Source organism: Carcharodon carcharias, chromosome 26 (genome assembly GCF_017639515.1).
Source record: "Carcharodon carcharias isolate sCarCar2 chromosome 26, sCarCar2.pri, whole genome shotgun sequence".
Lineage (NCBI taxonomy): Eukaryota > Metazoa > Chordata > Chondrichthyes > Lamniformes > Lamnidae > Carcharodon > Carcharodon carcharias.
In genome coordinates, this window is record NC_054492.1 from 22,262,749 (window position 1) to 23,331,684 (window position 1,068,936).

Sequence of the window (1,068,936 nt, forward strand, 5' to 3'; positions counted from 1 at the left end):
GTGGTGGGGTTATATTGTACAGTGTGTGGGTTGTATTGTACTGTGTGTGTGTTATATTGTACAGTGGGCTGGTTATATTGTACAAAGTGCGGGTTATATTGTACAGTGTGCAGGTTATATTGTACAGTGTGCATGTTATATTGTACAGTGTGTTGGTTATATTGTACAGTGTGTGGGTTATATTGCACAGTGGGATGGTTATATTGTACAGTGTGTGGCTTATATTGAACATGAGGTGTTTATATTGTACAGTGTGCGGATTGAATTGTACAGTGTGCGTGTTATATTGTACAGTGGGGGTGGTTATATCGTACAGTGTGCGAGTTATATTGTTCAGTGGAGGGGTTATATTGTTCAGTGTGCGGGTTATATTGTACAGTAGGGTTGTTTATATTGTACAGTGTGTAGGTTGTATTATACTGTGTGTGTTATATTGTACAGTGTGTGGGTTATATTGTACAGTGTGCGTGTTATATTTTACAGGGTGCGGGTTATATTGTACAGCGTGAGGATTATATTGTACAGTGTGCGGGTTATATTGTACAGGGGAGAGATTATAATGTGCAGGATGGGGTTATATTGTTGAGTGTGCGGGTCATATTGCAGAGAATGCGCATTATATTATACAGTGTGGGGATTATATTGTACAGGGTGCGGGTCATATTGTAGAATGTGGGGCTTAATTTTTATAGTGTGCGTGTTATATTGTACAGTGTGCGTGTTTTATTGTACAGTGTGCGGGTTATATTATACAGCGTGGGGGTGGTATTGTACAGTGTGCAGGTTATATTGTACAGGGTGGAGATTATAGTGTACAGGATGGGGGTTATATTGTAGAGTGTGCGGGTCATATTGTAGAGAGTGCGGGTTATATTATACAGTGTGGGGATTATATTGTACAGGTTGCGGGTGATATAGTAGAATGTGGGGCTTAATTCTTACAGTGTGCGTGTTATATTGTACAGTGTCCGTGTTATATTGTACAGTGTGTGAGTTATATTGTACAGAGTTGGGATTATATTGTACAGTGTGCGGGTTATATTGTACAGTGGGAGGGTTATATTGTAGCATGTGCCTGTTATATTGTACAGTGTGTGAGTTATATGGTACAGTTGGGGTGTTATATTGTACAGTGGGGGGTTATATTGTGCAGTGTGCGGGTTATATTGTACAGTGTGCGGGTTATATTGTACAGTGAGGGGTTATATTGTACAGTGTACGGGTTATATTCTACAGTGTGCGAGTTTTAATGTACAGCGTTGGGTTTATATTGTACGGTGTGCGGGTTATATTGTACAGGGTGGAGATTATAGTGTACAGGATGGGGGTTATATTGTAGAGTGTGTGGGTCATATTGTAGAGAGTGCGGGTTATATTATACAGTGGGGTGGATATAATGTACAGTGGTGGGGTTATATTGTACAGTGTGCGGGATATATTGTACAGTGGTGGGGTTATATTGTACAGTGTGCGGGTTATATTGTACAGTGGTGGGGTCATATTGTACAGTGTGCAGGTTATATTGTACAGTGTGGGGTTTATATTGTACAGTGTGCGGGTTATATTGTACAGTGGTGGGGTTATATTGTACATTGTGCGGTTTATATTGAACAGTGGGGGGGTTATATTGTACAGTGTGCGGGTTATATTGTATAGTGTGGGGCTTATATTGTACAGTGTGTGGGTTATATTGTACAGTGGGCGGTTATATTGCACTGTGTGCGGGTTATATTGTTCAGTGGGGGGGTTATATTGTACAGTTTGTGGTTTATATTGTACAGTGGTGGCATTATATTGTACAGTGTGTGGGTTTTATTGTACTGTGTGTGTGTTACATTGTACAGTGGGCTGTTTATATTGTACAAAGTGCGCATTATATTGTACAGTGTGCATGTTATATTGAACAGTGTGCGTGTTATATTGTACAGTGTGTGGGTTATATTGTACAGTGCGGGTTATATTGTACAGTGGGGTAGTTATATTGTACAGTGTGTGGCTTATACTGAACATGGGGTGTTTATATTGTACAGTGTGCGGTTTATATTGTACAGTCTGCATGTTATATTGTACAGGGTGCGGGTTATATTGTACAGTGTGTGAGTTATGTTGTACAGCGTGAGGGTTATATTGTACAGCGTGTGGGTTATATTGTACAGTATGCGGGTTATATTGTACTGAGGGGTGGTTATATTGTACAGTGTGTGGGATACATTGTACAGTGGGGCGGTTATTTTGCACAGTGTGCGGGTTATGTTGTACAGTGGGGCTTATATTGTACCGTGTGCATGTTATTTTGTACAGGGTGCGGGTTATATTGTACAGTCTGCGGCTTTTATTGTACATCGCGGGGTTTATATTGTACGGTGTGCGGGTTATATTGTACAGGGTGGACATTATAGTGTACAGGATGGGGGTTATATTGTAGAATGTGCGGGTTATATTGTACAGTGGTGGGGTTATATTGTACAGTGTGTGGGTTATATTGAACAGTGGTGGGTTTATATTGTACAGTGTGCGGGTTATATTGTACAGTGGTGGGGTTATATTGCACAGTGTGCGGGGTATATTGTACAGTGTTGGGATTATATTGTACAGTGTGCAGGTTATTTTGTACAGTGGGGGAGTTATATTGTACAGTTTGCGGTTTATCTTGTACAGTGGGGGGGTTATATTGTACAGTGGTGTTTTAAATTGTACCGTGTGCGGGTTCTATTGTACAGTGTGCAGTTTATATTGTACAGTGGTGGGGTAATATTATACAGTGTGCGGGTTATATTGTACAGTGGGGGGATTATATTGTACCGTGGGCAGGTTATATTGTATACTGTGTGAGTTATATCGTACAGTTGGGTGGTTATCCTATACAGTGAGGGGGGTAATATTGTACAGTGTGCGGGTTATATTGTACAGTGGTGGGGTTATATTGTACAGTGTGTGGGTTATATTGTACTGTGTATTGGCTATATTGTATAGTGGGGTAGTTATATTGTACAGTGTGTGGGTTATATTGTACAGTGTGCGGGTTATATTGTACATTGGGGTGGTTATATTGTACAGTGTGTGGGTTACATTGTACAGTGGGGTGGTTATTTTGTACAGTGTGCGGGTTATATTGTACAGTGGGGGCTTATATTGTACAGTGTGCATGTTATATTGTACAGGGTGCGCGTTATATTGTACAGTGTGGGGGTTATATTATATTGTACAGTGGGTGTTTTAAATTGTACCGTGTGCGGGTTCTATGGTACAGTGTGCAGGTTATATTGTACAGTGGTGGGGTTATATTGTACAGTGTGTGGGTTATATTGTACAGTGGGGTTTTTAAATTGTACCGTGTGCGGGTTATATTGTACAGTGTGCAGGTTATATTGTACAGTGGTGGGTTATATTGTACAGTGTGCGGGTTATATTGTACAGTGGGGGGGTTATAATGTACCGTGGGCAGGTTATATTGTATAGTGTGTGAGTTATATCGTACAGTTGGTGGGTTATATTGTACAGTGGGGGGTTTATATTGTACAATGTGCGGGTTATCTGGTACAGTGGGGTTGTTATATTGTACAGTGTGCGGGTTATATTGTACAGTGGTGGAGTTATCTTGTACAGTGTGTAGGTTGTATTGTACAGTGGAGGGGTTATATTGTACAGTGTGCCGTTTATATTGTACAGTGCGTGAGTTATATTGTACAGTTGGGGGGTTATATTGTACAGTGGGGGGGTTATATTGTACAGTGTGCTGGTTATATCGTACAGGGTGGAGATTATAGTGTACAGGATGGGGGTTATATTGTAGAGTGTGCGGATCATATTGTAGAGAGTGAGGGTTATACTATACAGTGTGGGGATTATATTGTACAGGGTGCGGGGGATATTGTAGAATGTGGGGCTTAATTTTTACAGCGTGTGTGTTATATTGTACAGTGTGTGTGTTATGTTGTACAGTGTGCGGGTTATATTGTACAGTGGTTGGATTATATTGTACAGTGAGTGGGTTATATTGTACAGTAGTGGGGTTATATTGTACAGTGTGCGGTTTATATTGTACAGTCTGCATGTTATATTGTACAGGGTGCGGGTTATATTGTACAGTGTGTGAGTTATGTTGTACAGCGTGAGGGTTATATTGTACCGTGTGCGTGTTATATTGTGCAGGGTGGAGATTATAGTGTACAGGATGGGGTTTATATTGTAGAGTGTTCGGGTTATATTGTACAATGTGCGGGTCATATTGTAGAGTGTGCGGGTCATATTGTAGAGTGTGCGGGTTATATTGTACAGTGTGCAGGTTATATTGTACAATGGGGGGGGTTATATTGTACGGTGTGAGGGTTATATTGTACAGTTTGTTAGTTATATTGTACAGTGTGCGGGTTATATTGTACCGTGGTGGGGTTATATTGTACAGTGTCTGGGTTGTATTGTACTGTGTGTGGGTTATATTGTACAGTGGGCTGGTTATATTGTACTGTGTGCTAGTTATATTGTACATTGTGGTGGTTATATTGTACAATGTATGGGTTATATTGTACAGTGGGGGGGTTATATTGTACAGTGTGTGGGTTTTATTGTACAGTGTGTGAGTTATATTGTACAGTTGGGGCGTTATATTGTACAGTGGTGGGGTTATATTGTACAGTGTGCGAGTTATATTGTACAGGGTTGGGGTTATATTGTACAGTGTGCGGGTTGTATTGTACAGTGTGTTGGTTTTATTTTACAGTAGGGTGGTTATATTGTACAGTGTGTGGGTTATATTGTACAGTGTGCGGGTTATATTGTACAGTGTGCGGGTTATATTGTACAGTGTGTGGGTTATATTGTACTGTGTGTTGGTTATATTGTACAATGGGGTGGTTATATTGTACAGTGTGTGGGTTATCTTGTACAGTGGGGGTGTTTTATTGTACAGTGTGCGGGTTATATTGTACAGTGTGTGAGTTATATTGTACAGTTGGGGGGTTATATTGTACAGTGGTGGGATTATATTGTCCAGTGTACCAGTAATATTGTTCAGTGGGGGGGGGGGGGGGTGGTTATATTGTACAGTGTGTGGGTTATATTGTACTGGGTTGGGGTTATATTGTACAGTGTGCGGGTTGTATTGTACTGTGTGTTGGTTATATTGTACAGTGGGATGGTTATATTGTACAGTGTGTGGGTTATATTGTACAGTGTGCGGGTTATATTGTACAGTGGGGTGGTTATATTGTACAGTGTGTGGGTTACATTGTACAGTGGTGTGGTTATTTTGTACATTGTGTGGTTTATATTGTACAGTGGGGGGTTATATTGTACAGTGTGCCTGTTATATTGTGCATTGTGTGGGTTATATTGTACAGTGTGTGGTTTATATTGTACAGTGGGGTGGTTATATTGTACAGTGTGTGGGTTACATTGTACAGTGGGGTGTTTATTTTGTACAGCGTGCGGGTTATATTTTACAGTGCGGGGTTATATTGTACAGTGTGCGTGTTATTTTGTACCGGGTGCGGGTTATATTGTACTTTGTGCGGGTTTTAATGTACAGCGTGGGGGTTATATTATACGGTGTGCGGGTTATATTGTACAGGTTGGAGATTATAGTGTACAGGATGGGGGTTATATTGTAGAGTGTGCGGGTTATATTATACAGTGTGCGGGTCATGTTGTAGAGAGTGCGGGTTATATTGTACAGTGGTGGGGTTATATTGTACAGTGTGCGGGTTATATTGTACAGGGTGGAGATTATAGTGTACAGGATGGGGGTTATATTGTAGAGTGTGCGGGTCATATTGTAGAGAGTGCGGGTTATATTATACAGGGTGGGGATTATATTGTACAGGGTGCGGGTAATATTGTAGAATGTGGTGCTTAATTTTTACACTGTGCGTGTTATATTGTACAGTGTGCGTGTTATATTGTACAGTGGTTGGATTATATTGTACAGTGTGGGGGTTATATTGTTCAGTGGTGGGGTTATATTGTAGCGTGTGCGGGTTATATTGTACAGTCTGTGTGTTATATTGTACAGGGTGCGGGTTATATTGTACAGTGTGCGGGTCATGTTGTACAGCGTGAGGATTATATTGTACCATGTGCGGGTTATATTGTACAGATTGGAGATTATAGTGTACAGGATGGGGGTTATATTGTAGAGTGTGCGGGTTATATTATACAGTGCGTGGGTCATATTGTAGAGTGTGCGGGTCATATTGTAGAGAGTGCGGGTTATATTATAAGTGTGGGGATTATATTGTACAGGGTGCGGGTGATATTGTAGAATGTGGTGCTTTATTTTTACTCTGTGCGTGTTATATTGTACAGTGTGCGTATTATATTGTACAGTGTGTGATTTATATTGTACAGTGGTAGGGTTATATTGTACAGTGGTGGGGTTATATTGTACAGTGTGCGGGTTATATTGTACAGTGGGGGCGTTATACTGTAGCGTGTGCTGGTTATATTGTGTAGTGTGTGATTTATATTGTACCGTTGGGTGGTTATATTGTACAGTGGGGGCGTTATATTGTACAGTGTGCTGGTTATATTGTACAGTTGGGGGGGGTTATATTGTACAGTGTGCGGGTATATTGTACAGTGGTGGGGTTATATTGTACAGTGGGCTGGTTATATTGTACAGTGTGTGGGTTATATTGTACAGTGTGTGAGTTGTATTGATCATGGGGTGTTTATATTGTACAGTGTGCAGATTATATTGTACATTGGGGGGTTTATATTGTACCGTGTGCGGGTTATATTGTACAGTGTGCCGGGTATATTGTACAGTGGGGGGGTTATATTGTACCGTGTGCGGGTTATATTGTACAGGTTGGAGATTATTGTGTACAGGATGGGGGTTATATTGTAGAGTGTGCAGGTAATATTGTACAGTGGTGGGGTTATACTGTACAGTGTGCCGGTTGTATTGTACAGGGTGCGGGTTATATTGTACAGTGTGCAGGTTTTATTGTACAGCGTGGGGGTTATATTGTACAGTGTGCGGGTTATATTGTACAGGGTGGAGATTATAGTGTTCAGGATGGGGGTTATATTGTAGAGTGTGCGGGTTATATTGTACAGTGGTGGGGTTATATTGTACAGTGTGCGGTTTATATTGTACAGTGAGGGAGTTATATTGTACAGTGTGCGGGTTATCTTGTACAGTGCGGGGGTTATATTGTACAGTGGGTGTTTTAAATTGTACCGTGTGCGGGTTCTCTTGTACAGTGTGCAGTTTATATTGTACAATGGTGGGGATATATTGTACAGTGTGCGGGTTATATTGTACAGTGGGGTGGTTATATTGTACAGTGTGTGGGTTATATTGAACATGGGGTGTTTATATTGTACATTGTTCGGATTATATTGTATAGTGTGCAGGTTTGTTGTACAGTGGGGGTTTTCAATTGTACCGTGTGCGGGTTATATTGTACAGTGTGCAGGTTATATTGTACAGTAGGGGGTTATATTTTACAGTGTGTGGGTTATATTGTACACTGTGCGGGTTTTATTGTATAGCGTGGGGGTTATAGTGTACGGTGTGCGCGTTATATTGTACAGGCTGGAGATTATAGTGTTCAGGATTGGGGTTATATTGTAGATTGTGCGGGTTATATTATACAGTGTGTGGGTCATATTGTAGAGAGTGCGGGTTATATTATACAGTGTGGGGATTATATTGTACAGGGAGCGGGTGATATTGTAGAATGTGGTGCTTAATTTTTACACAGTGCGTGTTATATTGTACAGTGTGCGTGTTATATTGTACAGTGTGTGATTTATATTGTACAGTGGTGGGGTTATATTGTACAGTGGTGGGGTTATATTGTACAGTGTGCGGGTTATATTGTACAGTCGGGGGGTTATATTGTAGCATGTGCGGGTTATATTGTACAGTGTGTGAGTTATATTGTACCGTTGGGTGGTTATATTGTACAGTGGGGGCGTTATATTGTACAGTGTGCTGGTTAAATTGTACAGTTGGGGTTTTATATTGTACAGTGCACGGGTTATATTGTACAGTGGTGGGGTTATATTGTACAGTGGGCTGGTTATATTGTACAGTCTGTGGTTTATATTGTACCATGGTGGGGTTATATTGTACAGTGTCTGAGTTGTATTGTACTGTGTGTGGCTTGTATTGTACAGTGGGCTGCTTATATTGTACAGTTTGTGGCTTGTATTGTACAGTGGGCTGCTTATATTGTACAGTGTGTGGCTTGTATTGTACAGTGGGCTGCTTATATTGTACAGTGTGTGGCTTGTATTGTACAGTGGGCTGCTTATATTGCACAGTGTGTGAGTTATATTGTACAGTTGGGGGGTTATATTGTACAGTGGGGGGGGTTATATTGTACAGTGTGCGGGTTATATCGTACAGGGTGGAGATTATAGTGTACAGGATGGGGGTTATATTGTAGAGTGTGCGGGTCATATTGTAGAGAGTGAGGGTTATACTATACAGTGTGGGGATTATATTGTACAGGTGTGGGGGATATTGTAGAATGTGGGGCTTAATTTTTACAGCGTGTGTGTTATGTTGTACAGTGTGCGTGTTATGTTGTACAGTGTGCGGGTTATATTGTACAGTTGTTGGATTATATTGTACAGTGTGTGGGTTATATTGTACAGTAGTGGGGTTATATTGTACAGTGTGCGGGTTGTATTGTACTGTGTATGGGTTATATTGTACAGTGGGGGTGTTATATTGTACAGTGTGCGGTTTATATTGTACCATGGTGGGGTTATATTGTACAGTGTCTGGGTTGTATTGTACTGTGTGTGGGTTATAGTTTTACAGTGCACGGGTTGTATTGTACAGTGTGTGGGTTATATTGTACAGTGCATGGGTTATATTGTACAGTGTGTGGGTTATATTGTACAGTGTGTGGCTTACATTGTACAGTGGGGTGGTTATTTTGCACAGTGTGCGGGTTAGGTTGTACAGTGGGGCTTATATTGTACAGTGAGCGTGTTATTTTGTACAGGGTGCAGGTTATATTGTACAGTCTGCAGGTTTTATTGTACATCGTGGCGGTTATATTGTACGGTGTGCGGGTGATATTGTACAGGGCGGAGATTATAGTGCACAGGATGGGGGTTATATTGTAGAGTGTGTGGGTTATATTGTACAGTGGTGGGGTTATATTGTACAGTGTGCGGGTTATATTGTACAGTGGTGGGGTTATATAGTGCAGTGTGCGGGTTATATTGTACAGTGGTGGGGTTATATTGTACAGTGTGTGGGTTATTTTGTACAGTGGGGGAGTTATATTGTACAGTGTGCGGGTTACCTTGTACAGTGGGGGGGTTATATTGTACAGTGGGGGGTTTAAATTGTACCGAGTGCGGGTTATATTGTGCAGTGTGCAGGTTATATTGTACAGTGGGGGGTTTATATTGTACCGTGGGCAGGTTATATTGTATACTGTGTGATTTATATCGTACAGTTGGTGGGTTATATTGTACAGTGGGGGGTTTATATTGTACAATGTGCGGGTTATCTGGTACAGTGGAGGGGTTATATTGTACAGTGTGCGGGTTATATTGTACAGTGGTGGAGTTATCTTGTACAGTGTGTAGGTTGTATTGTACAGTGGAGGGGTTATATTGTACAGTGTGCCATTTATATTGTACAGTGTGTGAGTTATATTGTACAGTTGGGGGGTTAAATTGTACAGTGGGGGGGTTATATTGTACAGTGTGCGGGTTATATCATACAGGGTGGAGATTATAGTGTACAGGATGGGGGTTATATTGTAGAGTGTGCGGGTCATATTGTAGAGAGTGAGGGTTATACTATACAGTGTGGGGATTATATTGTACAGGGTGCGGGGGATATTGTAGAATGTGGGGCTTAATTTTTACAGCGTGTGTGTTATATTGTACAGTGTGCGTGTTATGTTGTACAGTGTGCGGGTTATATTGTACAGTGGTTGGATTATATTGTACAATGTGTGGGTTATATTGTACAGTAGTGTGGTTATATTGTACAGTGTGCGGTTTATATTGTACAGTCTGCATGTTATATTGTACAGGGTGCGGGTTATATTGTACAGTGTGGGAGTTATGTTGTCCAGCGTGAGGGTTATATTGTACCGTGTGCGTGTTGTATTGTGCATGGTGGAGATTATAGTGTACAGGATGGGGTTTATATTGTAGAGTGTTCGGGTTATATTGTACAATGTGTGGGTCATATTGTAGAGTGTGCGGGTCATATTGTAGAGAGTGCGGGTTATATTATACAGCTTGGGGAATATATTGTGCAGGGTGCGGGTGATATTGTAGAATGTGGTGCTAAATTTTTACACTATGCGTGTTATATTGTACAGTGTGCGTGTTATATTCTACACCGTGTGATTTATATTGTACAGTGGTGGGGTTATATTGTACAGTGGTGGAGTTATATTGTACAGTGTGCGGGTTATATGGTACAGTGGTTGGATTATATTGTACAGTGTGGGGGTTATATTGTTCAGTGGTGGGGTTATATTGTAGCGTGTGCGGGTTATATTGTACAGTCTGTGTGTTATATTGTACAGGGTGCGGGTTATATTGTACAGTGTGCGGGTCATGTTGTACAGCGTGAGGATTATATTGTACCGTGTGCGGGTTATATTGTACAGATTGGAGATTATAGTGTACAGGATGGGGGTTATATTGTAGAGTGTGCGGGTTATATTGTAGAGTGTGCGGGTTATATTATAAGTGTGGGGATTATATTGTACAGGGTGCGGGTGATATTGTAGAATGTGGTGCTTTATTTTTACTCTTTGCTTGTTATATTGTACAGTGTGCGTATTATATTGTACAGTGTGTGATTTATATTGTACAGTGGTGGGGTTATGTTGTACAGTGTGCGGGTTATATTGTACAGTGGGGGGCGTTATACTGTAGCGTGTGCTGGTTATATTGTGTAGTGTGTGATTTATATTGTACCGTTGGGTGGTTATATTGTACAGTGGGGGCGTTATATTGTACAGTGTGCTGGTTATATTGTACAGTTGGGGGGGGGTTATATTGTACAGTGTGCGGGTATATTGTACAGTGGTGGGGTTATATTGTACAGTGGGCTGGTTATATTGTACAGGGTGTGGGTTATATTGTACAGTGTGTGGATTGTATTGATCATGGGGTGTTTATATTGTACAGTGTGCAGATTATATTGTACATTGGGGGTTTTATATTGTACCGTGTGCGGGTTATATTGTACAGTGTGCCGGTTATATTGTGCAGTGGGGGATTATATTGTACCGTGTGCGGGTTATATTGTACAGGTTGGAGATTATTGTGTACAGGATGGGGGTTATATTGTAGAGTGTGCAGGTAATATTGTACAGTGGTGGGGTTATATTGTACAGTGTGTGCTTTATATTGTACCATGGTGGGGTTATATTGTACAGTGTCTGGGTTGTATTGTACTGTGTGTGGCTTGTATTGTACAGTGGGCTGCTTATATTGTACAGTGTGTGGCTTGTATTGTACAGTGGGATGCTTATATTGTACAGTGTGTGGCTTGCATTGTACAGTGGGCTGCTTATATTGTACAGTGTGTGGCTTGTATTGTACAGTGGGCTGCTTATATTGTACAGTGTGTGGCTTGTATTGTACAGTGGGCTGCTTATATTGTACAGTGTGTGGCTTGTATTGTACAGTGCACGGGTTATATTGTACAATGTGCGGGTTATATTGTACAGTGTGCGGGTTATATTGTACAGTGTGTGGGTTATATTGTACTGTGTGTTGGTTATATTGTACAGTGTGGTGGTTATATTGTACAGTGTGTGGTCTTTATTGTACAGGGTGCGGGTTATATTGTACAGTGTGTGGGTTATTTTGTACAGTGGTGGGGTTATATTGTACAGTGTGCGGGTTATATTGTACAGTGGGGGAGTTATATTGTACAGTATGCGGGTTATCTGGTACAGTGGGTTAGTTATATTGTACAGTGGGGGGTTTAAATTGTACCGTGTGCGGGTTCTATTGTACAGTGTGCAGGCTATATTGTACAATGGTGGGGTTATATTGTACAGTGTGCGGTTTATATTGTACAGTGCGGTGGTTATATTGTACAGTGTGTGGGTTATATTGAACATGGTGTGTTTATATTGTACATTGTGCGGATTATATTGTACAGTATGCGGGTTATATTGTACAGTGTGCGGGTTTTATTGTACAGCGTGGGGGTTATATTGTACGGTGTGTGGGTTATTTTTTACAGGGTGCAGACTATAGTGTACAGGATGGGGGTTATATTGTCGAGTGTGCGGGTTATATTATACAGTGTGCGGGTCATATTGTAGAGAGTGCGGGTTACATTATACAGTGGTGGTGTTATATTGTACAGTGTGCGAGTTATATTGTACAGTGTGCGGGTTATCTTGTACAGTGCGGGGGTTATATTGTACAGTGATGGGTTTTAAATTGTACCGTGTGCGGTTTCTATTGTACAGTGTGCAGGTTATATTGTACAATGGTGGGGTTATATTCTGCAGTGTGCGGGTTAGATTGTACAGTGTGGTGGTTATATTGTACAGTGTGTGGATTATATTGAACATGGGTGTTTATATTGTACATTGTGCGGATTATATTGTACAGTGTGCGGGTTATATTGTACAGTGGGGTGGTTATATTGTACAGTGTGTGGCTTACATTGTACAGTGGGGTGGTTATTTTGCACAGTGTTCGGGTTAGGTTGTACAGTGTGGCTTATATTGTACAGTGTGCATGTTATTTTGTACAGGGTGCAGGTTATATTGTACATTCTGCGGTTTTTTTTGTACATCGTGGTGGTTATATTGTACGGTGTGCGGGTGATATTGTACAGGGTGGAGATTATAGTGTACAGGATGGGGGTTATATTGTAGAGTGTGCGGGTTATATTGTACAGTGGTGGGGTTATATTGTACAGTGTGCGGGTTATATTGTACAGTGGTGGGGTTATATTGTACAGTGTGCGGGTTATATTGTACAGTGGTGGGGTTATATTGTACAGTGTGCGGGTTATATTGTACAGTGGTGGGGTTATATTGTACAGTGTGTGGGTTATTTTGTACAGTGGGGGGTTATATTGTACAGTGGTGTTTTAAATTGTACCATGTGCGGGTACTATTGTACAGTGTGCAGTTTATATTGTACACTGGTGGGGTAATATTATACAGTGTGCGGGTTATATTGTACAGTGGGGTGTTTAAATTGTTCCGATTGCGGGTTATATTGTGCAGTGTGCAGGTTATATTGTACAGTGGGGGGTTATATTGTACAGTGTGCGGCTTATATTGTACAGTGGGGGATTATATTGTACCGTGGGCAGGTTATATTGTATACTGTGTGAGTTGTATCGTACAGTTGGCGGGTTATCTTATAAAGTGTGGGGGTTATATTGTACAGTGAGCGGGTTATATTGTACAGTGGTGGGGTTATATTGTACAGTGCGTGGGTTATATGGTACAGTGGAGGGGTTATATTGTACAGCGAACTGTTTATATTGTACAGTGTGTGAGTTATATTGTACAGTTGGGGGGTTATATTGTACAGTGGGGGCGTTATATTGTACAGTGTGCAGGTTATATCGTACAGGGTGGAGATTATAGTGTACAGGATGGGGGTTAAATTTTAGAGTGTGTGGGTTATATTATACATGTGCGGGTCATATTGTACAGTGGGGTGGTTATATTGTACAGAGTGTGGGTTATATTGGACATGGGGTATTTATATTGTACAGTGTGCAGATTATATTGTACATTGGGAGTTTTATATTGTACAGGGTGCGTGTTATATTGTACAGTGTGCAGGTTATATTGTACAGTGGGGTAGTTATATTGTACCGTGTGTGGGTTATATTGTACAGTGTGTGAGTTATATTGTACATTTGAGGTGTTATATTGTACAGTGGGGGGGTATGTTGTACAGTGTGCTGGTTATATTGTACAGTGGGGGGGTTATATTGTACAGTGTGCGGGTTATATTGTACAGGTTTGGGGTTATAATGTACAGTGTGCGGGTTGTATTGTCCTGTGTGTTGGTTATATTGTACAGTGGGGTGGTTATATTGTACAGTGTGTGGTTATATTGTACAGTGTGCGTGTTATATTGTACAGTGTGTGGGTTATATTGTACAGTGTGTGTGTTACATTGTACAGTGGGGTTGTCATTTTGTACAGTGTGCGGGTTATATTGTACAGTGGGGGGTTATATCGTACAGTGTGCGTGTTATATTGTACAGGGTGCGGGTTATATTGTACAGTGTGCGGGTTTTAATGTACAGCGTGGGGGTTATATTGTACGTTTTGCGTGTTATAATGTATAGGGTTAAGATTATAGTGTACAGGATGGGGGTTATATTGTAGAGTGTGCAGGTTATATTGTACAGTGGTGGGGTTATATTGTACAGTGTGCGGGTTATATTGCACAGTGTTCGGGTTAGGTTGTACAGTGGGGCTTATATTGTACAGTGTGCGTGTTATTTTGTACAGGGTGCAGGTTATATTGTACATTCTGCGGGTTTTTTTGTACATCGTGGTGGTTATATTGTACGGTGTGCGGGTGATATTGTACAGGGTGGAGATTATAGTGTACAGGATGGGGGTTATATTGTAGAGTGTGCGGGTTATATTGTACAGTGGTGGGGTTATATTGCACAGTGTGCAGGTTATTTTGTACAGTGGGGGAATTATATTGTACAGTGTGCGGGTTATCTTGTACAGTGGGGGGGTTATATTGTACAGTGGTGTTTTAAATTGTACCATGTGCGGGTACTATTGTACAGTGTGCAGTTTATATGGTACACTGGTGGGGTAATATTATACAGTGTGCGGGTTATTTTGTACAGTGGGGGAGTTATATTGTACAGTGTGCGGGTTATCTTGTACAGTGGGGGGGTTATATTGTACAGTGGTGTTTTAAATTGTACCATGTGCGGGTACTATTGTACAGTGTGCAGTTTATATTGTACACTGGTGGGGTAATATTATACAGTGTGCGGGTTATATTGTACAGTGGGGGGTTTAAATTGTTCCGATTGCGGGTTATATTGTGCAGTGTGCAGGTTATATTGTACAGTGGGGGGTTATATTGTACAGTGTGCGTGTTATATTGTACAGCGTGTGATTTATATTCTACAGTGCTGGGGTTATATTGTACAGTGGTGGGGTTATATTGTACAGTGTGCGGGTTATATTGTACAGTGGGGGGGTTATATTGTAGCGTGTGCGGGTAAAATAGTACAGTGTGTGAGTTATATTGTACCGTTGGGTGGTTATATTGTGCAGTGGGGGCATTATATTGTACAGTGTGCGGGTTATCTAGTACAGTTGGGGGAGTCATATTGTACAGTGTACGGGTTATATTGTACAGTGGTGGGGTTATATTGTACAGTGTGCAGGTTGTATTGTACTGTGTGTGGGTTATATTGTACAGTGGGCAGGTTATATTGTACAGTGTGTGGGTTATATTGTACAGTGTGTGGGTTATATTGAACATGGGGTGTTTATATTGTACAGTGTGCAGATTATATTGTACATTGGGGGTTTTATATTGTACCGTGTGCGGGTTATATTGTACAGTGTGCAGGTTATATTGTACAGTGGGGAGGGGTTATATTGTACCGTGTGCGGGTTATATTATACAGTGTGCGGCTCATATTGTACAGTGAGTTGGTTATATTGTACAGTGTGTGGGTTATATTGAACATGGGGTGTTTATATTGTACAGTGTGCAGATTATATTGTACATTGGGGGTTTTATATTGTACCGTGTGCGGGTTATATTGTACAGTGTGCAGGTTATATTGTACAGTGGGGAGGGGTTATATTGTACCGTGTGCGGGTTATATTGTACTGTTGGGGGGTTATATTGTACAGTGTGCGGGTTATATTGTACAGTGGGTGTGTTATATTGTACCGTGTGCGGTTTATATTGTACCGTGGTGGGGTTATATTGTACAGTGTCTGAGTTGTATTGTACTTTGTGTGGGTTATATTGTACAGTGGGCTGGTTATATTGTACTGTGTGCTGGTTATATTGTACAGTGTGGTGGTTATATTGTACAATGTGTGGGTTATATTGTTCCGTCGGGAGGTTATATTGTACAGTGTGCGGGTTTTATTGTACAGTGTGTGAGTTATATTGTACAGTTGGGGGGTTATATTGTACAGTGGGGGGGTTATATTGTATAGTGTGCTGGTTATATTGTACAGTGGGGGGGTTATATTGTACAGTGTGCGCGTTATATTGTACAGGGTTGGGGTTATATTGTACAGTGTGCAGGTTGTATTGTACTGTGTGTTGGTTATATTGTACAGTGGGGTGGTTATATTATACAGCGTGTGGGTTATATTGTACAGTGTGCGGGTTATATTGTACAGTGTGTGGGTTATATTGTACTGTGTGTTGGTTATATTGTACAGTTTGGTGGTTATATTGTACAGTGTGTGGTCTTTATTGTACAGGGTGCGGGTTATATTGTACAGTGTGTGGGTTATTTTGTACAGTGGTGGGGTTATATTGTACAGTGTGCGGGTTATATTGTACAGTGGGGGAGTTATATTGTACAGTATGCGGGTTATCTGGTACAGTGGGTTAGTTATATTGTACAGTGGGGGGTTTAAATTGTACCGTGTGAGGGTTCTATTGTACAGTGTGCAGGCTATATTGTACAATGGTGGGGTTATATTGTACAGTGTGCGGTTTATGTTGTACAGTGGGGTGGTTATATTGTACAGTGTGTGGGTTATATTGAACATGGTGTGTTTATATTGTACATTGTGCGGATTATATTGTACAGTGTGCGGGTTATATTGTAATTTGGGGGTTTTTAGTTGTACCGTGTGCGGGTTATATTGTACAGTATGCAGGTTATATTGTACAGTGGGGGGTTATATTGTACAGTATGCGGGTTATATTGTACAATGTGCGGGTTTTATTGTACAGCGTGGGGGTTATATTGTACAGTGTGTGGGTTATTTTGTACAGGGTGCAGACTATAGTGTACAGGATGGGGGTTATATTGTCAAGTGTGCGGGTTATATTATACAGTGTGCGGGTCATATTGTAGAGAGTGCGGGTTACATTATACAGTGGTGGTGTTATATTGTACAGTGTGCGAGTTATATTGTACAGTGTGCGGATTATCTTGTACAGTGCGGAGGTTATATTGTACAGTGGGGGTTTTAAATTGTACCGTGTGCAGTTTCTATTGTACAGTGTGCAGGTTATATTGTACAATGGTGGGGTTATATTCTACAGTATGCGGGTTAGATTGTACAGTGCGGTGGTTATATTGTACAGCGTGTGGATTATATTGAACATGGGTGTTTATATTGTACATTGTTCGGATTATATTGTACAGTGTGCGGGTTATATTGTACAGTGGGGGTTTTAAATTGTACCGTGTGCGGATTATATTGTACATTGTGCAAGTTATATTGAACAGTGGGGGCTTATATTGTACAGTGTGTGGGTTATATTGTACAGTGTGCGGATTTTATTGTATAGCGTGGGGGTTATATAGTACGGTGTGCGGGTTATATTGTGCATGGTGGAGATTATAGTGTACAGGATGGGGGTTATATTGTACAGTGTGCGGGTTATATTGTGCAGGGTGGAGATTATAGTGTACAGGATGGGGGTTATATTGTAGAGAGTGCGGGTTATATTATACAGTGTGGGGATTATATTGTACAGGGTGCGGGTGATGTTGTAGAATGTGGGGCTTAATTTTTACAGTGTGTGTGTTATATTGTACAGTGTGCGTGTTATATTGTACAGTGGTTGGATTATATTGTACAGTGTGGGCGTTATATTGTACAGTGGGGTTGTTATTTTGTACAGTGTGTGGGTTATATTGTACAGTGGGGGGTTATATTGTACAGTGTGCGTGTTATATTGTGCAGGGTGCGGGTTATATTGTACAGTGTGTGGGTTTTAATGTACAGCGTGGGGGTTATATTGTACGTTGTGCGTGTTATATTGTATAGGGTGGAGATTATAGTGTGCAGGATGGGGGTTATATTGTAGAGTGTGCAGGTTATATTGTACAGTGGTGGGGTTATATTGTACAGTGTGCGGGTTATATTGCACAGGGTGCGGGTTATATTGTACAGTGTGCGGGTTTTATTGTACAGCATGGGGGTTATATTGTACAGTGTGCGGGTTATATTGTACAGGGTGGAGATTATAGTGTACAGGATGGGGGTTATATTGTAGAGTGTGCGGGTTATATTGTCCAGTGGTGGGGTTATATTGTACAGTGTGCCGTTTATATTGTACAGTGGGCGAGTTATATTGTACAGTGTGCGGGTTATCTTGTACAGTGCGGAGGTTATATTGTACAGTGGGGGTTTTAAATTGTACCGTGTGCAGTTTCTATTGTACAGTGTGCAGGTTATATTGTACAATGGTGGGGTTATATTCTACAGTGTGCGGGTTAGATTGTACAGTGAGGTGGTTATATTGTACAGTGTGTGGATTATATTGAACATGGGGTGTTTATATTGTACATTGTGCGGCTTATATTGTACAGTGTGCGGATTATATTGTACAGTGGGGGTTTTAAATTGTGCCGTGTGCGGATTATATTGTACAGTGTGCAGGTTATATTGTACAGTGGGGGGTTATATTGTACAGTGTGTGGGTTATATTGTACAGTGTGCGGATTTTATTGTATAACGTGGGGGTTATATTGTACGGTGTGCGGGTTATATTGTACATGGTGGAGATTATAGTGTACAGGATGGGGGTTATATTGTAGAGTGTGCGGGTTATATTATACAGTGTGCGGGTCATATTGTAGAGAGTGCGGGTTATATTGTACAGTGGTGGGGTTATATTGTACAGTGTGCGGGTTATATTGTACAGTGTGGTGGTTATATTGTACAGTGTGTGGGTTATATTGTACAGTGGGGGGGTTATATTGTACAATGTGCGGGTTATATTGTACAGTGGGTGAGTTATATTGTACAGTTTGGGGGTTATATTGTACAGTGGGGGGGTTATATTGTCCAGTGTGCCAGCTATATTGTTCAGTGGGGGGGTTATATTGTACAGTGTGAGGGTTATATTGTACCGGGTTGGGGTTATATTGTACAGTGTGCGGGTTTTATGGTACAGCGTGGGGGTTATATTGTACGGTGTGCGGGTTATATTGTACAGGGTGGAGATTATTGTGCACAGGATGGGGATTATATTGTAGAGTGTGCGGGTTATATTGTACAGTGGTGGGGTTATATTGTTCCGTGTGCGGGTTATATTGTACAGTGGTGGGGTTAAATTGTATAGTGTGTGGGTTATATTGTACAGTGGTGGGGTTATATTGTACAGTGTGCGGGTTATATTGTACAGTTGGGGTGTTATATTGTACAGTGTGCGGGTTGTCCTGTACAGTGGGGGGGTTATATTGTACAGTGGGGGTTTTAAATTGTACCGTGTCCGGTTACTATTGTACAGTGCGCAGGTTAACTTGTACAATGGTGGGGTTATATTGTACAGTGTGCGGGTTATATTGTACAGTGGGGTGGTTATATTGTGCGGATTATTTCTACAGTGTGCGGGTTATATTGTGCAGTGGGGGTTTTAAATTGTACCGTGTGCAGGTTATATTGTACATTGTGCAGATTATATTGTAAAGTGGGGGGTTATATTGTACAGTGTGCGGGTTATTTTGTACAGTGTGCAGATTTTATTGTATAGCGTGGGGGTTATATTGTACGGTGTGCGGGTTATATTGTACATGGTGGAGATTATAGTGTACAGGATGGGGGTTATATTGTAGAGTGTGCGGGTTGTATTATATAGTGTGCGGGTCATATCGTAGAGAGTGCGGGGTTTTAAATTGTACCGTGTGCGGGTTATATTGTACATTGTGCAGATTATATTGTAAAGTGGGGGGTTATATTGTACAGTGTGCGGGTTATTTTGTACAGTGTGCGGGTTTTATGGTGCAGCGTGGGGGTTATATTGTACAGTGTGCGGGTTATATTGTACAGGGTGGAGATTATAGTGTACAGGATGGGGGTTATATTGTAGAGTGTGCGGGTCATATTGTAGAGAGTGCGGGTTATATTATACAGTGTGGTGATTATATTGTACAGGGTGAGGGTGATATTGTAGAATGTGGGGCTTAATTTTTAGTTTGTGTGTTATATTGTACAGTGTGCGTGTTATATTGTACAGTGTGAGGGTTATATTGTACAGTGGTTGGATTATATTGTACAGTGTGGGGGTTATATTGTACAGTGGTGGGGTTATATTGTAGCGTGTGCGGGTTATATTTTACAGTGGTGGGGTTATATTGTACAGTGTTCGTGTTATAATGTGCAGTCTGCGTGTTATATTGTACAGGGAGCGGGTTATATTGTACAGTGTGCGGGTTATGTTGCACAGCGTGAGGGTTATATTGTACCGTGTGTGGGTTATATTGTACAATGTGCGGGTTATATTGTACGGTGTGTGGGTTATATTGTACAGGGTGGAGACTATAGTGTACAGAATGGTGGTTATATTGTCGAGTGTGCAGATTATATTATACAGTGTGCGGGTCATATTGTAGAGAGTGCGGGTTACATTGTACAGTGGTGGTGTTATATTGTACAGTGTGCGGGTTATATTGTACAGGGTGGAGATTATAGTGTACAGGATGGGGTTTATATTGTAGAGTGTGCGGGTCATATTGTAGAGATTGCGGGTTATATTATACAGAGTGGGGATTATGTTGTACAGGGTGCGGGTGATATTGTAGAATGTGGGGCTTAATTTTTACAGTGTGTGTGTTATATTGTTCAGTGTGCGTGTTATATTGTACAGTGTGCGGGTTATATTGTACAGTGGTGGGGTTATATTGTAGCGTGTGCGGGTTATATTGTACAGTGGTGGGGTTATATTGTACAATGTGCAGATTATATTGTACAGTCTGCGTGTTTTATTGTACAGGGTGCGGGTTATATTGTACAGTGTACGGGTTATGTTGTACAGCGTGAGGGTTATATTGTACAGTGGTGGGGTTATATTGTACAGTGTGCAGATTATATTGTACAGTCTGCGTGTTATATTGTACAGGGTGCGGGTTATATTGTGCAGTCTGCGTGTTATATTGTACAGGGTGCGGGTTATATTGTACAGTGTGCGGGTTATGTTGCACAGCGTGAGGGTTATATTGTACCGTGTGTGGGTTATATTGTACAATGTGCGGGTTATATTGTACGGTGTGTGGGTTATATTGTACAGGGTGGAGACTATAGTGTACAGAATGGTGGTTATATTGTCGAGTGTGCAGATTATATTATACAGTGTGCGGGTCATATTGTAGAGAGTGCGGGTTACATTGTACAGTGGTGGTGTTATATTGTACAGTGTGCGGGTTATATTGTACAGGGTGGAGATTATAGTGTACAGGATGGGGTTTATATTGTAGAGTGTGTGGGTCATATTGTAGAGATTGCGGGTTATATTATACAGAGTGGGGATTATGTTGTACAGGGTGCGGGTGATATTGTAGAATGTGGGGCTTAATTTTTACAGTGTGTGTGTTATATTGTTCAGTGTGCGTGTTATATTGTACAGTGTGCGGGTTATATTGTACAGTGGTGGGGTTATATTGTAGCGTGTGCGGGTTATATTGTACAGTGGTGGGGTTATATTGTACAGTGTGCAGATTATATTGTACAGTCTGCGTGTTTTATTGTACAGGGTGCGGGTTATATTGTACAGTGTACGGGTTATGTTGTACAGCGTGAGGGTTATATTGTACAGTGGTGGGGTTATATTGTACAGTGTGCAGATTATATTGTACAGTCTGCGTGTTATATTGTACAGGGTGCGGGTTATATTGTACAGTGTGCGGGTTATGTTGTACAGCGTGAGGGTTATATTGTACCGTGTGCGGGTTATATTGTACCGGGTGGAGCTTATAGTGTACAGGATAGGGGTTATATTGTAGAGTGTGCGGGTGATATTATACAGTGTGCGTGTCATATTGTAGAGTGTGCGGGTCATATTGTAGAGAGTGCGGGTTATATAATACAGTTTGGGGATTATATTGTACAGGGTGCGGGTGATATTGTAGAATGTGGTGCTTAATTTTAACACTGTGCGTATTATATTGTACAGTGTGCGTGTTTTATTGTACAGGTGTGATTTATATTGTACAGTGGTGGGGTTATATTGTACAGTGGTGGGGTTATATTGTACAGTGTGCGGGTTATATTGTACAGTGGGGGGGTTATATTGTAGCGTGTGCGGGTTATATTGTACAGTGTGTGAGTTATATTGTACCATTGGGTGGTTATATTGTACAGTTGGGGCTTTATATTGTACAGTGTGCGGGTTATATTGTATAGTTGGGGGGCTTATATTGTACAGTGTGAGGATTATATTGTACAGGGTGCGGGTGATATTGTAGAATGTGGGGCTTAATTTTTAGTTTGTGTGTTATATTGTACAGTGTGCGTGTTATATTGTACAGTGTGAGGGTTATATTGTACAGTGGTTGGATTATATTGTACAGTGTGGGGGTTATATTGTACAGTGGTGGGGTTATATTGTAGCGTGTGCGGGTTATATTTTACAGTGGTGGGGTTATATTGTCCAGTGTTCGGGTTATATTGTGCAGTCTGCGTGTTATATTGTACAGGGTGCGGGTTATATTGTACAGTGTGCGGGTTATGTTGCACAGCGTGAGGGTTATATTGTACCGTGTGTGGGTTATATTGTACAATGTGCGGGTTATATTGTATGGTGTGTGGGTTATATTGTACAGGGTGGAGACTATAGTGTAGAGAATGGTGGTTATATTGTCGAGTGTGCAGGTTATATTATACAGTGTGCGGGTCATATTGTAGAGAGTGCGGGTTACATTGTACAGTGGTGGTGTTATATTGTACAGTGTGTGGGTTATATTGTACAGGGTGGAGATTATAGTGTGCAGGATGGGGTTTATATTGTAGAGTGTGCGGGTCAGATTGTAGAGATTGTGGGTTATATTATACAGAGTGGGGATTATGTTGTACAGGGTGCGGGTGATATTGTAGAATGTGGGGCTTAATTTTTACAGTGTGTGTGTTATATTGTTCAGTGTGCGTGTTATATTGTACAGTGTGCAGGTTATATTGTACAGTGGTGGGGTTATATTGTAGCGTGTGCGGGTTGTATTGTACAGTGGTGGGGTTATATTGTACAGTGTGCAGATTATATTGTACAGTCTGCGTGTTATATTGTACAGGGTGCGGGTTATATTGTACAGTGTGCGGGTTATGTTGTACAGCGTGAGGGTTACATTGTACAGTGGTGGGGTTATATTGTAGCGTGTGCGGGTTATATTGTACAGTGGTGGGGTTATATTGTACAGTGTGCAGATTATATTGTACAGTCTGCGTGTTATATTGTACAGGGTGCGGGTTATATTGTACAGTGTGCGGGTTATGTTGTACAGCGTGAGGATTATATTGTACCGTGTGCGGGTTATATTGTACAGGGTGTAGCTTATAGCGTACAGGATAGGGGTTATATTGTAGAGTGTGCGGGTTATATTATACAGTGTGCGTGTCATATTGTAGAGTGTGCGGGTTATATTGCACAGTGTTCGGGTTAGGTTGTACAGTGGGGCTTATATTGTACAGTGTGCGTGTTATTTTGTACAGGGTGCAGGTTATATTGTAAATTCTGCGGGTTTTTTTGTACATCGTGGTGGTTATATTGTACGGTGTGCGGGTGATATTGTACAGGGTGGAGATTATAGTGTACAGGATGGGGGTTATATTGTAGAGTGTGCGGGTTATATTGTACAGTGGTGGGGTTATATTGTACAGTGTGCAGGTTATTTTGTACAGTGGGGGAGTTATATTGTACAGTGTGCGGGTTATCTTGTACAGTGGGGGGGTTATAATGTACAGTGGTGTTTTAAATTGTACCATGTGCGGGTACTATTGTACAGTGTGCAGTTTATATTGTACACTGGTGGGGTAATATTATACAGTGTGCGGGCTATTTTGCACAGTGTTCGGGTTAGGTTGTACAGTGGGGCTTATATTGTACAGTGTGCGTGTTATTTTGTACAGGGTGCAGGTTATATTGTACATTCTGCGGGTTTTTTTGTACATCGTGGTGGTTATATTGTACGGTGTGCGGGTGATATTGTACAGGGTGGAGATTATAGTGTACAGGATGGGGGTTATATTGTAGAGTGTGCGGGTTATATTGTACAGTGGTGGGGTTATATTGTACAGTGTGTGGGTTATTTTGTACAGTGGGGGAGTTATATTGTACAGTGTGCGGGTTATCTTATACAGTGGGGGGGTTATATTGTGCAGTGTGTTTTAAATTGTACCATGTGCGGGTACTATTGTACAGTGTGCAGTTTATATTGTACACTGGTGGGGTAATATTATACAGTGTGCGGGTTATATTGTACAGTGGGGGGTTTAAATTGTTCCGATTGCGGGTTATATTGTGCAGTGTGCAGGTTATATTGTACAGTGGGGGGTTATATTGTACAGTGTGCGGGTTATATTGTACAGTGGGGGGATTATATTGTACCGTGGGCAGGTTATATTGTATACTGTGTGAGTTGTATCGTACAGTTGGCGGGTTATCTTATAAAGTGTGGGGGTTATATTGTACAGTGAGCGGGTTATATTGTACAGTGGTGGGGTTATATTGTACAGTGCGTGGGTTATATGGTACAGTGGAGGGGTTATATTGTACAGCGCGCTGTTTATATTGTACAGTGTGTGAGTTATATTGTACAGTTGGGGGGTTATATTGTACATTGGGGGCGTTATATTGTACAGTGTGCGGGTGATATCGTACAGGGTGGAGATTATAGTGTACAGGATGGGGGTTAAATTTTAGAGTGTGCGGGTTATATTATACATGTGCGGGTCATATTGTACAGTGGGGTGGTTATATTGTACAGAGTGTGGGTTATATTGAACATGGGGTGTTTATATTGTACAGTGTGCAGATTATATTGTACATTGGGAGTTTTATATTGTACCGGGTGCGTGTTATATTGTACAGTGTGCAGGTTATATTGTACAGTGGGGTAGTTATATTGTACCGTGTGTGGGTTATATTGTACAGTGTGTGAGTTATATTGTACTGTTGGGGGGTTATATTGTACAATGTGCTCGTTATATTGTACAGTGTGCGGGTTATATTGTACCGTGGTGGGGTTATTTTGTACAGTGTCTGGGTTGTATTGTGCTGTGTGTGGGTTATATTGTACAGTGGGCTGGTTATATTGTACAGTGTGCTGGTTATATTGTACAGTGGGGTGGTAATATTGTACAATGTGTAGGTTATATTGTACAGTGGGGGGGTGATATTTTACAGTGTGTGGGTTATATTGTACAGTGTGTGAGTTATATTGTACATTTGAGGTGTTATATTGTACAGTGGGGGGGTATATTGTACAGTGTGCTGGTTATATTGTACAGTGGGGGGGTTATATTGTACAGTGTGCGGATTATATTGTACAGGTTTGGGGTTATAATGTACAGTGTGCGGGTTGTATTGTCCTGTGTGTTGGTTATATTGTACAGTGGGGTGGTTATATTGTACAGTGTGTGGTTATATTGTACAGTGTGCGTGTTATATTGTACAGTGTGTGGGTTATATTGTACAGTGTGTGGGTTACATTGTACAGTGGGGTTGTTATTTTGTACAGTGTGCGGGTTATATTGTACAGTGGGGGGTTATATTTTACAGTGTGCGTGTTATATTGTACAGGGTGCGGGTTATATTGTACAGTGTGCGGGTTTTAATGTACAGCGTGGGGGTTATATTGTACGTTTTGCGTGTTATAATGTATAGGGTTAAGATTATAGTGTACAGGATGGGGGTTATATTGTAGAGTGTGCAGGTTATATTGTACAGTGGTGGGGTTATATTGTACAGTGTGCGGGTTATATTGCACAGTGTTCGGGTTAGGTTGTACAGTGGGGCTTATATTGTACAGTGTGCGTGTTATTTTGTACAGGGTGCAGGTTATATTGTACATTCTGCGGGTTTTTTTGTACATCGTGGTGGTTATATTGTACGGTGTGCGGGTGATATTGTACAGGGTGGAGATTATAGTGTACAGGATGGGGGTTATATTGTAGAGTGTGCGGGTTATATTGTACAGTGGTGGGGTTATATTGTACAGTGTGCAGGTTATTTTGTACAGTGGGGGAGTTATATTGTACAGTGTGCGGGTTATCTTGTACAGTGGGGGGGTTATATTGTACAGTGGAGTTTTAAATTGTACCATGTGCGGGTACTATTGTACAGTGTGCAGTTTATATTGTACACTGGTGGGGTAATATTATACAGTGTGTGGGTTATATTGTACAGTGTGTGAGTTATATTGTACATTTGAGGTGTTATATTGTACAGTGGGGGGGTATGTTGTACAGTGTGCTGGTTATATTGTACAGTGGGGGGTATATTGTACAGTGTGCGGGTTATATTGTACAGGTTTGGGGTTATAATGTACAGTGTGCGGGTTGTATTGTCCTGTGTGTTGGTTATATTGTACAGTGGGGTGGTTATATTGTACAGTGTGTGGTTATATTGTACAGTGTGCGTGTTATATTGTACAGTGTGTGGGTTATATTGTACAGTGTGTGGGTTACATTGTACAGTGGGGTTGTTATTTTGTACAGTGTGCGGGTTATATTGTACAGTGGGGGGTTATGTCGTACAGTGTGCGTGTTATATTGTACAGGGTGCGGGTTATATTGTACAGTGTGCGGGTTTTAATGTACAGCGTGGGGGTTATATTGTACGTTTTGCGTGTTATAATGTATAGGGTTAAGGTTATAGTGTACAGGATGGGGGTTATATTGTAGAGTGTGCAGGTTATATTGTACAGTGGTGGGGTTATATTGTACAGTGTGCGGGTTATATTGCACAGTGTTCGGGTTAGGTTGTACAGTGGGGCTTATATTGTACAGTGTGCGTGTTATTTTGTACAGGGTGCAGGTTATATTGTACATTCTGCGGGTTTTTTTGTACATCGTGGTGGTTATATTGTACGGTGTGCGGGTGATATTGTACAGGGTGGAGATTATAGTGTACAGGATGGGGGTTATATTGTAGAGTGTGCGGGTTATATTGTACAGTGGTGGGGTTATATTGTACAGTGTGCAGGTTATTTTGTACAGTGGGGCAGTTATATTGTACAGTGTGCGGGTTATCTTGTACAGTGGGGGGGTTATATTGTACAGTGGTGTTTTAAATTGTACCATGTGCGGGTACTATTGTACAGTGTGCAGTTTATATTGTACACTGGTGGGGTAATATTATACAGTGTGCGGGTTATTTTGTACAGTGGGGGAGTTATATTGTACAGTGTGCGGGTTATCTTGTACAGTGGGGGGGTTATATTGTACAGTGGTGTTTTAAATTGTACCATGTGCGGGTACTATTGTACAGTGTGCAGTTTATATTGTACACTGGTGGGGTAATATTATACAGTGTGCGGGTTATATTGTACAGTGGGGGGTTTAAATTGTTCCGATTGCGGGTTATATTGTGCAGTGTGCAGGTTATATTGTACAGTGGGGGGTTATATTGTACAGTGTGCGGGTTATATTTACAGTGGGGGGATTATATTGTACCATGGGCAGGTTATATTGTATACTGTGTGAGTTATATCGTACAGTGTGCGGGTTATCTTATAAAGTGTGGGGGTTATATTGTACAGTGAGCGGGTTATATTGTACAGTGGTGATGTTATATTGTACAGTGCGTGGGTTATATTGTACAGTGGAGGGGTTATATTGTACAGCGCGCTGTTTATATTGTACAGTGTGTGAGTTATATTGTACAGTTGGGGGGGTTATATTGTACAGTGGAGGCGTTATATTGTACAGTGTGCAGGTTATATCGTACAGGGTGGCGATTATAGTGTACAGGATGGGGGTTAAATTTTAGAGTGTGCGGGTTATATTATACATGTGCGGGTCATATTGTACAGTGGGGTGGTTATATTGTACAGAGTGTGGGTAATATTGAACATGGGGTGTTTATATTGTACAGTGTGCAGATTATATTGTACATTGGGAGTTTTATATTGTACCGGGTGCGTGTTATATTGTACAGTGTGCAGGTTATATTGTACAGTGGGGTAGTTATATTGTACCGTGTGTGGGTTATATTGTACAGTGTGTGAGTTATATTGTACTGTTGGGGGGTTATATTGTACAATGTGCTCGTTATATTGTACAGTGTGCGGGTTATATTGTACCGTGGTGGGGTTATATTGTACAGTGTCTGGGTTGTATTGTGCTGTGTGTGGGTTATATTGTACAGTGGGCTGGTTATATTGTACAGTGTGCTGGTTATATTGTACAGTGGGGTGGTAATATTGTACAATGTGTAGGTTATATTGTACAGTGGGGGGTGATATTTTACAGTGTGCGGGTTATATTGTACAGTGTGTGAGTTATATTGTACATTTGAGGTGTTATATTGTACAGTGGGGGGGTATATTGTACAGTGTGCTGGTTATATTGTACAGTGGGGGGGTTATATTGTACAGTGTGTGGGTTATATTGTACAGGGTTGGGGTTATAATCTACAGTGTGTGGGTTAGATTGTCCTGTGTGTTGGTTATATTGTACAGTGGGGTGGTTATATTGTACAGTGTGTGGTTATATTGTACAGTGTGCGTGTTATATTGTACAGTGTGTGGGTTATATTGTACAGTGTGTGGGTTACATTGTACAGTGGGGTTGTTATTTTGTACAGTGTGTGGGTTATATTGTACAGTGGGGGGTTATATTGTACAGTGTGCGTGTTATATTGTACAGGGTGCGGGTTATATTGTACAGTGTGCGGGTTTTAATGTACAGCATGGGGGTTATATTGTACGTTTTGCATGTTATAATGTATAGGGTGGAGATTATAGTGTACAGGATGGGGTTATATTGTAGAGTGTGCAGGTTATATTGTACAGTGGTGGGGTTATATTGTACAGTGTGCGGGTTATATTGTACAGCATGGGGGTTATATTGTACAGTGTGCGGGTTATATTGTACAGGGTGGAGATTATAGTGGACAGGATGGGGGTTATATTGTAGAGTGTGCGGGTTTTATTGTTCAGTGGTGGGGTTATATTGTACAGTGTGCCGTTTATATTGTACAGTGGGCGAGTTATATTGTACAGTGTGCGGGTTATCTTGTACAGTGCGGGCGTTATATTGTACAGTGGGGGTTTTAAATTGTACCGTGTGCGGTTTCTATTGTACAGTGTGCAGGTTATATTGTACAATGGTGGGGTTATATTCTACAGTGTGCGGGTTATATTGTACAGTGCGGTGGTTATATTGTACAGTGTGTGGGTTATATTGAACATGGGGTGTTTATATTGTACATTGTGCGGATTATATTTTACAGTGTGCGGGTTATATTGTACAGTGGGGGTTTTAAATTGTACCGTGTGCGGGTTATATTGTACAGTGTGCTGGTTATATTGTACAGTGTACTGGTTATATTGTACAGTGTGTGGGTTATATTGTACATGGTGGAGATTATGGTGTACAGGATGGAGGTTATATTGTAGTGTGTGCGGGTTATATTGTAGAGAGTGCGGGTTATATTATACAGTGTGGGGATTATATTGTACAGGATGCGGTTGATATTGTAGAATGTGGTGCTTAATTTTTATAGTGTGTGTATTATATTGTACAGTGTGCATGTTATATTGTAGAGTGTGCGGGTTATATTATACAGTGTGCGGGTCATATTGTAGAGAGTGCGGGTTACATTATAGAGTGGTGGTGTTATATTGTACAGTGTGCGAGTTATATTGTACAGTGTGCGGGTTATATTGTACTGTGTGTTGGTTATATTGTACAGTGTGGTGGTTATATTGTACAGTGTGTGGGTTATATTGTACAGTGGGGGGGTTATATTGTACAATGTGCGGGTTATATTGTACAGTGGGTGAGTTATATTGTACAGTTTGGGGGTTATATTGTACAGTGGGGGGGTTATATTGTCCAGTGTGCCAGCTATATTGTTCAGTGGGGGGGTTATATTGTACAGTGTGAGGGTTATATTGTACCGGGTTGGGGTTATATTGTACAGTGTGCGGGTTTTATGGTACAGCGTGGGGGTTATATTGTACGGTGTGCGGGTTATATTGTACAGGGTGGAGATTATTGTGCACAGGATGGGGATTATATTGTAGAGTGTGCGGGTTATATTGTACAGTGGTGGGGTTATATTGTTCCGTGTGCGGGTTATATTGTACAGTGGTGGGGTTAAATTGTATAGTGTGTGGGTTATATTGTACAGTGGTGGGGTTATATTGTACAGTGTGCGGGTTATATTGTACAGTTGGGGTGTTATATTGTACAGTGTGCGGGTTGTCCTGTACAGTGGGGGGGTTATATTGTACAGTGGGGGTTTTAAATTGTACCGTGTCCGGTTACTATTGTACAGTGCGCAGGTTAACTTGTACAATGGTGGGGTTATATCGTACAGTGTGCGGGTTATATTGTACAGTGGGGTGGTTATATTGTGCGGATTATTTGTACAGTGTGCGGGTTATATTGTGCAGTGGGGGTTTTAAATTGTACCGTGTGCGGGTTATATTGTACATTGTGCAGATTATATTGTAAAGTGGGGGGTTATATTGTACAGTGTGCGGGTTATTTTGTACAGTGTGCAGATTTTATTGTATAGCGTGGGGGTTATATTGTACGGTGTGCGGGTTATATTGTACATGGTGGAGATTATAGTGTACAGGATGGGGGTTATATTGTAGAGTGCGGGTTGTATTATATAGTGTGCGGGTCATATCGTAGAGAGTGCGGGGTTTTAAATTGTACCGTGTGCGGGTTATATTGTACATTGTGCAGATTATATTGTAAAGTGGGGGGTTATATTGTACAGTGTGCGGGTTATTTTGTACAGTGTGCGGGTTTTATGGTGCAGCGTGGGGGTTATATTGTACAGTGTGCGGGTTATATTGTACAGGGTGGAGATTATAGTGTACAGGATGGGGGTTATATTGTAGAGTGTGCGGGTCATATTGTAGAGAGTGCGGGTTATATTATACAGTGTGGTGATTATATTGTACAGGGTGAGGGTGATATTGTAGAATGTGGGGCTTAATTTTTAGTTTGTGTGTTATATTGTACAGTGTGCGTGTTATATTGTACAGTGTGAGGGTTATATTGTACAGTGGTTGGATTATATTGTACAGTGTGGGGGTTATATTGTACAGTGGTGGGGTTATATTGTAGCGTGTGCGGGTTATATTTTACAGTGGTGGGGTTATATTGTACAGTGTTCGTGTTATAATGTGCAGTCTGCATGTTATATTGTACAGGGAGCGGGTTATATTGTACAGTGTGCGGGTTATGTTGCACAGCGTGAGGGTTATATTGTACCGTGTGTGGGTTATATTGTACAATGTGCGGGTTATATTGTACGGTGTGTGGGTTATATTGTACAGGGTGGAGACTATAGTGTACAGAATGGTGGTTATATTGTCGAGTGTGCAGATTATATTATACAGTGTGCGGGTCATATTGTAGAGAGTGCGGGTTACATTGTACAGTGGTGGTGTTATATTGTACAGTGTGCGGGTTATATTGTACAGGGTGGAGATTATAGTGTACAGGATGGGGTTTATATTGTAGAGTGTGCGGGTCATATTGTAGAGATTGCGGGTTATATTATACAGAGTGGGGATTATGTTGTACAGGGTGCGGGTGATATTGTAGAATGTGGGGCTTAATTTTTACAGTGTGTGTGTTATATTGTTCAGTGTGCGTGTTATATTGTACAGTGTGCAGGTTATATTGTACAGTGGTGGGGTTATATTGTAGCGTGTGCGGGTTATATTGTACAGTGGTGGGGTTATATTGTACAGTGTGCAGATTATATTGTACAGTCTGCGTGTTTTATTGTACAGGGTGCGGGTTATATTGTACAGTGTACGGGTTATGTTGTACAGCGTGAGGGTTATATTGTACAGTGGTGGGGTTATATTGTACAGTGTGCAGATTATATTGTACAGTCTGCGTGTTATATTGTACAGGGTGCGGGTTATATTGTACAGTGTGCGGGTTATGTTGTACAGCGTGAGGGTTATATTGTACCGTGTGCGGGTTATATTGTACCGGGTGGAGCTTATAGTGTACAGGATAGGGGTTATATTGTAGAGTGTGCGGGTGATATTATACAGTGTGCGTGTCATATTGTAGAGTGTGCGGGTCATATTGTAGAGAGTGCGGGTTATATAATACAGTTTGGGGATTATATTGTACAGGGTGCGGGTGATATTGTAGAATGTGGTGCTTAATTTTAACACTGTGCGTATTATATTGTACAGTGTGCGTGTCTTATTGTACAGGTGTGATTTATATTGTACAGTGGTGGGGTTATATTGTACAGTGGTGGGGTTATATTGTACAGTGGTGGGGTTATATTGTACAGTGTGCGGGTTATATTGTACAGTGGGGGGGTTATATTGTAGCGTGTGCGGGTTATATTGTACAGTGTGTGAGTTATATTGTACCATTGGGTGGTTATATTGTACAGTGGGGGCTTTATATTGTACAGTGTGCGGGTTATATTGTATAGTTGGGGGGCTTATATTGTACAGTGTGAGGATTATATTGTACAGGGTGCGGGTGATATTGTAGAATGTGGGGCTTAATTTTTAGTTTGTGTGTTATATTGTACAGTGTGCGTGTTATATTGTACAGTGTGAGGGTTATATTGTACAGTGGTTGGATTATATTGTACAGTGTGGGGGTTATATTGTACAGTGGTGGGGTTATATTGTAGCGTGTGCGGGTTATATTTTACAGTGGTGGGGTTATATTGTCCAGTGTTCGGGTTATATTGTGCAGTCTGCGTGTTATATTGTACAGGGTGCGGGTTATATTGTACAGTGTGCGGGTTATGTTGTACAGCGTGAGGGTTACATTGTACAGTGGTGGGGTTATATTGTAGCGTGTGCGGGTTATATTGTACAGTGGTGGGCTTATATTGTACAGTGTGCAGATTATATTGTACAGTCTGCGTGTTATATTGTACAGGGTGCGGGTTATATTGTACGGTGTGCGGGTTATGTTGTACAGCGTGAGGATTATATTGTACCGTGTGCGGGTTATATTGTACAGGGTGGAGCTTATAGTGTACATGATAGGGGTTATATTGTAGAGTGTGCGTGTTATATTATACAGTGTGCGTGTCATATTGTAGAGTGTGCGGTTCATATTGTAGAGAGTGCGGGTTATATAATACAGTTTGGGGATTATATTGTACAGGGTGTGGGTGATATTGTAGAATGTGGTGCTTAATTTTAACACTGTGCGTATTATATTGTACAGTGTGTGTGTTATATTGTACAGGTGTGATTTATATTGTACAGTGGTGGGGTTATATTGTACAGTGGTGGGGTTATATTGTAGCGTGTGCGGGTTATGTTGTACAGTGTGTGAGTTATATTGTACCATTGGGTGGTTATATTGTACAGTGGGGGCGTTATATTGTACAGTGTGCGGGTTATATTGTATAGTTGGGGGGCTTATATTGTACACTGTGAGGATTATATTGTACAGGGTGCGGGTGATATTGTAGAATGTGGGGCTTAATTTTTACAGTGTGTGGGTTATATTGTACAGTGGTTGGATTATATTGTACAGTGTGGGTGTAATATTGTACTGTGGTGGGGTAAAATTGTAGCGTATGCGGGTTGTATTGTACAGTGGTGGGGTTATATTGTACAGTGTTCGTGTTATTTTGTACAGTCTGCGTGTTATATTGTACAGGGTGCGGGCTATATTGTACAGTGTGCGGGTTACGTTGTACAGCGTGAGGGTTATATTGTAGCGTGTGCGGGTTATATTATACAGGGTGGAGATTATAGTGTGGAGGATCGGCGTTATATTTTAGAGTGTGCGGGTTATATTACAGAGTGTGCGGGTCACATTGTAGAGTGTGCGGGTCATATTGTAGAGAGTGCGGGTTATATTATATAGTGTGGGGATTATAGTGTACAGGGTGCGGGTGATATTGTAGAATGTGGTGCTTAATTTTTACACTGTGCGTGTTATATTGTACAGTGTTCGTGTTATATTGTACAGTGTGTGATTTATATTGTACAGTGGTGGGGTTATATTGTACAGTGTGTGGGTTATATTGTACAGTTTGTGAGTTATATTGTACAGTGTGCGGGTTATATTGTACAGTTGGGGGGTTATATTGTACAGTGAGCGGGTTATATTGTGCAGTGGTGGGGTTATATTGTACAGTGGGCGGGTTATATTGTACAGTGTGTGGGTTATATTGTACAGTGTGTGGGTTATATTGAACATGGGTTGTTTATATTGTACAGTGTGCAGATTATATTGTACATTGTGGGTTTTATATTGTACCGTGTGAGGGTTATATTGTACAGTGTGCAGGTTATATTGTACAGTGGGAGGGTTATATTGTACCATGTGCGGGTTATATTGTAGAGTGTGTGAGTTATATTGTACTGTTGGGGGGTTATATTGTACAGTGTGCGAGTTATATTGTACAGTGAGGGTGTTATATTGTACAGTGTGCGGGTTATATTGTACCGTGGTGTGGTTGTATTGTACAGTGTCTGGGTTGTATTGTACTGTGTGTGGGTTATGTTGTACAGTGGGCTGGTTATATTGTACAGTGTGGTGGTTATATTGTACAATGTGTGGGTTATATTGTACAGAGTTGTGGTTATATTGTACAGTGTGCGGGTTGTATTGTGCTGTGTGTTGGTTATATTGTACAGTGGGGTGCTTATATTGTACAGTGTGTGGGTTATATTGTACAATGTGCGGGTTATATTGTACAGTGTGTGGGTTATATTGTACAGTGTGCGGGTTATATTGTACAGTGAGGTGGGTATATTGTACAGTGTGTGGATTACAATGTACATTGGGGTGGTTATTTTGTACAGTGTGCGGGTTATGTTGTACAGTGTGGGGTTATATTGTACAGTGTGCGTGTTATATTGTACAGGGTGCGGGTTATATTGTACATTGTGCAGGTTATATTGTACAGTGGGTGGTTATATTGTACAGTGGTGGGGTTATATTGTACAGTGTGTGTGTTATGTTATACAGCTTGAGGGTTATATTGTACCTTGTGCGGGTTATATTGTACAGGGTGGAGATTATATTGTACAGGATGGGGGTTATATTGTAGAGTGTGCGGGTTATATTATACAGTGTGCGTGTCATATTGTAGAGTGTGCGGGTCATATTGTTGAGAGTGCGGGTTATATAATACAGTTTGGGGATTATGTTGTACAGGGTGTGGGTGATATTGTAGAATGTGGTGCTTAATTTTAACACTGTGTGTGTTATATTGTACAGTCTGCGTGTTATATTGTACAGTGTGTGATTTATATTGTACAGTGGCAGGGTTATATTGTACAGTGGTGGGGTTATATTGTACAGTGTGGGGATTATATTGTACAGGGTGCGGGTGATATTGTAGAATGTGGGGCTTAATTTTTACAGTGTGTGTGTTATATTGTACAGAGTGCATGTTATATTGTACAGTGTGCAGGTTATATTGTACAGTGGTTGGATTATATTGTACAGTGTGGGTGTTATATTGTACTGTGGTGGGGTAAAATTGTAGCGTGTGCTGGTTGTATTGTACAGTGGTGGGGTTATATTGTACGGTGTGCGTGTTATATTGTACAGTCTGCGTGTTATATTGTACAGGGTGCGGGCTATATTGTACAGTGTGCGGGTTATATCATACAGGGTGGAGATTATAGTGTAGAGGATGGGCGTTATATTGTAGAGTGTGCGGGTTATATTATAGAGTGTGCAGGTCATATTGTAGAGTGTGCGGGTCATATTGTAGAGAGTGCGGGTTATATTATACAGTGTGGGGATTATATTGTACAGGGTGCGGGTGATATTGTAGAATGTGGTGCTTAATTTTTACACTGTGCGTGTTATATTGTACAGTGTTCGTGTTATATTGTACAGTGTGTGATTTATATTGTACAGTGGTGGGGTTATACTGTACTGTGGTGGATATATATTGTACAGTTTGTGAGTTATATTGTACAGTGTGCGGGTTATATTGTACAGTTGGGGGGCTATATTGTACAGTGTGCGGGTTATATTGTACAGTGGTGGGGTTATATTGTACAGTGGGCTGGTAATATAGTGCAGTGTGTGGGTTATATTGTACAGTGTGTGGGTTATATTGAATATGATTTGTTTATATCGTACAGTGTGCAGATTATATTGTACATTGGGGGTTTTATATTGTACCGTGTGCGGGTTATATTGTACAGTGTGCAGGTTATATTGTACAGTGGGAGTGTTATATTGTACTGTGTACGGGTTATATTGTAGAGTGTGAGAGTTATATTGTACTGTTGGGGGGTTATATTATACAGTGTGTGGGTTATATTGTACAGTGAGGGTGTTATATTGTACAGTGTGTGGGTTATTTTGTACCGTGGTGGGGTTATATTGTACAGTGTCTGGGTTTTATTGTACAGTGTGTGGGTTATATTGTACAGTGGGCTGGTTATATTGTACAGTGGGCTGGTTATATTGTACAGTGTGGTGGTTATATTGTACAATGTGTGGTTTATATTGTAACGTGGGCGGGTTATATTGTACAGTGTGCGGGTTTTATTGTACAGTGTGTGAGTTATATTGTACAGTTGGGGGTTATATTGTACAGTGGGGGGGTTATATTGTACAGTGCGCCGGTGATATTGTACAGTGGGGTGGTTAATATTGTACAGTGTGAGGGTCATATTGTACAGTGTTGGGGTTATATTGTACAGTGTGTGGGTTGTATTGTACTGCGTATTGGTTATATTGTGCAGTGGGGTGGTTATACCTTACAGTGTGTGGGTTATATTGTACATTGTGCAAGTTATATTGTACAGTGTGTGGGTTATATTGTACCGTGTGCGGGTTATATTGTACAGTTGGGTGGTTATATTGGACAATGTGTGGGATACATTGTACAGTGGGTGGTTATTTTGTACAGTGTGCGGGTTATATTGTACAGTGGTGGGGTTATATTTTACAGTGTGCGGGTTATATTGTACAGTGGGGGGGTTATATTGTAGCGTGTGCGGGTTATATTGTATAGTTGGGGGGGTTATATTGTACAGTGTGGGGATTATATTGTACAGGGTGCGGGTGATATTGTAGAATGTGGGGCTTAATTTTTACAGTGTGTGTGTTATATTGTACAGAGTGCATGTTATATTGTACAGTGTGCAGGTTATATTGTACAGTGGTTGGATTATATTGTACAGTGTGGGTGTTATATTGTACTGTGGTGGGGTAAAATTGTAGCGTATGCGGGTTGTATTGTACAGTGGTGGGGTTATATTGTACAGTGTGCGTGTTATATTGTACAGTGTGCGTGTTATATTGTATAGGGTGCGGGTTATATTGTACAGTGTGCGGGTTTTATTGTACAGCGTGGGGGTTATATTGTATGGTGTGCGGGTTATATTGTACAGGGTAGAGATTATAGTGTACGGGATGGGGGTTATATTGTAGAGTGTGCGTGTTATATTGTGCAGTGGTGGGGTTATATTGTACAGTGTGCGGGTTATATTGTACAGTGGTGGGGTTATATTGTACAGTGTGTGGGTTATATTGTACAGTGGTGGGGTTATATTGTACAGTGTGCGGGTTATATTGCACAGTGGGGGAGTTATATTGTACAGTGTGCGGGTTGTGTTGTACAGTGGGGGGCTATATTGTACAGTGGTGTTTTAAACTGTACCATGTGCGGGTTCTATTGTACAGTGTGCAGGTTATATTGTACAATGGTGGGTTTATATTGTACAGTGGGCGCGTTATATTGTACAGTGGGGGTTTTAAATTGTACCTTGTGCGGTTTATATTGTACAGTGTGCAGGTTATATTGTACAGTGGGGGGTTATATTGTACAGTGTGCGCGTTATATTGTACAGTGGGGTGGTTATATTGTACCGTGGGCAGGTTATTTTGTATAGTGTGTGAGTTATATCGTACAGTTGGTGGGTTATATTGTACAGTGTGGAGGTTATATTGTACAATGTGTGGGTTATATGGTACAGTGGGGTGGTTATATTGTACAGGGTGCGGGTTATATTGTACAGTGGTGGGTTTATATTGTACAGTGTGTGGGTAGTATTGTACAGTGGAGGGGTTATATTGAACAGTGTGCCGTTTATATTGTACAGTGTGTGAGATACATTGTACAAATGGGGGGTTATATTGTACAGTGGGGGGGGGGTTATATTGTAGAGTGTGCGGGTTATATTGTACAGTGTGCGGGTCATATTGTACAGTGGGGTGTTTATATTGTACAGTGTGTGGGTTATATTGAACATGTGTTGTTAATATTGTACAGTGTGCTGATTATATTGTACATTGGGGGTTTTATATTGTACCATGTGCGGGTTATATTGTACAGTGTGTGAGTTATATTGTACTGTTGGGCAGTTATATTGTACAGTGTACGGGTTATATTATACAGTGGGGTGTTATATTGTACAGTGTGCGGGTTTTATTGTACCATGGTGGGGTTATATTGTACAGTGTCTGGGTTAAATTGTACAGTGGGAGGGTTATATTGTACAGTGTGCGGGTTATATTGTATAGTGTGTGAGTTATATTATACAGTTGGGGGGTTATATTGTACAGTGTGGGGGTTATATTGTACATTGTGCCGGTTATATTGTACAGTGGGGGTGTTATATTGTACAGTGTGTGGGTTATATTGTACAGGGTTGGGGTTATATTGTACAGTGTGCGGGTTGTATTGTACTTTGTGTTGGCTTTATTGTACAGTGGGGTGGTTATATTGTACAGTGTGTGTATTATATTGTACAGTGGGGGTTTTAAATTGTACCATGTGCGGGTTATATTGTACAGTGTGCAGGTTATATTGTACAGTGGGGGGTTATATTGTACAGTATGCGGGTTATATTGTACAGTGTGCGGGTTTTATTGTATAGCGTGGGGGTTATATTGTACGGTGTGCGGGTTATATTGTACATGGTGGAGATTATAGTGTACAGGATGGGGGTTATATTGTAGAGTGTGCGGGTTATATTATACAGTGTGTGGGTCATATTGTAGAGAGTGCGGGTTATATTGTACGGTGGTGGGGTTATATTGTACAGTGTGCGTGTTATATTGTAGGTAGTGCGGGTTATATTATACAGTGTGGGGATTATTTTGTGCAGGGTGCGGGTCATATTGTAGAATGTGGGGCTTAATTTTTACAGTGTGTGTGTTATATTGTACAGTGTGCGTGTTATATTGTACAGTATGCGGGTTATATTGTACAGTTGTTGGATTATATTCTACAGTGTGGGGTTTATATTGTACAGTGGTGGGGTTATATTGTAGCGTGTGCGGGTTATATTGTACAGTGTGTGAGTTATATTGTACCGTTGGGTGGTTATCTTGTACAATGAGGGGGGTCATATTGTACAGTGTGCGGGTTATATTTTACAGTTGGGGATTTATATTGTACAGTGTGCGGGTTATATTGTACAGTGGTGGGGTTATATTGTACAGTGTGCAGGTTGTATTGTACTGTGTGTGGGTTATATTTTTCAGTGGGCTGGTTATATCGTACAGTGTGTGGGTTATATTGTACATTGTACGGGTTATATTTTACAGTGGGGTGGTTATATTCTACAGTTTGTGGTTTATATTGAACATAATGTGTTTATATTGTACAGAGTGCAGATTATATTGTACTTTGGGCGGTTTATATTGTACCGTGTGCGGGTTATATTGTACTGTGTGCAGGTAATATTGTACAGTGGGGTAGTTATATTGTACCATGTGCGGGTTATTTTGTACAGTGGTGTGGTTGTATTGTACAATGTGTGGGTTATATTGTACAGTGGGGGGTTATATTGTACAGTGTGCGGGTTATATTGTACAGTGTGCGGGTTTTATTGTACAGCGTGGGGGTTATATTGTATGGTGTGCGGGTTATATTGTACAGGGTAGAGATTATAGTGTACGGGATGGGGGTTATATTGTAGAGTGTGCGTGTTATATTGTGCAGTGGTGGGGTTATATTGTACAGTGTGCGGGTTATATTGTACAGTGGTGGGGTTATATTGTACAGTGTGTGGGTTATATTGTACAGTGGTGGGGTTATATTGTACAGTGTGCGGGTTATATTGCACAGTGGGGGAGTTATATTGTACAGTGTGCGGGTTGTGTTGTACAGTGGGGGGCTATATTGTACAGTGGTGTTTTAAACTGTACCATGTGCGGGTTCTATTGTACAGTGTGCAGGTTATATTGTACAATGGTGGGTTTATATTGTACAGTGGGCGCGTTATATTGTACAGTGGGGGTTTTAAATTGTACCTTGTGCGGTTTATATTGTACAGTGTGCAGGTTATATTGTACAGTGGGGGGTTATATTGTACAGTGTGCGCGTTATATTGTACAGTGGGGTGGTTATATTGTACCGTGGGCAGGTTATTTTGTATAGTGTGTGAGTTATATCGTACAGTTGGTGGGTTATATTGTACAGTGTGGAGGTTATATTGTACAATGTGTGGGTTATATGGTACAGTGGGGTGGTTATATTGTACAGGGTGCGGGTTATATTGTACAGTGGTGGGTTTATATTGTACAGTGTGTGGGTAGTATTGTACAGTGGAGGGGTTATATTGAACAGTGTGCCGTTTATATTGTACAGTGTGTGAGATACATTGTACAAATGGGGGGTTATATTGTACAGTGGGGGGGGGGTTATATTGTAGAGTGTGCGGGTTATATTGTACAGTGTGCGGGTCATATTGTACAGTGGGGTGTTTATATTGTACAGTGTGTGGGTTATATTGAACATGTGTTGTTAATATTGTACAGTGTGCTGATTATATTGTACATTGGGGGTTTTATATTGTACCATGTGCGGGTTATATTGTACAGTGTGTGAGTTATATTGTACTGTTGGGCAGTTATATTGTACAGTGTACGGGTTATATTATACAGTGGGGTGTTATATTGTACAGTGTGCGGGTTTTATTGTACCATGGTGGGGTTATATTGTACAGTGTCTGGGTTAAATTGTACAGTGGGAGGGTTATATTGTACAGTGTGCGGGTTATATTGTATAGTGTGTGAGTTATATTATACAGTTGGGGGGTTATATTGTACAGTGTGGGGGTTATATTGTACATTGTGCCGGTTATATTGTACAGTGGGGGTGTTATATTGTACAGTGTGTGGGTTATATTGTACAGGGTTGGGGTTATATTGTACAGTGTGCGGGTTGTATTGTACTTTGTGTTGGCTTTATTGTACAGTGGGGTGGTTATATTGTACAGTGTGTGTATTATATTGTACAGTGGGGGTTTTAAATTGTACCATGTGCGGGTTATATTGTACAGTGTGCAGGTTATATTGTACAGTGGGGGGTTATATTGTACAGTATGCGGGTTATATTGTACAGTGTGCGGGTTTTATTGTATAGCGTGGGGGTTATATTGTACGGTGTGCGGGTTATATTGTACATGGTGGAGATTATAGTGTACAGGATGGGGGTTATATTGTAGAGTGTGCGGGTTATATTATACAGTGTGTGGGTCATATTGTAGAGAGTGCGGGTTATATTGTACGGTGGTGGGGTTATATTGTACAGTGTGCGTGTTATATTGTAGGTAGTGCGGGTTATATTATACAGTGTGGGGATTATTTTGTGCAGGGTGCGGGTCATATTGTAGAATGTGGGGCTTAATTTTTACAGTGTGTGTGTTATATTGTACAGTGTGCGTGTTATATTGTACAGTATGCGGGTTATATTGTACAGTTGTTGGATTATATTCTACAGTGTGGGGTTTATATTGTACAGTGGTGGGGTTATATTGTAGCGTGTGCGGGTTATATTGTACAGTGTGTGAGTTATATTGTACCGTTGGGTGGTTATCTTGTACAATGAGGGGGGTCATATTGTACAGTGTGCGGGTTATATTTTACAGTTGGGGATTTATATTGTACAGTGTGCGGGTTATATTGTACAGTGGTGGGGTTATATTGTACAGTGTGCAGGTTGTATTGTACTGTGTGTGGGTTATATTTTTCAGTGGGCTGGTTATATCGTACAGTGTGTGGGTTATATTGTACATTGTACGGGTTATATTTTACAGTGGGGTGGTTATATTCTACAGTTTGTGGTTTATATTGAACATAATGTGTTTATATTGTACAGAGTGCAGATTATATTGTACTTTGGGCGGTTTATATTGTACCGTGTGCGGGTTATATTGTACTGTGTGCAGGTAATATTGTACAGTGGGGTAGTTATATTGTACCATGTGCGGGTTATTTTGTACAGTGGTGTGGTTGTATTGTACAATGTGTGGGTTATATTGTACAGTGGGGGGTTATATTGTACAGTGTGCGGGTTATATTGTACAGTGTGTGAGTTATATTGTACAGTTTGGTGGTTATATTGTACAGTGTGCCGTTCATATTGTACATTGTGTGAGATATATTGTACAGTTGGGCGGTTATAATGTACAGTGGGGTGTTATATTGTACAGTGTGCGGGTTATATCATACAGGGTGGAGATTATAGTGTACAGGATGGGGGTTATATTGTAGAGTGTGCGGGGTATATTATAGAGTGTGCGGGTCATATTGTAGAGTGTGCGGGTCATATTGTAGAGAGTGTGGGTTATATTATACATTGTGGGGATTATATTGTACAGGGTGCGGGTGATATTGTAGAATGTGGTGCTTAATTTTTACACTGTGCGTGTTATATTGTACAGTGTTCGTGTTATATTGTACAGTGTGTGATTTATATTGTACAGTGGTGGGGTTATATTGTACAGTGGTGTGGTAGTGGGGTAGTTATATTGTACCATGTGCGGGTTATTTTGTACAGTGGTGTGGTTGTATTGTACAATGTGTGGGTTATATTGTACAGTGGGGGGTTATATTGTACAGTGTGCGGGTTATATTGTACAGTGTGTGAGTTATATTGTACAGTTTGGTGGTTATATTGTACAGTGTGCCGTTCATATTGTACATTGTGTGAGATATATTGTACAGTTGGGCGGTTATAATGTACAGTGGGGTGTTATATTGTACAGTGTGCGGGTTATATCATACAGGGTGGAGATTATAGTGTACAGGATGGGGGTTATATTGTAGAGTGTGCGGGGTATATTATAGAGTGTGCGGGTCATATTGTAGAGTGTGCGGGTCATATTGTAGAGAGTGTGGGTTATATTATACATTGTGGGGATTATATTGTACAGGGTGCGGGTGATATTGTAGAATGTGGTGCTTAATTTTTACACTGTGCGTGTTATATTGTACAGTGTTCGTGTTATATTGTACAGTGTGTGATTTATATTGTACAGTGGTGGGGTTATATTGTACAGTGGTGTGGTTATATTGTACAGTGAGCGGGTTATATTGTACAGTGTGTGAGTTATATTGTACCGTTGGGTGGTTATATTGTACAGTGTGTGGGTTATATTGTACAGTGTGCGAGTTATATTGTACAGTTGGGGGGTTATATTGTACAGAGTGCGTGTTATATTGTACAGTGGTGGGGTTATATTGTACAGTGGGCTGGTAATATTGTACAGTGTGTGGGTTATATTGTACCATGTGTGGGTTATACTGAACATGGAGGGTTTATATTGTACAGTGTGCAGATTATATTGTACATTGGGGGTTTTATATTGTACCGTGTGCGGGTTATATTGTAGAGTGTGAGAGTTATATTGTACTGTTGGGGGGTTATATTGTACAGTGTGCGGGTTATATTGTACAGTGAGGGTGTTATATTGTACAGTGTGCGGGTTTTATTGTACCATGGTGGGGTTATATTGTACAGTGTGGGTTATATTGTACAGTGGGAGGGTTATATTGTACAGTGAGGGTGTTATATTGTACAGTGTGCGGGTTTTATTGTACCATGGTGGGGTTATATTGTACAGTGTCTGGGTTAAATTGTACAGTGGGAGGGTTATATTGTACAGTGTGCGGGTTATATTGTATAGTGTGTGAGTTATATTGTACTGTTGGGGGGTTATATTGTACAGTGTGAGGGTTATATTGTACATTGTGCCGGTTATATTGTACAGTGGGGGTGTTATATTGTACAGCGTGTGGGTTATATTGTACAGGGTTGGGGTTATATTGTACAGTGTGCGGGTTGTATTGTACTTTGTGTTGGCTTTATTGTACAGTGGGGTGGTTATATTGTACAGTGTGCGTATTATATTGTACAGTGGGGGTTTTAAATTGTACCGTGTGCGGGTTATATTGTACAGTGTGCAGGTTATATTGTACAGTGGGGGGTTATATTGTACAGTATGCGGATTATATTGTACAGTGTGCGGGTTTTATTGTATAGCGTGGGGGTTATATTGTACAGTGTGCGGGTTATATTGTATATGGTGGAGATTATAGTGTACAGGATGGGGGTTATATTGTAGAATGTGCGGGTTATATTATACAGTGTGTGGGTCATATTGTAGAGAGTGCGGGTTATATTGTACGGTGGTGGGGTTATATTGTACAGTTTGCGTGTTATATTGTAGGTAGTGCGGGTTATATTATACAGTGTGGGGATTATTTTGTACAGGGTGCGGGTCATATTGTAGAATTTGGGGCTTAATTTTTACAGTGTGTGTGTTATCTTGTAGTGTGCATGTTATATTGTACAGTGTGCGGGTTATATTGTACAGTTGTTGGATTATATTCTACAGTGTGGGGTTTATATTGTACAGTGGTGGGGTTATATTGTAGCGTGTGCGGGTTATATTGTACAGTGTGTGAGTTATTTTGTACCGTGGGGTGGTTATCTTGTACAATGAGGGGGGTCATATTGTACAGTGTGCGGGTTATATTGTACAGTTGGGGATTTATATTGTACAGTGTGCGGGTTATATTGTACAGTGGTGGGGTTATATTGTACAGTGTGCAGGTTGTATTGTACTGTGTGTGGGTTATATTTTTCAGTGGGCTGGTTATATTGTACAGTGTGTGGGTTATATTGTACATTGTACGGGTTATATTTTACAGTGGGGTGGTTGTATTCTACAGTTTGTGGTTTATATTGAACATAATGTGTTTATATTGTACAGAGTGCAGATTATATTGTACTTTGGGCGGTTTATATTGTACCGTGTGCGGGTTATATTGTACAGTGTGCAGGTAATATTGTACAGTGGGGTAGTTATAGTGTACCATGTGCGGGTTATTTTGTACAGTGGTGTGGTTGTATTGTACAATGTGTGGGTTATATTGTACAGTGGGGGGGGGGTTATATTGTACAGTGTGCGGGTTATATTGTACAGTGTGTGAGTTATATTGTACAGTTTGGTGGTTATATTGTACAGTGTGCCGTTCATATTGTACATTGTGTGAGATATATTGTACAGTTGGGGGGTTATAATGTACAGTGTGGTGTTATATTGTACAGTGTGCGGGTTATATCATACAGGGTGGAGATTATTGTGTACAGAATGGGCGTTATATTGTAGAGTGTGCGGGTTATATTATAGATTGTGCAGGTCATATTGTAGAGTGTGCGGGTCATATTGTAGAGAGTGCGGGTTATATTATACAGTGTGGGGATTATATTGTACAGGGTGCGGGTGATATTGTAGAATGTGGTGCTTAATTTTTACACTGTGCGTGTTATATTGTACAGTGTTCGTGTTATATTGTATAGTGTGTGATTTATATTGTACAGTGGTGGGGTTATACTGTACTGTGGTGGGGATATATTGTACAGTTTGTGAGTTATATTGTACAGTGTGCGGGTTATATTGTACAGTTGGGGGGCTATATTGTACAGTGTGCGGGTTATATTGTACAGTGGTGGGATTATATTGTACAATGGGCTGGTAATATAGTGCAGTGTGTGGGTTATATTGTACAGTGTGTGGGTTATATTGTACAGTGTGTGGGTTATGTTGTACAGTGTGTGGGTTATATTGAACATGGTTTGTTTATATTGTACAGTGTGCAGTTTATATTGTACATTGGGGGTTTTATATTGTACCGTGGAGTGGTTATATTGTACAGTGGGGGGGGGGGGGGTTATATTGTACAGTGTGCGTGTTATATTGTACAGGGTGCAGGTTATATTGTACAGTGTGCGGGTTATATTGTACAGCGTGGGTGTTATATTGTACAGTGTGCGGGTTATATTGTACAGGGTGGAGATTATAGTGTACAGGATGGGGGTTATATTGTAGAGTGTGCGGGTTATATTATACAGTGTGCGGGTCATATTGTAGAGAGTGCGGGTTATATTGTACAGTGGTGGGGTTATATTGTACAGTGTGCGGGTCATATTGTACAGTGGTGGGGTTATATTGTACAGTGGGCTGGTAAAATTGTACAGTGTGTGGGTTATATTGTACCGTGTGTGGGTTATACTGAACATGGAGGGTTTATATTGTACAGTGTGCAGATTATATTGTACATTGGGAGTTTTATATTGTACCGTGTGCGGGTTATATTGTAGAGTGTGAGAGTTATATTGTACTGTTGGGGGGTTATATTGTACAGTGTGCGGGTTATATTGTACAGTGAGGGTGTTATATTGTACAGTGTGCGGGTTATTTTGTACCGTGATGGGGTTATATTGTACAGTATCTGGGTTGTATTGTACTGTGTGTGGGTTATATTGTACAGTGGGCTGGTTATATTGTACAGTGTGGTGGTTATATTGTACAATGTGTGGTTTATATTGTACCGTGGGCGGGTTATATTGTACAGTGTGCGGGTTGTATTGTACAGTGTGTGAGTTATATTGTACAGTTGGGGGGTTATATTGTACAGTGGGGGGGTTATATTGTACAGTGCGCCGGTGCTATTGTACTGTGGGGTGGTTAATATTGTACAGTGTGAGGGTCATATTGTACAGGGTTGGGGTTATATTGTACAGTGTGCGGGTTGTATTGTACTGCGTGTTGGTTATATTGTACAGTGGGGTGGTTATACTGTACAGTGTGTGGGTTATATTGTACAGTGTGCAGGTTATATTGTACAGTGTGTGGGTTATATTGTACCGTGTGCGGGTTATATTGTACAGTTGGGTGGTTATATTGTACAATGTGTGGGATACATTGTACAGTGGGGTGGTTATTTTGTACAGTGTGCGGGTTATATTGTACAGTGGTGGGGTTATATTTTACAGTGTGCGGGTTATATTGTACAGTGGGGTGTTATATTGTAGCGTGTGCGGGTTATATTGTATAGTTGGGGGGGTTATATTGTATCGTGTGGGGATTACATTGTACAGGGTGCGGGTGATATTGTAGAATGTGGGGCTTAATTTTTACAGTGTGTGTGTTATATTGTACAGAGTGCATGTTATATTGTACAGTGTGCGGGTTATATTGTACAGTGGTTGGATTATATTGTACAGTGTGGGTGTATATTGTACTGTGGTGGGGTAAAATTGTAGCGTATGCGGATTGTATTGTACAGTGGTGGGGTTATATTGTACAGTGTGCGTGTTATATTGTACAATGTGCGTGTTATATTGTATAGGTGCGGGTTATATTGTACAGTGTGCGGGTTTTATTGTACAGCGTGGGGGTTATATTGTACGGTGTGCGGGTTATATTGTACAGGGTGGAGATTATAGTGTACAGGATGGGGGTTATATTGTATAGTGTGCGTGTTATATTGTACAGTGGTGGGGTTATATTGTACAGTGTGCGGGTTATATTGTACAGTGGTGGGGTTATATTGTACAGTGTGTGGGTTATATTGTACAGTGGTGGGGTTATATTGTACAGTGTGCGGGTTATATTGTACAGTGGGGGAGTTATATTGTACAGTGTGCGGGTTGTGTTGTACAGTGGGGGGGCTATATTGTACAGTGGTGTTTTAAATTGTACCATGTGCAGGTTCTATTGTACCGTGTGCGGTTTATATTGTACAATGGTGGGTTTATATTGTACAGTGGGCGCGTTATATTGTACAGTGGGGGTTTTAAATTGTACCTTGTGTGGGTTATATTGTACAGTGTGCAGGTTATATTGTACAGTGGGGTGTTATATTGTACAGTGTGCGCGTTATATTGTGCAGTGGGGTGGTTATATTGTACCGTGGGCAGGTTATATTGTATAGTGTGTGAGTTATATCGTACAGTTGGTGGGTTATATTGTACAGTGGGGGGGTTATATTGTACAATGTGCGGGTTATATGGTACAGTGGGGTGGTTATATTGTACAGGGTGCGGGTTATATTGTACAGTGGTGGGTTTATATTGTACAGTGTGTGGGTAGTATTGTACAGTGGAGGGGTTATATTGTACAGTGTGCCATTTATATTGTACAGTGTGTGAGATACATTGTACAAATAGGGGGTTATATTGTACAGTGGGGGGGGGGGTTATATTGTAGAGTGTGCGGGTTATATTGTACAGTGTGCGGGTCATATTGTACAGTGGGGTGTTAATATTGTACAGTGTGCTGATTATATTGTACATTGGGGGTTTTATATTGTACCATGTGCGGGTTATATTGTACAGTGTGTGAGTTATATTGTACTGTTGGGCGGTTATATTGTACAGTGTACGGGTTATATTGTACAGTGGGGGTGTTATATTGTACAGTGTGCGGGTTTTATTGTACCATGGTGGGGTTATATTGTACAGTGTCTGGGTTAAATTGTACAGTGGGAGGGTTATATTGTACAGTGTGCGGGTTATATTGTATAGTGTGTGAGTTATATTATACAGTTGGGGGGTTATATTGTACAGTGTGGGGGTTATATTGTACATTGTGCCGGTTATATTGTACAGTGGGGGTGTTATATTGTACAGTGTGTGGGTTATATTGTACAGGGTTGGGGTTATATTGTACAGTGTGCGGGTTGTATTGTACTTTGTGTTGGCTTTATTGTACAGTGGGGTCGTTATATTGTACAGTGTGCGTATTATATTGTACAGTGGGGGTTTTAAATTGTACCGTGTGCGGGTTATATTGTACAGTGTGCAGGTTATATTGTACAGTGGGGGGTTATATTGTACAGTATGCGGGTTATATTGTACAGTGTGGGGATTATATTGTACAGGGTGCGGGTGATATTGTAGAATGTGGTGCTTAATTTTTACACTGTGCGTGTTATATTGTACAGTGTTCGTGTTATATTGTACAGTGTGTGATTTATATTGTACAGTGGTGGGGTTATATTGTACAGTGGTGTGGTTATATTGTACAGTGAGCGGGTTATATTGTACAGTGTGTGAGTTATATTGTACCGTTGGGTGGTTATATTGTACAGTGGGGGGGGTTATATTGTACAGTGTGCGAGTTATATTGTACAGTTGGGGGGTTATATTGTACAGTGTGCGGGTCATATTGTACAGTGGTGGGGTTATATTGTACAGTGGGCTGGTAAAATTGTACAGTGTGTGGGTTATATTGTACCGTGTGTGGGCTATACTGAACATGGAGGGTTTATATTGTACAGTGTGCAGATTATATTGTACATTGGGAGTTTTATATTGTACCGTGTAGAGTGTGAGAGTTATATTGTACTGTTGGGGGGTTATATTGTTCAGTGTGGGGGTTATATTGTACAGTGAGGGTGTTATATTGTACAGTGTGCGGGTTTTATTGTACCATGGTGGGGTTATATTGTACAGTGTCTGGGTTAAATTGTACAGTGGGAGGGTTATATTGTACAGTGTGCGGGTTATATTGTATAGTGTGTGAGTTATATTATACAGTTTGGGGGGTTATATTGTACAGTGTGGGAGTTATACTGTACATTGTGCCGGTTATATTGTACAGTGGGGGTTTAATATTGTACAGTGTGTGGGTTATATTGTACAGGGTTGGGGTTATATTGTACAGTGTGCGGGTTGTATTGTACTTTGTGTTGGCTTTATTGTACAGTGGGGTGGTTATATTGTACAGTGTGCATATTATATTGTACAGTGGGGGTTTTAAATTGTACCGTGTGCGGGTTATATTGTACAGTGTGCAGGTTATATTGTACAGTGGGGGGTTATATTGTACAGTATGCGGGTTATATTGTACAGTGTGCGGGTTTTATTGTATAGCGTGGGGGTTATATTGTACGGTGTGCGGGTTATATTGTACATGGTGGAGATTATAGTGTACAGGATGGGGGTGATATTGTAGAATGTGTGGGTTATATTATACAGTGTGTGGGTCATATTGTAGAGAGTGCGGGTTATATTGTACGGTGGTGGGGCTATATTGTAGTGTGCGTGTTATATTGTAGGTAGTGCGGGTTATATTATACAGTGTGGGGATTATTTTGTACAGGGTGCGGGTCATATTGTAGAATATGGGGCTTAATTTTTACAGTGTGTGTGTTATATTGTACAGTGTGCGTGTTATATTGTACAGTGTGCGGGTTATATTGTACAGTTGCTGGATTATATTCTACAGTGTGGGGTTTATATTGTACAGTGGTGGGGTTATATTGTAGCGTGCGCGGGTTATATTGTACAGTGTGTGAGTTATATTGTACCGTTGGGTGGTTATCTTGTACAATGAGGGGGGTCACATTGTACAGTGTGCGGGTTATATTGTACAGTTGGGGATTTATATTGTACAGTGTGCGGGTTATATTGTACAGTGGTGGGGTTATATTGTACAGTGTGCAGGTTGTATTGTACTGTGTGTGGGTTATATTTTTCAGTGAGCTGGTTATATTGTACAGTGTGTGGGTTATATTGTACATTGTACGGGTTATATTTTACAGTGGGGTGGTTATATTCTACAGTTTGTGGTTTATATTGAACATAATGTGTTTATATTGTACAGAGTGCAGATTATATTGTACTTTGGGCGGTTTATATTGTACCGTGTGTGGGTTATATTGTACAGTGTGCAGGTAATATTGTACAGTGGGGTAGTTATATTGTACCATGTGCGGGTTATTTTGTACAGTGGTGTGGTTGTATTGTACAATGTGTGGGTTATATTGTACAGTGGGGGGGGGTTATATTGTACAGTGTGCGGGTTATATTGTACAGTGTGTGAGTTATATTGTACAGTTTGGTGGTTATATTGTGCAGTGTGCCTTTCATATTGTACATTGTGTGAGATATATTGTACAGTTGGGGGGTTATAATGTACAGTGTGGTATTATATTGTACAGTGTGCGGGTTATATCATACAGGGTGGAGATTATAGTGTACAGGATGGGGGTTATATTGTAGAGTGTGCGGGTTATATTATAGATTGTGCGGGTCATATTGTAGAGTGTGCGGGTCATATTGTAGAGAGTGCGGGTTATATTATACAGTGTGGGGATTATATTGTACAGGGTGCGGGTGATATTGTAGAATGTGGTGCTTAAGTTTTACACTGTACGTGTTATATTGTACAGTGTTCGTGTTATATTGTACAGTGTGTGATTTATATTGTACAGTGGTGGGGTTATATTGTACAGTGGGGTGGTTATATTGTACAGTGAGCGGGTTATATTGTACAGTGTGTGAGTTATATTGTACACTTGGGTGGTTATATTGTACAGTGGGGGGGTTATATTGTACAGTTGGGGGGTTATATTGTACAGTGTGCGGGTTATATTGTACAGTGGTGGGGTTATATTGTACAGTGGGCTGGTAATATTGTACAGTGTGTGGGTTATATTGTACCGTGTGTGGGTTATACTGAACATGGAGGGTTTGTATTGTACAGTGTGCAGATTATATTGTACATTGGGGGTTTTATATTGTACCGTGTGCAGGTTATACTGTAGAGTGTGAGAGTTATATTGTACTGTTGGGGGGTTATATTGTACAGTGTGCGGGTTATATTGTACAGTGATGGTGTTATATTGTACAGTGTGCGGGTTATTTTGTACCGTCGTGGTGTTATATTGTACAGTGTCTAGGTTGTATTGTCCTGTGTGTGGGTTATATTGTACAGTGGGCTGGTTATATTGTACAGTGTGGTGGTTATATTGTACAATGTGTGGTTTATATTGTACCGTGGGCGGGTTATATTGTACAGTGTGCGGGTTTTATTGTACAGTGTGTGAGTTATATTGTACAGTTGGGGGGTTATATTGTACAGTGGGGGGGGTTATATTGTACAGTGCGCCGGTGCTATTGTACTGTGGGGTGGTTAATATTGTACAGTGTGAGGGTCATATTGTACAGGGTTGGGGTTATATTGTACAGTGTGCGGGTTGTATTGTACTGTGTGTTGGTTATATTGTACAGTGGGGTGGTTATACTGTACAGTGTGTGGGTTATCTTGTACAGTGTGCGGGTTATATTGTACAGTGTGTGGGTTATATTGTACCGTGTGCGGGTTATATTGTACAGTTGGGTGGTTATATAGTACAGTGTGTAGGATACATTGTACAGTGGGGTGGTTATTTTGTACAGTGTGCGGGTTATATTGTACAGTGGGGGTTATATTGTACAGTGTGCGTGTTATATTGTATAGGGTGCGGGTTATATTGTACAGTGTGCGGGTTTTATTGTACAGCGCGGGGGTTATATTGTACGGTGTGCGGGTTATATTGTACAGGGTGGAGATTATAGTGTACAGGATGGGGGTTATATTGTAGACTGTGCGTGTTATATTGTACAGTGGTGGGGTTATATTGTATAGTGTGCGGGTTATATTGTACAGTGGTGGGGTTATATTGTACAGTGTGCGGGTTATATTGTACAGTGGGGGAGTTATATTGTACAGTGTGCGGGTTATATTCTACAGTGGGGGAGTTATATTGTACAGTGTGCGGGTTGTGTTGTACAGTGGGGGGGCTATATTGTACAGTGGTGTTTTAAATTGTACCATGTGCGGGTTCTATTGTACAGTGTGCAGGTTATATTGTTCAATGGTGGGTTTATATTGTACAGTGGGCGCGTTATATTGTACAGTGGGGGTTTTAAATTGTACCTTGTGCGGGTTATATTGTACAGTGTGCAGGTTATATTGTACAGTGGGGGGTTATATTGTACAGTGTGCGCGTTATATTGTACTGTGGGGTGGTTATATTGTACCGTGGGCAGGTTATATTGTATAGTGTGTGAGTTATATCGTACAGTTGGTGGGTTATATTGTACAGTGGGGGGGTTATATTGTACAATGTGCGGGTTATATGGTACAGTGGGGTGGTTATATTGTACAGTGTGCGGGTTATATTGTACAGTGGTGGGTTTATATTGTACGGTGTGTGGGTAGTATTGTACAGTGGAGGGGTTATATTGTACAGTGTGCCGTTTATATTGTACAGTGTGTGAGTTACATTGTACAAATGGGGGGTTATACTGTACAGTGGGGGGGGTTATATTGTAGAGTGTGCGGGTTATATTGTACAGTGTGCGGGTCATATTGTACAGTGGGGTGTTTATATTGTACAGTGTGTGGGTTATATTGAACATGTGTTGTTAATATTGTACAGTGTGCTGATTATATTGTACCGTGTGTGGGTTATATTGTACAGTGTGCAGGTTATATTGTACAGTGGGGAGTTATATTGTACCATGTGCGGGTTATATTGTACAGTGTGTGAGTTATATTGTACTGTTGGGCGGTTATATTGTACAGTGTGCGGGTTATATTGTACAGTGGGGGTGTTATATTGTACAGTGTGCGGGTTTTATTGTACCGTGGTGGGGTTATATTGTACAGTGTCTGGGTTGTATTGTACTGTGTGTGGGTTATGTTGTACAGTGGGCTGGTTATATTGTACAGTGTGCTGGTTATATTGTACAGTGGGGTGGTTATATTGTACAATGTGTGGGTTAAATTGTACAGTGGGAGGGTTATATTGTACAGTGTGCGGGTTATATTGTATAGTGTGTGAGTTATATTATACAGTTGGGAGGTTATATTGTACAGTGTGGGGGTTATATTGTACATTGTGCCGGTTATATTGTACAGTGGGGGTGTTATATCGTACAGTGTGTGGGTTATATTGTACAGGGTTGGGGTTATACTGTACAGTGTGCGGGTTGTATTGTACTTTGTGTTGGCTTTATTGTACAGTGGGGGGGTTATATTGTACAGTGTGCGTATTATATTGTACAGTGGGGGTTTTAAATTGTACCGTGTGCGGGTTATATTGTACAGTGTGCAGGTTATATTGTATAGTGGGGGGTTATATTGTACAGTATGTGGGTTATATTGTACAGTGTGCGGGTTTTATTGTATAGCTTGGGGGTTATATTGTACGGTGTGCAGGTTATATTGTACATGGTGGAGATTATAGTGTACAGGATGGGGGTTATATTGTAGAGTGTGCGGGTTATATTATACAGTGTGTGGGTCATATTGTAGAGAGTGCGGGTTATATTGTACGGTGGTGGGGTTATATTGTACAGTGTGCGTGTTATATTGTAGGTAGTGCGGGTTATATTATACAGTGTGGGGATTATTTTGTACAGGGTGCGGGTCATATTGTAGAATGTGGGGCTTAATTTTTACAGTGTGTGTGTTATATTGTACAGTGTGCGTGTTATATTGCACAGTGTGCGGGTTATATTGTACAGTTGTTGGATTATATTCTACAGTGTGGGGTTTATATTGTACAGTGGCGGGGTTATATTGTAGCGTGCGCGGGTTATATTGTACAATGTGTGAGTTATATTGTACCGTTGGATGGTTATCTTGTACAATTGGGGGGTCATATTGTACAGTGTGCGGGTTATATTGTACAGTTAGGGATTTATATTGTACAGTGTGCGGGTTATATTGTACAGTGGTGGGGTTATATTGTACAGTGTGCAGGTTGTATTGTACTGTGTGTGGATTATATTTTTGAGTGAGCTGGTTATATTGTACAGTGTGTGGGTTATATTGTACATTGTACGGGTTATATTTTACAGTGGGGTGGTTATATTCTACAGTTTGTGGTTTATATTGAACATAATGTGTTTATATTGTACAGAGTGCAGATTATATTGTACTTTGGGCGGTTTATATTGTACCGTGTGCGGGTTATATTGTACAGTGTGCAGGTAATATTGTACAGTGATGTAGTTATATTGTACCATGTGCGGGTTATTTTGTACAGTGGGGTGGTTGTATTGTACAATGTGTGGGTTATATTGTACAGTGGGGGGGTTATATTGTACAGTGTGCGGGTTATATTGTACAGTGTGTGAGTTATATTGTACAGTTTGGTGGTTATATTGTACAGTGTGCCATTCATATTGTACATTGTGTGAGATATATTGTACAGTTGGGGGGTTATAATGTACAGTGGGGTGTTATATTGTACAGTGTGCGGGTTATATCATACAGGGTGGAGATTATAGTGTACAGGATGGGGGTTATATTGTAGAGTTTGCGGGTCATATTGTAGAGTGTGCGGGTCATATTGTAGAGAGTGAGGGTTATATTATACAGTGTGGGGATTATATTGTACAGGGTGCGGGTGATATTGTAGAATGTTGTGCTTAATTTTTACACTGTGCGTGTTATATTGTACAGTGTTCGTGTTATATTGTACAGTGTGTGATTTATATTGTACAGTGGTGGGGTTATATGGTACAGTGGTGTGGTTATATTGTACAGTGAGCGGGTTATATTGTACAGTGTGTGAGTTATATTGTACCGTTGGGTGGTTATATTGTACAGTGGGGGGGTTATATTGTACAGTGTGTGGGTTATATTGTACAGTGGGCTGGTAAAATTGTACAGTGTGTGGGTTATATTGTACCGTGTGTGGGTTATACTGAACATGGAGGGTTTATATTATACAGTGTGCAGATTATATTGTACATTTGGGGTTTTATATTGTACTGTGTGCGGGTTATATTGTAGAGTGTGAGAGTTATATTGTACTGTTGGGGGGTTATATTGTACAGTGTGCGGGTTATATTGTACAGTGAGGGTGTTATATTGTACAGTGTGCGGGTTATTTTGTACCGTCGTGGTGTTATATTGTACAGTGTCTAGGTTGTATTGTACTGTGTGTGGGTTATATTGTACAGTGGGCTGGTTATATTGTACAGTGTGGTGGTTATATTGTACAATGTGTGGTTTATATTGTACCGTGGGCGGGTTATATTGTACAGTGTGCAGGTTTTATTGTACAGTGTGTGAGTTATATTGTACAGTTGGGGGGTTATATTGTGCAGTGGGGGGGTTATATTGTACAGTGCGCCGGTGATATTGTACAGTGGGGTGGTTAATATTGTACAGTGTGAGGGTCATATTGTACAGGGTTGGGGTTATATTGTACAGTGTGCGGGTTGTATTGTACTGTGTGTTGGTTATATTGTACAGTGGGGTGGTTATACTGTACAGTGTGTGGGTTATATTGTACAGTGTGCGGGTCATATTGTACAGCGGGGGTTATATTTTACAGTGTGCGTGTTATATTGTATAGGGTGCGGGTTATATTGTACAGTGTGTGGGTTTTATTGTACAGCGTGGGTGTTATATTGTACGGTGTGCGGGTTATATTGTACTGGCTGGAGATTATAGTGTACAGGATGGGGGTTATATTGTAGACTGTGCGTGTTATATTGTACAGTGGTGGGGTTATATTGTACAGTGTGCGGGTTATATTGTACAGTGGTGGGGTTATATTGTACAGTGTGCGGGTTATATTGTACAGTGGTGGGGATATATTGTACAGTGTGCGTGTTTTATTGTACAGTGGGGGAGTTATATTGTACAGTGTGCGGGTTGTGTTGTACAGTGGGGGGGCTATATTGTACAGTGGTGTTTTAAATTGTACCATGTGCGGGATCTATTGTACAGTGTGCAGGTTATATTGTACAATGGTGGGTTTATATTGTACAGTGGGCGTCTTATATTGTACAGTGGGGGTTTTAAATTTTACCTTGTGCGGGTTATATTGTACAGTGTGCAGGTTATATTGTACAGTGGGGGGTTATATTGTACAGTGTGCGCGTTATATTGTACAGTGGGGTGGTTATATTGTACCATGGGCAGGTTATATTGTATAGTGTGTGAGTTATATCGTACAGTTGGTGGGTTATATTGTACAGTGGGGGGTTTATATTGTACAATGTGCGGGTTATATGGTACAGTGGGGTGGTTATATTGTACAGTGTGCGGGTTATATTGTACAGTGGTGGGTTTATATTGTACAGTGTGTGGGTAGTATTGTACAGTGGAGGGGTTATATTGTACAGTGTGCCGTTTATATTGTACAGTGTGTGAGATACATTGTACACATGGGGGGTTATATTGTACAGTGGGGGGGGGTTATACTGTAGAGTGTGCGGGTTATATTGTACAGTGTGCGGGTCATATTGTACAGTGGGGTGTTTATATTGTACAGTGTGTGGGTTATATTGAAGATGTGTTGTTAATATTGTACAGTGTGCTGATTATATTGTACATTGGGGGTTTTATATTGTACCGTGTGTGGGTTATATTGTACAGTGTGCAGGTTATATTGTACAGTCGGGAGTTATATTGTACCATGTGCGGGTTATATTGTACAGTGTGTGAGTTATATTGTACTGTTGGGCGGTTACATTGTACAGTGTGCGGGTTATATTGTACAGTGGGGGTGTTATATTGTACAGTGTGTGGGTTTTATTGTACCGTGGTGGGGTTATATTGTACAGTGTCTGTGTTGTATTGTACTGTGTGTGGGTTATGTTGTACAGTGGGCTGGTTATATTGTACAGTGTGCTGGTTATATTGTACAGTGGGGTGGTTATATTGTACAATGTGTGGGTTAAATTGTACAGTGGGAGGGTTATATTGTACAGTGTGCGTGTTATATTGTATAGTGTGTGAGTTATATTATACAGTTGGGAGGTTATATTGTACAGTGTGGGGGTTATATTGTACATTGTGCCGGTTATATTGTACAGTGGGGGTGTTATATTGTACAGTGTGTGGGTTATATTGTACAGGGTTGGGGTTATATTGTACAGTGTGCGGGTTGTATTGTACATTGTGTTGGCTTTATTGTACAGTGGGGTGGTTATATTGTACAGTGTGTGGGTTATATTGTACAGGGTTGGGGTTATATTGTACAGTGTGCGGGTTATATTGTACAGTGAGGGTGTTATATTGTACAGTGTGCTGGTTATTTTGTACCGTGGTGGTGTTATATTGTACAGTGTCTAGGTTGTATTGTACAGTGTGTGGGTTATATTGTACAGTGGGCTGGTTATATTGTACAGTGTGGTGGTTATATTGTACAATGTGTGGTCTATATTTTAGAGTGGGGTGGTTATATTGTACAGTGTGTGTATTATATTGTACAGTGGGGGTTTTAAATTGTACCGTGTGCGGGTTATATTGTACAGTGTGCAGGTTATATTGTACAGTGGGGGGTTATATTGTACAGTATGTGGGTTATATTGTACAGTGTGCGGGTTTTATTGTATAGCGTGGGGGTTATATTGTGCGGTGTGCGGGTTATATTGTACATGGTGGAGATTATAGTGTACAGGATGGGGGTTATATTGTAGAGTGTGCGGGTTATATTATACAGTGTGTGGGTCATATTGTAGAGAGTGCGGGTTATATTGTGCGGTGGTGGGGTTATATTGTACAGTGTGCGTGTTATATTGTAGGTAGTTGGGTTATATTATACAGTGTGGGGATTATTTTGTACAGGGTGCGGGTCATATTGTTGAATGTGGGGCTTAATTTTTACAGTGTGTGTGTTATATTGTACAGTGTGCGTGTTATATTGTACAGTGTGCGGGTTATATTGTACTGTTGTTGGATTATATTCTACAGTGTGGGTTTATATTGTACAGTGGTGGGGTTATATTGTAGCGTGCGCGGGTTATATTGTACAATGTGTGAGTTATATTGTACCGTTGGGTGGTTATCTTGTACAATGGGGGGGGTCATATTGTACAGAGTGCGGGTTATATTGTACAGTTGGGGATTTATATTGTACAGTGTGCGGATTATATTGTACAGTGGTGGGGTTATATTGTACAGTGTGCAGGTTGTATTGTACTGTGTGTGGGTTATATTTTTCAGTGAGCTGGTTATATTGAACAGTGTGTGGGTTATATTGTACATTGTACGGGTTATATTTTACAGTGGGGTGGTTATATTCTACAGTTTGTGGTTTATATTGAACATAATGTGTTTATATTGTACAGAGTGCAGATTATATTGTACTTTGGGCGGTTTATATTGTACCGTGTGCGGGTTATATTGTACAGTGTGCAGGTAATATTGTACAGTGATGTAGTTATATTGTACCATGTGCGGGTTATTTTGTACAGTGGGGTGGTTGTATTGTACAATGTGTGGGTTATATTGTACAGTGGGGGGGGGGGTTATATTGTACAGTGTGTGGGTTATATTGTACAGTGTGTGAGTTATATTGTACAGTTTGGTGGTTATATTGTACAGTGTGCCGTTCATATTGTACATTGTGTGAGATATATTGTACAGTTGGGGGGTTATAATGTACAGTGGGGTGTTATATTGTACAGTGTGCGGGTTATATCATACAGGGTGGAGATTATAGTGTACAGGATGGGGGTTATATTGTAGAGTGTGCGGCTTATATTATAGAGTGTGCGGGTCATATTGTAGAGTGTGCGGTTCATATTGTAGAGAGTGCGGGTTATATTATATAGTGTGGGGATTATATTGTACAGGGTGCGGGTGATATTGTAGAATGTGGTGCTTAATTTTTACACTGTGCGTGTCATATTGTTCAGTGTTCGTGTTATATTGTACAGTGTGTGATTTATATTGTACAGTGGTTGGGTTATATTGTACAGTGGTGTGGTTATATTGTACAGTCAGCGGGTTATATTGTACAGTGTGTGAGTTATATTGTACCGTTGGGTGGTTATATTGTACAGTGGGGGGGTTATATTGTACAGTGTGCGGGTTATATTGTACAGTTTGGGGGTTATATTGTACAGAGTGTGGGTTATATTGTACAGTGGTGGGGTTATATTGTACAGTGGGCTGGTAATATTGTACAGTGTGTGGGTTATATTGTACCATGTGTGGGTTATACTGAACATGGAGGGTTTATATTGTACAGTGTGCAGATTATATTGTACATTGGGGGTTTTATATTGTACCGTGTGCGGGTTATATTGTACAGTGTGCAGGTTATATTGTACAGTGGGGGGGTTATATTGTACCGTGTGCGGGTTATATTGTACAGTGGGGGTGTTATATTGTACAGTGTGCGGGTTATATTGTACCGTGGTGGGGTTTTATTGTACAGTGTCTGGGTTGTATTCTACTGTGTGTGGGTTATATTGTACAGTGCACTGGTTATATTGTACAGTGCACTGGTTATATTGTACAATGTGTGGTTTATATTGTACCGTGGGCGGGTTATATTGTACAGTGTGCGGGTTTTATTGTACAGTGTGTGAGTTATATTGTACAGTTGGGGCGTTATATTGTACAGTGTGCCGGTTATATTGAACATGTGGTGTTAATATTCTACAGTGTGCAGATTATATTGTACATTGGGGGATTTATATTGTACCGTGTGTGGGTTATATTGTACAGTGTGCAGGTTATATTGTACAGTCGGGAGTTATATTGTACCATGTGCGGGTTATATTGTACAGTGTGTGAGTTATATTGTACTGTTGGGCGGTTATATTGTACAGTGTGCGGGTTATATTGTACAGTGGGGGTGTTATATTGTACAGTGTGCGGGTTTTATTGTACCGTGGTGGGGTTATATTGTACAGTGTCTGTGTTGTATTGTACTGTGTGTGGGTTATGTTGTACAGTGGGCTGGTTATATTGTACAGTGTGCTGGTTATATTGTACAGTGGGGTGGTTATATTGTACAATGTGTGGGTTAAATTGTACAGTGGGAGGGTTATATTGTACAGTGTGCGTGTTATATTGTATAGTGTGTGAGTTATATTATACAGTTGGGAGGTTATATTGTACAGTGTGGGGGTTATATTGTACATTGTGCCGGTTATATTGTACAGTGGGGGTGTTATATTGTACAGTGTGTGGGTTATATTGTACAGGGTTGGGGTTATATTGTACAGTGTGCGGGTTGTATTGTACATTGTGTTGGCTTTATTGTACAGTGGGGTGGTTATATTGTACAGTGTGTGTATTATATTGTACCGTGTGTGGGTTATACTGAACATGGAGGGTTTATATTGTACAGTGTGCAGATTATATTGTACATTGGGGGTTTTATATTGTACCGTGTGCGGGTTATATTGTAGAGTGTGAGAGTTATATTGTACTGTTGGGGGGTTATATTGTACAGTGTGCGGGTTATATTGTACAGTGAGGGTGTTATATTGTACAGTGTGCGGGTTAGTTTGTACCGTAGTGGTGTTATATTGTACAGTGTCTAGGTTGTATTGTACTGTGTGTGGGTTATATTGTACAGTGGGCTGGTTATATTGTACAGTGTGGTGGTTATATTGTACAATGTGTGGTTTATATTGTACCGTGGGCGGGTTATATTGTACAGTGTGCGGGTTTTATTGTACAGTGTGTGAGTTATATTTTACAGTGGGGTGGTTATATTGTACAGTGTGCGTATTATATTGTACAGTGGGGGTTTTAAATTGTACCGTGTGCGGGTTATATTGTACAGTGTGCAGGTTATATTGTACAGTGGGGGGTTATATTGTACAGTATGTGGGTTATATTGTACAGTGTGCGGGTTTTATTGTATAGCGTGAGGGTTATATTGTACGGTGTGCGGGTTATATTGTACATGGTGGAGATTATAGTGTACAGTATGGGGGTTATATTGTAGAGTGTGCGGGTTATATTATACAGTGTGTGGGTCATATTGTAGAGAGTGCGGGTTATATTGTACGGTGGTGGGGTTATATTGTACAGTGTGCGTGTTATATTGTAGGTAGTGCGGGTTATATTATACAGTATGGGGATTATTTTGTACAGGGTGCGGGTCATATTGTAGAATATGGGGCTTAATTTTTACAGTGTGTGTGTTATATTGTACAGTGTGCGTGTTATATTGTACAGTGTGCGGGTTATATTGTACAGTTGTTGGATTATATTCTACAGTGTGGGGTTTATATTGTACAGTGGTGGGGTTATATTGTAGCGTGCGCGGGTTATATTGTACAATGTGTGAGTTATATTGTACCGTTGGGTGGTTATCTTGTACAATGGGGGTGGTCATATTGTACAGTGTGCGGGTTATATTGTACAGTTGGGGATTTATATTGTACAGTGTGCGGATTATATTGTACAGTGGTGGGGTTATATTGTACAGTGTGCAGGTTGTATTGTACTGTGTGTGGGTTATATTTTTCAGTGAGCTGGTTATATTGTACAGTGTGTGGGTTATATTGTACATTGTACGGGTTATATTTTACAGTGGGGTGGTTATATTCTACAGTTTGTGGTTTATATTGAACATAATGTGTTTATATTGTACAGAATGCAGATTATATTGTACTTTGGGCGGTTTATATTGTACCGTGTGCGGGTTATATTGTACAGTGTGCAGGTAATATTGTACAGTGATGTAGTTATATTGTACCATGTGCGGGTTATTTTGTACAGTGGGGTGGTTGTATTGTACAATGTGTGGGTTATATTGTACAGTGGGGGGGTTATATTGTACAGTGTGCGGGTTATATTGTACAGTGTGTGAGTTATATTGTACAGTTTGGTGGTTATATTGTACAGTATGCCGTTCATATTGTACATTGTGTGAGATATATTGTACAGTTGGGGGGTTATAATGTACAGTGGGGTGTTATATTGTACAGTGTGCGGGTTATATCATACAGGGTGGAGATTATAGTGTACAGGATGGGGGTTATAGTGTAGAGTGTGCGGCTTATATTATAGAGTGTGCGGGTCATATTGTAGAGAGTGCGGGTTATATTATATAGTGTGGGGATTATATTGTACAGGGTGCGGGTGATATTGTAGAATGTGGTGCTTAATTTTTACACTGTGCGTGTCATATTGTACAGTGTTTGTGTTATATTGTACAGTGTGTGATTTATATTGTACAGTGGTTGGGTTATATTGTACAGTGGTGTGGTTATATTGTACAGTCAGCGGGTTATATTGTACAGTGTGTGAGTTATATTGTACCGTTGGGTGGTTATATTGTACAGTGGGGGGGTTATATTGTACAGTGTGCGGGTTATATTGTACAGTTTGGGGGTTATATTGTACAGAGTGTGGGTTATATTGTACAGTGGTGGGGTTATATTGTACAGTGGGCTGGTAATATTGTACAGTGTGTGGGTTATATTGTACCGTGTGTGGGTTATACTGAACATGGAGGGTTTATATTGTACAGTGTGCAGATTATATTGTACATTGGGGGTTTTATATTGTACCGTGTGCGGGTTATATTGTACAGTGTGCAGGCTATATTGTACAGTGGTGGGGTTATATTGTACCGTGTGCGGGTTATATTGTACAGTGGGGGTGTTATATTGTACAGTATGCGGGTTATATTGTACCGTGGTGGGTTTTTATTGTACAGTGTCTGGGTTGTATTCTACTGTGTGTGGGTTATATTGTACAGTGCGCTGGTTATATTGTACAGTGTGGTGGTTATATTGTACAATGTGTGGTTTATATTGTACCGTGGGCGGGTTATATTGTACAGTGTGCGGGTTTTATTGTACAGTGTGTGAGTTATATTGTACAGTTGGGGCGTTATATTGTACAGTGTGCCGGTTATATTGAACATGTGGTGTTAATATTGTACAGTGTGCAGATTATATTGTACATTGGGGGTTTTATATTGTACCGTGTGTGGGTTATATTGTACAGTGTGCAGGTTATATTGTACAGTCGGGAGTTATATTGTACCATGTGCGGGTTATATTGTACAGTGTGTGAGTTATATTGTACTGTTGGGCGGTTATATTGTACAGTGTGCGGGTTATATTGTACGGGGGGTGTTATATTGTACAGCGTGCGGGTTTTATTGTACCGTGGTGGGGTTATATTGTACAGTGTCTGTGTTGTATTGTACTGTGTGTGGGTTATGTTGTACAGTGGGCTGGTTACATTGTACAGTGTGCTGGTTATATTGTACAGTGGGGTGGTTATATTGTACAATGTGTGGGTGAAATTGTACAGTGGGAGGGTTATATTGTACAGTGTGCGGGTTATATTGTATAGTGTGTGAGTTATATTATACAGTTGGGGGGTTATATTGTACAGTGTGGGGGTTATATTGTACATTGTGCCGGTTATATTTTACAGTGGGGGTGTTATATTGTGCAGTGTGTGGGTTATATTGTACAGGGTTGGGGTTATATTGTACAGTGTGCGGGTTGTATTGTACTGTGTGTTGGTTATATTGTACCGTGGGGTGGTTATATTGTACAGTATGCGTGTTATATTGTACAGTGGGGGTTTTAAATTGTACCGTGTGCGGGTTCTATTGCACAGTGTGCATGTTATATTGTACAGTGTGGAGTTATATTGTACAGTGTGCGGGTTATATTGTACAGTGTGCAGGTTTTATTGTATAGCTTGGGGGTTATATTGTACTGTGTGCGGGTTATATTGTACAGGGTGGAGATTATAGTGTACAGGATGGGGGTAATATTGTAGAGTGTGCGGGTTATATTATACAGTGTGTGGGTTATATTGTAGAGAGTGCGGGTTATATTGTACGGTGGTGGGTTATATTGTACAGTGTGCGGGTTATTTTGTAGGTAGTGCGAGTTATATTATACAGTGTGGGGATTATATTGTACACGGTGCGTGTCATATTGTAGAATGTGGGGCTTAATTTTTAAAGTGTGTGTGTTATATTGTACAGTGTGCGTGTTATATTGTACAGTGTGTGGGTTATATTGTACAGTTGTTGGATTATATTCTACAGTGTGGGGTTTATATTGTACAGTGGTGGGGTTATATTGTCGCCTGTGCGGGTTATATTGTACAGTGGTGGGGTTATATTGTACAGGGTGCGGGTTATATTGTACAGTGTGCGGGTTATGTTGTACAGTGTGAGGGTTATATTGCACCGTTTGCGGGTTATATTGTACAGGGTGGAGATTATAGTGTACAGGATGGGGTTTATATTGTAGAGTGTGCGGGTTATATTATGCAGTGTGCGGGTCATATTGTAGAGTGTGCGGGTCATTTTGTAGAGAGTGCGGGTTATATTATACAGTGTGGGGATTATATTGTACAGGTTGCGGGTGATATTGTAGAATGTGGTGCTTAATTTTTTCACTGTGCGTGTTATATTGTACAGTGTGCGTGTTATATTGTACAGTGTGTGATTTATATTGTACAGTGGTGGGGTTATTTTGTACAGTGGTGGGGTTATATTGTACAGTGTGCGGGTTATATTGTACAGTGGGGGGTTTTTATTGTAGCGTGTGCAGGTTATATTGTACAGTGTGTGAGTTATATTGTACCGTTGGGTGGTTATCTTGTACAATGGGGGGGTCATATTGTACAGTGTGCGGGTTATATTGTACAGTTGGGGGTTTATATTGTACAGTGTGCGGGTTATATTGTACAGTGGTGGGGTTATATTGTTCTGTGTGCAGGTTGTATTGTACTGTGTGTGGGTTATATTTTTCAGTGGGCTGGTTATATTGTACAGTGTGTGGGTTATATTGTACATTGTACGGGTTATATTGTACAGTGGGGTGGTTATATTGTACAGTTTGTGGTTTATATTGAACATAATGTCTTTATATTGTACAGAGTGCAGATTATATTGTACTTTGGGCGGTTTATATTGTACCATGTGCGGGTTATATTGTACAGTGTGCAGGTAATATTGTACAGTGGGGTAGTTATATTGTACAGTGGGGTGGTTGTATTGTACAATGTGTGGGTTATATTGTACAGTGGGGGTTATATTGTACAGTGTGCGGGTTATATTGTACAGTGTGTGAGTTATATTGTACAGTTTGGGGGTTATATTCTACAGTGTGCCATTTATATTGTACATTGTGTGAGATATATTGTACAGTTGGGGGGTTATAATGTACAGTGGGGTGTTATATTGTACAGTGTGCGGGTTATATCGTACAGGGTGGAGATTATAGTGTACAGGATGGGGGTGATATTGTAGAGTGTGCGGGTTATATTATAGAGTGTGCGGGTCATATTGTAGAGTGTGCGGGTCATATTGTAGAGAGTGCGGGTTATATTATACAGTGTGGGGATTATATTGTACAGGGTGCGGGTGATATTGTAGAATGTGGTGCTTAATTTTTACACTGTGCATGTTATATTGTACAGTGTTCGTGTTATATTGTACAGTGTGTGATTTATATTGTATAGTGGTGGGGTTATATTGTACAGTGGGGGGGGTATATTTTACAGTGTGAGGGTTATATTGTACAGGGTTGGGGTTATATTGTACAGTGTGCGGGTTCTATTGTACTGTGTGTTGGTTATATTGTACAGTGGGGTGGTTATACTGTACAGTGTGTGGGTTATATTGTACAGTGTGCGGGTTATATTGTACAGTGTGTGGGTTATATTGTACCGTGTGCTGGTTATATTGTACAGTTGGGTGGTTATATTGTACAGTGTGTGGGTTACGTTCTACAGTGGGGTGTGTATTTTGTACAGTGTGCGGGTTATATTGTACAGTGGGGGTTATATTGTACAGTGTGCGGGTTTTATTGTACAGCGTGGGGGTTATAATGAACGGTGTGTGGGTTATATTGTACAGGGTGGAGATTATAGTGTACAGGATGGGAGTTATATTGTAGAGTGTGCGTGTTATATTGTACAGTGGTGGGGTTGTATTGTACAGTGTGCGGGTTATATTGTACAGTGGTGGGGTTATATTGTACAGTGTGCGGGTTATATTGTACAGTGGGGGAGTTATATTGTACAGTGTGCGGGTTGTGTTGTACAGTGGGGGGGCTATATTGTACAGTGGTGTTTTAAATTGTACCATGTGCGGGTTCTATTGTACAGTGTGCAGGTTATATTGTACAATGGTGGGTTTATATTGTACAGTGGGCACGTTATATTGTACAGTGGGGGTTTTAAATTGTACCTTGTGCGGGTTATATTGTACAGTGTGCAGGTTATATTGTACAGTGGGGGGTTATATTGTACAGTGTGCACGTTATATTGTACAGTGGGGGGGTTATATTGTACCGTGGGCAGGTTATATTGTATAGTGTGTGAGTTATATCGTACAGTTGGTGGGTTATATTGTACAGTGGGGGTGTTATATTGTACAATGTGCGGGTTATATGGTACAGTGGGGTGGTTATATTGTACAGTGTGCTGGTTATATTGTACAGTGGGGTGGTTATATTGTACAATGTGTGGGTTGTATTGTACAGTGGGAGGGTTATATTGTACAGTGTGCGGGTTATATTGTATAGTGTGTGAGTTATATTATACAGTTGAGGGGTTATATTGTACAGTGTGGGGGTTATATTGTACATTGTGCCGGTTATATTGTACAGTGGGGGTGTTATATTGTACAGTGTGCGGGCTATATTGTACAGGGTTGGGGTTATATTGTACAGTGTGCGGGTTGTATTGTACTTTGTGTTGGTTTTATTGTACAGTGGGGTGGTTATATTGTACAGTGTGCGTGTTATATTGTATAGTGGGGGTTTTAAATTGTACCGTGTGAGGGTTATATTGTACAGTGTGCAGGTTATATTGTACAGTATGCGGGTTATATTGTACAGTATGCGGGTTATATTGTACAGAGTGCGGGTTTTATTGTATAGCGTGGGGGTTATATTGTACGGTGTGCGGGTTATATTGTACAGGGTGGAGATTATAGTGTACAGGATGGGGGTTATATTGTAGAGTGTGCGGCTTATATTATACAGTGTGTGGGTCATATTGTAGAGAGTGTGGTTTATATTGTACGGTGGTGGGGTTATATTGTACAGTGTGCGTGTTATATTGTAGGTAGTGCGGGTTATATTATACAGTGTGGGGATTATTTTGTACAGGGTGCGGGTCATATTGTAGAATGTGGGGCTTAAATTTTACAGTGTGTGTGTTATATTGTACAGTGTGCGTGTTATATTGTACAGTGTGCGGGTTATATTGTACAGTTGTTGGATTATATTCTACAGTGTGGGGTTTATATTGTACAGTGGTGGGGTTATATTGTAGCGTGCGCGGGTTATATTGTACAATGTGTGAGTTATATTGTACCGTTGGGTGGTTATCTTGTACAATGGGGGGGGGTCATATTGTACAGTGTGCGGTTATATTGTACAGTTGGGGATTTATATTGTACAGTGTGCAGATTATATTGTACAGTAGTGGGGTTATATTGTACAGTGTGCGGGTTGTATTGTACTGTGTGTGGGTTATATTTTTCAGTGAGCTGGTTATATTGTACAGTGTGTGGGTTATATTGTACATTGTACGGGTTATATTTTACAGTGGGGTGGTTATATTCTACAGTTTGTGGTTTATATTGAACATAATGTGTTTATATTGTACAGAGTGCAGATTATATTGTACTTTGGGCGGTTTATATTGTACCGTGTGCGGGTTATATTGTACAGTGGTGGGGTTATTTTGTACAGTGTGCAGGTTGTATTGTACTGTGTGTGGGTTATATTTTTCAGTGAGCTGGTTATATTGTACAGTGTGTGGGTTATATTGTACATTGTACGGGTTATATTTTACAGTGGGGTGGTTATATTCTACAGTTTGTGGTTTATATTGAACATAATGTGTTTATATTGTACAGAGTGCAGATTATATTGTACTTTGGGCGGTTTATATTGTACCGTGTGCGGGTTATATTGTACAGTGTGCAGGTAATATTGTACAGTGATGTAGTTATATTGTACCATGTGCGGGTTATTTTGTACAGTGGGGTGGTTGTATTGTACAATGTGTGGGTTATATTGTACAGTGGGGGGTTATATTGTACAGTGTGTGGGTTATATTGTACAGTTTGGTGGTTATATTGTACAGTGTGCCATTCATATTGTACATTGTGTGAGATATATTGTACAGTTGGGGGGTTATAATGTACAGTGGGGTGTTATATTGTACAGTGTGCGGGTTATATCATACAGGGTGGAGATTATAGTTTACAGGAAAAGGGTTATATTGTAGAGTGTGTGGGTTATATTATAGAGTGTGCGGGTCATATTGTAGAGTGTGCGGGTCAGATTGTAGAGAGTGCGGGTTATATTATACAGTGTGGGGATTATATTGTACAGGGTGCGGGTGATATTGTAGAATGTGGTGCTTAATTTTTACACTGTGCGTGTCATATTGTACAGTGTTCGTGTTATATTGTACAGTGTGTGATTTATATTGTACAGTGGTTGGGTTATATTGTACAGTGGTGTGGTTATATTGTACAGTGAGCGGGTTATATTGTACAGTGTGTGAGTTATATTGTACCGTTGGGTGGTTATATTGTACAGTGAGCGGGTTATATTGTACAGTGTGTGAGTTATATTGTACCGTTGGGTGGTTATATTGTACAGTTGGGGGGTTATATTGTACAGAGTGCGAGTTATATTGTACAGTGGTGGGGTTATATTGTACAGTGGGCTGGTTATATTGTACAGTGTGTGGGTTATATTGTACCGTGTGTGGGTTATACTGAACATGGAGGGTTTATATTGTACAGTGTGCAGATTATATTGTACATTGGGGGTTTTATATTGTACCGTGTGCGGGTTATATTTTACAGCGTGCAGGTTATATTGTACAGTGGGGGGGTTATATTGTACCGTGTGCGGGTTATATTGTACAGTGGGGGTGTTATATTGTACAGTGTGCGGGTTATATTGTACCGTGGTGGGGTTTTATTGTACAGTGTCTGGGTTGTATTCTACTGTGTGTGGGTTATATTGTACAGTGCGCTGGTTATATTGTACAGTGTGGTGGTTATATTGTACAATGTGTGGGTTATATTGTACCGTGGGCGGGTTATATTGTACAGTGTGCGTGTTTTATTGTACAGTGTGTGAGCTATATTGTACAGTTGGGGCGTTATATTGTACAGTGTGCCGGTTATATTGAACATGTGGTGTTAATATTGTACAGTGTGCAGATTATATTGTACATTGGGGGTTTTATATTGTACCGTGTGTGGGTTATATTGTACAGTGTGCAGGTTATATTGTACAGTCGGGAGTTATATTGTACCATGTTTGGGTTATATTGTACAGTGTGTGAGTTATATTGTACTGTTGGGTGGTTATATTGTACAGTGTGCGGGTTATATTGTACAGTGGGGGTGTTATATTGTACAGTGTGCGGGTTTTATTGTACCGTGGTGGGGTTATATTGTACAGTGTGCGGGTTGTATTGTACTGTGTGTTGGTTATATTGTACAGTGGGGTGTTTATATTGTACAGTATGCGTGTTATATTGTACATTGGGGGTTTTAAATTGTACCGTGTGCGGGTTATATTGTACAGTGTGCAAGTTATATTGTACAGTGGGGAGTTATATTGTACAGTGTGCGGGTTATATTGTACAGTGTGCGGGTTTTATTGTATAGCGTGGGGGTTATATTGTACGGTGTGCGGGTTATATTGTACAGGTTGGAGATTATAGTGTACAGGATGGGCGTAATATTGTAGAGTGTGCGGGTTATATTATACAGTGTGTGGGTCATATTGTAGAGAGTGCGGGTTATATTGTACGGTGGTGGGGTTATATTGTACAGTGTGCGGGTTATATTGTAGGTAGTGCGAATTATATTATACAGTGTGGGGATTATATTGTACAGGGTGCGGGTCATATTGTAGAATGTGGGGCTTAATTTTTACAGTGTGTGTGTTATATAGTACAGTGTGCGTGTTATATTGTACAGTGTGCGAGTTATATTGTACAGTTGCTGGATTATATTCTACAGTGTGGGGTTTATATTGTACAGTGGTGTGGTTATATTGTAGCGTGTGCGGTTTATATTGTACAGTGGTGGGGTTATATTGTACAGGGTGCGGGTTATATTGTACAGTGTGCGGGCTATGTTGTACAGCGTGAGGGTTATATTGCACCGTGTGCGGGTTATATTGTACAGGGTGGAGATTATAGTGTACAGGATGGGGTTTATATTGTAGAGTGTGTGGGTTATATTATACAGTGTGCGGGTCATATTGTAGCGTGTGCGGGTCATATTGTAGAGGGTGCGGGTTATATTATACAGTGTGGGGATTATATTGTACAGGTTGCGGGTGATATTGTAGAATGTGGTGCTTAATTTTTTCACTGTGCATGTTATATTGTACAGTGTTCGTGTTATATTGTACAGTGTGTGATTTATATTGTACAGTGGTGGGGTTATTTTGTACAGTGATGGGGTTATATTGTACAGTGTGCGGATTATATTGTACAGTGGGGGTTTTTATTGTAGCTTATGCAGGTTATATTGTACAGTGTCTAAGTTATATTGTACCGTTGGGTGGTTATCTTGTACAATGCGGGGGTCATATTGTACAGTGTGCGGGTTATATTGTACAGTTGGGGGTTTATATTGTACAGTGTGCGGGTTATATTGTACAGTGGTGGGGTTATATTGTACTGTGTGCAGGTTGTTTTGTACTGTGTATGGGTTATATTTTTCAGTGGGCTGGTTATATTGTACAGTGTGTGGGTTATATTGTACGGGTTATATTGTACAGTGGGCTGGTTATATTGTACAGTTTGTGGTTTATATTGAACATAATGTCTTTATATTGTACAGAGTGCAGATTATATTGTACTTTGGGCGGTTTATATTGTACCATGTGCGGGTTATATTGTACAGTGTGCAGGTAATATTGTACAGTGGGGTAGTTATATTGTACCGTGTGCGGTTTATATTGTACAGTGGGCTGTTTGTATTGTACAATGTGTGGGTTATATTGTACAGTGGGGGGTTATATTGTACAGTGTGAGGGTTATATTGTACAGTGTGTGTAAGTTATATTGTACAGTTTGGGGGTTATATTGTACAGTGTGCCGTTTATATTGTACATTGTGTGAGATATATTGTACAGTTGGGGGGTTATAATGTACAGTGGGGTGTTATATTGTACAGTGTGCAGGTTATATCGTACAGGGTGGAGATTATAGTGTACAGGATGGGGGTGATATTGTAGAGTGTGCGGGTTATATTATAGAGTGTGCGGGTCATATTGTAGAGTGTGCGGGTCATATTGTAGAGAGTGCGGGTTATATTATACAGTGTGGGGATTATATTGTACAGGGTGCGGGTGATATTGTAGAATGTGGTGCTTAATTTTTACACTGTGCGTGTTATATTGTACAGTGTTCGTGTTATATTGTACAGTGTGTGATTTATATTGTACAGTGGTGGGGTTATATTGTACAGTGGGGTGGTTATATTGTACAGTGTGTGGGTTATATTGTACAGGGTTGGGGTTATATTGTACAGTGTGCGGGTTGTATTGTACTGTGTGTTGGTTATATTGTACAGTGGGGTGGTTATACTGTACAGTGTGTGGGTTATATTGTACAGTGGGGGAGTTATATTGTACAGTGTGCGGGTTGTGTTGTACAGTGGGGTGGCTATATTGTACAGTGGTGTTTTAAATTGTACCATTTGCGGGTTCTATTGTACAGTGTGCAGGTTATATTGTACAATGGTGGGTTTATATTGTACAGTGGGCGCGTTATATTGTACAGTGGGGGTTTTAAATTGTACCTTGTGCGGGTTATATTGTACAGTGTGCAGGTTATATTGTACAGTGGGGGTGTTATATTGTACAGTGTGCGCGTTATATTGTACAGTGGGGTGGTTATATTGTACCATGGGCAGGTTATATTGTATAGTGTGTGAGTTATATCGTACAGTTGGTGGGCTATATTGTACAGTGGGGGGGTTATATTGTACAATGTGCGGGTTATATGGTACAGTGGGGTGGTTATATTGTACAGTGTGCGGGTTATATTGTACAATGGTGGGTTTATATTTTACGGTGTGTGGGTAGTATTGTACAGTGGAGGGGTTATATTGTACAGTGTGCCGTTTATATTGTACAGTGTGTGAGTTACATTGTACAAATGGGGGGTTATACTGTACAGTGGGGGGGTTATATTGTAAAGTGTGCGGGTTATATTGTACAGTGTGCGGGTCATATTGTACAGTGGGGTGTTTATATTGTACAGTGTGTGGGTTATATTGAACATGTGTTGTTAATATTGTACAGTGTGCTGATTATATTGTACATTGGGGGTTTTATATTGTACCGTGTGTGGGTTATATTGTACAGTGTGCAGGTTATATTGTACAGTCGGGAGTTATATTGTACCATGTGCGGGTTATATTGTACAGTGTGTGAGTTATATTGTACTGTTGGGCGGTTATATTGTACAGTGTGCGGGTTATATTATAGAGTGTGCGGGTCATATTGTAGAGTGTGCAGTTCATATTGTAGAGAGTGCGGGTTATATTATACAGTGTGGGGATTATATTGTACAGGGTGCGGGTGATATTGTAGAATGTGGTGCTTAATTTTTACACTGTGCGTGTCATATTGTACAGTGTTCGTGTTATATTGTACAGTGTGTGATTTATATTGTACGGTGGTGGGGTTATATTGTACAGTGGTGTGGTTATATTGTACAGTGAGCGGGTTATATTGTACAGTGTGTGAGTTATATTGTACCGTTGTGTGGTTATATTGTACAGTGGGGGGGTTATATTGTACAGTGTGCGGGTTATATTGTACAGTTGGGGGGTTATATTGTACAGAGTGCGGGTTATATTGTACAGTGGTGGGGTTATATTGTACAGTGGGCTGGTAATATTGTACAGTGTGTGGGTTATATTGTACCGTGTGTGGGTTATACTGAACATGGAGGGTTTATATTGTACAGTGTGCAAATTATATTGTACATTGGGGGTTTTATATTGTACCGTGTGCGGGTTATATTGTACAGTGTGCAGGTTATATTGTACAGTGGGGGGGTTATATTGTACCGTGTGTGGGTTATATTGTACAGTGGGGGTGTTATATTGTACAGTGTGCGGGTTTTATTGTACCGTGGTGGGGTTTTATTGTACAGTGTCTGGGTTGTATTCTACTGTGTGTGGGTTATATTGTACAGTGCGCTGGTTATATTGTACAGTGTGGTGGTTATATTGTACAATGTGTGGTTTATATTGTACCGTGGGCGGGTTATATTGTACAGTGTGCGGGTTTTATTGTACAGTGTGTGAGTTATATTGTACAGTTGGGGCGTTATATTGTACAGTGTGCCGGTTATATTGAACATGTGATGTTAATATTGTACAGTGTGCAGATTATATTGTACATTGGGGGTTTTATATTGTACCGTGTGTGGGTTATATTGTACAGTGTGCAGGTTATATTGTACAGTCGGGAGTTATATTGTACCATGTGCGGGTTATATTGTACAGTGTGTGAGTTATATTGTACTGTTGGGTGGTTATATTTACAGTGTGCGGGTTATATTGTATAGAGTGCGGGTTATATTATACAGTGTAGGGATTATATTGCACAGGGTGCAGGTGATATTGTAGAATGTGGTGCTAACTTTTACACTGTGCGTGTTATATTGTACAGTGTTCGTGTTATATTGTACAGTGTGTGATTTCTATTGTACAGCGGTGGGGTTATATTGTACAGTGGTGGGGTTATATTGTAGCGTGCGCGGGTTATATTGTACAATGTGTGAGTTATATTGTACCGTTGGATGGTTATCTTGTACAATGGGGGGGTCATATTGTACAGTGTGCGGGTTATATTGTACAGTTAGGGATTTATATTGTGCAGTGTGCGGGTTATATTGTACAGTGGTGGGGTTATATTGTACAGCGTGCAGGTTGTATTGTACTGTGTGTGGGTTATATTTTTCAGTGAGCTGGTTATATTGTACAGTGTGTGGGTTATATTGTACATTGTACGGGTTATATTTTACAGTGGGGTGGTTATATTCTACAGTTTGTGGTTTATATTGAACATAATGTGTTTATATTGTACAGAGTGCAGATTATATTGTACTTTGGGCGGTTTATATTGTACCGTGTGCGGGTTATATTGTACAGTGTGCAGGTAATATTGTACAATGATGTAGTTATATTGTACCATGTGCGGGTTATTTTGTACAGTGGGGTGGTTGTATTGTACAATGTGTGGGTTATATTGTACAGTGGGGGGGTTATATTGTACAGTGTGCGGGTTATATTGTACAGTGTGTGAGTTATATTGTACAGTTTGGTGGTTATATTGTACAGTGTGCCATTCATATTGTACATTGTGTGAGATATATTGTACAGTTGGGGGGTTATAATGTACAGTGGGGTGTTATATTGTACAGTGTGCGGGTTATATCATACAGGGTGGAGATTATAGTGTACAGGATGGGGGTTATATTGTAGAGTGTGCGGGTCATATTGTAGAGTGTGCGGGTCATATTGTAGAGAGTGAGGGTTATATTATACAGTGTGGGGATTATATTGTACAGGGTGCGGGTGATATTGTAGAATGTTGTGCTTAATTTTTACACTGTTCGTGTTATATTGTACAGTGTTCGTGTTATATTGTACAGTGTGTGATTTATATTGTACAGTGGTGGGGTTATATTGTACAGTGGTGTGGTTATATTGTAAAGTGAGCGGGTTATATTGTACAGTGTGTGAGTTATATTGTACCGTTGGGTGGTTATATTGTACAGTGGGGGGGGTTATATTGTACAGTGTGCAGGTTATATTGTACAGTGGTGGGGTTATATTGTACAGTGGGCTGGTAATATTGTACAGTGTGTGGGTTATATTGTACCGTGTGTGGGTTATACTGAACATGGAGGGTTTATATTGTACAGTGTGCAAATTATATTGTACATTGGGGGTTTTATATTGTACCGTGTGCGGGTTATATTGTAGAGTGTGAGAGTTATATTGTACTGTTGGGGGGTTATATTGTACAGTGTGCGGGTTATATTGTACAGTGAGGGTGTTATATTGTACAGTGTGCGGGTTATTTTGTACCGTGGTGGTGTTATATTGTACAGTGTCTAGGTTGTATTGTACTGTGTGTGGGTTATATTGTACAGTGGGCTGGTTATATTGTACAGTGTGGTGGTTATATTGTACAATGTGTGGTTTATATTGTACCGTGGGCGGGTTATATTGTACAGTGTGCGGGTTTTATTGTACAGTGTGTGAGTTATATTGTACAGTTTGGGGGTTATATTGTACAGTGGGGTGGTTAATATTGTACAGTGTGAGGGTCATATTGTACAGGGTTGGGGTTATATTGTACAGTGTGCGGGTTGTATTGTACTGTGTATTGGTTATATTGTACAGTGGGGTGGTTATACTGTACAGTGTGTGGGTTATATTGTACAGTGTGCGGGTTATATTGTACAGTGGGGGTTATATTTTACAGTGTGCGTGTTATATTGTATAGGGTGCGGGTTATATTGTACAGTGTGTGGGTTTTATTGTACAGCGTGGGGGTTATATTGTACGGTGTGCGGATTATATTGTACAGGCTGGAGATTATAGTGTACAGGATGGGGGTTATATTGTAGACTGTGCGTGTTATATTGTACAGTGGTGGGGTTATATTGTACAGTGTGCGGTTATATTGTACAGTGGTGGGGATATATTGTACAGTGTGCGGGTTTTATTGTACAGTGGGGGAGTTATATTGTACAGTGTGCGGGTTGTGTTGTACAGTGGGGGGGCTATATTGTACAGTGGTGTTTTAAATTGTACCATGTGCGGGATCTATTGTACAGTGTGCAGGTTATATTGTACAATGGTGGGTTTATATTGTACAGTGGGCGCGTTATATTGTACAGTGGGAGTTTTAAATTGTACCTTGTGCGGGTTATATTGTACAATGTGCGGGTTATATGGTACAGTGGGGTGGTTATATTGTACAGTGTGCGGGTTATATTGTACAGTGGTGGGTTTATATTGTACAGTGTGTGGGTAGTATTGTACAGTGGAGGGGTTATATTGTACAGTGTGCCGTTTATATTGTACAGTGTGTGAGTTACATTGTACAAATGGGGGGTTATATTGTACAGTGGGGGGGGGGGGTTATATTGTAGAGTGTGCGGGTTATATTGTACAGTGTGCGGGTCATATTGTACAGTGGGGTGTTTATATTGTACAGTGTGTGGGTTATATTGAACATGTGTTGTCAATAATGTACAGTGTGCTGATTATATTGTACATTGGGGGTTTTATATTGTACCGTGTGTGGGTTATATTGTACAGTGTGCAGGTTATATTGTACAGTCGGGTGTTATATTGTAGCATGTGCGGGTTATATTGTACAGTGTGTGAGTTATATTGTACTGTTGGGCAGTTATATTGTACAGTGTGCGGGTTATATTGTACAGTGGGGGTGTTATATTGTACAGTGTGCGGGTTTTATTGTACCGTGGTGGGGTTATATTGTACAGTGTCTGTGTTGTATTGTACTGTGTGTGGGTTATGTTGTGCAGTGGGCTGGTTATATTGTAAAGTGTGCTGGTTATATTGTACAGTCGAGTGGTTATATTGTACAATGTGTGGGTTAAATTGTACAGTGGGAGGGTTATATTGTACAGTGTGCGGGTTATATTGTATAGTGTGTGAGTTATATTATACAGTTGGAAGGTTATATTGTACAGTGTGGGGGTTATATTGTACATTGTGCCGGTTATATTGTACAGTGGGGGTGTTATATTGTACAGTGTGTGGGTTATATTGTACAGGGTTGGGGTTATATTGTACAGTGTGCGGGTTGTATTGTACATTGTGTTGGCTTTATTGTACAGTGGGGTGGTTATATTGTACAGTGTGTGTATTATATTGTACCGTGTGTGGGTTATACTGAACATGGAGGGTTTATATTGTACAGTGTGCAGATTATATTGTACATTGGGGGTTTTATATTGTACCGTGTGTGGGTTATATTGTAGAGTGTGAGAGTTATATTGTACTGTTGGGGGGTTATATTGTACAGTGTGCGTGTTATATTGTACAGTGAGGGTGTTATATTGTACAGTGTGCGGGTTATTTTGTACCGTGGTGGTGTTATATTGTACAGTGTCTAGGTTGTATTGTACTGTGTGTGGGTTATATTGTACAGTGGGCTGGTTATATTGTACAGTGTGGTGGTTATATTGTACAATGTGTGGTTTATATTGTACCGTGGGCGGGTTATATTGTACAGTGTGCGGGTTTTATTGTACAGTGTGTGAGTTATATTGTACAGTTGGGGGGTTATATTGTACAGTGCGGGAGTTATATTGTACAGTGCGCCGGTGATATTGTACAGTGGGGTGGTTAATATTGTACAGTGTGAGGGTCATATTGTACAGGGTTGGGGTTATATTGTACAGTGTGCGGGTTGTATTGTACTGTGTGTTGGTTATATTGTACAGTGGGGTGGTTATACTGTACAGTGTGTGGGTTATATTGTACAGTGTGTGGGTTTTATTGTACAGCGTGTGGGTTATATTGTATGGTGTGCGGGTTATATTTTACAGGCTGGAGATTATAGTGTACCGGATGGGGGTTATATTGTAGAGTGTGCGTGTTATATTGTACAGTGGTGGGGTTATATTGTACAGTGTGCGGATTATATTGTACAGTGGGGGAGTTATATTGTATAGTGTGTGGGTTGTGTTGTACAGTGGGGGGGCTATATTGTACAGTGGTGTTTTAAATTGTACCATGTGCGGGATCTATTGTACAGTGTGCAGGTTATATTGTACAATGGTTCGTTTATATTGTACAGTGGGCGCGTTATATTGTACAGTGGGGGTTTTAAATTGTACCTTGTGCGGGTTATATTGTACAGTGTGCAGGTTATATTGTACAGTAGGGGGTTTTATTGTACAGTGTGCGCGTTATATTGTACAGTGTGGTGGTTATATTGTACCATGGGCAGGTTATATTGTATAGTGTGTGAGTTATATCGTACAGTTGGTGGGTTATATTGTACAGTGGGGGGGTTATATTGTACAATGTGCGGGTTATATGGTACAGTGGGGTGGTTATATTGTACAGTGTGTGGGTTATATTGTACAGTGGTGGGTTTATATTGTACAGTGTGTGGGTAGTATTGTACAGTGGTGGGGATATATTGTACAGTGTGCGGGTTTTATTGTACAGTGGGGGAGTTATATTGTACAGTGTGCGGGTTGTGTTGTACAGTGGGGGGGCTATATTGTACAGTGGTGTTTTAAATTGTACCATGTGCGGGATCTATTGTACAGTGTGCAGGTTATATTGTACAATGGTGGGTTTATATTGTACAGTGGGCGCGTTATATTGTACAGTGGGAGTTTTAAATTGTACCTTGTGCGGGTTATATTGTACAATGTGCGGGTTATATGGTACAGTGGGGTGGTTATATTGTACAGTGTGCGGGTTATATTGTACAGTGGTGGGTTTATATTGTACAGTGTGTGGGTAGTATTGTACAGTGGAGGGGTTATATTGTACAGTGTGCCGTTTATATTGTACAGTGTGTGAGTTACATTGTACAAATGGGGGGTTATATTGTACAGTGGGGGGGGGGGGTTATATTGTAGAGTGTGCGGGTTATATTGTACAGTGTGCGGGTCATATTGTACAGTGGGGTGTTTATATTGTACAGTGTGTGGGTTATATTGAACATGTGTTGTCAATAATGTACAGTGTGCTGATTATATTGTACATTGGGGGTTTTATATTGTACCGTGTGTGGGTTATATTGTACAGTGTGCAGGTTATATTGTACAGTCGGGTGTTATATTGTAGCATGTGCGGGTTATATTGTACAGTGTGTGAGTTATATTGTACTGTTGGGCAGTTATATTGTACAGTGTGCGGGTTATATTGTACAGTGGGGGTGTTATATTGTACAGTGTGCGGGTTTTATTGTACCGTGGTGGGGTTATATTGTACAGTGTCTGTGTTGTATTGTACTGTGTGTGGGTTTTGTTGTGCAGTGGGCTGGTTATATTGTAAAGTGTGCTGGTTATATTGTACAGTCGAGTGGTTATATTGTACAATGTGTGGGTTAAATTGTACAGTGGGAGGGTTATATTGTACAGTGTGCGGGTTATATTGTATAGTGTGTGAGTTATATTATACAGTTGGAAGGTTATATTGTACAGTGTGGGGGTTATATTGTACATTGTGCCGGTTATATTGTACAGTGGGGGTGTTATATTGTACAGTGTGTGGGTTATATTGTACAGGGTTGGGGTTATATTGTACAGTGTGCGGGTTGTATTGTACATTGTGTTGGCTTTATTGTACAGTGGGGTGGTTATATTGTACAGTGTGTGTATTATATTGTACCGTGTGTGGGTTATACTGAACATGGAGGGTTTATATTGTACAGTGTGCAGATTATATTGTACATTGGGGGTTTTATATTGTACCGTGTGTGGGTTATATTGTAGAGTGTGAGAGTTATATTGTACTGTTGGGGGGTTATATTGTACAGTGTGCGTGTTATATTGTACAGTGAGGGTGTTATATTGTACAGTGTGCGGGTTATTTTGTACCGTGGTGGTGTTATATTGTACAGTGTCTAGGTTGTATTGTACTGTGTGTGGGTTATATTGTACAGTGGGCTGGTTATATTGTACAGTGTGGTGGTTATATTGTACAATGTGTGGTTTATATTGTACCGTGGGCGGGTTATATTGTACAGTGTGCGGGTTTTATTGTACAGTGTGTGAGTTATATTGTACAGTTGGGGGGTTATATTGTACAGTGCGGGAGTTATATTGTACAGTGCGCCGGTGATATTGTACAGTGGGGTGGTTAATATTGTACAGTGTGAGGGTCATATTGTACAGGGTTGGGGTTATATTGTACAGTGTGCGGGTTGTATTGTACTGTGTGTTGGTTATATTGTACAGTGGGGTGGTTATACTGTACAGTGTGTGGGTTATATTGTACAGTGTGTGGGTTTTATTGTACAGCGTGTGGGTTATATTGTATGGTGTGCGGGTTATATTTTACAGGCTGGAGATTATAGTGTACCGGATGGGGGTTATATTGTAGAGTGTGCGTGTTATATTGTACAGTGGTGGGGTTATATTGTACAGTGTGCGGATTATATTGTACAGTGGGGGAGTTATATTGTATAGTGTGTGGGTTGTGTTGTACAGTGGGGGGGCTATATTGTACAGTGGTGTTTTAAATTGTACCATGTGCGGGATCTATTGTACAGTGTGCAGGTTATATTGTACAATGGTTCGTTTATATTGTACAGTGGGCGCGTTATATTGTACAGTGGGGGTTTTAAATTGTACCTTGTGCGGGTTATATTGTACAGTGTGCAGGTTATATTGTACAGTAGGGGGTTTTATTGTACAGTGTGCGCGTTATATTGTACAGTGTGGTGGTTATATTGTACCATGGGCAGGTTATATTGTATAGTGTGTGAGTTATATCGTACAGTTGGTGGGTTTTATTGTACAGTGGGGGGGTTATATTGTACAATGTGCGGGTTATATGGTACAGTGGGGTGGTTATATTGTACAGTGTGTGGGTTATATTGTACAGTGGTGGGTTTATATTGTACAGTGTGTTTGGTAGTATTGTACAGTGGAGGGGTTATATTGTACAGTGTGCCGTTTATATTGTACAGTGTGTGAGTTACATTGTACAAATGGGGGGTTATATTGTACAGTGGGGGGGGGGTTATATTGTAGAGTGTGCGGGTAATATTGTACAGTGTGCGGGTCATATTGTACAATGGGGTGTTTATATTGTACAGTGTGCAGGTTATATTGAACATGTGTTGTTAATATTGTACAGTGTGCTGATTATATTGTACATTAGGGGGTTTATATTGTACCGTGTGTGGGTTATATTGTACAGTGTGCAGGTTATATTGTACAGTGGGGAGTTATATTGTACCATGTGCGGGTTATATTGTACAGTGTGTGAGTTATATTGTACTGTTGGGCGGTTATATTGTACAGTGTGCGGGTTATATTGTACAGTGGTGGTGTTATATTGTACAGTGTCTGTGTTGTATTGTACTGTGTGTGGGTTATGTTGTACAGTGGGCTGGTTATATTGTACAGTGTGCTGGTCATATTGTACAGTCGGGTGGTTATATTGTACAATGTGTGGGTTAAATTGTACAGTGGGAGGGTTATATTGTACAGTGTGCGGGTTATATTGTATAGTGTGTGAGTTATATTATACAGTTGGGGGGTTATATTGTACAGTGTGGGGGTTATATTGTACATTGTGCCGGTTATATTGTACAGTGGGGGTGTTATATTTTACAGTGTGTGGGTTATATTGTACAGGGTTGGGGTTATATTGTACACTGTGCGGGTTGTATTGTACATTGTGTTGGCTTTATTGTACAGTGGGGTGGTTATATTGTATAGTGTGTGTATTATATTGTACAGTGGGGGTTTTAAATTGTACCGTGTGCGGGTTATATTGTACAGTGTGCGGGTTATATTGTACAGTGGTGGGGTTATATTGTACAGTGTGCAGGTTGTATTGTACTGTGTGTGGGTTATATTTTTCAGTGGGTTGGTTATATTGTACAGTGTGTGGGTTATATTGTACATTGTATGGGTTATATTTTACAGTGGGGTGGTTATATTCTACAGTTTGTGGTTTATATTGAACATAATGTGTTTATATTGTACAGAGTGCAGATTATATTGTACATTGGGGGTTTTATATTGTACCGTGTGTGGGTTATATTGTAGAGTGTGAGAGTTATATTGTACTGTTGGGGGGTTATATTGTACAGTGTGCGTGTTATATTGTACAGTGAGGGTGTTATATTGTACAGTGTGCGGGTTATTTTGTACCGTGGTGGTGTTATATTGTACAGTGTCTAGGTTGTATTGTACTGTGTGTGGGTTATATTGTACAGTGGGCTGGTTATATTGTACAGTGTGGTGGTTATATTGTACAATGTGTGGTTTATATTGTACCGTGGGCGGGTTATATTGTACAGTGTGCGGGTTTTATTGTACAGTGTGTGAGTTATATTGTACAGTTGGGGGGTTATATTGTACAGTGCGGGAGTTATATTGTACAGTGCGCCGGTGATATTGTACAGTGGGGTGGTTAATATTGTACAGTGTGAGGGTCATATTGTACAGGGTTGGGGTTATATTGTACAGTGTGCGGGTTGTATTGTACTGTGTGTTGGTTATATTGTACAGTGGGGTGGTTATACTGTACAGTGTGTGGGTTATATTGTACAGTGTGTGGGTTTTATTGTACAGCGTGTGGGTTATATTGTATGGTGTGCGGGTTATATTTTACAGGCTGGAGATTATAGTGTACCGGATGGGGGTTATATTGTAGAGTGTGCGTGTTATATTGTACAGTGGTGGGGTTATATTGTACAGTGTGCGGATTATATTGTACAGTGGGGGAGTTATATTGTATAGTGTGTGGGTTGTGTTGTACAGTGGGGGGGCTATATTGTACAGTGGTGTTTTAAATTGTACCATGTGCGGGATCTATTGTACAGTGTGCAGGTTATATTGTACAATGGTTCGTTTATATTGTACAGTGGGCGCGTTATATTGTACAGTGGGGGTTTTAAATTGTACCTTGTGCGGGTTATATTGTACAGTGTGCAGGTTATATTGTACAGTAGGGGGTTTTATTGTACAGTGTGCGCGTTATATTGTACAGTGTGGTGGTTATATTGTACCATGGGCAGGTTATATTGTATAGTGTGTGAGTTATATCGTACAGTTGGTGGGTTATATTGTACAGTGGGGGGGTTATATTGTACAATGTGCGGGTTATATGGTACAGTGGGGTGGTTATATTGTACAGTGTGTGGGTTATATTGTACAGTGGTGGGTTTATATTGTACAGTGTGTGGGTAGTATTGTACAGTGGAGGGGTTATATTGTACAGTGTGCCGTTTATATTGTACAGTGTGTGAGTTACATTGTACAAATGGGGGGTTATATTGTACAGTGGGGGGGGGTTATATTGTAGAGTGTGCGGGTTATATTGTACAGTGTGCGGGTCATATTGTACAATGGGGTGTTTATATTGTACAGTGTGCAGGTTATATTGAACATGTGTTGTTAATATTGTACAGTGTGCTGATTATATTGTACATTAGGGGGTTTATATTGTACCGTGTGTGGGTTATATTGTACAGTGTGCAGGTTATATTGTACAGTGGGGAGTTATATTGTACCATGTGCGGGTTATATTGTACAGTGTGTGAGTTATATTGTACTGTTGGGCGGTTATATTGTACAGTGTGCGGGTTATATTGTACAGTGGTGGTGTTATATTGTAAAGTGTCTGTGTTGTATTGTACTGTGTGTGGGTTATGTTGTACAGTGGGCTGGTTATATTGTACAGTGTGCTGGTCATATTGTACAGTCGGGTGGTTATATTGTACAATGTGTGGGTTAAATTGTACAGTGGGAGGGTTATATTGTACAGTGTGCGGGTTATATTGTATAGTGTGTGAGTTATATTATACAGTTGGGGGGTTATATTGTACAGTGTGGGGGTTATATTGTACATTGTGCCGGTTATATTGTACAGTGGGGGTGTTATATTTTACAGTGTGTGGGTTATATTGTACAGGGTTGGGGTTATATTGTACACTGTGCGGGTTGTATTGTACATTGTGTTGGCTTTATTGTACAGTGGGGTGGTTATATTGTATAGTGTGTGTATTATATTGTACAGTGGGGGTTTTAAATTGTACCGTGTGCGGGTTATATTGTACAGTGTGCGGGTTATATTGTACAGTGGTGGGGTTATATTGTACAGTGTGCAGGTTGTATTGTACTGTGTGTGGGTTATATTTTTCAGTGGGTTGGTTATATTGTACAGTGTGTGGGTTATATTGTACATTGTATGGGTTATATTTTACAGTGGGGTGGTTATATTCTACAGTTTGTGGTTTATATTGAACATAATGTGTTTATATTGTACAGAGTGCAGATTATATTGTACTTTGGGCGGTTTATATTGTACCGTGTGCGCGTTATATTGTACAGTGTGCAGGTAATATTGTACAGTGGGGTAGTTATATTGTACCATGTGCGGGTTATTTTGTACAGTGGTGTGGTTGTATTGTACAATGTGTGGGTTATATTGTACAGTGGGGGGGTTATATTGTACAGTGTGCGGGTTATATTGTACAGTGTGTGAGTTATATTGTACAGTTTGGTGGTTATATTGTACAGTGTGCCGTTCATATTGTACATTGTGTGAGATATATTGTACAGTTGGGCGGTTATAATGTACAGTGGGGTTTTATATTGTACAGTGTGAGGGTTATATCATACAGGGTGGAGATTATAGTGTACAGGATGGGGGTTATATTGTAGAGTGTGCGGGTTATATTATAGAGTGTGTGGGTCATATTGTAGAGTGTGCGGGTCATATTGTAGAGAGTGCGGGTTATATTATACAGTGTGGGGATTATATTGTACAGGGTGCGGGTGATATTGTAGAATGTGGTGCTTAATTTTTACACTGTGCGTGTTATATTGTACAGTGTTCGTGTTATATTGTACAGTGTGTGATTTATATTGTACAGTGGTGGGGTTATATTGTACAGTGGTGTGGTTATATTGTACAGTTGTGGAGTTATATTGTACAGTGTGCGGGTTTTATTGTACCGTGGTGGGGTTATATTGTACAGTGTCTGTGTTGTATTGTACTGTGTGTGGGTTATGTTGTACAGTGGGCTGGTTATATTGTACAGTGTGCTGGTTATATTGTACAGTGGGGTGGTTATATTGTACAATGTGTGGGTTAAATTGTACAGTGGGAGGGTTATATTGTACAGTGTGCGGGTTATATTGTATAGTGTGTGAGTTATATTATACAGTTGGGGGGTTATATTGTACAGTGTGGGTGTTATATTGTACATTGTGCCGGTTATATTGTACAGTGGGGGTGTTATATTGTACAGTGTGTGGGTTATATTGTACAGGATTGGGGTTATATTGTACAGTGTGCGGGTTGTATTGTACTTTGTGTTGGCTTTATTGTACAGTGGGGTGGTTATATTGTACAGTGTGCGTATTATATTGTACAGTGGGGGTTTTAAATTGTACCGTGTGCGGGTTATATTGTACAGTGTGCATGTTATATTGTACAGTGGGGGGTTATATTGTACAGTATGTGGGTTATATTGTACAGTGTGCGGGTTTTATTGTATAGCGTGGGGGTTATATTGTACGGTGTGCGGGTTATATTGTACATGGTGGAGATTATAGTGTACAGGATGGGGGTTATATTGTAGAGTGTGCGGGTTATATTATACAGTGTGTGGGTCATATTGTAGAGAGTGCGGGTTATATTGTACGGTGGTGGGGTTATATTGTACAGTTTGCGTGTTATATTGTAGGTAGTGTGGGTTATATTATACAGTGTGGGGATTATTTTGTACAGGGTGCGGGTCATATTGTAGAATGTGGGGCTTAATTTTTACAGTGTGTGTGTTATATTGTACAGTGTGCGTGTTATATTGTACAGTGTGCGGGTTATATTGTACAGTGTGAGTGTTATATTGTACAGGGTGCGGGTTATATTCTACAGTGTGCGGGTTTTATTGTATAGCGTGGGGGTTATATTGTACGGTGTGCGGGTTATATTGTACAGGGTGGAGATTATAGTGTACAGGATTGGGGTTATATTGTAGAGTGTGCGGGATATATTATACAGTGTGCGGGTCATATTGTAGACAGTGCGGGTTATATTGTACGGTGGTGGGGTTATATTGTACAGTGTGCGGGTTATATTGTACAGGGTGCGGATTATATTGTACAGGATGGGGGTTACATTATAGAGTGTGCGGGTCATATTGTAGGGAGTGCGGGTTATATTATACAGTGTGGGGATTATATTGTACAGGGTGCGGGTGATATTGTAGAATGTGGGGCTTAATTTTTACAGTGTTTGTGTTATATTGTACAGTGTGCGTGTTATATTGTACAGTGTGTTGGTTATATTGTACAGTGGTTGGATTATATTGTACAGTGTGGGGTTATATTGTACAGTGGTGGGGTTGTATTGTAGCGGGTGTGGGTTATAGTGTACAGTGGTGGGGTTATATTGTACAGTCTGCGGGTTATAATGTACAGTCTGCGTGTTATATTGTACTGGGTGCGGGTTATATTGTACAGCGTGAGGGTTTTATTTTACCGTGTGCGGGTTATATTGTACAGGGTGGAGATTATAGTGTACAGGATGGGTGTTATATTGTCGAGTGTGCAGGTTATATTATACAGTGTGTGGGTCATATTGTAGAGAGTGCGGGTTATATTATGCAGTGTGGGTATTATATTGTACAGGGTGCGGGTGATATTGTAGAATGTGGTGCTTAATTTTTTCACTGTGCGTGTTATATTGTACAGTGTGCGTGTGATATTGTACAGTGTGTGATTTATATTGTACAATGGTTGGGTTATATTGTACAGTGGTGGGGTTATATTGTACAGTGTGTGAGTTATATGGTACCGTTGGGTGGTTATATTGTACAGTGGGGGGGTTATATTCTACAGTGTGCAGGTTATATTGTACAATTGGGGGGGTTATATTTTACAGTGTGCGGGTTATATTGTACAGTGGTGGGGTTATATTGTACAGTGTGCAGGTTGTATTGTACTGTGTGTGGGTTATATTGTACAGTGGGCTGGTTATATTGTACAGTGTGTGGGTTATATTGTACAGTGTGCGGGTTATATTGTACAGTGGGGTGGTTATATTGTACAGTGTGTTGGTTACATTGAACATGGGGTGTTTATATTGTACAGTGTGCAGATTATATTGTACTTTGGGTGTTTTATATTGTACCGTGTGCGGGTTATATTGTACATTGTGCACGTTATATTGTACAGTGGGGGAGTTATATTGTACAGTGTGCGGGTTATATTGCACAGTGTGTGAGTTATATTGTACTGTTGGGGGGTTATATTGTACAGTGTATGGGTTATATTATACAGTGGGGGTGTTATATTGTACATTGTGCGGGTTATATTGTACCGTGGTGGGGTTATATTGTACAGTGTCTGGGTTGTATTGTACTGTGTGTGGGTTATATTGTACAGTGGGCTGGTTATATTGTACAGTGGTGGGGTTATATTGTACAGTGTCTGAGTTATATTGTACTGTAGGGTGGTTATATTGTACAGTGGGGGGGGTTATATTCTACAGTGTGCAGGTTATATTGTACAGTTGGGGGGGTTATATTGTACAGTGTGCAGGTTGTATTGTACTGTGTGTGGGTTATATTGTACAGTGGGCTGGTTATATTGTACAGTGTGTGGGTTATATTGTACAGTGTGCGGGTTATATTGTACAGTGGGGTGGTTATATTGTACAGTGTGTTGGTTACATTGAACATGGGGTGTTTATATTGTACAGTGTGCAGATTATATTGTACTTTGGGTGTTTTATAATGTTCCGTGTGCGGGTTATATTGTACATTGTGCACGTTATATTGTACAGTGGGGGAGTTATAGTGTACAGTGTGCGTGTTATATTGCACAGTGTGTGAGTTATATTGTACTGTTGGGGGGGTTATATTGTACAGTGTATGGGTTATATTATACAGTGGGGGTGTTATATTGTACATCGTGCGGGTTATATTGTACCGTGGTGGGGTTATATTGTACAGTGTCTGGGTTGTATTGTACTGTGTGTGGGTTATATTGTACAGTGGGCTGGTTATATTGTACAGTGTGCTGGTTATATTGTACAGTGGCGTGGTTATATTGTACGATGTGTGGGTTATATTATACAGTGGGGGTGGTATATTGTACAGTATGCGAGTTATATTGTACAGTGTGTGAGTTATATTGTACAGTTGGCGGGTTATATTGTGCAGTGGGGGGGTTACATTGTACAGTGTGCCGGTTATATTGTACAGTGGGGGTGTTATATTGTACAGTGTGCGGGTTATATTGTACAGTGGGGGGTTATATTGTAGCGTGTGCAGGTTATATTGTACAGTGTGTGAGTTATATTGTACCGTTGGGTGGTTATATTGTACAGTGGGGGCATTATATTGTACAGTGTGCAGGTTATATTGTATAGTTGTGGGGGTTATATTGTACAGTGTGCGGGTTATATTGTACAGTGGTGGGGTTATATTGTACAGTGTGCAAGTTGTATTGTACTGTGTGTGGGTTATATTGTACAGTGGGCTGGTTATATTGTACAGTGTGTGGGTTGTATTGTACAGTGTGTGGGTTATATTGAGCATGGGGTGTTTATATTGTAAAGTGTGCAGATTATATTGTACATTGGGCGTTTTATATTGTACCGTGTGCGGGTTATATTGTACGGTGTGCAGGTTTTATTGTACAGTGGGGGGGATTATATTGTACCGTGTGCGGGTAATATTGTACAGTGTGTGAGTTATATTGTACTGTTGGGGGGTTATATTGTACAATGTGAAGATTATATTGTACAGTGGGGGTGTTATATTGTACAGTTTGCGGGTTATATTGTTCCGTGTTGGGGTTATATTGTACAGTGTCTGGGTTGTATTGTACTGTGTGTGGGTTATATTGTACAGTGGGCTGGTTATATTGTGCAGTGGTGGGGTTATATTCTACAGTGTGCGGGTTATATTGTACAGTGGCGGGGATGTATTGTACAGTGTGCGGGTTAAATTGTACAGTGGTGGGGATATATTTTACAATGTGTGGGTTATATTTTACAGTGGGGGAGTTATATTTTACAGTGTGTGCGTTATCTTGTACAGTGGGATTGTTATATTGTACAGTGTGTTTGTTATATTGTACAGTGTGCGGGTTATATTGTACAGTGGTAGGATTATATTGTACAGTGTGGGGCTTATATTGTACAGTGGTGTGGTTATATTGTAGCGTGTGCGGGGTATATTGTACAGTCTGCGTGTTATATTGTACAGGGTGCGGGTTATATTGTACAGTGTGTGGGTTATGTTGTACAGCGTGAGGGTTATATTGTACCGTGTGCGGAGTATATTGTACAGGGTGGAGATTATAGTGTACAGGATGGGGGTTATATTTTAGAGTGTGCGGGTTATATTATACAGTGTGCTGGTCATATTGTAGAGTGTGCGGGTCATATTGTAGAGAGTGCGGGTTATATTATGCAGTGTGGGGATTATATTGTACAGGGTGCGGGTCATATTGTAGAATGTGGTGCTTAATTTTTTCACTGTGCGTGTTATATTGTACAGTGTGCGTGTTATATTGTACAGTGTGTGATTTATATTGTACAGTGGTGAGTTTATATTGTACAGTGTGCCTTTTATATTGTACAGTGTGCAGGTTATATTGTACAGTGGGGGGTTATATTGTAGTGTGTGTGGGTTATATTGTACAGTGTGTGAGTTATATTGTACCGTTGGGTGGTTATATTGTACAGTGGTGGCGTTATGTTGTACAGTGTGCGGGTTATATTGTATAGTTATGGGGGTTATATTGTACAGTGTGCGGGTTATATTGTACAGTGTGTGAGTTATATTGTACTGTTGGGGGGTTATATTGTACAATGTGAAGATTATATTGTACAGTGGGGGTGTTATATTGTACAGTTTGTGGGTTATATTGTTCCGTGTTGGGGTTATATTGTACAGTGTCTGGGTTGTATTGTACTGTGTGTGGGTTATATTGTACAGTGGGCTGGTTATATTGTGCAGTGTGCTGGTTATATTGTACTGTGTGGTGGTTATATTTTACAATGTGTGGGTTATATTGTACAGTGGGGGAGTTATATTGTACAGTGTGAGGGTTATATTGTACAGGTTTGGGGTTATATTGTACAGTGTGCCTGTGGTATTGTATTGTGCGTTGGTTGTATTGTACAGTGGGGTGGTTATATTGTACAGTGTGTGGGTTATATTGTACAGTGTGCGGGTTATATTGTACTTTGGGTGTTTTATATTGTACCGTGTGCGGGTTATATTGTACATTGTGCACGTTATATTGTACAGTGGGGGAGTTATATTGTACAGTGTGCGGGTTATATTGCACAGTGTGTGAGTTATATTGTACTGTTGGGGGGTTATATTGTACAGTGTATGGGTTATATTATACAGTGGGGGTGTTATATTGTACATTGTGCGGGTTATATTGTACCGTGGTGGGGTTATATTGTACAGTGTCTGGGTTGTATTGTACTGTGTGTGGGTTATATTGTACAGTGGGCTGGTTATATTGTACAGTGGCGTGGTTATATTGTACGATGTGTGGGTTATATTGTACAGTGGGGGGGTATATTGTACAGTATGCGAGTTCTATTGTACAGTGTGTGAGTTATATTGTACAGTTGGGGGGTTATATTGTGCAGTGGGGGGTTATATTGTACAGTGTGCCGGTTATATTGTACAGTGGGGGGGTTATATTGTACAGTGTGCGGGTTATATTGTACAATGGGGGGTTATATTGTAGCATGTGCAGGTTATATTGTATAGTGTGTGAGTTATATTGTACCGTTGGGTGGTTATATTGTACAGTGTGGGCGTTATATTGTACAGTGTGCGGGTTATATTGTACAGTGTGTGAGTTATATTGTACTGTTGGGGGGTTATATTGTACAATGTGAAGATTATATTGTACAGTGGGGGTGTTATATTGTACAGTTTGCGGGTTATATTGTTCCGTGTTGGGGTTATATTGTACAGTGTCTGGGTTGTATTGTACTGTGTGTGGGTTATATTGTACAGTGGGCTGGTTATATTGTGCAGTGTGCTGGTTATATTGTACAGTGTGGTGGTTATATTTTACAATGTGTGGGTTATATTGTACAGTGGGGGAGTTATATTGTACAGTGTGAGGGTTATATTGTACAGGTTTGGGGTTATATTGTACAGTGTGCCTGTGGTATTGTATTGTGCGTTGGTTGTATTGTACAGTGGGGTGGTTATATTGTACAGTGTGTGGGTTATATTGTACAGTGTGCGGGTTATATTGTACAGTGTGTGGGTTATATTGTACTGTGTGCTGGTTTCTATTGTACAGTGGGGTGGTTATATTGTACAGTGCGGGCATTATATTGTACAGTGTGTGGGTTTTATTGTACAGTGTGTGAGTTATATTGTACAGTTGGGGGGTTATATTGTACAGTGGGGGGGTTATATTGTACAGTGTGCCAGTTATATTGTACAGTGGGGGGGTTATATTGTACAGTGTGCGGGTTATATTATACAGGGTCGGGGTTATATTGTACAGTGTGCGGCTTGTATTGTATTGTGTGTTGGTTATATTGTACAGTGGGCTGGTTATATTCTACAGTGTGTGGGTTATATTGTACAGTGTGCGGGTTATGTTGTACAGTGTGTGGGTTATATTGTACATTGTGCGGGTTATATTGTACATTGGAGTGGTTATATTGTACAGTGTGTGGGTTACATTGTACAGTGGGGTGGTTATTTTGTAGATTGTGGGTTATATTGTACAGTGGGAGGTTATATTGTACATTGTGCCTGTTATATTGTACAGGGTGAGGGTTATATTGTACAGTGTGTGGGTTATCTTGTACTGTGTGTTGGTAAAATTGTACAATGGGGTGGTTATATTGTACAGTGTGTGGGTTACATTGTACAGGGTTGGGGTTATATTGTACAGTGTGCGGCTTGTATTGTATTGTGTGTTGGTTATATTGTACAGTGGGGTGGTTATATTGTACAGTGTGCAGGTTGTATTGTACTGTGTGTGGGTTATATTATACAGTGTGTGGGTTATATTGTACAGTGTGCGTGTTATATTGTATAGGGTGCAGGTTATATTGTACAGTGTGTGGGTTATATTGTACAGCGTGGGGGTTATATTGTACGGTGTGCGGGTTATATTGTACAGTGGGGGGTTATATTGTAGTGTGTGTGGGTTATATTGTACAGTGTGTGAGTTATATTGTACCATTGGGTGGTTATATTGTACAGTGGTGGCGTTATGTTGTACAGTGTGCGTGTTATATTGTACAGTGGGGTGGTTATATTGTACAGTGTGAGGGTTATATTGTACAGTGGGGCGTTATATTGTACATTGTGCGTGTTATATTGTACAGGGTGCGGGTTTTAATGTACAGCGTGGGGGTTATATTGTACGGTGTGCGGGTTATATAGTACAGGGTAGAGATTATAGTGTGCAGGATGGGAGTTATATTGTAGAGTGTGCAGGTTATATTGTACAGTGGTGGGGTTATATTCTACAGTGTGCGGGTTATATTGTACAGTGGTGGGGATGTATTGTACAGTGTGCGGGTTATATTGTACAGTGGTGGGGATATATTTTACAATGTGTGGGTTATATTTTACAGTGGGGGAGTTATATTTTACAGTGTGTGCGTTATCTTGTACAGTGGGATTGTTATATTGTACAGTGTGTTTGTTATATTTTACAGTGTGCGGGTTATATTGTACAGTGGTAGGATTATATTGTACAGTGTGGGGCTTATATTGTACAGTGGTGGGGTTATATTGTAGCATTTGCGGGTTATATTGTACAGTGGTGTGGTTATATTGTAGCGTGTGCGGGGTATATTGTACAGTCTGCGTGTTATATTGTACAGGGTGCGGGTTATATTGTACAGTGTGTGGGTTATGTTGTACAGCGTGAGGGTTATATTGTACCGTGTGCGGAGTATATTGTACAGGGTGGAGATTATAGTGTACAGGATGGGGGTTATATTTTAGAGTGTGCGGGTTATATTATACAGTGTGCTGGTCATATTGTAGAGTGTGCGGGTCATATTGTAGAGAGTGCGGGTTATATTATGCAGTGTGGGGATTATATTGTACAGGGTGCGGGTCATATTGTAGAATGTGGTGCTTAATTTTTTCACTGTGCGTGTTATATTGTACAGTGTGCGTGTTATATTGTACAGTGTGTGATTTATATTGTACAGTGGTGAGTTTATATTGTACAGTGTGCCTTTTATATTGTACAGTGTGCAGGTTATATTGTACAGTGGGGGGTTATATTGTAGTGTGTGTGGGTTATATTGTACAGTGTGTGAGTTATATTGTACCGTTGGGTGGTTATATTGTACAGTGGTGGCGTTATGTTGTACAGTGTGCGGGTTATATTGTATAGTTATGGGGGTTATATTGTACAGTGTGCAGGTTATATTGTACAGTGGTGGGGTTATATTGTACAGTGTGCAGGTTGTATTGTACTGTGTGTGGGTTATATTGTACAGTGGGCTGGTTATATTGTACAGTGTGTGGGTTATATTGTACAGTGTGTGGGTTATATTGAACATGGGGTGTTTATATTGTACAGTGTGCAGATTATATTGTACATTGGGGGTTTTATATTGTACCGTGTGCGGGTTATATTGTACAGTGTGCAGGTTTTATTGTACAGTGGGTGGGGTTATATTGTACCGTGTGCGGGTAATATTGTACAGTGTGTGAGTTATATTGTACTGTTGGGGGGTTATATTGTACAATGTGAAGATTATATTGTACAGTGGTTGTGTTATATTGTACAGTTTGCGGGTTATATTGTTCCGTGTTGGGGTTATATTGTACAGTGTCTGGGTTGTATTGTACTGTGTGTGGGTTATATTGTACAGTGGGCTGGTTATATTGTGCAGTGTGCTGGTTATATTGTACAGTGTGGTGGTTATATTTTACAATGTGTGGGTTATATTGTACAGTGGGGGAGTTATATTGTACAGTGTGAGGGTTATATTGTACAGGTTTGGGGTTATATTGTACAGTGTGCCTGTGGTATTGTACTGTGCGTTGGTTGTATTGTACAGTGGGGTGGTTATATTGTACAGTGTGTGGGTTATATTGTACAGTGTGCGGGTTATATTGTACAGTGTGTAGGTTATATTGTACTGTGTGCTGGTTTCTATTGTACAGTGGGGTGGTTATATTGTACAGTGTGGGCGTTATATTGTACAGTGTGTGGGTTTTATTGTACAGTGTGTGAGTTATTTTGTACAGTTGGGGGGTTATATTGTACAGTGGGGGGGGTTATATTGTACAGTGTGCCAGTTATATTGTACAGTGGGGGGGTTATATTGTACAGTGTGCGGGTTATATTATACAGGGTTGGGGTTATATTGTACAGTGTGCGGCTTGTATTGTATTGTGTGTTGGTTATATTGTACAGTGGGCTGGTTATATTCTACAGTGTGTGGGTTATATTGTACAGTGTGCGGCTAATATTGTACAGTGTGTGGGTTATATTGTACATTGTGCGGGTTATATTGTACATTGGAGTGGTTATATTGTACAGTGTGTGGGTTGCATTGTACAGTGGGGTGGTTATTTTGTAGATTGTGGGTTATATTGTACAGTGGGAGGTTATATTGTACAGTGTGCGTGTTATATTGTACAGGGTGAGGGTTATATTGTACAGTGTGTGGGTTATCTTGTACTGTGTGTTGGTAAAATTGTACAATGGGGTGGTTATATTGTACAGTATGTGGGTTACATTGTACAGGGTTGGGGTTATATTGTACAGTGTGCGGCTTGTATTGTATTGTGTGTTGGTTATATTGTACAGTGGGGTGGTTATATTGTACAGTGTGCAGGTTGTATTGTACTGTGTGTGGGTTATATTATACAGTGTGTGGGTTATATTGTACAGTGTGCGTGTTATATTGTATAGGGTGCAGGTTATATTGTACAGTGTGTGGGTTATATTGTACAGCGTGGGGGTTATATTGTAGAGTGTGCGGGTTATATTGTACAGTGGTGGGGTTATATTGTACAGTGTGCTGGTTATATTGTGCAGTGGGGGAGTTATATTGTACAGTGTGGGGTTATCTTGTACAGTGGGGGGTTATATTGTACAGTGGGTGTTTTAAATTGTACCGTGTCCGGGTTCTATTGTACAGTGTGCAGGTTATATTGTACAGTGGTGGGGTTATATTGTACAGTGTGCGGGTTATATTGTACAGTGGTGGGGTTATATTGTACAGTGTGCGGGTTATATTGTGCAGTGGGGGTGTTATATTGTACAGTGTGGGGTTATCTTGTACAGTGGGGGGTTATATTGTACAGTGATTGTTTTAAATTGTACCGTGTGCGGGTTCTATTGTACAGTGTGCAGGTTATATTGTACAGTGTGCGGGTTATATTGTACAGTGGGTTTTTAAATTGTGCCGTGGGCAGTTTATATTGAACAATGTGCCGGTTATATTGTACAGTGGGGGGGTTATATTGTACCGTGGGCATGTTATATTGTATAGGGTGTGAGTTATATCGTACAGTTGGTGGGTTATATTGTACTGTGGGGGGGTTATATTGTACAATGTGCGGGTTATATGGTACATTTGGGGGGTTATGTTCTACAGTGTGCCGGTTATATTGTACAGTGTTGGGGTTATATTGTACAGTGTGTGGGTTGTGTTGTACAGTGGAGGGGTTATATTGTGCAGTGTGCGGGGTATATAATACAGTGTGCGGGTTATATGGTACAGTCAGGGTGTTTATATTGTACATTGTGTGGGTTATATTGTACAGTGTGCGGGTTATATTGTACAGTGTGTGGGTTATATTGTACAGTGTGCGGGTTATATTGTACAGTGGGGTGGTTATATTGTACAGTGTGTGGGTTACATTGTACAGTGGGGTGTTTATTTTGTACAGTGTGTGGGTTATATTGTACAGTGGGGGGTTATATTGTACAGTTTGCGTGTTATATTGTACAGGGTGAGGGTTATATTGTACAGTGTGCGGGTTTTATGGTACAGCGTGGGGGTTATATTGTACAATGTGTGGTTTATATTGTACAGGGTGGAGATTATAGTGTACAGGTTGGGAGTTATATTGTAGAGTGTGCAGGTTATATTATACCGTGTGCGATTCATATTGTAGTGAGTGCGGGTTATATTGTACAGTGGTGGGGTTATATTGTACAGTGTGGGGATTATATTGTACAGGGTGCGAGTTATATTGTAGAATATGGGGCTTAATTTTTACAGTGTATGTGTTATATTGTATAGTGTGCATGTTATATTGTTCAGTGTGCGGGTTATATTGTACAGTGGTTGGATTATATTGTACAGTGTGGGGGTTATATTGTACAGTGGTGGGGTTATATTGTAGCGTGTGCGGGTTATATTGTACAATGGTGGGGTTATATTGTACAGTGTGCGGGTTATATTGTACAGTCTGCGTGTTATATTGTACAGGGTGCGGGTTATATTGTACAGTGTGCGGGTTATGTTGTACAGCGTGAGGGTTATATTGTACCGTGTGTGAGTTATATTGTACAGTGCTGGGGTCACAGTACGTGAGTTATATTGTACATTTGGGGGTTTATATTGTACAGGGGGGGTTAAATTGTACAGTGTGTGGGTTATATTGTACATTGGGGGGGTTATATTGTACAGTGTGCGGGTTATATTGTACAGTGGGCTGGTTATATTGTACACTGTGTGGGTTATATTGTACAGTGTGCGGGTTATATTGTACAGTGGGGTGGTTATATTGTACAGTGTGTGGGTTATATTGCACATGGGGTGTTTATATTGTACAGTGTGTGGATTATATTGTACAGTGTGTGGGTTATATTGTACTGTGGGGGATTTATATTGTACCTTGTGCGGGTTATATTGCACCGTGTCCGGGTTATATTGTACAGTGGGTGGGTTATATTGTACCGTGTGTGGGTTATATTGTACAGTTGGGGGGTTATATTGTACAGTGGGTGGGTTATATTGTACCGTGTGTGGGTTATATTGTACAGTTGGGGGGTTATATTGTACAGTGGGGGGTTATATTGTACAGTGTGCGGGTTATATTGTACAGTGGATGGGTTATATTGTACAGTTGGGGGGTTAAATTGTACAGTGCGGGGGTTACATTGTACAGTGTGCGGGTTATATTGTACAGTGGTGGGGTTATATTGTATAGTGTGTGGGTTGTATTGTACTGTGTGTTTTATATTGTACAGTGGGCTGGTTATATTGTACAGTGTGCAGGTTATATTGTACAGTGTGTGAGTTATATTGTACATTTGGGGGGTTATATTTTACAGTGTGTGAGTTGTATTGTACAGTGGGGGGATTATATTGTACAGTGTGTGGGTTATAATGTACAGTATGTGAGTTATATTGTACAGTTGGGGGGTTATATTGTGCAGTGGGGTGGTTATATTGTGCAGTGTCCGAGTTATATTGTACAGTGGTGGGGTTATATTGTACAGTGTGCCTGTTACATTGTACAGGGTGGGGATTATATTGTACAGTGTGCGGGTTATATTGTCCAGCGTGGGGGTTATATTATACAGGTTGCGGGTTATATTGTACAGGGTTGAGATTATAATGTACAGGATGGGGGTTATATTGTAGAGTGTGCGGGTTATATTATACAGTGTGCGGTTCATATTGTAGAGAGTGCGGGTCATATTATACAGTGTGGGGATTATATTGTACAGGGTGCGGGTGATATTGTAGAATATGGGGCTTAATTTTTACAGTGTCCGTGTTATATTGTATAGTGTGCGTGATATATTATACACTGGTGGGTTTATATTTTACAGTGTGCAGGTTATATTGTACAGTGGTGGGGTTATATTGTACAGTGTGCGGGTTATATTGTAGAGTAGGGGAGTTTATATTGTACAGTGTGAAGGTTGTATTGTACTGTGTGTGGGTTATATTGTACAGTGTGTGAGTTATATTGTACAGTGTGCGTGTTATATTCTACAGGGTGCGGGTTATATTGTACAGTGTGCGGGTTATATTGTACAGCGTGGGGGTTATATTGTACGGTGTGCGGGTTATATTGTACAGGGTGGAGATTAAAGACTACAGGACGGGGGTTATATTGTAGAGTGTGTGGGTTATATTATACCGTGTGCGGGTCATATCTTAGAGAGTGCAGGTTATATTGTACAGTGGTGGGTTCATATTGTACAGCGTGCGGGTTATATTGTACAGTGGTGGGGTTATATTGTACAGTGTGCGGGTTATATTGTACAGTGGGGGGGTTATATTGTACAGTGTGGGTATTATATTGTACAGTGGTGGTGTTATATTGTACAGTGTGCAGGTTATATTGTACAGTGGTGGGGTTATATTGTACAGGGTGCGGGTTATATTGTACAGGGTGAAGATTATAGTGTACAGGATGGGGGTTACATTGTAGAGTGTGCGGGTTATATTATACAGTGTGCGGGTCATTATGTAGAGAGTGCGGGTTATATTATACAGTGCGGGGATTATATTGTACAGGTGCGGGTGATATTGTAGAATGTGGGGCTTTATTTTTACAGTATGCATGTTATATTGTACAGTGTGCGTGTTATATTGTACAGTGGTGGTGATATATTGTACAGTGTGCGGATTATATTGTACAGTGGTGGGGTTATATTGTACCGTGGTGGGGTTATATTGTACAGTGTGTGGGTTATATTGTACAGCGTGGGGGTTATATTGTACACTGTTCGGGTTATATTGTACAGGGTGGAGACTATAGTGTACCGGATTGGGGTTATATTGTACAGTGTGTGGGTCATATTGTAGAGAGTGCGGGTTATATTATACAGTGTGGGGATTATATTGTACAGGGTGCGGGTGTTATTGTAGAATGTGGGGCTTAATTTTAACAGTGGGCGTGTTTTATTGTACAGTGGGCGTGTTATATTGTACAGTGTGCGGGTTATATTGTACAGTGGGGGGATTATATTGTACAGTGGGGGGTTATATTGTAGCGTGTGCGGTTTATATTGTACAGTGTGTGGGTTATATTGTACAGTGCTGGGGTTATATTGTACAGTGTGCGGGTTATATTGTACAGTGGGCGTGTTATATTGTACAGTGTGCGGGTTATATTGTACAGTGCTGGGGTTATATTGTACATTTTCCGGTTATATTGTACAGTGGGGGAGTTATATTGTACAGTGTGCGGGTTATCTTGTACAGTGGGGGGGTTATATTGTACCGTGGGCAGGTTATATTGTATAGTGTGTGAGTTATATCATATAGTTGGCGGGTTATATTTTACAGTGGGGGGGTTATATTGTACAATGTGCGGGTTATATGGTACGGTGGGGGGGTTATATTGTACAGTGTGCGGGTTATATTGTACAGTGGTGGGGTTATATTGTACAGTGTGTGGGTTGTATTGTACAGTGGAGGTGTTATATTGTACCGTGTGCTGTTTATATTGTACAGTGTGTGAGTTATATTGTACAGTTGGGGTGTTATATTGTACAGTGGGGGGGTTATATTGTACATTGTGCGGGTTATATCGTACAGGGTGGAGATTAGACTGTACAGGATGGAGGTTATATTGTAGAGTGTGCGGGTCATATTGTACAGTGGGGTGTTTATATTGTACAGTGTGTGGGTTATATTGAACATGGGGTGTTTAAATTGTACAGTGTGCAATTATATTGTACATTGGGGGTTTTATATTGTACAGTTTGCGGGTTATATTGCACAGTGGGGGTGTTATATTGTACAGTGTGCGGGTTCTATTGTACCGTGGTTGGGTTTTATTGTACAGTGTATGGGTTGTATTGCAATGTGTTTGGGTTATACTGTACAGTGAGCTGGTTATATTGTACAGTGTGCTGGTTATATTGTACAGTGGGGTGGTTATATTATACAATGTGTGGGTTATGTTGTAAAGTAGGGGGGTTATATTGTACAGTGTGCGGGTTATATTGTACAGTGGGGGTGTTATATTGTACAGTGTGTGGGTTATTTTGTACAGGGTTGGGTTATATTGTACAGTGTGCGGGTTGTATTGTACTGTGTGTTGGTTATATTGTACAGTAGGGTGGTTATATTGTACAGTGTGCGGGTTATATTGTACAGTGGTGGGGTTATATTGTACAGTTTGCGGGTTATATTGTACAGTGGTGGGGTTATATTGTACAGTGGGTGGGTTGTATTGTACAGTGGAGGGGTTATATTATACAGTGTGCCGTTTATATTGTACAGTGGGGAGTTATATTGTACAGTGTGCGTGTTATATTGTTCAGTGTGCGTGTTATATTGTACGGTGTGCAGGTTATATTGTACAGGGTGGAGATTATAGTGTACAGGATGGGAGGTATATTGTAGAGTGTGCAGGTTATATTGTACAGTGGTGGTGTTATATTGTACAGTGTGCGGGTTATCTTGTACAGTGGTGGGGTTATATTGTACAGTGTGCGGCTTATATTGTACAGTTTTGCAGGTTATATTGTACAATGGTGGGGTTATATTGTACAGTGTGCGGGATATATTGTACAGTGGGGTCGTTATATTGTACAGTGTGTGGGTTATATTGAACATGGGGTATTTATATTGTACCTTGTGCAGCTTATATTGTACAGTATGCGGGTTATATTGTACAGTGGGGGTTTTAAATTGTACCGTGTGCGGGTTATGGTGTACCTTGTCCGGGTTATATTGTAGAGTTGGGGGGGGTTGTATTGTACAGTCTGCGGGTTATATCGTATAGTTGTGGGGTTATACTGTACATTGTGCAGGTTGTATTGTACTGTGTGTGGGTTATATTGTACAGTGGGCTGGCTATATTGTACAGTGTGAGGGTTATATTGTACAGTGTGCGGTTATATTGTACAGTGGGGTGGTTATATTGTACAGTGTGTGGGTTATATTGAACACGGGGTGTTTATATTGTACAGTGTGCAGATTATATTGTACATTGGGGGTTTTATATTGTACCGTGTGCGGGTGACATTGTACAGTGTGCTGGTTATATTATACAGTGGGGGTTTTAAATTGTACCGTGTGCGGGTTATATTGTGCAGTGCGTGAGTTATATTGTACTGTTGGGGTGTTATATTGTACTGTGTGCGGGTTATATTGTACCGTGGTGGGGTTATATTGTACAGTGTCTGGGTTGTATTGTACTGTGTGTGGGTTATATTGTACAGTGGGCTGGTTATATTGTACAGTGTGCTGGTTATATTGTACAGTGGGGTGGTTATATTGTACAATGTGTGGGTTATATTGTACAGTAGGAGGGTTATATTGTACAGTGTTCGGGTTATATTGTACAGTGTGTGCGTTATATTGTACAGTTGGGGGGTTATATTGTACAGTGGGGGGGGTTACATTGTACAGTGTGTGGGTTACATTGTAAAGTGGGGTGGTTGTTTTGTACAGTGTGCGGGTAATATTGTACAGTGGGGGTGTTATATTGTACAGTGTGCGTGTTATATTGTACAGGGTGCGGGATATATTCTACAGTGTACAGGTTTTATTGTATAGCGTGGGGGTTATATTGTACGGTGTGCGGGTTATATTGTACAGGGTGGAGATTATACTGTACAGGATGGGGGTTTTATTGTAGAGTGTTCGGGTTATATTATACAGTGTGCGGGTCATATTGTAGAGAATGCGGGTTATTTTGTTCGGTGGTGGAGTTATATTGTACAGTGAGCGGGTTATATTGTACAGGGTGGAGATTATAGTGTACAGGATGGGGGTTATATTGTAGAGTATGCGGTTCATATTGTAGGGAGTGCGGGTTATATTATACAGTGTGGGGATTATATTGTACAGGGTGCTGGTGATATTGTAGAATGTGGGGCTTAATTTTTAAAGTGTGTGTGTTATATTGTACAGTGGGGGTGTTATATTGTACAGTGTGCGGATTCTATTGTACCGTGGTGGGGTTTTATTGTACAGTGTCTGTGTTGTATTGAACTGAGTGTGGGTTATATTATACAGTGAGCTGGTTATATTGTACAGTGGGGTGGTTATATTATACAATGTGTGGGTTATATTGTACAGTGGGGGGGTTATATGGTACTGTTTGCGGGTTATATTGTACAGTGTGTGAGTTATATTGTACAGTTGGGGGGTTATATTGTACAGTGGGGCGGTTATATTGTACAGTGTGCCGTTTATATTGTACAGTGGGGTGGTTATTTTGTACAGTGTGCGGGTTATATTGTACATTGGGGGTGTTATATTGTACCGTGTGCGTGTTATATTGTACAGGGTGCGGGTTATATTGTACAGTGTGCGGGTTTTATTGTATAGCGTGGGGGTTATATTGTACGGTGTGCGGGTTATATTGTACAGGGTGGAGATTATACTGTACAGGATGGGGGTTATATTGTAGATTGTGTGGGTTATATTAATAAGTGTGCGGGTCATATTGCAGAGAGTGCGGGTTATGTTGTACGGTGGTGCGATTATATTGTACAGTGTGCGCTTATATTGTACAGGGTGGAGATTATAGTGTACAGGATGGGGGTTATATTGTAGAGTGTGCGGGTGATATTGTAGGGAGTGCGGGTTATATTATCCAGTGTGGGGATTATATTGTACAGGGTGCGGGTGATATTGTAGAATGTGGGGCTTAATTTTTACAGTGTTTGTGTTATATTGTACAGTGTGCGTGTTATATTGTACAGTGTGTGGGTTATATTGTACAGTGGTTGGATTATGTTGTACAGCGTGAGGGTTATATTGTACAGGGTGGAGATTATAGTGAACAGGATGGGGGTTATATTGTAGAGAGTGCGGGTTATATTATACAGTTTGGGGATTATATTGTACAGAGTGCGGGTGATATTGCAGAATGTGGTGCTTAATTTTTTCACTGTGCGTGTTATATTGTACAGTGTGCGTGTTATATTGTACAGTGTGTGATTTATATTGTAGAGTGGTGGGGTTATATTGTACAGTGGTGGGGTTATATTGTACAGTGTGCTGGTTTTATTGTACAGTGGGGGGGTTAAATTGTACAGTGTGTGAATTATATTGTACCGTTGGGTGGTTATATTGTACAGTGGGGGGGTTATATTGTACAGTGTGCGTGTTATATCGTACAGGGTGGAGATTATAGTGTACAGGATGGGGGTTATATTGTAGAGTGTGCGGGTTATATTATACAGTGTGCGGGTCATATTGTACAGTGGGGTGGTTATATTGTACAGTGTGTGGGAGTTATATTGAACACGGGGTGTTTATATTGTACAATGTGCAGATTATATTGGACATTGGGGGTTTTATATTGTACCGTATGTGGGTTATATTGTACAGTGTGCAGGTTATATTGTACTGTTGGGGGGTTATAATGTACAGTGTGCGGGTTATATTGTACAGTGGGGGTGTTATATTGTACAGTGTGCGGGTTATATTGTACCGTGGTGGGGTTATATTGTGCAGTGTCTGGGTTGTATTGTACTGTGTGTGGGTTATATTGTACAGAGGGCTGATTATATTGTGCAGTGTGCTGGTTATATTGTACAGTGGGGTGGTTATATTGTACAATGTGTGGGTTATATTGTACAGGGTTGGGGTTATATTGTACAGTGTGTGGGTTGTATTGTACTGTGTGTTTGTTATATTGTGCAGTGGGGTGGTTATATTCTACAGTGTGCAGGTTATATTGTACAGTGGTGGGGTTATATGGTACAGTGTGCAGGTTATATTGTACAGTGGTGGCGTTATATTGTACAGTGTGTGGGTTATATTGTACAGCGTGGGGGTTATATTGTACACTGTTCGGGTTATATTGTACAGGGTGGAGACTATAGTGTACCGGATTGGGGTTATATTGTACAGTGTGTGGGTCATATTGTAGAGAGTGCGGGTTATATTATACAGTGTGGGGATTATATTGTACAGGGTGCGGGTGTTATTGTAGAATGTGGGGCTTAATTTTAACAGTGGGCGTGTTTTATTGTACAGTGGGCGTGTTATATTGTACAGTGTGCGGGTTATATTGTACAGTGGGGGGATTATATTGTACAGTGGGGGGTTATATTGTAGCGTGTGCGGTTTATATTGTACAGTGTGTGGGTTATATTGTACAGTGCTGGGGTTATATTGTACAGTGTGCGGGTTATATTGTACAGTGGGCGTGTTATATTGTACAGTGTGCGGGTTATATTGTACAGTGCTGGGGTTATATTGTACATTTTCCGGTTATATTGTACAGTGGGGGAGTTATATTGTACAGTGTGCGGGTTATCTTGTACAGTGGGGGGGTTATATTGTACCGTGGGCAGGTTATATTGTATAGTGTGTGAGTTATATCATATAGTTGGCGGGTTATATTTTACAGTGGGGGGGTTATATTGTACAATGTGCGGGTTATATGGTACGGTGGGGGGGTTATATTGTACAGTGTGCGGGTTATATTGTACAGTGGTGGGGTTATATTGTACAGTGTGTGGGTTGTATTGTACAGTGGAGGTGTTATATTGTACCGTGTGCTGTTTATATTGTACAGTGTGTGAGTTATATTGTACAGTTGGGGTGTTATATTGTACAGTGGGGGGGTTATATTGTACATTGTGCGGGTTATATCGTACAGGGTGGAGATTAGACTGTACAGGATGGAGGTTATATTGTAGAGTGTGCGGGTCATATTGTACAGTGGGGTGTTTATATTGTACAGTGTGTGGGTTATATTGAACATGGGGTGTTTAAATTGTACAGTGTGCAATTATATTGTACATTGGGGGTTTTATATTGTACAGTTTGCGGGTTATATTGCACAGTGGGGGTGTTATATTGTACAGTGTGCGGGTTCTATTGTACCGTGGTTGGGTTTTATTGTACAGTGTATGGGTTGTATTGCAATGTGTTTGGGTTATACTGTACAGTGAGCTGGTTATATTGTACAGTGTGCTGGTTATATTGTACAGTGGGGTGGTTATATTATACAATGTGTGGGTTATGTTGTAAAGTAGGGGGGTTATATTGTACAGTGTGCGGGTTATATTGTACAGTGGGGGTGTTATATTGTACAGTGTGTGGGTTATTTTGTACAGGGTTGGGGTTATATTGTACAGTGTGCGGGTTGTATTGTACTGTGTGTTGGTTATATTGTACAGTAGGGTGGTTATATTGTACAGTGTGCGGGTTATATTGTACAGTGGTGGGGTTATATTGTACAGTTTGCGGGTTATATTGTACAGTGGTGGGGTTATATTGTACAGTGGGTGGGTTGTATTGTACAGTGGAGGGGTTATATTATACAGTGTGCCGTTTATATTGTACAGTGGGGAGTTATATTGTACAGTGTGCATGTTATATTGTTCAGTGTGCGTGTTATATTGTACGGTGTGCAGGTTATATTGTACAGGGTGGAGATTATAGTGTACAGGATGGGAGGTATATTGTAGAGTGTGCAGGTTATATTGTACAGTGGTGGTGTTATATTGTACAGTGTGCGGGTTATCTTGTACAGTGGTGGGGTTATATTGTACAGTGTGCGGCTTATATTGTACAGTTTTGCAGGTTATATTGTACAATGGTGGGGTTATATTGTACAGTGTGCGGGATATATTGTACAGTGGGGTCGTTATATTGTACAGTGTGTGGGTTATATTGAACATGGGGTATTTATATTGTACCTTGTGCAGCTTATATTGTACAGTGTGCGGGTTATATTGTACAGTGGGGGTTTTAAATTGTACCGTGTGCGGGTTATGGTGTACCTTGTCCGGGTTATATTGTAGAGTTGGGGGGGGTTGTATTGTACAGTCTGCGGGTTATATCGTATAGTTGTGGGGTTATACTGTACATTGTGCAGGTTGTATTGTACTGTGTGTGGGTTATATTGTACAGTGGGCTGGCTATATTGTACAGTGTGAGGGTTATATTGTACAGTGTGCGGTTATATTGTACAGTGGGGTGGTTATATTGTACAGTGTGTGGGTTATATTGAACACGGGGTGTTTATATTGTACAGTGTGCAGATTATATTGTACATTGGGGGTTTTATATTGTACCGTGTGCGGGTGACATTGTACAGTGTGCTGGTTATATTATACAGTGGGGGTTTTAAATTGTACCGTGTGCGGGTTATATTGTGCAGTGCGTGAGTTATATTGTACTGTTGGGGTGTTATATTGTACTGTGTGCGGGTTATATTGTACCGTGGTGGGGTTATATTGTACAGTGTCTGGGTTGTATTGTACTGTGTGTGGGTTATATTGTACAGTGGGCTGGTTATATTGTACAGTGTGCTGGTTATATTGTACAGTGGGGTGGTTATATTGTACAATGTGTGGGTTATATTGTACAGTAGGAGGGTTATATTGTACAGTGTTCGGGTTATATTGTACAGTGTGTGCGTTATATTGTACAGTTGGGGGGTTATATTGTACAGTGGGGGGGGTTACATTGTACAGTGTGTGGGTTACATTGTAAAGTGGGGTGGTTGTTTTGTACAGTGTGCGGGTAATATTGTACAGTGGGGGTGTTATATTGTACAGTGTGCGTGTTATATTGTACAGGGTGCGGGATATATTCTACAGTGTACAGGTTTTATTGTATAGCGTGGGGGTTATATTGTACGGTGTGCGGGTTATATTGTACAGGGTGGAGATTATACTGTACAGGATGGGGGTTTTATTGTAGAGTGTTCGGGTTATATTATACAGTGTGCGGGTCATATTGTAGAGAATGCGGGTTATTTTGTTCGGTGGTGGAGTTATATTGTACAGTGAGCGGGTTATATTGTACAGGGTGGAGATTATAGTGTACAGGATGGGGGTTATATTGTAGAGTATGCGGTTCATATTGTAGGGAGTGCGGGTTATATTATACAGTGTGGGGATTATATTGTACAGGGTGCTGGTGATATTGTAGAATGTGGGGCTTAATTTTTAAAGTGTGTGTGTTATATTGTACAGTGGGGGTGTTATATTGTACAGTGTGCGGATTCTATTGTACCGTGGTGGGGTTTTATTGTACAGTGTCTGTGTTGTATTGAACTGAGTGTGGGTTATATTATACAGTGAGCTGGTTATATTGTACAGTGGGGTGGTTATATTATACAATGTGTGGGTTATATTGTACAGTGGGGGGGTTATATGGTACTGTTTGCGGGTTATATTGTACAGTGTGTGAGTTATATTGTACAGTTGGGGGGTTATATTGTACAGTGGGGCGGTTATATTGTACAGTGTGCCGTTTATATTGTACAGTGGGGTGGTTATTTTGTACAGTGTGCGGGTTATATTGTACATTGGGGGTGTTATATTGTACCGTGTGCGTGTTATATTGTACAGGGTGCGGGTTATATTGTACAGTGTGCGGGTTTTATTGTATAGCGTGGGGGTTATATTGTACGGTGTGCGGGTTATATTGTACAGGGTGGAGATTATACTGTACAGGATGGGGGTTATATTGTAGATTGTGTGGGTTATATTAATAAGTGTGCGGGTCATATTGCAGAGAGTGCGGGTTATGTTGTACGGTGGTGCGATTATATTGTACAGTGTGCGCTTATATTGTACAGGGTGGAGATTATAGTGTACAGGATGGGGGTTATATTGTAGAGTGTGCGGGTGATATTGTAGGGAGTGCGGGTTATATTATCCAGTGTGGGGATTATATTGTACAGGGTGCGGGTGATATTGTAGAATGTGGGGCTTAATTTTTACAGTGTTTGTGTTATATTGTACAGTGTGCGTGTTATATTGTACAGTGTGTGGGTTATATTGTACAGTGGTTGGATTATGTTGTACAGCGTGAGGGTTATATTGTACAGGGTGGAGATTATAGTGAACAGGATGGGGGTTATATTGTAGAGAGTGCGGGTTATATTATACAGTTTGGGGATTATATTGTACAGAGTGCGGGTGATATTGCAGAATGTGGTGCTTAATTTTTTCACTGTGCGTGTTATATTGTACAGTGTGCGTGTTATATTGTACAGTGTGTGATTTATATTGTAGAGTGGTGGGGTTATATTGTACAGTGGTGGGGTTATATTGTACAGTGTGCTGGTTTTATTGTACAGTGGGGGGGTTAAATTGTACAGTGTGTGAATTATATTGTACCGTTGGGTGGTTATATTGTACAGTGGGGGGGTTATATTGTACAGTGTGCGTGTTATATCGTACAGGGTGGAGATTATAGTGTACAGGATGGGGGTTATATTGTAGAGTGTGCGGGTTATATTATACAGTGTGCGGGTCATATTGTACAGTGGGGTGGTTATATTGTACAGTGTGTGGGAGTTATATTGAACACGGGGTGTTTATATTGTACAATGTGCAGATTATATTGGACATTGGGGGTTTTATATTGTACCGTATGTGGGTTATATTGTACAGTGTGCAGGTTATATTGTACTGTTGGGGGGTTATAATGTACAGTGTGCGGGTTATATTGTACAGTGGGGGTGTTATATTGTACAGTGTGCGGGTTATATTGTACCGTGGTGGGGTTATATTGTGCAGTGTCTGGGTTGTATTGTACTGTGTGTGGGTTATATTGTACAGAGGGCTGATTATATTGTGCAGTGTGCTGGTTATATTGTACAGTGGGGTGGTTATATTGTACAATGTGTGGGTTATATTGTACAGGGTTGGGGTTATATTGTACAGTGTGTGGGTTGTATTGTACTGTGTGTTTGTTATATTGTGCAGTGGGGTGGTTATATTCTACAGTGTGCAGGTTATATTGTACAGTGGTGGGGTTATATGGTACAGTGTGCAGGTTATATTGTACAGTGGTGGCGTTATATTGTACAGTGTGTGGGTTGTATTGTACAGTGGAGGTTTTATATAGTACAGTGTGCCGTTTATATTGTACAGTGGGAGTTTATATTGTACAGTGTGCGTGTTATATTGTACAGGGTGCGGGATATATTGTACAGTGTGCAGGTTTTATTGTACAGCATGGGGGTTATATTGTACGGTGTGCGGGTTATATTGTACAGGGTGGAGATTATATTGTACAGGATGGGGGTTATATTGTAGAGTGTGCGGGTTATATTGTACAGCAGTGGGGCTATATTGTACAATGAGCTGGTTTTATTGTACAGTGGTGGGGTTATATTGTACAGGATGGGGGTTATATTGTACAGTGATGGGGTTATATTGTACAGTTTTCGGGTTATATTGTACAGTGGAGGAGTTATATTGTACAGTGTGCAGGTTATCTTGTACAATGGGGGGGTTATATTGTACAGTGCGGGTTTTAAATTGTACCGTGTGCGGGTTCTATTGTACCGTGTGCAGGTTATATTGTAGAGTTGGGTGGTTATATTGTACAGTGTGTGGGTTATATTGAACATGGGGTGTTTATATTGTACATTGTGCGGATTATATTGTACAGTGTGCGGGTTATATTGTACAGTGGGTGTTTTAAATTGTACCGTGTGCGGGTTATGTTGTAGAGTTTGCGGGTTATATTGTAGAGTTGGGGTGTTATATTGTACAGTGTGCGGGTTATATTGTACAGTAGTGGGGTTATATTGTACAGTGTGCAGGTTGTATTGTACTGTGTTTCGGTTACATTGTACAGTGGGCTGGTTATATTATACAGTGTGTGGGTTATATTGTACAGTGTGTGGGGTATATTGTACAGTGGGGGTATTATATTGTACTGTGTGCGGGTTATATTGTACAGTGTGCAGGTTATATTGAACAGTGGGGGGGTTATATTGTACCGTGTGCGGGTTATATTGTACAGTGTCTGAGTAATATTGTACTGTTATGGTGTTATATTGTACTGTGTGCGGGTTATATTGTACAGTGGTGGGGTTATTTTGTACACTGTCTGGGTTGTATTGTACTGTGTGTGGGTTATATTGTACAGTGTGCGGGTTATATTGTACAGTGTGTGAGTTATATTGTACAGCTGGGGGGTTATATTGTACAGTGGGGGGGTTATATTGTACAGTATGCCGGTTATATTGTACAATGGGGGGGTTATATTGTACAGTGTGCGGGTTATATTGTACAGGGTTGGTGTTATATTGTACAGTGTGCGGGTTGTATTGTACTGTGTTTTGGTTATATTGTACAGTGGGGTGGTTATATTGTACAGTGTGTGGGTTATACTGTACAGTGTGCGGGTTATATTGTACAGTGGGGTGGTTATTTTGTACAGTATGTGTGTTACATTGTACAGTGGGGGTGTTATATTGTACAGTGTGCGTGTTATATTGTACAGGGTGCGATTTATATTGTACAGTGTGCGGGTTTTATCGTATCGCGTTGGGGTTATATTGTACGGTGTGCGGGTTATATTGTGCAGGGTGGAGATTATAGTGTACAGGATGGGGGTTATATTGTAGAGTGTGCAGGTTATATGATACAGTGTGCGGGTCATATTGTAGAGAGTGCGGGATATATTGTACGGTGGTGGGGTTATATTGTACAGTGTGCGTGTTATATTGTACAGGGTGGAGATTATAGTGTACAGGATGGGGGTTATATTGTAGAGTGTGCGGGTCATATTGTAGGGAGTGCGGTTATATTATACAGTGTTGGGATTATATTGTACAGGGTGCGGGTGATATTGTAGAATGTGGGGCTTAATTTTTACAGTGTTTGTGTTATATTGTACAGTGTGCGTGTTGTATTGTACAGTGTGCGGATTATACTGTACAGTGGTTGGATTATATTGTACAGTGGTGGGGTTATATTGTACAGGATGGGGGTTATATTGTACAGTGATGGGGTTATATTGTACAGTTTTCGGGTTATATTGTACAGTGGAGGAGTTATATTGTACAGTATGCAGTTTATCTTGTACAATGGGGGGGTTATATTGTACAGTGCGGGTTTTAAATTGTACCGTGTGCGGGTTCTATTGTACAGTGTGCAGGTTATATTGTAGAGTTGGGTAGTTATATTGTACAGTGTGTGGGTTATATTGAACATGGGGTGTTTATATTGTACATTGTGCGGATTATATTGTACAGTGTGCGGGTTATATTGTACAGTGGGTGTTTTAAATTGTACCGTGTGCGGGTTATGTTGTAGAGTTTGCGGGTTATATTGTAGAGTTAGGATGTTATATTGTACAGTGTGCGGGTTATATTGTACAGTAGTGGGGTTATATTGTACAGTGTGCAGGTTGTATTGTACTGTGTTTCGGTTACATTGTACAGTGGGCTGGTTATATTATACAGTGTGTGGGTTATATTGTACAGTGTGTGGGGTATATTGTACAGTGGGGCTTTTATATTGTACTGTGTGCGGGTTATATTGTACAGTGTGCAGGTTATATTGAACAGTGGGGGGGTTATATTGTACCGTGTGCGGGTTATATTGTACAGTGTCTGAGTAATATTGTACTGTTGTGGTGTTATATTGTACTGTGTGTGGGTTATATTGTACAGTGGTGGGGTTATTTTGTACACTGTCTGGGTTGTATTGTACTGTGTGTGGGTTATATTGTACAGTGGGCTGGTTATATTGTACAGTGTGCTGGTTATATTGTACAGTGGGGTGGTTATATTGTACAATGTGTGGATTATATTGTATAGTGGGGGGGTTATATTGTACAGTGTGCGGGTTATATTGTACAGTGTGTGAGTTATATTGTACAGTTGGGGGGTTATATTGTACAGTGTGGGGGGTTTATATTGTACAGTATGCCAGATATATTGTACAGTGGGGGGGTTATATTGTACAGTGTGTGGGTTATATTGTACAGGGTTGGTGTTATATTGCACAGTGTGCGGGTTGTATTGTACTGTGTTTTGGTTATATTGTACAGTGGGGTGGTTATATTGTACAGTGTGTGGGTTATATTGTACAGTGTGCATGTTATATTGTACAGTGGGGTGGTTATTTTGTACAGTATGTGTGTTACATTGTACAGTGGGGGTGTTATATTGTACAGTGTGCGTGTTATATTGTACAGGGTGCGATTTATATTGTACAGTGTGCGGGTTTTATTGTATAGCGTTGGGGTTATATTGTACGGTGTGCGGGTTATATTGTGCAGGGTGGAGATTATAGTGTACAGGATGGGGGTTATATTGTAGAGTGTGCGGGTCATATTGTAGGGAGTGCGGGTTATATTATACAGTGTTGGGATTATATTGTACAGGGTGCGGGTGATATTGTAGAATGTGGGGCTTAATTTTTACAGTGTTTGTGTTATATTGTACAGTGTGCGTGTTGTATTGTACAGTGTGCAGATTATACTGTACAGTGGTTGGATTATATTGTACAGTGTGGGGTTTATATTGTACAGTGGTGGGGTTATATTGTACAGTGTGCGGGTTATATTGTACAGAGTTGAGATTATAGTGTATAGGATGGGGGTTATATTGTACAGTGTGCTGGTTATATTGTACAGTGTGGTGGTTATATTGTACAATAAGGGGGTTGTATTGTACAGTGTGCGGATTTAATTGTACAGTGTGTGAGTTATATTGTACAGTTGGGGGGTTATATTGTACAGTGGGGGGGTTATATTGTACAGTGTGCCAGTTATATTGTACAGTGTGGGGTTATATTGTACAGTGTGCGGGTTATATTGTATAGGGTTGGGGTTATATTGTACAGTGTGCGGGTTGTATTGTACTGTGTGTTGGTTATATTGTACAGTGGTCGGGTTATATTGTACAGTGTGCGGGTTATATTGTACAGTGTGTGGGTTATATTGTACAGTGGGGTGGTTATATTGTACAGTGTCTGGGTTACATTGTACAGTGTGGTGGTTATATTGTACAGTGTGTGTTTTATATTGTACAGTGGGGGGGTTATATTGGACAGTGTGCGGGTTATATTGTACAGTGTGTGAGTTATATTGTACAGTTGGGGGGTTATATTGTACAGTGGGGTGGGTTATATTGTACAGTATGCCGGTTATATTGTACAGTGGGGGGGGTTATATTGTACAATGTGCGGGTTATATCGTACAGGGTTGGTGTTATATTGTACAGTGTGCGGGTTGTATTGTACTGTGTGTTGGTTATATTGTACAGTGGGTTGGTTACATTGTACAGTGTGTGGGTTATATTGTACAGTGTGCGGGTTATATTGTACAGTGGGGTGGTTATATTGTACAGTGTGTGGGTTACATTGTAAAGTGGGGCGTTATATTGTACAGAGTGCGTGTTATATTGTACCGGTTGCGGGTGATATTGTACAGTGTGCGGGTTTTATTGTACAGCGTGGGGGTTATATTGTACGGTGTGCGGGTTATATTGTACAGGGTGGAGATTATAGTGTACAGGATGGGGGTTATATTGTAGAGTGTGCGGGTTATATTTTACCGTGGTGCAGTTATATTGTACGGTGTGCGGGTTATATTGTACCGTGGTGGGGTTATATTGTACATTGTGCGGGATATATTGTACAGTGGGGGAGTAATATTGTACAGTGTGCGGGTTATCTTGTACAGTGGGGGGGTTATATTGTACAGTGGTGTTTTAAATTATACGGCGTGCAGGTTCTATTGTACAGTGTGCAGGTTATATTGTGCAGTGGTGGTGTTATATTGTACAGTGTGTGGGTTATATTGTACCGTGGTGGGGTTATATTGTACAGTGTCTGGGTTGTATTGTACTGTGTGTGGGTTATGTTGTACAGTGGGCTGGTTATATTGTACAGTGTGCTGGTTATATTGTACAGTGGGGTGGTTATATTGTACAATGTGTGGTTATATTGTACAGTGGGGTGGTTATATTGTACAGTGTGTGGGTTATATTGTACAGGGTTGGGGTTATATTGTACAGAGTGTGGGTTGTATTGTACTGTGTGTTGGTTATATTGTACAGTGGGGTGGTTATATTGTACAGTGTGCAGCTTATATTGTACAGTGGGGGGGTTATATTGTACAGTGTGCGGGTTATATTGTACAGTGGTGGGGTTATATTGTACAGTGTGTGGGTTGTATTGCACAGTGGAGGGGTTATATTGTACAGTGTGCGGGTTTTATTGTACAGCATGGTGGTTATATTGTACGGTGTGCGGGTTCTATTGTACAGGGTGGAGATTATATTGTACAGGATGGGGGTTATATTGTAGAGTGTGCGGGTTATATTGTACAGTGGTGGGGTTATATTGTACAGTGTGCTGGTTTTATTGTACAGTGGTGGGATTATATTGTACAGTGTGCGGGTTATATTGTACAGTGGTGGGGTTATATTGTACAGTGTGCGGGTTATATTGTACAGTGTGCGGATTATATTGTACAGTGTGCGGGTTATATTGTACAGTGGGTGTTTTAAATTGTACAGTGTGCGGGTTATGTTGTACAGAGTGCGGGTTATATTGTAGAGTTGGGGTGTTATATTATACAGTGTGCGGGTTATATTGTACAGTGGTGGGGTTATATTGTACAGTGTGCAGGTTGTATTGTACTGTGTATGGGTTATATTGTACAGTGGGCTGGTTATATTATACAGTGTGGGGGTTATAATGTACTGTGTGCGGGTTATATTGTACAGTGTGCAGCTTATATTGAACAGTGGAGGGGTTATATTGTACATTGTGCGGGTTACATTGTACAGTGGGGGGGTTATATTGTACAGTGCTGGGGTTATATTGTACAGTGTGTTGGTTGTATTGTACAGTGGAGGGGTTATATTGTACAGTGTGCCGTTTATATTGTACAGTGTGTGAGTTATATTGTACAGTGGGGCATTATATTGTACAGTGGGGGGGCTTATATTATGCAGTGTGCGGGTTATATTGTACAGTGTGTGAGTTATATGGTACAGTTGGGGGGTTATATTGTACAGTGGGGGGGTTATATTGTACAGTGTGCCGGTTACATTGTACAGTGGGGGTGTTATATTGTACAGTGTGCGGGATATATTGTACAGTGGTGGGGTTATATTGTACAGTGTGCAGGTTGTATTGTACTGTGTATGGGTTATATTGCACAGTGGGCTGGTTATATTATACAGTGTGTGGGTTATAATGTACTGTGTGCGGGTTATATTGTACAGTGGGGTGGTTATATTGTACTGTTGGGGGGTTATATTGTACTGTGTGCGGGTTATATTGTATGTTGGGGGTTTTATATTGTACCGTGTGCGGGTTATATTGTACAGTGTGCAGCTTATATTGAACAGTGGGGGGGTTATATTGTACATTGTGCGGGTTACATTGTACAGTGGGGGTGTTATATTGTACAGTATGCGTGTTATATTGTACAGGGTGCGAGTTATATTCTACAGTGTGCGGGTTTTATTGTATAGCGTGGGGGTAATATTGTACGGTGTGCGGGTTATATTGTACAGGGTGGAGATTATAGTGTACAGGATGGGGGTTATATTGTGGAGTGTGCGGGTCATATTGTAGGGAGTGCGGTTTATATTATACAGTGTGTGGGGATTATATTGTACAGGGTGCGGGTGATATTGTAGAATGTGGGGCTTAATTTTTACAGCGTTTGTGTTATATTGTATAGTGTGCGTGTTATATTGTACAGTGTGCGGGTTATATTGTACAGTGGTGGGGTTATATTGTACAGTGTGCGGGTTATATTGTACAGTCTGCGTGTTATATTGTACAGGTTGTGGGTTATTTTGTACAGTGTGCGGGTTATGTTGTACAGCGTGAGCGTTATATTGTACCGTGAGCGGGTTATATTGTACAGGGTGGAGATTATAGTGTATAGGATGGGGGTTATATTGTAGTGTGTGCGGGTTATATTATACAGTGTGCGGGTCATATTGCAGAGTGTGCGGGTCATATTGTAGAGAGTGCGGGTTATATTATACAGTGTGGGGATAATATTGTGCAGGGTGAGGGTGATATTGTAGAATGTGGTGCTTAATTTTTTCACTGTGCGTGTTATATTGTACAGTGTGCGTGTTATATTGTACAGTGTGTGATTTATATTGTACAGTGGTGGGGTTACATTGTACAGTATGCGGGTTATATTGTACAGTGGGGGGATTATATTGTGCAGTGGGGGCGTTATATTGTACAGTGTGCGGGTCATATTGTACGGTTGGGGGGGTTATATTGTAGAGTGTGCGGGTTATATTGTACAGTGGTGGGGTTATATTGTACAGTGGTGGGGTTATATTGTACAGTGTGCAGGTTGTGTTGTACTGTGTGTGGGTTATATTGTACAGTGGGCTTGTTATATTGTACAATGTGCGGGTTATATTGTACAGTGGGGTGGTTATATTGTACAGTGTGTGGGTTATATTGAACATGGGGTGATTATATTGTATAGTGTGATGATTATATTGTACTTTGGGGGTTTTATATTGTACCGTGTACGGGTTATATTGTACAGTGTGCAGGTTATATTGTACAGTGGGGGAGTTATATTGTACCGTGTGCGGGTTATATTGCGCTGTGTGTGAGTTATATTGTACAGTGTGCGGGTTACATTGCACCGTGGTGGGCTTATATTGTACAGTGTCTGGGATATATTGTACCGTGTGTGGGTTATATTGTACGGTGGGCTGGCTATATTGTACAGTGTGCTGGTTATATTGTACATTGGAGTGGTTATATTGTACAATGTGTGGGTTATATTGTACAGTGGGGGCGGTTATATTGTACAGTGTGCGAGTTATATTGTACAGGGTGTGAGTTATATTGTACAGTTGGGGGGTTATATTGTACAGTGGGGGGGTTATATCGTACAGTGTGCCGGTTATATTGTACAGTGGGGGTGTTATATTGTACAGTTTGTGGGTTATATTGTACAGGGTTGGGGTTATATTGTACAGTGTGCGGGTTGTATTGTCCTGTGTGTTGGTTATATTGTACAGTGGGCTGGTTATATTGTACAGTGTGTGGGTTATATTGTACAGTGTGCGGGTTATATTGTACAGTGTGTGGGTTATATTGTACAGTGTGCGGGTTATATTGTACAGTGGGGTGGTTATTTTGCACAGTGTGGGAGTTATATTGTACAGTGGAGGTTTATATTGTACAGTGTGCGTGTTATATTGTACAGGGTGTGGGTTATATTGTACAGTGTGCGCGTTTTAATGTACTGTGGTAGTGTTATATTGTACAGTGTGCGGGTTATATTGTACCGTGGTGGGGTTATATTGTACAGTGTCTGGGTTGTATTGTACTGTGTGTGGTTATATTGTACAGTGGGCTGGTTATATTGAACAGTGTGCTGGTTATATTGTACAGTGTGATGGTTATATTGTACAATGTGTGGGTTATATTGTACAGTGGGGGTGTTATATTGTACAGTGTGCTGGTTAAATTGTACAGTGTGGTGGTTATATTGTACAATGTGTGGGTTATATTGTAAAGTGTGCGGGTTTTATTGTACAGTGTGTGAGTTACATTGTACAGTTGGGGGGTTATATTGTACAGTGGGGGGTTTATTTTGTACAGTGTGCTGGTTATATTGTACAGTGTCTGGGTTATATTGTACAGTGTGCGGGTTATATTGTACAGGGTTGGGGTTATATTGTACAGTGTGTGGGTTGTATTGCACAGTTGAGGGGTTATATTGTACAGTGTGCCGTTTATATTGTACAGTGGGGGGTTATATTGTACAATGTGCGTGTTATATTGTACAGGGTGCGGGTTTTATTGTACAGCGTGGGGGTTATATTGTACGGTGTGCGGTTTATATTGTACAGGGTGGAAATTATATTGTACAGGATGGGGGTTGTATTGTAGAGTGTGTGGGGTATATTGTACAGTGGTGGGGTTATATTGTACAGTGTGCTGGTTTTATTGTACAGTGGTGGGGTTATATTGTACAGTGTGTGGGTTATATTTTACAGTGGGGGAGTTATATTGTACAGTGTGCGGGTTATCTTGTACAGTGGGGGGGTTATATTGTACATTGGGGGTTTTAAATTGTACCGTGTGCGGGTTCTATTGTACCGTGTGCAGGTTATATTGTACAGTGTGTGAGTTATATTGTACTGTTGGGGGGTTATATTGTACTGTGTGTGGGTTATATTTTACAGTGGGCTGGTTATATTGTACAGTGTGCTGGTTATATCGTACAGTGGGGTGGTTATATTGTACAATGTGCGGGTTATACTGTACAGTGTGTGAGTTATATTGTACAGTTGGGGGGGTTATATTGTACAGTGGGGGCGTTATATTGTACTGTATGCCGGTTATATTGTACAGTGGGGGGGTTATATTGTACAGTGTGCGGGTTATATTGTACAGTGTTGATGTTATATTGTACAGTATGCGGGTTGTATTGTGCTGTGTGTTGGTTATATTGTACAGTGGGGTGGTTATATTGTACAGTGTGTGGGTTATATTGTACAGTATGCGGGTTACATTGTACAGTGGGGTGGTACCAATGTACAGTGTGTGGGTTACATTGTACAGTGGGGTGGTTATTTTGTACAGTGTGCGGGTTACATTGTACAGTGGGGGTGTTATATTGTACAGTGTGCGTGTTATATTGTGCAGGGTGCGAGTTATATTCTACAGTGTGCGGGTTTTATTGTATAGCGTGGGGGGTTATATTGTACGGTGTGCGTGTTATAGTGTACAGGTTGGAGATTATAGTGTACAGGATGTGGGTTATATTGTAGAGTGTGCAGGTTATATTATACAGTGTGCGGGTCATATTGTAGAGAGTGTGCGTTAGATTGTGCAGTGGTGGGGTTATATTGTACAGTGTGTGGGTTATATTGTACAGGGTGGAGATTATAGTGTACAGGATGGGGGTTATATTGTAGAGTGTGCGGGTCATATTGTAGGGAGTGCGTGTTATATTATACAGTGTGGGGATTATATTGTACAGGGTGCGGGTGATATTGTAGAATGTGGGGCTTAATTTTTACAGTGTTTGTGTTATATTGTACAGTGTGCGTGTTATATTGTACAGTGTGCGGGTTATATTGTACAGTGGTGGGGTTATATTGTACAGTGTGCGGGTTAAATTGTACAGTCTGCGTGTTATATTGTACAGGGTGTGGCTTATATTGTACAGTGTGCGGGTTATGTTGTACAACGTGAGGTTTATATTGTACCGTGTGCGGGTTATATTGTACAGGGTGGAGATTATAGTGTATAGGATGGGGTTTATATTGTAGTGTGTGCGGGTTATATTTTACAGTGTGCGGGTCATATTGCAGAGTGTGCGGGTCATATTGTAGAGAGTGCAGGTTATATTATACAGTGTGTGGATGATATTGTACAGGGTGCGGGTGATATCGTAGAATGTGGTGCTTAATGTTTACACTGTGCGTGTTATATTGTACAGTGTGCGTGTTGTATTGTACAGTGTGTGACTTATATTGTACAGTGGTGGGGTTATATTGTACAGTGTGCGGGTTATATTGTACAGTGGGGGGGTTATATTGTAGCATGTGCGGGTTATATTGTACAGTGTGCGGGTCATATTGTACAGCTGGGGGGGTTATATTGTAGAGTGTGCGGGTTATATTGTACAGTGGTGGGGTTATATTGTACAGTGTGCAGGTTGTGTTGTACTGTGTGTGGGTTATATTGTACAGTGGGCTTGTTATATTGTACAGTGTGTGGGTTATATTGTACAGTGTGCGGGTTATATTGTACAGTGGGGTGGTTATATTGTACAGTGTGTGGGTTATATTGAGCATGGGGTGGTTATTTTGTACAGTGTGCGGGTTATATTGTACAGTGGGGGGTTATATAGTACAGTGTTCGTGTTATATTGTACAGGGTGCGGGTTATATTGTACAGTGTGCGGGTTTTAATGTACAGTGGTACTCTTATATTGTATAGTGTGCGGGTTATATTGTACCGTGGTGGGGTTATATTGTACAGTGTCTGGGTTGTATTGTACTGTGTGTGGGTTATATTGTACAGTGGGCTGGTTATATTGAACAGTGTGCTGGTTATATTGTACTGTGTGGTGGTTATATTGCACAGTGTGTGAGTTATATTGTACTGTTGGGGGGTTATGTTGTACAGGGTGCGGGTTATATTGTACAGTGGGGGTGTTATATTGTACAGTGTGCGGGTTACATTGAACCGTGGTGGGCTTATATTGTACAGTGTCTGGGTTGTATTGCACTGTGTTTGGGTTATATTGTATGGAGGGCTGGTTATATTGTACAGTGTGCTGGTTATATTGTACAGTGGAGTGGTTATATTGTACAATGTGTGGGTTATATTGTACAGTGGGGGGTTATACTGTACAGTGGGCGAGTTATATTGTACAGTGTGTGAGTTACATTGTACAGTTGGGGGTTATATTGTACAGTGGGTGGGTTATATTGTACAGTGTGTTGGTTATATTGTACAGTGGTGTGGTTATATTGTACAGTGTGTGGGTTATATTGTACAGGGTTGGGGTTGTAATGTACCATGTGTGTGGGTTATATTGTACAGTGTGCGGGTTATATTGTACAGTGGGGTGGTTATATTGTGCAGTGTGTGTTTTACATTGTACAGTGGGGTGGTTATTTTGTACAGTGTGCGGGTTATATTGTACAGTGGGGGGTTCTATAGTACAGTGTTCGTGTTATATTGTACAGGGTGCGGGTTATATTGTACAGTGTGCGGGTTTTAATGTACAGTGGTAGTTTTATATTGTACAGTGTGCGGGTTATATTGTACCGTGGTGGGGTTATATTGTACAGTGTCTGGGTTGTATTGTACTGTGTGTGGGTTATATTGTACAGTGGGCTGGTTATATTGAACAGTGTGCTGGTTATATTGTACAGTGCGGTGGCTATATTGTACAATGTGTGGGTTATATTGTACAGTGGGGGTGTTATATTGTACAGTGTGCTGGTTATATTGTACAGTGTGGTGGTTATATTGTACAATGTGTGGGTTATATTGTACAGTGTGAGGGTTTTATTGTACAGTGTGTGAGTTATATTGTACAGTGGGGTGGTTATATTGTACAGTGTGTGGGTTATATTGTACAGTGGGGTGGTTATATTGTACAGTGTCTGGGTTATATTGTACAGTGGGGGTGTTATATTGTACAGTGTGCGGGTTATATTGTACAGTGTGTGAGTCATATTGTATAGTTGGGGGGTTATATTGTACAGTGGTCGGGTTATATTGTACATTGTGCGGGTTTTATTGTACAGCGTGGGTGTTATATTGTACGGTGTGCGGGTTATATTGTACAGGGTGGAGATTATAGTGTACAGGATGTGGGTTATATTGTAGAGTGTGCGGGTTATATTGTACAGTGGTGGGGATATATTGTACAGTGTGCCGGTTATATTGTACAGTGATGAGCTTATATTGTACAGTGTGCGGGTTATAATGTGCAGTGGTGGGGTTATATTGTACAGTGTGCGGGTTATATTGTACAGTGGGGGAGTTATATTGTACAGTGTGCGGGTTATCTTGTACAGTGTGTTGGTTATATTGTACTGTGTGTTTGTTATATTGTACAGTGGGGTGGTTATATTGTTCAGTGTGTGGGTTATATTGTACAGTGGGGGGGTTATATTGTACAGTGTGTGGGTTATATTATACAGTGTGTGAGTTATATTGTACAGTTGGGGGGTTATATTGTACAGTGGGGTGGTTATGTTGTACAGTGTGTGGGTTACATTCTACAGTGGGGTGGTTATTTTGTACAGTGTGCGGGTTATATTGTACAGTGGGGTGGTTATATTGTACAGTGTGTGGGTTACATTGTACAGTGGGGTGGTTATTTTGTACGGTGAGAGGGTTATATTGTACAGTGGGGGTTTTCAATTGTACCGTGTGTGGGTTATATTGTACAGTGTGCAGGTTATATTGTACAGTGGGGGCTTATATTTTACAGTGTGCGGGTTATATTGTACAGTATGCGGGTTTTATTGTATAGCGTGGGGATGGTATTGTACGGTGTGTGGGTTATATTGTACAGGGTGGAGATTATAGTGTACAGGATGGGGGTTATATTGTAGAGAGTGCGGGTTATATTGTACAGTGGTGGGGTTATATTGTACAGTGTGCGGGTTATATTGCACAGGGTGGAGATTATAGTGTACAGGATGGGACATATATTGTAGAGTGTGCGGGTCATATTGTAGAGAGTGTGGGTTATATAATACAGTGTGGGGATTATATTGTACAGGTTGCGGGTGATATTGTAGAATGTGGGGCTTAATTTTTACAGTGTGTGTGTTATATTGTACAGTGTGCGTGTTATATTGTACAGTGTGCGGGTTATATTGTACAGTGGTTAGATTATATTGTTAAGTCTGGGGGTTATATTGTACAGTGGTGGGGTTATATTGTAGCGTGTGCGGGTTATATTGTACAGTGGTGGGGTTATATTGTACAGTGTGCGTGTTATATTGTACAGTCTGCGTGTTATATTGTACAGGGTGCGGGTTATATTGTACAGTGTGCGGGTTATGTTGTACAGCGTGAGGGTAATATTGTACCATGTGCTGGTTATATTGTACAGGGTGGAGATTATAGTGTACAGGATCGGGCTTATATTGTAGAGTGTGCGGGTTCTATTGTACAGTGTCCAGGTTTTATTGTACAATGGTGGGGTTATATTGTGCAGTGTGCGGGTTATATTGTACAGTGGGGTGGTTATATTGTACAGTGGTAGGGTTATAATGTACAGTGTGCGGGTTATGTTGTACAGTCTACGTGTTATATTGTACAGGGTGCGGGTTATATTGTACAGTGGTGGGGTTATGTTGTACAGTGTGCGGGTTATATTGTACAGTCTGCGTGTTATATTGTACAGGGTGTGGCTTATATTGTACAGTGTGCAGGTTATGTTGTACAACGTGAGGTTTATATTGTACCGTGTGCGGGTTATATTGTACAGGGTGGAGATTATAGTGTATAGGATGGGGTTTATATTGTAGTGTGTGCGGGTTATATTTTACAGTGTGCGGGTCATATTGCAGAGTGTGCGGGTCATATTGTAGAGAGTGCAGGTTATATTATACAGTGTGTGGATGATATTGTACAGGGTGCGGGTGATATTGTAGAATGTGGTGCTTAATGTTTACACTGTGCGTGTTATATTGTACAGTGTGCGTGTTGTATTGTACAGTGTGTGACTTATATTGTACAGTGGTGGGGTTATATTGTACAGTGTGCGGGTTATATTGTACAGTGGGGGGGTTATATTGTAGCATGTGCGGGTTATATTGTACAGTGTGCGGGTCATATTGTACAGCTGGGGGGGTTATATTGTAGAGTGTGCGGGTTATATTGTACAGTGGTGGGGTTATATTGTACAGTGTGCAGGTTGTGTTGTACTGTGTGTGGGTTATATTGTACAGTGTGCGGGTTATATTGTACAGTGGGGTGGTTATATTGTACAGTGTGTGGGTTATATTGAACATGGGGTGGTTATTTTGTACAGTGTGCGGGTTATATTGTACAGTGGGGGGTTATATAGTACAGTGTTCGTGTTATATTGTACAGGGTGCGGGTTATATTGTACAGTGTGCGGGTTTTAATGTACAGTGGTACTTTTATATTGTACCGTGTGCGGGTTATGTTGTACCGTGGTGGGGTTATATTGTACAGTGTCTGGGTTGTATTGTACTGTGTGTGGGTTATATTGTACAGTGGGCTGGTTATATTGAACAGTGTGCTGGTTATATTGTACAGTGTGGTGGTTATATTGCACAGTGTGTGAGTTATATTGTACTGTTGGGGGGTTATGTTGTACAGGGTGCGGGTTATATTGTACAGTGGGGGTGTTATATTGTACAGTGTGCGGGTTACATTGAACCGTGGTGGGCTTATATTGTACAGTGTCTGGGTTGTATTGCACTGTGTTTGGGTTATATTGTATGGAGGGCTGGTTATATTGTACAGTGTGCTGGTTATATTGTACAGTGGAGTGGTTATATTGTACAATGTGTGGGTTATATTGTACAGTGGGGGGTTATACTGTACAGTGGGCGAGTTATATTGTACAGTGTGTGAGTTATATTGTACAGTTGGGGGGTTATATTGTACAGTGGGTGGGTTATATTGTACAGTGTGCTGGTTATATTGTACAGTGGGGGGGTTATATTGTACAGTGTGTGGGTTATATTGTACAGGGTTGGGGTTGTAATGTACCATGTGCGGGTTATATTGTTCTGTGTGTTGGTTATATTGTACAGTGGTGTGGTTATATTGTACAGTGTGTGGGTTATATTGTACAGTGTGCGGGTTATATTGTACAGTGTGTGGGTTATATTGTACAGTGTGCGGGTTATATTGTACAGTGGGGTGGTTATATTGTGCAGTGTGTGTTTTACATTGTACAGTGGGGTGGTTATTTTGTACAGTGTGCGGGTTATATTGTACAGTGGGGGGTTCTATAGTACAGTGTTCGTGTTATATTGTACAGGGTGCGGGTTATATTGTACAGTGTGCGGGTTTTAATGTACAGTGGTAGTTTTATATTGTACAGTGTGCGGGTTATATTGTACCGTGGTGGGGTTATATTGTACAGTGTCTGGGTTGTATTGTACTGTGTGTGGGTTATATTGTACAGTGGGCTGGTTATATTGAACAGTGTGCTGGTTATATTGTACAGTGTGGTGGCTATATTGTACAATGTGTGGGTTATATTGTACAGTGGGGGTGTTATATTGTACAGTGCGCTGGTTATATTGTACAGTGTGGTGGTTATATTGTACAATGTGTGGGTTATATTGTACAGTGTGAGGGTTTTATTGTACAGTGTGTGAGTTATATTGTACAGTGGGGTGGTTATATTGTACAGTGTGTGGGTTATATTGTACAGTGGGGTGGTTATATTGTACAGTGTCTGGTTATATTGTACAGTGGGGGTGTTATATTGTACAGTGTGCGGGTTATATTGTACAGTGTGTGAGTCATATTGTATAGTTGGGGGGTTATATTGTACAGTGGTCGGGTTATATTGTACAGTGTGCGGGTTTTATTGTACAGCGTGGGTGTTATATTGTACGGTGTGCAGGTTATATTGTACAGGGTGGAGATTATAGTGTACAGGATGTGGGTTATATTGTAGAGTGTGCGGGTTATATTGTACAGTGGTGGGGATATATTGTACAGTGTGCCGGTTATATTGTACAGTGATGAGCTTATATTGTACAGTGCGCGGGTTATAATGTGCAGTGGTGGGGTTATATTGTACAGTGTGCGGGTTATATTGTACAGTGGGGGAGTTATATTGTACAGTGTGCGGGTTATCTTGTACAGTGTGTTGGTTATATTGTACTGTGTGTTTGTTATATTGTACAGTGGGGTGGTTATATTGTTCAGTGTGTGGGTTATATTGTACAGTGGGGGGGTTATATTGTACAGTGTGTGGGTTATATTATACAGTATGTGAGTTATATTGTACAGTTGGGGGGTTATATTGTACAGTGGGGTGGTTATATTGTACAGTGTGTGGGTTACATTCTACAGTGGGGTGGTTATTTTGTACAGTGTGCGGGTTACATTGTACAGTGGGGTGGTTATTTTGTACGGTGAGCGGGTTATATTGTACAGTGGGGGTTTTCAATTGTACCGTGTGTGGGTTATATTGTACAGTGTGCAGGTTATATTGTACAGTGGGGGCTTATATTTTACAGTGTGCGGGTTATATTGTACAGTGTGCGGGTTTTATTGTATAGCGTGGGGATGGTATTGTACGGTGTGTGGGTTATATTGTACAGGGTGGAGATTATAGTGTACAGGATGGGAGTTATATTGTAGACAGTGCGGGTTATATTGTACAGTGGTGCGGTTATATTGTACAGTGTGCGGGTTATATTGCACAGGGTGGAGATTATAGTGTACAGGGTGGGACATATATTGTAGAGTGTGCGGGTCATATTGTAGAGAGTGCGGGTTATATTATACAGTGTGGGGATTATATTGTACAGGTTGCGGGTGATATTGTAGAATGTGGGGCTTAATTTTTACAGTGTGTGTGTTATATTGTACAGTGTGCGTGTTATTTTGTACAGTGTGCGGGTTATATTGTACAGTGGTTAGATTATATTGTAAAGTCTGGGGGTTATATTGTACAGTGGTGGGGTTATATTGTAGCGTGTGCGGGTTATATTGTACAGTGGTGGGGTTATATTGTACAGTGTGCGGGTTATATTGTACAGTGGTGGGGTTATATTGTACAGTGTGCCGGTTATATTGTACAGTGGTGGAGTTTTATTGTACAGTGTGTGGGTTATCTTTTACAGTGGGAGGGTTATATTGTACAGTGGTGTTTTAAATTGCACCGTGTGCGGGTTCTATTGTACAGTGTGCAGGTTATATTGTACAGTGGTGGGGTTATATTGTACAGTGTGCGGGTTATATTGTACAGTGTGCGGGTTATATTGTACAGTGGTGGGGTTATATTGTAGCGTGTGCGGGTTATATGGTACAGTATGTGAGTTATATTGTACCGTTGGGTGGTTATATTGTACAGTGTTGGGTTTATATTGTACAGTGTGCAGGTTGTATTGTACTGTGTGTGGCTTATATTGTACAGTGGGCTGGTTATATTGTACAGTGTGTGGGTTATATTGTACAGTGTGTGGGTTATATTGAACATGGGGTGTTTATATTGTACAGAGTGCAGATTATATTGTACATTGGGTGTTTTATATTGTACCGTGTGCGGGTTATATTGTACAGTGTGTGAGTTATATTGTACAGTTGGGGGGTTATATTGTGCAGTGGGGGGGTTATATTGTACAGTGTGCGGGTTATATCGTACAAGGTGGAGATTATAGTTTAGAGGATGGGTGTTATATTGTACAGTGTTTGCAGTCATATTGTAGAGAGTGCGGGTTATATTATACAGTCTGGGGATTATACAGGGTGCCTGTGATATTGTAGAATGTGGGGCTTAATTTTTACAGTGTGTGTGTTATATTGTACAGTGTGCGTGTTATGTTGTACAGTTTGCGGGTTATATTGTACAGTGGTTGGATTATATTATACAGTGTGGGGGTTATATTGTACTGTGTGTTGGTTAAATTGTACAGTGGGGTGGTTATATTGTACAGTGTGTGGGTTATATTGTACAGTGGTGGGGTTATATTGTACAGTGTGTGGTTTATATTTTACAGTGTGTGGGTTATATTGTACTGTGTGTTGGTTAAATTGTACAGTGGGGTGGTTATATTGTACAGTGTGTGGGTTATATTGTACAGTGTGCGGGTTATATTGTACAGTGTGCGGGATATATTGTACAGTGGCGTGGTTATATTGTACAGTGTGTGGGTTACGTTGTACAGTGGGGTGGTTATTTTGTACAGTGTGCGGGTTAAATTGTACAGGGTGCGGGTTATATTGTACAGTGTGCGGGTTTTATTGTACAGCTTGGGGGTTATATTGTACGGTGTGCGGGTTATATTGTACAGGGTGGAGATTATAGTGTACAGGATGGGGGTTATATTGTAGAGTTTGCGGGTTATATTGTACAGTGGTGTGGTTATATTGTACAGTGTGTGGGTTATATTGTACAGTGTGTGGGTTATATTGTACAGTGTGCGGGATATATTGTACAGTGGCGTGGTTATATTGTACAGTGTGTGGGTTACATTGTACAGTGGGGTGGTTATTTTGTACAGTGTGTGGGTTATATTGTACAGTGTGCGGGTTATATTGTACAGTGTGCGGGATATATTGTACAGTGGCGTGGTTATATTGTACAGTGTGTGGGTTACATTGTACAGTGGGGTGGTTATTTTGTACAGTGTGCGGGTTAAATTGTACAGGGTGCGGGTTATATTGTACAGTGTGCGGGTTTTATTGTACAGCTTGGGGGTTATATTGTACGGTGTGCGGGTTATATTGTACAGGGTGGAGATTATAGTGTACAGGATGGGGGTTATATTGTAGAGTTTGCGGGTTATATTGTACAGTGGTGGGGTTATGTTGTACAGTGTGCGGGTTATATTGTACAGTGGTGGGGTTTTATTGTACAGTGTGCGGGTTATATTGTACAGTGGTGGGGTTATATTGTACAGTGTGCGGGTTATATTGTACAGTGTGCCGGTTATATTGTACAGTGGGGGAGTTTTATTGTACAGTGTGCGGGTTATCTTTTACAGTGGGAGGGTTATATTGTACAGTTTTAAATTGCACCGTGTGCAGGTTCAATTGTACAGTGTGCAGGTTATATTGTTTAGTGGTGGGGTTATATTGTACAGTGTGCGGGTTATATTGTACAGTGCAGGGGTTATATTGTACAGTGTGCCATTTATATTGTACAGTGTGTGAGTTATATTGTACAGTTGGGAGGTTATATTGTACAGTGGGGGGGTTATATTGTACAGTGTGCGGGATATATCGTACAGGGTGAAGATTATAGTTTACAGGATGGGTGTTATATTGTACAGTGTTTGCAGTCATATTGTAGAGAGTGCGGGTTATTTTATACAGTCTGGGGATTATACAGGGTGCCTGTGATATTGTAGAATGTGGGGCTTAATTTTTACAGTGTGTGTGTTATATTGTACAGTGTGCGTGTTATGTTGTACAGTTTGCGGGTTATATTGTACAGTGGTTGGATTATATTATACAGTGTGGGGGTTATATTGTACACTGGTGGGGTTATATTGTAGCGTGTGCGGGTTATATTGTACTGTGTGCGGGTTATATTGTACAGTCTGCGTGTTATATTGTACAGGTGGCGGGTTATGTTGTACAGCGTGAGGGTTATATTGTACCGTGTGCAGGTTATATTGTACAGGGTGGAGATTATAGTGTACAGGATGGGGGTTATATTGTAGAGTGCGCGGGTTATATTATACAGTTTGCGGGTCATAATGTAGAGTGTGCGGGTCATATTGTAGAGAGTGCGGGTTATATTATACAGTGTGGGGAATATATTGTACAGGGTGCGGGTGATATTGTAGAATATGGTGCTTAATTTTTACACTGTGCGTGCTATATTGTACAGTGTGCGGGTTATATTGTACAGTGTGTGAGTTATATTGTACAGTTGGGGGTTTACATTGTACAGTGGGGGGGGGTATATTGTACAGTGTGCCAGTTATATTGTTCAGTGGGGGGGGTTATATTGTACAGTGTGTGGGTTATATTGTACAGGGTTGGGGTTATATTGTATAGTGTGCGGGTTGTATTGTACTGTGTGTTGGTTATATTGTACAGTGGGGTGGTTATATTGTACAGTGTGTGGGTTATATTGTACAGTCTATGGGTTATATTGTACAGTGTGTGGGTTATAATGTGCAGTGTGCGCATTATATTGTACAGTGGGGTGGTTATATTGTACAGTGTGTGGGTTACATTGTACACTGGGGTGGTTATTTTGTACAGTGTGCGAGTTATATTGTACAGTGGGGGTTATATTGTACAGTGTGCGTATTATATTGTACAGGGTGCGGGTTATATTGTACATTGTGCAGGTTATATTGTACAGTGGGTGGTTATATTGTACAGTGTGGGGGTTATATTGTACAGTGTGCTGGTTATATTGTACAGTGTGTGGGTTATATTGTGCAGTGTGCGGGTTATATTGTGCAGTGGGGTGGTTATATTGTACAGTGTATGGGTTACATTGTACAGTGGGGTGGTTATTTTGTACAGTGTGCGGGTTATATTGTACAGTGGGTGGTTATATTGTACAGCGTGCGTGTTATATTGTACAGGGTGCGGGTTATAATGTACAGTGTGCGGGTTTTGTTGTACAGCGTTGGGGTTATATTGTACGTTATGCGGGTTACATTGTACAGGCTGGAGATTATAGTGTACAGGATGGGGGTTATATTGTATAGTGTGCGGGTTATATTGTACAGTGGTGGGGTTATATTGTACAGTGGTGGGGTTATATTGGACAGTGTGCGGGTCATATTGTACAGTGGTGGGGTTATATTGTACAGTGTGCGGGTTATATTGTACAGTGTGCGGGTTATATTGTACAGTGGGGGAGATATATTGTACAGTGTGCAGTTTATCTTGTACAGTGGGGGGGTTATATTGTGCAGTGGGGGTATTAAATTGTACCGTGTGCGGGTTCTATTGTACAGTGTGCAGGTTATATTGTACAATGGTGGGTTAATATTGTACAGTGTGCGGGTAAAATTGTAAAGTGGGGTGGTTATATTGTACGGTGTGTGGGTTATATTGAACATGGGGTGTTTATATTGTACATTGTGCGGATTATATTGTACAGTGTGCGGGTTATATTGTACAGTGGGGGGTTATATTGTACAGCGTGCGCGTTATATTGTACAGTGTGCGGGTTTTATTGTATAGCGTGGGGGTTATATTGTACAGGGTGGAGATTATAGTGTACAGGATGGGGGTTATATTGTAGAGTGTGTGGGTTATATTATACAGTGTGCGGGTCATATTGTAGAGAGTGCGGGTTATATTGTACAGTGGTGGGGTTATATTGTACAGTGTGCGGGTTATATTGTACAGGGTGGAGATTATAGTGTACAGGATGGGGGTTATATTGTAGAGTGTGCAAGGTCATATTGTAGAGAGTGCGGGTTATATTATACTGTGTGGGGATTATATTGTAAAGGGTGATATTGTAGAATGTGGGGCTTCATTTTTACAGTGTGTGTGTTATATTGTACAGTGTGCGTGTTATATTGTACAGTGTGCGGGTTATATTGTACAGTGGTTGGATTATATTGTACAGTGTGGGTGTTATATTGTACAGTGGTGGGGTTATATTGTAGCGTCTGCGATGTATATTGTACAGTGATGGGGTTATATTGTACAGTGTGCGGGTTATACTGTGCAGTCTGCGTGTTATATTGTACAGGGTGTGGGTTATATTGTACAGTGTGCGGGTTATGTTGTACAGCGTGAGGATTATATTGTACCGTGTGCGGGTTATATTGTACAGGGTGGAGATTATAATGTACAGGATGGGGGTTATATTGTAGAATGTGCAGGTTATATTGTACAGTGGTGGTGTTATATTGTACAGTGTGCGGGTTATATTGTACAGTGTGTGAGTTATATTGTACCGTTGGGTGGTTATATTGTACAGTGGGGGCGTTATATTGTACAGTGTGCTGGTTATATTGTACAGTTGGGGGGGTTATATTGTACAGTGTGCGGGTTATATTGTACAGTGGGGGTTTTAAATTGTACCGTGTGCGGGTTATATTGTACAGTGGTGGGGTTATATTGTACTGTGTGCGGGTTATATTGTACAGGGTGGAGATTATAGTGTACAGGATGGGGGTTATATTGTAGAGTGTGCAAGGTCATAATGTAGAGAGTGCGGGTTATATTATACTGTGTGGGGATTATATTGTACAGGGTGCGGGTGATATTGTAGAATGTGGGGCCTCATTTTTACAGTGTGTGTGTTATATTGTACAGTGTGCGTGTTATATTGTACAGTGTGCGGGTTATATTGTACAGTGGTTGGATTATATTGTACAGTGTGGGTGTTATATTGTACAGTGGTGGGGTTATATTGTAGCGTCTGCGATGTATATTGTACAGTGGTGGGGTTATATTGTAGAGTGTGCGGGTTATATTATACAGTTTGCAGGTCATAATGTAAAGTGTGTGGGTCATATTGTAGAGAGTGCGGGTTATATTATACAGTGTGGGGATTATATTGTACAGGGTGCGGGTGATATTGTAGAATATGGTGCTTAATTTTTACACTGTGCGTGCTATATTGTACAGTGTGCGGGTTATATTGTACAGTGTGTGAGTTATATTGTACAGTTGGGGGTTTACATTGTACAGTGGGGTGGTTATATTGTACAGTGAGTGGGTTATATTGTACAGTGTACGGGTTATATTGTACAGTGTGTGGGTTATAATGTGCAGTGTGCGCGTTATATTGTACAGTGGTGTGGTTATATTGTACAGTGTGTGGGTTACATTGTACAGTGGGGTGTTTATTTTGTACAGTGTGCGAGTTATATTGTACAGTGGGGGTTATATTGTACAGTGTGCGTGTTATATTGTACAGGGTGCGGGTTATATTGTACATTGTGCAGGTTATATTGTACAGTGGGTGGTTATATTGTACAGTGGTGGGGTTATATTGTACAGTGTGCGGGTCATATTGTACAGTGGTGGGGTTATATTGTACAGTGTGCGGGTTATATTGTACAGTGTGTGGGTTATATTGTACAGTGGGGGAGATATATTGTACAGTGTGCAGTTTATCTTGTACAGTGGGGGGGTTATATTGTGCAGTGGGGGTATTAAATTGTACCGTGTGCGGGTTCTATTGTACAGTGTGCAGGTTATATTGTACAATGGTGGGTTAATATTGTACAGTGTGTGGGTAAAATTGTAAAGTGGGGTGGTTATATTGTACATTGTGAGGATTATATTGTACAGTGAGTGGGTTATATTGTACAGTGGGGGTTTTAAATTGTACCGTGTGCGGGTTATATTGTACAGTGGGGGGTTATATTGTACAGCGTGCGCGTTATATTGTACAGTGTGCGGGTTTTATTGTATAGCGTGGGGGTTATATTGTACAGGGTGGAGATTATAGTGTACAGGTTGGGGGTTATATTGTAGAGTGTGCGGGTTATATTATACAGTGTGCGGGTCATATTGTAGAGAGTGCGGGTTATATTGTACAGTGGTGGGGTTATATTGTACAGTGTGTGGGTTATATTGTACAGGGTGGAGATTATAGTGTACAGGATGAGGGTTATATTGTAGAGTGTGCAAGGTCATATTGCAGAGAGTGCGGGTTATATTAAACTGTGTGGGGATTATATTGTACAGGGTGCGGGTGATATTGTAGAATGTGGGGCTTCATTTTTACAGTGTGTGTGTTATATTGTACAGTGTGCGTGTTATATTGTACAGTGATGGGGTTATATTGTACAGTGAGCGGGTTATATTGTGCCGTCTGCGTGTTATATTGTACAGGGTGCGGGTTATATTGTACAGTGTGCGGATTATGTTGTACAGCGTGAGGGTTATATTGTACCGTGTGCGGGTTATATTGTACAGGGTGGAGATTATAATGTACAGGATGGGGGTTATATTATAGAATGTGCGGGTTATATTGTATAGTGGTGGGGTTATATTGTACAGTGTGCGGGTTATATTGTACAGTGTGTGAGTTATATTGTACCGTTGGGTGGTTATATTGTACAGTGGGGGCGTTATATTGTACAGTGTGCTGGTTATATTGTACCGTTGGGGGGGGGGTTATATTGTACAGTTTGCGGGTTATCTTGTACAGTGGGGGTTTTAAATTGTACCGTGTGCAGGTTATATTGTACAGTGGTGGGGTTATATTGTACAGGGTGGAGATTATAGTGTACAGGATGGGGGTTATATTGTAGAGTGTGCAAGGTCATAATGTAGAGAGTGCGGGTTATATTATACTGTGTGGGGATTATATTGTACAGGGTGCGGGTGATTTTGTAGAATGTGGGGCCTCATTTTTACAGTGTGCGTGTTATATTGTACAGTGTGCGGGTTATATTGTACAGTGGTTGAATTATATTGTACAGTGTGGGTGTTATATTGTACAGTGGTGGGGTTATATTGTAGCATCTGCGATGTATATTGTACAGTGATGGGGTTATATTGTAGAGTGTGCGGGTTATATTATACAGTTTGCGGGTCATAATGTAGAGTGTGCGGGTCATATTGTAGAGAGTGCGGGTTATATTATACAGTGTGGGGATTATATTGTACAGGGTGCGGGTGATATTGTAGAATATGGTGCTTAATTTTTACACTGTGCGTGCTATATTGTACAGTGTGCGGGTTATATTGTACAGTGTGTGAGTTATATTGTACAGTTGGGGGTTTACATTGTACAGGATTGGGGTTATATTGTACAGTGTGCGGGTTGTATTATACTGTGTGTTGGTTATATTGTACAGTGGGGTGGTTATATTGTACAGTGTGTGGGTTATATTGTACAGTGTACGGGTTATATTGTACAGTGTGTGGGTTATAATGTGCAGTGTGCGCGTTATATTGTACAGTGGGGTGGTTATATTGTACAGTGTGCGAGTTATATTGTACAGTGGGGGTTATATTGTACAGTGTGCGTGTTATATTGTACAGGGTGCGGGTTATATTGTACATTGTGCATGTTATATTGTACAGTGGGTGGTTATATTGTACAGTGGTGGGGTTATATTGTACAGTGGTGGGGTTATATTGTACAGTGTGCGGGTCATATTGTACAGTGGTGGGGTTATATTGTACAGTGTGCGGGTTATATTGTACAGGGTGGAGATTATAATGTACAGGATGGGGGTTATATTGTAGATAAAAACAAAAAAACTGCGGATGCTGGAAATCCAAAACAAAAACAGAATTACCTGGAAAAACTCAGCAGGTCTGGCAGCATCGGCGGAGAAGAAAAGAGTTGACGTTTCGAGTCCTCATGACCCTTCGACAGAACTTGAGTTCGAGTCCAGGAAAGAGCTGAAATATAAGCTGGTTTAAGGTGTGTGTGTGGGGGGCGGAGAGATAGAGAGACAGAGAGGTGGAGGGGGTTGGTGTGGTTGTAGCGACAAACAAGCAGTGATAGAAGCAGAATATCAAAAGATGTCAACAACAATAGTACAATAGAACACATAGGTGTTAAAGATAAAGTTGGTGATATTATCTAAACGAATGTGCTAATTAAGAATGGATGGTAGGGCACTCAAGGTATAGCTCTAGTGGGTTTTTTTTTTTATTTTATATAATGGAAATAGGTGGGAAAAGGAAAATCTTTATAATTTATTGGGAAAAAAAAAGAGAAGGGGGAAACAGAAAGGGGGTGGGGATGGGGGAGGGGACTCACGACCTAAAGTTGTTGAATTCAATATTCAGTCCGGAAGGCTGTAAAGTCCCTAGTCGGAAGATGAGGTGTTGTTCCTCCAGTTTGCGTTGGGCTTCACTGGAACAATGCAGCAAGCCAAGGACAGACATGTGGGCAAGAGAGCAGGGTGGAGTGTTAAAATGGCAAGCGACAGGGAGGTTTGGGTCATTCTTGCGGACAGACCGCAGGTGTTCTGCAAAGCGGTCGCCCAGTTTACGTTTGGTCTCTCCAATGTAGAGGAGACCACATTGGGAGCAACGAATGCAGTAGACTAAGTTGGGGGAAATGCAAGTGAAATGCTGCTTCACTTGAAAGGAGTGTTTGGGTCCTTGGACGGTGAGGAGAGAGGAAGTGAAGGGGCAGGTGTTGCATCTTTTGCGTGGGCAAGGGGTTGTGCCATAGGAGGGGGTTGAGGAGTAGGGGGTGATGGAGGAGTGGACCAGGGTGTCCCGGAGGGAGCGATCCCTACGGAATGCCGATAAGGGGGGTGAAGGGAAGATGTGTTTGGTAGTGGCATCATGCTGGTTATATTGTACAGTGTGTGGGTTATATTGAACATGGGGTGTTTATATTGTACAGTGTGCCGATTATATTGTACATTGGGGGTTTTATATTGTACCGTGTGCGGGTTATATTGTACAGTGGTGGGGTTATATTGTCCAGTGTGCAGGTTATATTGTACAGTGTGTGAGTTATATTGTAGAATGTGCGGGTTATATTGTACAGTGGTGGGGTTATATTGTCCAGTGTGCAGGTTATATTGTACAGTGTGTGAGTTATATTGTACCGTTGGGTGGTTATATTGTACAGTGGGGGCGTTATATTGTACAGTGTGCTGGTTATATTGTACAGTTGGGGGAGTTATATTGTACAGTGTGTGGGTTATATTGTACAGTGGTGGGGTAATATTGTACGGTGTGCAGGTTGTATTGTACTGTGTGTGGGTTATATTGTACAGTGGGCTGGTTATATTGTACAGTGTGTGGGTTATATTGAACATGGGGTGTTTATATTGTACAGTGTGCCGATTATATTGTACATTGGGGGTTTTATATTGTACCGTGTGCGGGTTATATTGTACAGTGTGCAGTTTATATTGTACAGTGGGGGGGGTTATTTTGTACCGTGTGCGGGTTATATTGTACAGTGTGTGAGTTATATTGTACTGTTGGGGGGTTATATTGTACAATGTGCGGGTTATATTGTACAGTGGGGGTGTTATATTGTACAGTGTGCGGGTTATATTGTACCATGGTGGGGTGATATTGTACAGTGTCTGGGTTGTATTGTACTGTGTGTGGGTTATATTGTACAGTGGGCTGGTTATATCGTACAATGTGCTGGTTATATTGTACAGTGTGGTGGTTATATTGTACAATGTGTGGGTTATATTGTACATTGGGGGGTTTATATTGTACAGTGTGCGGGTTTTATTGTACAGTGTGTGAGTTATATTGTACAGTTGGGGGGTTATATTGTACAGTGGGGGGGTTATATTGTACATTGTGCCCATTATATTGTACAGTGGGGGATTATATTGTACAGTGTGCACGTTATATTGTACAGTGTGCGGGTTTTATTGTATAGCGTGGGAGTTATATTGTACAGGGTGGAGATTATAGTGTACAGGATGGGGGTTATATTGTAGAGTGTGCGGGTTATATTATACAGTGTGCGGGTCATATTGTAGAGAGTGCGGGTTATATTGTACAGTGGTGGGGTTATATTGTACAGTGTGCGGGTTATATTGTACAGGGTGGAGAATATAGTGTACAGGATGGGGGTTATATTGTAGAGTGTGCAAGGTCATATTGTAGAGAGTGCGGGTTATATTATACAGTGTGGGGATTATATTGTACAGGGTGCGGGTGATATTGTAGAATGTTGGGCTTCATTTTTACAGTGTGTGTGTTATATTGTACAGTGTGCGTGTTATATTGTACAGTGTGCGGGTTATATTGTACAGTGGTTGGATTATATTGTACAGTGTGGGTGTTATATTGTACAGTGGTGGGGTTATATTGTAGCGTATGCGATGTATATTGTACAGTGATGGGGTTATATTGTACAGTGTGCAGGTTATATTGTGCAGTCTGCGTGTTATATTGTACAGGGTGCGGGTTATATTGTACAGTGTGCAGGTTATGTTGTACAGCATGAGGGTTATATTGTACCGTGTGCGGGTTATATTGTACAGGGTGGAGATTATAGTGTACAGGGTGGGGGTTATATTGTAGAGTGTGCGGGTTATATTGTACAGTGGTGGGGTTATATTGTACAGTGTGCGGGTTATATTGTACAGTGGGGGCGTTATATTGTACAGTGTGCTGGTTATATTGTACAGTTGGGGGGGTTATATTGTACAGTGTGTGGGTTATATTGAACATGGGGTGTTTATATTGTACAGTGTGCAGATTATATTGTACATTGGGGGTTTTATATTGTACCGCGTGCGGGTTATATTGTACAGTGTGCAGGTTATATTGTGCAGTGGGGGGGGTTATTTTGTACCGTATGCGGGTTATATTGTACAGTGTGTGAGTTATATTGTACTGTTGGGGGGTTATATTGTACAGTGTGTGGGTTATATTGTACAGTGGGGGTGTTATATTGTACAGTGTGCGGGTTATATTGTACCATGGTGGGGTGATATTGTACAGTGTCTGGGTTGTATTGTACTGTGTGAGGGTTATATTATACTGTGGGCTGGTTATATCGTACAGTGTGCTGGTTATGTTGTACAGTGTGGTGGTTATATTGTACAATGTGTGGGTTATATTGTACAGTGGGGAGTTTATATTGTACAGTGTGTGGGTTTTATTGTACAGTGTGTGAGTTATATTGTACAGTGGGGGGGGTTATATTGTACAGTGTGCGGGTTAAATTGTACAGGTTTGGGGTTATATTGAACAGTGTGCGGGTTGTATTGTACTGTGTGTTGGTTTAATTGTACAATGGGGTGGTTATTTTGTACAGTGTGTGGGTTATATTGTACAGTGTGCAGGTTATATTGTACAGTGTGTTGGTTATATTGTACTTTGTGTTGGTTATATTGTACAGTGGGGTGGTTATATTGTACAGTGTGTGGGTAATATTGTACAGTGTGCAGGTTATATTGTACAGTGTGTCGGTTATATTGTACAGTGTGCGGGATATATTGTACAGTGGGGTGGTTATATTGTACAGTGTGTGGGTTAAATTGTGCAGTGGGGTGGTTATTTTGTACAGTGTGCAGGTTATATTGTACAGTGGGGGGTTATATTGTGCAGTCTACGTGTTATATTGTACAGGGTGCGGGTTATATTGTACAGTGTGCGGGTTTTATTGTACAGCGTGGGGTTATATTGTACAGTGGTTGGATTATATTGTACAGTGTGGGTGTTATATTGTACAGTGGTGGGGTTATATTGTAGCGTATGCGATGTATATTGTACAGTGATGGGGTTATATTGTACAGTGTGCAGGTTATATTGTGCAGTCTGCGTGTTATATTGTACAGGGTGCGGGTTATATTGTACAGTGTGCGGGTTATGTTGTACAGCGTGAGGGTTATATTGTACCGTGTGCGGGTTATATTGTACAGGGTGGAGATTATAGTGTACAGGGTGGGGGTTATATTGTAGAGTGTGCGGGTTATATTGTACAGTGGTGGGGTTATATTGTACAGTGTGCGGGTTATATTATACAGTGGGGGCGTTATATTGTACAGTGTGCTGGTTATATTGTACAGTTGGGGGGGTTATATTGTACAGTGTGTGGGTTATATTGAACATGGAGTGTTTATATTGTACAGTGTGCAGATTATATTGTACATTGGGGGTTTTATATTGTACCGCGTGCAGGTTATATTGTACAGTGTGCAGGTTATATTGTGCAGTGGGGGGGGGGTTATTTTGTACCGTATGCGGTTATATTGTACAGTGTGTGAGTTATATTGTACTGTTGGGGGGTTATATTGTACAGTGTGTGGGTTATATTGTACAGTGGGGGTGTTATATTGTACAGTGTGTGGGTTATATTGTACCATGGTGGGGTGATATTGTACAGTGTCTGGGTTGTATTGTACTGTGTGAGGGTTATATTATACAGTGGGCTGGTTATATCGTACAGTGTGCTGGTTATGTTGTACAGTGTGGTGGTTATATTGTACAATGTGTGGGTTATATTGTACAGTGGGGAGTTTATATTGTACAGTGTGTGGGTTTTATTGTACAGTGTGTGAGTTATATTGTACAGTGGGGGGGTTATATTGTACAGTGTGCGGGTTAAATTGTACAGGTTTGGGGTTATATTGAACAGTGTGCGGGTTGTATTGTACTGTGTGTTGGTTTAATTGTACAATGGGGTGGTTATTTTGTACAGTGTGTGGGTTATATTGTACAGTGTGCAGGTTATATTGTACAGTGTGTTGGTTATATTGTACTTTGTGTTGATTATATTGTACAGTGGGGTGGTTATATTGTACAGTGTGTGGGTAATATTGTACAGTGTGCAGGTTATATTGTACAGTGTGTTGGTTATATTGTACAGTGTGCGGGATATATTGTACAGTGGGGTGGTTATATTGTACAGTGTGTGGGTTAAATTGTGCAGTGGGGTGGTTATTTTGTACAGTGTGCAGGTTATATTGTACAGTGGTGGGGTTATATTGTGCAGTCTACGTGTTATATTGTACAGGGTGCGGGTTATATTGTACAGTGTGCGGGTTTTATTGTACAGCGTGGGGGTTATATTGTACGGTGTGCGGGTTATATTGTACTGGGTGGAGATTATAGTGTACAGGATAGGGGTTATATTGTAGATTGTGCGGGTTATATTGTACAGTGTTGGGGTTATATTGTACAGTGTGTGGGTTATATTGTACAGTGGTTGGGTTATATTGTACAGTGTGCGGGTTATATTTTACAGTGGGGGAGTTATATTGTACAGTGTGCTGGTTATCTTGTACAGTGGTGGGTTATATTGTACAGTGGGTGTTTTAAATTGTACCGTGTGCGGGTTCTATTGTACAGTGTGCAGGCAATATTGCACAGTGGTGGGGTTATATTGTACAGTGTGTGGGTTATATTGTACAGTGGGGGTTTTAAATTGTACCGTGTGCGGGTTATATTGTACAGTGTGCAGGTTATATTGTATAGTGTGTGAGTTATATCGTACAGTTGGCGGGTTATATTGTACAGTGGGGGGGTTATATTGTACAATGTGCGGGTTAAATGGTACAGTTGGGGGGTTATATTGTACAGTGTGCGGGTTATATTGTACAGTGGTGGGGTTATATTGTACAGTGTGTGGGTTGTATTGTACAGTGGAGGGGTTATGTTGTACAGTGTGCCGTTTATGTTGTACATTGTGCGGGTTATATTGTACCATGGTGGGGTGATATTGTACAGTGTCTGGGTTGTATTGTACTGTGTGTGGGTTATATTGTACAGTGGGCTGGTTATATCGTACAGTGTGCTGGTTATATTGTACAGTGTGGTGGTTATATTGTACAATGTGTGAGTTATATTGTACAATGGGGGGGTTATATTGTACCGTGTGCGGGTTTTATTGTACAGTGTGTGAGTTATATTGTACAGTTGGGGGGTTATATTGTACAGTGGGGGGATTATATTGTACATTGTGCCCGTTATATTGTACAGTTTGGGGGTTGTATTGTACAGTGTGCGGGTTAAATTGTACAGGGTTGGGGTTATATTGAACAGTGTGTGGGTTGTATTGTACTGTGTGTTCGTTATGTTGTACAATGGGGTGGTTATATTGTACAGTGTGTGGGTTATATTGTACAGTGTGCAGGTTATATTGTACAGTGTGTTGGTTATATTGTACTTTGTGTTGGTTATATTGTACAGTGGGGTGGTTATATTGTACAGTGTGTGGGTTATATTGTACAGTGTGCGGGTTATATTGTACAGTGTGTCAGTTATATTGTACAGTGCGCGGGTTATATTGTACATTGGGGTGGTTATATTGTACAGTGTGTGGGTTAAATTGTACAGTGGGGTGGTTATTTTGTACAGTGTGCAGGTTATATTGTACAGTGGGGGGTTATATTGTACAGTGTGCCATTTATATTGTACAGTGTGTGAGTTATATTGTACAGTTGGGGGGTTATATTGTACAGTGGGGTGGTTATATTGTACAGTGTGTGGGTTCCATTGTACAGTGGGGTGGTTATTTTGTACAGTGTGCGTGTTATGTTGTACAGTGGGGGGTTATATTGTACAGTGTGTGTGTTATGTTGTACAGTGTGCGGGTTATATTGTACAGTGTGCGAGTTTTATTGTACAGCGTGGGGTTATATTGTACAGTGTGCGGGTTATATTGTAGAGGGTGGAGATTATAGTGTACAGGATGGGGTTTGTATTGTAGATTGTGCGGGTTATTTTTTACAGTGTTGGGGTTATATTGTACAGTGTGCGGGTTATATTGTACAGTGTGCGGGTTATATTGTACAGTGGGGGAGTTATATTGTACAGTGTGCGGGTTATCTTGTACAGTGGGGGGGTTATATTGTGCAGTGTGCGGGTTATATTGTACAGTGGGGGAGTTATATTGTGCAGTGTGCAGGTTATATTGTACAGTGGGGGGTTATATTGTACAGTGTGCGGGTTATATTGTGCATTGGGGGGTTTATATTGTACCGTGGGCAGGTTATATTGTATAGTGTGTGAGTTATATCGTACAGTTGGCGTGTTATATTGTACAGTGGGGGGGGTTATATTATACAATGTGCGGTTCATATGGTACCGTGGGGGTGTTATATTGTACAGTGTGCTGGTTATATTGTACAGTGGAGGGGTTATATTGTACAGTGTGCCGTTTATATTGTACAGTATGTGAGTTATATTGTACAGTTAGGGGGTTATATTGTACAGTCGGGGGGTTATATTGTACAGTGTGCGGGTTATAACGTACAGGGTGGAGATTATAGTGTACAGGATGGGGCTTATATTGTAGAGTATGCGGGTTATATTATACAGTGTGCGGGTCATATTGTACAGTGGGGTGGTTATATTGTACAGTGTGTGGGTTATATTGAACATGGGGTGTTTATGTTGTACAGTGTGCAGATTATATTGTACATTGGGGGTTTTATATTGTACCGTGTGCGGGTTATATTGTACAGTGTGCAGGTTATATTGTACAGTGGGGGAGTTATATTGTATCGTGTGCCGGTTATATTGTACAGTGTGTGAATTATATTGTACTGTTGGGGGGTTATATTGTACAGTGTGCGGGTTATATTGTACAGTGGGGCTCTTATATTGTACAGTGTGTGGGTTATATTGTACCGTGGTGGGGTTATCTTGTACAGTGTCTGGGTTGTATTGTACTGTGTGTGGGTTATATTGTACAGTGGCCTGGTTATATTGTACAGTGTGCTGGTTATATTGTACAGTGGGATGGTTATATTGTACAATGTGTGGGTTATATTGTACAGTGTGCTGGTTATATTGTACAGTGGGGTGGTTATATTGTACAATGTGTGGATTAAATTGTACAGTGGGAGGATTATATTGTACAGTGTGCGGATTATATTGTATAGTGTGTGAGTTATATTATACAGTTGGGGGGTTATATTGTACAGTGTGGGGGTTATATTGTACATTGTGCTGGTTATATTGTACAGTGGGGGTGTTATATTGTACAGTGTGTGGGTTATATTGTACAGGGTTGGGGTTATACTGTACAGTGTGCGGGTTGTATTGTACTGTGTGTGGGTTATATTGTACAGTGGGCTGGTTATATCGTACAGTGTGCTGGTTATATTGTACAGTGTGGTGGTTATATTGTACAATGTGAGAGTTATATTGTACAGTGGGGGGGTTATATTGTACCGTGTGCGGGTTTTATTGTACAGTGTGTGAGTTATATTGTACAGTTGGGGGGTTATATTGTACAGTGGGGGGTTTATATTGTACATTGTGCCTGTTATATTTTACAGTGTGGGGGTTATATTGTACAGTGTGCGGGTTAAATTGTACAGGGTTGGGGTTATATTGAACAGTGTGTGGGTTGTATTGTACTGTGTGTTCGTTATGTTGTACAATGGGGTGGTTATATTGTACCGTGTGTGGGTTATATTGTACAGTGTGCAGGTTATATTGTACAGTGTGTTGGTTATATTGTACTTTGTGTTGGTTATATTGTACAGTGGGGTGGTTATATTGTACAGTGTGTGGGTTATATTGTACAGTGTGCGGGTTATATTGTACAGTGTGTCGGTTATATTGTACAGTGTGCGGGCTATATTGTACATTGGGGTGGTTATATTGTACAGTGTGTGGGTTAAATTGTACAGTGGGGTGGTTATTTTGTACAGTGTGCTGGTTATATTGTACAGTGGGGGGTTATATTGTACAGTGTGCGGGTTATATTGTACAGTGGGGTGTTATATTGTACAGTGTGCCACTTATATTGTACAGTGTGTGAGTTATATTGTACAGTTGGGGGGTTATATTGTACAGTGGGGGTTATATTGTACAATGTGCGTGTTATATGGTACAGTTGGGGGGTTATATTGTACAGTCTGCGGGTTATATTGTACAGTGGTGGGGTTATATTGTACAGTGTGTGGGTTGTATTGTACAGTGGAGGGGTTATGTTGTACAGTATGCCGTTTATATTGTACAGTGTGTGAGTTATATTGTACAGTTGGGGGGTTATATTGTACAGTGGGGGGGTTATATTGTACAGTGTTCGGGTTATATCGTACAGGGTGGAGATTATAGTGTACAGGATGGGGGTTATATTGTAGAGTGTGCGGGATATATTATATAGTGTGCGGGTTATATGGTAGAGTCGGGGTGTTTATAATGTACAGTGTGTGAGTTATATTGTACAGTGTGCGGGTTATATTGTACAGTGTGTGGGTTATATTGTACAGTTTGCGGATTAGATTGTAAAGTGGGGTGGTTATATTGTACAGTGTGTGGGTTCCATTGTACAGTGGGGTGGTTATTTTGTACAGTGTGCGTGTTATATTGTACAGTGGGGGGTTATATTGTACAGTGTGCGTGTTATGTTGTACAGTGTGCGGGTTATATTGTACAGTGTGCGGGTTTTATTGTACAGCGTGGGGTTATATTGTACAGTGTGCGGGTTATATTGTAGAGGGTGGAGATTATAGTGTACAGGATGGGGTTTATATTGTAGATTGTGCGGGTTATATTTTACAGTGTTGGGTTTATATTGTACAGTGTGCGGGTTATATTGTACAGTGTGCGGGTTATATTGTACAGTGGGGGAGTTATATTGTACAGTGTGCGGGTTATCTTGTACAGTGGGGGGGTTATATTGTACAGTGTGCGGGTTATATTGTACAGTGGGGGAGTTATATTGTACAGTGTGCAGGTTATATTGTACAGTGGTGGGGTTATATTGTACAGTGAGCGGGTTATATTGTACCGTGGGGGTTTTAAATTGTACGGTGTGCGGGTTATATTGTACAGTGGGGGGTTATATTGTACAGTGTGCGGGTTATATTGTGCATTGGGGGGTTTATATTGTACCGTGGGCAGGTTATATTGTATAGTGTGTGAGTTATATCGTACAGTTGGCGTGTTATATTGTACAGTGGGGGGGTTATATTGTACAATGTGCGGTTCATATGGTACAGTGGGGGTGTTATATTGTACAGTGTGCTGGTTATATTGTACAGTGGTGGGGTTATATTGTACACTGTGTGGGTTGTATTGTACAGTGGAGGGGTTATATTGTACAGTGTGCCGTTTATATTGTACAGTGTGTGAGTTATATTGTACAGTTGGGGGGTTATATTGTACAGTCGGGGGGTTATATTGTACAGTGTGCGGGTTATATCGTACAGGGTGGAGATTATAGTGTACAGGGTGGGGCTTATATTGTAGAGTATGCGGGTTATATTATACAGTGTGCGGGTCATATTGTACAGTGGGGTGGTTATATTGTACAGTGTGTGGGTTATATTGAACATGGGGTGTTTATGTTGTACAGTGTGCAGATTATATTGTACATTGGGGGTTTTATATTGTACCGTGTGCGGGTTATATTGTACAGTGTGCAGGTTATATTGTACAGTGGGGGAGTTATATTGTATCGTGTGCCGGTTATATTGTACAGTGTGTGAATTATATTGTACTGTTGGGGGGTTATATTGTACAGTGTGCGGGTTATATTGTACAGTGGGGCTCTTATATTGTACAGTGTGCGTGTTATATTGTACCGTGGTGGGGTTATCTTGTACAGTGTCTGGGTTGTATTGTACTGTGTGTGGGTTATATTGTACAGTGGCCTGGTTATATTGTACAGTGTGCTGGTTATATTGTACAGTGGGATGGTTATATTGTACAATGTGTGGGTTATATTGTACAATGTGCTGGTTATATTGTACAGTGGGGTGGTTATATTGTACAATGTGTGGGTTAAATTGTACAGTGGGAGGATTATATTGTACAGTGTGCGGATTATATTGTATAGTGTGTGAGTTATATTATACAGTTGGGGGGTTATATTGTACAGTGTGGGGGTTATATTGTACATTGTGCTGGTTATATTGTACAATGGGGGTGTTATATTGTACAGTGTGTGGGTTATATTGTACAGGGTTGGGGTTATACTGTACAGTGTGCGGGTTGTATTGTACTGTGTGTGGGTTATATTGTACAGTGGGCTGGTTATATCGTACAGTGTACTGGTTATATTGTACAGTGTGGTGGTTATATTGTACAATGTGAGAGTTATATTGTACAGTGGGGGGGTTATATTGTACCGTGTGCGGGTTTTATTGTACAGTGTGTGAGTTATATTGTACAGTTGGGGGGTTATATTGTACAGTGGGGGGGTTATATTGTACATTGTGCCTGTTATATTTTACAGTGTGGGGGTTATATTGTACAGTGTGCGGGTTAAATTGTACAGGGTTGGGGTTATATTGAACAGTGTGTGGGTTGTATTGTACTGTGTGTTCGTTATGTTGTACAATGGGGTGGTTATATTGTACAGTGTGTGGGTTATATTGTACAGTGTGCAGGTTATATTGTACAGTGTGTTGGTTATATTGTACTTTGTGTTGGTTATATTGTACAGTGGGGTGGTTATATTGTACAGTGTGTGGGTTATATTATACAGTGTGCGGGTTATATTGTACAGTGTGTCGGTTATATTGTACAGTGTGCGGGCTATATTGTACATTGGGGTGGTTATATTGTACAGTGTGTGGGTTAAATTGTACAGTGGGGTGGTTATTTTGTACAGTGTGCAGGTTATATTGTACAGTGGGGGGTTATATTGTACAGTGTGCGGGTTATATTGTACAGTGGGGTGTTATATTGTACAGTGTGCCGCTTATATTGTACAGTGTGTGAGTTATATTGTACAGTTGGGGGGTTATATTGTACAGTGGGGGGTTATATTGTACAATGTGCGGGTTATATGGTACAGTTGGGGGGTTATATTGTACAGTGTGCGGGTTATATTGTACAGTGGTGGGGTTATATTGTACAGTGTGTGGGTTGTATTGTACAGTGGAGGGGTTATGTTGTACAGTGTGCCGTTTATATTGTACAGTGTGTGAGTTATATTGTACAGTTGGGGGGTTATATTGTACAGTGGGGGGGTTATATTGTACAGTGTTCGGGTTATATCGTACAGGGTGGAGATTATAGTGTACAGGATGGGGGTTATATTGTAGAGTGTGCGGGATATATTATATAGTGTGCGGGTTATATGGTAGAGTCGGGGTGTTTATAATGTACAGTGTGTGAGTTATATTGTACAGTGTGCGGGTTATATTGTACAGTGTGTGGGTTATATTGTACAGTTTGCGGATTAGATTGTAAAGTGGGGTGGTTATATTGTACAGTGTGTGGGTTCCATTGTACAGTGGGGTGGTTATTTTGTACAGTGTGCGTGTTATATTGTACAGTGGGGGGTTATATTGTACAGTGTGCGTGTTATGTTGTACAGTGTGCGGGTTATATTGTACAGTGTGCGGGTTTTATTGTACAGCGTGGGGTTATATTGTACAGTGTGCGGGTTATATTGTAGAGGGTGGAGATTATAGTGTACAGGATGGGGTTTATATTGTAGATTGTGCGGGTTATATTTTACAGTGTTGGGTTTATATTGTACAGTGTGCGGGTTATATTGTACAGTGTGCGGGTTATATTGTACAGTGGGGGAGTTATATTGTACAGTGTGCGGGTTATCTTGTACAGTGGGGGGTTATATTGTACAGTGTGCGGGTTATATTGTACAGTGGGGGAGTTATATTGTACAGTGTGCAGGTTATATTGTACAATGGTGGGGTTATATTGTACAGTGAGCGGGTTATATTGTACCGTGGGGGTTTTAAATTGTACGGTGTGCGGGTTATATTGTACAGTGGGGGGTTATATTGTACAGTGTGCGGGTTATATTGTGCATTGGGGGGTTTATATTGTACCGTGGGCAGGTTATATTGTATAGTGTGTGAGTTATATCGTACAGTTGGCGTGTTATATTGTACAGTGGGGGGGTTATATTGTACAATGTGCGGTTCATATGGTACAGTGGGGGTGTTATATTGTACAGTGTACTGGTTATATTGTACAGTGGTGGGGTTATATTGTACACTGTGTGGGTTGTATTGTACAGTGGAGGGGTTATATTGTACAGTGTGCCGTTTATATTGTACAGTGTGTGAGTTATATTGTACAGTTGGGGGGTTATATTGTACAGTCGGGGGGTTATATTGTACAGTGTGCGGGTTATATCGTACAGGGTGGAGATTATAGTGTACAGGGTGGGGCTTATATTGTAGAGTATGCGGGTTATATTATACAGTGTGCGGGTCATATTGTACAGTGGGGTGGTTATATTGTACAGTGTGTGGGTTATATTGAACATGGGGTGTTTATGTTGTACAGTGTGCAGATTATATTGTACATTGGGGGTTTTATATTGTACCGTGTGCGGGTTATATTGTACAGTGTGCAGGTTATATTGTACAGTGGGGGAGTTATATTGTATCGTGTGCCGGTTATATTGTACAGTGTGTGAGTTATATTGTACTGTTGGGGGGTTATATTGTACAGTGTGCGGGTTATATTGTACCGTGGTGGGGTTATATTGTACAGTGTCTGGGTTGTATTGTACTGTGTGTGGGTTATATTGTACGGTGGCCTGGTTATATTGTACAGTGTGCTGGTTATATTGTACAGTGGGATGGTTATATTGTACAATGTGTGGGTTATATTGTACAGTGTGCTGGTTATATTGTACAGTGGGGTGGTTATATTGTACAATGTGTGGGTTAAATTGTACAGTGGGAGGGTTATATTGTACAGTGTGCGGGTTATATTGTATAGTGTGTGAGTTATATTATACAGTTGGGGGGTTATATTGGACAGTGTGGGGGTTATATTGTACATTGTGCCGGTTATATTGTACAGTGGGGGTGTTATATTGTACAGTGTGTGGGTTACATTGTACAGTGTGCGGGTTGTATTGTACTGTGTGTTGGTTATATTGTACAGTGGGGTGGTTATATTTCACAGTATGTGGGTTATATTGTACAGTGTGCGGGTTATATTGTACAGTGTGCGGGTTATATTGTACAGTGGGGGTTATATTGTACAGTGTGTGTGTTATATTGTTCAGGATGCGGGTTATATTGTACAGTGTGTGGGTTTTAATGTACAGCGTGGGGGTTATATTGTACGGTGTGCGGGTTATATTGTACAGGGTGGAGATTATAGTGTATAGGATGGGGGTTATATTGTAGAGTGTGGGTGTTATATTGTACAGTGGTGGGGTTATATTGTTCAGTGTGCAGGTTATATTGTACAGGGTGCAGGTTATATTGTACAGCGTGGGCGTTATATTGTACGGTGTGCAGGTTATATTATACAGGGTGGTGATTATAGTGTACAGGATGGGGGTTATATTGTAGAGTGTGCGGTTTATATTGTACAGTGATGGGGTTATATTGTACAGTGTGCGGGTTATATAGTACAGTGGGGGAGTTATATTGTACAGTGTGCGGGTTATCTTGTACAGTGTCGGGGTTATATTGTACAGTGGGAGTTTTAAGTTGTACCTTGTGCGGCTTCTATTGTACAGTGTGCAGGTTATATTGTACAATGTTGGGGTTATATTGTACAGTGTGTGGGTTATATTGAACATGGGGTGTTTATATTGTACATTGTGCGGATTATATTTTACGGTGTGCAGGTTATATTGTACAGTGGGGGGTTATATTGTACAGTGTGCGGGTTATATTGTACAGTGTGCGGGTTTTATTGTATAGCGTGGGGGTTATATTGTAGAGTGTGCGGGTTATATTATACAGTGTGTGGGTCATATTGTAGAGAGTGCGGGTTATATTGTACAGTGCTGGGGTTATATTGTACAGTGTGCGGGTTATATTGTACAGGGTGGAGATTATAGTGTACAGGATGTGGGTTATATTGTACAGTGTGCGGGTCATATTGTAGAGAGTTCGGGTTATATTATACAGTGTGTGTGTTATATTGTACAGTGTGCGTGTTATGTTGTACAGTGTGCGGGTTATATTGTACAGTGGTTGGATAATATTGTACAGTATGGGGGTTATATTGTACAGTGGTGGGGATATATTGTAGCGTGTGCGGGTTATTTTGTACAGTGATGGGGTTATATTGTACAGTTTGCGGGTTATATTGTACAGTCTGCGTGTTATATTGTACAGGGTGCGGGTTATATTCTACAGTGTGCGGGTTATGTTGTACAGCGTGAGGGTTATATTGTACCGTGTGCGGGTTATATTGTACAGGGTGTAGATTATAGTGTACAGGATCGGGGTTATATTGTAGAGTGTGCGGGTTATATTATACAGTGTGCGGGTCATGTTGTAGAGAGTGCACGTTATATTACACAGTGTGGGGATTATATTGGACAGGGTGCGGGTGATATTGTAGAATGTGGTGCTTAATTTTTACACTGTGCGTGTTATATTGTACAGTGTGCGTGTTATATTGTACAGTGGTGGGGTTATATTGTACAGTGTGCAGGTTGTATTGTACTGTGTGTGGGTTATATTGTACAGTGGGCTGGTTATATTGTACGGTGTGTGGGTTATATTGTACAGTGTGTGTGTTATAGTGAACATGGGGTGTTTATATAGTACAGTGTGCAGATTATATTGTACATTGGGGGTTTTATATTGTACAGTATGCGGGTCATATTGTACAGTGTCCAGGTTATATTGTACAGTGTGGGGGTTATATTGTACCGTGTGCGGGTTATATTGTACAGTTTGTGAGTTATATTGTACAGTTTGGGGATTATATTCTACTGTGTGTGGGTTATATTGAACAGTGGGTGTGTTATATTGTACAGTGTGCGGGTTATATTGTACCATGGTGGGGTTATATTGTACTGTGTCTGGGTTGTATTGTACTGTGTGCTGGTTATATTGTACAGTGTGGTGGTTATATTGTACAATGTGTGGGTTATATTGTACAGTGGGGGGGTTATATTGTACAGTATGTGGGTTTTATTGTACAGTGTGTGAGTTATATTGTAGAGTTGGGGAGTTATATTGTACAGTGGGGGGATTATATTGTACAGTGTGCCGGTTATATTGTACAGTGGGGGGGGTTATATTGTACAGTGTGCGGGTTATATTGTACAGGGTTGGGGTTATATTGTACAGTGTGCGGGTTGTACTGTACTGTGTATTGGTTATATTGTACAGTGGGGTGGTTATATTGTACAGTGTGCCGATTATATTGTACAGTGGGGGGGTTATATTGTACAGTGTGTGGGTTATATTGTACTGTGTGTTGGTTATATTATACAGTGGGGTGGTTATATTGTACAGTGTGTGGGTTATATTGTACAGTGTGCGGGTTATATTGTACAGTGTGTGAGTTAGATTGTACAGTTGGGGGGTTATATTGTACAGTGTGCAGGTTATAATGTACTGTTGGGGGGTTATATTGTACAGTGTGCGGGTTATATTGTACAGTGGTTGTGTTATATTGTACAGTGTGCTGGTTATATTGTACCGTGGTGGGGTTATATTGTACAGTGTCTGGGTTGTATTGTACTGTGTGTGGGTTATATTGTACAGTGGGCTGGTTATATTGTATAGTGTGCTGGTTATATTGTACAGTGTGGTGGTTATATTGTACAATGTGTGGGTTATATTGTACAGTGGGGGGCTATATTGTACAGTGTGCGGGTTTTATTGTACAGTGTGTGAGTTATATTGTACAGTTGGGGGGTTATATTGTACAGTGGGGGGTGGTTATATTGTACAGTGTGCCGGTTATATTGTACAGTGAGGGGGGTTATACTGTACAGTGTGCGGGTTATATTGTACAGGGTTGGGGTTATATTGTACAGTGTGCGGGTTGTATTGTACTGTGTATTGGTTATATTGTACAGTGGGGTGGTTATATTGTACAGTGTGTGGGTTATATTGTACAGTGTGCGGGTTATATTGTACAGTGTGTGGGTTATATTGTACTGGGTGTTGGTTATATTGTACAGTGGGGTGGTTATATTGTACAGTGTGTGGGTTATATTGTACAGTGGGGTGGTTATATTGTACAGTGTGCGGGTTATATTGTACAGTTTGTGAGTTATATTGTACAGTTTGGGGATTATATTCTACTGTGTGTGGGTTATATTGAACAGTGGGTGTGTTATATTGTACAGTGTGCGGGTTATATTGTACCATGGTGGGGTTATATTGTACTGTGTCTGGGTTGTATTGTACTGTGTGCTGGTTATATTGTACAGTGTGGTGGTTATATTGTACAATGTGTGGGTTATATTGTACAGTGGGGGGGTTATATTGTACAGTATGTGGGTTTTATTGTACAGTGTGTGAGTTATATTGTAGAGTTGGGGAGTTATATTGTACAGTGGGGGGATTATATTGTACAGTGTGCCGGTTATATTGTACAGTGGGGGGTGTTATATTGTACAGTGTGCGGGTTATATTGTACAGGGTTGGGGTTATATTGTACAGTGTGCGGGTTGTACTGTACTGTGTATTGGTTATATTGTACAGTGGGGTGGTTATATTGTACAGTGTGCCGATTATATTGTACAGTGGGGGGGTTATATTGTACAGTGTGTGGGTTATATTGTACTGTGTGTTGGTTATATTATACAGTGGGGTGGTTATATTGTACAGTGTGTGGGTTATATTGTACAGTGTGCGGGTTATATTGTACAGTGTGTGAGTTAGATTGTACAGTTGGGGGGTTATATTGTACAGTGTGCAGGTTATAATGTACTGTTGGGGGGTTATATTGTACAGTGTGCGGGTTATATTGTACAGTGGTTGTGTTATATTGTACAGTGTGCTGGTTATATTGTACCGTGGTGGGGTTATATTGTACAGTGTCTGGGTTGTATTGTACTGTGTGTGGGTTATATTGTACAGTGGGCTGGTTATATTGTATAGTGTGCTGGTTATATTGTACAGTGTGGTGGTTATATTGTACAATGTGTGGGTTATATTGTACAGTGGGGGGCTATATTGTACAGTGTGCGGGTTTTATTGTACAGTGTGTGAGTTATATTGTACAGTTGGGGGGTTATATTGTACAGTGGGGGGTGGTTATATTGTACAGTGTGCCGGTTATATTGTACAGTGAGGGGGGTTATACTGTACAGTGTGCGGGTTATATTGTACAGGGTTGGGGTTATATTGTACAGTGTGCGGGTTGTATTGTACTGTGTATTGGTTATATTGTACAGTGGGGTGGTTATATTGTACAGTGTGTGGGTTATATTGTACAGTGTGCGGGTTATATTGTACAGTGTGTGGGTTATATTGTACTGGGTGTTGGTTATATTGTACAGTGGGGTGGTTATATTGTACAGTGTGTGGGTTATATTGTACAGTGGGGTGGTTATATTGTACAGTGTGCGGGTTATATTGTACAGTGTGTGAGTTATATTGTACAGTTGGGGGGTTATATTGTACAGTGGGGGAGTTATATTGTACAGTGTGCCGTTTATATTGTTCAGTGGGGGGGTTATATTGTACAGTGTGTGGGTTACTTTGTACAGTGGGGTGGTTATTTTGTACAGTGTGCGGGTTATATTGTACAGTGGGGGGTTATATTGTACAGTGTGCGTGTTATATTGTACAGGGTGCGGGTTATATTGTACAGTGTGCGGGTTTTATTGTACAGCGTGGGGGTTATAATGTACGGTGTGCGGGTTATATTGTACAGGGTGGAGATTATAGTGTACAGGATGGGGGTTATATTGTAGAGTGTGGGTGTTATATTGTACAGTGGTGGGGTTATATTGTACAGTGTGCGGGTTATATTGTACAGTGGTGGGTTTATATTGTACAGTGTGCGGGTTATATTGTACAGTGGTGAGGTTATATTGTACAGTGTGTGGGTTATATTCTACCGTGGTGGAGTTATATTGTACAGTGTGCGGGTTATCTTGTACAGTGGGGGGGTTATATTGTACAGTGGGCGTTTTAAATTGTACCGTGTGCGGGTTCTATTGTACATTGTGCAGGTTATATTGTATAATGGTGGAGTTATATTGTACAGTGTGCAGGTTATATTGTACAGTGGGGTGGTTATATTGTACAGTGTGTGGGTTATATTGAACATGGGGTGTTTATATTGTACATTGTGGGGATTATATTGAACAGTGTGCTGGTTATATTGTACAGTGTGCAGGTTATAATGTACTGTTGGGGGGTTATATTGTACAGTGTGCGGGTTATATTGTACAGTGGGGGTGTTATATTGTACAGTGTGCTGGTTATATTGTACCGTGGTGTGGTTATTTTGTACAGTGTCTGGGTTGTATTGTACTGTGTGTGGGTTATATTGTACAGTGGGCTGGTTATATTGTACAGTGTGCTGGTTTTATTGTACAGTGTGTGAGTTATATTGTACAGTTGGGGGGTTATATTGTACAGTGGGGGGGTTATATTGTACAGTGTGCCGGTTATATTGTACAGTTGGGGGGTTATTTGGAAGGTGTGCGGGTTATATTGTACAGGGTTGGGGTTATATTGTACAGTGTGCAGGTTGTATTGTACTGTGTATTGGTTATATTGTACAGTGGGGTGGTTATATTGTACAGTGTGTGGGTTATATTGTACTGTGTGTTGGTTATATTGTACAGTGGGGTGGTTATATTGTACAGTGTGCTGGTTATATTGTACAGTGGGGTGGTTATATTGTACAATGTGTGGGTTATATTGTACAGTGGGGGTGTTATATTGTACAGTGTGTGGGTTATATTGTACAGTGTGCGTGTTATATTGTATAGGGTGCGGGTTATATTGTACAGTGTGCGGGTTTTATTGTACAGCGTGGGGGTTATATTGCAGAGTGTGCGTGTTATATTGTACAGTGGTGGGGTTATATTGTACAGTGTGCGGGTTATATTGTACAGTGGTGGGGTTATATTGTACAGTGTGTGGTTTATATTGTACAGTGGGGGGGTTATATTGTACAGTGTGCGGGTTATATTGTACAGTGTGTGAGTTATATTGTACAGTTGGGGGGTTATATTGTACAGTGGGGGGGGTTATATTGTACAGTGTGCCGGTTATATTGTACAGTTGGGGGGTTATATTGTACGGTGTGCGGGTTATATTGTACAGGGTTGGGGTTATATTGTACAGTGTGCAGGTTGTATTGTACTGTGTATTGGTTATATTGTACAGTGGGGTGGTTATATTGTACAGTGTGTGGTTTATATTGTACAGTGTGCGGGTTATATTGTACAGTGTGTGGGTTATATTGTACTGTGTGTTGGTTATATTGTACAGTGGGGTGGTTATATTGTACAGTGTGTGGTTTATATTGTACAGTGGGGGGGTTATATTGTACAGTGTGCGGGTTATATTGTACAGTGTGTGAGTTATATTGTACAGTGGGGTGGTTATATTGTACAGTGTGTGGTTTATATTGTACAGTGGTGGGGTTATATTGTACTGAGTGCGGGTTATATTGTACAGTGGTGGGGTTATATTGTACAGTGTGTGGGTTATATTCTACCGTGGTGGAGTTATATTGTACAGTGTGCGGGTTATCTTGTACAGTGTGGGGGTTATATTGTACAGTGGGTGTTTTAAATTGTACCGTGTGCAGGTTCTATTGTACAGTGTGCAGGTTATATTGTATAATGGTGGAGTTATATTGTACAGTGTGCAGGTTATATTCTACAGTGGGGTGGTTATATTGTACAGTGGGAGTTTTAAATTGTACCTTGTGCGGCTTCTATTGTACAGTGTGCAGGTTATATTGTACAATGGTGGGGTTATATTGTACAGTGTGCGGGTTATATTGTACAGTGGGGTGTTATATTGTACAGTGTGTGGGTTATATTGAACATGGGGTGTTTATATTGTACATTGTGCGGATTATATTTTGCGGTGTGCAGGTTATATTGTACAGTGTGCGGGTTATATTGTACAGTGTGTGGGCTTTATTGTATAGCGTGGGGGTTATATTGTAGAGTGTGCGGGTTATATTATACAGTGTGCGGGTCATATTGTAGAGAGTGCGGGTTATATTGTACAGTGCTGGGGTTATATTGTACAGTGGGGGGGTTATATTGTACAGGGTGGAGATTATAGTGTACAGGATGTGGGTTATATTGTACAGTGTGCGGGTTATATTGTACAGTGGGGGGGTTATATTGTACAGTGTGCGGGTTATATCGTACAGTGTATTGGTTATATTGTACAGTGGGGTGGTTATATTGTACAGTGTGCCGGTTATATTGTACAGTGGGGGGGTTATATTGTACAGTGTGTGGGTTATATTGTACTGTGTGTTGGTTATATTGTACAGTGGGGTGGTTATATTGTACAGTGTGTGGGTTATATTGTACAGTGGGGGGGTTATATTGTACAGTGTGCGTGTTATATTGTACAGTGTGCGGGTTCTATTGTACCGTGTGCGGGTTTTATTGTACAGCGTGGGGGTTATATTGTACGGTGTGCGGGTTATATTGTACAGGGTGGAGATTATAGTGTACAGGATGGGGGTTATATTGTAGAGTGTGGGTGTTATATTGTACAGTGGTGGGGTTATATTGTACAGTGTGCGGGTTATATTGTACAGTGGTGGGGTTATATGGTACAGTGTGCGGGTTATATTGTACAGTGGTGGGGTTATATTGTACAGTGTGTGGGTTATATTCTACCGTGGTGGCGTTATATTGTACAGTGTGTGGGTTATCTTGTACAGTGGGGGGGTTATATTGTACAGTGTGTGGGTTATATTGTACAGTGGGGTGGTTATATTGTACAGTGTGTGGGTTATATTGAACATGGGGTGTTTATATTGTACATTGTGGGGATTATATTGTACAGTGTGCGGGTTATATTGTACAGTGGGGGTTTTAAATTGTACCGTGTGCGGGTTATATTGTACAGTGTGCTGGTTATAATGTACTGTTGGGGGGTTATATTGTACAGTGTGCGGGTTATATTGTACAGTGGGGGTGTTATATTGTACAGTGTGCTGGTTATATTGTACCGTGGTGAGGTTATATTGTACAGTGTGCTGGTTATATTGTACCGTGGTGGGGTTATTTTGTACAGTGTCTGGGTTGTATTGTACAGTGGGCTGGTTATATTGTACAGTGTGCTGGTTATATTGTACAGTGTGGTGGTTATATTGTACAATGTGTGGGTTATATTGTACAGTGGGGGGCTATATTGTACAGTGTGCGGGTTTTATTGTACAGTGTGTGAGTTATATTGTACAGTTGGGGGGTTATATTGTACAGTGGGGGGGGTTATATTGTACAGTGTGCCGGTTATATTGTACAGTTGGGGGGTTATATTGTACGGTGTGCGGGTTATATTGTACAGGGTTGGGGTTATATTGTACAGTGTGCAGGTTGTATTGTACTGTGTATTGGTTATATTGTACAGTGGGGTGGTTATATTGTACAGTGTGTGGGTTATATTGTACAGTGTGCGGGTTATATTGTACAGTGTGTGGGTTATATTGTACTGTGTGTTGGTTATATTGTACAGTGGGGTGGTTATATTGTACAGTGTGTGGTTTATATTGTACAGTGGGGGGGTTATATTGTACAGTGTGTGAGTTATATTGTACAGTGGGGTGGTTATATTGTACAGTGTGTGGTTTATATTGTACAGTGGTGGGGTTATATTATACTGAGTGCGGGTTATATTGTACAGTGGTGGGGTTATATTGTACAGTGTGTGGGTTATATTCTACCGTGGTGGAGTTATATTGTACAGTGTGCGGGTTATATTGTACAGTGGGTGTTTTAAATTGTACCGTGTGCGGGTTCTATTGTACAGTGTGCAGGTTATATTGTATAATGGTGGAGTTATATTGTACAGTGTGCAGGTTATATTGTAAAGTGGGGTGGTTATATTGTACAGTGGGAGTTTTAAATTGTACCTTGTGCGCCTTCTATTGTACAATGTGCAGGTTATATTGTACAGTGTGCGGGTTATATTGTACAGTGGGGTGGTTATATTGTACAGTGTGTGGGTTATATTGAACATGGGGTGTTTATATTGTACATTGTGCGGATTATATTTTACGGTGTGCAGGTTATATTGTACAGTGTGCGGGTTATATTGTACAGTGTGCGGGCTTTATTGTATAGCGTGGGAGTTATATTGTAGAGTGTGAGGGTTATATTATACAGTGTGCGGGTCATATTGTAGAGAGTGCGGGTTATATTGTACAGTGCTGGGGTTATATTGTACAGTGTGCGGGTTATATTGTACAGGGTGGAGATTATAGTGTACAGGATGTGGGTTATATTGTACAGTGTGCGGGTTATATTGTACAGTGGTTGGATAATATTGTACAGTGTGGGGGTTATATTGTACAGTGGTGGGGTTATATTGTAGCGTGTGCGGGTTATTTTGTACAGTGATGGGGTTATATTGTACAGTGTGCGGGTTATATTGTACAGTCTGCGTGTTATATTGTACAGGGTGCGGGTTATATTGTACAGTGTGCTGGTTATGTTGTACAGCGTGAGGGTTATATTGTACCGTGTGCGGGTTATATTGTACAGGGTGTAGATTATAGTGTACAGGATCGGGGTTATATTGTAGCGTGTGCGGGTTATATTATACAGTGTGCAGGTCATATTGTAGAGAGTGCGGGTTATATTACACAGTGTGGGGATTATATTGGACAGGGTGCGGGTGATATTGTAGAATGTGGTGCTTAATTTTTACACTGTGCGTGTTATATTGTACAGTGTGCGTGTTATATTGTACAGTGTGTGATTTATATTGTACAGTGTTGGGTTTATATTGTACAGTGGTGGGGTTATATTGTACAGTGTGCGGGTTATGTTGTACAGTCTACGTGTTATATTGTACAGGGTGCGGGTTATATCGTACAGGGTGGAGATTATAGTGTGCAGGATGGTGGTTATATTGTAGAGTGTGCGGGTTATATTATACAGTGTGCGGGTTATATGGTACAGTCGGGGTGTTTATATTGTACAGTGTGCAGGTTGTATTGTACTGTGTGTGGGTTATATTGTACAGTGTGTGGGTTATATTGTACAGTTTGCGAGTTATATTGTACAGCGTGGCGGTTATATTGTACAGTGTGCGGGTTCTATTGTACAGGGTGGAGATTATAGTGTACGGGATGGGGGTTATATTGTAGAGTGTGTGAGTTATGTTATATAGTGTGCAGGTCATATTGTAGAGAGTGCGGGTTATATTACACAGTGTGGGGATTATATTGGACAGGGTGCGGGTGATATTGTAGAATGTGGTGCTTAATTTTTACACTGTGCGTGTTATATTGTACAGTGTGCGTGTTATATTGTACAGTGTGTGATTTATATTGTACAGTGTTGGGTTTATATTGTACAGTGGTGGGGTTATATTGTACAGTGTGCGGGTTATGTTGTACAGTCTACGTGTTATATTGTACAGGGTGCGGGTTATATCGTACAGGGTGGAGATTATAGTGTGCAGGATGGTGGTTATATTGTAGAGTGTGCGGGTTATATTATACAGTGTGCGGGTTATATGGTACAGTCGGGGTGTTTATATTGTACAGTGTGCAGGTTGTATTGTACTGTGTGTGGGTTATATTGTACAGTGTGTGGGTTATATTGTACAGTTTGCGAGTTATATTGTACAGCGTGGCGGTTATATTGTACAGTGTGCGGGTTCTATTGTACAGGGTGGAGATTATAGTGTACGGGATGGGGGTTATATTGTAGAGTGTGTGAGTTATGTTATATAGTGTGCAGGTCATATTGTAGAGAGTGCGGGTTATATTATACAGTGTGAGGATTATATTGTACAGGGTGCGGGTGATATTGTAGAAAGTGGGGCTTAATTTTTACAGTGTGCGTGTTATATTGTACAGTGTGCTTGTTATCTTGTAAAGTGTGTGAGTCATATTGTACAGTAATGGGGTTATATTGTACATTGTGCGGGTTATATTGTACAGTGTCCGTGTTATATTGTACAGGGTGCGGGTTATATTGTACAGTGTGCGGGTTATATTGTACAGCGTGGGGGTTATGTTGTACAGCGTGAGCCTTATATTGTACAGGGTGGAGATTATAGTGTACAGAATGGGGGTTATATTGTAGAGTGTGCAGGTTATATTATGCAGTGTGCGGGTCATATTGTTCATGGTGTGGTGATATTGTAGAATGTGGGGCTTAATTTTTACAGTGTGCGTGTTATATTGTACAGTGTGAATGTTATATTATACAGTGGTGGAGTTATATTGTACAGTGTGCGGGTTATATTGTACAGTGGTGGGGTTGTATTGTACAGTGTGCGTTATATTGTACAGTGTGCGTGTTATATTGTGCAGGGTGCGGGTTATATTGTACAGTGTGTGCGTTATATTGTAAAGCGTGAGGATTATATTGTACGGTATGTGGGCTATATTGTACAGTGGGGTCATTATATTGTACAGTGGGGGGTTTATATTGTACTGTGTGTGAGTTATTTTGTACGGTGTGCGGGTTATACTGTACAGTGTGTGGGTTATTTTGTACAGTGTGCAGGTTATATTGTACTGTGGGGGGGTTATATTGTACAGTGGGACGTTTATATTGTACAGTGTGATTTTTATTGTACAGTGTGTGGGTTATATTGTACATTGGGGGGTTATATTGTATAGTGTGTGGGTTATTTTGAACATGGGGTGTTTATATTGTACAGTGTGCGGATTATATTGTACAGTGTGTGGGTTATATTGTACAGTGTGCAGGTTATATTGTACAGTGGGGGGTTTACATTGTACAGTGGGGGCTTACATTGTACAGTGTGTGGCTTATATTGTACAGTGGGGAGGTTATATTGTACAGTGTGTGGGTTATATTGTACAGTGGGGGGTTATATTGTACAGTGGGGGGGTTACATTGTTCAGTGGGGGGGTTACTTTGTACAGTGTGCGGGTTATATCATACAGTGTGTGGGTTATATTGAACATGGAGGGGGTGCGCTTATACTGAGTGGAAGAAGTGGGATCAAATAGATCACGTAGCAAAAGCACAAAGTCCACCAATCTCCATGGGTATCCCCTGTCCCAACTCACTTATCCTCTCATATTCTGTTATCTGTACCTATGGCCCATTTCAGTTGTTGGTTTAATTCATGTTCAAGTGTTTCTATGAACTTAGGTCCAAACCTCAGTGGGTTAACTCCCAATGACACACAAACCAGATTGTGATTGTGATTAGTTCATGCAGTAGTGATTGTAAGAAAGAACATTATATTATTGGAAATGGTTTACTATCAGTTTAAGGTGGTAACTCCGGTTATCAGTCCTCACACACTGAGGTTGAATGAGGAGGGTGGTTAGATGATTGGTCCTCTGTCCATCGTCTCTCACCCCATGATGAGCTTCCAACCACATATTCATGTCATCACTAAGATGCCTATTTCTGTCTTTGTGATATCACCTGACTTGCATCTGTCTCAGCTCATCTGTTGCTGAATCCTTCATCCATGCCTCTCTTACCTCCAGACTCAACTATTCCAATACATTTCTGGCTGCTCTCCCACATTCTTCCCTTCGTATCATCAGCTTGTCCAAAATTCTGCTGCACATGTCCTAATTCACATTAACTCCCATCCCCCTCTTTCTCTGTCCTGGGCAGTCCCTCGGGATCGAGGCGGACTTGCTCCCACTCCCGTACAATGGGCTGTGAGATGGCCGATAAGTCCAATGCGTGGTCTGCAGACTCTGTAACACACTTGAAGGGTTTGGTTGTTTGAAAGTTTGTGCGCTCCTTCTGATACCTCAAATCATCTCTGCATGTGCTCAACAAAGTCTCTCGATGTGTTTGGTGCATTCCCAAATGGACCTTGTCCATTTTGGTTGGTCACAAGTTAGGGAACCCCTGGAGTCGGTGGGGGTGTTTGACCTCTTCAGGGATGTTTTGAGGACATCGCTAAAGTGTTCCTGCTGTCCTCCAGGGAGTCTCCTACTGTGACCGAGTTCCAGGTAGAGAAGGTGTTAAGGAAATCTGGTGTCTGACAGACGAACGACACAGCCTGCCCAGCGGAGCTGGTTTTGATTGATTTGCGCCTCGATATGGGGCATGATGAGTCGGGGAGAGGATGCTGCTGTTGGATTTCCTTTCTTGCCACCGGGTTTGGAAGGTCTTGCGAAGTGACCGCTGGTGGTAGTTCTCCAGTTGCCGACTGTGGGTCGTCAAAGTCTCCGAAGCAGATAGGAGTGTGAGGATTGCACTAGTCTCACTCACTCCTGTTTCCCTATTGCCCCTCACTGATCTACATTGACATCTGGTTAAGCAATGCATCAAATTTAAAATTCACATCCTTGTTTTCAAATCCCTCCATAACTGTGGCCCTCCCTATCCCTGAAATCTCCTCCAGCCCTACAACTGTCCGCAATCTCTGCGCTCAACAAGTTCTGGCCTCGAGCATCCCTCAGTTGATTCCTTTGTGTCTGTGGGGCGTGGGTGGTTCCAATGGGGCTGTTACAGGAAAATAATATCCAGTATTTCCTGGGTTTGCCCATTTGTTACTGGGAACATTCAGTGAATCATTTGTGCAGTGAGTCACCGGGGAAGCTGAGCACCTCCACATTCTGAATTAAAATTCACAGCTTCCTCAGCTGTGCTGCCACTGCTTTCTCATAAAGAATCAAGAGTGTCCCAGCCACTCTACATTTAACTGAATGCTTTTTAAAAAAAAATTTAACTAATTAATGTCGGGATTCAGCACAGGAACAAGAGCAAGAATATAATCCAAAACCTGTAGATACTCAGCCCAATCCCCAACAGAGACCCATCTCATCACAAATCACACCATCACTCACACACTCTCACACACACACACTCTCTCACACACACACATACTCTCTCTCACACACACCCACACAGTCAAACAGGCACACACACATTCACACTCTCACACACACACACACTCTCTCTCACACACACACACACACGCTCTCACATACACACACACTCTCACACACACTCACCCACACAGTCACACAGACGCACACTCATACACACTCTCACACATACTCACACTCACATGCACACACACACTCACATGCACACTCACCTGCGCACGCTCACTCGCACTGTCATATACATACACTCACACGTGTGCACACACACACACACACACACACACTGTCATACACACACACACTCTCACACGCACACACACACTCACACACACACACACACACACATGCACACTGACACACACGTTCTCACACGGCACACACACATACACATTCTCACACATTCACACACACACATGCACAGTCACACGCACTCACACACATTCAAACACAAACTCAAACACACTTTCACTCACACACACTCATTCACAATCTCATACACACATTCGCACTCTCACACACACTCACACACACACAAACACACACACACACTCTCATGCACACACACACAATCACATACACTCACACACATATGCACTCATATGCACTCACACTCTCACGCGCACACACACATGCACACTGACACACACACACTCACACACGCACACTCACTCACACTGTCATACACACATTCACACGTACGCGCACACACACAATCATACACTCACACACACACTCTCTCTCACACACACACTGTCATATACACACACACACTCATACATACACACACACACTCACATGCACACTCACACACACTAACCCACACACACACACTCACTCACACTCTCATACACACATTCACATGTACACTCACACGTACACACACACCCTCACTCTCACTCACACACATTCAAACACAAACTCAAACACTCTCACTCACACACACACACTCACTCACACTCTCATGTACACACACACACACTCACTCACACACACACTCAAACACACACACACTCAAACACACACACCTTCACTCACACACACTCTCACTCACACGCGCACTCTCACTCACACACACTCTCCCTCACACACACTCTCCCTCAAACACACTCTTATTCACACACACTCACACACACACACTCTCATGCACACGCACTCACATACACTCTCTCACACAATTACCCACATGCACACTCACATGTACACTCACACACACACATAAACACACACACATATGCACTCACACGCACTCACTCTCACGCATTCGCACACATACGCACTCACATGCACTCATTTACACTCTCACACACACACACACATGTACACACATGCTTGCACACACACATGCACACTCATACACACACACACATGCACACTCACACATGCTCTCTCTCTCACACACACACTCACTCTCACTCACACATTCCCATATACACTCACACACACACTCTCACGCACACTCATACACACACACGCATGCACACTCATACACACTCACATGCACACTCACACATGCTCTCTCTCTCACACACACACTCACTCACACACTCATATATACACTCACACACACACTCTCACGCACACACACACATGCATGCACACTCATACACACACACACATGCACACTCATACACACACTCACTCACATGCACTCACACACACGCACTTACACACACGCACTTACACACACACACACTGACACACATACGCAATCACAAGCATTCACTCACTCTCACGCACACTCATATGCATGCACACTCATACACACATGCATGCACACTCATATACACACACACACTCACGTACACAGACATACACACTCTCACGCGCACACACACACACACACACTCATACGCACACTCACACTCGCTCACATGTACTCACTCGCTCACACGCACTCACTCACACACACACACTGACACACATACACAATCACATGCACTCACTCACACTCTCACACATAGACACACACACACACACACACACACAGGCACACACAGAGCGATAAAACATCGGCTAATTAGGCTGTTAAAATATAATGTTAACATTTATTCCTTTCAATAAGAAACCATCAGTAAAAATCCACTAAAACCTAGACATCATTTATCTTTTCTCCAGAACTCTCCAAATAAACTTGAGTCTTGTTTTGACCCATCATTGTACAATCGGAAATGAAAGCTTCCCCTCCCAGCTGATTCCACAAACTGGGAATTCCAAATCTTCACCTTCACTCGGATTGCCAATCCTGCAGGAATTAAAGATTAATCTCCCAAATGAGCAGAACCCAGGAAAAAAAAATCATAAAATTATGTTTCCCTTCATTTTCTTAGAATATTAATTTATTATTTATAAAAACATTAGCATAGGACAAAAAGACAGTTTGATCATGTGATCAAAGCTCCAGGAATATGTCCAACCAGAATTGGCAAGATGATAATTTCCAAATCAGTCACTTGTTATTCTTGTACACAGACACTTATTTCATTCCTTTGTTTATTATATGGTTTATATCGGACAGAATAAAGGAAACGCTTATGAAAATCAGAGTTTAAAGTGACCTTGCCTGAATTTCCAGCAAATTCAATCTTGTCTCCAGCCATTAACCTGCTCCTCAGGATTAAAATTCACTTCAGTTTGTGGCTCGGGGGTGGGGTTAGGGTCAGGATACTGGTCACTCCACTCATTCCCACGGCCGCCAGGAAATAATTCCCATTAACCGTTTGTCTGGAAGCAGCATGGAGCCCAATCCCACTCCCCACCCCATCAGATACCCCCATCCTCCATTCACCCAATCAGGCCTCTCCTCATCTCCCCAAAACCACCAGTCACAGTCACCACCATGCCACCACACCCCCCCCCAACCCACCCCACCCCCGAACACTCCACCCCAGCCCCAAGCCTCCCCACTCTCAGCCCTCAGCCCCCCCTGCCCTCAGAAGTCAGGACAATCCTGTGAAAAGACAACAGCAAGGTTCAGTCAGGTGACTCTCTGACTCTTGGGTACAGGTGAGCAGCAGCCACACGTGGAACACTTTGGATGTCAGTCCCTGTTGAACCCCTCCCCCGCCCCCTGCAACATCCCCCACCCCAGCCTCAGTTATCCATCCCCAATTTGGCCAGTCCTTGTCGGAAGCCGTGTAGCTCATCAATTTTTCCATCGAGAACTTCCAGAAACGACGTTAGTTCTTTCTTCAGATTGCCCTGTTTATGTCGACTTTCTTCAATGTTTGATTTTAATGATTTTGTTTTGTTTTCCAGCTCCTTGTTTGTATTTTCAGCAGCCTGAGAACAGAGAGAGAGAGTATGGTCAGAGAGTCAGAGATGGCAGTGATACATGGACATAGGCTCTGCCTATCCCTAGTGTAGGGGCCAGGGATTCAGGTCGTCTCATTTTGTAGTGTCTTAAATAGTGGTTTCCTCTGGAGATGGTTGTGACTATGAGAAAGGTCTCAGATCACAGCCTTGATAAAGCTGACAAAGCCTTTCAGAATAATCACATGAGAATTTAAAACAAATTCACCTCCAGGGTTTGCTTACACTCTTAGTCGGCTTTGTCCCACATGTGATTCGAAAATTGATTGTGTTCATTATTACCTTGAACACACAATAGTGAAGAGAGAGGCATCCATCAGAAACCAGATCTGAAACCAGAATACCCAGCTCTAATGTAACCAAGTTCCATGTTGAGGAGCACAAATACACTGCTCAGCCTAAACACTCACTTCAGAGCAGAGCATGTGAGAAAGAGAGTGAGAGAGAGCAGCAGAGTGAGAAAGAGAGAGAGAGGCGCATCAAGAGAGTGTGAGAGCAACACACAGAGACAGAGAATTTATGGAGTGCGTCAGTCATGCTGCATGTTTCAGATTAGTCGCTGACACCAGTCCAGGACCTGACTTGATGCTGTCTCTTGACAATCAGAAAGATGGGACAAGTTTATTTTACTATAGAAACTTACATGAGCTCAGGACACCTCAAAGCACTTCCCAGCAATAAACAACTTTCAAAGTGTAATCGCTATTATAATGTAGGAAACACGGCAGCAAATTTGCCCACAGCAAGCTCCCACAAATAGTAAATATGATAATGCCCAGATAATCTGTTTTAGTGATTTCTTATCCCCACCCCAGTTCACTCTGTACCTGTAGTCGTTTCTGTAAATCCTCACACTGCTCCATTAGCTGAGGGATAAGCTGCACGTCTTCCCTCAGCCTCTCCAACTCCTGTGGGAAAAAACCAAAATGAGTTTCCACAAACAACACATCTCAACGGTAACCACTCACTCGCCAGGCTGCACAGAAAAGTCCAGAATATAAACAGGATGGGATTATTCTCTGTGAGATTAGCAGTCATTAAACATTACATTTTAGCCAAGTATCCCAGCAATCCTCTTTAATAAAGCAAAATCCTGCAGATGCCGGAAATCTCAAATAAAAACAGAAAATGCTGGAAAGGTCCAGCAGGACCAGCAGCGTCTGTGGAGAGAGGAACAGAGTTAACGTTTCGGGTCAGTGACCTTTCACCACAGCTCGGGTTAGTTAAAGATGTAGCTGCTTTTAAACAAGTACAAAATAAGGGGGTGGGGGGGTGGGGGGAGGGGTAAGAACAGAAGGGAAACTCTGAAAGGGAGGAGAGGTGGAGAGGTTAAATGGGATGATGGGCAATAATAACAGAAACAAGGTGGGTCTGGAGAAGCAGAAAAGGACAAGAGCAGAATCATTATCAACAGCAGCTCTCTGAACAAATGGGAACAGTAGTTATGATGTGAAATGGTTGAGTTCAGTGTTGAGTCCAGAAGGCTGTAAAATGGCTAAGCAACGTGATGTTCCTCAAGCTTCAGTAGAACAGTGTTAGAAGGGGGTGGAGTGGGGGGTGGGTGGGGGGGTGCATGGGGGGTTGGTGGGGGGTGGGGGGGCGCAATTAAAATGAAATCAGTCACAGTTGCCAATCAAACACAAACACAGGTTCAACTCAATAATTTACATCGCAACACAACACCCAGTGGCAAGTTAGAACCAGATTAGACCTGGATTAGACCCAGATTAGACCAGGATTAGACCCAGATTAGACCAGGATTAGACCCAGATTAGACCCAGATTCCTGTGGAAACAGTTCAAATCCATTTGGATCTGGAAACTCACCCATATCTAAAAATAGCTTTTTCTTTTTTTTAATTACATCCAACCAGGAGACTTTGCAGAAAGAGTGAGGGTCTTAATCCACAAACTCCTTCAATTCTCACAGCGCCCCCAAAATTCACAAAGCTAAATATTTTCCCGCAATAATATTCAGCAGATTCATTTAATTTGAATCCATTCTGCATGTACTGCCAAAGCTGCTGTAAACTGGCTTCTCCTGTTGGCTGATACCACACACAACACATTCCACGCCCCCCCCCCGCCCCCCCACCCCCAACACTGGCTGAGGACAGAGAAACTCCACCAATGTTCAGCCAGTTTTAATACAGCCCATCCTCCCTCCCCCTGAGGCAGGCAGTTTGTTGCAGGGGCAACGCGATAATGCCCCATCTATCCCTGGCCCAGTCAAATCAGGGGCAACTCCCATTCCGGGGGAGTTATGGAACGGTTTTGTGCTGTGTTCCCACACCAGTGGCTGAGACTGAGATTCTCCAGCCACACGGGAACCTTCATCCTGTTCCGGCTCTTTAATGAAAATATTCCCTATAAACAAGTTTATCGGCTAAGATAATAAAAACACAAGCCTGCTCCTTTTCATTAATGTCAGCCTCCAGCTCCTTCACAATCCGACTCAGACGTGTGTTTCGCTCTTTCTCTTCAGTGAAGTCAGCGCATTGACCCTCTAGCTCCACAATCTGAGGGGCAGACAAATAAAGAGATAAAGAGCAGGAAGGAAATCCACTTGTTCCACCTCCACATGCAGACCTTTACATGACCTATTTAAATGATGGCCTGTTTTCTGTATGAGATTCTGGACCTAATTTAAACTTTGTGTTTTCAGTTTGTTAAAATATTGTGTTGCAGGAACAACTGAGGTGACCTGAATTCCTCAAACATTTAATTGCAGCCACTGACATCCAACAATGGGGGAATATGGTACAGAGTCATCAAGCTACCAGGAATTAAAGATCTACCTCCTGAGCACAGCTATGAGCTCCGAACCTAGAGTTAAATCACTGGGACATTAAAATAATTGTGTGTTTTCTTTAAACACTTTTATCAGTTATAAAAACACTGGAAAAAAGCAAAATGGTGGAAATCTCAATGCTAGAAATACTCAGCAGCTCAGGCAGTATCTATGGAGAGAGAAACAGAGTTAATGTTTCAGGTCAATGACCTCTCATTAGATAAAAATATTGGAGATGGGAAAAAGCTGTTGGACTGACAGTGGGAATTATTGAATCAGATGAGGAGGAGTCTGCTTGTGTATCAGGTGACCAATGGCAGAAGTGGGTGCAGGGTGTGGGAGGGTGGTGGGGTTGGGGGGGTTGTGTGGGGGGGTGGCGGGAGGTTGTGGGGTGAGTGGTGGAATAAAAGGTCACGTTATCAGCCCTCCAGGAAAGCGCCAGTCACAGTTGGGATCCCGCGTGTGGTGAGAATTCTGTCTGAGGTTTCTGATGGAGCAGCTGCTATCAGCTCCCCATCATCCTCACATTCTCCCTGCCCCTCTGTTTATGAACATCAACCTCACCACCAGATGTCTCCTCTTGACTCAGCATTAAAAAAATCGCAGAAGGTTCTGGAACAGTTTGGTTGGTATTTGTAAGTCTCCTCTGGTTGGTGCTCCCTACCCAGGAGGGTTAGGAAATTCCAAATGGAATTCAACGTGTCTATTTCCAGCTCGAACCTTGGGAAGGCTTTGTACATATTTCCATTGAACAATTTGAAACTGTAGAGAGTTCTGGATTCTTCCTCCAGTTCCTATGGCTCTGGCCCTTTCTTCCTTAACAAAATGCGATCATTTCTGGAAATACTGATTTCTCCCGATTGAGGAACCTTTGGGAATCTGAAGGAATATCTTTCTGGAAGTGTTGTTGATCCTACAATCTGATGCTCCAGTGTACATGGGTAACTGGGATTATTTATTCCAAAAATGTGCGCTGACCATTATACACCCTTGAATTTCAGAGTCAACCACAGAGGTTAGAATCCATCCAGGATTTGACCAAGTGAGATTCCTGACCTGTTATTCCAGATCAAGTGGTGTTACATAGAAACATAGAAACTGGGAGCAGGAGTAGGCCATTCGGCCCTTCTAGCTTGCTCCGCCATTCATTATGATCATGGCTGATCATCCAACTCAATAGCCTGCTCCTGTTTTCTCCCCATATCCTTTGATCCCTTTCACCCCAAGAGCTATATCTAACTCCTTCTTGAAAGCATACAATGTTTTGGCCTCAACTACTTTCTGTGGTAATGAATTCCACAGGCTCACCACTCTCTGGGTGAAGAAATTTCTCCTCATCTCAGTCCTAAATGGTCTACCCCATATCCTCAGACTGTGAGCCCTGGTTCTGGACTCCCCCACCATCGGGAACATCCTTCCTGCATCTATCCTGTCCAGTCCTGTTAGAATTTTATAGGTTTCTATGAGATCCCCCCTTTTTCTTCTGAACTCCAGTGAATATAATCCTAACCGACTCAATCTCTCCTCATATGTCAGTCCCGCCATCCCAGGAATCAGTCTGGTAAACCTTCGCTACACTCCCTCTATAGCAAGAACATCCTTCCTCAGATAAGGAGACCAAAACTGCACACAATATTCCAGGTGTGGTCTCACCAAGGCCCTGTATAATTACAGCAAGACATCCCTGCTCCTGTACTCGAATCCTCTGGCTATGAAGGCCAACATACCATTTGCCTTCTTTACTGCCTGCTGCACCTGCATGCTTACCATCAGTGACTGGTGTACGAGGACACCCAGGTCCTCCTTTTGGCAGGAGGAATACCACCTCAGCTGATTCTGATCTTGCCCTCATTCTGTGAGGCAGGTGAGAACTGCGAGTTCTCCCTCACCCAAGACACTAAGGTGAATCGTGAATGTTCCCACAGTCAGAGTCAGTAAAAGTTGCTGACCTGTGACATTCAACCCAATCTTCAACTCACACACCCCATTGTGATGCAGCGACAGTGCCGTCACTAACCTTCTGCCGGAGTCTATCTCCTTCTTCCTTACACTCCAACAGTTGTTTTTTCCAATGTTCTACATTATTTGTTGACTCCTGTAACGCGATGCTGAGTCGAGCATTGTTCTCTCCCAAGCTCTGGAGTTCCTGTTCCCACTTGTTGGTAGCAGTGGATCTAAACGGAGAAAAAACATGTCCAGCCTCATACCCTCAACCTCACATTCACTCACTCCCTGTTTGTGTTTGTTATAGGTACACTCGAGACTCAGCCTGTGAGCTACAAAAGTGTTTGAAAGAACAAGCAAAGGAATTGCCCAGTGCTTTAAACTTTAGCCATTATAATCGCACGGCTTCATTTCTCTCCTCCTTTCAAATCGTTCTCCTCCAGGACTCTGCCCAACTTTCCGCTCTGTTTACTCGAGAGAAAGAGAAGCCGCAAAGCAGCAAGCCCGTGTGCAGATTGCATTCTCTTTATCCTGTATCTGCACCTTTGGTGTGGTAACATCAGCTGATGTCCAAGTGAGACTGTTCAAAGAGTCAGATCAACAGTTGAAAATCAGCCAGCTCCCTCTCCAGCTCCGAATCAGGCTGCACAATGTAAACAGGATTCATTATCCAACAGGGAAAAGAGTCTGAGGGCTCTCGAATGACCCAGTCAGAGTCTGGTGGCTACAATGGTCAAGTTGGACAATTGATGTGGAAATCCAAATTGTGGAGTCAGCAGTCACAATGGTCAGAGACTCAGTAAGGAGGCTGGAGCTGCTTCAAGTTGGCTACTATGCTAAAGTATGAAATATTCAGTACCATTGACCTTAAAATGTTGAATTCTCGACTTGGACAGTCTGACTGGACACAATGCCAGAGTGACCTACAACCAAGGCAAAAGTGGAAGGAATGGGAAAATGGTTCAGTTAACAAGAGTTCCAACCAACCGAGTAGGGCTAAGGGTGATAACGAAAACCTGACAGACGAAGCAATTTGCTGATGAATCAGGGACAATTTGTGCAAAAGCTTTAGGCAGAATGAGCTGGTTTTCAGGAGAAATAAAAACAGAAAATGCTGGAACTCATGGAAGGTCATTCACCTGAAACATTAACATTGTTTCTCTCTCCACAGATGCTGCCAGAACCCCCTGAGTATTTCCAGCATTTTCTGGTTTTGTTTCAGATTTCCAGCATCCGCAGTATTCTGCTCTTTGGTTTCTCACAAGCCCAGGCAATTTACTGTGAGGTGATTGAGTACAAAAATATTGAAGCAAAATTCACAATGGGTTTGTCAATGATTCTTGCATTTCACAGGTGAACCCATGAATCAGTCACTGAAGCCCAGCCATGATAGTCAAGATAAATCAGCAACATATCACCTCTGAGATCAGAGTGGGAACCGATCCCCAGAGGAGATTCACAGAATGAAGCAGAGGATCAGAGATCTACCCAAAAGAGAGCAAGCAATCTTCACCATTACAGTCTCAGCCCAGCCACATGCATCCCTCTGGAAGGCCCAGTACTGTGTCTCATGCTCCAGACACTCTGAGGGCTGGCTGCACTCCCAGGGTTTACTCTCCCAGCTTATGGGGGGATTATTCTCACCCTTGAGCTGAGACTAGTTTGATGCGGTCATTGTCATTCTTCAGGAGGGTTTCGATGGCAGCAGGACGAGTTGCCTTTTCATCATCAGTTCCGTTTACACTCGATGCTTGTGGAGAAGTTGGAATTTCATGGCTGGACTCCTAGAACAATTCAAGCATCAGTTAGAGTGAGGAATTCAGAAAACTGGTGGAGCCCTGAAACTTAGGGCCTTACAAAAAGGTCACAACACATTTATCCAACTGCACTGTACCACGGTTTATAATCCACATGAGACTCCTCCCATCCTACTTCATCAGTATATCCAGCAACCTGTCTTCCTTCCAAGCCCACTTAGCCTACACCCTATCTACCACCAACGCACAGTAGCAGCAGTGTGTGTACCATCTACAAGATGCACTGCAGGAACTCACCGAGGCTCCTTACACAGCACCTTCCAAACCCACAACCACTACCATCTAGAAGGACAAGGGCAGCAGACACATGGGAACACCACCACCTGCAAGTTTCCCTCCAAGACACACACCGTCCTGACTTGGCAATATATCGCCGTTCTTTCACTGTTGCTGGAACTCCCTCCCTAACAGCACTGTGGGTGTACCTACAGCACTGAGGATGGTGAGAAGGAGCTGGGTCTCAGGGATGAAGAGATGATCAATTGGGAGTGGGGGGTGGGATGACTGAGTCTGCTCCTAGAACCCAGCAGCATCTGAAAACTCTGTCCTCACCCCAACTCTCCAGGGGGAGATGAGAGTAGGAGAAAGTTACCTTTACAGTATCTCTAGAAGCTTCTCTCTTTTCCGTTTTTCTCTCTCTTCCCACATCCTTGCCTGAACATTACAAGGTCCCAGTGTGCTCGGCGCCCACGCAGAGCCAATAACTCTAATTAAATGTCTTTTGTGTAAGCTATCCAAGACACAAAAGAAATCAATTGAAATAATGATGGAATTCACTGAAACATAGAGGACAGGGAAAAAAGTGGTGACATTCCTGGACTGATAAACCAGAGATTGGGGGCTGAAATCCTACCAAGGCTGTTTCAGGAGTTTAATTCAGTTTCTGTAAAATAAATCCGAAATAAAACTCTGAGGTCAATAAAAGTGATTCTAAAATGTTCATATTGTCCGTGAAAAAAAAAAGCTGGTTTCTTAGGTCCTTTAGGGAAGGGAATCTGCCATCCTCACCTGGTCTGGACTACATGTGACTCCAGGCCCACAGAAACATGGTTGATTTTTAAAAATAGTATATTTATATATTCACGGGATGTGGTCTTCACTGGCTGGGCCAGTCTTTATTGCCCATCTCTAATTATCCTTGAGAAGGTGGTGATGAGCTCCTTTGTTGAACAGCTGCAGTCCATGTGGTATAGGTACACTCACAGTGCTGTTAGGGAGGGAGTTCCAGGATTTTGACCCAGCGACAGTGAAGCAACAGTGATATATTTCCAAGTCAGGACGGTGTGTGACTTGGAAGGGAACTTGCAGGTGGCAATGTTCCCATGTATCTTCTGCCCTTGTCCTTCTAGATGGTAGTGGTTGTGGGTTTGGAAGGTGCTGTGTAAGGAGCCTTGGTGAGTTCCTGCAGTGCATCTTGTAGATGGTACACACTGCTGCTACTGTGCGTCGGTGGTGGAGGGAGTGAATGTTTGTGGATGGGGTGTTAATCAAGCGGACTGCTTTGTCCTGGACGGTGTCAAGTTTCTTGAGTGTTGTGGGAGCTGTACTCATCCAGGCAAGTGGAGAGTATTCCATCACACTCCTGACTTGTGCCTTGTGGACAGGCTTTGGGGGGGTCTGGCATGAGTTACCCTCCATAGACTTCCCAACCTCTGACCTGCTCTTGTAACCACAGTATTTATATGGCTAGTCCAGTTCAGTTTCTGGTCAATGGTAACCCTCAGGATGTTGATGGTGGGGGATTCAGTGATGGTAATGCCATTAAGCATCAAGGGGCGATTGTTAGATTCCCTCGTGCTGCAGACAGTCATTGCCTGGCACTTATGTGGAGTGAATGTTACTTGCCACTTGTCAGCCCAAGCCTGAATATTGTCCAGGTCTCACTGCATTTGGACATGGACTGCTTCAGTATCTGAGGAGTCACGAATGGTGCTGAACATTGTGCAATCATCAGCGAACATCCCCACTTCTGACCTTATGATGGAAGGAGGGTCATTGATGAAGCAGCTGAAGGTGGTTGGGCCGAGCACACTACCCTGAGGAACTCCTGCAGTGATGTCCTGGAGCTGGGATGACTGACCTCCAACAACCACAACCATCTTCCTTTGTGCTAGGTATGACTCCAACCAGCGGAGAGTTTTCCCCCTGATTCCCATTGACTCCAGTTTTGCTAGGGCTCCTTGATGCCACACTCTGTCAAATACTGCCTTGATGATGTCAAGGGCAGTCACTCTCACTTCACCTCGGTAGTTCAGCTCTTTTGTCCATGTTTGAACCAAGGCTGTAATGAGGTCAGGAGCTGAGTGGCCCTGGCGGAACCCAAACTGGGCATCATTGAGCAGGTTACTTCTAAGCAAGCGCCGCTTGACAGCACTGTTAAGGGCCTCTTCCATCACCTTACTGGTGATCGAGAGTGGACTGATTGGGCAGTAATTGGCCGGGTTGGATTCGTCCTTTTTGTGAACAGGACAAACCTGTAAATTTTCCACATAGCCAGGTAGATGCCAGTGTTGTAGCTGTACTGGAACAGCTTGGCTAGGGGCGCGGCAAGTTCTGGAGCACAAGTCTTCAGTACTATTGCCGGAATATTGTCAGGGCCCATAGCCTTTGCAGTTTCCAGTGCCTTCAGCCATTTCTTGATATCATATGGAGTGAATCAAATTGGCTGAAGACTGGCATCTGTGATGCTGGGGACCTCCGGAGGAGGCCGAGATGGATCATCCACTCAACACTTCTGGCTGAAGATTGTTGCAAATGCTCCAGCCTTATCTTTTGCACTGATGTGCTGGGGTCCCTCATCATTGATGATGGGGATACTTGTGGAGCCTCCTCCTCCGTCCACCACCATTCACGACTGAATGTGGCAGGACTGCAGAACTTACCTGATCTGTTGGGTGTGGGATTGCTTAGCTCTGTCTATCACTTGCTGCTTATGCAGTTTGGCACACAAGTAGCCCTATGTTTTGGTTCACCAGGTTGACACCTCATTTTTAGGTGTACCTGGTGCTGCTCCTGGCATGCCCTCCTGCACTCTTCATTGAACCAGGGTGGATCCCCTGGCTTGATGGTCATGGTAGAGTGGGGGATACGTCAGGCCATGAGTTACAGAATGTGGTTTAGTACAATTCTGCTGCTGCTGATGGCCCACAGCACCTCATGGATGTCCAGTTTTGAGTTACTAGATCTGTTTGAAATCTATCCTATTTAGCACGAGGGTAGTGCCACACAACACGATGGAGGGTATCCTCAGTGTGAAGATGGGACTTTATTTCCAAAAGGACTGTGTGGTGGTCACTCCTACTGACATGGACAGATACGCCTGCGGTAGGCAGGTTGGTGAGGATGAGGTCAAGTATGTTTTTCCCTCTTGTTGGTTCCCTCACCACCTGCCGCAGACCCAATCTAGCAGCTATGTCATTTAGGACTTGGCCAGCTCAGTCAGTAGTGGTGCTACTAAGCCACTCTTGGTGATGGACATTGAAGTCCCCCACCCAGAGTACACTGTGCACCCTTGTCACCCTCAGTGCTTCCTCCAATTGGTGTCCAACATGGAGGAGCACTGATTCATCAGCTGAGGGAGGGTGGTACGTGGTAATCAGCAGGAGGTTTTCTTGCCCACGTTTGACCTGATGCCATGAGATGAGATTGGCATTGTCAGTGCTGGATCAATGCCAGTGGTTGTCCAATTTCATTCCTTTTTGTAGGTTCATAGCAGCTTGATACAACCAAGTGGCTTGTAGGCCAGACCAGGTGAAGACAGCAGATTTCCTAAAGGGCATTAGTGAAATAGATGGGTTTTTTTTTACAACAATTGACAATGGTTTCACAGTTACTATTGCCAAGCTCCAGATTTATGAATTTAATTTAAATTCCACCAGCTGCCCTGGTAGGATTTGAACCCGTGTTCCCCATTAACCTGGGCCTCTGGTTTAATAATCCAGTGACATAACCACTACGTCATCATCTCCCCCAGGCTCTTCACCACCCTCTGAAATGACTGTCCATCAGGGTGCTCAGGGATGGAAATAAATTCAGCCTTTGCCATCGGCAGAAACCAGCACCTGCCTTTGCAAAGTGACATCCCTGGATTGGCAGCACGGGCTGAGTTTCAGAGCAGGCTGAAGAGTTTCATTCCTTTTTTGAATTTTAAAACGGTCTTCAATCTTGAAAAGATCATCACGGGATTTCTGACACACTCCTTTCACCATGTAATCCTTACCATAAGTTGCTGCACTAAATGGAGTGAGATAGAAGCTGCTGAGAACTCTGTCTCTATAACTGGGCAGAGAGAAGCATATAAAGAAAAGTACTGGTGGCAGTTGTAGGGACTGAGAGGGTGAGGCCTCCAAATTTGCATCAGAACCAGACTGTAAATCTAACAGCTCATCAGTAACTAAACTCCCCATCAGCCTGAGCACTAGCCACACATCACTGGGTCTCAAATCCTCAAATAACTTTCTTGGGATGTGGGCATCGCTGGCAAGACCATTTATTGCCCATCTCCCTAACTGCCCTTGAGAAGGTGGTGGTGATCCGCCTTAAACTGCGGCAGCCACGTGGCATTTGTACATGTGGCGCTGTTAGGGAGGGAGTTCCAGGGTTATTAACACAGTGATGACCTCACCCTCCCAGGACAGGTTTACTTACACGGGAATGATTACTCGATGTTTCAGTTTTCTCCTGTGAACGATCTCTCGCCAGTTTCGCTGCCTCTTTAACTTCCTGAAACTTCTCTGCAAACTGCAATATATTAAATTTGTGTTATGGGGTGTTTGGAATTGAGTCGTGTTACAGTGACAGAGAGTTACAGCAACTAAATCTAGCAAAGGCTTCAGGCTGTCTCACAAGACAGCCCCTGTCAGACATTGTCTTCACAAATGTACCTGATCCCAATTATTCTGTAACTCGGGGATTTGCAATCTTTGACAACATTGATTGATCACCTGAAACTCCCTCTTTTCCAAAAATAATCCCCCAATTCTTCACTGCTAGAAATCCCTTGCCTCCTGCTGCTCTCTCTGGGCCCACTCAAAGGGGTAATAGCTGTTCCATGATCACAACTGCCCAACGTCTTATCAGTTCCAATTCCCACTCTCTCATCCACTTTACTGATGCCTTATTGCAAAGGTTGAGAGTGCAGAGTTTAACAGCTACACTTACCCACCCCCGCACCACACTCGTGACCCTCTGCTGTGTACACCATTCTCTGTGTAAAGACATCAATAGCATGGTCCCTGGTGCCAGTGTTAGTATCCCTAACATGAACCCACCCGGTGCAGTCCAGAAATAAACTCCCATTGGGAAAGTCGCCTGGAGCCGTGTTTTCCAATTTTGCAGTTCCGGTCACTCTCAAGGCCTGTGTTCCTCATGATATTTTGATGCTAAATTACAGGCGGATCACTGTGAAGAATATTTTCCCAATAAGAGCAGTTCAGACGGTTTACTCGAGAAGGAATTGAGGGCTGGGAGCATTGAGTCTGCGCTGGTCAAACATGTACCTAACTATTCTAATCCCATGTTCCAGCACTGGGCCCATAGCTTTGTATGCCAAATACTTCTTAAATGTTATGAGGGTTTCTGCCTCTACCACCCTTTCAGGCAGAGAGTTCCAGATTCCCACCACCCTCTGGGTGACAGAATTCTTCCTCACATCCCCTCAAAGCCTCCTGTCCCTTACCTTAAATCTATGCCCCTGGTTATCGATCCCTCCACCAAGGGGAGAAGTTCCTTCCTGTCTACTCTAACTATGCCCCTTATACGTTTATACACCTCAATCATGTCCCCCCCTCAATCTTCTCTGCTCCAGAGAAAATAACCCCAGTCTATCCAATCTCTCCTCATAACTAAAACTCTCCAGTCCAGGCAACATCCTGGTAAATCTCCCCTGCGCTCTCTCTAGTGCAATCACATCCTTCATATAATGTTGATTCCATAACTGCACACAATACTCTAGCTGTGGCCTAACCAGTGTTTTACACAGTTCCAGCAAAACCTCCCTGCTCCTGTGACCTATGCCTCAGATAACAAAGGGCAACTATCCCTGTGAGAATTTCTGACAAAACACAGCAGGTTCACTGTTCATAGAGAAATAATCCAAACTAACCGGAGTATCTTTACACTCACCCCTTAACCCTCACTCCCACACCCTCACTCCTACACCCTCACTCCCTCGCTTACACACCCTCACCCCCACAGCCTCGCTCCCACCGCCTCACTCCCACACCCTCACACCCTCACACCCACTCCCTTACTCCCACCCCCTCACACCCACACACTCGCTCCCACCGCCTCACTCCCACACCCTCACTCCTACACCCTCACTCCCTCTCTTACACACCCTCACCCCCACAGCCTCGCTCCCACCGCCTCACTCCCACACCCTCACACCCTCACACCCACTCCCTTACTCCCACCCCCTCACACCCACACACTCGCTCCCACCGCCTCACTCCAACACCCTCACTCCTACACCCTCACACCCTCACTCCCACTCCCTCACGCCCACCCCCTCACACCAACACACTCGCTCCTACCCCCTCACTCCTACACCCTCACTCCCTCACTTACACACCCTCACCCCCACAGCCTCGCTCCCACCCCCTCACTCCCACACCCTCACTCTGGCGCTCCCACACCCTCATTACCACACCATCGCTCCCACACCTTCAATCCCTCGCTCCCACCCCCTCATTCCGTCACTCCCACACCCTCACTCCCACACCCTCGCTCCCACACCCTCGCTCCCACACCCTCGCTCCCACACCCTCACTCCCACACCCTCACTCCCATACCCTCGCGCCCCCACTCCCACACCCTCGCTCCCACACCCTCGCTCCCACACCCTCGCTCCCACACCCTCGCTCCCACACCCTCACTCCCACACCCTCACTCCCACACCCTCACTCCCACACCCTCACTCCCACACCCACACCCTCCCTCCCACACCCTCACTCCCACACCCTCACTTCCACACCCTCACTCCCACACCCTCACTCCCACATCCTCACTCCCACACCCACACCCTCACTCCCACACCCTCACTTCCACACCCTCACTCCCACACCCACACCCTTACTCCCACACCCTCACACCATCACCCTCACACCCTCACTCCCACAACCTCGGTCCCACACCCTCGCTCCCACACACACCCTCACTCCCACACACACCCTCACTCCCACACACACCCTCACTCCCACACCCTCACTCCCACACCCTCACACCCTGACACCCTCACACCCTGACACCCTCACTCCCTCGCTCCCACAACCTCACCCCCACACCCTCACACCCTCACATCCTCACACCCTCACCCTCACACCCTCACCCTCACTCCCACACCCTCACTCCCACACCCTCACTCCCACACCCTCACTCCCACACCCTCACTCCCTCACCCTCACACCCTCACTCCCACAACCACACATTCACTCCCACACCCTCCCTCCCACACTCTCCCTCCCACACCCTCCCTCCCACACCCTCACTTCCACACCCTCACTCCCACACCCTCAATCCCACATCCTCACTCCCACACCCACACCCTCACTCCCACATCCTCACTTCCACACCCTCACTCCCACACCCACACCCTTACTCCCACACCCTCACACCATCACCCTCACACCCTCACTCCCACACCCTCGCTCCCACACCCTCGCTCCCACACCCTCACTCCCACACCCACACCCTTACTCCCACACCCTCACACCGTCACCCTCACACCCTCACTCCCACACCCTCGGTCCCACACCCTCGCTCCCACACACACCCTCACTCCCACACACACCCTCACTCCCACACCCTCACTCCCACACCCTCACTCCCACACCCTCACATCCTCACACCCTGACACCCTCACTCCCTCGCTCCCACAACCTCACCCCCACACCCTCACACCCTCACATCCTCACACCCTCACCCTCACTCCCACACCCTCACTCCCACACCCTCACTCCCTCACCCTCACACCCTCACCCTCACACCCTCACCTTCACACCCTCCTCCTCATACCCTTACCCTCACACCCTTACCCTCACACCCTCACTCCCACACCCTCACTCCCACACCCTCACACCCTCACCCTAACACCCTCACCCTCACACGATCACCCTCACACCCTCACCCTCACTCCCACTCCCTCACTCCCACACTCAAATCCACAACCTCACCCTCACACCCTCACCCTCACATCCTCACCCTCACACCCTCACCCTCACACCCTCACCCTCACACCCTTACCCTCACACCCTCAAACCCTCACCCTCACACCCTCACTCCCACCCCCTCACTCCCACCCCCTCACTCCCACAACCTCACTCCCACAACCTCACTCCCACAACCTCACACCCTCACTCCCACCCCCTCACTCCCACAACCTCACTCCCACAACCTCACACCCTTACTCCCACCCCCTCACTCCCACACCCTCACTCCCACCCCCTCACTCCCACACCCTCACTCCCACACCCTCACTCCCACAACCTCACACCCTCACTCCCACCCCCTCACTCCCACAACCTCACACTCTCACTCCCACCCCCTCACTCCCACAACCTCACACCTTCACTCCCACACCCTCACTCCTACACCCTCACTCCCACACCCTCACTCCCACACCCTCACTCCCACATTCTTGCTCTCACTCTCACTCTCATGCCCTCAGTCTCACTCCCACACCCTCACTCTCACACCCTCATTATCTCACCCTCAATTTTGCACCCTCACTCACACCCTCACACCCTCAATCCGACACCATCACTTAATCACCCTCACCTTCACTCACATCCTCACTCCCACACCCTGACTCTCTCACCTTGACTGACACTCCCTCACTCTCATTCCCATACCCTCACTCTCACACCCTCACACCCTCAGTCTCACTCTCTCACCCTAACCCTCACTCCCACACCCTCACACTCTCACCCTCACTTTCTCACCCCCACTTTCTCACCCTCACTTTCTTGCCCTCACTCTGATGCTCACTCTCACACCCTCACTCCCACCCTCAATTACTCACCATCATTCTCACTCTCACACTCTCAATCTCACGCCCTCACTCTCACTCCTACACTTTCTCACCCTTACTCATGCCCTGATTCTCACCTTACTCTCACCCTCACTCCCACATCCTCACTCCGACACCCTCACTCCCACACCCTCACCCTCACTCACATCCTCACTCCCACACCCTCAATCCAACTCCCACACCCTCATACCTTCACCCTCACTCCCACACCCTCACACCCTCTCTTCCTTACACTCACTCCCACACCCACCCATACCCTCTCCCCATTCTCTCTCTCCCCCCCCTCCCTTCCCAACCACCCCCCACCCCCCAACCCCCGCCGCACTCAGTTTCTTACCTTGGTTAAGTGTTGCTCCGATGAGAAGCCCAGGCCGAAGACAGTGTTTGCCCGGCTGTCTGCCCACTGTCCGAACTTCTGAGACGTTTTTGTGAAGGTCATGTTTGGGGTGACCGTGCTGTTTATAATCACCTGCAAGACACATATGGAAGAATCCTATCAGGAAAGGAAAACATCAAACTACATTGACAAAAACTGCTCCTTTTCACTCCTCTGTGTTCCATTTCTCTCCTCAGTGCCAGGTTCCCAACTCCCCAGGTTACTAGGTTACTCAGTTACTTGGTTACTAGGTTACTGGATTCCCGGGTTACCAAGCTGTGCCAGCATCACTCTCAGCCGTGATTATTGTGCACCTCTCGGGCTCAAAGTGCCTATTCTGCTGTCCTGGCACTGCTTGGTGCATCACTTTGACTTTAGTCCTGGGATTGATGAAGCTTCTGTGATCCACTCACTCACCCTCACAGAGCGAGGGAGCACCCTCACTCACTCACCCTCACAGATTGGATCATTTTATTGATTAGGTTTTGAGGAAAGGTGTCACAGTGTAACACAACACTTCCTCATCAAACCCTCTCCTCATCGCTAACTCCTGTGGCAGGCAGCACTGAAACAATAACACTTTAAACAGACAACACACAGCAACAGATCAAACAACGTCTCAATCTCATCACTGCTCCAACTCTTCATCCGGACTCTGCTCAGAATATCACAAAATTACAGCAACTAACAGGACTTTCCAAGATAAATCCCAGGCAAATTACAGGGAATGAGAGAAGGAGAGAGAGAGGGAGATGGGGAGAGACAGAGACAGACAGACTGACAGAGAGAGAGAGAGAGAGAGAGAAGAGGGCAGGGACACTGAAAGAGGGGGACAGAGGGAGAGGGAGGCAGAGAGAAAGACTTGCATTTATATAAACCCTTTGAAGATGTTCCAAAGTACTTCACAGCCAATGAAATATTTTTGAAGTGTAGTTGCTTTTGTGATGTGGCAGCTAATTTATGCACAGCAAGATTCCGCAAACAGCAATTGAGAAAAGTAACTGGATGATCTGTTCTCATGATATTGATTGAGGGAGAAACATTGACCAGGACGCTGGGTGTGGGAGATGCATTTTACTGCTGGATAATCTGAGATTCTGTAGAAACAATGTTGGAACGGAAATGAATGTTCCAGAGTGAGGGAACACCCTCACTCACTCACCCTCACAGAGCGAGGGAGCACCCTCACTCACTCACCCTCACAGAGCGAGGGAGCACCCTCACTCACTCACCCTCACAGAGCGAGGGAGCACCCTCACTCACACCCTCACAGAGTGAGGGACCACACTCACTCACTCACCCTCACAGAGCAAGGGACCACCCTCACTCACTCACCCTCACAGAGTGAGGGACCACCCCCACTCACTCACCCTCACAGAGTGAGGGAGCACCCTCACTCACTCACCCTCACAGAGCGAGGGACCACCCCCACTCACTCACCCTCACAGAGCGAGGGACCACCCCCACTCACTCACCCTCACAGAGTGAGGGACCACCCTCACTCACTCACCCTCACAGAGCGAGGGACCACCCTCACTCACACCCTCACAGCATGAGGGAGCACCCTCACTCACTCACCCTCACAGAGCGAGGGAGCACCCTCACTCAATCACCCTCACAGAGCGAGGAGCACCCTCACTCACTCACCCTCACAGAGCGAGGGAGCACCCTCACTCACCCTCACTCACTCACCCTCACAGAGCGAGGGAGCACCCTCACTTACCCTCACAGAGCAAGGGACCACACTCACTCACTCACCCTCACAGAGTGAGGGAGCACCCTCACTCACTCACCCTCACTCACTCACCCTCACAGAGCGAGGGAGCACCCTCACTCACACCCTCACAGAGTGAGGGACCACACTCACTCACTCACCCTCACAGAGCAAGGGACCACCCTCACTCACCCTCACAGAGTGAGGGAGCACCCTCACTCACTCACCCTCACAGAGCGAGGGACCACCCCCACTCACTCACCCTCACAGAGCGAGGGACCACCCTCACTCACTCACCCTCACAGAGCGAGGGACCACCCTCACTCACACCCTCACAGCATGAGGGAGCACCCTCACTCACTCACCCTCACAGAGCGAGGGAGCACCCTCACTCAATCACCCTCACAGAGCGAGGAGCACCCTCACTCACACCCTCACAGAGTGAGGGAGCACCCTCACTCACCCTCACTCACTCACCCTCACAGAGCGAGGGAGCACCCTCACTTACCCTCACAGAGCAAGGGACCACACTCACACTCACCCTCACAGAGTGAGGGAGCACCCTCACTCACTCACCCTCACTCACTCACCCTCACAGAGCGAGGGAGCACCCTCACTCACTCACCCTCACAGAGCGAGGGAGCACCCTCACTCACTCACCCTCACAGAGCGAGGGAGCACCCTCACTCACTCACCCTCACAGAGCGAGGGAGCACCCTCACTCACACCCTCACAGAGTGAGGGACCACACTCACTCACTCACCCTCACAGAGCGAGGGACCACCCTCACTCACCCTCACAGAGTGAGGGAGCACCCTCACTCACTCACCCTCACAGAGCGAGGGACCACCCCCACTCACTCACCCTCACAGAGCGAGGGACCACCCTCACTCACTCACCCTCACAGAGCGAGGGACCACCCTCACTCACACCCTCACAGCATGAGGGAGCACCCTCACTCACTCACCCTCACAGAGCGAGGGAGCACCCTCACTCAATCACCCTCACAGAGCGAGGAGCACCCTCACTCACTCACCCTCACAGAGCGAGGGAGCACCCTCACTCACCCTCACTCACTCACCCTCACAGAGCGAGGGAGCACCCTCACTTACCCTCACAGAGCAAGGAACCACACTCACTCACTCACCCTCACAGAGTGAGGGAGCACCCTCACTCACTCACCCTCACTCACTCACCCTCACAGAGCGAGGGAGCACCCTCACTCACACCCTCACAGAGTGAGGGACCACACTCACTCACTCACCCTCACAGAGCAAGGGACCACCCTCACTCACCCTCACAGAGTGAGGGAGCACCCTCACTCACTCACCCTCACAGAGCGAGGGACCACCCCCACTCACTCACCCTCACAGAGCGAGGGACCACCCTCACTCACTCACCCTCACAGAGCGAGGGACCACCCTCACTCACTCACCCTCACAGAGCGAGGGACCACCCCCACTCACTCACCCTCACAGAGCGAGGGACCACCCTCACTCACTCACCCTCACAGAGCGAGGGACCACCCTCACTCACTCACCCTCACAGAGCGAGGAGCACCCTCACTCACACCCTCACAGCATGAGGGAGCACCCTCACTCACTCACCCTCACAGAGCGAGGGAGCACCCTCACTCACTCACCCTCACAGAGCGAGGAGCACCCTCACTCACACCCTCACAGAGCGAGGGAGCACCCTCACTCACCCTCACTCACTCACCCTCACAGAGCGAGGGAGCACCCTCACTTACCCTCACAGAGCAAGGGACCACACTCACACTCACCCTCACAGAGTGAGGGAGCACCCTCACTCACTCACCCTCACTCACTCACCCTCACAGAGCGAGGGAGCACCCTCACTCACACCCTCACAGAGTGAGGGACCACACTCACTCACTCACCCTCACAGAGCAAGGGACCACCCTCACTCACCCTCACAGAGTGAGGGACCACCCCCACTCACTCACCCTCACAGAGTGAGGGAGCACCCTCACTCACTCACCCTCACAGAGCGAGGGACCACCCCCACTCACTCACCCTCACAGAGCGAGGGACCACCCCCACTCACTCACCCTCACAGAGTGAGGGACCACCCTCACTCACTCACCCTCACAGAGCGAGGGACCACCCTCACTCACACCCTCACAGCATGAGGGAGCACCCTCACTCACTCACCCTCACAGAGCGAGGGAGCACCCTCACTCAATCACCCTCACAGAGCGAGGAGCACCCTCACTCACTCACCCTCACAGAGCGAGGGAGCACCCTCACTCACCCTCACTCACTCACCCTCACAGAGCGAGGGAGCACCCTCACTTACCCTCACAGAGCAAGGGACCACACTCACTCACTCACCCTCACAGAGTGAGGGAGCACCCTCACTCACTCACCCTCACTCACTCACCCTCACAGAGCGAGGGAGCACCCTCACTCACACCCTCACAGAGTGAGGGACCACACTCACTCACTCACCCTCACAGAGCAAGGGACCACCCTCACTCACCCTCACAGAGTGAGGGAGCACCCTCACTCACTCACCCTCACAGAGCGAGGGACCACCCCCACTCACTCACCCTCACAGAGCGAGGGACCACCCTCACTCACTCACCCTCACAGAGCGAGGGACCACCCTCACTCACACCCTCACAGCATGAGGGAGCACCCTCACTCACTCACCCTCACAGAGCGAGGGAGCACCCTCACTCAATCACCCTCACAGAGCGAGGAGCACCCTCACTCACACCCTCACAGAGTGAGGGAGCACCCTCACTCACCCTCACTCACTCACCCTCACAGAGCGAGGGAGCACCCTCACTTACCCTCACAGAGCAAGGGACCACACTCACACTCACCCTCACAGAGTGAGGGAGCACCCTCACTCACTCACCCTCACTCACTCACCCTCACAGAGCGAGGGAGCACCCTCACTCACTCACCCTCACAGAGCGAGGGAGCACCCTCACTCACTCACCCTCACAGAGCGAGGGAGCACCCTCACTCACTCACCCTCACAGAGCGAGGGAGCACCCTCACTCACACCCTCACAGAGTGAGGGACCACACTCACTCACTCACCCTCACAGAGCGAGGGACCACCCTCACTCACCCTCACAGAGTGAGGGAGCACCCTCACTCACTCACCCTCACAGAGCGAGGGACCACCCCCACTCACTCACCCTCACAGAGCGAGGGACCACCCTCACTCACTCACCCTCACAGAGCGAGGGACCACCCTCACTCACACCCTCACAGCATGAGGGAGCACCCTCACTCACTCACCCTCACAGAGCGAGGGAGCACCCTCACTCAATCACCCTCACAGAGCGAGGAGCACCCTCACTCACTCACCCTCACAGAGCAAGGGAGCACCCTCACTCACCCTCACTCACTCACCCTCACAGAGCGAGGGAGCACCCTCACTTACCCTCACAGAGCAAGGAACCACACTCACTCACTCACCCTCACAGAGTGAGGGAGCACCCTCACTCACTCACCCTCACTCACTCACCCTCACAGAGCGAGGGAGCACCCTCACTCACACCCTCACAGAGTGAGGGACCACACTCACTCACTCACCCTCACAGAGCAAGGGACCACCCTCACTCACCCTCACAGAGTGAGGGAGCACCCTCACTCACTCACCCTCACAGAGCGAGGGACCACCCCCACTCACTCACCCTCACAGAGCGAGGGACCACCCTCACTCACTCACCCTCACAGAGCGAGGGACCACCCTCACTCACTCACCCTCACAGAGCGAGGGACCACCCCCACTCACTCACCCTCACAGAGCGAGGGACCACCCTCACTCACTCACCCTCACAGAGCGAGGGACCACCCTCACTCACTCACCCTCACAGAGCGAGGAGCACCCTCACTCACACCCTCACAGCATGAGGGAGCACCCTCACTCACTCACCCTCACAGAGCGAGGGAGCACCCTCACTCAATCACCCTCACAGAGCGAGGAGCACCCTCACTCACACCCTCACAGAGCGAGGGAGCACCCTCACTCACCCTCACTCACTCACCCTCACAGAGCGAGGGAGCACCCTCACTTACCCTCACAGAGCAAGGGACCACACTCACACTCACCCTCACAGAGTGAGGGAGCACCCTCACTCACTCACCCTCACTCACTCACCCTCACAGAGCGAGGGAGCACCCTCACTCACTCACCTTCACTCACTCACCTTCACAGAGCGAGGGAGCACCCTCACTCACCCTCACAGAGCGAGGGACCACCCTCACTCACTCACCCTCACAGAGCGAGGGACCACCCTCACTCACTCCCCTCACAGAACGAGGGACCACCCACACTCACTCACCCTCACAGAGCGAGGGACCACACTCACTCACTCACCCTCACAGAGTGAGGGAGCACCCTCACTCACTCACCCTCACTCACTCACCCTCACAGAGCGAGGGAGCACCCTCACTCACACCCTCACAGAGTGAGGGACCACACTCACTCACTCACCCTCACAGAGCAAGGGACCACCCTCACTCACCCTCACAGAGTGAGGGAGCACCCTCACTCACTCACCCTCACAGAGCGAGGGACCACCCCCACTCACTCACCCTCACAGAGCGAGGGACCACCCTCACTCACTCACCCTCACAGAGCGAGGGACCACCCTCACTCACACCCTCACAGCATGAGGGAGCACCCTCACTCACTCACCCTCACAGAGCGAGGGAGCACCCTCACTCAATCACCCTCACAGAGCGAGGAGCACCCTCACTCACTCACCCTCACAGAGCGAGGGAGCACCCTCACTCACCCTCACTCACTCACCCTCACAGAGCGAGGGAGCACCCTCACTTACCCTCACAGAGCAAGGGACCACACTCACTCACTCACCCTCACAGAGTGAGGGAGCACCCTCACTCACTCACCCTCACTCACTCACCCTCACAGAGCGAGGGAGCACCCTCACTCACTCACCTTCACTCACTCACCTTCACAGAGCGAGGGAGCACCCTCACTCACCCTCACAGAGCGAGGGACCACCCTCACTCACTCACCCTCACAGAGCGAGGGACCACCCTCACTCACTCCCCTCACAGAACGAGGGACCACCCACACTCACTCACCCTCACAGAGCGAGGGACCACATTCACTCACTCACCCTCACTGGAATTAATAAATGTCAGTTATTTTTAGCCGTTCTCTTCTCTGCTTTGAGCCCTTGGTAATGGGAGGGGAAATATTCAGCTGCTACCTGCACCAGTCCGGTCAGTGAAACGCTGCTGGACTCACCCCAATAAATTTCAGAGCGAAAAGTAACACAAGTAACACTCGAGACAGTGTCAGAGTGACGACATTATTCTGCCAGGAGAATTGGGTCCTCAGCCCTACTAACTCCAAACAGAACAAGTTAAACTAAACAAAAGCATCTTAAAATGGGCTCTGATTTCCTCTGTTTAAAATCTGACTATCTCCGCCATCTCCCCCCAGCTCTATCCTTTCTGACTCTCAACTACATCCTTCACACACTGAACACATTTCAAAATTACTTCACTGGGTTTAAAATGCTTCGGGATGTCCTGAGGATGTGAAAGGTGCTACATAAATGCAAGTTTTATCTTTCTCCTCAGCACAGGCTTGTATAAATGTATATAATTTTTTATCTTCATTGTTAAAGACTCACAGCGCTCTGAAATACACAAATCATATCTTTAAATCTGCTCAAACTGCCCCCTGAGCCATCAAATATTTCCTTTATTGTCAGTCACAGTGCTTGCACCTAACTGCAATTCTCTCAGGAGGCATCTTCCTGAACATCACAGGAACTATCTTCAGCAACCACATCTCTGAGGAAGCAAAGCAACTGAGTGTGAGACGTAGAGGAAGAAGCTTCAAAAACGGCGAGAGTCTGTGCTGCCTGAAGTGAAATTATCTTCTCTAAATTAATACGTCCTGCAGGAGGTGTGCAGGCAATTAAACTGGCCAATTAATACTGGAATCAGATTTCTGAGGAAGCAATAAACAGTATTAACAACGAGAGAAAGGAGTCACAGGAGAGGTTCCTCAGAGATACAAAGCCTCAAAGTGTGATTGTAGTGGTTTAGGAAGGCCACTGTTCACCCCCATGTTCTCAGTGTAAGGAGTGACCATTACCCCCACATTCTCAGTGTAAGGAGTGGCCGTTCACTCCCACATTCTCAGTGTAAGGGGTGACCGTTACTCCCACATTCTCAGTGTAAGGAGTGACCGTTTACCCCCACATTCTCAGTGTAAGGAGTGACCGTTACCCCCACATTCTCAGTGTAAGGAGTGACCGTTACCCCCACATTCTCAGTGTAAGGAGTGGCCGTTCACCCCCACATTCTCAGTGTAAGGGGTGACCGTTACCCCCACTTTCTCAGTGTAAGGAGTGGCCGTTCACTCCCACATTCTCAGTGTAAGGGGTGACTGTTACTCCCACATTCTCAGTGTAAGGAGTGACCGTTTACCCCCACATTCTCAGTGTAAGGAGTGACCATTACCCCCACATTCTCAGTGTAAGGAGTGACCGTTACACCCACATTCCCAGTGTAAGGAGTGACCGTTACCCCCACATTCTCAGTATAAGGAGTGACCGTTACCCTCACATTCCCAGTGTAAGGAGTGACCGTTACTCCCACATTCTCAGCATAAGGAGTGACCGTTACCCCCACATTCTCAGTGTAAGGAGTGACCATTACTCCCACATTCTCAACGTAAGGAGTGACTGTTCACCCCCACATTCTCAATGTAAGGAGTGACCGTTACTCCCACATTCTCAGTGTAAGGAGTGACCATTCACTCCCACATTCTCAATGTAAGGGGTGACCGTCACCCCCACATTCTCAATTAAAGAGTGTCAGTCACCCCCACATTCTCAGTGTAAGGAGTGACCGTTACTCCCACATTCTCAATGTAAGGAGTGACCATTCACCCCCACATTCTCAGTGTAAGGAGTGACCATCACCCCCACATTCTCAGTGTAAGGAGTTACCGTTACTCCCACATTCTCAATGTAAGGAGTGACCATTCACCCACACATTCTCAGTGTAAGGAGTGACCGTTCACCCCCATATTCTCAATGTAAGGAGTGACAATTCACTCCCACATTCTCAGTGTAAGGAGTGACCGTTTACCCCCACATGCTCAATGTAATGAGTGACCATTCACTCCCACATTCTCAGTGTAAGGAGTGACCGTTCACCCCCACATTCTCAATGTAAGGAGTGACCGTTCACCCCCACATTCTCAATGTAAGGAGTGACCTTTCACCCCCAAATTCTCAATGTAAGGAGTGGCCGTTCACCCCCACATTCTCAGTGTAAGGAGTGACCGTTCACCCCCACATTCTCAATGTAAGGAGTGACCGTTCACCCCCACATTCTCAATGTAAGGAGTGACCGTTCACCCCCACATTCTCAATGTAAGGAGTGACCATTCACCCCCACATTCTCAGTGTAATGAGTGACCGTTCACCCCCACATTCTCAGTGTAAAGAGTGACTGTTCACCCCCACATTCTCAGTGTAAGGAGTGACCGTTCACCCCCACATTCTCAGTGTAAGGAGTGACCGTTCACCCCCACATTCTCAGTGTAAAGAGTGACCGTTCACCCCCACATTCTCAGTGTAAAGAGTGACTGTTCACCCCCACATTCTCAATGTAAGGAGTGACCATTCACCCCCACATTCTCAGTGTAAGGAGTGACCTTTCACCCCCACATTCTCAGTGTAAGGAGTGACCATTAGCCCCACATTCTCAGTGTAAGGAGTGACCGTTACCCCCACATTCTCAGTGTAAGGAGTGACCATTACCCCCACATTCTCGGTGTGAGGAGTGACCGTTCACTCCCACATTCTCAGTGTAAGGAGTGACCGTTCACTCCCACATTCTCAGTGTAAGGAGTGACTGTTCACCCCCACATTCTCAATGTAAGGAGTGACCGTTCACTCCCACATTCTCAGTGTAAGGAGTGACTGTTCACTTCCACATTCTCAGTGTAAGGAGTGACCGTTACTCCCACATTCCCAGTGTAAGGAGTGACCGTTCTCCCCCACATTCTCAGTGTAAGGAGTGACTGTTCACCCCCACATTCTCAGTGTAAGGAGTGACCGTTCACTCCCACATTCTCAGTGTAAGGAGTGACTGTTCACTTCCACATTCTCAGTGTAAGGAGTGACCGTTACTCCCACATTCCCAGTGTAAGGAGTGACCATTTACCCACACATTCTCAATGTAAGGGGTGACCGTTCACTCCCACATTCTCAGTGTAAGGGGTGACCATTACTCCCACATTCTCAGTGTAAGGGGTAACCGTTCACCCCCACATTCTCAGTGTAAGGGGTGACCGTTCACCCCCACATTCACAGTGTAAGGGGTGACCGTTCACCCCCACATTCTCAGTGTAAGGGGTGACCATTACTCCCACATTCTCAGTGTAAGGTGTGACCGTTCACTCCCACATTCTCAGTGTAAGGGGTGACCGTTCACCCCCACATTCTCAGTGTAAGGGGTGACCATTACTCCCACATTCTCAGTGTAAGGAGTGGCCGTTCACTCCCACATTCTCAGTGTAAGGGGTGACCGTTATTCCCACATTCTCAGTGTAAGGAGTGACCGTTTACCCCCACATTCTCAGTGTAAGGAGTGACCGTTACCCCCACATTCTCAATGTAACGAGTGACCGTTACTCCCACATTCTCAGTGTAAGGAGTGACCATTCACTCCCACATTCTCAATGTAAGGGGTGACCGTCACCCCCACATTCTCAATTAAAGAGTGTCAGTCACCCCCACATTCTCAGTGTAAGGAGTGACCGTTACTCCCACATTCTCAATGTAAGGAGTGACCATTCACCCCCACATTCTCAGTATAAGGAGTGACCATCACCCCCACATTCTCAGTGTAAGGAGTGGCCATCACCCCCACATTCTCAGTGTAAGGAGTTACCATTACTCCCACATTCTCAATGTAAGGAGTGACCATTCACCCACACATTCTCAGTGTAAGGAGTGACCGTTCACCCCCATATTCTCAATGTAAGGAGTGACCATTCACTCCCACATTCTCAGTGTAAGGAGTGACCGTTTACCCCCACATTCTCAATGTAATGAGTGACCATTCACTCCCACATTCTCAGTGTAAGGAGTGACCGTTCACCCCCACATTCTCCATGTAAGGAGTGACCATTCACCCCCACATTCTCAATGTAAGGAGTGACCGTTCACCCCCACATTCTCAATGTAAGGAGTGGCCGTTCACCCCCACATTCTCAGTGTAAGGAGTGACCGTTCACCCCCACATTCTCAATGTAAGGAGTGACCGTTCACCCCCACATTCTCAATGTAAGGAGTGACCGTTCACCCCCACATTCTCAGTGTAATGAGTGACCGTTCACCCCCACATTCTCAGTGTAAAGATTGACTGTTCACCCCCACATTCTCAATGTAAGGAGTGACCGTTACCCCCACATTCTCAGTGTAAGGAGTGACCATTACCCCCACATTCTCGGTGTAAGGAGTGACCGTTCACTCCCACATTCTCAGTGTAAGGAGTGACCGTTCACTCCCACATTCTCAGTGTAAGGAGTGACCGTTACTCCCACATTCCCAGTGTAAGGAGTGACCATTTACCCACACATTCTCAGTGTAAGGGGTGACCGTTCACTCCCACATTCTCAGTGTAAGGGGTGACCATTACTCCCACATTCTCAGTGTAAGGGGTAACCGTTCACCCCCACATTCTCAGTGTAAGGGGTGACCGTTCACTCCCACATTCTCAGTGTAAGGAGTGACCATTCACTCCCACATTCTCAATGTAAGGAGTGACCGTTCACTCCCACATTCTCAATGTAAGGAGTGACCGTTCACTCCCACATTCTCAGTGTAAGGAGTGACCATTACTCCCACATTCTCAGTGTAAGGGGTGACCATTACTCCCACATTCTCAGTATAAGGGGTGACCGTTCACTCCCACATTCTCAGTGTAAGGGGTGACCATTACTCCCACATTCTCAGTGTAAGGGGTGACCGTTCACCCCCACATTCTCAGTGTAAGGAGTGACCGTTCACTCCCACATTCTCAGTGTAAGGAGTGACCGTTCACTCCCACATTCTCAATGTAAGGAGTGACCGTTCACTCCCACATTCTCAGTGTAAGGAGTGACCATTCACTCACACATTCTCAGTATAAGGGTTGACCATTACTCCCACATTCTCAGTGTAAGGAGTGACCGTTCACTCCCACATTCTTAGTGTAAGGGGTGACCGTTCACCCCCACATTCTCAGTGTAAGGTGTGACCGTTCACCCCCACATTCTCAGTGTAAGGTGTAACCGTTCACTCCCACATTCTCAGTGTAAGCGGTGACCATTACTCCCACATTCTCAGTGTAAGGGGTGACCATTACACCCACATTCTCAGTGTAAGGGGTGACCATTACTCCCACATTCTCAGTGAAAGGTGTAACCGTTCACCCCCATATTCTCAGTGTAAGGAGTGACCGTTACCCCCACATTCTCAGTGTAAGGAGTGACTGTTACCCCCACATTCTCAGTGTAAGGAGTGACCGTTCACCCCCACATTTTCAGTCTAAGGAGTGACCGTTCACTCCCACATTCTCAGTGTAAGGAGTGACCGTTCACTCCCACATTCTCAATGTAAGGAGTGACCGTTCACTCCCATATTCTCAGTGTAAGGAGTGACCGTTCTCCCCCACATTCTCAGTGTAAGGAGTGACCATTTATTCTCACATTCTCAATGTAAGGAGTGACCGTTCACTCCCACATTCTCAGTGTAAGGAGTGACCGTTACTCCAACATTCTCAATGTAAGGAGTGACCGTTCATCCCCACATTCTCAGTGTAGGGAGTGACCATTCACCCCCACATTCTCAGTGTAAGGGGTGACCGTTCACTCCCACATTCTCAGTGTAAGGGGTGACCATTACTCCCACATTCTCAGTGTAAGGAGTGACCGTTCACTCCCACATTCTCAGTGTAAGGTGTGACCGTTCACTCCAACATTCTCAATGTAAGGAGTGACCGTTCACTCCCACATTCTCAGTGTAAGGTGTGACCGTTCACCCCCATATTCTCAGTGTAAGGAGTGACCGTTACCCCCACATTCTCAGTGTAAGGAGTGACTGTTACCCCCACATTCTCAGTGTAAGGAGTGACCGTTCACCCCCACATTTTCAGTCTAAGGAGTGACCGTTCACTCCCACATTCTCAGTGTAAGGAGTGACCGTTCACTCCCACATTCTCAATGTAAGGAGTGACCGTTCACTCCCATATTCTCAGTGTAAGGAGTGACCGTTCTCCCCCACATTCTCAGTGTAAGGAGTGACCATTCATTCTCACATTCTCAATGTAAGGAGTGACCGTTCACTCCCACATTCTCAGTGTAAGGAGTGACCGTTACTCCCACATTCTCAATGTAAGGAGTGACCGTTCATCCCCACATTCTCAGTGTAGGGAGTGACCATTCACCCCCACATTCTCAGTGTAAGGGGTGACCGTTCACTCCCACTTTCTCAGTGTAAGGGGTGACCATTACTCCCACATTCTCAGTGTAAGGGGTGACCATTACTCCCACATTCTCAGTGTAAGGTGTGACCGTTCACTCCCACATTCTCAGTGTAAGGGGTGACGGTTCACTCCCACATTCTCAATGTAAGGGGTGACCATTACTCCCACATTCTCAGTGTAAGGTGTGACCGTTCACTCCCACATTCTCAGTGTAAGGGGTGACCGTTCACTCCCACATTCTCAATGTAAGGAGTGACCATTACTCCCACATTCTCAGTGTAAGGAGTGCCCCAGCCCTGAAAAGTTTTTTTCAAAAAGATGGAACCACGGGCAGAGGGAGACCCACAATATGTTGGAGGATATCTTACTTTGTATGCAGCATGTTGGAAGGTTTGTTAGTTTATATTCACCAGAATGTGAAACCCTATGACACTGAATGTATTATTTTGCTGCTAACACCACAAAGATTGACCCTGCAACTCATCACAGCCTGAGTATAGTCAGAGACTAATTGCTACAGCAGATTACAGAGAGATACAAATGAAGGTGACTGTTTGATTCATTTTAATTCATCCAACCAGAAGCTCCAGTCCAACTGCTTCATCCATGATGCCAGGATTTCAGGCTGTGTTTCAGACCAAGTCTCTGTTTCATGTCTTGGTCACTCATATATTGAGTATCTCCAGACCTGAGTCCTGATTTTACCTTTCCCCAGAGTGATCATGGTTCAGTCGGCATTGACCTATCGCATCCCACTGACTCTTACATCCCTCAAGAAAATTCCCTCTCCCTCTGCTTTCAAAGCTGAAAAGACCAGGGCCTGAATTTTCAGGTCGGTGGGTGGGCACAATGGGTGGGGTGGGCACAGTCAGAGGTGGGCACAGTCAGTGGTGGGCACGGTCGATGGTGGGCACAGTCAGTGAGGTGGGCACGGTCAGTGAGGTGGGAACGGTTGGTGAGGTTGGCATGGTCAGTGGTGGGCAGTCGATGGTGGGCACGGTCAGTGGTGGGCACGGTCGGTGGTGGGAACGGTTGGTGAGGTGGGCATGGTCAGTGGTGGGCACGGTCAGTGGTGGGCAAGGTCGGTGGTGGGCACGGTCGGGGTGGGCACAATCGGTGGGGTGGGCACGGTTGGTGGGGTGGGCACTGTCAGTGGTAGGCATGGTCAGTGGTGGGCACAGTCAGGTGGGCATGGTCAGGGTGGGCATGGTCGGTGGGGTGGGCACGGTCGGTGGGGTGGGCACGGTCAGTGGGGTGGGCACAGTTGGTGGGGTGGGCACAGTCGGTGGTGGGCATGGTCGGTGGTGGGCACGGTCGGTAGTGAGCACGGTCGGTGGGGTGGGCTTGGTCGGTGGGGTGGGCACGGTCGGTGTGGTAGGCATGGTCAGTGGTGGGCACGGTCGGTGGTGGGCACGGTCGGTGGTGAGCACGGTCGGTGGTGAGCACGGTCGGTGGTGGGCATGGTCAGTGGGATGAGCACATTCGATGGGGTGAGCACGGTTGGTGGGGTGGGCACAGTCAGGGTGGACAGGGTCGATGGGATGGGCACGGACAGGGTGGGCACAGTCAGGGTGGGCACAGTCAGGGTGGGCACGGTCGATGGGGTGGGCACGTTCAGTGGGATGGGCACGGTCAATGGGATGGGCACGGTCAGTGGTGGGTACAGTCAGTGGGGTGGGCACAGTCAGTGGGATGGGAACAGTCGGTGGTGGGCATGGTCAGTGGGTGTCCATGGTCAGTGGGGTGGGCACGGTCCGTGGTGGGCACGTTTGGTGGTGGGCACAGTCGGTGGTGGGCACGGTCGGTGGTGGGCATGGTTGGTGGGGTGGGAATGTCCGGTGGGTGTGCATGGTCAATGGGGTGGGCACGGTCAGTGGGGTGGGCACAGTCAATGGGGTGGGCATGGCCAGTGGGTGTGCACGGTCGGTGGGGTGGACACGGTCAGTGGGTGTGCACGGTCAGTGGGTGGTCACGGTCAGTGGGGTGGGCACGGTCCGTGGTTGGCACGTTTGGTGGTGGGCACGGTCGGTGGTGAGCACGGTCGGTGGTGGGCACGGTTGGTGGGATGGGAACGGCCGGTGGGTGTGCACGGTCAATGGGGTGGGCACGGTCAGTGGGTGTGCACGGTCAGTGGGGTGGGCACGGCCAGTGGGTGTGCACGGTCAGTGGGGTGGGCATGGTCGGTGGTGGGAACGGTCGGTGGTGGGAACGGTTGGTGAGGTTGGCATGGTCAGTGGTGGGCAGTCGATGGTGGGCACGGTCAGTGGTGAGCACAGTCGGTGGTGGGCACGGTTGGTGGGGTGGGAACGGCTGGTGGGTGTGCACGGTCAATGGGGTGGGCACGGTCAGTGGGTGTGCATGGTCATTGGGGTGGGCACGGCCAGTGGGTGTGCACGGTCAGTGGGGTGGGCACGGTCGGTGGTGGGCACGGTCTGTGGGGTGGGCATGGTCAGTAGGTGTGCACAGTCAGTGGGGGGAGCACGGTCCGTGGTGGGCACGTTTGGTGGTGGGCACAGTCGGTGGTGGGCACGGTCGGTGGGGTGGGCATGGTTAGTGGTAGGCACGGTCATTGGTGGGCACGGTCAGTGGGGTGGGCACGGTCGGTGGGATGAGCACGGTCGATGGGGTGGGCACAGTCAGGGTGGACACAGTCGAGGGGGTGGGCATGGACAGGGTGGGCACAGTCAGGGTGGGCACAGTCAGGGTGGGCATGGTCAGGGTGGGCACAGTCATTGGGATGGGCACGGTCAGTGGGATGGGCATGGTCGGTGGTGGGCATGGTCAGTGGGGTGGGCACGGTCAGTGGGGTGGGAACGGTCGGTGGTGGGCACGGTCAGTGGGGTGGGCACGGTCAGTGGGTGTGCACGGTCGGTGGGGTGGGCACGGTCAGTGGGGTGGGCACGGTCCATGGTGGGCACGTTTGGTGGTGGGCACAGTCGGTGGTGGGCACAGTCGGTGGGGTGGGAACGGCCAGTGGGTGTGCACGGTCAATGGGGTGGGCACGGTCAGTGGGTGTGCATGGTCAGTGGGTTTGCACGGTCAATAGGGTGGGCACAGTCGATGGGTGGGAAAAGTCGATGGGTGTGCACGGTCAATGGGTGGTCACGGTCAGTGAGGTAGGTGTGGTTAGTGCAGTGGGCACAGTCGGTGGTGGGCATGGTCAGTGGGGTGGGCACTGTCGATGGGGTGAGCATGGTCAACAGGGTGGGCACGGTCGGTGAGGTAGGTATGGTTAGTGTGGTGGGCACAGTCGGTGGTGGGCACGGTCAGTGGGGTGGGCACGGTCGATGGGGTGAGGTGGGCACAGTCGGAGAGGTGGGCATGGTTGGGATGGGCACAGTCAGTGTGGGCATGGTGGGTGAGGTGGGCACAGTCAGTGAGGTGGGCACGATCAGTAGGGTGGGCACGGTCAGTAGGGTGGGCACGGTCAGTAGAGTGGGCACAGTTGGTGAGGTGGGCATGGTCGGTGAGGTGCTCACGGTCAGTAGGGTTGACACAGTCACTGGGGTAGGCATGATCAGTAGGGTGGGCACAGTCAGTAGGGTGGGCATGGTCACTGGAGTGGGCATGGTCGGTGGGTTGCGCATGGTCAGTGGGGTGGGCATGGTCAATGGGGTGGGCACGGTCGGTGGGGTGGGCACGGTCGATGGGGTGGGCAAGATCAGTAGGGTGGGCACGGTCGGTGAGATGGGCACAGTCAGTAGGGTGGACAGTCAGTAGGGTGGGCACAATCAGTAGGGGGCACAATCAGTAGGGTGGGCATGATCAGTAGGGTGGGCAGTCAGTAGGGTGGACACAGTCACTGGGGTGGGCATGATCAGTAGGGTGGGCACAGTCAGTAGGGTGGGCATGGTCACTGGAGTGGGCACGATCAGTGGGTTGCGCATGGTCAGTGGGGTGGGCACAGTCACTGGGGTGGGCACAGTCGCTGGGGTGGGCACAGTCACTGGGGTGGGCATGCTCGGTGAGGTGGGCACCGTCAGTGGGGTGGGCACAGTCTGTGGGTGTGCACGGTCAGTGGGGTGGGCACGGTCGGTGGGTGTGCATGGTTGGTGGGGTGGGCACGGTCGGTGGGTGGGCACGGTCGGTGGAGTGGGCACAGTCAGTAGGGTGGGCACGGTTGGTGGGGTGGGCACGGTCGGTGGAGTGGGCACAGTCAGTGGGGTGGGAACGGTCGGTGGGTGTGCACGGTTGGTGGGGTGGGCACGGTCGGTGGGTTGGGCACAGTCGATGGGTGGGAACAGTCAATGGGTGTGCACGGTCAGTAGGGTGGGCACAGTCGATGGATGGGAATGGTCGGTGGGTGTGCATGGTCAATAGGGTGGGCACAGTCGATGGGTGGGAACGGTCGGTGGGTGTGCACGGTCAATGGGGTGGGCACAGTCGGTGAGGTGGCACGGTTGGTGCAGTGGGCACAGTCAGTGGTGGGCACGGTCAGTGGGGTGGGCACAGTCGATGGGGTGGGCACAGTCGATGGGGTGGGCACAGTCGGTGTGGGCACAGTCAGTGAGGTGGGCACGATCAGTAGGGTGGGCACGGTCAGTAGGGTGGGCACGGTCAGTAGAGTGGGCACAGTTGGTGAGGTGGGCATGGTCGGTGAGGTGCTCACGGTCAGTAGGGTTGACACAGTCACTGGGGTAGGCATGATCAGTAGGGTGGGCACAGTCAGTAGGGTGGGCATGGTCACTGGAGTGGGCATGGTCGGTGGGTTGCGCATGGTCAGTGGGGTGGGCATGGTCAATGGGGTGGGCACGGTCGGTGGGGTGGGCACGGTCGATGGGGTGGGCAAGATCAGTAGGGTGGGCACGGTCGGTGAGATGGGCACAGTCAGTAGGGTGGACAGTCAGTAGGGTGGGCACAATCAGTAGGGGGCACAATCAGTAGGGTGGGCACGATCAGTAGGGTGGGCAGTCAGTAGGGTGGACACAGTCACTGGGGTGGGCATGATCAGTAGGGTGGGCACAGTCAGTAGGGTGGGCATGGTCACTGGAGTGGGCACGATCAGTGGGTTGCGCATGGTCAGTGGGGTGGGCACAGTCACTGGGGTGGGCACAGTCGCTGGGGTGGCCACAGTCACTGGGGTGGGCATGCTCGGTGAGGTGGGCACCGTCAGTGGGGTGGGCACAGTCTGTGGGTGTGCACGGTCAGTGGGGTGGGCACGGTCGGTGGGTGTGCATGGTTGGTGGGGTGGGCACGGTCGGTGGGTGGGCACGGTCGGTGGAGTGGGCACAGTCAGTAGGGTGGGCACGGTTGGTGGGGTGGGCACGGTCGGTGGAGTGGGCACAGTCAGTGGGGTGGGAACGGTCGGTGGGTGTGCACGGTTGGTGGGGTGGGCACGGTCGGTGGGTTGGGCACAGTCGATGGGTGGGAACAGTCAATGGGTGTGCACGGTCAGTAGGGTGGGCACAGTCGATGGATGGGAATGGTCGGTGGGTGTGCATGGTCAATAGGGTGGGCACAGTCGATGGGTGGGAACGGTCGGTGGGTGTGCACGGTCAATGGGGTGGGCACAGTCGGTGAGGTGGCACGGTTGGTGCAGTGGGCACAGTCAGTGGTGGGCACGGTCAGTGGGGTGGGCACAGTCGATGGGGTGGGCACAGTCGATGGGGTGGGCACAGTCGGTGTGGGCACAGTCAGTGAGGTGGGCACGGTCGATGGGGTGGGCACAGTCGGTGTGGGCACAGTCAGTGAGGTGGGCACGGTCGGTGAGGTGGGCACGTTCAGTAGGGTGGGCACGTTCAGTAGGGTGGGCACGGTCGGTGGGTGTGCATGGTCAGTGGGGTGGGCACGGTCGGTGAGGTGGGCATGGTCAATGGGGTGGGCACGGTCGATGGGGTGGGCACAGTCGATGGGGTGAGGTGGGCATGGTCGGTGAGGTGGGCACGATTGGGATGGGCACAGTCAATGTGGGCACAGTCAGTGAGGTGGGCACGATCAGTAGGGTGAGCACGGTCGGTGAGGTGGGCATGGTCAGTGAGGTGCGCATGGTCAGTGAGGTGGGCATGGTCAATGGGGTGGGCACGGTCGGTGGGGTGGGCACGGTCGATGGGGTGGGCAAGATCAGTAGGGTGGGCACGGTCGGTGAGATGGGCACAGTCAGTAGGGTGGACAGTCAGTAGGGTGGGCACAATCAGTAGGGTGGGCACGATCAGTAGAGTGGGCAGTCAGTAGGGTGGACACGGTCACTGGGGTGGGCACGATCAGTAGGGTGGGCACAGTCAGTAGGGTGGGCATGGTCACTGGAGTGGGCACGATCAGTGGGTTGCGCATGGTCAGTGGGGTGGGCATGGTCAGTAGGGTGGGCACAGTCACTGGGGTGGGCACAGTCACTGGGGTGGGCATGGTCGGTGAGGTGGGCAAGGTCGGTGGTGGGCACAGTCAGTGGGGTGGAAACGGTCGTTGAGTGTGCATGGTCAATGGGGTGGGCACAGTCTGTGGGTGTGCACGGTCAGTGGGCTGGGCACGGTCGGTGGGTGTGCACGGTTGGTGGGGTGGGCACAGTCGAAGGGTTGGGCACGGTCGGTGGTGGGCACAGTCGGTGGTTGGGCACAGTCGATGGGTGGGCACAGTCGGGTGGGAACAGTCAATGGGTGTGTATGGTCAATGGGGTGGGCACAGTCGATGGGTGGGAACAGTCGGTGGGTGTGCATGGTCAATAGGGTGGGCACAGTCGATGGATGGGAATGGTCGGTGGGTGTGCATGGTCAATAGGGTGGGCACAGTCGATGGGTGGGAACGGTCGGTGGGTGTGCACGGTCAATGGGGTGGGCACGGTCGGTGAGGTGGCACGGTTGGTGCGGTGGGCACAGTCAGTGGTGGGCACGGTCAGTGAGGTGGGCACAGTCGATGGGGTGGGCACAGTCGTTGGGGTGGGCACAGTCGATGGGGTGGGCACAGTCGGTGTGGGCACAGTCAGTGAGGTGGGCACGGTCGATGGGGTGGGCACAGTCGATGGGGTGGGCACAGTCGGTGTGGGCACAGTCAGTGAGGTGGGCACGATTGGGATGGGCACAGTCGGTGTGGGCACAGTCAGTGAGGTGGGCACGGTCGGTGAGGTGGGCACGGTCAGTGGGGTGGGCACGATCAGTAGGGTGGGCACGGTCGGTGGGTGTGCATGGTCAGTAGGGTGGGCACGGTCGGTGAGGTGGGCATGGTCAATGGGGTGGGCACGGTCGGTGGGTGGGAACGGTCGGTGGGTGTGCATGGTCAATGGGGTGGGCACAGTCGATGGGTGGGAACTGTCAGTGGGTGTGCACGGTCAGTAGGGTAGGCACAGTCGATGGGTGGGAACAGTCGGTGGGTGTGCATGGTCAGTAGGGTAGGCACAGTCGATGGGTGGGAATGGTCGGTGGGTGTGCACGGTCAATGGGGTGGGCACAGTCGATGGGTGGGAACGGTCGGTGGCTGTGCACGGTCAATGGGGTGGGCACGGTCGGTGAGGTGGCATGGTTGGTGCGGTGGGCACAGTCAGTGGTGGGCACGGTCAGTGGGGTGGGCACAGTCGATGGGGTGGGCACAATCAGTGGGTGGGCATGGTCAGTGGGGTGGACACGGTCGATGGGGTGGGCACAGTCGATGGGGTGAGGTGGGCATGGTCGGTGAGGTGGGCACGATTGGGATGGGCACAGTCAGTGTGGGCACAGTCAGTGAGGTGGGCACAGTCAGTGAGGTGGGCATGGTCAATGGGGTGGGCACGGTCGGTGGGGTGGGCACGGTCAGTGGGGTGGGCAAGATCAGTAGGGTGGGCACGGTCGGTGAGATGGGCACAGTCAGTAGGGTGGACAGTCAGTAGGGTGGGCACAATCAGTAGGGTGGGCACAATCAGTAGGGTGGGCAGTCAGTAGGGTGGACACGGTCACTGGGGTGGGCACGATCAGTAGGGTGGGCACAGTCAGTATGGTAGGCAGTCAGTAGGGTGGACACGGTCACTGGGGTGGGCACGATCAGTGGGGTGGGCATGGTCAGTAGGGTGGGCATGGTCAGTAGGGTGGGCATGGCCACTGGGGTGGTCACGATCAGTGAGGTGGGCACGGTCGGTGAGGTGGGCACGGTCAGGGTGGGCACGGTCAGGGTGGGCACGGTCAGTAGGGTGGACACGATCAGTAGGGTGGGCACGGCCACTGGGGTGGGCATGGCCACTGGGGTGGGCACGATCAGTGGGGTGGACACGGTCAGTAGGGTGGACATGGTCAGTGGGCTCCGGAGCAGTCAGGAAACGGGCTGCTCTCCGCGATCGGCGCCCGGCCGTGAAGCGTGTGCTGAAATGCTCAGCGCTGCCAGGATGGGGGCAGGAAGAGGACGAGGGCGATGATGTCAATGTGGGCAGGGGGCCAGCGCTGACAGAAAGCCCCATGAAGGCCGAAAGCCTCCTCAGGGAGCTGAGGATTCAAAACCCAGGAAATAACGTCTTTAAAATCAGGGGAAAAAATGTCCAAAGCTTCACAATCAAGCGCCGGAACATATAAATGATAAAAATACTGTCCGCAGTTTCCATTTTTATTTTATTTAATGGCGGAAACCTCATCCCGGCTTTGGACGAGGTTTGCTGAAGATTGTAAAGGCCACTTGGCCGATTCACCCGTCTGCCAACCGGAACATTGGACGGTCCATGAAACATAACAGGCAATTGCCCCATGAATGGGCTGAATTGCCCTCTTCATTGTGGGTGGGCGTGTGCAAAGGTCGGAAGCGCGCCTGCCGAGCGGAATATCGCACCAGCGCGGGATGGCGAGGGATCGTCTGCCTGATGACATCTCGCGCGATGTCACGGACGGTCCGAGCTGGTCCAGTCCGCTCCGGTCAAGTTCGCTCCGGTCCGAGCCGGTCCAGTCCGGTCCGGTGCAGTCCGGGCCAGTCGGCCGCGGGCCAGCCTGATCCACGTAACATTCAGCCCCAGATCTGGGAACGGATAAAGGATTAAACAAAAATAATTTAAAAAATAAAAACCCGTGATTCATTAATCAGGTCCGGTCGGGGGTGGGATGGGGAGGTGGGGGGGTGGGGGCTGGTGCAGAGCGAACGTGACATGTTGGATAAAAGCAAAATACTGCGGATGCTGGAAATCTGAAACCAGACCAAAAAATTACCTGGAAAATCTCAGCAGGTCTGACAGCATCTGCGGAGAGGGAGACAGTTAAAGTTTCCAGTCTGTGCGACTCTGCCTCAGTTCTGGTGAAGGCTCATAAGGACTCAAAACTTTAACTGTCTCCCTCTCCGCAGATGCTGTCAGACCTGCTGAGATTTTTCCAGGTTATTTTTGTTTCTGTAACATGACATATTACCGTGACAAACTGCGCATTCAAGGAGAGCACAGCCACAGAATTACACTGACAGAATGTGGCATCTCAAGCCGGATCACTCAAGCAGGGGGGGGGGTCAGAAAGGCTCATTTGGTGTTTGACACCCAAGAGAACTTAATGATCATTTTCTTATCCTAATGGCCTGGTACACACAACCCAAAACTGACAAAACCAGTACCCCTCGCCCTCACTCCCTCCTCCCTCACTTCCTCCTCCCTCACTCCCAACCCCTCCACCGGGGGCAGAAGCTTCCCAGATATTGGGAGGGAGCCTCACAGTGAGCAGGATAACCCCAATCCAAGGTATTCCTGCACAGATGCATCCTGTGATTCCCCTATTTAAACCACACACCGTTCACCAGGATTCCGCAGTTTAAAATCTTTTTTAGCTTGAAGATATTGCACGCCTGTGTTTGGATGTTGGCATCTAATGTGATGTAGCCATGGCAACCCAGCAAGAATCAAATTATTTCCATGCACCCAGCTTTGGCTGAGTTTCAGTGCAGGAAAGATCCAAACTCACCGCCTAGTGATGGGGGCAGGACCTGAGGGTTGTTCAGGGCCGGTCAAAACCAGGTCTACCGGCTGTACACAAACTGCCTGATTATTAAACTGAAGCAAAAACGCCCGAGTCTCAGGATCACTATTCACTCACACAGCGTACTCGCTCTCAACCCTCTGGCTCACCCTCATCCATGCCCTGTCCATTGCCCTCACCCTCACCCTCCCAGGCCCTGTGCCCCCTTATCTCCACTTCCTGCATCCCCCCCAATTTCTATTGGCCGCTGCTGTTCTGGACATCAAGGCAGGAATTTTCCAAACTTTGAGGGACGGGGAGTTCCTGCCCGTTGCAGTGGAGCCAGGGTCATGGAGCAGAGGCCAGGGACTGGGAACAGGATCCAGGATCTGGAATCACCAACTAACAGTTTGCTTTCCTGTGAAATCAATTAAGAAATGGGAGGGAAACCGCCAGAAACTAGAGTTAGAATAGATTCAACATCATCTTCTCAAAGGCAATAAGGAACAGGGAGAAATTCTGATCTGGCAGTGACACTTTCATCCCCTGAACAGACAGGAACAATGTAAGGGTGATGTGTTTGATAGGACTGAGGGTTATGGGTCGGTGAGGTCAGGGGGTCCCCAGGTTATGGGTCGGTGGGGTCAGGGGGTTGGGCTTATGGGTTGTGGGGATCAGGGTGGGAGCAGAAACCAAGAGGGAGCTGAAGGGACTTCAGTGTCACTATGCAACCACATCAACAATTTCATGCTCTAATTTTAGCACCAGAGTGGTTCTATCTCCACAATGATCCCGGAGTTTGACAGGTTTAATCCCACTCCACCAGTGATGTCACAGTGTGTGTTTGACTAACTTCTTTGTTGCTGTGTTACACTCACACCCTCTGTTCCCAGAAACTCTTTAAAGAGCTGCACCAGTTTTTTCTGAAGCTCTCAGTCAGTTTCTGAGAGTTATCTGATGGTGCAAATGGAATCAGAGCTTCACAAGTTCCAAAGCAGACAGAATGAAATCGAGCAACATCCATAGGGTTCATCACATAGCAACATCACTGGGCTAATGGCTGTGATTATAGTCTAACCTCTCCTGATGGGATGGTGCAGTCAGGATATTAGTCCCCAGCACATGCCCCCCACCCCTTCCTTCATTGTCTGTTTAAGAATGTGTGAACGTGTTACTTTTGGCTGGACTGGGGAGACAGTGATGTAGTGATAATGTCACTGGACTAGTTATCGAGAAGCCCAGGCTAATGCTCTGGGGTCAGGGTTTAAAAAACTCATCACAGCAAAAGGTGAAATTTAAATTTAATTAAACAGTGAAACTGGGATTTTCCACCGTCTACAAGGCACATGTCAGGAGTGTGATGGAATACTCCCCACTTGCCTGGATGAGTGCAGCTCTCACAGCACTCAAGAAGCTTGACACCATCCAGGACAAAGCAGCCCACTTGACTGGCACCACATCCACAAATATTTACTCCTTCACCAACGATGCAGTGTGTGTACCATCTACAAGATGCACTGCAGGAATTCACCAAAGCTCCTTTGACAGCACCTTCCAAACCCACAACCACTACCACCTGGAAGAACAAGGGCAGCAGATAAATGGGAACACCTCCACTTGGAAGTTCCCCTCCAAGTCACTCACCATCCTGACTTGGAAATATATTGCCGTTCCTTCACTGTCACTGGGTCAAAGTCCTGGAACTCCCTTCCTAACAGCACTGTGGATGTACCTATGCCACATGGGCTGCAGCGGTTCAAGAAGGCAGCTCACCACCACCTTCTCAAGGGCAACTAGGGATGGCCAATAAATGCTGACCCAGCCATAGACACCCACATCTTGTGAAAAGAAAATTTAAAAATCTCCAACTCTGTGGTTGCAACTCGCAGCTATTCCATTCTCCCTCAGCTTCTTCCAACCCCAATTCCATTTGTATCTCACACCCCACATCCCATTGATTCGGACAGTCCGGCTGGTGTCTGGAGATCACAGACCCCAAACCGCTGCTGACAGGCATGCATTTGCCCAGCAGCTCCCATTCTATAGCCCCTCAGCATGGTCAATATAATCCCCTCACCACAGGCAGTGCCAAGCCCCTCACCACAGACAGTGCCAAGCCCCTCATCACAGACAGTGCCAAGCCCCTCACCACAGGCAGTGCCAGCCCCCATACCACAGGCAGTGCCAAGCCCCTCACCACAGACAGTGCCAGCCCCCGTACCACAGTCCTCACCTTGGCTCCATCCACACTGATGATGCGATAACTGTTCCTCGTCCCATCATAGAAATAGGAAATGCTGAGAGCTTGTTTTCCAGCCGGGACCCAGTTCTTCTTGGTGGCTGGGTCAATCTGGAAGACATGTGCCCGGCTGGTGAAGATTGGCTGCTCTCTGGAATGAAGGAGAGGGAGAGAAGCAGCCATTGAGTTAACGTTAGTCAAGATGCTGCAGAATCTGAGTGATTATTGAGCATACTTCACATAATCAGCCTTTGCCCTGGGGATTCTGGTCAGTTTATTCCAAGGTTCAGACTAGAAGTGCTTTCCAACTCAGCATTTAGCTGCAACCTTACACTCTGCACCATGTAAACTGAGACACGACCTCAGAGTGAGCTCTGGCCCCATAAGTGCTCTCATTGCCCATCACACCACAGCAACTTGACACCATTAACCCAGAGGCCTCTGAAAGTGGTCTGGAGTTGGATAGAGTCAAATAGGACCTCCACTGGACATTATGTGACTCATCACTTTCACACAAACACAACGCTCGCTGCTTCCAACTACTGTGCATCCAATAATCCGAAACAGATAAGTGAATAATTCAGATAACAAGTCAGATTATTTTCAATTCTGTACTCAATTAAATATTAATACAGAAGGAAACAGAGAGAGAGCCAGAGAGCAAGAGAGTGAGGGAGAGAGAGACAGGGAGAGAGAGAGACAGAAACAGAGAGAGACTGAGAGCGAGACAGAGACAGAGACAGAGAGAGAGACAGACAGCGAGAATAGAGAGAGAGAGACAGAGAGAGAGAGAAACAGAGAGAGACTGAGAGCAAGACAGAGACAGAGAGAGAGACAGACAGAGAACAGAGGGAGAATGATAGAGAGAGATGGAGGAAGAGAGAGAGAGAAAGAGGGAGAACAAGGCAGGGAGAGAGACAGAGAGACAGGTGGGGGGAGAAAGAGACAGGGAGCAAGAGAGAGACGGGTGGAGGGAGAGAGAGACAGGGAGAGAGAGACAGGTGGGGAAGAGAGTGAGACAGGGAGAGAGAGATGGGTGGGGGGACAGAGAGAGGGATTGATGCTCTATATATGAATGCACTGGGAGATGCAATGGGTTCCAATGAGTAGCTGCTTCTTGCAAAATTGTTCCTCACTGAGAGGGTCTCAGGGAATCTTCTCTGTAATTAAAAAGTGCTTGCCTGGGTTTCCAATCCTACCCCCAGAAACTAAGAGGATCAAACAGAAAGCGAAAGAACCACCAGTTTGGAGGGCGATGAGGCATCTTTAAATGAGCTGCTCTGAGCAAGTTCAGAATTACACCTGACACCAGTCCCCTGGCCTGAGAGGGCTGAAATCTTTCACAACATCACAAACAGGAATTCCAATATTAACGGCTGCATTGAGAATCAGAAAATAATTTTGGGAACACTCCCCAGAGAAATAGAACAGGGCAGCAGGCAGGGAATTGGAGGAAGAGGGAGTGTAGGACCACCAAGTGAGGAGTGCAGAAACATGGTGGGTACAGGGACCTGGGGGACAATGAGCACAGAGGTGGGGTACAAGGTGGCAGGAGACAGGGGCTGAAGTACATTCCTGCTAGCACAGTCTGAATCAGCACCTGAAACCCATGCTGGGACCTCAGTCAGGTGTGAAGACAATGTTGTTCATGGTATCCATTGGGTCGACAGCCTTTTGGGAGGAATAGAATTTGGGCATCTCTGACATCAGTTAAAGCAGTCAGCAACTCTTAAAGGGGTACTGCAGTTTTGACAAGGCAGAAACATTGCAAGTAAAGATATCTCCAGAGGTCCCGTGATGTGCATTGGAGGGAACAGGTAGCCTTCTGTTGTCACTGGGAAGAGGTAATAGATGAAGTCAATAACAGGAGCTTAGCTGCTAGGGGCAGTGATTGAAGAAGTTCAACGCTCTCACCAGAGCCGTTTCTGGTTGCTCCTGTCTTGTGCCCAATGAAGACTTGGTTTGGGATCTGGTCCAAACTCTCAGATCAAGGAGCAGCTTTTTACTCCATTGTTCTATTAAACTCATGAGTTTCTAGGACTGAAAGCAGAGTTTGCTAATCTCAGGGCAAAACCTAACTGTGTATAACTCTGTGTATAAACTGTGCATAACTCTGTGTATAACTTTGTGTATAACCCCTGTGTATAACCTCTGAATATAACTCTGTGTATAATCTCTATGCATAACTCTGTGTATAATCTCTGTGTATAACTTTGTGTACAACTGGACCACAGTATTTGCACCCCACCCCCCATTGAATTGCTGGACAATTGGCCTCAGTTGCTCCAAGGGGTGCCCTGTGGTCTGGTTAAGGTTCTCTTTCTGGTTAAAGTTCTGTTTCCTCCTACAGTGAATGGTTGGTCCATACTCACCAGGTTCACACATGAAGAATGGGAATAGGTAGGGTCCTGTAAGGTGACAATTGGTGTGAAACTTTGACAGGTCGGGGGTGCTGGACAAATCCAGAACAAGTAAAATCCTCAGCATGCCAGGAAGGCCAGAAGATTTATAAACCCAGCAGACAATGGCTCCTTGCCTTCATTATCAATACTCCCTATTTATATTAAATTGTATTTTAGCCCAGAGAGAAACTGGTTTCTGCAGCAGTTACTGATTGAACCAGGAAACATACACTTCAAACATTTCCAGCAATCCCCAGAGCTACTGATTCCAACATGTTGCCCTTTCACACTTACTGTCACTGCAAGTACAAACTTTCTAGCCTCTTCAGCAACTGGGGGAAGAATTGGAAATATATCGCCGTTCCTTCACTGTCGCTGGGTCAAAAGCCTGGAACTCCCTCCCTAACAGCACTGTGGGTGTACCTACAGCACATGGACTGCAGTGATCCAAGAAGGCAGCTCACCACCACCTTCTCAAGGACATGGGATGGGCATTAAATGCTGGCCCAGCCAACGATGCCCACACCCAGTGAAAGAATATTTAAAAAGTGCTCACTTCAGCCTGACCCTGTTTGATTGACAGTGCTGGCTTCTCATCACTTTGGTAGATTGTTAACAAATTGGTTTTAACTGATCCTTGGCAATGAGCCAATTCCAGACACTGGTCAACCATATGATGCTCAAGAACTGAAAATTATTTTACAAAAAACTCAAGTACTTTAACATCTCAATTCTATGGTGGGCTCAGCAGAAAGGGGTTACAGTGGGGTTAGGGACCAGGGGCAGTGCCAGGGATACAGGGCAAAGTGTCAGGGGTACAAGGGTAGTATTAGAGTCACAATGGGGTGCCGGAGTACAGGGACAGTTCTTCTCAGGGCCACTGACACTGTTAACACTGGGGTGTGAATGAATGAGGAGATGGACAGAAACGTATGTAGCCCAGACTGAGAGCTTTGGGTCTCACATATTCACCATGTTCCCTAATTGAACTGAGCCACTTCAGTATTTCAAAAAATCTGTTCAAAAGCTGAAGTCTCACCAGGTGAATGTCTAAGCAAGCTTCCATTTGATGGAATTGCTTTGTGGTAGATCTGGTCCCTAGGTCTCACTCCCTTACCCCCTCCAGGTTCTCTCACGTTCTTTGGCCTATCAGGTTGCCTGCTCCAAGATGGGCTCTGAAGGATGAAGATGCGTTTAATTAATTAATGCTCCTTTGGGTTACTTGAGCTGCACTCAGTGTGGATACTAAAGTGTGAGAGGTCACACTGACTGTTTCTCTGCAGGGTCTGAGTTTGTGAATGGACCACATTTTGAGACTGGGAGGATTTGCTGAAGCAGTTCTGTTTGTTCACTGAATAGTTTCAAGGTCAGATTAGATGTAGAATGATTTGAGTTGGCACTATGTGGAGAGGCTAGGCTGGACAGTATGTCCGAGGACCAAACACGTCTGTCATTTATTGCCCAACAAGTGTCACTGGTGATGAGAACTGGCAGTGCAGTTTGAAATGTTTTCTATAAATAAAACTGACTTTCTCCTGATCTGTCCTGGGATGTTTAAATCTGATCTGTTTAAATGTGAACAAGGACAACCAACAAGTTCAAAGGACTGACCCATTGCAGCACAATGGAGATGAAAGTGTTGATATTCAGGCTGATAGAGGCAGTGTGTGTTTATGAGAGAGGGAAAGACACAGAGGGAGAGAGAGAGAGGGTGAGCGAGAGGGAGGAAGGGAGAGAAAAAGAGAGGGGAGGGAGAGAAAGGGAAGGAATGTTTGTGAGAGACAGACACAGATAGACAGTGTGAGTGTGAGTATGAGAGGAAGTGGGAGGGAGAGAGATGGTGGGAGAGGGAGAGACAGTGTGTGCCTGAGAGAGACACATACAGACAGAGGGAGAGAGAGAGAGGGGGAGAGAGAGTTTGTGTGAGACATACAGAGAGAGAAAGAGGGAGGGTGAGAGGGAAAGAAAGAGTGTGTGTGAGACAGACAGACAGGGGGAGAGAGTGTGTGGCTCTGGGTGTGGGTGAGGAGGTGGATGGGGATGTTCCAGGGCTAAAAGTATTTCCATTCTGGGTCGGGAATTAACAGCAACATTTGTGATGAAAAGGCTGTGGAGAATTGGCTGTCTGGGCCCTCTGGGAGTGCAAGGATGCAGTTTCGGATTAGAGGGAGACTGAATTAGAATCCACTCGCTTCAAACTCCTTGCGACATGAGACCAAACCCGAACGAGAATAAAAATGTTTTCCACGTAACAATCACTTACATCGAATTATTTTCCCGGATTTTCAACAATGATTATTTACATTTCGCATTCTTTTCGTTATAAACTTATTCAGAAAGTCGCAAAAAATGTGCTGCCCTGTGGATCTGTTAACATTTTGGACGATCAGTGTGAACGTCCAGAAACAGCAGAGCGTTGGAGAGAACTGGGTCCCTTCCGCACTCACGGAGAGACTGTGGCCCGGGGGCATCATGTGGATGAGAAACAGAAACCCCCACAATAAACCCTTGAACCTAAACACGGATACACATTTGCTTCAGATCGGCAGGGGTCTGAAGCAGTTGCCATACTTAGCGCGCTGGCTAGATGTACTTTCGTCAAATTCTTTCATGCAGGTAAATGATTTCGGTTAAAGAAATTTTACACCAGTCTTTTCACCGTTAGATTAAAAATAGCGAAGAGAGAGATGCCCCTCCAATCGCGAGTTAATAACGGAACCTCGGTAAGTCCAGGTGCTTGGTGTCATTAACTCAATTAACTCAGTGTCACAAAAACAAGAATAGCTGGAAAAACTCAGCAGGTCTGGCAGCATCTGCGGAGAGGGTCACAGTTAACGTTTCGAGTCCGTATGACTCTTCAACAGAACTAAGGAAAAATAGAAGAGAGGTGAAATATAAACTGTATTAATATAAATTAATATTACCTGTGTTCCTATCCGCAGATGCTGTCAGACCTGCTGAGTTTTTCCAGCTATTTTTGTTTTTGTTTTGGATTTCCAGCATCCGCAGTTTTTTGCTTTTATTTTTTTCCCCCTCAGTGTCACTAAGCCACTACTTCAAATATTCCCAGGGACAGTGAGTGGTTTAATAACCTCTCCAACAGTCCTAGTCAGGGCAGCAACATGAACGTCCAGATTCTGCATTAAGAAGTGTATATTCTGGGGCTGCGGTATTGCTGTGGTTAATTGATTCGGCCTTTTTTCACTGGATTGTGCAGTTTAAAATGCTTTGATAATTTCATCCAATAGAAAAGTATCTTTGAAGATTGGAAATGTTAACATTTGATGGGGGTAGGAAAGGAAAGGTCAGATCTCCAGGCTCCTCAGAAATCAAACCCTTCGCAGAACTCTGATCAACTTTGGAATTGTTTAAATATCTGAAGAGTGAGTGAGTTCCAGTAATAAGCAGAGGACGGACTGGATTATTGTTATGCTGGCTGTTATATAATAGCGCTGGATTCATATTTACACCCACCGGAAGCTGCCGGTAATATGGAAACTGGGTACTTTCCTCAATAGCATCAACACAAATCGATTCAATAAATGCTTGATTTTTTTTCCCAAAGGGACACTAACAGCCCTTTAAAAATCAATTTAGAATTGTATTATGTTTCATGAATAAATGATAAATTGTATAGTCAATCTAATCAGGAATAGCCTGCTACCCAGCAATCAATGCCCATTGACGGGAGTTAAAGGGTTAACTCTTCCAATTGCCTTCACAAAGTCCCTGGGCTCAGCCAAGGCAAGCGTCGGAAAGAGAAGGGAGAGGTTAGAGCGCCTCACAGCCTGGGGGGATAATGAACAAATATATTAATCCAACAACTAGACTCATGCCCACTTACAGCAGCAACAGATCACCCACTCGTCACTCACCCTGATCCACTCTCACTTAAACCTGCGTCGAAAATGAGTGAGAAATGTTTTTTTAAAAAAAAAACAAAACTCTGACCCAGGAAAGAGGGGGAGGATCTGAAAATGCTGGAAAAACTCAGCGGGTCTGACAGCTTCCGTGGAGAGAGCAAAAGAGGGTTAACGTTTTCGGTCTGCATGAGCCCGGCTGTGAGGGGGACTCATAACGGACTCGAAACGTTAACTGTGTCCCTCTCCACAGATGCTGTCAGACCTGCTGAGTTTTTCCAGCATTTTCTATTATTGTTTCAGATTTCCAGCGTCCGCAGTATTTTGCTTTTATCTGAAGAGTGGGAGGATTCTGTTTTTGTGATGAAATGAATAATGAGGAATTCGTTTGAAATCTATTAGTCACTATTTTGTGACCTTCCAGATAAGAATTTAAATTTCATCGTGTTTAATATGAACTGATAGCTCCCTCAGAACAAAGGACAGAAATTATACACACTCCTACTGCTTAATATTCTTATTATTTTAAATTAAAGGAGGGGATAGAGAGAATCCAGGAGCAGGTGCGGGATGTCGTCATTCCGGGTGCCTGAACGGTTTAGGATTGGGTTTGCCTCACTCCTAGTGATGGAGAGATGAATCCGGAGAGACAGTCCGAGAAATTCAGACTCACATATGGGGACAGTTTGCCGATGGAACTCGCGCTGGGATCCAGGTTTCAAATTGACCATTACAGGATGAGGTGCAAGCACAGGTTGATGTCATTTATTTATGTCCTGCAAAACCATTTTAAAATCAAATTCAGTGAGATGAGAAAAGCCGCCCCTTCACCGAGGGACCGAGACCTGGAATTCCCCACTTTCATGGTTCGGGCCCTGAAGTTAACTGAACCAGAAATAATCATCAAAAATAAACTAGAGACACATTCTGGTCAGGGCAGCGAATAAAGTAGCTTTGTGAATTTTGCAAACTTTTTTGCTCTGTCTCAGTCTGAAAATTCTCAATGTGCCTGATAGAATCTTCAGAGGAACTGTACAACCTTAAAAAGCAGGATAGGAGAGAATTCTAAAAAGACTGGACTCTGACTGTGGGACAGAGCGAGGAACTGAAACATCATTGCAAAATGGAAAACAAACAAGAGACCAATAGGTTGTCAAATGGAAGTGTAAAATAAAATATTAGAGAGAAAACATACATTTATATAATGCCTTTCACAGCCTCCGAACATCCCGAAGCATATTATAGGGAACACAGCAACCCACTAGCGCACTGGAAGCGCCCACAGGCAGCAAAGTGACAGTTACCAGGTAATCTATTTTAAAAGTTGTTTGAAGGATAAATATTTCTGGAACACCAGGGGTAACTCCACTGTTCTTCTTCAAAATAGAGCTACCGAATATATCACGTCCATCACAGAGAGCACAATAACACATTTTCCAAAAGGCAGTGCGGCGCTCCCTCAGTACTGACCCTCTGACAGTGCAGCACTCCCTCAGTACTGACCCTCCGACAATGCAGCACTCCTTCAGTACTGACCCTCCGACAGTACTGACCCTCCGACAGTGCAGCTCTCCCTCAGTACTGACCCTCCGACAGTGCAGCGCTCTCTCAGTACTGACCCTCCAACAGTGCAGCGCTCACTCAGTACTGACCCTCCAACAGTGCAGCTCTCTCTCAGTAATGACCCTCCGACAGTGCAACGGTCTCTCAGTACTGACTCTCCGACGTGCAGCACTCCCTCAGTACTGACCCTCCGACAGTGCAGCATTCCCTCAGTACTGACCCTCGGAGTTTCTGCCTGGATTTCTTGCTCAAGCCTCTGTAGTTGGACATGTACCATTGACCCAAGGCTGACAGCTGGGATGTTACAGAGTCTGAGAGTTTCTGTATTTCAATCAGGGTGGTCAGTTTCAGTCCGGGATGGTCAGTTTCGGTCCGAGGTGGTCAGTTTCAGTCCCTAGTCTACCCGTTCCCGGTCTTTCCGGCACTCACCCCATTTCCGAACACTCCGCTCCTGGAGTTGTTCCTCTTCTTTCCCGTTTCCTTCAGCCGCTCGGCTCCATCCCGAGTCCGGGATCCGGGGCTGAGGGAGCTCTCGGCGGACAGGAAGCCTCTTCTCCGGCTGATTCCCTCCCCCGGTGGCGGACAGCTCCTGCCGGTTAATCTCACCCCATGCACCGGCCCGGCTCGGGCTGAGGGTGCGCACGGGAGCTGCCGCTTTCCCTGTGAGCGGTCCCGAGCTGCAGCCGCCGCGTCTCCCGGTCTCTCACTGAAAACCGGCAGCTGCAGAGTGACTGGAGCGGCGCCCCCGGGCGGTAGCTCAACTAACTAGTACAACCCAGCTAACTATCACTCTACCTTGCTAACTACTACAACCCACTAACTACCATTACCTCACTAACTAGTACAACCTAGCTAACTATCACTCTTCCTCGTTAACTAGTACAACCCACTAATTACTATTACCTCACTAACTAGTACAACCCAGCTAACTTTCACTCTGCCTTGCTAACTAGTACAACCCACTACCATTACCTCATCAACTAGTATCTTGCTAACTAGCACAACCCACCACCATTACCTCACCAACTGGTACAACCCAGCTAACTATCACACTACCTTGCTAACTAGCACAACCCACTAACTACCATTACCTAACTGGTACAACCCATCTAACTATCACTCCACTTTACTAATTAGTACAACCCAGCTAACTATCACTCCACTTTACTAATTAGTACAACCCAGCTAACTATCACTCCACCTCACTAACTAGTACAATCCACTACACTCCCTTGTTAACTAATACAACCCAGCTTACCCTGAAAAAAACAAAAAAACTGTGGATGCTGGAAATCCAAAACAAAAACAGAACTACCTGGAAAAACTCAGCAGGTCTGGCAGCATCAGCGAAGAAAAGAGTTGACGTTTCAAGTCCTCATGACCCTTCAACAGAACTGAGTAATATTAGGAAAGGGGTGAAATATAAGCTGTTTTAAGGTGGTGGGGTGGGGGGTTACTCTGAACCTTATTAATACATCCAAACTAACTACCACTGCACCTTATTAACAAATGACTCCCAGTTAACTTCCACATCCTAACTAAATACAGCCTAATTAACACTAACTATGCATTCCAAATAACTACCACTCCACCCTACTAACTAATATAGCCCAACTAACACACCACCCTACTAATTCAACACAGCAACTGCCACTGCACCATGCTGACTAATACAATCCAACTAACCACTAGGAACCGTACAAACTAACTTAACCCAGTCAGCTAACACTGCAACTCACCATCTAATAAACCCAGCTAATTAGATCTGCACCTTACTATCTAATACACAGCTAATACTGCATCTCAATAACCGATAAAACCCAGCCAACAATGCACCTCATTAACAACTAAAACCCAGCCAGTTAGGATTTGACCAAGTGTCTAAAAATAACTTATACAGCACCTTTCATGACCTTGGAACGTTGCAAAGTTCTTTATAGCCAATTAAGTATTTTAGAAAGGTTGAGATGCAGGAAATGTGCCAATCGGCACACAGAACACTCCCTCAAACAGCAATGACATAAATAACTAGTACCAGTACTGGGGCACCCTGGTCCACTCCTCCATCACCCTCTACACCTCAACCCTCTCCAACGGCACCTTCCCATGCAACCGCATAAGGTGCAACACCTGCCCCTTTACTTCCCCCCTCCTCACCGTCCAAGAGCCCAAACACCCCTTTCAAGTGAAGCAGCATTTCAATTTAGTCTACTGCATTCGCTGCTCCCAATGCTGTTTCCTCTACATTGGAGAGACCAAACGCAGACTGGGTGACAGCTTTGAGGAACACCTTCGGTCTGTCCGCAAGCATTACCCAGATCTTCCTGTCACTTACCATTTCAACACTCCACCCTGCTCTCATGCCCACATGTCCGTCCTTGGCCTGCTGCAATGTTCCAGTGAAGCTCAACGCAAACTGGAGGAACAGCACCTCATCTTCCGACTAGGCACTTTACAGCCTTCTGGACTTAATATTGAGTTCAACAACTTTAGATCATGAACTCTCTCCTCCATCCTCACCCCCTTTCCGATCCCCCTTTTCCAATAATTTATAATTTTTAAAATATATTTTTCTTTTCCCTCCTATTTTTAAATTTATTTCGATCTATCGTTTTATCTCCACCTTTTAGCCTATTTCGATCCCTTCCCCCCAACCCAGCCCCACTAGGGCTATCTGTCCCTTGCTCGTCCTGCTTTCTACCCTTAATGTCACCATTAGCACATCCTTTAGATAATATCACCACCATCAACACCCCTTTGTCCTTTTGTCTATGACATCTTTGGCAATCTCTTCTTTGCCTCCAACTATCACTGGCCCTCTATCCAGCTCTACCTGTCCCACCCCCCCCAACCAGTTTATATTTCACCACATTTCTCTATTTCCTTAGACCTGAAGAGTCATGCAAACTCGAAACGTTAACTGTATTCCTCTCCACAGATGCTGTCAGACCTGCTGAGTTTTTCCAGCTATTCTTGTTTTTGTTTCAGATTTCTAGCAGTATTTTGCTTTTAATGACATAAATAATCTGGCTGAGCTTTAATAGTTATGGAGGTTCAATGTTATTTAGTTGGCTGATGTGACTTAATGAAGTATAATGCTAGCTGGATGTCAGAATTGGCTCATTGGCTAGAACAGTCACCCTGCAGTCAGAAGGTTATGGTTTCCAGAGATTTAACGCATAAACTAGGCTAACAGTCCTGGCATTGAAGGGAGTGCTGCACTGTCAGAGGTGCTGCCTTTCAGATGAGACATTAAACTCTCTTGGGTGCACAAAGAAGACCCCAAGCCCCTATTTCAAAGAAGAGCTGGGGAGTATTGTCCAGTGTTCTAGAGCCAATATTGATCCCTCAGTCAACATCACTAAAACACATTATCTGGTCAGTATCACATTGCTGTTTGTGGGATCTTGCTGTGTGTAAATTGGCTGCTACATTACAACAGTGATTAACACTTTGGAGCATTGTGAAGTTATGAAAGTGCTATATAAATGCATATTTTCCTTTCTGTTTCATCTCAGTCAGCCCACATTAGAGGCAATGTGTGATGAAGAACCAGAGATTGGATTGCTAATTCAACAGTCGATTGCCATACATTTTTTTTCCAGAATTCTAAGCTGCTTTAAGAGGAAATTGGACAGGTTAGGCTTGTATCTGCTGGAGTTTAGAAGTGTAAGAGGCAACTTGATTGAAACCTTTAAGATCCTGAGGGGTCTTGACAGGGTGGTTGTGGACTGGATGTTTCCTCGTGTGGGAGAATCTAGAGCTAGGGGTGGTCACTGTTTAAAAATAAACAGAGATGAGGAGAAATTATTTCGATCAGAGGGTTGTGAGTCTTTTGGAATCCTCTTCCTTAAAAGGCAGTGGAAGCAGAGTCTTTGAATATTTTTACAGCAGGATAAACAAGGGGGTGAAAGGTTATTTGGGGGGGGGGGGGTAGGTGGGAATGTGGATTTGAGGTTACTACCAGATCAGCCATGATCTTATACAATGTTGGAGCAGGCTCGAGGGGCCGAGTGGCCTACTCCTGATCCTAATTAGTATTTTTGTATGTTCATAAGTTAGTCAGTGCCCTGAATCAGGAACAGGTTCCCCCTCAGCTCCACAGAGGCAGGCACAGTGCAAGGATGAGAACATAAAGAAACAGGAGTAGCAAATGTACGAATCATTGGTTACATACACAGCAAAATCTCCCTGATTCTCATAAACAAAAAACTCCTATCAATTGTGAATAGCTACACAGGATTAACAATCATTATCCCAGTCACTACTGTATCCCCTCCACCCCCAACCCCACGCAGGGTTAACATTATCCCAATCATTCACATATCCCCACTCCCCCCAGCACCCACACAGGGTTAACATTATCCCAGTCACTACCGCATTCCCATCCCCCACACACAGGGTTAACATTATCCCAGTCACTATCGCATTCCCTACCCCCCACACACAGGGTTAACATTATCCTAATCATTAACATATCCCGACCACCACCAACACCGCACCCCCCCCACCCACCCCCTACACCCCACCCCATACCCACATGGGGTTAACATTATCCCAGTCACTACCGCATTCCCTACCCTCTACACATAGGGTTAACATTATCCCAGTCACTACCATAACACCCTCCACCACCCCCCCACCACACACACACACTCCCCTGCTCATTAGCAACAGCTTTCCCCATTTAGATCACGCACCCACTGCCCATCCACCGAAGCATTGTCTCATTTGTTCTTCCTTTTGCACATAAAAAGCACATTGATTCAAGATTCTGTAAGGAGTAACTCAGCCTGAATTAAAACACAATCCTGTGATTTTTTTTTAGTTCCCGTATAATTAACAATAAGTACATTCCCCTTCAAAGGGATTCCCGTCACTCAGAAATTTGCATTTTCAGTCCCTAAGACAATCTCCTGCCCACTCACAAAACCATTGCTTATGATTCAAATCCCTCACAAGGATTAGCTCACACAGAAATACAGTATCTGGTGTTGGTGAAATGCAACTCTCCCCCACATTGCTGAGATCTCAGTCAGATCAGACACATAGCAGAGATAAACAGAACTGCAACAAAAAGATTCCTTTCCAATGTATTTCGTTTAAAGTTCTGGCTGTGATTAATCTCTATCCTTTCAGTTCATCTCTACATGAAACATTGAACAGAAAATTCTAGAAGGCTGAGTTAATGCATTTCCCAAGCGAGGTGGCCACATTTGCTTCGCGAGCACTGCATGATATTTCTCTTTCCAACTGTTCTGATACAAATTCCTCATCAAACTTCTTTGGGTCATTGTGAAGTGTGGAGAACCTTTCAGTCGCACACTCAGTGCTCTCCCCATGGCAAGTCAAGGCCAGGGATAGTCTGCAGGTGAAGTGGAGTTAGTTGGCTGAAGACAATTAGATCAAGGGAGAACTGCACCACCAGATTTCGTATCCGCATCATCCAACAGACTCTGTGATCACTCTGTGATCACCACCCAGCCAGGAAACCAACCTTAGCTCAATGTGGAGTGCGTCAGGAGCAGCAATAGACTTAACCTAGGCTGAGGTAGGAAGCTATTGAAATGGCTACTTGGGGCTAACTGCATGCTTACCACTAAAAGCAGCAGGATATGGAAGGAGTTAAATGGATCCTAAGACAACAGATCAAGGCTCTATCGCTCTATTACACATAATCAAGATTGTTGGAGGACAGGTCATTCAGTATAACTTAAGTATCCAGATCCAGGAAGCAGCTTTGCCTTGTTATCACTGGAATTTCTCAGGAACTGTGTGTATCACATCCACCTAACAGGATGGGGCCTGGTTTCAACATCTCATTGTAAAGGCAACACCTTCAAAGGTGCAGCACTCCCTCAGTACTGACTGTCCGACAGTGCAGCCCTTGCTCAGTACTGAACTTCTGACAGTGCAGCACTCCCTCAGTATTGACCTTCGGACAGTGCAGCGCTCCCTCAGTACTGACCATCCAACAGTGCAGCACTTGCTCAGTACTGAACTTCCGACAGTGCAGCACTCCCCCAGTATTGACCCTCGGACAGTGCAGCGCTCCCTCAGTACTGACCATCCAACAGTGCAGCACTTGCTCAGTACTGAACTTCCGACAGTGCAGCGCTCCCTCAGTACTGGCCCTCGGACAGTGCAGCGCTCCCTCAGTACTGGCCCTCGGACAGTGTGGCGCTCCCTCAGTACTGACCCTGCGACAGTGCGGTGCTCCCTCAGTACTGAGCCTCATGGAATGCAGCGTTCTCTCAGTACTGATCCTCCAACGGTGCAGCACTCCCTCAATACTGATCCTCTGACATTGCAGCACTCCCTCAATACTGACCCTGCAACAGTGCAGCACTCTATCAGTAGTGAACCTCTGACATTGTGGCACTCTCTCAGTACTGAGCCTTATGGAGTGCAGCGTTCCCACAGTACCGATCCTCCAACAGTGTAGTACTCCCTCAATACTGACCCTCTAACAGTGTGGCACTTCCTCAGTAGTGACCCTCTGACATTGCGGCACTCCCTCAATACTGAACCTGCAACAGTGCGGCACTCCCTCAATACTGAGACTCGTGGAGTGCAGTGCTTCCTCAGTACTGACCCTCTGACAGTGTGGTGCTCCATCAGTACTGACCCTCTGACAGTGTGGCACTCCCTCAGTACTGACCTTCTGACAGTGCGGCGCTCCATCAGTACTGACCCTCTGACAGTGCGGCACTCTCTCAGTAGTGACCATGCAACAGTGTGGCGTTTCCTCAGTACTGACCCTCGTGGAACGCAGCGCTTGCTCAGTGCTGACCATCTGACAGTGCAGCATTCCATCAGTAGTGATCCTCCTACAGTATTCATTGAGCCTGCTTCCACCACTCTCTGGGTAAGAGGGTTCCAAAGATTTACAATGCTCTGAGAGAAAAAATTCCTTCTCTTCTCTGTCCTAAATGGAAATCCCTTTTTTTTAAACTGTATCACCTAGCTCTAGTGTCTTCTACAAGGGGAAACATCCTTTCAGCATCCACCCTGTCAAGACCCTTCAGGATCTTGTGTTTCAATAAGATCACCTTTCATTCTTCTAAACTCCAATGGACACAGGCCCAAGCTGTCCATCATAAGATAACCACCACCCCCCACCACCCACCCACCCCCCCCCCCCCCCCCCCAACCCCCCCACCCCCCACCCCCACCCCAGCTATCAGTTAAGAGAACCTTCTCTGAACTGCTTCAAATGCATTTATATCCTTTTTTAATTAAGGAGCCTAAAACTGTATACAGTACTTCAGATGTGATCTCACTAATGCCCAGTACAATTGTAGCAAAACATCCCTACTTTTATATTCCATTCCACTTGTAATAAACAACAACATTCCTTTTGCCTTCCTAATCACTTGCTGTATCTGCATACTAACTTTTCCTGATTCATGTACCAGGACCCTGAGATCCCTCTGTACCTCAGAGTTCTGCAATCTCTCTCCATTTAAATAGCACACTACTTTTCTATTCTTCCTGCCAACGTGGACAAGTTCACATTTTCCCACATTCTACGCCATCTGCCAAATTTTTGCCCACTCACTTGACCTGTCCATATCCCTTTGCAGGCTCCTTATGTCCTCTTCACAACTTACTTTCCTACCTATATTTGTGTCATTGGCAAATTTAGCAACTATACCTTTGGTCTTTTCATCCAAGTCATTAACGTAAATTGTAAATAGTTGAGACCCCAGCACAGACCACAGTTGCACTTTACTTGTTGCAAATTGCCAACCGAAAATGACTCATTTATGTCTAACCTCTGTTTCCTGTTAACTATCCAATCCTCTATCCATGCTAATACCCCCTACACCATGAGCTCTTACATTATGTAGTAACCTTTGATGTGGTACCTTGTCAAATGCCTTCTGGAAATCTAAGTACACCACATCCACAGGTTCCCCTTTATCCACATTGCTTGTTACTTCCTCAAAGAACTTCAGTAAACCAGTCAAATATGATTTCCCTTTCATAGAACCATGTTAACTCTGCCTGACTGCATTGAGATTTTCTAAGTACCTCCCCTCCTTAATAATAGATTCCAGAAATTTCCCTGCTACGGATGTTAAGCTAACTGGCCTGTAGTTGCCTGCTTTCTGTCTCACTCCTTTTGGAATTGACATGTCACATTTGTTATTTTCCAATCTGATGGGACCTTTCCAGAATCTTGGGAATTTTGGAAAATTAAAACTAATGCATCTACTATCTCAGTAGCCACTTTTAAATCCTAGGATGAAGTCCATCAGGACCTGGGACTTGTCAGCTTTTAGTTCTAACAATTTTCTCAGTTCCCTTTCCCTGGTGATTGTGATTGTTTAAATTTCCTCCCTCCCTTTCACCTCCTGATTCACAATTGTTTCTGGGGTGTTATTTGTATCCTCTACAGTGAAGACAGACACAAAATATCTGTTCAATTCATCCATTTCCTTATTTTCCATTATCAGTTCACCATTCTCACTCTCTAGAGGACCAACACTCACTTTACTTACTCTTTTCCTTTTTAAATACTTGTAGAAACTCTTACTATCCATCATTATATTTCTAGCTAGTTTTCTCTCGTGCTCTAATTTCTCCCTCCTTTTTAATATTTTTGTCATTCTTTGCTGTTCTTTATATTCTGTCCAATCTTCTGACCTGGCACCATCTTTAACTTCTTTAGTTAGCCATGGATGGTTCATCCTTCCCCTAAAGTCTTTCCTTCTCACTCTAATGTATCTTTTCTGATTCCAGACTCTAACCACTCCTGTTGCTTTTATTTCTTTTGCCAATCCCTTTAAATCTGTGTCCTCTCGTTCTTGATCCTTCCACAAGTAGGAAGCTTCTCCCTATCTACTCTGTCCAGACCCCTCATGATTTTCAATAAATCAGATATAATCAAATCTCCTCTCAACCTTCTCTTCAAAGTAAACAGTCCAAACTTCTCCATCTATCTTCGCAACTGAAGTTCTTCACCCCTGAAACCATTCTTGAGAATTTTTTCTGCACTCTCTTCACATCCTTCCTAAAGTGCAGTGCCCAGAACTGGACACAATAGTCCAGCTGACAGTGACCTAGCATATTACCTCCTTACTCTTATACTCCAAGCCCTTGTTAATAAACACCACTGCCACCAGTGCTTTTTCAAATTTTGTTTCCATTGTACAGGAATTAATGCAGATTAAATTTCCCATTCCAGAAGTGATTATTCAACCTGCTTTAACACACCTGGAGTTCTCAAATCAAGCAGCTGTAATTCTACTTTCTTTCAGAGATAATCACCTTTTTAATTCAGTAAGTGACAACAAGAATGAACAGCAATTGGTGCTGAGCACCTCAAGAACTGGATTGGCCAGTGCTGTAGATGGAGTTCAGCAGCTGTTGATCCATTGATAGCCTGCCCGGAATTTAGGGGTTAAATCTGGAATATTATATGAATTTTGTCACACAGTTTTGGCAGTCTTTGCAACTTGTGGTAATAAAGTTAGTTCTGAATTTGTTATTCCTACTGTTGGGAAGATTAATTTGCCAAAAGCAGTTACACGTGGATTGGGAATGCAATAAACTGGTGATGAAAATGGTCAATAGAAATATCTTTGTACAACAGTCTAACTGACCAAGCAGTAATTCAATGGGAACAATAACTGGAAATACTGAATTATCACCTGTTTAGAAACAATTAGATTGCAAAATATGCTGTCGTCATGGCTTAAATTTAACCGTGTGTTTGCTCTCTTCGGGATATAGAATTTTAAACTGGTGAGCTTTCTGTCTTTACATCTTAGCATGCTCTCTGTGATTGAACAGTTGTCTCAAGCTCCACACTATAAAAGTCTCCAAACAAGGCTGCTGTGAAACCTACTCAGGTATAGTCTCTTTTCAATTAGGAGTCGCACTGACTCCTCTCAGAGACTTATGAACCTAAGTGTGATGACCAGGGACGGAGAAAGATGTGGAGCAGTTTATCATGGGTGTCACCTTGTCACCAGACCCAATCCACCGAAACGACTACGCAGCACCACTGTTACCAGCTGGACCATGGGAGGATGTAGTAGTTGACTTCTTAGGTCCACTTCCATCAGGAGAGTCGACGGCAGTGGTGATTACTGCAGCTGTTACTATGAGTCTGTTGTGATGAAGTTTACAACAGCAGAGAAAACAGTGTCTGCAGTGACTGAAATATGTGCAAGGCACAGTTTACCTTTTACTCTGTATTCAGACAATGGGCTACAATTCATTTCACAGACTCTTGTAGCCATGTATAGAGCAACTCCACCCACTACAGTGGGAGAGAGCCCAGCTGAGCTGCTATTTGGACACAAAATACGCACCAAAATGCCAGAGCTGAGGGACATCTGTCTTGATCAGGAGGTTCGAGATCATGACGTGAGAGAATGAGTCCTGCAAAGTTTTACACAGACCACAGAAGAGGAGCTAGACTGTCTGATGTGGTGTCAGATGATGAAGAGCTGCTGAGACAGGAGAGCTCGAATAAGATGGATACACCATTTTACTCCAAGCTGAACACTGTCATCACCAAGAAGGGAAACAGTGTGACTGTGCAGTCGCCTGAAGGAGTACTGTACGTCAGGAATTCTTCATGTGTCAAAAAGTATCATGGTGACAAAGTCACGGCAACAGATGAACCAGGTTTAGGGGCTGAGGCAAAGTTGGCATCCAGCAATCCAGACATCCAAGCCAACGATGCTGATGGCAGGCGGACAGCTTTTTACCCATAGGGAGAAACATCGAACCTTATGCGATGGCCAGAGTTCCTGAGGCAGCAGGCAGACCACGGCATAAGAGACCTCCAAACCCAATATCAAGATTTTGTAAGGTTTAGTGAAGGAACATGAAATTGGAAATCAGTTTGGAGCAAGGATTTGTGATTTAAGACAATGTGCTTATAAGTTGAAGAAACAGCAGAACTTGACAAAAAGGCATGGACCTAAATCTGAATCACTGAATCTTTACAGTGCAGGAGGCCATTCAGCCCATTAAGTCTCCACTGGCTCGCTGAAAGAACATTCCACCTAATCCCACTCCCCTGCCTTATCCTTGTAACCTTGTACATTCTTTCTTTTCAGGTAGCAATCCAATTCCCTGTGAATACTTTGATCGAACCTACCTCCACCACCCCCTCAGGGAGTTCGTTCCAGATTCCAACCTCCCTCTGGATGAAAAAATGTTTCCTCACGTCACTTCCACTCCTTTTGCCCATTATTTTGAATCTGTGCCCTCTAGTTCTTGATGCTCCCTCGAGTGGGAACAGTTTCTCACTATTTACCCTGTCCATGCCCCCCAGGTTCTTGAATACATCTATCAAGTCTCCTCTCAGCCTTCCTTTCTCCAGGGAAAACATTCCCAAACTCTCCAGTCGACCCTCATAGCTACAGTTTTTTATCCCGGGAATCATCCTTGTGAATCTCCTCTCTACTCTCTCCAATGCCTTCACATCCTTTCTCAAGTATGGCAGCCAGAACTGGACGCAGTACTCCAGATGAGGCCTAACAAGTGTCTTATACAAGTTCAACATGATGACAATTATTTCGAAGTTTTATGTGTTGTGATAATGTTCAAAACAAAAGGGTGTACGAACGCTGCTCGTGATTTTGAAGTTCTTGTTGTGATGTTTGCAAGTACACGAGATTGTTGAGGAACATTGAATTACATGTCGATGATTATCACAAGGGGTGCCAGTTAAATAGTGAAAGGGAAGTCAGAAGAGTTCAGTTTACGCTGGATGAAGAAACAGAGAAGTTAGCAGTTCCAGAAAGTGAAATGCTGAACAAAAGGCTGAACCTACTTTGGAATGTGATGCACTCAACTTACCTGATATTCCTAATTGAAGAAATTCATTTTCTCAGTGAGTTAAGAAGTTAATGATTTGTTAAGTTTGTTTGTAAATTTTATTGCAGTTTGTTTAATAAGGGGTGGAGTCCAAGCTACATACACCAAGCAGAAAGTAGTGAAGGAAAATCTGACTGACGTGTAAAAATGTCAGACTCAAATTTGGAATGTTGTGAAGGAAGTTTGACTTTAAATGTTATTGTTAGATTTTGAGAACCCATGTGTCCTACATGACAACTTTCCAAACAATTTCAAACTCAGATGATGAAGAAGAAAAAAACACAAACAAAACAAGATGACATGCGTTCGTAAAAGCAAAATACTGCGGATGCTGGAAATCTGAAATAAAAACAGACAATGCTGGAAAAACTCAGCAAGTCTGGCAGCATCTGTGGAAAGAAACAGAATCAATGTTTCGAGTCCAATATGGCTCTTCTTCAGAGCTGACATGCTTTCAATTTGGTAAAGGAGGGATTTCATAATGATAACTGAATGCATTCGGATTCCTGGGTTGTACTGTATCACATTCTGGATTCTGATGAAGGTCTTACAACCAAGGTCAGACAGCAGTGGTACCTAACATGGTGGATTGATGTGACCCCTGCAACTAAATTTGTGACTTTGAGCGCTGTTCTTCCAGCCTGAGATGTGACATCCTCAATCTGCTTGGTTCAGCCACATTAAATTCTGCCACAGGTTCCCAAACGTCTGCCATTGGCTCCCAAGATAGAGGATGAGGCTGGGAAGCCCAACATGACTTCAATTTACCAGGTAGGACAATGAGCACCTGTTTCAGATGAACACAATTTGTTAAAGTAAAGAGCAAACATTAGAGGCAGGAGAAGTGCTCTCGGCTTGAATCCCGAGCACTTAACCGAGACAGATGATCCAGTGCAGTAGTGTGGCACTCCTGCAGGGTTGGAGGGTCAGTACTGAGGGAGTCCTGCGCTGCCAGAGGGTCCGTACTGATGGACTGCAGCACTCTCAGAGGGTCAGTCCTGAGGGACTGCTGTGCTGTCTGTGTGTCTGTACTGAGGGAGTGCTGCAATGTCAGAGGGTCCGTACTGATGGACTGCAGCACTCTCGGAGGGTCAGTCCTGAGGGAGTGCCATGCTGTCTGTGGGTCTGTACTGAGGGAGTGCTGCACTGTCGGAGGGTCAGCACTGGGGGAGCGCTGCACTGTCGGAGGGTCAGCACTGGGGGAGCGCTGCACTGTCGGAGGGTCAGCACTGGGGGAGCGCTGCACTGTCGGAGGGTCAGCACTGGGGGAGCGCTGCACTGTCGGAGGGTCAGCACTGGGGGAGCGCTGCACTGTCGGAGGGTCAGCACTGGGGGAGCGCTGCACTGTCGGAGGGTCAGCACTGGGGGAGCGCTGCACTGTCGGAGGGTCAGCACTGGGGGAGCGCTGCACTGTCGGAGGGTCAGCACTGGGGGAGCGCTGCACTGTCGGAGGGTCAGCACTGGGGGAGCGCTGCACTGTCGGAGGGTCAGCACTGGGGGAGCGCTGCACTGTCGGAGGGTCAGCACTGGGGGAGCGCTGCACTGTCGGAGGGTCAGCACTGGGGGAGCGCTGCACTGTCGGAGGGTCAGCACTGGGGGAGCGCTGCACTGTCGGAGGGTCAGCACTGGGGGAGCGCTGCACTGTCGGAGGGTCAGCACTGGGGGAGCGCTGCACTGTCGGAGGGTCAGCACTGGGGGAGCGCTGCACTGTCGGAGGGTCAGCACTGGGGGAGCGCTGCACTGTCGGAGGGTCAGCACTGGGGGAGTGCTGCACTGTCGGAGGGTCAGCACTGGGGGAGCGCTGCACTGTTCAAGCTTCAGTATTGAGGGAGTGCCGCACTGTCTGAGGGACTGTACTGAATGAGCGAGAATTTGTCAGAGGGGCAGTGCTGGGGGAGGGCCGCACTGTTCAAGGGTCAGTATTGAGGGAGCGCTGCACGGTCGGAGGGTCACAACTGGGGGAGCACCGCACTGTCAGAGGGTCACTACTGGGGGAGCGCCGCACTGTCGGAGGGTCAGTACTGAGGGAGTGCCGTACTATCGGAGGGTCAGTGCTGTGGGGGCACCGCACTGTCGGGGGTCAGTGCTGTGGGGGCACCACACTGTCGGAGGGTCAGTGCTGTGGGAGCGCCGCACTGTCGGAGGGTCAGTGCCGAGGGGGTGCCGCACAGTCGGAGGGACAGCGCTGTGGGGGTGCCGCACTGTCGGAGGGTCATTGCAGGTGCAAGGAGCGGGGCTCCAGATGCGGACAGTAATTTCAGCGCGAGTTTCCAGGGGACCGGAAGTGCTGGATACCTGGGGTGGGATTTGGAGGCTGCACCCGGAAGTGGGTATTTTGAGGAGAAGGTGAGTTTGGGCCTTGGGTCTCAGGCTGTCCACGACAGCTGAGACAGAATTCGCTCCGTTTGGGGGTCCGGCACCGAGCAGCATAGCAAGACTCCATAAATACCCACACCAGCGAGAACTCGACCCGCTCAGCCTAACATCTGAAACCCCGACCCTCCGACAGTGCGGCACCCCCTCTGCACTGACCCTCCGACAGTGCGGCACCCCCTCTGCACTGATCCTCCGACAGTGCGGCATCCCCTCAGCATTGACACTCCGACTGTGCGGCATCCCCTCAGCACTGACCCTCCGACAGTGCGGCATCCCCTCAGCACTGACCCTCCGACAGTGCGGCACTCCCTCAGCACTGACCCTCCGACAGTGCGGCACTCCCTCAGCACTGACCCTCCGACAGTGCGGCACTCCCTCAGCACTGACCCGCCGACAGTGCGGCACCCCCTCTGCACTGACCCGCCGACAGTGCAGCATCCCCTCAGCACTGACCCTCTGACAGTGCGGCACCACCTCAACACTGACCCTCTGACAGTGCGGCACCACCTCTGCACTGACCCTCCGACAATGCGGCACCCCCTCTGCACTGACCCTCCGACAGTGCGGCATCCCCTCAGCACTGACTCTCTGACAGTATGGCACCCCCTCAGTACTGACCCTCCAACAGTGTGGCATCCCCTCTGTCCTCTGACAGTGCAGCACTCCCTCAGCATTGACCCTCCGACTGTGCGGCATCCCCACAGCACTGACCCTCCGACAGTGCGGCACTCCCTCAGCACTGACCCTCCGACAGTGCGGCACCCCCTCTGCACTGACCCGCCGACAGTGCGGCATCCCCTCAGCACTGACCCTCTGACAGTGCGGCACCCTCTCAACACTGACCCTCTAACAGTGCGGCATCCCCTCAGCACTGACCCTCCGACAGTGCGGCATCCCCTCAGCACTGACCCTCCGACAGTGCGGCACTCCCTCAGCACTGACCCTCCGACAGTGCGGCACTCCCTCAGCACTGACCCTCCGACAGTGCGGCACCCCCTCTGCACTGACCCGCCGACAGTGCGGCATCCCCTCAGCACTGACCCTCTGACAGTGCGGCACCCTCTCAACACTGACCCTCTAACAGTGCGGCATCCCCTCAGCACTGACCCTCCGACAGTGCGGCATCCCCTCAGCACTGACCCTCCGACAGTGCGGCACTCCCTCAGCACTGACCCTCCGACAGTGCGGCACTCCCTCAGCACTGACCCTCCGACAGTGCGGCACTCCCTCAGCACTGACCCTCCGACAGTGCGGCACTCCCTCAGCACTGACCCTCCGACAGTGCGGCACTCCCTCAGCACTGACCCTCCGACAGTGCGGCACTCCCTCAGCACTGACCCTCCGACAGTGCGGCACTCCCTCAGCACTGACCCTCCGACAGTGCGGCACTCCCTCAGCACTGACCCTCCGACAGTGCGGCACTCCCTCAGCACTGACCCTCCGACAGTGCGGCACTCCCTCAGCACTGACCCTCCGACAGTGCGGCACCCCCTCTGCACTGACCCGCCGACAGTGCGGCATCCCCTCAGCACTGACCCTCTGACAGTGCGGCACCCCCTCAACACTGACCCTCTGACAGTGCGGCACCCCCTCTGCACTGACCCTCCGACAATGCGGCACCCCCTCTGCACTGACCCTCCGACAGTGCGGCATCCCCTCAGCACTGACTCTCTGACAGTGTGGCACCCCCTCAGTACTGACCCTCCAACAGTGTGGCATCCCCTCTGCCCTCTGACAGTGCAGCACTCCCTCAGCATTGACCCTCCGACTGTGCGGCATCCCCTCAGCACTGACCCTCCGACAGTGCGGCACTCCCTCAGCACTGACCCTCCGACAGTGCGGCACCCCCTCTGCACTGACCCGCCGACAGTGCGGCATCCCCTCAGCACTGACCCTCTGACAGTGCGGCACCCTCTCAACACTGACCCTCTGACAGTGCGGCATCCCCTCAGCACTGACCCTCCGACAGTGCGGAATCTCCTCAGCACTGACCCTCCGACAGTGCGGCACCCCCTCTGCACTGACCCGCCGACAGTGCAGCATCCCCTCAGCACTGACCCTCTGACAGTGCGGCACCCTCTCAACACTGACCCTCTGACAGTGCGGCATCCCCTCAGCACTGACCCTCCGACAGTGCGGAATCCCCTCAGCACTGACCCTCCGACAGTGCGGCACTCCCTCAGCACTGACCCTCCGACAGTGCGGCACTCCCTCAGCACTGACCCTCCGACAGTGCGGCACTCCCTCAGCACTGACCCTCCGACAGTGCGGCACTCCCTCAGCACTGACCCTCCGACAGTGCGGCACCCCCTCTGCACTGACCCTCCGACAGTGCGGCATCCCCTCAGCACTGACCCTCTGACAGTGCGGCACCCCCTCAACACTGACCCTCTGACAGTGCGGCACCCCCTCTGCACTGACCCTCCGACAATGCGGCACCCCCTCTGCACTGACCCTCCGAAAATGCGGCACCCCCTCTGCACTGACCCTCCGACAGTGCGGCATCCCCTCTGCCCTCTGACAGTGCAGCACTCCCTCAGCACTGACCCTCTGACAGTGCAGCATTCCCTCTGCACTGACCCTCTGACAGTGCAGCATTCTCTCAGCACTGACCCTCGGACAGAGCAGTATTCTCTCAGCACTGACCCTCCGACCGTGCGGCACCCGCTGTGCACTGAACCTCCGACAGTGCGGCACCCCCTCTGCACTGAACCTCCGACAGTGCGGCGTTCCCTCAGCACTGACCCTCCGACAGTGCGGCACCCCCTCAGCGCTGACCCTCCGACAGTGCGGTACCCCCTCAGCGCTGACCCTCCGGCAGTGCAGCGTTCCCTCAGCGCTGACCCTCCGGCAGTGCGGTATTCCCTCAGCGCTGACCCTCCGGCAGTGCGGCGTTCCCTCAGCGCTGACCCTCTGCCAGTGCGGCGTTCCCTCAGCGTTGACCCTCCGGCAGTGCGGCGTTCCTCAGCGCTGACCCTCCGGCAGTGCGGCGTTCCCTCAGCGCTGACCCTCCGGCAGTGCGGCGTTCCCTCAGCGCTGACCCTCCGGCAGTGCGGCGTTCCCTCAGCCCTGACCCTCCGGCAGTGCGGCGTTCCCTCAGCGCTGACCCTCCGGCAGTGCGGTGTCCCCTCAGTCTTGCAGTGGAGTGTCAGCTGTGATTTTGTACTCAAATCTCTGGAGTTAGGCTCGAACCTGTGTCAGTCAAACTCAGAAGGGGACGATTACCCACTGCGCTATGGCTGACACGGCAACAGTTGTTTTATTGTCTGACCAGATTGATTTGGATGTGAAACCCCTTCATTCCATCCTTTGCACTTGGCCAACCCTACGCCCTTTAGGCAATTATGTTTTTATTAGCCTCACCTCACTTCCCATCCTAGTGGATATCTCCTTTGGTTATGTGAATAGTCACTGGGCAGGGATCGAGACTGTGAACCCTTCCTAGTTTCCCCTAACTCATAAGTTCTGGAACTAATTGCTGGGCTTCCAGCTGCCTGAGCTATGACTGAACTTGGACGTTGGTATCTTTAGTGGCTCAGTATTAACCGAGAGCAGCCCTCTATCCACAGCCCCTGAGCAAGGTCTAGTTTTAAAGCAAATGGAATCGGTTTCTCCTAATGTTTTCTTCATTGCTCTCTCATTACCTAGAATGTCCGGTGAAGTAGAAACTGCTCCAAACTACGAGGAAATGTTTGCTCATCGATTCACTGCAGCTGATGATGAGTATCAGGCGATGGTGAAGTGTCCAGCTGACCCACCCCCGATTGTAGATGACTGGAGGGTCCGAGCTGGGGGTAACCACAGGTGTGTAACGAGCAGCCGCTGACCCTTGCCAGACTTTATACCAACGTGGTTCAAGGGTCAGTACTGAGAGAGTGCTGCACCGTCGGAGGGACAGCACTGTGGGAGTGCCGCACTGTCGGAGGGACAGCACTGTGGGAGTGCTGCACTGTCGGAGGGACAGCACTGGGGGAGCGCTGCACTGTCGGAGGGTCAGCACTGGGGGAGCGCTGCACTGTCGGAGGGTCAGCACTGGGGGAGCGCTGCACTGTCGGAGGGTCAGCACTGGGGGAGCGCTGCACTGTCGGAGGGTCAGCACTGGGGGAGCGCTGCACTGTCGGAGGGTCAGCACTGGGGGAGCGCTGCACTGTCGGAGGGTCAGCACTGGGGGAGCGCTGCACTGTCGGAGGGTCAGCACTGGGGGAGCGCTGCACTGTCGGAGGGTCAGCACTGGGGGAGCGCTGCACTGTCGGAGGGTCAGCACTGGGGGAGCGCTGCACTGTCGGAGGGTCAGCACTGGGGGAGCGCTGCACTGTCGGAGGGTCAGCACTGGGGGAGCGCTGCACTGTCGGAGGGTCAGCACTGGGGGAGCGCTGCACTGTCGGAGGGTCAGCACTGGGGGAGCGCTGCACTGTCGGAGGGTCAGCACTGGGGGAGCGCTGCACTGTCGGAGGGTCAGCACTGGGGGAGCGCTGCACTGTCGGAGGGTCAGCACTGGGGGAGTGCTGCACTGTCGGAGGGTCAGCACTGGGGGAGTGCTGCACTGTCGGAGGGTCAGCACTGGGGGAGCGCTGCACTGTTCAAGCTTCAGTATTGAGGGAGTGCCGCACTGTCTGAGGGACTGTACTGAATGAGCGAGAATTTGTCAGAGGGGCAGTGCTGGGGGAGGGCCGCACTGTTCAAGGGTCAGTATTGAGGGAGCGCTGCACGGTCGGAGGGTCACAACTGGGGGAGCACCGCACTGTCAGAGGGTCACTACTGGGGGAGCGCCGCACTGTCGGAGGGTCAGTACTGAGGGAGTGCCGTACTATCGGAGGGTCAGTGCTGTGGGGGCACCGCACTGTCGGGGGTCAGTGCTGTGGGGGCACCACACTGTCGGAGGGTCAGTGCTGTGGGAGCGCCGCACTGTCGGAGGGTCAGTGCCGAGGGGGTGCCGCACAGTCGGAGGGACAGCGCTGTGGGGGTGCCGCACTGTCGGAGGGTCATTGCAGGTGCAAGGAGCGGGGCTCCAGATGCGGACAGTAATTTCAGCGCGAGTTTCCAGGGGACCGGAAGTGCCGGATACCTGGGGTGGGATTTGGAGGCTGCACCCGGAAGTGGGTATTTTGAGGAGAAGGTGAGTTTGGGCCTTGGGTCTCAGGCTGTCCACGACAGCTGAGACAGAATTCGCTCCGTTTGGGGGTCCGGCACCGAGCAGCATAGCAAGACTCCATAAATACCCACACCAGCGAGAACTCGACCCGCTCAGCCTAACATCTGAAACCCCGACCCTCCGACAGTGCGGCACCCCCTCTGCACTGACCCTCCGACAGTGCGGCACCCCCTCTGCACTGATCCTCCGACAGTGCGGCATCCCCTCAGCATTGACACTCCGACTGTGCGGCATCCCCTCAGCACTGACCCTCCGACAGTGCGGCATCCCCTCAGCACTGACCCTCCGACAGTGCGGCACTCCCTCAGCACTGACCCTCCGACAGTGCGGCACTCCCTCAGCACTGACCCTCCGACAGTGCGGCACTCCCTCAGCACTGACCCGCCGACAGTGCGGCACCCCCTCTGCACTGACCCGCCGACAGTGCAGCATCCCCTCAGCACTGACCCTCTGACAGTGCGGCACCACCTCAACACTGACCCTCTGACAGTGCGGCACCACCTCTGCACTGACCCTCCGACAATGCGGCACCCCCTCTGCACTGACCCTCCGACAGTGCGGCATCCCCTCAGCACTGACTCTCTGACAGTATGGCACCCCCTCAGTACTGACCCTCCAACAGTGTGGCATCCCCTCTGTCCTCTGACAGTGCAGCACTCCCTCAGCATTGACCCTCCGACTGTGCGGCATCCCCACAGCACTGACCCTCCGACAGTGCGGCACTCCCTCAGCACTGACCCTCCGACAGTGCGGCACTCCCTCAGCACTGACCCTCCGACAGTGCGGCACTCCCTCAGCACTGACCCGCCGACAGTGCGGCATCCCCTCAGCACTGACCCTCTGACAGTGCGGCACCCTCTCAACACTGACCCTCTAACAGTGCGGCATCCCCTCAGCACTGACCCTCCGACAGTGCGGCATCCCCTCAGCACTGACCCTCCGACAGTGCGGCACTCCCTCAGCACTGACCCTCCGACAGTGCGGCACTCCCTCAGCACTGACCCTCCGACAGTGCGGCACCCCCTCTGCACTGACCCGCCGACAGTGCGGCATCCCCTCAGCACTGACCCTCTGACAGTGCGGCACCCTCTCAACACTGACCCTCTAACAGTGCGGCATCCCCTCAGCACTGACCCTCCGACAGTGCGGCATCCCCTCAGCACTGACCCTCCGACAGTGCGGCACTCCCTCAGCACTGACCCTCCGACAGTGCGGCACTCCCTCAGCACTGACCCTCCGACAGTGCGGCACTCCCTCAGCACTGACCCTCCGACAGTGCGGCACTCCCTCAGCACTGACCCTCCGACAGTGCGGCACTCCCTCAGCACTGACCCTCCGACAGTGCGGCACTCCCTCAGCACTGACCCTCCGACAGTGCGGCACTCCCTCAGCACTGACCCTCCGACAGTGCGGCACTCCCTCAGCACTGACCCTCCGACAGTGCGGCACTCCCTCAGCACTGACCCTCCGACAGTGCGGCACCCCCTCTGCACTGACCCGCCGACAGTGCGGCATCCCCTCAGCACTGACCCTCTGACAGTGCGGCACCCCCTCAACACTGACCCTCTGACAGTGCGGCACCCCCTCTGCACTGACCCTCCGACAATGCGGCACCCCCTCTGCACTGACCCTCCGACAGTGCGGCATCCCCTCAGCACTGACTCTCTGACAGTGTGGCACCCCCTCAGTACTGACCCTCCAACAGTGTGGCATCCCCTCTGCCCTCTGACAGTGCAGCACTCCCTCAGCATTGACCCTCCGACTGTGCGGCATCCCCTCAGCACTGACCCTCCGACAGTGCGGCACTCCCTCAGCACTGACCCTCCGACAGTGCGGCACCCCCTCTGCACTGACCCGCCGACAGTGCGGCATCCCCTCAGCACTGACCCTCTGACAGTGCGGCACCCTCTCAACACTGACCCTCTGACAGTGCGGCATCCCCTCAGCACTGACCCTCCGACAGTGCGGAATCTCCTCAGCACTGACCCTCCGACAGTGCGGCACCCCCTCTGCACTGACCCGCCGACAGTGCAGCATCCCCTCAGCACTGACCCTCTGACAGTGCGGCACCCTCTCAACACTGACCCTCTGACAGTGCGGCATCCCCTCAGCACTGACCCTCCGACAGTGCGGAATCCCCTCAGCACTGACCCTCCGACAGTGCGGCACTCCCTCAGCACTGACCCTCCGACAGTGCGGCACTCCCTCAGCACTGACCCTCCGACAGTGCGGCACTCCCTCAGCACTGACCCTCCGACAGTGCGGCACTCCCTCAGCACTGACCCTCCGACAGTGCGGCACCCCCTCTGCACTGACCCTCCGACAGTGCGGCATCCCCTCAGCACTGACCCTCTGACAGTGCGGCACCCCCTCAACACTGACCCTCTGACAGTGCGGCACCCCCTCTGCACTGACCCTCCGACAATGCGGCACCCCCTCTGCACTGACCCTCCGAAAATGCGGCACCCCCTCTGCACTGACCCTCCGACAGTGCGGCATCCCCTCTGCCCTCTGACAGTGCAGCACTCCCTCAGCACTGACCCTCTGACAGTGCAGCATTCCCTCTGCACTGACCCTCTGACAGTGCAGCATTCTCTCAGCACTGACCCTCGGACAGAGCAGTATTCTCTCAGCACTGACCCTCCGACCGTGCGGCACCCGCTGTGCACTGAACCTCCGACAGTGCGGCACCCCCTCTGCACTGAACCTCCGACAGTGCGGCGTTCCCTCAGCACTGACCCTCCGACAGTGCGGCACCCCCTCAGCGCTGACCCTCCGACAGTGCGGTACCCCCTCAGCGCTGACCCTCCGGCAGTGCAGCGTTCCCTCAGCGCTGACCCTCCGGCAGTGCGGTATTCCCTCAGCGCTGACCCTCCGGCAGTGCGGCGTTCCCTCAGCGCTGACCCTCTGCCAGTGCGGCGTTCCCTCAGCGTTGACCCTCCGGCAGTGCGGCGTTCCTCAGCGCTGACCCTCCGGCAGTGCGGCGTTCCCTCAGCGCTGACCCTCCGGCAGTGCGGCGTTCCCTCAGCGCTGACCCTCCGGCAGTGCGGCGTTCCCTCAGCCCTGACCCTCCGGCAGTGCGGCGTTCCCTCAGCGCTGACCCTCCGGCAGTGCGGTGTCCCCTCAGTCTTGCAGTGGAGTGTCAGCTGTGATTTTGTACTCAAATCTCTGGAGTTAGGCTCGAACCTGTGTCAGTCAAACTCAGAAGGGGACGATTACCCACTGCGCTATGGCTGACACGGCAACAGTTGTTTTATTGTCTGACCAGATTGATTTGGATGTGAAACCCCTTCATTCCATCCTTTGCACTTGGCCAACCCTACGCCCTTTAGGCAATTATGTTTTTATTAGCCTCACCTCACTTCCCATCCTAGTGGATATCTCCTTTGGTTATGTGAATAGTCACTGGGCAGGGATCGAGACTGTGAACCCTTCCTAGTTTCCCCTAACTCATAAGTTCTGGAACTAATTGCTGGGCTTCCAGCTGCCTGAGCTATGACTGAACTTGGACGTTGGTATCTTTAGTGGCTCAGTATTAACCGAGAGCAGCCCTCTATCCACAGCCCCTGAGCAAGGTCTAGTTTTAAAGCAAATGGAATCGGTTTCTCCTAATGTTTTCTTCATTGCTCTCTCATTACCTAGAATGTCCGGTGAAGTAGAAACTGCTCCAAACTACGAGGAAATGTTTGCTCATCGATTCACTGCAGCTGATGATGAGTATCAGGCGATGGTGAAGTGTCCAGCTGACCCACCCCCGATTGTAGATGACTGGAGGGTCCGAGCTGGGGGTAACCACAGGTGTGTAACGAGCAGCCGCTGACCCTTGCCAGACTTTATACCAACGTGGTTCAAGGGTCAGTACTGAGAGAGTGCTGCACCGTCGGAGGGACAGCACTGTGGGAGTGCCGCACTGTCGGAGGGACAGCACTGTGGGAGTGCTGCACTGTCGGAGGGACAGCACTGGGGGAGCGCTGCACTGTCGGAGGGTCAGCACTGGGGGAGCGCTGCACTGTCGGAGGGTCAGCACTGGGGGAGCGCTGCACTGTCGGAGGGTCAGCACTGGGGGAGCGCTGCACTGTCGGAGGGTCAGCACTGGGGGAGCGCTGCACTGTCGGAGGGTCAGCACTGGGGGAGCGCTGCACTGTCGGAGGGTCAGCACTGGGGGAGCGCTGCACTGTCGGAGGGTCAGCACTGGGGGAGCGCTGCACTGTCGGAGGGTCAGCACTGGGGGAGCGCTGCACTGTCGGAGGGTCAGCACTGGGGGAGCGCTGCACTGTCGGAGGGTCAGCACTGGGGGAGCGCTGCACTGTCGGAGGGTCAGCACTGGGGGAGCGCTGCACTGTCGGAGGGTCAGCACTGGGGGAGCGCTGCACTGTCGGAGGGTCAGCACTGGGGGAGCGCTGCACTGTCGGAGGGTCAGCACTGGGGGAGCGCTGCACTGTCGGAGGGTCAGCACTGGGGGAGCGCTGCACTGTCGGAGGGTCAGCACTGGGGGAGTGCTGCACTGTCGGAGGGTCAGCACTGGGGGAGTGCTGCACTGTCGGAGGGTCAGCACTGGGGGAGCGCTGCACTGTTCAAGCTTCAGTATTGAGGGAGTGCCGCACTGTCTGAGGGACTGTACTGAATGAGCGAGAATTTGTCAGAGGGGCAGTGCTGGGGGAGGGCCGCACTGTTCAAGGGTCAGTATTGAGGGAGCGCTGCACGGTCGGAGGGTCACAACTGGGGGAGCACCGCACTGTCAGAGGGTCACTACTGGGGGAGCGCCGCACTGTCGGAGGGTCAGTACTGAGGGAGTGCCGTACTATCGGAGGGTCAGTGCTGTGGGGGCACCGCACTGTCGGGGGTCAGTGCTGTGGGGGCACCACACTGTCGGAGGGTCAGTGCTGTGGGAGCGCCGCACTGTCGGAGGGTCAGTGCCGAGGGGGTGCCGCACAGTCGGAGGGACAGCGCTGTGGGGGTGCCGCACTGTCGGAGGGTCATTGCAGGTGCAAGGAGCGGGGCTCCAGATGCGGACAGTAATTTCAGCGCGAGTTTCCAGGGGACCGGAAGTGCCGGATACCTGGGGTGGGATTTGGAGGCTGCACCCGGAAGTGGGTATTTTGAGGAGAAGGTGAGTTTGGGCCTTGGGTCTCAGGCTGTCCACGACAGCTGAGACAGAATTCGCTCCGTTTGGGGGTCCGGCACCGAGCAGCATAGCAAGACTCCATAAATACCCACACCAGCGAGAACTCGACCCGCTCAGCCTAACATCTGAAACCCCGACCCTCCGACAGTGCGGCACCCCCTCTGCACTGACCCTCCGACAGTGCGGCACCCCCTCTGCACTGATCCTCCGACAGTGCGGCATCCCCTCAGCATTGACACTCCGACTGTGCGGCATCCCCTCAGCACTGACCCTCCGACAGTGCGGCATCCCCTCAGCACTGACCCTCCGACAGTGCGGCACTCCCTCAGCACTGACCCTCCGACAGTGCGGCACTCCCTCAGCACTGACCCTCCGACAGTGCGGCACTCCCTCAGCACTGACCCGCCGACAGTGCGGCACCCCCTCTGCACTGACCCGCCGACAGTGCAGCATCCCCTCAGCACTGACCCTCTGACAGTGCGGCACCACCTCAACACTGACCCTCTGACAGTGCGGCACCACCTCTGCACTGACCCTCCGACAATGCGGCACCCCCTCTGCACTGACCCTCCGACAGTGCGGCATCCCCTCAGCACTGACTCTCTGACAGTATGGCACCCCCTCAGTACTGACCCTCCAACAGTGTGGCATCCCCTCTGTCCTCTGACAGTGCAGCACTCCCTCAGCATTGACCCTCCGACTGTGCGGCATCCCCACAGCACTGACCCTCCGACAGTGCGGCACTCCCTCAGCACTGACCCTCCGACAGTGCGGCACCCCCCTCTGCACTGACCCGCCGACAGTGCGGCATCCCCTCAGCACTGACCCTCTGACAGTGCGGCACCCTCTCAACACTGACCCTCTAACAGTGCGGCATCCCCTCAGCACTGACCCTCCGACAGTGCGGCATCCCCTCAGCACTGACCCTCCGACAGTGCGGCACTCCCTCAGCACTGACCCTCCGACAGTGCGGCACTCCCTCAGCACTGACCCTCCGACAGTGCGGCACTCCCTCAGCACTGACCCTCCGACAGTGCGGCACTCCCTCAGCACTGACCCTCCGACAGTGCGGCACTCCCTCAGCACTGACCCTCCGACAGTGCGGCACTCCCTCAGCACTGACCCTCCGACAGTGCGGCACTCCCTCAGCACTGACCCTCCGACAGTGCGGCACTCCCTCAGCACTGACCCTCCGACAGTGCGGCACTCCCTCAGCACTGACCCTCCGACAGTGCGGCACCCCCTCTGCACTGACCCGCCGACAGTGCGGCATCCCCTCAGCACTGACCCTCTGACAGTGCGGCACCCCCTCAACACTGACCCTCTGACAGTGCGGCACCCCCTCTGCACTGACCCTCCGACAATGCGGCACCCCCTCTGCACTGACCCTCCGACAGTGCGGCATCCCCTCAGCACTGACTCTCTGACAGTGTGGCACCCCCTCAGTACTGACCCTCCAACAGTGTGGCATCCCCTCTGCCCTCTGACAGTGCAGCACTCCCTCAGCATTGACCCTCCGACTGTGCGGCATCCCCTCAGCACTGACCCTCCGACAGTGCGGCACTCCCTCAGCACTGACCCTCCGACAGTGCGGCACCCCCTCTGCACTGACCCGCCGACAGTGCGGCATCCCCTCAGCACTGACCCTCTGACAGTGCGGCACCCTCTCAACACTGACCCTCTGACAGTGCGGCATCCCCTCAGCACTGACCCTCCGACAGTGCGGAATCTCCTCAGCACTGACCCTCCGACAGTGCGGCACCCCCTCTGCACTGACCCGCCGACAGTGCAGCATCCCCTCAGCACTGACCCTCTGACAGTGCGGCACCCTCTCAACACTGACCCTCTGACAGTGCGGCATCCCCTCAGCACTGACCCTCCGACAGTGCGGAATCCCCTCAGCACTGACCCTCCGACAGTGCGGCACTCCCTCAGCACTGACCCTCCGACAGTGCGGCACTCCCTCAGCACTGACCCTCCGACAGTGCGGCACTCCCTCAGCACTGACCCTCCGACAGTGCGGCACTCCCTCAGCACTGACCCTCCGACAGTGCGGCACCCCCTCTGCACTGACCCTCCGACAGTGCGGCATCCCCTCAGCACTGACCCTCTGACAGTGCGGCACCCCCTCAACACTGACCCTCTGACAGTGCGGCACCCCCTCTGCACTGACCCTCCGACAATGCGGCACCCCCTCTGCACTGACCCTCCGAAAATGCGGCACCCCCTCTGCACTGACCCTCCGACAGTGCGGCATCCCCTCTGCCCTCTGACAGTGCAGCACTCCCTCAGCACTGACCCTCTGACAGTGCAGCATTCCCTCTGCACTGACCCTCTGACAGTGCAGCATTCTCTCAGCACTGACCCTCGGACAGAGCAGTATTCTCTCAGCACTGACCCTCCGACCGTGCGGCACCCGCTGTGCACTGAACCTCCGACAGTGCGGCACCCCCTCTGCACTGAACCTCCGACAGTGCGGCGTTCCCTCAGCACTGACCCTCCGACAGTGCGGCACCCCCTCAGCGCTGACCCTCCGACAGTGCGGTACCCCCTCAGCGCTGACCCTCCGGCAGTGCAGCGTTCCCTCAGCGCTGACCCTCCGGCAGTGCGGTATTCCCTCAGCGCTGACCCTCCGGCAGTGCGGCGTTCCCTCAGCGCTGACCCTCTGCCAGTGCGGCGTTCCCTCAGCGTTGACCCTCCGGCAGTGCGGCGTTCCTCAGCGCTGACCCTCCGGCAGTGCGGCGTTCCCTCAGCGCTGACCCTCCGGCAGTGCGGCGTTCCCTCAGCGCTGACCCTCCGGCAGTGCGGCGTTCCCTCAGCCCTGACCCTCCGGCAGTGCGGCGTTCCCTCAGCGCTGACCCTCCGGCAGTGCGGTGTCCCCTCAGTCTTGCAGTGGAGTGTCAGCTGTGATTTTGTACTCAAATCTCTGGAGTTAGGCTCGAACCTGTGTCAGTCAAACTCAGAAGGGGACGATTACCCACTGCGCTATGGCTGACACGGCAACAGTTGTTTTATTGTCTGACCAGATTGATTTGGATGTGAAACCCCTTCATTCCATCCTTTGCACTTGGCCAACCCTACGCCCTTTAGGCAATTATGTTTTTATTAGCCTCACCTCACTTCCCATCCTAGTGGATATCTCCTTTGGTTATGTGAATAGTCACTGGGCAGGGATCGAGACTGTGAACCCTTCCTAGTTTCCCCTAACTCATAAGTTCTGGAACTAATTGCTGGGCTTCCAGCTGCCTGAGCTATGACTGAACTTGGACGTTGGTATCTTTAGTGGCTCAGTATTAACCGAGAGCAGCCCTCTATCCACAGCCCCTGAGCAAGGTCTAGTTTTAAAGCAAATGGAATCGGTTTCTCCTAATGTTTTCTTCATTGCTCTCTCATTACCTAGAATGTCCGGTGAAGTAGAAACTGCTCCAAACTACGAGGAAATGTTTGCTCATCGATTCACTGCAGCTGATGATGAGTATCAGGCGATGGTGAAGTGTCCAGCTGACCCACCCCCGATTGTAGATGACTGGAGGGTCCGAGCTGGGGGTAACCACAGGTGTGTAACGAGCAGCCGCTGACCCTTGCCAGACTTTATACCAACGTGGTTCAAGGGTCAGTACTGAGAGAGTGCTGCACCGTCGGAGGGACAGCACTGTGGGAGTGCCGCACTGTCGGAGGGACAGCACTGTGGGAGTGCTGCACTGTCGGAGGGACAGCGCTGTGGGAGCGCCGCACTGTCGGAGGGACAGCGCTGTGGGAGCGCCGCACTGTCGGAGGGACAGTGCTGTGGGAGCGCCGCACTGTCGGAGGGACAGCGCTGTGGGAGCGCCGCACTGTTGGAGGGACAGCGCTGTGGGAGCGCCGCACTGTCAGAGGGTCGGCGCTGTGGGAGCGCCGCACAGTCGGAGGGACGGCACTGTGGGAGCGCCGCACTGTTTGAGGGTTGGCGCTGTGGGAGCGCCGCACTGTCGGAGGGTCGGCACAGGTGCAGGGAGCGGGGCTCCAGATGCGGACAGTAATTTCAGCGCGAGTTTCCAGGGGACCGGAAGTGCTGGATACCTGGGGTGGGATTTGGAGGCTGTACCTGGAAGTGGGTATTTTGAGGAGAAGGTGAGTTTGGGCCTTGGGTCTCAGGCTGTCCACGACCGCTGAGACAGAATTCGCTCCGTTTGGGGGTCCGGCACCGAGCAGCATAGCAAGACTCCATAAATACCCACACCAGCGAGAACGCGACCCGCTCAGCTTAACATCTGAAAGCCCCAACCCTCCGACAGAGCAACATACCCTCTGCACTAACCCTCCTACAGTGCGGCACCCCCTCCATGCTGACCCTCCGACAGTGCAGCATTCCCTCTGTGCTGACTCTCCGAAGGTGTGGCGCGCCCTCAGTCTTGCAGTGGAATGTCAGCTGAGATTTCGTACTCAAATCTCTGGAGTTAGGCTCAAACCTGTGTCAGTCAAACTCAGAAGGGGACGATTACCCACTGCACCATGGCTGACCAGATTGATTTGGATGTGAAACCCCTTCGTTCCATCCTTTGCACTTGGCCAACCCTACGCCCTTTAGGCAATTATATTTTTATTAGCCTCACCTCACTTCCCATTCTAGTGGATATCTCCTTTGGTTATGTGAATAGTCACCGGGCAGGGATCGAGACTGTGAACCCTTCCTGGTTTCCCCTAACTCATAAGTTCTGGAACTAATTGCTGGGCTTCCAGCTGCCTGAGCTATGATTGAACTTGGACGTTGGTATCTTTAGTGGCTCAGTATTACACGTGAGCAGCCCTCTATCCACAGCCCCTGAGCAAGGTCTAGTTTTAAAGCAAATGGAATCTGTTTCTCCTAATGTTTTCCTCATTGCTCTCTCATTGCCTAGAATGACCGGTGAAGCAGAAACTGCTCCAAACTACGAGGAAATGTTTGCTCATCGATTTACTGCAGCTGATGAAGAGTATCAGGCGATGGTGAAGTGTCCAGCTGACCCACCCCCGATTGTAGAGGACTGGAGGGTCCGAGCTGGGGGTAACCACAGGTGTGTAACGAGCAGCCGCTGACCCTTGCCAGACTTTATACCAACATGGTGAAACAGTTTCCATGAGAGTGTTTCCATCAGAGTATAGAGGTTGGGGAATGAGGAACTCGTACTTCAGAGTAAGATACAGACTTTACAGCATAAAGACAAAATGGGCAGAAATGAAACCTCTCAGATTACAATACTTCAGAGAAGATACAGAGTGGGTAAGAATGAAAGGAAATATGAGACAATGTTTTTGAAAGAGGAAATACCTCTCGAGTCAGAGACTGGGATATAGAAAAAGTTCAGACAGTAACAGTATACTGTAGTTAGAGATTAACAATTTATTTGTTTGTTCCCAGGATTTGGGTATTCTTGGCTTGAGAAGGTGCTGATGAGCTGCCCTCTTGAATCACTGCAGTTCATGTGGTATAGGTACACCCACAGTACTGTTAGGGAGGGAGTTCCAAGATTTTGTCCCAGCAACAATGAAGAAATGACGATATCTTTTCGAGTCAGGATGGTGTTTGACTTGGAGGGGAACTTGCAGATGGCAGTGTTCCCATACATCTGCCCTTGTCCTTCTCATTGATAGGGGTTGCAGGTTTAGAAGGTGCTGTCAAAGGGGCCTGGTAAGTTGCTGCAGTGCATCTTGTAGATGGTATGTACTGCTGCCACTGTGTCAGTGGTGGAGGGAGTGAATGTTTAAGCTGGTGGATGGAGTGCCAATCAAGCGGGCTGCTTTGTCCTGTGAGGTGTCAAGCTTCTTGAGTGTTGTTGGAGCTGCACTCATCCAGGCAAGTGGAAGGTATTCCATCACACTCCTGACTTGTGGGGGACAGGCTTTGGTGAGTCAGGAGGTGAGTTACTCAGCACAGAATTCCCAGCTCTGACCTGCTCTTGTAACCACAGTATTTATATGGCTAGTTCAGTTACAGGTCAATGGTAACCCCCATGATAGTGGGGCTTTCAGCGATGGTAATGCCATTGAATGTCAAGGAGCGATGGTTAAATCCTGTCTTGTTAGAGATGGTCATTGCCTGGCACTTGTGTGGCACAAATGTTACTTGTTACGCCATCAGCCCAAACCTGGATATTGTCCAGGTCTTTCTGCATATGAACAAAGATTGCTTCAGTATCTGAGGAGTCGTGAATGGTGCTGAACATTGTGCAATCATCAGCGAACATCCCCACTTCTGACCTTCTCATGGAAGGTAGGTCATTGGTAAAGCAGCTGAAGATGGTTGGGCTGAGGACTGATTCTCATTGACTTCGGTTTTGCTAGGGCTCCTTGATGCCACACTCGGTCCAATGCTTCCTTGATGTCAAGGGCAGTCGCTCTCACCTCACCGGAGTTCAGCTCTTTTGTCCATATTTGGACCTATAATGAGTTCAAGAGCTGAGTGGCCCTGGCGGAACCCAAACTGGGCATCAGTGAGCAGCTGACTTCTTGCATTACTTTACTGATGATGGAAAGTAGACTGATGGGGTGGTAATTGGCCGGGTTGGATTTGTCCTGCTTTTTGATTACAGGACATACCTGGGCAATTTTCCACATAGCCGGGTAGATGCCAGTGTTGTAGCTGCACTGGAACAGCTTGGCTAGGGGTGTGGCAAGCCCTGGAGCACAAGTCTTCAGTACCATTTCCGGAAAATTGTCGGCCTATAGCCTTTGCAGTATCCAGTGCCTTCAGCCATTTCTTGATGTCATGTGGAGTGAATCAAATTGGCTGAAGACTGGCATCTGTGATGCTCGGGACCTCCAGAGGAGGCCGAGATGGATCACCCACTCAGCACTTCTGGCTGTAGACTTTAGCAAATGCTTCAGTCTATCTTTTGCACTGATGTGCTGGGCTCCTCCATCATTGAGGATGGGGATATTTGTGGAGCCTCCAGTGAAATGATTAATTGTCCACCACCATTCACAACTGGATGTGGCAGGATTGCAGAGCTTAGATCTGATCCATTGGTTGTGGAATTGCTTAGCTCTGGCCATCACTTGCTGCTTATGCTGCTTGGTACGCAAGTAGTCCTGTGTTATAGCTTCACCAGGTTGAAACCTCATTTTTAGGTATGCCTGGTGCTGCTGCTGGCATGCCCTCCTGCACTCTTCATTGAACCAGGATTGATCCCATGGCCTGGTGGTAATGGTTGAATGGGGGATATGCCCATTACAGAATGTGGTTGAATATAATCCTGCTGTTGCTGATGGCCCACAGCGCCTCATGGATGCTCGGTCTCGAGTTGTTGGATCCGTTCGAAATCTATCCTATTTATCACGGTGGTAGCGACATACAACATGCTGGAGGGTATCTTCAAGGAGAAGATGGGACTTCATCTCCACAATGACTGTGCGGAGGTCACTCCTACCAATACTGTCATGGACAGATGCATCTGCGGCAGGCAGGTTGGTGAGGATGAGGTCAAATATGATTTTCCCTCTTGTTGGTTCCCTCACCACCTGCCGCAGACCCAGTCTAGCAGCTATGTCACTTAGGACTCGGCCGACTCAGTCAGTGGTGGTGTTACTGAGCCACTCTTGGTGATGGACATTGAACTCCCCCACCCAGAATACATACTGCGCACTTGTCACCCTCAGTGCTTCCTCCAAGTGGTGTTCAACATGGGGGAGCACTGATTCATCAGCTGAGGGAGGGCGGTATGTGTTAATCAGCAGGAAATTTCCTTGCTTATTTTTGACCTGATGCCATGAGACTTCATGGAGTCTGGTATAAATGTTGAGGACTCCCAGGGGAACTCCCTCCTAACTTTATACCACTGTGCCGCCACCTCTGCTAGGTCTGTCCTGCCTGTGTGATAGAACATATCCAGGGATGGTGATGGTGGCGTCTGGGTCATTATCTGTGAGGATGACTATGTCAGGCTGTTTCTTGACTAGTCCATGAGACAGCTCTCCCAATTTTGACACTAGCCCCCAGATGTTAGTAAGGAGGACTTTGCAGGGTTGACAGGGCTGAGTTTACTGTTGTTCTTTCTAGTGCCTAGGTCGATGCCAGGTCCATCCAGTTTCATTCCTCCTTGTAGGCTTTTTAGTGGTTTGATACAATGCAGTGGTTTACTCGGCCATTTCAGAGGGCAGTTAAGAATCAACTACATTGCTGTGGGTCTGGAATCACCTGCAGGCCAGACCAGATAAGGGACATTTATGACAATCGGCAATGGTTTCATGGTCACCATTAGACTAGCTTTCAATTCCAGATTTTATTAATTGAATTAAATTCCACCAGCTGCCATGGTGGAAATGGATCCCGTGTCCCCAGAGCATTTGCCTGGGCCTCTGGATTCCTGGTCTAGTGACATTACCACTCCCCCCTCTGGGCTGTTAAGCCCATGCCAGCCCTTTGAAGAGTAATCCAGTTGGTCCCGTTCCCCTGTTCTAGTCGCTTAGTCCTGCAAGGTTATTTCCCTCAAGTACTCCTCCAATTTCCTTTTGAAACGTAACCCTAACCTTCTCCCCTAACGAGATTATTTCATTATTGGAGATATACTACTACCCCCTAAATCATTGGAGGTAAATGGAAGACGGAACCTCTAAATAGATCAGAGAGTTGAGTAAGTAACCATAATTATTCTTCTTGGAAATTTTTATCAGCCACAAATGTTCAAAACGAGGGAGTGAATGAAATGGAATTCCTGATGTGGCGGGACTCTCCATCCTCAAACACTTTGTGTACCTAAAAGAGAGGTGTTGCTGAATCTGGTCATGAGTAAGGAGATAGTTCATGAAATGTTAACTGTGAGCAATCACCTTGGGAGAAATGATTGTAACGTATGGAAAAATGACTACAACAACTGCAGCATGTCGAAATCCCTTCCTTTACAGTCACAACATGAGATTTTTTTTTTACCTTTTTTGCTTTAGGTCGCAAGACTATCGACCATACAAAGGACGAGATGACAGTCGCAATTGGTCCTATAACCGCCAGTGGCACGGGAGAGGCCGTGGCTACAATCAGTCTCCAGTTCATCACCAGGGGCCATACGAATCTTACAGTCAAGGCTCCAATTCGCACTGGCAATCCAACCACCATCGCTACTGATACAGAGCCACAATCCAATCACTCAATCATTCAGCTGCATAAAGCACCACAATAACTAACGTCAGACAAGGAAGTGGATTCTAATTTTAAAGAGGGCTCCTTGTCATCAGTTTTCTTGCCATTAGTTAGTTTGGTAGTTTGTTGGGGAGGCGGGTGGGTGGGGGGGGTTATAGTTTGAGCATTTGGCAGGCAGTGGGTTGCTGTCACCCAGAACTGTCTGGGAACTTGTGGATAGTGGCTCTTGATGAACTAATCATTGTACATTTGGTGAAATATGGCGTCATGGAAAAGTGTTGCATTGTCAGGGAGACCCTAATCACAGGCCAAGTCCCCCTCTTGCTCCCCCAGATTATAATGGGAGGTTTCTGCTCATGTCCAGTCTGAGGGAAACACTGAGCCAGCAGGCTGCTTGTCTGGAGAATGTTCTCAGGACAAATTGAGGCAAAGAGAATCAAATGTCTCTAAGAATTAACTTGAACGTCCATTTCCTCTTGGTCTGTTTCACCTGCCAGTGCAGAGGTACTGGCTCAGCTGAACCTGATTCTGAATAAAATCTGTAGCGATCTCCTCAGGGAGGATTCTGCAGTTTAACAGGGACGCTGCATCCTTCCTGTGTCAGTCTGCATTCATTCAGTTTCTTTCTCGCTGACTCTAGTTACTCCACAGACTATCCATTCCCTGTGTACTTCAGACAGCTTGTGAGGTGGTTATATAACACAGTCTGAGGAGAATCAGGCATAGAGAATTAAACCTGAGCAAGAATTAATTGTTCCTGATCCTTATATTTATAGAAGTACAAAAAAAGGAGATAACTGAGAGGAAGATTCCTGGTTATTTAAAAATCTCTGATGCTCTGAACCCCTCTTCAATTCAACTTTGGCCTCTGTTACTCTGTTAAAAGTTTATCAATCTTGGTATGCTCTGGTGTTTGACACTAATGTTTGAACCTTTTGGAACTCTGGAAATTTCTGGATATTTTGTAATGAATTACAAAAGATATCAATGAGAACAATCTGTACCAGAATGCACTGCACATTATTTGAAGGCTCCATGGAGTGAAGGGATGTTAGTGTGTGAAAACTTGTCTTTAATCCATCATCACCCTGATATAATGTGACATCTGTTTCCACTTCAAACCATAGCTTCTAGCTCCCTCCCTGCAATTACAATTTCTTTAATTTTAGGTGATGAGTGTCTAATTTATTTAAAGACAAATTCTGTGTTTTCTAGACAGTTATGATGTTCAGTTGTTTGGAGTACAGTTGATTTTAGCAAAATGTGTTTGTTAGCTGTTAGTGTAGGGGCTGTGACTGATGGAGTGGGTCAGTGAGTACACTGTAGGGGCTGTGATTGACGGAATGGGTCAGTGAGTACACTGTAGAGGCTGTGACTGATGGAGTGGGTAAGTGAGTACACTGTAGGGGCTGTGACTGACGGAGTGGGTCAGTGAGTACACTGTAGGGGCTGTGACTGACGGAGTGGGTCAGTGAGTACACTGTAGGGGCTGTGACTGACGGAGTGGATCAGTGGGTACAATGTAGGGGTTGTGACTGACAGGAGTGGGTCAGTGGGGACACTGTAGGGGCTGTGATTGACGAAGTGGGTCAGTTACTGAAATTGATCTATTGAGAAAATTGAAAGATATCAATGAAACGCACTCAGGATAATAAGAGAACTGTGCCTCCCACGTGACATGTTAGCAGATGGCTTATGTACATTTCCAGCAACACACTCATTGCCTAATGGGTAATCACATCCGAGACTTGTCATTTTTATAGTTCAGGATCTCTTCTTCTGTTGGCCTGCCCTGTTGCTTTGAAGCTGATTTTTGAATCCAAGAGGATTTCTAGTTGGTCTTATTGAGTCTTTGCATTTTTCTCAAAGCAGCTTGTGAATGAAGGCTGTTATTGTGAATCCCTCTCAGTAACAAGGGCTGAAAGTTTTTTACGGTTTTTTTAAAGGTTATTTTTAAGGTAGGAGTGTGTTTTTCATTTTCTTTGCCTTTGTCATCTAGCAGTATAGTTGTAATCCATTGAAATGTCAGTTTGGAATCTTCACTAGACTGCGATGAGTTCAAAGGGCAGCAGTCACTTAGCATCACTGGAATTCTATTAGTAACTGTGGACTTCTGTTAATTCACCTCCCTGTTCCTTTGATGTTGCCAGGGTTACCAGACTATCCCATTATGCTGTGACACTGATACTTTTTAAGAAAGCTGTTCAAGTAATTTGACCAGGTGAAATCACAGCCAGGCACAAACTCGGCTGAAACCAGCTATCTGCATCTCCAGCCAGGGTCGTGAGGTGCAGAAAGCTTGGCTGATTTTCCCCCACTGTGGGCACTGATCCCAGTTACGTCCCAGTTACATCCATGATTGAGCCTGGTGGCTCCAAGCACCGCCCAGGGCTGAGACTCAGCCTGTGCTGGTTGAGTGCCTCAGTCCACACCAACTGACGTACTGATCCTCCTAGACCTGACAGAGACACTGGAAGACTAGTTTACACTGAATATTCCCTGTTGATTGTTTCTGTATTTTTATACTTCTGCATCCTCCAAAAATGAACAAAATACAAATAAACAGGTCCTGAGTCTGAATCTAAAAGTTGATTCTATTTAATATATAAAGCTGCAAAAGTTTAGAATCAGTTGGATGTTGATATCAAAACTGATTTCAGGAAAACACGAGGTCAGTACAGTACCAGCTGGAAAGAGTTGAGATAAAGCAATAACTATTGTTGAAGTACCACCAATCTATGTTTTAAGATCCTGAAACTATTAAATGTTGGTGTGCAGAGCGATCTGGCTGCCCTTGTACAAGAAACATAGAAAGTCAACATCCAGCTATAGCAAGTAATTAGGTAGCAAATGACATGTTGGCCTTTATTACAAGGGTTTGGAGTACATGAATAAGGAAGTCTTGCAGCAATTGTACAGGGCTTTGGTGGGACTAAGCACAGAGCACAGTCTTGGCCTCTTGCTTAGAGGGCATGCAGTAGATTGATTCCTGGCATGAGAGAAGAGATTGGGTAGAATGGCCTTCCTTCTTTAGAATGAGAGGTGACCTCGCTAGAACAAAATAGATTCTGAACGGGTAGCTGTTGATGCTGTTCAGCCTTGTTGGAGAGTCTAAAACAAAGGGACATAATCTCAAAATACAGGAACAGCCACTTTGGACCAAGTTGTCGAGTATATTCAAGGCTTAAATCAAAAGATTTTTGCACTCACAAGGGGATTGACCTATGGGTCTTGGGTGGGAAAGTGGACTTGAGTTCAAGGATCACCATGATCTTTCAAAATGGCATAATAGGCTTGAGGTGCTACGTGGCCTGCTGTTGGTCCTAATTCATATGTCCTTATAATATGCTTGTTGAGTGAAAGAAAGATTTGCATTTATGTTGTGCCTTTCACAACCTCCAGAACGCCCCGAAGCATTTTACAGCTAACAAGGTATTTTGGAAGCGTAGTCCCTGCTGTAATGTAGGAAACACAGTTGCCAATGTTGCACAGCAAGATCCCACAAATAGCAATGAAATCTGTTTTGATAGCATTGGTCAAGAATCCTCATCTTCCAGGAAAAGCCATCCACATGAACAGGGAGAGGGAATTTAACATATCCAAGAGGCAGTGCTTCTGACGCTGCAATACTCCCTCAGTCCTGACCTCATCGTGTGCTGAAAGCTGTAAAGGGCTTGAACTGATTTAAAGGTGAGATTGCTGGCAGCTGAACTAAATTGACTACAGTAAATTTACAAGTCCTTACACACACTTTAGATTTGTTCTTTTCAGAGATAATGAACATTAAACAGACCGTGCACTTTGTCAAAGTTGGTGCTTTGCTTTCAACTGCAGGCTGAGAGTTGGAATTAACATCTCAAAACAGTTAATCCAGTTGCGATAGAGGAAGGAATCAATAAATTACAGCACTACAATCCTATACCGCAAAACAGCAGGGTTGAAAACGAGCAAGACAGGATCTTTATTGTACAAAACTCCAGACTGGGTGAGAGGTCAGATTATGAACATCTTGTCAGGGGGGATTAGTCACAGAACCAGGTATCTCCGTGAAGACAGCTAGGATAATGGTTGAGAAGAATCTAAGTCGAGCAAGAATGAGATAAAGATAGAATAGGATGAATTCGGTCAAGATAAAAACAAAAAACTGCGGATGCTGGAAATCCAAAACAAAAACAATTACCTGGAAAAACTCAGCAGGTCTGGCAGCATCGGCGGAGAAGAAAAGAGTTGACGTTTCGAGTCCTCATGACCCTTCAACAGAACTAGGTGAATCCAAGGAAGGGGTGAAATATGAGCTGGTTTAAGGTGTGTGGGGGGTGGGGGGTGGGGTGGTTTGGGTGGGGGAGAGAAGAGCTATTAGATTGGAATGCAGGTCTTTTGAGATGAAGGTGGGATTGGATGAAGCAATTACAGTCAGCGTTAAAGATGTGAAATGTAAGAAAAAATACAGGAAAAAGAATTCTGCAGATGCTTCTTATCTAAAGTAAAGCCACACAATGCTGGAAACGGGCAATGTAATGTAAATCCTGCCTTTGTGGAGAGGGCTGGGCAGGCTCAGGTCAATTCCTAGTCAGCTCAGGTCCACAAGACAAACTGATCCTAAGGTGTTAAAAAGCTGATGGTCTCAGAGGCTAATGTGGGAAATGTAAAACTGGCTCAAGAGGGAGTGCTGAGCTCTGGATGTTGTTGAACTTTTTCAGTGGTGTTGTAACTAGCTGTCCAGAGGAGATTGAATGTCCAGCGCACTCCTGACCTGAGCCTTTTAGGGGGTGAGGTGGATTTGGGGAGTCAGGAGGTGAGCCAGTTGCTGCAGAATTCCCAGCCTCTGACCTGTTCTAGTAACCATGGTGTTAATGTGATTGGTCCAGTTCAGCGTCTGGTCAATGGTGACTCCTCAGGATGGGGGGTGGGAGGGGGTGCTTGAAGTCACTGGTGCCACTGACCATTGAGGGGAGAGGGCTGGACTTTGTCAATTACAGATAGTCATCACCTGTCACTGATGGCAAAGTGTTAACTCCAAACCCAAAACGATAATTTCAATCAGCACAAACTTCTCCATAAAACAGAAAATATTAAGGGGAGTCTTGATAGAGGTATTCAAAACCAGAAGGTTTTGATTGAGTAAATAGGGAGACATTTACTCGGTTACAGAGGACACCGATCTCAGATCATCGGTAACAGAACCAGAGGGGGAATTAAAGAGAAGATTTTTTTTGTGCAGCAAATTGCAATCAGGAAACACATTCAACGGTAACTTTCAAATGGAAATCGGATAAATACGTGAAGGGGAAATTTGCAGGGCTACTGGGGAAGAGCAGGAGAGGAATTAATTGGATGTCTCTTTCAAAGACCTGCATATGTCTTCCTTCTTCCTTAACCGAGGTTTTCCACCCACGGTGGTTGACAGGGCCCTCAACCATGTCCGGCCCATCTCCTGTACATCCGCCCTCACACCTTCCTCTCCTTCCCAGAACCATGGTAGGGTCCTCCTTGTCCTCACTTATCACCCCACCAGCCTCCGCATTCAAAGGATCATCCTCCCCCAACTCCACCACCAAACGTATTTTCCCTTCACCACCCCTAGCAGCATTTCACAAGGATCGTTCACTCCGGGACACCCTGGTCCACTCCTCCATCACCCCCTACACCTCAACCCCCTCCCACAGCACCTTCCCATGCAACCGCAGAAGGTGCAATACCTGCCCCTTTAGTCCCCACCCGCGCCCTCCCCCCATCGTCCAAGGGCCCAAACACTCCTTTCAAGTAAAGCAGCATTTCACTTGCACTTCCCTCAATTTAGTCTACTGCAATCGCTGCTCTAAATGTGGTTTCCTCTACATTGGAGAGACCAAATACAGACTGGGTGACCGCTTTGCGGAACACCTTCGGTCTGTCCACAAGCATGACCCAGACCTCCCTGTCACTTGCCATTTCAACACACCACCCTGCTCTCATGTCCACATGTCCGTCCTTGGCCTGCTGCAATGTTCCAGTGAAGCTCAATGCAAACTGGAGGAACAGCACCTCATCTTCCGACTAGGCACTTTACAGCCTTCCGGACTGAATATTGAGTTCAACAACTTTAGATTATGATCTCTCTCCTCCATCCCCATCCTCTTTCCGATCCCCCTTTTTTCCAATAATTTATATATATTTTTCTTTTCCCACCTATTTCCATTATTTTTAAATGTATTTCCATCCATTGTTTTATCTCTACCTTTTAGCCTATTTCAATTCCCCCCCACCCCACCCCCACTAGGGCTATCTGTACCTTGCTCATCCTGCTTTCTACCCTTAATGTCTCTATTAGCATATTTCTTAGATAATATCACCACCGTCAACACCTCTTTGTCCTTTTGTCTATGACATCTTTTGGCAATGTCCACCCATCATTGCCCTCTATCCAGCTCTACCTGTCCCACCACCCCCCCACCCCCATTAAACCAGCTTATATTTCACCTCTTTTCTATTTTCCTTAGTTCTATTGAAGAGTCATACGGACTCGAAGCATTAATTGTATTCCTCTCCACAGATGCTGTCAGACCTGCTGAGTTTTTCCAGGTATTTTTGTTTTTGTTTTGGATTTCCAGCCTCCACAGTATTTTGCTTTTACCTGCATAAACATGAAGGAAAAATGATCTCCCCCTCTGCTTCTTCTTTGCAATAGTATTTTTTGATAGTATGCAAGGTGAAGACAACAGGACTAACTCGAGCTGCAACTTGGTGCCTGGTGTAGTCTTTGGCTGTGGCCAGGTCTCTGATACTGCTGGGAGCAGGAATAGGTTAACAATGAACTGCATAAAGTCACTTCCACTGACTCAGCCCATGAGTAATCAACTGAGAGAAGTGCAGAGGAAGAGGTGGGATTGACGTATAAAACAGTTCATTAGCACCAGTCAGAGTTTATATATATATGCAGCCCAGCTGTTCACTCTCATTATGGTGATTTCATACACACAATTTACATCCATTTTGAGATTATTCAGCATCGAAAACCCTGCTATTAAAACACCCTTTCTTTTCTCTCTCCCTTGTTTTCTCTGGATTTTGCAAACCCCTTTGTCAGAATCACTCAGCCATTACCCAAGTGGCCATCCTTTGTATGTGAACTTAGGCGGTGCTGTATCAACCAAAGGAAGCACCACAACCAATTTCAACTGTTGTTCGCACAAAGGCCTTGGGATCAACCGTGATATCACAGGTCAGCACGAGGAGGCAAAGTATTGGAGGGGGAAGGAGAAAAAGAGGGAGAATGGCAAGGATCCTCTTCAAAACCGCTATTGTTAGCTTTGCAGTTCACTCTAAAGCCTATCCCCAGGCCCCAGTCAAGGCCCTAATCTCAGGTCTCTGTCAATGGCTTCAAGAGATGGTAAGACAAATGCCTGGCTGATGTTCCTCCTGGTGTCTCTATCTGGAACCTACGTTTAATCAGACTGCGACCAGAACACTGTAAAGAACTGCAGCCATAAACTAACTAGAACAGAGTTTTATTTTAATAAATATTATTTTAACAGGCCTGCATTGGTAATCCTGAGTGTGGCAATCTAAAACTTTAGCTATAAACTAACCTGCCATTGGGTTTTCTCAGTTTTACACTATGGAATGCTCTATATCAAGGGCTGTGGTGTTGATTAATAAAACAATCAGATAAGATATATTGATTAAGATATTTGCATTATTCCCCAGTGGAAACTTAATTCCCTGGCTGGGACAAGAATGCCTGCAGAAGAAAGGCCTCAGTTTGATTCTTGGTCTGTGTTAACTGCCTCCATTCACGATGCTATGACTGAGCCCAGGAGGGGGGAAAGGTGGGTCAGTTACAGTTGTGTTTCCCAATGGTTACTGAGCGATTGTTTCTGGCTTTGTGTGTGGAGATGTGGGACCGAGGAGAGGGTTAGGTTGAAATCTGAGGACACTCGCAGCCTGTTCTCAGGGTTGGTTGGGGTGGAACAGCATCCCAGTAGGGAGAAAAGGAAAGGATATTGGAGAAACAAGAAATGCAAGAACTAAACACTACTAAATTTTAAATAACATCTGTCTATGGAAAATATTTCTTTGTGGCTTTATTTAACCTTGGTAAATGATTGAAATAGCTCTTAAATATCACGAGTATATTAAACAGTAGTTAAACAATCAGTAATTTTGTCACTCAATGTCCTTTCAATGTATGAGCTGCCTGTTTAACACTTGCAAAGGCACAATCCCTTTTTAAATTGGCAGGAAGCTATTTCCAAACCTTAGATGCTAATTACTGTACGATTGAGTAGTGAATTAACCACAATGAAGGCATAAATAGTACACAAGTGAATCGTGTAGCGTGCAGAAAGCTTTGGCAGGGCTTTAGTATTCAACTTGTGCAGTAAGAAAATATATTTTTACACATATTGTATTTATGTATATTTGCGTTTTTCAGAGAATAAAACTGTTATTGTTGACAGTTGATTTAATCTGTAAGATTTATATGACAACATAGTGATGCCCTTACTCAGGATCCCTCCGAGTGCTTTCAGACTCAGATTCTTCCACTTCAGTGAAAAAAGGACAAGGATTCTGGCAATCAGTCCCATTATCACCAACATCCAATTCTCCCCTCGTAGTTGAACCTGGGGCGAATTTCCTGGTGTCATTACTGCTCTTCTCTAGTTTCTTGAATAGAGATTTGGGGCCTCGGGTAAGGAGTAAATTAACTTAAAAACAAGAATTAGTTGGAGTTTGTTGCAACAAATTCTGACACACTTACTGTTCATCCATAAAACACCTCCCTGTGTTTTACAACATTTCTGAAATTGATTTTTCCGCCTCCCATCTCACCCAGACACCAGGGTGTTTGTAGTTGAAGAAAACAAGTCAGTTTTTAAAAAATCAGAGAATCACAGAATGGTTACAGTGCAGAAGGAGGCCATTCAGCCCATTGTGTCTTTGCTGGCTCCCTGAAGGAGCAATTCACCTCTTGCCATTCTCCCACTATCTCCCTGCACATCCTTCCTTTTCAGATAATATAATTCCCCCTTGATTGCCTTGATTGACCCTGCCTCCACCACACTCTCAGGCAGCACGTTCCAGATCCTAACTACTTGCTGCATAAAAAAGCTTTTCCTCCTGTTCTGCATTTTGTCACTTGATTACACTCAGAACTACATTACGACAGTGACCACATTTCAAAAGTACTTCATTGGCTTTAAAGGGTTTTGAGATGTCGCTGGTCATGAAAGGTGCTCTGTAAGTGCAAGTCTTTTTTAACATTTTTGCTGAGACTCAATCTAAAACAAATCGACATTTTGCGATTAAAAAATGAGAAGGAAACTGGAAGTTATTTCTGGAAGTAAAGCAACCCAAGTGGGTGTTCCATAACTGTTGGAATTTGAAAGGATGAATAAAGCCTCAGTCTGTTTATCAAATCTCAATTCATTGCTTCTTGCGTTACAATGGGATATTTTTGTGAAAATAAATTGCGAAAAAACATACAGAAATGATCATGAAAATGTAGCAAAAAAAGTCTGAAGTTCTGATTTAAATTGTTTCCAAGGACAAAGCTAAAATATGACTAAAATTTAGGAATCGGAGGTCCAGTTTAATGTGCAGAAATGTGCTCGAGTTTATTTTTCATGTAACTGCTTCCAAGCTATTCCACATAGACCAATAGAACTGAACCACATCTTTACTACCTAGCAAGAAATCAGATGATAAATGGAAACCTGGCTGATTTTCCCTTCCATTATTAGAGTTATGTAACTCCAAAAGCACTGCCCCAACTCAAATCAGCTAGCGCAGCGGAGACCAAAGATCCCACCTGGGCTTTGGCTGTTCTGTATAGCTGAATCTCACACTGAGTATTGCATTTACCAATTGAGCATTAGCTCAGCCTAGCATGAACTTTATCAAAATCTCTTTTAATGAGGCAGTGCATCAGGGAGCCATGCAAGTATTTTTAGTGTGTAGTGTTCTCACTCCGCTGTCCAGGCTTTAAAGAGCTCAGCAACAAATGGTACTGTAATAATGTGCAATAGGTCCCAGATTGTATAACTGGCTGCCGCTTCTTTCAATTATTGCACTCTGCAATTTTTTTTTTTCTTTCATGGAATGTGTGTCGCTGGTAGACCAACATTTGTTGCCCATCCTCAGTTGCTCTTGAGAAGGTGGTGGTGAGTTACCGTAATGAACTGCTGCAGTCCCTGTGATGTAGATACACCCACAGTGCTGTTAGGAAGGGAGTTCCAGGATTTTGACTCAGCAACAGTGAAGGAACAGAGATATATTTCCAAGTCAGCATGGTGTGTGGCTTGGAGGGGAACTTGCAGGTGGTAGTGTTCCTTTGCATCTGCTGCCCTTGACCTTCAAGGTGGTAGAGATCATGGGTTTGGAAGGATCTGTTGAATGAAGATTGGCAAATGGAATTTTGGCATTTATTGCTAAAGGAATAGAGTGTAAAAATAGGGAAGTGTTGTTGCAACTGTACAAGGCATTGGTGAGACCATACCTGGAGTACTGTGCACAGTTTTGGTTCCTTTACTTGAGGAAAGATGTAGTTGCACTGGAGGCAGTTCAGAGGAGGTTCACTAGATTGATTCCAGAGATGCGAGGCTTGTCTTATGAGGAGAGATTGAGCAGTTTAGGCCTATACTCACTAGAGTTTAGAAGGATGAGAGGAGATCTAATTGAGATGCTAAAGGGGATAGACAAAGTAGACGTGGAGCGGATGTTTCCCCTTGCTGGGCATTCTAGAATGAGAGGCCATAGTTTTAGGCTAAGGGGTGGAGGTTTTTAAATCAGAGATGAGGAGGAACTACTTTTCTCAAAGGGTCGTGAATCTGTGGAATTCACTACCTCAGAGTGCAATGGATGTTGGGACACTGAATAAATTTAAGGAGGAGATAGTCAGATCTTTAGTTAGTAACGAGTTGAAAGGTTATGGGGAGAGGGTGGGAAGTTGGAGTTGAGGCTGAAATGAGATCAGTCATGAATGGCAGGGCAGGCTGAATTGCCTACTCCTGCTCCTAGTTCGTATGTTCTTATGGTTAGTTGCTGCAGTGCATCTTGTAGATGGTACACACTGCTACCACTGTGTGTCAGTAGTGGAGGGTGTGAATGGTTAAGGTGTTGGATGGGGTGCTAATCAAGTGGGCTGCTTCTTCCTGGATGGTGTTCAACCTTTTGAGTGTTGTTGGCAAGTAGGGAGCATTCCATCACAATCTTGACTTGTGCCTTGTAGATGGTGAACAGACTTTGGGGAGTCAAGGTGCTATTCACCACAGAATTCCCCCTCTCTGACCTGCTTTTTTGGCTACAGTATTTATATGGCTAGTCCAGTTCAGTTTGTGGTCAAGGTAACCCCCAGAATTGATAGTCAGGGATTCAGTAATGAGATTATGGTTTAATGTCAAGGGGAGATGGTTTGATTTTCTCTTGTTGGAGATGGTCATTGCCTGGCACTTGTGCGGCACGAATGTTACTTGTCACTTATCAGCCCAAGCCCAATTGTTGTCCAAATCTTGCTGCATTTGGACATGGACTGCTTCAGTACCTGAGAAATTGCCACTGCTGCTGAACATTGTACAATCATCAGTGATCATCCCCACTTCTGACCAGAAAGGTCATTGATGGTTGGGCCTAGGTCACTACCCTGAGGAACTCCTGCAGTAATGCCCTGGGGCTGAGATGTTTGGCTTCCAACAACTACAACTAGCTTCCTTTGTGCTAGGTATGACTCCAAACAGCAGAGAGTTTTCCCTGATTCCCATGCTCTCCAATTTTGCTAGGGTTCCTTGATCAAATGCTGCCTTGATATCAAGGGCAGTCACTCTCACCTCACCCCAGGAGTTCAGCTCTTTTGTCCACGTTTGAACTAAGGCTATAATGAGGTCAGGAGCTGAGTGGCCCTGGCAGAACCCAAACTGGATGTCAGTGAGCAGGTTATTGCTAAGCAAGTGCCACTTGATAGCACTGTTGACAACAATGTAATAGTGCAATCTTCTTCTGGAAGAAATCAAACATTTAATGGAATTAAGCCTCAGTTTAATGACTCATGAACCTGTGATGTGGGGGTCAGATTATTCTACTTGGAGCCACACTGTGTGTGTGACACCACATCCTCAGTGACTGCTGAGACATTGCTGAGTTATAACATATAATTTATGCTATGATGAGCCTGCAAGGTACTTATGACAGAGAGAGGAGCTGAAAGATCAGATAGAGTCTAATCCAACACCCTCAAATAAACAGCAAAAGAACTCTCAACCCTTAAATGTGTGAAAGGTCTAATTTTGTCTTTTGATTACTAACCTCTCCTTAGCTCTCCTGTGCTCCTGTTTTCTAAAATATACAGATAACTTCTCACTTACAACAAAAAAACTGTGGGACTCCAGATTGCGCTGTTGAATCCACCCACATCACTAGCTTGTCAAGAAATGTTACACTTGAATCATTGTTTCTATAAGCTGTAGATAAAAATAACCAATTGCCAAAGTCACTTAGTCACTCACTCAGATACTCCACTCAATAACAGAAAATCTTTCAAATGTTTCATCCAAATGCGATTAAATTTTTAGGAGCTCTGCTTGTCGCTCTATATCCTGCTTTGTGAAAAATAGTGCCACCCAGCAACCCAGATTGTGCGGGGGTTGGTGGGGGGAGTGGGGGTTGGGGTGGGGTTGGGGTTTGGGGGTTTGGGGGGGAGTGGGGATTGGGGTTGGGGGTTTGGGTGGAGTTGGGGGTTTGGGGGGGGAGTGGGGGGTGGGGTTGGGGGTTTGGGTGGGGTTGGGGTTTTGGGGGGGAGTGGTGGTAGGGTTGGGGTTTGGGTGGGGTTGGGGGTTGGGGGAGGGAGTGGGAGTTGGGGGCGGGGGGAGGGCACAGGGTGAGGGCAGAATGAGGGTGCAGGTTGGAGATAGACTGAGGGGTAGATGCAGTTCAATACAGAAAGATGTCAAATGATGTAATTTTAGAAGGAATTTATCTTCAGTGGCAAGAGTTAAATGGAGTAAGGGAGTTGGATCATAGATACTCGGTCATTAGCAAATTTAACAGTGGCAACATAAGTAGATAATGTCACAAATAAACAGACCGAACATGAGAGGCATGGAATAGAAAAGCAATGAGATGGTATTGGCTTTGTACGACCATCTGACAGTACAGCCAGGATCTGATTTAAAGTTTCCCCTGAAAGACATCACTTCTAACAGAATAGCTGTCTCGGTCTCCCTGTAACAGCACTGAGACGCCAGCTGAAGTGGGGCTTCAATCCACAACTTTTTAACAAAGCGAGAGTTGCTGCCATTTAAATCAAGCTGGATAGCAGATCACTGCAAACTACTCTGGAATCTATTATAGCAGTGAGAACACATATTTACCACATGTTGAGTGTAGGTGGGAACCCTAGCCTTGTGGAGTGACTCCAATATCGCACCTGTCACAAGAATGTTACAAACCAGCTCCCAACTCTACAATGAATTATTGGAGACTTTGGTTTAATTATTTCAAACCCAAATCATTTTCTTCATTTTTTTCCCCCAAGGTATTTCTCTTTTTCCTGTCACGTGATTTCAGTCTAGTTTCCCCACACATTTCCTGTGATCAAGAGGCTGAATCAGCCATTTGGAGATTATTGAAAGGCTTCCATTCAACAACAAGGCTGAGGATAGAAGCTCGGCCGAGTATTAAATGTGCTTCTTGTCACTTTGTCCTTCAATGATCCTTTGATCCTCTGGTGTGTTGTGTAACTGTATTGTTCTCTTTAATTGGCTGTTTTCAGGTGATTCACTGTCCAATCCTTCACCTGCTTTACTGACAATTCCATCTTTCCAGGTGTGGTGATCTGAGGTGTAATGCACCTTTAAGAAACTGTGAGCAGATTGACTGTAGGACCCAATAGCTGTGCAGCGTGGACTACCATGCTAACGTTAGCCTAGAGTAGGGTCTGGTTGGAGAAGAACACCTTATTTTAGTGCTCTGTTGTTTGTGTAAACAAATAGTATGTGCTTCATTTCATTTGGTCTCTGCGTCCGCAGTATATTGTAATCGACTTACCTGCCGACAGATAAACGTGCAACTGGTTCACGAGCAAAGTGACCCTGCAGTATAACATAACACCAGGTGCAAATTCAAAGGGATTGAGTGGGACAAATCCATGGACCAGAGCATTAATCAAGAGATTTATCACCACAATATCCCTGGAATATCCTCAGCACAGGAAATGAAAAGCACAATATCAGGAAACAATCTTAATTCCTTAAATAAGAACAAATAAAACCTAGAAACACTCAGAAGGTCAGGCAGCATCTGTGGAGAGTGAAACAGAGTTAACATTTCAGGTCAATGACCTTTCGTTGGAAGTTCTGATGAAAGGTGAATGACCTGAAATAGTAGATCTTTAGGAGACTGTGATGCAAAAAGGTTTGAGGAAAATATAAGGAATAACCAGGGGAGAGAGGACTCGAAACGTTAACTCTCTTTCTTTCTCCACAGATGTTGCCAGACCTGCTAATTTTTTCCAGCATTCTCTGTTTTGATTTCAGATTTCCAGCGTCCGCAGTATTTTGCTTTCATTCTGGAGGAAAGAGGTTATTGGCCGAGTGAGACCTAGTGCCAGATATAGATGGTGGGACCTCGAAAAACTTTGAGTTTGTTTAGGGAAGAACTTGGCAGGTTAACAAGGTAATCATTCAAAAAGTTGAAGCTTGAGGCAATGTGGTTAATGGATTCAGCAGCAGAGATGGGGAGAAGGAACAAAGACAGGGGATGCTGCAGAGATGAAAGTTTGTAGTCTTAATGATGGAGAAAAAGTTTGATTTCTAATTCAGTTCCAGGGGAATTATAGGATAAAATCATTGAATGGTTACAGCACAGAAGAAGGCCACTCGGCCCATTGTGTCCATGCCTTTGCAAGGGCAATCAGCTAGAGCCACTGCCCCACCTTTACCCTGCAGCCTTGTAAATTTTTTCTCTTCCCTGTTTTGAAAGCCACAATTGAATCTGTCTCCCCCACACTCTCAGGCAGTGCATCCCAGATCCTAACCATTCGATTGACCCTGTCTCTACCACACTCTCAGGCAGTGCATTCCAGATCCTAACCACTCGATTGACCCTGCCTCTACCACACTCTCAAGCAGTGCATTTCAGATCCTAACCACTCGATTGACCCTGCCTCTACCACACTCTCAGGCAGTGCATTTCAGATCCTGACCACTCGCAGTGTGAAATGTTACTGAGGGTGAAAAGTGTCTAGTTTAACCTGAATGAGAATCCAAGAGAGAGAGGAAACAGGAGAAAGGGCATGGAGTGTGGACAAGAGTAGAATTGGCTGTGATATTTCTCTAAGATTAAGTCAGACTGAACACTGGGCATGTGTGAGTAGCAGCTATTCAACTATTCAAGGACTCAGCAATGTGGAACTAAATCCTGACAAGGGATCAATGTTTTCAGCAAAAAAAAGGAAAGACTTGCATTTATGTAGCGCCTTTCACACCTACTGGACATCTCAAATTGTTTTACAGCCAATGAAGTACTGTCACTGCTGTAATGTAGGAAACACGATAGCCAATTTTGTGCGCAGCAAGCTCCCACAAACAGCAATGCGACCAAGAGGATGCAAAAGATCCCAAGGAACTAGAACAGGAAACATACGGTTAAGTGAGAGTTTGTGAAAATCTAAGAGTGGCTCTAAGAAGGGCAAAATAAGCCATTAAAACCCCAGTATCCCCATTTTGCTGCACCTCTCATCTTTGGCACTTGGTTGAGTCTTCACACAATAGGCTTAACCAACACAACAGGAAACAGTTCTCAACAAGTTAAAGCTCAAAGTGGAAACAGCAAATATTTGTCATGATTTTGTGTTCAGAAGCTGTAAAGCTTCCTGTGAATCAAGAAATCCAATTGTAGGTTCATAATGGGAAGGAAGGATCAATATTGCTTGATATTAGCAGCCATTTCTCAGCATTAGATCTGTTAAGTGCTTTCTTTCCCTTAACTGACTATATAATGATTGGAAACTTTACATCTGATGTATATAAAGCTACAAATTACATAGGAACAGGAGGAGGCTATTCAGTCCCTCCAGCCTGTTTTGCCTTTCAAAGAACAAAGAACAAAGAAAAGCACAGCACAGGAACAGGCCCTTCGGCCCTCCAAGCCTGCGCTGATCATATTGCCTGACAAACTAAAACATTTTGCACTTCCGGGGTCCGTATCCCTCTATTCGCATCCTATTCATGTTTTGTCAAGCTGCCTCTTAAACATCACTATCGTACCTGCTTCCACCACCTCCTCTGGCAGCGAATTCCAGATACTCACTACCCTCTGTGTAAAAAACTTGCCCGCACATCTCCTCTATAGTTTTCTCCTCTCACCTTAAATCTATGTCCCCTAGTAATTGACTCTTCCACCCTGGGAAAAAGCTTCTGACTATCTACTCTGTCCACGCCACTCATAATTTTGTAAACTTCTATCAAGTCGCCCCTCAATCTCGATGGCTCTAGTGAGAACAATCCGAGTTTCTCCAACCTCTCCTCATAGCTAATAACCTCCAGACCAGGCAGCATCCTGGTAAACCTCCTCTGCACCCTCTCAAACGCCTCCATATCCTTCTGGTAATGTGGCGACCAGAATTGCACGCAATATTCCAAGTGTGGCCTAACCAAGGTTCTATACAGCTGCAGCATGACTTCCCAGCTTTTATACTCAATGCCCCTGCCAATGAGGGCAAGCATGTCCTGTGCCTTCCTGACTACCTTATCCACTTGCAGTGTCACTTTCAGTGACCTGTGGACCTGTACACCCAGATCCCTCTGCCCATCGATACACTTAAGGGTTCTGCCATTTACAGTATAATTCCTGCCTGTATTAGACCTTCCAAAGTGCATTACCTCGCATTTGCCCGGATTAAACTCCATCTGCCATTTCTCCGCCCAAGTCTCCAACCGATCTATATCCCGTTGTAACCTTTGACAATCCTCTTCATTATCTGCAATTCCTCCAACCTTAGTATCGTCTGCAAACTTACTAATTAGCCCAGTTACATTTTCCTCCAAATCATTTATGTATATTACAAACAGCAAAGCTCCCAGCACTGATCCCTGTGGAACTCCACTAGTCACAGCTCTCCATTCAGAAAAGCACCCTTCCACTCCTACCCTCTGTCTTCTATGACTAAGCCAATTCTGTATCCATCTTGCCAGCTCACCTCTGATCCCGTGTGACTTTACCTTCTGTACCAGTCTGCCATGAGGGACCTTGTCAAAGTCCTTACTGAAATCCATGTAGATAACATCCACTGCCCTTCCATCATCGATCATCTTTGACACTTCCTCAAAAAACTCAATCAAGTTAGTGAGACACGACCTCCCCTTCACAAAACCATGCTGCCTCTCACTAATAAGCCCATTTGCTTCCAAATGGTAGTAAATCCTGTCACGAAGAATCTTCTCCAATAATTTCCCTACCACTGACGTAAGGCTCACCGGCCTGTAATTTCCTGGATTATCCCTGCTACCTTTCTTAAACAATGGAACAACATTGGCCAATCTCCAGTCCTCTGGGACCTCACCCGTAGCCAGTGAGGATACAAAGATTTCTGTCAAAGCCCCAGCAATCTCCTCCCTTGCCTCCCTCAGTACACTGGGGTAGATCCCATCTGGCCCTGGGTAGATCCCATCTGGCCCTGGGGACTTATCCACCTTAATATTCTTCAAGACGCCTAACACCTCCTCTTTTTTGATCTCAACATGATCCAGGCTATCTACACACTCTTCCTCAGACAAATCGACCGCTAAGTCCTTCTCTTTGGTGAATACTGATGAGAAGTACTCATTTAGTATCTCTCCCATTTCTTCTGGCTCCACACACACATTCCCACCTCTGTCCCTGAGTGGGCCTACCCTTTCCCTGGCTACCCTCTTGCTTTTTACATATGTATAAAAGGCCTTGGGATTTTCCTTAATCCTGGTTGCCAGTGACTTTTCATGACCCCTTTTAGCCCTCCTGACTCCTTGCTTAAGCTTCTTCTTACTTTCTTTAGATTCTCCATGGGCTTCATCTGTTCCCTGCCTTCTAGCTCTTAAGAATGCTTCCCTTTTCTTTTTGACTAATCTCACAATATCCTTCATTATCCAAGGTTCCTGAAACTTGCCATACTTCTCCTTCATCCTAGCAGGAACATGCCAGTCCTGAATTCTTATCAACTGACTTTTAAAAGCCCCCCACATCAGTTGTTGATTTGCCCTCAAACATCCGCCTCCAGTCTAGATTCCTGAGTTCCTGCCTAATATTGTTATAATTAGCCTTCCCCCAATTAAGCCCCTTAATCTGAGGACTCCTGTTATCCTTATCCACCAGTACCTTGAAACTTACTGAATTATGGTCACTTTTCCCGAAATTCTCCCCTACTGAAACTTGGACCACCTGGCCAGGTTCATTCCCTAATACCAGGTCCGGTATTGCCCCTTCCCTGGTTGGACTATCTACATATTGTCTCAGAAAGCCCTCCTAGATGCACCTTACAAATTCTGCACCATCCAAACCCCTAGCACTAAGGGATTCTCAGTCAATATCGGGAAAGTTAAAATCACCCACCACAACAACCCTATTGCTTTTACATCTTTCCAAAATCTGCCTAAACAACTGTTCCTCAATCTCCCACCGGCAATTGGGAGGCCTATAGTAAACCCCCAACATTGTGACTGCACCTTTCTTATTCCGGAGCTTTACCCATAATGCCTCGCTGCATGAGCCCACCGACATGTCCTCCTGTCGTACAGCTGTGATATTCCCCCTAACCAGCAGTGCAACTCCCCCACCTCTTCTACATCCCTCTCTATCCTGCCTGAAACATCTAAATTCTGGAACGTGTATCTGCCAACCCTGTCCATCCTTCAACCAAGTCTCTGTAATTGCAATAACATCATAGTCCCAAGTACTAATCCAAGCTCTAAACTCATCTGCCTTGCCTGTTATACTTCTTGCAATGAAACAAATGCATTTCAGACCCCCAGTCCCACTGTGTTCAGTAATTTCTCCCTGCCTTCTCTTCCTCTTAGTCCGACTGGCCATATTCACTGGTTCCCAGTCATTTATTTTACCTGCTGACCTATTGCACTGGTTCCCACCCCCCTGCCATACTAGTTTAAACCCTCCCGAGTGACACTAGCAAACCTCGCAGCCAGGATATTGGTGCCCCTCCAGTTTAGATGCAACCCGTCCTTCTTGTACAGGTCCCACCTGCCCCGGAAGAGATCCCAATGATCCAGATATCGGAAACCCTCCCTCCTACACCATCTGTTCAGCCATGTGTTTAGCTGCACTATCTTCCTATTTCTAGCCTCACTGGCATGTGGCACAAGGAGTAATCCTGAGATTACAACCCTAGAGGTCCTGTTTTTTAACTTTCTGCCCTGAATTCCTGCTGCAGGACCTCATCACTCTTCCTGCCAATGTCGTTAGTGCCAATGTGTACCATGACCTCTGACTGTTCTCCCTCCCCCTTCAGAATGTCCCGTAACAGATCAGAGACATCCTGGACCCTGGTACCAGGGAGGCAACATACCTTCCCTGGTGTCTCTTTCATGACCACAGAAGCGCCTATCTGAGCCCCTGACTATACAGTCCCCTATGACAATTGCTCTTCTGTGCTTTGACCCCACCCTGCTGAACAACAGAGACAGCTGTGGTGCCACTGCTCTGGCTACTGCTGTTGTTTTCCCCTGATAGGCTATCCCCCCCAAGAGTATCCAAAATGGTATACCTGTTAGAGAGGGGGACAACCACAGGGGATTTCTGCACTGACTGCCTGTCCCTTCTACCGGTCACCCATCTATACGTCTGTACCTTGGGTGTGACCTGTCAATGACGCTTTCCGCCACCTGAATGCTCCCAAGTGTATCCAACCACTGCTCCAACCGGTCCATGTGGTCTGTGAGAGCTGCAATTGGGTACACTTCCTGCAGGTGTAGTTGTCCAGGACACTTGAAGCATTACTTTCAGTTAGATCATAGCTGATCTGTACCCACTACTCCATTTACCCACTGTTGATCCACAAGGTCTTGATGCTTTTACTGAATATAAAGCTATTGAACTCATTCTTGAAGTTTTCAATTGATTTACAGCCCTTTGAGTGAGAGAATTCCAGATTTCCATTCCCCTCTGTGATGAAGTGCTTCCCAATTTCACTCACAAATAGTCTAGCTTTAATATTGTTTCCCTTGTTCTAGATTCCCCACCAGTGGAAATGAGTTGCTTTGTATCTACCTTATAAAATCCCTTTATCAAATCCAAACACATCAACTTTCTCACCCATTGAACCGCTTTCTGGAGACCTCCAACGCTATTTATGTAGTGAGTAATGTCAGAAGGGGAACACTGGGCAGGAGGAGGTCATTCAGGCCCTTGAGCATATTCTGCTATTCAATTAGATCATGGCTGATCTGAGGCTTGTATCAAAAGTGCAATTTACACCTGACCTTCATGTTTCTCTAAAGTTAAATGTTCCAAGTTGGCAACATCTCAAGTATTGATAATTTGTGATCGCCTAGGCAACAGAAAAGACCAGAGGGCCAGTTTGTGACAACGCCCTCTTAAACACCAACGTAACTTTGGCTCATGGCTCTCTGAGAATGTAATCTTTCATGTAAGGCCAGATTCCAGGGACCATTAATCATGCAAACACCTCTTTTCCCATCAACCCAAGGCCTCTGTGTCCTTCAGTAGGTTTAATATTGCCATTTCTAGGTCAGTCTTCAAACAAATTGTGCAACTATGTGTTTACACCAAAAGATACACTAATGATTAACCTGACAATGTCTATTGGTTTTGCCTGGAGTTTTGAGGGCACAGTAAGAGCAAGCCACTTTCCCAAGCAGCAGTTGAGGCTGATGTGTAATGCTGCTGATTGCTTTCCTTGTGGAATCTCGGCACCTCATCCCATTCCAGCCCACTCAGTAACATGGCAAAACAAGAAAGACCATCAATTGTCTGAACATTCAATCTGCTAAAATTGTTTTGAAATTATTGCAATATTCCATTTTAATCTTTAGTACTATATAATACAAAATTACCATAAGGTTATGACGGATAATGCAAGTTTTACACTAATACATTTATAACCAATTTGATCAAATAAGCTGTGATTAGCACTATGAAGATAGACCTTTATGGATGGCCAAATACTGAATTCAACTCCAGGGTCACAGGTCAGTGTCATTCAGTGGGGGACTCCAGGCCAGTGTTGGTCAGTGTGAGACCCCAGCCACTGTCAGTCAGTGAGAGATTCCGGACCAGCATCGGTCAGTGTGAGACTCCAGACCAGCGTTGGTCAGTGAGAGACTCCGGACCAGTGTCGGTCAGTGAGACTGTGGGCCAATGTCAGTCAGTGTCAGACCGCAGGCCAATGTCAGTCAGTGTGAGACCCCAGCCACTGTCAATCAGTGAGAGACTCTGGACAAGCATCGGTCAGTGAGAGACTCCGGAGTAGTGTTGGTCAGTGAGACTGTGGGCCAATGTCAGTCAGTGTCAGACCGCAGGCCAGTGTTGGTCAGTAAGAGGCTCTTGGCTAGTATTGGTCAGTATGAGATCCCAGGCCAATGTCAGTCAGAGAAACCCCAGGCCAGTGTCAGTCAGAGAGACTCAGGGCCAGTGTCAGTCAGTGAGAGACTCTGGACAAGCGTCAGTCAGTGAGAGACTCCGGGCCAGTGTCGGTCAGTGAGACTCTAGGCCAGTGTCAGTCAGTGAGAGATTCAGGGCCAGTGTCGGTCAGTGAGACTCCGGATCATTGTCAGTCAGTGAGAGACTCTGCACAAGCGTCGGTCAGTGAGAGATTCCGAGCCAGTGTTGATTAGTGAGATTCAGGACCAGTGTTGGTCAGTGAGACTCAGGGCCAGTGTTGGTTAGTGAAATTCAGGGCCAGTGTTGGTCAGTGAGACTCAGGGCCAGTTTTGGTCAGTGAGACTCTAGGCCAGTGTTGGTCAGTGAGACTCATGGCCAGTGTTGGTCAGTGAGACTCCAGGCCAGTGTTGGTCCGTGAGACTCCGGGCCAGTGTTGGTCAATAAGACTCAGGGCCAGTGTTGGTCAGTGAGACTCAGGGCCAGTGTTGGTCAGTGAGACTCAGGGCCAATGTTGGTCAGTGAGAATCAGGACCAGCGTTTGTCAGTGAGACTCCAGGCCAGTGTTGGTCAGTGAGACTCTAGGCCAGTGACTCCAGGTCAGGTCTGGTCAGTTTAATGAACGTGAGGTTTTGAAACATTCCCATGGGTTTCAGGAAATAGAACTGTGGCAGCGAACAATTTTCCAAACTTGACACTGGTGTGACCCCAATTGCTGTGCTGTGGATTAATTGCCTGGGCTGAGACCACGGGATCACACAGCACGAGAGCACAGAGCACTGAACAGAACATCAGAAAGCACCAATGGAATTTGTCCTGAACTCACAGTCACACTGTTCACTACAAATGTCACTTATTAAGTCGGTTTATGAAAGAGATTATACCGCACACTAAACTCAGCCAATCTCATACATTGGAGACACCTGCTGGTGAGTGGTGTTAAGATTTTACTAACCACTCTCTCCTAACTAAACCTGATCTTTAAAGGTTTATTTAAAACTTGGGAATTCACAAGATTTAAAAAATCATAAAGGAATGAAGAAATTATTAATTCCTTGACTGTGAATCCTAGTTAAAGGCTTGTTGATGAAGTTATTTTTCTGTGGAGTCCTGCGTGCCTTTGAACACATACATAAGATTCCATACACAGGATGTACAACACAGAAACAGGCCATTCACCCCAACCAGTCCATGTCAGCATTTATGCTCCACTCAAACCTCCTCCCATTTTTCCTCAACTAAATCTACCATCGTAACTCTCTATTCCCTTCTCTCTCACATACTTGTCTAGCTACTCTTTAAATTTTGTTTTATCATTCATGGGATGTGGGCTTCACTGGCTGGGCTAGCATTTATTGCCCATCCCTAGTTGCCCTTGCGAAGGTGGTGGTGAGCTGTCTTCTTGAACCGCTGCAGCCCATGTGGTGTAGGTACATCCACTGTGCTGTTAGGGAGGGAGTTCCAGGATTTTGACCCAGCAACAATGAAGGAACGGTGATAGATTTCCAAGCAAGGATGGTGAGTGACTTGGAGAGGAACTTCCAGGTGGTGGTGTTCCCAACTATCTGCCGCCCTTGTACTTCTAGATGGTAATTGTTGTGGGTTTGTAAGGTGCTGTCTAAGGAGCCTTGGTCAATTGCTGCAGTGCATCTTGTAGATGATACACACTGCTGCTACTGTGCATCAGTGGTGGAGGGAGTGAATGTTTGTGGATGTGGGCTGCTTTGTCATGGATGGTGTCAAGCTTCTTGAGTGTTGTGGGAGCTGCACTCATCCAGTCAAGTGTGGAATATTCCATCAAACTCCTGACTTGTGCCTTGTAGATAGTGGACAGGCTTTTGGGAGTCAGGAGGTGAGTTGCTTATCGCAGGATTCCTAGTCTCTGACCTGCTCTTGTAGCCACAGTATTTATATGGCTAGTCCAGTTCAGTTTCTGGTCAACGGTAACCCTCAGGATGTTGATAGTGGGGGAATCGGTGATGGTATTCCCATTAAACATCAAGGGGCGATGGTTCTATTCTATCTTGTTGGAGATGGTCATTACCTGGCACATGTGTGACACAAATGTTACTTGCCACTTGTCAGCCCAAGCCTGGATATTGTCCAAGTCTTGATGCATTTGGACATAGACTGCTTCAGTATCTGAAGAGTCACGAATGGTGCTGAACATCGTGCAATCATCAGCGAACATCCCCATTTCTGACCTTATGATGGAAGGAAGGTCATTGATGAAGCAGCTAAAGGACACTGCGCTGGGGTACTCCTGCATTGTTGTCCTGGAGCTGAGATGACTGACTTCCAACAACCACAACCATCTTCCTTTGTGCTAGGTATCTAAATTATTCACTTCAAGCACTCCCTAAGGTAGCAAGTTCCAAATTCCCACCACCATTGGGTAAGGTTTCTTCTGAATTTCCTGTTGGATTTCTTGGTGACTATCTTACATTGATCACCCACAAGAGGAAACATTCTATCAAAACTTCTCATACTATTAAAGGCCTCTATTAGGTTACCCCTCAGCTTTCTTTTTTTCACAACAAAAGGTATCTAGCCTGTTCATCCTTTCCCAATATGTATATCCCCATATTTTTGGTATCACCATTGTAAATCTTCTCTGCATCCTCCCCAATTCTTTTTATAATACAGCGACCAGAACTACATACGTCAGTTTGGTCTAACTGAGATTCATTCCTGTTTAGCATAACTTTCCTACTTTTCATTCTATCCTTCTAGAAATAAAGCCCAGCCCTTGGTTTGCTTTTTTATGGTTTCACTAACCTGTGACATAACTTTTAGTGATTGTGCTAGAGATTCCCTTGTTCTTCTACAGAACCTAGACTCACAGCTTCTAGTAATGTGACTACCCCACAATTCTATCAAAATGTACTACCTCACATTTAACCACGTAGAACTTCATTTGCCAATTATTTGCCCATTCTGCAAGTTTACCAATGTCCTTATGTAATTTGTTACGGTCCTCTTCAGTATTGACCATCCCCACCAACTTGGTGTCATCTGCAAATTTAGAAATTGTGTTCTTGATTCCAAAGTAAAAATTGTTCTGTATATTTTGAACAGCAGTGGTCCCTTGTGGAACATCACTTCCCACCTTCTGAATAACAACCCTTTACTCCCACTCTCTGCTTTCTGTCTTGAAGCCAGCTAGCAATCAATTCTGCCTCTTGACCCCGACTCTATTCTCTAGCCTTATTCATTAGACTATTATGGGACATCTTATCAAAGGCCTTTTGAAAATCCTATCTCATGGAAGGATAAGAGTCAGAGAGAGTTGAGAGAAACAGCTCTCTTGGGAACCTGCAGCATTGCAGGTCCAGGGAAATGAGAGCACACAAAAAGCATGATAAATCCAACCCGGTCAATTACCGACCCATCAGTCTAGTCTTGATCATCAGTAAAGTAATGGAAGGGGTCATCAACATTGCTATCGAGCGGCACTTGCTTAGCAATAACCTGCTCACTGATGTCCAATTTGAGTTCTGCCAGGGCCAATCAGCTCCTGACCTCATTACAACCTTGGTTCAAACGTGGACAAAATAGCTGAACACCCGAAGTGAGGTGGGAGTGACTGCATTTGACATCAAGGCAGCATTTGACCGAGTGTAGCATCAAGGATCCCTAGCAAAACTTGAGTCATGGGAATTGGGGGAAAACTGTCCACTGGTTGGAGTCATACCTAGCACAAAAGAAGATGGTTGTGGTTGTTGGAGGTCAGTCATCTCAGCTCCAAGACATCACTGCAGGAGTTCCTCAGGGCAATGTCCTCAGCCCAACCATCTTCAGCTGCTTCATCAATGGCCTTCCATCCATCATAAGATCAGAAGTGGGGATGTTCGCTGATAGATTGCACGTAGTTCAGCACCATTTGTGACTCCTCAGATACTGAAGCAGTCCATGTCCAAATGCAGCAAGACCTGGGCAATATCCAGGTTTGGGCTGACAAGTGGCAAGTAACATTCATGCCACACAAGTGTCAGGCCATGACCATCTCCAACAAAATAGAAACTAACCATCGCCCCTTTATGTTTAATGGCATTACCATCGCTGAATCTTCCACTATCAACATCCTAGGGGTTACCATTGACCAGAAACCGAACTGGACTAGCTACATAAATACTGTGGCAATGAGAGCAGGTCAGAGGCTAGGAATCGTGTGATGAGTAACTCACCTCCTGACTCCCCAAAACCTGTCCACCATCTACAAGGCACAGGTAAGGAGTGTGATTGAATACTCTCCACTTGGCTGGATGATTGCAGCTCAAACAATATTCAAGGAGCTTGATACCATTCAGGACAAAGCAGCCTGCTTGATTGGCACACCAACAATTATTCACTCCCTCCACCACCAACACACAGTAGCATCAGTGTGTACTCTCTACAAGATGCACTGCAGGAATTCACCAAGGCTCCTTCGACAGCACCTTCCAAACCCACGACCACTGCTACATAGAAGGACAAAAGCAACAGATAGATGGGACATCACCGCCTGGAAGTTCCCCTCCAAGTCAATCACCACCCTGACTTGGAAATATATTGCCGCTCCTTCACTGTCGCTGGGTCAAAATCCTGGAACTCCCTCCCTAACAGCACTGTGGGTGTACCTACACCACATGGAGTGCAGTGGTTCAAGAAGGCAGCTCACCACCACCTGCTCAAGGGAAACTAGGGATGGGCATAAATGCTGGCCCAGCCAACAAAGCCCACATCCTGTGAATGAATAAAAGTGTCTACTATTCCATCATCAGGTTAAGGTCATCAGTTGCTAAGAATGTGGATTTAGTTAGTAGCTTTCACAACCTCAGGATGTTGCATCATGCTTTGCAGTCAATGAAGTATTTTTGAATTGCAGACACTGCAGCCAATTTTCACACTGCAATGAAATCAGTTAATCTGTATGTTTGGTGGTGTTGGCTGAGGGATGAATGTTGGTCCAGGATGCCAGGGGTGAACTGCCTGTTCCTACTCGGTCACATTATCTCTTGTAAACTCTGGCACAACTGAGCAATTGGATTACACAGGCCATTCAGCACAACTATTACATGCTGGTGTTAATGCTCCACACAAGCCTTCTCATCATCTCCCCCTATCAGCTTGTCCTTCTATTCTTTTCTCCCTCATGTGCTTATTTAGCTTCTCCTTAAATGAATCTCTGCAGAGCCTATTATGATTGCCTGGCTTGAAAAGGTAAAGGGAGCTTCAGGTGCTCAAGAAAGGCTCACTCTGCAGATAACAAGGTTCTTGTTCACTAAACACAGAACACACTCCTTACATGACAGAATACAGTTCAGGCAAAAGTCAAAAATTTATTTCCATTTTGTCATACATTACAGTGAGATTAACTGGTTCATTTGTTGTCTGTTACTAACCCAAGGGTGACCTTTGCCTGCAGCTGTTCTGATACATTACGAGTCTCTATGTTGCTTCGTACATCCACTGCTCTTCAACCCCTCTCTGGTTTCCTCTGTATCTGGTGCAGCAAATCAGACCACAACATCACAGCTCTCAACAACTGAGGCAAGGGTATACTTTTTGTTGCTGATATTGATTATTCTGATGGACAACCCACAAAGCCCCATCAGTGGTGTAAAAATGGTCATGGCCATGGAGGGAACATTCAGGTCATACAGTTAACCAACCTCCAAATCCTTCCAATGTCTCTCAATATTCTCATGGGGAAGAACGTGAAATTACAAAAACAACAGCCAGATATTTTTAAACTGCACTGATGAAATTGAACTGTGCACCAATAATGACTGACCAACTCTCAAACCTCAGTGGTTGTTCAGGCATGTATAAGGGATCAGAGGCAATAAAAATCATGCTCTTAATTAATTTAAAGAGAGATTTATTGGGGAAATTGTTTAATAAAATAAAACGAGAACAATGTAAATAAAAGCAGATGCTGGAAATCTGAAATAAAAACAGAAAATGATGGAAAAACTTAGGTCTGACAGCATTTGTGGAGCGAGAAACAGAGTTAATGTTTCAAGTCCATATTACTCTTCTTCAGGTAACAATGTAAAATTTGTCACACTTACAGTACTTGAAAGTGGGGGTGGACTGATCAGGAATTAAATCGCAGCAACAAGGAACACCCACATGCAGACAACAGCAGGCAGCACACTGGCAGTGCACAATTTCTGCTACAGGAAATCTGTCATGGTCGCCTTTTTTTTAAAACTACATTTAGGGTTTTTTTCTTTTTGCTGGCATTTTCTAAAGTTGGCTTCTATTTTTTTTTATTTTTAAAACCGCAGATTAGCGAACATTTGGGTCTGCAACGGGCAATCTGCGTACAAAGACTTTTGTGCGGATGAGAGAATTTACAAAAGAGGGACTCGCAAGTGGTGGGATTTTACTGTATTCATATTCACCAGGTCATGACATGATTAAGTAAATTTCAACAGTCCCAAGATAATCCTGCAATTTCAACCTATTTCTAATTGAGCCAAATCTTGTGATTGGTTCCCCTCGCATGGCTGCCTGAGGCTGAGCACTTTCTCAATGAATCCTATAGTTCTGTTCTCTAATTAGCTGAGCCCACTCAATTCCCCAACACATCAATGCTCATGGCGCAAAATACTTGAACTTATACAATGCATTATCACATTTAAAGGCTACAACAGATGACTGAAGTGCAGTAGCTTGCTATGAAGAAACACTCATTGTCATTCTGCAGCAACAATCTCCCACAAATGTCCATGTGATCATCAGGCTGTTAATCTTTTGTTGGGAGAATTAGTTGAGAACGGAATATTGGCGAGGAGAGAACTCTCTGCTCTTCTTATACTGCCATGGGATCTTTAACATGCAGCTGAACCAGCAAATCAGGCACAAAGGGTCACAGGCTAAGAATTCAATCCTGGGACAGAATATCTCAACCCATTGTTGACCATAACACATTTTTAAAAATTATGCAATGCAGACAGAATTGAGGTCCTTGTGGATGAATTTTCACACAGGATAACCCTTAGCAATGCAGGAATTAATATAGAGTCAGGAGCAGGTCCCAATCCATGTAGTCCCAAATATAAACTGACAAAAATCAGTTGAACCTGGATAGTTTGACACCTGAATTTGATGGATCGTGTGAGAGCTTCCAAGATTCTTTGAATGCAATGACTGATGAGACACACTGTCCACAGTAATCTCATGTACACTTCCATTAAACACTGAAGTTTTAATGTAATATTCTGTTATCAAGGGCATTAGCAAGGTTGCTCCTCCTGCCCCAAGCTTTTTGCACTAGTTTGTGGCAGCTGTGGTTTTGAGTCTTTCTTGTACCTCTTCCGGGGTTAATGGAGCCAGAATCTTCACCACCTTCTCACGCGATCTGTAACCCTTCAAAAGAACAGGAGTTTGGGTATAGCATTGAGCAGGAGGAAAGGCAAGAATCACAGTCAACACTGAACATTGAACTACCAGCAACTTAACCTAATAGTATACTGAAAATACAACAAGAATTGCAATGCGTCAACCTCGATAGCTAAAGAAAAATTAAATCAATCAAACATATGGTCACATTTAGTCATTCTCACCCATCTCCTTGCAACTGAGTGGAGACTGAAAATGCGTGAATGCTGGAAATGTAGAATGCGTTTACCAGTGTCTGGAAAAACAGGTGAACATTCTGGGCAGTCACCTGTCACTGGGGTGTAAGATCACTGTGTGAGGGGTTGCATGTTAAAGCTGTAACGTGCCACAGTATAAGGATAAGCATATCAGCTCCCATCCACTGTTCCTTTCACAAATGGAGGATCTGGAATGCACTACCTGAAAGAACAGAAGCAGATTCAATCGGAACTTTAAAAAGGGAATTGGATAAATCCTTGAAGGGAGAAATTTGCAGGACCATGTTGAAGGGCAGGACACTAGGACTAATTGGACACCTCCTAGAAGAACTGGCATGGGCATGATGAGATAAATGACCTCCTTCTGTGTCAATATCATTCTATAATTCTAAGTGCCCAAAGTTGGCTTGTGGTGTTACAGGAATGTAGAGACCTAGTGAGGAGCAATTTTGATGCGAAAAGGACCAACATTTCACTAGTCTGGCTGACATCACCCGGTCTTCTCTCCCTTTAGATGTTGAAGAATCTGCTGCGAGTTTTTGAGTTTCTGTTTTTCTTGACAGTTTTAGTGACGTACTGGAACTTGGCCACCTGCCCAGCTTCCTGTTCAGGGTGGCTTTGTGAAATGGGCAGACAAGAAGATGAGAAAATAATTATGTATATGGTGGAGAAATTCAAACAGAAATTATTTTGAAAGTAAGACTGTGCAACAAATCTGATTAAATTTACTGTGTGTGAGATAGCACAATGGGCCACACAATATAACAACATGTCATTCTGTACATCATTCATCATATAGGGAACCCCACAATCTCACACTCCGAGAAAGAGATGGCAAATGGAGCTGGTGCTTCACCACAAGTGGAGGAGGCCAGAAGCTGACTAAGTCATCCCAGGACACCTTCACGCAGTTAGTGAGCCCCCTCAGCAGAGCCTGGATACAAACTGTCTCTGAGCTGATAACATACCTTGTCCAGGACAACTTCACTTCTCTTCAATTCGAGCACCTTGGCCAGATAGCGAACCAGTTCTGCATTCGCCTCCCCATCAGATGGGGGGGCTGCGATGGCCACGCCAACTGCTTCTTCCGACACATCTACAGGACACAAGGATAAGAATCACCATCACTGGTACTCACCCAGGGTTTTTCAGCAGACAAGAATCAGAGAAACACTGCAAGGTTTTAATATAATTGTTAGGTTCTGACAAGATCACAAACCACAACAACATGACTCCAACAAGCTCCAAAGATCAAATGAGCCCAATTTTGTGTTGCACTATATAAAATATAAGAAGCAGAGTTTAGCTGCTCCTCCAGCAGATTCTTTTCATATGATCCAAAATGAGTGGGTTAGCTTTGCACTGTAAGTGATTAGTATGTTCTCAACAACTGGCTGCTTGACATTATAAAGTGGTGCAGCACTTATGGGAAATTCCTCTGATACATCCTGCATGTGACAGTAAAGGCCAGTGTTACGGGTTCTTTTCTGCAGTTGGGATGCAGATGTGTGTTGTGAATATTGGAAGTGAGTGATTTATGCCATGTTGCTTACCTGTTACAGCATTTTGTTTGGCTCCAGGTTTGGCGTGAATAGCAACCAAAACAGAACCATCCTTATCAAATTTCACAGGTCCCTGAGGTGCCAGTGCTAGTTTTGCAGCATTCTTCACTTTCATCTTATGCTAAGAAAAATTGAGACAGCTGTCACAAAGTGTGATTCCATCTGGTGGTGGAATCAGTTATGACACAGTCCTTTCAATTAGGGACAAGTGGGTTAAGACCCTGCTCTTCAAATTACAGATATACAGACAGGTTCAAGTTGAAATTAGATATATTACATTTTGTAATATTGACAGCTGTAAGTGGACAAACAATACTACAGTAAATTAGCAGTAGGTTTGCCACCTCATGCTAAGCCTTGTACCAAGTGCATGGCACTAGAAAAAAACATGTCCAAAATTGTGATGTACAGATTATTTCAACTATTGTGCCCTTAACATCTAGTTGGTGTAAAAGCAAAAAACTGTGGATGCTGGAAATCCAAAACAAAAACAAAAATACCTGGAAAAACACAGCAGGTCTGGCAGCATCTGAGGAGAGGAGCACAGTAAACGTTTCAAGTCCGAATGACCCTTCAACAGTTGAGGGGTCATTCGCACTTGAAAGGTTTACTGTGCTCCTCTCCGCAGATGCTGCCAGACGTGCTGAGTTTTTCCAGGTATTTTTGTTTTTGTTCTAGTTGGTGTAGATGTGTTTTCCTTTCAATTCTCTCTCTCTCCTTCTCTCTACGTTAGAGATTCCCTGACCCCAGTCCATTTCTGATTTCTGGTTTAGATGCTGCACAAGTAACTCCAGGTGAAAGCTACATGTATTACAGGTGATCTGACTAGCACCACTACATGTTTTCTGAAGCAAGACTCCCAGATTGTGAGCATCATTTCTCAACACAAACTTAAAGGTACAGTATTATTTTACAATTACCAACATGAGGATGCTCATAAACAGCACCACTAGAAAGTAACTAAAGGTAAATTGACTTTCTTTACATGGGATACTTACTGGCGGTTTCAGGAATCACATTCTAGAATTTTATTCATAATTAAGCTCATTGCCTTATGGAATAAGTCAAATTCTGTTTTACTATCACAAATCAATCTCCTGCAGCAAACAACTGAAAATCAAAACCATATTAAGGTGAAGCAGAGTTAGAGTGCTAAGGATAATTGGGCGTAAAACAGCAACTTGCTTACATAGGTCCTTAACACAGTAAAACATCCCAAGACACTTCACAGGTGCAATTATTGAACAAAATTGACATTGAGCCACATAAGCTGATATTAGGTCAGGATTCCAAAGTTTGGTCAAAGAGGTAGGTTTAAGCAGTGTCTTAAAAGAGAAGGTAGAAAGGTGGAGAGGTTTAAGGAGGGAGTTCCAGAGTTTAGGGCCCAGGCAGCTGAAGGAACAGCCACCAATGGTGCAGCGAAGGAAATTGGGGATGCTCAAGAGACTGGGATTGGAGGAATGCAGCAATCTTGGAGGGTTGGAGGTTACAGAGATAGAAAGGGAGGAAGTAATGAAGGGATTTAAATACAAGGGTGAGAATTTTAAATTTGAGACATTGCTGGACTTGGAACCAATGTAAGTCAGTGTACACAAGGGTAAAGGGTGGGGACTTGATACAACACTCTAATTTAGGCTCTGATCTCAAAACATTCTGTCCCTAATGCTATTTCACAGAATTGTTACGGTGTAGGAGGCTATTTGGCCCATCATGTGTGCACCATCTCTGAGCATTTTAACTTAACGCCAAATTCCTGCCTTTTCCTCATAGCCCTGCACATTGGTTCTATTTAAATAATCATCCAATGCCTTCTTGAATGCTTCAATTTAACCTGCCTCCACTACACTTCCAGGCAGTGCATTCCGAACCCTAACTACACACTGTGTGAAAAAGATTTTTCTCACCTCGCATGTGCTTCTTTTGCAAAACACTTTTAAAACTGTGCCCTGTGGTTCTCCATCCATTTACGAGTCGGAACAATTTCTCCCTATCTACTCTGTCCTGGCCCCCGAATGATTTTCAAAGCTTCAATCAAGTCTCCTCTTAGCCTCCCCTGCAAGGAAAACAGTCTATATTTACCTATGATAACCTCCTGTGTCCACAGTTATAATAGAAACACTAAATGTAAATAGTCACATTACAGCTTCGTTACTGCTGAAAGGGACATGTTTACATCAGAGATTCCCATTATAAATGAAGACAATGGTTGACCTGAATACATGAGATTGTTAATAGACTAAAGACTGATGGTTTTACAAACATCTGTCCATCTAAATGTGGAAACGGAACCCTCAAGCCCGGTCTCCTCTCATTGCCCCCGCCGCCCCAGTGTTTATCTACCATTCGGCTTTCTGTCGAGTTTTTCGGCATGGTTCTCTCCCTGATGCCGCGGGCAGCCCTCACCCCTAGGCCCAGGTTGGGAGCAGTCAGCAGCGGCCAACCAGCAGGTGAGAGCCGCTGGAAGCCTGGGCCTGCACTGGCACCGGGAGCCGATAGCGTGAGCGGAACGCACCAAAACCGAATCCTTCGCATGAAGACCAAGCCCCAAAGTGAGCGCCCGGGGGATTAGGCGGCCCAGTCGCCAGGCAACAGGACCAGGCCCAAACTCCCAGAGTGCCCAGCCCAGCCGCGCATGCGCCCCCCGCAGCTGCAGCTGGGGAGCAACATTAAACCTCATCCATTTAATAATGTCTTTGATGGTCTCACTCCTTCTAGCCGGTCAGTTCATCAACCATGTTAAAGGTCTTTATTCCCCTTCTGCTCACACATTTTTCCTGCTTTTGTTAATGCTTTTAAAACTATTAGATCTCCAAATTCTTCCAGTTCTGATGGTGTGTGTCATGCTGAATATTTCCAGCATTTTGTTTTTATATTAAAAATTGATGTTGAGCGGTGATTTGAAAGATTTCCTCTTTCTATGCACAAAGAATTACTTTGACTCCATTTCCATTCCTGTCAGTCAGATGGCCTCCTCCTATTGTGATCTTATGATAATTAAGCATTTAGTATTTGCTTGTTCAAATTTAAGATTTTTAAAATTATTTATTTCAAGGTAACATGACTAATTTAGAATGTTGATATTCTAGATCTACAAGTCAATAAGAAACAGGCATAAGTCTCTGGTTATTATTTCTAAATCAGTCTCTAAGGTGTCAGCAGTAGCTCAGCAGGTAGCACTCATGCCGAAGATAGAAATTTGTGGTTCAAGTCTCAGGGATTTGAGAACATAACCTAGACCGAGGGAGTGCTACACAGGTTGGAGGTGCCATCTTCTGGCTGAAGGATAGAGGAACTCTCTTTATTCACTGATGAAAAAGCATAATAAGTAGACAGGGAACACACGAGAAGGCTATGGGCAGGGTTATAGCACTGAGGGCAGGGAACAGGTTATGCAGATGATGCAGCATTATCAATGGAAACATGCAAATAGGATCATGTGACCAGGCATGAGGATTGTTCATAAAATACATAAACAGAACTTGGAGATTACTAAGCAAAGAGGAAGAGTTGGGGGTGTGAGTCCTGAGTCGCAGTCAAAGTGGTTTATAATGGGCTGGTAGGAAACAAGCGTAACATGGAGATGATGGAATAATTGTTCCTTCAAATTTACTGGCTCTGCCTTACCCTGAATAATCAGGATCGCATGTTCTGCAGAAGTGGGATCACAAACGTGTAAGTTTGGTTCACCTCACAGTTAAGCACCAATAGTCTGCCCAATATAGGGGTATCTGTAGCCAGTCCAGGGTCTGGTTATCACAATCACCTTGGACTTCAAAAGACAATGGAATAAACACTTCCCTAAATTGGAGTTTGGACTACAACTTGCCAAACAGATTTATTAAACAATAAATGGATAAACAAGGAGGAACAATGACAAATTATAAATTTACAATAATTACAAGCTTAAATATACCCCCGTTATAAAGAATAACAAACCATTGTGCTTGCTCAATGTGAACTACATCTATCGCAATTTCCCTAACCACGTGCAGTTGGCTGTTGTGTGGGTTTAACAAGTCAGGCTGAGATATACTTTCACAATTTCACCACGACAAAGAAAATTTAAAAAGGTACTCAGAGCTGGCAATCAGATATATTCAAACAACACTTGCAGGATACTTGTAGTTGAATTGAATGGCTTGACTCCATCCACCAATTGGGTCTGCTCATAGGAGACTTGCTGTGATTAAAGCTGGTTTTTAACCTCATGACTGTGACACAAGAAGTCAGGGTGCATCACTGATAAAATTGCTCATCTTTATTCACCTCTCCTCTCCATCCCTGCTTTGATACTCATGAAAACAACTGATCTGTCATTAACAAGGTGCACGATCCACATTTGACTGCATTCCAGAAACATCGCAAGGAGAACTGTTTCCATCATTTGGGATTTCTTCCAATGAAACTTAGGCAGACAAGTCAACAACTAAATCAATCGTCCAACTAAGATTTGGTAGCCAAGAGTGAACAATAAATTCCAGACAGGTCAGTGTTCATGTTAAGGAATTGCAGGAAATGGAAGTCACTACTCATTGCAGTTAGTCCATGAGCTTTTTACGCTCAGTACTGAGCCTATGTGCTGGATGGATGTGGATATAACCACTGGGGACTATGAAGGAAGCTCCACACTCCAAACAGCTGCAGCAAGAGAACATTTCGAGATAACTGGGATCTTGGTTAAAAATGCAAAAGACGACATTGCACAAGCCTAGCCAATAATGAATTTGGATGGTGCAGCTGGTTAAAAGATAGTCCCTTAATTTCTGTGTTCAGAATCGGAATTGCAGAAACAGAAGACAATTCAGTCCCTCAACGCTGATCCGCTATTCAATTAAATCATGGCTAATCACTCTCTCGACAATTACCACCCATTGTCCCTGAACCCTCAATCCCCTTACCCAATAAAAACAAAATCAATCAATCTCAGTCTTGAGAGTTCCAAATGACTCCTGCACTAAATATTACATGAACCCAACAGTGCCCACTCTACAATGAAAAACACAAGCTCTGTAACCCAAGTCCTGCAAGAAGTGGCGCCTATTTAAAAGTTCTCCTAAATAAGTTATGTCCTGCTGGTGACTTTACTAGTTACTTGTAATGGTTATATTAGTTATTCTGCATAGTTTGGAACTGCTGCTGCTTACCAGTCCATCGCAGCCCTTCTCACTAAACATGTTCTGCTAAACCTGACGGGCATGTGTTCGCTTCTCTCCATATGCAGAAAATTTCAGGAGGCTCAAATCATCAATTATCGCTGGCTTTAATCCCACTGCTCTTCACCTATAGCAGGCATCATCTCTAAAGGGAATAAAACAGCTTTTGGGGGAAAAGAATTCCAGATTTCCACTACCCTTTGTGTAAGAATGCTTCCTAACTTTATCCATCAAAGACCCAGCTCCAGTTCTAAGGTTTGTTCTGAACTCCCCCCCACAAAGAGAATAGTTTCTCCATCTACCTTATCAACTCCTTCTAACATTTTAAAAACTCAGCAATGTTCAAAATCCTACTAATGAGCTATTATTTCCCAAGAATGATGTTTGAATAAATTGAGTAGTGTGTCTGGGATAAACATTTTGGCAGAACGTTGTTGTATTGGATAGGAAGAAATGGATTGAGCAGATTAGTCCCACACACAGAAGTGTCTTTGAAGACTGGCACCAATTAAAATGTGAGGGTCTCTCAGGTGACCCTTCAATTTCCCAGCTCTCCATTAACTATTAAAAGTAAGCTTTAAGCTGCCTTCTTGTACCTGGGTGGGGAGTTATTTCTGCACTGACAGTCCAGTCACAACCAGCAACAGGACTTGGCTTGTCAATAACTGCAGACACACAGCGAGTTCCCTGCTGTGAGTTAATAAACGTGGTTAAGGCACTTCCATAGCAGGGGGCAATAAAATGGGGCAAGTCAGTGCACACTGACACACCCCAGGAGGGGCTTTAGCAGCAGGCTGGCAGTGATGGAAGACAGATTGAGATTCTCCAGGCAATGATCCCCCATCTGAAGCTTGGTGTTGAGTGAAGTGCAGTCCTTGGTGAGTGAACACAAAGCATAAAGTATCTTGGCCATTCCCAATGCCACCTCAACAGGTGGTTTAAAAATTATATGTGATCAGCTCGCAATGGCAAGTGCTGCGAAGATGATGGGATCAACAAATGTTTTAATCACTGTAATAAATATTGTAATGAACTCAACAGTGCCCACTCTGCAACGAAGAAGAAGTTTTGTAACCCGACAGAAAACACAACTCCTGCAAGAAGCGGCACCCATTCAAAGGTTCTCCTAAGTAACTTATGTCCTGCTGGTGACCTTACGAGTTACATGTAATGGTTATATTAGTTATTCTGTATAGTTTGGAACTGGTGCTGCTTACCAGTCCATTGCGGCCCTTCTCACTAAACATTTTCTGCTAAACCTGACGGGCATGTGTTCGCTTCTCTCCATATGAAGAAAATCTCAGGAGGCTCAAATCATCAATTATCGCTGGCTTTAATCCCACTGCTCTTCGCCTATGGCAGGCATCATCTCTAAAGGGAATAAAAAAAGCAGTGAAACAGAAAGCACCAAGCGCGGCGTTAAACAGCTGTTTCCCTGTCAGTCAAGATGAACTTCGGTGCTCCAAGCCAGGCTACGTGTAGAAGATGATCTCTGGAATCTGTCCATCTTCCACAGACGTTCCATTATTGTTTCCCGGCACGTTGAAGAAGACAAAGTAAGTGTTGATTCCAGTCGTGGGAGACTCATGAATGACCTTCCGCAATCCCTTCGTGCCATAATGGGAATCAGGCCCCTAAAAGAAGGCAGAAAGGGAAAAATTGAAAAGATATTAAGAAGCAGCACAGCAGGAATAACGATGGGAATTCCCAGTGTGTGAATTGCTGAGATGAAACCTTCAATGCACAGGGGAACACTGGAAATAAATTGTATATTAAAACATCTTTATTTCCTGTAAATATTTCCCCAATAAAAATTCCCATGCCACATTTATAATGGGATCGGCCTGTGTAAACTTTGTACAGCACTGCCACTGTTGAGAGTGTAATTGATGAATGTGACGTTTACATATACAGCTGCCATTCTAAACATGAACACAGACATTTATATTAGAAATACAAAAACAAGTTCATAACTGGCAACTTTAAAATAAGGACAGAATTAATTCTGTATAACTTGGTCTAATTATCCCTCACGCTCTCCACTTGGTCCTGACTCTGTATGTATGTCAACAAAGGAATAAACCAGTAAATAAAATTTTAAAATGCTGCCAATTAACAATTTAAATCAGAAAATATGTAATTTAGTTGAACACCTTTCAGATTGTGCAGGTCATAAGCCATGGGATCAGAAAGATCCCAAATTTCACCAGTGTGTGTGCGCGCAGGTTTGCTGACCTTAATCATGGTGTTGGCGGTCAGCTTTGATTATTAATGCCTACTGGAAGAGCTCATGTGCCGGCACTAGGCAAGGACAGGGTAATGATAGCAGCGATTCCCAATTCAGATCAAGCACATTGCAAACACTCACGGGCTGAGTTCAGTAATGGAGAATGAATACCGAAACCCACTGACAAATGATGTGAGCAGAGGATGAGAGAGCAATGGAAAAGATGAAAAAAGCTCTCTGCTTGTGGAGTTGGCTTGGAGAAGTGATGGAAGAAAAGCTTCTAATGAAAATGGCTGCACGAGGGGCCACTTTGGAGCCGAAGGGTCCTGAGGATGAGGAACAATACCTTGAGTGTCGCACAGGCGGTGTAGCTAACATTTGGTAATATCTCAACGGGCTCCTTGAACATGACCCTAAACGTATTCGCTGACCCATCACAACAAAACCCTGTGTCGTTTTGTCCGAGTGTTACGTTCTTGTCATTTTCAATGATCTAGAAAGAAAAGAATAAATCAATTATTTCAAATGACCACAAGCGCCAGCTCCCTCTAAGCTTGGGACCGTCTCCATGGCATCACTTGCCCAGTGTAACATGCCGTTGTGATGTCATAAAAGTGACATTGGACAGCAAGGAGCAATACTGGCAAATTATATCCAGCAATAACGCAACTTTGAGAGACCAGCAAATCAACTGAAAAGGGGGAACCTTTCCAGAAGACGAGGCTTTAAAAAGGAGATTTCATATTTTGCCTGAGGGAGGGTGCTGGGAGCAGGTGAAGGGGCTCTATAAATTTCTGTTCATCTCACATCACAGACCAGCTTACTTAGCCACATTTTAAGCTTTTCAAGTTTGATTTTTCCCACCTGGATGTTAAGGAAGATTCAGTGAGCCCGAGAGTGGGATGGAGTGAATTAGCAGCAGTGACTGTTACCGACACAGACCGTTTTCATTAGCAAATTATTCCAACAACTCCAAATGACATTTGAATATATGAAGTGAGTGACGGGCAGTGGGTTACACCAGTGTCCACTAATTTCCTGTTTTCAACCACTAAAAACACACTGACCACTCATTGATGTGCTGTTTGAGAGAACTTGCTGTGTGAAAATTAGCATTTGCATTTGCTCCCATTGCAAGAGTGAGTGTATTTCAATAAATAATTCATTGACTAAAATGCTTCAGAACATGGAATCTAAGATGAGGGGCTGTATAGATACAAGTACTTCTGTTTTTCAGTATGAGGGATTCAGCTCCTCACTGCACGTCAAAAAAATTACAAACTCTTTGTTTTGTGAACAAAGGATATTAGACATTTGCACAAGTTTTGCTTTTTTCCAGAATTGAAGGAACTTTTTACCATGATGTTGGGTAAACAGTTGCTGTTACGCTACTTGATACAAAAAGCTGAGTGTAAGTGACTGTGAAGAACTATGGAGGAAATTTCACCCACCTGGATGTTAACCTGGTAATCTGTTGGGCCATGTATAGATCCATACAGCCCGAAACCCACAACAGACACTCTCCGGGTCACTGAAAACCTTCACACACAAGAAAGGGAACAGTCAGCCTCCAGACTCCTTCCAAAAGCATATTCGGAATTTAATATTTCCCTATTTAAAAGCCATTAAACATGTCTGGATATAATTCATGTTACAAAACATTTTACTTCAGTATAGACATTCCTCAGTTTTCAATATTTGAAAACCAGCCTCACGGCCCAGAATACTCTGTGCTGGTCAAATAAATTGTACAAGCCAGGTTCTTAACTCTCAGTTGGGAGTGAAGTGAGGCCCACCCTCATTTTCAGTAATTATGAGACATTAGAGTGTGGGATACACTCCCAAGATAAGGGTCTCAAAACAGGCTGAAATTATTGACTTTTAAAGGCTTATAAAACTTTATATGGGGAATATTAACAAAGGGCTTCCACAGTAGCCAAATGTTCTTTGCTTACTATTCACCCCAGCAATTACAACTCCTCCAATGTCTAATATTAAATCACAAGGGTCAGACTGTTGCTGCTTTAGATATTCAGTGACAGGAATCTCTCAGAGGGAGACTGAGTCTGTTAGGGTGACAAGCAGCCCTTATATGAACATACCGACTCCTGTTCTTTAAAAGGGTTTATTAAGAGTCCTGTGCAGTAGAGGTTAAGACAGTCTAATTATTCCCCATCACATGCACACTTCCTCCTTGAGATCACAGCTCACTGTGTATGATCACTTTAAAAACTGGTCACGTTGCTGTACTTGTTCATGGCCTCCCAAAGCCACCACACATCAGCATGTGAAACCCAGTCTTTTTGGGTCTCAGGCTAGCACACAGTCCATCAGCAACTAGGAATGCTGAGAGAAGCATTCACTGGCAAACCAAGAGATCATCAAGTGGCACAAGATTCCCAGGACACAGATCTTTGGACAGCAACAGACCATAGCATCTCATCCCTGAACATCACTATTGGGTACAATTTAGCAGAATTGAGCAGTAACCCGATTAAATGTCTCTCACTGACAAACCAGACTGACTGCAGCACATTATCAGGACAGAGCAATCTAACAATGGATGGAGAGGAACATTGAGAGCGGAACAGAACCAGTGACAGGGTACGTTGACTTTCTGGAAGCTACTATTTTGTCCATCAGTTCAAGAGTTGGGTAAAGCTAGTTGAGAACAAGAGCGAGTGACAATTGCTTTTCTGAATATGAACACCTCCCTCGCTCACAAAAGTCAGCAAGGACAACATATTTATTTCAACCTCCCTTCCCTGGTGATGGGCCTTAAATGACAGGGGAAAGAAAAAATCAGAGAACGAGCTCCAGAAAATAATGAAATATGGTCACACTGCCTACAGTTTACAGCATGCTGAATCATGGTGAGGTTTCACCATTACTGGAATGAAGCAGCCAATGGCCTTGTCATGATGGACACAGCATAAATAACCGAGGGCAGGGGAGGGGATTCTTGCCACCTGAGCTTCTCAGCCTTGGAGTGTCCACTGTTCAATGCCCATCCTGCTCAGATTTAGCTGGTCAGACCAGGGTGCTGAAAAAGAGGCTACGATCAGCCTCAACAACTTGGATGAGCCAGGGATGTTCCTGATTGAAGCCCAACAACATGGCTGGAAACCCGTGTGAACAAATGGTGAGAACTGGGTCAGGATTGTGGCTGTGATAATCCACTCTTCATAATTAGCTATTTGATAGGCAGTAAACAGCCCCCAGAGAACAGTGAGCATTTACAGGAGGCGTGTACTGACCTGATCCTATCACTGGTCCCACTGTACCCCCAGCGACTCTCCACCTGCTGGAAGCGGCAAATGCTGCACTCCTTCCCCCTCAGACAGCAGCGTGGCCGGTCAATATAGTCCACCCGTGGCTTGGGATTCAAAGTGAAGTGTAAAAACAGATTAACAATCTCTCGGTCAGAGAGGATACCAGATTGAGCAGGTCCTGAATAGGAGGAAAAAAATACACAATAAATCTTTTTGTGCTTTAATAATTTTATCTTCAGACAATAAGTCACCTGTGTACTAAAAAGAGAAAAGTTCACTGAGACAGTCTTACAGCACAGGAGGCCATTCAGCCCATCCTGCCTGTGCAGGCTCTTTGAAAGAGCTGTCCAATTATCCCACTCCCCCTAATCTTTCCCCATTGCTCTGCAAATATTTTCTGCTTCAAGTGTTTATCCAATTCCCTTTTAAAAGTTACTACTGATTCAATAAATATCTTAGTTGCTGTTGGGATTTATTTCATCGCTTATTTCTGTTCTCTGGTTTTCTCACTCACTCTGACTGTTACCCCGACACTAACTCTTTAACCCGATGCCCCATTGTAGTGTACTGGAGCAGTATCTTCAAGCCCATACACCAGCATAAATTATAATAATTCACATCAGACATTTTTAGAAATTATCCTTAATTTAATATAATAATGTTTTACAGCATTGAAACAGGCCATTCGGCCCAACTGGTCAATGCTGGTGTTTATGCCCCACATGAGCCTCCTTCCACGCTGTCTCACCCCATCACCATATCCTTCTATTCCTTTCTCCTGGTGCTCATCCTGCTTTCCTTCAAATACATTGATGCTGTTCATCTCAACCACTCACTGTGGTTTTGTTCTTATATGAACAGGAGACGTTCAATTCTACCTCAATATTCCAGTCTAGGTAGTGAGCCAATAAACAAATCTTTCTAACAGAACCCATCCAGGGACTGATGTTAGATAGAGTGTCTCAACAGTCCACGGTCACTCTCAGGTACCCATTATTCAGAATATTAACTTGGATTAGATCACGCCATTGGACCAACATCACTATTTTCCACATTCCGTCGTTGTTTAACAGTTGTCAAACAATTTTGGTAAGCTCTCCCTCAAGACAATACATAGGAGTTTGGTTGAACTAACTGACCTGCAGCAAACTCTTCGATGGTCATCAGCGGGAACCGGATCAGTGTTATAGCTTTTCCCAACACTTTCTGTTTACTCCCGGGGGTAACTGGCAGCTGCTGCCTCTGGCATTCTGCCTCCGCCCAGCGGACCACTCCAGTAAAGAGGCGAATCTCCCGGATGCTCAGAGTGTCTCGTTCCAGCACTGCACACAGTGTATCTGTACGCAGAGGGAAACACATGGTTAAAGGTGTGCAAGGCATATATGATTATTTGGCAAGTGATGCATCAAAGAAAGACTTAATTTATATAATGCTTTTCGTGACCGCAGGACGTCACAAAGAAATTTACAGCCAGTTAAGAACTTTTTTTTTGAAGTGTTGTCACTGGTAATGAATGGTATTGTGGGAACGTCCCACTAACTTGCCAATCATATATCTTTAGCAGCATTAATGTGGGATAAAGATTGGACAGGGCACTGGGGAGAACTCATCTGTTCTTCTTTGAGTAGTGCCATGGGATCTTTTACATTCACCTGAGAGAATACAAGGCCTCAACGTAATATCTCATCTGAAGGGTGGCTCCTCTGATAGGGCAGCAAGGGAGTAAAGAGTAAACATGTCAAGCTGAATCTGATCAATTTTCACTTGACAGTGTGTCCTCTTCACTTGTGCGTTCTCTGCCTCTCTCCACATTTCTAACCATGAAGGAAGGATCCTGCTGTTGACTATAACAGCTGCACTTACAGCCTTCTCCCCGTCAGTCCCACACATTACACTGTCAGAATTTTTTGATGCACAGGATTGCTTGCCCAATTTATCATTTGGATTGCAACTCCATATCTGAACACACTAAACACAACAGCCCCAAACAAACTATCACAACAAAAGCTTAGGTTCTCACCAAGATCGACATCTGTGAAGCCCTCGGCACTAATTGCATCCATGGTGTTTTTGTCGATTGTGTCCAAGCAGAGACTGGCAAGCTGAGGCTCATCAAACAAGCGTGCCTAAAATCATTTTAATAATATGTAAAATAAGGATAAAGGAAATGATTTATCAAAACTAACGATATCTGCAATCATACACCACAAAACAAAGACTGGAGGGAAACTCAGTAACAATTTCTATTTGTAAAAAATATCCAAACTGCTAGAAACTTGACAAGGAGTTTTGATTCATCGCCAGTAGTGTATCGAGCCCATTGCTCTTTGGTGTCGCAACCACAGCATGGTGAATCCCAAGGCCATTAATACTAAGACTGCATCACTATAGAGCAAAGGAGCAAATTATGCGTCGGTCTAGAGAAAAGGGTCAACTATACTTTCGTGGAAGCAAGATATTCATCTACCCTGGCCTCAGCGTGGATCTTGCCCGGCATTGTGAAGAATATTAATTTGTTAAAGCCCAACTCCGTGAAGCCGGACTTAAATATGGTCTTCTCCACTCTGCTCGCCTGCGTGTAACTTTCAACAGAGTGGATAAAATTTTCAACACACTGCAACAAGTTTCACCCTTTAAGGACACAATTGTACCTTCTCTTAATAAGTCACATTGTGACTTCACCCAGGACAAAACGGTACACAATGCTTAATTAGGTAACCATGCATGATGGTTGTTACACGATAAATTTTGTTGGTTATAACAACCTCTTTGTATCTTATGTCCAAACTGTACTAATTGCAACAAGTTTTACATAAACCCTATGAGTGCTTATTTTTTACCTTATACCACATGTGCAATTGAATTCTTTGACAGTTGAATCTACCTTTATATTCTCCCTCTCTTGTTGAGTATTGTATTACAAAACCGTTGCCACCGACTGATTCTGCACCTTGTTTAGCATATGCTGAACTTTACAATTCCTGTGTTTGGAATATTTGATTGTATATTGCTTTAATGTGGGCTGTCTTTTCAAGACACATTGGTAAGAAGGTATGAATAGTACACTTGCTGTGAGGGGTAACATTCACCTCATTTGGGAAGGTGATGTAAGCTTTTCTTTCCTTCTTCTTCTATTTATTCCTCCCTTTTCTTCTCTTTTTCTTGTTCTTTTCCAAATATACAGATGCACTTTCCTTTTGGTCAGTTTTTAACATTCTTTAGGTGGCTAAGCTCTGGTTCAAAAATATTGAATCCTTTATCTGTAATGGTTAACCTATGGGGGCTATATGCTTTGATACGCTTTTATCATAATGTCCACTAATATTAAGGCCTCACTGGGTCGTTGTCCAATCCTTTTTATCACCTGGAATGCGAAAAGTATAAATCAGCCAGTTAAAAGAAATGAAGTTCTCTCTCATTTACATCATCTGAAGGTGGGCATTACCTTCCTGCAGGAAACTCACTTACGTTCATCTGACCACTTTCGAATGCGGAAGGATTGGGCTGGGCAGATGTTTCATTCTAATTTTCATAGTAAAGTGAGAGGTGCACCTTTGTTCACCCTCAGGATATAGCTGACCCTAATGGCCACAATGTACGATTGACCCTAGCTAATGTATATGCACCCAACTGGGTTGATCACCGTTTCACTTCAAATTTATTTTCCATACCTGATTAAGACCCATGTCACTTACTTCTTGGAGGAGACTTTAACAGTGTTCTTAACCCAAATTTAGATTGCTCATCCACAAAATCTGTTCCAATATCAAAATCAGCCTCAGCCATCAGTTCTTTTCTGGATACACATGGATTGGTAGACGCATTTTCTATACCCATCAGCAAGACAATGCTCCTTTTTCTCTCCCATTCACCACACAAATTTGCAGGGTGACATTCCATGAACATGGTGAAAGAACCAGTAGACTCCTGGCTCACCAGCTTCACCAGACTGCTTCCTCTCAACTTATTACTGAAATCACCACTCCAACAGGGTCAACCACCAACGATCATCAGGAGATCAATGATCAATTCAAACTTTCTTATCCCAGTTTTTATACCTCAGACTCCTTTCAGGTCCTGGTTTATTTTACAATTCTTTTGATAATATGGGCATCCCATCTCTAACATCTGACTCTATGAATGCGTTAGGAGTACCCCTTTCCCAAGGGGTCTGAAGGTAATTAAATCCATGCAAAGTAACAAGGCACCAGGGCCTGATGGATTTGCAATAGAATTTTATAAAAAATTCTTATCACAACTTTCTCCATTATTACTGTCTCTGTTTCCGGAATGCTTTCTCTCTAAAATGCTCCCTTCTACACTGCGCAAGGCATCTTTGTCTATTGTTTTTAAGAGGGATAAGGATCCTCTGCATTGCGGTTCATATAGCCCTTTTAAATGCAGATGTCAAGATACTAACTAAAGTTTTAGTACACTGTCTTGAACCTGTCCTTCTATCTATTATCCCTCCTGACCAGATAGGTTTTATACAGGGCAGGCAATCCTTCTGTAATTTAAGGTGTCTTTTCAATGTTATTTACACATATTCAACTGCTCCAATCCCTGAGATTCTTATAGCCATGGATGCAGAAATGGCCTTTGATAGAACCTTTTCCTCACTCTTCAAAAATTTAGATCCATTTTCATAAAATGGATAAATCTATCGTATTCCTCACCAGCTACTTCAGTATGTATAAATAATATCCATTCTAAACTCTGACCTCCATCGAGGTAGCAGACAGGGCTGTCCCGTTTCCCCCCCCCACCAACTTTTCGCTATTGCTATTGCCCCCCTGGCAGTTTCACTGCAGACCTGTGGAGATATACAGGGTGCTGTAATACTGGGGGGTGGTCGAGCAGAAACTCTCCCTATATGCTGATGACCTGTTTTTGTATATCTCCAATCTGACCTCATCTCTCCCACATATTTTCTTTATTCTTGAGTGATTTGGTCATACTGCAGGTTTTGAAATGAATTTGCAAAAGAGTGAAATTTTTCCTATTAATTCGATCACAAAGAGTTACCTTCTTTCTTCCCTCCCCTTCAGTGTCTCAGTAAACAGTTTTAAATATTTAGGAACTTTAGTTACTCTATCCCTCGGAGGCCTTTTTAAGCTCAACTTTGACCCTTTGTTGGAACGTAAGAAGCAGGACTTAGCACGTTGGTCTAGCTTACCCCTTTCTTTAGTTGGTCGCATAAATTCTGTAAAGATGAATATTTTGCCAAAATTTCTATACTTATTTCACTGCATTTCATTGGTTTTTTTTATTGCAATAGACCAATTAATTTCTTCCTTTATTTGGAATAAGAAAACACCCTGAATTTATAAAGTTTTTCCACAAAGTCCCAAGCATTTAGGTGGTCTGGCATTGCCAAATTTTGTTTTCTTATTGGTCTGCTAATATCCGTAAATTATTTTCTGGCTTCATTCGGACTTAGCACAATTGGAGGCAGCCTCCTGTCAATCCACACCGCTGCCTGTTCTGTTATGCTCCTCCATTCTTTTCACAACCAGTCACTTTTCTTCAAACCCTATTGTTAGGCAGTCACTTAAAATTTGGACCCAGTTCAGAACACACTGAGCTGCAATCTCTCTCTTTATACAGCCCTATTAATGCAAACCATTTATTTCCACCTTCATTAGGAGATTCTGCCTTTCAAGTCTGGCATGCAAGAAGTGTCAAAACCCTTGCTAACTTATTCTTTGATAATATTTTTGCTTCTTTTGACTCTCTCGGAAATATATGCCCCACACAAACTTCTTTCACTATTTACAAATCAGAGATTTTGTGCGCAAAAAACCACCCAGTTTCCTTTATTTCCCCCTAAATCGCTGACAGATATTATGTTAGAATTAAATCCTTTTGTTAGGGGGCTTATTTCCAAATTCTATTCTCTAATTTTTTCACTACACTGCTCTTCACTTTCTACCTTAAAAACCCTTGGGGAGCAAGACTTTGACTCAGACTTATCAGAAGATAACTGGAAGTCTATTCTCTCTCGTGTGCATTCCTCACCTGTATGTGCAAAACATGGGTTGCTACAATTTAAAATCTTACATCGTATCCATCTATCCAAAGTGAAAGTATCGAAGATTTATCCAAATTTTGATCCAACCTGTGATAAATGTCATACTGCCCAGCCTCTCTGGGGGCAGACCTTTCAGTACCTTACCAAGAAGCAATTATTCAGCCTTCAGCACAAGCAGCTGTACACTATTGGGACTGTGGCAATATATGTCCAAGGTTTGTTCCAATTCCCACCCATTGTTCAGATTTCCAGCATTGGATAGGGAGCAGGAGAAGGTGCAACACCTGTCCGTATACCTTCTCCCTCCTCACTGTCCAAGGGCCCAAACACTTCTTTCAGGTGAAGCAGTGCTTCACATGCACCTCCTTCCATTTGGTCTACTGCATTCGCTGCTCCCAATGCGGTCTCCTCTATATTGGAGGCACCAAACGCAGACTGTGTGACGGCTTTGTGGAACACCTTCGGTCTGTCCGCAAGTATGACCCAGACCTTCCTGTCACGTCATTTCAACACCCCATCCTGTTCTCATACCCACGTGTCCGTCCTTGGCCTGCTGCAATGTTCCAGTGAAGCCCAATGCAAACTGGAGGAAAAGCCCCTCATCTTCCGATTAGGCACCTTACAACCTTCTGAACTTAACGTTGAGAGCTCAACAAATTCAGACCATGAACTCTCTCCTCCATCCTCACCTTTTTATCCCCGTTTTCCAATATTCATTCTTATTTCTTAATTTTTATTTTTTCATTTTTAAATTTTTACCCATTTATTTTTATTTTTCATCTTTATTCATTGTTTTATCCCCACCTTTTATCCAATTTACAATCTTCTTCCCCCATCCCCATCCCCTCCCCACATCTGTCACTTGTTCACGTTGTTCTTTCCAGAGTGCTTACCCTTGCCCTGCTTTTATCACATTCTGCTTTCAGAATGGCCTTCTATTCAGCTTCACTCCCCCCCCCCGCCAAACAGTATAAATTTCATCACATTTTACTTCTCTTTAGCTCTGAAGAATCATAAGGACTCGAAACGTTAACTTTTTTTTTCTCTCCACAGGTGCTGCTAGACCTGCTGAGTTTTTCCAGCATTGTCTGTTTTTGTTGTAGCAGGAACCCTGGCTTTGTTTCCCTCTCCCTTATTGTGTTCTCGGCGTCTGAGGATTAAAGGATCATTTTATCTGTCTTGTGTGCACAGATCCACAGGTGGGATGCTCACAGCCATCGCTGTAAATAATCACCTGCGTAAGTAACATGAAGGCATTGTCAGCTCGCAGATGTTTGGTGAGAAATTCCACACAATGGGCCTCCAGGGCAGGCACTGCGTATTTTTTGGCTGTGTACAGAGTTGTCATCACAGTCTCAGGACCAATTTGTACCTCATCTGAGTACAAAAACCTGAAAAACAAGAACAATACAGATTTGAATAAAAGGAGAATTGAAATTTAACTAGGTCGTTTTCTTAAAATATAAAGTGAAGGAGAATAATCCAAGATTAACCTCAGCTGTCCTAAAACACAATACCCATTTCTCAACCCCTTGATCCATATACAACACATATACTATAGAATCTGTACCATAACACAGGTACATAGGCATAGAAATAACTTGCATTTCTATTGTGCCTTTCACAAATTCGGGACATCCCAAAGTGCTACATAATCAATGTAGCACTTTCGAAGCTCAGTCCCTGTTCTAATGTAGGAAAGCAACAAGCCAATTTACACACAGCAAGCTCCTATAAACTTGGTGTAAATTACTGGATAATCTATTTTCATTGTCAATTGAGGGATACATCTTGGCCAGGCACCAGAGATAACTCCCTTGTTCTTTGAATTGCGCCAAAGAATTGTTTACTTTCTCCTTTTTTGTGGGGGCGGGGGTGGATGGGGTCTCAGTCCAACGTCTCAACTAACAGATGGTCGCTCCAACAGTGCAGCACTCCCTCTGTACTCCGCTGGAGTGTCAGCCTGGATTACATACACAGGACTCTGGAGTGGGATTTGAATATTCCACATTCCCCTCTAACTACTCACACTAACACTCTTTCATCTGAAATACCAGGACCCACTCTCTTCCCTTAAAGAATTTCACACCTTTTCCCCCTGATCTTACACCTGACTGTTCATCTATTTTGCACAGGGGTCCTATAGTGAATCATTGATAGAGTGAATCAGTGTTACTTTTCACTGAACAAACTACATACTTTGTTTCACCAACATTTGTCTGAACTGACGAGGGGATAAAGTTCCATTCACATCAATCTGACTCACTTTAAAATAAAGATCTCTCCCACTTTGCAATCTGTCTCTGAACTGTCAACCGTTAATACAGTTCATGATCGACAAAGATGATGAACAGAAAATCTGAATGCCTAAGTTGTGTTGATTTTATTTGTTGAAAAAAGAGACAAGCAGTAAGAGTAGTGACACTTAAAAAACCCATTCACCTTCCTCAATCTGTCCCTATATTCAAAAACCTCAAAATATGGGGTTGCCAACTTCGATTGTACGTAATCTTGGAGCTATTGTCATGTGACTCCCTTTCTCTACCCACACACTCCTAACATTGGTCAAACATCACAAACATCCTCACGATACACCACCATCCCAGCCAATTGGAAATCAAACATTCTTGTTACCCAACTGGGTGATACTTGACTGTCAGTCACTGAGACTAATACAGCACAGGAGGATGCCATTCAGCCCATAATACTGTACATTAGTCCTACGTCATTGTTTTTTCCCCACAGCCTTGCAAATTCTCTCCTCACACATTTATCCAATTCAGCTTTTTTTTTTACCATCCCAAATGTTTCTATAATTAACAAATTGAACTACTCAAAGTAAATTAAAAACACATTTTTGTTGAAGCCCCACTGATTTTTCTCCTGGATTTGTTGATGCAGTATCCTGCAGATTAATCCTCAATTCCTAAAGACTCCAGGGAAATCTGGGAGGATTGGCAGCCCTGTCTAAATCTGTTTCTTTGACCTTCAGTCATGTCCTTTTTTCCAGATTATTAGTTTGTTCCATGTACAACCTTGGGATGTTTTACTGCCGCAAAAAATACACATTATTACGGAATGACAGTCACTCCTAAAAATAGTGGGTCAGCTTGCTTGTATATAGTTTCTATAACTTAAGATTTTTAAAAACTAAAACCATGTTGTCCCTCCAGAATAGCAGCCTGTTGCTACACAATAATAGCAAAGCAGCAAAAGGCAGCTCACTGCAAATGTAGCACTGCAAATCTGTTGCATTTTACCAGAACAACAATAAAACCCAGCCCTGCAGCCGGCCTGAGAATAACACTCCCAGATGCATTTCACTTGCAACAATAAATAGACTAGATTCAGCCATTTAATAAAACTCACCAATGCTGGGCCAACATCACAGCTGTACAATTGCATTTGATTTGCACTGACACAGATTCACTGCACTAATGACATTTCTTTGATTAATATTCAGTCTGTATTGCTGATTTCTTTTATTTACACCCTCTTTTATTTAATAATAAAAAAGTTGGTAAAAACAACACTAACCAGCAGCCCCGGGCAGAGGCTGACATAGAATCGGTGCAGCTCCGACATTAAATTAAACAACCAGAGCAAAGAGGAGCTGGAGGAAAGCAAAGTGACAGTGCGATTGGAAAAAGCAGCTGCTTTTTACTCTTTGAGCTGACTCAGTCTCAATGCATGGTTGACATTTCTACTATTAAATACATTCTAATCCTTAATGAACATGAGCACCAGCAGTGCTGCAAAAGTGGGGGAATTCCCATGATTGTAAATATCATTTGCATTGAAACAACCTGCTTGTATTAGTGACAATTTATAAGTATAGGTAAGAAAGTAGATTGTGAAGAGGACGCAAGTAGGCTACAAAGGGACATAGATAGGTTAAGTGAGTGGGCAAAGATCTGGCAAATAGAGTATAATGTGGGCAAATGTGAAATCGGTCATTTTGGCAGTAAAAAATAAAAAAGCTTGTTAGCTAAATGGTGAAAGATTGCAGTGCTCTGAGATTCATAGGGATGTGGGTGTCCTGGTGCATGAATCACAAAAGGTTAGTAAGCTGGTACAGCAAGTAATTAGGAAAGCTAATAGAATGTTATCATTTGAGAGGGGAATTGAATACAAAAGCAGGGAGATTATGCTTCAGTTGTGCAGGGCACTGGTGAGACCACATCTGGAGTATTGTGTACAGTACTGGTCTCCTTATTTAAGGAAAGATGTAAATGTGTTAGAAGTAGTTCAGAAAAGGTTTATTAGAGTAATACCAGGAATGAGCAGGCTGTCTTATGAGGAAAGGCTGGACAGGTTAGGCTTGTATCCATTGGAATTTAGAAAAGTGAGAGGCGACTTAATTCAGGCCCTTGACAAGGTGGAGGTGGAGGGAATGTCTTCTCTTCTGGGAGAATCTAGAACTAGGTGGTCACTGTTTCAAAATAAGGGGATCGATCATTTAAGACAGAGATGAGGAGAAAGTTTTTCCTCTCAGGAGGGTTCTGAGTCCAACCGGCCAACACTAGCAGGGGCTTTGCTGCGTGATGTTATAATGGAGAAGGTGGTACCGAGGAGGGGGGGGGGGTGCGATTGCTCTTTGCACTGAAACATATTCGTTGCATTAAAGAAATTTCCACCGTTTGTTAATTATAAGAAGTCGGATGAACTAACAAACGAGGCAGAAGCAGCGGGTCTGCAGGTTGCAGCAATTCTCCAATCCCCAGTGTTATGAATATTCTTCGCACCGAAACGATCCAGTTGCATTAGTGAAAATACCACATTTTACAATGAATAATAAACTGATTCCATAGCGAAACGGGCCGGGCCCTGGGCTCCGCCGGGGGTGATTGACGTTCCTCCCGGGCCCGGCCTAGGCCGCAGCCTGGGGCTCGAGTTGTCCGTCTCTCTCACCTGAGCAGCGCCAGGAAGGCCGCGGGCTCCACGTCGGGCAGCTCGATCTCGGCAGAGCTAGTGGCCATGCCGCCGTTGAACATGGCGTCAAAGACGGCACTGCCGACGGCGAGGACGAAGCGGTGAGCGGGGAGGCGGCGGGCGCCCCGGCCTTTCCCCACCGCGAAATGGACATCGCTCAGCAGCTCGTTATTGAACATGAAGGAGAAGCGCTCCCGCACCGAGCGCTGCGCCGCCTGCCAGTTATAGAGAGGCGGAGGAGGCGGCGCGGGAGCCCGGGCCCCCAGGGCTGGAGGCAGATCCGCCGGCGCGCGAGCCCCGCTCTCCCCCGCGTCCCCTCCGGGTCCCGGTCCCGGCCCCGGCCCACTCCGAGCCGCCGCCGCCACCACCACCGCTACCGCTCCGGCCACCACCTCCTCAGCCTCGGCCATCTTAGCACCGCGGGGGCGGGGCCGGGGGCAGGGGCGGGGTCAGGGTCCCTCCTCCCCCTCCCCCCCCTCCTCTCCCCCCAGCATCTCCCCCATCTCCCTCCCGCCCATCCCTCCCCCATCTCCCTCCCCCTCTCCCCCCCATTCCTCCCGCCTCTTCCTCCACCCCTCCCCCTCTCTCTCCACCACTTCCCCTCCATCCATTAATTACTGCTCTCTGTTTCCTGCCCCTCAGACCATTTTGTCTCCATGTGGATCCCCTGTATTCCATAAGCCATAACTTTGTTCACAAGTCTGTTGTGCGGCACTGTATCAAATGCCTTTTGAAAGTCCATGTACACCACGTCAACAGCATTGCCCTCACCAACGCTCAATTTTACCTCATGAAAAATTCAAACAAGTTAGTTAAACACAATTTTCCCTTTAATTAAGGAAAGCCAGCACAGATTTGTTATCTGCATTTGATTATTAATTTTGTCCTGAATTATTGTTTCCAGAATTTTCCTGACCAATGAAGTTAAACTCACAGTCTTGTAGTTGCTGGGTTTATCCTTACACCATTTTTTGAACAAGGGTGTAACATTTGGAGTTCTCCAGTCCTCTGGTACCACCCCGAGTCTAAAGATTATTGGAAAATTATGGACAGTGCCACTCTCACATCCCTCAATATCCTTGAATATATTTAATCTGGTCCTGGTGCCTTATCAACTTTAAATATAGACAACCTATTTAATACCTCCTCCTCACCAATTTTAAACCCTTCTAGTGTATTAATTACCTCCCCTTTCACCATCTTCCTTGGTAAAAACATGCAAATTGTTCATTTAATACCCTGCTATTCCCCCTACTTCCATGCATTAATCTTTTTGGTCCCTAATCACCCCTACTCCTTCTTTTACCACCCTCTTCCTATTTATATTCCTATAGAAGACTTTGGAATTACCTTTTTATGTTAGCTGCCAGTTTCTTTTCATACTCCCTCTTTGCTTCTCTTATTTGCTTTATCACTTCCCCTCTAAACCTTCTATATTCAGTCTGGTTCTCATTTGTATTATTCACCTGACATAGCACACTTTGTCTTCTTCATCTTAATTGCTATCTCTTCTGTCATCCAGGGAGCTACGGTCTGCCCTATCTTTCCCTTTCGAGGGAATATACCTCGACTGTGCCCAAATTATCTCTTCTCTTAAGTTAGCCCATTGTTCAGCCAACCTTTGATTCTAATTTATTCAGCCCAGATCCATTTCTATCCCATTGAAGTTAGCTTTTCCCAGTTAATTATTCTAATTCTAGAGTGTCTTTTGTCCTTTTACATAGCCAACTTAAACTTTATGATACAATGATCATTGAGCGCTAAATGTTCTCCTATTGATATTTGCACTTCACTGTAATTTCCTTGCAAATTTGTTCCTTTACATCCTATGCACTAGTTGGTGGCCTAGAGACTACACCAAGCAATGCGATTGCACCTTTTTTGTTCCTTAACTCTAGCCAAATGGATTCTGTCCTTGTCCCATCTTGGGATTTCCTCTGTCCAGTACTGCAATGCTCTCCTTCATCAATCCTGTCCCTCTTCCGCTTTTTTTCCTTTCTTAACTTTCCTGAACACCCAGTCCTGCTGCTCTTTGAGCCAGGTCTGAAAACCACAACATGATACATGTCAATCTGCACCTGTAACTCACCAATCTTATTAATCACACTGCCTGCATTCACATACCTGCATATTAAACCTGATTGAGACTTTATTACTTTCTCCTTTACTCTGAACCCATCTAATAACTTGCTACTTCCTACTCTAGTGCTATCTGTCTCTCCTAGTATTCTGTACACCTTGGTATTCCTCTCTGATATTTCCTCCTGGTTCCCACACACCTGCCAATTTAGTTTAAACCACCCCCCCCCCCGCCCCGCCCCGCCCCGCCCCAATAACACTAGTAAATCACCCCACAAGGAACTCAGTCCTGGATCTGTTAGGGTGAAACCTGTCTGGCCTGTGCAGCTCTCATCTCCCCAAGAGCTGGTCCCAATGTCCCAGGAATCTAATGCCCCTCCCTCCTGCCCCATCGTTCCCGCCACGTATCCATCTGTTTTATGCTTCTGTTTCTATATTCACTCGCGCGTGGTACTGGGAGTAAACCGGAGAATATTACTTTTGAGATCCTGCTGGCTAATTTCCTGCCTAGCTCCCTAAATTCGGACTGCAGGGCTGCATCCCTCTTTTCTACCTATGTGGTTGGTACAAATGTGACCATGACTGCTGGCCGCACACCCTCCCCATTCAGGGTGTCCTGCAGCCGCCCTGTGACATCCTTGACCCTGGCACCAGGGAGGCAACATCCCATTTTGGACGGACATTTGCAGAAAAATGCCTGTTTATTCCCTAAACCGTTCGGAGACCGTGGAAAAAGAAACCCATGGTTTTGTTTAACTGCCCAATAATGTTTCACTGGGATTTCCGGGCAGCAGTGGCCGGGTAATTAAAATTTGAATTCCGGGAGACTGCAGAGCGGTCCTGGAGGGTTGGGAACCGGCTGTTTTTTTTTAAATCTAACGGATGGATCGCTAGTTGCCTTGCGCGGGCGCGCCCCGGGCTCGCGTCCCCGCCGCGCGCGCGCGCGCGCGCGCGCCGCTCGAGAGCCGGGCCCGGGTGGACGAGCACGGCGGCCGTGCAGATTGTTCTAGCAAAAGCCGCCGGAGTCCGAGCCCGATTGACCGGCAGAGCGAGCTCGGCTTAAGCCAGCCTGAGGCCCGGACACGGCAGCAGCAGCAGCAGCAGAGAGCCCGGGGATGGAGAATCAGCACCGGACACCGGGCCAGACACTGACCCCCCATGTTTACTGGGCGCAGAGACACCAGGAACTGTACCTGAGGGTGGACCTGAGCGGTGTACAGGTGGGGATGGGGATGGGAAGCTGGGGCCTCCGGCACAATGAATGGGAACTCGATTTGTTTCATTCTTTCACGGGAGGTGGGCTTCACTGTCAAGACCAGCACTTATCGCCCATCCCTAGTTGCCCTTGAGAAGGTGGTGGTGGTGAGCTGCCCTCTGGAACCGCTGCAGCCCATGTGGTGTAGGTACACCCACCGTGCTCTCAGGGAGGGAGTTCCAGGATTTTGACCCAGTGATAGTGAAGGAACGGTGAGATGTTTCCAAGCCAGGATGGTGTGTGGCTTGGAGAGGCGGTGTTCCCATCATCTGCTGCCCTTGTCCTTCTAGGTGGTAGTGGTCATGGGTTTGGAAGGTGCTGTGTAAGGAGCTTTGGTGAGTTCCTGCAGTGCATCTTGTAGATGGTACACGCTGCTGCCACTGTGCGTCGATGGTGGCTGGAGTGAATGTTGATGGTGGTGGATGTGGTGCCATTCAAGTGGGCTGCTTTGTCCTGGATGGTGTTGAGCTTCTTGAGTGTCGTGGGAGCTGCAGTCACCTAGGCAAGTGCAGAGTATTCTATCACACTCCTAACTTGTACCTTGTAGATGGTGGACAGGCTTTGGGGAGTCAGGAGGCAAGTTAATTGATGCAGAATTCCTAGTCTCTGACCTGCTCTTGTAGCCACAGCCACATTTATATGATTTGTCCAGTTCAGTTTCTGGTCAACAGTAACTCCCAGGATGTTGGGGATTCAGCGATGGTAATGCCATTGGGGATGGTTAGATTCTGTCTTGTTGGAGATGGTCATTGTGTGGTGCGAATAGTACTTGCCACATCAGCCCAAGCCTGAATGTTGTCCAGGTCTTGCTGCATATGGACACGGACTGGGAATGGGGTCTCAGGGACTGGGAATGGGGTCTCAGATTGGGAATAGAAGCTGTTAGAATAGGTGTGAGTGAGCTGCAAAGGATGAATTGGGTATGACATTGGAGCAGTGAAGTGATAGATTTGGAAAGAGCTGGGATCTATCAGGGAATATTTACAGTCCAGAACTGATAGTAAAATATGAACTATTGGGATGGGATTAGGAATGAGATGAGAAGTGTCAGGTATTGGGATTGGAAAGGTATCGGAACTGTCACGTAATGAATATGGTAAAGAAATTGGAACAATCAAGAATTGAATCATAGATAGAATCATGGAATGGTTACAGGACAGAAGGAGGCCATTCAGCTGTCATGTGCGTGCCATCCTGCAAAAGCAACTCACTCAGTCCCATTCTCCTGCCTTTTCCCCATGCAATTGTCAGGATTTGGAAATTGTGTGAGGAATGGGAGTTGTCTGGACATGGAAATGCAAAGTAACAGTTCTTAAGGGAGAGCATTTCTGGTAGTTGGAATGTGAGAGGGATTAGATGGTTTGACAGGTGCTAATGAAATGGAATGAACGGGTAAGAGCTGGTGAATTGGATTGCAGGAGGAGGCAGCATTCTGACAGCCCCTGAGGTGAGACAGGCTATATTACTGGTAAAATGAAATGAGTACCCTTACAGTGTCAGATAGAATTGCAATTCCAGCTGAAAAGTGATTCCTAAAAGTTGATAAATAATATATTGGATGATGCACAGGTAAGAAAACTTTACAAATTGGCAGTGTGCATGTCATTTCTACAATGGTGTGGAGGTGGCTGATGCTTTTAATACAGAATTTGCTGATGACATGAAGTAATGTGATAGATGATGAATCTAAGGAAGATTGATGGCATTAAATGGGATTTGGACCCATTCAAATGATGAGCTAAAGAGTGGGAGATTAATTTTAATCTAAGGCTAATGTAATGCACTTTGGAGTATGAAATATGGGACATAGATAGTAAGAGGCCTCCATTAGTGAATGTGGGAGAAGAGGAAGAATGACATTATTGAACATTTGCTAGAAGAATCCAGTCAGTGTGAAAGCATTATGGACAAGGCATATTAGACTGGCCTGTATCACCAGGATATTTGTCTGCAAGTCATGTGTTTTGGTCCCTACATTTAACTCTGTATGGTCATATCTAAATTTTGACCATGTATATCATTGTATGGTCTTCAAATTATTACGTCCAGTTACATATCCTCAAAATAATGCATTGAAGATGGTTTAGAGAACAGTGACAAGGATTATTAGATATAAGTATCAAACTAGTAAGCAGGAGAAACCATTTTACTTGGGTTGGAATGCATGATCGAGAGTGAGTTAGTGAGTTGAGCAGAAACTGGGTCAACATTTAAGAATGGGTTGGATAGGTACTTGAATGAAAGGGCAGTAAAGGGATAGGGGGGCAGATAGGCACACGGGATTGCAGCTGTTGTTCACATGGAGATAAATGCTAGCCAAATGGCCTGCTCCTATGCTGTCACTTTTATGTAAGAAAAGGTCATTTGGCCCATCGAGCTATTCCTTAACTGCTCTTTCCCTATCCATTTGTCACATTATGAAGTTTATTAAGTTTATTTTTTAATGAGTATAAAATATACCAGCTGTATCCTCTGGTTAAAGTAACAATTGGTTCTTCCATTTAGTTTGATTACATTTTGTTTCTGCAAAACTCGAATATCTAGTTCATGAAGAACAAATGACAGGTCCTCTGTCTTGCAAGAGTTAGTGGAAAGTGACTGCAAATTGGGATGCAGTTGAGAAGCAAGAGTAATTACAATGAATATTGTCATTGAGTAATATCTTTGACATATTGTGTCAAAGTGGCTGGGAATATGTTCGAATCATCCTTGTGGATCACTGGTTCTAAGAGTCTTCCTGTATTTTTTAAGATGAAGGTTCATAACAGATAGAATTTTATATGTTTATAATGGAAATCGGAAATAAAAACAATGCTGGAAAACTCAGGTCTGGCGCATATGTGGAGAGAGAAACAGAGTTAACATTTTGAGTCCAATGTGACTCTTGAATTTTATATCGTTGTATTTGAATGAATTCACTAAGGGTTTTGTGAGTTCTGTCTAGTCAAGTGAGCTGCACGATGTCAGGGATACAGCCCATTGTGCTGCTGGAGACGGTTTCATCACTATAACAGCAAAGCATATTTATAAAAAGGACACTTGTGAACATTGAAAATTGTCCTAAGGTGCTTAACAGAGGTGTAATTGAACATAAACACCAAGTCAAAGAAGTTAAGTCCGGTGACCAAAAGCTAGGTCAAAGGGAAAGGTTTTATGGAGGGTCTTAAAGAGGTATATGTGGAAGGATTTGGGGAAGGAGCTCCAGGCAAGGGACCCCCACTGAATGCATAGCCACTGATAGTAGGTGGCCAGAGGGCAAAGCCAGAAAAGTGGCATTCTGTGGGGGAGGAAACTGTAAGATTTGAGATTAGAGCTGTGAGGAGGCTTGCAACCATGAAGGAATTGAAAGATTGAAATTTTAAATTTGAGGCATCGGGGGACTTGGAGTCAATGTGGGTCAGGCAGACCTAGTGTGTGATAGAATATGAGCAGTTGAGTTTTGGGTGAGTTGACTTTTACAGAAAATGGGAGGCCAGTCAGAGGTAGTTGAGTCTGGAGATGGCAGTAGTGTGGAATGTTTTTAGCACAACTGGAGCTGAACAACGTTAGGGAGCTTGGAGTTGGTGGCCTTTCAGATAACGAGGATAGGATTGGTAGTTCTAGTTCACATGAACTTTGTTTTAATTTCAAGCGTTTGTTATGACAGCCAGTGAACATCTACAAATTTGACTTGTTTCAGTGTTAGCTGTGGCCCTGTGACAGCACTGTCTCATTTGTGAGTCAGAAAGTCATGGGATTAAGCCCCATTCCAAAGGTTTGAGCACATAGTTCAGCCTGGCACAGCATTAACAGATTGGGATTCTTTCAGAAGTGCCGTCTTTGAGATGAACAAGGTTCCATTTGCCCTCTTGGGTGATTGTAAAGAATCCCTTGGCACAATTTGAAGAAGATTAGGGGTTTTCCCTGGGCAACTTTTGTCCCTCTAATAACATAATCAAAACAGATTCCATACCCATTAGTCCTGCTTGCAGGACCTGTCTGTGTTATGTTTCCCTACAAAAACATACCAGTACAGGCACGATGGGCCAATGGCCTCCTCCTGTGTCATTTCATGAGAAGTAACTACACCTCAAATATAATTCATTGCCTGTGAAGCATTTGGATGTCTTGAGGATATGAACGGTGTTATATAAATGTGTTTTTTCTTGTACTTTAATATTAATCTAAACAGATTTGAATTTTAGTTAAAGTAGATTAGTTGTTTACTATGTCAAAATGCTGGTCTGCATGTAATGCTTTTGCCCATTCAATCCAATTGTCAGATGAAAGCACAAGATTACATTTAACCCAGTAGCTGTTTCACTTTTGAGGTAATTGTTACTTCCTGGATCCACACACACTGCTTGAGCAGATTGAAGGGGAGTTGTATTCCAATTGCTGGGGAGCTGTCTGCTTCTCTAAACCTTAACCGTACTTTTCAATGATCAAAGGGAGGAAAGCTGACTGGTTAGATGAAGTACGGTCGGAGGAAGCTTGTGTGGAACATAATGATAGTATAGGCCAATTAGCCAGGTTCTGTGATGTAGTCTCTGTAATTGCAACAGAGCCCAAAACTGTAACATTGTGCTTCAATGAAGGCTCAGCAATTTCCTCCTGTATCCTTGCCCTTTCTCTTTCAATCCACCTTCCAAAGTTAGATCACGTTTAATCTGCCACCCTTGACCATCTGCCTTTCTTAGCATGACATTTCCAAATATTTCTACCAGCCGTAGATTGATACAATTTAATAGTACTTAGCAAAATGAAAATCAGTCAGTCACAAAGATGTCTCCTACATTTAGTTGATGCCATGGAGTGGCTGCTGCTGGTAGTATTAGTGAGAAGGTTGGGGATTTTTTTGGTACTCAGCATTGATTGTGAGATATCAACTACTTGAGTCTTCAGCACCTGAGGGACACTGAATTTTGAAAGGGTGATTAGTATATTGGACTGTTTAGATGAATGATCTTTTGCTGAGGTCTTGCTGCTGAAGTTAGGTAACTGGCTGTTTTCAAACTTTCAGTGGACCTCTTTACATTGTTAGTACTAATCCAAATACATAGAATCATACAGCATAGAAGGAGGCCATTCGGTCCATTGTACCTCAGCCAGTTATTATAAAGAGCTATCTAATTCATCCCACATTCCTGTTGTTTCCTAATAGCTTTGCAAATGTTTCCTTTTCAATTAATCATCCAGTTCGCTTTTGAAAGTTATCATTGAATCTGTTTTTACCTCCCTTTCAAGCAACGCATTCCACATCATAACAATTAATAAATTAATTGAAAAAGCAGCACATTTTCCTATCTCCCCCGCATAGGGTATCATTACATATGTTGCCCTATGCCATAAACCTCCATAAGTCAGCATGAGTAATGGGACTGTTACTGCATTGATGGTGTTATAGGCAACCCTGCCCTAGCCCTGTAGTTTCCTGTGTCAGTGGCCTACAGTTGAATTGGTGCAGCTACTGAGTATGAGATAAGGGAGAGAGAGAGAGACAGCCGAGTAATGTTCCACTTTAAAAAGTGAACATTTGCTTGTAACTTTTAGTATTTGATTGATGATATGCCTTGTAAATTGTCTTTTTGCTCAATATTTTACTTTGTAATTGTGTGATGTTTTTAAGATAAAGGAAGCCATTAGCACTCAAGTCTGAAACTTTACAAAGCAGAAGCAGAGAGCCCTTGTTTAATGCAGCATTTTCTAAAGCTCCTCAAACTGCTGTTTCCCTTGCATTGACTTTCTGTTATCAAACTTGAATCTGATCCATAGATTTTGAGTGTAATAAGTGGAAATAATTCTTTGTACACCTCCAAAAATCCCTTAATTGAAAATAGAAAATTAATCAGAAATTGATGGTAGAAGTGTGGATACTAGTATTTGTCAATCCTTTTCCTACTTGATGTTCAGTTAATTCAAAAGGAGCACAAGGTGTGAAAATGATTTCACTGGTGCAATTGGAGACAAGGTTTGCAAGATATGGAAATCTGACCCTGCCGAACAACACCAGATATCATTTGATTAGCATAGCCTGAGCCTACAGTTAAAGGAGTGGTGAAATATGCAAAGATTATTTTAGTGGGAAACAACACTGGCCAAGTGTTTCAGCTTAGGAAGAATTGGTGAACCGGTCTCCAAATGCACTCAAAATTGTACTAGTTTTCAAAAGTTTCTGAAACAAAAACAGAAAATGAAGAAGCTGAAGAAGGGCCTTACAGACTCGAAACGTTAACTCTGTTTCTTTCTCTCTCTCTCCACAGATGCTGCTAAATGCTCTTCTATTGCATCCTTTATAATAGACTAACATTTTCCCAATGACGATTGTTAAGCTAACTGGTTTATAGCTACCTGTTTTTTGTCTCCCTCCCTTTCTGAATAAGGGTGTTACATTGACTTATCCAGAACCTAAGGATTCTTGGAAGATTACTACCAGTGCATCCACTATCCCTGCAGCTATTTCCTTTAGTATCCTAGGATGCAACCAATCAGGTCCAGGTGACTTAGCAGCCTTTAGCCCCATTAGTTTCCCTAGTACTTTTTCTCCAGTGATAGTTATTGTATTTATTTCCTCCCCTCCCCCTTTTGCCCTTGATTATTTAGTATTTTTGGTGTGCTATTTGTGTCTTCTACCATGAAGACTGATGCAAAGTATTTATTTAATTCCTCTGCCATTTCCTGGTTCCCCATTATTATTTCCCCAGCCTCGTTTGCTAAGGGACCTATGTTGACTTTGGCCTCTCTCTTCCTTTTTATACATTTAATGAAGCTTTTACTGTTCGTTTATATATTACTTGCTAGATTACTTCCAAGTTTATTTTCTCCCTCTCTATTTTTTTTGGTCATCTTTTATTGGTTTTTAAAACTTTCTCAATCCTCTGGTTTACCACTAATCTTGGCTACATTGCATGTTTTTCTTTCACTTTGATACTAACATTAACTTGCTTGGTTAACCATGGTTGGTTTATCCCCTTCCTACAATTCTTCTTCCTCAATGGGCACCTTGTAATGGCATTAATAACCTTCATGTGAAGCATTGGCATGTTGCTGGTCTTATCATGATTTAAATATTGCTTTAAATGTTTTTGTTTGTCGCTTGTTGAATAATTATCTTGAACAATTAGTAAAAAGTAAGACATTTATAATATATTTGCTTTTTCTTAATGCAAGCAGCAACAAACCTTAGAAAATCCCGTCTATTTAACTGGTGACTTGTTCTCTCTTTCAACAGAAACCTGATATCAAGATCACTGAAAACACACTCTCATTCAGAGGTAGGATTAGAATGCTCATCCTTTCCCGTTGTGCAAATAGGAGTCAAAACACAAATGCCTGGATTATAAATTAATTTCTTTCCTGGTCAAAAAAAACAATGGCACTGTTTTTTAACGCTTCTTATCATGCTGGCCTTGAGCTGCTGGCAGGATCTTGTTATAAACAACCTTGAGATTGTGCATAAATAGTTGAAATTGTTGCAACAGAGAAAAATACTTTCCCATAAGGAAAAAAAAATTAAAATTACACAAAAGGGAGTCAAGATTATATGAACATGCATATGAACATTCAAATTAGGAACAGGATTAGGCTGTTTGGCCCCTCTAGCCTGCTCTGCCATTTGATAAGATCATGGCTTATCTGATTGTGACCACAACACTACTGCCCTGTCGATAGAACCATAGAAAAGTTACAGCACAGAAAGATGCCATATGGCCCACCTTGTCCATGCCAGCCCAAGGACACCCAGGTGCCCTTTCTGATCCCACCTTCCTGCACCCGGCCCATAGCCCTGCAGCTTACAGCACTTAAGGTGCAGATCTAGGTACTTTTTAAAAGAGTTTAGAGTTTCTGCCTCTACCACCAACTTGGGCAGCGAATTCCAGACACCCACTACCTTCTGCGTAAAAAAAGTTTTTCCTCATGTTCCCCCCTACACCTTCTGCTACTTATCTTGAATCTGTGTCCCCTGGTTCTAGAATTCTCCACCAAGGGAAACAATTTTATCCTGTCCCCCTTATCTATTCCCCTCAGAATTTTGTACGTCTCAATCAAGCCACCTCTCAGTCTTCTTTTTTCTAAGGAAAATAACCCCAACCTATCCAATCTCTCCTCGTAGCTACACTTTTCTAACCTTGGCAACATTCTTGTAAACCTCCTTTGCACTCTCTCCACAGCTATTACGTCCTTCCTGTAATGTGGTGACCAGAACTGCACACAATACTCCAGTTGTGGCCTCACCAGTGTTTTATATAATTCCAACATTATATCCTTGCTTTTATATTCTATACCTCTGCCAATGAAGGAGAGCATTCCATATGCCTTCTTTACAACCTTGCCTACTTGAACTGCTGCCTTCAGGGACCTGTGTACTTGTACGCCAAGATCTTTCACTTCATCTATCCCTCTTAGTATATTCCCATTTATTGTGTAATCCCTGTAACTGTTTGACCTCCCTAAATGTATGACCTCACACTTTATGTTAAAATCTATCTGCCACTTTACCACCCACTCCACCAACCCATCTATATCTTATATATCTTATATATATCTCTATAGATTATGGCTATCCTCTACACTATCCACTACTCGGCCAATCTTTGTGTCATCTGCAAATTTCCCAATCGTGCCCCCCCATTCGCATCCAAATCGTTAATATATAACACAAACAGCAAGGGTCCCAACACCGAGCCCTGTGGAACACCACTTGAGACAACTTTCCATTCGCAAGGACGTCCATCAGCCTTTGTTTCCTGTAACAAAACCAATCTTTTATCTAGTTTGCCACATTACCCTGAATCCCATGGGCTTTTACTTTCCTGACCAATCTGCCATGTGGGACCTTGTCAAATGCCTTGCTAAAATCCACGTACACAACATCCACTGCACTACCTTCATCAACCCTTCCTGTCACTTCCTCAAAGAATTCAATCAAATTTGTGAGGCAAGACCTTCCTTTAACAAATCCATGCTGACCATCCCTGACTAGTCCATGCTTTTCCACATGACAGTTAATCCTATCTCTCAGGATTGATTCTACTAATTTGCTCACCACCAATGTAAGAAGAACTGGCCTATAATTGTTTGGCATTTCCTTTGATCCCTTTTTAAACAATGGAACCGTTTGCATTTCTCCAGTCTTCCCCTGTATCTAGTGAAGATTGGAAAATCATCCTCAGAGCATCTGCTATCTCCTCCCTGACTTCCTTCAGTAGCCTCAGAAACGATCCATCTGGCCCTGGTGACTTATCAACTTTCAACCTTCGAGTACATCCTCTCTCTTTATCACTATCCCATCCAATATCTTGCAGTGTTCCTCCTGGACCACTATATCTACATCCTCCCTTTCCTTTGTAAACATGGAGACAAAATATTCATTCAAAACCCTTCCCACAGTCTCTGCATCTCTGATAGGTCCCACTTTTTCCTTAACTAACCTTTTAGCATTAATGTATTGGTAAAACATATTTGGGTTATCTTTAACTTTAATTGCTAATCTTTTTTCATGCCCTCTCTTTGATTTCCTTATTTCCTTTTTTACTTTATCCCTGCACTTCCTATATTCTTCTAGGCTATCTGCAGTGCTTAGTTCTTTGTGCCTATCGTACGCTTTCTTTCTCTGTTTGATCTTCCCCTGTATTCCTCTAGACAACCAGGGGGGTCTAGATTTGGCAGTACCACTCTTATCTTTGTAGGGGACACGTCTACTTTGTACAATTAGGATCTCGCTTTTAGTGCTGCCCACTGGTTTTCCACTGTTTTATCCTGCAGCAAGCTGTCCAGTCCACCTCAGCCAAGTCCCTTCTCATTTCTGCAAAATTTGCCTTCCCCCGTTCAAGACTTTTACTCCTGCCTTATCTCTGTCTTTTTCCATGGTCATGCTAAATCTAACTGAATTGTGATCACTGTCCCTGATATGGTCGCCAACTGTCACTTCACCCACTTGACTTCTTCGTTTCCCAAGACTAGGTCTAGAATTGCATCTCCTCTCATTGGGTTTGTCACTAATTGGTTGAAAAAATTTTCCTGGACACACTGCATGAATTTTTCTCCCTCAGTACCCCTTGTATTGTTTGAATCCCAGTTGATATTAGGATAGTCGAAGTCTCCTACTGTTATTGCCCTTTTGTTCTTACAAGCAGAAATTTGCCTACATATTTGTTCTTCTATCTCCCTTTCACTATTTGGAGGTCTGTAGTATACTCCCAGTAGTGTGACTGCCCCATTTTTATTTCTCAGCTCAAACCATAAAGCCTCGTTTGTTGACCCATTTAGTATATCATCCTTTCTCACAATTGGAATTGATTCTTTAACCATTAGTGCTACGCCCCTCCTTTTTTTATCTCCTACTCTATTGTGTCTGAAGACTCTATAACCAGGGATATTTAGCTGCCAGTTTTGTCCCTCCTTTAGCTAGGTCTCCATTATAGCAGTGACATCCTGCTACCATGTGTCTACCTGTGCCCTTAACTCATCTACCTCGTTTGTAATACTCCTTGCATTGAAGTATAAACAGTTGAACCCTGTCAATTTCTCTTGCTGGACATTTTGTAAACTTTGCTTCTCCTGTAACTCCATGTCTATCACAATGTCCCTGTCTAACCCCTATATCCTGTGACTTCCTTGTCAATCAAGAATCTTATCTAACTCAGCCTTAAAAATATTCAATAATCCTGCCTCCATTCTCTTGAGTGTTGTGGGAGCTGCACTCATCCAGGCAAATGCGGAGTATTCCATCAGAATACCACAGACTAAAAAACCCCCTGAAAGAAAAAGTTTCTCTTCAGCTCCGTTTTAAATGGAAGACCCCTTATTTTTAATATGTCTCCCCTGTTCTAGTCTCTCTCATAAAAAGAAACATTCTTTCATCATCCACCCTGTCAACCTTCAGGATCTTATATGTTTCAATAAGATACCTCTCTTTCTTCTAAACTCCAATGGATACAGGCCCAAAAGATTGTCATTCACTGGCATTACCATCACTGAATTCCCCACCATCATCATCCTGGGGGTTACCATTGATCAGAAATTGATCTGGACAAGCCATATAAATACTGTGGCTACAACAATAGCTCAGAGGCTAGGAATCCTGTGGAAAGTAACTCATCTCCTGGCTCCCCAAAGATTGTCCACCATCTATAAGGCACAAGTCAGGGGTGTGATGGAATACTCTGCATTTGCCGGGATGAGTGCATCTCCCACAACACTCAAGAAGCTCAACACATTCCAAGACAAAGCAGCCCATTTGATTGGCACCCCATCCACGAACATTCATTCCATGCACCACCGATACACATTGGCAGCAGTGTATACAATCTACAAGATGCAATGCAGGAACTCACCAAGCCTTCTTAGCCAGCACCTTCTAAACCCACAACCGCTACCATCCAGAAGGACAAGGGCAGCAGACAGATAGGAACACAGCACCAGGAAGTTCCCCTCCAAGCCACTAACCATCCTGACTTGAAAATATATCGTCGTTCCTTCATTGTTGTTGGGTCAAAATCCTGGAACTCCCTCCCTAACAGCACTGTGGGAGTACCTACACCACACAGGGATTGCAGCACTTCAAGAAATCAGCTCACCACCACCTTCTCAAGGGCAACTAGGGATGGGCAATAAATGCTGGCTCAGCCAGCAAAGCCCACACCTCATGAATGAATAAAAAAAAAAGCCTGTCTAACCTTTTCTCATAAGATAACCCCCATCCCAGATGTCAACTGAGTGAACCTTCTCTGAACTTTTTAAAATTCATTCACAGCATGTGGGCTTCATTGCCTAGGCTAGCATTTATTGCCCATCCCTAGTTGCCCTTGAGAAGCTGGTGTTGAGCTGTCTTTTTGAACTTGAACTGCTTCTAATGCATTTATATCCCTCCTTAAATAAGGAGATCTAAACTGTACATGGTATACCAGATGTGGTCTCACAAACATCCTATATAATTGTGGCAAAACTTTCCTTTTATATTCCATTCCCCTTGCAGTAAATGACAACATTTCATTTGTCTTCCTAATCATTTGCAAAAGATCAAATGTAGTCTTCAGGTGAAGTTTTTTATATTCATTCATGGGATGTGGGCGTCGCTGGCTAAGCCAGCACTTATTGCCCATCCCTAATTACCCCTTGAGAAGGTGATGAGTCGCCTTATTGAACTGGTTCAGTCCATGTGGTGTAGGTACACCCACAGTGCTGTTAGGGAGGGAGTTCCAGGATTTTGACTCAGCAACAGCGAAGGAATAGTGATATATTTCCAAACCAGGATGGTGAGTGGCTTGGGGGAAACTTGCAGGTGGCAATATGGAGGATCGGGTTGAATGTAGAGTAGATGTAATTTGATCCTTTTTTTTAAGGCTATACGTTCTGTCCTTATTTTCATGTAATATACTTTTATTTGATATTAGTTAATAGTGAAATAGCAAAACTTACTGCAACAGACTGACAAACTGGGAGATGCAAGTGGCCAGGGATGGGGCCAGGCCTTTATGTAACAAATGCTATACAAATTTAAGTTGTTAATACAGCTCCACATATGTATCTCTTTAGATTCACTGATAACAGTCTAGTCAGTGCCCAGTATAGTCATTTTTTACTGATCCTAAAACTGAAATATACAATCTCTCAACCCTGACAAATGTATTTGAATACAGGTATGATGTCTAATGTGTTGTATAATGTCAACATTTTCTAATGTGCTTCGTATTTGCGTTCAGCACACGGCCATGGTGCAAAAGGAGACAATGCATATGAATTTCATCTTACATTCTTGGAACCAGTGAATCCTGAGGTATGTCACTAACTGCTGATAGTTTAACACTCTGACTTTGATTGCATTTCAGTGACAATCAAATGAAAGTTGACTGTTTTCAATTGATCTTACTGTTACAGCAGGGAGATGTTTAAGATTCTTTTGAAAATTATTTCTTTCTTCTATTTGTGGCCAGAAACACATGCTACCATTCTAGTGCAGTCAACTGGGGCTCCAGCGAACCTCATTGCTAAACATTGATCAGCTGCTTATTGTGGAGGTCCTGCTCTAGCAGGATGATTGTATAGTCATGAGATTTATAGGCAACCTTTCTGAAACTCTAGTCTTATTTGCGGTTGCCACTATCCAACATGCCTCTGGCTATAGCTAATGTTAATATGGTTTGTAATGCAGTCAAAATAAAGATCAAGATTAGCATTTGGAATTGTGTTGAAATATTACTAATAATCTGGAGATCTGAAATGGAGACCTAACTTGTTCAGTATTTGGTTTTTTTTCGCACATGGGCTGTGGATGATGCTGGCAAGGCTGTCATTTATTGCACAGCCCTGGTTACTGAGGATGTTGAGTCATGATGTGGAATGGAGTCACATAAAAACCAGATTATGTCGTGGTGACAGACTGCCATTCCTGAAGGAAACTAGTGATCCCATTTTAAAAAAATAATAATCTAAATGTTTTGTTAATGCTGTCTTGTGAAACCCCACAAATTAATGGTTCCTGGATACGTGGTGACTGACCAATCAGTATGTGAAACTTTGCATTTCAAATGATGTCACCTTCAGGATGTTGTACGGTAATTTTGAAACTGCTTTGTCGTTGTGGTTTCTGTAAACAGTTTATCATATCAGGGACAGTTGAGTTCTCTATTGCTGTTTTTTTATGATATATTTTGCTTCTGTATAAATGTATGTCTTTCAATAAATATATCTTGTAGTTTAAACTAAAAAAATTAAGCAAATATCCTTGCTGGCAGGAAATTTACACCAAAAATTGTGTGTTTATAGCCACTGTTCAAGGCCACAGAAAGACAAGTAAATATAACAGTGAAGAAAACGGAGAACAGATGGTGGGACAGGCTGACCAAACAAGAGAAGAAACCAATATTCTTGGTTCCTGACTTTGACCGCTGGCTAGACGAGTCTGATGCTGAAATGGAACTACAAGCAAAGGTAAATTCAGTGAAGAGGCTCTAAGTGTGGTATCGGATTAAAGAATTAACCTTTCCTTTTTGTACTTTAGCTTCAAAACCAACCAGTGTTGGAGAAGTGGTGTTGAACATTATCAAACCTGGTTCTCATCATTAGCGCAAACCTGATTACGTTATTGCTAAATAACCAACAAATTGGCGTTTTTACTAAGATAGGCCATATGGTGAATGGATGTGGAACTGGCAATGATGTAGTTCAGTACAACATTTTGAGGTGAAAGTAAGAAATACTTATCTCTGTATCTAAGTTATATTGTACAACACCAGAAGTTACGTTAACACTGGCAATGAATATTAACAAATACCTGGAAAAACATTCAATTCCTCAGCAATGTCAGATGCAGTGCAAATCTGATTCAATCACATAGCCAAGACAAAGACCTTTTCTTTTGCAAGACAATAAAATAAATAGGAAGTTGCCCTGAGACTTAATATTGATCAAATAGACACGGAGACAAGATTGCAGGGTATTAATTGTGCGCTTGTATCAGCGTCTAACTAATGGTAATAAAAGCAATAGATGCTGGAAATATTCAACAGTCAGGCAGCATCTGTGGAGAGAAAAAGTTTCAGGTCGAGATGACCTTTCATCAGAACTGAAGAAAGATAGAAATGTAAGAGTTCTCAAACTGGGGGGCAGGGGGCAAGAAGAACAGAGGGGATAGTCTGTGATAGGGTGGAGGACAGGCGAAATTAAATAACAAAAGGTTTTATGATGCAACACCCAAAGAGGGGTAATGGGTACTGAAACAAAAGTTGTGTCCAAATGAAGCATGAATTGCTACATAGCAACCATCTGAATGTAACATGAAGGGAAAGAAAGAAACAGATCAGACCAACCCAGCAAAACAAAAAAGAAAGGGAAAAAATGAAGAAAAGCAATACATAGAACAAGATGGAGGCAGAGGTCTTGATCTAAAGTTGCTGAGTCTAGAAGGCTTTAGAGTGCTGAGTCGATAGATAAGGTGCTGTTCCTCGAGATTACATTGAGCTTCACTGGAACACTGCACCAGGCCAAGGACAGAGAGGTCAGAGTGGGAGCAAGGTCAAGAATTAAAATGACAAGTAATCAGAAGCTTGGGGTGGTGCTTGCCAACTGAGTAGAGGTGTTCTACAAAGTGACCACCCAGTCTGTGTTTGGTCTCCCCATATAGAGGAGACCACATTGTGAACAGTGAATACAGAATACTAAATTGAAAGAATTTCCAGTATCCACAGCATTTTGTTTTTGTCTGATTTTACATTTTTTGCTATTTCACTGTAGTAAAGGGAGCTTTAGATTTTCTTCCCTTGTCTCCCAGAGAAGCTAATGTCTTCCACAAAAAGAAGTTTCAGACATTTACTTCAAATTAATTGTGGTTAATAACATACTGTTTTGCAAATGTTTATTCCATGTGCCATCTTGCTTTAAATGACCTAACGCTGCTAACCTAAGTGGGTAATTGGTTGGAGGTACTCTGGTGTGAGGAGATAGTTTAAAAGTAAAATTGGAATTATATAATGGCTGCAGTTGACTGATTATATTAGGAGATATATTCAGCTGCCCTATAAACACTGAGGCTTCCAAAACTGAGCTTCAATAAGAGTCTTCAATTCTTTGTAGCATTTGCATTTTCACCTCCCTTTTGTAGGTGGTGACTGACTTGTGCGAGAGGCAAACCCTTCACTTCTGGCTGCCTTTGGTAACCTGTCCAGGTGGCCGTTCTTCCAATGTGACTCTGGACCATGAATGTTGGTAGGCTATTTGACTATTGGGTGTGTCAGTACCTGGTGTTTAAGCACAGATTTTAATCTGCAACTATAAAGCCAATTAGAATAGCCTGTTATTTTATGGTTGACGTTAGCTGACAGCACAGGTCAAACATCGAGCCTGATCTGTGTAGCTCAGTACTACACCTCCTGTTGTGTAGTAATAGAAGTATTTATCTTTTTAAATTTTTTTTTAAAAAGCTGATGACCTTTATTCCTTAATCTTCTGTTCTGTTACGGTGCATGAGGACAGTTTTTTAAAATTCATTCATAGGATGTGGGCTAGGCCAGCATTTATTGCCCATACCTAATTGCCCTTGAGAAGGTGGTGGTGAGCTGCCTTCTTGAACTGCTGCAACCCATGTGGTGTCAGTACACCCACAGTTGTGTAGGTATACCTATAGTGCTGTTAGGGAGGGAGTTCTAAGAATTTGCCCCAGCGACAGTGAAGGAACAGTGATATAGTTCCAAGCTGGAATGGCATGTGGCTTGGAGGGGAACTTCCAGGTGATGGTGTTCCCATGCATCTGCTGTCCTTGGCCTTCGTGGTCACAAGGTAGTGAGGTCCCTGGAATATCACACCTCTTTACAGACTGGTTATTTCCTGCACATCTCTCCAGCTCGTATCTTTTAACTATTTTACAGAATCTCAGAATTGTTTCAGCGCAGAAGGAGGCTGTTTGGCTCATTGTCTGCACAGGCTCTCCGAGTGAGCAATTCACCTAGTGCCTTTCTCCTGTCTTCTCCCCATAATCCTGCACATTATTCCTTTTCAGATAACAGTATTATTCCTTTTTGAATGCTTTAATTGAACCTGCCTCCAGCACATTCTCAGGTAGTCCATTCCAGATCCTAACCACTCACTGCGTGAAAAAGTTTTTCCTCATATCACTTTTGCTTCTTTTAAGCTGTGCCAGCTCGTTCTCGATCCTTTCACGAGTGGGAACAGTTTCTCTCCATCTACTCTGTCCAGATCCCTCGTGATTTTGAATATCTCGATCAAATCTCTGCACCTTTTCTTCAAGGCGAACAGTCCTAACTTCTCCAATCTATCTTCATATCTGAAGTATCTCATCCCTGGAAAGATTCTCATGAATCTTCTCTGCACCCTGTCCAATGTCTTCACAAGCATCCTAAAGTGCGGTGCTCAGAACTAGACACAATACTTCAGCTGAGGCCGAACTAGTGACAAATAAGTTCAACATAACCTCAATGCCCCTATTAATAAAGCCAGGGATACTGTATGCTTTATTAACTGCTCTCTCAACCTGTCCTGCCACTTTCAATGACTTATGCAAATATACACCCAGGTCCCTCTGCTCCTGTGCCCCTTCTAGAGTTGTACCCTTTATATTGTCTCTCCATGTTCTTCCTAACAAAATGAATCACTTCACATTTCTTCACATTGAACTTCATCTGCCACCTGTCCGCCCATTCCACCAACTTGTCTATGTCCTTTTGAAGTTATACACTATCCTCTTCACAGATCACAATGCTTCCAAGTTTTGTATAATCTGCAACCTTTGAAATTGTGCCCTGTACACCAAGGTCTAGGTCATTAATATATATCAGGAAAAGCAAGGGTCCCAACACTAACCCGTGGGGAACTCCACTACAAATCTTCCTCCAGCATGAAAAACATCCATTAACCACTACTCTGTTTTCTGTCAGTCAGCCAATTTTGTATTCATGTTGCTACTGTCCCTTTTATTCCATGACTTATGCACATGCACACCCAAGCCCCTCAAGGCTCCTTAGAAAGTACCTTTCAAATCCATGACCACTACCATCTAGAAGGACAAGGGCAGCAGATAGATGGGAACACCGCCATCTGGAAGTTCCCCTCCAAGTCACTCACCATCCTGACTTGGAAATATATCGCCGTTCCTTCACTGTCACTGGGTCAAAACCCTGGAACTCCCTTCCTAACTGCACTGTGGATGTACCTACACCACAGGGACTGCAGTGATCTAAAAAGGCAGATCACCACCACCTTCTCGAGGGCAACAATGAATTGGCAATAAATGCTGGCCCAGCCAGCAACGCCCACATTCTGTGAATGAATAAAAAAAACACTTTATTCACAAGTCTGTTGGGCTACACTGTTGGAAATCCTTGTAGACCACATCAACATCATTGCCCTCATCAACCTTCTCTGTAACCTCTTCAAAAAAACTCCAGCAAATTAGCTAAACATGGTTTTCCCTTAAGAAATCCATGCTGGTTTTCCTTAATTAATTAGCATTTGTCTATGTGACCATTAATTTTGCCCCGAATTATTGTTTCTAGAAATATCCCCAACACCAAAATTAAACTGACTGGCCTGTAGTTGCTGGGCTTACTTTACACTCTTTTTTGAACAAGGGTGTAACATTTGCAATTCTCCAGTCCTCTGGCACCACCCCTGAGTCTAAGAAAGGCTGGAAAATTATGGCCAGTGCCTCTGCAATTTCCACTCCCGCTTCCCTTAGTATCCTTAGATGTATCTTATCCGGTCTTATCAACTTGAAGTACAGATAACCTATCCAATACATCCCCCTTTTCAACTTTAAATCCATCTGGTGTCTGAATTATCTCTTCTTTTACCTTGGCCTGGGTAGCATCATCTTCCATGGTAAAGGGAGATGCAAAGTATTCATTTAATACCTCAGCTATGCCCCTAAATCCAAATATAATCCACCTTTTAGTTCATAATCGGCCCTACTCCTTCTTTTACCACCCTTTTACTATTTATATGCCGATAGAAATCTTTGGGATTCCCTTTTATGTTAGCTGCCAGTTTCTTTTCATACTCCCTCTTTGCTTCTCTTATTTGCTGTTTCACCTCTCCTCTGAACCTCCTATAATCTGCTTGGTTTCCAATTGTGTTTTCTATCTGACACCTGTTGTAAGCACACTTTTTCTTCTTTATCTTAATTTCTATCTCCATTGTCATCCAGGGAGCTCTGGATTTGTTTGCCCTTCCTTTCCCTGAACAAATAGGAGTTGTATCTTCTAATATGCTGGATGATTTTTGGGACTATATTTATTGTAATTCTACAATTTCTCTGCTTTAATGGTAGGAAGAAGAGAAAGAAATTAACAGAATGAGTCTGGAGTCAAGAGTTCGGAAGAATTGTAAGTACAGGGGATTGCACTGTAATCCTAGATATTCAAATAAAACTAGAGACCACAACAAATCTCAATAAACGAGGCACTTGGACAGTCTGTGGGCATAAAGGAACTTCATCAGACTCCGTTACATAAAAATAGTGTCAAACCAATTTCAATACTTTCTGTATTTGTGTCCTTTTATCTGTTGATAACAATATCATAGCATGTTATTGTTTTAAATGGGATGGTGGAAAGGGACTCCCTTTAGGATACTCCTAATGGGGCCTAAACAGTGTTTTATAAAGATTTGGCACTAGTTCCTTACTTTATTATTAATAAAGCCAAAGATCACCTATGCTTAACAGTGATGGTGGTGTTTGTATTGTAATTGTAGCAGTAACAAAGTGCCATGTACCTCTGCATATTTTTAACAAGTTAGTCTTTCCAAATTGAGTGAGTAGATTCCTGACCTTGTTTCCTGCTCAGTGGAGGGTTTCTTGTGCCCCCAGATAGGCTCATTTTCTGTATCTTTCACTTTATGTGGCCTGGGGTTAGATGGTGGAAAATGAGACTGGTTTGATTAAAAGATTGCCACTAATGGTTTAACAGATAATAATTCTTCTGCAGTCCTTTTAAATTTCAGTTTGAGTGAGATCAGGTTACTACAGTGAATTATTTCTGAAGTGAGAGAATTTAGGCTTCATTACATCTTAAGCACAATTACAGGAACCTGTTTTTAGCACCCAGTATCGTTGTGTGTTTATGTACCAATGATGCACCTTTGTGCGTACATTTCCATACACACTGATCCAGATATCTCAGACAACAGATCTGCTGGGGCAGAGTGGCCTTATGGAGAGGGACCCTGAGGATGAATGACCCTAGAGCCACTTTTCAAAATGACTTGTAAGAGAGCTTCTTGGACACGAAGCAGGGCAGCTATCTGTCCGCTTGGGAATGCATAGAGGGACCAAATGAGAAAATAACCTTCTATAGGAGAGTGGGAGGAAAGTAATGCATTAGATTAAAATTGCAAAATACTTTGAAGTACACAAGCACACCACATCTTCAAAGTTAATTCGTCGAAAGCGATTAAGCCACATTCGTGTCCAGAATAGGTTTCCCCCATTGTGTAGTCCAGCATGACCAGCTTGCAGACTGAGTCTAAGCAATCTGGCTGGAGAGACCAGTCCTACTTAAACTTGCATCTCTTATTCACTGGTTTGTCCTGATTATATTTTGTGGAGCTGGAGGTTTTGGAAAGCTTGTTTTTAACACTTGCATGTTTTATATTTTATGTTTTAACTGAGGTAATTAAAATATTTACAATGTGGAATGTTTTCCTTTCAGCAGCATTAACTTTTTATTTTGTTTCTAAAAGCTTATGTCACCATGAGGAAAGGTTACTTATTTATGTACAACCTGGTGCAATTTTTGGGCTTCTCCTGGATCTTTGTCAATATGACAGTGCGGCTCTGTGTGTTGGGCCAAGGTGAGTGACTTTAAGCAGAATGTAACATAGTGTGAAATAGTGTTGAGTTAGCATCCTGCCCCTGCTACTGTGAAATTCTTTTTATAACAAACCTTCTTTTGCTGTTAGGAGACAGTTGATGGTTAGATTCATTTCTTGGGATTGAGTACGTACCTTGTGATTCTGAAGAAGATTCAGATCTGTCACTGCATTGTTAGACAAAGCTTCCCTCCCTGACTAGTGTTACAGATAAACTTGGATTTGGGTTTGAACATCTGGACTTCTTAACAAAGCAAAATGTGCAATTTGCAAAAAGAAAACCTCCACAATTTCTGCAATTTCTCAGAATCTCAAAGCAGCTGACATCCAACTTGGAGCTGTTATGTTGAGTGGAGAGGAGTGATCGTTTACACTAGGTGCCATGGCAAACTGTTTGGAGGTTGGAAATTAAGGGTTTTGTTATTGCTGAGCATTCTACACATCCCTGGAGCAAATCTTAAACTTGCTATTTTCTGAACTGCTCCTAGTCCTCTTGAAAGAGCAAAAAGGTTGCAATCCTGAAACACGTTCTCATAGATGAGCTTGAATGACAAAGTATAATTCATTCAAGAATCAGTCAGTGCATAGAAATTGGTTAAACTAGCACTATAAATTATGTGATTTTGAATCATAACTTGTAGATTAAATTTGATAGGCACCTTAACAGTCTATTGTAGCAGATTATTGCTCGAGTCAATGATATTCTTTACCTGAGACATATCTCAGCACGGGGTCAAATTCACAATTTAGTTTATTCATTTACGGGATGTGGGCATCACTAGCTAAACTAGCATTTTTTGCCCATCCCTAATTGCCCTTGAGAAGGCATTGGTGAGCTGCTGACTTGAACCGCTGCAGTCCATGTGATGTAGGTACATCAATAGTGCTATTAGGAAGGGAGTTTCAAGACGTTGACCAGCAACCGTGAAGGAGCAGCGATATACTTGCAAGTCAGAATGGTGAGTGGCTTGGAGGGGAACTTCCAGGTGGTGGTATTTCCATGTGCCTGCTGCCCTTGTCCTTCTCAATGGTAGTGGTCATGGATTCGGAAGGTTCTGTCAAAGGAGCCTTGGTGAATTCCTGTAATGCATCTTGTAGATGGTACACATTGCTGCTACTGTTGGTCGGTGGTGGAGGGAGTGAATATTTGTGGATGTGGTGTCAATCAAGCAGGCTGCTTTGTCCTGGATGGTGTCAAGCTTCTTGAGTGTTGTTGGAGCTGCACCCATTCCGGCAAGTATTTCATCACACTCCTGACTTGTGACTTGTAGAAGGTTCACATATATTTAGATCTTACACAGTAACTTGACCAAGAAAATAATATAACAAAAACTTACCCAGAAGTGGAGGGGTTTTAAATGTACTGTGAAACTTGCATGTTGAATGTTTAAAAACAAGAATATTTTGGAAACGTTCATAGACCAGCTCCTGAATGTTAGCATGGCTACATTCTTCCAGGCAAGTGATGCATATTTCATTCGTCAAAGTCCTGGCTGGAGCCTTGTAGATAATGGAGAGACATTAAAGAGTCAAGAGGTGAGCTGCTCATTGCAGAATACCCAGCCACAGCGTAGATAAAATTGGTCCAGTTCATTTTCTGGCTGATGGTGATTCCCGGATGTTGGTTGTGCAATCTGTTCCTGATGTAAGGGACTCCACAACACTGAAAATATGAAATTTGTGACTCTCTCTACCAAATAGGATTTTTTTGCATTCCCCAGCCCCCCACTTTTGCTTTGACAAGGATGAAGTACATCGCTGCGCTCCCCAGCACTATCCCACCTCACAGTACCAAATCCTTCTGGGGATTTTGTACAGTGGTAGATAAAATGGGTTTGGCTTAATCCATTTTATTTGGACGGTGCATGCATTTAGCCTGCAGTGTGTGTGTCTGTTTAATCTGAAGTTGGCCGAATTGGCATTACAGTTGCCCATGTTAATGATTATATTTCATTTGTGTTGTATCTCCAGATTCTTTATTTGATACTTTCCATGCAGTTGGTGATATGATGAACTTTTGTCAGATATTTGCAACTTTGGAGGTTATAAATCCATTGTTGGGTTTGGTGAAAACGGGACTGGTGCCAGCAGTGATCCAGGTACAGTACTACTCTCGGGTCAGGGCAGGTTGAGTGGTTAGAGGGGAAGGAATGTAAAGGCAAGATGTATCACTCTCCTTTTTTGATTGGGGAATGTTTTTGTATTTGGCCCTAGGCTTTTCTTCTTCCTGTGTTAAGTCTGTGTGTTATTGTCTTTGAGTTCTGTTTTCCTCATCAACTAAAGAAAACTTGTGAGAAACTGGAATGTAGATAAACCCGAATATGATTATTACTGAAAAAAAGAGGCGTGGTCAAAGCTTTTCATCTTGCATTCATCAGGTCAGATGTAAGAAAGCCAAATTTCAAAGGGAGTAACATTTATACTGCATGAGAAAAGGGTGCTAATTGGCTGCAAGTTGGCAACAATCCCAAGTGTGCAAAAAATGACACAAACATTGCACCTTTTTCAATTAAACAACAGCATAGGGACAACATTTCACTGGTGCATTCCCCATGGCAATGGCTCAACCAATCAGAGTTGACTTGCCATTTTTGAATTTTATCAAAAACTTGGGGGACAACTGTTCCCTGGTGCATTCTATATGACAATGCCGCGAATAATCTGAGTCCACTTGCCGAACAATCAGCACCCTTTTCTTGTGCAGAATAACTTGTTGTTCCCTTTGAAATTTGGTATTTTGCATCTGTCCTGATGAGTGTAAGATGAAAAGCTATAACAGCATGGCTCTTTTATTAGCAATGCTGTACTATCAAAAGTGAATATATGCTTACAATATGTTTTCAAAGCAGTTTCTCTCTTTGAGGCATGAGTCACTTTCCTATCGATCAGTTCCATTTCTTCAGTGATCCTCTGCTATTTATGATGTGGATATAATTGTTTTCACAGGTAATTGGGAGGAATATGGTTCTGTTTGTGGTGATTGGAAGTCAGGAGGAAATGCAGAATAAAGCAGCAGTATTTGTTGTATTTTACCTGTGGAGCATCATCGAAATGTTCCGGTTTGTATTTCACTCTTTCGTGAGCTCAATTTTCAGTGTGATGATGGTTTAAAGAACCTGGTGCTGGGATCGTTGCCAGTGACATCTTAGCACAAACAAAACACTATGCTAGCACACTCTGAGAGGAACATTATGGGCAAAAGAGCAGACCACTAATTCAATAGGATAAAAAAAAAAGCATTTAACTCTTTATTAAAATATCATTAGATTTCATGCAATTAATTACTTTTAGAATGCAGAGACATTACAGCACAGGAGGCCACTATGCCCAATTTTACCTGTGCCAGCTATTCCACTGGAGCTTTGTATTCTAATCCCATTCCCCTGGCTCATTTTACATTTTTCCTCTTCAAGTGCAACCAATCCTTTATAAATTGTGTCATAGCCTTAATGGCCACTTCTGGTAAAGCTTTTTAGTATATTAGCCAACTTACTAAAACATGCATGAGACCAACCTCTCTTTGCTGCAATAATTCCATATCACTCCTTCTTCCTCTTTCCCCTCTTCCCCATGTTAGCTTTGGTTGGGGGCTTGAGTGAGGAACCAGAGGTGAAATGCTGCAGTGTACCACTGGATAAACTGTACATAAACACGTCCCAGAATGGTTCACATCCAATCCATTACTTTTTGAACTGCAGTCCCTGTTACATTGGTAAACTGATACCTGGCCGCCTCTAGGGTATTTAGGCCATGTAACCTCTTAGTTAATGAGTGAGTCATGCATTAAGAGTATTACAACAGAGGGTCATTAAATGCAAACTAAAATAGTATTGCAAAAAATTTAATCCATTCCAACCCTTTTTTACAAGATGCTGGTGGTGGGTCTCACTTTGTTCAATTTGCATTTTAACAACCATATAATCTAAGCTAATTCACTGTACTGATGATTTTCTGCCAACATTTATCTGTACAGTACACACCAGGCAAAACTCTGCAGCACCATCATCCTCATTTATTTCCCCTTGCGTGTGCAGTGCTGAATGAGGAAAACAGCTCATCCTGCTGGACAATTGCCAGAGGATCTGTGTTTAACACAGCCTTGGGTAATGGTGAAGAATTTACTGTAAGAATGGGACACATTTCACTGATTGAGGGAACAGCATTTAGCTCAGAAATGGTTTACATCTGTAGTGTAGGTGGACTGTGTTGTCCACTGTATTAATAGTATCTGCTATGTTGAGGGAACGTATATAAAACATTGTTCTGTTACTGAAATAGGTACCCATACTACATGCTGTCCTGTATAGACACAGAGTGGAGAATGCTGACCTGGATCCGATACACCATTTGGATTCCTCTTTATCCACTTGGAGTCATTGCTGAAGGTTGGTTGTGAAATTTGTATATTGCCAAATTATGAAACTGCCAGAATAACAGTTTGTATGTAAACCATGCTCTTTGGGAGGAATATGAAGTTGGTTTATCTCTCAGAATTTCTCTCTATATCTAGCAGTTTGCACTGCTCCAAAGCTTCGCATGTATTAATTCTCTTATTCCTCTCCTTCACAGCAGTGTGTGTGGTTCAGTCAATTCCATATTTTGATGAAACGGGAAGATTTAGTATTCTACTGCCCAACCCGTTCAACATCTCATTCAGTTTCTCCTACTTCTTGCGAGGTTACCTTATTGCTATGTTCTTGGGTGAGTTCCATCTCTGGTCTCCAGAGTACTTGGGTCTAATTTTTGTTCAGGATGTTCCTTCTTATCATCACAGCCAATACACTGATGTAAAACGTAAGTGTATTAGTTAAGTACGGGGCCTAATCTTAAACAGGGACCAGTCATGACCAATATTTAAGAGTGAGGGGGTCAAAGTGCAGTGTCTTCCTGCACTGGAACTCTGTTCTCGACACATATTGTTGCAGCATGGGCTCAAGGGAGGAGACTTTTAGAATAACGTGGAGACAAAATATCCATGTATTATAGGAAGTGATAAATAGCTGAGAGTGATTGTAAGGCAGCAATGTTATTGAGAGGTTTGGTGAAATTCAACATTACATCAGACCTTGAAATCACTCCAGTGGTTTTTTTTTTGTTGGTATGGTGTGGGGATTATTCTGTTTGCCTTTTGTTGAAAGTACAAGTGCGAAGGACTTGACAGGGTAGACCCAGAGAGGTTGTTTCCCCTGGCTGGGGAATCTAGATATCTGAATCAGTTATGATGTGATTCTCTTTTTTTTTCTAGGTTTGTTCATTAATTTCCGACACCTTTTCAAACAAAGTAACAAGCGTCTCCGTCCAAAGAAACGCAAGCTGCACTAGGAGGGATGTGTCTTTGTTTCTGAGTTGGAGAACCACCTCAAATATTTTAATTAAATGTTAACTTGCTGCCTTTATAAGCACTGTACTTTTCAGGAGGTGAGAAAAGCCATGACGAAGTGTCAGTAAAACTTCAGTAACCAGTCACCTTTCTGCCATATGCCACCTCCATGAGTATAACCATTTGCACCTCATCAGTCAGCCTTGCGGCCGGTGTGAGGAGTATTTTGCAAGAACCAAACACATTATTTGATACCGACGGAAATAGTCACCTTGCCTATTTATCTTTTTCCCTCATAAATATACATGTTTGAAGAAATACACACACTCTTGTGGAAGGAATATTGATGTGTAACAAGTTATCTAGCGCCCTTGGTAAAGTGTATTTTTTCCAATTACAGAAGAGTGATTTTATGAATTGAATTTGGTTTTATATTGCAGTATAACTTTGATTTATCCAAGGTGACTGAGCAATGAATGGTGTCTAAGAACTTTGGGCTTTATTAGACAGATTAATGATGTTGCTGTTTCACAGGCTTTCTGGAATTAGGACAATTAATTTTAAATTGGGTAAATTAAATAATTTGTCACCACTCCCCCATCATATATTATTCTGTGAGAGAGCAGTAGCCATGTTTCAGGACTCTGCTGCTTCCTTATAACCAGCACAAGGTGGGTTGGGGGTGACCCATTCCATCCATTAGACCCCTCCTACAATGGAGAATTGCAATACAGACGCTGAGGTGAGTTCCTTGGTATAAAGTTATACTGTTACTGAACCACCCTACAGTCATAATTAATATTAATGTACAAAGATAACTATCAAACAAACTTAATGAGGATGGGGTACCTTAATTTAAGTTATGAAGCTTTAATCCAGTCTGAGAGGCAGATGGCCATCAAAAACTGTAAGAGTGAAGCTGCCGGGCTGGGTTGTGTGTCTGAGTTAAACCTCCAAAGTTGGATCATTGCCATTCACACTAAGATATCTGATCACTTAAAATATATGCAAGCTGGTGAATTTTCATTCTTGTTAATGTTTTTTAATGTAGACAATTGCAATGCATTTGGAAGCAGAACCAAGTGGCATAGATCAGAATATTCCCAGTTTTGTGAAAAGTTTGAAAGTATAATGGAATGAACAGGCTTTCCTGAGGGATAGTTAGAGATGGGGAACTGCAGTTTTCATTAGAAAGGACTCACTGTGATTTGAATAAACTGTGAACATTAGTGATTAATTTAGTTTATCTCCATATAATGAGGTTTTAATGTCCTGTAAGACTTGGCTGTTGCATCTTCTCTCGTGTGTCCAGGTGACCCCACTTACTGTTCTAACTGTTCCACTTTTACATATTGTAAGTCCCATGTCATGTAAGGTGAATTGAAATGTGATGAAACTTGCACAGTTCCTTGGTGGGGGAAGTTACTCTTTCGTGTAGATTATTTAGGCAATAATGATGTAATAACCAGACAAATTCAAACAGATTCAGATAATGTTACAAGTGAGATCAGTGGTTCGTAATGAATGCATAAGTTAAACTACTGTAATCACATGGGATTCCAGAGTTTTAGGCAGTGTTTCGAGGATCACAAACAGTAATTCCAACAATTTTCCAAGTTAATGGAAAATTGGTGGCCTTGTTCATCAATTTTGAGTTTTGTCACATGGCCACTGAGGTTTCTGGCTGCAAACTAATTATTTCTACATGTAGTAATGATGAGATACACTTTGACCTGTCATTATTATGTGCCACTATCTGGGGAAAGCAAAGCTTTTGGTGACAGGTGTTGCTGCAGTATTTGGCTTGTTAGCTGCATTGAGTTAATGTGCGAAGAATCACTAAAATTACATTTTCAATGGATTATTAGAAACAATACATTGAACTATAAAATACAAGGAGAATAATGGACACCATAGGGATGATTTCAAGCTACTGTTTGATTCAGAGGTACAGATAAAGTCATGAGATCAAAGCCTTGAAATCAGCCTCAAATACCTGTGTGGCTCGAGTCATGGAATCATTAGGCACACAAGGAAGACATTCACCTCATTGAATCCATGCTGGCTCTCTGTACAGCAATCCAGTCAGCCCCATTCTTCCCCCTGCCCCCCACTCTAATTCTGTAGCTCTGCAAATTTATTTCTCTCAAGTGCCCATCCAATTTTCTCTTCAAATCATTGATTACCTCTACTTCCACCACCCTCGTGGGCAGCAAGTTCCAGGTCATTTAAGAGTAAAACAGTTCTTCCTTATGTTCCCCATGTATCTCTTGCCCAAAACCTAGTCCTTGTATCATCAGCTAATGCCTTTTCTTTGTGTACTTTATCTAAACCTGTCATAATCTTCTACAACTCTATCCTATCTCCCCTCAATCTCCTTTGCTCCAGGGAGAACATCCCCAGTTTCTCCAACCTAACCTTGTAGCTAAAATCCTTCATCCCAGTGACCATTCTGGCAAACCTCTGCTGCACCCTCAAGGACCTTCACAACCTTCTTAAAATGCATCATCAAAACTGGATGCAATACTCTAATTGTGATCTAACCAGAGCTTTATAAAGATTCAGCATAACTTCCCTGCTTTTGTACTCAATACCTCTCTTTATAAGCCCAAGATCCCATTAGCTTCGTTAACTAATCTCTCAATATGTCCTGACACCTTCAAAGATACAGACACATAAACTCCCAGGTCCCTCTGTCCTTACACACACTTGAGAACTATGCCATTAAGTCTATATTGCCTCTCCCTATCCCTTCTGCTAAAATGTGTCACCCCACACTTAAATTCCATCTGCTACTTCTCTGCCCGTTCTGCTAGCCTATCTGTGCCCTGTTGCATTCGATCGGTATCATCCTCGTTGGCCAGCCCCCAATTTGGCATCATCAGCAAATTTTGAAATTTTACTCCCTTTTCCAATATTCTAGCACTGACCCTTGGGGAACACCACTGTCTTTCTCCAGTCTGTAAAGCAACCATTTACGCTAACTCACTGTTCTGTCCTTGAAGCGATTTTTTTATTCAAGCTGATGTTAACTTGTTGAACATCTTTCTGGCAAAGGAAGAAGCTGGAGCTAGTCTATCTTCAATAGGATTATAGGTTATATAGGATTTTGTGAATAAACCTAAGCACAGACTACACTTCCCTTCCCCCACAAGTGGAAACTGATTCTTATATATGTGCCTAACCTTTCCCCAATAAGCATCAGCTGCTGTTAATCACAACTAGAGCATGCATTCCATTGTCACTGCATTTACGTTAACGGCTGACACTGACCCTCCTATCCCATGACCCTTTTAATAGTTACAATGGTTTAATGATGTATAATAGAAACTTAAATGTGTATTTTGATTACATTATTGAATCACATGAACTGCCACTGTATAACATGATTTGAATTGCGCTGATCCATCAATTCTATATATAAAAATTATAATTTCATTAAATATTGGAGTGCCAGAAACTCTGATATGAATTCATTCTTTCTACAATGTCGTTAAACCTGGATTGAATAACTCTTTTAAATTCCATCCAGCTATTTATTCATTGGAATTGGAAAGTGCCTGCTTTTGTCTTTACCTATTGTGACATGATGGTTGGAAAAAACAGCATGCGATAGTTGAGTGGGTTAAAGAAAGAACCAATCTATTGAGTAACAGGTCATTTACAGTTTAGAATGGATTTCTAATAATATAAAATATTTACAGCGCAGAAACAGACTCTTTGGCCCAACGGGTCCATTCAGGTTTTTATGCTCAGGGTAGACTGTGGCGCCGTGGTAATGTCACTGGCATGGGCTCCTGGAGTACTAGTTCAATGTTCTGAGACATGGGTTCAAATCCCACCTTGGCAGCAGCAGGTGGAATTTAAATTCAATTAATAATCTGGAATATAAAGTTAGTCTTATTAATGATGACCATGAAACTAACATTGATTGTCATAAACACCCAGTGCCCCTGTAGAAAGGAAATCTGCCATCCTTACCTGGTCTGGCCTACATGTGACTCCAGACCCACAGTAATGTTGTTGACTCTTAAGTGCCCTCTGAAATGGCCTAGCAAGCCACTCAGTTCAAGGACAATTAGGGAACGGCAACGAATGCTGGCCTAACCAGCAATGCCCACATCCCATGAAAGAATAAATTTTTAAAAATGAGATTCCTCTCACCTTACTTCATCTTGACTTATCAATATATGCTTTTATTCCTTTCTCATATCTATCTAATTCTGCTTAAATGCATTTACGCTATTCACCTGAACTACTTGTAGTAGTGAGTTTTACATTCTGACCCATCTGAGTAAGGAGTTTCTCTTGAATTCTCTATTAGATTTATTAGTGACTATCCTGCATTTATGGTCCCTAGTGATCTCCCCACAAATCATCACCTGTACACCTACCCCATCATAATTTTAAAGACTTATCATGTCACCACTCAGCATTCTGTTTTTCTAGAGAAAATAGAAAGAGGAGAAGGTCATTCTGCCCTTCGAGCCTGCTGTGCCATTCAATATCATGGCTGATCCTCTATCTCACGCCATACTCCTGCGCTCTCCCCATACCCCTTGACACCTTTAGAGTCCAGAAATCTATTTCCTTCTTAAGTATATTCAGTGACTTGGCCTCCATAGCCTTCTGTGGTAGAAAAGTCCATAGGTTCACCACCCTCTGAGTGAAGAGGTTTCTCCTCATCTCAATCCTAAATGGATCCCGTATCCTGAGACTGTGACCCCTTGTTCTAGACCCCCCCCCCCCCAACAAGCCAGGGGAAATATCATCCCTGCATTCAGTTTGTCCATCCCTGTCAGAATTTTATACTTCATTGAGATCCCTTCTCATTCTTCTAAATTCCAGTGAATACAGGCCACTCAGCCCAATCTCTCCTCATACCTGCCATCCCAGCAATCAGTTTGGTGAACCTTCGCTACACCCCCTCTATGGCAAGTATATCCTCCCTTATGAAAGGAGACCAAGACTGCACACAATATTCGAAGGGTGATCTCACCAAGGCCCTGTACATCCTTGCTCCTGTACTCAAGCCCTCCTGCAATGAAGGCCATTTGCCTTTACTGCTTGCTGTACCTGCATACTTGCTTTCAGTGACTGATGTACAAGGACACCCAGGTCCCTTTGTACATCAACATTTCCCAATCTATCACCATTTAAATAATACTCTGCCATTCTGTTTTTCCTACCAAAGTGGATAACTTCACATTTATCCACGTTATACTGCATCTGCCATGTATTTGCCTACTCACTCAACCTGTCTAAAAAGTCTTGAAGCCTCTTATTCACTCTTTTCTGATAAGTCTCTGTTCTTGAATCATTCTAGTAAATCTTTAATGCACTTTCTCCAATGCATCTATATCCCATTTATAATTACAGAGACCACAACTAATCATAGTATTCGAAGAGTAACAAAGGGAACTGTACAAGTTGAACGTAACTATTCGGCTTTTCAATTCTTTCCTTCAAATTAACTCCTGTACTTTGCTTATTTTATGGCCTTATTAATCTGCACTGCCACTTCTAGTGATTTGGTAAAATGAACTGTTTGCATTTCTGTAGTGCCTTTAATGTAGGAAAATGTCCCAAGGTGCTTCACATGAGTGTTATCAAACAGAAATCAACAATGAACCAAAGGAGATACTAGGAGAGCTAACTAAAAGCTTGATGAAAAAAGATTTTAAAAAGCATATTAAGCAAGGAAAGATGGAGAGATTTAGGAAGTTTGCAAGGATGGGAAGGGGTGAGGCCATGGAGGAATTTGAATACAGGAATGAGAATTTTAAATTTGAGGAGTCGGTAGACAGGGAGTCAGTGTAGATCAGCGGACTCAAGTGATGGTTGAACAAGACTTGATTTGGATTAGGATACAGGCAACAGAGTTTTGGATGAGCTCAAGTCTTACGTATTCTGCACAAATAGATATTGAAAGTAGCTGAATAACAAATATAGATGATAGACACAATTTTTAATTGGATGAAGTGCAGTACTGATTTCACTATAACTTGATCTCAGTAAAAAGTTGGACATGGTACAGAATCTGACAGCATCCATCATGGGCACCATGAATGCTGTTTCCAACACAGCTCCTTCTGCTGTTAAACATCAGTGGCTCAACCTGGGTGGGTGAGTCTTACATAAGCCACATAGAATGACCCTCCTAAGTTTTTTCCCTAGGCATGTTCTATATAACCTTTTTGGAAGGCATATGCATCATATTACACTGTAGAATTCAAATGTAGGCCTGTGTTGGTAGTGATGCTCCGAAATGATCTGAAAACTAGCAAATGATACCTTGCTCTTCGTATTCCCTCTATTTCTGCATTAACTGACAGACAGCCCAAACAAGATCAAGAACTTGTAAAGCAGAGATCAGTAGGGTAGGAGAGCTGTTTCCTAACCTGTCGCAGCAAACTCCTTGGTATGCCGATGCACTGCAGGGAAATTAGTTTTGTTTTATACAGTTGTACTTTTAGAAATGACTCCACAAAATTTGTTTTAAATGAGAAATAATATTAATATAACTTGATGAAATGGAACAGGTGACTTTGGGCCTATAGTTTCTATGCTCTCCTCCACTGAGGGCTTTCGTTACCAGGCCTGGGTCTGTTGTGGGCAAATTGATTAGTCAGCAACGCCATTATTGTTGTACTATGTGACGACCAGGATGATAAAAGGTGAACTAGCTGGATGTTGGTTTTTTTTGTCCAGCAATTCCTATAATGTTGGGTCATGGTGGTTCAATTGCGGAGCTATAAAGCATTTCACGTGGTATAAAGGAGGAGGACTGAAAGGAGCCATCATTTACCTGAGACTGAGTTTATAGTGGAGTTGCTTTCTACAGAAGAAAGTGCAACTCAGGGTTCCCATGGAGGGGTGAATGAGCCACAATTGCAGAAGCATTATGTGATCTGGTATCCATCCCAAAGAATGGTGGCAGATTGAGAAAAGGTTGCTAGAAGATAGTTTTAACCTTGGCTCTAAACTTCTAAAAATTTGAATTTAGAAAGGCGCAGGCTAATTTGGCTGTGGTCTGCAGAGATTTGTAAATGACAAGTTGTACTTAACTAAGTTAATTTTTTTTTGCAGAAATTGCAAGAAGGATATATGTAGTGGTGTGGTCAGGGATCTCTTCATATATGTGTCATACATATATACATGATTTGGATGTGCACAAAACGAGTAGTTTGCTGATGATGCTAATGAGCAGAGCAAAAACCAAAAGATTGCATGAGTATGTAGGTTAGAGAAATGGGCCAATTGGTGGCAGGTGCAGGACTATGAAAAACTGAAGTGGTCCATTTTGGGAAAATAAACAAAGGAAAGAAAGCATACACCAAATTGTAAAATTAACAGTGTCTGGACAGAGCAGAGAGGATGGATAAATAGACTTTCCTAAAGAAGAAAGATCATACAGGGAGAAGGTTATTGAAAAGGCAAATGGAGTTCTGGCTTTTATTGGAAGAGTTTATTGAATGTAAAAAGCAAGGATGTTAGAAAGTTGTTCAGGGCATGAGAAATGTTAGAACAAAGTTTCACTGGAACCACACCAAAAAATAGAGATTTGTTTTTTCTGTGTTCTCGGGTTATTAGCACCAGAAAATTCATGTGGCCTTAGCTGTGATGCTATTTCTTAGGAAGAGGTGGAAGTGTCGTCCTTCCCCTTAAACTGCTGAAGTGTGTTGATGATACTGCTACCATGGGAGACTAACCCAGGGACACTGAAGGAACAGCAATACAGGTACATATCCAAGTTGGGATGGGCTGCAAGTTGGAGGTGAAAGCTAGATTGGTGTTCCTTTGCTCAAATAGAGAAGGTTCAGGAAATTAATGAATTTTCCAAGATTAGATGGGGGAATATAGTAATTTAGTGATTGTGTTACTGGATTAGTAATCCTGAGTTGCAGAGTACTGATCTAGACATGAGTTCAAATCCTACCACAGTAGCTGGGAATTTCAATTAATTAAATAAAATGGAATAAATAGCAAGTATGGTGACCATGGAACTACCAGATTGTCATTAAAATCCATTGAGTTCACTAATATACTTTACAGAAGGAAATCTGCCATTTTTACCTGGTCTGATCTGCGTGACTCCAGACCCACAGTAATGTGGTTTGATGGCCTGGCAGTTGTATCCAAGGAGGCAGTTCAGCACCATCAAGGGCAACAAAGGATAGATAATAATCCACTTCCCACAAATGAATTAAAATGATGGAAATTTGTTTCCAGTGGTTAGTGAGGTAAACATCCAGGATTATCATAGAATAGGAGGGGGAGGTAGTTGGAAGAATTTTTGACCCCCACCCCACCCCACCCACAAAGGTTATTAGAGCACTGAATATGGTACTGTAAATGACAACAGAAGAATAGATGGTTTCATTTTAAAGGGCACTGCAAAAATATTTTAAACAAGATACAGGAAAATGTGATTAGAATTTACAGCTCCAGCTTGAGAAAGAAACTATAATCATTGATATCTTATCAGTCAACAAAAAAAAAATCAAAAATGGTTAGATTATAAAAACATGTTCTTGCTGACTAAATTTAATCAGAGTTAACATCTACAAGATATTGGTTTTGAAGCAAATCTGTCAATGTTTGTAATTGGCAGTAAAGTCAATCCCAATAAAATTGCAACTGTCATCAAGCAGTTTAACAATAATTCATTTTAAAAAAATCTTCAATTACTGAAGTCCTGAAAACTAAAGAAACCAACCACCTCTGGAACATCAATGGGCTAGATCTGAAATATATCTTGTGTACTTCCCATGAAGTTGATAACTACTTTATCTTTGCTACTGCATCTTAAGATATGATCTAATAATTAGCTTCCTGCTTTACAGGTCTGCATTACTACTTAAAGATTGCACAATTATAGATCATACAGTCTCCTTCACAGAAATGTTCACTGAACTAATTCAAATTCAGAACTTTAAGTGTATGTTGAGACTTGAGACTTTTATTTTTTCACTCTCACTCTCATTGACACAAATGAGAAGATGCGTTCAAGATCTGTAATGAACACTGTAACATTCATAAAAGTCCACACATAACTGAAAATAATTGTTAGATTGTGACACAGCTTGGACAAGTAGGTCAACACTCAAACCAGATGCTTAGTGAATTACATTAGGGGTTTGAGGCATCACTCCTGCATGACTTTCATATCTTTCTTTTTTATTCTGTCTAAGGTTTGCTGAGAATAGCTGTAATAACAAACCATAGCCAGGGTGCTAAACAGTGCTAGTTCCATCCACAAAATCAAATATGAAAGGTCAGAGTTACACCTGCACCCAAACACTGGCTCCTCTACAGATACAAGACCCAGTCACGCGACAAGGCGAGTGAATTGTTTCATTCTGGCTGGTCTGCACTAAATGTAGAAGGATTAGTTGAGAAAGTACCAGATTGTACAGTTCCACATATCCTTTCATAGAGGCTGTCTGGTGAAAAGGCAAAGAAATTATGGAGATTTTAATCCTCATTAACAGTAACCAAAAATCCAAAGCTTATTAAAAAATAGATTTTGTAAAAAAAGATTTTCTTTTGGTGCAGGCAGATTTTGTAGCAGATTATTTTTTTTTTAAAAACAGCCTGATGTTCCTTGCTATATCCTTGTGCACGGCACTTCCAGCAGAACATTGCTTTTAAAAAGTAAGGTCCTCAAAAGTGAACCAAATATAGTCTCTGTTTTAATCATATTCTGTCAGCACTACTGCTGGAGAAGTCTGTCTGCAGAGGGGCAATGTTGTGCTCATATGCTGCATACTCTGAGTTCCCAGTACTGGCCAACTTTAGTTGCTGGGCAGCATGGGACAGTTGAAATGCAGCATCAGGATGGGCTGTGTCTGGGAGGAGCGTGCATTCACGGTCTAGCATATCGGCCACACCTTTCAGTAGGTCCAGAAATCCAAATGCGAGGGCCGCCTTTCTCAGCCGATTCAGTTCCTGTAAAAGGAAACGCACAGGCTGAAGGATGGTTTGCTTTTAGAACGTGAAATGTGCTCATCAATGTGAAGGGCCAATGCTGAGAAATAAACTGTCAGAAACCAGCAATCAGAGGGCAGTACAGGACAGGGAGTGCTGTTCCTCAGCCTTAATGTAACCAAACCCCTGTCTGTACCAGTGAAGACAATTTCCACGTCAGTCTCTCAATGAAGAAAATGAAATCAATCCCTGCCACAGGTACTTACAAGAAAACCTCAACACAGTGTCTATGACAGAAAATAATCTGATAACTTGTGATATTAGAATTTCCAGATGTTGCAGGATGAGATAGAGAAATAATCTTGGCAATACTGCACATGGAATGAAAAGATAGGTCAAAATTTCAGGTGCAGATTATGTGTCAGAAACTGTATTTCCAATGGTTTCTATTCCCAACATAGAGCAACAAATTCTTCAACAGGAAGTGTAATGCTTGTTGCTGAGACAGCATTGAAAGAGTGTCTATAACTACTCAAAGTTTCAATGAGGTTTTTGGCATTTCAGTCAGTCAGTTCCAGAGGGGTAAAATTTGAAATTTGCTCCACGCTTGGAACTGCTTATTCCATCCATTACTGCAACCTGAAGGATGCAGACTGCCTTTATATCATGCAGGCTGCTCAAAGACAGCCTCTCCAATAATGCCACATTTTATTAAGAATCATGTGCCAAATAGTAAATTCCAGATTAGCCAGGAGAAAATCAACTATCAAATTTTCTCCATTGGTAGAGGCTTAATAAAAGATTGTACAATGAACGTACTCCCTTTAATTTTAGATTTGATTGTGCACTGCTTTTTAAAATTCACTGCGGATCAACCCATTTACCTTGTAGAATGTCTGTGTTTTTTCTGGAAGTTTCCGAGCATTTCTTAAGATCTTCTGAACATCAGTCTAAAGGCAAAAGAAAATATATTAAAGGCAAGTAAGAGATCATCTAAAGGCTACATTCTCCTCCAAATATGTTAAGAACCCATTCGGTTTATGGAGGTATCTGGTATCCAGCTGCTGGATGCTGACAATTCACTGAGATCCTAGAAGGGTTAGATAGGACAGCCACACTATAAACATCAGTCATTTCTTCAAATATGCTGCAAACTACAGAACCACAAGGTCAGCCAACAACCTGCAACTGAGACCAGCATAGGGTATGGCAACGATGGCAATTAGATTAGTGTCTGACAGATATTTGCTGTATAATTGGTGTATATTCCAATCCATGTATTAAGCAACATACTTCAGATACACTGAGCAGGAAGTAAAATAGACCATATGCACAATTTCATCACAACAGCTCAGTACCACCCTTACCTGCAGTCCACTGGGCTTAATCCACACTGTCACATTCTGAGCGTAACTGCGCTTTGTCCTAGGCTGTAGGGGAAAGGGGCTTTTGCTGTCATCGTCACCATAGGGATTTTCCTCTGCATCTGAAATTAATCAAAACAGAATTCTACAGTTAGAAAAAAACATGAAGAAGGTGGTTCAGTACATGGTGTGTACTAGTTGAGAACTAGTTTCACAGAAAATCCAATTTCAAACTTACCCAAAATGGGCCCTAACTGTGACATCTTTCCAAGCCATGGAAGAGGCTCTGGACCGGGCTCAAACAAGGACATCATCAGATTGGATTTCTTTTTGCTGTCAGCCTGTGAGTACAACATCCCGTACCAGTCTGGTCTGATCAAATCAAAGAAGCAAAAAGTATACAACAAACATCACCATCAAACCAGCAGATTAATGAACCACATTTCCCAGGCTTCAACACTATATAGGGGGAGGGGAAACAGGCAAAATGAGTAGAGGGTTTGGAGTGCAAAGCTTTCCACTTACAGACACTCAATTGCTCATTGTATTGCCCAGCAACTCAAGAATTATTATAATCAATGAGCTTCTTGTTAAAAAGTTGTTAGATTAATAATTACAAAGTGACACTTTCAGAATTGACCTTTTTGTTTATGGAGACGGGAGTAGCCAGTGTAGATGGTGGAGTGGAGCTGAAGGGCATTAGTATGCCAAAATTATTCAGCTTTTACCAGGGATTTACTTGTGCACTCATCTTGCAGGCTGCTCAGGTGCCTGGTCTGGAAACAATTCTCAGGTTTTCCTGGGACTGCTGCTAAATGAAGGGCCGACTGGTCGAAGAAGCTGTAAGGAGGCCAAGCTCTCTGCTTATCAAGCAAGAACTGAAAGCAGCTCCATGTGGGCAGGGGATAGACAGATTAACCCAGTGTCTTCCCTACACTTTGCTCAGCCAGGGCACCCAGGGAAGAGGAAAAATGATCAATGTGACATCCTTCCATGACAGTGGAAGGGGGCAGCACACAATCATTAGACCTGTTCCATGCCACAAATGAATGATTAAGGCACTGCTGAGATCACGGGGTTTAACAGCTTTGCTGCACAAAATAAAAACAGAAATAGCTGTTCCAAAGCAAAGTCATATTGGACTTGAAACATTAACTACGTTTCTCTTCACAGATGCTGCCAGAACTAGCTGAGTTTACCAGCATTTTCTGTTTTTATCTCAGATTTCCATGTCTGCAATATTTTACTTTTATTTTACTGCAGCAAAAGCAGCAGCTGAGTTGAAAGGCTCAGACCAGAACCACTATCCTAAACGTGGCCTTTGAATGCATGAAGAGTCAGGGAAATTCATTATGGTTTATTAATAATAATTTGTTACTTTAGGGTTTTTGCCAGCTTGGACCCCTCTCAGTATGGATTAGAGACAAAGAATAGGCGTTTTGCAAAAGACGCTTGGCTAATTTCAGAGCTTGTTAGCATACAGATTCTCACCCGAGTAGCACTATAGCCACCATCCCTTCTACTTTGAGGCTGCCGTGCAGCAAGACACAAAACGATGGCATCTTTCCAGCAATCTGAGAAGCAGAGGTCTCATCTTCAGTTTCTTCAGGTAGCCCACTCCCCAAGTCATCACCTTCTACCAAAGCAAAAGAAAACAAACACTTAGTGTTGGCACATTCACCCTCTAATCTCAATAGCAGCACCAGACCACAAAGTGACCCCACTGTAATAGCACCATTTCACCCTCCTGCTCAGACATCTCAATCTTGCAGGACACCAACACTTCTACACGCCTCTCTCTCCTGTTACATTCCCACCTTTACAAAACCAGCAGAAGGCAAATTCTAGGTTCATATTGGGACGGAGCAAGATGGAATCTGTGTAAGGTGGTGGAGACAAGAACCCTGGAACCATTCTAGAAACAGTTGGCTAGGGTGATGGAAGGACAGTAGTTTCTGGACGGATGAGCCACTGGGATCCCTCTGCAGTATCTGCTGTGTGATTAGGGGTTACTACTCTCCACTGTCTCCCTCGTGGGCAAATCGAATTCTTTCCCAAAGCCTGCACTTTACCCAAGGACAGAAATAGCTGCATCTCATTCTATTTTCCAGGTGCTTTTGAAATTACCCAGTTAGTGATGAACAACCAGGGCAATAAAACATCAAGTCTCTTCGGAATAAACAGACTGACATATCGAACCAATATCAGCAAGTTCTGCTTCACACAAGTCGTGATCGTCACATAGAAGAGAAAGAACATGTATTTTATTACACTTTTCACATCGAGTTGTCCAATTTTTTTACGAAGTGCAGTCACTCAAGCAGCCAATTTATGCACAGCAAGATCCCACAAACACCAATGAGATAATGTCCACATCATCTGTTTTAGTGATGTTGATCGATGGTTAGGATGGCCAGGATACCAGGAAAACTCCCTGCTCTTTTATGAAAAGTGCTGTGGAATCTTTTATGTTCACCCGAAAGGGCAGATGCCATTTGAAAGATGGCATCATCAATAGTGCAGCAATCCCTCAGTACTGCACTGGGGTGCCAGCCTAGATTTTTGCGCTCAAATCTCTGGAGTCAAACTTGAACCCAGAAACTTCTGACTCAGAGGCAAGAGGACATCCACTGAGCCATGGCTGATGCTTTAAATGGACACCAGGTAGAGCAATGGAAACAAACACCTCTTTCTGTTTCACAGGGATAACTCTACTGTCCCTATTCACAGTACCCAAAGCTCATTGACAGGTTGGTACTGGGTGACTGATACTCAAGATGCCAGTAATATACAAAAAGAGCGATGACCCACCTTTATTCAGAGCTATGGGTAAAACCAAGTGACGAGAAAGGACAGGTGGGCTGGCAATATCAGCAATCTTTATAAATCCCACTATATCCAGCTCTATGAAAGAAAAACACAATCAAGTCACAGATAAAACCATATCAGATTCTGCCCCATCCTCCCAAACCTGGAATATAACCTGGAGCACAAAGTTCATTGATCCTGAGCTCGGCCGTGTTTTGTTAACAGGAGCTTGTAACTGGTGTAGTCAGAAAATAAACAGGTCTGAAAGTACAATGGAATGTACATGTCCCCAACTATCACCACAATCAAGCAAGACTCCTCTGCTTGGAGTGTGACCAAACTCAATGAAGTGATGGACTTTCCATTTACAACAAGGGGCACATAATTCGGGAACATTTCTCCACTCTGCACATCTGGAAGTTCTCCATCTTAACAACTGGCAATTATCAACACAGTGTCAACATGCTCACCCTGCCTGTTATAAATCCAATCGGGAAATTTAGGAGAAACTTCTTTACCCAAAGAGTGGTAGAAAATGTGGAACTCAGTACCATAGGGAGTGGTTGAGATGAATAGCAGAGTTGCATTTAAAGGAAAGCTGGATAAACACAAGGGAGAAAGGAATTGAATATATTGATAGGACAAGATAAAGTGGGGTTGGAGTAGGCTCCTGTGGGCATAAACATCAGCATTAACCAGTTAGGCGGAATAGCCTGTTTCTGTGCTGTAGAATCCCATGTAATTGGATGATGTAACCTCATGCATCACCTCCCACCTCCCCCTCCCCACCCGTATATCCAGGGAGGCCAAAAGAAAAGTCATTTTCAGGACGATCTCTCGGAAATTCCTTCCTAAAATAAACAAATGCAGGAAGTGTGTGCATTAATGACCTCACGTTCCACATTTCCCAAGAATATCAGAGAATCAGAGGAGGCCATTCAGCTCATCTGGCCTGAGCTGACTCTATGAAAGAGTTATCCAATCAGTCCCATTTCCCTGCTCTTTCCCTATAGTCCTGCAAATTTTCTCCCTTCAAATATTCATCCATTATCCTTTTGAAAGCTGGTGTCAAGCACGGTCAAGACTAAGGACATCAGATTTCCTTGCCTCAAGGGCATTTAATCATATTTCTAGATTTAAAAGCTAAATCCAAATTCTTATCAGCACTGGTGGGATCTGAGCTCATGTCCTCTAGATTACTTGCCCAATAACATAGCCATTGCACTGCTCTAGATGAGATACAACTGTGTGGTGGCAGCCCAGTCCTCAGTGAATATAAATTGAATGCTGATAGTGACACTCAGTGCCACCAACCTAACAATGTTACTGAGACATACCAGACAGATAGCTAGTTCCATATCACATGTTCTTCCAGAGCAAGAACAGGGTAAAGGAAGCTGTGCTCTACTTTTCCCATTACTGAACTCCAGAATCCTGGCACTAACATGTACAGTAGCAAAGACTTTGATTCTCTCCTACCAACATTATCTATATTGGTAAACACAAAGATTCACACATAAAAATCAAAAGCTAAGCCAAGGGAAAGTGCCGGTCCATCAACAGACAGGTTTACCTGAGCACACTCACCTGTGTTGATAGTTTTTGGGACAGGCTCCAGTTCTTCGTCAATGATAACAGGTTCTGGTCTCGGAAACATCTGCATGTCAGACACCAGGTGCCCACATTTCAGCACAGCATGGAAAGGAGAGTAGGCTTGATCGATCAGTTTGCTGCAACACGAAAAAGTCACAACTGTATACTGAATATGTTCTGCTGAATTGCCTACTCCTGCTCCTAGTTCTTATGTTCCTTACAAGGGTTTCCCTGGGCAAGAAGTCTTAATCTGTGGCGGGTTAACATAGAAGATGGGATAATGATTTGACTGACCCCTTTCTGATTTGTCCTCTCTTTCTCTGTATGGAATTCAAGGGTCTAGATTCCTCTCTCTGTCTATTACAGCCAGAACTCTTTGTGTGGGGAATCGTAGACAAACTCATATTGCCAGGCCTTTTGAGCACCAAATTATAACCATGTTTCCACACACTCATACACAGCTGTTTGGAAATCTGATTTTTGATGTGCATCATTAATTGTGTATTAATTGTGTTTTATTCTCCTGAATTCTCCATACATTCTCCTGAATCGCCTACTTCCTGTGGCTGAGGAAATCCTCCTAGAGACACAGTGGCTTTAGACCTTCCAGAGGAACTACTGATTTGGCTTTTGTTGCCAGACAAATCCAAGAAAAATGTCGAGACCATCATCAAGAACTTTCATTGCATTCATCGACCTGACCAAAGCATTGGACTCAGTAATTCGTGAGACTCTGTGGGGATTGAGTTCCAAAGATGTGATGTCCAAGAAACTTCTTCACAATCCTGCAACTGCTTCACAACAATATAACTGCAACTGTCTTGAGTGGGAGATCTGAAACAGGTGCCATCAAAATCCGAATCAGTGTCAAGCAACACTGTGTGACAGCCCCATACTATTTTCAATTGATCTGACAGTGGCTATTCACTTCACCAAAGATCAACTGCGCTCTGGTGTGAGTATTAAATCCTGCCTAGATTGAAAATTCTTTAACCTCAGTCGCCCCCATGCCAAAACTAAACTGACCACCGCAGACGTCCATGATCTACAGTTTCCGGATGACTGCAGTGTCGTTGCCCACTCTGCACCAGATTTGCAAGCCATTCTCAATCTCTTCGAGAAATTCAAGCTGTTTCCCTGAATGTTACCAAAACAAAACTCACATCAATCTACACCTGGTCAGCCAAATATTCCACCTCCCATATACGTTGAAGAAGAGACTCTGGAATATATTGAGCGCTGCCCATACTTTGGCAGCCACCTGTCTCAAAAGGCAACCATTAACCAGGAAATCCAACACCAGATCAGCTTTGCCAGTTCAGTCTTCCAAACTATGCAGCAAGTGTTTGACAACAAAGCCCTAGTGTACAGAACTGTTGATGCCACCACACTCCTACACTGCAGTGTGATCTGGACTGTGTATCAGCGACACTTAACAGTGCTAGAGAAATTCCACCACCGCATCCTCCAGATTCAACAGGAGGAATTAACAAACAAACTCACGTGTCCTTCTTGAAATCAGCTCCACAAGCATTCAGGCAAAACTCCTGCAAAATCAACTTCGATGGACTGGACATTGTGTCTGGATGGCTGAGAAGCGTCTCCCCCACCAGGTTCTGTTTTTCCTGTTTTCTCAACCCTCAAATGGCCAGCATTCCAGGGGGGGACAAAGAAAATGCCCCAAAGGCACTCAAACTCTCCTTGAAGCGTGACAGGATTGACATTAATGACTGGGTGGAGCTTGCTACCAATCATTCAGAATGATGACAACTTGCCCATCAAGCTGCATCATGCTTCAAGTCCAAGCACCTTAATGATGAGGCAGAGCAGCGGCAGAGAAGGAAAAGAAAAGGAAGCAAATCCTGCACTCCGGATCCCACTCCTTCATGGGACGTCCTGCGTCTGTGGGTTAAGAATCGGTCTGTTCAGTCACATGACAGAAACTCATGACCCTGAGTAGACATCACCCTTGAATTGAAAGACAGTGTTTTATTGTTTGCAGGTGGTGGGCGTTAACTGAGGATTCATTTGAGCCCCTATAAACAGATTGAAACTGGTAGGTGGGTTAGGGGGGTGCATGCTTTTAATGTGCAAACAAATATAGAAGTGTGTAAAGATTGGCTCGAGTTTTGTCCTTCACCAATTGACTTTTTGAAAGAAATCACCAAATTCTAGAAAAGACTGTTTTTACAGTCTGTTTCCTTTGAGAGTCCAGAGCTGGATATTTTTAACCAAATAATTGCACAGAATGAGTGCAAGGCTTCAAAATGATCAACTTCTAGGTTAGAAAAAGAGTAGCTTTTTGCTGCACTGCACAAGGGGAAGGAGGGTGAGAGGCAGTGAGCAGGGCCAACACCAAACTCCACAATGCTGCCATGCATTCTAAACATGATACCTGCTAGAAGCAGTTTGTATTCTAACTGGAATGCGCGACGCACTCAGATTGTGACTCATGCAAGTCTCTAATTAGAACACAATCCCCTTAATGTGATGATACGGACATCACGGCAAACTACCAATCTGTGTCACATTCAGAGCAATCACACACCCAAACATGGACTGTACATTCTTCAGACAGAGTGGACCATCGATAGTGAAGATCTGCCCTTCACCGTTGTTTAAATCTATCAGACGTTCCAGAATGTCCAGCGTGTCCGTGGTCTGCAGCTGGGAAAAAAGAAATTAACATGAATCAGCAATCGAAAAGTCTGGAAAACACCATGGATTCCAACTGGTTCACACAAAATTAACCTCTTACACACACATACCATCCTTCAATCTTGTTGCAGCCACACATGCACTGTTCCTCATTTTTCACTCTCCATCTCTCTCACTCCAGCCCTACTGTTGTAGTTACACATACACACTTCACATCTAAATATTGCTGGGAAAAAAATGTCAAAGCTTTTCATCTTGCACTCATCAGGGCACTTGCAAGAATACCAATATAAGGGGAATACAACAATTTATACTGTATGTGAAGAGAGTGCTGATTGGTTGGCAAGTGGATTCTGATTGGCGCCTTCTCCATGGCACTGCCTCTACCAATGGTGACTGACAGTTAACTGCCTTAAACAGGACCCTGTTCTTTGCAGACAGAAAGAACATGTGCACGCATTGCACCTGTTTCAGTTAACAAAATAAATGACAGCCATTCGCTGGCTCATTCCTTAGGTTAATGCCTTGACCAATCAGGGTCAAGCTGTCTCGTTTACATTTCAAACAATGGTTGGCAGTTAATCGTCAGTAACCATCATTGGTGCATTCTCCAAGGCAGCGTCTCTACCAACCACTTGCCAAGCAATTGGCACCCTCTTCATACACAGTACAAATTGTTGTTTTTGCCTTATATTGGTATTCTTGTGATTATCTTGATGAGTGCAAGACGAAAAGACATAACTCTTTTTTCAGCAATACTCAAGTTCTGTACTACCAAACGACTATTCACATCTAAATGTTTACATCCAACTCGCATTGGTGGAGAATAATCTCCCTGTGGTAGCAGCTATAGTTGAAATATGCTTGGCACGGTATCAAGTTAATTTTATAATTAATGTTTATATAAACACACACACATACAAATGGTGCAAGAATGTCGGGATAAGCCGCCCAGTGCAGAGAGCCGCCAGTACTCTGGGGGCTCTGCTTCTGAAAGTACAGTTCCAATTTTCTTGGAAATGTGTCGTACCTCTTCCAAGTTAGCGATGCACATGACGTACAACTTTGAAGGAAAAGGGAAGGGAAGTGGGAACTTGCTGTCCTCGGAGCGCTGACTGAGGACAGAGAGGGAATGTCGGAGTGATCCGCGGCCTATTCCCAGACTCCCATCCGTTACAAGGATCACCTGAAGAAGAGAAAAACCTCAATTATAGCTAATGCCAATTTGTCTGAATATGTTATAATGAGACAGAGGCTGGTGTCAGCAAATTACAAATGAATTCATTTTTCATTACTTACAAGGAGAAAATTCTAACATTTATTCACTTTGAAGATATTCCATATCTTTATAGCAAAGACCAAAATGCTCCTCATCAACAACTTTACCCCACAGGCTCTGTTTTAAATGGCAAGGACCTGGAACCTGAGGGATCCTGACCTCTGCCACAAGGAGCTTGAACAGATGTGGGAACCTTAGCTGCACTTTCCTGCCAGGCCAAAAGGAAGGAATTTGCATTTCTATAGCACCTTTCCCGGCTCCAGGATGTCCAAAAGGTCTTTGCAGATAATGAAGTGCTTTTGAAGCGTAGTCATTGCTGTAATGTAGGAAACACGACAGCCAAGTTACACACAGCAAGATCCCGCGAACAGCAATGTATTAATGACTAGAAAATTTTTTTTAGTGATGGTGAGAAACAAATATTGGCTAGGACAGTGGGAGAATTCCCCTGCTCTTCTTCAAAATACTGCCATGCGATCTTTAACATCCACAAGAGGGCAGACGGGGCCTTAGTTTACCATCTTATCTGAAAGATTCTCTCGATACAGCACTGGGAGTGTCAGCCTGAACTTTGTTCTCAAGTCTCCAGAGTGGGTCTTGAAATCATGATTTCTGGCTCAGAGGCAAGAGTGTTACCGACTGAGCAATGGCTTAAAGATAGCAGCAGGTGGTTGTCAGTCACATTTATTCTTTCTCATACTGTAAGATGTTTAACATGTAATGACCAACATTGCAGTCAGCAAAAAGGCAATAAATTCACAATGACACAAGACCTGAAGGGAAATCAATCAGCTGCCCAGTTGTTATATTCAAACATTCCATACCGTACCAAAGCAGTCAATTACAAACCGAGCAAATGAAACTTTTGGCAAAGACACCCCTGCTCACAAATGTACATGTTCCAAATATGGACTTCCCAAACATTCAGCACTAACACTGCACATTCTCCAGCCCCCTCATACCTCCATAACTTGATGGGGGGGGGGGGGGGGTGCGGTGGTAGGGGCAAGAGGCCTTAACCAATCCCAAGATCCATTGATAGTGAAAACACTCAATTTCAAAAATTACTCCCAAACAGAACAGCAAAAGTCAAAACAACACTTCAAAGACATAAATGGAAATGGATAGTTAAATCTAGGCTCTGAACCAGAGATGCTCAGTTACCTGACAGGGGATGCAGACACCCCACTCATCCTGTACAATGTTGCTGATCCCAGTAAGTGCAGATTCCAGACAAGTCTTATCATAATCATCCACAGTACTCAATGCCTCCTGGAAAAGATCCAATGTGATTGAGTGAAAGAAGCTGCGAGCATCACACTGAAGGCTTCAAACCTCAAAGAACAGCAATAACTTGCACCGATATAGTGCCTTTAACATAGTGCAACATCACAAGGTGTTTCACAAGAGCAGTATCGAGATTGGACAGCAAACCACAGGAGGAGATATTAGGGCAGATGAGCAAAGTCTTGATCAAAGAGGTAGGTTTTGCAGAGTGTCTTAAAGCAGAATTATAGCACAGAATAAGCCACTCAACCAATCGAGTCTGTCAATTCCCTGCACGTGAAAGTCAGCTAGCCCCACAATCCCGCCCCATTCCCTGCAAGTCTTTTCCCTTCAGCTGCTGCCCCACCCAAGTTCCTTTTGAAAGGAATGATTGAACCTGCCTCCACTCTTAGGCTGTGCATTCCAGATTCTAACCATGCCCTGCGTGAAAGATTTTGCTCTTGTCGTCATTGGTTCTTTTGCCAATTACCTTAAATCTGTCCCCTCTGGTTCTCAAACTTTCTACTAATGGGAATGGTTTCTCTCTCTCTAATCTGTAGTGACCCATAATTTTGAACACTTCTATCAAATCTACTCCAAACTTTCTCTAAGGGGCACAGCCCCAGTTCTCCAATCTATCCATGTAACTGAAGTCTCTCATCCCTGGAACCATTCTTGTAAATCTTCTCTGCCCTATCTTAAGCTTTCACATCCTTCCTAAAGTGGAGAGAGGTGGAGAGCTGGAGAGGTCTAAAGAAGGAATTCCAGAGTTTCAAACCTCAGTAGCTAAAGTATGATTGCTAATGCTGAAGCAATTAAAATCAGCATGAGGCCAGAACTGGAGAAGCACAGAGATCTCGGAGGGTTGTAGGCTGGAGGAGATTACAGAGATAGGAAGGGCCGAGGCCACAAGAGAGATTTGGAAACAATGATCAACATTTTAAAGGAACATAGCTGCATTAGAATAATAAATCCCTGTAATTTCTGTTCACTTTATAATATAGTGAAGAATAAAATCACATCTCATAAATATAAAAATGGAACAGTGTCATAAACACACTGCAAACCTCCAACTTTCTCTTCTGAAAACACCGACTATTGTGATTACTGCTATTGCCTCGAACAACATATTCCTTGTGTGTGAGCAGGTGTCAATAGGTTATTTCATCATGAGGCTGGACACAATCCTATCCATATCTGAGGTCCAGTCACGGGTGATTTCCAGCTCTGGCCACCAGACAGCAATCAGGAGCAGGAATCCTGGCTAAAATCTCATCTAGATTAACTTTAATGATGCAAGTTGGCCTGACTGAGAACTAACTTGGCGCACACCTTCTGGTCTGTACAGTTTAGCGTTTCTCAAGGCAATTCCTTAATCCACTTGTGGGCTGTTGTTACCAGATGGTACAAATCATTAACCCAGCCACAGGGCAATTCTCCCATAAATAACCAATTAAAGTTTATCTAATTGTATTTTTCTTATGGCTGTCAGTAATTTTCTGACCATCTTCCTCCTCAAACTTGTATCAAAAAATAGTTGAATGAGAACGAGGAGTCCCTACCTGCAGAGTGTTGTAGTCCCTGGTGAAGGGAACCATGAGTTCCCAGAGTGAGGAGAAAGCCACAAGACATGTAAACTCCAGTTTGTAATTGGTTGCCATGTGTTCAAACAGCATGCTGAGCCCATGGGCAGCCAGATGCTTGCGCTGGTATTCCTCTGTACCCTCCAGAGAGACAGGGCGCGTCATGGAGAGAGAAACATCCAATAAGACCACAGTCGGCATTGCTGGCTCTCACTTCCACTTAAACAAGAATAAATGGATTTGCTGTAATTAAACAAAGAACATTCTTGTGAAATATACTGTTTTTCGAGGGATCCATGTCTCAACCAACGCAAACCTAGCCCCTCACTCCTGGACCCTGCAGCCAAGTGACACCAGCTGGATGACTTGCCACAAATCCTATGTCTAACAGCCAAGGTACAAATAATTTGTGTCCTTAGAGCTACATAGATACCAGAATGTAGGAATGAGACATCCAACTTTCTCCTTCGTCAAAGTCCTGTTTCATAAAACAATACTCCCTCCATTGAACCTTACGTTACATCAATACAAGATTCCTCAAACCCCCAGAGTTAAGAACCCAGGTCCACCAAGTTTGCCTTCAACAATCTTGCTAGTTGCAAGATACAACAGTAAAAGACTTGCTGGCCAATATCAGCAATCCATCAAGTTGAATGATGGGATGATACAGGAGGCGATTCAGCCCATTGTCTTGTGCTGGTTGTAAACAAGCTATCCCTTTAGCTCCAATCTGCTGCTCTTTCCCTTTAGGTGCTGCAATTTTTCTTGCTAAAATTATTTATCTGATTAGTTTACATTGGAGCCGGGTATGGGAAATCCAGAGACGGGAAGCAGGTCCCGTCCCCACGAGGATGCTGCACATACAGAATGCCGGCAATGAGATAAACTCCTGGTTAATTAATTTGAAAGATGTTGGATTTTTCCAGGAGGTGGAGATCTCTCCCCCTGATCTCCCTCCTGGGCCAGGGCCGGTTTTGTGAAAAACCAGAGACTTTCTTCACCAGCGGCTTTGGGTAAATGCGGGGGGCGGGGGGAATTCAAGGAAAGTTTTATTATTTATTGTGTTAAACGTTCCCCCGACCTCCAGCTGCAAACGGTAAACACCCCGTATCCCCGTCCCTCATTCCGCAGCCGCACCTACCCGAGCCCGAGGCTGTGCGGCCTAGAGCCCGAGTTCTCTCCTCCCGTCCTCCGAGTCCGCCTCCCTCTCCGGTCCGGGCCGCCCGCACTCCGAGTCCGCCGCCGGCCGCTCCGGGCTGCTCACACTCCCCCCACCGTCCGTTCCGCAGAAACACAAACCCCACCCACCACCTGCCTGTCCCCGCCTCAAATAAACCCAACTCCAGCTCTTCAAATGGTTGGATCACATCCATCAGTATATAACATGTCTAACTCAATCCAACATAAATAACTGCATATAACGCGCAACTATAATGCATATAACTATATAATATACAACTATGTGTAAGTTATCTGCAACATACTAAACATTTATCGTTCTTGCACATTTCATCTTTACCCCTTAATTCTCCTATCCACATTTAAAATGGAAACTGTGTAAATTTGCATTTTCCCATCACTGGCGCATGACAAGTTTAAGACAATTTGACTTTTTTTATTCTTTCATGGGATGTGAGTTACACTGGTTAGACCAGCATTTATTGCCCATCCCTAATTGCCCTTGAGAAGGTGGTGGTGAGCTGCCTCCTTGAACTGCTGTAGTCCATGTGGTGTAGGTACACCCAAAGTGCTGTTAGGGTGGTAGTTCCAGGATTTTGAACCAGTGACAGTGAAGTCTGGATGGTGAGTGATTTGGAGGGGAACTTCCTGGTGGTGGTGTTCGCTTGCATCCGCTGCCCTTGACCTTCAAGGTGGTAGAGGTCACGGGTTTGGAAGGTTCTGCTGAGTGAAGCTTGTTGAGTTCCTGCAGTGCATCTTGTAGATGGTACACACTGTTGCCACTGTGCATTGGTGAAGGTGGGAGTGAATGTTTAAGTTGGTGGAGGGGATGCCAATCAAGCGGGCTGCTTTGTCCTTGATGGTGTCAAACTTCTTGAGTGTTGTTGGAGCTGCACTCATCCAGGCAAATGGGGAATATTCCATCACATTCCTGACTTGTGCCTTGTAGATGGTGGACAGGCTTTGAGGAGTCAGGAGGTGAATTACTCGCTACAGAATTCCCAGCTTCTCACCTACTCTTGTAGCCACAGTATTTATATGGCTAGTCCAGTTCTGTTTCTGATCAATATTAACCCGCAGGGTGTTGATACTAGGGGATCTAGTGATGATGGTAATGCCATTGAATGTCAAGGGACGATGGTTAGATTCTCTCTTGTTGGAAATGGTCATTGCCTGACACTTTTGTGGCACAAATGTTACTTGCCACTTTCCAGCCCAAGCCTGGATATTGTCCAGGTCTTGCTGTATATGGACATGGACTGCTCCAATATCTGAGGAGTCACGAATGGTGCTGAGCATTGTGCAATTATCAGCGAACATCTCCACTTCTGACCTGATGATGAAAGGAAGGTCATTGATGAAACAGCTGAAGATAAAAGCAAAATACTGGAGATGCTGGAAATCTGAAATAAAAACAGAAAATGCTGGAAAAACTCAGCAGGTCTGACAGCATCTTTGGAGAGAGAAACAGAGTTAACGTTTCATGTCCTTATGACTCTTCTTCAGAGCAGAATGTGGTTGGGCCGAGGACACTACCCTGAGAAACTCCTGCAATGATGTCCTGGGATGATTGACCTCCAACAACCACAACTATCTACAGTTTGTGCTAGGTATGACTCCAACCAGTGGAGAGTTTTCCCCCTGATTCCCATTGACTCTAGTTTTGCTAGGGCTCCTTGATGCCACACTCAGTCAAATGCAACTTGATGTCAAGGGCAGTCACACTCACCTCACATCTGGAGTTCTGCTCTTTGTCCATGTTTGAGCCAAGGCTGTAATGAGGTCAGGAGCTGAGAGGTCCTGGAGAACTCAAACTGAGCATCAGTGAGCAGGTTATTGCTGAGTAATTGCTGCTTGATAGCGCTGTTGACCTGTCAATGATGCTTTTTATCACTTAGACTTCCCTGGGCAATTTTCCACGTTGCTGGGTAGATGTCAGTGTTGTAGCTGTGGTGGAATATTTTGGCTAGAGGCTCAGCAAGTTCTGGAGCATGAATCTTCAGTACTATTGCCGGAATGTTGTCAGGGCCCAAAGCCTTTGCAATATCTAATGACTTCTGCAGTTTCTTGATATCAAGTGGAGTGAATTGAATTGGCTGAAGACTGGCATCTGTGATGCTGGGGACCTCTGGAGGAGGCCGAGATGGATCATCCACTCGGCATTTCTGGCTGAAGATGGTCGAGAATGCTTCACACTTGACTTTTGCACAGATGTGCCATGCTCCCCCATCATTGAGGATGGGGATGTAGGTACGTAGGAACATAGGACTTGGGACCAAGAGTGGGCCATTTGGCCCTTCGAGCCTGCTCTGCCATTGAATAAGATCATAGTTGATCTGGTTGTGGTCTCAACTGCACTTTCCTGTCTATCCCACATAACCCTTGACTTCCTTGTCTATCAAAAATCTATTTAACTCAGACTTGAATAAATTCAATGATCCACCACTACTTTCTGAAAAAAAAATTGAGCCCTCCTCTTCCTCCAGTGAGTTGTTTAATTGTCCCCTACCATTCATGACTGGATGTGGCAGACTGCAGGGCTTAGATCTGATCCATTGGTTGTGGAATCGCTTAGCCCTGTTGCTGCTTCCGTTGTTTGGCACCCAAGTAGTCCTGTTTTGTAGCTTCACCAGGTTGATATTTTTAGGTATGCCTGGTGCTGCTCCTGGCATGTCCTCCTGCACTCTTCATTGAACCAGGGTTGATCCCTGGCTTGGTGGTAATGATAGAGTGGGGCATGTGCCAGGCCATGAGGTTACAGATTGTGGTTGAGTACAATTCTGCTGCTGCTGATGGCCCACAGCACCTCACGGATGCCCAGTTTTGATCTGTTCTGAGTCAATCCCATTTAGCATGGTGCTAGTGCCACACAAATGTGATGGAGGGTATCCTCAATGTGAAGACGGGACTTTGTCTCCACAAGGACCATGCAGTGGTCACTCCAACCAATACTGTCTTGAACAGATCCATCTGTGGCAGGCAGGCTGGTGAAGATGAGGTCAAGTATGTTTTTCCCTTTTGTTGGTTGCCTCACCACCTGCCACAGACCCAGTCTAGCAGCTATGTCCTTTAGGGCTTGGCCAGCTTGGTCAGTAGCAGTGTTACCGAGCCACTCTTGGTGATGGACATTAAAGTGCCCCACCCAGAGTACATTCTATACCCTTCCCACCTTCAGTGTTTTCTCCAAGCAGTGTTCAACGTGGAGGAGAAGCACTGATTCATCAGCTGAAGGAGGGCAGTATGTGGTAATCAGCAGGAGGTTTCCTTGCCCATGTTTGACCTGACGACATGAGACTTCATGGGGTCCAGAGTTGATGTTGAAGACCCCCAGGGCAACTCCCTCCTGACTGTATACCACTGTGCCTCCACCTCTGCTGGGTCTGTCCTGCCAGTGGGACAGGACATACCCAGGGACGGTGATGAAGGTGCCTGGGACATTATCTGTAAGGTAAGATTTGGTGACTATGGCTATGTCAGGCTGTTGCTTGTCTAGCTTGTGAGACAACTCTCTAAATTTCAGCACTAATGCTTAGATGCTATTAAGGGGCAGGTTGACAGGGCTGGGTTTGCCTTTGTTGTTTCTGGTGCCTAAGTCATATTAATTGCCCACTTAAGGGCCTCTATTGCCAACAGGACAGGAAGACCCATCCACATGCATTTCCACCATGGACTTAATCAGTGTGGGGGCAGGAAGCTGATGGGATCCTCACCTGCCGCCCTCCCATCTGATTAAATGTCCCCCACCACCAAACTCACCACAGGAGGTGGCACAAGGTTCTGCTTGTTAACCCTGTTTCTCTCGCCACAGATATTGAAACATCTTTTAAATATTTCACCATTTTCAGTTTTTATTCCAGTGTCTCCTCATTTTATTTAAGGAAAGATATTTACTGCACCAGCTCCTCTCTGACCAGAATCTAGCAGATCCCAATACTCAGCCCTTCCCTGTAGAGCTGGACACCAGAGGAGAGCAGGACACCAGAGGAGGGCAGGACACCAGAGGAGAGGAGGGTGCCAGGGGAGGGCAGGATGCCAGGGGAGAGCAGGGTGCCAGGGGAGGGCAGGATGCCAGGGGAGAGCAGGATGCCAGGGGAGGGCAGGGTGCCAGGGGAGAGCAGGATGCCAGGGGAGGACAGGGTGCCAGGGGAGAGCAGGGTGCCAGGGGAGGGCAGGATGCCAGGGAAGAGCAGGGTGCCAGGGGAGAGCAGGATGCTAGGGGAGAGCAGGGTGCCAGGGGAGGGAAGGGTGCCAGGGGAGGGCAGGGTGCCAGGGGAGAGCAGGATGCCAGGGGAGGGCAGGGTGCCAGGGGAGGGCAGGATGCCAGGGGAGAGCAGGATGCCAGGGGAGAGCAGGGTGCCAGGGGAGGGCAGGATGCCAGGGGAGAGCAGGACGCCAGGGGAGAGCAGGACGCCAGGGGAGAGCAGGATGCCAGGGGAGGGCAGGGTGCCAGGGGAGGGCAGGATGCCAGGGGAGAGCAGGGTGCCAGGGGAGGGCAGGATGCCAGGGGAGGGCAGGGTGCCAGGGGAGAGCCGCCAGTCAGCTGAAACTGGCTGCAGGCAGCAGGCGGCGCTGTGGCAGCGGCGGCCAATAGGGAGTTTCCTCAAGTTTGTTAAAGTTACAAAAACTTTCCTCTCGTTTTAATATGTGAGGCAAAATAAGGAGCAAAACCTATACGAATAAATAAAGGAGATAAAAAAGATAGTGTAAAGTTTTGGATTTGTACCGTCAGAAATGATCTCGTTTTCGTCTCTCGGCTCAGTAACAGAGTCACATCCTAATTAGATCCGACCGTATCCTCCTCACTATCCACACGCCTAAAGCGTTTGTCAAAGAAGCAGCAGGAACGGTAGCCCAGGGAACCCAAGGACAAGTTATAGTTTAAGCCCCAGCTGGAGAATTGGGTCTAATTGTGGGCAGTTTCCTTTAGGAATCATGTTGGGGCTTTGGAGAGAGTATGAGGGGAGTCACTAGAAAAGTTCCTGGGAGGATGGTTCCCGAGAGACTGGAGGAGTTGGGATTATTTCTCCTTGGAGCAGAGAAAGTTAGGAGGAGATTTAATTGAGGTCTTCAAAATCATGAAGGTTCTGATAGAGTAAATAGAGAGAAACTGTTTCCAGGGGCGGGAGGGTCAGTAACCAGAAAGACACAGATTGAAGGTGATTGGAAAAAGAATCAGGAGGCAACACGAGGAGATACTTCCACACAGAGAGTCGCAAAGTACCGGCCGAAAGGCGAATCAAGAATCATTTTCAAACGAAACTGGAGAAATGCTCAGAGGGAAAATGGGCAAAGCTTTTCGAAAAGAGCAGGGGGAGTGGGATTATTCGCATAACTCTACCAAAGAGCTGGCACGGGCGCAATGGGCCGAACGATCTATTTCTGTGTTGTATGGTTACCATTCTATCATTCTAAGGTTTTCTGAGTTGAGGTGTTTGCAATTGGAGACAGCAGAGGGGGCGCGGGCTGATGGGTGCTTGGGATCAGTGCAGGAGGGGAGCAGTCCCGGATGAGGAGCGGGAGTTTGGCCAGGACAGAGTTTGGAAACTTGGTCAGGGGGTTGAGGACGAAACGTCCAGGAGTAAAAAGCAGGGATGGGTAGACGGGGGTCGGACGTAAACAGGCATCGCTGCAAATGTCTAAAGTCATCTGTGTTGGTGATGGATTTACTGTCGGGCTAAGGGGCAGGGTGGGCACAGACAGGGGCAATAGGATTCTGGGGAAGAGTTAGGAGGAGAAGCAATTCAGCGCTTAAAGCATGAGGCTCGCTGATGGAGCTCCATTCTCGCTGATGGTTGGATTGAGGAAAATCTGCCTCCGGGCTGATCTGATGTCGGACAGACAGATGAGAGAACACAATATGAGCGCTCCAGCCCCCGGCGCCTGCTCCCTCTCCTGGGAGTGGCGAGGAGGGGGCGAGGGGGGTCGGGGGGGGAGGTGGTGGGGAGCTAGTGATTGGAAAACTCCTGTTGATTATTCAGGCAGTCACTCCTTTTTTACTCCATCCTGAAGAAATGAGTTGTGTCTGGGATTAGATTCACCGGTTGAGTTTTGGGTCCTCTTGCAGTTTATTCGCGTTTATATGTCGAGTTAGCCCCATTTCTGGGCCTCTACACTTCAAACATTCCAGGGCACCGACCACACGCTCAGGTCTGATGTCAAAACTAACCAATACCAGAGAGAAAACACAGAGCAGCTTTCAAACTGAGGTGTTCAAATCAGACATCCAGATATTTACATACATCCAATAATTTCGAAACAAAAAAAATCTAATTAGAGGAAAATACAGAAGTCATTAAAAGCAACAGTGAAACTCAGACAGATTTAAAGGTATTGAAATTTCAGAAATTTAAAAGCGTTACAATATACTGAATGGTGGATAGTGCTGATGGGTGAGTCTGTGGTTTTGTGCCCTCGGGTCTGTAATGAGGGAGGCCTTTGTCCTGGCGGATTACTGGTAATCATATCATTTACATCTGATTGGAAGATGTAACACTTTCTTACTATAGTCCAGTCCATAACATTAGTCCAGCAGCATTGTTGCTAGCTTGGATTTAATAAACTACAGTCGAAGCGGAATGTTTGTGTCCTGTAAACAATGTGAACGTTTCTTTCTTTGGAGCTGCTGACATTAAAATTGGGTTGGTGTGAAAGCTGTTCTAATCTCCTTAGTGTTTTGCAGATTTACTCTCCTTGTTGGCAATGTCCTTCACACTTGACCCGGATCAGTTAAGGGGAAGGAGACAAGAAACACCAACATTTTCGCCCCAGTTCTCTCAATAGTTCCCACAGGAACTTCGGACTAGAAACAAAATCTTGAGGCATCAGTGATACATTCCTTCAGTCTGACTCCAGACACAGCGATAGGCTCCAGGTAAAAGCGATCAGAGCCGAAATCTATAAATTCCAGGTGGAGGTTTGGCGATTTGATCATTTGTTAAACGTTCTAATAACTTGGGGCTTTTAAAATCTAACTCAATAACTTTAATGCAACAATTGGAATAGTTTAATAACAGCCGGTAGAGAGAATTTGCTCCATTATTCATAGTCAAGGTAAATTATTTCTGTTTCCATAGAAACCTGGTCAAGGTGTGTTTATCTATCTGCAGAAACAGAGATATGTTGTCCGTACAGGACTGCCTGTCACATCAGCACTGTGCCTGCTTCCGATGTGTGATATTCATGTAGGACAGTAGTTGTGTTTGAAGCAAGGTATTGGGTGTATTATGTAGGAGGTGAGAGGGAGCTCACTGGACAGATCTGATTAAAGCTTTTCACTCAAAACTGCCGCGTTCACTCAGTGTCCTTAATCTCCTTAAAGTCAGAAGCTGAAGTCGATGACAGGCAGTTGGTTGAATTATGAAGCAGGTATTGGAGGAGTTCTCAATGCACAGGTCGAGTAACCGATATCATTTTATGCTCGGGACGATTTGTACATTTCCCAATAAATTCCTGTGCTTTTTTTTTCAGTCTTATGATTTCCCGTTTGTGTTTTTCCACTTACACAGGTTAAAGAGGAGATTACTGCTTAAATCGACATCGGGAAATGTGCCTCTAACCCAGTAACAAATATACAGACCCGCTGCCCGTGAACTAAAAACACTTCAATCAATTGGAAGATAAACAGCAAAGGAAATAATTACCCCAAAAGGAGCAAAAGAAAGTTCATCCAGAGAAACCGCTGGGTGAGGTTTACATTTCTAATCTTCAGCAATAATCTATTCAAACACAATCTAATCTTCTTTCGGGGACAGACATGCATCTCAGAAGGAAGAGAAAGTTGTCATGGAATCGGATTCTCTTCCTGATTTCTGCCCTGATCATTTGCTCCCTTTACCAGTTCTTCACCGGAAACTTCCAGCTTTCAGCACCGCGGAGAGCGCAAAACGAAGCTGGAAACGGAGGCAGTCAAAGTCGGGAATATCTCTCCATCCAGAGCAGGAAACTTCTGGAAACGAATCCCAGCATCAGAACCCAGACCAGCAGCTCCAGGACCCCCACAACTGGAGTCCCCAGTACCAGGCCCCCCAGAACCAGGCCCCCCAGAACCAAGCCCCCCAGAACCAGGCCCCCCAGAACCAGGATCCCTACAACTGAAGACCCCAGAACTAGCGCCCCTACAACCCCTCTTGATATAATCAGCAGCTCCAACATAACAAGCACAGGAGAGATATCCACACCAACAGCGACAGGAACACCTCGATTAAGAGGATGCATCCGAGTGGGGAATGAGATCATTCCAGCTCCTACAGCATCTACCCCGGCCCCGGGGGACACCAGCGCTGAAGCGGACAACAGTGACCCTCCGCTTGCCCACACGAAGGGTGAATACCCAACCGACCTGTTCACGGTGGAGGAGCGCAGGCAGGGCTGGGTGATCCTACATGCGTTGGGCATGATCTATATGTTCATCGCTTTGGCCCTGGTCTGCGATGAGTTTTTTGTACCATCCTTAGGGGAGATTACTGAGAAATTGGAAATTTCCGACGATGTGGCGGGTGCGACATTCATGGCAGCGGGAGGATCGGCTCCTGAACTCTTCACCTCTCTGATTGGAGTCTTCATTTCCCACAGTAATGTGGGGATCGGGACTATCGTGGGCTCGGCAGTGTTCAACATCTTGTTTGTAATCGGAATGTGCGCCATCTCCTCCAGGGAAATCCTGCATCTCACCTGGTGGCCTCTATTCCGGGATGTCTCTTTCTATATTTTGGACCTGATCATGTTGATAATATTCTTTCTAGACAATATGATCGAGTGGTGGGAAAGTGTCTTCCTGTTATGTGGATACATAAGCTACGTGTCTTTCATGAAATTCAATGCAGAAATCGAACAATGGTTTAAGGCGAATGTCGTGAAAAATAATAACGTGGTTAAAGTAATGTCGATGATCAATCCGAACAAGGTTAGTGATTTTACATTTAACCCTTTCATTACATCTTTGGCCTGTTTGAGTTTCAAATCTGCACAATGATATTAAAGTGGAGTCTTCACTTGTTAACTTCCGGTTATAGGGTGTGTGTGTGTTTGAGAGAAAAAGTGGGTGAGGGTGTTTGACAGCGTGTGAGTGATTGAGAGAGAGGTAGTGTGTGTGTGAGAGAGGGGGTGCTTGAATGTGTGTGTTTGAGAGAGAGGGTGTTTGAGTGTGTGTGTGTGTGTCTCAGTGTGTGTGTTTGAGAGAAAAAGTATGTATGTGTGTGTGAGGGTGTTTGGCAGTGTGTGTGTTTGAGGAGTGCATGTGTGTGTGTGAGAGAGGGTGTTTGAGAACGTGTGTGTGAGGGTGTTTGAGAGTGTGTGTATGTGTTTGACTGTGTGTTTGAGAGAGGATGTTTGGGTGTGTTTGTTTGAGAGAGAGTTTGTGTTTGAGAGAGAGGGTGTTTGAGTGTGTGTGTGTGTTTCTGTGTGTGTGAGGGTGTTTGAAAGTGTGTGTATGTCTTTGAGAGAGAGAGGGTGTGTGTGTGAGAGGGTGTTTGAGAGAGAGTGCATGTGCGTGAGAGGGTGTTTGAGAGTGTGTGTCTTTGTGTGTGTGTGTGTGTGTTGGGGGGGGTGTTGGACAGTGTGTGTGAATGTTTGAAAGAGAAAGAGTGTGTGTGTGAGGGTGTTTGAGAGTGTGTGTGTGAATGTGTGTGTGTGTGGGGGGGTGGGGGGGGGGTGGTTGGACAGTGTGTGTGAGTGTTTGAGAGAGAAAGAGTGTGTGTGTGAGGGTGTAAGTGTGAAAAACTTAGCAACTGAAGTTTGGTCAATGGCATCACCGGATACCGAAGGATCTTATGGAGGTTCTATATAACCGGCAAAGGTCCCTTTTTACAATAGCCCATTCACTGTTCTGTAGAATTAATGATGCCCAAGTTATGCAGTAAGTTCCATGTGTTTGGCGTGGAGGTTCGTGTTTCTGTGCTATTGCTGTAGCTGAGGGAGCTGCTGCTGTAACTACACCCTTTAGGTGCAGCAGGGCTAATGGCGGAGGTATTCGCTCAGTCTAGTGACATTCCACTCTTGCGATCATTTCTGGATCAATGTTGTGAAGAGATTTAAGCGGATGGTCTGTTGGAAGAAACTGACCATTAGTGAGCAGATTGTCGCGGGTGAGAGATACTTGTTGACATTATTTGAAAACTCGACTCGTTCCATTATTTGTTGGTGAGTTGGATCAATTAAGTAGGAGTGAGTTTAAACCAAATTAAATCTATCTTCTAGCAACATTTAAATTGTATAACTGCCTGTAACTGACTGCCTTGCATTTATTTCACGCTATTGGCAGCGAATAGGACGCAGCAAAAATCGTTTCAATGAATCGGTTGTTGAGTTTGAAAATATTGGAAAGTTAGACAGTGCACTGGATTTTATAAATGACTTAACAGAAACAGAAACCCTAGTTCATGGACCAGGCCCTAGACGCGCTGGTCGCCAGGACTGTAGAAAAAGTGCTGCAGGTCTCCAAGTGAGTCTCCAAGCAGACTGGTGCCGTATTGAATGCTGTCTCTACAACTCCCGGGACCGAAGCAGGAACTGTTACAAAAGATGAGGAATACGTGTTATTATATAGGATGAGCAGAGACCACGTGCGGATGAGGAAAGTTGTGCTTGCAAAGAAGCAGCAGTACCGCCCCAGAGAAAGGTTAGCACAAATACAAAGTATGGTGGAGATGACTGGGTTACGGAGGCAAGGATAGATAATCAAGTGTTCGCTCCACTTCTTACTGAACTCATATCCTTACCCCACCCACCATATAGGAGAGGCAAAACATGAAAGCCGCTGTCAAAAAATCTTCTCCTCACTTACTAAAGCAATCAGACTGAAAATGACCCATTAGGCTCCAAGCTCTTACTACAAGAATGTTACTCTCCTTCTGCCATGAATTATTTCCAAAAATTCACTTTAAACTTTCTTTTGAACTATAAGAAGTCAGTTCTCACCCTCCAGAATCTTATTTCACAGTTTGATCAGCTTGGAGAAAAATTAACCTGTTGGCCCATTTATTTATGCCCAGACCCATCACCATTAACAATTATACTTCAGGTCGTTAATGCCTGTTAATCATTAAAATACTGAATCAGATCTCCTTGAAGGAGACATCTCTCCAATGAATGAAAACTCAAGGCTCCAGGTCTATCTGTGTATTTCAGGTATATGTCCAATGCTTTCCTGTAAATCAAATAACCAATTTCAATCCAATTGGTGTTATATTTTAAGAGAAAGTAAATATAATAGACAGCTTAGTGTCCAGTGTAATTTGGAATGTAATGTGCAACAAGTGGTTTCTCTCAGATTGAATGACCACAGATGAAAGAAAATTTGCAGCCATTAGGTTTGTGAAAATTGCAATCCCACAACAAACTAGTGATAATCAACCCAGCTCATAACCATTTTATGCTTTGTATGATATCCTCCATGAACATGTCCACCTACTCAACATGACCAAGTACAATACACGCATGGGAAATGTCCTTACATACTCATCCCCATCTGCTCTTTTCACAGGGGAAAGGGAGTTTATCAGAGAAACAGTCACTCCCAAACAGTCCACCAGAGCCCAATGCCAACCGGCACCAACCCAACCTGAAGCAGGTACTGATACAGATAAGCACATTAAGGTGAAGCTTGCTACTGATAAGGGTGCTGAGTGAACTAGAGTGCTGGCAAGGAAGAGACAATGAATGGTGCCAGTGTTTGATCAGTGCCAACAGATATGTGGCGGAGCTGCAGCACACTGAGGGCCCTGTTCAGCTGTCTGAGAAAGCAGATCTTAGTGGCCATGTTGTCAATGGAGTGGTGTGGAGGTTTAGACTTTAATAGTCTTGCTTTCAAATGGAGGTTGGTAAAGAATTGCAATGGTACTGAGGAATCTCTTACCTCCTTGTGCACAATATTGGAAGGCGATCTAGTTGGATGGGAGGGATTCAACAATCAGAAGTTCACTGGCATCATCCAAATGTGGGATGTTTTGGAGCAACATCTGTCTCGCTGCAGTCTGCCATTGATCGTGTATCAGCAAAAATGGTAGCTGCAGCAGAGATCATGTTTCTGCAGTGTACAGGCACCGAGGAATATCTTTTATGGATGCCTGTGCTACTGTTATAGTAGCTTTGGTATCCAAAGTCCAAGATGCAGTCTTGAGGAAACGGTTCTGGAAAATTGCAACATAGGAATTTCAGAACTTCACCTGCCTACAGTTCACAGCTCACACAGATTGGTCATCATCAGGAGATCCTCCACTAATGACTTACATGGAGTAATGCAGCAACAATTAGTTGGTAGGAGTGTGAACATAGTTACGGCGCCTGGTTAACAAAAGCGGTCAAGGAGGGTATCCAATCAAAAACTAAGGCATACAAAGTGGCAAAAACTAGTGATAGGCCAGAGGATTGGGAATTTTTAAAGGAATTAGCAGCGAATGACTAAAAAGCTAATAAAGAGGGAGAAAATTCATCATGAAAGTAAATTGGCATGAAATATAAAAACAAACAGCAAGAGCTTCTACGGGTATAAAAAAAGAGAGTGACTAAAGTGAGCGTGGGATCCTTGGAGGATGTGACTGGAGAACTGATAACAGGGAACAGCGAAATGACAGATAATTTAAACAATATTTTGCATCGGTCTTCATGATGGAGGACACAATAAACATCCCAAAGATACAAGATAAGCAAGGAGCTAATGGGAGGAAACAGTCTCTATCACAAGGGACAAAGTATTTAACAAACTAATGGGACTAACAGCTAGATCACTGAAAGTATTTAAAGAGGAGGTAGATAGGTTTTTGAAATATCGGGGAGTTGAGGGCTATGAGGAGCTGGCACGAAAGAGGAGTTGAGGCCTGGGGCAGATCAGCCATGATATTATTGAATGGTGGGGCAGCCTTGAGGGGCCTACTCATGCTCCTATTTCTTATGTTCTTATGTTCTCATCAAGATAAAGTGTTGGCCATTTAGGACTGAGATGCAGAGCAATTTGTTCACTTAGAAGGTTGGGAATTCTCTGGCCCAGAGGGCTGTGGATGTTCAGTCGTGGTATATTCAAGGCTGAGATTAATAGATTTTTCCATTCTATGGAAATTCATGGATATGCAATCTGGCAGGAAAGTGGAGTTGAGGTTGAAGATCAGTTCATGATCTTATTAAATGCAAAGCAGGTTCAAGGGGCCAAGTGACCTATTCCTGGTCATATTTCTCGTGATCAATAACCACCAGTTAACACATTGCCATTATTACTTTACAACTGTAGCATACCATCATTAGTTTAATCATGTCTTGTGAAACACAGATTTTCCAGTATATTTGTTGGGATTGAATGGATGAATGAATGGCAGATTGTATAAACTCCAGATACAAATCTATGTACAAAGTACAAGGGCCAGCTGAATCTCTCTGTGTGGCCATTAACTTCTTACAGTCTATCCAGTACATGTACCAGCTGGGCAGTTACCCAGTGTTACGGTTCTGTTCCATTTGTAGCTCATTGTCCTACTATGTAGTTAGATATGATTTCCAGCCCCAGTTCCAACACAATGCCATAGAAACACACATTTAAAATGGATGGTTTATGCTTCTATTTACTGGGTAAATATGCAGCCTGTTGTGAAAGTTAATGCTAGAACAGTCGCAGGCTGGTAGATAACCAACGTTACTAACTGCCATTGCCGGATTGTGTTTACCAGGTAAAGCTGGCAAACAGTCATTGCCCAGAGTCCACCCAACCACATTACTGAGAGGGACTCTTCCTCCTAATCCCAGTTCATGTTGTATTCCCCGGTTCCAGTAGTGAATCTGTGTTTATTTGGAAACAAGCAATGGACTCATTGCAACCAACCTCAGTGGAGGGTCAAGGATCCATTAAATTCTACTTTAAAGTAATAGGTTGTTTCTCGATTATCTGAGTTGCCCTGTGACTGCCTTTGCCCTAGTGTTGCAGTGAGATGGGCAGGGTTACACTACTGGCACCAATGGCCAGAGAGGGCCAGCCGTGGAGATTGGTGGTGCCCATTATACAGGTTACAGAACCCAAAAAGGTCACTCACTCTATCAGGGCGATGGGAGCTCTCCAACTGTACTTTCTGCTCTTCTTATATTATTTTTAATTCAATTACAAACATTCACCCGATTCCCTTTACAATGGCCTCAGTCTCTGCTTCTTGTGATAAATCATTCCATGTTTTAGTCATTTGCATGAAAGACTTTTAACTTTCCTCCACATTATTCATTTTAGGATGAAATCTTGGGTCCATCTCCCCCCCACCCACCTTTGCTTATTAACCAAAGAATCCTTCATAATTGAAGCGTTCGAACCCATTCATAATTCCGAACACCTCAATTAGACGATTCCTTAAGATTCTCTGTTCCGGTGACAAGAGGTCCACATTAAATTTACATTTCCTGTTTTCTGGAAAATGTGTCCAGAAGATATCGTGGTTCTGCAGAGAATGAAAATTTAGAGATTAGTTGACGATTATAATGAATGTTCCACGTGATTGGGTCATTAGAGCGAGAGCTGGATGGTTCGGGCTGAGCAAAGACACGGTTGCGGGATATTCCCTTCATCCAAATTGGAGTCGGTTTTCCTGTAACACTTCACCCCCACCCCCACCCCCTGTGATGTGAAGACTCCTTTCTGTCCCTTTATCTAACAGCTTTTTAAACTTTTTTCGTTTTCTAAATAATGTGATCACTAGTTACTAACCCCTTTGAGGTTTTGATGGGTAAACATACTTGACCTTTGACTTTAATATTTTTTCCTTCAGCCCCGCCCGCCCCCTTTTGTTTTGTTTGGTCCTAAATGATTCCATTAGTTTTCGGTTTAACGAAAAAAAAGCATAAAAGCCAAACACTAGTTTCTCTTTACTGTTTTCATGATGATCCAGCCGAGTATTTCTACCAATTCTGGTTTTATTACTAATCCAAGTGTGTTTGTTAATTTTCACCCGCCAACCAGGTCTCAATACAGGGGCACGTTTTGGACCTGATCCCCTGAGTAGCGCCTCCCGCAGTGGAGCAGCCGTGTTTCTGCCGGGCTTTATACAACCTCCTTGAGCTCCAATCAGCCAAATTTTATAGACTTGGAACTCAGCCGAGGATGTTTGTATTTGGGAAGAATGTACTTGTCGATAATGAAGTCTTTCTCTAAAATGTCCTTCTGTAGGGTGCAGATCGCCAGCTACAAAGGAGGAAATGATCCATGTTGTGTGCAATGTGCTTGCTCGGCCCCTTTCACATGAACTTGTCTTACAAGGACGTTCCTTGTCATTTAGTCTCACTCTAATCCTGTTTTACCCTGACCTACTTTAAAGCAATTGCTGTGGAGCTTCCTAATTCATTAAAGGCTGTGGGGTGCAGGAGAGAGAGAGAGTCGGGAACATATCGTGTCCATGTTGTAAGGAATATTAAAAGCACCAGAGCAGTTGTGAACTTTTCTATACAAAGGATCACTCGGTGTCATTTTCCAAATAAACTCCACAGCACCTTTACCCTATTGGGAGGCCCAGGTTTTGATGCTGTTTTAGGCGGGTACATGGATCTGGCTCTGTGCCTCATTCCTGTACTGGTTGTGGCTCCAGGACAGTCTCCCTGCTCCCTTCAATAGCTCCCCTCATTGTACAGGAACCATCTAGAAAGTTGATCTAGAGACTTCCCCTCACCTCCCCTCCCCTCCCATCCCACCCCACCCCACAAGCTTAAGAAATTTGTATCAAGTTCGGAATGGAGCAGCAGCGAGAATATTATGGGGTCAGAGGCAGTGGACGAGCCGGTCAGAGAAAGATTTCTCACTCGCTGCAGCAAGAATTGGGGGACAGTCAGGGGTCCGAGTGAATATGCAAAAACAGGTCACTATGGAGGCTGCTGTGCGATCTGCTTTGTCCTGTGGAGGAATCTGGGGTGGAATCCTGTCTTCTTTCGGCTCCGTTTAAAACAGGCGCAGAGCAGCAGAGCCGCCCCCGGATACCACCTAATTCAGGGGTATTTGAATCCAGTTGGTCGGATTATTGTGCCATCCTATTGGCCAGCACTCAATGGCAGAATGTTTTATCTCTTGGCCCCGGATGGTGTTAAACTGACAGGTTTACTCATTGTGAGAAAGGGAAATAAATCAGGTTAGCGCCTGAAGACGAGCATTTCGCGGAAAAAGCTGCCGCTTCTCAATGAAGCAGCAACACTGACCCGGTAGAATCGATACATCCGAACAAGGGACAGGAGGAGGCCATTCAGCCCCTCGAGCCTGCTCCGCCATTTAATAAGATCATGGCTGATCTGACAGTAACGTCAAATCTGCACCCCACCCAACCTCTCACCCCCTTACTTACCAAGAATCTATCCACCTCTAGAGCCTTAAAAATATTCAAAGGCTCTGCTTCCTCAGCCCTTTCAGGAAGAGAGTTCCAAAGACTCAGGGCCCTCTGAGTGAAAAAAATCCCCTCATCTCTGTTTTAAATGGGTGACCTCTTATTTTTAAACAGTGAGCCCTGGTTCTAGATTCTCATCCAATGCGCAGAGTTAGAACCATTGTCACCAAGAGAGCTTAAAGATGGCAGATTTAAAGCTTCTTGTTCAATGGAGAGATTTGTATCCCACACAAATGAAGGGTCTTATTGCTAAACACATTGTTCTCTTGCAGTGGGTAGTGTCCCTGCCTCAGAGTCAGAAGCTCTGGGTTCAAGTCCCACTCTAGGAATTGATGATCAAAGAAGTGAGTTCATAACGTGGCCAAACAGGGTGAGTATCAGCTAGTAAATCCTTCCAGCACACCTTGAAAGTGGAAGAGATGCCCATGTGATGGAAAGAAACTAGAGCCTCTACCATCACTATCCACAGCTCCAGGTGAAAGTGTGTGTTGCCACAGCAACTGGGACTCCTGGGTGGTTGACTGACCGCTGTGGATCAGATTGGTGCCAACAGCACAGGGTTCAATCCTCATTCTGGCTGGGGTGGATTTAGGAGCTGCCTCTTTACGTTACCTGTGGTGGACCTGCCTTTGTGCAGAAAACTCAAGGCGATGATTTTCTGACAGCTGCACTGTGCTTACTAACCAACCCAAACCAGCTTTCTCAAAACTGTTGTTACTGCTCCGACTGCCGTTACAAGTGGGAGCTTCAATAGGGTTGGTGCCTTGATCTGAATGTATGAATTTATTTATAAGGCTGTGCTGCAGGAGACACATTCCCATCCCCTTCTCTCTCCCACCCTTGTCTTTCCCTCCTCCATTTCGGCCCATGATTATTCTGATTATACCTAGTGTGCAGACAAATCACATTTAGGTCCAATTTGGGCTGGAGTCACTAAATGTGCAAGGATTCTGTTTGTGAAATCAGTACAGAGGAACTGAAACTCCTCAGCCACCCCCTGTGCAGACAGGTTGATGTGGACAAGTATTGCTTTAGAGTCACGCTCCCAGTTTGACTAACAGCACCACCCTTGTTATAAAAAGAACCTATAAGCAAAAGTACAAGAAGCACACCCTGCCCTTGCCAAATGAAGTCCTGTGGATGAAGTATTAGATCTGGAGGGTAGCAAGTTATCAGGAGAGAGTTCAGGTTTGAATGAAGGGATTGACAGTGAGACAATCTCTCACTTTCCCCTGTTGTTAAGATTTGAAAAGAAATATTGTGGGAGAGAAATTGTGGAAGAAAAAGGTGATCCAGGCTGTCACAAGGATACTGGCAGCTACTTTCCCATTTAATGTATTCTTCAGTCTAAAACTGTGAAACATTTCAATGATCAATAATTTCCAATTTCTCTTTACTTACATGAAGAAGAGTGTTGATTCAGAGTCCAAAGAAGAAGAAGAAGAAGAAGAAGAAAAGGAAGATAACACCAGGCTTAAGGTAGAAGTCAAAACCACACAAGACTCTAGGCGGTTTATATATAGAGTTAGAGTGGGTGAGAGATTTTACTTTAATCAAGGGACTTCAGAAGCTTTGGATAGGGAATTATAGGTACCAGTGAATGAGTTTTAAAGCTACAATCCAACCAAGAACAAGAATCTCAATCCTTATAGAGATAACTTGTCAGTTCCAATCAAGTTATTCCATCAGAAACCTAGCAGAGGTTCCTTACAGTGTGATAGGGTGGGACAGAGGGTTGGAAACTCAATGGAAACTAAAGACTGATAGGACATGGCATCACATTCTCCATTCCAGGAGTGTTCAGCTGTTTCATGAAGTCACATGGAGGTGAAAGGGAAGTAGAGAGAATGAAAAGTAGGATTGCCCCAGAAATTCTTGCATATTTCACATTGACTGGTTGTAGATGTAGGAATGCTCACTGTGTGGCATCAGGAGTCCCTGTTTACAACAAGAACAACAACTTGCATTTATATAGCACCTTTAACACAGTAAAACATCCCAAAACACTTCACAGGAGTGTCACCAGACAAAATTTGACACAGAGTCACATAAGGAGATATGAGGACAGGTGACCAAGAGCTTGGTCAAAGAGATAGGTTTTAAGGAATGTCTTAAAGGAGGAGAGAGAGATAGAAAGCAGGGGGTTGGCGTTGGGGGTGATGCGGCTGGGGGGGGGGGAGCTTTAGGCTTTAGGGATGAAAGTCCAGAGCTTAGGGCTCAGGCACTTGAAGGCATGGCCACCATTGGTGGGGCAATTAAAATCTGGGATACACAAGAGGCCAGAATTAGAGGAGCATAGAGATTTCCTTAGGAGAAATATTCATGAATGGAATTAAGTTTCTACTTGTTTGACATTTTACTTGAATTTGAACCAATTGCCTCTGAACACGTGTGTGCAATCTCTGATTTAAATTGCATGCAATATGTTGGTGTATTTTCTTGTTCAATGTTTAGCCCAAAGCGATTCTAACACGAGGAAGCAGCACACCCTCACTACACAACAGCATGCTACGGAACACCATCTTCCAGCTCATGATCAATACACTGGACCCCTTGACTGAAGGTAAATGACTGAACTTGTGTCTAGTACAAATGTGAGAGCTGGTTATTTAGCAACTGGGAACCTCACCAATTGGTTCATTTTAGTGAACAGAACATGTCAGATGCCCTTTAAGAGTTATTGCCTTTGTTGAAAAGTGGGGTGTTTATTTTTCTGCATTTGGGATGGCAATGGCCTCCATTCATGTTGATTCAGCTGCTTGTTAAATATAATTAAAAGAATAGGAAATAACTAATATTGCTACTGAGGCAAAATATACTATTTTAATTCAAATTGATCTATTGTTAATTATAGTGAAACCCAATGAAACAACAGTACGTCCAGCCAACAGATTGGGGCATTCTGTCCTTTCAGGGTGTCACATGACACTGGATGGAGTATCTATTTCCTTAAACTCCAACAAGAACCATTTTGAAGGGAGACAAACCCATCAATTGCACTCTTTCGATGACAACTTTTTCGTACAGCCAATGTATCACTGTACAGGAAAAGTTCCACTTTCTCTAGGAAATGGGATTTGAGATGAAGGAGGAAATTGTGGTGGCAGTGTTGAATGACTTGCTAATTTATCTAGATTAGGGTCAAGAGTTTAAATGTATCATGATGTTGGAAAGAACAGAGATTGACATTATTTTCATTCTGGATGCTAACCTAGAGCAAGGTTTAATTCCATCACCCAGAACCAATGAGAGTTTGAGAAAAATTCATAATTGGTTACCATTTATCAGGGAAAGATCATCTAAGATCCAATGAACCATTAATAAACAGCAATAAATTATAAATTATTTAAAAAAAATCTTTATTTCCCCCATGTTAGATCTTTATCATTCCTCAAAGCTTAGTCTAGAAAACAGACAAAGAGATTGGTGTATTTCTTGATGCAATCAGTAGTCGTGACATAGCAACAGCTTAATGATGTACATCAGAACATAAGAAATAGGAGCAGAAATTAGGCCACACAGCCTCTGGAGATTCCTTTATCATTATTCCATTCAGGGCTGATCTTCTACCTCAATTCCACCTTCCTTTACTATCCCCCTATCCCTTAATTCCCAAAAATCTGTTGATCTCAGTCTTGAATATACTCAACAACTGAGCATCCACAGCCCTCTGGGGTCGAGAATTCCAAAGATTCACAGCCCTCTGAATGAAGAAATTTCTCCTCATTTCAGTACTAAATGGTCAATCCCTTATTCTGAGACAGTGTCCCCATATTCTAGATTCGCCAGTCAGGAGAAACATTTTCCCAGAATTTACCCTGTCAAGCTCCTTGGGAATTTTACATTTTTCAATGAGATCACCCCTCATTCTTCTAAATTCCAGGGAATATTGGCCTAACCTCCAACTGTCTCCGCCCTCTCATCAGCACCGCATCACCAAGTAACCTTAAAAAGAACTTGAAATTCTCAATAAAATGTTGACCTTTTATCTCATTCACGTGTCAATCTCTTTTCTTGCTGTCATATTGTCTCTGGTCCCTAATCACTCTGAAGGATTACCAACTCTGCCTTTCAAAAATAGATAAGCAGAGATTGGAGGCTAAGCAGATAACTGCGAGTCACAACTGCTGACAAGGTTCTGCAGACCAGGCACGTGTGGAAACCTGTATATCTCCTTCCCATTCCATCATTATAAAACTCATCACTACAGGAAACTGCACGGTGATGAAGCTCTTGGGATGAGAACCATTCCCATCAGTTTAAGAAATTTTCCCTTAACCCCATGAGGTCCTTTCTACAACCTCAGTGAAGATCTGTTTCTTTTTCTGAGTTGGATAAATTCTAAGAGACTGGGTTGCCACCTCTGGTTGGACATACTCTTGAAAGATTAATCACGTGACTTCCCACCTCTGATCATTGCCCCCAAGCTCCCACCATTGGCCACGTGATGTGCCAATCTTCACAGCAACCTGCCTTCACATGGCCAATTAGAAAGTGAGCCGACTCTCCATTATCCGATTGGATGATTCTGGACTGTGAATCAAACAACATTTTCCCATCAGGTTATGGAGTTTGGGTGGGGATAGATGCAGACCCAGCTGGGATGTCCCTCTCCATGTTAAACAACCTCCGACACTCACCCTCATAGGTTACACATAAAGAAAGAAAGATTTACATTTCTTTGGTGTCTTTCACATCCCTAAACACTTTACAATCGATGAAAGACTTGTGTGGTCACTGTTGTAATGTCAGAAATGTGGCAGCCAATTTGCAGGCAGCAAGCTCCCATAAGCAGCAATGTAATAATGACCAAATAATCTGTTTTTGTGATGTTAATTTAAGGTTAAATATTGCCACAGGACACAGAAAGGACTCTCCTGCTCTCCTTTGAATTGTGTCATGGAATGTTTTGCATCCACCTTAGAAAACAGAACTGTTGCTCAATGTCACATCCCAAAATAAGCACCTCCAACAGTGCAGCACTGCCTCAGTTCTGCACTGGGTGTATCAGTCTGGATTTTGTTCTCAAGGCTCTGGAGTGAGATTTAAACCCACAACCTTTTGGCTCAGAAGCAAAAGTATTAGCCACTGAGATGAGGATAAGTTGAATCCAAACAGTGATCAGTTGGTAGAACTGTACACCAGCACAGGTCAGGAAAGGGACTGGGAAAGGAATAACAAACACTGATGCCGAACTGGGACTTGTTCTAAAGGTAAAGGCAAAATACTGCGGATGCTGGAAATCTGAAACAAAAACAGAAAAATACTGGAAAGACTCAGCAGATCTGGCAGCATCTGTGGAGAGAAAGACAGAGTTAATGCTTTGCGTCCGTATGACTGAAGCTCTGAAGAAGAGTCATACGGACTCAAGATGTTAACTCTGTCTTTCTCTCCACAGATGCTGTCAGGCCTGCTGAGTTTTTCCAGCATTTTTTTGTTTTTGTTCGGACCTGCTCTTCTGCTTTCCCAATTTTTTTTTGGCAGTGGATTTAGATCAACATCTGGAGCGAAGAGATGACACCTCAAACATGGCCAGCATTGCTGGGACCTCACAGCCTCACATGTACAAAATATCTAAAAGGACCGTATTGGATGCACTGCCAAGACATAAGTTAATAAGACAGCCCAGTATATTTAGCACAAACAGAATTACCTGGAAAAACTCAGCAGGTCTGGCAGCATCGGCGGAGAAGAAAAGAGTTGACGTTTCGAGTCCTTTTATATTTAGCTCTCTGTTTTGTTGGTAAAAATTGCTTTCTAAAGCATGTGGTTAAGCAGGAGGTCCAAATATTGAGAATGTTAGTTCAACAGCCCTCCCAGATTGTCCTGGAATCGCTGGGAATTAAATACTAATCTCCTGGACTCTGTAGTGAGCAAATCCAGGAGAACCATCACAAAGCCATCAAAAAGAAAGTGTGTCTTATTCACTTTCTTCAAAAACTTTCAGCTATTTGAAGGAAACAGGATAAAAGGCTGTTTGGCCACATTGGGGGTTGGTGGGGGGTGGGGGGGGGGGCGGCTGTTGGAGACAGGAGGTCATTTGATGAACCTTTCAGGAATATGTCCATCCGGAGATGGCAGTCCTAGTTCAGTCAGATGGTGTTTCATGATGCTTCGTACATTGGTCTGGAGGGCACATGCAGAATCAATATCTATGATAAATAAGTTCACCATTTGTTTAGGTCTGCTCATTGTTTAAATATGAGCAACTATGACTGTTTCTTTGCTTTTAAAATAAATAAGGGACAATTTCTGAGGTATGTTGTGTCCTACAGTCCTCTTGATATTCCCTCTGTTTAATAAAGGCTGTAAAGATCTGACAGAGTCTCCCAACACTCTGCCTCCTGGGAAACCATTTCTACATCCTTGGAGATTCAACACTGTATTCACACCATAGAGCAAACTGCACCCTGTGACATCTGGCACTCTGAATCCCAGGAATTCCAGTACTCTGAATCTTGGCAGGTTCAATGATGGCAAAGTTCAGATGGAAAAGTCGCATTTTTATATTCTAATTTATTTTGATTCATCAAAGGAAGCTGTTACCATAACAACGCATCTTTGAGGAAAGATAGGTTTTTCTCATTCAGGCTGCCAATTTTAGGCACATTGATAAATGGTTTTGTTATCTTTCCCTTTGCACAATCACCCATTCTGCATTTATCAGTGAGGCTGACTATTATAAAATTAATGCAAAAAGCCACTTATTGCATTGACAGATAGCAGTGTCCACATTACAACATATCTCCTTCTCACCACATCCCTCAATCCCATCTACCCACCTTCACACTCTTGACAATATTTCCTCTGGGTCTCATACATTTGTAAACACAACAACCAGAGGAAATCTTTCCTCTGTCCAAATCTCTTAATCCCCTCACTCTGTAACCCTGAAACCTACCCCCTGCATCCCTGCCAATAATAAGCCTGAACTAGCGAGAGATGGGGTTTAAACTCTGATGAACTGAATCATGTGCAGGTAAAACCATTTCCTGTTCACTTTGTAATCTAGAAAACCTCAAATTTTCCTCTTGCCCAAAGAAACAAACCCCTCTTTTCCTAAAATTTCAAATCCCAATAATATGGCATCAGTGCAGATTAGTGCCAGCAGCCTTTCATTTTCAAAACTAAGCCATTGGAAAATGTTATTTTCTGCCCTTAGAGGCTGATTAATGAATGTTGTGGAATTATTTTTTAAATTAGCAAAATTACGGGTCAATGAGTGGTGGAAAGGAATGTATTTTATTGGTTGGAATTTGTTAATTAATGAGAGTTTGCCTGTCGTTATTGAGGAGACCCTGCTGTTTGATTTTCCATATGCAGTGACCTTCACTTCAATCCTGCTAACCTTGTGCTTTACCAGCCTTCCTGCCCCAGCTGCTTGAATGTGTGTCAAGTGAAAGAAAGTTCTTGGGTTTTAATCAGATTTATTGAGCCCTGGAGGAAAGCTGGATCACACCGGTAGCTCAGAGCTCAATCAGCTTAACACTGAGAGGGTCCCAGCATGCTCCTCATGTTCCACAGGGACTTTCTGTAGGCAAACAGCAGCCCAAATGGATGACAAGAAGCCAATGAGATCGGCTTTGCTGTTCACAGTGGCAAGTCCACGTGTGTCTCCCACGATGCAACCAGGGCTCCTAGAGTTAGATTATGAGAAGAGATTTCATAAACCAGCCTTGCATTCTCTGGAGTATAGAAGGTAAAGGGGGTATTGATTGAGGAGTTCAGGATTTTGAAAGGAACTGATAGGGTAGATAGATAAAAATAAACGTTTCCCATTGCTGGGAATGTCTAAGACACGAGGACACAACCTTAAAACCAGAGCCAGGCCCTGGAGGAGAGAAGTTAGGAAACATTTCTTCACACAAAGGGTAGTAGAAGCATAGGATCCTTTCCACAAAAAAACAACAGTAGATTCTGGAGCTCAATTTTTTTATGGGATATGAGCTTTGCTTGCAAATCCGGCATTTGTTGCCCATCCCTAGTTGCCCTTGAGAAGGTGGTGGTGAGCTGCCTTCTTGAACCGCTGCAGTCCATGTGGTGTAGGTACACCCACAGTGCCGTCAGGGAGGGAATTCCAGGATTTTGACCCAGCAAGAATGAAGGAACGGTGATATATTTCCAAGTCAGGATGGGGTGTGGCTTGGAGGGGAACTTGTAGGTGGTGGTGTTCCCATGCATCTGGTGTCTTGTTCTAGATGGTAGTGGTCATGGGTTTGGAAGGTGCTGTTGAAGGAGCCTTGGTGAGTTTCGGCAGTGCATCTTGTAGATGGTACACACTGCTGCTACTGTGCGTCAGTGGTGGAGGGAGTGAATTTTTAATAATTAATGGCTTTAATTTTGAGATTGATAGATTTTTACTAGACAAGGGTATAAAGGATATGGAGACAAAACCAGCGAATGGAGTTTAAATACAGATCAGTCGTGATATCACTGAATAGCAGAATGGGCTCAAGGGGCCAAATGGCCTCCTCCTGTTCCTATGTCACACATCAAGCTGATGTAAAGCTACTGAGAATTTTCAGCTTTGTCACTAAGTCAACATCAATCAATTAAGATTAGGTGCGGATTCTATACAGAATCTTGTCCCCTTTACACTAACCCAAACAATGTATCTCAACTCTCCCCTACTGTCAGAAGAGTGTCCCTCCTATACCAACATTCTCCTGCCCACATTGTCCTTTCTCACAGGGACAAATAAAACCCTCTGCAGCACATTCACACTTCAGGAGTTTAAATTGGACTGGGGATTGCAGTGGTTTTCTTCGCTGGGTTAATTGTAAATGCCAATATCCTGGCTCATTCCATCAATCAGCCCCTTTAACATTGGCACATACCGGAATGTTTCAAAATCTAATCCTTTCATTTGATGATCTGCATATTCAATGAAATTGGCAGAATCAGAAACTGAACATCTGACTGGATGCTATATAACCAAAAGCAAAGTTCTGTCACAAGAAACGCATTGGCCATTTTAATGAGATGGTCCTTAATCGAGAAATGTTCCTCCCTCAGTTTTTATGGGTTATTTACTTATTGTGGTATAGCCAATAATTCAAAGTTGTTCCTTTCAATCAAATTTAACTTCAAATATCAGTGGCTTGGTGTTTGGGCCAACTTAGACCTTAATGATAAAAGCAAAAAAACTGCGGATGCTGGAAATCCAAAACAAAAACAGAAACATTGTCTTGCATTCATTAGAACAAACAAGGATGCCAAACCTTGCCAATCAATCAGGACCCTTCTCTCCTGTAGTATAAATTGTTATGATTGTTTGAAATTTTATATTCTTGCATTTGGCCTGATGAGTGCAAGACAAAAAGCTTTGACAACATGTCTCTCTTTTCACCAACATTCAAATTCTGTGCTACCAAATGATAGATCTAAGAGATGAGGGACTCAAAGTGTGTAACATTAAAACACATGAAGTCAGGTATGACCACAGGCCCCTGTTCCTTCCCTGATCTCAAGCTGCAGCCATTTGAAAGGGTTTTTCATCAGTTTACACTATTGCTGTCAGCTCTGGAGCTGTCTTTGATGTGTTTGCCCTGATTCTTTTAATGCTGTAGAGATTATGTCAGATGGGAATGTAAAAATCTTCTGTGTCCAAGAAAGAACAAGGTAAGTGAGGAGATTCCAAATCCCACTGTCTTCAATATCTCATCATTTACATGCCTCCATTTTCATTATTAGTAATTCGGGGATATATTTTTCTCTGGGTGAGTCTAAGTTGGAGGAAGACAATTAATCACCTTCTCCTCCATTGTACTAACTGCTGTAAGCTATGCTCATTGCCTGAAAGGGGGTACAGAAAGACATGAGAACTTCTCATTAAGGGCTTGTTGCCAGCCTGTGCTAAGAAATGATTGTAGTTTTATGCAAAGGGGAATTCAGAACATTAATCAAATCCTGAACTCTGATCTGGATCATTGTCAGTCATATGGAAGAATGGTGGATAGAGTCAGTAGTTTGGAGGTGCGTGAGATGTGGTTGTCACTCTTTAATTAATTCGATTCCCAATGGCAGCTTCAACTTGGCCCAGGAAAAGAAGTTTAGATAAACAAAGGGCACTATTTTTATTGACTATTAGTGGGCAGAAAATCTTTCTCATGTGTTACATTTACATCTCTTCATTAACGTATTTGTAGAAACCTCAATGCCATTGAACCTTACCTGTAAGTGCATGGGTTTAATGTTTATAAAAACAAAAAACTGCGGATGCTAGAAATCCAAAACAAAAACAGAATTACCTGGAAAAACTCAGCAGGTCTGGCAGCATCGGCGGAGAAGAAAAGAGTTGATGTTTCGAGTCCTCATGACCCTTCAACAGAACTAGGTGAATCCAAGGAAAGGGGTGAAATATAAGCTGGTTTAAGGTGTGTGTGTGTGTGTGTGTGTGTGTGTGTGTGTGGGAGGGGCGGGGGGGGGGGGTGGGCGGTTGGGGGGGGGGGGTGTTGGGTGGGGGGGGGAGAGAAGTCGGGGGCGGTGTGGTTGTAGGGACAAGCAAGCAGTGATAGAAGCAGATCATCAAAAGATGTCACGGACAAAAGAACAAAAGAACACATAGGTGTTGAAGTTGGTGATATTATCTAAATGAATGTGCTAATTAAGAATGGATGGTAGGGCACGCAAGGTATAGCCCTAGTGGGAGTGGGGGGAGCATAAAAGATTTAAAAATATTTAAAAATAATGGAAATAGGTGAGAAAAGAAAAATCTATATAATTTATTGGAAAAAACAAAAGGAAGGGAGAAGAAACAGAAAGGGGGTGGGGATGGAGGAGGGAGTTAAAGACCTAAAGTTGTTGAATTCAATATTCAGTCTGGAAGACTGTAAAGTGCCTAGTCGGAAGATGAGGTGCTGTTCCTCCAGTTTGCGTTGGGCTTCACTGGAACAATGCAGCAAGCCAAGGACAGACATGTGGGCAAAAGAGCAGGGTGGAGTGTTAAAATGGCAAGCAACAGGGAGGTTTGGGTCACTCTTGCGGACAGACCACAGGTGTTCTGCAAAGTGGTCGCCCAGTTTATGTTTGGTCTCTTCAGTGTAGAGGAGACCGCATTGGGAGCAACGAATACAGTAGACTAAGTTGGGGGAAATGCAAGTGAAATGCTGCTTCACTTGAAAGGAGTGTTTGGGCCCTTGGACGGTGAGGAGAGAGGAAGTGAAGGGGCAGGTGTTACATCTTTTGCGTGGGCATGGGGAGGTGCCATAGGTGGGGGTTGAGGAGTAGGGGGTGATGAAGGAGTGGACCAGGGTGTTCCGGAGGGAACGATCCCTACGGAATGCCGACAGGGGGGGTGAAGGGTGTGTTTGGTGGTGGTATCATGCTGGAGTTGGCGGAGGATGATCCTTTGAATGCGGAGGCTGGTGGGGTGATAAGTGAAGACAAGGGGGACCCTATCATGTTTCTGGGAGGGAGGAGAAGGCGTGAGGGCGGATGAGCGGGAGATGGGCCGGACACGGTTGAGGGCCCTGTCAACGACCGTGGGTGGAAAACCTCGGTTAAGGAAGAAGGAGGACATATCAGAGGAACTGTTTTTGAAGGTAGCATCATCGGAACAGATGTGATGGAGGTGAAGGAACTGAGAGAATGGGATGGAGTCCTTACAGGAAGTGGGGTGTGAGAAGCTGTAGTTGAGGTAGCTGTGGGAGTCGGTAGGCTTGTAATTGATATTGGTGGACAGTCTATCACCAGAGAGGTCAAGGAAGGGAAGGGAAGTGTCAGAGATGGACCACGTGAAAATGATGGAGGGGTGGAGATTGGAAGCAAAATTAATAAATTTTTCCAAGTCCCGCCGAGAGCATGAAGCGGCACCGAAGTAATCATCGATGTACCAGAGAAAGAGTTGTGGAAGGGGGCCGGAGTAGGACTGGAACTAGGAATGTTCCACATACCCCATAAAGAGACAGGCATAGCTGGGGCCCATGCGGGTACCCATAGCCACACCTTTTATTTGGAGGAAGTGAGAGGAGTTGAAGGAGAAATTGTTCAGTGTGAGAACAAGTTCAGCCAGACGGAGAAGAGTAGTGGTGGATGGGGATTGTTCGGGCCTCTGTTCGAGGAAGAAGCTAAGGGCCCTCAGACCATCCTGGTGGGGGATGGAGGTGTAGAGGGATTGGACGTCCATGGTGAAGAGGAAGCGGTTGGGGCCAGGGAACTGGAAATTGTTGATGTGACGTAAGGTGTCAGAGGAATCATGGATGTAGGTGGGAAGGGACTGGACAAGGGGAGGGAGAAGGGAGTCAAGATAACGAGAAATGAGTTCTGTGGGGCAGGAGCAAGCTGACACGATCGGTCTACCGGGACAATTCTGTTTGTGGATTTTGGGTAGGAGGTAGAAGCGGGCCATCCGAGGTTGGGCGACTATCAGGTTGGAAGCTATGGGAGGAAGATCCCCAGAGGAGATGAGGTCAGTGACAGTCCTGGAAACGATGGCTTGATGTTCAGTGGTGGGGTCATGGTCCAGGGAGAGGTAGGATGAGGTGTCTGCGAGCTTCTTCTAAATTGGAGAGACCAAACGTAAACTGGGCGACCGCTTTGCAGAACACCTGCGGTCTGTCCGCAAGAATGACCCAAACCTCCCTGTTGCTTGCAATTTTAACACTCCACCCTGCTCTTTTGCCCATTTGTCTGTCCTTGGCTTGCTGCATTGTTCCAGTGAAGCCCAATGCAAACTGGAGGAATAGCACCTCATCTTCCGACTAGGCACTTTACAGCCTTCCGGACTGAATATTGAATTCAACAACTTTAGGTCTTTAACTCCCTCCTCCATCCCCACCCCCTTTCTGTTTCTTCCCCCTTCCTTTTGTTTTTTCCAATAAATTATATAGATGTTTCTTTTCCCACCTATTTCCATTATTTTTAAATATCTTAAAATCTTTTATGCTCTCCCCACCCCCACTAGAGCTATACCTTGAGTGCCCTACCATCCATTCTTAATTAGCACATTTGTTTGGATAATGTCACCAACTTCAACACCTATGTGTTCTTTTGTCTGTGACATCTTTTGATGATCCGCTTCTATCACTGCTTGCTTGTCCCTACAAGCACACCACCCCCCTCCACTTGTCTCCCCCCCCCCCCCCCCCACCCCACACACACACCTTAAACCAGCTTATACTTCACCCCTTTCCTTGAATTCACCTAGTTCTGTTGAAGGGTCATGAGGACTCAAAACATCAACTCTTTTCTTCTCTGCCGATGCTGCCAGACCTGCTGAGTTTTTCCAGGTAATTCTGTTTTTGTTTTGGGTTTAATGTTTGTACACTGAGGGCTACAAATTCATGTGCCTTGTTTTTTGGGAGCATGGGCCACACCTCGTTATCTACTGGCACCTGTTCAGATTGAGGGGGGCAGCACATGAATTTGGTGCATCCACCTTATCAACATGATTGTAGTGTCTGGCCGAGTGGGTCATGTGCCGCTTCCCTAATGCTGCTGGCTGCCTCTGTGCTCAGAAGGGAAGCCCTGTAGCATTGGTCACTAACCACGTTGTGCAGCCAGCCAGCTCTTCTTAAAGGCAGGATGTCCCTCTTAAAGGGAAGCTGCATTGAAGAATATTGCTGCAATTTAAATGATGGCATAGTGAATGCCAAGGCAAAGAGAGGCTTCCAGGATGGCAGATGCTGAACTGGAGGCGTTAATGATAGAACTGGGAAAGAGGAGCGATGCCATGGTGGGGGCCAATAGGTCCTTAAAAACCACCTTTCGCATGACATCTCCTACCCACCAATCATCAACCACTCATGCTGCTCAAGGCACCATGTCCCCCATCAGTCACCCAGCAGCACCCCGGCACCCAGGACTCATAAAATCCAGATACTCCATCTCACTCTCTCACACCTACCAATGCTACATCTCTCATATTCACAATTGCTGCCTCCATCTATTCACTATTGCAGGTACATCACACAGACAGTGCTACACAAACAATGCCCTCTCTCTTGTAGGACTTATAACTGCCAGGAGCAGAGCAGAACTGGCAGGGGGTAAGGAAGCCTGCTTCTCCAAAGTCCTATAGAGGAAATGTTCTCTGCATCATGAGGCTGGCTGTGTTAAAGCCTGTGGCATCTAGTGCCAATGAGATCATTGAGGATGATGATATGTTCCTGCCTAATGCCCCTTCTGAACTCCCAGCTCACCCTCATCCCACTGTGTGACATGATGAGCAAGCTGCAGATGATGTGATCATGGATCACTCACTTCCCACCCAACCTTCTTCTGAGTTCCTGCTTTCAAACAGCCAAGAACTGCTGCCTGCCCACGCAAAGTGGTGCTTTGAAGTGGTGCTTTCAACTGACCTTGCAAAAACCTTCAATACTTCATAAGGATGCTTTAACAGTAGCCTGTATACAATATCCACTTGCACGTTCCTGCTACTTGTGTTTGGGCCTACTGGCTGTGTAAAACTCAAGCCTTATCAATAATCATGAGATACTGTGCAGCAGTTTCAAATGGTTTGCTGTTGTACTCCAAGTCGCTCAAAGTGCTTCTAGAACCATTTCCATTTGTAACATCTCTTTTATTTGCAGTGAAGTTTAAGCAGAAGGCTGAAATAATGAACAGTATGGCCAAGGGCAAAGAAAGTTCAAAAGATCAACAAGGAAACAATATGAAAGGTGAGACTCAGAGAATGACAGATTCCCAAGGAATGTGCTAAATTGGGTGGACAACAGAAACATTCTCCCTTTCCTGTCCGAAGCACGAGATTTATTTACAGTCCTGAAACACAGACAGGAACTGACACCTTTCAGAATATCTCATGTGGCTCCCATCAGGAAGCTGGGCAGTTTGACATTGAGTACCTGTGTATATTGTAGTCACATAGCCTCCCAGTGACCAATTGAAACATGAATGATGGCAATGAATCTATACTCAAGCTGAATGCTTGTAGGACTGAGAAAGCAGAATTCTGTTGTCTTGATGCGATTAACATCTTTGGTTCTTTGTCTGGATAATTTGTTCCCCAGAGGCCGTGGGTGCAATTTGTATTTTTGTATATTCCTGTGTATTTAAGATGATTAAAGGATTCACTAGGGTAAAAAGGGAGAAACTATTTCCTATGGTGGAGGGATTTAGAACAAGGGACCAGAACCTTAAAATTAGAGCTAGAAAATACAGAAGTTAAATCAGGGTGCAGTTTTCATACAAACGGTCATGGAAATCAGAAATTCTGTCCCCTTGGTCAATGAAGCTTTCAAGTCCGAGGTCGATAGAGTTTTGTGGGGTAAGGTTATCAAGGGTTAAGAAGTTAAAGGCAAGGTAAATGGAGCTCAGGTTCAGATCAATTATGATCTAATTGAATGGGGATGCAGACTTGAGGGGCTTTTTCTGTTTCTATTTTGTCCTCAGTTTCAAACTCTCCATATTTTTATTTGTGGAAAGCCAAGTGCTTTCCATCAATATTGGAGCGGATAACTAATAGAACAACGGCAGACATGCTGATAAGCAAACAGTGCAGTTCACAGGCTTTCCTTCGCTAGTGCAATGCTGGCTGTATAATTGCTTTCCTTTCCTTTTGATTATTTCCCTTGTTTTGAGGATTCTCTGCACTGCACACAATCCCTGTCAATGGGAATGGACACAGCCAACACTCTCCCAGACTTGCTCAATTATGATTTGTAACCAGCCACACCAAAGTGGTATTTGAAAGTGGCCTTTGAATAACTGCCGTCCAGCTCCATGTAATCCCCACCCATGGTCCAACATCCAGTGGTACAGTAGGGCCATACAAACCTTTGTGGGGAGCCTGTGGGAAGAAAATTGGAGAGGCTTAGAATCCGTTCTTCCTTGAAGCTGTTCTGTTTCTCTTGTTTAACTTAAGTTGTCTTTTATTTAGTTCTTAAGGAAATATCTTAAATAATCATACCTGTCTTTTATTTAGTTCTTAAGGAAATACCTTAAATAATCATACCTGACTTTTATTTAGTTCTTAAGGAAATATCTTAAATAATCATACCTGGAGTTAAATGTAATATATTTTATGACTCCATTGGCTGTCACACTTGTATCTTTGAATACATGGAACCTGTAGGAATGCATCCGTTTCTTGGAATGTCTGCACTTGAATTGTGTTCTCACTTCCTGTTGTGGATGGTAACTGTCAAGTGGATTCAGTCAGTAGTTTCATAAACATTCTTTACTTCTCTGCTCATTCATTTATTCAAAGTTTAAAAGAATAATATTGAGGACTGGGAAACCCAATTGGTTTAAGCACGATCCTTTTACCTCTCTGTCTGGCAATGACAAGTACGCTGTGTGAAATGAATTTGCCAGTTTCGATGCAGCTTTTTCTTGGTGTGTGATCAAGGCTCGAAACTGCATGCATTTTGATGTGGGCTGAGCGAAAGCATAACACAGGCATGTGATGGAGATGGAAACGCCAGTATGGGTATTTGGCAAAGTTCTGAGGCAGAGTAAAGTATATTTTGTTAAGATTGTATGCTCATGAATTTGTGAATGTTTGGGCTGTGGAATTTTAGGCACCAATATCAGCATCAGGTATTCCCAGTTAAGTACAGCACAGGGCAGGAGTGGGGTAGAGCTTCCTCTGCTTTGCCCCAATAATCTTGCACAGCTGCAACCCAGACAGTGCCACCTAATGGCACCATGGTGACATATTCATTCTCCGCACCAGCCATCTCCTGGAGAATTACCACAATTAAAGACAATTGCACTGCGCACACATATGTAGAAGCAAGAGGAGGCCATTCAGCCCCTTGAGTCTGTTCTCTTATTTAATTAGATCATGGCTGACCTGTATCCTTACTCCAACCACCTGCCTTGGCTTCAAATCCTTTAATACCCTAGTCTAACAAAAATCTATCAGTCTCTGATTCAAAGTTATTAATTGAGCTAGAATCTATCGTTTTTTTTGTGGGAGACAGTTCCATGCTTTAACCATCTATTGCATGAATTTTCAGTACTGAATGGTCTATTAATTTTATATTAGTTAAGTGTTTAATTGTATTCAAGTTGTGGGCATTAACTGGGGATTTACTATATAAAGGAGCAGGCTGAAGTTGTGGTGGTTGGTGAACTGGAGATGTATGATATGTAACGTGTGTCTCCGTAAATAAAAACTTGTAAGTTTATAAAAACTTGGCTCCAGATCTATCCTTCATCATTTGCCTTTCTGAAGTAGAACATGGCCTGGTTCTGAGGCCATATCCCCTTAGCCTAGACTCACCCATCAGCAGAAAAAGTTTCTCTATTTACCCTATCAATTCTTTTCAAAATCCTAAAAACCTCAAATCACCCTTTCAATCTTCTGTATTCCAGGGAATACAAACCTAGTTTATGAAATCTCTCTCTATAATCTAACCCTCAGGAACATTTTGCTGAATCTGTGTTGCACTCCATCCAAGATCAATATCTTTTTTAAGGTCTGATATTCAGAATCATGTACAGTATTCCAGATGTGGTTTTACCATGACTTTGATTAGCTGCAGTAAATCTTCCTCCCTTTTATCCCTCTAGTTACAAAGGTTAAAATTCCATTAGCCTTTTAAATTATTTTTTGTACTTAGCTATTACATTTTAGTGATCTGTGTAGACAGACTCCTAAATCTGTTTGGACCTTCACTATTCTTTTCACTGCTTAAATAATACCCATATCTATCCTTTATTTGGTCCATAATGGATGACCTTATGAAATCCATGTGCAACAGTTTCACCTACTCATTAATCCATCAATGTCTCTTTGTAATTTTATGCTCCCATCTACACTAATTACTGTATCATCAATTTTTGTGTCATTGGCAAACTTGATTATAGGTTTCCTTATTGTGCTAAGTAATTAATAAATTGAGTAGCTGAGGCCCCAGCATAGATCCTTTTGGGTCATCACCAGTCACTTCCTTCCAATTCAAGCACATGTTCATTGTTTCTACTTCTTATCTTCCACTTTGCCTAATCAATCTCCTGAGTGGGTCAATAATTTGCCTTCAATTACACATGTTTTAATTTTAGTTTACAGTCTTTTAAATCTTATTGATTGCCTTCTGGAAATCCACATAAACTACATCCATTAACATCCCCCTGTCTGCTATTTTAGTTACCTCCTCAAAAAACTCAATTAGGTTCATTAGACATGACCTTCCCTTTACAAATTCTTGCTGGCTTTCTGTAATCAGCTCAAATTTCTCTTAGTGCTAAGTCACTCTGTCCCTAATTATAGATTTCAATAACATTCCCACAACAGATGTTAGGCAAAAAGGCCTATAATTCCCTGGTTTATCTCTCTCATCTTTTTTAAATAATGGATTTAAAATTGCAATTTTCCAATTTAGAGAGACATTTTTTTAACCGAGGGAGCTCTGGAAGGTTATGGCTAAAGCATCTGTAATATCTCATCTACTTCTTTTCAATCCAGGGGATGGAAACCATCAGGTTCTGGCGATTTGTCACACATTAGCGATTGTTTTTTTTTCTAACACTGTTTTCTTTCTTACATTAGCTTTAGTGAGTTCCAGTCCCTGATTTGTTAAGAGTTTGGCTGGAATGTCAGGTTTGTTATCCTCTGGCTTAACTGTGAAGACTGACAAAATAATTATTCAATGAGTCTATTTCCATATTTTAATTTGCAATATTATTCACATCTGTTTCTAAAGGGCTCACATTACCATTAACTATCCTTATTCTATCAATATAATAGTAAAAACAATGTGTTAATCCTGATATCCCTCAAGTTTATGTTGTATTCCCTTTTTGCCGATCTTTGTGTTCTTATATACATCTCTCCCAGTCCCCAGAATCTACAATATCCTTTGCACTTTTCTATGCTCTTTCCTCTAGTTTTATGTTATCTCTTACCTGGCATCTCTTGCCCCTTGGTCCTGGATGAGGCTAAATTCTTTTTTGAACACCTCTCACTGTTCATCTGTAGTTTTACTGATAATAGTTTTGACCAATTTGCTGCTGTCATCCCATTTGCCTCATACTGTTGAGCAAAAAGTTTCCTTTTTTCAAACCTGATGGTGAACTCAATCATATTATGATAACTAAGTCTGGCTGATTATTCATATGGCCTGCCTTATGTCAGAACCTCAAGTTGCAAGATGAAGAAGGCCATTCGGACCATCCATCTACGGTTCCATCATTGCTGCATCTAATTGTTTCTCAAGTGATTCTGGGTTTTGTCTCCACTGGTTTATCTGGGAGCCCATCTAGCGCGGTACTAGGTTGAGACTCTTCAAACAAATTCCTTGGAAGCTCTCAAAACTGGCAGAGAAGAGAGAGCTAATGGAACCCAAGTCCCAGAGTCAAAAGGCCACTGTGCTAATAGACTGCACAATTCAATCCCTCAGGGAAGAACTTTACTGTAATTCTGTGTTACACTTGGATATGGAACTATGTAATACTGATATAAAGTTGATAAAATGTCCAATTCCCAGCATTGGTCTCTGGACTAGTCTCAATCACTTAGAAGCACTGGAGATGAATTTTTCAGAAAATCTGTTCCCTAATGGAATTTGGGTTTTCTGCTTATAACAGGAGATTATATGGCATAGAGAGGGTAAGGAGTCTTGACATGATTTAGGATGTATCACAACCCATCAGGATAGGCTATTCCTGTCCAACATATGTTTGGGTATGTCAATATGTACTATTGGCCTTCATCTTGGAAAGCAGAAAATTTTACCTAAAATAGAAGTTGAAAATAAAAAGTGTTCTTGAATATTAAAAAATCAAAAGAGGAAGTCTTTGTTACCTATTCTGGGCTGCATGCTTTGAAGAGTGGAGGTGCTCCATTTTGAGATTGTTTAAGGGCTTTTTTTCCAAGTAACCAGTGATGGTGATGTAGTCAGATCCGCAAGCCTATCAACTCAAAGTAGTAACTAAATAATAAAAGTCACATCACTCCCCCTAGAGTGGAGAAATGGCTGTTGGTGATATTTGAGGAGGAATGCTTGTCACTTTGGTTTGATATCCCTCTTGTCATTACACCTCCATTACAATAGTGGACAGGGGAAGACTATATAACAATTTCTAGATTACAATGCCTACTTATTAAGACTGTCAATATGGCTGACTTTAAGTAGACCTTTTAGAGAAAGATTTTAAAACATTTAGTCTTGAGATGGGGGTATCATTGGCAATAATTTCCCATCCCTAGATGCCCTAAGGTGGTGGTGGTGGGCTGTTTTCTTGAGCCCAGCACAGTTTGATACAACTGAGGGGCAGTTAAGAGTCAACTGCATTAGTGGGGATTAAAGTCATTTATAAACCAGACCAGGTGAGGACATCAAGTTTCCTTCTCTAAAGAACATTAGTGAACAGGTTAGATTTTTACAATAATCCAACAGCCTCATGGTCACTTTTACTGGCGCCAGTGTTTCATTTCCAGATATTTTTCAAACTGAATTAAAATTTTAGAGCATGTGATTCCTAATTGTTGCTAGATTTGAGCCAAAATGAAAACGCTGATACTGAAAAAATGTCCCTTTTAATAATGAACATAAAGAGCAAAGCGGGGCAATGAAATCTTGAAAATTTTGGTACTGTTTTGTAGTTGGAGAGACAGAGAAGACAACAACAGGGGAGGAGAAGAAGACAGAGGAGGAGAAGAAGACAGAGGAGGAGAAGAAGACAGAGGAGGAAATGAAGACAGGGGAGGAGAAATCAGATCGCCCCAGTTCAGTGAATGTTGAAGTGACTCCCCCAACTGATCCACCGACCTCACCATCGGCAGAAGGTGCTGAGGATGAAGCTATTCCCACCAAAGACCAAGTAAGTGGGTCCAAAGGATCTACTCTTCTTCCATTTCAACTACTCTACATTATATCTCTATTGAATGAGTGAGGAGGGAGCAGTATTAATGGGACAAAATAATCTCTCTCCAAGGTCTGCATTATGAGGTGATTATACCATTGCAATGATAGGGATTGTTGGTGGGGTGCACGGTTTGGACCAACATTGACACCATCTCAGCGTAATAGCTATGTCAGTGTGATGCCAGAAACCAACTGATATCAGTGCATGTCTTTATTGAGTTAGTTTGCTTTGTTGCTCCTGATTCAGACTTTTACCCTCAGAATTGTGAGAAGCTAGAGGCTAACTGTGGGAAAGAAGCTGTTTATAAAACATTGCTTGGATAAGTTGAATAGGAGATAGATACTTTTTCTAAACATTGTCTTAAGTGGAAACCTGGGAAATATTGAGAATTCAATTTGAAACACAACCTTGTTTTCCAGAGGACAAGATCTTAAGGTTGAGCTCTTTGATGAAAGATGGGGGAGACTGGATGAGGGCAGTGGTATTGATTTGATGTATGTAGACTTTTAGAAGATGTTTAATAAAGTTCCACATAATAGGCTTATTTGCAAAATTGAAACCCAAGGGATTAAAGGGATATGATGCAGAGAGTGGTGATGAGTATTTGCTTTTTAGACTGGAGGGAATTGTACAGTGATGTTTCCCAGAATTTGGCATTGGAGCCAGTGTTCATTTTAATATATATTAATGACTGGACTTGGGTATATAGGGAATAATTTCAATGAGGACATAAAACTTAGAAACATTGTTAACAGCAAGAAGGATAGTAACATACTTCAGGAAGACATAGACAGACTGGTGGTGAACGAAATGTAACAGAGAGAAGTGCAGAGATTGTACTTGACCAACTGGCAGTGTAGTTCCTGTGTGGTGTATTGACTCTTTGGCTGGAATTTTCTGTTGGGGTGGTGCTCCTGCCCCATCATCTTAAAACTCAGGTGAGCCCATTTCTGCGTAACTGGGAAGCCCTGAGATGATTTTACGGCTGTTGAGCTGTTAATTGGCTCAGGTCAAGTCTTCTGCCCTCATTCCCCCTACTCTGAGAGCTGTCAAATAGCCAGCAGCTTTCTAGTCCCAGCAGCACCACTGGGACCAGAGGTCGCTGCTGGAACTGCAGCCAATCCCCAATGAAGAGTACCACCGGAGCTGGATTACAAGGTGAGTGAGGTGGGTGGGCGGGATCACTAGGGCTAGTGTTGCAGGTCTCGGCAAGGTGTGTGAGGGTCGTGATCAGGAGGGCAGTGGGAGAGGAACATATGGGTGGAGAATACCATGTGGGGAGACCTCTGGGCACCGGGAGTCCAAACCGGAGGGATACTTTCGCAACCCGCAACAAGGTCATCAGGGTTCACCTGGAAGTCTCATCATGTAGCACGGACACTCCCACCACTGTTAAAATAGCAGAGGTGGCAGGTAGGTCATGGGCAAGGGCTGCCTTCACCATGCCACCCAATTTTACATCCACTCCCCCTGCACCAGCCTAACAGCCCAATCTCAGGAGGGGCGAAAATTCTGACCCTTTTTCTGAATAAACTGGGTTTGGTTTTATCTGACTACATCCAAGATCTTATTTGAACTTTGAACAATAGAAAGGTGTTGAAGTTCAACCTTTGACACAGGTGGTGCACTGGAGAGAAATGAGCAGATAGATCCTTCCAATACACAAACCTGCTGCACACTCAGTACATTGTACATTCAAAACTCTTCACATTTCTGTTGCCTAACCATAGCTGGACTCACAATTCAGAGCCACCATCAATCAATGTGTAGTAAATATTTTCAATGAATCTTTGCATTTCTGATATTAAATCATTTGATATTAGGAAGCAGGTGATGAGAAAGATGAAGATGATCGAAAAGGTGATGAAAAGGATGGTGGTGATGGTGATTCTGATGGTAGTGATGACGATGATGACAGTGATGACAGCGATGAAGATAGCGATGATGATGAGGACAATGAAGAAGAGGATGAAGAATCCAAAGACGAAGAACCTTTGAGTCTTGAATGGCCAGACACCCGGCGGAAACAGTTCACTTACCTGTGCCTGCTTCCCATTGTGTTTCCACTCTGGCTAACAGTGCCTGATGTCCGAAACACAGTAAGTGAGAAAGGATTGTGTGGAAAATTAATCATTAGTGACAGAGCAATCAACGTGTTTAACATCAGAAACCACACGTTAGGAAGGATATGAAAGTTCTTGAGAAGATGCAAAGGACACTTACCAGAATGGTTCCAGGGATGAGGGAATTTAGCTACAAGGTTAGGTTGGAGAAGTTGGGGTTAGTCCCCTTTGAGCAAAGTAGATTAAGGGGAGATTTGATAAAGGCGTACAAGATTGTGATAGGTTTGAATAAGGTCGATAAACAAAAGCTGTTCTCATTAGCTGTTGGTACAATGACTGGGGGTGGGGTGGGGGTGGGACACACAGATTTAAGGTTTTAGGCAAGAAATACAAGGGGGAGATAAGGAAGAGCTTAATTTTAAATGCAGCATATGGTAATGCCCTGGATCTCACAGCTAACGAGGGTGGTGGAAGTGGAAGCAATCAATGATTTCAAAAGGAAATTGGATAGGCACTTGAGGGAAATAAATTTGCAGCACTGTGGGTATAGAGTGGGACTGACTATATTGCTCTACAGAGCCAGCATGGACTTGATGGGCTGAATCACTTCTTGCACCATTATGACTCTAAAAATCCCAAATTATATTAAATCATCCCAGTTTGAAAGGCTACATTCCCCTAAGATTGTGGAGGATAGAATACCTGTGATATATATTATGTTACTTTTCAACAGGCTTCAAAGAAATACTTTATTGGAAGCTTTCTTGGATCTATTTTATGGATTGGCGCTTTTTCATACTTGATGGTGTGGTGGGCTCACCAGGTAGGTGCAGTGTTACTGAAAAATTACTTTTCCCACACAATATCAATTTATGGATGTTGAGCAACTGCTGGAACCCCTATGACTTGGCTTTAAGTATACAACGGAGTAGAACAAATCCTACATTACTGTGGAAAAGGATTCCTATAATCTGTAGTTTAATATCTATTTTGCTCTCCACCTATTGAATTATTGAGTAGTTCAACACGACAAAACTGACTCAACATAATGAGCAGAAATATATTTTGCACAAATCGAATTATATTTTAAAATGCTTCAGTCATGATTTATTACTACTGCAACATTTTTTTTGTATTCTTTGTTGGGGTGTGGGCATCACTGGCAAGGCCAGCATTTGTTGCCCATCCCTAATTGCTTTTGAACTGAGTGGCTTACTAGGCCTGTGGATCTGGAGTCACATGTAGGCCAGGCCAAGTAAGGATGTCAGATTTCCTTTCCAGATTAGTGAACCAGATGGGTTTTTACAACAATCACTGATAGTTTCATGGCACCATTTCTGATTCCAGCTTTCCACTCTAGACTTTATTAATTGAGTGGTGGGATTTGAACCCATGTCCCCAGAGTATTAGCCTGGGCCTCTGGATTACATTACCATTAAACCACCATCTCCCCATAGTATTTAGTATTACCCAAGTAACTATCAAACATTTATATTTCATTATAGCATTTGTATCTAAATCTTCTGCTTGGATTATGAATTTCATACATGAGAAATCTGGAAAAGTATTGGGTTCACCAAAATTCCGTCCAACTGAATGAGAGAAATGGCTTCATTTCTTATATTCCATCCACTGGGAGGCAGTTTCTCCCATAAGCAGACTTTGCAACAATTGTTTTGATATGAATAGATGAGAAGTGCTTCAGTTCTATGGAATCCCTTTTTAAAATTTTCTTCCCATCCTTGCTCGAAGGCATTGACTCTTTCTGGAGTACAGTTCCCGAGGCAGTGACTCTCCCTTGATGGTGCAGGACATATGATCAGTGGGTCCCAGCAGCTCTCTGGTACTCTGTTTAAGTAGCTGTGATTCTATTGCAAGCCTAGACATTAAGTGTCACAGACTATTTGACAGTGGAGGGCTGAATCTCTTTCTGCTCTTACTCAATGTCATTGTGTAGCTGCCTTTTCCAGTAGGAATCACTGGAGAAGGAACCTTGGCTGACATGTCTCAACCAATCCCAGTGACACTGAGGCCAACTTTAGTGTCCCATCTCTGTCCAGCTGAGTCAAACTGGGGCCTTCAGGTCTGTATAACTTGCTACAGTAGGTACTGCATTTACACTGTAAGCTGAAATCCTCCATTGGGATCATAAATCCTTTTCACTCCAGAGTTAAGAGTATGAAGACTGGTGAGATTCTGTGATCTTGTGTCTCTCCTGGTCCAGTAGAAGCTCAGGGATTCTACAGCTATTTCCTTTTTACCCAGGTTGGTGAGACGATTGGTATTTCCGAAGAGATAATGGGTTTAACCATCCTTGCTGCGGGCACCTCAATCCCTGACCTCATCACTAGTGTTATTGTCGCTCGCAAAGGACTGGGGGACATGGCAGTGTCCAGTTCAGTGGGAAGCAACATCTTTGACATCACAGTTGGGCAAGTATCATCCTCAGTCTGTTGAGATAATGTGGTGAGTTTTTGCAGGGTGGGAAGGGGAGGGGTTCCATTTACATCATATTTTGTCGTTTCTGCAGCTTTTCCACTAAAGATACAAAGGACAAGCTAAAGACTACCTCACCTGTGTGATTAGCACCTCTCCTCCCCTCTGCTTCTATTTTAGCATGTAACTCTTCCAAGTTTACTACAACTCGTCAGCCATGGCTCACTCTTGCCTCTGAATCAGAAGGCTGTAGTTCAAGTTTCACTCCTGAGACTTGATCATAAACTTCCATAACACCCCAGTGCAGTACTGAGCAAGTGCTGCACCCTCTGAGGTGCTGTCTTTTGAATAAGATGTTAAACTAAGGCCCCATCTTTTATCTCAGGTGGATAGAAAAAGTCCCAAGGCTCTAAGAAGAATGGGGGCATTCTCCCTGTTGTCCTAAGTCCAACATTTATCCCTCAAAAGTCATCACTAAAACAAATTTAATGGCAATTATTACACTGCTGCTTGTGGGATCTTGTGGTGCAGAAATTAACTTTGTTTTTTCCTACAATAGTGACCACACCTCAAAAGTCTTTCATTGACTATAAAGTGTTTTAAGACATCCTTAGCTCTTGAAAGGTTGTTTTTTAATGTATATGCAAGTTCCTTTTTTGATTGTATCCTAAATATAGATCCACTGCATCACTTTACCCAGACAAACTACTCTTGACCCACACCAAGGAAAGAAAGGATTGGAGCATTTAACAGTCACTCCTAATTCCTCTATTAATGCTTGCTGTTTGTTCCAGCTCTTTGTAAGAATCAATGATTTTAACAGGTTGAAAAGGGCCTTTTATCTTGGTACAGTTCATCTGATTGAAAACTTGACGATGTACTGACATTGCAGATTGTGAAGGTTACAGTGCCTCAGAGAAGGTTTGAATGGGACAGTAAGATATTTCACACCAATTAAAAAGCCAGCAGTTTGCTTCTCAAATCCCGACTGTATGGAAAACATTCAGGGCAGCACATGATTCTGGTGCTGTAGATGTGTGCACAGTGTTGAGTGCAGTCAGAGGTGTGCTGACTGCTAATCACACAAGTGGATGGCAGTAAGTCCTGCTTCAACAGATGTGTTCAGTGGTTTGCAGGTTTCACAATCAGATCAGCTCTTGATCCTGGCTTCACAGAATTGCTTGCAGTGTTATCAGCTTAAACACCTGCCTTGAAAGTGTCAATTACAACATGAAGCTGATACCAGGGCCAGATTGCCACAGTCACCTCAGAGTCAGGGGTTATTGGCTGAAGCCCCTCTCCAGGTCATCAGCTCATTAACTAGTTACTGTGAGATGAATTCTGAGCACCATGGTGTAGGGGTTTGGTGGTTGGTGAATGTCAGACTCCAGCAGCGAAGGAAAGGCTGCCGGGGAAGCAGTATCATGTAAAAACAACACTTACAACACAAAGTTCCCCTTCACTGGAGGCCAACCAGATGCATGGGTGCAAAATACAGGGTTTCTTTTAGTATAGGGAAAAGGGCATACAATTTAAAAACTTTTAGTTGTGAAGTCACTGATGGAAGGTGTGGAGTTTCAGCTGCAACTACGCTCTCTGCAGTTGTGCCCTGGATGTACCAGGGTGTACACCTGATACTCAGCCTGGAGCAGGCACAGCCAATGGGTGAAAATTGAAAAAAAAAAACAATAAAAATGGTTGACTTCAATGTGAACACTGTCAACTAAACAAATCATTACATATATGTACAATAGCACTGTATTTAATTCCTTCTCAAAGCAGCATTGACTTGATCACATAACAATTTGGAATTTTATAGCACCTTTAACATAGTAAAATAGTAACATATCCCAAGGCCCTTCACTGTGTGTGTGTGTGTGAGTCTGTACTTGGACTTGAGTTTGCTTTGGCTTGAACTTGGTCAGTGAGTTACCAACCCCTCACACCACTGCTGCCGGACACCTCATTCCTTGTCTCCAGCCAAGTTCACCATGCAAGCATTTCAAAGCATGAAATAATGCTGGTAGCCTCAATGAACAGCCCAACTGCTCACTCACTGGTTGTAACACTCACTATTACCATCCACACAACCTGTCTGTCTCACACACAATCACATATGCTAATTTTTTAACCTTCTTTGGGGTTCTTTTTCTTCTGTATGATAGGCTTCCAGTGCCCTGGTTATTGTACGCTACCTTTAACAGATTCCATCCAGTTCCAGTCAGCAGTAATGGCCTGTTCTGTGCCATTGTACTACTCTTCCTGATGCTGCTGTTCGTGATCATCTCCATTGGCTTCTCCAAGTGGAAGATGAACAAATTATTGGGCTTCACCATGTTTTGCCTCTACTTTGCGTTTTTAATAATCAGCGTAATGTTGGAGGACAGGATCATAGTATGTCCAGTGTCCATATGAACTCTGAATTTCTACGCTTGACCTATCGGCGGACACTCCGAAGATTGCAACTTTAAATTACAGTAAAACAACCAGAATAAAGGCTGATTGAAACATTATAAACTATCAGCCCATCCATACCAACAATGTCATAATTGCTGTTGATTTTATTAATATATTCCCACCAAATTGATGAATGTTTACAGTAAATGTGAAAATTACTGGTGACAAATGGATTCAGACTTGATGGGAAAAGGTAACATTAGTTAAATAGGCCCTATTATCTTGTATTAAAGGTGTGGCAGAGCAGGTGAATCCAGTTTTCAAACATGGATATGATTAATGCTGAAAAATCCATAATCACATCATAACACCAATGTATATTTCACTACTTGATGTTTATGTGCCAATAATAGAGGCATGGAACCAGAAGAAGCCATTCTGGCCATAAAAAAACATACCTTCAGACAGACCATGTGAATTCTTCCCACCTGAATTAAAGACCATTAAAAAAGTTCTAAAAACTGTTGTTGAAAAAGTTGAAGACATGATGCTCAGCCAATGCTCTTCCTTGAGCTGAAGTCGACTAGGAAATAGCCCCAAAATAGTGGCATGTTACCATAAACATCAACTTTCATCAGTTACCTAGCTAATACAATATTCATTAAAATGACAACAGTTTCAGAAAATGGTAACTCAAGTACACTAAATCAGAGGTGAAAATCACAACAGTAATGTGCCACCTAGCAATCTTACCTTGGAATGGTTTCAAAGTTAGGGGAACAGACCAGTTCTGAGATCTTCATTCTAATCCTGGTGACATTGGTGGGATCCTTAAACTCAGCATACTCAATCCATTTCTTAATGGATCTATCTGGATTGTATAAAATTGCCGTAGTTTAGTATTGACACTACAGCATGGAAGCAAATTAAAGTCTTAACAGGAAACTGAAATAAATTGGTTGCACCAGTTAAAATAACAAGGAAACCAAATTCACGAGTTTGCTATTATACTGATATCCCATGGTCTAAACCAGTAACCTGACTCAGTTTGCAGAGAGGAATCATGGGTGTAGAAATTAAAAATGTCAGATTAGTGCTCTGATGAGGATGGTTTGAGAGGGAGTCTCACCCAATATGTAAACAGTGCTAAATCAGCACAGGGAGTAGTAGTTTCTAATGCTGGGTACCTAAAGTGAAATAAACACACTCCCCAGCACTGAATCCTTTCCTTTGATGAATGGAACCAAGGTTCATCTCCCTCTCTCCAAAGCTGCAACTTTTCCCTCCCCCCAAAAATTATTTAAATAATCTGAAACACCATAAAACATCATATTTAAACTAATTTCATTGAGATGATGCTCTCATTTTTAAAACACGCCACAGACTATTATTGTACATAAAGCTCTTTGTGAAATCATTGTTCATTTATTGTCTCACTTCCCATTATATGAGCTAAACATCATTAGCATCGTCTTGAATTATTACTGAATGTTTTATCATGCCTCAGAAGCTGCTCTGTGTTACTTTAGACTTTATTGCTCCCTAATTCTATTTTTGTCCATTAAATAATCTATCTGGGGCATAGGAACAGGATGAGACCATTCAGCCCCTTTAGCTTGTTCCACCAGTCAATTAGATTATGGTTGACCTGTACCTCAACCCTATTGACTTGACTTTGCACCATATGCTTGGATACCTTTACTTAAAAAAAATCTATCAATTTCAGATTTAAAAATTTTCAGTTGACCTCCAGTATTCACAGCCTTTTGGGGAGTTCCAGATTTTCACATTTTGTATGAAAAGGTGTTTCCTGATTTCACTGTAGAATGGCCCAACTCAATTTTAAATGCCTTGTTCCAGACTGACATGAAGAAATAGCTTTTCTGTCTCCACCCTATTAAATTCTTTTATCTGATATGATTATGATGGAGATGTGATCAATGAAAAAACCTTTTTTCTGCAGTGTGTCAGCCATCTTGAGTAAAGTAAAACTAGGCAGTTGTCTATTAAGTGGGTCAGATAGGTCCTACCATAACAATTCTAGAAAGTTATGGTACCAACGGGGGAGAAAGCAACCACTGATTGTTCTATGCTATTGGCAGCATGAAGATAGCTGGAGGATCTCCTATGTTCCCTCTATAGAGCCATCATACAAATTTTCTAAAATACAGCATGTTTATGCCTGGTAGACAATAGGATCTTCATAATATTGTCATTCGAGGTGGGGCAGTAATGGAAGTGGAGATAGATTTAAGAAACTGGATCGAGAAACTATCAGTTAAAGAATTATTGGCACATGGTTGATGGTGTGCTGAGAAGACTCAAGGAATGACAGTGTAGGAAATCAGAAATATCCACTGAGTTACAGAGCACAGCGAACAATCAGCATACCATGCAACAACAAAGGATTAAAAAGAGACAAAACATTTTAGTGCTTTTTAAAAAAAATTTAAAAATATTAAGTCAATACAAAAGAGAGAAACAGCACATTAACCATACCATCTGATCTGTGCTTCAGAAAATTCATGCGGTAACAGGATTTTATATTATATATATATGTAATACATTTCAAAAGTTCACTGTACATTTTGTTTTAAGATTACACTTGTTTTCTGTTGTGTTTAAAATGTTGAGTGTATTGTATGGTTGTAGAAGGCAGGGTATGTAAACTGAAAGAAGTGAAGAGAATGTTGTTTTCTTGTAATAAAATGTCTAATATTTACAAAAGATTTATTAAAACACTGATGACATATCTGTGGCATTATCAATGGTCAGTTAATAAGTGTATACTTTTAAATTCATGATAGTGAAGGAGCTGGGGGACAGAGAGCCTTGCACCAATGTGCCACTTAGCAATCAGAAGTTGAATAACTTGACAGTTGGCATAGTAAAATTAAACGGTAATCATTCACAACAAAGCATGACCAAAATTGTGACACCAGGAAGTAACATGTGACCTGGAAGCAAACATGCATGTTGATCTCTGGGGTGTTGCACATGGGGAATGAAGACCAAGCACGGTATCCAGGTGAAGCCAGGCTAATGTGGACCAGGGCGCAAAGACAGTACAGAGAATGATTACAGCACAGGAGACCATTTAGCCTGTCATCTCTGCGCTGACTCTCCAAAGGATCAATTCTCCCTGTAGCCTGCACATTCTTCCTTTTCAGATAATTCAATTTCCTCTTAAATGAGTTGATTGAAATGGCCTCCACCACATTCTCAAGCAGTGCATTTCAGATCCTAACCACTTCTGCTCTTCTCCTATTTCTTGTGTTAAGCTGTACTGAGCAGTATACTATTGATTCAAATACTATCCATCCATCAAAAAAAAAGGCTAGCTTACATAAAAACTGAATGATGACAACAACTTAACTGTATCTACCATGAAGTGATATCTGTGAAGAGAAATCTGCACAAAGAGAGTATTAATAGATACTGAGGTTTAATTAAACAAGTGCATGTGGAAAGTTCTGAGATTCTTCATGTGGGCATCAATGGGAGCCTCCTAGTCTGGGCACTAAGATCTTTTTAAGCAGCAATATTTACAGAATGCATGATAATGCAATTACAATGGCAATTGTGGTAATTATCACCCTCACATTCATCTTGCGAATCACCACATAGAGTTTTCCAGTTGGTATTAATTCCCAACCCAGATTGATGTTAGTATTGCGATGAATTCTATTATAAAAAGTATAAAAGGTTACAAAATATAGATCTTACATCTTCAGTCCTACTGAAAGAGTTCTGCTGCACATCTTACACACAACTAACTCTGCTGCATATTTCACAAGGCACACTCCTCGCAATATACGTTCAACTCATTATTTAGTAGAGCAGTTCGTAATAATATGTTAGATATTTTGCAAATGCAGCTTAATGTGTAGATTTAGAAGTTTGAACGCTGAGATTTAACCCCTATTACATCAAGCATCCAGGAAATGGAAACTGAAGCACAAATAACTGATATTATGACAATGACCGTGACAAACTGTTTCACCTTGTCCAGAGCAGTAGAACTAGGGGATGAGGAAGTTCAAAATTAACCTGTGGAAACCTCGTTTTAGTGAGTGAATGGAGCGTAATTGGAACAGATTTCCTCAGGAGATGATGGAAGCAGATTGTTTGACAGCCATAGCTCAGTTGATAGCATTCTCTGAATCACAAGGTTCCAGATTCCAAACCTACTTCAAGGCTTGAGCACAGAAATCAAGGCTGACAAACCAGTGGAGTACTGAGGGAGCACTGGACTGTTCGAGGTGCTGTCTTTCAGATGAGACATTGAACTGAGGCCCCATCTGCCAGATCGCATAGATGTAAAAGATCCCAATGCATTAATTCAAAGAAGAGCAGAGGAGTTATCCCCAGTTTCCTGACCAATATTTATCCCTCAATCAATATTACAAAAACAGATTGTGTGGTCATAATCACACTGCTGTTTGTGGAAGTTTGCTGAGCACATACTGGCCTCCATGTTTCCTATATTTACAAGTGACTACACTTCAAAAAGTATTTCATTGGCTGTAAAGCACTTTGATACATTCTACAGTCATGAAAAGCATGATAAATGTAAGCCTTTCTTTCTTTTAGTATTGATTCATTCATAAGTAAATTAGATCAATTTCTTCCAGAAAATAACATTTTGGAATCCAATTTGAAACATGGTGTGTGATGAGTGGAGCATGCTTGGGAACAGCAGGTGACTTTAGACTTGTGGTTAACGTACAAATTAGGACCAGTAGGCCACTCAGCCCCTCAAGCCTGCCCCACCATTCAATAAGATCATGGCTGATCGGATAGTACCCCACATTCAACCCACCCCCAATAACCTCTCACCCCCTTGCCTATCAAGAATCCATCTAGCTCTCTCTTAAAAATATTGGAAGACTCTGCTTCCATTGCCTTTTGAGAGCGAAGAGTTCCAAAGACTCACTGTCCTCTGAGAGAAAAAAATTCTCAACTCTGTCTTAAATGGGCGGCCCCCTATTTTTAAGTCGTGACCCCCTGCCCCCAAGTTCTATATTCTCTCACAAGAGGAAACATCCTTTCCACATCCACCCTGTCAAGACCCATCAGAATCTTATATGTTTCCATCAAGTCACCTCTTACTCTTTAAACTCCAGTGGATAAAAGCCTAGCCTGCCCAATCTTTCCTCATAAGACTACTTTCCATTCCAGGTATTAGTCTAGTTAACCTTCTCTGTGCTTTTTCCAATGCATTTACATCCCTCCTTAAATAAGGAGACCAATACTCCAGATGTGGTCTCACCAATGCCCTGTATAACACAAAGATAGAAACTAAGGGGAGTAGGCCATTCCATCCTTTGAGCCTGCTCCGCCGTTCAATAGGATTATGGCTGATCCTCTATCTCAATGCCATATTCCTGCTTCCACTCCATACCTCTATTATCCAAACATTTATCAATTTCTTTCTTGAATATACTCAGTGACCTGGCCTCCACAGCCTTCTGTGGTAGAGAATTCCACAGGCTGACCACCCTCTGAGCGAAGAAATTTTTCCTCATCTCAGTCCTAAATGGCCCAACCTGTATCTTGAGACTGTGGCCCCTGGTTCTAGACTCCCCAATCAGGGGGAACATCCTCCTTGCATTCAGTCTGATTAGCCCTGTTAGAATTTTATACGTTTCAATCAGATCCCCTCTCATTCTTCTGAACTCTAGTCAATATAGGCCCAGTAGAGCCAATCTCTCCTCATACGACGGTCCTGCCATCCCAAGTATCAGCCTAGTGAACCTTCGCTGCAGTCCCTCTATGGCAAGTGTATTTTTCTTAGTTAGGGAGACTAAAACTGCACGCAATATTCCAGGTGTGGTCACACCAAGGCCTTGTATAACTGCAGTAAGACATCCCTACTTCTGAACTCAAATCCACTTGCAATGAAGGACAGCAAATCATTTACCTTCCTAATTGCTTGCTGCACCTGCCTATTTACTTTTACTGACTGGTGTACAAGGACACCCAGATCTCTTTGCACATCCACATTTCCCAATATATCACCATTTAAATAATATTCTGCCTTTCTGTTTTTCACACTGAAGCGTATAACTTCACAGTTATCTACTGCATCAGCCATGTTTGCCCACACACAACTTATTTAAATCGCCCTGAAGCCTCCTTGCGTCGTCCTCACAACTCCACCCAGTTTTGTGTCACCAGCAAACTTGGAAACATTGCATTTGGTTCTCTCATCCAAGTCATTCATATATATTGTGAATAGCTGGGGACCAAGCACTGATCCCTGCAGTACACACTAGTCACCGCCTGCCACCCAGAAAAAGACCCATTTATTTCCATTCTCTGTTTCTGGTCTGTCATCCAATACTCAATCCGTGCCAGTATATTACACGCAATCCCATGTACTTTAATTTTGCCCACTAGCCTCTTATGTGGAACCTTATTAAAAGCTTCTTGAAATCCAAATACACCACATCCACTGGTTCTCCCTTATCTATTCTACTAGTTGCATCCTCAGAACACTTCAGTAGATTACTTAAGCATGATTTCCCTTTCATAAACCCACGCTGACTTTGTCTAATCCCTTTAATGCTTTCCAAGTGTTCTGTTGCCACATATTTTATAATAGACTCTAGCATTTTCCCCACTACTGATGTTAGGCTAACTGGACTGTAATTCTCTCCCTCCTTTTTTTAAATAGTGGGGTTACATTTGCCACCCTCTAATCTGTAGGAAGTACTCCAGGGTCTATAGAATTTTGGAAGTTGACCACCATTGCACCCAATAAGTACAGTACATCCACTGCTTCCCTTTTATCCACCTTCTTCAAAGAACTCCAATAAATTGGCTAAACATGATTTCCCTTTTACAAAACCATGTTGATTCTGGCTGATTGCTTTGAATTTTTCTAAGTGCCCTGTTATAACGTATTTAATAACAGCTTCTAAACATTTTCCCTATGACAGATGTTAAGCTAACTGGCCTGTAGTTTCCTGCTTTTAGTCTCCCTCCTTTTGAATAAAAGAGTTACATTTGCTATTTTCCAATCTAATGGAGCCTTTCCCAAATTGAGGGAATTTTGGAAAATTAAAACCAATGCATCAACTATCTCACTAGCCACTTCTTTCAAGACCCAGGGATGAAATCCATCAAGACCTGGAGACTTGTCAGCCCGCAGCTCCAATAATTTGCTCAGTACCACTTCCCTGGTGATTGTAATTTTCTTGAGATCCCCCCACTCCCATTTCCTGATTTAAAAGTTTCTGGTTCCTAAAGCTCTCCACTACTGGGGGCTTCCTCACCTCAGGTCTGGGTCTGTTGGAGATTAATATAAGGAGGGATCGAAATAGGCTAAAAGGTAGAGATAAAACAATGGATGGAAATACATTTAAAAATAATGGAAATAGGGGGATCGGAAAGGGGGTGGGGATGGAGGAGAGAATTCATGATCTAAAGTTGTTGAACTCAATATTCAGTCCGGAAGGCTGTAAAGTGCCTAGTCAGAAGATGAGGTGCTGTTCCACCAGTTTGCGTTGAGCTTCACTGGAACATTGCAGCAGGCCAAGGAAGGACATGTGGGCATGAGAGCAGGGTGGGGTGTTGAATGGGAAGCGACAGGGAGGTCTGGGTCATGCTTGCGGACAGACCGAAGGTGTTCTGCAAAGCAGTCACCCAGTCTGCGTTTGGTCTCTCCCTTCCGGACTGAATATTGAGTTCAACAATTTTAGATCATGAACTTTCTCCTCCATCTCCACCCCCTTTCCGATCACCCCCTTTTCCAATAATTTATAGAGATTTTTCTTTTCCCACCTATTTCCATTATTTTTAAATGTATTTCCATCCATTGTTTTATCTCTACCTTTTAGCCTATTTCGATCCCTTTCCCCCCACCCCACATCCACTAGGGCTATCTGTACCTTGCTCATCCTGCTTTCTACCCTTAATGTCACCTATCAGCACATTTCTTAGCTAATATCACCACCGTCAACACCTCTTTGTCCTTTTGTCTATGACATCTTTGGCATTCTCTTCTTTGCCTCTACCGATCACTGGTCCTCTATCCAGCTTTACTTGTCCCACCACCACCAACCCCCCCACCCCCACCCCTTTAAATCAGCTTATATTTCACCTCTCTTCTATTTTTCCTTAGTTCTGTTGAAGAGTCATACGGACTCGAAACGTTTACTGTGTTCCTCTCCACAGATGCTGTCAGACCTGCTGAGTTTTTCCAGGTATTTTTATTTTTGTTTTGGATTTCCAGCATCCGCAGTTTTTTGCTTTTATCGATAGAGATTGATTGTAGCGATTAATCAACAAGTCTATTGCTATTTTATCAGTGGCCACCATGATTGTAGAAGGTGAACTAGATAGGCCTTGTCTTTTCTCATCTAGTAATTTTAAAATTAGGAATATAATTCAAACAATTAATAGACACAATAAACTTTACATACTCGCTCTTTAATAGTTTAAATATTAAAATACTCTACTAAAGCGATAAGCTGGCTTTGTGCACATGAAGTTATCAGCCTTAGCGGATGTGCTGACGACATTGGCACATGACCCACAACCCTCTGATTCAGAGGCAAGGGTGTTAACATTGAGCTAAGGCTAACAGTAAATGCAGTAGGAAGAGGGGAAAGAAAAGGAGCAAGAGATGTGTATTTTTTTAAAATAACTTGCAAGAATAATGAGCAATGAAGATGGACACAGTTTCCCACTTAAAAGGGAAGTCCTATTCTTTCATGTGAGGCAACAGCAGGTGGTTGGTGGGGGAGGCAGCTTATGTATTAGGCTCTGCTACTGTACCTTGGCTGCGCTCCAGAAGACCTTTTTCTTTTTGAAAGGGGCAGGTTTAACTGTCTTCTTCTACAAAAGTTTCTATTTTACAGAATCCAACCCTGGATCCTTTGACCTTTTGTCTCTGTGAAGATTTAACTAAGATCAACAAAACTGTTCTATATTGCAAAGTGTTACAAAGGCGTTAAACAAAAACAACACGGCATAAAAATTCTATTAGACATTACAGTTTGGTGGACTTTCATATTCACAAATGCAACAGTAACAGGTAATTCAAAAAGCGTTATTTAATAAGCTAATAAATACAATTTAACCTTCCCATAGGAAATTCATTTTAAACATTAAAAAAATGAGAGTTTACACACACATTATTTTTGATCTCAATCAACTTCTTCTCAACTAGCACTCAACAAATATATTTTAAACTGACAGCACATCTCTCTGACCCTTGAGCAGTGCAGCTCCAAGGTCTTTCCAATGGATTGCCTCATCCTTTCCCATTCAGAACAAGGATACAGAAGGCAGAACATGAGGTGGAATTTTACTGCCCCATCACGGCAGCAGGGGGGGGGGGGGGGGGGGGGGGCATAAAATGCGGCGAGCTGTTCAAGAGTTCATTGACTTCGGCAGGATTGGAAAAACCCCCTGGCAGAAGGGGCTGTAAAATTCCACCGACAATGCATCATTTCTCTCTCACAGATGACAAAGTACCACCAAAAACTGCAAAGCAACTTCTAAAAGGAACATATTGCACCACATTATATATGTATCAAGCATACTTGGAAGCTGCATCATATGAGTATATATAATTATAAATGTAGATAGCATCAAAAGATTTCCTTATTTAAATATACAAATACTGAAAAGTACTTTTTTTATGTGAAAAACATGTCACTTTTACACAAAGTGTCTCTGCTACACATTTCTCCTCTATGAACATTTATACAATTCAGACTGAAAGTACTTCTAAAAGGGAACATACTGGTAACAGACTTAATGAGATGCAATGGTAGCCAGAGCCATTATGTACACATTAGCAGCATATTCTGAAGAGCTGAGCCCTCTATTATTTATGCAATCTTTCTTGTTAACCTGATCCAATAGCACTATATAATACAAAACTATTTAAAATACCATTTCAATTATATTTACATAGCTTTCCATTTAACCCATTTCCTGTACATTTCTGTCTTTTAGCCACCAAGAGGTTATCATAATTTAACAACGTTATATTTGGAGAGGCCAAGTACTGAACTTCCACTGCACAACATACCATGTGGTAGTTACACATATCACTAATGTCAGGCTGCAGTGAGGGCAGCGTCAGTCAGAATTCCTAGAGGTAGGGTTCACCAAAGATCCTGCGACACTCCATAACTCCAGAGCTGGGAGGCCGGTCACAATTGTAGGTCAGCTTCACCTCACTTGGAGTTAGCCGATCATAAGCTCTCTTATATTCTCGGTCAAATGCGTCTGTTTGAGATATACGAGTTAATAACAGAAACGTGACATGCACAAAAAAAAGTCAATATGAGAAACGAGACAAAAATATTTAAAATTAACTGTTTCTTATAACTTATTTCGCAGTTTGAGATAAATATTTAACAATCCTGCTCACTCATTTAAAATTACATTCTCTTGCAATATTTTGTAGCTTTAATTGTTTTAAAAAAAAATAATAGATTTAATGAGCTGTTTGCAGGTTAACTGTATAATTAAAATGCAAGGTTAAATCTTTTGTATCTGGCAGAATGAAGCAGGGTGCTGCATCCACTAACAAAGTCCCCCTCACAGGGTCAGACAAGGACCAAGTGACTGAGCACACACATCCAGTTCGGAATAAGCATTTAGGAAAGAATCTTAAAACATTGTACGAAATGTTACCTATATCAATGTTGTCTTTCCCAAGTGCCACAAGTGAGAGGAACAGAATCTCTCTGTATAAACTCCTTCAAAGAAGAAATAAAACAAATTACATTTTTTAAAAATAGCTTGAAATAGAAATTATCCTGAACCCTATAGCATATCTTCTAAAACTAAACGTATAGTGTGAAGTATTTATCTTTTGAACTAATTGAGTCATCAACTTTTAACATTAGTCGGTTCTGTCTAGCTAATCCTCTTTAGGGTATATGGTAAAATATTCCCCCACATTCCCAAAGGCCACAGGAGGGCAAGGGATTAAGGCAAATGTCCGATCTACCTACTCATTGCTCATGAGGATTAATGTTTGAAATAGAATTAACTGAATTGGGATGCTTGAAACATTAAACCAGCTGTAGGCTTTCATTTAATACACAAAAGTTGAACTGAGCAAAGTCAAGAGGTGATTGGTTAACATTTTGCTTACCTTTGCCGTTTAAAATGTGGTTGCGTGCTCAGCACCTCTAGAATCTTACTTATTGGCTTACAAATGTCATTCATCTGAATACTCTTCACAATGCTATCCAGAAAATCCTTGTTAAATAAGCAGCCTTCATCTCGCAGTGTTTGAACAAGGGGGTGTTTCTTAGCTGCAAGTGGAAAAAAATTCATTAGTGTTAATTCCAGAATTAAATTCTCATTATTTTGCAACAGGAAATGATGATGTGTAATTTCTCGAAAAGATTTTATTTTTAAAAAATCCACTCTGTTCCGACAGTGAACCTCAGCATCCCTGACTGCAATGCTAATATGTATTCGTCACATAATCTAGTACAGAAAGACCACTAAAGAGCACCTCATTTGAAGTAGTACAATTCTGCTGAATTTTCTTTTCTTTTGGTGACCCACTGAAGACAGGAGACCTTCCAAACCTGTGTTGGAAACTATATGGCAAAAATGGAAAGGGCTATGACTCTTGCACCAGGTCCCTATAAGACTCTTTAGAATTTGAAGGAGTTGTGGTCAAGAGCACCTTTTTACCAGTTGTATCTAACTTGGTTTTATTGGCATTTTGTGTACTGGATAATGGTGAATAGTGCGTATTGTTCCTGAAATTAATTTTTGGTATTTCATTTAAAACAAAGCTCACAGGGGAAACAACGTTGTCCCAAAGAAATGACGAGGACAATTTTGTGCAGGTTAGGTTTCCTTACAAGACACAGGAAGGAACAATCAGTAATGAGGTTTTTGAGGAATTCAGTAAAAGGAAGTTCTGTATGTGTGTGTGTTAATGTGCTTCTTTCTCCTTTTTTTAAATTCATTTACAGGATGCGGGCTTTGCTGGCCATCCCTAGTTGCCCTTGAGAAGGTGGGGTGAGCTGCCTTCTTGAACTGCTGCAGTCCATGTGGTGTAGGTACACCCAGAGTGCTGGTAGGAAGGGAGTTCCAGGATTTTGGCCCAATGACAGTGAAGGAATGGTGATATATTTCCAAGTCAGGGTGGTGAGTGGCTTGGAGGGGAACTTGCAGGTGGTGGTGCTCCCATCAATCTGCTGCCCTTGTCCTCTTAGATGGTAGTGGTTGGGGGTTTGACAGGTGCTGTCTAAGGCGCGTTGGTGAATTCCTGCAGTGCATCTTGTAGGTGGTACACACTGCTGCCACTGTGTGTTGGTGGTGGATGGAGTGAATATTTGTGGATGTGGTGCCAATCAAGCGGGCTGCTTTGTCCTGGACAATGTCAAGCTTCTTGAGTGTTGTGGGAGTTGCACTCATCCCTGCAAGTGGGAATATACCATCACACTCCTGACTTGTGCCTTGTAGATGGTGGATAGGCTTTGGGAAGTCAGGAACTGAGTTACTCATTGTACTACTCCTAGCCTCTGACCTGCTCTTGTAGCCACAGTATTTATATGGCTAGTCCAGTTCAGTTTCTGGTCAATGGTAACCCCCAGGACGTTGATAATGGGGGAGAGATGGTAATGCCAATGAACATCAAGGACCGATGGTTGGATTCTCTCTTGTTGGAGATGGTCATTGCCTGATGCTTGTGTTGTGCGAATGTTACTTGCCACTTGTCAGCCCAAGCCTGAATATTGTCCAGGTCTTGCTGCATTTGGACATGGACTGCTTCAGTATCTGAGGAGTCGTGAATGATGCTGAACATTGTGCAATCATCAGTGCAATCATCAGTGAACATCCCCACTTCTGACCTTATGATGAAGCAGCTGGAGATGGTTGGGCTGAGGGCTCCTCCCTCACTGTATACAACAAGCTGGACTAGTGTTAGTAAAGTTGAGCCTGGTCTAATTGTAATTGATGAATGTGAGAAAAAATTTAAAAATAAATCACTGATGCCCTGTTTGTGCTGAATTAGCTGATGGCCATCAGGGTAGCAATGAAAGGTATTGTTAGCCTCAGTGAGGGAAGGTTAAAAAAAAAATCAGCTGGGGTTTCCATTGCAATTGCTGTCAGTGATCTCCGAACAGGAACAGGATCAGACTCAGCTGTCGATAGCCTGCCAACTCACACGCATGGAGGAAAGTAACTTGGTTTATAATTCTACTAGTGCATCCAACAGGATGTTAACGTTTTCAGGAGAGGAAGAGAGAGAAAGAAATGCGGTATAAAGGCAGCAAAGGAGCAGATGCATAGCTATCACTGCTTATGAGGCAAGGGCACATCCAACAATGTAGCATTTACACTAATTTTAAATTTTACTCACATTCAAAATTGTTATGAGCCAAAAAAATTCTGTTTGGAGTTCTTACACAGAATGAACTGTGTAGTAATTTGTTTCACCAGTGCTTCCTAACGTTTTCCCAGTGTGACCCCATTTTAATGCCTCAGACTTTGCGTGACCCCCAGAGTGAAAGTTTGGGGGGTGTACAGGAGCTGTTGAGTGGGCGGTGAGGTGGGGGAGGCTTCTGTGGTTGAGCGGGTAGGGGTGGAAGCTTTAGTTCTTGTCTCGGGGTTGGGGAAACAGGAGTTGAGTGTGGGGGAAGTTGATGAAAATTGAGGCAGGGTTTTACAAAGAAGCAGCATTCGGGCCTCACAAAGGAGTCCATTAGGCTACATCCACCAACAAAAAAAAGCACAAGCATTTAAAGGGTCTCACTGCTGTCAGAAATCAGTCCGAGCTCCACAGCAGTCATTGCTGCCTCGCAATTGTCACGACCCAGAGTTTGGGAAGCGCCGTGTCACACAGTATGTAGGCTATCACAGACACTGATTGATGGGAAGCTTTTAACAATCCCTGGCCAACTATCAAAAGTTGGGTATTTTCATAACTTTATATACAAAATTAGATTTAGATTTGTTTATGTGTATTTTGGAAAATTCACACTGTACATTCGTAAAACCTGCAGTTTAAAAGTTGTCTATGGCAAAGAAATTAGAAGCACAGAAATTCATACACAGGACATTAATTTCATTATTAAATAAGAAAATATACTGCAGTTAAACTATAAAAACAACAAATAATTAGTGGAAGGCATTTTCTCTAAAAATAATGAAACTTCGATTTAAAAGATAATTAGTAAATTGAACTACAGCTGACAAACAATGAAGAACAAATTTGACACTCACTCTCAAATAAAAGAGTGTAATTAAGACCTGTGAAGACAGAGAAAGTTCTGTTAGTTGCATTAAGAATGCAGACTTTGGTAAAACAACTACACTCAAGCGGCTGCTTATTCAAACTTTAAGTCTGTCTCTTTTAAACACAATTTCTTTAGATATACTGGCACAAGGCTAGCCAATTGATAGTCTGTGAAGGTGACACACTCTCAGATCTGCATGGCTCAGATGAAGAACTCATGGTGTATGTAAACTTGAACAGATTTTTAGATGTGGAAGAAACCCCTAGCTATTTTCCCAGAGTAACTGAACCATATTGACAGGAACTCAGAGCCTGGTGCCGGGCTGATGACTCAGGTTCCTCAACAATGTAAAAGACTCTTCTCCAACGTCTTAAGCCCTCACTTTGTCAGTCTGCATGGAAGGAGACAAGCAGTGGCTAAATTAAAGTTAAAAGAATTGAATCAGGCGTTTGACATTCTCATCATTGTAAAGTTGCCAGGAACAAAGTGAAATTTGAAGCATTGAAATAAAAGCAAATGGCAACATTAACTTAAAACATGCTTGAAAACAAAATGTTCAAAATGTAAAAGATGAACCAAGTACCAGAAGAATTTACTGCAGCACATTGGGCATGTCTGAGGAGGCAAAAATATTGCACACATCTTTCACCATCCAAAGATCTTCAGTGCGTGGGAGCTTAAGAGTTTGATACAAGCACATTTTTGTATTTAGAGTATGTTTTAATGCTGTTTGATGGCTGCCACTAATGTAGAGATGTAACTAGAGCTTCATTTACATACTAGCCCATGCAAAACATCTGTAAACAGAAAGATACTGAAAAGCCTGTAAAACATTGGGAATAAAACTCAAGTCATGGCAAGTAAATTAACAGATTCCATAATGTACATTATGCAATTTCCAACAACAAATTGCATTTATATAGCAGCTATAGCACATGAAAGTGTTTCAAGGCACTTCATGAATAGCGATAGCCAGTCAAAAATTGACACTGAGCAAAGGAGGAAAGATGACAAGTGATGACTAAAAGCTTGGTTGGAGGTAGGTTTACAGGATGTGAAGGTAAGTATGGGGTAGACTTGGGGCGGGAACTTCAGACCCAGAGAGCTGAAGGCACAGCTGCCAATATAGGGGTTGAAGGGGCAAGAGGTCAATGTTTTCAGCATGCAGAGATCTGAGGGTGGTAGGGCTGGAGGCTACAGAGACAGGGAGGAGTGATGCCATGGAGGGATTTGAGCACAAGCGGGAGATGTTAAAGTAGTGGTAATGTTACTAGCCTAGCGATCCACAGGCCCAGTTAATCCTCTGGGGACACAGGTTCAAATCCCACCATGGCAGCTGGTAGAACTTAAATTCAATGAATAAAATTGGGAATTGAAAACCAGTAATGGTGACAATGAAACTATCATTGATTGTCATAAAAACCCATCTGGTTCAGTAATGCCTTTTAGGGAGGATAATCTGCCATCTTCACATGGTCTGGCCCACATGCGACTCCAGATCTGTTGACGACTCTTAACTGTCCTCTGAAATGGCCTAGCAAGCCACTCGGTTCAAAGGTAATTTGGGATGGGCAATAAATGCTGGCCTTGCCAGTGATGGCCACCTCCCATGAAAGAATAAATAAAAAGAAGGATGAGAAATTAAGTTTCTTTCAAGGTGTTGCTAACCATGAGGCAGCAAACACATGGGTAACTGGTAAACATGACTTGGTTCAGGTTAGGGTATGGACAGCAAAGTTTTGGATGAGTTGAAGTTTTCAGAGGGTGGAGACTGGCAGGCTGGCCATGAGAACGTAGGAATACCCCAGGCCAGAGGTGATAAAAGCACAGAAATATAAGTACTGTATACAAGTAATTGCAGCTGCACATTGATAATTTTTTTAAAAAATCCCATTAACATCCAGCCGTTTCTTTTGAAAAAGTACAGCTTAAAACTGGTTGGGAGAGGTGATCACACCCAACAGCGTGAGAAAGTAAATTAATATCAGCACACACTTACATGGGGTACATCAGAAATCATATAATTTCAACAATATTTCGGTTATATAATTCAAGTGAACAGTGAGCCCATTAATATCATATGGTTCTTTTTTCTTGATACAATCTCAAGGCATTAATTATCTGTAAAACATGAACTTGCACTCACTCTTAGCATTCCAAAGGATGTAAAAAGGCTGACTGGGATCTTGATGCAATTTCAGATTGTCCCACAGCATCTGAATTAGAACATGTTTACTGTCCTCTGACATCCAGCTACGAGGAATCTGTAAAATACAACACTTTTAACGCTTGCAAGAGATCCAATAGCAGTCCTGCACAGAGAAAGCATATATTAAAGCTATACTAATTGGTTATGCTACATAAAACAGCAATCTATGGAGATTATGAGCTGAGGCATGACTACACAAAAAGGGATCGAAAAAGCTGTAAGCGGAACAGTTCTATAACCACAGCCTTCTGAACTCGACATTAATGTAATAAACTGGAATCACTTGGTGACATCTCCCAGCTGTTAAGGATGTCAACTTTAGGTTTTCACACTGGTTAGCAACTGGTTGTTGGTCTGAACTTTTAGTTTATAAAGTCTTATGCTTTAATATACTTTTATTGCAAATATAACTTTTTTTTGTACCATGGCCCACTAACCCATTTGTCTAATTATTGACTTTGTGCTTCCAAACTTGCATTATATCTGAGGAAAACCATTGAGTTGTGTACCAGCAGGATGAACAATTATTGGTTATAGGTCTGCTGGTGGTGGTATTGGGAATAATTTGAATTAAGTACCACACAGTATTAAAGCATTTTGGTGCACATATAATTTTCCCTTTAGCCCTTAAATGAGACTAGTGACAACAATGAAGAAGCTTTGCTTGCTACTGACTTACTGTCACGCCCTTGTTGCAGTGTTCTGAAGTTAGTACGAGTCCTGGCAAGTTGGTGGGTAGATCAATACGCCGGAAGTACCATACCAAATTCCAGAATACAATTGGATGGTGATCCACAAATGTTGCCATGGATATCACTTGATCACCTTCATTCTCAAGCAAACTTTCCAGCTCTTTCCACAACACCAAGGGGCTCAAATAAGGAACTGTTATAGGATCAGGATTCGGTAATTGCCATTCAAAGCCCAATGGATCCTACAAAAATAAATGGGGGTGAATTTTTTTCTACAATGACTGTGACTCAGAGATTTGGTCTTAAAATTAAAGCAAGGAATATATTCCAAAAATAAGTCATTTGAATATTAAAATAAAAGCAAACGCAATCTGTACTTCCATACGAACTAACCAAGTAGGCCATTTGGCCCCTGCCATTTGATAAGATCATGGCTAATCTTATTGTGGCCTCTTCTTTCCTGTCTATCCCTTATACCCTTTGACTCCCTGGTCAGTCAAGAATCTATCTCACTCAGCCTTAAAAATGTTCATTGACCTAGCCTCCACTGTTCTCGTATTCCTCATATTTCAGTAGAATAATTGACACACTTGGCCTTCTGCACCTCCTGCTTCAATCTATAAATGCATGAATGATGAAGCACTGAACATGAATGATCCCTCAACCTTCACCTGCCTGTTCAACCTGCCCTATCGGACTGAGGGGTTCTGACTTGCTAATTATACATTACAGGACCGTGTACCCATAATTACTCAAATGCAGACATCTAAAGCTTCCTAAAAATCTATTATTTAAAGGGGAAGGAAGCCCTTTGGGAGTATGAAATATTCCACACCAACATATCAGGGGAATATTGACTGGTCGTCTAAAGGTCAATTTTCTGACCAGCATGGAGCTTCTCAAGTTAGCAACAAACACATGCAGTGCTTTGAACAAAAAGTACATTCTATTGATATTCCTTCTCCTTCATTATACCCAACTAATCAATTGGACTTGCACCTTTTCCTCACTCATTCAGTCACATACCGTTGAATCATTCAGATTTGTTGGGAGGCTGCCTGTTGGAACAGTGTGGATGTGTCGCCGAGTGCTAGGTTCCTCAGATATAGAGCCACATCCACTGATGCTTCGTGCAATTGTCTGCCCCAACAACAGGGATTCACCATGCCATCTCTCTGAAGGTATCTGAATGCATCTTGCTGACAAAGGTTGGTCACTTCTGGCAATAAGAAATAACTTTTAGAGAAAGGATAAATTGGCTTGTAAAATTCTCATAAAAAATGAACTATAATTCCACTGACATTTGTAGAGAAATGTTTACACACTCATCAAGATTCAACTATAGTTCATTTTTCCAAAAACATGAATTAGCAAACCTTCATTCCACATGTGTTTTAAATCATTATTTACATTGAATTGCCAAATAAAATTCAGAAAAGTCACAACAAAATATTTATTTTACAGAAGTGCTCAGTCTTCTAAAATCTTGTTGTTCTGAGCTAACACTTGGGCAGGAAATGACTTTATTTTAATGCAAGTGGACTAAACACAAACAGATTAATAGCCTTCAATGTGGGGAGGACCAATTCCATAAAATAAATGCCCACACCCTCAGTTTAACGATTACTCACACCAGTGTGCTTCTTTCTCACTTGAAACAGGATGGGACTCATCTTAATATCATATGTGTAATCTTACATTACAATAGTGACATTTCAAAAGTACCTAATTGGCTGTAAAAGGCTTTGGGATGTCCTGAAGTCAGGAAAGGTATTGTATATAAATATATAATTATTTTTCTTCCACATGCTTGCAGTCCTCATTTCTTTCTTCCCTCATCAACTAAACTAGACCACAGGGTTCCTCCCACTCTCCAAGCTGAATCCAAACTAAGGTGTTCTACTCTCACTGTAAATCTCATGGTATTGTATGCATCCTGAAGGTTAGTACACATACAAATAACATTGTTTACCATTCTCTCTCCTCAAGCTACTGTTCTCCTTTCCTTCAAACCTGCCTTCATTGATCCTCCCCCCAAAGAATCAATCCTTGATCTCTCCATCCTTGCAATCTACTGCCCCATTCCCAACCTCTCTCTCCTCTTCAAAGTTCTTAAATGTGTTGTCACCTCCCAGAACTGCACGTGCGAATCCCACCCATTAGGTTTCTGCTCCAACACATTACAGAAGAACTTATCAGTATCACAAGCATCATCCTATGTGACTGTGAAAAACGTAAACCATCCGTTCTTGTCCTTCTTGACCTGTCTGCTACCTCTGACAAAGGTGATCATATCAACCTCCTCCAATCCCTCCTGAATGTCCTCCACATTCTTATCTATCTCATCCAGAGAATCACCTGAATTGGCTTTTCTCTGTACTCCCATATCCTCCATGAGGTGCTGTGGGCCATCAGCAACAGCAGAATTGTACCCAAACATAATCTGCAACCTCATGGCCCAGCATATTCCTCACTCTACCATTACCATCAAGCCAGGGGATCAACCGTGGTTCAATGAAGAGTGCAGAAGGGCATGCCAGGAGCAGCAACAGGCATACCTAAAATATGAGGTGTCAACTTGGTGAAGCTATAACACAGGACTACTTGTGTAGCAAACAGCATAAGCAGCAAGTGACAGGGCTAAACGATCCCACAACCAACACTTCAGGTTTAAGCTCTGCAGTCCTGCCACATCCAGTTGTGAATGGTGGTGGACAATTAAACAACTCATTGGACAAGGAGGCTCCACAAATATCCTCATCCTCAATGATGGAGGAGCCCAGCTTATCAGTGCAAAATATAAGGCTGATGCATTTGCTACAATCTTCAACCAGAATTGCCGAGTGGATGATTCATCTCGGTCTCCTCCAGAGGTCTCCAGCATCACAGAAGCCAGTCTTCAACCAATTCGATTCACTCCATGTGATATCAAGAAATGGCTGAAGGCATTGGATACTGCAAAGGCTATGGGCCCTGACAATATCCGGCAATACTACTGAAGGCTTGTGCTCCAGAACTTGCCATGCCCCTAGCCAAGCTGTTCCAGTACAGCTACAACACTGGCATCTACTTGGCTATTTGGAAAATTGCCCAGGTATGTCCTGTCCACAAGAAGCAGGACAAATTCAATCAGCCAATTACCGCCCCATCAGTCTACTCTAGTTCATCAGTAAAGTAATGGAAGGGGTCATCAACAGTGCTATCAAACGGTACTTGCTTAGCAATAACCTGCTCACTGACACCCAGTTTGGGTTCCGCCAGGGCCATTCGGCTCTTGACCTCATTACAGCCTTGGTTCAAACATGGACAAAAGAGCTGAACTCCCAAGGTGAGGTGAGAGTGACTGCACTTGACATCAAGGCAGCATTTGACCGAGTGTGGCATCAAGGAGCCCTAGCAAAACTGGAGTCAATGGGAATCAGGAGGAAAGTTCTCCACTGGTTGGAGTCATACCTAGCACAAAGGAAGATGGTTGCGGTTGTTGGAGGTCAGTCATCTCAGCTCCAGGACATCACTGCAGGAGTTCCTCAGGGTAGTGTCGTCAGCCTTACCATCTTCAGCTGCTTCATCAATGACCTTCCATCATAAGGTCAGAAGTAGGGATGTTCGCTGATGATTGCACAATATTCAGCACCATCCGCGACTCCTCAGATACTGAAGCAGTCTATGTCCAAATACAGCAAGACCTGGACAATATACAGGCTTGGGCTGACAAATGGCAAGTAACATTTGCACCACATAAGTGTCAGGTAATGACCATCTCCAACAAGAGAGAATCCAACCACTGGCCCTTGATGTTCAATGGCATTACTATCAATGAATCCCCCACTATCAACATCCTGGAGTTACCATTGACCAGAAACTGAACTGGACTAGCCAGTAGCTACATGAACTGGTCAGAGGCTAGGAATAGTACGCTGAGTAACCCACCTCCTGACTTCCCAAAGCCTGTCCACCATCTACAAGGTGTAAGTCAGGAGTGTGATGGAATACTCCCCACTTACGTGGATGAGCACAGCTCTGACAACACTCAAGAAGCTTGACTGTCCAGGTCAAAGCAGCCCACTTGATTGGCATCACATCCACAAACATTCACTCCTTCCACCACCGACGCACAGTAGCTGCAGCGTGTACCATCTACAAGATGCACTGCAGGAATTAAGCAAGGCTCCTTCGACAACACCTTCCAAACCCACAACCACTATCATCTAGAAGGACAAGGACAGCAGACAGATGGGAACACCACCACCTAGAAGTTCCCCTCCAAGTCACTCACCATCGTGACATGGAAATATATTTCCGTTCCTTCACTGCTGCTGAGTCAAAATCTTGGAGCTCCCTTCCTAACAGCACTATGGGCGCACCCACACCACATGGACTGCAGTGCTTCTAGAAGGCAGCTCACCACCACCTTCTCAAGGGCAACTATGGATGAGCAATAAATGCAGGCCCAGCCAGCGAAGCCCACAGCCCATGAATGAATAAAAAAAAACTTAACGACCCAGCCTCTACAGCCCTCTGCACTAAAGAATTCCACAGATTCACTACCCTCAGAAGAAATTTCTCCTCATCTCTGTCTTAAATGGGTGACCACTTACTCTGAGATTATGCCCTCTGGTCCTAGGCTCTCCCACAAGGGGAAACAACCTCTCAGCATCTACCCTGTCACGCTCCCTAAGAATCTTATATGTTTCAATAAGGTTGCGTCGCGTTCTTCTGAACTCCAATGAGTACAGGCCCTATCTATATAAACTCTCCTCATAAGAAATACCTCCATACCTGGGATCAACCTAGTGAACCTTCTCTGGACTGCCTCCAATGCCAGTATATCTTTCTTTAGATAAAGGGGACCACAGTATTTGAGGTGTGGTCTAGCTAGTGCCTTGTATAGTTTTAGCAATACTTCCTTATTTTTATGCTCCATTTCCTTTGAAATAAAGCCAACATTCCATTTGTCTTCCCTATTACCTGCTGAACCCCCAAATCCTCCTGTGCTGAAGCTTTCTGCAGTCTTTCTCCTTTTAAATAATATTCAGCTCCTCTATTCTTCCTGCCAAAGTGCATAACCTCACATTTTCCCACATTATATTCCATCTGCCAAGTTTTTGCACAATCACATAACCTGTCCATATCCCTTTATAGACTCTGTGTCATCCTCAACACTTGCGCTCTCACCTATTTTTGTGTCATCAGCAAAATTTGGTGACAGTACATTCACTTCTCTCATTATTGCAAATAATTGTAGCCCCAGCACTCATCCCTGTGGCACTCCACTAGTTACAGGTTGCCATCCTGAAAATGCTCCCCTTATCCCAACTCTCTGTCTTCTATTATTTAGCCAATCGTCTATCCATGCTAATGTACTACCTCCAACACCATGGGCTCTTATCTTATTAAGTAGTCTTATGTGCGGTACCTTATCAAACGCTTTTTGGAAATCCAAATATATTACATCTACTGGTCCCCTTGATATATCCTGCTTGTTACCTCCTCAAAGAATTCCAATAAATTTATTAGGCACGATTTCCCCTTCATGAAGCCATGCTGACTCTGCTCGATTATATTTCGCATTTCTAAATGCTCTGCTATTACATCCTTTATAATAGACTCTAACATTTTCCCAATGACGGATGTTAAGCTAACTGGCCGATAGTTGCATGTTTTTTCTCTCCCTCCCTTTTTGAATAAGGTTATTACATTGGCAGTTTTCCAATCCTCTGAGACTTTTCCAGAATCTAAGGATTCTTGGAAGATCACTACCAGTACATCCACTATCTCTGTAGCTATTTCCTTTAATATCCTAGGATGCAACCCATCAGGTCCAGGCGACTTATCAGCCTTTAGCCCCATCAGTTTCCCTAGTGTTTTTTCTCTAGTGATAGTTATTGCATTTATTCCCTCCCCCACTTTTGCTCCTTGATTATTTAGTATTTTTGGAATGCTACTAGTGTCTTCTACCATGAAGATTGATGCAAAGTATTTATTTAACTCCTCCGCCATTTCCTGGTCCCCCATTATTATTTCCCCAGCCTCATTCTCTAAGGGGCCTATGTTCACTTTGGCCTTGCTCCTCCTTTTTATATATTTAAAGAAGCTCTTACTGTCCATTTTTATATTACTTGCCAGTTTATCCTGAAAGATTATTTTCTCCCTCATTACTTTTTCTGGTTACCTTTTGTTGGTTTTTAAAACTTTAGTAATCCTCTGGGTTACCACTAACCTTTGCCACATTGTATGTTTTTTCTTTCAATTTGATACAATCCTTAACTTACTTGGTTAACCATGGTTGGTTTATCCCCTTCCTAGAATTCTTCTTCACTGGGATATATCTTTGTTGTGAGTCATGAACTAATTTCTTAAATGTCTGCCATTGTTCAACAACCGTCTTTTCTGCTAAACTCCTTTCCCACTCCACTCCAGCCAACTCTGCCCTCATTCCTTTGTAATTATCCTTATTTAAGTTTAGCACAGTTGTTTCTGAGCCAAGTTTCTCTCACACAAACCGAATGCTAAATTCCACCATGTTATGGTAGTCTAGGAGGTCTTTTACTCTGAGATAATTTATTAAACCTGCCTCATTACACATTATCAAATTCAAAATAGCCTGCTCCCTGGTTGGATCTGCAACATATTGTTCTAGGAAACTGTCCCGAATACACTCTACGAGCTCTTGCTCGTGGCTACCTCTGCCAGTTTGATTTTTCCCAATCTACAAGAAGATTAAAGGCACCCATGGTTAATGGAGTGCCTTTTTTACATACCCTCATTATCTCCTGATTTATTCTCTGTTCTACAGTACAGCTACTGTTAGGGGGCCTATAGACTACTGCCACCAGTGTCATCTTCCCCTTGTTATTTCTCACCTCTACCCATATGGATTCTAAGGATGAGTATAAATTTCCTCAAGTTAAATATGAGGAAGGCCAAAGCTGTCCTTTGGAGCCTGTCCATTCCTCTCCCTGGTAATTGTATGAGCTAAACCAGGTTGTTCACAACCTTGCTATAATATATGAATGAGATGAGATTCCGACCACAAATCCGCATCATCATAAGATTGCCCATTTCCATCTCCAAAACGTCGCCCAACTTCACCCCTGCCTCTGCTCATCTGTTGCTGAAACGCCTCGAGGCTTGGCTATCCCAATACCTCCTGACCAGCCGCCCACATTCTACCCTCCATAAACTTGATGTCATCCAAAACTCTGTTGCCTGTGTCCTAATTCGCACTATGTTCTCTTCATCCACCATCCTTGTGTTCAGTGATCTGCAATGGCTCCCAGTTAAGCAATTAATCTATTTTAAAACTCTCATCCTTGCTTTCAAATGCCTCCATATCTTTGTAATTTCCTCAACTCCCACAAATTCTGAGATATCGGTGCTCTGCTAATCCAGCCTCTTGAGCATCCCCAATTTTAATCACGCCACCATTGTCGCCTTCAGTTGCATGGGTCCTAAGATCCAGAATCTACTCCCCCTAAAGCTCTCCAGATCTCTACCACTCTGTCTCTTCTTTAAGATGCTCCTTAACGTCTACCTCTTTGACCAGATTTTTGGTCATCTGTCCTAATCTCTCTTTAGGTGGCTCGGTGTCATATTTTGTTTTATTACACGCCTGTGAAGTGCCTTGGATCAGGTTAAAGGTACCACATAAATACAAGTTGTTGTTGTTGATCCTGAACATAACTGCATTCAAATGTTATCTACTTTCTGCTTGGTTTCCCCTATTATCTACATCCGTCTAATTTTCTTGGCATTACTGTAATACATTAGTTATTGTCCTGAGGAAAGTTTTTGCATACCGAATCATCACATTTACAAGAACAGAAAGCATTGTTCTGTCTCACTTAATTATCTGTGATGTAGCATCACTTAAACAGGAGCAACTGTGCAACAGAATTTTCCATTTTTTCCTTGTGAATGCACAAACACATGGTTCATCAGCACTGGCAATGAAGCTTATTTGACTAAGCGCAAGATATTTAATTTTCTACAGTCATTACTTAAAGCAGAGAGGCACTGTGGTGAAATGGGTAATGTGGAAATAAATTGTCAGCCAAAGTATACCCAGTTGCTTCTGTTCCTCTCCACCCTTCAGTAGTGAACTAGAAAACATTGGCAGAGGTCTTCACAAAGGAAAGGGAGAGAATAGAGAGATAAGTACTTTTCAAAATCATGCTCTGAAGGAACTCGTTCTTATTTCTTATACAACCTCTCTAATTTGTAGGTAAATCAGGTTTATTAGTCGCTTTAAGATTAACAATGAAAGAAAGAAGAGACGACTTGTATTTACACAGCATCTTTCACACACACTGGACTTCTTAATGCGCTTTAAATGAAATACTTTTGAATGAAGTAATGTTGAAGTGCATTAATTGCTGGAATGTAGAAAACCTAATAACCAATTTGTGCACAGCAAGTGCCAACAAACAGCCATGTAAAAATACATCAAAAAAACCGCTTATGTCATTCAGGGGATAGATAATTTGCCAGGGCACAGGAGAAAATTCCTCCAATCAAAATGGGATCTTCTACATCTATCTGAGAATACAGACAGGGCCTCAGTTTACCATCTCATCTAAGAGACGAGACCTGTGACATTGCAGTGCTCCCTTGGTACTCCACTGGAGTGCCAGCTATGATTTTTATGCTCCATTCCCATAATGGGACTTGAACCCACAACCTTCTGATTCAGATGAGGGTGCCACCAACTGAGCTACAACAGACTCGAAATAGTAATTGTAATAACTAAGAACTAAAAGAAATCAGGTTTCAAGCCTCACCATCACTAAGCTCGTGTTATAGCGATCTCAGATTGGGAGATCAGAATCCCTTATTGCCTTTTTACTATTGGCTTTCTTGTATATCTGAAATAATAAGAAGTGTTCGCTCTTGTGCAACTGAAAGCAGTTTATTGATGAGCAGTTTGCTAACTTTCAGCCATAAAATGTTGCAGCTGAATCACAAGTTTGATTTCCACTTCATCCAATTCCAAAACTGAGAGAATGAATGAGCATCTTCTGTCCTGAGCCCTATTTAGCATATACGCATGACATTTACCTTTGCATGTCCAGGACTCCTTCCACTGTAATTCTTGGTGACTGAGGCTTGCTGTCGATCACACCTGAGCCAGGTGGGGAGACCATTGAGTTCTTAGTCCCTGGGCAAGATGGTCCAGATTGAAAACTCTGCATACTTTCTGTAGATGGACTGGATTTCAGAAAATACCTAAATAAATTAAAAACATTAAAGTATATCCTCATAGAGTCATACAGCACAGATACAGGGCATTTCAACCCATCATGTCCCCTTTGTTTTTACATTCTAGGAAATGACCAGATACAAATACTGTGTTAACAAGCCAGTAAAATTATAGTTGAGGAAAGGACCTGATATTAAAATGCTGAAAACTGATCAGTTTGATGTCACGCCATCAGTTAACACTTTCATTGATTTACTGTAATTCACAAGCTTATAGCACAACAACACTGGGATCTGAGGTATTTACTCCTAGAGCAGTCACACAGTATTGTCACAATACAAGCTTTCCCTAAAAACCATAAAGCACTACATCATAAGTGAATTTGTCTGTAATTTCTGGAAGAGTTGAAGGCTAAAAGTACCTGCCCTAGGTGATTGAACAATGAGACTGACATTGGTACACCAGGATTATAAGGCTGGCAAAACAAAAACAGAATTACCTGGAAAAACTCAGCAGGTCTGGCAGCATCGGCGGAGAAGAAAAGAGTTGACGTTTCGAGTCCTCATGACCCTTCGACAGAACTTGAGTTCGAGTCCAGGAAACATTCCTTGTTGCAGTCCTACTCCGGCCCCCTTCCACAACTCTTTCTCCGGTACATCGATGATTACTTCGGTGCCGCTTCATGCTCTCGTCAGGACTTGGAAAAATTTATTAATTTTGCTTCCAATCTCCACCCCTCCATCATTTTCACGTGGTCCATCTCTGACACTTCCCTTCCCTTCCTTGACCTCTCTGTCTCAATCTCTGGTGATAGACTGTCCACCAATATCCATTACAAACCCACCGACTCCCACAGCTACCTCGACTACAGCTCCTCACACCCCACTTCCTGTAAGGACTCCATCCCATTCTCTCAGTTCCTTCGCCTCCGTCGCATCTGTTCCGATGATGCTACATTCAAAAACAGTTCCTCTGACATGTACTCCTTCTTCCTTAACCGAGGTTTTCCACCCACGGTCGTTGACAGGGCCCTCAACCGTGTCCGGCCCATCTCCCGCGCACTTTCCTGGACTCGAACTCAAGTTCTGTCGAAGGGTCATGAGGACTCGAAACGTCAACTCTTTTCTTCTCCGCCGATGCTGCCAGACCTGCTGAGTTTTTCCAGGTAATTCTGTTTTTGTTTTGGATTTCCAGCATCCGCAGTTTTTTTGTTTTTATAAGGCTGGCAATTGTTTTAAATATTTATATTTGGGATTAAAGGAATATTGGCAACACTGTTACTTATTGCTCATACCTCATGGCCCTTCTTTCACAAGTGGTTTGTACACTTGAGTTGCTTGGCAAACTACTTCAGAGGACATTGAGATGTAATGTGGACCAGACTGGTAAAAATGGCAGCTTTTGTTCTTTGTGGGACATTAAAAGACCCTGTTTGCAAAAGGCAAAAGATCTCCAAACCTATGCAAAAGTGAATTGTCCTCATAAATTTGTTGCTCTCAAAGTGTTAACAGTGAAAGTTTCTGACTATCACTTTAACTGAACAGCACAATGCCACAAGTCAGGCTCAAGAATTGGAACTTTTTCATCAAAATACGCAGGCCATGTTTAGCATTTGTGCCATACATTTTCAAATGCTACCCTTTACTGAGTATATGTTGTAAATCAAACACTTTCACTGAACATTATAAGGCTTTCAAACTAGGAAACCCTGCGACCAAGGCTTTTCTACACTGCTCAAAATGACAGGACCTGTGCAGAAGTTGGTGATCTGAAACGTCCAACTTCCTAGCAACTGCGAATAGGGGAGATAATTTTTGGAATCTGGGATGAGAAAGAAAATAAACGGATAATATTCACAACTTCCCAAAAACTCAGGGAAAAAAATGAGATATACTTTGTTCATTCACATTTTATATCACCATGGTGCAGCATCAAGTTACCTGCCAGGGCCTCGTAGATCTCGAATTTCAATACCCAGGAAAGGAAGGAACAAATTTCCACAGAACGGACATGTGGTGTTGAGGTTGGAGTCATCTGCTGTCCAGCCAGCCATTATCTCCTCGTCATACACGAGTGAGTCGCAAGTTCGACATCGAGAACAGCTGGAGATAAGAATCTGAAACATGAACAATAAGCATGTTTTCTTTGGTCTGTTTCAAAGAAGTAATCACAAAGGCTGTCAAGTTCACAACAATGCCGATTTCATGGCAATAAGTTGAATAGAACATGAATATGAAATGTTGGTGCTGGTATCAATATGTTCTGGCAATAATTCTCACACACGTAGCTCATCTAAAGCTACATTTCTGTTAAATAAACAAGCGAGCCTCAGACAGAAAATCATTTTCTCCCAATTGAAAGAAACTTACTATTTCTCGTAGTTACTTACTCCCTCTTTTGAATCCAAATTTTACTATAAGTTCTTTTCCCTCTTTACTGTTCATCTATTGTCTAAACTACAAACATTGCCTCTGATATGAAATACAGGTCACGTACCCGTTATCCAAAATCCTCGGGACTGACTGCAGTTCTGATTTCAGATAATTTCAGTTTTCGGATACCCCATATAGGCTTAGGCACACTTACAATGGCCGAAGCCTAGGCTAGCTATAGGCTAAAGTAAATAAAATGGCTAGAAAAGTAAGATATACCACTCAATAACAAGTACAGGACACCTGTAATAAATTCCCACCCGTGGTGCCATCTGCAATTCTATCACTAGGAGAGGGTTCACAAGGTAAACAGTGCAGACAAATAACTAGGCTTCCAGTGGAAAAGGTCGGTTGCATTCGGCGAGGTTTGTGTCAGCTCAGGTCGTGTCGACCCGGACAGAGACTTCCCCCGGTAAAGTTCGATGAGGTTCAAAGTTGTAATCACCCTTTACAATAAAGGAGCATTTGTTCCTGAAAGGAGAGAGTAAAACCGATATGGAGGATTATATACCCATCAGGTAAAACACCTCTACTGAAGCCTGAGTGTTATGCGTTTAGAGCGAGGAGGCAGCCATTCGGTCCATTGTATCTGGGTTTTTGTCAGAGCAATTCAAAGCAAACCGTTTCACAGCCCCATCCTCTGCCTTGCATATTCCTCCAGATTAACTGCTGGTTAAGTGTTGCAATTTTTTTATACTAAATTCATCACCCATTTTACTGCTGCTTGACACACATTGATGGTTCAGAATGTTGACATAACCATCGCAAAATACTACAGAACAGAAACATTTGATTTTATCCATCAAGTCTGTTGGTATTTTCCCTGTATGAGCCTAATCCTAGTCTCCTGTTCACTCCTTACACTCTATCACTCTTCTTTCAGTAGCAGCTATTTAATTCTCTTCTCCACAAAAAGGACTTTGCTTCAACAACTTTCTCAGCATAAATATTTATTATTCCTATTCTCCATCTTAATTCTTTCCTTATTATACGAAATGTGTGCCCTCTTCCTACTCACCAGCCAATGGAAACAATCAGCCACTATTTATCTCATCATTACTCTTTATATTGAAGGCCTCTGTCTGGTCACTCCATAACCTTTAGGACTTTAGAATCTTGGGACAGAGTCTGGGAGACACTGTACAGGCAGGACAGATTGTACCCAAATTGAGCCAGGACTGAATTCCTTGCCAATGCTATTGGGGAGGGCTTAAACTAATTTGGCAGGGTGTGGGAATGAAAAGATAATATCAGAGAGGAATACAAAGATGCACAGTGTACTGGGAGATAGCACAGGCATAGGGGATAGTAAGTTCATAGTTGGGGTGGGAATAAGGGAGAAAGTAATAAAGTTTAAATCAGAGTTACTGTGCATGTATGTGAATGCATGGAGAGTGGTCAATAAGATTGGTGAGTTACAGGCACAGATTGACATGTGGAAATGTGATGCTGTGGCTATAACAGAGGCCTGGCTCAAAGTAGGACTGGATGTTAAATATTCCTGGATACAAGGTGTTCAGAGAAAAAAGGGGGAGGTGTGGTGGTATTGATCGAGGAGAGCATTGCCGTGCTGGAGAAAGAGGATATCCCAGAGGGTTCAAGGGCAAGATCTATTTGGCTAAAGCTAAGGAACAAAAAAGGGTGCAATTACATTGCTCAGTGTTGTGTGTAGGCCACCGACTAGTGGGAAGGAACAAATTTGCAAGGAAGTTACACAGAGGTACAAAAATTATAGAGTAGTTATAATGTGGGAACCTTAACTACCCAAATATAAGCTGGGATAGTAATAATGTAAAGGGTAGAGAGGGGTGAGAGTTCCTAGAGTGTGTTCAGGAGAATTTTCTACAGTAATATGTTTCCAATGCAAGAAGAAAGGGGGCACTTCTAGACCTGGCTCTTGGGAATGGGGTGGGCCAAGTGAATCAAGTCTCAGCAGGAGAACATTTAGGGGACAGTGATCATCGTGTTATAAGATTTAGGTTGGCTATGAAAAAGGACAAAGAATAATCCAAAGTAAAAACAATTAACTGAGAAAAGCCAACTTCAATGGGGTAAGAATTGATCTGGGCTGAATAAACCGGAGTCAAAGGTTGGCAGGAAATACAGTAGTTGAACAGTGGGCTATCTGCAAAGAAGGGATAGTTCAGGCACAGTCAAGGTACAATCCCTCAAAAGGGAAAAATAGGGCAAACAAAGCCAGATCTCCTTGGATGACAAAAGAGATGGATAAGGAAGAAAAAGTATGCTTATGACAGACGTCAGATAGATAATACGCTTGAGAACCAGGCTGAATATAGAAGGTTCAGAGGGGAGGTGAAAAAGTAAATAAGAGAAGCAAAGAGGAAATATGAAGAACGAAAATACCTGGAAAAACTCAGCAGGTCTGGCAGCATCTGCGGAGAGGAGCACAGTTAATGCTTCGAGTCCGAATGACCCTTCAACAGAACTAAGTAAAAATAGGTGAAATATAAGCTAGTTTTGGTGCGGGCGGGCGGGCGGGCGGGGGGGGGGGGGGGGGGGGGGGGGGGGGGGGGCGGGGCGGCGGTGGAAGTAGTGGTGGATAGAGGGCCAGTGATAGGTGGAGATAACCAAAAGATATCACAGACAAAAGGACAAAGAGGTGTTGATATTATCTGAGGAATGTGCTAATTAAGGGTAGAAAGCAGGAAGGTACAGATAGCCCTAGTGGGGGTGGGGTGAAGGAATCATAAAAGGCTAAAAGGTAGAGATAAAACGTTGGATGGAAATACATTTAAAAATAATGGAAATTGGTGGGAAGCGAAAAATCTATATAAATTATTGGAAAAAACAAAAAGGAGGGGTAAAATTGGAAAGGGGGTGGGGATGGAGGAGAGAGTTCATGATCTAAAATAGTTGAACTCAATATTCATAAGTATGAAGAGACTGGTAGCTAACATAATGGGGAACCTAAAATCTTCTGTAGACATATAAAAAGTAAATAGGTAGTAAAAGAAGTAGGGTCAATTTGGGAACAAAAAGGGGAGTTACAGATGGAGGCAGAGGGCATAGTTAAGGTATTAAATAATACTCTGTATCTGGCTTTACCAAGGAAGAAGAGGAGGGGGGAAGTGAGAGTGGAAATTGCAGAGGCATAATTTTTCAGTTTTCTTTAGACTTGGGGATGATGCCAGAGGACTGGAGAATTGCAAACGTTACACAACAAAGCAAGTCCTGATTTCTCAAATCTCCCTTCATGACTAATCTCCCTCCCCTTTCCTCTGTATAGGCAGTCACAAAGCACTGAGACTCAAGTCAGCATCTGTGATTCCTGACACAATGTATTCCTGATCTCAGAATTGTCAGGCGAGGTACATGCTTACTTTCCCTGTAAAATATTCCATTTTTCTTTCATTCTTCTGACTCAGATTTTATTTCCTTACCCCCTGCCAAAGGCTCCACAAATTGGTGATAGGAGCTTCAGTCATTCCTCTGGGATTCTCTTTCCAAATATAGCTATCTTTCCATATTTCTCAAAGCTTCTTCAACACAACCTCTGGCTAAGCTTTTAACAACCTACTTTAAATCTTCTCCAAAGTTCTGCTTGCTGCCCAAACAGCCCTCTGCCCTTTAGTTCTCTGTCAGGGTATCACCTTAGGATAATTTGGTACATTAAAGATGCCCAAAACTCTATGGCTGCCCATGATTCTTTTCCCTCCTCAAATGTTCACACAGATTGAATCAGACATCATCTTAATATCTGGGTTGATGCTTAGTTGAGCTTCAAGCTACACTTCATTCATCATCAAAACCATATAATTCCTCTTCCAAACTAGGCTTGTCATCAGAGGCTCTTATGCATAATTTCACTACCTAAAAACGCTCAATCTCTTCAATATCCTCATCACCAGCCTCCAGAGCTCCACAGAAACTCCAATGCATCTGGTAATGAACATCAGCAGAGAAAAGTCATCAGACAAACTTAAAGGACTAAAATCCGACAAATTCCTGGGACCTGTTGCCCTACACACTTGGATTCTAAGAGAAAGCTACAGAGATAGTGGATGTGCTGGCTATGATATCCCAAAACACCTTAGATTCGGGAACAGTCTCATCAGATTGGAAAGTTGGCAAATGTAACACCATTTTTCAAGAAAGGAGGGAGAGGAAAAACAGGGAGCTACAGGCTGGGTTAGTCTAAGATCAAAGAAAATGCTGGAATCTATTATTAAGGAAGTTTTAACAATGCACCTAGAGAACTATAGCGTGTTTAGAACAAGTCAACATGGTTTTATGAAAGGAAAATCCTGTTTGACAAATTTATTAAGAGTTTTCTGGCAATTTAACTAGTACAGTACATAAAGAGGAACCAGTGGATGTAATATGCCTGGATTTCGAAAAGGCATACAATAAGGTGCTGCATAAAAACTTAATAAGAAAGATCAGGGCTCATGGATTTGGGGTAATATATTAGCATGGATAGAAGGTTGGTTAACGGACAGGAGGCAAAGAGTGAGCATAAGTGGGGCATTTTCAAGTTGGCAAACTGTGACTAGTGAAGTGCCATAAGGATCAGTGTTGGGGCATCAGTGATTTGCAATCTATACTGACTTAGGTGAAGAGATAGAGAGTAATGTATGTAGCAGCTAGGGGAATTCCGGGTCAGGATTATTGATCTGGAAGCCGCACTGCAGACACTGCAGGGAGGGGGAGGGAAGCAATACCTGGACGCTTTGTTCCAGAAGATGGTCACGCCTCTTAGAATAGGGTCATATGTTTTGGTCAGCAGTGAGGGACAAGAAGATGTGACCTTGAGTGAAGCAGGTAATGGGAACAAGCAGACAGTAGTGGAGGAGCCTCAGACTTTCCACTTGACAAACAGGCTTGAGATGCTCACAACGTGTGTGAGCAAAAGCGAGGTCTGCAAGGTGGATGAGCAGGCTGGCCATGGCACCATGGTACAAGAAGCCGTTCAACTGGGAGGAGAAAACAGGAATTTGGTGGTAGTAGGGGACAGTATAGCTGAGGGAGATTGACACTGTTCTCTGCAGAGCAACAGTCTAGGAGGTTGTGTTGTCTGCCCGATGCCAGGGTTCAGGACATCTGCTCAGGGCTGGAGAGGAACTTGCAGTGGGAGGGTAAGGGTCCAGTTGTCATGGTCAACGTAGGTACCAACGACATAGGTAGGACAAGGAAAGAGCTTCTGCATAGTCAGTATGAGGAGCTAGGTACCAATTTAAGAAGTAGAACCTCAAGGGTAATTATCTCTGGATCATTACCTGAGCCACGTGCAAATTGGCACAGGGCAAATAAGATTAGAGAGATGAATGCGTGGCTCAAAGACTGGTATGTGAGAAGTGGGTTCTGGTTCATGGGGCACTGGCACCAGTATTGGGGAAAGTGGGGGCTGTACCACTGGGACGGTCTACACCTGAACCGTGTTGGGGCGAATATTCTTGTGAATCACATAACTAGTGACGTAGAGAGGGCTTTAAACTAAATGTTTGCACTGGAGTGCTGCTTTGGGCTGCATTAAGAGTGCTTTAGTTGGAGTTTGGTGAGAGAGGAAGTTTGCTGAAGAGGGAAGGAGGGATCCTTTCATTTTCTACCTTACTTTAGTAAGAAGAGCGGTGGGCTTGTTAAGTAGGACCTGGTAAGTATTTCTTCTGTCCTTAATATTCTCTAAACTAGAGGAAGTAAAAGAAAAGGGAGCAATTTAAGGATAAATCATGACAGAGCAGCTCGGCCAACAGGAATGCTCCTCCTGTGCAATGTGGGAAGTCAGGGACACTTCCAGTGCCCAGGGTGATCATGTGTACAGAAAGTGTCTCTAGCTGCAGCTACTCGAAATCCGTGTTTCGGAGCTGGAACTGCAGCTGGAGTCACTGTGGAGCATCCGCAAGGGTGAAATCTTTTATGGATAGCACGTACAGTGAGGTGGTCACACTGCAGGTAAAGAGTGCACAAGCAGAAAGGGAATGGGTAACTGCCAGACAGAGTAGAAGTACTAGACAGGTAGTGCAGGGGAACAGATAGTAGTTTCTGTGGTTGCAGATGTGACACCAGGATGGTACAATGCCTCCCTGGTGCCAGGTTCAAGGGTGTCAGTGAGTGGCTGCAGGGCATTCTGAAGGGGGAGGGTGAACAGCCAAAAGCCATGGTCCATATCGATACCAAGGGCATAGGTAAAAAGAGGGATGGGGTCCTGAAAGCAGAATACAGCAAACTAGGAAATAAAAAGCAGGACCTCATGAATAGTAATCTCAGGATTACTCCCAGTGCCATGTGCTGGGGAGATCAGGAATTGGAGAATAGACCAGATGAATGCGCGGCTGGGTAGATGGTGTAAGAGGAAGGGATTTAGATTCCTGAGGCATTGGGACCAATTCTGGGGAAGATGGGACCTGTTGCACCCCAGCAGGACCAGGACCAATATCCTCACAGGGGTATTAGCAGGTACTGTGGGGGAGGGTTTAAATTAGATTGTTAGGGGGATGGGAACCTGAATGGGATGACACAAGAGGGGGAAAAAATGATAGGAATGAAAGATAGGAAAGGAGAAAGCAAAAGTGGAAGGCAGAGGAAACAAAGGCTAGCAGCAAATAGGGCCATAGTACAGAAAAAGATGTGTAAAAACATTAAAAAGACAAGTCGAAAGACACTGTATCTGAATGCACGGAACATTCACAATAAGGTAGACGAATTAACAGCGCAAATAGATGCAAATGGGTACAATATGATTGCAATTATGGAAACATGGCTGCAGGGTGACCAAGGCTGGGAACTGAATATCCAAGGGTACTCGATATTTAAGATGGAGACAAAAAGGAAAAGGAGGTGGCTTGGCATTGTTAGTTAAAGATGAAATCAGTGCGATAGTGAGAGAGGATATTGGCTCAGAAAATCTAGATGTAGAATCAGTCTGGGTGGAGCTAAGAAGCAACAAGGGGTGGGAAACATTAGTGGGAGTTGTCTATTGGCCTCCAAACAGTAGTGATAAGGTAGTGGACGGCAGTAAACAGGAAATTAGAGATGCATGTAACAAGGGTGTTACAGTAATCATGGGTGACTTTAATCTACATATAGACTGGTTAAACCAAATTAGCAATAACACTGTGGCGGATGAATTCCTGGAGTGCGTACGAGATGGTTTCTTAGACCAGTATGTTGAGGAACCGACTAGGGAACAGGCTATCCTAGATTTGGTTTTGTGCAATGAGAAGGGGTTAATTAATAATCTTGTTGCTGCCTTTAGGGACAGTGACCATAACATGCCAGAATTCTTCATTAGGGTGGAAAGTGAAGTAGTCCGATCTGAATCTAGTCCTAAACCTTAACAAAGGAAATTACAAAGGTACGAGATGGGAGTTGGCTAAGATAGATTGGGGAACTTCATTAAAAGGCATGGTGGATAGGCAATGGCACAAAAAAACACAGGAAAAGCGGCCCAACCATGGCTAACAAAAGAAATTAAGGATAATATTAGATCCAAATAGGAGTCATATAAAGTTGCTAGTAAAGGTAGCAGGCCTGAGGATTGGGAGCAGTTTATAATTCAGCAATGCAGGACCAAGAGATGATTAAGAGCAGAAAAATAGAGTATGAGAGAAAACTTGCAAGGAACATACAAGCAGATTTTAAAAACTTTAATAAATATGTAAAAAGAAAAAGACTGTTGTGGTAACCTGAGGTGCAATACACCTTTAAGAGAATGTGAACAGATTGACCACATGATTATATTACCCAATTGCCATGTAGCATGGACTGCATTGTTAATCAGTAGTTTTAGAGTAGGTTTTTGGTTTGAGAAGACACCTGTGTTAGTGCTCCATTACTTATGTTAATAAACAGCATGTGCTTCATCTTACAATGGTCTCTTCATCTGCATCAGCTTGATTACCAATTCACTCATTAGTAGATAGTCGTGCAACTGTTCGCTGAACAAAGCGACCCAACAGAAGGAACATAACAATTAGTGAAGACAAATGTAGGTTCCTTACAGTCCAAAACAGGAGAATTTATAATAAAGAACAAGGAAATGGCAGAACAATTAAACAACTACTTTTGTTCTGTCTTCACGGAAGGAAACACAAATAGCTTCCAAGGGTCTAGTGAGAAGGAGGAATTGAAGGAAATTAGTATTACTAAAACAATAGTGTTGGAGAAATTAATGGGATTGAAAACCGATAAATCCCCAGGGCCCGATAATCTAGTGGGTGTGTTGGTTGTCATCTTCCAAAATTCTGTAGATTCTGGAACAGTCCCAGCAGATTGGAGGGTAGCAAATGTAACCCTACTATTTAAAAAAGGAAGGAGGGACTAAACAGCAAATTACAGACCAGTTAGCCTAACCTCAGTAGTAGAGAAAATGCTGGAGTCTATTATAAAGGGTGTGATAAGAGAAAACTTAGAAAATATCAACAGGATTATACAATGGCAACTTGGATTTATGAAAGGGAAATCATGTTTGACAAATGTAATGGGAGTTTTTTTGAGGATGTAACTAGCAGAATAGATAAGGGAGAACTAGTGGATGTCATGTACTTGGATTTTCAGAAAGCTTTTGATAAAGTCCCACTTAAGAGGTTAGTGTGCAAAAGTAAAGCACATGGGTTGGGGGTAATATATTGGCATGGATTGAGAATTGGTTAGCAGATAGGAAACAGAGAGTAGGGATAAACAGGTCTCTTTCAGAATGGCAGGTGGTGACAAGTGGGGTACTGCAGGGGTCAGTGTTTGGGACTCAGCTATTCACAATATATATCAATGATTTGGATGAGGCAACCAAATGTAATATATTTCCAAGTTTTCCGACAACACATAACTAGGTGTAAATATGAGCGACGAGGAGGGTGTTAAGAGGCTTTAAGGTGGATTTAGACAGGTTGAGTGAGTGGATAAGTACATGGCAGATGCTGTATAATGTGGATAAGTGTGAAGTTATCCACTTCGGTAGGAAAAACAGAAAGGCAGAGTATTATTTAAATGGTGATAGATTGGGAAATGTTGATGTACAAAGGGACCTGGATGTCCTTGTACACCAATCACTGAAAGCAAGCATTCAGGTTCACAAGCAGTTAAAGATGCAGGGATGATGTTTCCTCATGCTGAGGGGTGGGAGGGGTGGGGAGGGATGTCTAGAACAAAGGGTCACAGTCTCAGGACATGGCGTAGACCATTTAGGGTTGAGATGAGGAAACTTCTTCACTCAGAGGATGGTGAATCTATGGAATTCTCTACCACAGAGGGCTGTGGAGGCCAGGTCACTGAATATATTTAAGAAAGAAATAGATAGATTTGTGGACTGTAAAGGCATCAAGGGGTATGGGGAGAGTTTGGGAGTATGGCATTGAGCTAGAAGAATAGCCATGATCATATTGAATGGCAGAGCAGCCTCGAAGGGCCAAATTACCTACTCCTGCTCACATTTTCTTTGTTTCAAAGGGGGATAACGGATCAAGTTTGGGTAGATGTGGCAAATCAAATGGTAGAGTGAAGGCAGGAGCCCATAATAGTAATATGGTAAATAAGAGTCATAGAATAGCAGGAAGGGACAGAGAGATAAAACCTAAAAATACACGAATAGTCAAGGCTAGATGTACAAAGATAACAAAAAGACAAAACTAAAGGCTCTGTAACTGAATGCACATAGCATTCATAACAAAGTAAATGAAATGACAGCACACATTGAAGTAAATAAATACGATCTGATAGCCATTGCAGAGACGTGGCTGCAAGATGGCAAGGATTGGATCCTGAATATTGAGAGGTATATGACATTCAAGAAGAATAGGAAGCTAGGTAAAGGTGGAGGGGGTAACACTGTTGGTCAAGGATGGCATTTGTGCAATAGTTAGAAGTGACCTTGTTTCAGGAGATCGGCATGTAAAATCAGTTTGTGTGCAGATGAGGAATAGCAGGGGAAAAGAAGTCATTAGTGGGAGTGGTCTACAGGCTGCCTAACAGTAGCCACAATGTAGGACAAAGTATACAAGAAGAAATATTGTGTGCTTGTGATAAAGGGACGACAATAATCATGTGTGATTTTAAATTTATATATAAATTGGAAAAATCAGATCGGCAGTAGTAGCATGGATGAGGAGTTCATAGAATGCTTTCGAGATAGTTTTTTAGAGCAGCATATTCTGGAATCAACCAGAGAGTAGGTTATATTAGACTTGGTGTTGTATAATATGACAGGATTAATCAATGACCCGAGTGAAGACACCCCAGGGCAGTAGCAACCATAATATGACTGAATTTTACATTCAGTTTGAAAGGGAGACAAGTGGGTCTAAAGACTAGTATTTTGAACTTAAATAAGAGCAACTATGTGGGCATGAAAGCTGAGCTAGCTAAAGTGAACTAGGATACTAGGCTAGGGGATAGGTCAATAGAGAAGCAATGGCAGACATTTAAGGAGATATTCCAGAATACTCAGAATAAGTAGATTCCCACCAAAAAGAAAAATTCTAAGGGGAGGACCCACCAACCGTGGTTAACTAAAGAAGTTAAAGAAAGCATCAAGCTTAAGGAAAAAACATATAACTGTGCAAAGATGAGTGGCAGGTCAGATGATTGGTCAGAATATAAAGAACGGCACAGAATGACTAAAAGGTTAATCAAGAGAAATTAGAGTATGAGAGGAAGCTAGCTAGAAACGTAAAAATGGATAGCAAGTTTCTACAGGTATTTAAAAAGGAAAAGAGTGAATCAGTGTTGGTCCTCTAGAGAGTGACAATGGAGAGTTAATAGTAGATAATAAGGAAATGGCAGATCAAATGAACAGATATTTTGCTTCTGTTTTTACTATACAGGATACAAAAAACATTTCAGTAATAGCTGTAAATCAGGAGGTGGAAGGGAGAGGAGAACTTGGTGAAATTACAATCACTAGGGAAATGGTACTAAGCAAACTGATGGAGCTGTGGGCTTTTTAGGCAAAGGAATCAAAGGTTATTGGGGATAGACGGGAATGTGGAATTCGAAACGCAAGCAGACCAGCCATGATCTTATTGAATGGCGCAGCAGGCTCGAGGGGTCGAATGGCCTACTCCTGTTCCTATTTCTTATGTTTCTTATGACAAGTCTCCGATGGACTTCATCCTAGGAACTTAAGAGCGGTGGCTAATGAGGTAGTAGATGCGTTAGTGTCAATTTTCCAAAATTTGATAGATTCTGGAAAGGTTCCATCAGACTGGAAAGTAGCAAACATAACCCCTCTATTCAAGAACAGAGCGAGGCAGAAAACAGGAAACTACAGGCCAGTTAGCTTGATGTCTGTCATGGGGAAAGTGTTAGAATTAATCATTAAGGAGGTTATTGCAGGGCACTTAGAGAAATTTAAGGTAATCGGGAAGATTCAGCATAGCTTTATGAAAGGGAAATCATATTTAACCAATTTATTGGAGTGCTTTGAAGGAATAATATGTGCTGTGGAGAAAGGGGAGCCTGTAGACATGCTGTACTTGGATTTCCAGAAGGCTTTTGATTAGGTACCACATCCAAAGTTTTTCTGGAAAAAAGCTCATGGTGCAAGGGTAACACAATAGCATGGATAGGAAATTGGCTGGCTGGCAGAAAGCAGAGAGTTTGAATAAATGGGTCTTTTTCTGATTGGCAGGATGTGATGAGTGCAGTCCCGCAGGGGTCTGTGTTAGGGTCTTAACTTTTTAACAATTTATATCAATGACTTAGATGAGGGAAGTGAAGGCATGGTAGCTAAATTTGCAGAAGACACAAAGATAGGTAGGATAGTACGCTGTGAAGAGGATATAAGGAGGTCACAGACGGATATAGATAAGTTGAGTGAATGGGCAAAAATCTGGCAGATGGAGTATAATGTGAGAAAATGTGAAGTTGTTCACTTTGGCAGGAAGAATAAAAAGGCAGAGTATTACTTAACTGGAGAATGGCTGCAGAATTCTGATGTGCAGAGGAATCTAGGTGTCCTAGTGCATGAGTCACAGAGTTGGCATTCAAGTAATTAAGAAGACTAATGGAATGCTATCCATTTTTACGTGAGGAATTGAACATAAAAGTAAGGATGTTATGCTTCAGTTATACAGGGCATTGGTGAGACCGCACCTTGAATACTGTGTGCAGTTTGGTCTCCTTATTTAAGGAAGCATGTAAATGCTTTGGAGGCGATTCAGAGGGGGGTTTACCTGGAATGAGCGGGTTGTCTTATGAGGTAAGGTTAGACAGACTGGGATTGTTTCCACTGAAGTTTAGAAGAGTGAGGGTTGACTTGATTGAAGTACATAAGATCCTGAACGGTACTGTCAAGGTGGACATGGAAAGGTTGTTTCCTCTTGTGGGTGAGTCTGGGACTCGGAAACATTGTTTTAAAATTAGGGGTTTCCCTGTTAGGACAGAGATAAGGAGAATTTTTTTCTCTCAGAGGTTGGAACTCGTGCCTCAGCAGGCGGTGGAGGTGGGGTCATTGAATATTTTTAAGATTAATGATCTAGATGAAGGAACTGAAGGCATCCTGGCTAAGTTTGCAGATGATACAAAGATAGGTGGAGGGACAGGTAGTATTGAGGAGGTGGGGAGACTGCAGAAGGATTTGGACAGTTTAGGAGAATGGGCAAAGAAGTGGCAGATGGAATACAACGTGGGGAAGTGTGAGGTCATGCACTTTGGTAGGAAGAATAGAGGCATAGACTATTTTCTAAATTCAGAATTCAGAAATCTGTGCAAAGGGACTTGGGAGTCCTAGTCCAGGATTCTCTTAAGGTTAACTTGCAGGTTGAGTCAGTAGTTAGGAAGGCAAAAGCAATGTTGGCATTTATTTCGAGAGGACTAGAATATAAAAGCAGGGATGTGCTGCTGAGGCTTTATAAGGCAATGGTCAGACCACATGTAGAATATTGTGAGCAATTTTGGGCCCCGTATCTCAGGAAGGATGTTCTGGCTCTGGAGAGGGTCCAGAGGATGTTCATGAGAACGATCCCAGAAATGAAAGGCTTAACATATGAGGAACGTTTGAGGACTCTGGGTCGATATTCGATGGAGTTTAGAAGGATGAAGGGGGATCGGATTGAAACTTGCAGAATACTGAAAAGCCTGGATAGAGTGGACGTGGGGAAGATGTTTCCATTAGTAGGAGAGACTACGACCCGAGGGCACTGCCTCAGAGTAAAGGGAAGACCTTTAAGAACAGAGATGAGGAGAGTGGTGAATCTATGGAATTCATTGCCACAGAAGGCTGTGGAGGCCAGGTCATTGAGTGTATTTAAGACCGAGATAGATAGGTTCTTGACTGGTAAGGGGATCAAAAGTTACGGGGAGGAGGGAGAATGGGGTTGAAAAACTTATCAGCCATGATTGAATGGCGGAGCAGACTCGATGGGCTGATGGCCTAATTTCTGCTCCTGTGTCTTATGGTCTAAGATGGAGGTAGAAAGATTCTTGTTAGGTAAGGGAATCAAAGATGATTGAAGGTAGATAGGATGTGGAATTCAAAACGCAAACAAACCAGCCATGATCTTATTGAATGGCAGAGCAGGATCAAAGGGCTGAATGGCCTACTTCTGCTCCCATTTTGTATGTTCACATGCAGCTAAATTTGTTGATGATACAAGCTAGATCGAAAGGTGAGCTGTGGGAAGGACATAGGGAGGATGCAAATAGATAGACAGGTTGTGAGAGGGCAAGATGGCAGATGGTGTATAATGTGAAGTTACTCACTTTGGTCATAAGAATAGAAAAGCAGAATATTTTTTAAAAGGTGTGAAACTTATAAATGTTTTGTTCAGAGATGCTTGGATGCGTTCGTAGAAGGAATGCAGGAAATTAGCATGCGAGTACAGCAAGCAATTCAGGGGGCAAATGGCATGTTGGCCTTTATTGCAAGTGGATTGGAGTACAGGAATAAAGAAGTCTTGTTACAGTTGTACAGGATATTGGCGAGACCACAAGTGACATACTCTGCGCTGGTTTGGTCTTCACCTTTGAGGAAGGATATACTCCACTTGTATTGGAGGCAGTACAGTGAGTGTTCACTAAATTAATCCCTGGGATGAAGGGTTTGTCCAATGATGAGAGGCTAAGTAAATTGGGTCTATTGTCTCTGCAGTTTAGAAGAATGAGAGGTGCTGTCATTGAAATAAACAAGATTCTGAAGGGGTTTACAGGATAGATGCTGAGGGATTGTTTCTGCTGGTTGGGTAATCTAAAACACAGGAGCACAGTCTCAGGATAAGCAGCCAATCATTTATGACTGAGGAGGAGAAATTACTTCACTCAAAAGGTTGGAATTCTCTACCCCAGAGGTTCATGGATGCTCCATCACTGAATATATTTAAGGCTTATTGGTTTCTCAGGAAATTAAAGGATATGGGAGCAGGCGAGAAAATGGAGTTGAAGCCCAAGACCAGCCATCATTGTACTGAGTGGCAGAGCCGGCTCAACGAGCCTTATGGTTTACTCAATAAGACCATAAGTTCAGAAGTAGGCCAGTCGGCTCATTAAGTCTGCTCTGCTATTCAATGAGATCATGGCTGATCTGATAATCCTCAACTCCTTGCTCCTATTTCTTGGGTTCTTGTGAACAGGTTCTGCTTTCCCATCAGCCCTGTCCTTGTCCACCATCAATTTAGCCAATACATCAAATTCAAAATTCCTGCCCTCTTAAAAATTTCCTCTATGGGTTTGACCCATGTAACTTCCTTCAACCTGATACCCCAGCTCATGTTCTACAGTCCCTGGGCCCTGGTTTCCAGTGCTCCCCTCATTAGTGGTAGAACTTTCAACCATCTCAGTTCTGGCCTCTGGAGCTCTTCTCTGCTTTGTTACTGCCCACTCAGCTGGTCAAAGCCCATAGGTGAAATTTGATGCTCGCAGTGGTAGGCCTGTTCACTGGCTGGAGAGCTGGTGGTAACTCTGCTGTGACCATTTCCAGAAGTCCTGCTGGGATTAAGTCCCAATTAGGCATTCATCAGGGTTCCCAGTTTCACCAGGGATAATCTCCCTCCGCACTTTCTGGAGTAAGATGGCTATTCCACCTCAGAACTGTGGGAGCAGTGGCCACTGCCAGTACTGCAGGAGGCCTGAGGAGTCCCAGACCAAGGTGAGTGGGGAGGGATCACCTGGGGAAGCCAGGAGTCAGGGAGGCCCTGGTGAGGTGTGGGGGCAGGGGGTCTCATTGTCAAGGGAAGGGTGGCTGAGGGTCCTTCCATTTCTACCAGCAAGTTCCTCTGTTGGGCCCAAAGTTTTGGAGAAAATCCCCCCCAGCAATCACAGGCATACCTGCAGTGGTTTATCTGGCAGTTTGTCCATGTAGCATGGCCCCCACCCACCACTGGTTGAATACCATAGTGATGGAATGAAACCCTTAAGTGCCCACTCAAGGGTGGGAAGACTGTCCTTAACCCTTCCCGTCTGGACTTAATCAGGGGGAGTCAGAAAGGCAACAGGGTCTCCATCCCACACCTTACCCTCCCCCCCCTCCCCGCTTTATATGGCCCACTCCTGCCTCCCAGCCTCTTCCAAATGGAGCATTAAATTCTGCCCTGTGCCCTTTCAACTGCTCCCCAATCAGTTCTCTAAAATCTTTCATTATTTTGTCTTGTTCTCCTGTGTAGCACACATTGGGATGCTTTATTACGTTTACACAGCGTTTTTAATGTAAATTATTGTAAATTATTATTTAATGTAAATGTTAATGTAAATTATCCAATATAATTTCAAGTTGTGGTTGTTAAACAGTGATAATTGAGACTGCTGTATTAACAGCTCAGTTTACCTCTATGGCATAATTCTGGAAGATACTGGTGCTGCTTGTATATTGAGAAGATCCTACATCTGATTTGTCTGGTAAAGGAAAGTTGGAACTTGTTGATTGAACACTGCCTGAATACAAACAAATCAGAGTAGTTAGAAAAACCAAATTACCCATTTCACAAATTTTTAGACTGAGGCTGCTTTCAAGCTTTTAAGAGAACACTGACTCATGCATTATGTTAGAATTCACAATGAGACCATTTTACAGCTGATCATTATTAAGAGGCTGTCTCTCACTTTAACCCAGCCAGATGATATAGGTTAAAACTATCCCAAATGAATGCATCTGTAACAAGCACTCAGGTTTGTATACTTAATTTTAAGAAAAACTTAGTTCAATTGTGCTGATAAATGCCTAATTGGCTCAAGCCAGTTTATATTTGAAATTGTTGCTGTCTTTTTATGAAACAGGGAGAGAATCAAAGTTAAAGAGGCCCCATGAGCTTTTATAAAGACCAACATCATAAAAATGATCAAATAAAATTTTACACTACTATTCAGATAGAGCAATTCACTACATTACTCTGAGAAATAATCTGCATTGTTTATCAAAATGTAAATCCATGCCATGTTGTTATGGTGATGTCTGCTGTAACGTTATTCTGTGATCTTAGACTTAACTTACCAACTTGCAATTGCTGCCTAGGTGTCCCATCATGGTTTCCAGAGCTGTCCAAACTAGTCTGTCTCAGGCCCCATCCTTTGGCCTCACCTGCAGGCATGCTACAGGCTTGAGGTGAAGCTAATCTGTCCAGGTTATCAGATACCTCCTCATCTAAAGAGGCTGCATCAGGATCCAGTGCTCCAATTGAGGAGATACTATTTCTCTCTGAATAACGTCCCTAAAAATTTAAGTTGGAACAAAAAACATTTTCAGTTTGTATACAAAATAGAGGCTTTGCACTTTTCTTGTGCTTTATATTTACAATAATCTCATCATCTGCATTTGGTAAAATAACTGTACTTGTTAGACTGTAGTACAATGTGGGGAGGCCTTGTGATGAAGTGGTAGCATCCTTACCTCTGGTCCAGGAGCTCAGGGTTCAAGTTCCACTTCAGGATTTGATGGCCACGGAAGGTGCATTCATAACCTGGCCAAACATGTTGATTATCAACCTGTAAATCCTTTCAATATGCCTGATGACAGGTGGCAAGAGCAGGAGAATTTCCTGGTCAGCCGCACTGCAAAAGGCAAAACCACTGCAGTATTTTGCCCAGCATAATCATGGACCAATCCAATGGAAGTCCATGCTCACCAACAGCCTCTTAGGGCATGGTACATAAAGGAGGAGGAGCACAGCAGCTACTTGTTGTGTTAATACTATTTTTACACAACAAATAGTTTAAAAGGACTCACCAAATGGGAAACTCTTAGGATGTGGTCTGAGCCTATAACTGTAGGAGCCAGGTTTTACGTGCAAAATCCCAGTGCACATCTCCATCAATCATACAGCATTAAGGGAGACTATTTTCCCTGTCATGTCTATGATGGCTCTTTGAAAAACCCGTCCAATTTAGTCTTGCACCCCAACCTTTACTCCATAATCCATCAATCTGTTCAAGGAACCATTCGCAAACCAAAGGAAGGAAAAGGTTTTTCACGTAGCAAGTGGTTAGGATCTGGAATGCACTGCCTGAGTGTGTGGTGGAGGCAGGTTCAATCGAGGTATTCAAAAGGCAATTGGGTTACTATCTTAAAAGGAAAAATGTGCAAGGTTACAGGGGGAAGGTGTGAGAATGGCAATGGGTGAATTGCTCCTTTAGAGAGTCAGCACAGAGGCAACGGGTTAAAGAGCCTCCTTCTGTGCTGTAACCATTCTACGATTTATTATTCATTTAAAATGCCCTGCCTCATTTTAAAGCTCCCAAAGACAAAGTCCTACCTTGCCGTTATCTTTGATGGGCACAGCATACGTTGCCAACTTGGTGTACCACTTGCTTGCCTTTTCTGCCACTCCCTTCCCAGCAGAGAACATGCTGTGTTTTAGCACATCAAAGGTGGGTGGTAGCAACGAGTCTAATTTAAGGGGAGGTGGAGACATGAGAGTCAAAGCTCCACCTGTCTCCCGAACTCCCACTCTCCTGTTGCTACTTGGAGAATATGATGGTGAGGACCAGAGCCTGCCTCTTTGCTCGACACGGAATTCTCCCTTTGTATGTGGTTGAAATGTCCTGGATCGACAGAGTCCTGTTATTCTGGGTGAGCCTGCCGGAAGGCTAGACCTCCTTGATCCCTTTACTACAGGTAGGCCTTTGCAATTAGATGGCATTGCGCTATCGTAATCTGTTTTTGAGAAATCCAAGCTGGGTGTGCGACTAGTCAAAGGGCTATTCATGGAGTCCATATACATCTCTATTTCTTCAGCCAAGTTTCGCCGAGCTGAAGGAGTGGAGAGACCTTTATCATAGTCTTCTTCCTCTTCTTCCTCTTCTTTCTCTTGATTAGTTTCTGCTAGTAGAAGAGAAAGAGGGTCATAACCTCTTTGAACCCCCGTTCTTTCTGCTGGTTTGATCCCTGCTCCTGCACTCATACTCCTTTGCAACTGCTTGGGCTGGGGCCCTCGCCTTGTGTTTTGGCTAGGTTTCCCATTAGACTTTGCAGAATCAGGTTCATTGTCCAGATCTTCCAAATCAAAGATGGCAGGAGAGTCTGTTTTATCTTCCTCCACGTTGGCTGATGTTTCATCCAAGTCATATGGTGCGTCTTCGTCACTCAGTTCCTTTTCTAGATTTAAGCTGACTTGTTTGCGCATATGCCTGGGTTTGCCAATCTTTAGTGTGTTCGGTCTTGTGGTCATTTGTAAAGCTGTCGAAAGTATTTTAGCATCAGCACCAAATTTTTCTGCAATTTCCCTGGGGTCAGTGTCCATGCTTCCTCTGTGCATCATAAGCCCTACAAAAGTATCACCACTAAGATTGCGGTTCCTGCCTCCCCACACCATTTGTTCCTTTAAGCCAGGCTCCACAGCGCTCTTATGCCTCTTGCGTAAGCTACTGCCATGTACAGGATCAGAATATGCAGCATTATCGAAGGATGTAGTAAACAGCAATCCTGCCGCATTTTCTGTAATCAGACATTAAATATTTTTAATTAATTGAAAGTTTTGTACAATTATTGAAGTGTGCTTTATTCTATTTCAAATTTGAACTAAACAGGTTCTGATCAATATTTTTTCGTAAATTCCTTTCCCTCTTTATATCACTGTTGGTTTGCAGGACAGCAAGCAGTTTTTTCTAGGCTTCTGGTGATACAATAGAAGCACAGGCTGCTTCTTCCTCTTTCACCTGAATCTGCTCGATGTATCTCTGATGTCTGAGGAAATGCAATCTATGAGGAGTTATAATCACAAGCTGTGTTCCTACAACACTCCATTTGGGAAATGCATTGTCTGTCCACATCAGGCCTATAAAAAAACATTTGGTGAATGGGAACTGAAATAGTTTGTCAGACACTTTCGAACATTATTTGGAAGTTAAGTTACCCCATTGTTTAGCTGTCCTACTATGAGAAAATTTGTGCTCTGATTGATGACAATGTTGTTCTGTACAGAACTTGTCCCAACACTGGGCCAGAATAATAATGTCTTGAATGCCGCTTTGCAGTAACTCAAGAGCGCACATAAGCATCTGTGTTAAAGATACACTTTTGACTTTTCATCCACCACATCCACATCAACTATTCCAAAGTGGCCGCCAGTTTCCAAATCTGTCCTGCAGTGTAAACCAGCAAAATTCAGCAGAATAATGACTGGTTCACAAGCACAGTTACATTCCCTGATTTTGCAATATAAATGGGATGTAAAATATCTACCATAGTATTTGAGGTCAGTCTCAGAAATAATTCTTACTATGCCTGCACCAGCACATGTAACATATAACACAAGATACAGGGCTCTCTGATTTCCCTGTTTTCGCCATTACAATGAGGTGGATGGTTTGTCTGATGTAATCACACCTGCAGTGTTGAAGCATTACTCATGTGGCGTTACGCTTCATCCTTCATATCGCTTTCAAAAGGATGAGAGGCTTGCAGAGGAGTAGTAATGGTGTAAAAGGGATCTTTACTAAACATATGTTAAAAATGACTTATTCTCAGCAGAGTGAGGGACTGTGACATCTTGCTATTCTCAGCATCCTCAGGTCAAGTGTTATACAGGTTGGATTCCAAATTTAACTTCCTCCAGGTTTTTCATTTTACAAAACACCCCATTTCCTCAAAGACATGGCTGCCAACTCCCTGTCAATTACTGGTAAATGACAGCAGGCTCTGTGCTGTAGACTCACATCCAGCATCATTTCGCTTATGACCTTTAGAGGAAGCAGAAAGGCCAGGTCTGAGGTGTACCTCATTTCCAAAGGTGAAAGAAATGGCTTTGGATGGTTTTGCCACTCAGCCTGAGGATTTTTTAAAAAATAATCTCTGCAAAGTTAAACGATTTGCAGATGCTCCCCTGGTGTCCTTTATAATCTACACAAACAAAATCACACAGTAATGCTTTAATTTAAAACTCTTTTCAGCACACAATTAAATCCTGTCACCTGTAGGTGCACAGGAGTATCTAATTATTGAATAATTTAGAAAGTTATAAGTGCAGCAGAGCATGATAATCTAACTCCTAATTATAAAACATGTTCTGGGATTACACACCATTGTTTTCCTCAATGGTCTGGTTTGGTTCAGCAATTTCAAAGCTGCAGTTCATCTTTACGATTCTGGTCACAGATTTCAAGTCACTTCTGGTTCCTTGAAAATCCAATTGGGACAGGCAATCTCCACTGCCTTTTGCACTTTCACTCTCAGATACTGTAAGCAATGAAAGAAACAAATCATTGATCAATTAATTAAGTGATAATCATTAGCAGCTAAACAATTCCTTTTAAATTGAATTGAATTGGTAGCACTGTAATAAACACTTTACATCTTTTTATGCCAATTTTCTCCCCTCCTCCCTTTCCTTTCTTGAAGGAATTCATTCTTCCTGAGGGCCTCAGGCATCACACCCTGCACTACATGCCAGTGTAACCTTTGGGCAAGCATTAGGCATGCAGCCAGTTTTAGTTGGCCATTCACCAATTCAGATCTTGGCTAATGTTCGTAAACATGTACTCGCATGTTCTTTTCACTTCTTTTCACTTTTCTAGCCCAGGGCTGCCAAGGCCAACTGAAGCAACCCTACCGCACCCAGGTTTAAATAGTCTACTACAGCACAACCCAGGGAAGCTTACAGCCTGCATATAATCTAGTTACACACTAATTTTACCAAATAAGGTATTATTAATCAAGTGGGAACGATCACACTTTTGTAAGGAACCTATCTTTTTAATTCTGTTGGACTGTTGTAAAGAAAATATCTTTTTACTTTCTGCTAGACTGTGGATTAGAATTACAATGGCTGCTATTTAAAGGACATATCCACTGGAACAGGATGAGAGATAAAGACAATGTCCTGGAACAAAGTATGCCATGAAAGACAGGATGGGGCCAGGAAGGAGTCCTGGACCGAGGAAGCTGCCTGACAACAACATTTTAATTGGCTCCTGGCCGGGTGACCAGGGTTTTTATGTGGTGGCAATGCAGCAGAAAGCTCCTGGCCTGCAAAGGGAAACCATCTAAAATCTTTTTCCCTCATATCTCTATAACCTGCTCTCTCTGAGGAAACCCCTGTAAAAAGGAAAAGGGGAAAACCACTGTTAAGAGACATTGAAAAGCAAGTTCTCAACTACTGAACTAAATACTGAAAGTGATGGAAGACCACCTTGTATCATCAACAAGAAAGGAATTTGGAAGACATTGATCAAAATCAACCCATCGAATCCTTTACTCCGGAATTGGTGTTATTGAACCATTTTATCCCATCCTTAAAATCCATGTTTTGTGTGTCTTATGTGTCGTGTGTGTGTGTCTGTGTGTGTGCGTGTGTTAGTGTGCATATAGGGATTTAAGAAAGGGGTAGAGTTTAAGTTATAGTGTTAGAAATTAGCAGTTCATATTTCTTTCTTTTGCCACTGGTTAACAACAGTTTGTTCAATAAACAGTTATTTACTTATTTAGTTTAAAAACCTGTTGCCTGTATTCTGTTAAACTAAATTAAACAGTTAGGTAGAATTGGAGCAATCCGGTGGTTTGGTCGTGGCTTGGTGAACAGTGGGGCTTGATGTTACAGCGCACTATCCCCAGTGGGTTGTGACACCTTCATGAGAAGGAGCATGCTAAAAGCTCGCATTCATGTGGTCAGCTTTTACCAGCAAAGAAACTGAAAACTGCTGATAGAGTTAAATCAAAACAGGTTATCAAAATCAACTGATAACTTGGAGCAGTATGAAAGCTGTAAGCTAACCCTGAAGTTTAAATTGCAGTTCTTAAGTTCTTGAGTTACAATCTTGTGATTTATGGCGTCAAATAAACCAGTGATTTGATTGTTGCCTTATGATCACTCAAATGCAGGAACAATCTGAATATTTTAATCAAACTAATTAAAGCATCTCTAGATCTCTTATTTTCCATTTGACTGTCCTCCTCTGCCAAGCTACTCAGAAATGCAAATTAAATTCATTTTATATATTGTGTATATATATATATATATATATATATATATATATAAAAGCTTAGTTATTTCTGTCACAGATGGGGGATATTGACCTCTAATGAATGCCTCTTTCTGCATCCTTGCACCTGCTTCCAGGTACTATTCCATCCATAGCTTTTTTTAAAATAACAGTTTTGGATGTCTAGTACGACTTTCAAACGTGAAGAAATTTTAGATATTTTAAACACTGATACATATATAACTTCACAGAATTTCAGTAACAAATGCCTAGCTGGCTGCATAATAATTCACAAATGACAAACAACTTTAACCCTATTATAAATAGTAAGAGGGTGGTAAGAAGAGTAGGGCCAATTAGGGACCAAAAAGGGGATTTACACATGGAGACAGTGGGCATCGGAGGGGTTAAATGAATACTTTGCATCTGTCTTTACCCAGGAAGCAGATGCTACTGAGGCCATGGTAACAGAGGAGGAAACTCTGTTACTAGATTGATTCAAAATTGATAAGGAGTAAGTGTTGGATAAACTGTGTCAACTTAAGGTTGACAAGGCACCGGAACCAGATGAGATGCATCCAACGATATTGAAGGAAGGGTGGAAATTGCAGGGGCACTGGCCATAATCTTTAAGTCTTTCCCAGACTCAGAGGAGGTGCCAGTGGACTGGAGAATTGCAAACATTATGCCCTAGTTCAAAAAAGGTTGTAAGGAGAAACCCAGCAATTGTAGACCAGTCAGTTTAACTTCAGTGTGGGGAAGCTTCTAGAAAAAATTATTCCAGATAGAATTGGGTTGATAAGCCAGTGTGGGTTTCTAAAGGGGAAGTCATGTTAACTAACTTGCTGGGGTTTTCTGAAGAGGTAACAGAAAGGGAAGAGGAGGGTAATGCCGTTGACGTGGATTTTCAAAGGGCATTCGAAATAGTGCCACACAACAGACTTGTGAGAAATATTATAGCTCATGGAATAAAAGGGACATTAGCAACATGGATACAAAATTGGCTAAGTAATAGGAAACAGAATAACAGTCAATGGATATTTTTCAGGCTGGAGGAAGGTTTGTAAGTGAAGGGGTCAGCATTGGGACCCTTGCTTTTCCTGATTTATTAATGATCTAGATCTTGTTGTGCAGGGTACAATTTCAAAAGTTTGCGCATGATACGAAACTTGGAAACATTGTAAACTGTGAGGAGAACAGTATAGAACCTCAAGTTGGCAGAGTGGACAGATAGGTGGCAGGTGAAGTTCAATGTAGGGAAGTGTGAGGTGATGCATTTTGGTAGGAAGAACATGGAAAGACAATATAAAATAAGGGGTTCAATTCTTAAGGGGTTGCAGCAGCAGAGGGTGTATATGTGCATAGATCATTGAAGGACAGGTGGAGAGAGCAGTTAATAAAGCATACAGTATCCTAGGTTTTATCAATAGTGGCATAGAGTACAATAGCAAAGAGGTTATGCTGAGCTGATATAAGACCTCAGCTGAAGTATTGTGTACAGTTCTGGGCACCACATTATAGGACAGATGTGAACACATTCGAGAATGCAGAAGAGGTTTACAAGAATGGTCCCAGGGATGAGAAACTTCAGTTATGAAGATAGATTGGAGAGGTTGGGACTTGGAGAGGAGAAGGCCAAGAGGAGGTTTGATAGAGGTGTCAAAAATCATGAGGGGGCTCTATAGGGTAGAAACTATTCCCACTCATAAAAGGATCGAGAACGAGGGGGCACAGATTTAAAGTGATTCGCAACAAAAGCAAATGTGATGCGAGAAAAAACTTTTTCACTTGGCGAGTGGTTCGAGTTTGGAATACACTGCCTGGAAATGTGGCGGAGGCAGGTTCAACTGAGGCATTCAAGAGGGCATTGGATGATTATTTGAATAGAACCAACGTGCAAGGCTATGGGGAAAAGGCAAGAGAGTGGCGCTAAGTTATAATGCTCATTTGGAGAGCCGGTGCAGACAATGGGATGAATGGCTTCCTTCTGTGCCATAACAATTCTGTGATTTCAGACATTCAAGTTGCGCACAACAGTTCTCTTTACAAATATAGAGAAACCATAAAAGGGGAGAATATACATGAACTGGAGTCGCTCTCTTTCTTGTCATCCTTATCCACTGGTTGACCCACAGCAGACTGCTCAGATCCAAGGGCTGAAGACATGTCTCCTCGTCTAACTTCTTCCTTCGATAAGGAGTTATATCCAAGATCTGACTGCCCACCTTAGACAAAAAATTACATTTATGGCAATATGTTACTGATATGTATTTCTTTAAAACACATACATAACTTGTTCAATGTCACAAAAGTTTGTTTTGAAGTCGGAAAGTATGCTTTCTCCCTCTCCCAAGTATTTAGGTGCTGCATCTTTTCTCCTTCCAAGGCTAGCACGGGATGTCTGGCTGCTGAACGTTTTGTTATGACACATTTCAGAAGGAAGAGTAGCCATTTTTGTTTTTCTTCTCACTCTCTGAATGAAGTAATCGGGTAGAAAGTGACAGGCAGCTGAAGAACAGTAAATTCAGCCAATATTTGCAGGCGAGGGAGCCGGAATGTGGGATGAGGGTGAGGACGAGGAGGCTTACATTCATGTCCAGCTGCTATAGCATTTGAAAACGAAGCTGGGTGATATGGAAATCCTGGCTGCTAGGTCCATAATCCCCTCTAAAATTCAGCACTAACTGAAAATAAAATGTTACATTGATACAGAACTTCTCTCTGGGCAGGTAGTCATTTCAGGTTTTGATATAATTAAAGAAATTAGCATAGAAAGGAAGGAGGTTCTAAGTGGCCTGGCAGGCTTTAAAGTAGGTAAATCTCCAGGCCCGGATGAAATGTATCCCAGGCTGTTGAGTGAGGCAAAGGAGGAGATAGCAGGGGTGCTGGCAATAATTTTCAATACCTCTCTGGCCACAGGAGAGATGCCAGAGAACTGGAGGACAGCCAACGTGGTACTGTTATTCAAGAAGGGAAGAAGGGATAAAGCAGGGAACTACAGGCCAGTCAGTCTAACCTCAGTGGTGGGGAAACTATTGGAAGCAACTCTGAGGGACAGAATTAATCTACACTTGGAGAGGCAAGGATTAATCAAGAGCAGTCAGCATGGTTTTGTTAAGGGGAGGTCATGTCTGACCAATTTGATTGAATTTTTCAAAGAGGTGACCAGGTGTGAGAATGAGGGCAATGCATTTGACGTAGTCTATTTGGACTTCAGCAAGGCTTTTGATAAGGTCCCGCATGGGAGGCTGATAACAAAGGTAAGAGCCCATGGGATCCAAGGCAATTTGGCAAATTGGAGCCAGAGTTGGCTGAGTGGTAGGAAACAGAAGGTGATGGTCGAGGGGTGTTTTTGTGACTGAATGCCTGTGTCCAGTGGGGTTCCACAGGGATAGGTGTTGGGTCCCTTGCTGTTTGTGGTATATATAAACAATTTAGACTTGAACATAGGAGGGTTGATCAGTAAGTTCGCAGATGACATGAAAAATGGTGGGGTGGTAAATAGTGAGGAGGATAGCCTTAGTTTACAAGAGGATATAGACGGGCTGGTCAGATGGGCTGAGTGGCAAATGGAACTTAATCCGGATAATTGTGAGGTGATGCACTTGGGCAGCACAAACAAAGCACAGGAATGCACAACGAATGGTAGGAGCCTGGGAAGTACCTAGGATCGGAGGGAACTTGGCATGCATGTCCACCGGTCTCTTAAGATAGCGGGACAGGTAGATAAGGTGGTTAAGAAGGCATATGGGATACTTGCCTTTATTAGCCGAGGCATGGAATATAAGAGCAGGGAGGTTATGCTGGACCTGGTTAGGCCACAGCTAGAGAATTGCGTGCAGTTCTAGAATCCACATTATAGGAAGGATGTTATTGTATTAGAAAGAGTGCAGAGGAGATTTATCAGGATATTGCCTGGGCTGGAGAGTTTTAGTTATGAGAAGAAATTGGATAGGCTGGGGTTATTTTTCTTGGAGCAGAGGAAATTGTGGGGAGACATGTTTGAGGTGTATAAAATTATGAAAGGCATAGATAGGGTAGACAAGAAGGAACTTTTCCCCTTGGTGGAGAGATCAATAACCAGGGGGGCATAGATTTAAGGTAAGGGGCTGGAGGTTTAGAGGGGATGCAAGGAAGAATTTTGTCACCCAGAGGGTGGTGGGAATCTGGAACTCACTGCCTGAAAGGATGGTAGAGGCAGAAACCCTCATAACATTTAAGAAGTATTTGGGTGTGCACTTGTGATGCCATGGCTATGGGCCTAGTACTGGAAAATGGGATTAGAATAGTTAGGCACTTGTTTGACATGCCCAGACTTGATGGGCCAAAGGGCCTTTTTCTGTACTGTAGACCTCTATTACTCTAGATCTACAGTAATCAACAATTCTACTTGAACCCACATCGCCTTCAGTCAGAGCAGCACAAGTAGTAGACAGGGCTAACAGACTGAACCATAACTAGATGCACAGGCATTTGTAAATTTTAAATTAAATAAAGGATGCTTATTTGTAAGACTTAACTAATATAGGTGTAATACTGAGCTGTGGCTGATAGGCCTAATGAGCAATGTCAGTAATTCTTGCGAGTGATAGTTATTGTTACAACAGCTGATAGATTGTGCATTATCCTGGGCTCTGATCAGCTCGGTCTCAAGCAAATTACCCACACACCTTTGCTCTTTCACACGAATAAATAATTTTTATGGCAAACTACAATCTCAAGTCAAAATGCAAAAAAGACAGTAATTTCTAATATTCACCCAGCCTCATTTCTTTCTACCTCACTATGCCGATCAAGAGGTCAAGAAATTGACTTATTCCCAAAGCATATTTCATGTTATTTCTCAAATTGGCCACTTGGAGGTGCACCATGTCAGCACTGGAGTGTCACCTTCTCACTGTATAGGAGTGGCTGGGTTCTGCTCCCAAATCTCACAGCTGAGAGACTAGATTCTCATCCTGTGACAAATGTTAGGCACAAATCTGCATCTGACCCCCTCTTTATTCCTCAAAGGAGGTGTTCTTTTAATATTCGTTCATGGGATGTGGGGATTGCTATCTAGGCCAGTATTTGTTGCCCATCCCTAATTGCCCTTGAGAAGGTCGTGGTGAGCTACCTTCTTGAACTGCTGCAGTCCCTGTGGTGTAGATACACCCACAGTGCTGTTAGGGAGGGAGTTTCAGATACTGATCCAGTGACAGTTTAGGATTGGCAGATATTGTTCCAAGTCAGGGTGGTGTTTGGCTTGGAGAGGATCTTGCAGGTGGTGGTGTTCTCATGCATCTAATGCCCTTGTCCTTCTAGTTGGTAGAGGTTGTGGGTTTGCAAGGTGCTGTCTAAGCAGCCTTGATGAATTGCTGCAGTGCATCTTGTAAACGATGCACTATGCTGCCACTGTGCATCGGTGGTGAAGGGAGTGGATATTTAAGGCGGTGGATGGGATGCCAGTATGGACACAGACTGCCTCAGTATTGAGGAGTTGGGATTAGCGGACCTCACTGCAGGAGTTCCTCAGGGTACTGTCCTAGGCCTAACCATCTTCAGCTGCTTCATCAATGACCTTCCTTCTATCATAAGGTCCCAAGTGGGGATGTTCACTGATGGTTGCACAATGTTCAGCACCATTCATGACTCCTCAAATACTGAAGCAGTCCATGTCCAAATGCAGCAATATTCAGGCCTGGGCTGACATGTGGCAAGTAACACTTGCGCCACACAAGTGCCAGGCAATGACGATCTCCAACAAGAGAGACCCAACCATCAACCCATGACATTCAATGGCATTACCATCGCTGAATCCTCCGCTATCAATATCCTGGGGGTTACCATTTACCAGAAGCTGAACTGGATTAGCCATATAAATGCTGTAGCTACAAGAGTAGGTCAGAGGCTAGGAATCGTGTGATGAGTAACTCACCTCCTGACTCCCCAAACCCTGTGCACCATCTATAAGGTACAAGTCAGGAGTGTGATGGAATATTCCCCACTTGCCTGGATGAGTGCAGTTCCAATAACACTCAAGAAGCTCATCATCCAGAATGAAGCAGCTTGCTTGATTGACACCCCTTCCACAAACATTCACTCCCTCCACCACCGATGCAATGGCTGCAGTGTATATAATCTACAAGATGCACTGCAGGAACTCACCAAGGCTCTTTAGATAGCACCTTCCAAACCCATGACAGCTACCATCTAGAAGGACAAAAGCAGCAGATGCATAGGAACACCACCATCTGGAAGCTCCCCTCCAAGCAACTCACCATCCTGACTGGGAAATACATCACCGTTCCTTCACTGCCACTGGGTCAAAATCCTGGAACTCCCTCCCTAACAGCACTGTGGGTGTTCCTACACCACACGGACTGCAGCTGTTCAAGAAGGCAGCTCACCACCACCTTCTCAAGGACAATTAGGGATGGGCAATAAATGCTGGCCTAATCAGTGATGCCCACATTCCATGAATGGAGAAAAAAAGTATCTAATAAATGAAAATAATTTACAATTTCAGTACTCCAAAGGGACATTCCGACTTCAACACCAATGAAGAATTACTTTAATCAGTAGATGATCAGTAACCAGTTCAGAATTAGTATGATGGCACACACCCAAAATACACACAAAGCTCTAATGAAGCATTGAAAATAAGGCATGAAAGAAAACTACTACAATGCACAGGTTAAACAAATCAACTTTCAGGCTTATGTTGGCTAGAGGCTTTAACAAGCAGATGAAAGCCATTACTGGCAAACATGAACTTTGCACTGAATGCTTTTAAATGCAGAGGACATTAACTAACATGGATCAGTTTGATTATTTACTCAAAGATTGTTGCTAAAATCAGTGGAGTGCAAATCAGTCATGAGCTACATACACACAAAGCAAGATTCAAACATACATTCTGAATGCTGGTTCAGAAATTTATTCCACCCTATTTTGCGCTTTTTGCAGTAATTACAATCAAACATCCAAAGCAAATAACCTTACAAATGATTCATGATTTTTGAGAAGAGAGGGAGAGAAATGGATCCACAAATGCTTTTATACTGTTTCCTGCTTCTTGTAACTTTCTATCATTTGGTAGATGTTTAACCAACAGAATCTGCAACACATTTGTGCAAATTGTACTGTAAGCCTGTTGAAGTTTAGGAATACAAATTAACATAACACCAATAAATTATTCAGTTAACAACTGAGTACAATGGCACATGCACAGGGGAGATTAAAAGTGATTATGGACTCTGAATTGCACTCTCACAAATATAAAATGCTGATTCACACACCAACCTACTGCACCAAGTAGTTACAACCATGACTCGCAATAGATAAATTTGCAATCCGGGTGAAGCACTAAGTGGATGTAACTCCCTTCCCCATAGGGTGAAGTGGAAGGAGAGGGAAAACAAGAGGGGAAGTCACTCTGGACCACTCATTTGTGGATCCATTTCTCGCCCTCTCTTTTTCTCAAAGATCATGAATCATTTGTAAGTTTGTATATGCCCAGTGTCTGGTGACAGAGGTGACCTGACAGGCATCTGGGAGCATGGTGTCCCCTCAGGATTGGAAAACACTTTCTAGGAACGTTCAATTCACTAACACAAAGCAAAAAGTGTCCTGCATTATCAGCGTAGCAGGCTTTTACTGGATCATTACCTAGGGCTTTTTCAAATATACTCCAGCACCTTAGAATGGAAAAAATATCATGATTTTCTTCACATACAGATCACATTTAGAAAAAAAATAACAATAACAAGAGTTAACAAGAAAACTAAAAGCTATGAGGAAATCAGTTAGAACAAAAACAGAAAAGAAGGGCAAAGAAAACACAGAGTAGACATTAGACAATTACCTGAAAACATATGGTCATTCTTCATTGCTGAGGAAATCCAGAGAGAGAGAGATGGAACTCTTTCATACAATGGCTCCTGACTGCCATATCCATAACTCAAGCTAGAGCCAAGCCTAGCTGTGTGCAGAGAACAAGCATACAAGGGTAGACAAGATGGTGGATAAAAGCAAAGCAGGAAGGGGAAGGGAACAGGTCATCATGATAAGCAGGAAACCAAAAGCCACATAAGGTGGATACAAACAGATGATCACAAACAGGCAGATAGACAAGAGGGGACAGCAAAAAGCAATGAACAAAACAAAGGACAAAAGAAGTTTGAGTTGACAGATATTGGTGACACGGTTAAATGTACCTGTACTAGATCTATCATCAGTGGAATCTACTTTCATTAGCTCAGAGCTGAACTGGGGTTGCTCCACAGTGTTAGTGTCATTAGAACTATCCATGCTGCCGTGGCTAACAGCATCCAGGTCACTGCCATCTGCTTAGAGAACAGAACAGGTTAGACAAGTTATTAGGAACCACCCATTTCTTTCTAGTCAATTCACTCCCCTCCTGTTTTAGAAGCACCATCGCATGGGTGAATCACTAAGTGGCACAAGCTGCAATTATTCCAGTGATAGTGACGACGTGTTGAATGCTATTCAACCATGGGGCAGCATCAAAGCTGAATCAGGCCCGGTCCCACCGGACATTCACCCATGCACAATTCCAGAAGGGTAACCGTGGTAGTTAGTCACATTCTTGAGCCAATGTATTGCTAACTCAGGCTTGGAATCAAACATGCACCCTCCCTGATCAGTGTTATTCATTTACTTGTTGCTAAATATGTTGATCCATGTGCGAATCACAACAATCCATTTTAAAGGAGCCTCCTCAATAAGAACCCTTTTCAAAATTCTAAATTTGTGATTTGCTTCAACATTCTTTTTAATTAACTCCTCTCCCACAGGATTAAAAAAAACCCAACATAAATGTGAAAACAACAAATGGTTTGTTGGAATTATTAGGTTCAAAGGCTTAGAAAACTGGATTAATATACATGGCTAAAAAGGCATAATTGCTGCAACACTGGTATTCCTTTATTCAGATTAGTTCAGTTCACTCCAGCTGCTAAATTCAATTCCTCTTCCCAACTGTTCTCCAATTAAATCAGCAATCACTATTTAAGTAGAACTTATAAAAAACAAAACAAATCCTGAGGTTAACTGTAATGTTTCATTGTGGCCCGATGTATAAAAGGGTTGCTGAATGCAAGATTCTTACTCTGAATAATTTCCAGTTAAATTGATCAATGTATTCGTTTTACACTAGAACAGAGCATCTGGAACATTCATTCATTCTGAAAAACAGCATTTGGACTTCCAGTCCCTTCTCACTGTATTTCTGCCATGGTATCAGATGTGAATCTGAGTGAAATCGGCAGCGCAAATCAGGTGAGTGATCTGTAGTTAAGAGGTGCAAGACCATATAAGTCTGGGCATGGTATAACGACTAAACAGCTCTGAACACATAGCTGTCAGAATATTGCACCATGCGGGCAGGGTCACTGGGCAGAGTGTTAAGTACAGCTAGCATCGCAGATATTGCACCGTATTGCTGACCGCAGCATGGCAGAAGAGTATTCCCACTAAATATGGACTGAAGACCTAACTGTGTTGATTGAAATAAACAGAAACTATGGTACTTTTAGTCTGCATAAATAAATTCTCACAGGTATTAACCCAGTATTAAAATATTTCCAGTTACACAAATGACAATTTTTAAAAATTGAAACAGATTAGCTGTAAAACACTAAACGAGGACAGAAAACACATCAAAATTAAATTTGAAGCACGTTATACCTGATAGTGATACTTCTGTTAAATGCACTCTACACAACCTGATGCACTGCAGACCGTGAAGCATCTGTACTCTTCACAATAGTATCGGCCCTACATGGACATTGCATCTGGCTGTTCCAACTCAAACTAAAGCATCAACATAGTGGGCTCTGCACATCATGGGTCACTAACACTGTCTTCATCAGATGTTGCACATGAAGCACAACATGCCAGGTTTGATTAAGTCTTTGCTAAACTAGGTGATCTCACTGATTGTGGCAGTGGCACCAGAAGGTCTCCTGCCCACACTAACATATAGTTAACATAACACACTAACCTCTGCTGCATGTAACATTAAGCTTTTGTGGCAGGAAGCAAAAGTATTTAAATATAAGATTGAGTTTTACATGTTATTACATCGAAAGTGGTAGCACTGCTAGAATTAACAGTAAACTTGTTCAGCAATTGAGGCAATACGCTAAGATAATTTTAAACACTAATTGAGCTATATGATTTCCTGTATCCTTTATTAGAACTCTAAAAATAAACCAAGGTTAAAAAAAACTCCTCTCACAAAAAGAGAAGTAAAATTAGAATTATTTGGTTTACTATGCCCTAGAGGTTGATAAATAGAAATACTACAATCTCAACTAAGTTTACAAATTTTATCAACTACACAACTAAATGTGCCCCTGCATAGATTAGCTGAAAAGAAAATGGTTTCTTAATTCCACAGTCTGCTCGATGCTAACTTTGAGTCCTACCCGAGAGCACTGGAGTCTGTGGTGGATTTGCTGGGGCCTTTTTCAAAGCTTTGCGGAACTGAGCTGAGGCTAGCACAACATTCCTTATCTTCATCCATAGAAAGTAGCCGCCTCTGTTGCTTGATGGCCAAGTACTCTCTAAAACAGCCTGTGGAAAATCAATTGAAATCCACTATCAGCCCACTGCCAAACCAAAGAAAAAGCTTCCTTTTGAGGGCACAAAGTCCAATTGTTTAGTGATGTGGGTGAAGTTAGAGCTTACTTGCTCTTCAGCTGAGGTCAAAGCCTGTTTTTTTTTAAGATGTGATTGGTAAAGTCAGTCAGGAATTACAGACATCCAGGCTCCTGTGTCAACCTCAATTGTTAAGGGGTCCTCATACAGTCCAAATGACAGAAATTTACCATGTGACAAGTAAAACATGATGGACAGATGTGCATGAGAAGTGCCATTTTTATTATACTTAAAGCACAAAAACTCCTATTTATACCAGGAAACATCCCAAAGTACTTCATAAAGATGTAATTTAAAAAATGGATGCCAAGCCAAGTGAGGAGCTTTAAGGATGGGGACCAAAAGCTTGGTCAAATAGGTGGGTTTTAAGGGGAACCTTAAATGCAGAAAGGTAGGTGGAGAGGCAGAGGGCTTTAGTAAAGGAATCTCAGAGTACAGCATCTAGCTTGTCAACGTTGGGGTGTGGTGGCGGTGAGGAATCAGGGCAGTGCACACGAAACCAGATTCAAAAGGAACCAGGAGTTTGGGGCGGCTTGCAGGAGTGAAGAAGATTACACTGATAGAAAGCATTGAGACCACAAAGGAGATTTAAACACAAGCATGAGAATTTTAAATCTGAAGTATTGGCATCCTGGAGGCAATGAGGTCAGTGCAGACAGAGGTAATTTGTAAATGGGACTTGGTATGGAATAGGATACAATTATAGATAGGATGGCACTTACGGAGCAAGGCAGAGAATTGGAATAGTCTGGAAAGACAGGCATGGTTAAGGGTTTCAACAGCAGAAAGGCTAAAGCCAGAGTGGGGTCATGTTACGGAGGTGGAAATAAGAACTCTGTCATGGAGTCAGAATTGAATAGGATGCCAAAGTTGCAGTTTGGTTGAGTCTGAGTCAATGCCTAGGAAGAGGATGGAATCAATGGCTCAGCACACAGAGCAGGAGTGAAGATGTTGCAGACTGGAATATGAACAAATATCTAAATGAGCTGCATAACTGCATCACTGACAAATGTTGATATGAAGTGGGTGGTGGGGGGACGTTGCTATTAAAGGAATAAAAACAAGGCAATACCTTTGATCTGGTACCACACTGTATAATTTATAGAAATAGACCCCTAAAAATGTTTTTGAAAGCAAACTAGAAATGCTCAATAATTGAGGGGATTGAAGAATTTACCCAGTAAACCTGTTGCTCTTACTGTCACTCATCATGTGCAGAAATTACACACCTCCTCTGTTTGAAAAGGGGATAAATACTCTAAAGAGGTGGATCACTGTACAGTAGTGTTCATGCACCATTACGCATCTAATGACTACAAACCAGCTCAATCCTGTTCAGTTCCATTTAAGTCAATAATACCATGGATCACTAGCAAGTTCAATTATTTTTCATCAGACCAAAATTGATAAGTGGAAGTTGATAAGGGTATTTTTTAAATGATTATTTTGCAAAACACTGTCCAACTGTGCATTTGCACAACTTTAGATTCAATGTGATATTTTCATGAAATGATTATTTTTCATTCCATACAGTAACACTGAATGAGCGAATTTAAACAAAAGTGTATTTGGCTAAGGAGGTTGCAAGCATAGAGATTCAATGATTAATTGCATCTCATGGTGAGGTTCAGAATGATGCAGATCTGGAATGATAGGGCACTGAGTGATACGGACTGGGAATGGTGGGGAAAAAAATTATACATACTGAGAATGGTGGGGAGCAGTCAAGAGGGAATCAAAGGTTATCAGGGATAACAAAAACAAAAACAGAATTACCTGGAAAAACTCAGCAGGTCTGGAAGCATAGGCGGAGAAGAAAAGAGTTGACGTTTCGAGTCCTCATGACCCTTCAACAGAACTTGAGTTCGAGTCCAAGAAAGAGTTGAAATATAAGCTGGTTTAAGGTGTGTGTGTGGGGGGCGGAGAGAGAGAGAGAGAGGTGGAGGGGGGTGGGTGTGGTTGTAGGGACAAACAAGCAGTGATAGAAGCAGAGGGCCCTCAGACCATCCTGGTGGGGGATGGAGGTGTAGAGGGATTGTAGAGGGAACGCAAGCTCCAACAACTCATCGACACCAACACCCATCTAGGACCCTCCACCCCTGCCTGTCCCTCCGTCCCCACCGTTTCTTCCAATCCCAACCCCAGCCATGTATTCACTATACCCCCTGACCTTCCCCTCTCCGATGCTGAACGTTCAGTGCTTAGCAAAGGACTTAGTTTCATACCCTCACGCCCTCACCTCAATGAATTTCGGGCTCGGCATGATGCTGAACTCTTCTTCCGCCGTCTTCGTCTCCGGGCTCACTTCTTTGGGCAGGAGTCCTCTCCCAGTTCAACGGATCCTTTTACCCATCTCCAATATTCTCCCTCCACCTGGACCCCTCCCTCTGGATTCTTACCTTCTCTTGATCTTTTCATTGAGAACTGTCGGCGCGACATTAGTCGTCTCAATTTCTCTGCTCCTCTCACCCATTCTAACCTGTCTCTCTCTGAACTTACTGCACTCCATTCTCTCAGGTCCAACCCTGACATTGTCATCAAACCCACTGACAAGGGTGGTGCTGTTGTTGTCTGGCGCATTGACCTCTACCTCGCGGAGGCTGAGCGTCAACTCGCAGACACTTACTCCTACCTCTCCCTGGACCATGACCCCACCACTGAACATCAAGCCATTGTTTCCAGGACTGTCACTGACTTCATCTCCTCTGGGGATCTCCCTCCCACAGCTTCCAACCTGATAGTCGCCCAACTTTGGACGGCCCGCTTCTATCTCCTACCCAAAATCCACAAACAGAACTGTCCCGGTAGACCGATCGTCTCAGCTTGCTCCTGCCCCACAGAACTCATTTCTCGTTATCTTGACTCCCTTCTCTCCCCCCTTGTCCAGTCCCTTCCCACCTACATCCATGATTCCTCTGACACCTTACGTCACATCAACAATTTCCAGTTACCTGGCCCCAACTGCTTCCTCTTCACCATGGACGTCCAATCCCTCTACACCTCCATCCCCCACCAGGATGGTCTGAGGGCCCTTAGCTTCTTCCTCGAACAGAGGCCCAAACAATCCCCATCCACCACTACTCTCCTCCGTCTGGCTGAACTTGTTCTCACGCTGAACAATTTCTCCTTCAACTCCTCTCACTTCCTCCAAATAAAAGGTGTGGCTATGGGTACCCGCATGGGCCCCAGCTATGCCTGTCTCTTTATGGGGTATGTGGAACATTCCTTGTTCCAGTCCTACTCCAGCCCCCTTCCACAACTCTTTCTCCGGTATATCGATGATTACTTCGGTGCCGCTTCATGCTCTCGTCGGGACTTGGAAAAATTTATTAATTTTGCTTCCAATCTCCACCCCTCCATCATTTTCACGTGGTCCATCTCTGACACTTCCCTTCCCTTCCTTGACCCCTCTGTCTCAATCTCTGGTGATAGACTGTCCACCAACATCCATTACAAACCCACTGACTCCCACAGCTATCTCGACTACAGCTCCTCACACCCCGCTTCCTGTAAGGACTCCATCTCATTCTCTCAGATCCATCGCCTCCGTCGCATCTGTTCCGATGATGCTACCTTCAAAAACAGTTCCTCTGACATGTCCTCCTTCTTCCTTAACCGAGGTTTTCCACCCACGGTCGTTGACAGGGCCCTCAAACGTGTCCGGCTCATCTCCCGCTCATCCGCCCTCATGCCTTCTCCTCCCTCCCAGAAACATGATAGGGTCCCCCTTGTCCTACTTATCACCCCACCAGCCTCCGCATTCAAAGGATCATCCTCCGCCATTTCCGCCAAATCCAGCATGATGCCACCACCAAACACATCTTCCCTTCACCCCCCCTATCGGCATTCCGTAGGGATCGCTCCCTCTGGGACACCCTGATCCACTCCTCCATCACCCCCTACTCCTCAACCCCCTCCTATGGCACCACCCCATGCCCACGCAAAAGATGCAACACCTGCCCCTTCACTTCCTCTTTCCTCACCGTCCAAGGACCCAAACACTCCTTTCAAGTGAAGCAGCATTTCACTTGCATTTCCCCCAACTTAGTCTACTACATTCGTTGCTCCCATTGTGGTCTCCTCTACATTGGAGAGACCAAACGTAAACTGGGCGACCGCTTTGCAGAACACCTGCGGTCTGTCCGCAAGAATGACCCAAACCTCCCTGTCGCTTGCCATTTTAACACTCCACCCTGCTCTCTTGCCCACATGTCTGTCCTTGGCTTGCTGCATTGTTCCAGTGAAGCCCAACGCAAACTGGAGGAACAACACCTCATCTTCCGACTAGGCACTTTACAGCCTTCCGGACTGAATACTGAATTCAACAACTTTAGGTCGTGAGCTCCCTCCCCCATCCCCACCCCCTTTCTGTTTCCCCCTTCCTTTTTTTTTCCAATAAATTATAAATATTTTCCTTTTCCCACCTATTTCCATTATTTTTAAAAAAAAACACCCCCACTAGAGCTATACCTTGAGTGCCCTACCATCCATTCTTAATTAGCACATTCGTTTAGATAATATCACCAACTTTAACACCTATGTGTTCTTTTGTACTATTGTTGTTGACATCTTTTGATGATTTGCTTCTATCACTGCTTGTTTGTCCCTACAACCACACCCCCCCCACCTCCACCTCTCTCTCTCTCTCTCTCTCCGCCCCCCACACACACACCTTAAACCAGCTTATATTTCAACTCTTTCTTGGACTCGAACTCAAGTTCTGTCGAAGGGTCATGAGGACTCGAAACGTCAACTCTTTTCTTCTCCGCCGATGCTGCCAGACCTGCTGAGTTTTTCCAGGTAATTCTGTTTTTGTTTTTGTTTTGGATCTCCAGCATCCGCAGTTTTTTTGTTGTTATCAGGGATAGGCGGAATGTGGAGTTGAAGCCACAATCAGATCAGCCGTGATCTTACTGAATGGCGGAGAAGGCTCGAGGGGCCAAATGGCCTACTCCTGCTCCTAACTTGTATGTTTGTAAACTGGGAAAGGATAGAATTTCAGCTTTGATCTGTGCTGAATTTGTCAATCTCAATTGGCGGTGATTGGTGAAGGTTTGTTAACTGAAATGTGATTTCCTGATCAGAGCAGGGGATAACACAGTCACCATTTCCATTGCCCTTTTTTTTTAAGTGGTAACCCATTCTGAAACTGAGCACGTATGAACAAGTTTAGCTTTGCTTTGATATCCACCTTGGTGGAATAGCCCACTAACTCACAGTCCACACTCACACTTGAAGAATAGGCTGTTAAGTAAGAATAGGTACAGGTGTCAGTTCCATGGAAACAAACCCGAGTATACCAGTACCTTTAGAAGATGAGGGGAAAGAAAGCAGTAAAAAGTAGATGGAGAAAAAGGCAATGCTTTTGTCATTTATAATTTAACTTCAGTTATTACAGCATGGGAAAGGAAGGAGGCAGCTGGAACAGTTTTGCACTGCTCTTCCAATGAGCCAAATGGTTTCCTTCTGCAGTGTAAACGTCTATGGTTCTATTATTTAGCTCACATGTCAAGAGAGCTTAATGTCATGGACTGATGGCAGGCAGGGTTAGCCATTTAAACATTTATGATTTGTATGTTGAGGATATGCCAAGCAAGGTGGATAAAGGGGAACCAGAAGATGTAGTGTATTTGAAATTCCAAAAAGCATTCGATAAGCTGCCATATAGTAGGTTACTGCAGAAGTTACAGCTTATGGTGGTGATATATTAGCATGGATGGAGGATTGGCTAACAGGAAACATAATCAGGATAAATGGGTCATTTTCAAGTTGACAAATGTAACTAGTGGAGTGCCGCAGGGATCAGTGCTGGGGCTTCAACTATTTATAATCTATATTAGTGACTTAGATGAAGGGTTTGGCTATATTGTAGACAAATTTACTGATGATACAAAGATCGGTATGAAAGCAAATTATGAAAAGAATACAAAAGTCTGCAAACGGATATGTATAGGTTAAGCAAGTGGACAAAAATTTGGCAATGAAGTATAGCGTGGGAAAATGCAAGGTTGACCACTTTGGCAGAATAGAAAAGCAGAATATTATTTAAATGGAGAGAGACTGCAAAATGCTGCAGCACAGAGAAACCTGGGTGTCCTTGCAAATGACTTACAAAAATGTTAGCATGTCGGTACATCAAGGAATTAGGAAGGCTAATGGTCCTTACTGCAAGGAGGATGGAATATAAAAGTAGGGAAATCTTGCTACATCTGTACAGGGCATTGGTGAGACTGCACCTGAGTACTGTGTACAGTTTTGGTCTCCTTACTTAGGGTGGGATATACTTGCATTGGAAGCACTTCAGAGAAGGTTCACTAGGCTGATTCCTGGGATGACATGGTTGTCTCATGAGGAAAGGTTGAGCAGGTTGGGCCTAACCTCATTGAAGTTCAGAAGAATGAGAGGTGATCATATTGAAACATGCAAGATTTTGGGGCAGGGGGAGGGGGGTTTGTCAGGATAGATGCTGAGAGGAAGTTTCCTCTCGTGGAAGAACCTAGGACTCGGGCACAGTTTCAAAATAAGGAACCTCCCATTTAAGACAGAGATGAGGGGGGATTTCTTCTCTCAGAAGGTAGTGGAGGCTGGGTCATTGAATATATTCAAGGCTGCGTTAGACGGGTTGATTTACAATAGAGTCAAGGGTTATGGGGGAAATAGGCAGGAAAGAGGACTTAAGGCCACAATCAGATCAGCCATGATCTTACTGAATGGCAAAGCAGGTTCGATGGGCCAAATGGCCTACTCCTGCCCCTATTTATGATCTTACGCATCTGTACAGCTGCTAAGCATTGATTTCTTGTGAACAAAACTTCAAAAATTTCTCAAAAGAGTCTCAATCTTGTCCACATTAAACTTTGCTGAATAGATTGTACTTCAACATGGGGTTTTGAAACTTGAAAACTAATCATACAAGTTTACTGACCCAACTTGTAAACTGATCGTCCCTCCAAATCATCATTGTAAATCTAAAACCTAAATCAGCTGGATTTTCTACCATGTTATTAATCGTTAAAGCAAGGATCTTGTACAAGACTGATATCTACATTAATAAGGGAGTTGCTTTACTCTTAAGTAAAATATTTAAAAGCACATTATGGATTGAACATGGGTGGTCAGATTGTTTTGGATCCCTAATGTTGGAATCAAAGTGAGGTGCTTGCAGCATTCACACCACAGTTTCAACAATCTCACCAAGCAGATGCCAAGCCCTTGTCCACATAGAAGAAGAGAACAATCAGGATGATGTCTCTGCCCCCTCCCCCTTCCCCAGTAGGCCCAGCAAACTTGTTTGCAGCTTATAAAGAACAGCACCGGCAGATAATGAAAACAGCCCACTGCCTTGGACAAAAGCAAGGGAAGGAGAAATGAATGTTAAGGGAATAAGAATAAAATAAGTTACAATAAAAAGGCAACAAAAAAAGTCTCAAGAAAAATGTACAGACTCGCACCTTATTGTAGTAACCATATGTTATAGCATTGGGGTGAACCCCAGCTTTCTTCATCTCAAACAGAACTCTCACGGCTAGCACTGGCTGCCCATATTGCCCACATAACTGCATCAGAACACGGTAACACACCTAGAGTGGAAAACACAGGTTTCATCAGTAAGAAATCCTCAGGGAAATGCACTGAAGAAAATATCTCAAATACATTTATTCCCAAAGTTACAAAGGTGCCAGCCACATTGTGCAACACTGTCTGGCCACAGTGTACATCACCTGAAGGTTTTGGAAGTTTAATTTGTTACATGAACATCTGACAGACATCACAAGTGGAGGGAAACAACTGCACCGTAGCTTAAATCTGAGCGTTGTTTCAATAGCAAATTCCTAAACTAAGAGAATTGTAGGTAGTTTAATATTAGATTCAAAGAACCAAGATTGAGAGCACCGCTCTTGTAACCCTGCTCTCTCTCAAATGTATTTAGCATTCTTTATCTTCAACATGTAATTTATAAATATGTGGTCATGATATAGTAGCACATTTATCTCCATCATGGACATTTATTAAGGGCAGGATGACAAGAAATTTGAAACTCACAACAGGAACAAACTTATGGGCCCAAGGCATCCCTCAATGTGCCAGCATGCTTGCATCACACATTTGGCAACCTAAACAGGAGACACTTCATCTGATGGTTGATCAATGAAAATAAGGGACAGTTTGCCACTTTCTCCAAGGGTGAAAAGCTAGTTATATCTGGCAGTAAAACAGTATTATTGTCTGCCAGTGAGGACACTGCCTTTTGAATCGAAGAATGTGAAAGAAGTGTCAACTACCAGCTCACATACCATTCAAGATTGTAAACCAAACACTCAGGATGCGGGAGACAAAAACCAAGAAAGGAGATCGAGTTATGCATTAGATGTCCCATAATCATTTAAATCAATCGGGAGGAAAAAAAGTGCTGATTTAAAGTTAAACTAAAATTCAACTGGGGTTACTTTGGCAGGGGGAAAACAAAACCAAAACAAGTATTCTTTCTTAAGTTCGTATCAAAAGGCAATTGGGGGTAAACTGGAAAGTAGAGGCCACAATCAGAACAGCCATGATCTTATCAAATGGTGGAATAGGCTTGATGAACCGAATGGCCTATTCCTGCTCCTAACTTGTATGTTTGTAAATGCATTCTTTAATATAACTTCTTTCCCCTACCACTGATTCATATGGCAACACTGTACTGAAGCCACTGTTTGCCATCGTGGTACACGTGTCTGTATCCCATACCTCATCAGGTGGCTCCAACTTCTTGACCTGCATTTTTCTCAACACATCATAAGCAGTCCGAAGAGCTCTGACCTTCGAATGACAAACTTTCACATATGCAGGAAGACAAATGAACCAGAGACCATAGCAGTGACGCAGGAGGCATTTTGACCACATCTGAGGAACTGATGAATAACGCTTTGCGATTTTTTGAGCTGATTTTATTTCCTGAAATGCAACAGAATATAATGATTAAGATTGTTCGATGAAATGTATAAGTCAAGTATGCATTCAAGCTGTTCACAATTTTAATGTTGCTATTTTAAGTTGAAATTATCACTCTATTTATACATTTATGGCATAAAACACATGCACATCAGACTTTACCCAGTCATACATTTCCACTCTAACAATACTAATCAATCATTCACATACTTCCACTGAACTTAAGAGTACTCAATCTTTCATTGTACCAATAGCACATAATAATTTACACATACTGTATGAAGGCATATTCAGGATATAAACATTAGTCATGTTATACCTGCTTAGTTCTTCTGCCCATTGGGGCTGGACTGTTGGGACAACTATTTTTTGAAGTTAACCTGCTAGCTGGATTTTTTAATAAACCCATTGGTCTGTCCAACAGCTCTGGAGTTAGCACAGGGAAGCTAGTGTAACTGCAAGAACAAGATTAGGTCGGGATTAATACAATATTAAAGTACAGCAAACACAGTCAACAATGTATCGGCAATTAATTAGCACACCTAATTAAAGCATATTATGCAAAATAAAACTGTTTTCATTGAGCATATACCTAAACTACAATTAAAATTAGAGATAAAAAGGGAAACAGCAAATTCTAGAAAAACGCAAGAAAAACACAAAACACTGAAAATACTCAAGATGTTTGACAGCATCTGCGAGAGAAAAGGCAGGTTAACATTTCAGGGTGAATATGTCCCGAAAAAGGGAAATAGAAAATACTGACAACACGCTGCAGATCAGGGAACAAAAGTGGAGAGAACAGGGAAGTTGATGCTTTGTATGAGCCTCAAAGGGGACAAAGGCAAAGCATTACATCCTTTGTCCCTTCACAGATACTGCCCAGTCCACTGAGTGTTTATAACATTTTCTATTTTCTTCCAAATTTCCAGAAACTGCTTGTTCTTTAGGTTCTGAAAAAGGGTCTTTTATTTTTTAGATTTCACGCACACTCTTTGGTATTCCCAGCATCCAGTTTTCTGTCCTCAGCCTAGGCAACTATAGGGATTACAACTATTTTAGCACTCCAGATTAGGCAGAGGACAAACGAAAATTACTTCAGGTTTTCACCAATTCCTGTAAAGTGGGTGTGTGGGGAGCATCAGATGCACCTCCTTGCAACAGCTGAACTACAAAACATAGCCACTTGGGTGAGCTCAGGGGCACCCAGTCCCTCTGGAATCTTATTCAAATTAAGACAACACTTTCAGAACACAGTTGGATGTTTTTTAAACCTAGTGTTTGCAGTCCAGTACTGACAATTTTCATCATTAAATGGAATCAAAAGTTGAAAATCTGTTTTCAAAGCAAAAACTAAAAGCAGAACATTCATCCGAAGCATCTTTAAAAAAACCACAATAGTAGATCTTTTAGGATCACAGTTACATTCTCAGCACAAAAATAGATCTAGTGAGATTGCATAAAAATAACTGGTAGTAGGGGGTGATTATAAGGCTGCAGCAAAATCATGATTCTCTAAATTACATTACAAACATGCCAATTTACAAAAACCATCTGAATGTAGTAATTAAATTACAGCTTTTAAATTGAAACTTAAAACTATAGATGGTTTTAACTTTGTGTCTGTGTGGAGAGGATGTTGTTCTGATTTCAATAATTTTTGTGCATCGTGTGTCCACACTACCATACTAATGTGCAATGATGCTCAGAAAAGGACATTAATACTTCATTGAGAATAATGTATAGTTGCATACACTCTATCTAGTGTACAAGCTATTATGATTATCCATAAAAGCAACTGAATTAAAAAATCAAGCTCTATTTATTTCACTTTCTTTTCAAGAGTTTTAGCAAAAATTTGTGCATCTCTCATATTTTAAAACTCAGAGATTTTCGAATCCTCATGATTATTCTGCACCCTAACCTTGCAAGAAAGAATAGAATTTGTATGCGAACCTGTATTGAAGGGGATACTCTTCTCCATTAGGCAGGCTTGGAAGTTCAGGAGGTGTTATGAAAACTGTATGTTCACTTCTGTGAGAGTCATCCAATTCTATGAGACGCAAGTCATCTGGGCGCTCTGTATCCAACTGATTTAGTACAAAAGGCAGAATTACCATCAAAAGTCACATAGCATATTTTGTTCAAAAACAGATCCCCTGCATATTATCATTGGTAGGAACTGATGCCAGAGGGGAAAATGAAACAAGGGCTGCAATGGAGCACAATCTGCCAGTTTCACAGTTTCCACATGTTATGCATCTGGTGTGGCTAAAATATCATTGTCACAACCTCTTGATTCAGGAAGTTGAAGAGACAACTTGGAGTGAGTCTGTGGTGAAAGTGCCCATTAGCTGTTCAGCAGCTCTTCTCAATGAACTATTAACCTTGCCCCATCCTTGTCAGGTGTGTTACATGAACACAAACTCTGCTGTCATTCTTTCAGTCATGACAGTTTTTAAAATCCCAATTTCCTGTCCTTTTTTCATATCCCTACACATCTTTTCTTCCCAACTGATGTTGCATTTATGGCCCTTTGTGCCTGTGTGCTTCACTGCCTCATTATCCTTTGCATGAACAAGATTTTTCTATACTTGGTTTTCACTGGCTTAGCTCAAGTACGCAGCAAGTGTCCCTTTGTTCTGGGTTCCCCTACTAGAGGGAACAGTCATTTTCTATTCACCTTGTTAATTCCGTTCTTTAGTCATAGAACCATCATTGTGCAGGAAGCCATTCAGCCCATCAAGCTCATTCCAGCTCTCTGTAAAACAGTCCAATCAGACCAAATCCCCCACTCTATCCCCACTGCACGTTTATTTCCCTAAAGTATTCAATTTCTTTTTGAAGAAATTGGTAGTGAATTCAAGCATTTTAAGCATCTGTGTCAGATCAATCCTCTTCCAGCCAATATAACCCAATTGTATCCATTCTATTGTCCTGATGAACTGTTGCTGGACTTTCTCCTAGGCCTGTACACCCTTCCTGAAGTTGGAAGGCCTTAGGAAGTAGGTGGTATGCCTTTTCTTGCAAGGTCACATTCCATTACCCTTTTGTTTCAGCAACAGGCAGAATAGAAGAAAATATCTGAATTTCTCTCCCAAACATCAGAACTAAGGCCATATCTCTCTGCACTGTAATAAAATAGTTCATTTTATTTTTTAATTGTTTCACATTCAGTGCATAACTCATCAATCTTTTGTGTCAGACTAACTTACGGTCTTCTGAGTTTATAATTCTGTTTTGTAATGTAGGAATGTACAAACCACCAAAGCAACGTTATCTTCTTTCTTGCAATTAGTTTCTAGAATTTGTAATCAAGTTATGCATTTCATCAGTAGTTATCTACATTGGCGTGTCTGTGCATGTTTATAGAAAAACAATCTCCTTCAACATGATGGCCCAGTTTATAGGCATCATTAAAATTGAGCAGCTCCAGGTCAAGAGCAGCCAATGGCTAAATTGGTGGTCTCAAAGCCTCAAATTTATTATGAGGACAAATGTGTTTGATCCCAGCTTCAATGACCATCCCCTTCATCGGTGTTATTACTTGGAAAACATTATGAAAATAAGCCATTCATAACCAGATTGGCACAAGTTTCCTTTCATTACCTTGAAATCTTCTCACTGCATTATGGAATTGGTATTCTTTTTCCTGTGTTTGTAAAGGGAGTTGCTGAGGATCTCCAAGTGCTCAATGTACTGTCCCTTCTATACTTATACCCACTGGAATAAGGCAACGTCAAACGAACAGTGCTTGGGGACTTAACAGTGAGCATTCCATTTGATTTCTTGGAAATGGAATCCAACCCAGTCCAGAGGAGAACAATGTTCTAAGACTTCATCATGTGATCTCCAATACCCATTTAGTTTTGAGTGCATTACACCAACCAGAACTCACCTTCTCATTAAAACTATTGGCACCATTTAACTACACCACATATCAGAGTACATACAATCTACAGGTATATGTTAACAGAGTTTCACTGTACTGCCAGAAAACTTAAAGAAGCATACCCATCAGTGTATATTGTGTGGGGTGATATATTTTACTTTCTCCCATCTTGAACTGAGAAGATTGTGGAGGGACTTGTTAGAAGTGCTTGGTATGATAAAAGGAACAGCAAAGTAAGTATAGATTTTTTGAACAGCCAGCTAAATTAAAAACAAGTAAAGACAAGTAGCCAGAATGTCAAGATAAAAATTAGATAAATAAAAGGAAGGTGAGGATTCTTTTTAAAACAGATTTATTGAAATGTGACATACAAGAGCTGCAAGTGATTACAGCATTTAGAAAGGCACTGAATAAATCCTTAAAGAATTTGAAAGGATATATGAAACAAAATTGGGAAATGGTATTACATTACAGAGAAAACAGAAATCTGTCCACTTGAGAGGCTCAGACACAACGCGGGCAAAAAGAGAATAACTTCCCCCCCTGACTCAAATTTCTACATCTATATGTACTGGCCTAGTTTTCTTTCTCATCAAATGCTCTCCCCCTTTCTATGAAGAAATAACAGGCCATTACTCGTCAACTCTTTCTCAACTCTTTTTCCTCCCTTCGTCTCCAGTGACAGAATTGGTGATATCTGAAAGTTACAATGTCTATGGTGGCATTAATGAAGCTTCTTATTTACCATTTCATGGACATGGCTCAGAGCACCAGACTGCTGAATTTTGCTCCACCCAAAATCATTTCTAATTTACCAGGTTGTACACCTCAAATGTGGGGAAGCAGGCAAACTGAAAAACAGCAAAGTCAGGAAAGCAGATAAAAGCATGTCTGAAATTATAATTATAGTTGGCAATGAGAGAAAATGGTTATTTAGATTTTCCTTAACCTCAGCAGTAATACGTCACACTTAAGAATGAGGGTTTGAAGGGACAGTTTTCAAGCAGGCAGGCAGGTTCAGTTTCTAAAACAATCTCTGTAGAAGATTCCATAGGAATCTGTTTAGTAATAGCCACTAGGTCTGCAGTGCATTTTAAATAATGTTGTTCCTAAACAAGCATTAACAACATGTATTACAAGCGATAATTACATATCAATAATTTGTAGCACTACATTGGATCAATCCTAGGGCTACTAATCCCTTCATCCACAAGCACGATTAAATGTTTCACAAAAATGCTGTGTTTATATAACCACATATCACAGGGATGCAGGTCATTTGAAAACAAACAGAGGGACAGATTTGTTTAATAGTTATGAGGTGTCCAAATGATACTCAGCTCATGTGTGTCACAAGAAACTCTGCAGTGCACATTCCAATACAGCCTTTCATCTGTGTGTTAAGCAGCCGCAGCATATGTTTTTGCTTAAGGCCAGATGAAGAAATAAAAGCACAGATATCCACTTGGCTGCCTTCTTAAATTGACTAAACAGATTTTATGTTCATTGGGTTCATTTGTTGGAGTAAAGCATAATTCTGAGCCAGGTCACTGGTTTCTAATACAGCTCTCTGTAGACAATGAAAACCAACCAATAAATCTTACCCCCACCATCTACAGAGGGAAAAAAATACTTGGCTCCAACACAGCAAGATCTCATTAAAAGAATAAAAGTCTACCAACTGACTGGAATGCAATAAAGCTCTACTGTAAAACAAGTCAGAATATTAGCAAGTGAGGCATTTTATTTTTGGCATCAAGAAATGACTAAATGTGCTTTCACAGTTAAAATGAATATAGGGCACATAAGAATACTTATAATAAAATGGCTGAATTTTTAAAGTATCAAAGAAGCTTCATTTGAGAAGACAAGTGCAGAGGTCATTAGGCTCATTGGCAATAATCCTCTACATTCAGAGGATGGCAGGTGACCTACTTTTCCCCTTCAATCTTGCCAGAGACGAAATAACAAAGGTGAGAGAGAGGGGCGGCGAGGGCGAGGGGCGGCGAGAGAGAGAGAGAGAGGCAGCGAGATAGAGAGAGAAAGAGAGAGAGGCAGTGGGAGAGAGAGAGAGGGGCAGCGGGAGAGAGTGAGAGGGGCAGCGGGGGTGAGGGAGGGAGAGAGAGAGGCAGCAGGAGATAGAGAGAGAGAGAGAGAGGCAGCGGGAGAAAGGGAGGGGGGGGCAGCGAGAGAGAGAGAGGGGGGCAGCGAGAGAGAGAGGGGGGGCAGCGAGAGAGGGGGGGCAGCGAGAGAGAGAGCGGGGCAGCGAGAGGGAGAGGGGGGGCAGCGAGAGAGAGAGGGGGGGCAGCGAGAGAGAGAGGGGGGGCAGCGAGAGAGAGAGGGGGGGCAGCGAGAGAGAGAGGGGGGGCAGCGAGAGAGAGAGGGGGGGCAGCGAGAGAGAGAGGGGGGGCAGCGAGAGAGAGAGGGGGGCAGCGAGAGAGGGGGGGGCAGCGAGAGAGGGGGGGCAGCGAGAGAGGGGGGGCAGCGAGAGAGGGGGGGCAGCGAGAGAGAGAGAGAGGGGGCAGCGAGAGAGAGAGGGGGGGGCAGCGAGAGAGAGGGGGGGGGCAGCGAGAGAGAGAGGGGGGGCAGCGAGAGAGAGAGGGGGGGCAGCGAGAGGGAGGGGGGGGCAGCGAGAGGGAGAGGGGGGGCAGCGAGAGGGAGGGGGGGGGCAGCGAGAGGGAGAGGGGGGGGCAGCGAGAGGGAGAGGGGGGGCAGCGAGAGGGAGAGGGGGGGCAGCGAGAGGGAGGGGGGGCAGCGAGAGGGAGAGGGGGGGCAGCGAGAGGGAGAGGGGGGGCAGCGAGAGGGAGAGGGGGGGCAGCGAGAGGGAGAGGGGGGGCAGCGAGAGGGAGAGGGGGGCAGCGAGAGGGAGGGGGGGGGCAGCGAGAGGGAGGGGGGGGGCAGCGAGAGGGAGAGGGGGGGCAGCGAGAGGGAGAGGGGGGGCAGCGAGAGGGAGAGGGGGGGCAGCGAGAGGGAGAGGGGGGGCAGCGAGAGGGAGAGGGGGGGCAGCGAGAGGGAGAGGGGGGCAGCGAGAGGGAGAGGGGGGGCAGCGAGAGGGAGAGGGGGGGCAGCGAGAGGGAGAGGGGGGCAGCGAGAGGGGGGGGGGGCAGCGAGAGGGAGGGGGGGGCAGCGAGAGGGAGAGGGGGGGCAGCGAGAGGGAGAGGGGGGGCAGCGAGAGGGAGAGGGGGGTCAGCGAGAGGGAGAGAGGGGTCAGCGAGAGGGAGGGGTCAGCGAGAGGGAGGGGTCAGCGAGAGGGAGGGGTCAGCGAGAGGGAGGGGTCAGCGAGAGGGAGGGGTCAGCGAGAGGGAGGGGTCAGCGAGAGAGAGAGGGGGCAGCGAGAGAGAGAGGGGGCAGCGAGAGAGAGGGGGCAGCGAGAGAGAGGGGGCAGCGAGAGAGAGGGGGCAGCGAGAGAGAGGGGGCAGCGAGAGAGAGGGGGGCAGCGAGAGAGAGGGGGCAGCGAGAGAGAGGGGGCAGCGAGAGAGAGGGGGCAGCGAGAGAGAGGGGGCAGCGAGAGAGAGGGGGCAGCGAGAGAGAGGGGGCAGCGAGAGAGAGGGGGCAGCGAGAGAGAGGGGGCAGCGAGAAAGAGGGGGCAGCGAGAGAGAGGGGGCAGCGAGAGAGAGGGGGCAGCGAGAGAGAGGGGGCAGCGAGAGAGAGGGGGCAGCGAGAGAGAGGGGGCAGCGAGAGAGAGGGGGCAGCGAGAGAGAGGGGGCAGCGAGAGAGAGGGGGCAGCGAGAGAGAGGGGGCAGCGAGAGAGAGGGGGCAGCGAGAGAGAGGGGGCAGCGAGAGGGAGGGGGCAGCGAGAGGGAGGGGGCAGCGAGAGGGAGGGGGCAGCGAGAGAGAGGGGGCAGCGAGAGAGAGGGGGGCAGCGAGAGAGTGGGGGCAGCGAGAGAGAGGGGGCAGCGAGAGAGAGGGGGGCAGCGAGAGAGAGGGGGCAGCGAGAGGGAGGGGGCAGCGAGAGAGAGGGGGCAGCGAGAGAGAGGGGGCAGCGAGAGAGAGGGGGCAGCGAGAGAGAGGGGGCAGCGAGAGAGAGAGGGGCAGCGAGAGAGAGGGGGCAGCGAGAGAGAGGGGGCAGCGAGAGAGAGGGGGCAGCGAGAGAGAGGGGGCAGCGAGAGAGAGGGGGCAGCGAGAGAGAGGGGGCAGCGAGAGAGAGGGGGCAGCGAGAGAGAGGGGGCAGCGAGAGAGAGGGGGCAGCGAGAGAGAGGGGGCAGCGAGAGAGAGGGGGCAGCGAGAGAGAGGGGGCAGCGAGAGAGAGGGGGCAGCGAGAGAGAGGGGGCAGCGAGAGGGAGGGGGCAGCGAGAGAGAGGGGGCAGCGAGAGAGAGGGGGGCAGCGAGAGAGTGGGGGCAGCGAGAGAGAGGGGGCAGCGAGAGAGAGGGGGCAGCGAGAGAGAGGGGGCAGCGAGAGGGAGGGGGCAGCGAGAGAGAGGGGGCAGCGAGAGAGAGGGGGCAGCGAGAGAGAGGGGGCAGCGAGAGAGAGGGGGCAGCGAGAGAGAGAGGGGCAGCGAGAGAGAGGGGGCAGCGAGAGAGAGGGGGCAGCGAGAGAGAGGGGGCAGCGAGAGAGAGGGGGCAGCGAGAGAGAGGGGGCAGCGAGAGAGAGGGGGCAGCGAGAGAGAGGGGGCAGCGAGAGAGAGGGGGCAGCGAGAGAGAGGGGGCAGCGAGAGAGAGGGGGCAGCGAGAGAGAGGGGGCAGCGAGAGAGAGGGGGCAGCGAGAGAGAGGGGGCAGCGAGAGAGAGGGGGCAGCGAGAGAGAGGGGGCAGCGAGAGAGAGGGGGCAGCGAGAGAGAGGGGGCAGCGAGAGAGAGGGGGCAGCGAGAGAGAGGGGGCAGCGAGAGAGAGGGGGCAGCGAGAGAGAGGGGGCAGCGAGAGAGAGGGGGCAGAGAGAGAGGGGGCAGAGAGAGAGGGAGGGCAGAGAGAGAGGGGGGGCAGAGAGAGAGAGGGGGCAGCGAGAGAGAGGGGGCAGCGAGAGAGAGGGGGCAGCGAGAGAGAGGGGGCAGCGAGAGAGAGGGGGCAGCGAGAGAGAGGGGGCAGCGAGAGAGAGGGGGCAGAGAGAGTGAGGGAGGGACGGGCAGAGAGAGTGAGGGAGGGACGGGCAGAGAGAGTGAGGGAGGGACGGGCAGAGAGAGTGAGGGAGGGACGGGCAGAGAGAGTGAGGGAGGGACGGGCAGAGAGAGTGAGGGAGGGACGGGCAGAGAGAGTGAGGGAGGGACGGGCAGAGAGAGTGAGGGAGGGACGGGCAGAGAGAGTGAGGGAGGGACGGGCAGAGAGAGTGAGGGAGGGACGGGCAGAGAGAGTGAGGGAGGGACGGGCAGAGAGAGTGAGGGAGGGACGGGCAGAGAGAGTGAGGGAGGGACGGGCAGACAGAGTGAGGGAGGGACGGGCAGACAGAGTGAGGGAGGGACGGGCAGACAGAGTGAGGGAGGGACGGGCAGACAGAGTGAGGGAGGGACGGGCAGACAGAGTGAGGGAGGGACGGGCAGACAGAGTGAGGGAGGGACGGGCAGAGAGAGTGAGGGAGGGACGGGCAGAGAGAGTGAGGGAGGGACGGGCAGACAGAGTGAGGGAGGGACGGGCAGACAGAGTGAGGGAGGTAAAAACAAAAAAACTGCGGATGCTGGAAATCCAAAACAAAAACAGAATTACCTGGAAAAACTCAGCAGGTCTGGCAGCATCGGCGGAGAAGAAAAGAGTTGACGTTTCGAGTCCTCATGACCCTTCGACAGAACTTGAGTTCGAGTCCAGGAAAGAGCTGAAATATAAGCTGGTTTAAGGTGTGTGTGTGGGGGGCGGAGAGATAGAGAGACAGAGAGGTGGAGGGGGTTGGTGTGGTTGTAGCGACAAACAAGCAGTGATAGTGAGGGAGGGACGGGCAGACAGAGTGAGGGAGGGACGGGCAGATAGAGTGAGGGAGGGACGGGCAGAGAGAGAGAGGGAGAGACGGGCAGAGAGAGAGGGAGAGACGGGCAGAGAGAGAGGGAGAGACGGGCCGAGAGAGAAGGAGAGACGGGCAGAGAGAGAGGGAGAGACGGGCAGAGAGAGGGAGAGAGGCAGAGAGAGGGAGAGACAGGCAGAGAAAATGGGAGAAAGCCATTTAAGGAATGCTAATTTTTCTCCTTGATAATTAACTACCTACCAACATAACCATACAATTTAAAGCTGTGCATTTCTATGATTTCACTCGTTGGTCACTGAGAATCGAGAATGATAGTTATCCTGTTGGTCATTAAAAATCAAATTTCTGGATTCAGACATCACCTGAATAGTGTAAACAATCAGGAATTGCAGGCTCAGTTCATTTTAGATGCAAAATCTATAGGATTAGATGAAGTGGAGTGGGATGAAGATAATCAGAATATAGGAATAGGAGCAGAAGACGACCATACAGCCTGTTGAACTTACTCCGCCATTCAATATGATTCGGCTGATCTTCGGCTTCAACTCCACTTTCCCACCTGCTCCCCATATCCTTTGATTCCCTGAGAGACCATAAATCAGTCTATCCCGGTCTTAGATATATTTAATGAGGGCACATCCACATCCCTCCAGGATAGGGAATTTAAAAGATTCACAGCCCTTTTAGTGAATAAGTTTCTCCTCATCTTAGTCCTAAATGTTTAACCCCTTATCTTGAAACTATGCCCCCTTGTTCAAGACTCATCAGCCAAGGGAAACAACCTCTTAGTAACTACCCTGTCAAGCCCCTGCATAATCTTCAATGTTTCAATATGATCACCTCTTATTATTCTAAACTCCAGAGAATATAGACCCAATTTACTCAACCTCTCATTGGACAATCTTCTCTTCTCAGGAAACAACCTAGTGAACCTTTGCTGTACTGCCTCCAATCATGTGGAGCACAAAAACCAGCACCAATCAATTGGATTGAATGGCCTGTTTCTATACTATACACGCAATGTAAATTACACTACTTAATTCTATCATGGATGAATGTGTGCATCTTAATAGCTGGAACAGAATGAGAGCAATTAGATCATGCATAAGCATAGCTAAAAAGAAGAAAATGCTCAGTTTAAACAAGGTCTGCAAGTGCTGGGCTGCATTTCAGTTAACAGCATATGATGGAGTTACTATTCCAATGGTGAGTTGGGAATGGGATGGAATCTCACCACTCATCCAGTAAAGTGCAATCACACAACTTGGACCCATCTAGGACAAAACCATTAGCTTGGTCAGCACCCTGTACTGAACTTAATATCCACTCTACCTATTACCAGCACACTGTGGTTACAAACAAGGGAAACAAGGGTGTCATCTAATAAACACGAAACGCTTTGGTAGACTAACACTTATAATGGTGCACCTTGGACAGGAGTTATTCCCCTGGTCTTACCAGATTGGCAATCATTCCACCATTGGCAGCCAAGCCTCCAGTTCCCAAAGCCTAAACTCTCGTTTTTCTTCTCTAATTTTTCCACCTCTCTTTTCTCCTTTAAGATGCTTCTTAAACCTATCTCTTTGACCAAGCCATTGGTCATCTGCCCCATTATCTCATGTAGCTCAGTGTCAAATTTCATTTGATAATATTCCTGTGAAGCACCGTGAAACATTTTCCTACATTAAAATTGCTCGATAAATATGTTTTTGTTGTTACCCTTTATACCATAGCCAAAATGTTACCAAGTATTATTCAAAAAGCAAATTGTAGAAGAAATGTAGAAACATATGTATTGTTGGTAATGTACTGGACTACCAGGTGGAATGATGTCAGGGCTCTGCCAGACAGGTTCTGATCATACAGTTAGTGGGATAGGCAATATTCTGATCTTGTCATTTTGCCAACTTTTCCATTGGAGTTTAGAAGGGAGGTGGGAAGAAGAAACTTGGTGTTTTTATGCACTTTCACATGTATATTTATTGCATGACAATAAGACAATATGTGGAGGAAAGCAGTACATTAGCTGCCTATGTCAAGCCTTTGTTTATGTCTCTTGTAACATGGTGGAATAACTGACACAGTCTTATTGCTCAGCATCCAGCTTCTAGATTGCAACAATTTTGGAAAGGATACAACACATCTGGTTCTGACATTCAGCCAAGCAAGACTACATAATTTGAAGGCCAGCAGCTGTATTTCATATAATTTGCATTTGTCAATTTTTTTTCTCATTTTAATGCAGAGTGAAAACTGTGGCACAATAGAAATTGGTACAATAAAATACCTCTGTACTTTCAGCACAAGGCTACCCAGTTGATTCATGTTCCAGTAAGACTAAGTATCTACTTAGTTTTAAGACCTTTTCCCTCTCCTCATTCTGTTAATTTCTTTTGTCGGTGTTCTGTTTCACAGTTACCCTTTGGTATCTCTCCCAAGTCGTGATGTGATTTTGGACAGTGAATCACAGAATCGCACAGTGCAGAAGAGGCCCTTCGGCCCATCAAGTCTGCACTGACATGTGAGAAACACCTGACCTACCTACTAATCTCATTTACCAGCACTTGGCCCATAGCTTGAATGTTATGACATGCCAAGTGCTCATCCAGGTACTTTTTAAAGGATGTGAGGCAACCCGCCTCCACCACCTTCCCAGGCAGCGCATTCCAGACCATCACCACCCTCTGGGTAAAAAAGATTTTCCTCACATCCCTCTAAACCTTCTGCCCCACACTTTGAACTTATGTCCCTTCGTGACTGACCCTTCAACTAAGGGGAACAGCTGCTCCCTATCCATCTTGTCCTTGCCCCTCAATCTTGTACACCTCAATCAGGTCGCCCCTCAGTCTTCTCTGCTCCAACAAAAACAACTCAAGTCTATCCAACCTCTCCTCATAACCTAAATGTTTCACACCAGGCAACATCCTGGTGAATCTCCTCTGCACCCCCTCCAAGTGCAATCACATCCTTCCAATAATGTGGCGACCAGAACTGCACACAGTACTCCAGCTGTGGCCTCACCAAGGTTCTATACAACTCCAACATGACCTCCCTACTTTTGTAATCTATGCCTCGATTGATAAAGGCAAGTGTCCCAAATGCCTTTTTCACTCCACTAAGATGCCCTTCTGCCTTCAGAGATCTATGCCAAGGTCCCTTTGTTCTTCAGAACTTCCTGGTGTCATGCTGTTCATTGAATACTTTCTTGTCAAATTACTCCTTCCAAAGTGTATCACCTCACACTTTTCAGGGTTAAATTCCATCTGCCACTTATCTGCCCATTTGACCATCCCGTCTATATCTTCCTGTAGTCCAAGACACTCAACTCTACTGTTAACCACCCGACCAATCTTTGTGTCATCCACAAACTTACTGATCCTACCTCCCACATAGTCATCTATATTGTTTATATAAATGATGAATAATAGGGGACCTAGCACAGATCCCTGTGGTACGCCACTGGACACTGGCTTCCAGTCACTAAAGCAGCCTTCTGTCATCATCCTTTGCCTCCTACAACTAAGCCAATTTTGAATCCACCTTATCAAATTACCCTGTATCCCATGTGCATTTGCCTTCTTTATAAGTCTCCCATGTGGGACCTTATCAAAGGCTTTGCTGAAATCCATATAAACTACATCAACTGCACTACCCTCATCTACACACCAGGTCACCTATTTGTCCACTTTGGGAAAGCGGCCTATCAGACCCAGGCTCTATCCTGTCCTCATCTGACAACCACATACAGACATTTCAAGGGAGGACACTGGCAAACAATCAAACCCTTTTCATCCCTATAGCCTAAACCTGATTGTAACAGCCTTATCATTGCCTTGATGATAACTTAAAAAAAAAATGCATAGCAAATCTTTCATCTCATGAGACACCCACCCATGGTCTTAATCATCTGAACCATTGGGAGAGCTAATCCTAACACTGATCCTACTAACAGTATCAATTTAGCAGAGACCACAAAATATTTGCAGTGAAATTAGTGTCTTTATTGCAACAGTGGTCCTTTAAACCCCCATTCCATCTTACCCATTTCATATGCATCCCATTCTTTTCATCCCTCTCATATTATCCCCATGTCATTTTCCATCACGCCCCTTCTCCCTATACCAACACCATCCTGTCACTCAAATGCCATACTATCCCAATCTCTTATCCCACACCTCCCTCTTGCTCCCATGCCTTTCACCCACCCCCCAATACAGAGCAACAGCAGAGGCCAAGTGATGCTGGGGAGCAGCAGAGGTCAGGGGCCAGTAACTATGGTGCATGCGCCTGGCTTAGCCCATCAACTCAATCCACTGACCAATCAAAAAATCTGTATTATTATTATTGATTGGCTTAATTTGTAACATGCACATTTCAGAATCAGAGCTTGCAGGTTCAATCCTCTCCCTTAGTTTCAATACATAACCTAGGCTAACATGTCGATGCAGCCTTGGCTCAATCATAGTGCTCTCAGCATTTCACAAGAGTGTGGATTCAAGTCCCAATTCAGAGGTTTCCAGCACTGAACAAGCTGCTTTTGATATGAAACTGAGGTAGTCAGTGCCTGCTTTGGGCAATTCATGTGGACTATTGCATGCAAAACCATCCTAAGCATTTTCTCTCTTCAACTTTATTCATTATAATTTGGAGGGTGGCAAAGAAAAAAGAAACAGAATATAAATGTTGTTGTCAGTAAAGAATATAAATATGTAATGGAGAAATTGAAATGAAATGCCTGAATATGCTGACTTAACATAACAGATCTAAATACACACTGGTTATGTTACTGTTATAATCAAGCACAACCTTTTACTCCATGGAAAAAAATCATAGATGCTTCTAACTGTGAAAAAACCATATGTGCCTTTTTATTTCTAAACAATGCTGTCACCTTCAGATGTCTGCAGCGTGGGGAAGCACAGACTGGTTTGTAAGGCTATCCTTAAATAATGCTGAAGTATCCAGCATGGCACTTGAATTAGATACCATAGCACGTTTAACAATCCATTAGGCCATATTTGAATAAAATATATAAAGACAGTTGTCAGACTCTGACACACACAGATAATAGACCTGTCCAATGGGATTTAGTAACCTTGATTCCCAGTTTCACCGTTGACCTACTTTACTCACTGAAATACAAACTGCATCTATTCACAATAGGCTCTCCTCAAAGAATGATACAATTCTGGCCACTTGCTAGTGTGGCCCATTAATCTTCCAACATACCATGACATGCTAGAGCTTAGGCTTGCTCCCTTAATGCTTCACACAGTAAATTCCTGGGCCTTGCTAATATAATTAAAAGGAGTCAAAGAAACAAGAGGCTAGGCTTGCTTCCACAAGAATGTTTAGAAGAGTCATTCTCAGCTATTTTGACAAAGGACATGGAGTAGGTGAGGCTGTTACAGTTTAGGCTCACCGCATACCTTTTCTCATACTCAGTGCAAAGGACATGCTTTCTGTGAATGAAAATATGATTGTTTGCATGAAATAATCTAAGAGGTAATTTGCTCTGAGACAATGAATAAATCCTTAATCCTGCTGACCAGGTCAATAGAAAAAGAACAGTTTGACTCATTCTCCTGGTCACTCAGGTTGACAGCTTACACACTGATAGACTGCAAATCCTGGGCTATTGATTGTGATTCGGATTTATTAATAAGTAACATTAAACAGAAGATAGACAAAATAAAGATTAAACTGGGGTTTTGTGTTCTTTCGCCTCACTCAGGAAATGACATGGCTTCTGGGGTGGGGAGTGTATGAACGTGTGTATTCACAAGACATCATACTGTAACTTTTTGGGGTAGGCTGGATGAACCGGTCAGTATAAATAAATGGCTGGAAAGACACCATAAAATAATCAATTGAGCAAGTGAGTAGTACACCTGATCCAACCGCTAACAATTAAATAAATAAATTTGTTGCTGGAGCACAAATTTATTCATTAGATTATCCTGCTTTAATTAATGCATTTTACGCATAATTTCCCTTAATGTATGTGAAAGTGCATGTATAAAATTAAACTATATCCCACTGTGCAAGCCTGGCATGGAAACAGCCAAAATGAAATGTGTCCAGTATCCAAATCACGCATTTATCTTATTGTTGGTGATGGTCTTGATATCCTGTGTTCATTGACACAGGATATTAACCCATATATAGCAGTTTGCACATGCAAACACGTAAATCACATGGAAGAATATTGTCACAAGGAACAGATACTTCATCCTGCAACTCCACAGATAACATTAATGTTGATCATTGCTGACTGCACCAGATGTCTCAGAGAAAAGGGTCAAAAAGTCCCTGACAGAATGCTTCATCCAGCAGGTTTCCCTCCCAGCCCACCCATTCAAGACTGACACAGCTTGGCTATTGAGAGACAATACCAAATGGATACATCACAGAAATCAACGAAAAAAGTTTGAAATCCTGATCAATTAGTAATTTAGCTATCATTCACTCATTTAAGAAAAACAGTAATGTAACAAGGGTCTAGATTTTAAGTAACATAAAATGGAAAGAGCACAACATTAGGATATCATGAGAGCATGGATCAAAGTTGGGTACATAGAATTTGAAACTTAAAGATAGCCTTTGACAAATTCAATTTTTAGATAAGTGTTTTGTCTAAAATTACATAAAAGTGCAAGTGAAGATAGCTGTGCAACATCAGCAGAACCCCCTTTGATATATTATATCAAAGTCTGCACGTTGCATACTTAATTAAGCAAAAAATTAAACATTTGTGCACTCGGCAATTTTAGGCTATCCTCTATAATGTTTTACAGTTTTATCTGAATTCACGTTTGATCTCAAAATTATCACCTCAGTTGTATAAAACCTTTTATCCAAATCTAGGATCCTGTGGTAAATTATTCTCCATTTAAGATTTAATTGATGTATTAGAATCCCAAATCTATGCAGTGTCCACCAGCACGTAGCATGAATGGCACAATTTCACCCATTTAAAACAGAAACTCCACCCTCACATTTAATTACTCTGCAGAAAGGGCAAGCAGCCAGCTCCCAAGCATCTGCTAATCCCAGTCTAGAATCAACCAGAAAGATTCAACACAACCTCACCATCAAATCTGCATCCTTCCTTACTCAGAGTGGAGTAGCTCATATTTGCTCTCTGCTGCTCTCCCTTCATTACTGACAATTGAGCTCAATTAGGGAATTCCCATTTGCAGAATCATGAGCACTACCTTGTATCTCAATACTCAATGCCATGGTGCATCAACTCATTATTCTATCAGTCCTACCTCACAACACAGTACTGGTTTGCTTCTGAAATGAAGAATCAATGCCATTCAAAAAAGTCTTCTTGTCTCATGCTGCAGTTAGACACAGTTCACTGCTTGGTATTCTGCCCTAATAAACTGTTACTAATAAAATGGAAACAACTAAGATAATTTTGCTCAAAAATAATGAAGGAAATGAATAATAAAGCCAAAGGGGGGTTACTATTTGGCCTCAAGGTGCATATACACTTTTACACACACACACACACACACACACACACACACACAATGCGGATAACTGGGACACTGGGGGAAGGAATGTTGACTCTGTACTAAGACAATAAACTCTCCCTACAAGGAAAGAACTGGCTTGTATCCGTGTAACAGTTTGGAACATCCCTAGGGTATGATGAAACAAACATGTGGCAGCTGTTTGTGACTCCGTTGTGAAGACGATTGAAGAATGACCTGATAGAGATTTTAAAAATTATGAAGGAGTTTAATAGGGTAGATGTAAATAAGATGTTTGCATTTTTGGGGGAGGTCAATACTCAGTGCCATAAATAGAATGGCAGAATTGGTAACAGCACAGAAGGAAGCTAATCGGCCTATCGTGTCCATGTCAGCTGTCTGCAAGAGCAACTCAACTAGTCCTCTGGCCACGTAGACATACAATATTTTCTCTTCAGGTGCTTATCCAATTCCCCTTTGAAAGCCATGATTGAATCTACCTCCACCATACTCTCCGGCATTGCATTCCAGATCATAACCACTTACTGCATAAAAAAAGCTCTCATGTCACCATTACCTCTTTTGCCAATCTCAAATGGGTGTCCTCTGGTTCTCGACCTTCTGCCAACAAGAACACTTTCTCCCTAATTACTCTGTCTAGACCCCTTATGATTTTGAGCACCTCTATCAAATTTCCTCTCAACCTTCTCTTTGGTGAACAACAAGGTAGATATTGAGAAGATGGTTGCCTGGGGAATCTATAACAAGGGGTGGGGGTTGGGTGGGGGGGGCGGTGGGGGGTGCACAGTCTCAGGGTAAAGAGATGATCATTTAGGGTGCAGATGAGGAGTAACTTTTCCGCTCAAAGAGTTGCAAATATTTGGAATTCTCTACCTAGAGGGTTGTGGATGTGCCATTATTGAATATAATTAAGGCTGAGACAGACAGATTTTTGGTCACTCGGGGCATCAAGGAATATGGGAAGCAGGTTGGAAAGCGGGGTGCTTTTATAAGGTATTCACAAATAAATCCACTAAGTAATTCAGGAAAAATGTCTCTGCCTAGAGAGTGGTGGAGCTTGCTACCACAAGGTGTAGTCGAGGTAAATAGCATTAATGTATTTAGGAGGAAGCTAGATAACTACATGAGGGAGAATGGAATAGAAGGGTATGTTGATTATGAAGTAGAATGGGAGAAGGATCTACTGGTGCATAAACATCGGCATAGCCCAGTTGTGTCACATGACCTGTTTCTATCTTTCTTCAGTTCTGATAAAAGGTCATTATGACCCAAGATATCGACTCTGTTTCTCTCCACCACATGCTGCCTGATCGGCTGAGTATTTCCAGCATTTTTTTTTATTACAGACTTCCTAAAATTGGACACAAGAATCTGCAGGCACTTTTAATTTCAGAATCCTGCCCATAGAACAATTAGCTTCCTCTCATTGACCAAACCACCTGGATTATTTATGAACTGTCTGAAACCTATCAAATATTTAAACAGCTTTTGGTTTATCAAAAAGAAACTTGAAAATTCACAGGTTAACATTGAGTTCTCTTTAAAATAGACTTACTTTGTCCACACAATCATCAAAGAATGCCAGACTTGCATCCTTGTCACTCACAAAGGAACACTCCTCAATGAATCGAATAAACATCTGTGTTTTTGTCATCAATGAGTAAAACTTCTGGTGAGAACGGTCCCGGCTCTTCAGGAAACCTATAAAGATTGACGTGAAGTTACAAATCTTTAAAAAAAAATCCTCTCAGTGGAATGTGATCCCAAAATATGGGAGTGGTCCTCATTATAGGGCAAGGTGACCCCTTTGTTTAATGCAACCAAGGCCACTGGCTTTTGAATTTCCCATGAAAATGGAATTGCAAAATGTACTAACAGAATTTGACATATTTAGCCATCATAACCTGTCATTCTAACAAAATCCTTGGAAATATTTTCAAAGGTCAACTGCAAGACACAAGTGGCAAAAATAATTTAAATCTTTAATTTATCACGGCATTTGTTTCTTTCTGTCATAGTACCTTTGGGATGTCAATTCTGGATTCACTGATAGGGGTAATTGGGTCAACTTACTATTTATAAATTGCAATTTAAACACCAGTTTGATATTATAGCACAATTCAAATGTCATTTTAAAAAGCAGGCAATTAATGCTTTTGAGTTTAAGTAATTTATAATGCAGGTAATAGCGTGTCTAATGCTTTTTAAAGGAGGCACCTAACTTGAAAATTGCCAAGTCAAATTCACAGACATTAGTCTCTATTTTCAACTATTTGTAACCACCTTGAAGATCAAAGAGTGAGCTTGCATCTGTTGCTTTCTCAGACGGAGCCTCTGTGATGGGTAGAAGGTAAGTTCTGTAGCCCTTCAGAATGGAAGCCATGAATCGGAGGAAAGCTTCTTGTATCTCCATTTCCAGCATCTGCATCCTCTTACCAAAGTTCAAATCATGATCATTCATTGATAACTCCATTAAAGCTTCCTCTCTGGGTCTTTGATGCACTGGAAGGGAATAAATTTAATTTTACATTTAACTGATTCCTATAAAATGCATTGTGGTGAACATATGAGTTAGTTTTAAAGTTCTTTTAAAATTATTTCTGAAGTCCTTTTTGAAAGAATAAACTTAAATTTGGAGATTTTATTTTCCAATTCCTCTCCCAACCACAGGCTCTGACTCATGGTGGTGTACACAGGAGCCTCTCTAGTCTCTTTCCCAAATGGTCATTTTCCATTTGTAAACTTAGATATTAGATATTGGCAGATTACTTGACTGTGGAAGACACCATATCTGATCCTGCTGTGTTATGCTGTAAATTATGTAGAATACAAAGAAAAGGGATGGAAACACAGTGTAAACAGAATCAGGTAACAGCTAACATCAGCATAGGAATGATGGAATATATGGCCTCTTTTTAATTATGATTGGACGGACTTTACAGCAAGATTCACTGGGCATCTGATCTTTACCCTTCTTAGTCCAGGAGTGAAAAAATTGTGGAGCACCATATATTGTACCAGCTGACATCAGCAAACCGAGCACAAACTGGGAATAAAATTTGGAGGCATTTAAGCTTGAGGGGCCTCCCACCTGCCTTAACCAACAGAGATGTCAGAGGAATTTTGTAGAGATTTTTTCCAAGTTTATGTACAATATATTCAGGACGTTTTGCAATGTTTGGTCCCAATAAACACAGGTATCAAGTTCTACACTGCTCCACATGATTCGAAAGGCACTGGCAGCTCTGATCAAGGAGGACATTTTTGAACAGATGAACAAATTTCAACACTGCACAGTTCAAAACATACTTACTCTCTGCCAGCTGCTCATAAATGTTGTTCAAAGAGTTGATCAGATTTTTACAAGCTTTCTTTGGAAGCGTTTTCCACGTAAGGCTTTTTCTATCATCAGTTCTGAAACAACAATCTTATTTTAAATTCAAATCTTGAGTTCAAATATGAGGCAAATGCATTTAGAAATTAGAAAAAAAATCTCAATATAGTTTTCATTATCAGCAAAAAATAAACTGTATTGTAAGTAGCACGCATGACTGATAGTCAATTTAACAAAACAAGATACTGCTCTAAATTGTAATTCAGCATACACGCTGATGAATCAGCTGTTAGCTGGAGACATCTGAACCATCAATTAATGTTGACAGGTATTGTTTCTTCCTTCATGCGTTAATCTGGAGTTTTAGCTCACAACACTATTAGAGACCACTACCAGTATCATTAATTTACTTTATAAGCAAGTAAATTAAGTCTGGAATAAACAACAGGTCACCTTTCTGTGAAATCAAGCAGGTCAATAAAGTGATCAATCAGCAGCAGTAATAATTATTATTTTAGACAAGCAATGCACAGGTGTCATGCTGTAATGACAAATGTTTCCCAGTGGAGATGCTACTGTGCCACCGATGAGAGATGGATATAGTTACACCATTAAAGCTTGCATAGGCATTTCCATTATAAATGTAAGCAGAGAAATTTAAGATGGAAAAGAAAAAATAGGACTGAAGATATGACTAAAATGGTGACTGATTTACATCCACATGCCTTGGTCTAAATATCTTCAGCCTCACCAGAAGACTACACAAGGTCGTGACTCTAATTGTTTTATCACAGGAGGTCATCTAGTTGCTGCTTAAAAGTTCACCTTATTGTGAGACACAGTTGTTCAAAATGTGGACAATCCATTTGCTGAAGTTCCTTTTTCCAACTCATTTGCTACTCATTGGCACATTTTATATTCTAATTGTAATCAAAATCTTACTGAGAAATGGTGTTTGTATCCAGGTCCACACAGCTTACATCACTTGGAGGATCATACAGGTCAAAGTAGCGAGAATCAACCCCTACGATGAAAGGGCAAGGGGCACTAAGAACATCTGCCAGAGCCAACGGGCACAGAGGAATGTATGGACATGGCCAATGGAATGGAAATATCATCTGCATATAAAAGAGTCACAATAAAGTCAACATTCTTGCTGATAAATGTTTAATTGCTTTCCCTCAATGGCTGTATAAGCGCATCACTAGCTCAGCTAAGGCTAAATCATTACCAAGAGTCTCAGTAATTTTTCACAACCTGACAGAAAGCATCCAAAGTCTTACCAACTTTTGAAATCCAGAAATCATACAATTTTTGTTCCTGGAAGTACAACTTTATGCTAGAACATTTATTTTGTGAGCAGGAATATAAAGAGTGAAATTTTATGCTTCTTGGCTGAAATTTCTCCTGTAATATGCAAGAGCTAATTTTATCACATAGTCAAAAGAATCAACACATCTAAGGATAGGGTCAGAATAATTCACCATGTCTATTAATTTTACTCAAAAAAATTCTTCAAACTTGCCAATACACGTTTTTTTTTAAGTTTTAAGAGGTATAGCAATTCCTTTTAACCTATATAAAGCAGGTTGGATTTAATTTATAATTTCAAGGCAGTAATAAAAACCAGCTGCTGCAGTGAACAGCTGCATATTACAAGTCTTTACTAGTTCAATAATGGTTTTCCACATTATAGTTGATCCTTCTAGTCTTTCATGACATCTCAGATATTATGATCCCAACTAGAACTTACAAGGCTGTACAAAGTTCCATCACTCAAAGAGGCACACTGCACCAAGGACCAACACATACAAGGTAATGCTACTAACACTCACATTAGACCTTCACCCTAAAGCCAGGAATATAAAATCTGTTGCAGCTGCACCTCAACATTCCTTATGGATACACAGAATCTGTACCCAAGCCCAAAGACTAAGTTTTACATCACACTCTTCTGCATGCAAAATTTTCTTCAATACACTCTTAATTATTTGGAACACTATCCTTTTCAGGTATAAAAAAAACAGTTCAAAGTAGGTTGCTGAAGATATTTCTATGGATCCAGATATTCCCCCTCCTCATCTCAGCAGAAAACTCGCCAAAGCCTGTTTTTCCAATTCCACCAGACATCAGTCCTCATCACACTTGCCTTTCATTACAGCCTTGCTACACCACAATGTATAAAATCCTAATTATGGCTTTCACACCAATCAATAAATCACTTAAAGCAAGCCCTTAATAATATTTCCACTTTTTAATGCATTGTATAGCTCCAGGAGCCAATGTTATAAAGAGGGAGTCTCTACTATAGCTTTCTATATTGCTGGGATTTTGAATTTCATAACGTAACACTTCATATACACTGAACCGATATCCTTTCAACTTAAAGATTAAATGCCACCATCATGCCTTTAAAAATAGCATTTTAAATTAATTGCAATTAGTGTCAACTTCTTGTCTTATTTTTGTTAGGTTTTAAAACAATATTTTTCTTTAAGCAGTGGTTTTCTGGCAACACTGTCACAGATCAGCTGAAAGGAAATACTGAAGCTAGCTGCACCAGCTGAATTAACATCAATAGAGAAAACCCAGGGGTGCTTTGGTGATATTATTTCAACCTTGTGCATGTTAATTCTGCTGTTTTGCACTGTCAAGCTCAGCAATTTCTCCCTGCCAGTTCCCTGAATCTTATTTAGGATTTGTTGTTTCAGCCAACTTCTCAAGTAAATCCAAAAAAAACTAATAATCTAACGTTAGCATAATTCTTTGTAAAAGAGAAGCCATATTGTAAGCGTATAAGTGAATAACTTGATAAATTTCCATGGACTCCATGGAAATATATTTTAGTCAAAGCCAATTGAAGTGGATTGAAGCCAATGGAAAGTGCCAAATTAATATCTTTTCACCCAAAGTGTTTGCAACTGTTGAACCAATATCTCCATTTTGATGAGCGTTATTGGCCATCTCAAGTGCTGCAAGTACTTCCAAGTCACCAGGCTTAATCATAGGATAGCTCTAAAGACAAGGTTAGTAGTGTTGGAAAATTAAAGTTAAAACTTTTTAATTGAATTTGACCATTCCCCAATCCTCATCCATCCCCATATGAATCTCCCAACTGTGTAAAATCCGACAGGATATCGCTCTCTTCCATTTTGTTCTGATGATGCATTACTAAACTAGTAATTTTCAAAGCATGAAGCCTGTTATTGAAACAGCATTTGTCGGCTGATGAGCTGCACTTGTTTCAATTTATTCCTATCATCCCCAATGGATGTAAAAGTTATTGAATCCTTAGGTATTAGCAAATCTAGCTACTTCCTGCTCACTATGGACTGCAGGTTGATTTCACAATTGTTGTAAATAGTGCAACTGCTTCAATGGTAGTTCACATCAACAGTTCCCATACTTATCTCGCTGTTGTGGTCACACAAGAAATTACATCAAAATCTTTGGTATTTGAGGGAAATAATGTGCGGTTTACAAGAAAAAGTCTGTTCACAATAGTGGGAAATTGTGCACTGTTTCACAGTCAGAAACACAGACAGAAATGGAAAGGAAGAGCTCCTCAAAAGCTCAGTTGTAAAGGCAAAATAGAACTAAGCAGTAACAGAGACCAAAAGGTCCCAGGTGTGATTTCCAGTCTGTGCTTAGTTTGTTGATCAGATGGTAAGGGTCAGAGTGCTGGAACTGGCCTCAATAGTCCAGGAGAAAACCAACAAGGATCCAACTCTCAAAAGCTACGCAGTGATTTGAAGCAAAATGCTGGCATTGCGTGACTAGGTTAATTGATTTGGTATTGTGATGACTGCTGTAACAATTCTATTTGCTAATTGCCAAATTCTAATCAATTTTTCAAAACCGATTCTATTTACACAAAGACTTTGTGTTTTGCACATTCATCTAATTCTACTACTTAGCATTCACATAAATTCGCATTTACAGGTAATTTTGGTGGGGTTGATTCAGCCAAAGTAGAACTAAATTAAAATCACACTAGTTTCAAAGAGGGAGAAAAAGCACACACAAAAATATAAATGAAACTCCAGCTTTGCAAATCTCCAGAAAGAATCTATCAAAAGGCTAAGCTTAATACTCACAGAAACAAGTGCTTCAGCCACACTAGTCAATACAGCTGGCCGGAGAGAGTGAATAAGAATCTTGTGTTCAGTTACTGCATACAGCAGCAGACTTACTGCTTTCTCTGGGCCCAGATTCTGCAGCAAAGTTGTGAAACTGCCACCACTGAAAAGGAAGAGGACAGATACCATCAGAATTCAGTGAAGTAATGCTGAGTGTGACTTATCACTTCAATTGGTTTTGATTAAAATATATTTCTGGAATCCCTAATTTATGCCCCATGCTGCTAGGTATTACGTACCTTCTTTAGGTTTCCTTCACTTTGTTGGCCATTTTCAGACAGAGTCATGGCAGGGACAGCAGATTAGCTGATCCCGTGGCGGTCACTCAAACAACAGAGTGGCCCATAACAGCAGTATGAAGTCAATGTGCCCTCAAAGGAAATGCCTTCCAGTGATATAGGGAGATTTTGAAAGCACAAAATTGTTTTAATTCATTGCTGGGGTGGGGTGGGACTCTGTCCTGTCACACCATGGCACAGTGCTTTAATCCAGGAGAACACAGAATCACAGAATTGTTACAGTGCAGTAGGAGCCATTTGGGCCATCATTTCTGCACCAGCTTCCCGATTGAGCATTATGACTCAGTGCTATTCTCCTGCCTCTTACGCGTAACCATACACTTTGTTTCTATTTAAATAATCATTTAATGCTGTCTCGAATGCCTCGATTGAACGTGCCTCCACCACACTTCAAAGCAGTGCATTCCAAGCCCCAACTACTCACTGTGTGAAAATGATTTTTCTCACATCGCATTTGCTTCTTTTGCAAGTCGCTTAAATCTGTGCCCTCTCGTTCTCGGTCCTTTCACAAGCAGCTTCTCCCCATCCACTCTGTCCAGCCCCCTCATAATTTTGAACACCTCTATCAAATCTCTACTTAGCCTTCTCCTCTCCAAGGAGAACAGTCCCAACTTCTTCAATCTATCTTGGTAACTGAAGTTTCTCATCGCTGGAGCTATTTTTGTAAACCTCTTCTGGCACCGAAGAGCTTCTGAATTTGGATCAAAAACAGAAAATGCTTGAAAAACTCAGCAGGTCTGGCAACATCTGTGGAGAGAGAAACAGAGTTAACGTTTCGAGTCCATATGGCCCTTCTTCAGAGCTCTTATTTCTCTCTCCACAGATGCTGCTAGGTCTGCTGAGTTTTTCAGGCATTTTCTGTTTTTGTTTCAGATTTTCAGCATCTGTGATATTTTGCTTTTATCATGAATTTAGATGCCTGAGAGATGGAAGTTATAGCACTGCATTATTCACAATCCTGAGATGATCAATAAAATGAATTTCGAGAAATATTAAGCAGCAAAGAACATCAATTCACACGAACATGCAAAATAGAAGTAGGCCATTCAGCCCCTTGAGCCTGTTCCACCATTCATTTAGGTCATGGCTGATCGGCTTGTGTTTTGAATTTCACGTTCCCATCTACCCCAATAATCTTTGATTCCCTTGCCTAACAAAAATCTGTCTACCTTCGCCTTAAAAAGATTCAATGATCCTGCCTTTGATCTCTGTCCTAAAAAGGCAACCCCTAATTTTAAAACAGTGCCTCCCCCGCCCAGTTCTGGACTCACCCACAAGAAGAAACATCCTTTCCACATCCACCTTGTCAATACCATTCAGGATCTTATATACTTCAATCAAGTCACCCCTCACTCTTCTAAACTCCAGTGGAAACAACCCAGCCTGTCCAACATTCCCTCATAAGACAACCCGCTCATTCCAAGTATTAATCTAGTAAACGTCCTTTGAACCACCTCCAACGCATTTACACCCTTCCTTAAATAAGGAGACCAAAACTGCACACAATATTCGAGATGTGGTCTCATCAATGCCCTGTATAACTGAAGCATAACACCCTTACTTTTATGCTCAATCCGTCTTGTAATAAAGGATAGTATTCCATTAGCTTTCTTAATTACTTGCTCTACATGCATACTAACTTTTTGTGACTTATGCACTAGAGCACATAGTCCCTCAGCAGCTCAGAATTCTGCAGCCATTCTCCAGTTAAATAATACTCTGCTTTTTTATTCTTCCTGCCAAAGTGAACAACTTCACATTTTTCCACATTACACTCCATCTGCCAGGTTTTTGTCCATTCATTCAACCTGTCCATATCCATCTACAACCTCATGTCCTCTTCACAACATACTTTCTGACCTATCTTTGTCACCTGCAAATTTACCTATTATGCCTTCAGTGCCCTCACCTAAGTCATTTATTTAAATTGTAAAAAAGTTGCGGCCACAGCAGAGACCCCTGAGGGACTCCACTCGTCACATTCTGCCAATCAGAAAAAGATCAATTTATGCATACTCTGTTTTCCCGGGACGAACAACTGTAGCCATGAGGATAGATTGAAGAGGTTGGGGTTGTTTTTCTTGGAGAAAAGAAGGCTGAGAGGAGACTTGATAGAGCTAATCAAGATCCTGAGGGGTATGGACAGGGTAAATAGTGAGAAACTGCTCAAGAGAACATCAAGAACTAGAAGGCACAGATTCAAGATAACTAGCAAAAGGAGTAAATGTGATGAAGAAAAACTTTTCACCCAAAGGGTGGTTGGAGTCTGGAACAAACTTCTTGATCAAGTGTCGATCAAGGTATTCAAAAGGGAATTGGATTGCTACTTGAAAAGAATGTGCAGGGTTACGGGGATAAGGCAGGGGAGTGGGGCTAGGTGGAATGGTCTTTCAGAGAGTCAGTGCAGACTCGATGGGCCAAATGGCCTCCTCCTGTACTGTAAAGATACTGTGATACTGTTTTCTGTCAAGCTAGCCAATCTTCTACCCATGCTAATACGTTGCTCCCTACACCATGAGCTTTTATTTACTGCAATAACGTTTGATGTGGCACCTCGTCAAATCCATTCTGGAAATCCAAGTACAGCATGTCTTCAGCCTCCCCTTTATCCACAATGCACGTTACTCCTTCAAAGAAAGCCAGTAAATTGGCATTTAAATTTCCCTTTCACAAAACCATGCTGACTCTTCCTGATTACCTTGAGTTTCTCCAAGTGCTCAGCTATTACCTTCTTAATGATCAATTCTAACACTTTTTTCATAACAGACGTCAAGCTAACTGGCCTATCATTTCCTGTTTTCTGCCTCCCTCCCTTCTTGAATAGAGGGGTTATATTTGCTACTTTCCAGTCTGAAGGAAAGTTTCCAGGAGCTAGGGAATTTTGGAAAATTAACACCAACACATCTAAGACCTCATTAGCCACCTCTTTTAAAACTCTAGGATGAGGTTCATCAGGACCCAGAGACTTGTCGACCCACAACTCCATCAGTTTGCTTCCCTAGTGATTGTAATTTCACTTTGAGTTAGTACTCAGTACAGTTTGCAGTTGTGATAACTCCCTAAATTCCAATTGTTTTCAGTAACTGTGGTTGCATGTGTTTGAAGTTTTTAAGAAGAATACATACTGGATGGAATACCAAGAAATGTAATTTTATTGCTCATGATATGCAATTCTACCTAGCTTTGTTGCAATTATTCCTTTTAATCTGTTAACTTCATGAAACACTTACATTATTTATGAACAATTTAGAGTCATAGAGGTCTACAGCATAGAAAAAGGCCCTTCGGCCCATCAAGTCTGCGCTGGTCAAACATGTACCTAGCTATTCGAATCCCAATTTGTTGCATAAAATGCAAGCATAGCTTTCAGTTGTGTTTAAAGTGGTGTCTAACCTCTTTCAATATAGCCCAGAACCATGGCATTTTAGCTAACCATTTCAAATCGTAATCCAACAGCTGAAAACATTCTATATATGTCAACATCAAGAATAGGATGCTTAGTTCTCAGCTTGTTACTGAAAGCCATAAGATCTAGCTGAGACAAGCCTGGTTATTTTTCAACAAAGTACTTTACATCAAACAAGGGAAAATGGAGAAATAATACCACTGCTGTCTGGTTATAAATGCACCATATGCTGCTGGATTACATAAGGAACTGATGGTGGGGATGAATCACAGATGTAATTCAATCAAGGAGTCTTATCACATAACAAGAAGACAGAGGAGTTTTATTCTTACATCTTTTTTGGAACTTGTTTGCTTCATTCTTAGATTTACTTATTCGTCAGAAGAAGATGTGTCTCTTTTTGTTCTGCAGATATCTGGCATTTTGCTTATCTAATCAGCAGAATAGGTTAAAATCGTGAGGAGAAATTTTCATGGCATAGGAAGTGACACACTTATCCTACAGAGCTGTAAAGCCATCTGTTTAGGAGATGTATATCCCACAAGAGATGCAACATCCTGTATATGCCTGTTCCATTTTGCACAAGAGGGACAACAACTGAATATTGGATCTTCCATTACCAACCCTGCTACTCTAACGTAATACAGTGGATATACTCAGTGTACATAAGTTTACATCAGTATTCAGGATTGTCACACTGGCATATGAGCAACCAATGGATAGGAATAATTCACAGAACTAATAATCAAAAGAGCAGGAGTTCAAATCCCACCATGGCAATTTGAGAATTTGAATTCAGTTTTTAAAAAAGGCTGGTATTAGTTAAAAGAACTACTGGCGTGTTGCATATACCCAATTGGCTCACTAATGCTTGCTAGAAAAGGAAATCTGCTGTCTTTACACTGTCTGGTTTATATGTGACTCCAATCCCCATGCGTTCTTGCTGACTTAGAAATGGTGAGTGGCACAATCAAATAGTGAGTGCCCTAATCAAACGGCGCAATTAACTTCAAATGAAGTTTAAAAGAGTTAAATCTATGCTCGTCTACACTTACCTCAATGGCAGTGGCGATGATACAGGTTGGCAAAGCATCAGGTAATCATGCGGTGATTGCTGTAACAAAAATGACAAGATTGACATTCAGCAGATTCTAACTAATACAAATTCTGATCCCAATACAAGCTGCTTTAAGAAAAGCACCTCTCTCCACTACCCAATCACAGTATGTTACAACGCAGAAGGCAGACATTCAGCCCATCATGTCTGCACCAGCTCTCTGAAAGAGCAATTCACTTGCCATTCTCCTCATAACCCTGAGCACTCTTCGTTTTTAGATAACTGCCTAATTCCCTTTTGAATGCTTCAATTGAACCCACCTCCCCCACATCCCCCCCCCCCCCCCCCCCCCGCCCCACACACACAGGCAATGCATTTCTTACGTTAACTACTTGCTGCATGAGAAAGCTTTTCCTCGTGTCATTTTTGCTTCATTTACCAATTACTTTAAATCTGCACCCTCTTGTTCTCGATCTTTTCATGAGTGGGAACAGTTTCTCCTTATCCACTCTGCTCAAGCTCCAAAACACAGGGCTCAAGCCACTCTCCTTAACCAATACCGTCATCCATCTCCTTTTTCTTCCTTTCCTATCTTTCTTGAACACCTTGTATCCAGGAATATTTAATACCCAGTTCTGCCCTTCTTTGAGGCAGGTCTCTGTTAAAACCACATCATATTTCCACATGGCACTCTGCGCCTGTAACTCATCAAACTTATTTAGCAGACTCGTGCATTCACATTAACATTGATTTAGACTTTATTATTTTCTCCCTTACTCTGACCCCACCTATTAACTTACTATTCCAATTCTAGCACAATCTTAAGCTGTGGGGCGACAACATCTATAAACATGCTACCACAAAGCTCTCACCCTCACGGACGTGCCAGACAGACGCCAGCTGCTGCTCAAGATCCGAAACCTGGAGCTCAAGCTGCTACAGTTGACAACATTTCCTGTATAAATGGTTATCCAGGGCACGGGAAGCGTCCTAGAAAACCACAGAGCACAGGATGTGCATTCTTGAGGCTGGAACAGCCTCACCATTTCTTAGCTTATTTATTAGTTAATCTTGCTATTGCTAATAAATCTTATTGCTATTAATAAACCTTACTACTATTAATAAGTATTACTACTATTAATAAACCATACCAATACTGCTAAATCCTACTAATGCTTAACACACCAGAAGTAATAAACCATACTAATCTTGAACTGCTGCAGTCCATGTGTTGGAGGGACATCCACAGTGCTGTTAAGGAGTCCAGGATTTTGACCCAGTAACAGCGAAGGGACAGCGATATAATCCAAAGTCAGGAATGTGTGTGACTTGGGAGGGGAACTTGCTGGTGGTCCCATGCATCTGCTGCCCTTGATCTTCTAGGTGGTAGAGACTGCAGGTTTGGAAGGTGCTGTCGAAGAAGCCTTGGAGTGTTGCTGCAGTGCATCTTGTAGATGGTACACCCTGCTACCATGTCAGTGGAGGAGGGAGTGAATGTTAGGTAGATGGGGTGCCAATCAAATGGGCTGCTTTGTCCTGGATGGTAAAAACAAAAAACTGCGGATGCTGGAAATCCAAAACAAAAACAGAATTACCTGGAAAAACTCAGGTCTGGCAGCATCAGCGGAGAAGAAAAGAATTGACGTTTCGAGTCCTCATGACCCTTTAACAGAACTGCCAAGTGGAGAGTATTCATCAAACCCCTGACTTGTGCTTTGTAGATTGTGGACAGGCTTTGGGGAACCAGGTGGTGAGTTACTTGCTGCAGAATTCCCAATGTCTGATCTGCTCTTGTAGCCACATTATTTATATGGCTGGTCCAGTTCAGTTTCTGGTCAATGGTAACTCCCTGGATAGTGATAGTGGGGGAATTCAGTGATGGTAATGCCACTGAATGTCAAGGGGCAATGGTTGGATTCTCTCTTGTTGGAGGTGGTCATTGCCTGGCACTTGCATGGCACAAATGTTACTTGCCAGGTCTTGCTGCATTTGGGCACGAGCTGCTTCAGTACCTGATGAGTCGCAAATGGTGCTGAACATTGTGCAATCATCAGCGAACATCCCCGCTTCTGACTTTCTCATTGAAGGAAAGTCATTGATGAAGCACTGAAGATGGTTGGGCCTAGGACACTATTCTGAATAACTCCTGCAGTGATGTCCTGGAGCTGACATGATTGACCTCCAACAACCATAGTCATCTTTCTTTGTGCTAGGTATGACTCCAACCAGCGGAGAGTTTTCCCCCCGCTTCCTACTGACTCCAGTTTTGCTAGGGCTATTTGATGCTACAATCAGTCATATGCTGCCTTGATGTCAAGGGCAGTCACTCTCACCTCACCTCAGGAGTTCAGCTCTTTTGTCCATGTTTGAACCAAGATTTTAATGAGCTCAGGAGCTGAATGACCCTGGTTGAACCCAAAGTGAGCATCAGTGAGCAGGTTATTGCTAAATAAGTGCTGCTTGTTAGGACTGTTGATGACCCCCTTCCATCAGTTTACTGATGACTGAGAGTAGACTGATGGTGAGGTAATTAGCCAGGTTGAATTTGTCCTGCTTTTTGTATACAGGACATACCTGGGCAACTTTGCACATTGCTGGTGTCACGAAAGTATAATAATTCTCATAATATTATTGTGATTTATTGTAAAATTAGGTTAATAGTGGGGTTTGGATAGTTTGTGTGTGTGTGTGTGTGTGTGTGTGCGCGCGCGTGCACGCGCGCGCGTGTGTGTGTGCGCATGTGTATGGTATGTGGTGGATTTAATTGAATTGGAGACAGCTGGTCTGGAGGCTTTGATTCATCAACAGAAGCTAGGTTTGAAATCCTAAATACGTAAGCATGGCTGAAGTTTTAGAATGTGAAGTGAAGAGAATTTGCATTTCTAGATAGATCAGGGTAGTTTGAATTTCAAAGAGATGATGGGATGTTACACCTAGCCAGAAAAACGAGACCAAGCAGTGTGTTTATTTTTCCCAAAGGTTACTGATAATATTAGCATCATCAAAAGATTTATATTATGAGAAAGGTAAAGTTCCAAAGACATATGGAAACAATGGATTTATAATAAAAGGGAGAAACATGTACAAAGGATTGAGGCCATGTGTCGGGGAAGGCATTGTGAGATCTACCAGAAGTGTGAAAAGCATCCGGTATTTGTGCATTAAGCTGCTGTCTACAAAAGCCGAAGCTGGGAAAAGCCACTTTGAATTCTACTGTCCAGGGTATTGTGTTAACTTGCTGGCATCTGTTTAAATTTTTTTTCATTTTATTTTTACCGTTGCCTTAACGGGGGTGTAGTTATTAGCCAAATACGTTAGGGGTTTTAGGAGATAGTATAGTAGTAATTTGTAGACCTAGGTATGTGCCTGAAATCCTTTCTTTTGTTAATAAGTGTTCAATTTAGTTTTCTAAAAATCCCTAATGCCATGGTATACTTATTACTACTGAATTCAGGGCATGCATCTCAAAATAAATGCAAACTGCAAAACCGTTGTGGTAGAGCGATCGAGTTTCCCTCATAGATTCGATCCACTTGGCACACATCATCTGCTGCATCATAACACTGGGTGGATGCCAGTGTTGCAGCTGTACTGGAACAGCTTGGCTAGGGGCGGAAGTTTTGGAGCACCAGTCTTCAGTACTACTGCCGGGATATTATCAGGACCTTTGCAATATCCAGTGCCTTCAGCCATTTTTTGATATCATGTGGAGTGAATCGAATTGGCTGAAGGCTGGCATCTGTGATGCTGGGGACCTCCAGAGGAGGCCAAGATGGGTCACCCATTCAGGACTTCTGGCTGAAGATTGTTGCAAATGCTTCAGATTTGTCTTTTGCACTGCCAAGGTGCACTGACAAGGTTCCCCATCATTGCAGATGAGGATATTTGTACAGCCTCCTCCACCTCCAATGAGTTTGACTGTCCACCACCATTCACAACTGGATGTGGCAGGACTGCAGAGCTTGGATCTGATCTGTTAGTCGTGGAATCACTTAGCTCTGTCTAATGCTTGCTGCTTATGATGTTTGGCACTCGAGTAGTCCTGTGTTGTAGCTTCACCAGGTTGACACCTCATTTTTAGGTATGCCTGGTGCTGCTCCTGGCAAGCCCTCCTGACACATTTCATTTAACCAGGGTTGGATCCCCCAGTTTGATGGTATTGGTAGAGTGGGGGATATGCCGGGCCATGAGGTTACAGATTGTGGTTGAGTATAATTTTCCTGCTGCTGACAGCCCACAGTGCGTCATGGTTGCCCAGTCTTGTGTTTCTAGACCTTTCTGAAACCTATCCCATTTAGCACGGTGGCAGTGCCGCACAACACGATGGATGGTATTCTCAATATGAAGACAGGACTTTGTCTCTACAATGACTGTGCTGTGGTCACTCCTACTGATACTATCCTGGACAGATGCATCTGCGACAGGCAGGTTGGTGAGGGTGAGGTCAAGCATGTTTTTCCCAGAGATAAAAACAAAAAACTGCGGATGCTGGAAATCCCCTCGTTGGTTCCCTCACCACTGCAGCAGGCCAAATTGAGCAGCTATGTTCTTTAGAACTTGACCAGCTCGGTCTGTACTGGTGCGACCGAGCCACTCTTGGTAATGGACACTGAAGTCCCCTACCAGAGTACATTCTGGGTCCTTGCGACCTTCAGTGCTTCCTCCAAGAGGTGTTCACCATGGAGGAATACTGATTCATTAGCTGAGGGGAGAGGGGTGTGGTGGTATATGGTAATCAACATGGATGTGTCTTTGCCCATGTTTAACCTGATTTCATGAGGCTTTTGGGGTCCGGACTCGATGTTGAGGACTCCCAGGGCAACTCCCTCCTGACTGTACACCACTGTGCTGCCACCTCGGCTGGGTCTGCCCGGTTTGTGGGACAGGACATGCCCAGGGATGGTGATGGTGATGGCTGGGTCACTGTCTGTATGGTATGTCAGGCTGTTGCTTGACTAGTCTGTGGGGACAACTCTCCTAATTTTGGCACAAGTCCCCAGATGGTACTAAGGGGGACTTTACAAGGTGGACAGGGCTGGGTGTACCTTTGGTCAATTCTGAGAGGTCCATTGCTTTTAGACTTCGTAGCAGTTTGATCCAACTGAGTGGCTTGCTCTGCTATTTCGGAGGGCACTTAAGGGTTAACCACACTGTTGTTGGTCTGGAGTCACATGTAGGCCGGGCCAGGTAAGGGCGGCAGATTTCCTTCTTAAAGGACATTAGTGAATCAAGTTTTTAGGATAATCAACAATGGTTTAAATTCCAGATTTATTAATTGAATTTAAATTTTACCAGCTGTCATGGTGGGATCTGAACCTGTGTCCCCAGAGCATTAGCCCAGGCTTCTAGGTTACTTGTCCAATAGTGACATCACCACTACGCCACCGCCTCCCCCATTTGTTTAGAACCACATCTTTAGCAGCAATCAATCAACTTTACTGTGGTGTCAAACCTCAATTTTTGTTTCCGAAGGCAGGCTCTGACTGCACAGCAGAGGAACTGGCTAAACCCTCTGTTATCAAATGGCAACATGCTCCTGCTGTAATCCAAACAACAGAGGACATCCCATAGCTTTAAACTAAATAGCTATCATGCAAATAAGACACCCACCTGCACAAGAATCCTTGGTCTTTGAGGAGAAGGAAATGGGACATTATGCATGAAATGACAGATGTGTCTGCAAAATAGAAGTTATAAAGAGGCATGTTGAAAATATGGAGAAAACATCAGTACTCGCCATGGTCTTTTAGCAATAACAAATCTATCCAGCTGAATTACTGAATTATTTTGTGATTTTTTAAAAAATCAGTCTCTCCAACAAACATTGCTGGATGCATTAAACTCAACAACAAAGATTTCTTAAATCTTTAGGAAAACAACGACATTTTCAGGTATTTACCAATGCATTAAATCAAATTAAGGACTAAATAAAGAAACTTTTCATCGAGTTCTATCCAAAGCTGCTTTCTCACACACCTATAGACAGCTGACAATGAAGTGAGGAGTATAACATTAGCACAGCTCACATTCTGTCAAAGCTGAGGAGGTTATAGGGAGGGAGATTGAGGAATAAAGTGACTGTAAAAATAAACAAAGGCACTCCAATTGTGATAGTCTGCATCAAATAAACTTTATCAAAAACTCCCTGCCCTTCCTGGCATCCACTCAATTCACAATTCCAGCATATAACTGCTGAGATGTGCTTCATCTTATTGCACCTTTGGTTTGTGAGAAGAAACTTCCAGAAACTGCACATAATCAAACACAGACTTGACACTGGGATTATATTTCAACACACTGCCAGCAGGGGTAGGAAAATATTAACAAACAGAAGATATATTAATTATTTAGGAAATTATGTACAATGCATTACACAATTATTTTGAGGCAATTTCAACACATTCACCAATGTGATCTATTTTTTAAACCACATCATGAATCATCCAGCCTTTCCTTTACTATGAAAATGGAAGGACAGAGCAGCAAACAATGCAGGGTTCCAGGTTTGGCTGCTCCCACCAATACCCCACTTCTACCCGCACCTTCCCTCCACCTCGCCCGTTAATGCTGAGTGATTTGCTGGCCAACAATAATAGTCCAGAATTTGGAATGACCCTGCATCATGAGGGGAGTATGCCAACTCTATTTAAAAAAAAATTCTTGCCTATTTAATCTGTCCCCATTTCCTCTGAAGGCATTGATCTTCACTGACTTAGAGATTCCATCAGCACCCTCTCGTGCTTTGCCCAGTTGGCCTTTATTCTCATTTGACTACAAAATTTGACAGCGATTGTAGCAGGATATTTGGCAAGGAGGCACCACCTACAGCCTGCTCCTCATCTGACATTACTAATATGCACTTGCAGCAGGACCTGCTAAATAGCAATCGGAGTGGGTACTCTGACCAATTTTTCCCTCTTCAGTCTGGCCAGCCATTACTATGGCCCAACTAAAGGAAGTTAACAATCAGGAATCAAACCTGGGACCATGCAATGCCTACTGTCGGTTCTAGTAGAGTCAGGGAGAATTCATCTTTTACAGGAAGCTTACTTCTCAATAGGTAGTGCATGAGGTCCAGAGATTGAATAGCGGTATAAAAACGTGAGAAATTTTCGAAAAGCTTCGAAGAATGGCCAGTGTGATAGAAGGCAGATGCATTTACTGGTGTGAACTGTTTTCGAGAGGATGGGTTTTCGATCAGCAGCACTGACCAGCCCTAATTGCGATCGCTGCTTGTCTGTTAGGCTTTCTTGAGAAAGAGGTTCATAGAACTGAATAGCTGCACCGTAAACCTAGGAACAAATAGCAAGGGCAGTTTAACCATTACATTGCAGAGCAACACTAAGTGCCAAATACCAATTTGGTACACTGTTGTGATGAAAGCAGAAACAATTCCATTAAACAATTACAAGTATAAATGTGTAATTACTTTGGGTGGGTCCAAAACTGCATCAATAATTTATACATTAGGACTCAGGTAGAAAAATTTCTGCCTTGCTTTTAATTTTTCTCTGGCACTTACTGATCATGAAAGGTGCTGAGTTGCAACTATCAGACAAAGTCAGATTTGTCTCCTGGACTAGTTTTGATTACCTAAAGGGGTCAGAGAATAATGTTCCATGTTTATTTCCCTGATGTTTGCTCTTGCAGAGAGCCAGCACAGACATGGCAAACCAAATGGTCTCCTTCTGTGTTGTAACCATTCTATGACTGGTCAGGGGTTTATGTGTTTCTTTTTTGCCTCTCCCAGGATACTCCTCGATGGAGTGGGCTGGGGAGTGCATACATTGTAACACAAGATATCACAGGTGTGTGGGACACGCTAGGTAGACCAGTGAGTCTTTTCCTGTCAGTCATTGTCCCATGTTCAACTGATCCATCCTGTGTTGGCAAAGAAATCCATTTTGCCAATCATGCCCGCTCAGATCACTCTGTGGAGGAATCCAAAATTAAGCCTGCTGCCCTGTCTCTCCCAATTGCCGTACATCTTCCTCTGCATCAAATCAAACTAGAGGTAGAGCTGGTGACTATCCTTCTGATGAGGAAAAAGGTGTATTTAGGACTGTTTTTGTTTCACGTTAACACATAAGCCAATGTGATCGTTCAGGATACCACACATGAACCAGTCAGAGCCACAATTCACAAAGGTATTGCTGGTCACTGGCCAACTTTCTCATTAATGGGATCATGGGTGGATTATTTCATTCAACTCCAGATTATCCTTGCAAACCAGTATATAGTGTTCCTAGCTGTATTAGCAGTGGAAAACTTTAGTCCACTGAATTGGAAGCTATGCGGTTTTAGCTGGTTATTCGCATTCCTGTGCATACTTCCATTTTCTAGCTATGCCAATTTGTATTTAAGCTTAAGTAACTGAGATGAGTCATTATGGGGAAACAGCGCATATGCTATTTCAGACAAACAGAAATGTTGTGTAGATTTCTCAGTAGTTTGACATGTTTTTGATAAAAATTAACATGCAAAATAAAACAAAAATGACAATTAGCTAAGAAGTTTTTGGACGAGGTTATTTCAGAAATAAAACCTCTTAAAATGGAGATAACACCTCTTCATTTGTACAAACATTGTTTGAAGGTTTCTTGCCCCAGTTAGATGTCACTTGCTTACCATCACAAATTTTAGCATAATGGACTACAGCCATCCCATCAACTCAGCATAGGCCAGATATTGAAACTGGGGTTGCCTTCAGTTGCATGACTTGGGTACTTAACTCATTTTATACCATAAACTTTAACGATAACAAACTTGACAGAAGGGAACATATGAGTTTTCAGAGTTATACTGTTGCCAGAATTAAAGATGTGTATTCAGTACAAGTAATTAGTATTTTATTTAAAATATGGTTACGAACGGTGAACCATGAAAGTCAGACCCCAGAGGGGCAGCAGGTTCCCTTCTCTAACTGATATCTGTGAAACAGACAGGTTTTTGCAACAATGTGACAGCTTTCATGGTGCTAGTCCAAAAAATTAGAAGATTTGAGTTTATTTTCACAATTTGCCCTCATGGGATTTGAGTTCCTGACCTCTAACCTGCTTATCTATTACCAGGTTATTGCATGGCTTTAACTTAATAATAATAAACGTTCAACAGCTTTTGCTTCTAGGCAACAAAATTTATAAAGAAAAATAAAAGGTTTATTTCACAATTGATTCATAATTTCAGTTTTTATAGTTCATAAGGATTACTTGAATATACAAGTACCAACAAACTGCTACTTCTCGACTTATGAAGTACCATATGTACTCGTGCAAAAATCAAATCTTTGAAGCCAAATTTTTAGGCAAAAAGTAGGGGTCAACTTATATACGAGTAATATTTTCGAGGTTTGAAATCATTTCACACCGGGGCCGGAGTGTGCGTGACCCAATCAGCGCCATTTTGGAGCGCCATCCCTTGCTCCCCGAGACTCTCTCCCACTCACCGCTTCCCTGCCAAACCCTCCCACTCGCAGCATCTTTCGCTCGCTTCCTCCCTCTTGCTGCCCTTCCCCGAGCCCTCTTTTGCAGTGTGGATTCAGGAGAGAAAGCGGTGAGCGAGAGAGTTGGGCAGAGAAGCAGCAAGTGAGAAAAGGTGAGCAAAAGGGAAAGAGTCAGCCTGCGGGAGAGGTGGCAAGTGGATAGTAGGTAGAAAGAGTTAGACCTTTTTGACCAAAAGTCAGGGCTGAACTTAACCACATGATATGTGAAAAATGCGGGATTTTGTAGCAAAAAGTCAGGATCAACTTTTACATAAGATCGACTATTACTCGAGTATATACCGTAAAGCAGCTGATGTTTTATACAATGAAGCTAGGTCCATTAAAAGATAAAAAAAGTCTGGTATGAAACAGAATCAACATAAGCATACATTGTATTGTGTGGTACATTAAATATCAGGCTTGCCATGAATTTACCTTTGTTGCAGAAGCTGCTGTAAGCACAAATGTAGAGAAGACAGGGAGAGGATATTTGGTATTACAAGGCCAACACTCAATGGTTGCTCCCATTGGCAGGCAAAAGAGAGGTACTGATGCAGGCAATGGAAAGGATGCATAATCTTCCTCTGGATACCTACATATCAAACCTGCAGAGACAAGACAATAGACAAAAATGAAAGTATCTGAATTATAGCCATGCTTGTCTCGGTACCATGACTTTTCTGAGCCCGGGATCTGCAGCTCTGTCAAACACATTTATTTGGAAGATTCTCATGCCAGTGTAGGCATGGAGATATTACATTAAAAAATACTTTATTCCTTTTAAAATGAACCCCAATGGACTGTAAGATGGCTGCTGAAGGTTCACCTGATTTTTGCAATTTCTACAGCCTTACAAGCTTTCTGGAAAGTCCCAAATTGGATTATAATGGGCAGGGGTCGCCCTTGAATGGACATACCTAATCAGCACTCTTCTATGGAATATAACACTTGCTATTTTCATAGTTTACTCCAAAACACTGGGACAATAACTCCCAGACTCCTCTTCTCTCTGACAGGATTTCCGCCTGTCTTTTTTTGCCCTGTTATGTCTTAGTTCTGATGAAGGGTCATACGGACTCCAAACGTCAACTGTATCCCTCTCCGCAGATGATGTCAGACCTTCTGGGTTTTTCCAGGTATTTTTGTTTTTGTTCGCTGACTCCTGATCTGCCATGTAACAAAGGAGAGCTATCGAGACTGAGCATCCACACTGAAGTGCTTAAGACCACCACCTGCCTTCCATTGCATATTCAATAGCTTTTGATCATATGACTGAAACTCCTTCTTTACTATGAAAGACCACTATTTGTCCTCTGATTTTAAAATCCTTTTATCCAAATATTGAGAGAGAGAGAGAGAGAGGCCTGGCAGTCTGCAGAACACCAGCAACAAAATCACTGCTGCACAAAAAGGCTGCATCATCTTGCCTTTTCAAGACCTATGAGGCTTAAAGTCTTTTCAAAGCCTCCTCCAACCTGTCCCGAGCAGCTCCGAGTCCACCTATAAGAAATTGGTCCGCTGGTTACAATAGCCATCAGGGCCCATCTACACAGTCTACTGAACAGTCTTTACTTCAAAGGTACCCTGCAGTTAATCTGGGTTTGATTCCAGCCATCCGAACTTACCCGAATTTCAATTCCTGATTGGGAAAAGCTCCCTCCTTTACTGGACTCTCCAGATATGTGGACTGCTAACTATTCTACTTGGTTTTAATATTTGTAGAAGTGCATTACAGTATTTTAATTGTGATCTTTCTGGGGTGTGTGAATAAATAATGATCCTTGTTTAAATCCATGAAAGTCTGATGCTGGTGACTTTTAAATTGACTGCACACTAGCAGGGGGGTGTTCGGAACACACATCAGCCTCATTAACATTACACTATATTGATTATGGATAAAAAAGAAAGGGAATTAGGGGTTTCAGGCCATCTCCCTCCCCTGTCCTTAACAAGATCCTTTCATGAAACCCAGGATTTCCATGAAATAACAGATGATCTGAACACAGGAAAATCATTGGGCCAGTGTCTTGTTAAAGCACTCAACTTATTCTCAGCATTCTCAGTTTAGCAACTGCAAATTTCCCAGAAAACTGGAAAATTAAAGCTAGCTTCCAATTGGCCGATAAACTATGAAGCATTCATGACAATCAGCAAAAGGAACGATTTCCCCTCACTAATGTCACCATTATAGACACTTCAACGTGGACATGTCAAAAATTAATTGCGCATAAAAGCAGAATATTTTAAATATCTTCGAAAAGCGCTATAAGAGAATTATACTTACCCCAGGCTATTTTAAAGTCTTAAATCAAGTCTATGCATCATAAAATTTACTGGTGATAAAGGAAAGAAAATGTACTCCAGAATTCTTAACGGTTTAATTATGATGAACAAGCAGTCAGATTCAAGATAAGAGCAAACTATATTTTCATTCGTGTTCTGTGCACATTAACAGCATCTCACTTCCAAATTTTTGTTGGATGGAGTACAATATAGGGAAGTATGAATTTACTCATTTTGGTTTTATGAATTAAAAAAAGCAGAATATTTTTTAAAAGATGAGAAACTTGTAAGGGTTGATGTTCAAAGAGACTTGGGTGCGCTTGCACAAGGAATGCAGAAAACTAGCATGCAGGTACAGCAAGCAATTAGGAAGGCAAATGGCATGTTGGCCTTTATTGCAAGGGGTTTGGAATTCAAGAATAAAGAAGCCTTGCTACAGTTGTACAGGGTTTTGCTGAGACCGCATCTAGAGTATTGAGTGCAGTTTTGGACTCCACATTTAAGAAAGGATATACTTGCATTGGAGGCAGTACAGTGAATTGATCCCTGGGATGATGGGGTTGTCTTATGATGAGAGGCTGAGTAAATTGGGCTTATATTCTCTGGAGCTTAGAAGAATGAGAGGCAATTTCACTGAAATCTACAAAATTCTGAAGGGTCTTGACAGGTAGACGCTGAGAAATTGTTCTGCTGATCATGGAATCTAAAACAAGAGGGCACAGTCTCAGGATCATTTAGGACTGAGAGGAGGAGAAATTTCTTTGCTCAAAGGGTTGTGAATATTTGGAATTCTCTACCCCAAAGGGTTGTGGATGTTCCATGGTTGAATAGATTTTAGGCTGGGATAGACAGGTTTTTGGTCTCGTAGGGAATTAAGGGATATGGGGAACGGGTGGGAAAATTGAGTTGAAACCCAAGATCAGGCAGGCATGATCATACTGAATGCCGGAGTAGGCTTGACTGGCCATGTGGTCTACTCCTGCTCCTACTTCTTATTTTCTTATGTCTCATCCACCAATTAACATCCAAGTTTCAGCATGTAACAAATGTTCACACATCAGCACCAATTCCTGGTGCGACAATCTCACTTTCTAAACTGAAAACACAAATTTAAAGTGATCTGGATGATTCATCCTAATTGAAAAGTTATACAACCAGATCTTGTTAAGGGTGCAGCACTTACCAGCTTTGTACGCTATAGTATTGGTCTTGGCCAAGGACTTTTTGTAACACAAGTATACTGCTGATCCCCACTGCAACAGGAAATAAAGTACATCACTAAACTGCACACACAAAGTAACATTCATCAGAACTACAACACAGTTACTGTCAACAATTGCCAAGGTCTGCAGAAAAATATTTTGGTTTAAACTGCTTTCAGTACAATGCAACGAATTTGTAGGCATTTTGAAAAAAAAATGTTTTCATAGTAATTTGTCATTTAATGCTTAGAATTTCTCTCGAGCATGCCTAGGTAACTCCCCCCTCCCCCACCCCATTCACAAAAATGTATCACTGAACATTAATTGCAAATAATGAATCCTATAAAAAGGGTAAACAGTTCCTTGATTGCCTGGTCACTTGGGTTATGACCAGCTCTTGCAGATCACAAAGGAATATGTGCAGTCAAAAAAACAAACAAGGAAATACTCAAGATGAAGAGGCAACCACAATAATGTTAGTTGTAACCTGCAACGATACTGAGTGGTTAAAATTCTGGTTCCCCAAGGAAAGAACAACTTGCTCCAAGATTGGATACAAGCAAAACGTTCCCGCCGAGGACAAGTACACAGCCATCAACCATTCAAAAAATTCCATTAATTTAGGAATGTATCATCTTGAAAAGCAAAAACTCCCCAAAGCAGAATCAGTTATCACACATGGATTGGATCACAGAGTACCCGCAAGTCCATCGCAGTACATCGTTTGTTTAAAAAAAAGGTGTGGGAGCTGCAATAATTCATTCCCTGAAGTGGAAAACAAGCAAAAAAACACCTGATAATGACATGGAGTGAAGGTAGCGATGTGGGCCATTGCACAGAAAAGGAAGAGCCCCAATGACCCCAAGGTGTAATGTTGTATACAGCACGGCAGCATGGAATTCATATCTTTCAAAATGGGCCGAATTCCTCATCATTCACTCCATGGGGAGCCTTCAGGTTGGCTTAATTGTTAGCAAGACCAGCGACAACTCACTTCCACAACTCTGCTACATTGCCAACACATTCGGTAATAAGGAAAGGTCATTTCACTCTGCAATACGTGCCACATAATAAGTATTAACTTTAAAATTACATTTTTTTGCAATTAAGAAAATTTGCCAGCAGTTGTAATTGATAATACAACACTGGCTGGATTACTACAATCCCCTGTTTACTATCTTGCTAAATTACTGTAGGACAACATCCTTACAATCTGGAATGTCATGGGAGGACAGGAAGTGTTACACAACTCAAGGTTAAACAAGAGAACAGATGTAAGTATCAAATACCGCTGAATCATGCAGCTCTGATCAAAAGACACTTGCAATTAAATTCCAGACTGTAAGACGGTATATAGATTTGGAAATTAATAGTGCCAGTCGATAATTATGCTTAACATTTCACTTCATTGGTTTTACTCAGTAATCTAGTTCTAAAGCTCCAATTAAATGAAAATGTGCAGCTATTTTTAACGAGTAATCATTTGCAAAGTAGAGCTGAAAAATGATTCAAACTAAATGTGCTAAGGAATGGAATGTTAATTCTCTAATCTTTTGGGGCAAATTCTCCAACACACTCCCAGAAAGTTGTATTAATTCTGACGTAACAGAACATGCACAGCTTTCCTTCGAAGAAAATCATCTTTACAACATTCTTTACATTAGAGCATAAACGTCAATGTTCCATTTCAACCAATTACTCTAATGTTGTACTCAAATTTTCTTGTGTAATATTCTAAATCAGGCTTGCCCAACATTTTTGCTTTGGTTGGGGGGAGGGGGTGTGGGGGCGACATTTCAAATTTTCTCACGCTCAGGGGGCCAATGTGCAAATTTCAGAAAGTTAAGGTTTGGCACATTAAACACGGATTTCAGAAAGAAAATGCTGAGGTATGAAAAGAAACAACTTGGGTGAGCAGCAAAAAAAAGAAAATGATTACTTATTACTGCTTTCTCTTTTTTTGAAAAATTATGACCATTCGAGTGTGAAATGGCGCTTGTGTGTCCACCTCACTCCTAATTTCATTCACCCTCACCCCAGTTGGCATGTGGGAGTGAAGGTGAATGAGAACCCTGAGGCACTCACTGCTCCCTCTTACCACCACCCCTCTCATGCTCTATCAAACACACAAACACACACGCTCACCCTCTCTCTCCCAGACACACACGCGCTCACCCTCTCTCTCCCAGGCACACACGCGCTCACCTTCTCTCTCCCAGGCACACACGCGCTCACCCTCTCTCTCCCAGGCACACACGCGCTCACCCTCTCTCTCCCAGGCACACACGCGCTCACCCTCTCTCCCCCAGGGACACACGCGCTCACCCTCTCTCTCCCAGGCACACACGCGCTCACCCTCTCTCTCCCAGGCACACATGCGCTCACCCTCTCTGTCCCAGACACACACGCGCTCACTCTCTCCCAGATACACACGCGCTCACACTCTCTCCCAGACACACACAGGCACAGGGAGGAGCCTGGGGGCCACAGTGAGGGGGAAACATAGATGCTCCATAACTGAATTCACTTATGGCTGGGATAGACAGATTTTTGGTCTCTCGGGGAATTAAGGGATATGGGGAGCAGGTGGGAAAATGGAGTTGAAGCGCAAGATCAGCCATGATCATATTAAATGGCAGAACAGGCTCAATGGGCCATATGGTCTAACCCTGCTCCTAGTTCTTGAATTCTTGGTTCTCTACAGAGTGAGTCTTGGGAATTAATAATGAAATGGCAGATGAAGGAACAGATATTTTGCATCTGTCTTCACTGTAAAGGATACAAATTTCATCCCAGGAATAGGTGTACATTAAGAGGTGAAAGGGAGGGAGGAACTTTAAACAATTACTATCACCAGGTAAAAACTACTGAGAAAATTATTAGAAGTAAAAGCTGACAAGCCCCCAGTCCTGATGGATTTCATCCTGGGGTATTAAAAGAAGGAAGCCCAGCACATCAGTGCAAAAAATAAGGATGAAGCACTTGCAACAATCTTCAGCCAGAAGTTCTGAATGGATGATCCACCTTGGCCTCCTCTGGAGGTCCCCAGTATTACAAATGCCAGTCTTCAGCCAATTCGTTTCACACCAGGTGATATCAAAAAATGGCTGGAGGCATTGGATACTGCAACAGCTGTGGGCCTAAACAGTATTCCGGCAATAGTATTGAATACTTGTCCTCAAGAACTTGCCGGGCCCCTGGCCAAGCTGTTTCAGTACAGCTACAACACTGGCATCTGCCCAGCAATGTAGAAAATTGCCGAGGTATTTCCTGTACACAAAAAGCAGGACAAATCCAACCTGGCCAATTACCTCCCCATCAGTCTACTCCTGATCATCAGTGAAGTAATGGAAGGGGTCATCAACAGTGCCATCAAGCGGCACATACTTAGCAATAACCTGCTGACAGATGCTCAGTTTGGGATCAGCCAGGGTCACTCAGTTCCTGACCTCATTACAGCTTTGGTTCAAACATGGACAAAAGAGCTTAGCTCCAGAGGTGAGGTGAAAGTGACTGCCCTTGACATCAAGGCTGCTTTGACTGAGTGTGGCATCAAGGAGCCCTAGCCAAAACTGGAGTCTGGGAATCGGGGGAAAACTCTCCATTGGTTGGAGTCATACCTAGCACAAAGTAAGATGGTCGTGGTTGTTGGGGATCAATCATCTCAGTTCCAGGGCATCACTGCAGGAGTTCCTCAGGGTAGTGTCCTAGGCCCAGCCATCTTCAGTTGCTTCATCAATGACCTTCCATGAGAAAGTCAGAAGAGGGGATGTTCACTGATGATTGCACAATCTTCAGCACCATACGCATCTCCTCAGATACTGAAGCATAGGCGGTGGCATAGTGGTATTGTCACTGGACTAGTCATCCAGAAACCGAGTAGGGATGCTTTGTTGCAGTTGTGTGGGGTGCTGATGAGGCAACTAGGCTACTGTATAAAGTTTAGGTTTCCTTATTTAAAGACATATTTGCATTAGAAACAATTCAGAGAAGGCTCACTCAACTGAACCCTGGGATGAGGGGATTACCCTGAGGAAAGGTTAGACTGGCTGAGTTTGTTTCCATTGGAGTTTAGAAGAATAAGAAGCGATCTTATTGAAACATATAAGATCCTGAGGGGACTTGACAGGGTGGAAGCTGAAAGATGTTTCCTCCTGTGGACAAGACCAAAACTAAAGGGACACAGTTTAAAAATAAGGGGTCACTCATTTAAGATGGAGATGAGGGGAATTTTTTTCTCTTAGAGGTTCATGAGTCTGTGGAATTTCTTCCCCAGAGAGCTGTGGAGGTAGGATCATCGAATATTATTAAGGCCGAGTTAGATAGATTCTCGATTGAGAGTCAGTGGGTATAGGGGGTAGGAAGGAAAGCAGAGCTGAGGCCACAATCAGATCAGCCATGATCTTATTGAATGGCGGGGCAGGTTTGAGAGGTCAAATGGCCAACTCATGCTCTTAATTCATGTGTTCGTATGTATGTTTAAGGAGGAAGAAAATGTGTTCCTTCTAAGATTACTCAGTATTGCTGTACCAATGCAATAAGGTGTAAAGCTTTTCAAATGAGTAACAAACGTAACAATTAGCTCTAAATTTCATAATGAATATCAAGAAACTATATTTTTATATGTTTTCTATGTATCATAACTTTGTTCTAACACAAGCATTCTGAGCTCAAGTTAGTATTATAATTGAAGCCATTGTGCTGAAAGGAGGATATAAGGCAGATTTTTTTTTTTCTAATACAATCTTCTACAATGAGTATAATCCATACAGTACTAGTATCCGGTGGTTTCCATTACCCTGGCTTAAATTTACCTGAACGTAGATTATTGACCTTACCATGCTGCTGTTTAAGTTTTTGTCCACCTGGCAGAAAGTGTGGGGTGGAGTCTCTCCCTTACTCGGAACAATGATACAAATATCTGTGACGGCCAGGGAATTCTGGGCTATATTTTCTGGTGCTCGACGGTACGTTATGTAGATTCGTTGAGATGAAGTCCCACCGCTGATATTAGCAGGTCGGCCATAAGGCGTGGTTTGAATGATGTGACATCCATGTTTTAGCCTCTCTTTCCATTCGTACAAAACACTAGAAAGTAATACCAGTAGATTAACTGCTGTAAAAGTCCTGCAGTTAACAAATCACTTTCACACTGGACTGATTATGCTTCATCAGGCAGGCTTCGCACAATCGGAGCATGGAATAAAATATGGTACATTTAAGTCTACAGGAAATGAGCTGCTTTGTCAATATTATCACAAATCAAATAGACTGTCCAACATAAAGCATGCACAAACTTGCATTTATAATCAGAAGATGAGCAAGCTTAACTCTTTCAAAGCATACTATGTTAATCTAAGAAAGTCACATTTTAATACATTAATTCCAGCTTTCTCAACCAGATTTTGTAACCGCAATAATCTACTTATAAACATTAAATGCTCAACAATGTTCTTCTGATTGCGCGCTAATAATGTGCGAATAATAATAAACAAGGTTGTGTGTACGTATGTGTGTGTGCATGTGTCCGTATCAGGTTTTTTTTGGTAAAAATTATGAGGAGAAGTTGAATGTTAAAAAAAGTGGGTGAGTAAAACTTCAAGTGTTCATGACTCGGTCTCTAGTGGTGTCTTTGAATTACATTCCCAGTTTTGGAGTTTAAACCCTCATCAGGCTGGGCAGAATTATAGAAAACGCTGTTACCATTTTGAAGTTAACATTCTGGTTATTCACTCAATCATAGCCAAATGCCACAGTCTAAAATGAATTCCAACTCTTAACCACTGTGTTCACAGAGTGTCATTAAATGTAGTCACGTATCCCCATGTGCTTTACAGAGGCAAAGGCCAGGATTCTCCATGCCCACTGGCATCGGGTGTGCTTGTGACATGAGTGGATAATATGGCGAGAAGGCCAAAAATTGGTTTCATGACGTTGTGAAACCGGTATGCAATCGTCTGCTCCGGCCTGCCGATGGCCAGCTGCATTTCCTGCCATCGGACATCAGGAACTTAATTGTAATATATCAGCATGTCATTATAATGCCAGCCCACCAAAATCATCCCCTCCCGCTGGATTGTCCACCCACATTGGCGTGATTGCACATTGATGGGTTTCACAACAGCATATAAAAAGGTGTGCACTTGGCGGACCGCACTTTGAAGGGAACTTGGAGGTGAGTACACAATAACGTTGTGGAGTGCTTGCCCAGGTCGCCTGTTGGGCTTCAAGGTTGAGGCGCATTATGGGGGCAAGGGCTGCCCTGTGGTTGAGGTGACTTGAAGGGAGTGGGAGGAGTCAAGGGCTGCCCTGCAGCTGAAGGTAGTGCACAAGCACATGCTGGGGGTGGGCGAGGGAAGCGGCCATGCATCAGGGACACCTTGTATAAAGTGACCATTTCTCTGCAGCTGAGACAGTTCAGGTGCAACCACATTGATATGATTGGAGTTGGGCCTCTAGCTTCTCTGCCCACTCAAGCAACGTAGAGGCATCAAAGTGCCACCAAGTGCTCCAGGGCTTTTCACTCTATGGGCACAAACTGCAAAGTCATAAGCATTTTAGAGGACTGCAGAACTACTGGACGACTGGACATGTTGTACAATCTCCTTGTTAAAGCTGGCCATGGAGCAGTCACTGGTGGAAGTGCTCACAGGCCCTTGCAAGGTCATCATCCCAGTTCGGATAAGTTTCCCCCATGGTTCAAGCTAACAGTGCAGCCTTGCAGCGCGGGTTAGGAGAATGCCTGTCCCGAGCTGAGAGCACAGCATGGAGTCCAATGGGCAAAGCTGCCGCCAATTGGTCGAGTGGAGTGTGGTGGAGGTGGGTGGGTTTCGGGCAGCCATGCAGCGCACTAATCTCTGGCCATCCAAGTAGTGACCAGCACAGTCCACGAAGCGTTAAGGTACCTTCAGACTTAGCTAAGACAGGGTCTTCCTATACCCATGCTAACCCACGCGTCTCTTTCTTTCATCCTGCAGGAGTACATCAGGATCATGGAGCCTGGTGACCTAGCTGTATGCCTCGTGGCTTACAGAGAGCGAATACGACAGAGAAGAGAGCGACTGAGGTGCCTGGCTGCGCAGAGAGAGGAGCAGCACCCTCTGGAAAAAGGGACAGCTAAGGCTCCCACACACGTTGCCAAAGAGCCACAGCAAGCTGTTGCTGGTCGGCACCTTTCATTCCTGCAGATGACAGAAAACCAGTGTCGCCGAAGTCTGTGCATGTCTAGGGAACTGGCAGGTCTTATGGCACAGCAGATGGTAAATGCTAAGCTGCTCAAATCCCAGGGGGAAACTTGAAGCAGCTGCCACAGCTATTTGCAATTTATACTTATTTTGAGTGTTGGGCTTTCAATTCTGTATAAAGGCCAGTGAGGCTTAGAGGGTTTTACAAAACCAAATTAAACATTCATTAATAAAAGAAACAATGTTAAGCACATACATAGGTCCACAAATTACTACTATGATAAGGCCTAGCTCCACTAACTAATCTAACTCCCAGTTACACCTCCATTAAGGGAACTGTAAAAACACATAGAGTTTAAAAAACCCAGGCAAAGTAACACAATACCTTGAATAGTCAAAATCAAAGTGAGTTTTCTGCTGCAGACAATGGTTTGGGCACAGAGGCTGGAGGCTTTTCACACTTGTTAGATCTTGGAATTCCTTCTCTTGCACTGAGCCTTCTCTCCTTTTTACATATTTTCCTCTTTGAATGCAAATTCCCATTGTTTCACTATGTCTTTGGACTTTACCTCTAATAATAAAAATCTATCATAAAACCAATTTTACCAGTAATCTTTGGGAAAAATAAACATACTGTTTCTTAACAATAAACACATGTATTAGGGAATGAACCCGGCCAGGTGGTCGAAGTTTCAGTAGGGGAGCATTTCGGGAAAAGTGACCATAATTCAGTAAGTTTCAAGGTACTGGTGGATAAGGATAACATGAGTCCTCGGGTTAAGGTGCTTAATTGGGGGAAGGCTAATTATAACAATATTAGGCAGGAACTCAGGAATCTAGACTGGAGACGGATGTTTGGGGGCAAATCAACAAATGACATGTGGGGGGCTTTCAATCATCAGCTGATAAGAATTCAGGACCAGCATGTTCCTGCTAGGATGAAGGATAAGTATGGCAAGTTTCAGGAACCTTGGATGACGAAGGATATTGTGAGATTAGTCAAAAAGAAAAGGGAAACATTTGTAAGGGCTAGAAGGCTGGGAACAGATGAAGCCCATGGAGAATATAAAGAAAGTAGGATAAAACTTAAGCAAGGAGTCAGTCGGGCTAAAAGGGGTCATGAAAAGTCATTGGCAACCAGGATTAAGGAAAATCCCAAGCCCTTTTGGACATATGTAAGAAGCAAGAGGGAAAGGGTAGGCCCACTCAGGGACAGAGGTGAGAATCTGTATGTGGAGCCAGAAGAAATGGGAGAGATACTAAATGAATGCTTCTCATCAGTATTCACCAGAGAGGACTTAGCAGTCGATTTGTCTAGGGAAGAGTGCATAGATAGCCTGGATCATATTGAGATCAAAAAAGTGTTAGGCGTCTTGAAGAATATTAAGGTGGATAAGTCCCCAGGGCCAAATGGGATCTACCCCAGAATACTGAGGGAGGCAAGGGAGAAGATTGCTGGGGCCTTGACAGAAATCTTTGTATCCTCACTGGCTACGGGTGAGGTCCCAGAGGAGTGGAGAAGGGCCAATGTTGTTCCATTGTTTAAGAAGGGTAGCAGGGATAATACAGGAAATTACAGGCCAGTGAGCCTTACGTCAGTGGTAGGGAAATTATTGGAGCAGATTCTTCTTGACAGGATTTACTACCATTTGGAAGCAAATGGACATATTTGTGAGAGGCAGCATGGTTTGTGAAGGGGAGGTCGTGTCTCACTAACTTGATCGAATTTTTCGAGGAAGTGACAAAGATGATCAACGATGGAAGGGCAGTAGATGTTATCTACATGGATTTCAGTAATGCCTTTGGCAAGGTCCCGCATGGCAGACTAGTACAGAAGGTAAAGTTGCACGGGATCAGAGGTGAGTTGGCAAGATGGATACAGAATTTGCTTGGTCATAGAAGACAGAGGGTAACAGTGGAAGGGTGCTTTTCTGAATGGAGAGCTGGTGTTCTGCAGGGATCAGTGCTGGGACCTTTGCTGTTTGTAATATACGTAAATGATTTGGAGGAAAACGTAACTGGGCTAATTAGTAAGTTTGCAGACGACACTAAGATTGGAGGAGTTGCAGATAGTGAAGAGGATTGTCAAAGGATACAAAGGGATATAGATCGGTTGGAGACTTGGGCGGGGAAATGGCAGATACAGTTTAATCCGGACAAATGCGAGGTAATGCATTTTGGAAGGTCTAATACAGGCAGGAATTATACAGTAAACGGCAGAACCCTTAAGTGCATCGACGGGCAGAGGGATCTGAGTGTACAGGTCCACAGGGCATTGAAAGTGACAATGCAGGTGGATAAGGTAGTCAGGAAGGCATATGGCATGCTTGCCCTCATTGGCAGGGGTATTGAGTATAAAAGCTGGGAAGTCATGCTGCAACTGTATAGAACTATGGTTAGGCCACACTTGGAATATTGCGTGCAATTCTGGTCACCACATTATCAAAAGGATATGGAGGCATTGGAGAGGGTGCAGAGGAGGTTTACCAGGATGCTGCCTGGTCTGGAGGTTATTAGCTATGAGGAGAGGTTAGAGAAACTCGGATTGTTCTCACTAGAGTGACGGAGATTGAGGGGCGACTTGATAGAAGCTTACAAAATTATGAGTGGCATGGACAGAGTAGAAAGTTAGAAGCTTTTTCCCAGGGTGGAAGGGTCAATTACTAGGGGACATAGATTTAAGGTGAGAGGAGAAAACTTTAGGGGAGATGTGCGGGGCAAGTTTTTTTACGCAGAGGGTAATGAGTGCCTGGAATTCGCTCTCAGAGGGGATGGTGGAAGCAGGTACGATAGTGGTGTTTAAGAGGCAGCTTGACAAATACATGAATAGGATGGGAATAGAGGGATATGGACCCCGGAAGTGCAAAATGTTTTAGTTTGACAGGCAACATGATCGGCGCAGGCTTGGAGGGCCGAAGGGCCCTAAGTACTCAATTAGTATCTCTCCCATTTCTTCTGGCTCCACACACAGATTTCCATATAATTCCTATCTGTATTAGGCCTTCCAAAATGCATTACCTCACACTTATCCAGATTAAACTCCGTCTGCCATTTCTCTGCCCTGTGCTGTACTTTTCTTTGTTCTTTAACTTTTCCTGGATGGGTGAAACATTTCACCCCCTCTTTTGACTTCAAGCTAGTGTAGTTTATTTAAAAATGCAAATGTTCCCTTTACATCTCACATTCCAAAACTTCACCCAAGTTTACCTATTTAGCATTTCAAACCTAGCTTCTCTTCTTACAACAAAGCCTTCAGACCAGCTGTCTCTAATTCAGTTAAGTCACACACACACACACACACACACGCACACACAGATACAAACCCCAGTATTACTCTACTTTACAAGTCCTTTACAAGTCCTACATTCTCAGTTGGTCACAGATCCCTCAAATCTTCCAGGGTCCACAGAAGCTGCAGGGATGGATCCTTGGGGACAAGGGCTACTCACAGTGGGTGTGGCTGATGACAGCTGTGTGGCGGCCTCAGACTGTAGCAGAGCGAAGGTATAATGAGGCTCACGTTGCAACTCGCTACTTGGCAGAGCAAACCATGAGGATGCTGAAAATGAGGTTTCGGTGCCTGGACCAGTCTGGGGGAGCCCTGCAATATAGTCCACAGAGGATGTTATGCATTGTTGTCGCCTACTGCACCATTTACAACCTGGCGCTGCAACGGGGAGAGGAACTGGCTGAGGAGGACATGGAGGAGCTGGAGGTCTCCTTGGATGAGGAGGATGTCGACGGGGATGAGAAGGCCCTCAAAGGCGACGATGATGGTGACGAGGCCCTCGCACTGGCTAGACGAGGCAGGTGAGCTCGGGAGGCCCTAATTGCTGCTAGATTTGTGGAGGGTGATGACAATGTGCAGTGAGGAGACACCACAGATCCTCACATCACATCTATTTGGCTTCAGTCTGGTTTATGGCAGCGCACATGCCCTCTGTGATAATGCTCCTGTCATGAAGACACAGTGGGGACCCTAATGGTCACTCGATTGCAGGGAGATTATGGCGTCATGCAGTGAGGACATTCCATAGATCTTCACATGGCCTCTGAGAATGTCTGACTCTTGTCTGGCTGAGGGCAGCTCCCTTGCGCTCTGTGATCAGGGTCATATCATAAAGACACAGCCATAAAACTTTAAAGGCATCTGATCCTTTGTCCACCTTCAGCACCTGAACCCTTCAGGAGCACAGCATCACTGGTCACAGATGCTGAAGAGCCCCACCGTAAAAGTGCTGAGAGCACACAGAGAGAATGACAGAACTCAGTGACGCCTGCCCATGACATTCTGGCAGCAATGACAAGCACCATCAGGGTGCAGGAATCAGTAATGTGTTCAGGGACTGTGAGGCTAGACCATCACTTTGGTCTGGAGGCTGCACAAAGCCCAGAGTAGAGGCCCTGGACTGAGACACCTGCCTTTACATTGTTCTGAAAGGGTTCACATCTGAGTGACATGAATACTCCTCATCAGAACAAGGAACCATAGGCAGGGAGACATTCTTGGGATTTTATTGACAACAGTGAACATTATGTACAAGTGATTAACACCCGTGCCCAGGCTGTATGATAGCCAAGTGCTTATGGTACTGGACTTGTAACCACAAGATCAAGAGTTCAAATCTCACCTTGGCAAATTATGAAACAATGTAATTTCATCTGAATAGGAACAGATGGAAATGTGTTTGTACTCGAAAGAGTTACAAACCATGTTTACATAACCTGCCCTCAAGGCTTGGCCTAAATAGCCAAGTGCTTATGGTACTGGGTTTGTAACCCCAAGATCAAGAGTTCAAATCTCACCATGGCAAATTATGAAACAATGTAATTTCATCTGAATAGGAACAGATGGAAATGTGTTTGTACTCGAAAGAGTTACAAACCATGTTTACATAACCTGCCCTCAAGGCTTGGCCTAAATAGCCAAGTGGTTATGGTACTGGGTTTGTAACCCCAAGATCAAGAGTTCAAATCTCACCATGGCAAATTATGAAACAATGTAATTTCATCTGAATAGGAACAGATGGAAACGTGTTTGTACTCGAAAGAGTTACATCTTCTTAACCTTCCTAACTCTGCCACTATGTCTTGGTGCTCCCCAGATATCCACAGTGGAGATGGAGGCAGCCTGCTGACTGCTACGCCCTGTCTGTGATGACATTGACGGGCATTCTCTGGAGGGCCGAGACCTGGAGGGCTCCGGCTTGTTTTTGAGGATCTGCTGTGTGACAATGGCACCCTCCTTGAGATGTGGAGCTTGAGTTGCTAGGGTCACAGGAATAGGGGATTCAGATGGGCTGGACACTCCAGGAGTCACTTGGGTGGATGGCCCTGGGGTGACTTGTTGATCCTCCTCCCTAAGGGTGCACAATGGCCCCTGGCTGACTCCTTGAGGAGAAGGGATAGCTGGAGGGAGATCAAGCTGCCCCGTACCCATCTCGCATACACACTGCTGAAGGCCAAATATGGCGTCAGTGATGGAGTTCAGCCCATGCATCAGTGCAGAAGTGACGTCCTGTATAGAGTCAGAGGTCTAAAGCACAGAAAAATGCCCTTCAGCCCATCGAGTCTGCGCCAGTCAAACAAGTACCTAACTATTCTAATCCCATTTTCCAGCACTAGGCCCACCACCCTCTGGGTGAAAAAAATTCTTCCGCACATCCCCTCAAAATCTCCTGCCCCTTACCTTAAATCTTTGCCCCCTGGTTATTGATCCTTCCACCAAGGGGAAAAGTTCCTTCCTGTCTATGCCCCTCATAATTCTATACACCTCAATCATGTCCCCCCCCTCAATCTCCTCTGCTCCAGGGAAAATAACCCCAGTCTATCCAATCTCTCCTCATAACTAAAGCTCTCCAGCCCCGGCAACATCTTGGCAAATCTCCTCTGCACTCTCTCTAGTGCAATCACATCCTGGACCAAGGTCTCCATGGCGGCCACCATCCTGCCAATGTTGACCTCAGCGTTGGCACGCCAGCACTATCACCTCAGCCTCTTTGTTCGCTCACTGCAATCTGCAGCAGACATCCCTTCCTGATCCTCCTGAGGTTGCCCTTGCAGCTCCAGCAACTGTGACATGACCAAGTCCAAAGGCTTATCATCTGACTTGGACTCAGCAAATTTCTGGCCTCCAGCAGTCCTCAGAGTGCCAGACACCTGGGAAGTCCCTGCCACCGTCTGCTGTGGATCAGAAAGTGTAACGTGCTCACCAGATTATGACCCTGAGGTGACTCTAAAGCTAGGTCCCACCGAGTCGTGTCTCTGTGGGTGTGGGTGAGCACTGTGTCGGGATTTCAAGGAGGATGCCTTCAGGTTCTTTTTCAGAGGATTCTTCAGGGCTCAATTGGAGGCCCTGGGTCATGGACTGCATTGCCTGTTTGGCCTGCGAAAGCAAGGAGAGATAATTAGTGCATGGCAGTGGCCTGTGAAACAGGACATGCCACTCACAGCATGGTTGTCTGATGGGTGTTGCACTGCTGGATCCTCGCTTGGTAGGACGCCGCCGACCTCACCGTCAGCACAGGAACAGTCCAGATCCTTGCCACCCAGGAAATGGCTCTATTTTCAAAGCCCGTGAGGACCTTCATTTCAGGCATTCCTCCACTGCTAAGTGACCTTTCCCTCTTGTTGTGTGCCAGCTTGTCCTGCATGAGCAGAGGTGGAGACAGTGTAAGCAGAATGCCTGCCAGGCCAGATGATAAGTATTACTGGCATGTGTGGGTAGTGAGTCGTCCCATTGATGGGATGAGGACAATGAAGGTGTGGAGAGAGTGAGTGGTGATGTCCCTTAAACTGGGAGAGAGTGAGGACCTTTATATGTGTGATGGATTTGTGAGCATGAGTTGAGAGTGATGAGAAGAGTGACTTACCCTGGCGAACGGAGATGATCATTCATCCTCTTGCGGCACTGGACGGCCGTCCTCTTTTGCAGGGCGTTGGCACTGACCACCGGCCCCCAAGCCGGATTGGTGATGTTGCTGCCCATCCTGTGGCCAGAGTAGGGGTAGAGGACATCACGGCAAGCCTCCACTGCATCCAAAAGGCGCTCGAGGGGTGCATCATTGAACCTGGAGTGGGGGGGCTGCAGTCTTTTTGCCTTTCAGAGCCATATCTTCTTTGCAGCTGTCGTGGGCTGGAAGCACTGAGGTGTATGCAAGGCTGGATTTTAAATATGGTGCCCGGAGTGATGAAGCGGCAACATGATGGTGCGTCGGGCAAATGAGAGCCTGCCCACCGTGAAAATGGCAGGTTTCCCGGGAATGCATAATTAATATGGCTGGTTTGCTGCTACTACACAGTGCAAATCTGGGACAATTCCGCCCAAAGGCAAGTGGTAGTAGAAAAGCCTGGGTGACAAGCTGACAAAGCATGGTTAAAGAGGCGCATTTCAGGAGGCTTTTGATGGTGGATGGATGGATAGCATGGACGGGGATTTGAAACAGTGTTTGAACGTGGGGCGGAGAGAAACCAGATATCTGATATAGGGAGAGACTAAACCGGGGGAGATGAGTAAATCAGAATGAGGATTTTGAATTCGGTGGGTAGAAATGGTATGCGTTGCACCCATTTTTTCATGTAAAACAAGCACAAGCCCTGGGATAGCCTGAAGCTGTAACAACACAAGTTCAATACAATCCAGGGCACAGCAGTAAGGGTTGCAGAGGATCAAGGAGAAGGCCCACCACCACATTCTCAGGGCAATAACTGCCAGTCTTGGCAGCAGTGCTTACATCCAGAGAAAAAAAGCTAAGTGGCTAATTAAAGCAGAACTCCATCTTGCTTCAAACTGTATAATCTTTGCATTATATCTTTTAATTGGAAACTTAAAATATAATGAAACTTAAAGTTGATTACAGTTAGTATTGTATCCTTGTGGTAAAATACACAATACAGAAATATTGTCTAGGAATATCTACCATTGTTTGTAGATTTTCTGGGCAGTCCATTTCTTGTAATGATAATGTTAGATGTATTCATGTATAAGCTGCACCACAAATAACCTGGTATCTTTGAAATGTTAAATGCGTGTGCAGCTATCAGGCACACAATTATTCTCTGAGCCAACTGCCCATGAGAGTAGGACAGGCCAGTTCCTGATGCATGTGAAAAGTTGTGGCCCACATCTGACTTGATGTTGGACAAGGAAACAGCAAGTAACGATCATGGATACGAGGTTGGTGACAGAGTATTTTTGTTTGTGATTTTAAGATAACATTAAACGAAATACTTCCCAAACATCTTTCCCTACAATTTGAATTTATATTGAGTTTCTCAGTTTAAAAAGCTACAGAAATCAAATTATTCCCTTGAACAAAAAGACAACGCATCTAGAGCATTAGTACACAGCTTCACATTTACAATGGCACCCAAATTCAGGTTGATCTTTTCAGATTAAATTTAGTATTGTATTTAGACTATTGCCATTTTGCCAACCAAAATATATCTCCGAGGATAACTTACAGATCTTTTCATTTGCTGCGTTCAACTAAATAGAACCCCCACTCTCTGAAAACAGTTTAAGAAATTGACCTTGCAATAGGAACGTGATCAATCATGAGGCCCAAGATAAAGTATCTTATGATTAATGCAATTACTTAATCTAGTTATCCAGACAGTCTAGCAAGATATTGCTCTGAAAATAATATGCAGGTCAATAATTCTCAGATATAAGAAAATCTCCTATGTTACTGGAATTTTCAAAATGGAGACAGATAAGATTTTTGTCAGGTGAGGGTACCAAGGGATATGAAGCCATATGGGCAAATGGATTTGAGCTGCAAGTCAGCCATGATCAAACTGAATGGTGGAGCTGAATGGCATCCACCTGGTCCTCATGTTCCAAGCATTATTCTGTCAGTCAGACTGCAAAAGTACATTGTGTAAATATTTTTTCTAAACAAATCTCGAAGTTAATACAAAGTATCCTGCTATCCTGCATGAACAATTATTACATAGTATTTACAGCACAAAAACAGGGCATCCTGCTTAATGGGTCCATGCTGGCATTTATGCTTCACTTGAATCTCCTCCTACCTTTCTTCATCTAACCTCATCAATGTAGCCTCCTATTCTTTTATTCTGCATGTGCTTATCTAGCTTCCTCTCAAATACATCTATAAGATTCACCTCAACTACTCTCAGTGCTATGAGTTCCACATTCTAACCACAGTCTGGTAAGAAATTTTTCCTGAACTTCCTATTATATTTATTTGTGTCTATCTTATATTTAAAGCATCTAGTTCTGGTCTCATTTGCAAGTGGAAACATCTCTATGTTGAGCCTATCAAACTCTTTCATAATCTTAAAGCCTTCGTCAGGTCACCCTCTGTCTACTCTTTTCTAGAGAAGAGTCCCAGCACGTTTAATCTTTCCAACAAAGTTTCTGTACAAGTTTAATGGCCTATTCTTAATGTGTGGCTGCAGCATTGCCCATTGGCTGAAACTCTTGTTTGCTTTTTTTCTACTGTTTCTGTCTTGGGAGAACAAACCAACTGCTGCTCTCCTGAATTCAGTGCCTTTCTGTAAATGGGCTGTAAGAGGGCACAGATTTAAGGTAATTGGCAAGAGGCAATGACGACACGAGGAAAAAGTTTTTCTCGTAGCACGTGGTTAGGATCTGCAATGCACTGCCTGAGAATGGTGGAGGGAGGTTCAATGGAGGCAGTCAAGAGGGAATTGTATTATCTGAAAAGGAAGAATGTGCAGGGAGAGGATGGGGGAATGGCACTAGGTAAAGTGCTCCTATGGAGAGCTGACATACATAATAGGCTGAATGGCCTCCTTCTGTGCCATAACCATTCTGTGATCCTGCGAATGTAAGCAACCAACATTTCACCCGTGTGTAGAGCTGGCTGTGACATAATGATGTAACTACAGAGATGCTAACAATTAACAACTCTATGCAATGATGTTATGAAATCATCACAGAATCACACAGTGCAGATCTTCGGCCCATCGAGTCTGCACCGTCACTTAAGCACATATTTTTAACAGGTTACTGGAGTATATGCTAGACAAGCTGCACCTGATATTGGACATAAAAATCTTGTATGGTGAGGAAAGTTACACACTATTTTGCAGTACATAACCTGGATTGGTGTTAGTTTATATGAGCTTTCGGAGTTACATACCCTAGGTCAGTCAGAGGTGGCTTATCTCTACCCCTTTTGTAGCAAAGCAAAATCTGAGGACCCATCAAGCTTCCATTATTGAGATCAGCTGATAATCCAGTTAGAGTGGTTTCCACACATGTATACCCTTGGGGAACTTCCTCGCCCAACGATTTCACAATGATAGCCAAATCTGTGATCGGTGCTTTCGGTTTAGCTATTTTGTGGCAGCTGTCATTAAACTGTATTTCCTCTTCAAGCGGCTTTGATGCGTTAGTCATGCCTGCCACCACAAAATAGTCGGCAACACGTGGGCCTTCCATCATGGCTGATCACCTAGAACGAAAGAAGATCATTAAAACTGTGCAAACACCAATCTGTCGCTGCAGGTTCACAAGCTGAAGTTAATCTTGAAGAAGGTTTCCCATCCCTAAATCCCCAGGCAAACATCTTCCTTTTTACCAACCCCCCCGCCTCCCCTCATCTGAAAATGTTGGCTCATGTTGGGTATTCCAAGTGCCATTAATCATTTGAACCTCACCATCTGACCATATTTCATATGTGAATGGAGGCAGTGAACACTAAACCCAAACTCTGAGTGACAGAGAGAAGTTCGTTGTGATAAAAAGATAATACGAACATTTGAACAAAGAGCACGAGTAGGCCATTCGGCCCTTCGAGCCAGCTCTGCCATTTAATAAGATCATGGCTGATCTGATAGCAACCTCAAATCTGCATCCCGCCTACCCCTGATAACCTATCACTCCCTTGCTTACCAAGAATCTATCCACCTCTGCCTTAAAAATATTCAAAGGCTCTGTTTCCACAGCCTTTTCAGGAAGAGAGTTCCAAAGACTCACAACCCTCAGAAAAAAATTTGCCTCATCCCCATTTTAAATGGGCAACCCCTTACTTTTAAACAGTGACCCCTAGTTTTATATTCTCCCCCACGAGGAAACATCCTCTCCACATCCACCCTGTCAAGACCCCTCAGGATCTTATATGTTTCAATCAAGTTGCCAAATGAGCTACATGCTACAAAATGGAGCACACTCAATGAGTGAAATGACCTATTTATGTTCCGATGACATTCACACACAGGCCCATCTCACAAGGTCACCTGATACTAATTTAGTTGGAGAAGGGTTAATCTGGGCTGATTTTTTTCCCCTCCTTAGCTGAGGCAGCATGACATCAACACCTGGTGCAGAGAGGGCATGAAGGAGATTGGGAAGAGGACAGGAGGGAGGTTAGAGAACTGGAAATGAAATAAAGTTAAACAACGGGAGAAAAGGGTGAGAAAGGGTGGGAGGTGGGCTTTGAACACAATAATTAGGGAGCATGAGCAGGAGTAGGTCATTAGGCCCCTCGAGTCTGCTTCACCATTCAATAGAATCATCGCTGATGTGATTGTGGCCTCAACTCCATTTTCCTGTCCGGCAGCTTCCATAACCTCCCAGGATGTGGTTCCCAATCACTGACCTATGAGGATGGCAGGCAGGTTCCAACACTGGAGGCCAAATTAATCAGCCTGCAGCGATGTTAGGTGGCAGGCACACTGGAAGAGGTGGGTGCTGCTGAGACAGGTAGGAAAATGCATGGGCACCTTAACATGGAGTCATCCTTGGTTGTCTGCATTGAAGTCCTAAATAAAAAGAGGCCTGAAGCCAGTTGGACTATCAAGTAGACAAGAAACCCCTCCACAGGATTGTTTCTGGAAGCAATTATAGCCTTTCATCCCCGCAGCCGTAGCATTAGGCATGGAACCTGTGACTCTGACATCCACTCGCTCTGCCACTGGGAGAACTCCTTGATTGATTTATTTATAATTGGTCCTCCAGTTATCTGAAACAACTGTCATTCTACTAAACAAAATCAAGACAAGATTGCAAATTCATACAGCATGATGTAATTAATACTAACAATTTTTTAAAAAACAACTGGATTCAATTTGTGTTCCAAAAATAATTTGATAACAAAATCCACAAGTGGGGCGTTCCCATCTCTGAAGCCCAATACTGATGACAAACAATAAGATCACAAGCTGGGTGTGTGAGAAAGGGATGCACCAAGCAAGCAAGGGAATGGTGTGCAGAAAAGGAGCTGCCTCAATCACACTAAAAGCCATGCTCTCTGCTTGCAATGCAAGCCTTGTTGTGGCTTTGTCATTACATTTTTGACAGTTTTGAAATCACTAAAATGAATATGTAACTTACACTTTTAGGCTGTATTTGCAAAGGATATTTTATAATACATTCCTAATGCACCTTTTGGCAGCTTACACTTCTATAGGCAGCAGCTGTTGGGTTCTTTTGAATGCTGATTGCTTTATGTTCCAACCACCATGATAACACCAAAATCACTTACCTGTAATGCTTTTCATGTGATCTAGCCATTTTTAAATGTGTTAACTCTTCCAGTAGTCCAATTTGAAGAAATGTTGTTTAATTTTTTTTTATTGAGAAATCCGAGTGAAGATCCTAAGGTTACAGTGCAGGATATCAGCAAGCTTGAAATGAATGACAAAATATGAGGTATATCTGAAGTCACTGTGATTAGGTAACACCAAGCTTGGGTTTTAAAAAGACGTAGTATTTTTTCCCCTCGTACAAAGTAAGGGAGGTCCACAGTTTTGGAGACTTGGGAAAATAAGTTGAGCATGAAAGAGTGCCTGTAGTTGCCATTTCAATATAAATGAGATGAATCAGGAAAGCAGATTTGTAGCTTTAAAGGAACAAGAAAGGAAAGTTCTGAGCAGAACTGCCAGTAACAGTATTAATAAATGAGACAGGAAATATTGAATAAACAAAAGCACTTTATTGTATATTCCATGTTTAATTAATTGTCAGATTTGTAATTAGTGTTGTACATCATGCAAAATGCACTTTTGAGTGGCTGCAGCTAAAGCAGAAGATCATCACACCACCATTTTTCTGGCATTACATTAAGGTCACCAATTCCCCCATCGGTTCAAATGTCAGAGTAAGCATTTCTACCTATGGCACATGGGTGGATTGGAATGTACCAAGAACACTAGAATTACAACACAATCACTTCACAGAGTTCCCAGAAAAATACTTCTACATTAACTACAGACTTAATTCAATGGTAGCAAGTTACAAAGCAAACAAATAATCTGAGGTTCAGGATTGTGTGCACACAGACTATTAAACGTTCTTTTCATTTTTTTGTTAAGAGTCAGGCAAATTGCTGACTACATAAAACTACACAATCTGAATGAAAGTGTTGTTCTACTTTATTAAAGCCAATGGCACTACAAGAATGTTCAACTGAGGTGAAGGATACACTGCCCTTGGTGTACATTAAACAGGTGCAAGACAGTCGCTTGTAATGGTGTTTATAGCCATCCCCATAATAAACCTGTTACAAAATGTTCCAGAAAATAGTTACATAAAAAGGTCACTAATTATATCTAATTACACTATCAACATCCTTGGGGTTACCATTGACCAGAAACTGCACTGGACCAGCCATATAAATACTCTGGCTACAAGAACAGGTCAGAAGCTGGGAGTTCTGTGGCGAGCAACTCACCTCCTGACTCCCCAAAGCCTGTCCACCAACGACAAGACACAAGCCAGGAGTGTGATTGAATACACTCCACTTGCTTGGATGAGTGCGGCTCTAACAACACTCAAGAAGCTCAACACAATCCAGCCTGTGTGATTGTCACCCATCCAACTCCTTAAACATTCAATCCCTCCACCACTGACACACAGTGACATAAGCATCTACCATCTACAGGATGCAATGTAGCAGCTCACCAAGGCTCCTTTGACAGCACCTTCCAAACTTAATGTAACAATTCTGTGATTTTGCAGCAGAGTAAAAGGATACAGGCCAAAATTTCAAAACAATTTCAGTGGATTTATCCCTCTTTATGATAACAAATTATTTCTTCTGTAATTAATGATCTGCTAGCAATATTGTGGGGACAAGCAGTTTTGAAGTGTAAGATTAAACAGTAGTTAATTCTCCCATTTTCTTTAAAGTGGGTATTTCCTAAGTGCTAACTCCCTGGATCTATAAAGCATTGCCCAGTCAAATGGCCAGACAAATCATGAGCTGGTTCTTGGAAAGTGCACAAAACAAGATCTGAGGTGACTATTTCCTCCTCCCCAATGAAAGTCACTCCCTGTAAGGGATGAATGGCCCCCATCAGTCTCTCCCACTAGAGCTCACTGATTACAGCTCAGTAATTATTGGTGTAATTAGCTAGTTTATCATTGGCTGTGTTGATGCACCCATGGCAACGCCATCTCAGAAACAGTTAATGGAAAGCACCATCAAACTATATTTCCACAAATGGCACCTAACCTGTTGAGTTTTTCAGCATTTTGTTTATATTTCAACATCCGCAGTGCTTTTTTTATTCATCCACGGGATGTGAGCTTCGCTGGCTGAGCCAGCATTTATTGCCCATCCCTAGTTGCCCTTGAGAAGGTGGTGGCGAGCTGCCTTTTTGAACTACTGCAGTCCATGTGGTGTAGGGGGACACACAGTGCTGTTAGGGAGGGAGTTCCAGGATTTTGGCCCAGCGACAGTGATGGAACGGTGATACATTTCCAAGTCAGGATGGTGAATGACTTGGAGGGGAACTTCCAGGTGGTGGTGTTCCTATCTATCTGCTGCCCAGGACCCGAACTGAAACAAATTTGGGGTAGCCTCATCTAGTTTTAGTCCCCATACAAAAAGCCCATAATTCAGCACCAACGAACACTCAGTTGTAGCCTGGCTTAATCAGTCTGTTAGAATGGCAAAAGGAATGTCATACTGGCACAGAAAATGATACATATCATCGATTAGGGAGTTTTACTGTGTATCTGACTTCAAAACATTCAGATAAAATCAAAATACTGCAGATGCTGGAAATCTGAAACAAAAACAGAAAATGCTGGAAAAACTCAGCAGGTCTAACAGCATCTGTAGAGAGAAACATTCGGTCTTGACACTGGGCAAACAAGTGTCCCATTTCACAGGCTGATATCCCTGAATTCAATATTGAAAAAATACTAAAGGAAAAACATGTAAAACATATTTGCATACAAACCCATTAAACACAGGAAAAATACTAGAGGACTCAAATATCCCACAACAGTGTTATTGTCAATCTATTTTAAATATTTATATGTTATTTTATAGAGTTATATAGAGTGAATACCCTGCTTTATTTTCCATCCATGTGACTTTAGATGATAATAGGTCCACACACAAATAGAACTGGCTCTCAATTTTTTTTATTCGTTCATGGGATGTGGGCATCACTGGCTGGGCCAGTATTTATTGCCCATTCCTAATTGCCCATGTTCAGAGGTCATTTACGAGTCAAATGCATTTTTGTGGTAAGACCAGGTAAGGGCGGCAGATTTCCTTCCCTAAAGGACATTAGTGAACCAGGTGAGTTTTTACAACACAAAAACAGAATTACCTGGAAAAACTCAGCAGGTCTGGCAGCATCGGCGGAGAAGAAAAGAGTTGACGTTTTGAGTCCTCATGACCCTTTGACAGAACTTGAGTTTTTTTACAACAATTTTTACAACAATTGTTTCACAGTCATCGTCATCAGACTTTTAATTCCAGATTTTTATTGAATTCAAGTGCCGTGCTCGGTCTCAATTCTATTCCGTGGGTCTCTGGAATACCAGTCCAGTGACAATACCGCTATCCCATCCTTCATTTCAGATAGTTTAGACAGGTACCTGATGGAAATGTGAAACGTAACTTGAAATGACAATTGAAGCTTCACAGGGATGGTACTACATGTTGACTTAGTTTCCCATTCTGCTTAAATAGGTTATGATTGAATGCAGAATAGGCAAGACAACAATACTTAAAACACAAAGATGGTCAAAAGTGGCCTTGACACTGGGTATGGCATTTTAAAACAAAAATGTGTAAGGTTCATGAACTATTAAATACAAGTTTGGCTGGAGTTGGTAGAATCTGTGTTTGTGCAGTTTGCTGGAAGAACCAAGCTGGGTGGGCTGAAACCTCAGCCTTTTTTATTTGTTTATGTTAGAATTATAAGATCTCAGCAGAAAATATTACTATTGCACATGAACATATCACGTGCTGAAATGCCCTTTAAATTAGTTTTGAGAACGATTGGCTGGTTATGTATAAATTAATCTTGACACAAAAGGGGAATAAATAACCCTGTAAGAAATTTTATGTAGGTTTACATTTGGTCCTCTGAGTGCTAGACCAGCTTGCGTCAAATATAAGAGGGAGACACAAGAAACCTCCCTTCACCAGATGTGTTTCAAAGCTTATCCAAGGTTATTTGAGTGTTTAAAGCTCAATCTTGCTGCAAGACTCTTGGCTGACCTCCCCTTCTACTTGCAGTCTGCCAAATATGTAGTCCTGTCTGCCCATCCATAACAGATGGCTAGTTATGCCAGCTTCGTTTCACAGCAATCTGTTAGCGAAGGGGGCTCTTCTGAACTCATGATTTATTTTGTTTTATGTGGCCCTCAAGCTAATTTTACTTTTGGGAAGTAAATAAAAAAGGATTGAGTTGTCATTCTAGCAAAACATTGCCATGGCTGTTCAGTCTTTATGTCGGCACTGATTCCATTACTTTATGGAATATTCCAAATGCTTCTTTTGCAAGTCATCAAAGTTATAGTGAAACTTTGTCTTAAGGGCTGCCTGTATGAAAACCAATCTACTGTTAGTACTAAAGACAAGAACAAAATTTGCATGCAAATACCTCCTTCAACATAGTAAAATGCTCCAACCCAAGGCGCTTCACAGGAGCATTATCATATTAAAACTTGACACCATGCCCCCCTAAGGAGTTATTAGGATAGGTGACCAAAGGTCAAAGAGGTAGGTTTTAAGAAACATCTTAAAAGGAGAAAAGTGAGGCAGCAAGGTTCAGGGAGGGAATTCCAGAATTTAGGGTCTAGACAGTTGAAGGCACGGGCACCAACGGTGGAACAATTAAAATCGGGGAAGCACACAAGGCCCAAATTGGAGGAATGCAGAGACCTTAGAGGATTGTTGGGCTTGTGGAGATTAGAGAGATAGGGAGTGGGAAAATGTGAACAGAAAGATGAGAATTTTTAAAATGAGCCATTGCCAGGCCAATTATAGTTAAGTCAATAGACAAATATCATTGTACCTTCCACTAACAGCCAATATTCAGATTTTCCTACATTTTTAACCTGTTGTTCTATTTATTGCATTAGTCTTTTCTTGCAATATCTTCCTATCACATTGTATCTATATTGAAATCCTTTTGATGTTGTCTTCATTCTTTGACTCAAACTTTAACGACACAATGGTCTATTTTTTTCTGTGATGTTTCCATTTAGGGATGTTGTCATCAGTCAGGCAGCCATCAAATCAAAGAACATCAGTACAACTCTACGCCCACTTTGAAACTTTGAATGTACTTCCATCATATGACTGAACGCATAACATTTCAGGTCACTGTTTCACAACATCTGTACATTTTCTTGGCACTGCAAAGACCCAAAAGATTCTGTCCATACAGCATGAGGACAGCCTGTTACAATGAGCTAATTAAATTTTACCATGTTGTAACTAAATAAAAATCTAGCCAGTACATTATGTTCTCCCATAAAAGCCCGCCCATCCGTTATAAAAGTTTCTCTGTCACAAAATTGTTATATACTGAATGAGTTCAAGCCCCAAAAGTGAAGTAATAACTCTCCAGTTGCAGAGATCCAGAAAATCACTTCTAATAGGAAGGGTGAGAATAACGGAAGAGAGTCAGACAATGACATGAATCACCACATCAAATAGCCACCAAAATGATTCAGCCATTTGTAACCTGGATCAAAATAGGATATTCTTTTTATGTTAACACATGCATCTCAGACCTGTTCTAGCTGTCATGGATTATTGACATATTTGCATATCTGTTTCATTACAACAATATCATTTCTTTCATCAGCTGGACATTTTGGCAGTTGACTAAATAGTCATGTTTTTGATAAACATCTTTACCTCAAATGGTTGAATGAACTCAAAGACAGAAACCATTTGTACATAAAATGCTACTTGATGGTTCACTCAGCAATTACCTTCCTGTTGAACATAGACCTAGGACCCGCACATAAAATAGTTCAGCAATGATTCGCCACCAGTATGCACAGGAGCAAAGTGCGATACTATTTCTGACGCTTACATTGAATGTAGCTGTGTGAGTGCAAGGAGCAAAAAACTGAAAATTTGCAATGAGAATTGGAGGTCAGACTTTTTGGCTATTTAAGTTACCCACTAAGAATCTTGTGTGATGAGAGAGCTTACTTCGTATCTTGGATTTTGAACATGATGTCTTGGAACAGAGAAATGTTTCCAGTGGCAGGAGGATTAGTACCCAGAGAACACAGATTTTGGTTGTTTGCCAAAAGAAGCAGAGGTGACAGGGGAATTTTTTTTTAAAAAAACACAACAGGTTATGATGTTCTGGAATGTGTGAAAGGGCGGTGGAAGCAGATTCAATAGTAACATTTAGAATAGAATTGGATAAATACTTGAAATAAGAAAAATTACAAATGAGGAAAAAGCAGGGGAGGGGAATTAATTGGATACTCTACTAAGGGACAGGCACGATGGGCCAAATGTTCACCTTTAACAGGGCCCCTTCAATTGCTACAATGTCCTTGCTTCCTAAAATTGCTCTCTTACCTCCTTTCACTGAGGAATCAACACCCAATCCCTCAGTTTGGTAAATGTCCTGAAGTTGGGAAGATGAATAGTCACAGAAGCACATGAAGCAAGTCTGCTGAAGATCAGAGGTTAAAAAAAAGGCAGTCACAAGTTGTACTTTGAGTGACACAAATAGACAAAAATATATAATATATAAAAGTGAAGTAAAAAAAAGAGAAGCTAAATAAGCTGATGTGGCAGGTAAAAGGCTAAAAAGGGGAGTGAACAAAGTGGCAGAGTGCAATTGGAACAAGAACAGGGAACAAGTTGTTTACTCACTTAAGCTAGTGTTGATGCTTCCCTAAAATCTGCAAACTTGAAAGTGTAAAATGATTGAGAAGATCATATGCCATCTGTGTAAACAGCATAGTACTGCACTACAGCAAAGCTTGTTTTCTTGGAGATGTACATGGTGGCAAAACAGATTTTAAAAGTATATGACATGCTAATGGCTCCAAAATGGAACAGAAAACTTAGAAAGTGAATGTCTGCAAACCATTCGACCTGGAGATGCATCACAATGCTGCCAATTCCTGTCCTTATCCAGAGCTCTATTTCCCAGTTAGGGTAACAAGATAGTAACCACCCATGCTGATTTCTCCCCTCCCTAACCCAAACCACTGATAGCAAATGTAGTCCAGTCATCTAACTCAGCAACAGACCAGGGGAGCTCAAGTCTAGAGACTTTGTCTATATAGCATGTTATCACACAAGGTCAGTGCATCTGCTCACTTAGCCACCACTGTGGCAAACTACATCTTTCTAATGAACATGTACTGTATAGCAAATCAAACTGAGAAAACTTAGCAAGTTTTGAAAACCATAACTTCCAATTGTACTGGCGTGGTCAACATTGAAGAAATAACATTCGCATGCAGATAGTATGAAACAGGGTGCTTTTTTCTGCAAGTCAATAGCATAGTTGCCAACTTAAAATTGCCAGCAAAAGCATTGAGGCCAAGTTAGGTACAATGAATCTAGAGTTACTGGTTCTTCATTATAGTCTCAAAAATTAATCAATATTTAGCTATTTCAGTTTAAAAGAATTCCTGCTTGCATGTCAAACATCTAGATCTCAGTTTTCGATGAACACTGGAATGCAATCTATCCAAACAAAAAGGATGTGTTAAAACCCAGCTTTAAAACAATATGACAGAACATAACTATCCAACTGTTTGCTGCCATTTTTAAACTGGAGATTTGAGGAAATACAGGAACAGGCAAGGACTGATAACTGTCAACAGGATCCTTCAGCCTGTTATATGGAAACTTATTTTACATTATTGCTGAGTTACTACTGGATGCTGCAACTTAATGGTTGGTGCTGCAATGAAGAGCAAGAACCTTAATTTATGTCTGTAATTCCATACATCTTGATCCCAGACCATTATTAGCAGGAAGATTTAAAAGTGAGTCTAAAAGTCCAAGTTGTTTGTGGTCACATATCCTCCAATTAGTTGCTACACAACTGGAGTTGTCAAATCCCAGTGCAACACTGACCCACCCCTTCCATCAGAAAAGTAGACATGGTAATGGAAGATAAAATAAAAATTGCATTGGCCACAGTTATTGCCAAAAGGAAAATGGGGAAAGTTTTGCTCATCTTCTATAGAAACACACAAATACATCTTGCTGCCAACAGTGTAGATGGCTACCTTTTTTTTAAGGTTTTCATGCAAACATATGAATCAGGAGGAGTAGGCCATTCAGTCCCTTGAGCCTGCTCTGCCATTCAATCCAGTCACGGCTGATCTGATTGTGACTTCAATTCCACATTCTGCCAACTCCCGATATTTTTTGGCTCCCTTGTTAGTAAGAATCTTTCTTCCCATACCTTAAGAATATTCAAAGGCTCTGCTTCCACCACATTCTGAGGAACAGAGTTCCAAAGACTAACGACCCTCAGGGAAAAAAATTCTCCTCGTCTCAGTATTGAATGGGAGATCCCTTATTTTTAAATGATGTGCACTAGTTCTGTTTTTTGTGCAGCAGTAGGCCAGAGGCAAGGAACCACACAAGTGGAAAATGTTAGCTGAGCTGTCAGTTTGTAGATGTGAGCACCAGGGTACTGCTTTTGTATAGGTGCCATCTCTACCTGCTTAAAATCTAAATAACGTGCAAAATTACTTTTCTCCCCTTATTTAAAGTGGAACTTAGAAGAACAGATAGTTTTTTCAGAGAAAAACTATGTCACAGAAGGGGGCCATTCAGACCATGAATACTTTGATAGACTGCCACTGATGTCACTTATAGGTGTTTTTTTAGTATGTATTTCTGTCTCTTTAAAATTTAATTTCCAAAACTCCAAGCAATATCTTGTCCTCTTTTGCTCTCCCCACATAAGCCATAAAGAGAAGCAAACTCTCCACTCCTGGCCAAATTTGCTTTAAGGTCGGCATAAGGGAGAGCACATTTCAGAGGCAATTTGCTTCAACTACTTCCTGCTTTTTCTGTGGGAAGAGTCCAAGATCAGTGTCATGCCCCCAAAGACACAAGAAAAGAAATTATCCTGCTTACTCTGCAGCAGCACAGCTTGGTGCCACTTCTTTTCTATACAGTACATCATTTTATATTTAAAAAAACACTTGATATCATCAAATCTTCCATAGCTGTCCATGAGTTTTTTAATTTATTCTTTTCATGGGACATGGCCAGCATTTTTGTTGCCCATCTCTAACAATGGTTTCATCATTACTTTTTAATTCCAGACGTATTAACTGAATTTAAACTGCACCAGCTGCTGTGGTGGGATTTGAAACTTGGGGCTCTGGGTTACATTACCAGTAACATTACCATTATGCCATCACCATCTCCAACAAAAAATGTAACATTTTCAACTTACATTGAAGTGTGTTAGGTTTATGGATACTATGTTTATGTTTTTGCAAATGATATAAACGATTATAATTCTTACAAATGCACATGACCATCAAAGCACATAATATATAAAAAAACAAAAAAACTGCGGATGCTGGAAATCCAAAACAAAAACAAAAACAGAATTACCTGGAAAAACTCAGCAGGTCTGGCAGCATCGGCAGAGAAAAGAGTTGACGTTTCGAGTCCTCATGACCCTTCGACAGAACTGTCGAAGGGTCATGAGGACTCGAAACGTCAACTCTTTTCTTCTCCGCCGATGCTGCCAAAGCACATAATATGCCCACTCAAAACACATTAACATTCATGTGGAGCTGGGTTTTCCCAGTGGCTGAACAAAGTGAACCATTGGGTAGTTGAGCCATATAGATGGGGAAGATCCCAAATGTGATTAATGCTCAGTGCTGAATTTGCTTACCTTGGCCATTGTTATAGCATGGTGCACCTTTAACCATGTTTTTATTTTATTTTGCTGCTCAAAATAGTCAATGGTGTCAACTTTTCTTTTCAAAACGAATGCACCTAATACTTGGATAGGTATACCGAACAATTTACAAGGTTTAAGTCCCAACCTTTACCCAAACAGCTGACAGTAATGCTCAGGGCAGTTTCTGAACTGTTACAATTCTTCATCTTGTGCCATCCTATTTCCTGTTTTTGCAAACCAGTCTCTTGCTGCGTTTTTCCTCCTTCATCGACTATTCCGCATACATCATCCCTATCTGGTCAGAGCTACCGTACAGCAGGATGTTTCACAACTTCCTCAGGCTACCAAAATGGGTTTAACTGCTGATGCAAACAATTATATTAATTAAGAGTGTGAAATAGAGTCACAATCCAATTGTATAAACATTGTGGGTACAATATTCAAACAGGCCTCACTGTTAAAATCAAAATCTCACCCTTCAGGGACAGAAAGAGTCAGCTCAGATTAACTTTTTTTTATTCATTCATGGAACGTGGGCATCGCTGGCTAGGCCAGCACTTATTGCCCATCTGAACTGCCCTCGAGAAGGTGGTGGTGAGCTGCCTTCTTGAGCTGTTGCAGTCCATCTTGTGTAGGTACACCCACAGAGCAGGGGGCAGTTCCAGGATTTTGACTCAGTGACATTGAAGGAATTGCAATATACTTCCAAGTCAGGATGGTGAGTGGCTTGGAGGGGAACTTGCAGGCGGTGGTGTTCCCATGTGTCTGCTGCCCTTGTCCTTCTAGGTGGTAGCAGTCCTGGATTTGGAAGGTGCTGTCTAGGGAGCCTTGGCGAATTCCTTCAGTGCATCTTGTAGACGGTACACACTGCTGCTACTGTCGTCAGTGGTAGAGGGAGTGAATGTTTGTGGATGGGTTGTCAGTGAAGTGGGCTGCTTTGTCCTGGATGGTGTCAAGATTCTTGCTATTGGAGCTGCACGCATACAGGCAATGGAGAGTATTCCATCACACTCCTAACTTGCTCCTTGTAGATGGTGGACAGGCTTTGGGAAATCAGGAGGTGAGTTACTCGTTGCAGATTCTTAGTCTCTGACCTGCTCTTGTAGCCACAGTATTTATATGGTTCAGTTTCTGGTCAATGGTAACCCCCAGAATTTTGATAATGGGGTATTCAGTAATGGTAATGCCACTGAATGTCAAGGGGGAAAAGGTTAGATTCTCTCTTGTTGGAGATGGTCATTGCCTGGCACTTAGGTGGCACGAATGATACTTGCCACTTGCCAGCTCAAGTCTGGATATTGTCCAGGTCTTGCTGCATTTGGACATGGGCTGCTTCAGTATGAGACATCGCGAATGGTGCTGAACATTGTGCAATCATCAGCGAACATCCCCACTTCTGACCTTATGATGGGAGGTAGGTCATTGATGAAGCAGCTGAAGATGGTTGGGCCTAGGACGGCAAAACAGCAAATCAATATGATTCATCACACCAAGGGAGGGCTCCATCAACCAGCTCTGTGCACAAAAGAAATATTTGGGTGATGGTGCAATGCATTGTTAAGCACTGCTGCAGAATCACGCAAAGCCCAAGCACTCTGCTTCCAGTTGACGCTTCAATGCTCTCTTTGTTGCTCCAGGTACCAATAAGAACATTCATCCTATATGCCAAGGGGTTGTTCCTTGTGATCATATATCATATGTCAGCAAGCTCTGAAAAGCACAAATGCCAATCAAACCTCTGCCCAATCAGGGGCCCTAAACTTTGTAACAATGTGTTTTCCTAAGGATTACATACCATCAGGAGGGTTGGGGACACTGGAGGTAAACTTTCAATCTAAAAAGCCCAGATTATTGACAAATTTAAACAAGGGCCCTAAAAGCCGAAATAAAAATTTGTCAGAATTCTGACAAATCATAAGTTCCTCGAAGCGTGGTAGAGCATATTTCCTGTAGCAGGCAATGCAAAAGGAATATGAGTACAGCACACATTTTGCAGACATCAAACTCAGTTTATGGAGGTTCAGATGCACTCTGGCATCTGTTACATGCTAAATTGAAATTAGTCACTTGAGTTTACCTGCCTAGACACTTATTTTTCTTTTAAACAGCAGGCTCTTATTCAATGAAATTATAGAATGCTGTGATCACAAGTCTCAGTTGAGGTCAGTTTAGGTTTTAAATTAACATGCATGAGAAATTATGTAATAAGTAGGTAGGTAGGTCAGGTATTTCTCACATGTCGGTGCAGACTCGATGGGCCGAAGGGTCTCTTCTGCACTGTGATTCTGTGATTTTGCATGGGGTAAATTATTAAATTGTTTTTCTGAAGTCTTCAGTTCAACTTCCCTATTTGTTCATTAAAGTGCAATATAGAAAGACTGTCGGTACTATAAAAGGACTCTACTGTTCACCTTCCAAAACAATCCTGAATGTCCTCCCCAACTCCAAAAATAAAACAAGCAACACCTTGTTATACATTAGTATTGTGATTGTTCAGACACAAAGCAAACTTAAACATTGAAACAAGCTGCTAAAAAATTAATGGTGTGGTTAAAAATTCACAAGCAAATGTTTCTAATAATGTATTTCTTGCTTGGATCCTGCTTCCAATTCCCTGATCTCCAAATGCAGTATTGTTTAAAAACAACAGAAGGAATTTAAATAATCTTCCTGTATATAATTAAAGCTATTTTGCTCTCTTTTGTGAAAGCTGCGCCAATATGATTAATAGTGGAATAAAAAGACATTTAAAGTGCTTAAATCAGGCTTCTGAGTGACTTCTCCACACATTGTGCAAATGGGCCAAAGGGCACCACTTTCAGACCTGAAAACTGCCTGGTCTATCTGAAATTACCCTGGAAAGGCAAAGCATCTAAAAAATTTGAACAGGTTAAGCAAGCCGTTTCATGCTGCTACTATGTAGTGGCCATGTGAGTAATATTTTCCACTAACAGGATGCTGCTGACCATCCAGAAAGAAGTTCTACCTACCTCCAAATTGAGCAATATTGTCTATGAATTTCAGTGCCGGTGTGATGTCAGGTACATAGGCCATACGTTCCAATGTTTGGCTGATTGAATCAAACAGCATGTCCTTTCAGTTGTTCATAACTGGCAGAGTACAGGCCATACTCAACCAGTCTGCACTTGCAAAACTCAAAACAAAATGTCTACTGCAATTCAGTGATTGGACAGCACTTGGCAGTTAACTGTCAGTTACCATCAACTGGTGCACACTCTATGGCAACGTCTCTACCAATCAGAGTCCACTTGCCAATCAATCAGCACTCTCTTCTCATACAGTATAAATCTGTTGGTTTCCCTCACATTGATATTCTTCTAAATTGTCCTGATGAGTGCAAGTTGAAAAGCTTTGATTAAAAAAGTCTCTTTTTCAGTAATATTCAAGTTCAGAACGACCAAACAAGGAATATTTGTAGTCATTGTTGCAATATAGGAAATGCAGCAGCCAATTGCCAAATGCAGTAATTAAACAAAGTGGGAGCAAGGAAAACACTGTCATACTACTATGCATTATGATCAAGACCTTAATATTTAAAACTAGAAGTACAGTCTGAGCTTTTTTTAAATTCATTCACGGGATGCTGGCTAGGCCAGCATTTATTGCCCACCCCTAATTGCCCCTTTTGTCCATGCTTGAACCAAGGCTGTAATGAGGTCAGGAGCTGAGTGACCCTGGCAGAATACAAACGGAGTTCCATTGAGCAGGTTATTGCTAAGCAAGTGCCACTTGACAGCACTGTTGATGACCCTCTCCAGCACTTTATTGATGATTGAGAGTAGACTGATGGGATGGTAACTGGCCAGGTTGCATTTGTCCTGCTTTTTGTCTACAGGATATACCTGGACAATTTTCCACTTTGTTGGGTATATGCCAGTGTTGTAGCTGTACTGGAATAGCTTGGTTAGGGGCATGGCAAGTTCTGGACCACAAGTTTTCAGTACTATTGCCGGAATGTCGTCAGGGCCCATAGCTTTGCACTACCAGTGCCTTCAGCAGTTTCTTGATATCATGCGGAGAGTGAATGGAATTGGCTGAAGACTGGCATCTGTGATGTTGGGAACCGCCAAAGAAGGCCGAGATGGATCGTCCACTTGGCACTTCTGGCTGAAGATTATTGCAAATGCTTCAGCCTTATCTTTTGCACTGATATGCTGCACTCCTCCATCATTCAGCATAGGGATATTTGTGGAATCTTCTCCCCCAGTGAGTTGTTTAATTGTCCATCACCATTCATGGCTGGATATGGCAGAGCTTAGATCTGACCTATTGGTTGTGGAATCACTTAGCTCTGTTTAACGCTTGCTGCTTATACTGTTTGGCACTCAAGTAGTCCTGTGTTGTAGTTTCACCAGGTTGACACCTCACTTTTAGTTATGCCTGGTGCTGCTCCTGGAATGCCCTCTTGCACTCTTCATTGAACCAGGGTTGATCCCTTGGCTTGGCAGCAATGGTAGAGTGGAGGATATGCCAGGCCATGGGGTTACAGATTCTGGTTTAGTACAATTCTGCTGCTGATGGCCCACAGCATCTCATGGTTGCCCAGTCCTGTGTTGCTAGATCTGTTCGAAATCTATCCCATTTAGCACGGTGGTAGTGTCACACAACACAATGGATGGTATCCTCAATGTGAAGACAAGACTTCATTTCCAAAAAGGATTGTGCAGTGGTCACTCCTACCGATATTGTCATGGACAGATGCATCTGCAGCAGGCAGGTTGGTGAGGGCAAGGTCGAGTATGGACTCCCAGGGCAACTTCTGGGAGGTGGTGTCCCGCCACCTCTACTGGTTCTGTCCAGCCGATGGGGCAAGATATATCCAGGGATGGCGATGGTGGTGTCCGAGCATTATCTGTAAGCTTTGATTTTGTAAGTATGACTATGTCAGGCTGTTTCTTGACTAGTCTGTGAGACAGCTCTCCCAATTCTGTGAGACAGCTCTCCCAATTTCAGCACTAGCTCCCAGATGTTAGCAGGATCGACAGGGCTGAGTTTGCTGTTGTCATTTCCAGTGCGTAGGTCAATGCCGGGTGATCTGTCCAGGTTCATTCCTTTTATACTTTTTAGTGGTTTGATACAAAGGAGTGGCTTGCTAAGCCATTTCAGACAGCATTCGAGAATCAACCACATTGCTACGGATCTGAATTCACATGCCAGGTAGAGCGGCAGATTTCCTTCCCTAGAGGGCATTCCTTTCCTTTCTGAACCAGATGGGTTTTCATGACAATCGACAATGGTTTCACAGTCATCATTAGGCTTTTAATTGGTCAGGAAAGTAAAAGCCCATGGGATTCAGGGTAATGTGGCGAACTGGATAAAAGGTTGGCTTTGTAACAGGAAACAAAGGGTAATGGTCGATGGATGCCCTTGCGAATGGAAAGTTGACTCAAGTGGTATTCCACAAGGCTCGGTGTTGGGACCCTTGCTGTTTGTGATATATAGTAACGATTTGGATGTGAACGTGGGGGTCACGATTGGGAAATCTGCAGATGACACAGAGAATGGCCGAATAGTGGATAGTGTAGAGGATAGCCATAATCTCCAAAACCATATAGATGGGTTGGTGGAGTGGGCGGTAGAGTGGCAAATGGATTTTAACATAGAGAAATGTGAGTTCATACATTTAGGGAAGTCAAACAGTTACAGGGATTACACAATAAATGGGAATATACTAAGAGGGGTAGATGAAGTGAGAGATCTTGGTGTACAAGTACACAGGTCCCTGAAGGCAGCAGTTCAAGTAGACAAGGTTGTAAAGAAGGCATATGGAATGCTCTCCTTCATTGGCAGAGGTATAGAATATAAAAGTAAGGATATAATGTTGGAATTGTATAAAACATTGGTGAGGTCACAACTGGAGTATTGTGTGCACCTCTGGTCACCACATTACAGGAAGGACGTAATAGCTCTGGAGAGAGTGCAGTGGAAGTTTACAAGAATGTTGCCAGGGTTAGAAAAGTGTAGCTACGAGGAGAGATTGGATAGGTTGGGGTTATTCTCCTTAGAACATAGAAGGTTGAGAGATGACTTGATTGATTGTACAAAATTATGAGGGGAATAGATAGAGTGGACAGGATAAAATTGTTTTCCTTGCTGGAGAATTCTAGAACCAGGGGACATAGATTCAAGATAAGTGGCAGAAGGTGTAGGGGGGACATGAGGAAGAACTTTTTTATGCAGAGGGTAGTGGGTGTCTGGAATTCGTTGCCCAAGTTAGTGGTAGAGGCAGAAACTTTAAACTCTTTTAAAAAGTACCTGGATCTGCACCTAAAGTGCTGTAAGCTGCAGGGCTTTGGGCCGGATGCAGGAAGGTGGGATTAGAAAGGGCACCTGTGTGTCCTCGGGCTGGCATAGACAAAATGGGCCGAATTGCCTTCTTCTGTGCTGTAACTTCTTTGTGGTTCTATGGTTCTAATTCCAGATTTTTACTGAATTCAAATTTCACTATTGTCATGGTGGGATATGAACCCACAGCATTACTGGGTCTCTGGATTGCTAGTCTAGTGATAATATCACCATGCCACCACTTCCCCCAACTAATATTCCCTTAACTTGTTTCAACCCAAAAAGAATACCAAAATCTCCACAAACAGTAAACACTGTAATCTTATAAGGCAAATATAGATACAATTACTATAAACACAACATTTTAAGATTACAACTGTGTCAGTTCTTCAGTACAAGGCAGCATGAAACAATCTCGTCAGAATCAGAAGCGAGGAAAAGTCTAATCTGCTCATGTAAAGCTGCTCACTCATGCAGAATAACGTTGATGTATCGGGCATCACATCTAAAATGACTAGGCTACCCCGTGTTACAATCTCCGTAGAAACCGTTAACATTTAAAGAGAAATTAGAAATGCCCATTAACATTTAAAATCACCCCTAGTTTCTGATAGCTCTATTCCCCTGGTCCACAGTTGTTCAACAGCGCTTGGCAAATTCTTTCTTCTTGTCTTCTGAATTCAGGGCTTACATCCACCAACTTTGGTGCTTTCAGCTACAACCCCAAAGAGATGATGACATCTGCAGGAGATTTTTCTCCAAAGCTTGGAAATTCATTACGTTCAGTTTTGACGTTTGACTGCACACATTTGACTTGGAAACATTCTTTAACCTAACTGAAGTCACTCAACTCTGTAATCCCAACTACCTGCAAGAAATGAATGCAACAAGAACAAATGCACTGGTTATAATCCTTGCTCTGCTAATTTAAACAAAGGCAGGGGTACCAATAGCATTGTTACAACTTAAACTACTTAGTGAATGACTGAAATTGCATAACATGAAATGACCGTCAGACATGAGTTTGGCATTCCATCCAAAGTATCTGATGTTTATGAAAACTGAACAGCATGAAATGTTTGCCTTCTGTGGAGTCATGCCCAGTAGAAATGTGGATCAGGTGACATCAAAAATTTCTCTCAGGATCTAGAGAAATGGAATAAAAATGCTGTTCTAAGTCTCCACCCAAAATGCTCAGCTGTCTTCACTTCTTAATGCTATGCACTTCAAGTAGGTCCCATTTTTGGTGGAAGAAACCTTAGTTCTCAAGGTTGGAAAAACAAAACGTTCACCTACTGAGCCACTCAATTCCCTCATTTACAACAGAGATAAAAACAAAAAAACTGCGGATGCTGGAAATCCAAAACAAAAACAAAAACAGATTTACCTGGAAAAACTCAGCAGGTCTGGCAGCATCGGCGGAGAAGAAAAGAGTTGACGTTTCGAGTCCTCATGACCCTTCGACAGAACTTGAGTTCGAGTCCAAGAAAGAGTTGAAATATAAGCTGGTTTAAGGTGTGTGTGTGGGGGGCAGAGAGAGAGAGAGAGAGAGAGAGGTGGAGTGGGGGTGTGGTTGTAGGGACAAACAAGCAGTGATAGAAGCAGATCATCAAAAGATGTCAACAACAATAGTACAAAAGAACACATAGGTGTTAAAGTTAAAGTTGGTGATATTATCTAAACGAATGTGCTAATTAAGAATGGATGGTAGGGCACTCAAGGTATAGCTCTAGTGGGGGTGGGGAGAGCATAAAAGATGTTAAAAAAAAATGGAAATAGGTGGGAAAAGGAAAATCTATATAATTTATTGGAAAAAAAGAAAAGGAAGGGGGAAACAGAAAGGGGGTGGGGATGGGGGAGGGAGCTCACGACCTAAAGTTGTTGAATTCAATATTCAGTCCGGATGGCTGTAAAGTGCCTAGTCGGAAGATGAGGTGTTGTTCCTCCAGTTTGCGTTGGGCTTCACTGGAACTTGCCATTTTAACACTCCACCCTGCTCTCTTGCCCACATGTCTGTCCTTGGCTTGCTGCATTGTTCCAGTGAAGCCCAACGCAAACTGGAGGAACAACACCTCATCTTCCGACTAGGCACTTTACAGCCATCCGGACTGAATATTGAATTCAACAACTTTAGGTCGTGAGCTCCCTCCCCCATCCCCACCCCCTTTCTGTTTCCCCCTTCCTTTTCTTTTTTTTCCAATAAATTATATAGATTTTCCTTTTCCCACCTATTTCCATTTTTTTTTAAACATCTTTTATGCTCTCCCCACCCCCACTAGAGCTATACCTTGAGTGCCCTACCATCCATTCTTAATTAGCACATTCGTTTAGATAATATCACCAACTTTAACTTTAACACCTATGTGTTCTATTGTACTATTGTTGTTGACATCTTTTGATGATCTGCTTCTATCACTGCTTGTTTGTCCCTACAACCACACCCCCCCCCCTCCACCTCTCTCTTTCTCTCTCTCTCTCCGCCCCCCACACACACACCTTAAACCAGCTTATATTTCAACTCTTTCTTGGACTCGAACTCAAGTTCTGTCGAAGGGTCATGAGGACTCGAAACGTCAACTCTTTTCTTCTCCGCCGATGCTGCCAGACCTGCTGAGTTTTTCCAGGTAATTCTGTTTTTGTTTTTGTTTTTGTTCCCTCATTTACAACATGTTTTACTTTTATCAATTACAATTTTGGAGCTATAAAATCTTTGTCAAAAACAGTGTACTTCTACCAAATCTGAAATCCCTTGCTTCATGAGCAAACATGAGGTAACAAATAGAAATACAGTTAATTGCAAGAATATTGTTTTGCCTTCTCACACATTCCATTAAAGCCTTGTACCATAGCACTCATATCACTGCTTCCTTACAGGCCTTCCGAAGTTTCTAAACGCTTCTTCCTCTCAGGACAGCATCATAGTTCCCAAAAATTCTTGACTGTCCCATCAAAATATGATCAAGCTCAAATTCATTGGCAACAAATTCAAAACAATTAATGCAGGGATATCAACAACTGTGATGCATTATGTTTTTTGTGTTCTTACACAAGTGTTGCTAGAATTTTGAATCAACCCCTGCTTTAGAGTTGCTTGCTCCAAATAGTGTTTTGCAATCTGGGGCGTGATAATTACACAACACTATATTACACAAAGAAATGGAGTAGCAGGTGAGCAATAGAGCATTGCAATCTATTTTGGGTGATGTCTTGCATCTATTTAACTTGCTAATATTATCTGATTACTGCTTTTCAAACATCTCTCATCAATTTTTCTCAATTCTACCTAACATTATTTCCATTACAGGGAAATAACTTCAAATAAAGGATGGTCTGTCCAATAAATTATTTTTATTTTGTTTCTGTAGAATTCTATTTAGACACCTCAATTTGAGTATAAAAATTATAATATTACAATGAGTACAATCAATCATAATTTGTATAAGAACAAATAGATATGCTTGCTAGTTTCAAATCTTCTATTTAAAAAATGTTCAATGTTATACCTGATTGTTGTAGAAGTGCAAGTGTAGAGGTGGTCATTTGGCTCACTACGCCACACCACTGCTCGGCCCACAATAAGCCGTCAAGTCTAATTTTTTGCTCTTTCGCCATGCCCTTAAACCACAAGTTAACGCAAAGAAAAATGTTAAACTCTGATTGAGTCAGCTTCAATAGCCACTTGTGGTAATGTATTCAATATTCTGATAAAGCTTTGAGTGAAAGACATCTCTTCCAATGTTTCCCTTTACGTTCCTAATAAGTTCACATTCCTCTATATCTATTAATTTCTTAACTATTAAATCTCCCCATAATCTTCTCTGCTACAGTGAATGCCTCTCTTAATTTGTTAATCTTCCTATATCTCTCATCCCTTTCCCCTTAGTGAATCAATGCTGCATCTTTCCCACATACCAACTTTCATTCAAAATTGAACACAAATCTGCAATCTTTTTTAGTTGGCCTTGGTTCCTAATTTGAAATCTGCAAATTTTGATATAAGTAGATGATTACAATGAATCTGTAAGCATCTCAAAAAGGCACATTGCAGTGAGCCATGAGCCTCAAAGACAGAATAGTTCTCAAAGAGAATGAAAGAAGAATTCAGCTATCCTGAAAATGATTCCTTTCCACTAAATCATCCAGCTATCTGAATAAAATCATTGCTTGAAAAAACTGCGGGATTGATAACCACAATAATTGACTTGACTGTCAAATAATGTGGAGTTTCTTACAATACTCAATTACTGCTGCTACTGTGATGATCTGCTCTTCCTTGCTAACTCAATCTGTTTCTTCACTTTTCATTCCAGTGTTTCTTGAACTTATAAATTTTAAATCAAGTTGCATAAAAATAAATACGCTGGGCAGCATACCCACTCTTAAGTATAGCCAGCCTTTCCAGTATATCCTGCCTATCAATTTTGATTCCATCCATTATCTGTATTCTTCATTAACACTGATACAAAGTACTCATTAAGCATTCCAGCCTTGCCCTCCATCTCTAAACATATACTATATCACCCTTTGCCTCTTATGGCCTCTAACCACCCACACATTATTTACATGCTGGAAAAAGATTTTTGGGTTAGCTTTTGTGTTTTTTTTAAATAAAATATCTCATGGAATGTGTCACTGGCTAGGCCAGCATTTTTATTGCCTATTCTTAATTGCCCTCAAGAAAGTGGCGGTGAGCTGCCTTCTTAAACTGCTGCAGTCCATGTGGTGTAGGTATACCCAGAGTGCTGTTAGAGGGAGAGTTCCAGGATTTTGACCCAGCGACAGTGAAGGAACGGTGATATTGTTCCAAGTCAGGATGGTGTGCAGCTTGGAGGGGAACTTGCAAGTGGTGTTGCTCCCATGCTCCTGCTGCCCTTGTCCTTCTAGGTGGTGAAGGTCATGGATTTGGAAGATGTTGTCGAATGAGCTTTGAGGAGTTGCTGCAGTGCATCTTGTAAAAAGTACACACCACTGCCACTGTGACTTGGTGGTGGAGGGAGTGGATGTTGAAGGTGGTTGATGGGGTGCCAATCATGCAGGCTACTTTGTCGTGGATGGTGTCGAGCTTCTTGAGTGCTATTGCAGCTGCTCTCATCCAGGAAAATGGACAGAATTCCATCACACTCCTGATTTGCGCCTTGAAGATGGTGGACAGGCTCTGGGGAGTCAAGTGAATGAATCTCCACTGAATTCCCAGGCTTTGACCTGTTCTTGTAGCCACAGTATTTATATAGCTGGCCCAGTTGAGTTTCTGGTCAATGGTAACCCCCAGAATGTTGATAATTGAGGAGAGCAAGCACAGATTTGTAAAAGGTAGATTGTGCTTGACTAATCCAATTGAATTTTTTGATCAAGTAACAGACAAGGTTAAAGGGAAAGCAATGGATGTTGTCCATATGGATTTTAAGAAAGTGTTTGACAAAGTACCACATAAAAAGGCTGCTTTGTAAAACTGAGGCTCATGGAATAGAAGGGTCAGTTACAGCTTAGATTTTAAAAAAGGGGAGATAGTGGAGTAGTGGCAATATCACTAGATTAGTAATCCAGAGGCCTAGGCTAATGGTGTAAGAACACAGGTTCAATTTCCACCATGGCAACTAGTGGAATTAAATTTAATTAATAAAATCTGGAATTATAAAGCCAGTCTCAGTAATAATGACCATAAAACTATCATCGATTGTCATAAAAACCCATCTGGTTTACTAATACCCTTTAGGGAAAGAAGTCTGCCGTCCGTACCTGGCCAACATGTGATTCCTGATCCACAACAATGTGGGTGACTCTTAACTGCCCTCTGAAGCCATTTGATCAAAGACAACTAGGGATGGGTGACAAATGCTGACCTTGCCATGAAAGAGTGGACTGGATGTAGATCGTGGCATTCCCCAAGGGTCAGTGCTGGGATCAGTTTTTTTGTTACATATAAATATAAGATGCAATACAGAGTAAATTTTCAAAGTTTGCCAATGATACAGCAAACTGAGCACAATACCAATTGACTGCAACAGGATATAAATAGCCTAGATGAATAGGCAGATGAGTGAAAGATGGAATTTAATACAAAGACATGTGATATATTTTAGCACAAGGGATAGGGAGAGGCAATATAGACAGTGGCACAGTTTAATAGAGGAAAGTTCAGAGGGAACCTGGGAGTTCATGTGCATAGATCTTTGAAGCTAGAAGGACATACTGAGAGAGTAGTTAGCAAAATTAATGGAATTTTGGGCTTCGTAAAGCAGGCAAATTTTTCTGAGCCTTTATAATGGTCTGGTTAGGCCAGAACTAGAGTATAATGTATAATCTTACTTTAATAAGTTAGTCCCAAGAAAAAGGGTGATTTTAAAATGAGCCACAGCAGAAATTTGATAGCTTTAATTTTAAAATAAGTTTAAATTATGTTACATTTACTTCAAGTGCACCTTAGAATTTTCCAGTCAAGACCTAGTATCACAAAGATAACACAAATTCTTAACAATTTGCACAGAGAAGAACCATACCTCCTTGTTATTTACAAATTCACTTCAACTCTGGAAATACATTAATGTAGTAAAATAAAATTTATTAAACTTTGGCCCAATATTATGATTCTGCTGCCATTCAGAGAAAGCATTAGGAAATTTGCTGAGAGATTTGGCATTTCTCAAAGCTAGTCAGATATGCATTATTAACTAGCTTATCCTGAGTGTCATTTAATACTCTAAGTAATTTAATGAATGTGATCACTTCCTCTGGTCTTGCTGCATATGAAATTTTCTGTCTACCATCCTGGATAACAAAACAAACCAAGCTTAAAAGGCCACATCAAAATTTAGTAAACTACTTGATTCACTGCAATACAAATCCAGTAAATTGCATCATTCTGCAGCACCTCCATTCCAAGTATCAGGCAATGCTGCTGTTGTGCCAGCACAATGAGGTAAATAATGTTGACACAGGCTGGCTCACCATCCAATCTTCACTACATTAATTCCTACCAATGTCAAGAGTGTTTACAGAATTAGCGACAGAGAAAAGACCTTAATAAGAGATTTCATTAGGTACTCAGCCCGATATATGACATATGCTTGTACAGTTAAAAACAACAGATACTAGCAAATGTTTTCAAAGCTGTAATGTAATCATGGTGCAAAAGTAAAAATAGCTGGAAAAACTCAGCAAGTCTGGCAGCATCTGCAGAGAGGAAGACAGTTAACGTTTTGAGTCCGTATGACTCTTCATCAGGACTAAGGAAATACAGAAATGAGGTGAAATATAAACTGGTTGAGGGGGGTGGGACAGGTAGAGCTGGGTAGAGGGCTATTGATAGGTGGAGGCAAAGAAAAGATTGCCAAAGATGTCACAGACAAAAGGACAAAGAGGTGTTGACGGTCGCGATATTAGCTCAGGAATGTGCTAATGGTGACATTAAGGGTAGAAAGCAGAATGAGCAAGTGACAGATAGCCCTAGTGGAAATGGGGTGGTGGGGGGAAAGGGATCGAAATAGGCTAAAAGGTGGAAATGAAACAATGGATAGAAATACATTTAAAAATAATGGAAATAGGTGGGAAAAGAAAAATATATTTAAAAATATAAATTATTGGAAAAAGGGGGATCAGAAAGGGGGTGGGGATGGAGGAGAGAGTTCATGATCTGTTGTTGAACTCAATGTTAAGTCCGGCTGGCTGTAAAGTGCCTAGTCGGAAGATGAGGTGCTGTTCCTCCAGCTCAATCATGGTGTTTGGATGATTTTGTTTGAACGAATTTGAGCTTTCCCCTTGTAGATTTGCATATTTCCAAATATTAAAATGATAGCCAAATGTGGTCCAACTATCTGTTGCTGTATTTGAACTTACCATGATCATTTAGACACCTTTGTACAAAAAAAATGTTGAGATGAGTTGTTTTTTCAATATAAATCATAGTTAATTGCTTAACAAATCAGACTTATGATCTGGACAGCTGTCCAAATTGAATTGTGCAATAGAGTGGATTAGGAGAAAATGATTTAAATTTAGAAAAGTATTGTTTGTGTGCTGGACATTATTTTCTGGATGTTGAGCAGGTTAGTCAATTGCATTACTAAAAAAACTTCAGTAATTCACGTATCGAAGTGCTGTACGAAGTTCACTGGAGCTATGAACATTTAGAAGTACAGTTTGAGATTTGTCTTCCCAAACTTGGATTGTATCTGCAGGAAATATTTTGAGCCCTTAAAACTGGAGTAAACCATCAGTGTTAACTAATTTAAAATGATTAATTAGGGTATTACAGAAAAACTACACATATTAATGCAGGTTGACTGAAGTCCAAGTTTTGCTATAGTGTATCTTTTATCATCTCAAGATTCCAGATTGAAAAGGATTGTAAAAAATTGTCTGCAAATCCTCAAGAAGTTTAAAAATAATGGAAAAAATATTCATAATTGTTTGGTCCAGCCTTCATCCAACAGGAAATGTTGCAAGTCTCTGGCACAGTAGAAAAATAACTTAGAAATACAAACATAAATCACTAATCAGCTTTGTGGTGAAACAGTTCTTAATATACATCCTCTTCCCTAGTACCTTCTAAATACATGGGAAAGAGCTCAAGCTTCAAGTCAACTAAGAAGGAACATGTACATTGTGAGGTGTGGGTGATGCATACCACATGTGCCATACAATGTGTAGGATGAAATGTCAACATCCCAAGACCACATTTTCACCCAGGAAGAATTTGTTTCTCATAATTGAAAAATTGGGACAGAATCAGTTATTACCAAACCCCCAATTTGAAAAGAAATCCAGGAATCATAGTAAAAATTAGTTTAAAAATGGTCTTCAACAATCACTACAGGAAACGTTCCCAATTTGCAGAGGAGATGTACAGCACTTAAGTATAGTCCGCTTAGCTGAACAAATGAATATCAGCTCCTCTAACCCCAATAGCTTCTAATATTTTTTTTAATTAATTCCTGGGGTTTGGGCTTCACTGGCTGGGCCAGCATTTTTATCCCATCCCAAATTGCCCTTGAGAAGGTGGTGAGCTGCCTTCTTGAACTGCTGCAGACCATGTGGTGTAGGTACACCCACAGTGCCGTTAGGGAGGGAGTTCCAGGATTTTGACCCAGCGACAGTGAAGGAACGGCGACATATTTCCAAGTCAGGATGGTGAGTGACTGCATGGGAACTTCCAGGTGGTGGTATCCCATCTATCTGCTGCCCTTGTCCATCGTGGGTTTGGAAGGTGCTGCCAAAGGAGCCTTGGTGAATTCCTGCAGTGCATCTTGTAGATGGTACACAGTGCTGCTATTGTGCGTCAGTGGTGAAGGGAGTGAATGTTTCTGGATGTGGTGTCAATCAAGGGGGCTGCTTTGTCCTGGACGGTGTCAAGCTTCTTGAGCATTGTGGGAGCTGCACTCATTCAGGCAAGTGGGGAGTATTCCATCACACTCCTAACTTGTGCCTTGTAGATGGTGGACAGGCTTTGGGGAGTCAGGAGGTGGGTTACTTGTCGCACGATTCCTAGCTCCTGACCTGCTCTTGTAGACACCGTACTTATATGGCTAGTCCAGTTCAGTTTCTGACTATAACTCAGACAATAACTCTTTTGTTTCGATGGTTGCTAGGTGTTAGCCAATGTAACCCTTCTGATCAGCTCAACCTCCCTCCATACAATTCATAAGAAGGTACCATACGTATGACTTTTGTACTTTTTTTAAAAATCAGAAGGTGCATAAAGAGTATTCTGCCGCACACAAATGCCTGAAAAACATTTATAAATTGGTATATCAGACAAGACTTCAAAACATTGGCTGGACTTTACTACAAAGATGAACAATTACTAAATGGCACTTGCAATAGTGGAGAGGGGGATGGATATATGTGTGACAATGTAAATGTTATGCTTAAAACACATTTCTAGTTCTCTCTCTTGTTGATATAAAAACTTTCTCTTCATATATAAGTTTAATGAAGTTCCACACTTCATATTCACTCCTAAAGCAGGCTGAAATAGCCTTTGGTAGTTGTGAGGATATATGAAGAAACAGTAAACATTTCATTGAGTTTAATGTTCCATGGCAGATTGCATCACAGCACCTTGCCAGTAACCATGTGGCAATAACTGTCATTAATGCTCAGATAAGCAATGACTAATCTGTTTCGAAGGACAGTAGTGGCTGAATCAGATTCAGTTCAAGTAGACTGGGAAATCTCTGCTTTAATAGAGGGATTACAAATCACAAAAAATGTCAACTTGCATCTTCATAAATTTCAGAAGCAACATTTCAAACATTTATATAGGTAGCCCTGTGAAGGGAAATGTAACTACATTATAAAAAGAAAAAACATGTCTCTATTGTTACCAAGTACGCAGTCCAGAACTAGGGTCCAAGTTAAATTAAGATAGTTACAAATGAATCTATTAGGGAATTCAGGAGAAACTTCTTTACCCAGAGAGTGGTTAGAATGTGGAACTCGCTATTGCATACAGTAGCTGAGGTGAATAGTAGAAATACATTTAGGAGGAAGCTGGATAAACATACGAGGGAGAAAGGAGTAGAAAGTTGTGTTGATTGGGTTAAATAAAGAAGGACAAGAAGAAGTTAGTGTGGAGCATAAACTTGCATGGATCTGATGGGCCAAATGGCTTGTTTCTATGTGTCAATACTATGTAACACTGTGCAATCTCAATCATTCCAAAGTAGTAATTAAATTTTTGTTTTATTCATTCAAGGGATGTGGGCTTCACTGGTTAGGCCAGCATTTATCCCCCATCCCTAATTGCCCCTGAGAAGGTGGTGGTGAGCTGCCTTCTTGAACCGCTGCAGTCCATGGGTGTAGGTAAACCCACAATGCTGTTAGGGAGGGAGTTCCAGGATTTTGACCCAGCAACAGTGAAGGAATGGGAGGTAGTGGTGTAGTGGTATTGTTGCTGGACTAGTAATCCAGAGACCCAGGGTAATGCTCTGGGGACCGGGGCTTGAATCTCACCACAACAGATGGTGAAATAAGAATTTTCAATTGAAATTGAATTCCATAAAAATCTGGAATTAAAAGTCTTTTAATGACCATGAAACCATTGTTGATTATTGTAAAAACCCATCTGGCACAGCCAATCTGAGTTGGTCAAATCCCGAAGGTAAACTTGAAAGAACTGTCACAACTTGTTTTGCAATTTGTGTACATTTTGAGATGTGTGCCCTGAATTCAGTAGTAATAAGGCCACCAAGGTTTTTTACAAAACTAGATTAAACATTTATTAATAGAAGAAATGACTAAGTACATACATAGATCTACAAATTACTACCAACATAACTTCTAAATCCCCTAATCAATCTAACTCCCAGTTTCACTTTTGTTAAGGAAACTGTAAGACAGACAGATTTTATAAGACCCAGGCAAAGAAACATGATTCCCTGAACAAGTCATCTTCCAAGTGAGTTTTCTTAACTTCAGTCCTTTGGAGACAGTAGCGTGAGGCATAGATACTGAAGGCTTTTTCACACTTGTAAGATCTTAAAAATGCCTTCTCTTACACACAGCCCTTGCTCCTTCTTTATACTTTATACTTCCTCTTTGAATGCAAATACCGATTGTTTCACTATGTCTTTGGACATTACCTCCCTGATAATAAAACCCTCTCATAGCATTAAGTTTTACCTGCGATCTTTGGGGAAAAATAAACTTGACCTGGCTAGGCAACACATTTCACCCCTCTTTTGAAAACAACCTAGTCTAGTTTATTTCAAAGTGCAAATGTTCCCTTGACACCTATGTGTCTAAACTTCCACATGCTTATCTAATTAACATTGCAAACCTAACCCCTCTTCTCAGGTCAAAGCACCCAGACTAGCTGCCTCTAATTCAATTAAATCTCTCACACACACCCCCCACTATTACTCTATTTTAGAATAAATTCCAATAACATTATGATAATTATTATATCTTTCTGACATTCACTAATGTCCTTTAGGGAAAGGGAATCTGTCATCCTTACCTAGTCTGGCCTAAATGTGACTCCAGACCCACAGCAATATGGCTGACTCTTAAACTCCCTCTGAAATAGCCTAGCAAGCCATTCAGTAATCCATACTGAAAGTTCAGCTGACAGTTTTGAACTGTTAAACTGATTAGGTCCTTTGGGAACCATGTGAACTCCTCAATGTGATCACTTCAAGGCTTATTATGTGTTATGTCAGCATCCAAGATACATTAGTGCTTTCTGAATGATTCAGCTTCAATAATCCTTTATGAAGGTTATGATTTAACAAGAGTTACAAATTCAGCAACAAGCAAAGCAAAATCAGGAAACAATGTACATAGACCAGAGATGCTTCAAATTAAGTTATCATTTTGGATGAGATACAACACACACAATGACCAACATGCTCTTTTCTGCAGTCAGCTAAGACAAGTATAAACCAGTGGCACAGTCAAAGGATGAGAAGAATTGTTGTTGAGCAATCTTAGAGCACCAGAGCATCTAGTCAGGCAAGGGTCAATCAACAACAGCAATGCAGGTTGTTACCAAGGGCTTGAGAGGGAGCAAGGCAAACGCCCTTATGAATCACCAGTAGACTATATTCTATTTCTAACCCAGGGTCCTTCAGAAAAGTTCCAAAACTTAGAGGTGGAGGAAGCCATATCATCTCCTGGGGAGGTGGTGGCGTACTGGTATTGTCACTGGGCTGGTATCCAGATACCCAGGGAAATGCTCTGCGGACCTGGGTTCGAATCCCACCATGGCAGATGGTGAAATTTGAATTTAAACCTGGAATTAAAGTCTAATTATGACCATTGTCGATTCTCTGGTTCACTAATGTCCTTAATGCCATCCTTATCTTGTCTGGCTTACATGTGACTCTTAAATGACCTCTGAAATGGCCTAGCAAGTCACTCAAGGGCCATTAGGGATGAGCAATAAATGCTAGCCTGGCCAGCGACGTTCACATCCCATGAATGAATAAAGCAAAACTTCAAAATACATTAAAAAGACCATGTTTTCAATAACAGATCCTGTTTGGGACTGAATGGAAAAAAAATAAATGAATCATTCCAATGACTGTCAACATGCTTTACCACTGTGGAATAAAACATAGGATTGTGCCAACATTTTCCCTAGAGGTTGAATTCTCAATCTCAGTACGTATTGAGCAGATGCTTTAAGATTCTGCAGCAGTACTGGCAGAAGGAGCAAGTCATCTGCCCATTCCACTGAGGGAGAAACATGGTGCAGGGCGCAACCCTTAATTGGATGACACCTGGTATCTGGTTATTCAGGCAAACATTAACTGTATAGGATCAAAGATTAAATCTTATTTAACGACTTATAAAACTCATCACTATTAGCACCCGTCAGATATGATCATAATCAAACTCCTCATTGCAATGTATACTTTGACTGCATATTTACTCTGGGTTAACTTACCTAGAAGCCTTTTAAAAAATGTGTTGGTAACTCAGATTTTAAAACATTGCCACTTTTGCATTAGAGTCATAGACGTCTACAGCACAGAAAAAGGACCTTCGGCCCATTGAGTCTGCACCAGTCAAACAAGTACCTAACTATTCTAATCCCATTTTCCAGCACTAGGCCCCTAGCCTTGTATGCCATGGCATTGCAAGTACACATCCAAATACTTCTTAAATGTTATGAGGGTTTCTGCCTCTACCACCCTTTCAGGCTGAGTTCCAGATTCCCACCACCCTATGGGTGAAAAATTTATGTTTTTTTTTGTGTTGATAAGCACAATCCAAATAAATGAACCATTTGAAGGAATAGCAAAGTGGGAGAAGGATTCGTTTAATTCAATAGAGGTCACTAAATAGCATAATAGTTCATCCTCACATTGTGCAATGATGTGGATTATATGGTCCAGACATTAAATAATATCAGCAAAAACATAGTATATGATGAAAGTCCAGGATTGATTTTATGCCAGTAATCACATAACCAAAAACAATGAGAAAAGTTCTGAACTGTCAAAACATTTCTAAACCAGCTGCTATTTTGCACAATATACAGAACTGAATTACACTTGTAAAAAGCAACTATCTTCCGACTTAGATGAGTGGACTAAACAGATGATGCAGACGTTGGCAATAGACAATGTGTAAGTAATATCACAAGGTCAAACTTCTTGCTAGAAATGTACCAGAATGGAAACAAACTAATACGCTGTGTTGACAGAACCACTGAATTTACAAAGATATTTCATATCATATGCCTGTTCTTCAACTGGAGCTGTCTCCATTTCTCTTCCCTTTCACCATATCCTTTGATATACTTCCTTTCCAAATACTTTTTCAATTATCTTGCCAAAAATGTTTTAGTCTGTGTGCGAACAGCTACATAAAATTAAATCATTCCATGTTCTAATAAGTGTCAAAAGCTCCTAACTTCCCCCTTAATTTCTTCCAGTGATAATCTTGAGTACCTCTGCCACCCCCATTGTTACTTACCGTTCACAAACAACCTTCCAAGAGAATCACAGAATTGTTACAGCACATTAATAGTTATCCTTTCAAAATGTGTCAATTTTGTAACCCTGAAATAGATTTTCTTCTTACTCTGTTCCGGTAAAAAAAACTTTTTTGATAACCTATCATTGCAATGAAGCTTCATTATGTCTCCTGGCTCTCACGTCCTTCCTACAATATGGTGTTTAGAATGATTCACAATAATACAGCTGTGGCCCAACCAATGTCATGTACAAATTCAACATCTTTTCTGTAAAAGCCCAAGATATCATTTGTGTTTTTCTCTTTAAATGTTACTGTTCATCAAGTTGAAGGGCCTTTGGACCAGAGAATTAAGCTCTCCCCTTCTTGGGCATCCAGTCCCAGCATCAAGAATTCTTCAACCAAGTACAGCCCCGCCAGATGTAGAATAAAGCTCCCTCTGCCCCAAAATGTCTGATTACCAACTTCAGAAAATGTCCTCGACAGCACCATTCATCACATCTAGCTATTCTGTGGATTTTCCAAGGGAAACTTCAAATCATGGCTTCAACTTGATGAACAGAAACATTTAAAGAGAAAAAGACAAATGATATCTTGGGCTTTTATGGAAAAGATGTTGAATTTGTACATGGCATTGATTAGGCCACAGCTGTATTATTATGAATCATTCTAAACACCATATTGCTTGACAGTTTTGCTATGTGAACCCCACAGCCCCTAGAACCTAGATTAAGACTGTCTAAATTCATTTAATTAGACCCTTACAGCCAGCAGGCAACAGACTTTGATAATATCAATCTAACTAGGATTTGAGACCAAGTATTGTGGCTCAGTGGGTAGTATCCCTACTCTGAGCCAGAGGCTTCAGGTTCCAGTCCCACCCAAGACTTGATGGTCATGGTAGGTACCTTCATGGTGTGGCCAAGCAAGCGGATTATCAACCTGTAACTCTTCGTGATATGCCTATCACAGGTGGCAAGAGCGGGAGAGTCTCCTGGTCAGCCAGAAATATTTAGTAGTTGCAGTGCAACAGCCTCCCCACATTAAAAGACTCCACCCACAAGCTCTTGCCACAGGCTGTACTCTGGCAAGCATCCACTTCACTTTGAGGGACTGCTAGAGAGAGAGAGAGGTGGGATTTGATTCCAGAGATAATAGTAGTGTCAAACCACTATTTCAATCCATTCTTCCCATCTGTATTTTTATGGCATATTAAAAAGAGTCTGTCTTAATTGGATGAGTGTTATGACCACAGTTGGTGTTAATTGCTGAGCAAACCAAATCCCAGAGGGAAACTTGGCTAACCCTTTTTTCCTCATTCTGAAAATGAGAAGGAGGCGTACTGATCTCAACAGCCAGAAATCCAGCAACACTTTTGGGATTTTCAAAATTAAAAGTAAAAGTTTTATTAACAAGAATAAAAGCAAACTTAAGCAGACAAGATCATAGCTACACAGTTAAACGTATTCTTACATACATTCCCCAAAAAGGACTCTACTTGGTCAGACCCACAAGTAAACACCTTCCAGGCAACATTTCCTTATAGATGTTTAACCATAAAAAAATCCAGTAATATTACCCAAGGCAAACTGCTTTAGCTTCAATAAAGGCATACCACATGACCTGTAACTCTCTTCCACTCTACGAAAATCCAAACTTTAGAATAAAACTGCTTTTTGCAGCCCAAGACTTTTCTGGTTTGATTGGATGGTTGATTCAAAACTACATTCTCTCTCAACCCAAAGCTCCAGCTATAGCTCCAGCTGCTACATCTCACGGCTCCAGATCAACAGCCCAACACTCAAAAAGCTACCCTAAGCTCTCCAGAGTAACTCTTAAATACCTTTTCCCCTTTCATCTCAGGTTCCATTGTTCTCACACTTTTTTGAAACTCAAATCCTTCCAAATATAAGATCTTTCACGTTTCCATCTTGTCTTTGCTTTCGGGTCAATAAAATATAATATCCCTACTTCTATTTACCTATGGAACTCCTGCAAGATGCAAACATGTTCCTTATCACATCTGACTTTCCCTTGATATTCAAACAAACTCTCAACTTATCTAAAAATGCAAATGTTAGATCAAACCTATTCACTTATAACTCACCTCTATCTTTTTCATGTTTTAAACATCCCCAGGCAATCTGTCTCCAATTCTCTGCCCAGCTTAATTAAATCATGCATACACACACACACACACACACACAGCCTTTTCATAGAATAACACAATATTTCCCAAAAATGTATTTTAAAAAATCAATTTCTCACAATGAGATAAATACCCAATGATAGTAGAATGCCTGTGTTCAAGACAATATATTGCAGGGTGCCTAATATAGTAAAACAGAATCTGCATATTCAGATATTAATTCTAAAATTAAAGAATAAAATAATTTGCAGAGAATGCCATTAGAATATAGGGCAGAAGCCATTCTCCTATTTCAGGGTCACTAATTTAATAAAACCATGTACAACATGCCAATTGATCACTTATATTGGACAGCGGAAAAACAATTGTACAGTTTGCTCACTACACTGTATAGGTTGCCTAGCATGTTAAAAAGTGATTTATTGGTGACTCAAGTGTCCACAAATCAAATAAATGATGGGACAGAATGATGTCTTCACGAAGTAGGCAATGGTGTTACAAACTTTATCTCCCCACTCACGTATTTTAAGTGAATTGTGGGCAATTCCTACTTCTTTAGTTAGCTGCACAAGTGATTTTCTATGGCAGGATGAGAGAGGGTGCAGCAAGAAATGGGCATCAGCTTTTTAAAATTGGTGCTATTTAGGTGGCATGACCTTGCACTTCCTTTCTCCATAGCTCTGTAATTTCATCTGGGTCTCATACCAAAGCACGCCTGGGCCAAATTCAACTTAAGTGTTGCCAACAGACACTGGAATTGGCCCAAATTTACAAGTGAAACCAATATTCTTTAAGTGAGGTGTAAAACATCTGTTTAGGATCTAGTGACTTCTGGAGGATTTCAATGCACTAAAAGTGAAAGGACATCAAGACAACATAAATCTAGATGATGAACAGCTAGCCCACATCCAGAACAAGGTGTCTCAGTAGTCAAAACGGACAATGGGTTTCCAACAATTCTCATGCTACACCCCATTTGGCAATTTTATCATACATGCTTCCATTTTAATGGCTGTCTCCTGATATATTATTTTTTTTATTTCTGTAAGGAGTGTTGTAGACAAATGGCATGCACCATCTCAATCACATGACCTTCTAATCTCAGGAAGGCCACGTGGAGTTAGAGTGGATCAAAATCAAGGAATGGTCCTTTCTGTATAGGATTGGGAGTGGACATGAGAGTGGGGTCATAGTTCATTTTTTTTAAAAAAGAAAACTATTCTCACATTTCTCCAACAAAAAAGAAATAATATGAGAATCTGCAAAAAGTATAATGGAAAAAGACTGATGATAGCTCTGAGAGATACTCAAAAAATTAAAAATCAGACATGTCCTTTAACTGGGTTACAATAGCATAATTGTTACCTTATTGGGCTAGTAATCCTGAGCCCTAGACTAAGGCTCCTCTGCAAAGGCTGGTACTGAAAATAAAGACGGGAACAAGTGGAGATATTTTATTATGGGTATAAACTTTGGTGACTAATAGAACCCAGAGGGTGAGTGGTACAGGAATTGTCAGTAACCTGAGACTATGTGACCAGCGGGATTCTACAGGAGTCTGTTTTAGGGCCTCTTATTTAATATTTTCCTGACCTAGGAGTTGCAAGTACAACAGCTAAATCTGCAGACAAAGCCAGTGAAGGTGGTAGACTCCCAACGCTGAACAGGATAATCTACAAGAAGATTTGAAAAATGAGCAGACAGGTGGCAGTACTTCACATGGGGACAAAAAAATCTAGAAAGGGCTATTACTTTAATGGAAAGGAAACAATGTGCATGGAAAATGAGTGTGTTTTGGGCTCCTTATCGGCAATAATTTGAAGCTATTGCAATGACACTTGGTGAAAATTACTAAAACAAATCAAATGTTGAGATGCATTAAAAATGTAATGTTGAGCCAAAATGATGAAGTAACCTGCCACTTTATGCACTTAGAACACTGAGTACAGTTTTGCTCACAGTAGTACAGAAAGGATATTGCAGCTGCTTAAAGGATGCAGAAGACAGTAAACAGATCTGAGGGGGTGGAGGGATTGGATAAAGATGAATGATTTTGTAAATTTAAATTCTCACTGGAAAAAAGATTGAGAGATGGTCTGATCGCTATTTTTAGGATTTTAAAGAGACTGAATAATGTAGACCATGACAAGCTGTTTCACCTTGTCCAGAACAGTCAATCCAGGGGACAGGACCTGCGCTTAAATATTGAAATAAATCTGTGGTGAGTGAGTGGCATCTATGGAACAGGCTCTCAAGGGAGACGGTGAAAGCAGATAGTATTGATTCATTCAAAAGCAAATTAAATAGATTTCTTTCAGAAAATAACATTTAGGATTCAGCATATGAGTAATTTGAGACATAACATGCGGCAAATGGAGCCTATTTGTGAGGAATAGGTGACTTTGGACCTTTTTTGCCAAAGCTCTCCATCACTGGAGCTTCTTTAACCTCATGTGAGGGTCTGCTGTAGATTCAATGATAGAAATGGATCATTGTGTTTGGTCAATAACTCCATTAATGCTGGATCATGTCACTACCATGCTGGTAGAAGGTGAACTGGATGGCCTTGGCCTTTTGTCGTTGACAATTCCTCTGTTAGTAAAGAATGTGCTATTTAGAAAGTCAGGTAATTATACATTCACAGAGCAGCTGAAAATGGTATACGCCCTACAATCCTCACGGGAACAAGAATTAGTGAAATTCTGCCTAGATTGTTTAGGCATTCCTAAACAGTTTTAAAAGGTTCATAAATATGGGGTTGTATGCATATGACTTAGGAGGAGTCCATTAGGTCTACTGTATCCAAACAGCTTGAAAGAAAGCTACCCAGCCTCATTCTGCCTTCCAGCTCTTGCTCTGTAGCCTTGTAGGTTATGGCACTTCAAGTGCAACTTCTAAAATGCAACTAGGATTTATGTCTTTGCCACCCTTTAAAGCAGTGAGCTCCAGATCCCCACCACCCTCTGGGTGAAAAACATTCTTAACTCCCTTCTAATCCTCCTGCCTCCTAAATCTATGCCTCCTGGATTTTGACCTCTTGGCTAAGGGAAGTAACTTTTTCCTATCCACTGTGCACCCACAAACCTCTGGGGTAAAAAAATTGCGAAGATTCACAACCCTCCAGGTGAAGAAATTCCTCTCCCTCTCGGTCCTAAAGGACTGACCTCTTATCCTGAGACTATGCCCTCTAGTTTTAGATTCTCCAGTCAGGGGAAACAGTCTCTCAGCATTTACCCTATCAAGCCCTCTAAGAATTGTAAATGTTTCAATAATATCACCTTTCATTCTTCTAAACTCCAGAGAGTATAGGCTCATTCTACTCCATCTCTCATCAAAGAAAAACCCTCTCATCCTAGGAATCGATCTAATGAATCTTTGTTGCACATCCTCTAAGGCAAGTACATCTTTCCATAGGTATGGAGACCAAAGCTGCAAACAATACACGAGGTGTGGTTTCACCAAAATGCTGTACAATTGCAGCAAAACTTCCCTACTCTTGTCCTCCAATCTCCTAGCACTAAAGTCCATGGGTCTTCCGAATTGCTTGCTGTACCTACATATTAACTTGGTATTTCATGAACAAGCTCACAAAATCCCTCAAAAATCAATATTTAATTGTTTTTCACCATTTAGAAATTTTTGTTTATCTATTCTCCCTACCAAAGTGCATAACTCCCCACATTATACTCCATCTGCCACCTTATTGCCCATTCAATTAATCTAAATATATCCCTTTGCAGACTCTTTGTGTCCTCTTCACAGCTTACTTTCCCACCTCGCTGTGTATTGTCAGTAAACCTGCATCCATTACATTCAGTCCCTTTATCTAAGTGATTGATATGAATTGAAAATCGCTGAACCCCAGCACTGACCCTTGCAACAAAGATGACAGAAGTCTCAGGAAGACAATGTTTGTGAACTTGTGCTGCTCACATTTGCTCTTTGACCCTGGACTCCTGCTTGTCAAAGAACATGAACATGAAGATAAACAGCTCAGGTCACTGGCCTCAATATACAAAACCTGCCTTCCTAAAATTAAGTTCTACTGCCTACAAATGTCACATCAGTCCTGCATGAAAAATTGCTTTTATGCTAACAACTATTGGACTGAGAATGGGGACTACATAATCAATGCCAACCTGATATGCACTAATTTAATTCTGAAGAGACAATACACCAATGTATGTGTATTTTGCAAAGTGTTATTTTAAGAGCTGGAAATTCACATTTCTAAAGCAAAGTCAATTTGAAGGGAAGTTTAACTTCAGGTCTATGGGGAAAGAATAGGGGAGTGAATTACTTGGATGGCTGTACCAAAGGCATAATATGGGTTGAATGACCACCTTCTGTTCTGTATTATTCAGTGATTCTAATTCTGTGTGCTTTCATAAAGTCTCCAAGAGGTCTGAGATCTCTTCCAAATGCTTTTCAAACTACTTTGCACTGGGACTGTACTTGATGCGGTGACAAATTCAAACAGCATAAGACTGCGTCCATTTGAATTCAAACTATTGCTGTATTGAGGCTAACAGTTTAACAGCAATCTTTTAACAATGAGGTTTGCACACTGGCTATGCAAACAAGATAACACGACTGCTTCTTGAACATTGCTGAAGAGAGAATGCTGAAGCCTTTCATCTTGCACTCATTAGCACAAACACAGGAGAAAAGCCATCCACGCAACGCCTCAGCCAGAGACAACTTGCCAACCAATCAGCATCCCTTTCTCCCGTAGTATAAATTTTTGTGCCCATTTGAAATTTGGTATTCTTCCATTTGTCCCGATGATTGCAACACAAAAGGCTTCAGCAACATGTCTCTCTTTTGAACAACATCCAAGTTCTGCACTACTGAACCTGTAGACTATGTGCAGCCCCAAAAGAAGTGGCTTTTGGACCACTGGGGACATCACAGCAACCCGATATATAATTATAATTTGTTACTTAAAAACATTTGCACAATCACCATTCTTTTAATCTTGTTTGGGCTGTTGTGGAAACTACTCCATGATAGGAACAAGGAGATTTCCACAGCTCTCGGAAGCTCAGCCAGTATTGCAGAAGTATTTCCTGAAGTGATTCAGCCATATAAACACACACAAGATCAGGTAAATCACCATGAGATTCTAAAAACCACCCAGAGACTAACACTGACAAAAGACTGGGCACAAAACATCCCTCAGAAATTATACAAATAAATTATTAACTACACCAAGATGCAATGCAATGAAGGTAAAATGTCTTGGAGCGACACCTTGTCTCTTTCCATCCCATTACTCTTGAAGGTAATGATTCGTACTGGGATACAACTCATTATATACTGGGGCATTCCAAGTATATATGCATCATTATAGCTAGATTCTAGACCTGTTCTCACATCAACATAGAAGCACATTCCAGAAGGTGGAGACAGTCTCTCAATAACACTAAGGAGCAGGAATCCTGGGCCTTCCCACTTTCCTCATCTTGGAGTCCAACTGAGCCAGCAAGTTTACCCAGTGAGTGTAGGGGGCATTTAGGCCAGGAAAGATCCAAGTTTAATCCTTGGCATTTGGCGAGTTAGCTGATCTCCTACTGTGCAGCCACTGTGTAAGTACTGAGGGAGACCAAAGCCTCTGGATTGTCACCCTGGCAGGGAATCAACACAATTTTTTGAGGAGGTGGCACAGGTGTCAGAGGGGAAATTAGCACAAACAAGCATCCATTTAGGCAAATATTGTGTCGTGGGAACCTGCAATAATTCCCTTTCAAAAGTCTCCATTTGACAGACCTTTCTTTCTGTATTAATTCATTCCATTCCCTGAACGGTGAGATCCACAGGCTTATTTCAGCCAATTAACATAAATAATGTTGTCAACACCTTTTATAAGCGAAACCAAATTTGCAACAGAAGTTTTTGAATCATGTTGTTGTGGCTTGCTATTTTTTCCACATTTGTTAATAAACCTGGCTTTTGTGACATATTAATACATTAACATTCAGAGAGGAGTCTAATCATAAGCTGTTATCCAGTGAATCTGATAATCCAACAATTGTATACTTTTAAATTAAAAGTGAGATCAAAGCACGAAAAATTCTTAAACATGCGCTGCAGTACAGCGTGATGTCAACATCAGCAACAGCAATATGACTATACCTGAGTTTTCCTGAACTGAACTCCGTATCATTAAAACAATACAGTAACCAACATTCCCTTTCAGCCGACAGACCATAGCAATGGCAAGAAGCTAAATAACTTGTCAAGTACAATCCTCCGTTCCCAAGCTGTGGATCCAATAAACAAGTCTCAGTCTTTTAATCTGAATCGATTTTAAGCCTTCTACTAAAAGTCTCTGGATATTTCCTCTAATTCAATTTTCAATCCATGGATTTTGCTGGCCAACGGTCACTTTAAAACACATACACACAATTCCTAAACTATTTCTTGTCAGTTAACAAAACATTTGTTTTTCATACGTCACACAACTCGCCGCTGTGCAATTGACCTGAGCGAAATTCCACACTCTCTCCCTCACCCATTCACAACTTAACTCAAAAAAAAGTTTGCATAACATGAATTTACAAACATGAGCACAGGGTTTTCCCGGGGACATTTGCACAGGCAATATCGAAAACATGATGATGGACCTATGGAATCCATGATAAGCCTCAATGTGGATCTTAGAAATCCCCCATTTATATATGCACGTGGAGGCGCCAGGGTTTACTCCTGAGACCCGACAACCATTTTAATATGAATTTCATGTTATCCCCTCGTGTGTGGATTTAGAAATGTTGAAGGCAACTGAATAATCCGTTGTGAGGACGCCACAATCAATATACATTTGCGCTATCTTTCCAGTTCTAAACGAACGTCTCAAATTCTTTTTACAAACTCACTGTCGGCGTTTTGGCTCGCGATTCCTCAAATTAAACTTAAATCGCTTAAGTTTATAGAGCATCAAACATGAACTCTAATAAAACACAACTGAATCCTAACGGAGCTCAATCTGAGGACATTTTCCGCTCACACACACACCTGCCTCAAAAAATATTTAAAAGTCGGGTCAGATGGGAATTAGGAGCAAGGTGACATTTAAAGAGGAGACTTTCCCCAAGGGTTAAAACTGGCTGTAAATTCATTCAGCAAATATCTAATTGGTCACTGGTCTGTTTTCGCTTTGTGAAAATTGAAGACACTTTAAATAATAAATACCGTTGTTCACTATTCACCCATCCGTGGATTGAAAATACCTCTCAGAAATGTTCAAATAAAATTGAATCTATACCTCCAGAATTTTAAATAAGATTAGAAATTGTTGAGCAGTGACTGACCCCAAAATCAGGCAAGTTAATAGTATGGCTGGATAATAAGAGATCATCGATTATATCGCTGACACATCTGTAAATATATATTAACCCAGAGGCAATGTATTACATATAACATTAGTCCAGGGTCAGGGTGTTCTATATGCATTATTAGCATAGGGTCAGGGTGTTCTATATACATTATTAGCACAGGGTCAGGGTGTTCTATATACATTATTAACACAGGGTCAGGGTGTTCTATATACATTATTAACACAGGGTCAGGGTGTTCTATATACATTAGCACAGGATCAGGGTTTATATACACATTATAAGCACAAGGTGTTACACATACATTAGCAGCACAGGGTCAGGGTGTTATATACACATTATCAGCACAGGATCAGGGTGTTACATATACATTAGCACAGGGTCTTGGTGTTATATTAGTCATTAGCCCAGGGAAGAGGTGTCAAGGCCACTAATTCTATTTACTGAGCAACCAGGACAAGCAGACGGCATTGCGCATGCGCACTAGCTCCTGCCGGCAGCCGCTCATTAAGCCGGGGAAATGTGTCTGAAAGCCACCCCGCGGACAACTCACCGCTCCAGGGGCTTCTCTCCGCTTTCTTCACCAGGCTGAGATGAACCAAACAAAGTGTTTTTCATTCATGTTGAATGCCGGCCGCTGACAGCAATCCCACGACTCCGCTCCTCGCTCCGCCCGCCGCCATCTTGGTTGTGAAGGAAACCCGCGCGCGACCGCGGGAACGCGCCGCAACCAGCCGGAGGCCGACGGGTCCTAGTGCTCACCCTGTAATTTTCCTTCAAGAAGGGCACCACACCATTGAGTTTATCAATCGTTCAGAATTGACGACTTATCCATCAATCCGCCTCAACTTTGAGTCACGACATCTGAATGATGAGATAAAAACAGAAAATGCTGGAAACACTCAGCAAGTCAGCAGCATCTATAGAGAGAGAGAAACAGAGTTAAGATTTCAGCTCTATGACCTTTCACTGGTTCTGAAACGTTAGCTCTGTTTCTCTCTGCACAGATGCTGCCTGACCTGCTCAGTATTTCCTGCATTTCCTTTTTTTATTTCAGATGTCCAGCATTCGCAGTGTTTTGCTTTTCAATTAAGGTCTGAATGATGAGGCAGAGCAGCAGCAGATGAGGAAAGAAAAGGAAGCAAACTCTGCGCTCTGGATCCCACTGCATGGTGGGACATCCTGCCCCATGTGCCCAAAGATCTGTGGGTCGAGAATCGGCCTGTTCAGTCACATGAAGACCCTGAAGTAGCAATGAAGTAAATTCAAGTACAATTGGATTACTGTGCACAGTCTGGTCTGCATGTGACAAAATGGTTATAGGGGCACTGGAGAGTGTGTAAAAAAAATCCACAAAGATTATACCAGAACTGAAAGGTCATAACTATCAGGAAAGACTAACTAGGCTGGGGCCCTTTTCTCTAGAAAAGAGAAGGAATCTGAAATATGGCAGAAACTCGCAATCCTGAATGGACGTCATCTTCAAAAATCGAGGGACAGCCAATGACCACTGCCCAACTACACCACCTTATCCCCTACACTAAAGAACAGCAAATTTGTACATTAGCATGAGTGCATCATTGGGACATTTTTGCCCAACTCTTCAACTTCCTCCTGGGAATAACCTTTGCCAATACATATTAAGGCCAAAAACTTTGATTGCCTATTGTTCTCATAGAATTATGTGGAATTTACAGCATAGAAACAGGCCATTCAGTCCAACTGGTTTGTGTTGGTATTTTTGCTGTACACACATCTTCTCATACCATATTTCATTTAACCCTGTCAACCCGCTATTCCTATCATCCCTCATGTGCTAATCTAGCTTATCCTTGAATATATATCTGTCATTTGTCTTAACCACTCCCTGCGGTACTGAGTCCCACGTTCTCACTACTCTCTGGATAAAGAAGTTTCTCCTGAATTACCTGTTCAATTTATTAGTAACAAACTTATATTTAAGACATCTAGTTTGGACTTCCCACAAGTGGACACATCTTCTCTATGTCTACCCAGCAAACCTCTTCATAATTTTAATATATTTTAATCTGATCACTTCTCAGCCTTCTCTTTTTTAGAGAAAAGGGCCCCAGCCTATTTAGTCTTTCCTGATAGTTATGACCTTTCAGTTCTGGTATAATCTCTGTGAATCTTTTTTACACAGTTTCCAGTGCCCCATAACCAGTTTGTCACATGCAGACCAGACTGTGCACAGTAATCCAATTGTACTTGAATTTACTTCATTGGTACTTTTCTCCTATTATCATTGGAATTAAAGCACCAGAAGGAGCTTGCAAAGTTTCTGTGGTGAGGAGAGCAGCAAATATTGTCTAAAGAACAGGTCCTCAGTGAACTCTGCAGTTTGGGATTTGACCTCAATTCAGTCAATTCTAAATACTTCACAGTAGAAGGATTGGTAACAGCAGGAGAACATAATGGGAGGTTGGGAAAATAGAGGAGGGACCTACAAAAACAATAATAACTTGTGTTTATAAAGCTCCCTTAGTGTAATAAAATGTCCCCAGGTGCTTCACAGAAGCATTATAAACCACATAAGAAGATATAAGGACAGATTTCCAAAAACTTGGACAAAGAGGTATTTTAAGAGGTATCTTGAAGGAGGTGAGGGATAGAGTATAATGGTTTAGCAAATGAATTCCAGAGCTTCAGGCCCAGGCAGCTGAAGGCATGGACGCCACTGCTGAGGCAATTAAGATTGACAATGCTCAAATGGTCAGAATTGGAGGAGCACAGGGATCTGAGATGGTTGTGGGGTTGGAGGAGATTAGAGAGATAGGGAGGGGTGAGGCCATGGAGGGCTTTGAATACAAGGATGAGAATTTTAAAGTCAGACCATTGCTAAATTGGGAAGTTGTGTAAGTCAATGAGCACAGGGGTAAGGGGTGAATGGGATTTTGGTGTTGTTAAAGGACACGGGCAGCAGAATGTTTGATGATTTCAAATTTACAGAGACACCAATGTTGGAGACCACACAGAAATGTGTTGGAATAGCTGAGTCTAGAGGTAACAAAGGCACAGGCATGGGTTTCAGCAGCAGATGAGCTGTGGTAGGAGAAGAGTCATATGATATTACCAAGGTAAATAGACGGCTTTAGTGATGGTGCAGCAATGTGGTTGGAAGTTCATCTCAGGGTCAAATATAACACTAAAGTTGTGGACAGTCTGGCTTAGCCTGACGGTTGCCAGCACGAGAGATGGAGTGGGCGGCTAGAGGTGAGTTTGTGGCATAGACCAAAGACAATGACTTCTTACTTATTCCCATGACCTTTTTGTACCTGATGCAGAATGAGTACCAACAATGTGTCACCTGCCTGGACGTGAGGGACAAACAATGTGTCAGGAAGCTGTATCTTGACAGAAATGTGGCATTAGATAAAAGATGGGATCGTTATGAGGAGACACTTGTGATACTGAAACTGGAAAGATTTAATAGTGTTTTCAAAAATGATGAAGGATTTTGATAGGTTGAATCTGAAAGACAATTTAGTAATCAATTTAAAATGGGAGGGAATTTAGCACAATTTACATTGTGGGCTGTTGGACTGTGGCGTGCTTTGCACAGGATGTAGTTGACACAGAGACCATTCTATCCTTTAAAGGAAGGGTAGATAAGTAATGAAGCAAAAGAAGACAGAATTATGAGGAAATAACAGGGTACTAGGATTAGGTTTCAATTTCTCTAACAAAGAGCAAGCACAGGCTTGATAGGCCAAATAGCCTCCCTTTCTGATGTAAGCTACTGAGTTGCTAAGATTCAGATCAGAATCATCTCCCAGAACAGTTCAACATCTGGGTGGCACTCTCAGTTCTACCACCTTGAGTTCTTCCAAATACCAACAGGAACATCACTTGGATCAGCCTGTGTGCAGTTCATCATCGCCCTCCTCTGCCCACATGCTGACATTTGTTGAGTTCAACAGTGTTGTGCAGCACCAACTGAAGAAACAGAACTGGCTTTACCAGGCTATTGGCATTTCCCAAGAACAAAACACCATCAACTGTATTCAATGCCATCTCTGCTGGCTGAGCCCTGCTCTGCCAGAATTACTGCTCCCTGAATAGTCAGATGTGCAAAATATTATGCAAGTTAATGCTCGTTTTCCATGGAGCGATTACTACAAACACATCTTAAGGGAATCAAGGGTTCCATTATTGTTTACGGAGAAAAGACAGAACATGTTTTGGTTTCTGGGAAACTTGGATTACCTGCTCCAAATGGCACCTGTCTGGAGTCCCAAGACATTGCCAAATTAGGCTCATGGTGACACATGTCTAGAGGCAGCAATCGAATAGAGTATAGATAGCCCCACCTGTAATTTTTGCAGCCTGGGTGAATTTGCATTTCATATTTAAGCTGAATGTGAAAAGTTGCAGCCTCTGTTTCTATGTGAAGGGCTTGCTCCTCAATTCTTGGCTCCAATGCAGTCCCAAACTCCTGATTTTTGGTTACGCAGTGAGACAGGGTGGGTCTTGATGGGTCTCCTGTTGGACCATTACCAAGGTGGCTATCCACAGGTCCAGATTGGACACAGCCCATGTGTGGGGGTGGGGACGGGGTCACTCCAGCTGCCTCTCTTCCATGGTTTTACCCATGCCCAAGAGATCCTTGAGAAGGTGCATGTGGCATCTACCAGTATGCTTGAGGTCTTCCGTTACCAGTGGGCATCACAGGGACTGGAGTGTGTAATTGATACGGGTGGAAACATTATTAGTTAAGTTTTATTATAAGTTTCTTTCTGTTTTAGTAAACCATGTATCTCAAAGGAAGGGACAGCAACTGCAGTATAGTGTCTGCTCCACATAGAGGGATGATGTTGATGTTATGCATTCTGGGACTTTCATTAAAATATTGAATCCTCTGATATTAGTGGCAGAGGAGCTGGATTGGAAACTATCTGAAAGGACATCAGCAGAAAGTAACTATAGATAGATTTGGAGCTATTTGGAGACTGGTCACCAATGGTGTCCTTCAGGGATCACTGATGGGTCTGTTGCTCTTTACCATTTATATTAATCATCTAGATGTAGGCTTTGGGGTCACGATCTGCAAATTTGTTGATTACCAGATGCTTCGAACTGGGCTTTAAACCAGAGGCCCTACTTTGCACCCTTTCCAATTCCTCAGTGTCGTCCACCATGTGAGGAGGCCAAATCAGAGTACTCCAAATGAGATCTGACCAGGTAGCATGCTGTGTGTTAGTCAAGCATCCTATTAATACACCTCTGTTCACTCTAGTTGTAGCTTCACAGAATTGCTCACAAACCTTTGGAGATCCAAGTGTTAGATCACCCAGATCTAACACATGTGATCTGACACATGTCTGAATGTCTGTTTCAGATGGATCTCATTGTATTGGGAAATTATGCTCATGTGTGCCAAATTTAACTTGGATAAGTACAGTGTTATGCATGTGGGCAGAGTGGATACTCAACATTCAGACATCCTTCAGGGAAAAACACTAAATAGAGGAGGAAAGATCTGGGTGATCTAACACTGAGGTCTCCAAAGATTCATGAGCAATTCTGTGAAGCTATAACTAGATTGAACAGGGTGTTGGGGTGTATTAACAGGATGTTTGACTAACACACAGCATGCTACCTGTCTTTGGTCAGACCTCATTTGGAGTACTCTGTTCTGATTTGGTCTCCTCACATGGTGGGTAATATCGAGGAATTGGAAAGGGTGCAAAGAAGGGCCATTGGTTTAAAGCCCAGTTCGAAGCATCTGGTTATGAACAGAGGCTAAAAAAGCTGGGACTGTGCACTTTAGAGAAGCATAGACTTACAGGTGACTCAATTGACATTTAGAAGATGAAGTGTTCCAGTTAAACAGGTCAAGGAGGACCAGGGATCACAATATTAATATAAAAGCAAAATGTTGTGGATATTGGAAATCTGAAATAAAAACAAAGAAATGCAGGAAATACTCAGCAGGTCAGTCAGCATCTACGGAGAGAAACAATTAATATTTCAGGTCAATGACCCTTCATCAGAACAATATTAAGTTGTGTAAGGCCAGATGGTTCTTTTTCCAGAGAATCATGGATCTATGGTGTGTTGGATACTTGCTGAATTCCTTCAAGTGAAACCTGTATTTGCCTGGAACGGACATCACCTCTTACAAAAGCCAGGTACTACAGGGAATTATCAAATCCGAAATGATCTTCTTAACCAGTTTTGATTGACCAAGGGGATGGAAAAGAATTTCCCAGATTTTGTTTCCAAAATTGCCTTGGGTTTTCCTAGGCTTTCTAATCTCTTCCAGATCACATGGTTCTAGCTGGAGAGTGTGATTATTATGATGCACAACTTGTTTGGAACAGATTGAATGGACTAAAGATCTTTTCACACTGTTTCTTGCTCCACAGATGCTGTGAGATCTGCTGAGTATTTCCAGCATTTTCTATTTTTATTTCAGATGTCCAGCATCCACAGTATTTTGTTTTTGTCTTTTCTTGTATGTCCTTGGTTGTACATTTGTAATTTTTGTGAGTGGTTTATAAATGAATAATTAACTTACCTTCTTTCCACAGATCTTTCCAGTGTTTTCTATTTTTTGTTTCTGTAAACAGTGTGCTCTTTGTAGAATCTTCTGATTCTGTTTGCAGTGGAGCTCAGCGTCTGTGTGTTTGGGGGACTCAACTTCAGCCCTTTGCACAAGCCCTGGGTTTCAGCTCAATTACCAGAACCAGAACCAGAACTCAGAGTCAAGGCTGCAGCAAGTTCTCTGCGTATACAAATCCTGAGCCACTGATTGCTGTCTTTGCTGTGGAAAAGTTAAATAAGAACAAGTGTTTCAGATATGCAGTGCTGAAAATCATCCCATGTTGGATTAAAATGTTTGTAGACTTTCTATTCTCCTACACCAATGTGATGCTTCCAGCTCCCACATAAGAGTGAGACCTGCTAACTTAGAATCAATCTGTAGGAAGGTTTGTTCTGTGAAGGTACAAATGCTGGAAGATAGGAAAGTTGAGAGTATAGGATCCTTGTGTCTAGAGGGAGAGACGATATTTATTTCATTAGTACAGGCTCACTTTGAACCTTGCAAACAGTGGGCTGGTGCACTACAATACTTAATCTCCATCTATTGTTGTAGTTTGTATCACAACTACTGAACTCCTATGGCATTGTTCATGGTTAATCTGTGTCTAAAGCTCAGTTTGAGGTTCTCTCTACTGAGGTGGAGCTCGGAATAACCAGTCCTGTGCCTTTAATGCCCCAAAGAGAAGCAGTCCAATTAAGGAATGTGTTGAGGCTAATTGGATAGATTTTTGTTGCTTGTGAATCCCCGATTTCTGCCATTGGGAGGGGGGCAGGTTATCAAAAATCTGAAGATCTAACATGAAATGACTGCTGTTCTTATTTTTTTACATGTCTGACAAGTGGCATCTGAAATGCAACATGTGTGTGTGAAACATGTGATGCATACATGTGCAGTTCAGTGGGCCAGAGAGTCTGCTGTTTGATAAAGTCAGGGGCGGTATACAGGAAAACGGTTAAATTCGTTATTATTTTGACAAGTAATTGAATTCATGGCACTACTGAATCATTTTATTCATTTTTTTTCCTGTGATATCAAATTTGACAACAGCACTTAATGATCTGTAAACTACTGGAATTGACTGATATACTGTCAAAAGTCACTCAGTTGTTATGGGAACTGAAACTATGTTTATATCATTGACTTCATTAAAATAAATAACGCAGCACAGCATTTAAAACTAGAATAAACAAGTTTACTGTTTCAATCTGGCTCATACAGCATTGCAATTACTCAATTTATCAAGAAAGGAAAGAATTTTCTTCTTTACTGACAAACCAAGGTTCTTCCCCAATCTGTTACTAAAGGATTTGTGCACATTTAAGACATGGGGGAAGTTAAAAGCATCACAAAGATTGAACATTAATGATAGTACATTCCAAATCCTAACCACTTGATGTGTGAACGAGTTTTTCCTCATGTCACCGTTGCTTCTTTTGCTAGTTCCCTAAATCTGTGCCCAATGGGAAGAATTTCTCCTTACTTACTCTGTCCAGACCTCTCATGATTTTGAATACCTCTATCAAATCTCTTCTCAACCTTCTCAAGGAAAATAATCACCTGTTAATCATTTAGACATGAAAGAGGCTGCTTGTGCTCTAAAGCAGATACTTGCTTTATTTATATATCAAATTCTCAAAGTGCATCCATATACATTCTGACCCCATTTTGATTGCATGGTAGTTGATGAGGGGATGCATCAATACATCAGGGTTTCTGTGGAATTTGCTTTCTCAGAGAGCTTTGGAGCAGTGGGCCATTCAAGGCAGGGTTAGATAGGTTCTTGATTGACAAGAGAGTCAAGGGTTATGGGGGGTAGATAGGAAAGTGGGGTTGAGGCCACAATCAGATCAGCCATGATCTTATCGAATGGTGCAACAGGCTCCAGAGGCTGAATGGCCTACTCCTGCTCCTAATTCATATGTTCGTATTAAGTGATGTTCACACCTCCGCAATGCTTAAGTCCTAGAACCTGACATTAAAAAATGACTTTTAAACATCGCTGAATTGGTTACTAGTTGGTTCTTACACCCAGACAAAATGCTTATTAACAAGAAAGGCTCAACACTTTGGTCAGATTTTACAGTCAGGCAAATTTTAAACTTGTCAACCATAGATTTTCTACAGACTTTTGCATTGGAAGTTGCCGTCAGCCAACTAGTGAAAAAGCACATCACCGTCTATAGGGAATCTTGGACCTGCATCAAGAAGGAAAGCAACTGAACGGCCAATCAGATTGAAGAATCTGAACAGGAAGTGTCAGTTACCATCTTTATTTTGCTTTCTCTACCATCAAATCTGATACAGAAAGCAAAATAAAGAGACGAAAGGAAAGATTAGGCTAAGAAAGGGATAACAGAGGTGGAAAGTAAAATAAAAAATCTTTTTATTTACTTTTCTTAGTTTTTAAAATCTCCAGCAATAATTAACATCTGAAGGAATCATACACCACATTTGGTAAAGTACATTTTCAGGACTGTAGAGGTTTTTCAGTAATTAAGGTTCATCACTCTACTAAAAGGGTGCTTATATTGGAGAGATCAAGTCCCAACTTGGTCTGTAAAGAAAGATTTGCATTTATATAGTGCTTGTCACAACCACCAGATGTCTCAAAGTGCTTCACAAACAATGAAGTACCTTTTGAAGTGTAGTCACTTTTGTAATGTAGGAAATACTGTTGCTAATTTGCACTGAACAAAATCCCACTAACAGAAATGTGATGATGCCCAGAAAATCTATTTTTTTGGTGACATTGTTTGACAGCGAAATATTGTCCACAATGCCGGGGATATTTCCCCTGCTCTTCTTCAAAATAATGTCATGGGATCTTTTCCATCACCTAATCAAGCAGATGGGCCCTCAGATTAACATCTCATCCAAAAGGCAGCACCTCCAACGGTGCATCCCTCCCTTGGTACTGCGCTGGAGTATGAGCTATGATTTTCATGCTTGAGCTCTGGAGTGGGAATTGAACCTATAACATTGTGGGGTCAGGGGCAAGTGGGCTATCAGCTGACACAATTAGTAAGTTTAGTGTGTATAAATCAGGTATGTACCACTAATTCACACTATTCAATGTAATTAACTGGTGAGTCTCCTCATGAGATACCAGTACATTGCAATTTATGGAGGAGGAGCACCGCTTGGACAGTGTCTTGCTAACTTGTACATTTATCCCCAATACACTGTTGTTGGAAGTTGTTGTCCGGTTTGCATGTCAATAGCAGTAAGGAACTACACCTGGTCAGCTAAATATTTCAACTCCCATACATGCTGAAGCAGCGATTCTGGAATATATTGAGCATGTCCCATACCTCAGCAGCCACCTCTCTCAAAGGCCGCCATCTGCAAGGAGATCAAACACTGGATCAGCTGCACCAGTTCAACCTTCTACAAACTACGGCAGTGAATGTTTGACAGCCAAGAGCTCCACAAGTCACTAAAAGTCCTAGTGTACAGGGCAGTTATGTATCAGCAACATATAAGAGTGCTAGAGAAATTCTATCAGCAATGCCTCTGCCACCTCCTTTGGATTCAATGGGAGGATCATCACGACAAGCATTCAGGCAAAATTCCAGTGGACTGGTCACTGTGTTTAGATAGCCAAAAACCATCTCCCTGGCCAACTCTCTCAACTCTCAAAAGGCCAATGTTCCAAGGAAGGATAAAGAAAACACTTCAAAGACACTGAAGTTCTTCTTGTGTACGGCACTGGCATTAATGATTGGGAGGAGTTTGATATTTCCTGTCTCTGCCACTAAGGGACCCATTTTACTTTCACTAATCTGTTATTTTACATACCTTTTAGAAACTTTTACAATCTGTTTTTATGTCTCTAACTGGTTTACTTTCATGTTCTATTTTATCTAAATGAATTCTGTTTTCATCCATTGCTGAATTAAAAAAAAATCCAATCTTCAGGTTTACTACTCTTTTGGCAACATTATAAGCCTCTGCCTTTAATCTAATACTACCTTTAACTTCTCTTGTTAGCCACGGTTTGACCACTTTTCCAGTGTGAGTTTTATTCCTGAAGGGCATTGCCCCTCCCTATCTCTGTAATCTTCTCCAACCCCACAATCCTCTGGGATACCTGCGCTCAGAGGATTCTGGCCTCTTGAGAATCCCCATTTTTAATCGTTCCACCATTGGCAACTTGGGCCCCAAGCTCTGGAATTCTTTCCCTAAATCTTCCCGTCCCTCTACCTCACTTTCCTCCTTCAAGACATTTCTTACAAACCTACCTCTTTGACCCCTTTTGACCATCTTCCCATTATTTCCTCATGTGGCTTGGTGTCATATTTTGCTTTATCTTGCTCCAATGAAGTGCTTGGGATACTGATTTATCTAAAAGGTGCTATCTAAATATAAGGCTGCTGTTGGGCTGGTGCACCCCCAAAGACATTTTACAGCCCTGTTGTGGTGGGGATGGGGCTATAAAATGCAGCAAGCCATTCAAAAGTCACTTTGATGGGACCAGAAAATTCCAGAGGTACCGTAAATTCCCACCCATGCTCTATGGCGAGCTCGCCTTCGGCACAACACCAACAGGTTGCCCACATCTATAATACAAGGATGTCTGCGAGCAAGACTTCAAGTTAACTGATGCATGGGAAAGGCTCTGAAGAAGAGTCAATGCGGACTTGAAATGTTAACTCTTTCTCTCCACAGATGCTATCAGACCTGTTGAGCTTCTTCAGCATTTTCTGTTTTTGTTTCATGGGAAGTCCTTGCTGCAGACCCAGAGTGCCTGGGGGTAAGCAATCAGGAATGGGGTGGAAAAAGCAGAGCACTTAAAGAAATGACCAGACGATGGAAAAGAGAGCCTGCCGGAAGGAAAAAAAAACATCAGCTGACCTCAGGCCAACACTATATATCTGTATAAAAACAAAAAAACTGCGGATGCTGGAAATCCAAAACAAAAACAGAATTACCTGAAAAAACTCAGCAGGTCTGGCAGCATCGGTGGAGAAGAAAAGAGTTGACGTTTCGAATCCTCATGACCCTTCGACAGAACTTCAAGTTCTGTCGAAGGGTCATGAGGACTCGAAACGTCAACACTATATATCTGTGCCAGCTATGGAAGCCACTGATAAATTGATCTCTACAGATACACAGATACAACACTGTCCGATCCAGACCTCACCTATCCATCAGCTAAAAGGAAAATACTGCGGATGCTGGAAATCTGAAGCAAGAACAGAAAATGCTGGAAAAACTTAGCAGGTCTAACAGCATCTGCGGAAAGAGAAACAGAGTTAACGTTTCCAGCCAGTATGACTCTTCTTCAAAGTCCTGATGTAGTCTAGTCTTTCCCTCCAGAGATGCTGTCAGACCTGCTGAGTTTTTCCAGCACTTTTTGTGGTTAGTTTCAGATTTGCAGCACCCCGCAGTATTTTGCCTTTATGTTGATGTTTGGTATAAATTTCAATCCTGGGACCAGAATAAAGGTTCCACCGAGATTTGAACTCGGATCGCTGGATTCAGAGTCCAGAGTGCTAACCATTACACCATGGAACCGATAACAACGTCACCACCCACCATGGAATTAAAAGCCAACTCCTACTTCTGTGCCAATGCCCGATCCTCCCCTTTGTGAATTCGCCCCCATTCCTTCCCCATTCAGCCAGCGCCTCGGCCTTTCGCGTCGGGATCCAGACAGGATTCAGTCTTCAGTCTGACGGGTTCCCCGCTCCCCGGCTGGATGCCGGCGCTGCCGCTGCTGCTGTTGCCGCTGGGCGGCGCTCAAGCTACATTTTTGCGCTCTCACCACCGCGTGACGCCAGGGGATTTCATACAGGCCCCGCCCAATTACGTCTTTGTTAGCCCTACCCTCGGGTGACATCTTCGCCGCGGGCCCCGCCCTCAATCGATATTCTCACAAAAATATTAACTTTAGTTTATTAAATGCGGAGGCAATTTATTCCCCGGTTAATAGTGGAGGGAAAAAAGATTAAAATATTTCCGAAAATGGAATAAAACGAATTTGCTGGAATCGTTGTTGGAAAATGTAACCTTTGCTCCGGAAGCGGAAATCGGGTCGCTGGTCGAGTCCGGCGCTCGGTCACTTTGAAACTTTTCCTTTAATTATTTTCACTCGGCCGATAGAATGGGCACCCGGGATGATGAGTATGATTATCTGTTCAAAGGTAGGTTCCCGGTGACCCCGGGGCCGCTTTAACCGCCCCCGCCAACGGACACCCAACACCCCTCCCCCCCTCTCCCCCCCCCTCCCCCCCCCTCTCTCTCTCCCCACACTCCCCCCTCCCCTCACACTCCCCCTTCCCCTCTCTCTCTCTACCCCCACGCTCCCCCCCTCCCCCCTCCCCCCACACTCCCCCCTTCCCCTCTCTCACTCACTCTCTCTCTCTCTCTCTCTCTCTCCCCCCCCCACTCCCCCCTTCCCCCCACTCCCCCTTCCCCTCTCTCTCTCTACCCCCACACTCCCCCCCTCCCCCCACACTCCCCCCCTCCCCCCCACACTCCCCCCTCCCTCTCTCTCTCTCCCCACACTCCCCCCTCCCCCCACACTCCCCCCTTCCCCTCTCTCTCTCTACCCCCACCTCCCCCCTCCCCCCTCCCCCACACTCCCCCCTTCCCCTCTCTCACTCACTCTCTCTCTCTCTCTCTCTCTCTCCCCCCCCCCCCCACTCCCCCCTTCCCCTCTCTCTCTCTCCCCCCCACAACTCCCCCCTCCCCCCACACTCCCCCCCTTCCCCTCTCTCTCTCCCCACACTCCCCCCTCCCCTCACACTCCCCCTTCCCCTCTCTCCCCACGCTCCCCCTTCCCCTCTCTCTCCCCCCACACTCCCCCCACACTCCCCCTTCCCCTCTCTCTCCCCCCACACTCCCCCCTCCCCTCACACTCCCCCTTCCCCTCTCTCCCCACGCTCCCCCTTCCCCTCTCTCTCTCCCCACGCTCCCCCTTCCCCTCTCTCTCCCCCCACACTCCCCCTTCCCCTCTCTCTCCCCCCACACTCCCCCCTCCCCCCACACTCCCCCTTCCCCTCTCTCCCCACGCTCCCCCTTCCCCTCTCTCTCCCCCCACACTCCCCCCACACTCCCCCTTCCCCTCTCTCTCCCCCCACACTCCCCCCACACTCCCCCTTCCCCTCTCTCCCCACGCTCCCCCTTCCCCTCTCTCTCCCCCCACACTCCCCCCTCCCCCCACACTCCCCCCCTTCCCCTCTCTCTCTCCTCACACTCCCCCTTCCCCCTCTCTCTCCTCACACTCCCCCTTCCCCTCTCTCTCCCCCCACACTCCCCCCACACTCCCCCCTCCCCCCACACTCCCCCCTCCCCCCACACTCCCCCCTTCCCCTCTCTCACTCACTCTCTCTCTCTCTCTCTCTCTCCCCCCCCCACTCCCCCCTTCCCCCCCACTCCCCCTTCCCCCTCTCTCTCTCTCCCCCCACACTCCCCCCTTCCCCTCTCTCACTCACTCTCTCTCTCTCTCTCTCTCTCTCTCCCCCCCCCCACTCCCCCCTTCCCCCCCCCACTCCCCCCTTCCCCCCCCACTCCCCCTTCCCCCTCCTCTCTCTCTCCCCCCACACTCCCCCCTTCCCCTCTCTCTCTCCCCACGCTCCCCCTTCCCCTCTCTCTCCCCCCACACTCCCCCCCACACTCCCCCCCTCCCCCCACACTCCCCCCTCCCCCCACACTCCCCCCTTCCCCTCTCTCACTCACTCTCTCTCTCTCTCTCTCTCTCTCTCTCCCCCCCCCACTCCCCCCTTTCCCCCCCCCACTCCCCCCTTCCCCCCCCCCACTCCCCCCTTCCCCCCCCACTCCCCCCTTCCCCCCCCACTCCCCCCTTCCCCCCCCCCCCACTCCCCCCTTCCCCCCCCCCACTCCCCCCTTCCCCCCCCCCACTCCCCCCCTTCCCCCCCCACTCCCCCCTTCCCCCTCTCTCTCTCTCCCCCCCACACTCCCCCCTTCCCCTCTCTCTCTCCCCACGCTCCCCCTTCCTCTCTCTCTCTCTCTACCCCCACGCTCCCCCCTTCCTCTCTCTCTCTCCCCACACTCCCCCTTCCTCTCTCTATATCCCCACGCTCCCCCTTCCTCTCTCTCTCTCTCTACCCCCACGCTCCCCCCTTCCTCTCTCTCTCTACCCCCACGCTCCCCCCTTCCCCTCTCTCTCTCTCTACCCCCACGCTCCCCCTTCCCCTCTCTCGCTCTACCCCTACAATCCCCCCTTCCCCTCTCTCTCTACCCCCACACTCTCCCCCTTCCCCTCTCTGTCTGTCTCTCTCCCCACACTCCCCCCTTCCCCCCTCCCTCTCTCTCCCCCCACACTCCCCCCTCCCCCCTCTCCCTCCCTCCCCCCTCCCCCTCTCCCTCCCTCTCCCCTCCCCCTCTCCCTCCCTCCCCCCCCTCCCCCTCTCCCTCCCTCCCCCCTCCCCCTCTCCCTCCCTCCCCCCTCCCCCTCTCCCTCCCTCCCCCCTCCCCCTCTCCCTCCCCCCACACTCCCCCCTTCCCCTCTCTCTCCCCCTCCCCCCCACTCCCCCTTCCCCTTCCCCCTCGCCCTTCCCCCTCCCTCTCTCCCCCCCACACTCCCCCCTCCCCCTCTCCCTCCCCCCACACTCCCCCCTTCCCCTCTCTCACTCACTCTCTCTCTCTCCCCCACACTCCCCCCATCCTCTCTCTCTCCCCCTTCCCCCCACACTCCCCCCTTCCCCTCTCTCACTCACTCTCTCTCTCCCTCCCCACACTCCCCCCTTCCCCCTGCCCCTCTCTCTCCCCCCACACTCCCCCTTCCTCTCTCTCTCCCCCTTCCCCCCTCCCACTCGCTCTCTCCACTCTCCCCCCTTCCCCTCTCTCTCTCTCTCCCCCCCATACTCCCCCCTTACCCTCTCTCTCTCTCTCTCTCTCTACCCCCACGCTCCCCCCTTCCCCTCTCTCTCTCTCTACCCCCACGCTCCCCACTTCCCCTCTCTCTCTACCCCCACACTCCCCCTTTCACCTCTCTCTCTCTCTACCCCTACGCTCCCCCCTTCCTCTCTCTCTCTCTCTCTACCCCCACACTCCCCCCTTCCCTCTCTCTCTCCCCACACTCCCCCCTTCCCCTCTCTCTCTCTCTCTCTACCCCCACGCTCCCCCTTCCCCTCTCTCGCTCTACCCCCACAATCCCCCCTTCCCCTCTCTCTCTACCCCCACACTCTCCCCCTTCCCCTCTTGCTCTCTCTCCCCCTTCCCCTCTCTCTCTCTCTCTCTCACTCCCCCTTTCCCCCCGCTCTCTCTCTCTCACTCCCCCCTTCCCCCCTCTCTCTCTCTCCCCCCACACTCCCCCCTTCCCTCTCTCCCCCCAACGCTCTCCCCTTCCCCCCCCCCCTCTCTCTCTCTCTCCCCCCACACTCCCCCCTTCCTCTCTCTCTCTCTCTCCCCTTTTCCCAGTTACTGGGTCATGAGAAGCAACAGTAATGGTAGATTTTCTGTCGCTTCCTGGAGAGATCAGGAGCTGCACTGGGATTTGTGGCTGTGTTGCAGTGACAGATCTGATTCACCAATTTGCTGCAGTCTGACTTTATTCAGTTGAATAATTTATAGTTGAAGTTTTAATCTTTGGTCAAATTCTTGAAGGTCCTCGTGGGTTTTCTCCTATTAAAGTATTAATCCATCTGCCAAAGGGAACACCTGTGTTTAAAAACTATTCAATAGTTTAGACATTTTGAACACTTGGTTATAAATAAATTAATAGCTGTGTACAGAATCTGCAACTCAAACCTGATAATTAAGCATTGCACCTTGTACAATTGAAGCAAAAAATTGCCTGTTGCCTAAATGTGGCATTTTTAAATAGGAGAGAAGAATTGAAATAAAAACAGAAAATGTTGGAAAAACTCAGCATGTCTGGCAGCATCTGTGTAGAGGGAAACAGTTAATGTTTTGAGTCCGTGTGACTCTTCAGAGAAAAATTGACTTGGAAGTAGACCTTTTTTTTGCATGTAGCCTGTACTTTACCAAAGTCAGATGTTCTATTGCTGCATTCCTTTTGTTTCACTCTTTAAAAAAATAACTTTCAAAAACCATATATTATAGATATCTTATTAATTGTGAGCAATTTTATTTGAGTTGACCTGAACTAGGTTTGAGATGGTGAATGGCTCAGATTTGGGGACCAAGAATCTCCATAAAACTGATCAAGTTACGTATTTGGATTGTCCAACAATTGTTGCACGTTCTTCAGCTGTTGAAAGCATTTTTCATGTTGTATTTTACTTATATAGCTCAATAATAGCCTGCATTGTGTTTTTGTACCTGTGTACACTGAAACTCAATTGTCTGATCTATAAATATGGTGAATGGTTTTGATTTTGTTGTTATCTTAGCAGCTTTCACCATCCCTCGCTTAACAAATGCCATGTTTAGTGGCTTCTGTTGACACCCCATCAAAACATTAATAAACATTTTATACTGTTTTTACTATCATTTTCAGTCAAGAAAGGACAGGCAACATATTACTTGCCTTTTGGGAATTGGTCATCAGGAGGTATAATATCATAATCCAACATAACACAGGAACTTATGTAGGCCTTTGAGTCTGTTCTGTTATGGCTCATTGGTATCTTTATGCTACTTACCTCCCTTGATTCTGTAATCCCCAATGACAGGCATCTACTATAACATGGCTGATGTAAAGATTTTGTATGAGGAATTCTAAGTGTGAATGCTGAATTCCATGTGTGAACACTGTAACAGAGCAATGAAACACCATCAGTGCCATCTGTAATCCATTTCCTGTTTCTAACTCTCTTGGGTGCCTGTTGTCTTTGCCTAAGATGTAAACTTCTGTGCAAAAGGCATGCAAGCAACACCAAAACAAAAACCTGGAAAAACTCAGCAGGTCTGGCAGCATGGGCGGAGAAGAAAAGAGTTGACGTTTCGAGTCCTCATGACCCTTCGACAGAACTTGAGTGAGTCCAAGCAACACCATGCTTCTTGGATCCAATGTTGGATTTTGAACTGATGCCTGAATTGGCAAAAAATTATTCACTGTTTTTCATCATCCTGTCAGTGAGCCTGCCGGTCTAATACTATGAACAATTGATCAGATAACCCAGGCTGTGTGGTACTGACATAAATAACCAGGACGTTCCATCAAAATGTACTCTGCTGATACAGCCTGAGCCTGAACTGGAGTTGGTCTGGGACTGTGCAGATAAAGGAGAAGAGGGTTAATTGTAGTTTGTGAAATGAGACCTGGTGCTATTCAGGGATGAGGGTGAATGTAAAAAGAGAAAGAAGTTTAATATCAGTCATGTCACTTTCTGTTTACCAGTGCAGTTATATGTTGGCTTTATGTAAACTATTTGAGATTTTGGCAATTGGAGAGGGTACGGAACAGTCAGGGATCCTGGTCCTTGAGCTGATGGATGATGGCACTTCAGTATGTAATTAAAATTACATTTTAACCTTCTTTGTGAGAGCCTGGCATATGACTGGTGCTGCTACTCACTAGCAACCTGTGCTTAAGAAGGATCATACAGACTCGAAACGTTAACTTTGTTTTTCTCTCTCCACAGATGCTGAGTTTTTCCAGCATTTTCTGTTTTTGAACCTGTGCTTCATGTGGGTTCAGTGCAGTTGAGGGATAGCACTGTCTCCAGTTGGAAGAAAAATAGTCTTGGTTCTTAATGGAGTAGAGGAAGAGAGGGATTAGAGATGGTTGTACTGTTTAGGATATTATAACATTGGAGCACATTGTCAAAACAGTGAAACAAGTGTAAGGAGGTGGATGCCTCTGAAACTGTATTTTAATCTCTAGTTTCTGAGGGATGATTTATTGTAGAGGAAGCAGCAAAAAAAAAAAATCAGATGAGCAGTGGCTGAGAGCTGGCTTTTCCTTATTTGATGAGCCTGGTGCAGTGTCTGCTATAATGAGAGTGAAGTGTCTGTTATGATTTGCCCTGGGAAGGAGTGTTGTGCTGGGTTAAAATTTGAGGCATCGTGTTTTAAAATGAAATCCCAAACCCCAAAGCTGGCTGACTGCTGCTATTTCTTGGCACTAGCTGTGGTGAGTGAGTTGTCCTGAGCTCCTTGAAGCCATGTCATGGTGTCAGAGTTGAAATGAGAATCTCTGCATCAGATGTACAAGCTCCTATTTTGTCAGAAGCCCTTCAAAGTATAAGATTATACTTGAAATGGGTACAAGGTGACTAAAGTTTCTTAAACCGTGAGTGTAGTAAAGTGAATTGTGGAGTGACAGGATAATGCTTCTAAAGAATGAAGCCATGAACACAATGAGAGCTTGGGTGTGTCTACTTCTTACAAAGCAACAAACTTGTGGAGGAAACTGTTTCCAACTGCTGATAACCTGGACTGTTTTTAGAAAGGATGACTAATATATAATTAAAGCTGAGCATTTGGTCATGACAAACTTTTTTTTATTCTTTCGTGGGACGTGGGTGTCGCTGGCTGGGCCAGTATTTATTGCCCCTACCTAATTGCCCTAGAGAAGGTGATGGTGAGCTGCCACCTTGAACCGCTGCAGTTCATGTGGTGTAGATACACCCACAGTGTTGTTAGGGGTGGAGTTCCAGGATTTTGACCCAGCGACAGTGAAGGAATGGCAATATATTTCTAAGTCAGGATGGTGAGTGGTTTGGAGGGCAACTTGCAGGTGGCGGTGTTCCCATGTGTCTGCTGCCCTTGTCCTTCTAGATGGTAACAGTTGTGGGTTTGGAAGATGCTGTCTAAGGAGCCTTGGTGAGTTGCTGCAGTGCATCTTGTAGATGGTACACACTGCTGCCATAGTGTGTCGGTGGTGGAGGGAGTGAATGTTTGTGGATTGGGTGCCAACCAAGCAGGCTGCTGTGTCCTGGATGGTCAAGCTTCTTGAGTGTTGTTGGAGCTGCATTCATCCAGGCAAGTGGGGATTATTCCATCACACTCCTGTGCCTTGTAGATGATGGACCGGCTTTGGTGAGTCAGGAGGTGAGTTACTCACTGCAGAATTCCTAGTCTCTAGCTTGCTCTTGTAGCCACAGTATTTATATGGTTAGCCCAGTTCCGATTCTGGTCAATGGTAACCCCCAGGATGTTGATAGTGAGGGATTCAGCGATGGTAATACCATTGAATATCAAGGGGCGATGGTTAGATTCTCTCTTGTTGGAGACGGTCATTGCCCGGCACTTGTGTGGCACGAATGTTACTTGCCACTTGTCAGCTCAAGCCTGGATATTGTCCATTTGCTGCATTTGAACATGGACTGCTTCAGTATCTGAGAAGTCACGAATGGTGCTGAACATCCCCACTTCTGACTGTATGATGGAGGGAAGGTCATTGATGAAGCAGCTGAAGATGGTTGGGCCTAGGACGGGGTGCTGTTTGGCTTTTGTTAAGTGCCAATATTTAAATTAGCAGATTTTAGGGTCTTTAATCTTGTATTACGCTATTGTTACAGTGCCGAAGGAGGCCATTCAGCCCATCGAGTCTGCACTAGCTTTGTATTTTATTGTCTGTATTTCCTGTCAGAGGTGGGGAGTGCAAGGCAACTACCAAAAACTGAACTCTCAGATACATTTGGAATCTGTAAAACAAGAATTAGTGAGTTGGGGCTGTCTCTATGAAGAAACAATAAGTTAGAACTTAGTGGCTGACCCTTTGACAGACTTGGTGGCTTGAATAAAGCTGGAGTTGCTGTTTTAGATTGGGATTGAACCCCTCAATTGGCTCCCCCTTTACATTTACACTCTGGTATAGCATGCTGCAGTATGAAGGAAGTCTCTTTGACAAAATAAATGTTTTGCATCTTAGGCTGTTGATAACAATGACACCTGATTCCATGTGGAGGTTTATTTATATCAGAACCCTGTGTTCTTTGAAATGCATTTTGTCTATTTCACATTTTTATTTGAACGATGAATGGCAGAGATGAGTTAAATCAGGAATTTGTGATTTATTCTTTAAGAAAAATTCCCTTCTGGAGATGTGGGATTCACCATCTAATCAACATTAACTGCTGCACCCTTGAACTTGATAAAACTGACCTGCTCGGCAACTTTAGAGGGCAGCTAAAAGTGAACCACATAGGTGTTGCACTAGAGTCACAGTAGGGCCAATTAGGGACCATAGAGGTAATCTGTGTGTGGACCTGGAAGACGTGGGTACAGTCCTCAATGAATACTTTGCGTCAGTCTTCATAATGGCAAAGAATGACACAGGTACAGACTTCAGGGTGGAGGACTGTGAAATATTAGAGGAAATTAACCTAGAGAGAGATGAGGTACTAGCAGGTTTAGCCTTAAAAGTGGATAAATCCCCAGGCCCGGATGAGATGGATCCCAGGCTGTTGAGGGAGGGAAAGGAGAAGATTTTGGGCTCTGGCAGTAATTTTCAAATTCTCTCTAGCTACCGGTGAGGCTCTGGAGGACTGCTAACATTGTCCCATTATTAAAAAACGAGGGAGGGATAGAGCGGGAAATTACAGGTCAGTCAGCCTAACCTCGGGGGTGGAGAATTTACTAGAAAGAATTCTGAGGGACAGAATATATCTGCACTTGGAGAGACACAAATTAATCAGGGATAGTCAGCATCAATGTGTTAAGGGAAGGTCATGTTTGACAAATTTGATCGAATTTTTTGAGGAGGTAACCAGGACTGTTGATGGTAATGCATTTGAAGTGGTCTACATGGACTTTAGCAAGGCTTTTGATAAGGTCCCTCATGGCAGACTGTTCAAGAAAGTAAGAGTCCATGGGATCCAAGGCAAGTGGCACGTTGGATCCAAAACTGGCTGAGAGGCAGGAAGCAGAGGGTGATGATACAGGGATGTTTCTGTGACTGGAAGTCTGTTTCCAGAGGGGTTCCACAGGGCTCAGTGCAGGGCCCTTGCTGTTTGTAATGTACATAAACAATTTGGACTTACCCCCTACGTTTAAGATCAAGGAGATTGTGGGTGACAAGATTGGTAGGGTGGTAAATAGTGAGGAGGATAGTCGTAAACTGCAGGAGGATATCAATGGACTGGTCAGATGGTCAGAGCAGTGGCAAATGGAATTCAACCCGGAAAAGTGTGATGTAATGCACTTGGGGAGGGCTAATAAGGCAAAGGATTACACTATGAATGGTAGGACTCTGAAAAGCACTGAAGATCAGTGGGACCTTGGTGTACATATCCACAGATCCCTGAAGGTAGCAGGGCAGATGGATAAAGTGGTTAAGAAGGCATATGGGATACTTGCCTTAATTAGCTGAGGTGTAGAATGCAAGAGCTGGGAGGTTATGCTGGAACTGTATAAAATGCTGGTTAGGCCACAACTGGAGTACTGCGTGCAGTTCTGGTCACCACATTACAGGAAGGATGTGATTGGAGAGGGTGCAGAGGAGATTTACCAGGATGTTGCCTAGTCTAGAGGGTCTGAGCTATGAGGAAAGATTGGATAGGCTGGGGTTGTTTTCCTTGGAGCAGTGAGAGGGTTCCTGATAGAGGTGTATAAGATTATGAGGGGCATAGATAGGGTGGATAGGAAAACACTTTTTCCATTTGTAAAGGGGTCAATAACTGGGGGCACAGATTTAAGATAAGAGGTGGAAGGCTAAGAGGGGAGTTGAGGAGAAATTTTTTCACCCAGAGGATGATAGGAAGCTGGAACTCACTGAAAGGGTGGTTGAGTCAGAAACCCTCGTAACATTTAAGAAATATTTAGACATCACTTGAGTTGTCATAGCCTCCAGGGCTATGGGCCAAGTGCTGGAAAATGGGATTAGTGTAGTCAGATCTTGGCTGACCGGCCTAGACACGATGGGCCGAATGGCCTCCTTCTGTGCTGTAAATGTCTATGACTAAATTCTGTGACTATAAATGTGAGGAGTTGGGAGTGTGAGGTCGATCCCAGTCTGGATATATTGCTTTTACTAATTATTAAGTAGCACTAGATATAGACAGCAATTTTCAACTAACTGAGGGTTAATATTGTCCTGTCGTGTATGAAATGTTGTCAAGCTGGAACTCTGAGGTAGGAGTATTGATACTTGTTTGCTAGTCCAAGGAGTGAGCTGTTTCATGATGGTTTAGTGGGATTCTGAGGTGATGGGCTCTGATTATAAACGCAGTGTTAGACCAAAAGACCATAAGACATTAGGCCATTCGGCCCATTGAGCCTGCTCCGCCATTCAATCATGGCTGATAAGTTTCTCAACCCCATTCTTCCGCCTTCTCCCCATAACCTTTGATCCCCTTACCAGTCAAGAACCTAGCTATCTCAGTCTTAAATACACTCAATGACCTGGCCTCCACAGCCTTCTGTGGCAATGAATTCCATAGATTCACCACTCTGGCTAAAGAAGTTTCTCCTCATCTCTGTTCTAAAAGGCCTTCCCTTTACTCTGAGGCTGTGCCTCGGGTCCTAGTCTCTCCTACTAATGGAAACATCTTCCCCACGTTCACTCTATCCAGGCCTTTCAGTATTCTGTAAGTTTCAATCAGATCCCCCCTCATCCTTCTAAACTCCATCGAGTATAGATCCAGAGTCCTCAAACGTTCCTCATATGTTAAGCCTTTCATTCCTGGGATCGTTCTTGTGAACCTCCTCTGGACCCTCTCCAGGGCCAGAACATCCTTCCTGAGATACAGGGCCCAAAATTGCTCACAATATTCTAAATGTGGTCTGACCAGAGCCTTATAAAGCCTCAGCAGCACATCCCTGCTTTTATATTCTAGTCCTTCCGAAATAAATGCCAACATTGCATTTGCCTTCCTAACTACCGACTCAACCTGCAAGTTAACCTTAAGAGAATTCTGGACCAGGACTCCCAAGTCCCTTTGCACTCCAGATTTCTGAATTCTCTCCCCATTTAGGAAATAGCCTATGCCTCTATTCTTCCTACCAAAGTGCATGACCTCATACTTCCCCACGTTGTATTCCATCTGCCACTTCTTTGCCCATTCTCCTAAACTGTCCAAATCCTTCTGCAGCCTCCCCACCTCTTCAATATTACCTGTCCCTCTACCTATGTTTGTATCATCTGCAAACTTAGCCAGGATGCCCTCAGTTCCTTCATCTAGATCATTAATGTATAAAGTGAAAAGTTGTGGTCCCAACACTGACCCTTGTGGAACTCCACTAGTCACCGGCCGCCATCCTGAGAAGGACCCCCTTATCCCCATTCCCTGCCTCCTGCCAGACAGCCAATCTTCTATCCATGTTAGTACCTTGCCTCTAACACCATGGGCTCTTATCTTACTGAGCAGCCTCCTGTGCGGCACCTTGTCAAAGGCCTTCTGGAAGTCCAAGTAGATAACATCCATTGGCTCTCCTTTGGGTAACCTACTTGTTATCTCCTCAAAGAATTCTAACAGGTTTGTCAGGCATGACCTCCCCTTGATGAAACCATGCTGACTTTGCCCTATTTTACCATGCACTTCCAAGTATTCTGAAATCTCATCCGTAATAATAGACCCTAAAATCTTACCAACAACCGAGGTCAGGCTAATCAGCCTGTAATTTCCCGTCTTTTGCCTCACTCCCTTCTTAAACAGGGGGGTTACATTAGCAATTTTCCAGTCCTCCGGAACCCTCCCTGACTCCAGTGATTCCTGAAAGATCGCCACTAATACCTCCACTATCTCTTCAGCTATCTCGTTCAGAACTCTGGGGTGTAATCCATCTGGCCCAGGTGATTTATCCACCTTCAGACCTTTCAGTTTTCCTAGCACCTTCTCCTTGGTAATGGCCACCACACTCACCTCTGCCCCCCGACTCTCTTGAACTTTGGGGATGTTACTCGTGTCTTCCACTGTGAAGACTGACGCAAAGTACCTATTCAGTTCCTCCACCATTTCTTTGTTCCCCACTACTACTTCTCTAGTGTCATTTTCCAGCAGCCCAATGTCCTCTTTCGCCTCTCTCTTACCCTTTATATATCTAAAAAAAACTCTTGCAATCTTCTTTTATATTACTGGCTAGTTTACTTTCATGTTTAATCTTCTCCCTCCTTATTTCATTTTTAGTTGTCTTCTGTTGGTCTTTGTAGGCTTCCCAATCCCCTGGTTTCCCACTGCTCTTCGCCGCATTCTATGCTTTCTCTTTAGCTTTTATGCTGTCCCTGACTTCCCTTGTCAGCCATGGTTGCCTCGTTCTCCCTTTAGTATGCTTCTTCTTCTTAGGGATGAATTTTAGCTGTGTCTCCCAAATTACTCCCAGAAACTCCTGCCATTGCTGTTCCACTGTCTTTCCTGCTAGGCTCATCTCCCAGTCAATTCTGGCCAGCTCCTCCCTCATGCATCTGTAGTTGCCTTTATTCAACTGTAATACCATTACATCTGATTCCAGCTTTTTCCCCTCAAATTGCAGGGTAAATTCTATCATATTACGGTTACATCCTCCTAAGGGTTCCTTCACCTTAAGCTCACTTATCAAATCTGCCTCATTACACATCACTAAATCTAGAATTGCCTGTTCCCTAGTGGACTCCACCACAAGCTGCTCCAAAAACCATCTCATAGACATTCCACAAATTCCTTTTCTTGGGATCCACTACCAACCTGATTTTCCCAGTCTACCTGCGTATTGAAATCCCCCATGATCATTGTAACCTTGCCTTTCTTACACATCTTTTCTGTCTCCTGGTGTATCTTGTGCCCCACATCCTGACTACTGTTCGGAGGCCTGTAAATAACTCCCATTATGGTTTTTTCACCTTTGCAGTTCCTCAACTCTACCCACACAGATTCTACATCATCTGACCCTACGTCATTTCTTGCTATTGATTTAATTTCATTTCTTAATAATAAAGCAACCCCACCCCCTCTGCCAACCTGCCTATCTTTTCGATAGGATATATATCCTTGGATATTTAGCTCCCAGGCCTGATCCCCTTGCAGCCATGTCTCCGTGATGCCCACCACGTCATACCTGCCAATTTCAATCTGCGCCACAAGCTCATTTACCTTATTTCGTATACTGCGTGCATTCAGATACAACACCTTCAGTCCTGTATTTCCCGTCCCCTTTCTCATTGTCGTCCCTTTATCTGATGTGCTTGAAGTTAGATTCCTAGCCCTTTGCAAACATTCTGTCCTATTTTGTGTTCTGGGGACCTTAATAGCCTCTCCTGGGCTCTGCTTTCTTAGTTTTTTCATAATTTTCCATGAAGTTGAATCCACCCCCACAACGCTAACCTGCTGCTTTGTTTCCCATTAGTCATACTTGGAGTTTTACCCTTCCCTCCCCCCCCCACTTTCTAGTTTAAAGTCCTGTTGACCACCCTATTTACCCTTTTTGCTAGAACATTGGTCCCAGATCGGTTCAGGTGGAGACCGTCCCAACGGTACAGATCCCTCCTGTTCCAATACTGATGCCAGTGCCCCACGAAATGGAACCCCTGTTTCCCGCAGCACTCCTTTAGCCACGTGTTTACTTCCCTTATTCTCGCGTCCCTATGCCAATTTGCACGTGGCTTGGGTAGTAATCCGGAGATTATAACCCTTGAGGACCTGTTCTTTAATTTAGTTCCTCATTCCTGATAATCCCCAAACAGGTCCTCTTTCCTAGTCTTACCTATGTTATTTAACCCGACGTAGACCACAACAACTGGATGCTCCCGCTCCCTCTCCAATATCCTTTCAAGCTGGTCAGCGATGTCCCTCACCCTGGCACCGGGCAGGCAACATACCATGCAGGACCCTCGATCCTGCTTACAAAGGAAGCTATCAATTCCCCTAATTATAGACTCCCCTACAACTACTAGGTCTTTTTGCTCCCCCCTCTTGAATGGCCTCCTGTGCCACAGTGCCGTGGTCAGCTGGCTCATCCTTCCTACAGCCCTCTTCCTCATCCACACAGGAAGCAAGTACCTCATAGCTGTTGGACAAGGTCAAGAACTGAGGCTCCTCTGTTCCTGAACATAGGATCCCTCTACCCGACTCACTTGCAGTCACACCCTGCTGAACCTGACCGAATTTGAGGTACTTAATCTACTGGGTGTGACCGCCTCCTGAAACAAAGCGTCCAGGTAACTCTTCCCCTCCCGGATATGCTGGAGCTCAGACTCCAGCTCATCAATTCTGAGCTGGAGTTCCTCCGGCAACCAACACTTGCTGCAGATGTGGTCACTGTGGCTCGCAATGGGATCTGCCAGCTCCCACATCATACAGCTACAGCACATCACCTGCCCAGCCATCTCGACTTAGATAATTAATTTATTAATTAGCTCTGCAGTGTTTTTTCAGATTTCCTACCAACCAATCAGGTCACAGCTTTCCTGTGATGTCACTTTTTCAGTTTTGGCTTCAGTTACTCTGTGCCCTGAGGTCACCGCTCTGGTGCTCCTCCCTCTGAGTCTGCTCCCTGGAAACAAGGCCGCGAATCCCTGAGGTAAGCTAGATTTATGCTCACCGTTCCGGTGCTCCTCCCTCCGAATCTGCTCCCTGGAGACAAGGCCACGAATCCCTGAGGTAAGCCAAATTTATACTCACCGCCCTGGTGCTCCTCCCTCCAAGTCTGCTCCCAGGATTTACTCACCAATCAGCTGCTTTTTCTTTAAAATCCACTTTCAGAAGTGTTGGAGTGTTGGAGGGGAAAGGGGTGAGATTGCAACTAGTTTGACATTTGGCTCGAGTTAACACTTGCAGGCAATGGTTTTGGGTGTTTACAAATGGCTTGTTAATGTAAGTTCTGCAGACTGTTTCTATGGTATAACTGATGTTCGTACTGCTGCAATTGACTTCAGGCTGAATGTGCTTTTCATTTCTCTGTAACCCAGGTGTTTGCCATGTTAGTTTCGATCCAACCCAATCACGGTTGGTGAGCACAGTGAGTACCATTTTAGATAGTGTTAACTTGTTTATTTTTTAATTGGTAGAATGGGTAATAGGCACTCTAGTGTTGAGTTGAGGATCAAGTTGATTGAGACTCGTGAGTGCTAAACACCTCAACACTCAACTTGTCTGATCAGCGCGGAGCAGCAATTGATGGAATTCAAGTCAGAGGAAGGTATGTTCACACTGCCCGCCTCGGGCCAGGGATGCATGGTGCCTGTTCAGTGTTTAATATGTGGAATAGTGTACAACCTCAGTCGAAATAGAAAACAGAGGCTACTAACTTCTGATTTTGATTCGAAGAGAGCTATGGAATGAGATCTTGAAGACTCAGATATTTATATTAAAAAAAATTTTTATAAATTAAATTCGATTTAATGAAAATCTAATTGGACCTGATTCCTTGTTGCGAGTGTGGGGCCAGTGATATCTTCAATTGATGGGTGGGGGAGGCTGAAGGCAGCAACCAGGCCACAGTTGTGCTGAAGTTTTCAGGTGACACTCTTGCTTCTAGTTGTCAATCTATATGATGAGCAAAGTCACAGTTTGTCCTGGACTCTGAATTTGGATAAATGTCAGCTGCCATGGCATGTATGGAACAGTTTGTAAAGTGAATTTACATCTGACTAATGTCAAAGTTTGAACTATTCTGCCTGTTTCATGCTCTTTCTTTGTATCTCTTTGAACCTTTGAATCACCTTACCAAATATCCTCCCACAATATCCTCCCACTTCCCTCTGGAATTTGCTGACTGTCTTCACAGGAACAGTTATTTATTGCAACTAAGCAGTCCTTTCCATTCCATGTTCTAATTGAACTTCAGAGTAACTTGCTGACCTTAAGCTCTACTCTTCCAATGAAGAGGAAAAGGCAGTCTCTCTCTGGTGATAAGGCTGTTACAAAAGAGCAGGGGGTTGAGATTAACACAGTGGATTGTTGTGATCTGGTGAGCATTGTCTGAAAGGGCAGTGGAGACAATTTCAATCGTAACTTTCAAAAGACAATTGGATAAATGCTTGAAGATAAAGGCTATAGGAAAAAGAAGGGGAATGGGATTAATTGACTAGCTTGTTAAATGTACAATGGGTCGAGTGGTTGGCTCCTCTGTTGTAGAATTCCATGATGTATCCCAATTTACTATGATAAATTTCATTTGAAGATATGACATTGAATACTTGAGTATAAAATGCTGCAGTTTCAAGCGTCAAACCATGGCAGGCTCTCCTGCTTTGTGGTAAAATGGGTGCACACCCATTACTGAGGTGTGAGTAATTGATCACTCGTGACACCGACCTAAATTCCTTTACAACAAAGATTCATTTATCTCTTGTTGAGTTTTTGCTGAGCTGGGCTGTTTGCAGATGATTTGCTGAGGTGGATCTTAGTTTGATTGGGTAAGCAGTGTGCAGGCTTGGCCTTGCTACAGTTACCTTTGCTCAAATTGACTCTCTGAACCCAGCTAGGCTGTGGTTTTACTGCTGGGATTTCAGCAATGTGAATTTGGGAGAGCCAGTGAACAGTCTCCTTATACAGAAGCTCTTTTTAAAAAAAATAAATAAATAAATTTAGCAACAAACTCTTCAGCTAAATTGATAGGAGTTCCATGGATTGCTTAAGACTTCACCAGGAAAAGTAATCAGAAAGCAATTCCGCAGTAGTGATGAGAGAGCCTGAGTGCCTGTGGTCTCCCACACTGAGCTGTTAATCAAGCTGGGGCATGTAGGGAGGGAGTGAAAGCCAACAACCAACAGACCCTTTGTTTCACACAGGTATTGGTTGGAAATTTGTAGTAGGTAGGCTGTTTTCATCAGGAATTTTCACTAAGTAGTACGGCAGAAAATTGCCTTTGCCTTGGGGCAGTTGTGGTTGGGTTACCAGTGATGCGCACTAAATATTACACATGTCACACAAATAGGAAACCGATGGGGCAGGGCTTCAGACGTGGATGAGCATTTCTTTAATTAGTCACTCCCCTGCTGAGTGTCCATTACAGACTTTGCCTGGACATGTTTAAAATTTACCTGGTTTTTCATGTAGCTCGCACAGTGCCTTATTCAACTGCTGCTGACAATGTGAAACTTTTGCTGTGATTTGTTAGGAATCCTTCCCTCCTTTCATTTTCTTATTCCACTGTCCTTTCCCCTTATTATGTCCTCAAGTTTTTAATTCCAGTTATTCAGTGATCTATTCTGGGATTGGGGATTGCACCAGCTGTTTCAACCTGTGGTCTTAGTCTTCCAAACCTAGACAACACTGTTCTCCGTTCTGAAGAAGAGTCCTATTCCACTCAACGTTAACTCTGTTTCTCCCTCCATTAATGTTCCCAGATGTGTTGAGTTTTTCCAGCATTTTCTGTCTTAGCTTGATCTTCTGCACTTGGTGTTCACAGGTTTCACCTCTGAGTTTTGAGGGCCTGAGTTTTTGAAAGGATAATTTCTTAGTTTTGTTGCTGATCCCAAATCAGCAACTTGAAATACGTGCAAATTAAAGAGAACAGGAATTTAAACTATGTACATGGCCCTGGAGCTTCATGGAATTTGCTTTTACAGCTTCTGGAGATGGGAATTTGGAAGCCTGGGGCTGCACAGTTCTGCATTTGTCTGTAACCTGTAAACCTGTCAGCTGTGGCTCAGTAGGTAGCACTTCTACCTCTGAGTCAGAGGTTGTGGGTTCTAGTCCCATTCAAGAGACTTCAATGCATAATCTAGACTGACACTGTAGTGCTGAGGGAGTGCTGCACTGTTGGAGGTCCTGATGTTTGGATGAAGCGTTTTAAAACGGAGGCCTCGTCTGCCCCCTGAAATGAATATAAAAGATCCCTTTGCGCTATTTGAAGGAGAGCAGGGAGTTCTCCCTGGTGTCGTGGCCAGCACCTGAAAAAAAACAACCGATCACTTATTTCATTGTGCTTGGGAGTTTGCTGTGTGCAAGTTGGCTGCTGCTGTTGCTATATTACAGCACTTTGAAAAATACCTCACTGGCTGGCACATCCTGATGTCGTGATGTTGCTTTGATTCTGGTTTACTTTTTTGCTAATGGGCTATAGGTCAGAGGTCAGCAGATGGCAAAGTCCCAGGCCACTACTGATGGCTCGTTGCATTCCCTGTGACTGAGTTCAGTGCACATCATTGTGCCTTACTCCAGCTGAATCATTATTAAAAATATGGAAGAATCGGTTTCTGAGGAGGATGTGACTCATGATTCAGTGATTGTCCAGAATCCTTCAGAACCAACAATAACTGAAACTTGAAATGCCTCTGAGCTCTATAAATAAAAAGGTGGATTTAATGAGTTTTTCAGAAGTACCTTGGTGCTTCATACTTGAAAGTGCTCAATTGTTTATCAGAAAAATGTCGGCTTGCTACGTCCCACAATCAGCCACAGAATGATCCTGGGAGAATTCCCTGCTCTTCAGATTTTGGCATGGTATCCTTATGGCCCACAGTTATAACATCTCAACAGGAGGGTGGGACAACATTGTAAACCCTTTCAAACCTGCTCTGATGTCAAAGATTAAAGTGTTGAAATTATAGTGACTCGAACTGCAGCTTCCAACGCTAAAGCTTGACTGCAGTCAGACAGTCACAGTTTTTGCTGATCCATTGCCAACTGATTCTTGTGGAGTCAGTGTTTGATTTTCAGATCCTGCATTCAGCCAGAGGAATGGGCTGCAAGCTGGCAATTGGCACAGGAGGGATAGAGGAAGTTTGCTTTAGCATAGTGCGAAGATACAGGCAATGTTATCTGGAGTTTGGATGCAGTCCCAGAGTCTGCAGGCTGTCATTTACTTAGTGGTAAATTCAGAACAATGGGGTTATGCATTTCAGGAACTGCAGAGAGATTAGGTTGTTGCAGCCTATATCTTTTGTCCACTTGTTCCAGAAGTGCCAGGCGATTGGTTCTTGTGTCTTAACAGCAGGGTGGAAAATTTGCAATCAAAAGAAAATATATTTTTTAAACCTATTATTATTCTCTTGGTGGCTCAGGAATCAGAAACACAATGTTCCTGTCACCTACCAGGTAGTGATTCCAGGTGCTGTTAGATTGCTCTTTGAGTTTTGGAGATTGCTCTGATCTTAAAATCAATACATCTAAGGAAGAGCTGATACCATTTCGCCCACCTCCCACAAAACATCATAGCATCTAGTTACTGCTTAAATAGTTTGAGTTTTTGTCTTTACCCAGAGTCCCTACCATGTTTTTATTTCATCATTTCTAAAATTATGCCATCGTTCCTAAATTTCCCTTCTTTTGAGCCCTTGGTCCTGAGTGTTCTCAGTGTGGCTAAAGGTTATTTACTTTCCCATTCTGTTATTTATCTTGTTAATCTTTGAGATCCATCTTGAGTATAGATATCTTGTACTGTACTTGTGTAGTCTGGCACCATTCATGGTGTGAATGTGCCTTCCTTAGATTTGCACATTCCTGCTTTACCAGTGCAGTTTAGCATTGTTTGTTTTACTGCTCACGGCTTTGTGTTGGTTGGCCGTGATGGGTGCCTAATCAGTGCCTTCCTTGATTTTATTTTATGACTGGTGTTGTGCAAGAGTCTAGGGTGAAGGTGGAAGACCCTGTGACATGTCAAGTCCTACGAAACAGTGGGTCTCTGCTCTTCCTCCAAGATAAGGTGCAATGAAGTGAATTGACACCTCCTTTGTCACAAAAACTGCTGGAAAAATTCAGCAGGTCTGATAGCATCTGTGGAGAGAAAGGCGGAGTTAATGTTTTGAATCCGTATGACTCTTCAGAGCTAAGAGAAGTAAAAATGTGGTGAAATTTATACTGTTTGGGGGTGGTGGTGGTGGTGGTGGAGCAGGTGAAGCTGGATAGAAGGCCAGCGATAGGTGGGGGCAAAGGAGAGATTGACAAAGATGTCATGGACAAAAGGTCAAAGGAGTGCTGATGGTGGTACTGGCTGAAGGAGGTGCTAATGGTGACATTAAGGGTAGAAAGCAGAATGTGATAATAGCAGGACAAGGGTAAGCACCCTGGAAAGAACAACATGAACAAGTGACATATGGCCCTAGTGGGGGTGGGGTTGGGGGAGGGAACGGTGTTGGGGGGAAAAAAGGTCAAAAATAGGCTAAAAGATGGGGATTAAACAATGAATGAAAATGAATCAAAAAATAATAAACAGTGAGGAAAAAATAAAAATGAATATTGATAAAGGGGGATGAAAAGGGGTTGAGGATGGAGGAGAGCGTTCATGGTCTGAAGTTATTGAACTTAGTATTCAGTCCGGAAGGCTGTAAAGTGCCTAATGGGAAGATGAGGTGCTGTTCCTCCAGTTCGCGTTGAGTTTCACTGGAACATTGCAGCAGGCCAAGGACGGACATGAGAGCAGGGTGGAGTGTTGAAATGGCAAGCGACAGGGAGGTCTGGGTCATGCTTGCGAACAGACCGAAGGTGTTCCGCAAAGCGGTCACCCAGTCTGCGTTTGGTCTCTCCAATGTAGAGGAAACCGCATTGGGAGCAGCGAATGCAGTAGACTAAAATGAGGGAAGTGCAAGTGAAGCGCTGCCTCACTTGAAAGGAGTATTTGGGCCCTTGGATGGTGAGGAGGGGGGAGGTAAAGGGGCAGATGTTGCACCTTCTACGGTTGCAACACCACCTTTCTGTTTATGGGGCCAGCATTTTTTGAGGTGCTCAATGGGAGTTTGGCAAAAACCTGATGAGCCGAATGGCCTCCTGTGCAATTATGACTCGGACTCGAAGGACAAAAGCCAGTTGTATTGCCCTGAATCACAGCCTGTCCCAAAGATTTGATAGAGCATTATTGCAAAGGGTAATTCATTCACTTATCTGTAATTTTAAACCTGGTGTCTCCTGACAATATCACTGGCTCATAGGCAAAAACCCACCGTCGTGCCTAGCTGCACCCCTCCCGGTTAACACACTCAAAACCATTCCTTTTTCGATGCTCTGCACTATTACTACTATTAGAACTTGCATTTCTATCATCCATTCACAGTTCATGAATTACATTTGAAGCATGGTCACATGTTTCATTTCATAAGCAAATTTCACAGAAATAGCAAAGAGAAATAACCAGATAATGTTTAGGTGGTGTTGGCTGGATTTCAGGTTAGGATGTTGTCTTCAATCCTCTCTGTAAACCCCTCCAGCCCTAAACCCTCCATTCCTTTGTTCAGCCACTGGTAGCTATGCCTACAGCTGTTCAGGCCTGCAACCTGAGAATTTGCTCTCTAAACTTCTTGGCCTGCCTTGGCTCCTTTTAGAAGGCTCCTTCAAAACCTACTGTTTTGACCAAACCTATACTTAACATCCTAACAACCCATCCTTTTGGCTTGATTATTTTTTGTTAATTGAATGTAAGCATTGCTGAAAATCCCAGCTCTTCTTGTCCATCCTTATTTGCCCATGAGAAGGTGGTGGTGAGCTGCCTTCTTGAACCGCTGCAGTCCATGTGGTGTAGGTACACCCACAGTGCTGTTAGGAAGGGAGTTCAGGATTTTGACCCAGTGACAGTGAAGGAACAGCGATTCCAAGTCAGGACGGTGAGTGATTGGAGAACTTGCAGGTGGTGGTGTTCCCACCCGTCTGCTGCTTCTGTTCTCCCAGTTGGTAGAGGTTGTGGGTTTGGAAGGTGCTGTTGATTTTTAATAGCTCCTGTGTAGCACCTTTGGATGTTTTACTACATTAAGGGTGCTATATGATGGCAGGTTGTTGTTTGTTTACTAGCTCTCAAAGAAATGTTAGTTCCCCTTTTTCCTTTTCCAGTGCCAGTGATCAACCTGATTTCTTTGTGGCTCTCCTTTTATTGATCAGATTTATACCTGTGATCCTGCAGACTGTAGTTTTACCTCTAGCTTTGCTGCAGTTCCTCTTTTGTCTAAACAAAAAAAAACCCCAGAATTTCTTGTTCACAGTTCCTGCAGCTGTTTAGTACCTTGCTTCCTCTCACTGGGACCCAGATTGATTCCTGGCATCTTTGAGCCAACCTGACTAAATTCAGAATTTTCCTCCTTTAACACTATTACATTGTTAGTCACTCGCTGAAGATTAGCATCAGAAGATCACAGGGGAGGAAACAATCAAACACGGCATGTTCCAGAACAGATATTCAGCTAAACCCACAAGCTGCTGACTCCAATCTCACTCGATCCTCGTATCCTTCATTCTAATTTAATACGCACAAATTTATTGTAACGCCCAATCCGAGTATTTATGTGGCTCCTCCACGTTGTGACTTAACTCCAGGAGTGACCACAACCAAAAGGGAAGTGACTCAGGTGAAAGTGGAGCTCAGGAATAACTGACCGTAATCCTCAATGTCAACCAAGCGTGAATGTTCGTCACATAGGTACTGATGACTAGGTAGCCAATCACATAGTTAGTGGATCAAAGACCTACCCTGAATTACATCATATGATCGTGATGCCATCTTTATTAATTAATTATATTAACATAGGCAAAGCCGTTTCAGTTAACATATTTATAATTAATATCATGCACCCACCACCCAAAATAATGACAAGGGTAACTGCCAAAACCATTATGCTAGAGTAACATGATCACTGCACATATATAAACAAACTATCCACCCTACCCTCCCGCCAGGGATCAGGACTTCACACTCTGGGGATATACAATACCCTTCTCGTAGCAACTTCCAATCCTTCATCTTGAGTCTTGCGATATTGAACCAGGTGAGCTCTGTTGAACAATTCTCTTGATTACTGGTCTCCAAATATTTGCAAAAGTTCCAAGGTCAGAGAGATCATCAGTCTCGAGATAAGTTGGGCAAAGGACTTGTATTTCTGGATCTTCAGGAATCGCATGAGGCTGTTGTTCAAATCGAACCACTTTCCTCTTGCCCCTATGACGAATCCAAAGAAGTTAATGGATGTGCCCCGGGTCAGCTCTCTTATTTCGTCCTTTAGGTGTTGATATTTCCATTCTTTCCCTGCCCAAGCTTTCTCCAACGAATTGTTATTGTCTTCAAACCACACTGTGATATCAACAACTGCTACTACTCCACCCTTGATGAGTACTAGGTCTGGCTTCCGGAGGTTCCTGTCTTTTCTGAAGAGTCTTGGTTCCAAGTAGAATACCCAGCCATACTTTGAGATAAACTGTTGCAAGTGGTCCAGGATTTTATTATGTCTTTTGATCCAGGCGTTTTTAGCGAAAGGACAGTTACCAGAGATGTGAGCCAATGATTCGAAAAGGGCCTCACATCGTCTGCAAGACTTGCTTGCATGGTGTCTTCAGCTGTTTAAGGTGGATCTCATTGGGTAGAGATTACACTGTAATAAAATACTGTTCATGAGTCTGGATTGTTTGAGGTTAAAACAAGTTCTGAGCCAGGAATTTGAAGTATAGTCATTGCCGGAGTACTTGATGCCTGTTTCTTGGCATTGGAGTTCGGTCCACTTTAAATATTCAACCTTCCTCCAAGCTGCATATCTGTTGACAGGTTTTGTTCTGGATGTTTGGGTAATATCCATCCATCCCAAATTGATGATTTCATCAATGCCATTTCCTTCATGGGTCCCTCTTGCACCACCCTTCTTGAGGGATTTTTCGATTTCCCTAAGCACTTTAAGATTCCTCAGGGAGTTGATTGCTTCTTTGTTCTTGACACCACTGTACTCAAACAGGCCTGAATCGTCATGTCTGGTGAGCTTTCCAACGCCTCTAACTTCCGGATAATGGCCGAAGGAATTTGGACTTCAAGTCTCGGCATGGTGAGACCACCATTGTAGTTACTGTTGTAGAATATTCCATCCGTAGTGTGTGGTGGAAGCTGAAGGATTTCTTTTGCTGCATTTCTAATGGAGTGATCAAGTTTCACCAGTGTGTTTTGTGATACCTCTGAGGATTAAATGAAAGTAGATTCTTGGAATCATGTGGCTTTTAAGGATTTCAATCCTTTGGATAGGTTGAAGTGCTGCCTTCTTCAAACTAACTATCCATCCATCGATTTTGGATCCCCATTGCTCCTCAGTTACCCCTGCTCAGAGGTCGATTCTGGCTCTCAAATATTTCTCCGCCTCTCCTGGTGTTACATGTGAGATTGGACCTCCTCTCAGCTGCCAGTTTGCCATACTATTGTACAGGAACGTCTTTTTCTTGTGGATGAAGTGGAAGCCCTTGGTCTTCCCGGTATTCAACTCCAACCCTGTGTTCTGGCGGAATTCCTGTACGATGGCTAAGTTCTTGGTCATGCCTGCATGGGAGTCACTGAGTAAAGCAATGTCGTCAGCGAACGCCAGAGCTGAGCAACTAATCTGCGTTCCCCAGAAGGGCAAGTGGACGCCCAACTGTGCCTCCTGTAAGGAACAGATCAGAGGGTCCATCACAATGTTAAACAGAATTGGTGATAACAGGTCACCTTGCTTAACCTCTCTCCATGATATTGGTAGGTTTGGTTTGCCCGTCTTTACATTTGATAAATGTACTAGTTTCCAAGTATAGACCTGTGATCATTGTTATGAATCTTTTTGGCAGCCCCACTCTTTGAAGCACCTCGATGAGCATTTTATGCCCTACGGAATCGAATGCCTTAGCCAAATCCACAAAGGCAACGGCTAGCTCTTTCCTGTTGAGTTTGGCCCCTTTCTTGATGTTACTTAGAATGGCGATGTTCTCATTACAGCCAGGAGTCGCCACCAGAAAGCCTTTCTGCCTTGGGTTGATCTGAACCGCTTCACTTAAGCGTTTAGTGATGATCTTAGTGTAGAGCCGTAATAAGATCGAACTGATTGTGATTGGTCGCCAGCTGTCTGTGCTTTTTAGTTTTTTGGCATCGTCTGACTTAGGAATGAGAACTGTGCAACTCTTTTTCAAGACCTTTGGGATGGAACTTGACTTGAGCCAGAGGGAGAAGAGACGTGGGAGCCTGTCTTCGTACTCTGCTTGGATGTCACTGATGTCTTCCAACTTCATCCCATCAGGTCCAGCTGCCGTGCTCTTTTCAATGCCTTTAATTGCCTCCTCAACCTCTTCCTTCTGTATGAGTTCTTTCAAAAAGTCGTAATCTCTCCTTCCATTGTACAATGCGAACTTTTGGAGGTTTGCTTTGTTTTTTGGTTTTGAGAGCTTATTGGTAAAACTCTTCAAGCTCAGCTTTGCTGAGTGGACATAGTAGGGTGGATGGTGCACCCAAGATTTGCCATGCTATCTTTCTCCTGTCTGTTTTGTATGCCAACTATGTTGCTTTGAAATTGGCTTTTTTAGCTGCCCACTTTTTCTTGGATTTTGTATTTTGGCTTTTGTTCTTGGAGCAAGCTTCTTTCTTCCTGGATCTCCTGCCAGTTTCCTCTCCCTTTCCTTCAGTTAATATAGTTTCTGTGATGCTTTCAACAAGGCCAATGGCCATGACTCTCGTCTCTGGGTCATTCTGTACCATCATTAGCTCTTCAGCTGATTGTCCAGATCCACATGCCTAGGGATACCGGCTGGGGGGTCGCACATTCCTTGCCCTTTGGGGACTGTTCCCCCTCACCACCTCCACTTCATCCCCCTCTTGTGGAACTTCCGTTTCCCAAGCACCCTCAGGCTGGCTGCTTTGCGGTGATCGAACACTTGTTATGCTCTCCTCTGCTTTTAGGAGCGGTCTTTTCTTGGAAGCAATCTGCCTGTTGGTTTTAGATGTTAGATGGATGGCTGTTTGTTTGTTGACATCTGCATGGCCTTCGTACCGCTTCATTAATTCTCTGAGGAGGTCCATTTCCTCTTTTGTCCATTTATAATCTCTCCGGCCAGGCTTTGCTTGTGATAGGTGAGCTGCTAATCGTTTCGTGTTGTGTACTTTGGCATGTCTATGACGCTTGTGCTGGCTGAGCCCAATTTGTGATGTGAACTGCATTTCAGTGTTCACATGCACAGATCGTACCAGTGAGAGGTGGCCTCACCCCTTTACGTTTGCTGTAATGACAAGGAATGGAATGGTACTCGCCAGATTTCCTGCATTTGGAGCAAATCGTATGAACGCATTTAATCTGATGTGTTTGCAGAACTCACCCACCCCGGGAAGCAGCAGATCGCACTGATGGCAGAGCAGAGCAGCCCATCAACGGGGTATTGGATCTCCACTTCGCTGTGTACGGTTCTGTCGTCACTGGGTGGCAGCTTCACAGGCTCGATATAGGTTGATAGAATACCTGTCTCGTCTCGGGGTCCCTCAACCCCATTATTGTCCAAAGTTAACGTTCCCTTGAACTTCTTGTTCTAAAAGGTCAGTGTTTTTATGGCTCTTGTGTCATCCCTTTCGCTTAGAGAGCTTGACTCCGATACCTTCTCGTGTTGCTCGTCATTCACTACTAAGGGTTCCGGATCGTCCAGTCTGGCTTGTTTCACTGGTTCCCAGTAGGCAGGTAAAAGGGTCTAAATGGCCTCGATTCCACCTCGGCAGTTTGTGTGAAGATGGACTTTTTTTCTTGTCCGTTGAGCTCGGAACTAGCACTTGTGTAGCAATTGCAATTTACACGGTGGCCTGCTTCAAAAGGCACAACTGTAGGGGACGTTGTTTCTCCAGGTCGCTCCCAACCGGGCTGCTCTGACCAATGACGGTCAACCATTTTTATATGCTAATGCTGGTCTCCGCAGACCACAACCAACAGTGTTCTTTCGAAGGTCGTTTAGCCAACGGAACCTTTTTTCTCTCTGTACCAACTTGGATAACGGTGACGGTGTTACCAGTGGGAGCCACGAGGAGGCACGACCGACGCTGTGGATGGCGAGAACACCAGACCACCACAGGTCAAGTAACTACTATCCAGATGGACACACTGGCGAGGCCGCCACCAAAAGAGTCATAGTGACTCCCGCCCCTTTATCAAGTAGCCACTTAGTTCGCTATGAATAAATTTCTGAGCTGTGCGAAGTTGAATTTGAGAATTCCATATTTGAGCCACTTCCTGCTTGTGGATTTGATTGTTGCTTTTTCCTGTTTTGTGTGCTTCCTCTGCTCCCTCTATGGTGAGAGACCCAGACTGTGGTGTGCAGGGCATGATTTCAAAATTTGCAGATGATATGAAGATTGGAAATGTCATCTGATGAGTCCTGAACTTCAGAAGGACGTAGTCATGTTGGTGGATTGGGCAGACAAGTGGCAGATGAAGTTCAATGTGGAGAAGTGTAAGGTGATCTATTTTGGCAGGAAAAATATAGAGAGCCAGTGTAAAATAAAGGGAGAGCCTCTAAAGGAGGTGCAGGAACAAAGGGGGACCTCAGTGTATATGTACATAGGTCATTGAAGTTGGCAGGGTATGTTGAGAGAGCAGCTAAAACACATCGTATCTTAGGCTTTATTAATAGGGGTATTGAATACAAGAGTAAGGAGGTCACTTTGAACTTGTATAAGATACTAACTTGGCCTCATATGGAGCACTGTATCCAGTTCTGGGCACCATACTTGAGGAAGGATGTGAAGGCATTGGAGCGGGTACAGAGGAGATTCACAAGAATGATTCCCGGGATGAAGAATTGTAGCTATGAAGATAGATTGGAGAGGTTGGGACTGTTTTTCTTGGAGAAAAGAAGGCTGAGAGGAGACATAATAGAGGCATTCAAGATACTGAGGAGTATGAACAGGGTAAATAGTGAAAAACTGTTCCCACTCGAGAACGTCAAGAACTAGAGGGCACAGATTCAAAATAATTGGCAAAACGAGTAAATGTGATGTGAGGAAAAATGTTTTCACCCAGAGGGTGGTTGGAGTCTGGAACAAGCTTCCTGGAAGGGTGGTGGAGGCAGGTTTGATCGAGGTATTCAAAAGGGAATTGGATTGCTACCTGAAAAGAGAGAATGTGCAAAGTTACGGGGATAAGGCAGGGAAGTGGGACTAGATGGAATGCTCTTTCAGAGAGCCAGTGCAAACTCGATGGGCCGAATGGCCTCCTGCAGTGTAAAGATTGTGATTGTGGATTCCATCTGTTTGTGGCTTGGAGTCAGCTCCTAGTGACAGAGTTGGAGGAAGAGTTCCGTTCGTATGTGACCACTGTTACCCTGAAAAAAAAATCCAATAATCTGTGGTTGAGAACTCAACAATAGGTGTTGCCTTTGACCTTTCAGGTATAGAATCTTATGTATATTGTAACAGTGACTACACTTCAAGTCCTTCATGGGCTGTGAAATGCAGCAATTGTGGAAGGTGTGGCCTGTACAGTTCGCAATGCTGTATGGATCTTTGTGGTTTGTACTTGGTTAATAGATACATCTGAAGAGGGCTAGGGCGCTATGGTCTATTGGCATATTCAGCGAATTACAAAGCAGGATTCTGTCTGTTTCAACAATGAAATAAACTGTTGGTTCTCTCCAATATAACTGTGTTCTGATCCATTCCATGATTTTCTCCAGAAATGAAGGCCGCCAAATAAAATATTCACTTAACATTTTACCCTCGGCTTTTGCTGACTGGGATTTGAGAATGTTATTTGGCGGTGAATTCCCTTCTCCTACTTGATATCAGTCCCTGTTGTACCCAGCCCTGGACTGGGCACCCCCCCCCCACCCGTTCCTCAGTTCGGATTTAATGCTGCCTAGTCTGACTCTGCTCCCATTTTCTTCCTGTCTCGCAGTTGTGCTGATTGGCGACTCGGGTGTGGGAAAAAGTAACCTCCTGTCACGCTTTACACGCAATGAGTTTAACTTGGAAAGCAAGAGCACAATTGGAGTGGAATTTGCAACAAGAAGCATTCAGGTTGATGGGAAGACGATTAAAGCGCAGATCTGGGACACGGCAGGGCAGGAGCGATACCGGGCCATCACCTCTGCGTGAGTTTTACAGTTACTGGAACCAAAAATTGTCTTTGAGCGGTGTCTTTTAATTTTTTCTTCCTGCACACTCCTCTGCCACTCTGCACATGTGGGTGTGGTGAGAATCGGGGCTGTGGATTACGCATGTGGGGTTCGATGGGTGAGGGGAACCCATGGGGTTGCTTTTCCTTGCATTTTGCTCATCTGTTTATCGGAGCTGATCTGCCAGTTTGGCGCAGCTTCATTTTCCTGTATCTGAAACTCAATGGCCCCTCTGGGAGAAAACCTGGGCCCCAAAAAGCTGGCTGTGCTAATTTCCCTGGACAGGTACAAACACAGCATTATTCTAATTAAAACAAGCAACATTCTAACCTAAAGATGAATTGCAACTCTTTCTGGCACAAATGCCTTAATTTGAATTCAACTCCTTATGAATGTGTGTGAAATGATGTTGAATTCTTTGTTTTGGGGTTAGATATTACCGAGGGGCAGTTGGTGCCCTGTTGGTTTATGATATTGCCAAGCACCTCACCTACGAGAATGTGGAAAGGTGGTTGAAAGAGCTGAGGGATCACGCAGACAATAATATCGTCATCATGCTGGTAGGGAACAAGAGTGATCTGCGCCACCTCCGAGCTGTGCCTACAGATGAGGCCAAAGCCTTTGCAGGTATGTGTTTCAGATCTGTCCGGGGGCTCTTTCTGTTTAATGCACCAATTTTATAAATTGATGGCCAGCAGAATGATATGTCAATATGGATGTTCCTCCAACTCATTGCAATACTTGTGCTTGTAGGTAATTACATTTCCGGTTAAGGGGCGTTGCACTTGAACAGAAAAAAAGCTTGCAAAGGACTCTGTCAAAACTCCTACCCTACATTTTAGAAAAACCTACTTTTAAGGCTTCACACGTAATTTCCATTTCTGTTCCCTCCTGCCCACTGCCATGTTGGTGACAACCTGCCTCATCTTGAGCAGCCTGGGGGCACATGACTAGAGTTAAATTTTGTGGGCTGCACCATGCTCACTGTTCCTGGGTCATTCTAAGGCAGCCTTGGCCTAGCAAGGGGTCAGCCCATTGACCCCAGCTGTGGCATTGGGCTTTGGGAATGAATATCAAAGATAATTATTAGAAGCCAGGTCAGAAGTTGGGGGAAATTGAACCTGGTCTGAGACTGGGAAAGTATTCCGTCTAGTTATAATTCTGTCCTTATGTTTGTATACTGCTTTGATTTTGAATTTGGGGATCAAGTAGGCATGATTGAAGCAATTGAGATTCTTTGCAGTGCTACAGTGTTACCACTGGTAGGCTGCAATTACAGTGTGACAGGTTTACATAAGCAGTTACCTTTATAAATGCAGGCATAGGAATTTATAACAGGAAAAGTTGTCAAGAAATTGCATGCAAAATATAAGATTTTTAATATAGCTAAATAGTTTTCTCCACCCCTTCTAAATGCATCCCCCTTGGTTCAGTGATGCCACACTCCTCTGCCAGTAGAGTGAGGGTGGATGGATGGGCCACTTGCTATCCATTGGTTTTATTTCTGCACCTCCAGCATCTGATCACTGTTGAGGATCAGGTGATCTGACCCCTGTCAGATGATATACAAAATAAAGAAATAAAATAATCTCATTTCACTCCTGTGACTTATCATTGATTTTTTTAAAGCTGACGGGAGGGTTTTTTGTTCCAGAAAAGAATGGATTGTCTTTTATTGAAACTTCAGCTTTAGACTCGACAAATGTAGAGACTGCATTCCAGACCATCCTCACAGGTACGTGGATCTGCTTCAAACATTACTTTGGAATTGAGACTAAACTGAGCATTTTTTTAAAAAAAAAAGTTTCAAATTAGAGATGTATGCTACATTGATGTTTAAAAGTTGGACTAGGTCTGATAAACAAGGTATTGTGTTAATAATCAGTTAAGTTGTGCAAAGTAGAGGTGGATGAGACTGTTCCATTATCCACCGCAGAACATAGTGCCTTATGCCTCTTGTGGGTTGAGCATCTTTGGGTTGCTTCTTTCTGAGTAAGGCACCTATACCCATCAGTTTTTGAAATTTGTGTGTGCAGTTTCTTGTTGGGATCAGCTGAGGATTAGGCTGCTCTGTACAGATTTCTGTTAACCTTCAGCTCAGACTTGGGGGGGGGGGGCGGTGGGGGAGTAATAAATCCTCAACTTAGTCAGTCTGAGATCAGGAGGGATCCCTCCTAAAGGGGATGATGATTTTTAAAATCTTTAAGTGAATTTTTATACATGTTAAACTGAAAGTATTAATGATGTAGGATGAAACTCTCCCCTCCCAGCCATGATCTTTTGTTCCCTTTGCCATTTCCAGCTCAGGCATAGATAATACAGACTAGATACAAAGATCCTGTACTCTGCCCCGGCAATGTGCCTTAACATTACATGCACCATAACATAACGTAAGAAATAGGAGCAGGAGTAGGCCATTTGGCCCCTCAGGCCTGCCTCGCCATTCAGTAAGATCATGGATGATCTGCCCCAGGCCTGAACTCCTCTTTCATGCCAGCTCCTCATAGCCCTCAACTCCCCGATTATTTTAAAAACCTACCTACCAACCTACCTCCTCTTTAAATATTTTCAGTGATCTAGACTCCACAGCAGTCTGGGGTAGAGAATTCCAGACATTCACTACCCTCCGAGAGAAGAAATTCCTTCACATCTTAGTTTTAAATGAATGTCGTCTTATTCTGTAACTATGTCCTCTAGTTCGAGATTCCCCCATTAGTGGAAACATCATCTCAACCCTGCTAAGCCCCCTCAGAATCTTGTACGTTTCAAAAAGATCACCCCTCATTCTTCTAAACTCTAATGAATAAAGCCCTAACCTATTTAGCTGTTCTTGAGAAGTCATCCCAGGAATCAGCCTAGTGAATCTCTCTTGAACTGCCTCCAATGCCAGTATATCCTTTTTTAAATACGGGGACCAAAACTGTACACAGTACTCCAAGTGCAGCCTTACTGTACAGTTGTAACAAGACTTCCCTATTTTTAAACTCCAACCCCCTACCCATACAGGCCAAAATTCCATTTGTTGCCTTAATTACTTGCTGCACCTGCATGCTAACTTTTTTGTTTCATGCACAAGAGCACCCAGATCCCCCTGTGCTGCATTTTTTTGGAGAGTGTCTCCATTTAAATAATAGTCTGCCTTTTGATTCTTCCTACCAAAGTGCATGACCTCACACTTTACTACGTTAAACTCCATCTTCCAAGTTTTTGCCCACTCACTCAACCTACCTGTATCTCCTTGTAGATTCCTTATGTCCTCATCACAACATGTCTTCCCACCTATTTTTGTATCATCAGCAAATTCGGATAAGTTACACTCTGCCCCCTCCTCCAAGTCATTTCTCTTTCTGTACCTGAATTTCACCCTTCTTCTCAATCCCCTCTCTTTCTTTCTTTATCAATCCTTAAATCTAATTGGTTAAGGAGATAGGTGAACCACAGGATCTCGTCTGAGGTCCCAGATGCCCTGGCCACACTGTTATTGCTCAAACTTCCAACAAGGACATGAGCTGAAGTCCAATTAACCAGTAATGCTGTGAGATGCCTGCTTCTGCAAATTCCTGCCCAATAAGTTCCTGATGATTTTTTTAAGCTTCTTGAGTAGTCAAGGTTATTAATGGGAGGGCAGGTAGAAAGTGCAACATACAGTCCTGTTTGATGGAGATAAAATTCTTTTTGAGTCAATGTGTGGATGAGAGTAAGTACAAACTTTGTTTGTAGCTGTCTTCTAATTAAATCCCGACTAAGCCAAACAATTACCATGGCCTATTGTTTAAAAAAAAAGCTGCAGATATCATTATTCTTTTTGTGACTGGCATTCTTATTACTGTCAAGTCCTAGTTTATGCACACAAGTTTCTATTCTTGTGTCATGAGTTTAAATGGATTCCAACTCGCTGCTTTATCAGGCATTTGTAATGAGTGTTCCTTTTGGTGTGGAGAATTAGTACGTGGTCACCCCTCAGCAGCACTGTTGCCTGGCAACTCTGCACAAATGAGCCTCCAAACCTCAAATTGTTGACATTGCAAAACTAATTTACATTTGGTATAATCTGTAAAAATTTACACAAGAACAGACTCCGAATTAAGACCTGAAACATTAGCTGAAGGCTTACAATTTAAAAAAAGAAATTGTATTAAATCGTTTTACTTCCCTCCTCTAGAAATTTATCGTATTGTCTCTCAGAAGCAAATGTCAGACAGACGTGAAAATGACATGTCGCCGAGTAACAATGTGGTCCCCATTCACATGCCTCCAACTACTGAAAGCAAACCAAAGATGCAATGCTGTCAAAACATCTGAGATACAGAAGTTGCTGTCCATTCCCCATACTGTACCTGTGCAGTGCTTACAATTTATTCCTTTTGTTATGTAATTCAAATTTGCTGATTAATGTGGCAATTATCTTAAACTTGTTGCTGTCTTTATAAAATCCGACATGTTGAATTAATGTCAGCTATGGTGCATTTTTATATATAATATATATTCACAGGTAGTGTAAAATGGTTTTAAAACCAAACCATTTTGTAAATGAGGGTATCATGTAAAGTAATGCTGTTTCTAAGTGATGTTAGCAATAGGGCAGATGGAATACGACCCCCCACAAGCCTTACTGTGGTAGATGCTTTAAGAAATGGAAAGCTTGTTTGGATCAGGAATGCTTATGAAGTGTGAACAACACAGATGGTATTTCTTGTCAATTCATCAGTAGTTTGCCTCTTATTTTCTTTCTTGTTTCCTGGCATTATATGTAATTGATGTATTGTAAATTATTTGTATTTTATGCATGTACTATGATTATCTCCTTTTTCAAATTTTTAGGTTATGATGGTTTAAAATATATTCTGTGTACTTGAATATTAATTAAAATGAAATGGAAGGGGATTTGTTTGGTTTACTTCAATGCAAAGTGATGATTTGGAACCATATAACCGGAACTTCCGATTTCTGAAATCTAACTCCGAATGCTGGGAGATGAATGTCTACCTCAGTAAATGAGTTTTGGAGGGGGGAAAAAAAGTATGTTTTAGATAATTTGGGAACTTTGTGTTTAAATTGAGAGCATTGTCCCAGCTCTGAAGGAAATAAAGGCACTTTGGGTGTCCTGCAAAGTCCTCAGCATAAGTACATACTACTTACTAAGCTGGGCCTATATCAGGTAGACAGTGCAAGGAAATAGCCTATCTTATTCACCCTGTCCTCACTAGCTTACCTTTGCAGACATGTCTATTCCTGATGGCAGTGGTAGGTGTGATCACTGTGCAGTCCTTGTGAAGATAGCCTTTTCTCTGCTATGAGGCTGTTCTCTGTTATGTAGGGTGGCAGAGACTGAGAGGACTGATCTATCAACAGTTTTTTTTTAATGGTGTGTGTAGAAGGGAATGTCAGCACCAGCCATCCTCAAAATGAAGTATCAACTTATTGAAGCTAAGTGGCAAAAGCAGCAGGTGCCACAGCTAATGGACAGTGCTAAACTCTGTTACCTACCATGTACAGTTGAGATTGGTGGACAGCCTAGAAACCAACAGTAGGAGGCTACATGAAGATATTCCTTCCCCTGCATTGACACCCCTCATCTTGAGCACAGTCACAAAGAAAAATAGCAAAGTTATCACAAGAAGGCAAAAAATAAATTGTGAAAGCAACATTTATTACTTTTCACAAAATGTGACAACTGAGTAAACATTACAAATCAATTCTTAAAAAGAGCATTGTCTGTTGTCTTTGAAGCATTTTCTATACTATGGAGCTATCACTACTGAGAGCCTACATGCTCCCTTTTATAGCAACATATATACATGGTTTGGTTACAGTGAAATTTTGTGAAGTGTTTGGTTGATTCTGGGCCCCAATGGGCACAGACCTTCCAAATTGATAAGCTGCAGTTTGTTTCTCAATTTTAAACTAGTTTTTTAAAAAAAACACCATTTTTAATTATCTTGACATCAAGATTGTTCTACCAGAACAAACTGGACCATTATAAACTATAGGATATTTTAGAATGATTCCAATGTTGTGATGTTGGTTTAAGTTAAATTTTCCCCTTGGAAATCCCTTTTAAGGTCATTTTATCTGCTGTCTCATACTTGGCCATGCACCATTTCCTGTGGAAGTGAATGGTACATATCCTGGGTTTCTATTGATTCTCTTTTCAAATTGGCCACTAGGATAACAATAGCAGACTGGAAACCTCATTAGGAACTTGTACAGCTTTCTTGCCCATCTTAGGGTTTATTTTATTTGAATCCTCTGGATCAGATTACTGCCTTGTCAACTATCTATTATATATAAACTACTTCATCCTGATGATTGCATCAGTTCTCCTTTATTCAGAAATTGTATCTACTGTTTAATGACATAGAGTACAAGGAAAAATTGAACAGGGGAAAGTAACTTGGCCCACTGACTGCTCTTGTCACAGACTACAGTCCACCCTATTGTGAATTCTACTCACTCTGATCTCCTAAACAAAAGCTTGCACGATTTCGCCTTACTACCTGAAGTAATGAAATGAACATCCATCCACACAAATCAACTATTCATCTCTGTACATTTGTGTTGTGTAAATGGCATTTTCTAGATCTCAGCAACATATAGGTTGAACATACAAACAAGGAACAGGAGTAGGCCACTTGGCCCTTTAAGCCTGCTCAAGCATTCAATAAGATCATGGCTGATCTGATCGTAACTTCCTGTTTATCCCTGACAACCTTTCACCACCATGCCCCCACTTGTTAATCAAGAATCTATCTAGCTCTGCCTTAAAAATATTCAAAGACTTTGCTCCCACTGCCTTTTGAGGAAGAGAGTTCCAAAGATTCGTGACCCTTAGAGAAAAATTTCTCCTCATCTCTGTATTAAATGAGTGATCCCATATTTTTAAACCATGACCCCTAGTTATAGATTCCACCACAAGAGAAAACATCCTCTCCACGTCTACTCAGTCAAGACCCCTCAGGATCTTGAGGGTTTCGATCAAGTCACCTCTTACTCTGTTAAACTCCAGTGGATACAAGCTTAATCTGTCCAGCCTTTCTTCATAAGACAACTATCCATTCCTGATATTAGTATAGTATACCTTTTCTGAATTGCTAATAACACATTTACATCGTTCCTAAAATAAGGAGGCCAATACTGTACACAAGAATTTGTTGTCTGTATGTAACCCCGCAACTTTGATTCAGTCTTCACCAGATATTTCTCCAGGGTTGTAAAAGAGTTAATTAACTCTTATCAACTGATTTTGCTTTTGATAACGAAAAGCTTGATTCCATGCTTAAAAATATTTTAAGTTACTCACTATTCAGTATGTAGGACTGTATGTAAAGTTTTAATGAGGTCTATATCAGTTTTCACTTGAGTGAGATTAATCTTAAAATTAACATTATAGTGAATAAATTTAATATGAAGCCAATGCTTATTTTTTAATAAATGAAGCTGTTGAATGACAGTTAACTTATTACAGCAGAATTCTTCTGTGTTGTAACAGTCATTGCTGCTCTCAGTCAAAAGTTACTGATTTTCTTAATTCCATTTGCCAATTAGCCTAGAAGTGATTTCCTAATGTTATTAAGCTGAATAACATTATTTGGTCTCCATTTGTGGACTTCCCCCATTATTTTTTTGCTGCTGTTTTCTTCCTGCATCTCATCTATTTCCAGTTGTAATGCGTGTCTTACCACATGCTTTGTCTATATTTTCTGGACTTTTTTCATGCAGCTAATTGGACACTTTTAAAATATTTTCCCAGCCTGAATGAGATATAACAGTAAGGGGAAAAAAATCAAACGGCAGGTAGGTCATTATAAAACATAAAATTGTGTCACACATTGTATAATTACATAATAGGGTCAGCATTTAATGGGAACATTTTAATTGTAAACCACACACTATAAACATTCTAATAAATAGGGAAATATGGAATACAGAACTTATATTAGAGTGAAATAAAAAACAGTATTACTGTCCTTTAAATCCCATATGCAACGTTGTATCAATTTGTAGTTCATTATACAAATACACTTCACAAAGCCAGCAACAGCAAAATAAACTACTGACCCCAGAATGAATAATAATACAATCTTCACTCAAGTATTGTGAATGAAAACGGATCTCCAAACCTGCCACTATCTTGGAACAGTGCAGCTTGTAACTTAATTTGTACAACTGAATAGTACAGCATTAATTATTGGGTTTTCCTCATTATTGAATATCCTTTAGTAGTTATAATCATTCAAATGGGGATGTTCCAGTGTTAGTACCCCATGTTACATGATTTAACTGGAATAATACAGTATTTGCCAGGCTTCATCTTTAGATCATTTTAGGTCTGGAATGATCTCATTGCTCACATCAAGGCTTTGACATCAAGACTACGAGCTTTTCCCAAAGGATTTTTTTACAGTGCAGTAGGTGTTCAATGCAGCAGCCTTATCAGTCTTTAATATCTATTAGTATTTAATTCTGATGGATTTCCATGCTTTAGCTTAAGAAAGCTCATACTTTATTTTTGAGCCCATTCCCAATATTAGCTTTTGCTATCACTATGTTCCCTTGTTGTCCTCCCCCAATGGCTCATCAACAAGCAACCTTGGCTGAGAAGTTAGGCTGTCAAGATCCTGCATTTAGAATGACATTCTAAAACCAACCACTTAGAGACACAACAGTATTTATGCCGAAACATCTCACCATTGCTTGGCACCTACCTTTCCTCACTTCCCCAACAGTTGTGAGATCAGGAACTTAGTTTATTGAGTTTTGAGGAGCTAGCGTTAAGTCCTATTCCATGATGGTCAGTACATTGCTGACCCTCCTAAAGCTGCTTTCTACATCATCATAACCAAATTTAGATTCTTTTCCACGATTATAAAGAGCTCAACTGTATTAGACTGCCTGCAAAACCTACCATAGTGCTTTTGGCTCCCCTCCTCCTTTGGATTCCATTTGATTGCGAGGACTTGGGGGTTCAGCAGGATGATGAAACCCACTGTCTATCCCACTGTTTAGTTAATTTAAGTGAGATTTCAGTAGACCTTCCCTCAACACCCTCACAGACAATCCTGGCAGGCAAACTCATCCTTGGACACCCACCTCTGAAGGTTAGCCAGAAAGGTAACTATTTATAGTATGCTGTAAATATTGCTTAGTTTTCATCATGTTCCTTCAGCCTGGATGATAATTGCCTCACCTACAAATGCAATTCAGCTCTGGCATAATTCCTGAAATTTCATACCTGTAAAATTATATAGGAACCCCACACTCATTACTCTTTCAGTATCCTAATAAAGAATTTGACATTGCCAATGCATCATGCTGCAATTAAGAGACCTTTAGGGAACATTCTACTGATTTTCTATATACCACCTCCATTGAGTAGTCAATGAAACTCTGGCCACTCATCACTAATTCTCTTAAACAATGGCTGTATTTCAGTCAGTCATCAGCATTAAGTAGCATTAAAGATCAAAGTCAAAAAAATATTTGCCAGATTTTGTTTTCTTTCCCCTCCCCAATAAGAAATCATACATTCGATGTAGCATTTTGTTGCTGTTTAATCATCTCCCTGACAAACTCAGTTACAGCTGAGTTAACTAATTGATAGTTGTGTTTATCCTTTTAAGAGTTGAACTAGGTTGCGCAGACAAACTTTTATTAAAGAATCCATTTCCAATTCTGGAATCGAGCCTCCTCGGTTAAATTTCATTATTTGAAAGTACTTTTTTTTTAAATACCATGCAGCAAAGGAAATTCACATGAGGGATGGTGACAGATTGCCTGTGTGCAATGTCCATGTTACGTTCATGATTAGAATTTATTTTCAAGTCATCTTTGAGGTTCAGCAAAAAGATTGTCTTCTCTGCCACCATTTCTTGTAAGCAACAGATTCAAAAGAAGTATGTGAGTTGACCAAAGTCATGCTTTGATTGGCTTGTTTTGCTCTTTGTCATCTGGGACATGTGTTGGGCTGTGCCTCACAGGTAGTAAATCATAATGACTTGGGATGTGGCTGTTCTTAGGAAGGTCATATGGGTTCTGGCTGCAGCTTGGGGTGATCCCCTGACCTCCTTGAACTACACTTACTGTTGGCTCTAGAAAAAGGAAAATAAAACACGTTAGATTCACTGAACCCACAAATAAAATGGACTTCCTTCTGGTCTTTGGAAACTCCAAAACCATGAGTACCTGCTAAATGAAAATAACAGACTTGATTTCCTCCCCACATCCAGATCCATTCTACTCATTTACTGGCAAATCAGAACAATTTAAAGCACAGGCACAAGGAAAGGCTGCTTAGTCTCTACCCTCACAGACGTTTTCATTATCCCACACGGTTATTGCAGTGGATTAGTTTGAAGAGACCCACCTGTCTGAATTGTCACAAATCCAGTCACAAATGAATCTTCAAAATAAATTTTTGCTTGTCTGGATTACCATGAGCATTTAACTCAGTTAACAAGTTTTAAACTAGGCAAAGAAGCTATGAGGCCATGGACTCATCCACATCCTTTGGTACTGTACCTACTCAGCCCTCCTTTAATTAGTTGCTGGGTTTTGCTGAAAAGCACATGTGTGATCACTCAGAGATCCTGCTATATCTGAGTAACAGGATATATAACCATCACATACATTTAATATTAGAAAACACACAATCAACAAGCCCTCAGATTGGGATAAAAATTGACGTAAAAGGCACCAAGATGCAGCAAGTTGAATCTCTGCCTCTTTTCCTTGACATTTTCAACTGGAAAAGGATCAAGAAAGTTGATCCTTGGGTCTGTTAGACACTCCGTCACTCTCCTGATCTAAAGCTAAATGTCAGAGCTACATGAATGGCAAAGTCTACCAGAGCCTGGAGAGTCGGGTGATTAATTTTGCTGCTGGGTTAAGAAGTCTATAAAAATCCAATAAAAACATTAACTACATTTTAACTGGTTCAAAACAAAGCCTGGACTCCAATGAAAAATTTACATGAATCAAAAGTGCCTATAATGGGAATGAAGGCAGCAGTTATGTTGGGACAGTGGAAATGTGGGGTCAGTAGGAACATGGGGTTATTGGGAGTGGGGACAGCTGGAGCTGAGGATAATTGAAGTCCAATTGTAATATATCTATTTCTAAAGTTATGACATCCTGTGTATAATAACTTTAAAACTTTAAGTAAATTGACAAGAATCCTGGCTGATTTTAGATGGCTTCTAATAATTCTATCTCTTCCAGAAAAGCACTTGCCAACTTCGTAGATGTTTTTGTTTGTGGAGGTCTCGGTCTCCGTGTAGGGGGGATCCCTGTGAACAGGGGACTTCATCTCCACGTAGCTGCTTTCAGAATGTTTGCAGGTTAACATTGGCGGGTCTTTAATGGTAGCGTATGGGTTCTCACTGCTGTTTAACGAACATGTGCTGGAACTGCACAGTGAGCCCTTCACATAATCTGACAAAAAAACCAAAAATGAAATTAGAGATGTCATTTGCCTTTAATAAGGACAGAACCTCTAAATCTTCTTAGGGACATCCCGGTCCCGTGTCAAGGGAGCACTGTGAAACTTCAGGGCTCCTTCAATACATTGTCCAGTTTCCATTTTAGAAAAGGATGTTACCCCAAAAGTAAGTATATTCATTCAGCAAGAATCCTCGACCAGCATAATACCGTCTGTGCCACGTGGCACATGACTTCCCTTTTAATGTACAGAGAATATAAATCACTTTTGCTGTGACAGAGATACAATTATAACACTCTCCAACATTATCATGTGCTTTTAATTGTTAAATATGTGAAATAAACCCCACATGCTTCTCTCTGTAGTGCCCCACACAGCTCACTTTAACACTATGGTATATTCTTCCTATCTCCCTATTGCACACTAAATACATTTTGTGCTTTCTCCCCTTACAACAATATAATAACTCACTTCTCACTCTGTCCCTGGCTGCCTACACTGATGCTCCAGAATACTGAGCTTCCTAAAAAATCTCCAATCAAAACTGAAAATTTTCCAAGATCACAGTAAATTCAACCTGAATTCACTGCAGTTCTAAGATGCAGTCTCCCAGCTACGCTTCCATTTCTACTGATTGTTAATCATCAGCTCCACTGATATGCACAGGTGTGTCATGGAAGCACTCTGAGACTTCAGAACTCCTTCAATACATCATCCAGTTTCCATTTTAGAAAAGGATATTATTTTAGTAAAGGATATTTATTCTATTTTAGAAAAGGATATTATCCCCAGATGTAAGCATATCCATTCAGTAAGAATCCTTGACCGGGTAGAATGCAGTCTGGTTTATACAGTACAGGAGCACAATGTTGGGAGGGACCTCAATAATTCTTGAAGCAGCCTTGCCCAGAATAAACCGTTTTCAGAGCATGTTGTAAGTTTAGCAAAGCTCATGCACGTCTTATTGCACGCCTTGTTCTACTGTATTACAAAAGTGTTTATTTTGGGAATGATTTGCCCCTTTATTGTGAAGTTTTCTTGCAATCTCCAGCATGACCAGGGCTCTGCTAATAGTAAAACTGCTGATTGGCTTTCCATTTCCACTTGTGATGGGAGAGTCTGTATTCACGACACTTCACACCTCTCGCTTAAGGCAAGATCATGCTGCAGAGGTTTAATCACTAAGCAACATGCTCCTTCTCCAGGACACCACCTAGTCAGGAGAGTTACCAATTACTAATTAATAATTTCAGACAGAATTCTTGTCCATTTTTATGCAGTCTCTTGCAAGCCATTAAACAGTGTAAAAGACAATGCTGCAAATACAATAATATACAAACTCTGAGGCTTATACAAGTATTGAATATATTAACATCCACAGAGCAGATTACTGTTAGTCCAGAAAGACCCAAATTACCAATCCAACTGGTCAATGTCTGAACTCCTTTATGTGCAAAACACAACATCACAGTCCAATAAATACATGTTTGGCAGCAGTAACAGCAAATTTTTTCCTACAAAAATAATGACTCAGAATCCTTTCAGGAATTTTCCATTGTGGTTTCCACTTGGAAACGCCTTACTGATATAACTCCGAAATGCAGATGAACTGAAAGCGATATTTACTTGTATAAATTTTGAGCAGAAAAAAAACAATGAACAGAACCTGAAGAGAGAGGAATCCCCCAACTGCTGCCCCACCCCCAGATCTCACTTTGCTGCTTTGACAAGAACCAGACATTAGCACCAAGTTCCAAAATTGTCTGAAGGAGAAACCTGAGAGAGAGGATAATTTTGTTAATAGTACAGCTAAAAATATCAAACAATATCTTATGTTACAAACTTTTAGTCTGCTCCAACGATGGAGATTCAGTCAGTTACACTCATTCTGTTTCAGGCTCAGGTCCATGAATCGGCTTGCACTGTTCACATTGTTAAATCAGCTCCCTTATCTGACTTAAGTTAACACATCTAATTTTTTTTTGAGGCAAGCAGGCTGCTGCTGGATGATGAGAACAGATTTTGCAACGTAAATTCCAAGAGCCAGCTCACAGAATCCAAACTGAATCAGCTCTTGAGCCTTGTCGCTCCAGTTCCCAATTCATGTTCCTTCACATCTGGAGACAGAGTCTTGTTGGATAAAGTTCCAAAGGCTACAAATCCCCCAGTACCTCACCTGAGGCAATTTGTTATGGGTGACCCTAAATAGTGAGTGTGGCAAACAGTTCAACTGTGGACAGCATCACAGCTGAACCAGATGCTGTCCTCATCTGGTTTATCTGAGCATTTTACAGTAGGGATCACAGGAAGGTGATCAGGAGCAGAGCCCAACTAGGATGATGGAGACCAGTTGCAATGCGTACACTGTTGCATCTACAACACTTGCCATCCCACATGCTGAGATCAGCACAGAACTCAAATCAAGCTGAGTTCATCTGCTGGGGCCTTAACTGAAAATGTTAGCACATTCACCTGGACCACAAAATTAAAGGTAAAACTGCAAACACTGGAAAACTGAAGCAAAAACAGATACTGGAAAGAACAATTCTGCAAGTACTATACTCAAAAAGAATAAATTTGCAGGGCCATGAGGAAAAGCTGGGGTGTAGGACTACATTGGATAGTTCTTCCAAAGAGCCAGCACAGGCATGAAGGGCCAAATGGACTCCCTCTCTACTGTAAAATTCTGTTTCTAAAACACACAACAGGAGAGGGAGCATCTGTAAAGAGAAAGTGCAAGTTATGTAATTTCATGTGTGCAACCCCTCATCAGAACATATCAGAGAGGGTAGAATCTGAAACATCGTGGTGCTGCCTGATGACCTGCATGGTGCTACACTATAGTAACCCAGTAAATAGGAGATTCCACAGCAGGAGTCAGCAATTGCAACATTTGATCTACAGTGTCAAACAATACAGGACTGGTTTACAGAGTATGATTTGTTACATGCATACAGTTTAGGAGTTAGGATTAGAGGTGAGGAATACATGAGTAACTCTTTGACAAGTTACTTGACATTTGCACTGCCCTGATCAACAAAAAATAAGTGATATACATCCGTTTAGAACTTGACATGCTGAAGGATGAGAGCATCAAAGAGGCATTCACTCTTAAAGTGAAAAACAAATTTGAAGGTCTCAAGGATTGAGGAATCAGAACAAACAGGTCTCGGAACAAGAAATGAAAAACAAATGGGAAGCGTGACAGTATACAACATGCTGCAAAATGGAAAAGAAAAAGGGACAAGGAGTGGGTGACAGTTGAGATACCAGCAATGATAATAGAAAGAGGAAAGAAAAATTGTATTATGAGAAGTGGGATGAAGTATTGGAGCTGGAAAGAAATCAAAAAATGAGAATTATACATGAGAAGGTGAAATCGGAGGGATAGAAAGAAAGGGATAACAACAGATAGTAGGTGCATAAAAGAGAAAAATGGCAAAATATTATTTGAAAGGAATGCCCATTTAAGACAGGGGTGAGAAAAAATTTTCTCTCTCAGAGGGTCATGAGTCTTTGGAACTCCCTTCCTCAGAAGGCAGTGGAAGCAGAGTCTTTGAACATTTTCAAGGCAGAGGTAGATGGATTCTTGATAAACAAGGGGGGTGAAGGATTATCGGGGGTAGGCAGGAGGTTACAATCAGATCAGCCATGATCTTATTAAATGGTGGAGCAGGCTCAAAGGGCCAAGTGGCCTACGCCTGCTCCTAACCTGTATGTTCATATGTTCCATGCAGCAGCAAAAAGATAAATAGAATTGTACAATGATCCAAATGGAGGGGGTCCACAAGATATCGATGCAAATGAAGGACCAAACATTAAGATGCCAAAGGTAAAGAATTTTTAAAATTGATGTGTACAGGAAAAAATCCAGGTGTCGATGAAGCAACAACAGAACATCTAAAAGCCCTTGGAGAAAGAGAATTAAAAGTTTTAACAGGAATTTGTGATCATATATAGACCAAAGGATACATTCCAAGTGACGTGAGACATTCATTATTCATTAAGATACCCAAGAAACCTAAAGCAATAGAGAGCCATCAATCAGCTTTGAACAGGCTCGTCCAACTCATGGCCCACAGGGCGCACTGCGACCCTTGAGGCCTCTGGACTCAGCCCGAGAAACTTGTTGGACTTATATTTGAAAAATGCTGTAAAGCTGCTCAACCAATCACAGGCTGGTTCCTCCCTGCATTTGCCGGTGATAGGCTCAAATGCAGAGAGAAACCAGCCTATGATTGGACAAGCAGCAAACAGTGGGAAGATTAGTTTTTAAGGTAAGTTTCAGGGTCCAGGGTGTGAGGGAGCTGGAGTGGAGCTTGGGTGAGCCACAGCAGGGCCTGGGCGAGCCAGAATGGAGCCTGGGCAAGCTGCAGTGGGGCCCCAGGAGGTTGGAGCAGGGCCCACTAGTGTCTGAGTGGAGACTATGAGAGTGTGAAGGAAAAGAGAAAGCATGGGGGGGAGAGAGAGTGTGTGTTGGAGAGAGAGAGTGTGCGAGGGGGAGAGAGTGTGTGTGGGAGGACAGAAAGAGTGAGTGTGTTTGAGGGGAAGATAGAGAAAGTGAGAGTGTGTCGGGGGAGAGAGAGACAGAATGTGTGAAGCAGAGAGAGAAAGTGAAGGGGAGGGAGGAAGAGTGTGTGAGGGCGTAGAGTGGGTGTACGTCTGGGTCACTTCCAGTCTCAGGATTCTCATTCACCCCCACACACCAACATGCACTCTCATTCACTCTCACAGTGGGTGCGGGTGAGTAAACACTCTGAGACTGGGAGTGAGCCAGACAAACACAATCTCATTCTTTCATACACGAGTACTCATCTTTATTTATTACTCATTTCTTTTATCAATTCATCGCTTTGATAGTGGTTTTTTTTTTGCTGACCTAGTTGTTTCTTTTCATGCCTCAGTTCTTTTGCAATTCATGTTTAATATTGCACCAAACTTAATCTTTCTGAAATTTGCTCATCAGCCCCTTGAGTAAGAAAATTTTTTAAACGTGGCCCCCCCATGCGAAAAGGCAGACAAGCCTGGTTTAGGACTGTAAGCTTATTGAGTCATCTCATTGAAGTGATTTTGAAGATCTTAATAGAAAGATATAATAACACATTTGCAGCAGAAATTGGGGAAACACAGTCTGGATTGAGATCTTGAGCAGGCACAAGAGAGGGAATATTTAACCTAAGAATAATCTTCAATAAATATCTAGAAATAAACAAAAACAATTACATATACTTCATAGGCAATGAAAAAGCGTTTGATCGTATTTATCACCAAAAGCAAATAGGCATGTTGCTGAAATGTGACTGACAGTAAAGATGTGAGATTTAACCAAAGTCTATATTGGGACCAAATAGCGAACATCAGGATAGAAGATGGACAATCAGACATGTTTCAAGTGAAGAGAGGAACATGACAAGGCTATGTACTGTTGCCAAAATTATTCAATCTGTACACAGATCAAATATTCGGAGAATTAGGTGTACTTCCTGCGGTAAAATTTGGAGGCGAGAACATAACAAACTTGTGGTTCACTGACGACACAGCGCTATTGGCAGAATCAGAAGAGGCCCTACAAAATATCATAGATCAAGTAAAATCTAGAAGTTTAGAATACAGATCAAGTATGAATACCAAAAAGACAGGAACAATTGTAGCTAGAAAGAATACATTAGAAGAAACAAGAGTAAAGATTGAAGTGGACAGTGTCACACTGGAACAATTAGAAAGGTTTGTCTATTTAGGACAAATGATAATAGAATCTAACCCCCCCTTGACATTCAATGGCCTTACCATTTCTGAATCCCCCACTATCAACATTCTGGGGGGTACCATTGACCAGAAGCTGGACTGGACTAGCCATATAAATACTGTGGCTACATGAGCAGGTCTGAGGCTGGGCATTCTGTGGCGACTAACTCACCTCCCAACTCCCCAAAGGCTGTCCATTATCTACAAGGCTTAAGTCAGGAGTGCGATGGGATACTCTGCACTTGCCTGGATGAATGCAGCTTCCACAACACTCAAGAAGCTTGACCACCATCCAGGACAAAGCAGCCCGCTTGGAAGATGCTAAAAAAAATTAGTTATAAATAAAGTACAAAGTTATTTAAACATGTCCCCTCATGTGTCACATGAGCTGGGACATGTTTTTATGTTTAGGAGAATGTTTTAATTTATTTAATAAAAGCTTTAGGAAACCTCATCCTGCTCGTGGATGAGGTTCCTAAAAAACGCGAAGGCTGCTTGGGCTCCTTGCCCGCCCGCCAACCTTAACTTTGGACAGGCAGCATTGCAAACAACTTTAATTGATTTTTTAATGGCCTTAATAGGCCGTTGACAGTTCAGCGTGCGCATAGCCACCTCTGGCACGCACCCGCCAAACAAAAAGATCTAAATGATGTGCGATGATGTCGGGATGCACCCCCAACGTCATCTCGCGTCATTTTGCGTGTCGGTGTGTCGGGCCCACCCCTGCACGCCAACGGCAATATTCAGGCCTTAGTTCTAGATTTTTCTACAAGAGGAAACATCCTCTCCACATCCACCCTGTCAAGACCCCTCAGGATCTTATCTGTTTCAATCAAGTCTCCTCTTACTCTTCTAAGATCCAGCAGATACAAGCCTAGTCTGTCCAACCTTTCCCCATAAGACAACCCACCCATTCCAGGTATTCATCTGGTAAACCTTCTCTGAACTGCTCCCAACACAGACAGACAGTCTGAAACGAGAGAGAGAGACAGACAGCCATAGAGTGGGAAAGGAGAGAGAGAGAGTGACAGACAAAGTGAGAAAGGATAAAGAGAGAGAGAAAGAGACAGTGGGAAAGGAGAGAGAGAGAGATTGAGTGGGAAAGGAGAGAAAGACAGTCGTGAGAAGCAACATCGTCAGTGCCAGCAGACATAACACAGCTCATTAAGGAAAAGCAAACTCAGCCATCGCATTACAGCAATGGGTGAGTTGAATGTTTCTTTATTCTCTCTAACAAAGAATAAATTAAGTTGGTTTTTATGTGTATGTGGCCTGCGACTGATTTTGTCTATGTGTGAGTGTCCCTTGATAAGAAAAAGGTTCCCCACCTGTGATCTACAAGATGCGCTGCAGCAACTCACCAAAGCTCCTTCAACAGCATCTTCCAAACCTGAGACGACTACCATCTAGAAAGACAAGGTCAGCAGATAGATGGGAACCACCACCTGGAAGTTCCCCTCCAAACCACTCATCATCCTGACTTGGAAATTTATTGCCGTTCCTTCACTGTCACTGAGTCAAAATCCTGGAACTCCCTCCCTAACAGCACTATGGGTGTACCTACACCACATGGATTGCAGTGGCTCAAGAAGGCAGTTCACCACCACTTTCTCAAGGGCAACTATGGATGGGCAATAAATGCTGGCCTAGCCAGTGATGTTCACATCCCCTGGAAGAATATATTAAAAAAAGATGGCAGATGTGATGCTGAAGTTAGAAGGATAGAGATAACCCAGAAATAATTTTGTGAAGATGAAAGATGTGTTAACAACAGGAAAACTTGTAACAAGGAAAAAACTCATTAAGATGCTACATTCTATCCACTTTCCTGTCTGCCTCAGAAACGAATAAATGAAGATCTGTGGATGAAACTCGAGGTCTTTGAAATGTGGATGCTAAGACGTATGCTAAAAACTCCATATACAGACCACAAGAGACAAATGAAGAGGTGCTGGAAATTTCAGGGGCAAATAGAACTCTAAGAAGATGTGCTGTCTTTCTGATGCCAGGTTAAACTGAGGCCCCGTCTACTTTCTCAGGTGGACATGAAACTATATAGCACTATTTCAAAGAGAAGCAGGGGACTTGGCCAATATTTATCCAATATTGTACCCAAAAAAGACAATTATTTTGACACTGATTTCATTGCTGTGTGCAATGTGTTTTCTGTCTTACAACAGTGCCAACGTTTCAATTAGTAACTCACTGGCTGTAAAGCACTTTGGACATTCTGAAGTTGTGAAAGGTGCTATATAAATGCAGATCTTTCTTTCTTTCTGGGGTCTGAGCTTGAATCTAGAGATTGGTGAGATGAATCTCTCACCCCTGAACTTACTGCAAGCGTTCTCTATATAAAAGAATTTGGAGATTGTTCCTAAGAGACACAAATCTAAACACCAAACTAACTATAAATTGACTGTTAGCTCAATTGTCAACGTAATTCTGACAAGGCACCAACATTGCTAATGTGGTAAATGGAAAGGTTTATCAATGCAGCGCTGATCCAGGTCTGGAATCACTATATAAAATACATTCATTGTGATGAACTGAAACAAGCAACTCAATTCACTGGTACAGTGATAATAACACATATTCCTAAAATGACTATTATCTATGAATAAGTGTAATGAATATCTTAGAATATTTTGCACTAGGATATGGGCAATTGACTAAAGTTCACAGTTTGTGCCTCCTGCTTTGGTTAGACCCAGACACCAATTCCAGTGTAAAACACACTAAAATTTCATACTAAAATATTCTCCTCCATGTAATCCTAGGAATCTGGAAATAAAAATGTATTTGTATGGAGCAGTGACATCACCACACAGTTTAGTTGCAGTTCCCCAATCTGCACACACATCATCCTGGAAATAAGGTCATCGAAGACTCGATTTTCATGAGTTGAAGGTGGGCTGGTGGAAGGTTCTCCAGGTTGCATTGGAGTATAAGATGCAGATTCAATCTGAGCCATATCATTGTGGGAAGTACAAAATGGAAGCTGGTGCTTGCTCAGTTAGGGGCTGGTGAAGGGAGAAGTGTTGGACGTTGATGAGTGGGCATCTTCTAATGGCTGACTGATTTATGGGATCAGCTCAATTTATCTAAACTCTTGTTCAAACTTGGGAAGGAAAGAATAGCAAGTCCTCGTTCAGGCTCTGTCAAACTTCTATGTTAAATGAAATTGGACTTTCACAACCCAGTTCCTAGTCTGAGTTTGGGTCATGCAATCAGAAAGAGAGGTCAAAGACTTTCTATAGCAATGTGGGTGGGAGGTCAGTCTCTCTACAAATCATGTCAGAATTATCTGCATTAGAGATGTTAATAGTAGCACTGAAGGGCTGTTTGAGCTCCATTGCAACATGGTGTGTGGGCTCTGACAACCCTCATGCTGCAAATTTCCAAACACAAATTAATAATGCATCAACTGCAAGAATCACACAGGGCCCTTGTGTGTGATGTTTATAATGGATATCAGACCGCCATGTAATATAAGTGAGCTAGGATTTTGTATGTGGGTGCTGTACTAATGTGAGAGGTACAGAAGGGATAGGGTAGTACAGTACAAACAATCATTCATGTTAGTATTAATGAGGACATGCACAGGATGAATAGTTTGCATGATACCATCACTCCTGTCATTTTAACCTGACACAAACCTCAGTTTCAAAAGTAAAACCATGTTGAGGGCTTACTGACCTAAATCATTCAAGTTACTGTAGTATCTCCATTCAGGATGCAATGAGTTGTTGAAATCTTGTCTACAGCCTTCTTGTCCAGAAAGCTCTACACTCTTGAGACTTGAGAAAAGCTGTTTTTTTGTCTGTTTGTGAATTAATAAAAGATTGCAACAGTTAAATGGGGCAACTTTCAGCAAAAGGTAGAATGCCAGATTTGTCACTTCAATATTATAACTCACTTTACACAATAGTAGTGCACAGGCTAGAGTGTACAACAAGGTAGTTCAGTAAATGATTTCAAATAATTATATTAATAATCTTCCCAGTGAGTCCGGTCATTGAGATAGATTCCACAGATTCTTTACTTTTTTTTAACACTGCCACTCATGCCATTGCAGCTGGTGGGACACCATTTCTCCCCTTCCCCCCACACCTGAAATCTTCCTTCTATTCCTTTATGGGGAAGAGTTCTACAGGTGGTAACTGATCTCTGCGGTATCACCCACGAGGCTTTTATTCATGTATGAATATTGATAGTAACTGACATGCTGTCTCATTGTTTATATTGCTGAAAACAAGAATGCACATCCTACTCTGACGCTGCATTGGAACAATGTCTGACTTTTTCTGGTTAAGTTCTGTGTTTCTTAATGTGAGAATCATCAGTGCTAGAAAAGAGAAACTTTCCTGCGTTGGGCAATGTCACCATCAAGCAACTTGTCATTTTTTTAAATGTGCGACTTCAGATTGATCCTTATTTTATGCTACTTTCTCTTTCTATCTCTCTTGGACTCCCTGGGTTGTGCATCAATTGTAGCTTCCAGAGCAGTCAGTCAGTTCTCAGATCCTCACACCTCTGCTGTGTTGGTAGGTATGGCCCCTGTGCTTGATGTATCCCCACAATTTTCAGACTAAAAGCAGAAACAAAGTTGTTTCCCATTACAACAGTATGTCCTATGCTTTCCTGTTATGTTGCTTGCATTTAATAAAAAACGCTCCAAGAGGGTTTTCGGTTTGGGAAAATCAAATAAAACTGTGAGTTGGAATAAAAGATGGTTGGAGTTTCTTTGATTGGTTGATACTGCCCTTGAAGCTTGACCAATGGTACCACAAAGTCATGATACATATAGCATTTCTTGTGGCTTTAGATTCCAATGGGAAAGTGAGGATTACATTGGCCATTGCAGTTCAGTGCAATATTGTATCAATACATACCTTAATGAAGCAGCTTTCATCCGGGTTATTGATAAAACGGGTGAGTCTCCCACACTGGGACACTGTGTGGTAACTAGGGTTGGTAAAACAGTGAAGGGTGCTGGTACTCTGAGATGGATCTAGAAAAAAATAAGTCAGCACAAAATGTATGTATATGGAGTTACTATTATTTATAGAGAGAGGGAGAAACATGCAGAAAGGGAAAGACTGAGCAAAACACAGTGCAAAAGAGCAGGAATGAGGGAGAGTGATAATGAGAAATGGGAAGCAGGCAGAGAGATCGAGAGTCAGAGAAAGAGAGAAGACAGAAAATCAATGAGAGACTAGGCAGTTCCAGACTTGCAGTACACAGCATCATAATCTCCAGTATCTTCTACAAATAATGCCTGTAGACACAGTTATGATATAAAGATTTTCAAATGAGACATAAATGAAAGCCAGAAATAAAATGCATTAGCATTTGAGGAACACAGATTAATGCTTGCCACCAGGTTACAACACAGCCTGTAAACAAAGGCCATTACAACAAATTAACAACAGGAATAAATGCAATAATTTCAGTGCAGAGACCATCAGACAACAGAATACAGCAAGACTGCAGGAAAGACACAGCTTCATTGTGAGAGTTGGCAGATTTACAAGACGTCTTGAAACTGGTTGTGAAATGACACTGGTGCTAAATTAGGCATTTTCACAGATTCGATATGAACACCGCACCCTGAAAAAATAAATCAACTTCATTTTGGAACCCAGTGAAGCCAAAAACCTTTGTAAAATTAACAATATCATATGACATAAGGAAAGAAAAAATGAAATGCAGCTGGAGTCAGATCCTTAACCTCTAAATGACAGGATCCACAAACTTACATTCTTCTTTCTAATATTAACATTGCAAAAAATAATCTCTCCTTTATTATGGCAAAAAGGACAAATGAGCTGTTACCAAGGCACTGCTTTGAACCAGTTATTAGGCAAAAACAAGCAAGTTCATTTCTAACTCCATTTTGCCTCACGCACTCCCTCTTATGGGGAACTGTTTTAGTCACTGGTGAGTAATTGCAGAAACATTGCAAGTATGCCCTAGCAGATAGTAAACAGGGCATGAATTCCCCACTGCCCATTAAGTTGCATTTATTGAGTGACAACAACTTATTTTAATTTATAAATATTAAATATTTTGATGCATGCTTGGAAATATAGACATATAGAACTATATTTAGAAAGAGAGTTTATAACCTGTTACACTTTTGCTGAACATGAATGACACATACAGAACCCAGCTACCTGAGCACCAGGATCACACACCTTTATCACTTTGGAATATGGCATGAGAACATCAGTGTGCAGATCTATAAGGCATTAGGTGTTAGAATTTTAAAAGTAAGTTATTAGCTCAATAATAGATATTAGTGACTTGCATGCTCCTGTGGAATGTGAATAATGTTGAAGCCAGCTGACTACCAAGAAATTCCGAATCATTTTATGTGTCTCAAAGCTTATTATAATTTTCAAAGCATCTAACTTGCACCAGTACAATAAAGTGGGCATGGCCTTCAGACAAAACACTAACCTTCTCTGAGAAAACTCCAATCACTGTTGCGTAGATTCTAGGATGGGGCTGACCCATGGACATCAGTAACAGTATCAGTAACAGTAACATCAGACATTTGAATTATTTTGCACTGTACAGCATCTATTTGGTAGCAGAGTTGGAATAAGTCCTGGCCAAATCTTTTGACACATAGAAAAGCACAATTATATTTTATTTTTAATTTTTAATTATGGCCACAGTACTTAATGGCAACCAATAATGTTTCCGTATCACAACAATGTATGTCAAGATCATATGTTAGCTTACAATCAGAGAGAGAGAGAGATAGAGATAAAGAGACAGAGAGAGCGAGAGGGAGGGAGAGAGATGTGAGAGGAGGAGGGTGAATGCTCGGGTTAGAAAAAGAGAAAAGGGGTAGGTAGGAGCGAGAGGGATAGACAGATAGAGGGCAGAGAGGAAAATAGGAACAGGAGTAGGTTATTCAACTCCTTGAGCCAGTTTCATCATTTAATTATATTATGGCAGGTCTGTACCTAAACCCCTTTTACCTGCCTCTAATCCCTATCCCTTGATACTCTTAGAAAGAAAATTGATTGAACTCAGTTTTAATATTTCCATTGATCCCAGAGGAGTTGTCCTGGGAATGCTCAACATTGACTCTGAATCCCATGAAGCCTCAAACATGGGCAAGAGAACCTCCTGTTGATTACCACTGATTTCCTTCCCTCAGCTAATGAATCAGTGCTCCTCCATATTGAACACCACTTGGGAGAAGCACTAAGGGTAGCAAGGACACAGAATGTATTCTTGGTGGGAGATTTCAATGCCCATCAGCAAGAGTGATTTGATAGCACCTCTACTGATCCAGCTGGCTGAACCCTGAAAGACATTTGCTAGACTGGGCCTGAGCAGTGAGGTATTATCAATCTACCTGTCGCAGATGCATCTGTTCATGACAATACTGGTAGGAGTGACCACCATACAGTCCTTGTGGAGATGAGGTCTTATTGAAGATACCCTCCATAATGTTGTGTGGCACTACCACTGTGCTAAATGGGACAGATGCAGAACAGATCTTGCAGCTCAAAACTGAGCATCCATGAAATATTGTGTAACATCAGTAGCAGCTGTAGCATTGCATTCACCCACAATCTGTAACCTCAGGGCCTGGCATATTCCTCACTCAACCATTACTATCAAGTAGGGGACCAACCCTGGTTCAATGAGTATTGCAGAAGAGCATGCCAGGAGCAGCACCAGGCATATCTTAAAATGAGGTGCCAACCTTGTGATGCCATATCACAGCTAAGCAGCAGAAGCAGCATGCAACAGGGCACAATCAGAGTTCTGCAGTCCTGCCACGTACAGGCATGAATGGTGGTGGACAATTAAACCGCCAACTGGAGGAAGAGGTTCCACATACAACCCCATCCTCAAAGATGGGGGTCAGTGTAAAAGTCAAGGCTGAAGCATTTGCAATCATCTTTAGCCAGAAGTACAGAGTAGATGATCCATCTTGACCTCTTTCTGAGGTCCCCAGCATCACGGATTCAATTCACTAGACATGATATCAAGAAACAGCTAAAGGCACTGGATACAGCAAAGGCAATGGGCTCTGACAATATCTAAGTTGTAATACTGAAGACCTGTGCTCCAGAATTAGCCATGCCCCTAGCCAAGCTGTTCCAGTACAGCTACAACACAGGCATTTGCTCAGAAATGTGGAAAATTGCTCAGGTATGTCCTGTCCTCAAAAAACAGGACAAATTCAATTACCATTCCATTAGACTATTTTCAATAATCAGCAAACTGATGGGAAGTGTCATCGGCAGTGCTATCAAGCTGCACTTACTCAGCAATAACCTGCTCACTGAAGCTCAGTTTAGGTTCCACCAGGGCCATTCAGCTCCTGACCTCATTACAGCTTTGGTCCAAACATAGACAGAACAGGTGAGAGTGATAGCCCTTGACATCAAGGCAGCATCAATAAGCAAAATAGTAGTCAATGGGAATCAGTGGAAAACGCTCCACTGGTTGGAGTCATTCCTAGCACAAAGGAAGATGGTTGTGGTTTTTGGAAGGCAATTATCTCAGCTCAGGACATCACTGCAGGAGTTCGTCAGGGTCATGGCCTCGGCCCAACTATCTTCAGCTACTTCATCAATGACCTTCCCTCTGTCATAGGTCAGAAGTGGGGATGTTTGCTGATGATTTCACATTGATTATTGTAGTACAAAGGTCTACATTGTGATGTAAAGGAATACATTAACCAAGTCTAGAGGGCAGTCTTTGGACTGGACAGAGATGTGTATAGAAGCAAGCATGGAGACAGCTCCTAGCTTAGACCTTATACTGTATATATGTACATGGTTACTAGTAGTTAATACATACTTATTGTTAAAATACATAAGACTCAGAATCTCTTTGTGAGACCTACCGAACTATACACAACATTTTACAACATAGTGGTAGCTATCGAAATAACCCAGCACCTCAAAGAAGCTGGAGAAGAAATTTAAAACTTGGAAGATTGAAAAAGCAGCATTCTGACCTGATGAAATGCACCAGAGATGAAGGCGCAGATGGAGATTGCCAGAGACAAGTTCCAAAGCAAGACTGGAAGCAGAAGGGGGGAAATAAAATTCCACATTGCAGCAGAAGGCTAGTGAATCCGGTGGAAGTTCAATTTCATTACGCAGAGAGTACAGAGTTAGAAGACCTAGTAGGGGTGAGCTAAAAAACTTAAGTTCTTGGCCGGAACAAGTTTAAAAAGCCTTTAAGTCAGCAGCAATCAGAATTGCCATTTTAAAACACACCACAAACAGCCCAAGTCCTGAGATGGTGCCTGACTATGCCCGGCAGCCGAGCTCACTTAAAATTGAAAAAAAATTAGATTTAAAAAAAATCAGCATTTTAAACCCTAGCATAAACCGGGAACCAACTGTTACAAGACCCGAGAAAACTCAGATAGTGCGGGGAAGACCCAGGATGGTCAATCCGATCTACCCAAAACACAGCTGCACGGAGCAGGCGGCATCAATTTCCTGGCGAAAGGTACTCTTCAGGTAATACTCAGGTACAAAGGCAAAAGAATATGAGAGACCCTGTTTGTCATTCACAACCAAGAATGTTCCCTTTTAAGCCGAAAAGTTTGTGTCAACCTCAACCTCCTACAGAAAATTGACGAGGTCAACCAGCAAGGCCTGGTTCCAAATTGAAAAAATGAGTTTCCTAAACTCTTTCCTGGATTTTGATGACTCAGGACTGCGTACGGGACTACACTGAGGGAGGTTGTTAAGCCCATGTGTCTGTTCACACCATGAAAAATACCCCGCCCACTCATGAAGCAAGTGCAGCAACAGCTGGACGAGATGACAGAAATGGATGTCATTCAGTCCGTCACTCAGCCAACCAAATGTTGTTCCAGGATGGTCCTAGTCCCAAAACAGAACAGGGCCATCTGTATCTGTGTTGTCTTGACACAGCTCACTCAAGCCATGGTGAGAGAAGTCCATCCGATGTCCTTGGTGGACGACAGCCTGACCAAACTCTTCAAAAGCAATTGTTTTCAAATAACAGCAGCTTCTGGCAACTTCCACTAGATGAAAAGTCAAGATTTCTGACCACATTCATCACCATTTTCAGATTTTGCTTCAACTGCTCACTGTTTGGAATCACCATGAACTGGAAATCTTTCAATGCATGATGTCAGCCATTTTGCAAGGCCTAGAGGGTGTCATCTGCCATGTGGACAATGTTTTGGTCCATGGCACAACAGCAGAAGGACATGACAAAAGCCTCACAGTGGTCCTAGAACGCTTGCAGGAAGCAGGGCTGAGAATAAGAAATGCAAATTCTCTAAGACCTTTATTTGGTTCCTGGGACACATCATCTGCAACAGCGCATCACGGCGGACCCACAGAAAACAAAAGCTATCAGTGAGTTCCCAACCCCATCTTGATTCTGGACCTCCAGAGATTCCTGAGGATGGTTAACCAGTTGGCAAAACTTTTACCCAATCTGACACAGGTCACAGAACGCCTGCGGCACCTTCTCAAGAAAGATCAGGCTTGGTGCTAGGATGCGCACCAAGAGCAAACATTTGGTTGCATCAAAGCATGGCTGCCCTCACCCAATACCTAGCCCACTATTACCCATTCCTACCCACGACCGTAGCAGTGGACGCTTCGTCTATAGGCCTTGGAGCAGTCTTATTTCAGGAACAACTGGACTGATGTACTTCGCATCCAGAGGACTGTCGGACATTGTGACAAGACAAGCCATGGTCAAAAAAGAAGTTCTTGCAGGCATGTGGGCAAGTGAGAAATTTTCGGACTACATTATTGGCCTAAAGGTCACCATTGAAATAGACCGTAAGCCACTAGTCTCACTGCTAGATGAGAAGGAGCTGGCAAAAATACCCCCCAGAATCCAGAGATTCCATCTACGCCTCATGAGATTTGCATATGAGATGGTATATGTTGAGGGAAAAAAAAACGAGCAGTGGATATACTTTCTAAGGCCACAGTGGGTCTTCCAAAGAATCATGATGGCAACCTGATTGAGGAGCTTGAATTGTTTTTCCCAATTGGGAATTGCCAGCTACCACAGGAAAAGTCCAACCAATCTGCTAGGAACAAATGTGAGATGAGGAGTGTGCCCACGTTGCTGTTACTGTCAACAAGGGTGGCCACAGCAGAGACAGAGTGGCAGTACCACAAAGATTTGGTTTGAACAGCAGAAGCACTTTACCATCATCACCAATTTGCTGGTATACAATAAGGGGCTGGTCATATCAGCCTCCTTTCACTAAAAACCCTCCAAAAAATACACCAGGGACACCTGGGCATACCAAATGTAGGGCACAGGCCCAATCTGCCTTGTGGTGACCAGGCATTGCAAAGGCAATTGAGGACATGATAGCAAACTGCCAGGAGTGTGTGCTACACGAGTAGGACCAGGAGGAGCCCCCTATCTCCACACAGTTCTCAACCAGGCCATGGGAGCGGCTGGGCATCGATTTATTCATCTTCAATGGAAGATCCTTCCCCATTGTGTTGGACTACTACTCCCGATGGATTGAGGTGAAGCAACTGTATACAACAACCACAGAAACGGTGGTGGGAGTGCTGAAGGAGATCTTCACAAGCCAAGGCATCCTGCACCAGATTGTGTCGGATAACAGTCCACAATTTGCAAACAAATACTTCATCCAATTTGCCGTCATTTAAGGCTTCCATCACCGTCCCAGCACCCCAAGATACCCATAGTCGGATAGCGAGGCAGAAAGAGGGTTCTGCACCATAAAAGCTCCCTTGAGGAAGACCCACGCCTTCACAACAGCACTGTTAACCTACCGATCCGCCCCACTATAATGCGGCTTAGTCCAATCTGGACTCCTGATGGGCAGAAAACTCTGCACACAACTCCTAATCCTGCCAAAGAAGCTAATACCAGGATTGGCAATGAACAGCTCACCAATACTCCTTCAAAAGCACCTTCCAAACCCACGACCTCTAGCACCTAGAAGGACAAGGGCAGCAGATTCATAGGAACACCACCACCTGCAAGTTCCCCTCCAAGCCACGCATCATCTTGACTTGGAACTATATTACCTTTGCTTCACTGTCACCAAGTCAAAGTCCTGGGACTCCCTCCCAAACATCACTGTGGATGTATCTACAACACATGGACTGCAGTGGTTCAAGAAGGCAGTTCACCACCACCTTCTCAAGGGCAATTGGGGATGGGCAATAAATCCTGGCCTAGCCAGCGATGCCCACATTCCATGAAAGAATTAAAAAAATGACCAAAATATTCAGGCCAGAGAACAGAGAGCATGCTTCTGCCTAAAAAAAGGTGCACCACCAGACACTTGCCACTATTACACAAGGATAACGGAATCTGGATTAAGGACCTTGATAGAGAGAGCGTTATTGTCTAGAGAGAAGATGACCAGCCATGGCCATATCTTGTCTGTACTCCAGTAGGTACGATCAACAGGAACAGGAGGAGCCTTCTCCTTTTCCCTTGATGTGATTCTCCCACTATACATTGGAGAGAAATTGAAGACGACAACCAGATGCCAGAATGACCACATCCAAAATAACCTCACCACTGCAACAGAACCTATCACTCCTCCAACTCTTGTAAAGACATCTGGAAGAATTATAAAGCCTGCAGAGTTCCTGCAGCCTGTAAACAAAAAGACTTTTTATAATTTATATAAATGATTTAGGTGAAGGGTCAGATGGTATGGTTGCTAAATTTGCTGACGACACAAAGATAGGTAGGAAAATAAGTTGTGAAGAGGAGGCTACAAAGCGACATAGATAGGTTAAGTGAGAGGGCAAAGATCTGGCAAATGGAGTATAATGCAGGCAAATGTGAAATTGTCCATTTTGGCAGGAAGAATAAAAACGAAGCATATTATCTAAATTATGAGAGATTGCAGAACTCTAAGATTCAGAGGGATCTGGGTGTCCTAGTGCTTGAATCACAAAAGGTTAGTATGCAGGTACAGCAGGTAATTAGGAAAGCTAATAGAATGTTATTGTTTATTGTGAGGGGAATTGAGTGTAAAAATAGGGAGGTTATACTTCAGTTGTGTGGGGCACTGTTGAGACCACATCTGCAGCAGTGTACAGTATTCTTATTTAAGGAAAGATGTAAATGCAATAGAAGCAGTTCAGAGAAGGTTTACCTGAGTAATAGTAGGAATGGGCAAGTTGTCTTATGAGGAAAGGTTGGATAGTTTAGGCTTGTATCCATTGGCATTTAGAAGAGTAAGAGTTGACTTGATTGAAACCTTTAAGATCCTGAGGGGTCTGGATAGGGTGGATGTGGAGAGGATGTTTCCTCTTGTGGGAGAATACAGAACTAGGCATCACAGTTTAAAAATAAGGGGTCACCCATTTAAGACAGAGATGAGGAGAACTTTTTTCTCTCAGAGGGTCGTGAATCTTTGGAACTCTCTTCATCAAAAGCAGAGTCTTTGAATATTTTTAAGGAAGAGCTAGATAGATTGTTGAATAACAAGAGGGTGAAAGGTTATTGGGGGTAGGAAGGAAGTTAGAATCAGACCAGCCCTGATCTTATTGAATGGCTGAGTGGGCTTGAGGGGCCAAGTGGCCTACTCCTGCTCGATGTTCATATGTACTTGAGATGGGGTAGTAGGTAGTAGAAGTAAAGTAAATATGTTGGATAAACAGGAAAGGAATGTAAATACATTGGATAAAGACTTGGGGGAGGGGCAGTATAAAGGTCTGGCATATAAAGGGTTAACGTGGGATTGGGTAATTTATTGCCCACAATGTGATGTAAAGGAACACATGACCCGATTCTAAAGGACAGTCTTGGACTGGACAGAGATGTGTATAGAAGCAAGCACGGAGACAGCTCTTAGCTTAGACCTTATACTGTGTATATGTATATAGTTACTGGTAGTTCATAAATACTTACTTTAAACTACATAAGACTCAGAGGCACTTCATGAGACCTACCGAACTATCTTATGCCAGTTATTACCATTCTCAAGTTTCCAGATACTAAAGCTGTTCATGACTGCATGCAGCAAGACCCAGACAGCATTCAGTGCCATCAAGTGCTATCTCAAAAAAGAGAGAATCTAGCCATCTTCCCTTGATACTTAACAGCATTGCCATCGCTGAAACCCCCACCATCAACATCCTGGGGGGGTTACCATTAACCAGAAACCTAACAAGACTAGTCATCCAAATACTGTGGCTACAAGAGCAGGTCAGAGACTGGGAATTTTGCAGCCAGTGACTCCCCAAAGTCTGTCCACCATCTACAAGGCACAAGTCAGGAGTGTGATGGAATAATCACCACTTGCCTGGGTGAGTGAGGCTCCAACACTCAAGAAGCATGACACCAACCAAGACAAAACAGCCCGCTTGTTAAGACACCCCATCCACCACCATAAACATTTACTCTTTTCACTATCAATGCACAGTGGCAGCAATGTGCAACATCCAGAAGATACATTGCAGCAATTCATTAAACCTCCTTCAACAGCACCTTCCAAATGTTTAATTTCTACTACCTAGAAGGACCAGGGTGTAGATGCATGGGAACACCACCACTTGCAAGTTCCCCTGCAAGTCACACACCATTCTGACTTGGAAATATATGTGTTTCTTCACTGTTGCTGGAGCTCCTTTCCTAAAAGCATTGTGGGTGTACCTACACCATTTGGGCTGCAGAAGTTCAAATGATGGTTCACCACTATCTTCTTGAGGACAATTAGGGATGGGCGACAAATGATAGGCTTGCCAGTGAAGCACACATGCCATGAACAATTAAAAAAAAGCATCCAAGGTCTTTGGAGAAGAGAATTAGAGAGTTCACATTTCCATAATCCTCAGAAAGAGAGAAAGAGGTAAAGAGGAGAGAATTAGACATAGAGGGCAGAAAGGAAAATTGAGACAAGAGATTAAAGGGAGAAAGAGGACAGATAGGGAAAGTGAGAGAGAGATAGAGACAAAGAGAGAAAGGAAAAGAGAGAGGGAGAGAAAGAGAGGAGGAAACTACCCATAATGGAGTTTAGTGGCACATTGCCTAGAGCCAACAGACAGCTTGGAATGAAATGAGAAACATGGGCAAGGAAGAGACCAGGACAGGCCAGAAGAGAATCTCTTTGTTGTAGGTCTTCTACACTGTTCCAAAGAAGCTCAATTTTATTTTATCTTTCTACAAGGCACTTTGCAGCCCTTTGGCTTTAATATTGACTTCAAACCTTAACTTCAGCTCCCGAACACCGTTAGTGACATGGGAAGGTGCGGGCTAGGGCTTGGGGTGGGGTTCCTCTGTCGGAACAATGCTGGTAAGGTGGTCCGCATCCTTGGTGACTGATGTAATGTTAAAGACTAAAGAAAGTACTAATAGTGCATTAAGGGTAAGATAGCAGAATACGTTAATAGCAGAATAAGGGCGAGTGCTCTGTGAAACCAAAACATAAGAACACGTGACAGATGGCTCTGTGTGTGGGGGGCAGGGGTGGGGGGGGGGGGGGGGGGGGGGGGGGGGGGGGGGGGGGGGGGGGGGGGGGGGTGGGGAGAGCGGTGAGGTGTGGAAAAATTTTTTAAAAATCAAAATGGAGGACTGAGTTCAGGGTCTGTAGTTGTTGATCTCAATGTTAATCCCAAAAGGCTGTAATGTGCCTAATTAGAAGATGAGGTGCTGTTCCTCCAGTTTGTGTTGGGCTTCACTGGAACATTGCAGCAGACCAAGGGCAGACATGTGGGCATGAGAGCAGGGTGGAGTGTTGAAATTACAAGAGATTCAAAATAGAGGAGTCGTTTGCCCATGCTTTTGTTTGTGTTTGTGTGAAGCTGCTCGATAAGCATATATAAAATAACACTTAACTTTACCTTGCTAGCTTTTGTCAGGCTAACCCTCTCCTCTCTAGTGTGGTTCCCTTGTGCCCTGTCTGGTGATCGCTGCCTGCACCAGTCTCCTGCTGGCCTGCCTTCTCTCTCAATTTCTATGTCTCTGTTTTCTTCAATACAGCTCACACACCCAACCCTTTCCTGCAACTCACCCTCACACAGTATCTCGCTGACTGCGCGTTCTTTTCATTTCCTTGCACAATTTTCCTTATTCACCAGACATCAGCCTGCCTGTAACAGAGTGAATGCATCAGGAAACACTTGCTGCTTCTGTTAAAACTATTGTAGATGGTGAAACATGTTTTGGGTGAAATCGGTCTTCTCTAGAAGTGCAAAATGGCCTCAAAATGAATAAAATGTATTTGATTTACTTGAATCGAAAAGAAAATGGACTACAATGTGAAAGGGAACGCTGATTCACTATCTAGGGGACTGTGTGAAAAGGGACACTGATTCACTATCTAGGGCTCTGTGTGAAAAGGGACACAGATTCACTATCTAGGGGACTGTGTGAAAGGGGGTGCTGATTCACGATCTAGGTGACTGTGTTAAAGGCGACACTGATTCACTATCTAGGGTACTGTATGAAAGGGAATGCCGATTCACTATCTAGAGGACTGTGTGAAAGGGAACCTCTGATTCACTATCTAGGGGACTGGGTGAAAGGGGACACTGATTCACTATCTAGGTGACTGTGTGAAAGGGGGTGCAGATTCACTATCTAGGGGACTGTGTGAAAGGAAACACTGATTCACTATCTAGGGGATTGCGTGAAAGGGGACGCTGATTCACCATCTAGGAGATTGTGTGAAAGGGGACGCTGATCCACTATTTAGGGGATTGCGTGAAAGGGGATGCTGATTCACTATCTAGGTGACAGTGTGAAAGGGGGCACTGATTCACTATCTAGGTGTCTGTGAAAGGGGACTCGAATTCACTATTCAGGTGACTGTGTGAAAGGGGGCATTGATTCACTATCTAGGTGTCTGTGTGAAAGGGGGCACTGATTCACTATCTAGGTGACTGTGTGAAAGGGGGCACTGATTCACTATCTAGGTGACTGTGAAAGGGGACCCTAATTCACTGTTTAAGTTACTGTGTGAAATAGGGGCACAGATTCACTATCTAGGTGTCTGTGAAAGGGGAGTCTAATTCACTGTTTAGGTGACTGTGTGAAAGGGGGCACTGATTCACTATCTAGGTGTCTGTGTGAATGGGGGCACTGATTCATTATCTAGGGGACTGTTTGAATGGGGCCGCTGATTCACTAGGTGACAGTGTGAAAGGGTGCGCTGATTCACTATCGAAGGGACTGTGTGAATGGGGGCGCTGATTCACTATCTAGGGGACTGTGTGAAAGGGGGTGCTGATTCACTATCTAGGGGGCTGTGTGAAAGGGGGTGCTGATTAACTATCTATGGGGCTGTAGAAAGGGGCTGGATTCACTATCTAGGTCTGTGTGAAACGGGGTGCTGATTCATTATCTAGGAGACTATGTGAAAGGGGTGCTGATTCACTATCTAGGTGTCTGTGTGAAACGGGGTGCTGATTCACTATCTAGGGGACTGTGTGAAAGGGAACTCTGATTCACTGTTTAGGTGAAAAGTGGGCACTGATTCACTATCTAGGTGTCTGTGTGAAAGTGGGTGCTGATTCACTACCTAGGTGACTGTGAAAGGGGGCGCTGATTCACTGTTTAGGTGTCTGTGTGAAAGGGGGTGCTGATTCACTATCTAGGTGTCTGTGTGAAACGGGGTGCTGATTCACTATCTAGGGGACTATGTGAAAGAGGGCGCTGATTCACTATCTAGGTGACTGTGTGAAAGGGGTTGCTGATTCACTATCTAGGGGACTATGTGAAAGGGGGTGCTGATTCACTATCTAGGTGTCTGTGTGAAATGGGGTGCTGATTCATTATCTAGGTGGGCTGTGTGAAAGTGGGCACTGATTCACTATCTAGGAGACTATGTGAAAGGGGGTGCAGATTCACTATCTAGGTGTCTGCGTGAAAGGGGGCACTGATTCACTATCTAGGTAATGCGTGAAAGGGCGGTGCTGATTTACAATGAATCTATTTTCTGTTACTGTTGGGGATCAATTTTACCCTCTGTTGTTTTAAAACATAATTCCAATGGATGTAATTCCTAGTTGCATCTAGCTGTAAGTAAATACTAGTGCTAGGAATGATACACTCGTAACCTTGACTATTTTGAAATGAAAGACACTGCATGTGTTTGATCTTCCAATATCCGCTGGAAAATGGGATTCGTGTTGTCAGGTCTTTGCTGACCGGCGCGGACCCGATGGGCCGAATGGCCTCCTTCTGTGCTGTAAACGTCTATGAGTCTATATGAAGCAATAGAAGATTTATCAATAGAAATTCTGCGGGTGCACAAATTCATAGTATAAACCAGTTTATGTTCCCTTGCACCAAATACGAATGTGAGGGTCACAACACCAAATCTCTCCCAACTAGAAAAAATTACAAAGCTTATGGTTGAAAGAGCTGGGGTGTGAAGCAGTTAAGTGGATTGCTGTTTAAAAAGAGTCAGCACAGGCACGATGGGCCAAATGGCCTCCTTCTATTGAACCCGTGAAGGTAAACAGAAATGCTGTTCAGTTAGTTTGCAGTAATGAAATGTTCATAGTCATTTCTTGATTTGTCACAGAGGAGAGTTATGGTGCCAAGTACAAATCTACTCATTATATTCATCGTGCATTTTATGCTGACTTTACTTGATCTGTGGCAGCACAAGAGAACCATTTGCCCGCTTAAAAGAAACAAAGCATTGAATAATAATATGCTCTTTCTGCCTGTATCACCAGTACAGTCCTAGGTATATTTTACTGTCAAATCATTTGTGGTGAATTACAATGCTTACATAAATATATATGACTCAATAATCTGTGTAATTAGCCTAGGCTATAGGAAAAGAGTAAGCAGGGGAATCTGAGGTGGTAGAAAAACAATGTACGGGGATGGGAAAAGTTTGATATTAAGTTTACTTTTGTAGCTTTAAGCTTATTTTTCTTGCCTCTTTATGTTCTCTTGCACCAAATACGAATGTGAGGGTCACAACACCAGTTTCAAATCTCTGGAATCAACTGGAAAAAATGACAAAGCTTATGGGGAAAGAGCCGGGATGTGAAGCAATTAAGTAGATTACTCTTTGAAAAGAGTCAGCACAGGCACGATGGGCCAAATGGCCTCCTTCGGTGCTGTATGATTCTATGACCTATTGCCAATTGCTAAGAAGTTGAGCAAACCTGGCTCCAAGCATTGACTTTGGTGGAAGCACCCAGTTTATTGATAAGGCTGAGACTAGGAAACTATTATCTGGGCGAATGAGACCCAGGCATCCATTATTTTATATGAAATAGATTCACAGATGTGTTCTTTGATCAACAATGGCAGCATTATAGAATTATGCGTTAGGATGCATAAGTATTAGGTTCAGTAACTGGGAACTGGTGACACTGCCATTGTTTTGAATGCAGAAGGAAATACTGTCACTTATCCCATCTGACCAACAAAATAATCTGTGTCAATACTTTCCATCCATAACTACTGAACAATTAACAATACAGTTCATAAGTCACATATGTAACTGTAAAATCTAAATCAGGTGAGTTACAGGAGTACAACTAATCCAAGATGTAGTTCATGTATCCTTAGTTGTATTGAAAAAAGTTCTCTGCGTGCTTGACCCTACAAGCTAGAAAGATGGTGACTCACAGGTAACAGTTATTGTAAAAGTCCAATTATTTCTATTTTGCTACATTATTTAGGTATGAGAATGCAAAGTATTAAAAATTTTGGTGACTTGTATTACCATGGTCATCAAGTTTAATGATATCAGCATTAATTCTATTGCAGGAAACACACACTTCACCGCTCAGCAAAACATTCTCCTGCCTTCCCTGCCCGTTTCATAACTTAGTCCTGTCTCCCTAACTCCCCACAATTCACAGTGACATTAAAAAGAACTTACAATAATATGGTACCTTCCAGTCAAATAATGACTGTTAAGTGTAGCCACTGTTGTTTTCTAGACAATCTTGGCAATGAGTTTGTACATAGTAAGGTCCCATAAGCAGCAAGGCAATAATTTACCAGTTTAACTGTTTTTAATGGTGTTATTTGAGGGAAAATTGGCCAGCACACTGGGAGCGATTACTGCTGTTCTTGAAATATGCCATGGAATCATTCACATCCACCTGAACAGACATTCATTTACTGTCTCATATCAAAGACAGCACCCTCCAGTAGTGCAGCACTCCGTCAGTACTATACTGAAGTGTCAGCTGAGGTTGTGGGCTTAAATCTCTGCAGTCGGGCTTGACCATCATCTTCCGACTCAAGGTGAGACTGCTATCACTGGGAAAAGCTGACACTATTCCTAACAACAACTAAATTATTTCCATGTATTACTTGATTCTCAAACTGGTTATTTTAGTAATGCATGGTGAAAATTGGAAGTAAAAATTAATAAATTCTAAAAATGCTGCTGACTGAAGAGCTATAGGTCTTACTGACCCATTTCTTGAATTTCCCCCACATAGTTGAAACTGAGCTTTGACACACTGCCCCATCTCTTTTGTTCCTCTCCTCCCACAACTATGCTTAATTGCTCAATATTGCAATGCTGCCCAGTATTCCCATCTCTTCTAGATTCTGATCCCTGTATAGAATTTGGACCATTGCATGTTCATTAACCTGGTGAGACAGTAATTGGATGGATTTATATGTAATGTCAAGCTTACCAAACTCAGTATGTATTCTATTTCACCCACTGAGTCCCAGAAACCAGTGCAATAATTTTATTTCTCTCTGTTGCACTGTAACTGATCTTACCAGAGAGGGAATAGTCCGTAGTAGTAATCCGCATGGCAGGGGTGTAGGATACGCTGGGCATATCATGGCCTTTCTCTTTCTGCTTCCATTTGTACCAGATGAATAGAACCAGCAGCACAACTATTATTAAGAGAAGAATAATGATCCCCGTTATGGCACCAACGGAATGCCTGTCTGATGCTAGTGCTGGACTAATTCTTGTATAGGGATTCAGCTCATCCATTAGCAGGGCAGCTGGAGGACAGAATACACTTGTCAGATGAAGAGCATATGTCACTTTTAACTGTACCACATTATACAGAATTACATGGAATTTACAACACTGAAACAAACCATTCAGCTTAAAAATGACTATGTTCATGCCTCCTCGCACCCTTCTTCATCTCACCTTACCAGCATATCCTCTATTCCTTTCATCCTCATGTATTTATCTAGATTCCCTTAATTGTATCTATTTAAAGTTTCCACTTAAATACAACAGGCAATAAATGTTTTGTTAAGAAAGATATTTTTAAAAAAAGTTAAACTTCAAACTAAGGAGAATCTAAAAACAAATACAGGAGACTAGGTGTAATGCTACACAACACAGTCCCTAAAAGAGTATTAAAAGTGCAGGGTAGGGGGGGAATTAAGAAAGCTAAGAGAATGCATAAGGAAGCATTGGTGAGTAACATAAAGGGTTTTTTAAAATATATAAAGAGCAAGAGAATAACTAGGGAAAGAGTAGGGCCAATTAGGGACCATAGAGATAATGTGTGTGTGGAGCCGGAAGACATGGGTACAGTCCTCAATGAATACTTTGCGTTGGTCTTTACAATGGAGAAGGATGATGCAGGTATAGACATCAGGGCGGAGGACTGTAAAATATTAGAGGAAATTAACATTGAGAGAGAGGAGGTGCTAGCCATTTAGTGGCCTTAAAAGTGGATAAATCCACAGGCCTGGATGAGATGTATCCCAGGCGATGCAAGGGAAGAGATATCAGGGGCCCTAGCAGTAATTTTCAAATCCTCTCTGGCCAGGGATAGTCAGCATGGATTTATTAAGGAAAGGCTGTGTTTGACAAATTTGATCAAATTTTTTGAGGAGGTAACCAGGAGTGTTGATAAGGATTTTGCATTTGTTGTGGTCTAAATGGACTTTAGACAAGGCTTTTGACAAGGCTTTTTTTCCTTTTTTTACTTCATTCAAGGGATGTGAGTGTCACTGGCTAGGCCAGCATTTATTGCCCATCCCTAATTGCCCTTGTTCAGAGGGCATTTAAGAGTCAACCACATTGCTGTGGGTCTAGAGTTACATGTAGGCTAGACGAGGTAAGGACAGCAAATTTTCTTCCCTAAAGGACAATAGTGAACCAGATGGGATTTTGCAACAATCAGCAATGGTTTCGTGGTTATCATCAGTCCAGACTTTTGTTGGATTCAAATTGCACCACATGCCGTGGTGGGATTTGAACCCGAGACCCCAGAGTATTACCCTGGGCCTCTGGAATACCAGTTCAATGATGATACCCTCATGGCATACTAGTCAAGAAAGTAAGAGCCCGTGGGATCAAAGGCAAAGTGGCACATTGGATCCAAAATTGGCTGAGAGGCAGGAAGCAGAGGGTGATGGTAGAGGGATGTTTCTGTGATTGGAAGTCTGTTTCCAATGGGCTTCTGCAGGGCTTGGTGCCGCAGCCCTTGCTGTTTGGGGTGTACATAAATGATTTGGACTTAAATGTAGGGGGTATGATCAAAAAGTTTGCGGATGACATGAAAATTGGTAGGGTGGTAAATAGTGAGGAGGATAGCCATAAACTGCAGAGGATGTCCATGGACTGGTCAGGTGGTCAGAGCAGTGGCAAGAGGAATTCAACCTGGAAAAGTGTGAGGTAATGCACTTAGGGAGGGCTAACAGGGCAAGGGATTACACTATGAATGGTAGGACCCTGGAAAGTACTGAAGATCAGAGGGACCTTGGCGTGCATGTCTACCGGTCCCTTAAGGTAGCGGGACAGGTAGATAAGGTGGTTAAGAAGGTATATGGGATACTTGACTTTATTAGCCAAGGCATAGATCACAAGGGCAGGGAGGTTATGCTGGAACTGTATAAAACGCTGGTTAGGCCACAACTGGAGTACTGCGTGCAGTTCTGGTCACCACATTATAGGAAGGATGTGATTGCACTGGAGAGGGTGCAGAGGAGATTTACCAGGATGTTGCCTGGGCTGGAGGGTCTGAGTTATGAAGAAAGATTGGATAGGCTGGGGTTGTTTTCCTTGAAGCAGCAAAGATTGAGAGGGGACCTGATAGAGGTGTACAAGATTATGAGGGACATAGATAATGTGGATAGGAAGGCACTTTTTCCATTAGTAGAGAGGTCAATAACCAGGGGGCATAGATTTAAGGTAAGAGGTAGAAGGCTAAGAGGAGAGTTGAGGAGAAATTTTTTTCACCCAGAGGGTGGTGGGAGTCTGGAGTCAGAAAATCTCGTAACATTTAAGGAGTATTTAAATATTCACTTGGGTTGCCATAGCCTCCAGGGCTATGGGCCAAGTGCTGGAAAATAGGATTAGTGTACTCAGAGCTTTGTTGACCAGTGCGGCCACGATGGCGTCCTTCTGTGTTGTAAATGGCAATGAATCTATGAGTCTACAACATAGTCTGCACCATGGAGTAGTTGGATGCGCGTTTGTCCCTCTGTAGTTGGTTCCTGATTTTTGTTAAATTATCAAAGGAAGGTGGAGGCCAGGGAGGGGATCAAGTAGAGGTCACATAATTGCCTACAGAAGAAAAGGAGAAATTGAAGACTCATTCTTGTGCTCACAAGGAATGGTTCACAGAACAAGACGGCCTGTGTGTGATGTTGAAGTCTGGGCGGGGGGAAGGGTTGGAAGGGGAGCAATCTAAACCAGATTCAAATTTATTCAACGTATACTTGCTTTTTTTCTATATTGATACTCTAGCTTTTGAAACTGTCCTTACCTCAGTTAGCCAGCATGTGGCATCTTCAAATTGTCTGCATCTGCAGTGACCTGCACATAATTTCCTCAAATGAAGGAACCTTAAACCAGCTAATATGGGGTGTATAAATTCTCCCGCACTGTCCGAAATGATTTGAACTGAATAAAATTGGATCAACCTAAATGGAACTGCTTTTTTCGTGCTCTCCATCCATACTTCCAGAGTACTGGCAATGCCATTGTTGAGCCAGTTGTCAGGAGATGGATATTACTTACATAGATTAACTTAACCTCCATGATTCTTCTTTCTTTCTGTGGGGAAAATGCATCACTTTCTGCTCTGAATCTTCCTCCTGATAATATTTAGGGGCCAGCCATGTGTAGCCCTCATTCACAGAAGATAATTCTATATCCTAGACTTTCTGCTCGAGTGGAAATCGGTGGAAATTGCTGGAAAATTCTCTGGTTTCTATTCTCTGAAGCGGTTCTGGGGAGATTCTTCACATAGGAAAGAAGCCTGTCTCGTTTATGCAAAACTGTCTGACCCTGGAAAATCAGCCTCCACAACTGATATTCACTGGAATTCCACCAAAAGGATACATCACACACAGAAAGTGGGAGGTAGTGAATCAGCCGTCCATTATATATTCCACAATGGGCAGAGTTTAAACTACCACACATCACTCCCAATGTTGAATTTTATTTGGCATCAGGAAAGGAGGAGGAGGGAGAAAATGAATGAGGAATAACTCCCCACCTGACCCAGAAGCCTCTGCAGTTCTCAAATTATTCCCCCATTCTGACACCCTACATGATACTTTGAAACTGTGATGAGCAAAAAAGTATGCATCTGCATAAAGGCAAAATTTGATCTCTGTACTTGCACTTTTATCATATTTTATGTAAAGAAATAGGCACATGAAAATCTTAAATGGCTTTGATCGAGACTTCATGAATATCCCAGCTTTTGATCCAAATTCAGTCTGGTAGGCACCTCTTATTGAGCACTGCAGTTGCTTTTTTTTCATGTTACATGCATCACATACCTTGGTCACACCGGATGCCTTTGAATCCAGGTGTGCAGTAGCAGGTCCCAGTCACATGATCACAAGTGGCATTATTCATACACTCACACAGCTGTTGACAACCATAGCCAAATGTACCAGGAGGACACTCTGCAAAGCATTAGAAAATATAATTCAGTGGTTACACAGTCCCTTTACAAATACAGTAATATCAAGGTTTATGGCAGTTGTGACACAGTGTTAATGATTTGAAACAGCAAACTCCATTATTAGAAGCACTGTTTTGAAAACATTCTATTGACTATGATTTACTTGTTCAGTTGATTCCGTGTAGTGATAGGAGTTATTGTATGGAAGTAGCTGGGTGAGTTAATGAGTTGATTGGATGCAAATTGTGTATATCCAGAACACATTAAAATTCTTGCATCTGTGCATGTCCTGTCAACTCTTTCCATTATAAATTTCCATGTCCTCATTTATAATGAAAACTGTATAGACTTTTCTTGCTCATTACCAGTGAAGTGTGTAATTATAAACCAGTCGATCACTCATCTTGGTGCCACTAGTCAAGGCCTAAATTTAGTTTTCAGGTGAAGTGGAGTTACAGAGGGAAGGATAATTGTATCGGGGTGGGAAGGCGGTGCAGACACAAATCAGTTGTCAAAATCCTCCATTCTTCTGTTATTTTTCTACTTGCATTATAAATTTGTACATCCACACTTGTAATGGAAAATATCTACCTAAACATTAAAATAGGGGATGAATTATGTCTACGCACCTTCATCCAATTACTTTCCGATCTCTATCCTACTTCACCTGAAAATGACACTTAGCTTTGAATCTCCCTCTACAAAATCACCAATTGCCTAGTTTGCCTTGCTTTGCCAAAATCATAACTTTTGCAGTGACATGTTTTTCTATATTTATATAATCTATTAAAAGTCCAGAGCACTTCCTGTTTTTTCTTCCTGCTTTCAACCTTTGTTAATTGGCCCACATAAAACAGCACAAATCAGAACTAAAGAGGAAGGAAATGGATCTGCACACACTAAATGGCATCTGTTACAGGCCTTCACCAAATCTTACACTACATTACAGCCCAGATGCAGTAGGTTATACACCACTCCAAAGTTGAGACAAAAAAGTTGCCTCTTAGCCTTCCTGGCAACACTACAGAACAAAACATTAGAGGGGAGTTTAATCATGTTAATGTGAAACATGTCATTTGTAAATGTTATTATAAAGAAAGAAAGACTTGCATTTATATAGCACTTTTCATAATCAACGTATATCTCAAAGCATTGTACAGCCAATGAGGTATTTTTGAAGTGTAATCACTGCTGTAAGGTAGGAAACATAGCAGCCAACTCGTGCACAGCAAGCTCCCACAAACAGCAATGTCATAATGACCTGATAATCTGATTTTTTTTTGGTGATGTTGATTGGAGATAAATTTTGACTCAGGACAACTCCCCTGCTCTTCTTCAAAATAATGCAATGGGACTTTTTACATCCACCTGTGCAGGCAAATGTGGCCTCAGTTTAATGTCTCATTCAAAAGATGGCACATCTGTCCGTGCAGCATTCCCTCAGTACTGCACTGGAATGTCACTCTCGATTTTGGTGCTCAAGCCTTGAACTGGGACTTGAACCCAGAACCTTATGACTCAGGGGTAAGAGTGTTCCTTACTAAGCCACAGCTGACAGTGCTTAAAATGTTTTTAATGTATTTGTCCTGAATTCTCTTTCTGGTTATGTCTGTAAACCTGGTTACACTGATAGTCTTGCAATCAGCTGCGTAGGTCTTCTGGTGCTTTAACATTGGCCAGAATTTTTCAGTTGGTGGGCAGGCTCGGCAGGAGTGGGTGGGGACAGTCGGGTGGTGAGCTGCCTCCTTGAACTGTTGCAGTCCACGTGGTGTAGGTAAACAGTGCTGTTAGGGGGCGAGTTCCAGGATTTGGACTCAGCGACAGTGAAGGAATGGTGAAACATTTCCAAGTCAGGGTTCTCGACCGCCGCCCGCGATCGGGTGTGCACCATGACTTTACGCATGCGGGCCAATTAAGGCCCGCCCAGCATAATTCACGGCTCCTGAGATCTACGAGAAGGGGCAGGTGGCGGCAGGTGCAATAGTGACCCGGTGACCTATTCAAAAACGGCGCAGGCAAACGTCCTAAGGCTGCCTCTGAGTTCGGTTAGCTGCAATGGACAACGTTGTTGGACAGCAGGCCAGGCGGGAGGGCAGGTTGGTGGGACAGTCGGCCCTGAGGTTCTCCAATGAGTTCCTCGCTGCCGTCCTTGAGGAGGTGGCAGCACGCTGGGATATCCTTATCCCAAGGGATGGGAGGAGGAGGCCCCCCCAGCCTCACTAAGCATGCCTGGGAGGAGGTGGCATCTCAGATCAGCTCCCACGACGTGGTGAGATGCATATGGGTGCAGTGCCGCAAGCTGTTTAATGACCTCCTGCGATCGGGAAGGGTGAGTACTGTGTTGGCGTGGGTCATTCAGCACAGCAGATTTGTTGCCCCACTGCACCCCACCTCCATCCGCAGCTCAGGATTTTGTTTTTTTTTATTCATTCACAGGATGTGGGCTTCACTGGCTGGGCCAGCATTTATTGCCCATCCCCAGATGCCCTTGAGAAGATGGTGGTGAGCTGCCTTCCGGAACTGCTGCATTCCATGTGACGCAGGGACACCCACAGTGCTAGGGGTGAGTTCCAGGATTTGGACTCAGCGACAGTGAAGGAACGGTGATATATTTCCAAGTGACTTGGAGGGAAACATCCAGGTGGAGGTGTTCCCATGTGTCTGCTGCCCTTATCCTTCTAGATGGTAGTGGTTGTGGGTTTGGAAGTTCTTAGTGTTTGAGTGGCAAATGTCATGGAGGCAACATTTGGGCAAGGGGGTGATGAGCCCTGGCCGCTTGGAATGAGTGTCTTGCGGCTCCAGGGTCATGAATCGGCTGAGCCCTGCAAGGTTTTCCTCAGGTGGGGTTGGCCAGGCTGCAATGGCAATGCAGGTTCAGGGTGGCCTAATCAATGCTCCTCTCTCCTTTCAGGAGAAGACAGCCCACAATAATGCTGAGAGGCTGTGGACTGGCGGAGGGCAGCCTCACCTTCTGATCCTCACCAGATATGAGCAGGAGGCACTGGAGCTGGAGAGGCTCCTAGATCAACCGGTTACCGTGAGGTTGGGGTGCCGCTGGGAGGTAAGAGTGCTGTGCACTGAGGTCACAATGTCTGTCATTGTAACCATTCCACTGTTGACTGTATTTTGATTTCATCCTCCAACATGGGATCCCCATTGATAATGGAAAGATGAGGGCACCCTGATCCAGGTGCCAGGCATACACGTTAACAGTGTAACTGCTTCAACTAATCAAATGTCCTTGTTCTTCCTTTCAGCCTCACCAGAGCACCATCAGCCTCAGGAGCCTGAGGGACCGCTGCGGACACTTGAGGGCACAGAAGATATGAGTACACCAGCGTCACACCCTCTAAGCCAGGCAGGCACCAGCATCTCAGTGGGAATAAGATCATCAGCCAGTATCTTGGTGCACAGCAGTGAGGGCACTTCACACTTGCTTGAGGTGCAGGTGGAGGCAGAGAGTGCCCAAGGCACAGGCAGTCAGAGGAATGCTGGGGAACAGCCCAATGCTCAGTCGGTGGCTGATGATGTGCCTCTGGAGTCGTCCCTGAGGCAGCAGATGCTGGAAGTCCAGCAGGGTATGCAGGAGGATCTGGCAGAGATACATGAGGGAATATGTGCCATGGTCTTCATGATGCAGGAGTCCATGTGGAGCATGAGCAATGCAATGACCCTCATGGCCGAGCGCACTGCCTCCATCATGGAGAGAGTGGTCACCCTCATGGAGAGGCTCCTTCAGGAGAACAATCAGGGCTCCCTGGGGATGTGCTCAGATCTACAAGCCCTCACAGCAGCAATAACCTCAGGTGGTCAGTGTCAGTGTGGGAGATGGATTGGGCATCCAGTATCCCAGCAAGGTGACCATCCATCAATGGTGAGCAGGGAGGTCCAAAGCAACCTGACATTGACACACGAGTTGCCTGTTGTCTCTGCGGGGCTCCTCTCAGGGCGCTCCAGATGACAGCAGCAGCTCCTGCACCCCTCTGCCAGTGACTGAGGCATCCGATGAGGCCGCGGTGACTGAGGAGATGCCAGCCATGCCATTGGCCGCTCCCTCCCAGGTGGGGCCTGCATAGGCTCCATGGGCCAGAGGACACCCACCAAGGTCATCAAGGCTAACAGGACAGCAGAGTGAGCCGGCTGCCTCCAATGCTGGTGCCAGCGAAGGGGGAGCACCTAGACGTAGCACCCACAAGTGTAAATGTATAGCACCTTAGGCACAACATGGGCTTATCACTGGTGTTCTCTTTTGCCCCACTTTTAAGTTACTGTTAAGTTGGTGTGATGTTCAATACTTTTTCTTTTAGTTTGATTTCTGTATGCCAAGCTGCAAATCATTAAATGTGTTGGTTCTCAACAAGCGTCTGGGTGCTTCATTAGTTCTGCAGGTGAAGGTGATGTTAGGAGTGATTTGTTTGTCACTGAGCTTTATTAAAATGGCACATAGTTTATGTTGTTCACCAAGCAAATGTTGCTCTCAGGTATCGAGTATGGAGCCTGCAGCTCTGGCATGTGTTGGTGGTTCATCTTTGGGATACTAGGTGAAGGAGCGTTGGATCAAAACCTCCTGGGTGTCCCTGCCTCCCTGGAGGTTTCCCAGGTCAGCGTCAATCCCCTCAGCGTTCTCCTGAGCATGTTCAACCTCGGACTCACTACTGGACTCATTGTCTGCTGCCAGAGCAGCTGCGTCAACATCATCTTCCTCCACTGCATCCCCCGCTCTCCAGCGCCAGATTGTGGAGAGTGCAGCATGTAACCACTATCAGTGACACACGATCTGGGGGGTATTGCAGTGCGTCTCCTGAATGATCCAGGCATCGGAAGCGCATCTTGAGAAGACCGATGGTTCTCTCTACCACTGCCCTTGTAGAGGCATGACTCCAGTTGTAACGCTGCTCGGCCTCTGTTCTTGGATGGCGGAGAGGCATCATGAGCCACCTTTTGTCACCCAGCATCCATCCATCCAGCTGGGTTGGATCACTGAAGAGCCTTGGTGCCTGTGAGTGTCTCAGGATGTATGCATCATGGGACAGAATCTGCATACTATCTCATGTTCATGGAGTGGAATCCCTTCCTGTTGACAAAGGCTCCCAGCTGACCCGCTGGCATCTTGATAGCCACATGTGTCCAGTGGATTGCACCTGGATGTGGGGGAACCCAGCAATAGCTGCAAAGCCTCTGACTCGCTCTGCCTGGCTGGCCTTGTCCGGGCGGTAGTGACTGAAAATCAATGCACTCCTGAACAGAGTGCAAAGAGTTGTCCCCGACCGAGTGTTGCACAGTGGCACATTCCAAAGTCCAGGACTACGTGCTGAGGGACGCACTAAAGCTTGGGGCAGCTGCCGCAAAGGTGCAATGAGGAAGGGTCGCTGACTAAGACCTTTCTGCCACAGCGCACCGAGGGACTGGAAACAGGTCAAAGCCCCTCGGGGGCTGTACAGCTCAAAATGAATGTCTGCAAATGATTGTAATATTCATTGATTATATTGATGCACCTTGTGATACATGTTGTAAAAGTTGAACCTGATTGTACTTTTGTGATAGTGATTTTGAAATGGTTTGGAATGTTCTTGAAAATATTTTATGAATAAAGTATATTTTTGCAAAAAAAAAATGCATGTCTGAACAGAGCATCTGTCACCAGCTTGACACAACTGTAGTCAGCTGATTGGGAGACTCCACAAAGATCACCCATCAACCCCTAGAAAGAGCCAGAGGCATAGGAGTTGAGGGCCACTGTGTCCTTCAGAGCCACTGGCATGGGGTGTCCACCCACACAGTTGGAGGTGATCTCTGGCCCAATCATCTGATATTTGGAGGTCACAGTCTTCCTGGAGAGGCGGAGCCTCCTTCGGCATTGCACCTCGGACATATTGAGGTAGCTGCATCGCCGCCTGTAAACCCTGGCAGCAGGATAGTGACATCTTCAGCGGCCCCTTCCGCGTTGGACTCCTGTTGGCCTTGCATCCCTTGTGCCTGTGCCTCTTCTCCCACAGGTCGCTCCCCTGGAAGCTGCACTGGGACACCTGGCCTCCTCCCCCTTCTGCCCCTCTCTTCCTCCTCAGAGGAGGTGCCTCCAGCGGAGACCACAATCCTCATTCCTGGGGTAAGGGGAGGCTGTCTGATACCTGGAAGGCCCCAAGTGTTATGATTCCTCCGGAGTCCTGAACTGAAGCCTGTTATTTCTTTAAAGCAGCTCTGAAGCAAAATGAAGTTGTCCTGTTCACACAAGCAAGTAGCAGTAAGTTATAATCTGAAGTTCTAACAACTCGCATTAGCGAGCCCACTCACCCCTCTTATCCCGCCTGTGGATGAGGTTTTTAAAAATGTGGCCTACCCACCTGCCTGTGTGACACCCTGAAAATCATACGGGCTATGCAAAATTGATGTCAAATGTTGCCTCAAGGGCCTTAACAGGCCCGTTAGTTAATGATGGACACACCTCCGAACTCAGCACACCTGCTTTCCAAAATATCGTGATGGCGCGCAGTGACATCGGGACGCACGACCGATATCATCGCGCATCATTTTATGCGCATGCGTGTCGGGCCTGGCCCCACACGCCAGCTGTAAAATTCTGCCCCTTGAAACGTTCCCTGCACTGCCCACAACAATGCTGATGCCAGGATCAGAGGTCCAGACTGCTTTGGCACAAATGACAGAAAATGTTTTGGATGATGTACGCTCAATATTTGCATATGATACATACCTGTTCATAAATGGGCTACATGTACATTTCCTATTGCTTCTTAGGGTAGAGAGTTGGCAGATTGGCTCCCAAAAAATTCCTGCACAAGTCAGCTAAAAGTACACATATCCCCAGCGCAGCTCCTTCTAAAGCAAGGCTTACAACTAATCTGTTTGTATCACTGTTGTCATGTAATTTGCAGGATACTACTGTAATACTGTTTTATGTGTTGCCTTAAGGCTGTAAGAAGAAAACAGAGAAAATGGGTCGATACATACAGTGTTGAGTCTTATTCCCCGTTTCCCAGAAGACTCAACAATCTCTTTATTTGCACATTAATGACTCAATTTCGAACTAACCCGGTGTGTGAGGAAATGGATAATTTCCTCATGTACCTGATAACTACTGCATTAGCACTCTGTCTCATTGCTATGTGGCAGCCTGTCAAAATATGCTGCACAGAAGGAACTTTCCCTATTGCTGAGGAAACCAGACACAATGTGCACAACATGAAAGAGTCTGACAGAGAAAGGACTTGCACTACCAAGAAGGTTTTGTTTCGTGGTTTTCTGTTAAGGAGGAAGGGACAATTGTTCAACAAGTTCTACAACCAAGAGATACACTTTATTAAGACAGGTATCTGCTGTAGATTTCTGTTTGGTAGGGTGGGTGGGGAGGGGGCAACTTAATACTCTGTGTTTTGCTTGTATTATTCTGCCCAAGTCCAATGTGTGACAAGTCTGTAATGTTGTGACTATGGTTTCATGCTGAAGAATATGCACAGGTTGTTTTAAATGTGGTTAGACACTTCAGGCCAGAATTCCAACTGATTACTAGAGAGGGGATAGCTTCAGATAATGTGGGAAGTTTCAGTCCCTGCCCAGTCCCCGAGAAGCAATACTGGTCAAAAAGGGAAGAATTCCTGCCTTGGTGCTCCTGCTGCACCCCAGGATTGCGTATCAGGAAATCACACCCGCCTAATTTCTAGGTTTCCTTCCAGTGAAATTTATGTATGGAAATTTACTATCATGTGCTCCTTGTTAGGAGTGTCAAGTGGAGAAATCTTCCCTTAAGGCTTCAGCAGCGATTCTAATTACAATAATATCTCCATTTATTTTCTTGAGACAACAGGGAGCAAATGCGCTCTGGCTGTTATATCAGATGGATTGGTGTCTCAGGAAATGTTGCAAAATTGAGCATTGCAGATTAACATAGACACATCAGATGTTCCCTGGGAAACTGGACGAATGCAATACATGGCCTGTCAAATAAATGAATGATCATTGGAGTTACAGTTGTGTTATGAGCTGGTGGAGCAGATGACACCTGTTGATGCTCTCTACTTTGAATGCTGTGAAAAGAATGTGTGTGAGTTTATTGGCATGCTTCTGCAGCTCCACTCACTCTGTTCGCAGCGTTTCCCGATGAATCCTGTTCGACACGTGCATTCGCCCGTCACATGGTCACAATCCGCTCCATTTTGGCATTTGCAGAGTTGGATGCAATCTTTTCCAAAGAAGCCCATTGGACACCCTGCAACATAAATCCTCTGTTAGAAAGGGTTTTACAATGCACTATTATTTTCTTCATTATCACATCCCAATTGGAGGATCAAGAAATAAGAAGAGGCCAGAGACTAAATTGTAGTCAGTTGGAACATTCTTTTGATTTAGGTCATTAAACTACCTACAGTTGTCCAGCTCCAAAGCACCAGTAACTCTGGTGTTTTGTAGCAGCCAAGAATGGTGAATGTTGGAGCAACACATTGTGTGGAATGCAAGCAGCCAGCAGGGAGTGACAGGGAGGGTAGGAGAAAAGCACGAGACATATATAGGCTGCTTCCCTCTATATTAGTGGTAAAATCATTAGAGATCTCATTCTACAGGATAACTGTGGTGATCCATTGCTTTATGCTGCAAATTATGTTTGCAATAAATAAAGTGAAACATATACCAGCTTTAAGTGTACTAAGAAAGCGTTTGGCAGTCTCAGGATTGCAAAAAGCCTTGTCACAAACTATGGGTTGAATTTTATGGCCCCGTCGTGGAGGAGCCATTCAAAATTCCATTGACTTCGGCAGAACTGGAAAATCCCACCAGTGGGAGGAGCCATAAAATTCCGCCCTGTGGCCCATTCCAAGCCTGTCTTCTGTATAGGTGCAGCAGAGGTATCCAACCTGACTATCAGGAAACAGAGCATCAGCTTGTATTTTGACAGCAAAGCATGAGGGCCGAAGAGAAGGACCAGTTAAAAAAATGAATGGATGTGAAATGTGACCATTACTTTGATGGTAATTGAGTCTCCCTGGGATCGATTACCGATGGCAGCAACTGTTTTTGGGCCCTGGGAAGGCATGTTGTAGGCCTGTTCCTGGACAGCCCAGCAACTCTCTTTCAGACACACTCCCAAAGTATTGATTTGAGAGCTGACTTCCTCCCCTGTCTGGAATTTTAGACATTACATTCGTATAGCTGAAAACTGGTTAATCTGAGTTTCAAACTGTATCCCTCCTGCAGAATGCTTTATGAACGCGAATTTGCCCTTTGGGTTAGGACCCCAATGTCAGAATCAAATGGGAGTTACAACCCCGCACTATGTGGGAAACAGTCACCCAGCAGTGATTTGCCCTGAATTGGGCAATTAGCGACCAGAGGGCAAGTTTGCCATCCAATTAAGTATAGTGGGTGGGCACTTGAAGCTGGAGGACCGATAGGGGGATTTTCAGCTCACAAGAAGCTGCAGGTAAGAGGGAGAGAGGGCGCCCTCATTTTGAGGCATTCTCCCTCTCCAACAGTTTAAACTTTAAATTAAAAAATGCCCTCAGCGGCCAAGATACCTTTGTGGAGATCTGTGACTGCAGACAAGGTCAGACAGGTGGCATCAAAGCCTGTCCGGAGCTGATATCCCCTGTTCTGCCACTGGGAGGCTCCCTCCAGGCAATTGACAAAGTTCCCAATGCCTTGGGGCAGAATTTTCCCCCGTTGGGGAGGGGGAAGTTGAAGAGCGGGCACGCAGAGGCATGCCTCTGATTGCGCCCCAATTGGGGGCACGTCGCCATTTTATGTGGGTGGGCCAATTAAGGCCCACCCAGCATGACATCTGCTCGGAAGTGAGACTGTGAGGGCGGGGGGGGGGGAATTCCTAAACCCGAGAGTGCGCTCTTTTGCGCATGCGCATGAAAGAGCGCACTCATCTACCTGAGGCTGCCTCAGGGAGATTGGCTGTACATTAAAAAATATTAAAAATAGAAAAAAAATCCCTGACATGTCCCCACTCATGTGACACTGTCACATGAGTTGGGTTATGTCCATAATTTTTAAAAACACTTTAATCAAATTTTTAAAAACCTACATGAAACCTCATCTAGCCCATGGATGAGGTTTCATGCTTTTTCGAATGCCCGCCAGGGCTCTCGGCCTGCCCGCCAACCTTAGGGGTGGACGGGCAGGTCCATTAATTACTTTAATGGTTCTGTCAATGGCCTCAATTGGCCATTGACAGGTCAGCGGGCGCACAGCTGGTTCTGTTGAGCCCCCGCCTACCTGAAAATTTAAATGAGGTGCGGTGACGTCGGGAGTTCCGCCCGACACCATCCTGTGTCATTTTACACATCGGCGAGCGGGCCCTGCCCCTCACTCATTGTCAGGAAAATCCTGGCCTCGGGGTGGGGCCTGCCAGTTGACTGGAAGATTAGTCTCCAATTCCACCTCCAGGCAAACAGCCTGGACTGGGGCAGGCTGGAGCCTACCAACCAGTACGCAGGCTGGCGGTGGGATTTTACCTACCTGTCCACCTCCATGCTTGTCCTCATACGGGACTGAAAATCCCTCCCTTGGACTTTGTGTGTAGACTTCAGGCTGTATTTTCCTTCCTCTGATTGACTACTTTTTCTCTTTAAAACTAATGAAATCCCATTCTCTGGAGAAGTTTCCAAATCATATGCTCTTGTGGTTTCAGCAGCAAATCATCAATTATAATGAAAAATTGGCATTTCTCGATTTTCGAAACAGAGGGAAATATTGACTCTGGTTTCTGGAGACCCCAGAATTAGTTGTTGCATATAGATTTATTGATATGTTGTTAAAAGCCCTGATGTCATAAAATTGGTTGATAAAACATCAGCAATATGCAAGTGTATTATGGAATAATGATTTTAACGATTTATTTCTAACCCAAGTTACTATTATTGACTTTGTGAAAAAAAGGTTCAGTGTTATTTTGTTTCACCACAAGGTGGCGGAGTCTTCCCAGGGTGGCTTTGGTTTGCACAAGGCTTCAATTGAAACTGGTACTCACTCTGCGTGCAATATAAGCCAGTCCAGCCCTGTGTACATCGACACTCTCCGTCATAAGCACTGCACACTGCTCCGTTATGGCAGTTACATGAATGGATACAGTTGGGGCCCCAGTAACCCGGCAGGCAAGCTGAACAGAAAGAGAAACTGATGAATAAGGAAAACAAAAACAACAAAAATTACATGAAAGAGTGCAGTATCTGGACAGTTTGCTCCAAGCCTCAAGCAGGCCTCGTAGTGAGATGCATGATGAGAATGGGGTTGGTGTGGCTGATAGTGTAGAGTAAGGGGAGATGAACATGTGGCTGAAAGAGTGGTGTGGGAAAGAGGGACACTGATATCAGTACTAGGACAGGAAAGAACTGTACTGCTGGTATGGGCTCCACCTGAACCAGGCTGAAATCAGAGTCCGAGCAGAAAGGATAAACCAAAACAGTCATGAGGACTTGGAGAAGGGCTCAGGTGGAAATGGAAATATAAATAATAATTTGAAAACGAGAGGGAAGAGAATAGAGAAATAGTCATAGGTTGTGTTCCTACAGCTAAAGAAAAATCTATAAGTCATTATAGTCATTAAACCAGTAGAAAAAAATAAGAAATGCATGAGTAAAATATCAGAGCAGAAAAAACAGGTTAGGGTGTTTAGCCCAAATAAGTGTTCTTTATACAAACGCACTGAGTATAAGGAACAAACTGAATTGCAGGCACAAATTCAAATTGGAAGAAAATACTTGGTAGCTGTTACCGATAAATGGCTGCAAGACAGTCAGGATTGGAAACTAAATATACCAGGTTACAAGAACCACAGTAAATACAGGGAAAATGGTAAAGGGGAGGAGTAGCCTTAGTGATGAAGAATGAAATCACTTCAATGATAAGAGAGAATATAACAAGAAATAAACAGGCAATGGAGACTTTATAGGTAGATTTAAGAAATAAGAATGAATTTATGACTAGGGTGGGAGTTGTGTATAGGCCCCCTCCTATATTGAATGTATAAATGCAGTAATTAGAGATACATGCAGCAAAGGCAAAGTGGTTTTAATTGGGAAATTTAGCATTTATATAGTTTGGGATAAACAGATTAGCCATGTCACAAAGTGGTGAAGTTCTTTAGTGTGTTTAGGATAGTTTTCTGCAACAATATATTCTAGGATCAACAATAGGTCGTCATATTAGATTTATTAATGAGCAACAAGTGAGATTTAGTTAACAGCCTAACAGTGTGTGAAGATTTATCTAACGCCATCATAATATGACCGCATTCAATGTAGTGTTTGAAAGGGAGAGCCGCAGTACAGCTACCAAGATTTTAGTTTAAGGGAAGGCTGACTTCAGTGCAATGAGACAGACACCATTTGCCCATTAATGGATAAATTGACTGAGATTTGTGGGAAGTGTTAAAAAAAGAACAGAATGTGATATAGAGCCAGTTTATACCCCACAGTTTTGAAAGAAGTAGGTGACAACATTGCAGATACTCTAACCATAATCTTCCAAAGTTCTCTTGATTTGAGATTGGAAAACTGCAGACATCACTCCGCTATTTAGGAACATAGGAAATAGGAGCAGGTGTAGGCCATTCGGCCCCTCAAGCCTGCTATTCAACTAGATCATGGCTGCTCTTCTACCTCAATGCCATTTTCCAACACCATCCCCATATTCCTTGATATCTTTCATATCTAGAAATCTATTGATCACTACCTTGAACATATTCAATGACTGAGCATCCATAGCCCTCTGGGATAGAGAATTCCAAAGATTTACTACCCTCTGAGTGAAGAAATTCCACCTCTTTTCAGTCCTAAATGGCCTACCTCTTATTCTGAGACTGTGTCCTCTGGTTCTAGACCTCCCAGCCAGGGGAAACATCCTTTCTGCATCCAGCTGTTGAGCCCTGTGAAAATTTTGTATGTTTCAATGAGATCACCTCTCAATCTTCTAAACTCTAGAGAATATAGACCCAGTCTCCTTACTCTCTCCTCATAGGACAAACACACCATTATAGGAATCAGTCTGGTGAACCTTTGTTGCATTCCCTCTATGGCAAGTGTATCCTTTCTTAGGTAAAGAGACAAAAACAGTACACAATAATCCAGATCACAGAATCACAGTGCAGAAGAGGCCCTTCGGCCCATCGAGTCTGCACCGACACGTGAGAAACACCTGACCTACCTACCTAATCCCATTAACCAGCACTTGGCCCATAGCCTTGAATGTTATGATGTGCCAAGTGCTCATCCAAGTATTTTTTAAAGGATGTGAGGCAACCCGCCTCCACCACCCTCCCAGGCAGCACATTCCAGACCATCACCACCCTCTGGGTAAAAAGGTTTTTCCTCACATCCCCCCTAAACCTCCTGCCCCTCACCTTGAACTTATGCCCCCTTGTGACTGACCCCTCAACTAAGGGGAACAGCTGCTCCCCATCCACCCTGTCCATGCCCCTCATAATCCTGTACACCTCGATCAGGTCGCCCCTCAGTCTTCTCTGCTCCAACGAAAACAACCCAAGTCTATCCAAACTCTCCTCATAACTTAAATGTTTCATCCCAGGCAACATCCTGGTGAATCTCCTCTGCACCCCCTCCAAGTGCAATCACATCCTTCCTATAATGTGGCGACCAGAACTGCACACAGTACTCTAGCTGTGGCCTCACCAAGGTTCTATACAACTCCAACATGACCTCCCTACTTTTGTAATCTATGCCTCGATTGATAAAGGCAAGTGTCCCAAATGCCTTTTTCACCACCCCACTAACATGCCCCTCTGCCTTCAGAGATCTATGGACACACACGCCAAGGTCCCTTTGTTCCTCAGAATTTCCTAGTGCCATGCCATTCATTGAATACTTACTTGTCAAATTACTCCTTCCAAAGTGTATCGCCTCATACTTTTCAGGGTTAAATGCCATCTGCCATTTATCTGCCCATTTGACCAACCCGTCCATATCTTCCTGGAACCCAAGACACTCAACCTCACTGTTAACCACCCAGCCAATCTTTGTGTCATCCACAAACTTACTAATCCTACCCCCCACATAGTCATCTATGTCGTTTATATAAATGACAAATAATAGGGGACCGAGAACAGATCCCCATGGTACGCCACTGGACACTGGCTTCCAGTCACTAAAGCATCATTCTGTCATCACACTTTGTCTCCCACAACTAAGCCAATTTTGAATCCACCTTATCAAATTACCCTATATCCCATGTGCCTTTGCCTTCTTTATAAGTCTCCCATGTGGGACCTTGTCAAAGGCTTTGCTGAAATCCATATAAACTGCATCAACTGCACTACCCTCATCTACACACCTGGTCACCTCCTCAAAAAATTCAATCAAATTTGTTAGGCATGACCTCCCGCTGACAAAGCCATGCTGACTATCCCTGATCAAACCTTGCCTCTCCAAGTGGAGATAGATACTCTCCTTCAGAAATTTCTCCAATAGTTTCCCTACCACTGACATGAGACTCACTGGCCTGTAGTTCCCTGGCTTATCTCTACAACCCTTCTTAAATAGCGGAACCACATTAGCTGTTCTCCAATCCTCTGGCACCTCCTCCGTGACCAGACAGGAATTAAAAATTTGGGTCAGAGCCCCTGCGATCTCCTCCCTTGCCTCCCTCAGCAGTCTGGGACACAAATCATCCGGACCTAGAGATTTGTCCACTTTTAAGCCTGCCAACACCTCCAATACCTTGTCACTCCCTATATCAATTTGCTTAAGAACCTCGCAGTCTCTCTCCCCGAGTTCGATACCTTCATCCTCATTCTTGGGTGAAGACAGACGTGAAGTATTCATTCAACACTCTAGCGATGTCCTCATGCTGCACCCATAGATTGCCCCCTTGGTCCCTTGTGGGCCCTACTCTTTCCCTGGTTATCCTCTTCCCATTGATATACTTATAGAATATCTTGGGATTTTCCCTACTTTTACCAGCCAGAGCTTTCTCATATCCCCTCTTTGCTCTCCTAATTGCTTTCTTAAGCTCCACCCTGCACTGTCTGTACTTCACTAATGGCTCTGCTGATTTGCTTCCCTTGTACCTGTTAAAAGCCTCTCTTTTCCTTCTCATCATAACCTGAATATCTCTGGTTATCCATGGTTCTCTGGGCTTGTTACTCCTTCCTATCACCCTGGAGGGAACATGTTGAGCCTGTACCCTCCCCATTTCCTTTTTGAATACCCCCCACTGTTCCTCTGTAGATTTTCCCACAAGTAACTGTTCCCAGTCTACCTTGGCCAGATCCTGCCTTATTTTACTAAAATCCACTCTCCCCCAATCCAAAACATTTTTGCAACTTGTTGATTTCTTTGTCTATAACAAACTTAAACTGTACCATGTTGTGGTCGCTATCGCTAAAATGCTCGCCCACCACCACCTCAGCTACCTGTCCGGCTTCATTCCCCAGAATTAGGTCCAGCAATGCACCATCCCTTGTTGGACCCAGGTACGGTCTCACCAAAGAAAACTGTGAAAGAAACCAGGGAATTATAAACTATTTATAATTATATGTTCATAAACAGATTTATTGAATGATAGATGTTTGGTGGGAAATCATCCATGCTGTTGTTACTTCTGACCTGAATATTCTAAAGCATTTACTGACCACCATTCACAAACTTTAGGCCATTCAAAGCTCTGCTGTTGTCATGTCCTAACTCGTACCAAGTCTCATTCAGCCATCTTCCCTGTACTCGCAGATCCACGTTGAGGTACTGTTTGAGCAAGAGCCAATTTCAAAATTCTCATTCTTATATTCAAATCATTGAATGGGCTCCTCCCTCCCTATTTCTAGAATCTCCTTCAGTCCTGCAACCTCCCCTAGGTCGCTGCGCTTCTCTAAATCTGGCCTCTTGTGCATTCCCTAATTCAGTCACTCCACGACTGATGGCCGTGCCTTCAGCTATCTGAGTCCTAAGGCCTAGAATTCCCTCTCTTTGCCTCTCCACCTCTTTTCTTTCCTCCATTAAAATGCTCCTTAAAAACTACCTCTTTAATAAAGCTTTTGGTATCTGGCCCAACACCTCATGTGGATCAGTGTCAAATTTTGTTCCATAACACTCCTGTAAAGTGCCATGGACTGTTTTATTACGTTAAAGATGCTATATAAATGAAGCTTGTTGTTTGCAATTACTAGAGTCTATAATTAAGGATAGAGTGACTCAAAACCTTGAAAATGTTCAGCTGAGCAGACAAATCTAATTGAATTTTTTGAAGAGCTGACTAAAGTAGTAGACAGGGTAATGTCTATGGATGTTATTGATATGGACTTAGAGAAAGTATTATATAAAGACCCTTATAAGATACTATTAGCTGAAGTTGAAGCTCATGGAATTGAAGGCCAACTATTGATTTGGTTAGGTAATTGGCTGAGCAGAAGGACACAGGGAGTAGGATAATGAGCAGGTACTCTAATTAGCAGGTGAGTTTAATGGCATCCTGAAACGATGTGTAATTGGGGCCTCAACTATTCACTATATTTATTAATGACTTAGGTGATGGGATAGAAAGTCACATTCCAAGTTTACTGACAGCATAAAAATAGGTGGCATTGTAAGCAGTGTTGATGGAAACATAAAATTACAAAGTGATATCAACAGATTAAGTAAATGGTAAAATTGTGGCAAATGAATTTTAATACAGTCAAATGTGAGGCTTTAGACTTGAAAGGTTTAGAACAGAGTACCTTCTAAATGGTGAAAAGCTAGGAACAGTGGCAGTACAAAGAGACTTGAGGGTCTATGTACAAAAGTTGTTAAATCATAAATAATCATGGAGAGACACAGAAACTAATCAAAAAGGCTAAGGAAATGCTGGCCTTTATATCGAGCGAACTAAAACACAAAAGGGTAGAGGTCATGTCAGAACTATACAAAGCCTTGATTAGATCACACCTAGGTCAGTGTGAGCAGTTCTTGACACCGCAACTTAGGGAGGACATATTGCCCTTGGAGAGAATTACCAGAATGATACCTGAGCTCCACGGGTTAAAGTACAAGGAGAGATTATGCAAACTAGGGTTGTATTCCCTGGAATTCATAAGGTTAAGGGGCAATTTGATTGAAGTAGGAATAGATAGGCTAGATAGAGAAAAATTATTGCCATTGATTGGGGGGTCTAGGGCCCAGGGATTTTCATGGAGTTGCTTGAGTCAGGAAGCCTTTAAAAATGGTAGATGCAATCCCATTCCGTGATTCCTGCCCCCATTCCCATTTATGGCAATTTTTGCTGGCATGGGTTAAGGGTGCGGTTAGCAAGCCTACACACAGCACTCCTGCCCTGGCCAGCTTTACTGCAGGGATGGGCATCTCAAACCCACCTACAATTTTGAGGGAGGTTCTTGCTCTTAGTCGATGTTGTTCATGGCACCTCAGAGGAATTATGAACTATGGGGGGATCCCTAATCTTGAGTCGGGGATAAAAACGAAAACAGCAATTCAACATTTCCTTTGAATTATATTCTCATAAAGCTGTCAATTAATCACAGCCATTCATACTATCAATGTCAAGAAGCTGTTATCCACTTCACATCTCTTAACTCAGTGTAAATAAACAAACAGGCATTGAAAAAATCTTCAAAGAAAGATCTGGTTAATACAAGGTAATCAAAATGTCATTCAAACAAAGACATCACTCCCCTCTTCAGCTGTGTAAACATTGCCTGCTGAGAGCTAAGATTATCTGAGATGTTGGATTAGCCATTCTTGAAGCTTAAAGACCCGACATTAATGATTTCAAATGGCTGGCCCCTGTGGACAGAGGCTGGCCTTCCAGCCTGCTGGCTTCACCATCTGCCTGCCTGTGTTTTTTTTTGGTTTATTTTTAACAATATTATTTAGATAGCAAGTGTTGGTGGTATAATTTGGGTGATTTGGGGTTTGGCTTTGACCACTTCAGGGGAAGGGAATCTGATCAAAAACTTGAAACATGTCAATAGTGACATCAGGAAGAACATCATCAATTTGCTGGAAGGAAAACAGATCAGGAAACACTTGGGACACAGATTCATCTAATCACAAGAATTACCCAGTCCAGTAACACAGAAATGGAAGAACTGCTGGAGATTCCAGGGCTAATTAAGCAAAACTAAAACACACTAATGTGTGTGATTTGATTCACGTTTCACATTTGCAGTTCCATTATTGTAATAAGAGTAGAAAGTATCAATCCTACTCCATGTTTGAAGTAAATGCTAACAACCAAATATGTAACTGTCTCCAATTACTCAGTGTGTTCAGTAGATAACATCTCTTTATCACTCCGTGTCAGTCATTCCACCTCATTGCCTTATTGTCAACCACATTATAGATCACATAAAGAAGCAAGCCATCAGTGTCCAATGAGAGTAACATTTATGAGAAACAATTTCTGCAAGATACATGAAGCATTTTAATTTTCAGTTCATTCCAGTGAAGCATTTTGTTCTCTCACTGGCTACTCCTTCTCATGTGATGATCTATATGTGACATGCTAAAATCTATTACCAAAACCAGTATGCATATATGTATGCATATATTTACGCAGGCCTCTGTGTGGGGAGGGGTCTGCACACACATCTACCCCACATCATAACACCCTTATCTTTGGCTTGGCACAACACTGGGAACAGGAAAGAATTGAACTCAGGACAATATGATACACCAGATTGGGTCATGGGTGTACTTTTTGCTGGCTGGCTCAATATAAACTCTGGCACATTTCAAAATGACTGCTTAAACCATTTTAAAAATGATTGATGATGTCTCTGTAACAGATTCTCAAAATAAAACAACAAGAAATAAATCACCTCTATAAAGGTTTCAAATCATAGCACCGAACAACATAAGAAATCTAGCATGATATTAATGTGGAATTAAAAAAGTCACAGTATCACTCCAAATATCCTAAGTGGTTGGTCACTTATTTGGCCTCTAACTGAAAGCAGCGATGGTCACCACATCAGTCTGCAACCATTGAGGCTGAAATAAAGTGACTGCTTGATTGTCCAACTTAAACTACTTCTCCTAACTAATAAAACTTAAGTTCTCTATACTTTCTGAGCATGTTCTTTCAACTCTCTTATAGGCTATAAAATCAATTTGCTGATCTCCTGCACTTTTAGAGCCAATTTCACCAACATTTCAGGGTTGAAAATGAGTCAATGTTTTCAATGGAAATTGGCAACTCTGCAAAAGTATACTATGAGCAGAATCTTCCCCCCAATGAGGGGGTTGTGTGGGGGTGGGCACGGACCCGACTGGCGCCCCGATCGGGTCCGCTCCACCATTTCACCACCAAACTGAAAATCTAAATGACGTGCAGTGACATCAGGAAGCACGCCCGGCATCATTTTACGCCTCGGTGAGTGGGCCTCGCCTCTGCTCACTGAGCCAAAGGTTCTCCCCTATAAAATTTTAGCCAAGTTCTTATAAAGTTTATAGTGTGTGAGAGAATCTTGACTGATTTCCACAGCTCCAGCATGTGAGGAATATTGAGTGATGTGCCAAACTTGTATGTGTTTTTTTAATTCATTTTTATAGGGTGTGGGCATCGCTGGCTAGGCCAGCATTTATTGTCCATCCCTAATTGCCCTTGAGAAGGTGGTGGTGAGCTGCCTTCTTGAACCACTGCAGTCCATCTGGTGTAGGTATATTCACAGTGCTGTTAGGGAGAGGGTTCCAGGATTTTGACTGAGTGACAATGAAGGTACGGCGATATATTTCCAAGTCAGGATGGTGAGTGGCTTGGAGGGGAACTTCCAGGTGGTGGTGTTCCCATCTATCTGCTGCTCTTGTCCTTCTAGATGGTAGTGGTTGTGGGTTTGTAAAATGCTGCCTAAGGAGCCTTGGTGAATTTCTGCAGTGCATCTTGTAGATGATACACACTGCTGCCACTGTTCGTCAGTGGTGGAGGGAGTGTATGTTTGTGGATGGGGTGCAGTCAAGTGGGCTGCTTTGTCCTGGATGGTTTTGAGCTTCTTGAGTGTTGTTGGAGCTGCACTCACCTGGACAAGAGGAGAGTATTCCATCACACTCCTGACTTGTACCCTGTAGATGATGAACAGGCTTTAGGGAGTCAGGAGGTGAGTTACTCGCCAGAATTCTTGTAGCCACAGTATTTATGTGGCTAGTCCAGTTCATTCTCTAGTCAATGGTAATCCCCACAATGTAGATAGTGGGGGATTCAGCGATGGTAATGCCATTGAATATCAAGGGGCAATGGTTAGATTCTCTCTTGTTGGAGATGGTCATTGCCTGACACTTGTGTGGCATGAATGTTACTTGCCACTTGTCAGCCCAAGCCTGGATATTGTCCAGGTCTTGCTGCATTTGGACATGGACTGCTTCAGTATCTGAGGAGTTGCAAATGGTACTGAACATTGTGCAAACATCAGCGAACATGCCCACTTCTGTACTTATGATGGATGTAATCATTGATGAAGCAGCTGAAGATAATTGGGCCTAGGACACTACCCTGAGGGGGTTCTTGAATGATCTGCTAGCAATTTTTCAGAAACTTGATAAAGCACTGTATAAATGAAAAATTTTCTATCACTTACTTTGAGAACAATGTTTTCCAATCCAGCCTGGGTAACACTGACAAGATCCATCAATAGGATTACAGGTGCCATTGTTTGAGCAGAAGCAAATGCCAGAGCAGTTCTTGCCAAATCTTCCACTAGCACATACTTTGGAAAGGAAAACAAAATGTAAACCAAATACATTAACAAAGTGCTAGTAAGCAACTTTTTGCTCAGCAAAATTACTTGCTACAGGCTTGGAATTTCCCAGCTCCTGCTCCCAATCGCATTCCTGATCCCACTGCCAGTATGGCTGACTCTCCCCTTTCCATCCTTGATGTAGCTTCTTGTCCAGTTCCCTCTTCTACTCCGATCAAACCTCTGCTTCCTGTCTCACTCCTGCTTCCATTCTTGCCCCTGCTCCTGCATCTGGTCCACTCATGCTCCTTCTTCTGCCCCAGTTCTTGGTCCTACTACATTTTTGGAAGTGTGGTGTAAATGAGTGGTGTAGAAGAAGCTGAGGAAATTCCCAGGACTGTCTGGGAATACGTTGTGAAGCCTGTAAAGAGTCTTTTAAAAATCCCTTCCCTCTCCCCTTCCCTCTTCATGTGAAAGAACAGCCGTGTGAGTGAGAACTGCAGTCTTGAGCAATGACCGGCTAACTTCATCAGCATTTGGAAGTAATCAGAAGTTTCTAGTTTCAAAGATGGAATCAAAAAATAACAAATCAGTAATGGACACTGTTACCCCTTTATTTTTCAATAAAATATAACATGAATGTACCTTCTTCTCCTGTATGAATTGTTATCCTTCTATTAACGACCTTGTTCAGAAACATTATTATTACAGACAGAAAATGCTAGGAAAACTCAGCAGGTCTGGCAGCAACTATGGAGAGAAAAACAGAGCTAACGTTTCAAGTCAAATATTACTTCTTTGGAAGTATCCACTGTATTTTGCTTTTATAACATTATTATTACATTTTGCTCTTTATTGGACTTCTTTTGCACATTACTTCAGCTTTTCTATTCTGAGTTCCAAGTTTCTCTACACCGCACACCATTCTCTTATCCAAGGAGATAGGCAAACATGACCATTGCTGCTCTGCCTCTGGCTGCTAACAAATGCATCGAGGTGGGCTCTGTGATATTTCCCCTTGTCTAAGAGGTAGTCAAGGCCAAATGAGGGGAAAGAGGTTATAGCTGTTTCAAGCCCAGTGCTGTGAGGAAGTCAGTGCTGGTAAGGTTATGAATTTCATGCTTACAGCGTTGGCAACCTATTGACTCCATAATGCAAAGTAGCAAAGAAAGAGGCACGTCACTCTGTATTATGGAAAACAGGTTCTATGTGTGTCTCTGCTCCTGACTGCCAAGGGCATTCACAGGTGTAATCAAGAGTATTTCTGTGTGAGGCAGAAGGACTAAGCAACCAGCGAGTGAATTCCCGAGGAAGCACAATGCAAAAGAATGAATAAAGGGCAGATGAGGGCAGGCATATGTGAGCAAATATCAAAAAATGCAGTCACGTGCTAGGATTGCCAACTCAGCAAGCCACCACAAAGTATCTGAGAGAACACACATATTGAGAAAGCAGAGAAATGAATGAGTGCAGCAACCTCAGTACAAAAAAATTACACAGAAATTACAATACAGTCCAAGCAGTCTGTGGTAGTGTTTATTTTCACCAGCAAATAATTCTGATCTTTTATTTCTCTTTTTCTTCAACAAACAATCCAACCCATTTTTAAACATTGCCATGGTCTCTGACTTCTCTGACTCTCTCATTCTATAGCCTCACAATGTTCTGCATAAAAACACTTCTGATGCTCTGTCCTAAATCTTTTATTTTGAATTTTATATCAATGCCCACTCGTTCTAGAATCTCCAATTATTGACAAGTTTCTGTCTACACTGTTCCATTCCTTCATGATTTTAAAAACCTTTTGTCAAATTGCCCCTTAATCTCCTGTGTTCTAATAAAAACAGCCTCAATTTTCCAAGTTTCTCTTTATATTTGGATTTCCTCATACCAGACAGCATCCGAGTGAACCTGTGCCAAATCTTCTCTATCACCTCAACACCCTTCCTATAGTGGAAGCCCAAAATTGAAAATAGTTCAACATTGCTTTGTTTGGCCAATTATTTTTTCCCCAAAAGCTGTTACGATTTAAAAAAAAAAAACATTTTTGTGGCAGATGTTATGGACTTTTTTGTTGAATATTATGTATTTTTCTATTTTTTGGGGGGTGCATGTATGTCTGAGCTTTTGTCTTTTGAAAGCTGGTGGGGAAGTCAGGGGCAAAGGATTAAAACCATTTGGCTGACTGAGGGACATTTTATGCTGGGAGGGTGGGGAAATCATGTGGCTATATGTTTAGCAAAGAACTGGATTAATAGTTATAGCAATATAAAAATAAAGCTGAAGCTCAGCTATTATCTAGATCTTGGGACTGGAAGAGTGTCTGTAAATGTCCATGACTGAGATATCAGTATTCATAAGTCAGAGTGATAAAAAAAATTTAGAAAAATATATGATACACAATTTGCCTTCCCTTTCTAGGGAGATCCCTTATTTGAGCTGAGTTTGTTGGTCACACATGACAGTGGTGGAAGAGTACAACTCATCTCAGTGGTCTCTGGTTTAGGAAAGATTGATTGGCACCCCTTTCACAAACATTCACTCCCTCCACCACTGGCACACAGTAGCAGCAGTGTGTACCATTTATAAGATGCACTGAAGGAACTCACCAAGGCTCCTTAGGCAGCACCTTCCAAACCCATGACAGCTACCATCTAGAAGGACAAGGGCAGCAGACACATGGGAACACCACCATGTGGAAGTTCCCCTCCAAGCCACTCACCAGCCTGACTTGGAAATATATCACTGTTCCTTCACTATCGCTGGGTCAAAATCCTGGAAATCCCTCCCTAACAGCACTGTAGGTGTTCCTACACCACATGGACTGCAGCAGGTCAAGAAGACAGATCACTACTACCTTCTCAAGGGCAACTATGGATGGGCAATAAATGCTGGCCAAGCCAGCAATGCACATCCCATGAAAGAATAGAAAAACAATTAAGGTGTCAGCTTCTATTCAACAAGCAAGAACTCTTGCCAGAAGTCAGTGTGTGCAGATGCAAGGAAAGGGCGGATAATTTGCAGCTGTGACATCCTCCATAGCTGGATAACTGGCTAGCTCTCATTACTAAGGCTCAGACAAACATATCAGCACTTTGGTTAGGTATATGAACATGATCAGTGGCCCTGGAAGCAAGTGATGGGAATCAAAGCATTCAGGAATGGGGAAGAAGAGAAACTTGAAAAAAATGATGGAAAAAAGGAATGAATGCTCTCAGATACAATATATATCCAAACATGACTATATTAATCAGATTAAGTATCCAATATTAGCTAATTGAATTCCTTAATTATGTTACCATTTTATTTCCCTCCCCAATCAGGCACTCAATGATTTATAAATCTCTGGAACCCCTCTCAAATGTGCATATCTCGCTGTTAATTGCCTTTTGTGGGACTATTTATTTAACAGTAGTGTAAACTTTAACAATTTATAGTTGTTACATACTTAGCTTACAAAACTATAGAACTTGTTGGAAAACTTTCTCTGTGATCCTCCTTTTTGTTAATCAGCATTCAGCCTACAGGCAACACAACTCTTCTTAGCCTTTTGATCCAACAATCAAATTGGCCCCAAGACCAATCATTTCTTAGATTAAGCCCTCAGTCAATTAAGAGACTCTTCTCGTTTTAAGTAGCACATGACAGAAATTCTACAGCAAAGTACATCAAATCCTCCTTCAGATGATTTATTTGATAATACACCGCTGCTTTTTACTGTACTGGGAATTAACTGTATTAATCTATATTTAATTCATGTTTAATGACTTTGGATAAAAACTTCATGGAATTGGGTAAATCAAATATTTTGGAAAAAGTTGAGGAATCATAGAAATCTGCAATTAAAGTTGCTAACAAGCTTGACCCTGAATTCAGGTAAAATGCCTTGGGAACAAAATTAAGCTTTTCAGAAAAAAATCAAAGGGATAATCCTACATGGTGCTACTGTTAATGCAACATCTTGTTATATTCAGAAACACAAGTCAGGAATAGGGTTATATCATCGTAGACTTGATTCTCCATCCAACACACTGTTTAATGAGGATACACTGCCTGGCACGTTTTTCAAAATTACCTCTGAAGTATAGAGAATGGGTAGGGCTGCGGGAACATCCAGATTAGGAAGGGGAAAATAGTTTTGAGGATACAGGATCCAGAGCACAGATACAAACGTACAGGAGGTTATCAACTTCAACTGGTGATGTACCAGAAAAATCACAGAAATCTGCTCGGTTCCTGCTTGCTCTACCTCACTCAGTTCTTGCGTCATTTTCACAGGTACCTGACAATAATGAAAAATAACTATCACTGCAAGCCATCTAGAGATGTGTCCAACAGGTGACTGATGCATTGTTCAGCAGGATCAACAGCTCTATCTCATTTACTACTGAACAGCAACAGTAGCGTGATAAGACTGCCCAATTTCACCAGGCTGCAGGATTTGCCAAAGTACAGGGTATGCATGGGAATCTCTTGACACAATGAAATGGCCTATATAAACACAGAGGGGTTTGACTTCATCAGCTGGTCAATGCCAAGGAACATTGGATCATTACAGCCGCTTCCAAGGCAGCAAATACAGTACTTTTTGGTTAAATCGTCTTAGTCAGACTTACTTGAATTGAAAGTAGGTTACAAGGATAGCTCCTCAGAGACTAAAATCTTCAGGCGAAACTAACAACCCTTTCAGTGGTCACGGACAGAAGAAAAACACAGATACTGCAAAGCCCTTCAAAGAGCAGGATTGTTATGGAACACACCACTGGGACCTTCATGCCATGCTTCAAACACCTTGACAGATCAGGAATGTCTTACAGTAAAGCCACTAGGGGTTCCAGGATCACTGACATTCACTGTGTACCATACAACACTGCAACACAAAGAGGCCTAACCATGGAGGAAAAGACCATCTCTCAACTGAGGCCAGGGGAGAATGATCAGACTTGAGTTTTAATATCTGATCCTGTTTTTAACTAAGCTTCACTCCCCACATTTTAATTTGTGCCTGTAGTATGAGGATCTGGCACATATGGGGTTAATGTGGGACTGAGTACAATACCGCCCACACAATGATGTAAGAGAGCACCTGACCTGCACCCAGGGTCAGTCGAGTGTTGGACAGAGCCGTGAGCACCAGCAAGCATGGAGACAGCCTCTAGCTTAAACCTATTACTGTGTATACATTAATAGTTCTAAGAGTCAATAAAGACTTACAGTTAACCTATGAATGACTAAGACTTCTTCAGGCCTGCCAAACTGTATACAATACCCTACAGAAAAAGTAGGGGATTGGGACTAATCAATTGGCTCTTTCAAAGAACCAGCAACAGGTTAAATTATGATTCTAATTCTTGTAAAAATATTTAATGAGTAAATATTACTGATTCTGAATTTAGTGAAGAAAACAAATTACATTCCACTTTTGATTCTGTGAGTACAGAGGCATGAAGTGTAGACAGAGATGGTGTTTTATCCTAGTACTAGGGACTGGCAGCGTGTAGGTTCAAATTCAGACTTTCGTACACAGTGACTATCCCTATCCTAAGTCCTGCTGTATTCTGGAGGTTAGAGATTTCTCTCCCAAGAGCACTGAAATAACAGAAGATTATCCCAATACAGTGACTTCACTTTTTATGCTAATGTAAAGTCCTCACCACCTCTTATTGTACACATGTGACTCAAACATATTCAAGACATTACCTTGATTGCAGAGGGAACCAGTGAAGCCCGACAAGCACTCACAGTGGCCTGTGACATGATGACATGGTCCATTACTGTGCACACACTGGGGACAAGCTTGGTTGCAATGATGGCCATAAAATCCAGGAGAACAGACTAAAAGAAAGCCAAAAAAGCTCACACAGTCAAACAAAATACTTAGCATCTGAGAATCAAAACCTTCTCAAATTACTCTCTTTTTAAAATATTTGTCAGAAATTATCAACCACCAGAAAATGGTCCATTAACTATTTTATTTTTCTGCACTGCCAAAAATGAAGTCAGTCGATTAACTTTGAAGATTTGTGAGACAAGCATCTGATTTCCTGTCCATTAACATAAATGGGCAGAAATCACAGGCAGTGGGATTGTGATTTCCTAACAGCTTTCCCTTTAAGTGTAAGCTTTGCTCAGTGATATCACTCTCACCTCTGAGCCAGAAATCCACTCCAGGAATTGAGCATAAAATCTAGGCTTTGCTTTAGTCCAACACTAAGGCAGTGCTGCACTGCTGGAGAAACTGTCTCTCAGATGAAATGTTAAATCAAGGCTTTGTTGGTCCTCTCAGGTGGATGTAAAAGATCCCAGGCAATATTCAAGGGAGAGTAGAAATTCATTGCAGTGTCCTAGCCAATATTTTTTTTGGCCTGGCTAATATTTATTCTTCAACCACCATCATCAAAAACAAATTAATTGTAAATTTTCCTAATTGTTGATTGTAAGGCCTTGCCATGTGCAAACTGCCTGCTGTGTTTCACCTGAACTGTACTAAATAAATGCAAGCTGTTTTTTCCCATGATGTCATAGCTATGTGATTCAATTCCCTGTGTTTTTGAGATGATTCCCAAACCAGAGATGTACTTCTTGTGAAGAATTCTGTTGAGTTTATTAGAGTCCATGTAGACTCTAACAGCAATTCCTGCAGCACTCACCTGTACACAAAACAGCATTCTATTAGTTAGCAGAAAAGATCTAAAGTGGTAGCCTGTGGCATTTGTGACTTGAAAATACAATTTGCTTATGACCTTGTAGTAATGTCCAGACATACTTTTTTTTTTATGTATGGTGGTGTTTGTGCACAAATCTTTGAAAAATGGGCAGACAGGTTAACAAAGCATTTACTGAAGCATATGGGATCCTGGACTTGATAAATATAGGCATGGAGTACAAAAGTCAGGAAGTAATGCTAAACTTATATAAAACTCTAGTTCAGCCCCAGACCGGCATCATACTTTAGGAAGAACATGAAAGCTTGAGAAGATTTGAAGTGATTTACTTGAATAGTTCCAGGGATGAGGTTATTAGAGTTATATGAATAGACTGGAGAAGCTGGGGTTGCTCTCCTTAGAGAAGAGAAGGCTAGGAAGAAATTTGACAGAGGTGTTTAAAATCACGAAGGGTTTAGATAGTGTAAATAATGAAAAATTGCATCCTTTGGTTGAATGTTGGTAACCATTGGGCACTGATTTAAGGCGATTGGCAAAAGAACGAGAGGTGACATAAGAAAAGCTTTTTAATGCAACAAGTGGTTAGGATTTGGAATGGACTGCATGATGGATGGTGGATACAAATTGAGTTGTAGTCTTCAAAAGGGAATTGGATAAATACCTAAAGGAAAAAAGAATAGCAGGGATATAGGAAAGAGTAGGGGAGTGGGACTAACTAGACTGCACGTCAAAATATTTGGCACAGACTCGATGGGATGAATCCTCTCCTTTTGTGCTGTATTATATTAGTTCTTAATAAACATATATCTTAATTATATACATATATCTTAAAGTTAGAAAAGTTAATAGGTTGTTCACATTATGTCAACAGCAACTTGTATTTATGTAGTAAATAAAAACAGAAAATGCTGGAAAAACTCAGAGCTCTGAAGAAGAGTCATATGGACTCGAAACGTTAATTCTATTTATCTCTTCACAAATGCTGCCAAACCTGCTGGGTTTTTCCAGCATTTTCTGTTTTTATTTCAGATTTTCAGCATCTGCAGTATTTTGCTTTTATTGCATTTATGTAGTGTCTTTGATGTATTAAAAACACCCCAAGATGCTGAATTGGAGGTCATTAAATTTGACACCAAGCCAGATAAATAAATATTAGGGCCGATTACCAAAACTTCAGTCAAAGGGATGGATTTTAAGAAGTGACTTAAAGGAGGAGAGTGAAGTAGTGAAGCAGAGAGGACATTTCAGAGCTTAAGGCCGAAGGCATCTCTACCAATGGTGGAACGATGAAAATTGGGCCAGATGCTTAAGCTGGCACCTGAGAGAGGGAATGGCTTCTTTCCTTTTGCCAGACATAATACATGGAGACCAACTGGGTGAAGAAGGAGAAAATATTTTTTTAAAAACCATAGAAGTCCCACCAGGTTAGGCTTCATACTTACTCCTCTGGCACTTGGCTCCACGAAATCCAGGTGCACACTCACAAGTCCCATCCTCAGGTGAACAGGAGCCCCCATTTTCACAGTTACAGGAAATGGAGCAGTTTGGCCCCCAACTCCCCTGCAGACACACATTATCACAGCGAATACCTGGGGAAAAAATCAGAAAAGACATAAGAAGCACATTGATAGAAATGATCAAGACAGAGAATGTCGCCCTGAAATCCCTGGATAGAGAGAGGGTGGATTATCTCATTGATCAGTGATTGGGTGGAGGGCAGGACAGATCTAATAACAAAAGATTTCATGATGCAGCAGACAAAGAGAGTGACAATGGATACAGCAAAGAAATAAAGGCTGTGTCCAAATTGAGGAATGGTGGAGAAAGAGAAATTTAAGTGCAGTTAATTAAATAAATCTGGAATAAAAAAAGCTAGTACCAATAATAGTGATCACGTAAGTACTAGATTGCAGTAAAAACTCAAAATTCACTAATATCCTTTCCGGTAGGAAACCTACCATTCTTACCCATTCTGGTCTATATGTGACTCCAGACCCACAGCAATGTGATTGACTCTTGTCAATGAAATGGGATGTCAAACCAAACAGGTGCATCTCAAGGACAATTAGGAATTGGAAACAAACACTGGCCTTGCCAACGATGTCTACATTCCATTAATTTTAAAAAAGACAAGGCAGTAGTTCCTTCTGCTGTTTATGAGCCCCTGGCAGTAAATCAATTCTGGAAATATTAATGACAGCAGGGATATTGTTTCACCAGCTAATAGTTGCTGCAAGTTTAAAAGTGCAGCAAAACATAGCAGGGATAAAATGTCATAGCAATGCAATCCTACATCTGACTTACGATTTAATTGCAAAATGAAGTGAGCGCCTACTTTCTTCAGGAGGGACTGCTGATACCCCAGTCACTCAGCTGAGTACTGCATCAGCTCTAGCCTCAGTTGGTCATGGAGCAGGCAGTCTGAATTTTGAACTGCCAACCACACAATTTTCTAGCATGAACGTGGTGTGTGAGAGTCAGAAATTGCCAATTAACTATTTAAAATCAGAGGAAAAAAATGCTGGAAAAACTCAGCTGGTCAGACATCATCTGTGGAAAGAGACAGATTTAATGTTTCAGGTTGATGAGCTTTAAGAGGGCTGAAGTTAGTAATGTATGAGTTTTTAAACCAGTGGAAGGGGGAGGGGGCAGGAAGAACAAAGGAGAAGGTAAGTGCTCGGGCAAAGGGCAGGACAGATTAAATAGCAAAAGATTTCATGAAGAAACAATCAATGAGAATGACGATGCATACAGTAAAGAAACAAAGGTTGTGTTCAAATTAGGCATGAATTGCAACATAAAAACCATCTGAATGCAACATGAAGGGATGAAGAAAGAAACAAGACGAAGACCAACCTAGCAAAACAAAAAAAGAAAAAAACACATCAAACAAGACGGAGGCAGAAGTCATGATCTAAAGTTGTTGAGTCTTGAAGGCTATAGAGTGCTGAGTCGATAGATATGGTGCTGTTCCTTGAGATTACATTGAGCTTCAGCGGAACATTGCAGCAGGCCAAGGACAGAGAGGTCAGAGTGCGTGCAAGGTTGAGAATTAAAATGACAAGTAATCGGAAGCTCGGGGTGGTGCTTCTGGACTGAGCAAAGGTGTTCTATAAAGTGGTCACCCAGTCTGTGTTTGGTCTCCTCCATGTAGAATCCACATCGTGAACAGCAAATTGAAAGAAGTACAAGTAAATTTCTGTTTCATTTGAAAAGAGTATTTGGGACGTCGCACAGTGAGAAGGGTGGAGAGGAAAGGGCAGGTGTTGCATCTACTCTGTACAGAAATGGGCCACATAAAGGGAAGGGGTGTTAGAGTGACTGATGAGTGGACTAGGGTAGGGAACAGTCCCTACGGAATACTGAGATGGGCAGCGGAAGAGGCGTTTAATGGTTCCATCGCGCTGGAGCTGGAAAAAATGGTGGAGGTTGCTGCCTGACCTGTTGAGTTTTTCCAGCGATTTTTGTTCTTATTTCAGATTTCCGGTTTCACAGTATTTTGTTTTTGGCTATATATGAATTTTGCCACATGATCACTGGGCTCCTTAAGGTTCACAGGACCATAAGGCCCACCACTTGCACCGGGAGGTAGCTGACTTCTGCTAAGTGCTGGCAGCGAACATAAAAGGGAATCTCAAGGTCTTCCATAAGCACGTAAATGATAAAAGGGTAGTAAAAGAAAGAGTAGAGCCAATTAGGGACAAAAAAGAGGACTTGCATGTGGATGCTGGAGAAATAACAGAGGTTTTGAACAAGTACTTTGCATATGTCTTCACAAAGGAACAGCTTGCTACCCAGGCCAAGGTGAGAGAGGAGGTGACTGGCACACTAGAAGAAATTAAAATCAAAGGGAAGGAGATGTTGTAAAGGCTATCTTTACTTAAAATAGTTAAGGTACCAGGACCGAATGAGATGCATCCAAGGGCATTGAGGGAAGTTGCAGAGGCACTAGTGATAATCTTCCAGTCTTCCTTAGACACAGGGTGGTGCCAGAGGGCTGGAGAACCTGTGAATGTTACACCCTTGTTCAAAAAGGGATGCAAGGATAAAGCTGGCAACTACAGACCAGTCAGTTTGACCTCAATGGTAGGGAAACTGCTGGAAACTATAGTGCCAGATAAAATCAATAATCACTTAGACAAGTGCAAGATAATTAAGGAATGCCAGCATGGATTCATCAAGGGAAAACCATGTTTAACTAACTTGGAGTTTTTTGAGGAGGTAACAGAAAAGGTTGATAAAGGAAACACTGTTGATGTGGTGTACATGGATTTTCAAAAGGCATTTGATGCAGTGCCACACAACAGGCTTGTGAGCCAAATTCTAGGTCATGGAATAAAAAGGAAAGTAGGCACTTGGATAGAAAATTGGCTGAGTGACAGGAAACAGAGTAATGATAAATGACTGTTTTTCAGTTTGGAGGAAGGTTTGTGGTGGAATTCCCCAGGGTCAGTGTTGGGACCCTCCTCTTCCTGATATATATTAATGACCTAGACTGTGGTGTGCAGGGCATGATTTCAAAATTTGCAGATGATACGAAGATTGGAAATGTTGTCAACTGTGATGACAATAGTCTTGAACTTCAAAAGGACATAGACATGTTGGTGGGTTGGGCAAACAAGTGGCAGATGAAGTTCAATGCAGAGAAGTGTGAGGTGGTCGTTTTGGCAGGAAAGATATGGTGAAACAGTACAAAATAAAGGGAGGTGCAGGAACAGAGGGACCTCAGTGTATATGTACACAGCTCATTGAAGATGGCAGGGCATGTTGAGAGAGCAGTAAATAAAGCAAATAGTATCTTAGGGTTTATTAATAGGGGCATTAACTACTAGAGTAAGAGTTATGTTGAACTTGTAAAATACACTAGCTAGGCCTCATCTGGAGTACTGCATCCAGTTCTGAGTGCCATACTTGAGGAAGGATGTGAATGCACTGGAGAGAATACAGAGGAGATTCACAAGAAGAACTGGATGAAGAACTGTAGCTATGAGGATATCTTGGAGAGGTTGGAACTGTTTTCCTTGGAGAAAAGAAGGCTGAGAGGAGGCTTGATAGAGGTATTCAACATCCTGATGGATATAGATAGGGTAAATAGTGAGAAACTGTTCCCAGTCAAGAGAACATCAAGAACTTGAGGGCACAGATTCAAAATAATTGGCAAAAGGAGTAAGTATGATGTGAGGAAAAATTTTTCACCCAGAAGGTAGTTGGAGTCTGGAACAAACTTCCTGAATGGGTGGTGGAGGTATTCAAAAGGGAATTGGATTGCTACCTGAAAAGAGAGAAAATGCAAGGTTACGGGGATAAGCGAGGGGAGTGGGACTAGGTAGAATGCTCTTTTAGAGAGCCAGTGCAGACTCGATGGGCCAAGTGGCCTCCTTCTGCACTGTAAAGATTCTGTGCTTTCCCATGATACCATTGTAGAGATCACCCTTGTTATGAGTCCTTTCAGTTTGAGATGCCCCACATAAACATTTATGTGACTAAATTGGGAGATGGTGCAATGTAATCATGGAATTAAGATTCACTTTGAAAGTCTAAAATCAATTTTTTTCATTCATTCTCGGGATGTGGGCTTTGCTGGCTGGGCCAGCATTTATTGCATATCCCTAGTTGCCCTTGAGAAGGCGGTGGTGAGTTGCCTTCTTGAACTGCTGAAGTCCATGTAGTGTAGGTACACCCACAGTGCTATTAGGAAGGGAGTTCCAGGGTTTTGACCCAGCGACAGTGAAGAAACAGTGATATATTTATAATCAGGATGGTGAGTGACTTGGAGGGGATCTTCCAGGTGGTGTGTTCCCAATTATCTGCTGCCCTTGTCCTTCTATATGGTAGTGGTCACGGGTTTGGAAGGTACTGTCAAAGGAGCCTTGATGAATTCCTGCAATGCATCTTGCGGATGGGACACAGTGCTGCTACTGTGCATCAGTGGTGGAGGGAGTGAATGTTTGTGGATGTGGTGTCAATCAAGCGAGCTGCTTTGTCCTGAATGGTGGCAAGTTTCTTGAGTGTCATTGGACATCAAGGGGCAATGGCTGAATTCTCTCTTGTTGGAGATGGTCATTGCCTGACACTTATGTAGCATGAATGTTACTTGCCACTTGTCAGCCCAAGCCTGGATACTGTTCAGGTCTTGCTGCATTTGGACGTGGACTGATTGGGTTATAAGTCCTTACTATAGAATATATAATACGTTTAGAACAAAAACAAACAAAAAAATTAACAGCAAAAGGCATTTTCACCCAGAGAAAGAAGGGAAAAAAATCCAAGGATGACTCACAAGATGAGGAAGGTTTCATAGTGGGTTAAAACATACTTTTTCAATTCTTGGACGTTGGGTTGAAAGCCTCTCCAGATGCACGGGATAAAAACCTTTTCTTTCTGGAAGGATTTTAAGTGAATTTGGATCAAATGTGTCCTAGGTGACAATGGACAGGATAATCTGGAACAGTCTTATTCAGAAAAATGACATGGATGGAGATATTACTTTTGGGTCATTAGGCATTTCAGTTTAAAATACATTATTGAGGCAGAGCAGAAGCAGCTTAATCAAAAATTATAACTGCTATATCTGGCCTTGGAGTGCCTGATGCTGATATGGAATGCAATCATTTCCCTTGAGTACCATGAACAGAAAACTATTCGAGATAGAGTGACAGAGGGAAATCTCTTTGGTTCCCATCATATGGTGATGTACCTTGCATAGGAAGCTCTGTAGCATTACAGAAGAACCTCCTCCTAAAAATTACAACATTTAAAAATGATTTCCTACCTCCTTTTTCATCCATCCTGAAATATGCCTCCTGGTTGGGAGGGTGGGTAGAGGCTCACTTCCATACTTCTCCAATGCCTCTATTTAGCCAGATGCTGAAGGCACTCTGGGATCAAACTCATTATTATTTCTTGACCATACCCATTATTACCTGACTTGGTAGTTTCTTATGATAGCACATTACAGAAAGGGAACTCAAATATGAGGAATCTGTAGCCTGAACCTGTAACTTACCACTCTGAAACATTTACCTTTTAATTTACATTAACGTAAAAAAAAATCTGAAAAAAAAATCTGAATCACATTTCTAGACTTCACACATGCTGCCCAAACCACAGATTGTAAACTAATGATGATATCTCAAAAGTTAAGTACAAATGAAGCAGGTCTAAGCTTTCCATCCACAATATCCCTCCACCTTCTGCTGTTCCATTACAGAATCAGATTACATTCAACTCAAATTTCTGTCTCCACCAACCTAACTAGCTTAATGAAGAATCGCTTTCTGCTTTTAGTTCTAAACCTAAACTTGCCTTTTACTAGATTGTATCGTGAACCTATGCCCTGCAATCATCAAATAATGGTCAGGGTTAGCCTTTTCAAATTGACTTTGTACCTTATATACATCCATAATGTTCTCTGAGTCTTCCAAGCTTAAATGGTCCAAGTTGCTATAAATGTTCCTCATAACTCATTTTTCTGACGGTAGGATTCAGCTTCGGAGCTCTTTAGTACATCATTTTCAAGACTTGGGATGTTTCCCTTGTGTCTTGTTGACCAGAACTGAATACATTATTCAAGTTACAGTCTGAGCAAATCATTACACAGCTCCAGCAAGATGGCCCAATTAAGTATTCTGTTTGCTGTTGATTGCGGTTCTGATGACTATCTTCAGTGTTGAGAGTATTATCGCTTCCAAATCTTTTTCTAGTCTCTCTCGTAGCCACTTTGACAACATTAATTAAATACGAAACAAAAACAGAAACAGAAATACCTGGAAAAACTCAGCAGGTCTGGCAGCATCGGCAGAGAAGAGCACAGTTGACGTTTCGAGTCCTCATGACCCTTCAACAGAACGAAGTGCAAGGGTCATGAGGACTCGAAACGTCAGCTGTGCTCTTCTCCGCCGATGCTGCCAAACCTGCTGAGTTTTTCCAGGTATTTCTGTTTCTGTTTTTGTTTTGAAATTCCAGCATCCGCAGTTCTTTGCTTTTATTAATTAAATATGACTTTTTTTCCTTCAATCATGCAATACTGTACATTTATTTCGTCTGCCATAGTTCTTCCCATTTGCAAATATTATTGGGAACATATTTCATGAAGTATTTTTACCATTTCTTGGCACTGCATATTGGTGATGCCCTAAAGAATAAGATTTAAATTTACCAGCAATTGGAAGCAAGAATTCCTCTGATCATTGTATGCAATTACATTATAAATATGGTTGTGAAAATGTAATCTGATATTTTTGGTAATGCTGTAAATTAATTCTTTTAGAGTAAATTTGATTTTGTTAAATATAGCATATAGAAGAAATCTTCACAGACATGCTACAATGTCACTGCAAACAGCAATTAGAGGAATTCTTACACCAAGCTTTTTAAAATTAATTTACTGGATGTGGGCAGCCAGCATTTATTGTCCATCCCTAACTGTCCTTGACAAGGTGGTGGTGAGCTGCCTTTTTGAACCACTGCAGGCTACATGGTGTAGGTACACCCATAGTGCTGTTAGGGAGGGTGTTCCAGGGTTTTGATCCAGCGACAGTGATGGAACAGCGATATATTTCCAAGTCAGGATAGTGGGTGGCTTGGAGGGGAACTTCCAGATGGTGGTGTTCCCATGTATCTGCTGCCCTTGTCCTTCCAGATGGTAGCAGTCGTGGGTTTGGAAGGTGCTGCCTAAGGAGCCTTGGTGAGTTCCTGCAGTGCACACTGCTACCACTGTTTGTCAGTGGTGGAGCAGTGAATGTTTGTGGATGTGGTGCCAGTCAAGCTAGCTGCTTTGTCCTGGATGATGTTAAGCTTCTTGAGTGTTGTTGGAGTTGCATTCATCCAGGCATGTGGACAGTATTCCATCACACTCCTGACTTGTGCCTCGTTGATGGTGGACAGGCTTTGGGGAGTCAGGTGAGTTACTCGCTGCAGAATTCCTAGCCTCTGACCTGCTCTTGCAGCCACAGTATTTATATGGCTAGTCCAGTTTAGTTTTTTGTCAATGGTACCCCCAAGATGTTGATAGTGGGAGATTCAGTGATGGTAATGTCATTGAATGTCAAGGGGTGATGGTTAGATTCTCTCTTGCTGGAGATGGTCATTGCCTGGGACTTGTGTGGCGCAAATATTACTTGCCACTTGTCAGCCCAAGCCTGGATATTGTCCAGGTCTTGTTGCTTATGGGCACGGACTGCCTCAGTATCTGAGGATTTGCAAACATTGCTGAACATTTTGCAATCGTCAGCGAACATCCCCACTTCTGACTTTATGATGGAAGGAATATCATTGATGAAGCATCTGAAGATGGTTGGGCCTAGGATTATCTAGGTGAGATGAAGCATTTAAAGTTAATCATTAAATGCAGAGGTGGCAGGGCTAGTGCATTCATGGAGTTCTGGGAACCCTCTGACCTTTGATAAATTTCTATATTCAATATTACGCATTTCTAGCTTGCAGAATGCTGTTTTAACTAGTGCAGATGGAAGGAGATCATAACAAAGTTGTGGCAAGCAAGATTTATTTTCTTATTGTCACATTAATGTGAGGTGATTTGTTTTATTTCCGTAACATGAATCTGTAAGTGTTGCTGATCTTGGGCACAGTAGTCAGAATGAGAGGCTTTTTATCACCCCAAGGCACAATATGATGACAGGGAGAACATAAGTTACATAACAACCCTAAGGTTTCCAATTTTAAAAACAGGTCATACTCCTCCAACGTTTGATGCCTTCATTATGGTAAGTTTTCTCAATAATAAATGATAAGTTATAAAGCCAACAGAAATGGAAGCAGTTTTCTACATGAATGTGTTCTCATCTTTCCCCATCATTTTTTAAAAGGAGCTGCATTCTGTAATATTTTAAAAAATTTTCTCATATCCTTCATGAATATTTTTATTTGATTTTTGGTTATTGGTTAGGGGAAGTTGGAAGGAAGTCTGTCTCCAGGCCCAAGATTTCTGTAAATGCTGCTCATGGACTTGAACGTTGTTATGCCACTCCATAGTGAGGAAGAATTGCAATTCCCCATTTTGTGGGAACGCACCAGCGCTCTACTTCTCTTTAATATCATGGTCAGATTAAAAATTAATCATGAATGGAATTATAGGCAAGAGTTTCACTCCAGGACTTGAGCACAAAAATCAAGGCCCAAACTCCTGAGCCATACTGAGGGAATACTGCATTGTCAGAAGTGCCGTTTTCAGATGAGACATTAAATTGAGGGCCCACCTGCTCTCTCAGGTGTATGCGTAGGATCCTGTGGCTCTGCTTTGAAAAAGAGCAGGGGAGTTCTACCTACTGACATGACTAATATGTATCCCTCAATCATCATCAAAGAAACACATTACCTGGTCATTATCATATTGTTGTTTGCGGAAGCTTGCTATGCACAAACTAACTGCCACATTTCTTACATTATAACAGTGCCTACACTCCAAAAACACTTCTTTGGCTGTAAAACAGTTTGGGGTCCTGTGGTCATGAAAGGTACTATAGAAATTCCAGTCTTTCCTTTCTTTTTACTTTCAAATCTACAATATACTGCTAACATATTCTTCTTGAATAAAAGTAATTATCTTTGTGCATTGTGCTGAATTGTTTCTCTTTGTGTCATCACAATATCCAGCTATTCACAATATATATTGATTTAGACGAGGGAACTAAATGTAATATCTCCAAATTTGCAGATGAGACAAAGCTGGGTGGGAGGGTGAGCTGTGAGGAGGATGCAGAGATGCTTCAGTGTGATTTGGACAAGCTGAGTGCGTGGGCAAATGCATGGCAGATGCAGTATAATGTGGATAAATATGAGGTTATCCACGTTGGTAGCAAAAACAGGAAGGCAGATTATTATCTGAATGGCTATAAATTGAAAGAGGGGAATGTGCAACGAGTCCTGGGTGTCCTCGTACACCAGTCGCTGAAGGTAAGAATGCAGATGTAGTGGGCGGTAAAGAAGGCAAATGGTATGTTGGCCTTCATAGCGAGAGGATTCGAGTACAGGCGCAGGGATGTCTTGCTGCAATTGTACAGGGCCTTGGTGAGACCACACCTGGAATATTGTGTGCAGTTTTGTTCTCCTTATCTGAGGAAGGATGTTCTTGCTATAGAGGTAGTGCAGCGAAGGTTTACCGATTCCTGGGATGGCGGGACTGACATATGAGGAGAGATTGAGTCAGTTATGATTAAATTCACCAGAGCTCAGAAGAATGAGGGGGGATCTCATAAAAAACTATAAAATTCTAACAGGACTAGACAGGGTAGATGCAGGAAGGATGTTTCCGATGGTGGGGGAGTCCAGAACCAGGGGTCACAGTCTGAGGATACGGGGTAGACCATTTAGGACTGAGGTGAGGAAAAATTTCTTCACCCAGAGAGTGGTGAGCCTGTGGAATTTGTTACCACAGAAAGTATTTGAGGCCAAAACATTGTATGTTTTCAAGGAGTTGGATATAGCTCTTGGGGCAAAAGGGATCAAAGGATATGGGGAGAAAGCGGGAGCAGTCTATTGAGTTGATGATCAGCCATGATCATAATGAATGGCGGAGCAGGCTTGAAGGGCCAAATGCCCTACTCCTGCTCCTAGTTTCTATGTTTCTATCACAAACTAAACAATGTTTGAGAGTGAAACAGAGTTAACATTTCAGATCGATGATTTGTCAGTTGATGAATGATCATCAACCTGAAATATTAACTCTGTTTCTCTCTCCACAGATGCTGCCTGACTGGTTGAGTATTTCCAGCATTATCTGTTTTCGAGACTTCCAGCATCTGCATGTATCTGATCTGTGTGTGTGCCTGTGATAGGCTGCATTCAAATGCAGTCACTTGTCAGCAAGGGAATCTGTGGATAGACTTCGTGAAACTTTAAAAATTCTTACAGGCGTGACAGGGTAGAGGTAGATAGAATGTTTCCCCTGGCTGGTGAGTCTAGAACCAGGGGACATCAGGCAGAATTTTGCCCTTGGTGTGCAGGATCGACAGGGGCAGGCAGGGGTGGTCGGGAAGCTGCCCACTGCCCAGGATTGGCAACGCTTCGTGATTTCACATGGGCAGGCCAATTAAGGTCTGCCCAGCATGATACGTGAGCGGCAGTGCTGAGCGCTGCCTGTGCGGGCACGGGGAGGAGGGTGAGTGAGCCTAGCGTGAACTTCACGCATGCGCGCGAGAGAGCACTGAATAATGTCCTTGAGGCATGGAGCTGCCTCAGAGAGATGAAGAATATATTGAAAAAATTATTAAGCAACAGAAAAATTTAATAAAACATGTCCCCTCATGTGACTCTGTCACATGAGCAGGGACAGGTTTTAATTAAAAATTAAAGTTTTAAATTTCTTTGTATTTGATTTTGGGAACCTCATCCTGACTGTGGGTGAGGTTTCCAAAAAAATGCAAAGGCCACTTGACCTTTTCGCCTGCCCATCAACCATTAGGTTGGACGGGCAGTGAAGAATTAAGCACAATTGATAACTTAATCGCCTTAGTAGGCCTTTTAATTGTTGGTGGGCACACTGCCGAATCCGGTGCGTGCCTGCCGACTGAAATATCACGTGACTGTGCGTTGACAATGGCACACTCGGCCGATATCATCGCGCATCATTTCACGCTCAGTTGGGCCGGGTGTGCGCCCACCTGCCGAGCTAAAAATTCTGGCCATAGTCTCAGAATAAGGGGCAGGCCATTAAGGACTTAGATGAGGAGGAATTTCTTCACTCAGAGGGTGGTGAATCTTTGGAATTCTCTACCCCAGAGGGCTATGGAAGCTTAATCCTTGAGCATGTTCAAGATAGAAATCGATAGATTTCTGGATACTAATGACACCAAATGACATGGAGATAGTGCAGGAAGTGTCGTTGAGGTAGATGATCAGCCATGATCTAACTGAATGGTGGAGCAGGCCTGACCCCTGGCCACCCCCTGTTCCTATATTCCTAGACCAAATGATATAGCTTTGGATGGGACATTGAGCGGAGAAGTACATTATATGCGTAGTTTATTCCCATTTCATTTCAGTTGTTTTCAGGCCCATCAGGTGAAGAATATTAGTATTAGGAAATGGGGCAAGTTTCACTTATGTTGCTCAGTATTTACATCAAGCACTCCCAGTTTAGATTCAGGACATATCTCCAACAATGCGCTCAAACTCCAATCTCAGGACTGTCTCTACCACACCAGAGTGGCACTTCTAGATCCCATAATTCCTGGTCTTCTGATGTTTCATTCTGTTCCCTTTTTGGTTCCTTTTGGCCAAATACATTCTGCAGCCAAGGAGGCAGGTGGGCAATCTATTCTCAGACCTTCATTTAAGCCCCTCCCTATAACAGCCTGGTAATAACTCAACCTCCAACTGTTCCTCCTGGCAATAAAGCAACTGGGGCTGGGAATTCAGTGGTATTAAAAATGGAACTTGCCTCCCACAGCTCCATGATGCAGCATGCTGAAACAGAAACAAGGCTGCACTGCACATCACATCAGTGATCCTTGTGGTGTCCAAGTGAGACTCCTAATTTAGTGCCAATTAGTGACAAATTGTGGACCTTCTGGTATTGGGCACCCCCTTCCCCACTTTGGAAACTACATTGTAACTTAAAAGTTATTTCAACGAGGACAATGTTGTAATTGACAGAAAAAAGAAACTTTCATCTCAACAATTACCATAAAAAAGGCAATGAGCGGGTCATGTGCTCACTACATGCTGCATGCTGAATTGACTGCACTCTCCTCCCCCACTCAGCAGTTCTTGTCTTGCTATTTTATTGAAACATTCTGTCCTTTCAAATGTAGGAAGAGGCTCATTTTAATAGAGTAAAGAGAATTTTTTAATGTGTAGTGTCATTAAAGCCCAATTAATCAGCCAGCCTTAGACTTACTGAGATAAGAGAGTGAAGCCAATTTTAAACAGGGCTTATGTTACATTTAAAACCTATGAGAAACGACAGTAGTCAGAATAAGTGAGAGATCTAGCATTAAATATGAAAGAGAATTTTATATTCAGAAGGTTAGAAAAGGTCAAAAACTAGGAATTTTTAGAATGAAAGTGCACTGGATCCTGCTTCCTTTGTGAAATACCTCATCAAGCATATAGCTTTCTTCTCTGGAACTGCATGGCAAAAATTACAAATATTCTTTAAAGGACGGAGTTGAAAATTAGTTTCCAACCCTCAGATTATCTTTTTTCTCCCAACAACATAATTTTACAACAATATAACATTCTGCAAAGCAAATGACTCAAGGGGCAGATGGCCATATATACATGCCACAGCACAGAACAGTAGGAGCTGTGTCTGCACCTGGGATCCTCCACATGGTGAGTTCCTCAGGCCATGGAGGAAAATCAGAGAGTTAGTCATCCCAGACCCTCTTGTACACCCCTTACAGCTGGTTATAGAGCAACATTAGTCCAAACCTGGAGCAAGTCTCTAATCATGGCCTCGCAGTTAGTGAAGTCTGTGGCATTAGGATATGCCAAAGAAGGCAGTGAAAAACAAATGAACAAACATTGAATTCAAATGAATTTGAGGCATTTCCACCACAAAAACATTATATATTCATGAAGAATCAGATAGAAAAGAGAGAAACCTCTGTTCTCCCGGGATGCTTTGGTAGAATCATTATTAAAACCCTCTTATTATACATAAAACTGTTTACTTGTCTCCATATCCTTGATTCCAGGAATTCCTTTTTATACATACAGGAGTTCAGTAAGGATAAGGGTTACTTTACTGGATACTACAAGCTTGTAATAAGCTCTCCTTGAATGATATCCAGCTTTTATTTTGTGCTTCTAATTGTAATGTAGACATTTGCTATGGCAGAGGGATGCTTTATAGTTCTCCTTTACATGAGGCATGCAGCTTTCATGTCTCTGCAGAAGTTTTGACTGGTATCATGAAACTAGACTTCAGTATAAGTGTAGCCCTAAAATATAACACTTTAATAATTTGTCACAGAGCTGAGTTAAATTTCCAGACCTGCGATTCACTGGGAGAGCAAAAATTTGACACATGCCAACATCGGAAACATATCCTAAATGGCAACAATAATAAGGAGTGGCAGGACTAAAAATCTGGCCCTAATCACGAGTGGACTGCTAGCATAGCCTAAGAAATAATGAGCTTTCCAAGTACTTTCAAAATATATGTAGAAGTAAAAATAATCTGGTTTCAAAGTAACTGAAACGAGAATAATGAGACATTGGATTTACAGCAGAATCAACATGGTAATGGACCACAGTAAAGGTCTGTTTTATGCAGCAGTGCTATGTGCTGTACCATGGCGGGGTTAAATGCAGGATGATCCTCCCTCTGAGAAGTTACCAGAGTGAGGGTCATATCATTCTTCTCCAAAAACAGAAACACTCCATCCCCACATGATCTCACATTAGAGAAATGAAAATAAATTTTTAAAAACCTGGAAATCTGAAATAAAGGGTGGAACCTTATGGATGCGCACTAGATGCAACAGAGATCTCACCCACCAGCTGCAGAATCATTGGGAGCCCTGCATCGCCTCGTTTATGGAAGGGTGCAGAATTAAGAGTCATTCCGGTACTTAAAAGGTCAGTGGCAGGCCTTCCCCTGGGCTTCTGCCACACCACACACACCTGAGGCCTTGGATCAAGGAGGGACCCAGGTACAGGTGAGTGATGGTGCGAAAGTGATCGGGGGAGGGGGGTACGGGATTTGAGTCTCATCGGGCCCCACTTCCTCATGCTGGGCCCCTGGATCAGGCACTGAGTACCTTTGAAGAGGGACACCACCCTGGGGGTCTGCAAGCAAACATGACAAGGTTTGCCTGTCATGCTGCCTTGATGGTGAGCCCCTCGCTTGCCGATGCGATAACAACAGCGATGGACATTAATTGCCCACTTAAAGATCTCAACTGGCAGCTGGCTGGGAAGGTTGTCCACATGCCTTCTCACCATGGACTTAATTGGGGTGGAGGCAGGAAGGCAGCAAGGACTGCACCCACCACCCTCCTGCCCAATTAAATATCTCCCGCCACAAAACTTGCCATGAGGGAGGGGGCACGACTCTGCCTAAAGACAGAAAATGGTGGCAATCCATCAGCAACTGTTAAGAGAAAATATAGGTTAATGCCAGGCTAGTTCTATTGAAAAACTAACATGTTTTCCTATATCAGATGTTAGGAGACCTGTACATGGGTACTTTTCCAGCATTTCTGTTTTTATTTCTCTCATACCTTTCATTCAGTGACTCAACAGGAGGACTATGGAAGGGTAAAGAGTGGAGTCGCTGATCTGGGAGTAAGTCACTTGTTCACCCTCTCACTTAAGGAATGATTTGCAAAGTGAAAAGACCCAGAAAAGTGAATTTCCAATTGAAATTAATGATAAATATCTATGAGATTTAATGCAGAATTTTAAAAAAATAAGCATTATCATCTCCATAGGAGGAATCAACAGACTGGGATTTATTTCATAGCCCAACAAAGCATAGGGGATCATCTAGAATGCAGAGCTGAAATAACATGATTGGGAAAGTCCAAAGTTGGGTGGCATTGGGCTGAATTTTATATGTCCATGATGGGTGTGTTTCCCATGTTGGGTGGAGGGGGGCACAAAAAATAGGGCAGGCGCCCACCCCACCACCTCCCTCCCACATCCCCATAATATGGTAGGTGCTGAAATTGGCAGCTTGCCCGCCATATTTAAATGAAGAATCAGAGGTCAGTTAGGTTTGTTAGCAAACTAATTGACCTGATAATACGCTGCCCATATCATAAAATATTAGGCCTGGGCAGCAGGGTGGAAGTGGGAAGCTCGATTTTTTTCACTGAGATACTTAAAGGGTAAGGGGGAAGCTCTTTGGGGGTTGCCCTTTGCTGATGGCGGGGCAACCCCCTGAGGTCAAACTCCCATTCCCTCCTACACGTTTCCTCCCTTAAACCCACCCTTACTCCCCTGCTCCACTCCCTAACCTACCCAAATCCTCCTGGCCCAAGACCCCAGACTTACCTGCTCTGGGGGTCCATGGGCCTTGGTCTCTTTCTTCTTCCACAGTCCTGGCAGCGGCCACTGATGCCGTTCTTGCAATTCTGGGGCTGATGGAGCTTCCGGCCAATCGGATTGGCTTGCAGCTCCAGAGGGCTGGACTTCCTCTCCAATGAAGGCAGAAGTCCCACTCGGCCCTCATTAATCCACCCCACAGTGCTCTGTGGCTGTGTGGCGTGTCGATGTGGAGCATGGCAGCTCTGCGCCGATGTTGTTTCCAGTGAGTGGGGGGGGGGGGCGGCGGAAGGTGTGTGGTCTGCTTCCCCGTATTATCCAGACCATTATTTCTGTACGCATTAGTTCATCTCCCTTGTTCAGCTCAGTAACTCTCTGCAGTATGTTTTTTCATATATATAATCACAATAGAAATTGCTACTTCTATAAACCATATATCCACCACACATATGCACAGGGAGAGTTTGCTTACTAAGCAGAAAAGAATAAAAAGAACAATGGACATTTCATAGGTATAGCACACCTACCAGCAACAAGAAAACTGTATGTAAATTAATGAGAGGGAAAGCGACGCACTGTGCAAGAGGACGTCAGGCTGCATACTGCACAGAGAAGGATCAGTCAAAACACAGATCCCTAAAAGGATAAGGGCAGGGTAATCCGTGATATGAGGAGGAGAACAGAAAACAAAAGAATATTTGGATAGATTTCAAGTTTTACATGCTTTTTATATTTACCAGTCCAACCCGTAGCACAACGGCAGAATCCAGTGACTGGATCACAACCCTCTGCATGGCAACAGTCACAATGTTCACTACAGCCCAGACCATATGTTCCGTCCTGAAAAAGAAAATAAAAGAATGCCTCTAAAAGCACAACCCCTTCAATTCAACATCTGGCAATTTCTTTTTTTACAGATCATTAGACCATGTATATCCTGGGATATACTGCTCATCCCCATTAAATAATAAGCTTCCCATTTTGCTTGTGTTCTTAGCAACAGCACAATTAATTTTCTATTATAAATTAATTTGTCAAAAGAAGTTTCTTTTGTTCAAAAAATTAAAAACTTCATTTATTTTTTTAAATATCATTTTCTGTTGTAACAGAAGACATCTGAAAAACCAAATAAAACACTCATAGCTGTTCTGCTTATATGCTGCACAGTTAGTTTTCCCATTAGAATATCACGCAGTGTTAGATATATATATCATATCGTATTAGATTATCATACCATTGACCAGAAACTGAACAGGACCAGCCATATGAATACTGTGGCTACAAGAGCAGGGCAGAGGCAGGGAATTCTGTGCAGAGTAACTCACCTCCTGACTCCTCCAAGCCTGTCCACAAGGCAGAAGTCAGAAGTGTGTTGGAATATTCTCCTCTTGCCTAGAGGAGTACAGCTCCAACAACACTCAAGAAGCTGGACACCATTCAGGACAAAATAGCTCGCCTGACTGGCACTCCATCCACCACCTTCGACATTCATTCCCTTCACCACTGACGTACAGTAGCAGCAGTGTGCACCAGCTACAAGATGCACTGCAGCGACTCACCAAGGCTCGTTTGACAGCACCTTCCAAAACTGTGACCTCTACCACCTAGAAGGACTAGGGCAGCAGACACATGGCAACACCAACACCTGCAAGTTCCCCTCTAAGCTACTCACCATCCTGATTTGGAAATATATCGCTGCTCCTTCACAATCGCTGGATCAAAATCTTGGAACTCCCTTCCTAACAGCACTGTGGGTGTACCTACACCACATGGACTGCAGCGGTTCAAGAAGGCAGTTCACCACCACTTTCTCAAGGGCAATTAGGGATGGGCAATAAATGCTGGCCTAACCAACAATGCTCACGTCCCATGAATAAAAAATTTAAAAAATCAAATTGGTCTAAAATAAACCTGCTGAGTAAAACGGTTCAAAGAACTTAATCATATAACTTAAGTATTTTGGATAAAATTTATCCAGAATAACAGTTTTGCCTGAGAGTACACTGTATAGATAATAAACAATGAGCCAAATATTTCAAGGCAGTAGTTCACTTGACGAGTCTGGATGACTATATTTCACAAGCATATTGCTCTACGAGTAGCAGGATGTGGTCTTTCAGTTGCATGTCCATTAGAATGATTTCTTGAACTCAGTTGGACAGATTGGGGAAAAGACCAAGTGGAAATCCTGTGAATGGCAGGGTGAAAAATAAACTGTACGGCAAGTCATACTTGAGCGTCTATCTTGTGTACCTGCCAGCAGCAAGCTCCGTGGCTGCATTGGTAGAAATACTGGGAGCAGGTTATCTGGTTAGCATTTTTTTGGGGGAGTGGTTTGTAGCTCAGGGAAATTTAAGAACAGGGAAAGTAAAATAACATGCTCCAGAAGAAAGGAATCCAGAAAACAAAAATAAAATTTACCGGACATGGCTGGTCACAATGTTTTCCACGCCAGCCTGAGGAACATGTGCAGGAGCCATCCTGTGGATTACAAGCTCCTCCATTGACACAGGTGCAGCTATTATTGCAGTAAAGCCCCCACGTACCGTTGGAACAAGGGATGGAACAGTCCACTCCCTGCCAACCTAAAACACAAAAAGCATCATTCAAGGCACAGGCATATACTTTCAGCCAGCTGAAAACACTAAATCCTATCAACTGGCATCTCAACTTCAAAGACTAGCAAAGGGGAGATATTTCCAAATCCACTGTTAATGCTCAATCTAAGTCCCCAGTCCAGGCATGTTTGAATGGATTTGAAACCTTTTCCATTTAGGGTAACCTTTCTTCAATTCATGGATGATACAATCTCAGATTCAATCAGGGCAACACAGGAGGAGTTCAGGATATAGGACAATTTGAAAATTTGAATTTGAAAATTCAGAGATTCACAAGTTATCCATCAGCTTGATGGCTTATTTCTACTTCCACAACATTGCCGCCACCCTAGTTCAAATCTTTTGTCACTGAAACCATTATCCATGTTTTTGCCACATCTAGAGTCAACAAGGTAGATCTCCCCCTTCAATTTGACTGGAACATTGTGTCTTTCAGGAATAGTCATGAGGAAAAGTGGCCTGTGACCTGTTAGGAAAGGTTCCCCTGTGCTGCCTCATGATTTCCTGAGGCTTTCTCAGGTAGAGTCACTAATTTCACACCTGGAGTGTGCACTTGTTCAGTGTTCCCATTTTAATGAGGCATCCCTGATCTGCAGCTTCATATTTTGCTACCTATCGTTGGACACTTCATTGGTGGGGTACCCAAAAAAACCTTGCGAACAGGGCCCACCCCAGGGCCACTAGCTCAGAAGGTCTGTGGTGTATTTTGCGGCCAGCAGATAACTTTGCATATGTGCCATGCTTCTCGGTCACCCAGAAAGCACTGACAGAGGAAAAACCTCTTCTGTTCTGTAAAATGCTTCTCACTGCCCTCCCATCTTCCACCCTTCATAACTTTCAACTAGCCCAAAATGAAAACAGCTGTATCCTGTCCCAAACCACCTGCTACTCACAAATATTTCTGTCCTTGCTAAACTAAATTGGTTCCCAGTCCACCAAAGTATTAAGGTTAAAATGCATGTCTGCTTTTTACAGTTCTCCATGGCTTCATCTCACCCTTTCTTATTGCCAACCAACCCCCCACCCCCAATCCCTTCACCCTGCCATTGGTGGCAAACCATTTATCCATCTTGGACATGTTCTCTGGCAGTTTTTCCCTGAACTGATTTGTCTCTCGTTATTGTTAAAAATGGATAACCCCTTTCTAATCTGCTCCTCCAAAACCTGTCATACAGTTGTCATTTTATTCATATCATTTCCTCAACCTCCTGTAAAGCACTATGGGACATTTTCTATATTAATAGCACTATACAAATGCATGTTCTTGATGTTGTTGAGGCAACTGTGGAATTGTTTTTCTGATGGCTAGAAGGCTTCAGCCATTTCAGCTTAGATAATAAACAGTCATCTCACACCAATAATAACCTAAGATTGTGTTTAGCATATATTAAAGAACACAACTGATTAGATGTTCAATGTTCCTCTTGTTTTAAGTACTGGAGCAGGGAGTAAAGAAAATGTTACATCCTGGTATAGTTTTAACATTCCTCACCTCATTAACTACAGAATCCACACCAAAGTGCAGATAAGATATCAAAAAAGGGTTACAGGTCTGTAGGGTAGGTGTCTGTACCTTCTTTACAAATACAGGAACCATCAACAGGAGAACAAGTACCACCATGCTTGCAGCTACAAGTAGATGAACAGTTGACTCCATATTTACCAGGAAGACATGAAAAAGAGCAATCTTCTCCCTGGAACACAAAGGAAATATAAATCACTACCTTTTAGACTGCCCCTTATACAGTTTAAAGAGTTGGGCTGCAAGGTGGATGAACAAAGTGACCATGGACTCTGGTACAGGAAGCCATTCAAGCCAAGGGAGATAACAGGAATGTACCCAGGTAGTAGGGAATAGTATAGTGAGGGGGATAGACACAGTTCTCTGCAGCTGAGAAAGACAGTACAGTAGGTTGTGTTGCCTGCTCAGTGCCAGGGTTGCCAGCTCAGTGCCATCTGCTCTGGGCTGAAGAGGAACTTGCAGCGGAAGGGGGAGAATCCAGTTGTCATGGTTCACGTAGGTGCCAATGGCACAGGTAGGAATACGAAAGAGGTTTGGCTTAGGGAGCAGGAGCAGCTAGGGGATGAAATTAAAAAGCAGAACCTTAAAGGTTATAATCTCTAGATGATTACCCGAGCCTCGAACAAATTGGTATTGGGTAATTAAGAGTAGAGAGTTGAATGCATGGCTCAAAGATTGGTGTGGGAGAAATGGATATTGATTCATGGGCACTAGTACCAGCACTGTGGAAAATGAGAGCTGTACTTTTGAGACATTCTTCACGTAAACCATGCTGGGTCCATTCTGGCAAGTCATATAACTAAGGCGGTGGAAAGGTTTTTGAACTAAATAGTGGGGGTGAAGGATCAAGTGAGGGAAATTGTGATAAATTAAAGGGAGAGGACAAGGCAAGACAGCAAGGTAACAATAATATAGATTAGCCGAATCAGATTGGCAAAGATAGCCTGGAAGTTAAGTTAATATAGTGTTTCCAGGATAGGTTCTTAGAGCAGCAAGTTCTAGAACCAACTAGAGAGTGGGCTATTCTAGATCTGGTAATGTGCAATGAGAGGATTAATTAATGACCTCATAGTAAAGTTGCTCCTAGATAGCAGTGATCATAACATAATTGAATTTCGCATTCCGTTTGAGGGAAAGAAGGGTGGGTCTAAGATTAGTGTTTTAAAATTAAATAAGGACAATTATAAGGGTATGAACACAGAGCTGGTTAAAGTGAACTTGGAAATTAGTTAAGGGACGGATCAGTAGAAATGCAGTGGCAGACATTTAAGGAGTAATTTTATAACACTCAGCAAAGATACATTCCGGTGAGATAGAAAGACTCCAGGGGAAGGACACACCATCTGCGGTTAATTAAGGAAGTTAAAGTTGGTATCAAATTGAAAGAAAAAGCAAATAATTCTGTGAATATTAGCAGCAGGTCAGAATATTAGCCAGAATAGAAAAAACAGCAAAGAACGACTAAAAAAATGAGGGAGAAATTAGAATATGAGTGAAAATTAGCTAGAGATATTAAAATGGACAGTAAGAGTTTTTACGGGTATTTAAAAAGGAATAGAGTAACTGAAGTGAGCATTGGTCCTCTAGTGTGAATCTGGAGAATTAATAATGGAAAATGAGGAAATGGCAGGTGAATTAACAGATATTTTGTGTCTATCTTCACTGCAGAAAACACAAATAACAACCCAGAAATAATTATAAATCAAGAGATGAAAAGGGTGGGGGGAGGGGGTGCAAAACCTTTAAAACAACTACAATCATCAAAGAAAGAGGACTGAGAAAATTATTAGAACTAAAACCTGACAAGTCCCCAGGTCCTAAGGGACTTCATTCAAGGGTCTTACAAGAAATGGCTGCGGAGGTAATAGATACATTGGTTTTAATTTTCCAAATTCCCTAGTTTCTGGAGAAGTCCCATTAGATCGAAATAGAGCAAATGTAACTCCTCCAGTCAAGCAAACAGGAAACTACAGGTCAATTAGCTTAACATGTGTCACAGGCAAAAATGCTAGAACCTATTCTTATGGAGGTTATAACAGGACACTTGGAAAATCTCAATGCAAAGTGAATAAATGGGAATCTGTAGATGTGGTGTACTTGATTTCCAGAAGACATTTGACAAGTTGCCATCTTGAAGGTTACCACACAAAATAAAAGTTCATTGTGTAGGCCTCCTTCTGCACCATAACAATTCTGTGATTCTGTGATTAGCATGGATAGAGGATTGGCTAGCTAACAGGAAACAGAGAATAGACATAATTGGGTCAATTTTGGGTTGGCAAGAGGTAATGAATGGAGTGCCACAAGGGCCTCAACTATTTACAATCTATATCAATGGCATGGATGAAGGGACTAAATGTCTGACTGCTAAATTTGCTGATAAGTCAAAGAAAGTTAGGGAAGTAAGTTGTGAAGAGGACATAAGGGGCAGCATTTTCCCCCCCATTGTGGGGGTAGTGTGGGTGTGGGCGGGCAGATTCCCAATCAGCACCCCCAATTAGTGGCGTGCCGCCATTTTATGTGGGCGGGCCAATTAAGGCCTGCCCAGCGTGATTTCTGCCCAGAAGCGCTGTGCGCTCCCTGTGCGGGCTGAGGGGGAGGGAGGGATTTCCTGAGCTGGGAGTGTGCTCTTTTGCACGAAAAAGCACACAGATCTCCCTAAGGCAAAGTGCTGCCTCAGGGAGCTTGGCTCAACTTTGAAAGCTTTATTAAAGGGAGAAAAAAATATTCCTGACATGTCCCCTTATGTGACATTGTCACATGAGCAGGGACGTGCCAATTACTTCTATTTTAAAATTTTACACACGTTTTAAATCCCTTGTAAAACCTCATCAGGCCTGTGGATGAGGTTTCATGTTTTTTCTGAAGGTTGCCTGGGCTCTTCGCCTGCCCGCCAACCTTAAGGTTGGACAGGCAGGTCCATTAATTGGGTTAATTACTTTTTAAAGGCCTTAAGTGACTGTTGACAGTTTGGCTGGTGCACAGCCGAGTCTGGTACACACCCACCGAACTAAAGATCAGAATGACATGCAGTGGCATCGGGATGCATGCCCAACATCACCCTGTCACATGAGATGGGACATGTTTTTATATTTATGAGGAAAGTTTTATTTATTGAATAAAAGCTTTAGGAAACCTCATCCCGTCCACTTGGCCTTTTCGCCTGCCCACCAACCGTAAGGTTGGACGGGCAGTGTTAACAAGTGCTTCAATTAATTTCTTAATTGCCCTATTAGGCCGTTTACATATCGACTGCGCACCCATCGAACAAAATATCGCGTGCCATTTTACGTGTTGGCATGTTGGGCCTGCCCCCGCACGCCAACTGAAAAATTCTGCCCATGGAGTTTGGCAAAAGATACACACCAGAAAATTAGGTTGTTGAAGGCATTAGAAGTAAAAAAAATTAAATTAAATGTTCTTTATCTGAATGCACGAAGCATCTGCAATAAGACAGACGAATTAGTGGCACAAAAGTAGAGGTAAATGATTTAGATCTAGATGGGGCGGAATTTTACAGTGCTGTCGTGGCAGGAGCAGAGCCATAAAATGTGCTGAGCCATTCAAATATCCAATGACTTCAGTGGGAGCATTAAATGCCACCAATGTAAAATTCCGCAAGATGATCAAGGTTGGGAAATAAATTTTCCAGGGTACACAACATTTCGGAAAGGCACACAGAATGGCAAAGGAGGTGGGATGGCCCTTATAGTAAAGGATGGCAAAAGGACATTAGTGAGAAAGGATCTGGTCTCTGAAGATCATGAAGTAGAATCAGTATGGGTGGAAATTAGGAATAGCAAGATTCAGAAAACACTGGTGGGGGTGGTTTATAGTGTCAAGAAACAATCATCTTTTTCCTAATTGTGGGATATTTTAAAGCAGGGGTTTGTGTGTGTGTGTGTGTGTGTGTGTGTGTGTGTGTGTGTGTGTGTGTGTGTGTGTGTGTGTGTGTGTGTGTGTGTGTGTGTCTAAGTTAATTAAACTAGAGACATTTAAATTATCAAAGAAGTGAAGTATAAAAGAGGCGTTTGAAATGGAGATGAGTAAAGCTAGGGTGAAGTCTCAGCAGAGGCACTGTGAATGAGACTTGCATTTTTAGATAAGTGGAGAAGTGTTTGATTTTCAAAGGGACATGGAAAATGTTTACAACTGGCAAGATAAATAAGGCAAGGTTATTATGTTGATTTTTTCCCCCAAAAATGCTGTCCATAATGAGAACATGAAAGATTTTTATATTCTGGGAAAAGTAACTTCTAAAGACAAGTGGAAACAATGGGATTTACAAATTGAAAGGGATAAAATATATTCAAAGAAGGATGGAAGGCTGTGCGAGGGGTGGCTGTGTGAGATTTTGAAAGGTGACATGGAGAAAAGCCTCTAGCCACCCTGCAGAAGTTTGTTGTTTCAGTAACCAAAATTGTGTTAAAAGCTTTTGGAAGTCCTATGTCCATTTGACCGAGTGTGGCATCAAGGAGCCCTAGCAAACCTGGAGTCAATGGGAATCGGGGGAAAGCTCTCTGCTGGCTGGAGTCATACCTAGCACAAAGGAAGATGGTTGTGGTTGCTGGAGGTCAATCATCTCAGCTTCAGGACATTGCTGTAGGAGTTCCTCAGGGTAGTGTCCTAGGCCCAACCATCTTCGGCTGCTTCATCAATGACCTTCCTTCCATCATAAGGTCAGAAGTGGGGACGTTCACTGATGATCACAGAATGTTCAGCACCATTCCTGACTCCTCAGATACTGAAGCAGCAAGACCTGGACAACATCCAGGCTTGGGCTGACAAGTGGCAAGTAACATTTGTGCCACACAAGTGCCAGGTTATGACCATCTCCAACAAAATCTAACCATCTTCCCTTGGCATTCAATGGCATTACCATCACTGAATCCCCCACTCTCAACTTCCTGGGGGTTACCACTGACCAGAAACTGAACAGGACTAGCCATATAAATACTCTGGCTACAAAAGCAGGTCAGAGGCTGGGAATTCTGCTGAGGGTAACTCACTGCCTGACTCTCCAAAGCCTGTCCATCATCTACAAGGCACAAGTCAGGAGCGTGATGGAATACTCACCACTTGCCTGGATGAGTGTAGCTCCAACAATACTCAAGAAGCTTGATACCATCCAGGACAAAGCACCCGCTTGATTGGCACCTCTTTCACAAACATTCACTCCTTCCACCATCGACGCACAATAGCAGTACTGTGTACCATCTACAAGATGCACTGCAGAAGCTCACCAGGCTCCTTAGACAGTGTCTTACAAATCCAAGGTCACTACTATCTAGAAGAACAAGGGCAGCAGACGCATGGGAACACCACCACCTGGAAGTTCCCCTCCAAGCCACTCACCATCCTGACTTGGAAATATATTGTCGTTCCTTCACTGTCGTTAGGTCAAAATCCTGGAACTCCCTCCCTAACAGCACTGTTTGTTCCCCTATACCACATGGACTGCAATGGTTCAAGAAGGCAGCTCACTGCCACCTTCTCAAAGGCAATTAAGGATGGGCAATAAATGCTGGCTTAGCCAGTGAAGCCCACATCCCATGAATGAATTTTTAAAAAAACATTCAATTCTATGTTATGTTTGCAATTGCAAACAAAAATCTTAAACTTAAACAAAGTCAATTACTCAGGTATGTGAGGAAAACAGGCTAAGGTTAATTGAGTAAATAGACTAAAAGGTATGGGGCTAAAAGAACAGTGGGAAACATTTAAAGAAATAATTCAAAATGTTCAACAAAAGTTCATTCCAATGAAGAACAAAAGATCAGCAAGAAGGACCCATCTGTGGCTCACTCAGGAAGTTAAGGATGGTAGTAGATTATGTTGTAAAAAACAGTAGCAAATCTGAGGATTGGGAATATTTTAGAAACCAGCAAAGGTTCACCAAAAATTGATGAAAATGGAAAAAAATTGAATATGAGATTAAATTAGCCAGAAATATAAAAACAGATAATATGAGCTTTTACAAATAAATAAAAAGGAAGAGAGTAGCTAAAGTAAACATTGGCCCCTTAGAAGCAGAGATAGAAGAAATTATCATGGGGCAGAATCTTCGGCTCGGCGAGCGGGGGCGGGGCCTGCTCATTGAGATGTAAAATGATGGGCGGTGACGTCGGGCGTGCATCCCAATGTCACTGTGCATCATTTAGATTTTCATTTTGGTAGGCGTGCATCCAAGTCGGCTGTGCGCCCGTCAAACTGTCAAAAGCCTATTAAGGCTAGTTAACTATCAATTAAGTCAATAAACTGAGCTGCCCGACCACCCTTAAGGTTGGCGGGCAGGCGAAGAGCCCAGGTGGCCTTCGCATTTTTCATGGAACCTCATCCACGGGCAGGATGAGGTTTCATGAAGGTTTTTAAAGTCCTGTAAAAATTTTTAATAAAATTAATAGACTTGTCCCAGCTCATGCGACAGTTTCACATGAGATGACATGTCTTAAAAAAATTTTTTTTCTTTTATTAAATTTTTTTGCACTTAAACTAATATCCCTGAGGCAGCTTTGTGCCTCAGGAAGATTTCTACGCTCTTTCGCGTGCATGTGTGAAAGAGCGCAGGCCCTGACTCTGGCAACTGCTCCCCCCGCCCGTACAGGGAGAACTCAGCGCTTCCATTATGCGTCACGATTGGCTGCACACACGCCCATGCCCACTCTTGCCCAACCCTGCCGACGGGGAGAAAATTCTCCCCATGGGGAGTGAGGAAATGGCAGAGGCATTGAACAAATGTTTTGTGTCTGTCTTCACAGTAGAAGACACAAGTCCCATATCAGATGTAGACAATAACCTAGGGGCTAAAAAGAGTGAGGAAATTAAGGAAATTAATATCAGCAGAGAGAAAGTATTGGAGAAACATAAGGGATTAAAATCTGACAAATCCCTGGGACCTGATGGCCTACAACCTAGGGTTCTATGAGAGATAGTTGCAGAGATAGTGGATGTGCTGGCTATGATTTTCCAAAATTCCTTAGATTCAAGAATGGTCCCACTAGATTAGAAGTTGGCAAATGTTACACCACTTTTCAAGAAAAGAGGGAGACGCAAAGCAGTGAACTACAGGCCAGTTAACCTAGCATCAGTTTTTGGGAAAATGCTAAATCTATTATTAAGGAAGTCTTAACAATGCACTTAAATGAGCATTGTAACTTTTCTATGGTTCTTTCTACTGGTTCCCAAAACAAGTCAACATAGTTTCACCAAAGGGAAATCCCGTATGACAAATTTATTAGAGTTTTTTGAGGATGTAACTAGTAGGGTAGATAAAAGGGAACCAGTAGAAAGAACCATAGAAAAGTTACAATGCAGAAAGAGGCCATTCATTCCATTGTGTCTGCACTGGCTAAAAAGAGAAAGAAGAATCTAGCTGTTCATTTTAATCCCACTTTCCAGCACCTGGTCCATAGCCTTGCAGGTTACAGCACTTCAGATGCAGATCCAGGTACCTTTTTAACTGAGTTAAGTGGTTCAGCCTCAACCACCAACTTAGGCTGTGAATTCCGGACACCAACCACCTTCTGGGTGAAAAGGTTTTTTCTCATGTCCCCTTTAATCCTTCTACCAATCATCTTAAATCGATTCCCCTGGTAATTGACCCCTCAGCTAGGGGAAACAAGTCTTTCCTGTCTACCCTATCTAGGTGCCTCGTAATTTTATACTTCTCAATTAGGTCACCCTTAGCCTCCTCTGTTATAAGAAAAACAACCCTAGCCTATTCAATCTCTTCTCATAGCTGCAATTTTCAACCCCTGGCAAAATGTTGTAAATCAGTAGTATATCTGAATTTCCAAAAGGCATTTGATAAGGTACCACATAAAAGGTTAATCGGCAAGATAAGGGCTCATAGAGTTGGGGGTAATATATTAGCATGATAGAGGATTGGATAACATACAGAAAACAGAGAGTGGGCATAAATGGAACTTTTTCAAGTTGGCAGGCAGTGAATAGTGGAGTCCAACATGGGTCAGTGCTGGGAATTCAGCTGTTTACAATCCATATTAATGACTTAGATGAAAAGGCAGAGAGCAATGTATCTAAGCTTGCTGTCAATACCAAACTAGTTGGAAAGGTAAGCTGTGGGGAGGACACAGAGAAGCTGCAAACAGATATAAACAGGTCAGGTGAGTGGGCAACAAGATGGAAGGTGGGATATAATATAGGGAAATGTGAAGTTATTCACTTTGGTCATAAGAATAAAAAAGCAGAATATTTTTTAAAAAGTGAGAAACTTGTAAGTGTTGATGTTCAAAGGGACTTGGATATGCTCCCTGTGATGGAGAGCTCTGGGAACCAAAGATTCAAAGTTATCAGTTCCTCCTCAGCTCTCTGCTGCCATGTCTCAAATTCTGAGCCTGCTTTAGTGAGCAATGATGGACACTGGTGACATGTGATATCATCCTTGTTCCTGCTACTGCCACACCTTTAACCTGAAGAGGAATGAACCTAACTGGATTAGAGGTACAGAGTTAGTGTTTCAGTTTGATGATCTTTCATCAGAACTCCTGATGAAACATCAATGGCTAGAAATGTTAACTCTATTTCTCTCTCTGCAGATGCTGCCTTGCCCTCTGAGTATTTCCAGCATTTTCGGTTTTCACTTCAGATTTCAGCATTTGCAATATTTTGCTTTTAGATTAGAGGTACATTGGCTAAAATATGTCCTTATGGCAAATAAAAATAATTCCCCACATTAGTGCTCGAGTGTCTGCAAGCCCTAAAGACCAATCAAGAACAAGTTTGCACCGAGAAGAAATGTATTTCCCATTCATTCTTTTCAAGCAAAACTATTTTTCACTAAGTGAGCAAGTGCATGCTCAAACACCCCTCAAGTGCAATTAGGGTGGGCAATGAATACTGGTCCTGCCAGTAATGCTCATACTCCATGAATGAATAATATAAAAAACTCTATTCCAACTGTCCACAGCATGTCATGGTGGAGCACCATTGCTTCCTATCTCTACCACCTTGCAAGATTAGACTAGCATGATTCACTCTCCAATTTTCTTTCAATCCCTGTGGGGAAATAGCTGCTCTTTTCTATGAATTCCCAGTGATGACACAGTTGAGATTGGAGCTGCTTATGGCTGGTACACTTGCACCCTACAGCTATATGGTGCAACTGGCTGCTACACTTCACCCCCACCTCTCCTGCATATCTTAAATTTAGTATCCAACTTGCAATCTGAGTTCCTCACTGCTTTTAAATGTCTTTTCTCAAAGTCCTGACACAAAGCTGAAGACTGGGCAATCCCACAGAATTTGTCATCTTTTGCCAGTTATTACATTTTTATTGGTGCTCAACAACTAGTAATCACAAGAGTTAAAATGTGAAACATATCTTCACTTTCTGCATTAGTTGCAATCAACAAGGTTCAAAATCCAAACCATTCCACAATGAAAATTAGCAAAATATTTCTGTTTAAATTATTACCAGTATGCCAGTTAAACCGGAATGCTGCCTACAGAAATAACTCCATTTGAGTATTGCTTGAAGGCTCCAAAAGCCTTCTGCTGTCCATCTGTTTCACTTACATCCTTTCTTAAAAAAAGGTGTTCCATATAATATTTTCATTGTTGTTACTTCTTATTTGCCATGCACTGCATTACAGTTTCTTCCCACTGAATGTTGTTAATTGCAAGCTATGTTTACCAGAGCCTTATCAACGTGATCCTCTGCTGAGATGGTGTGAAAGCTGTATAGGCTAACATGGGAGGTGCTGTCAATGCAAAGCAGAAGAGATGCAATTGTGACTGTCTTACCAAGTGAGTTCCTTATGTAAAGTCTCATTCCACTTTTTACATTTTAGAGGATTAGTATCAACATTATTACATATTTGAAAAGGAAGTTTTCTTTAAATTCTCCTATTAGTCTAATGAATACAACACTGTGCAGTTCAGCTTTATGATTATCTAACAAATGTGGTATAAAAATGTACCACCCATTTCTGGAGTCCAATAGTGGATAAGGTTATTTAACCATCTCACATTCAGAGTTGCATTCCAGCAAAGAACATGAACAGGGAGTGGGATTTTCTGCAATGCAATATTATTTGACATATTGGCATCAGATTTTCTCTTACAAAACAAAGCGGAAGTTTCTAAATATAAATAGGGGCATGATTTTGAATATATTCAGGAATTATTTTTTTTAAATATAGCATTTAAAATATAGGGCAGATTTTGAGGTCCCCTGCCCAGCAAGAATGAGTCGAAAATGGTGGGGAATGACTTATCACCATGTTCTCATCATCACTGACTCCCGCCCTGATTCGCATCCAGATCTACTAATAGGAGGCCTAAGCATCCGCAAATCAGGGTGCTGACATAGATAGGATGACATTTCCCTTTTTAGAACAATACTAACTCAGTCACACTAAGCTCTGTGAGCTGGCCAAATCTTAATGGGATCCAGCTTCAAAATGGACCAGACCTCCTGCCAGGACTTTAGAATGACTGGTGGAACACTGGGGGAAAGATCTACTCCCACGATATTTACTTTCTGCTTTGGGGTCTCTTAAGCATCAGATTTAGCTAAAATGATAGTTAGCAAGTAGAAATCAAAGGCCCAGAATGTTGCAATTTGTATAGAGACCATTGCAAGATGTGGAATGTAATAAATAGCTTTAAGAAAGTTTTTTAAAGACTAGGGACTGAGTAATGCAGTTGACCCTGGTTGTACCATATAGCTATAGCCTTGAGCAACTCCAATCTCAATTGTGTTATCACAGAGAACTGCTGAGCAAAGAGCAGCTGTTTCCCCACAGGGATGGAAAAAAAATTGGACAGTGAGTCATGCTAGTCTAATCTTGTAAGTCTCCAAGTAGTTGGCAGCACAGTTTAACAGGCAGCAGGCTTTGTAACTGAAACAAAAACAGAATTACCTGGAAAAACTCAGCAGGTCTGGCAGCATCGGCGGAGAAGAAAAGAGTTGACGTTTCGAGTCCTCATGACCCTTCGACGGAACTTGAGTGAATCCAAGAAAGGGGTGAAATATTAGCTGGTTTAAGGTGTGTGTGGGGCGGTGCGGGGGGCGGGGGTGGTGGGGGGGGGTGTTTGGGTGGGGGGGAGAGAAGTGGAGGGGGTTGGTGTGGTTGTAGGGAAAAACAAGCAGTGATAGAAGCAGATCATCAAAAGATGTCGCAACAACAGAACAAAAGAACACACAGGTGTTAAAGTTGGTGATATTATCTAAACCAATGTGCTAATTAAGAATGGATGGTAGGGCACTCAAGGTATAGCTCTAGTGGCTATACCTTGAGTGCCCTACCATCCATTCTTAATTAGCACATTTGTTTAGATAATATCACCAACTTTAACACCTATGTGTTCTTTTGTTCTGTTGTCTGCGACATCTTTTGATGATCTGCTTCTATCACTGCTTGTTTGTCCCTACAACCACACCAACCCCCTCCACTTCTCTCCCCCCACCCAAACCCCCCCCACACACACCTTAAACCAGCTTATATTTCACCCCTTTCTTGGATTCACTCAAGTCCTGTCGAAGGGTCATGAGGACTCGAAATGTCAACTCTTTTCTTCTCCGCCGATGCTGCCAGACCTGCTGAGTTTTTCCAGGTAATTCTGTTTTTGTTTTGCTAAAAATTCTTAACTTCCACATTGTGGGCTAAGGCCCTTGCTATAGCAAAAAATTGTATCACGTCCCATCCCCTTTCCCCTGCTGGTGAAATTGGGATCTGTCAGAAACAGGGGCTGGACTTCCAGATCCGGGTCCTGGCCACAATTTTAAAGGTCCATGGAGTCTCCATGTCTCTGTGAAAATCTGGGCCTCAGTCTTGAATATACTCAGCAATGGAACATCCACAACGTTATAATGTAGACATTTCCAAAGGTTTGCAACTCTTTGAGTGCAGATATTTCTCCTCATCTTGGCCGTAAATGGCCGACTCCTTATCCTGAGGCTGCATCCCTGTGTTCTAGATTCCCCAGGCAGGGGAAACAGCCTCCCCAGTGTCTATCCACCCTGTCAAGACCCTTCAGAATTTTGTATGTTTCAACGAGATTATCTCTCATTCTTCTAAACGCTAAAGAGCATAGGCCCAATTTTGTGGCATCTTATCATATGACAACCCTTACATCTCAGGAACCAATCTAGTGAACCTTGGTTGCACTACCTCCACTGCAAGTGCATCGTTCCTTAGATATGGAGATCAAAACTGCTTACAGTATTGCAGTTGTAATCTCACAAAAACAACTGCAGTAAATCCTTCTTATTCTTGTACTCAAAACCCTTGCAATAAAGGCCACAATGCCATTTGTCTTCCTAATTGCTTGCTGTCCCTTATGATAACTTTCAATATTCCTTCTGCGTACACGCAAGCACCTCTGAAATCAACAGTTAAAATTTTCACAGCTTTTAAAAAATATTGTTTATCTATTCTTACTGCCAAAGTGAATACCCTCACGCTTCCACACCTTATACTCGCTCTGCTACCTTGTTATCCACTCATTTAACCTATCTCCTTGCAGCCTCTTCTTGTCCTCCCACAGCCTGCATTCCCACCTAACTTTGCATTGTCAGCACACTTGGATACATTACTCTGCCTCCTTGTCTAAGTCATTAATATATAGAATATAAATAGCTCATCTTGATTCATCATAATACATTTAAATTTCACACCTCAGTAAAAAAACAGGCACTGATTTTGAGCCTAATTCATCAAGAGTTCAGTCACTTAAAAACGACTCTATTCTGTACACTCTATAATGCAGTAATAATTCTCCATCTGCCCACATATATCAATTTAAAATAATTGTTTAATCTCAAATCTTCATCTTATAATTTAAATCATTCCTAATTTTAAGAGAATATGACAAGATGAGTGAAACAGACATGAAATTGACTTGGGAATCAGTAAAAGTAAGCCCCTCAATGAAGTAGAAATAAAAAACTAGCATTTATATGAGGTTCCAAAACCTTAGGATATCCCAAAGAATTTCATAGCCAATGAATTACTATAGTCACTGTTGTAATATGGAAAATGTGGTAGCTAATTTACACAGCAAGTTTTCACAAACAGCAATAAGATAAATGACCAGATAATCTGTTTTGTTCAGTGGCATTGTTTGAAGAAGAATTGATGGCTAGGAGTTTAGAAGGGTGAGGGGTGACTTGATTGAAGTATATAAGATCCTGAATATTTTTGATAAGATGGTTGTGGAAAGGATGTTTCCTCTTGTGGGTGAGTTCAGAACTAGGGGTCGCCCTTATCAGACAGAGGTGAGGAGGATTATTTTCTCTCAGAGAGCTGTGTGACTTTGGAACTCTCTGCCTTGTCTGTGATATTTTACAGTTACCATCTGTTTTTTTTAATTGATAATGCTATTCATTTTTGTCCCCATCTTGCTGATCGGAGCCTTTTACAAAGCTAGGTTTCTGGTGTACTCTCCTAGTTGTATGCTATAGCGAAGTTTCTGTCGCATTCTCCTGGTTGTATGCTATAACTGAGTTTCTGGTGCATTCTCTTGGTTGTGTGCTATAACTGAGTTTCTGTTGCATTCTCTTGGCTGTATGCTATAACTGAGTTTCTGTCGTATTCTCCTGGTTGTATGCTATAACTGAGTTTCTGTTGCATTCTCTTGGTTGTTTGCTATAACTGAGTTTCTGTCGTATTTTCCTGGTTGTATGCTATAACTGAGTTTCTGTTGCATTCTCCTGGTTGTATGCTGTAACTGAGTTTCTGTTGCATTCTCTTGGTTGTATGCTATAACTGAGTTTCTGTCGTATTCTCCTGGTTGTATGCTATGATGGAGTTTCTGTCGTATTCTCCTGGTTGTATGCTATAACTGAGTTTCTGTTGCATTCTCTTGGTTGTATGCTATAACTGAGTTTCTGTCATATTCTCTTGGTTGTATGCTATGATGGAGTTTCTGTCGTATTCTCCTGGTTGTATGCTATAAAGAAGTTTCTGTTGCATTCTCTTGGTTGTATGATATAACTGAGTTTCTGTCGTATTCTCCTGGTTGTATGCTATAACTGAGTTTCTGTTGCACTCTCTTGGTTGTATGATATAACTGAGTTTCTGTCGTATTCTCCTGGTTGTATGCTATAACTGAGTTTCTGTTGCATTCTCTTGGTTGTATGATATAACCGAGTTTCTGTTGCATTCTCCTGATTGTATGCTATAACTGAGTTTCTGTCGTATTCTCCTGGTTGTATGCTATAACTGAGTTTCTGTCGTATTCTCCTGGTTGTATGCTATAACTGAGTTTCTGTCGTATTCTCCTGGTTGTATGCAAGAACTGAGTTTCTGTTGCATTCTCCTGGTTGTATGCTGTAACTGAGTTTCTGTTGCATTCTCTTGGTTGTATGCTATAACTGAATTTCTGTTGCATTCTCTTGGTTGTATGCTATAATGAAGTTTCTGTCGCATTCTCCTGGTTGTATGCTATAACTGAGTTTCTGTTGCATTCTCTTGGTTGTATGATATAACTGAGTTTCTGTTGCATTCTCTTGGTTGTATGCTATAACTGAGTTTCTGTCATATTCTCCAGGTTGTATGCTATAACTGAGTTTCTGTTGCATTCTCTTGGTTGTATGCTATAACTGAGTTTCTGTCGTATTCTCCTGGTTGTACGCTTTAAGTGCGTTTCTGTCGTATTCTCCTGGTTGTATGCTATAACTGAGTTTCTGTTGCATTCTCCTGGTTGTATGCTATAACTGAGTTTCTGTTGCATTCTCTTGGTTGTATGATATAACTGAGTTTCTGTTGCATTCTCTTGGTTGTATGCTATAACTGTGTTTCTGTCATATTCTCCTGGTTGTTTGCTATAACTGAGTTTCTGTTGCATTCTCTCGGTTGTATGCTATAACTGAATTTCTGTCGTATTCTCCTGGTTGTATGCTATAACTGAGTTTCTGTTGCATTCTCTTGGTTGTATGCTATAACTGAGTTTCTGTCGTATTCTCTTGGTTGTATGCTATGATGGAGTTTCTGTCGTATTCTCCTGGTTGTATGCTATAATGAAGTTTCTGTCGTATTCTCCTGGTTGTATGCTATAACTGAGTTTCTGTTGCATTCTCTTGGTTGTATGCTATAACTGAGTTTCTGTCGTATTCTCCTGGTTGTATGCTATAACTGAGTTTCTGTTGCATTCTCTTGGTTGTATGCTATAACTGAGTTTCTGCCGTATTCTCCAGGTTGTATGCTATAACTGAGTTTCTGTTGCATTCTCTTGGTTGTATGCTATAACTGAGTTTCTGTTGCATTCTCCTGGTTGTATGCTATAACTGATTTTCTGTTGCATTCTCCTGGTTGTATGCTATAACTGAGTTTCTGTCGTATTCTCCTGGTTGTATGCTATAACTGAGTTTCTGTCGTATTCTCCTGGTTGTATGCTATAACTGAGTTTCTGTCGCATTCTCCTGGTTGTATGCTATAACTGAGTTTCTGTTGCATTCTCTTGGTTGTATGCTATAACTGAGTTTCTGTCGTATTCTCCTGGTTGTATGCTATGATGGAGTTTCTGTCGTATTCTCCTGGTTGTATGCTATAATGAAGTTTCTGTCGCATTCTCCTGGTTGTATGCTATAACTGAGTTTCTGTTGCATTCTCTTGGTTGTATGCTATAACTGAGTTTCTGTCGTATTCTCCTGGTTGTATGCTATAACTGAGTTTCTGTCGTATTCTCCTGGTTGTATGCTATAACTGAGTTTCTGTCGCATTCTCCTGGTTGTATGCTATAACTGAGTTTCTGTTGCATTCTCTTGGTTGTAAGCTATAACTGAGTTTCTGTTGCATTCTCCTGGTTATATGCTATAACTGAGTTTCTGTTGCATTCTCCTGGTTGTATGCTATAACTGAGTTTCTGTCGTATTCTCTTGGTTGTATGCTATAACTGAGTTTCTGTCGTATTCTCCTGGTTGGATGCTATGATGGAGTTTCTGTCATATTCTCCTGGTTGTATGCTATAATGAAGTTTCTGTCGCATTCTCCTGGTTGTATGCTATAACTGAGTTTCTGTTGCATTCTCTTGGTTGTATGATATAACTGAGTTTCTGTGGAATTCTCTTGGTTGTATGCTATAACTGAGTTTCTGTCGTATTCTCCAGGTTGTATGCTATAACTGGGTTTCTGTTGCATTCTCTTGGTTGTATGCTATAACTGAGTTTCTGTCGTATTCTCCTGGTTGTATGCTATAACTGAGTTTCTGTCGTATTCTCCTGGTTGTATGCTATAACTGAGTTTCTGTCGCATTCTCCTGGTTGTATGCTATAACTGAGTTTCTGTTGCATTCTCGTGGTTGTAAGCTATAACTGAGTTTCTGTTGCATTCTCCTGGTTATATGCTATAACTGAGTTTCTGTCACATTCTCTTGGTTGTATGCTATAACTAAGTTTCTGTTGCATTCTCTTGGTTGTATGCTATAACTGAGTTTCTGTTGCATTCTCCTGGTTGTATGCTATAACTGAGTTTCTGTCGTATTCTCTTGGTTGTATGCTATAACTGAGTTTCTGTCGTATTCTCCTGGTTGTATGCTATAACTGAGTTTCTGTTGCATTCTCTTGGTTGTATGCTATAACTGAGTTTCGGTTGTGTTCTGGTTGTATGCTATAACTGAGTTTCAGTTGTGTTCTCCTGGTTGTATGCTCTAACTGCAATGAAAAAGCTGTGGAAACCCCGATGAAAAGTGTAATTTTTTTCAGGGGTTTGTGGCTCTTCCACAGATGTTTCACAGTCAAGCAGGAGAATTTGGAAATTCACCCTTGGTTGCATCTTGGCTAATTCCAACAAATTGATGGCTTTCTATTCATCTGCATTTCTACAGGATATCACATTTTGAGGTCGACTAACATAATCCCAAAAGCGCATGTGAAAAAAACCCGTCAATTAACTGTGTGCTGAGTGCAAGATATCACACTTATGCAGCAAGCATTCAATGCATTGCTCTGGCTGACACAGCACTCGATGGCTGAAGCCAGTCTTAATACCTGTAATCATTAAATGCCAGGTATGCATATCTGAAGTAAAAGAAAGGGAATCAAGCACAAAAAATGATGCATGCAAGGATGCGTGGCAGAATTTGTTCTGCTGCTCTGATTTCATTACATGATGTGTCATGAAGTTTGTTATTCAATAGTAATTTTTCTCTGTGTAACACTGCATGCTGATGATGTTAATTATCATCTTAATTAATGCCTTTTCTAATACATCCTGAACAAGCCTTTTGCTGTTTATAGGGAAAGCTTGATCACTTTCTATAAAGAGGAAACATTCACAGGAGGAATTCCTTATCCAAACCACATATGACCATCTGGCTTGAGAAGACATGGAGTCTTTCACCAATGCTGCCCTTTAACTAACTGCTGGGAGGCTGTCAGATTTTCCTAATCAAGCTTTCTCTCCCTCCATGTGGCAGAAACATGTGGCCTCCAATTAGCTTCTCCTTCACAGATAGCTAAGATCACAAACATACCACAGAAAGAACTAGCAGCCTATGCTTAAGCAGTGTATTCAGCAGCATAATTCAATGATGTTTATCCCCTTTATGTCATGATTTTATTCTAAAGGTGAAATTAATATGGATTCTGTTCATCATATGACTACCACAATTCTTTTAGAGGTAAATTCCAGCTGGAATCAAGAGACAGAAAACATAATTTGTCTTAAAAATGATAAGTTAAATAAATTATTAACCAATATAAGAAAGGGTGGTATGCCTCCACCTCAGTCAGAGATGGCAAGTTTGGTGGCACCAGGTTGACTCCTGGTGAACTGATGAGATACCTGAACACCATGGCTAGTTTAGATTATGGAGAGCCAGAGATAAACAGACTCCCTTTTCAGGAGCAGGACATCTGCATTGTGCATAGGGTTTCTAAATAAATAAAACTGTTATAATGAATAATGCAATTGTGTGGGCTACATTCTTCCGTAGTGACCTGACCTGTTATCCCCATCTACAGATGTATATAAGACAAGCCAGAACTGCTAATGAAGGAGTGTTTATAAGCCACGAGAGAGCACAATATTTGGCATGATACAGTTTTAATGAAAGGCTGCAACAAATGTTTGTCCACCAAGCCTACATCTCCTGTATTGCGTTTGTCATTTGGACTGCGATTGTAGTTCTTAATTGCCAGTCACTTATTTCGCTGGAATGGGACTTGAATCCACAAACTTCCGATTCAGTACTACCACTGAGCCTAAGTTAACACTAAGTTATCATGGCTGAATGGCTGCAGGGCTCTGAAGAGGAATCAAAGAGTATAAGCAGATGGGACTAAGTTTACTTGAAAGAATTGAGGCAGGAAGGTGAAATAAGCATCTGGCTCCATGGCTTTTATAGTGTTTCTTGCAGGCCAGTAAAAGCAGCAGTGTTTCCCACAGTCCCTCAAGGAAGACATTTTGCTTCCTTTCTAATAACTGCAGTCTTTTCTTGCTGCAAGGATCAGTCATTCATTCCCACCAAGGCATGATCCTGAGCACCAATCTCTCCAGATTGCCAGGGCACATCCCCAAAGGTCCCAGGTGCAGATTCTTGTTATTGGTTTTCCTGCCCACAGCCAGCCAGCTTATCAATCTGTTAATAAGTCTGAGATTGTCAGGTTATTATATGCAGTATCATGTTCCCTCGCAACCTCGCCTTAAATGTCGGGGCCATTGTCTTTACTCCCTGGATGTTGCGTAGGAATCCACAGAAAGGAAGAACAGGACCTGCTTGATTCTCCTTCCATTGCAATAGTAGTTTCTGTTAGGAGAATGCATTGCTCCTTGCCAGATATTTCAAGCAATGCTCAATGCCCAGGCAGTAAAATTGAAAACCTACACGACAGGTTTCACAGGTGACTTTCAAAATTCAATGAAGCTCCATCAAGATCCCTCTCACATTCTTCCGTTTGCTGTGTTTGTACTTTCTGAATAAAACATGAAAAAAATAGTCTATTCCCACAAAACCAGCTTTGTTGTGTCTTTATGGGAAGCTAAGAAGGTCTTTGAGTGTCATGAGTGAACTAGTGACTCTTTCTCAGTTGGCTTTCACAGAGAAACTATTTGATTTTCAGATAATCAGACATAGGAAAAATGAGAGACAAGAAAAAGTAATTGAAACTCATTCCTTCGGTGCCCTAGTTCCTTTGTTATTTCATCCGGCTATATTCTGAACAGTCTCATTGTTTCTTTCAACCATGACCCTTTGAGCAAAAACATTTCTCCTAATATTTCGGTTTACTTTTCACAAATGCAAATGTATGTTTCAGCTTTTGTTGTAAAGAATCACATTGTACAATGGATGTACAATTTGCATAATATATAAGATTGTGATTTATTTTCACAAGCATGCACCAACTGCAGCCAAGGAAGTGGGTGGGCAACTATTCCCAGGCCTCCACCATTGCCACTCTGAATGAAATTCAATAATCAGAGACTGTTTTTTTAAAAGAAGATTTACAAGAAATTAAAATCAATTTCCAACCTGTTACTGCTGATTTTTGAATATTTTTATTTCAACTGTAATGGAACATGATGCCATATGCTCTAAGATAAACATTAGTGCCCATGATTCGCCACATCTGACTTGTCATCACAGGGATAATTAGTTATTTCCTGATACTTTACCAAGGATAGAAAGAGAACAACAACTCATATTTATACAGCAGCTTTAACGTATAAAGCAAAATTAGACTTAGAGCAACATAAGCCAATACTAGGGCAGATGATCAAAGGCTTGGTCAAAGATAAAGATTTTAAGACGGATTTTAAAGGATGAAAGAGAGATAGAGAGTTGGAGAGGTTTAGGGAGGGAATTTCAAAGCTTAGGGCATTGGCAGCTTAAGGCACAGCCACCGATGGTGGAGCAATTCAAGTCAGGAATGCTCAAGAGGCCAGAATTAGATGAAGGCAGATGTTTCAGAGGATTATGTGGATGGAGGAGATTACAGATATAGGGAGGGGCGAGTCCATGGAAGAAGTTGAAAACAAGGATGAGAATTTTAAAATCAAGGTATTGATTGACCAGGCGCTAATGTAGATCAGCGAGCACAAGGGTGATAAAGGAACGGGACTTGCAGCGAGTAAGGAAATGGGCAGCAGAGTTTTGGATGGCCTCAAGTTTGCAGAGGTTAGAATGTGTGAGACCAGTTAGGAGTGTGCTGGAGTAGTCAAGTCTAGAGGTAACAAAGGCATGAATGTGGGTTTTAGCAACAAATGGGCTGAGGCAAAAACTGGAGAGAGAATCACTAGAGTGCCATATCTACTTCCTGGCACTTGGCTCAAGATAAGTTTTTTCTTACAGCTTGTGGCATCATGTGTTGAATCTTTAGAATAGCATCTCCAATAAACTACTTTAAAAAACTGATAATTATTAGTTATAAAGGATGAACCTTCATAAAATACTGATTTGGCCTCAACAGAAGTATTGTGTCCAATTCTGGACACTGAACTTAGGAAGGATGTGGCAACTTTAGAGAGGGCACTGAAAATATTTATGAGAATGGTACCATTGGATGCTGTCCTTGGAGGAGATTTGACACTATGTTCACAAACACGAGAAGTCTAGACAGAGTAGATAGAGAAAAAATGTTTCCATTGGCAGAATGATTGAGAACCAGAAAACATGGATTTAAATGCATTGGCAAAAAAGGCAACGAGGAAAATCTTTATTCACGCAGTGAGTAGTTACAATCTGGAATGCACTGCCTGAATAGGTAATGGAGGCTGATTTGATCGAGGTTTTCAAAATGAAATTGCATAAGCACCTGAAGACAAAGATTGTGCAGGTCTACAGGTTCAAAGTCATTTGTAAAAGAAGCAAATGCGATGTGAGAAAAAACCTCTTCACACTGTGAGTGTTTCAGGTCTAGAATGCACTGCCTGGAAGTGTGGCGGAGGTAGGTTCAATCGAGGCATTCAGGACAGCATTAGATGATTATTTGAATAGAAACAACATGCAGGGTTACAGGGAAAAGGCAGTAGAGTGGAACTAAGTCATAATGCTCACTTCTGAGCCGGTGCAGACACAATAGGCCGAATGGCCTCTTTCTGCACCCTAACAATTCTGTGAAATGTTAGGCAGTGGGACTAACTAAATTGCTCTTGCAGATGGCTGGCATGGGTTCAATATACTGAATAACCTCCTTCTGTGCTGTAACCATTCTATGATTCTTTTCTATGATCTCTCTCCACATCTGCATAATATATCTAAGTAAAACCACTCACCTTAAATCCTGGAGCACAAACACATTTACCGGTGACACTGTCACAATCAGCCCCATTCTGACAGATACAGATTTGCTGGCAGCTCTCTCCATGAAAGCCAGGAGAACAGGTCTCATTGCAGTACAGCCCAGTCCAGCCTGCTCTACAGGAACACTCACCAGACAAAGGGTGGCAGCTGAAACGAGCATCAAAGAGGCAACAGTATCATTCTCAGTTTTAATAATCAATTTCATAACGCTGAACTTGTTTTTTTCAATACACAAAGTCAGAAAAATCAAAGTGAACATCAACAATTATGAACTGAAATCCCGTGATATGATATGGCAGGTGGTAATTGCCAAGCTGACCAAATCCCAAAGATAAACTTGGCCAAGCTATCATAACGATTTACAATTTGTACTTTTATTACAAGAAGGTATGTATACTAAAGTCAGAAGTAAAGGTTCCACTAGCATTTTTGGAAATTTTAAATATTAAATTAAAACATTTATGAATAAAGGAAAAGAAAACTTAACCTCACAAGATTACAGTTACACAGTTAAAGTTAGTCTTATAACATCTCCCAAAAAATTTCTACTTAGCTAGAGTCACAAATAAACACCGTTTTTCAGGCAACAGTGCCTTTAGATTCTTAATCTATAAAACACCCAATAATATTACCACAAGGCACCCACTGTTGCTATAAGGAAGGTATTTCACAAGTTTCTCTCTCCCTCTCATTTGATAATGGAAATCCAAAGCTTGTGACAAAGCCTTGCTTTCTGGAACAATCAGACACTTCCCTTGCTTTCTGGAACAAGCAAGCACTTCTCTGGGTTGGCTAGAGGCTGCTTTTTCACAGGTTTGTCTTCACATAGCCCCCCTTTAAGATCTCACATGGTCATACACATCCCTCATATAGCTTTCAATCTTTCCTTAAATATATTTTCTCCTCTTTTATGTTCTAAATCCATTATTCTTATCCTTCTTTTGAAAGTTACCTTTCCCAGAATCTAAAAATCTTTCATGTTGTCGTTATGGCCTGCACTTTTGGGAAAAATAAACTTTAATAACTTTGCTTCATTTATTTATGATCTTTGCCAGTTGTAAAACTTCCTGTCATATCTCTTTGAAATTCAACAGCTAAAAATTTACTCCTCATTTACCTCCTAATGCAAATTCCTATTCAGGCTGTATCTGCTGGGATCCCATCTTATCTTGTTCATCTCCACTTCAAAATAAAAGTAAAATACTGCGGATGCTGGAAATCTGTAACAAAAATAAAAATAGCTAGAAAAACTCAGCAGGTCTGACAGCATCTGCGGAGAGGAATACAGTTAACATTTCAAATCCATATGACTCTTCAATTCTGATGAATTGTTAACTATATTCCTCTCTGCAGATGCTGTCAGACCTGCTGAATTTTTCGAGCTATTTTTATTTTTGTTCCACTTCAAAATGCCTTTTGCACTCAATCCCTTTGATGACTAAAACCTTGCAGTCTGACTGTCTTCAGTTTAGTTAAATTAGTATCTCACACATGCACACAGCCCCCACAAACCTGCTTCATAGTATCCCACAGTAATATTGGAAAAAAATGATACTTTCTTTACACCTGACTAATGTATAGATAATGTATAGAGGCAGGATTTCTATCAAACAAGAACACAACTAGTCAATTTCAAATCTTTCTACTGAGACTATTAATTGCTCATTCAGCATTTCAATCTAACACAGAATCCAAATAAATTTACTCAGAAGTAGCCAAACGTCTAAAATGTCCTGTTGTCCCTGAATGAAATTCAATAATTGAGGATAGCTTTTTAAAAAACTGATTATAATTTCTTGTAAACAATCGATTTCCAACCTATTACTGCTGATTTCAACTGCAATGGCAAATAACATAATCAGAGGAACTAACGGAATTAATGAACCCAATGCCAGAAGCTGAATCAACTTCCATACATTTTTGAATTAATACGGTCCCTAAAACACCCTCAATACACAGCTGTATTGTGCAGGTCTTAATTCAGCTTTCTTATCCATTCAGATTTGGCAATTTCTCCGGAAGGTTCCATACCATTGCTTACTTGTCAAACTACCATTCAAACCATCAAAGGATGTTACTGCCCTAAATCTATTGCCAGCATTCGTTATTACTCAAGACTAGAATGATATAGATTGATTGTTTAAAAATAACTCAAGGGAATGCACTGTAGTGTGGTGGCACAAACAAATAACACATTAAAGTGCGCTCCAAAGTGAAAGGATGTGAATCTGTAACCTTGATTTCTAATTAAATGAGGTCTCAATCTCAGGCTTGCTGTAAATGGAGGTGCAGAGTAAGGGCCAGAGGAGCAATCCGTGGGTGGTTCACAATCAGGTCACTCTTGCACAATGTCCTGTCACAGGTTAGAGATGGCATTGTCAGATGCATGGGAGGAGCTCAATTCTGATTTTATCAAACCAATATTCTGTGTATGGTACAGAACATGACACAGGAGAAAAGACATTAATCACAACAATGATGCAAAAGCTCAAGCTATGTGGTATCACATGACTGCTATTGTGGGAACATATCAGGATTTGTCTGTTTATTAGCATGTATAATAAACTATATAACATACCAAATACTATATTGTGATATTCACTCTAAACTGTGCAGAACGTTTTTTTTATTCATTCATGGGATGTGGGTGTCGCTGGCTAGGCAGCATTTATTGCCCATTCCTAATTGCCTTTGAGGTGGTGGTGGTGAGCTGCCTTCTTGAACCGCTGCAGTCCATGTGGTATAGGTACACCCACAGTGCTGTTAGGGGCAGGGGGGAGTTCCAGGATTTTGACCCAGCCACAGTGAAGGGTGACAAAGTCCATATAAAACTATATATTGCATAGAGTAAATTAAATTGTTCAATTTGTAAAAATAATACTTGAGGTACTTTTCAAAATCTATCTAGCAATAATCATAAATGGAGGATCTGTTAAGCTTTAGGCCAGCAATGATATTAAATTATTTAATCTTTTTCCTACCTACAAATTATTCTTTTTCTGTTTCTAAATGTATTTCTGTTCACTTTGGGTGAGAAAGGGTTACCTGACATTTCTCCAATGCGTGTGATATTATTATACCTAGCTGTCTGACGCTAGGTCATCAGTCTGAAATACAAACTCTGGCCTGAGTTTCACGTTTGCCATATGTGCCAAGTCGGTAGGCCCAGAAGCAGACATATAATCCGCTCCCGGGCGAGATCGCGTTTCCAACGTGATTTCACGCTGGGTAGCCAATTAAGGCATGCCCAGTGTGAATCCCGTCTGCTCAATGGTCGGAAGGGCCAGGTGGGGGCAGGAGCCTGTCTGGCGCTGGGTCCGATGGCGACCCGGTGAGGGATTTAAAAGCAGCAGGCCTTTAGCCCTGAAGGCTGCCAAGGGACACTTTGTAGCTTTGGGGTTGTTTGGCGAAACATTTTTTTTGAGCTGCAATGGCATCTGCACCTGCTGGGCATGCCAGGCGGGAGGCCAAGTCCTGTGGGCTCTCGGCCCTCCCCTCGTTTCTCAGATGAGTGCTTGGGAATCCTTGTGGAGGAGGTCAGTGCCAGGCGGGACATCCTCATCCCCAGGGATGGCAAGAGGAGACCACCTCACCTGGCCAAGAAACCAGGGGTAAAGATGGTAGCCCAGGTCATCAGCCATGATGTTGTGAGGCGCACATGGGTGCAGTGCCACAAGAGGTTCGATGATCTGCTGTGCCGGGCAAGGGTGAGTACCAAGTTGGCATGGATCTGTGAGGGTAAGTGTTAGCGGTTGGCTGTTGCCCCCCTGTGATGCTCAGGAGTGTAAGAGTCCAAGTGCCAACTGTCAATGACATCGGCGCCAGCCAAGCAGTGAACTCTGGCTTCTTCACCTGATTGCTTTGCGGGTTGAAGGCCATGACTCGGATGTGCCCTGCAAGGTGTTCCTCAGGTGGGGTTCACCAGGCTGCCAAGGCGCTGCAGGTAGAGAGTGGACTAATCAATGCTCCTCTGCCCTTTCAGAGGAAGCCATTACAACATCGAGAGGTCAAGGACTGGTGGAGGGCCCCCAAAACTGCTCATATTGACAAGGTACGAGATGGATGCTTTAGAGATCGAGTGCCGGCGCTCAGCTCGTTCCACCGGTCGAGGAGCGGCAGGGGTCTCTGACGAAGGTGAGAGTGCAGTGCACAGATGCGAGAGTGTTGGAGTGTGTAAACATTGTTGTGTTGTCTCATCTGTAATGGAAACCTCAAACCTGGAGTCCCAAATGTTCATTGAAAGGTGATGGCACCATGACACCATCTCCATTGTTTCACCAGCCCATCTAGTATGCACAGTGACGGTGTGATGACTAATACTACTGACGTCGTTTTTCTCCCCTAAAATCGCCATCCAGCTAATGAGCGCAGGACCATGATGAGCAACCCTTGACACCGGAGGATCAGTGGCCATCAGATGCATCTGCATCATACCCCCTCTCTGCACCAGGCACCAGCGCAGGTACAAGCACCTCAGTGATCATTAGATCGTTGGCTACATTGTCGGTAAACAGCGGTGAGGGCATTGCACAATTGCATGAGGAGCAGGTGGAGGCAGAGAGTGCCCAGGACACCAACAGTCGGAGGCCTGGAGACCAGGACCATGCTGAGTCAGAGGCAGATGACAAGCCTCTGGAGTCGTCCATTAGGCGGCAGATGCTGAATGTCCAGTGGGATACGGCGGAGGTTTCTGAGGGTTTGCATGCCCCGGTCTATGTCATGGAGGAGTCCATGTGGAGCGTGAGTACTGTGTTGACCATCAGAACCAGGCGCATGGCCCCCTCCATTGAGAGGCAACTCCAGGAACAGAATCAGGGGTTCCTGGGGTTGCGCTCAGACCTGCAAGCCCTCATACAGGCGTTGACCTCAAGAGGTCTGAGGCAACTAGTATCCCCGTTAGGTGCCCGTCCATCAATGGTGAATAGGGAGGTCCAGACCAATCTCATGTTGGCGCATGAGCTGCTTGTCGTCTCTGGGGCTTCCTCTCAGGGTGCTCTGGATGCCAGCAGCAGCTCCTCCGCCCCTCTGCCAGTGACCATGGCATCTGATGAGGCCGTGATGACTGAGGAGTGCCCAGCCGTGGTGCTGGACTCTCCATTCCTGGTGGGGCCAGCACAGGCTCCACTGGCCAGAGGACAACCACCAAGGTCATCAAGGCCAACAGGACAGCAGAATCAGCAGGCTGCCTCCAATGTCGCTGCTTTTATATAAATTTTGCTTTTGTGTTAATGGCCTGAGTATGCTTCACTTGTTTTGTAGGTGCAGGGCACTCAGTATCTAATGCTGGACATATGTGGCTCTAAATTTTATTGCACAGGTACTGAGTGGACTTTGGGTTCAATGTAATGGGTCATTTCAAACATCTGGGATGGAGGCAACATCCCTGGCTTGAGGTGAAAGCAGTGCTTTTGCAGCCTAGCTGAAGGGGTGTTGAATCCCTGAAAGTTCCAGAGGTCTGCCTCCGTGTCCTCACTGTGCTCTTCCTCAGGCTCTCCTTTTGACCCACCACTGGAGTCAACACCTGTGGCCTGTGGAGCTGTCTCAAGATCCTCTTCATCCATTGTTCCCCCCTTGCCAGAGCCAGATTGTGAAAAGCGACCTGGCCTCCTCTCCCTTCTGTCCCTCTCTTCCCCCTCAGAGGAGCTGCCACCAGTGGAGTATACAATCCTCATTAACAGAGAAACAGAAGGCTGTCTGGTTACTGGAAAGGTCCACACAGTATAAATCCTCCAGGAGCCTTGGACTTGCAGAATCTGACTGAAGCTCAAAACAGAGATAAAGCTGTCAAGTTTCATCAACCAGCCAGCAGCAAACTATCATCAAAACTCCCCACTACTCACAACAGCAGTGCTCCAGACCCTTTTTATCCTGCCCTTGGATGACAATTCATTAAAAACAGGCTGCCGGGCTGCCCGTTTTACCCGTGCGACAAGTGCAAAATCGCACAGTCAACATAAAATCACAGACAATAGGCTTTTTAATGGCCTTAATTGGCCCTATAATTGTCGGCAGGTGCACGTGGGAGTTGGAGCAGACTCCCCCCCAATGACCTCAATACTGCTCGCACGCGCGATGGCATCGGGGCGCACGCCCGACATCATTTTGTGCAATTTCACGTGCTTTCGGGTTGGGCGTATGGCCATCTGATCAATGTAAAATTCTGGCCTCTGTTTCTCGCTCCACAGATGCTGCCTGATTTGCTGAATATTTCCAGTATCCGCAGTATTTTGCTTTTGTATTTGAACATATTACTACTCCTTATGACTTCTCTGCTAAATTAGTCTTTCAGAGTACGAGCTGATTTAATTTTGTATCTCAATTACTTTTCCCAATTGCTATTCTGTAAGCTTCCTTAAGGAAATGACAAGATGTTTTTTTATCTTAAAAGTAGCTCTTGAACATGTCGCTAATTTCCTGTTTTACAGTCAGTCTGCATTATCACTCTCCTATAACACTTTAATTCAGTGCGTCATGACATTCATCAAGTCCTCCTCCCTCTTTGTAACAGGTTCTTAATTTTAAGTTAACCCTTAGTAATTAGCTGAAACACTTACGTAGAAAACTTCTAAATAGCTGTGAGGTATGGTGCTTAATTGCTGGGTGGAAAACATAAGTAATAAAATGATGTCTTTCTTACATTTGTGTGAATAATTTTAACTGGTTTTATTTTTCAGTTTTCTGGGGGGCCAAGAAATTTTAATTCAAAAGTCAGTTTTAAAAAATCTTATGTGAAATATGTTTATTGTCCTATCTAACTTAAAAACAAAGACTTAAACCTCTGCACTTTTGAATTCATCACAATATTGACAAATGTTAACTCCAAAAGCTAAACTTTCAATGTTGGCAAGGTAAGGGCTAAAATATGTGATATCAGACCATGCACTGTTTTACAGCCCAACCCATCTTCCTCTCCAAAAGAATCGGATGAGGTACGTAATGGGCACCCAATCTGATACCACTCATTTTATACCCACACCACTTGATTCCCCCATTATCCAGAAAAAAGAGGGTAATCAACCCCTCAATTCTGTTCTACCATTCAATTAAAACATGGCTGAGCAGTACTTCAATTTCATTTACCCGCCTTAGCTCCATATCCATTTATACTCTTATCTAATAAAAATCTTGTCAATCTCAGTCTTAACAATTTAAATTGACACCCAACATCCATAGCCTTTTAGGGAAAAAATTCCAGATTTCCATTATCCTTGTGTGGAAAAAGCACTCACTCCTAAATGACAGTAAGTTCAAAATTTAAACGATTTCATCCACTGAAGTGAATGGTTGTCCTGGAGATGGTGACACTGTACCTCTTACTTCTTGTCACTTGATTAGGACATGCCAACTTTCTGGGTGAATTTTTTGGATCTAAGAATTTGTTTTGGTTTTAAAGGTTCTATGAGTTGAGGCTGAACCAAATTTCTTCATGTTGGTCAATCAGAGAATTAATACCTTATATTTTAGTAGTACATTGATTAAAAATTGTACCATCAAAGTGCATAAAAACACTCATCTCTTTGTCTGAGGAATGTGAAAGAATTAACCATATGCCAGATCTAAACTCCCTCAACTTGTATTTGGATTTGTGGAAATTTGCATTATAAGCAAATAAACAACAATAAAAGTGAAAATATTGAATTATTTGAATTTTCATGGCTCTACTCATATTAAAATAAAGTGCTCTTTCATTTACATGCTTGCTCTGTTCTTGGCCTCCTGATCAATATTTATCCCTCAACCAATAACACTAAAATATCCAAATGATCTGCTTTTTATCATCATTTGTGGATCCTTGCTGTGCGCAAATTCTGTTGTGTTTTCTACATCACAACAGCAATAACACTTCAAGAAGAAGTGCATCCTGTGGTTGTTAAAGGCACTGTAGAAATATAAGTTCTTTACTTTTCTCCTTTTCACTTTATACCCTTGCAGTCCTTGATGTGAGTTTATGGTAGCCAAGGCATAGAATATAAGAGCAGGGAGGTTATGCTGGAACTGTATAAAACGCTGGTTAGTCACAGCTAGACTATTGCGTGCAGTTATGGAATCCGCATTATATGAAGGATGTGATTGCACTAAAGAGAGTGCAGAGGAGATTTACCAGGATGTTGCCTGGGCTGGAGAGTTTTAGTTTTGAGGAGAGATTGGATAGACTAGGGTTATTCTCCCTGGAGCAGAGGAAATTGAGGGGAGAGATGATTGAGGTGTATAAAACTATGAGGGCCATAGATAGGGTAGACAGGAAGGAACTTTTCCCCTTAGTGGAGGGAACAATAACCAGGGGACATAGATTTAAAGTAAGGGGCAGGAAGTTTAGAAGGGATGTGAGGAATAATTTTTTCACCCAGAGGGTGGTGGGAATCTGGAACTCACTGCCTGAAAAGGGTGGTAGAGTCAAAAATCCTCATAACATTTAAGAAGTATTTGGGTGTGCACTTGCAATGCCATTGCATACAAGGCTATGGGCCTAGTGCTGGAAAATGGTATTAGAATAGTTTGGTAATTGTTTGACCAGCGTAGACTTGATGGGCTGAAGGGCCTTTTCCTGTGCTGTAGATCTCTATGACTCTATTAGTGTGGTAGGAGTATGAAATAACATAAATAAGGAGGAAATGATGGAAAATTAGACATGACATCACTGTGTCTTTTTCATCTCATTTTAACGTAATCTAAAAACAGTGGGTGTTTATTCATCTCCAGGAAACAATGGTGGAAAACTGTCGAATTGTCTCTCCAAAATTGGGTAGAGTGTGACAGGAAATCTGGATAGAGAGCGGTACAAAAGCAACTCTGATCTCCTGGTGAGTGGACAACTTGACTGGTTGAGGACATGTTATAACATCATAGAAAACAAGTTATTTAAAGAAAATTAGCAATACATAAAATTAGTGCACTATTCATCTTAAACTTTCTTTACCTTTGAGTATGTTTGCCATTGCAAGGGCATTGCTTGTTACACTTCAGTCCATACAACCCATCTGGACACATTCTGTCTTGGCAACGATCTCCTGTAAATCCTGGCTCGCAAAGACATGCTCCATTAACGTGGTAACATTCGGCACCATTGAGGCACTCACACCTTTGGGCACACTGCAAGCCGTAACTGCCAATAGGACACTCCTCCTGACACCTATATGAGAATAAACAATTAGTAAGGCACACAGTAGAAGCAAAGTACTGCAATAATTAACCCTCATCATACAAAATCAATTCATTTCAATTTATTTACAGAGGGTCTGAAATTACACTTTGTGATATTAATGTATGAAATTTTTTACTGGCTGTTTTAACAGGGGTTTGGCCATTGCTAAAACAGTGGATATAAATACAAATAAAATTTTATACCCTAAACAGACACAGTGTAATTTCAAGGCCAGGGAGAATAATGAATACTTAAGACTGGTTATAAGGTTCTTCTCAAGATTACCTACTAACGTTTGGCTGAGGGTCATTATTTGGAACAGGAATTTGCACAGGAATAACTTTTACACACCTACCATAAAACAAGTCATCTTTCTTTCATTAAAAGATAGTCAAAGAGTCATTGGAGCATAGAAGGAGGTTATTCAGCCCTCGAGTCCATGCCAGCTCTCTGTAGAGTAATCCAGCCAGTCCCATTCCCTGTTGTATCTCTGTAGCCCTCCAAGTTTATTTCCCTCAGGTGGTCAACCAATTTCCTTTTGAAATCATTGATCACTTCTACTTCCACCACCCTTGTAGGCAGCGAGTTCCAGGTCATTAACACTCACTGTATAAAAAAGTTCTTCCTCACATCCCCACCCCAACCACCTGTAACTCTGTCCAAAACCTTAAATCTGTGTCCCTAGTCCTTGTACCAGCAGCTAATGAGAACAACTTTTCTTTGACTGCCTTCTCTAAACCTGTTATAATCTTATACACCTCTATCTCCTTTGCTCTTATGAGAACAACCCCAGCTACTGTGGTTGGGAAGCGTGTACTGCAGTCAGCATCGCGGTGAAGCAGTCTGGGAAGAGTGTTCTGCAGTCAGCATTGCAGTGAAGCAGTCTGGGAAGAGTGTCCTGCAGTCAGCATCATGGTGAAGCAGTCTGGGAAGAGTGTCCTGCAGTCAGCATCATGGTGAAGCAGTCTGGGAAGAGTGTCCTGCAGTCAGCATCATGGCGAAGCAGTCTGGGAAGAGTGCCCTGCAATCAGTATCGCAGTGAAGTAGTCTGGGAAGAGTGTCTTGCAGTCAGCATCACAGCAAAGCAATCTGGGAAGAGTGTGCTGCAGTCAGCATCACAGTGAAGCAGTCTGGGAAGAGTGTGCTGCAGTCAGCATCACAGTGAAGCAGTCTGGGAAGAGTGTCCTGCAGTCAGCATCACGGTGAAGCAGTCTGGGAAGAGTGTCCTGCAGTCAATTCTTGTTGAAAATACCAAGAGTGACATCACAAGACAGCAAGCGAGAGAGTGGCGGAGAGACCAGCACCAATGCGAGTGTGGGGAAGCTTCAAAAAGTGACGTCAGCACAAAGATGAGAGCTGATTGGTGGGTAGTGGGTAAGTGTTTTTCTCTAGTTTGAAATAGATTAAGCTAAGGAAAGGTAAGAGTTCTAGTTTTTATTTAAAGTACATAAATAATTTAACCTTTTTTTACTGTATTTAACTTAAAGTAAGGGTTTTTTTTTCAACTAGAGGCATGGCAGGGTAGCTCAGTCCCGTGTTGTGTACCACCTGCAACACGTGGGAAGTCCTAGACGCTCCTTGCACTCTGACCGACCACATATGTAGGAAGTGCTGCTAGCTGCAGCTACTTGAGCTCCGAGTTTCAGAACTTGAGCGGCAACTGAAGGCAGTGAGGTGCATCCACGAGGCTGAGAGTTTCACGGATAGCATGTTTTTAGACGTGGTCACTTCATAGCTTACAGAAGTGCAGACAGAGAGGGTATGGTGACCATCAGTCAGAAGAAAAGTGTCAGGCAGGTAGTCAGGAAAATCACCAGGGTGCATCTCGCTCGAGAACCGTTTTTCTGTGTTGGCAAATGGTGAGAGTTTTGGTTCCTCTGGGGAGTGCAGCCATGCTCATGGCACTGCAAGTGGCTCAGCTGCATGGTTGGGGGGGGGGGTGGTGGATAAAGAGGGGAAGACCAATAGTTGTAGGAGACTCGATAGTAAAGGAAACAGACAGGTGTTTCTGCAGCCATAGACGTGACTCCAGGATAGTATGTTGCCTCTCTGGTGCCATGGTCAAGGATGTCACCGAATGGCTGCAGGGCATTCTAAAAGGGGAAGGACAAACAGACAGAGATCGTGGTACATATCGGTACCAACGACATAGGTAGAAAGACGGATGAGGTCCTGCGAGCAGAAATTAGGGAGCTAGGAAGCGGATTAAAAAACAGGACCTCAAAGGTAGTAATCTCTGGATTACTTATGGTGCCACGCGCTAGTGAGTATAGAAATAGCAAGTTAATCCAGATGAATGCGTGGCTAGAGAGATGGTGCAGGAGGGAGGGCTTTAGATTTCTGGGACATTGGGACTGTTTCTGGGGGCGGTGGGCCCTGTACAAGTCAAACGGGTTGCACCTGAACTGGAATGGGACCAACATCCTGTGGTTTGCTAGTGCTGTTGGGGAGGGTTTAAACTAACTTGGCAGGGTGATGGGATCCTGAGAGGAGATTCAGCAGGTGGAGATGCACAGCCAAAATTAGACAAGAGAGCAAGTGAGTCTGGAAGGCATAGAAATTATAGGCCAGTTAAAGCACTAGGGAGTTTGGCAAAGTTGGATGGTATTTATTTTAAGTAGGAAGTTTGACAAATTTGGCAGATGAGTTGAGACACAAATTAACACATGGAAGTATGATGTAATTGCTTTCACAGAGGCATGGTTGAGAGAGGGGCAGGATTGGCAGCTCAATATTCCAGGATATAGGGTCTTCAGGCAAGACAGGAGGGGGTATCACAATAATGATCAAGGAATCAATTACAGCAGTAAGGAGGGATGACATCTTAGAAGGCTCCTCAAATGAAGCCATATGGGTAGAACTGAAAAACAAAAATAGGAGCAATCACATTGCTAGGAGTGGACTATAGGCCCCCAAACAGTCAGAGGGAAATAGAAGAGCAGATATGTAGCAAATTTCAGAGAAGTGTAAAAATAATAGGGTAGTAATAGTGGGGGATTTCAACTTCCCCAATATTAACTGGGTTGGTCATAGTGTGATAGGTTTAGAGGGAGTGGAATTCTTAAAATGTATCCAGGAGAGATTTTTAAGCCAGTGCGTGGAAGGTCCTACAAGAGAGGGGGTGGTCTTGGACTTACTTTTAGGGAATGATGCCAGGCAAGTTGTAGAGTTGTCAGTGGGGGAGAATTTTGCAGATAGTGATCATAACTCCGTTAGATTCAAGGTTGTTATGGAAAAGTTCAAGGTTGGGCCAGAAATCAGAGTTCTAAATTGGGGGAAGGCTGATTTTAATAAGATCAGATATGATTTGGCCAGAGGGGACTGGGAGCAGCTACTTTTAGGTAAATCTGCGTCAGAGCAGTGGGACTCATTCAAGAAGGAAATAGGGAGAGTACAGGGCCAACATATTCCAGTAAAGATAAAGGGTGGGACCAACAAATCCAGGGAACCTGGATGTTGAGGGATATACAAGATTGGATAAAGAGAAAAAGAGAGGCTTATGGCAGATACAGAGGGCTCAAAACAGCCTAGAGGAGTATAGAATGTGTAGGGGGGAACTTAAAAAGGAAATTGGGAGAGCAAATAGGGGGCATGAAAAAACATTGGCAGGTAAAATAAAGGAAAATCCAAAGTTATTTTGCAAGTACATTAAGAGTAAGAGGATAATTAGGGAAAGAGTAAGGTCCATTAAGGACCAGTGATAATTTATGTGTGGCACCGGAAGACCTAGGTAGGGTTCTAAATGAATAGTTTGTGTCGGTGTTTACAAGTAAGACTGACAAAGTGGATGTGGAAATCAGGCAGAAGGACTGCCATATGATTAAAGAAATTAGCATAGAAAGGAAGGAGGTTCTAAGTGGTCTGGCAGGCTTAAAAGTATATAAATCTCCAGCCTGGATGAAATGTATCCTAGGCATTTAAGTGAGGCAAGGGAGGAGATAGCAGGGGCGCTGGCAATAATTTTCAATACCTCTCTGGCCACAGGAGAGGTGCCAGAGAACTGGAGGACAGCCAATGTGATACCGTTATTCAAGAAGGGAGGAAGGGATAAACTAGGAAACTACAGGCCAGTCAGTATAACCTCAGTGGTGGGGAAACTATTGGAAGCAATTCTGAGGGACAGAATTAATCTACACCTGGAGAGGCAGGGATTAATCAGTCAGTATGGATTTTTTAAGGGGTCATGTCTGACCAATTTGATTGAATTTTTCGAAGAGGTGACCAGGTGTGTGGATGAGGGCAATGCATTTGATGTAGTCTACTTGGACTTCAGCAAGGCTTTTGAGAAGGTCCCGCATGGGAGACTGACAATGAAGGTAAGGGCCCATGGGATCCATGGCAATTTGGCAAATTGGATCCAGAATTGGCTGAGTGGCAGGAACCAGAGGGTGATGGTCGAGGGGTGTTTTTGTGACTGGATGCCTGTGTCCAGTGGGGTTCCACAGGGGTCGGTGTTGCTGTTTGTGGTATATATAAATGATTTAGATTTGAATGTAGGATAGTTGATCAGTAAGTTTGCCGATGACACAAAAATTGGTGGGGCGGTAAATAGTGAGGAGGATAGCCTTAGATTACAGGAGGATATAGACGGGCTGGTCAGATGGGCTGATCAGTGGTAAATGGAATTTAATCTGGATAAGTGTGAGGTGATGCACTTGGGCAGGACAAATAAGGCACGGGAATACACGATGAATGGTAGGACCCTGGAGGATCAGAGGGACATTGGTGTGCATGTCCACTGGTCCCTTAAAGTAGCGGGACATATATGTAAGGTGGTTAAGAAGGCATATGGGATACTTTATTAGCCGAGGCATAGAATATAAGAGCAGGGAGGTTATGCTGGAACTGTATAAAACGCTAGTTAGGCCACAGCTAGACTATTGCGTGCAGTTATGGAATCCACATTATAGGAAGGATGTGATTGCACTAGAGAGAGTGCAGAGGAGATTTACCAGGATGTTGCCTGGGCTGGAGAGTTTTAGTTATGAGGAGAGATAGGATAGACTAGGGTTATTTTCTCTGGAGCAGAGGAGATTGAGGGGGGAGATGATTGAGGTATATAAAATTATGAGGGCTAGAGAAAGAGTAGACAGGAAGAAACTTTTCCCCTTGGTGGAGGGATCAATAATCAGGGGGCATAGATTTAAGGTAAGGGTCAGGAGATTTAGAGGGGATGTGAAGAATAATTTTTTAACCAGAGGGTGGTGGGAATCTGGAACTCACTGCCTGAAAGGGTGGTAGAGGCAGAAACCCTCATAACACTTAAGAAGCATTTGGATGTACACTTGCAATGCCATGGCATACAAGGTTACGGGCCGAGTGCTGGAAAATGGGATTAGAGTACTTGTTTGACCGGCGCAGACTCGATGGGCTGAACGGCTGACCTTGTAGCTAAATTCCCTCATCCCTTGAACCATTCTGGTAAACTTCCTCTTCATCGTCTCAAGGATCATCACATCCTTCCTAATGTGGTGATCAGAACTGTGCGCAATGCACTAGTTATGATCTAACCAGAGCTTTATAAAGGATCAGCTCAGCATCCCTGCTTTTGTACTTAATGCCTCTATTTATTATGCCCAAGATCCCATATGTTTGCTAAGTATTCTCTCAGTATGTCCTGTCATCTTCAAACGTCTACACATTTGAACCTCTCTGTCCCTCAGTCCCTACACACTCTTTAGAACTGTGCCATTAAGTCTATATTTCCTCACCTTGACCCATCTGTAAAAATGCATAATCTCACACTTTTCTGAATTAAATTCTACCTGCCACTTGTCTGTTCATTCTGCAAGCCTATATATGTCCTGTTGCAGTTGATCAGTATCATTCTCACTTCTTTGACTTGCTGTTTTCTGTCCTTAAACCAATTTTTTTTTATCCAAGCTGACACCGACCCTCCTATTTCATAAGCTTAATTTTGTGTGGCCTTTTATGTGGTATTTTGTCAAACCGTCTCTTAAAATCCTTAGACAATATTCACTATACTATCTTCATCAACCTTTTCTGTTACTTCATCAAAAAATCTAAATAGTTTGGTCAAAAAGGATCTGTCTTTTACAAATCCACGCTAACTCTCCTTAATTAACTCAAACCTCAAGTGTCTAATATTTTTTTTCTCCTGATTCCGAGCAACAGCAATGATCGTCGGATTGCTGCTGTAATCGAAAATTCCCCTGACTCAACGCTGCTGTGCATTTCTGTCGGGACCTTCCAAGCCTGGCTTCTATAGAAATTCACAGTGCAGCATCCATCAGGGAACTCCGTCGAAGCAAAGTAGATTCAGACACTAGCTGCGATATGGTATTAAAGGTCCAGTTTGAATGTTAATGAATGAATGTTAGTGGGTGGGTGAGATAGGTAAGTGGGTAGATGGGTGAGGTGGTAGGTGAGTGAGATGGCTGGTGGTTAGTCCTTATTTAAGAAAGGACATAATTGCATAAGAAGCAATGCAGAGAAGGTTCACATAACTAATTCCTGGGATGAAGGGGGTTGGATAGGTAGGGTCTGTATCCACTGAAGCTTAGAAGAATGAGAGGTAATCTTATTGAAACATATCAGATCTTGAAGGGACTTGACAGGATGGATGCTGAAAGAATGCTTCCCCCTTGTGGGGAAGACTAGAAATAGGGAACACAGTTTAAAAATGAGGGGTCTTTAGAGATGAGAGGAATTTTTTTCTCTCAGTGGGTCTAGAGTCTGTGGAGTTCTCTTCCCCAGAAAGCAGTGGAGACAGCGTCACTGAATATTTTTAAGGTAGAGTTGGATAGATCTTGACTAGCAAGATAGTCAGAATATATAGGAGGTTGCCAGGAAGGTGGAATTGAGGCCACAATCCGATCAGCCATGATCTTATCAAATGGCAGAGCAGGCTCAAGGGGCCAAATGACCTACTCCTGTTCCTAATTTGTATGTTGTTTGTAGGCTGGTTGAGGTGGATAGGCTGGGTAAGGTTGCAGGTAGGTAAGTGGTTGGGGGGTGTAGTTGGGTCGGGTCAGGTCGGGGGGTGTAATCAGGTCAGGTTGGTGGGGGGTAGTTGGGTCAGGTCGATGGGGTGGTCAGTGGGTGGGTGATCAGGTCGTGGTAGTAGTCGGAGGGGGTTCAGGGGTATGATTGGGGGTCAGTTGTTTAGTTACTCAGATGTTAGACTAAGTTTTAATCTGTCTAACATTTCCAGGGTAAGTACCATGGAACTGTCTGTAGTCTCTGACTCTAGCTCAGAATTGGATACATTCGCAGAGGGTTCTGGGAAGCAGCAGAATTGCCAATCAAAAGTTGAAACTTCCCAGGAAATTCCCACGGAGGTCAGCGCGTCAGGACTAGCACAGATTTCCGATGCGCATCTTATATCATATATCCAGTCTCCGAAGATCCGGAGACCAGAAGATTTGGGCCTGTTTCTAAAACCATATCCACCACTGATGTTAAACTCACCAGCTTATTGTTTTTAGGAATGTCCTTAGCCCTTTTCTTGAACAAAGATGTCACATTTGTCGCTTTCCAATCCTCTGGCATCTCCCCAATATCCACAGAAGATTGGAAGAGTAAGTAAACACTTCCACTATCTTCACCCCCCACTTCCCTTAACAACTTGTGGTGCAAGTCAACGGGACCTGCCAAAGATCAGTCACGATCATAGTGGATGACAGGTTCAAGGGTCATAGGCTGTACCTATTTTTAATGTTCTTATAGAAGAGGTGGCTTATCCACTCAGAGTAGCCAGCCCTTCAAGTATATTCTACTTATCATCTTTCACCCCACCTCCTCTACCATCTCCATTTCTACCAATACTTTGTAGGCATTCTTTTCCTTAGTAAACACTGATCCAAAGTATTCATTATGTATTCTAGCTTTGCAAACTGCTTCTAAGCATATATCATCCACTTCATCCATTAAAGGCCCCACCCTGCCTATTCCTACCCACTTACTATTTACATGCCAGGCAAAGATTTTTGGGTTATATTTCATGTTGTTGTCTCTCTCTCCCTTTCTGTACATCTTTTTTTTATTAGTTGATGGAATGAGAGCATCATTGGCAAGGCCAGCATTTATTAACATTACCATTGAACAAGTGGTGGTGAGCCACCTTTCTTGAATTGCTGCGGTATAGGTACACCCACAGTGCTCTTAGGGAGGCTGTCCCAGGATTTTGATCCAATGGCAGGAAGGAATGGTGATATAGTTTCCAGTCCAGATGTTAAGTGACTTGGAAGGGAACTTACAGGTGGTGGTGTTCACATACATAGGCTACCATTGCCATTCTAGACGGTAGAGGTTGCAGGTTTGGAAGATGCTGTAAAAGGGGTTCTGGCGAGTTGCTACACTGCACCTTCTGGATGGTACCCGCTGCTGGTACTGTGCACTGGAGGGGGAGGGAATGTATGCTTAAGGTGGTGAATTGGGTGTTGCCTAGCGGGCTGCTTTGTCTTGGATGGTGTTGAGCATCTTCAGTTTTCAAAAATTTTTATACTCATTCTTGAATTTGGCATCGCTGGCTAGGCCAGCATATATTGCCCGTCTCTATTTGCCCTTGAGAAGGTGGTGGTGGGCTGCCTTCTTGACCACTGTAGTTCATCTGGTGTAGGTACACCCACAGTGCTGTTAGGAAGGGAGTTCCAGGATTTTGACCCAGTGACAGCGAAGGAACAGTGATATATTTCCAAGTCAGGATGGTGAATAGCTTGGAGGGGAACTTGCAGGTGGTGGTGTTCCCATGCATCTGCTGTCCTTGTCTTTCGAGGGGGCAGGGGTTGTGGGTTTGGAAGGTGCTGTCTAAGGGGCCTGATTGAGTTCGTGCCATGCATCTTCTAGATGGTACACACTGCTGCCACTGTGCATCAGTAATGGGGGGAATGTAGGTTTGTGGATGGGGTGCCAATCAAATGGGCTGCTTTGTCCTGGATATCGAGCTTCTTGAGTGTTGTTGGAGCTGCACTCAACCAGGCAAGTGGGGAGTATTCCATAACACTCCTGATTTGTACCTTATAGATGGTGGACAGGCTTTGGAGAGTCAGATAGAGAGTTACCTTCCATAAAATTACCATCCTCTGACCTGCTCTTGCAGCAACAGTATCTATTTCAGTTCATTTCTGATCAATGGTAACCCCCAGGATGTTGATAGTGGGGGATTCAGTGATGGTAATGCAATTGAATGCCAAGGGGAGATAGTTAGATTTTCTCTTGTTGGAGATCGTCATTGCCTGGCACTTATGTGCTGCGAATGTTACTTGTAACTTATCAGCCCAAGCCTGAATATTGTCCATGTCATGCTGCAAATGGACATGGACTGTTTCAGTAACTGTGGAGTTGTGAATGGTACTGAACTGCGCAATCATTTGCAAACAACCCACTTCTGAATCTTATGATGGAAAGAAGGTCATTGATGAAGTAGTTGAAGATGGTTGGGCTTGGAAACTACCCTGAGGAAAACCTACAGTGATATCTTGGGGCTAAGTTGATTGGCCTTCAACAACTACAACCATCTCTGTTTGTACTTGGTATGACTCCAACAATAGCTGAAAGCTGGCATGCTTTGAATAGAGCCCAGTGATACTTGAAGCAGTAGGTCTGTCCTGGATCATAGGTTAAGGGAGATGTAACTGCAACTTCAGATCAGAGACGTGCAATCATTACACTTTTTAATTCAATAAATAGATATTCCGTTTTTGTCAGGATGTGAGTGAAAAGCAGATATTGAAATCAAATATAATAAAAATCCAGAATAATAAAAAGCTCTTCTGCCCATCACACTGTTCTATCCAGGGTTCATTTCTGATAATGTTATCATGGACTTCCCTCACTCAGCACCTGTTGATTTCCCACTTTTGTACCCCAGAGCTATATTCACTAAGGTATATAGTTTGTTTATTCCACTTCATCCATACATACTATTATTTTGAAGATTATTTAACTTGGACAAACTATGCAAGTCTACAGAACACAGATAAATAGATTACTTATTTCAACCTATTCTGTATTTTTCATTATTTTCATCATGTCTTCCTTCGTTCTGCTTGTCGCTGGTGAAAAATAAGTTTAGTTGTCTGAGCTTTTCCTCATACTTTAGTCCCCAAAGTCCTAGAATCATCATAGTCTACCTTACCTGAAATCTTTTTAACGCATCTAAACTTTTCTGAGGTTAAGTAGCCTGGATTGGCCTCGCTACTAATCAGCTGACTAGCCTGTTCTTTGCAATGTCACAATGACCTGTTCTGGCTTGCCCATGAAATTCATTTATTTTATTAATAACTGCCTACAATGACCAAAAGCTTTTAAATATGATCAATGCTCAGTTTAAATCTCTTTCCCTTTAGCAGCTGCCAAGGGAGAGATTGTTTTAAGACATATTAGTTAATTTCGGTTTAGGAGTGCTATTCTTCCCTGAGATTTTCATGCATCATGTCTTTAAGGGAGGCACTTGATTGTGTCCTTGAGAGGCTGGGTTTGTTTGGCCCCACATTTATTAACCTATCACATAAAAAGTCACTTTTGTGTTATGCATATACTTACTATTACCTGTCCCTCTATGCATTACCTGACAGTTATCCACATTAAAATTCGCCGGTTATTCCTCAGTCAATCTACACAACTAATGCAACTAATGCAAGTGACCAATCTCATTTTTACTTGTTCCCTTAGGGCTTTATGTCATCAGCAAATTTAACAATATCACTATGGACAGTTGCTCCATTTCATTCACAAATATTATAACTAGCAGGGATACCAGAACAGATTGTTTTGGACTTTACAGATGATTCTTTTCCAGCCAGAGCATCTTATATTTATCATTGTGTATGGCTGATGAGTGATGATACTCAGAATGAAGAATAAACAGATTTGATGTCATCAGCATAAGGTTATTGAGCAGGAATCCACAATTGATTGCATGGAAATAATGGTTGGTGTGCTGTTTCTTACAAGGTGAGTGTAATCAACAGTTACATTTTTATATTGCATGCTGATTATTGGGAGCTCATTAAAGCTTACTTTAAAAATCAGCAAGAGCTTGCAGCTAGGGAGCTAAGAATACAGATTAAAAGAAGAGTTTTACAAATGCTATTAATAATTATTAGAGCCAGTCGTAGTGGATGAGTTGAATCTTAAACCCAATCTGAAACTCATTCTGTTCTTTATTTGCTTGGAAGAGAAAAGATTTCTTGCCAGTTCCCATTTTCACTGCTGCCAGATGACAGTTTAGTCCACTCGACAGTTTCATTATCATTTGTCCTTGAATTGTTTCTTGCTTTTCTGAAAGGTTTATGTGATAAGAATAGTTTGGAGTAGGTCCATGATAAGTTTTCATGTGGGAATGCTGAACAAATGCTGTGGCAAACAGTCTGACCACTGCAAGATAAATCCAATTGTGGGTGACAATGGATTGGCTGAGCACCGCTGTAAAATCTGTCATAAGCAGGTGCCTTTAGACAAATCATGTTCTCATTTTTGATTAGATATTGCTGTGAATTTGTCAGGATAAGAGTGATGGAATCAGAATTATTACTTAAATAAATCTTCTGATCCGATACCAAGTGAAGCTCCCTTTAATCTTTCCTCAAGCTCTGTTTTAACACTAACCTTAAAACAGCTACCATTGCACCTCAATGTAATTTTATTTTTCCTAAGTGAGCTATGCAGAAAGCCTCTTTGGTTGAGGCTGAGAAATTGGGAATGACCCAACTCATTACATGTAGAGACAATGAAGATTGTTGAAAAGAGAGGCGCGTTGTCAAAGCTTTTAGTCCTGTACTCGTCAGGGCAGATGCAAGAATGCCAAATTTCAAACAATCACAATAAGTTATACTACAGGAGAAAAGGGTGCTGATTGGTTGGCAAGTCAACTCTTATTGGTCGAGGCATTGTCAAGGAAAAAGCAATGGGGAACACTACAGCCTCCCCAAGCTCCTGGGTAATTCAAAAAAGGCACCAGGCTTGACAATATTCCTATGTTCTGGGTTGATTTGAATCCATATGTTTGTAGTGAAAGGACAATGTGCTAAGCAACCCCTTCACCAATTCCCTGAAGTTGAAATAGTAGTAAAAAGATAATTAAAAGAAGAAAAAAATCTCTAATCTCAAAAACATAGGACTGGATTTTCTTTTGTTGTACTGCCCGAAATCAATGAAATGAAGACAGAAATTCCTTCTGCCTGATTCTAACCTGGATTTTCCCCCTCTGTCACAGTAAAGAAGACTGCTAACTGCTCATTCACTGCCCCTCTGCAAGTATGTGGTGTGAAGGATGCACAGTCTGATTTCCCAGCCTTTGGCCCCAGGTACTGTCAAGCACCAGTGATCATTAGGGGGGTGATGATCCTTTGGAAGGAAGAGGTCCAAACACTTACCACTGTTAGGCTACAGATCATTCTGAAGCCTGACATTCAAGGTGTGGTAATTTCTTGGCTGACTCCTTGAGTTTGGCTCTCTCTCCTTCTGGTATTGGTTCCCATAGCAGTACCACCAGAATTCTCCTTTCAAAGCAGTGCAACGAACCCTTTTTCAGTGAAGATCGTGCTGGACCCCACCCTTCATGCGCTACTAACCCTGTCCCAGGAAACAGGTTGGGATCACAATGGGATTGAGGCAAAGTCCCACCTGACTTTCCTCTGGTGGGAGAAGGAAAATTCAGCCCTTGTGTTTAAACATTAACTCAAATGTCACTCTACTATTGAACTTCAGCTCATTACAGGATATTATTCCACTTTGGCAGGAAGAATAGAAAAGCAGTATATTATTTAAATGGAGAGAGATTATGAAACTCTGAGGTACAGAGGGATCTGGCTGTCATGGTACATGAATCACAAAAAGTTAACATGCAGATACAGTAAGTGATTTGGAAGGCAAATGAAATGTCATTCATTTATGGAATATAAAAGTAGGGACGTTTTGCTACAGATGTATAGGGTTTTGGTGAGAGCACACCTGGAATACTATGTACAGTTTTGGTCTCCTTATTTAAGAAAGGATATGTGCAGAAGCAGTTCAGAGAAGGTTCACTCCGCTGATTCCTGGGATGAGGGGTGTTTATCTTAGGAGGAAAGGTTGGACAGGCTGTGCCTGTATCCATTGGAGTTTAGGAGATTGAGAGGTGATCGTATTGAAACATATAAGATCCTGAGGGGACAAGGTGGATGCTGAAACATAGTTTAAGAATAAGGGGTCACCCATTTAAAACAAAAAAAAAGGAGACTTTTTTCCTCTCAGAGGGTTGTGAGTCTTTGAAACTCTCTTCCCCATGGAATGGTGGAGGCAGGGTGAATGAATATTCTTAATGCAGAGGTAGGGGAGTCAATGGTTATCAGGGGTCGGTGGGAATGTGGGGTTGAGGCCACAAAAGATCAGCCCTGAATGGCACAGCAGGCTCGAGGGGCTGAATGGCGTACTCCTGCTCCTAATTTGTATGTTCATATAGCCAGAGTTAACTTTTATAACAGGCTCATCCGCCTGGTGGCCCCTCTATGTGGCCCCTGGAGCCATGTTCAAAAGCTGATAAGACAGGCCGGTAAGCTCAAAATGCAGGTAAGTGAAATTCAAAATTTTGCAAGTGTCTGCTCCTTCGATCATGGCCATTCCTTTCCCACATTTGCTGCTGTTAGGCTCAATAGTGAGCCAAGAGCTGCAAATGAGGAAAAGAAAGTCTCTGACTGGAGGAGCAATGAACGCTGGCAGTGGTGTGTGTTGAGGGCTGCTGGTCCAGAGAGAAGTGAACGTATGGCGGGACTGGAGCCCGGGGAGTCAAGGTATGGTGGGGGCCAGGGAGGGCAAAGCTGGGTAGGCCCGGGGAAGGTCACGTTTTGCCAGGCCCCTCAATGGCAAAGTTTTGACAGGCCTGGGGAGAGCGGAGTTGCGGCAGGCTTGGGCAAGTGGAAGTTGCAGCGCACCTGTGGAGGAGACAATACCTTGGTGAGCATGTGTGAGTGAGAGAGTTTGTGTGTGTGAGAGAGTGAGTGTGAGTGAGATAGTGTGGGAGTGAGGAAGTATATGTGTGGGACTATGTGTGTGTAGGGGAGAGAGTGTGTGTGGGAGCGAGAGATTGAGAGAGGGAGAATGTGTGTGGGAGTGAGAGTGTGTGTTTGGGAGTGAGTGAGAGTGTGTGTTGGAGTGAGGAAGTGATTGTGTGGGAATGAGTGAGTGTGTGGGGGGGAGTGAGAGAGTGAGTGAGTGTGCGTATGGGAGGGAAAGAGTAAGTGCATGAGTGTGTGTGGGAGGGAGAGAGTGAGTGAATGTGTATGGGAGTGAGGGAGTGGGTATGTGTGTGGGAGGGAGTGAGAGAATGAGTGAGAGTGTGAGAGTGAGTGATTGTGGGAGGAAGAGAGAGAATGAATATGTGTGTGCGGGAGGATGAGAGTGAGTGAGTATGTGTGTGTGGGAGAGGGTGAATATGAGTGAGGGAGGGTGGAATGTGTGTATGTGTGTGTGGGAAGGAGAGAGAGGAGTGAGTGTGTGGGAGAGAGAAAGGGAGTGAAGGTGTGGGAGGGAGAGAATGGGAGTGAGTATGTGTGGGAGAGAGAGGAGTGAGTGAGTATGTGTGGGAAGGAGAGTGAGTGAGTGCGTGTGGGGAGGGAGAGAGCGAGTGAGTGAGTGTGTGTGTGGGAGGGAGAGAGTGGGTGAGTGTGAGTCTGTGTATGGGAGGGAGAGAGTGAGTGTGTGTGTGTGTGTGGGAGGGAGAGAGAGTGAGTGAGTGTGTGGGAGAAAGAAAGGGAGTGAGTTTGTGTGTGGGAGGGAGAGTGAGTGAGTGTGTGTTGAAGGAGAGAGTGAGTGACTGTATGTGTGTGGGAGGGAGCAAGTGAATGAATGTGAGTGAGTGTGTTCAAGGTGATCAATGTCTGGATTATATCCCTGTACCAGTAATTTTGAAATTAGTACTAATGACCTGCTCCCTAGAAATAAATTGTATGTTTCTCTGTCCAGTCTCAGCATTCTCCCCTCCTAATAAAATCACCATTGGTGCCAATTGACAAATACTGTGATACTACAAATCCCCAACTACATAAGTAACTGCAGGTTGCTGTGATTAGACCTTGTGAGAGGTCTCTTACAATACAGAGAGCAGTATTACGGCAGGGAAGAGAGTATCAGAGAGCATAAGAAGCACATTAGGTACAGTGAAGGAGACAGCTTCAGCATTCTGCAGTGGCGCAATAAAGAAACAAACCAAATCTAAAGAAAAGAGCGTAGGGAATTAGGAAAAATAGCATTCAAAAGCTGGTCAGAAGAATTAGGTTTTAAATTCACTTACACTGAACCACAATTTTAAAAGTGATCATCAAAGCAGGAAGTTATAAAACTCCGCTCTGGCTTCAACTGGAGTATTGTGTCCAATTCTGGGGACAATGCTATAGGAAGGATGTGAAGGATGTGACAGGATACAGAAAAGATTTATGAGAATGGTTCCATAGATGTGAATAGGGTGGAGGAGCTGGGTTGTTCTTCTTAGAGAAGGTTGAGAGGAGGTTTGATAGAAGTGTTCAAAATCATGAGGGGTCTAGACAGAATATCTAGAGAGAAACTGTTCCCACTGGTGACATGAGGAAAAGCTTGTTATGCAGCAAGTGGTTAAGATCTGGAATGCACTGCCTGAGAGCGTGGTGAAAGGAAATTTAATTGGGGCTTTCAAAATGCAATTGGGTAAGCACCTAGAGAGAAAAAAAATTACAGGGCTACAGCGAAAGATTTGGTGAGTGGCACTAGCTGAATTGATCTTGCAGAGAATTGGCACAGACACCACGGGCTGCAGGATCTCCTTTATGCTGTAACCATTCTATGATTTTTTTTGTAGGGAGATCAGACAGGCCGTGTTCCTTCGCCTTCTCCCCATTTATATGTTTATTGTTGACCAAAGATGATATAAATTGCCTAACTTAGGCTTTAAAGGTGCCTGTTCAAGCAACCCACCATTTTTAGGCATTGGATGTGAAACAAGACAGTACAGAAGATAGGATACAGATTGTCAAATAGGGGAAACATGGATCAAACTGAGGCAAGTCAATGCTTAGTATGGAGATGGATGTATATGGAGGAATATGCTATGGTTCAATCAGTGGCTCTTCCTGGTTTTAAAAAATACTCATTGAAAGAATAAAGAAGATTAGAAGTCAGCAGCTCTGTTTCTTTTCCCCTTTGCACAGATTTTCTGATGCCTGCAGCTTTATGTCATCAAAAGACAAAGAATCACCAGCACAAAATAAATAAAATACTCAGGAAAATGACAAATGGTCTGAAGTACCTCATTCCCTCTCCTTACACTGTTAAAAGGCATCACACTCATTTATTCAAACAGGAATCAAATATTTCAGCCCACTCTTAAAAGCTGCAAGTAATTATAAAACATCAAGAATGGTTGCAAAGGGACTTTGTTACGGAATTAAATATCTTCTTCCACACAGCCAAAAATCTATTGCACCTGTAAATGGTGTTAGAGGTTAGATATATTTCAATTAAATTATAAATATATAATTATGTATGGTTCAATTTCATGTTCAGATTACACTGGTGAGGTCTTTCAACTACTGAGGGTAGTATTTAGGGAATGCTACAAGTCTAATTATTAGGCTTGCTGGGTTAATTCTGCTGGTGCTCACAAAATTAATGAGGGCAATTTATAGAAATATTAAATAGCAGATGGTATGTCTGTGTAAAAAAATTAAGTAAATTATTGCATGCATAGGATCTCAAATAATGACTGTCAGATTTGATTACATTTTTCTTAACATTCCTGTTGAATATATTGTGCAAACCCTTTAAACTTTGTAATCCCCAGACATTTTCAGTAGTTCAAATTAACTCTATTATCTCAGAATCTTAGCTTCAGCTACTCTAAGTAAATAAGACTGTAATAGAACAGTTGCATTAAACTGCAAGCGTGTGGTCGTCCTAAAATCTCCGATCAAAACTCACTTCTGACTGGATTATAATCCAGCTGCAGAAAATGTGACTGCTATTTTCTACATATTGCACCTCCCCACAATTTAAGTCCACTTCCCTCCTCTCCAGGCTTCTGGCAGCTATGAGATTACCTTTCCCCACTCAAACTTACTACACAAGAAACAGTGAATTGCAGAATGCTGCATAGGGAAAATATTCCTACACATTCTGTATTATGTGGCTTGTGAGTGGCCATTCCAACTAACACAATCAACTTCTGTCACATAGCTTTTCAATGGTAATGGAAAAATATATATATACAGAAAAAATAACAGAATATATTTATGATATATTAAATATGTTATGTCTGCTTGCATTCCTACAAAACCTTACTTCATACTGTCACATCCTTGTCAAACTATTTTCCACTACAAATTCCTATGTTCAAATTTATCATAAAAACTGCATTTATAAGCTTGACACAATATAATTACACACTTTCACCAGAGGAAACACGGTGATGCCTCAGTTCTGTCTTAGCTCCTCACGCTGAACTAAAGGGAAATTTCTAGACTCCGTCCCAAATTAGTATGTTTTGCCATTTAACTATAATTAATATGACTTGAAAATGGGGACAGAATTTTATCTACGTGTCCTGGCCCAATTAACTCTCTAACACCATTTCAAATGAATGCATAAGTAAGAATTCCAAAACTGCTAAAGTAAATTTTGTTAAAGGTAAATTCGTAAGTAAATTTGGCCTCAGTTTTATCTCTGTACCAGTTTCTGGCAGTGATGTGAACTGCAAATTCATCACTACTCCAGTAATGATCTCCGGTGTATTTTAACTCAGAAATCTCATTTAATCCCCCTGCCAGCACCCCACATTTCCGGCGGGTAGTGGGCAGCAAGCCCAGGAGCCACCCAAAGAGATAAGTAAGTGGTGGTATTGGAATCTCATTGGAAGTGAGGGAGGAGATGGGGGAGGGGAGGGGGAAGTTGAGGGGAATGGGGAGAGAATAGGGGGAGGGGGGAGAGCAGGGGAAGGGAGAGGGGTCTTGTGATCGGAAGTGGGGCAAGTCCAAGGCAGGGGATGCCTAAGCTTTCCTTGTGGAGCCACAGGACCACACCTCCCCACTTTAAGGCATCTGCTGGCCCTAATCCACTTCCCTGCTAGCTTGGCCTGACAGGAAACCCAGTGCTGCTTCCATTCAGGCCACAGTGCAGTTGGCTCCTGGTGATGCCATAATGACCCAACATACATTTGTTAAAAATGGATTAGGCCAGCATTGGATGCATAGCCTTGCTGCCTGCTCAGTTGGGTAGGTAGAAATTGTGATGTGTTAGCTATTAGCCACTCCAAGGTGGATAAGTAACCTGGATAATTTTAACTGTCCTCCTGCTCAGATTCTACCAAGCTGAAAGGGTTAAAATCACTCTCTCTTCTTACAGAGATATTTTACAATAACTGATAGATTGGCCGCAATTTCCGAGGTCCAGGGCAATGTAACTGGGGGGTACCCTAAAGATGCCCTGGAAAACGCCCCACTGGAGGTTCCCAGATATTGCTTGCATGACAATTGCTTGGGTATGAACTTCTGATGAGCAATTACCCAACAGTGGAAAGTTTCCAAAACTTCGGATGGTTCCAACTGTGTAACAGCAACAGAAAAAGTTAGAGAATTAAAAATACTTCTAGCTTCTGGGTAACTATTGTACAGAAGCACACTGACCGCCACAGGGGACACGCCCCACCCCCCAATGCTGAACTACCCACCACCCCGCCCCCCCACTCCCACCAAATTCTAACCAGTTACCTGACAAAGCTACCTTTTCCCTGGCTTGAAACCGGTTGGACCTTTAAACTTAGCTGGTTTACAGTGACCAGTGCTGTAAAAAAGGGGGCGTGCCTCCTGTCCGATCTGCAGTGCTCAACTGAAGGACTCAGGAGCACGCTGCCCTGTACAGTTCTCACCCGGCCTGAATCGTAGTCGGGCGAGACAGGATCGAGAAGATCTCCCGTTAAGAAAGTAGGAGCGGAGGGGCAATCCAACTGATTGGGCCTGAGCTTCTGTGAAGTGGCAATGTTATTTTGGTACTATTGAACTGCCTGCCATATGATTAGAAGAAACTCAATCACTTCACATTAAGTGCTGCTATTAAAGCTTGCTGCTGAGCTTTGTCCTAAACATGCCAGGATATGGTGTTTTATAATGCAGTGACATTTGGTGACTTTAGATCTGCACCTGTTTTATTCATTGAGATGACCATTCCTGCAGAAGAGAGCAATTCAAGTCCTCTGTTCATTGGCTGAACTGCTGATGCCCCCTTCCTTAAACCTTACTGAACACAAGGAGGCAACCTAGTAATCATTAGTGAAAAATTGGTCAAGCTTTTTTATCAAATACAATTGGAGATGAAGATGCATCCTAGACCAATATTTCAGTATAATTTCAGCGTCCACCTGGGCTGCTTAAAAAAACCTCCCCAACAAATTCTGCAATGGGGTCAAAGGCTCCATGTGTTGGTGGGCAGCCTTCCCACCATCAGATATAAAAGCAAGCTACTGCTCGGCTGGAGATCGGAAATGAAGTCAGAAAGTGCTAGAAAAGCAGGTCAGACAGTACCTGTAGAAAGAGAAACAGAGTTAACGTTTCAAGTCCAATATAACTCTTCTTTGGTTGAAAAGTCACATTGGAATCAAAAGATTAACACCGTTTCTCTCTTCGAGATGCTGCAAGATCTGCTGAGCTTTTTCAGCACTTTCAGTTTCCACTGTTAAATATGTATATTTTGCACCCATTTTTTGTCTGGAATAAAAGGAACTAAACGTACCAATTTCTACCCATTATCAGTGTCAGCAACTCACTTTGATTGCCAGGTTTGTGTGGCAGGCAGTGTGAGTCATTGTTGCAAGTATTTGGAAAACTTAGGCCATGGTTTTTAATTCCGTTGCAATTTCCTAAGCCCCTCATACATAATAGTGTGCTACGTTAAACTTGTTCTTACCTGTCACCTGCATATCCAGCTATACAATGGCATTTGCCTGTCACGTGGTCACACTGCCCTCCATTATGGCATGGGCAGTCCTGGGTACAGTTGATCCCAAACTTTCCAAATGGGCATGGCTGTGCACAGACCGATCCCTACAACAAGGGTAATATAAAAATATACATTATATTTACATTTCAAATAGAATTTTCAAGTGCTTGGTATATAAATGGACAACACTGAATATGAATGCAATAGGCATCCTTTTCTGGTGAAACAGGGTAAGATCAAATGAATGTGCACAGTGATCCATCAGGCCACATTGGTGTGCATAAGTTAAGAGACTGGAGCATAAGTGATTCATTGTACCTCTCTTCAATGGATTATTTTGCATGTTAAACTGATTCATTTTATTTTTTAACTCTCTGAGTGCCAAATATATTCAATCCATGCAGAGACCATTCCTAATGCAATTTTCAAGTTAAAAATTGATCTGTTATAAAGCATTAGGAAAAGATGTCATCTGTAAACTAGTGAGTAGTTATTCATTTTCATAAATTACTTCAAAACCTAACAATGATTTTTATCTTGTTGTAAAGTACTGATATGGAATGATGAGAATGGCGAGAATAAAAATCTGCTTCATAATGTCAGAGATTAACTTGTTGAAACTTTTTCATGTTAAGCCTGTTAGTCAGAAAGGGTTGACTGGTTTTGATTGCCAGAGAATGTTGGAGAGGAATTTTCCAGGGTGTTTTTTTTTCCAATCTACTGGCTCAGTTCTTTTTGTGTTTTTACCTCTCCCAGGAGATTAGTTGGATGTGGAGGGAGAAACCCGTCCAGTTATGATGCTCCAGTTGTGGGGCTTGATGATCCAATGTTTTTTTTCTTGCTTTTTCGTAGGTTTGTATAAGATGGCTATATATATTAACGATCCCAAGCCACAAGCAGTGTAGATTATGAGACAATATCCTATCCATCTGTTTTCTGATTCCTCTCAACCATTCCTTCCTGCATCCTTTTTCATGACTATCTTTCAATGCATATACTGCAACTCTAACACTCAGTCTGGTTAATTTGCGTAACTATACAAGTATTAACTTAGTTTACCCAGTAGGTATTTACCCAGGCAAATAACCATAGACAATGCTTCAAAATAAATTACCTGGAATTTTGGCTGCAAACAAGCTAAAAATCCAACAGATAAAAATAATAACATTAAATGTTCAAAATCTGAAATAAATTAAAATTGCTGGAAATACAAAGCAGACCTCTTTGTAGTGCTGGTAAAGAATAGCATCGCAAATGCTAATTTGTCCTTTTCTTTCAGATGTTGATGGACCTGTTGTGTATTTCAAGCATTTTCTGCTTTTACTGAAAAAGTCCAGGCTACTAACATTACAATTGATGTTAATCAACACTGATTGGATGATCAATACCTCTGATAATAAAACAAAATCAAAATACAGCAGATGCTGGAAATCTAAAGTAAGAACAGAAAATGCTGGAAATATTCAGCAGGTCAGGCAGCATCTCTGGAGTCAGAAACAGAGTTAATGTTTCAGGTTAAGGACCTTCAGGTTATTATGACAAAAATATGAAGGAACCATTGTTTATTTTTACATACCATCCAGCCAGCTGGACAAGAGCACTCTCCGGTGATGTGGTGACATTTGCCACCATTCTGGCACGGACACCGTAATTCACACTGGGCTCCATGACTGCCAGATGGGCAGCGTTCTTCACAACTGCAGATTAAGAGTAGACAATTTGTTGGTTATTAGAGTACTCAACTGAAACTATATAACACTCTATTAAACAGGGTATGCATTCCCTTATAAATATATCTAGCAAGGTGAATATCTCAGTTGGATGAAACTGGTGTTCTTGAATCTGATAATAATCATTGAATCCGGGGTAAACTTCACAACAAGAATTTTCTCTCTGCCATAATATTTCAACAGCAGGCTGTTTTGTGCTTGGTGATGCTCTTAGTAAAGCCACTTAATCAGTGAGAGGGAAGGAGAGAGAGACAGAAAGAATGGAAGAGAAAGAAAAAGGGAGAGAGAAAGAGCAAGGAAGAAAGAAGCCCTTTGTTAAAACTGTGCATTATGACAAATTTGAAGGTGCTTATACCATTTTAACACAGAGATTATTAATAAGCTTGCCTTTAGTGTTTTATGCTGCTATCTATACTATTTGATTGAATCAGCCTTGGAACTCAGTTTTAGCAATGTATGATGTTATGTTTTATTGTTAAGGACAGGATACATAAGAAACTTAAAGAAAAAGCCCTTTGGGTCATTTTTTTTTGCATTGTGTAAAATGTACATTACCAGAGAATCTTCCTTATTTATTTGATAGCCTTTGGTAATTGAATACCTAAAGCTTCAAGAGTGGAAAACTGAGCAACTGAGTGAGATATGAACTTGCATTATAATCCAAATTGGATCAGTAGCATTCCACACAATCCATTTTGTGGGGGTCAAATTTGCCTTGTTGTGTTTTCAGGCATTGATGTGCGTACATGCTGGATTGGATACCTGGATGCTTGTCGGTTTTAAGGACACTGGTTTGGGTCAGTTTTGACACTGATGGTGGACCCCAGGTAGAGCACAGGAGAGGAACAAGGAAGGCAGGAGAAAGGATCCACATTACAGTAAATTTTTGGTTGTAGTTTCTAACTGAAAAAAAAATTTTTTTCCTTTATTCTTTCCTAGCAACTTCGATTCACTACAGGAAGACTATTTCATTTGGAATTTTTTTTTCATTCATTCATGGGATGTGGGCTTCGCTGGCTGGGCCAGCATTTATTGCCCATCCCTAGATGCCGTTGAGAAGGTGGTGGTGAGCTGGCTTCTTGAACCACTGCAGTCCATGTAGTGTAAGGACACCCATACTCCTGTTAGGGAGGGAGTTCCAGGATTTTGACACAGCGACAGTGAAGGAACGGCATTATGTCTCCAAGTCAGGATAGAGGGGGACTTCCAGGTGGTGGTGTCCCCATTTATCTGCTGCCCTTGTCTTTCTAGATGATAGTGGTCATGGGTTTGGAAGGTGCCGGGGAAGGAGCCTTGGTGAATTCCTGCAGTGCATCTTGTAGATGGTACACACAGCTGCTACTGTGCATCAGCGGTGGAGGGAGTTGATGTTTGTGGATGTGGTGCCAATCAAGCAGTCTGCTTTGTCCTGGAGGTTGTCAAGCTTCTTGAATGTTGTGAGAGCTGCACTTATCCAGGCAAGTGGGGAGTATGGAGTATTTCATCACCCTCCTGACTTGTGCCTTGTAGATGGTGGACAGGCTCTGGGGATTCAGGAGGTGAGTTACTTGTCGCACGATTCCTAGTCTCTGCTCTGCTTTCGTAGCCACAGTATTTATATGACTAGTCCAGTTCAGTTTCTGGTCAATGGTAACCCCCAGAATGTTGATAGCCGGGGGGTTCAGCGATGGTAATGCCATTGAACATCAAGGGGCGATGGTTGGGTTCTCTCTTGTTGGGGATGGTCATTGCCTGACACTTGTGGGGTGCAAATGTTACTTGCCACTTGTCAGCCCAAGCCTGGATATTGTTCAGATCTTGCTGCATTTGGACATGGACTGCTTCAGTATCTGAGGAGTCACTCAGATACTGAAGCAATCATCAGCAAATATCCCCACTTCTGACCTTATGATGGAAGAAAAGTCATTGATGAAGCAGCTGAAGATGGTTGGGCCCAGGACACTACCCTGAGGAACTCCTGCAGTGATGTTCTAAAGCTGAGATTACTGACCTCCAACAACCACAACCATCTTCCTTTGTGCTAGGTATGATTCCAACCAGTAGAGAGTTTTCCCCCTGATTCCCACTGACTCCAGTTTTGCTAGGGCTCCTTGATGCCACACTCGATCAAATGCGGCCTTGATGTCAAGGGCAGTCACTCTCACCTCACCTCGTGAATTCAGTTCTTTTGTCCATGTTTGATCCCAGGCCCAGGCTGTAATGAGGTCAGGAGCTGAGTGGCCCTGGCGGAACCCAAACTGGGCATCAGTGAGCAGGTTATTGCTAAGCAATTGCCGCTTGATAGTACTGTTGATGAACCCTTCCATTACTTTACTGATGATCGAGAGTAGACTGATGGAGTGGTAATTAGCCGGGTTGGATTTGTCCTGCTTTTTGTGTGCAGGACATACCTGGGCAATTTTCCACCTAGCTGGGTAGATGCCAGTGTTGTAGCTATACTGGAACAGATTGGCTAGAGGTGCAGCAAGTTCTAGAGCACAAGTCTTCAGTACTATTGCTGGAATATTGTCAGGCCCCATAGCCTTTGTACTATCCAGTGCCTTCAGCTGTTTCTTGATGTCACATGGGGTGAATCAAATTGGTTGAAGACTGGCATCTGTGATGCTGGGGATCTTCAGAGGAGGCCGAGATGGATCATCCACTCAGCAATTCTGGCTGAAGATTGTAGGAAATGCTTCAGCCTTATCTTTTGCACTGATGTGTTTGGCTTGCCTATCATTGAGGATGAGGATATTTGTGGAACCTCCTCCTCCAGTGAGTTGTTTGACTGTCCACCACCATTCATGACTGGATGTGGCAGGACTGCAGAGCTTAGATTTGATTCGCTGGTTTGGGAACGCTTAGCTCTATCACTTGCTGCTTATGCTGTTTGGCACGTAAGTAGTTCTGTGTTATAGCTTCACTAGGTTGACATCTTATTTTTAGGTATGCCTGGTGCTGCTCCTGGAATGTCATCCTGCACTCTTCATTGAGCCAGGGTTGATTCCCTGGCTTGATGGTAATGGTAGAGTGGGGGATATGCTGGGCCATGAGGTTACAAATTATGTTTGAGTACAATTCTGCTGCTGATGGCCCACAGCACGTCATGGATGCCCAGTCTTGAGTTGCTAGTTCTGTTCGAAATCTGTCCTATTTAGCATGGCGGTAATGCCACAGAACATGATGGAGGCTATCCTCAATGTGAAGTGGGACTTCACCTCCATAACGACTGTGCAGTGGTCACTCCTACCGATAGTGTCATGGACAGATGCATCTGCATCAGGTAGGTGAGGATGAGGTCCAGTATGTTTTTCCTTCTTGTAGATTCCCTCACCACCTGCCACAGACCCAGTCTAGCAGCTATGTCATTTAGGACTTGGCCAGCTCAGTCAGTAGTGGTGCACTCTTGGTGATAGACATTGAAGTCCCCACGGTGGCATCTTGCCACCCTCAGCAGTGTTCAAAATGGAGAAGCACTGATTCATCAGCTGAGGGAGGATGGTAATCAGCAGGAGGTTTCCTTGCCCATGTTTGACCTGATGCCATGAGACTTCATGGGGTCCAGAGTCAATGTTGAACACTTCCAGGGTAACTCCCTTCTGACTGTATACCACTGTGCCACCACCTCTGCTGTATCCTTTCCCAGTGGCAGGGGGACAGGACATACCCAGGGATGGTGATGGTGGTGTCTGGGACATTATCTGTAAGATATGATTCCGTGAGGATGACTATGTCAGGCTGTTGCTTGAGTCAGTCTGTGAGACAGCTCTCCCAATTTTGGCACTAGGTTGATGACGGGTGGTCTGTCCGGTTTCATTCCATTTTTTGTGACTCTAGTGGTTTGTTACAACTGAGTGGCTTGCTAGGCTATTTCAGAGAGCATTTAAAAGTCAACTCATTGCTGTGGGTCTGGAGTCACATGTAGGCTAGACCAGATAAGGACAACAGATTTCCTTCCTTAAAGGTCATTGGTGAGCCAGATGGGTTTTATAAAACAAACAACAATGGTTCCATGGTTATCATTAAACTTTAAATTCCAGATTTTTATTGAATTCAAATTCCATCTACTGTGGCGGGATCCCCAGAGCATTACCCTGAGTCTCTGAATTACTAGTCCAGCGACAATACCATTACACCATGCAGAGACCAGTGACAGTGGAAGAGGGAATTTAACCAGTTCAATTATACAGGTAAAAACATTCCAACAGTACTATGTACTGTATACAGACAATAAACGGGAAGCTTTTTACAAATTGTGTCCAGACACACACATACACATTGTGGTACAGGGAGAACAACTCTAGTTTTATGCTGTTGGGCAAATGATACTTATTCAACATTTGTTGTCAGCTAGTGGTTCTGTTGTGTTATCTTGCTGCTTTCAGTCTGAGGCCCGTGGTAAGTAAGTGACATCCAGTCACAAACGTGAAGGAATGTCTGAAAGCTGGTCTAATGAGTAACAATACATTCAGATATGATACATGTGGACATTTGCAGTCTATAGGAAAGACCTAACCCTTGGGACTTGAGTTCCTCAGAATCATGCATAATGCTTTTTGTTAAACAAGCAAGAGACTCTCTTTTGTGAGTTTCTCCAGTGCTACCAATAAGTGGGAACTTTTGCTACATATTCTGCAGTTAGTAATCATCCACTGTAAAGAATGTTTTCTGCATTTCCCATGGGAGGTCTCACTACAGTCAGTGAAGGATTTCGACACTTAATAAAATGATATCTTGAGGTGTGGTGGATTGGTACCCTGACATTGGTTTGAAGTTTCAAATACAAGTGAACAAAGTGAGCAATCAAGGAAAAGTAGCTGTACCATAGCTATGGAGGAAGAAAAATCACAGAGGGATCATGTTAACTCTGGATCATTTTCTTACATCTTTTCATGTCAATTAGAAAGTGAGAGCAATAGTAGCCTGCTTACAAACTGGTAATAATGAATGGTGTGGCAATATGTAAATGAGCAACACAACTGAGTCTGATAAGGGAGATATACAAGAAATACTTATACGCATAATCTTGTAATAACAACTTGCAGAACAACATTGGAATAGGACACAGGGCCTGATCTTGACAGGGTGGCAATGATGGGGCAGACTCTGCAGCTTGCTGTAGGCCCCCACTCCAAAGTCAGCCTAATTGACAGGCTTGGCTCCCGGTCAGATAGAGAACACTTCACAGCAAGGAGACTGCAGTTATTATTGGGGGTGGGGGTGAATGGGAGCCAATCATTTTGGCGGGGTGGTGGGGTGGGGGGTTGGTGGGAAGAGACACGCAGGAAGGCTCCCAATCTCCTGTGGGATCTTTGTATGGGGTTGATGGGGAGGTGGGGGGGGAAAGCTTGGCTGCAGGGAAAGGCAATCCTGCTCTTACTGGCCCATTAGCAGTGCGGTAAAAGACCATCCCTTCTCCCCAAAGCTGTCCATGCCTCCCTTCAATTTCCTGAGGCCTGGAAAATCCAGCCAACTAGGCTTAAATCTGCAAAAAAAGTTAAATCTGAGGCTCTTGTCCTCATGCAAATATTTAAATTGCCAACCTGCCTCCTGGGAGCAAATTAACTGCCAGCTGCTTGTCTCACCTGTGTTAAATCCAGATGTGGGTGGGTTGGGAGCGGGTTTGAGATTTTTTAAAGTTTTAACATTCCAACTGATTCCAACCCCTTGTTTTGGGGGTTAAGATTCAGCTCAAGGTACTTGGATACAGGAAAACTCACCTGAAACTGATAAATATTCACAAAGGAAATGAATGGGATAACAATTTTGTAATGAACAGAGTGATAAAGTGTGCTGGAGCATCAATGTGCACTGTAAAGCTTTTATATAACATCGATTGTACATGTTATTCTTCCTGCACCATATAATTTCTTGAACTCTACACTACCCTAGGATATTGACTAGTAAATCAATTTTTTATTGGAATGTCTACATAATTCAAAACATAACCCCAAAATGTAACTGCTACAATTGGGCAGGATTTTGGTGAGACCACATTGGTGTCCTGTATGCCATTTTGGTCTCCACACTTAAGAAGGCATATATTTGCATTGGAGGTTGTACAGCGAATGTTCATCAAATTGGATCCTGGGATGAGGGGGTGTTCTATGATAAGAAGCTAAGAAATTGGGCCTATATGATGTAGAATGCGAAGAGATCTCATTGAAACCTACAAAATTCTGAAGTGGCTTGATAGGGTAGATGCTGAGTGATTATTTCCGCTGGTTGGGGAACCAAAAGCATGGGGGCACAGTGTCAGGATAAGGGGCCCAATAATTTAGGGCTGAGATTAGGAGAAATCAGTGCTGTAAGGGTCATTCTAAGGGTTGCGAATGCTCTATCACTGAATACATTTAAGGCTGGGATAGACATTTTTGATCTCTCAGGGAATTAAGGAGCATGGGAGCGATGGGGAGAATGGATTTGAAGCCCAAGATCAGCCACGATTGTATTGAATGGCAGAGCCGGCTTGATGGACCATAAGGTCTACTCTTGCTCCTATTTCTTGTGTTCCTGTGTAATTGGGAACGCTAGTAAATTTATACTTACAAGGCACCAGTGTAGCCTGGAGAACAATGGCATTCTCCGGTCTCATGATCACAAGTTGCTGCATTTTGGCACTGACACTTAAACTGACATCCTTTGCCATAACTTCCATGGTCACACGGTCCTTCACACCGCCATCCCTCATATCCATCAGCGCAGACACAAGCCCCGGTGATGGGATTACACAGGGCTTTGTTTTGACATTGGCAACGGTTACTGCAGTGTGGTCCCCAGTGTTCACTGTCACAGCCTGCGTGGATGAAAAAGACACATTGAAATAGCAAGGGGTAGATTATTATGACAAATTATGCGACTGAATAGTGCCCTGAAATTCGACCATACCGCACCAGGGAGAAGCAATACACAGAAACAGCTTTTCCACAACTCAGTTAGGTCACTAAACAAAGTGTGAAACTGAGGAGATTTAATAATTTGAAGGAAGGGTAAAAAATCAGAAGGTGTGTCAACTAAATTGCTTTCACACATCTCCAAGTTACCAGTTTGTCAGGCAGCATTGGAACAGGTCATCTACTTAATTTTTCTCGATTAAAAATGGGGTGTGAAACATCTAAGGCAAGAGAGAGAGACTTGTCTCCTTGGCACCAGCTGATAGATGAGGCGCTGTTGGTTTCGACTTTTATTGTTGACAACAAAGAATGTCCAAAAATAATAGTGATGACAGAAGAATAGGTAATGCACATAGTCCCCGAAATCTCCTGCAGCCTTCTGCTCTCTTCCACATGCTCCTCTTACCACCTCAGGGGGTAAATGGCTAAGGGAACATTGTCAGCAGTCACTAGGTCAGTGTTTGAGATGTTTGTTCACTATCTAAGTGACAACTGTTATGTGAACTCATGAAGTTTTGTGTAAATCTAAATGTATATTATGAGAGATTAACTGAAAATTTCAAAACAAAGATCAATCGATCATTGTTTGGTAGGAAATTAAGGGTTACAGAACAAAGGTTAATTGGAGTTCAGATACAGATCAGCCGTGATATAACTAAATGGCAGAAAAGACTTGGAGTTGTGGCCTCCTCCTGTTCCTACAATGGCATCCAAACCTCAAACTGGTAACACAATAAAACTGTACAATGCATGACTGCTTCAAGTCACAGGATAGAACATTGGGGAAACTGAATCAGCTCACAGCACCAGCAACACCCATCATCTAACAAAGATCAACAGAATTAATGTTTCAGCTCTAAGGGTTACATATAGACTTGTTAACTCTGTTTCTTACTCCATGAATGCTGCCTGACCTGCTAAGTATTTCCAGCATTTTCTGTTTTTTATTAGCTTTTAATTAGTTTGTTAACAATGCATTCCTCACCAATGATTTGTGATGAATATGCTTTCCTCTTCAATATTTAAATAATCTGAGCTACACACTACTTTGTGATCAGCAAAATGAAAATAGTCATGAGTTGGCAATTTTTTTCTTTGTTAAAAAGCAACACAACAGGTATTTTATTCCATAGCTCTATACTTTACAATCTCTGTTAGGGATCAGTGGGTTTGTAATATAAAAAAACTTGTCTATAGGTGAAATGTATACAGTATTCAAATGCATGACATTTTAGGATTATGGTTAAATAAATAAGAGAAAAAAGCTGCATGCGTATCAGTCCATACTGAGAAGTTTCGGTGCAATTGCAATGATTTATACCTGCGATCATCTTGCTTTAAGCTGCACTCATTCATAGTACAGTCTGAATCTGCAGCTCCCATTTTACACGATACTGTAATCTGAACAGAGTTCTCTCTTTACAGCTCAATCTACTTTCACGCTCTCCCGCATAGCTTTGCAGTCTGGTCTAGAAATTGATCTGTGCAGCACACCAGTTTTCAGGCACTACTCAGGTGAAAGTTCCCAATATGATGGGAAGGAAGTGCGTGGTAATGCCCTCCCCACCATACTGGATGAGGACAAAACATACGTGTCTTTTACTCAGGCCTAAAACAGGCGTTAGGTCCTTTGCATTGGCCATAAGAAGGCAAATGCCTACCTGAGGTCCCATCTCCAAGACTGGTTTGCCATGAGGCAGTCAGCACAATTGGACTCTGGGGAAGCAGGACTAGAAATTGCCTACAAGGCTCAATCAAGAAGGTAAGTAACATCCAAATGTGCAGCCTACATTAAATGAACTCATCAACCCCAATCCTCCCCAGACTTCCCTCCACTTCCAGCCTCAGCTCCCAACCTCTCCCAGGCTTCTCCCACTTCCCAGCCCAGTATCCATCCTCCCAATCCTCAGCCCCAACATCTGACTGCCCCCCCAGACTTCCCCCACTCCCAATCTCCCTTACTCTTAGCCCTGACCCCAACCTCCTCCACTTGTTTTCCTGACCCCTGACTTCCTGCCGTGATCCCCACACTCCCTACTCCACACTCCCCCTCTCCCAGACCCATGCTTTCATCTTCCTGCAGCATCTCTACCATCCCAACACCAAAATTCCCTGCCCCTTCAATCCCTGTCTATGTGCAGTCCCTGGCCCCCAATTCCCAGACCACCTATTCACAGATACCACACTGTGCACAGTGACTGGAAACTTCAAGTGAACCAGGCTAGTGCTGAGTGGATTTGGAAGGAGGGTAACAGATACCTAGTGAATGCAATGATTCTTCTGTCAGGAGAGCTTCATGTTGGCTGTTTTATGGTGGACTTGATGTTTCATCCAAATAATACATTCTGATGACATGTATCAAGTGCAATTTCAGAAATAAGTTATTTAGTTGGGGATATAGCATGGGTGGGTTTGAGCAGAAGGTAAACTCTTTCCCCATGGGAGCAGCTACATATCTACAAGGTGCAGGTCACAATCAGCCAGGGCTGTTTTGCCTCTGCAAAAGGCTCCTTGATGCCTAGCAAAACTGGAGTCACTGGAAATCAGGGGGAAAACTGTCCGCTGGCACAAAGGAAGATGTTTGTGGTTGTTGGAGGTCAATCATCAGTTCCAGAACATCATTGAAGGAGTTCCTCAGGGTAATGTCCTCGGCCCAACCATATTCAGTTGCTTCATCAGTGACCTTCCTTTTATCATAAGGTCAGGAATGGGGATGATCGCTGATGATTGTACAATAATCAACACAATTCACGACTCCTCAGAGACTGAAGCAGTCCACGTCCAAATAGAGCAAGACCTGGACAATGTCCAGGCTTGGGCTGACAAGTTGCATCTAACATTTGCACCACACAATTGTCAGGCAAAGACCATCTCCAACAAGAGAGAATCCAACCATCGCCCCTTGATGGTCAATGACCTAACCATCACTGTCAACATCCTGGGGGTTACCACTGACCAGAAACTGAACTGGACCAACCATATAAATACTGTGGCTGCAAGAGCAGGTTGGAAGCTAGGAATCCTGTGGGGATTAACTCCTGACTCCCCAAAGCCTGTGCATCATCTACAAGGCACAAGTCAGAAGTGTGATGGAATACTCTCCACTTGACTGGATGAGTGCAACTCCAACAACACTCAAGAAGCTTGACACCATTCAGCAACCCACTTGTTTGGCAGCCCATCCACAAACGTTCACTCCCTCAACCACAGATGCACAGTGGCAGCAATGTGTAGCATCTACAAGATGCACTGCAGGAACTCACCGATGTTCCATGGACAGCACCTTCCAAACTCAGTACCACTACCATCTAGAAGGACAAGGGCAGCAGATACATGGGAACATCACCACCTGGAAGTTCCTCTCCGAGCCACTTGGAAATATAACCGTGGTTGGGTCAAAATCCTGGAGCTCCCTCCCTAACAGCAATATCAGTGTACCTACAACCACATGGACTGCAGCATTTCAAGAAAGAAGCTCACCGCCATCTTCCCAAGGGCAATAGGGATGGGCCTAGCCAGCAATGCCCACATCCTATAAATGAACTTTAAAAATGCCACATATGCTAAAATACTGCCTTGATGTCGAGAACAGTAACTCTCACCCCACTTCTTTTGTCAATGTTTAGACTATGGTTGTAATGAGATCAGGAGCCGAGTGGCCCTGGTGGAACCCAAACTGAACATCAGTGAGCAGGTTATTGCTAATCAAGTGCTGCTTGATAGCACTGTTGATGACCCCTTCCATCACTTTGCTGATGATCGAGAGTAGACTGGTGGAGCAGTGATTGGCCTGGTTGGATTTATCCTGCTTTTCGTGGACAGGACATAGCTGGGTAGTTTTCCATATTGCCATGTAGATGCCAGTGTTGTCGTCATACTGGTGCCACTTTGCTAGGGGCGCAGCTAGTTTTGGAGCACAAGTCTTCAGTACTATTGCTGGAATCTTGGCAGGACCCATAGCCCTTGCCGTATTAAACTTGAGTCTTTGCAAATATGAGTCTTTACTCTTATCCCACCCTGGGCATAGCACTGGAAAGCTAATCATTGGCATATGGCACATCCCCCTGTAATAATATGCTGTTATTGCTCAGAGGAAGAACGTATTTGACTGGATGGTATAGATTAGCAAACTGGCCTTTCACCATTAGCTATGCAGGTTTAAAAGCAGCTCAGAACGAAAGCCTCTCCATTCCCTCCCTCTCTACTTGTTGACTTGAGCCTAGGTCAGTTTCAATCAATTCCTATTGAGTATGAGTAAACACTAACAAATTTCATACAATGTGGCATTAATTTTACAAGTTTCAGACAAAGCTCAATGTACAGCAATGACTCATTTTCTATTGGGACAGCTTTATCTTTCATCCATATTATTTTAACAGAATTGATGTTTGATGAAGACAATGGTTTCCAAAAGTGGAACAGTTTTCTCCTCTTGACAGAATTGTCATCCTTCACTTTGATAAGCACAGAAACATTCACAAAATTTCTAAATTAGGAAAAGAAAAATAATCCCAGAAGACATCTGAACAGTGGAACTGTCTAAAGGTTATGGAAGAAAGTATGTTAAAAGTTTTGCTTCTTTTGTTGTCTTTGACATTGGTGCCAGTTGCTCCAAGTTCAATAAAAACTCATATCGTACCACTTCCCTCAAGGTAGCTTCAGGTCCTGTTGGGGACCAATCTTTTAACAATGTTGTGTGCCAGTCATGTAGGAGTAGAAAGTAAGACATTGATATCAATAACATTTCAGAGGCTCACAGTATGAATGAAAGAAAATTGCAGTGCCTTCCACTCACAGGTGCTAGTGATAGGTTCCAGTAGGCTGTTTGCATTTAATGATGTTAATGAGGCCAGATGGTACAGGTAAGTATAAAATTATGATTTGACAGAATACTATTCAGCAAGCTGAGGAGTGCTTGCAATCAAGGAAATATTTTTTTCTGCTTATCCTGAAGTAAAGCATTTTTCTTTTCTATATAAACTTACTGTGAGAAATGAATGTTTTTTAAAATATTTTTGGAGAATAATGAATTATTCTAAGGAAAAGGCTCTGTGTGTGTGTGTGTGTCTGTGTATGATTTAATTAAGCTGGGCAGAGATTAATAGGAGACAGGTTGTCTGGGGGGAGTTTAAACATGAAAAGGATAGAGGTAAAAGCAAAAAACTGTGGATACTGGAAATCCAAAACAAAAACAAAAATACCTGGAAAAACTCAGCAAGTCTGACAGCCTCTGCTGAGAGGAACACAGTTAACGTTTCGAGTCCGTATGACTCTTCAACAGAAGAAAGGAAAAATAGAAAAGAGGTGAAATCTAAGCTGGTTTAAGGGGGAGGGGGGGGTGGTGGGACAAGTAGAGCTGGATAGAGGGCCAGTGATAGGTGGAGATAACCAAAAGATGTCATAGACAAAAAGACAAAGGTGTTGAAGCTGGTGATATTATCTAAGGAATGTGATAATAAAGGTACAGATAGCCCTAGTGGGGGTGGGGTGGGGGGAATGGGTCGAAATAGGCTAAAAGGCAAAGATAAAACAATGGTTGGAAATACATTTAAAAATAATGGAAATAGGTGGGAAAAGAAAAATCTATATAAATTATTGGAAAAAAGGGGGATCGGAAAGGGGGCGGGGATGGAGGAGAGAGTTCATGATCTAAAATTGTTGAACTCAATATTCAGTCCGGAAGGCCCTAAAGTTCCTAGTCGGAAGATGAGGTGCTGTTCCTCCAGTTTGCGCTGACCTTCACTGGAACATTGCAGCAGGCCAAGGACAGACATGTGGGCATGAAAGCAGGGTGGTGTGTTGAAATGGTAAGCGACAGGGAGGTCTGCGTCATGCTTGCGGACAGACCGAAGGTATTCCGCAAAGCGGTCACCCAATCTGCGTTTGGTCTCTCCAATGTAGAGGAAACTGCATTGGGAGCAGTGAATGCAGTAGACTAAATTGAGGGAAGTGCAAGTGAAATGCTGCTTCACTTGAAAGGAGTGTTTGGGCCCTTGGACGGTGAGGAGGGGGGAAGTAAAGGGGCAAGTGTTGCACCTTCTGCGGTTGCATGGGAAGGTGCCGTGGGAGGGGATTGAGGTATAGAGGGTGATGGAGGAACGGACCAGGGTGTCCCGGAGGGAACGATCCCTGCGGAATGCCACTGGGGTGGGGGGGAAGGGAAGATGTGTTTGGTGGTGGCATCATGATGAAGTTGGCGGAAACGGTGGAGGATGATCCTTTGAATGCGGAGGCTGGTGGGGTGATAAGTGAGGACAAGGGGGACCCTATCATGGCTCTGGGAGGGAGAGGAAGGTGTGAGGGCGGATGCGCGGGAGATGGGCCAGACACGGTTGAGGGCCCTGTCAACCACCGTGGGTGGAAAACCTCAGTTAAGGAAGAAGGAAGACATGTCAGAGGAACTTATTTTGAAAGTGGCATCATCAGAACAGATGCGACAGAGGGGAAGAAACTGAGAGAATGGGATGGACTCCTTACAGGAAGTGGGGTGTGAGGAGCTGTAGTCGAGGTAGCTGTGAGAGTTGATAGGCTTATAATGAATATTGGTGGACAGTCTATCACCAGAAATTGAAACAGAGGGGTCAAGGAAGGGAAGTGTCAGAGATGGACCATGTGAAAATGATGGAGGGGTGGAAATTGAAAGCAAAACTAATAAATTTTTTTAGGTCCAGACGAGAGCATGAAACAGCACCAAAGCAATCATCGATGTACCGGAGAAAGAGTTGTGGGAGGGGGCCAGAGTAGGACTGGAACTAGGAATGTTCCACATACCCCATAAAGAGACAGGCATAACTGAGGCCCATGCGGGTACCCATAGCCACACCTTTTATTTGGAGGAAGTGAGAGGAGTTGAAGGAGAAATTGTTCAGCGTGAGAACAAGTTCAGCCAGACGGAGGAGAGTAGTGGTGGATGGGGATTGTTCGGGCCTCTGTTCGAGAAAGAAACGGAGAGCGATCAGACCATCCCGGTGGGGGTTGGAGGTGTAGAGGGATGGAACATCCATGTTGAAGAGGAAGTGGTTGGGGCCAGGGAACTGGAAATTTTTGATATGACGTAGGGTGTCAGACGAATCACGGATGTAGGTGGGAAGGGACTGGACAAGGGGAGAGAGAATGGAGTCAAGATAGCAAGAAATGAGTTCCATGAGGCAGGAACAGGCTGACAGATAGAGTTGTTATGTTTGATGTACAAGTAAATATGTTAGATCCAACATTTGCATTTTTACATAAGTGAAGAGTTTGTTTAAATATCAAAGGGGAGTCAGAGGTTCAAGAAACATGTCTGCATCTTACAGGAGTTCCATAGGTAAATAGAATGGAGGATATTATATTTTACTGACCTGAAAGCAAATACAAAATAGAGACATGTAATCCAATGGAAGGATTGGAGTTCAAAGAGGTGTAAAAACAATGCAACATGAGATGAAAGGGAAAAAAAGGTATTTTAGAGTTACTGTTGAGCTGGGGAGATAGCTGTTTGAGCTGTTGAGTTGGGAGCTGTTAGCTCTGGGCTGGGAGGAGATACAGTTTGAATCAACCATCCAGTTAAGCCAAAAAAGTCTTGGGCTACAAAAAGCAGTTTTATTCTGAAATTTGGCTTTCCACAGCAGAGTGGAAGTGAGTTACAGGTCATATGGTATGACTTTATTGAAGCAACAGCAGTTTGCCTTGGGTAATATTACTGGATTTTGTATAGTTAAATACCTGTAAGGGAGTGTTGCCTGGAAGGCATTTACTTGTGGGTCTGACAAAACGGAGAGTCTTTTTGGGGGAATGTTTGTAAGACTAATCTTAATTTTGCAACTGTAATCTTGTGTGCTTAAGTTTTCTTTCATTCTTGTTAATAAAACTTGTACTTTTAATTTTTAAAATCCTAAAAATGTTACTGGGTGTCATACTGCTGAGATCGGTATGTCTTCTCATTTTCAGAAAATAAAAAATGGGTATGGTCAGTAAGCTAAGTTTCCCTCTGGGATTTGGTTTGTGCAGCAATTAACATCGGCTGTGGTCATAACACTTACTTTCACAAGATCAAAGACTATTCAAAAAGTAAAACAATAAAGCCCCTTTAGTAAATAGCAGATCAGTTTTCCACCAAGTCTTTTCTTTTGGAAGGGGTGGGAAATTATTTAACTTTTGGTCTATAAAATCCTACTGCCCAGAAACACAATATGTTGGGGCTCTGACATATGCCTTCATGTTCCCCGCTTCAAATATTTCTCTCTTACATATGAAAAGTCAAAGAGAAGCTTCCAGTGTGTTTATATTGGAGAATTGAAACTTGATGTAAAGGCCTCTCTCCTGCCTAGTGGCGTTCCACACTTGCAGCAGAACCTTGTTGAACTTATTGTTGTAATGATTTAATTGATGAGGTGGGGCCAAAAGTTCCTCTGTTTGCTAAGTTTGTCAATAAAATATATTTGTGTAAACAGTTGAAGACGAATAGAAGGAACTGATGAACTATTTATGCATGAGTATTACTGGGAGGATTGCTCCTATTCAAAAATAGGTAAGAAAGATATTAGCTTGCTTAAAGACTAATCACAAGGAATTAAGAATTACATTGGAGATTGTAAAGGAGAGTCAATGCATACATATTCAGCTCTGTTTTGTTTAATTTGTGCAGGGGTATGGGGAAAAGGCAGGGCAATGGCACTAGGTCATAATGCTCATTGGAGAGCCCATGCAGACATGATGGGCTGAATGGTCTCCTTCTGTGCTGTTAAAATTCTGTGTTGGGATCTGGAGTGATTTCAGAATAGGAAATTATAGTATTAAGATAGCCAATTACATGCAATCATTTTGAAAAAAAAAATGTAATTAAATAGGAAATAATTGGTATAAGTAAAACATCTTCATTTTTTGTCTATTCTCGTGGCTGAAGGCATTTTTAAGATTTGAACAATCTATAAGGAATAATTAAATTGTAATTTGAAAAATTACACTTTTAGTTGATATTGATGAGTAGTAGGTAAGAGATGATGACGTAGTTATATGATTCATCTATCATAGAAATAGTTCTGCAAAATGCATTAATCAAAACCTGTCACTCCCAAGCTCAGAAATATGTGAAAACATGAAAGTTAAGGGCCAATAATGCAAGGTTCCCAATTTAGAAGATTCAATATTGTTCTTAAATTGGCTCAGGGTGAATAAGTCAATGTGATGCCAGTATTAAAACAGAAAAAGTGCTTTGTCATTCTGTTACTAATGGCACAAGCTAACAAAAATGCTGCGGTTAGCAACTTTCTGCTGTAATATCAAATATTAGCACAAACTGACATTTTTCTTTTCTTTAATTTTCATGCATATTTAGTTAAAAGCTTGCTTTACTCTTATTGACTGCAGCTTCAATATTGATAGCCATTAACATACCTTCAGTCAATAATTATGTTTTCTGGACCAATGCTCCAGACTGATGGTATGAGAACTACTACTTCTAATGGCTGTAACAGTTTACAGTAAAATGAGTTTACAATTGTTTAAACCCAATTCCTAATGTTAATGCATGTGTTAAAAAAAAACTACCTGTAAATCAGTATTAAATTGCAGTCTTGCCACACTAAGGCTGCAAGAATAATTAGTGTGGGAAATGGAAGTGTTGTATAAGAAAGACTTACCAGAATTTTTTGCCTTCGCTGCGGGTCTGCAGTGGTCCCGAACTTGTGTGAAATTGCACGAGAAGACGTCAAGCAGGCGTTCCAACGTCATCGTGTCATCGCGTGATATTACGGTTAGTGGGTGTGCACTGGAGTTGGAAGCGCAATAAAAAGGCAATTGTCCAGAATTTTATGTGGTCCATGCAATTCAATGCTCGGCGCATGGGCCACTCGGCCAGGCAACCATCACGTTTTTAACTGAAACTCGATCCAGGACAGGATAAAAGGCGACCAGGATCGTGGCAATTTGAGTAGGTAGGAATTTAGGTGTGAATTTGCTGGAGGTTGTTTTTACACAGTTCACTGCATTCTTTTTTCTGGAGTACTCTTTGGGTTACAAGCTTTCTCAGAGGCTTTCTGTGGAGTGCCACTGTCAAATGAACTATCCTGTGCCATTTGTATTTCAGGAAATGGGGAATGTCTACTCTGCTGGAGGGACCTCCTCCGAAGAAGAGGAGAGGGCCAGAAAGGAGGTCTTTCTGTAGGCAGCTTCCCAGAGTGCAACCTGTGGGAAGAGAGGTGCAGCCAGAGGGGGTGCAGAGTAGGAAGTGCAAGGCAGAGGATTCTGCAGAAGATGCCATTATCCTGCAACCAGAGTCTATCGGAAGTGCTCTAGCTACATGGACATGTCTGAGTACAGTGCTAAAGGTGGCTCTGCCTCTCCAGGGACACTGTGACCTCCATATGCCAGATGATTGGCCCAGAGATCACCTCAAATTGTGTAGGTGGGCATCCTATGCCAGTGGTTCTTAAGGTTACAGTGGCCCTGAATTTTTTCACCTCCGGCTCTTTCCAAGGGTCAGTGGGAGAACTATGTGGTGTTTCCCAATCTGCTGCCCACAGCTCCGCCATGCTGGTCGCTGATGCTCTGTCCAGGCAGATCAGTAACTTCATTGATTTCTGGACCAATGAAGCCAGCCAGGCTGAGCAAGCCAGAGGCTTCCGCTGCCACCACCAACGCACAGTAGCAGCAATATGTACCATCTACAAGATGCAATGCAGGAATTCACCAAGGCTCCTTTGACAGTACCTTCCAAACCCACAACCATTACCAACTAGAAGGACAAGGGCAGCAGATAGATGGGAACACCACCACCTGGAAGTTCCCTTCCATGTCACACATGATCCTGAGTTGGAAATATATCAAGTTCTGTCAAAGGGTCATGAGGACTCGAAACGTCAACTCTTTTCTTCTCCGCCGATGCTGCCAGACCTGCTGAGTTTTTCCAGGTAATTCTGTTTTTGTTTTGGAAATATATCGTTGTTCCTTCAATGTCACTGGGTCAAAATCCTGGAAATCCCTCCCTAACAGCACTGTGGGTGTACCTACACCACATGGACTTCAGCGGTTCAAGAAGGCAGCTCACTATCACCTTCTCAAGGGCAACTAGGGATGGGCAATAAATGCTGGCCCAGCCAGCGATGCCCACATCCCATGAAAGAAAAAAAAAATTGCTGGGCTTCCCTGAATCTAGGGAGCCATAGGTTGCACGCATTTAGCCATAAAGGCACCATCGGGTGAGCCGGGTGCATTAGTCAACAGAAAGAGGCATCCAGACTGTTTGCAACCAAAAGACTCAGATTTTACAGGTCTGCGCCAGGTACCCGGGCAGCTGACATGATGCACACATCCTGTGACACTACCAGGTACTAAGCTTTTCGTCACTCTAACTTAGTTGGATGACTGGCTCCTGGGTAACAAAAGCTATCCCTTGAAAAGGTGGCTCATGACGCCAGTCAGATACCCAAGGACAGAAACAGAGGAAAGGTACAAAAGAAGTTATGGCTCCATAACAGCGGTAATTGTGAAGACCAAGATAAGGTTCTGCTGCCTGGACCGATCAGGGGGAGCACTGCAATATCCTCCAGAGCATGTCTCGCTTATTGTCGTCGTGTGCTGCGCACCGCATAATCTGGTCCTGTCAAGGGGGAACCCATCGCATACAGCTCATGCTGCAGAGGATGACTCAAGTGATAGGTCTGATGAGGAGCTGGAGGAGGCCCTTGGTGAGAATATGAATGCGGAAGTGAGGAACCTATTGGAAGGCAAGGAGGCCTTGAATCTCCATTCTTTCAGCAACAGACATCCAATGCATGGCTTGAAAGTGAGGTCAAGGGTGACACCACCTTACTGAACGTTCCTGAGGAGGTCATCTTGTCACCCTTATGTCAAGTAATAATCTCTGAAATAAAGTTTGCAGCCCCTCCCATCTGTTGCAAGCCGCTCCCATGCCCATCACCTATGAAAAACATGAAACACAATCGGCCATGAAACATAATGAGATCTTTATATGTTAACATAATTTGTATATAGTAGACGTATGAACTAAAGTTATATCACTCATGACAGCCCCTCTTGTTTACAGTGCCTTAAAATTCCACTTGCGAGTGCTGCGTCTTGGTGCCACCCCTCACGCTGGCAGCGGCATTAGAGGCAGCCTGCTGACTGTGATGTCCTGTCGGCCTTGATGACCTTAGCCTTTGGCCGGTGGAGCCTGTGTGGTTGTTTTGAATCTTTCTGCTCACTTTTGATGGACGAGCACCTAGCATTGTAACTAGGTGCCTCATCCATCTCACACCAGCAGTGACCTGCTGAGTTCACTGCCAGTTTGTGGGCTGCAGGTCTGAGCACAACCCCAGAATCCCCTAATTCTGTTCCTGGAGCTGCTTCTCCATGAGAGTTGCCATTCTATCTATGAAGGAGACTGTGCGCTTGGAGCTCCAGGTCAACGCAGTGCTCAGGCTCTGCATGGACTCCTCCAAGACAGAGACCATGGCATGTAAATTGTCAGGGATCTCCGCCAGATTTTCCCATGCATCTCACTGGAAATCCAGCATCTGCCACCTGATGGGCGACTCCAGAGGCTCGTCACCTGCCTCGGTCTCAGCATGGTCCTGGGCTCCAGCAGTCCTCCCACTGCCAGTACCCTTGGCACTCTCTGCCTCCGCCAGCTCCTCATATAAGTATGATGTGCCCTCACTACTGTGCACCACCATCTAAAGCCAATGTGCTATTGCCCATCGACGTGCATGCGTCTGTACTGGTGCTTGATTCAGAGACAGGGTGTGACACGGGTGCTGCTGTCTGTGGATCCTCCTTGGGAGTCAAGGGAGGGCCCTCGGGGTCTCTCTGGCATCATGAGTATGGCACATCTGTGGGAGGAAATGAATATGTCAGTTGATAACATCATTACAAAGTGACTGTGCATGTGCAACAGTTGCTTCTCACAATGGACAACTGCCTCACAGACATTGTGATTGGATGAGCAATGGGGACTTTTGGTTTGAACTTCTCATTGGAGATGCCATGACCCTTTACCTCTTACACACTCTTCCAGTCTCTCACCTGCCCACTGGACCCTTACATTCCTCCGAGACCCCTGCTTCTCCATGACCTGTGGACCTTGCTCCACACTTGCACTCCATGTTGAGGGCGCCCATCTCAAACTTTGAAAGGATCAGGAGGCTGGCCACCCCACCACCCATTCGTGCATGCTCCTGCGCATTATGACTTCTCCTGTATGAACAGAAGTGTTTCAATAGTCCGCCCTCGACCCGCCACATCATGCCAGCCTCACTACCCACCCACCCCCCATCTCCCCCCCCACCAGAAACACCAGGTTCAGGGGACTGTCAGTTTGGCACATCTTGTACACACCCAAGCCAAGTGGGCACATCTCCCAGCCTTGGTCGGCATAGGGATATGTGTCATTTGGCACTCAGCATCTCACACCTCTGAGAACCATGAAGCCACCCTCCAAGACATCTATACATAGTTCCATGCCAAGTCAGTACTCATCTTTGCAGAACACATAAGGTCACTGAGCCTTTTCCGGCACTGGATCCGTGTGTGGCACACAACATCATGCCTGCTCACCTGGGCAGCCATCTCCGTCCAGGCCTTCTTCGTTTGGTCGGGCTGCCTCCTCTTGCCACCCTATGGCATGAGGATCTTCTGCCAGTCACTCACTGTCTCCAGGAAAGCATGCAGGCAATTGTCAGAGAAGCGGGGGTCAGAGTACCCACCGGCATTGCCCTCCTGCCTGGCATGCCCAGCGGCTCCTGAGACCATAGTCCTGCCAATTTAAAATGTTTCAAGTCTGTCATGAACAGCCCCCTGAGGCCCCTCACCAACTCCTGGCAGCCTTCAGGGAACCTCCTGTGCTGTTTTTGAACCCCCTTCCGGGTCCCCATTGGCCCTGGCACCTGCTACATGCCCGCCCTCGCCGGCACTGCTGAGGACTGTCAGCACTCGTTTCACGCTGGCTGGCTCTTAATTGGCCAGATAGTGTGAAATTGGGCTCAGCTTGTAATTGCAGGTGGGAGCAGATATCACATCTGCCTCCAGGCCCACTGATTGCACGCTCACAATGTGCACAAAATTCAGACCATTGTGCCCCTGGGGGAGCTTACTGGCTCGGGCTACTCCAACGTTAGATAACTTGGCCTGGCTCAGAAGTAGAAGAAGATAGGACTGGGTTTGGAGAGAAGGGGGTGGGGGTGAGGATATGGTGCGGCAACAGGCAAGGTTGTTTTTCCAGGATCTGGTCTTCCAGGGCAGACAAAATTAAAATCAGCACTTATCTGCTGGGCTCCTCATTGCCTGGACTGTTAGCTGATACTAGCTGTGGCCTATTAACTTTCAATATGTTGCAGTGAGCAGAAAGAGCAAACAGATTAAATGCTTACACTGAGCATACAAATGGAAGGGGCTGCTATGAAGAAGGAAACAAATAGAGGCTGAAGTCAAGGTGAGGTAACATCTGGTCTCTCAATACCTATCCTCAGAAGTCACAAATAGAAGTGAGGGAAAAGTGGATGGAAGGTTAACATTGAGGTGAGTGACAAATGTAGTGATATGAAGGAAGGACAGAAAGGGTGAGCAGATAGTTAAAAAGCAAAGAGGCAGAGGTATTGATAGGAGTGAGTAGAAGTATCTTTGGAAGCAACGGATGGTAAAAAGGTGCAGGAGTAGTTTGGAAATGATAGGGTGAGTAATATGATGAGAGCTGGGATGCACAGGAAAACATTGAGGATGGGTGGAAGGGATGGAAAGGGAACAATTGAGAGGTGCATACCTCACAGGCTACTTTGTTTACCACGAGAAAGGACATGAAAGATTCACTAGTATATTCATAATGTTGTTTTAATAGGTTATTGGGATATAAGCTTCGCAGGCACAGCCAATATTTATTGGTCATTGCTAACTGCTCTTGGAAAGGTGATGGTGAGCCACTTTCTTGAACCACTGTAATCCATCTGATGTAGGTACACCCACAGTATTATGAGGATTTTGACCCAGTGACAGTGAAGGAATGGCGATATAGTTCCAAGTCATAATAGTGTGTGGCTAGGATAGAACTTCCAGGTGATGGTGTTCCCATGTGTCTGCTGCCCTAGTTCTCCTGGATGAGAGAGGTTGTCGATTTGGAAGGTCATTGTAGTGCAATGCAGTTTGTGTAGGTGGTGGAGGGAGTGAATGGTTAAGTGAGTGGGCAACAAAATGACAGATGGAGTACAATGTGAGTAAGTGTGAAGTTATTCACTTTGGTTGTAAGAATAGAAAAGCAGAATATTTTTAAAAGGTGTGAAACTTCTAAATGTTGATGTTGATTGGTGTATTTGCATAAGGAATGCAGAAAGTTGGCATGCATGCGCAGCAAGCAATTAGGAAGGCAAATAGGCCTTCATTGCAAATGGTTTGGAGTACAAGAATAAAAAAGTCTTACTACAATTGTACAGGGTTTTGGTGAGACAACTTCTGGAATATTGTGTGCAGTTTTGGTCTCCATATTTAAGGAAGGGTATAACTGCATTGGGGGCAGTATGGTGAAGGTTCACTAAATTGGTCCCAGGGATGAGGGGCTGTCCTATGATAAGGCTGAGTAAATTAGGTCTATATTCTCTGGAGTTAAGAATGAGAGGCAATCTGATTGAAACATACAGGATTTTGAAGGGGTTTGATAGGATAGGCACTGAGAGATTGTTTCTGCTGGTCAGGGAATTTAGAACACGCGCCCCAGTCTCAGGATAAAGGGCTGATCATTTAGGGCTGAGATGAGAAGAAACTACTTCACTCAAAGGGTTGTGAATTTTTGGAATTCTCTACCAAATAGAGTTGCAAATGCTCTATTGTTGAATACATTTGAGGCTGGGATAGACCAATATTTGGTCTCTCAGGGAATCAGGGGATATGGGGAATACGTGGGAAAGTGGAATTGAAGCCCAAGGTCAAACATACTTAATGGAGGAACAAGCTCGACAGGTCTACTCCTACTTCTGTTTCTTGGGTTTAAGGTGGTGGATGGAGTGCTGATCAAGCAGGCTGTTTTGTCTCGGATGGTGTCAAGCTTATTGAGTTTTGTTGGAGCTGTACTCATCCAAGCAAGTGGAGAGTATTCCATCACATTCCCAATTTGTGCCTTATCGATGGCATACAAGCTTTGGGGAGTCAGATGGTGAGTTACTCGCTGCAGAATTCCCAGCAATTTTTCACATTACTGGATAGATGTCTGTGCTAGAGCTGTAGTGGAGCATTGCAGCTAAGAACATGGCTAGTTCTGAAGCATAGGTTTTCACTATGGCCAGGATGTTTTCAGGGCTCATAACCTTTGCTATATCCCATGCTGTCTGCCATTTTTTGATTTCATGTGGAGAGGCATCCATGATGATGGGGTCTGGGGAGGAGTCTGTGATGGATTATTCAATCAGCACTTCTGGCTGAAGATGGTTCCAAATTCTTCAGCTTTGTCTTTTACACTGACATGATAGTCTCCCTGATCATTGAGGATGGGAATGTTTTTGGAGCCTCATCCTCCAGTTAGTTGTTTAATTGTCTACCACCATTGATAATTAGATAGAACCATATAGAAGTTACAGCACAGAAGGAGGCCATTCGGCCCATCTTGTCCATGCCAGCCCAAGGACACCCAGGTGCCCTTTCTAATCCCACCTTCCTGCACCTGGCCCATAGCCCTGCAGCTTACAGCACTTAAGGTGTAGATGTGGCAGGACTGCAGGGTCTTGAGCTGGATCCTTTGTCACACTGAAATGTGATGGCTAAATGTATCATCTGACTCAACAGCAGCAATGCCAGGATATCTAGTTGCATATACAATATTTCAAAACAGCCACCCTCTGCTCATGCAATTCTACCAATATACATTGACCCAAGGAGCTATTGATTTGATGTAATATTTACATCAGTGGATCAGAATAAATAACTCACTTAAAAATGCTTATAATGTAAAGTCCACAAGTTGTACAAATATTATACAGTTGGTCAATGGTAAAACATAACTAGCTTTCCCATGTGTACATGCTGAAATCAGGGTTTCTATAAGCTGCAAGTGAAAGCAGCTAATTTGCAAATTATTTTAATACAGCTCAGTTAATCACTCATTCAATGAACATGAACAAAAAGGAAAAACACTCAACAGAAACATATTTTGCACAATTGTAATTGCACTTGCAAATTATGCTGCTGAGTTTTGGTGATATTTGGTAGTGGATTACTATATTTGCTCTGCTGAACATTAAAAATAGAATAAATCAGTGAATGTTTTATGCTTGATCAGGTTTTTCTATTGAAATTTTAAGCTTGGATCGGGAATTTTATACAAGGACAGTGAGTAAAGAGGTTGACTGTCCATTGGAATTCTTTCCTTTGCATTTGATAGCCTGAGCAAAGCCAAAGGGTTACACAATTGAAAAGAGAGATATGTTGCCAAAGCTTTTAGTCTTGCACTCATCAGGACGAAAGCAAGAATGCCAAATTTTAAACAATCACAACAATTTATGCTGGAGGAGAAAAAGGTGCTGATTGGTTGGCAAATTGACTCTGATAGACCAAGCCATTGCCATGGAGAAAGCAATAGGGAACTATGGGCTCCCCAAGCTCCCGGGTAATTCAAAAAAGTCGCAAGGCTTCAACATTTTCCTTTAGTTTGCAGAGAACTGGTCCTTGTGTATGAACGTATGTCACTACTAGCAAGTATAATTGAGCCATGTTATGAGTTCAACTAATTATCTTAAATTGATTATTTTTGTAGCTATTAGCGCACTCAGAATTATTCAGCAAGTGCTGCCCAGTTGCGGAATCACATCTAACAGTAGTCTTTTTGCTTTAGGTTTTTTAAGCGTGGGCTGGTTGAGTACGGTCTGCACTCTGCCTATTACGAACAATCAAAGGAGCAAGCTGTTTGATTTGATCAACCAATCATTGGGACCTATGGCCTACTATATACATCTGGTATCGCACTAGCACTGAAATTCATATATGACGTTGCTCAATTGGGTGTGATTGAGGTCTCGGGAGTGGGTCGGAGGTGCCAAGAAGGAGGGAGATGGTGAGCAGGCCACAGGAAGACAAGTGGCCTGACAGCCACATAATGAATAACGCTGGATCAAACTCAAGGCAGAAAAGTGGAGGGCAGCTCCAGCAGATCTTGTAATAACCAGCCAGACTCTCGCCACATGCTGGGAGTTGGAGTTCTATCAAAGTGACCCATTGCAAGTTTTCCATGAGTGCCTAGTTTCATCTCCACAGTGATCATTGCTGCCTTGGAGGAGCAGAAGCTCATGACCCCAATTGCTGATCCTGGAGGTTGTAACCCACAATTTGGGAATCCCTGCCTTAAGTTGTCTAAAACGATTCTTAGCTACCTAGGGTTTACTTCTATTCCTTTCCTTTCACAGCCAAGTAACTTTTAACCTCAGGATATCTTTCATGGTAAGGGTTTTTCCCGGAGAGTCTCCCTCTAGCGCAAGCTAGGCAAATCTTCCAGCCTAGTTTCAAATCTGCACAAATTTGTTTTTTCAATCTAAGCATAAGTTTCCACCTGCATTCATCTGCGTGCGGTGAGCCATAGAGACTTTAGGCCTCTAGCTGCTCCCTCACTTCTGAATCCTGGCAGATTGCCTTTGTCTGAGTTTCAGGGATATCTTAGAAATCCTTCCCCTCTCAAAGCCCATTTCCATGGCAATGTGAATCACATGGTCCTTGTATCCAGGCAGAAATGGTGATTAGATATTCTTGAGACCCCAACTCTTTTATTTTTGAAAGTTTAAAACATAACTGTTTACAACCCAACATTCTCAGCATCTCCCGAGGACTCTGGTGACTTGCAATCTAAACACTAACCACAAATGCTGCTGCCATTGTCTCCAAGTGTGAACACCATACACCTCTTTCCAGCAAACAACCTGGGCCTCCCTTGATTCTTTAAAGCCATGTCACCCAGACCTGTTGTCAGGTAGACTTCAGAGTGGGTCACATGATCCCCTTTATTTTACCCTAAATTAAAGACATAGTCCCAATACATAAGCATCTCATAAAACCTCATATTTGTAAGAAATGCTGGTGGTTGAGGGATAAATATTGGCCAGAGCACCAGGGAGAACTCCCCTACTCTTCTTCAAAATAGTGGCCATAGGATCTTTTACAATACCTGAAGCAGGCAGATAGAACCTCAAAGTCTTATCCAAAAGACAGCACTTCAGACAATATAGTATTCCCTCAATACTGCACGGAGCAGAACTTAAACCTAAACATTTGACTCAGAGGCGAGTGCTATCATCTGAACCATGACTGACAGACTATATTGACATACAAAATCAGGAGCTGAAGGATCAGTGGTGGCCTTATTACTATATCTAATGCACAAATTTTAACAGAAAATGGGATTGGTGCATGGAGAGCTCAAAGCAGACAGTGTGAGAAGTCAGTAATGATTTACAAGGAGCTTATTGGTCTCCTGCCCAAACTCAACTAAATTTGCCTCCTGGCCATACAGGACTCAGAGCAATCTGCTTGTACTTTCCTCCCAATTTTCTCAATTCCTCAAACCATGATATTTTAAAAAGCTTGGGATATAATAATTGCACATCAATCAGGGTTCAAAATGGTTTATTGAGTATTGAATATTACTATATTAATCACATTTCAAAAATCTCATATACATTTGGTTTTAATATTAAGTTTTCTCAATTATGATTCTTTACTACCTCAGGAATTAGGAAAGTTGTTTCTAAATTAAATTCATGTCTGTAATGAGCCTTCTTCGTGGCCTTGTTACCTTTCAGTCAACATATCCCAAAAAGCAAAATAAAATGATCTAAGAATTGGAAAGTAAGCAACATTTTGAAGTAAAAGATGCCATTTTTCAAAGTTTTGTAATTACTTTATGCAGCATTTCAACTCATCAATTATTTAGCAATTATAAAAAATTAATTAAGGGCATCCTGCTGACAGAGTGGTCATTGATTTGCAGATGTACACAAAGATCTGATTAATGTGCCATAAAACTAGGTTTTAGTTAGGCTTAGCATTCTGATTCTATGTCTCTGTTCAAGTATCCTTCCCACCATCATCCCAAGTGCTGAGAACTGGCCCTAGTTAGACCATCACAACGAGTCATCCCTTATAATCAATGAGGTTCAGGAATGGGCAATGCATCAGAGTTCATTTACATCGTGTGGCATAAAACTGCTCTGACATTTGTCACTGATTACTTAGGTCAGAAGCAAGTGATAGACCGAAAAAGCATTGAGTTTCAGAACACTGTTGAATCTACAGCTGATAAATACAGCATAATTTTCGCAACAGGTTTTATGATCTTCTTAATGGAAGTATGAACTCAGAAAATACCTTTTCTCATTCAGTTTGCTCTCCCAGATGGATCAAGCAGTTTACTTTGCAATATACTCCAAGTTTTGTTAGTCTTCTGAGAAAGGGTGTTAAATTTCCTATCCAAACGAAACAATTTCTAAAGCTCCCCTTTGACTGTCATGACTTTAACACTTTGTCACTGGACTAGTAATCTATAGGCCTAGGTTAATGCTCCGGGGACACGGATTCAAATCCCACCACGGCAGCTGGTGGAATTTAAATTCAATTAATAAATTTGGAATTAAAAGCTGGTGAAAGTGTGACAATGAAACCATTGTCAATTGTCGTAAAAACCCATCTGGTTTACTCGTGTCCTTTAGAGAAGGAAATCTGCCATTCTTTCCTGGTCTGGCTTATATGTGACTCCAGACCCACAGCAATGTGGTTGACTCTTAATTGCCCTTTGTAATAGCCTAGCAAGCCACTCAGATGTATCAAACTGTTATGAGGCCTAAAAAAAAAGGAATGAAACCAACAGGCCACCCAAAATTGACTTAGGCACCAGTTATAGGACAATAGCACACCCAGTCCTGTTGACCTTACAATGTCCTCCTTACCAACATCTGGGGGCGTGTGCCAAAATTGGGAAAGGTGTCCCACAGACAGGTCAAGCAACAGACTGACATGGTCATATGCACAGAATCATACAGACAATGTCCCAGACACCACCATCACCATCCCTACCGACAGGACAGACCGACCGGTGGTGGCGGCACAGTGCTATACATTTGGGAAGGAGTAGCCCTCGGAGTCCTCAACATTAACTCTGGATCCCATGAAGTCTCATGGCATCAGGTCAAACATGGACAAGGTAACCTGGTTACCACCTACTGCCCTCCACCCCCTCAGGTGGCTGAATCAATACTCCTTCATGTTGAATACCACTTGGAAGCAGCATGGAGGGTAGCAAGGCCACAGAATGTACTCTGGGTGGGGGACTTCAATGTCCATCGCCAAGAGTGGCTCGATAGCACAAGTAGTGACTGAGCTGGCCGTGACATAGCTGTAAAAATGAGGTATCAACCTGGTGAAGCTACAACACAGGACTACGTACATCCCAAACAGCGTAAGCAGCATGTAATAGACAGAGCTAAGTGACTCCACTGCCAACAGATCAGATCTAAGCTCTGCAGTCCTGCCACATCCAGTCATGAATGGTGTTGGACAATTAAACAACTAACAAGAGGAGGAGGCTCCACAAATATCTCCATCCTCAATGATGGGGAACCCAGCACATCAGTGCAAAAGACAAGGCTGAAGCTTTTGCAACCATCTTCTGTCAGAGCACCAGGTGGATGATCCATCTCAGCCTCCTCTTGGGGCCCCCAGATGCCAGTCTTCAGCCAACTCAATTCACTCCACGTGATATCAAAAAACGGATGGGCCCTGACAACATTCTGGCAATAGTACTGAAGACTCCAAAACTAGCAATTCCACTAGCCAAGCTGTTCCAGTACAGATATAACACTAACATCTATTCAGCAACATGGAAAATTGCCCAGGTATGTTCTGCACACAAAAAGCAGGACATATCCAATCTGGCCAATTACTGCCCCATCAGTCTAATCTCGATCATCAGCAAAGTGATGGAAGGGGTCATCAACAGCGCTATCAAGTAGCATTTAAGAAATAACCTGCTCACTGACGCTCGATTTGGGTTCCACAAGGGCCATTCAGCTCCTGACCTCATTACAATCCTGGTCCAAACATGGACAAGAGCTGAAATCCAGAGGTGAGGTGAGAGGGACTGCCTTTGACATCACGGCAGCTTTGAGTGCGTGTGGCAACCAGGAGCCCGAACAAAACTGGAGTCAAAGGAAATCAGGAGGAAAACTCTCAACCAGTTGGAGTTATAGCTAGCACAAAGGAAGACAGTTATGATTGTTTAAAGTCAATCATCTCAGTCCTGGGACATCACTGGACTTCCTCAGGATGGTGTCCTAGGCCCAACTATCTTCAGCTATTTCATCAATGACCTTCCCTCCATCATAAGGTCAGAAGTGGGAATGTTCGTATTGCACAATGGTCAGCACCACACGCGACTCCTCAGATTCTGAAGAGGTCTGGACAACATTCAAGCTTGGGATGGTAAGTGGCAAGTTACATACGCGCCACACAAGTGCCGGACAATGATAATTTCCAACAAAAAAATCCAACCATTTCCCCTTGCTATTCAATGGCATTACCATCGCGGAATCCCCGACTATCAATATCCTGGGGGTTATGACTGACCACAAACCAAACTGGACCAGCCACGTAGATACTGTGGCTACAAGAGCAGGTCAAAGGCTGGGAGTCCTGCAGCGAGTAACTCATCTCCTTAACTCGCCAAATCCTGTCCACCATCTACAAGGCACAAGTCAGGAGTATGATGAAATACTCTCCACTTGCCTGGATGACTGCAACTCCAATAGCACTCAAGAAGCTCGACACCATTCAGGACAAAGCAGCCAGCTTGATTGTCGCCCCATACACCACCTTCAACATTCCATGTTAATGCACTCCATCACTGATGCGCAGTAGCAGCAGAGTGTACATTCTACAAGATACACTGCAGCGACTCCCCAAGGCTCATTTGACAGCACCTTCCAAACCCGTGACCTCTACCACCAAGAAGGACAAGGGCAGCAGATGCTTGGGAACACCACCACCTGCAAATTCCCTTCCAAGCCACACACCATTCTGACTTGGAAGTATATCACCATTCCTTCATGGCTGCTGGGACAAATTACTGTAACTCCCTCCCTAACAGCACCATGGGTGTACTTACACCAAATGGACTGCATTGGTTCAAGAAGGCAGCTCACCACCACCTTCTCAAGGGCAATTAGGCAATAAATGCTGACTTAGGCAGTGAAGCCCAAATCCCGTGAAAGAATTTTAAAAAACGTCACTGTGAAAATAAAGTGGGAACATTTACTTTGACTAATGACGTGCTGGAACTAAAATATGCTTTACACTACCAAATCAAATGAGCCCAACTCCTGGGCCTCAATAATACATCGTGCATACCAACCTCCCATTCTAAGTAGTATTGTATCTACCAGACTGTGAACACATGCAGCATACTGATTAGACAATTTTCATCTCTATGTACTGGCACAAACATGACCTAATACTGAGGCTGTGCTACAGTACATTTTTCCCTCATGACTTTAAGTTAGCTGAAGTTGTTTTTGCCTTAGTTAGCTCAATTTATATTAATAGCAAATACAGAAGCTGAGAGTTGAAACAAATATCAACAACGTAAATAAAATGGAACTCACTAAGGCTGCTTTGACAGCCTAAACCCACGATCTCTACCAGCTAGAAAGACAAGGGCAGCTGATGCACGGGAACATCACCACCTGCAAAGTACCCCTTCAAGCCACACATCAGCCTGCCTTGGAACTATATTGCCATTCCTTCACTGTTGCTGAATCAGATTCCTGGAACTCTCTTCCTAACAGCACTGTGGTGTATTTATACACCACACAAACTGCAGCGGTTCAAGAAGGCAACCCACCACCTTCTCAAGGGCAATTAGGGATGGGCAATAAATGTTGGTCTAACCAGCGATGCCAACATCCTGAGAGAGAATAAAAAGACTTCTAATTCCAAATAACAGCATCCCGCTCACGAACTTAAATCTGAGAGAAGTTAATTTTTGGGACTGAGGAACATTAGCAAATTCACATGTGCATTTGAGTTTTCTTAATCTATGTTGAATGTTTGTGAGTCTCGAGGTTAAATATGTTATGGACACAACCTTAGGAGTGATAATGAACTCCCCACTTCACTTCTATTTTACTGTTCTGGCCAAATTCCTTTTCACTCTCTGCTGATATTGCAAAGGTTTCGTTTCATATCTTCACACACACAATTTTCCCTTTGGGGAATAGTGGGGAAATACTGGAAGGATTAACAGGATGATTATTAACCTGTTGAGCTGTGACATAAACACTCCTTGTGTGGCCAACAAGTCCTGGAGAGGGACATAAGCCCAGGTTTCTGGCTCAGAGGCAGGGGCGCTACTCACTGAGCCATAAGACCTCCATGTCACTAGCCAGATTAGTGTGGTTAATCAGCAGGTAACTGAAAGCCCTTTATGCGGTACTATGCACTAAGACAATGAGTGGATGTAAATATGCTGCTTTGTAAGGGTTATAGGAAATGCGTGCTCAGCTTGCCGACACAGATTAACCTCAACATTATTGGATCATGTTGTATGCATAGAAATCCAATAATTGGCTTGCACTGTAACTTGGCAATGTAGAAATACCACAAGCTGTTCAAAATTAGACAATTTATTTTATTTTAAAAAATGATATAGAATTGATGTCAATTGTATATAGATTATTGACCACATAAGGAAGGTGACAATAATCCTCTCTGTCATAGTTGAAAACTCCTGCCCTTGTTTTGAGGCATTCAGTCAGAGTGGGGCTAAAAATTAGGATAGAATCAGTCTTTGTTGGGTGTCCACCCTTGACAGCTGCCACAACAAGTTTCAACAGAGATGGATTAGAAGAGTTGGGAAGAATGCCTTGTCCACCTGTGCCACTTCCATTTGGGCATCTGTTCGTATAATCATTGGGTGGGGTGGGAAGGAGGGGGTTGCAGGCTCCTGGAGATATCCCACCCAATATGTGGGCTGTGCAGCCTGTGATAGATACACTTGTACAAAGTAGCTTTTTGCTATTTTGGGCTGCAATAAGAATTGAAAGGACAATCGATGCCACAGCAGTTGCTTGCCATTTGAATCTAGGCCCACGGGTAAGAGAGCAAGCAAAGGCTATTCTGGGAATTTTAAGTCTTCCCCAGGCCAGCCTACAACCTTCTCCATAAAGGTGAGATTCTCACAGTCACACTACACTGGCTTGGCACGACTGCAGTCCCTCAATTGTTGTAGGTATAACCTCTAATATAAAATTGCCTTGTCCCCAGGATTTCAATAGGATTTGACCACCAAAATTTCTAACCTCATTTGTTTACAGAGACTGCTAAAGATATCCAGGGAAAAATATTATTCCAATTCTATTTGACTCTTTAAATCCAATGTAAGAATGCTGAATGTTGTTGGTGTGACACTGAATTGAAACCAATTTTAGAACTCAAGGTCTAACAAGTGGTTCAAAAAGGTCGCCCATTTCTGAACCTTGAGCTGGCATTACTTTTGCTAAAGATATTTTGTTAATATTTGTCTTTGTTAAGTTTTGAAAGGATAGGTTTGTTTCATTAAACATTGAGGCCTGAAATTACCATTCCAGCAGGCTTCCACCAGAACTCTGACAGCACTTTGGTGGATGGACCACAAACTCTGCCAATATAGGAAAAGACCAGGTTCCTGATTGTCATGGGAGTTTTTAGCGGTCTGCTTGGAGGCCAAGCCTCTTTTTGCATCAATCAAGGCCGGTGATGTAAAGATAGGGAAGGTTGCAAGGTTGACCATGAACTAGACTTTGTGCAGGCTATAAATTAATGGTAATTTAGACCTCTCTCACAAACAAACAACTCCTCCAAGTCAGCTTCCCTGAAGACACCATCAGCACTCATTTCATTAAACTATTCAAGAAATTAAAAGATAATAACATACTCAGCATACAGTGGCATGGCGTCATTCTCTACACAACGGGGAATTCTGAACTCCCTTGGGACAGACAGGGAAGGTAAAATTTCAAAAATCGGATACCTGACCCAAATCCGCCTACTTCCAATTTTAATTGAGATGTACTGTAGGGGTGCGGCAAATAACCTGCTCTGGAGAGGTGGGTCAATGAGAATGCACATTTCAACTTTTACCAATTTTACTTTGGACAGCTATGGGTCAGGCTTCGCAGGGGTTATTTTAGCCAAGGGGGTGCAAACAAGCACTAAATCAGTGCTGTGTTAAGAAACGCCAGTTTTAAAGTCTGGATTTAGCACTCAATTCTGGCCCTAATGGCTAATTACCATAATTTGAATTTGCTTGGATGTGTTAAATCAGGAACCTGCTGAATGGCAGTCTCTCCACATGACATGGACCCTCCTACCACTGGAAGAATGCCAGAGGTGGCTGTCTGAGGCCCTTAAATTGTTACTCACAATAAGAGGTTGTGGTGGAAGAGTTAATCCAGGCAGGTCTCTTGGTTAAAGCTGGTTTATTTCCATGACAACTCCTCAGTGCTAGTAGCTTCCACACAAAGTGTTCCAGCTGTACCTTTTTTATTTTATTCAGTTGGGATAATTAATGCCCATCACCTGTTTAACTACCAATTGGTTTTAACAATGATTGCCATATTAACAGAAGTGACCACTAATTGTCCGCTTAAAGGCCTCATTCCCCTCTGGACAGGACGGCTGACCTTTACCCTTCATGTTCAGACTTAATTGGGGTGAGTCGGAAAGGCAACAGGCTCTCCATTCTGTACCTTCCTGCTCCATTAAATGCACCTGCTTCCCAGCCTGCTCTTGGGGAGGGAAATTAAATTCCACCTTCCCTTTCTCCTAGCAACTCCTATAAGGTGTCCAATACATTGGGAGTGGCACAACATACATTCTCTTTAGGTGACGCCCTCAGAATTTTCAGAATTAATGTTGGCTGGTTTGGTGAAGTCTTGACAAAGTGTCCCAGAAAGTCCCCTGATGTGTTTCAGAGATTCTCTTCACAGCAATGAAGATGAAATGATGAGTGTTCCTTTAAAGTAGTGTTTGATGTCCACATCAATGTCTTGTTTACTCCCAAACAGCTGGTCACTGTTAAGAGAAGCATTAGAACAAGCGCTAGCCACCAAAATGAGTGCTAGTAGGCATTTTAAGTGGCAATCAGCTGCTAGCAAGCCTCTGGGTGTTAGTTCCTTAAACACACTTCACCTCCTTTGCTAAACTGCATCTTGCACTAAACATGGGTCAAACTGACATTTTAACTCAAGACCCCATCGAGGAACATATGAAATAGGAGGAGCAGCCATTCGGCCCCTCGAGTCTACACCGTATTCAGCTAGGTCATGGCTGATCTTCTACCTCAATGCCATTTTCCCACACTATCCCCATATCCACTGATGTCTTTCATAACTAAAAATCTATCAATCTCTGTCATGAATATACTCAATGACTGAGCCTCAACAGCCCTATGAGTTAGAGAATTCCAAAGATTCACCACCCTCTCAGTGAAGAAATGCCTACTCACCTCAGTCCTAAATGGCCTGTCCCTTATTCTGAGTCCATGTCCCTGGTTCTAGACTCCCAAGCCAGGGGAAACATCCTTCCTGCTGTCATGCACTGTAGGAATTTACTATGTTTCAACTTCTCATTCTGCTAAACACTAGAAGAATCCAGACCTAGTCTCCTCAACCTCTCCTCAGAGGACAATCCCGCCGTACCAGGAATAAGTCTGGTGAACTCTCTCTATGGCAAGACTGTACACAATACTCCAGGTATGGTCGCACCAAGGATCTATACAATTGCAGTAGGACATCTTTACTCCTGTACTTAAATCCACTTGGCAATCTTAAAATCACCAATCACTGCTCCCTGCCCAGTGTCCCCAGTGTTTTAGCTCATTCTAATTCTAGACTTTCTAACTAACACTTTAAAATGAGTCTGTATACTGGTAGACATGAATAATACAAATCCAAAAATGAAACTGTTCACTTGTGGGTCAAATTTGTCACAGCCAACAATAGCAGCTGCAGTGACAATGTCAAAGAAATTAAAACACACTTCACTGACATTTAATTTGTGTTGATTGATTTCCTATTTTTAATTAATAATTCTAATTATGATGCAGCAAATTTAGCCAAAAGCCCAAAGTGGATCAATCGGACAGTATTGATCGTGGCAGCACCATTATCTCTGCATACCTGGAGTCATTGATTTTCTGTTGAGAGTGTATTAGAAAACAGAACCGACTTGTCCCCAAATTCTGCTAGAAGTGCGGATCTGACTTAGACTCAGTCCTTCACAATGCCTGACCTTACAAATTAAACAAAGGAAACTGCACATTTCCCCAAATACTCCACATCTGTTTGTCAGACAAGAATTTTTATACTGAACCACTATTAGTCATGTTAATAACCTGTTGTTAACATTCAAGAACATACCCGAGTTCTGATTATCTTTTGGTTGTTTAGAGAAACACTGGACTGTTAGCTAGATCTAGTGCAATGCAGAAAGCACAGACACATTTTCCATCATTTACTTTCAAAAACAACTTGATTACATCAGGTGTTCCATAATGCAATTATTTGAATTAACACAATTGAATAATTGGTATAACAACACAAAGTAATGACTGTTTATCTGTTGGTATTAACTCAGCTCCCGCAAAACTGAAGGACTTAACATCATCTCTGAAGGACTCCAAGGGTCATTATTGATTCCTATTTATTTCAATTTGTACGTTGGTTTGATGAAACTGAGTTCACAATTAACCCAAATTCATATTATTCTATGGATTAATAATAAAGGAATGCTCACTCTGACATTTTGAGCTGTTTTTGTGGAAGACCTCATTATTATTTGCCTAACACTAAACCCAACACTGAGGAGAAAATGGTTTTGTGTTTTACTATATCTGATCTCTGGATTTTTGTCCCTTGTTAAAATGTGTTCAGAGTCTACATTCCATAGTTAAATCTTGCCCACAGGCAAGATCAATGTCGATGATCTTGGCAGACCATGATGCTGTGTTGAGGTCATTCAGTGTATCTGCTCCGTAATAAGTGTGAGGAAAGAGTTTATAAGACTTGAAAAGCATAATGTCTACCTTGTTATCATGAAAGTAAATGTTATTGCATTATTTCATCTAAGTGATTTAGTACATCGAACAATATGACTGAATATCATTGTGGATACGGACAGCAGTCAGCAAATGTATTCAACAAAATCATGCTTCAGTGGCTGCATTTCATTACTGTAACTGTCTTCTGTGTTTCTAGCAGCGCCACACAGTTGGGAACTGATGAGGAAAATGAAGCCATATGTTTACTGTCATTGTCCAATTTTCTCAATTACTACAGTTGTTGTGTAATATCATAGTTCCAAATTGACCAGGAGCTTTTCTCAATCAATCTGAATAAGATTAATTCTACTGTTCTTAAAGGTGGTGTCAAATGAAATCCTGTCTTATTTTCTGGCTCCTTTTAAAAGTAGCGTCGGGTGGGCTGTAATCAAGCTGACTGATGGTCTCCTGTACAGAGGTTACAATATTTGTAAGTGTCCTCAGTCCCACAAATCATTCACCAGGAGGGTGTCTTTGTTGTACAAGTGTTGAATGAAATTTCAAAGAACAAACAACCTGGCAGAAATTACTCAAAGTTCAACAGAAGTGTAGAAAACAATTAGGCAGAACACAACATTCAGCCACCAATCCAGCAATAATAACTGAAGGAAATCTCTGAGGCAAGGAAAAATGAATTACAGTTCTGGACCATGGATTGTTTGGAGAAAGTGGTAAAAACTAACGTGGTAGTCGGTACCAACTCCAGTAAGATTCTACTCGATGACATTTTCCTTACATAATTAAAAACACTAAAATCTACTAACAGACAATATAGATCATGGTGATATAGATATAGGTGGTAGCATAGTGGGATTGTCACTGGCTAGTTGTCAAAGACCCAGGGAAATACCCTGGGGACCCGGGTTTGAATCCCACCATGGCAGATGGTGAAATTTGAATTCAATAATAAGGAATCTGGAATTCAAAGTCTGATGATGGTATGAAACCATTGCCAATCTGGTTCACCAATGTCCCCTTAGGGAAGGAAATCTGTTGTTCTTACCTGGTCTGGCCTACAAGGGTAATTAGGGATGGGCAATGAATGCTGGCCTAGACAGTGAAAACCCACATCCCGTGAACAAATATAAAAAAACCAGAGATTCTAATTACGCAATGAGTATAGGCAAATGTGGCAGCTAATCTACAAACAGCAAGTTCCCATCAACAGCGATGCGATGAAGAAAATATAATCTGCTTTGATTCAAGAATAAGTATTGACCACAACAGTCAATAGGAGAAATTTTCTTGCTTTTACAGATGAAGACATCACCTCTGAAAACACAGAATTCTCCCACTGCACTGACATAAATTGTGTACTTAAATCCAGTAAATCCTGTTGACCCCACAATCTTTTGACTCAGAGGCAAGTGTGCTACCAATGAGCTGAGGCTGACACCTTAAATTAATACCATATTATTATGAGGAGCTACAAGGTTAACACCAGAACTTTGAGGACTTAGCATTGAAAAGCAATTGCATATCTTTGGACTTACTTCTCAAGATTTGATTAAGAAGATGCTTAGCTGAAGAATTTAAGATTATGAAAGTGTGGAAATAGATCTGTTTTTTTTATCAAATACAGAATTCCAGAGCTAGGGGATTTAGATTTAAATAAATGCGTCAATCGCCAGTGGTGTAATACACTGGAAAGCAAGACCAAATGTATTATGATGAAGCAGAATTGGGGAGGGAACAAAATTTCGACTAGGGAACATAGGGCAATTCAGCCCTGATTTAAAATTACACATTTTTGTCTTATTTTCACACAATATTTTAAAGTAGTATAAAACATCTTGAATACAAGGGGGATCAACCTTGGAACAACATGCCATACGGGTTAATTGAATAGGAAGGGGTTACAGAAAGGTCAAATTTCTCACATTTGCAAACTTTCATGGTTCTTAAATGCTATAAATGACAGGGGGACATTTTACAGGAAATAAAGAGGTGGGACAGGATGGAAGAAGAAGCTCGGCCTCCCTGAAATACCCATCCCCTCCAGAGATGACCCTAGACCATCTGGATATCAGCATCATTAATAAAAAACCACAAACAGTAGCACACACTGAGGGAAAAACCAAGAGATCTGCTCCAACATAGGGTAATGGACTCCCACTATATAAGCATTAATCTGGCACTGATGTAACACTTCCGTTGATTAAACAGAAATTGGAGGAGCCATTTGCTGGTCATTTCCAATTACAAAAGGTACAATGGAGATAAGGAGCTTGCTTTGATTGTAAGAAAACAGAGATTGGGATTGGACAGTGTAGTCATGTAGAACATACTGCAGAGGATGCCTTTTTGGAAAGTCTGAACCTCCCTAAGTCAGCTTGCGAAAGCTTTCACTCAAGGAGTCCATTCTAATCCTCACCTTCCTGTTCCCCTCCGCCCCCATCTTCTCCTTAATTCTTTTGCTTGTGTGACATCTTTCTGCAGTCTTTGATACAATCAACCATTCCAGCTTTCTTTGCTATTTCTCCTCCATGTCGCCAAATGTTCATTATTTTATTCTTGCTGCCCCCACTGTAGCTAGCACATTTTCTATAATGGCTTCTCCTCATAGTCCTATATCACCATCTCTGGTGTACCCAAGATTCCATCTTTCCTTCTTTTCCTCATATAAACATTGCCTCTTGAAGGGATTCTTCATAAACATGCAGCCACACTCAACTCCACAATTGTTGCTGCATTGGTCCAGTGTCAAGTCATGAATGAGTTGGATATTCCTCCAACTAAATACTGGAAAACCACAGCTAATCTGTATGGTTCCTAGCCTGATGTAATTCCCCTCCACTACTGTTCCTTTGGCTAAATAAACTAAATAGTGCATAGCATCAGTGTGCTGTACAACTCTGACAGGACCTGATCTTCAAAACCCGTGTGAAAATCCATCACAAAGACTGCCCAATTGGCAAAAGCACCCATCTATCCCCAACAACCCCTCCCCAACCCACCAATCTCACACCCACCACTCAAAACTCTCAGCAAACGTTCATTATCTCTATCTCTGTATTTCCTCATGCTTCCCAAACTCTATTCAATACAAATTTCAATTCATCCACAAGTCTGTCACCATATCCTATCCTCTTACCCATTACCCATGTCTTCATGAATCTCCCAATAACTCCCAAGCCCCAGATGAATTTCAAAATCCCCACCTGCATTACAACTCCCTCCATCCATGTTTTCATTTTACCCCACCTCTGTTATCATTGCCAGCCTTCCATCCCACTTGCAGCCTCCACTGTATTGAGTGCAAACTACTATGCATTTCCCCTACCACTCCATTGATAGCAGAGCCTTCAGCCATCACAGTTTTGCTGTTTTCAGCTCTCTTCCTTCTGTCCTTCTTCATCCCTTCCTATCCTGCTAAACCTTCTTCAAAATCTGTTTCTTCAATTTTACCATTGATCACCTACCCTAACTCTTCCAATTTCTGTTTCCCTGCACTGAAGTTCTCCCCCTTCTGAAGCACATTGGGACATTTTGTCATGATAAACATGTTATATGTGTAAACTGTTGTTTTCTTTTCCAACTACAAATAACAATCACTTATGCCCGGAATTTCATAAGAGGTCCTCTGCTCTACACCTGCAACTTTGCATGCAAATAGGGTTTTCGCTCCACATCTAGTAAATTCAGGGCTATATAGTGGCAACTCCCCTGACACTCTTGACCTTTTTTTTTAATTGTTAAAATCTGGCTTAGATCACTGGCAAAGTACAACATTTCAAAATATACGCAAGATAATTATATTGAGGAAGGCCATTCAACTCGTGTTAAATCGATCCAAAAAGATCCTAAATTTCTCTTATTCCAACAGTGCAGCACCAATATTCAAAAAGGGTGATGAACAGATGTAGGCAACTGAAATAGAAATAAAATTGATCCACTAGTCTTAATTCCATTGCATTCAAAAATAGTAGAATCAACTATCAGAAATAAGCTTGAGAATCATCTGTACAACAATAACCTAGTTAACAGCAGTCAGCAAACATTTGGATGGGAAAAATTCTGCCTTAATGAACCTCCTCAACTTCTTTAAGGAAGTAAAGACCTAAGTGAACTGTTGTAAACCCTCTGGCATGTTGTAACTGAACCCGCAAATTAATTCTAATAAAGTTGCACACAATAAATTATTAATTAAACAAAAAACTATGAGAATTCAGGGTGAATCCTGGGAATGGATAAGGAACAAAACACAGGAAAAAAGTACTTTCTAGAAGAGTGGGACAAATGTATTAAATGGGAGACCTCAGAGATTGATGCTGGGACTACTGTTTCTAATTTACCTAGTCCCTGTGGTGAAATTTGCAGTGACACCAAAATTGAACTAGAATATGGAATCTGCAAAGGCAGCTCAGAAATAACAGAAAAGGTTAGACAAAATGTGCTTAGTAGGCAGAACTATTGGAGACAAAGTTCTCCTCCTTCTCCAGATGATTTCCTAATGCTTGTTTACTAATGTTACACACAAACTTTGGAATTTAACAAAATGTTAAAAACAAAATTGTTCCATGCAGGATATTTTAATTATGTATCCCAGCAGTAGATCGGATTTAAAGATGTAATCATACTTTTTGGTGATTTTGGAAGAAAAAGTAAATCCTAATTATGTAAAGAACTAATGTTCTGTTAAGTTGTGACTTTGAATAGGGAGCATTTGCACTGCAATTCCTCAAAGCCAGGTTGACACCTTGACTGAATTATTGAGAGAGGTGCCAACTGATTGAGTCCTTCATCCTCAAAATTGGCATTCCTAGGCCAATACTACACAATGTATCTGTATTGCTATGTTAAAGCAACACCTGATCTCATACATTTACTGGCCAGTTATAGTGTGGTATTGACAGAGATCTAGATAGTAGCTTTTGTGTCTGTCTCTGCAACAGATAGGGAACCGCTTAAAAGGGGAAGTGAACAAAAGAAATCTGTACAATTCCATGTATTCCAATTTCAGGTAATGAAAAAGTATTTTGTTTGCTTTGTTTATTCAACATTAGTCATTTATAGCAAAATCATTTTACAGAACTGTCTTTAAAACGGAGTGTTGAAGGTCAGTAATGCTATAAAGGCATAAATAATGCAACGTGATCTCAGGAGGAAATAGAATTAGCATATTGCTTTGTATGCTTTACTTAATTTGCTTCTGAAGTGTGAAAAATACTGCAATAACTTCTTTTGCCTCAAATTTTCTTTTTTTGCAGCCTTGGATACCCATTAACACAGTACTTATGAATTTGGTTTACTTATATACTACCCTGACAGATTACAGTAATTATGTGTGTAGTAAATATATTATGGAACAGCAAAGGAATATTTCTGTATTTAAGGGGGATATTTTGTAAATTCAGGGTGGATTTTATGAAGCGAAGAAAAAATAATGAAACCACAGGAAATGTTGTTTAAAATGAAGCTGCCTTATAGGTAAGTAGTAGACTTTGATTTAAACAGAAAACATAGCAACCAACATTTTGCTGGTGTAATTGTGTTGAGTATAATCCTTCTATCTCTTGGAGCTGGGTCTGAATTCATACCAGATTGAAATAAGTTATGAGATAATACCTTGGTGATGATTTGCTTTCCAGATGTCACTCCCAACATTAGGAAGTATTTAATCTCTGCATGATGCTTCTTTCCAGAAATGTAGTTAATGTTGGCAACTCATTGATATGGAGTCCAAGAATACAAAGCTACATCTGCCTACCTTTGGCACTGTATATATAGTTCTGTTGTACTATGTCACCTTGCAATCAATAAATTATTAATTCTGTCAAGCTTATTACTTTATTGTAACAGGAGCTCTTCACTATACAATTAATTTTTTTTATCTGTAAGGACATATGATTATAGAATGTGTTTGTAGAGCACCTGAATGAGTTGTTGATTGAACTATGCTAACCAGATATTATCACTGATTGGAAGATTAGCATGGACCATATTGCAGAATCAATGTTAGTAAAGCACAAAACACAGGCATACTACTCTGTCATCTCTGCCTAGCATGTCTCACTTATTTCTTAGCCTGTCTGTGGACTATTCTACTATCTTTCTTGGAAAACTTGATATAAATTATGATATTCGGATCAATCAATTTGGAGAAGAGAGCTATTGAGTGAAGTACGAAGTGCCAGTCTACAGTGATGAAGGTGGCAAAAACACTGAACTCATCTGTAGATTTTCTCTTCCTAATACCAATTGGCTTTGCAGAGGTCTTGGCAAGGGTCAGCCACTTTCCTTTTTATTTGCTGAATAGTAATAGCATGAGAGCAAAGGAGAAGTAACGCAAAAATAACAAGTAATTTAAAGAGACCACCTGCTTGCTCTCTCAGTGAAATGAATGGTGTTCAGAAAACTAAGGAAAAGAACCAAAAATAAATTTATAATTGTAAAGCATTTAGAAAAGAAAGCCCTTATCCAACACGCTGTGTTCTGCAACAGCAATTTCTTTTCTGTTTCAATCTTTTTGCAACCTTCAGTGGGAAACCTATAGTCAGTCGTACAGAACATTAGCGCGACAATAGAATCCACAGCTGAAAATCTCCTGTTAATCACAAAGGATAATTTAATGTGATCCGAGGGGAAAAGGGTAACCCAGTTCTGGGAGGCCAAAAGAGAGACATCATTCATGATATTTCCACTGTGAGTGACTGCATGCAGACACAGTAAAAAGCCAGATTATCAGGCAAGAAGGTGTGCAGAGATAAGGCACTGATGCCCCACTGTGGGACATGAGGAATTTATTAAACAGCTACTGAGTGAGACTTCAAATAGTGGCACAGTCTCCTTCTGCCAAATGAGAGTTTTCCTGACATTCGAGCATTACAAATAGTCCAACATGACCTGACTCACAATTAAAGGCAAAGTGATGCAGATACTTAAATAAATATATTCTGGATACTTGGCCTCTCATTTATATCAAGGTTTAAAAATTGTGCTGACATGTATTTCTTACAGTGTTCCTATTTAGGCTACATTAAAATAAAATTCAAACATCACTCTTATTAAAGGTATTCTGCTACGGGATAAAAAGTCTTTCTTGACATTTTACTTGACTTATCAATAGCAGGTAATGTGCTGATATAATTGTGTTTTCCACTACCAACCCTTTCCACCAATTTTCTCCTGTCCTTGGCCAAAAGTGCTGACTCAGGCTGGGTCATGATTCCACCAGCATTTTACCAAGTGAGTATCAGCAGATCATTCGACAAAGTGGCGATCGCATTGAGCCTAATCCTTTTCTCGCACAATGTTTACAAATACACTCTTTTCAGCACAAAGTCACTGAATCATTATCGGGACAGGGAATCTTTCCTGATTTTCTCTGCCTTAGCCCAGAAATACTGGTCTGGAATTTCAGGATTGCCCATTTTTGGGTGCGTGGATGATGGGGGCAGGAGTAGGGCTTTATAGAGGTAAACTGCTGACTCTTTCTTTGCTTTTCACCTTCCCTAGGACAAAAGGTTACTGCCATTCAGGACCTGCTTTATGGTTCATCTGTTACTAGAAACTCAACATATAAAGGAAATTTTACTCAAGAGAAATCTATGACACTCTTCAGGAAGACAGTATGCCTATTGTCAAGCAAACAACTACTGCCTCCTCCCCACCCAATGACACAATCTTTTCACGAATCCAAGGATATTTCAAGATTCAAACCAACATTTTGCCTTTTCCATCAATTATGAAACTTATTTCAATTTAAATTTAGTTTGATCATAAATCAGTTGACCAAGTTTTTACAAAAATATCATTATGACAGAAAGCTTGAGGGAAGTGCAATTTGTTAATTCAAGGTCTGCTAACCTTTGCTATGCTTAGCTTCCTCTACAGAGTATTAAAGTCAGCAAAAAGTTAAGCTTGCTGACTCCTCGCACATTTGCAACTGAGTGAAGATGGATTAACTGTCCAACTAAATAGACTTGCTTCAGCCTTTACACTGCTGTAAGCTCTTGTCAGTATTGCAGCATGATGCCAAAAAACAGAAACTATACAAGCAAAACGCTGTTGTTAGCTTCTGTCTTTAGTTTACAGATGCTCTCTCAATAAATATGCTTAGAAAAATATACATTTTTTTATGGTTAATCAAAGAAAGAACAAATCATCTTCAATTATCTTCAGACCAGATTTTACTCTTCATGTGTTTTAGATGTCCCAATTTCTACTCAGATCTTTCAGGAAGTTTTTGTCACGTAACATGCAATAACGTTTATCCTGGCTAATTCTACCCCAAAACAACTACCAGACTGCGATAACATACCAATTTACAATGAATATCGTTTGGTAGTACAGAACTTGAGTATTGCTGAACAAAAGCATTTTGTCTAAGTTTTTCATCTTGCACTCATCATGACAATTGCAAGAACAGGGGAAGCAACAACTTAATACTGTATGAGAAGAGTGTGCTGTTTGGTTGGCAAGCAGGCTCTGATTGGTAGAGGTGTTGCCATGGAGAATGCATGAGTTAATGGTGACTGACCGTTAACTGCCAAGCATTGTTTGAAATTTAAACCAGACAGCTGGACTCTGATTGGTCAAGGCATTGCCCTGAGGAACGAACAAGCAAATGGCTATCACTTATTTTGTTTTAGCTGAAACAGGTGCAGTGTGTGTACATGTTCTTTATGTCTGCAAAGAACAGGGCCCTGAGTATTGACATATGTAGCTTCCAGTACATGCAAATGAGCCACACTGCGAGCCCGACTGACAATCTTGAACTGGTTGTCAGCGTAATTTTTAGCACACTGAGGATTGGTTAGCAAATATTGTCCAATCTCAGAATCATATCTAAAGTTGGACACTGTGTTTAGCGTTTTGCAAGCATGGGCTGGTTGGGTACGGCCTGCACCTAACCCATTGTGAACTGCGGAAGGGACATACTGTTTGATACGATCCGTTAGTCTTTGAGACATATGGCCTACATAACTGGCACTGAAATTCATATACCACATTACTCATTTGTGTGATAGGCACAATGTTTTTTGGCTTCACGGCAACACTCTGCTAGTGGCAAACGCATGAATATGCCAAAGGCTGTCACTTCCGGCCCTGAAAAATGCCCAGTCTACCTCAGATTACCCTGGAAAGGCAAGGTTTCTCAAAAATTTGAACAACAGGTGAAACTAGCTGTTTCATGCTGCTACTATGCAGTAGCAACTTGAGTGGTATTCTAATAGGGTGCAGCTAGGCCACCCATGGTGCCAAGGACTTGGATCCTGCTGCATTCTCTGATAAACCATTGTCCTCACCAATATCCAAAATGGCAAACCATTTAGCAAGTGAGATCAATTTAGGGAACTTCTGAACTATCTGTCTAGTTCTCTCAGACTGCCTGGTGATCACTCATTCCCTCTCTGCCTGCATGCTCCTAACCTGCGGTGTGACCACCTCCCTAAATGTGTTAGCCATGTAGTTCTCAGCCTCTTGGATGCACCACAGTGACTCCAGCAGCCACTCAAGTTTCAAAACCCGGAACTCAAGCTTTTGCAGCTGATGACACTTCCTGCATCTATGACTTCCCACAAGCCACAGGATGCATGTTCCAAAACAAAAACAGAATTACCTGGAAAAACTCAGCAGGTCTGGCAGCATCGGCGGAGAAGAAAAGAGTCAACTCTTTTCTTCTCCGCCGATGCTGCCAGACCTGCTGAGTTTTTCCAGGTAATTCTGTTTTTGTTTTGGATTTCCAGCATCCGCAGTTTTTTGTTTTTATGGATGCATGTTCCACTCGGCCGAACTGCCCTGCCATACCTTAACTTTATAAACTATTTATTATAAGTAGAATAACTCACCAGTTAGTCACCAAACAGCTCCTTCCCTGTACCAAAGTAGGAACCAAATACTGGAGGCTGAAAAAGGTAGAAAATAAAGAAGCAGCTCCTTTCCTCAAATCGCTCACTCACCAAACTCTCAACTTCTCACACTGTCCAAGCTACACTCTGTGCAAACTGCACTCAGACCCCTGTATTTATACTACCAAAAACTCAGTTCTGCTGTAGCTATTAGAAACCAGATTAAACTAATTACAGCTGCCCTCCAGTAGAGAGCTTGTTTATCCTGCTTAAAGCTGGAAGAAACTTAAACTTAACTTCAACAGTAAATTTTAGTTACATGATAAATGCAACAAAGACTAGATTTTTAGAAAGAGATTAGCCCTTAATATTCCCTCACTCACCAAACTACTCCCAGCTTCTCACGTCATCCAAGCCACGCTCTTTTCCCACATTGCTGTCATGATGCATACATCTTGTGCAACTCACAACTCACTCAGTTTTCTGAAGTCCCGGCCCAGGTTGATGGATGGAGCCTTGGTGACTGAGCTATCCCTTGACTAAATGGCTGATGACGCCAGTGAAATATCCTCAGAGCAGTGACAGAGGAGTGTTATAATCAAGCTCATGCATCCACCAGAGCCATCATAGAGCACACCACTGGGCCTCTTAAAATTTGCTTCTGCTGCCTTGGCCGATCTGGGGGAGCTCTGCAATACACACTCCAGAGTATGTCACAAATGGTCGTGATCTGCTGTGCACCAGCTGCACAACCTGGCACAGCAATGCAGATAGATGTTGCAGGAGGAAGGTCAGCCCTGCTCAGATGACAAGGATTTGTCAAATCATGAGGAAGAGCTCATAAATCGAAATAAACCAGGGACAACCTGATCTACACAAGGTTCGCATAACAATGACACTTCTGCATGATCATCACAAGACCTCCATCGCCCTCTTGGGGTGTAGATGTAGCCCTGCCATCCTCCCTTGCCAAGTTAATTCTAAACCTGCGCACTCTTCCACCTAGAATAGAATGGGGAGCAGAGCTTTGCCACACACACACTCGCTAGTGAGTGCTGGTACCAGGGACAACTCAGGGGTATGTGGTCATCTATGTAATAACATGCCCTTCCAATTATTCTGATCCAGCACCATTGTTCAAGTGAATACAATTGCATCTATCCCATTTATAGACACTGAGAGTTAAGTGGGCAAATATCCTCCAGAGTACATAGATGGGGTTCCAGCTGTGCCTGCACTAAAAGCAATGGTCCACAGAATGATCATCACAGAAGTAACAATTCCCATGAACAATCAATAAAGAATATATGAAAATGCAACACATGTCATTCAGGAATAATGTCTGTGTCTGTATCTCATCCCCATCCACCACGTTGTGTGAAACATGGGGCAGGCTCTAAGAAAAAAAATTATATTCTGCGCATTTTAACAAGTGAGATAGAAATGAAAAAAAATCACCCGTGCTGCTATAGTCCTCATACTCTTCAATTTTATTTCTCTGCCACTATGACTAGGTGCTATCCTGACGTCAGGAGTTGAGATGGAAACAGTCTGCTCAGTTTCATGCCCCATTACCTTGGATGACCATGGCATGTGTCCTCTGGAGACGTGGGGCCTCGAGGGCTCCAGCCTACTGTGAATCTTCTGCACTGGTGCAAGGGCGTCTGTCTCAGGCTGGAGCTCTTGAGGTCAATGGTGGATGAGATGAGGACAGCCCCTAATCCTGTGGCTGTCTTGACACAAAGGCCCCAGGGCAGCTGCCATGTGCTCCTCCTCCATCTATGTGCTCAATGGCTCTTCCTGTCGCTCTGAGGGGAAGGGGCTCCTGGAGGGAGGACCAGATGCCTCGCCCTCTTCTTGTCTAGCCACTGCTGTACTAAGCTCATGGCTAGAGAATGCAGGTCAGACACATATGGATCGACTGCTCAACCTGGTTCTCCTTGACGGTCACCATCCTCTCATTGATGAAGCTATGCACTCAGTTGCCTGGGACATGGTAGAACTCATGGCTAGCATGGACTCCTCCATACCCTGTCTAAAGCCTGCATATAATCCCTGGCATCTCACCGTATTTTCCCCTAGCCTCTGCTGCATGTCCAGCAGACTTCTTGTGGCCATGACCATGACCAAATGCCCCTCATCAGGGTGGGCTCAGCAGGGGCCTGATCCCCAGAAGTTCTCCGAGCATCTGGGGACCTGAATCACATCCTCCCTCAGCTGCTGGGACGTGTTTGTGCTGTGTTCCTGAATCTACACGCGAACCCTCTGTGGACCATGTAACTGTGCTGGTGGAGGTGGATGATAAGGCAGCTGACGATGCATCCTCTGGGGTATTGGTTGCTTCTTCCCTAGAGGTGGAGTCTTTGACTCCTGTCTTGGCTGCAACCTGTCCTTGGATTGTGATGACCTGTAGTGGAGAGCAAAAATAATCAGGTTAAGGATCATCACAGTTTGAAAACTTCATATTTCATCGCATGCATCCTATGTGCTCATATACCACCAGCAGGATAGTTGCCTCTTGCTCTGACAATGTCAACTGCCACCGATCACGCTCTCTCCTCTCCAGCGATCCCTATCATCCCCTCCTCGGCAGCTCTGCTGAGTCTCCGGTTTATAAGTTGTCCCCTCTCACAGGAATTGAGGTCTGCTTGTCCTGCATGACAGGGTGCAGAGTTAATGACATGTCAATCAACATCCAACCCGCTTGTCTGCATGCATCCCCATCACACATATTGGCCTGTCACTCATGCATTGCATCCAAGTGCACACAAAAGGCAAGCTCCACACACTTTGGCCTCAATTGTCATATGGCACTAAGGCTGATCGTACATTCACGCTTCTGGCATAGGGACCCACTCGCACATATACATTATTGATAACCACACAAGAGACTCCTATTGAAGATGCAACACTGGCGCTTACCCTTGTAGATCAGAGCAGGTCATTGACCCATTTCCTGCACTGGATCTGGGTTTGGCAGTTGCTCACCTCCTCTGCAATCTCTGTCCAGGCCACAGTGGTCTAGCAGGAAGGCTTTCTGATGCCATCTTCAGGAAAGAGCACCCACCGCCTTTCCCTGATGGCCTGGAGGAAAATGTGCAGGGAGCGTTGCTAAACTGTGGGGTTAGTCTGCTTCGGCGGTCAGTCATCTCTCCAAATAATGTCTATTTTTTGGAAAAATATACTTTATTCATAAACTATCTGAAAGAACATTACAAAACATTTCAAAATGGCCATCACAAAAAGTGCAATCATATTCCAGTTTTCCACATAGATCACGAGGTGCTTCAATACAATCAATGAACTTCACAGACATTTCAACGTGCTCATTACAGACAGTGCAATGCTATTCGAGTTAGAGACATAGATCATGTTGCACTCTGAGCTGCTTTAAAACAATTATGATACATTTAGTTTTCTTGCATACATTCCTTCTAAGTCATACAGCCCAAGGGATCTATACAATTCCCAGCCCCTCGGTGCGCTGTGGCAGAAAGGACTCTAGGCAGTGACCTTTCCCCATTGCGCCTTTGTGGCGGCTGCCCCAAGCTTTAATGCGACCCTCAGCACGTAGGCCTGGACCTTGGAATGTGCCAGTCTGCAACACTCAGTCGGGGACAATTCTTTGCACTGGAAGATGAACAAGTTTTGGGCAGACTTTCACCAAGCTGATGATCTTCCAGCTGCAGTTAATGTTTGTCTCGATGTGCATCCCTGGGAACAGCCCGTAAAGCACACAGTCCTGTGTCACAGAACTGCTCGGGATGAACCTCGACAAAAACCACTGCATCTCTAAGGCCTTCTTTGCAAAGGCACAATCCACAAGGAGGTGAACAACGGTCTCTTCCCCACCACAGCCACCTCGAGGGCAGCGTATGGAAGGGGTGAGACTACTGGCGTGTAGGAAGGATCTGAAAGGGAGGGCCTTTCTCACCACCAGCCAAGCTACATCTTGGTGCTTGTTGGAAAGTTCTGGCGATGAGACATTCTGCCAAATGACTTTGACAGTCTGCTCGGGGAACCATGCAGCAGGATCCACCATCTCCATTTCCCGCAGGGCTTCTAGGGCATTACATGCAGACCACACCTGATGGACTTGTGGTCAAAGGTGTTTCAAAAGAACATGTCACAATCAAGCAGTGGATAGTCCTGGCAGTGATGCACAGCCTCCTTGTTTGAGCAGGAGGCTCTTTAATCGGCCACCAATAGATGCAGCTTTGTCAGCTGACGGTGGGTTTTGCCAATGAAAAGCTTCCCCCACCACTAAATCACAGGTGTTTTGTAAGCACGCCGCTGGCACTTAGAATTTTGATTATACTCACATGGGAAAAGGCAAAAAGAGAGAAAGTGGAAGTGGCAAATCAGTTTTGGTTACGACATCAGGGATGACACAGTGCTGATAAAATCCCAGCCAAATGGTCCCTGTTGACATTAGCATTGACACATGATGGGGTTTGAATCTTAGCCATTTGCATCTCCTCATGAGAAAATAGTTTTGCTTCACGCCCAGTTTATGGAATTTCACTCTGTGGACACCAAGTCTGGGTGGCCATTGTACAACAGTTTCTGTAGACATTTAGACAATAGTAACTGCTATCTCCACAGGAGAGATCTGTTACATTTTTAATGTCTTCTCAGGAGTGTTCCAAAAGGTAGTTTACATTTTAATGTCCTGTCCAGGCAAACAGGCTAATTTCAGCCTTGGGCAGTTTCATGTAAATTTGCAGACAAGGAGGTAATTCACCTGACCTCCTTGACTCCACCTTGTTTCAAGGTGCCCATTTTCTAATCTGATTTTTAAAAAAAAGTAGTGTTCATTTTATCCAGAAATTCATGGGCATAGCTACATGGAGGTGATTAACCCAACCAAAAGTACACACATCCTGAGGGGAGTTTTAATTCAACTTACCTGGTAGGAGAACCTTTAAAATGGAGTGTACCATTGGCTACTATTTAACTGCTCCTGGCACTTTGGTGGCTCAATCACCCAGTGATGACAGACAAAAAGCTCATAAATTTTGCTAAACAGGGTCCCATGTCGTTAATGGGACTCAAATCAATTTTAACTTGGCATATAAGGAGAGGTCATGAAAAATTTACAACTTGGCTAAAACAGTTCAGCAGCTATAGAGAGGATGAAAAGATTCTTCAAGATAAACTGCAATCTTTCCTTTGTCACATGGGGATGGTCAGGGTTTGCTACTCGAGGCACAACGAGGAAAGTTGTGATCTCCACTATCAAGATTACACCCTTTTCTCCTATGAGACCTTCCCAAAAGGCAACCCTCCACCGCCCCTGCAGTTTTGGTCTCCCTACCTAAGAAAGGACATACTAGCCATAGAGGGAGTGCAGCGAAGGTTCACTAGGCTGAAACCGGGGATGGCAGGGCTGTTGCATGAGGAGAGATTGGTTTGACTGGGCCTGTATTCACTAGAGTTTAAAAAAAGGGAGGAGATCTGATTGAAACGTATAAAATTCTAACAGGGCTAGACAGATTGGATGCAGAGAGGCTGTTTCCCCTGGTTGGGTAGTCCACACTCTCAGGGGCAGGATCTTTAGGTCGGCAAGCAGGGGGCAGGGCCCGCTTGCCAACATGTTAAATGATGTGGGATGACCTTGGGCCGATGTCACCCTGCATCATTTCAATTTTCAGGTCGGCGGGGGCGCAACCGAATCAGCTGTGCACGCACCAACCTGTCATCGGCCTATTGAGGCCATTTAAAAAGTAATTGACATAATTAATGGACCTGTCCATCCAACCTTAAGGTTGGCGGGCAGGCTGGGAGCTCTGGCGGGCTTCAGAAAAAGCATGAAACCTCATCCTCAGGCGGGATGAGGTTTAATGAGGATTTTTAAAAATGTAATAAAGGTTAGAGTTAAAGTGATGGACATGCCAGGGAAATTTTGTTTTTTGACCCTTACCATTTTTAATGTGAAGCCGATCTCCCTGAGGCAGCACTTAGCCTCAGGGAGATGAGTGCGTACTTTCGCGCGCATGTGCGAAAGAGCGCACTCTCGGCTGACGGAATCCCTACCCGCCCACACAGGGAGCACATAGTGCTTCTTGGCAGACGTCACGCTGGGTGGGCCTTAATTGGCCCACCCATATAAAATGGCAGCGTGCCCACGATCAGGGGCGCCGATTGGAGGCGCACCTGCCCACATCCGATCCTGCACTTCCCCCCAATGAGGGGAAAATTCCTCCCCAGGATACGGGGCAGGCCATTTAGGACTGAGATGAGGAAAATTTCTTCACTCAGAGGGTGTTCAACCTGTGGAATTCTCTACCACAGAAGGCTGTGAAGGTCGGGTCACTGAGTATATTCAAGAAAGAAACTGATAAATTTTTGGATATTAGGGGCATCAAGGGGTATGGAGAGAAAGCAGGAATATGGCATTGTGATAGAGAATCAGCCATGTTCATATCGAATGGCGGAGCAGGCTCAAAGGTGTGAATGGCCTACTCCTGCTCCTAGTTTCTATGTCTATGTCTAAGATATTAATAGCATTTCAAAAATACTAAATAATCAGGGGGCCAAAGGTGGGGGGGGGAATAAATACAGTAACTATCACTAGAGAAAAAGTACTAGGGAAACCACTTGGGCTAAAGGCCGATAAGTCCCCTGGACCTGGTGGGGTACATCCTAGGATATTAAAGGAAATAGTTGCAGAGATAATGGGTGCATTGGTAGTAATCTTAAAGACTGCACTCGACCAGCTCATGCTTGGAAAACTCAAAACATAGTGTCCAGTATTAGGTGTGATTCCACGATTGGACAACATTTGCTGACTAATTCTAAGTATGCTAAGAATTACATTGACAACCAATTGTTGTTCCCTTTACAATTTGGTATTCTTGTGAATTGTCCTGATGAGTGCAAGATGAAAAGCTTTGGCAGCATGATTCATTTTTCAGCAATATTCAAGTTCTGTACTAGCAGAGATATCTTCTTTGACATTCAGGACGTAGATGACCATGTTCACAATTTGCTGTGTTTGGTAGGGTTCTGGTGAGTAGTAGGAGACTGCTAAGGCTGATCTGCACCCAGGAGGTTCTGCTGCAAATAGGACAGGATAGCGGGGACACTGTGTTTTCGATTAGTTGCAGGCTCAGGGTTTCTTCTGATTGCGTTTTCTCTCTGCCTCTGATATACACTTGCTTTTGAAGATTTTTTGTTTGGTTCCCCCAGGTGCAGTGATCCTGGGCGAGTTTCTCCTAGGACTCGAAGCCATTTCAAAACTCCTAAGTGAAGCCTTCAGGATATCCTTGTGGCACTTCCTTTGAACACCATGAGAGCACCGCAGACCCAAGCTCTCCATGGAAGATTCACTTTGGTACAGGAGTGTCAGGCATTCTGGCTACATGGCCAGTCAAACTTCAATTGTGACTGTCTCAATATGGTGTGCATGCTTAGCATGTCAACTCAGGTGAGCGCCTTTGTGTCTGGTATTTTGTCCTGCCATCTGATCTTCTTAAGCTTCCAAAGGCAGTTCAAGTGAAAATGGTTAAGCTTCTTGGCAGAATGCTGGCATACAATCCAAATCTCACGTGCATATATCAAAGTTGCAGGACTATTGCTTGAAAGACATTCAGTTTGGTAGGCAGACTTACTCTTCTTCATTCCCAGGCTGATATTCAAAGTCTGCCGAAAGCTACACTTGCTTTGGAAATTCTTGCATGAATTATACCAGAATTATACCAGGATTTAGAGGGCTAAATTATGAAGATAGGTTACATATAAATGGATTTTGAATTTAAAAGGTAAAGGTTTGACTTGATTGATGCATTTAAAATGTAAATTGATTTGATAGGGCAGATATGAAGAAACTATTAACTCTAGTGGGGGAATCAAGAACAAGGGGACATTAGAGTTAGGTTATTCAGGAGTGAAATTATGAGACACTTTTTCACACAAAGGGTAGTAGAAATCTAAAGTTCTCTCCCCCAAAAGCTGTGGACACTGGGGCACTTTCAAGACTATGATAGACTTTTATTATTTAAGCGCATTAAGGGATATAGAACAAAGGCAGGTAAATGGAGTTAAAGTGCAGAACAGACATGATCTAATTGAATGGCAGAGCAGGATCGAGGGGATGAATACCATATACAATGTTGTCTCCAAGCTGAAAGGCCAAGCGGCAACCTGACAGCTCCCATGCAGGCTTTGCGTAAATCAGCCCCTTTAAATTGCCATGCAAAAGAAATTTAAAGGTCTTGCACACCTGTGCACAACCAAAGAGAAATGGAGTGTACGCTGACCATATCCATTAATGCTCCAACATATCCTGATTGTGGATGTAACTATAAACCACAGCTTAAATATTCTATAATGTTATAAACCAATGTATACCAAATGGTGTACCAACTAGACAGGGTAGATGCAGGATAAGACAGGCTAGACGCACGTAAGATGTTTCCCCTGACTGGGGAGTCTAGGACCAGGTGACATAATTTCAACATAAGGGGGAAGCTATTTAGGACGGATATGAGGAGAAATTCTTTTACTCAGACGGTCGTGAATCTTTGGAATTTTCTACCCCAGAGGGCTGTGGAAGCTCCATCATTGAGTATGCTTAAAGTAGAGATTGACAGATTTTTAAATACCAATGATATGAAGGGATACGGGGATAGCGTGGGGGGAAAAAGGCATTGAAGTGGATGATCAACGATGATTGTACTGAAGGGCAGAGCAGGCTCGATGGGCTGAATGGCCTACTCCTGCTCTTTTGGCCTAAATGCCAGATTGCTATGACACAGTTCAGAACTCTTGTGGTCATGAGGTGCATGCTGATATTATTTGATTTACTGTAGTGTGTTAATAGCTGGCTGTGGACTTGTTGGAATATTTATTCCGCTCAGTTTGGTTTCTTGCACCCTCACAAAAAATACTTTGAGATTTAAACGAGAAATTTGTGTATGTGTAATAAATAAAATTCTGTAAAAACAATTATCATGTGCTAAGATTTGTAGTGTAAAATACTCCGGTTCATTTTAATCTATAATTTTCATGCCAAGACCAACCTTTGTGGAAACTATTACAGTAAAAACTGATGGGTAAACTGATGAAGAAATCTGGGTTTTTTTTATGAAACAGCTATGGAATGTTTAAAGTGCTGAGACTTAAATAATGAAAGTGCATGAAAAACAAAGCTTGTTACCAACTCATTAACTCCTTACTACAGGAGCATTGACATTAATGATTGGGAAGAGCTTGCTCCCAATTATTCAGAATAGCAACAACTTGCCCATCAAGCTGCATTATGCCTTGAGTCATAACATCTTAATGATGAGGCAGAGTACTGGCAGAGAAGGAAAAAGGAAGCAAATCTTGCGCTCCAGATCCCACTACCCTCTGGAATGTCTTGCCCCACATGCCCAAGGATCTTCAGGTCAAGAATCGGCCTTTTCAGTCACATTAAGACCATGGCAGAAATGCTCAACCCCAAGTAAATGTTATGCTCGAAACAAGGGACAGCCGCCGCTGCCAACGACGACAACCTCCTTACTAATTGCAAGAATGTGCTCACTGAATTCAGTTGCCTAGAAACTGTTGAAAATTTCTTTAACATCAAAATAATTTTGAGAGTGATAATGTTGTCTAATCAGACTTGCCATTTGTTTTCAAACACAAATGTTCTAATCTCATCCACTTGTTTCATTCTAAGCACAGGTGTCCATTCAGCAGTCTTCATCTAACCCTCTGCTAATACAGCTCATCCTGCTATACCAGCCCTTGGGGATATCTGCAGTGCCAGCTTTCAGCATTACTGGTGACACCATGCATGGTATTAATACAGAACAAAATCCTCAATAATAATCCATATACTGATTGAATAAAAGCTTTTGAAACTCACAGCTGTGAAACCAGACATTATTTAATGAAGTAGAACCCAGTAGCTGGTTGATGAATATGAATTTCATAAATATATGAATGACAGGAATCTACTGATGACATTCACAAACATAGAAAATAAATCATTTCTGAGAGTGGCCCTATTCCAGAGGTTCTGCTGTGGGCTGATATCGTGGGGTCTGCTGCAGGATTGGGGGCCATTGGGGGTTCTCCTGCAGGCTAACATCAGAAGTTCTGCATTCTTAGATGAGCTATGGATTGATAATGAGAGCAGAGTTGCTCAGGATCTGGGTGATGACACCTGGTAGGATCAAGTTGTAATGGCGTGTACGAGAACATATATGTCAAAGGCATTGAAAATGTTATGTTAACATTCTTCCTACATTTAAATGAGTGAACCTCTGGATTTGCAACTTTACATATTTTTCAACCTGTTAAGCAGCTTGCTAGCTGCTTGCAAAGTAATGGCCCAGCATTGCAGGTAAGTGTTGATGGCCAGTGTCTGCTGGGAAAGATTATCAAATTTGTGAGCTACCAATGTGAAAGGCAGAACCTCAGATGCAATCACCAGTATGACTGGTAATAGGTAATATAGGTAATATTTCTGAAGAGGAACGGATAAACTCTATTAATTATTTTTAAAGAATGAAAATATTGTCCTGTCTCATGTTTTGACGATATCAGCTGTCCTTCTTCTACACTTGAAGCTTCATAAAGGCAATGGCAGAATGGAAAACAGAGCTTCAACACAGGATAATGCTAACCACTTTAGATTCTTAAAGATAGCAACTAATGGCAAACATGTTCATGCATTGAATGTTAAAACAATACCTTGAGGCTTCGAAACAGACTTTTAGAGTACTGCCAATCAGGAGGATTTCCAGGATGGCCCACATTGGTTCCACAATGTAAACTTTAGTTTATTACATTTATTCAAATAATAAGGTTATTGCCCTTCATGGTGATTTAGATCAACAAAGATTCCACTGCAGGGCTCTATACAGTACTATGAGGATGGTTTATAGAATATCTCATACTGTCAAACATTCTAAACTGTGTACATGATACTATTTAATAGCTATGTTCCTATTAACACACAAATTAATCCTGTTACTTTGCATTCTTCCGAATAATGTTAACTATAGAACTACTCTCTGATCTGAACTACTGTCAACTGTCATCTATCTACCTATCATCCAGATGCCTTGAAAGAAATACACTTTAAGTATTAACACATTCCTTTTGTTCCTGCTATGGTACAGTTTTACAGCAGGGTCCTCTACCATGGTAACAAGTTATTTTTATTGCCCCCATGTAAGGATTTCATTCCAAAGCCTGGATCAAATTTGTCAGGATCTATTTTGTTTGCTATTTTGTTTGTTATTTGTAAATAACACTTTATAATATATATTAAATATTACTTAAAGTAAATATTACTTCACAAATCCGTATTGGTTTACACTTGAAGTCATGTGATTTGGTGCCATTTTAAAGTAGTAAATTATGATGTCCCTTTGAAAGCAGCTTTGCAAATGTCTAACAGTTTAAATTTCCTACATTCCAAGTTTACAGTATCTAAAAGGTGCACAATATGTTCAGACCCTGTACAAATGGTGGAGAGGCATTAAGAAGTTTTCCAGTTAGTTACGCTCGGTTCCTGAAATTGAATTCTCTGATAATATTTAATTAGCAAAATCAAACTACAGTAACCAGTATATCTGGTGCAATGTAAACTTTTCAATTGAAATTAATAATGAAATTGCCAATATGCAGGACTGACATTGACATTTCACTATACACAAACCACTTCTTTAAGTACACTGTACCTTTCAAACCAACTCCTTCAAATATATACAAGTTACCATAAAAGAGCACTCCCTTCACTAAATAAGCACTACAGCCTCCTCCTTAATGTTTTTACACATTTTATAAAAATGTAGTTTAGCCCTTTCAATATCCAATAATAACTCAACTTCTCTATTCACAGAGCACTAATAGGTGTTGATTTATCTAGTGCTGATGTGTTGCTAAAGTATCTCAGTATTAGCAGCTTTGAAGAAAAAAAGAACCAGGAGATGGATAATTGGTTAATTCATCAACATGTTAATGCTTAATTAAGAAACACACATACTTGAAGGGAAACTTTAATTGGGATTTGTGTTTCTAATGCTATGTCCTACAAGCAAACCATTGTCAGTTTCATCAATGTGAAACAAAATTATTCTGCAAACTCATCCAGCCACAGTTGCAAATTGGTTTATAGCTGAAATAGCCCATAGTGAGATTTTGGATCTTAACTGTCACATGCTAGGTAGAGAACTAGCTTCCTACCTTCCTGGTGCTTCCTCACAGGACGGCCTGGCAATATTGAAACAGAATTCTTAGTTACCAGATATAAAATGCAAACTGTGGAGGGTATACACCAGGTCTCAATCCCAACTACTACACTGGGAAAAGCATATAGTGTCATGAAGAAATATTAATGTTTATAATGTTATTGGAAATTATTTTTAAACTGGAATTATAGTAGGGTCTGTGTCTTTGTGTGTCTATGTGTATGCCTGTGTGTGGTTTAACTGGATTAAAGCCACCCAATCTGAGTGCATTGATGTATAGTAGTTTTGAGATGTTAATTAGTTAAACATAAGAGGAGAAGGTAAAGTGCAAATTTTCATCTATTGAATAAACCATTCAAAAGAATGGGTAAAATCTTGTAACTAGCTGGGAGATGCCAAGCAATGTGTTTATAAAATTTGTGGGATGAAAATGTTATTGTTAGAAGATGTGACATTAAAAGCCTAGGATACCCCATAGAAAATTTATATTCAAAGGAAAAGCTAGGTATAAACAGAAAGGAGTTTGTGTGTGTAAGTCAGAGGCATTTAAGATCTAACCAGCCTGTAAGCCAACAACTGTGTCTGCAAAGAAGCCAAATTGCAAGGAACCTCATTTTGAATTTGTAAGATAAAATGTGCTTTGACTGGTGTCTTAAAGTCTATGGGTTATTGTTGCCTTGGAGAAGATTACATGGGAGTGATTAGTTTGGGGATTTGTTTTAAAGTTATTATGGTAGTAATTTGTAGACATGTTTGTGTGTTTAATTTGTTGTTAAATTAATAAATGTTTAATTTAGTTTTATATAAAAACCCTCTTGAGGCTTGGTGGTCTTATTCCTGAAGTCAGCTGCATCTCAAACATACCAATTGAAAATATAGGTTATGACAGTTGTTCAAGTTGCCCTATGGGATTTAAACAACTCAGCCTTTACCAACTGCTGTGTCATAATAATAGGAAAAACAGAAAATAACTTACAAAACAATACATATTAGCAAATCTAATGACAGAATTCATCAAAAGAAGGAAAGCTCCATTAATAACTTGAAGATATACAAACAGGAAAAAAAACAGAATAATTCTTTCATATTAAAATGTCACATTACTTATGTTTATTTATTTCTAAATAATTCAGTTGAGCAAATCAGGGGCAGGGAGTAGATGTAACCCTCCTGAAAAGATACCATACAAAAGAAATTTGCAACATCTGTTGAAGTTAATATGTTTTAATGTCCTCTCAAGGCAAAGGATAATGTGTGGCCCACAAATCAATTTTTGGAAATATGATTATTTGCTTCAGAAACAAGGTATATCTTAAGTGGTGGTATTTGTTGATATCATTTTATAAAAATAGTGGACTATAGATAGGACAGAAAGCAGGGCTGACCAACGACAGTCTGTATACAACCTTATAATTGGTTGGAATCTCCATCCACCCCTTACAGGGCACCCATGTCAAGAAGTGCTAGGGCAGGGGGTTTAGGGTCAGGACACAGAGGGCAGAGCGCCGGGGACTGGGGCTGAAGGAGTCAATGGCAGGAGGTCAGAGACAAGGGGTCAGGGACATGGGTCAGAGACAGGAGGAAAGGACCCAAGAGCAGGTGGAGAGAGTCAGGGATAAGAGTCAGGAGGATTCGGTGCGGGGGAGTGGTCAAGGGCAGAGGATTGAGGAATCATATTGCAGAAAGACCTGGGGCCCTGGTCTCACTGGGACCTAGCATAACTTTGATCAAGTGAGAAAAGGTATATTCCTCAAAGGCAAAAGTGGGGACCACCATGAGAAGACCATTTCAGAGAAGCAGGCCACACAACCAAGACTGACGACACCAAGCATTTTTCTTCTATATTTACTGTAGCCCTCTAACAAAGCATGGGGGCGGGGGGCAATTTGGGCCAATGGTGAATGTTTTCAAGGAGCTCTCAACACACAGGTCTCCCAGCAACTGGAGACAGGTAGGCACCAGCAGGGCACAGGTTAATTAGGTGTCTTACCCCTGATTTGACAGCCTGGCAGGTTCTTTGCTGGAGAGAGCAGCAGGGAATACCCCAGCACAAGTCTGCAGTTTGCAGCCTGTGGAATTTTGAGGACTTTTGTTCATGTTGCTGTAGGAATCCTTCCACAACTGACAAAAGGGTTAATGAAGAGATCTTCTCTCCATCCCTAAAATTTGATCATGTGACGTAAAACCTGATACATTTATGCACTGTGCACACAAGGTTCAGTGCCTTGAAAAAGAAAAAAAAGATGCAGCACTTCTGCTTGAAAAATGATGGATTTTCTCACTTGCAAAGAGCAGCGGCACAAAGTGAATAATGATGATGGCAGCAGAAAAAGAATGGGAACTCTTATAGAATACATAAAGGGCGATGGACGTATCTGTGACTTTAGCTTCAAAATGGCATCCACTGTAATGAAGAAAGAAGAAACATGTTTAAGCCTCTTTCAGCTCATTCAACATTGAAGCAGAGAATGGCCACAGGTAAACATATGGATGGTAAGGGATTATCTATAAAGCAGCCCCGGTGTCATTTCTATTCATTTTATTTATACATATATATATATATATATTTATTTATATATTTTATATACTATATATAAATTTTATATGTAACATATGTACACAGGAGCCTCTGTGTAAAGACCTGCCTAGCCCATTAACTACTTAGGGAGGATTCTGAATCAGCAGGAATCCCGGCCATCTAAAGTCTTCTTTGCTCCTGCTTGTCAAGATGAGCATTGACCTTGGTGGGTTTTCAGGGGTCAGATCGATTAGCATAAATTTAGCTGGGTCAAAGCAGTGATGTCCCTGTGTTGCCCACTTCAGCTGGAGGTTGGGAAATGGCAGCAATGCCAGAAACAGAAAATCCCCGTCAGAAAAAAGAATGTTACTTATATCAAAATTGCAAACATCCTGCCTTTTGCAATCATTGCTGTTCTGCTTAAAGTTTAAGCCCACCCTCTCCATCACCTGAACAATACTGAATGATAGAAGCACACCAGCAATTTGCCCCCCTCCCACAGTTAGGGCTTCAATAACAGGAAATCTGTCAAATAAAATTCTTGTTCAATGTAGGTTGATGTATTCAACTCTCACCAAAATGAAAAATCCTTAGGGACAGGATTTTCCAGCCACACCTGCTACCAGGATCATCCAGTCAGACCGAAAGTCAATGGACTTCTGGCTGGGCCGCCAAATCTCCCGCAGCGGCTCCCATCACAATGCGGCCAGAATATCCTGAGAATTTCTTCTTGCCCAACAACCTCCCCTCAGCGCCGAGCTATCTCCTGCCCAACTGCCCTAAATAGGGCCAAAGTGAGGCAGCAAATCCAACTCTTCATGAAAAACCCAGCACTTTTGTTAAACTTATTTTGCCAAATTTTCAAAATTGAATAAACTGTGCCTATGGAGTGCTGCAAACACTCTCCTGTTCAAGGTGTCATAAAGGAACTATCATATTTCTCCTAATATTATTGTGGAATACTTTAAAGTAGGCTTATGTGTGTGGGTATGGTTCTGTATGTGTGACTAATTTAATTAAACTAGAGACAGTTAGACTGTTGTAAAGAACATATCTTTTTATTTCTGTTGGGATTGTGGACTAAAATTACAATGGTTGCAGTTTGAAAGACATGTCTACTGGAACTGTGTGAGGTATATATGCAATGTTGCTGTCCTGGAACAGAGCGTGCCATGAAAGACAGGATGGTGCCGAGGAGGAGTCTGGTCTAATGGGGAACTGCCTGGCAACAGCCTTTTAATTGGCTCCTGACCAGGTGACAAGGGTATATGTGAGAGCAGTGCAGCAGAACAGCTCCTAGCCTGAAAGAAAAAAGACCTAAAACCTCTCTCTCCTGTGTGTGTCAGATTACAGTAGTTATACAATAATAGCTAGCTGGCTTTTCCTCCTCATATCTCTATAACTCATTCTCGCTCTGAAGACCCCTATCAAGAGGCAAAAGGGAAAATCACCACTGGAGACATTGGGCAGAATTTTCTGCCTGTTGGGCGGCTGGGCCCGACCCAATCTCTGGCGGACGGGGAGCTGATCCCCGCTGGAGAAGCGGGCCCCACCGCCATTTTACGTGGACGAGCCAATTAAGGCCCGCCCAGTGTGATGTCCAGTGGGAAGCGCTATGCACTTCCTATGCGGGCCGGGGGGGGGGGAAGAGTGCACATCTCCCTGAGGCTAAATGCTGCCTCAGGAAGATCGCTTATACTTTTAAAAAAGATTAAAAATAGAAAAACAAAATTCCCTAACATGCCCTCCTCATGTGACAATGTCACACGAGATGGGACATGTTCATAAGTTACAGTAAAACTTTATTAAACGTTTTAGAACCCTGCATGAAACCTCATCCCGCTGGTGAATGAAGTTTAATGCTTTTTCTATTGCCCGCTGGGGTTTCTGGCCTGCCCACCAACATTAAGGTTGGACGGGCAGGTCCTTTAACTGTTTAAATGATTCTGTCAATGACCTCAATTGGCCATTGACAGGTCGGCGGGCGCACAGCTGATTTTGCTGTGCCCCCGCCTTCCTGAAAATTTAAATGGGGTGGGATGATGTCAGGGGTTCCGCCCAATGTCATCCTGTGTCATTTTACAAGTCGGGAACAGCCCCAACCCCTGCTCGCCGACGGCAAAATTCTGCCCATTGAAAAGCAAGTAGTCAACCAGTGAACTAAAGACTGGAAGACCACGTCCTGTCATCAACAAAGATCTGAAAGGAATTTGGAAGACATCGATCAAAATCAGCCCATCGAATCCCGTACTCTGGAATTGGTGCTATTGAACTGTTTTATCGCACCCTTAAAATCCATGTTTTTGTGTGTCTTATGTGTCTTGAAGGGATAGGGTTTAGGTTATAGAGTTAGAAATTAACAGTTCATGTTTCTTTCTTTTGCCACTGGTTAAAGATAATTTGTTCAATAAACAATTATTTATTTATTAAGTTTACAAACCTGGTGCTTGTATTCTGTTAACCTAAACGAAACAGTTAAGTGGGTTGATCAAAAATTTCACATTTACCATGACTCAGGGAGCAGTGGGGCTTGATATTGCAACACACTGTCCCCAGTGAGTCGTGACGCTGCAAGGTTTAAATGATCAAAGAAGTGAGGTAAAAAACAGGCATTTGAAATGGAGATGAGTAAGGTAGGGGTGAGGTCTCAGCAGATATGGTGTGAATGGAATTAGCATTTTTAGATAAATGGAGAAGTGTTTGATTTTCAAAGGGACATGGAAAATGTTTACAACTGGCAAGATAAATAAGGCAAGGTTATTACATTGATTTTTCCCAAAAGTGCTGGCTATAATGAGAACATGAAAGATTGTTATATTCTGGGAAAAGTAACTTCTAAAGACAAGGAGAAACAGTAGGATTTACAAATCAAAAGGGATAAAATATATTTAAAGAAGGATGGAAGGCTATGTGAGTGGTGGATATGTGGGATCTTGAAAGGTGACTGTGTGAAACAGACTTGGGGAAAAGCCTCTAGCCATCCTGAAAAAGTTTGTTGTTTCAGTAACCAAAGTGGTGTTAAAGGGAACTCCATTGTCCAGTGGGTGCTTGTGATAATGTTGCTGGATAATTTCATAAATTTGGAATCTATTTGGGCTGTTGCCTTAATGTGTAGTTGGGAGTCTGGTTGAGTAAAAATTTTGGGAACTGTTATAACTGCGTTACTGTAATCTTGTTTGTGTTTAAGTTTGTTCTCCTTTTGTTACTAAATGTTTTGATTTAATCTTTAAAATCTTTAAAGGTGGTAGTGGACTCATTACTTCTGACTTCACAAGCCTTCTCGCAAAATCGTTGTGATAGCATGGCCAAGTTTCCCTTGTGGATTTGGTCAGCTTGGCAAATACCAACCACCTGCCATATCATAACAGTGTGATATGTTGATGTAAGTCTAACGGGATCCCCTTGTGTTTACTGCATGCTATTGGTATTAATGTGATTATCTATTAGAAATAACTACAAGCAGTGATTGTATTATTTTGTTTCCATTGAGTAGCTTGTACATACATCAATCCCCTTAGCTCCTTTTAAATATTGGATTATGTCTCCTTTAATATTCTTGTTTTCAAAGGTGTCATTGAATGCCTCACAAACCCTGCGTGTTAACTCTTTGGACCCTTTTACATTACCATTTGTCACATCCCAATTGAATTGTTTTTAGAATCATATTTAATTATATTTTGGGAACTACTCTCTCTGACATGTAAACACATCTTCTTTTCCCGTTCTCCCACCCCTATCCATGATTGGCAATGGTCCAGCAGCATGTGGAACATCTCATGATGCCATCAATGTTGCTATTCTTGATCATTCTTTCAGGAACATGTCCCATTTACAAAGAATGGCAAGGCTCACCATTAGATGAGACTGGAACTTGAATATAGAAAATAATTTGCTCATCATTCCAATGTTTCTAAAAACTTATTTTTCAGTGTTAATTCAAACACCACACTTGTGCAAGATATAGCTTCAAAAATATTTTAAAAACAATATTTAGGATATATTGCTAGCTGCAAAACAAAGTTTTTTTTAAATCTGCGTTTTTCTGCACATCATCTAGCAGCAACTCCCTCTCACTACAATAATTGCCTTTTAATGATCAGACATTAATGCAAATTGGATTCATCTGGAAATAAATCCTGCAGTGAGCTTATGATACTCACCAGTTAGCATTCCCGCCAGCTTTATAGAAGTAATTCCAGCTGGGTTGAGGCCCGAATATTTGTTTTTCTGTCAGACCAAGCCCCAGACAAGGGACATTAGCAGCAGTATATGTCATCATGTGGGAGGCCTGCTGATTACCTAATGATGTATTGTGTTGGTGTCTAGTGAGCATGAATAGTCAGACCTCCCTCTGTCTCTAACCTTCACCAAGCAGGCTTTAAAATCAATGATTTCTCCCTTTAAACAGGAAACAATACACTGATGTTAAAAGGATATTGTCTTGTCTTCGGCACATTTTTGGGTTAACTGAGTTCCATGATGTACCAATAATACAATGACAGACTTGATGCTAAATTTGAAAGTGTCAACATGGAAGTGGCACATAGTCCCGGCTCAAATACAGTATCTGAAAATAGAGCAGATTGCTGGCCTAAGGGCATTCACCTGGGGTACTCAAAGAAATTCAGGTTGTGCTGTGTTTACTAAGGTCTGGGAATGTTCTCATGGGTTGGACAATGGCTTATACACTTACAAAATACCCAAAATGGCAATGCATCAGAACCAAAAATATCATAGGCGTATTAACTTAAAGTCAGTTACAGGCCAGTTGTGAGAAAGAATTGTTAGTGATATACTATGTGAACTTGCTACAGATGAAGCTATTAGAGATTCTCAGAATAGCTGCTGTAAAAGGTCACTTTCACCAATCTGGTAACATTTTTTGAGTAAGTTATTAGGTTAGTTTCATTGTAGCATGCTTAACACATCCTGATTTTCAAAAAGCTGCTTACAAGGTGCCATACAATAAGTTGCTTAAAATGAAATCCTGTGGGATGAACAGGCTGATTCTGGGTTGGATAAAGAATTGGTTGTACTCTTGCAGGCAGAATGTTATTGGGAGTGGTTCTTTCTAGGGGCCAGTTACTAGTGCCCCATCTTTACCATCTTTAACAATGATCTGAAAGGTGGTCTTGGGGAAACTGCATCTGTAGCTTCATCTGTAAGTTCACGGATGATACAAACATTTGTGCAGGTGTTAGCCCACGAGGCATTTCCCCTGCCTTAGCCCTGAACTTGCATCTTTCTCTATTTTCTCTCCCATCTCCCTTCATGCAGGCTCTGAGCTCACCTTGCCCACAAGACTCATCTCTTGCTTCCTTGACCCTATTCCCATTAAACTGTTGACCAGACAACTTCCTTCCCTGGCTCCCAGAATAGCTGATACAGCTATACCCCATTTTAAGTAGTCTCAAATAGAATAGTTTCATTATCAAGTAGTCAAAAAGTTACTACCCATTTATCCATTTTAAGTACTACCTACCATGTTATAATGTAGTTGGAAACTAGGTGCCAAAGTATTTTGTAACCATCTGCATAGTTACCAGCAGGGTGAATCAGTGAAAGGGCTGTTTAGGTTTTGGTCTCCCCACGTTGGCCCTCCTTCGCACCCCCACCCTCCCTCCACTCTCACCTCTCCCCCGCCTTTGGAACATGATCTTTTTAGGAAGATGGCACCGACAGCTCCCTCACCAACCACAGGGCATTAACTGGCTCTGCAGGAAGAAGGGGGTCGAGGGCAAGAAGCTGTCCAGTAACAGGATAAGCATCTGTGACCAGGAGGAAAATTAGCAGCCTGGTTATTTTAAGGGATGAAACAAATTAATGAGCGAGTATAGGGGAAATTTATTTCACAAAAATATGCTGACTACATCTTCAATAGCTTGGGGGTGTATTTTGTAGCAATCAGGAAAAGCTCAACCTGTCCATTTTGGTTCTTTGCCACATCATTGGGAACATAGAAGATTTATTTACATTGTGCTTTGATTCATGCTGATGTAACGTATTAGTGGAGGGCCGAAAATCCTGGGTTGGGAGTGCATCTCTTAAAATTACATACATTTAAATGGGAAAACTTGCTTCAACATAAATAGTTTCAATTTAAGTAGTGGTTTCCAGGAATGTATCTACTAGTTTAAATTAGGAATTCCTGTATCATTAACAGATCTCTCTCATGTACTGTCCCCTCTCAACTCCTTCAATCTGCTGTCATCACCCTTCTCCTCAACAAAATACAACCCTTAATTACATTCCATCCTTTGAAACTATTGCTCCATCTCCAACCTCCCTTTTTTCTCCAAAGTCCTTGAATGTGCTTTTGCCTCCCAAATCTGTGCTATATTTCCTAGAACTCCATGTTTGAATCTCAACAACTAGGTTTCCATTCCCTCTGTATCGAAACAGCTTTTCTAAGTTACAAACAATATCTTGTCATTCTCGACCTGTCTGCAGTCTTTGAGGGAATGTCTGGAAGTTGTTATTTAATACAGGTAAATGTAATTTCACCCTATACAGTGAATGCATTCTCAGAGGAATTGAAGGGATGGATGATATGAAGGTAGGAGAGAGAGTGATCAACAACAGCTGCTATGCCAGCGACACTGTGCTTATAGAAACAAATGAAGATTTGCAAAAAATAATTGAGACAGTCATAAAGGAAAGTGGTAGAAATATGCATAAACTCAACTGCAAGAAAATGTACACTATGGTAATGACAAAGAAAAAGGACATTCCAGTATACAATATCACAGTAAATAGAAGCAAGTTAGAACACATCAATCAATTCAACTATCTAAGAAGCACAGTAACACTCGATGTCAAAAGCAGTACTGAAATCTGAAAAAGGATTGGATAAGCCAGAAGTGTTTTTACAAAATTAAGCAACATTCTGTTCATTGAAACAAAAATCTATGTACTAAGATGTTATGTCTGGTCAATAATGAATTATGGATGTAAAGCTTGAAGTACTGGGGAAGAGGAAGAAGAGAAAATCAACAGCTTTGAAATGTGGTGCTTAAGAACGATCTTAAGGGTAAGCTGGGTGGAGAAAAGAACTAACAAAGTAGTACTGAATGAGGCTGGAAGAACAAGGAAACTCTTAAATAATATCAACAGAAATCAAATTGAGTTCTTCGGACGTGTTGTCTGTGCAGGAGGGTTGGAGTGCCTAAACACCACTGGAAGGAATAACGAAAGAGAAAGAGGCCAACAGCACCTGGAGAATACTGGCTTAACCAGACTGGCTTAACCAGAACTCCAACAATGAGGTCATTCACTATTGCTATGGCCAGAAAGTTTGGAAGACCATGGTCACTTATACCACACAGCATGGCATTTAGACAATGATGGCAAAATGTAGGTATACATGTGGATAGCTTCTGGGCAGCATGCAGGATTGTGAGCTTAAGGCCACAAGTGGGAAAAAGACATTGGTGTTACAGATTTTGAATTCTACACTCTCTTGAGTAAAAAGGCTCCACTCTCGAACCCTTAAGATTCACAACCAGTGCCATCGGGCTATCACAAAAGTAAATAGAATGTGAGGATGTATTGCTAGGATGATTAGCTACAAAACAAAAAATATTAGGCTGTCCTGGGATGAAGGGCTTATTTTATGAAGAACGGTTGAACAGGCTGGACTTTCCATTGGAGCTTAGAAGAATGAGAGGTGATCTTATTGAAAGATATAAGATCTTGAGGGGACTTGATAGGGTGGATACCAGGAGGATTGTGGGGGAGACTAGAACTAAGGGGACACAGTTTAAGAACAACTTGTCTCCCTTTTAAAACAAAAATGAGGAGATTATTTTTCTCCCAGAGGGTCATTAGTATGTACAATTCAATTCCCCAGAAGGCAGTGGAGGTTGAGTCATTGAATTTATTCAAGGCAGAGTTAGACAGGGTTTTGATACACAAGGGAGTCAAGGATTTTGGGGGCCAGTCAGGAAAGTGGAGTTGAAACTACAACCAGATCAGCAATGATCTTAATGAATGGCAGAGCAGGGTCGCAGGACTGAATGGCCTATTCCTGCTCTTAAGTCAAATGTTACTATATTTCTTTGTCCTTTCAAGGCCTAGGTTAGGCCTCACTTCAAAAACTATGTCCAGTTTTTGTCCTCTTACATGGCGGATGAAATTGAAGTCTTGGAAAATATTCAGAGGATGGTTACTTGATTCATTTCAAGCTTAAAGGCTTCGAGAGTGGAGCCTTTTTACTCAAGAGAGTGTAGAATTCAAAATCTGATAGAGATAATTAAAATAATAAAAGGATTAGATCCATATGGGTTGACTATTTGAGCTGATGGGTCTTCCAATCACAAAGGTTTCCTGGAACTTGTTTGATTGGTCTGAGTTTTTGTTTTGCATCTCTAGAAGAATGCATGACTGGTTGGTTGGGATGGCGGAAATAGCGAATGAGAACTATGATATGTATAAGTATGAGACAGGCTTGACAGACCAGTTGGTCTTTTCCCTGACCTTGATTTACAGCCTGTCATGAGAAAGTTCATGGGCGGAATCGTCCCAGATTTGCACTAAATGCGATAGCGGGCAAGAAAAGGGACATTTTACCCGCCAGGCACTATGGTGGCTTTTCATGCCATTTCGTCCCTTTCCCGCCTCATTAATTATGCATTCCCATGAAACATGGCGGCTTACTGGCAGGAAGGCCTCTGATTCACCTGCCCTCCTGTAACCTCAGGCCTTCAGAAAACAGGGCACCATTTTTAAAGGCTGCCCCTGCACAGAGCAAGGGATTCTTCAAGGGATAGAAAGCTGCTGGGAACCGATGGCTGCCAAAGGGAGGAAACATGCTGCCCCCAAATTTAGCGACACCTCATTGAGCGCCTACTGAACACAATAGAGACCTGCTGCAAAGTCCTCTATCCCTGCTCTGGACGAAGACCAGCAAGCAACATCACTAATCCAGCATGGGGGGCAGTGGCAGTGGTGGTCAGCAGCAATGCCCTGCAAAAGGAGACAGCCACCCAGTGCAGGAAGAGGATGAATGGTCTCATCTGTTCTGCCAGGGTAAGTCACTCTTCTCATCACTCTCAACTCACACACTCACAAACCCATTGCACATCTACTGGATCTCACACCTCAAAGGACAACACACACCCTCACATCTCTATCAGGCTCATATTGTCTGGAACTGGCGTCCTCATCGCATCCATGGCTTTGCTTACCACACAAACATTCACACAGTGCCATGTGTCCTGCTCACACTCTCTCCATTTGTTTTCATGCAGGAGAAGCTGGCTTACAGCAGCAGGGAGAGGTCCCAGACCAGGGATGGAGTGACCCACATTAGATCCCTAACTCATTTTGAGGAGTGTGCCATCGCACTAACTGGTGAGGACGTGGACTGTGCCTGTGGCGACAGAGGTTGGCGGTGAACACCCATATGAAGATCCTACACCACATCATCCCTCTCTCAATGCAACTGTGAGTGCTCCTTCCTGCTTTTGACTTTGTTGCCATGCACTAATTGTCTCTACTTTGACTCACAGGGAGCTCTGCCAAGCAACCGACACTCTCACCCAGCCAGACCCTCAGCTACATTCAGGTCCACACCTCCAGCAAAGAGGCCTCCTCCTCCATTGAACAGCTGGAAATAAGCAGCCTGGAAGACCAGTCACAGCACTTACCCACACCCTCCACCAGCACAGAAACACACACCTTGATGGGACCTAGATCTGGAGCAGGCTTGGGTTCACAATCTGGTGGCCACCACACGGCCAGCAGGAGGAGGGTTCAGCCAAGCTCCCCAGCACTGGGAGGACTGCTGGGGAACAGGTAACTGTGAAGTCCGAATCAGATGACAAGCCTCTAGATTCGGCCTTCCAACTCATCCTGGAGAGTCAGCTGAAGGTGGGGGAGCATCACACAGAGCTGTTGGAGGCTCTCAACAGAGTGGCACATGAGTTGGAAGAGTGCGTCTGCCTGCTGTCTGATGAAGTGGTGCCCACACGTGCATATATGGAGGTCACCGTGATAAGGATGGCGAATACCATGGAGAACCTGGTCCAGCAGAACGTGGAGATGTGGACAGACCTACACTCCATCACGACAGCCATGGGTGAGTTCCTGCAGTGGCAACGTGAGATGGAAGCGGGGCATCTCGACGTCCCTCCAGGTGCTCCTTCCACTCAAGGAGTCAGGCTGGGGCCCTCAGTCACCAGAAGCGAGGAGGAGTGGCAGCTGGATACCCCTGGGTCACCCACTCAGTAATCTCAGAGGCGGTCTGCTCCCTCCGAGTATCCTTTGCCTGTAACCACCTCAACTTCATCCTCTGTCACCGCAGAGGGAGCAGTTAGCACACAGGACAGCCAAAGCAAACCTGGGCCCTCAAGGCCTTGGCTCTCCAGAGGGCCCACACCAAAGTCATCAGAGGCATGTCCATATAAATTTACCCATGCGATGCATGTGTTCCTCCAGGGTCCGGTAGCTGAAGGGCTCCAGCATCTTCTACTCCTCCGATGTCCATGATGTGGGTATGGGCCCTAACAGTTAGTCCCGACTTCTGCACATCACATTTGTCAAGATGTTTTCTGGGCTGGTGTGTTTTCCCACGTGGGCGGTAAATTTGATAAGGGGGAATGATTCTGGTGAGCAGGGCTTATAATTAGATGCAGATGTATTAAAATGATGTTCCTGACGTGCAGCGACGGGAAAGGCTGTCCACCATTGACTGGTGGAGTGGACAATTGCAAACTGCTTTCATGACGGCATGAAATCGATTTTTTGCCTTTCCACCACATTGTCCTCTCACACCCACTATGATGACTGACACCAATGGGGATGGAAAATTCCGGCCATGTTGTGGGGCCTATGTAGTAGTAATCTCATGTGGATGCACTTTTTATTTTTAAGGTAAAAAATTAAAATACTTTAGTGGCATACATAAATCATTGAAGCAATAACATCACTTCATCCAGCAGCATGCCATCTGTGCATGTACCAGATGACAACTTTTGTTTAATAGAAGCAGATCATGATGGAGTTGGGTTATAGTTATCTAGATTGTCTCGGAACTCTAGCTGTTTAGATTGAGGCCCAGTAGTGCCATGGCAAAGGACATGATGACTGAGTGAGATCTACTTACAACTTCATTAGCTAACCACAGACATAGGAAACTGTTTAAAGAAGACCTTTTTTTAGAAAACAGAAGTAAAAACACGGGCCAACGATGGATACCAGCAGTCACTTGATGTCTAGTATTGTAAGTGATCGCTTTTCTGGAAAGTTCTTAACTGGATTGTACTACAGACCTGTGCTCAGATATTGCATGGAAATTTGCACCTGAGGGTGTCAAGGCCCAGTTCAAACACAGATTCTTGAAAGGAAGGCATTAAAAATACAAAATGCTGCACTTTTAATCCACTGTAATTCTGTGAAGACAATGGGACTTGCCACTCAGCCAGTTACACCCCACCAGACACTCAAAGCCCCCCACTGAGGGTGAAATAACCACATCCCCTGTTGATTTATATCTCAAAATATGTCAAAAGGTTTCTGAGATGAAAGAGAAAAAGCTGGGATTACTACAACAACGGATGCAAGATATGCTAATTAGATTCCCTTCCAGGAATATATAGAAATGAGTTTAAAAACTGGCTCTGCCAAAAGCAGTGAGAGGGACAAGCAGAAAGAAACATGACAGTCACATAAGACTCTGCTGAAAAAGAGCAGGAAGAATCTCTCTCTCCCTGGAAGCAAAAAGGGTGTCTTCAACAAAGTGCAGACCAGAACAAAGTCAACTCCAGAATTCTACAGGAAACCACCTAATTTCAACGGCCACAATCTATGCCTCATGGACAAGCAGAGAAATTTCTTCTGAGATGTGTGTGGGTGCATGCATGTGTCGTCGCATCTTTTATTATTTTTTCTCGGGTTTTAGTAGCTAATAAATTTATTCTTTCTTTGACTTAAGAAAACCTGGCTTGATTGGCTCTTTAAGAAGCTCTTTAAGCTCTTTAATCCAACACACTTGGATTGGATAAGGTATCTACGTGGAAAATAATTTTTAAAACCCATGTTGTGACCAATCGAGGGAGCTGAATAAAAGGGGATCCAGCTCACCCCTCCTCACCTGGTCGTTAACAGTATCACAATCAAGAATTATCAAATCTGTATTGTCAAATATTTTCAATAAGCATTTTGCAATTTTCCAGAGGAGGAATGTTGTACATTTCAATGTACAAGTCTGCAATGTATAAATCACTAGGGGCCAATTTTCCCCCCATGAATTACACATGAAGACAATATGTCCTGCTCATAGAAGAAAATTTATGAATATTTTATACCTTATCACATATATGATATGAATCATTCAATATTTTTATAAATTGAAGATTCAGTACAATAGATACTTTCTGCATTGATTTTCTAACAACGTAGTTTTATAAAAGACTGTTTTTATTTGACCACTGGGGTAACAAGTGACTTACAGGCCATGCTGTGGAAGTCACATATTAATGGTGTCCCATCATATGGCATGGCTGTAATACTCCACTTTTGTGTTTGCTTTAGGACAAAAGGTTTCAAATTGTGATCTGGAACTTAGAAGGACCGAAGGACAGTCAAGTAATATGAGGAAGTGGACGGGAAATTGGAATTGACGCCTAGGATCAGCCATGATTGTATTGAAAGGCACAACACGCTCAATAGGCTTTAAGGTCTATTCCTGCTCCAATCTCTTGTGCTCTTGTGATGCACACACATTGTGTATTGCATACCTACCTTGTTTCCACTGTCAATTCCAAATTTTGCACAAAACATGTCAAAGTTATTGTGGTGACATGAAAATCAAACGCCATGGGACGTCACCTTATATTTTATCAAATCATTAGCTGGGATATTCTGGCCCTGCCTGCCACTGGGATCTTCTGGTCCCACAAAAGTCAATGCCGCATCCCCTGCAGTGGGTCCCGCCAAGGTGGGACAGAAAAATCCTGGCCCTTGCCTAATTAAAGTTAAGCCATTATAGTTGATATCATATAAATATCAAGTTGGGCAACAATCAAAACATTTTAAAAGAACTTTGTGACATTAAGTTATTTATGAATGTAGCTCAACATTTTTTGAAATTACTGAACTCCTTAAGCTTTTTTTTCCTCCAGTGGGAATGCAATGACATAATTACAGGTTACCTATAGTGTGGGGTCTTCATTCTTTAGCAACTTGCACAAATCAGTGCAATTAAGCAAGGTTAAATTGAAAAGTTCTGACAAAACCACATGGTGGTTGATACCCATTGTGATGTTTTATACATTGATACATATTGTCAGTATAGAGCGTCATTACTTATTTGCATGGTGTAAAAGGGTTGTGCATGGGTCAAATGTCTATAACATAAACTACCTGCAAAACTTGGAAAGGAGGAGTGCACAGTATGATGAGGAAAATCTTGTTGAAAAATGGACACATCACAAGGTATTTATTTCTTCTTCCTATTAGACACAAATCCAACAGTACATAGTTTAAAAGGCAAAGGCCAGAACATCTATCAAATGCTCTATTATCTAAAAGTTCTAAGTAGTGGTGTTTTGTAAACCTAGAATCATAGAAACTCACAGTACAGAAACAGACCATTCGGCCTGTCATGTCTCTGCTAGCTCTCTGAAAGAGCAACTGTGCTTTGAGTCACAACCCAATTTTTGTCCCTAAGCCTGGAATTTCTTCATCCTTAAGTGCCTGTCCAACTCCCTTTCCACCAACTTTTCAGGTGGACAAGGAAAAGATCCAGAAGGGAAGTGTAGAAACTGGTATTTTTACTGAACTATAGTTTAACAATAAAGCAGTTGTGGTTCACAGAATGTCTTCTGCTGCCTGATTCGGTAAATGGATATACACCTATTAAACACTGATAACCTACTCACACCTTTCTAATGCTGAAGCCTAACCTGTTGTGCGAACTGGAACATAAGGCTAAAGGAGGTTGCAGATGTCCTTTATGGAAGGAAATCTGCTGTCCTTAGCTGATCTGATCTACATGTGACTCCAGACTCACAGCAATGTGGTTGACTTTCAGCTGCCCTCTGAATTAGCCTAGCAAGCTACTCAGTTCAAGGACAATTAGGGATGGGCAACAAATATTGTCCTTGCTAGTGGTGCTCACACCCCATGAAAGAATAAAAAAAAGTAGACTCTCCTCACCCTTCTCAACCTGTCTGCAGGCTTTTACACAGTTAACCACACTATACCTGTACTCCAATGTTTCTCTCCTGTTGTCCAGATAGGTTGGATTGCACTTGCCTGGCTCCATAACTCTTTACCTAATCATAGCCAGGGTATCACTTGCAAAGGCCTCACTTCCAGTTCCAGCACCATTACCTCTGGTGTTCCCAAAGAAACCATCTTTCACTCCCTCCTATTTCTCATCTACATGCTGCTCCTCGGCAACATCATACAAAAACACAGTGTAGTTTCCACATATACACTGACGACATTCAGCTCTATCTCACCACCATCCCTCTCAACTCCTTCACTGTTACTAAATTATGTGACTGCTTATCTGGCATCCTGTACTGGATCAGCAGAAATTTCCTCCAATTAAATATTGGAAAAACTGACGCCACAGTCTTCAGTCCCTGCCACAAATGCCGTTCCGTAGCTAGTGACTCCATCCCTCTTCTTGGCAACTTCCTAGGATTGAACTAAACAGTTCCCAATCTTGGTATTATATTTGACCTCAAGATGAACATCCAACTATATATCTGCATTATCACTAAGACCATCCATTTCAACCTCCATAATATCATCCAACTTTTTCGTCCCTGCCTCAGTTCATCTGCTGCTGAAACCCTCAATCATGGCCATGCTACCTCTAGGCTTGACTATTCCAACTTCCAGCTAGACTTCCACATTATACCCTCTCTAAGGCCATCCAAAATTCTGTTGCATGTGTCCTTACTCACACCAAGTCCTGTTCTTCTATCATCCCTATGTCCCTGACCTACATAGGCTCTAGATCAGGCAGCGCTTTGATTTTAAAATCCTCATCCTTGAAATCCCCCGATGGCTTTAAAACTCCCAATCTTTGTCATTTTATTTAGCCCTCCGAGATATCTGTGCTCATCTAATTCTGACCTCTTAAGTGTCCCCAATTTTAATTGCTCAACTGTTGGTGACTCTTCAGCTGCCTGAGCCCTAAACTCTGGCATTCCCTCCCCAAACTACACTGGCAGTCCACCTCTCTTAAGATGTTTCTTAAAATCTACCTCTTTGGCCAAGATTTTGGCCATCTGTGGCTCGTCCAGTTTTGCTTTCTAATGCTTCTATGAAGCATAGAAACATAGAAACTATGAGCAGGAGAAGGTCATTCGGCCCTTCAAGCCTGCTCCGCCATTCATTATGATCATGGCTGATCATCCAACTCAATAGCCTGCTCCCGCTTTCTCCCCATACCCTTTGATCCCTTTTGCCCCAAGAGCTATATCTAACTCCTTCTTGAAAGCATACAATGTTTTGGTCTCATCTACTTTCTGTGGTAACGAATTCCACAGGCTCACCACTCTCTGGGTGAAGAAATTTCTCATTATCTCAGTCCTAAATGGTCTACCCCATATCATCAGAATGTGACCCCTGGTTCTGGACTTCCCCACCATTGGGAACATCCTTCCTGCATCTACTCTGTCTAGTCCTATTAGAATTTTATAGGTTTCTATGAGATGCCCCCTCATTTTTCTGAACCCTAGCGAATATAATCCTGATTGACTCAATCTCTCCTCATATGTCAGTCCCACCATCCCAGGAATCAGTCAGGTAAACGTTCACTGCACTCCCTCTATAGCAAGTACATCCTTCCTCAGATAAGGAGACCAAAACTGCACACAATATTCCTGGTGTTGTCTCACAAAGGCCCTATTCAATTGCAGCAAGACATCCCTGTTCCTGTACTAGAATCCTCTGGCTATGAAGGCCAACACATCATTTGCCTTCTTTACCGCCTGCTGCACCTGAATGCTTACCTTCAACAACTGGTGTACAAGGACATCCAGGTCTTGTTGCACATTCCCCTCTCTCAATTTATAGCCATTCAGATAATAATCTGCCTTCCTGTTTTTGCTACCAAAATGGAAAACCTCACATTTATCCACATTATACTGCATCTGCCATGCATTTGCCCACTCACTCAGCTTGTCCAAACCATACTGAAGCATCTCTGCGTCCTCCTCACAGCTCATCCTCCCACCTAGTTTTGTGTCATCTGCAAATTTGGAGATATTACATTTAATTCCCTCACCTAAATCATTAATATATATTGTGAATAACTGGGGTCCCAGCACCGATCCCTGTGGTACCTCACTAGTCACTGCCTGCCATTCGAAAAAAGACCCATTTATTCCTACTCAGGAAACATCTTGGTAAGTTTTATAGTATTAAAGGCATTGTATAAGTATATGTTGTTGTTGCAGTGTAGTGATGCAATGGAAGGATTTGTAAGCAATTTATTGAGGAAATAGGCCCAATGTAGGCTGGAAGGTCAGCAAGACTTAGTACAGACATTCTCTGGTTCTGGATGAGTTGAAATTTTTGCAGGAAGTGGCTTGGGAGGCAAACATGCAAAGCATTGGAACGATTAACCCCTGAGTGGACAAAGTGTGGTTTAATATTTCAGCAATACTGACACTGAGGTAGAGACTGAAATAGGTTATATTTCAAAAGCAGTCTTGGTGATAGATTATTTAAATTTTAGTTTGCAGCCAAACAGGATGTCCAGATTATGTGCCATTGGATTCAGCTGTAGTAATTCCTTGTCCCAATGACAATCAAACTATGTGTGTTTTAAGGGCTATTTAATCTCAGTCCCAAATGAACTAAAACTAATCAGTAAAGATTACCAAAATCTCATTAAACCTGAACAGCTTTTCCTTTTTCTTCACAGAAACAAGGATTGTCTGATAATGTGAATAGGGTAATCTTGTGAAATTTTAATGTTTCCTATTCCTTTAATTTTTTTCAGATATGATATTTCTGCCAATTTCAGTGGGGAAGTCACCCAAAAACACTGGAAAAAATTGGTTTCCATCATGAGACTTCTGGATGAAAAATAAGAATTGGAGTGAATGATTCTCAGGTAGAATCTCCAGCAGCCCATTCCCAAGTGTCCAGGGGTCACATTGAAACAAAGGTGCTACACTAATTTCTCAGCTTCAGTTTCCATAACTTTGTGCTGACTTTGGATCAACTGACCTGCTCCTCACTGTATTCAGTTCTTTTCACTTGTCATTGGCAGAAATTAATTATTTCCAGCAAATGCTGAATTTACTATAATTTCAGTCCATAGACTTTTAATTGATATTATTTCTTTTGAATTTCATTACTTTTTTAATGCAAAGCTTTGGTGACATTCAAAAGGATCATGGTATGTCTAGTAAGCCATAATTTATGACTGATCAAGGAAAGTCAACTAGACAGAATACGATCACTTTCCCTCTATATTGAATTAGAGGCCATTCAAATCAAAGGCTGAGATTCAGGTACAATGCAGAATACAGGCAAAGCGTTGTATGCGCAACCTTGGCCCGATGACAACAGCCATCCTTGTGGTGCCCTACTTAAAGCTGTCTGTGAGGCCAAGAAGGCTGACCCTGCTAGCTGCCTCAGTTTAATGTATTTATATTTTTTTCTGTGTATTAAACAGAAGCAAATATTAAGGGAGTGTTTTACAAATGTTGGTCACTTGCACATTCTCCATCATTGTAAGAATTCAACAGAATGCCCATACTAAGAACAGTTAAAGGCCAGTGACACACCAAAGTGGCTGCATAAGGTACAATCTCCAATGTATGGTTGGATTACAATAGAAATAAAAAGTGAAATTAGGTTAGGTGGTGAAGGATGATAGAAAACTGATACAAAATTTTGGAATGCAGGCTATCTCTGCCTCACCATTCAACCTGTGTTTCCCATCCCCCATAATGGGCTGCTCATTCTCTGCTTACTGCATGCAAATGGTAGTGAGAGATACAGGGCTTTGGTTCCCAGATCTTCCTCCCATCCATCAATGTTACCTCTGCTTTCCTGGGCTGCCATGGGGCAGATGGCAGTTAACTCCAAGAAGTAGCAGTCATTGGCCTGAGATCTTTCTTTGAAGGGAGAAAGGCTCGTAGTGTCTTCATCTCTCCAGTGCAGCTCTCAATTAATTAGCTGTGTAGATCCTCAAGGCTGCAGCTCCATCAGTCTTTGGTCCTGCTGCATAACTATCAGCATTTCTCTTGTGGTTGCTGGCTGGATCCCTCTTAGCAGGAATCTTGCCAGGAGCTTGCTAGGTATGGGAAGTGACACCGATTCAAGAAAACAGATTTGGATTAGGGAAGAGTGTGTGTGGGTGGGTGGGTGGGAAGGAATTTTGTCAATTTCTCAATTACTTTTTCCCCACCCCACCCAAACCCAAGAGAAATCTTGATTGAGGAGTCTGCTCAGATTACCATGTCTAATGTGAAGAGGTCAACACTTTAGGGGAGATGGTGGCATTGTAGCATTGTCATTGGACTAGTATTCCAGAGACCCAGGGTAATGCTCTGCTGACCTCGGCAGAGGTGAAATTTGAATTCAAGAAAAACCTGGAATTAAAAATCTGAAGATGACCACAAAACCATTGCTGATTGTCATAAAAACCTATCTGGTTCACTAATGTCCTTTAGGGAAGGAAATATGTTGCCCTTACCTGGTCTGGCCTACATTGACTCCCAATCCCACAGCAATGTGGTTGACGCTTAAATGCCCTTTGAACTAGGGCAATTAGGGATGGGCAATAAATGCTGGTCTAGCCATGAACGAATTTTTAAAAATTGTGATGATGGACAGCAAATTATTGTGGTGGCACTGTCTGGGGCCATAAGATTTTTACCATCTTTCTAAATATGGTGCATATTTTAAAGCCAACGTATAAAATATAAAAGCTGCACCTTTTTCTCCCCTTTTTGTTATGTGCTGTTCTTTTCTCCTGTTTGCTTGCTTCCTGTAAGCAATAATTTCTTCCCCAGGCTCGCACATTAAATCCAATAGTCAATATCAGAAGGAAAGGTTACATTGTCAGGTCAATGTACTGGGAATTGGCAAGCTCAAACCACAAGATTATACAGTACTTACAAGCCTTTAGTGAACCTTCAGTAGTTCAGTAAAAATTGACTTCAGATAAATGAAAACGTATCTCCAGATGGTTGATTTTATGGTTGGCTCTTGGTTTTTACAAGAGAAGATTTTCATGATTCACAAAACTAAAGGAAAACCTTATCAATCTCTTCCACTGTTTTCCTTTTTATGTGGGATGTTATCACTGGAATAGTGCCTCAATTTTCCTATAATGTCATTGTCAAGTATTTCAGCTCAGATTTATTACATAGGATCACATAGGACACACATACAGAAACAGACCACTCGGCCTAACTAGTCCATGCCGGTGTTTATGCTCCACTCAAGCTTCCTCCCATTTTTTCTCATCTAAATCTAACGTCATAACCACTACTCGCTTCTCCCTTGTATACTTGTCTATCTTTCTCTTAAATGCATCCATACTATTCGCTTCAACCACTCCTTGACATAGTGAGGTCCACATTCTAATCACTCTTTGGGTGAAGAGGTTTGTTCTCAATTCCCAGAACTAAGTATTGAGCAGGTACTAAAGTGGCCAGCAGCAGGCCTTCCTCAGGATAATGGGCCCAGGGGACAGAAATCCCACCTCAGAGAGCTACTGGCCAGTCACAGGCTCGCAGCTGACCATTGCAGCCAATGGCAGAAGGAGCAGCAGCAGCTGCTGGCAATGCACTCAAGTGCGAAACTAGGAGGATCATTGAGGGACTCAGGCCACAGGTGACAGAGGGTGGGATGAAGGTCGCAGGGTGGGTGTCATGGGAAAAGGTGGGGAAGGCGTCAGCAATAAGGTCAATGGGAGGCTCTCAGCGGCCCACCCCCTCTTTGTGGGTCCCTCAATGAGGTACTGAGTGCCTTTGAACGAGGGACCCCTTGGGAGCCTGCAAGCAAACTCGATAGGGTTTGCTTTTCAGGCTTCCCACATGGTTGAATACTAATGGTGGCAGTATGAGGCTTAATTGCCCAATAAATGGCCCAAGAGGTGCCAGGGTAGGAGGGCCATCTGTGAGCCTTCCCACTCTAGACTTTTTGAGCCAGAGGTGAGAAGGTGGCGGGGTCCACAGCTGACACCCTCCATCCTGATTAAATTCCCCCCACCTCCAAACTCTGCTCGTGGAGTGGGATCGCTACACACATGACCCCACCATCAACTGATCACATTCCTTTTGAGGGGGCTACTCACTTAATTTGCAGGGGAGATTTCAGTGGGAAAGACTTTTGACTGGGTCTCTGCTGTTGGGAATGAGGGAACTCAAGACAGACAGTAGCAGGTAAAATGGCAGAAGCATTGTGTGTCACAAAGCAGGTGAAGAGAGAAAGATAGAGAGGGCGTTAGTTAGAATGGTACTTCAACATTAAAAGAGATGGCAGAAATATTTTCAGAAACTGCAAAGGAGATCACACTGGCAAAGAAAATGGTCAGAAGTCAAAGGTGTTTTTGGCTCTCAGAGAGTTATGCCCCATAAAAAAGATATGCAGGCAATCAAGAGGGAGGATGGCTGCACAGACAGTCAGTGGCAACCCTAACACCCGATAAACAGCTGTTTAGCGTTGGAAGCATCTTAATGATCTCACCAGGTTGACCAAAGTAACTGAAGGCTCAAGTATCCATGCAAATGCTGAAATACTACTAGAAGTCTAACTCTCATCTACACGATATAGGACCACATAGTCCATTACAGTGGTAATAAAGAACCCATTTTGTATTTTATCATATTGCATTTTGTGTTTATTATGTGCTGTGCTGGGTGTATACACACTGTGTAATACACAGGACAGCTGGTTATAATAGATGAAACAGCACCATACCAAATAATCTATTATGAAGAGTTGCACTGTAATAACTAAATCATCCATGTTTCGGTTTTGATAAAAACTTTCTACATTTTCAAGTTCTCAGATCTAATCACTGCTGAACTTACAGCCTTTAAAAGTACTCAAAGTTCACAGTGTTCATTCAGAAATTGTTGCACAGTAACTCAATATTCCAAATGTACTAATTAAAAATTTTGTTCTGAACAATTCTCAAGTTTTAAATTAAATTCAATATAATTTTCAGTGTAATTTTCAAGTACATAAAAGAATAGTTCTCAGCTGCAATACATACTTGGTATTCAAAGGGTATTAGAGAGTTCATTCAACCAACTTGCAATTCAAAACAACCCTTCTGACCTTAGGATAAGTGTACAAGTGTCCTTTGTCAGATCCAATGCAGAAATAGTCCAATTTTGGTGGAAGTGAAGGATACATCTCAGGGGATAGTTACAGAAGACAGAAAGCATGGGATGAGTGCTTACAGCATAAGGCCATACATGCCAGCCATCTGCTTTTAAAGCAGATAATCAACTTATTGGGGGCCTGATCCACATTTAAAATGAAAATCAATGAGAGCCCTCTTCTCGGCTCTCCATGGGCTCTGAGCTCCTACCAGAGTCCTGTTGCTGCTGCTTTGAGCTGAAACAATTGATTTTTTAAATTTGTTCATGGGATGTGGGTGTCACTGGCCAACACCTGTTGCCCATCCCTAATTGCCCTCGAGAGCAGTTAAGAATCAAACACATTGCTATGGGTCTGGAATCACATGTGGCCAGACCAGGTAAGGATATCATTCCTTAAAGGACATTAGTGAACCAGATGGGCTTTTTCAGCAATCAAAGATAGTTTCACAATCACCATTACTGAAACTAGCTTTCAATTTCAGATGTTATTTAATTAATTAATTTAATTTGTTAATTGAATTTAAATTCCATCAGTTGCCGTGGTGGGATTTGCATCCATATTTCCAGATCATTTGCTTAGGCTTCTGGATTACTAGTCTAGTGACATTATCATTGTGCCACTGTCTCCTCCCTAATGCAGCTACATAGTGTGGGCAGGAATTCTTACCAGATCAGTAATTCCTACACACAATAAAATAACATTTACAATCACTTTGGCTTCCAACATGCACAAGAACAGGAGTCAAAGCACAGCCCTAGAGTAATACAGATGGAATAGAGGGAAGAAACCAGGCTCACCACTAAGGGAGAGTAGTGGAGGGAGGACAAGGGAGGAGAGGGTCATTGTGAAGTGTAGGCTGCCATTAGTACTTCTAGCCTTTTTTTTTGCAAAAATATACTTTATTCATAAATCTTCAAAAACATTTCGAACCATTTCAAATCACCATTACAAAAAAACAATCAGGTTCAACTTTTACAACATGAATCACAAGGTGTATCAGAACAAACAATGAATATTTCAATCATTGGCAGACATTCATTTTAATCTGTACAGCCTGAGGGGCTCTTTACAGTTCCCAGCCCCCCAGTGCACTGTGGCAGAAAGGTCTTAGGCAGCGACCCTTCCCCATTGCGCCTTTGCGGCGGCTGCCCCAAGCTTAACTGTGTCCCTCAGCACGTAGTCCTGGACCTTGGAATGTGCCAGTCTGCAACACTCGGTCGGGGACAACTCCTTGCACTGGAAAACCAACAAGTTTCGGGCAGACCAAAGAGCGTCTTTCACCGAGTTGATGATCCTCCAGCTGCAATTGATGTTTGTCTCGGTGTGTGTCCCTGGGAACAGCCCGTAGAGCACAGAATCCTCTGTCACAGAACTGTTCGGGATGAACCTTGACAGAAACCACTGCATCTCTCTCCAGACCTTCTTCTCAAAGATACAATCTACAAGGAGGTGAACAACGGTCTCTTCCCCACCACAGCCACCTCGAGGGCAACGTGCAGAGGGGGTGAGACTCCTGGCGTGTAGGAAGGATCTTACAGGGAGGGCCTTTCTCACCACCAGCCAAGCTACATCTTGGTGTTTGTTGGAAAGTTCTGGTGATGAGGCATTCTGCCAAATGACTTTGTCAGTCTGCTCAGGGAACCATCCTACAGGATCCACCCTCTCCTTTTCCCTCAGGGCCTTTAAGACGTTACGTGCCGACCACTGCCTGATGGACTTGTGGTCGAAGGTGTTTCTCTGCATAAATTTTCCCACGAGGGACAGGTGGTACGGCACGGTCCAACTACTTGGAGCGTTCCGCGGCATCATGGCCAGACCCATCCTTCGCAACACCGGGGACAGGTAAAACCTCAGCATGTAGTGACACTTGGTGTTTGCATACTGAGGGTCTACGCACCGCTTGATGCAGCCGCACACAAAGGTGGCCATCAGTATGAGGGCGATGTTGGGCACGTTTTTTCCCCCTTTATCTAGAGGCTTGTACATCGTGTCCCTGCGGACACGATACATTTTCGACCTCCAGATAAAGAGGAAGATGGCTCGGGTGATCGCCACCACACAGGAGTGTGGAATGGGCCAGACCTGTGCCACGTACAGCAACAGCGAGAGTGCCTCACACCTGATGACCAGGTTCTTACCCGCAATGGAGAGGGAGCGTCGCTCCCACATGCCCAGTTTCCTTTTCACCATAGACACTCGCTCCTTCCAGTTTCTAACGCGTGCCCTGGTCCCTCCGAACCATATCCCCAGCACCTTCAGGCCATCAGCCCTGACAGTGAAGGGACAAAGGATCGGTTATTAGTACTTCTAGCCTAAAAGGAATTGGGTATGTACTTGAAAAGGAAGCATTTGCAGGGCTATGGAAAGACAGTCAGGGAGTAGGACTAATTGGGTAGCCCTTTTAAAGAGCTGGTACAGGAATGATGGGCCCAATGGCCAACTGTGTTCTATGAATAATGGTCAAGTTTCTTTCTTTGACTTTGAACAGATGTGCATTTCCAGAGATGTTCCTGCTCTGGAAGAAAGACAGGGCATGTTAATTAACTGAGCCTGAAAATTCATCTGGGTCTAGTTACCCTCCAGGGGGATCTCGGTACAAGAGCACACTGTCCAATTTACACTGTGGTGGGAAGAATCTCTCTAAGGAGAGAAATTAATAATGAATCTTATGATTCCGCTAATAAAACAGGGTTTCCATTATTCAGATTTTAGATGGATATTATTTTCATACCAAGAAATAGTTCCTTCCCATCCCTGTAGTGTTTTCTTTCAACGGAGGCATCTTGGATCCACTGCAATATATTTTGAGAGAATGAAGACAAAGAGACAAAAAGATTCTGAATTGAGCAATCTTCACTTTTACTAAAGCAGAATGTGGTCAAATTTGTGTAAGTTTAATTCAAAATTTTTCAGTTCCATGTGAAAGCAAAAACCACCCTCTCGCCAGCAGTGGTGAAGTTTTGGGGAGCTGGGAAGTTTTCAATCAGGCCTAGTTCATGGAGCAGTTGCCTTTAAAACTCACGGGTTACAAATTCGATTGAGGAAATGCTGCACAACATTGATAAATGCATTTCACAAGTATTTTTTATTAAAATTAAATTAAAAGTCAAATCAGAGATGGCCATGTAATCAATGCATGAATGACCTCCTTGTACATTATAACAGAAGCATCCTTCCTCTTTATAAACATCGTAAAATATCTTGTAGTCTTTTAAAGCTGCCCCTTTAATATATGCTGAGAAGATTTAAACATATTCAACTGTTCTAATTGCAGGGCAAAGCCACTTTAAACCCACATCAACCCATTGATCTTTCTTTCCCATCTCCTACCCCACTCATTTGTGAACTCTTCAAACTGCTACATTTATACCCCAAATTTGGAAAGAATCATGTGAAAATTACAGATTAGTGGTTTGCTCTCAGCAAAGTTAATGGTCCAATCTTTTGTGCACCAGTATGGGGCACAGTAAGTGGCAGCTAGCTTGCTGATCTCTATAGTTTCAGGATAATGGTTGCTTTGGAGGGAGGGGGGTGGGGGAAGGATTGTGTCAAGTAAACTTAATTCTATTTGGCAAGGAGGGGAAGGAGAAACAATTTTTATCTTCATAGAAAATGTGCTGGTGATCAATCTCTGCCCGTTTTTTCCTTTTTCTCCACCTCGAGCTTTATTCGAATGTTTCCTTCCCTCTGAGTGCAATAATTCTGTGCCTGATACCTGAGTATTTGGATTTAGGCCTGAAATGCATGCATCAACATTGGAGTAGAGTTTCACTTTGGGCGTAATCAGCAATCTGAGCACAAATTGCGGCCGCAATTGCATTGGGTTCGAAAGGTATTATTTTTCTTGCACAATCAGGCAATTTAAATTTATTTTTAAAACATGTTTGCTTTAAAAAATATTGCTTGATATATTTGAGAATGGTAACTTGGTGCATTTTAAATGACAACTGAAAATGGGTGAATCACAAAAAATAAGCATTTTATTCAGAGTGTAAACCATGATCCATGAGTAACCTGATTTTAAATAACTGTAAATGGGCTAAAATAAACTATACAAAACCATTTGCCAGTTATGTTGGTATATAGTTATCAGTTTCTTAGCAAATTTTTTAAAAATTCAGAAGCATTTGAAATGCACCTATTAGTGTCCTTGCACCAAAGAAAATGTGCTTTTTTTTTAGGGCATCCTTGAAGACCTACAGGGCAGAATCGTCCCAGATTTGCACTAAGTGCGCTCGTGGATGGGAAAAAGATGTTATACCCACCAGCCGCAATGGTGGGTTTTTTGCACCATGTCATCCCATTCCCGCCTTATCTATTATGCAGCCACAGGGAACACACCGTCTCGCTGGTAGGCAGCCTCCAATTTGCCTGCCACGCCGTTACCTCACCACTTCCCCACGCAGGGTGCCATATTTAATCTGCAGGCTCACAGACACTTATCAATGCTTGCAGCCCGGGACTGCTCCGGTGAAGACACGGCCCAAAAACCAAGAAGAGTGCAACCCCCTAATTCAGTATGCATCCCTGGGATGCATTTCTGGATGCTGTGGGAGGCCTGCCGATGTCCTCTACCCCTGCTCTGGCCGCAGGAGGCCCATCAATCTCACCACTCTGTCTTGGGAGGCGTTGGCCGAGGTGGTCAGTGCCAATGCCTACACAAGATGTTGGCCATCCAGTGAAGAAAATGGATGAATGATCTCATCCGTGCTGCCAGGGTATGGCTACCATCTTATCACTCTAAACTCACACTCACAAGGTCATCACACATTTACTGGCATCTCACTCACTACCAGCTCAAGGGGCATCACAACTCACACTCTCACACACACCCTCACATCTCCATCTGGCCTCATTTCCTCTGAAGACTGCCTCGTCAGCCTCTCCATCTTGAGGCCACTTACACAGATCAATATGTGCCCCCACACACACCTTGGGATAACCCCCTTCCCCACTACAGCTCTCACGCTGCTGCCTCTTCCCTTGCCTGAGCCCACTTCTCCTCCTTCCCCAAGCAAGTCCATACTCTGCAGCCATTGAAAATCCACCCCTGCCTTACGGCTGGTCTGGTAGGTAGGGACTTGCCCGTGAGCCTTCCTAAAAGTGATGTGGTGCTGCTTGTGAAGCCTGGTGCTGATGACTGAGAATGCTGCCCGAAGCAAGGTAGGCAAACAAATCTTGAAGTCCCAGGCGAAGTGAAGCTCGCCAGTGCACATCACTTTTGTACAGTTGTGAAGCACGTTGGCGTGTGCCCGGATGATCCAGTGTGGGGGGATGATTCAGGTGAGCAGGGCTTATAATGAGATGCTAAAGTATTGAAATTAGGTTTCTGACGTGTAGCGGCGTCATTAAGGGGTGGAACAGATGATTGCAAACTGGTTTCATGGCAAAATGATTTTTGGCCATCTCGCCATATTGTTTCCCCCCACCCACCCGCCAAGACACTCGATGCCGACAGGGCCGGAAAATTCCGTCTGCAAACAGGCTAATTAGTAGAAACTCAGAATGGTAGCTAATTCAATTCGAGAGTGTGATCAGCTTTGTGCAGGACAGGGTTAGCTTCTACTGCAATGTAGTATGTCACAAAAAGATTTGTGGAAACACAATTTGCACTAATGTAATTTGCACTTAAAATTCTGCAACATTTTCACTGGTTTTGTGATTTCAAGCAAACAGGCCATTGTTCAGTCATGCACAGCTTTGGAGCGTAATAAATACCCACTTTATACTACTGTGTAGCTGCCATCAGTTCCAGTGTCTTTGCCAGCAAGTATGGTGGCATTAATGCCATACAAGCAGAACAGAACTTACTCAAGAGGTGATGTTAACCTGGTCGTCCAGGGACAAATGCAAATGCTTTCTGGTAGATGCACTATGACCGTGTTTTTCTGGTCTTATGCAGCTTTCCATACATTTCCCCCAAACACTGCGAGAGATAATGACTAATAGCTTGTATTTATATTTAAAAACAACCCAAGCTGCTTTACAAGGTATGAAGAAGATAGACATTGAGCCAAAGGAGATATTAGGAGGGGCGACTGAAAGCTTGGCACAAAGAGCTATGCCTTAAAATAAATGAAAGAGTTGAAGGTCAAGGGGTTTCAGGAAGGAATTCCAGAGTGTGAAACCAAGCAGCAGAAAGCACAGTCATCAATCATAGGAAAAGTGAAGAGGGGTCAGAAAAACAGAGAATTTGAAAAGGTTACAGAGATAGGGGAGGGTGAGGCCATACTTTTAAAATTGAGGCGATTGATTGTTCCTCCATAGAGACTCATCTTTCATTTACTTAACTGCAGAGACTGCAGTCAGGATCTATTGAAAATAACTAAAAATATGCCAGATAGTCTTTTTTCTTGTTTTTGAGAAAAGGGACTTAGGGTAGAAATTAAATTTGCTTTCAATACAACGATTGCTCCACGTTGTTAGTGGGATGACCATGCCAAATTGAGCACTATGGGTGGAATCATCCCAGATTTGCACTAAGTGCAATAGCAGGCAGGGGAAAACAAAGTTGTACCCACCCGCCGCAATGGCGGCTTCTCACGCCGTATCATCCCAAACCTGCCGCATTAATTATGCATTCCTGAGAAACGCGCTGTTTCAATGGCAGGTGGGTTCTCATTCACCCACCACACCATCACCTCGCCACTTCATCACACCGGGCACCACATTTAAAGCACAGCCGCACCCATCCCTCTCAGTGCTCCCAGCGGTGGCCGCAGTGGTCAGCACCAATGCCCTGCAAAAGAGAACAGCCACCCAGTGCCACAAGAGGATAAACGGTCTCAACCATTCCGCCAGGGTAAGTCACTCTTCTCATCACTCAGACACTCACAAACCCATCACACATCCACAGGGATCTCACACCTCAAGGGACAACATCACTTACTCCCATGCACACTCTCACACCTTCATCAGGTTCATATCCTCTGGAGCTCGCATCCTCATCCTGTCCATGGCTCCGCTCACCACACAAACATGCAGTGCCATGTGTCCTGCTAACACTCTCTCCATTTGTTTTCATGCAGGAGAAGCTGGTTCAAAGCAGCAGGGAGAGGTCCCAGACCAGGGGTGGATTGTCCCACATTAGATCCCTAACTCTCTTTGAAGAGTGTGCCATCACACTGACTGGTAAGGATATGGACTGTACCTGCAGTGACGGTGAGGTCAGCGGCAAACACCCTTGTGAGGATCATGCACCACATCATCCCTTTGTCAACACAACTGTGAGTGCTCTCTCTCCTGCTTTTGTCTATGCTGCCATGCACTAATTATCTCTACTTTGGTTCACAGGGAGCTCTGCCACGCGACCAACACCCTCAGCCAGCCAGTCCCTCAGCTCCATCCACGTTCTCACCTCCAGCCAAGAGGGCATCCTCTCCATTGAAGAGCTGGAAATAAGCAGCCTGGAAGACCTGTCACAGTTCTTAAGCACAACCTCCACCAGTGCAGAGACACACAACTCAATGGGACCTTGGTGTACAGCAGGCTCGGGTTCACAATCTGGTGGTCACCACACAGACACCTGTCCTCACCAGGAACAGGCAGGTTCAGCCGAGCGCACTCAGAGTTCTGCTGGGAAGGAGGCATTTGTGAGGTCTGAGTCAAATGACCAACCTCTGGATTCGGTCTTCCAACTCGTCCTGAAGAGTCGGCAGAAGGCATAGGACCATCACGCAGAGCTGTTGGAAGCCCTCAATGTGGCTCGAAGGTTGGAGGAGTGTATCTGCCTGCTCGCTGATAAAGTGGTGCCCTTATGTGCATGTATGGAGGTCTCCATGGGGAGGATGGCTGACACCATGGAGACTCTGGTCCAGCAGAATGCGGAGATGTGTGCAGACCTGCACTTCATCATGGGAGCAATGGGTGAGTTCCTGCAGTGGCAATGTGAGAGGGAAACGGGCACCTCAACATCCCTCCAGGTGCTCCTTCCTTTTAAGGAGTCCGGCCAGGGCTCCCGGGCACCTGAAGGGAGGAAGAGCAACAGCTGGAGATCACTGGGTCATCCACTCAGTAATCACAGAGTACAGAAGAGGCCCTTCGGCCCATTGAGTCTGCACCGACACGAGAAACACCTGACCTACCTACCTAATACCATTTACCAGCACTTGGTCCATAGCCTTGAATGTTATGATGTGCCAAGTGCTCACCCAGGTACTTTTTATAGGATGTGAGGCAACCCGCCTCCTCCACCCTCCCAGGCAGTGCATTCCAGACCGTCACCACCCTCTGGGTAAAAAAGATTTTCCTCACATCCCCCATAAACCACCTGCCCCTCACCTTGAACTTATGTCCCCTTGTGACTGACCCTTCAACTAAGGGGAACAGCTGCTCCCTAGCCACCCTGTCTATGCCCCTCATAATCTTGTACACCTCGATCAGGTCACCCCTCAGTCTTCTCTGCTCCAACGAAAACAACCCAAGCCTATCCAACCTCTCTTCATAACTTAAGTGTTTCATCCCAGCAACATCCTGGTGAATCTTCTCTGAATCCCCTCCAGTGCAATCACATCCTTCCTATGATGTGGCGACCAGAACTGTACACAGTACTCCAGTTGTGGCATCACCAAGGTTCTATACAACTCCAACTTGACCTCCCTATTTTTGTAATATATGCCCCGACTGATAAAGGCAAGTGTCCCATATGCCTTTTTCACCACCCCACTAATATGCCCCTCCACCTTCAGAGATCTATGGACACACGCCAAGGTCCCTTTGTTCCTCAGAACTTCCTAATCTCAGAGGCTATCCTTTCTCTCTGAGTCCCCTTTGCCTGTGAACCTCTTAACCTCGTCCCCTGTCACCACAGAGGGAGCAGCTGGCCAACGAGTGATTCTGGAGGGAGATGTGTGTGTGGCAGGGCCTTTTGGAGTCTCGTGCAAGCACTCTCCCACGCACGCGGATCCTTCCTCTATCACACTCACCTCAATGTCCTGAGCCTTTTCAATGATGTCTGCTGGGGTTCGCTTTCAGTTGTCCATCTGAGCTGACCTGCATCTCTGCCCACCCACTAATCACACTCCATGCAGCACCTGATCTCGCCCACCACAACTCACATTTCAATTTCAATTTAGACAGCATGGTGGTGATTCAGTTTTTCATTTGCTCTCCTGTCCTTTCCCCTCCCCCAGTCACCTATTTCCTTTCCTTCATCACCGTTTACCCCCACTAGCATCACCTTCCAGCTCCCCTCCATGACCTGCCATCCACAACACCTTTCTTTCAGGGATGTTCAGGTGAACGTGCACATTCCCTTCCTTCCTGAAAATTCACATTAACCTCCCTGACCTTCTCCTTCCCACCCCCAGGGTCTGTGTCTGCCTCTGACTCCCCATCAATCACCCTCGCCATTCTTTCTACTCCTACTGACGAACCCGCTCCTTCCCATCCTGCTGCCTCACTCTGCCCTTGGTCATTCTCACCGTTCCCTCATACCACACCCACCCTCAGTTTGCTCCCCTGGATGCAGTCATGCACTCATCAGAGCCCTCCCTTGCATGTTAACCTGGATATCCACCCGCACCCCCCCTCCCGTTTAGTCCTCATCCCGAACAGATGCCACCCCCACCAAGACTCCACCCACCCCAGACTCCCACCCCCGCTTAATCCTTACCACCTCCTGACTCTTTCCTCCAGCCTTACTCCTTCAGAGACCCTTACTCCTTCCTCCCCTCTCCAAATTCCTTCCTCCCCGGACTCCCTCCCCTCTTCGCACTCCTTTCCCCTTCTGAACTCCTTCACACCCCTTACACCAACCTCCACAGTTGCCATTTTCTCCAGCCGACACCTTTGTTTCCCCCCTCCCAACCTCACCAGTCCCCCAACACCTCTTCCTCTCCAAGTCGATCCTTGACCTTCCTCTTCCACCCCCCAGTACATCCTCCTCTCCCAAATACAGCTGACCCTTCCTTTCCACCCCTTTGGCCATCATCCATTGTGAGCAGACTCTCAACAGTGGCTTTCCAACTTCCATGAGCTGCTTCGCAACAGAGCCATGTCCATGAGAATCCACCCAGCATGCCATGGACGTTCCTCCAGTGTGCCGAATGCTGTCGGGCTCAAACGTCTTCTGCTCCTTGGATGTCTGTGATGTGAGCAAGGCCCTTACGGTAAGTCCTGACTTCTGCACGTCACACTTGCCAAGATGTGTTCTGCACCAGCATGCAATCACGCCAACATGGGCGGACGATCCAGCAGGGGTCGGGGAGGGGGATGATTCCGATAGACTGGACTTATAATGATATGCAGATGTATCACAACGAGGCTCACAACGTCCGATGGAGGGAAATGTGGCCCACCATCAACGGGCTGAGCAGATGATCACAAGCTGGTTTCACGATGCTGGAAAAATAAAACAAAAACAGAAAATGCTGGAAAAACTCAGCAGATCTGACAGCATCTGTGGAGAGAGAAACAGAGTTTCTTTAACGTTTCGAGTCTGTATGTCTCTTCTTCAGAGCTCTGTTTCTCTCTCCACAGATGCTGTCAGCCTTGCTGAGTTTTTCCAGCATTTTTGTTTTATTTCAGATTTCCAGTATCCACAGTATTTTGCTTTAACTACCTACAGGGATTCTATTTGCCCAACATGGATTGTCTACAGGGAAATATCCCATTTACATAGGTGTATGTTAGCAAAACCAATCCTTAGGAACGCTGAAGTGTGCACTAAAGCAAGTGAAGTCTAACCAACCAAAGTCACGCAGCTTAACCAAGCCACTTTCTGCTAGGACCACCCTTGCTATTTGGGCTCAGGGCTTATCAGGAATCAAATGGGAAGAATTCTGACCCACACCCCACCGCCCACACCCCCCAGTGGCAGGATTACCCCTTCAGGTTTCAACTGGAAACCAGATTAGCTTGCCAATCACAAATGTGTCCCAGAGTTCTGTGGATCTGCCTATTTTAGGTGTTGGGTTATTGATTCAATGACAGAAGATTTGCTTGGTTCCAAGCTTCCATTGCCTACAGCCTGAAGGATTCTATGTTCGTTTATTGTTACCATAGCCTTAGTGGGCTGGCAGCATCATCATGCTTCTTCTATGGCTTTCTTCAAGTCTCCCCAGTCCAGGTCTCAATGTTAACCACCCATCTGATTTTTCTTCTTCTTCTGTTTTTATCCTCAATTTTACCTACAATAATTGCCAGGATAAGGTTGCTGGGTCTTCATTTCCAGTGTCCATACTTGGCTATCTTTCTCTCTCTAGCTGTATCTAACAGCCCTTTTGATTTTTGAATTTTTACTCTTGATCTAATCCACTCATTTGTCTTTCTGACAATCCAGCTGATTCCAAGCATCCTCTGCCATACCCACATCTCAAACCCACATTTCATACACTCCAGTGTTCAGCAAAATGCAGGTTCTAAGGAATGTACACAAATCTCACAACCAAGGCTCAGACCCTTTACAGTGCCTTTGTCTAGTCAAAGTTAGCCCAGGGCCCATCTTCCACTGTGAGTAGATTCTCAGAGCCAATGCCCTAAGCTTCACATGTAATTTGGTCAAATGCCCTTTAACTACTTTGTAACCATGGAACCTTCAGCCCAATCATTGACTATTTTGCATTTTTCTGCATGTCAAGGACATAAAACTGTTCCTGAAAAAGGAAAATTCTGATCTTGGTATCTTACAATCCAAGAAGTAAATATTACAGATAGCTAAAGAGAAGCCACAACTTGAGAGAAATGATTTACTTCAGTGATGAGGCAATTTGAAAATAATGGCCAAGATGGTCTTCAATTGAGTGTATATACCACCTCACTCATGGCTAATGGTCTTCACTGCAATGAACACAAATTTTTAACCTCTCCCCAATCCACCTCTCAAATTAAACCTTTCAAGCTCTTGGTGTTAGAATGATGGTTAGCAGGTTCAGCAGAAGCAAAGTTCCAGGAATATATTTTCTAAAAATGTTCTGTTGCTTGACAGCAGACCTACCGTTGTTAGCTAGCCCCTTTCCCTGAAGACAGTTGGGGAAGGTCTTCCATTGTTCAAAGAAGTTGCTTCTGGTTGCTAATCAGAGAGCTTTTTTTTCTCAGAGGGTAGTGACTCTTTGGAACTCCCTTCCTCAAAAGGCAGTGGAAGTAGAGTCTTTGAATGTTTTCAAGGCAGAGGTAGGTAATTCTTAATTAACAAGCGGGTGAAGAATTATCAAGGGCAAGCGGGAGGTTACTGTCAGATTGGCCATGATCTTAACCAATGGCAGAGCAGACTTGAAGGGTGGAGTGGCCTACTCCTGCTCCTAACTCATATGTTTGTATGCCCTCCAAAGGAGTACCCCAGCTATCCAAAGAATCTTTCTCATGGGACACAGACATCGCTGGCTAGACCAGCATTTATATTGCCCACCCCTAACTTAAATAAAAACAGAAAGTGCTGGAAAAACTCAGCAGGTCCGGCAGCATCTGTGGAGAGAGAAACAGGCGCCCAGATTTTCATTCCCAGGTTGGGTTCACAGAGTTGGGAAATTTCTTGGCTTGGCGAAGCTGACCTTTAAAAATGGTTGCCTGCCGGGGGAGGGGGCTGGTTTAAATTAAAAACAACATCCCTTCAACCTTCACCCCTCATCCCCCACACACTCCCTATGCCCCATCTATGCTAACCAATACAAACCCATCGCCATGGCCTCTCATACCCCCTGTGCCAGCCCATACCCCTCTACTCACACCCCATGCCAACTTAGTGCCAACTTATGCAAACCCATATACCACACCCACCACTCTTTGCCCTTACCCCCTCCATGTCAACTCACCTAGAATCCTTTGACACTTTCTGGACAGTTTTGACACATCCTGGTCTGCAATGGAGTGCTGCTTTGGGCTATTGGAGAGATGGACTTCTAAGGGTCAATTTCTATCTAAAGTCTAATCTTTCTTTAATTTAGCAACTAACTAAAAGTTGCTCTTTGGGTTGGGAGAAAGTGAGTTTTAGTCCAGCTTTAAAAAAGGGGTTATACAGGCTCTGCTTGCAGCTGCAGCTAGTAAATTAGTTAACTGGCTTTAACAGGCTTTCAGAAGCTAGATTCAGGCAGCATAAAAGGAAGCCATATACAGTGCTGCTTTTGTCTGCACTGGAGTGCTACTTTGGGCTGCATTAGAATGCGTCAGTTGGAGTCTGGTAAGAGAGGGAGTTCAGTGAAAGGGAAGGTGATCCTTTCATTTTCTACCTTTCCTCAGTAAGAAGAGCGGCAGCCTTGGTAGGTAGGAACTGGTAAGCATTTCTTCTTCTGTCCTTAATATTCGCTAAACTAGAGGAAGTAGAAGTAAAGGGAGTAATTTAAGGGTAAGTATTGGCAGGGCAGCCCGGACAAGTGGAATGCTCCTCATGTGCGATGTGGGATATCAGGGACATTTCCAGTATCCAGGGCGACCATGTGTGCAAGAAGTGTCTCCAGCTGCAGCTACTCAAAATCTGTTTTGGAGCTGGAGCTGTGGCTGGAGTCACCGTGGAGCATTTGCAAGGATGAGATCCTCGTGAATGGTACATACAGTGAGTAGCTCACACTGCAGGTAAAGAGTGCACAGGCAGAAAGGGAATGGGTGACCACCGGACAGAGTAAAGGCATTAGGCAGGTAGTGCAGGAGTCCCCTGGGTCCACCTCTCTCGCTAACCGATTTTCCATTTTGGATACTGCTGGGGGAGATGGTTTCTCAGTGGAATGCAGCAAGAGCCAACCATGAGTGGCTCAGCTGCACAAGGGTGGGGGAAAAGAGTGGGAGAGCAATAGTGATAAGAGAATCTTTCATAAGGGAAACAGATGGACATTTCTGAGGCCGCAGATGTGACACCAGGATGATACATCGGATAGACAATGGCTAATATTTAAGGAACGAATGTATGCATTGCAACAGTTATACATTCCTTTCTGGTGCAAAAACCTCTCGGGAAAAGCGGCCCAACCATGGCTAGTAAAAGAAATTAAGCATAGTATTAGATCCAAAGAGAAGTCATATGAAGTTGCTAGAAAAAGTGGCAAGCCTGAAGATTGGGAGCAGTTTAGAATTCAGCAAAGGAGGACCAAGAAATTGATTAAGAAGGGAAAAATGCAGTATGAGAGTAAACTTGCAAGGAACATAAAAGTGGACTATAAAAGCTTCTTTAAGTTTGTAAAAAGAACAAGATTAATGAAGGCAAATGTAGTTCCCTCACAGTCCAAAACAGGAGAATTTATAATAGAGAACAAGGAAATGGCAGAGCAATTAAACAACTACTTTAGTTCTGTCTTCATGGAGGAAGACACAAATAACTTCTCAGAAATACTAGGGAACCAAGAGTCTAGGGAGAAGAAGGAATTGAAGGAAATTAGTATTATTAAAACAATAGTGCGGGAGAAATGAATGGGATTGAGAGCCGATAATCTACATCCCAGGGTACAAAAGGAGGTGGCCATGGAAACAGTGGAGGCGTTGGTTGTCATCTTCTAAAATTCTGTAGATTCTGGAACAGTCCCGGCAGATTGGAGGGTGACGAATGTAACCCCACTATTTAAAAAAGGAGGGAGAAAGCAGCGAATTATAGACTGGTTAGTCTAACATCAGTAGTAGGGAAAATACTACAGTCTATTATAAAGGATGTGATAATAGGACACTTAGAAAATATCAACATGATTAGACAAAGTCAACATTGATTTATGAAAGGGAACCTACTGGAGTTTTTTGAGGACGTACCTAGCAGAATAGGTAAGGGAGAACCAGTGGGCGTGGTGTATTTGAATTTTCAGAAAGCTTTTGATAAAGTCCCACATAAGAGGTTAGTGTGTAAAATTAAAGCAAATGGGATTGGGGTAATATATTGGCATGGACTCAGAATTGGTTAGCAGACAGGAAACAGAGATAAATGGGTCCTTTTTGTAGTGGCTAGGGGGTGACTAGTGGGGTACCGCAGGAGTCAGTGCTTGGGCCCCAGCTATTCACAATATATATCCGTGATTTGGATGAGGGAACCAAATGTAATATTTTCAAGTTTGGTGAGGACACACAACTTGGTGGAAATGTGAGCGATGAGGAGGGTGTTAAGAGACTTCAAGGCAATTTAAACAGGTTGAGTGAATGGGCAAATACAAGGCAGATACAGTATAACTTGGATAAGCATGAAGTTATCCACTTCGGTAGGAAAAACCAAATGGCAGACTATTTAAATGGTGATAGATTGGTAAATGTTGATGTACAAAGGGACCTGGGTGATCTTGTATACCAATCACTGAAAGCAAGCATGCAAGTGCAGCAAGCAGTTAAGGCAAATGGTATGTTGGCCCTCATTGTGAGAGGACTTGAGTACAGGAGCAAGGATGTCTTACTGCAGCTGTACAGGGCCTTGGTGAGACCACACCTAGAGCAGTGTGTGCAGTTTTGGTTTCCTCACCTAAGAAAGATGTATTTGCCATAGAGGGAGTGCAGCGAAGGCTCATCAAACTGATTCCTGGGATGGCAGGATTATCATAGACGGAGAGATTGGGCCAATTAGGCCTATATTCACTGGAGTTTAGAAATGAGAGGGAATCTCACTGAAACACAAAATTCTGGCAGGGATGGACAGACTGGATGGAGAAATGATATTTCTCCTAGGGTCTAGAACAAGGGTTCACAGTCTCAGGATATGGGTTGACCATTTAGGACTGAGATGAAAATAAATTTCTTCACTCAGAGGGTGGTGAACCTATGGAATTCTTTACCACAGAGGGTTTAGGAGGCCAAGTCACTGCATATATTTAAGAAGGAAATAGATAGATTTCTGGACTCTAAAGGCGTCAAGGGGTATGGGGAAAGCGCAGAGTACGATGTTGAGATAGAGGATCAGCCATGATCATGTTGAATGGCAGAGCAGGCTCGAAGAGTTGAATAACCTATTCCTGCTCCTATTTTCTATGCTTCTACGGACAGCCTGACACTTCTGAGACAGTGGAAAAAGTGCATAATCGTGTTTAAGTCTAACAATCCCAAAGGGTGCCTTACCATTCCCAAAGGTGTGGTGGGACCCTAATCAAAGGGGTGCCACATCAAAGGTTATTGTGGAAAATAAAAGCTCATGGTGTAGGGTGCAACAAGTTGCATGGAAAGAAGATTGGCTGGCTAACAGGAAACAGAGGGTAGCCATAAATGGGTCTTTTTTGGTTGACTGGTTGTAATGAGTGGTGTGCCAGAGGGATCAGTGCTGGGGCCTCAAATTTTTACAAATTATTTAAATGACTTTGATGAAGGGACAAAAGATATGGTTGCTAAACAAAGATAGGTAGGAAGAAGAGGACATAAGGAGGCTACAAAAAGGTATAGATAGGTTAAGTAAGCCTCTCCATCATCTACAAGGCACAAGTCAGGAGTGTGGTGGAATGCTCCCCACTTGCCTGCAGCTCCCACAACACTCAAGAAGCTTGACACCATCCAGGACAAAGTAGCCTGCTTGATTGTCACCAAATTCACGGACACACAGTGGCAGCAGTGTGTACCATCTACAAGATGCACTGCAGGAATTCACCAAGGTTCCTTTGACAGCACCTTCCAAACCCATGACCACTACCATCTAGAAGGACAAGGACAGCAGAGAGATGGGAACACCATCACCTGGAAGTTCCCCTCCAAGTCAGTCACCATCATGACTTGGAAATAAATCACCGTTCCTTCACTGTCGCTGGGTTTTTGATCCTGGAACTCCCTTCCTAACAGCACTGTGGGTGTACCTACAGCACATGGACTGCAGAGGTTCAAGCAGGCAGCTCACCACCACCTTCTCAAGGGCAACTAAGGATCAGCAATAAATGCTGGCCCAGTCAGTGAAGCTCACATCCCATGAATGAATATGTAAAAAGAAAAGTGGGCAAAGATCTGGCAAATGGAGTATAATGTAGGAAAATTGTCCATTTTAGAAGGAAGAATAAAAATGAAGCATATTATCTAAATGGTGAGAGACTGCAGAGCTCTGATGTGCAGAGAAATCTGGGTGCCCTACTGCATGAATCACAAAAGGCTAATATGCAGGTACAGCAAGTAATTAGGTAAGCTAATGTAATGTTATCGTTTATTGCAAGGGGAATTGAATATAAAAGCAGGGATGTTATGCTTCAGTTGTACAGGGCACTGGTGAGACCACATCTGAAATACTGTATACAGTATTGGTCCCTTATTTAATGGATGTAAATGAATTAGAAGTTCAGAGAAGTTTACTAAACTAATACCAGGAATGGGCAGGTTGCCTTATGAGGAAATATTGGACAGGCTAGGTTTGTATCCACTGCAGTTTAGAAGAGCAAGAGGCGACTTGATTGAAACATATAAGATCCCAAGGGGTCTTGGCAGGGTAGATGTGGGGAGGGTGTTTCTTCTTGTGGGAGAATCTCAAACTAGAGGTCATTGTTAAAAAGCAAGGGATTGCCCATTTAAGACAGAGATTAGGAGAATTTTTTTCAGTCAGAGGGTAGTGAGTCTTTGGAACTTCCTTCCTCAATGGACAGTGGAAGCAGGGTCTTTGAATGTTTTCAAGGCAGAGGTAGATGGATTCTTGACAAAGAAGGGATGAAGAATTATCGGGGGTAGGTAGGAGGTTATTGTCAGATCGGTCATGGTCTTATTCAATGGCAGAGCAGGCTTGAAGGGTGGAATAGCCCATTTCTGCTCCTAACTCGTATGTTCGTATGCTTTCCTACCTATCCAAAGAATTTTTTTCATGTGACATAGGCATTGCTGGCTAGGCTAGCATTTATATTGCCCTTCCCTAATTTCATTTGAGAAGGTGTGGTGAGCTGCCTTCTTGAGCCGCTGCAGTCCACATGATATAGGTACACCTAGAGTGCCTTTAGGGACGGAGTTCCGGGATTTTGACTTAGCGACAGCGAAGGAATGATGACATAGTTCCAAGTCAGGATGATGGGGGATTTGGAAGAAAATTTGCAGGTGGTGGTATTCTCATGCCAAACTAACCTTGTCCTTCTAGGGGTCGCAGATTTGGAAGGTGCTGTTAAAGGAGCCTTGGTGAGCTGTTGCAGTGCATCTTCTAGATGGTACACAATGCTGCCAATGTGCATCAGTGGGAGAGAGTGGATGTAGAAGGTGTTGGATGGGGTGCTAATCAAATGGGCTGCTTTGACCTGGATGTTGTACAGCTTCTCGAGTGCTGTTAGAATCACACTCAACCAGGAAAGTGGAATCACATTCCCAACTTGTGTCTTATAGATGGTGGACAGGCTTTGGGGAGTCAGGAGGTGAGTTACTCTGTGCAGAATTCCCAGCCGCTGACCTGCTCTTGTAGCCATAGTATTAATATGGTTGGTCCAGTTCAGTTTCATGTCAATGGTAACCCCTAGGATGTTGATAGTGGGGGGTTCAGTGATGATAATGCCATTGAATGTCAAGGGGCAATAGTTGGATTCTCTCTGGTTGGAGATGGTCACTTCCTGGCACTTGTGTGGTGTGAACGTTACTTGCCACTATCAGCCCAAGCCTGGATATTACCCAGGTGTTGCTGCAAATGGGCACGGACTGCTTCAGCATCTGAAGAGTTGCGAATAGTGCTGAACATTGTGCAATCATCAGCGAACATCTCCACTTCTGACCTTATAATGGAGGGAAGATCATTGAAGAAGCAGCTCAAGATGGTTGGGCATAGGACACTACCCTGAGGAACTCCTGCAGTGATGTCCTGGAACTGAGATAATTGACCTCCAACAACTACAGTGATCTTTCTTTGTGCTAAGTATTACTCCAACCAATTTCACCACCACCTCCCCCCAGTTCCCATTGACTCCAGTTTTGCTAGGGCTCCTTGATGCCACACTTGGCCACATGCAGCCTTGTTGTCAAGGACAGTCACTCTCACCTCACCTCTGGAATTCAGCTCTTTGGAGTAAGGCTGTAATGAGTCAGGAGCTGAGTGTCATTAGCAGAACCTAAGCATTAGTGAGCAGATTATTTCTGAGTAAGTGCTGCCAGATAGCACTGTTGATGACCCTTTGTATTACTTCACTGATGATCAAGGGTGGACTGATGAGGTATTACGACCACAGCTGATGGTAATGCTGAGTAAGCCAGACCTCACATTGAAATCTGCTTCGGCCGATTATAATCAGTATATTTTTGTATTGTAGAAACAAGGATGGATGGGTACTGGCCTCAAAAACACAAAACTTCCGTGATAACTTTTAAAATACAAAGAATTAAAAAATGTTCATTAAAAGAAAAGATAAAACTTAAACACACAAAATAAAAGATACACAAGTAAGGAAAGATCTTACAAAATGACCCCCAAAAAATGTTTTACCAAAGGTACACAATGAGGCTACCGTTTTTGCAACAGCCCTTAAAGCTTTTTAACTGTAAAATCCAGGAAATTTTTCTCAAATCAGGAAATTGCCTTTCACTGCAACCAGAAGTACAATCCATGACTTCCCAGAGCCAAAACACACTGATGTGGTTTTCTAAAGGCAGATTCAAAACAAAAAGTTTCACAGGAAAAATATTTTCCTGGCCGAGGACAGAGTTGCTTTCTTCAGTGAAAAATCTTTCACAGCCAAAAACAAAGGAGCTGGCCTTTGGTGAGACATCCCCACAGCAAATCGCGCCAGCTGTAAATCTGTTCTCATAAATACATTTTTCTCTTTCATCTTCATTCTCCATTGTCTTCATAAATCCCTTTCAACTTGCATTCCCCAAATATTAATACCGTTTGTGTTCCTATGTTACCTCTATTTTGGATCAATAAAATTTAAAATGTCTGCCCCTGTTAATGGGGGAGACGATGGTGTAGTGGTATTGTTGCTGGGCCAATAATCCTGAGACCTAGGGTAATGCTCTGGGGACCAGGGTTTGGTGGTGGAATTTGAATTCAATAAAAAGCTGGAATTAAAAGTCTAATGATGAAAACCTTTGCTGATTATCGTAAAAACCCATCTGGTTCACTAATGCCCTTCAGGGAATCTGACGTCCTTACCTGGTCTGGCCTACATGTGACTCCAGACCCGCAGCAATGTGGCTGACTCTTAACTGCCCCCTGAAATGGCCTAGCAAGCCACTCAATTGTATCAAACCACTCAAGTCTCAAAAAAGCAATGAAACCAGAGAGACCACCCGGCATCAACCTAGGCACTAGAGATGACAACGGCAAACTGTCAACCCTGCAAAGTCCTCCTGACTAACATCTGGGGGGCCAGTGCCAAAATTGGAAGAGCTGACATAGTTATCCTCACAGAATCATATCTTACAGATAATGTCCCAAACACCACCATCACCATCCCTGGGCATGTCCTGTCCCACCGGCAGGACAGACCCAGCAGAGGTGGTGGATAGTGGTATACAATCAGGAGGGAGTTGCCTTGGAGTCCTCAACATTGACTTCAGACCCCATGAAGTCTCAAGGCATCAGGTCAAAAATGGGCATGGAAACCTCCTGCTGATTACAACTTTACCGCCCTCCCTCAGCTGATGAATCAGGGCTCCTCCATGTTGAACACCATGGAGGGTGGCAAGGGCGCAGAATGAACTCTGGCTGGGGGACTTCAATGTCCATCACCAAGAGTGGCTCAGTAGCACCACTACTGACATAGCTGTTAGACTGGGTCTGCAGCCGGTGGTGAGGGAACCAACAAGAAGGAAAAACATACTTGACCTCATCCTCACCAACCTGCCTGCCGCAGATGCATCTGCCCATGACAGTATTGGTAGGAGTGACCACCACACAATCGCTGTGGAGACAAAGTCCCACCCTCACATTGAGGATACTCTCCATCGTGTTGTGTGGCACTACCACCATGCTAAATGGGAAAAATTTCAAATAGATCTAGCAACTCAAGACTGGGGATGCATGAGGTTCTGTGGGCCATCAGCCGCAGCAGAATTGTACTCAAAACACAATCTGTATCCTCATGGCCCGGCATATCCCCTACTCTACCATTACCATCAAGTCAGGGGATCAATCCTGGTTCAATGAAGAGTGCAGGAGGGCATGCCAAGAGCAGCACCAGGCATACCTAAAAATGAGGTGCCAACCTGGTGAAGCTACAACACAGGACTACTTGCATGCCAAACAGCATAAGCAGCAAGTGATAGACAGAGCTAAGTGATCCCACAACCAACAGATCAGATCTAAGCTCTGCAGTCCTGCCATATCCAATCATGAATGGTGGTGGACAATTAAACAACTCACTGAAGGAGGAGGCTCCACAAATATCCCCATCATCAATATTGGGGGAACCCTGAACGTCAGTGCAAAAGATAAGACTGAAGCATTTGCTACAATATTCAGCCAGAAGTGTCAAACAGATGATCTATCTCTGCCTCCTCCTCAGGACCCCAGCAACACAGATGTCAGTCTTCAGCCAATTCTAGTGAATGGGCTAGAACATGGCATATTGAATATAATGTGAATAAGTGTGAACCATAGAAAAGTTGCAGCACAGAAGGAGGCCATTCAGCCCATCTTGTCCATGCCAGCCCAAGGACACCCAGGTGCCCTTTCTAATCCCACCTTCCTGCACCCGGCCCATAGCCCTGCAGCTTACAGCACTTTAGGTGCAGATCCAGGTACATTTTAAGAGTTTAAAGTTTCTGCCTCTACCACCAACCTGGACAGCGAATTCCAGACACCCACTACTCTCTGCATAAAAAAGTTCTTCCTCATGTGCCCCCTACACCTTCTGCCACTTATCTTGAATCTATGTCCCCTGGTTTTAGAATTCTCCATCAAGGGAAACAATTTTACGCTGTCCACTCTATCTATTCCCCTCATAATTTTGTATACCTCAATCAAATCACCTCTCAGCCTTCTTTGTTCTAAGGAGAATAACCCCAACCTATCCAATCTCTCCTCGTAGCTACACTTTTCTAACCCTGGCAACATTCTTGTAAACCTCCTCTGCACTCTCTCCAGAGCTATTATGTCCTTCCTGTAATGTGGTGACCAGAACTGCACACAATACTCCAGTTGTGGCCTCACCATTGTTTTATACAATTCCAACATTATATCCTTACTTTTATATTCTATACCTCTGCCAGTGAAGGAGAGCATTCCATTTGCCTTCTTTACAACCTTGTCCACTTGAACTGCTGCCTTCAGGGACCTGTGTACTTGTACGCCAAGATCTCTCACTTCATCTACCCCTCTTAGTATATTCCCATTTATTTTGTAATCCCTGTAACTGTTCGACCTCCCTAAATGTATGACCTCACACTTCTCTATGTTAAAATTCATCTGCCACTTTACCCCCACTCCACCAACCCATCTATATCATTTTGGAGATTATGGCTATCCTCTACACTATCCACTACTTGGCCAATCTTTGTGTTATCTGCAAATTTCCCAATCGTGCCCCCCACGTTCACATCCAAATCGTTAATATATAACACAAACAGCAAGGGTCCCAACACCGAGCCCTGTGGAACACCACATGAAAAAACTTTCTATTTGCAAGGGCATCCACCGACCATTATCCTCTGTTTCCTGTTACAAAGCCAACCTTTTATCCAGTTTGCCACATTACCCTGAATCCCATGGGCTTTTACTTTCATGACCAATCTGCCATGTGGGACCTTGTCAAATGCCTTGCTAAAATCCATGTACACAACATCCACTGCACTACCTTCATCAACCCTTCTTGTCACTTCCTCAAAGAATTCAAACAAATTTGTGAGGCAAGACCTTCCTTCCTTTAACAAATCCATGCTAACCATCCCAGACTAGTCCATGCGTTTCCATATGACAGTTAATCCTATCTCCCAGGATTGATTCTACTAATTTGTTCACCACTGATGTAAGAGTAACTGGACTATAATTGTTTGGCATTTCCTTTGATCCCTTTTTAAACAATGGAACTACGTTTGCATTTCTCCAGTCCTCCGGTACCTTCCCTGTATCTAGTGAAGATTGGAAAATCATCCTCAGAGCATCTGCTATCTCCTCCCTGACTTCCTTCAGCAGCCTCAGAAACAATCCATCTGGCCCTGGTGACTTATCAACTTTCAAGGATTTCAACCTTTTGAGTACTTCCTCTCTCTTTATGACTATCCCATCCAATATCTCGCAGTGTTCCTCCTGGACTGCTATATCTACATCCTCCTTTTCCTTTGTAAACAAGGAGACAAAATATTCATTCAAAACCCTTCCCACAGCCTCTGCATCCACACACAAGTTTCCATCTTCATCTCTGATAGGTCCCACTTTTTCCTTAACTAACCTTTTAGCATTAATGTATTGATAAATCATCTTTGGGTTATCTTTAATTTTACTTGCTAATCTTTTTTCATGCCCTCTCTTTGATATTCTTATTTCCTTCGTCCCTGCACTTCCTATATTCGTCTAGGCTATCTGCAGTGCTTAGTTCTTTGTGCCTATCGTACGCTTTCTTTTTCTGTTTGATCTTCTCCTGTATTCCTCTAGACAACCAGGGAGGTCTAGATTTGGCAGTACCACTCTTATTTTTGTAGGGGACATGTCTACTCTGTAAAATTAGGATCTCACTTTTTACTGCTTCCCACTGGTTTTCCACTGTTTTATCCTCCAGCAATGCTGTCCAGTCCACCTCAGCCAAGTCCCTTCTCATTTCTGCAAAATTTGCCTTCCCCCAGTTCAAGACTTTTACTCCTGCCTTACCTCTGTCCTTTTCCATGGTAATACTAAATCTAACTGAATTGTGATCACTGTTCCTGATATGTTCGTCAACTATCACTTCACCCACTTGCCCTTCTTCATTCCCCAAGACTAGGTCTAGAATCTCCTCTTGTTGGGTTTGCCACTAATTGGTTGAAAAAAATTTCCTGCACACACTGCATGAATTTTTCTCCCTCAGTGCCCCTTATATTGTTTGAATCCCAGTTGATATTAGGATAGTTGAAGTCTCCTACTATTATTGCCCTCTTGTTCTTACAGGCAGAAATTTGCCTACATATTTGTTCTTCTTTCTCCCTTTCACTATTTGGAGATCTGCTGTATACTTCCAGTAGTGTGACTGCTCCTTTTTTATTTCTAAGCTCAATCCATAAAGCCTCATTTGTTGACCCATTTAGTATATCATCCCTTCTCACAACTGGAATTGATTCTTTAACCATTAGTGCTACGCCCCTCCTTTTTTATCTCCTACTCTATCGTGTCTGAAGACTCTATAACCAGGGATATTTAGCTGCCAGTTTTGTCCCTCCTTTAGCCAGGTCTTCGTTATAGCAATGACATCCTGCTGCCATATGTCTACCTGTGCCCTTAACTCATCTATCTTGTTTGTAATACTCCTTGCATTGAAGTATAAACAGTTTCACCCTGTCAATTTCCCTTGCTGGACACTTCGTAAACTTTGCTTCTCCTGTAACTCCATGTCTATCACAACGTCGCTAGCTAATGTTCTACCTCCATTTTTCTGATCTGAATCTGACCTATCTGATCCTACTCCAGGGATCCCACCCCCCTGCCACACTAGTTTAAATACTCCCCAACAGAACTAGCAAAAGCCCCTGCAAGGACATTGTTCCCAGCTCTGCCTGGGTGCAGCCCGTCCGATTTGTACAGGTCCCACCTTCCCCAGAACTGGTCCCAGTGCCTCAAGGATCTGGATCCCTCCTGGCTACACCATCTCTCCAGCCATGTGTTAATTTGGTCTATCCTCTTATTCCTGCTCTCGCTAGTACGTGGAACTGGGAGTAATCCTGAGATTACTACATTTGAGGTCCTGCATTTTAATTTATCTCCTAACTCTCTGTACTGAGCTTGCAGGTCCTCATCCCTTAGTTTGCCTATGTCATTGGTACCAATGTGTACCACAACCACTGGCTGCTTCCCTCCCCAGAATGTCCTGCAGCCGCTCCTTGACATCCCGGACCCTGGCACCAGAGAGGCAACATACCATCCTTGATTCACGTTTGCGGCCACAGAAGCGTCTGTCTGTGCCCCTAACTATTGAATCCCCTATCACTATAGCCCTGCCGCTTGTTTTCCTCCTGCTCCTCTAAGCAGCAGAGCCACCCACGGTGCCGTGAACTTGGCTGTTGCTTCTTTCCCCTGAGAGGCCAAAGCAGTATATCTGTTAGAGAGGGGGATGACCACAGGGGACTCCTGCACTACCTCCCTGAGTCTTTTACTGTTCCTGATGGTCACCCATTCCCTTTCTGCCTGTGTAATCTTCACCTGTGGTGTGACCACCTCGCTAAATGTGCTATCCATGACTTGCTCAGCATCGCGGATGCTCCACAATGAGTCCACCCGCAGCTCCAGCTCCGAAATCCGGTTAGCTAAAAGATGCATTTGGACACATCTTCTGCACACATGGTCAACAGGGATGCTGGAAGCGTCCCTCGTTTCCCACGTCCTGCAGGAAGTGCATATCACGGGTTTGAGATCACCACCATGACGTCCCTCTCGATTAAGCTAGTTACTCCCTTAAAAAAAATACGCTAGCTCGGGAAAGTTATTCATTTTGGTAGAAAAAAACAGAGGCAGTTTGTGAGTCACTAAAAGCTAGCATGCAAGCAATTCGGAAGGTAAATTGTATTGTATTCTTCATTGCGAGGGGCTTTGAGTACAGGAGTAAGGATGTCTTGCTGCAGTTACAGAGCCTTGGTGAGACCTCACCTGGACTATTTTGCACAGTTTTGGTCACCTTACCTAAGAAAGGATATATTTGCCATAGAGGGAGTGCAATGGAGGTTCACCAGATTAATCCCTGGGATGCTGAGATTGTCTTATGAGGAGAGATAGAGGAGACTGAGCCTGTATTCCCTAGAGTTTCAAAGAATATGGGGTGACCTCATTGAAACTTTTTACAGGGCATGACAGGGTGGATGTAAATAAGATGTTTTCCGTAGGTTGTGAGTCTAAAACCAGGGGACATAATCTCAGAATAAGTGGCAGGCCATTTAAGGCTGAGATGAGGAATTTCTTCACTCAGGGGGTGGCGAATCTTTGGAATTCTCTGCCCCAGAGGGCTGTGGAAGCTCAATCACAGAGCATGTTCAAGGCAGAAATCGAGAGCTTTCTGGAGACTAATGATATCGAGAGGTAGGGAGATAGTGTGGGAAAGTGGCATTGAGGTAGGTGATCAGCCCATGATCTAATTGAATGGTGGAGCAGGCTTCACGGGCCAAATGGCTTACTCCTGTTCCAAAGTTCCTAATTCGATTCACTCCACATGATATCAACAAACTGCTGAAGTCACTGGGTATTATAAAGGCTATGGGCCCTGCTAACATTCCAGGAATAGTACTGAAGACTTGTGCTCCAGGCTGTTCAGTCTGTTCGAGCCCAGCTGTTCCAGTACAGCTACAACATTGGCATCTACATGGCAATGTAGAAAACTGCCCAGGTATGTCCTATCCACAAAAAGCAGGACAAATCCAATCTGGTCAATTACCACTCTGATAAGTGTACATTTTTATATGGTTTTATGTTATGCATCTATTCTGTGTATGTAAGGGAAGCTTTGTCTGTGTGTGTCCAGGGTTAATTGAAGGAGAGGTTTTTGGTGTCAAGTTGTCTGTGAAATCTAGAGGATGAAAGAGTAAAGGTGTTATCTTTTTTCATTTGTGATGAGGCCTTATGATGGGTTTTAATTTACAGATAAACAGAGTAGTCTATTGTATGCTGCTTTTGCTATCTGGTGTGCAAGTAGTCCTGTGTTGTAACTTCACCAGGTTGACAACTCATTTTTAGGTATGCCTGATGCAGCTCCTGGCTTGTCCTCCTGTACTCTTCATTGAACCAGGGTTGATCCCCTGGCTTGATAGTAATGGCAGAGTGGGGGATATGCTGTGCCATGAGGTTACAGATTGTGGTTGTATACAATTCTGCTGCTGCTGATGGACCACAGCACCTTATGGATGCCCTATTTTGAGTTACTAGATCTGATTGAAATCTATCCTATTTAGCATGGTGGTAGTGCCACACAACACAATGGAGGGTATCCTCAATGTGAATCCAGGACTTTGTTTCCACAAGGACTGTGCAGTGGTCACTCCTACCAATACCGTCATGGGTAGATGCATCTGTGGCAGATAGATTGGTGAGGATGAGGTCAAGTATGTTTTTCCATCTTGTTGGTTCCCTCATTATCTGCCACAGATCCTGTCTAGCAGATTTGTCCTTTGGGACTCGGCCAGCTTGGTCTATAGTAGTGCTACTGAGCCATTCTTGGTGTTGGACATTGAACTGTCCCACCCAGAGTACATCCTGTGCCTTTGCCACCCTCAGTGCTTCCTCCAAGTGGTGTTCAACATTGAGGAGTACTGATTCAATAGCTGAGGGGGGACAGTAGGTGGTAACCAGCTGGAGATGTCCTTGCCCATGTTTGTCCTGATGCCATGAAACTTTATGGAGTCAGAGTCAATGTTAACATCTCCCAGGGCAACTCCATCCTCACTGCATACCACTGTGCTGCCACCTCTGCTGGGTCTGTCTGGGACAGGACATACCCAGGGATAATGATGGTAGTGTCAGGGACATTGTCCATAAGTGTGATTCCATGAGTATGACTACGTCAGGCTGTTGCTTGACCAGTCTGTGGGACAGCTCTCCCAATTTTGGCACAAGCCCCCAGATGTTGTACAGAGGACTTTGCAGGGTAGGAAAGGCTGGGTTTGACATTATGTTGATCCAGGTGTTCTGTCCAGTTTTGGAGACTTTGTAGTGGTTTAATACAGCTGAGCAACATGCTAGGCCATTTCAGTGTCCATTTAAGAGTCAACCACATTGCTGTGGATCTGGAGTCACATGTAGGCCAGGTCAAGTAAGGATGGCAGATTTCCTTCCCTGAAGGACATTAGTGAACCAGATGGGTTTTTATATGATTTCATGTCACTATTACCGAGACTAGCTTTTTAATTCCAGATTTACTGCTGTTGTGGGATTCAAACCCCTATCCCCAGAGCAATAGCCTGGGTCTCTGGATTACTAGGCCAGTGACGTTGCCACTATGCTACAGCCTCCACCAAGATTAGACAGCCTCTTATCTGGTCTCATCTGCGTAATCTGGTATTCACACAGCTAAAGTTCAAAAAACAGAAGTCAGTGGAGGCAGCTGGTGATTTAAATAGCCAGATGCCTCCATGATTTGTGCATGTGCAAACCATAGCACGACTCCAGTTCTGCCCCCACGAAGATGGGAAATGCTGAGTTTGGGGGCGGCACATAGAAATTTGATCCTTTTCCAGGATTTTCACCACGACAGAGAGCCTCTCCCTCGAAACGTTAACTGTTTCATTTTCCACAGATGCTGCCAGACCGAAGTTTTTCTAGCATTTTGTTTTTATTTCCGATCCTAGCACCTGCAGTATTTTGCTTTTAAGCTATTTTAATATTCAGCACGATCAGCTGCCTCATTGAAAGTCTAAGTCTCTCTGTAATACACAACTGTCTTTGCGCATATACCCAGCGGGGAAAGGAAGGAAGCAACATGATGAATAAAAGTAAAGGGGGAAAAAAATAAACCCAGGCTTAGATGATCATTACTCACTAATTAATTAGCTACCTCTTTCATTCAGTTTGAACTTGGAGTCATTTACATTGCTTTCTTAATTTAAAAAAATCTCATGAAGGAGTGACTGGCTTGCAAATTCTTCAATACGCTTTCATTAATCCTGACAATTGTTTCAACGGAAGACAAATGTCAATTTCCAAATAATTTTGTTGTCCATTGAAGTGTCCTAGAAAGAGAACCATTTTAGTTTTATTGATCTGGATACCTTTAATACATTGATGCACAATATTGTGTGATATGTCATAATTTCAGTCGAAGAATTTGAGGTAGAGAAGATTGTTAATACATACACTGTTATTTCATCAACATGAAATCTGACAATAGGTTAAAATAAAAAAAAATGGCTTTAAATTACTTTTCTTCCCTTCCCATCCATTTGTTCCCCTGCACCATCCACAAATATCCATCTGAGAGAATGGGGTTGATTTAACTTGGAGGGATTTTGGGGGGTGTGGACAGCAAAGTGCGTCCGGTCACTTTATTCCACAAGGCCCCAAAGAATTTAACATCCAGAGCTCAGTTGAATGTCCTGAAACTGACTCCCACCCAAAACCAATGGAATGATGTCAATGTTTTCGGATGGACAGGAGTGGGAAGTTCCAGGTGGCTTTTGGGGTTCTACTGAAATGGCCTTCATGAAGGCAAGTGGAAAAAAGAGGTGGCATCAGAATGGTTATGGACAGGGGAAGGGAGGAAGCCGTTGGTAGAGGAGGCCCAAGCTATCCAGTGGGGCCAGCAGGAGACTAGCAGGGTGGGGGTGACAGCTGAAAGCTACATTAATACGCAAGGCATATTGCCAGTCGCCTGTCAATAATGAACTATAATGTTGCGGTAAAATAAAAGCAAAATGCTACAGATGCTGGAAATCTGAAGTAAAAACAGAAAATGCTGGAAAAACTCAACAGGTCAGGCAGCATCTGTGGAGCGAGAAACAGTCATACAGACTCAAAACGTTAACTCTGTTTATCTCTCCACAGATGCTGCCAGGCCTGCTGAGTTCTTGTAGCATTTTCTACTTTTATTTATAACCGGGTGGTATTATTCAGGTGAGAGGGCGAAATTTTCTTTTATATTCTGCTGTGTTTAAAAACACTTTAATTTAACTCATCTCATTCCAATCACAGCATGACTGATACTGAGATTCACAGCCAACCAATATTCAAGCACCAAACAATCCCTGGAAAGGTGCACTGATGCTGCAGTGCACTGTGTTGCTGCCAAGACGACTGATTTCTGGACATTGTGGAGGAATTTTTTCTTTTCCGGGCAGGGGGAGGTGGATTTGGGTGTGTCAGGAAGTAAAATCCCCTAAAATTGACATCAGGTCAGGATTCCAACATTATCCAGTCCACTTCTAGGTTTTACCTGGGCAGGTTTGAGGGCAAGTGGGGAATGTCTGTGCAGCTGTCGGGTAAGTCATTTAAATATGATAATAGCCAAGTAAGCACTGTTTAAAAAAGGATCGTGGCTTTAGTAGCCAGCGGACCTATTTCCCAAGCTGTCACCAGGGTCACTGAGGTGAGTAAACAACAGAGGCCAATTCATCAATGAAACTAACAGGCTGGGAAGCCTTTGATCAGTGAAAAGGAAGAACTCCAACCATGGCCAGATAAGTAGCTGCTGCTCATAGCGCTTATTTACAGAGAATGTTTTCTGTGCTTGAGAGGTGTCCCCACCTGCAGCTACACTTCCCTGCTGCCAGCCTTCAACATGGCATGGAGCAGCTTATGCAGTTCTACTTGACACCTCTGACGAAGAACAAGAGCAACAGCAGCACCAATAGCACCAGCAGGAGCAGAAGCACTACTAACATCAGCCTTAGCCACTTGCCTCCAGTAAGCAAAGGGGATGGACAGAGATCCAGTTACAAGAGGCTGTAATACCCAAAACATGCTCTAGAGGCAGAAGATGAAGTCTCTTGATATCTGTAAGCACCAGTGCCAAGTTTTCATGGCAGATCATTGCTGTTATCTGCAGCCTTCAGAAACATGACCACTTTCCCAGTGGATCAGATGGGCATGCATTGGTCAGTGGCCATTGAGGTGCTCACCACCGAAGGCCCAAATCCCCCCAACTGGACTGGGTCCCTGCCTTCCCCCAAGCTTGTGTGCTCTCTTCTCTTACAAGGAAAGAAAGCAGAGTTATGAGTGTTGGCAATGGATTGTGTGGGTAGCAAGACGGACAACATATTTTGACTGTGACTTTGAGGCAAAGATAATAGGATAAGGGTAAATGTTGGCTGTTCAGAAAAGGAAATGAGGTGCCTGGAGAGAGAGGCATGAATGCAGCTGCAAGGTATGTTGTTCTGAGAAGTATTGTGCTGGAAAATGTTGGCAAAGTCTTTGGGCAGAATTTAATGTCGCCTCACCCATGAGGTGAGTTCAGCGATGGGAGCCGTTTGATTGGGTGCGAGAGCGCGGGATGGGGACCCTGCTGTGACTCTTTAACTGAGCTACAGCCTTAATATCCCACTTCAAAGTTCCCTAACTAATCGGAGTGGAACCCTGGCATGGGTTTGGCTCACCTTCAATAGGAATGAAGAGGAGACCTGGGAAGGCTGCTCTCCAGGTGTCTCATTCTTACCTGGAGGTCCTGTTGTAGGATCTGAGAGGCAGCAATGAGATGATTTTTCCCAAGGGCGGGAGGAAGAGAACAATCTCTCCAACCAAGCATATGTGAATGAAGTGACAGAGAAAGTCAACAGCAGAGGTGAGGTCCCTCCATCCTGAAGACAATGCATCAAGAGATTGCAGGACCTCAGGAAGATGTGAAAAGTGAATGCCATAGCAATGAAAGGTGCCAAGCCCCATCAAGCTCGGTGGATGGGGGATGGAGGACAGGGGACCCATATAGGGCCAGAAGTAGCCACTTAAGGCCACATCCTGCCACACTGGTTTTCAACCAGTAGCAGGTGAGGAACTCACCATGCAGGGAGACTACGAGCAAACTCTGTGGGGTTTGCCTACAGCTAATTGGCAGCGGGGGGAAGGAGTGTATGGGAGAAAGGGGTCCCAGATTGAGATGGAGGGTGCCAGCTGAAAGCCATCCCCTGCCCTTGCCGGAGACACCTCTAGTTAATTCCTTCCCTTCCCTTCCCTGCCATTCCCTGCAACACCCCCATCCCACCTACACCTCTGTCTGGGGATCCAGTGGTTTCCTCAAGGTGGTAATGTACTGGCAATGACCGCACCACTCGCGGTGTTGCTCCCAGTACTAGAGATCTGCTGATGTCTGATTGGCAAGCAGCTCTCATGGTGGGATTTCCATCCATTTTGGGACTTGATTTCATGGGAGGCCTGACATTGTCCAGGTAAGTGCCTTATTGCCTGGTAATTACTTTTGGCCTCCTGGAGAGAAGTGATGCTGACTTTCCACTGGTTTTCTGGCTGGCAGGTGGGCCCCCCATTGCCATCACTAAATTCTGTGCTTAGTGTTGGGCTTGGCACCTTTCATTGCTATGGCATTCACTTTTCGCACCTTCCTGAGGTCCTGCAATCTCTTGATGCATTGTCTCCAGGATGGAGGGACCTCACCTCTGCTGTTGACTTTCTCTGTCACTTCATTCACATCTGCTTGGTTGGAGAGATTGTTCTCTTCCTCCCACCCTTGGGAAAAATCATCTCATTGCTGCCCCTCAGTTCCCACAACAGGACCTCCAGGTAAGAATGAGACACCTGGAGAGCAGCCTTCCCAGGTCTCCTCTTCATTCCTATTGAAGGTGAGCCAAACTCATGCCAGGGTCCCACTCTGATTAGTTAGGGAACTTTGAAGTGGGATATTAAGGCTGTAGCTCAGTTAAAGAGTCACAGCAAATCCCACCGGAGACTCCAGCAGGTTCCAATGTGCTAATGGCCATGCCATTCCAGTAGGGCTAAGTTTTGAAAATTCCATCCTGTGTGTGAGGTTACCACTGTGAGTTGTGTTTGAATTTTTGACAGACATTCAATTTTCAGCTGTCAATCCAAAATTGCTTTCTGCTCAATTTATCATATCAGTCTGGATCAGTTGCCTAGAAAGGGGGAGGGGGTGGGTTTTGCCTTAGAATTCTAGTGTGGCAATTCAAATTATTTTTTCTGCAATATATAAAATAACATTTTCTAAACTACAGGCACTTTATTTGCAGAACCTGTTTAGAAATTGTCCTTTTTCACAACAGCATAAAAAGTACTTACCTCAGATTAGCATATACCCTCCCAGAAAAAATATTGCATAAAGTGATGAAAACACATTTGGCAAACTGGAAAATATGGTTTGAAGTTCATATCATCAATGCTTCTGTATTCCTAAATGTAGGGAGTGATTATCTGTGTCTTTACTGAAATGACAGCTGTAAAATAGGACAACAGATTATTTGAAACGTTGCATGGACATTTAGCCTCTCACAGCAAAGGCAACTGGCTTGCACTGAACAATCTGATTAGGTTTGATATGTATATACAGGTTATTCCAATCTGAGCAGCAGAAGAGCTATCTGCTTTTGATGCCCTTGCAAATCAGCTAAGTTCTGTCAAGTCAATGACTTCTTCCAGGACTGTTCATTTCTACCACAGTGCAATCAAGGTATTATATTGATCTATGCATACGAGCATGATGCTGAATTAAGTTGCATCTTGCAACAAAGGGACTATTTTATTTATTTTTTATATTCATTCACGGGATGTAGGCTTCGCTGGCTGGGCCAGCATTTATTGCCCATCCCTAGTTGCCCTTGAGAAGGTGATGGTGAGCTGCCTTCTTGAACCGCTGCAGTCCATGTGGTGTAGGTACACCCACAGTGCTGTTAGGAAGGGAGTTCCAGGATCAAAAACCCAGTGACTGTGTAGGAATGGCGATATATTTCCAAGTCAGGATGGTGAGTGACTTGGAGGGGCACTTCCAGGTGGTGGTGTTCCTATCTATCTGCTGCCCTAGTCCTTCTAGATGGTAATGGTCATGGGTTTGGAAGGTGCTGTCAAAGGAGCCTTGGTCAATTCCTGCAGTGAATTTTGTAGATGGTACACACTACTGCTACTTTGCGTTGGTGGTGGGGGGAGTGAATGTTTGTGGGTGTGGTGACAATCAAGTGGACTGCTTTGTCCTGGACAGTGTTCAGCTTCTTGAGTGTTGTGGGAGCTGCACTCATCAGGCAAGTGGGGAGTATTCCATTACACTCCTGACTTGTGCCTTGTAGATGGTGGACAGGCTTTGAGAAGTCAGGAGGTGAGTTACTCATCACACGATTCCTAGTCTCTGACCTGCTCTTGTAGCTACAGTATTTATATGGTTAATCCAGTTCAGTTTCTGGTTAATAGTAACCCCCAAGAAGTTGATAGTGGGGGATTCAGTGATGGTAATGCCATTTAACATCAAGGGGCAATGGTTGAATTCTCTCTTGTTGGAGATGGTCATTGCCCGACACTTGTGTGGCATGAATGTTACTTGCCACTTGTCAGGCCAAGCCTGGATATTGTCCTGGTCTTGCTGCATTTAGACATGGACTGCTTCAGTATCTGAAGAATCGTGAATGGTGCTGAACATTGTGCAATCATCAGCAAACATCCCCACTTCTGACCTTATGATGGGCAGAAGGTCATTGATGAAGCAGCTGAAGATGGTTGGGTCTAGGACACTACCCTGAGGAACTCCTGCAGTGATGTCCTGGAGTTGAGATAACTGACCTCCAACAACCACAACCACCTTCCTTTGTTCTAGGTATGACTCCAACCAGCAGAGAGTTTTCCCCCTTATTCCCATTGACTCCAGTTTTGCTAGGGCTCCTTGATGCCACACTCAGTCAAATACTGCCTTGATGATGTCAAGGGCAGTCACTCTCACCTCACCTTGGGAGTTCAGCTTTTTTGTCCATGTTTGAACCAAGGCTGTAATGAGGTCAGGAGCTGAGTGGCCCTGGCAGAACCCAAACTGGACATCAGTGACCAGGTTATTGCTAAGCAAGTACCATTTGATAGCACTGTTGATAACCCCTTCCATTACTTTACTGATGATTCAGAATACACTGATCGGGTGGTAATTGGCTGGGTTGGATTTGTCCTGCTTTTTGTGTACAGGAAATTTCTGGCCAATTTTCCACGTAGCCGGGTAGATGCCAGTGTAGGAGCTTGTACTGGAATAGCTTGGCTAGGGGCGCAGCAAGTTCTGGGACACAAGTCTTTGGTGCTATTGCCGGAATATTATCAGGGCCCATAGCCTTTGCAGTATCCAATGCCTTCAGCCGTTTCTTGATATCATGTGGAGTGATTTGAATTGGCTGAAGACTGGCATCTGTGATGCTGGAGACCTCCAGAGGAGGCCAAGATGGATCATCCACTTGCACTTCTGGCTGAAGATTGTAGCAAATGCTTCAGCCTTATATTTTGCACTGCTGTGCTGGGCTCCTCCATCATTGAGGATGGGGATATTTGTGGAGCCTCTTCCCCTAGTGAGTTGTTTAATTGTCCAACACATTCACGACTGGATGAGGCAGGACTGCAGACTTAGATCTGATCCGTTGGTTGGTTGTTGGTTAGCTCTGTCTATCACTTGCTGCTTATGCTATTTGGAACGCTAGTAGTCCTGTGTTATAGCTTCACCAGGTTGATACCTAGTTTTTCGGTATGCCTGGTGCTGCTCCTAGCATGCCCTCCTGCACTCTTCATTGAACCAGGGTTGATCCCCTGGCTTGATGGTAATGGTAGAGTGAGGGATATGCTGGGCCACGAGGTTACAGATTGTGCTTGAGTACAATTCTACTGCTGTTGATGGCCCACAGTGCCTCATGAATACCCAATCTTGAGTTGCTAGATCCATTCGAAATCTATCTCATCTAGCACAGTGCTAGTGCCACACAACACAATGGACGGTATTCTCAGTGTGAAGGTGGGACTTTGTCTCCACAATGACTGTGCAGTGGTTACTCTTACCGATACTGTCATGGACAGATGCATCTGCTGCAGGCAGGTTGGTGAGGATAAGGTCAAGTATTTTTTTTTCCCTCTTTTTGGTTCCCTCACCACCTGCCACATACCCAGTCTAGCAGCTATGTCATTAATTAAAATACACAATTTTAAAGCTGTATTTGAAAAGGAGCTTGTTGCCATGATGGGCGAGCTTTTGGTAAGGCACTGATCCTGGGATAGCTTGCTCCTGAAAACTTTTGTTTCTACTTATATTGGTCACTTGCAGAAGTTTCACATTGCAGTTTTCATGTTGGTTATAACATTCACAGGAAAAGGTTTACGGGTATCTGGTAGAAAATTATATACATTTGATCCCTGGTCGTACAGTTGAGAAAAATAGTACATTGAGGTTGAATCCCTGTCAAGCTAGCAGGTAGAGAGGTTGGTAAGTGTCATAGTGTCTGCTGTTCTGCTGATAACTGCTAGAGTAAATATTCAGATGTGGCCTTGGAGGAGCTGAATTTTGTATTGTCTGAGTCAAAAGTCCATTTTTTTTCATTTTTTCCCATTTTTAATAATATTTTTGTCTTGTTACTAACCCATTTGTACATAAAAATGGGGCAGTAGCAGAACAAATTCAAGTAGCAGGTTATCGTGCTGATTTACATGTTGTTATTTATTATCGGGGACCTGCATTCTGGCAGCCAGAGTTTCCATCAGGAATTGGTAGAGGCCACTTATAGATATCCAAATTTGGCTCAAGTGATGCAACTAAGGCCCCAATGCCATTTTTGTCTCTGCACACTAGACTACTACCAGTTTTGCTCCTGCCCGCTCCCAAAGCAAGAAGTTCCATTTCCAATGTTAATTAAAGGGATCCTCATCTGTTGTCAGGTAAACATGGATGAGATTTATCTAGCAGTCGCCATCAGGCAGCCTACTGCCAGACTGCACATCAACTGTGTCAATGAGGGGCCCAGATCAATTTGAGGGACAGTGTTCATTAACATACACTTGACGTGAGGTGGGTGACAAACAGACTGGTCCCAGAGACCAACCCAGATAAAATTAGGTAAGGGAGAGGTCCAATATCAGCAGGTGAGGGGACCTGGTATTGCAGAAATCTCAGTTAATTGTTGTCTGGAGGAGATCCTCCTATGTCTCCCCTCAGGAAAATAATTAAGTCCTTATCTTTGGGTTCCTCTTTGGCATGACCTACACTTGCCCAGTTCTGTCTTAAATTGGCATCAGAATCATATGAACATCAATGGACTTTGATCCACATTTTAAAAGGCCCTACTAACTAGAAACAGGCAGATGCTTTCCTGCTGCTCAGTACTAAGTCCCTGGGGAGATGGCAGTGAACTAACTGGTGTAACTGGGGTGGTAAACAATTTTCAGGGTGCTCTCCAACCCCAATCCCCTCCCCACCCTCCAAATACACTACTAGCCAATTTAAAACCTAAACCCTTGCGTTCTCAAAACCCCATTAATAGATAGCATGTGCATTTCCTCATAAAGAAATTTCAAATTCACTGATTTATTAGATAGAGTGAGTGTACAGTGAATGATAAGTTCATAAGGTTTTGCTTCTTCAGTAGAAGCCCCATTACTGAAGCCAAACGTTTTGCACAGTTTGGCAGGTGAAGAGGTTAGCAACTTGATCAATATTAACTGCTAAAGGCTCTGAACAAAAATCAACAGCATTAACAATTTAGCAGTTAATGTTTCCTTGGAGATTAATAATCCATACAAGCTCTGCACCTCTAAAGGATCATACCTAAAGGTGACTCACTGAAACCTATAAAACTGCCTTTTTGTACTAATCATTTTCCTGCTGTCTTTATCTTTACAGTCATGTCCCTTTATACGTGAGTCCTACCTGTTTGGCCATCACTCAAACAGCACCTTGAAACTTATCTACGATGCAACTAAAAGAACTGTTGCCGATACACGCAAAAGGAGCCTAAACTTCTAGTGGTCTTTTTAAAAGATCATTTGTAAAGTGCTTTTCACTTACCTACCATACTATTGCAGTCTTCAAAATGCAGCAAGTAAGAATACAATGTTTATTATCTCTTGTTGGAGATACATAAACTGGTTAGACATGACTTTATTAGGATTGTAACAACTACAAAACAAGAATGACATCTGGGTCATCTCAGTTCATCCATTGAAACCCTGAAGTCACCCTACTGCAACATCCATTTGGCTCTTAAATGACTTCAAGGTTTCCAAATCCACTCTTCAATCTGGAAGCCCATTCCATGCATTTATCACACTTCCTATAGAAAAGAATTGCCTAATTATCTCTCTTTAATTTACGTTTTATTAGTTTGAACTTGTGGCCCCTTGTTCCACTATCACAATTTGACAAAAAATTATTCACCTCTTTGATTTCCTTAGCAATCTATGGATAAGTCAGACATCTTCTAAACTGAAAAGCCCATTTCTTTTTTCCTTTCTTCCCTCTTAACTCAGATCTTCGACTATAGAAGTCAGCCTTATGGCTCTTCTCTGCATGACCCCTACAGCTTAAATTTCTCTCTTTGTCTTGACAATGAAAGGTGGGTACAGAACTCAAGGTGCAATCTGACAAGAGCACCTGTAAAGTTTGATTACTACTTCTCTGAGAAGTGCGATCTGCTAAGCGAATTTTGGAGAGATTATACATACCAAACTTACTCTCATATATAGCAACATATCAATATTTTTCGTATATCAGATTTCGCCGCACAGTTTATCTTTCTACATCCATGGCAGGTTAAACAGGTTAGAAGTAGAACTTAACAACTTTGTAGTACTTCTACATACTGTTAATACCACAACGTGATACGCTAGTCTGCAAAAAGAAAACAGCTGCATTTTTAATTCCCCCATTTAACAGCTGCACAAGATTTTAGCAGTGCATTGTTGGAGAAGGGGTCAGAAATAGGTAAATCCCACATTAATGTACTACAATGATTGCTACATTTCTTTATTACTGTGAAGACTGTCAGCCCAGCAGTGTTGGTAAGGTCATTTTGGAAGAGCCATAGTAGCACACATATTTATCCCTCAACCAACATCAATGAAACACTGCTCTTTGTGGGAACTTGCTGTGCACAAACTGGTTGCTACATTTCCTAAATTACAACAATGACTACCTTTCCAAGGTACTTGACTATGAAGTGTCCTGGGATGTCATGAGGTTGTGAAAGACGTACTATAAATGCAAGTCTTTCTTCTTTCAATGACAACAAAAGGAATAACTTTAACAATGCTGGCTCACATGTTCCATCAACTGCCAACCAGTGAGGGACAACATAGTTGTGTTCCGTTAGCTGCAATGAACATTTGTACTCTACAACGTCCTTTTAAAAATCTTCCCATTCTGCTGGACTCCCGCAAGTGACAAAGTGGCTTTGCAGTGACCATGCAGACAATATTTATCGGTTTTTGTTTTAATTCATGGGATGTGGGCATATCTGGCTAGCCAGCATTTATTGCCCATCGCTAACTACCCTTGAGAAGGTGGTGGTGAGCGCTTTCTTGAACTGCTGCAGTCCATCTGGTGTAGGTATACCCACAGCACTGTTTGGGAGGGAATTCCAGGATTTTGACCCAGCGACAGTAAAGGAATAGTGATATATTTCCAAGTCAGGATGGTGAGTGGCTTGGAGGGGAACTTCCAGGTGGTGGTGTTCCCATCTATCTGCTGCCCTTGTCCTTCTAGATGGTAGCATTTGTGGGTTTGGAAGATGCTGTCTAAGCAGCCTTGATGAGTTCCTGCAGTGCATGTTGTAAATGGTACATGGTGCTGCCTCTGTGTGTTGGTGATGGAGGGATTAATCTTTGTGGATGGACTGCCAATCAAGTGGGCTGCTTTGTCCTGGATGGTGTCAATCTTCTTCAGTGTTATTGGAGCTGCACTCATCCAGGCAAGTGGCACTCCTGACTTGTGCCTTGTAGATGGCGTAAAGCCTTTGGGGAGACAGGACGTGAGTTACTCGCTGCAAGATACCTAGTCTCTGAGCTGCTCTTGTAGCCACAGTATTTATAAGGCTAGTCCAGTTCAGTTTCTGATCAATAATAACCTCCAGGATGTTGATAGTGGGGGATTCAGTGATGGTATTGCTATTGGATGTCAAGGGGCAATCGTTAGATTCTGTCTTGTTGGAAGTGGTCATTACCTTGTACAAATGTTACTTGTCGCTTGTCAGCCCAAGCCTGGATATTGTCCTGGTCCTGCTGCGTTTGGACATGGACTGCTTCAGTGTCAGAAGAGTCACAAATGGTGCTGAACATTGTGCAATCATCAGCGAACATACCCACTTCTGACCTTATGATGGAAGGAAGGTCATTGATGAAACAGCTGAATATGGCTGGGCCTAGGTCACCTGCAGTGATGTCCTGGAACTGAGATGATTGACCTCTAACAACCACAACCATCTTCCTTTATGATAGGTATGACTCCAACCAGCAGAGGGTTTTCCCCCTGATTCTCACTGACTCCAGTTTTGCTAGGGCTACCTGATGCCACACTGGGTCAAATGCAGCCTTGTTGTCAAGGGCAGTAACTTTTGTTTCAACATGTTCTTTTACATGTTCTGGTGTTTTAAAGAGGAGAAGAGTAAAGCAAGAAAATAAGCACAGAAAGATTAGACAGAATTTTAGAACAATGCAGCAAAATACCACTGGAAAAAAATAAGAAAAACATTTAAGAATACCTTTGAACAAGCAATTTGCTTTTATACACATTTTAAATTAGCAGGCTTAGTAGAGAGCATGATTCTGTTATAAATGACAGGAAACAGGCCCTTAAATGTTCTATGTTTCTGTTATTTGCATGGATTTTACATTATTTAAAATATTAAAAGAAGCTTCTGCACAATATCTGGGAGCAATGGGCAGTAAAGTCTAATCAGGAAGTTGCACCAGAGTAGTGACGACGTCTTTCAGGGACCAAGGCTACAGATATCCATTTTTCTAAGTCTTCCCTGCCAAATCAGCAGGTGGATATGGTCTCACCCATCAGAAAATATATCTTTATATGTTAGGGTCATTAGTTTCAGGAAATGATACGCTGACATAACTAGTGTGACATCCTTCTTTGGGAGCTCACAAATTCACGTTCCGAACTGTCCAATTACCAATATTTTTTCTGGACTCTCGAGTAGTTGATGATTGTATTTTCTTTAGATTAAAACAGGATGAATGTTCTAGTTTCACTGCAGGAAGAGTGATTTGTTTCTCATGCTATTTTAACCTGAAAAAGCAGACAGACGCTTCATTTCTGTACAACAAAATAAAAAATGTTAAGCAGGGAAGAACTTATTTCTTTCCAGTTTACCAGACAAAGTTCGGCCAAAAAAAAAATCACTTTATTTGGCAGTTACGTCAACAAATCCAAACACCACCTAAGGCAAAACAGGCTCTTAGATATTAGTAATTTTTATACTGATGTGGTTTGAGTTTAGATTTTGGGGCACCAGCAATTGTGAACCATTTCCTGGTGCTTATATTACTAAATCCGGTTCCTTTATCTCAGTATACCAGTCTGTGAGGCAGCTCTCTGGCAGAATAGGCTCAAGGAGCTCAATTATCTACTTTTGATCCTATATTTGCTTAACTAAATTAAGCTCCATTTTACCCAATAACAGAATTGTAGAGCCAGCTGGAATAATGGAGCCAGGTTTAGTCTAAATGACAAAAGTACAATTACAGATGATGATCCCCTAGAATGTCAACTAAAGCAACACAGGTATAAAAATGGCTAAAAATAAAAACAAAAAAACTGCGGATGCTGGAAATCCAAAACAAAAACAGAATTACCTGGAAAAACTCAGCAGGTCTGGCAGCATCGGCGGAGAAGAAAAGAGTTGACGTTTCGAGTCCTCATGACCCTTCGACAGAACTTGAGTTCGAGTCCAGGATAGAGCTGAAATATAAGCTGGTTTAAGGTGTGTGTGTGGGGGGCGGAGAGATAGAGAGACAGAGAGGTGGAGGGGGTTGGTGTGGTTGTAGCGACAAACAAGCAGTGATAGAAGCAGATCATCAAAAGATGTCAACAACAATAGTACAATAGAACACATAGGTGTTAAAGTTAAAGTTGGTGATATTATCTAAACGAATGTGCTAATTAAGAATGGATGGTAGGGCACTCAAGGTATAGCTCTAGTGGGTTTTTTTTTATTTTATATAATGGAAATAGGTGGGAAAAGGAAAATCTTTATAATTTATTGGGAAAAAAAAGAAGGGGGAAACAGAAAGGGGGTGGGGATGGGGGAGGGGACTCACGACCTAAAGTTGTTGAATTCAATATTCAGTCCGGAAGGCTGTAAAGTCCCTAGTCGGAAGATGAGGTGTTGTTCCTCCAGTTTGCGTTGGGCTTCACTGGAACAATGCAGCAAGCCAAGGACAGACATGTGGGCAAGAGAGCAGGGTGGAGTGTTAAAATGGCAAGCGACAGGGAGGTTTGGGTCATTCTTGCGGACAGACCGCAGGTGTTCTGCAAAGCGGTCGCCCAGTTTACGTTTGGTCTCTCCAATGTAGAGGAGACCACATTGGGAGCAACGAATGCAGTAGACTAAGTTGGGGGAAATGCAAGTGAAATGCTGCTTCACTTGAAAGGAGTGTTTGGGTCCTTGGACGGTGAGGAGAGAGGAAGTGAAGGGGCAGGTGTTGCATCTTTTGCGTGGGCAAGGGGTTGTGCCATACGAGGGGGTTGAGGAGTAGGGGGTGATGGAGGAGTGGACCAGGGTGTCCCGGAGGGAGCGATCCCTACGGAATGCCGATAAGGGGGGTGAAGGGAAGATGTGTTTGGTAGTGGCATCATGCTGGAGTTGGCGGAAATGGCGGAGGATGATCCTTTGAATGCGGAGGCTGGTGGGGTGATAAGTGAGGACAAGGGGGACCCTATCATGTTTCTGGGAGGGAGGAGAAGGAGTGAGGGCGGATGCGCGGGAGATGGGCCGGACACGGTTGAGGGCCCTGTCAACGACCGTGGGTGGAAAACCTCGGTTAAGGAAGAAGGAGGACATGTCAGAGGAACTGTTTTTGAATGTAGCATCATCGGAACAGATGCGACGGAGGCGAAGGAACTGAGAGAATGGGATGGAGTCCTTACAGGAAGTGGGGTGTGAGGAGCTGTAGTCGAGATAGCTGTGGGTGTCGGTGGGTTTGTAATGGATATTGGTGGACAGTCTATCACCAGAGATTGAGACAGAGAGGTCAAGGAAGGGAAGGGAAGTGTCAGAGATGGACCACGTGAAAATGATGGAGGGGTGGAGATTGGAAGCAAAATTAATAAATTTTTCCAAGTCCTGACGAGAGCATGAAGCAGCACCAAAGTAATCATCGATGTACCGGAGAAAGAGTTGTGGAAGGGGGCCGGAGTAGGACTGCAACAAGGAATGTTCCACATACCCCATAAAGAGACAGGCATAGCTGGGGCCCATGCGGGTACCCATAGCCACACCTTTTATTTGGAGGAAGTGAGAGGAGTTGAAGGAGAAATTGTTCAGCGTGAGAACAAGTTCAGCCAGACGGAGGAGAGTAGTGGTGGATGGGGATTGTTCGGGCCTCTGTTCGAGGAAGAAGCTAAGGGCCCTCAGACCATCCTGGTGGGGGATGGAGGTGTAGAGGGATTGGACGTCCATGGTGAAGAGGAAGCGGTAGGGGCCAGGGAACTGGAAATTGTTGATGTGACGTAAGGTGTCAGAGGAATCACGGATGTAGGTGGGAAGGGACTGGACAAGGGGAGAGAGAAGGGAGTCAAGATAACGAGAAATGAGTTCTGTGGGGCAGGAGCAAGCTGAGACGATCGGTCTACCGGGGCAGTTCTGTTTGTGGATTTTGGGTAGGAGATAGAAGCGGGCCGTCCGAGGTTGGGCAACTATCAGGTTGGAAGCTGTGGGAGGGAGATCCCCAGAGGAGATGAGGTCAGTGACAGTCCTGGAAACAGTGGCTTGATGTTCAGTGGTGGGGTCATGGTCCAGGGAGAGGTAGGAGGAAGTGTCTGCGAGTTGACGCTCAGCCTCCGCGTGGTAGAGGTCAGTGCGCCAGACAACAACAGCACCACCCTTGTCAGCGGGTTTGATGACAATGTCAGGGTTGGACCTGAGAGAATGGAGTGCAGTAAGTTCAGAGAGAGACAGGTTAGAATGGGTGAGAGGAGCAGAGAAATTGAGACGACTAATGTCGCGCCGACAGTTCTCAATGAAAAGATCGAGAGAAGGTAAGAATCCAGAGGGAGGGGTCCAGGTGGAGGGAGAATATTGAAGATGGGTAAAAGGATCCGTTGAACTGGGAGAGGACTCCTGCCCAAAGAAGTGAGCCCGGAGACGAAGACGGCGGAAGAAGAGTTCAGTATCATGCCGAGCCCGAAATTCATTGAGGTGAGGGCGTAAGGGTATGAAACTAAGTCCTTTGCTGAGCACTGAACGTTCAGCATCGGAGAGGGGAAGGTCAGGGGGTATAGTGAATACACGGCTGGGGCCGGGATTGGAAGATGGGGTGGGGACGGAGGGACAGGCCGGGGTGGAGGGTCCTAGATGGGTGTTGGTGTCGATGAGTTGTTGTAGCTTGCGTTCCTTAGCACTTGAGAGAAACAGAAAAAGTTTCTTGTTGAGGCGTCGGATGAGCCGAAGAATAAAATGAAACTGGGGGCACGCGCAGCTTTGAAAAAGGGTACGGCGGTGCTGCTGGAGGGAGAGGTCGAGTGTGTTCATATGGCGGCGCATGGCACTGAGAGTGGATTTCAGAATGTGACGGGAACAGCAGTCCGAGAAACGTTTTATGTCCCGGAGATACCTGTAATCCTGGGTGGGTTCGAAACATGAGGGGTGGAATTTCAGTTGAAATCCATGTGGGGTAAGTCGGAGACGGAGACAGTCACTGAGAAAGGAGATATGGCTGTGAAAGCGGGTTTTAGTAAACACCTTGTCAAACACTAGGAGAGAAATGGAAAGCAATGAAGGTGAACAAGGCAACAGAGAAATCCGGAAATCTTGTCGCAGAGAGGAACAGAACTTCTTCAAGGAGGTAGGCATTTCTTGAAGAGCAGTGGCAGTCAATTAAACACAGAGATAAAAACAAAAAAACTGCGGATGCTGGAAATCCAAAACAAAAACAGAATTACCTGGAAAAACTCAGCAGGTCTGGCAGCATCGGCGGAGAAGAAAAGAGTTGACGTTTCGAGTCCTCATGACCCTTCGACAGAACTTGAGTTCGAGTCCAGGATAGAGCTGAAATATAAGCTGGTTTAAGGTGTGTGTGTGGGGGGGCGGAGAGATAGAGAGACAGAGAGGTGGAGGGGGTTGGTGTGGTTGTAGCGACAAACAAGCAGTGATAGAAGCAGATCATCAAAAGATGTCAACAACAATAGTACAATAGAACACATAGGTGTTAAAGTTAAAGTTGGTGATATTATCTAAACGAATGTGCTAATTAAGAATGGATGGTAGGGCACTCAAGGTATAGCTCTAGTGGGTTTTTTTTTTTATTTTATATAATGGAAATAGGTGGGAAAAGGAAAATCTTTATAATTTATTGGGAAAAAAAAGAAGGGGGAAACAGAAAGGGGGTGGGGATGGGGGAGGGGACTCACGACCTAAAGTTGTTGAATTCAATATTCAGTCCGGAAGGCTGTAAAGTCCCTAGTCGGAAGATGAGGTGTTGTTCCTCCAGTTTGCGTTGGGCTTCACTGGAACAATGCAGCAAGCCAAGGACAGACATGTGGGCAAGAGAGCAGGGTGGAGTGTTAAAATGGCAAGCGACAGGGAGGTTTGGGTCATTCTTGCGGACAGACCGCAGGTGTTCTGCAAAGCGGTCGCCCAGTTTACGTTTGGTCTCTCCAATGTAGAGGAGACCACATTGGGAGCAACGAATGCAGTAGACTAAGTTGGGGGAAATGCAAGTGAAATGCTGCTTCACTTGAAAGGAGTGTTTGGGTCCTTGGACGGTGAGGAGAGAGGAAGTGAAGGGGCAGGTGTTGCATCTTTTGCGTGGGCAAGGGGTTGTGCCATACGAGGGGGTTGAGGAGTAGGGGGTGATGGAGGAGTGGACCAGGGTGTCCCGGAGGGAGCGATCCCTACGGAATGCCGATAAGGGGGGTGAAGGGAAGATGTGTTTGGTAGTGGCATCATGCTGGAGTTGGCGGAAATGGCGGAGGATGATCCTTTGAATGCGGAGGCTGGTGGGGTGATAAGTGAGGACAAGGGGGACCCTATCATGTTTCTGGGAGGGAGGAGAAGGAGTGAGGGCGGATGCGCGGGAGATGGGCCGGACACGGTTGAGGGCCCTGTCAACGACCGTGGCTATTGCTATTAAAAATGGCTATTGCTTATTTTGTTGTTGCTGCCAGCTGCATTATTCTAAGATTCTGTCAAATCTAACAATTAACCTGACCTACTTGGTTTGGTGTTGATATTGCCAAAATTAAACAAAGTTTGATACTTAATGTAGTTCATTCTGCACGAAGTACTGAACATTACAAGTCCCACTTTCACTGCGAAACAATTCTGCGGAACTCATTCAATAGGGTCTTTAAGCAAAGCAAGAATACGCCGTTTTAAAAATCAATGCCTCTTCATTTTCCTGCAGGAAATAACTGCATGTGCCCTATTCATAGATTTTGAAGAAAATACGATTGTAAGTCATTGAAAATTTTAGGATAATTATCTTGTAGAACAAGAAGATTGTTTAATTTTGCTGTAAGCAACAGAACAATCGGGGCAGTGTTTCCTTACAAGTTAATTGGCATTGGCAGGCTGCAAGTTAATTCAGCTTTGTTTAGAGGATTTGTTGGAGAATACTACTGCATGAAGTCCCAGAAGATAGTTTATAATCACTACAAAATAAAATTAAGTCTTGGGTTAACACCTTGGGATCACAAGTGAAAACAGAACTCCATCGAATGTTAATGCATGCCTTCCACAGGCTGGCCAAGGACAGAGATACCGAAAGCTAAAACAGGGATTAGGAAAAGTTAACCTTACTGCATTCAATTATATATCATCAGTAATCAGGCAAGATAAATTATTGAATTTCTGTTCAATTCAGTGTATACATCTATTTAGCCATCTAAAATTTAAGGTAGAAAAAGTTATACCTGTAGAGGACACAGAAGAGATCAAACATTATCGTTTAGTCCAAATTAAATAAAACATGATTGCAAAATCTTGGAAAGCAGGTTTCCATCCAAAATGTGTCGTACCTGGAATATTTCAAGTAAACAAGAAAAAGCGAAAATACAATTGAAAAAATATTTTAAAACGTGGTTGATCAGATAATTTAAAGTCAGAATTAAATAGAATTGCTTGGAAAATGAGTTATTTCATATAATATTGGAGGCGCAGTTCATGCTGTATCTGGTTATGAATTTAAATTGTACCTTATGCCCAGCTCTTTCTCTCACTACAAGTTTATATTGTACAGTATATGTTCATTGTCTCAATATGGATTTTATCTTGAATAGCAGCCATAGTCTTTATTGTGTCTAATGATGGATTTATACTGTATGAAAGCCCAGCTCTTGCTACTTTTAATTATAGATTTGTGCTGTACAGTCAGTCCAATCCTCTATTGTTGATAGTTTTTTGGGGTCAAATGTTGTGGTTATCATTGTAAGGGAAGTTAGCACTGAAAAAGTATTCAAGTTCGACAGTAAACACTCCCAGAGCAGATATAGTGCAAGTCAAATGCAAACTAATGTTACTTCTACTCTGTTCGAAAGCAAACCTAACCCTAATCTCTGAATTACACTCACTACCACACATCTGTATTACAAATATAATTTCCTACACCAGTCATTTGAGTGAGATGGGCAATTAGTGCCTAATTAAGAGTGTTTCAAGGTCATGGCTCTCTACCACTATGGACCACCCAAGATGATTTCTCATAGGGCCCAGTTATAAATTTCAGTACCACACTAGATGTCAGGTTTAATGTCACCAATCACACCTATAACTGTGCACAGTTCTAGTCTCCACATCATAAAACAATAGAGAGTCACTGGAGAAAGTGAAGGTAAATTTATATGGCTGATACCAGAATTGAGAAGTTATAACTGTCAGGGAAGAAGGAACAAGCTGAGGCTAGGGGCTCCTCTCTCTAGAAAAGAGAAGGCTGAGGGATAACCTAATATAAGTATTTACAATTATAGAGGCTTTCATAGGGTAGATGTAGAGATGTTTTCCCTTATCGGAAGATTAAAACAAGGGGCCATAAAGATTACATAGCAAGTTATATATCCAATAGAGAATTTAGAAGAAACCTCTTTACCCAGACAGTGGTTAGAATGTTTAACCATAGAGTGATTGAGGCAAAAAACACAGATACCTTTAAGGGGAAGCTAGATAAATAGATACGGGTGAAGGGAAGAGAGGATATGCAGGTATAGTTAGCTGAAGTAAAGTGGGAGAAATTTTGTGTGGAGCATCAACACTGACATAGACCAGTTGGGTTGAATAGCCTTCTTCTACGCTGTACATCCTGTCAGTAAACTAGGAATAGCAAGGGTCAGAAAAAGCTAGTAGGAGTAATTTATTAACCCCTACTGGTAGTTATACTGTTGGACAGAACACTAAGCAAGAAATTATTGGAACTTGTAACAAGGTAGTGTAATTGTTGTGGGAGACTTTATCGTCATACAGACTGAACCAATCAAATAGGCAAAGGTGGTCTGGAAGGTGAGTTTGTAGAATGCTTTCATGACAGTTTCCTGGAGAAATATGTTGTGGAATCAACCAGGAATAAAGCTATTTTAGATCTAGTATTGTGTGACGACACAGGCTAATTAGTAATGTCATGGTAAAAGGTCTACTGGGAAATATCAATTGTAATACAACTGAACTTCACATTAAGTCTGAAAATGGCATACTCCAATCACAAACAAGAATCTCAAACTTAAATAAAGCCAATTACATAGGTAAGAGGGAGGAGCTGGCTAAGACTGATTGGGTAAATAGAGTAAAAGGTATGGTGGTAAATGAACAGTGGGAAACATTTTAAGAAACAATTCAAAATGTTTAACAAAAATTCATTCCATTGGAAGAACAAAAACTCAGCAAGTAACATCCACCCATGGCTTACTAATGAGGTTAAGGATAGAATTAGATTAAAAGAAGAGGCTTATAACATGGCAAAGAATAATAGTAAGTCTGAGGATTGGGAGTGTTTTAGAAACTAGCAAAGGGCCACCAAAAAGTTGCTAAAAAGGTAAAAAACAGGATACGAGAGTAAAGTAGCCAGGAATATAAAAACGGATTGTAAGAACTTTTACAAATGTATAAAAAGAGAGTAGCTAAAGTAAACATTGGTCCCTTAGAATCAGAGACAGGAGAAATTATCATGATGTATGAAGAAGTGGCAGAGACATTGAACAAATATTTTGTGCCTGTCTTCACAGTGGAAGGCAAAAGTTGCATACCAGGAATAGAGGGTAATCTAAGGGCTAATAAGAATGAAAAAATTAAGGTAATTAATATCAGAAGAGAAAAAGTACTGGAGAAACCTAAGGGAATAAAATCTGACAAATTCCCAGGGCCTGATGGCCTACACCCTAAGGTTTTAAGGGAGAGCTGCAAAGATAGTGGATGCACTGAGAGTTTCCAAAATTCCCTAAATTCTGGTACAGTCCCAGCAGATTGGAGGTTAGCAAATGGAACACTGCTATTCAAGAAAGGAGGTGAGAGAAACAGGGAACTAGAGGTCAGTTAGCCTGACATCAGTCATCAGGAAAGTGCTGGAATTTATTTTTAAGGAAGTCTTGGAAGTATGATTAGAAGAAATTAACACGGTTTTATGAAAGGGATATTCTGTTTGACAAACTTATTACAAGTTTCTGAGGAAGTAACTAGTAGGGTAGGAAAAGAAGAACCAGTAGATGTAGTAAACTTGGATTTCCAAAATGAATTCAATAAGATGCCAGGTGAAGGACTCATGGAGTTGGGGTTGATATATTAGGTTGGATAGAGGATTAGTTAATGGACAGAAAGCAGACAGTATTGTTACAGACAGTAGGGGAGTTAACTTAAACAGCACTAATTTTCCTCTCGCTACCTGTGCATAAACAGAAAGCTGTTTGGATTTGTTTCCCTCTTTATAAGGGGTGGCATATTTCCCAACCCCTTGGTTTTGGTGCAATCCAATTTTCTACTCATAATCCACAGCAAACTCGAGACAGGATGAACTCAAAGGTTAGTTTATTTGCACACACTCAAAACATGAAAAAAGGGTTCACAATGTCCCCCTCACCTTCAGGTAGTAAAGAGAGGGACAGAGGAAAGAAAGATTTGCATTACAGAAACCACAGAGGAAAGAAATATTGTTTTCCGTGGGTTCCAGAATCAAAGTCCAATGAATATTCCTTCATGGAAGCTGGAGGGCTGAAAACCGATGTTGTAGAATTCATTTTTCCGGCAGTGTTGACTTCATACGATGAGATAGGCACACAGAGATGAATCTGTCTTGTAGGCGATAACACAGAACTTCCAACAGAAGCAGAAGGAGCCAGGTGTTCAACCTGGGCAGAGCTGCTTTTCGGTGAGGCTGCCAGTTAGATGGTAAACAGCACACTGAGGCTATGCAGTTCAGCTAGGCATTATTGCTTGTTCAACAAGCTAGAGACCTAGGTCATGTGACTTTATTTCTCCACAATGTCTCTAACAAAGGATGTTCATCCAATGTTTGGAAATTAGCTTTGTATTCCAAGTGATAATGTCTCAGTCATTATGGGTTTAAAGGAATGTTTGGGAAGTCATTGCCTTAGTAGACATTCTGTCTCCACTGGCCAGCCTGAGTTATCAAATACAAATGGCCTTCGTAGAGCTCCCTTTGAAGTTGGGCTATCCAGGTGATCATTAGTAAGTAGCTCCTCAGAGATAACAAGGTGTGAGATTTCTGAATCTGAAAAGGGGCTTTTTTTTGTTTTGGAGTCACACTGTTTCAGCCATTTTAAGGATCTTTGTTCAGTTTGTAAAATTTTAGAAATAGCCATGAGGATATCTATATATTTTAATATACAATGTGAGGTCTTAGTCCCTCACAGTAGGGATAAATGGGGCATTTTCAAGTTGGCAGGCTGTGACTGGTGGAGTGACACAAGGATTAGTGCTGGGTCTTCAACTATTTATAATCTATATCAATGACTTAGACAAAGAGAGAGAGAGTGATGTATCTTAGTTTACTAATGTTACAAAGCTAGGTGGAATGCGACTTGTGAGGAGGACAAAAAGAGACTGCAAAGAGATATAGGCAGGTTAAGTAAGTGCACAACAAAGTGACAGATAAAGTAAAATTGGAGAAGAGTGAGGTTATTCACTTTAGTCCTAGGAATAGAAAAACAGAATATTTTTCAAAAGGCACGAAATTTATAAATATTGATCTTCATGGAGACTTGGGTGTGCTCATGCAAGGAACCCAGAAAGTTAGCATACAGGTACAGTAAACAATTAGGAAGGCAAATGCCATGTTGGCCTTTACTGCAGAGGGATTGGAGTACAGGAATAAAGTTGTTTTGTTGCAACTGTACAGGACTTTGGTGAGACCACACCTGCAATACTGTGCGCAATTTTGGGCTCCATATTAAAGAAGGGAATATTGAATTAGAGGCAGTACAGCAAATTTGCACCAGATTGGTCTCTGGGATGAGAGGGTCATCCTATGCTGAGAGACTGAGTAAGTTGGGTCTATATTGTCTAGAATTTAGAAGAACGAGAGGTGACCTCATTGAAACATACCAGATTCTGAAGGAGATTGACAGGATAGACTTTGAGAGATTGTTTCTCCCGGCTGGGAAATCTAAAACAAAGGGATACAATCTGAGGATAAGAGGGCGATCGTTTAGGACTGAGATGAGGAGAAATTTCTTCACTCAGAGGGTTGTGAATATTTGCAATTCCCTACCCCAGAGGGATGTTGAATGTCCATCACTGAATATATTTAATGCTGAGATAGATTTTTGGTGTCTCAGTATGGGAATCAAGGGCTACAGGGCAGAAAAGTGGAGTTGAAGTCCAATATCAGCCATGATTATATTGAATGGTGGGGAGGCTCGATGGGCCTTATGGTTTATTCGTGCTCCTATCTCATGTTCTTATGTCCTCTATGATCTGCAGAGTACCTTAACAGCCTCATATCAAGTTACATGATAGTGTGATCTGGAGTCCATAACATTTCAGAAATAAAAAAGGGGCAGCCACATGGCTAGGAGTGTACTATAGACCCCCAAATAGTGGAAGAGAGTTAGAAGTGAAAATACACAGGCACATTTGACTGCAAAAGCAAGAGGGCAGTAATAGTTGGAGACTTCAACTACCCTAATATCAATTGGGATATAAACAGTATGAAGGGCACAAAATTCTGGAACTGCATTCAAGAGAACTTTTTCAGCCAGCACATAACAAGCCCAATGAGGAGGGGCACAATTCCAGATTTAGTCTTAGGAAATGAAGCTGGGCAAGTGAATGAAGTAGCAGTGGGGGACTATTTTGCAGACGGTGGCCATAACGCCGTTAGAATTAGCATCATTATGGAAATGGACAAAGATAGATATGGGAAAATTCTAGGCTGGTCAGTCTGAGTTCAGTGGTGGGCAAATGACTGGAATCAATTTTGAGAGACAGGATAAACTGTCACTTAGAAAGGCACGGATTGATCAGGGATAGTCAGCATGGTTTTGTCAGGGGAAGATCATGTCTTACGAACTTAATAGAATCTTTTTTGAGGAAGTAACAAGGAGGATTGATGAGGGTAGTGCAGTGGGTGTTGTCTACATGGATATCAGTAAGGCATTTGACAAGGTACCTCAGGGCAGACTGATAAGAAAAGTGAGATCCCATTGGACACAGGAGGTGGCGGCGAGTTGGATCCAAAATTGGCTTAGCAACAGGAAACAAAGGGTAATGGTCAATGGCTGTTTTTGCGAGTGGAAAGCGGTTTCCAGTGGCCTTCCACAGGGCTAGGTGTTGGAGGCCCTTGCTATTTGTCGTATATATTAATGAATTAGACTTAAATGTGGGAGGCATGATTGGGAAATTTGCAGATGACACAAAAATTGGCCGAATAGTTGATAGTGAATAGGATAGCTGTTGACTCCATAATTATATCAACGGTTTGGTTCAGTGTGTTGAAAAGTGACAGATGGAATTCAATCCAGAAAAGTGTGAGGTAATACATTTGGGGAGGGCAAACAAAGCAAGGGAATACTCAATAAATGGGATAACATTGAAAGGGTTGAGGAAGTGATAGACCTTGGAGTGCATGTCCCTGAAGGTGGTAAAGAAAGCCTATGGAATGCTTTTCTTTACTGGACAAGGTATTTAATACAAAAGCAGAGATGTAATGTTAGAACTGTATAAAACACTGGTTAGGCCACAGCTGGAATGTTGTGCACAGTTCTGGTCACCACATTACAGGAAGGACATAACTGCTCTGGATAATGCAGAGGAGATTTACAAGAATGTTGCCAGGGCCTGAAAATTGCAGCTATGAAGAAAGATTGGATAGGCTAGGTTGTTTTCCTTAGAACAGAGGAGGCTGAGGGGGGACCTATTTGAGGTGTAAAAAATTATGAGGAGCACAGATAGGGTAAACAGGAAAGACCTGTTACCCCCAGCTGAGGGGTCAATCAATTACATGGGGACATAGATTTAAGGTGATTAGTAGAAGGATTAGAGGGGACATGAGGAAAAATATTTTCACCCAGAGTGGTGGGCACCTGGAATTCGCTGCCTAAATTGGTGGTTGAGGCTGAAATACTCAACTCATTTAAAAGGTACCTGAAGTGCTGTAACCTACAAGGTTATGGAGCAGTTGCTGGAAAGTGGGATTAAAAGTGAGTGGCTAGCTTTTTTCTCTTTTAATGGTTGGTGCAGACACGATGGGCTGAATGGCTGCTTTCTGTGCCTTAGCTTTTCTATGGTCTCTGACTCTGATTATTTGATTAGATATTGTACAGTAAATCTAAACTCTGAAGTTTAATCTGGACTGATATTACACAGTAGTCCAAGCTTTTTCTGTATCTGCTGTAAATTAACTCTAATTATGTAACTTACATTATGATGTCCTTCTGCTTCTACAGTTTTGTGACATACATTCAAGCCAACTGGATACAGTATTGAAACCGCCCAAATTAATTTCACTTAGGGCCCATGCAATGTTGAAGGAAGAAAGTTTTGCCACAGGATGTTACCAGGGATGAGGGACTTCGGTAATAAGGAGAGGTTGGAAAAGCCAGGACTGTTCACTTTGTAACAGAGATGGTTAAGAGATGACAATAAAGGTTTCCAAAATGATGAGAAGTTTTCAGAAGGAGAAAAAAAATCTGTCTAGAAGTTGGCAGTGAGCTGCCTTCTTGATCCGCTGCAGTCCATGTGGTGTAGGTACACCCACAGTGCTGTTAGGGAGGGAGTTCCAGGATTTTGACCCAGTGACAGTGAAAGAACGTTGATATATTTCCAAATCAGGATACTGAGTGTCTTGGAGGGGACCTTCCAGGTGGTTCCCATGTGTCTGCTGCCATTGTCCTTTATGGCAGAGATCGTGGATTTGGAATGTGCTGTCTATGGAGCCTTAGTGAGTTCCTGCAGGGCATCTTGTAAATAGTACACACTGTTGTCACAGTGCATTGGTGGTGGAGGGAGTGAATATTTGTGAATGGGGTGGCAATTAAGCGGGTTGCTTTGTCCTGGATGGTGTAAAGCTTCTTGAGTGTTGTTGGAGCTGCACTACTCCAGGCAAGTGTACAGAATTCCATCACAATCCTGACTTGTGCCCTGTAGATGGTGGACAGGCTTTGGGGAGTCAGGAGGTGATTCACTCGATACGGGGTTCCTAGCCTTTGACCTGCTCTTGTAGCCACGGTATTTATATGGCTAGTCCAGTTCAGTTTCTGGTCAATAGTAACCCCCAGGATGTTGATAGTGGGGATTTAGTGATGGTAATGCTACTGAATGTCAAAAGGCGATGGTTGGTGGCGGTAATTGCTTGGCACTTGTGCAGCATGAATCTTGCTTGCCACTTGTCAGCCCAAGCCTGGATATTGTCCAGGTCTTGCTGCATTTGGACATGGACTGCTTCGGTATCTAAGTAGTTACAAATGGTGCTGAACATTGTGCAATCATCTGCGAACATCCCCACTTCTGACCTTATGATGGAAGTAAGGTCATTGATGAAGCAGCTGAAGATGGTTGGGCCTAGGACACTACTCTGAGGAACTCCTGCGGTGATGTTCTGGAATTGAGATGACTGACCTCCAATAACCACAACCATCTTCCTTTGTGCTAGACATGTCTCCAACCAGCAGAGTTTTCCCCCTTATTCCCTTTGACTCCAGTTTTGTTAGGGCTCCTTGATGCCACACTCAGTCCAATGCTGCCTTGATGTCAAGGGCAGTCACTCTCACCTCAACTCTGGAGTTCATCTCTTTTGTTCATGCTTAAACCAAGGTTGTAATAAGGTCAGGAGCTGAGTGGCACTCAGGTTTACATCTTTTAATCATATTGCTTTTCCTATCTTCCTTTAGTAGGTCTAACACTTAAAACATGAGTCAAATAAATTTTGCAGTATGATGCCATCAGAAATTGCCTTACAACATTTTTGCTTTCCTCTTTTAAATCTGATCTGTTATTAGGTTCAGATTTTTGATTGACAAGGGAGCTAAGGGTTACGGGGGACAAGCAGGAAAGTGGAGGGCCATAATCAGATCAGCCATTATTTTATTGAATGGTGGTGCAGGCTTGATGGGCCTAATGGCTTACTCTGGCTCCTGTTATGATTTTAAGGCCAACAAGGGTCAGGGCGTTGCTAAATCTGGTTATGAATAACAAAATAGATCAGGTAGATTATGTAAATATGGATGAGCACATTGGGAGTAATGACAATGACATGACAAAATTTAAGATCAAACAAGTAAAGGAAAACGTCAGCAGAAAACTGAAGTCCTGATTTTAACCTAACCCATCAGGTAGGAATAGCTCAGGTTTGGGTCAGCTACCCACTTTACACATTACCTGATTTTAGGCTCCATTGAAAGCTGTGCACAACAAGTATGAGGGAGTGGATTGGAGAATTAAACCCAGCCTCTGCCAATATCACTAATTATCATCATCTACTATAGGCACAAATGCATTTTGGAGTAACCAACTCGCTTGGTTTTTCTCTCCTTATCTCAGTCCAGGGTTTTTGACAGCACAACTGAAATGGGGAACTGACTATGAAGAATTTCAGCATAAAAATCATGTTGAACCGCTCTATGTCACAGCTCTACTGTAAGTAATATTCCATTCCCATATTCAGATGTTGGCCAAATGCTATTCTTCTAGAGCCATTCTCTATGTTACAAACCTTCAGCTTTGTGAGAAGTAGGGGTTCATTTTTACTTTAGTTTTCTCTTCTGCTTTTTCTCTCCTATGAAAGCTGTGGTTTGTTCAACCATCCCAGCAGCTTGATTGCTCTCAGAAAGTGACATGCTTTACAGGTATGCAAATCATTGCTGTTCCAACAATTATCCTAAGCTATACTTAAGACTAAATTAATTAGACTTAAGTTTAAGTTAAGTAGTATTGGGTCTTGAGTCATTTGAACCATCTGTCTGATTGATCAGTGATACATTTACAACCATTATATACAACCACTACTGGTCCAAGGTGCCCTGAAAAGTAACAAACTATTGATTATTATGCCATTTGCAACATTTCACATTGGATCAAAATGTCTGGTCAGAAATTTACAGAATCTGATACATTAATCCATCACTTAAAGCAGTATTCTGTCTTTAACGTTACATCAACTCTGAAGTAAATAATTAGCCCAATAATATATTTGGTACTACCAACCTCACTAGAATATCTGTCACATGCAACTGAAATTGCTTGTAAAGTAGCAGTGCCATTCCTCCACTCCCTTTAATTTTTGCACAGTAACAATATTGGAGCTCAATCTGCATTCGCAACAAAGGAACCTGTCAGTTTCCAGTGGGTAAATTTGCTACCTGCTCAAAAGAGCAAGTTGAAACTGAAGACTGCAGAAAAGGAGCTGGACCTGAATGGCAAAGTATCCTGGCTGATTTTGACTTCCCACTGCCTGGAAAATCCAAGTGGGCAGGGTTAAAATCACCCCTTAAATTTGTGGTCAATCTTTTTCACACACAAACAATCTTACAGCTCTTTCACTCATTATTACTCACACACATACTCCAGCAGGACACACATTTAGCTGCCAATTCAAAGTCTTGGCACTTCTTCAAAGGTCTGCAAAAATAACATCATTGCTGTAACTTTTTGTCTTCACTGCCTGGATGGTAATTTTTGAAATCAATTAAATGAAAGTTGAAAAGATTCTACGAGGGACAGGCGATTGGCGCCACCAGATTACTGCCCAAGTGGCAAAGACAAAAATTTACCCCATTGTAACCCAATGTAGCTGCATGACACATGGTCACTCCCTCACACTGAGAATGGGTTGCAGGTTGGGTACATGTCTGATACTGTGAATTTACAACATGTCAAGACTAATTCACTATTTACATGATAAGGTGTAAAATGCAAAGGAATACATCTGGTCTCGAGGACAGTTCAGAAATTAGAACCTCTTGATTCTCTTAGAGAAAGCTATCATTGACATTTAAGAGCAATCAGGAGTAGGAAAGGCTGCATCTTCGGCAAGGTTCAGTGGTCGTACCATCAGCTCCTATGTCTTTTATCCCATTTAATTTTCTCAAATACAGAGAGAAATGAATAAAAATCACAATAGGCCAGGCAATTCCTCAGAGCTGCTCCCGTTCCACTGGCATTATTTTGCCAGTAGGGTATCACAATCCCCACTTACACAGTGGAGAGGAAGGAGCTCCAAGGAATTTCCTGGCATTATACCTTACAATTTGAGCTTTTTGAAGGCATGTTCTGCAGCCTTAGTTCTAATATTTGATCATTTTCAGTCATTGGAAGAGAAACCAGCCAACACATCCTGTGGCCCTAGAACAAGGCACCATCCCACAGCATTCTGCATCTCTCTTACCAACTTTTATAAGCACCAGTACAGTTACTCAAATTCTAAAGGATGCATTTAGTAAGCGACAGAAAGTAGAACTAGGTAAACCATTATTGTACAGGTGAAAAGTAGAAATTGGTTTGATGATATGGGAGGAAAAGGAACCTGTTAATCAGTTGGCGACTTGACAGCCTGTAGTTCAGGAAATGCAGCAATGCCATGAAATTGGGCAGCAAATCATGCTTTTATTGCTGGGAGATGAAAACGTGCAGAGAATATTTGGTTACTTTTATTGATTTGATCAAAAAGTTATCTTAAAATTGAAGATAAACAGAATTAAACTATTTTCAAAAATAATATACAAAATAAACCAAACATGCTGATAAATTGCAAGTTAGGAAAAACTGCTTCCCTTGGGCCCTTCCAGAATGGCGCACTGTAATCTCGACATAAACAGGTTTATTATCACACATTCTTTCATTTATTTACATTACACTGAAACCAAGTTCTCACACATTTCACAAGGCCAGCTTGAAGATCATCCATGACACACAATGTCACAATGGGTGACGTCTCGAAGGGAGTAACCACTGCCTTTTTCCACAACCCTCCATCCACTCTGACACAATAGACCAGAGAAAACAGAAAACCCTCCAGATGTGTGGTGTGGGTTAATTACGCGTGCATTAAAATAAGCAAAGATGTTCTGAGGGAGAAAAGTGTGGGATTATTAAGAAAAGGGACTCAATACCTGTGGGTTTAGAAGGAAACTTCCGAGTGAGCTTACACAAGGATGTGCACTCTTTCCCTAACCCACCCCAGAGGTTTTCTGCTTCAATATGAGTTGCATGTAATTACACTGAGATTCCAGAACAGAAACAGGTCTATGTTGATCCCACTCCATCAACGTATCCTTCTATTTTCTTACTCCTCACCTCTCACCTACTCTGCCCCTGGTGTGCTTATCCAGCTTCCCCTTAAACGCTTTCTGCGTCAACTACTCCTTGTGGCAAAGAGTTCTACATCCTAACCACTTTCTGGGTAAAGACATTTCTCTTGAATTCCATATCGGATTTATTGACCTTAAGAATTAGGGATGTTTGCTAACGATTGTATAGTGTTCAGTACCATTTGCAACTCCTTAGATACTAAAGCAGTTCGTGTCCATATGCAATAAGACCTGGACAACATTCAGGTTTGAGCTGATAAGTGGCAAGTTACATTCCTATTTTACAAGTGCCAGGCAATGACCATGTCCAACAAGCGATAATCTGACCATGACTCCTTGACAGTCAACAGCATTACCATCGCTAAATTCCCTACCTTCAACATTCTGGAGTTACCATTAACCAAAGCTGAACTGGATCAGCCATATAAATACTGTGGCTACAAGAGCAGCTCAGTAACTGGGAATTCTGCAGCAAGTATCTCACTCCTGACTCCTCAAAATCTGTCCACCATTTCCATGACACAGGTCTCCATATGCCTGGATGAGTGCAGCTCCAACAACACTCAAGAAGCTCAACACATCCAGGAAAAAGCAGCCCATTTGATCGGCACCCCAACCGCCATCTTAAATATTCACTCCTTCCAAAACAGCCTCACAGTAGCAGCAGTGTGTACCATTTACAAGATGAACTGCAGCAACTCACCAAGGCTCCTTTAATAGCACTTTCCAAACCGACAACTTCTACTACCAAGAAGGACAAGGGCAGCAGATACATGGGAACACCATCACCTGCAAGTTCCCCTCCAAGGCTACACATCCTGACTTGGAACTATGTAGTCATTCCTTCACCGTTGCTGGTTCAAAATCCTGGAACTTCCTTCCTGACAGCACTGTGGGTGTATCTGCAACAGATAAACTGAGCACTTCAAGAAGGCAGATCACCATTGCCTTCTCAAAAGCAATTAGGGATGGGCAATAAATGCAGGTCTTGCCAACGACACTCACATCGCAAGAAATAATTTTAAAAATAGTGATTATCTTATATTTACAGCCCCTTGTTTTGGTCTCCCCAACAAGTGAAAACATCTTTTCTATGTTTACCCAATCGAACCTTTTCATAATCCCAAAGCCCTCTATCAGATCATCCCTCAGCCTTCTCTTTTCTAGAGAAAAAAGTCCCAGCCTTTTCAACTTTTTCTGATAAATATAGTAGTAGCTTCCTTGTGAATCTCTTTGTACTTTCTACAGTGTCTCTATAACCTTTTCATAATATGAAGACCAGGTTCAATTTTAAAAGAATTTCTCTGCTTTTCAATTCTCTCTCTCTAAAAATGAACCCTAACGCTTGCTGCTTTTTCTGACCTTATTAATCTGTGTCACTGCTTCTAGTGATTTGTGAAACTATAACCCTAAAACCCTTTGCTCCTTTACTCCATTATGATGAACATAAATATAACTATATAAAAATTGTACCATCATGAAAGTGCATCAAAGTTTGTAATTAGCAGTTCTGCTGAATCATTACTCCAATGTTCTGTGCATCATTTAGCAGCTTTATGTGATGCATTAGAAAGTTAATATCCTGATTAATTCACGTAATTGAGCAAAAACAAATCATTCCTGTACTACTTCCTACAGCTACACACTGAGAAAGAACCATGTTAGAGCTTTATTTCAGCAAAGGAAGATAAACAGCATTAACCATAAACCTTTCACAATACAACACCCAATAATATAGCCTCTCAACAATAAGGTGATTAATGGGTTGCTGAAAGGACATATCTAAGACCTGTGTAAAAGGTACATAACAGTGGGTCCTTTATATCGGAAGAATATACTGGTAATAAGAGTTTGAGTGAACATGTGTATTTGAAAGCATGTGCCTTCATGCTTGTATGTGTAGAGAGGTTAATGTTGGCCTTATTACCCTGTGGTGATACATGCATCTGTACCCCAAAATTCCTTTGCTCCTCAACCCCAGTGAGATAAATGTAACCGTACACAGAAAAGGCAGCAACATAAAAGCACACCAAATCTATTCCACTGAGAGGTAATATGAAGGTGGAACATAAAGATAGGTATGAAATCTATTTTAAAATTGATTGGTATGATTTAACTGCAAAGATCTTTCTGAGGTACACAAAGCCTTGCTGCAGAGATGATGAACAATATCCTTTGTCTTATACCAGGCTTGAAAATTTAAATTATTAGGACATGTTGCACAGACTTGGGTTGTATTTCCTTGTGTTTAGAAGATTGAGGGGCGAACTAATAAATCTTTAAAATGGTAAAGGGATGCATTAGGCTAAACAGAGAAACTATTTCCTCTGGTCAAGGAATCCAATACAGAGGAACATTGTCGTAAATTAAAACGAAGTCAATTAAGAGCAAAATCATGAAGCAATTTTTCAACACTAAGGGTAATGGAAATCTGGAACTCTCCCTCAAAATGTTGTGGACGCTGAAGGACAACTGGAGCTTTCAAGGCAGATCAATAGATTTTTCTGAGAGGGAAAAACATCAAGGGATACAGAGCAACAGTGGGTAAATGCAGTTGAAGTACAGATCAATCATGGCCTAACTGAATAGCAGACCAGGCATGAGGTCTGAATGGCCTCCTCCACTCCTTAATATTCTTATGCCTTCAATGTTCCAGAAACAGTGCGTTAAGCACCTCATTTATATATGTAAAGGGCATAATGACTGTTTTGGATCACCACCAGGGACATGGAAAATTGTTCCCTGAAACTGGGTCATGTTGCATCCATTTTACATCCATCAAAATTTTGCATTCATTGAAGTGACTTGTTTTTTTATTCATTTTCGGGAATATGGGTGTCGCTGGCTAGGCCAGCAATTATTGCCCATTCCTAATTGCTCTTGAGGTGGTGGTGGTGAGCTGCCTTCTTGAACCACTGCAGTCCCTGTGGTGTAGGTACACCCACAGTGCTCAGTGCTGTTAGGTGGGGGGGAGGGTGGGGGGGGGGGGGGGTAGTTCCAGGATTTTGACCCAGCAACAGTGTGATTTATTTCCAAATCACAGTATTTATTTAGCTGGTTCAATTCAGTTTCTGGTCAATGATAACCACCAGGATATTGATAGTGGGGGATTCAGTGATGGTAATGCCACTGAATATCAAGAGGCAGTGGTTAGATTCTCTCTTGTTGGAGATGGTCATTGCCTGGCACTTGTATGTCACAAATGTTACTTTCTACTTGTCAGGCCAAGCCTGGATACTGTCGAGGTCTTGCTTCATTTGGGCATGGACTTCTTCAATATCTGAGGAGTCACAAATGATGCTAAACATTGTGCAATCATCAGGGAACATCTCCACTTCTGAACTTATGATGGAAGGAAGATCATTGATGAAGCAGCTGAAGATGGTTGGGCTACCCTGAGGAACTGCTGCAGTGATGTCCTGGAACTGAGATGACTGACCTCCAACAACTACCGTCCTTTGTGTTACGTATGACTAAAACCAGTGGAGAGTTTACCCACAATTCCCATTGACTCTAGTTTTGCTAGGGTTCCTTGATGCCACATTCGGTGAAATGCTGCCACATTCGTTGAAATGCTGCCTTGATGTCAAGGGCAGTCACTCTCACCTCATCTTTGGAGTTCAGCCCTTTTGTCCATGTTTGAACCAAGGCTGTAATGAGGTCAGAAGCTGAGTGATCCTGGCAGAACCCAACTGAGCATCATTGAGCAAGCAATTGCTAAGCAAGTGCTGCTTGATTGCATTATTGATGACCCTTTCCATCACTTTACTGATGATGGAGAGTGGACTGATGGGGTGGTAATCGGCCAGGTTGGATTTGCCTTGCTCTTTGTGTACAGGACATACCTGGGCAATTTTCCACATAGCCGGGTAGATGCCAGTGTTGTAGCTGTGCTGGAACTGTTGGCTAGGGATGCGGCAAGTTCTGGAGCACAAGTCTTCAGTACTATTAAGAACATAAGAAATAGGAACAAGAGTAGGCCATTCGGCCCCTCGGGCCTGCTCCGCCATTCAATAAGATCACAGCTAGTCTTCTTGTGTTTCAATTTCCACATTCACATCTAACCCTGATAACCTTTGATTTCCTTGCCTAACAAGAATCTATCTACCTCTGCCTTAAAAATGTTCAATGACCCCAACTCCACCACCTTCTGAGGCAGAGAATTCCAAAGTCGCACAGCCCTCAGAGAAAAAAATTCTCCTTATCTCTGTCCTAAAAGGGTGACCACCAATTTTAAAACCGTCCCCCCTCGTTCTGGACTCACCAACAAGAGGAAACATCCTTTCGACATCCACCTTGTCAAGGCCATTCAGGATCTTGTATACTTCAATCAAATCACCCCTCACTCTTCTAAATTCCAGTGGAAACAAGCCCAGTTTATCCAACCTCTTCTCATAAGACAACCCACTTATTCCAGGTATCAATCTAGTAAACTTCCTTTGAAATGCCTCCAATGCATTTACATCTTTCCTTAAGTAAGGAGACCAAAACTACACACAGTATTTGAGGTGTGATTCACCAAAGCCCTGTAAAACTGAAGCATAGCATCCTTACTTTTATATTCAATCCCTCTCGTAATAAAGGGTAGCATTCCATTAGCCTTAATTACTTGCTGTACCTGCATTCAAACTTTTTGTGAATCATGTACTAGAACAACTAGATCCCTCTGCACTTCAGAATTATGCAGCCGTTCTCCATTTAAGTAATACTCTGCTTTTTTGTTCTTCCTGCCAAAGTGAACAACTTCACATTTTCTCACATTAAACTCCATTTGCCAGATCTTTGCCCACTCACTCAACCTATCTATATCCATCTGCAACCTCCTCATGTCCTCTTCACAACTTACTTTCTTAGCTATCTTTGTGTCATCTGCAAATTTAGCTACCATGGTCTTCACTCCCCTCACCCAAGTCATTGAAGTAAATCATATAAAGTTGAGGCCCCAGTACAGGCTCCTTTGGGACGCCACTCATCACATCCTGCCAATCAGAAAAAGAACCATCTATGCATACTCTCTGCTTTCTGCCAGCCAGCTAATCTTTTATTCATGCTAATATGTTACCCACTACACCATTTGCTTTTATTTTCCACAATAATCTTTGTGTGTTAACTTATCAAATGCCTTCTGGAAATCCAAGTACAGTACGTCTACAGGCCACCCTTTATCCACTGTGCATATTACTCCTTCAAAAAACTCCAATAAATTGGTTAAACATGATTTTCCTTTCACAAAACCATGCTGACTCTTCCCAGTTGCCTTGGGCTTTTCTAAGTGCTCAGCAATAACCTCCTTAATGATTGCTTCTAATAACTTCCCATGACAGATGTCAAGCTAACTGGCCTATAGTTTCCAGTTTTCTGCCCCTCTCCCTTCTTGAATAGAGGGGTTATATTTGCTACTTTCCAATCTGATGGAACATTTCCAGAATCCAGTGAATTTTGGAAAATTAACACCAGTGCATCGACTACCTCATTAGCCACCTCTTTTAAGACCCTAGGATGTAGACCATTGGGACTCGGAATATTGTCAGGGTCCATAGCATTTGCAGTATCCAGTGCCTTCAGCTGTTTCTTGATATCACATCAAGTGAATCAAATTGGCTGAAGACTGGCATCTGTGATGCTGGGGACCTCCGGAGGAGGCAGAAATGGATCATCCACTCGGCACTTCTGGCTGAAGATCATAGCAAATGCTTCAGCCTTATCTTTTGCACAAATGTGCTGGGCTCCCCATCATTGAAATGGGGATATTTGTGGAGCCTCCTCTTCCAGGGAGTTGTTTAATTGTCCACCACCATTCACGACAGAATGTGCAGGACTGCAGAGCTTGGATCTGATCTTTTGGTTGTAGAATCGCTTAGCTCTGTCTATCACTTGCCACTTATGTTGTTTGACGCAAGAAGTCTTGTGTTGTAGCTTCACCATGTTGATATCCCATTTTTAGGTATGCCTGGTGCTGCTCCTGGCATGCCCTCCTGCACACTTCATTGAACCAGGGTTGATCCCTTGGCTTGGTGATAATGGCAGAATGGGGGATATGCCAGGCCATGAGATTACAGATTGTGGTTGAGTACAATTCTCCTGCTGCTGATGGCCCACAGCGCCTCATGGATGCCCAGCCTTGTGTTGCTAGATCTGTTTGAAATCTGTCCCATTTAGCATGGTGGTAGTGCCACACAATACAGTGGAAGGTATCCTCGATGTGAAGACTGGACTTGGTCTCCACAAGGCCTTTCCAGTGGTCACTCCTACCAATACCAATACTGTCATGGACAGATGCATCTGCAGCAGACAGGTTGGCACAGGTGAGGCCAAGTATGCTTTTCCCTCTTGTTGATTCCCTTGCAATCTGCTGCAGACCCAGTTTAGCAGCTATATCCTTTAGGACTTGGCCAGCTCGGTCTGTGGTGGTGCTACCGAGCCATTCTTGGTGATGGACATTAAAATCCCCCACCCAGAGTACATTCTGTGCCCTTGCCAACCTCAGTACTTCCTCCAAGTGGTGTTCAATATGGAGGAATACTGATTCATCAGCTGAGGAGGGGGGTGCAGTACACGGTAATCAGCAAGAAGTTTCCTTGCCCATGTTTGACCTGATATCATAAGCCTACATGGGGCCCGGTGCCGATATTGAGAACTCCCAGGACAATTCCCTCCTGACTGTATACCACCGTACTGCCACCTCTGCTGGAGGTCCTGCAAATTTCCAGTGGATTTTTATGATAATTGACAATGGTTTCCTGGTCATTATTAGATTCTTAATTTCAGATTTTTATTGAATTCAAATTCCACCATCTGCTGTGGTGGGATTCAAAACTGGGCCTCCAGAGCATTACCCTGGGTCTTTGGGTTACCAGTCCAGTGACAATACCACTATACCACCGCCTCCCCCTTATAAGCAGATTTACATTGCGTGCCATAAGTAATGACTGAGAAATGCCAAATAATAGCTCCAGATTTTGACAGAGCCTCTATGGGCCCATAACTCTTCTTGTGGTGGGCTAACATGGTATTAACCAAGGCATCATACAAATCTGTATTTAGTAGGTGGCAGACCTCTTAGGTTATAGGTTAATTTATTTTTCCAAAAGTGAAGAGAAAAAGCTGACAGTAATATTTTATGCTGTTGCTGTCACCTCTGATGAAAGTTCAGCAAGACCTCATCCGGGAGAGAACCTCCTGGTTGGGTGCCCCTTGCACTTGTTCTCTTGTGAAGTGCTGATCATTCATGAATCTCCCTGCCATACATGTCACTGTCCAGTGAACCAGGCCCCATGGTGCCACCTTCATCAGCTGTCACCTATTGAGGTACATCATACTCATTCTCCTCCTCTGAGGATGCAGCTCGCTGGTGTCTTCCTCTAGTTCTGGTACTACTTCCTTCTAGCGCGACAGGACTGCAATGGGCAGATGACAACAATACAGGATTCCCTTGAAGATATGTACTGCAGGGCTCCCCTAAATCAATCGAGGCATCGAAACCTCGTCTTCAAAAGGATAATGCTCAGCTTGTGTCATATGGCAGCAGTTTTATGTGTCCTCTGCTTGTAGGTTGGGGTTGCCTACAGGGAGAGGGGCCATGTCTTCAGCGGATAACCCCTGCCCCCACTATCCAGCCATGAAGGCACTCAAGTAGCCTGAAGAGCATAGGCAATTGGGGCTGTCGAAGGATTTAGGAGTCGGGGCAGTTTCCCACAAACCTCGTGCACACCTTCATGATCTGCTTACGGTGGTGGGATCATTTCAGCCCACCTCGCAAACCTCACAAACATCATGATCTGCTTACGGTGGTCTCAGACAACCTGAATTCAGTGAGTGGAAACTCCTCCTGTTCACAAAGGTGCTTGGCTGCTCTGAGGAGGTCTTGATGCCACAAGGTTACATGGCTTCCCTGTGCTTTAGGGAATCCAGCCATGGCCCAGAAGCTGTCTGCCCTCTCAGCCTGACTGTTTGAGAACTTGATTGGCATCTGTGACCTCCTTTATGCAGTGATGGACCACTCACAGACAGATACCACTTTCTCTCCGGACAATTCCTGGAATGAACCACGTGAAAAAGTTGAGTATCAACATCACCTTTAATGCACAAGGAATTGGGTGTCCATCTTGTCCCATTGGCATCAACTCCTGCTCCAGCATATCTCACAGCTCCACTACCACCTGCCTGGAGAGAAGTAGCCTTCTTGGACTTTGGTGTTCAGACAGCTTGATGAAGCTGAGCCTCTGACAGCATGCACTTTGAGCTGTGTAGCACCTCCTACAATCATGAGGTTGCTCTCTTATCCCCATGCCTCCTCCTCGTCAATGTCCAATGGTTTCCTCAACTCCCTAGCGCTCCTCTGGCTGCTGCACAGGCACTCCACATGGCTGCATGCCCCCCATCTCTGTGCCACTTTTCTCCTCACTGGAGGAGTCAAAGTCAGAAAGCATTGACCCCATAGTCAAATGAAGCCTCCACTGTGGTGGACATATGAACATATGAATTAGGAGCAGGAGTAGGCCACTGAGCCCCTCATGCTCCGCCATTCAAGAAGATCATGGCTAATCTGATTGAAGCTCAATGCTGTATTCCCACCTATTCCTGATAACCTTTCACCACCTTGCTCATCAAGAATCTATCTACCTTTGCCATAAAAATATTCAAGGATTGCTCCTACTGCCTTTTGAGGAAGAGAGTTCCAAAACTCATGATCCTCTGCGAGAAATAATTTCTCCTCATCTCTGACTTAAGCAGGCGACCCCTTGTTTTAAAACAGTGATCCCTAGTTCTAGATTCTTCCATAAGAAGAAACATCCTCTCCAAATCCACCCTGTCAAGACCCCTCAAGATCTTATATGTTTCATACTATCTTACTTTTCTAAACTACAGCAGAAATAAGTCTAGCCTGAGCAACTTTTCCTGATAAAACAACCCGCCCATTCCGGGTATTAGTCTCGTAAACCTTTTCTGAATTTTTCCAATGCATTTACATCTTCCTTAAATAAAGAGACAAATACTTCAGATGTGGTCTCACCAACGTCCTGTATAACTGAAGCATAACCTCTCTACATTTGTATTCAATTCCCCTCACAATAACCGATAACATTCTATTAGGTTTCCTAATTACCAGCTGTACCTGCATACTGAGTTTTTGTGTTTCATACACTAGGACACCCAGATCTCTCTGAATTGCAGAGCTCTGCAAATGCTCACCATTGAGATAACATGTTTCTTTTTTATTCTTCCTGCCAAAATGGACAATTTCACATTTTCCCACATTATACTCCATTTGCCAGACCTTTGCCCACTCATTTAACCTACCTATATATCCTTGTAGCCTCATGTCCTATTTTTGCATCATCAGCAAATTTAGCAACCATACCATCTGTCCCTTCATCCAAGTCATTTATATACATTGTAAAAGGCTGACACCCCACCACTGCTTTCTGTGGCACATCGCTCGTTACATCTTGTCAACCAGAAAATTATCTATTTATGCCAAGCTCTGGCTAACTAACATGAAACAATCCTATACATGCCAATATGTTACCCCCTACACCATGAGCTTTTCATAGAATCTTTACAGTCCAGAAGCAGGCCATTCAGCCCATCGAGTCTGCACTGGCTCTCTGAAAAAGCATTCCACCGAGTCCCACTCCCCTACCTTATCCCATAACCTTGCATATTCTCTCTTTCTTTTCAGATAGCAATCCAAATCCTTTTCGAATACCTCAACTGAAACTGTCTCCACCACCCTCTCAGGAAGTTTGTTCCAGACTCCAACCACCTCTGGGTGAAAACAATTTTTCCTCACATCACTTTTATTTCCTTTGCCAGTTACTTTGAATCTGTGCTGTCTAGTTCTTGAAGCTCTCTTGAGTGGCAACAACTTCTCACTATTTACCCTGTTCATACCCCTCAGGATCTTGAATACTTCTATCGAGTCTCCTTTCAGCCTTGTTTTCTCCAAGGAAAACAGTCCCAACCTCTCCAAGCTATCCTCATAGCCACAGTTCTTTATCCCTGGAATCATTCTTGTGAATCTCCTCCGCACTCTCTCCAATATCTTTACTTCCTTCCTCAAGTATGGCAGCCAGAACTGGACACAGTACTTTAGATGAGGGCTAACTACTTTCTTATACAAGTTCAACATGGCCTTTTTAATCTTGTACTCAATGCCCCTATGAATAAAACTTAAGATTCTATCTGCTTTATTAACCGCTCTCCCAACGTGCTCTGCCATTTTCAATGACTTAAGTACATATACACCGAAGTTCCCCTGATCTTGCATCTCCTTTAGAGTTAATGATTCTATGTTGGCTTTCCTTAATTATCCCACACTTGTCTAGGTGACTGTTGATTTTGTCCCAAACTATAATTTCCAGCAGTTTCCCTACCACTGAAATCAAACTGACTGGTCTGTAGTTACCAGCTTTATCCTTGCATCCTTTTTGAACAAGGGTGTAACATTCGCAATTCTCCAGTCCTTGACACCACCCCTGTGTCTAAAGAAGACTGGAAGATTATCACTAGTGCCTCTGCCTCACTCGCAGTCACACCCTCCTGTCCCTGACCATGAACCAAATCAGAAGACCCTGGCCAACAATTTTTGTCCCCATTGGCGTCGGGTGTCACGGCAGGTGTGAGCAGACAATATGGTGGGGAGACCAAAAAGCAGTTTCACGATGTCATGAAACCAGTTGCGTTTGCCGCTCCACCCGTCAATGGTAGACCGTGTTTCCTGCTGCCACATGAAGAGAATGTCATTTTAATACATCTGCACATCATTATAAGCCCTGCTCGCCAGAATCAACCTACCAAGCTGGATCATTCAGACATGTCGGCATGGTTGTATGCGATGTGTTTCATAACTGAGCATAAGCGAAGTGAACCTGGCGAGCTGCACTTCGTTCAGGGCTTCGAGGTTTATTTGCCTACCTTTCTTCAGGCAGCACTTGCAGTCATTAGTGCCAGGCTTCACAGGCAGCACCACAATACTTTTAAGGGGGCTCATGAGCAGGTCTCTACCTGCCAGACCAGCTGTCAGTTAGAAGTGGCTTTTCAATGGCTGCAGGGCTAGGGCTTGCTTGGGGGAAGTGGGAGAAGTGGCCTCAGGCAAGGGAAGAAGCTGCAGGGCGAGGGCTGTACTGGGGAAGGAGGGTATCCCAGGGCAAATATGAGGGCACATATTGATCTGTGCAACTGGCCTCAAGATGGTGAGGGCTCAGCAGGCATTCTCCAGAGATAAGGCGAGATGGTGATGTAAATGTGCGAGAGAGTAAGTGGTGATGTCCCTTGAACTGGCAGTGAGTGAGATGCCAGTGAATATGAGATGGCCTAGTGAGTGTGTGAGTTTAGAGTGATGAGATGGTCACCTTACCCTGGTGGCACAGATGAGAACATTCATCCGTTTTCTGCACTGGATGGCCAACCTCTTGTATGCATTATTGGCACTGATCACTCTGCCACCGCCCCCCAAGCCAGAGTGGTGAGACTGATGGGCCTACTGCAGCCAGAGCAGGGATAGAGGAATCGTGGCAGGTCTTCACTGTGTCCAGAAGGCGTCCCAGGGATGCATCACTGAATCGGGAGGCTGCACTCGTCTTTTGGGGGCCATGTCTTCACTGGTGTCCTCCTGGGCTGCAAGCATTGAGAAGTGTGCACGTGGCTGCAGTTTAAGTATGGCACCCTGCGTGAGAAAGCAGTGAGTTAACAGAGTGGTAGGCAAATCGGAGAAGGCTCGCCAGTGAGACAGTATGTTTCCTCTGGCTGCTTAATTAATGAGGCGGGAAAGGGACGATATGGCACAATAAACTGCCATTGTGGCCAGCAGGTAAAACTTCTTTTTTCCCGAACATTACTGCACTTAATGCAAATCTGGGATGATTCCACCCTCTGTCCTAAGGAGTGTGACCACCTCCTGATACAAAAGGTCCAGCTACCTTTCCTCCTCCCTGATACATCACAGTGTTCTGCAGTTCGGCTTCCAACTCAATGACACTGAGCCGAAGATCCTCAAGGCGTAAACACTGCCGACGTGTCTCTCTGGATCACAATGGCATCCAGGAGCTCCCTCATGCTGCAGCTATGACATATCACCTGTCCTGCCATCTTTAATGTGTTTTCATTAACTACTTAATCATTTTATTCAATTCATTATTTTCCTTTTTTATATATTTTATTAATCTTAACAGCAGTTCATATAGTATTTTAAAGCTTAGGAATAGAATAGACCTTAACCACTTACCAGATATTCGCCAAAAAGTTTCTTCTCCTGGTGTAGAGTAAGAACCAATTCCTACAGGCTGAACACATTAGAAAAAGCAAAGGAGCACCTTCTTCCTGTCTCCACTCAACTCTCTCACTCACCCAACTCCCAGCACTCTTGTTCAAAGTCACACTGAGGGGCCTGTATTTATATGCTCTGAAACTAAAAAGCCCCAGGTACAGAAAAAACATTCTAAGCTAGCTTCCTTAATTAACTAACATCAACTGCTGTCCAGTGGAGAGCTTGCATATTTCTGCTTAAGCCAGGATGAAATTTAGAATTTAAACAGTAAGTTTCAGTTAGATGTTAAGTGTTAAATACAAGCAAGATTAGTTATTTAGAAAGAGATTAAAATACCCTCACTCACCCATCTCCCAAGCACTTTTGTTCAAAGTCGCACTCTAACCTCTTAAGAACTTTGAACTACATCCAGTGACTACTGTGGACCTGGGATTCACCTTTAAACCAGCAGCACTTCACTTTGGCCACACCCTCTGCAGTGCCACCAAACCTGAGAGAAACCTGAGGAGCCCAGCACATCAGTGCAAAAGGTAAGGCTGAAGCATTTGCCACAAACTTCAGCTAGAAGTGCCGAGTGGATGATCCATCTCGGCCTCCTCTGGAGGTCTCCAGCATCACAGATGCCAGCCTTCAGACAATTTGATTCACTCCACGTGATGTCAAGAAACAGCTGAAGGCACTGGACACTGCAAAGGCTGTGGGCCCTGCAATATTCCGGCAATTGTACTGAAGACATGCTCCAGAACTTGCCGTGCCCCTAGCCAAGCTGTTCCAGTACAACTACGACACTGGCATCTATCTGGCTATGTGGAAACTTGCCCAGGTATGTCCTGTACACAAAAAACAGGACAAATCCAACCCAGCCAATTACCACTCATTTGTCTGCTCTCCATCATTAGCAAAATAGTGGAAGGGGTCACCAACAGTGCTATCAAGCAATGCTTGCTCACTGAAGCCCAGTTTGGGTTCCGCAAGGGCCACTCAGCTCCTGACCTCATTATAGCCTTGGTTCAAACATGGACTAAAGAACTGAACTCCTGACGTGAGGTGAGATTAACTGCCCTTGACATCAAGGCAGCATTTGACTGACTGTGGCATCAAGGAGCCCTAGCAAAACTGGAGTCAATGGGAATAAGGGGGAAAACTCTCTGCTGGTTGGAGTCATACCTAGAACAAAGGAAGGTGGTTGTGGTTGTTGGAGGTCAGTTATCTCAACTCCAGGACATCACTGCAGGAGTTCCTCAGGGTAGTGTCCTAGACCCAACCATCTTCAGCTGCTTCATCAATGACCTTCTGCCCATCATAAGGTCAGAAGTGGGGATGTTTGCTGATGATTGCACAATGTTCAGCACCATTCACGATTCCTCAGATACTGAAGCAGTCCATGTCTAAATGCAGCAAGACCAGGACAATATCCAGGCTTGGCCTGACAAGTGGCAAGTAACATTCATGCCACACAAGTGTCGGGCAATGACCATCTCCAACAAGAGAAAATCCAACCATCGTCCCTTGATGTTCAATGGAATTACCATCACTGAATCCCCAACTATCAACATCCTGGGGGTCACCATTGACCAGAAACTGAACTGTACTAGCCATATAAATGCTGTGGCTACAAGAGTAGGTCAGAGGCTAGGAATCGTGCGATGAGTAACTCACCTCCTGACTCTCCAAAGCCTGTCCACCATCTACAAGGCACAAGTCAGGAGTGTGATGGAATACTCCCCACTTGCCTGGATGAGTGCAGCTCCCACAGCACTCAAGAAGCTTGACACCATCCGGGACAAAGCAACCCGCTTGTATGGCACCACATCTACAAACATTCACTCCCTTCACCATTGACACACAGTAGCAGCAGTGTGTACGACCTAAAGATGCACTGCAGGAATTCACCAAGGCTCCTTCAACAGCACTTTCCAAACCCATGATCACTACCATCTAGAAGGACAAGGGCAGCAGATAGATGCCACTTGGTAGCTCCCCTCCTAGCTTGGAAATATATGGCCGTTCATTCACTGTCGCTGGGTCAAAATCCTGGAACTCCCTCCCGAACAACACTGTGGGGGCACCTACACCACATGGACTGCAGAGGTTCAAGAAGGCAGCTCACCACCACCTTCTCAAGGGCAATTAGGGATGGGCAATAAATGCTGGCCTAACCAGCGTAGCCAACATCCCGTGAATGAATTTAAAAAAAGCGCTTCTACAAGACACAACCTGCAGATAGTTTCAAACTATAGCCACCAGTTCCCTCCACAACTCAGCCGCCTCCCAGATCTTGCCTTGTTTCAATAGATGAGATTCTGAGTCTCCGTGCATCCCGTGTGCCGTTCATGAAATTGGAAAGAAGAAGAAAAACACAATTGGCTTTTGAATGGCCTTAATTACCTTTCCACCACTGATGGGCCTGCTGATCCATCTCACCATACACATCTCATAAAATAGGTCAGCAGCAGGATGACGTCCAGGAGGTGGCCTGACACAAGCCAACACTATTTTGCAAATCACCAACTGGCTGCAATTCCTGCCGCCACAGGGCCAGTAAAATTCTGCCCATTAAGTCTGATCACACTGAGCATTCCTGTTGGAACTACACTGGCCAGAAAAGTATACACTGTCATTCCCTCCATTTTTTTTTTCTTCCTTCCCTTTCAGCACCCTTGGACATTCTCATCTCAAATCTTTTTCCCCAGCCTATACAAGTCTTACTTCAATCCTGTCTCACCACAGAATCATCCAATCAATTATGTCCTCTCTTACCTCAACCCTCATACCCCATTGAGCTCCTAAACTTCCTTTCCACTCCTCCACTTCTTTTATTTGAAATATTTTTTTTTCTTCTGCTCGTCTTTAACTCAATTCTTCTGGCATGCTTTGACCATTCCTGCCTCCATACTTATTTCCATTCTGCCTCCATGTTTTTTAAGCTGCAGAAAAAAAGTAAAAAGTCAACGGCACAACTAAATCACCTGCAAGTTCAAATCTGCAATATAGTCTCAATAATGAGACATCTTTGTAATGCTCAAGCGATAATTTTGTGATGTGGCGTTAGGCAACTCAACCTTGAGATTAGATCAGAGCTTTGCATCTCCCTCCGTTGTATATAACGGTATAAAGTATCTGAACTGGATTACAGCCTCTACTCTCTCTCAGCTACCCATTAATCTATATTTGCAGTTATTTTTGAAGGACAGCCCATACCTCAAAGTGTTAGAATGTACTATAAAATTTGTTATTAAGTTATAGCTTCTTATGTAGCACTGTGGATGGATGTTATACCCCTGAACCACATATTATAAAAGTCATAACATACTTTTATCCATTGCGCAAGCAATTATTTCTAAAATATAACTACCATTCATTATTCACATGATGTCTTATTAAATTTTCATAGTATTCCTTTTTTAGGGGAAAAATAAGAAGTCCTGTATTTTTTAAAACATCCCCCCTCCATGTTTTTAAAAATTATTTATTCATTCATGGCATGTGGGCATCACTGGCTAGGACAGCATTTATTGCCCATTCCTAACTGCCCATCAGAAGGTGGTGGTGAGCTACCTTCTTGAACCACTGCACTCCATCTGATATAGGTATATTCAGTGTGCTTTAAGATGGAAGTTCCAGGATTTTGACCCAACAACAGCAAAGGAAAACCAATATAGTTCCAAGTCAGGATGGTGTGTGGTTTGGAAGGGAACCTTTAGGTGATGGTGTTCCCATGCATCTTCTGCTCTCGTCTTACTAGGTGGTCATGGATTTGGAAGGTGCTGTGGAAAGATCCTTGATGAGTTGCTGCAGAGCATCTTGCAGATGGTAGACACTGCTGCCACTGTGCATTGGTGCTGGTGGGAGTGAATGTTTAAGGAGGTGAATGGGATGCCAAACAAGTGGGCTACTTTGCCCTGGATAGTGTTGAGTTTCTTGAGTGTTGTTGGAACTGCACTCATCCAGGCAAGTGGAGAATATTCCATCACACTCCTGATTTGTGCCTTGTAGTTGGTAGACAGGCTCTGGGGAGTCAGGAGGTGAGTTACTCTGCAGAATTCCTAGCCTCTGACCTGCTCTTGTAGCCACAGTATTTATATGGTTGGTCCACTTTAGTTTGTTATCAATGGTAACATCCTAGATGTTGATAATGGGGGATTCAGCAATGGTAATACAATTGAATGTCAAGAGGGAATGGTTAGATTCTCTCTTGTTAGAGATGGTCATTGCCTGGTACTTGTGGTGCAAATATTATTTGCCACTTACCAGCCCAAGACTGGGTATTGTCCAGGTCTTGTTCCACATGGACATGGGCTGCTTCAGTATCTGAGGAATCATGCGTGGTTCTGAACATTGTGCAATCGTCACCGAACATCCCCACTTCTGACCTTATGCTGGAGCGAAAGTCACTGATGAAGTAGCTGAAGATGGTTAGGCCAAAGAACCCCTGCAGCAATGTCCTGGGACTAATATGATTGACCTCCATGAACCACAACCATCTTTCTTTGTGCAGGGTATGAATCCAACTAGTGGAGAGTTTTTGCCCATTTCCCATTGACTTCCGTTTTGCTAGGCCTCTTTGATGCTACAATGAGTCAAATGCTGATTTGATGTCAAGAGCAGTCACTCTCACCTCACCTCTGGAGGTCAGCTCTTTGTCCATGTTTGAATCAAAGCTTTATTGAGGTCTGGATCTGAGTGGCCCTCGCAAAACCCAAAGTGTGTATCAATGAGCAGGTTATTGCAGAGCAAATGCTGCTTGATTGCACTGTCAACGACCCCTTCTATCACCTCTGCTGGTGATTGGGAGTAGACTGAAGTGCCGGCAATTGGCGGGGTTGGATTTGTCCTGCTTTTTATGTTCAGGACATACCTGCAAAGTTTTCTGCATTGCTGGGTAGATGCCAGTGTTGTATATGCACTGGGATAGCTTGGCTGGGAGCTCAAGTCTTCAGTACTATTGCCAAAATGTTGTCAGGGCCCATAGGCTTTGCAATATCCAGGGCCTTCAGCTGATTCTTAATATCCCGTGAATTGAGTCGGCTGAAGACTGGCATCTTTGATGCTGGGGACGCCAGGAGGCTGGGATGGATCATCCACTTGGCACTTTTGGCTGAAGATTGTTGCAAATGCTTCCATCTTGTCTTCAGTGCTGATGTGCTGGGCTTGCAATAAATGAGAATGGGGATATTTGTGGAGCCTCCTTCTCCAGTAGTTATTTAATTGTCTACCACCATTCATGACTAGATGTGGGAAGGCTGCAGAGCTTAGGTCTGATTTGCTATTTGTGGTATCGCTTAGCTCTATCACATGCTGTTTTCAATTTTTGGCATGCAAGCACTCCTATGTTGTAGCTTCATCAGGTTGTTTTTAGGTATGCTGGGTGCTGCTCCTGGCATGCCCTCCTGCACTCTTCACTGAAACAGCGTTGATCCCTTAGCTTGATGGTAATCGTAGTAGGGGACATGCCAGGCCATGGGTTTGTTGATTGTGCTTGAATAGAATTCTGCTGCTGATGGCCCACAGCGCCTCATGATGCCCAGTTTTGAATCACTTTGTCTGTTCGAAATCTATCCCATTTAGCATGATAGTAGTACCACACAGCATGATGGAGAGCGTCCGCAATGTGAAGACAGGATTTTGTCTCCGCAAGTACTGTGTGGTTGTCAGTCCTACCAAAGCTGTCATGGATAGATACATCTGCATTTGTATTTCTATCAACTGCATTCTCAGAGGAGGATGGATGGAAAACACAGGACAACAATCATCTATCAATGGAGATCTCATGATGGACATCAGTGAAAGTCCGCCAAAGGAAGCTGGTGTCTTGCAAAGAATGCAACACGTATAGGATATTGGAATGTGTGGTCTATGCTCGAGTCTTCCAAGCTTGCAGATGTTTTAAAAGAGATGAACAATTACAAGATCCTAGGTCCCAGTGAAGTAAGATGCACTGATTCAGGAAGTTTAACTCTGATGGAAAGATTATACTATTCTCTGGTCAATCAAACAGCGTCCACTATGGTGGAGTAGCCATCATCCTTGTTAGAAGTGCAAGTACCACACTTTGAGTAGACTGCAGTAAGTGAATGACTTATCGCAGCAAGACTTGTAACATCACATGCAAAATTTACCATTGTCCAGTGCTATGCTCCCCCTAATGATCATGAAACATGATAAAAGAAGCCTTTGATCAGCTTCAAGACCAGTTAGTAAAGGTTCTACAACATGACATCACAGCAGTGAAGGGCAACATGAATGCAGAAATTGGTGGGGACAGATCTGGGTTTGAGCATGTTCTATGCCACATAGATTTGGAAGATACACAGATAATGGAGATCACTTTATACAGTCTCGTATAAATAATCTCAAGATTGGTTCCTTTCTCTTCGCACATAAAGACATCCACAAAATGACTTGAACTTCAAATGACCACAGGACTCGAACACAAATTGACCATCTAGCTGTAGAGCTGAGTTGAGGAACTGTACGTTTGTAGGATGTTAGACTGTATAGAGGGGCAGGCATATTTGGTAATGGCAAAAATCAAGATCAAGTTGAAGAGGCAAAGACATTGAAGAGATTTGATATCAGCAAGTTCAAATACATTAAAACTAAATATGACCTTCAACCTACCCTTAGGAATAAATTTGATATTCTGACTCCATGCCTAGAAGAGTAGACTGATGGGAGGAACTAAAGGTAGCAATGAAAGTAGCAGGGCTAGAGGTACTAGGATACCAAAAGTCTTCGAAGGAAACATGGATCAGTGACCACCACATGGGATTTTATAGCAGAAAGGAAGGTACACCAGCAGAAAAGGCAGAAGACCAAAGCAGGAAATACTACCTGCCATCAAGCCTACGTAAATAAAGGTAGAGAGATGAAGAACAGTGCTCAAAAAGAGAAGCAAGAATGGATTAACAAACAATCACAAGGTGCAGAGGGCACAGCTGCCCGCAATGACATGAGATCACTGTTTCAAATCAGAAAGATTACAGGCAGTATAGTCACAATTTCCTGTCGTCGTGCCAGAGTGAGCTCTACCTATAACTTCACCAGCTAACCAGAAACATACTGAACCGTTTGAAGAGGAACTTTTTTGTTAAAAAATACAAAAAAGACACTGACCAAAGATGGCTATCCCCAGTCACCTGATGTCTGGTATTGTAAGTTGACCACTTTACTGGAAACTTCTTAGATGGATTGCACAGCAGACCTGCCTTGACATGCTGCACAGAATTTCACACTTGGAGAGTGTTAAGGTCCACTTCAAAAAAGGGATTCTTGAAAGAAAGGGATTAAAAATACAAAATGCTAAATTTTAATCAACAATAAAGACAATGGGCATTGCTAACCAGCCAGATACACCCAACAGACATTCAAAACCCCCTGTGGAGCACAAAATAACCCCATCTTCTGCTGGTTTCTACTATCTTGAAATGTGTCACAAGTTTCTGAAATGAAAGATCAAAAATGTGATTACTTGCTCTACAGCAGTGACTGCAAGGCATGTTAATCAAATTCCTTCTTGGAATATACAGACTAGAGATTTAAGAACTGGTTTTGCCAAGCCAGACAGAGAGAGAAGTCATCAAAGTCATCTGGAAAAACTGCTGAAGGAAGCAGTAAGTAACCTTTCTCTTTCTGAAATTAAGATTATTTTTAGCAAAGTGCAGTTACCTGAACTTCAATTCAACTCCAAGACTTTAAAAGAAACCAGCTAACTTGAAATGGTCGCAATGTGCAACAATCTACACCTCAAGGACAAGCAAAGGACTTAATCATACATTGTTGTAACTTTTATTTGGTCTCTAACCTTTCTTACGTCTGAGATCTGTCTGTGTTGTGTATCTTTTATTATTCTTTCTCGGGGGTTTACTAATTAATAAACCTACTATTTCTTTGACTGAAGAAAACCTGGTCTGATTGGCTTATTATTTAAAGGTAAATACATTTGGATTGGAAAAGGCATTTAAAAACCTTTGTCGCGATCAACCAAGGGGGCTGAATAAAAGGAAGCCAGAACACTCCTCTTCACCCGCTCGTAACAGTATGAAAGCAAGGATGGGACCGATTACTGCAAGAGAGGCTTGATGGCAGGATTTCCTGCTTTGGTTTTCTGCCTTTTCTGCTGGTGTACCTTCCTTTCTGCTATAAAATCCCATGTGGTGGTCACTGATCCACGTTTCCTTCAAAGACTTTTGGTATCCTAATACCTCTACCCTTGCTACTTTCATTGCTACCTTTAGTTCCTCCCATCAGTCTACTCTTCTAGGCATGGAGTCAGAATATCAAATTTATTCCTAAGGGTAGATTGAAGGTCATATTTAGTTTTACTGTATTTGAGCCTGCTGATATCAAACCTCTTCGATGTCTTTGCCTCTTCAACTTGATCTTGATCTTTGCCATTACCAGATATGCCTGCCCCTCTATACAGTCTAACATCCTACAAACGTACAGTTCCTTGAAAGGTGAAGTCATCATGGTGGACAGAAAACTTCTAGGAAGTTCTCAATAGACTTATTCTGGCCAACCCAGCCCAAGTCGATCAGCCCTCAACTGAGCTTGTAATAAGTGTAGGGAAGTTCATTGAAAATGAGGTGAGAAAGGTTTTTGTTGCACTCAAGAACATCATATCTCCTGTTAAAGAGACTATCACTGCAGAAATGCTCAAGGCAGGTGGAGGAGCAACTATCCAGTGACTATGCAAACGTCATAATCCGTTTGGGTGACTGATGTTGTTCCTCAAGACTGGAAAGAATGGTCAAATGTCCATATCCCCAATAAAGGCAACCTCACCAAATGTGGCAATTGGAATTACTCTTCTAACAATACCAAGTAAAATCTACTGCCAAACGATCCCTAACTATATTCGAGACATAGTGGATAGTGAACTTTAAGAACGGGCAGCCTTCAGATCAAATTGCTCTTGCGCAAAGCAGATTTTTACACTACAGTGCATCATTCAGAATGGCCAAGAGCATCATGCCCCCATTGCCATCAGCTTTATTGATTTCACCAAGGCCTATGATAGCCTACAACAGCCTCCACTTTGGAAAATTTTCTCTTCATATGGCATCCCATCAAGGGTGGTTACAGCTATTGAGAAGATCTATGAGAATTCCAGATGCTGTGTTAAGACAGAGGATGGTTACAGTGACTGGTTCCATGTGCTGTTGGGGGTCAGGCAGGGTTGCATCCTTTCCCCTCTTCTTTTTGTTGTCACCATTGACTGAGTATTGATAAAGTGAACCAAGGATAATCTTAAATTGAAATGAATCAATAATGGTCAGCTGTCTATGAGAGTATCTTAACAATGCATTTCCTTTAACCCCTAGGGAAATGCTTAGCATTTTTCCAATCAATGTGCACCTTCAATTATTAGCACTGCCCTCTGTGGTATAAAGGCATGGTGCTATTGTGCTCCCTCTTTCTACACTTCTACAAGTTATTCCTCTCAGCATCATGGATTCTTCTCCCTGCTCACTACTGCCACTTCTACATAGCATACCAGAGCCAAGAAAGGAGAAAGAAAGCATGCTTCTATTCTCAGCCTTCAATCTATGCCCAATGGAACTAGACTATAAAATTAAGGAATTTTGAACAGGTAGTGAATGAATTCCTTGTTATTCATGGTACAACATTGATGGAAGCATGGTGTTACAGCATGCTAAAACATCAGCAAATGCATCATTGAATAGTCTATCAGTCGCATGCATGGGCAGATCCTCACTCATTGCTGAATTCACAATCTCAGACTTGTTGCTGTGGAAGTAACCATTCAAGGCTTAACCTTATGTTCCATAGTAATTGGAACACTAAACTGAAGGGAGAGTCTTCCATGTTATGGAGCTGCCAGCAGTCAGGTCAGAACAGCATAGGCAAATGACTAAGAGCATGTTGTGGCCTCATGGCCTGTGGAGACCGGGAATGGGAAGAAAAGCACAGAAAATCTTACTGAAAAGCAAAAAACAAATCAGTTCACTGCTGTGCCATGAGACATCAACAGAGTTCACTTGTTTCTTGTTTTAAATTGAGGGTAAGTCAATAGACAGATATACCTTGCTTTTATCTGCATTGCAGAGGCACATCACTTTATTATTGCAATAAAAAATCTCAGCACGTCTGGAAAATACTTACTAAATGAAAATTTCAAAGGTTAATGTAGAGCCAAGGAATGGCGTGAGCAAATGCTTAAAATGTACAGAAGCTGGTTATGAAATTTTTGTAACCACATTTGCACAATAAGGATTTAACTTTGAAAATAAGTCTAGATGGGTCATTTATAAAAATTAACAAGGCAGATTTAATTTAAAAATTGGCTCCTGTTCCCTGTTTTAGAAAATGAAAGCTTCCAACTGGAAAAACCTTTGTTGGAATGCAGCCCAGTAAAGAAATAAAAGTTATGAAAAATGTGTGCAATTAAATCATTGTGAACATTTTTATCCCCCAAAGTAAAATACAACACTCTCCATGACTAACAAAAAACTTTTAATTTACTTATGTATTTTGCTTACACAGTATTGTAGCAACATTCATGAAAAGTGCATGGTCATTGGCACATACACTTTGAATGGACATTCCTGAGCTCTGATTAATGATATTACATGGATGGAATTTCCCTCCAGCGAAATTTTCTGTAATTGATCTCAAGTAACAGTAATGAAAAGCAAATCCCATACAGTTGTAAAGTCATTCAATTAATTTTGTTTCAATAACCTTTTCAGATGAGGTTTATTTCTTTTCATTAAAAGTGCAAACATGTTAAATATAATTTATTCCAAAATAAATATAGCAGTCGCCTATTTAAGGATGGAATCCCTACAAATCATACCATGAAACTTAATTTTGAGCTGTACATTTTAAAAACTATTTTCCTCTTCATTATTTTTGTAATTTCATTATCGCCCCTTCCAACCATACATCATTCCCTCAAACAAAAGAGCGGGCAGGTAACCTTACTCTACACATAATGCTGATGCCACCAGTAGGATTGCAACAACGAAACTGCCCTTCAAACTTCTCTCCTTTCAAGAAAGCTCTGCACCCCTCTGCCTGGCAGCTTCTTCAAGCAGACTTGGTTGAGGCAGATGTGAGAGAAGCTCTGGTCAGCTTCCCTCTGTAGATGACAGAAACAACCAAAATGGCATTTGAAATTACTCTAGCTCTAAAAGAAAAACTGAAACTAATAGCCAAGCCTTGTGGACCCTAAAATGCTAAACAGAGAAGCCAGATAATGATAAACTGATGTTTATGTGAAATCCTGAGAACAAACTTCGTGAACGATAGAATGCGCAGTGTCAATCTGTGATTAAGATGCTGCCTCACAGCAGGTAGTACAAAGATTAATTATCCTTTTTATCATGCTGGAGCATTGCATAAAGGGTCCTTCCAAGTGATTGCCAATTCGACTGCAGCTATGACAGAAACCTGTAAAGATAAAGTTAGTAAACTGAAAAGTATTAATGTGTTCTCAGAGTCAGCAGATGTCAGAACGTTGGACAATGATATTCTAAACACTAAAGTATTTGACAAATGAATCTGGATGGGATTTTTAAAAATGCAACCTTTGAAAATGCAACCAAGAAAATTCTGAGGTCAGGTTTTCTGACTAATTCTTCAATGTTGGGGTATTTAAAGGGGAACTTTGCTCTCAGACTTCAGAATAAAAGAGGTCTGAGCAGCAACTTATTAAGAACTTCTGCCATTAAGTTGACAAGCTACACATTATTTTACAATTCAGATCAACTGAAACTCAGCTCCTGACCTCTTTACAGCCTTAGTTTAAACATGGACAAAAGAGCTGAACTCCTGAGGTGAGAGTGACTGCCCTTGACATCATGGGTGCATTTGACCGAGTGTGGCAACAAGAAGCACTGGCAAAACTGGAGTTAATGGCAATCAGGGGGAAAACTCTCTGCTGGTTGGATTCATACCTAACACAAAGGAAGATGGCTGCGGTTGTTGGGGTCAGTCATCTCAACTCCAGTACATCACGCAGGAGTTTCTCTGGGTAGTGTCCTTGGCCCAGCCATCTTCACCTGCTTCATCAATGACCTACCTCCCATCATAAGGTCAGAAGTGGGGATGTTCGCTGATGATTGCACAATGTTCAGCACCATTTGCATCTCCTCAGATACTGAAGCATTCCATGTCCAATTGCAGCAAGACCTGGACAATATCCAGGCTTGAGCTGACAAGTGGCAAGGCAAGTAACATCCATGCCACACAAGTGCCAGGCAATGGCCATCTCCAACAAGAGAGAAACTAACCATCACCCCTTGACGTTCATTGGCATTACCATCACTGAATCTCCCACTTTCAACATCCTGGGGGTTACCATTGACCAGAATCTGAACTGGATTAGCCATATAAATACTGTGGCTACAAGAGCAGGTTAGAGGCTTGGAATCGTGTGACGAGTAACTCACCTCCTGACTCTCCAAAGCCTGTCCACCATCTACAAGGCACAAGTCAGGAGTGTGAAGGAATACTCCCCACTTACTTGGATGAGTGCAGCTCCCACAACAGTCAAGAAGCTTGACATCATCCTGGACAAAGCAGCCTGCTTGATTTGGCCCACATCCACAAACATTCACTCCCTCCTTTGCTGATGCACAGTAGCAGCAGTGTGTACCATCTACAAGGTGAACTACAGGAATTCACCATGGCTCCTTAGACAGCACCTTCCAAACCCACAACCACTATCACCTCAAAGGACAAGGGCAGCAGATAGAGAGGAACACCACCATCTGGAGGTTCCCCTCCAAGCCACTCACCATCCTAATTTGGAAATATATTCCCGTTCCTTCACTGTCCCTGGGTAAAAACCCTGAAACTCCCTCCCTAACAGCACTGTGGGTGTACCTACACCACATGGACTGCAGCAGCTCAACAGCACCTTCTCAAGGGCAATTAGGCTTGGGCAATAAATGTTGGCCCAGCCAGCGAAGCCCATATCCCGTGAATGAATAAAAAAGAAACTCTTCTCTGAACAAAATTGAATTCCTTTGATTTCTGATGTCTTCTTATCCTACACAACTTACGATTTCCACAGTTCTTCTGTGTTTTTGGACAAGATGTTAAACTAAGGCCTGCTGCCCCCTCAGGCAGGCATAAAAAAATCCAAGGGCACTATTCAAAGCAGAGCAGAGGAATTCTTTCCAGTCTCCTGACCAATATTTATCCTTCAATCAACATCACAAAATAAAACAGAGTATCAGTTCATCACCTCATTGCTGTTTCTGGGAGCTTGCCACATGCAAATTGGCTACATTATTATAATGATTACACTTCATAAAAAAGTACTGCATTGGCTGTAAAGCATTTTGAGACATTTGGTGGTCATAAAAAGCACTATATAAATGCAAGTCTTTCTTTTCTCTATCTTCTTCAAATAGTCTGCTCCTCCTCAAACATGTTTCTTTTTGAATTCTAAAGAACACTAGCACTTTAAATCTAGTGGTGGATGTTGCATCTGCTCTTAAGTTTGGAAAGTCGGAAATGATTGGGGGATACATGAGGAGTTGGGGATTCTCAACAATTTTCCATATCCAGCCCAGTTTTGAAAACTCAGTGAGAGTGAGCAGACAATTTGGGCTTGTGCCTCTTGCATGCTCCAGCTGCACATGTATTTAACATGGAACTAATAAGTGAAAACTATGGCACATTCACACTTTCAAAGATCTTCACACCTTGAATCATTACAACACTTCGTAATATTTGGCCCATTCCTGAGACATTTTTGAGCATACTTCACAAATTGCATTAGCAACAAAAAGTTAGAATTGAGTTTGCTTCAGGCACACAATCACAGCGACATATTCATTACATCATGTCAGGTTAATAAGATCTGTCAACATAAATAAATTATGAAGGCGAGACACAAAACAGCAAATAGAAAGAGAGAATATCAGACAACCTGTTTGTGGGAGAAAGGGGTACTGAGCTGGGAGGAGGAGGGAGGAAGAGTAACTCCCCTATATCGCTCTAAATCTGGCACATAGTTCCTCTATCATGCGTGGTTAAGAAGCTCTTTAAAAAGCAGTTTTTCTGAGGCTGTCATCAGGTTTTAATCATAAGAAACATTTTTTTCAATTCAATATAGACATAAAGAATGTAGAAGTTCAAGATAACTGGAGTTGTTTTCATTTTATAAAAAGGCTTAAGGTGGCAATTGTCTCCGTAAGAACATTCAGTTTAATTTGTTTCACATAAAATATCATCTCACCTGAACTTGCTTTTATAAGGACATACTGGTTTTGAGCATTAAACTCAAATTAAACAAGCCAAAGAAAGTTAGAGCTGGTACTTAACAGAAGTGCCCTTTTAACAAGGAGGTAATTGTTGATACAATGCCAACGGAGAAAAGACAGCATATTGGTAATGTCACTGGGTTAGTAACCCAGAGGCCCAGGATAATTCTGTGGGGGCATGGGTTCAAATCCTGCTACAGCAGCTGGTGGAATTTAAATTTAATTCTCCTGGCTGGATAGGGAGTCTCCTTCCTGCAGGGAGTGACTTCTTTTAGATTTAAAAAATGTTACTTTTTAAAAAATTTTTCCTTTATATCTCATTCTCTCTAAGTTCTCTGAGTATCTGATTTGACTCTGATTCATGATCATTCTTTGTTGTTCCTCTTTGTCAATCCTTAAATCTCACTAGTTTAAGGAAATAGACAAAAGTTAAATACTGAAGATGCTGGAAATCTGAAATGAAAACAAAAAATTCTGGTTAAACCCAGCAAGTCAGGCAGCATCTGTGGAAAGAAACAAGAGTTAATATTTCAGGTCAAGTGATCTTTCATCAGAACTGAAGTTTTCAAGTTACACTGCAAATTATGTCTGAGCTGAAGTACGCAAGGATAAGTCTAACAAATGGGAGATGCCACAAGATGTCCCACTCCAGGAAGATTCAACCGATGACCTGTTGAAATTCCATATAATAGGAGTAATTGGAAAATAATTAATTCCATATAAAGGAAGGGAATGGGAATTCAAGCTTGTATAAGAAACTTTCGTAACAGGACTTGTGTTTTGGCACATTCTTTGATCTGTACAGTATTAGTTACAATAAATGACAAACAATTGTTACAGCAAATCCATCAAAAAACGATGGCCCTGATCTTATATTGGAGGGGGAGGGAGTAATTTTGTGATTGCAGAAGGACAAGATCTGAGAAACCCAGCCGGATAGGATTAAGTTTATAATGGTGGTTAATTCTGAGAAACTCACCCTTATTTTAATATCTAAATGAGTAACCCGCCCCTGAAGAACAGGAATGTGGGCAGGTGAAGTTTAATTGCAGGGAGCATTTTAGGGAGGGTAAATGGAATCGGCTACATAAGATAAACCCATAAGGAAGAAGAGAGGTGTAAAAGACAAACTGATCTTGTTTTCTAACTTGTAGAACAGATAACATAAATTAATAAATGCACCCTCTTTCACAAAATCCTGGAACTCCCTCCCTAACAGCACTGTGGGTGTACCTACACCACATGGACTGCAACGGTTAAAGAAGGCAACTTCCCACCACCTTCTTAAGGGCAACTAGGGATGGGCAATAAATGCTGGCCCAGCCAACAAAGCCCACATCCTGTGAATGAATTAAAAAAAAACACAGGGCAGAATTTTGCCGTCGGCAACCATGGGGAGGGGCCTGCTCGCCGACGCGTAAAATGACACGGGATGACGTTGGGCAGAACCCCTGATGTCACCCCGCCCCATTTAAATTTTCAGGAAGGCGGGGGCGCAGCAAAATCAGCTGCAGGCCCGCCGACTTGTCAATGGCCAATTGAGGACATTGACAGGATCACTTAAACAATTAAAGGACCTTAAGGTTGGCGGGTCGGCCAGGAGCCCCGGCAGCAAATAGAGAAAACATGAAACCTCATCTAGCGGCGTGATGAGATTTCATGCAGGGTTTTACAAAATTTAATAAAGTTACTCTGTAAATTATGAACATGTTCCAACTCATGTGACATTGTTACATGAGGGGGACATGTAAGGGAATTTTTTTTTTCTATTTTTAATAGTTTTAAAAGTGGAAACGATCTCCCTGAGGCTGCACTTAGCCTCAGGGAGATGTGCGCTCTTTTGTGTGCATGTGTGAAAGAGCGCACTCTCCCTTTTAGGGAATCCCCCCTGCCCGCACAGGAAGCGCATAGTGCTTCCCGCCAGACATCACGCTGGGCGGGCCTTAATTGGCTCGCCCACGTAAAATGGCGGCACGGCCCACTTCGCTGGCGGGGATTGGCTCTGCGCCCGCTGGAAATTGGGTCGGGCCCACCTGCGCAACAGGCAGAAAATCCTGCCCATAAAATCATTTGAAGTTTCTTTAGAAGAAGTTGAATATCTTGCCAACCAGTACTATTTTAGAAAAGGAAAACTGACCTTCATGTACTACAACAGGAACCAATGAGATTTGTTACTGATTCCTTTTTCAAAGTACTTCTTTAAATTACTTGTTCTGATAAACAAGCATGTTTTAATTGCAGTTTGAAGCAGTATAATTGAAACAGAAAAACAAAACTTTTACATCTGTTTACCAAACCAAAGCAATTCTGATGACAAGCACCTTGTCACTTTGTCGCTATTGTGCTACACGCTCCTGGTTTAAATAAGGACACATTGTTGAATAGCATACTTGGGAGTTGAACTGGTCTTGGATGTTAGCACAAAACTGTTAATACCAAATCAGCTTCAATGACTGCCCAATTTTTTTTCTCCTATTGATTGCAGAATATTCCACAAGAGAAGGGGTGAGCATATAGATTGTGCCAGCAGCTTGCTTGTCTGGAACCATTCCCAGCCTACATCTTCTTGGGAACTTGCCTAGTTTCCATCTGTGCTGGGTGTGGGAGGTGTTGTGGTATTGTCACTGGACTAGTAATCTAGAGACCCTGGGTAATACTCTGGGGACCTGGGTTCAAATCCCACCCTGGCAGATGGTGGAATTTGAATCCAATAAAAATCTGGAATTAAAAGTTTAATGATGACCATGGAACCATTGTCGATTCACTAATGCCCTTTAGGGAAGGAAATCTGCTGTCCTTAGCTGGTCTGGCCTATGCCAGTCAACCTACAATTCTCTGAACATGTGGGCAGTAAGTCGTTGGCCTGGCCATTGATTTATAACCTATTAATGAAATACCCCACCGCCAGGATTTGTGATGGGGTTACAGACAAGTCAAAGCGGCACCTGGAATTCAGTCTCAACAGATGGTTGGAGGCAGATCCAATATTTTTTGGTGGGGAAGGCTGCAAAGGAGATCTGAGAGAGAAGGGGTGAAAAATTCAAGTATTTGACTCAACAGCGTATTAAAAAATATTGGGATTTAAATAGAACCAATGAGCTGCCCACTTCTAACAAGTATCTAGGAGGAGCCCCATAGACATAGACCAATCCAATATTGGTTGACGTATAGGTTGCCAGCTTGGCAGCAAAGTAATTCTGAGAGCGAGGTGTCACAATCTTGAAGGTGGAGCCCAGGGAGGCATCAACCCAAATTATTTTGTGGGGTATGGAGGTTCATTTCTGCTCCTCTGAATCTCACAGAAATAATCTGAAAAACTTATCTTTCTGCATCTTCTTCAGCTCCAGCATCACAGTCCTGGTCGGAGAGTGCATAGTGCACAGTCCAGCTAGATCTGCCCTAAAAGGCCATGAATTGCATATAAAAGGGGGCCTACTGCCTGAAACAGATACTCTGACCACCCAGCATAGATCCCTGTAAACATGGCAGCAAGAGGAGTGTTGGCATTAATGGAGCAATATTCTACCTCCTCAGAGGCCATTGCTGTGCCATCAGCACCATTACTTCACATTAAAATCATTCCCAACAAAATTGTTAGCTAATTAACTTATCACATAGCTATTATGTACTGACAGCATTTCCAACTGCTTTTCCTTTCATGTATAATTTCTTCACACTGATTTACTGCATCCTGCCCCCAAGGTAATTAGATACCATTGCAATTTCAATTTGACCTTTCATCATTCATTTAATGTTGAAGCATGTCCTTTCTATGCAGTTTATGTGTCCTAAAACAATGCAACCTTCCGTAACGCTAGATAATGCTGCAACCCTGGCACGTTATACAAATTGTTAAACTATAGAATATTGTAGGCTCTTAATTTGCAGATTAAAAATCAAATCTCTGGATAATTTTAGTTACCTGCTATATTCATTACAAGTATGATAACTCAGTCACACAATGTTAACTTAATTGTTCTTGAACAATAGTACATATAGCAAATCACTGGTATTCTCCTTTAAAACTTCCATTAGTATTGCAGTGCCTTTGGACATGGATTTACAGGACACGTACTCGTGGCAACAATTTCCATTCCCGATATGAGTATGCAGCAAAGAGAAGCAATTTTTGCCCCTAAAGAGAAAGAGGGTAAGTCACCTTGAAGACTGGCCTTAACTCTACTTTCCTGTCTGACTCTCATAACCCTTGATTCCCTTGTAGATCAAAAATCTGTCTAACTCAGCCTTGAATATATTCAATGATCCAATCTCCACTGCTCTCTTTGGTAAAGAATTCCAAAGATTAATGACCCCATGAGAGAAGAAATTCCTTATTTTCTCCTTATTTTCAAACTGTGCTACCTAGTTCTAGATTTCCCCATGACGGTAAACGTTCTCTCAGTGTCTACGCTGTCGATCCCCCTCAGAATCTTATATGTTTCAATAAGATAACCTCACATTCTTTTAAACTCCAATGAGTATAGGCCCAACTTGCACAACCTTTCCTCATAAGACACCCCTTCATCTCTGGAATCAACCTAGTGAACCTTCTCTGAATTGCCTCCAATGCAAGTATATAACTCTGTAAGTAAGGAGACCAAAACTGTATGCAGTACTCTAGGTGAGGACTCACCAAAGCCTTGTACAGTTGTAGCAAGACTTCCCTACTTTTATACTCCATTCCCCTTGCAATAAAGGTTAACATTCCATTTTACTTCCTAATTCTTGTTGTTACCTGCTTGTGAACTTTCTGTTATTCATGTATGAGGGCACCTAGGTCCCTCTGTACTGCAGTATTCTGCACTCCCTCTCCATTAAACAATATTCTGATTTTCCATTCTTCCCTACAATTCACATTTTCCCGCATTATATTCCACCTGCCAATCTTCTCTCACTTACTTAACCTATCTATATCTCTTTGTGGACTCTGTGTCCTTCTTATAAACTTGCTTTCCTACCTATCTTTGTATCGTCAGCAAATTTGGCTACCAAACACTCAGTCCCTTCATTCAAGTCATTAATATAGGTTATTGTTGAGGCCCCAGCAATAATCCCTGTAGCACTCCATTAGTTAGTTTGCCAACCTGAAAATTATCTATTTATCCAGACTCTCTGTTTCCTGTTCACTAGACAATCCTCTATCCATACTAATATATTACCCCAACACCATAAGCTTTTACCTTGTGTCGTAACCTTTTATGTAGAACCTCATCGAGTGCCTTTTGAAGATCCAAATACACTATATCTACTGGTTCCTTTTTATCCACCCTGCTTGTTATATCCTCAAAGATTTGTCAAATATGATTTCCCTTACGTAAAACAATGTTGACATTGCTTGATTGTATTATGAGATCTTCTGAATTTCCTGCTTTTACTTCCTTAATAAAAGGATTCTAGCATTTCCTCAATGACAGATGTTAAACTAACTGACTGGTAGTTTCCTGATTTCTGTCTCCCTCCTTTCTTGAAAAGAGGTGTTATAGTTGTGGATTTCCAATCTGCTGGAACCTTTCCAGAATCTAAGGAATTTTGAAAGATCACAACCAATGCATCCACTTTTTTAAGACCTGAAAAAAGAGACATCTCTAACCTTTTCGTCTCTTTTTTCAGCAATATTCGAGTTCTATCTTTTAAGACCCTAGAGTGCAGGCCATCAGGGTCCTGGGGACTTGTCAGCCTTTAGTCTCATTATTTTAGTGAAAAAGTGAAAGCAACATAAAGTAACTTCTGAAAAATAATAACAGTTTGCTTGACATAGCAAGTCCTATGCATTCATTGTAATTATATCCATTAATACGACAATAAGTGAATGTGCAAGTTAATCAATGCTGTTCTCACTCACCACTGGAGCAGTCTGTTCCTCCCCATCCAGGCTCACATTGACAGGTGTCTGGAGACACACACCTCCCATGCATGCATTCTTCTGTGCACAGTGCTGTAGATGGATAAATAATTTATTAATATTGACATGATTTCAAACAACAAATTAATATTTTAACCATATCAAATATTAAAGGTCTCTTACCATAATTGACCCTGTTAAAAATGAAAAGTTACACAAAAAACTGCAATTAACCTTCTTTTCAAGGTAATTTCTGTTTTTGGGTTAGAAGTGTGGTTCTAACGGGATGTGGCAATGACATCATTAGGTCAAGTGGTTGGAAGGAGCTACTGAACCTAGCAGCACTAGAAAGCTGAATTAACATCAGCTAAGATGCAATTAACCCGCATTGCTTTATACTATTTTTCTACTGCTTGTTTTAATTCAGAATTCAGGACTCTGAGCTGTGTGTGTTTACTCCTGGGGGAGGATTTTTAGCCCTCAATGGGCAAGGAGGCAGATAAGCATGAAAATCTGCACTGGCAGCAGCCGAGCAGTTCCCCAGTTCCATCCGACCCATGGGCCATCTTCCTAAAGGCAGATGGGGGGGTAGTCATGGCTGATTATCAGAGGCCCTTCAGGCCCTCACAGGCATCGGGGTATAGGGCAGCTCCTAAAGGCGGCCTCCCAGTGGCAGATCGGGATCTACTGCTCCAGACAGGCTTAAAGATCCTCTTCGCCTGCCTGTTTTCAGTTGCAGATCATCCTATGAAGGGACTCCCCCTCCTCAATGGGGGCCCAGTTGCTGAGGTCTTCTTTATCTGAAATTTAAAAAATGTGGAGAGAGGGAGCCACCATTTTATGATGCCCTCTCCCTCACTTACCTTGAATGGCATCCTGCTGCTGTATCCAAGCTGGGTAGCCTCCTATTGACAACCCCACCCCAAATCCGATAGCCTATCCACCATCCTTAAATGGGCAGTATGCCCACTCCCTGGGCATTAATTGGCTATTTTAGGGAAAATCACAGAGGGGCACTTTTGGCCCTATTTGAGCCTGACAAGTGAGGTCCTGAAACCCATAGGGAAAGTCACAAGTTACAACTCTTGGGTTTGGGTTTATATTGAGAATTTTTTTTTTTTCTATGCTAAGATAAAGAAACACCGATCTATCAAAATACAGGTTGTTTGTTGTAAAGTAGCTTTTAAAGTTTATACTTTAGTTCTAACATACTTCGGGTAGTTTGGATGATGACATGCATCATCGAGATAAAGTTCAAGCAATTAATGAGCACTGTCTCATTCAAGAATATGCTTCATCCTAAAACACATTCTAAGCTGTATCATATCACTTAGCTGTTTATATTCTTCCTTAAATTTCTGATTCTTCCATCCTCATCTCTCTAACAGAAATGTGAGGAGCTCATGGACTTGTTTGGCACTTAGGCTGAGACCATCCTTGCAACTGCAAGGCTGCTTCATTCCCTCCCCTTGCTTACTAAGCCAAGGCACCCACAGACCTATCCTTCAACCCATGTACCTCCCTCTAGTTTCTCACCATTCTACCCTCATGTCCTGTCCATTTTGTTCAAGGATCCTAACTCATGCTCCTATGACCCCATTCTCACCAAATATTTGACTAATAAACTTCACTTCCTCACCCCAATGCTAGCTGACATAGTAATAGTTCCCTTTCCTCAGGTGCTGTCTTCCTTCCTTTCAAAATTGCCATCCCTAAAAAGACCTGCATTTATTGCCCACCCCTGATGGAAGAGTCTTCTTGGAGTGTTACAGTCCATGTGGTACTCTTTCTAACAGTTTGATACAACTGAGTGGTTTGCTAGGCCACTCAGTCAACCATAATGGTGTAGAACTGGAGTCATACATAGACCAGATGTGAAACAACTGCAGGTCAGCTTCCCTAAGGGGCAGCAGCTTCACGGTCACCTTTCCTAGTACCAGACTTTTATTTTCAGATTTTTGTTTAAACTGAATCCAATTTCTCAAACTGTCTTGGTGGGATTTGTACTCACAATCCCGGGATATTTTGTCCAGGCTTCTGGGTTACTAGCCTAGTAACATAACCACTACCCCACCATAACTCTTTCCTTAAAACACCAGCCTCAAACTACTCCACCCTTTGCAAATTACCATCCCATCTCCAATCTCCCTTCCTCTCATATCTCCATTTGAAACTCTTCAAACATATTTCCACCTCTGCCACAGCACCAAAATGGTCCTATCCAAAGTCAAAGAAATTCCTTTGTGACTATGACCATGGTGCATTATGCCACCCTCGTCCATACAGCCTTTAACATTGTCTTTCGACCTTTCATTCACTGTCTAATTCAATGGAACTCACTTGGGTTTGCCTATCTGATTGTAGCAAGAGAACCTACAGCACTGACTCCTCTTTTTGTTTCTGCACTATCCCCAAATCCCCCAAGGATTTATCTTTGACTCTACTAAGCGTCATCTACATGATGACATCACCAATGGGATCAGCTTCAACATGTATGCTACACAGCATAATTCTACACAGCAAAACTCACCAAAATTCCTTCAACACCACTTTCAAACCCACAAATTCTACCATCTTGAAGGACAAGGGCAGCAGATGCATGGAAACACCACCACCTGCAAATACCCTGACTTGGAACTACGTCACTGTCCCTTCACTATCATTAGGTCAAAATCCTGGAACTCCCTTCCTAACAACACTGTGGGTACACCACATGGACTTCTACAGTTCAAGAAGATGGCTCACCACCACCTTCTCAAGGGTAATCAGGGATGGACAATTAATGCTGGCAGAGCCAGTGACCTCCACATCCCATGAAAGAATAAAAAAATTCACCATCAGTTATGAGGAGAAATCAAATATTTATAGATCACAAGCGTTGACAGAGACAACACATCACTTTGGTACAAAAGTAACCTGTTACCTATACAGTGTGACAAAACAAGTGTTTGTCATGGTTATGCTTTAAATTAACAACATTGTAGTACAGTGGCCTTTGTGTGCCACTCTTTTCTAATAGGCTGGTTTTGTTTAACTGGCTCAGTTGAACAACTGTGCTCAGATATCATTGATCTGAAAATATTAGCATTCTTGGCATGGTGCTAAAATCAGTTTGTAGTTTCATTCAGCTAGCAATAAAAGTGACCTACATTGAGCCCTGTAACCATGCCAGCTCAGTAGTAATGCGTTTAGCATGAATTATTCTAGACTTCCCAAGGTCATCCAGCCAGTTAAATTAAGTTGTTTCTTATCTAGAAAAATGTCAACACGAAGAGCTTAAAAGCATTTCACTTAAAGTTTCTCACCTTCTCAGGTTCCACTGATACTAAGCTATATTGTGCTGATTATGAGGGTTATGGTGATTATACCAACAATATATTGAACGATTACAATTCAATACTTAGGGAATTAATCAATTCTATAATTATCAAAGTGAGAGATATTTATATTAGAAAATAGTGTAACATTTTCACCCACTCTCAGCATTAAGTATTTCTGGATCAGGTATATTATACCCTTACCTAACAAATGTGAGCTATCAAAGGATATAGAACTCATGTGGGTAAACAGAGTTGTGCAGTTAAGCCATGATTTAAATGAATGGTGGGGGATGTTTGAGGGACTGAATGGCCTACTCCTGTCCTCGTAACACATTCAGTACAAAGCAGGATTTCTACTACAGTATCAACAATGTGGCTTTACCTTAACTCAGAAAAGTAAATCTTTGTCTCATTTCCCACACCACAAAGGTTGTGGCCTGAGTAAATTTTTGATGCTTCATGTTTCCAACAGCCAGCAGTAACTAGAGTGGATCTTTTAAAGAGGTGAAGACTATACTCAGACTCAAGGTTACCTAAGGAAGAAAGGACTGTGTGGCTGATGTGTTATTATTTTTAATCCGGTCAGATCATTGAGCTTTTTGTTGTACTCATCTGTGGTTCTGGTAAGGGTGGTAAGTGGCAAATAACATTCATGCTACACAAGTGCCAGGCACTGATCATCTCCAACAAGAGAGAATCTAACCATCTCCCCTTGTCATTGAATGGCATTACCATTGCTGAATCCCCCACTATCAACATTCTGGGGGTTACCATTGACCAGGACCTAAACAAGACCAGCCAAATAAATACTACAACAGCCAGTCACAGGCAAGGAATTCTGTGGTGAGTAACTCACCTCCTGACTCCCCAAGCTTGTTGACCATCTATGAGGTACAAGTCAGGAGTGTGATGGAATACTTTTCACTTGCCTGGATGAGTGCAGCTCCAACAATACTCAAGAAGCTTGACACCATCCAGGACAAAGCAACCCACTTGATTGGCCTCCCATCCCCAATCTCCACCACCAATGCACAGTGGCAGCAGTGTGCACCTTTTACAAGAGGCACTGCAGCAACTCACCAAGGTTCCTTCGATAGCATTTTCCAACCAGCACTAGCAAGTTCCCCTCCAAGCCACCCATCATCCTGCCTCAGAACTATTTCACCATTTCTTCACTGTCGCTGGGTCAAAATCATAGAACTCTCTCCCTAACAGCACTGTGGGTGTACCTATACCACATGAACTGCAGCGGTTCAAGGCAGCTCACCACCACCTTCTCAAGAACAATTAGGACTGGGCAATAAACGCTAGCCTAGCCAGTGAAGCCCACATCCCGTGAGCGAACAAATAAAAAAAAGGTGTCAGACAGTTATCACTCAATGCTGGTTCCGTACCCACGTGGCCTTTTTAGTAGAATTCTTGCCATTGACACTCAGCATCTTGTCTCTCCAAAGTTCTACTTCATCAAAGAGGGTTTGTAGGTCAGACTCTAAAATTGTGGCATCTTCTTCTTTGCTGCTATGATATGCCCTGGTCCCTTTTAAGACTGCTGTTCTGCATGGGGAAGGCAGGAAAGCCACCTCAGTTAAGTTGGAGATGCAGTGTGAGGTTTTACTATATTTATTTTTCAGTGTTAATGCAGTCCCACATTAGTTGCTTATCATGTGCTTTTCATTATCTAATGCACTCTGGCAGGAAACATAAAGATGTTGTCAGTTTAGTATACGTAGTACTGGAATCTTTCAACAGACAAAAATCACAATACATCATATATTTAGAACTGTAATAAAATATAACCAAAACTAGCTTTGGTATGTGGTCTTTAATTCCCATTACATCTCTGAAGCTTAAAGGACTCTTTCATAATTTATATCCTACTTGAACTGGCACAAGATTACTAAGACAAGCATTTGAGCATTTCTCATATTCTCAAGACATAACGTTAGTTTTTGGTGATTGTGATTAACTTTTTTTTAAATGTATTTTCATCCTGTTAGCTTTCTTCATTTTTTTCAATACCATGCTTCATCCTAGCCTAAGAGCAAGAGTCTGCTGTTAGGGTTTCATTAGTGCACAACAGTAGCCTAGCAGTCTTGGTCCTTAAATTTCTCTCCCTATGGTATCTGCCGTCTTCCTGTAAAAGCACTGATGGGAATTATAGCACTTGGGACTATTGGTGCGTAATGCTCTAAGGCTCCAATGAGCTGCACCATCTTGCTATTCACTATATATGAATGCTGTAACTATATGTACCTTCTCAGTATTGTTCTGTGGAATTATTTATTTTCATCTACAGCCTATTTTTATATAAATCCACACTAGATTAGTGAGAACAGTCTCTTTCTGACAGTTCCAACGATCTTAGGTGAAAAGATTATGGCCTGGAAATTCCTGACCCACGCCTGCTGTTGAAACTAGAAGAGGTTGACTCCGTCAGAAATCACAGTATAGGCCTCATTCAAAGATTGCTGTCGAGAGTCCGACACACACTGGAGTAGGGGATTTAGTGGCTAAAGAGTATAAAATTTAGGGAGGGTAGAAAATTCAGGACATAGGCATATCAAGCATGCAAATTCCATATCTAAGGGGGTGTGTGCGGTTAAAGGGCTGAGCAAATTGTAGAAAGAGGGACCAAATGGTTTGTGCTACAGGAGAGAAAAGGCAAGTATCTAACTCTTGTGAGGCTGATGTGGAAATGCTGCCAAATTAGAGAAAGGTTGGATACAATCGTTGGAGCATCAGAGGAGGAACAAGGCAGACCATGTCAAACGGGATGGTCATGGCTGCAACTGGGACCTCCATAATCCTTCTCACAGATGGAAGATGTTTAATGACCTCTCTAGGTCACCAAAGGTATGAGTGATTTCAGGTGAATTATAGGGCAAATAAATAAATCAAAAGTACCTGTGTGTTACTTAGCACTTCAGTCAACCACTGATGTTTGAGTATCACATGACACCATGTCCATTCACCCAGAAGCAAAGTCAATGGCAGCACTCGTGTTGAGTGCCTCACATCCTGTAAAGCAAGCTAGTACATTCAAGGTCCTTGCTCCTTTACTCCCACTATTAATACTATCCATTAGGCAAATCTGATTGTGACGGAAGACATAACTCCGCAGACTACAACAGATAGTAACACTATGCATTCCTCCTGCCAGAGAAGCCACAGCAGTGCAAAGCGGGGATGGACAGGTGGACAGAGCAATATGCAACATTTTTTTATTCATTCATGGGATGTGGGCATTGCTGGCTAGGCCAGCATTTATTGTCCATCCCTAATTACCCTTGTTCAGAGAGCATTTAAGAGTTAACCACATTTGGCATTTAACCATAAATGAAGAGGAGGCCATGGTTATGTTTGGCTTCAATTCTGTCCTGGCAATTGGGAATAGAGATTTGAGTCACTGGGGAAAAAAACTGGATCCCTTTGGTGACAACTGGATACAATTTTGAAGATGTGCTGTGTTCCATCATTGCCTTAAAAACATCTGAACCAAAATTGAGTTGGGCTATTTTTTGGGGTTCCCTGGCAGCCATCTAAAACTGGTGTTAGATTACATAAGTATGTAAATGATAGGCTTAACACCCCTTATTCTTGAGGAGCCAGTGCAGTCTTAGCATTTGTAAGCAAGGAAGACAAACATGCATCTATATAGCACTTCTCACGGCTACTGGACATCTCAAAGCGCTTTGTAGCCAATGAAGTACTTATGAAGTGTAATCACTGTTTAATGTAGGAAATGCAGTGCCAATATGCACTCAGCAAACTCCCACAAACAGCAATGTGATAATGAGCAGATAATCTGATTTTTGTAATGTTGACTGATGGATAAATATTGGTTACAACACCGGAGATAACTTCCCAGCTCTTCTTCAAAATGGTGCCTGGAATCCTTTACATCCACCCAAGCAGGCAGACAGGGCCTCAGTTTAATGTCTCATCCAAAAGGTGGCACCTCCAACAATGCGGTGCTCCCTCAGCAGTGAATTGTCAGCCTTGAATTTTGTACCCAATCCATGGAGTAGGACTTAAACCCAGAACCTTTTGATTTAGAAGCAAGAGTGCTACCAACTGTGCCACGGTTCACATACAAACTTGTGGCTTGACTTGAGTCATCTCCAGATCCAAAGCATCAACAGCATCAGACACAAGTCAGGAGTGTTAATAAGCAAAACAGAAAGGGGGTTTGCCTCTGGAGCAGGATGGCAGGGATTAAGAATGTCTGTGGAAACAATGTGGATCATAGCAGCACCTCAGAAAGGGATAAGCATATCAGCCAGCAGGGTGATAGAAGCAGCAAGGAATACTTCAAGGAGAGAGGAATTGTGCTTCTCAAATTGGGTTTCACACTTTAGAAATTTATTTAACTCCAAATAGCAGTTGGTAAAAATAAAGTTATTTACTTACTTTTCCTGAGCCAGATTTTCATCCCAATGGTGAAGGGCCATAACTATGAGTGTTTCAGCCCAATAATTTTCAAACTTTGGCTTCCCATTCAGCAACGGACTTGAAAACTCACGCAAGAGTGGTTGACTTTGGAACCAATAAGGAAAAGAAATGGAAATGTGGCCTCAGGTATCTGGGGCTTGGATTTGTGTGTACTGGGTTAGGAGATCAAGTAGGATGATACTCCCTGGAGTTTAGAAGAATGAGAGATGACCTCATTGAAACATGCAAGATTATAAGAGGACTTGGCACTGTGGATGCTGAGAGGCTGTTTCATCTGGCTGGAGAGCATGGAAGTAGGGGCATAGGCTCAGGATAAGGGGGCAGCCATTTAGGACTGAGATGAGGAGAAACTTCTCCACTTGCAGTGTTGTGAATCTTCAGAATTCTCTACCCCAGAGAACTGAGGATGCATAGTCACTCAAACTCTAAGGAAATCAAAAGGTAAAGAGACTGGGTGCGAAAGTGGAGTTGAGGTTGAAGATCAGCCACGATCTTACTGAAGAATGGAGCAGACTCGAGGGAACGCATGGTCTACTATTGCTCTTATTTCTTAAGTTCTTCTGAGAAAAGCCACAAGTATACTATGTAGGCTGCAGTAAGGCAGTCTAAGTCTCCCAAAATGAGATATCTTTTGAAAATTAAACATCTCTTTCTTCAAGAAAAACCTGAAGCTTTTCCAGCAACAATTCCTGCACTTAAGTACTGACACAATAAACAAGAAACCTCTGTTCACTGGTGTTATAGCAAAGTTTGATATCTAGCAACTGCACAAAGTTATTGATTCTACCCTCAATCAGCCACTGGTCAGAATCTGCAGAAACAATGCCTAAGCCATGAGCAGAAGCAACATCGGCTTCTAACCAAAATCCAACAACATCTAATTCTGTTACTCCATTTATCATGAGGGTTTGGCTACAAAGAAGATATCATAGAAACATAGAAAAAAAGAGCAGGAATAAGTCATTCAGCCCTTTGAGCCTGCTCCACCATTCAATGTGATCATGGATGATCCTCTATCTTAACGCCATACTCCTGCTCTCTCCCCATATCCCTTAATGCCTTTAGAGTCTAGAAATCTATTTCCTTCTTAAATATATTCAGTGACTTGAGCTTGACAGGTAGAGAATTCCGCAGGCTCATCACCCTTTGAGTGAAGAAACTTCTCCTCATCTCAGTCCTAAATGGCCTACCCCATATCCTGAGACTGTGACCCCCTTGTCCCCTTGTTCTGGACCCTCCAGCCAGAGGAAACGTCATCCCTGCATCCAGTCTGTCCAGCCCCGTCAGAATTTTATACAGTTCAATGAAATCCCCTCTCATTCTTCTAAACTCCAGTGAGTAGAGGCCTAGTTGACCCAATCTCTCCTCATACAACAATCCTGCCATCCCAGGAATCAGTCTGGTGAATCTTCACTGCACTCCCTCTATGGCAAGTATATCTTTTCTTAGGGAAGAAAATCAAAACTGCACATAATACTGCAGGTGTGGTCTCACCAAGGCCCTGTGCGGCTGCAGTAAGACATCCTTGCTCTTGTACGCAAATCCTCTTGAAATGAAGGCCAATATACCACTTGCCTTCCTAACTGCTTGCTGCACCTGCATGCTTGCTTTCAATGACTGGTGTATAAGGATACCCAGGTCCCTTTGTACATCAGCATTTCCCAATCTATCACCATTTAAATAATACTCTGCCATTCTGCTTTTTCTACCGAAGTGGATAACTTCACACCATGTTATACTGCATCTACCATGTATTTGCCCACTCACTCAACTTGTCTAAATTGTCTTGAAGCCTCTTAACATCCTCCTGTTGCGAAAGTATAATTATTTTCATTAAATTATTCTGGTTTATTGTAAAGTAGGTTATGGGTGTGAGTGTAAATGGTTCTGTCTGTGTGATTTAATTACATTGGAGTCAGGTAGACTGCAAGCTTGAAATTATCAAAAGGTGTAGAAGTATACTTGAAATGCTAATGAATAAACATGCTGTCTTAGCATATAGGTGTGAAGGAAATTTACATTTTTAGATAAGTGAAGCAGTTGTTTGGATTTCAAAGGGATGTTAGGATATTTACAACTAGCCAGATAAGCAAAGCCAAGTAATGTGTTTATTTTTCCCAAAGGTTACTGACATTATTGGTAACATGACAGTTTTTTATATTATGGGAAAAGTACATTTCCAAAAACATATGGAACAATGGAATTTAGAGATTAAAGAAAGAGAAATGTATTTAAAGGAGAATGAAAGGCTATGTTTGGGGGCCATGTAAGATCTAACAGGGGTGTGTGAAACAGCCTTCGGGAAGCCTCCAGCCATTTGTGCATAAGTCTGCTGTGTCCAGTAACTAAAGTTGGGCAAAAGCCTTTGGGGATTCCACTGTCAAATGGGTACTGGGGTAACTTGCTGGCTTGTTTTTCAAATTTAAAATCTATTTTGGACTGATGCCTTAAAGGGGGTGTGTAACTGGGAGTCAGGTTAATTAGGAATTTTAGGATTTGTTATAGTATTAAGTAATTGTCTTATGAAAGTGCTTGAATTTTTTTTCTATTGTTAATAAATATTTTAATTTAATTGTTAAAATCTCTAAGTGGATTCATTTCTTCTGAATTCAGTGCATACATTTTCCAATAATAAATACAATTTGCAAAATCATTGTGACAGTGTGGTCAAGTTTCCCTTGTGGATTTGGTCCGTCTGGCACATATCATCTGCCACGTCATAACAGTCTTCAATGGAACTCAAAAAGTGTTGATTATCATTGTTACAATATGAACTTTCTGCCTACAACCCCAATTTGAAGTTGCTTCTGTGAACTCACCAAGACCATTCTTAGCATATCAAAGTCATCTTCTGAGGAAGTATAATTGCCATAAGAGTGGACTTAGCCTTGGAATAGAAGGGGTAATTTTTCTCAGATACTGTAATCTCTAAAGAGTCTCCAAATTGGCCAAGACAGGGTCTTGAGCTGCAAATCCAATTTAGTACTCCTTTAGCACAAGATGCCATCTTGGGTAAAGGAGTTGAAACGTATGCTAGGAATGGCAGCCCGAAGGCTTGTTAAGAGACTGATTAATGAGTGCTAGCAGCCAGTTCAAAGAAGCTGCATGGCATGTTATCGGTGGCAAGCACTTCAATTAACAACCTCTCCTAACAGTGACCAGCTGAACAAGAGTAAAGAAATCATTGCTGAGGATTTCAAACATTTCCTAAATCTATGCTCAGCTTTCACTAGTCAATCAATGCTGGAGGTTTGAAGAGGACTTTTCAAAACCATTGGGAGGCTTTCTGCAATGATTTGTCAAGACGGCATTATCAATAGGTATTACTGAAAATCTCTGATGAATTCACCTATAAAGTGCTATGCTACTCTACCTTACTGGACACCTTTTAAGAGTCACTGGGAAAAAGGATGTGCTTGGTCATGAGCATCTGTTAAGGGTCCTCCTTAGTCTGGAGGAGGACATGAGGCCAGGCAGAGCAGCACCAGCTGCTGCAGGACAGAGGGACAAGAGGGTGAAAATTTATTTCTTCTCAGCATTTGAGTGCTAAACCTATAGGTTTGCTTTAGTGCCTCCAGGCAAGTTTAAATCATGGTAATCATCAGTTAGCCCAAAAACTGGGGGCCTAAAACTATAATTTCAAACTGGCCTGTCTTATTAGCACAACACATAGTGGCTGTTTCACCTTTCACCAAAATAACCTCTTGAGACTTATCAACGGCCTTTTAAACAATTTTAATTTTTAAAGGCACATTTATTTGTCGTAATGTAATAAACATTCATTTCAGTCTATCAACGTAGATGGCTGCACAGGACAAGAAGCTCAAAACATATGATCTCCAACATCAGGCAATTAGTCTGGGAATACCTATTTAAATATTGCCTGTAGATTTGCTGATATATTGATTCATGAGTAATCAATACTACAAAAGCAGATCCCCGTGAGTAAACAAGAGATACAAAGGGCAGTTGCAATGGGAGCAGACTTCAGCAATTTCCATAGTTATTTTAAAACTGAAGTAGTCAAACTAAGTCAAAAAATGCAGTGCAAGCAGGGGGTTTCAGTTCTGTGGCAAGTTCTGATAATTATAGAATATCAGTTTAATTCTTAAACAATAACAACTTTTAATATAGCCGCTTGGTAGTACAGAACTTGAGTATTGCTGGAAAAAGAGACATGCTTTCGAAGCTTTTCATCTTTCACGCACTGGGACAGTCAAGAATACCATACATCAAAGGGAACAACAATTTATACTGCAGATGGAAAGGGTGCTGATTGATTGGCAAGTGGACTCTGATTGGTCAAAGCATTGCCAACGAGAATGCACAATGGAACAGTTAGCCACAAGCTTTTGTGAAATTGAAAAAGGTGCAATGCTCATTCATGTTCTTTCTGCTTGCAGAAGACAGGGCCCTGTATATGAATATGTAGCTTCTACCTAGCATAAATGAGCCACATTGCCTTACTGATAATTTTAAATTGGTTGTTAGCACTGTTTGGAACAGGTAGAATACTGACCATAATAAACCAGCATGTGCTTGCAAAACTTAGAACGTAGTGTCCAACATTAGATGTGATTCCATGATTGGACAGCACTTACTGAACAATCCTAACTGTGCTAAGAATTATACTGACAACCAATTTAAGATTATCAGTCAGGCTCACAATGTGGCTCACTTATGCCTGCTTTTGAAACTGCATAGTTCATACACAGGGCCCTGTCCTCTGCAAGCAGAAAGAACATGTTTAGACATCACACCTCTTACAATTAAAAGAATGCAAGACAACTGTTCCCTGGTGCATTCTCCATGGCAACACTTTGACCAATCAGACTCCACCCACCAACCAATCACCCTTTTCTCATGCAGTATAAATTGCAATTTCCTTTGAAATTTGGTATTCTTTTGTCTGACCTGATGAGTTCAAGACAAAAAGGTTCGACTGCATGACTTTTTTTTAGCAGAACCTTTGACATTTTAATGTGAGTTACTATTCCATTGCAGGGATTTACAAAAGGAGAAAATAGAATTACTATGTTTGACTTTTGTCAATGTGGATGAAAATGCTTCAGAGAGCTACTGCTTTATATGTATGAAATATAATTAGCTTCCATTATGCAGATGACATCGCTACATGGATTAGTGACCACAAGGCACATATTTGAACTGTTTAAATGAGACACCAGATTCAAATTGATCTAAATAACATTTTACATCCTCTTCATAGTAAAAATTAATTAAATTGCTTAAACCAAAACAAAATAATATCTCACTAGTGCCCTTTCATTCATCCTCTTAAGAATTATAAGTTTTGGAGATTATTTTCTCTCCTTTTTTATTTATATCCTTAAATTTCTCTATATCACATACCTTCCGGTCAGAAGGACCAGCAATGAAACTACCTCTGGTGCCTTCACCCACACTGCTTTTAGTACAGCAACTTGAATTTATATAACACAAAAGCAGAATTACCTGGAAAAACTCAGCAGGTCTGGCAGCATCGGCAGAGAAGAAAAGAGTTGACGTTTCAAGTCCTCATGACCCTTCGACAGAACTTGAGTTCGAGTCCAAGAAAGAGTTGAAATATAAGCTGGTTTAAGGTGTGTGTGTGGGGGGGCGGAGAGATAGAGAGAGAGAGAGGTGGAGGGGGGGGGGTGTGGTTGTAGGGACAAACAAGCAGTGATAGCAGCAGATCATCAAAAGATGTCAACGACAATAGTACAATAGAACACATAGGTGTTAAAGTTGGTGATATTATCTAAACGAATGTGCTAATTAAGAATGGATGGTAGGGCACTCAAGGTATAGCTCTAGTGGGGGTGTTTTTTTTTTTATTTATTTATTTTTATAATGGAAATAGGTGGGAAAAGGAAAATCTTTATAATTTATTGGAAAAAAAAGGAAGGGGGAAACAGAAAGGGGGTGGGGATGGGGGAGGGAGCTCACGACCTAAAGTTGTTGAATTCAATATTCAGTCCGGAAGGCTGTAAAGTGCCTAGTCGGAAGATGAGGTGTTGTTCCTCCAGTTTGCGTTGGGCTTCACTGGAACAATGCAGCAAGCCAAGGACAGACATGTGGGCAAGAGAGCAGGGTGGAGTGTTAAAATGGCAAGCAACAGGGAGGTTTGGGTCATTCTTGCGGACAGACCGCAGGTGTTCTGCAAAGCGGTCGCCCAGTTTACGTTTGGTCTCTCCAATGTAGAGGAGACCACATTGGGAGCAACGAATGCAGTAGACTAAGTTGGGGGAAATGCAAGTGAAATGCTGCTTCACTTGAAAGGAGTGTTTGGGTCCTTGGACGGTGAGGAGAGAGGAAGTGAAGGGGCAGGTGTTGCATCTTTTGCGTGGGCATGGAGTGGTGCCATAGGAGGGGGTTGACGAGTAGGGGGTGATGGAGGAGTGGACCAGGGTGTCCCAGAGGGATCGATCCCTACGGAATGCCGATAAGGGGGGGTAAAGGGAAGATGTGTTTGGTGGTGGCATCATGCTGGATTTGGCGGAAATGGCGGAGGATGATCCTTTGAATGCGGAGGCTGGTGGGGTGATAAGTGAGGACAAGGGGGACCCTATCATGTTTCTGGGAGGGAGGAGAAGGCGTGAGGGCGGATGCGCGGGAGATGGGCCGGACACGGTTGAGGGCCCTGTCAACGACCGTGGGTGGAAAACCTCGGTTAAGGAAGAAGGAGGACATGTCAGAGGAACTGTTTTTGAAGGCAGCATCATTGGAACAGATGCGACGGAAGCGAAGGAACTGAGAGAATGGGATGGAGTCCTTACAGGAAGCGGGGTGTGAGGAGCTGTAGTCAAGATAGCTGTGGGAGTCGGTGGGTTTGTAATGGATATTGGTGGACAGTCTATCACCAGAGATTGAGACAGAGAGGTCAAGGAAGGGAAGGGAAGTGTCAGAGATGGACCACGTGAAAATGATGGAAGGGTGGAGATTGGAAGCAAAATTAATAAATTTTTCCAAGTCCCGACGAGAGCATGAAGCGGCACCGAAGTAATCATCGATGTACTGGAGAAAGAGTTGTGGAAGGGGGCCGGAGTAGGACTGCAACAAGGAATGTTCCACATACCCCATAAAGAGACAGGCATAGCTGGGGCCCATGCGGGTACCCATAGCCACACCTTTTATTTGGAGGAAGTGAGAGGAGTTGAAGGAGAAATTGTTCAGCGTGAAAACAAGTTCAGCCAGACGGAGGAGAGTAGTGGTGGATGGGGATTGTTCGGGCCTCTGTTCGAGGAAGAAGCTAAGGGCCCTCAGACCATCCTGGTGGGGGATGGAGGTGTAGAGGGATTGGACGTCCATGGTGAAGAGGAAGCGGTTGGGGCCAGGGAACTGGAAATTGTTGATGTGACGTAAGGTGTCAGAGGAATCACGGATGTAGGTGGGAAGGGACTGGACAAGGGGAGAGAGAAGGGAGTCAAGATAACGAGAAATGAGTTCTGTGGGGCAGGAGCAAGCTGAGACGATCGGTCTACTGGGGCAGTTCTGTTTGTGGATTTTGGGTAGGAGATAGAAGCGGGCCGTCCGAGGTTGGGCAGCTATCAGGTTGGAAGCTGTGGGAGGGAGATCCCCAGAGGAGATGAGGTCAGTGACAGTCCTGGAAACAGTGGCTTGATGTTCAGTTTTGGGGTCATGGTCCAGGGAGAGGTAGGAGGAAGTGTCTACGAGTTGACGCTCAGCCTCCGCGAGGTAGAGGTCAGTGCGCCAGACAACAACAGCACCACCCTTGTCAGCGGGTTTGATGACAATGTCAGGGTTGGACCTGAGAGAATGGAGTGCAGTTAGTTCAGAGAGAGACAGGTTAGAATGGGTGAGAGGAGCAGAGAAATTGAGACGACTAATGTCGCGCCGACAGTTCTCAATGAAAAGATCGAGAGAAGGTAAGAATCCAGAGGGAGGGGTCCAGGTGGAGGGAGAATATTGGAGATGGGTAAAAGGATCCGTTGAATGGGGAGAGGACTCCTGCCCAAAGAAGTGAGCCCGGAGACGAAGACGGCGGAAGAAGAGTTCAGTATCATGCCGAGCCCGAAATCCACTGAGGTGAGGGCGTAAGGGTATGAAACTAAGTCCTTTGCTGAGCACTGAATGTTCAGCATCGGAGAGGGGAAGGTCAGGGGGTATAGTGAATACACGGCTGGGGTTGGGATTGGAAGAAAGGGTGGGGATGGAGGGACAGGCAGGGGTGGAGGGTCCTAGATGGGTGTTGGTGTCGATGAGTTGTTGGAGCTTGCGTTCCTTAGCACTTGAGAGAAAGAGAAAAAGTTTCTTGTTGAGGCGTCGGATGAGCCGAAGGATAAAATGAAACTGGGGGCACGCGCAGCTTTGAAAAAGGGTACGGCGGTGCTGCTGGAGGGAGAGGTCGAGTGTGTTCATATGGCGGCGCATGGCACTGAGTGTGGATTTCAGAATGTGACGGGAACAGCAGTCCGAGAAACGTTTTATGTCCCGGAGATACCTGTAATCCTGGGTGGGTTCGAAACATGAGGGGTGCAATTTCAGTTGAAATCCACGTGGGGTAAGTCGGAGACGTTGAATTTATATAGCAGTTTCAATGTAAAAAATCCCGTGGTATCTTTCAGGGGATTGGTCGCCAATGTAGATCAGAGGGGATGGTGGTCATGGACAAGTGGGGCTTGTTGCATGAAAAGATGGAAGCTGCTGCATTTTACACCAGTTGTAATTCATGGAAGGATTTGAGACTTAAGGAGGACATTTGAGAAATTGAGGCTAAATTCAACTTTGGTGAAGTAGAAAACTTTCCATGGCTGATGAGCTGCCAACTATACACCCTGCCCAGTTTTGCCAGTCCACTTCCACCCATTTGTGCCCCCACCAAAGTTGAATATTTCCCCAACAGCATCCAGAGTTAATAGGAGCGTGAGTAAAGATTTTGGTGGTGGATGGTCTGAGGTAAAGGTGGAGGCAGGTTAACTTGCTGATGCGGAATTAAGTAGCCTTGGAAAAGGAAAAGACATGGGGTTTGAAGTTAAGAGTGAGATCAAACAGAAAATTAAGCCATACTGAGTGGCTGGGTAGCAGGATGCCACCCAAGGCAAAGAAGAAAAAATCATGTTGGGAAACAAAAACAATGGTTGTGCACTTTCTGATAAAAGCTAAATACTGCGGATGCTGGAAATATGAAACAAAAACAAAAATTGCTTCTTTTTAGTTCTGCAGAAGAGTCATACGGACTCGAAACGTTAACTCTGTCTTTCTCTCCACAGATGCGGTCAGACCTGCTGAGTTTTTCCAGCAATTTTTGTTTTTGTGTGTATTTCCTGATGTTCAGTTGGAGGAAGTTCATTAGTTGATTACATATATTTCGCTACAACATGATCTCACAGAAGTTAAAAATGCTGCAGAATAAAAAAATGTAATATAGTTTTAGAAGGGAGCAGTTATTGGGAATTCATGCACAGGAAATCCTGCAGGTCTGCTGACTTCCATACACGAAGCATAAATTCATAAACATCATCTTTTTATTCTTACATGAAATGTCGGCGTCACTGACTAGGCCAGCATTTATTGCCCATCTTTAATTGCCTTGAGAAGGTGGTGATGAGCTGCCCTCTTGAACCATTGCAGCCCATATGGTGTAGGTACACCCACTGTGCTGTTAGGGATGGAGTTCCAGGATTTTGACCCAGGGACAGTGAAAGAACAGTGATATATTTCCAAGTCAGAATGGTGAGCGGCTTGGAGGGGAACTTCCAGGTGGTGGTGTTCCCATATGTCTGTTGCCCTTGTCCTTCTCGATGGTCATGGCTTTGGAAGGTGCTGGCTAAGGAGCCTTGGTAAGTTCCTGCAGCGCATCTTGCAGATGGAACACACTGCTGCCACTTCGTGGGTGGTGGAGAGAGTGAATGTTTGTGGACGGGGCGTTAATCAAGCGGGCTGCTTTGTCCTGGATGCTGTCAAGTTTCTTGAGTTGTTGGAGCTGCACTCATCCAGCCAAGTGGAGAGTATTCCATCACGCTCCTGACTTGTGCCCTGTAGATGGTGGACAGGCTTTGGAGAGTCAGGAGGTGAATTACTTGCTGCAGGATTGCAATCCCTAATTGCCTTCGTTCAGAGGGCAGTTAAGAGTCAACCATATTGCTGCGAGTCTGGAGTCATATGTAGGTCAGACTAGGCAAGGACGGTAGATTTCCTTCCCTGAAGGACATTAGCGAACCAGATGAGTTTTTACGACAATCGGCAATGGTTTCATGGTCATCAACAGACTCTTAATTCCAGATATTGGATTCAAATATCACCATCTGCCATGGTGGAATTTGAGCCCCTGAGTCTCTGGAATACTAGTCCAGTGACAATACCACTATGAATACATATTGGAAAAAAAAGGGATTTGAGTAATGGTAAGGAAAGGGTATGAGAGTGACTGGCTTCAGATGAAGTCCAAGGTCAGTGCAGGTGTGATAGGTCATTTGGCCTCCTTCTGAGCTGTGAATTCTTTTTTAAAAAAATTCATTCATGGGATGTGGGCTTCACCGGCTGGGTCAGCATTTATTGCCTATCCCTAGTTGCCCTTGAGAAGGTGGTGTTGAGTTGCCTTCTTGAACCACTGCAGTCCATGTGCTGTAGATATACTCACAGTGCTGTAAGGGAGGGAGGACCAGGATTTTGGCTCAGTGACAGTGAATGAATGGCGATATATTTCCAAGCCAGGATGGTGAGTGACTTGGAAGGTAATTTCCCGTGGTGTTCCCATTTATCTGCAGCCCTTATCCTACTAGATGGTAGTGGTCACGGGTTTGGAAGGTGCTGTCTAAGGAGCCCTGGTGAATTCCTGCAGTGCATCTTGTAGATGGTACACTGCTGCTGCTCTGCATCGGTGATGGAGGGAGTGAATGTTTGTGGAAGGGGTGCCAAATAAGTGGGGTGCTTTGTCCAGCTTCTTGAGTATTGTGGGAGCTGTGCTCATCCAAGCAAGTGGGGAGTATTCCATCACACTCCTGACTTGTACCTTGTAGATGGTGGACAGGCTTTGGGGAGTCAGGAGGTGAGTTACTCGTCACACAATTCCAAGCCTCTGACCTGCTCTTGTAGCCACAGTATAAGGCTAGTCCAGTTCAGTTTCTGGTCAATGGTAACACCCAGAATTTTGATAGTGGGGGATTCAGTGATGCTAATGCTATTGAAAATCAAAGGGCAACGGTTGGATTCTCTCTTGTCGGAGATGGCCATTGCCTGCCACTTGTGTGGCACAAATGTTACTTGTCAGCCCAAGCCTGGATATTGTCCTGGTCTTGCTGCAATTGGACATGGACTGCTTCAGTATCTGAGGAGTCACGGATGGTGCTGAATATTGTGCAATCATCAGCGAACATCCCCACTTCTGACCTTATGATGGAAGGTCATTGATGAAGCAGCTGAGGATGGTTGGGCCCAGGAGACTACCCTGAGGAACTCCTACAGTGATGTCCTGGAGTTGAGATGACTGACCTCCAACAACCACAACCATCTTCCTCTGTGCTAGGTACGACTCCAACCAGCGGAGAATTTTGCCCCTGATTCCCATTGACTCCAGTTTTGCTAGGGCTCCTTGATGCCATAGTCAGTCAAATGCTGCCTTGTTGTCAAGGGCAGTCACTCTCACTTCAACTAGAATTGGCAACACTATACTTTGGTTGAATAGATACTACACTTTCCATCTGAAAAGCACATTTGGAAGTTCACTTTTAGATTGATTTGATAAAATAATCATTCAACAAGTACACTATGAAAGAACAAAAAAATATTCTAATCAAGAGGATAGTCCAAGAATCAAACAAAACAAGAAAACATCGCAAAGAAGGTAACTGATCATAAAAACATTTATATGCATCTTATATCACTTGCCAAATGTTAAGCAGTTACATGAAGCATTGATTTACAATGGGTTGCAAATCAATTCGCAACTCATTTACAAATTAGTAATCCAGGTACAGCTTTAGTGCTTTTATTTATAACCATTTTTAAAATTTAATTTTCACATCGTGTATGTCTCACACAAGGCAACTAGGAGTGGAGTAATGACTGCTGTAACCATACGCAGAAGGTGCAAGGTGTTAGCCATGAGTGAGTTGCCCCCCAATTTTCTCTCCTCCTTTGTGTAAAAGCACCCTTTGTCTCCTCATGAGCTCCGTGTTAAAACCTAACCCATAATGTGAAATAATTAATACTGTGGAAATCGCAAGTGCGATTTTCAACTGCCAATTGTCCGTTTTATACTGGTAAATGGGGTGGCCAGCATTTGAAAAGGGAAAAAAAAATTCTGGCCCCTTGACCACCCAATGCAATTTGCAAATGGCTAACAACCACAGCAGCCCAAAACAAGTAAAAGAAGAAGCAGACACCTTGGGTTGAATTTTCATTTTGGGGGCAGATATCAGAGCCGGAACTGTTTCTGGGTCTTAAACCCACCCCCATGGGAACAACCACTGACCTCGAATTTTCACAGAGCTGTCCCTCCAATTGACAAGAAAACAGGTTCCCTGCTCAATTAAGGGCAGCAGGACCAACAAAAAGCCTTCCAGCTTCAGTGGATCAGCAAGCTGGAGTAAAGGGTACATAATTGAGAAGGTGCTTCATTCAACATGGAACTGCCACAAATGTTTTTTGGGGGGGGCGGGGGGGGAATGGATGAGACGATGAAATCCCTCTACAGGTGGCCTTTGCCTGCACCTGCACCCAGGCAGGTGGGCAGGGTAGTTGATCTGAACCCTGCTGCATCAGGAAACTGGAGACCAATTGGAAAATCCAGTCGACCTCCTGTCAGTATCCTTAACAAGACTCGAAATGAGCCAAATTGGTTGCCCACCTCATTGGGGAAAGCACCCTTGACAGGAACTCACCTCCCCTAAACTTGTTCTGAGTGGTAGAGAGGGCCTTAAACTAAATAGTAGGGGGAAGGGATCATATGAGAGAAGATGGAGTAAATCAAAGGGAAACATTGAGGTAATAGAGCAAAGCAGCAATTTGGATAATGATAACCGGAGTATGGCAGGAAGGGATAAAGCCGGAGAGAGCAAAAATGGGAAAAAGACAAAGTTAAAGGCTCTGTATCTGGATGCATGCAACATTCATGAAAAAAAAAATCGATGAATTGTTAGCACAGATATAAATAAATATGTTTGACCTGACAGTCATTACGGAGACATGGTTGCAGGGTGACCAGGACTTGGACCTAAATACTGAAGGGTATTTGACATTTCTAAAAGACAGGAAACTAGGAAAAGGTGGTGGGGTAGCTCTGTTAATTAGGGATGTCATTAGAACAGTAATGTAGTTCTTGATTCAAAAGAGCAAGACGTAGAATCAGTTTGGGTAGAGAGATAAGAAATAGTAACGGTAAGAGGTCACTTGTGGGAGTAGTCAATAGGCCCCCTAACAGTAACAGGGCAGGATACATAGGAAGAAATAAATGGGGCATGTAAGAAAAATAATCCAATAATCCAAAAATAAACACCAATAATCATGGGTGACTTTAATCTACATGTAGATTGGGTGAATCAGATTGGCAGAGGTAGCATGGAACACAAGTTCATGAAGTGTATTCAGGACAATTGCTTAGAGCAGTAAGTTCCAGAGCCACCCCAGGAACAGGCTGTTCTGGACGTGATAATGAGCATTGAGACAGGATTAGTCAATAACCTCAAAGCAAAGGAACCTCTAGGCGACAACGATCATAACATGATAGAATTTTAAGTTCAGTTTAAATGGGAGAAGTGTGAGTCTAAGACTAGTATTTTAAACCTGAATAAAGGTAATTGTAAAGGTATAAAAGCAGACCTAGCGAAAGTGAATTGGGAAACTAGGCTAAAAGATAAGACAGTCAAGATGGAGCGACAGACTTTTAAGGAGATATTTAATAACTCTCAGCAAAGATTTATCCCAGTGTGAAAGAGAGACTCTTCGAGAAGGATGCGTCATCGAATTGAAAGAAACACTGTACAAATCTGCAAACGTCAGTGGTAGAGCAGAGGACTGGTCAAATTTTAAGAACCAACAAACAATGTCTAAAAAAAAAAAGAGGGAGAAAGGAGTGTATGAGAGAAAGCTAGCTAGTAATAAAAAAGCAGATAAGAGTTTCTACAAATTCATACATAAGAAAAGAATAACTAAAGCTAGTGTTAGTCCTGTAGACAGTGAATTCGGGGAATTGATTTTGGAAAACAAGGAAATGGCGGAGGCTTTGAACAGGTATTTTGTGTCCATCTTCACTGCAGAAGACTTAGAAAACTTCCCAAAGGTACTTGAAAATCAAAAGATGAATGGGAAGGAGGAACTTAAAACAATCACCATCACCAGGAAAAAGATGCTAGGGAAATTATTAGACCTAAAGGCTGACTAGTCCCTAGGACCAGACTGTTTCTATCCTAGGGTCTTAAAAGGAGTAGCTGCAGAGATAATGGATACATTAGTTATAATCCTCCAAAATTCCTTAAGTTATGGAAGGGTCTCAGTGGATTCGAAAATAGCTAAAGAAAAGAGGGGGGCAGGAAGCAGGAAACTACAGGCCAGTTAGCCTAACATCTGTCATTTAAAAACTGCTAGAGTCCATTATGGAGGAGGTCATGGCAGGATACTTGGAAAATCATAATTTGACCGCGTAGAGTCAACATGGGTTTGTGAAAAGGAAATTGTGTTTAACTAATTTATTAGAGTTTTTTGAAGAAGTAATAAACAAAATGGATAAAGAGGAGCCTGTAAATGTCATGTACTTGGATTTCCAAAAGGCATTTGATAAGGTGGCACATCAAAGGTTACTACACAAAATAAGATTACATGGGGGAAGAGGGTAACATATTGGCATGGATAAAGGATTAGTTGGCTAACAGGAAGCAGACAGTAGGGATAAATGGGTCTTTTTCAGGTTGGCAAGCTGGGACAAGTGGAGTGCCACAGTGATCAGTTCAGGGGCCTCAACAATTTATAATCAACATCAATGATTTGGATGAAGGGACCAAGTGTATGGTAGCTAAATTTGCCAATTACACCAAGATAGATAGGAAAGTAAGCTGTCAAAAAGAGGTAGAGAGTCTGCAAAGGGATACAGACAGGTTACGTGAGTGGACAAAAGTTTTGTAGATATGTGAGAAAATATGAACTTGTCTACTTTGGCAGGAAGAATAGAAAAGCAGTATGTTATTTAAATGGAGAGAGACTGCAGAATTCATTGTTACAGAGGAATATCGGTGTCCTCATACATGCATCACAAAAAGTTAGCATGCAGGTCCAGCAAGTGATTAGGAAGGCAAATGGAATGTTGCCATTTATTGCAAGGGGAATGAAATATAAAAGGAGAGAAGTTTTACTGCAACTGTACAGGGCCTGGTAAGACAACATCTGGAATACTGTATATAGTTTTGGTCTCATTTGAAAAAATATATAATTGCATTAGAGCAGTTCAGAGAAGGTTCACTCAAGTCATTCCTGGGATGAGGGGCTTATCTTAAGAAGAAAGTCTGGATAGATTGGGCCTGTACCCATTGGAGTTCAGAAGAATAAGAGGTGATCTTATTGAAACATGTAAGATCCTGAGGGGATTTGATAGGGTGGATACCAATTTATTAGAGTTTTTTGAAGAAGTAATAAACAACTCCATGTGGGGGAGACTAGAGCCAAGGGGCACAGTTTAAGAATAAGAGGTCTACCATTTAAGAAGGAGATTTTCTCTCAAAGGGTCATTAGTACGTGGAATTCTCTTCCCTGAAAGCAATGGAAGCTGGGTCGTTGAATTTACTCAAGGCAGAGTTACAGGTTTTTGTTAGACAAGGGAGTCAAGGATTATCAGGGCAGATGGCAAAGTGGAGTTGAGACAAAACCAGATCAACTATGATCTTATTGAATGGTGGAGCAGGCTCGAAGGGCTGAATAGCCTACTCCTGCTCCTAAGTCCTATATTCCTATGTATCACCACCTGCAAGTTCCCCTCCAAGCCATACATCATCCTGGCTTTGAACGATATCGCCGTTTGTTCACTGTCATTGGATCAAAGTCCTGGAACTCCCTCCCTAACAGCACTGTGGGTGTACCTACACCATATGGACTGCTGCAGTTCAAGAAGGCAGCTCACCACCACCTTCTCAAGGGCAATTAGGGATTGGGAAGAAATGTTGGCTTTGCCAATGACACTCTTATCCTAAGAAAGATTGAAAAACACTTTCGCCCTTCCTCTAATATGCTAAACAATTCCCTCCATCAAATCTAAGCAATACTTTAGAGGAGATGAAGATAATATGGCAGTTCAAAAAAAAACATTTTCCATTACTTAAGGAAATCGCCACTGGAATCAGCCATTTACATCAATGGCTGAACATTTTTTTTAATTTTAATTTTTGCTTAGAAAAGCTGGGTTCACAAGCTGAGCTTAAACAAAATAAATACATTTTATATTTGAAATTACTTTATTAAAAGCTAAGTCTGTTTGTTTGCACATAGGTCCACAAGAATAAGGCTGCTTTAATAGATTATTATCTTTTTGGATTTAGTTATATTTTTGCCTGCAGACACATTGTGACATCTCTGAAGCATGGAATTGTCCTCTAATGGTCACCCTACTGGCTATTTGAAGTTTCCTTTCAAGGATGACAGTTGAAGCGAGTCTCTTAATTTGCTAAATGGAAAGTTCCTTGCTTGATGAAGCCCTTTATTCATTCTGTCTCTTTATATCTAGTTTTTTAACAATAGGTTCAGACTAAGTACAATATGACTTCTTTTGTGGTAGACTTCATTTGAGATGACTGGTACACAAAACACATTTTGGGCTTTAAAGTAATTGTCTCTTTGCAGATTTAACCTGACCAATAAAAGTAGGAGGCAGTGTCCATTAATGTTCACTTTACATTTGCCTACATTTTTATATCTCTAACATTCTCCTCTTTAACTTACACCTTGAATTGCATTGTAGATGGTTAACTTTTCTATTCTGAAGGGATAGTACATGTATTGATGACTGTTGCATTAAGATAGCAAGATCGCACTTCAGAAATGCCAATCTTTGGGCCCTTTCAGTTATCATATTTATATATTTATATTTATATAAATGCTCAAAAATGTCAGCATATTTGTGTTGCTTAGTGATAAATTGAAGAATTAAATTGGTCATCTTAAAGGCCTAGCAGATTATTGAACGTTATTGTCCAAGTAAAATCCATTTACTCTTTTTCTTTCCCATTTTACGTCTTTTGCAGAATGTGACAAAAAGCTTTTTTCACCTATGATAGATTAGTTGTTTGACTCTTTCCTTCTGATTGCAATGACTGTGGCTAAAATCAGCTATTGCTACCTATTTCTGCAGAGTACAAACAAAAAAAAATCCCAGTCTTGTATGCTATAGTTATCAGTGTGGGTCTAAAGGTAGTTCTTTTGGAACAAGAATGGTTTAACATGATAAAGCATGATGATTGTAGAGCAATTAATGTCATTCTGCTCAGAGGCATCCCTGATTGCTTTATGGACACATCAATTTCCAGTAATTAAAGTATAGACATATTTGATCATATTTGTGTGCACAAATACAATTTTAAATCCAGTAAATGACTGATCAGTTATGAGAAACGCCAGTTTTTAATTCCCTTTGTTCTAGAAATTTACTTATATTTTTGCCGTATTTGTAATGAGAAATCAATCAGTCTGAAGCTAACAGGGTAAAAGCCTAGTCAGGGGACTCCAGGTTGCAAACAGCTGGAAAGGAAGTATTTCAATCCCAGTCTTATGTTAAATATTATATTCGTAGATGTGCTTTTGCAGTTTTTGACAGTATGAGGGGTTGGTAAAATTAAATATACTGTTTGTTTTGTGTGAATTTATCCACTTCTATAGGAAAAATAGAAAAGCAGAATTTTATTTTAGTATTTAATGATACTGGGAATTGTAAGTATTCAGAGGGACCTGCATGTCCTTTTTTTAATTCATTCATGGGATGTCAACATTGCTGGCAAGGCCAGCATTTGTTGCTCATCCCAGTCATCCTTGAGAAATTGGTGGTGAGCTGGCTTCTTGAACCGCTGCAGTCCTTCTGGTGCACGTACATCTACAGTGCTGTTGGGAAAGGATTTCCAGGTTTCTCACCAAGTGACGGTGATAGTGAAGGAACGATGACAGGATGGTGTGTGGCTTGGAGGGAAACTCGCAGATGTTCCCATGCATCTGTTGCCCTTGTCCTTCTATGTGATGAAGTTCACAGGTTTGGAAGATGTTGTCGAGGCTTAGCAAGTTGTGGCAGTTCATCTTGTTAGATGGCACACACTGGTGCTGCTGTGTGCCAGTGGTGGAGGGAGCAATATTTAAGATGGACCTTTGCCCTGGATGGTATCACACCTCTTGAGTGTTGTTGGAGCTCCAGTCACCTAAGCAAGTGGAGAGGATTCAATCACACTTCTGACTTGTGCATTGTAGATGGGCGGGGAGGCCTTGTGAAGTCAGGAATTGAGTTGCTCGCTCCAAATTCCCAGCCGCCAAACTGCTCTTGTAGCCACAGTATTTATATGGGTGGTCCACTTCAGTTTCTGGTCAATGGTAATTCACAGGATGTTGATGGTAGGAAATTAAGTTATGATAATGCAATTGAATGTCATGGGAGATGGTTAGATTCTCTCTTGTTGGAGATGGTCATTGCCTGGCACTTGCATGACACGAATGTTACTTGCCAATGTCAGGCTAAGCCTAAATGTTGTCCTGGTCTTGCTGCAGGTGGGCAAGGACTGCTTGAATGTCTGAGGAATTGCGATTGGCACTGAACATTGTGCAATCATCAACAAACATCCCCACTTCTGAACTTATGGCCAGAATCTTTGGATCGGTGCGGGGGGACGGGCCCCGCTTGCCAACATGTAAAATGACACGCGGTGACATCGGGCGTGAGTCCTAACGTCACCGCACATCACTGAGATCCTCAGTTCAGTGGGCACGCACTGGAGTCAGCTGCGCGCCCGTTGAACTGTCAAAGACCTATTAAGACCATTTAAATATCAATTATAGTAATTAACTGAGCTGCCTGTCCAACCTTAAGGTTGGCGGGCAGGCAAAGAGCCCAGGTGGCCTTCGCATTTATCATGAAACTTCATCCCTTGTGCCTCAGGGAGATTTCTGTGCTCTTTGGCACGCATGTGCGAAAGAGCGCAGGCCCCAACTCAGCCTACTGCCCCCGCCCACAGAGGGAGCGCTCAGCGCTTCCGGATGCGCGACACGCTGGGCGGGTCTAAATTGGCCCGGCCACATAAAATGACAGTGCGCAGCCGATCGCGTGCAGCGATTGGCTGCGTGCCTGTCCACACCCACTCCCGTCCAACACCACCACCAACCCCCCCCAGCCGATGGGGAGAAAATTCTCCCCTATGTTGGAGGGAAGGTCATTGATGAAGCAGCAACGGAAAACGCTTGGCCAAGGGGCACAACACTAAGGAACTCCTGCAGTGTTGTCCTCTGGGGCTGAGATGACTGGTCTCCAACAATCACAACCATGTTCCTTTGTGGAGGTATGACTCCAGCCAGTGGAGAGTTTTCCTCCTGATTCCCACTGACTTCAATTTTACCAGGGATCATGATGTTACACTCTGTTAAATTCGGCTTTGTTGTCAAGGGCAGTCACTCTCACCTCACTTCTGGAATTCTGCTCTTTTGTCGGAGCCAAGTGGCCCTGGCGGAATTCAAACTGTATACCCATCTGGTTTACTAATTTCCTTTAGGAAAGGAAATCTGTCATCCTTACCTGGTCTGGCCTACATGTGACTCCAGACCCACAGCAATGTGGTTGACTCTTAAATGACCTCTGAACAAGGGCAATTAGAAATGGGCAATAAATGCAGGCCTAGCCAGCAACACCCACATCCCGTTAATTAATTTTGTTAAAAATCGGTGAGCTGGTTATTGCTGAGTAAGCGACACTTGACAGTACCGTAAACGACACCTTCCATCTTCTGATAATTGAGAGACTTATGGGATGTTAATTGGCCCGATTGGATCTGCTTTTTGTGCACGGGACATACCTGAGCAATTTTTCACATTGTCTGGTAGATGCCAGTGTTGTAGCTGTACTGAAACAGCTTGGCTAGCGACTCAGCTAGTTCTAGAGAACAAGTCTTCAGTACTACAGCCAAGATGTTGTCAAGGGCCACAGCCTTTGTTTTATCCAATGCTTTCAGCTGGTTCTTGATATCATGTTGAGTGAATCCTTGAATCACTAAGTTAGTATGCAGGTGCAATGAGCAACTAGGAAGGCAAATGGTACATTATATTCCAATCACTTTTAATAAAGGCTAGCAGTAAAAATGTCTACCTACAATTACATAGGGCATTGGTGGGACCAAACCCAGAGTACTGTGCACAGTTTTGGTCTCCTTAACAGGAAAGCATGATACATTGATAAGTATGGTAAATTTACCTAGATATTCAGCCCATCTTAAACCAACGATTCAGGACTACCCTAACTATGCCCCATTGTCACATCCAATTGTTTCTTAAAAGATTCCTCTTTGATCAAGTTTTTGTCAGCCCTCCTAATATCTCCCTCCTCCTTGGTTTGGCATCCATTTTTGCTTGATTATTCATCTGTGGGACAGTTTTCTACTTTAAAAGCATTATATAAATGGAAGGAGTTGTTGATTCCAAGGTTTTTATTTCTATTACTCCAACTGGAAGTTTATCCCACATGTTGATCACTTTTTCTGTGTAGAAGAATTTCCTGATATTATTCCTAAAATTATCACTTGCTAATTGGAGCCTGTGTCCCATTGTTCATCAACTACAGTAAGTTTTCTGCGTTAACTTTTAATAGAATTCCATTTGATGTAACTTAGTGAGGAAATTAATATGTTCGCCTGGCACATTAAAGCATCAATGTGCTGTGCAATTTATGGAGTTATCGGTTAAAATTTTACATTTGTAGTCTCCACAGTTAGTTCCCAAGCTCATATGGAGGAAGAAGATGATGCTCAGTAGAGATAGGCATTTCCTTTACAAGAGTAGAAAGTAAGAACTCACACCAAGGGCCCACTCACACACCATCTAGCAACTAATTACAATGCAACATGGGCAGAGACCCAGTTGCAAGTTTTCTGTGCGCTTTCTTCATTGTGGGCATCGTGTGGCACAGAATGACCAAAGAAAGAGCAAGGAAGACAACTGAATACTTAAAACAGAAAAAAATAGAGGCATTATTCTTTATACAACTCTGTGCTTCTCAGAGTATTGTGCTTTTAATTTACCCTTCTATTATAGTTATCGATGTTATGAGTTCTTTTCTGAAGGTAATCTTTCTGGAAAGTTTATCATGGTTTTTTTTTAGTTGCAGCACCCTTAGTAAATGGATGTGCTGAATAGAATGCTTTGAAACCTTTGAAACAGCTGTGGTATCTATAAGTAATTCATTATTGAGAGTAGCTGTGCCAAATGCACATCACAGGGAACGAAATGACAACAAAGAGTCCTCTATAATTTGTCTCAAGGCACTCTGTCTAATCAGCGCTTTTACTTTTTTTGCTTCTGTCCACAGATAAACAAAGAAAGCTCAGTAAATATATAACAGCTGGGACTGATAAATCTTGCCATGAATGATCTCTAGCTTTTCTGTTTCAATTAGGGTCAAATGTATTATGGACATTTATAGAGCGGAAACATCATTTTAGAAAACTCCCAGTATTTCCGGATTCTCCGACTCCTTTCACACTCCAATTAACTGTATCTGCTTTGTTGAGATAGCAGCTCAAAACATTTGACATCAGAAAATTCCGACATGTAAAGATGAGCCATATACGGACAGGCTCATGCATTCTAGGATTATATCTATATTTCCATTGTGCTATCTTCCAGTGAAAGTCCAATCAATGGAAATAAAAACTGTGCAGTTTCTATAATGGACAATGAATAATCCACAACATTGGTTTTACAAGCAGGTAGTAAATTGAAAACCTACCTTTTATTCTCATTATTTGGTCCTTTTTTAAAAGACATTCCTACTGGGAATAATGCACAAACTGTGACAAAGCATTAGTTTTTTGATTCCGGTTTTCCATTTACTTTTCCCAGCAATTACACCCAAATTGGAAAATCAATTTTTATTTTTCTGTGTATTGGTGGTAAATATTTTTTGTACCATATTTTAACTCTGTTATGATTCACTATGTAATATAGAACACATGTATAATTCTTTATACAACTGCTGTAAAACTAACTGAAGTGTTGCAGATAATCTTAATCCCGTTACTGGCATGCATGAAGTCAACAGTAGAAAACTGTGTAACTTAACATAAACTGATTACACTTGTGAGGAGTAAAAATGTCACAATGGTGTAGTAAGGTTTCTTTATCAAGGCCTGGTACAAAGAGCATTGTTGGGTCAGTTATAGAAAAGAGAGGCTCAGTTACAGCAGGATTATCAAGAATCACAGAATTGTTACAGTGCAGAAGGAGGCCGTTCGGCCCATTGTGTCTGCACCAGCTCTCCAAATGAACTCAGTGCCATTCTCCTGCCTTTCCCTGTAACCTTGCACATTGTGTCTATTTAAATAATCATCTAATGCCCCCTTGAATGCCTCGATTGAACCAGCCTCCACCACACTTTCAGGCAGTGCATTCCAGACCTGAAACATTCGCTGTGTGAAAATGTTTTTCTCACATCGCATTTGCCTCTTTTACAAATCACTTTAAATCTGTGCCCTCTCATTCTTGATCCTTCCATAAGTGAGGACAGTTTCTCCCTATCTAGTCTGCCCAGCCCCTCATGATTTTGATTTTATCAACTCTCTTAGCCTTCTCCTCTCCATGGAGAACAGTCCCAACTTTACTAATCCATTTTAGTAACTGACATTTCTCATCCCTAGAACCATTTTTGTGAACCTCTTTTGCACTATCCCCAATCCTTCCTAAAGTGTGGCATCCAGAACTGTACACAATACTCCAGCTGAGGTCTAACTAGTGCCCTAGTTCAGCATAACCTCCTTGCTCTTGGTAGTGATCTCAGGATTACTACCAGTACCACATGCTAGTCAGAATAGAAATAGCAGGATATATTGGATGAATACGTGGCTGAAGAGATGGTGTGAGGGGGGGTGGTTTCAGATTCCTGGGACGTTGGGACCAGTTCTGGGGGAAGTGGAACTGTTACAAACTGGACGGGTTACACCTGGGCAGGACTGGGACTGATGTCCTAGGGGGACTATTTGCTTGAGTGGTTGGGGACGGTTTAAACTAAAATGGCAGGGGGATGGGAGCCTATGCAAGGAGTGAAAGGAGGGGGAATCAAGGAGAAGAACAAAAGACAGAAAGGGGAATAAGAAAAGTGATAGGCAGATAAATCAAGGGCAAGAATCAAACAGGGGCTCAGTGAAAAATAGTGGGAATGGGACAAGTAATGTTAAAAAGACAAGCCTTAAGGCTTTGTGCCTTAACGGGAGGAGCATTCGCAATAAATTGGATAAATTAAACGCGCAAATAGATGTAAACAGGTATGATATAGTCGGGATTACGGAGACATGGCTGCAGGGTGACCAGGGATGGGAACTGAACATCCAGGGATGTCCAGTATTTAGGAAGGACAGACAAGAAGGAAAAGGTGGTGGAGTTGCACTGCTGGTTAAAGAAGGGGAAAATAGAGTACAGTAAGCTTGCAGGGAACATAAAAACTGACTGTAAAAGTTTCTATAAGTATCTGAAGAGAAAAAGATTGGTGAAGACAAATGTAGGTCCCTTACAGTCTGAAACAGGGGAATTTATAATAGGGAACAAAGAAATGGCTGACCAACTAAATACATACTTTGGTTCTGTCTTCACAAAGGAGGACACAAATAACATACCAGAAATGTTGGGGAACACAGGATTTAGTGAGGGGGAGGAACTGAAAGAAATCAGTATTAGTAGGGAAATGGTGTTGGAGAAATTGATGGGATTGAAGGCCGATAAATTCCCAGGGCCTGATAATATACATCCCAGAGTACTTAAGGAAGTAGCCCTAGAAATAGTGAATGCATTCGTGGTCATTTTCTGAGATTTTATAGACTCTGGAACAGTTCCTACAGATTGGAGGGTAGCTAATGTAACCCCGCTATTTAAAGAGGGGGATAGAGAGAAAACAGGGAATTATAGACCAGTCAGCCTGACGTTGATAGTGGGGAAAATTCTAGAGTCCATTATAAAAGATTTAATAGCTGAACACTTGGAAAACAGTGGCAGAATCGTACGGAGTCAGCATACATTTACGAAAGAGAAATCATGCTTGGCAAATCTACTGGAATTTTTCGAGAATGTAACTAGTAGAGTTGATGAGGGGGAGCCTGTGGATGTGGTTTACTTGGACTTTCAGAACGCTTTCGACAAAGTCCCACATAAGAGATTAGCGTGTAAAATTAAAGCACATGGGATTGGGGGTAGTGTATTGAGATGGATAGAAAACTGGTTGGCAGACAGGAAACAAAGAGTAGGAATAAACGGGCCTTTTTCTGAATGGCAGGCAGTGACTTGTGGGGTACTACAGGGATCGGTGCTGGGACTCCAGCTATTCACAATATAAATTAATTATTTAGATGAGGGAACTAAATGTAATATCTCCAAATTTGCAGATGACACAAAGCTGGGTGAGACAAGTGAGCTATGAGGACGACGCAGAGATGCTTCAGTGTGATTTGGGCAAGCTGAGTGAGTGGGCAAATGCATGGCAGATGCAGTATAATGTGGATAAATGTGAGGTTATCCACTTTGATAGCAAAAACAGGAAGGCAGGTTATTATCTGAATGGATATAAATTGAGAGAGGGGAATGTGCAACGAGACCTGGGTGTCCTCGTACACCAGTTGCTGAAGGTAAGCATGCAGGTGCAGCAGGCGGTAAAGAAGGCAAAAAGTATGTTGGCCTTCATAGCCAGAGGATTCGAGTACAGGAGCAGAGATGTCTTGCTGCAATTATACAAGGCCTTGGTGAGACCACATTTGGAATATTGTGTACAGTTTTGGTCTCCTTATCTGAGGAAGGATGTTCTTGCTATAGAGGGAGTGCAGCGAAGGTTTACCAGACTGATTCCTGGGATGGCGGGACTGACATATGAGGAGAAATTGAGTCAGTTAGGATTATATTCACTGGAGTTCAGAAGAATGAGGGGGGATCTCATAGAAACCTACAAAATTCTAACAGGACTAGACAGGGTAGATAGAGGAAGGATGTTCCCGATGGTGGGGGAGTCCAGAACCAGGGGTCACAGTCTGAGGATACGAGATAGAGCATTTAGGACTGAGGTGAGGAGAAATTTCTTCACCCAGAGAGTGGTGAGCCTGTGGAATTTGCTACCACAGAAAATAGTTGAAGCCAAAACATTGTATGTTTTCAAGGAGTTAGATGTAGCCCTTGGGGCAAAAGGGATCAAAGGATATGGGGAGAAAGTGGGAGCAGTCTATTGAGTTGGATGATCAGCCATGATCATATTGAATGGTGGAGCAGGCTTGAAGGGCCAAATGGCTTACTCCTGCTCCTATTTTCTATATTTCTATGTTTGTACTCTATGCCCCTATTAATAAAGCCTAGGATACTATATGCTTTATTGACTGCTCTCTCTCTGCCTGTCCTGCCACCTTTAATGACTTATACACATATACACCCAGCTCCCTCTGCTCCTGCACACCATTTAAACTTGTACCCCTTGTTTTACATTGTCTCTCCAAGTTCTTCCTACCAAAATGAATCACCTCACACTTCTCTGCATTGAACTTCATCTGCCACATATCTGCCCGCTCCACCAACTTGTCTATGTCGTTTTGAAGTTCTACACTGTCCTCTTCACAGTTTACAATGCTTGGTGGATCTGGAATTGATAAGAGCCTGATAACAGGCAAAAAATGGTTGGCATATTGGACTCGCAAACCAGAAATGAGGACAGTCCTAAATTCATCCCTCGGCTTCACAGAATAAATCCATTGAGCTCTGAAGCAGCTCACCAGTTTGGCGCCTTCGAATTTCTGCTAGGGGTAAGGCAAACAGGAAGATCAAGCCAATGTATGGACCAATGGCCCATAATATTAACCTGGAAGTAAGGGAAACACTTTTGTTCCTCCTGGCTCCACATTAAGCTCCATTAACTTACCTACTAGTTCCTTTAGAGAACTGTTGGTTAGGCTGTAGTATAGTTAAGCTGCAGTGCAAGCTCTGACCACATTAAAGACGTCTAGAAAACAGGTGCTGAAATAGGCATATTCCCCCTTTTCAATACTGAAATGAGACACATGCTCATTTCAGGAAAGTCTTCTAAGATAAGGCCTGGCTAATTTAGCAGAGGCCTGAACACACATATAAATCAGGTGCAGAATCTCTCTGCTAAATTCATAATTGCTATGCCCTTTTTACTCTGAATGGTTGGTATGTTGGATCCAGGCGTCAAAAGCGACAAGCCTGAAAAGGACCCAGGATCCTGATTTCAATTTTGACACAAGACCTACTTCATTTCTGGTGGATGCCAGACTCTGTTAAATTAATCATTATTTTACCACTTCATGCCCGCAAAACAGGCAAAATGTTGTTGAATATATATCCCTTGACACCAAAGGTAGGTCACATTGAGAATGCTGTCATTCCATACAATAGCTCTGTTGCAAGATGACACCAGCTTTATTTTGTGATGTCGATATTTAATAGTATATTGTGAACTCTCACAGTGAGTCCAGCTGCAAAAATTAAGGCAAACATGGGTCTGCAGGTGAAAGGCTTGCATGTGTTAGTCCAAGAGTTTTTAGCTAAGATAACATGGGTTACAAAGTTTTGTGGGTGCCCATTTTTAGGTGTGTGGGGAGGCCGCAAGGTACAGTCCTTGGACCTGAAGAACTCATGTTCTTCCCAACTTTACGTTATCCTCAGGAATACATTCTTCTTCAAATTTCAAACTAACCTTATTACTGATCCCACATGATAAATTTATCTTTTTTTGCCATTGCTTCCAAGATCCTTTCCTGGGTTGTTGGTACTTTAAATTGTATAATCTGTTTCATCTACAATGAGTAAATTGCAGTCCATCACAGATTTAAAATAAAATTCTGGAAAGGCGAATCAGGTCAATTGGCTGCTGCCAGTTTTGATGAAGATTGTTGCCTAATACATCAACGTCTTTCTGGTTTAAATGCAGAATGACCTGGTGCTTGCTTACAGTATTTTCTGTTTCATATCCGGACTGAATATTGAATTCAACAACTTTAGGTCGTGAGCTCCCTCCCCCATCCCCACCCCCTTTCTGTTTCCCCCTTCCTTTTCTTTTTTTTCCAATAAATTATATAGATTTTCCTTTTTCCACCTATTTCCATTATATAAAAAAAACATCTTTTATGCTCTCCCCACCCCCACTAGAGCTATACCTTGAGTGCCCTACCATCCATTCTTAATTAGCACATTCGTTTAGATAATATCACCAACTTTAACTTTAACACCTATGTGTTCTTTTGTATTATTGTTGTTGACATCTTTTGATGATCTGCTTCTATCACTGCTTGTTTGTCCCTACAACCACACCCCCACTCCACCTCTCTCTCTCTCTCTCCGCCCCCCACACACACACCTTAAACCAGCTTATATTTCAACTCTTTCTTGGACTCGAACTCAAGTTCTGTCGAAGGGTCATGAAGACTCGAAACGTCAACTCTTTTCTTCTCCGCCGATGCTGCCAGACCTGCTGAGTTTTTCCAGGTAATTCTGTTTTTGTTTTCGTTTTGGATTTCCAGCATCCGCAGTTTTTTTGTTTTTATCTATGGATTTAAGGTTAATGCTTAACTAGCTTACTGGAGATTTTTGAAGAGGTAACAGGGAAGGTTGATGAGGGTAATGCTGTTTATGTGGGGTACACAGACTTCCAAAAAGCATTTGATACAGTGCCACATAATAGATTTGTGACCATAGTTATAGCTCATGGAATAAAAGGGGCAGTGGCAAATGGATACGAAATTGACTTAAGGTAACAGGAAATAGTGAGTAGTGGTTAACAGATGCTTTTTGAGCTGCAAAAAGGTTTGTGCTGGAGTTCCCCAGGGTCAGTGTTGGACTCTTACTTTTCCTGATATACATTAATGAGCTAGACCTTGGTGTACAGAGCACAATTTCAAAATTTGCAGATGATACGACACTTGGAAGCATTGTGAACTGTAAGTAGGATGATGTAGAACTTCAAAAGGACATAGATAAATTTGTGGAATGAGTGAACAGGTGGCAGATGAAGTTCATGTGGAGAAAAGTGAAGTGATTCATTTTGGTACGAAGAGCATGGCAACACAATATAAAATAAAGGGTACAACTCATAAATGGGGTGCAGGAGCAGAGGGACCTGGGTGTACATGTGCGTAAGTCATTGAAGGTGGAAGGACAGGTTGAGAGAGCGGTTTATAAAGCATACAGTATCCTAGGTTTTATAAATAGGGGCACTGAGTACAAGAGCAAGGCGGTTATGTTGAACTTGTATAGGATACTGATTTGGCCTCAGTTGGAGTACTGCATTCAGTTCTGGGTGCTGCACTTTATGAAGGATGTGAAGACATTGGAGAGAGTGCAGAAAAGATTCATGAGAATGGCTCCAGGAATGAGGAACTTCAAGTATGAAGATAGATTGGAGAAGTTAGGACTGTTTCCTTGGAGAAGAGAAGGCTGAGAGGAGATTTGATTGAAGTATTCAAAATCATGAGGGGTCTGGACTGAGTAGATAGGGAAAAACTGTTCCCACTCATGAAAGGATCGAGAACACGAGCGCACAGATTGAAAGTAATTTGCACAGGAAGCAAAAACCTTTTCACTCAGCAAATGGTTGAGGTCTGGAATGCACTGCCTGAGGATTAGTGGAGGCAGGTTTAATCGAGGCATTCAAAAGGTAATTAAACTGACGTCTGCAGAGGGATAATGTGCAGGATTATGGGGAGAAGGCAGGAAAATGGCACTAAGCGAATTGCTCATTCGGAGAGCCAGTGCAGACAAAATGGGCCAAACAGCCTCCTTTTGCACTGTAATAATTGTCAATTTCTATTAACTTTAATTAACTCATTCATCTCCTGAGAATTGTTACCATTAAAAAAATACTTCTCTTCCATCCTTAATTGTTTGCTTTTCTCTCACTGATTTTTTCTGCCTCCTTCTCTCTCTCTCTCTCACACACACTTTTTCTCTCTAATTCTGTATCTCTCTATTTGCCTCAGATGATAGAAAAATTTCCCTGGGACATGTCCATAACTTTAACTGAAACCTTTATGAAAAATTTAAATACTCTCATGAAACCTCATCCCTCCCGTGGATGAGGTTTCATGCTTTTTCTAAGCCTGCCAGGGCTCCCTTAAGGTTGGACGGGCAGGTCTACTAATGATTTTAATTAATTTCACAATGGCCTCAATAGGTCGTTGACGGGTCAGCGGGCACACAGCTGACTAGGTTGCGCCCCCACCGACCTGAAAACGGAAATGATGCGAGGTGATATCGGGAGTTCCACCCGACGTCATCCAGCGTCATTTTATGCGTTGACAAGTGGTTCCCGCCCCCGTTCACCAACCAGAAGATCCTGGCCCTATGTCTCAAAGAATCTGAGTTTTGTTTCCTTTTATCAAACTTACACTGCTTCCCATAATGTTTTAATTCTTGAAAATAATTCAACAGTACTTACTATTGTCAAGGAGCCACATGAAATATCAATAAAATCAAAAAGTCAAGGGAAGGCTGAATGCAGGACTGGGCAGAAGGTTGATTTTTTTTGTTAAAAAAAGGAAACTTAGTAATTGTGAGAGCTGCAGTGTTAGGCTAAGGACAGCGTTCAGTGGAGCACTGTCTACAGTTAGAAGAGCTTAGATCCCTTTGGTTCTTATCTGCATAAAATGCCTAAATAAGTATAAACAACTGTAAGCTTAAATCTAAAATAAAAGAGAAGAGCGGGAATGTAAGATAAAGTGAACAATTTGCAATATGATTTAGATCAATTGCAATTAGGCAAATAAGTTGACAAATGAAATTGGACGTTGACAAATCTAAAATTTAAATATTGGGTAAAAGAAAATGACATAGGAACAAGAGTAGGCCATTATTTCCTGTGAGCCTGCTCTGTCATTCAATTAGATCATAGTTGACTGCGAGCTAATCCATATACCTGCCTTCGCCCCCACCCCCATATCCCTTAATACCTTAGTTAACAAAAATCTATCAACCTCAGCGTCAATTGCCACGTGTGGACCAGAGTTTCAAAGTTCAACCACCCTTTGTGTATAGAAGTGTTTCCTGATTTCACTCCTGAAAGGTCTGGTTCTAATTTTTACACTACTCTTCCTAGTTCTAGACTCCCAATTAGCAGAAATAGTTTCTTCTATTTACCCTATATGTTCCCCTTAATATCTTGAAAACTTTAATCAAATCACCCCTAAACTTCTAAATTCCAGGGAACTTTACTTAAATTTGTGTAATCTTTCTTTGCAACTTAACCTTTGGAGATCAGGTATCATCATGGTAAATCCCTCTGCACTTCCTCCAATGTCAATATATATGTTCCTAAGACATGGTTCCCTGAACTGACCACAGTACTCCTCCAGATGTTGTCTAACCAGGGCTTTGTATAGCCAAAGCATGACTTCCAACCACCTTGCACTCTAATTCTCTAGATAAAAAGGACTGCATTTCATTAGTGTTATTTTCTCCACCTGCTCATGACAGCAATATACCCTTCTAATTTTATTTTTAGAGTGCATGGCTGATCGATTTAAATGTGCAGCCCCTTTAAATTTTTTTGCGCATACAATTATTTAAAGGGGCCAACTTTTGCACAGCCCACATAGGACCTTCAATTCCATGAGATTCAACTTCAGTTAACAGTTTCTTCTGAGAGTCTTTATCAAATGTCTTCTGGAAGTCCATATAAATTGCATCCATAGACAATCCCTTTCCACTACTTCAGCAACCACCTCAAAAAATTAAATTGAGTTTGGCAGGCATGGTCTACCCTTTACAAATACATGCTGGCTCTCTCAGCTGAAAACTTTCAAGGTGTTTGGTCACTCTACCAAGACTCTAGTGATTATGCAACAACAGATAAGCTAATTGATCTACAATTTTGGGGTTTCCCTCTTTCATCTTTCTTAAAAGCAGTGTGACATGCACAATTTTTCAATCTAATGGATTGGTTCCCAAAATAAGAGAGCTTTGGAAATTTATTGTTAAGGCTTCGTTCTCACCCATCTGGGGCTTTGTCACTTTTTAGTGCCATTAAATTTTTCATTACTGTTATTTTGCCTTTGTTAACATTTTGGTGAATCCTTGTTCCTGATTCAGTGGTAGTTTCATTGGGATGTCTGGCATACTGATCTCTCCCTCTATTGCAAGGAATGATGCAAAGTAGTTATTCAGTATGTCCTCTATTTCCTTATATATTCACTGACAATATCATCATCACTAGTTTAGAAGAATCCACATTGCTCCTGTTCACTCTCTTTTCCCTAAGAGTAAAGGTAAAAAAGAATTGTGTTGATTTTAATATCCCTCCAAAGAGGTGAATGGCAGATTAGAAAGGGTGTGGAGCTAACTTTTGGTTTGTCACGTACAATGTCAACTCAAATGCGGAGGTGCAAATAAAATTCTGGGATGCATAGCTGCACAGAGCTTATGCTGAGCATTTATAATTCCTTAGTTATACTGCACTTGGAATAATTTGTGCAAGTTTGGTTACCACACTTTCAAGAGAAATTACATGCATTGGGAAGGGAGGGACAAACTGATCAGATCACGTAAAAAAAGAACTGAAATCAACCAACAATAGATTGACAATAATTTCAAAAACATATTGATAGATGGACTAGAGATTGTTGAAATAAAGTACTGTTGCAGTGTAGGCTCTGCATTGTGGAGGAATGCAGGTTTAAACCAACAGTTCAGTGCAAAGTAAGTACTCTGTCAGTAGACAAAGGAAAGAAATTGTCAGGTAAGTGATAAACAGTTCATCAATATAGTCTTAATCCAAAGTCAACACTTACGAATACAGTAATCTTCACTTTCGTAGTATCCAGGGCAGCACTGTGATCTTCTCCTGTACATTGTTCTTAAGCCTCGACGATAAGCTGTTTTGTAGCTGATTCTGTAATAAAATAGTTATTTGTGAAATTGATGTCTTGACTTTGTGTTAACTCAAAATTAAAATAATTTTATTTAACAAACTTTTAGAGAGTTCACAAACCAGTTAATACCTTTTACAAATTCTAACAGATAATGGAAAACACATTGGGAAGTCTGCAAAATCATTTGCAAATTATGCTAAAATTTTGTGGTGAAATCTGCAGAAATGGTAAAATCAACAAAACAGCAACTAAATGCATTTTTATTTAATCAGTAGACCTGATATATCCTTTTCATATATCATTTGAAAATATATGGAAGCATTAAAGTAATTAAGCTAATTTATTATAGAAGCAAAAAAACCTGGAACTATCAAACCTGCACATTGAAACTACTGCAGCTTTAAATGAGTTGCTAACACAGGATAGATTGCAGGTGAGGCAGATGTCTATTTTTGTAAGCGCTCTTTAAAGTTTCAACAATTCAAGGCGACTTCTCTGCTTGCAGCACAAGACAGTAAACAATTAAAGGAAACAGAACTGAACTGGATTCGGGTCCAGAAATTACTTGTCCTTAGAGTGAAAGCACTTTCACTGGTAGGGTAATGATTTCTAATCTCTGGTGTCACATATGCTTTGATTTTTTTCAGCAGAGGGTTACTGGGAAACAAATTAATAACCAGAAAATAGGTAATATTGTTTGTTCAGGGATAACTACAAGGCATATATATATATTTATAGAATAATTGATACCTTGCAGTAATTACAGGGTTGCAGTTTCATCCAGAGTTTGAGGTAGTTGCAAAGAACAACAGGTATCTGGGAACTATTATTAAGGAGTAATTTTATCAAGAGCTATAGGTGACATTGCTGCAATGCTGTCCTGATTTATAACAGTTATCTGAACTAGCTGATGAAATTATTACCTGGGACTATCCCTATGTATCCATTATTTTCTATCCTGCGGTGAGTTTTATAGTTTCTCTCATTTCTTCATACCATCACATCAGGAGTCACAGTGAAGTGCCAAGTAATTCAATCTAAGATAAAAGCAAAATACTGCGGATGCTGGAAATCTAGAACAAAAACAAAAATACCTGGAAAAACTCAGCAGGTCTGACAGCATCTGCGGAGAGGGATACAGTTGACGTTTTGAGTCCGTATGACCCTTCATCAGAACTAAGACATATAGAAATGAGATGAAATATAAGCTGGTAGAAGGGGATGGGACAGGAGAGCTCGATAGGGGATAGCTGGAGGCCAAGAAGGCACTTCCTCCTACCTCCCCTTGAACCATGACTCCCAACACTGAACATTAAGCCATTGTTTCCAGGACTATCACTGACCTCATCTCCTCTGGAGATCTTCCCTCCACAGCTTCCAACCTCAGTCTCCCAACCTCAGAATGCCCTCTTCTACCTCCTACCCAAAATCCACAAACAGGACTGTCCCGGCAGACCGATCATGTCAGCCTGTTCCTGCCCCACAGAACTTGCTATCTTGACTCCATTCTCTCTCCCCTTGTCCAGTCTCTTCCCACCTATATCCGCAATTCCTCTCACGCCCTGCATCATATCAACAAGTTCCAGTTCCCTGGCCCCAACTGCCTCCTCTTCACCACGGACGTCCAATTCCTCTACACTTCCAACCCCCACCAGGATGGTCTGAGGGCTCTCCGCTTCTTCCTCGAACAGAGGCCCGAACAATCCCCATCTATCGCTACTCTCCTCCATCTGGCTGAACTTGTTCTCACACTGAACAATTTCTCCTTAAACTCATCTCACTTCCTCCAAATAAAAGGTGCGGCTATGGATACCCGCATGGGCCCCAGTTATGCCTGTCTCTTAATGGGGTATGTGGAACATTCCTTGTTCCAGTCCTACTCAGGCCCTCCCACAACTCTTTCTCCAGTACATGGATGACTGCTTCGGTGCCGCTTCATGCTCTCGTCTGGATCTGGAAAAATTTATTAATTTTGCTTCCAATTTCCACCTCTCCATCATTTTCACGTGGTCCATCATTGACACTTCCCTTTCCTTCCTTGACTTCTGTCTCAATTTCTGGTGATAGACTGTCCACCAATATTCATTACAAGCCTACCGACTCCCATAGCTACTTTGGCGACAGGTCCTCACACCCCACCTCCTGTAAGGACTCCATCCCATTCTCTCAGTTCCTTCGCCTCCGTCGCATCTGTTCTGATGATGCCACTTTCCAAAACTGTTCCTCTGACATGTCCTCCTTCTTCTTTAACCGAGGGTTTCCACCCACAGCGGTTGACAGGGCCCTCAACCGTGTCCGGCCCATCTCCCGCGCATCCGCCCTCACACCTTCCTCTCCCTCCCAGAACCATGATAGGGTCCCCCTTGTCCTCACTTATCACCCCACCAGCCTCCGCGTTCAAAGGATCATCCACCACCATTTCCGCCAACTCTAGCATGATGCCACCACCAAACACATCTTCCCTTCACCCCCCCTGGCAGCTTTCCACAGGGACAGTCCCCTTCGTGACACCCTGGTCCATTCCTCCATCACCCCCTACACCTCAACCCGCTCCCACAGCACCCTCCCATGCAACCGCAGAAGGTGCAACACCAGACCATTTACTTCCCCCCTCCTCACCGTCCAAGGGCCCATACACTCCTTTCAAGTGAAGCAACATTTCACTTGCACTTCCCTCAATTTAATCTACAGCATTTGCTGCTCCCAATGCGGTCTCCTCTACATTGGAGAGACGAAACGCAGACTGGGTGACCGCTTTGCGGAACATCTTTGGTCTGTCCGCAAGCATGACCCAGACCTCCCTGTCACTTGCCATTTCAACACTCCACCCTGCTCTCGTGCCCACATGTCCGTCCTTGGCCTGCTGCAACGTTCCAGTGAAGTTCAACGCAAACTGGAGGAACAGCACCTCATCTTCCGACTAGGAACCTTACAGTCTTCCGGACTTAATATTGAGTTCAACAATTTCAGATCATGAACTCTCTCCTCCATCCCCACCCCTTTTCTGATCCCCCTTTTTCCAATAATTTATCATTTTTTTACAACTATATTTTTTCTTTTCCTTCCTATTTTAAAATTTATTTCAATCTATTGTTTCATCTCCACCTTTTAGCCCATTTTGATCCCTTCCCCCTACCCCACCCTCACTAGGGCCATCTGCCACTAGCTTGCTTCCCTTAATGTCCCCATTAGCACTTCCTTTAGATAATATCACCACCATCAAATATTCGTAAGGATGAGAATCACTGAATAATTGTATCATTTGGAATTTCTACATCCAAACTGGTTTATAATATGTTAGAAGAACTACTTTTCCAGTTTAAAAATAAAAGTGCTTTTTGTCAGATGGAAACAGTCATTGTGATGGGCATGTAGACCATTGCCAGTAATCATTTTTAAACTTGAAGTTTGTTTTTATATGCTCACGTTTTTTAAAGCTCTTGTTGGCCTCCACCTATCACTGGCCCCCTATCGAGTTCTCCTGTCCCACCCCCTTCTACCAGCTTATATTTCATCTCATTTCTATATGTCTTAGTTCTGATGGTCATAAGGACTTGAAATGTCAACTGTATTCCTCTCCACAGATGCTGTCAGACCTTCTGAGTTTTTCCAGGTATTTTGGTTTTTGTTCTAAGTAATTCAATCTAATTGATATACAATTGAATCCTCACTGAAGGATTAACCATTGATCTATATAATATATGTTTGCTCTATTTGAAACTAACCTGTGTCTAGTACATTTAAACCAATTAAGAATATCAGTGCATCTCGTGTAGTAGACTTGGTCGAAGGGGTGGGCATAGGATTCCTGAACAGTGACAGCATAACTGAGGAAAAACAAAACATAAACAATTTTAATCAATAACTATTCTGATAATGAGAATTGAAAACAGGAAGAAAATCAAAAAACATCATTAACCACAAGGCCAGATATTGATCGTCTAAAATATTAAATGTAACACAGTTTTTGTTTAGTACATTGCTTCCTGTCAAAGAACATGCATTTACATCACATCCTGATTATCAATGGTAAAATGACACCACGGTTTCTAGTTTGGTTCAAAGTTGATTGGAATTCATTCATGTCAGAAATTTGTTGCCATTTTATAAAAAAAGACAAATAAAGTGTGTTGGTTTTTATCACATTTCAGTGTACAGTAAAATGTTTCAACCACTCAATCAAGTATTCTGTTTCATCAATGCAAGTTCCCAGAGTAACAATTCTTATTAATATCGTAACTTTTGTTTTCCAGTATTTAGTTGCTCTCCGGTTACTCATTCTTTCAAATTAATGTTGCCTGTCCATAGTAAAATGCCTGGTTCCATGTAGCAATTCCACAAGCAGCAGCTCCCAGTGTGGACAAACACCAGCCCAAACCTTTACTCTACCATTTCATGGTATTATGAATAGAAGTAATGACTTGCTCGTAGATGCCCAAACAAACCTGGCATCCAGAATGTCAGACTTTGTTTGTGGCTCTACACAACTGTGCCAAATTTACAAATATGCACTTGTGGTGTAAAACTTTCACACCTCTGGGCATATCAGGAAATTGTTGGTGCACACCTCATGTTTTTTCACCCATCAATTTCAATTTTACCAGATAGCTCAGTTCATGTAGATACTCTCCTGCTGAGAATGAAGGCTGGAGACCAAAGAATCAAATTTCCTGTCAGGGATGCCCACTCCAGGGGCTACTGATAAGAAAAAGAAACAAATACTTGTGATGGCAGCCTTTCACCCAAATTTGTTTTGTTGGGGTTTGCAGAGCTTCTCTAAATTGGCACAGGAAGTGAGGGGAGCAAGGATGTTCTTCAGCCTTCTTACCTCACTTTCCTCCACCTGCAACTATAGGGTACCAAATGCAAGGGTGTCCAAAACAGATGGGCTTTGCAGCTGTGAACCTCTTAGATTAAAGGATCCAAGGGGAGCCTTGTGGATTCTGTTTAGATCCCTATTCCCAGTGTAAGACCCTGCCAGTCAATAGTGTAACCAGTCAATGCTGCTGAATGGCCCACTAAATTTGATTGCTCCAAAGCCTGAACAGACACTCTACTTCAGGGGCACTCTGAACAACAAAGCCCTGTTATGATCTGGAATGTGATACCTGAATGGGCAGTGGAATCAGATTCCATAGGAACCGTCAAAAAACAACTGGATGTGTACTTAAAGAGAATTAATTTGTAGGATTATGGGGAAAAAGAATTGGGGTCAAGACTAAATTAGATAACTGTTTCAAAGAGCCAGCAAAGACACAATGGGTCATATGGCCCCCTTTTCTGCTGTATGATTCCATGATCCTGCCTGGCAAATGTTCAGGCATGGGCAGGCCAGCAAAATATGACCCCTGATCTGAGGTGTCTACCAATTCATCGGGATTATTATCTTGAAATTCTAAAACTGTCTTGTGAGTGAAATGCTTATTGTCTATTCTGCTTCTTTGGAAGTATGGTTGAGATCAGAAATTATGTATGCAAAGCTGTATTTACCACTCTGTGACACAGCATATTTCAACTACGATGTGTTGCATTCTCTACTTTTATAAAGTCATTCAATTCCTCAGAATGAAATTCCCTTTTTGTTGTATCAAAGGTACTATAGCATAATTGCAAGTTTCTGTCTGAATCAGAAATTTCTTTGAGGAAATTAGACAGATTGTCATAACTGTTTAATAATCAACATTTAATCCTAAAGGGCAATAAAGGTCATTTGTTGCAGGCTCCCATTGCAATGTGATTTATTAACATCTCCATAACAAAGTCATCATGTGATGTACAGCAAATCAATACCAGAGTTTAATCTGGCTTTTCTCTTGATTGCAATGTTGTGCTCATACTACTTCGCTCAATCAATAGTTTGTGCTTTTGGTTTGCAAATGCTTTTTTTAAAAAATAGTAACAAGTCTTAGTTTCTTGGTTAACCTCAAGAATCACTGCAATAATTAATTTCTTGCTGCTTAAACAAGCTAATTTTAAAACTACAAAAATCTTTTTAATACAGTATGTATCTTGTACATTGCATTTTTATTAACTGTAGTCTCCGACAAGAGTATAAACTGCTAATTTTCCTCTGCTCTTGCAAGTAATTTTTAGTCACAAAATCAGAATAGAGTTTTAGTTTGATTGAAATTTCTAGCTTATCCCACAAAAAATTGTATGTCCTAACAATAATGTAATCTTATTAGTAATAAAAAATGATTATGCTTACTTTCAGTTTGTTCTGAATCTAATACAATAATAAACAAGAGATGAATGCCCACCTTTGTTAATAATCAACATTCCAGCTTACATTTACACTTATTAGAGCAGGTAAAAGAAGATTGTTTCCATTTGTTCAAGGCTTCTACTCATCCAAAATTGCAGAATAAAATATAAATGAAGCACTTCAATATTAAATGTGTTTTTAAAAATGTTTTACATATAAAAGCAACAGAATATAAGTTTTACATTCTTATTATTAATTCTACCCAATGTACAATCTCTAGTTTGCAGAAGTCTGACTTTCTTTGCACCACACCAACCTTCAGTGCTTGTTTTTGTTCAATGTGATTGCATTTTTAACCAATAATTAAATACAGATGCATGTGCAAATCCTATAACTTCAATTGATTAATTCATCTCGTAATCTTTCGGTTAATGTTTGGGTACTATGACTTTTGAATGCACCCACCAAAAATATCCTAAGTTAGAAATATTTTTGGCTCTAAGCAGACCTGCTTGTAAAAAATGTTGAGATTTGTCTCTAAATTATATGGAAAAATTAAGCTAACAGGGGATAACTGTTAACTTTTTGGGCTGCAGTAGTGTATTTTCTGTCTAACAAAGTTGCCAACACTCAGATTTTCAGTTACTATCTAGATAACCGAACCAACGTTCTGCATGAAAAGTGAATTACTGCATCTGCCAGATAAGCCGTTAAAAAAAATGGCTTGAAAGCACGATGGAGGTTATTGTAGCACCTGCTTCTGAGGGAGACAAATTAAAAGTATCAAAACATGGACACAGTCCATGCCTGTTTTCCAACTGCATGAGACAGAAGGAGGATATCATGTCTTAAGCCTCTTGCCAAATATAGGCATGTTGGCCAAGCTAGATAATTAATCATTCTATTAAGTTGGCTGTGATAAACCAGCAATCAAAAATATCTTGGCATATAATAGAAATATGAAAAGAAACTTAGGTGACCCTAAGATGACCCTTACTTAATTAAAATTCAAATTGTGCCTTATTTTATATACTGAGCACAGAGGATTGTAAATGTGAATTTTAACATTCCATCGATAATCTTGGTTTAAAATTAGTTGCTTTATATATTCCTCAAATTTTCTACCAATTTTCTAACCTTCTCTCCTCTTCTCTTAAAGATACCGACACCCTGTTGGGGTTAGATCTCCAAATACACCAAGTGTTGCCACCTTTCATGCAGAGCTTTTATTCGAAGCTGTGTACAGGTACTAGGTCTCATATCCAGGAAGCTCGGGACTGGACATGTATTGGACCTGGGGATTTTCTGGATTTTGGGTTCTTCAGCTATGATAATTGAAGCTGGGCTGATTTCTCCGCCAAGCTTCACAGCCAAGATGGGGAAAGGAAGGGATAAGGTGTGGACCAGGCCAGCTTCCGCCATTAATCCCAGATCCAAAGAGCAGGAGAACAGCGTGCCGTGACCCAGATGTAACGGATAGCAATGTCTGATTGGGAATGTAGTTTCCAGGGCAGGACCTGACAATTGGGTTCTTCCAGGTTTTGGGACACCAGATAAGGGATCCGGTACCTATATTCTGTATTACAAGGATTCCCACTATCAATATGGGATGTGACTTACTCAAAAATGTAAAAGGTAATGATCAGAGACCCTCCCCTTTCAGATCAGGACATAATCTGAATATTGCTTCTGCCAGCAACTGTTAAAGTCTCCAAACTCTTTTGTGAACATTAAAAAAAACACATAAAATGCATGAGTGAAAAGGAAGCCTGAACTATTGGGTTTACCTCTCCCAGTGACTGCACACATTGGAATCATCAGGATTCAGACACCATGCCACTCTTGCCAGGTAGCAGATCATAATCGCACTTTGGCACCAACTGAATGCAGCACAAACCATTCTTTCAAATCTAAAGAAAACAAGAAATTAATTAAAAATCCTGTGTAATTTATCCCACAAGATCACAAGTGAGTGCTTCACCAAAATAATTTTCCTCTACTGGAAATCCACCTAGCTTTCATTCAGAACATCCCTATGATGGAATGGGGTAAGATCAGGAAATTGACTTGTGAAGAAGCGAGGGTTCAAACATACATCCTACCTTACCATGTATAGCGCATTGAAGTTTAAAAGCAGTGTTCTGCGTTATCCAGAATTTACCCAACAAGAGTGAAAATGCAGTGTTTTCAACTGTCACTATGTTAACACATTTGCTACCAATTATGGAACTGAGTTACATACAGTGGAAGGATCCCACTGACTTCAAGTAGAATGTACATGCGTGGGTATCAGGGAGTACAAAATTGAGCTTGGTTATGATTTGGAATAGATTTCTAACTTCCAGATTAACATATGAAGAATGGTCGGTTGGCTGAGGTTCTGGAGGCCATCCAGATCCCAGTCTGAGTCAGCAGCTTCAGAAAAGGAGAGGAGACAACGGGAAGGACATGAGAATTTCCTTTCAAAGAAGGAAATGCAGAATATTTCTGCTTTGCAGAAACTACTCTCACAGTTGAATTTCCTAAACCAACTGATTCCTTATGTTCTAAATCATTCTTAGTTTCCCATATATCGCAGCAAGTACTTTGGAGGGTCACAGCACTGTCAGCAGTCACTGGAACACCACCTTTTCATACTGCAACTTAATCTGTTTGCTACACAACATCTCAGCACATTCACTTCACTAAGATGATTACATATTGGGGTCCTGTGGAGCACTGAAATTGAGAAGGTGTTAGAAATCAATATAGAGAAGGTAAAAAACACAAGCACAAGTTGGATATAGGTGTAAGTACACATTATTCAAAGCACTTACAGCTAAACTGAAGTTACATTATAACCATAACTGCCACCGTAATAGTGAGAAAGATATATAATAACCAATGAGAAAAATAGCCCAAATGATGTCAAGACTTAACCCATGCTCTTCTTCCATTTCACACACTATATTCTATTCGCATGACGGGACTTTCAGACATGCTGCAAAGCTGACCTATGGTGTTTGATGGAGTTCTGATGAAAGGTGATCAACTTGAAACATTGGGCTGGACATTTCCACCAGGGATGGGAAACAGAGGTCGGGACTGTTTCTGGGTCTCAAATCTGCCCCCTGGGGGAAACAATCACTCACCTGTGATTTTCCCCAGGGCAGCCAATTACTGGCCAGGAAGCAGGTTCATCATCTGTGGGCTCTCAAAGCTAGAGGGTGAATCAGATGTCTTCTAGCTTGGAAGGAGCAGCAGGTTGCAATGGAAGGTAAATAAGAGAAAGGGCTCTTCAAGATATAAGCTTCCTTTCTTCAACATTTTAAAATCTTTAATTTAAAATAAGATCCACCACTGTTGGTGGGGGAACCCCTCTAATGGGTGTCCTGTGGCTGCTCCTGCACTCAGGCAGCCAGGGAGGACCTCTAGGCCTCCTTGGTGCGCTGCCCACGCCCCACCTCCCTCCACCTGCCAGTTTGCCATCGAGTGCCCGCCTCCAGGTACCTAAACTGGCCTCCAGTGGGGATCTGGTGGCTGAATGGAAAATTCCTTTTTGAATTGGCCCCAATCAGGTTCTCAAATATAGCCTGGAGGCAGGTTGGAGCTGGGGAACCAACAAGTTAGATGAGGGGGCTATTATTAAGCTCTCGTCCACCTCTGATTCCATCAGAGGTAAAAAATCCAACCCGTTAACTCAGTTTCTCTCTCCAGAGATGCTGCCAGGCCTGCTGAGTATTTTTGTAATTTTGTATTTTTATTTCAGATTTACAGCATCAGCAGTATATTGCTTTTGACCTATTGGTATGTTGTCTTGGAGTGCAAGCTCAGCCAACATTCACACAACCACCTGCGGACAGCCTCCTCCTTCAAACAGGGGATCAGCTGCTGGAATGCTCTGTTACTTACCTGCAGGTTCTTGGCTCCACATTGGATTTCGCTCACTTAACTTTTGCCCATCATTTCTTTTTCCTTTCATTCTTCCCAAAAGTTATCAAGTTGAATTATTTTTTGAACATTCAAGGCAGCAAGTTTTTGCCATCCTATTGAGCACTTTCCTCTTCAGTGTCAAAACCCTTTAAATGGAAACTGCAATGCAATTTTTCAGGCTACATCCCTACACTTTGAGCTTTGAGTAAGTATACAAATGAGGTGATGCAAGAATATTGAAAGCTGTATATTGGATTTGCTGCAGTTCCTAATCATTTGGGACTGAGTTGTGCCTGTACACAAAAAAATTCCACATGTGTTTGAATGGTGAGATACAGTACAATTATTTTTTATTTGCTGGTGTCAACATTACTAAGAGAACACATATGGCACAGATTTTCTGACCCTGTGAGATCTCACCAGTTATGGTGTGGGGTGGACTTTGCTTATTTTCATGAATATTGATTTTTGCTGGACTCACCCGCTTCGGAGGAGGAAGGGAAATAGCTGCAGCACCAAGGGAAAAGTATTTAAAATTGGCAAGTGAAATCCATGCTAGAAACATCCCTTTGATTTATAAACACCACTCCCAAATATCCCCCCAACTTCAAACCCCCACCTTAGCAACACCAAGTGCCAGAAAAACAACAGCATTCATGATGCAAAAGGTCATGTTTTCAACTGGAACCTGTCCTTAAGCAGGTGCATCTACTTTAGTGAATAAAGTAGTGCTTCCTCAATGTAACTATTTCTTTCCCATCAGTAGCAAGACACCTTAAGGGCAATCAGCAGGTTTTAAGAACTCCAGGCACCAGATTACTGGATTAAAACTGCTCAAACTGATTTCACAAAGTGGTCCTCTCATCAGTTTAGCTGAAATTCACATTCTGGTCTTCTTGTTATTCTATGAATCTAAATCTATTGATGAATTTGAGTTAACATCACAAATTATATCTCAGGCCTTCAATATAGTCGTATTGTCATATTGCTCACTTAAGATCCTCAGTGTATAGGATTAAAAAATCTTATAACATTAGCAACACACCATTTGCAGAAGTAGACAAATGAAAATATACTACTCAGACATGTGTGATATTACCAAATTAGTTTACTGAGACTCACTATACCTTTCGTGGCATATGAATTATATTGATCTCTTTTATATTACAAACACAATTCTTTATTACTAGTCATAAACTCATTAAGATTATCAGTTGTAGCACTGTGCTGATTGCATTCACAAGCTTTAAATCACTTTGTTTTACGCTGTATTTTGTCATGGTGGAATACACTTGGGGGAATAATATGCCGACTAACATCAAGTTAACCAATGACTGCAGATGGGCTAATATCTATACCAACTGGCAAGCTCATTGATTTTATTTTCAATCATGTATTAACTACATAAGTCTGCGACTTTCATCAACTAACACACCTGATTAATAGTTACTTTGGTAACAGACTTTATCTGACAGCAGTTCTCACTCTGCTTCAAGAGGATTTAATATTGATTGATGAACAAAGAAAATTTCATTGTACCAATGCTGAACGCTTGTGAACATTGAAACTATTGCTCTGTTACAGCATATGTAATGTATGTCAGGTGGACAGTTGTTACTTGTAGCAGGGATCTGTGCAAGGGTATGAATATTGGGATTTTTCTGACAAATAGTGAGAGAGGCTAAAATAGTTTTTCTTCAGCAAATGATATACCAGTCCACAATGCGCTTGTATAACCTGATTATAAAGAAGTATTGATAGAGGTGTGGATAAAATGACTTGTCTACCATCTATCTGCACAATTTTTGAAAATGAAATTGTGTTACTGACTAACTACTGACTGCTGAATTTGAACATCTGCGTATTTACTCAGGGAGGTGAGAATATCAGTGAGCAAGAAATGTAAGAAACTGAGCCAAGGTAGAGACAATCATGAAGCGCGCCAGGGCATTAGAACAAGGTGAAAAGAACAAAATTATATTAATTGGGGTGATCTGAAGACAGTATTCTCATTTTGATGTATAAATAGTGGTTACAAACTACTGGGATCTTCAGCTTTACAAAATTAACAAAAATACAGGCTTATTAAATCAAATTATTTTTTCCTATTCTTCGTATGCTTCTAGAGCAATATCATTAAATACAATTGTTATTACAGATATCAGCATTTATCAATCATCACAGCTTTATGTATGTAAAAATGTAAGATTGATCCCAACATTTTAGATTTATTTCCATTCCTCGTTACCTGTGTCTGTATTTCAGAATTGCAGCTGTGTTTAAATCTTGAACGCTGGCTTACCTCAGACACTTGGATTTGTTTCAGAGCTCCTGTTGTTTTGCTAGACATTCAGTGCATTTCAATAGATTCATACATCAGGCAGGCTTTCAAAGATAGCTCCTTTAGGAAGATCCCCAAGGCACAGCAAGAGGTCAAAATACAAAGGGCAAAGGATTAGTAGTGAAGGGGTCAGGGAAAGGAACTTAATGCAATAGCAGTATCAACAGAGCAGAAAATATGCATAAGTTAATCATAGCAACCTAATCAATGTTTCATTGCCTGTGGGTCTTGGAATCCAATGGCCAAGAAATTTGTTGTAGAATTTCATACTTACTGAAGAATGAGAGGGGAAAAGGGTTGTGCTCACTTAAACAAGAGAAAGTATACATTCAGTGCAAAAAAAAATATGCAAAACAATTTAAATACTAATGTCTGTCCCAAAGATCTGACATATTACATTCCCAAATATATTGTTTTCATATTACTGTGATAAAGAGTGTGATGGAATGTCCAAATTTGGGAAGATACACAAATAGCTTCTTCTGCTGGAGCTGAGGAGACATAGAAATGAGTGTTAAGTGCCCTTCCCTTAAACTGTTAGCACAATAACTGACACCAGTGCAGCTGTATGATTATTGCCTGTGTGACTGAATAGTATGTAGCATGTAGGCAGGAACAGTGTGATACCAACCCCAAGCCTCCTGCTTAACCATCTGTGGCCTCCTCTTCCAATTACCTTGCCCTGTTTTTAAAGGGCACATTCCCTAAATGGGTGACCTCAGTGGCTGTGGTTGTACTTCCTCTGATGACAGACATCTGTTTTTTATTGTGCGCTGTCTACTTTGGCCAAAACAGAAGCAAATGTTGATGAGCTGTCAAAGTTTACACACATTGAGAGATCCATTCTGTATAAAATGATCTCCTTAAGTATTACAAAGGTCGAAAGGTGAAGGTGGCAGGTGATGGTACTGGAAGGTGTCACCAGTGAGCTATCCTAGCCTTGCGTATCGATTGAGGGGTCTTGGTGCTATGTAGAAGGAGTTGTTGTTAATCTGGCTGCAGGAATATGCAGTTCAGTTCAGAAAAGTTCAGTGATGGCCACTTTGGGGAAGGATAGTCTCTATATATAGGAGCCACCCGACATGTTCGTAGGGCCATAAGACATAGGAGCAGAAGTAGGCCATTCGGCCCATCATTTCTGCTCCATCATTCAATGGGATCATGGCTGATCTGTTAATGCTCAACTCCACTTTCCTGCCTTTTCCCCATAACCCTTGATTCCCTTAACTGATTAAAAATCTGTTATCTCAGCCTTGAATATACTTAACAACCAACCCCTACAGCCCTCTGTGGTAAAGAATTCCACAGATTCACTACCCTCAGAGAAGAAATTCCTCCTCATCTCTGTCTTAAATGGGCGAGCCCTTACTCTGAGATTAGGCCCTCTGGTCCTTGGCTCCCCTACAAGGGGAAACAATCTCTCAGCATCTACCCTGTCAAGCCCCTTAAGAATCTTATATGTTTCAATGAGGTTGCCTCTCATTCTTCTAAACTCCAGTGAGTGCAGGCCCAACCTACTCAGTCTCTCCTCTTAATAAAATCCCTCCATATCCAGGATCAAACTAGTGAGCCTTCTCTGGACTGCCTTCAAAGCCAGTATATCTTTCCTTAGATAAGGGCACCAAAACTGTTCACAGTATTCTAGGTGTGATCTAACTAGTGCCTTGTATAGTTTTAGCAAGACTTCACTATTTTTATACTCCATTCCCTTTGAAATAAAGGCCAACATTCCATTTGCCTTTCCTATTACCTGCTGAACTTGTATGCTAGCTTTTTGGGATTCATACATGGGGATCTCCAAATCCCTCTGTGCTGCAACTTTCTGCAGTCTTTCTCCATTTAAATAATATTCAGCTCCTCTATTCTCCCTGCCAAAATGCATAACCCCACATTTTCCCACATTATATTCCATCTGCCAAGTTTTTGCCCACTCATTTAAACTGTCTATATCCCTCTGTAGACTCTATGTCATCCTCACTGCTTGCCTTCCCACCTATTTTTGTGTCATCCGCAAACTTGGCGATAGTACGTTCATTTCCTTCTTCCAAGTCTTTAACATATATTGTAAACAATTGTGCCCCAGCACTGATCCCTGTTGTACTCCACTGGGGTTACAGGTTGCCATCCTGAAAATGCACCCTTATCCTAAATTTGTCTCCTATTAGTTAGCCAATAACCCCAACACCATGGGCAGAATTTTCTGCCACCGGGCGGGCGGGCCCGACCCAATCTCCGGCGGGCGGGTAGCCAATTCCTGCCGGAGAAGCGGGCCCTGCTGCCATTTTATGTGGGCGGGCCAATTAAGGCCCGCCCAGCGTGATGTCCATGCAAGAACACCCCTTAGAGGCAAATTCATAATTAATTAGAAATTTAAGCTTTCAGTCCCCAAAAGATTTGTATTATTATACTAATTTTAGTTGATTAACCACAAATCCACAGTAGAAGGCAAAATTCAAAATGTTCCCTCTGGCCAATAGCAGAATGAAGAACAAAATGAACACTTCCGTGCAGTATCGTGTGCCTGTCATTTTCCATGCTCCAAGTAGTCAGAGTTACCCTCAACCCCATCTGACCCAGCTTGGCCTGATCTGACCTTAATCACAACATGGTGCCAGTCTCACCATTAGTGCCATACTGCAGGTATCACTGGTGAATCAAAGTACTGTATGGCAATTTCCTCCTGTTAAACAGCACAGGTCCTTGACCTTTAGAATGAAAGGAAGCAATATAGAGGGATATAGCCAGTCTCTAGGGCAAAACAAGACTCATGAAGGAGGGAATCACATAGGAGCAGACACATTGCAATATGCATGAGGCTAAAGCCAACCATCATCTTGCCTCCAAAACCTGGCAAGATCTGAAATCCAACACCACTCAGTCCCAAGGTTACCTATTTTGAGACACTCTACCTGTATGATTTTTGTGGTACAGTAGCATAGTGGTTATGTTGCTGGACTAATAATCCAGAGATTGAGTGTTCAAATCCGATATCAACAGTTCCAAATTTGAACTCATGTTTTGAAAAAACCTGGAAATAAAAAGGCTAGTACCAGTACAAGTGACCATGAAGCTGTTGGATTGTCATAAAAACTCAACTGGTTCACTAATGGGCAGCAGCTCCTCCGCCCCTCTGCCAGTGACCGTTGCATCTGTTGAGGCTGCGACAACTGGGGAGGTGCCAGTTATGGAACTGGCCACTCCCTCTCAGGCTCCATGGGCCAGAGGACGTCTGCCAAGGTCATCGAGGCCAACAGGACCGCAGAGTCAGCAGGCTGTCTCACAAGCCACTCCGAGTGATGGGGCAGCACCAAGACGAAGCACCCGCAAATGTAAGCATAACGTACGATAGGCACTCCACAGGTTTCTCACTGGTGCTTTTCTGTTGCCCCTAGATTAGGGAATTTATTTTTGTGAACGTCAGAGCAATGTTTTGTAATGTTTTTGATGGCACCATCTGATGGATGGCAACAAAGTCCACATTTGTGACCATGGCTGAGGGTGTCTCCTTTGTGCTGCATTTGTCTGTTTCATGGACATATCATGAGTGTTTGAGTGGACACTGATGCTTATGTACTAAGCCCTTAGTTGCAGCTGATGAATTGGAAGATGTAGCACTTAAGTGCCGTGTATGGATGCGCCAGGCAATGCTGGTCCTGCAGATCCATTTGTGTGGAGCTAGCTGAAGGTTCGTTGGATTAAAGAATCCCGGATGTCCCTGCCTCCTTGGTGTAGCTGCAGGTCGGCATGCTGCCCCTCATCATTGCCCTGTGCTTCTTCATCCTCTGAGTCACTGCTGGATTCATCATGTGCAGCCACATCCACTACGTCAAGGTCTTCAGCGTCAACTGCGTCCCCCCTCTCCAGCGCAAGATTGTGCAGAGCGCAGCATGCTACCACTATCACAGAGATGCGATCTGGTGGGTACTGGAGTGCACCCCCTGAGTCGTCCAGGCATCGGAAGCACATCTTGAGAAGACCGATGGCTCTCTCCACCACAGCCCTTGTGGAGCCGTGGCTCCTATTGTAGCACTCCTCAGCTTCTGTTCTTGGATGGTGGAGAGGCGTCATGAGCCACCTTCTGAGGGGATAGCCCTTGTCACCCACCAGCCATCCATCCAGCCGAGCCGGAGCACTGAAGAGCCCCGGTACCTGGGAGTGTCTGAGGATGTGGGCACCGTGGGAGCTGCCTGGGTACCTTGCACAAAATTGCAGAATCTGCATCCTGTGATCACACACTATCTGAACGTTCATGGAATGGAAGCCCTTCCTGTTGACAAAGACTCACCTGCTGGAGCCTTGATGACCACATGTGTGCAGTCTATAGCACCCTGGACGCAGGGGAAGCCAGCAATGGTTGCGAAGCCTCTGGCTCGCTATGCCTGACTTGCCTGATCACAGCGGAAGTGGATGAACGTCAATGCACGCCTGAACAGAGTGTCTGTAACCTGTTTGACACAAGTGTGGACAGCTGATTGGAGGACACTGCAAAGATCACCCACTGAGCCCTGGTAGGAGCCAGATGCATAGAAGTGGAGGGCAACTATGACCTTCAGAGTTGCTGGCATGGGGTGTCTGCCCACACAGTTAGAGATATCTCAGGGCCAATCATCTGACAGATATAGTTGACTGTTTCCCTTGACAATCGGAGCCTCCTTCTGTCATATTGAGGTAGCTGCTTCGCCACCTGTATACCCTGGCAGCAGGATGGTGGCATCTTCTGCTGCCCCTTCCACCTTGGACAACCTCTTGGCCCTGCGCCCCTTGTGCCTGCACCTGGCTGCCCTAGGGGGCTCCCCTGGAGGCTGATTGTCCACTTCTGGCCTCCTCCTTATTCTAGCCCTCCCTTTGTCCTCAGAGGAGTTGCCTCCAGTGGAGATGTCAGAACCCATACCCAGGCTAAATGGAGGCCTCTGGAAAGCTGCAAGCCCGATAAGGATTACTGTCGGCAGACTGCTGAGCTGAAGCTTCAAAGTACAGAGAAAGCTGCTAGAAATCGATCTGAACTGCTACACACAGGCAAGTTTAAAACACTTGCTGCAATAAATACTTCACATAAAATACTGACAACCCCATTGAGCCCACATATCCCGTCCATGGACGAGTTTTGTTAAAAAGTCACTTACCCGCCTGCCCGAGCCGAAGATCACACGGGCGCCTCAAAATCAGCGTCGATTGCTGAGTTAAGGGCCGTAACAAGCCCTTTAATTAATGGCAGGTGCACGTCGCACTTCATCGCGTGCCCGCCCAGCTAAATATCGCGATGGCACGCGGTGACGTCGGGACGCTCGCCTGACATCATCGCGCGTCATTTTAAGCACTGACATGCGGGGCCCACCACCCGCATGTCATTCAGAAAATTCTGCCCCATGTGTCAGCAAAATATAAATACAAGAAGTTGCACAAATCTATGCACTCCATAGTAAACAAACATTTGGTCCTCCTCTTTCTTCCCAGCTTACAGTAAATATTGCTGTCATGGCTGCAATTTTAACCACACAAAACATTTAACATTTTTAAAATATCAAAAAGATCCCAACCTGCTCACTTCAGGTTTTAACTGAGGCAGGGGGACAGACAAACAACCCACTCCCAAAAGGCTGGTCAGCCATTTAAATATTATAAGAGACACATGCCTCATATTTAACCTGTCCTCTAGTTTGACCCTGCTCAGTTAGATTTCCACGAGCTCAAGAAACCTGGCAGCAAAAAGGAGATAAGGATTATGTCCTGGAACAGGAAAGCCCTTTTACAGGACTGCTTTAAAGCAAGGAGTAAGACCGCTTCCTCGTGGCCAACCAAGCTTGCCCTCTTCCCTGCCCGTCATCAAATTTCCCCTCATCCCATCTCCCAGCATCAATCAGACCACCTGGAATCAGTGATTGACTCCCAGTGGGGTACTGAACACCTCACCCCAGGGGTCAGTAAGAAACCTCCCCCCCCAACCCCGCCACCACCACCACCACCACAACTGCCCACTCCAGGGATCAGCAACCAACCCCATTCCCCTTCCCTTCCAACATACAGGCCCCCATTCCAAACCTCAAGTTCCCACTAACTCAGCTGCAAGCTCCCTGCCTGCTGCTGGCCTGCAGCCTCTTCTGAAACATTTCTCTTCTGACAATCAGCCTGGCTTCCAGCAGAGAACCTGCTTGAAAAGAAAGACAGGCTGCGTAGTCGAAGTTCCTCAGTGTGGGGTGAAAACAAAACTCTTCCACACTGCACACAAAGTCTACCTGACAAGATCAGGGCCTTAGTCTATGAAAGACTGTTGAAGTGAGCTTGTTCACACTTGCCTCTTTTTAGACCATTACCTTATAATTCATTTCAACAGTATTTCATTACAAAACGTGTCTTGCATCATAAAAGAATCATGTAAAGTACTACGGTCTTTGGCAGCTTTCTTATGAGACAATGGTTTGTGCCTTCAGTGCTCAAATCTGTTAGGCATCACCTGGTGTGGCTCTGGAGCCCTACTCTGGCATGAAAGTATCTGCCACATTTGCATCAGTGGGCTTAGAAGGTGCAGGGTTCACTGGCCACTTTTTTCTGGGTCCCCTTCTTGGTCAGCTGAGCTTTCCATTTCTCCTCACCTCTTCCAATGCCCCTCCAAACAGTCAACCTCCAGAGGACACAGTCATTGACGACTATCTCTCAACTGTCTGCATCAATGTCTGCCATTTTCATATCTCTTGCAATGTTCTTATAGCGGAGGTATGAGCAACCAGCAGGTCATGACTCAGTGGTCAGTACACCATACAAATGATCTTAGGGTATATGTCCATAATTCATGTGATGAACGTGGCCCAGCCACCGCAGATGTCATTGGCTTAATAATGTGTATATGCTGAGGGAATTAGCATGCCCCAGGACCTCGGAGTTGGAGACTTGTCCTGCCAAGAAATGCCGAAGGTACAGCTGAGAAACTGAAGGTAGAAGCACTTCAGCTTTTTCTTTTTCTCTTACCTTGTATATGTTGTCCAGGTCTCACTATCTCACTACTGTAAAGTGCACCATGGACTCAGGTTTGGTGGATTTGCAATTTGGTATTCTCCTTCAGGTTGCTATTGTTCTACTTTCTGTTACTCAGCCTGGACATAGCAGCTGTAGCTTTTGCAATCCACATGTTGATTTCAGCATCAAGTGACAGATTGCTAGTGATTGTGGAGCCTGGAGATGTGAAGTTATCAACAACCTCCAGTGTCACATTGTCAATTCTGATAGGTGGTGATATAGGAGTCTCCTGGACCACGACGTTTGTCTTCCTGATGCTAATGGTGAAACCAAACTCTTTACAGGTGTGAGAGAGTCTGTCCATTTGCCGCTGATTCCTCACATGGAATGTTAGCGTGGCATCACTGAAGTCAGTAAATTCTCTGATGAGGATTTGGTGTATTTTTGTCTTGGAGCTCGAGCAAGGAAGGTTGAACAGCTTTCTGCACTATAGTAAGTTTTCACCTGCTTTATGAATATATAGGCTGTGTTTATGCAGGGCACTCTGTATTATAGTCATCCACTAAATCTTATAAACTACACCAGTAGGTCTGGCTTAAAGGTGAAGCCTTCACTGCTACCTGTTTCAGCTGTGGCTCTGTTAGTAGCACACTAGTCTCTGAATCACAGAATCTGGGTTGAAGTCCCACTCCTGGGCTTGAGCACCAAAATCAAGGCTGACACTCTAGTGCAGTACTGAGGGAGCATGCATTGTCAGAGGTACCATCTTTTGGATGAGATGTTAAACTGAAATCTCATCTACTTGCTCGGGTGGATGTAAAAGATCCACGGCACTATTTTGAAGAGCAGCAGGTGGGGTATTCCTTGTGTCCTAGCCAATATTTATCCCTCAATCAACATCACATTGCTGTTTGTGGGACTTTGCTGAGTGCAAATAGGCCGCAGTCTTTCCTGTATTTCAACAGTGACTACACTTTAAAAAGTACTTCATTGACTGTAAAGCGCTTTGAGATGTCCAGTTGTCAAAGACAGGTTGCATGTTCTTATGTTCACATAAGATGGCTGTTGAGCGTACGGATGACAAACGTCTTCCCTCATTTTCATTCCAAGACATGTTATTTACTCACAAGAGAAGGCTGCATAATGCAGGTGGCATTCTATGCAGATCCAAGGGCTGGGGAGGGGAACATGCAGCAAATTCAGAACTTTGAGCAACTTATGAGCAGAGCACATTTGATATCATGGGGATGGAAACATTAGACCAAACTGGGGGGAGCAGTAGTCACCTTCAAGTGCATAGCTAATGCCATCCTTGGCATTGGGAATAGGAGTCTGTGTGGCCACATGCATGCCATCAACTAAATTTTGGGGAATCCTTGCAGAAATATGCAGGGCTATTTTTTGTTGTGGGCTGTCAAATCAATTAAATCCCTGGCCTACCAACTAATGCACCATGATTACCTCTGTATATTGGGTCCCATAGTGAATCAATAAATTATAGAAACTTTTTTTAAAAATTGACTTCATGTGCCAGTTACGCAAGACTCACTGTGGGATTTGACACATATCTCCAGCTGACTTGAAAAGGCGGCCAGAAAAATAAGGGCAGGGGCTAGTTATTACCTTGGATCCTGCTTCCTTCTTGCTGTGTACTAATATTAACCCATTCTGAGCAGGTGAGCAGAATATCCAGAGAATGGACCCTGGATTGTACTTCAAATATTTCAATCAGGTCAGATTATTTCATCAGGACTCAATCTCCAATGTTAGTTGAATGCATGCATGGTGTAAAAAGAATGATTTGTATTTCTAAAGCGCTTTTCAGACTACCAAGCATCTCAAAGAACTTTACAGTCAATGAAGTACTTTTTGAAGTGTGCTTCACTGTTGAAATATAGGAAATGCTGCAGCTAATTTTCATTCAGCAAACTCCCACAAAAAGCAATATGATGTTGATTGAGGGATAAATATTGGCTAGGACACTGGGGATACCACACCTACCTTTCTTCCAAACAGCGGCATAGGATCTATTACATGCACCTGAGCAGGCAGATGGGACTTCGGTTTAACGTCTCACCTGAAAGACGCCACCTCTGACAGCACAATGCTGCATTAGAGTGTCAGCCTCCATTTTGGTGCTTAAGTTCAGGAGTGGGACTTGAACACAGAACCGTGTGATTCAGAAACAAGTGTGCTAACAGTCATAGCTGATACTGGTAGCAGTGAAGGCTTCACCTTTAGGCTAGATCTACCAGGAGCCCTGAAGGTACACTTTATATTGGGCTAAGAGAGTCAGGGTCTCACAAGGAAGACGTGGACCTCCCTTACACCAAGCTACCCTCCTCACCTTTATCAGAGCCATTCCCCCAACCTTCTGATCATGTCCAGAGCATTCCATCACCTCCCTTCTCCACTGAGAGGCAGGGCCATTTCCACAGGACTTCAAGTTGCGGTCTTGCCGCCAAATATCCACTAATGCCCAACGCCCAGGAAGTCAACCTGGCCAGATGTGAAGTGGAGATTTGGCTTCCATGTTCCTGACCATGCCAGGTTCATCACCTACTACAAGGCTCCAAGTACCTTCCTGCCCTCCCTGTAAAAAATCGAGATTATAGTCTCCACAAGCAGATTTCTTCTAAAATGTCAAGCTATAATTGCCTTGGTCAATACGTGCAGGTGACGGTGTATTGGCAGCCATGTCAGTAATGTCTAAAGTATAAACAAACCTGGCTTGAGGATTTCCTTTAGATAAATTGCTTCAGTACAGAAAATTAGAGCAAAACAAATTAATAAATGTGTCAATTTGAAGAAATTTAATTGTAATAACTACAGATCAAGAGTTCATAAAGCTGAGAAGTCACAATATGGCTGAAAAGCCTACAGTTCAACATTTGCTTTCTACAGACACCAGGCAACTGGCTACATTTGAATAATTTTCAGGGCTTAACACTCAATGGAGACACATGGCCTAAATACCACATGCAATTCCTGATCATAAGATGATGCCAGTATAAAACAGGCAGAACAGACATAGAAACATAGAAACTAGGAGCAGGAGTAGGCCATTCAGCCCTTCAAGCGTGCTCCGCCATTCATTATGATCATGGCTGATCATCCAACTCAATAGCCTGCTCCTGCTTTCTCCCCATATCCTTTGATCCCTTTCACCCCATGAGCTGTATCTAATTCCTTCTTGAAAACATACAATGTTTTGGTCTCAACTATTTTCTGTGGTAGCAAATTCCCCAGGCTCACCACTCTGGGTGAAGAAATTTCTCCTGATCTCAATCCTAAATGGTCTACTCCTTATCTTCAGACTGTGCCCCCTAGTTCTGGACTCACCCGCCATTGGGAACATCCTTCCTGCATCTTACCCTGTCTAGTCCTGTTAGAATTTTGTAGGTTTCTATGAGATTTCCCCCTCATTCTTCTGAACTCCAACAAATATAATCCTAACTGACTCAATCCCTCCTCATATGTCAGTCCCGACATCCCAGGAACCAGTCTAGTAAACCTTCGCTGCACTCCCTCTATAGCAAGAACATCCTTCCTTAGATAAGGATACCAAAACTTGAACACAATATTCCAGGAGTGGTCTCAACAAGGCCCTATATAATTGCAGCAAAGCATCCCTGCTCCTGTACTTGAATCCTCTCACTATGAAGGCCAACATACCATTTGCCTTCTTTACCGCCTGCTGCACGTGCAGACCTGTAGACTGAGCAACTGCTAATGCAGGACACATGCCCAATATACATCAGTGCTCATCACTGCCAAACACCATTATTAGCAGTCACCCAAAGAAATAATTATCAACCCTTGATTATGATTTAAATCAGGTGAGCTTCCTATTCATATAGATATAAATGGATTGAGGACAATTGTTTTAAGTCTGCAGAGTTGACATCTTTCAAACTGCCATTAAAAATTTTACATATTGGAAAGGGTAATTCTGCAGAGTAATGGAAACATCCAGAGCCAACTCGTCTGCTAATTCATTATGGAAACATTTTCAGCAGCACTGACCCCAATCTTGAAGTATTAAATATTTTTTAAGTTTTACTATAGAGTTTGCACAAAATTCTACCCATGTGAACCAGCTAATTTTTCAAAGGAAGAAAGTGTATCTGACCACTTCATAGGCCAAATAATGCTACTCCTCAGATCATTACAGAGTGACAAACACTCACTCACTTTTCCAGAATCACTTCATCCAATTCAGGGTTGCGGGGAGTCAGAGGCTTTCCTGACAGCCAATGGGCACTAGGCAAGGTACACCCAGGATGGGATGCCAGTCCATCACAGGGCACACAATCACACGTGGGGACAATTTATCATAGCCAATCCACAAACCAGCACATCTTTGGACAGTTGGAGGAAACCAGGGCACCCAGCAGAAACCCACACAGGAACAGGGAGAACATGCAAATTCCACACAGACAGACACCCGAGGTCAGGATCAAATCCGGGTCCCAGAAGCTGTGAGGCAGCAGTGCCAACCACTGCACCACCAAGTAATAAGCACATCATCCTTAATTTAAAAAACTAATCCATGTACCAATAACTGAGTATATTACCCTTTTAGTATTAACCTTTCAGCCGTAAAATAATAAAAATATACACATTTTATATTTTATCAAAACTTATCATAATAAAATGATTGAAATGTGAATGCCCTGTCCTGTACAACCCAAGGTAAAATACATTTTGAATAAAGAGAAAAACTGAAATGACTAGCTAAGCCTGGATAGTGATTGAGTTATCACATAATTCTTGTCATGCTTTCTGCTGATAGTATGAGAATTTCCACATAGTTTAGTGATCCCTCTCCCAGGGTACAGCCAGTTAATCAGCTGAATAATGTAGTGCCAAAACATGAAAATTCTAAGAACTTCATTTACAGTCACTAAGCATTCCAATGGAACTTGGTCTTCTAATATTGTACTATAACTTCTAAGTGCCAATGGTTACAGTTTTAAAAACTAAATCATTATGGAATTAGTTAGTGGTGTCAACTTCTGACTAGAATAGCTGTTGCAAATGAGTAGGTGCATGCATGGAGCATCCAGAATACACCATTCTCAAATTCTAATCTTCCCGAAAATTTTAACAACGTTCTTTTTATTATGTAAACTTATGGTCAAATAATTTCAGTCCCTTTATATGTTAATAAATCGGGAAGCTTTAAAGGAACACATCACAAAATTACATTATAAATTATCAATTCAGCTGCGGTTAGTTTATTTTGAAACAATCTAGAGCTTAGAAGGAAATCTCAAGAACATGCTTTAAGCATATTTGAATGTTCCAAATAGAGCAGCTGCTTCGGGAGTCTGGTGTCAGGCACATGAACTGGTCAGCGGAGCTGGTTTTGTGTGATTAGCGCCTCGATGCTGGGCATGATGGCTTGGGAGAGGACGCTGCTGTTGGACTGCCTTTCTTGCAACTGAATTTGAAAGACCTTGCAAGTGAGGATTCAGCAGTGCAACATCCATCAGACAGCCATGCTTTGAGTGATGTGACCTGTTTCACAGGCCACTGCCAATCACTAATTATTGCTCTTTGCTTTCACAGGTACATCTGCCAAATTGCCAAGAGAGTCCAGGCCTCCAATCAAGCCCCAAGAAAAGCTCAGAAGAGGAATCCGCTGAAAACCCCCCTCCCCGAAGACCCATCACAGCGCTAAGCCACACCCTCCACCAGTGCAGAGACACACGCCTCGATGGGACCTAGCTTTAGAGTATCCTCAGGGTCACAATCTAGTGAGCACATCGCATTTTCTGATCAACAGTAGATGGCGGCAGGGACTTCCCAGGTCCCTGGCACTTAGAGGACTGCTGGAAGGCAGAATGGTGCTGAGTCCAAATCAGGAGCATCTGGACTCAGTCATGTCACAATTGTTGGAACTGCAAAGGCATCAGGAAGAGATGTCCACTGCACTCCTCAGATTGCAAAGCACGATGGAGGAGTCCATCCGCCTTGAGGCTGAGGTGAGAGCACCGGCCTGTCAACACCCTGAGGTCAACATTGGTAGGATGGTGGCTGCCATGGAGACCATGGTCCAGGATGTCACTCCTGCACTGGTGCTCGGGCTGAACTCCATTGCCGACAACATGGTTGGCCTGCAACATTGTGTATGCGAGAGGAGTGTAGGGCAGCCCGATCTCACTCCAGCTACCACTTCTCCTTAGGAGTCAGGCAGGGGCCCTCGGGCACCAATAGGGAGGAGCAGCAACAGGTCTACCCCCCGAGGCCAGGCATCCAGGTGACTCCAGGAGTGTCTGGTCCATCTGAGTCCTATCTTCCTGTGACCTCAGCAGCTCCAGCTCCACAGGCCAAGGAGGGCGTCACAGCAGGACTCCGGAAGCAGGCCAGGGCCCTCCAGGTCTTGGTCCTCCAGAGGAAACCCATCAAGGTCATCACAGACAGGTTCTTTCACCTCCGCTGTGGATGTCCGGAGAACATCAAGACATAGTGGCAGGGTTAGGAAGGTTAAGAAGATGTAACTCTTTCAAGTACAAACACATTTCCATCTGTTCCTATTCAGATGAAGTTACATTGTTTCATAGTTTGCCATTGTGAGATTTGAACTCTTGATAATCTTTTAAATTGTTTCATAGTTTGCCATTGTGAGATTTGAACTCTTGATCTTGGGGTTCCAAACCCAGTACCATAACCACTTGGCTATTTTGGCCAAGCCGTTAAGAAGATGTAACTCTTTCCAGTACAAACCCGTTTCTATCTGTTTCAGATGAAGGTACATTATTTCATAGTTTGCCATTGTGAGATTTGAACTCTTGATGATATTTCATTGTTTCATAGTTTGCCATGGTGAGATTTGAACTCTTGATCTTGGGGTTATAAGCCTAGTACCATAACCACTTGGCTATTTAGGCCAAGCCGTTAAGAAGATGTAACTCTTTCGAGTACAAACACATTTCCATCTGTTCCTATTCAGATGAAGTTACATTGTTTCATAGTTTGCCATTGTGAGATTTGAACCCTTGATACTCTTTTGAGTAAACCTGTTTCCATCTGTTTCAGATGAAGTTACATTGTTTCATAGTTTGCCATTGTGAGATATGAACTCTTGATCTCTTAATCTTAGGGTTACAAACCCAGTACCATAACCACTTGGCTATTTAGGGCAAGCAAAGTGGATTAATAGTGGGGTGTGGATAGTTTCTCTGTGTTAATGTGTGTAACTCTTTCGAGTACAAACACGTTCCCATCTGTTCCTATTCAGATGAAGTTACATTGTTTCACAGTTTGCCATTATGAGATTTGAACTCTTGATCTTGGGGTTACAAACCCAGTACCATAACCACTTGGCTATTTAGGCCAAGCTGAAGTTACATAGTTTCATAGTTTGCCATTGTGAGATTTGAACTCTTGATCTTGGGGTTACAAGCCCAGTACCATAACCACTTGGCTATTTAGGCCAAGCGTTAAGAAGATGTAACTCTTTCGAGTACAAACCCGTTTCCATCTGTTTCAGATGAAGTTACATTGTTTCATAGTTTGCCATTGTGAGATTTGAACTCTTGATCTTGGGGTTACAAACCCAGTACCATAATCACTTGGCTATTTAGACCAAGCTGAAGTTACATAGTTTCATAGTTTGCCATTGTGAGATTTGAACTCTTGATCTTGGGGTTACAAGCCCAGTACCATAACCACTTGGCTATTTAGGCCAAGCGTTAAGAAGATGTAGTTGCACAGCCTGGGCACAGGTGTTAACCACTTGTACATAATGTTCACTATTGTAAATAAACTCTCAACAATGTCTCCCTGCCTATGGCTCCTTGCTCTGATGAGCAATGTTCATGTCACTCAGATGTGAAACCTTTCTGCACAACATTAAGGCAGGTGTCTATTCGCAGGACCTCTTCCCTGTGCTTTATGCAGTCTTCAGACCAAAGTGACCAGCCTCACACTCTCTGGACACAATACTGATGCCTGCATTCGATGCCAGAACGTCATGGGTAGGCGTCACTGAGTTCCGTCATTCTCTGTATGAGCTCTCAGCATCCTTAAGGTGGGGCTGGCCCCCATTTCTTCAGCATCTGTGACCAGTGAAGCTGTGCTCCTGAAGGGGACAGGTGCTGAAGGTGAACAAAGGATTAGGTGCTTTTAAGGTTTTGTGGCTGCAACTCCATGATAAGACCCTGATCACAGAGCACAAGCTAGCTGCCCTCGGCCAGACAGGAGTCAGAGGTCATTTGAAGATCTATGGAATGTCCTCACTGCATGTCGTCATCATCCTCCTGCAACCGAGCGAGTATTAGGGCATTGTAGTAATCTGATGTTTAATATACCTTTAAGATGAATGTTGTAATGGAAGATCACATGATCGTGGTAACCAATAGCAGAGAAGCGCAGGCTACCTCTGTAGTCAATAGTCTTGAGTTAGAAGTGTAAAGACAGAGTTTTGAATTGTAAGCACACAAGTGTAGCTGCTGAGATCCTTTTGTAAATAAACAGAATGTGTTTCTTCTAAGAACGATCTCCTGATCTCCTTTCTCTTTGGTACTAACGCAATCAAACCGAAACAAGCGAGCAACCTGGATCCTTAAGTCCTAACAAACTGGTGACAAGAGGAAAAAGCAGAAAATGACAAGAAAGGACAAGAAAAAGCAAGAAAGAACAAAGTAAATCAAGAGAACCAAAATCAGGCCATATCTCGCACAGTATTGGAAGTAAAGAAAAATTTCCGTCCTGATTGTTGAAGCAATCCCCTCAGAGCATGCCACAATTTGGAAGAGTTGAACCTTTCAATCCAACCTCCGACGACTGGTCTCATTATGTTGAACGCCTAAAGAACTGGTCCTCAAGGGTTATAATCTCCAAATTACTACCCGAGTCACGTGCAAATTGGCATAGGGACGTGAGAATAAGGGAGGTAAACACGTGGCTAAAGGAGTGGTGCGGGAAAGAGGGGTTCCATTTCGTGGGGCACTGGCATCAGTATTGGAACAGGAGGGATCAGTACCATTGGGACGGTCTCCACCTGAACCGATCTAGGACCAATGTTCTAGTGAAAAGGGTAAATAGGATGGTCAACAGGACTTTAAACAAGAAATTGGGGGGGAGAAGGGTAAAACTCCAAAAACTATGACTAATGGGAAACAAAGCAGCAGGTTAGTGTGTGGGGGGGTGGATTCAACTTCATGGAAAATTATGAAAACACTGAAAAGAAAGGAGAGCCTAGGAGAGGCTATTAAAGTCCCCAGAACACAAAATAGGACAGAGTGTTTGGAAAGGGCTAGGAATCTAACTTTAAGCACATCAGATAAAGGGACCACAATGAGAAAGGGGACAGGAAAGACAGGACTGAAGGTGTTGTATCTGAATGCACGCAATATACGAAATAAGGTAAATGAGCTTGTGGCGCAGGTTGAATTTTGGCAGGTATGATGTGGTGGGCACTACAGAGACATGGCTGCAAGGGGATCAGGACTGGGAGCTAAATATCCAAGGATATACATCCTATCGAAAAGAAAGGCAGGTTGGAAGAGGGGGTGGGGTTGCTTGTTAGTAAGAAATGAATTTAAATCAATAGCAAGAAATTACGTAGGGTCAGATGATGTAGAATCTGTGTGGGTAGAGCTGAGGAACCGCAAAGGTAAAAAAACCATAATGGGAGTTATGTACAGGCCTCTGAACAGTAGTCAGGATGTGGGGCACAAAATACACCAGGAGATAGAAAAGGTGTGTAAGAAAGGCAAGGTTACAGTGATCATTGGGGATTTCAATATGCAGGTAGACTGGGAAAATCAGGTTGGTAGTGGATCCCAAGAAAAGGAATTTGTGGAATGTCTACGAGATGGCTTTTTGGAACAGCTTGTGGTGGAGCCCACTAGGGAACAGGCAATTCTAGATTTAGTGATGTGTAATGAGGCAGATTTGATAAGGGAGCTTAAGGTGAAGGAACCCTTAGGAGGATGGAACCATAATATGATAGAATTTACCCTGCAATTTGAGGGGAAAAAGCTGGAATCAGATGTAATGGTATTACAGGTGAATAAAGGCAACTACAGAGGCATGAGGGAGGAGCTGGCCAGAATTGATTGGGAGATGAGCCTAGCAGGAAAGACAGCGGAACAGCAATGGCAGGAGTTTCTGGGAGTAATTTGGGAGACACAGCAAAAATGCATTCCTAGGAAGAAGAAGCGTACTAAAGGGAGGACGAGGCAATCATGGCTGACAAGGGAAGTCAGAGACAACATAAAAGCTAAAGAGAAAGCATACAATGCAGTGAAGAGCAGTGGGAAACCAAGGGATTGGGAAGCCTACAAAGACCAACAGAGGACAACTAAAAAAGAAATAAGAATAAATATGAGGGTAAACTAGCCAGTAATATAAAAGAAGATTGCAAGAGTTTTTTTAGATATATAAAGGGTAGGAGAGAGGCAAAGTGGACATTGGGCCGCTGGAAAATAACGCTGGAGAAGTAGTAGTGGGGAACAAAGAAATGGCAGAGGAACCGAATAGGTACTTTGCGTCAGTCTTCAGAGTGGAGGACACGAGTGACATCCCCAAAGCTCGAGAGAGTCAGGAGGCAGAGGTCAGCATGGTGGCCATTACCAAGGAGAAGGTGCTAGGAAAACTGAAAGGTCTGAAGGTGGATAAATCACCTGAACCAGATGGATTACACCCCAGAGTTCTGAAGGAGATAGCTGAAGAGATAGTGGAGGCGTTAGTGGTGATCTTTCAGGAATCACTGGAGTCAGGGAGGGTCCCAGAGGACTGGAAAATCGCTAATGTAACCCCCTATTTAAGAAGGGAGTGAGGCAAAAGACGGGAAATTACAGGCCGATTAGCCTGATCCTCGGTCGTTGGTAAGATTTTAGAGTCCATTATTAAGGATGAGATTTCAGAATACTTGGATGTACATGGTAAAACAGGGCAAAGTCAACATGGTTTCATCAAGGGGAGGTCATGCCTGACAAATCTGTTAGAATTCTTTGAGGAGGTAACAAGTAGGTTAGACAAAGGAGAGCCAATGGATGTTATCTACTTGGACTTCCAGAAGGCCTTTGACAAGGTGCCGTACAGGAGGCTGCTCAGTAAGATAAGAGCCCTTGGTGTTAGAGGCGAGGTACTAACATGGAAGATTGGCTGTCTGGCAGGAGGCAGAGAGTGGGGATAAGGGGGTCCTTCTCAGGATGGCGGCCAGTGACTAGTGGAGTTCCGCAGGGGTCAGTGTTGGGACCACAACTTTTCACTTTATACATTAATGATCTAGATGAAGGAACTGAGGGCATCCGGGCTAAGTTTGTAGATAATACAAAGATACGTGGAGGGACAGGTAGTATTGAGGAGGTGGGGAGGCTATAGAAGGATTTGGACAGGTTAGGAGAATAGGCAAAGAAGTGGAAAATGGAATACAATGTGGGGAATTATGAGGTCATGCACTTTGGTAGGAAGAATAGAGGCATAGACTATTTTCTAAATGGGGAGAGAATTCAGAAATCTGGAGTGCAAAGGGACTTGGGAGTCCTGGTCCAGGATTCTCTTAAGGTTAACTTGCAGGTTGAGTCAGTAGTTAGGAAGGCAAATGCAATGTTAGCATTTATCTCGAGAGGACTAGAATATAAAAGCAGGGATGTGCTGCTGAGGCTTTATAAGGCTCTGGTCAGACCACATTTAGAATATTGTGAGCAATTTTCGGCCCCGTATCTCAGGAAGGATGTGCTGGCCCTGGAGAGGGTCCAGAGGAGGTTCACGAGAATGATCCCAGGAATGAAAGGCTTAACATATGAGGAACGTCTGAGGACTCTGGGTCTATACTCGACGGAGTTCAGAAGGATGAGGGGGATTCTGATTGAAACTTACGGAATACTGAAAGGCCTGGGTACAGTGGACGTGGGGAAGATGTTTCCATTAGTAGGAGAGACTAGGACCCGAGGGCACAGCCTCAGAGTAAAGGGAAGGCCTTTTAGAACAGAGATGAGGAGAAACTTCTTTAGCCAGAGTGGTGAATCTATGGAATTGCCACAGAAGGCTGTGGAGGCCAGGTCATTGAGTGTATTTAAGACTGAGATAAATAGGTTCTTGATTGGTATGGGGATTAAAGGTTACAGGGAGAAGGCAGGAGAATGGGGTTGAGAAAGTTATCAGCCATGACTGAATGGCGGAGCAGACTCGATGGGCCGAATGGCCTAATTTCTGCTCCTATGTATTATGGACTTATGGCCTTGCGTTCATCTTCTAGGTGAACGACATTGTGGGAGAGGAGAAGAAACACGCGATCCTCTTATCCACAAGTGGGAGTAAGACTTATGGATTCATTCAAAATTTGTTGGCACCCAGTGCCCCAGATTCAAATAGTTTTGATGACTTAGTGAACCTCGTAAAGAATCATTACCAGCCAAAGACCTTGGTGACAATGCAACTGTTCACATTTAACTCAAGGAATAGTGCCACGGGGGAGACTGTTGCTTGTTATGTGGCAAGTCTGCAACAATTAACAGAATATTGAGAGTTTGGTACGTCTATCAATAATATGCTCAGAGATTGTTTGGTGTGCAGTAGAAAATGAAGATGCGATTCAGAAGAGATTACTGTCTGAAACAAATTTGGATTTTCAGAAGTCATTGGAAATTGCTTTGGCAATAGAAGGCACAGTGTGGGACTCGAAAGCCATACAGGGAGGGGAGCACACAATTTCGCCGTCCTCCACATTGAGCAGCAAGCTTCAGCCAAAAAGTGCATGAAAGTGCAAGGCTTTGCTGGGAAGCAGCCACCACTAGCAGACAAATTAAAAGAGATGACTTAGCAGCAAAATCGTGGCATAATGGTAATGGAGGTGGAAGCAAACAAGCTTGTAATAAATCTCAATTTTAAAAAATCTAATGTTTATTCTGTCATCGAAACAGACACCTCATGAGACGTTGTAAAAATAGAATCAGGCAGACTTTCAAACAAAAGCAAAAACCCAATGTGATCTACAGCATTGAAAAACCTGAAGTAATAAATTCAGATATTTATTCATTGTAAAATTTAAAGGTAGGAAGAATAGAACATGTGTAACAATGAAAGTGAATGAGAGGCTGATCAGAATGGAAGTGGATCCAGGAACATCCACTACGGTGATAGGCTAGCATACTTTTAAATACCTGAAACATGCGGAACATAAACTAAATTTGGAAGAAACAGATGCCAAATTGAAAACTTAGACGGGAGAAGACATACAAGTCAAGGGCATAAGTAAACTCACAGTACACTATGGAAGTCAAACAGTGAAATTACCCTTGATGGTGGCAGCAGGCGAGGGAACTAGCCTCCTTGGAAGAAACTGGCTGAGAGAAATTAAATTGGAATGGGCTGAAATTTTCCAACTGAGAACTAATGAAAGCTACTACAAAAATTTGCCTCAGTCTTCAAGGACGAACTTGGGAAGATTGAGGGGCTACAAACAAAAACTCATGTGGATCCAGAGGCAACACCCAGATTCATGAAGGCAAGATCAGTACATTACACAAAGTGGGAAAAGGTAGACGCAAACTGGACAGATTAGAAAAACTGGGAGTGATACAACCAGTGCAGTTTTCAGAATGGGCAGCATCAATTGGACCTGTTCTCAAACCTGACCAAAGCCTTCGAATTTGTGGAGACTACAAATGACAGTCAATAAAGTGACTAAGTTGGACAGTCCCACCGCCCCCCCCAACAAACCCCAATACCAAAAACTGAAGACTTGTACGCTAGACTGGCAGGTGGAACTGCCTATACAGAACTTGATATGAGTCATGCTCATCAACAATTGGAATTAGAGAAGGCCTCCTGGAAGTTTGTCACCATTAATACACACAAAGGGTTCTACCAATATACCCATTTACCTTTTGGCGTATCTTCAGCTTGTGCTATATTCCAAAGAACATGGAACGTTTACTGCAGGGGCTGCCCCATGTTGTAGTTTATCTAGATGACGTTCTGGTGACAGAACTCACTAAAAAGGAACATTTGGTTAACTTGGAAGAAGTTTTAAAATGTTCTTTCAGGCGGGAGTATGTTTGGAAAAAAAAGTGCACATTCCAAGCGAAAGAGGTAACCTACCTGGGTCACAAGGTAGGTTCACAAGGCCTACAATCAGTCATGAAAAAAGTGAAAGCCATTAGAGAGGCATCAGCACCAAAGAATACATCCGAACTCAAATCACTCTTGGGGATGATCAATTACTATGGACACTTCTTGCCTAACTTGTTGACAGAACTGGCACCGTTGTAATACTTGCTCAAGAAAGACCAACAATGGTCTTGGCAAACACCACAGGAAGAAGCTTACACAAAAGTGTAACAGTTGTTCCAATCATATACCCTACTTGTACATTTTGACCCGAAGAAAGAGTTGGTGTTGACATATGATGCACCTCCCTATGGAGTGGGAGCACTGCTCTCCCATCGAATGGACGATGGATCAGAACAGCCTATAGAATATGTATCGAGAACACTCAATACTGCAGGAAAAGGCCTGTCAATCATCTTTGGTGTTAAGAAATATCATCAGTATGTACACAGTCGTCATTTTATTATCATATCGGACCACAAGCCATTGATAGGTTGTTCAGCGAAGAGAAGGCTATACCACCTACAGCCTCAGCAAGAATACAAAGATGGGCATTGATTTTGACAGCATATGAGTATACTTTCATTCATAGACTGGGAAGTCAAGTTGCAAACACTGATGCACTTGTCATTTGTCCATGCAAGAAAACGATGAGGATGTTCCAATTCCTTGAGAAATCATTTTATTATTGATCTTCCTGGCTTCATCATCAATATGTGCTATACAGATTAGAGATTGGCCAAATTGAGACCCAGCCTTATCCAAAGAACAAGAACAAGTTCTTCGTGGTTGGTCACAAGAACAGGAATCTGACAAAATGAAACCGTATTTCCAGAGAAGTTATGAAGTAACCAGCCAGGAAGGTATCCTATTGTGGGGAACATGAGTGATTGTTCATCCAAAAGGACAAAAGCCATTATTGTCTAAACTTCACAGCGCACATCCAGGAATTTCCCGAAAGGCGGCCATAGCAAGCAGCTATCTATGGTGGCCTGGGATGGATGGAGAAATAGAGAACTTAGTGAGAAGTTGTATGCAGTGTCAGCAAGAGCAAAAGTTATCTTCTACAGCTCCGTTACACCCTTGGGAATGGCTAGGAAGGCCATGGGTGCGATTACACATCGTCTATGTAGGATCTTTTGTTTCTACTTATCGTCGAGTGAAGCGAAGTGAAGTCGCCAACATCTTCTGCTACAATTGACAAGCTATGTCAAAGTTTAGCAATCAACGGACTACCAGGAGTGATGGTATCAGACAACGGAATGGTACTTACAAGTGCTGAGTTTCACCGATTTATCAGCCTCAAAGATATTACTCATGTAAAAACTTCACCATGCTGCCCTTCTTCAAATGGATTGACCAAGAGAACAGTTCAGACATTCAAGTCTTGGACCTTGAGGGAGACTAGTGTAGAAATTGCAGGGGCCCTGACAAATATTTAAAATGTCCTCAGCCAAGGGTGAGGTGCTGGAGGATTGGAGGATAGCTCATGTTGTTCCGTTGTTCAAAAAAGGCTCCAAATGTAAACCAGGTAATTACAGGCCAGTGAGCCTGACATCAGTAGAAGGTAAATTATTGGAAGGTGTTCTGAGAGATCGGATATATAATTATTTGGACAGCCAAGGGCTGATTAAGGATAGTCAGCATGGCTTTGTGCGTGGTAGGTCATGTTTAACGAACCTTGTAGAGTTTTTCGAGGAGGTTACCAAGAAAGTAGATTAAGGAAAGGCTATGGATGTTGTCTACATGGACTTTAGTAAGGCCTTTGACAAGAGCCCACATGGGAGGTTAGTTCAGAAGGTTCAGACACTTGGTATCCATGGAGAGTTGTAAACTGGATTCGAAATTGGCTGTGTGAGAGAAGACAGAGAGTGGTAGTGGATGATTGCTTCTCAGACTGGAGGTCTGTGACTAGTGGTGTGCCTCAGGGATCTGTGCTGGGACCATTGTTGTTTGTTGTCTATATCAATGATTTGGATGATAATGTGGTGAATTGGATCAGCAAATTTGCTGATGACACTAAGATTGGAGGCGTTGTGGACAGCGAGGAAGGCTTTCAAAGCTTGCACAGAGATCAGGACCAACTGGAAAAATGGGCCAGAAAATGGCAGATGGAATTTAATGCGGGAGAGTGTGAGCTGTTACATTTTGGATGGTCAAACCAAGATAGGACATACACAGTAAATGGTAGGGCACTGAGGAGTGTGGAGGAACAAAGGGAGCTGAGAGTTCAGATACATAATTCCCTGAAAGTGGCGTCACTGGTAGACAAGGTTGTAAAGAAAGCTTTTGGCATAATGGCCTTCATAAATCAAAGTATTGAGTATAGGAGTTGGGATGTTATGGTGAGGTTGTATGAGACATTGGTGAGGCCAACTTTGGAGTATTGTGTGCAGTTCTGGTCGCCTAACTACAGGAAGGATATCAGTAAGATTGAGAGAGTGCAGAAAAGATTTACTAGGATGTTGCCGGGTCTTAAGGAGTCGAGTTACAGGGAAAGATTAAACAGGTTAGGACTTTATTCCTTGGAGCGTAGAAGAATGAGGGGAGATTTGATAGATGTTTACAAAATTATGAGGGTTATAGACAGAGTAAATGTGAGTAGGCTCTTTCCACTTAGATTAGGAGAAATAAACATGAGAGGACATGGTTTTAGGGTGAAAGGGGAAAGGTTTAGGGGGAACATTAGGGGGAACTTCTTCACTCAGAGAGTGGTGAGTGTGTGGAACGAGCTACCATCTGATGTGGTAAATGCGGGCTCATTCTTAAGTTTTAAGAATAAATTGGATAGATACATGGATGGGAGAGGTTTGGAGGGTTATGGACTAGGTGCGGGTCAATGGGACTAGCGGAATAATATTTTGGCACAGGCTAGAAGGGCTGAATGGCCTGTTTCTGTGCTGTAGTGTTCTATGGTTCTAAGTAATTGTCTGGAGATTCTATCATGACTAAAAGAGCACGTTATCTTTTCCATTATAGGATCACCCTTCATACAACGACAGGTGTCACACCTGCGGAATTATTGACGAAGTATCGTCTCCAATCAAGATTGTGCCTAATTATGCGAAACTTGGTGGGGAGGGGAAGAGATGGAAAGGAGTCAGGGAAGTCAGAAAACTAGACATGACTGGCACAGTCATGACAGGACGTTTAATGTAGGAGAGAAGGACCAACATGGTTGTTTGGTGAAATAAGTGCAATAACTGGACCTCTTTCCTACCACGTGAAAGTGGAAGATAGAGTCATGTGGATCATATAAGAGGAGGAGAAACAAAATACCCAGAAAAGATTCCACCAGTGTTCATGACTGAGTCAACGTCTCCTGTTGAAAGTACTCAACTGAGTACAGATGCGTCTAAAGGGTCAACTGTACCTGAAAAAGAATCGAGGAAACAGGTCTGCAGGTACCTACTGAAGAGCCAAGTGCTCAAACGACTCCAGTAAAGGAGGTTCCAGATAAAACATCAGAAGCTGTAGAGCTGAGATGGTCTTCACGCATAAGGAAACCTCCAGAAAGACAGTCTTTGTAAATTACTTAGCTGTGTGAAAAATTTGATATTTTGAAGAAAAACTGTAAAATGTATTTCTGAGTAAAGGGGAAGGGTTGTAATAATCTGCTGTGTAATATACCTTTAAGGCGAATGTTGTAATGGAAGATCACATGAACTTGGTATCCAATAGCAGAGTAGTGCAGGCTACCTCTGTAGTCAGTAGTCTTAGGTTAGAGTCTGATGTGTAAAGATAGAGTTTTGAGTTCTAAGCACACGTGTAGCTGCTGAGTTCCTTTTGTAAATAAACAGAATGCATTTATTCTAAGAGTGATCTACTGATCTTCTCTGTCTTTGGTACCAACTCGGTCACCCCAAAACAAGTTTGCAACCCAGATCCTTAAGCCCCAACAAACCAGGGTACAGGATCTAACAGGCCTCCACTGCATATCCATAACTGGAGCATTATCACAGAGTGTATGTGCGCTGCCATAAGCCAGGCTGGAGTCAAATGTTCATAGATGCAATGTGAGGACCTATGGTGCCTCCTCACTGCACGTCGTCATCATCCTCCACAAATCTAGCAGTATATGGGCTTCCCAAGCGCGCCTGCCTCGTCAGGCCTCAGCCCTGTCATCATCACCTTCAAGGGCCTCCTCACCATCATCACCTTCAAGGACCTCCTCACCATCATCACGGTCATCATCCTCCTCATTTGAAGAGACTTCCAGCTCCTGCATCTCCTCCTCAGTGAGCTCCGCTCCCTGTAACAACCTGGTGCTACAGAGGGAGCAGCAGGCGACGACACCCACTGTAGGCTATGTTGCAGGGCTCCACCAGACCGGTCCAAGCACCGGAACCTTATTTTCAGCATCCTGATGGTTTGCTCCATCAAGTTGCGAGTTGCAGTATGAGTCTCATTATACCTTCGCTCTGCTGCAGTCTGAGGCCATCATACAGGTTGTTGTGCTTGTAGCGACAGAGATCTGAGTGCCACAAGAGTGCAGTCGATCGCACCCTGCACCTGCGGGGAACTCAAGATCTGGACAAATCCAATCGCTCTCGCATCCTGGCTCTTCTGGTCCTGGGCATAATGCACAAAGTTGTGTGCCCTCGTGAGGATGACATCCGTAACCTCAGGGATGCATTTGTGGGTGGAGGCTTTGATATCCCTGTGGAGCCCTGAAAGGAGCCACTGCTGTAAAAATGGAGCGCCGCAGTCACTTCTCATGGCCCTCCATGTCCCCCATGGCACCAAATCCTGCAGTAGCTGGTAGATGTGACCAACCACTTCCCTAAGTATGAGCAATCTTCGGCGACACTGGTTCTCAGTCATCTGCAGGAATGAACGGCAGCATCTAAAGACCCTGGGTCTAGCTAGGCGCCGACCAGCAACAGCTCGCTGTGGCTCTTCAGGGGCATGTGCGGTAGCTCCAGTGCCCTTTCTTCCTGAGGGTGCTGCTCCTCCCTCTGCACAGCCAGGTGCCTCTGTCGCTCTCTTCTCTGTCGTCTCTGCTCTCTGTACGCCACAAGGCATACAGCTAGTTCACCAGGCACCATGCTCCTGATGTACTCCTCCTGCAGGATGAAAGAGGAAGATGCGTGTGTTAGCTTTGGTGTTCTAAGAACCTCTCTTGGTTAAGCTTGAAGGCCCCTTAACACATCCCAGAGAGTGCTGGCCACCACTTAGATGGCCAGAGTTTAGTGCGCTGCATGACTCCCCAAAGCCCCACCCACCTCCGCCCCACTCCACCTGACCGATTAGCAGCAGCTTTGCCCACTGTGCATGCTGTGCTTTGCATGCTGTGGTCTCAGCTCAGGTGCAGGCATTCTCCTAACCTGCACTGCAAGGCTGCATTGTTAGCTTGAACCATGGGGGAGACTGGTCCAAACCTGGACGATGACACTACAAGGGGCTGTAAGCACCTCCACCAGTGACTGCTCCACAGCCAGCTTTAGCAAGGAGATCGCACAACGTGCCCAGTCGTCCAACTGTTCTGCTGTCCACTAATACACTCATTTGTTTGCAGTCGGTGCCTGAGGGGTGAAAAGCTCTGGAGCACTTGGTGGCATTTTCATGTCTGTGCATTGCTTGAGTAGGCAGATAAGCTAGAGACCTGACTCCACGCATGTCAATGTGGCTGTGTTTGAACTGTCTCAGCTGCAGAGGAATGGTCACTTTATACAAGGTTTCCTGAAAGAATGGCAGCATCCCTCCCCGCCATCCCACATGTGCTTGTGCACTACCTTGAGCCGCAGGACAGCCCTTGTCCCCCTGCCAACACGCCTCAAACTACAATGCAGCCCTTGCCCCCACTCTAAGTCACCTCAACTGCAGGGCATTCCGACCACCCCACCCCGCACATGCCTGTGCACTAGCATCAATCACAGCACAGCCTCTGCCCCCTCGCTACTACCGCCCAGTGTGTCTCAATTGCAAGGCAGCCCTCACCCCCACTGCCACGCCCCTCCCAAGTCACCTCAACCGCAGGGCAGCCCCCAACCCCAACACACCTCAATCTTGAAGTCCAACAGGCAATCTGGGTGAGCACTGCGCAATACTGCTATGCACTCACCTCCGAGTTCCCCTCAATGTGCAGCCCGCCAAGTACATGCCTCTCCCGACATCCGATGGCAGGAAATGTAGCCCACCATCAACGGGCTGAGTGGACGATCACAAACTGGTTTCACGATGTTGTGTAACCCATTTTTGGCCTTCTTGACATATTGTTCACTCATGCCGCCGAATATGGCCAATGCCAGTGGGCACAGAAAATTGCACCCATTGAATTATTTGAAAGATACTGACAACTCAAAGCTACGTTATCCTGGTCAATATCTGGCACCAGTACATGTTAACTAATTTCATATTAATCCTATTTACTTTCAATTCTCTATATATGGTATTTTTATATCTGAACGTGAGGTAATTAATCAGTCACACTCATGAAAGTCAACATAATTACTGCAGTTATAATCTCTATTAAATTTGTGTTGACTAAATAATTAGAATCATATGATATCAAAGGGAAAAAACCTAAGGAGATAGTAAATAACATGTTAAATAAGAACAAGATAGTGGTGTACAAATTCTTTTGAAATCCTGTATGCTATGTAAAGCTTTTTAAACCCCTGGTCAAATAACCACAAGTCTACAGCAGAGCAGTTGAGGTCTATATACGTGCACAGTCTAATAAAATACAAGGTATATGTCAATAATATTGGCAAGCATTATTTCTCAGTACATACACAGAGGGATTGTAAAAATCTCTACTGATGAATACACTGAAAATTGATGTGCCAGGCCACTGAATCTTCCAGCACATAAAGTGAATCTTAAAGACTTTCATCAAGAAAATGAACTTTACTTCATATAATGAAAACTCGAGAAAAAAATCAACCACATGTGAATTCATTTTAAAAAGCAAGTTGATTTATAAGTATGGATATCAAATTAATTAGCTTAACCCATTGCTCATACAAAAATGAACCACATTGAAATGTCAATGTGTTTCCCCACATAGCAGTACTGCACAGGTTCATGTCCAGGATTTTCCAGAGTCCATTGCTAACTCAATGATTACATCCTGGAAGCACCATGTAGAAGCAAGAATAGAAATTGAGTGGCAGCAGGCTCTACTTGCAAACTTTCCAGCAGCCACTTATAGAGCAGCACAGGCTAAGCCTGACATCCATGGTGTTAAAAGCAAAATACTGCGGATGCTGGAAATCTGAAACAAAAACAAAAATACCTGGAAAAACTCAGCAGGTCTGACAGCATCTGCGGAGAGGAACATGGACTGTGTTCCTCTCTGCAGATGCTATCAGACCTGCTGAGTTTTTCCAGGTATTTTTGTTTTTGATCCATAGTGTTAATCTGTCTACTTAGGGAAGGGAGTATAGAGCATAAAAGGGTTTGCAACAGAGGAAGATTTCAGGGACTAGAGAGCAATGTGAAGCAAATCAGCTAAAACTGAATGGAGTAATAAATTGTGGAAAAACAAAAGCTGTTTGTAAAGAAAAGATAAGGATATCAAAGGATATGGAGTTATGCTGGGTAAATGGAATTGTGATATAGATCAGCCACAATCTAATTGGATGGTGGACAGGTGCAAGGGCCTGAATGACCTACTCCTGTTTCTGTGTTCCTAAGGATATCAATGCTGCTTTAGCCTATAAAACAATCGTTCATACCAACAACTGCTTAATAAGCCACAGCACAGAATAAGACTTGCACTTCTTTGAATCTGCAGCCATTCAGTTTCTTCCATTTCTGCATTTGTATCTTTACCAGAGCCAGACCAAGTTATATTGCAAAGAAATAGATCAATAACCCAACCTTGATGTGTGGATTTTAGGGCTCTAAGTCACAATATTTTACATGTAAAAAAGCTATCCTTTATTTGTAAACAGTGAGTGAAGTGACACCACTGAGTTACTCCACCTGATATTGAGAGGGAGATGAATTCATGTACTTAGCTAAATTGACAAGATCACTGAAAAAAATCAAGACTGTATCTTTACTGTAATGCAGCTCTTTTATTCAGTCAGACACTATAACCCCTACTGATGACCCCATCCCATTCCTATTAGGGGTCATTAATTACATTTAAAATAGTAAACCTACTGTTTGAACCCATGAACCTAAAATGTTAACCCTATCTTCTGCTCTCCACGGATGCCTGCCTCACCTGCTGAGTGTTTCTAGCAGTTTCTGTTTTGATATTAGGCTTCCAGCATCTGCATTATTTTCCTTTTTGTTCTGTTCCCACTCTCTTGGCCAAAGCACAATGTATGACTTAACAGAGCATTAAATAGAAAGTTAACAAAAACATTTTGAGCATGTTGAAATAAGTTGAAAAATTAAAAAGGGCTTTAACACAGTGCTTAAAGGACAAGATATAATTTGCTGTGTACTAGGGAACACACTGTTGGAAGAGAACAGGGAAGGATGACATTTCTAGCAACCCCTGGGCAGTTGAACCAACTGGGGTAATTGCATATTCAACATAAGTAATCATTTTGTGCCAGCATCGGTAAGAATTGTTCTGTGACACCTCTGCTCTGGAAAATAATGAAGTCTTTCTGGGAAGGACATCTGTCACAGATTTCAACTCACAACATAGAGGTTTTCCTTACAATCTAAATCATTTATATGCAGCTCATAATAAAGAGTTAATGAAATCCTTTGATACAGGATAAAAATATTTGGTCATGCAGATAAGTTATTTTAAAATAGAATCAAGTATTAAACTTGAATTGGAGGTTACAACATTGAGTACCAACATGAAGGCAAGATTCAATTCACCTTTCTCACTGATCTTAAAGATAAAAGTACTGAATTGAAAAAGTGGTAACACGTAGAGACAAATGCAGAAAAAGTCTCAAATAGCTAGTCAACAACTGTTTCAATGAGCTTTGGTTTGCTTTTTTTTTTGTTAATGAATGTTGATATTTTATCTATTTAAAAGTTATTGTAATCTGGCTTGAAAGACACTTGTCAGGTTTATAACCAAGAAGCGATCACAAACTACTTATTCCATTACTTGAAAAGTGAGCATAAAAGGTACCATCACAGAACATTCAGGTTTGTCATCTGCTAACAACCAAAATGACTTCAGCAGTTGCCCCAATATGGTTTATTTTGAGCAGGCTATTGATCAGTTCACATTGATATTACTTTCCTCTGACAGAAATCAATAATATCAATGTGAAGGTCCCTTGTGGACACCACAACTCTCCATTCTATATCCTTTGACATTGGAAGAAGCATAGAGTGATAAGTAGAGACATGTACAATTACTGTAGAAATCACAAATAAACTGATATTAATCCCCACAATAAAGAACTGATGATTTACATTAAACCAAGTTAAGATACTTTACACATTTACATTTTTATAGCTTGTAATTATGCAATAAACTAACATTGCAGCACTGATATTGCAAGACTAATGTGGAGAGTGTGAAGCTTTTGAATGCTAATGCCATGAATTTGTTGTTCTAATGAAAAATACATCTTTCCTTAATACAGCAACTGCCCTCCCAAAAAATCATTTTAAAATAGATTTCTTCCCAAGTTATTTTCTTTGCTACAGCAATGTCTTTCCTGACCATCATTGATATAACAAATGACTTTTTTTGTATAGTACACTGTACCTGAACATCACTCAGCGCTGTTATGTTACCAATGATATTGTATGTTGAGTTGGAACATGTCAACAGATCAAGTTACATTTCAGAGATTAAATACAGGAAACAGAAAAAAATCATGTGTAAATAACCATAAAATGCTAGATGTATCTGTCTTCCCATGCCAACAAAATGTTAAATAAAGATGTCCTTAAAGCATTTTATTTCCAATGGTTCATTGCTCCTCCAGTACCCATCTTGTCAGTGCCTGATAGAGCAAGATAAATATGTTTACAATAAAGAGCTTATGAATAACAAGGAGCTTAGACTAATGTGTCCAACAGGTTGGCAGAACCCACTCCAAAAGCTTCAATCAATACTCAGCAGAGGACAAAGAGTTCTGACCTAGCCAATGTTATTTTTATTCATTCACAGGATGTGGGCTTTGCTAGCTGGGCCAGCATTTATTGCCCACCCCTAGTTGGTAACTAGATGTCCCCATCTATCTGCTGCCCTTGTCCTTCGAGGTGGTAGTGGTCATGGGTTTGTAAGGTGCTGTCTGTCTTGGTGAATCCCTTGGTGAATGTAATTAACCAGCTATAGCTTCTACCCCTACCCAGGAACCAGAAGGATTTTCTTTTCCCTTTGTGAGACACCGTCTCCTGTATTTTCGCCAGTGCTGCTCTGTACCTGGGAGATATCAATGCATAGCTTCCAAGGTTCAGATGACAAACAGACCGCTGAAAGTTCATTCTCAAATTTCATTAAAACTGCAGTATTGAATATGATGAGTGTTAAAACACCTGTAAAACACACCTCCACAAATAGCCCCATCCTCAATGATGGAGGAGCCCAGCACATCAGTGCAAAAGAAAAGGCTGAAGCACTTGCTACAATCTGCAGCTAGAAGTACCAAGTGGATGATCCATCTCGGCCTCCTCCAGAGATCCCCAGCATCACAGATGCCAGTCTTCAGCCAATTCGATTCACTCCACATGATATCAAGAAACGGCTGAAGGAACTGGATACTGCAAAGGCTACAGGCCTTGACAATATTCCGGCAATAGCACTGAAGACCTGTGCTTTAGAACTTGCCGCGTCCCTTGCCAAGCTGTTCCAGTACAGCCACAACACTGGCAACTACCCGGCTATGTGGAAAGTTTCCCAGGTAAGTCCTGTACACAAAAGGCAGGACAAATCCAACCTGGCCTATTACCACCCCATCAGTCTACTCTCCATCATCAGTAAAGTAATGGAAGGGGTCAGCAACAGTGCTATCAAGTGACACTTGCTTAACAATAACCTGCTCACTGACACACAGTTTGGGTTCCGCCAGGGCCACTCAGCTCCTGACCTCATTACAGCCTTCGTTCAAACATGGACAAAAGAGCTGAACTCCAGTGAGGTGAGAATGACTGCCCTTGACATCAAGGCAGCAGTTGACAGAGTGTGGCATCAAGGAGCCCTAGCAAAAATGGAGTCAATGGGAATCAGGGGGAAAGCTCTCCGCTGGTTGCAGTCATGCCTAGCACAAAAGAAGATAGTTGTGGTTGTTGGAGATCAGTCATTTCAGCTCCAGGACATCACTGCAGGAGTTCCTCAGGGTAATGTCCTGGGCCCAACCATCTTCAGCTGCTTCATCAATGAATTCTTTCCATCATAAGGTCAGAAGTGGGGATGTTTGCTGATGATTGCAAAATGTTCAGCACCATTCGCATCTCCTCAGATGCTGAAGCAGTCCATGTCCAAATGCAGCAATACCTGGACAATATCCAGGCTTGGGCTGACAAGCAGCAAGTAACATCCGTGCCACACAAGTGCCAGGCAATGGCCATCTCCAACAAGAGAGAAGCTAACCATCGCCCCTTGACGTTCTATGGCATTACCATCACTGAATCTCCCAATATCAACATTCTGGGGTTATCACTGACCAGAAATTGAGCTCGACCAGCCATATAAATACTGTGGCTACAAGAGCAGGTCAGAGGTTAGGAATCATGAGACGAGTAACCCATCTCGCGACTCCCCAGAGCCTGTCCACAAGGTACAGGTCAGGAGTGTGATGGAATACTCCCCAATTTCCTGGATGAGTGCAGCTCTCACAACTCTCAAGAAGCTCAACACCATCCAGGACAAAGCAGTCCGCTTGATTGGCATTACATCCACAAACATTCACTCCTCCACCATCGACGCACAGTAGCAGCAGTGTGTACTGTCTACAAGATGCACTGCAGGAATTCACCAAGGCTCCTTCGACAGCACTTTCCAAACCCACGACCACTACCATCTAGAAGGACAAGGGTAGCAGATGGATGGGAACACCACCACCTGGAAGTTCCCCTCCAAGTCACTCATCATCCTGACTTGGAAATATTTAGCCGTTCCTTCACTGTCGCTGGATCAAAATCCTGAAACTCCCTTCCTAACAGCTCTGTGGGTGTACATACACCACATGGACTGCAGAGGTTCAAGAAGGCAGCTCATCACCACCTTCTCAAGGGCAATTAGGGATGGGCAATAAATGCTGGCCCAGCCAGCGAAGCCCACATCCCATGAATAAAAAAAAATAATTATGAAGGATAGGAGAACAGTGCAAAGATGTCCTTACAATTCCTGATAAGTCAGTGAAACCAAATTTTTAAATATAACCAGTTCATACCTGAGTAATACTAACTCCTGTAAAGTAATACATTACTACCATTTTTCCCTTTACTTTTTAAAATCCTTGTGTTTCTGCATTCTTGCGAATTCTGTTTTATTCTCTTCCTTGCCTAGTTCACTCTACGTGCTGTCTCATGCCATATATTTATTATAAAGCACAATGTTTTCCTCGGCCTTAATGCTTCTGCGTACATGATGCAGACAATAATGGTAACTTAATGCAATTTCCTCACCTCACAGAAGCCAAATCCTAAATCACTTGCCTTTAATGTACTGAAACGTAAAGAACATATCTGCGATCACAAACCCTATCCTGCCTGGAATTTAGGCATTTTAATTTTATAAATACGGGCATACAGTACAACAGAAAACAAGTTGCAATAAATTTCTACATGGCAATGGTACGCTTTTATAGAAAGGAATTAAAGCCAAGGAAAATGTGTCATATGTGGAAGACACCAGGGTTAAGAAAATATAGTTAAGAATAAAGATTCCAGAACTATTTACACTGGACCACAGAAAGCTAAGGGAAGATTTCATAAAGGTTTTTAAAATTATGACTGTTTTAAAAGGGATTTTGAGGAAAAAAATACTTATCTGGCTGGGGTATCAGTGACAAGAGGTCATCAGTTTAAAATTGCTAATAAGGGAGCAAGGAGCAAAAATAGGAAAAATTATCTGAATTTTCGGTCCCCATGATCAGAGGCAGGTGGGAGCTAAAATCAGCCCCACATGCCAGTTCCCAGCTCCATCCAGCTTTTGGACCATTTACGCAGTGGGTAACTGATCAGGATAAGACTATAAGACCACAAGACATAGGAGCAGAAATTAGGCCATTTGGCCCATCGAGTCTGCTCTGCCATTCAGTCATGGCTGATAACTTTCTCAACCCCATTCTCCCACCTTCTCCATATAACCTTTGATCCCCTTACCTATCTATCTCAGTCTTAAATACACTCAATGACCTGGCCTCCACAGCCTTCTGTGGCAATGAATTCCATAGATTCACCACTCTCCGGCTAAAGAAGTTTCTCCTCATCTCTGTTCTAAAAGGTCTTTCCTTTACTCTGAGGCTGTGCCCTCGGGTCCTAGTCTCTCCTACTAATGGAAACATCTTCCCCACGTCCACTCTATCCAGGCCTTTCAGTATTCTGGAAGTTTCAATCAGATGCCCCCTCATCCTTCTAAACTCCATTGAGTATAGACCCAGAGTCCTCAAACATTCCTCATATGTTAAGCCTTTCATTCCTGGGATCATTCTCGTGAACCTCCTCTGGACTCTCTCCAGGGCCAGAACATCCTTGTGAAACGGGGCCCAAAATTGCTCACAATGTTCTAAATGTGGTCTGACCAGAGCCTTAAAAAGCCTCAGCAGCACATCCCTGCTTTTATATTCTAGTCCTCTCGAAATAAATGCCAACATTGCATTTGCCTTCCTAACTACTGACTCAACCTGCAAGTTAACCTTAAGAGAATCCTAGACTAGGACTCCCAAGTCCCTTTGCACTCCAGATTTCTGAATTCTCTCCCCATTTAGAAAATAGTCTATGCCTCTATTCTTCCTACCAAAGTGCATGACCTCATACTTCCCCATGTTGTATTCCATCTGCCACTTCTTTGCCTATTCTCCTAACCTGTCCAAATCCTTCTATAGCCTCCCCACCTCTCCAATACTACCTGTCCCTCCATCTATCTATCTTTGTATCATCTGCAAACTTAGCCCAGATGCCCTCAGTTCCTTCATCTAGATCATTAATGTATAAAGTGAAAAGTTGTGGTCCCAACACTGACCCTTGAGGAACTCCACGAGTCACCGGCTGCCATCCTGAGAAGGACCCCCTTATCCCCACTCTCTGCCTCCTGCCAGACAGCCAATCTTCTATCCATGCTAGTACCTTGCCTCTAACACCAAGGGCTCTTATCTTACTGAGCAGCCTCCTGTACGGCACCTTGTCAAAGGCCTTCTGGAAGTCCAAGTAGATAACATCCATTGGCTCTCCTTTGTCTAACCTACTTGTTGCCTCTTCAAAGATTCTAACAGATTTGTCAGGCATGACCTCCTCTTGATGAAACCATGTTGACTTTGCCCGATTTTACCATGCACTTCCAAGTATTCTGAAATCTCATCCTTAATAATGGACTCTAAAATCTTACCAACGACCGAGGTCAGGCTAATCGGCCTGTAATTTCCCGTCTTTTGCCTCACTCCCTTCTTAAACAGGGGGGTTACATTAGCGATTTTCCAGTCCTCTGGGACCCTCCCTGACTCCAGTGATTCTTGAAAGATCACCACTAACGCCTCCACTATCTCTTCAGCTATCTCCTTCAGAACTCTGGGGTGTAATCTATCTGGTCCAGGATCATTAAGCCCCCTCATCGAGGCCAATTAAAGGAGGTCAAATGGAATTTTACAATCTACCGCCAGGTTCCTACAGGCAGCAGGGACCAGTTTAGGGGCCTGGTGGCAAGCACCTGACGGAAGTCCAGGGGTGCCAACATGCCAGGGAGGCCTAGAGATCCTCCCTGCCTGACTGGGTACAGGAACAGCCGCAGAACACCCTGCAGAGGGGTATCCCACCCCGCCCCCCACATTGATGGCCTGATTGCTGTATCTATTTTTTAATTGAAGATTTAAAAGTTGGAGAGGGTGCCTCCATCTTGAAGCCTCCCCTCTCTTTTTTATTCTCCATCTCAGCCATCTGCTCCTTTCAAGTTGAAAGGCTCTGACCTTCCCTCAGGCTTTGAGAGCCTGCCCATTGTCCTTAATCGGACAGCGAACCTGCCCTCTGGCAATTAAATGGCCACCCTAGGAAAAAATCACGGCTGAGTGACCAGAGGGAAAATCCAGCCCAATGTCTTTACAATGTGTTGCTAGACTGCAGAATGCTTTACTTCAGGAATTAGTTAAGTCAGAAAAAGGAGCACAACAAGAGACAGAGCTCTTAAGAAACAGATTTTGGATTTTGAAGCCTGCTTCTGTGCTGTAAGCTTCTATTAATCAACATTTTTAATTAATGAGATGTAAGCATCACTGACAAAGCCAGAATTTACTGTCTATACATAACTGCTATTGAAAAGATGGTGGCGAGTCATCTTCTAGCAGCAGACCATGTGGTAGGTACTCACAAATGCTGTTATATAGTGTGTTACAGGATTTTGACCCAGCAGCAGTGAAGTAATGGCAATAAATTTCCAAGTGTGTGATTTGGAGGGGAATTTGGTGGTGGTGTTCCCATGTGCCTGATGTCCTTGCCATTCTAGCTGGTAAAGCTGACATATTTTGGAGATGCTGTCATTGAAGCCATGGCAAGTTGCTGCAGTGCACCTTGTAGATGGTACACACTGCAGCCACGTTGTTCTGGTGGCAGAGGAAGTGAATAATAAAGGTGATGGATGGGGTCTCAATCAATCAAGTTGCTTTGCTTCAATGGTGTCGTGCTTTCTGAGTGTTGGAGCTGTATTCATCCAGTTAAGAATTCTTACACTTCTGACTTGTGCTCTGTAGCTGGGGGATAGGTTTTGGGAGTCAGGTGAGTTATTTGGTGCTGAATCCCCAGTTTCTGTTTTGCTATTGTAAGCAAATTATTTCCATGGCTGATGCAGTTACATTTCTGGTCAATGATAACCCCTCACCAAGGATAATGATGATGGGGATTTAATGATAGCAACTGAATGTCACAGGGAAGTGGTGAGACTTTCTTTCATTGGAGATGATCATTTTCTGCCACTTGTGCAGCAAAAACACTATTTGCCTTTTATCAACTTAAGCCTGTCCAGATCTTGCTGCAAGCAGACACAGACTGCTTCAGTATCTGAGGAACTGCAAATGAAAACGAACAACATCAGCAAACAACCGTACTTCAGAACTTATAATGGAGGGAAGGTCATTGCTGAGGCAAATGAGGGTGGTTGAGCCTAGGACACTCCTCTGAGGAACAGTTGCAGCAATGTCCTGAACCTGAGACGATTGGCCTCCAATAACCACAACCATTCCTGATGCTGGGTAAGAGTCTAGCCGGTGGAGAGTTTTTTCCCATTGATTTCAATTTTACTTTGGTTCCTTGTTGCAACAATCTGTCAAATGCTGCCTTGATGTCAAGTACAGTCACTCTCACCTTATCTCTGGAATTCAACTTTTTTGTCAATATTTGGACCACATCTGTAACTTCCCTCCTCTGTAACTACAAGCACCGTGTCCGCTCTTCATTCAAGTGAAATATAACCATTTCCTCTCTAGATACTGGGGATTAAAAAGATATTTAAGTGATCTGTCATTAAGTGAACTGTCTCATACATGACTTTAGTAGCCACTTTCAGGTAGTGCACAAGATGAAGCAAAGCATCTGGATTTGTTCAAGGGTAAATTGTCATTACTTTTATGAACAATTGAAAATTACTTTGGGGGAATTGTCCAGATGTCAGTAGATTTTTTTGTCTGTTTTCCATTATGTGGAAATTGTCATTTAGGGCATTAACCTTTATTTTGGTCAAATTTCCACAAATCTGAATAATCTATTACATGTTAAATTATGGAAAGAAAACTTCTGTACAGTAGCAAAGCTAACCAATTAGTCCAATTTTTAGAAGCCTGATTCTGGTTATTTAAGACTTGATGAGAGTGAGATGCAAAACAGGTGATATTGCATTGGTTGCCTGTTATGTGCTCCACGTGTTATTCATTGTCATTAAGTAACATAGAACTGGATATTGGGTGTGTTATATAATGGTCATGATGGATTCTCCCATTACTTCAATAGATGAGTGAGCAGCAAAAAGAACAACTGTTCACCTTTTAGGCTGGTGTCATCTCATATAGGATGTTAAGCCAAATCTTGATTGACAGATCCAATTGCAAACATTACATATGACGTCACTGTTGGAGTGGTGGATAAAGGCACTGACTTTGCAGCGTGTTTGCTTATCCTGTAGAGACCTGACTGTTCTCCTCAATGTAATGGTCAGCAAGGCTAAGGAATGCAGACACACAAGGTTTAAAAACTATGTAGAGAATCTCTGTATGCATGACTGCCATTGTACAAGATATATGGGGCAGAATCTTGCCCTTGGATGGCGGGCAGGCCCCACCAGCTTGGCAGCAGGCGGGCAGCCAACCCACGCCACTGAAACGGGGCCTGCCGCTATTTTAAGTGGGCGGGCCAAGTAAGACCCGCCCAGCGGCATCCCCAACAGGAAGTGCTTAGCGCTTCCTGTGCGGGAGGGGGAGGGATTCCCCATCTGTCAAAGTGCGCTCTTTCGCGCATGCGCATGAAAGAGCGCACTTCTCCCTGAGGCAAAATCCTGTCTCAAGGAGAATATTGACAGTGGTAAAAGCTTTAAAAATAGAAACATTAAAAAATTATGAACATGTCCTCCTCATGTGACAATATCACACAAGATGGGACATGTTAATAAAGAACACATAAGCTTTATTATTTTTGTACAAAACGGATATGAAACTACATCCCGCCAGTGGATGAAGTTTCATAAATAATCAGAAGCCCACTGGGGCTCCTGCCCTGCCCGCCAGCCTTAAGGTTGGCCAGGCAGGTCTTTAAGTAACTCTTTCGAGTACAAACACGTTTCCATCTGTTCCTATTCAGATGAAATTACATTGTTTCATAGTTTGCCATTGTGAGATTTGAACTCTTGATAATCTTTTAAATGAAAACCAAATCAACAAAATTGGGATAAATCAGGCACAGCCCCTAATTCAGGTCAGCTGTAAAACCAAGGACAAAGTTTAAAGGAACCTTACAAACTTTAAATCAAAATGTGATTAAAGGGGTCAACAAAACACCCCAGTCCCCGCGGTGCCCACCGAGCACGGAAGGCCTCGAGAGTGTCAGCAGACACCGCGTGCTCCCTCTCCAGGGACATCCGGCAGCGAACGTAGCCGCGGAAGAGGGACAAACAATCGGGCGGGACTCCCCCGTCGATCGCCCGCTGCCTGGACCTGTTAATGGCCAACTTGGCCAGGCCCAGGAGCAGGTTCACGAGGAGGTCCTCCTCCTTCCCGACCCCTTTCCGTACCGGGTGCCCATAGATCAGGAGCGTGGGGCTGAAGTGCAAACAAAACATCAATAAAAGGTTTTTCAAGTAACTAAAAAGGGAATGCAACCTACAACACCCTATGTATACATGGTCCACGGACTCCACAAGACCGCAAAAAGGGCACGTGTCCTGAGAGTCCGTGAACCTATGCATCCTCTTATTATAGGGGACTGCTGCATGCAACACCCTCCAACCCAGGTCCCCAATAGAAAGGGGGAGGACACCTCCGTAGAGGGCCTCCCATTGGAGGCCTCCGCCGCCGGACGGCAACAAGGCACGCCAGGGCGTGTCCGGGCGACGGACAAGGGTGAGAAAATGGAAGGTGTGCAGCAGCAGTCCGTACAAAAAGACCCTCTTTGCCGTGCCAAAAGGCACCGAGGGCATGTCCCCGAGGCGGCTCATATTGCGGGGCACCAGCACCCGAGGGAGGGTTCGGGGCTTGGGGACAATGTGGAATTCTGTCCGAACAGGGGAACGTTCAGACGGAAGACCACCGCGCACCTGGGCCACCTCAAGACCCAAAATAACGTCGGGTCCGAGCACGACCGTTCTCAGGTCTTGGATGGCATCGGCTGTGACCTGGACACTCACAGACGCGCGTCGCGCCAACTCCTGTGGGAGCATCCAGCCCAGTCCTCCGCCACCCAGCACGTCCCCGATCCTTGTCACCCCTGCAGCCACAGCCCTCCTCTCCGCCAACCACTGAAAAGGACAGAGGGGCGGATTCCTGAGCAGCGGCTCTCTGACGATGGCCGCTACTCCTGACGGGGGAGAGCTGCGTCGCGAGGCGACCACTTTCCAGACTTGGATCAGGTCCTGGTAAAAGACGGGCAATGCCTGCAAGGAGCCACCGAGGCCCAGCTGTTCTATAAACAGGAGCTGCACGTCATAATTCAGGCCGTGCACCTGACGGAAGAAATACGTCATCAGGGCACACCATCTAGGAGGAGGCTCGACGTAGAGGTATCGCTGCAGGGTCTGAAGGCGGAAAGTCGCCACCTGTGTGCGTAGGCACACTAGCGCCTGACCACCCTCCCTAAGCGGGAGACTCAGAACCTCGGCAGCAACCCAGTGCAATCTTTTGTCCCAGAAGAAGTCGACTAACAATCTCTGGATTCTTGTGACAAAGTCCGGGGGAGGGGTCAAAGTGACCAGCCGATACCACAACATGGCGGCGATCAGCTAAAAATAATCGTCACCACTACTTTCTGCCCCTTGAACAGTTTTGTAACTCTTTCGAGTACAAACACATTTCCATCTGTTCCTATTCAGATGAAGTTACATTGTTTCATAGTTTGCCATTGTGAGATTTGAACTCTTGATACTCTTTTGAGTAAACCTGTTTCCATCTGTTTCAGATGAAGTTACATTGTTTCATAGTTTGCCATTGTAAGATTTGAACTCTTGATCTTGGGGTTACAAACCCAGTACCATAACCACTTGGCTGTTTAGGCCAAGCCTCAGGTCTTTAAGTACTTTAACTAGCTTGTCAATGGCCTCAATTAGTCATTGACAGGTCGGTGGGCTGACAGCTGATTTCGATGTCCGCCCGCCTTCCTAAAAATGTAAATGGCCCGGGATGTCGTCAGGGATTCCTTACGACATCATCCCGCGTCATTTTCCCCTCGGCGAGTGGACCCTGCTCCCAAATCGCCGAGGGGAAATTCCTGGTCATGGGCCAAGAAGGGTGTACATAAGAATAATAAATTATTCTGGCCAACTTGAACAGCAGTATGTGAGGAGGATCAGACTCAAGAAGAAACTATCAGATTTGTGTGTTGCTTTTTGTCGATTCAAATATGGTCTTTGTCATATGTACAACTCTATCTGTGGCATTTATAGTTATCTATCTTTCATTTCTTCACAAGAGCTTTTCAAGTTCTGCAAGAATGTTATAGTCTCATTTCGCACAACACAATGTTAGAATACCTACAGGTGGACAAAGCTTTCATGATAGATTCAATCGAATTCTCCATTCAATTATAAAAGACAAGAATATCAACAAGTAACATGACAGCACAAGTTTTACAATTTGGTGTTCTATATCTCGGTTAGGCAGTCATGCAGCAATGCAGATAGGAGCAACCATGAAGCGCTGTGGGCCATCAGCAGCAGCAGAATTGTACTCAACCACAATCTCTAAACTCATGGCATGGCATATCCCCCACTCTACCATTACCAACAAGCTAAGGGATCAACCCTGGTTCAATAAAAAGTTTAGGAGGACATGCCAGGAGCTGCACCTGGCATACCTAAAAATGAGGTGTTAAACTGGTAAAGCTACAACACAGGTCTACTTGCATGCCAAACAGCATAAGCGACATGTGAGAGACAGAGCTAAGCAATTCCACAACGGATCAGATCTAAGCTCTGCAGTCCTCCCACATCCAATCGTGAATGGTGGTGAACAACTAAACAACGCATTGGATCCACAAATATGCCCATCCTCAATGATGGTGGATCAGCACATCAGTGCAAAAGATAAGGCTGAAGCATTTGCCACAATCTTCAGCCTGAAGAACCGTTTGGATGATCCATCTCAGCCTTCTCTGGAGGTCCCCAGCATCACAGATGCCAGTCTTCAGCCATTCAAAGCAATCCATGTGAAATCAAGAAACAGCTGAGAGCACTGGATACTGCAAAGGCTGTGGGCCTTGACAATATTCCGGCAATAGTACTGAAGACTTGTGCTCCAGAACTTGCCACACACCTAGTCAAGCTGTTCCAGTACATCTACAACACTGGCATCTACCTGGCAATGTGGAGAGTTGCCCAGGTATGTCCTGCATACAAAAAGGTCAAATCTAACCCAGCCAATTACCACCCCATCAGTCTACACTCAACATCAGTGAAGCGATGGAAGGGGTCATCAAAATTGCTATCAAGTGGCACTTGCTTAGCAGTAACCTGCTAACTGATGCTCAGTTTGGGTTCCGCTAGGGCCACTCAGCTTCTGACCTCATTACATGGTTCAAACATGGACAAAAGAGCTGAACTCAAGGGGTGAGGTGAGAGTGACTGCCCTCGACATCAAGGCATCATTTGACCGAATGTGTCACTGAGGAACCCTAGAAAAACTGGAGTCAATGGGAATCAGGGGAAAAACTCTCCGCTAGTTGGAGTCATGCCTAGCAAAAAGGAAAATGGTTGTTGTTGATGGAGGTCAATCATCTCAGCTCCAGGACATTACTGCAGGAGTTCCCCAGGGTTGTGTCCTATGCCCAACCATCTTCACCAACTTCATCAATGACCTTCCTTCCATCATAAGATCAGGAGTGGGGATGTTCGCTGATGATTGCACAATGTTCAGCACCGTTCACAATTCCTCAGATACTGAAGCAGTCCATGTCCAAATGCAGCAAGACCTGGACAACATCCAGGCTTGGGCTGACAAGTTGCAAATAACATTCATGCCATACACATACCAGGCAATGGCCATCTCCAACAAAAGAGAATCTAACCATCGTCCCTTGACATTCAATGGCATTACTATTGCTGAATTCATTACTATTAACATTCTGGGCTTTGAAGAAGAGTCAAACGGACTCGAAACTTTAACTCTGTTTTTCTCTCCACAGATGCTGTTAGGCCTGCTGAGTTTTTCCAGCATTTTCTGTTTTTGATCATGGGGGGAATACCATTGACCAGAACCTGAACTGGTTTAGCCACATAAATACTGTGGCTACAAGAGCAGGTCAGAGGCTAGGAATCATGCGGTGAGTAACTCACCTCCTGACTCCCCAAAGCCTGTCCATCATCAACAAGGCACAAGTCAGGATGTAATGGAATACTCTCCACCATCCTGGATGAGTGCTTGATACCATCCAGGACAAAGCAGCCTGCTTGATGGGCACCCCTTCCACATACATTCACTCCCTCCACCACCAATGAACAATAACAGCAATGTGTACCATCTACAAGATGCATTGCAGAAACTCATCAAGGCTCCTGAGGCAGCACCTTCAAAACCCACAACGACTACCATCTAGATGGACAAGGGCAGCAGATAGATGGGAACACCACCACCTGCAAGTTCCTCTCCAAGCCACTAACCATCCTGACTTAGAAATGTATCGCTGTTCCTTCACTGTCACTGGGTCAAAATCCTGGAACTCCCTCCCTAGCAGCACTGTGGGTATACCTACGCCACATGGACTGCAGCAGGTCAAGACGACAGCTCACCACCACCTCCTCAAGGGCAACTATGGATGGGCAATAAATGCTGGCCTAGCCAGCGACGCCCACATCCTGTAAATGAATTTTTTAAAATGCTTTGCCCTCCCTGGTATAACATGGGTAGGTCTGTAAATATGGAAAGTAAGTGGCCAGTTGTGAGAGTGCTAAATATTGCCACTCTGATCTGCACCGAGCATTTCTAAAGCAATATTATAAATCTAAGCAAAATGAATGCAGTATTTACCTGAGCAACCTTCTTGAGGCCAGCAAATGTCTTTCTCACCAGCTCTCAGATTCTATGCTATGCTGAATCAGCAGTGACCCTTTCAACAATGCATTTGTAGCACTTTTCTTCTGTGGAGAATGTCCCTCCACTTTTTTAAAAAAAGTCCAACCTTCATTGCAGAAACTTCAAAGCTGCTTTCTTAAATGATGCTGTTTGGCCTCTTATGTCTTATTGCAGCTATTATTCACCATGTAAGAACAACCAGCAATCCCTTAAGAGCTGCTGATGTCAGATATTATACCCTGTGACCTTCCTGTGCCCCAGAATAATTTGGTAATGAGTGCAGCATGTATTCTTGTTCGAGATCAAATGTCTGCACTACAGTCATGCATAGAACCCAAGCAGTAGCCATCCCAAGGAAATTACTATTGGCAGCAAGGCATCTTGTGGACAGTATCTTCAAACCATCGAGTTAACCCAAGCTAAAACAACTCCTAATTCCTCAATAGATAAAAACAAAAAAACTGCGGATGCTGGAAATCCAAAACAAAAACAGAATTACCTGGAAAAACTCAGCAGGTCTGGCAGCATTGGCAGAGAAGAAAAGAGTTGACGTTTCGAGTCCTCATGACCTGGACTCGAACTCAAGTTCTGTCGAAGGGTCATGAGGACTCGAAACGTCAACTCTTTTCTTCTCCGCCGATGCTGCCAGACCTGCTGAGTTTTTCCAGGTAATTCTGTTTTTGTCCTAATTCCTCAATTCCTGATTCAGTTGATCTTTTTTCTTGAACTGAGGGAACTGACGGGTAAAACAGATTTGTCTTTTGAAGCCAAATTTCCTTTCTTAATATTAGACTGTTAGCAACAATTAACCTATTCTTTTCCCACTGCAAAGGCCAACTCAAAAGGCTAAACTAAACTATCTGAGCATTATAGTGTTCATGTGTCCTGTGGAAAATGTTTCAAAGACACAACGTCCTTGATTTGATACTTTGATATAATACCATTTTTTAAAAATTCTGCTTAACACTAATTTCAACAGGATTCTATTTTATAAACATGCCAATTTAAATTTTAACTCTGTTCAAGCTTCAAAGGCTAATCCTGAACATTTCATAAAAAAATTTATTCAAATCTTAATCATAACTCATAAATATTTCTAGCTTTTTTAAAATAGTCTTGTGCAACTCTCATGAAATTACAGTGTGCCCTACGCTATAGTGCTACAACATGCACAACTTTCTAAATGTTGCCTTTCCTTGCTGGGGTAGTCAGCTTGAGCACATTTGTCTAGTCACTAGCTGCTCTATTATTTACAAGGAGGCACCATGGAATACCTAATTATAGTGTTAAATCCTAGATTGTTGGTCAAGTGCTGTTTAATTCACAATCCTGACTCACCCATTGATTACAAAATCATTCACTTAAACTGAATGAGAGAAGCTGCTAACATCTGTGATAACTATGTGCTAATCATAATGGGTAAATAAATTAACAGCAGATCCATCAAGTAACAAAAGTATTTGCAACATAAACAACTGTTCTTACAGAAGATAGTTCAATAGTTACATGCACTAAATTCCACGTACAATTAACAGAAATTCTAATTTAATGGAAGTTGAAGGTCTGATACCTAATCTTTGCTCCAACTCTTGTATTTACTGCTCTCAGGATATTATTCTGGCTTTAAACCCAAATGAGAGAATGTTTTTGTTTCATGCTGACACATCAAAATCACATATGGTCAAATATTGTACGACAGGAAGTTATTAAATTTTCATTTTACAAACTTTGAATGAGTGAATACCCCTGGTGGGAGGTTTGCTTTAATAGACAAGAAGAGGGCAGCAGCAGAGGCAGCTGAATATATGGTCTCAGTCTTGTTACCAAAGAAATCCATGGGGCAGGATCTTCCAGTCAGCTAGCGGGGGCGGGGTCTATTTGCCGACGCGTAAAATGGCGCGGTATGACGTTGAGTGGAACTTCTTAACGTTGGCGGGCAGGGTGAGGGCCCTGACGGGCATTGGAAAAAGCATGAAACCTCATCCATGGGCGAGATGAGGTTTCATGAGTGATTTAAAATCTGCACACTGAGTTTTAATAAAAGTTATGGTCATGTCCCAACTCATGTGACATTGTCACATGAGGGGACATGGAAGGGAAATGTTAGGATGATTTTTATTGAAGTCCGAACCAATCTCCCTGAGGCAGCACATAACCTCAGGGAGATCTGTATGCTCTTTCACGCACGTGTGAAAGAGCGCACTTCCGGCTGAGGGAATCCCCCCCGCCCGCACAGGGAGCGCACAGCACTTCCTGGCGGACGTCACACTGTGCGGGCCTTAATTAGCCGGCCCACTTAAAATGGCGGCATGCCCCCCAATCGGGGACATCGATCAGAGGCGCGCCTGCTCACACCCGCTCCCACCTGTCTGTTCCCCTAACTAACAAATTTCATATTGCTACTGCTCTTCCCCTCTTCTTTCTCCCCTCCTGTACAGCAGAGCTGCCTGTGGTGCCACAAACTTGGTTCTGACTGCACTCCTATGAGGAATCAACACCCTCACTGGTATCCAAAACGGAAAACCAATTGGTGAGTGGCACCCCATGGGACTCCTGCACTACCCGCCTAATTTTCTTGGACTGCCTGACATTTCCTTTCTGCCTCCAGGCTCCTCTCTGAATGTGCTATCCACGTAGCTCTCAGCCTTGCAGATGCGCCAATGACTCCAGCCATCGCTCAAGCTCTGGAACCCTGAGCTAAAGGTTCTGCACCTGGTCACACATCCTGCATATGTGGTCATCTAGGACAATGGTAGCATCCATGACTTCCCACGTATTCCAAGACACGCATTCCACATGACCGAGTTGCCCTGCCATGGCTTCAATTTACTTCCTTGCGTTAACTTTATTTCACTTTGGTTTATATTATACAACTTTATTTTATCTGGCCTCGACTTAACTTTATTTCCCTATTGCTTGTGTCTCTTACTTAAATGTAAGTTGCCCCTTCTTTTAAAAAGAATGTGTTTTTCTAATTCTCAGCTACTTTATGACACTCCCTAACAGCAGTTTCTAACCAACCAATGAACTTATGTTTCTCCTGTGATGTTAGGAGATAGGTGCTGCTGACTGCCTGGCTCGGGATCCTCCTCTCGCACTTTCCTCTTGGTGCTGCTGACTGCCTGGCTCAGGGTCCTCCTCTCGCATTCTCCTCTAGGTGCTGCTAACTGCCTGGCTCAGGGTCCTCCTCTCACACTCTCCTCTAGGTGCTGCTGACTACCTGGCTCAGGTCCTCCTCTTGCACTCTCCTCCAGGTGCTGCTGACTGCCTGGCTGGGGGTCCTCCTCTTGCACTCTCCTCTAGGTGCTGCTGACTACCTGGTTCGGGGTCCTCCTCTTGCACTATCCTCTAGGTGGTGCTGACTGTCTGGCTCAGCGTCCTCCTCTTTCACTCTCCTCTTGGTGCTGCTGACTGCATGTCCCAAGGTCCTCCTCTCGTGCTCTCCACAAACCATTATGGGCAGTTTTTATCATGATTTCCCACCTTCTTCCATTCACAGTTCTCCCTTTGTTCATGAAAATGTGCAAGGAGCACATTCAAATTATTATATTGAACTGACTTCACTGAATCAAATTTATCAGCTATCTGCAGGATCATAGGAGAGCAATGATCCTGGCTCCATCTTTAACAAGATCGCTGAGTCGGTCCTTCTATAAATTAACTTGATAGTTTTTAAAATTGTTTTTCCTACTGTAATTCCTCCTTCCTGCTAATAATCACAGAATTTTGTGTAAGATAACCAATAAGAGGAAATAACAGACCTGACTTCATGTACCTATCTACAATGAAAATTACTTGCTCCGTATCTGTACAATTACACAGAAACATATATCTAAGGCTCAAAATATTAGAAGGCATCGTGAAAGCATATTCTCTGGCAGTAGTTTACAAATTGGATTTCTGTTTCCAAAATATTCTGTGCTCTGAATGAACCTATGTCCTCTGCAAAGACGATCAGCAATCTATTGCTGCACTTTAGGCAGAACTGCAAGCAATTTCAATCTTATTGATCCTCTGCAGGCATCAATGACACAATGAAATTAAATTTCTCCTCATGTTATCTTTGAGGGCTATACTTACATCAAACTGTGTACCTTGAAAAAGTTGTCGTCTTTAAACAGAAATATGGCTTTTCAAAACATTAACGTTTAAATAATTACTCATGAACTCATAGTAACAATAAGCACTTTTTAAGTTTAAATTTGCCAGGATCAACCATCAGCCCATTGGCTGGTCTGAGTTTCAGTTCCCTCCATTCTGTGCACAATATGCAACGCAAACCAAATCACTACAATGCTTCAGAAGGGTCCACAATTATGCTTACTTACTTTCCTGGCAGCCAACAGCCAAAATCAAACTTTCAGAACAGTCTGTTGAAAAAAGTTTCTCCACCCCTTCCCAGCACCTATCAGCATTGACATATTCTTGATGTATAATAATGGTGATAAAATTGAATAATTTATCATAGTAACATCACTACAGGTTTATTAAAATGAGATTATTGATATTGATAATTGAATTATTTTGCTAATCCATATACAACAGGGAATAATAGAAAGTTATAAACATATCACAAAGATGCAACACAGATTATAAATCACTCATGTTCCTTAAATCAACATCCAGATTATGTTACATCCTTAAATACATAATCATATGTTTCAATTTCTTTAAGGTATATGCAAGGAGATTCCAAAGCTGTACCGGTGAAGATTTTATTCTGGACCATCATGCAAATTAAACCAGCATGGTTAATTCTTCACCCGCAGTTCTTTCCCTGCTTTGTAAATGGACATTTTAGTTGCCTCTTTCTTTTGGTCTATTCACTAGCTGCTTGTCTACACTGTACTAAGAATAGATTCAATCCCTTTTCCAGTTTCATTTCCACTGTTTAATTGTCAACCAAGTTTTTCATATATGAAAAGTTTGATTTTTTTAAAAAGCAAAACATTGTCCAAATTAAATCTGCTTTCAACAAATTGCAAGGAGATTTTAAAATATATTTCTGCATTTCTCTGTGGTTTTGGTGCAGACTTGATGGGATTAAGTAAGCAATTCTGGATTACATCAGTTGCAATATAGTGTGTATAAAATTTGTTTGTGTGCGGCAAATCAGAATATCAATAGATTCCACTACAGCAGATGAGGACTTGGCTTTGCACCCAATAATTCCCCGTACTGAATGTTCCTGATCTCAATATCATTAGAAAGTACTAGATGGAAATCTAGGCCTATCCCACAACTGGAAAAATCTTTGAGGACTATTCCACTACCTTAAAAGGAATGTTAATATTTATGCAATGAGTTTATGTAAATGCATGTAACCATTACAAACATGTTTAACTCAACAAATCAAAGGCATTTGTTAACAGACAAAAAGAGACAAAGTACCATTAAAATAAAATAGGAGGGAGTCACCTGAACTGTAAACAATCAAACAAGAGAAAGACCCAGCATTCACTCTGTCCTGACTGTGTCACCAGTTTTCTAACACTGCAAATTGCATATATACACAGGTAATGTTTTTCCAGGGAAAGAAGAGACTAAAACAAAAGACTTGTGTATTCATCACAGTTTTTTCAGTTTGGATAATAAGGAAAACATGTAACTAAAGAGAGTTTATGTTACATTAAAAAGCATTGTAACTACATAACTCTTTATTTGCAAAAGTTCTAGTAGTATGACCAAAGATCCTACATATTTCATCACAAAGTTCTTTTTTAGGGGGAGGAAAGAAGAATTTCATGCTCAAGATACAAGGTTCCCAATATTGAACATGGAAAACTTTCCTTTAGGCACGCAGGTGTCAACACAGTTCAGGTATAGAACTATAAACATGGGCCTCAGCTGCAATCCCATAAGAACCCCCTATTGCACCTGTATGATGTCTATTTTCTATTTCAAACATATGTATGGGTTCTTCAAGTAGATTAACTAATGTATGATGGCTCAACTCAGCCACTGGTGCAGGCAAGCCAGTGTATATCAATGCCAGTCCCCAACCTGATAAAATGGAGAGTTAGCAACAGGAAGAAAATCTGACTTTAAAACCACCTCCCAAATCCAAAAAATGATGGTTGATATGAACGTGTGATCAATCAGCAATCATGTAACATGGGAAGAGCCAAAAGGGAAAGAGGATGATGTATGATGTCTCAATATACATCATTATGCTGTGCACACTCTATTTAATATTAAAAAGCAAAGTTAAAAGCCCTTCATATGGCTAAGTAAATAAATGCTTTACATGGTCTGGCACTGAATCAGACATACAAATCTCCAGTCTGAGCTGAACTAATTGAAATTAGGTGTAATGGCAATGGGGGGCATTAAAAGTGATGTCCCCTACCCTGGACTTGGAGGAGGGAAAAAACAATTGAAATTCTCACTCCAGTTTGCTATTTAAGTGGTCCCTGCCAGGAATAGGCTCAGTTGTTATGTCCTAAATTATTAAATAACCTGGTAATTCTAATTTATTAGGCTCACGAATGAAAACTTTCTTCTTGAGCAGGGCATTAGAGGGTTGTCAACTCCAGTGAAACACACACGAGTTTGAGTCATATTTCAAATATGAGTATATAAAAAGGACAATTAAGCAAAACATATATATATTTGAGTCTGTTGGCATTGTTAACATGCCACTGTGGCTTAAACTGTTCACTGATGGAAGTATGTGGAGATTTATTTTTTATTCATTCACAGGATGCGGGCATCATTGACTAAGCCAGCATTTATTGCCCATCCCTAATTGCCCTTGAGAAAGTGGTGGTGAGCTGCCTTCTTGAACCGCTGCAGTCCATGTGGTTTAGGTACACCATGTGGTGTAGGTACATAGAGGAAGGTGGTGGTATAGTGGTATTGTCACTGGACTAGTATTCCAGAGGCCCAGGGTTATGCTCTGGTGACCTGGGTTCAAATCCCACCATGGCAGATGGTAAAATTTGAATCGATTAAAAGCTGGAATTAAAAGTCTGATAATGATCATGAAACCATTGCTGATTGTCATAAAAACCCATCTGGTTCACTAATGTCCTTTGGGGAAGGAAATCTGCTGTCCTTACTTGGTCTGACCTACATCTGGCTCCATTCCCATAGCAATGTGATTGACTCTTAAATGGGCAATAAATGCTAGCCTAGCCAGTGATACCAACATCCCATGAATGAATTAAAAAGCCACAGTTTAGGGAGGGAGTTCCAGGATTTTGACTCAGGAACAGTGATATATTTCCAAGTCAGGATGGGGAAAGGCTTGGAGGGGAGCTTCCAGGCCGTGATGTTCCCATGTGTCTGCTGCACTTGTCCATCTAGATGATAGTAGTCGTGGATTTGAAGGTGCTGTCTAAGGAGCCTTGGTGAGTTCCTGCAGTGAATTTTGTAGATGGTACACACTGCTGCCACTGTTCGTCAGTAGTGGTGGGAGTAAATGTTTCTGAATGGGATGCCAATCAAGCGGGCTGCTTTGTCCTAGACGGTGTCAAGCTTCTTGAGTGTTGTTGGAGCTGCACTCATCCAGGCAAGTGGGGAGTATTCCATCACACTCCTGACTTGTGCCTTGTAGATGGTGGATAGGCTTGGGGGGAGGGGGGGGGGGGGGTCAGGAGGTGAGTTATTTGCCTCAGGATTCCTAGCCTTTGACCTGCACTTGTAGCCACAGTGCTTATATGGCTAGTCTAGTTCTGTTTCTGGTCAATGGTAACCCCCAGGATGTTGATAGTGGGGGATTCAGTGATGGCAATGCCATTGTATGTCAAAGGGCAATGGTTAGATTCTCTCTTGTTGGAGATGGTTGTTGCCTGACACTTCTGTGTCACGAATGTTACTTGCCAGTTGTCAGCCCAAGTCTGGATATTGTCCAGGTCTTGCTGCATTTGGACATGGACTGCTTCAGTATCTGAGGAGTCGTGAATGGTGCTGAACATTTTGCAATCGTTTAGCAAACGTCCCCACTTCTGATCCTATGATGAAAGGAATATCATTGATGAAGCAGCTGGTGTAGATGTAATGTCAATGAACCAGTAACCCAGTAGCCCAGGCTAAAGCTCTGGGGACATGGGTTCAAAACCCACCATGGCAGCTGGTGGAATTTAAATTCAGTTAATAAAATCTGGAAAATAAAGCTAGTCTCCGTAATAGTGACCATGAAACTATCATCGATTGTTGTCTTTCACCAGTGTCCTTTAGAGAAGGAAATCTACCATCCATATCTGGTCAGGCCTACATGGTTGACTCTTAACTGCCCTCTGAAATGGTATAGCAAGCTACTCAGTTCAAGGGCAATTAGGGATGGGCAACAAATTCTGGCTTTGCCAGCAATACCCACATCCCATGAAAGAATTTTTTAAAATTGCCATTCCGATTAACACATCATGGCTTAATGGGAAATGTTTCCAAGAATTCCAAAAAATTCTTCCCCACAATGTACTAAAAACATCAGTTGATCATTGGACATTTAATTTTTGGGAAGTAACACCCAAGATAATTCCAATAAAGTTAAATTTAGTCAAGTGTTATGCTAATTATAAATAACAGTCAAAGCTGCATATCTATTCAATTATTTTATAATGTCTTTCCTGACTTCTTAGTCCATTTAAAACCACAGACTTGTTTAAATATATTGAACATAAGTCAATTACATGAAAGCTTAGATTAATTTTGACAATGCTAAATCTGTATTAATATTTTAGACGCATTCACATGATTAAACATTTGAGGGATTGACTTTCAATATAGAAATTCGATTAAAGTGTTATGGGACTCAGTAGTATTTTTATCATGAAGAAATTGATATTGTGCCTTTTTAGGGACATTCTTTTTTGTTAGATTAACCATACACCACAACAACAGCTAACAGAATATTCGTGATGTTTTCCTTTTTGGTTAACAAACATAAACTTTAAATTAGCTAATATATTGAATTTCAAAATAATGCAATGGTAAGTCATAGCACCAATATTCTATATTAAAAAGCAGAAAAGTTTTGGGCAGTGAATTTTAATCAAAGTATTCCACCTTCCTTTCTGTAGGAGAAAGTAACAGTTGTATGAGAAATTATTTTCTTTACTCCCAATATGGACACCTTCAAATTGAATCTCCCTCTCAAATAGGTTGCTCCAGTGATCTCAGATTTGGAGCAGCCTGGAGCAATTCCAGCACCAGAATCTAGACTATAATTTTTGATAACAGCGGCAGATGCGAAGTAGGCTGATTTGAAATCAAGCCCTCTCAACCCTGATTTTTGCACTGGAGCCCTCCTGAGACATTATAATTTACATTACCAAAGCAGCCTGGCAAGGAAAGAGACTCGTCATGCATTAAAATTGATTATTATTTTTTCTATAAAATGTAAGTGGACTTTGAACCAAAAGTATTCCCCCTAGACATTCCAGCCCCTGAAGGCTGCAGAACCAAATAAGAACAGTGATGGTTACATGTCCCAGGAGAAGGAAAATTGAAGAAGCTATTCTAGAAACATGTGGTAGAAACATTACGTTAAGGTTACAACATGTTGTCATAGAATGGCAGAACATGGGTTTGCACGTGTGAATTTCTAAGCAATAGGTTCGTGGCTTTAACCATTATATCAAAGGAATGTAATCAGTGGGGTAGGAAGAATTTTAAAAATCATTCTTGTACACAGTCACTTATATAAATAAAATAGCAAACATCCGAAGGGATATTCATAGGCCTTTTCCAGTGCCAGACAACAGCTCATCATCTTTGTGAAGAAAGTACTTTGGAGTGGTATGTTCCCACAAGGGTAAAAGAAAAATAACTTAAATTTTTTTCTTAAATCACTGGTCTTCAAACAATAATAAACAGTAGTAAAATAAAAAGCATTTAATAGAATTCAAAATCTTGCTGGCTCTGAGGCTTGAGATTATTTCCCAAATGTACCATTCCCAGTTACAACAATGTCACAGAATGGAATTGGATGCACAGTGTTATCGGGAGATTTGAGACCCACCTTCCATACTATTCAAAAAAGAATCCCACACTTGCACACAATCCTCAAGGAAGTACAGACTTCTTCTTCCACCATTAAAATACAAAGAAATACAATTTATGTACCAGATGGTCCATATTAATGGCAGTTCCTGATGTAACCTAATTAAAATCCTACAATTTATAACATTCATTGCAAACGCTCCAAAAAGTGAAAATTCACACACACACACATGGATATAGCTTAACATAATTAATTTTCAAACACAGTCCTATCAAAAATATTAAAGTATAGGAAATCTTAAATTGGATCCACAGTCAATTCCACTCATGGACATACCATAGAAAACATTCTCTCACTGTGGCTTCAGCAAGGTTCAATTAAAAATGTATTTGTTCACACAGGCTGTTTTAGTGTCTTACTGCGTAGAAAGACACCTATTATTCTGTCATATCAAATTACATACTGAAAATGGTTTTATATTTACAGAAGTTATATAACACAGTAACAGCATTATCTTTTAGTAAAAGCATTTTTTTCTTGACACTGAGGCCACTATAAATTCCAACAACCGATAAATCATTTTGGGGTGAAATTCATCCTGTTGATAATTTTACCAGAGGCTGAAATAAGCACAAAATGCAATACTGCATCCTGACTCAGGAAAACTTTCTCAGTAAATTTACCTGTTCTTGTTTTATGTAATAAGTTATTAGACATCTATTGTTTTTGTACATTAATTATGAGATACCTTCATGACAAAACTTAATGTTCAAATGGGTGTGGGTAATAGCATGAGGAAATGTTTGTCAGTTATGGAAGATATCAAACAAATGGCAAAAGTTAATCATGGAAACTAAGAATGCAAGGGAAGAAAACAGTTTCATAGGCCAGAATTTTCCGTTTGTTGACCGACTTGGCGGCAGGCGGGTGGCCGATTGCCGCTGGCGAAATGGGCCACGCCGCCATTTTCTGCGGCTGGGCCAATTAAGGCCCGGCCATCGGGTTCGTGACTCCTGTGGAGAACGGAAAAATAGTCACGGGGGCGGGTGGCCTCAGACTGCCGGTTCCAATGGGGAACTGGCAGCCTGTATAAAGAGTGGCCAGGCAGCCTGCTTGCGGCAGTGCACCATGGCCACTCATAGAGAGAGGGAGGGAGGACCGAGTGGACAACACCATGAGCAGAAGGAGGGGGGCAGGTTGCAGGAGAACCAGTGTGCCCCCCCATTTTCTGATGCATGTCTTGCTGTCCTCCTGCAAGAGGTGTCTATCCGTCGGCACATTCTGTATCTGGAGGATGGGAGGAGGAAGGCCCCCCATTTCACCAGCCAGGCGTAGGAGGAAGTGGGTGACGCTGTAAGCACCCATGATGATGTGCGGCGCACTGGCACCCAGTGCAGAAAAAGATTCAATGATTTGCTGTGCTCTGGATGGGTGAGTACCATGTCGGTCTTGGCCATTTCACCCAGAAGGCAGCCTTAGCCTTTGAGCCCCTTCCACCATGTCTTGTTGTCGTTACTGCATAGGGCATCTGGCGCACTCTGGGTGGGCAAATGGGTACTGACCATGCTTACATCAGCCTTAGTAGTTGAGGAGAAGAAGGGTTCTCCCCGCAGCATATTTTGGTCTTTGTGGCATTTGAGTAGTCTGAGGGCAACCTGCAGGGGAGGCCACTAGACACATACTCAGAACTCCAATACATGTCATATTGATGGTAATGAGATGGTGCAACGGGGTGCTTTGGCCAAGTGCCATCTGCTAGCATCGGCGCTGCACCTAGTTGCGCCTCCTTGCCATGGGGGCTAAGACCTGTGTGCTATTCAAAGTGATGGATACCGAATGTGTCCAAGGTGGCCGTTGGGAGAGGGGGTTGGGAGCAACTGTACTATCTTCTGGGGACTGATCACCAGTAGTGTGGATAGGAGCCGCTGGAGGCCTCAGATAGGCCACTGTGGTTGGGGTGCGGCATGCGGGTGAAGAGTACATGAGTGAGCAGCCCCAATAAATCCTCTTCTCTGTTTTGCAGGCAAAAAGTCAGCACAATGCCCAGGAGCACCAGAGGACTGGAGGTGGGCGCGCCCTCCTCCAGCGCCTCACACCCTTTGAAGAGCAGACCATGGAGCTGAGCAGGAGGCCAGGGTGGCCGGGGGCGGCGAGGCTGGGGTCCAGCAGCCTGGTATTCTGCACAGCCAAAGAGTTATTCCATCTTAGGGGGTTTGGGACCTCCAGCATTCTTTCAGCCTGTGCGCCCCATATTACTTTGTCCAAAAGGTCCTCAGCACCTCAGCTGTGAACCTCAAGGCACTCAACTTAGATAAATGCCACCATGTTACTCATCCCTGCGCCAAAGAGAAATGTTGCCTTCTGCCCACCTGGTCTATGCCCCTCCTAATGGAATGAAGGCCAATAATATGACCTCTCAATCTCCTGTGAGTGACGACAAATGTCGCAACTGTTTGCGATGTTTCCTCAGCCCCGCAATTGTCAAGGCCAGAATGTATCCAGGTCAGGTACCTCTGCACTCTCCCCACTCTGATGATACATAACATGCCATATGGCATTCCTGAGGCCATCTGACCAGCCTGTCTGCATGTGCGGTTAATGGTTGGAGAACCTCTTGACTCTTTTCCACCTCACCAATGTTCATCTCCTTAGGGTCTTGAAGGGTGATCGACTTATGTGGCGGAGGTGGAGGGGGCAATGAAAGGTTGAACTGAATGTATGCTAACTGGTGCACTGTCCTTGTTGTTAATTTCAGCATCACCACCAGAGTGAGCCGCACCTCAACACCGCACCCCCTCCACACCTGAGGGCCAACATGTGCAACTTGCGGCACATCATTTCAGCCAGCCAGGCACCAGCGCAGACACACATACCTTGATGGGGACTTCATCATCAGCTAGTGTCCCGGGTCACAGTGGAGAGGGCACATCACAATCGCTGGAGATGGTAGGGGCAGAGAGTGCCGATGGCGCCAGTAGCCGGAGGGCTGCAGGGGACAAGGCACATGCTGAGTCCAGCACTCATGACGTGCGTCTGGAGTTGCCCCAATGCAGCAGCTGCAGGACAGGCAGCAGGAAGTGCGTTTGCATCTGGCAGGATTGCATGAGGGAATGCTTCAGTTGCTCTCTGCGACGGAGGAGACCAGGCACAGTGCACGTGAAGGTTCAGCCCTTAGGGCAGAACTTCAGGCTTCCTCCAATGAGAGATTGGCGACTCTCATAGAGAGGGGCTTCAATCAAATGGAACATTTTATGATTGGGATACGCTCTGACCTGCAAGCCCTCACAGCGGTACTGGCCAGAGGTGGTTATTCCCAATGTGGGAGATGTTGTGGACACCAAGCGTCGGTACTTGGTGCTCATGCATCTGCAGTGAGCAGGGAGGTCGAAAGGGACCTCACGTCGGTGCAGCAGCTGCCTGTCGTCGCTGCTAGCTCCTCTCAGGGTACTCCGGATGAGGGCAGCAGCTCATCCACCCCTCTGCCAGTCAATTTTTCTTCCGTTGAGGCTGCAACAACTGGGGAGGTGCCGGTTCAGGAACTGGCCACTCCCTCCCAGGCGGAGCCATCACAGGCTCCACGGGTCAGAGGACGCCCGCCAAGGTCATCGAGGCCAACAGCAGGCTGTCTCTCAAGCCACTCCGGGCAATGGGGCAGCACCTAGACATAGCATCCGAGATCGTAAGCATAAGGCACCTTAGGCTTTCCACGGGTATGTCACTGGTGATTTTGTGTTGGCCTTAGAATTGGGACCCAAATTTTTCTTATCGCAATGGAGTGCTGTATGCTTTTCTTTTCGACAGAATAAAGTCCACCTTTGTTACCATGGCTGAGGGTCTTTTTTTGTGATGCATTTTTCTTTTTCACATATTTATCATTAGTGTTTGAGTGGACATTGATGTTTCTGTACTAAGCCCTTATTTGCAGCTGAACAGGTGGAAGATGTGCCACGTGTGAAAGTGCCAGGCAATGCTGTTCCTGCTGATCCATGTGTGTGGAGTTAGCTGAAGGTTCTTTGGATTAAATTGTCCTGGGTGTCCCTACCTCCTTGGTGTAAATGCGGATAGCCGTTCTGCCCCTCATCATCGCCCTGTGCTTCCTCATCCTCTGAGGCACTGCTGGATTCATCATGTGCAGCCTCATCCAGGACATCAAGGTCTTCATCATAAACTGCATCCCCCTTTCCAGCACAAGATTGTGCAGAGCGCAGCATGCAACCACTATGAGAGAGACGCAATCTGGGGGGTACTGAAGTGCACCCCGAGCGGTCCAGGCAACGGAAGCACATCTTGAGAAGACCGATGGCTCTCTCCACCACAGCCCTTGTGGTACCCTGGCTCCTATTGTACCGCTGCTCAACTTCTGCTCTTGGATGGCGTAGCAGCGTCATGAGCCACCTTCGCAGGGGATAGCTCTTGTCACCCAGCAGCCAACCATCCAGCCAGCCTAGAGCACTGAAGAGCCCTGGCACCTGGGAGTGTCTGAGGATGTAGGCGTCGTGGGAGCTGCCTGGGTACCTTGCACAGACTTGTAAAATCTGCATTCTGTGATCACACACTATCTGCATGTTTATGGATTGGAATCCCTTCCTGTTGACAAAGGCACTGGGCTCACTTGCTGGAGCCTTGATGGCCACATGTGTGCAGTCTATTGTGCCCTGGACACTGGGGAAGCCAGCAATGGCCGCGAAGCCTCTGGTTCGCTGTGCCTGACTTGCCTGGTCACAGCAGAAGTGGATGAAGGTGGATACCCATCTGAACAGGGCGTCTGTAACCTGCTTGACACAAGTGTGGACAGCTGATTGGGAGACACTGCAAAGATCAGCCCTGGAAGGAGCCAGAGGCATAGAAGTGGAGGGCAACTGTGAGCTTCAGAGCCGCTGACACGGGGTGTCCACCCACACAGTAGGGGAGATCTCAGGGCCAATCATCTGACAGATATAGTTCACTGTCTCCCTTGAGAGTCGGAGCCTCCTTCGGCACTGCACCTCAGTCATACTGAAGTAGCTGCTTCGTCACCTGTATACCCTGACAGCAGGATAGCAGCGTCTTTGTGGTCCCTTGAACCTTGGACAGCCGCTTGACCCTGCACCCCTTGTGCCTGCGCCTGACCTCCCAAAGGTGGCTCCCCTGGAGGCTGATTGTCCAGTCCTGGCTTCCTCCTTATTCTACCCCTCCCTTCCTCCTAAGGGGAGCTGCCTCCAGTGGAGAGGCCAGAACCCATTCCCCCAGGCTAAATGGAGGCCTCCAGAAAGCTGCAGGCCTGAGAAAGATTACTGTTTGCAGACTGATTTCAAAGTACACAAGAAGTTCTTGGAAATCGATGAGAGCTGCTAACAATCACATAGGCAACTTTTAAACACTTTCAGCAATTAAAACTTTGTGTAAAACATGAACAATCCCTCTGAGTCCACATATCCCAACATTGCATGAGTTTTCTTAAAAAATCTCCTACCCGCCTGCCCGCTGGGCCTGTGCTCCGACCCAAAGTTCGCATGGCCCCTCAAAATCCTGGACAATTGGCAAGTTAAGGGTCTTAACGAGCCCTTCAATTAATGGCAGGCGAACGCCCCACTACTGAACCCACCCGCTGACCAAAATATTGCGATGCCGCGCGCTGGAGTCGGCACGCTCACACGACATTTTAAGCGCTGATGTACGGGCTCCGCCACCCGCACATCAGCGGAAAATTCTGGCCATAGGGTGGAATTATCCCAGGTTTGCACTAAGCACGGTAGAGAGCGGGATAAAGGACATTTTATCCACCGGCTGCAATGGTGGCTTTTCATGCTGTATCGTCCCAAACCCACCTCATTAATCATGCATTCCTGGAAAACACATCATTTCAATGGTGGGCAGGCTCTTATTTGCCCACTTCGCCATCACCTCGCCACTTCCTCAAACGGGCGCCATATTTAAGATGCAGCCATGCGAATACCTCTCAGTGCCTCCAGCCCAGGATTGCTGCAAAGACAAGAAGACTGCAGCCCCCCTGCCAGTTTAATGACACGTCCTGAGAGTGCCTTTTGGATGCAGTGGAGGCCCGCCCTGATGTCCTCTAACCCCGCTCTGGCCACAGGAAGGGCAGCAACATCACTAATCCAGCATGGGAGGCAGTGGCTGTGGTCAGCACCAATGCCCTGCAAAAGAGGACAGCCACCCAGTGCCGGAAGAGGAGAAACGGTCTCATCTATTCTGCCAGGGTAAGTCACTTTTCTCATCACTCTCAACTCACACACTCACAAGTCATCACACATCCACAGGGATCTCACACCTCAAGGGACAACACCACTAACTCTCACACACAATTTCACATCTTCATCAGGTTCATATCCTCTCATGCTCACATCCTCATCCTGTCCATGGCTCCGCTCACCACACAAACATTCTATGCAGTGCTATGTGTCCTACTCACATTCTCTCCATCTGTTTTCTTGCAGGAGACACTGGCTCACAGCAGCAGGGAGAGGTGGTGGCCCCACATTAGGCCCCTCACTCACTTTGAGGAGTGTGACATTGCGCTGACTGGTGAGGACGTGGACCGTGCCTGTGGCAATGGTGAGGTCAGCGGCAAACACCCACCTGAGGATCATGCACCACATCATCCCTTGATGCAAATGTCTTCTGCTTTTGTCACTGCTGAAATGCACTAATTATCTCTACTTTGGTTCACAGGGATCTCTGCCAAGCAACCGACACCCTCTGACAGCCAGTTCCTTGGCTCCATCTAGGTCCTCACCTCCAGTGAAGAGGCCTCCTCCTCCATTGAAGAGCTGGAAATAAGCAGCCTGGAAGACCTGGAAGCACTTACCCACACCCTCCACCAGTGCAGAGACGCACACCTTGGTGGGATCTAGATCTAGAGCAGGCTTGGGTGCACAATCTGGTGATCACTGCACGGACACGTGTCTGCAGCAGGAGGAGGCAGGTAAAGCCAAGCTCCCCAGCACTCTGAGGACAGCTGGGGAAGAGGTCCAAATCAGATGACGAGCCTCTAGATTCAGCCTTCCAACTCACTGTGGAGAGTCAGCAGAAAGCGGGGGGACATCATACAGAGATGTTGGAAGCCCTCAACAGAGCGGCACGCGGGTTGGAAGAGTGTGTCTGCCTGCTCTCTGATGAAGTTGTGCCCACATGCGCACGTATGGAGGTCTCCATGGGAAAGATGGTGGATGCTATGGAGACCCTGATCCAGTAGAATGCAGAGATGCGTGCAGACCTGCACTCCATTGAAGTAGCCATGTGCAAGTTCCTGCAGTGGCAACACAAGAGAGAAACGGGGCACCTTCCCCTCATGGAGTCAGGCAGGGGCATCGGGCACCCAGGAGGAGTGGCAGCTGGACACCCCTGGATCATCCACTCAGGAATCTCAAAGGTTGTCCTCTCCCTCCAAGTCCCCTTTGCCTGTGACCCTCTCAACTTCATCCTCGGTCACCGCAGAGGGAGCAGCGGGACCACAGGAGGACAGCCAAAGCAAGCTAGGGCCCTCAAGGCCTCGGTTCTCCAGAGGACTCACACCAAAGTCATCAGAGGCAACAGAGCCAATCATTGCATAGGCTGTTCCTGTCCTTCCTACAGATTTCAGGACAGTCCTAAAAGTCTAAGGTGTTCAAAAGTTAAGAAATTCTGATTACTTGGCTGCACGGGTGAACACATTTTGTCACTTTACAATCTGAAAATATATTCACTTTCACTGAATAATTTGTAATGGTCCTTTCAGCTTCATTTACAGGCTTCACAAGTCCTCCCACTGCACCCCTGCTCCTCCCCCACACCCCCACAACCAGCAGTTCAGCTGCATGTAGCTGGCCCATGAGTGATTCTGGAGGGAGAGGTCTGTGTGTGGCAGGGCCTTTCGCAGCCTCATGCAAGTGCTCTCCCATGCACGTAGATCCTTCCCACATCACATTCACCTCAAGAGCCCATGGGACCCAAGACAATTTGGCAAATTGGATCCAGAATTGGCAGGAAGCAGAGGGTGATGATTGAGGGGTGTTTTTGAGGCTGGATGCCTGTGTCCAGTGGGGTTCCACAGGAATCGGTGTTGGGTCCCCTGCTGTTTGTGGTATATATAAACAATTTAGACTGGAATGTAGGAGGGTTGATCAGTAAGTTGGTGGGGTGGTAAATAGTGAGGAGGATAGCCTTAGATTACAGGAGGATATAGATGGGCTGGTCAGATGGACTGATCATTGGCAAATGGAATTTGATCAGGATAAGTGTGAGGTGATGCACTTGGGCAGGACAAACAAGGCACGGGAATACACGTTGAATGGTAGGCCCCTGGGAAGTACCGAGGATCAGAGGGATATTGGTGTGCATGTCCACCGGTCCCTTAAGGTAGCGGGACAGGTAGATAGTGTGGTTAAGAGGGCATATGGGATACTTACCTTTATTAGCTGAGGTATACAATATAAGAGTAGGGTGGTTATGCTGGAACTGTATAAAATGCTGGTTAGGCCACAGCTAGAGTATTGCGTGCAGTTCTGGAATCCACATTATAGGAAGGATGTGATTGCACTAGAGAGAGTGCAGAGGAGATTTATCAGGATGTTGCCTGGGCTGGAGAGTTTTAGTTATGAGAAGAGATTTGATAGACTGGGGTTATTTTCCTTAGAGCAGAGGAGATTGAGGGGGGAGATGAATGAGGTGTATAAAATTATGAGAGGCATAGATAGAGTAGACAGGAAGGAATTTTTCCCCTCGGTGAAGGGATCAATAACCAGGGGGCATAGATTTAAGGTAAGGGGCTGGAGGTTTAGAGGGGATGTGAGGAAGAATTTTTTCACTCATAGGGTGGTGGGAATCTGCAACTCACTGCCTGAAAGGGTAGTAGACGCAGAAACCCTCATAACATTTAAGAAGTATTTGGATGTGGACTTGCGATGCCATGGCATACAAGGCTATGGGCCTAGTGCTGGAAAATGGGATTAGAATAGTTAGTTACTTGTTTGACCAGTGTAGACTCGATGGGTCGAAGGGCCTTTTTCTGTGCTGTAGACCTCTATGACTCTATGTCCTGAGCATTTTCAATGTTGCCTGCAGGGGTTCATTTTCAGTTGTTCGTCTGAGCTGGTCTACATTGCGCCCATCCATTGATCACAGTCCCATGCAGCACCTGTTCTCGCCCACCACAATTCTCGTTTCAGTTTTGATTTAGCAAGCATGGTAGTGCTACAGTTTTTCTTGAGGTCCCCCATCCTTTCCCCTTCCCCAGTCACCCATTTCTTTCCCCCACCCCCCCTCCAATCACTGTTGACTCCTGGCATCACCTTCCACCATCACCTACCAGGCACAGCTCTTTTCTTTCAGGGATTTCCAGGTGAACGTGCACATTCCCTTCCTTCTCAAAAATCCCACTCCATTCACAGAACTTCCCTGACCACCTCCTTCCACCCCAGAGTCCATGTCTGCGTTCAAGGCCCCACCAACCACCCTTGCTGTCCCTTCTACTGATACCATCGCACCCTCACCCTCCCGCCCTATCGCCTCACTCTGCCCTCAATCATTCTCGCCATACTCTCTTACCAAGCCCACCTCAGTTCAGTCCCCAGGAGACAATCAAATCAACAAACCCCTCCCTTGCACGATCACCTGGACATCCCTGCCCACACCATCATGAAATTTCCCCCATTGGAACTCCTCAAACCTCACCGACACACCTTCCTCTCCCAGTTGAACCTAGATCTCCCTCTCCAAAACACAGTACCTTCTTCTCAAGCCCTCAACGATCATGTATTGTGAGCAAACCCTCAACGGTGACTTTCCACCTTCCGTAACCTGCTTTGCGGTGGAGCCACATCCATGAGAATCCACCCAGCATGCGATGAATGTCCTCCAGGGTCCCACTGATGTCAGGCCCCAGCATCTTCTGCTTCTTGGATGTCCGCAATGTGAGCAAGGCCCTAACGGTAAGACCCGACTTCCACACATCACACTTGTCAAGATGTGTTCTGCACCTTGTGTTTTCCCATTGACGTGCTCGAATGATCCAGCGTACGGGGATGATTCCAGGAACCTGCGCTTATAATAATATGCAGATGTATTACAATGAAATTCCTGACGGTGGAAAACTTGCCCCACCATTGACGGGCAGAGCGGACGATTGCAAACTGGTTTTATGATGTCGTGAAACTGATTTTTGGCTTTCTCGCTATATTCTCCACTCATGCCGCCAAACACACCAAACGCCAGTAGACAAAGAAAATTCCTCACATCGTTAATTAGCAGTATGTACTTTCATCTCAAGAATCTGGTATTAAATTACAGCCCAAATTGATTCTCTTCGCCACTGCACAGGATGGGCAAAGAAGGGAGCAAAACACATTAAGGATGCATGTCACAGCATCAAAAACACATTGATTAAAATTAGTAGAAAGTGGAAAATACCACCCTTTAAAATCCTAAGCACTAAATTTGCTTTTCACTTTCTACTACTTTTAAGTAGTTTTACTCAAGAAGTAGGGGGGGGTTCTCAAATTTTCCCAATTCCAAGTTCTTATTCTTGGCCTTCATCAAAAAGTTGTAAAACCAAGGAGGCCTGGCACTTCTCCACATGAAGCAAAGGGTGGCACCTCTAGGGATTCCCTCATGAACCAGTAGCTAAATAGTCTCCCTCTCAGAAAGGGAGGGAGAAAACTAATTGGACAAAAATAACTGTCATAAACCTTCCTCCAGTCCAAAACTTTGGTGAAGGCCCTCTTAGTCAGGACCAGTGGTGGTTTGTAGCAGGGGGATAGTCATAACAAGCAAAATAAAAAATCAGTTTTTACTTGTTTGCAGGCTTTTTAACCTCTAATGTTAACACAGTTTGACAGATTAATCCTTAATAATGAATACCTAGTCAAACTGCTTTACACCTGCAAGCATACTCAGAGGGCATGAAATATTTCTGCAGAAACAGCGATTTGTATTCTTAAAGTGATCACAATTTTGAGTTCTTTCCTTTATGATTTTTTTCTTTCCTTGTAAAGCAGCAAACCTCAGGGTCTCCAAAATGAAAAGCCTTCCATCAGTTTAATTTTAAACCCTATTCAGCTTTCAACATTAAAAAGCTTTACTGATCCAAGCCAAAGCACCATTGTTGATTTCTAGTGCTTTTAAGAACATTACTCCATTAAGATCAACTAGGAGAAGAATATTCATCAGATTTTCTTATGCTTACTTTTGTACCTCTATAAATCCAGAGTGCCTGTGGCTACTAACTATAGATTTAACATTGTTGATTAAAAAGGTTGAAAATAATACTTGAGGCTTTCATATCTGAGTAGGAAAACTTATGATGGTACTTATGCTATCATGCCTTTCCTTTTTTCATAAAAGGGAGCTTTTAATGGTTCACCATTAATAGAATATTTATTTTCCCTTTAGCAGGAAATACTAAAAGCACTCCCAAGGCATTACACATGTTGTTTAAGCTTCCTAGTGAGGACTGTGGGTTAAACATGGTTTTCGTTGTGGTTAAACAATCCTCCCTCCCCAAATTAAAGACAGCGGGGCATATTAATCTAAATTGATAGAAAATCAAGTGGGCTGTCTTCAAAGCATCTGTTCCCACTTGCCTGATTTTCCTGAACTTGCAATTTCCAATAACCCCAGGAAGAGGAAAATGTGTTCCAAAAATTATTTGTCCATTAGTTTTTAGTAATGTGTGTACAGGGACACCCAAATCTTTTTCCTCCCCCACAGCTCCTAGTTTCTCATTGTTTAGAAAACATTCTATTTTGTCTTTGTTGGATCCAAAGAAGATGACCTCATTTTCCCACATTCAACTCTATTCACTCAATCTGTCTATGTTCCTTCATAACTTCCTGCACACATCTGTGCTAGGTACTGTGCCTCCCAACTAGTGTCATCGGTAAACTTGGGTGTACGACTTTCTATCCCTCCAAAATAAAAACAGAAAATGTTAGAAAAACTCAGGTCTGATGGCATCTGTGGAGAGAGAAACAGAGTTAACCTCTCCACAGATGCTGTCAGGCCTGCTGAGTTTTTTCAGCATTTTCTGTTTTTATTTCAGATTTTCAGCATCTGCAGTATTTTGCTTTTTTCTCTATTCCTCTAAGTCATTGATAAATAGCTGAAAAGCTGAAGCCCCAGTACAGATTCTTGGTGGACACTACTTCTCCTACCAATACCATATCCTACCAATAATAGTATCCACACTTTCTAACTACTGTTTGTTTCCTATCTCCTAACCAATTTCTACTCCACATCACAAGGTTGCACTAATCTGTGCGTTTTCATTTTTGCTAATAATCTTTTGCGCAGAATCTTAAATCTCCTTGAAGTCCATAAATATCATCAATATACCACCAAGTAGAACAAAGTGAGGTTGAAAGAGGGTAAAGGGCGTTTCTCCGACCAGAGCCACAAACAGAGAGCAATCTGAATGCTGGGGCATACCCACCAGCAGAAGCAGAATTTAACCTAGCATCCAGGTCTGCATTTAACACTCCCAACCTCTCACCAAAAAACTTCCTGCCTTTCAAAAGGAAATTGTAAGCATACTTGAAAAGGAAAAGTTTGCAGGGCCAGGGGGAAGGAGCAGGGGAGTGGGCCTAACTGAATAGCTCTTTCAAGGAGCCAGCACAGACACAATCAGCTGAATTGCCTCTAGTGTTAAATGATTTTATAACATTATGCTTTTTGACCCACATATAAAGGGGCCAATGTGGTCAAATAAATGTTAATGCTGCCAGTGCGTGGTTGGCACTGCTTCTCTTTCCCTCATTACTGGGTGCTCACCACTTCCACTTAAATTAGGTGATCTGCCCAAAATCACACTCCGATAGGGTCAGGGACACCAGTCACAAGTGCCCATTCCACCACTTCTACCAGGGGAGCAGGTCCAGCAAATATATAGAGCAGCAATGAGCAGCTGAAAACCTTCCCCAGGTGGAGGGATTAAAAAATAGCTGATGCTTTAGTATGTGCCAAGGTCTTTATTTTGCACAACTATATGAGATTTCACAGGAGACCGATGGGACAATGCAATATCATAACATCTCAAATGCAGGTTCCTCAATCACTTCTGTGATTTTTGTCTTCCCCCACCTCCCAGATTTGTACTGATGTCAGTTTACTCCAGGGATGTGAGAAGAATGCTGAAAAAAAATAATTTTCAAAACCTTCCCCAACAAGGTCATTCCGGACTAAGAATCTGGAAACAGATCAATGTTCAGGTGAATTGAGCTACAGTGGCTTTCTTGTCTCAATTCCACTGAGGTTACAAACAAGACTCTCAACCTTCAGGTTTCACAACCAATACTGCACCATTCCTCATCATTCCAGCAACCACCCACCCCCCCGCCCCCCCCACCCTCAACCCCAAGTAAATTCTGGACACAACCTATTCCCATCCACCAGTACTCAGAGGGGATCACAATCTGTTTATTCAATAGAAAATTAAATCCATGGGGATGATATAATGAAAATAATCTAACAGCTATTTTCAGGTAATTAACTGCAAATTAGGTCTTGATACATTTCCAGTAATTATGTCAGTTATTAAGACTTCAATGGGAACATCACTAAGTGCCAACAACATGAACCATTATTGCCAGCTAGTGTCTTCACTGACAGCAGCATCAGGCACAAAAACAAAAGCAAATGGAATTAGAAACACCCACATGAAATTGCCAGTGTGTGCAATAAAGAAAGATACCATGGGAGTGATTCAAGATAGTAATCGAATTGAAGGGTCCAGATGATATTATAAACTTCCCAGTCTTCGCCCTCACAGCTTAGAACATTACTGGTTAGATTATAGCCTTATATCTAACTTTGAGGCTTTATAAAAGTCTACACTTCAAATGAACTACTGCAACGCATGCTTACAAAGAATATGTCCAATGCTGTTTTTTTTGTGAAAAATATAAGCTCCTAAATACATCAGGCAATAAAATATGATAAAAAATATGTAACACACTGCCAGTGCAAGAAAGCTACCACAATTATGTTTATATGCAGTATTACTGTAACTTGACGAATGACACAAGACGACCTAAAACATTTAAATCCAGAAGCTATGGTACCAGTGTCATTTTGATCATATTTTATACTCTGTAGACAAAAGTCAAAGAGCAAATATTTTAAAGTCATCAAAAGATGGCTTCAGTCCACAAAAACACTAAACCAAAATACCGTAGGTGCTAAAAATTCAAAATAAAAATAGAAAATGCTGGAAATGCTAGCTGGTTTAGCAGTATCTGCGTAGAGAGAAAGAGAGTTCAGGTCGATGACCATTCAACAAAATCGAACTCAACTCAGACTGGCAATAGCAAAGCTTTTCCCTCTGTTATGCATATAAGACCAAGAGGATTAAAAATAGTTTCAATCTAGTAACTAATAGCACTAAGAGTTACACTCACTCAGACTGACATAAGGATTGTTTATGTGAAAAATGGATCATCACTCGCCACTTCTGACGTTAGTTAAGGCATGATATTCAGGCACCGTGATTTACACTATTTTGATGAATTTTTAGGGCTTTGAAATATTCAGTCCTAGGCAAAGTATTTTTTTAACTTTTTTAAATCAACCATGGTCAGATTTAAGCATTGCAAAATCAGGAGCAGCTCAGGTTAGATGGTGAGTACGGCTTCCTCTCTACTAACTCAAATCTCACAAAACGCTCTATTCTGAACCAATATGGTGCCTTCACCATACAATATCTGTTATTTCTATATGACCTTCTTGAATTAAAACTGAATCTATAGTTTCAATAAATGTTTTCAGCAAGAGATTCCATGGGAATGTGAGGAAGAGCTTTTTGCATAGCGAGTCGTAATGACTTGGAACACGTAGTCTACAAGGGTGGTGGAAGCAGAAACAAATTGGATGGGCACTTGAGGGAAATAAACTCGCAAGGCTAGAGAGATAAATCAGGTCTTTTGGACTGATTGGGTTGCTCTACAAAGAGATGGCATGGAATTTATGAGTCAAATGCCCTCCTTCTGTGGAGCCATGATTTTATGACATGGGTTTGTGTTCACTAGGACAAGGATGAGACTATTTCAAAATCATTCCAGTTCTTCACAACTTTCAAGAACATTTTCCTCTCGGCTTCAGGTCTTGTCACAGAAATGAATCGGCAATAATTCTATGCATGCATATTATTGCACCTGCCAGCCTTTATTGTTCATACAAAATCTTGCTTGCTGACACATTCTCTGCCTCAAAGGATCCACTAAAAATATTATTCCCTATTTTCCTCACTCCTCTTCCTTTTTTCTCTTAAGGATTTTGGTAGAGAGAAATATATTTTAAATAAAGAAGCTGCCACATTCTTTGTGGTCATTCCTCCAAATAATGGCTTAAGGGTTTTCTTAATATGTTAAGGTGCTTTCTTGAAGGGTACAAAAATCATTATTCTTCCTTTCATGACCGTGTCCTTCCTGCATACAAGAATATTAAGGCTTGAATACCCAGATACACTGATGATAATATTGAGAATTACGAACAATCCTTTACTACAAGTCCAACTAACTATTTAAAACTCAACCACCAGAAAAAATTGGATCCTGAGATATCGCTACAGTTTTAAATGCAATATATTGTATGCTTATTGATATTCACAATGTAACTACAACTCAAAAGTAAAGCATTTGAAATCAAACACAGCAATGTTGCATCTGATATATTTTGTCTCCAAAGATCCAAATTATAATCTAACACAATTCTAACCTCATTCTTCCCTCTTTCATCCCCCTGAACCTGACATATAAATACACATCTGTGGTAATCTGAGGTGTAATACACCTTTAAAAAACTGTGAGCAGATTGACCATGTGACTGTAAGACCCAATAGCTGTGTAGCGTGGACTACCATGTTAACGTTAATCTAAAGCAGGGTCTGGTTGGAGAAGCACACATCATGTTAGTGCTCTGTTGTTTGTGTAAATAAATGGTATGTGCTTCATTTCATATTGGCCTCTGCATCCGCAGTATATTGTAATCGACTTACCTGCCGACAGATAAATGTGCAACTGGTTCACGAGCAAAGCGACTCCATAGTAAAACATAACAACTGGCAATGAAGCAAAACATGATCACTCAACGACACCGAGGAAAGCCGCGAAAACTCAGCTGCAGTGAATCAGCCATGCCTTGCAGGCCGATTGTAAGTACAGTACAATTGTAAACCCTCACCATAGTCATTGAAGCTATTGCCTTCCAGTATGCCACAATTTGGCCGCACTGAACTGTTTGATCAGACCACCGATGACTGGTCACATTATATTGAACGCCTCACATTTTCTTTTTGGCCAACGAGGTATTGGGGAGGAGAAAAGGCAGGCAATCCTCTTATAGACATGTGGCAGTAAAACACACAGCCTAATTCGTAGACTATCGGTACCCAACACCCCAGATTCCAAGAGCTTTGATGAGTTGGTGAAGCTAGTGAAAGGCCACTTTCAACCAAAACTCTCGGTAACAATGCAGCATTTTAAATTCAATTCGAGGTGTCACACCCCGGGAGAGACAGTCGCTTGCTATGTAACAGCCTTAAAACAATTGACAGAGTGAAAGTTTGGGACATCAATTAATGACATGTTAAGAGACCGATGTGTGTGTGGGATTAACGAACATGCCATTCGGAAAAGGTTGTTGTCAGAAACAAATTTAAACTTTAACAAGGCACTGGAGTTGGCGCTTGGAGTTGGTGCAGTCAGAAACTCAGAAAAAAATCAAGGCAGCACAAAATGGCGCCATTCTTCACCTAGGGGGGGAGGCACCGGCTAGAAATGACACAGAAGCGCAGGGGTCCGCGGAAAGGTGGGAAACAGCCGCCATTAAAAGACCAGGTTGGGAGTCTTACAACCTGTACAATTTTCTCAATGGACAACATCCATAGTGCCAGTTCTAAAGCCTGACCAGAGTGTGCAAATATGCAGGGACTACAAGTTGATCATTAACAAAGTAGCCAAGCTTGATAAACCAACAATTGATGAATTATACTCCAAGCTGGCAGAGGGAACCGCATATATGAAACTCGACATGAGCCACACTTACCAGCAAGTCAAGTTAGAAAAAGCCCCTCGGGATTTTGTGACTATCAACACACATAGGGGGTTATACCAGTATACCAGGTTACCCTTCAGAGTCTCATTGGCTTGTGCCATTTTCCAACGGACTATGGAAAATTTGCTCCAAGGTCCACCCTATGTGTTGGTTTATCTCAACCTAGTAACAGGACTAACTGATGAAGAACACCTGGCTAACTTGGAAGAGGCATTGAAGCGTTTCTCACAAGCCGGAGTACACTTGAAAAGAGAAAAATGTATCTTCCAATCAAAATGGCATAACACATGTCAAGACCTCGCCATACCATCCTGCACCCAATGGGTTGGCCAAGTGGGCAGTCCAGACCTTCAAGGCCAGAATGAAAAAACTAGAGGGTGCTCTATAGCAACAAAGTTATCATGCTTCCTGCTCAGCTACAGGACTATACCACGTACGACCACCGGTATTGCCCCCGCAAAGTTATTAATGAAGAGATGTCTCTGGACATGGTTAAGCCTCATAAGGCAAAATTTGGGGGGGGGGGTGGTAAAGAGAGGGTAGAGCGAAGTCAGGAGGCCCAGAGAAAGGAACATGATTACCACAGTCATGAAGGAAACTTAACTGTTGGAGAGACAGTTTTTGCAAAGAGCTTTGGAGATGGGCCCAAATGGCTATCAGGTGAAGTCAGTGCAGTGACAGGACTCCTGTCCTACCATATATCGGGTGAAGGACGGTTAATCAGGAGACATGTAGATCACCTCAGGAAAAGGGAAACAGAGCCATGAGAAAAGGTGCGCCAAACATTCCTGTTGGAGTCTACACCACAGGTAGAAGGAACTCCTCTTGAGTGAGGGAGGCAGCGAGTGAGAGAGATGGTGAGCAGTGTCTTGTTTTTTGTTTCAAACAGACTCTGTTTGTCTGTTTGGAGTCTGCACTATGTAAGACATTGGTTCTCCTGTGAATCCTGTGATAACAGCAGGATTCCAGATCCCTTCATGCTGAATCCTCACTGTCTCTCCCATGTTCAGGTCAGGCCCTCGGTCAAAGTACTGTTTCTGCTTCTGCTGTCTCAGTTTGAGCAGATCCTGCTTGCTATAGCTCACTGGCTGTGGAAATAACAGTTGGGGTGCATATGGGAGCTTAGTTCTTAGTCTTCCCCCCATCAGGAGCAATGTTGGAGATAATCCAATTCCTTCTAATGGAGTATTCCTGAAATCCAGCAGAGCCAGGTAAGGGTCTCTTCTGTCCACCTTTGCCTTCTTCAACAGGTGTTTTAGGGTCTTCACGGTACGTTCCACCATTCTGTTGGACTGTGGATATTTGGGACTTGACATGGTGTGGCAAAACTCCCAGTCCTGTGCCAATTTGAGAAGCTCAGTGCCTGAGAATTGTGGACCATTATCTGAGATGAGCACTTCACTTATGCCGTGATGAGAAAAAAATTGATTTTAAATAATTACGGTGATGCTTTTACTATCATTTCTCAGCAGCACAGATTCAAAAAACTTTGAGTAATAATCTACTGCTAGTAGGCACTCACTGTTGTCAAATGTGAACAAGTCCAGTCCAATACAAAAATAAAAATACCTGGAAAAACTCAGCAGGTCTGACAGCATCTGCGGAGAGGACTACAGTTAACGTTGAGTCCATATGACTCTTCAACATTCTGTCAGGGCCTCTCTGGAACACTTATGTGGTTGAAGTGGTTCTTTTTGTTGCGACTTACAGTACTTTTAGCACACTGCACACACATTCACCATTTCCTCAATTTGTTTTCCCATTCCCCAGGCCAATACATTACATCTCAAGCTCTTCTGTATGCTTCTATGCTGAGGTGCCTTTCATATATGCGCTGCAGCATTTTCTCCCTCAGTGTTGCAGGAATTATGATCTTTTCTTCCTTGAAAAGTATTCATTCTGCTACATGAAGTTCCTCACGAAAGTTCCAGTACTCTTGTACAGCAGAAGGGGCTCCGCTCCGATGTGTGGGCCAGCCAGTTTGCACAATCTGTTGCAGTTTTCTCAGGGTGGTGTCATTCTTGGTCGCTTCCCTGATCTCATCCAGTTTGGTTACAGCCACAGCTAAGTTCTTTGTCAGCATGTGGACCTGTTCTTCCATTTGTTTTATCCTCTTCCTCCGTGATGGGTAGGTAAGCTCGTGACAGAGTGTCTGCAATGTACATTTCCTTGCCTGGTTTGTACTTAACTCTGACCTGGTACTTCTGCAGATGCATTAGTAACCTTTCGGATTCTTGGTGGTGCACAGTTTGGGGGCTTTTGAAGTATAGTTTCCAAAGGCTTATGATCAGATTCTATCTCCATGTCTTTGCCATAGACAAACTGGTGGAAAGATTCTAAGCCAAACACAATGCTAGCATTTCTTTCTCTATTTGGGCATACCACTGCTGTGTTTCAATCATTGCCTTTGAAGCATGTGCCACTGGTGCCTCATTTTACAAGAGAACAACCCCCAGGCCAGTCTTGAAGCAGCCACTGAGATCTTGACAGGCTGACTGACATCGCAATATTTTAACACTGGTGCCTGGGTCAGGGTTATCTTCAGACTCCTCAAAGCTTCCTGGTGACTTTGTTCCCAGTGCCATTGTACATTATTTTGTAGAAATTCTCTGAGAGGTGCTGTGAGGTCTGACACGTGCGTAATGAATTTCCCAAGATAGGTCACCATTCCCAAAAACCTCTCCAAATCTTTCTTACGTTCTGGGTCGGTGTGTTCATGACTGCTTCGATTTTACTTGGGTCTGGCTTCAGTCCCTCATTTGTTAGCACATGTCCCAAGTACTTGATTTCATGGAGACCTATTTTGCACTTTTCCTTCTTCAACTTGAGGTTCCTTTCTCTAGCTCTGGCCAGCACCTGCCTCAGTCTGTGGTCGTGTTCTTCTTGTGAGGCTCCCCAGACCAGCACATCATCGATATAGGTTTCCACACACTCTAACCCTTCAAACAGCTGCTTCACTGTTCTGTGGAACAACTCTGGAGCTGAATTAATACCAAAAGGTAAGCATAAAAACCTGTATCACCCATACGGTGTGTTGAAAGTACAGTGATAGGAGCTGCGTTCATTCAGCTTGACCTGCCAGAAGCCTGAACTCACATCCAAGACCAAATAGTATTTAGCATCAGCTAGCTTACATGTGATCTCTTCCACTGTGGGTAGCTGGTAATGCTCTCTTTCTACTGCCTGATTTAGGTCTCTTTGATCCAGGCAGACTCACAGATTCCCTTCTGATTTTTCTACAATTACAATTGGATAAACCCATTTTGTCAGTTCTTCAATTTTCTTGATGCTGTGAAGTTTCTCCATTCAGTCCAACTCTGCTTTCAGTATTACTGGCATTTTCCTGGGTGGGTGTATTTTGAGTACCACAGTTTTGTCAATCTTGATGGTCCTTTCTCCTTTTAGGCAATTAATTCCTGGAACATATCTTTATACTTGCTCAGGATGTCATCAGTGGTGACAGTCATTACTCTCTTGATTAGCTTCAGATTTTCACAAGCTTTGCTTCCAAGAATGGGTTTTGCATCAGTTTTCACCACTATGAATGGAAATGCTTCAGACTGTTTTTTGTAGTTCATTTTAAGTATGCACGGGCCTTCTACTGCAATTTTTTCACCTGTATAAGTAGATAACTTCACTTTTGTTTTAGTTAGTTGTTTTGCTTTCCTTATCTTACGATACAAGTTTATGGGAATGACATTTGCTTGTGCAACTGTGTCAAGCTTGAAATTCACCATCATGTTGGCAATTTTTAAATCAATCTTCCATTCATCTTCTTTGGAATTTGTTGTTACTGCACCAATGAAAAGTTCAGTTTCAGTGAAGAAAGTGTGCACTTTCTTCAATGTACACATCTTAGCGAAGTGATTTAGTTTATCACAGTTCTTACACTGCTTTCCATAGGCTGGGCAACATGGTAAATGTTCTGTTCCGCATTGGCTGCGTTTAAATGTTTTAATAGCAGTTTTATTATTTTTACGTTCAGGCTGTCTATTTGTTCTTTCCCAGGGCTGTTTCCATTTAACTGCATCCAACTGCTTGACCATGTGCAGCTTATCATTCTCTGTCATCTGATTACACTGGCATTTTGTTGTCTCTGCCGCTCTGCAGATACTTATTGCTTTCTACAATGTGAGATCAACTTCTCTCAAAAGCCATTCTCACAGAGTGTCATTTGCAATTCCGCAAATTATTCTTTCTCGTGTGAGCGATTCATCAAGCCCTCCAAATTTACACAATTTAGCTCATTTTCTCAGCTCAGTTACATACTGACTATTGTTGTCACTGCTTGCAGGCATGTAAAAAATCAGTATCTTTCAACATGATGTTTTTCTTAGGACTACAGTAGGCTTTGAATTTTTCCACTATTTCTTTCAAGTCATTTTGTTTCTCATCATTTTCAGACATGAATGTGTTATAAACTTCTAAAGCTGGTTCCCCTGTTACATGAAGAAAAATGTAAGACTGTACCTGAAGGTCTTTTTTTAATCACTGCCCGTTGCTGTGAGGTACAGCTCGAATCACTGCTGAAACCTTCTCCAGTTTTTGGTGAGATTTCTCTCCAAATTAAGCTCTGTCGGTGGTTTCAGAACCTCCATTGTTGTGTTTAGTTTACTTCCGACACCATGGGCAGAATTTTGCCGTCAGTGAGCAGGGGGCGGGGCCTGCTCGCCGACACATAAAATGACACAGGATGACATCATTCTGGCCCATTTAAATCAGCTGCAGGCCCGCCGAACTGTCAATGGCCAATTGAGGCCATTGACAGGATCAATTATACAATTAAAGGACCTGCCCATTCAACCTTAAGGTTGGCGGGCAGGCCAGGAGCCACCGGCGGCAAATAGATAAAACATGAAACCTCATCCACCGGTGGGATGAGGTTTCATGTAGGGTTTTAAAAAGTTTAATGAAGTTATTAGGTAAATTATGAACATGTCCCATCTCATGTGACATTGTCACATGAGGGGGGACATGTTAGGGAATTTTTTTTTCTATTTTTCATATTTTTCAAAGTGGAAGCAATCTCCCTGAGGCAGCGCTTAGCCTCAGGGAGATGTGCGCTCTTTCATGCGCATGTGCGAAAGAGCATGCTCTCGTTTTTGGGGAATCACCCCCCCCGCCCGCACAGGAAGCGCATAGGCTTCCCACCGGACGTCACGCTGGGCGGGCCTTAATTGGCCCGCCCACATAAAAGGGTGGCGGGGCCCGCTTCTCTGGCGGGGTTCGGCTCCCCACCCGCCGGAGATTGGGTCGGACCTGCCCACCAGACAGGCAGAAAATTCCCATTGTCTTGTTTTTTGTTTCAATGATGCACACAGGCCGGCGACATTGTACCTGAGCTAACTTTATCGATAACACATTTTACTAACATAAACACATATCTGCAGTATCTGATTTCTATCTAGACAAGCTCCAACATGTGCTATCTGACTGTCAACTCCCAGTATCTAAAACTGGAGTCCACCACCACAATCAACTATTATCATGACAATCAGGGTCGGTGAGCAAGCTGCAGGAAAGACAAGTGCAGGCCACAAGTGTCCCAAGTAGTGCGTAAATGCCATTGCTTTAAACCCTCCCCACAGCACTAGTCAACCTTGCCACAAGGATATTAGTTCCTGCTTTGCTCAGGTGTAACCCGTTCATCTGGAACATCCTTCTGCTGCAGAACTGGTCCCAATGACCTAGGAATCTGAAACCCTCCTTCCTGTACCATGCCTCTAGCCACTCATTAACATGTCATATCCTACTACTTCTCTCAATAGCACATAAACAGCACTGAAAATAGCCTAGCGATTACTACCTTTGAGATCCTGCTTTTTAATTTCCTCCTTATCTCCTTAAACTCTCAAGGCAGGATCTCTACCCTTTTCCTCCCAATGTCACTGGTTCTGACTTCTGGCTCTTCCCCTCCCCTGGCAGAATGTTCTGGACCTTCTCCATGATGTGCCTAACCTTAGCACCAGGAAGGCAGGATATAGTATAATGAAGGTGCTTTATTACATCATGCTATTCTCTCCAATTTTGTCAATCCACATTTGGATGTACACAAAATAAGTGTACCAAGCAAAGTTTTCCTTTTCCAAAATACACAAAGTATAAATTTTTTGCAAAATAACAGTATTGACTAATTGTCTGAACTTGCTTCAAAACTCAAAGTTCTTTTAATATATTATTCACATCGATTGTGCAGCATACAACATGCAAATTCAAGCAGGACTGTTAATAAACCGAAGTTTAGTTTTATAAATCATAAAACAAATTATTGAAAGTTGATAGTGATTTAAAAGTATCAAAGAGTTTGCATGACTTAAACTATGGTTAAAGCTCAAAACTGATTGACATGATATTCGCAACAGGTTCATTGGATCATTTAATTCTATGCCTTCCATTATACTGAAAGCGACTCTCACACCATGGCTAGTGCAGATCATATTGATGCCGCACAGTATCCTTACTGAAGAATTAATAGTTATGAAAAGAATCTTGCATCTTTATTGAAAAGTAATCAAGAGCTCATTACCAGGTATCAGTATGGTCAGCAGTGATTTTCTAGCTAAAGTAACAGAAAACAAATGCATTCAAATGCATTGTAGCAGGGAAGAAATGCAGATCACTTGCTTTTTTAAAAGTATTGTTCTTAATAATTACATCAACATTCATCTATACTATCATGGTTTTTGGAAATTTCTATCAAACCATCTTAATTATTACAGTTGCAGGCTTTTAAATATTTTATTAAGGCTGCATTAATGCAATGCTTGAAATATTTATATCATGTCTATCAAATATGTTCTACATGGCTAATGATGGCACTGAGGGAATGGATCTTTTCAGTCCAGAATCCTCCAACTCTCCAGTTTTGACTTCAGGCAAAATCCAACCACCCTTTATCATGGATGACTATAACAATACATACTTGCTAGATGAAAATGGAAAATTGGTCCTGTATTACTCTTCTATGAGTTGCAAAGGAAAAAATTAAAAATGAAACATTTTATTCCCACTCTTCAGCACTTGCTTGTTAATGTGGGGGTAAACTTAGATTTGGGGATTTTGTCTAAAACTCCACAGTCTCATTCTGAAGAGGTGATTAGGACAAATGCAGCACATTTTTAATGACCACAGATAAGCAAGCCACTTGCAAATGTTAAGCAAAGTGCTACAAACATTGCTAGGTGCCTCAACAAGCACACTTCCCTGAACTATTGTCATAGTTCATATAGTTTATAAGATCCGTATCATCAAATAATGGACCAATATACTCCATATTTTTTAACAGTGTGTAATGGTATCATTTACAGTGCTCAAGGAATAATAAACTTTTACAATTCAAATGGGGAGAGTTCTGTGCTCATTATGTTTTACATGGAAAACCTGCAAAAGAAACATTTGACAGTGTATTTGAAAATGTTTTGTAATAAATTAACATCCCTCACTAATTCCTTCAGAGCTGGCAATTCCCACATGTTAAAAATGAACCATAGCTTCATTACAGCTTTGCTGTTTATCACCTGCTTTGCTTAAGACGCTTTTGGGTGAAATGGTTAGGTAAATGTTGAGATGCAATGCACCCCTTTTTAAGCATAAAGTGGCACAGAGAATCCCAATATAGCAATGAGATGGCCTGCAAGCAATCTGTGCAGGCATTAGTCCCATGGCAAAAATCTTGGGAACCATTTTTAGGGCTTCAGGCCATCATGCCTGCTCTGCTCAGGATTCTTCAGCAGTCATCAACTAAAATTAAGTTTTTTTTAAATCTTTCTAAGAGCAGAAGAGTTCCCCACAACTCCACAATCTCTGCTGATTGCAATCCTCCACCCATCTCCACCCAATTGCCCGATCAAATTCTTCAGGTACTTAACTGAGGACTGGTGTGGGGAATCCCAAAATGTATTTTTCTCCTGGGGAAGAATTGCCTGCGAGTTTGCAGGAGGCACAAGCAATTTGACCTTAAGCGTAGATGAAGCCCTGTAGGTTTGAGTTCCCAAAAAATTCCCTCAACAAAAAGGGAATCTCACTATCGGTATAATTTCTTTTCATTTAAGTAGAATCAGTGCTGGAGAATGGAACAGTTTTCTTCCAGTTTTAGGGCCAAGTGTCAATGTCAAACACAAAGGGTCAGTTATAGCAAGGACACAATGTCTTGTTAATTTACCAAGACTGCTAATTTAGTACAATTAGTACCAAGTTATCAGTTGATTCGTGCATAGAATAATATTCCAACTGAGCTGGAACTGTTTAGTTTTCAAAATTTAAGTGTAAATCATTGTGTTTATAAAGGTGAAGGATGTCAGCACTGCAAATTGAATACATTTCCACTTTTGCATTAAAGAATAGCATCAAGCACATCCTTACAGCACAGCCAGATACAAAGCAAAGCGGTCTCAATTTGTCTTAGGCAAATCCCAGAAAATCACACCCTACTATACCAGTCTAAGTTTTCTGTTTTCTACACAGCCATATTTATGGCCTTTATATCTGAGTCTGGCAATTTTAAAATTAATTTCACTTAGGATCTTTTATAGCCAGAGAGAGTCAATTTGATCTCATTAGTTAGGATCAATTTGAATTAAATCCAAAGACGTGAAAAGATGTGTTCTGATCACAGCGCCATTTGGTTTCCTGACCTCCCTTGCCCTCAAAACAGTATAATTTTAAAATATGAAAGCAGCACACTTTGCTAACAGGGATTAACAGCTTACCACCACCATCTCAAGGGCAATTAGGGATGGACAATAAATGCTGGTCTCATCAGCGACACTCACATTCCAAGCTTTACACAAGAAAAAGGATGGAAAAGAAAACTTAACAGCCCATAGAGTTTTGGCCTTTGGCCACTATTGTGCATGTACCAAAGACCTATTCAGAAGCAGCACTGGTACAGGCATAAGGGCAGGTATTCAACTGTCCTCTTCATGGAGGAAAGTGTGCAGTGCAGAAAAATACCAAACAGAAGGAGAGAAATATAAATTAACCGGCCTACACGTAAAAAGTTACTTTCTTTAAAAAAATGTTTCAACACTAAGTGCTAATAATGTCATTGGAGGTTCTTGCTTTGTGGAGTTATTGAACCAACGACTGCAAAGGAGCTGAATCTGCACATAATACAAACTAATCTTAAAACACGTCATTAATGAGCAATGCATCAGTAAGACTTCAACTATGCTGTACCAAAAAGTTATAGGACACCACAAAGACCATTTATACTCTTGTGGCACAGCATGTTGGAGCTCCTACTGAAGTACATCTGTTTAATAATGGTGTGAATTTAATTCAGCTTCCTTACACTGCTGGGTCCAGAAATCCATTCTGCCCAGCGCTTCTGATGAGGTTAGCATTACTTATTGTTTGAGGAAAATTATTAAAATAAAGGAAGATTTTAAAAATCCTCGGTCTTTCTATATTTTTCAAAGTCATCTGATGCTGAGATTTCCTCTTTAAACTGATTTAGTACACTGGGTCCAGATCACAAGACCGTATAGTAACAAGGTCTTTTCAAAAGCATCAAGCCAGTAGCCAGAAAAATAAACAAAATGAAATCAATCAATTCAAATAAATTAAACTTCATTTCTTCTGGTAATAGAAATGTGAATATACATGTACAACACAGATGGATGTGTGAAGAAATCACTTATTTTTATCCGTTCACATTTAATCCTTGCCTCTGCCTTTGCTACATGTAGGATGTTCTGAAGTTGCGTCACACTCCCAGCAGTTGATTTTTGACAACTTCCAACCATCGCAATAATTCTTCCATGTGATGGATGATTGTCTGGGATGATGCCAGTGGTTTAGTCTTGGCATCATTGTCATCATCATTATCTTCTTCAGCTTGTTGGATGTTTTGAGGGTTTGGATCTGTTACAGTGGCCAATATTTTATCATCTGTTATAATCTTTGGGCATCGATATTCAGCCATGCATTGAAGTCAGTATCTAATTCAGTTCCAAGTACTAACCTGGCGTTAACTATATAGTAGTCATTGAATCTATTGTAGTCCACAATTCTTATTCAAGTATTTATTTTTCAGTGAAACCTTTGTCATCACTATTTATTTTCTCCTTGCAGGCAGCACCCAAGGCATGTTTCCAGGAATTTTCGATACATTTGATTATCACTTCCTTGCCTGGCACAGACACATATGTAGTTCCCCCTCTCACACTGATTTCTTCAAACAGGTCCTGTTCAATTACTTGAGTATTGGGCATGGCAGTAATTTTAAGTTTAGAAGATGGAAGCAGTACAGTTTGGCGAATTTTCCAATGATGAACGGAGTCAGCTTGTATCAACCAGTTCTGTTGCAGCAAAGGAGACTATCAGACTTTGATTAATCTGGACATTCTGTTGGTGTTGTTTCTTGTCACTAGTGTCTTCTCTCACAACATTTTGCAGTATAAGGCCATTATTTTATGTTTCCTCCTTCATGTAAATTCTTCTTTAATTCAATGGGAAATGTTGCTGTTGGCTCTTCCACAGACTATTGTTCTCTTATAGTAGCTCGCAAAATGCTGCACCAGTACATGAATCTTGCTAAGCATCCTTTGCTGGTTCATAACTTTATAAGGTGTTGGTATTTTTAGTCATTTGGTGGCAAAACTTCTTAGCCTGAATTTGAATAACAGGACTGGATATGGGGGTACCCTTTGACTCTTGAATGAACTACATGTATACAGCTTTGGCGGGAGATGTGTTGTCAGAATTTTGGGATTTTTTCTTTCCTACTTGGCCACCTTCATCAACGCCCTTCTCAACTACTCTTCATCTTTAAGTCACCCATGAAGCGTTGGTTCAGCGATCCTTATTCTCTGCGAAACGGATGCTTGTGTAGCATTTCCTTAATCTGGGTGATGATTTTCAGGTCCTCAGCAATGATGCAAGACATTTTTTTTTCATGATTTTGTACACACGTATTTCACCTCGATCTTTGTATGAGTATCACTGCAAGTTTTACCAATATCTACAGAGAAAAATGGCGCTTAACTAGTCACAAGGCTGCGGCTGGTTCTAAGTCATTTGTGGAGTATTTATATTCCAATGTTCTGAAATACGTTCTGAAATAATAAATTTACTTGAAAATTTTGAGGTCCAGACCCACGTTATACCAAGTTACATGCCAAAGGGGATTATGTTATAGTGGGGGCCCAGTGTATACGCAATTCATTTATTATCTGAGATAAAATCAAGTTCTGATGAAGAATCATATGGACTTTAAACTCTGTCTTCCTCTCAACAGATGCTGTCAGACCTGCTGAGCTTTTCCAGAAATTTTTGTTTTTGTTTAATTTATTATCTAACTCAGTCTAGTACTCTTCATTTAACAATAATTTCCAGTATTTTACTAAGAAGCTCAACGGGCAGAATTTAGCCCTCGAAGGGCTGGTGGGCCTCACCAGCTCGGCAGTGGGCAGGCAGTTCAACTCCGCCAACAAAACGAGCCCCGCCGCCATTTTGAGTGGGCGGGCCAATTAAGGCCCACCCAGCGGGCTGGCCGACTGGAAGCGCTATGCGCTTCCTGTGCGGGAGGGGGAGGGATTCCCCAGCTGTCAAAGTGCGCTCTTTCACACATGCATGCGAAAGAGCGCACTGCTCCCTGAGACTAAGTGGTGTCTCTGAAAGTTTAATAAACCTAAAAAATAGCAAAATAAAAAAATTAACATGTCCCCCTCATGTGACAATGTCACACAAGATGGGACTTATTAATAAATATTACATAAAGTTTATTAAAGTTTTTAAAAACAGACATGAAACCTCATCCCGCCAGTGGATGAGGTTTTATGTTTTTTTCAGAAGCCCGCCGGGGCTCCTGGCTGGCCTGCCTGCCAACCTTAAGGTTGGACGGACAGGTCCTTTAATTGGGTTAATTATCCTGTCAATGGCCTCAATTGGCCATTGACAGGTCGGCGGGCGGACAGCTGATTTCGCTGTCCGCCTGCCTTCCTGAATATTTAAATGTGGCAGGATGACATCAGGGGTTCCTGCCCAGCCCCCAACTCACCGACAGAAAAATTTTGGCCAATGTATTTATTTGCGAACTGTTATTCTGCGTGTTCAGGTTATCTTCTCTGACTCCTGGTGCTGTTCTACAAGTTGCTCACAAATCAAATAATAAGAGTTCTAAAAAATTATGTGCACACAGATTTGCAATGAAAAATCTTTTGGCTACAAACAAAAATATGTTTTTATTTATTAATTTGTCAGATGTAAGTATTGGTCGTGAGCCAACATTTGCTGCTCATCTCTAATTGCTGTTGAGAAGGTGATAATCTTTTAAATGAAAACCAAATCAACAAAATTGGGATAAATCAGGCACAGCCCCTAATTCAGGTCAGCTGTAAAACCAAGAACAAAGTTTAAAGGAAACTTACAAACTTTAAATCAAAATGTGATTAAAGGGGTCAACAAAACACCCCAGTCCCCGCGGTGCCCACCGAGCACGGAAGGCCTCGAGAGTGCCAGCAGACACCGCGTGCTCCTTCATATCTACAGAGAAAAATGGCGCTTAACTAGTCACAAGGCTGCGGCTGGTTCTAAGTCATTTGTGGAGTATTTATATTCCAATGTTCTGAAATACGTTCTGAAATAATAAATTTACTTGAAAATTTTGAGGTCCAGACCCACGTTATACCAAGTTACATGCCAAAGGGGATTATGTTATAGTGGGGGCCCAGTGTATACGCAATTCATTTATTATCTGAGATAAAATCAAGTTCTGATGAAGAATCATATGGACTTTAAACTCTGTCTTCCTCTCAACAGATGCTGTCAGACCTGCTGAGCTTTTCCAGAAATTTTTGTTTTTGTTTAATTTATTATCTAACTCAGTCTAGTACTCTTCATTTAACAATAATTTCCAGTATTTTACTAAGAAGCTCAACGGGCAGAATTTAGCCCTCGAAGGGCTGGTGGGCCTCACCAGCTCGGCAGTGGGCAGGCAGTTCAACTCCGCCAACAAAACGAGCCCCGCCGCCATTTTGAGTGGGCGGGCCAATTAAGGCCCACCCAGCGGGCTGGCCGACTGGAAGCGCTATGCGCTTCCTGTGCGGGAGGGGGAGGGATTCCCCAGCTGTCAAAGTGCGCTCTTTCACACATGCATGCGAAAGAGCGCACTGCTCCCTGAGACTAAGTGGTGTCTCTGAAAGTTTAATAAACCTAAAAAATAGCAAAATAAAAAAATTAACATGTCCCCCTCATGTGACAATGTCACACAAGATGGGACTTATTAATAAATATTACATAAAGTTTATTAAAGTTTTTAAAAACAGACATGAAACCTCATCCCGCCAGTGGATGAGGTTTTATGTTTTTTCAGAAGCCCGCCGGGGCTCCTGGCTGGCCTGCCTGCCAACCTTAAGGTTGGACGGACAGGTCCTTTAATTGGGTTAATTATCCTGTCAATGGCCTCAATTGGCCATTGACAGGTCGGCGGGCGGACAGCTGATTTCGCTGTCCGCCTGCCTTCCTGAATATTTAAATGTGGCAGGATGACATCAGGGGTTCCTGCCCAGCCCCCAACTCACCGACAGAAAAATTTTGGCCAATGTATTTATTTGCGAACTGTTATTCTGCGTGTTCAGGTTATCTTCTCTGACTCCTGGTGCTGTTCTACAAGTTGCTCACAAATCAAATAATAAGAGTTCTAAAAAATTATGTGCACACAGATTTGCAATGAAAAATCTTTTGGCTACAAACAAAAATATGTTTTTATTTATTAATTTGTCAGATGTAAGTATTGGTCGTGAGCCAACATTTGCTGCTCATCTCTAATTGCTGTTGAGAAGGTGATGGTGAACCACCTTCTTAAACCCCTGCAGTCCATGCAATGTAGGTGCATTTGGTACTTTTAAGGAGAGAATTCCAGGGTTTTGACCCAGCAACAGTAAAGAAACAGCAATATATTTCCAAGTCAGGATTATGTGTGACTTTGGAGGGAGATTTACAGGTAATGGTGTTCCCAGGCTTCTACTTCCCTTGTTATTGAGGGAAAGAGGTCACAGGTTTGGTAGGTGCTGTCATAGGGACCTAGGCAAGTTTCTCCAGTGCATCTTGTATATGGTACACACTGCTGCCACTGCGCACTGGTGGTGGAATGAGTGCTCAAGGAGGCAGATGGGTGTCGATCGAGCAGGCTCTTCTTGTGTCCTGGACAGTGATGAGCTTCTTCAGTGCTATTTCTGTACCCATCCAGGCAAGTGAAGAGTATTCCATCACATGATTGACTTGTGCTTGTAGATGGTGGAAAGGCTTTGGGAAATCAGGAAGTGGATTACTCCCCTCAAAATTCACAACTTCTGAACTGCACGGCAGCCACAGTATTTATCTACCTACTAGCATTTATTTACCTACTTCCTATAAAGACTCCATCCCATTCTCTCAGTTCCTTCGCCTCCGTCGCATCTGTTCCAATGATACCGCTTTTCAAAATGGTGCTTCTGACATGTCTTCCTTCTTTCTTAAACAAGGTTTCCCACCTACTGTGGTTGACAGGGCCCTCAACCATGTCCGATCCATCTCCCACACCTCTGTCCTCACACCTTCTCCTCCCTTCCAGAATCATGATAGGGTCCCCCTTGTCCTCATTTTTCACCCCACCATCCTCCACATTCAAAGGATCATCCTCCGCCATTTCCGCCAACTTCAGCACAATGCCACCACCAAACACATCTTCCCTTCACACCCATGCCCCCCCCCCCCCCCATTGGCATTCCGTAGGGAGCATTCCCTCTGGGACACCCTGGTCCACTCCTCCATCACCCCCAACACCTCATCCCCCTCCCAAGGCACCTTCCCATACAATCGCAGGAGGTGCAACATATCTGCCCCTTTACCTCTCCCTCCTCACTGTCCAAAGGCCCAAACACTCCTTTCAGGTGAAGCAGCGCTTCACTTGCACCTCCTTCAATTTAGTCTACTGCATTCGCTGCTCCCAATGCGGTCTCCTCTACACTGGGGAGACTAAACACAGACTGGGTGACCGATTTGCGGAACACCTTTGGTCTGTCTGCAAGCACGACCCAGACCTTCCTGTTGCCTGCCACCTCAACACACCGTCCTGCCCTCATGCCCACATGTCCGTCCTTGGCCTGCTGCAATGTTCTAGTGAAGCCCAATGCAAACTGGAGAAGCAGCACCTCATCATCCAATTAGGCACTTTACAGCCTTCTGTACTTAACATTGAATTCAAGAACTTCAGACCATGAAATCTTTCCTCTATCTTCACCCCTTTTTTAATCCCTTTTTTCAAAATTCATTTTTATGTTTTATTCACTTAATTTTATTTTTATTTAAAATCTTATTCATTTATTCAATGTTTTATTGCCTTTCATATCCCCCTTTTTAATCCCAATTTCTATCTTTTTCCCCACCATCGCCCCCACCCCACCTCTAAAAGGGCCATCTATCACTTGTTGCATGTTGTTCTTTCAGAGTGCTTACACTTGTTCTGCTATTATCACATTCTGCTTTCTTACCTTTATGCCACTATCAGCACCTTTTTAGCCCTTACCACTGCCATTAATACTCCCTTTGTCCATGACATCTTTGTCAATCTCTCCTTTGCCCCACCTATCACTAGCCTTCTAGCCAGCTTCACCTGCTCCACCTCCCTTAAACAGTATGAATGTCATCACATTTCTACTTCCCTTTAGCGCTGAAGAAGGATCAAACGGACCCAAAACACTAACTCTCTTTCTGTATCCAAAAATGCTCTCAGACCTGCTGAGCATTTTTCCATCATTTTCTGTTTTTGTTTCCGATTTCCAGCATCTGCAGCATTTTGCTTTTATCACAGTATTTATATGGCCGCTCCAATTATGTTTCTGGGCAATGGTATCCCGCAGGATGTTAATGGTGGTAGATTCAGTGATGGTAATGCTGTTGAATGCCAAGGGGAGATGGTTAGATTCTCCATTATTGGAGATGGTCATTGCCATTATAGCATTGTACATTGTAATTGAAAAATCAGATTCTTCAACAAAGTCTATTCCCTCGATTAGAAAAGATTTGTACCGTGTATACTAGGACTCGATGCTACTCACACCAAGTCACATTTACCCTCACCTATTCTCACTAACCTACATTGACTCCCAGCCCAGCAATGCCTTAACCTTCAATCGTCTGAAAACAATGCATTAACCCATTGTGGCCTCTTGTGCATCTCCAAATTCTTTCAATCCCCCATTGGCAGGCATGCCTCCATTGTCCAAATCCCAAGCTCTGGAATTCCCTCCATAAACCTTTCCACCTTTCTCTTCTCCTCCCTTATGGCACTCATTAAAACTTCCCTCTTCAATCAAGCTTCTGGTTGCCTGTCTTAATATCTCCTGTTGTGACTAAGTACCAAGTTCTGTCTAATAACAGTCCCGAGAAACACACTGGGATGCTTCACTACATTAGAGCCAATATGATCTGACTAATATTAGCATTTTGAGAAGTTTAATTTCTGCTTATATTGATTCCTTAAAATGCAGACTTTGGTTTTGGTGAAGATTTTAGTTGGTCAGTTTTAATGCATTTGTTAGAATTTGTGTAAATCATTCCACGTATGTTTTGCTTGATACATGCATCCCTAGTCAATATCTAACAAATAATGTTCCCTATCACTCATCGTCTCTTAATTCAATCAAGTGTGAAATGTTCCCTTTGTTGGGAATGTCTTGATGAAAGGCAAAAGATGCCTTCTGATGCAGGCACGGAATCTGACCCACCTATACTGCACGTTAGAAGTCAGATCATAATAGTCTATTCAAAAGTTCAAAGGACGATGTAAAGAAGGTATCTCGCTCCACGATAATGTCACAGTGCAGATGGGTATGTTCGCTCGCCTTCTCAAATCCCTTTCTCCACTTTTTGATTAGAGCACTCGTATTTTGAAATTACATAAATAAATTTGCAGTTTACATTGGTTACTCCTAAATATCTGATTTTTCTAGTAGATACAAAGAGATTAATGCAGATTTAGAGCGCTTCGTTAAATAAATGCTATGAAAAGCGGGTTACAACACATCAGTAAGGAAGATTAGTCATAATGCATTCTCCCCACCCCTTTCGAAGAACATCTTGACAAACCTTTGGCCAGTACTAGTTCTAGTTCTGGCTGTTTGCAAGGTAAACAAAGTCTTGATTTATCCAATAAAAACTAGAGCTGGTATAAAGCCATCACAATTCCTTGAGAACGACGTTCATTATTTAAAGTTAATTTACAGCCCTCATTTGATAAATTAAAGTAGAGATTACAACGAAAATCAAAGTGGAAAATGGAACACTTCCAATTTGCAGTTGGGTACACGGACGTTTTAATAATAAAAGTATAAACACAACAACGTATTCCCGAGCCAATCAATTAGCAAAATAGATTGTATTTTATGCAATGCGTGCAGATCATTTTCCCCATTAACCGATCCTGAAAGTTACCATGTAGTGGCGCGAAATACATTCATAGAACCACAAATACAGCCGGCGGTTGAATTTTAAAGTAAAAATTGAACAGAATAAGCGTTATGAGTTTTTAACCAAAAATAGCAAATGAAGGCCATTTATTGGTGCATACAATCTCGCCGAACGCTTCCCTTGGAGAACTAATGCATTATGTTCTTCCAAACCACGTTTTTCTCCCAAGTTAAATCTCAAGAGCATCCACACAAAAATGTCTCCGAACTGATACACAAGAGAAATTAAATGTATGTAATCGCTGTGATAGCATTCCGTCCTTCGGGACTTTGCTCTCCTTTTAATTAGAGGATTAGTCTAGTAAGCAAATGTTATAGTGCATTTATCTTGATAACCCGGCATTTACATTTAGGAGAGGCTAAGAGCTGCGATATTTTAACAGATATCTCATATGCAAGCCGTCAAGAAAAGATTATTCAATCCATTTTGCTTGCGTAAAGTAGGGCTGTCGTTAAAGATACAGAAAAAAGGCTTAACTTTCGCTCTGTAGTAACTTTTATTACGGATTTTCTACTCACTAATAAACCAGGTCAAACTGTCGCCAAATACAGGATACGCATCATAATTCAACAAAGCAAGTCCAACACACACACAATGTGTGATTATTAAGAGTGCTTTTGCAAAATGCAGATGAATGGTAGGGGACGGTGCGAGTCCCGACAACATAATTGTCTTTTCAGAGGCAGCACTGGCTGGACGGGCTGAATGGCCTCCTTCGGTGCTCTGTGACGACCCCATAACTGGACAGTGTCCGGGGCTCTCGCTCCGGCCCATTCAGAAAAAAACAAACCCAAGCATGGGAAGTTAAGTGTTCGGGAAGTAACAACCACCAAAACAAAATGTTTTAAAAGTTCTTAGCGGATTATTAAAGGTTTATTTCTAACTAACCTGTCTAGAAGCACCAGCCGCCTTTTCTAATTCAGCTGAAAACCGCTCGGGGGGGCGGGAGGAGCTTTGGAGTTGGTGCTAATTCCCATCTTGTCGGGGGAGAGTTCCCGGGGGGGTAAGGGGGAGAGATGGAGAATTCCCCGGGGAAAGGGGGGCGGGTTAGAGCTTCCCGGGTGAAGTGGGGGTGAGGAATATTGTTCCTGGGGGAGGGTGGAGATTCTGGGGGGGGGGAGGGTGGAGATTCTGGGGGGGGGAGGGTGGAGATTCTGGGGGGGGGGGGGTGGAGATTCTGGGGGGGGGGGGGGTGGAGATTCTGGGGGGGGGGGTGGAGATTCCGGGGGTGAAGGGGGAGGGGGCTTGGAGTGGGGGAGGGGGGCTGGGAGTCAAGGGGGCTGGGAGTGAGAGGGGGAGGGCGAAGGGGGGGCTGGGAGTGAGAGGGGGAGGGCGAAGGGGGGGCTGGGAGTGAGAGGGGGAGGGCGAAGGGGGGGCTGGGAGTGAGAGGGGGAGGGCGAAGGGGGGGCTGGGAGTGAGAGGGGGAGGGCGAAGGGGGGGCTGGGAGTGAGAGGGGGAGGGCGAAGGGGGGGCTGGGAGTGAGAGGGGGAGGGCGAAGGGGGGGCTGGGAGTGAGAGGGGGAGGGCGAAGGGGGGGCTGGGAGTGAGAGGGGGAGGGGGAGGGAGAGGGGGAGGGAGAGGGAGAGGGAGAGGGGAGGGGGAGGGGGGAGGGAGAGGGGGAGGGGGAGGGAGAGGGGGAGGGGGAGGGAGAGGGGGAGGGGGAGGGAGAGGGGGAGGGGGAGGGAGAGGGGGAGGGGGAGGGGGAGGGGGAGGGGGAGGGGGAGGGGGGGGGGCTGGGAGTGGGGGGAGGGGGGGGGGGCTGGGAGTGGGGGGAGGGGGGGGGGGGCTGGGAGTGAGAGGAGGGGGGGGGGGGCTGGGAGTGAGAGGAGGGGGGGGGGGCTGGGAGTGAGAGGGGGGGGGGCTGGGAGTGAGAGGGGGGGGGGCTGGGAGTGAGAGGAGGGGGGGGGGCTGGGAGTGAGAGGAGGGGGGGGGGGGCTGGGAGTGAGAGGAGGGGGGGGGGGCTGGGAGTGAGAGGAGGGGGGGGGGGCTGGGAGTGAGAGGAGGGGGGGGGGGCTGGGAGTGAGAGGAGGGGGGGGGGGCTGGGAGTGAGAGGAGGGGGGGGGGCTGGGAGTGAGAGGAGGGGGGGGGGCTGGGAGTGAGAGGAGGGGGGGGGGCTGGGAGTGAGAGGAGGGGGGGGGGGCTGGGAGTGAGAGGAGGGGGGGGGGGCTGGGAGTGAGAGGAGGGGGGGGGGGCTGGGAGTGAGAGGGGGGGGGGGGGGCTGGGAGTGAGAGGAGGGGGGGGGGGGCTGGGAGTGAGAGGAGGGGGGGGGGGGCTGGGAGTGAGAGGAGGGGGGGGGGGGCTGGGAGTGAGAGGAGGGGGGGGGGGGCTGGGAGTGAGAGGAGGGGGGGGGGGGCTGGGAGTGAGAGGAGGGGGGGGGGGGGCTGGGAGTGAGAGGAGGGGGGGGGGGGCTGGGAGTGAGAGGAGGGGGGGGGGGGGCTGGGAGTGAGAGGAGGGGGGGGGGGGGCTGGGAGTGAGAGGAGGGGGGGGGGGGCTGGGAGTGAGAGGAGGGGGGGGGGCTGGGAGTGAGAGGAGGGGGGGGGGGCTGGGAGTGAGAGGAGGGGGGGGGGGGCTGGGAGTGAGAGGAGGGGGGGGGGGGGGCTGGGAGTGAGAGGAGGGGGGGGGGGGGGCTGGGAGTGAGAGGAGGGGGGGGGGGGGGCTGGGAGTGAGAGGAGGGGGGGGGGGGGCTGGGAGTGAGAGGAGGGGGGGGGGGGGGCTGGGAGTGAGAGGAGGGGGG

The 1,068,936-nt window shown here is 43.2% G+C and overlaps 10 protein-coding genes and 1 non-coding gene across 33 annotated transcripts; 4 read left to right on the forward strand and 7 right to left on the reverse strand.

The window, feature by feature from the left end:
- Window positions 1-165,239: 165,239 nt before the first annotated feature.
- homer2 (homer scaffold protein 2) lies at window positions 165,240-215,479 on the reverse strand. Of its 4 annotated transcripts, none has more exons than XM_041175328.1 (9): window positions 215,136-215,479; window positions 206,876-207,032; window positions 181,563-181,694; window positions 176,845-176,937; window positions 172,025-172,164; window positions 170,454-170,610; window positions 168,060-168,164; window positions 166,474-166,554; window positions 165,240-165,616 (listed from the first exon to the last, which is right to left on the reverse strand). In XM_041175328.1, the coding sequence occupies exons 1-9, from the start codon at window positions 215,138-215,140 to the stop codon at window positions 165,428-165,430; spliced, it is 1,059 nt and encodes a 352-aa protein (XP_041031262.1). In that variant the 5' UTR covers window positions 215,141-215,479; the 3' UTR covers window positions 165,240-165,427. The 4 variants fall into 4 exon arrangements, with proteins under 4 accessions (XP_041031262.1, XP_041031263.1, XP_041031264.1 ...); XM_041175329.1 differs by lacking the exon at window positions 215,136-215,479 and adding an exon at window positions 203,543-203,725 and having other exon boundaries at window positions 168,054-168,164; window positions 206,876-207,003; XM_041175326.1 differs by having other exon boundaries at window positions 165,402-165,616; window positions 168,054-168,164; window positions 215,136-215,474.
- Window positions 215,480-228,777: 13,298 nt separating this feature from the next.
- LOC121270004 lies at window positions 228,778-248,424 on the forward strand. Of its 3 annotated transcripts, XM_041175248.1 has the most exons (6): window positions 228,778-228,896; window positions 232,575-232,730; window positions 237,721-237,876; window positions 242,604-242,759; window positions 244,081-244,236; window positions 248,102-248,424. In XM_041175248.1, the coding sequence occupies exons 1-6, from the start codon at window positions 228,793-228,795 to the stop codon at window positions 248,277-248,279; spliced, it is 906 nt and encodes a 301-aa protein (XP_041031182.1). In that variant the 5' UTR covers window positions 228,778-228,792; the 3' UTR covers window positions 248,280-248,424. The 3 variants fall into 3 exon arrangements, with proteins under 3 accessions (XP_041031182.1, XP_041031184.1, XP_041031183.1); XM_041175250.1 differs by lacking the exon at window positions 244,081-244,236; XM_041175249.1 differs by lacking the exons at window positions 228,778-228,896; window positions 232,575-232,730 and adding an exon at window positions 233,924-234,042.
- Window positions 248,425-275,174: 26,750 nt separating this feature from the next.
- Window positions 275,175-285,522, reverse strand: c26h15orf40 (chromosome 26 C15orf40 homolog). Of its 5 annotated transcripts, none has more exons than XM_041174802.1 (4): window positions 285,395-285,522; window positions 279,016-279,145; window positions 278,431-278,558; window positions 275,175-277,232 (listed from the first exon to the last, which is right to left on the reverse strand). In XM_041174802.1, exons 1-4 carry the CDS (start codon window positions 285,422-285,424, stop codon window positions 277,137-277,139), a joined length of 384 nt encoding a protein of 127 aa, XP_041030736.1. In that variant the 5' UTR covers window positions 285,425-285,522; the 3' UTR covers window positions 275,175-277,136. The 5 variants fall into 5 exon arrangements, with proteins under 5 accessions (XP_041030736.1, XP_041030737.1, XP_041030734.1 ...); XM_041174803.1 differs by lacking the exon at window positions 285,395-285,522 and adding an exon at window positions 284,169-284,306; XM_041174800.1 differs by lacking the exon at window positions 285,395-285,522 and adding an exon at window positions 281,537-281,712.
- LOC121269815 (BTB/POZ domain-containing protein 1) lies at window positions 275,175-300,943 on the reverse strand. Its single transcript, XM_041174798.1, has 11 exons — window positions 300,619-300,943; window positions 296,942-297,098; window positions 291,697-291,802; window positions 290,816-291,013; window positions 289,662-289,854; window positions 287,856-287,943; window positions 286,751-286,897; window positions 284,169-285,811; window positions 280,929-281,077; window positions 278,431-278,558; window positions 275,175-277,232 (listed from the first exon to the last, which is right to left on the reverse strand). The coding sequence occupies exons 1-8, from the start codon at window positions 300,816-300,818 to the stop codon at window positions 285,650-285,652; spliced, it is 1,251 nt and encodes a 416-aa protein (XP_041030732.1). The 5' UTR covers window positions 300,819-300,943; the 3' UTR covers window positions 275,175-277,232; window positions 278,431-278,558; window positions 280,929-281,077; window positions 284,169-285,649.
- Window positions 300,944-303,677: 2,734 nt separating this feature from the next.
- Window positions 303,678-333,052, forward strand: hacd3 (3-hydroxyacyl-CoA dehydratase 3). Its single transcript, XM_041175096.1, has 11 exons — window positions 303,678-303,938; window positions 311,184-311,226; window positions 316,657-316,730; window positions 317,720-317,884; window positions 322,734-322,788; window positions 324,146-324,256; window positions 326,246-326,373; window positions 327,221-327,333; window positions 328,553-328,659; window positions 328,844-328,975; window positions 329,520-333,052. Exons 1-11 carry the CDS (start codon window positions 303,834-303,836, stop codon window positions 329,594-329,596), a joined length of 1,110 nt encoding a protein of 369 aa, XP_041031030.1. The 5' UTR covers window positions 303,678-303,833; the 3' UTR covers window positions 329,597-333,052.
- Window positions 333,053-338,536: 5,484 nt separating this feature from the next.
- On the reverse strand, window positions 338,537-353,341 carry ints14 (integrator complex subunit 14). The gene is made up of 12 exons (XM_041175044.1): window positions 353,217-353,341; window positions 352,055-352,318; window positions 350,391-350,498; window positions 348,978-349,133; window positions 347,838-347,956; window positions 345,284-345,426; window positions 343,700-343,792; window positions 342,380-342,524; window positions 341,127-341,260; window positions 340,892-341,010; window positions 340,409-340,474; window positions 338,537-339,545 (listed from the first exon to the last, which is right to left on the reverse strand). Exons 2-12 carry the CDS (start codon window positions 352,274-352,276, stop codon window positions 339,294-339,296), a joined length of 1,557 nt encoding a protein of 518 aa, XP_041030978.1. The 5' UTR covers window positions 352,277-352,318; window positions 353,217-353,341; the 3' UTR covers window positions 338,537-339,293.
- A 7,666-nt stretch (window positions 353,342-361,007) lies between these two features.
- Window positions 361,008-397,271, forward strand: slc24a1 (solute carrier family 24 member 1). The gene is made up of 10 exons (XM_041174891.1): window positions 361,008-362,160; window positions 365,525-365,536; window positions 367,564-367,583; window positions 372,037-372,145; window positions 384,114-384,200; window positions 390,194-390,277; window positions 392,188-392,456; window positions 393,154-393,243; window positions 394,686-394,852; window positions 397,022-397,271. The coding sequence occupies exons 1-10, from the start codon at window positions 361,008-361,010 to the stop codon at window positions 397,269-397,271; spliced, it is 2,241 nt and encodes a 746-aa protein (XP_041030825.1).
- A 9,340-nt stretch (window positions 397,272-406,611) lies between these two features.
- dennd4a (DENN/MADD domain containing 4A) lies at window positions 406,612-570,587 on the reverse strand. Of its 13 annotated transcripts, none has more exons than XM_041174931.1 (35): window positions 570,465-570,587; window positions 536,374-536,467; window positions 527,713-528,027; window positions 515,234-515,483; window positions 510,377-510,446; window positions 507,346-507,515; window positions 504,480-504,721; window positions 503,040-503,106; window positions 497,428-497,486; window positions 492,626-492,770; window positions 489,471-489,646; window positions 488,508-488,608; window positions 487,478-487,696; window positions 486,750-486,895; window positions 469,871-470,004; window positions 468,234-468,369; window positions 467,711-467,917; window positions 466,432-466,560; window positions 458,749-458,896; window positions 456,514-456,645; window positions 456,162-456,278; window positions 450,397-450,540; window positions 446,418-446,573; window positions 443,653-444,833; window positions 442,395-442,611; window positions 441,732-441,838; window positions 425,531-425,706; window positions 423,449-423,616; window positions 415,418-415,610; window positions 414,379-414,633; window positions 413,637-413,754; window positions 411,477-411,503; window positions 408,379-408,541; window positions 407,913-407,977; window positions 406,612-407,501 (listed from the first exon to the last, which is right to left on the reverse strand). In XM_041174931.1, exons 3-35 carry the CDS (start codon window positions 528,015-528,017, stop codon window positions 407,365-407,367), a joined length of 6,060 nt encoding a protein of 2,019 aa, XP_041030865.1. In that variant the 5' UTR covers window positions 528,018-528,027; window positions 536,374-536,467; window positions 570,465-570,587; the 3' UTR covers window positions 406,612-407,364. The 13 variants fall into 13 exon arrangements, with proteins under 13 accessions (XP_041030865.1, XP_041030864.1, XP_041030867.1 ...); XM_041174930.1 differs by having other exon boundaries at window positions 536,374-536,470; XM_041174933.1 differs by lacking the exon at window positions 536,374-536,467 and having other exon boundaries at window positions 456,514-456,642.
- An 11,337-nt stretch (window positions 570,588-581,924) lies between these two features.
- On the reverse strand, window positions 581,925-581,996 carry trnaq-cug. Its single transcript has one exon. It is a non-coding gene; the product is annotated as a tRNA-Gln (tRNA).
- Window positions 581,997-582,391: 395 nt separating this feature from the next.
- Window positions 582,392-615,883, forward strand: rab11a (RAB11a, member RAS oncogene family). The gene is made up of 5 exons (XM_041175062.1): window positions 582,392-582,625; window positions 610,780-610,975; window positions 611,433-611,626; window positions 612,654-612,734; window positions 615,162-615,883. Exons 1-5 carry the CDS (start codon window positions 582,586-582,588, stop codon window positions 615,299-615,301), a joined length of 651 nt encoding a protein of 216 aa, XP_041030996.1. The 5' UTR covers window positions 582,392-582,585; the 3' UTR covers window positions 615,302-615,883.
- Window positions 615,884-618,835: 2,952 nt separating this feature from the next.
- Window positions 618,836-973,578, reverse strand: megf11 (multiple EGF-like-domains 11). 2 transcript variants are annotated; one of them, XM_041175289.1, is made up of 23 exons: window positions 973,502-973,578; window positions 969,235-969,336; window positions 965,429-965,529; window positions 925,720-925,812; window positions 759,908-760,154; window positions 753,226-753,346; window positions 751,617-751,753; window positions 731,526-731,738; window positions 722,581-722,755; window positions 701,453-701,573; window positions 699,683-699,846; window positions 697,999-698,101; window positions 681,748-681,894; window positions 679,341-679,475; window positions 673,542-673,670; window positions 663,993-664,121; window positions 661,101-661,229; window positions 652,881-653,009; window positions 648,891-649,124; window positions 633,074-633,192; window positions 631,878-632,001; window positions 622,229-622,429; window positions 618,836-621,087 (listed from the first exon to the last, which is right to left on the reverse strand). In XM_041175289.1, exons 1-23 carry the CDS (start codon window positions 973,573-973,575, stop codon window positions 620,912-620,914), a joined length of 3,303 nt encoding a protein of 1,100 aa, XP_041031223.1. In that variant the 5' UTR covers window positions 973,576-973,578; the 3' UTR covers window positions 618,836-620,911. The 2 variants fall into 2 exon arrangements, with proteins under 2 accessions (XP_041031223.1, XP_041031224.1); XM_041175290.1 differs by lacking the exons at window positions 631,878-632,001; window positions 633,074-633,192 and adding an exon at window positions 626,532-626,547 and having other exon boundaries at window positions 648,850-649,124; window positions 973,502-973,572.
- Window positions 973,579-1,068,936: the final 95,358 nt, after the last annotated feature.

Excerpts from the sequence above, each read along its gene's own strand:
- homer2 (XM_041175326.1), bottom strand. Across the intron at positions 181,695-206,875 it reads TCAGTGTGGATGGAGCCAAG|GTGATTATAAACAGCACGGT; the intron begins GTGAGGACTGTG and ends TGTGTCTTGCAG. Across the intron at positions 172,165-176,844 it reads CATCGAGTAATCATTCCCGT|GAGTCCAGCCATGAAATTCC; the intron begins GTAAGTAAACCT and ends GAATTGTTCTAG.
- LOC121270004 (XM_041175248.1), top strand. The coding sequence starts at position 228,793 with ATGCGGACAGTAATTTCAGCGCGAGTTTCCAGGGGACCGGAAGTGCTG. Across the intron at positions 228,897-232,574 it reads GTGGGTATTTTGAGGAGAAG|AATGTCCGGTGAAGTAGAAA; the intron begins GTGAGTTTGGGC and ends CTCATTACCTAG. Across the intron at positions 237,877-242,603 it reads CGAGCTGGGGGTAACCACAG|AATGTCCGGTGAAGTAGAAA; the intron begins GTGTGTAACGAG and ends CTCATTACCTAG.
- c26h15orf40 (XM_041174799.1), bottom strand. The coding sequence starts at position 281,556 with ATGCGAAGGATTCGGTTTTGGTGCGTTCCGCTCACGCTATCGGCTCCC. Across the intron at positions 279,146-281,364 it reads ACTCGACAGAAAGCCGAATG|CATAAGATGAAAGTGAAGAA; the intron begins GTAGATAAACAC and ends AATTTTTCTTAG. Across the intron at positions 278,559-279,015 it reads CAAACAAAATGCTGTAACAG|ATGTGTCGGAAGAAGCAGTT; the intron begins GTAAGCAACATG and ends TGTGTCCTGTAG.
- LOC121269815 (XM_041174798.1), bottom strand. The coding sequence starts at position 300,818 with ATGTTCAATAACGAGCTGCTGAGCGATGTCCATTTCGCGGTGGGGAAA. Across the intron at positions 291,014-291,696 it reads CTTCACAGATGTCGATCTTG|ATACACTGTGTGCAGTGCTG; the intron begins GTGAGAACCTAA and ends CTCTGCGTACAG. Across the intron at positions 286,898-287,855 it reads ATTACCAGGTTAACATCCAG|ATCATTGAAAATGACAAGAA; the intron begins GTGGGTGAAATT and ends TTTTCTTTCTAG.
- hacd3 (XM_041175096.1), top strand. The coding sequence starts at position 303,834 with ATGGAGAATCAGCACCGGACACCGGGCCAGACACTGACCCCCCATGTT. Across the intron at positions 324,257-326,245 it reads GCTCTGTGTGTTGGGCCAAG|ATTCTTTATTTGATACTTTC; the intron begins GTGAGTGACTTT and ends TTGTATCTCCAG. Across the intron at positions 326,374-327,220 it reads TGGTGCCAGCAGTGATCCAG|GTAATTGGGAGGAATATGGT; the intron begins GTACAGTACTAC and ends TTGTTTTCACAG.
- ints14 (XM_041175044.1), bottom strand. The coding sequence starts at position 352,276 with ATGCCGACTGTGGTCTTATTGGATGTTTCTCTCTCCATGACGCGCCCT. Across the intron at positions 342,525-343,699 it reads ACCCATAGCTCTGAATAAAG|AAGGTGATGACTTGGGGAGT; the intron begins GTGGGTCATCGC and ends TTGCTTTGGTAG. Across the intron at positions 339,546-340,408 it reads AAACACAGACATTCTACAAG|GAACTGAATCGGCTGAGAAA; the intron begins GTAAATGGGTTG and ends TTCCTTTTACAG.
- slc24a1 (XM_041174891.1), top strand. The coding sequence starts at position 361,008 with ATGCATCTCAGAAGGAAGAGAAAGTTGTCATGGAATCGGATTCTCTTC. Across the intron at positions 372,146-384,113 it reads ACTGGACCCCTTGACTGAAG|TGAAGTTTAAGCAGAAGGCT; the intron begins GTAAATGACTGA and ends TTTTATTTGCAG. Across the intron at positions 393,244-394,685 it reads TGGTGTGGTGGGCTCACCAG|GTTGGTGAGACGATTGGTAT; the intron begins GTAGGTGCAGTG and ends CTTTTTACCCAG.
- dennd4a (XM_041174929.1), bottom strand. The coding sequence starts at position 528,017 with ATGATGGAAGGCCCACGTGTTGCCGACTATTTTGTGGTGGCAGGCATG. Across the intron at positions 470,005-486,749 it reads TTGATGATTGTGTGGACAAA|TTGGATACAGAGCGCCCAGA; the intron begins GTAAGTCTATTT and ends GTACTAAATCAG. Across the intron at positions 423,617-425,530 it reads GATCTACGAGGCCCTGGCAG|GTATTTTCTGAAATCCAGTC; the intron begins GTAACTTGATGC and ends TAATTTATTTAG.
- rab11a (XM_041175062.1), top strand. The coding sequence starts at position 582,586 with ATGGGCACCCGGGATGATGAGTATGATTATCTGTTCAAAG. Across the intron at positions 611,627-612,653 it reads TGAGGCCAAAGCCTTTGCAG|AAAAGAATGGATTGTCTTTT; the intron begins GTATGTGTTTCA and ends TTTTTGTTCCAG. Across the intron at positions 612,735-615,161 it reads ATTCCAGACCATCCTCACAG|AAATTTATCGTATTGTCTCT; the intron begins GTACGTGGATCT and ends TCCCTCCTCTAG.
- megf11 (XM_041175289.1), bottom strand. The coding sequence starts at position 973,575 with ATGATCTGCTACCTGGCAAGAGTGGCATGGTGTCTGAATCCTGATGAT. Across the intron at positions 969,337-973,501 it reads GTGTGCAGTCACTGGGAGAG|TTATGCTGTCACTGTTCAGG; the intron begins GTAAACCCAATA and ends GTTTTTCCTCAG. Across the intron at positions 673,671-679,340 it reads TGGTTCCCTCTGCAATCAAG|TATGTGCTAGTGGAAGATTT; the intron begins GTAATGTCTTGA and ends TCCTTTCCAAAG.